This window comes from Stegodyphus dumicola, chromosome 10, assembly GCF_044657685.1.
Source record: "Stegodyphus dumicola isolate Sdum_Otavi_A_Nest chromosome 10, ASM4465768v1".
Lineage (NCBI taxonomy): Eukaryota > Metazoa > Arthropoda > Arachnida > Araneae > Eresidae > Stegodyphus > Stegodyphus dumicola.
Window position 1 is genome coordinate 55,186,351 of NC_140777.1, and position 1,072,330 is coordinate 56,258,680.

General features: G+C 33.7%; 1 protein-coding gene and 1 long non-coding RNA gene across 5 annotated transcripts; one reads left to right on the plus strand and one right to left on the minus strand.

The window, feature by feature from the left end:
* Window positions 1-115,978: 115,978 nt before the first annotated feature.
* Window positions 115,979-693,615, minus strand: LOC118192360 (putative G protein-coupled receptor No18). Of its 3 annotated transcripts, none has more exons than XM_085824932.1 (5): window positions 693,320-693,615; window positions 475,131-475,177; window positions 329,334-329,389; window positions 273,828-274,020; window positions 115,979-118,467 (listed from the first exon to the last, which is right to left on the minus strand). In XM_085824932.1, exon 5 carries the CDS (start codon window positions 118,290-118,292, stop codon window positions 116,925-116,927), a length of 1,368 nt encoding a protein of 455 aa, XP_085681058.1. In that variant the 5' UTR covers window positions 118,293-118,467; window positions 273,828-274,020; window positions 329,334-329,389; window positions 475,131-475,177; window positions 693,320-693,615; the 3' UTR covers window positions 115,979-116,924. The 3 variants fall into 3 exon arrangements, with proteins under 3 accessions (XP_085681058.1, XP_085681059.1, XP_085681060.1); XM_085824933.1 differs by lacking the exon at window positions 693,320-693,615 and adding an exon at window positions 653,786-653,865; XM_085824934.1 differs by lacking the exon at window positions 693,320-693,615 and adding an exon at window positions 475,506-475,583.
* On the plus strand, window positions 367,622-421,756 carry LOC146994969 (uncharacterized). 2 transcript variants are annotated; one of them, XR_015043397.1, is made up of 3 exons: window positions 367,622-367,868; window positions 407,527-407,881; window positions 420,924-421,756. It is a non-coding gene; the product is annotated as an uncharacterized LOC146994969 (long non-coding RNA). The 2 variants fall into 2 exon arrangements; XR_015043396.1 differs by lacking the exon at window positions 407,527-407,881.
* Window positions 693,616-1,072,330: the final 378,715 nt, after the last annotated feature.

A 1,072,330-nucleotide genomic window follows, 5' to 3' on the forward strand; every position in this document is an offset into this window, starting at 1 on the left:
TAAAAATAAACAGTAGTAATCTTAATTGGAATTATGAAATAGAACTCATTGTTATTTATTATTATTTTAAATTATTAATTATTAATTATTCAATTAATTATTAAATATTTATTTAAATTATTATTAAGTTATTGAAATAAACATGAGAAAATTAAGTAACATAACAATGCTGTCTTTGCAAAAACAAATCAAATCAAAATTGAAACATTTAAATAATACAAACAATATTTAACATAATAATACTTAACATAAATAATACTTAACAAAATAAGAAAGTAAAATGTGAAATGTACATGAACCTATAAAAGGCTAGAAAATGCATTAATTAACTTACGTTCTTTCTAGTGGGATGTCGGTAAAGTGTTTTCTTTCGTGTCTTACTCAGAAGGGGTGTGTGTTCCGAAATTCTGTTATCGGCAGCGGGAATAGTTTGAATTATTACAGGACGTGGGAGGGACTTGCAATCCAGCTTAATTTTTTTTTAATTTATTTTCAACGATTGTAACACTAATCATAACTATTGCTGGACCATCCAATAATAACACTCCTGTCATTGACGCCATTCAAACAATTGGCATACAAAACATTAACTGCTATGACTTTCAAAACTTATATACCTCACTTCCTTTAGAAGAAATCTGCACTAGTTTACTAGATCTGCTTAAACTCTTCCCTACTATGCTCACGATTATGAACATTAGTAAATGGAAAACCTACCTAAAATGAACCCTTTTCCATAACTACATTAAATTTCAAAATCAACTTTTTATACAAGTCAGAGGATTTCCAATGGGCTCACATTCCAGTACTTCGATCTGTAATCTCTTTTTATTTATCAAAGAATTTACCTTCCAAAAAATTTACAACAGCAAGAATTAAATTACTACAAGCACACTTACAGATATATAGATGATCTTATTACATTTAATAATTTTAATAAGATTCAATGCTCCGAGATTTATCCAGAATGCCTTACACTTAATAAAACTAATCATTCGCAAAATAACATCGACTATCTCGATCTTCAAATCATTAACTGCAAAAAAAAGTTTACTATTTGACAAAACAAGAAACTTCAATTTCAATACTAACAAATTAATAAATTGGACTTTCAACATCTTCAAAAAAGTTATTAGTAATACAATATTAAATCAAATACAACGTATTAAAAATATTTACACAGATACGATAGATCAACGCGACATTTTGCTCCTTATTAAAATTCTCAAAAATAATCTAATACCTAATCGATTTATTAACCATTGTCTTAAAAGGGTATTGATTTAGAGTGAGTATTATTTAAATACTCACTCTAAATCATTTAGCTGATAGGGATATGATAATTTTTTCCTAAACCTGAGAAAGCGGTATAAGTTGGATGATTAAGGCGGTATAAGTTGGATGACTAAGGCGGTATAAGTTGGATGACTATGCGTAGGAGGATTTGTACATAGTGTAAAAACAAAATTGTATTATAATGTAAAAGGGTAATTGTTTTCAGACTTTTCTTATGCTGCTACTAAAAAATGAGCCTATTTCATACTCTTTAGTCTATCAAATAGCTCGCGGACAGTGAAAATTACTTTTTTCCTTTCCTAATTTTCTTCCTCGTTCCGACACAACAATTAGCCAGAAATTTATTAATTTCCATTCACTATTTAGTATATTCAAAATTTTAATAGTCGTTTTCACTCACATAAGAACTCCGCAACAAACGTCTCTCAAACATTCCTAGTCCCTTCCATGTCCTGTAGTAATTGATACTATCCCCGCTGCCGATAACGGAATTTTGGTCACACACCCCTTCTGAGTAAGACACAGAAGAGAACACTTTACCGACATCCCACTAGAAAGAACGTAACTTAATTAATGCATTTTCTAGCCTTTTATAGCTTCATGTACATTTCACATTTTACTTTCTTATTATGTATATTTCAATTTTTATTTGATTTGTTTTTGCAAAGAGAGCAAAATTATGTTACTTAATTTTCTCATGTTTATTTCAATGACTTTGAGTTCTATTTCATAATTCCAATTAAGATTACTACTGTTTATTTTTATAAAAATAGTCTTGAATTAACATGTATAAAAGCGAAGGTATCGGGGGACATTTACTCAAGTATCTTGTAAATTTTACTACATAAATTACTTTTTACTCAAAGTTTATAAAGAATCTTGTATTAGCGAAAATGCTTCATTCAGAATGAGTTCTTTGGTACTCTACTTTGGTTATAAATCTCATCACTTCAGGGAACTACAATTTTGACCTAACTTAATTTGCCAGTTTGGCAGCATCATTCTTACTTGAGTAAAAGACGAAACACCTTTGCATTTATTAATTATTGTTCTTTGAACGGGAGTTGGTTTGCTCCCCTTGAAAAATCAACTAATTTCCGATCAATAGCGATAATTGATTGTTTTTAATTATTATTTTTTCAAAGTTTGAAATTTTGTTATTCATGATTTAAATTCATGTCCCCGTAATTTTTTTTTTTCTTTTTTTCTTTATTTCCATCCAAGTTACTTTAAAACACAATTTTGGGAATTAAACTTCTTACATATGGGTTCGCTCTTTTTTGATAGCTCTACTAAATTTATATTAGGAGATAATATAATCAATATTACCTTAGTAAATAAATTATTATTATTTTTATTATATATATGTAGGTTTTAATTTTAAAAGGATAGAGCACAAATATTGCATTTTTAAATGCTTTTATATTACTAATAAGAAATAGATAAAATTAATGTTGCAGGAATGAATTATCAGTCCACTGGATTCATGTAATGATGCACAGACACTTAGTTCCACGGGCGCTGATAGAATACGTTAGTTCATGCCTATCTTTAAATAGTATGATCAGCTTAAACACTAAAGAAGACCGTCTGTCTTCTTCAACTCTTGAAGAGAAGCGAGTCGTCTGCTGCACTCCACTCTCGTCCACGTCTGGACGCTATCTGACGCTGTCTGGAATGATTCGCACTGAGCTATGCTGGTATGATGTCATTGCTGGTAATTCGATAAGTCAGCATCGGTCGTTGATGATCTCTACATCTTCGGCCAGCCTGAAGAAGAGGCATCGTCCTCGATGTCTGTTGAGTGGACGTCACTATCATCTACCTGCAAAGAGAGTAAAAAAGAAAAGAGAGTATTAGGTCCTTAGGTTTTGAGCTGATAACAACATCAATCAATTTGACAATGGCTTGATATGGTCAGCCGCAGTAGATGTCAAATTCGGTCCTTCATGGCATCCTACTTTTTCGACTTCATATCTGTCTTTCAATCTAACAGCTATGATTTTATACGGTCCATGAAACTTAGGTCGTAGTTTCAAACCAGTCCCATACTGAGTTCTCTGAATGGTTACGAAGTCGGTAATCTTGTACAGTTTCGGTTTCTTACGTCTTTTGTTAAATTGCTTACGATTCTCTTCTTGTATCTTCAAAATGTTGTTTTTCGTATCTTCTCTCATTTCATCACGTTCTTGCATCAATTGCTTTAGATATTCTTCATTCAATATCTCACTAATTCTTAGAACTTCCTTGTTCTTCATTTTCGTTGCTATGAGAAGCTCAAACGATGAATATTTTATACTTCTCGTAGTTGTACTGTTGATTATTCTCTGGACATCTGGAACACACTTCAACCAGTTCTTTGAATCCTCGTGTGATAATTTCGACAAAACAGGAATCAAAATTATATGGATTCGCTCAATCTGTCGGTTACCTCGTGGAATACCGGTAGTAATTTTGACATGTTCTATGCCTTCTTCTGTACAATAAACTGAAACTTCTTTCGATATAAAGGCACTACCTCGATCTGAAATGATTCTGGCTGGATTCCCAAATGCAGTCTGTTGTTGCTTCAATTTCGAAATAACTTCTTGCGTAGTTGGGGATTTCACTGGATAGAACCAAGTAAATTTCGTAAAAGCATCGACCACAGTTAGAATGTGTTGGTATTTCTTGTTCGTTGATGGAAGTGGTCCAATAAAGTCGACATGGTACGTACTGAAGGGAACGTTTTCTTTCGGTACAGGATAAAGAAATCCTTCTGCTTTTCCTTGCTTTTTGTTGTACAGTGTACGTTCTATACAGTTAGCAAATACTTTTTCAACTTTACATTTCAGTCTGGGAATATAGAATTCTTGCTCTACAGCATTCACAGTTTTATCTACAGCAAAGTGACCTTTTTTATGTACCTTCTGTATGATTTCACTCTGTAAGGATTCTGGCACTACTAGCAGATCTTTACCATTTTCAAATTTGTACAAAATATCATTTCTCACGAAGAATCCATTTTTTCTCCCTTCTCAACCAAATTCTTTATCAATTTCACACATTCATCTTCATTCTGTTGTTGAGCTAACCGAATCTTCTCAGTTACATCGGATGTGTATGATGTTAAAATTAAAGCATCTCTACTTAGAGCATCAGCATGTTTCATTTGGCTTCCTGAACGATGTACAATTTCGTAATCGAATTCTTCAATAAACATTGCCCATTTCGCAATCTTAGGAGTTAAATCTTTCTTGTCTTAAGTTTTCTGAAAAGCACTACAATCAGTTACAATTTTGAACTTAGACGCTAACAAATAGTTTCTAAATTTCTTCAGAGCTTCTATAACTGCAAGGGCTTCTAATTCGTAATTACAGAGTTTCTAATGGATATCCTTGCTTAGATATGTGTAGAACAGGTGCTTGAGAGAGAATTTCTTTTAATCTGGAAAACGCTTCCTGTTGTTCGGAATCAAACTTGAAACCAATACCTATTCTAAGCAAGTCACTAAAAGGTTTAGCTATTTTAGCACAATGTGGAAGAATTTACGAAAATAACCTGTTAGTTCTGAAAAGCTTTGTAGTTGTTTACAGTTACGCGGTTGTGGAAAGTTTTGAACGACAACAGTTTTGGAAGGCGATGGTCGAATAGTTCCGTTTTCAATTACATGTCCCAAAAATTCAATTTTACGTTTTAAGAATTGGCACTTTTTGAAATTTATTTGTAATCCATATTTCGAAGCAGTTTTGAATACTCTTTCTAATTTGTCTAAACATTCAACTTAATCATTAGCCGGTATGACCATATCATCCTTATAAATAATTAGTACACCTCCATTTAGCAAGTCACGAAATACTGAATAAATATACCTTTGAAAAACATTTGGACTAATACATAAACCAAAAGGAGCTTTAAGAAATTCGAAAATACCATTATGTGTTACAAACGCTGTGTATTTTGTGCATTTTTCATCTATGTCTACATGGAAAAAGCCATTTTTCAAATCTAGGGTCGGGAAGAACTTTGACTGTTCTAAACGACCAAGTATTTCCGGAATTGAAGCAGTGGAAATTTGTCTTTAATAATCTTCTTATTTAATTTCCGATAGTTAACGCATAATCTTTTAGACTTATCTCGCTTGTTACACAAAAAATAGGCGCCGCATAGTTAGAATTGCTAGGTTTTATTATTTTTTCTTTCAGCCATTCATTAATTTGATCGTCAACAATTTTTTGTTCCGCGAAAGACATGTATCTCCTATTTTGACAGACCGGAATTTCATCGCATAAATTTATTTGCATCTTACCCCTTTCGTGGGCCATTTATTTCTCTTTTGAATTTCTCCCGTTTTTTTATGTTTTATTATCAATTAAACAATAGCATTTAAGGAAATATATTTTATTTTGCCAAATTTTTTGCTTACATTTAAATTCTAGGGGTGGGAAGTATACTTCCCACGGGACCTTTTATGGTCATGGAGAAAATTCAATTTAAAGGCGATTATTTGCACTGAAAAGATGAGAAACATGTTGCAATGCACAAGTGTACTTCAGATACTGCACACATATAGCGGGTCCTCTTTTCTTGTGCCTTTGTGCTACATTTCTTACATCGTCTATAGTTGGAAACCATTTTTGGCATATGATTTCCCACACTGACTAAGCGTACATCATCCGGAACTGAGCACCTTTTTGCTTGGAAGCTAGCAGAACGGCCTTTCTTTTTTCGAGGAATATCCGTCTATTAGTTGACGAGCTAATGCTATACAGAATGTTAGCTGGTCTAAACTTCTGTATCTGTTGTTTCCTTGCCACAGTATAAAACTACTTACGATGCCAAGATCAATAAGAAAATAAAAAATACGATGCCACCATTCTACAGATCTTCTTCATATTTATTACCTTTCTTTTCTTTGATCGAAGCAATCAACCCCTACCATGATATCGTTATATACGGTAACAGCTTTAGGGAAAGGTACTTCTGTTTTAGTACCATCCTTTTTTGTACGATTTACAGATGTAATAATCGCTGAATTATGTGCAGTAGTCAACAATGTAACAGCCTTTTGTCCATCCACTTTATTGCAGCAACACCTTCCTTAGTTAGGAACACTGATTCCCCTCTTTGTAGTTTGTTATTAGCCTTCCTTTGCGGCCTCACAGTCCCCACAGAAAATAGACCACTTATAAGTAGACTTTTTTGCAAGACTAAAAGATGTCAAATAGTTAGCATAGGCTATAAGATGACCTGTCTGTTTCACATCTTCCGTTAGTTAAGTTATTACTGTTTCCCCTAAGCTCAATATTTTATCCTTATCAGAAGTTTCTTTTCCACAATAAATTTCAAATTTTTGAATATATCCAGTCTTAGAGTCTGCTAAACACCACATCTTGTAACCTCTTTTTATAGGCTTCATTGGCATATACTGCTTCAATGAAGTTCTCCCTTTGAAAGCTATCATACATTCATCCATTCATAATGTTGACGAAGGTTCGTAGACTTTAGGTATGGAATCATCGAGCTGTGAGAGGATGCCTGACTTTAGGAGTTTATCATACGCAAATTGCCCATATGGATTTGGGCTGTTTTCGTTTACATGCAAAGTCTCAGTTATTTTTTGAACATCTTTGTGAATATTATTCTTGCTACTAATTGAACATTGAAAATGGGGTCTGTGCTCCAGCAGTTTTTCAGTTCAGGCAACCCTTGAGTATATGCATACCTGCCCATGCTTTCAATTCTTCTGATGTGATTTCTTTCCGGTTAAGGATAATGTCTTTTGTCGTATGACCCAATCTCTTCCCTTTCTTAGGCTGCTTTGCATATGAGTTTGTTTCGTCAACAATATTCTGTAAAATTTCCTCCGTAAAAATCATGCCAAAATAATCCTTTTTTTTCTCAGTAGAATTGAATGATATTTTCAAATGTATTTTCAAAAATATTCTAATTTTTCCAACATACCTATTGCACGTGGCTTTTATACATGATGCAATAGCATTTTCACATTTTACCCATTATTTATTATTCAATATTAGATAGTTATTGCAGAAATATACAAAATAAGAAAACGTTATTATAATAAAAACAATGTTTTACTTACATTTGTAGCATAATCGTATAGCAATACAAATGTCAAATCAAAACAGGTGTCTCAGTGGAACAGATCTCACACAACGCGTTCGAACTTTCAAAATAAATGTGATAATTCTGTTTTCAATCGATTGAACACAGATGGCAGCACAATACTGAAGTGGGAATTAGAGTTCCCAACGTTATAATAGCATAGCCAATATATTACAGTGGGTTTTGCGCTTCCCACAGGTGTATTTCCCAGGAACATGTAGGTAGGAAGTAACCTTCCCAGGGCCCACGAAAGGGTTAAAGTCAGATTGTCTATTTTTCCGAGACTGGTACGAATTAATTAAATTAAACAGTCTTTCTTTATGTTCCACATTTGAAATATGCGATAAATCAGTCTCGTTGACAGAAATAGCATTCACCAGATGTGAAAGGTAATTAATTTTCAAGCCACTTTAGCTTTCGGGCTTTTTGTTTACATTAACAGAGACGCCAGGCGATTGAGAAAGATCATAAACATTTTTCAATAACACAGCAATATTCAAATTTCCCATAACGCAACGAACGTTAGCATTTCGAGATGACTCAGCAGTTATCAAGTTTACGTTACTTTTATTCCGATGAGAAATTATTTGAAGGCCATTCTCGGTAAAAGAGAAGCTAAACTGATTCATTACATCCAAACCTAATATAATTTGATTACGTAACGACTTGACCACATAAATTTTCGTAGGAAGTGAAAAACTATCAATTGAAATATCAGAAATGAAAAAGCCGATGGGGTACGTTTGCTTTGATTCAATTCCGTTTATTGTGATATCGCTACAATTTAAACTTGGAGAACCAATCTGCTTGTGTAACTCCACGCCGCATATCGTCACATCTGAACCAGTGTCAACTAGACTTTCAACTAAATGATTATTTACTTGTACAGTCTTCATAATTCTATCCATATCAGAAATTCGTTGTATTAAAGCTTGTTTTTCGGGGGTCTGGTGTGGACAGTCAGTTGACTTATGCCCAAACTTTTTACATTTAAGACATTTTATTCCCTTCGATTTGTTTAAACATTGATTTGATTTATGCCCCAATTCCTAGCAATTAAAACATTTGACCTTATTAACGTTAGATTGATTTCGGTTTGATGACGCAAGCTTACTTCTATCTTTCACTTGGGTGTCTACTTTCGGTTTCGGAATTTTAAACTTATCATTATCCGATCTCATTTTATCATATATTTTAAGCCTTTGTTTAAATTCAGATATTGTTTCGCAACCATATATAGTTTTCCTCACCACAGAATCGGGAATACCATCTATGACATATTTAAATAATGAAGCATCTTCAATGTTACCTCGCGAACACATTTCTTCCATTTTCAAAAAATACTCATCTAAAGATTCTTTAGGCATTAATTTACGCTTACATAACATTTCATGCAATTCAGCAAAATTAAAAGTTTTACCAAATTCAGATTTCAAAAGCTTTTTAACTTACACCAGTCATTAACTTTAGGTTCACTCTGAATAAATAGTTTTCCTTTACCTTTTAATGATCTTTTAGCAAAAACTAATTTATGCAAATCACTCAATTTCAAAGAATTTATAACATCTTCAAATTCATCAATCCATTTATCAACATTTTCATATGCGTTACCAGGAAAAGGATTAACAATACTTTCAATATCCGAAAAACTAAGATGAGTTTTAAATTGATCTTGAATTGGAAGCTGCATACTGCTATTTACTTGAGACTTATTAGAATCAGGATTGTCTCTTTGATTATCATCAAGCATTACTTCAGAAATTTTATCAACAGTTTCATCTTCAATATCACTATTTTCTTCATGCAAAATATTTTCAAACAATACAGATAAATCACATAGGAAAGAGACAATTCGGTTTACGACTTCTGATTTTAAACCTTCTGAATTTATGCACAATACATTGCAAACTTTAATTAACTCATTTAAAGTAAAACTATTCTGCACTGTATCTATTTTCTTATTAAATTCTTCAGAATCAGGTTTAAATATAAAGACAGAAAATTCACTTAATCTTTTCCGGTTATTTCGATCTCCATCAGTATTAAAAATAAGCTTATGCAAACTTTTGATTTCAGAACTTTTACTGTTCTTTAATTCTTTCTCATCGAAGTCGCCCCAAACGCCCAAACATTCAGACATCGGCTGGACGCCCGAAACGCCTGAATAATTTCCTACCCAGTGCTTTCCCCCATCACGTTACTGCATTACTCATTGCTTTCAGGTGTTGTTAAATCACGTGTCAATCATTTTGTTGAAGCTACTAAAAGTAGCTTCCTTGTTTCCTTTGTTTACTGTCAGTGTTTAGCTTTTGATGCCCGAAGTTGCAATCCCGTCCCAAGGGGGAATTTCACACAGTGTCAAAGCGTCTAACAAAGTTCTCGCTTTACTTAAGTAAGGCTATTATTAGCGCTGTAGTATTCAACTTGTCATGGGGGAAGGAAGAGCATTCCAGGAGAAATTCTTAGATACGGGCGTTTTCGATGTTTGGGGAATTGAGATTTTGCCCTCTCTCGATGCGAAAGTGTTAAAGCTGCCTCCAATTCTGGAATTTCTACTAACTTCATATTGGAAAGAAAGTTTTGTACTCACCCGTCAGATGATCGTCTTCAATTGGGGTAATCCACACTTTATACGAATAATCCAATAACTTGTTACCAATAACAGTCCAGTTCAATACACAGTTCATAATGCCACCCGCACACTTTCGAGTTCGTTGATGAGCTCGTTGCCCGACGGTTGGTCGCCAAAGTTTGTAGGTTTTAATTTCAAAAGGATAGTGTACAAATATTGCATTTTTAAATGCTTTTATTTTACTAATAAGAAATAGATAAAAGTAATAAAGGTAAAGTAAAAATTAATGTTGCAGGAATGAATTATCAGTCCACTGAATTCATGTAATGATGCACAGACACTATTAGTTCCACGGGCGTTGATAGAATACGTTAGTCCACAGCTATCTTTAAATAGTATGATCATCTTAAACACTAAAGAAGACCGTCTGTCTTCTTCATCTCTTGAAGAGAAGCGAGCCGCCTGCTGCACTCCACTCTCGTCCACGTCTGGACACTTTCTGACGCTGTCTGGAATGATTCGCACTGAGCTATGCTGGTATGACGTCATTGCTGGTAATTCGATAAGTCAGCATCGGTCGTCGATGATCTCTACATATATATATATATATCAAAAAGCGTCACAAATATATATATATTTGATTTTTTTCCCTTGATAAGTCCGTCTTAAACCTCGAGTTTGGCTAATTTAACATTTATTGCAATTCTTTGTACATATTTGTACAATTCTGTGTATTTGACAGGATTTTAATTATTTATGTGCATCATTTAAAGTATTTAAAATTTTTTATTTAAAATTTATTAGTTTTTTTTTTTTTTTTTTTTTTTTTCTCATCCCTTTTTAATTTTGAAGTTATTTCGTTTTGTAATTTTTACATTAAATTTTTACTCGATAACTTTGACTTTTTTAGTATTCTATTGCTGTTTTTCCATGGTGTAATTATTTTACTCAGGAACTGCAGTATCATATGTACTTTTAAGCAATAGCTTTTCAACTTTCCTCTTCTTTGCAAATATTTTAAAATTTTGCAGCTCATTGCGCAAAATTCTTGGCCACATATGTCTCTCATGTTCGCGTTATCTTTCTATTTTCGTATAAATATATAAAACCGTCATCCCCAAAAGGATGACGGTTGCAATAAAAAGGAGGTTCGCAACTAGGTGTTAAGCTTCTGCTTTATATCTAGCTGTGAACTTTCTATAGCTGTTCATCTCACATCTAGCTGTGAATATTGCTTTTTATGTCTCATGTGTAAAATTTCAATATCCTATGGCTAAATGTTTTTAAGTAACGCGATATATATATATGTACAGACGTCACGAAAAAACACATTTTAAGCCATTTTAAATGCATTTTACAATCCGTTTTGGAAGAAAGAGCCCGTCGGTACGAACAGGCGTCGAACACAAAATAATCAAAATGAATTCAGGAATGGTCAAAACGGATATTTACATTAAAATACAATACCAGATTTTTTTTTATTACAATTCTTCCTTTACTACACACAGGAAATTAAAAAGAAAGAAAAATTGTAAGGTGTAGTTGTTTTATTCCTCATTTCTTTGCAATTTTATATAATTCAGTTGTAAATAAATACAATGTCAACTTATCAGGTTCTATGTTCCGTCTTACTTTCTTTGGGAACATGCACAGACCTGACTCGGAACAGGGAGCTTACTAAAGCTATGTTCAATAACTGTGGGAAGTAGACAAGATACACAAGAAGGGTATACAAAACCCTTTATTTTTCACTCTTTACAATAATTTCCGTACTTCGGAATACAGAGACCAACTACTTGTGGTCTGAACGTAAGAATATAAAAATATAACTAAACTCTAACTTAAATTTGGAATAATCAACAAAGGCCTACGTGTAAGATTGGCCGGATATTAACAGGAAGCCTTATGTAGTACAGAGAACTGTTAACACTACAATACGTTTAAAATTATCACGAGGATGAAACCTCTGGCCTAGAAGGCAACCAGCAACCGAGTAAAACTTCTAAGGCAAGCGGCCTGCTTCGACTAACTCCTTCTTCTCTCTCGCTTGGCAAAAAGCCACAACTTAAGTACTTGGCGTTCGCCAGACAAATTTTGCATAAATAAGTTAACGCTTTTAATTCTGGCCGGAAGTAGAAACTAAGAAGTGATAGTAAAGATTTAAAATAAAATAAACGTTAGTAAAACTTAAGATCCTTACATACTTCCCGTCAGAGTTAATTAGTTTGAAACTGAGGTCTAAAACGACCTTGTTGAAAACTTTTAGCTCTAGAATCTAACGCGAGGCCAATCTTTTACAAACATTTCTCACTAGAAATTAGAAATTTAAAAAAAAATTAGTTTTTACAATAGCAGCTCCATGGCCACCCAATTTTTCATATGTACTGCATCTAAACAGGAGCTTTTATTCAAATCTGGTTCCTTCCAGAGATCTGGAAGGAAAACTAGTTTAATGAAATGTTACACAATGAAATGGCAAGTAACATGCATATTTATATTTCTCTTAACATTCTTATTTCATTCATGCCTTTATTTTAATTATCTCTCCCCGTGCTCTCTGACATGTGTTGTAAAAGAACACCAAACACGAATGTGTTTATAAATACGTGTTCAACACTGCCTCCTACAATCAAAACACTAACGTGTTAAAATTCAACATGACAAGACCTCGTAACACACCCTATCTTCAACTCTAAACCCTGAGGTACTATTCTGAAAGTGGCTAACTCTGAAGTGTAGCGTCAGAGAGCCTAACTACATTCATTCAACCTTTAACACATATTCACCATAATTTGGTCTTTTTACAGTCACACGAATAAAAAAAAAAAATTGGCATTACTTTCACTTTTACCATATCACAGTATTTCTTGACATTTAAAATAACAGTTCACATTGTATATAAGAACATATTAACATGCCGTTAATTTTACGCAATTTAATACATACATTAGTAGTACATTGTAAAATTCTATTCTTTTGCAAGCAAGTGCCAATTCTTCTACATTGAAATACTACATTTCAAAAAGTCTTTCAGACTAAAACTTCTTTCTTGCCAGAATGTTTTTAAATAAAATTTATACAATAACTTTTACAATATTTAAGTATTTACACATTCCTATTATACATCAACTTTAGTTTTACGCGCGAGTAATTGAAAAACATAATACCAAAATCGGTAACAACTCATTTCTTGCCTTTTTGGTGATAAAGGTAGACCTCACATGAGGTAAAACTTCTTGAAATCTGCCACTTGCAGTAAGAATGAAAGATTAACTTAAGTTTGCAAAGTAACATAAAATTTTACTTATCTTTGTGATATTCGGACATTCTTATCTGAGCCCAGTCCTGGAAGGTAGCGCAGATTCTCGTTTGATTTATCCTCCTTCTTGTGCGGGCTCGCCCTTCAGTGCCTTCCTCTAGAAGCTTTCTTTTTTCTCCAGTTCGGTCACCCTTGAATACCTTCTTTTTCGCCTCTGCCTGTGGTCTTGACCGTTTGATGGCAGCTGGTCTTGGCGGAACCGGGACACTTCTTCCTCCTTCCTGCTTGGACCTCGTTGCTGGCCGTTCAAATTTTCCTCGTATCTTTTCCTCGGCCGCTAGTGGCCCTTCCGCAGTTCGGCGACATTTGCTGCGGAAAGTCCTGTCCGATGAGTCGATCTTCCGTTTGGAAGTCGGGTTATAGTTGCCGTTATTTCTCCTGGCTTTCTTTGCATTCGTCGAACTTCTCCCTTCTTCATTCTGGGGGTGTTCGTGACCTCTCTTTTCTGGACGGTGGAACGGCTTCTTTTTCTTGTTACCTTCAATTTTCCCACGGGGAAACTTTCTTTTCAATTGCTCCTGCCTCCTAATGTCTTGTCCTTGTGCTTGACGTTGTTCCACCTCTGAAGCTTGTGCCTGCCGTGTCTGCCGTGCCGGATCCTGCAAAAGATCTTAGAAAATTTGCATTTTATTACGATCATAGTAGGGTTTTATTTGATCAATGTTTGCGGAGCACGTTTCACCATTTCTGGCTTTTAACACCACTACAGCGTGAGTTATTTTTTCTATGACATATGGTCCTTCAAATCGTGGAAAAAATTTGGCAGTTTTATCTCTGGTGCTGAAGAAAGTGAATGCTTAATTCTTAATACTGCATCTCCTACTTTATAAGTTACTCCCCGTCGTTTCAAATCGTAATAAAGTTTTTGTTTTCTCTGTGCTACTTCAGTATTCTTTTTTGCTTCTTTAATTAATTTTTCTATATCACCCATTTTAAATTCTGGGGCTCTTTGTCGCACATAAAATAATTTATATAACGGCGTTATAACCTTTCTGCCTAAAAATAACTCAGCAGGAATTTTGCCCGTTGTATCATGTTTTGAGGTCCTAAGGGCGAAAGCAAATTCATTGACATAGTTATCCCAGCTTTTATGAAAATTTTTAACATAACTACGGATAATTTTCACTATATTTCTATTGACCCGTTCCGCTATATTTTATTGCGGCCGATACGGGACCAATTTTAAATGACGTATGCCCAGTTTTTGGCACATGTCTTCAAATACATTACTTACAAATTGAGGACCATTATCCGATATAACTTTTAGGGGCGCCCCGTATTTTAAAATATATCTATTTAAAATAGAATCAGTAACTAATTTCGCGGAGGCTCGTTTTAAGGGAACAATTTCGGTCCACTTACTAAAATGATCAACCATAACAAGGAGATAGCGACTTTTATTTAACTGACTTTTTGGGAAAGGGCCCAATAAATCGATGCCAATTATTTCATTTGGAAATTCGGATTTAATACTATTTAGAAACCCGGCCGGGCGGAAATTAATATAATTAACGGCTTGACATGTTGGGCAGGACTGGACATACGCCCTTGTTAACTTTTGCAGTTCAGGAAAATAGACTGTCTCACGTACGCGTTGTGTAGTTTTTCGAATACCAGCATGAGAAGCTAAAGGGCTGTCATGCAACTCCTGCAGGATATTTAATCTAAGACTAGCTGGGATAACAGGTCGAAATTCGTTGTTGGAATTCGTAGTTTTTGTATAAAATAATAGACCATCTATTAGTTCGTAATGGGCCGCCCTATTTCTTATCGCCACAATATCTTGGTGGCTAAAATTTTCAGGATCCTTTAAATACTCATAAATGCTTCCAAACTCAGGATCCTTACCCAGTTCGGTTATTACAGTTTCTCGGGAATTTATTGTACATGCTGTAAGCATTCCCACCTTTACAGTATTACCTTCTTCATCTATTTTAATTCTGGATAGGGCATCTGCTACGATATTTTCCTTTCCGGGGGTATGATTGATTACCAGATTATATTCTTGTATCTTGAGTGCCCATCTTATTAACCTTGGGGATAAGTTTTTCCCTGAGTACAATCTAGTTACCGCCGCATGATCAGAGTACACTGTTATTGGCACCTTTCCAAAATAGACTCGGAACTTTCGCACTGCTAACAGAACTGCAAGTGCCTCTCTCTCGGTCGCGAAATAGTTTCTTTGTGTTTGATTTAAAGTTCGGCTAAAAAATGCCACGGGCTGCTGATTTTGTGAAAGTACCGCTCCTACCGCATAATCCGAAGCAACCGCTGAAATTTCTAAATTCTCATCCTTTTCAGGAAATTTCAACACCGGGGCTTGCGTTAATGCTTGTTTTAATTATTCGAACGCACTATTGGCTTCGGACGTCCACGAGAATCTTGCCTTTTTCCTTTTTAATTTTAACAATGGTTCAGCAATAGCTGCAAATTCTTTTATAAAGGATCTATAATATGAAAAAAGTCCTAGAAAAGAAGAGAGCTTCTTCGCCGCGTTTGGAGTCGGATACTTTTGTACAGCAATTATTTTTGATTCGTCTGTCTCGATTCCTTTCTGAGATATTTTGTAACCTAAATATTTTAATTCAGGGGCTGCAAATTTGCACTTTTCGACATTAACTTTTAGACCGGCCTCATTTAATAAAGAAAACACCTGTCTTAAATCCTGTACATGTTGGTCGAGTTTATCACTAGTAATAATGATATCGTCTAAATAGATAAATGTGGACTTTCCAAGAACAGGCCTTAACACAATGTCCATACATCGCTGAAATGTTGCCGGGGCCCCTGAAAGGCCAAACGGCATACGCAGGAATGCATAAGTGCCAGCCTTGGTTATAAAAGCAGTCTTAGGCACGTCCTCAGGCCTAACCCCTATTTGAAAATAACCAGTCGTTAAGTCTAAAGTCGTCATATATTTGGTCGATGTTATGTTCCTTAGAATTTCTTCAATAATAGGTAACGGATATACCGGATATTTAGTTATGGAATTTAATTTACGGTAGTCAATCGCGAATCGCCACCTTTTTGGATGTGTCAATGGATAGTCATTATTTTTCTTACATAAAACCACTGGGCTAGCATAACTACTTGAGATGGGCGTTATGATCTTTTTACGTAGCATATCGGTGATATGCCATTCTATAATTTTTTCCTTTTTCTTATCATACCGGTATGCTTTGTGGCGAACTGGCATTGAATCTCCGGTGTCAATACTATGGTTAGTAACCTGAGTAAATCCTGGAATATCACTAAATAACGAAGCAAATTCACTTACCACTTGTCAGATTTTTCGTTGCTCTTCATTAGGCAGGTGGTCAAGGTTTAACATTGGCGGTTCAGCCTTTTCTTCTCGAACTGGTTTCATCGTCAGCTTAAGGGACGCTTCATTAAAATCCAGCGTTGCTTGTGCCTCTGAAAGAAAATCTATTCCTAAGATAATATGTGCTGGCAGATACTTTACTATGAAAAACATAACCTTTACTTGTTCGTCCTTGATACGGATGTATAGCGGTAATTTACCTATGCAGTTACATCTTTCTCCTTGCGCAGCTAACACTGTCGTATTATCGGAATTATATATGCTGTAGTCTTGGCGCACCAAATTGGTTTCGTTGTTGATATTGGCGTCTTCTTTCAATGTCCGCCGTTCTTCTACTTTCAAACTGGATTGCTAGCTCAAATAACTTTTCCAGTGTAGTCGGATTTCTTAATTCAATAAAGTCTTGCACTTGGGGAAGTAACCTCGGCAAAATCACTTGAATTATATCAGGATCCGGACGGTTTCCATACAAGAGTTTGAAGACGTGAATTTTTCTTAAAATAAAGCTTGAGAGATTTTCGATTCTTTGCTGATATATGCTGAAAAGTTCCGTTTCTAATTTCGCACGATCCCTTACAACAGGGAAGGCTTTTAGTAGGGCAGTCTTGAAATTTTCGTAAGTATAGGTGGGACTTCCTGCTTGACCCAAGAGACTTCTGCCTATACATTTGAACCAGTTAAGCGCTTGGCCCCTCAAAGTGCTGGTAGCTAAGGTAACTTTTTGAAACTCGTGCACGGGGTAGAGCATGAAGTGGTCATCCAATTTTTTCAAAAAACTGGTTACCGGTGAGTTTCCATTAAATGTTGCTTCTGGTTTCATCGAAGCGCGCAGGGTCTGGACGATGTAACCAAATCCTTCCAGGGCGGCAGCTGGCATTTCTGGATTCTGAGCCGCTTCTGCAGGCAGCACAGGTTCTCCTTGAAACTCGGCCATGGTTATTCTTCTTCGTTGGGCGCCACTATCAGGTTCTATGTTCCGTCTTACTTTCTTTGGGAACATGCACAGACCTGACTCGGAACAGGGAGCTTACTAAAGCTATGTTCAATAACTGTGGGAAGTAGACAAGATACACAAGAAGGGTATACAAAACCCTTTATTTTTCACTCTTTACAATAATTTCCGTACTTCGGAATACAGAGACCAAATACTTGTGGTCTGAACGTAAGAATATAAAAATATAACTAAACTCTAACTTAAATTTGGAATAATCAACAAGGGCCTACGTGTAAGATTGGCCGGATATTAACAGGAAACCGTATGTAGTACAGAGAACTGTTAACACTACAATACGTTTAATCACGAGGATGAAACCTCTGGCCTGGAAGGCAACCAGCAACAGAGTAAAACTTCTAAGGCAAGCGGCCTGCTTCGACTAACTCCTTCCTCTCTCTCGCTTGGCAAAAAGCCACAACTTAAGTACTTGGCGTTCGCCAGACAAATTTTGCATAAATAAGTTAACGCTTTTAATTCTGGCCGGAAGTAGAAAATAAGAAGTGATAGTAAAGATTTAAAATAAAATAAACGTTAGTAAAACTTAAGATCCTTACAAACTATGGCATCAAATGCTGCTAGACTTACTTCAGTAACATGAGAAAGGAATATAAAAGTTATTTGCATTTTCGTTTTCTTCTGTTTTCGGAAGGGGACAAGAATCAATAAAATTCAGAAACATTTTCATATACGTTTAATCAGTTTTATGAAAATTGTGAAATTGTCATTGAAACACATATTTACTTGCTTGGAAGATATCTTGAATAAAAATTAAAGAAATCATTTAAAAGACTTCTTAATCCTTAATTCTTAATTTATATTCCTTCTTAGTTTTGTACCTTCAATTGTTTTAATTCAAGTTTCAAACTTCTAAACTAATAGGACTGAATTTCGTAGATACCTTATTTCAACAGATTTATAAAACCAGTTTTTAAATTATTAAAACTAAAACTTAATTTAAATTAATATTCTTAAATTCATAAATATTAGAATGATGTAATAGTGGATATGAGACGATTCAATGACATAAATAACAGTGAGTTATTGTTATAAAATATTTCATCACGTTTCGTTCATTTATAAGAGCTTACCTCAAAATTGCCTTGTGCTGAATACATGTAATAAATATGCGAAAACATGAGAGGTATTTAAGACCCATAAACTTTGCTATACATGTTATACACACGCTGATTCCCAATTTTATTCTGAAATAAAAAAGTAAAATGGCTTTCACATCATCCATGAACGAAACGAAGTATTTTGGTGTAAAAATTTTGATAAATATTTTTCACAAAATTATCTTTGTCCATAGAAAACAATTTTACCTAGTCAGATGACACAAAAATAAGTTAAATGCCTCTATATAAATGCCAAACTGGCAAACTTGTCTTTTTATTTGAGACTTTTTTGCTAAATGAGACTGTCTATTATAGTTGGAGACTCTTAAAATGTTTTTCAATATATTCCAGAATCTGTAGGACAGGGGTTAAGATTTATTTGAAACAGCATGTACCAAATTGGCTACAAAATCTGAAAAACGCAGAATAGCTTTCTGGTGCAAGACCAATAAAAACAACAGTATGCAAATTAATTGGTACAAAGCGATTTTTTATAGTTTGTGTACATATTTTTATGTACTGTAGTAATTATAAAATTAATAGGAAATGTGTTCTTTAGCAGAAATGACCTGTAAATACGCTTAAGCATCGACTCTCAAAGTCTTTGCATGTACGTTTTACTTATTTACCATAGATTCACACTTCTGTAGAATTCTTAATCATGTGATCTTTTGTCGTACAATCCATTTTGCTAAGACGTTCCTTGAAAATGTGTCAAAAGTTTTCGATCTGTTTTAAGTCTGGTGATTTCAAGGCCAACTTAGTACAATAAGTTTATTTTTCAACAGGAACTCTCTGATAGATTTCGAATTGTGGCATGCAGCCAAGTCATGTTGAAATGTCAATGCGATTTCAGGAATGGCACAATCCTGCCTTTTAAAATTTATGTATAATTTGGTGAATTCAGCATTCTGCCAAAATGAACTAGACTTCCAGTGTCATCTACAGTGAAAACCCGCAAAACATTTGTTTTTGTGGGTATTTGACGGTTTGTTCGATAGGCTGAGGTCTTATTGAGTCATTCTTGCTTTGTCTAGAAACCTAATCCGACCAAGATGAGATGAGGTCACCATGAATAAATAAATGAAACTATCGCTGAAAATAACTTTTTCCCAGTCATTTATAGTCCAAGATTTATATTTCGCCCGCAATAATTGTTTTTGCTTAATTTCATGTGGCAAAAGTTGTTTCATTAATTCTCTGTCTTGTCTTCTAACCAGTAGTGAGAAGTTTACGCCACACATTTGAAGAATGAATATTAATACCAAAGGTCCATAGACCTCTTTTAAAGTCTTTTCCAGTTCTTTTGAGATTAATAATACTATTTTAGAGTAGGAATCGATCAAATTCATGAGTTGTTTTATTTTTAGTTTTACATTTGTTCTTTTTTTTGAAGAAAAGAAACCAGTTTCGTTTTATCACTTGGAATTCCAGAAACTCTCGATTTTCCTACCGCAACCGTGGAAGCAATATTTCCTACAATTATGTGTTTGGCTGTTAATTGCGATAATATTCGCTATCTCTAGAGGTTATATCCAATTTTAGAGCACTAAAATGAACGAATGCAAAACATATTTAAAAAGTATGCAAAAGTAATCTCTTCTCACAGAAACAAGCATAAAAATGATAGAATAATCCTAATTTTTTGTTCAAAGCAGTTACAGTTGTTCAGATCACATTCAAACAGGTGAAATTTCTTTGAAGGACCTTTGGCACTAGCTGGCAAGCAACTTGAAATTCTGTGGGAAAAAATCATTCTGTAGAAATAAATTTGCATAATATAGTGCATGAAATGAAAAGTATAATAAAAAGTATTGCTTAATCCTTCTTGGTCGGATTTTTTTCAAATTTCCGATCAGGAAAAAAAAAATTGTTGATTGGCCACTGAGACGTATATATCCTGCGTGCTGATTACATAAAATAAGGCGCAGGTTCCACTTTAGATACGTTTCCTTATTGTTTAAAATAGAGCGGGATGTGGCAGAACCTATCACCTTGTTTTTCTTTACTATCATGTCTGAATACTTGTTTAAATGACCGAAATGAATTTAAAGTTATTGCCTAAAGCCAACGGGAGAAGGTTAAAATAAATTATCCCGGAGATGAAATATTAAGTTACAGATAAAATTTTCAGATCTGCATATAAGTACGAAATACAAAGCAAAGTAAAATAATAGAGGTCCAAAGCTATGTATCAGCCTAAATTACGTAGCAATCCTTTTGTAGTTAATATACAGGGGTTGGACAAAAATATGGAAACACCTTTAAATAAACATGTTTCTTTGCTTAATATGGTGTAGGAAACCCGTTGGCATCCAAAACAGCTTGCAGTCTTTTCGGAATGGATAAATACAGTTCCTGTATGTTTGCCAAGGGAATATTATACCATTCTTCCTGCAAAACGGTGGCAAGTTCAGATAACGATGTTGGCGGTGGATAACGAGAACGCACTTTCCGTTCCAATGTAGACCACAAAGGTTCGATAATATTCAGGTCTGGTGACTGTGGTGGCCAGGGGAGATGGGACAACTCATCCTCGTGCTCAGAAAACCAGTCCTGGACAATGTGATCTGTGTGAACAGGGGCTTTGTCGTCTTGGAAGACACCATCACCATCGGGGAACAAAAGTTTTTACCATGGGATGAACTTGATCGGCCAAAATGTTCACATAAGTCTTGGCAGTCATGTGCCCTGACACAGTTATCATGTGGCTAGCAGAGAACCACGATATGGCTGTCGAAACCATAACAGAACCCCCGCCATATTTCACTCTTGGCAACAAGCAGTCTGTATTATGGGCTTGAGATGGCGTTCTCCAGACGTAAACTCGGCCAGAAGTGGGAAACAATGTGAAAGAAGACTCGTCAGACCATATTACTCGCTTCCACTGCTCTATAGTCCAGGCTTTATGACTTAAACACCCCCTTTTCCTGTTACAGGCATTAGCATCACTGATGAGTGGCTTCTCAATTGCAGCACGGCCAGCAATTCCCTGTTTATGAAGCTCCCTTCTAATTGTTTTGGTACTCACAGGGTTCGATAACACAACATTCATTTCAGCAGTAACTTTTGCAGCTGTGGTCTTCTTATTTTTCTTCACAATTGCCCTTAATGACCGTCTGTCACAATCACTCAGGACACACTTTCGTCCGCGCTGTGATTTAGCAGATGATGTTTTTCCGCTTTTCAAATATGCGGAATAAATCTTCGATACAGTACCTCTTGAAACACTAAACACTTCGGCTACCTTGCTTACGGAAGCACCTACCATACGTGCTCCAACAATTTACCCACTTTCGAAGTCTGTTAACTCTGACATAATGCAATGTCAACCTCACATAACAGTACTCCGACAATAACTGAACTGTTTACCACATTTACGAAGTTGTATAGGTGGCGTCAGTGGTCAAAAACGCCAGCGCCACCTACATATTTCATTAAAATCAATCTTTCTTTTCAAACATGCGTTTCACGAGGTGTTTCCATATTTTTGTCCATCCACTGTACGTACAAAAGTAAAGCTATGTACTACACCCATGAGTTAAAAAAGCCAACATTACAGGAGTATTTTGTGTAAAATAAATTTACTTCATATACTTACTTATTTGCAAAAACCAACATTACAGATGTACTTGTAATTTTAATCTCTTTTTCTCTCTCTCTCTCGACATATATGTATATACTTTATTTTTGATTTGCGAATGATTATTTACACTTGACTCATCTAAAAATACACTTTTCTTTCAAATTCTATAGTAAACAATGTATAATTTGCGAATGTTTCAGAAGTGGTATGTGTGTTCCCAATTTTGTAATTTGAAAAATGGATGCTGTATAGGAAGCACAGAAAATCACCAATACTTTCCTGTGTTATTTTTAGTAAATCTATTTTATGCTTTAAAAATTTTATGGGCTTTCTTATGAAAATAGGAGCAAATACTGTTGAAAATAAAATGACCGTGTGATCTTTCGAAACCATGCCTTTGCAATTGTCTGATATTTTTTCAAAATATTAACCTTGCAAAACGGCATGCTGGGATTATTTTTATATTAAATTTTTTATTATTCATTTTATATTAAAATTTTTAGAATTCTGAATGTAATGCATAATTTTTGCTTACTAGGTTTCGTTTATTCTTTTTTTCCCGATTACCGGATTTATTATAGTACTTGGTTTATAATTCAGTCTAATATATTTTTGCGAAATGTTCAGCCGCGGTAAGATAGCTTCCCCGCAAAGCAGGTTTAGGTTTGTCATATTTGGCAAGAAATCGCTCATTTCGTGATAAATCGACAAAAGCGGCGATATGCCATAGAAAGATGTAGAACCTTCTGGAACGAATTCTTACCGGTTTGGCCCAGAATGTTCTGGAACGCACGCCTAAAGTCATATAAACCCTGCTGGTACGCTGAGAGTCTAGTGTGTCTTGCCAATCTCTTAGTCGATCGCGAGTCTGTCGAGCGCCTCTTGGTCTATCGAGTTTTATCGTCAGTCTGCTGTTCAGATGGTGCATCGAGAGTGTGCATAGTTGAGGCTATCGTCGAGTGCATCGCGAGTTGTAGCGTGGAGTGTCTCGAGAGTACGTTTAGTTCCGGGATCGACCGAAACGACTGCTGGTGCTTTGCTGTGAAGATGTTTTCACCGTTATAGCCTGATAGCTTGAAGCCAGTGTTGCTGATTGTTACAGAGTGTTCGTTGTAGTTTTTCGACGACTGTTAAAGTGTTTTGGAGCTGTCCTGACTAATACTGTATAATAAATTATGTTTAAATTTTCAATGGAATATTTGGATTTAGGGATTGTTATTCACCCCAAATCCACGAACCCTTAACGTAAAGATAAACGCAACAATATGTTCATGGATGAGATATGTTTCGAATTAAAATTAGAAAAACCTAGTCTTCATACGAGAATCACGTTGTTTCTTTAGCGTAATATAACATTATTTTTTCAAACACAGATAAAAAAGGGTTATGATCGTATATGAAAATTTACATTGCAGTTTTTAAACAAAAACTCCGGATATTACATAAGCATATATGGCATATTAAATTTAATATTCCATTGTTCGTTTTATGACACTGGTAATTACTGTAGGTATAATATCGATATTATACTGAAAAGGAAATATATCGATATTATACTGGCCTTTGCAGTATAATACCGATATATTTCTAGTTTTAATTATTAGTTTTTCAGTCCAAAGGGTAATATGACCAGATGGGTTATTAATTTCGTTTTGGCATTTTGCGTTGGTTCACTATAAATGCCTGTTCACTTTTCAAATTGTTGCCAACAAATATTATCGCCTTATATTATATTTAAAGAAATTAAATAATGAAGAACTTGCATAAATGTATATATGTTTTTCGCATTGTGATAAAACAATGGTACCTAGAGCCATCCAATTTTGAATAACGTTCGTTTCCACCCGAAAATAGGTATCTGGAAGCCCAAATTTTGAATGTGGAAATTGTTTTATTATCTATTTCATATTTTGGAAAATTTTAGCGAATTTTTTATTAACAAAAATCAACGATTCCAAAGCGAGCAATGGCAAAACTGTACCGGAAAAAAAAAAAAAAAAAAACAAAAAAAAAAAACACATTTTTATCTCCAGCTCTCGAGACTGTGTTTTGGAAATGCTAAATATATGCTTATTTTTGAATTATTTTGCGATATTGCTGTTTAACTGAACTTTATTGTTTAAGTACGAAGAACATGATATTTTAAGAAGTAAAGGTAAGACACAAAACGTTAAAAACACCCTTTTGGACGTAATGTAAAATATAAAAGCTTTCATTTTTTTTCAAAAAAAAATTCATTTGGATGTTGAGTTTTAAGAAAGTAGCTTACTGCTTTCTCTTTCCCATTTCTCAAAACTTGGATATACCACCAAATTTATGTCTAGTTTTATTAGCGTAGCTGGAATAAATTAGAATATATATTTCTTTTCACTGAACGGTAATAGAATTTAAAAAATAGTAAAATCTAACTGAAACAGAAGAAGAGAAAGAAAGAATTATTATAAACAACCATTTTTTTTCCATCAATTGTATATTATGTTAAGTAAACAATAAAACAATACATTTTACAAACATATATATACAGCAGAAAAACGTATTTAAATTACACACTTAAGAAAATTGCTTTTTAACGATACCTTATTAGTATCATACGAAACGAGTTTAGGAAAAAAGCATTAGTCATTTTAGCAACTTGATTTACGTAAATTGAAATTGAAGAATACAAAGCATTAGATTTTTCTTGAAATAAGTATTTAAAGGTAATCAGAAACCACAACAATTAATTACATCACGACTAAAACTACTCTTTTATAGGAAAAAACATGTAATGGAATAAAACAGATGAGTTTCAACAAAAATCATCAATAACAGGCCTTAGAGCCTTGTGTAAGTTAATTAAATTCCCCCTTTATTGCTTATTTATTCTTGCCCGCATTATTCTTCCAGTTACTCCTATTTCAGAGAAATAAATTGGATTTATCGAGTACGTTTCGTTTGTTATTTAAATCATCTTCTACGTTAGAGAATGACAATCCGAATTTGGACTTTTAAGCGAAATGAATTTCAATATCATTCTTCTTTGGAATATTCCTTTCATCTTTATGAAGTGAAGGAAAGAAAATTTATTTTTCTTTGCATTGACTTCTCCTCTTTCTCTGAATTATAGTATTTCTAGTTGTATGCAGAGCTATTATTATTTAATAGTACAGTACATAAAAGACGCGTTTCTGTATTCTTAGTGTACAATCAAGTACGAATTATTTCGTATTTTTATAAAGAAAACGAAATTCTTCATCTAGAAAAGATAAGGTAAATAAATATCTTATATGAGAAAAAATAACTAACAAACTTATTAAATAAAAGAAATTATCTTCATTCAAACACTAGTTCTATTGCTAAATAAATAAAAAAAAAATAATGTTACAGCGTCTCGTATTCTTTGCAAACATAAACAAACGAGAGCTAGCAAACTGTGTGAAGAATTACTCTCAAGTACGAGAAAGTCCAAAAAACGGTGTAAAGAATCCTTTATTAACTCAATATAAATTTCACAGATGGCACCGACTGATGCTTACAGAAGCCAACACTTTTCACTTAACTCAAAAGATAACAAGTAACGTAAAATCAGAAATATTATTAAATTAGCCTAACGGTCTTTGAAAGGTTACTTAACGCGCAGGCAGGCTCAGACTCGTAAAAATCGGCATAAACAAGCCTAATATCTAAAAATGCGTAGTGCACCGAGTACATCAGAGGTAATAATGTGGCCTTCAGACAGGTATAACACGCTCTATAATCGCTTTCCAAAGCCTTCCCTTAAATACTATTACCTTCTAGTCTCATTGCAATATATGCACGCTTGCTTATTAACATTCCGGCAAAAAATAAAATTAGCTGCTAACTGATAAAGTAAATGAATCTCCACGATGTGCTTACACGTTAATTCATAACCTGGTATATCTAAGGGGTATCTATAAAATTTTGAATCATAGGAAGTTTACTGAAATATTGTCCTTCTTCATAATATACTCTTCCATTCTGTTAACGCGGGTTTATCAATACAGGCATTGATGATAATCTATTAATCAGCTTCTCTGAATCGAAATGGGAAATTCTACATATCAACATAATTTGTTGGTGTGAAGCTTGGTTTTTTTATATCCTCGCGAGTAAAGATCAAGTGATGTTATTTATTGCTTTGTTGATTGCGTAATTTATCCATATTTTACAATACAAGGAGAAGAACATTTAGGAATTCATTTTGAAGTCTGACGTTTTCGGCATCCTATAGAATCATTGGACAGTAATTACTATAAATACAAGTATTTTAATATCCAAATCTCATCTCACAATAGATTTGAAATAACAACTTCACCGTTTCCTCCAAGACAGAATTTTGATCTGGAAAGCGTCGTCAGTAGCTTTGAACTATCTTTCAATCCTAATGCATTATATATTTATACATCATATATAAATATATATATCATATGTACATATATGTTACCGGCAAAGTTTGAAATCCGGCATCCTTTAGAATGCCTAGGCATTGTATATATACCTAAATCTGTCCGGTAATGCATGAAACTGTTCATATTTCACACATTTCCTAGGATATTCTACAGATTGCCAAATGACAAATCGGCTAAGTATGAAATACATTTCCGATTCATTTCGAAGAACCGGAACTAACTTACTAGAAATTAATAAATGATGTAAAAAGCCAAACTGACTACTAAGAAGGAACCACGGGACTACTGGCTGCTTAATCTCTAGGTTGTGATGTTTGTGGAATACAAACGTACATTCGGTTACTTTGCAGGATTACATCACGGACGCCGAGTTGTTTTCTGTATTTCATGAAAACTCATTTCAGTACTGGACACGGACGTGGCAGAATGTTGAAAGAATGTTCAACATAATACAAAACGTTAAATGTAATGATATTGAACTGTAGAGCTGCCTTTGTGAGTCCTGCCAGAAAAAAAAAACTGGTATTAAAAAGGCCATTGATGTGAAACTGATGATTTTTTCGGAATGAAAAAATCATAAGTTCCGTTGTCAAGTAAATCTTACCGATTCCTAGTATCAGCCAGAAAGCAAACTTATTATGTTGTACAAGATCATCTAACTATTATTTTTACATATTTCGAATAACAGCTTTTTAATGGCACTCTTTTATTAATTTCTCAAAATAACATTTGTATTTCTGATGAATGAACGTCTTTTAAATAATAACCTTATCATAACCTTTTTTTCATACATTGCCTAAAGAGCATTTGTCACTCTATAGAATGTCTAGGTATTATATACAATACTTACGGAAAGTATGTAATAATTTTCCAATTTCATACTTTGCCTAAAATCGCCCGTCTTGAATATGTCTCGAAAATGTGTTTCTTTTTCCTAGTTCTCAAAACCCGAAAAAAGAATTAATTAAACTTTCATTCAAAATATGAAAATTCATATAAAACCGAAAAATCGAATCTCATTTGTAACAGGATTTTCCCTACACGCCTTTGAAACATTTTAAAAAAAGAATAAAACATTTGTGTCAAATTCACTACTCAAAAAAAAAAAAAAAAAAAAAAAAAAAAAAAAAACTTTACATTATATAAAATGACCATTCCTAAAAGCCAAATTGGTCTAAAATCATTAAGTGCAAATCCGAAATTCCAAAGCAAATACAAATAAAGAGAAGTACACATTAACTTTAAACCAAATTGTCCCTTAAACAACACTAAAAAACTGGGTGGCCCCCGATTATGCTAAACTAAATTTTTAATGCAGAAAAATGAAAATTTTTCAAAGAAATTTCTTTAGATAATAAAATCAAATCTGACCCTTAATCAGCTAAGAACTGAAATTCTATTTAAAAAAAAAACACAAACTTCCTGAAAACGTAAGACGAACTTTTAAGTTAAAATTTACTAAATTTTTAGACGACCAACTGTGTTCCTTGTAGAATTCAAAGTAGAAGCTCTGGAGAGCCAAAAAATTCTAGTTCTTGGAAAAAGTATGCGATAAGGTTCAAAGTGTCCAATAGCAGAACTGAGTATTTACACATGCGTTTAAAATGTCCAATCCTGTTAAACTTTGTGTGCGGTAGTGCCAAATGTTGTGTGCGGTCTGTAAAATTTATTACCGACAAAATTTATTACATGTAAATCTTATTACATCTACTCCAAAATGGCGGCGTAAGAAACTTCTAAAAGATGCTGTCATCTGTAAATTCTGAAAACGCGATAAGAGTACTGGCTCAAAGTTGAGGAAAAGGAAAAATATATGTTATTAAAAGGTAAAAGTCTTCAAGCAATCGGGGTACAATACGTCTTTGAAACTAGGAGCCCCATTTTTTAATAAAAGCTGGAAGACTTTCCAGTTATTAAATTTTTAAAATAGTAAAAAGGCAGTATAAATAATTGAAAGGGAAGAGAAACAGATCTTTTGTAAATATTTACATTAATAAAATCTAGAAGAGTTGCCAGTTATTGAATTCGAAATAATAGAAAGATAGTATAAATAATTGAAAGGGAAAATACTTTAAACGCTTTCAAGAAGCAAATCTTCGTGCATATTTACATTAAATTTCTTATTGTAGTCATCCAACTGTTACCTCCGGTTAAGGTTTAAGTAATAATTATCATATCACTTTAGATGAGAATTTTTTAAAAAATGTAGTTAACACCAGCTTTCTTTAGAGTTATAGAAATTTTGAATAGAGGTGTTTTATTCTCTAAGAGAATTTTGACTTAGTGATTTCTTCTTGTAAGTGTTCGACATTGTTGCAAATATCTTTTCTTCTAAGGAGTTGAGTGTGTATGGTTTTAAGTATTACTTTTTCAGAAATATTGGAATACCAATGGATAAGTTTTATAGTAGGGAAATAAAAATCTCTTCTTTTTTTCAAACTCTGATATCTTTAAAATTGAGAATTTGCAGATCTAGGTAATTAATATCTCCTTGTTGAAAGTTAGTTTTACGGAGTTCCAAACATGAAGGATAAATGTGATCGTATTATATTTTATTGAAGATGTTAATCCCAAAAATATAATCCATGTATCTCTAAAAGTTAGAGTAATATGAAAATTGTACTTGAGATAACTTTTGTTGGGAATGAAATTCTTTGGTGAAAAGGTACAAATTACAAATCGCTAAACATGTGCTAGTTCCCATCCGGATACCGTTGATTTATTTAAAAAACGCATTGTTGAATGCAATGTAGTTAATAAAAATAATACTTTTTAAATATAGTTGCCATTTTTCTTTGGAAATAACTGTAATAATTTGTGGAAAAAAATCTGACAGAGTTAGAAGACTTCTTATAAGTATATATCTTATGAAAATCATAACAGAAAATGTTTTTAAATCTTTGAAGTAAGCGCTCCTAGTATCGGTACGTTATTATTATTATTATACAATCGAAATTGTGGTCTCGCATCTGTGCATTTTTAATAAAGCAGAGAACGTTTTTAAATATTTTAGTAAATCGGTAGTCTATTTTTTTCATGTAATTTTTAGTATCGTTTGCTATGAATCGAAATTTGCCTGGTGTTTTTTGAAATTTAGGCAATGCATAAAGGTTGGAGAATCTGTTGTTAAATTAATACGCAGTAAATTTAAGTCATCGAAGAATTGTAGTGAAGCGTCTTTGCAATATACTCTCCGTACTTTTAATTTTATGATAGGTAACTGAGATATGGACTTCTTTTTTAATCAGATTATAGTAGAAGGACTTTCAAATAATACTAAAGTTTTTACTGTCTTTTTCTATTTTCGTAATGATGAAAAGATCCATTAATATTTTAATTTTCTGGTATAAATCTTGATTATTATCTGTGCTATTTAGTATGTGTTTTCTTTGATACATCTTTTGAAGTCTCTGAGCATTTCTTCTTTCCTTTCTAGAAAGGACGTAGAAGGTAAGTTAGTTTCATATCTGGTGAACACTATGGAATGTTCGAGATCTTTTACTAAATTTTGGATGCAGAATTTTTTTCTAACCTTAAAAGTTGATCGAAATTTGGTGCGAAATGTTTCGAAAGCGTGTAAGGAAAATCCTCGTACATTTTAGATTCGATTTTGCGGTTTTATATGAATTTGCATGTTTTAATTGAAAATTTAATTGATTCTTCTTTCGGGTTCCAGGAAAACGAAACGCGTTTTTGAGAGATAATTATCGACATTTATGAAACTTAGTTCATTTTCCCCTGATGAATTCTGAATTGTAGTTTTAGTAAAAGGAGATTAATTTTTAAGTTGTATTATCTTGTGTATTTTTTCCCTTTCGCAGGTTCATTTATCTAATTTGTACTACTATAAATTCTTATTTTAAATTTGATTTGTTTAGCTATTGTGTTAAACGTCTTAAACACGGTTGCAATTACTAAAACTGTTGAGGAATTGCCTTGTTTTGTCTCCAATTTACTTTTAATTATTTAAGTTTATATATAGTGTATATATATATATATATATATATATATAGATAGATAGATAAATGTAGATATATATATAGATAGAAAGATAGGTAGGCATATATAAACACAGAGATTGCACAATTATTTGGGTATTTAAGGTGGCCACTAAACTTTTGATATTATTAGTCCAAATGATCAATTTGCCCAGGAGGACTATCAGTTTCGTTTTGGTATTTTGCATCGATTCACGATAAGCGTTGTTGCACTTTTCAAATTGTTGCAACCAAATATTATCGCCCTGTATTATATTTAAAAAAAATAAATAATGAAGAACCTGCATGAATGTATGTATGTATGTTTCTCGCATTGTGATAAACAACGGTATCTAGAATCATCAAAATTTAAATAATGTAATCTTCCTTAGAATATAGGCATGTGGAATCCCTAATTCGAATTTGAAATTTGTTTTGATATCGATTTCATATTTGGTTACGCTTCAAAGAATTGGTGATTAATAAACTACACGATTTCAAAGCGAGCAATGGCAACACTGTACGATAAAAAATATTTTTATATCCAGCGCGTATCGGAAATTCTAAAGAGATGCTCATTTAAAAATTATTTTGCGATATTGCTGTTGAACTCAATTTTATGGTTTGAGTACGTAGAACGTACGTTTGGGCGGGATTCAAAATCTGAAACCTTTCAGATTTGAATTTAATTATTAAATTTGTTCAAAGCTACTGACGACAGTTCTCAAATCAACGAGGTTCTCTGGAAGAAATGGTTAATAGCATACTGCAGTATAATAAAATAAACGTAGTTAAATTAAGCAATTCATTCCTAAAATACGTCATTCCTCAAAAAAGTAATGTTGTTAGCCTGAAAGTCATAATTTTCTAGTTCAGCTGTCATTTCTATGATCTATTTGCCACAGGTACCGATAACTTATTTTCATGTCACAGGTAACGTAGAAGAAAGTTTTTAACCAAAAGGCCAGGAAATGTGCGACTGCTTTTAATAATTTGAATATCGTAGTTAGGCCAAGAGTTGTAGACCTTGGACCTTTCGATTACGAGTCGAGTACAATTCCAATTACCCCACGAAGACATATGGAAATAAGGAAGAATATACGTTATACATAGGGAAAGTGAAAACAATGAAATAGTAACTCCAAGTAATTAGCAACAATTTTGGACTTCGTGAATTATTACATTTTAATTTTCTGAACTGCACTTAGCTTTTCGATACTTATAGAATGTGAACTATCTTGTTTCTCCTCGTCACATATTTATATTTAATCAATGTCTCGTATTGAAAAACATTAAAACTTTAGCCGAGTGTTAAGAGAAATTAGCATGTTTGCAAAGCTCCAGGAAGATTTGCCTTTTTCTACATCAAAGCAAATACTCAGTAGCAAACAAAGCCCTTCATTTATGAATTACACTTGAATACCTCAGTTCCTTCGTGAAATGCTTTATTGATATTCGATAAACTCAAATGAAAAGAGTTGAAAGCCTTTCCTCTTAAGAGCACGAGAGCCGTTTCGATTTCAAGAGAAATATCGAAAGTGGAATAATGTACCCAAGGTTTCCATCGGAAGTTTAAATTAATTCATTCCTTTTTATGCCTTTGTGAATAACACAGCCAGTCAAATATTGTAAATGTATGATGGAAACACCAAGTTAAGTTGCTCAATAAGGTAAAGTTATGGAGATTTTCATAAAAAAAAATCTAGATTTTTAAGCTATTTTAAATGGATATCTTTGATGTACTGATGAACGTCTGCTGGAGATGTGACAAATTTTCTTGATAAATTTAAGCAATTTATATTATCCTATTAAAAATTGACAGCGATTTTTAACTGTCTCAGATAACTATACAGATAATAAAGATATATTTGTGTGCGTATGATTACTACTTGTGAACTCCTTTAGTATTACACATTTGTTTTTCTGCGCGGGAAAATTTCATGGTATTAAAAGTAAGAGAATTACGTTTTATCATTAATAACTAGGCGCTGAGATGTCTTATAGATGCACTCCGCTTCAACTAGTAAAACATTAATATAGTGTGTCTTAACCAAATCGCGAGATTTAATATGGCAAACAATGCATTAATTTTAGTAAATATGAAATATTTTTAAATACAGGTAAATACAGCACATGAATTTTTAATTTTACCACTGTCAGTTGATCACAATTTCACGATTGTCAATTTATTTCGCAGCTTTGTTTCAGCTTAGTCGACATGGATCGCTACCCAGTGGGACAGAAGCTTCGTGCGATTTCTAGATGTTAAAATTCATCTAATGATGTAGATCTTAGTAGATGACTGAAGACATGTTGTAGCAAATGTCTCAGCAGCGGTCAAGCAAAGTCGAGATATTCCGGCATAGAGGCGTTTGAGTTCTGAGCTGCCTCTCCAGCGCATCCCAAATGCGCTCTGTCGGATTACGATCTGTCGAGTTAAGGTGGCCAAAACATTAATTGGAATTGATCCTTATACTCCTAAAACAAATCCAACACAGTTCGAGCCTTGTGACAAGGGGCGTTTTCCAAGCTGGAAGGTTACATTTCAAGTTGGCATGACAGACGCCATGTAAAGGTGCAAATGATCTGCAATTATGTTATGATAATCCACAGCTCTCATTGTTTGTTCTACCACAACTAAACTCGCCCGTGAGAACGTAACCCAAAGCGTAATACCGCCACCACCAGCGTGTGTATGACTGCAGGGAGGGAGCAATTGTTCGCCTGGAAGACGATGTACCCTGACACGAAAGTCGACGGGATGAATGAGAAATCGTGATTTATCCGATCAGCCAACTGTCTTCCACTTATTTATGGTCCAGTTTCGGTGTTCTCGGACCCGCCGCAGGCGTAGTTGACAATGACGCTTAGTCAGCAGAGGCACACGAGTGGCATGTCTGCTGCGTGTTCCCATATCCAACAGTGTCCGCTGGACTGCGTGTTCAGCACTTGCACTTGAACCTGAATTGTGTTGGGCTATCAGCTGAGCCACTGTCTGACTCGGATTCTGCTATGCTACGCGAGAGAATCTTCAAAGTCTTGTTTCGTTCATCACGCCTGGACGTCCAACACCTTGGCTCCATCGTCATTTATCTACTTCGCATAAAAACAATCTTGAACAACCTACCAGTCGTGAAGTTTCCGAGATACTCGTTCCGAGTCTTCAGGTCATTAGGATCTGCTCTGTGTCAAATTCGCTTAAACCAGCAGCTTTTCCCATTACTCGCGAAAGAATGCAAGAATGATTTGTTATCTTCTTCAGCAGCAGTTAAATATCATTCTCATTTAATCACGTGCCCTTCACGTCATCTTTCGTTAAAAAAGTGTGGGGATGGTCAGAATGTTTTGGGTCGTTAGTGTATGTACAGAAATAGGGACAGGTAAAAAACCTGTAATCGTAAAATGTTTGCAAGTACTGAACACTTTATTTTGATCCAGTCAAACTCAGGAAATCGTGTTTTTAAAACCTAGATTTCCAGGTGATTTTTCCTAAAACCTCTAGAACTATCAAACCGCCATCAGAAAGAGGTATTATCTTTATTTTAGTGCCAAACTGTTCCCTGTACTTTATACCTAGATTTATGTGCTTTTAGTATACTACCTTAATTTCTTAGACATAGTTCAAGATGGACGTATTTATACTTTTTTATACCTTCACAAAAATATTTTAAGCTGTATATGTACGTTCTTGTCGGTCAGAGGGTTAAACCTGTTTACTAATTCTTCTGCAACGCCATAGCAAACAGAATTCGTTAATGACAATAATCGTTCATTATAAACCTCACTTTGAAACAAAACATTCTATTGAGACATTTCGATAAATATCTTTTTATGTCATATATGTTTAACCGGAAAAATTACTTAAGGCGTTTTAAAATCTGCAACTGAAATTTTTGACTATACTAAAGTTTTAAAATAGGAGGTAAATGCATTATTTTGGTCAAAAGAATGGTAGATGTTTTAAACTCTGTTACGTTCATCTTTTTATGTCTTTGAGAAATTTCAGCAGTACCTATGCATAATTTCACGTTACTGATTGTTCTTTTATTTGTTAAACATTACTTAATATCTTCTTTCTAACAATCAACAAACCCTGCAACGATTTTGCAATTGGAAAAGCTCATTACTACTTCCTTTCCAAAGTTCATTAATGCTATTTTCTTTTAAGCTCTTATCTAGTAATTATCTGTCTACATCCAGCCACCGACTTCTTAAAAAATGCGGGAAACGAAACATGTAAGAAAATTGTTACCTCCTTCAGAAAAGAAGCGCAATTATTGAAATTTTTCATCTTCCAATTATTTTCATTTCCTTGCCTAACGGGAAACCGTATCATCATTAGTATCAATTGCTTGCAGAACATGAATCCCTAATGAATCTGTAACGGGAAACAATTTGAAGAAAGTGGGAAACATTCTAATTCAGATAGATCTTTTTCTTTCGTAGTTTCTGAGTGATAAGTTTTGAAACTCAACTTTAAATGCAAAGAAATTTTGATGGCAAAGAAATAAATTATTAAATAAAATGATGCTCTGTAGCTCTTAAAAAACAATCCTATTATTATTACAACACTGTTTAATACAAAAATACAAATGCAATGGTGAAATATATACTGCTATAAAGGAGGCATTGCACATGATATTTTACATGAATGTTTCTCCGCTACCCAGATCAAAGACAATTATTCAACATTCTCTAGTATCTGTTATTAGCCCAAAGGGACAATTTTCCCAGAAGGGCTATTAATTTCATTTTGGCATTTTGCGTCGTCCATTCTGAAACGAAGTTTTACTTTTCAAATTGTTGCCACAAAATATTAGAGCCCTGTATTATATTTAAAGTAATTAAATAATAAAGAATCTGCATGAAATGCTGTATATTTTTCCCAATGGGAAAATACAACGGTACCTAGAGACATCAAATTTTGAATAACGTAGTCCTGTACTTGAATACGGGCATCTGGTAGCCCAAATTTGGAATTTGTTTTATTATCTATTTCATATTTTGTAAAACTTTAACGAATTTTTTATTAACAAACTCAACGACTTCAAATTCAGCAATGGCAGCACTGTATGAAAAAAAATAAATAAATAAATAAATAAATAACTCACCCGAGACTGTGTAACGGAAATTCTAAAGCACTGCTCTTTTTGAATATGTTCTGATATTGCTGTTGAATTGAATTTTATGATTTAAGTGCGAAGAACATAGTATTTAATGAATAAAGGTATCAACTACAACGTTAGAAAAACGCCCCTTTGGTTGTAATATAAAATCGGAAAGCTTTCAGATATTTAAATTTCCTTTTCTAAAATTACACTTGATAGAGATGAATTGCTTTTGAAATACCTGATTCAATTAATACCTAGCATTGTCTTCTTAATCTTCCTTTTTGCAACTAAGGAAAGATTTAATCAAATATTAAATGCACATGTGTTCAAAGCACGGAGGGAGAAAACTGCACAAAAACGAACACAATAACGGAATCTATGAGCTATAAGAATGGAATAGTTCAACTACGATGAATTGCTGAAAATTATCATGTTCTTGTTAACTGGAATTTTTTTTTATTTTGTAATCAGTTTCCTCCAATTGGGAGAGTTAGCTGATTTAATGCCGTCTTTACTTTTCACAGTCAGATATCATTGTACTCCGACGTAAAGTGTGCATTAGCCAAGTACCGGCTACGCATGCGATCTTTTAAACAGTGTCGTTATTCACTACCATGGCGATTCTAACAATTTTCTTTGTTGCTTGATCTTTCTCAATAACTTCATCAAACTCTTTAGTGAATTTACGAAATAAGTGCGCGTAAAAATACAAAATCAATTGAAAGTTTAAAGTTCTAGCACAGGTGTTGTGTAGAGAATTTGTCTGATAGCTTTATAAAAACTAGGTGAATGATTTTCTGATTTATGGAAATCTTAATTTTATTTGATTCTGAATTATTTATTTTAATGCTTTAATTTTGGGGAAAAACAGATGCTTCTGGGAATATTATTTAGTTTAAAAGAATATTATTTATTTTCCTTTATTTGCAAATTTTGTACAAGCTTTGAATCATTGTGAAAAGAAGCAGGGAAAGGAAAGCAATTTTTGCTAAGTCATGATTTCGCGTGCGTTGTCCTTTAGAATGTTCTAGAAGGAATTTCATTGTGTAGTTGACCTTAAGACAGGAAGTACGTGACAAAAGGGTCAAAGGTTGCTATTTGACTTTCGATGTAAGTCATTCAGGTTTTGGCGATTGAGGGTCCGGTTGTTGGCTAAGTGAAGAAGGGCGCGCATGCGCGATCACCCTTATTTCCGCATTCAGGGGTTGAAAACGCAAATTTTGCCAAAAATTAAGGGGACAATAATTGAAGCCATAGTGGGAGCCCACGTTTGTGAAGGAGACGAAGAAAATTCGAGTTTTGAATCACTTACTGGCTTGCTGAACTTATTTTTGGACGTTACTCTTGAACTTGCTTGAAAGCGATAAAAAAGATGTAATTTACGAAGAGAGATGTTTCCCGGCGGGAAGCGGCAAATATGCTCCCCGGCCGCGTTTTGGTTAAGAGGCGAGATTGAAGAGGTATGAATATTTGCTGAAAGATTTAAAGACTTTACTCACTTACTCTTGGAAAGACTTTTTGGTGTGACTTCTCGTGCGAGACTTGGCAAGACTTGCTTGCGGAACTTACTTTGGACGTTACTCTTGAAGCTTGCTCTTGGGATGAGCAAGAACAGGCGAGCCGTAATTGCCTAGAGAGACGTTTCTGGCCGGGAACTGCAAACATGCTCCCCTGCCGCGTTCTGGTTAAAAGGCGAAATTGAACCGAGCGAGTGACTTAAGACATTCAAGACCAGGCGGATAGCCGTTCTGGGCAGCAGTGCTCCTGTTTCTGTTTTCCAGAGTTAAAATAGCTTCGTCGTTATGAAAACCAGTTACCTGCGTGTGTGTTTCGCCAATAGTGCCAGGACAGGACGATGTCTTCTGAAACTTCCATTTGTGACCGTAAAAATAAGCCCCGCCGACGTCAACGCTTATTAGGATATGAGTCCTCCACTTCAAGACGTCCTTACCAGATAAGTCTAATTTTTGTGTTTGAACTTTAAGTAAGGTTTCAACGATTTCCTTGGAATGTAAAATAACAACGTCGAATCTTAATTTAATTCTCAGGCTTTCAATTGTTTCCCTTTCCCCTTCTAAATTACCAAGACAAACCTTAAGGTTTTTATATGAATTAGGATGTAATAATTTAAGTTGTTTGTGTAATCTTCCTTAGAACAGATGTGAATTGCAAATAATATGTTTTCCTTAACCTCTTAGAAGTTATAGATCGGGTACCCGTTAAATTAAAAGAGTCATTTAATAGATTTGCAAATCATGAATTTAAATGTAACAAAAAGTAAATGACAAATTGAAGAATTCCCCTTAGACTCTCTGATGAGGGTAAGATTTTATTTTTATTGTGAGGAATTTGGATAAACTGATATTTAATCTGGAAACCTATTACTTATGTGTTCTTTATATCTGTTATGTGTTTTTCTTATATATATATTGATTCTACATGTTATTTATTCGATCCTCTCACGGCGCGGTCCCGGATACATTTTCACAACGCAATGCATTACCGTTTTACCTAATTTGCGGTTTCACCTGTCGGTTTCTGCATTAGTTTCCTCCCTAAGAGGAAGTAGTAACACTGCATTGGTGCCCATGATTTTTACGGCAAAGTATAGAAACAGAACATTGGTGCAGTAGCTATTTAACACAGGTTATTTACGGTGTCCCCCGTAAACATCGAGGAAGCAACATCGCGGAGAAAACAACGCAAGGCGAAAACTTCATGGTATAAAACATCGCGAGAGAAAATATCGCAAAGAGAAAACAACGCAATTCTAAAACATCGTGCTACAAAATATCGAAAATATGGTCGAAACTAAAGCGGTTCAAAAACTTCGCAGTTTAAAAACATAGTCGTTGAAAATATCGTGGGAAAAAATAAAGCTTCTACAAATCATCGCACAGCGATAACATCTCACACATGCATTTTTCAGTCTTTTAAGGTTGTAAATTCATATTCGCATAATGATTTGTGAGCGCAAGAAGGAAAGAGGAATATATTTATTTTTATAATTCATAATTTTGAATTAACTAATACATTTTTGTTGAAAAAATGCGAAAGGCAACCTGAGCATTTAAAACTGAAAATGAGTAGAAAATGAATGTAACTTAAAGTAATTAATAGAAGTTTAAAGCTCACATAGTTAACTAATAAAGGTCATAAATAAATTAATCCTTTTTTATGAAGTTTACTGATAATTTTTCATGAAAAATATATTCTAAAAAAGTTTAGAAACAGGAAGATCTGTAATATAATCTCTATAAAAATTCTTTAATTAATTATCAAATTATATATTTTTTACGTTTTGTTAATCTGATATTCCTTTAGTGAAAATTATATATTGTTTTGTTTCCCTTTATTATTAAACTGTCTTTTACATTTTCATGTACTGCGTGCAATCAATTTTTAGATGTCGATTTGTTATGAAGAATGTCAGTTACATAATATGCCAGTATGGGATTTCCGAAACCTCATGTGTGCGATGTTATCGTCATGCATTGATTTGTAGGCACTTCATTTTTTATCACGATGTTTTCAAAGAGAATATTTTTAAACTGCGAATCATTTGAACCGCTTTATTTTCGACGACGATGTTTTCTCTTTGCGATGTTTTCTCTCTTGATGTTTTGTACCACGATGTTTTCGCCTTGCTTTGTTTTCTCGGCGAAGTTTTTGTCTGCGATGTTTTCGGGCTGTAACCATTATTTACTGAGTAGTAACAATACTGACGCTCACATGGGTGTAGCATTTTCTCAAAGGATATAAATAAGCGTAATGTGCGCACTCGTGAGTCATTGAACAAGAGTGTATTCAAAACAAATTCAGACCAAACAAAATTTTTTGCTTCTACAACTGAACGTATACCACGTTGGAAGTGTTTCAAAGCTGATGTATACAAAGTTGCATATTTAGTTGTATTTTTAAAGTGTAATAAAATGTATATAGGGTATAATAAAACACAAACATAATATATTTGTATTTCCTAATAAATAAAAATTATAAACTCGTACCTATAAGTAAATAATGCAAAACCAATAAATTTCCAAGTTTATGTTTAAACTATTTGTAAGAGTATATTATTCTGACATACTTCGCTAAGATTAATTTTCTGGATGTAAATTATGTTAGTTCCTATTATGATTACCTAATACAAGCACAGTTTAACAGTCAACAACTTTATTGGATAACCTTCTAAGTAATTACAGCAACAATTAGGAGTTCAAATATTTATTGAAATTAAAAGGTGAAATTGGGTAACTAATCTTAATTGTTTAAATATCAAAATCAATTTTTTTTAAAGGAAGACACGTAATTTTATCCTTTACTAATCAATATAGAAGTTGCACTACCAAACTTTAGCCGCAGTGGGATCAACAGCCTTTAACCGTTGACTTATATTCTAAGTCAGAAAGGTGCTTTTCAAAGCTAGATGACAGCACGATGATATCATCTAAATATGTCAAAGCAAACACATTATTAAGTCCAGAACGGAACCTATCTATCAATCTAGAAAAAGTGGCAGGAGCGTTTCTCAATCCGAAGGGCATTCGCGTAAATTTATATGTACCAAAAGGGCAAACAAAAGCAGTCTTATTTTGATCTTCTTCAGCTACTCTCACCTGATGATAACCGGATCTCAAATCAATAGTTGACATATAAGGTGTCGGTTTTGCTTCACTCAACAAATCATCTATACGTGGCAAAGGATAAGTGTCTGGAACGGTTTGAGCATTTAGGTTACGATAATCAATGCATAACCGTACTTTTCCATTTGCCTTGGGAATCAGAACCACAGGAGAGGCATAGGGGCTTTCACATTCTTTTATGATACCTTGTTTTAGAAGGGAATCAAGTTCCTTTTTCAACAGTTCTTTCTTACTTGGGCTCATTCGATATGGAGGGACTGAAACAGGGGGGCTGTTTCTTGTGTTAATATGGTGTTCAATGAATGGAGTGGCTTCTCCCCCTACTTTGAAAACAGTGTGATATTTGTTAAGCAATGCATCAGTTGCAAGCCGTTGGGCTGTAGTTAATTGTTGTCCTTCATTTTCTCGTAGTTGGCAGTTGTTTACAACAACTGGGGTTTCTTCCAGTACTTGGGATTGATGAGGTTTCACGAAGCTATATTTTCTTCGAGGTTCATCAGAAAAGTTCCACCTATTTTCAGCAAGATTTAAAACAATTTTAGCTTTTTGAAGAAACTCAGTTCCTAACAGAGTCGAGTTATTTTTGGCATCAGGCAACACAAGGAGCGGAGTTTTGAACTCTCTGCCTTCGAGAAGAATGATTTGTTCGGGGCGAAGTACCTCTTTTTCAGATACCAAACCATCAGCGAAAGACACCTCTAGCGTTGTCTTTTCAAATACTGCATCTTGTTTCTGCAGAATATGATAGAGGGATTCACTTGCAATTGAGTGACTAGCACCAGTGTCGGCGAAAGCTGTACCGGAAACACCACCAATACTAATTGGAAATACAGCAGTCCGAGTGGAAGATAAACAGGATCGGATTTGGATAGTGCCAAAATTTGATGAATTTGAAGTCTTTGGGGTGTTACAATCTGAACATTTAGACTTGATAAAACCAGTTTTTCCGCACCCATGGCATGTTAAAAGGAGGTGGCTTTTCCTCTGTTTGTTGCTGAACACGATTTGAAAAGGTTTTATGAGTTTCCTGTATGTCACTTGTTCGATTTTCTACTTTGTGTTTGGATGGATTAGTCGGTTTGTAAGAACAGTTTCGCCTGCCAGGAAGCTGAGTTTTATAGTTCGTATTTTTAACACGTACAGCTTCATAATCATCCAATTTCTGTACTAATTCAGATGAACTCTTTATTTTTCCCCAAGTATCAATAAAATGCTCCTTAACGTCACTACTGACTCTTCTTTTAAGCTGATCCGTCAGGACCAAGTCTTTCAGTGATTCAAAGTCTGTAACATCGAGACTATGAAGCCACTCTTCGAGATAATTGTTTAATTCGTAAGTAAAATCTTTCCATAAAGACCCAGGGTGTTTTTGGTGTGTAGTAAGTTTAATTCGAAATGATTCAGCATTTAATTTGAATCTTTGTAGCAGAATCTTCTTGATGTAAGAATAATCTTCTAATTTGTCTTTTGGTTCTCTTAAAATAATTTGCGAAATGTCTATAGGCAGAAGAGGTAGGAGATGAGTGATGTAATCTATTTGTTTTATATTAACTTTCTCACATTGTCTTTCAAAAATTTTCAGGTAGGTTGCAATGTCAGAAGTTCCTGTAAATTTAGGGATTAGGTGTTGAATATTTGTTCCAATAGCTGCATTTGAAGCAAAGGCGGCATAGTTAGGGTTTGAGCTAGCAGCTGCCAGGTTTAATTTTAAACGTTCCAATTCTAATAAAAGTTCTTGTTCTTTTCTTTGACGTGTCTCCAGATCGTTGCTTTCACGTTGTTTTTGTTGTCTAGTTTCGATTAAAGTTTTCAGAAGATTCCTGGTAAAAGCCTCATCATAAGTGTCAGAATTGACAATAAGATCTTTAAGATCTATTACTCGCATAGTGTCGTTTACAGTGAAACCCAGTTCTGCAGCGAGAGTTTTTAAATCCTCTTTTCGTGCTTTGGCAAGGTAAGCCATAATTATATGAGAGGTCAGGGGGGAGGGAAAAGATGAAGTTGAATTTGTTGTTATTTCGATTTTATTCACAATACAGTATTTTAGAATTAATAATTATACCTTTAAGTAAAATGTATATACCCCTATTAAACAGCATGTATGAATGTAAACAATGTTACTCGTACATTTATATACCACTATTAAACAGTATTTATAAATGTAAACAATAATATTCACAAAGTTTATTATTTCGAAGTCGTAAAAATATCATAAAATGCCCTCATAAATTCAACTTGTATCAAGAAAATAACATATAATAAATTGCTCAAAAGTTGTTTACTACTTAGCAAAACATACATAAATGTCTTACCATAAGCTTTTATTTTTAAGCTGAATTCTTCGAAATCTTAATCTTAACAAAATATTAAGCTGATTAAGCAACACACACTTAGTAACTCTTTTACTTTATTTAAATAGTCATTCGATTTTATTCATAATTATTTTCTTTCGCTTCAAGAAATATTTTTTAAGACATGCATTCATTAAATTGAAAACAATTATATTTTCTTAAAGTATTATACTATAATCATTTTCTCAAAATGTTCGTCGAAAGATAAATCAACAAGTATAATATTTTATTTTATGCAGAATAAAACATTTAATAAGGAACAACAGCACTCAAAGGAAATAAAAATAATAAAAGATTTGACGTAAACACATCATAAATCATCGCTAGTCTAAACATTTCCGCGGGGGAAAAACATCTGCTGCTGTATGTCAGAATCGAAACTAATAAATTCTAATGAACAACGTCCATGAATATATTTAAACTTTAACATCAAAACATGTATTCAGTGAAACAATATTATTCACAAATTAATTTACTATGCGAATTAACATTTTAAAATAACAAATTACAATTCAAGAAATAACGTTTGGTTAACAGAAAGCTGTTTGCTTTCGTTTAATACTCTTATGTAGTATCAATAAATGAGATTTCAGTAAAGAATTTATATTTGCTTTAAGAAGCAGCTTATAATAAATAATCAGTTTAAAAGAACTTTAAACTCAGATTAAACGATAATGTAAACGAAACTTATCTTTTCCGTTGAAATTGTCCAGTTGATGATTCGATGTGCTAGCAGCACGGTATGACAATTTTAATTCCAGAATTGGTTTCTAGAATTTTTGACCAGTAGTCCAAACCTGAAAAGAAACTGAGCCGATCTCCAGCAACTAAAAGTTAAATTCGGGAGTAAGAACTTGTTAAAGCCAAAGAGAAATTCTAAACATTTTGTTGCGCCATTTTGGATTCAAATTTAGTTGGGCGCCAATGTGATGTAGCCGTTCCTCAATAGACACTAATGCTGGCTAGCTTTAAAAGGATTTATTAACAGAGCACACAGGAACGGTTACAAACAAAAGAAATATACATAAAAAATGAAACATATACCAAATGGAACATCAAACATTGAGAATAACATAACATAGTAAGCTATCATCATGGCGGCTGGAGGTCGACTCACGTTTTTTGCGTTTAAATAAAATAGTTCGGTTACAGTTCATGAGTTCATGGCGTGAATAAAATAGTTCAATTACACTTAAATAGGTCTGTTACAAGGTCTAATAAAAGGTGCTCAATACATGAATGACTGAATTTCAAAAATAGTTTAAGAATTTTAGTTTTCTAGTTCCATGGTACAAACAGCATGGTGAGATGGTGAGTATCGACAATGGCCTCCAAGGAAAAATACAAAAATATAGACCATTCTGGTTTTCACCAGATGGCGCGCGGCGTGAAATGTGATGTGTTTTTATTGTCATTAATACTAACAAGAAGAGCACAGGTTTTAAAAGAGATGTAAGAAATCGGCTGTAATTTTTTTTCGATATGGAATGTTTTTGTAACTATGTTTTCATTTACGAATAACTTGAAATAAAACTCTTTTCTTGGAATATCGATTTCAAGTACAGTTTGTTAAAATTTAATCTAGGCAAGCTTTTTCCGGATTGTAACCTTTGGAAGAAAAAAAAAAGGTAAATGAAGCATTTTTTTCTTAATTTAGAATCTTGAATTGAAAAAAATCAAGAAATTTTTAATTAACTCTTTTTATAGTTTTCTAAAGTGAGAGCACGCGGATAAGCAGATCTAGAAAGAGTTATCAGATTATGAAAACAGTAATTATCGAAGAAACAGCAGTATCGTACGTAGCCAGTGGCACCAAATTTTAGTTCAGGTGTATCCGCAAAATAACAATGGTACAAGTCAAATAGTCACAACTAAACTGTACAGCTCAAGCTTCATCGCCATGGCTTCAGAAGTCAAAGACCTGTGACCAGCATTTCTCAGTAAACGCCAGCGCTGTCATTAGTACCACTTCTCACTACACAGAAGTGAAAATGTCTCATTGCAAGCAGAGTTCACACAGACTACCGTTTTACACTGAATCCCAATATACGCAGTGTCTTAACATGCCCACATAATACCGTCATTGGACTCAATGATTGGAAGCAAGTAGCACGGAGTAAGGAGTTTCGGTTCCGATTACGTATCTCTGATCCCAGTCCTATGGAGCCATGAACCCTGTGAGGCATGTTCGAACTGTTCAATGTAATAGAGGCTCAATTAGAGCTTAAGGATTTTCTAGTCCGTTTTACATTATTCGAAGCATCTTATTACGTACATCTGTTAAGCCATCGCTGATATCTGTTAATGAGGTTGGAATACTAAAAGACTGGTTAATTGGCTACTCAGTTATGGTCTAGAGAGCTTTTTCTTAGCAATTTGTAGACTTTGGTAATCTAATTGAAGCATTTTCAAACCTTCTATATACGTATGTCTTTTGGACGATGACTTATATTCTTTCATGCGTTTCTGTCATCCGGATGAAAAGGAAATATGTTAGTAGGAATCCTCATCCTGTCATTGGTCTCGGTTGTTTGTAGTTCGAACAGTGTTACACTGAAGTCTTATTGGAAGTTCCACAGAGAAGCAAGACATAAATTACCGCAGTTGGTTTGGATCGAGTATGTATTAAAGAGATTGACGTCAACTTCGTGAGCAGACATTCAGATCATCTAATATTACTTGCCTTCCCTTACTAAACACGACAAGGGCAAACATTCAACATTAGTACGATTTACAATACGTTTTGTTGGCCTTCTTCTGTAATCACGTTGCTCCATAACTGAGAAAGAAACTTAATCGTTCAGGAAAACATGCTGTAAGAGAAACATTTCTTTTGCTTAACATTTCATTATCTCAGCTTGTAAATATATCATAATAATTAAAAAGCATATGAGTTGTGAAAAAGAATACAAATAGTGTTCGAAGAAAACTTGCTAACCTGTACATAACTATAGCAGAATCTTTTAAAAGCGAACTGGATATAATTATTTCGTAATTGTAAATAAGATTTATTTGAATGAGCAGGAAAGCAGGAAAACTGTATAATTTTTTTACCATGTCCTAAGTATTTAGCAAAACTGTAGAAGATCTCTGTAAATAAACTGGAAATTCCTTTAAAATGGGAAACAAAATGTTAACTATTTGTCATTTAATAATTCACGAAGTACACTATAGGAAACAAATGAGTTTTCTCATATATCCCGATTTTGCCTGAGGCTAGAGAAATGCAGTAATTTCACTGGGAGTGCTTAATGGAAATGTCAGAATATCACAAGTGTTACTATGTCAGATGGAAATTGGTTGTATAACTGACACTTAAATGTTAAATGGAGGAATTGGGAATACCTAAAAATTCGCTACAATTTGTGTAATTTTACAGATCGTGAAATTCTCCACAGAGAATAAGAGCATTTATAATGCATCACTATGTTCAAAAATGTATTCCCATTATAAATCGAAATACTTGAAATTTAAACTAAGGGAAAAATTATAATTTGTATGGTTGATTGATGTGTCTATTTAGAAATTGAATGCATCAAATAATTTTCGAAGTAACATATTCAAATTCAAATACTCTTCTTGTGAGCCAATTAATATAAGACTTCTTATATTTCTCCGACTTTTTACTTAAATTCTGTCTGCGAAAATTTAAATCAGGGCTTTGTGGATTTATTTGTAATCATAATTTATATATTTAATATTCAACTATATGCTTATGAGATTTATTTATTTTAAATAACCAGATATTTTATGTTCTAAATCACATATCTTTCCACACAGTCACATCTATGATTCTGTTTTCTCGCCAGAATGCAGTTAGTTTCCGTTGTATTTAAGTGAGTGTCTGAAAATGTTGAGTCAGAGCATGTTCTGCCTCTTGAAGCCTATGCTACTAGGTTGGCTATTCAAAGATAAGAGTTTGAGATTGTTAATTTAGAGAGTGTCCGTCTCTTGAAAGCCACGTTACTAGTTAGCTATTATAAGAAAAGAGTTCCTGTCTTCGGTGTTGCATTACATTTGACGATAGTTTAAATTCAAGCCGGTAAATTTCAGAGCAAACGTGTAAATTACTCTGAGTAGCCTTTGGATATTATATATTAAAATTTAACATTGAATTTGAATTTCTGCGTTGATTACTAGTCATAAAGATTTGCGGATTTGTAAGCACCAGATGTACCCATTTGAGTTCAAAATAAAAGAGTCTTTCATATCCTTCTCGAGTTTCTGTACTTACTTTTAAATTCGCTTTACGCCAATCAAAAGCTTGGCAGCAGTGAAAGACACTAAACATTACATGTGTCTTCCCTCTTTAATATACTTATGCCTGGAAATTCAAACTAGGTTTTAACAAAAAAGACAAATGTGCAGCAAGCAAATGCGTTAATCAAGTTTTTCATGAAAATAGGAAATGTTAATAATAATAACTAAAAGAACCGAATTTTATCATAATTTAATTATTTGTTCCTCATTTAGAGTATATACTATGAACTGCAAATATTCGGAATTTGTGATATTGGCCTACGTTTCCCAAACTTTGCAATCATGCTAACAGCTGAAATTTATTTGACACGTTTTTATTCCGTTGACTAATCTTATGCCTGTAAGTGGCTTGTTCATTGAAAGCTACAACATTTGCTGATAATCATTTATGAAATATATCAGTTTAAATATAGTAAACGCTCTTGTGACCGGCACGCAATGACCTGATAATATCAATAACGACTCTTTGGAACGTCTAACTTGAAATCCGAAATTTAACCCAATGAGCTAAAACATTTATAATAGGCAAGGAATCTGAAGACATAAACACGGAAAACATTTGCACTAGTATGTTACTGTCTCTAATTAAAGCAATACATTTCCAGTAAACCAAGAGTTATCTACTAAAGAAAAATGAACTTTAAAATATTTTTTATGCGTGTAAAGGTAGGGCTCATGATTTTCAGAAAAACTTCACAGTCAAAGACACCAGATTTACTTTATCTCTTGCCTGAAAAGATGTAAAGAACATTGCGACGTTTTTGGCGCAACTTGTGCTTTACGATCATATTTGTAGATTGCGACTCGAGTAAATAAGACTCCTTCGATTTTAAACCATATCCGGTGTCCATGTTCGACTTCATGCATTTAGTCAGTTTTCCGAAAAGTTTAGTGTTAGTAAAGAGGTGGTACACGCTTGGATGGAGTAAAATATTCTGTTCCCGTCACACATTTTCAAGATGACAATGAACTGATTGGACGTTTTATCAGGACTTGTGTTCCTCTTGACTTGCTTTGGAAACATGAACTGTCCTGACTCGGAACAGGGAGCTTACTCAAGCTATGTTCAATAAATTGTGACGTAGACAATACACACAGGAAGGGTATACGAAACCCTTTATTTTTCTATCTTTACAGGTATTTCCGGAACTTCGGAATACAGAGACCAACAACATGTGGTCTGAACGTAAGAATATATAACTACTAACTAAAACTCTAACTAAAACTAACTTTGAATAAGTATACAAGTGCCTAGCAATAAGATTGGCCGTTATTTAACAAAGTCCGTATGTAGTACAGAGAGCTGCTAAAAGTACGATACGTTTTGCAATTATCAAGAGGATTAAACCTCTGGCCTTGAAGGCAACCAGCAACCGAATGAAAACTCGTAACACTAAAATTGCAAGCGCCTCGCTTCCAATAACTCATTCCTTTCTCTTGCTTGGCAAAAAGCCACAACTTAAGTACCTGGCGTTAACAAGACAAATTTGCATAAATAAGTTAAAGTTTTTAATTCTGGCCGGAAGTAGAAAATAAGAATTAATAGTAAAGATTTAAAACAAAATAAACGTTAGTAAAACTTAGGATCCTTACAATGTTACTGTAAAACGAGAAAACTTATGAGCATGAGGAACACAAGACGACACCCGAAAATAAAATTTACATGAAAGGAAGCTAATGAAAGATTATTAATTTCCATAAGTTCATGCTGAAAATGCTCATCTCTATCAGCATGTTAAGCTATGCAATTTGATTGTATAATAAAACGTCTACTGGCAATTCTGTACGCAGCATATACACATACAGACGAATTCCCTTACTTCGCTTTGTACAGAGGTTACTCAAACACGATTGGGAAACACTTTGCAATGTAGTTTGGAAATGCATTTGTAGAACGCTAAAGAGCGTTATTGTTGAATATGGTAAAACAAACCTCCGCCCTCGATGTTCGGCAATCAACCACTGAGGAAATAGAATGGAAGATTTTAGTAATTTCCAGTTAGCAGATATGCATCTAGCACATGCAACGGCTTATTAAACGCGGATCTGTAGAGTAAGCGAATAGACGGATTCCGAATCACCAGTTGTTTACATAGCTGCATCAAAATTATTTCGGAACAAGTCAAATGAGGAACAAACGACATCCGAAGTAGAAATTATAGTGTTCTGTTAATGCAGAAAGTAATTAATCTGTCAGAATTCTGACCCAAAACACTTTGACTCACCGCTGCGGTTACAAAATATTCTACTGACTTAAATTTCAATACGAATTCCCTATCATGTCATTAATCATATCGTTAAAAAGTACTACATTTATCTACATAGGCCAACCAGCGGCCGAGCGGTAAAGTCGCTGAACACTGGTAGTTCGGTCCGAGGTTCGAATCCCGCGAACGGGCTGGCTGCATGGGCGTTTTCGTGGTTTTCCCCATGTGTAACGTGTGTACGAGCCAGTTTCCCTTAGAAAGTCCTCCACGAAAGGCATCCCTCCCTATAGGCAGATAGCCCTCGAGGCTTTGTCATAATCCCACACACACACATATCTACATATATTTTACGTCGTTATTTTTAATTTAAAATCACTTTTTCATGTGTTCCTATTTTGATGGAGTAAAAATATACTTCTAAGAGAGCATTAACAAAGCGTCTAAGAGAAACCCCTAAGAGTTCTTGGCTTGATGAGTTAGTATTAAACGTTTTTAGAAAGAATTTGAAACACAACGATTAAATATAAATTTATGGAAGCATCATTTTATTGAATACTTATAATTAGAAGTTTTCATGTTGTATTTCATAGCCACTTCCGTTTTTATATTTTTAAAGAATATTCCATATTTATGAGGCATAATATACAAATTGAAAAATGTGTCTCAGTTGACAGGATTGAAATAATTTAATAGAAAAAAACGCGTTTTAAAGGAACAACTAAATTAAGGAAATAACAACCGCTTTCACACTTGGGCTTACAGATCATACACTAATTTGTAACTCCACAGTCCTTAAAGAAAATAAAATCCTTAACTAAATTAACGAAATGGTCTTAAACGAATAAAAACTGTATCAACGGAAGTCATTAATATCAAATGATACATTAAACTAATTACGTTCTTAAAACAGAAAATGTTTGGAGAAGTACGAAAAGTTGTTTTTATTATAAACAATACTGCCTTTACGGACTTTTACTTTTTGGAGAAACTTAATCTTGCTCCAGGGAATTATTCCAACTTCCAAGATATAATTTAAAGAATTAAAAACAGGAATCAAGAAAGAATTTTTATTTTCTCAGATTTCTGGAACATTAGTGGCAAATGTTTCTCGCAAGCATTGTTTTGATGTAAGATAACAGATTGAAGACGAGAAACACAATTTTATTTTATTTAAATTTAAGAATTAATGTTTAAAACTCCCAGCAGGTTCTGGCTGTAAGGACTGATTAAGTGGTGAATGATGAATAATTCAAGATATTCTATAGTTGCATTTTTACTTTTGAAAATTAATGAAATAATCAATAATGAATTATTGAAACTAACTTTTCATGAAATATGTAATGCATTTTTATTTTAAAATATTAACAGGGGCAATTAACAAAAAGTAAGCATATTTGCAAATTCAATTCCATTGCAAATTTTGTGAATGGTAGAACATTTAGACGAAATAATTAATAAATAACAAGTATACATCTAGGTTAGCAAGATTAATACCAAAATATTTGTGAGTTAACAGGATTAATAATATAATAAAATAGTACTAAATTCATTAATAATATTTTATTATGCTGTAAATCTTGTTAAATTACATGTTATGGATATATTACATACTTCAGCGGAGTTATGTTTGTATATAAATATTTTTTAAATCTTGTTAGTGTATACTTTTATTGTAACTTCAATTAATACATACCCATGCTGCATAATCTCGTGTATTAATGTATTTCCATGTTGCAAACTATATCATTTATGCATTTAATATGTTATTAATTTTAATATATATATTATTATTGTTTTTAATTGTATTACTATGCATTATTATGTTGTCTTAATGTGAATTCAGTGTGTATTCTTCGAATGTAAATTATCTAGTCTAATCTTGTATTGCAAAATCTAGTACATTAGTGCAATTTGTTATTTTTACTGCAATGGTATTACTCCAGTTCCAAATTATATATTGAAAAAAATGAGCCATTACTGAAGAAAATTTTTAGCTAATTAGCTTTTAAAATAAAACTGCAAATATTAGAAAATATTACGCTGCCAGTAAGTACAAAATATTCATATTAAAATATTTTATAAAATAATTTCTTTTAACGAATGTCATTGTCTTGAAACGTAATCGAGTAATAGTTAGCATTTAAGATTTCGCTTGAAATATATTGCAGATATAAACTATAATATGACAAACATAGACGAAATTAGTTTCTTAAAAAAGTTAAAAAAATACTTCGATCTGTACTTAGAAAGTACGTGTATCTTTCAAAGTAAAATTATTTAAAGCATTGAATACGTAGCAGAGAACTTTCTAAGGATGTTCAAATCAAAATAATAAGTACCTAGTGATACTGCTGTGGTAAGTTTAGATCTCTAAAAGTAATAGTATGTTCTGGTGCTCAATTTAGATTTACAAGAAAATGCTTTTTATTTTCCTCTGCACGAGACATTTCGTCATTACTTCATCTCATTCCTTGAAACAAACTAAGTGATAAGGAAAAGCAAGTGCTTGTTTTTAGTGAACTCTTTTATTTTATCTAGTTGTTGATCTTCAACAACCTTTTGTATCCTTAATGTAATTTTCAAATTCCGCGTCGGTTAAGGGAACTTACTCAATACTTTGAAAAATTAATCACATTCTCTAACGCCACTCTACAGAAAGGCGAGAATTTTACAGTAGTGGAAACTCAAAGTCAGATAATCAGTGTTACTTAGCATGGTAAAATTTCCGTTTTTTTAAGCTAAAATCTCTTGGTTCATTTTCTAAATTTAGATCTAAAAACTGTTTACTGTGTTAATAATATATTAATCCTACCTATTGTAGTAATATTGTTTTATATCTAATAAGAACAAAGATGTTCTTTGGCATGTTGCTTAGTTCTTGAAAATTACTTTGTTTACGACCGTTTAGATTAGATCTTTCTCATTTAAACGATCATCTCATTTTCATCATTCATAACGTACAATTGAGAGTGAAAAGCAGAAAGTGAAATACGCTTAAAAAAGAACGTTTTTATACAGTAAGTTTTCATTTCGTGATAATTAATTAAAAGAAGAAAAATAATTTATCATAAGATTAGTGGGAATTAAATAATAATATTTAAAGAATTCATCTACAATTTTATATCGCGAATAATAAAGGCGTTTGGCGAATAAATAACGGTTTTCGTAAATAATATAATGTGAATATAAACCAGTTCCTTTTAGAAACTCTTTATCGAAGGGCGGCCCTTCCCATAGGCAGATAATCCTAGTGAGCTTTGTTACCATCAGATAAACCAAAATCTAAAAGCTAGTGTTTCGAACGCCTGTAGATAAAACGAGACTTTCAACGTACTTGGAAATTTTATATCTTGAGTGACTACCGCTTCTTTCTTGTACTAAAGCAAGAAGCATTCATGATTTTCTCTAATTTCATATCCATATCATCTCCGATAGTTCTGATAATATTCCTATTTCATGCTTTGAATTTCCTGTGGCTTTTAATAATATTTGGAGGTTCCTAGTGTATAGTAAGATTAGAATAATTAATAAGAATAATTAATGTTCTTAATAAAAAGTTAACTCATCTATTCAAGTACATTTATATTCAAAAACAAGTATTTTTATGAATCCTTACTTCATCCTTAATTATATCCTTACTTCATATTTACTACATCCAGGATGTACAAGTTCCGATTTTAAAACTGTATTAATAAATGTAATAAAAACACATTGTATATATGTTTAGCTTGCTTTTTCCTAAATATTTTCTAATTATTTCACAAACTTTTCTAAAAAGCAAGCGTTTTGGTAATCTAGTTATAGTTCAATAAATATATTGAAATATTTTAACTTGTTTTCTTCTTTAATTTAAAGTATTCAGAATAGAAATCAGAATATTCAATATTTTTGAAAAACTACTAGATGTAATCCGACTTTTTGTTGAATACCGTATTAGAGCTTGGAAAGGAAGTGTTAGAGTTAATCAATATTTTTATTTCCTTTCTTTCCGCAGACACGTTTTTGTTAGTCAAGTGCCTTAGGAAAGCCAAATATTTTTTCTTCAAGAAATCAATACAATTTTCAAACTGAACTAGGAAACTTGGGTGTCGACGCACAGGAAAACAAAAGAATTTATAATTTTTCGATAATAAAAAGAGAAATTTTAACGGAAAATGTAGTTCTGATGAGGTCTTTCTTTTTCTGAAAGCTGGTAATTTTTAACTTCATAAAGCTGCAATTATCGAAACCTTTGATGTATGAGCTGTGAAAAAATATTGATTTAAACTAATTAAAAAAAAAATCTGTTAGAGAAATTAAAGCTTCACTTCAAACAAAAACTTCCATGTTTTTTATCAGTACCTCACTGTAAAAAATATTTCAGAAGACTTTAATTTTTCAAATCATTTTTTTTTTCAAATTTTACAAGCACATACTAAAATCTGTATAAATGAATAATGAAAGGAACATTTAAAACATTCGGCAAAAGCTATCCAAGGCGTATTAAAAATAGTCGCTTAAATTAAATGCATTTAAAGGAAAAGAAAGGAGAGTGAATTGTGAAGGGAAGTAAATCTTTGAAGTATTAACACTGAGAAAAAACTAGGTTTTAAATTAAAAACTGTTAATTAAACAAAAAATAAAACTGCGGAACTAAAAGCGTCCTCCATAGCAAAAATTAATTAAAAGTAAATAAATAATGTAATGTTACCCAAAAATTACTTGTTTTATATTCTAATTTTTTATAATTAAAAAGGAAGTATGGTTTCTATTCTGAACACTTTCTGATTAAAAACACATAACCTAACTTTCTCTTTTAAAGGGGCACCTTTATTTGGCTAACAATTTAGCATTCGTTTGTGAAATATTTTTGGTCTTGTTTATTTGGAGCTATCTGATAAATGTTGAGAAAAATATTATTATTATTATTATTGCTGGCATACAAGATGATTCAGAAGTGTGAAAATAAAAGTTTATTTCTTAAACCGTTGCAAGAGAGTCGAAACTGATTCTTTGGGGGTGTATGAAAGGAATAGATCTAAATGCAGGATTTCACAAGCAGTAGTGTAGTAAAGTCGCTAAAACTTGTTTGTTCGGAATGCTAGAAAACGGGTTATGAGAGTTTTATTAGATGTCCCCTTGCAAAACGTGGATATGAGCCATTTTCACTTAAAATGTCCTCCATAAACGCATACCTTCCCGTTGCTTCCCTGGAGTTGTTTTGTCTTAACCTAGTAACACTTTCCCAGGAAAGTATCCCGTATCGGCGGTGCATTTAGACATACGCAAAAGGTCGTCCGAATGCCAGCGTCCGTTTTCTCCCTAGTACTTCCATCACAAATTCTTTCCCCCAATTACGCTAGTGTATAACTCATTGGTTTCAAAAGTTGTTAAACAACATGCCAGTCATTCCTTTGAAGCGACTATAGTAGCTCTCTTATTTGAATTATTCTCTTACTTGAAGTTCTGTCTTATTTTTTAGCTTTACCAGTTAGCTATTGACGCTCGCAGTTGCAGTTCTGTCCTAAGAGGGAACATGGGTAAAACCACACAAAAATCCCCAAGAAAAAAGAAATCACTTCAATTGAGAAGTTTACTGTTAACTCAGTAGCATTCTACTTAGAGCGAGAAGGAATAAATTCCAACAGAAATTCGTATACACGGGGGGACGTTTCGGATGTTTGAGAGGAATAGATTTTGGCCTCTATCGATGCAGAAGGTTTAACAATAGTTAACTAATATATAATAGTTTACCTATAAGGAAAAAGTTTCTATGAAATAACAAGTTTTATAAAAACAAATGCTTAACAAATTTAAGACATAATGCATAAGCTGAGAAATATGAATAAGCATACCAACAATAGTCGCATTGGTGTTGAAAGAACTAGGAGATTCCGTTTTCCATTAAGAGAAATAAAATACTTTTCAGTCAAATTCTCATATCTCTTAGAGAAAAATAAATTTAAGTTCATTCACGACTTTTGATTCCCCTCTTTAGAATAATTCAATGAGGTCATTGGCATTAAAATTGTCACCTACTTTCTGACGACTAAAATCAAGCACTATATCCCTTCTATTGCATTTCATTAGCAGGGTATAAACTTCCGTACCATTCAGTTTTGAATAATAATGGATTTAGTAATCTTATTTGTACGTTACAATGATCATATAACTCTTTCAAATCATGAATATCTTTCGAACTATGGACACGTCGTAAATTATGTAGGTATGAATTAAAAAGGTGATCTTTCCGGCCATATGTTTCCTCAAGAAATTTAAGCGCTTCTTCAAATTCCTGTGAGGATATTTAAAATTCTGTTTTAGAAACAGTTTTTAAAGCTACACCACCTAATAAACTTAGCAAATAGTTGAACTTATTAACTTTAGATAATTAATCATAATTTTTGGCAATTTAGCATTGTTATCAGAGCTTCTATTAATAACATCAGAAATAACAGATGCATTAGTATTATTATCACAAGCCGAACAGTTAGAAACTAGTGAATTGTTATAATTTTTTTTTCGTTTAATGTTTTCGTGCCTCTGAAACTACGATTTGTAATCTTTTCTTCGTACACCAGAGAAAATTTGATTTTAAGTTTCAATGTCCTTTACAGTGTCGTTTGGACTTCGATGTCGTTTTTAGTTAAATCTCTAACTTTTTATCAAATATATCTCACTTTGCACACAAATGTGATGCTTTCATCAGGAAGTGGGTTCTTGGCTTATGAACATGTACATTATGTGGGCTTTTCCACAAAGCATACGTTCTTAGAACAGGATAAACACTTTATTAGCAAACGAACAAATAAACAACAGCTATAATTTTGTTGGCTGCGTATGGGTTCGTAATAGACTGAATGCACACAGCTCCGATGATTGGTTGATAAGATTTATTTTATCCTACGAAACACTTCAGAGTTCTGGAACTCCATAAAAATATCTGTACAACTCTTCACACTATCACAGAGTACAATCAGTATTTACACTTCAAACTAGCCAATAACATTGAGCACAATGAAATGCAAAGTGCATCTAAGGAGCAAAGCTAACCCGGAGATATCTCAGTACTCCGACTCACATTGAACTCTCAAGTACAACAACTGATATGAGGTGCTCTCTCTTGTCTTATATTGGCGAATTTTGGCAGTTTCTCGCCAAATTTGGTAACAAAAATAAGGCGCCAAATCCGTTGCCAGCTTGGAGCCATCTCGCCAGTTTAGCGAGATAGCCATTTACTCAATGTTAAATAGGCTTGCCCCTGTATTCTTATTTTTCCAGCAGAGCATCCTCCCTCCAGAGTTTCAAGCTATATTATACAGAAAATATAAAACTCTCACATATAATTACACTATAAGCATCCGTATATGTACAGAATTCATAACATTACACATAAAATTGATAACATGGTATTTCTACCTGTTTACATCGTAACATATTTAGCCTTATTCTTCACATCATTCTTTCTTCTGTCTGTCTGACACGGTATTGCCTAGGAGAGAAGCTGAAGTTCGCGCAGTTTAGTCTAAAGTGTGCATGCATGACAGACGCTTGCTAAAAAATGAAAAAAAGAAAAAGTTAAAGAAAAAAATCCACAAAGGAAATAAAGATATAAAATGGATGAAAAAGACGATTTTGAACTCAAAGTTCTGAAACAGAAAAGTGGTTTTCGTAACTTGCGATGACGCTTACAACAGTTCTGGTGCAAAAAAATGAGTGGAAAATGTAGACACACATTAATTTTTTTAGAAGAAAAAATCTATCACTTGTTTCTGTTACCTGAAACTCTGATGAAAACTGAGTATTATGTGAATTAGACAATTTTTCTTATTTTATCAGATGAATGAATTACGTACACTGCGCAAAAGAAAATTGGACAGTTCTATATATCCCGTTCCACTGTGTCGATTGACGAAATTTAACATACATTTTTCATGTCTTGAAAGCGCAACTTAGGATATGTATTAGAATTGTATATAGCATTGTTCTAACTTTGGTATTTTGACACAAAATCGGCCTTTTTCTGAAAAAAAGTGCCTGTTTTCTTCCATATTTCGATTCTACGACTCCAATTATGACAAACTGCCAAGATTTGTAAAAATGGCACGAGTAGTCTTTAAAAAATTAGCCCTACAAAATTTAGCTCCTTAATGTTAATTGAATTTTGTATATATTTATTAATTTCTCTTTTTTTATTAAACTTATTTGATTCTTCCTTTCACATTTCGAAATTTAGGCTCATTCCAAATAAAATTCGATCATTTTTTATGATTTATTTTTAAATAATTTATATAAAATTTTCTTTAAAAATTTTGAATTGTAATCTATAATTTTTTTTCATCGCCTTAAAGTAGATGTATTTCTAAGCATACCTCCAAAAATTAGAATTTTTTATTCAAAATTTTCGAAGATATACGTGAATTTATATATCGGCCCGTTTTGAAATATGGCATGTTTGTTGAAGCGATAGTGTTATCAGAAGTGGTTTAGCAGCTTGTTAAAATTATTTGAAAATAGGAACGATGTGACTTTTTTCGCTCATGCACAAATATATATAAATATAACATATATTCTAAGTCCGGCTTTCGTGACATGGAAAACGCATTTGAATTTCGTTAATCAGCTCGCTATAAGGAAAGATAGAAACTGTCCTTTTTTGGGGGGGGCGCAGTGTACATTAATCTTGTCGTGGTGTACATTCATTCTTCTGAGTGGGTTCCCAGATGAAGTTTATTTAATTCTGCGTAAATACGAAATTTTGAAATTCAAAAATTCAAACAGAAGTTAGAATTTTGAAATAATTTCAACAAAACTTTATTATATAATCTCATAAGTAAATGATTGTGGCGACCGCTTACAGGGACATAGTCGTTAATGCTGTACATTATATAAATACAAGAATATAAATATGTGTAATTTAATGCACACATTTTTTTCTTCTTTACAGAATATCCATATCAAAACTAATAAACTTTAGAGCCAGTAAAATGCTCAGATATATTTGCGGAAAGGTCGCTGAAAACCTACCTAAATAAAACAAATAATTGCTAAAATTATCTTACTTTTAGACAGTTAAAAAAAGCGCTAACGAATAATCGGAAAAATGTTGTAAGGTATTTTATTCTCCTACAAGAGATTTCGAAGTTTAAGATATAAGTAATTCAGGCCACCAGTATGTATATACGCCTCGAAACCTGCGATAGCGCAGCTGATTTCCTATGTCTCCTAACTCCTTCCCTTTTCTCTAAAAACCTTATCGTTTCTAGAGTAGTTCTCGCAATAAAACATTGGTTGTCAACAACATGGCAGCACTTGATCTGGTCGACCGTATTTCATTCCTTTTGCCAGTCGTCATTTACTCCGGGTAAACTGTAAGGAATTACATAACACCATACGTGTTCTTACGATATAAATGGTTAATATACGTTTTAATTGTAATAAGAAACTCCTAAAACTAAACCTTTCCCCAAAAAACATTCGCTATATAATAATATATTATATTATATATTTCTATGTCATTTCTATTACAAAAATGTCTTATTATATAACTTTTTATGAATATCGAACATACGGAACTTTAATAATAAAGATGCTAATTTTTCCGTCATTTGAAACTTGAATATGATTGAAGAAAAGTTTTCTAAAACTATGGATATGAATTGAAAAAACCGTTTCAGCTGCGCGGTAATTTCCCTTTTCTTTTTCTTTCTATAATCAACTAACTTTTGGAATATACTATTAAACCTCTCAAGTAATTGCGTCATATATGTGTGTACAGTGTTTCTCTAAATTGTTTCACAAAGAAGGTAAAAAATTAATTATTCAGGAGTTAATTTTCCGAGCATCTCTTTAGTCGCTACTTACCATCAAAACCAAAAAAAAAGGGCCAAAAAGACAGTTTTTAATTCCGTACTTTAACAAAATATTACATTAAGTTTGCATAATGCTGTATTTATTAATATTAAATTAATCTAGTTAATAACGAAGAATTAATTTCCTCGAAATAAAAAACTTATCGTCTCAAAACAAAAACAACAAAAAAAAAAAAAAAAAAAAAATCGTCTGTTTTCTTACAGTATTTATATAGTAAGTTCTAGCAGCATGCGACGCTAGTAAAAACCTAAGTTTGTTTAAATTGATTAGTAGATTTTGTTAGGTTATTTGTGTATGACATTTCTTACAAACGCAATCTACCTTAAACGGAGAGACGCCTTCGTGTATGAACCCACCACATGCCGAACGGTTATTTCGCTGAATAGTGGTAAGTCCGCAGTTCGAATGCCGCCGAACCGGCGGCTGCATAGGCGTTTTCGTGATTTTCCCTATGTGTATCGTGGATACAAGCCAGTGTCCCTTCGCATATCCTCCACGAAGGCAGCCCTTCCCTTGGGCAGATATGCCTCGTGTGCTTTGCGGTAATCATATAAATCAAACCAAACCAAAGCCTTCGTGTAGGACTTCTAAAGGAAGTTGGCGTTATACGTGAGAAAAACCATGAAAACAAGCCATGCAGTCAGTCATTTTGTTAACAATTTATTAATATTCAGAAGTCTTTAACACTCGCGCGTGATCTCTCAGATGCAAGCCTTTACAATCTTTGTTTTTCTACCGAAAACGGGAATTCACGACGCTGATCTTCACAGTACCTGCCCTTCTGGTCACGTGCTATTCAGGAATGTATTGTCCTTGAGGAAGAAGGGGCAAGGAGTACATTTTATTTTCCTTACACACACTCTGTACAAAACTTAACATCAACCTATTCACCTTACCTGCCACTGAAGAAGAATTTATCAGAGAATTCTAAAAATCTACAATAGCCCCTGATACTGAATCTAAAAATCCAAAACCAAAATCACCCTCATCCTTTGACCCACCTAAAGAAATTTCTAAACAAGACACTAAAAAACGCACCAGACCAGTCGACAGTGACGGCTTTGCAGTCCCCCCCCAAACACTTGATTGCAAAGAAATTACCCAACACTAATGAAAATACCAACAACATTCCAACATCAAACTCATACACAAACATTCAAAACGTCACAGAAAACACGGAAAATTTAACGCAGCAGCCGGCTGACACTCCAACACCTAAAATTCAATCACCACCACCCATCTTCATTAAACCGCGTGCTGATTGGTTCTTTCTAATAAATCAGTTACTCAGACACGCACCAACTGTCCAATCCAAACAAGATATTGAATTTTTACGCCTCACCACCACTAATGAAACAGATTACAGGACAGTTGTCAGATTTCTCACAGAAAACAACATCCAATTTAAGTCACACACATTAAAATCTGACAGACCACTCAAAGTGGTCATTAGGGGATTACCCTCAAACACACCGATCAACGTTGTGCAGACTGCGGTCGAAGTACTTGGTTTCAAAATTCACAAAATATCTCAGCTAAAGAAATTCAAGACCAAAATGCCGATGCCTCTCTTCTATATTCAAATCCATAATAGCCTTAAAGCAACAGAAATATACTCCATCACCGAACTCCTTGGCACAGAAGTCGTCATGGAGCACTTCAAAGGGCAGAAGGGTCCCTCTCAATGCTGGCGTTGTCAGGGATTCTTCCATTCATCGGAGGTCTGCACTCTTCCTCAACGCTGTGTCAGATGCGCTGGTCCGCATCAGGCTAAAGATTGTACAAAGCCCTTCGAAGAACCCAACAAATGTGCAAACTGCTCCGGAAGTCACGCAGCTAACTGGAGATCATACCCAAGATTCCCGGGATCCAAAAATCGACAGCCACCGAAACTAAGTACCATGCCCAGTCAGACCGTTGACAACACAAACAAATTTAATTTACAAAGCACTACATTTCCAACACTGCCGGTTGCACACACACCCAGTGCAAATAATATTCGCCCTGGAGTTTCCTACTCTGCTGCCCTTACGTGTATGCAACAGACTGCACCCCAACTCATTCCAAATTTATCGGTCCCCATTGGAGTAAATTCGAATCTAAATTGCACCGAAATCTTTTTGGCTATAACTCAAATTTCTAACCAGCCTGGTATTGACCAGAGCAAATTACTTTTGGCATTCAAAAACGCCTTACAGCAGCTCAGAGTGGCTCCATCTGGTGCTGACGCGGCTTACTACATCTTTGAGAGTTATGTCACTCTCCAATTTTCTGATTCCCACAATCATTAAAATTCAATACTTTGAAAGGGTTGAAAAATCGTAAACTATGCACCTGGAATGCAAATGGCATTCTTTCCAAATTCCATGAGTTTAGAGACTATGTAGAAGAGAAGGATTTTGATATCATTTTTGTCCAAGAGACCAAACTCCAGCTAGGGAGGACCCCCAAGCTTGTAAACTATGCATTATATAAAAATGACAGACAAGCTTCAGAGCTTCAGATTCACGTGATGTTTATCATGGTGGCACTTGTGTCTACATAAAAAATTCAATACCCCATCGAAGAATTGACACACCGAATATGAGCAAACTTGAAGCAGCAATTATCGAAATTTTTATTCAAAATTCGCCTTCCCTAGTTATGATCTCTGCCTATCTCCCACCAGGTGGAAAGTTTCCTGTGGTAGATTTCAACAAACTGCTCAATTTTTCAAATAATCTAATCATAGCTGGTGATTTAAATTGTCACCATCAGCATTGGCGTTGTAACAGATCAAACCCTGCTGGTCGTGGCCTCCTAAAATGGGCTCAGTGCGCCCAAATTAAAATTATTGCGCCGGATTCCCCCACTAGATATGGTTCACGGGGTGCCCCCACTTTCATTGACTGGGCACGTTTTAGAAACATCCCTTTTGGATACAAAGTGACTGTTGAAAATTGTTTATCATCAGATCACAACCCCGTGATCATCGACCTTAGCTGTACTATTTTTACTCAAAATTTTCCGGCACTCGTCTCAACAAATTGGGACAATTTTCGCTTTAAACTGAATTCTAAAAGTTTACCCTCCCTCGAAATTAAATCCAGCCATGATATAGACACGGCAGTAGATCAATTAACGAACACCTTAACTGATACTTATAAGGAAGTATCAAAACCCACCCTCAGACCCAATTTTCGTAAATTACCTCAAGAAATTAAACTCACAATCAAAGAAAAGAATAAAGTACGGAGACTTTGGCAAAGAAATAGAAATCCTGGCTTAAAAATTCAACTCCGTACTCTCCAGAATGAGATCAAGGCATCATGTGACTAGTTCTTCCAATCACAATACACGAATTACATTCAGTCCTTAACGACCAATGATAACAGTCTTTGGCGCGCATCAGCCCGCCTACGCAAACACAAATCTCACATTCCGTCCTTAGCTACGGACGCAGTGGTGGCTCACACAGACGCTGAGAAATCTGAATTAATTGCGGATTCTCTTCAAACTCAATTTACACCACATAATGAAGGAATTTTTGCGAACAACGCAAGTTCTTTCCCACAAGATGTTGAACGTTTCCTTTCCTCGCCTTTCGCGAGAGAAATACAATACACATCCATGAGCGAGGTAAGTGAATACATTACCAAGCTCAAACCCAAAAAGGCCCCTGGTATGGACTCTATCTCTAATCGTATGATTAAAATTTTACCCACAAGTTATCTATTTTTCTTAGTAATGCTTATAAATTTTATGATACAGCATTGCCATTTTCCTCAAAGCTGGAAACAAGCACTCATTGTGCCTATTCCAAAACCAGGCCAAAGCCTTTCAAATCCTCAAAATTATAGACCTATCAGCCTCCTATCATCGTTATCAAAGATATACGAATTTGTGTTACTTAAACGCCTGAATGATTTTCTCCGAAATCACAACGTTCTGATTGATGAACAATTTGGATTTCGAGCAAAACACTGCACTACGCACCAGCTGCTGAGGACAGTGGAGTTCATTCACGAAGGGTTTCGTAACAATATGCTTACTGGCGCTTTATTTCTTGACATAGCCAAAGCATTTGATAGGACTTGGCATATAGGAATCATTATCAAGCTCATACGACTTGACGTTTCGGCCCATTTAATTCATATAATTAACTCGTACCTCACTAACAGATCTTTTTCTGTACGAGTTAATTCTTTCATTTCGGCACCCCGTCCTATACTAAGTGGCGTCCCCCAAGGGTCACTTTTAGGCTCAATTTTGTTCATTTTCATAAATGACATACCAAAATCACCTTGTATCACTCTCGCACTTTATGGAGATGATACGGCCATCCTAGCTCAGCACAAACGCCTTGAAAACCTGGTTCACATCATTCAGAGATATCTCTCCAGCCTTTAGCACTGGCTCATCACTTGGAAAATTAAAATTAATGTTGCTAAATGTGCTGCTATGATATTCAAACGTAGCCCCCTCCCGTACACTTCCATTAATTTAAAGTTTTTCGACGACTATGTTCCCTGGTCAAATTCTTACAAGTACCTAGGAGTTGTACTTGATTCAAAATTACGCTGGCACCTTCACATTGAAAATGTTCTCAATAAAGGAAAAGGTGCTAGAGCCCAACTTTACCCTCTCTTAGCTCGAAAGAGCCATCTGTTAATTAAAAACAAAATTCTTCTCTACACATCAATTATAAGACCTGTCTTTATGTATGCATGTACAATCTGGGGTACTGCTGCAAAAACTCATGTGAAAAAACTTCAATCTTTTCAAAGTAAGACCTTACGTATGGCCCTAAATGCAGCCTGGTACGTCCGTACAGATGTGATTCATTCGGACCTTAACATTAAACCTGTTGATTACTATATTAAAAAACTTAGTCAAAATTTATTCCTCAAAATTGAACAGATTGATAACCGAGCACTCCAACAGATTCCAGCATACGATCCTGCTATTCGCAGCTCACAGAAGAGACCGAGAGCCGTGATTGGCCGAGAGTTCGGCATTTGCCCGCCGTCCAAAAGGGCAAGACACGCCCTCTCAACATCAGTTCCAGCCCCCGCGCCATGAAGGAAGGACGTCTCTTCAGCGAGCTGCCATATAATTGCTTTTACATCTTCAACAACTGCAATTCAAGATCTTCAAGCAAAGTTATCAATCTGTTTACTTAAGAATCACATCTCCCACAGATTCTAAATCTGCCTAAGAATATTTTCATCGCGTTCCCATTTATTATTTGCACTTTCCTACATAAGCCACATGCCAATGAGCCTATTAATCGTAAACTCTTTCCTATCCGCTTTTTGCTTTAGTGTTTGTATCGTGTATTAAAAAATTATAAAAACCAAAAAAAGTATAAAATATAAAATACAAAAAAATTATAAAAACCTAAAAACTTATAAAAAAAATTATGATATCTAAGTTTTTATTTTCTTATCCCTATCCCTAAACTTTCTCGAGCCTGTGGCTCTCTCTATTGAGCATCAAGTAAATCACTTATGCTAAATTTTTCCTATTTCTGCTCACTTTTAGTAATTCTGATGTGGAGGTACATGGTTTTGAACCATAGGCACTCCGAAAATTGCAAATCATTGGCATTGGGCAAGGAGTACACTTTTGCAGTTTATTCGAAGCTGTGGCATTCATCAGATGCACGCGCCCGACAACGGTTGTCCCGTACGATGAGTTTCAAAAGATACTTAGATTTGACTATAATCTAGCAGATTCAGAAATCGCTCAGAACATTTTATTTAGTGATGGAGAAGAAGAATTAAATGATGAAGAATTAGACTAAACTGAGGATGAAGAAAATATGTTAGAAATATGTGAGCTTCCTTCGGACACTGAAAATGATTTTAGTGATTCAGAAACTGAAAGTGATGATTTTATTTCGGAAGGTAATAATTTTATCGGTAAAGATGGATCAACAAGATGGGCAAAATCAATGGGACGTAAAATATGTTAAACGAAGGTCACATAATATTATAACTAAATTACCTGGTGTAATAGGTACTTCAAAAAATACAAGGACTATATACGATTCTTGGAACTGCTTTTTTACAGCTGAAGTACTAGACATAATTGTCACTAATACAAATAAATTTATTTCTTCAATTAGAGGCAACTTCAGTCCAGAAAGAGACACACTTGAAACAAATATAATCGAAATTAAAGCTTTCATTGGTTTACTATATTTAACAGGTCTGTTACGAAGCAATAGGCGAATTTTAGAAACATTGTGGTCTACCGAAGGAATGGGAGTAGAAATGTTTCGAATAGTAATGTCTATAAACGTTTTAATTTTTTGCTTAGATGTTGTGGATTAGACGACAAAGAGACAAGAGATGAGCGGGAGAAATTAGACAAACTAGCACCGGTAAGAGAGATTTTGGAATTATTTGTAGAAAACTGCAAGATAAATTATGGCATGGGACAAACTGACGAAATGTTAGATGGCTTTAAAGGAAAAAAAAACCCTTTCCGTCAGTATACACCGACAAATGCTAAAAATATGGAATAAACATATTTGCCATGGTTCACGCAAAAGTAAATTTAGAAATATATGCCGGGAGACAAACAGAAGGGCCATGCAATGTGAGCAATGCATCTTCAGATATCGTTCAATTAGCAAAACCAATTTTCAGCAGCGGAAGAAACATAACAGGCGATAATTGGTTCACATCAATTGACCTAATAAAAATATTGAAAGAGAAAACACTTTCATACGTAGGTATTTTGAGAAAAAAAAGAAGAAATACCTTCTTGCTTTGTAAAAACAAAGGAGCGTGAAGTTTATTTAAGTCTGTTTGGTCTTCATGATACTTGCAGCTTGGTATCATATATGCCAAAAAAGAAAAGTAAAAATGTTTGACTGTTTTACTTGCATCGAGTATGGATATGGATGACTACACTGATTGTGAAACGGGGAGAAGAAAGAAACCCGAAATAATTAATGGTTATATTTTATTCCATGCTGAACATTTCAGCAATAAATGAACTAGTGGTTTATCTAAGCAATCAAAATTTGGTAAAAAATAGAAGAGAGTATATAAGAAGATTAGTAAAAAACTGACTATATGCCTCACAAAAACTAATTTATCAAGAGATTTGCAAAGGAAGTTGGAAAATTACAAACCGTCTCTAGAAAATAAAAATACTGTAAAATATCCAAACGCTCCAAAATAAGCGAAAACGGTGTTCTACATGGTACATATTCAAGAAAAGCAGAATGACACAACATTCTTGCAGGAAATGCAATGAGTATTTTTGCTTGCAACATGCCGTTATTATGTGTAAAAATTCTCTGAAGAAGAGCCTCAAATAGAATATGATTCTGATGAATAAATAAATACATATTTCCTTTTTTACAAAATCTTCTGTCACTATTTTCTGTATTGTAAATTTTTCATTTTGTAATTGTATACCTGCATGTTTGTTTTGTACTTCCTAAATTCCGTAATTTGCATTTCACTAATAAAAAAATTCCAGATGTATTCTAGAACTAAAAAGAAAAAGAAGGAAGACTTAAAACATATAAAACATTTTATATTATTAAAATGCGATGTGCATCTCTCGGATGTAGCGCGCCCGACGAAGTTAAGGACTCCTTCACTGATTGAGCACATTCATCAGTATATATGATTGAATTAAGTATTTTTAACAGTGATGGATTAAAATGAATTATTGTTTGTGAAGTATTCAAACCATAATACGAGTAAATGTGTCTCATAATGTATTCTAAGAATTCAGAACCCTCTACAGCATGTTATTTAGGTCTTAGTGAATAATATTCATAGTTAAATAATCTTGTGTCTGATTAACTGGTCTGTCTTTCATCAGCAACGGAACGAGTTGATGTTTTCATTTACAGTACTGTTATTGTTACTGATACTCGTAATCTGAGTGGAATGCTAATTACGGTCCCCAAATCCATGATAGCCAAGAAAAAAGGTAGCGCCTGTAACTTAGAAATACCTTGGACACTCTCTAAGGTGTAATACGAATTTGACCAGCTCTTCTTCTGAGATTGATGCCGAACACAGCGGAAGAACATTTCGAAGGGAGTTTTAGCTTTTTTTCTCCACTTGAGAATACTTTCTGGTCAACTTATATTAAACCTAACTCATGTTGCAACTGCACATGCCACTGCACATTTAGAAACATCCATTACTCATATGGATTATGAAGCCGTGTCTAAGAGATACTCCAGCTGGACTGCTAACCACCACATCAGTCAAATAAGACGAAAAGTGATTACAAGAAGGATGCAGGAGTCACTGGCATTTTATAAGTGATAACGCAGTCTTGTTCAGGTTTTGAACCAATTTTGTTGGCTTCTGAATGCTCGGATATTCTACCCTCTTCTCCTATTACCAACTTTTAGAACTACAATAATAAAAACCAACCTGCTGAAAACTAAAATTGGAATGGTATTCTGTGGTCAGGACAGAACTCAAGCTTTCCTCAGAGATGCCTTTAGTAATTGTTTTCCTTAAACAACTATGAAGTACTAAATTTTTGTTTTTTGTGCTCTCTTATCAGCAACTGACGCTTATATTAACCTTCCATTTCTTGCTTTCAGCATCTGGGTTCTACGTTAGGTATTTTCCCACTCAGTGAATTTTGTCCTCATACACATCAAACTCCAACGGATAGTTTAGGATTTCTAATTTAGAGCTTGCGTTCCTCCTCAAGCTATTCTACTATCGAAAAATTCTGCAAAATTAGTTTTAAAAGATTTAAGGTACTTGAATGGCCACCTTGTGGTAAGTTACAGTAAATGCTTGTTATTCAACATTTCATATAAATTTATTCCAGATATGCATTTTGAGAATCTCTTTTGGTCTTAGACATATAGAAAAGCAAATTGTTCAAACCTGCCTTGAAAAGAAACAAAGTATTTCTATTCTAAAGTGTTTCTGTTTTTCCTGGATAGACGGCCAAGCACTTCATTTTAGTAAACTTTACCCTTAGTTTTCAAGGAATGTATCAAGAAATTATGTAGAAATCTTACCAACACAGAATATATAAAATAACCCGCAAATGGTTCTGAGAATGCAGGAAGTAACTATTTATGAACTTATGCAGATTCCATGTAAATATTAGGTTTCACCACTTTGGGTATTAGGTTACAGTTTGGCTTTGCCGCTTACGGTTTGGATTATTTACCGCTTTCGGTTTTGCCGCTTAGGTATTAAATCTTCTGCAGATTTGTGTCAATATCAGGGTTTACCGTTCCGTATGGCGTGGGAAGAACAGATTTGTAAAGCAACTCGTTGAGCCCAAAATAATATTTTACTCATGCTGATAATTTGCTGACGTCAACCTGACTTAAGAGAATGGTTGTTTCAATAATTTAAGCCCAGACGAAGACAAAATGTACTGTATTTGACAATCGCCGTTCCTTGTGTACTAGAAATGGATTCCTGACGTTAAGCCACCAGAGCAGAGGCACTGTGACTACAGCAACGAACACAATATATTACCTCCAGATAAAAAAACTGGAAGAAATTATTTTCTGATTGACGTAAGCCTTTACGGATTTCTTTCAACAGAAGCGTCCAGGTGCTGTTATAGGATTCAAAGTTTAAATAAAATTAAAGCAATATAGTAGTTCTCCTTTTAGTCTTAATATTCTTTGATTTACGTTTAATAAACAAGAGTCGATTTTAAAGAGCAAGATGGTTATTTTTCAGTACATCTGAAGATTTAGCTACTAACACATAATGCGATCTTCCCCTAGTTCACTTAAATGAAATTATTTCCCGTTTATATACTGGCTGCCATGCATTTTTCTTAAGCGACGTGCAGATAACACAGTTCCTTATGTTGAAATACTACAGCTAGTATTAAAATGATAAGTAGTATTTTTTTAAATAAATGTTCTCTTTCATTTGCAGTTTCTCCCTAATTCCTTATCCAAATCGCGTAGTCCAAAGTACAAAGCGGAAAAATACTGATTGCTTTCATGGACAAAAGGTCCTATCAGATGAAATTTCAGACATATTAGTCTTATAATTACTAGTTTTGATTCTTGAAAGGTGTGTCCTGCGGGGCATCTTTAGAAACAAATACAATACATAAAGGACTATAATACACAACATTTTTTTAAGGATTATATGCAATATATAATTTCCCCGAAAAGAGCAATTTCCCAAAGCTTTCTTTCCAGCGTACAGTGATTCGCTTTCTGTTAAACCGCATGGACAAATATTATAATGTTTGTAATCCTAAGATGAGAACAGCCATCTAGATAAGACAGTTGCTAATGACTCTGATTACTGTACCGAAGGGCCTGGGTTCGGATCGTTGAGAAGACATGGATGTTTTAAACATATAGTGTATGTGCAGCAAGGGGACACTCAAAGTACACAAGCCGAAATTTTCTCAAGAAGTGGATGGTAGGGGAAGATGTGGTGAGAATCTAGTACCGTCACACTTGGGATGTTGTGAGGCTGAAGCTTGGCAAATAGGAAGGCCCGGCGATATCTACTATAAGGATGCAGAGGTACTTGCCTTGTTCAACTTGTATGTCCACTTATACCTGAAATATTCTAAAGCACATTGTGCTCAATTTCCGTCTGGTATTTGCCTCTATCATTATAGCCGAGCGATTTTGACAACCGAATTATGGCAGTTCGATCTCAGGCGAAAGGGCAGACTGCAAGGCTGGATTTCACTCATTAAGACGAGAAAGTTTTTTCAAGGTTTTCACTCATTAAGACGAGAAAATTTTGACAAAGTTGCAGTACTGTGTTCAAATAACCTAACCTAATCCTTCCTGCATTTATTTAATTAATCGTTTTCTTTAAGCTCCATTATTGTTTTTTAAAATTCCATTAGGTTAACAAAACTTTAGTTTTAAATATTTTATATTTTATGACATGCTAATCTGTTAAACTATCGATACCTCATTTTTATCACTTTAGTAAACCTGAATAATTTTAAATTTAGAAAGGGAGAATACTCAAATAGTAGTTATCTTAATCCTTAATTGTACGAAGCTGCTTTAGGTTTATATGACTTACGTAATCTTACATCTTTTGTGTTTGATAATACACTAATTGATACTGAAAAATCTATAGAAAACGCACTTTAATCTTTTTAGAAAACTTGGATGTTTTAAGAACAGTTTAGTTAATTAGTATAATTAAATATTAGTGATGTGGTCTGTTTGTTCTTTATTTGTTTTTATTTTTCTCAAAAAATACATTAGAGATTTTTAGAAATGAAAGTTTACAGATTTCCTTCTATGCTATGTAATTTTAACGTTATAGTACCGGTCATCCTCTACATGTATTATGTAGGAGGTTTTAGAAATTACCGATTCTGACGGCCTCATGAGTTATTCAATTTATCTTTCTAATTATGTAACACAAGGACGTCATAACGACGTTTTCACAACTGTTGCAAAAAGGTTGAATTCTGCGAATATTTAGGAGTCATTAAGACGTCATGATACGGTGCTTTCACAACCAAAATCTAACATGAGAAAGACGCAATAACGACATCTATTCATCATAAACCTTATTTGCCAAAACGTAATAAAGACGTCTTTGCAACGGTTGGAAACCAGTGGAGTTTCGCGGGCATCTGGGCGTCTTAAAGACGACATATTGCAACGTTTTTGCAACGACATCCGCGACTAATTTGCAACGTCGTTACGACGTTGCCATGCTACTTGGGAAGTTTTTGATTAATTTCGTGTGTTGATTTTTTTCTTTACCGCTCGTTGTTGCACAAGATCGAGTTACGTTGCAAAATAACACAATAAAATAATTGATACACCTTCGTTTCATCTTTATTATTATTTAAATTGTTTAATCTTATCGTCTAGTCCGAAAGATAACTATAGAGCTGGATTTATTCCCCATTTTCTAATTCACCTATTCTCATTCCGATACAATCCATGCCGTAGCGAATTTCACGCTTTCGCACATTCGATTCGTTAGCGAATCGAGACCTTTCCAGTTATTAACCTGCAATGTAATGAATATATTTTATCTTTCAAATGTGTGTCCTGCAAATATGCTTGGATTCAGGCTGAAAGTCTTCACCGACAAGCTGTATATTACAATCTCAGGTGAAATATGACTGAATACAATGTCAGATTAGTAGCCTTAGGTATTTAATCTTTCATTTGCAGATTTAAGTAACCATTTTCATTTACAAGTTGAGCAGATTAGTCCAAAGTTGCAAAATCTCTATAAATACATCAAAATGATAAAAACATTAAGATTCACATAGCGACGTAAATCTCATACTATATAACTGAATAAATTATAGATGGCGCACAATTGCTAACAATATATTCAGCACGAGATACGAAATTTGGACTTCTCTACTCGATTGATTAAGCTAGAAACTGCAGTTAAGCCCATTCTATATTACACAACTAATGCACTTTTAAATTGTCATTTGCTTTTAAAGTAATAGTTCGTACCATGTAAAATGTTACTTCAGCATGATATTTAAATTATTTTGCATAAAATGTTTTAATAAACAGTACAAGCTGAAATGTACATTTTAAATTATGAATATGAATTCCTACCCGTCAACTTATTTACTTGTTCGAACTTATTCTAACTTGTTTTATAAGGTAATCGATTTTGTTCTAAGAGCATTTTCAAAAATGCTTCCATATTTCTTAATTTGAGTGTTTTTTTTTAATTAATTGTACCCCGATATAAATATAATTATCAATGAAATGAGAAAAAAGTCATTATTGCGGAAGAATTTAAGCAAAGAAAAATTACAATTTTAGGTCGAAATTAAGAGAAACGTTAATCATCATTGAGAAGAAAATATTAATGACAAAACATTTTTTTTGACTTCGTGTTATATAGATCATAAATGCACAGCGAGATAGAAAAATTGGATAATACTGATTGATTGATAATATACTGTCAATACATACGTTATTGAAGAGGGAAAATGTATAATTAAATTGTATAGGGTTAATATTCTAACCTCTATTTCATAATATAAATGATAATATATGAAATTATAATGCATTATAATGTATGAAATTTGTGCTCAAAGTTTCCAAGTGATTCTATTATGAACTTTTAGAGTACCTTTATTTGCCTTTAAGCGTTAAAAACATTAATTAAACACTGAAAAATAAACTGAACAAACAAAAACAAAACTGAAAATTCCATAGATGCAAGTAAATAAAACAGGAGGTTCGATACTTTGTTGGCAAATTCAAACGAGAAAATATACAACGAAAATATTTGCCCAAGTTCTGCAAACATATTGAAATGCTTAAAATAATATAACCAAAAAGTAACATGGAAAAGGTAATCTTCGCCTTCTGGTATGGCAGATAGTTACTTTTAGTTTGTTGTATCTCAGAAATCTCCAGTTCTAATCAACACGTTATTGAAAAAAAGCTGTTTTTGATAGCTAAATATTTCCTAAAAAATACGAAATAAAATGAAATTTAGTCGAAACCGGACCTTTGAAAGAGGAAACTTTTTTAAAATTCCTCCCAAATACATTTTAATGCAAATTTTATTATGTGTCTATTATGGGTATTATGGGTTATTTGAGTAATATATTACACAAAATTCTAATATTATATTTTAAATAATTTCGAAAACGTTTTCATATATACGCTCTTAATTGTTGTTACATATTATTTTTTGTGGTGGAAAATAATGGTACACTGCAAAAAATAATATGTATCGAAGTTTTAAAACAGAAATATTTCGTTAAAATTAAAGACGTCACTTAGAGAAATACTTTTAATCTTGGCCACAATTCTGTTTGACAATTAAAAGAACACCAGAATCCAAAAACAAATGTCGAACTAGGTAATATACGAAAACATTTCGGATTTTAATTTGACTCTGCAAGGAAAACGAAGTTAGATGATCATGGAGATTATGTGGATGAATTAATTTCATTCTAAGGAATTAGTTTAAATTGTACTTCCTTTATGTCATTTGAAGTTGTTCCTCAAATTTTATATATTATTTTTCATGAGCTTTGGGAAAAGTTTCTTCCATATTCGATATATAGAAACGTAGTTTAGAAGAAAAATGAACGCAAATGTGAAAGCTGTCTCCAAATTTGAAAGCATCGGCTTAGATTTTATGCATAAAAGTCTAGATTCTAAAACAAGAGATCTGTGTTAGATCTAGCAAACGATAAGCCATTGGATTATTTGCATATCGAATTTGACGCAGATAGTTATTAAATAAAGGTTCACGATTAAAGTGCTCTTGAATCAAAAATGAATTTAAATTATATTAAGCTAATTGTTAAACTCGTCGTAAATCCATGTTTCTTTAGAAGGATGGTCGATCTTTAGAAGGATGGGAAAAATTAAAAGTGCATTTACATTCAGCAGCAAGAAATTCTCGAAAGCTTTGTAAGGATTTTGTTAATTTTATTAAGAGTTAAATTCTGAGTTAAACTTCCTTTCCTCTCGCTTCTTAATTTTAACTTACGATATCCGCCCTCTTCTACTACCATCAACCTCTCAAGAGGACTTTCTACTCGCCGCATATTTAGAGTGCCCCATACCGCACAGACACTATATACTTGCAAACATCCATGTTTTTTCCGGGATTCGAACCCGGGTCTTTGGGCACGGCAGTCAAAGTCACTAAGCAGCATCTCAATCGGGTGGCTGATTCGTTTGTTATATTGGTATATCATCTGAGTTTATTAGAAGCTGATTGATAATGAACGAGCCGACGCGCAGCGCATAATTAGAAATCAAAAATCACTGGTGCTCTGTATGAATTCTGTTAGCCTAAACTTCCCTGTAGGAGAGGAGAGAACTGTATTATAATGCACTGTCAATGATTACATTTGCACTGCTAACCAACTTCCCAACAGATCACGAGTGAATAAAATCTTTTCATTGTCACATATTAGTCTTTGTATGCAAAAATTCTGAATACACCTCTCGCGGCATGTCATTGCGAATGCTGAGAATGGTTTATTCATGGTGAAGCATGAAGTTTAACTTTTGTAATAAAGTATTTATAAACACACCGTATACCTAAAATGGGCAATGATTAAAAATTTTTTCTTAAGTACTTATGTTAAACTTGCTGTTATGTTGTCAAGTTTCTATTTTTCTAAAAGTCACAAAAAATTTAAACTACAATGACATAGAATATAAATTGAAGCGGTATTTAACCTCAAAGTTCTACTGTCTCAGTCAGAGAGAACCAGAGATTCTGGTTAGCATGCCTTCTAGGCTGAGGGAATACATACATACATACATGTATATATATATATATATATATGTCATAATAAAAGCAAAGGAAAAGACGGAACACTGTAGATGCGTGCTTAGACTCATATTGAAGAAGAATTTGGTTGCGTAGTATTTAAAGAACTTGGCAGTCGAGGTAGTTTTAATTCCATTTTTATTTCCAAGTTATGTAAGATAAAATTATATGAATCAGAATTATAATATAACTATAAACATTAATTCTTCCTCTCTATTCTAAAATCGTAATAACTTCTCTGCATTGCGTCATTTCTAGATCACTCTATGGCCCGCGCAACTCTGATGACGTAATAATTAAGAACTGAAACTGACCTTGTAAACCAAAACTTTTCTCTTCGCGTGCTTCCATCTTTCATAACTACGCACTTGAGCTTTTGCCCTCTACTCTGCTAAGATGTAATTTCGCTGGCTTGCTTTCTATCTCAACAATATCAAAAATGTAAATCTTCTGTGGAAAGGCACGACTAGAGTGCCAAGTGATTGTTATTCCAACACATCGTGGGTGAATGGTGAGGTTATTCCATTTAACGTTTTGGCAGATGGTTGACGAATCTGGGATGATTGCACCACGGAGAAAAATGACGACTCAGGACTTTTGACTTCTGACAGCATATCTTTATTTTATTTTAGAGCAGATGATTTTTCCCAGATGAAGTTACTCAAATAACTTATTCAGTAATTGAATTATTAGATACGACTGACTTTAATACGTTATAACGTTCTAACAAAGAAAGAGGAGCATAGCGGAGGCGTTAGCTGAACGAAGGCGAGAAGGCATCTGTACCGTATACCTAAAACTTATGACGCAGCATTTGTATGAAAGGTTATGTAACAGAGTAGCTTCTAGAAAAATGTAGAAAAACTTATGACGCAGCATTTATATGAGGATGTTATGTAATAGGCGCGAATGTTCTAGAAGGTACTGGTCTAGGGGAAGATCCTGAATTGCAGAAAATTAATTAAAGGTTGCTGGTTCGCAAAGAGCAAAGCCATCGTATTTTTTTTTAATATTTTACATCTTTATGTAAGATATAACAAAATATGATAGCTGTTTCAAAATATAATTGATGATCTCAAAATGAACATTCTAAATTTGATGATCTACCTCTAAATTCATCTCTTCTCACAGGTTCCAGAGTTTTCTATCTTACACCTATATATATAATAACTTTGGTTCTACCGATTGCAGTAAAAAAAGGATGTTGATATCTAAATATTATAGCAGCCCCATATACAAAATTCCAACGTTCTACCGCTAATCATGTTTTAGATGCATATCTACAGACGTCGCAAAAAGAGTAAATAAGTTTTGAATCCATTTTAGAATCCGTTTTGTAATAAAAAGATGTTTATTGTGTCCGTACGTACACACGTTTTGCAAAAAAGTGCAAATGGGTATTTCATTGAAACCTGAGACGTGAAATATTTTGCGATTACAATATTTCCTTTACTTCGTAAAAAAAGCAAAAACAAAGAACACACAAAAATATCTTATTTAGCATGGAAAGGAAAATAAAAAAAAATTATTCAGCATAAACACTAAATAAAAAATAAAATTTATTTCGGATAATCAGAGCATCATCTAAATGAAAATAGGTATAAATTTCAAAACAAAATTCAGTTTGTGGATCAATCGAATTCATAAGAGATAAAATCTTTTTAATATCATCTTTTACGGTAAAAAGCGAAAAACGTCATGACATAGAGAATGATGCAATATAGGAAATGTAATTATACAAATAATCTGATCTAAAACTAATGCAATTAAATGTCAGGAAGTAATGGACTGATTGGATTAGCCATTGCTAATCCTTCAATTTGGCGATAGTAATTATTTTGGAAAATGAAATGCGTCTAACTCAGGGAAACTTTAGTGACAGAGATTTTAGTATAGCTCCCAGATTTTAGTATAGCTGAAATGAGGTTTCCATATTCTGGCTTAAAATTTAGGATTCACTCGTTCTTTATTTATTTTCAATATGTTATATTTGGTAAATCTGTCGATCAAGCTATACTGGCTGTTATAGAATTATCTATTTATTACATTTTTACTTTATTTTATATACTTTTCTTGTGAGCCCATTACGAAAATTTGGAAGCTTATCATGTACGATTGTATATCGTATTTACAACTCGTTTAGATTTAATCATGAAGAGTGTAAATAAGAAATAAACATTCTCCATTAAACGATCATTATCAGCCAAAAATTTCTCTAACACGCTTTTTTATCTCTATTGCTTATTTTATTTTATTCATTATGTTTGTCTTATTATTTTTTATTTTATAGATTAAAATTTTAATATTCAATTTAATTTGTTATTTATTAGCAATTATGAACAATTACATCATAGGAGAAGAAGTTCAAAACAAACTCAGTTAAGAAAAATTGCTGTTGACTTAGCATACACAATTTAAATAATTATAAAATTCTACACAGATTGGCTCTCAGCTAGTCGATAAAATCGGATAACGAGGGTTCAATGGATAGAAAGACAAAGATGGTTTGATGCTTAACACGTTAAACGTTTCAACAGCTTTTCCATTATAAATACATTTCATTACAAGTACATTTCCATTATAAGTACATTTCCATTATAAGTACATTTCCATTATAAGTATATTCCGAAGTACAGCGACGCATTATTATTTATTCAGCCAGGGGAAAGCTCAACCAAACAAACGATTTTTAAAACTAACAGCGTAAACTGCAACTAAAATATCAAGTGTTAATATTACTTCTAACAGTATAGGAGTGCAACTAATGAAACAATTTTCGAGTAAAACCCATTTTAGGCTTTTCATAACTTTTCAGTTCTGGATGAGAGCGACTTTTGAATCATCTTGAATAAACATAAATTTTCCAGCTCCGTTCTTTTAAAGCGTTCAGCGTAATAGCGACTGAATAGGCAAACATACGCAGGTTTGAACTTGTCAATAATTTTGCTAATTTCTCTTTCCATCATCTCATCATGTAATCAACATGTCGGGGCAAAAGGTGGCACATTTAAAAATAATGACGGCTGGTAACTATGCTAAACTGGAAAAGAACGCTGATGGGTTTGTTATATTCAAAATTAGAAAATATTTTTGAATCCAGGTTAAATATTTAAAAGATTTATTTTTTTTAATCTTAAGTTTTTCTACTTTCAATATGCTTTATTACTGTATTTATTTATTTTTATATTTATTTATAATTCATATTTCAGTTTATTTAATTTAATTACTTTACTTCTATTATTATTGTTTTATGTGTATTATTATTTTTTTATTTAATTCTATTACAATTGTTTTTATTTGTTTTATAATCTTTATATTTTTATTATTAGCCTATCACTCTCCAAGACCTTTCCATTCTAGTATGTTAATATTATTAAAATTTAATTTCACCGATTAATATTCTACTATATTGTTACGAATTTTGCACATACGTAAATAATTTTTGAGATCATATGTAAATTGTACACAGTATGTCTTATATAATGTAACACTAAAATCCTCAGACTATAACGTATTGCCGAAAATCAAGGTTGCAGGGGTATGTCTATTTAAGATTAAAGTAACTTGAAATAACACCAAGCTGGCGATGGATTTGACAACTAATTTCTGTGTCCAAATGTGGCAAGAAATCGATAAAAGTAGCCAAACTTTGCGGCATTTGAATCCTATCACTATATAAATGTAACTGTATCCAGCCCTATATAACTGTAATTGGGTATGACTTACAACAATGCCGAGAAATCGAAGTTTCTAGAAATTTCTTGATGAAAGGGAGATAACAATATAAGACCGTAGAGAGTATCAGTTTTCAGTTTAGTTCGCAGCTGATTCCAGAGTTCAGCTCAGAGTATTGAGTGTCCTGAGAGATCACTGTGCGAGCTTATGCATTTGAAGTTCTTTGCATTGCCTTGTGTTCAACGTTCTTATTAGTTTGAAGTGGAAACAACTGACTGTGCTCTGTAAATGTACGAATACGTTTGTGTGAAGATATTTAGAATTGTAAAATGTTTTTGGAAACGTAAATTTCATCAAGCTGTCATCGATTGTGTGCACCTTTAATCCATTATAAACCCGTACCTACATAACAATATTTTCTACCATTTCTAATTAATAATCCTGTGAATAAGCTAGGAATCCCAACTATATGTCCCTCAAACATTTTCTGAACTTCGAATATCCATTTCCTTTTTATTTATAGACTAGCGCGCATATTTAAATGGAATACATTTATTACCCAATAGGGGATGTTGAACTATTAAACATTGCCATGAAATTAAATACTTTCCATTACAAGGGTCATTCCAAATGTAGCCTGCTTCCTCGTAAACTCGTTCACTACCAGCCTAAGGGTGAGCAAAATGGACCTTAAAACGACGTACCTGGGGATTATATTTTATTAGGTTCGATTTGATTAAAGCCACGCGGATCCTTGCATGATTATCTCAATTTATAAAATTTTCAGATAATATAAAATAAAGCAAACGAAACTATTTTTAGTTATTACATTTTCTTTTGAATTTTCCTTCAAAATTAGTATTTTATGGTGCGGGATTTTTTTATAATTTTAATTATTTAAGTTTAAATTCATAGTTCTAAAATTTACCGTACATAAATTATGTTCAAATACATAATTTTAAGAAATACAAAGAAAAATATCTGAAAATATTCAGATTTTAACATCGCAAGAGAGAATTCTAAAGCTATTTCACTGATGATCTGCTCTTTAATTTACTCCTGCTTTTGGCCTTTTTAGCTTTATTACTAAGCATCGATTTCTTAACACTTATTCCATATAAAATTGAAACCCAATAAAAAACAGCATATCTTTAGAATTTCCGATAGAATGTTAGGGTTTCCTATACCATTTTTATTCTCTCTTTCTCTCTATATATATTTTAAACACAGCGATCGAGGTGTCATGTGCTTGAAACACTTTTCATAAAAAGAAAAAAAGCATATAATGATTTTAATGTATCGAGCTACTATCATTTCATAAACATATTAATACTTTTAATTAGGCATTTCATGATTTAAATCAATAATATTAAAAAATGGAAAAAAAAATACTTTTAAAAACTGTGTTTATAGGTATGCAATCACTTGTCTCGCTACTCAGAAACAGAAAGATTTAATTTTGAAGTTAAAAATCTTAACGCTTTACTGAATGGCTAAACACTGATGTATGAAGACAATAAGTATTCCATTTGAAGCAGAGGTAACACATTGCTTTCAAATAGCCGAATCTGTGGATTAAAATTGAAAGATAAATATCTGACATTTTTTCGAACGGCAAAAGTGTGTTGAGCTGGACACAAAAATTGTTTTATTTCAAACTATCTTGCCAATTTTCGCTTTTAAAACGTCGAGCTTGTTAAGCAAAAAGTCGTTAAAAATACGCAAAATGTAAAACCAATCATAAAGAAATTCGTAATTCAAAATTCGGTCTTCGAGATGTTCATGTTCAGAGGTAGAGGACTGGGTGTAGTAAAATTTAGTGGTTCTATGTGCTATCGTTTTTCCACAATAGAAGGACACGCATACACATATATCATTAGTCCAAAGGGTCTTTATCCCTGAAGGACTATTGCTTTCGTTTTGCAATTTTGCGTTGAATCACTATAAATATCTGATTCACATTTCAAACTGTTGCCACCAAATATTAGAGTCCTGCATTATATTTGAAGAAATTAAATAATGAAAAATGTGCATAAATGTATGGCTCTTTCTCGCATTGTGATAAAACAACGGTCCATAGAGCCATCGAATTTTGAATGATGTAATCCTCCTACGAATATGGGCATGTGGAAGACCAAATTGGAAATTTGGAATTTGTTTTATTATCGATTTCATATTTTGTAAAGGTTTAACGAATTTTGATTAACAAACTCAACGATTTAAACGCCAGCAACGGCAATACTCTACGGGTGGAAAAGAAACCTTTTTATCTCCAGCCCGCTGAACTGTGTATCGGAAATTCTAAAGATAAGCTCATTTAAAAATTATTTTGATATATTGCTGTTGAACTGAATTTTATGGTTTAAGTGCGAAAAACATGATATTTAATAAATAAAGGTACTGCACAAAAAATTAAAAACGCCCCTTTGGACGTAATTTAAAATCTGAAACCTTTTTTTTTTTGTTTGTTTGTTTAATTTTTTTATTAATAGATACTACATCACGATAACAGTTCTTGTCAACAATTTGAAAATCAACTTTGACGCAAAAGTGGCTCTGACTAAATGTGAGTTTCGAGACTATAATAGGAATTCTGGTGATGTTAAAATACTTTGAGACTATATAATGATCACATTTTCTAAGAAATTATCTCATTCCACATAGTGCTGTCGTGGAATCGGCTAGTACGTGTTCGTAGTTCGAATACCTGTGATACAGCTGTTGCCTTTTCATAGCTCTCGCTCCGAAAAACATAATTATAAAGTGTATCCTCAATTAAAATACTGGATGATAACTCCACAGTATTTTGATTTGGTGAAGCGGATCTGATGCTACTCCTCAATTATACTTTAAAAAGGGAATGAAAGGAACTATTGCATTATTCCTCGTCATGTAAGTGGTTAGTACGTCTTGCTAGCACATGACAATGTACAATGTGCGAATTCATTGTTTAACGCTGCACTGTAGAGAGTGTTAGTGTTTTTTGTAAATCATGTGTGCCCTTTCGGACATTGTAACAACACTTCTAATAGTTGCTATCGCCATCTACCAGACGCTTTTACCACAGGAGCTTGCGCTGTGAAATGCGACTTTTTCGTATAAACTTTCTGCATATATTTATTTTTTTACGACACATATTTCCAAATTTCTGAGAATTTAAGTCCACTTTTTTTATTTTTTCAGTTCCATGAAATTTTTTAACATAATCCTCATTTAATTGAAATCACTTATCTCGAGGAACAGCTAATTTTTAGGCCATCCTTAAAGAACATATTCAGTGCCTTTCAATCCACTTATTTATGGCATCTTTAAACTCTCAAATCAAACACCCAGCCAAGGTGTTCGTTTTTAATTGTGATTTAAATATGGGAAACGAAATGAGGGAACAAAATACCACTGGCAGACACTAAACAATTTCTGGATTCATCGTATCCGTCTACAGTTGGAAGATCATCAATGAATGTCTATGAAGGGACAGACAATTTACATCCACGCCTTCTCCGGAATTCGGACCCCGGCCCTTCCGGTACGGCAGTCAGAGCCACTAAATACTTTTCTATCTGGGCGGTTATTTACATGCAAAGACACGCATTTCTTTTTACGTGTGTAAGAAAAATTTCATAAGCGAAATAAACTAGGATTTCAATATTTCCTCTCAAGTTTGGTTCCACATGGAAAATTCTCTTTGAATACTTAGGCAGTCTTGATAATTTTTCTTATTCATATTTAATTCCAATTACAATAAGTTATTTAATTATTAATTAAACTTATAGGAATTATTTGAAATAAACTGTTGTCTAAAAATTTAATATTTAGATGTCCACATATTTGAATTACGAATTGTAACCAACAAAATTCTCTTGCAGTTCCGAATTTTCGATTTCAGTTAGAAAATAAATACAAATTTGATTTTTTTCTTGTGCGATATTATTGTTTATGTATATTTTATATGATGGTATTTAGTAAGTAATATTTGTCTGATAAATATTTAGCAAGTAGCATTTAAAAATATTTTGTTAATTAAAAATATTATGCCGAGTCAAGTGTTTTCAGATCGTGTAGTCAGCCCTCATGTAAACTAAGTTTGCACGTCTGTGTCTACAGTCTGAATTTTATTAAAACTATATGCCGCACCCTTTCGTAAATAATATTTCAACCTTCTCGGTATTGAAATAATGTAATTATAAAATCAGTTATTACCTATTACTTAAAAGTTTAATTAAGATTGCAAATAACTATACATGTTACGATTTGCATTTCATTTGCTATTGTTTATTAATGCCAGGACAGCCATATAGCTATTGATTCCTGACGCATCAAAGCTGAAGAAAAGTGTATTTGGCATCTCATTAGCTTCGATTTCATGAGTTCCTTCAAGGCATCACTGAGCCATGTTTAACAATCTTAACATTCCATTTTCCATCTCAATAAAGAGCGCCCTCGGAGACAAGAAATGATGCAAAATAACATATATGAACAAGAAAAGAAAGCTCAAGTTAGCCGATTACGTATGCCAAGCTCTCATCCGAAGTGCCTCATTGTGAGAGGAATTCATCTGCATATCAATGACTTTCAGATGTTGGAAATGTTTCAGGCGTGATGTAGACCCGGTTCCATTTCAAATAAGAGCTGTATCGTTTTTCGTGCATAATGCTTTCAGTTAGATCTTCTTCTGATTCTATTATACTCGTAAAAGTCTCTCAGCTGTTAATTTTACAGTCTGTTGGTACGTTTATGCCAGAAACGTTTTTAAATATACGCTGGATGATGAATATTTTATTATATTTTCAAGTGAAGTGGTCACGCTAACAGAGTATGAAGTAATGAATTTTTGACAAATATGTAGTAATAATAAATTTAAAATTCCTTTAAGTAACTGCTATATATTTTATTTATAATATATATAAGAATGTGAGATTTATTAATTATCGCCTATGGCTTAAAACGAATGCACAAAACCTACATCCGTATTAAAATGACATATACTGTTCAATATTAAGAACATTTACTCATTTGATAGATTTTTTCTCTAGAACTAACAGACTGTAATGAAATTCAAAAAGGACATCAGGTGATGTAATGTAAAAACATGTATCATACAATAGCCACACTATAGACGCATAATCCTGCTTAAGACACCATCACGCAGGAAGTTCAAAAACGGAAGTTGCAAGGTTGAACAATAAAGGGGCTAGTAAGGGATGATCTCTCCTAACTGCCATTTAGCTCTGACACTGTGATTTCATACTATTGATGAGGTAGTTTGAGTCTCAACTCCGTATCATTATTGTTTAGAAAGTTTCACTCGCCCTTCTAAGAGTACCCTGCAAGAGATTATATAGAGTTTAGGTCTGAAGATCTGGCTGGTTAATCAATTCGGTTAATATCCTCATATTCGAAAGAAACATTCAATAGATTCTCCTCATATGGATGAACGTTGCTGTCCACAAAAATGAACCGAGCGCGAATTACAAACTTAAAAATGTTAATAATTCGGCTGTTAACAAGATGATTTGTTTGCATGTTCCTTACTTTTAAGCTCACGACAGACCTTTAAGCTCACTGCAGAGAACATTAACCTTCAGGCCAAATATCAGTAGTAGATGTTCTTTTCACATATAAGTTCCAGTTTTGTTTAACCGACATACCTTCATCTGGGGAGGACTTTAGGGCAGTTATCTGTCCTCCATCCGAGAAAGCATCTGACTTCTGCAAGGTATAGGGTAGAGATCTTAGATTGCTATGTTTCCTTTTTCAGGGTTGCGATTGGTATTTCATTTAATTTTTCAGAAAAGAGCGTTTGTCCACTTCTAGATAACTAAGAACTGTCTTGCCAACCTATGGCCCACCGATCATGGAGTGACCCATTTCATAATTTCAAATGACCCATACGAGTTCCGAAAATAAAGTATAATATTCAAAAATAAATAGTAAAACATAAACATGAAATGAACACTTGAAGATTATATAAAAAATTAAATAGAAAATAAATATTAACCATAACATTTTTGTTTGATTTCAAAGGTGCAGTAACGAAAATGCATCATCATGTTTTAGAAATAAAAACTGTAACATAATTTCAAGAACAGATCAATAAATTTAGACAATGCCGATCCATAATCCATAATTCCGTAAAACTGGTTTTGTCATTTTGTCCGCATTCGGTTTAACTTGTAAACGCAAGCAAGTATTTTTACTCATTAAATTGTTTTAATGAAAAACAGAAGAAATTGAACTATCGAAAATTGAATTTTGTCTTAAGATCACGGACTATATGTGCCACATGGCAAAATTGACGTCACAAGTTCAGCATCAAGGCAGCCATTGGAATCGAATAGAAAAATAAAATTCGTTCAGTTAGATTAATTATAATTATATTTTATATTTTTAAAGTTTAAAACGTATGGTAATTCGTTTTTCAATAAAATTTATCTTACTATTCTCCAAGAAAGACCGTTCTAAAATGAAAATACTACGAATACGAAACATCTTCTTAATATACACGTATTGGCTGATTTTGACCCGCAGCCAAAAATGATTGCTGACGCATGATTTAGTGGATGATTTTATGGTATGTGGGTATATTAATCGGAAGAACGGAGCTACAAACTTCCCTCTGTGTTACATATGTCGGATCCTCTTGGAAAGGCATTTGCAGTGCCTATTCAATTCCAGATTATCCAGGTTCTGAAATTAGAGCTGCTGACGGACTGTGGCACAGCTGGCAGATACATAAACTGTTTCGTTTCCAATATGAAGTCGTGTTGTGAGAGCTGTAATGTAACAGGGAACCATACCTTCTATTAATCGTGTTTGGCGTGCGATCTTACCACCTCTGTTATTTTGTACCCTGACAGCACTTTTTTCTTTGCTATATCAAACTGTGCTGATACAAACTGCGTTCAAATCCGTTCATCATATCTAGAGATCTAATTCAGAATAAACGTGGCATTCCCTTACTTTTAAACAAAATGTAAATAATAGTCCTCTAGACATAATCATTTTAGAAAGTGTAGATTAATAATTTCCAAAGTAGAAAGCAGTATCTATGCTTATTGTCACCAGAGAGATGAAAATTTTCCGATGACAAAATGACAAAATGACCAAACGATGACAAAATGTTCCTGTTAGGTTCAGATTGCAGAAAGTAAATTAAAATGTAATATCGTTTTGAGACCTTTTAACACTTATTTTTCAAGGAAATATGCATTTTTACCATTCTAGAATCATTTAGATTTTTTTATCGTCACGTCTGTACAACATATAGATGCACATCTCCTTTTTTTATTTCAATCGACAACTCTAAGAATATGTATATACATAGGGAAAGAGAAACTCGCCTTCCCGGCCTTTATTTTCGCAATCATTGGTAACAGTCATATACTTCTAATTACACAAGTGTTTGAAATGATGAAAATGTTCATGTTTCGGTAATGTCAAGTTAAAAGAAATTGGCAAATAACAAAATTTAACTTTCAATGTGGTCTCCCACTTCCTACACTTATATTTCGGAATGTTTTATATTTGTTTTCTTAAAATAAAATAATAAAAAGTTCGATTTCACACGATAAAACTTCAGCGGGTTGTTTTGTTTCAAAATCTGCAAATTTTTCGAATTGAATAATTCAAGAAAATATGATTAAATGCAGTGCAGTAAAAAATCTGCATGTTTTAATAGGCCATATGCTGTCCACATCAGATTTTTTCCTCTCAAGGTTAATGGTTTCTTTTTGTACAGTATATGTAAATATTTACTTATATCTTCGCTTAAATTTTTTAGATAATTATAGTACTTTGTTATAATAATAAGAAGAAGAATCAGCAGTAGTAAGATGGAAATATTTATTCAATTTTTACTATACATTTTAAGGTATAATGTATAAAATCAACAACTTCAGAATTTAATATTACGGCTGCAAGAAATGCATGTTGAAAGAGATTTTTTATAATGGTTGCCAGGCTTTAGAAATACACATATCATTTATTAAAGTTATTTATAATAGGGCTTCGCATTTTTTAGAAACCTGATGTCAACGAATTTGCTAATTTATTGCCTAACACACAATTCAATACTTAGTGACGCCGACTACATTTCTGATGGTCCCGGGTTCGATTCCCTAAGATGGCATGGATGTTTCAAAGTACGACCAGCTGAAAGCCTTGGGAAAGTTAAGGGGATGGGAGACCCTATGAGGGCAACCTGAAATGATATTCCTCAGAATTTTATCCGGAGGGGAAACCTGGGAATTAGCAAAGCGGGACGATACCTAGTATACCTACTTGGATGCACAGGTGTTCGGTATTGCTTCTTGAGATTTTATCTGTTGATGTATTACTCTTTCATCACGTTCTGATTGCTGCAGTAAAGATCATTCATGTTCTTCGAACAAAGGTAGTAGATTTTGTAGTCCTTGCTTTCATTTTTATATGATTGTTTACTGAATATTTTTTACTATAAGCAAAACCAAAATAACAAAACAAAAGAGCATGAAATAAAAATTAAAATGCGTAACCCAGAAAAATAATACTTGCCTAAATCAGGGGTCTATACCAAAACGCTTTGGAGTGATAAATTCAATGTATATATGAGAAATATATTTTCGTTCTTCTAACAGTAAAGATAAGTATAAGGGTAAAATGATAAATATAAAATAAATAATTTATGTTCAAAAAGCAAGATGCATGTCCTCGTACAAAATAAAAATAATTATATTAAATGCAGTGAGCGATAGACACTAGTTATTATTGTCAGACTAACATTGTCATCTATCTAGAAACACATAGATGGGGGGAGGTAGTTAAAGTGGGACTTCTTTCGCCAGCCATTTGCAACAAACTCTTCTTCTTCAATGAGTTAGTTACCATCTCGTATACGTGGAACCCATCCACAAGAGTTAAATTTCAAGTCGGAGAGAGTATTATAAGCTTCATTAAGAACTTCCAATCAGTCATTTTAAATTTTGATACAGTCTGTCTACCAGCAATTTCATGTACACTATTTGAGCTTGCTGAAAATAAGGAAAATTAATAAAGGACACATACAACTATAATCTCATTGTGGCTATGTATCGGAATGATTTGATTCTTCTTCGTTTAATCCAAGCTCGCACTGTCCATTTCCATTTGAGCTGTCAAGTTAGATGTTATAGTGTTCAAGAGCTAATCCTTGCATATAATAGCAGCGCTTGTCAGTCGAAAGCGCTTGCGCTACAGAAAATTGTACAGCATGTAATAGACTCAACTAAATGAAATTTAACAAAAGTAAACCGCATATAACACGGTAGATACGATCTGTGTTATATGAATCCGTCTTGTATGAGTCACTTAGATTATAAAAATACATAAATTGTTCATAGCTCAAAGCGATTAACTTACTTGTTATATTTAAAAAAAACATTTCTTTAATAATCAGGCTTAAGATACTACATGACAACAATTTTTATGGCCGTTGAACAATATTTTTTAAACAAGAAATGTATAAAAATTTATCAATGCATATTTTCTACCTTTTCTTTTATGGACCTAATCGCTTTGACAAATGAGCGTCTCTCATGCAGTTTATTTATGTAAAAACATACAATTATAGTGATATTATTAAACAAAGATGCAAAACACATATTTAAAATATTTTGCATTTCTCTTCAAAATAAACAAATTTAAATTAAAAATGTATTTTTTTTTTTTTGCATTCATTTTGCTTTAAATAAAAGGATCAGTTACACTCAATGAACAAAAGGAGCACCCTTTGAAATTTATTTACTGTCACAAAAGTGATCGATAATTATATTTCAACGACATCCCCTTTTAAATGTTGTTGTGATATTTTATAGCTTGAAGATTCACTTGTTTCTTTTCTGTTGTTTCCGTTGTTTAGAAGGGTACCTTTTTTGTGCTTTCGACAATTTATTTCTGTTACTTTCTAAATCTTCTTTTGCTTCAAAATAAGGAGCTAAACAGTCTATCAATTTTTTCTTAAATTCTTTAGAGCGCTTTGTTGATAGATTATTTTTCGTAAAATATTCTTTTAGACTTTTTGCCAATTCTAATACTCCATATAAGATTTCTAAAGTAAAATGTTGCTCTGGCTCACCGAAAATGCGTAATGATTTTCTTCCCCGCTTGATTCGCAGATTCACCGCTCGACTCAAGTGGCATAAGTGTTTTTTCATCAAGTGCTGGTTACTAATATTAATTAAAAAACATCTGCCTTGTTCATGTCGACAAATCCCCTTCCACTTAAAATGTGGGCGATATTTATTATGCGATTTACACCTGTTGTCGTGGAAGTGAAACAGTTTCCTCTAATAACAGCTTTAAGCCACAATTTTTTACAGCAGGTATTCGGAAACGAAGATTTTATTTTATTCGGAGATAACGAAATAATTAGATGCTATTTCAAATCGAAAAATCCGTTCAAATCCGTTACTGTAGTAGTACCTGGATTACAACCAATATTTTCTAAAACGTGTTCAAATGTGTGCCGTATATACAATAATTATTCTCTGGTCTTGTGGTTATAGGATTGATGTCGTATTGGTTGGCAAAAATATTAATTCAACAGCAGGATGGTTTGAATTTTCTTGTCGTCCTGATGCGTTATCGATCAGTACAAAAGCCTTGAAACCTGGATTTTTTCTTTTTGAATAATCTTCCAATCTGACGCAAAACAATTGTAAAATAATCGCTAAAACCTGTTACCCATGCCTTTTTATTTGCTTGTTAGAAAACAGGAAGCACTGATTTGTCAATCCGTTTCATTGCTCCTGGGTTTAAGGAACTGTTAATTAACATGGACTTTATCTCCAGATGCATTCGAACATAAAAAGTAAAGTGGTCCTAACCTTGGAAACCTTTAATCCCGAAGAACTTTTCTTTTTTCGATATCTAAGTGCGTCCGGCTATTTTCTTACAATATAACGCGGTATCGTCAATGTTATATACCTGATCCATAAAGTAATTTCCTTCTTCTGCAATTATACGAAATTTTTTCTCCCAATCCATGGGTTGCTTCTATGTCGGCTGATGCACTTTCTTCCATAACTTTGACAAAGACGCAAGGAAAATCGATTCCTAGATCTGTTAAACAAAATCCTAAATATGTTAAATCTGACTTTAAATTCGTGTCGATGTGATTTATTAAAAAAAACGGATTTAAGCTTTTACATGCTTATAAATGTCTGTTGACCTTCGCAATATCACATTACTATTGAAAGGCAAATTCCCTGAAGAACAATCTTCTACGCATAACATCAAACACTTTCCCATCTGCACGAGCAGTTTAATTCAAACTTACTTAAGATCTAGACAAAATTCTAGCTCTCAATTTGTTTCTTTTTATTGTTCGATTTGTTGCATCGCTTTTTTTCGTTAAATCTTTAGCAATGACTACTATATTCTCACAGATTTTAACCTATCCAAATTAAAATATTTTCTTCAAGGTATAAACATTTTCTGTCTTTCTTAGAATTCTTCTCCATAGCAGGGCTTGTCAGATTGAAATGGATTTTTATTTTCCCGTAGGTCGTTTCAGAAATCTTTGCTCCTTTCTCTCAACTTAATTTCTTGTGTTCTTCTGATTCCATTCTTATTTTCTGTTTAAAAATAAAAATTTCATTCTATCTTCCCGAGCCAGACTCCAAGGTAACATGCTTCTTGTGATAACTATGAATTACCATTTCAACAAGCAACCAGAAGTTGCGTTAACTATTAAAACATAATTCAATTGCAATATTTAATTCATTCTTTTACCGAGTTACGCGAGGCTCTTGTAGAGCTTTATACGAACATGTTCAGAATTTTTTCACCGTGTTGTACGAAACCATGATATATGACTTCGTGTTATAGAGATGGTTTACTGTATATGCATCGACAGCATGTCCCTACGTTTAGCCATCTCTAGTCTCCAGTACTTTCACCGATCAACATTGGTGAGACAACATTGAACCGATCAACATTGAATGAGATCACCGATAACATTCAGAAACTTCTAAGTCACAATAGGCATTAGCAGAGAAACCTAAAATGGGTGAAATCACGCATAGAAATAGAACGTAATGAAGTAACTGAGAAACTAGCCAAAGCAGCAGCTCATGAGACAGAAGCGATTATACTCACCTATTTAGCTCCACCCTCACACATTAAAAAAAGCAGTGCCAATATGGCAGAATGAATGAGATCACCGGGCAACAGGAAGACGAACTTATGATTTCGCGATAAAAGTTTCAGCTGAACGTCTTACAGTCATTCCACAGCCATTAGAGCTGATGGTCCATTTTATGTGTACTTTCATAGGCTGAACCTTCAACAAACATCTGCGTCTGTACAATTGAAGGTTCCTCAGATCATTACATATTCCGCTGCCCATTGAAGAACACCAACTATCCAACTACAGCATATAGAAAATTTGTAATTGAAAATTGCGTGGCAATTAATAAAATATGAAGACGTTAGCAACATTAACAGCAGCCATTAGGCAAGCTATATGTTAGCCAAGCTAAATTAAAATAGTTATCACTAAGCTATCTCGTAAAGTAATTAATTTTATTTATTTTTTTTCCTCGTACCTTTTTGAACTTTTTCAGTAGTGAAAATGCTTACATCAGCAGAGCATTATTAACTAATGAACTTTTAAACATTCTAAAATCTGTTAAAAACTTTATATTATGAACTAACAGCTGTATGGTATAGAATAACAATGCAGTCATCACAAAGCAGAAAGGTAGGATATTTTATGCTTATTTCATGTTTCTTTACATGTATACGTATATATTGTACGTTTATATTCATGTTTATGTTGTATATTTACATTCATGTATATGTTGTCTGTTATGCGTTTGTATATATTGTAAGTTTATGTAGTATGTATATATTGTTTAACTTCTTTTTATCTGAGCAAACCAAAGATAGCACTGTATAACACATCTACCATTTTAGCCAATGTAAAAACCAATAGTATTGCAAAGCTTATGCTCAAAAGACATGAACTCCCGAAGCGGCACTCTTATTATCCCTTAAAGGTGTTGCTCTGGATAGGATTGGGCGTGGGACATACACCTCTTTACCGATGTTAGACATCGGATGTCCCCGCCTTCCATTATCAGTAACCGTCAGCAGTATTCAAGAGGCCCACCAGCGGCCGAGCGGTAAAGTCGCTGAACACTGGTAGTTCGGTCCGAGGTTCGAATCCCGCGAACGGGCTGGCTGCGTGGGTGTTTCGTGGTTTTCCCCATGTGTAACGTGTATACGAGCCAGTTTCCCTTAGAAAGTCCTCCACGAAAGGCATCCCTCCCTCTTAGGCAGATAGCCCTAGTGTGCTTTGCCATAATTAAATACACCATACACCAGTATTCAAGAACTGGTAAGTGGAATTTAAGCTTACATTTGTAATTAAAATTAATAGCTAGATGTAGTTGCATTCATTGCATTTCGCATGATTTCATTTGACTTTAATATGTGACATTAAGTGAGTGTAAATAAACAGTGAGTTTGTCTATTATTTACTTATAACGTATATTTGTTTCGCTTTTAGGCGAGCGATATATAGCTGTTTAATTTGTAAAGCCTTAAGAGGAGATAGGACTGTTCAAGCAACTTTAATTAAGACAGTATAATATGTCACAAATGTCTTTTACATGTAATAATATATTAATAACATATTACTAAATTAAAATTTCAATATTTATTTAAAGTTGCTGTGTGGAGAGTGGGATGATTTTGAGAATTTTTAATGAATTGTTAAAATATCAGGTTTATTATGTTTCTGGTTACCAATAAGAGTTTTTTCTTAATATCGATTTCATACCAGTGTAGATTGATATAACGCCACAGAATATGTATATTGAATATTATCAAACGTTATAGCAAACATGTAATCCATATTTATCAACTTTCCATATTAAAGAAAATGAAAATATAAATTGCAATTGAAAACGACTAATGGATGTTCGTTTGAACAGGTTTAAACACAATCATAGTAAGGTACTACCCTGTCAACCATAAAACTGTGTCGTCAGGCTTAAAATAACCATTAACCCATTAACCGCCAAATCTAATAGAAGTTATTTTTTCGCATACAGATAATAATATGTATTAAATTAAGTATTTATAACATAAATGTACACTGAAAATAAAAGAATGCTTTTACCTGTAGAAAGATCGAGTGTTGCGATCACGCAACGTCAGCGGAATAAGAATACGGATGTTTAGTGAGTATGACTATACTTGTGCAAAGTTTCCTTTGAGTAGAGAACTGGATTACTTTTTAGCCTGTATAACGGTTTGCAAATCTATAAATCACTAATAATCTACAAATAAGTAATATTAAAAGTCCCATTGTATTTCACAAAGACAGATTATTTTCAATTGAAAAATTCAAGAATGAAAGGCTTCTCTAGAATTATCATGTAAAGCTACATTACATACTTTGCATCTGTAAACAATCTGGCTACGGCATTCTTTATAATAAAATTATTGTATTATCTTCGGGCTTTAGGATAAAATGTCTACCATCTCCATGCAGTGGCTTTTGAATGTTGAGTTTATTAGGTCTTCCTGTTGCTGATCTATTTCTGCCTAATTTTGCACTTTCAATAGGAGTTTGCTAAAGGAATAATGCAATATTTCGTCTGAAACCTAATTGAGACATTTTATTTCCATAGCCGTGATATTTCTCATGCATTTGTCAAGGATGCATCAATGTAATTAGTAAATATTGAACACCACCATTTTTTGGCATGAATTCTTATTCTGCAATTGGCTACTAAATTGTCAAATAAATCAACTTCTCCATTTGGCATTGTATTGTTCAGTAAGATGAGGTTCAGATACAAAACCTCTTTTTCAATTGCGTTCTTGAATAAAAGGAAACACTTTTTACAGACTGAATTTTCCCAGATGTTAAATTAACAGTTACAATCGAATTCTCGTACCGTCGGACAAAAATTATTTTCTTTTTCTCTTCACACTAGAAATCATAGTAAACCCTGTCTTTCTTATGGACACATTTCACTATTTCTGGTGGGCACATTTGTATGCGGTTTTCGTGAATTATTACTGTAGCACTCAAATCTTTATTTTTAGATGACAGAGAAGATGAAATCATTACTGACTGTTCTTTTTTATCCATTTTAAGTTAAAAGTTTTCGAATAACTAGCACTGTATTTATATTACTTACTTCTTACGTGAATTTCAATTTCTTCAGCAGTATTATTTGGTAAAATATCATTATCATTATTCAAATCATTATCATTCCCTTCTTCTTCATCACGAGCTTCTGCAATTTCTGGTAAACGACAATATCAGTTTCCTTCTGGTCATTATCATCATCTGTTTCTTCATCATATGATCGTTAAAGGGCTTCTTCTAATATAAAGAGCTTCATTTTTGTCATTTTTAAAGCATGGAATATATACCAACCAGAGCATCTAAGATCATGAGTGAAAAAAGGGAATGCCATTTTCCTGCTGAATTTGCACCAACGCAACACCTACTTTTCCTTCCATCCTCATGTAAATACAAACAGCTGATTGATCGACTGTTCTCATAAGCTGTGACCTTGGCTAAAACTAGGTCACCCCTAAAGATAGCGATTCCTTCGTTAAATTTTCGAAAATTTTGCTTCAAGTACGAGAATAATTATTATAAATAAAAGTATTGCTGAACACAAATATATTTTTACAGATATAATCTTCATAATATACCCTACACAAAATCATCAGCTAGCATAAAATATCTTAGGTAGTTATATTTTAAAGACACTTATTTTCACCGGTGCGTCAGCGCAGTGCCAGCGGCTAATTGTTTAACGATTCTTATTCGCCGTTATGTTCAGGATAGACTTTGTTCAGGTGTTTTCGATATGGGTCTAGTGTCCTGAAACTTTCCACAATGGAATACTAAACACACGAAAGCAGACTCATTGGTGCTAGAAGGGATGATGCGCTGGCCCAGACCTTTGGAATGTTACTTTCAATTCGATTCTTAAAGCTGAATGGCCATCATATACACGACGCCGCGTTTATTCTTCAAGGATATGGGAGAGACATTCTCCAGAAACACTGCAGTGAAGGTATAGCCCTGTTCCATCGTCTCTGTTTCCAGAAACGTCTTAAAATCTCGGAAGCGAAATCCAGGTACATTATTTTCCACTGAACTCACCAAAATATCCAAAGAAACCCATTAATAGAAATGAATGATAAATGAGTGAAACGAGCCAAGGAACACAAACTCCTGGGCCTCGTTATAGATAAAGACTTGATTTGGATGACGCACTGCGAGTATAGAGGACCAAAGCTTTGCGCACATAACCACATATTCTCAAAATAACTTACAATACGGTAGTGGAAAACGTTATTAGGCACGGAGCCGCAATTTGGGCCAACCCCTTGAATACACGTAAAATCAAGACCTTAAGTAGTGCGTAACGGCCTTTCGCCTTGGCCAGTGCCAAAGTATATCGCACTACATCGACTCCAGCTGCCAGGGTCCTAACAGGCCTAGAATCTCTCCACACTACAGCAGCTATGGAGTCAACAATGAGAACTGTCACAAAGCTTAAAAGATAGGCAAGAGAGAGCTTCAATTTAATTCACCCGATTATTATTACAAGAGGTATGTAAGCTTAATGTCCATCCAGCGCAACATAGAGCCGACATCCATGCCAACACAATGATGCAAAATAGCCAAAATATTTCGGAAAATGCAATTTGCATATATACAGACGGTTCCAACTCGATGGAGGAGTTAGATGCAGCACCGTAATGAAGTGTAACACTGAAGTTTTAACCGCATGGAAAGATCATTTAGGATCAGGAAATACGGTATTCAAATTAGGCAGGCCATTGCTGCGACAGTATATTTTGATGAGCACACATGCCGCATCTTCAAAGAGAGCTTTTCTGCTATTTATGCAATCCGTAATCCTTACCATCCCTCTTCTCTGACAGCTGATATCCAGAGTTAGCTTAGAGAGAACAAGAGTCGAAGGAATGTTCATATCTCCTGGATAAAGGCACATTAATGAAGAAGCTGATGACTTCACTAAAGAAGCAGCAAGAAACATCAATGCTTAATTTGTCCCCATTCTGCTACCTAGATCTCATCTCAAACGTGAGATCTCGCAGTAGGCTTTATAACAATGGCAAGGGGAACTGGATGCAACTCATCAAGGTAGAACCCATGTATTTTACCAGAAAGTTACCATTAATCGACTTATCTCGGGACCTTTACAACAAGATTTGCAACGGACAACGGTTCCCTTTCCAGAGTATTTCTGTAAAAGTTGATTTGTTTCATCTTACCTCTGAATGTGCGGTAAGGCTGGTACTCTAGACTATTACATAATAGCACGCTCACTCACAGAGGTCTGGCATATGCGGCTGTCGGTTGATGATGAACCATTCATGCCTTTCTTCATTAAGCAGTTTTCTCTACTCAGAAAACGTTAACTGATAATGGAAAAATTGCAGGCTTTGTCATGTTCCCTATTTCACTACTGATTCCTCCCCAATACTCAGTAATGTCTTACTCCGGGGTGTCTCGTTGTCTGGTACTAGTGCTCTTGTGCGGCATGTTAGTGTGCTAGTTAGAGTATGTATGATGGAACTCTGTTCATGAACACGCTCAAGTAGTTAACGTATCCACAGCAACTATGTATAAAATACACCAGGGCAACTTATGTGTATGTATATGTGATTAGATACTATATATGTGTATGTATACATCATTGTAGGACGGGCCCGTAATCAAAAGTAAAATCAGTGTAAAATGTTTAACTATTAGTGTTCAATATTTATCTACGTGCCCATGTGTAAAACTAACATTATTATAAATAATGTTAGTTTTACACATGGGGTAATGCTGAATTTTATGTGCGCCTATGTTTAAACACTAGGAAAATATATTCCTAGTGTTTAAACATAGGCGCACATAAAATTCACCAGGATAATGTTCAACTATTAGTGCATAATCGGTCTATATATGCAAAAAAATAAGTCTGTCTATCTGTGTGTGTGTCTTTCGTTCGTGCTGCGCGTAAGCTAATAGACCCAGAGCTACGAAATTTGATACATAGGGTGCATCTAGACAATAGACAATGAACCTCGAAGCGATATTTTCAAAATTCGAATGAGGTTTTTTTTTTTTTTTTTTTTCTTTTTTTTTAATTTTATGTTTTTTGATGAAATCGCATCAAATCTATAATTCTGTCTCATTATATCAGGAACAATGGCACGCAGCCATTGTTGCTGATATATCACTGTTGCTGTTATCAACACTGTTGCCAATCGAAAAAATGATGGCGATAATTCTGTGCAGTTTTTAAATTTAATATTTCCCTTGGATACTGGACGTTTGTCGAGAGAAGACCAACGGGAAGTTGATTAGTTTATTTATTAGGATAATTAACATTTGTATTAAGGTAATTGCTTATTCATTGAATTTTTTTGTATGTTATGCAGTTTTATTTAATATTTTTGTGTTTTTGATAAAGCGGTTCTGCAGAGTAAAATTCTGTGCAGTTTTTAAGTTTAATGTTTGGTGCTCCTTTTAGCTATTTTACCGGTACATTTAAAAAAAAACAAAGGCTGGCCGCATAGCGGCTAGTATTTATATAAAAGCTGCAGCATGTGCATCAGTATACAATTATTGTATTGTGTAAAATATCACTTTAAAATGCTCAAATTTCACTATATAGTATCAACAAAAGTTTCTATTAAGCTTGTAATGCCGCGCTTCTAGGGACCCAAAGAATTCTCGCGTTGTACAGTTGCGAATTCCGAATAATTTTAGTGAGCCGCTCCGAGTGTTCGGACTCGCTCTCACCTGTCACTACCTGTTCTGAAACTTCATGGTATGTATATTTATGCTTTTGAAACTTTGATGGCATATATGGATGACATGGATGCATGGTTGTATGAAAGGCATGGATGTTTGTATGCGTAGAGTGTCCGTGTTGTATAGGAGCACTCAAAATATATTCCGCCGAAGTCTCGAGAGCTGGAAATCCTCTAGAAGGTTTGATGGTAGTAGAAGAAGTGTGTGAGACCCTCGGAATCCTCCCCGCGGTATTCTTCCTCCAACGTGACTTGGAGAGGAAGCTTAACAGTTAGCTAGGCTCAGCAATACCCCAAGTACCCGCGGTATTACAAAGGTTCTGGCCATTCTACATCTACCTATACCAGTCCTGAAATTGTTTCAGAAATTGCAGATAGTAGGGAGCGTTACATTGAGGTCTGCAGCTACCTACGCCGTGATTGACCTGCCTACAAGCAACCGACAGATCTCCATCTGGTTCCATCATATATAATTTCGGGGTTGCTCATTTTACCTGATACCTTATAAAATTTACCCAATTCTTGACAGAAACAAGGCGAATATCGTGAAGGAGTGCCAAAATCCCCTCGTACGCTAATTTCCCCTCCACAATTAAAACTCTATGTATGTTTACATTTTCGATTCTGAATTTTTGCATAAATCTTCGGTGGCATACGCTTGGTTCAATATTCTTAGTAAAAATATACTAATTTGCAATTTCTCTTACTTTTGTATTCGAGTGTTGAATTGAAATGTATATTGAAAAAAATTTGAAGTACTGAAAGTTGAATTAAAACAAATTTGAAGTTTCTATTCTAATGATATACTTGATTTTAGAATTGTTACTTTCTTGGTTGATTCTCCCAGATCAGTTTTAAGATGTTGACTTCACGTCTGCTAATAAGCGAACTGACAATATTTTGGTTTTAATATGAAAAAATAGATGCTGATAATTTAAAATAAAGATAGTAATTCATCATCTATAATCTTTTGTTTGTAGCAAAGAGAAAATTCTGAGAGACGCCTGAAATTTTACAATATCGTAGAGTTTTATTTAAATACTAAAAAATGTGTTTTTCAAATACTGGTTTCAAACTTAACTCGGCAAATAAAATCTTCGATATATTTTACTTCTTACTGCCTTTCTGAGACATAAAATAGTCTCATAAATGGTACTTTTTTTACTACTATTTTCAAAACTGCTTTATCCTCGGCACATTTCACTTTTTTTAATAATCTCCTAAGAGTCAAAAGAATAAAATATATGAGTTCTTAAGAAGCAAATAGAGAAGTTAATAAAAGTTTCTTTTCAAAAGCGGTCCACTCTATTTTAACTCCTCCATGAAATTCGATAAGCATTTTATGACAGCTGTTAAAATCATTAAGAGTATCCATTATCTGTTAATAGTTCAAAGCTGAAGAAGTCTTCCAGTCTATTTTTGCCGACTTTCTCTTAAAGTTTATTCCTATTTTACTTTCATAGAATATTTTTGCTACTTCAGAAGTGCTTTTTTTCGTTCTTATTACTGAATCGTTTCTGTGGAACATACTTTGAAGATATTCCAGAAATATTTCAGCTTAACTACACATTTCAAATAGTTCGTTAAGAATTCAGTATATCACTATCAAAATTATTTATTCTTATTACTTCTCATTTAACTAATTTCCCCCTTTAACCGGCTTTCGTTTGAAATTGAATTTGTATTTTTATTTTACAGGATTTGCACATTACTCTGAAAGTTATTTAAATTTTACTGGCTCATTATTATTGTAAACTCTCTGCTGGGAGAAAGTACATTTTGATTTTAAGCATATGGAAAGCGAAAGAAAGAAAGAGGGAGAAACTCTAAGTTACTAATAAATTAAAAGGCAAGAGTATTTTTTGATTTCAATGGCAGCCGCATGTGGATTTGTTTGACACTAGTGGATTTATTTTATGCCGTGTAACATTATTAACTATTACTCCATCTGACATGTGACTACCATTTTACTTCAGACACATTTAACTCAAGTTCAATGAATATATTGAAACCGAAATATCTCCTAAAACTATATTATTTCAAGAAAAAAAACTTATTTAAATATAGATTATTTTGTTCTAGGTACTATAGCAATGAAACGTAATCAGCGTAAAAGGTACTGAATCAGCATTGTTAAAGGTATTGAATTAGTGTAACATGCAAACATTTGCGGAACTAAAGTTCTATACTTAGAACTTTAGTTCCGCTAAAGTTTCAGGGATGACCATAACGAAGAGGAAACATGCGCTCATGCAATCAGAATAATAATTCGAGAAAGTTTCCTCTTAAGGAAAAGAAAACAAAGCCTATCTATGACCTAAAAACATATCAGAATTGACATTATCAACCAGAACTGAATAATTTTTAGAAACGTTTGATGGATTCATTTTTTGTACTAGTAAACGACGCCAGTGACTTTATTTTCTTTTCCGTAACTGGAACGTTTTCGAATAATTAGTCTCAGATTTAAAAAAAAATGTCTTTCTGTTTTGCGTCCTGATCCCAATACTAAATGTCTTTATCTTCAACTTTTATCCTTGTGATAGTCATCAATGAGCTCAGCTCACGTCCCATTTACGTACCGTAGTAGGCAAAATCGAATACAGCTCTCATTCAAAATTTACGATTGATAGATATCACTCGTATTTGGAAACAAAGAATTGCTTAATCTCTCAGCCGTCGAGAGGTTAAAGAAATTATTTCGAAAGTGTTTTTACATTTTGTCACAGACACTAGGGGCTTTGGCTTCTCTTCCTTAGCCGGGACCACGTAGATTTTTTTACTAAAATTATCGCATGAACACATGTTTCCACTACTCCATTTCCACTCCTGTAACTGAAGAAGAATTTATTTAACCTTTGAGTCTCAGTCCTGCAAATTCATGAGTGTTACGCTAATTATTTTTGTTACAGTAATTTTAACATCTGTTGTTCTTCGTCTTCCTTTTTCATACAGCCGTTATTACTGAATGTATATTGGAAGTAGTTGTGTGCTCTGCCATTAAAGACATTTTGATTTTTAAATTATTATCAACAGTGAAAGTTTGTGTATGCTTCATTTAAAAGTTTAGTTGATTTTCTGATCGGTGCAGAAGTTGAATCGGAAGATGTAAAATTGGGCTATGTGACAAAATCAAATTTTACTGGAGCAACCAAAAAATATCAAATTCCTCACACGAATGTCAGAAGACGATTGAAAAACGCTAAATGTTATGGATCCTAGGTATATCCATCTCATAATGTTTTGTTTTTGACTTCCAACATTCCTGTAAGGAATGGGATAGTTCTTTTGTTGCTCCTGTAAAATCTGACTTTTACCACATTGCATCTTTTTATCCCTTTTTATTTTGACTTTGCTGGCTGCCGTATCGTTGGGCGAAATTAGATTCTTGAGCAAGGCTTATTCTTTGGTATATAATGTCCTTGCTGCATGGCAGCATTTAAATTTCATAGCAAGCCTAAGTGCTGCTGTGTGGTTTGGTGATAATTAAATGAGTGGGAGACGGGGATACTTGATCTCTAACAGGGAAAACCAGGTATTTATCTTACATCTTTCCACTCTCCGGAGATACTAACACCTCCGGTGAGGACATTAAGGACGCTCTATTGGGAATATATAAACAACAGATTCATACATAATTGTGGAGATGGCAGAGGTTCCGCTCATATACGATAGTATTTTGTGTTTGCAGAGTATTTTCCAGTATTATATGTATAACAGTTAGAAATTAGCAAATTAGAAACACAGATAGAAAATCATTGTTAGAAATTATCTCCCTAGACTGTCGAAGTCAGAATTCAAATTCTACCTAGGCCGGGTTTGCATACCTTGTAAAATTATGCCTTTTAATCCATTAAAAAATGATCAATTGTAACTAAACACAGCTGCAAAATGGGAAAGGTACTGAAAAGCGTAAAGGATTAACAAGGTGCTAAAAATGTGAGAGCATGTAAAAGAATTGTAAGAGGAGTGAAGAATTGTAATATTGTGAAAAAAATGGCAAGAGACCATTTAAAACTTTAATATTGATACAAAGCAAAAAAATATTATGGCTATATTTATTATAAGGCATTTATACTGAAATGAAATATTGAAACAATATCCGTAGAACAAGAATATCCGTTGAAACAATATCCATAGAACTCGCATACCTATACAATTGTACACAAGGGAAATGGGAAAATTGTCCTGGCGAAGTTTGAATGTTTTATATGATAGATGTTAATTGAGATTTATTCATTATTATCACTTACCTGAGTTAAAAATTACTTACTAGGATTCACTCCAAAGAAATGTTTCATTTTTTTAAATATCACACATTCATTTTGTTAATCGTTCAAGCTTATATTTTAAACACTTTATTATTTTCATTTATTATCGTCATTGCCACGAGAGGATATGCCAGTAAAGATTAAATGAAAAATGTTAAACTAAATAATAGTAGATTTATTCAGACAGACAGATTTCTTAATTATCCTGAAATGGCTAAACTGTAGTTATTAATAAAAAGTAAAAAGCTCAAACATATTTATTGTTGATTCCATTCCCGCAAAGCTAAATTTCGATGTGATATTTTCCTTCAAGAGATTTCGGTATTTAATTATTATCCTGTCGATAATGAAGCTGTCGCCTAGCAACATGATTTAGAGCCGTTAAGGATAAGCGTGACATAAGAGCAAACCCATAACATCTGCGCTTTTGTTGGATGTAACCCCGATTGATTTTCTATCAGCCGTCTTACGTTTTTATGAACGATGACATAAATTAACTGTTAGTTCTGTACTTTGCTTAGATTTTATAGGAAAAATTGATAAAAATTTGGAATCAGTTGATCTTTTCAGAGTTATCGGATCCTATGATCAAAAAGTGTGTATTAACCCTCTCGCTGCGCATCCCGCGATGTCCAAAATGTGCACAACCCGCAATTTCCGCGGGGATGAATTTTTGCCGTCTATTTAACTGTACAATTGTTCCTTCTCCGTTCAAGGTTTCCTTTCGGCTTTTCTGTGGTGTTTAATTGTTTGTTTAGATGTCGGCTAACAGATGGCTTTAGTTGTTCACATTTCTGCCAAATATATACAAGAATACGTAATGTAGCATTTTGCGGCGGCTTTTCAGAGCTCAAAGATGTCTGGCAGGAAGCGTTTCGCGAGTTGATATAACCTATATTCCTGACGATATTTTCGACACTGATAGTAGTTCTGACTCTGATTTCAAGTCTATTGAAGATAGTTATAACGAAACTGATGAGAATTTCTGGGATTCCTCTGTAGATAGTGATGAATCTTAAAATTCAGTTTCGATTGAAAACCTTCGACAGTGGTGCAAAATTGATATGTAAAATATTACATTATGCAAATATTTTCATTAGTATATATGTTTTACCTTTGTATTTTATAAAATAAATCATAATTTTAACCAATATTAATTTTTAAAATTTTCCTTTTATATCATTATTGTTCAATTTCAGTATTCTGACAACCTTTTTCTATGATCTAATTCTATATAGAAAAAAAACTTTTTTACAAAATTTTTTGTATATTATACTCTAAAACTCTAAAATTTTAACTCTAAAATATATGTATATTTGAAATATGTAATAAAAAATACGCAATTTTTGAACTTATTTTGATAAAAAAAAGTACGCAGTGAGAAGGATAATGAACAGGATATAGTCAGCAAAATATGGCCGACAAAACGGTAAGAGATGGAACAATGTCTGCAGAAAGTTTGTACTCCATCTAAGTAGAGCTTCGTGGAAGATAAGAAGGCATAGCAAAACAATAAAAATATCGAAAGAAAACTTTTCGTAAAGAGCAGAAACGATGCGGGTAGAATGCTCAAGAAACATTATTTACTTCAGAATAACAAGTCGTAGTACTTAACAAATATGTAACAAACTACGTAACAAATAACTACATAACAAGTCGTAGCAGCTGTTTAGACATGGGAGAACAAAACGTGTTATGTGCTAAACATACTTTTAATAAAGTTAATGACAGCATTACTCCTTTCGTTTGCCCATTTTTAGTACCATTTTAAAATCCTTAAAACTTATGCTTTGCTTTGAATTCTAATCATCCTGGTAAATGCTTTTCTTGTCGGTGCTGTCATGCAGTTTCATTTGGTTTTTGCATATTTTTAGTCTAAGTAAATTTTTTATAAAGCTTTGATCTTTTAAAATTTATCATTTCTCCATGAATCACTATCTAGTCAATAGTATTGCTTATGGATGACATACGTTACGCTTTGTTAAGACATTTTTCAGTGGAAACCTGCTGAGATGCATGTTAGTTGAGATATTTTCAAAATACATATTGGTAAAAGGAAAAAAGCACAACTACTTGTTGGTGGCAGACACTGTTAATGCGAGATAAAATCTTTTTACGTTAAATAGAGTTGGTAAGAAGAATGTCATTTCATCTTGATTATACTAATCCTTATTTTCGTATTGTCTGAAGAACTAAAAGGCTTAATTTATTTGAAAAGACAATTTTAAATAAAAAATGTTTTTGTTGAAAAATACAGTAATTAACCTTTAAGAGATTCAATAAATTATAAACTAAACTAAACTTGCATTATAACATTAGGATGTAATTACAATTGCGCGTATACTCGGTTTATTTATACAAATGGAGTTGAGAAAAAACCCTCTTAACCAACAGCAACATCGATTCCGAAGAAAAGAGTTTTCGAATAACTTAAAGCATACTTTTATAACTTAGCTGTTTATGTTTTCTGATGTCAGCTGTAGAAATTGCAAAATGCAAAGTTCGTTGATCGTATTTTTTTATCTATTAGGTTACTGTTAAATAAATAATATAAAATATCGTAGAGATTATTAAAACCTAGACACATACCCAATAATTTTTATATTTCAGAAAAACAAAATTAAAACTTTTGAAATTACCATATGAATTATTACACGAAAGATATAAATTTCTTAGAGGGAAGGCGTATTGTATCGAATGTCTGTCTACTCATGAGATTGTCGCCGCAGGTTTTAAATGTTCGCTATGCATTCAATGAAGTTTCATCGATGAACATTTCTTGGCAAATCTTGTTTATGTGAGCAATCCTTCGTCAGCATCCTTCCACTTAACTCTCGTGCTCTGCGTATTGTCTTCATATTCAACCTCCCTCTTTATCATCATTCTTCTAGTTTACCAGTACATATCCAATTATTTCTTCATCAGCTTGATAAAGTAGGAAGGAAAGATAATTATATACATCCAAGAGCTGCAGCAAGAGAAGTTTAGTATTCTCTTCATTAACACTAATCTTCCTCAAGATCTTAAACTCGAGATGTCGGACACGAGCAGTGTACTTATTTTAAACCCAGGACAAATTTGGTCACTCAACTCGTCAACACGAACGTGATCATAGGCCACAATTTACATCAACAGGATCGTAATGTTCTTTACAAATTTTCCATACAAGAGCGAAAGTAAATATGGCGGTATTCAAAGCCAATTTTTCTTGAAAATCATGGACATTACCTTCGAAGTCACACATTAACACATAAAAAAAGGTCGGTAGTTCACCTTTGTATTCTGAATAATACATTGGTTTGATGAGGCTGTTTACAATGCACAACAGAAAACATAACACATACGTTTTCTACATTTAAATCTTCAAATTAGTAGTACACTGCATTTTTTTATCTCGTAATCTTAAATTCCAGATTTAAACTTAGACCTTCAAAAGTACCGTTATTTTCATATTGCTTGTTACGAGAAATTTTACTGTATATGTGCATTATGTACATTTGTAAACACATCCTAAAGCGTTTTGCTCTTTTCGTCATATTTTTCAAAATAACATATTCGGTGATCAAATGAAGTTTTGGGGAGGTTTAACCATCAAATCCGTATAAAGTACGTTCCTGTCTCTTTGATGCGTAAATGAAAGGCATTTGTTCACGCCGGTTGAATGGCTGTACACTTAAAGTAAAATACTCAAACGTTAAGCATACTGAAGCACATCATGTAACCATTAAATAAATGAACCGATTGCGATCATGAGGATATATAATAAATAAGAAGAAAATAAACACTTGACAGACTCAACTTCGCACTTACTATTTCGATTTATTATTATTTAGTTTAAACATTGGTTAACACTTTTACTCTCATAACAGAAGAATTTCATTAAAAAAATATTGACAGAATGGTTATCCATTTAAATAATTATAATATTAAGAGCATAATTAATTATAATGAATTAATACAGAAAAATTTCGTAGCTTAACACAGAAATTATCCAAGGAGAATAAAAAAGAAAGTTTAAATTTTAGTTTCGAAATTTTTTAAATTTTACTTTTGATACTCAACCATACAGGGAAAAGAGGCATTATGCTTTTGACATATCGACATTAATTTAGTTTAGTTCTTAGGAAACGTTTAGTAGGTTAAATTCATAAATCAAATGACTCACAAATCAGCTGCCCATCAAAAATTAATTCGTTAGGTGGACTCAAAAACAAGACAGAAAAATATTAATACGAGAGTACTTAGCTTGGTAGACACTTCTCGAAATAGGTACAGAAGCGGAATCCTTCTTCCTGGTCGACTCCATAATAAGGAAAAAAAAAGAAGGCGTTAATGTCCACTATACGACTGAAGAGTTTGCTGAAAACGTCCTAGAAGACTTCGATAAAAACGAGCCATCCCATTTGGCGTAACAGCAACACAGCATTCAAAGGGGTGGCCTGACCTCGGGGGCTGTAGAAACCCGAAACTAGCAGAATTAATTTATTGACACTGCCGGCAGTTAGAGTCGATATAGACTTCAATCTATTCAAGACATTTGTCGATAACATCATCAGGAAGCTCACTCAGCGGTAAGTAATTTTTGGTCAAATCCGGAAATAGACACAAAAGTGTTCAACAAGAAATATTCATCATGACTCGGAGAAAATTAGTCTCTAAATTTCAGTTCGCTGAACTTCCAGAACAGTTTTAAGCATTTTTTTAGACTCTTCCAAAACTGAGCATAAGCAAAAAGAAGTCTTTCAGTTTTCCAGAACTCTCGGTGGAAAACTCTGATCCGGAAGCATTTTTAAATCATCTATCTATTGGAAACAAGCACAAAGTGACGAGATCACGCACTCCTTTTCGGGCGATAACGAAAAGACACCAGGATAGCAAAATCCCAGAATTTCGCACCCTTCTCCAAACACGAGTAAAACTATTTTTCCGCTAAAAAAAAATCAACCCTTCCGCAGGCGCGGCCAATAAACAAAAAAGCCAAAACACTGCACACAGTTAACGGCAACTTCGTTGATCTTCCCGCGTAACCTAACATTAACTCTTGACCTTTATTCAAGGAGAACACGTACTCACTTCCCTCACAGCAAGGTAAGACAATACAGAATGTTCTCGAACATTCCAAGATCCTGAGAACTCGAAATGGCACAGGAAATTTCTTTTCCAAATGCATTCCGAAGCGAAGAAAAATTTACTGTTCACATAAGATTTCGAAAAACTAGCCTACGGATTCCCACTCGGAACATTTATTAGAACTCATGCATCCATTTTACGTTTTCATTACCCAGCTTAGGTTTACTTTGCAGCTGTTGCATTCACGCTACTAGTGGAGTAATATATGCTAAGAAAGGAATTAATATTTTTTGTATAAAAAATGAGTACTTTATATCCGCGTAGCTTCTATCTTGTAATTATCATATTTTCATCTACCAGCGGCAGAGCGTTAAAGTCGCTGAACAGTGGTTCAGCATACAAATCCCGAGCAACAGGCTGCCTGCATGGACGGTTTTGTGGTTTTTTCCATGTGTAACTTTATAGAGTCATTTTCCTTCAGGATGCCCTCCACGAAGGCATCCCTCTCATTAGACAATTAGCCCTATAGTGGTTTGCCGTGCTCATTTGAACCGAACCAACCACACACAGTGTACGATCTTCCAGGAGAATGTAGGAAATTTAAAAGCAGAAATTAACACGTGCTAGTGTTTTTGCGAATATTTTGAAAACGGTGAAGAAATCGGCTGAAGTGGAGGATGACGTAAAAAAAAGCATAAACGATAACAAAGCAAATTAAAACCATTAGAGGACGCCATGCTAATTTACTGTTTGAAACGGTGTAGAACCTTCAAAACAAAAAACGCTCATCAGCTTTTCTAGAATACTTCGAAAATGGGATTCTGAAAAATACTACCTCTTTCCCTTTAAGTGAGCTGTCATCACTCTGCATAAAGCCCTAGCAATGCTGGGTATATCAGCTAGGTCTTTCATATTTATGGCAAACCAAGAGGAATAATCCAGGTAAAAAAATTAAGAGAGCTTGATTTACCATCCAATAGACTTCAGGATTTGATCTATTAAGCTGAAACAATCCTTCTTATTCAAAGTAACGTGGTGGCTCTTCCAAGATAATTGAGCTTGCACAAAACTCATTTTTATGCATCGAAATCAATTCTAAGAAATGATTAATATGTTCTCTTCTACTTCACCTGTTTTCAAAGCAGATATCATTTGCCGGAGAGTAGCACTTGAAATGAGTACCCATTATTGAAGTTACTTATGTTGATGATTACTACAGTTTAAAATAAAGAAAGAATCTTTAATGGGTATTTCATTGAGGTTAATTATTCTACCGCGCATTCATATCTTTCAATTATTCATACTCGTATGTTTCCAATTTTCGTGCATTAAAGGACATTGAATTGAGATACTTTTATGGTGATGCTTTTTTGTTTTTGCATTAATAATTTAAGAATTTTATCTAAATGAAAAATATGCTTAATGGAGTTTTCCCTTTGCATGGAATTAATCTAAAGCTTCAGAACTCTTTTTCTCTAAAGCTGAAAATTACATAATGACTTGCAGAAACGAAAACGTACTTTATGATTATATTCATAAAGAATTACGTAAAAGGCCATTTACCTTTAAAGTATTATGCATTTATTTAACAAAATTCAAACACAGAAGTCCATGAATTTAAATATAATTGATATTTTAATTTAAACCAGAACTTGCCAAGAGTATTGACCCCATTGACATCAACGGAATTTTAGGGGTTCAATCATGATCAAGAGGTCCATAGCAGAATATATATAGACTATCATAACCGACATAATAAAGATACTATTGACTTTAAAAATCATTAATATATTAAAACTGGTAACTAATTGTTTAATGATATAAAGCGATGTTCTGTAATTAGAAGGAAACCGTGTAAAATAAATATAAAAGCGAAATTAAGTAAATTATTAAATATATTTTAAATCAAAAATACATTTTTAAATATATACATTATTTATCCATAAGTATATAAGCGTAAATGCAGGAACATAAGAAATAACAGCCGAAAAAATGTTCGAAGAGAATAAAACATTTCATAGGCTGTATTGTTATATACAAACCGTGTGCAAAATTTAAAAGATTTTAATGATCAAAAATTTCAGTGAGCCAGATTATACTCGAATTAATTGAAATAAAACTTCTCTGTCATTAGGATCTGTGATTTTTGTGTCTGAAACCTTTTTTATCTTGTAAAATTAAGAGTAATAATAATACAAAATACAAATAAAACATAAATTTCAAACGCTTAATATATAAGTAACTCCGTGCTAAACGTAAATGCCCCCAGTTTCCACTGCAAAGCATGTTTTCTTTCCTCCGTCAAAAGTGAGAATTAACAATCAGCGCTGCAAAAGAACTAACCACAGGAATTTTTGACTTCACGTAGTTCTATAGAAGAATAAAATGCCTCTCCCTTCTTCGAGTGCTTTCGATGCTTTAGAAATTATTTGGGTGTCGATACTGCAAGGTTGCAGTTAACACAATACACTTCCTACTGCACAGGTAGGTGCAAACCAGAGTCAGGCAGGGAAATTAACTACATTTGAAACGAAATACAAAGATTTTCAGACCGTTGTTGTAAATGCTTACCGCTGCAAAACGAAATTAATTTCGTTGAGCTACCATTTAAGGGGTTAAATTATTTATGTGCAGTTTTATGTATTATGATTGTTTTGTAACCTGAATATTACCAAGAAAAATATAAGGGGGTGGATGATAAAATCATTTTTGTAAAAGGGTAGATGTAAAAAAATTTTGGGAATTCCTGGGTTAAAGAAAGGAATAAATTATTGGTGGTGCTAAGGCAACAAAAATCAAAGAAATAATTATATTCTTATACTTTAAAGGCAAATTTCGAAAGCTTAATTATAGAACCTACTTCTTCAACTACAGAAGAGCAAATGATGAAAGAAGTCTGTGCTCAAGCGATAACAATGAAAGAAAAGAAGTCAAACTATAAGCGCCATCTGTTGATGAAAAATGGAAAGAACTATGAAATAATTTCCTTAAATGCTGAGGAAAAAGACCAATCTGTGTTGGCAAACGGAGAATATATGTGTTTCTTTCCATCTAACATATGCCTTACGAAAGTTGAATTTTTGTAAACAAAGCTAGTTTCTGCAGCTAAGAAGAAAGATTCTATACTTAAATCTTCGAAACTAGTGTTTTAAATTTATGAATATTATACTCATACTTCTTGCCTTAGCATCTCCAATATTCGTTATTTTAACTGAGAAAGGAATGAATCTTTAACATGGAGAAGTTTAGAAACCAAAACCAATTCAGAAATAAGTTATAATGAAATAATGAACCAATTTAAGCACTTTTAACTACGTTTTCCTTGTCTGTCTTCTATTCTTCCTGTTCCGTTATCATGAATCACGGGCTGTATAGTTAAAGAAAATTTACGGAAGTAAAGAACTAAACTTTTTTTAAAACGGAAGTAAAGAACAAAACTTTTTTTTTCCTCTCCAAAAGAAAATTTCTCGTCTAGTTAAATGACTCGTTACATAAAGGACGTCTGAAACACATAATTTTACATTAGCTAAAACCAAGTAAAGAGAATATCGATCCATCTATCGTTAGCTATGATTTTATATATGCAAGAGGAAAAGGTGCAAAGCCAAATATCCTAAAGAGATTTTTACACTTAATTCGTTTAATTAATAATTCAAATCTTAAGGGTTACGTTTACGGAAGTTTAAAAAGTTCTTTACACTAATTATGTTACATTTCCTTCCATAAGTTTCGTTGAGGTCACATTAAAAAATTTGTTAGAGATAATTTCGAAGCATAATCACAGTTTAAAACTGTTTTATTCAAAGAAATCGGGCATTATATTGCACCAAATTCACTGAGATAATAAAGAGCTTAAAAATTTTGCATGCATATGTGATACATTTTTAATATAAATTAAATGTTTATGGCAACGCAATTAGTTCTCTCTTTCAAATGTAAACCCATGAACTGGTGCAAGGTCGTGGGCGTAGATGGGCATTCTTTGAATTAAAAACTATTTAATTCAGCGATTCCCCCCCTCCTATAGGTGACACTATCGCAGTATAATTTAGATTTTAACATTGTTTCACTTGGTGCTTACGTATTATTGCTATGACCAGAAAGAAAAGTATCAGATTTTCAGAATGCGCCAGTTTCAGTGAACCATGTTCATACAACAATTTTTGAATTTTAAAAAGCAGCGTAGCCATTTTTCTATATGTTTCTCTTTCATTCCACGTTCCAATGATTTTTAGAAACAATTCGTGATATTTTCTGTCTTAAAGTAATTTTTTTTTTTAAATTTGCGCTTGTGGAATTTACCTGCAGTGGAAGAAACTGTTGTAAAATGTCTGCAGGAATACAATAATTTGCCTCATAATAGCTAAAGGAGACAATCGCCTAGGATGTTGAACACGCTGTCCGGATATTTTAACTGCAACGAAAGAAACGAATAGTCCTTAGTAAGTAGGTTTAAATTAATTTTCAGGATAGATACTTAACTGAAGTGAAAAAGATATGCAATAACATTTAGCTATACACACACACACACACACACACATATATATATATATATTTAATTAGGATTTACTTTTCAACAGCAATATATCATCATTATTCCTTTCTTGTACGAAGTAAAAAGGAAGTATTGTAATCGCGAAAAGTTTCAGGCATCATATTTCAACGAAACTATCCATTTTGACCGCTATCGAAGGCAATTTAACGATGTTTTGCGTGACATCTGTACGTAAGGGCAGAATAAAGAACTCTTTCTCCCCAAAAAAATTATAAAACTGATTAAAAATGAATTCGGGGCGTTTGTGCGTGCGTACGTATTTCTCATAAATCAAAAACGAATAGCCTCAGATGTTGAGATTTTGTATATAGGACTGTTATAACATGCAGATGTGCACCTCGTATTTTGGTTGTAATCGGCCGCAACAAAAGTATATAAATATATGCATATATATATCCACTCTGTTACTCGACTCAGTGATCTCAGTTTCTTTATTTATGTATGTTTGTAAATTGTGCAGTTTTTGCTTTAAAATGATTGAATTATGTTGTTCTTGTCTTCCGGTTAAGGTTTTTATGCCTTTTGTAAATCTGCACGCAATATCTGTAGAATTATCAACAATTTAAAAGTTGTTTAAGTGCGGTTATGCCTAATTATTTTTACCATGGAGGCCATGTATGTTTATATTTGAAACTTGGCAGAATAGTGAATTCCAATAATTGCCAATCTAGAGTAACTAAGCTTCGCAACAACAAATATAACTCCTTCTTTCATTATTACGAATTAAATCATGTTGAATCCATTTTGGAATGTATTCGAGGAAATAAGTGTTTAAGATTTACTTCGTAATTTTCAAAATAGATATTTTGAGTTTTTGTGTATTTTAGCCTTGTAGCGAAGTGAGGACTGGGTTAAATGAATGAGAAAATGAGAAATACTGAATCGTTTGTGAAATTTTTTCGGAATAAAAAATCCTTTATTCTATCCATGAACGTCACGCAAGAATTAATCAATATGGATTTGGGAATGGGCAAAATGAATTTTTTTGTTCAAATCTTAAAACCAAAATCTTTCGCGAATGCAATACTTAACGAAACGTACTTCGTACGATAAAGAAAAAAACTAAGTACCATATACGTGGCAATTATACAATTTTAAGTTATAGTTTCGTTTTATATCAATTAAAAGGCATTAAGTTTGCTTGTTTTGATTGGTATCTGAAAATTAATTTCTTAAAATTGATCAAAAGTCATTACTTTATAAGTTATGAAATACAATTAATTTAAGTAATGTATATTTGATAACATTATCGTTCTTTAATAATTCAATTTAGAGTTTGTGTATTAACTTTTGAAACAGCTCATTTAAATACAATGCGAAATGAAAAAAGATATTAAATCTTCATTACGTGTGTTAACTTAAAATATTTATGCTACAACTGCTTCCTATAAAAATGGAGTTTAATGGTTATAGGAATACAGAATAGGCAAATCTGCACGAAAGTCAATTAATTCTACTGAACTTTGATAAAAAAATTTTCCTCTCGGAAACAAATATTTTCCAACATAAATATAATTTTTGATTGTAAGATAACATAGATTTTTTTTATTAAACTCAGAAGACTTTTTGCGGAGGTCCTGAAAGGCTGAATGTCTTGAAGCATCTTGCCGGCTCCAAAGAGGCTGTGCTATATTGATTTGACTTATAAAATTATAAGGTACTTCTTCGGCCTTCTAAGCATGCCTTCGTAGTGTAGTGGTCTGCACGCTAGCCGCTTATTCCAGAGGTCCGTGGTTCGATTCACAGCGAAGGCGTTGCTCATTTTTCAAGTCTCCTGCTTCAAAAAAAAAAAAAAATTACCCAATGTCACTTCAGTAGCGTCCGAACTAAAAGGGTGATGATGGATAATGATTCTCCGAATCCAGGATTTAAGGTATTTCTCCGGCTTTCTTAGCATGCCTTCGTAGTGTAGTGGTCTGCAGGCTGGCCGCTTATTCCAGGCGTCCGTGGTTCGATTCCCGGCGAAGGCATTGCTCATTTTTCATCTCTTCAGCTTCGAAATAACCTAATGTCCCTACAAAATGTTATCGTGACTCCGATCAGCTACTGCTAAGTAATTCTGGTACGTTTCAGTCAACAGTTTTTGGCATTTCGACAATTTCCTCAAAATCCACTGACACAACGCTGATACGCAGGAGTAAAAGACAACTAGATCAATTTCTGAAGAAAAATGGATTCCGTGTTAGAGAGACAAATAACAAAGGCATCGGACAGTTTTGCACTTCGGAATTGTTAATCTTCTAACTCTGTGAGAGAATATTTGCAATACCTCACAATGTTTTACAGAGAATTATATTCATGCTGGCAAATTGCGATTTAAATTATAATTTACTTTTTAAAATCTATTTAGCTACATTTTTATTTGATAATTTTCATCAGCAAAAAAAATTGAGTTTTTTTCACGTAATCCTCCATTAATTAAATACAATTATTCCAGCTTTTAAGCCCTCCTCTTCGTTTTCTCCTCTGTCTACTTATTTAAGGTAAAGTTAAACTTTCAAATTGAATACTCTGTAAAGAGACTTTTCAAATGTGGAACTCAAATACTTCTCGCAGTTTTCACACCCTTTTTCTACAAAAAGTAAATGATTCCTTGTCTTCAATAGTTGCAAAAAAAGTGCTACGTAAGCCCGTCTATATAGGTCAAACACCTAAATTGGACTAATCAATACTGCAAAGATAGCTCCATAACCATGTCAAAGCTGGTTTCTAGACGATACCGTGTTCTGTAAGTTCGAGGAATTAAGAGGTCTTGGAAGCCAAAAATTTTCAAAAGAATGGTGATTTGGGATTTTTGCATTTTCAAATTCTCTACACTTTAAGCTTTCTAAAATTACCATACTTTAATCTCTATGAAAATTACAACGGTAAAAATATAGTTTTAATTTATCGTCGGATGCTTTGATAAATGAGAATTTTTACAAAAAAAGGCACTTTTCTCTAAAATGAGCTTTTTGTGATAAACTAAGAAGAAACATTTTTACAGTTTCTTTTTTGTGAGAAAAGTGCAAAATTTTACTACGCTTAATATAATATTCTATAAATTATTCTAAAATTCTATTTACTCTAAAACAATGTTTCAGAAGCTCATTTCGATGTAATCAGATAAGTGTACTTTAATAACACAAAAAAATTCATACATGTATCTAAAGCAGTTTTGAGAAAAGCTATGGAAAGCGGCCAATTTAACATTGTCGGCATAGGGGGTTCTCAGTCCCCTTAAATTAGAGATCAGTTCCTAGCACTTTGAAAACACCCTATGCACAACCTCAACGCCTTTTAAATTAGATCTTAAAGATGTTTCTTTTTTTTTCCTCACTCCCCAATAACTGTTAACGATATATTGAATACACTGATATATTTCAAAATGGCAACTTTTCTGAAATTTCAGTCCTATTTATCTCTTCAACGGTTGAGGTTCAGTGGTTCCTTTGTCCCCAGTGAGATGCGTAACAGGAATGCCAACTGAGTTTGTTTATGGCCACCAGAACGTTAAAGGAATTGTCAAATTTTGCACTTTATCCATGGTTATTGTGGAATACTAGTTAAATAAATAACCAATTGGCTGTGAGAAAAGGCACAGAGATTTTTTAGACCAGAGAGAGGATCTCGTTTCCCATCATTAATGCTCCAGAGGAAACCCGTAAGACAGACATTTTGAAAACAAAAACGCGTCACATTATACCGAGGTATAAAAGATTCATCCATTTCAGAATGCTATGTCTTCAAAAGTATTACACATACACATATGAGTGATATTTAAAAATAAAAGCAAACTCACCAAGTTTGTATACCAATACTGTGACTGGCGAAAGTTACCTATAGGTATTGAAGTTGTGGTTGCTTCCATAACTGCCTACTGATTCAAGAGATTTTGTCTTCCAACAGGACTGGAGCTCTCTCACTGGAACATTCAAGTTCGCACTGAACGATGAGCAGAGATATGAACACTGGAACGACGAACATCTTAGAATGCTTGTGTTGGTGAGGATGACCTAGCTTTGGTCTCTTGACTCCCTAGGTCACATGGTATAATGCCTTGTGACTTCTTCATTTGGGGGCACATTGACGACCTTTTTTATGTACCCTCACTACTAAAAGAATTACGAAAGTTCAATGCTGCAGTAATGATCATTGCCAGGGTATCGCTACAAAATATGTGAAACGAAATGGAAATATGTCGTGTGTCCCAAGGTATAGAGTGTGCAGAAACCTTAATGCGTTTGCTATTATTTTCATATATCAATCATATTTATACGTGTAATGCATTTGAATACGTAGCGATTTGAAAATGAATGAATCTTTTAAATAGTAGTCCAATATTTTAATCATATTGCTTACATAAATTCTGTACAGTGCCACGAAAGCATAAAACATTAAAAAAATCAGGTAATTTTGCGTAGGGAGAATTTAAATAAAGCCACACATTTTATAAGGACTCCAATTAGCAATTTCCTTTCATACCTAAATTATATTATCAATTTAAAGTAAAAACATCTCTAACGTGGGCAGCAATACAGCTTTCTCCTGTAATTAGACAAACTTTCGACAACGGTTTCTGGAATTTCCATAGTTTACTTGGTTAGTCCTAATCGATGTGCCCACTAAAATAGATATTTTGGTTTTATATGCATTAGTTTTTATATTTAGTCATCTTTTTAAGCATTAAAAATGTATTCATAAATTAAAATGCAGACATACAAAATTTCTAAAATTTTGATATGGTCTAAAGATGTTCATTAAATGGAGAGGTATGACGCTGACTAACAGTTAACACTGAATCCATCTTACCACTATATTAATGTTTTTGTCCTCATGTAGTATCAATAACTTCATAATGCACATTAAAAATGACTTCCATGCGTTTAAAAATAAAAACTTAATAAATGTTTAGAAATTTCATTATTTGCTTAAAGAAACATATACTGCATTATATTTTAATTTTTCTTGAAGCATTTTTATCATAGATATTGAACTGTAATTTATTCTAATAGTCTCACAATTTAGAGACTGTTATGATTATTAGCGTGCAAGTACACTTGTTTGAGTTCTCGTGATATTTTAGAGTACTTTACATATCTAGATAATGAAGATATGCATCAGTTTGTTGTATCTAATATTCTTATTATTATCGCAGTTAATAACATGTTAATATTTTTGCCATTTAAAACCAATATATGCTTGAGCTGTTCAGTCAAACACAAAAATATACAAAACGAAATAATCTTTATTTTTAATTTCCTCATTATTAGTTTAAGTAACAGTACACAGAGAGTATTCACCACAAATTTTCTCTACAGATATTTATGAGGATATGAATACTAAGAACATAAACAAAAACTAAAATATAACATTACGGTTATTTTCATCATGTATTATTACTTTAAGATACATTACACTGTACTTATATAAAGATAAGTAAATGTTTCTGCAAGTTGTATAAAGACAGGCATGTATTATTCAAGTAACTTCATTTGTACACGACAATGAAGAGTTCCATTTTTCTGAATTACTAATAAATATTTGAGCATTTAAATTCTTGTGTACCTATCAACTACGTTTTAAAAGAATACAACTTACAAATGATTTCATTATTACCATACACATACTTTTAATACATAGACTAAAGTAACTAGCATTAATTTCTCCACATATTCACGAAAACGTAACATTTGAGCTCACATCATTAAGCACATTTATGTGTTTCTGCTTGCAGCTCTCTCTTTTCAATCAGAATCTCACTAACATTTAAAGAGATGAAACGTTTATATTATAAATGAATACAATTTACACATGAAAACTTTTAACGGCTTGAAATAATTCTATGAGATATTTTAACAACGTATCACAGAGATCAACAAAAGTACTAAATAATGCTAAATACTCAGCTACACACTTTTTATGTTTTGTAGTTTACACACGTAATTATGTCATCCAAAACACACTTCTAATATTTTACAATATCTGAATATTTAAATGCATCAGGAATGTTATAGGATATGATATGAATTTCATATCTCATTTAACTAAACGATATTTCAGATTTACACACTTTCTTGACGTTAAATTTCAACTTGAAAGATGTAGAATGTTCGAAGTTCTATAGCAGTTATGCATAACATCATATTAAGAGCGACTTCATGATTCATTCGTATTTCATTTCATCGAATCTTTCCACAAAGTAAACGTTGGAATGATTTTCTGAAGTCAGTATTGAAAACTGTGTATATAACAGGATTAAGAGCTGAATTCATGTAACCAAGCCAGGTGATGAAATTTACCATATCATTCGAGATGTAACAGCTTTCACAAAACGGTAATATTACGTACATAGTAAAGAAAGGTAACCAGCACAGTACGAAGACGCCCATAACGATACCCAATATCTGAGCTGCTCTTCTTTCCTTTTGCAAGCATATACGTTCCTTCTGTTCCATGTAACTTCTGACTGTTACAACAACTTCGGTGGTGACTTTATTGTTAGCATTTTCAGTTTTCCCATTACCTTGGTGATTAAAATCTGATTCTTGAGTATCCTTAGTAACTGGTTCTTGGGGTGTTGATGATTTTTCTTCTAGTTCTATGGAGGATGAATTGCAATTTAGACTGGAGGCATCTGTTTTAGTTTCACGGCTAGACACATCAGAGGAGACGGTCTTGACAGGAAGCGTTAATGATTTTGCCGAAGATGATGTCGTATTTCCGTCTTTTTTTAGAATATTCGCAGCAGCTTTTGCTTTAACCCGTATCCTGTTCCTCGCGGTTTGAAATATCTTAATGTAAACGACCGTCATGATGACCAAAGGTATGAAGAATGATCCACTGGCGGAGTAAATGACGTATCCCCTCTCTTCGGTCAACTGGCATGGTGTATCCGAAGTGAAGGTTTCAGGCCAGTCGTTCCAGCCAATCAAAGGAGGTACAGATATCAGTGTGCTTATGACCCACACGCTAAAAATCATACACAAGACTCTATTCAGTGTCCTCTTTTGCGCGTAGTTAATGGGGTCATGAATAGCCCAGTAGCGATCGAGGGCTATTGCGCAGAGGTTGAGAATGGATGCCGTGCAACACAGGACATCGCAAGTTAACCACAGCTCACAAATATGTAATCCGAAGATCCACTTTCCTAAAATCGAATAAGCTACATTAAAAGGCATCACGAATATAGCTACGGCTATATCTGCCGCTGCCAGTGAAACCAAGAATATGTTTTGTACGTTTCGCAAAGGTTTGTACGTGAAGACCGAGAGTATAACTAGGATATTTCCTAGCACTGTTCCTATCATAATCACGCCAAGGGCTACGGCAGTTCCAATAGCTTGAAGCACGGAAACATTAATATCTTCTACATAGTTGAATGTGCCGTTATCTTCAGCGACAGATAAGGCATCACCAGAAATGTTAGGCACAACACTAAAATTAGAGTTAACACTTTTGAAGAAATCAAGGCTTGATATGGTATTGTTATTTTTGTTATCGTCCAGAGTGGCGTTGACGTCATCTTTCTCAAATGTAACGTCCCACATGATAGTCACGAAGTTTTTGGAGACTTTTTATCTTTTATTTTATTTTTTTCCCATTCTTTCTAGTAAATCAAAGAGTTCATTCCCGCCTGATTCATTCATCAGAAAGGATTTATTTCCAAGGAGATACTTCTCAGATCCCATCGGTGAAGATTTATCGCTACCCATCATATTGGACCTGTCAAAAGAAAAAGAAAAAGATAAGTAAAACAGTAGGTTTAATAAAGAGTAACTTCAGCTATTCTCTTTTCAAATTTATATTTCCGAAGTACCATAACTTCACACTTTTCACTTTCAGATATCTTATTGCGCAGGGAGGGATTTCTTCAGAAATATATTTAAAAATATCTTCCGCTTTAATGAGCAGTTCGATGGAGTAAACGCTTGAATTTTTTCAAGGCTTTGAAAATATATACATTTTCTTTCCATCCAGAAAGGAAGACAGTTGACTTATTATAACTTATTCTTTAAATGACAACTATTAATGCAATAATTTTCCCAAGTAATCCTAAGATTTTTTCACTGAATTTTAATTAATTTTAATATTAAATTGTTCCTTTTTATGAGTCTTTTTAGAGTTTTTGTGTAACAATGTAGAACTTATACGAAAATTTAAATAACAGTTATGAAATTTCACTTCACAGTAGAATCATAAATGTATAATGACATCCAAATTTGTTACTTACATTTTTAATGGCATTATTGCTCTAACGCTTACTAAAAGTACTTAGATTTTGCAAAGAAATGGCAACAGCTTTACAAAAAAGTGTTTTTTAATATATTATCCACTTCACAATTAGTTTACTTCAAAAATTATGTATTAAATGTTAAGAAAATTAAAAATTAAAAAATGGTGTATGGTACGGGTAACTAAGGCTAATGTAAATTATAGAAGCGGAAATTCTTAAAAACTCATATATTTGCAAGTTAAATCTAGTTATTCTTATGCAAGATAATATCAGTTGCTAAAATGGAACATAATCTTATTTTATTTCGTAGCTCATTTTCATAATAGAAGGAGAGTAAAGTGTAATATCCTATTCTAACTTTTAATCAAAAAGAACATTGCTTTACCATTACTAAAATGCTTTTCTTAACGTTTTTTCTGAAAGTTTTAGTGACGGAAAATGGTATCTTTACTATTTGAATATATAGCATTTTAGGGTTGGAAATGTATCTCAACTACATGATTGAAAATGATTGATGAAGATGATACAGAGTCATTATTAATTACAAGAAAGATCGTACTAAACACCATTTAAGCCGCAGGATTTTGATAAACAATATCTTACACTAGAAAAGCAATAAATACATTACATTATACTATTAGCAAAAAAATACATTACATAATACTACGTTACATTCCTTGCACTCGTAATAACTCATTTGCCGTTTTGGAGGATTTTTCCGGGAATGTGAACAAACGAAGCATCGTCGTCTCATTTTCTTATCAGTCTCTTCTGATAAAATTTTGGAAAATGTCTTTCAGTTAATCTTTCAGAATCAATAACAGAATATCAGAATTTCAGAATCAATATCTGAAATATTTTGCATCATTTCTGCTATTTCATGCTCTGTTAAACATTTTCGACGCTTCGACATTGCAACGGTAAAAACGGAAAGAATTCACGTCTAACAAGATCTAATTATTTTCTGAAAACTGAACTGCAAACCGAAATACCCAACGCTTTACCGAAAATAAAACTTCTCTACTTACAATAAACAACTACCACGTGTGAATTTAAAGAGACGTCATAAATCACGCCATTCGGAAACAGTTATTTCCCCTTTTGTTTATATAATCAAAAACACGTGTATGTGAGTCATGCTTCTCTCATTTCGAGTAGAAGGTCTAATGTACATGTATCTGAAACCATATGGACATACAGTGCCATCTTGTGGCAGAAATTATAGTTTTTAAAAAGTTTCAGGACACTGACACAAATACGTGACAGTCGGGGCTGAACGGGAAAACACTCTGGCACGCCTGCGCGTCGGCCGGGAAGTGAGTGTGTTCGTTGCTGGCACGTAGACGTGACAGTCAGCGCGAAGGGGTTAAACACGCTATTAAGAAATAACTACAAAACTTTTCGAATATTAGTATTTCAACCGCAGCAATTAAGATCACATTTGATATAATAGCAACTTTGCGTACTGCTCGCTTTTTAAATGAAACTGCATGAATAATAGAGATGGTATATGTTAAATCTTATACGAAAATCCATAATATTTTAATATTTAGTTTAAATAATGAGAGAATTTGAAAAAATCATTTAAAGGTTTTTTATTTTAATATGAAACTAATATACTGAATAATGTTAGGATGCGTGTTTCATTTGTTTTCTTCTCTTTCATTGTCTAAATGAATAGCATGGAGACTAAGACTTGTTTCCAGTACAAGAAAATAATATAATACTTGCATCGTGCATGCTTGCATTTGTCATAAATGTTACTGTCCGTTAGTGTGCTGTCGTCAAAAAACCCATATGTCAGAAAAAGCGTCTAAATATACAGGAATACATGAATAAAATGCTCCACTGTGTAAGATATCCACTATGTAAGATAAATATATATTCTGCAATAATGTATTACAAGATTTACGAAATTGAAAAATGTAATTGGCAGTTGCTAATATTGAGAAGCTTAACATTATCATCTATATTCTTTATATTATGTAAGCGGCTAAAGTGTGTGTCGCCGATAGTTTATTGTTGCCACTCGGAAAAATGAGTGCGGAAATTAACGTTTTCGCAGATTTTAATTAATATCTCGGCCGATTAATGTCGTACGAAGATGAGAACGGTATCGACGGATTCGGAGAAATTTTTGGAATCCGAGGATACGCGTCTCGAATTTCAACTCGGCGCCGTTCCGTAGATATTCGAGAAAAAAGAATTTGGCACGTAGCCAAATCCGTCTAATAGGGAAAACCCAAGAAAGAAAGAGGAAAATGTTGGGAAAACGTAGGGGAAAATTAGTTTTTAATTAATATCTCGGCTAATTAAAGTCCTAGGAAGACGCGAATGGTCAAAATGGCATGCCGCGGACCTGCGGTATCCCTAAGCTCGGGAGCCAGCCGTTTCGGAGGAGATGATATCACTTCACCCCATGTTGTTACTTCACACCATGCGACTTAAGTATCTGTTTGTCGCCGATAGTTTATTGGTTGCTTGCGTAACTGTACTGGCCAATGGGGTGAAGTTGCCACGGCACAGTTTTGCCGTTTCAATTGAGACGTAGACAATTTCCTGTAAAACTTGCCTTTGCTATGACCATCAATAAGTTTCAGGGTCAAACCCTTAAGCGTGTTGGCATTTTTTTTTTTTACCTGAGCCTGCATTTGGACACGGTCAACTTGATGTTGTCTGTTCAAGAATTCGTGAAAGAACTCTAAATTAAACGTAAACTAACGTAAAATTAAAAATAATTTATTGTCCTTTGCAAGGCGAGCTTAGAAATGATGGAAAGATCTACACAAGAAATGTTGTGTACAAAGAGATCTTTGATATGTGAATTAATATTTTATTATTTAAATCACCTTTATTTATTGAGTTAGCGGTGGCTTTTAAGAAATGTACCACCAGTGGCTTCCTTTATTGCACGCTACTTTAAACAATTAAGGAAGTAGAAGGGGGAAACGCCGTGGGGCAGTAAGCAAAGGACCGTCCTCACCGCCTACCCAGGGTAATTCAGTTTAAATTAGCACACACCTTTGCACAAATCCTTTTAATTACAATTTATAATATCTAGAACAGCGGTCATTTCATATGACCGCCGGGCTTTCTAGTATGTATATAAGCGGCTTAAGTGTTTGTCGCCGATAGTTTATTGGTTGCTTGCGTAACTGTAAATTGTTTTATTGACCGTGCAGTGCAGCGCGTGACGAATATTATGAGAAACCTAAGCCGGAAAAATTAAAAATACAAGAGCACGCGCATTTAACATTTAATAAATAAATTGAACTTCTATATATAATATAATTCGGAAATATGCAACCGGCAAAAACCAGCAACGATGAAAACACAAACAAAATGAAATAAATAAATATCTTCATTATATGAGGATTAAGTGTCTGTTTGTCGCCGATAGTTTATTGGTTGCTTGCGTAACTGTACTAGCCAATGGGGTAAAGTTGCAACGGCACAGGGTTGCTGTTTCATTTGAGACGCAGACAATTTCCCGTAAAACTTGCCTTTCCTATGTCCATCAATAAGTCTCAGGGCCAAACGCTTAAGCGTGTTGGCATTTTTTTACCTGAGCCTGCATTTGGACACGGTCAACTTTATGTTGCCTGTTCAAGAGTTCGTGAAAGAATTGACGTAAAATTAAAAATAAGTGATGGTCCTTTGCAAGGCGAGCTCAAAAGTGATAGAAAGATCTACACAAGAAATGTTGTGTACAAAGAGATCTTTGACATGTGAATTAACATTTTATTATTTAAATCACCTTTATTTAGTGAGTTAGTGATGGCTCTTAAGAAATGTACCGCCAGTGGTTTCCTTCATTGCAACTCTAAGCAATTAAGCAAATAGAAGGGAGAAACCCTGTGGGGCTGTAAACAAAGGGACGTCCTCGCCGCCTGAACTGGGTAATTCAGTTTGAATTAGCAGGCGCCTTTGCACAAATCATTTTAATTACAATTTATAATATCTAGAACGCTAGACTTTCTAGTTACGCATAAGCATGATCAAGCTCGCCCAGTATCAATAAAACAGACCACTATCAGTTTGAAGTAGAATAAAATCGCATATTTTGATTTCATAATGAACATAGCAATTCCTCTTTTAATAATATTTCGGATTATTTTCGAAGTATCATGCATGCAAATTTTATTCTTTTTATTACAAATCTATAATTTTCATTACCTGATACAGACTTGCGAAAATTGACTTCAAATGGAATCCAATTTATAATTTTTCTTTGAATTACATGTACAGTATATGTGTGGTACCCCTTTCGGAAGAGATATTACAGAGGTTCACCTTTTTTATAAGTCCAAACGCGCTTTTAGTCTCGAAAAACGATTTTGCAATGATCCAGTTTAAATGCTATGTTTCACGTACATATATTAAACTACATATCACTTTTAAATACTATACATATTACTTATATTTCAGATCACTTATATGCATTATATCTATCATTTATATATTGTATATATATATATATCACTTATTTCTCTTATATGTATATTCATTTGTATATATTATTGCTTCATCTACATATATTATATTGTTTTTCACGTTTGAATACTTTTAAAAAAAATTACTATTCGATTAGAAAGTCATTTATCACAAATAGGAATCGGGAAACTTTCAAGCAAAAAGGAACTAGAAAGTGTAACACCTCGGAATATTTTGATCACGAAAACGGATATGGTCTGTACGATATGTAATGTTTGCATAATTCTAATTCTCGATAATCATTTTGTAAATATTATATCAATGCACAAAGCTTACGTTTATTTAAGTGCTAACTAAGAAAACAAAATTCAACCATGCTAGGAAACTGTAATGCGCGCAAGGACATTATAGCAAATTATTGCTTGTAGATCTTGCGTTTACTGATCCAGATCATAATCCTCGGAATCTAGAATAGATTCACGCGTTCATTATGACGAAGAGAAAAAGGAAGGGCCTATAGTTGGCCAAGGCTTCGGGCACTTTATAGATATAAGTACGAGTTTGCCGACCTCCTTTGCAGTTTTAAGAAACAATTATTTTCGGAGAGTAATCTAATGCTCTCCAATTTCTACTCTGCTAATGCCAAAAGCTGGAAGGAAATTTCGTTGTCACAGTATTTTAAGTGACCTCATGTCACTAAGACACTCCACGTTGATCTAGAGTTCATGCCTTCTCCAAGGCCCAAACCTCGAGACCAGTAATAATAAGGGGACCGGAAAGTAATGTCGCTTTCTTACATTAAATTCACATGAATAAATTTTAACATGTTTTAATTTTTAATCTATAATGTGATCACCCTCGTTATCAACAACCTTTTACCATCTAGTGTGCAGATTTTCAATCCCCGGACCCATATAAATCAATTGGTTTTTGAGTAAAATTTCTCAAGATGACATTTTGGACATCATTCAAATTTTCAACTTTTTTGGCAGTAAGAAAATGGTTGTAGGGATCGGAATAAATGGAAATCCGAGTGTACGATATTGGGCGAGTATGGTGGGTGATGCAGCACCTCCCATCCCAATTCATTCAGTTTTTCCAATGTCCGTCTTGCACAATGAGGTCTTGCATTGTTGTGTTGCAGAATGATGCCTTTTCTATTGTCAATCGCCGAATATTTTTCGATTAAAGATTGGTTCACTGGACCCAATTGTTCACAATAAAAATCTGCATTAACAGTTTGTCCAGGTTCCACCAATTCAAAATGAACAATTCCGTGAATACTCCACCAAACACACAGAAGCGCCTATTGGGGATGTAAACTCTTTGTAACCCCTATTAAAACGGCCTTTTGCGTTTTGGATTATCATATAGGACCCATTTTTCGTCTCCAGTAATCAAAAGATCAAAAAAAGTTCTGTATGGTGCCGTTGAAGCAATACGTTGCATGTGATGGATTCGTTGGCTTTGTTCTCTTCGGACAGATTATGGGAGACTCAAACACCTGCTTTGCTTAATTTTCCATTCTGCTTTAAATGTTCTTGGATGGTCGACAAAGGTTGGTTAAGAGTGTTTGACATGGATTTGCTTCCACTTCTGCCCTTAGCATGTTGTTGTTGACATGCGCAGAAACGACATTACTTTTCCAGTCTCCCTATTAGTGTTGCAGACAGCACCATTAACAGCAGTAACATCAATAAGAGCGGCTATTTCAACACTACGCCGTTTCGGTGCATGTTCTTTGTATATTCTTTCCGTATTATGTATTGTGAATTAAGCAACAATTGCACAACAGGCAGTTGCATAATAAACAAATACCCATTCCAGTAACTTCGAAATTTAGAGATTTTCTTTTATCAATCCGAGAGCCTTAACGTGCATAAACATGGAAATTTTGCCTAAAAGACTGAAGTTCCAGTTACTGTATACGACAAAAAACGCACAGATAGAGTGAAAATCCTAAATTTTCTTGAACGTTAATGTGAATTTTAAAAATATCTTTAGAATATTCTCAATCTCATACCTCTCAAGATCTTTTACGAAAAGATCGAAAGAACAAGAATGAAAGGGAGAAAAATAACTTATAAAAATTATGAAGTAAAAAAAAAAAAAAAATAATCTTCGCCTCTTTTTTTTTTTTTTTTTTTTTTTTTTTTTTTTTTTTTAATTTACACTTCTATTACCGAGAAAATCACAAACGAAATTTAGCTGACGGAGTACGTAATTAAACCTCTGAATCCTGAAATCCATTTCCCGAAAATACCTCATGAAAATATATTTTTTAAACTGTTAATTTCTTTTATATTTTTCCAGAAACTTTTAAATTCAAGTTAAGTGTGAAAGTAGGAGGATTATTTAAATATGTACTGTAGATAAACATTAAACATGAATAGCTAATTATGTTTAAAAATTGAGAGTGGTAATCGTTAGGCAACTAGGAAAAGATCCAGATGATTTGAACCTGCAAAAACTGCATCTTTGTTTGTTCATTTGGGATTAAAGATGACAGATGAGGGAAAGGTAAACTTTTGACGGTAACCAGAGCTAGCAGGAATTGTCTCCGCCGTCCCATCAGGAGCTTATTGCAACAAAAATAATTCTAAAATGGGGCTACAAAGGCTGAGATTACATCAGTGATACATTAAGGTAGTTTTTTAGTTTTTATCAATATATTGTTACGAATTTGGTATTTAAAAAGCTAATGTTAGTTCAATTATAAATTAAATGGTTTTATTTCTCGCGCAGTGCAGCGCGTGACGAATATTAAAAGAAAGCTAAGCCGGAAAATTGAAAATACAAGAGCGCGTGCATTAAATAAATAAATATCTCTTTTTGATTTCGAGAAAGTACTGGAAAATTTTAGCGCGTGATTTTAAAATCTTATAAAAGGAGGAAAACATCTCAGTTTGTACTAGTTGCTTACTTTGTTGTTGTTTAGAAAACTGCTCTTGTCGATTATAGCAAATTCGCGGATTAGCCTTCTTTAGCTGTTTTGAATTAAGTTCTATTGGACATTTGAGTAGTTAAAAGATAACTACTGTGAGATATTGTAATACTGCATGATAATTTAAGAAAATTTAAGCATTTTTGTTGTGATAATAATAAATTTTTGTTCCTTTTTCATCGGACTTGTGCATTCGTTTCATAACGAACCCGTACGCACGCAACAATTTTTGGTGTCAGGAGTGGGATTTGAATGCCAATCACAAGAGCGATGGAAGAGCAGTTAAGACAGCTGATATCAGCCTTTGCTGCATTTAAAGAGGAAATGAAAACAGGTCAAGAAGAAATGAAAGAGGAGATGAAATCTAATCAGGAAAAGATTGAAGAGGGACAGGAATCCGTTAAAGACGAGATGAAATCTATTAAAGACGAGATGAAAGCAGGTCAAGAGGAAATGAAAAGAGAAATTACCTGCGTAATAGAAAACAATTTCGAGGCTATAGAAGGTAGAATAGGCTCTGTCGAAAGTAAGGTTGGAGAAATTGAAGAAAGAGTCTTAAAAGAAAAGAACAAATAGAAGGGAGAGTTTCTGCTGTGGAGGAACGAATTGAAGAAAGAGTTTGTGCCGTCCAACATCAAATCGAACAACAAATTGATGATAGGGTTTCTGCAGTAACCAAAGAAGTGGATATTTTAAAGAAATTCGTAGCGACAGCAGGGAACAATAGTGATGGCTTTAAATTTCTACCCATGCCTCCTCGTCCCTCTCTGAAGTTATCTACATATGATGGGAAGACCTCCTGGCAGGTGTATAAAACACAATTTTCTATCGTTGCGGATGCGAATGGATGGGATTCCCAAGCTAAAGCCTGTCATCTCGCCGCTTCTTTAAGAGCCGACGCAGCGGATATCCTTCAGACTCTTCCCGAAAACAAGAGGTTAGATTTCGAAGCTCTCTCTGGCGCCTTGGAGCTGCGCTTCGGGGAGAAATGTTTAAAAGACTACAGCAGGTTCCAATTAAAATCCCGTCAACAGAAGCTCACCGAAACACTTCAGGAGCTCGCCACGGATGTTGAAAGGCTGTCACATCACGCCTTTTCGGAGTGCCCGACAGAAACAAGGGAAATCCTGTCCCTGCAATATTTCAACGAAGGCATCCGGGACCCTGAAATACAGAAAGCACTGCGAATGGCGGATGTTAAAGATCTGAAAAGCGCTTTAGTGTACGCCATGAAATTCGAGGCAGCCCAGCAAGCCACCCGTCGAGACCGCCATCCAGTCAGAGCTGCTCAGGTCCAGGAGCCAGGGGATCAAGTCACTGCTCGTCTAGACGATTTAACTAGACAACTGAACGCCTTGAGACGGAATATTGGTGACAAGAAACCGACCGTAAAGTGCTGGAACTGCGGTGCTGAAGGACACATACGACGAAACTGCAGAACACCTCAGGGTACGGATGTTAAAACCGCTCCTAACGAACAGCAGGGAAACTAATTAGTGCCCACGTCGCGAGGCGGAGGTTGCCAGACAATGAAAAGCCCCAGTTTAAAGCGCTTCAGATTTCTGCAGTGAGAGGCGACAGTAATGGACTTTTCATAATAGGACATATTAATAGAGTTCCCTGCAATATGACGATAGATACAGGAGCCAACGTTACCATCATCCGAAAAGATTTGGCTGAACAACTGGGAAGCAAACTTATCTGGACGCCGCCCTGCGTTACCCTACAGACTGTGTCCGGTGAGAAGATCGACATCGATGGAAAAGAAAATGTTAATATCACGTTTGGAAGTGCCGCTTACCATCACACGACATATGTAGCAGAGATCACTGATTCTTGCATACTCGGATTAGACTTTCTAAGGAAATACAATTTTTCCTTGAACTTTAAAAATAACGAATTGCATTCTACATCTGAGGACATAGCGTTATTTGGAGTTAATGTTAAATCTGTCCATAAAATCTTAGCACAAGACAATATCACAATAACCGCAAGAACAGAAATTTTACTTCCTGGGTCCATAGCCGAAAACAGAAATTTCCGCTACGGCATCATAGAATATCCCAATAACTGTAATAGCCCAAAAGGAGTACTAGTAGCCTCAACTCTCGTCGACCTATCCAGAACGGTTTTCCCGGTGAGAGTCGCCAATGTAACTGAGAAGGGGAGATTTATTAAGAAAGGTGAAGTGGTTGCAGCATGTACTCCAGTAACCAGCGCTGAAAGAAAGAGTAACATCCAAGAATCCGTGTCCTCAGAGAGCATTACATCGGAGTTATTGCAGAATGCGCAATTAAACGATAAAGAGAGGAATGCTGCCGATCGCGTCATTAAAGATCTTCAAGTTGTTTTCTCCCGCTCGTCTTCTGACGTGGGTCGAACTAGTTTGACACAACATAGAATAGATACCGGCGATCATCCCCCGATCCAGCAACATCCAAGACTTCTACCGTTTGCTAAACATGAAGAGGTGCGAACACTCGTAAAAGATATGGAAGAAGGCGATGTTATCGAGCCTTCAGTAAGTCCATGGGCATCTCCCATCGTCCTAGTCAGAAAGAAAGACGGCTCAACAAGATTTTGCATCGACTATCCCCGGTTGAATGAGGTTACGAAGAAAGACAGTTACCCTGTTCCTAGAATTGACGACATTCTAGACACTCTTTCTGAAAGCAAATGGTTCTCAACGCTTGATTTAAAGAGTGGGTATTAGCAGGTAGAAATACACCCTGATGACGGAGAAAAGACGGCATTTACTACGCGACAAGGGCTTTGGCAATTCAAGGTGATGCCGTTTGGACTGTGTAATGCGCCGGCAACATTCGAACGCCTTATGGAGACTGTTTTGAAAGGTCTTTGCTACGAAGCCTGTCTGATGTACCTGGACGATATCATCATCGTCGAAAAGAGTTTTGAAGAACATTTAGAAAATCTTAGGAAGGTGCTTCAGAAACTGAAAGAAGCCAATCTGAAGCTCAGTCATGACGCTTTTTATTGTTTTCTTTATTGGCTCCCGTCAGACATAATATTCTGCAAAAAGGCATCTGAAATAAAAAAGAAGGTAATAGACTCAAATCGCTTTAAAATCTGAATATGGTCGATCGGGTCTCCTTCCTCTCCCCTGTCAGCTTTTAAATGAAAGGTTATAAAAGAAATTAAAGCAGACCTTTTATGGATGTCCTCCTAGTATAATTTCTTAACACGTTCAAACAGCAGTTGATCCGTGATTCGAATACCGGCGACAGCAAACTGATTTTGAGATATTCCGCAAATCACACAAAAAATAAACTGTATATATTCTTTAAATTTCCAGTAGCTTAAACAACAGTTTCAAGCATGTAAATATAAAAACTCTTTCTTCATTTCTTCAAACACAATCATTTCAAACATAAAAATTTGCATATTTGCACTTGAAGTCTTTTATGATAAAATAATCGGAGAAATTTAACTGAAATGACTCAAGCTTATATTTCATTTTTGTGTTTTAAAAGTAATTCAGAATAAGAAATCTTGGCAAGATTCTTTTCCCAAATGTGTCTTCTCACGTATTTTTCTTTTCAAATAACGGTTTATAGTGAAAGAAATATATCTGAGAACCACGTTTCAAAACACTGTTATCTCTACTTTAAATGCACAAAAGTTTAGTTCCTGTCAACCTGTTGGAGATGTAAAACAAAATTTCTTATAAAATATGTAACTCTAAAAGAAGGGGAAAGATATGCAGGCATTTGAAGATTTGAAACATTTTCCGTTTGAAAGAAATGTAGCAATTTTAATATTTCCTTCCTGTTGTTGATTTTTTTTACAAATTATGTATTTATTTTCTTAAAGAAATAAAACCGAAAATTCTGAATAATGGATTTTAGTTTCCTCTGAAGATAAAATACTAAAAATAATATATTCACATTTACTCATAGGAAAAATTGTAGTTTTGTTTTATTTAAAGGAGATTACTAACATTAAAATAACCCTTTAAGCTTTGTCAGTGATTAAAACTTTAGCATATTTCAAACCCGATTAAAATTATTCTGAATGGAGATTTTTAAAATAGAGAAATATGGCAAAAATATAACTACATATCTCAAATAGCCCACCAGCTGCCGAGCGATAAATTCGTTGGACACTGGTAGTTTGACATGGGTTCGGTTCCGGGCAAAAGGGCTACAGCATGGACCTTTTCGTGTTTTTCCCCAAGTGGATACGAGCCAGTTTTCCTTAAAAAGTGTTCCACGAAGGCATCTGTTCCCACAGTCAGATAGCCTTTGTGCACTTTTCCATAGTCAAATAAACCAAACAAAACCATACATTTAGTACACTGTGTTCAGCTGATTAATATTTTTAATGAAGCTTCTATTGTTTTTTGAGATAAACATTATATGTAAATTTTTGTCTCTAGTAGTAATAGAAGTGGTAATAGTGATAATATCGTAAACATACTTGAGAACAACAATCTAGAATTGGTAATACCGTAAACATAACCTTTAAAAAAGAGCATCCAAGGAATTACGAAATACTAATATTGGGGACTTATGCAGTTGTTTAAAAGGACCAGAATATACAGGGCCTGTTAGAAAAATGGATACACACGTAAATGAAAGGACATTCTTCATTGCGTATCAGTACCAGACTTAATTATAAGTAAATATATAAGTATATGCATCGTAAGTTAAATTGAATTTTATACTATCTTCCTACATCTGTATACTTAGAACGGCCGAAGCTTCAGAGTCGTGATCATTAGCGGAGAAGCAGAAAGGCTAGGGTTGCTTAAAAACGTTGGTCAATGTGTGTATAGGAGTTGTAGTACATGCAACTGTCATTTCTCGACGAAGAGCCTTCAGCATAACGAATTTCCTGCGTTATACGACGTTCTTAGTGTTCCCAAAGATCATTTTCATTCACATTGATTGTACCACTGTAATATGTGATACGTTACATATTACAGTCATGAGAATACCAACACGTGTTGAGCAAGCACCATACTAAACATTGTAAAGATAATTTAATTCAACTTTGAAACAGCGCGCAAAACACCATTTGTTAAAATATGTGTACATTTTTCTGACGAACCCTTTATTTCAATTAATTATCTTATACTTCCCCGTTCTGCAAATGTTCAACATTTGCTTATTTTTTTTTTTAATCCCAAGGTACATTTTTGCGTTTGAAACTGGGCTTAAACATGTTTCTTTCTCCATCTCACCAGCTATCAAGAGCTATTTACGAGTAGAAAATCAAGAGCTATTTACGAGTAGAAAATGAAATTTTGGGATATTGAATATCCTGTCCCTAGCCAGGTAAAAAAAAAAAAAAAAAAATGTGCTCCCTAATCTCTTATCTGAAAATTAACAAAGACGATCTCCTAAATCCACGTTTTCAAATGAACAGTAGTTTTTGTTCAATGTCAGCTGAAAGGGTCCCGGTATTTCATTCCTGTTTCATATCATTTTTAAGTGAGCTTCGCTTTGTATGACATTTTTTTTTTTCATTTGCGCTGAGTTCTGCTGGCTTGAAAAGGCGAAGCTACGGGTCTATCTAGGAGGTAACAATCCAGGCGCATTTAACCGCAACATGTGTGTGCCGTTGCTGATTGTCTAACAACATTTTTGAAATTGATAATTTAGTCTCGAGGGAAAACTGTGAAGTAATTTTAGCAGAAATGTAATATTCAGTGTACATTTTGCCGTTGATTATGAAATTTGCTTCATCAAAATGAAAATTGAGTGAAATAATTCTATTAACGACATGCATTTATTTACAAACAAGCTAAAAAGATACTCAAAATCAAAAGCTGAACAATATTTAAAAATAAATGCTAAAGCATTTAAGTTAATAGCGAAATAAAAGTACTTTTCCATGGGAAAAAAGTTAAAGCATAAATTGTCAGCCAGACGGTAAAATAAAATAAAATAAAATTTTAAAGTTTAGGTTATGGAATAACATTATCCCTTGACTCTCAGAATTAAATGTTTTTGCTTGGTATGAAGAAGAAAATGTGTCTGGCCGCCATCGAAACTGATAGAGGTTTGAATGACAATCTAAACTATCCACCACCCCTTTTATTTTTGCTAATTATAAATTCTAGAGTGACATATTTCGCTTTTAATTAAAAAGTTTTTGAATTTTACATAGGGAAAAAAAAAAGAACAGAAAAGAATTATTAGCACAATTCTTTTCATTAGGGAAGCAGAAGTGAATCAAAAAACCCCAAACGTAAACCAGAATCTGGATTGCTAGGAATCAATGAACTATTTCTATGAAGTCAAACGCAATTGCAGCTATTTTAAAACAAATCAAAGATTTCTGATCAGGATACTCTAAAAACAAAACTGTAAAGAAATTAAATCACCCAGTGCGTAGTGAAGTCTTATAGACACTTAAATTTAGAAAAGTATGCAAATAAATATCTCGTTCTAGTAAATAAGATTAAACGAAACTCACCATGGCAAGGAAATGAAATCAGTCAAGGATTTAAACTTTGTGACAGAGTTGAGTTGTCTGTTCCGTTTCTAAAGCGGTGAAGTAAAAAAATGCCGTAATTGATAAAGTTCGGCAAAGAGTAAAAAAAAAAAAAAGGTTAAAAGAAATAAAGGGGAAAAAAGCAAGTGATAGGGATACCGTAAATGAAAAAAAAAAGAGGATAAAAAGCAAATGGCAAAATAAGTAGAAAGAAAGAAAACTTCTACAAAAGTTGCCGTTTGGTTTGAAAAAAGTAGCTCCACAGTTTGCTAACAACAAAAGGAAGAAAAACAATGCTTACATAAATAAAACTTCTACCATATCCAATATTCAAGTCTAAAAATAGTAAAAATAAATGTATCCTTAATTTGTTAACGTTATCATATAATTCATTCGTTAATGATTTTAGTTGGCATGCTTTATATTCTCTAAAATTACTGCACTGAAAAGGATAATAAAATAGTGCGGAGGTTATTTTGCCATTTTTTGATATGTTTTCTATTTGAAATGGCTTCGTTATTGCAGTCTAGTTATTCGTTCTTTGATATTATCAAAACCAAAGCAGATTTGTTTCACAACACCAGTGTGGTTTCCTTGCAGATTATAAGGCTAAAAATAAAATCAATGCAATCTTTGTCTTTATTTAAAGAAACTCAGATTTGATTTTTTTCACTTTCAGGCCTTTCGATCTGGCACTTTTTATTAGTTGTTATGAAATGTGTCATTTGCAGCTTCTACGGTATGCTGATGATTCTTTTTATACCAGCCTTTATTATTGCATAATCCCACAATCAACTCACTGCTATAGTTGCTAAACATCGGTATTTATACCTGTGTTCGATTCCAGGTAAACAGGTTGCATGCATGTGCGTCATCAAATGCTAACGCCTGACGACACTTTTCAAATCAAGGAGTCTGTCTTTGCGAAACTGTGAAGAGGTTAACTGTAAACAGATACTAAAGAAATACTCGAACATATGAATTATCCCGTTGACCGTGAAGCTATCGCCAAACAGCATGATATACTTCCAGTTATGAGTAAGCATGACGTAACAACCCAAACATAGCATCTGTGCTTTCGTTTGATGCAACCGCGACTGATTTTCGCTAAGCCACTTTTAAATTTTATGAACAAAGATCAAAATTAACTGCTAAACAGAGCTTTCAGCAAACTCAGATGGCAACAAACTACTACAAAATAATATAAATTGATAAAAGCCCTTTTACAAGGAAGGCGCAAACACGAAGCAGATCGAATTCTGGTTTTTTATTAAATAAAGAGAAACAATAAAAAACATATTTTCTGTACATTCTATACTTTTTTAAAATAAAAACAAGGTATTTAAGACAAGCAGCAAAATCAGCGTTTTTTGACACACATATTTCAGGATTATTGCGATACTTAGATTTTTTTTTTTTTTTTTTTGCGCAAAACGTCTAAATCTCTTGTAAATTACATAACATGTATAATTTAGAATATAGGCGAGAAAATAACAAACTTTTGTATACCGCAGTAACCTGTATGTGGAAATTAGGGCAAAGACACTGTGGTTGACAAATGATTGTAAAATATTTTTAATGAGATACGCCTATCAGCTTATATATAAATTTGTGTACAAAATCAATTTTGAAAGTGTATATTTTTTGTGATTCGTTTGCGTGCAATTACTGATTTATACATACGCATTGTCTTATATCGCCTGTATGTATTTAGATATTAAAAATTTAGAAATTATTCGGGGAAACCAGTTCAGAAACCTTTAATTTGTGGAGGTTACTTGGTTTTGAGCTATATTCCCTGCTAAAAATGCCCCGTAGAAACCCATAAAATTTTTTTTACGGGGAATTGGCCTACGGGTACCCATACAGCTCTGCGGGTACCCGTAGGCCAAATCCCCGTAAAAACCCATAGACAGAAACTCGTACAACTGTATGGGTACCCGTAGGCCAAATACCCGTAAAACCCCATAAAAAGAAACCTGTACGGTTGTACGGGTACCCGTAGGCCAAATACCCGTAAAACCCCATAACAAGAAACCCGTACGGTTCTACGGATACCCATAGGCCAAATACCCGTAAAACCCCATAGAAAGAAACCTGCATGGCTGTACGGGTACCTGTAGGCCAAATACCTGTAAACAGAAACCTGCACAATTGTACAGATACGAGTAGGCCAAATCTCTGTAGAAACCTGTAGAACTGTAGGCACCATAAACAAAATCCCAGTAAAAACCCACAGCCAAAAATCAGAACTTTATATGCATATCAATTGGCCAAATTTCCACGGGTATTCATATACAGAATCCCTATAAAAAACAATACACAAAAATAAAACTGTAAATCAAATTTCCATAAAAACATAAACCAGCAGAAGTACATAATTAGCACTGAAATATACAGAACTAAATGGCTGAGAAAGCATGTAAAGTAATTTTAAATAAAATTCAATGCAAATAAAAATTTTTAAATATCTAGAAGCCTACGAGCCCCTGTCCTTAATGCACGTCAATATCTATAAACATATTACAAAATATTTATATAAATTCTCTTTACAAAATTTTAAACTACCTTTATATAATTTTGAAAATAAAATGAAGAGAAAGATAATAACCAAAGTCATGATTCACAACCATCGAATGATATATGTACATATATGTAAGAAAAATAAGGAATAAGCAAAAGATTAAATTAGCAGCATAAAATTAATTTTCCTTCTCTATTCTAAAAACAGTAATCTTTCTGCACTGCATCACTTCGAGATTAATTCATGTCATATGACTCTTACATAATTTGATGTTGTAAAAGGAACTAAAACTCACAGCCAATAGTAATTTTATAGCAGTATTAACTATCAAATACGAGTAAAAATGCATCGAGAACCAAAATTGACTCGGTCTGAATTAAGATTTCACCCTTAACATAACGTATTTGCTTTTTACGCTTTGGCCTAGCTGGATTGCATTCTGTCTGCTCCTTGTTTCTTACTACACATTTATCAAAAATGTTAATTTTTGGAATAGGCATAAATAATGTGCCAACTTGTTTGTGGTTGCAACATATTTGCTGAAAGAAAAGTTGAATTAAATCTACCTCGACTGCCAAATTTCTTATTCATTGTGGATTGGAGTTTCAACATCTCTAAGCCGTCAAAATTCTTGCTGTTCATTACGGATTCAGCTGCTTGTATTCGACTACGGAATCTATTACATATATATACATATCATTTCATTTGATGGTTTCGAATCATTACTTTGACTGTATATATATTATTGATTTCATTATAAATATATACATATAGTATCTCACTGCATATATTTGTATTTCAGTTTTTTAATTGGGAAATTAAACAATTGTATTTAATCACATCAGCTTGTTTAACAATTTGATACCTAATGAGAAGTGTATTGCTAAAGGATGGTACTTTCTAGCATCTGCTTAAATTTTAAGTTACCTACAATGCACTAAACCAAATTAAAAAACAAAATTAGAAGGAACCCAAATTTTCAGGAAAAGAAACATTATTAACAAGCAAGCAAAAAGAATACGGGACTTGCAAATTAGAAACTTAACATAGAGTTCAAATTTAGCATACTTGCTATCCCCTTAAGGCTCGCTTACCACTGATAGTAACACCCTACAGTTTATTATGACACGCATACACATAGATGTTTTACGTGGAAGAAAGGATGAATCCTAGAATATAATGTAGTGAAGAAATAATAATGGCTAATCTTTGGAATATGGTAACAGGTAGTTTGGTGACATTTTGGTAAGGCGATAAAGGTTACTAGCTAGGACTTTAGCAGTGTACATGGATAAAGTCAAGAGTGAGCGCAATGCCATTTTTGTGCAATTCTGGGATGTTTTTTTAAGTGAAAAGAGGTCGACGTGTACATAGATGATACCGTGTATGTGCAATTCTTAAAAACGCGGCAAGCAGTTTGCGATTCTGCGCTGTCTCCAAATTTCGCACCTAATCTTCGTCATGATTAAGCATTTTTGTTCCATAAAAGTTCTAGTATAAGAGTAATTTGGCTAGCAGATCGTTGGAAAAAATTTTGAGTTAAAAAAAAAAAAAAAAATGCCTTTACTTCGTGAAAACAAAATGGCGTCCAAAACAAAACTAGCAGGTTGCTGTAGCAGGGTTGGTCGCCAAATTTTCGCCAAGTTACCATAATCCAAAGATTATCCGTAATAATATACAGACACTGTGTCGACCCCTTATTACAATACTTTGAATGTTACCTGTATCTCTCAAAAGATAAATGAAACATGAAGATAACATATAATAAACTTAATAATACCCAAAATACAATAAATTATATTGTAACAAAACGAATTTAAAAAAATTTGCAAATCTCAACAAATACCAATTCTCAACGCACAGTTCGGGAATTAAGGAAATATCTCATAGCGTATAATGTTTTATTCCGTATCTGACTTTTAGTGCTATACAATCTTCCACAGATTTTATATAAATAAAATCTATAATATAATGGGTATTTATACTATATGTAGTTCTTGATGTAAAAAAGATCAACTTTCGTACTGTAAAAATTCCATCTATGTGAATAAGTATGAATATACTCATATATACATAATTATACTAAATAACTAATTTAATGAAACTAAATTCCTATAGAAAAATGGGGAAAGTGTAGAATCGCCCACTGCTTGGCGTGTTTTTAAGAATTGCACATACTCGGTATCCATGCACACATCGATGTATTTTCACTTAAAAAAACATCCCAGAATTGCACAAAAATGTCATTGCGCACTCCTTTGACTTTATCCAGGTACACATCGACCTATTTTCACTTAAAATGTCAAAAGAAAATTGACAAAAATCTAATTCTTTTCACTTTAGTAAAAAGTACCAAATAAATAAGTAGGCGATTATGCACTTTACCCGAAAAAATATATAAAAATACCATTTACATATATATATTAATAATTTATTATTACACAAGGTTTTTCATATATCATCTCAAAGGAACATAAATTTAATTAAAGCGATGCATTATTGGAATAAATTTAGTCAGTGTTTTAGGTGTAAGTTATTTAGATTTCTATTGTAGAAAGAATACTTTAGAAAATGTATAGAAATATTATTTTGAACCATAAAAATTTTAAAGAGTAAAATTTAAAGTACTGAAAAGGTAGCTAATTTTTTTGACAGTAGATTATATAATATAAAAATACCTCATGCTGAGCATTTTCTGAAATTACAATGCCAAATGAAATTTATATAGTGCAGTATTTAGCAATAATAACTTTTTATAAACAAATGTAGCTATATTCGCTTAATTGTAATGACAGTAATTTTAACTGCATTTGTATAAGGCTGTACAGAAGATTTATTTATATGGGTTTTCATCCGCAGAGAGCAACCGGATTCTCTGTGGAAGTGCTTCCGAAAATAATGTTTAAATATTAATCTAACTATACTTGGAAGCAATGCTATAACAGTGCCCTTATAAGACTCATGATCCGAAAAGCTTTGGTTTTAATTGTCTCGTAAAAACTTTCAATTACCTCTGCAAAATTCATACCCACGTAAAAATTACTACACCGATGTCAACTGATTATACAGCAAAACGTTCCTAAAACAATCAACTTCACAATTCAAGATAATGGCAGTTTCCTGTAGCCTGACAAAACTATGAGGGATTTTTTAAGTCCTGTTATTTAATTATTGTCCTGACAAATGTGCCATTACCGGAGGTGGTCATTTAAGAAAATAATCACTATGAGGTTTCAACTTAATGTAAATTTTTTCAAATAAATAATTCACTTTTTATACTCCCAAAACTAGTACATTTAATATTACATAAATCTTATTCACAAATCTATTTCTATTTCAAAAGCAATTTATGAAAACCACATTTGAAATTTTCTTCATCAAACAAATAATAATGAAAATTAAAGTATGCATAAAAATGATTATATGTGTTTTAACAAAATAGCACAAAATATTTAATGTAAAAATGTGGTTCTAGTCTCATACTTGTAAAGAAAAATAGACCAAAAAGAAAAAACAATGTAAGTTACTATGATCATCTAAATTTTCACATAATTTTAGTAGTGGAAAAAAGATTCCTTAAGCTTGTATGTCTTGTCTACCCCATTCAATAAGTAATAAACACATTAAATATTTCAATGTTTATTTCATTAATAAAACTTATCTTTTTTGCTCGCGAAATGTAATTAGTACATTTTATAAAACGTAAAAAAGTATTCTTTTTGCTCGGCCACATCACATTAGTAGAAAAATTGAAAATTGAATCATGCAAGATCATTTTTAAATAAGGTATGCTCAAATTTATTAGTACATAATATTCAAATGATAAAGCATTTACATGAACAAGCTTTAAAAAAGTATTTCTAAACTGTAATCAAAAAATTAAATTTTCCAAAATACAATTTCAGTAGAATGCAAAAACTATATTTCTGCATCTGATCACTGAACCAAATTATCAAGTCTGAAATTATCACTTTTCAGTCTTTAAGCACATTGTTTTCAGGATAAAAGTAAAGATGGAAAATCAATTACACGCTCAGAAACTCCATTTCACAACTAGTCTTTGGTGTTTGGTGTATTTAATTATGGCAAAGCACACGAGGGCTATCTGCCTAAAGGGAGGGATGCCTTTCGTGGAGGACTTTCTAAGGGAAACTGGCTCGTATACACGTTACACATGGGGAAAACCACGAAAACGCCCATGCAGCCAGCCCGTTCGCGGGATTCGAACCTCAGACCGAACTACCAGTGTTCAGCGTCTTTACCGCTCGGCCGCTGGTGGGCTTCACAACTAGTCAGTTATCAGCAACGTTCTCTCAAACATTAGACACGATTACACGTGCATGGCTTTAGTGGTATATTCATAGTCAGTGCTGGTATTTTATTATTTATTATTAATTTCTAAACAGTAAAACATAGTAAAATTTGAAATACAGTAAAGCATAGTAAATAATATATTGCATTACTACAACCACGAAGAAAATAACACCACCATCGCACAACAATAACCAGGGCGGCGCCATATTGCTTGTTTGGGAAACTTCTGAGAGTGGGGGAGGGAGGGGGAATTTTTTTCTTCACGTCAGCGTTAACAGAGAGAAAAGTTTTGCGATTGTGAATGAACTTGTTCGCGTTAAAGAGATGTTGGTTGATACCGGTGTTTATTTGTAATATCAGAAATGTAAGTGCTTATGTGTGTGTATTCAGAGAACCAACTCGTAGCAAAAACCACCTCCCTAAGACGACCGCCTCTGAAAGAGACCAGTATTTCTGAAAACATAAGTATACTTTGGCTTTGAATATTCCCTCTGTAAGGCGACCATTAACAAAGAAAATTCTGCTAGTGTGGCTGGTCGCCTTAGAGAGATTCATTCCGTAGATGCAATCTCCCTGAGACGATCACCTCTAAAAGATAACCGTATCTCTGAGAACGTGAGTATATATTGATATTGAGCATCACCTTTCTAAGGCGACCACTTTCAAAGATGAATTTTTATTTGCGGCTGGTCGCCTTAGAGAGACCTCGTTGTGTGTGGTGTATATGATTACTGTTATTGTTTCCGAAAAACAATTTTTAAATCAAATAAATAAGCATATTTAGTAAAAACCCTCTCTAAAACGACCACCTGCGTTTCCAGGTTACTCTGATGGTTTTAAAGAGATCATATTTTCATTCTGTTAATTTTATTGTTTACAAGAAGTCTATTAACGTCAGATAAAAAAATAGCATAAACCCATATAAACCAACAGAAGATTTATTATTATATTGATACCAGTAAGAAAACCAGTAAAAGTCAATATAAACCTATACAAACCAGTACAGAGTTCTGCCATTGATGTTGGTTGTATGGGTGTCAAGTGCTACCAGTAAGAAAAACCCACAGAGATCAATAGAAACCAGTAAAAGTCAGTAGAGACCATCAAAAATTCTATAGGTACCAGTAGAAAGTTTTACTGGTTTCTATGGGTCATTTTGAAACCAGTAAGAAAAACCCACAGAGACCAACAGAAACCAGTAAAAGTCAATAAAACCCATAAAATCTTATGGGTACCCATAAAAAGTTTTACTGGTTTCTATGGGGCATTTTTAGCAGGGTTATCGGTATACCATTGGATGGTGGTAATAATAGAATTTTGTTCTTCAGTAGTAGGCTTTTCAGCAAGTAGATTAAAAATCGATGACCAAATTCCACCTGCAGTAAAACAACATGAGGAAACTACACTCATGTCCATAAATTAAGGATAATGCAAAATCAGGCAAAGGAAGAGTTAGAAGCAAAACAAATTTGACTTATTTGTAAAGCTTATTTATTAAACAAAAGGTAAAGAGCAAAAAAAAGATGCTATATGTTTGATCTTATTAAAAACAATTAGCGATTTTTTCTCCCTGGAGCAAATTACAAAAAAAACCTATTTACAGAAAATCAATATTACATGGTTGGTATGATTGTTAATACATTGTACGTATGTCTCCCAGGCGATGCAATACAGTCCGTACAACGCCTACGCATGCTGAGTATCAAGTTCTCGATCTGATCTTGGGGGATATTACACCACTCAAAAAGCAATGCTCTCCGAAGTTCCGGTAGACATGTAGGAGGAGGTTGACGGGCTGCAACTCGTCGGACAAGCGTGTCCCACACGTGCTCTACTGGATTCAAGTCCAGTGAGAATGCTGGCCTGTCCATAAGGGTGATCCGGCCTGTCCATACGGTCCATACGGGTGATTCAATCCAATCCTCCGATTGAAGGCATTCGCTTACGATGTTTGCACGGTGAGGACGGGCGTTGTCCATAAACACAAATTGTGCGCCCATGGCGCCCCGAAACAAACGTACATGTTGTTCCAGAATGACGTCTCGATAGATTTGGCTTGTCATGGTTCCAATTTGAATAGGCAGGTCAGTTCTGGAACCCAGAATAATTCCACGCCAAACGAGCACTCCTGCACCACCGTAACGGTATCGTTCAATGATGTTTTCTTGGTGGTAACGGGTACCTGGCGCTCTCCAAATGAAAGTCCGGCGAGAATCAGACTGCAAGCTAAGCCCTAAACCCGGACTCGTCGGAAAACATCACACAAGCCCACTGTTGCGGTGTCCCCAATGCATGCTCTCTACTCCAGGCTAACCGCAGGCGACAGTGAGTTGCAGTAAGTGAAACGCATTTGACAGGTCTACGAGCATATAGACCAATCATCCCTAAGCTTCTGTACACGGTCTGTCTTGAAATTGTCGTACCAGTGGCTGAAGAGAGCTGACGAGACAGGTCTGAGGCTGTGCTCCGCCTGTTTCTTTTGGCAGTAACTGCTAAATACCGGTTCCTCATTCGGCGTTGTAACTCTGGGGCGACCTGTGCTGTAACGTCTACGCACATTACCATCACCTTGGAATCGTTTCCAAAGCCTGGAGATGACACTCTGGGGAATTCCAAGTTCGTCTGATACATCCACTTGGGTACGCCCACATTCCAGACGGCCGATAATTCTACCACGTGAAAAATCATCCAAATGCGTCCTTTGTGTCATAACTATTCGGTTATTGCACTGAAATGCTTATAAAGCGCCTGCGAACAGTTTTACTTCTTTGCCTGTATTCCTTATATATCTCTCTCTTACACTCTCGTCATTGTGACGTACCATCGGTGTCATCTGGTTACTTCCTGAAATTTGCATATTATTCTTGAAGATGTGCGTAGTGATTTTCAGGTGATATATTTATTTTAGAGTTCGATTTCCGCGTAACTTCGAATTATCCTTAATTTATGGACATGAGTGTATATAAAATCTTATAATAAAAGTGGTTGTCATATACAGATATTATGAATTTTAATTTTTGACATTGTAATATATTTGAAGATTGCCATATATATAATATTTATACAAAACATTATATATTTTAAAGGGTTGAGGTACATTACATTATAACGTACCAAACTGGAATAATTTTGACAGTGTTGATTCAATAATCCAGCCTTGCAAACATCCCCACTAAAGTAATTTTTGACAAAATTAGTAGCGTTTTACTAGCTATTAAATTACTTTGCAACTATTGTGAATCACATAATTGTAGAGGCATTAAGTTTGTTGAAGCAAGTAACTTGAAAAATATCAAATGCTCTCACCGAGACTAGAACTTTTTCTTAAATGCAGAATTTCAAATTATTTTGCATGATTTTTTTCTAATGATAGCATTAATTTGATGCTTATGATGTACCAACGAAAATTTAACTTCCTCTTAATTTATCAAAAAGCAGCAATTTTATATTTTTTAAAATTATTTACTAAAATATTTCTTTCTCGTTTCTAATTAAGAAATACTAATTTTGAAAGAATACGTAAAAATCTCCAAAACAAATAATGCAAGACATACTACTTATTTGCTTTAATTTATTGTGGTAAATGTCCTGGGAATTAAGTGCGTTTCTGAGAACTCCTCTAAATACACTCACGTTTGTGAAAATTGCAACACCAAGAAGGAATCGTCATAATTGAATGCAATTTAATACACAGTTGAGTGGTAGTGGTACAAATAAATGATTAAATGTTCAAAGCAAACAAACAAGAACAAGAGATCAGAATCAGTATTTTGTGTGGCCACCACGCGCCGCAATAAGTGCTGCTACACGACGTGGCACGGAGTCAAACAAAGTTTGAATGTCTGACTGAGGAAGAGCATTCCATATCTTTTGTACGCGTACCCAAAGTTCGTCTGCAGACGCAACAGGACGAGGATCACGAGCCAGACGCCGACCAATGACATCCCACACATGTTCAATTGGCGACATATCCGGGGAACACGCAGGCCAAGGAAGAAGCTGTACCTGCTGCGCTGCAAAGAAGGATTTAACAATCCGAGCAGTATGAGGGCGGGCATTGTCCTGTTGAAATACAGCGCCTGGCAAGCTTTGAAGGAAGGGAACAGCTTCGGGATGTAGAACTTCACGGATATACCGGTTGCTGTTCAGATTGCCCACAATTCGTAGCAATTGAGATCGTCTATGATATGCTATGGCGCCCCAGACCATAACTCCGGGTGTTCGTCCACTGTGGCGTTCGATAATGCACTCCGGAAGGTGGCGTTCATCGGCATAGCGTCTGACACGAATGCGGCCATCATGGTACCACAAATTAAAGCGGGATTCGTCAGAAAACACGACATGCTGCCAATCAGCACGCCAGTCTCTATGCTGATTGGCCCATTGTAGCCGCAGGCGGCGATGGTCGTGCGTTAGGGGGATCCTGTATAAAGGAGTCCGTGCGCGCAGTCCACACTGCAGCAGACGTCTACGAATTGATGAAGCACACAATGAAACACCTGTAGCTATTGACCACAGTGCTGCCAATTGTCTAGAGGAAGCTGTACGGTCCGTCCGCGCCATGCGGACCAGGTGTCTATCATCGCGAGCTGACGTCACATTTCGGGGTCCACTCCCGGATTTCCGAGTTGTCCGACACTCGTCCGTCCACTGCTTCCAAACGCGCATCACTGTGTTGTTGTTACGCTGCACACGAGAGGCTACTGCACGATACGACAATCCAGCTTCACGAAGGCCGATGATTCTCCCTCGTTCAAACTTTGTAAGTTGTTCAAATCTCGCTCTCTTTCGTCGACGAGGCATAAGTACAGATTGAGTTAACGTTTACCACTAGCAGATAACCACCGATAACCATACACGCCTCGCTACAGCCGTCTATTTATTCGGATCCAGCCGTCTATTTATTCGGATTCAGAGGGCGCTGCTCAGCATACGCATGCGCTACGGATTTGCAATTCTAATCATTTGCATATCATGCGCTACTTTGCATTTCCTGAAAATTTCAGCTCACTCGCGTAAGTCCTTCATGGTGTTGCAATTTTCACAAACGTGAGTGTATAAGTATTCTTGAATTTTGTCACTGGATATCCTAATTAGGGAAAATTGAGTAAGCCTGAATTTATTCCATAAAGAACAAAGACAGTATAGAACAATAAACGCCCAGCACTTTCATTATTGTACTATCAGATAGATCTTTAATACCCCGAAATGCAATTAAATATTATTTAAACTGGCAACTGATACCAGAATTTCTAGTAGGAGTCTTTCGAGCGTGCGGGTCATTATAATGGTTATTGCACAATCTAATCTTTTAAAATTATGCTAATTTAATATTTGTATTAAGTAGTGCTGTTTGAAAATCGAGATAAATATACTTTGCTTTCATGCCTTCAAGAGCAACTCATTTCGTTTATCAGATTAAAATGAAAAGAAGCTGAGATCCTAAGCCCTAATTTTTAAGTTAATCTATCAGGTTGGTCTTATCTTTTCTTTTCACAAAATTATTTTAGTACAGAAGCCTCCAAAACATAGCTTGCTATTTGCAGAAGATACATTTCGTAACTGTTCGTTGTAGACATACACTTGCAGTTCCAAAAGTGTGTAAAATGACGCAAAACTATTATTTTCAAATTTTTAAAATCTGATGTGGACACCACATGACCCTTGTACAGCTTATTGAATTATGCTCACTTTCTGTTGCACTTCGTTTAAATTTATTTGCTCAAATTATTCCGGTTAACCGGTCCCTCAAAACAACTTAAAATAACACAAAAACTGCAAATTTTGAAATTAAATACCCTGGCAAATTTTTGTCTTAAGGGGGTGAAACTTCTTATAATGATATTTCTTTATAGCGAGTATAAAACTTTCTCAACTATAAGTGTAGAGACTGGGAGACCAAGTCAAAAGTTAGCTTTCGTTATTTGCCAAAAATTGTTTTTGTCCTTAATTTGACATTGCCATAAGATGAATATTTTTCATGATTTAAAACTCTTTTGTGATTTTAAGTGTACGATTATGACCATCAATTGCGAATATAAAGGCCTAATAAAGACACCTAAGCGATGCAAGGGAGATGGGTAATGATACTTTTTGTATTGTAGATTGCAATAAAAAGGTGGTGCTGTACTAGATATAACAGTGCCTCATACAAAATTTCAAAATTCCAAGCCTTCAATGAGAATTCAGAATGTTATCAAATATCTCAAATTCCGAAGTTAAAAGTCTCGGTCAATTTTTGTCTTAGGAGAGTCAAACGTTTTTCGTTTTATTTCTTACGACAAGTGCAAAATATTACTTAATATAAATTTACGGACAGAAGGAATAAGCAAACGTTAAATTTTGTATTTCATATAAATTTAATTTTTTTAATTTAAAAAATATGAAAACTTGAGCATTCGCGTTATCTGAAACATTTTTGTGTTTCGAAGTATATGTAACCATGCGGTTGCTATTACTACCAACATTTGCGTATATAAAGACTAGATAAGGATTTTTATGGACATAGTGAGAGCTGGTATGTCGTCCCAGATTCCCATAGGATGAATATGTAGGTTGGTGTTTAGTATTTTGAATCTTAAATGGAGTCATTGAGCTATGGTCTCGTTAGAAAATTACCTATGACTAATTCTTTGAAAAGGCATCATAAATTATCATAATTCCGTGCACTAAAAATGACGAACATTTAGCTTCTACTTTAGCAATAGTTGTCAGTACAATAAGATGTTGGGTACTCAGAGGTTCCAATTCCTGTTCCAAATTAATCAAAGTTATTAAAGACCGTTCTGACTCAATAACAGGCATAGGATAATACCTTGTTTTCGTTGTTGCCTCAGATCCTATGTGTGAGGCTAAGGATTCTAATACAATGAATTTAACAATCCTTAATCGGACTTATGTTCGACGTCAGCAAGAATCTTCTTCATGGTAAACTTCATGGTATAAAATGACTCATTATTGTGTTAGGAAATGTCTGAAATTGTCACACATCCTGTTTTTATTTTCGTCCAGTTGGAGAGTTTCTCTTTAGTAGATTACAGACTATATTTTCCTTCGCCAATGAAATCCAATGCTCTTCTTCGCTTATCAAACACATAAAATGACTGGTTCTAAATTACCTTAAGTATGGCAGCTTTAAAGAAGGAAATTTGTCGCCAAAGGCAGAGCTAGATTTAGACTTGATAAGGCCCTAAGCTATTTGAGATATGGCGCTCCTTATAAGTCTGTTATAATATATTTTAATACTATTTATACTATATTTTACTTTGTTGAGGGCTCTAAGCTATAGCTTATGTAGATTATACGTAAATCCTGCCCTGGCAAAAGAAATTTTCGTGACAATTAAAAGTTTCATGTTTTTACTCTACAATTTTATTTTTTACTCTGCTTTATTGTAGTGAATTTCATGTTAGGTATTTCGTGTACCATTAGTAATACGGATACATCAAAGATGATGCAGTAATGTTGCAGGGGTAAATGAAATGTCTGTACATGACTATGTTCATGATTTGGCTCGGTTGGTTTTCTCTGCCTTTATTTCAATGTTTCCCTTGCTCCTTTTGGAATATTTTTTTGATCACCACAATTTATATCAAAGTCAATTTTTGGTATTTCTGGATTTCTACACCGTTCGAATGTTAATATTATACCTAATTATGTTTATGATTTGACTCGTCTGGCGTTCTCTGCCCTTATTTCAATGTCTCTCTTGCTCCTTCTGGATTATTTTGTGACGACTACGATGTGTTTCAAAGTTAGATTTTGGGATAGTTCTGGATTTCAAACATTGGTGGAATCTTAGCATTATGCTTAAATAAAAGGCATCAGTTCATATGCCTGTCAATATGACTTTTAATGTTTTCCATACATTGGACTGGCAAGCTAGTTTGAAACGAAAGCAAACTTTTCTGCTGAGTATTACTCATCTTAAAATTTAAGCCCCATTTTCTTCTCGTTCACTTTACTTTAGCATGGGAACTGCAGTTGGGAAAGAAAGATACCAGTGCAGAATTATAAAATTAGCCAATGTAGAATTTAAAATTAAGCACATATTTTTCTTTCTTCTGAAAACAAGGAAACTATATCTGATCTCCCTCAAAACCAATAGAATTTTATTGAAACCAACGGCAATCTAAAGTAGTGATTTTCCCAATTTTTTTGCTGTCTTTAATATTTCAAGGAATTATGAAATTATTGTACACAATCTCTTTGAATTTTATTATAATGGATTTAGAGTACCATGTTCTTTTATTATTCCTGAAAACATCAAGAGAATTTAACACAAACAGGCAAAATTAAGATATATTTATGTTTTCCAAATAATTGAATAATTCTAAATTAAGCTTAATGATAGCAATAAATTATATCATAACTATAAAAAAGAAAAACTAAGCTAAGTATAGATATGTAAAAAATAATGCATAAAAGCAGATTAAATAACATTTCGCATGAAGTCATGATTTTGAATACAGCTCAGCACTCTTTCCTATGTAGCATTAAATCATATTCATTTATAATTAAATTCTCAAGCAGCCCAAACCTCACTAATTGGAATCAAGCGAACGTTAAATATTCCCAACTGTTCCGAGAGTTTCCTGTATTAAGCTAAGAAATTTTCTATTTCCTGGTTAAAAGGTCAAAGTTACTGTTTTCAGAGATTCTTGAATTACCCCGCAGAATTACTCTTTTAATTAAGCTTCACAACTGAAGCATGCGTTAATTTACATTTGCAATATATTCACATATACCATTAAGTTTTCACACAAATTTTTATTGAGATATAGTTAATTAGTAAATGAAACCATTTTTTAGCAATGCAGTTAGTCTGGAAACTCAGTTTTATGTTCAAATAGTTGCCAACAAATGTTTCCGCCATGTAACTGATTTTTTTAATTAAATTTTGAAGAATCTGTATGTATGCATGTCTACTCCAAGTACGAATTTCGTATTTAGATTTGATTTATTTTATAATTTGTACAAATTTAAGGTATTTCTCTTTGACAATTAGTGATTTGAAAGTGAAAAGTGGCAACACTATTCAAAATAATAATAAAAAAAAAGTCCAGCGTGCCAGACTGTCGTACTTCCGCAAATGTAAGACATTTATCTTTCATATTTAATCCCTAAATTCGGCTACTTAAAACAATCTGTTGCCACCGTCTAAACTATAATACTTATTATCTTCCCACATGAGTATATTGGCATTCAGTAAATCTTAAAAATATTTAACGTTCAAATTTAGTCTTTCTGTTATAGAGAAGCAAACAAAGTGAATAAAAAGCAACAAACGCTGTTCTTAAGGTATTTTTTTTTTTACTTTATATGATTGATTAATGTCAAAATGACTTTAAATGATGAGATGTCCAAATTCAGAAGTTAAATAAATTGAATATGAAAGGACACCAGCTGGAATCATTGAAGTCATTACATAATTATTTTTATTGATAAAACTTTTAGTTGGTTGGCCTCTCGTGCAACTAGTTTTCAAAAAAATTATATGGCGAATATAAAATAACTAGAAAGCCCGGCGGTGATACGAAATGACCGCTGTTCTACATATTATAAATTGTAATTAAAATAATTTGTGCAAAGGTGTCTGCTAATTTAAACTGAATTACCCAGGGCAGGCGGCGAGGACACCCCTTTGCTTACTGCCCCACGGAGTTTCCCCTTCTACTTGCTTAATTGCTTAAAGTAGAGTGCAATGAAGGAAACCACTGGCGGTACATTTCTTAAGAGACCACCGCTAGCTCAATCAATAAAGGTGATTTAAATAATGAAATGGTAATTCGCATGTCAAGGATCTCTTTGTACACAACATTTCTTGTGTAGATCTTTCCATCATTTTGAAGCTCGCCTTGTAGAAGACCATCAATTATTTTTATTTTACGTCCGTTCTTTCACAAACTCTTGAACAGGCAACATAAAGTTGGCCATGTCCAAATGCAGGCTCAGGTAAAAAAATGCCAACACGCTTAACCGTTTGGCTCTGAAACTTGTGGATGGTCATAGCAAAGGCAAGTTTTACAGGAAATTGTCTATGTCTCAATTGAAACGGCAACCCTGTGCCGGGTAACTTCAGCTCATTGGCTAGCACAGTTACGCAAGCAACCAATAAACTATCGGCGACAAACAGATACTTAAGCGGCATATATATATGGGGTGAAGTAACATGATCACATCCGAAACGGCTGGCTCCCGGGCTTAGCGAAGCACACCGTTGGATTCCGCAGGCCGTGGTACGCCATTTGGACCATTCGCATCTTCTTGGAATTAGCCGAGGTATTAATTAAAAACAAATTTTACCCTACTTTTTCGCTACATTTTCCACTTTTTTCCTCGGGTTCTCCCTATTACAGGGACTTGTCTACGTGCCAAATTCTTTTTTCTCGAATATCTACGGAACGACGCCGAGTTGAAATTCGAGACGCATATCCTCGGATTCCAAAAACTATCCGAATCCATCCATACTGTTCTCATCTTCGTACGACTTTAATCGGCCGAGATATTCATTAAAAACTGTGGAAATGTCAATTTCCGCGCTCATTTTTCCGAGTGGCAAAAATAAACTATCGGCGACACACACTTTAGCCACTTATATATATAAAGATATATGGGAACCTCTAATCCTGCATCGGCAGTTCTATGGATATGCTTTTTTAATATTTTCTGACTGTGTTTTTGAATTGTGGTGTAGTGCCAAGAAACGCTTAATCATAACTATCAAAAATATATAAGAAATATATAAGAAAAATCAAAAATATACAAGACGTATATAAGAAAAGCTAATTAATTTGTCATATGATATAAATCTCATTTAAAGATTTGATTTTCTTTCATTCGTAATTTAAAAAAAATTCTATACTCTTAGCTACCAGCTTTTCAACTAAGAAAAATATTTTTTCTTGGGACCTACAAACTTTATCAGAATCGAAACGATATTAAGTGCCCAGCTGTAGTAATAAATGAAGAAGTTGTAGAATCATTTAGATTTGAAGTTGGCAACACTCAAAATGAGCAATGCTCTAGCCGGAGCTCGAACTTGGACCTCTCGTATACACGCCGTGTGTGCTACCGTTACACCACAGAGGCATGCAGAAAGGAGGGAGAAAATATCTCATATATTCCCCCCTTTTAAAGAACGACTTGAGGTTAGGGGACCACAGGACCACTGATGAGAGACAAGACAATTAAATTAATTATCATCTAACCATATCTTAGCACCACTATTAAGACATTCTTGAACATTTTCGTAGCAAGAAAATATGAGAAATAAACCTGGTCATCGCCTCGATTCTACCAATTACATCACAAGAGTATGCACGGGAGTATGTGATATTCTTTATATAGGAGTATGTGATATTCCTTATGTGATTGATTACTAACCAAAAATGGTCTGTTAGACATATCAATTTATAGATTTTAAGCATTTAAATGTTTATGCGCTCAACAGCCTAATGACGTTTTAAAATGAAAAAGTTCTAGTAAAAGCGAATATCAGATGAATAGCTTTAGCCAGTCACTATAAATTGTGGAAAACCCTTGATATTTGTTTTCGCGTGTTAAATAATTTTCGTTTTGAAATAAAATAATAGTAACTTCTCGAAGTAGCGCATTCACCTAAAATAAACTTATGACTACATAAGTGAGTATGTATGAAGATAAATACCACACGAAAATCTCTATGTGATATAGGTCATGTTATTCCTCAAGCGAATTTGAATTAGTTTGTGGCGTTTTGAAATTAGTCTGCCTCTCTGTAATTAAACTTGTCCTGGTTACGTCTGTCAACACCTATTGAAATCTATGTTACGAGTTGTTTAAAGCTGCAATAGAGCATATTGTAATGTATTTTGCAGTAATTTACAAAACAGACAATCTTCTTAGTAGAACATATATTTTATTTCTAGTTCACAGTGGTAGACAAATTTCATACAATTCTTAAGTGGCAAAATTTTAACACTACTCCTAGCTGGCAAAATCTTTAGAATACTAAATCTTTTTAAAACAATATCTCACGTTGCTGATGTTTTAATACAAATACGGCGTTGCCACTTACACAATAATTATATTTATTTATTAAATAACAAGATATTACAACCTCTCCCCCCTCCAGATAAACTTTAATTTATATTTTTGTAAATTAAAGTTTACAGTTTCTAAAACAATAATATCAGCACAACACAGAATTAAAATACAAGCATTTAAAGGAGAATTAAACAAGAAATAACATAATAATATACGCTGAAGAAGAGAGGAAGGAACAAATTATTTTTTTTATCTATATAGAGAACCAAATTATTTAATCAGGCCAGGGAGTACGACTTAATGCGTCTACATTTTTATGGTTTTTACCACTTCGATGAACGATCGTATAGTTGTAGGGTAGTAGTACCAGTGCCCATCTCATAAGTCGTGGATTTAGACTCACATTATTTTTGAGCCAAACTAAGGGATTATGATCGGTCATGATGAGGAATTTAGTATGCCCGTCTAAATAACGTTGAAGTTTCTTTACAGCAAATATTATGGCGGCGCATTCCTTTTCTGTGGTAGAGTACTTTTTTTCAGTTTCTGTAAACTTCTTACTGAGGTATAATATTGGATGTTCATTGTCTCGTTCACCTTTTTGAGCTACAATGACACCCATACCAGAGTCTGAAACATCAGTTTGCAAAATGAACTCCTTATTGAAATCAGGTGAGTGTGACAGAGGCTTTTGTGGCAGTTTTTCTTCTTCAACAACTCGCTCTTGTCTGTTTAGTTTCTCTAAAAACTTCTCTTTGACTTGCATCTCAACTCCAGAACTTGGCAACTCCAGATCTGGAACTTTTAACTGAGAATCGTTTAATTTTGTCAGTTCTTTCTTGTAAGATAGTTTTTGCTCTTTGCGAGATGAATCTCTGTTCTTATCTGCTACTTGCACTCTCATTGAATGTGGCAACTTTGAGTATCCTTTATCATGTTTGTGCCTCTTTGCTAAGTTTTCTGACGTGAACGTAGATTCTGAACATATTTTTAATTTCTTAGCTTTAGAAACACCTTCATGAGTTCTTTTATCAGAAGTTCTTTGATCTGCTGTTAACAAACTGTCAAACACATCTTTGCTTTTTGGAGAAGAAGGAACTGGGGAACTTGTAGAGGAATAATCCCACACATTATCCATAGAAGATGAATCACCAGGTAAATAAGGTGAGTCAACTTCCATATAAATAACTTCAGCTTTCTCATCAAGAGATGAGCGCTTAGATTGTTTGTCAGATTTCCGTGAAGCATTGACAGAAGCCTGACTTTTAGGAGGGTGAATACTGACCAAATTACCCTGAGTTTTAGCACTGTTATTTGTTTGGTTCTGAATCAAAGTGGTGTAGTTCTGCATTTGATCCCTATATTTTTCAGGAATAACAATTACTTCATTTTCATTTCCATTTTTATCTAGTTTCTTTTTCATCAACAGCCCGTTCTCCTTTACTTTGAAATCATTTCCGAAGATTTCACTTTTAGCTTCGCTAAGCAATGAAGCTAGATCTCTGCTTTGATGCTGAGGTTCAATTAAATCCTTTGAATTAGCATTAATTATTTTCTTGATTTCCTTGTCTTTCTCATCAGCTTGCGGTAAAATATCTTCGTCAGACTCAATAACAGACAGTTCTTCTTTTTTCCCCATTTCGGTGTCTCTACTTCGATCTTCTTCACGAGATCTTTTTACTTGAGATCGTGTCAAAACTGCATTTTTTTTTCTAAATTTAAGAATGATTTATTTTTGAACAATTGGGCAGTTTTGTTACCCAATACATATCTTCCGGGATCATTTGTAACAACAGCTGCCTTTGTCTTTATATTACCAAGCTCGCAATTAATTTCAACTTTCGCTAACGGTAGACATACTAAATGGTCATTTAAAAGATATTGTACCCAGACATGTTCTCCAATCATTTTTGCTTTATCTACGTATTTTCGAGAAATAACATCTACTGTGGCTCCTGTGTCTCGAAGAATAGGCATTTCATACCCATTAACTAAACCGTTAATTGTATACGTCTTTAACCCGGTGGAAGGCGCGCGCTAAACAGAGCACATTTTGGTCGCGCGGGGTACCTGTATAACCCCACCGATAAATTTAAGCTTAATTCAATATACACATATAAACTTAAGTGCAAATAAATTGAAAAGGTATAAAATACAGTTTTTTAGTATATTCTAAAGCATGAATATTAATTTGAAAATATATTTACGTTAATTTCTACTACTAATGTTTATAGGAAAAAACTTACTCAATTACAAAATAAAAATCAGTTACATACCTTTATTGAATTTTAAACACATTTGTCACAAACATAATTAGAGTGATCCTTGCAAGTAAAATTTTGGCATTTCATACAAGAAATTGTTGTTTTTTTGTCCTTAGCTCGAGGACATATTGTACATCGTCCTTTACCAAGCTTCATTCTCTTTGGCAAGTTCTCTTCAGAAACGGCATTCCTTTCTGTTGAGAAATTCTGATTCATTTTCTCTCGTAATTCTCTGGGTAACATTTGCATATTTGATCTCCTCTTTATTTGTGGGTTTACGAGAGATAATGCCAATGTTTTCAAAAACATTCGTCTACTTTTATACTGCAAGGGAGGATTTTTAGTAGACATAAGTGACACTCGCGCGTTTATACCAGCCACGTTCAAAACACAGTAAAAAATCACCATAGGCCACCTGTTTGTTTTCCTAGCTGTTGAATAAAGCGTAGACATTTCATCAACAGTATCTACTCCTCCTTTCGTTCCATTGTAGAAATGGATTATTTCTGGCTTACTTTGTTCAGAGTTTTCATCTATCGTGTCATCATGATGCATTGTAGACAGAAGAACTACACATTTCGATTTCTTTGGAACATATGATACTAATGTCATGTCTTTTTGGAATCCAAACATGGAAGAATATACTTCTCTTTTCTTTGTTTCTAAAAATTCAGCAGGAATTACAGCTTTATTTTTCTTCAAAGTTCCCACTACAGTGAGTTTCTTTGATAGGAGCTCTTTTGCTAGCGGGTAACTTGTATACCAATTATCCATGGTTATATTCCTCCCAGATCCAAATAATGGAGCACAAAGTCGTTTTACGATCTCAGATGGCGAATAATCAACTTTGAAAGGACCATCCGATTGTTTCCCCGCATAAATTTCCATATTATATGTATAATATGTCCTGGCATCGACTACGGCAAATAATTTAATTCCATATTTTGCCGGCTTTTTCGGCATATACTGGCGAAAAGCACATCGGCCACGAAATTTCTCCAACTTTTCATCTATTGTAACATATTCACTAACTGAATATATTTCTTGACATTTTTTATTGAAATCGCTGAAGAAATCTCTCACAGCTGCCAGCTTATCCAACTGTCTTCGAGCTTCGCGATCGTTTACATTGTCTAATCTCAAGCACCTTAGAAGAAAAGTGAATCGTTTGTAAGACATTGTCTTTCGGAATAATTCAATTCCGGTGCCATCAGCGTCCCACAAGTCTTTTGCATTAGCATGAGAAGATTTATGCAATCCGCATAAATATAAAAGACCAAACAGTGCTCTCATCTCCACTTCATCTGTATGCCTAGCATCTCGACTCCGTTGAAAATTTTCGGATATTTTATCAATAAAAATATTGGTGCAGTCCACAATATTTTTTATAATATTGAAATCCATAAAAAGTTCCCAACTTTCAATTGGTTCCATAATACTTATTGCAACTGATTTCAGACCTGGTAAGTGGGTTATAATATTACAGGAACTGGTTCTTACCTTCTGATTCGGTTTACTTTTCTTCCAAACTGTTTTATTTTTTCCTATATAACTGTCACTTTTTTCATTAGATTCAAGCGTTTTATTTTCAGCTTCAAACTCACGGTCGCTGTCATGACTGCTATAAATTTCTTGATCTACTTCATTTTCACTAGCAGTATCCATTTCTTCATCGGAAGTTTCCACAGTATCCAATAACATTCTCAAGTGTTCCATTTCTTTTTCATAATCTGTCATTTTTCGTTTGAGAGCCATTTTCGAACGACTACAGTATAGCACACATGCACAATCTATGCAAGCAAGAAGCTAAAGTGAGAAATTTCAGAACAAATCTGGTCACGGGGGTTCCCAGGTTACCCCAGTTGCATGTAGCGTTCCAAGAAATGATTGCTCCTCCCCAACAAAAGAAAAACACCTGCTGCTGGCAGGTGCTATTGAAAGAAAACCGTTTAAAAGTTAGCTACTGAAGGGCTGATTCATAGCGGATAAATAGAAATTCCAGAATGAAAGGTTTTATGAGGCTGGGGTGACTCAGTCACCCCGCGCGAGTGCTACCGGGTTAATAAATCATCATTCGAAAATACGCAATTTATCTTTTCATTTGGTTTTAAGCGAGGGCACTGAGGCTTAAAATGTTCGTATGACCCACACTCGAAACAGCGTGGTCGATATCTTTTGTCATATAAAATTTCTTGGTTCTTGTTTTGAAATTGATTTTTTTGTCGTTGATCTTTCTGGTATTTTGAATCATCCCATCTATCAGAATGCTTAAAATGAGGCGGATGCTCTATTTTTTTCACAAAATTATCATAACGCAGTTTAAATGATCCTTTGTTAAATTTCTCAGTCTGATTGGTAGAAAATTTCGGTTTTATTGTTTTTCTCACATCTTCAAAATCTTCAATTTTCTTAACCATTTCAGTAGGTGAAATGATGGTTGTCCATTGATCCATAAAATGTTCTTTGAAATCAGGAGAAGTACGCTTTTTTATTTGATCAACCAGCATGAGATCTTTTAGCTGTTCAAAAGTTTTAATGTTTAATCCGTTAAGCCATCCTTCTAAATAATTTTTTAATTCATAGTAGAAATCATACCAAGTACTTTCAGTAGATTTTTGGTGTTTATTAAATAGTTGTCGAAATTTTTCCGCACTTAATTTAAATCGTTGTAACAGTAAAGTTTTTACATATTCATACTTTTTCGCTTCCTCTTCTGGTTCTCTAGCAATAAGCTGAACAATGTCAGGAGGCAGTAATGAAATAAGTTGAGTCACTTGATTTTCAGCAGGTATATTCATTATTTTAGCTTGACGCTCAAATAACACCAGGAATAAACTTATTTCATCTTCTTTAGGGTTGAAACGTGGCATGACATTGTGAATTCTGATTTTTAAAGGCTGCTCAGGTAACTGCGTAGTTTCTGCCGGCTGTGTTGTGGCAGCCATTGCTTCCAGCTGAAGTTTCTGTAGCTCAAAGGCTCTAATTCGCTCTTCTCTTTCACGCTCTTCTTTTCTTTCCCTTTCTTCTCTTTCGCGTTCCTTTTATCTTTCTTCTCTTTCGCGTTCCTTTTCTCTTTCTTCTCTTTCGCGTTCCTTTTCTCTTTTTCTCTTTCGCGTTCCTTTTCTCTTTCTTCTCTTTCGCGTTCTTTTTCTCTTTCTTCCCTTTCGCGTTCTTCTCTTCTTTCTCTTTCTTTTCTTTCACATTCTTCTTTTCGTTCCCTTTCTTCTCTAATTGCAGCCAGTAGTTCTCGAGTAAACTCCTCATCATAATCGGGACTTTCAGTAATCAGTTTATGCAATTGAGCAATCTTAAATTCAGGTTTCACGGTTAAACCTAACTCTTCTGCTAGTACTTTTAAATCCTGTTTTTTACTCCTAGCTAAGAATGACATGTTGACACAAGTTACTTTTAATAGGCTTCCTTTTGAAATTCAATCTAAAAGCTCGTACTTGTATTAAAAATATATAATTTCTGGCGAGATTTAATTTCTCGAATACGAAATTCACACTAACCAATTGGAGAGAATTATTTAAACAACTTTGCCAGGTTGGCACAAAATAATTTAATACTACGTCGGGTTGACGTTTTAACTCACTATTCACAAGCCTCGTTAGCTATAACTATATAAACACCTTTGCCAGTTAGGCAATACAATGGAATTTTACCAACGTCAGTTTGACGATTTTACTATCTATCTCCACGCCTGGTTGGCAATACAACTTTTAGAATATACAATCTGTAATACGTCGGGATGACGTTACTATCTACCACACGCCTGGATGGCGAGAACTTAAACTTTGCCAATTCTGCAGTATAATCAATTCACTCTACGTCAGTTTGACGTTATTACTTATTTTCACGCGCCTGCTTGGCAACAAATTCAAAAACTCAGCTAGCAGTTCTTTTTTTTTTTATAAACGCCGGGATGGCTTACACATATCAAATATCAACATAAAATTTCAATACAAATAAAAGTAAAGCATAAATAATAATTTTAAAATATTTCTTTACCACAAATATCAATTATAAATTTAAGCTGAATATTTTTAGTGTCAGTTATTTTAAACAAAATCTTACACGATAAACTATAATTCTGAAACAAAGTATTAAAATTCAATAACATCTTTTTTAAGAAAACCAAAAGTTAATCTTATATTCAGAGATCATGATCATCAGTATCCTGTTTTGACAGATTTTTGCTCGGACGCAAGTTATAGAAGCACAAAAGACAACCCTTGAATGATCTGCTTCAAATCTGGCTTTAAAACGGCAGACTTCTTACATCCATTTCTCCTTGAAATAAACAAACTCGGCAATTGGTATTAACAAACTTGTTCTAAAAAATTCAGCAAATTTCTGGGATTAGGAGACCAGCACCATCGAAATTGATAATTGCACTCCTAATTTCCAGTATCTCGGTGGAACCTCCAATTTATTAAGACTGTAATGTATTTTGCAGTAATTTACAAAACAGACAATCTTCTTAGTAGAACATATATTTTATTTCTAGTTCACAGTGGTAGACAAATTTCATACAATTCTTAAGTGGCAAAATTTTAACACTACTCCTAGCTGGCAAAATCTTTAGAATACTAAATCTTTTTAAAACAATATCTCACGTTGCTGATGTTTTAATACAAATACGGCGTTGCCACTTACACAATAATTATATTTATTTATTAAATAACAAGATATTACAATATAGAAGAAAATGTATACTAAAAGCCGTGTGTGCTACCGTTACACAGAAAATGAAGGTTGATTCCAAAGCATTTTGGATAAAAGCACTTCCCCAACACTTGGCATTTAATTGATCAAAAGGCAGCTCTTGATAACAGATTAAATTTTACATCTTTTACATGCGACTGGAAAATAGGTCATGAACGAATATCAAGCACTCTAGATCAAACTATCTCAAACGAATATCAAGCACTCTAGATTCAAGAGATGTAAAAGAAATAGCCATGATTTAATGTGAAAACATGTTATTTCCTATTCATAGTAGTCTTCTCTTTTACTTAGAAATTTAAATTCAAAGACAATCTTATTTTGAATACCTTCCAAATAAGAAAACTCATTCATTACTATTATGCACATTTTCTTTAAATATAAATGATAAACATCAAAGCTACTCTTTATCAAGAAGATATACAAAAGGAATTAATGGCATTTTAAATTTTATTCGCTTTTTGGAAACATTGACTTGTTTAAATCTACTTCAGCGAAAGGTTTTATGGGTTGATGATATTATTTTTAATACAGAAAGGCTGATCGCACATTTTTAGACGATTTTACTTTGCTGTAAAAAAAATCTTCTTTTGGGACTTTTTTAATTATATTTTTGAAATTGTAAATTATCGTCTGCTACTTGAAAGTTTTGTTTTCATGCAAAATGTCACTTTTAAAATAGCAGGGAATCGAAGGCTGTGTTTATGTTCTTTCCGAAGAAAATTATTCGTATCTACATATTAAAAAACGTTGTGAAAGCCATAGCTTCTCGATATTTAAAGCTGCTACAGGTAATGTTACCAACAAAAAAGCATAAAAAAGTCAAAATTTAGCTTCAAATGGAAAAATGTTCCAAATATGTATTCAAGGAAAAAACAGAATGCTTCGTATGTTGCAAAAGGAGGTTATTTAATGTTAAATGAAAATCCACCAAATCAAAGGACAATTGCAAAATCATTAAAGTGCTCAGTGTCAACCGTAAACAAAGTGATTAATGCTTATTTGATTCTTAAAAAGTCAAAAACAAATTATGTGTATCGTCTTTCTCAACGACATATCGTCTGACGTAGAACGCAGTTTAGAATTTTTATGAGAAGCATTTATCCGGGAAAACATGTTGTCACAGTAGACGAATCTTGGCTGTACTTAAATGACTGCAATAAAAGAAGATCTACTTATTATCATCAAAGAGGAGGAAAAAAAATCTTAAAACATGGTTCATAGAATCTAAGAAAACATTTTCTAAGGGATTTATGATTATTGTTGTTTTTTTATATAACGGCAAATAAAAAATAAAGAGACAGGATAAAAATGTTAAGATCAACTTCACATATTACTAAAAACCTATTTTATACCCGATTTTCAAATACAAAATACCTTCTCTTTACACACAGTGTGATCAATCAGTAGTACTGTATCAAGGCAAAGCAAGGAACCAAAATTAACACCAAAATCTGCTGTTAATTTCCTAGAAAAAATGGAGCAAGAAACAGGCATCAAGGACACACCCTTCACTCATATCCCTACCAAATTTCTTCATATATCAACAATGTGTTTTTGCTTTTTTCGACTTTTAAAAAACCCGGTTGTCCAAACGTCGATCGGCAATCTCCTTAGACTTTGGAAAGCTGTTTGAGAGCAATGAGATAATATTTGTACAACTTTATAAAGATAGTGTAGAGTAAGGATTAGCAAACAGATTATTTAAAATATAAAAATGTTGGGTAAAATATTCTATAAATCTAACGAAAAATGTCTAAAAAATATACACACAACTTCTGTAGAAGAAATTTCCTCTTTCTCGCAGTGATAAAATCGTTCACATGGACAAAGTTATCGGGGACATGTATGCCAAAAATCGATATATTAGGTCTTTTCCGATGAACGTTTAGCTAACAAAATATTTAACCTCGAGGGAAATAAAAAAAAAAAAAAACTTTCAGTGCTAATTTATGATAACACGCCATTTTTGAATTTTTTTCAGTATAACATTTAATGAAAAACAACTACACACATTTCTTGTAAGATGGAAATACACACTGAAGATATGTTAGATCACGTGAGAAGAAACCATACGATGAAATTTGCAAATTTTTATTGCTTACAACTATTTCTTCACTTTTTGAACTTTACTTAGCATTAGTTACTAAGTGCGCTTTAGTAATTCATCACGGAAATAGGAAACCAAACTTTCTCGTTCTTTAACATGTAAGGCTTATTGTAATTAACAAGCTATTTCCTGCACTTCTGTTGTTTAGTGTACTCTACCAGAAAATGTAAATGAATTGAGTTTAAAAAACAAGCGAGAATCTGAAGTTCAAAGAACCAGATAGAAAGTTTAGCCAACTCCATTAAAGCTCCTCTTCTCTTTCAGGGCTATGTATGAGCTTAAGAATTTGTAATTAACTGGAAATTACATTAGCAGTCACCGGATGTTAGGGCGGGATTGTTAAGCATTCAATTCAAATTTGGGAATAATTTGAATCGTTATCATCTGTTAATTTGCTAATACTTTAGTTAATTTGTTAATAATGTTTTACTTTTCATTCGAAAATGAATGTTTCTTTCGATATTATCATCGGAGTTTTGAAGGCAATGTAAAGATGAAAATTCGTTTGACAATCTAAAATGTCATTGTCTAAATGTCTTAACTAGCTGATAATGGTTAGCGCTTAGATTAAGCTGAGTGTTACATTATAGGAAAATGTGAAAGATAAAAATTGAAACAATCTTTAACCCCTGATCGGCCAGGGTTTTCACTAAAAAAGCACAAATTTCCCAAAACTGCTATGAGAAAAAATTATATTTATGATTTTAATGTAAAAACTCTCCTGGTATTTCATACCTGGATTTGTGTACTTTTGATATATTGCCTTAATTTCTTTGACGTACTTTAATATGCACGTATATGTACGCGTATATGCACGTTCTCACAGATATCGCAAAAAATATTCTAGGCCGTATATAAACGGCCTTGCCGCTTAGAAGCTTTTAAACAAGAAAATAAAAGTCAGAGAAAACGGCCATAAAGAAACACTTTTCAAAGCTTTTAGTTAGCTTTATTAAGGGCAATTTCAGTCAGATTTTGCATAAATTTGCTGTTAAAGAGTTATGAAAATATATTTCCTGGTTTCTTAATTATAAAGTTACTAACAAAATATCCATATTTTGCACGATATATTAATTATAATTTAAAAGATGTTCCCAAAGATTTAAAAAAGATCTGATATATAGGCATTAATAATGTAACTCAATAAAATCCTAAACTCTTTTTCTTTCCTATAATCCTTAAAAAGGCTTAGCGGTTATAGAACAGCATATTTAGAACAATATAAATCAATTATTTTATAGTTCTGTTACAAGATATTTATCAAAAAATACATAAAGCATGAAAAAGTAAATAATCTGAAAGTTATCAAATTTTATATTATGTCCAAACGGGTGTTTCCTCATTTATAGACGCACGTTTGGAGAGCATTTGGGTTAACGCCACTTTGGGCTGACAGCATAGCTTTAGAATTTCCGATAATCAGTCTCGCGCGCTGGACGTAAAAGTGCTTGGTTCCCTAGAGTGTTGCCACTGTTTGCGTTGAAATCGTTGAGTTTTTTAATAAAAAATTCTTTAAAGTTTTACAAAAGAGACAATCGAACAAATTCGAAATTCAAAATTCTTGTTTCCAGTTGTCCATATTCGGGTAGACATGTTCAACATTTGATGGCTCTAGGTGTCGTGGATTTTTAACAATGCGAGAAACATTTATGCATTCATGTGCATTCTCTTTTATTTAATTTCTTTTAAAATAATGCAGTGCGATGATATTTGGTGGCAACAATTTGAAAAGTGATTCAGCCTTTTACAGTAATTCACCGCAAAATCCCGTTTCGAGGCTAATAGCCCTTCTCAGCTAACGTTCCTTTGGGCTAAAAATAAATTAAATGAAGCATTTTTTTCTTACTTTCCCACCACACTTGGCAGCAAATCTTTGTCAACATTTTCCAGAACAATTCTACCAAGAAACTTAATTACATTTAAGTATTATTTTAGGAAAAAGTACAAGAAAATGGAAAGACGTTACTTCTCGAAAATTTCAGTTTAGTTTCGCATTAAGCGAACGGAAGTAGAAAACGATAGAACCTGGCAATAAATAATTGAATGAAGGGGTATTTCAATAATGGATTTGAAACATTTCCCTAAGCGGAAAACAAATTCTCTAAAGAGTTCAACCACGTACGTAGAAAGTCTCTTGGAATAATAGTATTTCGCTTAAGTCAGTTTTTATGTTGAATCTCTATCTATCATCATTTTTTCTCCATTGTAAGAGAATGTTGTTAAAAAAACGAAAGTTTTGATGTCATCCTTTTGTGTAATACAAGCAAAGCTCTGAAAAAGGCAGAAGTTGTATTTGAAACCATTATAAGCTCAATCTATAAAAGCATTTGAGGCATATGCTTATAGATCTGTATAAATAAAAAAGGGTGCCTGTGTGTTTGTGATTCGTCCAGATTTATTCCGATACTGATAAAATTTGACACACTTGACCTTCAAAACAGCGGGAAGGTCACTGTTTAAATAAAGTTATACAGTTTCTCAGAAATCACGCCAAACTTTATATACATATATATAATGTTAATATAATATTAACATCATATATATATATATATATATATATGATGTTAATATATATATATATATATGATATAATATATATGTCTATATATATATTATATACATATATATAATGGTAATATAATATTAACATTATATATATGTATATAATGTTAATTTAACAAACTTTTGATTAAAATCTTAGTGATTTAAAAGCTTTGTGTTGGCTCTCTTGCAAAGCGTGAGATATTTGTGTTTCAAATTTAATCAGAATATGCGTCGATGTAAAAAAAAATATATTGCTTTTGAAAAAAAATTGAACATAATAATTTTTCTTTCCAATTTAATAAACAAACTCAGTGATTTAAGAGAAACGTGTTGCCGTTTACCGAATTAAAGTATTTTTATTTACCAAGTACCAGTATGTTGTGATTTAGGAAAAGCGTAAGACATTTAATTTTCTTTTCAAATTGATACCTTTACTATTTGTCACATTAGTGATTTAAAAGCAATAAAAGCAGATTTATTTCATTTATACTAATTACAGCTGAAATGGACTACTAGCTGATTTGGATTTGTTAAAATCATCTCTCTCTCTCTCTGTACATATATATATATATATATATATGTATTATTTACTAAAGAAATATTGATTATATTATCTCCTAATAAAAATTTAGTAGAAGTACTAAGAAAGAGTGAACCCATATGTAGGAAGCTTAATTCCGTAAATTTTGTTTTAAAGTAACTTGAATGTAAATTATTAATAATGTTTTACGGGGACTTGAATTAAATCATGAATAACAAAATTTCAAACTTTGAAAAAGAAATTAAATTAAAAGCAAGTAATTATCGCTATTGATCGAAAATTAGTTTACTTTTTAAGGGGAACAAACCAACTCCCGTTCAATGAAAAATAATTGATAAATACGAAGATGCTTCGTCTTTTACTCAAGTAAGAATGGCTATGCCAAACTGGCAAATTAAGTTAGGCCAAAAATGCTGTTCCGTACCAAAGAGTAGACTACCAAAGAACTTATTCTGAATTAAGCATTTTCGCTAATACAAGATTCATTATAAATTTTGAATGAAAAGTAATTTATGTAGTAAAATTTATAAAATACTTGAGTAAATGTCTCCCGACACCATCGCTTTTATGCATGTTAATTCAAAACTATTTGTATAAAAATTAAACAGTGGCAATCTTAATTGAAATTAAGAAATAGAACTCAAAATAATTGAAATATGCATTAGAAAATTAAGAAATATAATGCTATCTTTGCAAAAACAAATCAAATAATATAAATTGAAAAATTAATATATATATAATAAGAAAAATGTGAAATGTACATGAAGATATAAAAGGCCAGAAAATATATTAATTAACTTAAGTTCTTTCTAACGGGATGTAGATAAAGTGTTTTCGTTGGTATCTTATTCAGAAGAGGTGTGTCTCCGAAATTCCGTTATCGTCAGCGGGGATACTTTGAATTATTTCAGGCGGCGAAACTTGTGAGAAGTAATTTATGGGACATGGGAGGGACTAGGAATGCTTGACGTTTGTATCGGAGTTCTTATGTGAGTGAAAACGTTTGTTAAAATTTTGAATTTACTAACTAGTGAATGGAAATTGATTAATTTCCGGCTACTTGTCGTATCGGAACGAGGAAGAAATTTAGAAAAGAAAGAAAGGTAATTTTTACTGTCGACGAGCTATTTGACAGACTAAAGATTATGAAACAGGCTGATTTTTTTAGTAACAGCATAAGAAAAGTTTGAAAACAATTAGCTTTTTACATTATTAAAAAAACATGTTTTCGAACTAAGTGAATTTAAGATCATACAACATTATATATAAAGAAGAGAGTTCGTTTATTTGTTTGCGGGCGCATAATTCATAGAAATCTACAGGTTTGTAAGAATCTTGATGAAATAATTTTCACTTCAAAACAAAAGGAAGGTCACTGTCCGCATAATATCTTAAGAAAACTTCCGAGGAGGCATCGAAAGGACGTCTTAAGGTGTATATATTAGAAGTTGCAATCACCACGCACATCTAAGTTCACCTCACCGGTGTTGCGTTCACGCTATCAGTTCTTACTAAAAATCTTTAGATAACACTATGTCCGTTTATTCATTAGAATAGTGTGGAACATTCTAGAACAGTACAGAATCCTTAAAACAGAATTCAGTGCACTCATTAGAAGGTTTACCCGAATATTTCCAAAACAACGAAGAAATAGACCGAAGTGGATGGTACTTTTCCGAAAGCTAATTACCAAGAAAAGACATAAAACGATTGCAAATCAAGTTTCAATTCTTACTAAAATCATTACATGGCACTTGTTAGTTCTACGCTATTCTACAGTTTCATTCGAGCTTGGTAAACTATTGCACAATGTGAAGTGAACCAAAATAAGAGGAAAACCATTATTTACCTGAGACTTGGAAAAAACTACCCCAGCCCCAAAATAAAATCTCGTCACTTTGGATAAGGCCCGGGCATCGTCAGAGACTGCAGCTGGTAAAGGAATAAAAGAACAGGAAAACTTTGTTAGCAACTGAAACTATAATTTTATGGATTACCGCCGTTAATACTTATATTTCGTTCCGGTTTTGAGCCCAGGCAAACGAGTTGGCTCTTTGTTTAGTTTTCGTGGTTTTTCCCCTGTCTAACGTGAATATGAACTAGTTTCCTTTGGAAAGTTCTCTACGAAGGCATCCCTTTTTAGGTGTAAACCCTCGTGTACTTCCCCGAATTCAGAAATTTTAATAACCAAATATCATTTTGCTTTAAATGTTCCATACTTGTACATTGCATGGACTTCCACTAAAAGCATATTATTGATCAATTTACGCTATAAGTAAAAGCTGATGTCTAAGTTTATCGGACAGCGATAGTAGCTTAGGCTGGCTGTTATACAAATTAAATGTTCTGCTTTTAGGTTTAGCTAGCCGGCAAAGATCTATTTGAGTGCTTTCTCTGCATGATATATAAATTTCTTCATATAAATGTTAGGCTTTGTTAGATTAACTTACACTAAGTAAGTTAGCAAGATTAAAGCAGACTTTGATGATACTAAGAATTACATTGATTTACAGCGTACTCTCGCGTGTGCGGAGTATTCGTGTGTGGCTGTGCTCTAGTACGCACACCCAAAACTAAGCTCGAGAGTGCGGAAAAATAAAACATGCGTATGTCCGACCATGATCCCAAAACCCTCAATCGAGGTTTTAGGTTTAGTTTCAACGATTACACTGTACAATTCTTTCTACATGCTTAAAGTAGAAGCAATCGTTTCGACAGACCCCTGGAACTGACTTTTTTCTTGTACGTATTTTTGTGCATATTTCCTTTTTTTTAAAATTTTATTAAAAATTTTTAGAGTTAGAAAATGAAGAAAAAACACGATACGAGAACTAAATAGGACAAAGTTGTTTTAATATTAAAACACAACTTACATCGAATGTCTCAAAAACAGAAGAGGCAGCAAGTGATACTGAAAATACAAGCTAAGTTGATACTAACAATTATAATAGTGTCGACTCCTATACTGAAACTCTATTGGACTGCCTAAACGAAAAAATAGGACTTCGAAAAATATGCATTGAAAATCCACAAATATTTGAACATTCCCAGAAACTCAAAAATTACTGATTGTTTAAGAAATACCTGCATATAGTGTAAATGAAATTTGATAGTTTACATTATCTGTGTTTTCAAATACCGTGAGCAGCGTCCCCAGCATTTGCCCGGATAATCGATAGTCTGCTGTTCTTTGAATTTGTGTTGATATCTATTATTCTACTCGAAATTTGCAGACATTTTTTTCTGTAAAATTCAGGTTGTATAAGCCATAGATCGACGTGCTGATAAACAGTTTTGTTCTGTCGCGGAAAACAGATAGTTCGACAATTCTCCCGACACTCGTTTACGGCTATTTTAGTGAATTGGTTTAGAGATTTAAAAGCATACATATGTAATTTGTCATGAAACTTACTTGAGTAATCTCAAACCTAGAATATAGGTCATACATTTCAAGACATGAAGGACTTTTCGAAATTGGTAATTCAGCAAGTAAATCATATTAAGCATTAAAGTGATTTATAAATTCTAACTCAGCAACGGAAGAAGCTTTTATTTCTGATTGCAGAAGTGAGTTATTGGAATTTTGTCAGGCTACATAGATAATTAATGTAGTAGTATAATGTAAAATAGCCTAACGAGAAGCCAAAACTGAAAACGTTTATAACACATTTATAACATCAAAGCTATTATTTTAATACGAACTTCATATAACTGCGCCCACCAGCGGCCGAGCGGTAAAGTCGCTGAACACTGGTAGTTCGGTCCGAGGTTCGAATCCCGCGAACAGGCTGGCTGCATAGGCGTTTTCGTGGCTTTCCCCATGTCTAACGTGTATACGAGCCAGTTTCCCTTAGAAAGTCCTCCACGAAGGCATCCCTCCCCTTAGGCAGATAGCCATAGTGTGCTTTGCCATAGTTAAATACACGCACACACACAATATAACTGCACATTAAACCTGTAATGAAACGCATGCATTTCATTCATACAACGCTATTAATTTAGGAGTAGCAAAGCAACATTTATGTATATTAAGAATCACTTTGGGACACAGCTGAAATGTTATCAACAGGCCAATTTAGCTATCGTTTATGAATGACAAGATGAATAAGGCAACTAAATAAAGATGAGATAGATTACCATATATATATGTATATATATTATTACCAATTTTGTACTTATGTAAATACCTTTAGTGAAATTATATGTTAAGTTGTAGTATTTTTGTATAACGGAACAAATGTTTAAAAGAGACGATGCTCTACCAGAAAAATACGATTACAGGGGCAAATCTATTTTACTTTGAGTAAATAGTTATCTCTTTAAAGCCAAGCTGGCGAATTTTTTAGCAACTAACCTTTGTCACTAAATTCAGCAAGAATTCGTCAAAAATCGTCAAACTGGGCCATCGTTTGACGATTTTTTAATCCACTCCCTGTATAATTGTAATTGGTATTATGATTGAATAAATGTACTCCCTATATGTAAAAGTAACAATATCCGGCCCTCTTATGCCTTCCAATAATTTCAAGAATAGGAAGGTACTATAGATTTCTCGGCCGCCGGGAGAAAACTATATAAGGCCAGAAAGAGCATCAGTTTCTCAGTTGTTTAGTTTAGCGTAAGTTTGGATTATTGAGAGATATCCTTAGCAGATTTGCCTTAATAATCAACTTTGCATTGTTCTGTGTTTAACATTTTGAATAGTTTGAAGTGTAACTACTGATTTTTCTCTGTGATACTGAGAAGAGTTGCACTAGTATTTTTGTGGAAAGTTTCAGAACTGTAAAGTTTCATAACATAGGAATAAAACACGTAAATTTTTAAAATTATACTACTTTTATTAATTTTATGATTCGTATATTATTAAAATAAATTACGCAACATATGGTATTAAAAAAACTCGTAAAAAATTAAATTGTGAAAGGCTTCAGATTTTAACAACTGCTCAGTAAAGCTTTTAATATGACTTATCAGTAGATATGCCCCAGGGAAAATAGCGAAACATTTTCATAGGATGTTCCCTGAATATGAATTTAGACTAACATATGAAAATTATACATCTTCTATATTTAAGATAAGTAAACATACGTAATATAATATTATACAATTATTTAATGTTTTTAAGTAGATATATCGCGAATTAATTGCATTTTCATTTAAATCACTCAGATTAAAAAGTAAAAATATAATATTCTTAGGAACTACATCTATTGTAATTAAATAGTTTAGTTTGTTATTTAATAACAAACCGATTAAATATAAAAGAGTGATTTTTCTGAATGGAAACAGACGTGAATAAAATGTGAAGCAGAGCATTAAAGCGAAACAACATAAAATCATGTGGTGCGACCCATTTGAGCTAACAATGACAAAGCTGTAAATACCGATAAAAATTATCGTTTGGTTGTATATGGAAAAATGTATTTAACTCGTATCAATTTTATAGATTCTTAAAAAGGTACATTAAATACGCAGTTTATTAAAAACTCATTTAAAATCATTAAGTTTAAAAAAAAAGATTGATGAAATTTGAAAGCTGAGTTAAAGTTTTTAAGCTTTTCCCAAATGCCAATAAAATGAATATCGTTCTTCGGATAATAAATCAACTATTTTATATATTTCGCGTCATAACTATATCTGATAAGACTTGCTAAAGACTGATATTTGTAACATTTTTCTGCTCTTTGCCGTTCTTTTTCTGAGGCACAATCCAAGTCATTTTTATGGTCTAGTCTGTAATTTATTTTTATACCTGTAATTTCCTTTGAGAAGTTAAACTGTTCTCAATTTTCTTTTAACATTCTTTAGCGTATTTTGCTGTTAAATGAAGATTGGATCATTTGAAAAGACCAAACTTCTAAGAGAAAAAAATTACAAGTATTCTGGAAAAAAATTTCACAATGAACGTGAATAATAAATTTTGACAGCGTTGATTTCTGCAATTATGCAGATATACATTTTCTTACTAGTAGAATTTCTTAAGACATATGGGCATCTAACTCATATAGTTATTATCTATATTATTAATAAAAGAAATTGAAAGCTTTCAAATTTTAACGATCACCCAAAAGGTTTGTTAAGGTTTCTTACCCTGTCGCTGAGCTCGCAGTCACTAGTCTGCTTTTGCATTCATTCCTGTTAATACCCTTTTCTTTTGTCTTTTTAGCTTCAACATTGAGCATTGTTTTCTTTGCACTTAAGTCATTACAATTTCAACCGCAAAATCACAAAACAATTTAAAAGTAGCAGAGAAATATATCAATAGAATTCCTGATGCAGTGTTCACTATTGGTATATATTTATCTGTTTTTTCGCAGTTCATCCTATAAATGCTCAGTTTTCTTAGTAACATGGCTTACAAAACATATTTTTGTCTTTTGAATATTATTAACGTTTCGTACGTTAACTTTACTTATTAAATATCACAGTTTTCATGCTTACACCACATAAAATTCAATAGCAAAATCCAAAATATTTGAAAACAGCATATTTTTAAAATTCACAATAAACAATATCGTTCGCCGGAGATAAAAACTTATTATTCTGTACCGTGTTGCCACTATTCGCTTTCAAATAGTTATGTTTTGTAATAAAAATTCGTTAATATTTTAGAAAATATGAAACAATATATATATAATGATTTTAAAATGCGTAGATGAAGGCACTGGAACATTAACAGCTTTCGATATTGTGTAGATGGGTGAGAAGATCGTAGTGGCTTGAAGGTGGCTGAGTGGTAAGCATGATGACGCAATTTAGCACAACGTATCTTGAAAAATCATAATCTTTATTTATTTTTTTTTACGTATAACAAATCATCCGTTTTTCAGAGAAGATGTCTCCTAACTATATTTGAATACAAAAGTTGCATTTTGAAGTATGACGTTGTTTTAAGCAAGTAAGCGGCAGCAGCATACATAAAAAGGATCTTGCCGGCAGGAGAGCTTATGCGGAAAAAGGGCAGAGTATCATAGCACTTCAGAGGAAGAAGGGTGGGAGTGGGAAAGTTTCAGTTCAAAGTTTTGGTTTACAAGTAATTTGATTGGACAAGAGGCATCTGCATTAAAACGTTACGTAAGATCAAAAAGTCTGGAACCTGTGAGAAGAGAGGGGTAGATCACCAAAATTAGAATGGTTATTTTGAGGTCGCCAATTATTTTTTTTTAAAAACGGCTATCATATATTTTTATATCTTACATATATATATATACGTGTGTGCGTGTAAAATATAAGAAATACGATGGCTTTGCTCTACGCGAACACGCAACCTTTAATTAACTTTCTGCAATTCAGGATCTTCCCTCTAGACCAGTACCTTCCAGAATATTACGCCTATTACATAACCGCTACTATAAATACTGAGTGCGCGCCCTTTTGCGTCAGAAGCTCGCCTCTCCTCCTGGGCTATACTCCACACTGCTCTGTTAATTGCAAACCAAAACTCTGAACTCAAACTTTTCTGACTCCCACTCTTCTTCCTCTGAAATTCTATGATACTCTTCCCTTTTCCGCATAAGCTCTGCTGTTGAAAAGGCGCGTTTCAGCCATGCTGCTGCCGCTTACTAGCTTAAGATGACGTTGTACTTCAAAATGAAACTTGCATTCAAATATAATTAGGAAACATCTTGTCGGCAAAAGGATTGTTTGATATACGTAAAAAAAGTAATAAAGATTAAGATTATTCAATTTCAAGTGATAAATGCGGCATCATGATTTTCCGCTCAGCCCTACATTCAGCCACTACGGTCTTCTCAGCCATCTACGCAATATCGAAAGCTGTTGAAGGTTCCGCTGTTTTTATCTACGCATTTTAAAATCATTATATATATATATATGTCATAATAAAAGCACAAGGAAAAGCCGGAGCAGTGTCGATGCGTGCTTAGATCTATATTGAAGAAGAATTTTGATTGCGTAGTATTTAAAGAACTTGGCAGTCGAGGCAGTTTTAATTCCATTTTTATTTCCAATTGATATTTGTGGCCACAATCACTTGGCACTCTAGTCGTGCCTTTCCACAGAAGATTTACATTTTTGATATTGTAGGGATAGAAAGGAATTATCGTTTGGTTGTATATGGAAAAATGTATTTAACTCGTATCAATTTTATAGATTCTTAAAAAGGTACATTAAATACGCAGTTTATTAAAAACTCATTTAAAATCATTAAGTTTAAAAAAAAAGATTGATGAAATTTGAAAGCTGAGTTAAAGTTTTTAAGCTTTTCCCAAATGCCAATAAAATGAATATCGTTCTTCGGATAATAAATCAACTATTTTATATATTTCGCGTCATAACTATATCTGATAAGACTTGCTAAAGACTGATATTTGTAACATTTTTCTGCTCTTTGCCGTTCTTTTTCTGAGGCACAATCCAAGTCATTTTTATGGTCTAGTCTGTAATTTATTTTTATACCTGTAATTTCCTTTGAGAAGTTAAACTGTTCTCAATTTTCTTTTAACATTCTTTAGCGTATTTTGCTGTTAAATGAAGATTGGATCATTTGAAAAGACCAAACTTCTAAGAGAAAAAAATTACAAGTATTCTGGAAAAAAATTTCACAATGAACGTGAATAATAAATTTTGACAGCGTTGATTTCTGCAATTATGCAGATATACATTTTCTTACTAGTAGAATTTCTTAAGACATATGGGCATCTAACTCATATAGTTATTATCTATATTATTAATAAAAGAAATTGAAAGCTTTCAAATTTTAACGATCACCCAAAAGGTTTGTTAAGGTTTCTTACCCTGTCGCTGAGCTCGCAGTCACTAGTCTGCTTTTGCATTCATTCCTGTTAATACCCTTTTCTTTTGTCTTTTTAGCTTCAACATTGAGCGAAATTACATTTTAGCACGATAGAGAGCAAAAGCTGAAGTGCGTAGTTATGAAAGATGGAAGCACGCGAAGAGAAAAGTTTCAGTTTGCAATTTGGTGATTGGTCGAGAGGGATCTGCATTATGGGTTAATTAAGATCGCATGATTAATTTGAATGACGCAGTTTAGACTTAAGCGCTATTTTTAGGACAGATAGAGGAAGTTATAGTGAATTAAGTTTAGAAGTTTGCTTTCATATTTTTTATCTTACATATATATATATATATATATATATATAATATCATTCTATGAAAACATTCAATATTTTTCATTAGGTAGATCATAAATTAATTATATTTTCATTATTTAAAACAATCCGATTGGAAAATAAGAACAAATATTCTTAAGAACTGCATCTGCTGCTTTCATGTAGCTTAGGTTTTTAATCCACAGCAGACAGATTCAATTATAAAGACAGCCCACCAGCGGCCGAGCGGTAAAATCGCTGAACACTGGTAGTTCGGTCTGAGGTTCGAATCCCGCGAACGGGCAGGCTGCATGGACGTTTTCGTGGTTTTCCCCATGTGTAACGTGTATACGAGCCAGTTCCCCTTAGAAAGTCCTCCACGAAGGCATCCCTCCCCTTAGGTAGATAGTCCAAGTGTGCTTTGCCGTATTCTCAATACACATATACACAATTATAAAGACAACTATTTTACATTTTGCCGAATGGCAACAGACTTGAATGAAGTGTGGAACAACGTAATTTTAGTGATGCGAAGCAAAATCGCGTTTCAAGATTAATAGTACTTTTAAGCTAATGAAAACAATAAACTTTTCCTGCCTTTCAGATTTATATATGCCATAGATTCTTAAATATTATCTTAGATGCGCACTTATTTTTTGAAGCGACAGTAAAGAATTTCATAATACCTCTGAATAATGTGGGCCAGTTGTTGCAAAAAGAAAAAAAAAAATCTAGTATTCTAGAGCAAAACCCAAATTAGTAAAATATTTATTTTGGTTTTTCTAAGAAAGAATTCCGTACCTTAAAGGGCAAAATTTCCAGAGATATCGGAGATAAAATTTTATGACTTAGTCTGTAACTTATTTATTATGCCTATAACGTACACAACTTAATATATTTGATTTAAGAGTTAACTAAAAACAGGAATTGCTCTTGGGTAATTAATTTGATTAATTCTTCTACTTTGGATAAACTGCAATCATTGTTAAATATTTAACTGTACCCTTCGAGAAAGGATTTATTAAGCTATATACTCGTATATATGCAATATTTTAGGATGCGAGAGAAGGCGCAAATAATTTTAATTATGGCTGATGGCTGTAGACGGTGGTAGTGCGCAGAATGTGTAATTGCATAGCTTCATTCAGGCGAAGCATTTGTTACTATTCGACAAACTTTATTTCTGGACAAAGCAGTTCTTTAGAAGCATATTCTGACTCACATATTATTATTTATAGGTTCAATTTGCGTCAATTGTTCATCACATTTATGTACACTGAAAAAAAAAATTAATCTCCCTTTCTACTTGGCCGATTGACAAATTTAAGGTTGCATTCCTCATGTCTCGAAAGCTCGACTTAGGATATACAGGGCGTCATTAATTAAACTTTAAATTTGCGAGCAGTCTCCAAATTTGGAGAAGCAAAACCACTTACAGCGGAATTGCATGAAAATTGGGTGATGGCAGAATGAAATTATGGGAATTTTATAGAAAAAAAAATTAGATTCAAAAAACACCCCTCTGCTAAAATCTCAAAGCGTAAATTTGCATGTTTGACTGTTGAAAGCATCATGAACTGGGGAATGTTAAGCATATGATGTTCTATGCTTTCTTTCAGGTCGGATAGAGATGTGATAGGATCACGGTAGACCATGGTCTTGAGGTATACCCACAGCCAAAAGTCGCAAGGATTCAAGTCGGGGAATCTAGGCGGCCAAGTCGTACGAAATTTCTGGCTGATGATTCTGTCGTCACCGAAATGGCGGCGGAGTACTTGTTTCAAACACTTCACTTGTTCACTTGTTGTTCACTCACTGTTCACTTGTTGTGAAGGAGCGGCATCCTGCATAAACACTGTAGCTGTATCACATCACTTTGCCTGAAGAGCCGAAATAACGGACTGTTCTAATAATAAAGCGTATCACTGACCGGTGACGGTGCATGTCACACGCCCTTCGGCTCTGTGCCCTTCGAAAATAAACGGACCTACAATGAAGGTTGCAGTAAAGCTGCACCAAACCGTTACATGCAAAGTGTGCAATGGAATTTGTAGGAAATGCGAGGGTTTGTAGCAGCCCAAAAACGGCAATTGTGCATGCTAACCTAAACTTTCATATGAAAGTGAGCTTCGTCGGTCCACAATATGCTCCATGGCCATTCATCCCGTAGCTCAATTCGCGCAAGAAACCGCACAACAAAAGTTTGTCAACTATCCAGATCAGCTGGTAAGAGATGATGCACTAGCGAAAGTTTATAGTGATAGTAGCGTAAGACCTTTCGAAGAATCTTATGAACCATGGATCAAGGTTTGTCAACAGATGCTGCAATACATCGAACACTAGTGCTGCCGATTTTTTGCGATCTGGCATCCTCCACTTGCGCCACTACATCATCCACTATCTTTGCTGCAACAAGCTTTCGTCCCTTTCCTGGCTGAATCCCCAATGTTCCCGTTGCTTCAAATTTCCTAATCATGTCTGCTAGTCCTTAACTCTTTCGCATCGAAATCGCTCCAAACGCCCGAGCATTCAGACATCGGCTGGACGCCCGAAACGCCTGGATAATTTCCTACCCAGTGCTTTCCCCCATCACGTTACTGGATTACTCATTGCTTTCAGGTGTTGTTAAATCACATGTCAATCATTCTTTTGAAGCTACTAAAAGTAGCTTCCTTGTTTCCTTTGTTCCTTCCTTTCCTTTGTTTACTGTCAGTGTTTAGCTTTTGATGCCCGAAGTTGCAATCCCGTCCCAAGCGGGAACTTCACACAGTGTCAAAGCGTCGAAGAAAGGAGTTCTCGCTTTACTTAAGTAAGGCTATTGTTAGCGCTGTAGTATTCAACTTGTCATGGGGAAAGGAAAAGCATTCCAGGAGAAATTCTTAGATACGGGCGTTTTCGATGTTTTGGGAATTGAGATTTTGCCCTCTCTCGATGCGAAAGAGTTAAGCTAGTGAGTGAACGTATTTCGTAACCGCTTTCCAAAGACCGAAATATCCGCAAAGCTTCGGTAGTAGAATCTCAGTTTTGGTAAAACAATTTCACCAGCGAAGCACGTCCTTGGAGAGTCAGTGTCATCTTCCTTGACTTGAAAACGAGTATGACTGCGGTTCGCCTCTCGCATCTTTATAGGGTTGCTGTGGGCGCACAGGATTACTATGGTTACGACATTTGCATATGCCAATAGTTTACATTGCACAACGCCATCTACTGGGTGGTTTTTAAAACACATTATTTTCCCCCTCCATAAAATTTCCATTATTTCATTCTGCCATTATCCAATTTTCATGCAAATCTGCTGCATAGTTTTTGCTAGAGACTGCTCGCAAATTTCAAGTTTAACTTAACTTAGATGTATTTCTAGGCACACCTGCAAAAAATTAGAGTTTTTTATTCAAAATTTTCTAAAATATACATAAATTTACATTTTGGTGGGTTTTGAAATTTATTATATATGTTATAAGCGATAATAACACCAATTGTGTTATACGCACATTGTTAAAATTTTTTGAAAGTATGAACGATGACTGTTTTCCGTTCACGTACATTCCCACATTTGTTACACCACCACTGTTAAAGTCATTAGTTTTATTTCAGAGCACGAAACACAAAAAAATCAGCAGTACCTCCACCAGGATTCGAACTCTTTCGGTTTCTACCCAGTCACATTTCAAATTATGAAACGAATTCAAGCGCTAGAGGAGCAGAAAATTCCTTACAACTCTACTTCTATTATAAAGCATTTCCTCCTTTCTTCCAGCATGCCTTCGTGGTGTGACAGCAGCACACGCGGCGAGTATTCGAGGAGTCCAGGTTCCAGAGTCCCAGCGAGGGTACTGCTAATGTCTCATGTCTCCTGCTTCAAAGAAACCTAATGACTCTACACGGACGCCCGAACTAAAAAAGACGGTGGACAATAATTCGTAACCACCAGGATTTGGCAATGGATTCCCCTAATCCCAGTCACCCTTTAAAAAGAGGGATATGTAAGATATTTTCTCTCTCCTTCCAGCACTTCGTGGTGTAAGGGCAGCACACTCGAAGTATTCGAAAAGCACAGGTTCGAGTCTTGGTAAGGGCATTTCTCATTTTTCATGTCTTCTGTTTCAAAATAACCAAACGACTTTACACCATAATTGTTAAAATTTAATTAAAAAAAAATTCTGTCTTAGTGCTAAGATAAGGCGAGCAGTTTAAGTCTTATCTTATATCCTTATGAAAAAATACTTTCCCTCCTTGTATCAAATATTATAAAAAGGGAACATTAAATACTTGATTTACTGCTCTTATAGCACACATTTAAGTTTTCACAATAATAATTATTCATCTACACTTTTCATTACCGTATTGTTATTTGTTACTCTTGCCTTCTCTACTGGGGTTTTAAACCAAATTGAGCATTTGTAAGTAATTATTAAGGTCATGTTCCACATAAACTTATTGACCACATTGTGATCAATTTATCGATTTCTAGGCTCGGTTTCGTTCTTTCCCCTTTAATTTCTACCTCATATTTCTGAGAAAAACCTCGCCTAGCTTAACCTTTCAGTTCACTTATATCTTGGACATTTTTTTTTCCTTCTGGGCCATTCGGCTGAAAACGACGTCTCCGTTTTGATGTCAGGGCTCCAAGACATCTGGCAAAAGACGTTTTGAGAGATCTATACCTGATTGCAAGCTTTCTTGAGTCCAAATTTCTTAAGTTCCGAGCATTTTGGAGAGAAGAATTCATTATTCTTTCTACTGAGCGGCGCTTCGTAAAGATTTTCATCATAAATGTCTAAAATAAATAAAGGTTTCTGCTAATGTTAAAGGAGTCTTACGAATTATAATAATTCATAAGCTAAAATATATGCGTTTATATTAAAATTAGGTTTCTTATAAGTAATTTAAAACAAATCAATAAAAAACAATTTCACTAAAGTTATGATGATGAACATATCTGAGTTTTTGCCATTTAAATGGACGGATTTGATTACATTTTACATTTCAGCAAACTCCTCATACCCAGTCCCCTAAACTAAACATATAATAATTCTGTATAAGATTTTACGCAAGTAATGCATAACAAGGAAACATATTAGGAGATTTATTTGCATATTTATTTATTTTAATAATAATTTAATAATATTTATTAAATTTAATAAAATAATATACTTAGAAGATCAAAAGGTAATTTCTTTTCCAATTAGGATTTCATAAAAGTGAGATTTCTTACTTGCATGTTTAATTCTTCTTCACTGGCTGATTAGCAATTCGGGGAATTTTTATGGATTAAGTACACTGTACATGTATGAAATGGTCAATTATTCTGCTTCTGATGTATAAATGTTTAAAAGAATAACTAATAATTTTGACCTTTCACTTTTTTTCTTGCAATAAAATTTATGGTGATATTGTACGCAGTATTATTTAAATATAATTATGCATATTTAAAAACGTTAACTATCGCATGGTTTTATATTAATTCATTAATGTTTAGAAAATAATATAACTTTAGAAACTTTGAAGGTAATTATATTTTTACGTTACTATTTCTAAAAAAAACATTTTTTTATGCTTGCACTCATGATTTTGTTATTACAATTTCAAGAAATTTTGTTCAATTGTGTAAACACTATGTGAGGAAATATGACCAGTTATTACGCTTCTGGCGACAAATATTTAGAGATGATATTTTATATTTGTGTTAAAAAACGTGTATTTTCTTGTCTCCAAAACGAAAATGTTATTTTTTATGCAGTTCGGTTACTTTAAATATTATCATTTTAACTATGCATTACTTTACTAGAAATAAAAATCGGGAAAGTAGTTATCGCTTCCACACAAGTTTTCAAAGTGCACAAGGTTTCAAAATATATGAGTTAATAATATCTAGTTATGACAAATAACATATATGGGAATTTCCTCGAAATTACGTTAACTCTAACAAAGACTACGTTCATAATTTATGTAAACAAAGCTTGTGAGCTGAGCGGTCTTTCACATAATGAAGGGTCAGATTCATATTATATCACGCCAGTTAATAATATCTTAATATATTTAGATTTAATTGTGCAAAGTTAATGATACGAAAATTATTCAGTCAGTTTACATAACGTCGTAGAGTTAGCAGTGAGGATGTTCAAATTTATCTTCTCGCAGCAGGTTCAAGGATTACGTTAGCTAAGATAGTATTCTCGCTAAATGTTTCTCACCTCTTGTGTTACAAAATTAGTTGAGCCAGGAACGTGTTATAAATAAGCACGCATGAACTGAAAATAATAATGAATAATAAGTCTAAATGAAGTCAGTATTGTTCAGGTTGCAGAGTATTAAGATGGGGGCTGCTCATAAAATGTATAGAGGAAATTATGAAAAAATTATTGCTTATTTCAAAACGAAAAATTATCCTCTTTGTTAAGTCTCTATTTTAGTCAGGTTCAGTTATTGAACTCAGTGTTCTCAAACGCAAATTGCATAAGGTCTGAATGCTTGATTGAAAGTAGCTGACGGGCCAAAATGCTATTTTAACAAAAGCATTTTTAAAGAAAAAAATTATTAAAGAAATCTGAACTGTTTCAGACTTTAAGGGTCGCCTGAAAGGGTTTGTTGAAAGTTTTTTTATGCTTTCGCTGAGCTTGCAATCTGCCAGTCTGCTCTTACACTCAATCCTACTAACTCTTTTTTTTTTATCTTTTTAGCTAGCTTTTTATCTAAGCATCAGTTTCTTCCCACTTACACCGTATACAATTCAACAGCAGGGTTAAGAAACTTTTTAAAAGCATCATAGCAGTATTCATTTGGAATTTGAAATGTACCTTTAAGTGTTTGCATATATTTTACTGTTTTTTTTTTTTTTTTTTTTCAGTCTTCTCTCAGTTCATCGTATCAATGTTCAGTTTTCTTACTAAAATGACTTTACAAAAGTGTTTTTTTTTTTATTTTTTTTTATTGTTAGTGTTCTTTTGTTTACTTTATTTATAAAATATCACTTTCTTGGCCCTTACGCCACATAAAATTCGATTCAACAGCGAAAAATCGCAAAATATTTAAAAACAGTATAACTTCAGAATTGCCGATAGACAGTTTCGCAGGCTGGAGGAAAAAAATGTGTTTTTTTCGTACGCCAGTGCTCGCTTGGAAATCGTTGAGTTCGTTAATCAAAAATTCGTAAAGTTTTAAAAAATATGAAACATAAAATATGAAACATATAATAAAACAAATTCGAAATTCAACCCATGTTCGGGTGGAGGACTACATTATTCAGATTTGATGGCTCTAAGTACCGTTGTTTTTTCACAATGCGAAAAACATGCATATATTCATGCGTATATACATGCATTATTAAATTTTTTTAATAATCAAAACCTAAATAATACAAGGCGGTAATATTTGGTGGCAAATATTTGAAAAGTGATACTCCGATTATTGTGGTTCAACGCAAAGTGCCGTTTCGAGACTAATATCCTATGCAGGACTAACGTCGCTTTTGGGCTAAAAATTTGAAAGGTTTCAGATTCAAACGGCCGCCCAGAAGCGTTTGTTAAGCAATTTTTTTTTTATTCCTCACCAGTGTTACCGTACTTACTGTGCAGGCAAGCCTCCACATTTATTCAACATCAAAAGTCTGTTCACTGCGACCGCTCAATGACAGAGCGAAATTAACGACTACAACCGGTTTTACTTTCTTCTGCTGCTGGCGTTCGAGGGTGTAGGACGGGCTTCGGTCTGTCCTCTCCCTGGCCGATGCGATGTGCCATTTTCCTGCTTCTCTTTGCTGTTCCTTCGATGCTGTCTGCTATACATGAAAATCCTTTTTAGTGAGATTTTTACATGAAGATTCAAGAAAATATGACTCCTGTTTCCTGTACATTGTTGCAGAAAATAATTTTTGTTCAGCTTCTTCCTCCTTTCCAGAACTCTTCGCGCGCACGTGTTTGTGAGATCTGAAACTTCCTGATTTAAAGAAGAAAAAGCAGAAATACCAAGATTAATCAAGTACGCTTAATGACTGCCATCAAAATTTGATTGTTTCTTTTACACCAAGATTTTGTTTCGAGCTGATGGAGAAAGATTTACTTTATTCTGAGTGCAACGTTAATTCTGGTGATAAGCATCGCTCGTGCTTGATGTTCAAATTTAGTCGTCTGTCTGGTTGATAATTTTATTTATATTAATGCTTATTTCAATATCAGAGATGAAGAATAAAATATAATTGATTTGGCAATACAGTTGTACAGTTGTTATACTTTGGGGTAAGTACTTTGATTTGATATTTCCTTCTAAATCGCACATTTTGATCTGCACGTTAGTAAGTATTTATGGGTTATTGCTACGCAACGCGATTTACTAAGTAAGCAATTCATTTGATTTACATTTGCTAATCCTTTAATTCAAAAAACGCCATGTGACTATTTTTGGTGCTCAAGTAATTGTAATTCATTACACTTAATTCTATTTTATTTTTACATTTAGCACCGCAACGCACCATATATTATAACACTTACACACTCCTGCTAAACAATTTTTTTCTCTTTTTAGCTTTATTATTAAGCACTGTTTTTTTCGCACCTATGGCACATACCGTTCAACAATAAAATATTTTTTTTTTTAAAGCTGCATAGCAGCGTATATTTAGAAATCCCGGCACAATGTTAAATTCTTACCATAGATTTTAATATTTTTTTAGTCTTTCTGCATTTAACATATCAATATTCGGTTCTCTTAGTAAGATCATTCTTTGCACGTATTCTGCACGAAAGTAAACTCAATAGCAAAATCATCAAATATTTAAAAGCAGCATATCCTTATAATTATGAATAGAGTGTTAGAGGCTGCCCCACATATTTTTATACTCTCTGTATTATTTATTTAAAAACTAGCCGCTCGCGCGGGCAGTAGCCTGAAATAGGTATCATAAGAAACGAAAAAGTATATAATGACTTTAATGAGCACAGCTTGTGTCATTTCATAAAACTATTGAATATTTCTATTAGAAATCTCATGATTTTAATACATTTTTATTGAAGCTTCAGAATTCGGTTCTATGTTTTATACTTTTCAAGATAATTAAACGCATTCTATATTATATTTATACTCTGAATTTGAATATTATCCATTATTTTTTAAGTGTTTTTTTCACTTTCGGTAAAGATTTTGCTTCCTAAATTATTTAATCATTTTCTCGTTCTAGTGCCTATTATCTGCACCGTTTTATTTAGCATGAGTATTAATCTGGATATTTATGGCTGTTTCTTGAAAACTTTCCATTTCCCAAATTTTCAGCGAGATGCTTTTCGAAATTAGGAATGTCTTAATCAATACCATTTAAATAAATATTAAATAATGTATTCTTTTATAGACATTAATACAGATTCCATGTATAAGCACGATTATGAATTAATTGTTTTTATTCGGCAGAATATCTATTGAGGAATGGCAACAGCTATTCTGGTTGTTTTATTTACATTCTAAAAGATTTATATATGTATTATGTAGTAAGAACATCTGTTACGATATGTACGTGTAAGAATAAATTAAGTGTAGATATAATAAGTTACAAATACGTTTATCCTTAATAAATGTTGCTTTATGAATAATTAATTCAAACGTAGAAGAATGTAACAGAAATCAGATGTGGAATTACAGTGATGATCTACTTTTGAACACAGTAACGGACATAATTACACAAAGTTTGAAGTCAGACTGAGTCAATTTTAAGTGCGTAGAGGTATTTGATAAGTATTTTTATTTGCAGGATGATTCTATTTAATTAGAGGTAAAAACTGAGCGAAGACGTTTCCTGAATTATTGCTAAATTTTAACATTAGAGGAAAGATTAATGCTGATAAAATTTGTCTGCCTTGTAAACTGCTATAAAAATATTAAAATTTTAAACGATTATTTTTACCTATTTAAAAAAAAACCAAATTGTCTATGTTTCGAAAAATGAAGAAGTTGTGATTTAAACATTTAAACATTATATCAGAAGATTTGGAGAAAATGTTGACGTATAGACAACAAGTCATGACATATAATGAAAAGAACAGTTATGGAGACTAAGAGGTATGATGAGGATTGTCTTAAGGAATGTTTGAAGACGATTTTTTGAAGAAGAAAAATTAAAAAAAAGAATCTGAAGAACGGAAGTATAGAGAAAAAAATTGAGTTTGAACAGCAAAAAATAACAAAAACCGAAAAGAAAAAAGGCAGCACTAAAACAATAATTACAATAAATAACAAAGAACAAGTCAAATAATAAATCAATAAATGAATGCATAAATTTACAAACTTATATACAAATAAGACTATGGTCACTGTGCGTGCGTACGGGTTACTATTAGATTGAATGCACACATTTTCGATGATACGTTTATAAAAATTATTCCATCAAATGAAACATTTCAAAGTTCTAAATTTTTCTACAGATATACACGGACAGGTGTTCACTGGATCACAGAGTACAATCAGTAACTACACATCAAGCTTTCAAAAACGTTAAACACTTCAAAGTTCTATTAGATTGAATGCACACATATTCGATGATAGGTATATAAAAATTATTCCATCAAAGGAAACACTTCAAAGTTCTAAATTTTTCTACAGATATACACGGACAGGTGTTCACTGTATCACAGAGTACAATCAGTAACTACACATCAAGCTTTCAAAAAAGTTAAACACTTCAAAGTTCTATTAGATTGAATGCACACATATTCGATGATAGGTATATAAAAATTATTCCATCAAAGGAAACACTTCAAAGTTCTAAATTTTTCTACAGATATACACGGACAGGAGTTCACTGTATCACAGAGTACAATCAGTAACTACACATCAAGCTACCAAAAAAGTTACACACAAGGCAATCCAAAGCGCATCTAATAAGCGAAACTACTAAAATATCTCAGTACTTCGAACTCAAATTGAACTAACAACTAACAGCAACTCACATCTAAGAACAGATGTTCTCTCAGGTCTTCAAGAGTTTTCACTTTGCCGACGAGAAATGTCTAGCGCTTCTCGAGTAACTGGAAGGCATATGAAGACATTTACGGTTATAGTTGCATATAAAATCAACTACAGTTGTCCAATTAAAGTAAGTGTCACGGTGATACAACATTCAGCTCCAAACGTCGACAAATGATCACTAAGTTTAGCGACTTTTGGCGATTCCTTGTCAATGTTTTCGATAAAAATTAGGCCCCAAAGTGGTCGCAAGATTGGCGTCATCTCACCAAACTAGCACGATATCCATTTACTCAGTGTTAAATATATCTGCCCTTACATCCTTCCTTTTTCGTGAAGGTTCGTCTCCTTAGATTTTCATGTTACAATCTACAGAAAAATACAGCAATTTCACATATAATTGCAGTCAAATCATCTCTCTATGTACGAAAGTCGTAATGATACTATTTACATTATATACACTATGGGGACTACGGACTTTGACGACAGTAAGTGGTAGCTTATAATGAATGATTTAGGCGTACTATGAATGATATGACTCATGAATCCGAACTACGCCACGTCGTTCAGCCTGATTAGGTTAGTGGAAGGACTGTGCCAAGGTGAGAGTAATTTTGGAGAGAGTCCTTTCCGTCGAAATGGATTTCATAACCAGACCTTATCACCTTCGTGCAATCAAGGTCATGTTGTTCTCGTTTCGTACCGGGTCTTCATCTTCTCCATTGCAAACTTGACTCGCTCTCGTGCAAAACTGTGCCTTACTTAAAGCCGTGCCTGGATATCTTGAATATACACGTCAAGCGATGAAGACGAATCAGAAAAGCGACAAAACAATAGATCCTAAGACAGACAAACGTCAATACCAAAGAATATCTGGAATGGGAGATAATCGGTAGTATCATGGAGAGTACTGCGGTAAGCTACTGAGAGAGAGGTAATTTCCGGTTCCAATCCTGTTGGTTTACGGAAACCGCCAGCGAGAGCTTATTCAGGATGGTTCGATTAAACCACTTTGCTGTCTGAATGAGGAGGTAAAGCTGTCGTTTCGATTTTATCTATGCCAAATAACTTTTAGAAATCTTTAATTACAGCCGAGATAAAAGTCTTCCTTTATCAGAACGTAACAGAAGAGGCACTCCAAACGTGAAATTCCAATACTGCATCATTATCTCTGTTATCTCTGTTATCATCAGGGATACGATTAGCTTCAGGCAACTTTATAAAGTAATCCATGACAACGAATATTTATGTGTTGCCGTCAGCAGTGCATGACAGAGGTCTTTTTGTGTCAAAGGCAAAGCATTCTAATGGCGCTCCTACATTGTAATATTGAGCTCTCTCAGCTGCTTTTCTTCGGTGTTTTCCGGCCCGCCGAGGCATCTTACTCTTCACCACTTATGCACGTCAGTCCTTGCATTATTCCAGTATAAGCGCTCTTGAAATCTAAACAAAGTCTTAATGTCTCTCCAAATGGTCTCATGTTGGAGTGCTATTTAATTCTTTAAGGATGTCCGAGATCCGGAAACTTGAAAATGTCAGCTGCCATCGTAATATTTTTAATGAATATTTCGATTTTTCGTAAGACTAGATACAGATCGAAATATTCTGTCGGATAGGTGTCCGATTTGAAGACATTAAGACCATTATGGGTTTAATGCTGCCGTCTTGTACTTCTCTTCGACTCTGAAACAGTACCGGGAGCTTTCTGAGCAGGATCTTCTAGATAAGGCGTTGCCGTTTCCTTGTGATGATTCCTTCCGAAGACGGATATTTGTGTCATATCTCTGAAGAGTCTCTACCCATCTGATTATTTGGTCTTCAGGATTCTTGAAATTCAAAAGCCAGGTGAACGATGCATGATCTGTACGGAACAGGAATTTTCTGCCGTAGATGTAATGATGGAAATATTCTGCAGCTTGAAATGCGACGAATAGTTTCTTTCTAATTATGCAGTATTTTCTCTCAAATTCAGATACACACTCGGCCCAGTATGTTACCACACGTTATTTATCATTTATTTCTTGACGTAAAACAACTACGACACTCTCGTTGCTCGCGTCGGTATCAATTATAAACGATTTGTCGAGCTCAGGGTACGTCATGATTGCCGCATATGTTAAAGCCTCGTTCAGTTTGTTAGATATTTCCTCACATTCTTCTATCCACAAGAACTTTTGCTTGCTTTCTGTCATTTTGTGAAGGGAGTGCTGCGATGGAAGATGAGTCCTTTAGAAATCTTCATAAAACTTCTCAGCTGACGGACATTTTTGAGGCGTCTCCAATTAACTGACGACACTTTGTCTACATCTATACACACATCTTCGGCGCAGATGTCATGTCAGAGGTAAGACACTTCCTGATAAAACAATTAATATTCGGCGGTACTTAGCTTTAGATTGGCTTCCTTTATTTCCTGAAACATTTTTATAATATTTTCCAAATGATCTTCAAATTTTTTCAAACGATGATGTTGTCATCCGAGTGTATCAGACAGGCTTCGTAAGAAAGATATCTGAAGACGATATTCTAAGGTACTCCAATGTTGCCGGCGCATATCATAGTCCAAACGGCATCACGTTGTTTTACCCAAATCTTTGCCCGATAGAAAAAGGCCGCCTTTTTTCGATCATCAGGATGTATCTATACCTGTCAATATCCACTCTTTAAATGAAGAGCCAAAACCACTTGCTTTTCCAGAATACCGTCAATTCTGATTAGCGTAGGAAAAGGGCAGCTGTCTTTATTCATGATGTCATTTAACCGACGGTCGTTAAGGCAAAATATAATTGAAACATCCCTCTTTCTGACTAGGATGTTGGGACCGGCCTATGGATTTGCGAAAGGCTTGAAAATGTCGCTTTCTTGCATGTTGTTTCAAACTATTCCGACTTCTTCCTGTTCGGCAATCCGTTGACATCTTGGATGTTGCTCGATAGATGGATGATCCCTGTATCAGTTCTATTCTGTGCCAAATTAGTTCGACCTACGTCAGAAGACGTGTGGAAGAAAATATCTTGAAATTCTTGAATGGCATATTCTGAAGACTCTTCATCGTTTAACTGTGCATTCTGCTTTATCTTCGATGTTTGGCTCTTAAGACACAGAGAGTTAATTTAACGCATGTTGCTGGAGTACTTCCTCTTTTCTAATTATTTACGCCTTATCTCTTACGTTGCGAACTGTCACTGGGTTGACAGTTGTCGATAGGTTGACGAGTGCTGAGGCCATTAGTATATTTTTCGCTCCTACACTTCTTAGGATATTCCACCATGCCATAACGAAAATTTTTGTTTTCAACCTGTGGTCCCAGTAAGTATAATTCTGTTATTGTTGATACTGTGATATCGCCTTCAACTAAGATTTCCTGGATAAGTCTAACTCGAGTATGAAAGGGTTTGGAACATCTGCAACGTACGTGCTGTGATAGACGGGCTCTCTAAACGCGATATTAACGTTCAATTTTCCTTCGATGTCGATTTTATTACCAGACAGGGTTTGAAAGGTAACGCGAGGCGGCGTCTAACTGAGCTTACCTTGCAGTCGTTGAGCCGGATCTTTTCGAATGATGGTGTCATTGGCTCCTGTATCTATGGTTATATTTTCAAGGAATTTTATTTTTATGACGAAAAGGTCCATTATAAAAAGTCCATTTCTGCCGCAACACATTGCAGGAATCTGAAGCGCTTTAAAATCGGCCTTCGCTGTATCTGACAGAATCCACTGTGCGAGATGGTCACTAATTTGCTTCCTGCCTCCGTGTTCAGGAGCAATGCTTATTTCTGTGCCTTTTAGTGTTCCGCAGTTCCTTGGTGTTTGACTTTCACCATGCAATTCCACCACTTTAGGAAGAGTTTTTATCACACCTATTCCGCTTTATTCACTTACTTGGTTAAATTACCTGGACGATCAGTGGTTTGCTCCACTGTCTCCTGGGTCCTAAACATAAGGAGGTCTAACTGGGTGCCGGCTTCTATGGATTCCTTCTTGTGCTCTCTGCAGTTCTATGAAGTACACTGAAACGCTTTATAGATCCTTGACATCCGCCATTTGTAGTACTTTCTGTATCTCAAGATCCAAGGTGCCATCGCTGCAGAAATGGAGGGACAGGATTTCCCTTGTTTCGGATGAACAATCCGAAAGCGCGAGATGAAAAAGGTTTTCAGCGTCCGTAGCGAGCTCTTGGAATGTTTTCGTGGGATTCTATTGGCAAATTTTTTAACTGAAGTCTCTACACCTTTTGCCGAAGTGCAGTTTCAACGTGCCGGATAGAGCTTTACGCCCTGCCTCTAATTTTAGGGCAACGTTTGACGGATATCCGCTGCGTCCGCTCTCAGACAAATGGCAAGGTGGCAGGTTTTAACTTTGGTATCCCATCTATTTGTATCCGCCACTATAGAAAATTCGGACTTTTATACTTGCTATTAAGTCTTTCGTTCATACATCGAAGGCTTTAATGAGAAACGAGAAGGCACGGTTAGGAATTTAAAGGCATCAGAATTGTGCCCAGCTGACATGCAGGTTTCTTTAAATTGTCAACTTCCTTGGCGACAGCAACAAACTCTATCATTAAATTGTCGTTCGACAGTATAAACTCTTTCTTCGATTTGTTATTGGACAGCAGAAGCTCTTCCTTCGATTTCTTCTTACATAGCAGAAATTTTTTCTTGAATTTTCCAACTCTATCTTCAACCGTGTCTATTTTGCCTTCCACAGCCTCGAATTTTCGTTTTCTTTTGCGTCAGTAATTTCTGTTCTCATTTCTTCTTTACTTGTTTCAGTTTTTCTTGGCCTGCTTTTAGCTTTACTTTAACAGATCTTGGTCCGCTTTCCTCTCTTCTTATAATGCAGCAAAGTCTACCACTAGCTGTCTTAGCTGCTCGTCATTGCTCTTGTTAAGGGCATTAAATCTCATGTCTGACACCAAAAATTATTTCGTAGGTACCGATTTGTAATTGATTTAATGCACACAGAACTGATGATAGCTTAATAGAATTTATTTTCCGAAAAGAAGCACTTTACAGTTCTGAAATAAAATACTTCAGTGAAAAATTCAAATTAAAAATTTTACCTTTAGAATTTAGAACATAAGTGAAATTATAAAACCTTAGTGAAACGACTTAAATAAAAATTCACAAGAAGTCATTAAAAACTTGGAGAACAATCGAAACGTTGAATAAGATCGTTACAGTGGTAATGTTTAGGTTTGCCCTTTTGGCTTCATTGGCGAAACGTTTCTTTAAAATTTATTTATTTTTCGAATTTGCTTGCTTGATAAGTTTTGATTTCAACATTTATTAAATTCTTTATTGCATTTATAGGATTATTTGGATTATAAATTATTCAAATTGATTACTTATGAGTTTCAATTTTTGGTCTTTGTGAAAAATTGGCTCTAAATTTCTTACTTTATATTTGTTACTTATATATATATACACACACCCACTCTGTAACCCGCCTCGGTGAGCTCATTTTTTTATTCTTATATGTTGGTAAATTGTGCAGTTTTTGCTTAAAAGTGACTAAATTACGTTGTTCTTATGTACCAGTTAAGGTTTATATGACTTTATTTAATGTGCATGCAATAGCTATAGAATTATCAACAATTTAAACGTTGTTTAAGTGGTACTAAGCCTAACGAAGCCTCCATTTGTTTACATTTTAAACTCTGGTTTTGTTTGAAGATGTTTTGAGTTTTATGTATTTTTGCCTTGCCGCGAAATGAGAACAGAACTAATTAAATGATGAATGTATCTCTAATAAAATTTCGAGGAAATAATTTTAAATGAAGTGCGGCAAATTATGTGTGTAATTTAATAGGTCGTATAAGGAAGTTATGTGTGCCTTCAGGAAATTTTCTATATGGAGTGTTACTCTATTTCACTCATTGTAAATTTAGAAACAGTTGTATAATGTTTATAATATGTTTTATAAGGAACGTGAATGTTGCGCAGCACAGTTTTAGATTGGCCGGGATATAAAATAATTAATCTGCATTTTATTTGTTTAAATTTTATAAAATTATTTGAAATAATCCCCTAGCGACACGGATCATTAGTACTCGCGGTCCAGATAAGGTCCTCGGGCAGTAGTTTACGAACATTTGAGTTACAATATCAATTGTAGTTATACAAGAACCGGACCCAATGTCGCCGAATGGTCGCCATATTTGGTGACTTTGGAAGAATTTCGCCAAATATGGCGCCCAAAATTATTCGCCAAAAACCAATGGCTTTATTTTGATATATTCATTTATCTTGATGATAGCCACGGACTCCAAACAGCCACGATGTTAAAATGCCCCTGAAATCTTATTTTTGTGGCAGAGCTTCACTTTTCTTGAACCCGTTTCATGTTACATTATACAAAATTTACAACAGTATTTTGTGCTTGATATCTACAAGAACGTCTTTTAAACGAGTTCCATCTGACCAAATTTGATTATATTCTAGATCTGAACAAAATGCTTGTAAGAACTGTTAGCCCAAAACAATGTTAGCTCAAAAGGGTTATCAGTCTAGAAATCGACATCTTGCGTCGGTTTACTATAAACGGCCTATCACTTTTTAAATTGTTGCCACTAAATATTAACTCCTTGTATTATATTTAAAGAAATTAAGTAATGAAGAATCAGCATGAATGTATGTATGTTTCTCGCATTCTTAAAAACGACAGTACCCTAGAGCCATCAAATTTTGAATAACATAATCCCCCACCCAAATTTGGGCACCTGGAAAACCGAATTTTGAATTTCGGGTTTGTTTTGTTACCAATATCATATTTTGTAAACCTTTAAAGAATTTTTTATTAACAAACTCAACGATTTTAAAGCGAGTAACGCAATACTCTACGAAAAAAAAAAAAAAAAAATTAACTCCAGCGCACGAATCTGTCTATCAGAAGTTCTAATGGCACCCGGTTCTTAAATATTTTGTGATGTTGCCTTTGAGTTGACCTATTAAAGTATTACAGTTCCTACAAATTCCAAGCCCGTAAAATACTTCATTTCCACAAATTATCCTATTTTGGTAACAAAATCTTTTACACGATGTTGCTGAGTTATTTTGCATATTTTCGATTTTGAAGTATAAATTATGTTAATGGTCTTAACAATGAACAAAATGAATATAAAGCGAATTTTATGTGATATATATTTATGATCTTTAAATTTTTCTTTTCCGAAAAGCAAAAATCTCATTTTTAAATAAACGTTGAAATAATTCAGGAGTACATGACCTTTTTTATTTCTGTGAGCTGCAGTTACTAATTTGTTAAACTGAATTTCATTAATTGAGAACGAACTAGCTACTGCGAAGTAGACAATCCAAAAATACGAAATACAGTTAAAAGAAAAAGAGTTCGCTGAGATAAGGGAAAATGAGTGATTGAACGCTTTTAGATAGGAGGGATTAAATAGAGGATAAAATACTCGTAGCAGAAGTTCTTGATATGTTTGAAAAATGATTGTTAAAGTCGAAAAAATATGTTTGTTAGCACCATTTTTTTTCCTGACTTAAAACTTAAATGGTTGTTCTGCTTAAAGCTCTCTAACAATCAGGATTTCGTCGAATTTCGGAGGAACCGATATTATTATTACTGCTTTTATTAAGTGCTGTGATGTGCAAAATGTTTAATAAAGATAATATTTTAGTAACTTAGTTGTCTTATCATTGATAACATTATCGAAATATCATCTGTTTCATAATTTTATATTCTTTTTTAAAGTCAGAAATTTAAATCTATAAATACATTTCATTATTGTTTAATCTGCGACTCTGTTAAGCTGTTGAGGTTTTCATGCTTTCATTTTTTGAATAATAAAGCAATTGCTACATTTGAAAGCGATCAGTAATATGTTAGTTTAATGCTAATAAAATTTATATATTGAATACCGTCTCCCTTCCAAGAGAAAAAATTCTTTTGCGTTCGTTAGTCTCTTTTCAGAAAATTAACAAGCACGATCCCGTAAAAGCATGCTTTCAAATGAGTAACAGTTCTACAGTTCTATTGCAATACCAACTGAGAGCCGATCAGAAGTGTAATCGTATTTCTCGTTTTTTTAAATGGAATTTGCTTTGTGTGGTTATCATACAACACCTGCTAGGGAGAAAACATGCCCAATTTAGTAATCAACGATCTCTTTTCATTTGCAGTACATTCTGGGCGGTTGAATCACAAAGCGACCAGTTTCTCTCTGGAGTAAAGATCCAGGATACATTTAACACCGAGTAGTGTGTGCAACTGTTATCAAAGTGACGAAAATATCTCAGGGAAAACGGTGAAATAGTTAAAAATAATTCAATTATATGCCTGTTATGCGGCCAAGATTATTCATAAAATTAAACTGTCCAGTCTGAAGTTTTAAGAATAATTATTAGTGTCTGAGGCTTTAGATTTTAGCCATTGGAGCGCCAGTATCCAATCAGCAATTGGCGCACCTGTTACACGTAACTGGCTGATTGTTTGCTGTTACACGTAACTGGCTATTAACATAGTATAACATTTCGAGAGTAAATACAGGAAAAGAGATTCATTAATGCTCTTTGTCAGATTATATATTGAGTGCCCCGTGGTAAACCCAAGCAAAGCAAATATAATATCCCATATCAAGTTCAATTTGTGTTGGGCTGCCCATATAATGTCGTCTTATAGACCATGTGTTCGTCATTTACTTTGGGGGTCAGTTATCGTGGTTTACCACGGTAATCCGACCCATTGTTCTTCATTTACTTTGGATAGGTTTACCATCTAAAGATGGTGAAAGCGATTGTGTAATGAAATTTTTTAAATAGTGATTTTAAAATATTCAGCCTGACATGGTATATTCATTTATTGACGTATCGGGCATTTTATTGACGTATCGGACATTTTATTGACGTATCGGACATTTTATTGACGTATCGAGCACAAGATCTTAAGCAATGCAAATTATATAAATCAAATACTTTCTCTGTAACCCAACCGAAACTACAATAACATTTACATTTCATGTGTAGCAACGGAAACTGCTGTATATGAATAAATAGCTCTTCAAAATATTTCTTTTGATAGACAATAATAAATTCTTTTAATAATTTTTACTGGCATTCTTTTCTTTCAAATTTAGATATTTCTTCTCGTTTATTTATTTATTTAACTATGCTCTTCTGTGTAAAATACTTACTTAATAAGAAGCAAAATTCATAATAGAAATAATTTTTTTTCTCGATTTCAAAATGGCATCTCATGTTTTTCTTCATTCGCGTAATACTTTTAAGAGCCCATTTGTTTAAATTTTGGTTTGTATTCGGAAGCATCTGTAACTTGTTATTTGTATTTTTCATTGCAAACTATGAGTACATGCGATAAATGACTCTTTAATCGATACAAAAGGCTCCAGTAAAGCCTGCTGATGTGGGAAAGTTATTTACAGGTATGCAAAACTGTATTTTGGCTATCAATTGTAGTTTCAGAAAGCATTTGTTTCAGTCTGCGCTTGAAGTCAGTAGTCACCGGTAGCATTCTATAACAAAGTGAACAGAAATCAGGTTTAATACGATTCATACTTATTCTACATTTAGGATTAATAAGCAAATTATAATGCAGGTTGCTATATAATATGTTCTTTACTGTTTTTTTTTTCATGGATGTCAGCAGAGATCAAGAATGAACAAGGCATTTACTGCATCCATAAATAGTTTAAAATCTTAGTATCATTATCTTTAATTTCAAGATGTTATGATTCAGTTTGCCAAGAAATTTCTCAATATCAGAAATTTAGTGGAACAATTATTGCCGATCATGCAGTAGTTTCAGATGGTTCATCAACATATAAACATTGTGAATACCAGTTTGTTGCTGTAAAGCTTTCATTAATTCCTTCACTTCGGTAAAAATATCGACCTGTACTTTGAAAAATGAGGTATATGCTTTATTTTAAATTATTTTCTGAAATTCTTGTCCAAAGTCGATATTTAAATTTGAACATCAAGCTGATTAGTACAATCATTAGCTATTCTTCATCAAAAGTAAAACGCAGAATTTTATAAGATACAATTAAATGTTTTCTGAATAAAAGTTTTGCACGTGAAAATGTGTTCCAAATAGAAACTGACACATCAGCTCTGTTGCAAACATAAGGATAAAGTGTTTTTCATAAATAATTTATTTAGGTTTTGGATATATTTGTAATTATATGCATTCAGTTATTTGGCAGATGGTTATTGGTATTCAAAGAATTAATTAACTAAAGTCGAATAACTGATTTTTCATCAAAGCGAACAGCACGAATAAAAAGAAAAACGTTATACTTTAACGCTCAGTGTTAGACTTATACATTGTTACCTGTTAAACACACAATTCATTTTCCTTTCGCATGCCGTAATTAGAAACAATACACACACGAAATCAGTTGTTTCATTTAGGTTCAAAGATTGAAGTTAATTGAATAAAAGAAAGGTATCACTAGTAAGAAAGGAGCAGGGAAGGAATGACAGGTGAGAACACAATAATATTGATTACCAATAGTCTATAAAAAATAAGATTATCAATTACTACAAGAAAAAGAAATATCTGTTTCAATGAATCTTGCTCACTCTAGTTTAACTATGTAGCCGAGACTATCCCAATTTTTCTCGTACATGTCTCCAAGCTCGTTTTATAAGTTTTGATAACCATTTATATGGCTAACTGGGTTTTGGATTACATGAAGAACGATTATAAAAAAGTCACAGGAGTGATTCTGTAAGATTCACAATTTTTATTTTATTTGTAAATACAGACTTAGCAAAACATATTAAGCAAATATATTCAGTATTCTCGTATTTTTAAGTTACTTTAAAATTAGTTGACAGTTTTAAAAGCATTTACCTGCATATAATTATTAAAATCTGTTACATTTACTGCAATTTATAAAACATAAAATGAAACAAACACCTCAGCTTCAAATTCTGTTTTATCGTTTTCTTTGTAAAGGTTACTTTAAGTTTTTAACAGTTATTTTAATTTTAAATTTGCTTTACTTCTATTCTCGTTTCCCGTCTATTATTCCCACCAGAATGAGTCTAGTATCTCATTGTATATAAATGAGTTAGAAGGAGTACTTAAGGTTCAGCTTACTTCACCAGGAGAGCTTAGAAATCCTCAGTGGCGCTTGTTTGCTGTCAGGCTACTTTGTTATTAAACCTACTACGCTCGGCCGTATAGTACTTGCCTGTTGTTAATCGCTGGCTAAGTTAAATTAAGCACCAACTACGTTAGGTATTTGTGTCTAGCTTCGGCTAAGTCAGTTAGTTTAGTTTCTTATGTTTCTTATCTTGATCTGAAGCTAGAGTGAAGGCTTCTCTGTACGCCCAATACGGGGCCGACTGTCATTACTTCTTTGAGTGAATAAAATAGTATTTTAACCCTTTTCTGGACTCTGTCGTTAAATACGAAACTCGGGGATAAGTCACTACACAGTTCAAAAGATTCCTGTACGTTGAAGATTATAACTTTAAAAAATGAACGAGTTTTTATAAAATTTCAAGCTATTTTTAATGCAAGTTTCACCGTTATATTGTGCCAGTTATTTGATAATTTTGAAAAGTAATCCTGCGTTTTGGAATACAGAAGATTCCAAAACGTACAGATAAATTTCTAGCAGTGGTTACAAGTCCCGTTTCTAAATAAACAAAAAAAAAAAAAAAAAAAAAACATGAGGACTACAAAAGACTTAAATATCCATGGTGTTATGTACAATGTTTGGAACTTCTTAAGACAACAAGTTTTCATTTAAACAGAACAAAAACTGACGGGGGAAAAAAAAAAAAAAAGAAAAAAAAAAAGAAAAAACCGTAACGGCGAAATGAGACGGTCAAACTTTCATTCGAAACTCAGTAAGTAAGAATTCAAAGAAAAAATACTTGTGAGCTTGCTGCAGATTTATCACAGGATATAAGCTGCCCAATCACTGCTAAATCTGTGAGAAGGAGACTTGGCAGCAGCTAGTGCAAAGCTACAAAGAATCTTTAATTTCCGGGAAAAAAAATATTCAGATTAAAAGTTGGCTTTAACACGCAATCAAATTGCAAAAAAATTTAGGTCAAATGATTTTTTTTTATTTTATGGTGAATCAAACTTTCAAGTAAACTTGTCTTTGCTTCTATTTTCCACAAAAGTAAACTTTCATGCATGTTCAAAATATTTGTGCTTACTAATGCAATACTAATGCCCTTTTAGAAAACGATTTTCCCTTTGACACTTGTATACCTTGTACATTCTATATAAGGAGAAGAAAAAGCGAGAAACACGACATAGTGTGCATAGTTGCAACTGTAAACATGGGACAGACAGTATTACGATCTGTGATGTAAAGTAGCCACAGAAATACATAAAATGTACATTTGTGAAGGTCACATGAATAGCCAAAATCACACAAATGTTCTTGAAGCCATTCTAAAATTACCTTTTGTAAATTATTCTGTCATACACACATGGATGGCGCCAAATTTCAGCAAATCGATGACTCAGTCTGGCCACCGCAGTAGCCAGATCGTAACCCAGCAGAGCATCTGTGGGAGGTTTCAAAGTGAAAACCATGCCGATGATCGATGACATCCAAACGTATCCTAAAAAATTTTCTTGAAAATTTTTGGAATGTCATAAACGAAGACCAATGTTGTAAGTGGGTATCTAGTATACAGTCCAGAGTTGTTACTATAACTACTGCATATGGAGAAAGCGCCGTATATTAAAATTGTTAATAAATATTGCTTATATTCGATGCAGCTCCTTCATTTTTACTTATCTCAAAACTGCTTTAAAATAAACACAGTACAACAAGGTGCTTCAAACTTCTGGCACATTCAACTTTCTATTTTTTATTCCGAAAATAAAATTTAGTTGATGCTGTTCAGTAATATATATTTGTCAGTTTGGGAACTTGCTAAAGTAAAATGTTTTATCAAGGAAATATATTTACAAGTTATTTAAAAACAAACTTATTTACCAATAATAAAAGGAAACGAAATACGTTGTGTTTCAAGATGTGCCTTGAAAATCAAACAACTTTTGATCCACGTGAGAAATGAGTCATTCCCTATAATGTCTCATGATGCATTTCATGATTCATTTTCTCTTATAGTGGATGAAATTGCACTTTATTTTAGTTTAATTTAAGAAACGTAATACTTTACTGACGACCGTAATTTAAATTTTCTAAAATAATAAATAATCCCTAGATAACTAACTAACTAATATTAAATCTGTAAATGCATAAAACTGTACTAAACAAACTTTTCTAGGAAATCAAATTCTTAGTTATACTAAACGTGAAAGCAATATCCTGTCTTTTGAAATAAAATCACTTTATGTGCATGTATTATAAACAAATAGCTTAATGAAATTCGCTTAACATGCTATAGCACTTATTCCTTACAGAATCTGTTAAAGGGAATTACAGTTATTTTGTGTTATGGCCCATGTATTTTTGACATTCAACAATTGATTATGAAATATGTTTCTGGAGAATGTTGTTGCAAACCATGTAATCTCTCTCTTATGTCCCAATCATGTTTTTGCTTTATGGGATGAATAATGTTTGTTTATGATATATATTCTTAACAGCCACTTTTTTGGAGGTCTTCCAACAAATCACTTTAGCTGATGTTCTGCTTTCCAACAAGTAGAAAGATAAGTTAAAGCTGTTTGAATGTAGTCCAAGCAGACAGCCTTCACTGAAAACTAAGGCTTTTTAAGCGGAGCAATACACAGATGTCAGTCACTATTATTTAAGTACTTATTTGTATTCCCATTTCCCCCATTGGCATAATTTTGTTCGTTTCTAGCTATTACATAATATACTCATTACCTTAATTATCCTTCATTTCTGTAAGAAGATAATAGAAGTAAAAATTGACTTGTAGCCAAACATAAAACAAAAATACAGAGGGTGCTTACAGACTTTTAAAAAGAAACAAAAAAAAAAAGGGGGGGTTGAGATAAAACGTTTTGGCAGCAGCTTATTATTTAAAATGAAAAATAGCGTCCTACTTTTAAATCTATTCTTCCAAAATGTCGCATATAAACAAGCTGTGAACTGAGGAATATGTTTTTGAGCCTTCTTGAACAGAAATATTCCTATTTCATAGTTTGAAAACATTGTGCAATGCATGTTATTAAAATGTCTAAGTGCAAAAAAAAAAAAAAAAAAAAAAAAAAAAAAGCCACATTAATAATCGAAAAGAAAAAAATCGTCAGTTATTATTTTTACATGCAGACTCCAATCAAATACCCGAAAAATGTACTTACTGTTTCCAATGTTTCTAAATCATTTGTATTAAGAGAAAAATCCGCGGACACAGAAATCAGTTTTAAAGCTTCTAAATACATCTTTAGCAACATAAATTAAATAAAAAAAACTAATAATTATCAAAAAGAAAGAGCAAAAAATGTACAAACCTGCTTTCACCAATGTAAAGTTTCAGTTAAAGGGTTTAGGATTTTTGCAGGATTCTCTTACAATGGGAAATTAAAAATAAGAAGAGTGTAAAAAATGTTTAAATCAACTCAGCGCACTATCAAGAGGGAGGTGTATGTCTGATAATTACAGAAGAAATTCCAATGACTTTCAAAGAATGAAACTTCATCAAGGCAAAGCAAAAAGTTGTATTTTGAAAAGCACCACTAGATTTCTTTAAAAAAATGAAGACTAATACAGGTATTGCATATATACGTTTCCAACGCATTTCTGCGAATTTCCCTGATGTTTCACCTGTGAGGGATTGTGTCTTTGGTCTCTCGAAAAGAGCTCCTTCTAAGCGCAAACGCACCACGATTAGAGGCAAAGAAATGGAAATCAATAATCCTGGAAATTTAACGAAAAGCCCTTTCAGTTATTAAAATCACGATGAAGACGTCTAGGCCAGGGGGGGGAAGCTATAAAATCGACATTTAAACATTAATTAAACGGTACCGAAATCGTTCTAAAATCTGTAAACACTCTTTGTATATGTTAAATTAGAGCAACAGAACTTGTCTCAAGAAGAAAATGAGAAATAGTTTAAAATTTTTTATAGAGTAATCTTGTTTCTGTTTCTGGACAAATATTAATGAAGCAACATTTTTATTATTTATACTTATTTGGGAGGAATAAAATAACGACTATTACAGACTGAGTACAATTTACATATTTTACATCATAAAGAAATAAAATAAAATACATTATAAAGAAAATAAAATACCAAACTAATCTATATCAATGAAAAATTACGAAAAGGCACGTATGACGAAAATCGCTGCCGTAAAGCATGTGCGAAGAAGAGAATCGCTAAGGATCAATAACAACACAAACAAGGAGAAAGGAAAACATCTTCAATGAAATTATGGAATTTCAAGTTTTCAACACGCCCATCTTCGCAAACAATAACGCATGACATGCATTATCGCCATTAAGATTATGGACGACAATGACGAACGTGACATCGAAAGAGGAATCTGTATAACTACATGTTTTATGGCACCTTAGAATTTAGACAAATCTTCTGGATTTGATGTGTTCACCTTATACTTCAAATTACCCCAGAACCAGAAATCCATTAGAATGAGGTTGGTGGATCACAATGATCGCGAAACTGAAAAGTTAGAAATGACTCATCATCAGCCTTGTAATGTCGTACACGGTGAAAAATTTTAATTCATATAAAAGGTTTTGCCTCTCTTCTCTGTTGTATTATCTCTGGTCCTTTACAATGCTCTTCTTTGCAAATGTTTCACTCCAGCAGTTTTCGTTATACGTGTATCCTTGCAACGCAGTTTATGCTTTCTCAAAACACTGATCAATTTGCGCAGCAAAAGAAACGGTCCTTTTAGAATTGCCCTTCAAAATGTTGTCACTGTAAATGTAAAAATGCGAGCCTTATTATTTTAAATCATCGCAATCTCGAGCAAAAATCTTCAAAGAACAATACCGGAAATTTTATTTCGATTGGTGTTATTGTGATGTTGTACTTATCTCAGTTGTACGATAGTAGCGTCAGAACAAGCCGACCAAATTCATCTTGTGCCTGCCTTGTTGGCAAGAGCCTTGAGGACCATACAGATGTGTTCAGTTCCGCCTACAGGACGCAGAGCACCCTAGAGGACAGTTCCCTGCACGTCCCACCCTCTTTCCCTACCACTAACCTTTCGATAGGAGTTTCGGCTCGTCGCATATTACAGTTCTCTCATGCCGCACAGGCACTATACATTTACAAACATCCATGCATGCTTCGAGACTCGAACCCAGGCCCTTCGAAACTGCAGTCAGTGTCGCGTACCTCTATCCTCGTTGGGCGGCATTTCGATTGGTTGAGCAGAGAAGCCCCTAAGGTTTCATTTATCAGCGAAGTTTTTTTAAAACAACCCTGAATTTTGTTATACTCATAAACTAAAACTAAGTAATTAACTGTTAAATAAAACGAGGACCGCTATCCCCCATTAAAAAGTATGGAATTGATTTCTGGTAGAGAACGTTACATATCGTGTCCATAAAAAGCTTTACCTGGTCTTTATTTTCTCAACCATTGGTCGTAGACAAGCACTCCCAGTTAGAAAAATATTTTGTATGGTCGAAAATTTCATGTTAGGGTATTTTTAAATTTAAAAAAGAATATCAAATACAAAATAAACTTTTTACACGTTTCTTCGATCCTTGTACTTTAACATTTAGAAAACAATTAGACTCGTTACAAGAAATAAAATGCAAAAGGCTTGACTCTGGTGTAACAAACATTGACGGACATATTTTATATGAAATTCGGGTAACACATTCAGGGGCCGGAAAAAAATTAAAATGCGATATGTCTGTCTTTGCACATAAATAAAATAAATTATTGTTTAGAAAAAGTTTTTGGATGTTAAGAGATTACATGCCGAGCATTTCTGTCCAGATAATTGTAAAAAATATTGTCAATATAATTTAAAAAAAGGATTTAAAGAACCTTATCAAATTCATGCTATAGAAAACATTTGCAGATTTCAGTAAAGGAGCATTGCCATTAATAAAAAAAAATATTCGCACCTTATAAAATCATTTTACGATGATTTTTGCACTTTAATAAATCTTTTTATTTAGTGATTCTAAAGTAATAAAATTCATGAGAATAATAATAATGTATCTTACTTTGGACATTGAAAACATAAAATACCTGTATTAAAATTCTGTCGGCGCTCCAAATGTAACAAAATTATTGATAACGACACAAGTAAATTGCAAAAGAATATCATTGGATGATATCTAAGTAGGAAAAAAATCAATCTCAATTTTTTTATTTATTTTTTAATCGAATATCTCATTGAAAATTGAATAAAACGTTAAAATTCGAAAATTTTGAAATGTGACGTTCAGATTCATCTAGGGAGTCATTTTGTGCTTTATTATTTAAATGAACAGAAAAAAAAATTCGAATTGCGATTATAAGGGCCGAAAGAACGTATAAAACTTTGGGCTTTATAATTTTTACAAAATTTAAATTCTTCAAATTTAAAAAGTGCCAAAATATTAATATTGGTGTCATTTAAAACATTTGCATAATTGGAAGAACAGCAAAATCATAAAAAAATTCCCCAGGTGCCTAACCATCCAAACGATCAAAATGAAATTTTATTTATTGTTACTTGAAGGTATGCACTCAAGATTATGATGATTTAAAATAATAGAGCTGTCACAGCTACGTTTACGGAGAAACATTTTGAAATTTTTGAACTGATATGATGCTTTTTTACTACACAAATGAATCATCGCGTTGGAGAACCACAAATGGCGTTAGAATGATACAGGTGTGACGAAAATTGCCGGGGTAAAACATTTGCAAAGAAGAGCATTGTAAAGGGTCAGTGATAGCACAAGAGAGAAAAGAGACAAATACTTTTGTTAGAACTGCAAGTTTTCAGCCTGTACAAATTTTTATGGTATAGTTATATCCCATAACATTGCAGATTCATGGCCATCGTGATCTCCTAACCTCACTGGGTTTCTGGTTGTAGGGTTATCTGAAATCTAAGATATGCACATCAATCCAGTATATTTTGCAGAATGGAAGGATGCCATAAAACGTGAAGTTATGCAGATCCCTTCTGCGATCCATGCGCAGGCCGGCATGTCTTGCGTTAATGCCAGTCTCCCGCATGCCATGCGTGATCGTCTGCAAAGATGGGCACGTTGAAAACTTGTAATTACAATTTTTTCTCTCTCCTCTTTTATGTTGTCATTGGTGCTTTACATTGCTGTTCTTTGCAAATGCTTTACGCCGACTATTTTCGTCAGACATATATCGTTCCACCGCCATTTATGGTTTTATAATGCGTTGATCAATTTACGCAATAAATAAGTGAGTGTTACCATTAGAAAATATCGAAATGTTTTGTCTGTAACTCTAACCGTGAGAGCTCTATTAATTTTAAATCTTCAAGATCTCGACCGTATGCCTTCAAATACATTATCTGAAATTTCATTCCGATTGGTTGAGCATGTAGGCCACTAGAGGTTCATATATAGGGGAAGATTTTTATGACCACCCTGTATTTGTGTATGAAAAAGGGCGGCGAAATTAAAGGGCTTTAGTGGACAAGGTGTGCCTTACTAATAAATGCCAGATATGTTTGTCATGAATAACAGAAAAGAGTTTGTTACAAACAGATCCGCCCAAATTAGTTTTGATCAATATGGCATTGTTCTATGCTTCACTAAAATCTATGAATTGCTTATTAACAAATTCTTTGCGCTGTGCAGAAATGTACGTATTTACGTATAGGAGCTTGCATATACTTCTACATATTTATAAACATACATATTTAATAAAATTTCTATATATTTAATAAAATAAAATTTTAAAAAATTGCCTTGAAAGAACTTATCGAATTTTTTTTTATTTATTAAATCTGAGAGTTTCTTGCGTATTTTTAAAATACCGAAAGCTTTCACCGTCACTGAGAGATTCTATGAAGAATGAATAAGAAAACTCTTTCCAAGATCTTACTGCTTTCGATATTTCTTAAAGTATATTCTTCAACAATTCCACCATTTCATCAAATGAATGCTTTCTTTATAAAATCTCTTTCTATCTCTGAAACCAAATCAAATCTGCATAGTTCCTTTTATTTTAAATTCATAGCCTAGAGCATAAGGGAAAACATATTTTGAAAATTTTTGCTATACGTTCCACTCCAATTAAATGATTTGTTTCTCAGAACATGTTTCTGAGTAAATATATTCTGAGTAAATATTCAAGAATTCTTTAATTTTTCATCTTCTAAATAGAAACAGTGGGACGACATTTTCTGCCTTCCTGAATTCTTAATAATAATATATATTATTATTATTATGAATTTTGGGAAGTATACATGAAATGATATTAATTCAGTTAATGCACTGATATACATTAGTTTATGTTTTCTAAGGATTATAATGCATTGAAGGTGTTTGTTGATTAAAAATCTCTAAATCTTTCCTTGGAAACATTTTTGCCTTTTAAGATGATGTTTTGTCAGTTCCTTATTTCAATATATATATATTTCAATGAAGACTTAATAAGATGGTGTATTTTATTAATGTTTTCTTTTACGTTAATTTTAAAACTGAAAAATTATAAATTTTAAAATTAGCTTCGATTTTTAAAATGCAATTTTAAGCTTGTGATATGAATTTACGTTAAGAGACATGCAGCGCAGTTAATATCGATTAAGAAGCGGACATTCAAAATAATTTGCAAGAAATAAATCAGTAGAAAACGATAAAAGTAAATCACAAGCATTGCAGTCATTTTTACCCATTTAAGAATTTTTAACTAAAGAAACATTTATTGAAAATGCAATCTGAAAATGTAAACTTTATGACATGACCAGCTATCTAATATATTAGTTCTCAACCAGTTTTACTCCATGCACTCTTTGCATTAGTGCTAGAAGATCATTTATTCTCTCGCCTTTCAAAATTCGAAAAATAAAATACATATACATTTATTTAAATTTAGATTGCTTTTTAAATGAAACGAGAAAAAGTGTAAAGAATGCTGATAAACACCGAAGCTTGAATAAAAATAGATTTTTCATATTCTTAAACTAAGACTAAATACATAACAGGTAAATAAAAGATCGAAATCTTTCTCTTTGAAACTGTAAAATCCTGTAAATGGGGCGAATTCCCGTTTGGCTGAAAGCTGCTGGTGTAATATAAAATTTTTCTGTTATGTGCCCAGATATAACATGTCTTGTCTTGGGGTTAAAATTGTAATATATCTTATTTTATGGAATGTTACATTTGACAGTAGATTATTGTAACATTACTTTCAGGTCATTTCAGTTTCCCCGAAATCACTTACCGTATTTTACGGAATATAAGATGCACTTTTTTCTTGAAAAAAATTGCTTCCAAAATTCAGATGCGTGTTATACTCGAATTAGTATAAAATGTCCAGTGTTTGATTTAAAATTCCCACCAGTCTAAAAACGACCATATATTCCATAAGGCCAGAAATTTATCTGGAACTGGCAACACTAGATTGAACTTGCAGCAACTGGCAAAACACACTGTCTTCCTCCCGCCCCGCCATCACAAACCCAGAACATTGCCTAGCCTATAATGCGTCGTTGCAATCTATGGTGGCAGGGAACTTGATTTGAAAGTGATTTGTGTTATCGGTAACAGTACAATATTTTTGTTAATAACTAGTTTTGCAATGGAAAAAAATAAAAGGTATTCATATGATGCGGGCTAATAATTCAAAGTAAACGCTTATGCAGAAGAACATGGAAACAGAGTAGCTTAGAGGCATTTCAGACCTCCACCAACAGAAAAAAACCATTCGCGATTGGCGGGCTAGTAAGGAAAACCTGAAAAAAAATGAAGAACACTAAATATGCAAATACAGAGGGCTGAATGCAAAATGACTAAAATTTAGAAGATGATGTATTTAAATGGATTCAAGGATACGGTCAAAATGGCATTGACAAAAATGATTCGAAGACACGCGTTGGTGAACCGAAGGTTCGGTGAAAATGGGCACCCGGTTAGAAACCTATCTCAGTAGAGCAACATTTTTTTATATTTTCGAGTGCTGACGAGCATAGTACTGGAAAAATAAGATGCAAGTCCAAGAGGAACGTGAACAAGTAAGTCGATGTTGTTGACAAGAGTTCTAAAATAAGTACCCAATTGACAGGAAAACGATATCTACTTCCGAAGCCTAGCTTAAGCTGAGTGAGTAGCTGGGTAGAGCTGGTAGAGAAGTTAGGAAGAGCAGCATATGTGGGGCCATCTAATGACCACTCCAAGAAGATTTTGGGTCTGGGGAGGAGTAAGAGCAGTATTTGGCCAAGGAGGAGAAATGTCATAGGTGGGCGAGAGTTCCTCAGTGTGCTAGGGGAAGGGGGCTCTTTTCATTGCCATACAGTTTTGAATGGGTAGTCGAAAGTAAGAGGAGGGGCGAGGGAGGTGTTAACCTGCTAGATGAGAGTTTTTAAAAATTTAAAGATAATTATTGAAGAACTACAAATAGGAGATGATTGACGAGTTAACTATTGATTGAATTATCTAATTAATTAGTATTTGATTCTTTGAACATTAGAAATAATATATAAAATTTTTCCATAATTGTATTTGCATTTCTTAACTCATATAGTGTACATATTATTCCCCTTGGAATTGCCGCCAGAGCGGACCACACACTACGGCCTATGAGGAACATTACTGAACAGCCTTTAACTCATATAATGTTTGGTTGATAAGTAGTACTAATTTGGAAAGTTGAATGCCTAAAATTGATTCACGTTCTTTAATTGCGTTGAATTCTAGGAAGGCTGAGAGTTGTTTGGAAATTTTTTAGTATTAGGTTTGGATGCGGTGGGAATAGGGTTAGACTGATTTAAGTTAATTTCTGGCTGCTGAGATTTAGGTTTTTGTGGTTTATTTAAATTTGCTTTGAGTATAATTTTTTGGGTTGATTTGCACTAGGAGTTTTTCGTTTGGGGAATTTCAAACAACCACGATAAGACAATTTACACAGCTTGGTTTTTCTAAAGAACCTTTTCTAGGGCAGAGTGAAGTTTTGTGCTCTCCTGCGCATTTAACGCAACGTGAAGCTTGAAAACAATTTTCGGAAGAGAGATGTCATTTTTGGCAGTTGTGGCACTGTGGGATGAGATTTTTGTTTATGTAATTTTGGATTTGACTATGAATAGTGAGGAATGTGTGATGTTATAAATTGTGTCAATGTTGGATGTGGGAAGAAATTATGCTTGAAAAAATGGCATGGGTTGGCGTGCATGTAATCGTGTCATTTGTATACTTTGTGAACTGTGTATCCTAGGTCTGTTAAAATGTAACTAATGTCTCTGCTGTCCATGTCGATAGTTAGTCTTCGAATTACAACTTTGATTGCTTTTTGTGTGTGTGTGTGTGTGTGCTGTGCATTAATGAGATAGTGTTCAACTGAGTGATTTTTAAGATAAGTAATGAGTGTTCTGTGGTCGTCAGAGGTATTTGGGAAAAGTTTGAGAAATTCTCCGCTAACTTTACTGAAAAAATTGGCAGAGGATTGAATGGCGAGTTGTTTTAAATAAACATTTTGTTTGATGTTGGCTGGAGGTTTGATCATGATAGGTGGTACAGATTCTTCATTAGATGGTGGAGGTGTTTGTTCCTCAAGATCTTTGGGTTGACTGTTTTGGATATTTTCATTATCAGAGTTATTTTTAGCATTATCTCGTTTAAGATATTAAATTTTTTACTTGTAGCTATGGGTTTTTTTCGCTACATGTTCCTTTTTACCTATTTTAGCAACGCGAGTGGGTTTAATGAATCCGTCATTTTGAGTTAAATTATCGTCAGAGAGATCAGAGTGATCTTGTTGCTTTCTTTTTAATTGTTGCGTATTAACGTTACTGGCCAATTTAGATGGGAAGGGGTTAGCTTGCTGAGAAATTAAAAGATCTCGCTTACCTATGAGGTAATCCTTCCGTATCATGTTTTCTCTAAAGGTCTTTGCAAAAAAAAACCTCGGTGTAATTATCCGGAGCGGTGACTGGTCTGTTCGCTTCGAATTGTCGTTTCATTTCCTTGGCCGATTCAATTTTTGAGTCCATAATCTGGATTTACATATTTAGTTCAGAACGTTGTGCTTCAAGGTTTAGTCCGTCATCAAAATCCAAGAGTCCATATTCCGTAGCGGTCATACTATCATTAGTGTAGTCATCTATAGGCGCACTCCAATCGGAAAAGCATCAGTGATTGACTTAGGATCATGGCTCGCCATGAGAGCTTTAGAAGAGCGTCTTTCAGGAGCCTGAAGGCAGAATCATCAAATATAAGCCCGTAAGGTAGCGCTACAGGCATATTCACAAAGCCTACAGACTGTTTCTTCTGCTGTTTGCTCCGATTGGTTAAAATAGGAAACGTAGGATTACAGAGTGTAGTGCTTGGCGACTTTTGCTTCATCGACTTTACGATTTGTATATGAGCCTCGTGTACCAAAAGGTGCGTATGACCCACCGGAGAAACCGCAATTCAGCGGTAATGAGCGCAGAAAAATTTTTCAGACTTCCAGATCGCCGGTTCTATTCCGCTCGTAGCTTTTGCAAACTCTGCTCTACACGGATTTATTTTAATTTTAACTTTATTGAATGACTTTGTCATTATTTGTCTTTTCGGATTCAAGTGCGGTGTTAAAAATTAAACACCTTTATTTTCTCTATTTTTGTTAATGCTAAATTTTCTTATTTTTATTTACTGGTTTGCACTTTTGTAGTAGGTACCAGTAGCAAGATTACGATCCAAGATCCTCAAGTACTTTTCCATTTTACAGGTGCAAGCGATAAAGTCGCCAAAAATGGTACAACTGATGTCAAATGGATACCCTCGCTGGTAAACTTTTACGCCTCATTTTCAAAACAAGTCGCAGCCATTTCTTATCAGATTGATTGTTTCTTTCAATGCTGGCATACAATTATATAGAATTACTACCAGATAGTTCCATTTTATGCCCTAAGACCATTTTGCGGTAATTAAGTCAATTAGGATGCAATCACACCGCTCACCCGAAGGCGAAAGCACAGAAAAAGGCAAAGTCAAGGGTTAAATTCATCTATTCTAATGAGAATGCATTAGCGAAGTAAAGCACTGCAGTTTTACATAATTTCTAGGTAAGCTATTCGTGCGAGTTGAAATAATTCTCGCATTTGTATTCCAAATTAAGATTTAACTTGAAATTAATGTAGATAATTACCGAAAGAATTAGATTTTTGCAGCGTAGTTTACGTGGGATGAGATCACTTGGGGTCACGTGATATGAAACGGCGAATCAGGATGTTGTACCATGAAAGTATAGTAAATTCTTAAATTAACGTCTTTTTACAAATTTATTGTTTTTATTTATTGTCTTTTTACAAAATTTTAAACGATATTAAAATGTTTATGCCTTTCACAATAAAAATTTCATAGAACTAACATTTGTCAAGATTTTTTATGTGTATACTGTGTGTTGTCGCCAATAAAGTCTGCTTGAAGAGACTTGCGCCGGCGAAAGGGAAAAGTACCGATCCCGAAAAGCGTTTCAATATAAATAGCGCGTAATGAAATAAAATATAATTTTAGTTATACTTACTCATAATTTAGGTAAAACGAATAGGTATCCGATTCCCTTAAATGTTTACTAAATGTTTTCATTTGGTTTGTTTTTTAATATTCCTTTATTTGCATAAATTAATGCGCTATGGAAATTTACACGCAACAGACTCTTTCTAACAGAAATGACGAAAAAGTGCATATCTATCTCCATGTAAACACCTTTTTCTTGCAAAACAATTACGTACATTTAAAAGTTTCAATTCAAATACAAATAAACTATTAATAAGATCAGTAGATTATTTAAAATATATTCCCTACAATTCTTCTAAGCTTTCATTCAAAAATTTAAAAAAAAATCGAATGAAATAAACGCTGTTTCCGTTTGTTTGGCGTTAATTACCACGCCTACAGGGCGATAACTCGCCATTTAAAATATGACCGCCAAGCAGATGTTTCATCCAATTAGAGCAGACCGCAAAGAAATGGTCTATAGACCTTGCGAATATGCGCGCTACTGTAAAGCTTAACAGACTTTTAAGGGTGGAGTTGGCTGGTGTTACAGGTTTAAGAAACGTTATGGAACAGCTACAAGTTATGGTCTACAGGTTTATGAAGGTTTATAAAGCGTTATGAAAAGCATGCGAAACAAAACCAAAATATCCCAGAAAGTTCCACAAGAGTAAGAAGAGAAAATATTACCTTTCTATCGTTTTGTTATTCAACATCGAAAGAAAACAGTGTGGAAATAAGCCAAATAACGAATACGGATGAAATTCCTCTAACATTTAGTGTGCCGAGTAACAGAACTGTTGCCATGAAAGATGTTAAAACTATAACTATAAAATCAAGTGGACATGAAAAAATGCACTGTACTGTTGTCATTTCATATTGTTCTAACGGTACTAAAACATAATCTAATGATCATTTTTAAGAGCAAAATAATGACAAAACCTTCTGAAATATCGTTGTTCTTCGCGTACATGACAAGGACTGATTGGACGAGACTGGTATGAAATTATGGATTAACAGCGTGTGGGAGAGAAGGAAAGGTGCTTTACTGAAGAAGATTTCTCTTCTCGTGCTAGATCAGTTTAGTAGTCATTTGAAAAATTCTATGAAAGAGAAACTGAGACAGGGAAATACAGAGTTTGTTGCTGTTCGAGGAAGACTTACTTCACAATCGCAACCCCTTGATATCTCGATAAATAAAACATTTAAAGTGTATATGAGAGAGGAATGGAACAAATGGATGACGGATGAAACCCAACATGAATTCACGCCGAAGGAATCTTTTAAACGACCTACAATCAAACAAGTGTGCCAGTGGATAAAACTGTCGTTGTCTAATGTGCGAGAAGCTATTATTGTTAAATCTTTTAAGAAGTGTGGCATAAGTAAAGCTCTCGATGGCAGTGAAGATCATCTTATATGTGAAGTGGACAACGATGACGATGAAGAAGAAGAAGAAAGTTCAGATGACGATTTTCAAGGATTTTAAAGGTCAGTTCGGTTTTATAAACTAAGAAAATTTTTAGTCTGGCTTTGCAATCTAATAATAAAAATGGTAAAAATGTTATTTTTTAAAAACATTGCTTAAATATTAAGGGGCATCCGTAACGTCTTATAGTCCGTAGAATACGGTAATCGAACTGCTGTAGGTTGTATTTAGTGTACGTGTACAATCCATAACTGATCGACGAATTGATGCCTCGGGAAATGGAAAGCCAGAACAATTCATGGATTCTCATGAAAATGTTTCTTGAATATAAGATTAATGCAGAAAAGGTCATAAAAAGATAACGCAGAAAGAAAAAGTATTACGGCCATAATTGTTAATAATTTTTTGGATAATTATTAACAATTATGGCCGTAATATTTGACCATAATTATTTCAATATCGCAAACCAGCCGTGGGCTATCTGCCTAAGGAGAGGTATGCTCTAGGAAAAACTGGATTATGTTCCTTCTGGGTAAACACACTTGAAAACTGGAAAGCCAACTAACCATGCAGCCAACCCCTTCACCTGCGTACCAGCCCATGTCGAATTAACAGTATTCACCAGCCACTGGTGGAGCCCCATTTAGAGAGTATCTGTTTCTGTAGAGGAATGGGACGAGGGCTCAACCGGTCGACGAACGCAGTATCACATAGCGTATGTGGACACTGACCGTATCATTTCCAACCCTCAGCTCGTTCGATTTATCACTGGCCATGGTCCATTTCCGCAATATTTTGCAAAACGCGGGCTCAGCCATACTGAGTTCTGCTGCTGCGGAGATATTGGTTCCCCAGAGCATTACCTGACCACTTGTCCATTGACATCTGATCTTCATATTCAACTGCCAAGTACAACAGGCAGGCCTTCTGCAAATTTATCATAAAGCAGAAATATCTGATTACAAAGGTTGTCAATTTAATGGACAAACTGTCTGCGCTGGGCATGGACTTATGTCACACAGTGTAAATTCTCCTGCTGCCATAAACGTATGCTCCGTATGGATTTTATACAAATTTGTATCAACAATATAATAGTCTTACACAAGCAAAGTATAGTATCGGTACTAATCAGTATTGTGTCAGTATTAATACCAGTAAAGTATTGTATTTGTATTGTAACAGTTAAATATTGTATATCCACATTTGTATCAGTAATGTAACAGTCGAATTGAGTAAAGTATTGTATCAGTATCAGTATTTCCCATTTACAATTAATCAATATTAGTCAGTATTGAATGAGTATTAATACCAATAAAATTGTTGTATGAGTATCAATATCAGTAACGTATTGTATGAGTATTAATATCAGTTAAGTATTGTATCAGTATTAATACTAGTAAAGTATTGTATATGCATATTTGCTCATGCATATATCGCATGAGCAATAAAAACAGTCTTACAATCAGTAAAGTATTATATCACTAATATATCAGCCTTGTATCAGTAGTGTATCAGTTATATTACATCAGTAATGTACAAGTAATATAACAGTAAAACATTGATCTATGATATTTTAATTCTCAATTTTTTTTGGGGGGGGGGTTCTCTGTAACGTATAATTTCGTGGATTTATTTACCGACTTGTGCAAAATCATTCCCATTTCATCAGTATTAATATTCAGTTTTATATCAATGTATCAGTAATGTAGCAGTATTAATCAGCATTAATATCGGTACCAGTATTATATCAGCATTTTATCAGTTCTGCATCTGTCATATTTGCATCAATAATATACCAGTAATGTATCTTGAATATTAATCTGTAACTCTGTAACATGTTATATTGTATTTCTTGTCGTGCACGTTGATTACCTTTCAGATGGCATTATGTATTTTGAAGGGGTGCTATAGATAGTACAATAGTACAAGAAATGTAACAGTAGAACATTCATTTGTGATATTTTAATTCGCAAAATTTTGAGTCTCTGTAACGTATTATTTCGTGGATTTATTTATCGACTTATGCAAAATCATTCCCATTTAATCAGTAATAATATTCAGTGTTATATCAATGTATCAGTTCTGTAGCAGTATTAATCAGTGTTAATATTAGTATTATATCAGCCATTTATAAGTTCAGCATCTGTCATTGTTTGTATCAGTAATGTACCAGTAATGTATCTTGAATATTAATCTGTAACTCTGTAACATATTATATTGTATGTCTTGTCGTGCACGTTGAATACCTTTCAGGTGGCATTATGTATTTTGAAGGGGTGCTATAGATAGTGGTGGACGTGGTGCTATACTAATTAACCGTTTGATAAAGGGATAGTGCCCACGTCCTCCATTCTCTCTCTCTCTGTTTCTTCCTTACGAACGACTAGGCTCTCAAGATCTTTCCTTGGAATATTATGTAAGGTGTTACGTCACCTGCAAACTTTTTCTGCCGCATGGACTGTTCTGATTTTGCTTTTTACTGTAATGATGAAGGCCTGCCTGGGTAAATATAAAACTTCACTTAACATGGAAAGTTTATTCCAGACATCAAAGCCTGGTGTATAAATTCGTGTGTCGCTCAACCGGAACAGTGGTTAGTGACACTGACTGCCTTATCGAAGGACCCGGGTTAGAATCCCGGAGAAGATATGGATGCTTGTAAATGCATAGTTTCTGTGAGGAATGGGGGCACTCTAAATATGCAGAGGGCAGAAAGCCCTATCGAGAGGTCGATAGTAGGAGAAGAGAGGAGCTTGGACCTGTCTCCCCGGGCTGTTCTCCATCAAAATTGGTGGGGGGGACTGAGTAAAATCGTACTGTCAATTGTATGGTGCTCAAGGCTCTTCTCAACGACAGGCGAAACTCTGCACTCCTTTTCTCCCGGGATTATTCTGATGTTACTGTCAGACAAGTGAAATAAGTCACAACAACAACAACATTCATAAATTCGTGCGCAAGTTGAAAAATATTCGATGTCCGATGAAAGCCGTCATCTAGAATCGGAATTAAACGCGCTTATAAGGCGCACTTTGAGCAAGATTAAATGTCCTACATATTTTGGGCATATTGTTATTATTGCCAACAACATTAAAATTACGAGCAGCATGTGTCCTGGTATTCCTTCTGTGTTTTTTTCTTACGCAGGTTTAGTCTATACTTCCCTCAGTATCGATTATCCTTACCGTGCCTGATCCTAGAAGATGGAGTGTCTTTTAAAGTTTGTCGTTTTTCTAAAGTTATCATTATAAAACGCTTTTTATAGAAAAGGATGATTATTAGATTAAAAAGATTAAATGATTTTTATTAAAATCGACTATTTTTCTAAAGCACTAAAAGGCATGTTCTACATGTTTTCAAAATGAGGTTTTAACCAGTACCATGATTTGTCAAAGAATAATAAGTCTGATTACTGAATTCTACCGATTAGCAATTTCTATTGATGACTTTTCTTAAGCTTCATGTACAGGATCATTCTCTTATGCATTGCTTTCCCTAAATATTTGTTGTAAGGTTTCTGTACTTAGGTGTTCATGTTTTCGTTTTTGTCTGTTACTGTTATCAGCGAGAAAACATTTCGTCTTTTATTAAATGCTTGTCTAATAAGCTTCTGTTAATATTATCCGTCATTGATAAATTAACAATTTGTATTAGTGTTTATTTATCTTGGATTACTTAGATTTAATTATAGTTAATAAGTATTAAACTTCTAATATTTATAATCATACAGATTTACAACTGTTTTTTGTTAATTGGGTGGGAGAATACTACTCAACCTGTGCTACAATATTAATATTAGTTATTAGTAAATAAAACGGTGGAAATATTACATAGGTAAACTAGATAATACAATTCCTTTTGTGCTTCCTTGTGCGTAGTAAATGATGTATTGTAATCGCGAAGAATTTAGTGTATCATGATTCAACGGAAATAACTCTTTTTGACTGTTTCCGAATTCATTTAAACGATGGCATGGCATCTCTACCTATATAATAAAGGGTTTTCTTCAGATATGATTGTAAAACTAATTTAAAATGAGCTGAAAAGGAATTTTTTCGAGTAATTAAAAAAAAAAAAAGATTAGCCGTAGAACGTTGAATTTGTATATGGGACTGCTATAACATCTATTTGTGTATACCTCCCTTTACCATTACTATAGGCAGTATAGCAACTTGGTATATATACGCAAAGCCCATTTATTTTTGCAATCGTTGATTTTTCAATTTGCCTTGAGGAATCGGTTAATTAATTTAGAATAATTCGAGGGAATATGTTTAATTGAGTTTTAGTATAATATGTATAATTTAATAGGCCGTACAAGGAAGTTATGTGGTGTTCACATCATACTTTTTTTTATTTGTGAAGCAGAAATCATTACTAATGCATCTGTGAATAATGGGTGATATCTATTCAAATCCTTGAAGCCATGTTGTTACTGTGTATAGTGCAGGTAAGGTGAGAAATGAGCAGCGCCCTTGGCGGGATTCGAACTTCGAACCTCGCGATTGCTATCCTGGTGTGCTTTCCAACTATAATATGAAGACACACCATAAGAAAAACAAATTACCTTACATTCTCTTCCACTTAATGGGAGGTAGAGCGAAGCAAAATCAAATTATTACTATGGCTATGTAGTAATAGTAACTAGTAATCTCCGAGGTTAAACCTCTTCTAATAACATTTAAAAATACGTGTCGGGCTCAGATCTTTTATGTTCTTTTAAAATTATGATTGCCTAATTTTCATTGAAAATCCTTTGCAAATATTTGGCAATCAAGTACTAAAATTAAATATGCAGGCAAGGAAGTCAAATATATCCTTTCTTAAAATTAGTCCGTTTATAGTTATTTACTTAAATAGTCTGTTTTCTAGTTTGGACAAGAATAGAGCTTTAAGATTTAACGTATGCATATGCATGTGCGTTTGTATGTCTACTGAAATCAGGCACTTGAAAGGAAAAGAATTAGTTTAGGAGTCCTGAGATTTCTTGAAAATATTTTCTAGTCTAGCACCTCTAAAACTTCGATATAGCAGTATTTGTAATAATTGCTCCTTCGCTTTCTTTAATGTTAAAAGTTTTAGTGAAACCGTGAAACCAACTAGCTAAGTTCTAACGAAACTTAATGAATGTGCGTCAATAAAGTCGGAAAACACTGAACACTGAAATGTAGTCTAGTTTAGAACAGTGAAATGCTCCGAAACCCATTTGAAGAATAGTTTCTTGCAAGGCCCTCGCGCTGTGCACTCCAACGCCGACTCGACGTAAAAGGACTCCTGGGGATATAGTGGAATTTAAAGCAAGTAGCCATAACTTTCCCGTGACTGAAAGCTATTCGGATGTGTAGACTTGCAGAAAGCCTTTCGCTGATTGCCTCCAAATAGCATTGCTTGTCCCAGAACCAGTGCCTGTTCGACGTTTAATAGCCCCGGGCGGTAAATTATCTTCGAGAAGGAAGAAAAATCGCCTTTTGCATCTATACCTTCCTCTTCCCATCCCCCGAATGGAACAGTGAGGTGCTTATCCTAATAGCTCGAAGCGATCAATCAGGACGTTCCTTAATATGATTTGGAACGCAGAATGTTTTGGAGTTTATTGATTCATTGGCGCCATTTCAGTTTTTATTTGCTTGATTGATCTGACACAACATTGTATCATTTTGAAAGAACAAATACATGTTAGCATAAATGTATTCTTCTAAGAATGAGATGTGCACATTTGAACAATATTTCTGTAGATGCCACAATTTTGTGCATTAGAAAAATAAGTAATTGAATGTAATCAAATAAGAGTAGAAGGTTTGGCTGATATAGTATTGGTGTCGAGACAATATCTAGGAAAATATGCAAAATGTTTATTTTACATATACCATCTATTCGTGAAGTTCACTTAGTACGTCTCTTTGTTTGCAGCCTATACGTGTTTATCCATGTTTATGTGAAATAAAAATATGGTATCGATGTTTTCATTGTAACTACTTGTTTCGTGTATCGTTTAGCGACATTTGTTTGAGTTATTTATGCTGGATGAGATATTTACGTTGCATTTTTAATAAGATTGTTTATGTTTGATATGATATTTTATACAATTTAATTATTTTATTAGTTTATTGTTTCTATTTAATTCAACTACTTACATTTTATTCTCAGTTAGTTTATTTTTTGTTTATTTTATATATTTATTTTTGTCTGATATGGCCTTTGATAGGACTGTTTATGTTTGATTTGTTATTCACATATATTGATGATATGATTGTTGTTTTATAACATTTATGTTGGATTTATGTGATACTTATGTTGGATGTGATATTTAGACTGGATGCGATTTATAGCCTATAGCGATATTTATGTTTTATATCTGGAGATCGTAAAAGAATGGAATTTCTACCTCCTGCCAACAGATATGCATAGGTACGGGAAGTAATGTTTCAGGTCCAAAAATTCGATGATGAGCTTTCCATGAATAAGCACAAATTAAGGTTTTCATGGCACTCTTTTACTGTTTTGTACAACGATGTCTGCCTATGTGGCCGTAAACCTATAATGGATTTTTTGTCCACGAGAAATCTTATTTCAAACATCTCAAAATTTCAATCTTCCATATTTAAGCTGTCTGCATGCATATAAAGAGTTTTATATTTTTCATAAAATTGGACAGTCGGAAGTGGGACTATATTTAAAACCCGCAGGAGTTTCTAATGGATAACTGGAAATGGTACGTTACTTGAAGCACATAACAGTTTTTAATGAACACTTCTTTTAAAATAAAATCCAAAGACTTTCTGTTTTAATATTTAAAACTTTTAAAGTAATGGGAGCAACATATTAAGTTTTAAAAGTTGTTAAACCGGAAGTGATACTTTACATAAAGCTCTGAACAGATTTTTCTTGAAAAAATAAGTTATAGGCTAATTTAAAGCATCTCAAATTTGGTCCTTAAAACACATATGTGCATATGCGATACAAATACAATCATGATTGAGAACAAAATGATATGGATTCCGAGTACATATGATAAAGCGGAAGTGATAATTTACTTCATATTCTTAAAGATTTTTATGGAAGAATATAGTATTACTATAATAAGAGTTTAAAATAATGTAGCATATATCAAAGCTACTTCTATTATATCTAGACATGATATTTACTTATAGCCGTAGAAGAGAATGATTTTCATAATATTATTTTATTTGCAGAAATTCACAATACTTGTAATGTAGGGCAAGATATCAATAAATGCTTTTATTATTCTCTTGCACTGTAGAAGACGACGAGGCACAACAGCAACAAAGCATATTTGAAAACATGTATTGCTTTACTTCTTACTGATCCCGGAATGTACGGTAGTCACTATTAAGTTGTAATTTTCAAAATTAAGAATCATTGTTTACTGGTGTGTAGAGGGGATTACTGAAAGCTCGTTTTTATTTAAAACATGGAATTGGGCACTAGCTGACCATATCAGACTTTTTCATTAATTCTGCTGTGAGAAAACCTCTTCATTAAAGCTCTATTTTGTCTGAAAAATCAAATGTGTTGCAATTTTTGCATTTTTCGGAGACCAATATTTCCACCGTCTGAGAATCAAAGACGAATGTATGCTTACAAATATCATTTACAGTAAAAATAAATTAATAGAACATTTACGATTGAAAAGTTGCATTCTATTTCTTTAATTTATATTTAAACTGAATTCACAGGCATTTTATAGAAGCTGCTGTAATTTAAACACAAATAGCTACTCTTGCGAAAAACAAATGAGATTTCACGTAACGGCATTTTCAGTCACTCTGAAAACGTTGCCAACCGAAATAAAAGAAATTAAATGAAGGTGGAAATAGGTTTTAATATATATATATATATATGTTGTATGAACTTAAATCCATTTAGTGCGAATACAAGTTATTATTACTTGCGCAATTGCTGCAAAGTTAGTTAATAATAATTTATTTCCTAAACAGTATTGATTAATTGATTATATTATCTCCTAAGTTTAATTAAAGTAGAATTATTTTAAAAGTGTGCATCCATACTGGTAAGTTATATTTTGAAAGATGTTTTGAAGTAATTTGAAAGCAAAATGTTAATAATGGTTTAACGGGGACTGGAATTAAATCATCACGAAGAATAATATTTCAATTGTAAAAGGAAAAATTAAAACATGTAATTATTGTCATTGATCGGAAATTAGTTGACTTTTCAAGGGGAACAAACCAACTCCCGTTCAATGAACAATAATTGATAAAAATACATAAATATGAAAGTGTTTCGTCTTTACTCGAGTTATAAGTTAATGCCAAACCGGCAATTCTAGTCAGGCCAAATATTTCCGCGAATAGTTGCTACTCAAAGAACTTATTCTCATGAAGCATTTTAGTCAATTCAATTTGGAGTAAAAATCAATTAGTGTAGAGAAATCCTGTAAAACTCGAGTAACCGTCCCCGACACTATCATCTTTATGTATTTGAGTACTATATTATTTGTAGAAATTAAACATTGGAAATTGTCATTATGAAATCGAATTCAAAGTAAAGTTGAAATAAACATAGAAGATTATAAAAAAGATAAATAATGCAAACTTTGTAAAAACAAATCAAAGAAAACATAAAAATAATATAAAAATAATATAAAAAATAATATAAATAAGATCAGTGAATGTACATGAAGATATAAAGGCCAGAAAGGTATTAAGTAACCTACATTCTTACTAGTGGGGGAGTTGGCAAAGTGTTCTCTTCGTGTCTGACTCAGAAGTGTAGGGTGTCCAAAAATTCTTAGCGGCAGTAGGGGCTTTGAATAATATCAGTCGGTAAGACTTGGGTGAAGTAATTTATGGTAGTGGGTGGGACTTGGAATTCTTGAGGGATGTATTTTGTGGAGTTCTTATCTGAGAGAGACCGTCTGTTAAGATTTTTTTGAAAATACTAGTGAATGGAAATTAATTAATTTCTGGCTAATTGTCGTGTCGCAATGATTAAGAATTTAAGAAAGGAAAAAAACATTTTCGCTGTCCAAGAGCTAATAGACAGTCTAAAGGCAGGAAATAGGCCCATTTTTTTAGTAACAGTATAGTAACAGTATATGTCTGAAGACAATTAGCTTTTTATAATGTATACAATTGAGTAATTACACTATATACAAATCTTTCCATCTTTCCACTGACAGTCATCCAAGTTATACCGCCTTCTCAGGTTTAGGAATAAATTATCATATCCCTATCAGTTAAATGATTTAGAGTGAGTATTTAACGCCTGCTCTTTTAAGGCAATGGTTGATAAATTGAAAGGGAATTAGATTATTTTTGAGAATTTTGATAAGGATCAAAATTTCGCGTTGTAAATCTATTGTATCTGTGCATATAGTTTTAATTCGTTGTATTTGATTAATTATAGTATTGTTAATTACTTTTTTGGATATGTTGGAGTTCCAATTTATTAATTTGTTAGTATTGAAATTGAAGTTTCTTGTTTTGTCAAAAAGTAAAATTTTTTTGTAGTTAATTATTTGAAGATCTAGAAAGTCTATGCTATTTTGTGAATTATTAGTTTTATTAAGTTTAAGACAATTCGGATAAATGTCCTAGTTTTCAATTTTACCAAAATTATTAATTGTAATAAGGTCATCAATATATCTGTAGGTGTGTTTGTAGTAATTTGACTCTTGTGGTTGTAGATTTTTTTGGAAGTTAAATTCTTTGACAAATAAAAAGATATTATAGATCGAGGTGCTGGAATGTAAGCCCAATGGCAGTCCTCTGACTTGTTTAAAAAATTGATTTTGAAACTTGATGTAGTTATTAAAAAGTGTGCATTTTAGGTAGGTTTTCCATTTGTCAAGAGTCATGATATTGAGTATATTAGGGAAAAGTTTTGGTAGATCAAGTAGACTGGTATAGATTTCTTCTAGAGGAAGTGAGGTATATAAGTTTTCAAAATAATAGCAGTTAATGTTTTGGATGTTAATGGTATGAATGGTATTAATGACAGGAGTGTTATTATGAATGATCCAGCAATAGTTATGATTAGTGTTACAATCATTGAAAATTAATAACAATCATTGAAAATTAATAATTGAAACTTAATAAAATCTGTAAATTAATTTTCAATGATTGTAACACTAATCATAACTATTGCTGGATCATTCATAATAACACTCCTGTCATTAACACCATTCATACCATTAACATCCAAAACATTAACTGCTATGATTTTGAAAACTTATATACCTCACTTCCTCTAGAAGAAATCTATACCAGTCTACTTGATCTACCAAAACTTTTCCCTAATATACTCAATATCATGACTCTTAACAAATGGAAAACCTACCTAAAATGCACACTTTTTCATAACTACATCAAGTTTCAAAATCAATTTTTTAAACAAGTCAGAGGACTGCCAATGGGCTTACATTCCAGCACCTCGATCTGTAATATCTTTTTATTTGTCAAAGAATTTAACTTCCAAAAAAATCTACAACCACAAGAGTCAAATTACTACAAACACACCTACAGATATATTGATGACCTTATTACAATTAATAATTTTGGTAAAATTGAAAACTAGGACATTTATCCGAATTGTCTTAAACTTAATAAAACTAATAATTCACAAAATAGCATAGACTTTCTAGATCTTCAAATAATTAACTACAAAAAAATTTTACTTTTTGACAAAACAAGAAACTTCAATTTCAATACTAACAAATTAATAAATTGGAACTCCAACATATCCAAAAAAGTAATTAACAATACTATAATTAATCAAATACAACGAATTAAAACTATATGCACAGATACAATAGATTTACAACGCGAAATTTTGATCCTTATCAAAATTCTCAAAAATAATCTAATTCCCTTTCAATTTATCAACCATTGCCTTAAAAGAGCAGGCGTTAAATACTCACTCTAAATCATTTAACTGATAGGGATATCATAATTTATTCCTAAACCTGAGAAGGCGGTAAAGTTGGATGACTGTCAGTGAAAAGATTTGTATATAGTGTAATTACTCAATTGTATATATTGTAAAAAGCTAATTGTCTTCAGACGTATACTGTTACTATACTGTTACTAAAAAAATGGGCCTATTTCCTGCCTTTAGACTGTCTATTAGCTCTTGGACAGCGAAAATGTCTTTTTCCTCTCTTAAATTCTTAATCGTTGCGACACGACAATTAGCCAGAAATTAATTAATTTCCATTCACTAGTATTTTCAAAAAAAAAACTTAACAGACGGTCTCTCTCAGATAAGAACTCCACAAAATACATCCCTCAAGAATTCCATGTCCCACCCACTACCATAAATTACTTCAACCAAGTCTTACCGACTGATATTATTCAAAGCCCCTACTGCCGCTAAGAATTTTCGGACACCCTACACTTCTGAGTCAGACACGAAGAGAACACTTTGCAAACTCCCCCACTAGAAAGAATGTAAGTTACTTAATACCTTTCTGGCCTTTATATCTTCATGTACATTCACTGATCTTATTTATATTATTTTCTATATTATTTTTATATTATTTTTATGTTTTCTTTGATTTGTTTTTACAAAGTTTGCATTATTTATCTTTTTTATAATCTTCTATGTTTATTTCAACTTTACTTTGAATTCGATTTCATAATGACAATTTCCAATGTTTAATTTCTACAAATAATATAGTACTCAAATACATAAAGATGATAGTGTCGGGGACGGTTACTCGAGTTTTACAGGATTTCTCTACATTAATTGATTTTTACTCCAAATTGAATTGACTAAAATGCTTCATGAGAATAAGTTCTTTGAGTAGCAACTATTCGCGGAAATATTTGGCCTGACTAGAATTGCCGGTCCGGCATTAATTTATAACTCGAGTAATGACGAAATACTTTCATATTTACGTATTTTTATCAATTATTGTTCATTGAACGGGAGTTGGTTTGTTCCCCTTGAAAAGTCAACTAATTTCCGATCAATGACAATAATTACATGTTTTAATTTTTCCTTTTACAATTGAAATATTATTCTTCGTGATGATTTAACTCCAGTCCCCGTTAAAACATTATTAACATTTTGATTCCAAATTACTTCAAAACATCTTTCAAAATATAACTTACCAGTATGGATGCACACTTTTAAATTAATTCTACTTTAATTAAACTTAGGAGATAATATAATCACTTAATCAATACTGTTTAGGAAATAAATTTTATATATATATATATATACAGGACAAAAAATAATCAAATAAAAAAAAGCTGAAAGGTTTCATATTTTAAACTAAGTCTAAAAGAGGCCTTTTTTTAACTTTTGTCTGTTACCTTATTTATTAAATACAAGTTCTTCGCACTTAAAGCATAAAATTCAGTTCAAGAGCAATATCACAAAATAGTTTTAACATGAGCATATCTTTAGAATTTCCGATACAGAGTCTCGCCCGCTGGATGTAAAAATGTTTTTTTTTTTTTTTTTCTGTACAACGTTGCCATTGCTCGCTTTGAAATAATTGAATCTCTTAATCAAAAATTCGTTAAAGTTTTACAAAATATGAAATCGATAATAAAACAAATTCCAAATTTCAAATTTGGACTTCCAGATGCCCATATATTCGCAGTAGGATTACCTCATTCAAAATTTGATTGCTCTATAGGTACCTGAAACCTTTCAGATTTTACATTACGCCCAAAGGGGAGTTTCTTTAACGCTTTCTGTGTTACCTTTATTTATCAAATATCATGTTCTTCGCACTCAAACCATAACATCAATGCAACAACAATATCGCAAAATAATTTTAAAAGGAGCATATCTTTAGAATTTCCGATACACAGTCTCGTGTGCTGGAGATAAAAAACGATTTTTTTCCTGCACGGTGTTAACACTGCTTGCTTTGAAATCGTTGAGCGACATGAAACATGGAGTTTTGTGTGGGAGTTTTCAAATGTAGAATAAATTTCTATATGTTTAAAACAATAAATATAAATTCATTGAAATTTTACACCCGACATTTTTACATTCAAATTAAATTATTAGGACACAAATTAACTATATGATGTCGCATATTTCCTTTCTCCAATTTATAAGAATTCCGTAATATCTTTGTGCTTATATTTCACAAATTTTATATGCAATACATTAAAAACTGGGCAAATAAATCTATCAATGTGAATGGAAAATGAGGTGCGTTAACGTTTTTTCTAACGTTGTTCTATTATCCTTAACGATGTAATAAAGTAGACGTTATTTTAAGAGATTTATCTGTTATTACAACCATTAATTCTCCAGATGATGGCAAAACTTGCAAGCGTTATTCTAACTGAAATTACAAACCTTTACAAAATTTAATAAAAAACGGAAAGAATAATAAAATACATAAATATTTCTAAAGACTGTTGATAAGCATTTATTTCTCATGAATTTGCTTCACATATTTCCCTGCATAGTTACCTGACACGAGTTAGCTCATTAGTTAAGGGTGCATTATTCATGAAAACTTCTCTCATATTAAATCACGCTGTGCACTAATAGTGTTTGATGCTTTGCAAATTTTTGTCCTTCCCGTTTTCTTGTGCCGGATGTTTAAATCTTAAGATATATTACAACTTTTTTTTTGGTTGAATTTGGCACAAGCTCCTTTTAACATAGTTATATCATTATTCACCTTGCAAAAAATCATAGCGTTGCTCAACATTCTATTTACATTGTTCATTATCATTGATATAATTTATAAATTAAGTTGCAAGATGAGCAGAGGAAAAACCTTTAATTATTTCTGTTTCAAAGGATAAATCTTTATTACTTAAATAAATTTCTTCCAAAGTTAAATTAACCGAAGCCTGATTGGAGCTGAGGTTTATTGTTCAAAATTTAAAGAGCAAGTAATAATTAGTAAAAGTGTTTTGGAGAAATTTTTTTAGAATTTAATCTAGCTTGAAGGATTTAAAATTTCATTGGATTGGATTATGATAGACAATATTAGCATTAATTACCTACGTATTCCTTCATGGAGGACATTTAAAGTGAAATGGGTACGTATTCTCATTACACCATCTTTAGTTCAATCCCTGACACTCTGCTGATAATCATCATACACTTCTCGTTACGTCTCGTCATTGAGATGACATCTGAAACCTACAGTCACTAAAGGATTAATGTCATTCCGACGAAAAAAAGGGTTTAGCAGGCATGAATGTACTGAAACGATTATAGGATACGCCACTGTTAAGTTAAATAAAATATTGCATGGTGCATGGTGCACAAGTACGTGTTTCGTTAAGCACTATACATTATTCACAGTGATATAACTTTAAAAATTGCAGATTACGTATAATTACGTTGAATAAGCTATATAAGCTATTACATGGCGCTCAAGTTCATGCTTCATCAGTCTCTTACATTATTTACAATGATTCTTATGTTGCTTTGTACGTTTAGCGTATTTTGTCGTTTAGCATTTGGATGAAGAAAACAATATGATAAGGTAATAAGATAATAAAAGAGAACAATATTAAATAGTAAAATAAATAATAAAGAAATAAAAATAAGAATTGAAACAAAACAAAATAAAACAAAAAACTGAAAAGAAAAGAATATATAGTAGGATTAATACAATTCATGCACATACAATATACTACACAAGCAAAAATATAGTGCTTATTATTACGCAGATGAATGAGAAAAGGCTAACTGATACAGTACATACATCAGCACTTTTCCAACCAAATCAATAAAACATATTACATTATTATACGGATACATGATAAGAACCGCTGATACAATGCATAAATTTAAGAATGTTGCATGTGAGTAAGCAAAGCTTGTTTTCATTTAACAATAGGAAAAGTCTGTAAGCATTTGAAATGCAATTTGGTAAAATAGATATTGCTAGAAATATGGTACAATATTTATGATTACTAACAAGATTGAAATGGCTTGTTTGGTATTTATATGTATACACTATATTATTAAATAATATTTATACCTTACAAAACGGGTCATATTCATATTACAGATAATGAAAATCGCAAGAACGCGCATGCAGTTACTCCTTCCCCAAATCCATTCCCATTACAATCAAGGTCGAAATAGCACTATCCAGGGTTTTATTAATTTATTACTGCTAAAACACAGAATTTAATACTTAATAAAATTTAAAAAAACACTTTATTACTATTCATTTGTACGCAAACTGTGAAAGCTGGAACTATATTAATTGCATAGCTCCATTCTTGTAACAGAAGAGACATATAAGTAAAGAGTACGGCGAAACGAATTTAAAAATTATTACACCAGTGATTTTTCGAACGTCTTTTTATCACAGTTCCTTTATAACAATTATTACATTTATTTTAGCCCCTATTTGGGCTGGTTGAGGAGGTTTTTCCTCATTAAATACATCTCCATAATCCAGTGATTCCAGAGTGGCAAATTGCTTCATAAAGCGTTTCAGAAATAAGAGCCGATTTTATTCGCTTATTAATAATTCCTGCCCCTGTAGAGTAGCACTGAAACCACCTATTTAAAATTCTATGGCATGTAAGCTGATGGTTCATTGTGGTACGACATGCAAAAATAGCCGGCCTTACAGAATAGTGGTTAGTGACCCTGACTGAAGATCCTGGTTCAAATTCGGGAGAAGGCATGGAAGTTGTGTAATGTCTTTGCAGCATGGGGGGCGCTCTAAATATATGATGAGCCTGAAGTGCTCTGAAGTCGTTTGATGGAAGGGAAGAGAGGTAGGAGACCCCCCAGACCAGTCTCTGGTTGCTCGTGCTTAAAATGGGGAGAAAATTAAAGTCCAACCTCTTTGAGGCTTTGGCAATCATTTTTCCGTCAAATATGGACTCGAAAACAAACAAACATGCAAACATAGGTATAGTGTCTCCGGAAGGTCCCTTTAGACCTGAACTAAATGCATGTAATAGTGTAAGATCGTAAGGTATTTAAGATCTGAATAGCCCAACTTGATGATCATTGCTATAGCAGCAGTGCTCTTTACGTGAATTTCAAGGTAAATGTCGTATGACTGCCCGGGAAGGAGACTAAAGTCTGCGTGTTGACCAGTTGATTATCTCTGTGCTTGGTGAAGGCAGATCCAACGACCTTGCTTTAGAGGAGAGCTTTGTGACAAGTGCATGAGTCCACGACAATGAAAATATGAAAGAGGTGATGAATGGGTTTTCGTGACCGGTTCGGTAAGGAGCCACCAAGTTCCGCCACGGCTGCAGAATTTGGACATCAACGAAATGGTTGTTTACCTGTATGTTGGAGCTCCAGCCCACTTGTCACTTGCTATTTGTGAACACCTGAATGAATTGCTTCCTGGAGGGTTGATAGGACGTGGGTTCCCACATTCACCAACAGCCTCGATGTCCGGACCTCATGACAGCACAAAATGTCCTATAGGCGATCATCAAATCATACGTGAGGAAGAACCAGAACGTGGACAATGATGCTGAGCGGACAAGTGTGCTTGCAGCCTTCCAGCACGTGACACCGCAGCTGCTAAAGAGTAGAAGTACATTCAGACTCATAAACTGTGCAGGAATAATGGTGTTGCATATACCGTCGTTTTGAATAAATAACCGTCGTAAGTGTTATTAAAGTTACAATGAAATAATTACATTGGCATTTTCTTGGTGTGATATTTCTTGTAGAGTGTTTTTCGTGAATATTATGCAGTCACATTTCAAGATCATTTGTGCAGCGACCGATAAGTTATTTTATCAATATTAGCAGGTTAGTATATTTAATTTATTTGTCCACATAACAATTACAATCTCGTACGTAATATTCTGTATGAGTAGTGAAGGTCAATCCGTACGATTAACCGATCTTCGAATTTCTGTAGCGAGAAGATTGACATAACTTGCAGAGCATGACTGAAAAATAAGAACATCAATACATATTCCAGAAAATATAAACGTTTTCACCTGAGATTTGCCAACAAATGGTGGAAACTGTCTACCTCAGGTTTGCCAACGAGAAGCAATGCATATATAAGTATATGGGAAATCTTTGCGATGTGGTATATGCAATACGAAAGATGAAGCTCATTGCACAAAATGACAGTGCAGGGTTTGCATTCGGTATCAGCCTACGTAAAGAACTGTTTTCTGCGGTATCATAAAAAATGAGTCATATAATGCTAGTAGTATTGTAGTGTAACAACAATAGTTTCTACAATAATTAAAAGAATTGAACATACATATATTTTGTTTTGCATGAATAATTATCAATATGTTAACCAAAAGTTTACATTAATCGTTTGCAATACGTTAACCACAAGTTTACATTAATCATTACCAATATGTGATAAACAAATATCCGTTTCTGCTGACTTTCTTTTTTGGAGGAGCCAGAAGGGAGGAGGAAAGTTAAAGATCGTTCAAGAACCTTCATTCAGCTTTAAAATTGAGTTTAAATTTGTGAATTTTACGTTATCGTTTTTTCATTGTGTAATTCAACAGAGTTATAGCTCTAATTTAACAGTTAGCTAAAAATAGAATTCCTAGACACACAACATCCAATACTTTTAGGCATGCACAGGAATGTACATGCCAGTATGTTTTTTACAGCAATGCTGTCTTTCCTCTGTCCAAAGCAAATTTACTATTGAGCTTTTAAAATCGACATGTATGCATCATGCTTAGAAGAATGAAAAAAGAAATTATTTTTTCGTTTTTGGCATCATCAGAGTTGTGACTCTACTTCTTTATTTGCACCATAAGTACACATGATGATTTTACAACAGGCCAAATAACTGGCTGAAATATAGTAGAAGAGAAAGGGACACCTTGGTCATTTGTGAGAGATGTTCTGCATATACCTCTGAAGTGAAGTACAGAGGAATATTTAACTGATTTGAAATCAAAACTAACTAATACAATTTGAAATTATTTACGCGCAATACTTTGCATTTAAAAACTATCAAAAGAGTTACATATTATATGCAAGATAGAAAATATGTAAATCAGCTTTATAATTTAATTTAATAATAGCCTTTTAATTCCTTATTTTAAATTTAGTTATTTCCTCCTTATTCTAAAATAATAATAACATTTCTGGACTGAGTCATTTCTAAATTAATCTATGCCAGGAAGCTTCCGTAACGCTGGTTATGTAGTTTCTTTGTAGCCTAAACTCATGAGAACTGAAACCTTTATAAACCAAAACATTCCCGTTTGGTGGGCTGCCCTAGATAGATATAAATATAGATCGATATAGATAGATGGATAGATAGATAGCTATAGATATAGATAGATATATAGATATGTGTTAGACTAAACCAGCTAGTCTCAAGGAGGAAAAGGAGGAACGCTTAGATATATATATATATATATATATATATATATAGATAGATAGATAGATAGATAGGTAGATGTAGATATAGATAAATATAGATATAGATAAATATAGATATAGATAAATATAGATATAGATATATATATATAGATATAGATAAATATACATATAGATAGATAGATATAGATATAGATAAATATAGATATATATAGATAGATATAGATAGACAAACAGGGAAATGGTCATCTAGCAAGAGTGAAAGCAATATGCACGGGACAAAAAGAGAACCACTGGGCTGTACAACTTATATTATACCGTAGATTTTATTTGGCATAGTTATTGATTTGGTATGACCTTCATATAAGAATATTGCCTTTTTCTCTATACGTTAAAAGCCATTTTAAAAGAAAAAGAAATAAATAAAATATTTCATTTACCTACTCTTCTGGTAAAGTGCCCTTCAAAAAATACACATATTTATTTTACCAAATTAATTTATTTTATTACACATTAAGTTGCACTCTTGATTAAATATACATGTCAAAACGTTATGACTCTATTAATTGGTTCCGCAAACACCTCGTGCATGAAAAATGTTACTCTGTCAACATCATCGTTCACTTTTTCTCGCTGGAATCACTTACTATCTCATACTTGCATTCTTGTTGTTACACTGTTCACGCTATGTCGCTTATTTTTGTAAAATAGTTCTGTTGAGATGATTTCCACTTAGTCAATTATATTCAGGCATTGAATACACCTCAGCTACTCGCATTACACTAACATACGCGTCACGTGTCCCAGATTCCACGACGGAATGCACAAAATATTGCAGCAGCAGAACATTCAGGAAAATTTAATAATATGCAGATTTAATCTTTTTCTCGTTCCTAAGCACCTCATGCTTTCTCTTTAGCGTTAGCTACGTCGTACACCTTCAACACTCCATTACGGGAAGAGCGGAGCCGAAAAACTATCCTCCCGTTCGCCGTCGTCTTCAGTAAGAAAGAAAAAGGCCGTTCTGCGAGGAGTTATTCCCGCGCGCAGCTATTCGATGACGAATCAACTTCCGATTGAATGAATGACGATTAAATCCACCAGTGAGAAAATTGTGTTCTCATAATGTGATACTGTATATAAAACTGTGGTGTGCGCATTGCGCTAATTAACATGTGTAAGGAAAAATACGGTGTCGATAATTAGTTCATGTGTTCAGCAACAATGATTATATTCAGTTAGGCTACGTCTGTCTACAAGTCTAGCCTTCGAGTGTCATTTTTCTAATTATGCAACAGTCTCTTTAAGTTATAATGCTAAGAAGCATCGTCAATCCATTTGCAACTTATTTCAAGTCATTATTATGTATCTATATATGTAGGTAGGTAGGTAGATATATAGATAGATATAGATATAGATAGATAGATATAAATATAGATAGATATAGATATAGATAGATAGATATAAATATAGATAGATATAGATATAGATAGATAGATAGATAGATAGATAGATAGATAGAGAGAGAGAGAGATAGATATAGATATAGATAGATATATAGATATGTGTTAGACCAGGGATGTCAAACTCATAGGTACATTTGGGCCAAACAAACAAGGTTTAACTTTAGGCGGGCCGCAAAAAAAAATCAATATTCATAAAAACGTAGATTTATTTCGAATAATACAATAATAAACATATATATATATTTATATAGAAAAGAACAAGAAAAATTTAATGTTTACGTCCTGATACTTGACATCTCTTCTCTGCTATTATCTTTCCTATTTCGGGAGAAATTTTGTTTGCAGTGATAACTTTCAACGCTGACTCAAGATGAGCATCATTAATACGGTTTCTAATAGGAGACTTATTACATTTCATGACTGAAAATAACTGCTCGCACCGATAAGTGCTACCAAACATGGAAATAATATCATATGCGAATTTTCGAGTATTTTCAAACCTGGATGGTAAATATTTGTAAAATTCAGGCACGCCCACATCAATGAATTTTGCTTTCAATGAATTTTGCTTCACATTTGAGTTGCATTGAATCTCGATCACCTCCATTTGTATATGGCTGGGTACTGAGTCAATACGTATTGAGAAAATTGAAGAAAACAAAAAAAAGAAATGTGTCTTCGAGGGAACTAAAATCATTAAACCTCGTTTCAAATTCAGTTGTTAAATTTGCAGTTTTTTCTGGGAATTTTTTATACGAACAAGTATCATCTAAACTTGATTTATTCATGCTACACGTCGGGAAATGCGTCAAATCTTCATTTTTAAGTTGTTTTTCCCAAAGAACTAGTTGACATTTGAATGCTTTAATTATATCAAACATGTTCGTAATGATATGATCTTTTCCTTGTAACGATAAATTTAAATCGGTTAAGTGTTTGGTTATATCAACCAAGAAAGATAAATCTTGTATCCATATTGGATCGTAAAACAAACTTACGTCTTGATTTTTCGTTTTTAAAAACTGACATATTTCTTCTTTCAAATCCCAGAATTGTTTGAGAATCTTGGAGCAAGATAACCAACGTACCTCGGTATAGTAGGACAAGCCCGAATATTCACTATCTAACTCACTTAAGAAAGCAGTCAATTGACGCTGATTTAAACCTCGAGATCTTATAAAATTTATAACTTTTTTTATATATGACAAAACTTTCTCTATTTATTACTTTCGTGCATAGAACTTCATGATGTATAATACAATGCATATGATGAATGTTTGAACCGTGAATTTCACTAAGTTTTTTTCTTAGTAATGCTACGAAGCCCTTGTTTTTCCCGGTCATTGATGGAGCGCCATCTGTAGCTACAGAATTTAATTTTGCCAAAGGTAGATTGTATTTCTGCAGAAGTTCAAAAACACAAGTAAATATATCTTCTCCTGTGATAGTACCAGGCATCGGTATTAGTTCCAGTAATTCCTCAAAAATGTTAAAATTCTTGTCACAAGAACGAAGAAACACTGCTAATTGAGCTTTGCCACTAATGTCCGTGCTCTCGTCACAGGCAATGGAGAAACTTTCGAAACTAAATGACTTTGCTTTGATCTGATCACTTAAATTCGCGGCTAAATCAGTAACTCTTTCCGCAACTGTATTTCGAGACAATGAAATTGATTGAAAAGCCTTCACATTTTCAGGACAAACAATTTCTCCAGCTTTCATTAGGCATTCCTTGATGAAATCACCGTCAGTAAAAGGCTTTGAATATTTAGCTATCAACTCGGACAAGACGTAGCTTGCATGTACCGCCGCTTCACTTTCTTGCAATACTTTACTAAACATGGATTCTTGCTTTTTCACTCCTAACTTGAGCTCTTTCAACTTTTCTTCTCTCATTAATCCTTCGTAATTGTTATATTTCGATTTGTGTTGTTCGTAATGACGTTTAATATTATATAACTTTGCTACATTAATAGTATTATTACATATCAAGCAGATTATTTTATCTTTTATTTCGCAGCAAAAATATTCTAATATCCATTTTACTTGGAATATTCTACGTTCGTCAGCGATTTTTCGTTTAATTTTACTACCACTTGGTTTTGATATAGACATACTGAATACAAAGGGCTGGAATAAACACGGTTAACGTTAAAAAGTTAACAAAAATTTATTCTTTCCACAAGAGATAAATCAAAATGTTGAAATATTTCTTCAAAAATATTCTAACAATATCACAAAATTTCAAACGTTTAGCAAAAATCAATTCAAAACAGAGAAACTAATTATATCTCACAGCGATATCGCTACAAATCAATCACAGAATTAAGTAAACAAACCGTTCGCTAGAACTACAGCTACTACTGAGATGAGTTGTTTGTTCTCGGCTTTTATAAGCTTTATAATTAATTTCTCGAATATACTGGAAACATCTATAAATATCTGGATTTTTGTGGATGGCAACAGCAATTACGAGATATTTATTTATTAGTTATTAAATGCACGCGCTGTTCTATTTTTAACATTCCAACGCAGCTGTCTTTTCAAAACTCGTCTGCGTTGCTAAGGCAACATGAAGCAAATCTAATTACAATTCTAAATAAAAAAACTAACTAAATAAATAACTATGAAATCCGTAACAATATGAATTAAGTAATAATTAATAATAAAGCAAAGTGCATGCACATGCATGCACCAATATATCGTACAAAACTATGATTGGAAAACTGAGACCATGAGGTCGGCCACATTCGGCTATCGGGGGATGCGTACAAGTTCTGAGTGCATGTGTCCCCCAAAAGCCGAAGGTAGCTGAACGCAAGCTACTCACACGCATTTGTAATTTAAGTAGTGTGTGTGTCAGCTCGCTGTGAGTAATCTAACAACACTGAATAAATTATCGTTAATAACCTAGCAGTAAACATTTCATTTTTTTCTTCGTCGATATGTTATTTTATTAATATATATTATTATTTGCCGATATATTGGCCGGGCCGCAAAAATATTTGTTGTGGGCCGCATGCTGCCCGCGAGTTTGACATCCTTGTGTCAGACTAAACCAGCTACTCTCAAGGAGGAAAAGACCCACCAGACGTTTATATATAGATAGATAGATATAGATATAGGTAGATATAGATATAGATAGATAGATATAGATAGACAGGGGAATGATCATCTAGCAAGAGTGAAAGCAATATGCACGGGACAAAAAGAGAACCACAGGTCTGCACAACTTATATTATACTGTAGATTTTCTTTGGCATAGTTATTGATTTGGTATGACCTTCATATAAGAATATTGCCTTTTTCTCTATACGTTAAAAGCCATTTTAAATGGTGATTTGTAAAAAACTCTATAATCGTATAAGCCTTAAACACCGTGTTGAAAATATCGTCGTAAGTGAACCCGTAAAAGTGTTCAGAATTTTTGCTTTGCAGGTTAATTTTTTTAATTTAAATCTAGTGAAAAGTTAAGGAAGCAGAAATTATCTTCATTCCTTGCATATTTTCGCTCTAGCATTTTAGCGCTAGGTAATGAAAATTTCTAAAAAATATGCATAATTTTTCCCATCCTTTGTTGTACTTAGTTCACCTCTAAGGGTTAGTTTTATTGGTAGATATCATTTCTTAAATTATTTTTATTCCGTTTTTTATTCTATTTTTACATAAGCATTTGATCCATTTTATTTTCCTTTGCATTTATATTATTTGAAACGTGTTTTAAGCAATTTCTTTATTAAGCTATCCGAATGTGGCATATGTTCTCACACCGAAAAATCTTTCGAAACATGTGTGATTTCACTTTACTTCTGTTAATTACATTCCACTTCACTTTAGCCTTATCTCCTGCTGTTCAATTTTTCCAAATCTGAAGCTTTTATACACAACTTACCCTTCGTTACTACGATGTTCCTTTTGCGAACTGCTGTTAAGACACATTCATGTGCAGTGCTGTTAGGGCTTTATAAAGTAACTGAGCCAGATCGGGAAGTGTCCGCCTCATTTACCGTCAACTATCTATTCGTCATATATTACAATATATAAGACGAATTAATTACTATGTATTCTCATGGGAATGATGGTGTTTTTTAAAGAAATAACAGTGTGATAGTTATCAGTAGTTTATCTCTAACTACTTTTCATTTGTTATGTTCTTACTGTAAATGCGTTGTTCGGAAATGAAATTATTGCATAGTTTTCTATCTCGATTTTCGGACGATAAAACTAGTTAAATTAAAGAAGGAAAATGCACGTAAAAGTACGGTATGCAGTAGCATAACGTGTCTTGAGTTTTAAAGCATAATAATTAATTTCTTTGTAAGGGAATTATTAAGAAAAGAAAACATACCTTAATTATATTAGTATACTAATAAACTTCAATACAGCAACTTCATAATGAAGAAAAGTCTATAAGAAAAAATAATATGGTGTGGGGCAGGAGTTAATTAAAGTTTGTTCTTATAGAATATTTAATTAAATAACTAGGTAATGCTTTCTGCATTGCAATTTGAGAAGCCATAGTATTATATGCGTCCAACGCAGTATGATGTTTTGTATTTTTATCACGTCTTTTTGCGTATAAAGAAAGAAGAATCATACTGAATAAAAAATAGAAGATGTGAAGAAGAAATATTTGAGTCTCTTGCAGTACCACGCCATCCGATTTATATTAATAGTATTTGCCTGGGTACAGGATAAATATTAGGATAAAAGATGACGTAATAATACACCACAAAAGAAGGAGGAATATCTGTGATTCTCTGAAGCGAAATTACAACGTAAGAACTTTATTTCTTTCATATTTTCTTACTTTTAATGGCCGAAACAAAAATTGCAACATCACATGAAACCAATAATATTTTGTTGAAGTATAAAATAAAAAGCCAATCATTTGAAAATGTCTGATTAACACAAATTATTAATCTGATATTTGAGAAATTTTCATCCAAAACTATCGATAATACCCATAAAATATCAATAACTAAAACATCGAATAATTTCATTTTTTCAATAAACGTTTAAGACTCCACTAAGTCTTTGGATTAAAATTGTAAATTTTCATTTGTATTTTTCATTGCGTTGTTTAAACATGTGTGTTGATTGAACCCAAAGATATTATTTGAATTAAATAAAAAAATCTTGAAAGTTTAAATTTCAGAATAATCTCGAAAAATAAATAAAAACCATTAATTAAGTATTGCAATATTTGTATGAGTAACAACTTATAGCATCCATTAATTCGCTCCATTATTTTTTAAAGTAAGTTTTGTAAATCTTTGTTGTTAGCATATGTCAAATTGTAATTTATGGCTTCTAATTAGATTTAGGGATGTATTTACTCTGTTCCGAAATTTTGATGAGACTTAGGGCGTTGTGTAGGCGTACAGTTATTTATATGTTAATAATATTGTTGATCACCGAAAAAAAGGTCAGTTTAATGTTTTTATTTATAAATAAATAATTAAAAATTCAAAATATTAAAATACTTAATTATTAAATATTGGAATTATTGAACCCGTAAACAGAAGCATTGGGACAAAAATGATCTCATTCGCAAAGAACCTCACATTAGAAAACACGAAGAGAAAAGAAAAGTATTTTGCGTGGACGCAGTCAGCTGTTCTTGCAAAATTAAAGGGAAAAAACTCTTCCCTCCCATAGCATGCCTCCTGTAACGTAAATCCCTCGTTCTCCCGCAACTTGAGAGAGCGACCAAATATTTCCTTATCTGCATGCGGAGTGCTTATAGCATCAGGTTGAATGCATTATTTAGCATTAAATTTGGCACAAATTATTATTACAATTTAAGAACAATGTTTAACAATTAACAGTATTTAGGATGCTAACAATGTTTAACAATGTGTTCACCAAAACCATTGCGCAGAGTGAAATTTTTGATTAATTTCATGAATTGATTTTATTTTATTAATTTTATTGCTTACTGTGACGCAACGCACCCGCAAATTGATGAATCGATCTTCGATTAATTTTTATTTAATATTACTTATTTAATATTTAATCTTATGGCAAGTATGAAATGTATACACCAAATTATATGTTATACCTATAAGGTATATACTAATTAATGTATACCTTTGTTTCATCGTATGACGAAAAATGTAATAAAAAATAAATTGGTATTTATATTTTAATTATATATATACATATATATATATATATATAAGTTCGCAGCAATAATTAATCATTTATTTGTAATTCAATTTCATTTAAAATTTAATTAACTTTTCACGAATTGATAATGTTTGTTAAATTCATATATACTGTTTCACAAGAATATAGGAAAGATAAATTAAATTAAAATAATTCTCTTGCGCCTTTGCTGCAAGGAATGAAATTTGAATTTCACAAATATTATATATTCGTATAAAGCCAATATAAATTTATAATTTATATAAGAAATTTTAATTGTAAAAATAAGAAATACAAATAAAATTAATTATTGCTGCGAAGTAACTTACAATATCATTTAAATTCGAAGAACATATGTAAATTAAGTGCACGTATCTAAAACCATGAAAAAATATATAATGTTCCAAAAAATTAATCTCAAAAATTTTTTAAGGAATTTTTAAGACCAAATTAAATTGCATAGGTGAATAATTGTTGAGCAGGCAGGAGACAGACTTATCAAAGGGAAGTTGCCTCCAAACTTAAATCTTCAATTACGTTTCGTCATATAGGCAAGGGTAAAAGTAAAATTCAAAACCAAAAGTAAAAACAAATGTTGTGAATTACTAAAAAAGAAGTTTAAACTTGTAGGAATTTTAAGAAATTTAGCAAGTAAAATGACTAAGAATTAAAGTATAAACAAATAAAATGACTAGGAATTAAAATATTAATTAAATGTCAATTAAGAAAAGAAAACCAAATTTTTTAGTAAACCAAAGTAATTTAGAAATTCTTGCCTACTGAAAATTTCCCCTACACGAATTATGCATGTAAACCTAAAATAAACTATATACAATCTATCAATAATAAAAAGGCTAGTAAATAGCAAGTTTCAATTTAACTTACCTAGAACTACATATTTGAATTCCTGAGTATATGAATAGAGAATATTTGTTAAATTCAAATTATATGTATTATAATATAAATATTATATATTGTAGATAATCGGGAGCTCACTTGTTTCAAATAAGTGCTTTTCTGGTTTCTTTTCCTGCCTTACTAGTATACCTTTTAAAGCCATTTACAAGAAGGTATAACTGAAACATATTTCCAGGTCGAGTTTTTCATTTTGTGCTATTATTTACTTTTATGATTGTATTTCCTGATGTAAGAATAATATTATACTCATTATTTGTATGCATAAAATGTAGTACTCCTAACTACTTTCAGAATATTTCCAGAACAACGAAATAAATATTTATGCTCACATATTTTAATTTTCCATAACAAAGATAGAGATTTTTTCCAAAGAAACCGCTTAAACGTCGCAGAAAAAATTTAAAAAGCGGTAATATTAATACAAATGGATCAACAGACAGAAAAGTAATAGTAATTTTCAATTTACGATTTTAATATGCGTTTGGATAATTAAAAAGACTTTTCCAGTTTCGAAACGAAATCATTCTGCGATATTTCTTACATTTAAATCGGTGTAAATATTTAACCGCTCGCATATACTACCTTTTCTCAAACATACAAGTGTGCTTATGGGCTAATTATTAATAAGTGCTTTTACAAAATGCTATAATTATAACCCTGGTAATTTAACACACTTCATCACGTAAATAGTTTCCAAAAAATGTGAAAATAAAATATTAGAAAAGAAAATAATGAAAGTCAGATGATTAAACTGCTTTGTATTGATAAACTGTAATCAAATAATCAAATATAAGTTGCAGGAAAGGGAAAAAATGAAGAAATTCGAATTTTTAAAGTGGCACAAGAGGATTTGTTAAGGTTTTATATGCTCTCGAACTCTCAATTTATAGATTTGCCGAAGTCCCGCCTGTATGTATACGAAATATGCAAATTCTGAGATTTTGGGGATGAACAGTTCGATTAAGATGATTAAAATACTATAAAATATTTTTTAAACTTAATTAAGGTTGCAAAATAAGGTCAAACTGGATTACATAAATTTGCAAGTAACACAGAAATGTTGCAAAATGAAGGCTTTAAATTGCCGAAAATCATTCGATTTTAGTTAACCATTTAAATTCAGACAAAAAAAAAATAACTTGACGTAGATTTTGAATATCTCTCTAGAATATGATGATAATCACACACAAGTCTTTCTTCTTTGGAAGGAAAAAAAACTCCCAATTCTTTTTCTTTTCCAGTGATAGAAAAAAAAACAATATCGTGAAAACATCTACGCTAAACTAGGGTTGCTTTATACTTAATTTTACTACGGCATGTTCTTTTCCTGTGACGTATGCATTCCGAATATTAGGTGTCATCAGTCAAATAATTTTCAGAAAAGTTGTGAATATTTTATGAATAAACTTCTGCATAGGAGATTTTATGAACAGTACGTAAACAAACCTTTCACATTCCTTAGTTAGAATACTGTGAAAGTAACTTTTTATATAAATATACCTCCATAGCAATTTTGAATAATATTTTTTCTTATCGTTTAATCTTTCGATTAAAGTTATCAAAATAACCATGGACAAACTGGATCAAATTAAGCGACACCTACTCTTATTCTTGTTTAGTTATACGTATGTGAATTATTTGTGTTTCGGTTACGATTCTTCTTTATATTCCTACTTCCCTGAAATGTTAATGTGTCTCTCAACTGAGAAACGTTTCTCAAAAACTACGTTATTTGCTTTCATTAACTTTCACAATTGCATTTTCAACAAAAAGGTTTTCGCCATCCAGTGCGTTGACGAGAATCTTGTCATCATCCAATTTTTTTCTTCCCTATTTTTTATTCCATCTGAAGAAATTTAAGAACCATAAATAAACGCAAACGCATTGCAAGACTGTGTAATTACACATTAAGATACCGGTATGTAGAACATAGTAAATTCTCAGAATGCGTATTTAAAATTTTGCATTTTAAAGTAAAATAACATGCATGGTTTATTCAAAAGAGTTTCACATTTTTCTGGTAGTAAAGATCATACATTTAAAGAAAACTCACCGGGGTTTTATGCATTATATTATTATTTTGATATTTATTTTTATACTTCCAAAACTTGAAAAAATGTTAATTTATTAATTTTTGGTACACACATAAGATATTTTAATATGCACTTAAAGCCTCAACAGAATGTTCCATTAAAGCCCCGTATTTAATATGCCTACCAAAGTACTTTATTTCTAAAAAATGGAAACTTCCTTTATGTACTTAAAAAACGCAAACTTTCCTATTTACGAATGTCGAGTTTGATTTGACGTGGTAATACTAGTATTTTATCGCCGTCCACTCATTTCGCAGATTCGTTGAAACCAGGGTAAACAGTCTTCTAAGTCCTTTTTGCAGCTTAGTAGATCTGAAGCGTTAGGCGAAAGAAGAGCCAGTTTTGATTACGAAAACTCATGACAAGAATCAAACGTGTTATGTACAGACTGTTAGGAAGCTTCGTGCAGTCTTTTACATGAAAGTGCACCTAATGAAACAACAGTTCGCAGATGGATAAAGAAATCTGAGAACCCAGGTTCGACAGCAGACATTAAATCACCACGCGAAGTCCCAAAAAATCCGAGCTTCAATTCCTAGACTAACAACAGACTAACAACGTAAGAACTGAAAAAAGGAAATTTGATATATTATAAGAGACCTCAGTAGGCAGTGTAATGTATTTGCGTTGCTACGCTACCAACATAATTCAACTCAGAAATGTAAATTACCGCAGACGATGCGCGCGCTTAAAAATGTTTATAAAATGTAATATTCTAATATTACAGCAGATATATGAAAAAGTGATTAGGAATTTCATCAATAGATTCCGGGGTCTCAGAGCAAGTCACGGAGAGTATTATGTTCATTCTAAAACCTTAACATTTACCTGTTGTAAGTAAATACATTTTCAAAAAATAAAGAATTTTATTTAACATATTAATTCCGTCTCTTTTGGTGGGGCACAGATTGTAAAAAAATGCAGATTGTTTAATACTGATTGTTATATACATTCCTAAACAGAATTAAACTGCATAAGTTTATAAACAGAACTGTTTTATTTTCCTTTATACGATAAAATAAAAAAAAATATTTATTTAATTATGTAACAGTTCTGTATATGTTTAACCAGGACTGAACACTCTACTTTCATTCGGTATCCCAATTCTTCTTAAATGGTTCTAAAAAAATGTTGATCACCTTAAAACAATTTTTTTAATATCTTTAAAAATGTATTCTCAAAGCCGAATCTTTTTTTAATTGTAAAAGGCGTATAAAAATTTCGAGAACCTTTCTTCTAAAGCTATCCATAAGCTTCCCAAACACTGGCACTCGCATTTAATCTGTAAAAAAAGCATATATGTTGGCATAAACGAATTTTTATCACAATTTTATACTCAAATTAATATACAATTTGCATTCAGAGATGAATGACGCTGTTTACTTTTTAAATGTCAAATTGATAAAATGTTGCAGGAATTTCAAAACTGATACTACAGTTTTTGTCCTTTCATAGTCTTTTAAAAAGCAGTTTGCATCGTTGGAAATGCAATTAAAATTTATGATGCCTTCAAGGAAAGGAACATAAAATGTGCTCTTTTCTTCGAAATCACCATTTATGCAAACCTGTGCGCACTAAAGATGACATTATCGAAAATTATAACGACAAAGTTTACGCAAATATTGCTGATATTTTTCAAATATAGTAGCTCTTGTTGCTGTAAAGCTTTAAGTGTTGTTATCAAAGTACGTAATGCTTCTATAAATTTCATGTAAATAAATAAATAAATTTTTAAATCTAAGTATAAAAATGCACATATTTCATTAGAAATATTTTAAAAGTAGATAGGTTTTTTTTTTTTCTTAAACTAGATAGAATTTCATATTCAGATACACGTAAATAAGTCCTGTTTTTAATAAATAAACTAAAAGTTAACATTCTGAGCATATTTACTCTAGCATTAATAATTTATATAAGTTTCAAAAATTGGCGTGTATTGGCGATATTTTTCAATAACAAAATATAAAAATGTAGACTTTTTAGCTAAATGCGTAATTCATGTTTTTCACAAAGAAAAGAAAACTGCTATTCCTATCTCAGCAGTGAAGTGATATTTCTCACTATCTCTTAATTTAATTTATCTTTACAGACTTTTATCCTGAAAGTACTTGAATGGTTACCGTTTGTGCCTAAAACCGCATTCACAAGGCGTTCTATAAACACCTCGTGAATGCAAATGCGGTGTTACTGTCTTTTGACGGTAAATAACTTAATTTTATCGCCAGATTTTAATGAAGCTAAAAATATACTACACCGAAACCTTCATTCACGAACTTAGTTCATTTCTAAAGGCTATTTGACAACCAAAGTATTCTTAACCGAAAAGCATTTCCTCATAAGAATTAATGCGAAATGGTTGATTCGCTCCTGAACCACAGATGATTATTTTACGTTGTGAAGTCCAGAACTTGTTTCTGGTCATCTCTAACTCTGTACATATGTGAATGGAAGTTATTGCCCCCACCAGTATTGCATCCTTCTTCTATCTCTGACGCATTCATTCATCCACAATTCAACATGCCCGCACTTCACTGATATTTGACTTTTGAAAAGAAATGAAATACATCAGTCTAAAATCCAGGAAATTTTGAAGTAAAGATAGTTGCCTAAGTCGGGTCAGTTGGCCGACATGATTAATTGCCGCAGTGGAGCTGCGTCGCCATTGATTGAAAGAAAGGAAATGCATTATGTGCAAGAAGTTTAGATCCAAAACCAATGCAAATCATTAAATAGAAAACAAGGATAACAAACACAGTATGAGCAGATAAAATAAACGAACACTTAATTTAATTTTACCGCATATGGATGAAGAAATGTGAACCACATTACTGAAAAATGATGAGGATGATGTTATTGTTTGAATATGAAATTCCCTTCCATAGTAACATCAGCTGGCTGCCTTTAGGAGATACATTCTTTTATCTTTTATTTCTCCAAGCGCCACATACTGGCCTGCATTTCTCTCAAAATTTGTCAGGGTGATTTGTTGCTCTCTACGTTTTAAGATGTTTCTAAAGTGAAAAATGGTATTGTCACTGAAAATGCTTATTCCTTATCAGAACGATATAATACCGTGAAAACGTCACTATGCAAAATGTTTCCAGATTTAAGATTTTAGGGGTATTTTTCTTTCTTTCTCTTCTTTCGAAGACATTTCTTTCACAATCACCTTCCGTTTTTACTTCTGAAGTTTTCTAGTTCATTCTTGTTGCGCGTATTTTAATAGTCCTCTAGTGACCTTTGTGACGTCTTAATTGTTAGCTGCCTAGTCCATGGTCTTCCTTCGAGACATAATATAATGGATAAAAAATATGCTGTAAAAGCCTACAGCGTTATAATTTCCTCCAAATCGAATTCATGATCCTGTAATTTAGCTGCTTATAGGCTTTGTTAATAAGAGTTAAGAAACAGGATGTATTAAAATGATGTTTACAGAAGTCTCTGAGAGTTAATTATGTGGTACAAATGATTTCAAAATGCCTTTGAAAATAATATATTGGAGATTTAAATTTTCGAAACTCAAGACATCTTTCGTCATCTAAGTTTGTTTAGATTAGTTCTCTGTAATATAAGGTTCTTTTGTGCTTCAAGACATTTAGGAATGAATGTCAGAAAAATAGAAGGAATTAAAATTTTCCTTGTGTTGAAGATTTAAAACTTGAAGATGATGAATATCTGAAAAGTTTCTAATTTGCCATAACCAGGACGATCATTGGTAAATTTTAAAGAATCAACTCTTTCGCCAGAGCGGCAGGGATGGATGATAAATGAATTGTATGATGAACAAATTGTATGATTATATGAATTGTACGAGACTACAAATATTTGTTTATATGAATAACCAAAGCTAGAATATGCTTTCAAGAAGATAGCTCTTCCGTTTTCGAAAAATAAGTAAATGAAAGCAATAACAATACAACTAGTAGCCTTAAAACTACTAATAAAGCATTATACACCAATTCAGAAGTCAAACAACAAAAATCAGCGTTATATATTCCAATTTTCAAATCTGTGATATTTGTTCGGCGTGTTATTATGTTTTATTTATAGAAGCCCCAAACAGGCTTATTTTTTGCTTTCTTTTCTCCACGTGGTTTTCGTCGTCTTGCGTTTGTATGTGTTTCGGAGCCGAAAACGGCTTATTTTTCGCTTTCTTTTTTTGCAGGTGGTGTGGCCGCCATTTTGTGATTGCATGGGTTTCAGTAAGTACTTTTTTGCAATTTGAAGTTCTGTTTGTGTTTCGCATATTTGGATATTGTGCTTTGCTTGTCTGATTTCATGCATTTTGGTTGCAAACGTTTTGTTTTCTATTCGTTTCAGTGTAGGATTTTGTGCTGCTTTGTGCGTGCTTTGTTATTGGTTAGTTAATTTAGTTTGATTTTCTGCATTGTTTATCATGCTTTCATCCGTTAATCGTATCACTAAATTACACCTGAAACGGCAAAAATTCCTTAATCATCATGACTTAAGCGTAAATGTAAAATATTTATCCCCAATTTCATTCAAATCAAATCTAATCAAAAACCTTCCAGTCGCGTTTCAAGAATTCTGTTGAACTGCAATTTTCCTGTAAAAAGTTGAAAATATAACACTGATTTTTGTTGTTTGACTTGTAGGGTTTATATTTATTTTAACTAACATTTATTTTAAGTTTAAACTATCTTTCCTGTCAAGCCTTACTTTCCCCTGGAACTGCCAATGCCAGAATATGTAAATTTGAGTAGAACGCGCAAGGATTCAAATTATCAGCGGAAGTATTATGATTTAAATAGAAAGGAAACGAATTCGGTGTGTGATATTCTTACTTCACGAGCGCGGAGGTAGTTAGCGAGAAATTGAAGAACCCCGCGTTTCGGCCTATGTGCTTGCCGGGAAGTAGTGTTAATCGTTCAAGTGAGCTTCAAGTCTGCTGAATTAGCAGCGGTATTGTAAAACGCGGTGAGTTAGTTATTTTAGAGAGCCTCGTAGTTAGAGTCTTGTCTTTAGTTTCTTTTCAGGTTATTATTTTTATTTGACCGCCGAGTTGGCGCAGTCTGTGAGCGTCAAGAGCACGCAATTGTAAATTTTTACGTTGAATAAAAAGGGACTTAAACCCTTCACAAGACTCTGTGTTTTATCCAGTTTTCACAGTCACCTCTTGGTTGCGTGCAAGTTGGAGGCGCGCAACGTTACAGACTTCTGAATTATTATTATTGTGTCTTAAAGTATTATATGTCGAGTAGGCCCAAGATAGTTATAAATAGGTATAATTAATGTTAATTTACCGTTAAGTGTAATCGGTAAGTGTCTTTCTAATTTAAACGGTTATTACATCGGGAAAAGAAATAAATATAGCGTGCATATTAACTTAAATAAATATGATCTATCTCAAAATTGTGAAGCAGAGAACAATATTATTTGCGCACTCAAAATAAAGAGTGCATAATCTGTAAAGACGTTTTTCCATTTCTACTGATAGTTTTTGGCTGTTGACCCAAATAGGTTTCATTCTTACTACCTTCTTTCTGTATTCAGCACTGTAGTTTACAGCTTCATTTTACAGTTAAATGTACGCATGTATGGTGGCTAGTTTAGTTAGTTTTACTGATTTCCCTATTTTATACTGAAAAACCCACAGCATTAATTCTCTATATTCTGAAAGTTTTATGGATTTCTTACACATGTTCTTGAGAAATTCTGAAGGAATGAAATATTGCTTCAATGTATAATTCAGATTTTTTCAAATGCTTATCGAAAAAGCAATTTGTATGTATGCCATTGGAAAGCTAGGTAATATAATTTTCAATATTGATTTCTATATTTTTCGTATTGTTCCTTTCAATGTATCGAATGAAAGAGCAAATGAAATAATGACTTTGAACCATAAATCTGACCGAGAACTTCAATTATGTGACTTTCACATGTAAAAAGAGGTATTTAGAAGCAAACAAACTGCTATCTTAAAAACTCGTGTTTTACCTAACATTTTATAACATTTTCTCTTAATAATTTGTAGAATAATTAGTTTATTAATGCATGAGACGTGAAAAATGTGCAATCCCCTCGACGAGTTTCGAACACCCGACCTACCGATTGCCAGTCGGATGTGCTATTCAGTTACACAACGATGGCACGTGGTAATGAGGGATAAAATACCTTATAAATTTTATAACTGTTATACAGACTTACAATCCAGTAATAATTACTAAAGTTAATAGACAGTTTTCTAAAAATTTTAAGTTTTTTGTGTTTTATTTTTTTTGGGGGGGGGGTATTTCCAAAGTTTCAAGAATTAAAGTACATTTTTAAAAATTTTGTCAGTTTTCAGCAATATTACATGCAGTTTTATAACGTTAATTGTAACAATAATAATTTTCAACATTTCAGCATCAATTTTCCATTTAATTGAATGCACGTATCCCAACCAAAAACCAATTTTTAAGTTATCCTGAAAGAACATTTTCGGTGCTTACTCTCTCTCCATGTGACATTGTTAAAATCCTAAGTCGAACATCCTGCAAAGTTTTTTTTTTTTTTTTTTTTCCAAAATGTGGAAACAGAATACTCTTCGCTAACGTTGAACATTTTTGTGAGGTTTTCATAACCTCTTTAATAAAAGAAAAAGAAAATGAAGAAGGAACAATTGCTCTTTGCATCTTCCAAAGTTACAAAAACAGTGCTACAAAAATGCACGCCTGTATCAGTCAAGCAATTGGATTGGACTAAGCAGAGCAGCAGAGAGCCTTACGCAGCTCGAGATAGCTGCATAAAGACTTGTCACGACTTATCTCTCTATGGTAGCGTTGTCTATAAATTAGAGGACATGAACTAGAGCTCAATTCCTAGGACTTTGGAAGCATTCACTGAATTTCATTTAGAAGCTGACCCCAGCCTGTTATTTCAGCATATTTCAGACACTACATAAGTCTTATTCTTAATACGTGTGTTAAAATTTATAGCTTTTAAAAATAATTAAATTTAATTAAATTTTTAAATTAAAATTTGCTAAGTATATTCATTCATTTTAAAAAACTTCTTGCCAAGAGCAAAGACAATCTGAGTATTTGGCAGATTGAATCCGAAAATGCACTGATATTTTTAGAGACAAAGCATATGACACTTTTATGTATGCTAACACTAAAGTGCGAAAGACGCTAATGTACGCATTACCTAGCTAAACTGCAGATTAACTGATTTGTTTCGTTAAAATGCGAAATCAAGTGTTTTCGTCATTTTACCTAGGTAATGGGCACATAAACGACTCCCGTATCGTTAATGTACAAAAGTTTGTTTCTCTCGTTTCCTTTCTCTCCCCCTTACAGTTTGCACATTACCTACTAGGTACTGGCTAATCTGCACATTGTCTACTAGGTTCTTGTTAAATTGAAAATAAGATCTTTGCTGGAACAACAGCAGCGTTTTTTTATGCTTAAATTAACATAATGTAATTTATTTATTTTTCGATATCTAAAAAATCAAATAAATACAATCGAACAATCAACAAATTAGTTGATAGAATGAATCATCAAACATTTAAAAATCTATAATACAAAGAATAAATATTATTAAAATACTATTAAGAGAAACAATTTGCAAAGCATATGATAAAATTATGCTCACTTATTATTGCAATTTATAGATTGATGACACTTTGAATTACATAGCAAACGGTTTTTGCTACAAGCACACTTATTTGTGGTACATTTAGATTTGCAGTAACATTTTCCCAAACTCTGCCGGATTAATTTAAAGTTGTAAGTGGCGGCTGTTTTTAAGTGTACAGATGCGTTTTTGTTGTTTCACCAAAAATCTTATCTTCACTTAAACACTTTTGAGTGCTTAGTAGTTAATGTGCAGATTATGTAGGTAGTTTGATAAATGAAACAATTTTCCGCACTTTAACGTATCAGCTTAGTTAATCTGTAGATTAGCTGAGTAATATACAGAATAACTGATTTTCGCACTTTAGCGGTAACATAAAATATGCAATGCAGTAATTCCAATTGTTATGTATGGCATTGGCGTATTGGGCTGTAGGGCGGGGGAACTTGTGAGAATTAGACAGAAATTAAATGCAATAGAGAGAGGCTTCAACGGAGGTGGCTCGTGTGCTCGCCGGTGTACCCTCTCATATCAATATGGCTGCTTTTTTATAACAATATTTTATTGAAATGACATCATCGGAAATCTCTGATATAGAATTAAAAAGGGATGCCTTTGAAGAGAGTCTTGAATTGATTCCCCTGCAGAAAAATTTGGACTAAATTATGATCGATTACTGTGCACTGTAAATGAATATGAGATTTATACTGATGGTTCGGGCATCGCAGGAGATGTCGGTTGCGCATTTGTAGTGCATTATTACGGAACTGAGATTGACCACAAAAATTGCTTATTAAATTTTACGAATAACAGTGTACCAGGCTGAATTATACTAGAGGTGCAATACTAGAGGTTTGACCCGGATCGAAAGTAAATTATTTGGTGGTCAATGTGTCCATATATTTTCTGATACACTATTGGCCTTGTAATCACTTTATGGAAATCTGATACAAAATATAATATTAGATACATTGGACTAAGGCAAATGTAGGTTTCCATGGTAACGAGGGGACTGACGCACTGGCAAAAGAAACCACACTTGGTAAGTAAAGAAATTTAACTGCAGGTTTCTAGAAGAAAGACCATTGGGATTTTATACAATAGTATATATGAAAAATGGAGAAACAATGGGGAATCCTCGGAGAAAACGAAAAAGTATATATGTTCTATACAGATTTATAAAGGAAGAAAGTGCTGTACTGATATAGATCTGAATCAGGTTTTGACGAGACATCGACATTTTCCCATGTACTTGAATAGATTTTCCTTGCAGGAATACAATCTTTGTCGGCTATGTAGAGTAAGAGGTGATAATGTTCACTTCGTTGAAACCTGTGGCCTGACTGCTAGCTTTATTCCAAGGCAATAATGAATATTATTAATGCACAGAGATACTCTTGGCTGGAGTAGATGTGCGAATAATGTGTAAATGTTTTCTTTTCTTTATGTGTCGTTTCATTACATGTTTAACTGTTTATTCTTTTTTTTTTTTTCAGCTAGTTTTTGTTTTGTCAGGCTGGCCCTGCCGATCATCGGCCGAGGCAGCGGGGCTTCGCCATTTTAGTTAACATAATAACATAAAAATATACACGCATTAGCAAAATTTACATCCTTTGAATACATTGCCTTAATTTAACATACATATTTGAGTTATTATTCAGTTTTCCTGGACATATTTCAGTTAAACGTATATATACTTTTTAATTTTTTTTTTCAAAATTGGTTAAGATTTTTTATTTAAAACGTTTTCTTTATTTTTTTCATAATTTATTATGCATAAAATAATTTTTTAAATAATTATCTTCTTTTAAGTCAATCATAGAAAGTGACTGCGGGAAGAACTATTACAACTGATATTCTAATTATAAATGAACTTACACTTCATAGATAAAATTGATAATACAGAATGAAAATTAATAGAACGCCTATTTTAATATATTTCCAAATAAATTCCAACAAGCTACTCTTAAGCATTTCTCACTAGGATAATATAAACATCCCCGTAAGAAATGTTTTTGGAATGCGAAAAACCAAAATTGGTAGCTTGCCAACTTTCTTTTTTTTATTTTTCTCTCGAAATAGTAGGAAGATTGTTTTTAGAATTTTACTTCAAATAACAATCTACATGGCTTATTTCCGCGAGCTTTCTTTTATCTTTATCCGAATAGAATATCCTATCCTGCAAATTCAGATAGCCAAGTAATGCATTTCTTCCTATGGTTAGGGCAGTGTTATATTTTTTCCTATTTTTTTTAAATTTCATCTCCACTTCTAAAACAATTTCTTTGACAGCGCTTTCTGTCACTTTATGTCTGAATTCAAAATAGAAAATTGTATCCTGTGTCGAAGGATACGAATGGGGTATATTGAGAACAAAGTAATGTAAAGTCACTTGGATTCACAGCTACTCTAAGCTGGATTTTGAATTGATTACATTTTAAGCTCGATACTGGTTATTTTTTCAACGAGAATTTCATAAGAATCTATTTCGAATTCTAATCTATTCAATTCGGACTGCGATTCCATTTAGAACTTTTTTACTACGATTCTATTCAGAGTTATATTTGTATTTGATAACAATAATTAGATGCTCATCAGCAGACGAGTGGCAAAGTAGCTGAACACTGGTAGTTTTACCTGGGTTCGACGATGGCTGCATGGGCATTCTGGTGATTTTCCTTTCTTATATAACATAGATACGAGCTAGTTTTCAAAGGAAATCCTCATTCTTTCCCTTGAGTATTCTCCCTCATTCTTGAGGAGGCATTCTTTCCCTTTGCCTGATATCTCTATCTCGCATCGTATATGAAGATAATCATATACGATGCGAGCCCTGTGTGGTTTTGCACATAAGCATCAACGATGTCATCTCTATATACATGAGCATTCATAGTTCCCCTTGGAAAAACATGAAGGTCTGTGCGTCAACCCAAAGAGATGCCCCCCCCCAAACACAGACACTTCCTCTTCCGTATGCATCTCTTTCACGGATGTTTGACGGATGATAACGGGTTACATGTTCTCTCCATATCAAATAACGCCTTTTACCGCGTTCTAGACTAAACCTGGACTCATCCGTAAAGAGAATAGCTCTCCATTGCTCAGGCGTCCAGTGGATATGTTGTCGTGCCCACTGCAAACGGTTCCTCCTATGGCGTGACTTGAGCGGCACGCATACAGACCACCTTCGCGAAGCCTTCTACGCACAGTTGACGTTGACACCAACCTTCCGGCGGCTGCAGCAAGGGAATATCTAAGAAGAGTCGGAGTAGCGGTTCTATTCCTGAGTGCACATAATGTCAAATATAGGTCATCGGTGCTCGTCGTAGCAGTTGGCCATCCTTGGCTGAACCTCCTAGGTGCCGAATCTGGGATTTGAAATTGACTCCGAAGTCTATGAACCACACAAGGACTCACATTTAGCCATCTGGCCACTTCTGTTTGACTTTCTCCTGCCTCTAGTCTCTCAAAGGCTTTCTATCGTAGTTCTGCAGGCAAATGATGCCTGGAGGTCATTGTTACGAATTGGCCATCTCAGATTTTTGATGTCACTATTACAGTGAAATATGTGGGCTTGCTCTTAAACATGGACTTTTATGCTCCTCGCAGATGACGTATTCCGAGTGCAGCGCCACTAATTTGCATATTGAAGTTTTACTCAGCTACTCTCACATGACAACATATTATTCCAATTTTACACGGTTTGGCTTATTTTTGAGGGAGTTATCGCTATTTTTGTGATTTTTCCTTGATTTATGATAACCAGTATATTTAACCACGATTTGATTATTTAAACAATTTTAATAAAAATGTGTAAGAATTTTAACAAAAGTATAGACTTTTTTAAATATTTGTGTTGTATTTCTTGTAATTTATCGTAAGGAATTAAATTAAATGATAGTCAAACAGGGATCTGAATATTTTTCTCCGTATTCAATTTTACAGGTAGCAGTAAATATTTTGCCAAGATTACGAAATGTTAATTAAAATACTTCCAGCATTGTATAATTATTAATTTTATATGGAGTTTTTTATTCCAATAAGTATGACTTTCGAAGTTTCCAGAATGAAAAAGGCTCCGAACATTGAGTTAGATAATGAAGTATTTGATTAATTAATGTGCTAATTAATTACTCAGTTTTGAGTTACTGCCGCCTTAATTACACTTAAGAACAAAAATTTCCAATATGGGAAATTTATTAAGAAACTTTGGTTAATAAATCTGAGAATTAAAAACGATTTTTATTTCACTTTAACACCGAGGTTTTCCTTTTTAACCCCATATTTGTTTTCTTTTTCTAAGAGCTCAAGAAAAGGTAATTAAAGCTACTGGGATAATCTGCGTGCGCGTTTTGATGAAAATATTCGATTGATTGATAATTATGCAGTAATTTTCTTTAAATTAATTCCATGTACTTCGTAAAACATTAACTGTTTTAAGTATTTTCTTACAATAATGTAAAGCAAGAATTTACCACCCACCGAGGAGCTTCATAAAATTATACTATGCTGGAGAGATGATCGGTAATTTTAGAATTACTGTACAATTATCAATTAAAATAAGTAATTTAAGTATTCACAAGATAACATATGCTAACGCTCTATCCCAATTTTGACTCTGACAACACTAGGGAAGTTCTATAATCTCCCATTTCTTCTTTTTGATGGATAAGCCTCTTGAGAAGGGTTTAATCGATGGATTTTAACTGCCGTCTCTTCGCTAAGATATTTATACATCGTGCCCACAAAAGTCCTTAAATAGCCTTTATTTCCCAACTGTTGATCGTAGAAAAAGTTAGAAAAAGTTTCTAAATGTTGCAAAGATTCATATTTTGGCATTTTTTAATTTAAAGAAATCCGTTTTTTAAAAATTATGGAACCTAACATTTTATAAGCTGCTCCGGTCGCTTTGCCTATATTTATGAAAATTTTGTACTCCTTCGAAAAACAACACTCTTAAAGTGTGACTTATGGTATAGCTAAATTACTATAGGTGATAGCTATTTATATCAGGAAGGCATGCAAGGAGAAATTCGATAATACCCTGCTTGTCTGCTTTCTGGGCGGATGTGGAGAGGACTGAGATACACTCAACGAAATTCAAATTAAAATTTGTCATCTACTGTTTTTAGACTTGATTTTAGATTTAATATTGAAATTTTTTCAAGCCATGGGGCATGATAAATTTTCCGCATCTTTACCTTTTATAGATGTCATGGATTTTACCTCGTTAGCTAGATATGCTTAGTATTTATACCGTAAGAACAATGCTTGCGGAAAATTGGAAATGCTTTGCAAAATAATCTTATAGTAGGACATAAGACATTTCTGCCATTTCTTCTTGCATGCTTTCCTGGTGTAAACAGTACCACTCTCGTAACCTTGCATGAGCACCACAGAGGCTGCTATTCTCAAACCTCACTTTATGTGCCACAACATATTTCAGTGCAAAATTCTATTACTCATATATACATACATATAAGAAAGACAAATACGTAAATTATAGTTGGAATTAGCAATAGCACTTTACTGCCTAAATTTAATTTGTTTATTTCTCTTCTCCATTCTAAAAATAGTCATTTCTTTCTGCTCTGCTTCATCTGGAGACTAATCCATGTCACATGACTCTTACATTACGCTCGTTATGTAAATAGATCTAACATTCAAACAGCAATAATAATTTTACAGAGGTATTATTTATTAAATCAATGGCATTGAGAACTAAAATTAACTCATTGTGAATAAAGATATCCTCCTCAACAAAACATGCTTGCTTTCTGCCCTTCAGTCTATCTAGACTGCTGTTTGTTCCTCTCTTCTTACTCCAACTTATGAAAAATGTAAGCGTCTTGAAATAGGCAAACGTTTTCTCACCCTGCTCGTGTCCTTCAATTCTTGTGTCGCCACTACTGCGCCGGGAAAGCATTTTCGACCATGCACTGCTATGTGATTTTCCATCTTACTAGTGTACTATATATACGATATGTAATGTCTTGTATTAGTAAGATAAAAAATATGTAGGTCAGCTTTATAGTTTAATTTAATAATAACCTCTTCTTGCCTCAATTTTAATTTGGGTATTTCCTCTCAGTATTCTAAAAGTAGTTGTCATTTTTCTAAACTGCGCCATTTCTAGATTACTCCGTCATATGGCTTGCGTAAGGCTAATGACATATCTGATTCGGAACATAAACTGCAAATTGTGAGAACTGAAACCTTTTTAACTAAACCCCTTCTCTTGGTGAGCTCTTCATATTGAATAATTGTGCACTTCATACTAGTAGATAATTGCTGCTAGATATATGTGTGCTACCGCTTCGACGCTGTTTCACAGTGTTTTCTTCCTAATGCAGCAGTCAGTATAGCAAATTTAAATGTTCTGGAAGTAGGCATAAGTAGAGTACCAAGTGAATTTTAGCCAGAAATGCCAATTGAAATAAAATAAATATTTAATCTTCCTTGGCTACCAAGTCTCCTGGTCATTACGGATTCAACATTTTAGCATTCTACGCAATCAGAATTCTTCCTCTTCAACAGGGATCAATGTTTTAAACAATCAAGTATGTACGCCAGCAGTATTTCTGCGTTTCTACGTCTCAGTGTTACTACATAAGTACGTCGAAATTAACTTTTCAAGTGACCTAGGTAGCGACCATGGAGGTAGGAAGTAAGATGGAGTCGCCCTAAACCAGTCTCTCCCGTACCCTGCTCTGAAGCACCGGCGATCCCTACGTGGTGACCGAAACATTGGGTCATTTACCATTGAGTTCTATGGGATTTGACGCGTTCGGATGTAAATATTTTGTAATTACGTCGTAAATATACATATAAATGTATATATTTTCTTTTTCTACAACACTTCAGAGTCCTTAGTATGTGAAAACAACATATTTTGAAACATAATTTCATTCTGAACGGAATTAAATACTATACTTTTCACAGGACAGTTTTCTCAGAATGGTTTAATTTGAATGAAATATTTTCACAAGTTTTCGTTAATTACATTAGAAAAAAAAATAAGGTAATTCGATTTTATTCGGTTAAGGTACAAAAATTAAGATCAAAGTTTATTGTATTATTAATATTAAAATTATGCATTATTTCTTTTCTATTTATAGAGCTTCTTCCGAAAATACTTTCTTAAATATGACATGATTTTTTGGCTTCTGAGGCATCTTTAAAATCGAAAAATGTAAGTCAATTTATAATTAATGCTCTATTCGGTTCATTTTAAATTAGAGAATAATTAGGAATTAGCGAAATACTTTAAATAAGTATTTCGCTAATTCCTAATAATTAAATAGGTATTAAATAGTACTTGACTTTCTCTGAACATTTCTGAAAGGGAATAAAATAAGTTTTTTTTAAGTATTATTTAAAACTTGTAACTGAGTTATTATAAATTGTAAGGGAAATAATTCTTTTAATTATACTTATCAGATTTTTTTTACCCTTCATTTCAACAATACATATTCCAAAACTCTTTATTACGTTCTTAAGTGCGCATCTCATAGCATTTGCTTACCAATACCTTTTAACAGATTGCTTTTCAATACGAACAATTCTTGCTTAAATAGTTTTATAACGTATTTGTCAACAGGATTTCAGTTTATGTTTACAATTCAATATTAAGGTTATTATATATTTAGATAACATTTATAATCATTAAAAATTAGATACATTTAATAATTAGATTTCTTCACAGTACTTTCACAGTTCTTTATAAGTGAATGAATTCTTCATTTCAAATACATTTATAAATAATTTAATGAATATTTAAGTATTTTTTCAAAGGCAGATACATGCCTTTTGCAAGCACATGCATAAATACCCATACATATTTCCTATTTTTCATTTCCGGCATGTGCAAATCTTTAATTTCTGAGCATTCACTATATTTTTCGTGTAAAGTAATTTACACTAATTTAGCATACACCCGAAAGTTTTACATAAAAAATATATATGAATATAATTTGAATGAAAATTATAAGTATTATTTTTAATACCCACTCAAAGGTCAGTTTTTCTTCAAAATTCCTCCACGATGGCGTCTCTCTCTTTAGGCAGATAGCCCTTGCATGCGTTACTCTATTTAATAAAAACTTAATCTGACCTATGTGCCTAATTACAAATATTTTAACATACATAATTTTATATTTATAAAACGTGTAAGACCAAAGTGATTATTTTTCAGATATATAAAATTAAAACGATGGGTTTAAATTAAAACGATGGGTTAAAATGAGCAGCAGTAAAGCCTCTCCTCTAAAAAATTTTAAAAGGTACATGTTACAATAATATATGGATGTGAAAAAAATTTGTTTTATTTAAAACATTTTGACGTTTGGAAAATAAAATAAAAGTAGCGAATACTCTATCAAGGGTATCGAAAGACGTATACAATTTTAAATGTACCGTAAGGTATTTTTCATTCTTTAAGCATAACATTTTTCTTAAAATCTATATTTTTGTAGTGCAACAGCTTATAATTTTATAAAACAAATTCATAATCAAAATCGCTGTTGTTAGTTATCGAAAAATAACCAAGATGTGATTTTCACTAAACTATACAAATTGCTATTATCCATCACACTATGAATGTTTCTTTCATGCGAAAGTGTCCCCTTTTTCGATTTCTATGGAACTGTCGTGTGTCGAAATACTATCAGGATCTTGTCAAGCGAGCTTCTGAATGTAAACAAAGAACGCCCCATCTGGTGACCCAAGCTTCAAAGCAGTGCTTCACTTTTAGCGCGGGTTGGCCCCTCCTCCCTTTCCTACCACCATGGTAGCGACTAATCGCTGAGTTCAAACAACTAAAGACGTACACTCGAGAAGCGTTAAAATACACTTTTATCTACTCTCATAAGAATAACAGTCGGCCCCTTCTCAGACTTACCGGAAGCATCTATTCGGACTTTAGCTCAGAATAAGACATAAGAAACTAAACAATAAGTAACTAAACGAGACTTAACCGAAGCTAAACACAATTTTCTAACATAGTTGGCTTTCAATTTAAACCAGCCAGCGAATATCAAAAGGTACGTAACAATACGGCGAAGCGTAACAGTTTCAAGTGTGGCTTAGCCCGAAGGCAAACGCGAACTAGTAAGGATTCCTAGCGCTCTCTATCGAAGTTAGTGAACCTTCCTTAAATGCTGTTGTGTAGCGAAATTCTGTTGATTAAGTAATTTATGAGTTATCAAAATTAATTTAGTTATATTCAAAATTATGCTACACAACGTGCATTTTTTAATCAATCTCTGTATGATTTTGTTTAACTTTAATTGGGGTTTTTGATACTTAAAATTTATACGTTCGTATCAGCCGTTTTGCTAAACTCCCTGTTTGAAGACAAGGATTCGGGTAAACGCTTGCGTAATATTCTTAATTTAATGATACTTAATTTACGTTTACCTCGTAAAACCTTATACTACTGGAAGTAGAAAAATTAGCCCTTAAATTTAAATCCACTTTTAAGTCAATAGCTAAAAATATTTTGAGTTACAGTAAATTATTTAACTAATTTTTGCAATTTTCGTTGTTTTGAGTAAAAGGGATAGGAACAGTTTGGAATGAGAATTTTAGCTGCCTTTCTTCACTTATAAGGGAACAATGACAGAGTACATCCTGTCCTGCGCTAGGGGGGAAATAGGTTGCTGCAGACAGGTGGTTATTTAGCGGACTTTTTGGCAATTGTGAATTAGTGGTTGAATTAACGCCGTGAAAAATGAAAACTTTTCACAGTGCGTAAGGCGGTGGGTGAAAAAATAAATTTTTCACAATTTCTAGCGCTTGCTGGCAAATGTGGCAGACTTTCACATCTAAAAGAAGTTGCAGGCGGGAATTTCATTCTCTTGCTCTTCCGCTCTTGTGGCTGGTTCCGGCTGTGTTGTCTTCGTCGTAATAACGAGGGGCAATTTTGCTTTCTCAGGCTTCGGCATGAAAATGCTGTAAAAATCTGTTCTTCTTCGGCGTCAAATTTATAGATAGACAATTTAACGGCAGAAATGTCGTTTTAAAGCCTCTAAATTAATCTATAGGATCCCAGTATTTGCTGCGTTTCAGCATCCCCGGGTTAGTGCAATAATTAAAATTAACCAGAGGAAGCTTGCAAGTTATTGGCTGACTTTTGGTGATCTTTTTTTTTTAATTTTTATAATGCTTTGTTTTTTGTTACTGTTTTAAATGTGCAATATAATGGTGAATATTTTTTTCTGCTGACATTTTATAAATAGATTTAATTAAGTAATATTTGATAGTTACGAAATTACAAAGAAAAATTTGGCATTAAATAATGTGTTGCAAGAAGATGGTATTAAACTGGTAAACATGTCATAAGTCTAAAATAAAGGGAAATATTAGTCTGTGTTTATCTGTTAAGCGATTAAGTGTGCAATATAAATTTTTATTTTTATCTCGGAAGGTAGGTAGTTTTTTTTTTTTTTTTTTTTTTTTTTTTCCCTCTATAGAATATTTTAAACGTTTTTATAATACATGAATAAAATTTCATGTATTTCATTGGATAAAATTTAGTATCTGCTTATTTGCATTACCTTGTACTATTATTACACATGACTTTCACCAGTCTTAAGTGGTAAAGAGTTGTATGTTTAATATCAAACAATGCAAACTGTACGGAAACATTTATATCTTAGATTTGAGGAAAATTTAATTTGTTTGCGGTGCCTTCTTAAAAGTGCCACTTAGCAATACTTCCTCTAACTAATTTGCATTCAACGCCATTCTAAAAACTCATTCTGGTATAGAGTTGCGAGTGGAAACAAGAACTGATAGGAAAGGACTTAATTAAAATAGTTATAAAATTAAAATATACCCTACAATATATTATCATATATATGTATATATATACATATTAAACAATTACATCAGAGGTTTCAGCAGTCCCTCTTTGCAACTTCAAAATCTGAATCCTTCTAGAATTTTTTAATAATTTTTTATCTGAAATTTAAAGTTCAAATGTGCTTTGCATTTTTTTTTCATATCATATCTGTTAATAAATGCAAAAAGGTAATATTCTATGTGGAAACTGCAGTACACAAATAGTACCTTTTTTTCATACCAAAAGTGCTGAAGATTAGCAATAATGTGTGTGACCAACGGAAAATAAATTCGATTTTCCATCGAAACTTCCAACGTTATATTCCCAAAGTCCCTCCGAATGGTTCTGGTTTCGAGCAGCAATTGCGTGTGTTATCTGGATGAAATGTAACGGGGAAAACTTCGTTTCATGTTTCTTTGTTTTTGGGGCCGCAATTTACGCGTCAATTGTTTTTGGTCCGCTTGTGGAAATGGCTGTTGCGTCTACGCCCAATCAACATGGCAGTTTATTTCTTCTCTATGAGGTCCACATTGGTAGCTAGGGTTCTATTACGGTTGTGGAATTTTATTACAAAGAATCCTCACATTCTATGTGACAAAGAGAGTTTTAAATCAGATAAAATCTTGATATATAGGTAGCATTGCAGACGCAATTTTTTGTGGATAGTATAAAAATAATCTTGTTCCATAGCCACATGTTTTTGTTAGCTTAGAATGGAACGGGTATATTGCAGCAATATGGAGGCTATAGGAAGCGTTTCAATTCTATGTACATTTTAAGGGTCTCGAATCTTAAAATCGCGCTTTTACATGTTTTCACATGTCCACGAACACAAACACTATTTGTTTCTCGTAAATTCTTTAGCCTTTTCCGTTACTAACAAGAAATAACATTTTGTGGAATATATGTAATGATCAATACAATATTAAAAGTATTTGCATTAATTGCTTATTAATATATTTAATACCAAAATAACTTAAATAAATATAGAACGTTTTGTAAAAAATCATTCTAAATGCAAAATTATCAAATTTAATCAGTAGAAACACGTAAATGATCTCTACAATAAATAAATTTCGATCTTAAGATAAATTATATTTATTACATTGTGAAGACAGAAGTTTAAATAAAACATTAAATTAATTGCCAGTTCAAAATTGTAAACAGTGGTTCAGAAAGTTAGCATGCATTCTGAAGATTTCGAATTATAATTCTTCTTCGAGTCCATCAAAAAAAGAATTTAACATTAAAATTTTCAAAAATTATGCTTTTATTTCTCTTCCGTTTTTAAAATAAAATATTTGGTAGTGCTGACGCATAAAATTTAATCTTTGCAACTGTATATATTTAAAACAACACTTAAAAAGGATTCTGCTAAAAGTTTTTTCACTTCTTTTTTTTAATAAAATAATTTAAAGTGTCAAAAGATTAGAAAAGGCACATTACCTTCTGATTAAATACAGAAAACATATTGAGAGGGAAGCTTTTAATATGTACACTGTAAACAAATTTCATCATGTTACTTTGGCTGCAGAAAGAGTGAGGAAAATGTTCTGTCAAAAGTTTTCAAAGAACAATTGTATCCTTGAATTATTTTCTGAAATGCTATGTGACTAAACAGCTAGAAGAAATTTAGGCAGCATTCTCAAGTCTAAGAAATCTAGGTTACGTTAAATAAAAACCTAATAATTATTGACCGAGGTATGTAATATATCGAACTAAATATCTTTCATTTATTACTATAATATTGCAAATGTTCATAAAAATCATCAGTTGTGTATTATAAATTAGTTTTTTAATTACTTCAATTAAATTAATCAACATCAAATGTCTTCCTTAAATAAAGGAAGACATTTATATTGTTAAAAAGAACGTTCATTGCTTGTAAACTGTTGAATTTGAACCGATAGAGATTGATTAATTTGGAGAATAATTTTAAGATTTTATGTGTTGCCGAATATTGCAAATATTTTAGTTCATTTTTTTGCAGTTTTTTACTTACGTATTTTTGCGATATCAAGTAATGTTACTATTTTATTTAATAGTAATATTATGTACTATCCTGCAAGTTTGTGATAACTTATTTATTCAAATATGTGTACTTCATGTATTATGTTGGAGACGATTTATTTTTGAATCGATCCATGATTCAGTTACGAAAAAAAAAAAAAAAAAAAAAGATTTCGAAGCGGATCTTATCACATCTTTTGTTGTCGCTATTGTAAGAATTTGTAGAGACGTTAGGTATTTTTGGAAGCAGGTAAGATGAAAAATGAGCAAACACCTTCGCCGGGAATCGAACCACGGACCTTTGGAATACCGGCCCATCGTGCGAAACCACTACTCCACGAAGGCACGCTAGGAAGGCCGTAGAAATACCTTACATATTTCCCCTTTCAACCATTTGCGGCACAGTGTGTCTGGTCTGGACACACCTAAAAATTTTCTTCTGTGCACACAGAAAAATTTAAGGAAAATGTATTTATAGGTTACCATAGGTTACTCTGAACCTTTTTTATTTATAGTAGATGGCTGCTCAACACAAACCAGTTCATATATTTTAGCCATGTTTAGTTTTTCCAGATTTTTTTAGGGTATAAAAGGAATTGTTTGAAAAGAAATTTCTATGTTATTTTTTTGGCTGTATGCTAATCTTCTTATTCTATATTAGTTTCAAATGTTTACCTTGAAATCTTGCCTAAAATCAAACGGCGAACCCTAGGTGTGCCCAGACCGGGCTCACCTATAATCTAGGACAACTGATAGTCCGTATTCTTTGTTTCTCCACATCTCATCGGTCAGTCTATTGACAACAATGCTCGTTTCAGCACTCTTTTCGAAGCTCTATTCAATTAGTGTGCCCACTTTGGACACACCTACAGCATTAAAACATAAGTGCTATCTTCTTCACAAAACTTTACTTGCTTACTCCTCTAGGCCTAATTAGACTGCACAACTTTTTTTTTTTTTTTTTTTTAATCAAAATTCCAACTTTGAAAGTTAGCGTGCTGAAAGGGGTTAAAGGGCGTCTGGGGTTTTAAGGGGACCCAATCGCCAAATCCTGGATGAGAATCATCATCCAACACCCTTTTAGTTTGGGCGCCACTGGAGAGATATTAGGTATTTTTGGAAGCAGGTCGAACCACGGATCTCTGGAATACCGGCCCAGCGTGCAGAACCACTACAACACGAAGGCGGGAGAAATACCTTGACGATTTTTCATAAAGTTGGCGAAATTCTAGAAATTTCTCACAATGCGGTTTTAAGCCGTAGGAATGATATTTTCAAAGCTTATCGATGTGTTTCTTCTTTATTTTGAACAATTCTATCAACAGGACACTTGGAGCCGTCAATTCAGTTAATTACAGAACAGCGCTTGACGACTTTGACACTGGTTTGCTGAAGAGCATATAGCCGCGACTACGATTTTTAAATGATATAGTAATTTAAAATTGGCGGCCCACAAGAGACAACAAAAGACATTTCAATTATAAATTTGTTGCCAATATGATGCTGCAAAGATTTCGTTTCCAATATGATGCTGCAATGATTTCAAGATTTTAGTTGTTTGAAGACCGAGTTTATATTGTTTTCTTTTCCACTCTACAAGAGTAACTCATTAGAAAATGTCCAAGTTTAACTAAATAATCTAGTGCCATATAAATTTCACTACAAGATTTTAAGATGTAGATTTAAGTTTACTCGAACTTGTCAAAAAGTAAATCAGCTCAGTCACGAATGCTTGCAGTAAGAATAATTGCTTTGTTTAAAAGTTCTTTTGGAGTTAATTTAGTTTTAATTAGTTTAGAAATTTTTTCCCACTTGGTTAAGTAAAATTAATAGAGAAAGAACCCAACTGAACACCGATTATCTACATTCTATGAGGAAAAGAATTTCTAGTCCTATGTCTCCAAGATTATGAACTTTATTAGAACCCAGACGTCATCTGGTGGTATGCTGTAGTAAGGAATAAAGAAGGTTAGGGATTAACATGTGTTTTTAACTCATATTCGAAGAAAGACTTGACAAATAAAAGGAACAGATTGGGTTGTTGTTATTTATCCTCAAGTTTTGTCTCAGCTGGTAAATTTTCTTCGAAAACTCACAGTTTTTAATTTTTTAATTTTTATTTTTAATTAAAATAAGTTCTTTAATAATTAGTTAAACATGTAGAGCATTCAGAAGTCAAACAACAAAAATCGGCGTTATATTTTCAAAATTTTCACAGGACTGGTTTCGATGGTTTTACCGAACCACCATCCTCAGCTTCAAAACCGCAAATTGCGGTTTCGCAGCTGAGGTCTTTGTGTGCGTCTTGTGTCTTGTGTGCGTTTTGCGTCTGAGGTCTTTGCGTGCGGTTTGCAGCTGAGTTTTCATTTGGGTTTTGTAGCTGAGGATGGTGGTTCGGTAAAACCTTCGAAATTAGTCCTGTGAAGATTTTGAAAATATAACGCCGATTTTTGTTGTTTGACTTCTGAATTAGTATTTGTTCGGCGTGTTATTGTGTCTTAATGTAGAGCATATTCGGTAGTTAAAATTTCTAATTACTAAGAATGCAGAACATAACGCAATGGAAAATGCATCTAAAAGCGAAGGTCGCACGCAGATTTCCCAATACTCTAAACTGAAATGACGCTCTTTTCAGTCTTATACAGTTTTCCCCGGTCCTCCGAGAAAGCAGTACCTTTGATTTCTCGAAATGCTAGAAAGCATAACGAACGGAGTCCCAGTTACAATTACATACGTATCGGACCAGCTACAGTTATACAGTGCTCGGACCAAAATGTGACCAAATGATGTCAAAACCATCACCAGGTTGGCACTTTGACGAAATAGCCGTTTATTTCATTGTTTAAAAATAGACTTAAACCTGTAATCCTATTTTTCGTTCGATGCTTCGTTTTTTAACGCTTTTCATACAACTTTATGTAAAAGACTCTATAATTTGCATATAATTTCACTAAAATATTTACATGTATATAAAATTCGTAACAGTACCTAATAAGCGATATTTAAAATTATTTAAAAAAAAATTTTACTATGTCGAAAAAATTTGGTCAGTCAGCTATTCAGATCTTGCTTTCTCTCCGCAAGCAATCTGAATTTCAGACCGTTGATCTTATTTATTCATCGTGAATTAAGTACAGTTCCCCCCCCCCTTATCCATATCTTTGGTTGCTCCCCGCCAGCCTAATGTAACGTAATGCTCCAAATTTTAAAAAGAATTTCTATGCAGATATTTCTGTCAGCAAAAATGAAACATTGATTGATTTTTGCTTTTGAATATAATAAAATTGAGACAATGAAAGAAACATAGTTCTATACCACAAACGTCTTTTCAGTTTGTAAATAATTCCCAACTTTTGTTTGCAAAGCATAAGTTTATTATTTTTAGCAGCCGTAATAAATATCCAAAATAAAATTAATTCAGTAGTCATCATATTTTTACCTACCAAAAAGCAAATTGTAGAAATTCGTCAAATAATCTGTAACACTGAAAAACATTCTGCAGTTGACGACTTTTCCTAGCACTCAAATAACAAATTGAATGTCATACAAGAATCGATTACTTTTAGTGATTAATAGTTTATGCTCCCATGTTTCGAAAACTCTCTATGGTTCTAAAAGTTCTGAGCATCTTTATTCACAAGAGGCTAAGATAAGATGGTTCTTGATTTATTTCTTAAAGTACTTATAAATCATGACAAATACACAGACAAAAAATATTTTATTACTCCATTTTATCAATGGTAAATGTTTGAAGTTTTAAAATTTCAGTTTCTGGCAAATGAGAAATACTTTCGAATACATTCCGGTTTTTTTTCGATTGATCTGAAATACCTCCGTTTTTCCATAGCAGAAATCAAAGTAATTCGAATTCAACGTAACCGCAGCTGCTTTAGGCAAGTTTCCTCATGTGTGGTTTAAAATTGAAAATTCTACGTTAGCTGGATCGGAAACGATGATGAATGCCTTTGTATTCCGAGTAACTATTCAATTTTATAACAAAAGTTTAAAATAAAAAGATAGAATAATGTATTTCAGTAAGTATATATCAAATGTTGGAATTTTTTAGACACTATAAAACATTAATATAGGACATCTTGAAGGAAGAAATATTATAAACGGAATTTATAAATTAATGAATTGAGTGAAATTTAAAAAAAATAAATCCTGATTTATGTGCACAAATCTCTGGTAAAATAAGTAAACAAGATATATCTGTTACACGTGAAGTTAAATTAACTTGTACTACAGCAGCAGACTATTACATATTTGAGTAATTATTTGTATTTTTGATTATTATTTAGTTATGTACACTCATGTGGAAAAATAAGAGAATTTACAAATTAGGATTATTTTCAAGAACACTGTACCACAGATACCGATTATGCAGCCAGAAAAATATACAAATATTTAAAGTCGAATAAAGAATCTTACACTTGCGTATCTTCGAAGCTGTGACTGTAGTGAGAATAGGAAATGCACGCGGAATTTTTGGCGATTTGTGTAATCGTACTCCTTTACGGCATTCTCCATGTTTCTTGCAACAGCTGGCTTAATTTGGTAAGGTGTCAGGTAAAATGAGTAAATACAAAACGTGTGGATGGCAAAATGATATGGAGAATTATCAATACACTGGGGGCATGCCAATCACAGTCGCAGGTGGCTACACAGCTCGATGTAATTTTTGGTGTTGTCTACAATTTATGAAACCAGTTTCAGGACAGATGACAGGTGAAATCGGGTCCAGACACCCCGAGGCCCCACAAGGAACGCATGGGGACTTTATTAAGATGCTACACATGGTGATGAAGACATTAGATTATACATTTTACACATTGCTAGACAGATGCTATGCAGACACATATTCCAAATACTAATGCCAGACGTTACGCATGCATAATATACAAATGCAGGCATACAGATACGATAAATGACGAAATAATGTATGTATACAGATACTAATTACACTATTACACATATATTAAATACGAGTACACAAATATTAAACTGCACTATATAAAACTATGTAGATATTAAACATACTGTCCAGATTTTTAATACGAATGCAGACACAAATGCTAAATACCAATACAAGACAGTACGCAGACACATAATGGACACTGGATACATATCGAGAAGCACTGGACAAGGTCATGACTGCGACAAATTCACGACTGTCATATGAACTGTTCGCTGCCACTGCAGCTCCAGTTTCACAATTTTACAGTTGCTCGAAGGCTTGTCAAAAAAAATCCTATTTGCCTCCCGGGCACTTCAGCACATAATCGGGCGCATTTAGCATAGTGTACACAATATACGTCATAGAACAGATTTCAGCGGAGATCGGTTTTTTTTCTCAAATGTGTTGAGATTCAGCTTGGAGACTGATTTTCTGCATAACTGTATCTGGAGAGAGTCTGGAACACGATACCATTCCTTCTTCACCATAGAAAAGGATCATTACGGTTTTGGAGGTATAATAGTTTGGGGAGGCATTATGTTGGTTGGCCTCACATTCTTGGCTGTAGCTGGTTAGAACCTGGAACACGAAACCTCCCTCAGCAGGGAAAAGGATCATTACGGTGTTGGAGGCATAATGGTTTGGGGAGGCATTATATTGGATATGTTTGATAAAGGCTGTCTGATTACTCTGATGTACAGAGAAGAGATCCTATACCCTTATTTTCGAATTTCAAGGGCGTAGATTATAATTCCTGTTAATGGACGACAACGCTAGTTTTATAGAGCTCAGCAGGCCATGGCTCGCCAGCCAGATCTCCTGATCTGAGCATTATACAGCTTGTCTTGGACTCCTTTTGGAGGGCAATTTCACCTCGCCATCCCCCACCGAGAACCATCCGGAAGCTGAAACCTTCCTTGTTGCAGCAGTGGTATAGACTGCCACAGAAACTACTCAATTGCTTCTTGTTCAGTATGTTATTAAGTTGCGTGAACTCTCTGGCTACGAGAGAAGGCCATATCCCCATATTAGATTCATTTTAGTTCGATTTCACAGCATTGATTTAGGACATCCTTTGCAGTATGAACGTTACTGAAACTCATGCTTATTTAAAATGACTTTTAAATGGCATATGTCTTGCTCTGTTATAAATGTATATTCGTACTTAATTTCATAAAGATATGGCCATTACGTTTTCAAAAATTCGACTTATATTTATTTTACACTTTTATTTTTACGTTGCTTTGTATTTGTTATTATTTCCTTATCTCTTTGAATTAGTGCGTATGTAAGGAATTTTCTCCTTTTTTAGAGTATGGCTTGGAAATAATTGAAACACATTGCTGACAGTCAGGAGGTCTGGGGCTCCAATCCCGGTGAGAGCTTTTCTGATCTTTTATAAATCTTGCTCCGGAAAAAACCTAATGATTCTACACATTTTGCCCAGGCAACAAAATACGGGACACCGGAATTTTACCAACATCTTTGATAATTAGACAAAATAATCCCAAGCTCTCCGCTCAGCTGGATCCAGGTTCCTGGATCTGATGGTAGATGTGTGATGTAGCGAAAAACACTGCACATTTCTGTTGAGGGTGTACTGTGCAACTGCATGAAAGCTGAAATTAACTAACATGGCACAGACCTAGCCCATGTCCTGCTAAAATATTTTGGATATCCTTCATCTTCTTGATGAGTGCCTTTTGTCTGATGATATGCGTAGGAACAGAATTCTCTCAACAGCATGTTCCGCGGATTTGAGATGATGGTTAGATATCAGGACAGGCCATCAGGTAATGTTCAGGAGTTCCCATACTACAGCAAATGCATTGGTCAGAATAAATTTGGCTGCGTTTATGAAAATAAACTTGCATTAGGTCCTGACTTGCAATACAATATGGAGCTGAAGAGTGGAAGTATGCTGATTTTGGGAAAGGATGACTTCGGAAAACCAAGACATTTCGCTAGGTATTGGGCAGAAAGGTAAGCAGGATGGTTGAGAGGTTGAGTTAGTGGGTACGACAGGTTGGTAGGAGGTAAGTTATCGTACCACTGCTAAGTTAGTAGGGATTAGGCACCTCACTGAATTGTTCCAGGCATATTGTTCTGGGAGGATAATTTGAAAGCGAGAATGTACAGTAACATTCATCGAATCATTCAGCAGTAAAAGTCTAGTGCCATTAAGGAAATTTCAGAAATAAGCCAAGACAGGGGACTTTTTACTACTCAGAAGATATAAAGAGCAAAATGGTGGTTATTTAAAGAATGTAATTTTCAAAACTAAAATAAAATTAATTTCTTAGAAATGTGTTTCCTGTTTATAAAAGAATAAATGTATATTATTAATAAATCCAAAAGTTACTCTGTTTTCAAATGTGAATTTTAGGCCTCTCTGTATCTATCTATCAAGAAAGGGTGCGAAACAGCGACTTCATTAGCATTCAAATTAATGTAAATGTCATAATGATATTGTAGGGTTTATATTTATTTTAACTCTAACATTTATTTTAAGTTTAAACTATCTTTCCTGTCAAGCCTTACATTCCCCTGGAACTGCCAATGCCAGAATATGTAAATTTGAGTAGAACGCGCAAGGATTCAAATTATCAGCGGAAGTATTATGATTTAAATAGAAGGAAAACAAGTTCGGTTTGTGATATTCTTACTTCACGAGCGCGGAGGTAGTTAGCGAGAAATTGAAGAACCCCGCGTTTCGGCCTATGTGCTTGGCGGGAAGTAGTGTTAATCGTCCAAGTGAGCTTCAAGTCTGCTGAATTAGCAGCGGTATTGTAAAACGCGGTGAGTTAGTTATTTTAGAGAGCCTAGTAGTTAGAGTCTTGTCTTTAGTTTCTTTTCAGGTTATTATTTTTATTTGACTGCCGAGTTGGCACAGTCTGTGAGCGTCAAGAGCACGCAATTGTAATTTATTACGTTGAATAAAAAGGGACTTAAACCCTTTACAAGACTCTGTGTTTTATCCTGTTTTCACAGTCACCCCTTGGTTGCGTGCAAGTTGGAGGCGCGCAACGTTATATTGGCGCCCGAACACTTATCGAACTGAAATGGCCGAAAATTGGATGGAAGCCGCTGGACAACACCAAGAAATGACAACTCAGTTGGAAGGATTTGGATACCTGGTCCAGACTTTGAGAGCGTCAATCAAGCCAAACGTCCATTTCGACGGAAAAGATTCGGTGTCGGTATTTCTAGAAGGTCTAGAAAACCACTTTCAGCTCTACCCTCTTCCTGAGAGACAAAAAGTTGCCATCGCCACATCAGCACTAAGAGGACAGGCCGCGCTATGGTGGAAAAACATAGGCAAATTTTTATTAGGGGAGTTTGGAAGCCAGATATATACATTTGAAAATTTCAAAAAATCGTTAGTGAAGGCCTTCCCCATAATGAAAGATCGCGCACGGCTGGAAGCCGAACTATATAGTTTCTATCAACGGGATACAGCAGAATTGACGGACTTTATTCTACGAAAAATCAAGCTAACGGATATGCTGTATGGAAAGAAACCCGATTCGGAGATTATTGAAATAATATTACCAAGATTGTTACCCGCTGTTCAAGACTACTTTGAAATTAGAAACCCAAGCACATTGCAGGAACTTTTCGAATTGGCGGTGAAGTTTCAAAATCGCAGAATAGCGGAAAAAGCGAGAGGGGAAACATATTCTCAAAGTACCCGAAGGAAATCTTCAAATGAGGAAACCAGAAATGGAAATCGCTCTTATGGGGGAAAAAGCTATCAAGCTAACGCATCGAAACTCGAAGGTCAAGGCCCAAAAAGAAAATTTGAAAATAAGCATCCGCGTACCCAGAAGACACAGATTGAAAGGAAAGCTTTAAACGAGTAGAGGGGCCTGTGAAAGGGAGGGTCCAGACCCCGGAAGTTTTAAAAAAACCCTCAAATAGACATTTAAATACGGTCATCGTAAAAAACTCACAGCTACCAATTATACAAGTCCTGGTTGGCGATGTACCAGTAGAAGCCCTCATCGATACAGGAGCAGAAGAAAATTTTATAAGTGAAAATTTCTTCAAAAAGAATTTTTATAGGATACGATTATTTAAAACCAGAAATACGGAAATTATAGCGGCGCAAGGAAAAACATGTCACTGTATCGGGAAATTATCATTAAACTTACAGGTAAAAGAGGAAAGTCTCAAAGTATTAATTTTTGTGGTGAACGATCTGCAACACTTATTTTAGGTAAAGAGTTTTAAGGGCCGCGAGGGCCAAATTAAATTTTCAAGATAGTTCCGTGGTGTTGGAGATGGACCAGAGGGTGGTGGAACCTGTGGAGACACCTGAAGTGGACCTTAGCCATCTGAATGACCATGAAAGGAAAGCAATACAGCAAGTGGTGAGTAATTTTTCTCATTTGTTTTCAGAAAAACCAGGAAACTGCCAAATAGTGACGCACAAGATTCAATTAAATGCCGAAAAACCTTGTAGGACTAAGCCATACCGTTATGACAAACAAAAAGACTTAATCATCGAGGAACATATTCAGGAGATGTTAAAGAATAAAATAATAACGCCCATAAATAGTGAGTACGCGAGTCCAGTCGTACTATGTAGGAAAAAGAACGAGTTTCCTCCTTCGGATTAAAGGGCTTGGAGGTTTGATATTGATTACAGAAATCTAAATAGTATTACCAAATTTCCAGTTTACCCTTTGCCGGTTATAGACGAGATCATTAGACAGATCAAATCGACAAGATATATGTCTACTTTGGACTTAACGTCTGGCTACTATCAAATAGATATGAGACCCGAAGATATACATAAAACCGCGTTTATAACAAAATCGGGCACTTATGCATTTTTACGCATGCCCTTTGGGTTTTGTGGGGCCCCATCAACAATCCAGAGAGCTATGGACATTGTTCTAAAGCCTGTCCTAGGAAAATCAACTTTAATTTATCTAGATGATATAATTATAACGAGTAGTACGTTGGAACAACACATTAATGACCTCGAACAAGTTTTTAAATTATTAAAAGAGGCCGGGCTTACAATTAACGCCTCAAAATGCAAGTTCGCAACTAAAGAACTTAAATATCTCGGTTATAAAATTTCGCAAAAGGGTATAGAAACGCAAAATTCAAAAATAAAAGCTATTAAGAATTTCCCACCGCCCAACACCGCCAAGAAACTTTCTTCTTTCCTTGGATTATGTTCTTACTATCGATCTTTCATAAAAGATTTCGCTAATATTGTTGAACCACTCTTAGTAATCAAAAGAAAAAGGGCTAAATTTACGTGGACAGCGGAAGCTAACACAGCTTTTGAAAGATTAAAAGAAGCGCTTATTAATGCCCCTGTTTTAAAATTCCCTGAGGGGGACGAAAACCTGGAAATTGCAGCAGATGCGTCAGACTATGCGGTGGGTGCGGTTCTTATGCAAAATAACCATCCGCTGGCATTTTTTAGTAAAACATTGAATCAGACACAAAGGAATTATACAGCTACAGAAAGAGGAACATTAGCCGTATTAATGGCTGTACACAAATTTCGAGTTTATTTCGGCAAATCGCCAGTAACAGTCTTTTCGGATCATGCGGCTGTTGGTAGACTTTACTCGGGGAAAAACCTAACGCCCAGGTTAATAAGATGGGCTTTAAAACTCCAAGAATATAATATCACAATAAAATATAAACCGGGTAAGGAAAACAATGTAGCTGACGCACTTTCTCGTATAAAACTGGACGATGAAGGAAATGAACTTAAATGCGCTGTGTTGACTTCAAAAATTTTAGATTCTAGAGATACGGTTATTACTGAACTGAAAGCTGATCCTGAATTTGGAAATATCTATGCTTATTTGAAAGACCCCGAAAGCTTTGAGCATACAGATATCGATGCGATAAGAAATAGAGCAAAAAACTATGAAATAATAGATAATTTATTATTTTATACGAAAACAACAAACGAAAATCTTGAGTATAAGCCAGTCATCCCAGCCTCGCTTCGATTAAGCATTTTGAAGGAGTTGCACGAAGCAAAAACAGCGGGCCACCTAGGGGTCAGAAAGTCTTTAAAAAGGGTACGCGAGGCGGTATATTTCCCGCAATTATACAAAATAGTAACGGCGTATGTCAGGTCATGCAATCAATGTCAGTTAATAAATGATATTAATTACAGCCCGGCCGGGTACTTAAATAGCATTCGCGCTACATTTCCGAATGAAATTTTAGGCATAGATCTTCTTGGTCCCTTCCCCCAGAGCGAGTTAAATAAAAATCGTTTTCTTTTAGTAATAGAAGATCATTTTTCAAAATGGACAGAAATTGTTCCACTTAAACGCGCGTCAGCCAAAACAGTCGCAGATGCATTCTTACACAGATACATTTTAAAATACGGTGCACCGATAAAAGTCATTAGCGATAACGGAAAACAATTCATTAGTCAAATATTTGAAAACATATGCAATGGACTTGGCATACGCCATATCAAAATGGTTCCGTATAGACCACAAGCTAACATAGCAGAAAGAGTTAATAAAAATATAGTAAAAATAATTCGCAGTTACGTGAGCACACATCACAAGCGCTGGGATGGCTACATAAATGAATTAGCTTATGCTTTAAGAACGGCACATCATGATACTACGGGAAAAACTCCAGCAGAATTATTCTTAGGCCGAAAATTAATTACGCCTTTAGATAAATTATTCTTTGTGCAACAAAGAGAGCAGGAGTTTAAACAAAAAGATGTGCAAAAGTTGATTGATCAGGCGCTTAAAACCTCGGATACGGCAAGAAATAGGCAGAAAATATATTATGATAGAAAACGCCGTGAAGCAGATTTTAAAGTTGGGGATAAAGTATTGAAGCGGAAATTTTCTTTATCAAGTGCCCCAGACAATTTTATGGCAAAGCTAGCTCCAAAGTTTGAAGGCCCCTATGTAATTCAGGAAATCAAAGGAGTAGTCTTATATCTTAAGAACGAGAGAGGGGAAATCTGTAAAGCAAGTTCCGACCAGGTGAAAATATACTATAATCCAAATGATTTTGAAATCCTTAAAAGTTTCTTGCAGGACTCAAGTCTAAACGAAATAGAAGGTCCAGAGACAACAACTATTCCACCACCCAAGAAACAGAGAACTGAAGAGAGACCTAGCACTTCTACAACCCGGACGTCGGTATCAAAAAGAAAAAATAATTTTCAAACTCCAGCGTTTAAGAAAAACAAAAATACAGATGCACCGGGTAAAGAAACCGTGGTAAAGAGAAAAACACCACCTACAAAGGATTGCAGGAAAAATTATACATCAAGGAGAACGCGCACACGGCCACAGAGTCAGGTGCCAGCAAGGCCGCCGTTCCGGAAACTGAAACGACAACAGGAGGCACAAAAACACGACGAACAGAAGAAATTCAAGAAGGACTCCAGACCGGAGGACGTCAAGATCAGCCGTCCCAGGGATAAACGGAAATGCCAACAACCAGACGATTACTCCGCCAAGAGGCCAGCATGTAGAGGACGCAAAAGAAAAAGTCAGGTGGACGACACTCAGAGGGCAGTAAGGAGAAGATTAACATCCATGAAACCTCTAACTTGGGATCAATTCTGCCAAAAACGAATGACGGAGTTTCAAGCATCGAAAACTCAAAGATAAGTTAAAACCTTCTATAATTTTTTTTCTCTTTTGTTCCGAAATGTTATGCATAAGTACGAAGTTCTATGTTTTGACGAAAGTCAATATGTCTCGGTTGAGACTTAGTTTTGTTTTACTTTATTTAGCTAAGGCAAAAGTATTATTAAGTGTAAAAGCTAAAAACAAGCATTTTCTGTTGGTCGAAAGACTAATTCTGTTATGTTAAAGCCAAAATTTGGCCGAAGATAAAAATAACTTCGTATTCTTGTATTAATAAGAATTTTACTTTCAGTGCCGCCAGCTTGGCGAAGAATGAGTAAAGTAAAAATTTATTTTCTCTTATTCATTTTATGGTAAATTGTAAAAAGCATATGTATTAAAATTTTGTAAATGTATGTAAATACTTGAATGTTATGTAAAAGTAGAATTTAGTCTAGAAGCATAAAATTGTAGATGCTAAAAGTGAATGCTTAAAAGCAATGAAGTCAAAATTTAAGTATTAAATTGTAGATAAAGTCATGCTTTAGAGCGAAAGCCTGCATGTTTAAAGATGAATGAGGGGGAAGTTAGAATGAATGTGTTTTGTAGGGTTCTCCACCTACATTTGAATTTTTTAAGAATATTAAAGTAGCTCATGGAGTTGTAGAATGTCGAGTAAGGTGTGTCTAGTTGATTGTTGAATTCTAACAAATCATGGTGGTTAGGGGAAGTGTTGTAAGACTAAAACACAAATATTCCCGTTTGACACCACACACGGTGGAGAGCCAGGGTAAAGTTAAATTAATGCTTGAAAAATTGAATGAATGTGAATTAAGCAATAAGTAAGAAAAACGAATCGTTAAAAACAAAAATTTATTGTGTCAAGAAAGTGTAAATTATAATGTATGTAGAAAGATACTGATACTTATTCCTTCCAGATGCTGGAAGGAAAGACCAAGATTGATTGATGAAGTCCAGGAAAAGTTGCTGTAAGAAGAGAGCTTTATAACGAGCAACAGAATTTTAGTATACAAATTGTTACATAAGATTTTTTTTTTTGTGTAAACGAGGTTCTCGCCAGTTAGTTCAGAATTAGAGAAACTTACAACAGGTCGTTTGTAGGACCTGCTTCCAAGTTTTCCAAATTCTGGCAGCGGCAAATGTAGGGTTTATATTTATTTTAACTAACATTTATTTTAAGTTTAAACTATCTTTCCTGTCAAGCCTTACTTTCCCCTGGAACTGCCAATGGCAGAATATGTAAATTTGAGTAGAACGCGCAAGGATTCAAATTATCAGCGGAAGTATTATGATTTAAATAGAAGGAAAACAAGTTCAGTGTGTGATATTCTTACTTCACGAGCGCGGAGGTAGTTAGCGAGAAATTGAAGAACCCCGCGTTTCGGCCTATGTGCTTGACGGGAAGTAGTGTTAATTCGTCCAAGTGAGCTTCAAGTCTGCTGAATTAGCAGCGGTATTGTAAAACGCGGTGAGTTAGTTATTTTAGAGAGCCTCTTAGTTAGATTCTTGTCTTTAGTTTCTTTTCAGGTTATTATTTTTATTTGACTGCCGAGTTGGCACAGTCTGTGAGCGTCAAGAGCACGCAATTGTAATTTATTACGTTGAATAAAAAGGGACTTAAACCCTTTACAAGACTCTGTGTTTTATCCTGTTTTCACAGTCACCCCTTGGTTGCGTGCAAGTTGGAGGCGCGCAACGTTATAATATAAAGATATTTTTCCCAAATTCCTTTGGTCTTTGAAGTTCATTTTAGAGAATTATCAGAGCAGATATAAAGTGTAAATTAAATTAAAACATTTTAAATGAATACAGGTATTTTTTAACCAAGGAATAACAATGAATTATGAACTCAGTCTTCAGTTTCTGAGGTAAAACATAGTGGAAAGCTATTGTTATTCATACTTAACATATAACTTAATAAAATTGTTTAAAACAGTGCACATAAATTATAGGTAAGTCTAGGTCGATGTTTAAAGACTTTAAAGAGTTCGATTTTCTAATCCAAAAAGCTTAATAAAGTAACAAGATTCAAAATAAAACTTACCTCATTGAAAATCCAATTTCAGTTAATATACTTTGCGGATGAAGGCAATTTAAAATTAACTAGCTTCAGCAACCAATAACAAGTAGTTTGCTGTCCGACTTAGATGACTAAACCTGTGAAATTCGAGTCTCTTGTTTAGTCTCTTTATATTTTTGTCTACTCCAGGATAGAATAGATGAAGTTCAGAAGCTGACTGGAAAGCGAAACAAAAATGGTTTATTATTAATATGATGAATTCGTTCAAAATTAAGCAGACATGAAAGATTATCAATGAAACAATAGAATAAAAAATCGTAACGACATTGAATTATAATATTTAAATTGCAGAATATATAAAATTAAATGAACTTGTCCTTTCACAATCAGGAAACGTATTGAGATCTATACTTCTGCTAAAGACATCCAATAGAGAACTAACTAATGTAATAATTAAAGCAAATCTCGATTTGCTGCTTTTCAAACGAATAGCAAAAATTATCGTTAAATTGAGAATGACTCCTATTTAAATTTTAACGTGATACAGAGAGTTTCTTTTAATAAAATTTGCAAACGCCAGCAATACATTCTGGTTGGAAAGACAAGAAAAAAAGAATTTAAGAACACTTAGGGCAAAAGCTACAGCTTACGAATTTGGGAATACAGATGAAAATTAAATTTCAACGCAGATAAATTATATTTCAACGCAGAGAAGTATTTTGAGGTGATTCACTAGAACCACCGGCTACACTGAACCTCAACAACAGACATAAGATTGATTAGAAGTGGGTGACAGCAGCGGCATTGGCAACACGTAGCGCTGAAGCCAGCGATGAAGCCTAGTACAATTTACAAGTAAACACATGAAGATGCTCCTCATTACTACGAACTCAAAATTTAAAAAAAATGTATAGAACAATTTTTAAAACATAATGTGTCTGCAGTACACTAGAGTGGAGTGAAAAAGTGCAAAAAAGTTGTTTTCAAATTTTATTATTTCCTGACCAACAAATAGTTCTACTCGATGATAAAAAAACCGGTGAAAAAAATTGCAGCTTAGTCGCTGGTCATCATCAGGCTCTGCATGAGTTAAATAAAAAAGATCAATGTTAATGTTAATGAAAACATCAAACTGTTTTAACAATAATTTCTAATGATTTTTACAACATTTTTGCTTTAGAACATTTTTACAACATTTTGCAACCCGCGTCTAATCAATCTTATGTCTGTCGTTGAGGTTCAAGGTAGCCGGTGATTCTAGTGAATCACCTCAAAATACTTCTCTGCTTTGATATTCAATTTGGAAAAAACAAATTGTTATATTTTCACTTTGCAGTGAGTTTTTTTTTTTTTTTTTTTTTCAGTATTCTTCTTGTGCCAAGTTCTTCAATATGTGCTCGTTCATCTTCCAGCATCGCCAACGGGATGTTTTCAGACCGAGCAAAATAATAGTTCCTCTGAATAACTTCGTGAACAATTGTTTTCAAATTTCCCATCAAGAATGAACTTTTGATCATTCCGTGAATCTGACGTGCTCCATATGTTCCTCTCGGGATTTTCTTTATTTCAAACCAGAGCGGCACATAAACTTTGATAACATATTCGGCTAGTAGCTTCGAGTCGTCTGATGGTTCGACGGTTGATACATAAAGGAAAAGACTCCCGTTGGACGTAGTGAGCCATCTTGAGTGGACCATCTTCCTAGGAGTCCTGTTTGCTAGGTCTGAATGGCACTCTCCCTAGGATGCTGCCTTAGAACTATCAAGGATGTATGATCTGTACTGAGGCCTTGGTTGTCAATCTCGGATAGATCAACTGGAACAGAAACATAACCTGTCACGGGAAGTGTTCACATATTTTCGTGGATTTTCCTATTGTTCCAGAAAACTGTTGTGGCCCAGACGTATTTCCCCCAATTTTCTGGAGAAGAGGACGAGGAGGCAATTCATTGGTGTGCAACAAGCATACAAACCAATGAAATTTTGTGGCTAACAAAGATCTCAAACAGATCCATTTCTAGTTGACGCCATCTTAGTCCAACATAAGTAATAACTGATAAAGGAGCTGACAAAACATACCACACAACCAACTAATTGACAATAAAAAGTCGTTGAAAGATCATGGAAGCCACATGATTGCTTACTCCATGACAAAATCCATATACAGATTAGAACTCGTTCTGCATCTAGTAGCATATTTTGGCATTAAATTTGATATTTTGGTGTGGGAAGTAATTTCTCGAGATAATAGTGCCGTTTTTGACAAAGCAGTTCATTAAAAGAGCGTAAAACCGTTAAAAAATTCAGTACAGATATTCACGTTAGACGTGGAACCTCAAGATATCAATATTTTGGGTTGAACTTTGAACACAATTTGTTCTAGCTCATCTGGAGCCATATAATGACTCAATATGAATTTCAAAAAAGATTTTTTCGCTTCATCCTACTGTACACCAACCCTCCTGATACTTTGATTTGAAAATATCGCATCGATCATAGTTTATCCTCTGGTCATAAAGTATTTCGGATCAGAGGACCAAGAAACCAATGACTTAAGAATTACAAAATCTTTAAAGTAATATACCTATAGAATTCTCAATAGAGGGTTCAATTTTTCTACAGATTTTGATTTCAGTTTTTCCCAGTTTACAATATCAGCTTTCTTAATTAAGAGGACCAAGGCTTTTATTTGTTACTTTAGCTTTATTTATGGAACATCACTTTCTCCGCACTCACACATTCAACCGCAAAATCATAAAATCTTTAAAATTAGCATAATTTTAGATTTCCGAATAGTGTTAATTTTCGCCATACATAATCTTTTCCATACTAACCTATCCTAGCTTACCTAATAACCTAATTTCCCTACTTAATAGCCAAACCTAACAAGCACATAACACAGAAGAAACACAGAAAAGTTTTAAAAATAACCTATATTTAACCTAAAAATTTATACACCTCGTGTAATACTAGAAGACTTCATTGCCTGCAACGAGATTAACAAAGCACAAAAGTTAAATATTTAAAATAAGATTTTCATAGAACTAAGTCCACCTGTACATTTTGGCTAAGACTTTCGCCTCAAGCAAATGGGTATGACTGACAAAGGATTAAATCTATTCAAATAAAATTATAAGTTTGGCGCAATTAGAGTTATAACGGTGAACGGTCTTTGCAAGATGCTCACATTTAAATTCAAGAACTGTGTTCATGTATACATTTAAGAGGGTGCAATACTGCAGAAACTTGAAAAATACAAATTTTGATTTAATATCGTTTCCAACATTGTAGTATTCTTTGTCGCAGCAGCACTGGCACATATTTTAGTTCAGTACGACACTGGCAAATGGCAATAGAGTCTATGCTGCATTCTTTGCCTTCTTGCAACACAGACACGCCTCAGTGTGAGACAGGTGATCAGTTTGCCTGTTACTTGTGTACTGAGGCAAACTTACAGATTAACTATTTCGCATCGAGAGAGGACCAAATCTCTTTTCTCAAACATCGAAAATGCCCGGGTATACGATTCGAATGCTTTTCCTTCCCCCATGACAAATTGAATACTACAGCACTAACAATAACCTACTTAAGTAAAGCGACAACTTCTTTCTTGGACTTCATCCTGTGTGAAGTTCCCCCTTGGGAAGGGATAGCAGCTTCGGGATCAATAGCTAAACATTGACAGAAAACAAAAGAAAAAGAGGGTGCATTAAAGTGACAGAACTACTTTTAGTCGCTTCAAAAGAATGATTGACATGTCATTTAACAATTCCTAAAAGCAATGAGCAATGCAGTATCGTCATGGGAGGAAGCACTACGTAGGGAATTATTCAGGCGTTCGGGCGACCTGCCGCTATCTGAATGCTCAGACGTGTGGGACGACTTCGATGTGAAAGAGGTTTAAAGATATAATACATAATGTTCTAGTTGTCGACCATGCGCAGGATAAAGAAGATTGTGCTCAGCTCTGCCGTAAAAATAAGATTACAAGAGCAAATCTATTTAACATTGCATAAACAGTTATCTCGCTAAATTGGCGAGATATCACCAATCTGACAACAGTATTGAAAGCTAATTTTTGTCGCAAAATTTGGCTAAAAATCGTCAAAAGTCGCCGAAATAGGCAATTATTTGGCAACATTTTGGTTCAGTCCTTGTATAACTATAATTGGTACTATAATTTAATAACTGTAATTGATCCTTATGTCTAACTTTAGCCGTATCCGGCTCTTATATGTAACTTATGTGTAATTTTAACCATATATGCCTTCCTGTAATTTCGAGGAATGAAAGGTACTAGAGATTTTTGGCGGCCGGGATAAAACTATATAAGACGAGAGACAGCCTCAGCTCTCAGTTTTTCAGTTCAGAGTTGACTTCGAAGTAATGAGATATCGCCGTGTGAGCTTCGCTCTTTAGATGTCCTTAGCAGTGCTCTGTGGTTTTTGGTCTTGGTAGTTTGAAGAGTAATTACTGATTGTGCTCTCTGATACTGAGAAGAGCTGTACGAATATATTCGTGGAAAATTTCAGAATTGCGCGAAATGAAAGAAAGAAAAGTGTTTTTTTCAATAAATGTTTTTATGATGAAATAAATTTTATGTAGCATTAATCGGTTCTGTGTTCATTTAATCCATTATGGCCCCGTACTAACGTAACAATAGCAAAGAAATCAAACCCATTTTTATTCCATCTGAATATATCTCTTTAATTAGAATGACAAAGGTAAACTTTTCATACTTCTGGAAATGGGACACTAAAACTTTAATGATGTAAAGCATTTCAGAGATCTGAAACGTTAAACTTTTATTGTAAATATTAAGAACGGAACTTCAATGAAAGCAAATATGAATTAACTTCAGCAATGTTTCTTTAGTGAAATAAGAAAAGAATCATTGAATTATTTCAATGATTTTTTTTTTTTTTTTTTTTTTTTTGAAGAAACCGATTTTAAAATCGCAGTGTGAAAATCTCTTGACACAGGAAATGTTTTCAGTCCTCGAAAACAATACTGAAAAAATGCTACAACAATCCAAGAAGAAATATGGCTATATAACAGAGTTTAATTGCCAACAATGCAATATCAAGCTGTTATTCAGCATTTTACATCAATCTAACATTTGAGTCATAAAAATAGGCTTTGGAAATAGAAGGTACAGTAACGGTAAATAAATAAGCTAAGTAGTTTACTTATCATAAAAACTTTTTTTAAAATAAGGAAGATTTCTTATTGTTTTTGCATATTTTAGGCTAACTCAGCAATGTCAAGCGCTAAACCGAAAGCACGTAGAACGGGGAAGCTTTACATCAGGATAGGAACACATTTTTTTTTACTAGTTTGGTTTAAGGCACAAATGAAATACTTAAGAAAAGAGAAAGAAGAGATTTCCTATTCCTCCTTTCTTTTTTTCTTTCTCTCTCTATTTTTTTAAATGGAGCCAGTATCCAAAATCGAAATAGTTCTCAATCCAACATATGCTAAAATAATGAGAGAATCCTGAATAAAAGTTCTGAGTTTCCTCTTTTGCTTGAGATCGCTTTATAATCTACGTTCAATAAAAAGAATTCCGATTTCTGAAAGATAACTGTAGGGGATAAAATATGTAAAAGTATACCCAGGTACTTTTTTCAGATAATATATGCTTTTCATCTTGAACTAATCATGACAATACAATGAAATTAAATCATAGCAATAAATTCCTTTTATTAACTCCTGTGGAATTAATTGATAGAGATTAAATTAGGTGGAATAGAATCACAACAACAACAAATAATACTGGTAGCTTTTTCTTCGCGGGTTGTGGCTCTAAATTGATTATCGTTAAAAATAAGATGGCTGGATTCTTTTTGGTAGGATGGGTCAGCCATGGAAATTCTTGGAGCGAAACTAATTCTTTTATGCTGTACTTTGTTCCGGCTTGATTTTATGGACCAAATTTATTGCCTGTGTGATATTTTTATACCGTAATAATATATTAATGAGTAAGTTTCTCTTAAAAGTGTCCACAAAAACTTCCTGAAGTAAACAGCTTTTACGAATAACATAAAAAGATGATCTTAGTCATATACGAGCATTTAATGATGCAATGAGGAATTAATCGTAGCTATTTTGAAGGAGATTTTATCTGAGATATTTGCATGTGTGTAATATACATAAGGGAGGAAGGGGATGAAAAAGAGGAAGAAATAAAAAGTTTCGTTATTTTTCGACTTTAAACACTTCACAGGTTCAAAATAACTTTGACAAATTAGTAAACAGCGCTTTTTTTAATAAAAAATAGTTTAAAATTGCTCTCCTTTTGTAGTAATAAAATTTTGCTTCAACTTAAATACTTCCAAAATAATTATGACGGCTTCAATTCATAAGCGATTTAACTATGATTTCTGTAAATATAAATCACTATATCATAAAATAATGGTTAATATAGTCTACTGCAAAATTTACTTTGTATCCTGTATTAGGTAGAATTAATTTCAGCAAAATCTTCAAGGTCACATCGGCATCAGTTTCGAGCTCTCATTTAAAATATAGTGTCGTGCATACAGCTTACTAAAGCTTTAGTAAATCTCTAATTAACCATCACGACTTTGATCTTAATGCCATGTCATACTGCAATTTACCTGAAAATCTTCCTATTGTTGGTGATATTATTACAAGGAATACTGACATAATCAAAGACCTAAACTTAAGCCAGCTTTTGAAATTTAGCACCAAATTTAAACCAGGCTACAAAGCTTAAACAAATATTGCCTCAGCTCGATAGAAAGACTTTAATGAAGTTATCGTTTATACTAGCAGTAAAACGAATTTTCTACTACTATATTTTAAGAATGAAAAGCTTATGCTTTCAATAATATATTAAAAAAACTTCTCAGTTTCGTAAACTATCTTTTTTCCTCAACAGGACTGAAATTTAAAATAAAGTCCGTCAGCTTAAGCAGAATTTTACTATCACAAAAGTTGACGAAGCTAGTTACAATTTCAGTATTATTTGAAAAAAAAAATAAATAAAAACAAAATCTTAAATGTTTCAGTTATTAATGGTCGTCCAAAAGAGTTTATTAAGGTTTTTAACGTTCCCGCGCAGTCTACGAAAAGGCCTGGCTGTTACACTCACTCCTACTAATCGTTTTTTTTTTTTTTTTTTTTTTTTTTTTTTGAGGGGGGATATCTGTACACTTACGTTTATTTTAATGTTTTTATACGTACATATATATGTATCTTCCATTACTCAATTCCCTTACTCGGCATTTATTTTTGCAATTTTAGGTCGTAGTCATGTACTTCTTATAACAGAAATTCACTGTATGACGAAATATTTATGTTATCAATGTCAAATTTAAAAAAAAATAATAATATTCTACAAATAACGAAATTTAATTTTTAATTTAAGTTGGAAAAGTTTTATACTCGTTATGAAAAATAAAATTACAAGAAGTTTAACTCCCGTACGATAAAGTTGATCGGGATATTTAATTTCAAAATATGCGATTTTTAGCGTCATGTTCAACTGTTAATAAGGAATCGGTTAATTAAGTTAGAATAATTTGAGGAAATAAATTTAAATGAAGTGCATAAAATGTTCGTAATTTAATGGACTGTACAAAGGATTCATGCGATGTCCACGTTAAATTCTTTTAAGATGTAATCGCGTACTTTAAAACCTTAAAAACGAGAATAAAGCCAGTTGGTATCTAAAATTAGAGACTTGTTTCTAGCTTGTTGTCAAAAAAATTATTTTTCTTGAGCAATTTCTATATTCTAATTCTGACTCTTTGTTATTATTAGTAAAGTTGTTTTATTTTCGAAGACGCATTCGAACTGAATTGCGTAAAGACTTTAATCTTACTATCCTCTATTTCGTAACTTCCGTCAAAATGTCAAAAAGTTAATTGTATTTCTCTGTAGCAGCCATTTTGATGGTTTCACCGCGCTTCTTTTTTGGCAATACTAATTTTCCATACAGAAGTACTTGCTTAGGACCTACATTAAAATACATGTTTAAGATTAAATTACCAGTCCTCTATCTTTATGACAATTTTCTAGCCAACGTCTTTTTATTGACAACTTTATCCTAGTTTATTTGTCAATAGTACAATGTACAAACGCCGATTTAAAACTTTGGTAGTTTTTCAGTTTCGAGAAATGATTCCGACCATATTAAACTAGTTCCCTCCAAATCTCACGCACTGCCTAAGAATGCTAAAATTTTTGCGGCATTTTCCCATCACAAAGCGTTTGGAGACTTTCATTTCTTATATCGTTGCATTTCGAATGGTAAGTCTTCTGCGCTGCAGATAAAAATATTATATTTCGAAGAGTGTTGCCACTGCTCTTTTTCAAATCACAGATTTCTTTAACCAAACATTTATTAAAATTTTACAAAATGCGTAATAAATAATAAACGAAATTCGAAATTCGGGATTCCGGGTGCCAGAATTCGGTTGAATGGCTGTGTTATTCAAATTTTGATGGCTCTAGACACCATCGTTTATTCACAATGCGAGGAACATCAATATATGCATGCGGATTCTCATTTATTTAATTTCTTGAAAAATAATACAAGGTAATAATACTTGTTGGCAACAAATTGAAAAATGTTTCGCTGTTTCTAGTTAATGAATGTAAATTTCATTTCGAGATTAACAGCCCCTTTCGGGCCATAAAATTTTTATGTATTTGTGATATGTTGCAGAGTACCGTATTCTATTACTTCTAGAAGATTTTGAAATGTAGCGCCTGGAGAAATTCGGGATGTTCAATGATTGGGTCAGTGAAATTGAGCATGGGATTGTAAGCAGTATTGCAAAATATCTCATTGGTTGTGTTCCCATGGATAACTAGCAGGGAAGTTGCAATATTATAGACGGCAGGATCTGGAGTGATGTTCCTTATCAGGAGATTCTCCACAATGTATATCGGAACACGGGAACCGTAACCTGTAGCTCCCTAAACACAATAATATTGCCTAAATATGACAGTATAATCTACAGGAAGATTAACCATTCAGATTTCTCTTACGCTACGAATTTCGAGAGCAATCGCTAGTACAGAAATATTGCAGCGAGAAATTACTTGATTATTTTCGCGGATTTTAGGAGGCCTTTCTAAGGTTTAGAATAAGAGATTTTTCTGTGAATGCCGAATAAAACCTCATATTTTTGCTTCTTATCATTTAGAAAACTTTCTGATATTTCTATGTTTTATTTTTATGCTTTCTGTTATATTTTTTAATTTAAATAATTCCTGTGTTTTAGGTGATTATTATTCTTATGTGTTTAGGTACCAGATGTATTTATTGCTCTCGAAACTCTGCCGCTCTAAATTCTCCCATTTTGTCAATATCACATTTGTGTCCGAATTACTTTTAAAACTGTTGCCAAAGATGTTACTTCTACGCATTATTCTTTCTTAAAAATAATATTAAATACTAAATTAAATACTAAAATTGTAGCTATGTGTGTATGTATGTTCCTAACGCTGCGGTAAACAACACTGGTAGTTCGGTCCAAGCTTCGATTCCCGCGAACGGGGTGGCTGCATGGGCGTTTTGTGGTTTTTCCCATGTGTAACGTGTATACGAGCCAGTTTCCCTTAGAAAGTCCTCGACGAAGGCTTTCCTCCCCTTAGGCAGATAGCGCTCGAGGCTTTGCTATAATCACACACACACGCGCGGTAAACAACAATAGCTGGAGCCACCGAATGTTTAATACACGCGAACATGGGTGCAGCAAAAACAAAATATAGAATTCTGAATTCGCTTTTGATTTAGTTTAGATTTTGTATAAATTTAACCAATTTTTGTTTCACAAACTCAGCAATTTGATTTGAGAAGCTAAAACACAGTTTAAAATGAAACGTTTTTATGTTTAAATCGCTAAGCTCTGCCATTCGGCAAATTGTAAGATATTTTCCTTTCAATTTTATTCCACAAATTTGGCTGTTTGAAAGCAACGCGTTTCATTTGCCTGAAACAAAATGCTTTATTATCTCCTCACACCAGAATGCCGCCATTCAGTGTAGCGTAAGATATTTTACTTTTAGATTTAGTTTTTCTTTTACTGAGTCTCCAACCAAGTGACTGAAAAACAATAAATGCAGTTCTTAAAAGTATTCTTTCTAATTTTAATTTGATTGTTTAAATAAAAGTATATTTGAGTTTTGAGATATCTAACTAGAAATGTTAAGTATTTTCTTAAGAAATGACACTAGTTGAATTTATTAAAATCCTTATATACTGTTTTTTTTTTATGTTAACTTTTTTAAGCGGCTGGTTTCCAAAGAAATAATACAGCAGAAACTTTTAAAAATATTTATAGCAACCCCTAACACTCTACTGAGAATTCTAAAGATATACTAGCTCTAAATATTTTGTGATGTTGCTCCTGAATTGTATGTGACATTTAGTGCGAAGAAAGCGAGGTTAGTAATAAACCTAAAAAAACAAAGTTATTTGTTAACAGAGGTGATTTTGATTTCTTTGAAATTTTCTTTTTTTTTTTTTTTTTTCCTATTTCGTTTTCTTTTTTCTTAAGAAAGTTCCTTAAAAATACACTTCCAATAATCTCCTTCCAAATTCAAAACCACAATTATTCCAAGTTTTATAGCATTTCGTGGAAAACGTCGTTTACCGAAATTGCTTTACCTCCGTTTCTAGTTAATGACTAATTAGTTAGTATAATATTTAAATATTTTGACACTAGATATTTGGGTTATTGCTTGGTTCTTGGTTGACGTAGCATTCCTTTTAGAAATGCTTTAATATAAATCTTCAACAACGAGATTATTATTAATAATTCGAAACTGCGAAGACTTCGTGAAATTTTATGAGTTACCCAATGACCGATTCTCGTACGGTGATAAAATTACACAAGTTTTATCGATATCGAATATAATGAGGTCCCCTTTTGCCAGGATAAAAGAAAATCTTAAATAGTTCAGATTTTAACGCTTGCCAAAATGAGCGCTTGTAAAGTTAGTTATGGTTGGTATATGACGAATTAAATTAATTAATTATTAAATTAATTTTTATTTAAACGAATCAGATTAAATTTTAAAAAATTATTAAGATTTGTATTTATTGCTTTTAAATAGATTATTTTGTTCATCAGTAGAAAAGAGAGATTAAATGTTAAAGATAAATATCTAACATTTTACCAAATGACAACAGTATCGAATGAAAAGTGACACATTTTAAAATGGCATTACGAAACTAACAGCCCTTTGAGCTAAAATATAGAAAATATTGAATAAGCAGCTTTCATGTTTATAGTGAAATCGGCGGAAGAGCAAATAAAAAAACAATCGTAGAGACATCTGTCGAGCAAACCTTACCAACAAAACGAGAAAGATCTACGATTTTTAAAATTTTGCAATTGTTAAAAAAAGGTTCAAACACTTTTAGGAAATCCTATCCACCAACCGAAGAAGAAGCTCGTCGGTACAGTTTTGCAGAACCTAATTTAAATTAGGTTAACTGTCGTTAAGTGAACAGCTATAATTAACTTAATTTACCCTACTGCATCTGAAGGAAGAAGGTTCTATATTTATAGTTTCGAAACTAATCCTGAAAATATATGAGTATTACACTGAGTCTAGTTACTTTAACTCGCCCAATAATCGTTATGCGGCGTGTTGCTAACTCAAATATGATTAGCTATCAAAGAAAACGAATTTTGGGTTATAAAGAGACCTACACAAGTATGCCTTCATGGTAAATCACAGTTTTCCTCTTCACCAAAAATTTGAGTTTGATTATGCTCAAACTATCCTCTTCGATTAGTGAAATAAATTTCCTTGAAGCTTCTAACATTATAAAATATAGCCTTATTATTTAACGACGTTAATTCGTGTGTACTCTTCCAAATCAATCAAAATTCTGTTCCATTATTCCTCTCGTATTCCATTATTACTAATTCCTTTGCACATGTCAGTTGTTTTACCTGTATTCTACCTACTGATTTTATTTTAAGTATGGTTGATTCTTCTTTAACCGTAGTTATGTTTTATATTTCTGAAAAACGCGAAATTATGTCGCATTACTTCTGAAATCAATCTAGTTTTGTTGAAAATACATGCCAAAGTAAGGTTGCTGTTTTGCCCAATTTTAAGCTCATAGTTTAATTTGTCTAAAATACGTAGAAAACATTTTAATCAATTGCCAAAATATTTATATGGACACTTAATTAAAATATAAATAGAATCCCTTATGTTATTCTTATGTAACGAATTCAAATGAAAAACTTCTTAGACTCAGTGAATTTTTTTAATTAATTTATTATCATTTTCGTCTGCTGCATAATCCATAATACGCTGCCATTAAAAGGATGAAAAGTAACATTCAGAATAATTATAGTTTATGACTTCATAAATGTGTTGTATTAGATTTATTTTTGTTACATTTAATTTTTTCTAGGTTTATGGGTAATAAGAAGAATTTATTCTCTAGAGAAGTAAGAATGTTTAAAGACAGCTACTTAAGTACCATCAAAACCATTCCATTGAAGATTGATTTAAAGGACTATTAAAGTAAGCGATGTTCAAGGAACATTTTTATGTTACTGTGTGGGGTGTGTGTAACATAAGAAATGATTAATATAAAAATAATGTTCCATTTGCTAATATATCGACAAATTTATCACATGTGTTTAGCCCATTTTGATTGTTAACATATTGAATTCAGATTCTGACCAATTTCATTCGCCACTAGAATCTTAATCGTTTTATCGACGTATTGACAGGTTTTGTGCTGCCAACAGTAAGCTGTTGTTTTAACCATTTTCTATACTAGTAGATTAGTCGTCACATGGCACAAGTCTAACAACAGTGTTAAAGTAATCTTCCATCTAGCAATAGTCTCACAGTAGTCTTAAGTCTACAAATCTAGTAGTAGTTAAAAAGTAATCCTACGTCTACATATCCCTAGCAGTAGTCCTGAAGTAGTTTTACGTCTAAACATATAAATAACAGTAGTCTTACACTAGTCTTAAGAGACACTCACATGATGGTTTATCTGGCGAGGGGGCTAACGGAAACACCTGGCACAGCCGACTCTGTGGAAAAACTACTGAAGTCTGAATTTCATATAGCTGAACCATGTATGGACTAATACATGGAACAGACTTCGTTAGCTCAGATAAACCCTGATGTGAACGGCTCTTTACGTTAGTACATCTAACAATAGCGTTACAGTAATCTCACAGAAGTCTTAAGTCTACACATCTAAAAGTAGTTCTATAAAAGTCTAAGGTCTACACATATAACAGTAGTCTAACATTAGCGTTAGGGGGGTACTATCAATCGTTTTACGCTAATCACAAGGGACTTTCAGGCGAGGATGTGTCTAAGCTAACGGGGACTTTTGGGACAGCCGCAGTTTTTCATCATTTGAGAAGCCTGAACTTTACGTGTAGCGGAGTTAGTTGATACATGCAACCGACTCCACTAGCTTACGAAAAATGAACGCTTCTTGACGTCTGTATAGCTTGTGTTTTCTGGCGACCGAGATCAAAGGATAAAACTGGCTTTGTAGCTCTATAATCTTTTATCTTGAACAAGTTTATTCACTTTATTGGATATTTCTATTTTATGTCCTTATCATCCGTTTAAAATATACTTTTGTCCAAATATTCTCCTTTAATTACTGGAGGGAATTTTTTAAATTAATTGTTGATCTAGAACTACATACGTCTTTTACTTCAGCAGAGCGATGCAAGCTATGAACTAGGGCTGTCTAATGTGTCTTGTACTTCAAATTCTCAATTTTTAGTTATAACAAGCGTACAACAATTCCTATTATGCTGTGGAAGAATAAATTTGCTGTGACTGGCACTAAGATGAAAGCGAAGGACATTGTGGCATATTTCAGAGGATTCGTCTGGAATTATTGCAGAAATGCAGAGCCATTTCATAGCTACCAAACCTGTCACAAAAATGGCTATCGCTGAAGCAAGCCTAGAAGCTGAAATCAAATTTTCAGAAATCAAAAATTTCAGAACTTTGTAATCGATGTGGTTGTAAACGGGAAAATTTTTAAAATCATAAACGTCAATATGCTAAAAATATCAAAATTTTTTTTAAAAACAATTCTTCAGAAATTAAATTGCAATTTTTATATAAGTTTCAATCAAAAATTCTTTTTCTTGCTGTGTTCGATGATGTAAACAGTAAATTTCTGATATGTTTCGTTTTCTAGTTAAATAAATATGCAAAACAAGAAATCAAACATTACATTAAAACATTTAACATGAATTTTGAAAATGTTGTATTATCACATTGTCATCGACCAACACTGTGTGTACAAAATTTGAACTTACTGGCTTATCAGGAAGTAGGTTAAAAATTTATAATACAAGCAGTAGTATTCCACTCACATTGAAATACAATGAGTGAACAAAATAAAAGCTTACAATAAAACAAAATTTCGCTATTTTATTTCCTAATGTACTTATATTAATTTAAGAGAAGAAAGGACATTACTGCTGAATATAAATAATATTTTTATACCATAACTTAGCACAGCTCCTTCCATATAGTATGAATTATATATTTCTCTTGCAATTTACATAAATAAATTCTAAAATCTCGAACTTAGCATTAATTTGCTTATGGTTTATTTATTACTCATCCGTAATCATATTAGCAACTGAAAAGACTTTCTAAATTCGGAAAGAAATTCGGTAAAATTAATGCATTTTTAAATGCGTTGAAAAGTTAAACTAATTACTTTCAAAGAACGGAACCTTATATTCTAATGAATAATTCTAGAAATCCCGTTCTAAGCATTAATAAGCAGCATAAATGCAATTATTGAAACGCTGCTTTTTGTTCTTTAGTTTAAACAAAATGATTGATTTTTAGTCAAAAGTTTAGATTCGGGTTTTGTTTTCGCAAGGGTAATTAAACAACTGTACATTTGTAATAAACGTGTTTTTCATAAATTCGCTGCTTATTTAATGCCTAGGTACAAAAATAGATGAAAATTTCCATTCCTAAATTAATTGTCTATGGTTAGTTTTAAAGTGTTACAGTTTTTTCTTTTAAGAAGCTGTTAATATATTTGAGGTACGCGTGGGTAACACGTGCCTACGACAGTATCGATAGCATTAACTAGAAAAACAGGAATCTTAATTAATACAGACATATAGCAATTAATAAAGAAATTTAATGAGAAAAAACAACATAGTTGAATACATTATAACGGTTTAAGAAAAAGAACATAGTCCAACACTTCCCCAACACAGATACGGGTAGCGAGGTTTACATATCTCGGTGAAGAACTGACTGAGACCTGCCGGAGAAAAACTCGTCCCTCTCCGTCAGCTTGTAAGGTTGCCATATTGGTTTTCGCCATCTGGCAGAGTTTTCATATAGCTTTGAGTTCGTAGCGCCTGTTTGGCGATGCCTCTGCATATTCATTAGTTAATACTACTTGAACTATACCTAAAAGTATATTTTAGAATGCGAGACATAAGTAAAACCCTTAGGTTAAAATATAATTATATTGCACAACATGTAAATTTGCTCCCCATTCTTATGACTGTGTTCCCTGAGATATACTTATTCACTGTAAACTGAGAATATACTTGATATATCTCTGTACATCACATACCACAACCTATCTTGAACATGCTTAGAATCCGCAGAATAATTGCACTAATCCAGTTGGACAAAATAATTTAACTAAATTTCGATTTAATTTTTTAATTTTAAAATCTTAATATTGCACTTAAGGTTAAAATAATATGAGGATATGGATATACATCTTTAATATGCAGAGCAGAAGAAAATCTAGTTGTAAAATATTGTTTGAAACAATGAATGAATTTGATTGTGTGGATGTTAAAATCTGATGATTATCTCTATAAAGGCCTTGAGTATTGTCAATAGGAAACACTGAGGCATCGATATTTATTAAAATTGGCAAAACGTTTATTTACGAAGACACCAAAATTTCATCTGGAACATCAACTTGTAGCTGAGTGTTAGCATCCCTGCCTGTACATACTATAGCATACCATTAGACTTGATAAGGCCATAAGCTATTTGAGATATGAGATCGTTTATATAAATCCAGACATCATATGTCAGTGCCAAATGTGATTTTGGGGGCCCCCAAGAAAGTAGCGGCCCTAAGCTATAGCTTGTGTAGCTTATACGTAAATCCTGCACTGAGTACTGTACACTGCCTTTAAAAGAATTATCAAAAGGACCAAAAGTTTCGCTTTTATTGATCATTTCCGAACAATAATAAATTCAAATATCCCATAAAAATTTTCTTCATACTAATGGTACAAAATTGCAGAGATTATACAATACGTAAAAACCAACACATCTCTTCACAAACACAATGCATGTTCACACTTTAATCATTCAGGCAGTATACTATTTCTGTTTTCCTATACCCCTTTTTTGGCAAACAGAAACAAAGAATAATGATCCATTTCACCTAAAATTTGCGACATACCGATTTCCATTTAAAATCTCTAATGACGGTGAATGTTTTGTTCCAAATATCTTCACTAGTAAAATTTGCTACTGTTTAGAATTGTAAAAAAAAAATTCCAAATCTTCAGTTAACGTTTTTGCTGTTCTGGGTTGTTTATTCATAAAGTTTATGCGAACTGTCACCACACAAAAATAATAACAATGTACCTGAACAAAATAAAAGATATCGAAAATTTTCATTTGTTTGTTCTTTGCTTTGAAGATGTGGATGGCAATGAATTGTAAAGCACTTTTAAATGGTATCATAAATATTAATGTTTTATTTTGAAAATTTGAGATAAGATATTAAGATGTGAAAGATATTATTTTTATACATTTTAAATTGTGAATTTTATTGTGAATTTATTTGACCTTGAACGGCACCATTATTTTCCGTTATAGAGTATCCTAAAAATTAATAGCAAACTGAACTAAAATAAAATGCTTAATCTTATTTCTCCCTTTTTGAAGAATGTAACCGATTGGTCGTTATAAGCCTTATTATTATGATCTAATTTTATTATTTGTATTCTGTGAAATGTTTTGATGTTAGTTTTAACACGGTATGAGATAAAAGAGCTTTAAACCATGAGTTGACTATTTTATTTATTCTTTTTTAGTTATAAATTATTGTTTTTTCAGCTATTACTCCCATCGTTACCAGTGACATCAGCATCTTGGTTAATATGATTTAAATGAATAATCTAATATGTTTTTTTTTGCTTAATGTACAGCTTATTACATTTTTTTTAAGTATAACATGAGATGTTTCTCATGCATAAAGAAGTATAATAAAAAAGTTACAAATTCTTTTTCAACAAAATAAAGCAATTTGGGACAAGGGTTAAGGTACAGATGTATATAGTAAAATCTTTATTATTATGAAATAATCGCTTACATAGTAATTTTTAATAATATTAATAGTAGTTAAATGGTAATTTACAAAATAAAGAGCGAAATGAAATAAATTAAAGTCTTGAATTTGAACTGTAATCAATGATTTGATTTGACTTTGAACGGCGCCATTATTTTCAGTTATAGAGTATCCCAAAAAGGAATAGAAAACCGAACTAAAATAAAATGCATGAACTTATTTCTCCTTTTTTAAGAAAAATCACATGATTACTAATTTTATATTTTCCCAGTGTGATATTTAGAAAAATATACTGTAGCTAAGTTATATTAAGAAAATATTTATCTATTATTTATTTCGCCTTGATTCGTGTGTCATCTATTACTTGCCTTCATGTTCTCAGGAAGAATCCATTTCAGTAGAAGATGCGACCAACAATATTCCTTTCCCAGCTGTCGCCATCGCCACCTTAAAAATATATTTCTGTCCTAATGCAGAATCCTTCCTTCCAGAACTTTCTGGTCTAATACCATGCAGATTCATCAAACTGGAGAGGAACGGACCATTAGCAAGCAACGACTTGCAATACGATATGTCGATGCATCAAGTTATTTCTTTTTGTTTGTAGCATGTTAGTTATTAACCGTAATAACATCATTTGGCCTTTTCAAGATTAATAAATTGATGTTCTAATGGTTTTCCCTCAAAGAAAAGATTTTATTTTTTTAAGAAACAATAGTTAATTACTCGAGAACCATCCGAATGCGAAGTTCGTGGATGTGTCTTTATCTCTATGTGATATGAAAATATTCTGTGGATTATAAAAAATGGAACCAGGCAAAAAAGAAACTTCTTGAATTTTGTTTTAATTTTGCTTGCTAGAAGGTATATTAACATACGATACAAAACAACGACTAAGGAGATATACAATTTAAGAGAAAATTATAGAAAGAATAATTATTACTATTGTGAGGCAATGTGTTGACCTCAGTTCTTAGAAGGTTTGGGAAGTGTTTTAGCATCCTTTCGTTTTCCACTTCAGCAGCTTTCGCAATTTTCTATGCTTCAAAATGCACATTTTCTTGACCTAAAGAACTATAAAGATGAATTTCACCCCTAAAATAAATAAATAAGTAAATAAAAAAATCTGAAAGCTTTCAGATTTTAAATTACAGCCAAAGGGGCGTTTTATTAACATTTTGTGTGTTACCTTTATTTATTAAATATCATGTTCTTTGCACTTAAACCATAAAATTCAGTTCAATAGCAATGTCGCAATATAATTTTAAAATAAGCATATTTGTAGGCTTTTCCATACATAGTTCTGTGCGCTGGAGATTAATTTTTTTTTTTTTTTTTTTTTTTTTTTTTTTTATCCGTAGAGTGTTGCTATTGCTCGCTTTAAAATCGTTGAGCTTGTTACTCGAAAATTCGTTAACATTTTACAAAATATGAAAAACATATAAAACAAATTCCAAATTTCAAATTTGGTCTTCCACATGCCCATATTCGTAGGAGGATTACGTCATTTAAATTTCGATGGCTCTATGAATGGAATATACATACATTTATGCAGATTTTTCATTATTTAATTTCTTCAAATATAATGCAGGACTCTTAAAATTTGGTGGCAAGAGTTTGAAAAGTGATTCACCGTTTAGAGTGATTCAATGCAAAATCACAAATTCAAAACAATAGTCCTTCAGGGACAAAGCCCCTTTGGACAAAAAATAAGGGAAAAAATATTAAACAGAGAAAATGTAATGAAATTTTTCCATAACACTATGCAACTTTTTGTATATTTTTTGTATAAAGAAGGTATGCAAATTTTTACATTTTCCGTTCATTCGAAAATGTGATTCCATTCATTTCAAATTTCCCTTTTAAACTAACTAAGCTTTCTCCAGAATAGGAAAACTTCATATTCTACAAACTGCATTCCATTTCATACCACACAAAAACATAAAAACTGATCATATTCTTAGCATTTAGTAAAATACATCACACTAGACTGGAGAAGATTTTGAGTAAGCTTTTTCGATTTTGAGAATGCTCTGACATAAGTCCCTAATCTGCTATTAGTGTTTTACAGGAATGAAAAACTGAAGGCGAAATTCCGGAAAATCTCTCCTCCTCTTAAATAGGTCCTATGTTGCATCCTCAAGTCTGATATAGTTTTTTTCCCTAAATATCCACTAATCTAAATATTGCTTTTCTGCTTAATTTTAATTTTCGATCATATCCTGTTGTTTATGTAAAAATAAAATAGTAAGGAATAAAAATTATTTCGGCACACTATTCTTAATGTCTCTTCCCACTGATGAGTAAATTTAAAGGTTTACTCACTAGCTTAAGATAACCGGTTGGTCTAACTGTGTTTTGCTATAAAAACTCACTTGTTGTATCAAACATGGATTCAGTTTAGACTAGACAATTTTGGTAATAAGCCATCTTAACAATGAATACCCCTCGGAAACTTCGAATCGGGAAAATTAGGTGTAGTATTGTATCACAACTTACCTTAAATGAAGATGGAGCAATGAATGGTGTTGAAGCAATTAATACTCAAGGTCTTTTTCGCTCAGGCGAACCAGCAACATGAAATGCTTTTCCGCCAACGGTTTCTGTGCATGCTATCTACTCTGAATTTTCCGTCTCTTCTGCAGAATCATTGTCGCTTTCAGATTCACTATTACCCTGACTTTTCACTTTCTTACATGTCTTACTTCATTGTTATCTTCATCTCTGTTCGCTCTCCTCCTCTCTCCATCAGCTAGTGCATGCACAGACATAATTTCGTTCTACTTTAATGAAATATCGACTTATCTTCATTGAAAGGATTCTTTCATCATACTTCATGCTTACTGGGCTCAGTAACTTTGGAAATATTTCTATTGCTATGATTGTCGAGTGAGAAGTATTGAAGACACATATATAAAAGTAAATCTGAAACACGTTTTTAAAATTAAAGATTGATATTACTTTATACGCGTGTACTGATACACTTTTGAAGAGATATTGCTCAAACAAAACCTAAATAAACATTGTTATCACTCTAATTATTTCGTCAAACTAAGTTGTGATCAAGTATCACCACTCGAATTACCGCATCAAATCACTTGGTGACCGCCCGCAGAGTGTTGCCATGAGTCATCTCTCGAGTTACTGCATCAAATCAAATGGTAAAGATTGTCATCTCTCGAATGCAAAGCGCTAATATTCTTCTCGATTCTTTTTCAGTAAAGATTTATTGAACGAATGCCGGAGGACGATGTGACTTCTCTCACTGTTAAGCTTCACTTAGGTGGTTATGATGCTGCCAAGATTTGGAGTACCATTAGCATCAGTGGTTGTTCATCTATAACATGTATATTAAGTACAACGATAGTAGGTTGATGTTTTAGTAGGTGTAACTGTGGCAACGAATATTACAGTACCTTCAGAATGTCAATAGGAAGCCTGCAAGAATTTGTATCTGCACTCTTTATTAAGTGTTTAGGTGATTGTTTGGGCAGCATGATCAAACTATCGACAATCTTGAACAATTTAAATACGATTTGTCATCATGAGAATGTTTTTTAGCTCTTTCACTTTAAGCACCTGTGTGCCTACGCTCGAAGCCCTGCCTCAAACGGAGTACAGCTGGACTTGCGGATTATTATCAATGAGTAATTTACAAAGTACGTAAGCAGCGAGTTTAGGAAGGTCTAGGACTTTCCACTGTCTCCGTTTTGCCATAAATTTAAACTTTTACAGGAGATAAATTTTAGCCTCCGTGTGAATGAATTTGTGAAAGAATTGAATGCTTTAGAATATATACATATGTGTTTAATGTTAGGCTGCTCTCCAGTTAACACTTTTGAAAGTAAATTTAAACTTTCGCTTACTACATTAGGAAAATGTTGGCGTGTAGGGAGTCTTGTGAGGTCTATTATGTCAAATTTAACAAGTTAGATGTTGTGTAGCGGTAGTTTTGTTCGCGGTAACACAACATAAGTACCCTAAGTACATTTCAGAACAAATTTCTAGAGAGTATGGGAGAAACAGAAGTATGAAGGAAACTATATGAGGGCCAAATGAGGCAATAAAAGGGTAATTGTAGGAGATATGTAAAATCTTTGTAAGATTCAGTACTAATGTTGTTTCCTTACAGATATGGAAGGACCAAGACTAAATCAGCTGAATAATGTATGGATTAAAAGAAGAAATTGATGTTGGTTGATGAAGTTGATGTCCCAAAACTGATGAAAATTGTAAAATTTTATAAAATTTTCTAGCTTTAGTCTAGTTTTAGATTTGTTGGAAAGTTGGACCTAACAAAAGAAGTTTAAAGTGAATTTAGTTAATGAAAGTGTTAGAAGGGTGTAGTTAACGGTAAAAAGTTTTCAGACATTACAGTCTTAAACAAGGTCGTTTAAAGACTTTTAACTTACGACTCTTTAAATTCTGGTCGGAAGCTAGGTATGGATTATGTTAATTTTATTAACAGTTTAATTTTGAGTTAAAATTCCTTTCCTGTCGATCCTCAACTTCACCTTACTACTTCCGGTCAGAACGTAGTTTTAGAATCACGTCTGAATACATAATGAGGAAGAGCGGTACTTAACTCCAAAGTTCTTCGGTTTTCGAGAAAGAGATACCAGGTATTCTGGCTGCACGCGTCCGCAATTTTAGGCTACTCTCTCGTAACCTATTATCACGCTCGGCCGTACTTTAGGCCCTTGATAGCTTCGCAGTCTATTAATGTTAACTGTTAGAATTTTGATAGCTTCGGCTATACCTCTTTAGTTTATATTAGTTTAGGTTAATACTCTTTAGTTTAGATTAGTTTAGGTTAATACTCTTTAGTTTAGATTAGTTTAGGTTATCTTAAGTTCAAGCCGAAGTGTCGGCTTTATTGTACACTCCAAGACGGAGTTCTGTTAAACTTTAATAATAACTTTAATAATGAAACTTTAATAATAAAATTTTGTAATAATAAAGGGCTAGTTCACCCATCTGTCTTGTCGTTTCCTGTCACACAAAATCAAGCGATTATTCGTTTATCAGTTCTTAAGATTCTTCACTTCCAACAGTAACTTAGAAATGCATAGTGAGGAACTCCACAGTATTACAGATTGAAGAGGCAAGCTGTGTTGTTACAGATGGTAAGTAGTTAAAGTACAAAAAGGCATACAGATAAATACGCATAAACAAGTAATACACAAAACACAGTACGCAAAATACATATTGCTAAGTTATAATATAGGCATGGAAAGAAAATTATATCTTGACTGCGAATTGGCCTGACACCGAAATGGTGAAAGGCGAAATAGCATAACGGCGGTGAAGAGTCCCATTCACTCTTAGAGCGTCAAGAGATTGCACGAAGTTCATTACAGTTCTGTCAATAGTATTTTTTTTTCAAAAGGGCAGATTTTAATGAAATTTGGTATGAAGACAGATTTATAAGACATATTATGTACGAATAAGCTCATAGTGCACGGATATCCAAAATTCGCGATGTGATATCCAACTGAAAATGAGTCTGATATGCCGTATGGTCCCCTCTCACAACCAGACAGGTCTCGCAGCGTGACAGCATACTAAGCAAGAAGCAGTTGGGGAGTCCTTGTGGCAGTCGATCCCACTCCTTCCACAAGGCAATTTTCAACTCTGAGATAATTTTCGGAGGGGAATGACGAGATTAAGTTGTCCTTCCAAGAACGTCCCAGATGTGCTGTATATGATTAAGATCAGGAGATGTAGCCGGCAAATTTATACAGCGAATATCCTCGCTTTCAAAGCAATCGTTGGCCAGCTGAGTCCTATATAGGCGAGTGTTGTCATCCTTTAACAGGAACCAAGAACAAACTGCACCGTTGAAAAGTCTAACTAAGATCTGCTCTTTATGTGCCATAGCAGTCAGTGAGCCTTTGTCCAACACACGCAGAGGTCCAAATGAATACCTACCCAAACGATTACATTTCCACTACCGTAATGGTCCTTTTCCCTTATGAGGAGGGAAGGTATCATGTCCCAGACTGTCTCCAGATACAGGTACGCCGAGAATGTCCAGGCTGAATTTTCACTGGTTTGTATAAAGCAAGGTGCTGTACTAAAGTCCGTTCCAAGGCACATGTTGTCTGCAGCATGCTAAACACGCTCTAACGATCCTCATTCGTCTTTATGATCCTTGGTCGAACTTGTTTAGGTATCCTCGATATGGATCCAGTGCCCTGAAACACTTTCCGTATATTTCGGATTAATCTGAGCATCACACTGAGCTCTATAGCCATCTGTGCTTGTAATTGGCCTGCCTGCAATATACCGGCAATTCTCCATCTCATACCGTCTTCCACGCCTTCGTTCATTTTATCTGATAATTTATAAAATTTACCTAATATTTGCGAGAAACAGGGCCATTTTCGTGAAAGAGTACGAGCACATAAATAGCCAGAAAACCCTCGTGGATTTACATACCCTCTAGAAACACAGCTCTGCAGATATGCATGTGTATGCTTATGCATTCGACTTAAACATTTGTACAATTGTTTTGCAGCATAATTAGTACATTCAGTTCAAGATTGTTCGTAAAAATAGACATAACTTGCAAATTCTCATAATTTTGCTGATGCCTTGTATGCATAATTTACATTATAAATCTAAACATTGTTGCAATTAAATGGAAAAAGGAAAGAAATGTTAACTGAAAGGATTTCTATTACTGCTTAAAAAATAATTTTATGATGCAATGAATTTTTAAATAGCTGGTGTTTTTCGCTTGTAGTATTGCCTGATGCAACTCATTAAATATTTCAAAGTAAAGCGTGAAAGGTTTTTCAGTATCACTATCCTCTTCTTTATTCATTTGAGTCAATTTCCATTCTGAGTCAATCAGACAGTTCCTTTGCCTTTTTAAAATTTATTTTTTTTTTCAATTTCTCGTACTCTTAACTGTCGATGGTTCTAATCTACTTCACTATCCTTCCATCGTCGGCTAGTTTTGTAAGATCATGCAATTCCTCTTTTGTCCTTTCACGATTGTCATTTTGGATTCCCGCTTTAATTTACCATTCTTTATATTGGAAATCCTTTGCCGCGTATTGCTTTTGCAGTTTGCTTGATTTCCTTGGCTTCATTTTTAACCGATGGAAATTCTGTAAAATTGTTGACCACTTCTGACCAGCATGCATTCATTGTTGATGAATTCATTATCCCCATATGAGTTTGATCTTTTCTAAGCAGTGTTTTACATTAAATTAATGCGGAAATCGCATTAGTGTATCTTGCTTTCCTTTATATAGAACTTTAAATAGAGAGATGTAAACATGCCTGATTTAATAATCTTTTGAATGTTTTTATTATTTCTTGATCCATTGGCTGTGTTAAGGAAGTGGTGTTGGACTGAAATTATAAAACCTCTACACTCGCAGGCGACGTTTGAGGACTTCAGTACCCTTTTCTGAAGCATTATATGACAATTAGCAGAATTTTATAGCGACGGGTTTTAATTAATATTTGAAACTTTTAATGAATTAATTTTCACATCAGTTATTAAAGATGACTATCCCAGTGCGGTTGATGCTCTGCAGCATACCACAGATAATGCAAATTTTAACGTTACACAAATTAAATGGAGATAATTAAGCTAACGAGTACACGCAAAATTGCGTTTCGCAAATCCGCGTTCGGCAAGAAAAGAGGGCAAAATAGAAAACATAAGCTGAAAAAAAAAAGTCTGAAATGTTCCAGATTTTAAATTACGTCCAAAGGGGCTTTTTTTAACGTTTTGTGTGTTACCTTTATTTATTAAATATCATGTTCTACGCACTAAAAACATTAAATTCAATTCAACAGCAATATCGCAAAATAATTTTAAAATGAGCACATCTTTAGAATTTCGGATACACAGTTACGAGAGTTGCAGATAAAAATGTTTTTTTGTTTTTTAGTCCAAAGGGGCTTTGTCTCTGAAGGAGTATTGTTTTCGTTTTGCGATTTTGCGTTGGTTCACTGTAAATGTCCGTTTCACTTTTCAAACTGTTGCCAACAAAGAGTAGATTCCTGCATTATATTTGAAGAAATTAAATAATGAAAAATCTGAGTAAATGTGTGTATTTTTTTTTCCATTGTGATAAAACAACTTTACATAGAACCATCGAATTTTGAATGACGTAATCCTACTGTGAACATTGGCATATGGAAACTCAAATTTGAAATTTGGAATTTGTTTTATTATCAATTTCATATTTTGTAAAACTTTAACGAATTTTTGATTAACAAACTCAAAGATTTCAAAGCGAGCAATGGGAACGTTGTACAGAAAAACATTTTTATCTGCAACGCGCGAGACTCTGTATCGGAAATTCTAAAGATATGCTCAATTTAAAACTATTTTGCGATATTGCTCTTGAACTGAATTTTATAGTTTTAGTCCAAGGAACGTGAAATTTTATAAATAAAGATAACAGACAAAATGTTAAAAAAACGCCCCTGTGGACGTAATTTAAAATATGAAACCTTTCAGATTTTTCTCCCCGTACAATGTTGTCATTTCTCGCTTTGAAATCGTTTAGTCTGTTAATCAAAAATTCGTTGAAGTCTTACAAAATATGAAATCGAGAATGAAACAAATGTTAAATTCAAATTAGGGCTTCCACATTCCCATATTTTATGGAAGATTACGTTATTTCAATTTTTATGACTCTAGGTACCGCTGTTTTACCACAATTCGAGAAACATACATACAATACACGCAGATTCTTCATTATTTAATTTCTTTAAATATAATACAGGGCTCTAATATTTGGTGGCAACAATTTGAAAAGTGTAGCAACGCCTATCGTGAATCGATGCAAAATGACAAAACGAAGTTAATAGTCTTTCTGGGAACATTGCCCCTTCGGACTAAAAATTAATATTTGTATATAAAAAATGCACATTGTATGGAGAAAATGTATATTGTATAGAATTACACACTGTATGGAAAAAAATGCACACTGTATGGAGAAAATGTATATTGTATAGAATTACACTGTATGCATTCTATACTGTACGGAAAAAATTTATATTGTATATAATTACACTGTATGTATTTTATACAATATGCACACTGTATAGAAAAAATGCACCAAAAAAAAAAAAAAAAAAAAAAACGTTACCTGTAAAATTGTTTCAAATATTTTAGTATAATGAGCAAATTTAAAGTAAAATATTTCTTCATAAAAACAGGTGGTAATGATGAAGTACTCAATTAAACGTTTTAGATCTCTTCACATTTCTAGTTTCTTCTGGTGTTAGTTCAGCAATCGCGCATACCGCAGCTCCGCAGGTCACCCGAAGACATAGAAAGAAAAAAATGTCATTTCTCCCATGCATTTTCATATTAATAAAAAAGGTAGCAAATATTTCTTCCTTTCTTTCAGCTACTACATTTTTTATATAACATCTATTTTTTCTCTTTATAATTATACAGAAGATATATAACGTTCCCACGTTAATCTAGATTGCATACTCATCTGATATCCTAAAAAATGTTTCGTTATTCCTCCTCCCAGTCTCTATACATAATCTCTACAGACAAACCGTATTAAACTTGAAAAGAACACTTTTGGGTCATCGTTAAATTCGCCCACCAGCGGCCGAGCGGTAAAGCAGCTGAACACTGGTAGTTCGGTCCGAGGTTTGAATTCCGCGAACGAGCTGGCTGCATGGGCGTTTTCGTGGTTTTCCCCATGTGTAACATGCATACGAGTCAGTTTCCCTTAGAAATTCCTAAGGCATCCCTTTCCTTAGGCATATAGTCTAGTGTGCTTTGCCATAATTAAATAAATATTTGCTATAACAAGAAAGAATCTTCACGCAACTGATTTATAAATTTTCAAAGCTTAAAAATGCCTTGCTAATATTCTCACGAATTTTCTTCTTTTACTAGCATACTCTTAAAAACAAGCAAAAACATTAAGGAAGAAATAGTTTTCATTTTCAGTTTAATGAAAATAAGGATGCGAATTGGCCTGATCTGTAGTGAAATCTGCTAGTGTTCTTCTAGAACAAGAGTCCTATGAGATTCTGTGAATAAAATCTCGTTCTTGAAAACATTTGATTCATTTTTTTTTTAATTTAATGAAATTTTTATTAAAAACTAATATTATCTTAATTTCAATTCAATCTAATCTTTAAAATTAAAATTTAGGATTAACTTTTAATTCAATCTAATCTAATTAAGATTCAGTTTAAATTAAAATTTTAATTTAACTTCAATCTGATTTTTAAAAACTTTGAATTATTTCTTTAATTAGTAATTTTTAATAATTTAAAAAAATTGATCAACGCTTTTTGCAAAAATATGCATAGAATTTAATTTCATTATTCATATGGAATTCCTTATATTTTATTTCACGGTGCTGTTTTGCAATGGCAAATTTTCTTGGTAGCTTATATAAACAACTCACGATTACAGTCAAAATTATATTAAAAATTAGAGTCCCATATTTATTTATTTCGATTTGAATTGAAATGGTTGGAAAATATAGTTATTTTCTCTTTTACAACAAGAGAGCATTAAATAAGAATTACCTTGCTAGCATCTCGAGAAATTACATCCCAAAAGCCTCTTCTCCTCTCTCTTGTCATAGTTAACAACCCAAAACACTTTATGTTGAAGATTAATGATACTTATTGACAAGTAGGTACACAGTGCGAGTGATTAATGTTATCAAGGGTATTTTGAAGTATGAAGGCTGAGGGATTCTATGTGCGAAATATTGTATTGTGCTGGATTTCGTTATTTAAAAGTAGAACACTGAAGCTACTAGAATATCCGCCTGTTAATAAATCTAACCTGTTGGATGATTCCGAAAGTAATGCAGTTTTTCAAATCGAAGTGCATTTTCATCTAATTATTTTATTACCGCTGAAAAGCGATGAACTTTACTGAGAACCCAGAAGTTCAATTTTGTGATGTTATGACCTTTATTTTATAAAAGAAAAACAAAATTGCTAGCCAGACTTTTTGTGAAATCTGTTCTACTTTAAAATAAAAAGCTGTTTTTGATGCCATACAGTTAGTCAATAAAGTCTGCGTACATCAAGAAAAGTAATATCAAATCAAAATTTTAAGGTGCGAAAAGGGTAGTTTCTTAAAGTTTTATTTTTTAAATATTTAGTTTCAATAAGGGACTTTGAAATTATTTAACTGTAATATTTTCTTATTTAATAATTTATGCGCACTAATTTTTAAAAGTTAAGTGGCCAGAAATCAAAGTCAATAAAGTTTGCGTACAACGCGAAGGAGGCGGGGGATTTCTTATCTAACTTTTAAACTTCAAATTTGAGAATGCAAAGAAGGATACACTTTCAAGGTCGTTGACCTCCGAAGCAAATTTCACGTTGATTGGAAGTTGCTATTTCTACTTACTTTGACGAAAATGACAACCAATAAAAAAATTCCTTTAGTTACGAGACAACCAATTATCAAATTGAGAGATGAAGGTAAAACCCTTCGTTATATTGGTAAAACCATTAGAAAACCATTTTCTAGTGTGCAAAGAGTTATTCAAAACTATCGTGACACTGGTAGTCTTGCTGTAAAACCAAGATGTGGGAGACCGAAGAAGCTAACGCAGAGAGAAGAAAGAAAAATTCTTTTACGAATTAAACAAAATCCTAAACTTTCCGCTGCAAGCATTGCAAAAGACATTTTTTTAACTAGCAACAAGGAAATTTCTCCTGAAACTGTACGAAAAGTGCTGCGAAAGTCCGATTATCATGGACGCAAACCTAGGGCTATGCCATACATTTCCGAGACAAATAGAAAGAAAAGAATTGCTTTTGCCAAAACATATTTAAACTCTTCGCAGGACTTCTGGAACAATGTAATTTGGTCAGATGAAAGTAAATTTACAATATTTAAAGTTAATGGCCACCCTATTGTATGGAGAAAACCAGGAGCAAAACTGAATCTGAGGAATTTAAATCCAACTGTCAAACATGGAGTTGGCCGTGTGATGGTATGGGGGTGTATGTCGTCGAAAGGAGTTGGAAATTTTCCCATTATTGATAAATTCATGGATAAGTATATTTATCTGGATATTCTGAAGAAAAATCTACGAGACAGTGCTCGAAATTTAAACCTTTCTAATACCTTTATTTTCCAACAAGACAACGACCCGAAACATACAGCTAAAATTGTGAAAGAATATCTCCTCTATCACACTCCAAGACAGTTGCGTACTCCTCCACAGTCACCAGACCTCAATCCAATCGAACATTTGTGGGCAAAATTGGAGAAACGAATTCGAAAACACAATATTACGTCGCGAAATAAGCTAATTAGTAAATTGCAGGAAGAATGGGCGAAATTTACGTCGGATGACACTGAAAAACTAGTTCAGTCAATGCCCAGACGTCTGCAAGCTGTTTTGAAGAATAAAGGATATCCTACAAAGTAATGAAGTAATGTAAAAAACTTATATTTTGCTTTTTTTTAAAGTGTACGCAGACTTATTGGAGGGAATTTCTGAGTTTTTTTGACAAAATACATTTTTGAAAAAATGTAAAAAGTATTACCCTGATATTATTTACTTTTTATTTAAGCTTACAATTTTAGCTAATAGAAGAAAAAAATGCAATGATTAAAATGCATTTTTCTATGCTTTAAGTGTTTTTTAAATTTAAAATTTAGTCTGTGCGCAGACTTTTGTGACTAACTGTAGTTTAAAGGTGGTTTGAGAAGTTTAAGATTGGTAATTTCAGCTTTGAAAATAGTGCCCGTTCTGGAAAACCAACCTATGGTAAACGAGACCAATTAACAGAAAATCCACCGTATATAGTTCAGACAGATTAATATTTAAATAAATCCTGTACATGACCATTCGAAAACGATTTAGTATGTGAACTGCAGTGATGTATGGGTATCCCATAATTTGAAAGAGAAGAATATAAATGCTTCTCTTGCTTGAATTTCGGATGTGACTATTTGCTGAAAAAATAAACCTCCTTCTTTGAAATCGATTATTACTGGAGATGATAAGTGGATACTAAGTTATGCAATTATATTACAAATAAAATGTCACGGGATTCGCCAAACGAAACTGCTTTATCAACACTGAGATGGGACTTTTGTATGGTCAGGTCACCACGTCAGACTATAAATTAGGAAAAACACTGTTATCAAATGGCACTTTTAAAAGCAAAAATTGAAGCAAAGTACTCATAATTACCCAATTGTAGAGATGTTGTATTCCATCATGACAATGCCTGACTCCATATTTCGATGAATATCAGACGGAGTCTTATCCAATACGGCTGGCTCCCTCCCATATTCACTAAACCATGGCCCTTGTATTTTAACCTCTCCAGGTTACTTTAAAATTCTTTGGAAGGCCTCAAGTCATTTCTTTGCAGACAGTCAAACAGCACTTCAGTAACTTTCTTATGAATAAATATAATTACGTCATAAAAAATGGAATTTTCTAGCTGCTAGAGTGGTGGAAAAACGCCACGGAACAAAATGACATTTATGTGATTCCTTGAAATGTTTTGTTATGTTTTTTTGTAATGATTCAATTGTATTTATCATAAAAAAAAAAAAAAAAAAAAAAAAAAAAAAAAAAAAAAAAACAGAACTTTCCGAACGGTATTTAATTTCATGGTTTAAAAATAATAATTTCTGAGGAACATACAACTGCAAAATTTCTGTTTATTGTTCGATTGTGTTCCTATCTTCATCGATCAGACTATATTTACATGAGTGCTCTGGAAAATTTGTTTGCACACCCCCACAAAAAAAAAAGAAATTCTGAATCTGAAGAATTGAAAACCAAATTGCTTATTAGAAATAAACTCTTTTTGTAAAATTATCATAGTGAACATTATTTTAAGTCCTAATAAGGATTGGCATTTCATATTTTGATAATTTGGTGCGTATGTATTTCATAATGTTCCGAATTGTTTTAAATTTAGAGTAATTTTAATGCTGATTTTATGTTTATTTATTGTTTATTTTATTGATATTGAATTTGCGCCATTTTTTATTCGTATAATCATATTTCATATATTGTTTTGAAGAATTTTTTATTCGAATCATTCGGCGCTGAAATTGGTAAAGCAATTCTAATAAAACTGTAGATACTGAAAGAAATTCTTAAACTGGTTATAATTGGCGATTTCTTCATAGCTTGATGATATTCTGAATGTATCCGGAAAACACACTCTAAAACTCTTAAAGCGAGTTTTCTGATATATTCCAGAAGTGCTTACTCTTCCTTATAATCATACATATAAACAGTGGCTGCAGTGGATCCTGTAGTCAGTTGGTTAGTTTAGAGATGGTATGGTATATTTGATTATGACAAAGCAGTTAAGAACTATCTGCCTAAGCGGAGGGGTGCCTTCGTGAAGAACTTTCTAAGGTAAACTAGCTCGTAGACATGTTACACTTACAGAGAACCACGAAAACGGCCATGCAGCCAGCCCGTTAGCAGGATTCGAAACTCGGGGTGAACTACCAGTGTTCAGAGACTGTACCGCTCGGCCACGGTGGGGCCAGTTCAGAAAGAACAATTGTTTAAAGTGTATATTAACTAAATAATTAACTTTTAGATATTTAGACATTCCTCTCAGAGCGAATTTTAGTGATCTGCGATATTCCTATTTTGTTAGGGATAAGTTCTCGCATTTCTGTTTCTTCTGTCTGTTATTTTTAGCTGTTCACCTAACTGAAGCTTTTTGAAAAGAGAGAATGTAGATGGCGCTGCTTGGCTGCAAAATGCATGTAATGTAGAAACAAAAAGGGGAACCACGCATCAGTTGATTATGAAGTATGATTCTGTGTAGGTTACTCTCCTAATAATAGGAAAAATGTAAATTTGTATATAAAGGGTATAATGAATGTCAAGAGATAAAGAACCTCTTAATGCTTTATGTTCCTGTACTGGCTGCCATGTTCTGATGCAGGTTTTACAGCTGCTTCTTTCCCATAGCCGTGGATCAGACTCAGCCATTCCGTTTCCTCTCATATCATCCAATGCATCGATGCCTCTATGCAGTAACTGTTGAACGAAGAAGAGCTTCTTTAGGACTTGCTGATGCGTAATGATCTTTTAAACTTGGTTTAAGGTCCTAAACCAAGGGCAACAACAACAATACTTTTACCTGCTTATCTTAACGTAAAAACTGCTATTTTTCTCAATAAAGATACAAGGCTTTTTGTTTTTCTAGCATTATTATTTATTAAGATCTCTGCAAACTCGCAGACATTAAATATTTCACAATACGTATGAAATGAATTTCTCACTTCTGTGAAGAAATTTGAAACTGTGTTGTTAATACCTTCCTTCGATTTATTCTGCCATTACGACACGAATCCTTTAAGAGATATAACAATTTGTTTTTCATGTTTTCTGGATATTTACGCATTTCAACTAGAGTACTGTGTTTTTTAATCTTGAATTATTACTATTCATTTTCCTTTTTTTGTTTTAGTAGCATTTTTCAGTAGTTCAGAAGTCACAATTGTTAGTTAGTGGTAGAAACTGTTATCATTTAATAATTATTCGAAAACAGAAAATTGTAAATAAAAATTCTAAATAAATTCAGTTGAAATTTTTTATAAAATAACGATATTATCGAAAACCGAAACCATATAGTGTGAAAGTAAATCATTTCCATTTTACACAAAAAATATTTGCATTCAGGTTTAAAATAACCGCATTTATTTAAAGCGCAAAAACATTCATTCCAGTATTTGTCTTCAAATAACATTAATACCGAAAATAACATACTGCGAGTATGTGTCAGTTCCATTTTATACAAAAGTGTGCCCTATGCAAGTTGGAATAAAATATTTTAAATAATCTTACTTTCTAAAATAAAATATTTTAAATGTCATAGATTTAATATTAAGTAACTAAATTCATAGACAAAAAATAACTGTCACTGTGATATTATTCGATACTAAAATGTTACTTTTTTTTTTTTTTTTTTTTTTCTTCTCTTGTAAAATAAGATTTGATGGAGATAATTAGATTTCGCAATTCGTGATTCAATTTCGATCTGTAATCATCTTTCTATGCAATTCTATATAATAACAGAAAATCATATTATTAGGAGCTAATTTATGGAGATTGCCAGGTCTTAGAATATAATAGCCAGCTAATTATTAAATCATCAGTCATCTCTATCTATCATACGATAAATTTAATAGTTGAGAATCAAGCTCCATGTTTTCAGAGAAATGTTAGCTAATACGTTGAGTGAATTCTAATATTTCATTGATTTATGCAACAGTTACGAATCTCATGAAAATTTAAGTATGATTTACGAGCAAAATAAGCTGTTAAAATCATATGTACTGTTTTGTTTTAAGCAAAATGATCACAAAGTAGAAAATGTATTTTTAAAATAAGTATTTTTCTTAAAATCATATTTTAGCGTAGTACTGAGTTTGAAAATCATTAGTAAATGTGTTTGAATTAAAAACAAATTAAAAAGATAGAACTTTCTTCGCGTTTGCAGGTAAAACGCGGGGATAATCCTCCCATCTCGTCTATCATGTTTATTAAAATATCTACACAAAGGCCTATGGGAAGAAATTTTAATAAATAAATTCTTGATAAGATCCATTCATCTTATCAAGAGCTGATTCATACAAAGTTCATCCATCTACAGAAGATTTCATAAATTTTTAGTATGGTTTCGATAAAGAATTTTAAAATACCAAATACTTTGGAATAAGATTTCTGGCTGCAGCTTATTATTTGAAATTAGAAACATCGTCTGCTGCTTTTAAATTTATTCTAATTTCCAAACGTCTCAAGCAAACGAGCTGTGGATGAAAAGATATGTTTTCGCGTTTTCAGAAGAGTAATATAGCTATTCCATTGTAGAGTATCATTTAGTTTCCTAACCATTATTTTGAGTTAAATTACCTCTCTTTTCAATTCTCATTTTTTCACGTTTCGATGCCAAAATGCAAATTTTCAGCACGCGTGATATTCAAATTAAGTACAAGGAATGAAGTATTTAAAGGAAGGATTTGGAGAGTGAAATCAAAGCGTGTTCTACCTACTTGAAGACCACGTTGCTAACTTTGATGTTCTAGCAATTAGTATTCTGGGTGTTACGTTTCTTGCCATTAAGTTTGTGTACCCCGACCCTGTTTGTTACCCTGGTTTAGAGCCAGCTTCCGTGATAGTAAAGCTGTGAAGCCATTAGAATATTCCTGTATTCATTAATTTTAAAGTAGTTTATTACGATTTGAGTTAAGCCAAAGGTGTTGGGTTTGCAAGCACGAGTTGGTGCCGACTGTTAAACTTTATTTGAGATAATAAAGAATTTTTTACGTCCTGATCCTGACTCTGTAGTATATTACAACACTTGGTGATAACTCACTTATTCTTCAACCTCGCAGACATTTTATGATAGGCAAGCAAATGCGACATTACACCATAATTCAGAAGTTATACGTGCATGGTATTCAAATTTTTTAGTTTACAATAAGCAACATTATATTAATCGCAAAGTGAAAAATTGTCAACTATTACTTATACAAACTATCAATACTCCAAACGCATATAAAAAGAGGTACGTGCTGCTTCAGTTTGGTCTATTTGAATAAGGGCTATCTACCAAATAGAAGAGATACCTTCGTGGAGGACTTTCCAAGGGAAGCGTTTTTCGTAAGGACGTTACAGATGGGGAAAGCTACGAAAGCGCCAATATAATCAACCTGTAATAGTCCTCAGGTCGAAACAATACCAGTGTTCAGAGACTCGGTCCAGTTTCTAAAGTAAAATTATTGTTAACAAAAGAAAATCCGACGACTAGGGAATGAATTTCAAATATTTAAATGCATCAGTAGTAACAATAAATAAAATAATAAACGAAGAATTCTAACTTAAAAAAGCTAAAAAATATTGTATTCACCATCTTTAGCTAATCCATATTGCTCAGTGCGGAACAATTTGTAAAATTCAAGATGTAAGTAGTTTAGCAGCAGATAAATGAAAATACATTGTTATTCTGGAAGAAGCATGGGTTTACTTAAATGGCTGAGACAAATAATGGTCTATTTATTAATAAAAAGGAACATTAAAAAGTGTACTAACTCGGTTTTCTTAATGTAAAGACAATTTCAGTAAAAGGTTTTGATAGTCGCAGAATTCTCGTACGACTAATATTAAAAATATAAAGACTTACAGAAAAGTTAAAATCAACTCAATACACTATCAAGAAACTCTTTTGGATCTATATTTACAAAATAAATTCCATTTCTTATACAAAGCGGAAAAGTCCAAAGCGATGATGTATCACAAACCTGGCCAAACCATACAAAGAAAAAAATGAAAAGATAATAAATATCGTAAAGAAATTGAAATTTCTTAGAATTACAATAGAGGAAAAACACAACTGGATAGAGCAACTTCAACAGCCATCTCCATTTAAGGAATTAGGGGATATGATAGAGGCTTAAATCCTTATATCTAAAAGCTATTGTTCAGCACCTTTAATGGAGAAAACTGTTAAATATGGAGCTGCTTTCTGGGCTATCTTTATGACACAAAGGAAGAATTAACAGCTCCATGCCATTCAAAAACCATTTCTCCTCAACATTAGAAACTCCTTCCGCATCACTTCAAATCGCTGCACTGTCTGTGCTCTCAGGAATACCTGCGTTATATCTTCTATCGGAGCAAGAAGCGTTTGAAAGCAAAATATTAACAATCTTAGGAATCAGTTCTTCTTATACGGACTAAGCAATGCGAATAACTTTGGATACCTAAACTCTCCACATTTTCGGCAACGTGGAAATTCGCCTAACATAAAAAGTTTATTTTAAAGAGCCTATAAATACCCGACACATTCCCCAAGAGCATGTACAAAGGGATCTTAAATAGAAGAAAAATTAGGATCAGCCTGTATTTCCGTAAGCTTGAAAATATAAAAATACGCTAGAAAGGATGCCTGTGCCTAGAAAATGTAGTTTCTCCAGCGAAAATTTCAATAATGATGCAGTCCACAATAAATGCAGTCATCTTAGAATTCAATCAGGCTCTTTTTTCATTATATGCATCAGCGAATTAAAAAGATCCTGCTACAGTAGCAGACGTAATCTTTGATCTCTTCCAATAAAACAGCCAAATTAAAATTTCGCGTGGTTAGGTGAAAGCAAGGGGTCAAGGAAATAAAGACGCCGCCTTCCTTGGACCAAGTACCAAGGCGATGGCTTACGGAGTACCTTTGCTGAAAATAGCAATTACCTCCACAACTTCGTTAAGAAAAGTTGCAGTTCCTTGGACTTTCTTGGAAAGCTGCAGTTACTACTCCTGATTCCAAACATATGAAATTAAAACGAACCTAAGTCATACCTAAAAGAAGCCCACAAGAAAATAATTCACATCTGGCAGAAGGAATGGAACTCTCTTCCCCAAGGGCAGGAGCACAGATGACTAATCAACGCAATAATAAACGGAAAAGGAAACTCCCATTTAAATCAATTCACATCTGGACATGGACCCTTCCCCACTTATAACTATGTGAAAAATATCCCTTCCTGAGACAACTGTATTTGTGAGGAAAGAGGATCTCTAGAATGCTACTTCTTCTCATGTCGATTAATGCAAACACATCACAGCGTTAGACCATCACCGCAGACACAAGAACTCGTGTTTCGAAGATATATAATAAATAATTCAAAATTTCGTCACAAAATCGACAATATTGTACAATAACTTTCGGTGAGTAATAACAGTTACTAAAATGTCTTGATATTAATATACTAATTTTTCTGATAAATAACTACATGAAAATGTTCTGGAAAGTTTGCACTGAGTATCAGTAAGATGCTTCAGTGGACCAGTAGCATCACAGGACAGTACCTGTATCACCATATGGCAAAGTCCTTGCGTATCGTATGTCCTGCAGAGAACTTGTTTGAATTGTAGTGCTATTACTTCTCGCTTGAGGAAGTGGGTTTAGTTTCTTCAATTTGTTTTCTGTTTAATTTGATCCATTCATATGTTATTTGCTAAATTTCTCGAGATAATTTAATGCAACCCTTAAAGAAGATCAAATTATCATCCCAACTGTAAATAAAATATTTCACTTTATTTTATATTATTTTACATTATTTTACTTTTATTTTATATTATTTCACTTTTATTTTATATTATTTTACTTTTATTTTATATTATTTTACTTTTATTTTATATTATGTCAAGCTTAAAATAGCACAAGATGTAACTCCTGTAAAACAGATATATCTGGGTGGGTTGTAACATCTAATTTAAGTATGTCCGAACCTCTGACAATGAAATTACAGTCTGGGCCAACTCTGCACCTGTAGGACTGTAGAACTTCCATGTATTGATCCGAGCATTGATCCTTGTTATTGTTGCTCTACAGCCCATGGAGAAAACCACGTAACTCCCATACAGCCAGCTCCCGTTCGCCAAGATTGTTTTCTGTCGAACTATCAGTATCCATCGAATTTAGCACTCAGGTCGTTGGTGGACCAGGTTAATTCAGGATGAAGCACAGTGGACATTCAATGTTTAACTATAGGTAATGTGGTTATAATTCAACTGCAGTAACTTCTTAGATCGCAGCACAACACAGAGTAACAGAATGGATCCGCCGCGCACTTTGAAAAATATTTTGCATTTGATGTTTTCGCGGGTACAAAAATTTAAAATAATTGGCATCCTTCGTACTTAATTTATAGCAGGTAGTGTCTTTTGAACATATAAAAATTTACACACATTTATTTAATTTTTTCATTTTAATCCGGTTGATTATTAACGGAATACTGTGCCCAGGTCATACGAATCAAAATTAGAATTTACGGGATATTGTGCATATCTTCTTTTAAACATGACCGAATGATGCTTCATGTATAATTGAATATAGGTCCCGTTCTCGCGTGTGTAAAACTAGTCACCTTCTGTGGTGCACATCAGGCGACGTCTTCACTGATTAGCCCAAATGACCAATGGGTATTTGCCATTCTCGACGAATGCATTAATTTGCAAGTGTTTGGGCATTAAAAATACCAAAAACATTGAAAATGCACTGCACATAGCTGATTGAAATAATTTGCATGTTAAGACTCCGTAGAATCTGCCTTACAGACAGTAGCCGTTGTTTTTAAAAAGAGCAACACATTAGTAGGAGTTCCCCTACTTAGTTGGAGCAACATAATGGTAAAATTGCTGAATGCTGGTAATTTGACGTATGTGCGATTCCAAACGAATGGACTGGCTTCATCGGCGTGGTTGTGGTTTTACTCCCATGTGTAACGTGTATTCCAGGCAGTTTCCTTTACAAAGTCTTCCACAGAAACATATTTCCTTTTAGGCAGATAGCCCTCATGTGCTTTGCCACAATCAAATAAACCAAAACAAACCTAACTGTTCGGCTTTTTTAAATCTGAATTGATCTATATCTATATAAAGTGCATCAAGAATAAAGAGAAGTTTACGAGTTTTTCAGGGTTTAATCCTTTTTGGCTTTACTTTAAGACATACCTCAGCTTTAGCAGAATTTCAGGACATAAATTTCAGAAGTTTTCGTGTAAATGTCACATAATATATAGTTCTCATTATATCATTTAGGGATCCAAATTGACATTATGAGTAATATTTGCAGTGCTAGCTCGTAATTTCCCAGAAAATGTGTAAAGGTTACTATTTAATTATCCGGTTATTATAATCTCGATCTTTACTATAACTTCTCCGCTTCGTATTACTCATCACAAGGCAAATAAATTAGCTAGAATTTAAACTGAAATGTGGGGACTTTTAGATAGAAAGTGTTTTTGGGTTCGCGTGCATGCTATGCGTTAGTTTCTTGCAAGCTCTGATAGTTGTGTTTATTCGGCTTTGCGTTCTATCGCTGTCGAAACTTTGGTTTTAACGCTCCGGTACTGTTACTGAACCAGCTTACAATAATATATCAATTTGTTCTTTGAATACAGTTCGACGTTTAACTTAATTTTTTTCTATTCTATTTAGCTGCATCTCCCCAAACTGTGGCTGATATTGTTGCACAAGAGAAGGCATTTATATTCTAAATTCGGTTTAAATAAAAAAGTTGTTTAAACCTTCTCACGACTTTGTAGTTATTTCAGACCTATCGATAATTTGCTTTACGTCGGTTAGTGCTTTTGCACCAATTACCACGACAACTGAAACCCTACAAATAAAAGCAGCATGTAATATTTATACTTAGTATATAATATTAAACTAAATTTGTCAGGGTATATTTAACGAAATAATTAGTAAGAAAATGCACTTTCTTTAAAACCTAAAAGACTTAATTATTGTGTTTTGCCTTAATTATATTACGAAAGTCTTTTAAGTACGTACATTAACATTCAAAATAGTGAGAATGTTCATCTTATGTACTTTTCTAAGAGTATAAAACTAAAACTCTCTATTAGACAGTACTTGTTTAACATGAGAAAACCGCGTTTCTGCAAGTAATGATATAAAAGAAAAGTGCATTTAATTTTAGCAAGTTTCCTTACGGGAATTTTAATTTTCTTGAGTAAATCTGAACGTTAATCCCCATTTGGTACGCAGTTTAATTTAAAATGTTGTAAGAGGAATTTAAGCTTTTCTAAACACTTCTAACGTTTTCTAAAGTATTATCATTATGAATAAATTACACAAAGGTATTATATAACAATATAATGACCCAATATTAATATATTTTATGATATCCGTTGACTGGGATGTGGCGCAGTAAACATAAACATTTTTAACTATAATTATTCCTCTATGACTGTCAGATCCCGAGAAATCAGCTATTGCGTGAACAGTTTTGTAACTTTGCCTAACATGGATACGAATTATTTTGCCTTAAAAAGCCCTCCACACCGCCATCTCTTCAATTAAGTAGACAAATCAACAATACTCTGTCATAATCAAGTTATGCAATGTACACCAGCAGCCCATCGATAAAATCCCTTAGCACTGGTAGTTCCAATTTGGGTTCGAATCCAGGCAAATCGGCTAGCTGCATGGACATTTTTGTGGTTTTCCCCATGTGCAACGTGTATACCAACCAACTTCCATCAGAAAGTCACCTACGAACTGATTCCTTCCCTTTAGGCAGATAGCTCTCCATTGCTTTGCTATACTTAAATAACTTACTTCATTAACCATATCGTCTCTGTTGAGAAATGTACTGAAAGCACTGCAAATAACTGAAAGGCCCCTTTCATTTAGACCAGCGGTTCTCAATCTTTTGAATAATAGTAACCCCCTATACAAAATGTTTCAACATTTTAAAGCTATTGATTTTTATGTTATGCGAGCTATATACATACATATGTACGAATGTCACGAAAAATCTCTTCTAAATCCACTATACAGTCCGTTTTGGAAAAAATGGGCCTTTATTCTGTCCTTACACTGAGATGTTTAGCAATAATATCGTTCAAATAGATTCAGGAGAGGTCAAAATGGATACTTTCGTTGAAATATGATACCCGTACAGGTTCCTTTACGTCGTACAAGGAAGTACAAATAAAAACATTTATGGTTTTTAAAATACTGGGTATGATAATTGGATGATTCTAAGGTAATAATAAAACTTCATGAGAATGAAGTCTTTTAAGTGTTCGAAAATTGAAAAATTGTTCGTGTGGAAATTCTTTTGGCATAACATATTAAAGATGACGCAAATTTTTAACAAACTAAAGTGCATTACGTATTAGTAAATCTTAAAATTATATCACTTAATGGCACCTAAAATGTAAAAAGTCAACCTCCCATTATTCTATTTATATATTAGCGGATCCCTGAAGTCAAACTTAAAATGCCTTCAAATATCGCAAATTTTAAATTAAAAGTCCCAGTCATTTTTTATCATATGTCATACGGTAGCAAAATGTTTTGAGTTTTGTTATTTATAAAGAGTATAATATATTCCTAAATATGGGTGCAGTCACTGGAGGGGCATATACAAAGTTAGATCTCATAAATTTTATGAATTGTTTCTAACTTCAAAAATACCAAAACATGAATATTTAAGTCATTTTACACTTTGACCGGTGGTGCGGATATTCATTGTTCTTTTCATGCTACGGCGCTTGTATTAGCGGTCCTTTTTGTGAATCTCCCTATTGAAGTATCAATAACAAAAATGGAAAACACATTTTTAATATTCGTACGAAGGATCCGCGAGGAATATGAGAACACGATGCAAAGAATGTTATAAAAGCTTAGCAAGCTTAAAAGGCACTCAGTACGCCACAAATGGAGTAAACAAGTGGCGAAATATTACAATTATATTGCAATAATTGTAAGGGAAGACGGCATTTTGTTTAGCCTACTTTAAAAAATTGCACAGAAAAAAATAATAATTAGATTTAATTAGATTTAGTTTAGAAGTTACATTTTAAGTTACTTGTTTTGTTTTGAATGTTTGGTTATAATGTTTAAATATTTATGTATACTGTTGAATAATTAAATTAAAATAAAATTTTGTACTACATATTTTTTGATATACAAGCGTGATCTATCGGTGAGTCATGCAGGCCCGCGTGACAGACTAGTATGACCCATCGGTGGGTCAAGCCGGCGTTAACGTGCTAAAGCATTTTTGTAAATGGCATTATCCGTAAGATAAATCCCTACGAATATAAATGCCGCGTTAATTATTTACGAACTCTATGTATATACGTTAAATCATACTGTTTGTTGAGTGATATATAGTTTTAATTTCAAAGACGAAGTAATCAAAGATAAAGCTTTAATTTCAAAGCAGTATATTGTTTTGAATGACAAATCGTTAGAGAATTTTACCATTCTTCTTGACCAAAACACTTGAATGACAACTTAAAATTCATGTGTCTCATGGAATGACAAACACTTGTTAAAGTGTAATGTCGTGATCCAGAGTTGACGCATCTTGCGTAGAATTTAGGTGGAATGGAATATTAATTCTGGTAAAATAATGTATCGTAAATGGCTGCGAAAAATTTCATGTCTCAGTTTTATCTGCCTCTAATTAAAAAAAAATAGAGCGAAAATGCAAATCAAATTAAACCTTTATACTTGTACTATTAATAAAGCGCTGAAACTAAAACAATATAGTATTAGAATTCTTACTGTTTGAAGAGTCTGTGAAAGAAGTGATTAGAGACATCATAATAGGGACTAGAAAATACGAAACTGATCTCTCTTTTCGAAACTCAGTCCTTAGAATGCAATAATGAATTTAGTTGTTGAAGTTGAAAAGGATTATGTGAGACAAGTGACTGGCGAAGGGATTTGCAACAAATATCCTCTGGGGTAAATTTCTTTTTAATCCTATTTACTACTTAACCTAATTCTATCCTTAAAATTGATATTTTCTAACAGACTTCTTTACTAAAGTTTTATTTTTCACAGTAAATATGTCATCATTTATATACAAATTTATTTATTTATATATAGTTTGATCTAAAACATAGCAATTTCTTGAAGCTCTTGTTATATTTTTGATATTCTTGCCGATTTTGAAAAATGATTCCATTTGAAAGACGTTTTATTGGCTGGTTTGATTAGATATTGGCTTATGTCAAAGCACACAAAGCCTATGGAAAGGGATGAATGCCTGGGAAGCCTACCTCCTAAGAAAAGGAATGCTTTCGAGGAGGACTTCCTAAAACTGTGTTGTAGGTAATTATACGTAAAGTTTTTTTAACTGCGAGGACTATCTGCCAGTGGAGTGGGATGATTTCGAGGAGACAGGTTGAAGGAAATTGGCTCGCATCCACAACACACATGGGGAACCAATTATGCAGCCTGCCCATTTGCCGAGATTCGAACCCCTTTAGAACTACCAGTGTTTAACTATTTTAACGCTCGGCCGATCTGTTTAATGATTTTAACGCTGGTGAGTTACACTTGGAAACCAAGAAAACCAAACACGCAGCCATCCCATTAGCTTGGGTTTGAGGTGAAGTGTAAGTTTTCGGGCTTGATGAAGACTTTCTTAGGTTATGCATAAAACGCGTCGGGCAATATTTTTCTCCTATTTACAAACGTGCTGGAGAATTCGCCGCTCTGCAGAAGGTATAAAAATATCAGTTTCCCTCTATCTAAAGGAAATAATGATCAAACGAGGCTGCCGCTTATGGGCCCATCTGCCTGCTCCCAGCCATGGGGAAAATCCTGGAAAGAATAATACTTCAAAGATTGAAATTTTACATTTATTATAATAAACTCATAAATGCTACGGTTTTGTAGCAGGGAAATCAGTGCATACCGCATTGAATCGCCTACCGAACACGATACTTAGAAACGAACAGAATAAACTGCATACTATTGTTATCAATATAAACATTCAAAGTTTCATCAATTAATTGTGGTGGCATGATGTCTTGAAATGCCTTGAAGATACCAATTGCCCCAAAACTTTATTTGATCTAATCTACAGCCACCTGAGTGTAGGATGATTTCAAGCTACAAAGGATGGAGGCGTCCACATGCAAAATGTGACAAAAGCTGCCTGCAGCGCTCCCGCCTCGGTTCAATTCTGTGGAACCTTCTAGCAGACAACCGTGTTCAACCTGTTTGACGACGATGAAATAGCAGAAATCATTCATATGCTTATGACTTCTTGCTTGGTTCATACAGTCACAGCAGGAAGAATTTTGAGGTAAATTCCTAAAAGGTGTTAGAGAAAATAGTCTGCTGGGTGAGTGAACATACTCTCACAATTTCAAGGGCAAAAACAAAAAGAATGCCACTTAGCCCAGGAAAAAAGCAAACGAGCGTACCCCGTGGTTAAAACTCCATAGTAGAAGTATACCACTCGTGAGACATTTCAGCTACTTGGGAGTGATTATAGACGACAGATTCTCTTGGCTCCCTCTCGTCTAGGATCTTAAAGAATGGCTACATAAACAGCCCAACAAAATGCAGAGAACAACTGCTCCTAGCTTGGCTATTTCGTCGCAGATGCTTAAGGTATTGTATGCCACCGTCGCTGATCGCATAGCACTTTATGGAGTCTCCACATGGGGCGTCAATATCACGATTAGCGTGCAACAATCATTGAACTCGGCGCAAAAACCATTTCTTCTGGGCATCTACAGAGGTTTTCCGTAACTCTCCAACAACTGCATTAAATATACTGGTATGTCTTCCGCCCCTCTAGTTGATAGTACAGAGCAAGAGTACTGTAGTGAGAATGATCATACTAAAACAAGACGTTACTATTTGGAATATGACATATATATCTTCGGAGTACAAGAATTATATTTGCCCACTCTTCTTGCCACCCTGCAGACTTCGATATGGAAGCAAATTGTAATCCTCCACTTGCATAACAATCCGCAGCCGTTTATACTGATGGCTCCAAAGGAGATCTTGGGACTGGCAATGCGTGGTGTGTCAAGGACGGTGACCTCATAATCCATTCTTGGGCTAAAAGGCTTCATCCCAGTAACTCAGTGGTTCAGGCAGAACTTACAACCTTAAAAGCAGCTCTGGACTTTACTATTAACAATGGAAGGTATATTGTAAAATACACAGATTCTATGACCCGAACACCTCGCACTCACTTATCGTCAGATTACGATTCAGTATCCATCAGATATTCTAATGTTATTATTGCTATGCATTTCTTTTAAAATGTAGGTTTCTTTTAAAAGAATAATATTGTTATAGTTATGAGTATATCAGGTTCAATGTTCCTTCTAACCTTCTTCGGGAACATACAAGAACCTGACTCGGAACAGAGAGCTTACTAAAGCTATGTTCACTAATTGTGGTAAGTAGACAGGATACAGACGAAGGGTATACAAAACCCTTTATTTTTCTCTATATACAATAACTTCCGTACTTCGGAATACACTGACCCTCCACTCGGGGTCTAACGTAAAAAAATATAAAAATAAAACTAAACTCTAATTTAACTTTAGAATAATACACGTGGAAGATTGGCCTTATAATAACAGGAAGCGTATGTAGCACAGAGACTGTGAACACTACAATACGTTTAATTTATCAAGAGGATTAAAACCTCTGGCCTGGAAGGCAAATAGCAACTGCGTAACTTCTAAGGTAAGCGGCCTGCTTCGAACTCACTGCTTCCTCTCTTTCGCTTGGCAAAAAGGCCACACTTAAATACTTGGCGTTCGCCAGACAAACTTTGCATAAAAACCTTCACGCTTATAATTCTGGCCGGAAGTAGAAAATAAGAAGTGATAGTAAAGATTTAAAATAAAATAAACGTTAGTAAAACTTAAGATCCTTACAAGTAGGATATTTATGACTATATTTCATTTTTACCTTCTTATTGTAGCCGCGAGCTTCTGAAATTAAATTACTCTCACATTTTTCCCTACTTATTTTTGGACAATAAAAATATTTTGTCTTTTAAGAAAGAGAAAAACACGTGAGGAAATACGACAATCATCGTAACTTCCACATTTAACGATTTGCTATATTTCAATCTGCCATCTATAGCAATAGAAAGTCTCCTGATACACAGTCAGTTCCTGATCAGTGGTGGTATAAGCGGATTATATTCATAAGATCAGAAATATGAAGGTCCGACCAGCCGGGCAATACTTACTGGCATAGTATCGACATTACAAAAAGGGAATTCTGATAATGATGAAATGATTATCATGATGAATAAGATGATTCCTATATACTTTTCACTTTCTATGAGACATACGATCGACACCTTGATACGGCAGACACAAGTTATTGGCATACCATTCATAAAGCAAAACACACGTTTTGTTTAAGAAATAATAAAGATTAGAAAAATTAATACACATTTGACCGCTTCACAGAGTTTTTACAGGCATAAGATCATCACTGCGGAGATAGAATGCCGTTACAGGATCGCCACTAGCATACGACTGGTACTTGTTACCGGTACATGATCGACCCGATAAAAGGAAATTTTGATAATGATGTATCAATTAGCAAGTGCACATCTTTCATCTTCACGAAGCTGCTAAGTTCCATATTGGCTCAGATTGACATCCGCATACAACCGACACTAGTTACTAACATATAATCAAAACAATATGAAGAAATGTTGATATTGACGTAATAATGAGCAAATGAACATCTTTGATCTTCACGAAACAGTGAAACGCATACAATCGACGCTACATAGGATCGACACTAGAACAAAGTGATAGTGGCGTACAACTGACGCCAGTTACCGACATATGATCGTTAAAATAAAGAGACATTTTAATATTAATGTAATAATTATCTACGAACGTCATACGATCGACAGGGCAAAACAGAATTTTGGTAACTGTGCAATAACGATTAAGATGATTTAAGTGCATTTGTTAAGTTCAATGATATGTCACCAGCGTACGATCGATCCTGTGTCGCTTCGGCACCGGCACACCGACCGACACTTGTACACGCATGCGATTGTCAAAAGGTTTTAATAATGAGAGACAATGTAAATATATTTGTCACATTAATAAAAGTATATAATCGACATTGCGTTGGATCGGTACCAGTTTAGCGCGCAACGACACTGGATGCAGTGGACATTGCTTAATGTAAACGGCTTTTAGCAGAAGTACGTTATCAAGATGGAATTAATTTAATTAAATTATAATTTTTAGGACACCTGCATAGGGCTTACACCAGCCTAAGATCGACATTGGCAGAGAATCTAACCAGTTTTGAGCTGCGTTTTCGATCTTTATCAGTAGAGTGGCTATCGGTTCTATGTAGTCCCTATGAGGGTTGATGTCCAGTAAACTACGTAACAGGAATTTACAGTTAATCCTAGAGCAATTAAAAACAAGCAACGAGGAATAACCCATATTGCAATAACAGAAAATTACACTTCACATTTTACTGGAAGTAGCTGAATTTGGAGAATAAATTGTTATTTTCATCCTGTTCCTGTTTATGTTCTTCTCCACTGCTGCTTGTATTTACTTACATATGAATACGAGTATGACTATATCACGTTATTGCTGGTCTATTGCGCTAAAAGAAATTTAGCAGATCTGTTGGAAGTTGAGCATTTTCGCGCTTGACATGGGATATTCCATGACAGGTAAGCCGTAGAAACGGAATCTTGGAAAGGAGGAAAAAGAAGGCGACCTTATGTAATAGTAGATATTTCTTTTTAGAAAATATGGAGCTCCAAGCATTATGCAACATTACGAGCAATGTCTCCTGCTGGATGCTTGCTATTTGGTTCTTTCTTGATCTGCCAGAGTGCTGGTTGACGTGGGGAAATGGTATTCCAAAGGGCGAAAAATATTGATCAATGGGAAGCTTAGCTGGCCGTAGAAGGTGCGAGAGGTGAATGTTCGCGTCGAGTTATCATCTGAGAGAGTGATAACTTTTACAGTTCTCCCCGTCGAATAGTTCAAGCAAGGAATTTCCAACATCATGCTCTAGATATGAGAATTTACTTTCTTTTCAGCAGTTTCTACTATTTTCACCAGAAACCTCTTTTCTGGTGAAAAGTCCTTTTCTGTGATTGTATCCAGAATTTACTTTTGGTCTCAAGTTCTGCGAATGTGCAGAGGTTGGGCTAGTTACTTTTCTATTTCTAGAACTAGCCTTCACCGGTCTTTGACCTTGCCTTTGGCTGACGAAATCTTAAAACCCTTAATTCTTGGTTTCGTAAGTAACATGCAGCCTTGCGATTTTCATGGATGCGATTTTCATTGCATTTCTACTTAGGTAGAGAGCATGTGTAAGTTATATATTCTATGCTACCCTTTAGGCATATTGGCTGGTTTTACAGAAGATTTGACCGTTGACTTATCTCTGACATATGAAGTACGCTATTGAGTACTCATCAGGCCGGTGGCGGCGAGAGCTCATATTTTCCATGAGTCTTGAGAGTTAATACTTCTTACTATATCTCCTCGGTCAACAACAACAAAAATGTATTGAAAGTTTCGGCCCCCTGAATTTCCCTTGTGAATTGCATCTTGAACATAGATATCCCACGAATACAAGCTTCTTCAATATTTCCTCTTCTTTTCGTATGTAGGAAAATCTATAGGTAGGTTGTTATGGCCATTTGTCCTGGCCATAACGAATGCCTACACTACAACCTCGACCTGCGGCCGTTTCGGTGTTAGCGGGGCTTATGCCGCTCCCAATCAAAGCGCAGCAAGAAGCCGCAATTGCAACGGTGACGAAACTCCAACAGCCATGCACATATGGGGATACATGATATCTGCCAGAAGTCTACGAAACATGCAGCTCCAAACTAAGCACACATCCGTCAGAATATGGACTGGGCATAAGGAATTTCCGCTCACCAGTGTTAACTCCTCGCTTAAACGGACCAGGGGCCGTGCTTTATACGGACGGGTCAAAAAATGGTGACGCTGTAGGCAGTGCCTATATAGGCGGGAACATAGCAAAGGAATGGAAAGGCCGCCTGGGCGCACATAACTCAGTGTTCTAAGCGGAAGTAGTTGCCCTCACGAAGGCAGTGAAATGCGCAATTGATACACGACAGAGTCGAGCTACGATATTTATATACAGCCTCTCAAGCATTTATGCTGTCAATAACTCTCTTCAGCGCTCCCACTAATCTCGCACCTGCAAGAAGTCCTCCGTTTACAAGAAAAGTCAATGAGAATCCAAATATCCTGGGTGAAGGCGCACGCCGGAATCCAGGGAAATGAAGCAACAGACGCTCTTGCCGAGGAGGCTACCCAAACTGAGGAAACGGAGCAGATTCAAATGCCCCTGCCCCGGTCATGCCTAAAGAGGCAATTAGAGGAGACTGCCATTGGAAACTGGCAGAAAGAATGGAACCAAATCTCGTAAGGCCGCAGAGCATATGAGTTCCTGCCCAAGATAGAGGTGGACCGGCTCATCTCAGCGCCCTACCTCACGAGATGTATAATAGGCCACGGCCCCTTTCCGACATACTTTGCAGAAAGAGGTCTAGCAACAACTAATATGTGTGTTTGTGAGAACTTGGGCTCACCAGACCACTATGTCAAGGAGTGCCCTTTAACAGTAGAGTGGCACATCAAATTCCCAACCACCAATGTTCTGCCTTTGAAACGCCTCCTCGTAAAACATCGAGGCACGCGGCAAAAGCTTAAAAGCATAATGGACAAACTAGAAAAAATGGGCATAGCAGACCGGAATAGGGCACATGCCATAAACATGTTTGGCATTACGATTCCCCAAGCTTACTAAAGTAGACAGGACAGCAATAGCATGTGTATCCAAAGTATGGAAATGTAACTGTATTTAGTTATCCTCGAACCCACATGCCGTTCAAGGCTATTAGCACAGTAATGGACAGTGCTCACAAAATACTGTAGATGTAACGTGACATGTATTGAGCACACATCTGTTAAGTGTCTTACAACTGGGAAGCGTATTTATAGTAATGATATCTAATGTAGAAGCCAGTGATTCCGTACTAACGCATAGAAATATTATCTAATGTAGCAGCCAGTAACTCCGTAAACAAAGTTTCAGTACGTACTATTTACTATGGCAAGAGTCCAATGCAGTAATGAAGTAATCTATTGCAGTAATGGTATGTAAGTGCTTGTAAAGTATATACTATGCAGCAGTCTATACTCCATGTTTATTGTGTTAAGTCCAGTATAAAAATTTATGAAAGTATCATAAGTAGTCACATAGTTGTGTAGTGTAAAGGCCCGTCCACACGAATACGCTCGAAACGTAGCTGACGAACGCGCTTTTACGTTACCAGCGTAAAAGCGTCCAAACGAGTACGCTTGCGAAGAGTGCGTTTAACCAATAGAATGATTTTGCGCAAAAATCACGTGACGGTGTAATATAGCGTCAACAGAGCTGTATCTTATTACTTCGCTGTTCTTCTGTATGTTTGCGTCAAGTTGTCCGAATCAGATGATCTTTTGTATAGCTGAAACTTTACTATTATGTGCAATTATTAAGCAGAGGCAAAACCGCAAAAAATGGCAAGAATGAGTCCGAAAGATTTATTTAGAGCGACCTGTTCAAAGAGATTTTTTTTTTTTTTTTACTGCCTTGTTTGCGAAAAGAATATCTGGAATTATTAAATTCCTACTATTAGCTCCCACTCTCCCTATATCTTGTTCAAATTTTCAGTACATAAAATGCTTTTTATACATCCACTCAAGTTCAAATACAATTTTTTAAACTTGCAGTGAATGACACTTGATGTTAATACAGCTTTTTCACATATTAAAAATTTTTTAATTTTTAATTTAAAAAAATTATGTTTATATTTTTATTTATTTATTTATGTATTTTTAAACTTTTCTTTCTGGACCTAAGTAGGAATTGACTTAATTTTTTTTTTTTGGAGGGGGTATATTACTTGTTTTTTAATTCCTTCAGGATGAGTAGCGACCAGTTTGACAGACTTGCAGATTCTATATCGTATGAAAATTACGATTTATAAAATTGGTTTGGAATACAGTATATAAAGAGAATTAAATTACTTAATTCTCTTTATATACACCATCCACCATATAATAAAACCAACTTCATATTTTTTAACTCGCTCTCCCTTGGTCTTTTGTTTTTCTTTTTATTTATTTTTGAATTTAGAATGAGGTTCAAACTTTGGACAGTTTATGAGAAATTATGTGATAAAATATGCAATAAAGTAAAAATAAAGAGAGAATTTATAGATGATATATGATAAAGAGATGCAGATATATTTTTACAAAAGGATTTCTATTTGCACTGCACATTTTTAAACTAAATTAAAAACTATAATAATAATGAATAAAATAAGAAATGAAAACAATAATAATAGGCAGAATAAGAATATAATGATTGATGATTAAATATAAGAAACACGTTTCAAAACGAGAAAAGCTAACTTAATTATACCGTCTACGGATGAGGTTCGAACTCGCCACCTTTCCATTCCTCCGCCACCAAAGCAGCGCGCTGACCACTCAGCTATCTGTGATAGCAGTGTTTGTGAAAAATAATGTAACAAGTAGAAGTCGCTGCAAAGGTAATTTAATTAAACTTCAATAAATAATTGCTGTATGCACAAGTTGTAACTTTCCTCCAAAATTTCGTGATTGTATTTTATTGAATACTCTTTCACAGTCAACTGCTTTATTTTAGAAGTTATTATATTGCTGAAGTTAGTTTTTGGTGTATTTAATATTGGGATATTTATAGAGCTTTTTATTACACTTGATATAGCCAATATTTACAATAATTAAGGAGAATTTTGTATGGCAGAAACTTTGATTTCGTAGAAACTGTAATTTATTTAGGTTCCTATTACTTACGGTGTTATAAATAGGTGAAGCATATGGATATACTGGTCGGATCATTGCTTTATAAGTATACAGTTTTCCCCTTCAATGAGAATTTAAAATGTATACTAATATGTACGGTTTGAGAAATCTGAAGATGGCGTGAACAGTTCTGATTATTTTATTGCTGTATACAGTTATATTTCTAAGCAAAAACTCATCTCTGTGTGGCTCTGACGCCATATTGAAACGGGTAAGCAAGAAGGTTTTCTGATTATGACACGTGATAAGAACTCAGTCGGCTATTGGCTATACGCGCGCGTCGCGGGCGAAAAAGCTGAACAGGAGCGTACTCAGTTTTACGTCTTCTGCGTCCTGCGAATTTACGCCGGCGTCAAAAAAGTTACGTCAACTACGTCGGGAGCGTCCTCGTGTGGACGGGCCTTAAGTCGATTGTAATTACGTCACGTTCATAAAGCTCAGTATTATGCTTATAAAAATTTAATGCATTATGAATTCCTAATGTATTGTGAATTCCTTATGAATTATGCTGTATGTACGCAAGTAGTTCCTGAATAGAATGTTGCAGGCAGGTATGTAGCTCCAATGTATTATGTATTTGTATGAATAAGTGGTATGCGCACTCCTTGGCCTAATGTATCACGGGAGAAAATTACGTAATCTATGTCCTAAAGCGCTCTGTATTATATATTTCTGAAGTATAAAGTTGTATTCACGCTCATTGTTAAAGTCTAGTATTGTGCTTATAAAAAATTAACGTATTATAAATTCCCGTTGTACTATGAATTCCTTAGAAATTATGCTGTATGTATGTAAATAGTTCCTGGACATAATGTTGCAAGCAAGAATATAGCTCCAATGTACTATGTATTTGTATGCCTGAAGTGCTAAGCACTACGCATTGCTTAAAGATCGTGCACCCTTTGCCAAATGTATCACCGGGACAAATTACGTAACCTATGTCCTAAAGCACTATGTATTATGCATTTCCGAAGTATATAGATGAAGGTATGTATGTGGTTTCTATGCCTGTAATGTTTCTGTATTATGTAGTACTAGAATTGGGTACTGATACTAGGTTCTATGTAAGTATAGTTTATGTATTATGTAATACTAGGATATAATTTTGCTAGTAAGTAGTTCAAATGTTTTATGTATTCGCATGTTTAAGTAATAAACAAAATGCGCTGCCTTTGTTTTATGTAATTCCAGTCCTCATGTATCATTGGGACACATATATGAAATCAATGACCTAGAGTTTTTAATATTATATTTCTCAAGTATAATGCTGAATGTGTGTATGTAGTGTTTAAGAATGTAGTTTTGATGTTGTTAGTAGTTAGTGGGTGTAATATTGTAAGAGAATCTGAGGTCCCTCTGTAGTTCAAAGTCCAATGTAACGGTATGCATTATGTGGTAAGCATTATGTATTGCTTACGTGTATGTACTCCTTGTCCTAATGTATCATTGGGGCAAATATATGTAATCAATGTCCTAAAGCTTTACGCATTGTGTATTTCTCAAGTATAATGTCGTATGTATGCATGTAGTCTTATGTATATAATTTACGTACTAGTTCTTGGCATTAACGTGGTAAGTATGTAGAACAAATGTATTAATGTATCATTGGGATATAAATATGTAATCAACGTCCTAAAGTATTACGCAATGTGTATTTCTCAAGTTTAATGTCGAATGTATGTAGTCTTATGTATATAGTTTATGTACTAAGTAGTATATCTCAAGCATAATGTCGAAAGTATGTAGTCTTATGTATATAGTCTATGTACTCAGTAGTTCCTGGTATTAATGTCATAAGCATGTAGAACAAATGTATTAACGTATACGTAATGTGTATTTCTCAAGTATAATGTCGTATGTACGTATGTAGTTTTATGCATATCGTTTATGTACTACGCAGTTCTTAGTATTGATGTTGTAAGTATGTAGAACAAATGTATTATACGTATATTCCTACGCATTGAGTGGTCTGCACTATTGCTTATGTTCTATGTACTTCTAGTCCTATCACTTCTTGTCTTGTGTACTCCTCGTCCTAGTATTATGTATTATATTATGTATCCTATTGTATTATGTAATCCTTGTATTATGTACTTCTTGTCCTTGTCTTATGTATTAGTATGTATTAAGTGGTCTGCATTAAGTATTACGAAAGTAGTCCAAATGTATTCCATCCCCCTGGATTTCCTCTTCTGGTGGGCAGACTTGTAGGTCAGAGAAATCAGGCATTGGGTCTGTGTGCGAAGCGTGAGGCACTCATGTGGCCTCTTGGGGTTATTCTCTAGATGGTTGCAGGCCCAGGGTAACACACAGTAGTCATAGAAAGCGGTCCATGTGCCCTGTCCTGCTGTCACCTGTCACCTGTAGGAAGGTCTCGCATGACTACCTTGATAAGATTTTGTTCTTTTGTTGATAAGTTCTGAAGGCCACTTTTTTAACTTACAAGGTATTTCTCCCACCTTCCTAGCTTGCTTTCGTGGTGTAGTGATCATCTCACTGAGCCGGTATTTCAGAGATCCGTGGTTCGATTTCCGACCAAGGCTTTGCTAATTTTTTATCTTGCCTGCGTCCTAAATACCTAATGTCTCTACAAACCTATGTATTGAATGTATAGCGGTGAAGGTAAAATTAACCGTAATGGTTTCTTTCGTACTGCACTTTTACTCTTGTGCTGCTATAGGAGTCATTGTGAAATACAGGATCAGTGGTGGTATATTTGATTGATCTTTAACTTTGAGCAATTTAATATTAGCTGATAATTTAACAATGTCTCTTTAGATGTCATACGTTTACATTACGAAATGCTGTGAATAAATGAAAATAATATCAACTTCTACCACTCCTGTTAATCTTTATGAGGATTGTTTGTTAATAAAATTTGTACATCATTTCATTATGAAAAACTTAAATTTGGTTTTAGAAAGAGCCCGATTAATCCATCGCCGGATAATCGGGACAACCTGCAATACCTGCAAATGACTTTCATATTAATTTTTTTCGGTAATTAAAACTGCATCTAGAAGGATTTTCTCTAAGATGAATTGACACTGTTCATTAAAACTGAGAAACAACACAGAGATAGTGAAAGGTCATTCAGACGGACAGAATTTTCATACCTTGAGGTTAGCCAAAACACTCCTATAAAGATAAATGAGTAAAGGTTACTTCTCAAACACAACCTGAGAGAAGATGGGAGTGCAACTTCTGTATCCCATCTTCTAAGTTTCTCACATTCAAAATATTCCCTTTTGGGTTAGACACATTATATCCCCAAAGGGTCATAAATGTTCATGAAATGCTTCTAAAAATTACCGTAGTCCATGAACCTGGAAAGGAGCTGGCGACAGAAGACTAAAGCAAAAGCATGGAAAACATTGATCATATTTGTATTTATGAAGTTACAGATCGATTAAACTGAATATGTATCATTTCAGAACAATATTGAGACAACGTGTATAAAAATAAACTACGAAAGTTCTAAAAGAGCTGTAGAAAGTAACAGCAAATGTGATGCAGAAAAACGTAATGGCATGCTATCATCAATTAAGTCCAAATAAGCACTTGAAATTCTAAGAAAATTTCTTGAACTGAAAGGCGCTGATCGAAAACATTTTCAGCAGTCTTACGAGACTGAGAATAAATACAATTAAAAAAGACGTGTTTGCAAAAGCTAAAATTTCACCCAAAACATAATTATAAGACTAGTGTTATTTTAAAATATTAAAATGAATAGAAAAATTGCGTCAATTCTTTAATTTTTAGTTATTATTTTAAAATTAGTTAATAAATTAATTGTTACTAATTAGTTAATAAATTCATTTTACTTGATAAGTTTAAAAGTGATATCACGGTATGCAATATATTAATCGCAGTTTTTATATTCAGCTGCTTAATAATTTCAAATATGTTTGGAACGGTAGTGATTTTAATAAATGGAAGTGTGCACTTACTGTCATTCACATGGTAGATCCGTTATTATAACCTCCGCTCCCTGCAACAAATGAACCTGAAAAGGAGAATATATATATATATATATATACAGAGAAAATTTACTTCAACTAATTCATCGGATTTCAAAAGCCTGCAGTTAAAAAATGTTAAGAATAATAAAATAAATACTACATGAAAATATGTAAATATTTTTCAAATTTAACATTATAAACGGACAATGTGTACTTATTTTGCTGCATGGCACATATTTAAGCAATATTTCAATTATGCCTACATGCAGCAAAAAATATCTGTACTGATAGTTACCAAAGAGCTTCATAATGATTCTGGAGCTTCTCTGATGTTGCTGGTAATGAGAGTACATAAATAATTTTTTAACGTACTCTAAAGAGAAACGTATTGAATGGGAAGTTCTTGATGACCATTTGAACGACGTTAAAGAATTTTTCCCATGTAAACAGATCCAACTGTGTGGGCACTCAAGAAGGAACCTCTCTTTGAACAACGACTGAAAACAGCTACAGTTTGCTAATTCTCACTAATGAACTTCGCTTCGTCGCTCAATAATAGATGGGTAGAAAGGAAGATTTAAGATAATGGTTACAAAAAATCAGATTTTATGATCCATCTGCTTTTTTATCAGGTTAATTTGTTAGGTTTATTGATGTAAGCAAATCAGGCTACTGGCCCACCAGCGGCCGAGCGGCAAAGTCGTTGAACACTGGTAGTTCGGTCCAAGGTTCAAATCCCCCTGAACGGGCTGAAATACTGCTGTATGAACTTTTTCGTAGCTTTCCCCATGTGTAACACGTATATGAGCCTGTTTCCCTTAGAAAGTGCCCTAGTTGGATTTCGAGTTACAAACTTTGCGATTGTTAGCCGGATATGCTTTCTAACTACACCAAGAAGGTACGATGTAAGAAGGGACAAAAACTTTTGTATAAACTCTATAAGGAATATAAGAAAAGTCCTGCCTAAAGGAGGATGCTTTGGTGGAGTACTTTTTAACCGTAACTGGTTCGTATACACTTTTCACACGGAGGAAAACCATGAAAGCAAAACTCCCATGCAGCCAGCTTGTTCGCCTAAAATCGAACTTAGGTCGTAACTACCAGTGTTCCGCGACCTTACCACTCGGCCGCTGGTGGGCTGTTTTCATGGTACTCTTCCGTTACCAGGATCGAATTCAGAAATAAGTGTAAATATGCATGCATGTGTACTATAGCAGAAAAAAACTATAAATGGATACACCTTCTAATACGAAATGACCCAAAATGGCTAATAAAGCCTTAGCCTGATTTGGCCTTATGTGGTACGAGCATCTTATTTACAAAGTTTTAGTTTTGACCATTCCGTATTATCTATTTTAGTTTATTTTCTCGGTTCCTAGGCGGCGTTAATTGACCGTAAGAACCAGACTGTAGTTTTTTTTTTTTTTTTTTTTCTTTTTTGGTTAATGAGTTCGAAGTTTTATAATTTTATTATTAAAATCATATTAATTAGCTTTTAAGTTTGTGTAATTTGTATGTTTTAATTTGCTATCATTCGTAATTTCAAAGTTTGCCAAATATATCTTTTCTTGCCATTCCTTGTTTCAAAACAGATCATATCGAGAAGAAATGTTTTTAAGTTAGAGCTAAAATCTCTACATTTGTAATAAATACGAATTATAAAGTTATGTTAAATTTTTATGACTGCCTGCATGTGTTAAAACAGTCAACAATACAGAGGTATTTCAGGTAAAATAAATTAACGCTTTCGTTAAAAGCCGACGTTATAAGCGTAAATGTGATTTTCTCTCTCTCTCTCTATATATATATATATATATATATTATATGTAATAATAGCACAATTTTGGATGCACTGATATAAGAACACTGAGATGTAAATGCACAAATATACTTGGGGCGTAGATACTTGATGCTTAGAGCGTCCATCCATTTTGAAGAAGAAGCAGTCCAGCCTGATTAAATCCTTATTATTTAAATTCACATTTTGTAGTCACAATTTCTTGGCACTCAACTCGTGCCTATTAAAGATCATTTACAATTTTTGATATTATTGCCATAGAAGCAAATATAGCAACTCATACATGATTGCAGTAAAATATCTGGCGAAGAGGAAGCACAAGCAAAAGTAACGTATCAGTTCATAGAAAGAAGGGAGGGACTCAAAAGTTTCAGTTTTTGTTTGGGTTTACAATTCGGTGATTGGTCAAGAGGCATCTGCATTAAGGTTTACTTAAGATCGCATGATTATTATGAATGACGCAGTTTAGACTTACAGCTCTATTTTTAGGACAGAGAGATGAAGTTACCAAATGAAATAAAAAAATAAAAGAGGTTATGGTGAATTAAATTTTGAAGTTTGCTTTTATATTTTTTATCTTAAATATATCTATATATTTTTACATATAAATATATACAAAGATATTATATATATATATATATATATGTAATGGTATTTTTAAATCAATTGATTAAATTAAATTCTAATAATATTGCTTAATAATGTGTTGGCGATTCTCTACTTAAATTGCATCCCTGTTCCTAAATTTTGGCGAAATCCTTTCTTTAGTATAAAATATATTAACCTGTTGGCGCCCGCCAAATCGCCAAACTCATAAATCTGTCATATTACATAAAGTCTTTAAGAACACTCCTGATGAGAAGATAGCGTCACCTCGTGATTTCAATTAATATCGCTGATTGGATAAGCCTCGTGACGCACACATATGTATAAATAGGGCTTCTGCTCGTTTTTGTACGAAAGAAAACGCTTGTGAGATGGATGCTAAAATAAATCTACCACTTTATATTCCAAAATGTGTCTCATTCCTGTTGCCCCGGCTGCACAAAACAAATAATGTATGAGAAAATACATTTCATATATATATATATATATATATATGTCATAATAAAAGCACAAGGAAAAGACGGAACACTGTAGATACGTGATTACACCCATATTGAAGAAGATTTTGATTGCGTAGTGTGCTAGTAATGCTAACTTGGTAATATCTAAAGAACTTGGCAGTCGAGGCAGATTTAATTCCATTTTTATTTGAAACTGATATTTGTGGCCACAATCACTTGGCACTCTAATCGTGCCTTTCCACAGAAGATTTTAAATTTTTGATATTGTTGAGATAGAAAGCAAGCCAGCGAAATTACATCTTAGCACAGTAGAGAGCAAAAGCTGAAGTGCGTGGTTATGAAAGATGGAAGCACGGCGAGGAGTTTTAACGTTTATCATAAAAACATTAAAGAAATTCCTACAACTCAAAAACAATACTTTCATTCTTAACATACAGTAAAAATAAAAAAAATATAAATTCATAGAAATTTAAACAATAGTACAAAAATCTTATTCACATTAGGAACCTTCCCTAAGTAAAACCTTCAAATTCTTTACCTGATTTTTATCAAATTCAATAATTTATCTTTTCCAATTCAGAAATACAAAACTACATTTTAAATAAATCATAAAATGTTTGAATTATTAACTTTGATTTTAAAATGACTTAAGCAAAACTTTATCATCAATAAATCATAACGCAATAACCTATAAATTTTAACATGTATTTACCATAATTTCATATTACTTATCTGTACTAATTCCACTTATTTTTAACATCTACTTTATTTTCAGAATAATTATAAAATTCGTATTCAAAATTCTCAACAAAATTTCAAAAACATAAAAACTTACCTTAATATCCTTCCCTATGAATAATTTAAAGAGCTTTAAAATTCGTTACTTAATTTGCTCACACATAATTACGAAAAATTAGAAAAATTAATGAACAAGAATTTCAGATTTTCTCAAAACAAATTGCAGAAATTTTAACCAAAGTTGAAATTAAAACTATAGAATCTGCAGCACATTAAATAATTTAGTTCCTGAGCTATATTCACACGAATGCAATAATTTTTGAGCTGTTGAAAAAGCGGAAGTGCAATTAATTTTCTGTCGCACATACTTGAAACACTAACTCAGATCGACCTTGAACCCGCTGTAATGCTTAATTCCTAAACGGTAATTCACTGATGATTCACTGGTAGTTTGAGGCACAGAATTATAATATAATTACAAACATTAGTTCTTCCTCTCTATTCTAAAATCGTAATAACTTCTCTGCATTGCGTCATTTCTAGATCACTCTATGGCCCGCGCAGCTCTGATGACGTAATAATTGTAAACCAAAACTTTTCTCTCCGCCGTGCTTCCATCTTTTATAACCACGCACTTCAGCTTTTGCTCTCTACTGTGCTAAGACGTAATTTCGCTGATCATTTCCTTTTCACTAGGCATTCGAACTTCTCAATTTATCGAGAAGTTACTTTCAATCTGTAAACACTATGCGTGATTATTTTTTGAAGCGCTTGCAAAACACCACAGCAGTAGAATGATCTGTTATTTTTTAAACACTGAAAAAACAAATTTGATGATTCATTTTTGATTTCACATTATCTTGGATTTATCACAAAACGATGATTTGAAAAGCAGAACTAAATTTTCCATTGAGGATTCAGGCTGCAGGAAACTATCCTTTTTATAAATATGTAATGATTTCAAATGCGTAGAGGAAAGCAGTGGACCTCTCAACAGCTTACAATACTGCGTAGATGACCGAGAAGACCGTAGTGTCTTGAAGATGGCAGAGTGGAAAGCATGATGACGCAATTTGGCACGACATATCTTGAAAAATCACAATCTTTATTTTTCCCATGCATATCAAATAATCCTTTTTCAGACAAGATATTTCTTAATAATATTTGAATAGAATAACTCCCTTGAAGTACGACGTCATCTTAAGCGAGTAAGTGGCAGCAGCATGTATGAAAAGCGTCTTACCAGCAGGAGAGCTAACGCGGAAAAGGGCAGAGTATCATAGAACTTCAGAGGAAGAAGGGTGGGAGTCGGAAAAGTTTCAGTTCACAGTTCTGGTTTACAATTAATTTGATTGGACAAGAGGTATCTGCATTAAAACGTTAATAACGTAAGATAGAAAACTTTGGAACCTGTGAGAAGAGATGAATCTAGGGGCAGATCACCAAATTTAGAATGTTAATTTTGAGGTCGTCAATTATTTTTTTGAAACACCTATCCTATTTTGTTATTTCTTACATATATATATGTGTGTGTCAATATACACTGTAATTTTATCTGTTTGTATTTTTGACGTAAGAATGATTCTTCAAAAAATGTAATTTCCTTGCAAAATGTGTAATAGAAAATGATTGATATTTGGACGCTTTTCCGTTTAGCTGAGAAGTAAGAGGTTAAAAATAAGAAATATATTTCAAACACTAAAAGAGAATTTTTACAAGTCTCAAAATAACATAGTCTCTTTTGCATCCTTTTATGAATCTCCCCAGTTCTCATAATTATATATCTTCAACAAATTTTATATAATTTCCCGAATACATTGAATTTATTTTATTCATCTCGTACCTAAAAGTCTGAGGACAAAGAATTTTATTTTCAAGTAAATATATTTTACAGCTTGTAAAAGTAACACAAAGAACACAAACCTGATATCTGCATGCAAGGCTCTGATGTCTACCATTTTAAAATAAGTGAATTATTTTTCGTCTACTCTGAACATTAAAATAACTTTTATTTATGTTAGCTGGATGAATAAAATATCCGAATTTTGGCTGTTTTACGTAAATTTTATACATTCATCATATTCACGGTACTTCGCGTGAGTAAATTCTGTTTTATTTTACCAGGAAATAAGTAAAATTTCCTTCCTGTAGGAAGTAAATGGAGATTCTTTTAAATTTTAATAGCTATGCTTATTATGTATTCTAGTTTCTGGTATGTATATAACATTGCAATTAAGGCTAAAAAATAATCTTTGTGCCTTAAGAAGCACGCATTTTGCTGAAAGTGAGGATTTTCCTCGCTGGATAATTAAGTTAGATTAAATCCTGAGTAGGGAATTAATACTGCAGGATAACATATTTTTAAACTTAGTACACATATGCATAGTAGCTTACGCAAGTAATTTCCTAAATTAAATACAATAATAATTGTCTGGTTTACTTGATTATGACAAAGCACGCTAGGGATATCTGCCGAAAGGGAGGAATGCCATCGTAGAGATTTTCTAATAAAAATTGGCTCGTATTCCCGTTGCACAAAGGAAAAGCCTCGAAATCACCTATGTAGCCAGCCAATTATTCTTGAATCAAACCCAGATCGAACTACCCCTATTCAGCGATTTTTCCGCTCGGTCTCAATAATGACTGACGACGATTAATACTACATACTTCGTTACATATCCTAGATAATCTTAATTTTTGCTTATTATTTCTTTTTTATAGCTGACTAAAACTATTTGTAGATAATTTGAAGTTTCTATTTCCAATAAAACATTTTTAAATTATTGTGCTCCACTATAACACCGGAAAACTGTAACAAAACGTGCTTCATCCAAGTTCTCGTTTCATTCCAAAACGTTAGATTAAGAACGAATTCAAGAAATGCGTACTGATAAAACACTCTTTTTTTAATGCTGGAAAACGGTGTAAAATATAAAGGGCGAAAATTTTGCATCAGAGGAAAAGCCAATTTCGAAATTGTTTGGTCAGTATGATCAGCACAAGTATGAAATCAGTCAGTTACTAGTTAATAGACATATAAATCAACCTAACGCGGAAATTACTTATAAAAAACAGGGTGACCTGAGAATTTGCATGATCACAACAAGTACAAAATTGCAAAATATTTATAGAGTGGAAACTAATACACTCACGTAATACAGCATCAAATGTAGAGTCACATCGCGACGTCTACTGCGCAATCTTATTAAGGTTAATTCGTAACTTACACTAAACCTAATTTTTTGATAAGTACCATATAATGCTTTAATTACTGATTTGATATGGCACCGTTAATTTATTTTAAAATTAAGTAAAATTTGATGTTGGAATGGCGGTAGGGGTCTTAGACGGAACAGTGCATCTGAACGGATTTTTAAGTACATCATATCCAATGAATGATTTTATTGCCTGAAAAATAATTTTCTAGAATATTTGAGCAAATTTATTTAATGAAATTGGGTAAGGTTGCTCAAGTCGTAACCCATCTTAGGCGTAATATCACGCCAACCGAGGCTTCCGGCAAAACGAGTTACCCCCTAATCTGTCATATTGTTTCACATTGTTATTCGTCTGCCTGTAATATTTGTGAGGAAGACCGCAAAGACAATATGATTCAGGGTTTTCGAGTCTAAAATGTAGAGGATGATACACGTCTTATGTACTGGACTTGAAAAGAAAATGAAAATATATCTTTGTGATTATTGTTGTATTTAGTTGCATATATAACTTAATTGAGAAAAAGAAAGTTTTTTTATTAATAAAACCAATTTTAAACGTAGTAATACTTAAGATATAAGTAGTAAGACTTAGAATACTGGTTCTATAAATCATATTAAATTCGTGCTTATAAATTTTATAAATTTGATCCAAGAGAATAGATTATATGGAAGTTTATTTTAATAAATATCAGCAATAACAACACAAGGTATTATTACAAGGCATATGTATTTCATAGATCTTACGATTTAAACCTGATTTTTCTTAGAAGGTACGATTTACGAAACCTTACCCTTTCATTCTTTCTTAAAATATATGAGGGTTTCCAATTAAGCCAAAAATGACTGTTCATGATAAATATTGCCTAACTCTAAAATTAAGATTTTGAAGCCCTGATAGGTATACTGACTAGCGTACAATTTTTGCGCGAAATAATAGCATTTAATACACTAAACGAGCCAAAGGTTTTTCCGAGAGTTTAGTGACAAGAGAAAGAGCATTCATTTCTTGTGGGGCATCCTGTGCATCATTCGCGGTGATGAGCTGAGTAAATGATCACCAGCCGTTAACCATTCTCAACAAATGCATTTAAGTTGCAAGTGTCCGGCCATTTGAAATGATAATAATAAAACTCAAAATCTCATATTTTAATCCCCCTCTACACTTAAAAATATCATGATCATATTTTCTATTATTATGTGACAGTAAAAGAGAAAATTTGAGTTGATTTTGTATATAATTTGCTTCTTCTTTCAGCGCGTGACGATGTGCTTCCGATGTTGCAAGCCTAAAATATCAGAACAAAGACTTCTGTTTTTAATGCAAATGCTTAGGAATCACTTTGCGCTATTTCTGAACGCAAATGATTCGTAAGATCAAAGAATATTTACATGACATAAGAATGGCGTGAAAAGAAGCTAAAAAGGGCTTTTAGGTGTTATAACACTCCGTAATTAGCATGCACTGAGTTAGGTTTGTTTAAAATAAAATCGGTTACACAAATGTTTACCATTTCTTATTAGTATGCAATATGACTTCTAATTATATTTCAGTAATTGTACATAATGCTTTTTGATAAAAAGCGATGAGATTTCTCTTATGATGCAATTCTATTTTCGCAAAACACAACGAAATTTCTCATTCCATCTGTTTCGCAAGAGAGATTTTTGAAGTTCTTTCTCATGCTAAAAGCCTTGATGGAAATATTAATAAAGGTAGCAATATTCAAAGGTGAGCTTGCCATTACGAATTCAAGTTGAGTATATATATTAGAAATTATCTCGCATGTAATAGACGAAGCTGACAGCATATAAACGAAAATTGCATATAAACTTAATTATTCTTATAATGACAAGAACGGTCGATAAAGATGCCTTCTTTTCCAGTGGAATGTAGTGACATTTCAGCGTCATTATTCATTTCACTAATTGCATTTTGAGAAAATGGAGATTTCTATTGTTTACAAATACACTGTTAATCCGGTCTTTCGAAACGGTTGAAATTATTCTCGTTCTGTTGCTTTGTTTTCATAATCGTCATTAGTAAGGAACATTCAATATTATACGCCGTCTCCCAGACACCGATGTTATTCTAATTCCATTACTGTCTCAATTTGAAGCTAAAATTATGTTACTCTGTGTATGTTAACCATGCGTAAATGTTTCACAATTCACGCAAGTGGTGTTTGTAACGAATTCTGAATAATAGGTTTCTGCAGGTAAGATGAAATAATAATAACAATTGTCAGGTGAAAGTTCGTATTACACTAGTAATCAGAAGCATTGTTTTTGTATTTCTCAAAAGAAAATTTGTTAATGTGGTTTTCTAGTTACATCAGTGTTGATGGGACCTTAATAAGACATGCACCATATGACAACTCCCATAACACTGAAACTGAAAAACTTCGAAAAAGAAATTGGGTTATTTCGGTGCTACAGAAATTGTAGGTTCTGATTGTACAGAATCTTAATGTTCCTCCTAAACTGACAAGAATTACATCTCTCTTGCATGACGGACTGACAAACATGACATATCGGCAGATTGAAACATAGTGATAAAGTCTTACGAAGATGAAAGTAACGTTTTTATCAACTCCTTAAATTTAACAGAAAACACCACTTGCGCTAAGAAACGGATCTCTGTCACTTGAGGGTATTTAAAGTAACATAAGCTGAAATTCACTAACGTAGTCAGGTAGTGCACAAAGTGATTTAGCTAAACTGGCTCAAGTAATTAATAGCGCTCTTGTAACGTCGGCTATCAAAATGGGAAAATCATGAATATACTTTGTCAAAGTTGGCAATAGTACGTGAACTGCAAGCTATTCTGGTAGAAGCTCTAACACTTAAACATTTAAATTATCGGTTTGATCACTTTATTTACAACTAATTTGGTTAGGACTGCAGAAAGATTAAGTTGTAGTAAATTTTCAAAACATAATAATTGGCTAATTAACATAAAATTCCATATACCCTATTAACACATAAGCACACTCAGTGAATTGAAAATCCATCTTAACTTGAACGAACTCCGAATTTAAATGTAAACGCATCATTTAGAGCTTCTAGCCATATCTGTATTTTTCAAGGGTGCTGATGAGAGAAAATAGGTTTTTCTGAGGCACGTTCTGAGCAGTCTTCTTTAGGAGAGATTTGCTATCTTGGAAAAATTTAGTACGTTTTTAAAATAACGTGTTATTGCGAATTTTATAGACATGTAAATAATTTTAATAAAATATGTAAATTGTAGTTTATCTTGTATAATGTAACATTAAAGGCCTAAAAATGCGAATCACCGCTGAAACAAATAGAGGTACAGGTCTAATCTACTTAGTATTGAGACTAGCGAGAAGGCCACAAGTCGTCAGTGGTTTTTTCGTCTGATTTTTGTCTCCGAACGTAAGGAAGAAATCTAAAAAGTCATGGTAACTATTTTGCGATCTTTTAGTCCGACCCTTTCTAATTGTATCCTACGCTATGCAATCGTATACGGCTCTTAAGTAATTTTAGCTGTGTATGTTATCCAACTGTGCATGTATTCTCGCGAATGGTTGAAAACTATATAAAACTGAAAACAGCATCAGTTTTCAGTTTAGCTCAGAGTATCTAAATTTCAGCGATTGAGTTCATAGTGTTGAAAGATCATCGTGAGATTTTCACTTCTTTAAATTCCTTTTATTGAGCTGCTTTCAACGTTCTTAGCAGTTAGAAGTGGTACCTACTGATTGTGCTCTATCATACTGAGAAGAGCTGTACTGGAAGTACTTTTGTATGGAAAGTGCCAAAACTGTGAATGTTTCTGGAAAATAACTTTTATTAAGCTTTCATCGGTTCTGTGTGAATTCAATCCATTACGAACCGGTGCGCAAGTAACATTTGCCTGACAATAACATTAAATTCACCGTGGCAAGAAATAATAATTAAAATAAACCAAACCAAGCAAAAAGACTTCTTACAATTGAGCATTACTTCGGAAAGCATACAGTATTTTATGGTGATTGCAAAATTTATACCAGATATCAAGCATTTTATACAAACGGGAAGCCCCTTCTTTTCTGTTGATAGTGTTGTGACTTATCTCACTTGTCTCACAGTAACATCAGAATAAGCCTACGAAATTCATCGTGCCATTGAATGCAAGATTGTTCCTGTCGTTGGCAACAGCCTTGAGCACCATACATGTGACAGTACGATTTTGCTCACTTCCGCCCCAAATTTTGATGGACAGCACCATGGGGAGGATGGGTCCGAGTGTCTCCCAAACCTAATTCCTCTATCACCAACCTCTCGAGAGGGCTTTCAGCCAGCCGCATATTTAGAGTGCTCCTATGCCGCACAGACACTATACATTTACAAATCCATGACTTCTCCGTGATTCGAAACTGGGCTCTTCAGTACAGCAGCCAGCGTCGCTAACCACTATTCCGGTTGGGTGGCACGCAAAACGTAAGCGTAATTTTCGTCATATGATTCTGCGAAACATTCTCTTTAAAATAAGAACATTGTTGCGTTTGGACATAAGTGTACCAGTATATGTTCAGCGTTCAAACAAATTTTTGTACGAGTAAAATTAGGGACCAGGACTGTCCTTAATTTTCTCTGCGTCACGACTGTTTGGTACTGCAAACAAAGGGAAGAACAAACCCACTCATTCCCTTGATTTTCCTTTTATTTCAATTTGCTCGTTCCGTTCATCAGTTTGCCGATTATCATTTGTTGAAAGTATTAGTACATTCATAATCCCTAAGTTCGTCGAAACTCGTATACGTATTGCCTACATAAGCGTTAAACATAATAACTCATAGATGTTATATACCGTCTAATTTAAAATTACGTCATATCGTACAAGATATCGTAATGAAATTTTGCATCATTTTCCGAAGAAACTGAAATATTAGCCATTCGCATAAAGACTCCTCCACGCAATATGCTGTCTACAGCAGCTCTTAAAATTACTTCCAATCGTTAAAGCTAAAAGTCCATCACGTTGCAAGATATTCAGAAAATACTTTGCGGTTCTATTTGCGAAATAGCGTATATTTTATCTTAGAAATTAATTTAGAAAATTCATTCATCCACTTTGCGATAGGAAAAGAAATTTCAGAAGCCAAACTTACTGCGAATATGGTAGCCCTAAAAGTGTTTCAGAAATCGAAACTTAATTTTACGCTGTCATGGATTTCTCCCATTCCCAGTTTTTATTTATATTTTATTAAAACTTCTGTAATCTATGCTTCCACAAATTCCCATTTTAATAGCCACAGTGTCGTAAATCAGCCCCATAAGGATTATGTGGTATTAAAATCTCTAATGAATGGGAGACGAGAGTAACTCAAAACGTATTTTATGGTGGAAATTCATTTATTAATTGCTGACAGATAGCACCTAGGAAGAACTTTTATTGAATGTCATATTACTCTTGGTAATGAGTTCCTTTCGACACTGGAAGCAATCTTAAGGGTTTTAATTTTTTTATTCATGTTAATTATGCAGCAAGTAATGCTACTTTAAGTAGGTTGGTTCAAATCCCTTTGCATGGGTCCTTTTTCCCTATTATTGTATGCCTTGTGACTTGATTCATACGGCTAAAAATTACAGTCAAACATTGACATTGACGACCTCGTAACTTAATATTCGGATAATAGACTTCATTTATTAAAGAGAACATGCAAATATAACACTTAAATTGATTGATTAATTCGTTTGCAGAGTTGCTGACTTTTACGTTGTCAAAATGTAACGTCGAGGAACCTAGTTAACTGCCAAGCGAATAATAACTGAAGTCCAAGAACAGAAATGTAAACTAAAGAATAATTAATTACCCTTTATTTGCCCCAAATAAAGATATATAGTAGGCTCCTTTCTCAGGGCATACAGCAAAGCCTCCACTTGGGCTTAAAATGTAAGAAATAAGAACTAACTAATGACTAACTAAGGAGATTTAGCTCAAACTAACACAATTCTAAACTAGTTGACCCGTAATATTAAATTAGCCAGCGAAGCTATCGAAAGGCACATAATACGGTCCAGCGTAGTAATAGAGGCGCGCTATTCGGGAACCCTAACTCACTCTGGTGAACTCAGTTGAACTTGACTTTAAATACTACTCTACTTCTCATTTGAGTTTAAAGAGATTCTAAAAACTCATTCTCGTAAGGAATTGTAAACTGAAGCTAGAAGAGATAGGAAATTGGCATAAACTTTATAAAATTAAAATATACCTTCCAGTACAAGACAAAGCAACTCGAGAGCTATCTGCCTTATATTATATAAAAATAGGTAAAAAATGCAACTTTAGTTTGGTGTAGATGTTTTTAGGGCAGGGGGGAAGTAATATTCTGAAGAAAGTTTTTGCTTCTCTAGAAGGGGGAGCTATATAATCAAAACAAGGTTTTATTGAGATACAATTCCTTACATTGAGAAATTTCTTTGACACTTGGCAATTCTTATAATCTATTTTGACTCAATTACCATAGTAAGAAAAAGAAAAAAATCTGATGTGTACACCACATGACTTCCTTGTACGGAATATTAAATTATACGCATTTTTTCTTGCATTTTATTTAAACTTATTAGATTGAATTAAACCTACTTCGCCGACAGCACATAAACCACAATAAAATAAATACATTCTTTAAAATTCACTTTGTTTACCATAGCGACACTCTGGCGCTAGGTTTACTTAACAGTATTATATTTCGTTCATATTATAACTCATAATGCACAAAATTTATATGATTTAAAGTATATAATTATCTAATCGTTGCCACATGTTCTATTCAAATACTATAATAAAGCTAGAATGATGTATAAAAGAAATTAAGCAAACAAAACAAAAAAAGAAACAGTTTTTCACAGACGATTGAGTATTTCTCATTCCACTAATTCAGTTCTCACTTCGCGAGAAGGCAAAAATACATAAAAACACAAAATATCTATATTAAAAATTACGAAGTAAATCTCAAACGCTTATTTCCTCGAAAAAATTTCAGAAAGGATTAAGCATGATTTAATTGGCAATAATAAATGAATGCGTTATCTTTGTTGTTGCGAAGATAAGTTTCTCTAGATTGGCAACAAATCCACTAGTCTCCTGATTCAAATGTAAACATCAATGGCCGCCATTAAAAACAGGCTTAGCGGCAATTAAACAACTTTAAAATTGCTGATAATTCTAAAAATATTGCACACAGATTTACTAAAGGCATAAAATCCTTAACCGGAAGATAAAAGCAACATAATTCAATTATTTTTAAAGCAAAAACTGTACAATTTACAAACATATAAGAGTAAAGAAACTGAGATCACTGAGCCGGGTAATAGAGTGGATATATATATAAATATATTTATATACGTTTGGTGTGCTGCCGGTTGTAACCAAAATACGAGGTGCACATCTACATGTTAAAGCAGTCCTATATACAAAATTTCAAAGTTCTGAGGCTACTCGTTTTTGAGTTATGCGAGATACGTACGTACGCACGCACGTACGCACGTACGTACATACGTTCGTACAGACGCCACGAAAAATTCTCTTCAGAATTAATTTTAAAGCAGTTTTATAATTTTTTGAAGGGAAAGAGTATTTTATTCTGTCCTTACGTACAGATATCACGCAAAAACATCGTTAAATTGCATTCGATAGCGGTCAAAATGGATATTTTCGTCGAAATATGCTGCCTGAAACTTTTCGCGATTACAATACTTCATTTTTACTTCGTACAAGGAAGTAAAAAGGCACTTATGTCTCATCGACATAAAAATCGTGAGAGGTATTTAATATCTCTGTTAAACTAAGTGATTGTAAAACTAGTTTTCACATTAGTTCAAAAATCACTTAATTGGTAAAAATTTTAATTACTTTTTTTTGCCATTTAATCTGTTAAACATCTTTCTTTGCTAATTTTAAATATTTGAGTGAAATCAAGATGCTATTATTTGGCGACTTAAATCCCTTACATAGAAACATTGCTCTGTCAGTTTGCCATTTTATTATCTATTTTCATTTTATTTGGCGATTTTACTTCAGAAAGATTAAAATCTGTATTCGTATAATATTTTAATCATATTAACTAAACTGCAGATCCCAGTAAGCGATGCATTTTCCATGTTTTCATATACGAATAGGCCGGACTTCTGTAATTCGTTAATAATATCCGAATGATAATATTAACCATGACATTAAACGACGTCACTCTATATCACTTCCTGTATCGATGATAAAGCGAGAAGCTGCGTTTTGTAGCTTTGTGGCAGAGATAAAACTCGAAGTATTTTCATGAACAGTATTTACTCTAGAATGAGTTTTAACAGCGTTATGTATACCTGTCGGTAAATGTGAACAGAGATACAAACGCAGCAGCTATTCGATATTGCCATTAGATGATTAGATGTTGGCTTAAGTCTATAAGCGGCCATTATATGCTGTCTCAGCTCGTTATAGATTATATATATATATATATATATTGTTGCGTGCGTACGGGTTCGTTATGAAATGAATGCACAAGTCCGATGAAAAATGAACAAAAATTTATTATTATCACAACAAAAATGCTTAAATTTTCTCAAATTATCATGCAGTATTACAATATCTCACAGTAGTTATCTTTTAACTAAGGTTCGAATCCCGCGAACGGGCTGGCTGCATGGGCGTTTTCGTGGTTTTCCCCATGTGTAACGTGTATACGAGCCAGTTTCCCTTAGAAAGTCCTCCACGAAGGCATCCCTCCTCTTAGGCAGATAGCCCTCGAGGCTTTGCCATAATCACACACACACACACACACATTATCTTTTAACTACTCAAATATCCAATAGAATGTAATTCAAAACAGCTAAAGGACGCTAATCTGCGAATTCGCTACAATCAACAAGAGCAGTTTTCTAAACAACAACAAACGAAGCAAGCAACTTACTACAAACTGAGATGTTTTCCTCCTTTTATAAGATTTTAAAATCACGCGCTAGAATTTTCCAGTACTTTCTCGAAATCAAAAAGAGATATTTATTTATTTAATGCACGCGCTCTTGTATTTTCAATTTTCCGGCTTAGCTTTCTTTTAATATTCGTCACGCGCTGCACTGCGCGAGAAATAAAACCATTTAATTTATAATTGAACTAACATGAGCTTTTTAAATACCAAATTCGTAACACTGCCCCCTTCCCAAGGACTGCACGTACCGGGCAGTACAATCCCTGGACAGGAAGCTAAACTTACAACTGTGGCATAAATGCATTAATAAGCATTACATTACAATAATAAACAACATGAACAATAAATGCAATACATAAAACAAATCAAATGCTATCAAATACAAATCAAATACACTTAAAAACAAAATGGACCATGGTCTTATACTATTTACAATTATTTAGATTATGTACTATGGCCATAGTAATGAGCTAACCTGTCGTAATGAACGACTTTAGGTTTAGAGTTCGAAGACTTACGAATCCGAACCACGACGTCATTCAGCCTGTTTAGGACTGTGTGCGGCCCATCCCAAGGTGACTGTAATTTCGGACAAAGTCCTTTCCGTCGAGTCCTTTCCGTCTACAATCAACAAGAGCAGTTTTCTAAACGACAACAAACTAAGCAAGCAACTAACTACAAACTGAAATCGAAATCAAAATCGAGTCAATGGCTAGGCGGCAATTAGTAGCCAACCGCTACTTTAACCGTCTCTGTTGGTAAATTGCCCTAAGGCGTTGGTACTTAAGTTTTTATTAAGGCGATTTACACCGCGCCAACTAGGCGAAACTTGTCAAATTTTGTGAAATGTAGGTGGAGTGGATGGAGATGATTGGCAGGAGCTTGTCACGTGGGTGGTGACCCACCTAATTTCAGAGTCCGAGCAAAGCAGCTTACGCGTGCAATGAGAAATATTGGATATATTAATAATTATCAAGTTTTGAAACAGGTTATCCAGGTTGGAATAATTAAACTAATATCGCGATCTAAATGAAGACAAATGGCACAACTAAGTGCAACAGATTAGCTAAACAAAATATTCAAATTCATCCTTGCTGTAAAACACAGAATGGACAGTGGTAGTCACGTGGGGGTCACCCTCCCGTGAACTGTCCACAGCCAATGCATCTTGAAATAGTAGATATCACAATTCAGTGAAGTCTTGGTCTGAGAAATTAAACACTAAAGTTCTTGTACAACACTGAGGCACATCAGTTACTGAAACTATATACTATGTACATATAGGGACGGCGGTATTTGAGCGAAGTAGCAAATGGTGAAAAACATTTTACACTACCAATAAATAATCAGAGCTTTGAAGATCCAGGTACACGGATCATGTCCATAAGTCCACAATATTACAAAGTCTCTGATATAACAATAAGAAGATTACGAAAATGACAAATATTAGGTCAGTGCTTTGAAGATCCAGGTACACGAATCATGTCCATAAGTCTATAAAGTTTCAAAGACACTGGTAAAATGACACAATGAAGATAAAATAAAGATAATAGTACTATGTACAATATATACACATTTCACCATTTACTGTTATGGAAGATGCCTCTTGGGCGTTTTGCTGCAATTTCTATAGTAGGATCATAATTTATCAGATCACGGATATGTTCGTATTGAGAAAGTTCTATTTTAGCATAGAAATTGTGGCTCGTGGTGAGAATTTGATCAGCTATGGGTCTTATTTTTAGTTCTTTATGTATCTTCAGGTTACGTACGAACCATGGGGAGTCAACAATTTGTCTGAGTATTTTGTTCTGAAAGACCTGCAGTTTATGTCTATAGTCTTGTACACAGTGGCCCAGATAGGCACTGCATAAAGTAGGGTGGGTCTTATTAAGCTGGTATAGATCTTCTTCTTGAGACTGATATTTAATTTAGCATTTCTTCTTATTGAAGGGTAAAGAGACATTTTAGCAGCGGTGGCTTTGCGCAAGGCATACTCCGTGTGTTCTTTGAATAACAGCTGTGAGTCGAAGACCACTCCTAGATACTTGGTACTTGAAACAATTGCTAGGGCTTGATCATTAATTTTTATATTTACATTCACAGGAGTGAACTTCCGATGACGTCTGAAAAGAGAATTTGGCTCTTTGACGGATTTACTTTTAATTTCCATGAATCATAATAGTGTGCTATGATATTTACTGCGCTTTCAAGTTTATCTACAGCGAGCTGAGGTTTTAGCGACTTGGTTAAAATTGCTGTGTCGTCGGCATATTTCACTACTTTTGCATTCAAAGGAACCGGCATATCGTTCGTGTAGATATTAAACAGAAGCGGTCCCAGAACGCTTCCTTGAGCCACTCCGCTTTTAATTCTTTTTCTTGAAGAGAGAGAGTCATTAATTTTTACCTGAAAGGTCCTGTTTTTAAGATAGCTTTTCATGAGCTTAATAAAACTGATGGGCAGATGAACAAGGTGCAGCTTGTAGAGAAGACCCTCATGCCACACCTTGTCAAATGCTTTTTCTAGATCTAGAAAGCAGCTGGCGATTGTGTTCTTTTTCGCGAAGGAGTCTGCAATAAATTCTGTAACGTTCAGTAGTTGGTGCACGATACTATGACCGGCTCTAAAACCAAACTGCTCTTTACATATAATTATCTTATCCTCTAGATGTTGAGTTAATCTCTTTTGGAGCACACGCTCAAATACCTTTCCCAAACTGGGGAGAAGGCTGATCGGACGGTAGGAGTTTAAGTCCTTCGGGTTTTTCCCCGGCTTGACAAACGTAATTATCTGCGCGTGCTTCCACTGTTGCGGAAAGTAATTGAGCCTCATACAAGCATTGACTATGTTTGTAATGAGGACTATGTAGGTTCTTGGGAGAGCTTTGAGAACCGTATTGGTGATGCTATCGTAGCCGGGAGCTTTCCTGGACTTTAAGTTGCTAATTATATTACTTATTTCTGTTGGAGAAGTTGGGGTGAAGTGATTATTACAATTTCTGTCAGCTAGGTGGTTAATGAAATTATCGACTTCTTGATCTGTCTCATCATTATTAGAGGCATGATTGGTGAAAGTCTTTTCTAGATGCTGCGCAAGGGCTTCAGCCATGTCATGTTCAGAATAAGCAATTCCACTACTGGTGTGGAGAGGACCAATATTTCTGCTATTATTATTCCTTAAGGAATTTCCAATACGCCAGACTGTATTTGGAGAGAAATCCATGGAGTTTAAGAAATCGTCCCAACAATTTGATCTGTACTCTAGGAGGAGGGTCTTGATGTTCCTAATTTTTCTGTTCAGATTTCTTTTAACAGTGGGATCGCCTGTTCTTCGCCATATATTTGCTGTGCGGTTTTTGTCTTTTATTTTCTCAATGATGTGGTCGGGGAGCTTGTCTTTCTTATAATCTTTGAATTTGGTGGAATCATCAAGGGCTTTCTTAATTTTACTATTGATCTTCGTGATATTGTACTCAATGTCTACAATATCAGCAAGAGCCGGGTGTGCAGGTAATTGTTCCAGAGAATTATTGAATTTCTGCCAGTTTATAATTTTCTTTAAAGGCAAGGTCTTCTCAAAGCCATGGTAAGTAAATTTAACAGGGAGATGGTCAGAGGTTAATTGATTAATCACCTGTAGGAAAGGGATTTGCTGGATATTTTTTGTAATAACAATGTCGAGAACATCCGAGCTGCCTGTATGATGATACCTGGTAGGTTCCGTTGGTCCAAAAATTCTAAGGTCATTCGTAAGAGCATAGCTATAAAGTTTGTTGCCATTTGTGTTATTTCTTTGAGAATTCCAGCTATGATGTTTAGAATTCATAGCTGCTATAATAACAGGGTGAGTGATATTGTTAAAAATTTGCAAGTCATTGTTGGTGAGAATGTTTCTGGGAGGATTATAAGCCGAGATGATGACAATCGGCTCATTTGTGTGCGAATGCACAACGATCGCAGTGGTTTCAATGCTGCTGCTATTGGGAATATTAAACTCGTTGGCGTGCAGATGCCTTTTAATTAATATCATAGTACCGCCGCCCCTGTTATGGTCTCTGTCCGTCCTGAATGCGTTGTAACCATTGATCTTGAACTTATCATTAGGTCTGAGCCAAGTTTCATTCACTAGAAACACATCAATATTATGGTGATTAAGGAAGTTTGCAACTTCAACGTTCTTGTGGCGAATACCGTTGGCGTTAAAAAATGCGAGGTTTAAACTGCTGGGGGCAGTGAGTTGAGTTCTTGAATTACCGTTAATGTGGTTAAAATTCATAATTGATGCTTGATAAAAGTTCAAAGGCTTCCCAGCCGACTTGGATTTTTTCCAATATTGATTTAGATTTTAAGAACCGCTCGAAGAGATTTTTTCCTTGCAGGAATAATTTCTTCAGCCAAATTATGAAATCGGAAACGGAGCCTAAATTCACACTTTCGACAGCTGCGTCCTGATTGGTGGATGAAGCATTCTGCTCATTAACATTTTCACTGCTATTCTGGGTTATGTTTCTTCTTGGCAGAGGTGGGAAATTTTCTAAGTTGATATCAGGGGGACTATTTTTTGAAGTTTTTCTCGCTTCTTTTTGGAATTCTTTTTCTGCAATTTTTCTTTTCAAGTTATCCGGATGCATTTCGCAACCACGGTACGAACTAATGTGGGGGGGGCCTCCGCAAAGGCAACATTTGCCTGGTAAGTTTCTGTCTTTTGTGCATGTAGTAGTAATATGGTTTTGCCCGCATTTTAAACACCTGGGCTTGTGCTTACAGTGAGCACGACTGTGGCCATACCTCTGACAGTGGTGACACTGTTTGTGTCCTGGAGTGGGTCTGAAGGGAGTAATTTTAACAGCCAAATCTAGAATATGCGTTATGTTGTATATTTTCTTGCCTTCTATGTTGCGTTTGACTTCAACCATGAAAGTGGGTAGTTTGACAATTTCATTGTCTATTTTCTTGGTAACTTGTCTTACTGTTTTAACCGGGATGTTATTATCTATTAGTTCTTCCATAATGTCCTCGGGTTTGGTGTGAACAGATAATTTTTTGATTACAACTCTTATCGGTTTATCCTGAGGGAGAGGAAAGGTATGATAAGGAATTTCCTTTTCGTCTAGGTATCTCGTGACTTCACGATACTCAGTGTCTGATTCAACTTTAATATGGATATCACCACCTTTCTGTACACATTCCATGGATATGGTAAATTGCTTAATATTATCTCTGAGGACTTTCCAGTCCGTGACATCTGAAATGATAATCGGCGGAATTCTGTTAGCCTTTTTGTTGGGCGTAATGAAATCACCTTCATTATTAGTACTGTCTTCTTGTGAGTTTAGCGAACTAACATTTGTAGTGTCCATTTTATCATCTATTTTTAGTGAAGCGTATTTATTTTTGGTCGACGTCATTGAAGCGTTGCTGCTTTCACTAAGTGTGCGTTTGTGGTATTTTTTGGGTGTAATCCATTTTTCATTATAATTATTTATTTTGCTTATTTCCTGAATAACATTTGAAACTGGTTTGGGTTGCTTTGTAGTTTGATTAGATGTCGAATCATTGCTAGTATTAACTAACGGGATGCTACCGCAGATATTTTGCACTGAATCTCCTGCAGTTTGTTTACTCGCTACACACTTCTCAAGCTCTGCATAGGTTTTTTGGAGCCATTGCTCCATTTCTGGGGTGATTTTCCGTAAGCCATTTCTAAGCGTGTTAAACGCTAAGTTAAATTCAGACATAATCTGCCTACAATCCTCAATCGTGCCATGTTTAAGAATATTCTCAACAATATCGCGCTTATTAAGGATTGCTAAATCATTTATCTTATCCATATTTACCAAGTCAAGCTATCCTATCGATGTACAAGACAATGCCCATAATGAAAGCGTAGAAATAAAAAATATACTCACGAACTTTTCCAGATGAGCTACTCCAAGTACACCTCTCAAAAGAGACCAACGAAAAGCACTTACTATTTATAAATAAATTTCCTTCACTTCCTAAATTTTAGAATCACACTTGTAGAGTAAAATAATAATACGAACTCAAACAACTTTCGTATCGAACGTTAGTAGAAATCAACTACAAACTGAGATGTTTTCCTCCTTTTATAAGATTTTAAAATCACGCGCTAGAATTTTCCAGTACTTTCTCGAAATCAAAAAGAGATATTTATTTATTTAATGCACGCGCTCTCGTATTTTCAATTTTCCGGCTTAGCTTTCTTTTAATATTCGTCACGCGCTGCACTGCGCGAGAAATAAAACCATTTAATTTATAATTGAACTAACATTAGCTTTTTAAATACCAAATTTGTAACAATATATATACAATATGCTTGAATACAATACGTTAATATAAGAAAGTCTGAAGACTGTACACTAAATATTTCAAAGAACACGTTCATTTAAAGAATTACTTAATACATAAGTAATGAAATAATAGAGTGGTGTAAATAAAGATTGGAATAAAATTATAAAATATTAAATATAATAATAACTATTCCAGAGGATCTCAGTAGCGTAATTTTCGCATATAACTAATTTATGTAATTTGCGAGAGTTTATAGTAATTAGACGTGACATATATCAGTTCCATAATTTCTTACTGATAAGTCTCGTGGGCAAACATAACATTTAAACAGCATTAACCTTTTGATGAAGTTATGGAATTTTAATTACTGTATTTATTCGCATATTTACCACACCCCCTCGGGTATATTTGCTCCTATTTGTTTTCAGTATATATTTTAAAGACTTCTGATTTGTGGTAACAATGTATGAAAGCTGGCATTTTCTAGAATACTTAGGAATTTTATAGGACGCGTTTTTTTAGCTAAAGTCCTGAATATGAAAACTGTTATACACTTTCACAAGGCACTGCATTCAATACCTCGGCATTTTATAAAATGACAAACGCCTTTTAGGCGAAGTATGGAAATAATTCATGATAATAAGGCTTTTAAATAATAGCCTTATTATCATGAATATAATAGCCTTATTATCATGAAGAAGAATATAATAATGTTCATTTATTAAATAGAACATGCAAATATAACACTTAAATTGATTGATTATTTGCAGGGTTGCTGACTTTTACTTTGTCAAAATATCGAATATAATAATATAGAATATAGTAGCCTTATTATCATGAAGACGTAAATTCTTCAAATATACAAACAAATGTTATTTTTGCAAAAATTACCATTAAAAACTTATAAAGTATTTCCTTCTTCCTTTTCACATGCTTTCGGGGTATTTGAAGCACACTTGACGAGTATCCAGGAGGTCTGGAGTTCGAATCCCGGTGAGAGCAATTGCGGAATTGAGTCCTGCTTCAATTCCTAGAATTTATAGGTAACTCTATCGCTCAAGAACAAGTCATGACATGTTGATGTAGATAGCCTTGCAATATCGTTTAATCCGATTCAGTTGTGTGACTGATACAGGCACATTTTTGTAGCACTGTTTTCCCAACCGCGGAATATGAGAAGAGCAATCGTGTTTTTTTTTTTTTTTTTTTTTTTTTTTTTTGGTGAAAAGAGAGCGGAAAAGTTAAGAAATTATTCAACGTCTACGAGGAGTATCCTGCTTCCATATTTGAAAACTCCTTTACGGAATGTTGGAATTGAGAGTTTAACCATATCATAAATAGATGGATTGAGGAGACACCAGAAAGGTTCTTTGAGGATAGCTTAAAAATTAGTTTTCCGTTAGGATAACTGTAATCAATGAAATGGGCATTAGTTGGAAAACTGCATTGTAATATTGATGAAAATTGAGCAAACGGAAACGTTATACCACAATTCCCAGACCTTTGAAACATCCATCGCAGTAATGCAGAACTTATTCTGCCAGGTTATGTAAATCTGTTACATTTGGATATGCATGTTACTTGGGCACTTATATATATACATACTCACTCTCTTACTAACCTTGAAAGGTCCTTACCGTACCTTTATTGTCACAGTTGTCGGTCGTAGTCATATAACTTCTGGTTGTAGAAATGCTTTAAATGATGACAGTATTAATATTTTGGCAATGTCAAACTAAAACAAAGTTTAGTGCAGATAATGAAATCTGAATTTTAATTCTATCTTTCGGTTCCTGTACTTACAGTCGGGAACGTTGTATACTCGTTATGAGAAAGCAAAATTCTGAGAAGTTTGATACGATAAAGACTGACCGAGATATTTAATTTCAAAATCTGCAGTTTTTGATGTCACTTTCACTTTCCTTGACGGATTGGTTGATTAAGTTAGAAGAATTCGACGAAATAAGTTTAAATAAAACTCTTAAAACCACACAGAAAGACTTTCGACTTTCGTAGTTTTAATTAAAACCACACAGAAAGACTTTCGACTGCTATAATACATGAAAATGCCCATTAAATTATGAAATTTTTTGCTAAGTTTAAATAAAACTCAGCAAAAAATTTCATAATTTAATGGGCATTTTCATGTATTATAGCCGTCGAAAGTATTTCTGTGTGGTTTTAATCCAGAAGAGAATTTCGACGGTTAGAATATTCTATATACTAATCTGAATACAATAGCAGGGGCCCGAACGTCATTTTCGTGTGTTTAGTTTCAGATTCTGAAAGTATTCTTCATCACTGGTCAGATTTTAAAATGACAGATAGTTATAGCACGGTAACACTTTCGAATCAGTTTTGTTGTCCTTTCTTTCAGAAGTTTTTATACTGCGGGTAAATTACGGTTATTGTCTCACATTTTCTTTTGCAAACAAAGCAGTGTTTAAATTTACTTATTTAATAAATTATTCCTTATTGTCCTCGCCTGTCTAAACCATTACCCACATACACATATATTTCCGTCACTGAAGTTGTTATACCATGTTTTTGCCTAATAAACTATTTATTGAAATTTTTATTGAATATTTGTACAATAATTAAAATAATTTTCCATGCTTGAAGATTTATCGTTTAAATAACAGTCATGTTTGTTGCCTGCATTTATTGTCGGAAGAATTCTCATATTTTTGCTAAGCAATACCATTGCATTATAATATACAGTAATGACTTGCGTGGCAATATAAAAATCAAATCAAAATGTGGAATTTAGTTGTCATCTGTGATTTCAGTATAAACATTTCCTGCAATTCAACATCTGAACTATGTTTCAAAAGTTTAAAATTATGAGGCACTCTATGAACAAATAAATTAAATACAAAAAAATAAAAAATCCGAAAGATTTCAGATTTTATATTACGCTCGAAGAGACTCGTTTGAACGTTTTGTGTGTTACCTTAGTTTATTAAATATCATGTTCTTCGCAATCAACCGCATAAAATTTAATTCAACAGCAATATTAAAAAATATTTAAAAACAGCATATCCTTAAAATTCCCTATACACAGTCTCGCGTGCTCCAGATAACAAAAGTTTTTTTTTTTTTTTTTTTTTTTTTCCCGTTGTGTTGCCATTGCTCGCTTTGAAATCGTTAGGTTTCTTAATCAAAAATTCGTCAAATTACAAAACGTGAAACAGATAATAAAACAAATTCAAAATTCGGACTTCCAAGTCCCCATGTTCAGATGGAGGTCTACGTTATTCATAATTTGATAGCTGTAGGTACCGTCGTTTTTTCACAATGCGAGAAACATACATACATTCATGCAGATTCTTCATTATTTAATTTCTTTAAATATAATACTGGGTGCGATAATATTTGGTAGCAACAATTTAAAAAACGATTGACCGTTTATTGTGAAAAGCCAATAAATGCCTTTTTAAGACTAATAGTCATTCTGAGATACCGCTCCTTTGGGCTAACAAACTATATACAAATATTTTTTCCTTTCTAAGATTTACATATTATTCTTTTGTACTCTGAGTACTGTCACAGATGTTTTTAAAGATTTCTTGCCAGAAACGAAATCTGATCAACGGTAAAACCAGACACATGAATCTCAACTAGTGATGATTATACGATAAATTATACTTATGTGCGCACTGGAAAATATTTTAAAACTTTTTTGAAATGCAACTCCAAAATTTGAAATTCTTAGCATGAAGTTTTCTTATTTCCTAGACGGTGTCTACAAATGAAGGCAGAAGTAGAGTTACTTTTAATGCTTGCCTCACACAGACTTTAGCTTCTCTCATATTCGAAATAAAAATGCTAACTTTTTTGATGAAATTGGATGCTCTGTAATTTTCCTTTTTGGATTAAATTTGCAGAGACAAAATGCTGATTTCTCTGGAGGAAAAGGAATCGAATTGAAATACAGAAGATTCCAGCTCAGAGAAAGCATTGTTCCAATTTACGTAAACAAGTTTGTTTGTTTCTTTGCATTTTGTTGTAAATATTGTTTGTTACGAGCGCACGAGTTCGTACTGTATTGAATGCACACAGCATGTTTATGGTTAGATATAATTTATTTTACTAAAAGAAACACTTTACAGAGCTAGAATTTTCCCCAAAAATACTGGCGCAGCTTTTCTTGGTATGATACAGCACAATCAGTCCTTTCAAACTACTAAGAAAGTCAACACGTAAAAAAGCGTATTTAAAGATTCCCACTTGCACCACGGAGATCTCTCATTGCTACGAACTCAAATCGGAATTAAAAGATGAAAACTGATCTTCCTTTAGCTCTTACATAGTTTTTCTTCGGCCGGCAAGAAATTCCAAGCCAATTTTCAGGCCGCCAAGCGAATTTTCTCAAAATTACTGGAAGACATATACGGTTAAAGTTACATATCCGGGCCCAATACGGTTAACGTTACATACCCGGGCGGTTACAGATACATATAAGGATCTATTACAGTTAGTTCAGTTACAGAGCCAAGTTTAGTTATACAAGTGACAGGTGGCGGAGGACGGGGATGCCGGAGTTTAACGGAGGTAAACAGGCATATGTCCCACGCCCTCCTCCATCCAGACGCAAGAACACCCTGGGGCCCCATAATGGCGCACCGGAAGTTTATTGACACTTCATGAAAGGTGTACATGGCCATACAGGGGCTATTTCTTTTCAGAGTGACTACATGTTGGTTGTTTTACATTAGTTACATTGTTGATATGACATAAACATAAAACTTGCATGATACATGATATTTGACACATAACATTACCCTAAACTTGAGCATAAGACTTGCTACTTTACATAATACATGAATTACTACTTACTCATAAATTACTGCATAATAATTACATAACATATAGATTCTGCTTATTCGTAAATTATTGCATACACATAAGTTACTGCTTGCACCTGAATTACTGCTTACACATAAATTACTGCTTGTACATGAAATACTGCTGACACATTAATATGATGCTCAATTATATATAGACGCTACACTGCACATTAATTTGATACATAATTACACATTATTATGATACAAATACTGCTTACGCTACTATGATACACAATTGCATAATACATTGGACATATGACAACAATCAGATCGCAGTTCACTCATATTGGGTTATTCAGTGCGGAGTATGAAACAAAATGCTTTTTCAGTTAAAGGATATACTACATAGTTGCACTACACCGTTGCGTTACACAAGTTTAGTTATACAGGGACCGAGTCAAAATTTGGCAAAATGGTCAACAAATTAAGCGACTTTGACGATTTCTTGCTAAATTTGGGGACACAAATTAGTCCCAAAATCATCACCAGCTTGGCATTATCTCGCTAATCTTTGAGGTAAATGGACTTGTCTTTATAACTTTCGGCAAAACTTCATTCTTGAGGTCTTTTCGTGTTACATTATTCAAGCGATACTATTATTTTAAATAAAATTTCAATAAAATTATTCACATATCTACAAAATTCGCAATAATAGTATCTTTGTAGTTTATACATTTTCAGATTTCACTTTAAGCATCACTTATTAGATTTGTATACGCTTAATTTGCTTTATTATTTTGTAACCTGTAAGCCGATTCCTTAGCGAACCGAATAAGGCTTTAAAATAAAGTGACCAACTAGCATATCTCTATCCTGTCAAAAGTCCAACTCTTGTATTCAATCCCTAATTATCTCTCTATAATAATTTTTAATGCTATAACACTCATGTTAACTCATCGAGAGCGAAGGTAGAACTAAAACTTTTTGATTGTTCAATGATTTCTCTCGGAATGCTTCTGATTACTTTCATTTACGAAAACAATACTTGTACACTGCTAAAAAATATGGACAGTTCTGTATCTCCCGTTCTACTGAGCCAATTGACAAAATTCAAATTGCGTTTTTCATGTCTCGAAAGAGCGACTTAGGATATATATTAAAGTATAACACCATTCTAACATAGGTATTTTGACACAAAATCAAACTTTTTCTGAAATGACATGCCATTTTTTTCCATATTTCAACTTAAATTATACCTAAGTGTTAAATTGTTGTAAAATTTAGTGCGAAATTCACGTTGAAATTCAAAAATATATCTTGGCGTATTTTTTTCAGTTTTCGACAAGAATAATTTATTTGCAAACTTCTTAATTTATAGAAACCTATTTCTTTTCTTTTTTTTTTTTCTTTCTTTTTATTGTAGACGAGCGGAAAAGTCATATGTTCAAATAATTTTAACAAAGTACATAAGCCACATTTGGCATTATTATCGCCCAAAAAATGATGCCAACTTTCAAAACGCTCCAATACGTAAATTCTGTAAGAAAATTTTAAATAAAAACTAATTTTTTGCAGGTGTGCCTAGAAATACATCTACTTTAAGACGATGGTAAAAAATTTATAGGTTATAATACTAAAACTTTTACAAATTTAAAAAACAAATCATAAAAAAAATCTTCGAATATATATTTGAATAAGGCCTAAATTTTTAATTCTGGAAGAAGGAATAAAATGAGTTTAATAAAAAAGAGATATTAATAAATATATATCAAATTCAATTAACATTGAGGAGATAAAATTTTGAGAGCTATTTTTTTTTTTAAATTAGTAGTGCGATTTTTACAAAATTGGCAGTTTTGCATAATTTCAGTCGTAGAATCGAAATATGGAAAAAACGTGGAAAAAGAAAATCGTTTCAGAAAAAGTCCGATTTTGTGTCAAAATACCTATATTAGAACAACACTGTATATAAATCTAATATATATTTTAAGACGCGCTTTCGAGATATGAAAAACGCAGGTTGAATTTCGCCAATCGGTTCAGTAGAATGGGAGATATAGAACTGTCTCTTTTCTTTCCCCGCTGTGTACATGTTCAGCCATTGATCAGCTAAGTGCATTTATGCCACACACACTTTTTCTCTTCGCTCTTTTTATTTTCCTTCATTTTCTTTTCTCCTTTCTGAATCATATTAAGCAAGATTTTGATGTCAATGCTAACGCAGGAAATAATAACTAAGTGACAATAAATAATACCTAAAATAAACAGCAACTATAGTTCCCAACTTCTGCCGTGATTTCATGATATTTCATTCATCTCAATATATGCTAAACCTAACATCGAAACAGATCTTAGAATGCAAATCATAAAATTAGATCATAATAGTAAAGCTTATAACATCCTGCTTCACAGTTAGAAATGCATAAAAATACATTTTACCTCCTTTGAAAAAATTAAGTCTTAAAACTTATGATTCCATTTTAATTTTTTTTACAAATCCTTCTCATTTTCACTTTCAAATAAAAAAATAACTAACTAAATATTTTGATATTTTCCAGTGTTTTCAAATACTTAATTAGGATTTTTGTCAGATAACAATTTGCATAAAATGTATGAATAAACATGCCAGAAGAGGAAAAAAAATTAACCAAACATTTGAAACATTTTTAACTACTTCGTTCATTTTCCTGCTACTTTCATCCATTGAGATCATATTCACGGTATGCACATGTTTTCCTCTTCTCCTTTTCTAATATAAGATTTTGAGCTACGAGATGTAAAATCGTTTGTTTAAGCTATCGATACCACATAGCTCCTTGGCAACATTTCGGGGGCTTGCAGAAAGCTCTTTGATTAGATCGTATACAGACGTTTCTAGAAAGTTCTGCTATTATTGAATCTTAGCTTTGATAAACGTATAAATAAATGTCTGAGAGGTGCCTCCTGAGCTGGTTTGCTTAAACTGATTTGTTGCTAACTTTATGTGTTCTGCACGGAATGTTTAACAAGTGACATAATGCTTACACAAGTAGACTGATAAATCAGTTATTATAGGACACAGCTATTCTCATTCGGGTTAAAACTGAAGATCTCATATCATTACTCATTTCAGTGTTTGGTTGCATTATCAACGCAATCGAGTTCACACAGCTGTTGAGTATCAGTGTAAAAATAAACGTAACTAAGCTATCACAAATTGAACATTTCAATGGATTCAGTCGATAGAGTTGTCAGCCGGGCAGCGAGCGCCGAGTGAGTCGTCGAGTGCCCCGAAAGAGTCTCGTATCACGGTTAGTTCATCGTCGAGAGAGCGTGTTGAGCTCCGGGAACGACTGAGCCGAGAGTTTTGAGTCGGGAGCTGTGCTCTGTGTGTCATCGAGTGCATTGCGAGTTGTAGCGTGGAGAGTCTCGACAGTACGTAGAGTTCCGAGAACGACCAAGCAGAGTCGGGAGTTGTACTCTAGTGCTTTGCCGTGAATCTGTCCCCACCGTAATAGCCTGATAACGTGGAGGCTGTGTCGCTGATCGTGTCAGCGTGTTTATAGTAATTCATCAACAACTGTAAAAAACGTGTTTTCGAGCTGTCCTGACAATACTGGCCAATAAAGTGTGTTTCGATACTTCATTGAGTGTCGTCGTTATTCACTCCAAATCCGTACGAACCCGTAACGTAAAAATGTAATGTCAGAAAATAACGCAACAGTATGTATTATTAAAAGATAATAATGGATGGAGTCACCCTTCTTACAGGAACTACACACAGCAAATTCGATAAAATTAATAAAGCAAATCAATAAAATTAAAACCGATACAAAATATAAAAATTTTCGAAAATTCCCTGGTCTATTTCAAGAACCAGACGAAGAATATTCAATAGAGCCATGCTTACGAATTAACTAAACTAATTAGATTTTTAAGTTCTATTCGGTACTTTTCGAATTATTTCAAGAATTTGTGATCATTCAGCAACGCGATCTGTTGACAATTCTTTGGCTGTTCCTTGAAAACAAATAAAAGAAAATTTAACAATTTTTTTAATATTTTATTGAATTGCTTGCTTTTATTCCAGTTTTGATGTTGTCCTTCCCTTCCATAGGAGGTAACGGTGGCCACTTATTAGGTGCCTTCATAATAAATGACCAGCGCTTCCGGCCTTGGCAATGGCTGGCGCCAATTAGCAGCTTAAGTACGCCATTGGAGAAAAAACTTCCTTACAGACTTTTAACTCGATATTTTGATGTAATTATTAATTATGAATAAATCTTTTGGAACAACGAGAAATTAATATTGCAGAGCAAATATCTAAAGACTAAAATTAAAATTAATAACAAAAACAAATTAACAACAAAGTAAAAACAAAGGTAAAGTAAAGTATTACAATTTTCATAGATTTCATTTCATTACATTGTTGATCAAGTTGTTTAGAAAAAATGCGATCTATTTCACTTCTCGAGGAACCAATCTTCGGATGTGATATTAAGATAAATGGCACTTACTTTTGCTTTTCTTTTTTCACTCTGCAGTACTAATTATTACTTTTGTTTTTTTATATTTAGTCTGCAGTATTAAATTTCTTGCTGTTCGGAAACTGATATAAATATATTCATCGGATTTTCACTTTGTTTCAACACATTAATTATTATTACCACCGAATTTACTGCAGTTACAAGTTTTATTTAAATTATTTTCACCTATTATCTATCTATATATTTATGTAAATAAAGTCGAAAATAGTTCAAAACCTAATTCAGTTGCACGCTGAGAGCAACAACAAGTGATAGGAATAATCAAAATGAATTAAATTAATAATGCTTTTAAAATCCGTTTCATTTTCAATTCGGAATCAACCATGTGGGAAAAAACAGAAACACAGTGGCAAAGTGCATGAAAGGGCCAAAAATGCCGAAACCAAAAATGAAAAAAGAAATTTACATACTTTTCTGCATTCTCATCAAGGGGATGGTGCAACAAAAGAAATAAACAAATCGGCCTGTTTCTGAATGAAACAAAGATACAAATTAAGGTTTAATACTTAATAAATTCTCAGAAAATTCAATCTGCATTTTTATTTGTCCAATCCCTCTAGTTCGGAGTAAATAGCGAAAAAATTGCGAAATTATAGAATCAAAGCTATAAACAAGCTTAAAATTTAAAAATATTAATTTTGTGTAGACCGAACCTAGAAAACAAATTATGTAAATATAAGCACTCCAGCAGATGACAAAATAATAACATATGAAAATTCTTAAATCAGATGTAGGAAGGCCGGAGTAATTATTTTTAATTATAGCGTAAAATCCTAAACAGGCGAAAATGTTTAAAACAATTGTTTTCAGTTTAAGTGGAACCGTGTCCAAACAACATAACAGAAGCAATATAGCACATGAAAAAGTAAATATAAATGAAATTATGAACACGAAAAATCATTACAAATGCAAATTTGATATAAAAATGTAAAATAAAAAATAAAAAGAACTATTAGTTCTCAAAATTTGAACATTAATGAAACAAATGTTTTGAAATGAAAAAAATAATAATAATAATAATTAGACTTGCTCATTAGCAAAATTCTTTGCTGAGTCCAACCTGTGCTAAGTAATGATATTTAGATAAACTGCGAATTTTAAACTTATAAGTAATAATAAAAATAATTATGAAAAACTTCTATTGTAACATTAAATATGGTGGAACTACTCTGATATGCGCCCTCAAGTCGCCAAATTTCTCGCCAAATATTTTTGGCGAGAAACTTTACGCTGCCATATTACTATCTAAATTTTTTGTTTACATTTCGAACTTTAAGCCTAAAATGTCTCCAAAAACACGGTTTTCGCACATGCAAAAACTACGTTTTGAACACACGATTTAAGCTAAAAATCCGAAACAAAAACAAAAAACTTAGATAGCAAAAACGTAAAGTTTCTAACCAAAAATATTTCACAAGAATCCATGTACACAGCGACATGTTTTAACTTAAAAAAACATCTACGAATGGCACACTGTAGGCAACGAACGAATCTACGAACTACGCACACCTCGCTTAATAAATTAACATAACAACAATAAATTTCAAAGAATACCATGTACACAGCGTTCTGTTTCAGCTTTAAAAAACATCTACGAATTTCACAATCTACACTAAAAACAAATCAAGAAAATAAACTAAAATAAATTTCAGACAATTCAAAAAACAACAATAAAAACGGAAATTCATACAAAAAAAAAAACAATGAATATAACATTCTACAAAATAAAAACAATAAAATAAAATGCACTTACTATAATGAAAGCTTCTTTTAAAAGCAGAAATATCTTTCCCCCCTGTCTTCTCAGATACAGAGCATACAAAGTCCAAAATGCATTCGTTAATAAAATTCGCCAGTCACACAACGTCTGTGAAGAAAACTTCCACGATTTTGCTACATCACATGCCTTCCTACGATTCAAAATTCCGAAAGTAACAATAAAAACTTCCTCCAACGTTAACTTGCTACGCGAAAGCCAAGATCCAAACCTTAAACCCCGCTGAAACCCACATACTTTATTAGCAACAATTTTACTGTAAACCCACACAAGTCAATCAGAAACACCATTTTTAGTCCGAGTTTCCATATCAGCTCCGCATTTCGGACACATCAAACTCCGTTTTAAAAGTCCCGACTCCCACAGAAATTCCAAAAATACACTACGATCCCCATAAATACATCCGTGAACAAAAGACTCGTTAACAACTCCATTATCGTACCTTTTCATACTAAATTTACTCTGCACACAATCTAAAATACGCGGCTGAAACCTTTCCACCACGTCTTTCATCGCAACATAGGCCATTTCAAAAACACACGCGACACGAACCAACTAGCAATTATTAAACTACTCCACCAAAAGATTTTTCAACGTCGACATGGTTGCCATACAACACGCAATCGCGCCAAAAACCAGCGCAAAACACATATCGTCACATTTGGTGAAATTAGGGCGTTTATCAGAGTTGTACCAATATGGTGTAGTGAAAGTGAATAACTTTTAAGGGAAACATCAAATTACCCAGATTATAAATCTTAAATGAACTCCAATAGTTAATCGCCAGAAAATTGAATAATATATTAGTTCACTCAAGTTCAAGGAATGGAACATTTTGCTTCTGGATATCGATATAAAAATTTTTCAGAATTTTGTAGAACTTAATATGGATCCCTTAATATTGATAATTATTTACCTCAGTAGGTATAAATCTGAATTGTATCGGGTTTTATGAAATTTTAGAAATACATATAAACTGCAGAATCTATTAAAGTGAGGTTTACTGGCAGTTTTAAGTTTTTTGTAAAATGCTTTAAATCGGTGATGTTTCTTGATTATAAGCAATCTGGTACGTAATCTAATTATTAAGTTCATTGTTAATAACTTCTTGATATAATTGTTTACAAATAATGCTGAATTGTTGTTAGCTCTGTCAATAGTGGTAACAACAAATAAGATTTTAAGCTGTTCAGTATTTTTCTTAAGCTGCTTGTAGTTGAAATTGATGCTAATTATATTATCGAATTAAAGTTTATTACTATAACTTTTAATACCATTGTTGACATGGTGTTTTGATTCTTTAAAGAAGTCGAGGATTTTCCAGAGGAGTGGATCATATACGTGTATGCACATGCGTATGGAATGACTAGGTTGTGTATTTAAAATGAAACTAAAATACGAGTATAATGAATTAACATTCAGATACTTGTGCTTATGGACTGAAAGATGGCGTTGTATAGATCAAAACTGTCTGACTCGCGGTGTTCACAATATAGTCACTTGTTTTAGTAGTGTTTAAAGAATCATAAATCAATTGCAAGTTAAATAATAACGAACGCTATTACGCAGAATAAATCAATATTATCACTTTGCAAATAGTTTCCTTAACAACATTACGTACCTAATCCCATTAGCGTTAGTGTATAAACAACGCAAAATCTAATGGGAAATAACTGCTTATATCCAATGCATACGTGAAATATGTTTCTGTCATCATATGTGTTGTAGAAATAAATGGCCATTATTTGCGCAAATAGTTAAGTTTGCATCTGTTTTCACTGGAGGATGTAAGTTAAGTAGTCATACAAGAAGAGTTAAATTAATATTACAGTAAAAATGATCGAAAACATTGCTATGTAAATGCAACGCACTTGTTACTAGTGATACTAATACATAAATATATCGAACTGAGAAGTTGGGTAAATTGTAATAAGGACTGTATGTAACAAATTAAGCTCTGAGACAAAGGAGTTTAGAATAAATGGAGTTCTTTTTATGTCTCGTGCAATGCAAATGTAGCCATGGTATGTCGTCAAGACTTCTTAGTTCTGTGCAATGCAAATGTAATGCAAATGTAGCCATGGTATGTCGTCAAGACTTGTTAGTATGGGGGAACTTCTGCTTATTTTTGTTTACATTCTATTCTTATTTTTGTTAATTGGTGTAGTATATATGTTAGCTATACATCATTGAACGTTTATAAGTCTTCCATTCTAATTTTAATGTTTGACATAATTGATTTTCTATTTAGTATGCAGAAAAATCACAAGGATTGCAAACAACTGTTTCAAATTTAATAAAATCTAGGTAGATGAAAGTGTGTAAATGGTAAGTATAAGACAAATATATGCAAGGTAAAACCTGGAAGACAAGTGAAGGTTTCAAAGATATTTTATTTATTTTATGCCTAAAGACACTTTCTCAGCCTGCGAAGGTTGATAATTGCACTCAGTGTAATTTTTATTTAACAGTATTCTTTATCGTCTTATCCGTAAGCTGTATGGATCCCATGATAAGCCGAGACGTCACTTTGTTGAAATTTTCTTGGCATCTCTTTTGTGACGTCATGCTTACTCCATCTATTCTTACCTCTTTGTCTATGAAAGCAATGTGTAGCCGAGGCCGGAAATAAAATACTTTTATCTTCTAGGCGCCAGGGTGTTACCTTTCAGCAAAGCCTAACATACTATAAGGTATTTCTCCCGCTTTCTAGCGTGCCTTCGTGGTGTAGTGGTTCTGCACGCTGGGACGGTATTCCAGAGGTCCGTGGTTCGATTCCCGGGGAAGGCGATTGCTCATTTTTCATCTTACCTGCTTCTAAATCAACCTAATGTCTCTACAATACTTTCAAATTTAATCTGGAATGTTAATGAATAATACACTAAAGGATTTAAATGCAATAAACGTAGTGTTTAAGAACATTTATTCTACTTTTTAATGCGTTTGATTTAAATAAACATATTGTTCGATCATTGCATTTATCACAACAAATATTCATGAAATTCACACACGACTGTGTCATCTTCACTGTTGCTTCTGTTAACAGAATTACACACACATGAGAACTTTACGTACTCTAGTCGGACACTCTTGCCATCCGCACCTTAAAATACATACTGCATATTCAGCATGACCGCTTTAGAATAGCACAATCAGTAAACACCAAACATTGATGGCCAGCTTTCCACTTTTTCCTCTTCTACTCTTAATTGTCAGAGCCCTCATGTTAAACAATACTCAAACATTAGATCTTGACGTCATTTCTCTTCATCGTTAGCCCATATTCTAAAATTATGAGAAGTCTACTTTAAAATATTCAATATTTTAATGAAATTACACTACCTGAACTCATTAAAATCAATATATACATTTTCTTTTTAGGTAACTATTTTAGGCATCTCTAGCTTAACGCTATTTTAATACTTTATGGGGAATTTGAAAGATATGCTGTATTCAAATATTTTGCGATTTTAATGCTGAATTAAATTCCATGTTGTGTAAGCGCGAAGAACGTGATATTTAATAAAGAAAGTTACCACATCAAAAGTTAATAATTAAAGAAAAAAACATTTTAAGATATCTTACTAAGAAAAGTAAATATTTATAAGATGAACTGACTAAAGACAGAAAAAATATAAAAATGTATCCCAAATCTTAACACTGCATCAGTAATTTTAAACATTGGAGCATTTAGAATTTTGGATTTTATATTTGAATTGCATATGTTTTTTAGGCATCTTATCAAGAAAACTGAATATCCATAAGATGACCTGAATAAAGACGGAAAAAATATAATAATGTATTTCAAAGCATCACTGCATCAGGAATTTTAATCATATACAGCACTTAAAATCTGTGATTTTGTTGTTGAACTAGATGTGGCATTAATGCGAAGAAAAAGATGCTTAATAATAAAACTAAAAAGAAAGAAGAAAAATAATTTTTGCAGGAGTGAGCGCTAGAGCAGACTGCGAGCTCAGCGAGAATGTACAAAGACTTTTGGGGCTACCATTAAAATCTAAACCTTTTCAAATTTTATTTATTTACTTATATTTTGTACTGTTACGTGTATGTTATACGCTGGAATATACGGCATTTTATTACCATTGAGTGCAGGTGTGTAAGCTATAGTGTTATAGCTGCTGCTGCCAGATGAACAATGCGCTTACGGGTTTTCCTAATATAGTTGCTGTCCAACTCCAGAGTGGTAGACAAGGGGGGAAAACCGACTAATCTATGGTAAGCAAACATTTCTACCGTCCTCTCTCAACCATAAACAATACTTTTAACATTTCCAAAGAAATAAATTATCGCTGCAGTGGAGCACTTGTACACTAAATGTACCTTTCTACGACTGTCTTTGCAAGATTTTGTCACATACTTTTTTCTAGGAGATTTCCAGTGATTCCACCAATTTACTAATGCTGTAAAAATTATTCTAAAATTTTGTACTTCTTCTTGCATTCAGTGCTCATTTGAAATCACCGCAGTCATACTTCCAGTCCACTTCACATCCAAGAATAGATACCTGGTTTCGATTGTATGTGTTCTGTATCTAGACGTCTTCTATTCTTATACAAATTAATCTTATAGAAGCTGATGAATATTCTTTTTGAGAGGTTAATGCATTTCATTTTTCCGTGGCCAAAAGAATGTTATTAAGTCTTATTGATCTTATTGGGTTGTTCTTTTGCAAAGTTTGATACACGCAACGAAGTCAGACACTGAGTGTCCACAGTCTGCCACTCGTTCGCACTACAATATCTTACAAAATGTTTTAATTACAAAAACTTGATTTGAATATTTTAACCGCAAAATTTTAATTAATTAAAATATCATGACCTTTGCAAAACTTTAAAATTTTGTTTTAATTTGTTTAAAAACATGATTTGCTCTATGTTGTGAAATTGATTAGTATCTTACTAACATTAAAAATAAATCTCATCTTCCTTTGATGTACGAGATACAGATAGCGTTGGCTGTCATCGATGTAGAGAAGATAAAAAGGTGTTTTTTTCCCCTCGTAACGTAAACAGATTGAGATATGTTGTGAAACTGATTAGTATCTTACAAACATTAAAGATAAATCACCGCTTCATTTGACGTACGAGGTACAGATAGCGTTGGCTGTCATCGAAGTAGAGAAGAAAGAAAGGGATTTTTCTTTGCCCTCGTAACGTGAGCGGATTGATACGTTTAAAAACTTTAGGGAACAGTAATATGGCCCGGAAATTGTTACAATGTATATATTTTAGTATAATTGTATTATGTTGTAGTGTAGATATAATATAATAAGATGATACAACTTCTTTGAGTTTTTATTTCCCATGCATCAGCATAGGTTTCGATTCATCATCACACTAACCAGGTAAGCATATAAGTTTTGTCTTTTGTTTTCTGGATTGCTTTGTATCTTGGATGAGTGAAAGAAATATTATTATTCTAATGATGAGGCTATGTTTGAGTAATAATACTTCGCATTAAATAAGCTATTATATCATGCTTGCAAAACAACAGTTTTAATTTAGGTTACACTTCATTGGTATTCCACGAAATGCAATAAAATATGATTTATTTTTTCAATTTTATTCGAGTTTTCTGGATGGATACTGAAGTGCAAAAAAGTTCCTTTGCAAAGCAGTAATTGAAAACATCCAAATTGCTGTTTCGGCAATTTTCCGTTCCTTAATTACCACTTAAGGAATTAATCAATATAAAAACTTCATCTCAAAAAATCTCATTTGGAATTAATCCTTAATCAATCTCCGGTAATTGAACGGCACTGCGGGAAAAATAAGTGACTCTGGCATTTTATGTAGAGTAATGTGCTGATACAGCATGAAAAATAACAAACCGAAGATGTTTGTAATGAATTTCTTCTTTAGAAACGTTATTCATAGGAAAGTAATACTTTCAAACCAAAAAAGCCATAAAGAGTAAAGTAAAAAGGAGAGACGTTTCTTTTTCATTTTCAACCCAAATATATATATATATAATTTTACGACTAGATTTCGCAATTCAATTGGCTGTTCCTGTCAACAGCTTAGGGAGTTTCAGAAAAGACCGCTCCTTTAATGGGGGGGGAAATGTAGCTGTCGAAGTCTTTTAAATAAGCTACTTCGCTAATGTCCTTATCTGGATTTCTTAAAATAAAATATAGCAGAATACTCTAAAGTAAAAATATCTGCATTTCGTACTTCCTTCACAAAAACATTATTTTGCTTTTAAATTGTTATACCACCATTGAAAAATTAAAGTGGTAATAAGTTTGACTTAATGAAACAGACGGGGTCTCAAATAAAGCATAAATGAGTTATATAACTAAATTTACTGCGCAAAAATAGCATTTAAGTAATCCCATCTATTGTAAATGTTTAATATTATCATTAAAAACATCCATGGGAAGACGCGAATATTATAAATCTGCAAAATAGCTGTTTAAAAAATGCATTTAAAATTTGATTCTTTGCGAAGACCGAATTTACTTTATTGATATAAATATTCTTCTAAATATATTTCAAAGGATAGGCATATGTCTTTTTTGAAATAGTTTAAAATGCCCTACATAAGCTACAAAAATTTATATGAAACAGAAAAAAATGCAGATCGTGATTTTTTGCCTTGCTGCCAGCGATTTGCTGATTTCACGTGTAAAGGAAACGCTCATACAAACGAAATTAGCGCTCATAATAAAGTAAAAAATGGCATAATATATATAAAATTTAGGTTAATAAAGAAATACCTATCATTCGCAAAATAAATTTCTGAGCATGCATAAGAATTTTTAATTCGAGTTAGTACTTACTAATATTTCTAATAACTGGTTTTCACAACCCCCCTCTGATACTTCCAGAATTCTAGGTTGGAATTCTTAGCTCTGAACGTCCTAATCTGTAACTGTAAAGGTAGGAGATGAGTCGTTACAAACAGTGAATACATAATTGCTGTAACCAGACCCTGACTAAGTCAGGGGGGTACGAGTAGTTGCCATTAGCCACCAAATCGGAGGCGACCACCAAATCGAATAGAAAGTTTATTTTACGTTTCCTTCTTTAATGAACCTTTTTTAAAGAAAATATCAGTACAGTGCAATTCTTTTTAAATATCAGTTTTATGTTAGATTCTTCAATAACCTATCGTATGGATACAAAAAATCTATATTTCATAAATCCAAGACTTTCTAGAGCGGATTTCAGCTACTTTGTCGCAATTACGATGAACAAATTTGGCCAAACTGAATTTGTAATACTATGACAAACAAGAGGCAGAACCAGATGCACTTCTGTTATGAAGACGATGCGTCATGCATCGAAAAAAGCATTTTAGCCTATTCTCTAAGTACATAGGACTTGTCTATGGTATGTTTCGTTAATTAGTTCAAAATGCTTTACATTTTCTAATTATAAATTTAAATAGCATTTTTGTCAAAGTTTGGCTCTTCAGATATGCTATATCCTTTTAGTAATGGACAAAGAATTGTCAGAAAATCAATAAAAGGGACGGAACGATATTTCGTCTGACCGTTGGAGGGGGGGGGACTTTATAGCGATTTTAAGCTCTAGTCAATTTTCTTGTTATATATCTATAATGAGGTGAAAAATTTAAATACCTCCATAAAGTTCGGTTCTTCATTACTGAAGTAACGAAGCAGAGGGACGCCCTCAAAGAACTTTTTGTCCCGGGCCCCAATTAGGCTAAGTCGGGCCCTGACTATAAATTACAGAACTGCTCTAGTGTTGCTACTACTCAGTTTATAGATTCATCAGATACATTGCAAAAAGGAAAAGGACCGAATCCGACACAAGAACTTCACCATTAGTTGTACGAGTATAGTACTAACGAAATGACTCTACAGTTCCATAGCAATTTGAAAGGAGAATACCACGGGGGACGGAACTGAGGGTCATTCACTCCTCTTCTCAAAATACAAAACTTCTCACCTCCCACGGTATTTTAAGTGCTCTCATGTCGCGCTGACACTATAACTTAAAAAATCTGTGCCGTCTCGAGACTAGAACCCAGGCCTACCGATACCTTAACTACTGTGCTGATCGGGAAGGCGAATCTTCAAATACAGTACCTCTTCAAGATAGAGAACAAATTTAGAAATTTTTCTATGTCGTGAAACTGAATAAGTCTGTCATGTCCTCATCGGAATTCAACCTCCCGAACTGCAGAATACGAGCCTGCTTCAAGTTACAGCAGAAAGGCAAGCGGAAAGAAGAGAGAAAATACCTTATAAAATTCCTTTTTTAAAGGGAGGTTAGAGATTAAGGGACCCAATCGCCAAATCCTGGAGGTGACGAATTATCGTCAACAAACTTTCAATTCGGTCGCCACATGTATAAGCATTTAAAATTTAGCACACAGAAAGAAGTGAGAAAATACGTTCTAAGTTACTGAAAAACGTATTCAGAGATATGATGAAACAGTTCCACCTGCATTGTGGATTCCAGTATAGAACAGTGGCATTTCCATTCACTCAGGTGTTTGCTTGGTAAACAGTATCCTGTCAGTTTTATATGTTTATATATTTATTTTATATATTTTACAGTTTTTTGCATTACTTACTATAACATTTGGGTTTGGACGAACGGAGATACCGACTGCTCCGATTCCTTTCTTCAGACTAATTCAAATACTGAATATTAATTTATGTCTTATTTAGTTTAGGCTGATTTCTTTTTACGTCTTTCGTTGCATTAACCCCCTTAAAACGATGTAGCGAAAGACGAAAATTGCTTTCGCTTTCATCATGCAGCTTGTCACTGTGCTTCTGGTTTCAGATTTTTGCATATACTTTATTCTGTATTGAATATGGGGTAGATTTTAAACGCATTATTTCTGGTATTTATTTTGCAATATATATATATATGCGTGTATGTGTTTGCGTGTAAATGTGTAAGATATACAAATATGATGGAAACTTATTAAACGATTTGACAATAGATCTCTAAATTTCTAATTTTCAATTAAAGCACAACCCCTTCCAAGGCATCTGCACCTTTTCTGCAGTAGCCGCATTGCTGTAGACTTTTGCCCACTCACTGCTCGGGACTAGCGCAAAGATTTCCGAGCTTATAAATACTCCTGCAACTTTTACGGATCACACTTTTGCCATTTTGCATGTCTGCTTACAACGGCCGTTTAGTCTCTGCTGGCTATTTTCCGTTATTTGAAATGTAATCAAGTATCTACAATTGTGAAAGGCAATTTAATACTTTTAGTGTTCTATCATTTAAAAAAAATATGTGCTAAGAAATCTGTCATCCGAAAATAAATGATGTTTAACCAAGCTGGTCGCACTTCTTCCAAAATTACATCCACTATTTTTTTAAATTTCTGGTCATCTATGCAGTAATGTTTTTCAGCCATTCCTGAAAAGTGATTGGTTTCATTTTCTTTTGCTAATTCTGTTCTATAGACGCGCCAATGAAATTATTACATATATATATATGTATGTATGTAATAATATATATGTATGTAATAATTTCAAATATATATAATAAATTCAGGAACTGGAATTTGGATGGCGTAGAAGTATTGATCCATAATGACAAGGAAATTGGGGGCGAATGCAGATTAACTCTTCAGTTTTATTTTCAGCAACATCTTATGGCTACACACAAGTCGGCACATTAAATATGCCTGTTCCAAAAGGCTTACATTTTTTATAACTTTGTATCAAGAATGCAGCAGTGTAGCCAGGGCTAAGCGTAGAATGAAAGTGCGGTATGTTCAGGATGAAATCTGAAGTCAAATTGAGTTAGTTTTGGTTCTCAAAGCATTTTGATTGGATAGTTATTATTGCTGTACAATTATTATTGACTGCTTGAGTTTTAGTTCAATTTACATCACCAGAATTACGTAAGAGTCATGTGACATAGATTTTTCTCGAAATGACGCAGTGCAGAGAGGAGTTACTATTTTTAGAATAGAGAAGGGAAATTTACGTTGCTAATTTAATCTTTTATATATTCTTTTTTTTTTCTTACACACACACACACATATATATATATGTAAATATGAAAGAGATTTGCTAATAATTGGAACCATTTGGTAAAAGACTTTTAAATTCGTATTTTTTTTTAAATACTTCCCCTCTTCTAGCATACGTTTTGCACCATTCTGCAGCTCTCTTTCTCTTCGATTTTTGTCCACGGTGTAAAGTTGTCCTGGCGCTTCTCAGGTTTAAAACAAAGACTCTCCGAGCTTATAAATAATAATACATTTAATTAATTACATGCCCCTCTTTCGGCTGTTTGTTCTGCTGGGGAAAGTCAGGTCTCATCACTAAGTTTTTTTTTTCTATTATCTAAAAGGTAAACTGCGTATATAGAAATTGCGGGGCGCGTTAACATCCCTAATTTTGTACGTATTTAATCTAAAAGGTATTTTTGAATGATTGTTCCTGTTCAAAATAAAAGTGATGTTTTCACTTCAGTTGTGACTCGAGTCAGATCTACACAGCAATTTTTTGCCGACCAAGAATAAAAAGAGAATTGGTTTTATCTTCCTCTAAAACCTACGTCACACACACATATATATAATATGTATATATATATTAAATAACTGGAAGGAAGTAGGTCGAAGAGGTTACATTTTAGAAATATTTTTTCAAACAAGTACAGAAACAACTAAAGAAAATAATGGCTACTGTGAAGAGCCTTTTTAAATATTATGTGTGAAATTCTCCCCGTGTTTTAATACAGTTATCGTTTTGAGCATATTCATTCATACTCAACTATGAATTAGCAATATTCAACATAAAATTCTCAAACTTCTAATTTCTTCCCTTATTTCTGTGCTGTTTGCTGGTTATCAATTATTGATGGATTAATTATATTAAAAAGTCTTGGACGGATATAAAACCACAAAATTTCACAAACATACCACGCACGGAATTGCTTGTCGTAATATATTAGTACATAATAATCAATCACATGAATTGCATAATCTAGCATATACAACCTTAACTTAACTCAACCGCACTGACAAATAATACTTAAATTCTTGGTATTCCGTATAAGAGAAATCAGCAAACCTGAAGCGAACTAACCATCAAACCGTGTTTTCTGCGCTGTTAAAGGTACTAGAAAGAAAACACTTCGCCGCAAAACTCCTAATTTTTTGCTTTTATTGATTTGGGATTTAAGTGACAACTTCTAAAAGAAGATCAATAATTTGCCTGATTCCTCTTTTCCTCTTTAAGAACCTGACTTCAGCTTCATAAGAAAGATGATTATTGAGTTTGTTTTTTTCTCTCACACTAATTTAGATTTCTCTCGGAAATTTGCATTTAAAGCTAATATAAAATGCTAACCAAGTCACCTAGCAATGGAGTATTGGGTCATCAAGAAAATTTCCGATGACTCGTCGTAACTTCGATTTTCGCTTCTCTGTTTTATCAAAATGCGAATTTTCTCAAGAAAGTTTTAATAAGTCACATTCATCGCGATAAGAGATTTTTTTTTTCAATGTTTTCGGATTTTCGCCTTACAACACATAGCGATGAGAATGTAAAAAATAGGATTTCCTTTTCTCGATGCTTAGTATTTAAAACTAGAGTTATGGGACTCAAAACGCTCGAAATGGTATTTAGCGTCTAATTACTAAAAGCGTTGAATCATTTTTCAAGTTGTTGCCGCTAAATATTATGATCCTGTATTAAATTTAAAGAAATTAAATAATGAAGATTCTGCATGAATGTATGTACGTTTCTCGCATTAAGAAAAAACGACGGTACTTCTAGCCATCAAAATTCGAATAAAGTAATCCTCCACCCGATTATGGGCATTTGGTAGGCTGAATTTTGAATTTCGGGTTTGTTTTATTATTCATTTCATATTTTGTCCCTGTACGCAATAAAACATTTTCATCTCCAGCGCATGAGACTGTCTATCGGAAATTCTAAAGCTATATCGTTTTTAAATATTTTGTGATTTTGCAGCTGAATTTAATTTTATGTGGCTGAAGTGCGAAAAATGTGATACTTAATGAATAAATGTAACACACAAAATGTTAATAACAAAGAGGAAAATAATGTTTTTCAAGCCATTTTACTAAGAAAATGAAACAATGATATTGAAATCAAATCTAACAAATAAACAAAAAAACGAAATCAGAACTACGCCTAGGCTTCCTGGCAACCTTTGTTTTGAATAGGCCCTTAATATAGTACATGTTCACATTATAAAAACTTAGACACAATTACTCTACTATCAGAGTATTTCTTTGCAATATACCTTCAATATTTAAGAACAAAGAAATGCCTTGTATCTACCTAGATAGTGCGCACACGTTTTAACGGATAAAAATTTTATTGACCACTTGATGTAATCAGCTTCACATACATCTTGAATTTCACACACACATCACTTAAACGTTCCAATGAGTTACTTACAAAAAACAGAAAATATACAAAACATTAATAAAATTTCTAATAACAAGCAACAAGACTGCGGCACAGCGAGCGCAGCAAATCTGATGCCATTTACAAAAAATAAACAAAAAACTTATTAAAAAAATATTAAGTAACAAATTCGTGAAGTCTTTTAGACAGCTCCCGCCATCTATTGACGGCTTTGTATAATAGATATTATGAACTGAGAAAAACAGAAGAATGTATGCTGACACTTAACATTCCAACGGGAATTCTAAATATATTTTGGTATGCTTTTTAAATTCTTCTAATTTTCTGTTGAAATGCACCCTCACATTTCCCCTGTAATATTAGGGTTTATCCGAACACGGAGCTAATTAATCATTGGATTGGTCGGGGTGGAGCATCAGCCCAATGTCTGCTAAAATGGCCTTCTATTTCCCCGGATATCACCCCTTGTGATTTCTTTTTATGTTGTTATCTAAAGGACCTTGTTTAAGTTCCTCCTCTTTTGGGTGATTTTATGGAATTGAAAAGGGAAATTGAATAAGTAGCAGCCACAGTCTCGGAAGACACTTTGTGCCGCTTGCGACAAGAGTTAAGATTATCATGTCGACTTTTCGAGGACCACAGAATGGTTTCCACATACAGTGCTTGTAAAATGAGTGTTGTTGAAAAAACTTACAGCTTTACTCTCTAAAATGATGGACTTTGTTACTTTGTAATGCTATTCTTTGGATGCAATATTTTTTTTTAATTGTCCCCGGACTTTTCTAACCCGCTGTGTATAAGAACTAAAGAGGATAGTACTAGAAGTCTGGTATACATTTACCTAAAGAAAGTTCGAATTTGATATTATATTTTGTGTAAAATATTCCATATGAAAGTAAAACTGAAACGAAACATGGAATGTATTTACATCAACATTGCAACAAGCGTTAGAAAAAGCAACAGAAAACGCTATAGCATGATATTAATTTTTCTGGGCCGATATTTTCAAAAGTTAAATAGAATTTTCTTCTTCAGTGGCATCATCCAAAATGGCGAATGAAAAACAATTGTCTGCGGGAAAACAACAGAAGACTAGACTTTTCTAGCTAAATGACAGAAATCTAAGCCACTGGCGTCAGCTGTTAATAGAAAACGAGATTATGTTGCTACTGTTTATTAGTGATCTAATATGTAGTATTTCGATATTTCCTTACCGTTGTAACAGAAAATGCTTCAGCGTTTCATTTTCCTAATGAGGAATAAGTGATGGATTCTTTAAAAGGAAGCAACATATGATGCAGCATGCGTTATATACAATTGCAAAAATGGCTTGGCACAGCCAGTTTACTAAAGCATTTTTGTTTTGTAATTCCAACTTCCCTTAAAACCTCATTTTCACACCCGAAACTTTATGATTGTAATTTGATTATTTGCGTCTGATCTCCATCAATCACTGAGCTATCTTACACTAATAAACTAATAATGTCATTCTTGGCTAAACAGCAGCAATGAGTATTCGAGATAGATCTATCTAAGGAAAGGAACAGAGTTACTAACGCCAGTGTGTGCAGATTACTTCGATACTGGGCCGTAGATCAATTGAAACAGGTTATCTAAAGCGACGACCTCTGCAGTTGGTAGGGCAGAGTCTGGTTCTGCCTTCTGTCCGGAGAATACCTCTTGCAGGAATGCACTTTCCCCACAGTAAATTTCTGTAAATGGTCTGTGGATATTTCTCCTGGAATTGAGCAGGACCCTTGGTCCAAATTCATAATAAGCTTAACGCTGACTCCTACTGCGCTATTATGGAACACAGCATGTTTCCTACATTGTACCAGTTTTACAGGTTAGACCATGTGTACTATCATGATAGACCAGCTATCATGTTGGGAGGTCCATCATGAAGCGGCATGGTGACAATGAGGTTTACAGTAAAGACTGACCTGCCCAAAGCCCAGATCGGAGCATTATCGAGAATCTCTGGGACGAGGTGAATCCCCCAAATAAGGAGTGCAACACTTGTCCAACACTAGCGAAGGAACTTATATGTCTTCATGACAAACGAGAAGAAAATACCGATAGCCGTCCTCCAAGGACTTGTGAAAACCTTGTCACGGCTGATTGAGCCTGTAACTACCGCTCGTCGAGGCTTTATTAGTTACTCAATACGAATAAATTTGTTATCTTTTTTATTACAGGTGTTCAAACAATTATTGGTAGAGTGTATATAAAACGTTTTAGTTCTTTCTTAAGATATTTTTGCATCTTTTATTTCACTGGGGCTGAGCTCTCTAAACGCCTCGGCTCTGGGATTATGCTATACACGAAACGGCTTCCTACTTTAATTTACAGGGAGGTTGCAGGGCGTAGCAGTCGCTTTAGACTTCAGTTTGCACTTCATAACCTGTGTCGTGTATAGAGAGTGGAACACCCCATTATCTCTTGCTCCTTCCTGAAAGGGGTTGAAGCCAGACTTCGGAACAAAGTAAAAGCCGCCTCTTAGGGCTAAACCCTTTTGGAGCGTGGAGAGAGCAGTCCCTCCATAATGTCTTTTATTAGACGGAATGCTGTCGGAATAATCAGTATACTTGAACTAAGATACATTTAAACTGCATAGTAACAAAGATTTAAAATATTTGCGTTTGTTGACAACCGAGGGCTATTAAAAAGCACTGAATATTTTAACAATATATAAAGAGAAAATAATAAAGCATTTATGCCCTTAAAGAACTTTATTTTCACTTTAGTCTTCTTTACTTATTTTTAAAAAACATTTTCTTTTAAATCTATGTTTGTAAAAGAATATTCCCCCAAAACTACTTTCAATGTATTTGATCGAGTTTCTAGATGAGAAAATGAAAAAATAGCAGATTTTCTTTATTATGAGAATTACATTTCGTCTCCCATTTCACAAATAATGTTAAGTATTTATGCAATTTTATTACGTTACGCTACAGGGTTGAAAAAAATATTTATAATGAAATTCCCTTGATTTTTTTTCTTTTATTGAGCTCAGAGAGAAATCGTGATCGTCTTTTAATGAAACGCTCATCTGGAAACTGAAGAAAAGGAAACGAAAAACTAAAAACGAAACCTTTTCTTTTCATTCTCCTTAACGTACAGGATTGGGAAGATTCTCTTGGAATGATAAATTAACTTTTGAAATCGAGTTTCAGATACCTTTTATATCTTATAAAACTCGAGTGAAATTATAAGATATTAATACTCCAGAAAAATGCAAGATAAGTGTATTTAAAGTTAGGAGCTCGATTTTCTGTATTAGAATAAATGCTATTATAAAAAAATTATATTATATTTTAGTGGATTTACAAGAAAAAAAATATTAGCTAACGGTAACAGTTACAGTTAGACTTATTTAGAAAGCAATTGCATACATGACTTAGTTTGCATACGCGCCTACAATTCTTTACAATTACCTTATTTGAATATTACTAGAAACTGCTTTTAAATTAACTACTTAAATAGAACGGCTACTATACTGCAAACACACAAAAAATATATAGTATAAGTATGCAAGTGTAATAAAGAGGGAATATTTATACTTTAAGGTATTACTTTCGCCTTCTTAGCATGCCTTCGTGGTGTAGTTGTCAGAATGCTCGGCGGCGAGAAGTCCGAGGTTCGAGACCCGGCGAGGGCATTGCTCATTTTTCACATACAACGCTTCAAAAAAACGTAATGTCTCTACAATACTAAGTTAAGAAAATTCAAGAAATAAGGATTCAAAATAAAATTATGAGCGTGAAAATTAAAGTTGTTATAAATATTAACGACAATAAATTTAGCTTTTTAAATGCAATACAGTTTCTGATATTAGACTTGAATTATTCGAAATTTAATTCATTTTGCATTCATTTGAAATAAAATTCATATGCTTATACAGTTTCTGATATTAGATTTGAATTATTCAAAATTTAATTCATTTTGCATTCAGTTTTGCTTATTTTACATGTATGTATGTATGTACATATGATGTTCTATATACATTACTAGATATTTTGATTTTTGATTGTATTTTTGATTTTTGTGTATTGTAGTATTTTGAATCGTTTATTTTATTTTATTTATTTATTATTTTAAGAATGGTAATTTTTTATTTACTCTGGGTTCAATATAATTTGTCGTCAAACGTTTTGTATTTATGGGTTTATTTGTTGCAGAGAAACCCAGATCCCTTAATTCTGAGTGCAATATGGTTTTCCAAGTTTAGAAATAGCTGAACTAGAAAGCGAAATATAGGTAAATTTGTTCTTAGAGTTTGTTGGTTAGAATTTTTGTCTTCAACGTTTGGTAATTTCTCGCCAAATTGGCGATTTAACCCTCTCAGCGTTAAGGTCGGAAAATTCCGTACGGAAGGTTGCCTTTCACATTCATTATACATGAAAATTTCTGCTAGCTTTTAATGTATCTTATTTCAGTTTGGATGTATGTTGGAAGAAAAGGAATCAAGGTACAAAATGAGAGAGTCATTTTTTAATTAAAATCAAGAAAATATCACTTATTAATGACATTTTGAGGAACTTCGAAATTTCAAGGCTAAACCCGTAACGCTCAGAGGGAAGAATTTGCGAAAACACATTTTTGAAGTCCCACGACCACGTTTACACGGCGTTCCCAGAGCCTACGCTACAGATTATAATTGCAAGTCAGTTAGGGTAATAGCAGATCGAATAGCTAGGGTCGAACAGTAGGTAAAAAAAACTTTCAGGTTTTTGTTACTGAGAGTTAGACAACTCACAAGACGAGGTAGCTTCAGAAGAAAATCAAAACATACGCATGCAAAAGATGTGCTGAGACCTTGCAGTGCTATCTCTGCCAAAGGTTTCACCATTCGTAGAGCCACTGCCATTTCCAATGTAACTGCGTATTCTGTGGACAAGATCATGATTCTTCCCATTTCCAAAATAGCAAAGAGGACTCTGAATCCTACGCAAGTTTTGGTCAAATTCACAACTTAAATTTCAGGAGGTTTGAGAAATTCCCCAAGCCAGAGAAGTTTCGAAAGCTAAGTCCTATGCGACCAAATAATATCACAAATAAATCTTATGTCAGTGCTCTTTCCAATGGACTTTCTCCAGATGCACTGATTGAAGAGCCAAGCAAGTGCTGAAAAGGTTCTCGTTTCGATAATTCGAGACTCAGAAATTCCCCTCCTAACCACATTTTGAGACAAAAACTCCATCAGTCAGAAAGTGAATGTCAGATCTTAAATTAAAGGATAATTACACTACCAGCAGCGCTCCTATTTTTGTCATGATTTTGAATGACACCCGTAGCAGATTAATGGAACTAAAAAATGTCTTTGATAAACATGACATAGATAAACAATGACATAGATAAAAACACTGAAATTCATGCCTTCCCTGACGTAGACTTTGCATACACAATTATCGCTTGTATCGGTATAATAGACTCAGTTATCATAGCGGTAATGTAATACTTTGTATCAAAAGTGATTATGACTGCTCCCTTGTCAGCGAAATTAGACAAAGTGGATTTGAAATGGTTACAATAAATGTATCCTTACTTACGTACTGTAACATCCATTTTAGTGTCGAATACAAATCTCCAAAAATAGCCTGAATTACGAATTACTAGATGTAACTTTAGCCTAAGACTTTCTGACTATAGCTGTTGGCGATCTGAATGCCAAACGTAAGGAAGCCAAACGTTACAGGCTTCGCAAACACTTCCATCTCACTTGGGATCCTGCCATTAAAACACACGTTAGTAAACCGAATAGAAGAATTAAAACCTCAATTAAGACACAAAAGCAGAACTTTTGAAACGATAGAAAGGGGGATCTGGATTCTTGAGAAGGTTCATTCTGGAAAACAATCAAGAACTTTCTCCCGTAATCGCCATCTCAGTAGTACTAATCAAAGCCCAAATCGGAGCCTTGAACCGAAAAAAAAGTGAAAATTTTCTCAAAGCACCTGAAAGATCAGTTCACTACTAACTCCTGACCTTTAGACAGAAACTCTGAGTTCACATTATTAGCTCAACTCGTCTATACCTCGTGACATCCCTGGTTTAGCCACACTCACAAAAATATTGAATCAATCAAAAAGTTGAAAATCATCAAACCCCGGGAATCGATTGTATTTCAAATACGGCCATCAGATATCTTTCCAAGAATGTCATCTGGAAATACAACTCACTTATCAACTCCTACTTTCCATCTCAGCGGAAAAAGGCAAAATTAATACTGATTTCAAAACCAAATAAAGGCCACACCAAACATGTTACAATGTCTAAGACTTGGAAAGGTCCATGTCTAAGACTTGGAAAGATTTTCGAGAGAGTCATCTTTCAAAGAATGATGACCTATCTACATCTGCTTCTACCGGAACAGTTTGGATGTCGGGAGCAGTCCTCAACGGCCAAGTAGCTCGTCAGAATCCCTGAGTTTGCAGGAACTGCCTTGCACTGCAAGTTAAATGTTGTTTTTCTCATGCCAAACGTTGATAAAATTTTCGACAGCATCTGGCATGAAGGACTTATCTGAAAACTCATGGACCTTAGCTTCGACAGCGAGATGATTCTGCTTTTTTACTCTTTACTGTCTTCTCGTAGCTTCAATGTATCGTCATCATCTCACTCTCCGGTGAAACCCCTATCAGCGTTAGCGTCCTTCAATATTTCCACGTGGGATAAGAGTCTATATTTTTATTCACAGTAACATTTAAGAAAATAGAAGTCACAAAAAATTGGGCAAATTCGAATGCTGGGTTTCAAATCTCGATGATGAATGATAATTGTAAAAGTTTGGAAAATTCACAAAAATTCTCGCAAACAATCTCTTTGCATTTCAGATAGTTACATAAGATGTTCTTCTTCAGCCTAGATTTGTATGTGCTTTCCAATTCAGATTGATTATATCGATATTTTCGACAAATTTCACGGTTTCGAGCTCAAAGATTTCATACTTTTTATGCAGAAGAGCACTTTAACAATATATAATTCCAAAACAGAATTATGCGAAATTCCTTTTTACTTCCTTCAACGAAGTAAAGGATGTATTTTGAAAGCGAAAAATTTCGATTATTATATTTCAACGGAAATATCCATTTTGACCTTTCCCTTATCCATTCGGACGAATTTCTTCATTCCATCTACACGTGCCAACAGAATATAGGATATTTTATTCCAAAACCGACTGAAAAATGGATCTGGAATGGATTCAAAAGGACTGCTTTCGAGACGTCTGTATATACGTACCTAAATATTCATCCCGCATATTTAAAAAACGATTAACCGTAGGAAGTTCAAATTTTGTATATGGTACTGCTATAACATTCAACTGTGCAGTTCCCTTTTTTATTGCAATCGACAGCCCGAAACGTATATCCACCCCCTTCCGTTTTCCTTACTTGGAATTGGGAAAGTTTTACACTCGTTATGAGAAAATTAAAATACGAGAAGTTTGACTCCCGTAAGTCGTTATTACATAACTTGAAATCGTAACATTCAAAAGATTAATTTTCGCTACGCAATAAGACAACGTACCTCTGCATAGTTTCTCTGCATAGTTGAATGCATAGTTTCAGGCTTTAAAGATATTGTTGCGTGCGTACGTGTTCGCAGTAGATTGAATGCCCACTGGTCCGATGATAGGTCGATAACATGTATTTTATCAAAAGGAAACTCCTCAGAGTTTTTGAACTTTCCACAGAAATAATCGTGCAGGTGTCGCCAATATGTCCGCAGTATCACAGAGTACAATCAGTAGGTACACTTCAAACTACTAAGAACGTCAAACACATCGCAATGGAAAGCGCATCTAAAAGACGAAGCTTTCAAACTCCAATAACAACAGTAACAACTACAACTGAGAGCAGATGTTCTCTCCAGTGTTATATAGTTTTCACTCGGATCCCTAAGCTATTTCTAGTACTTTCTGCATCTCGAAATTACTGGAAGGCATATTAGGCCGAATGACGTTTACAGCTATTTAGAACATCAATTACAGTTTTGCAATTACTATGTCTATTACGGTGATGAAGCGACCAGACCAAAATGTCGCCGAATGGCCACAAAGTTTGGCGAGTTCTCGCATAATTTCGTGACAAAAATTAGTCGCCAAAACCGTTGCCAGATTGATGATATATCGCCAAATTAGCGAGATAGCTGTTTACTCAATGCTATATAGACTTACCTCTGTATTCGTACTTCCTCTGCAAGCTTCGCTCTTTTAGATTTACATATACCAGTGTTGTCCAACCTTTAGTTACCCGCGGGCCAATGAAACGTTAGGATGAGAGAGTGAGAGCCAGAGACATTAAAGAAATAAAATGAATTGCATATAAATAACTAGTTCAATATATCACTTTATTTTACAGTCTGGAAATCAATGTGATAGTTGGCACTGCCTTTTTGATACAAATTTATCAATGTCCAGTGTGATTTCAGTAAGGCAAAGTCTCTCGAGTGAAGCACTTTCGATGCGATTTCTCGTTTTTGATTTAATTTGTTTGACAGCAAAAAAAGCACTTTCACACACATATATAATGCCAAACAACGATAACATTAGCAAAGAGAATTTATGCAGTTTTGGAAAACGTTCTTCGGAAATCAGTCTCATGAAATGTTCAGTGACATCACACTCTTTAATCTGGTAGAACCGATCTGCCTGAAGGTTATAAATTTCCATTTGAAGGTCGCAAGGCACCTCATTCACTTCAGTCTGCATGGGATTGGTTAACATTGAAAGTTTTGTTTTTAGGGAGTCTGTTTTGGAACTTTATCTTGATATCAGTAGTTATTTCATGAAACATACTAAAATACTTTGAAACAATGGGAAGTGTACCGTATTATTTGTCTTCAGTCCAATTTGTGTTACATTATGTTTTCTCGCGAAAGCCTTCAGTATGTCCATAAAGCTGGGATATATTTTGTTTTCTGCCTTGTAGTTTTAAAGCATTTAGATGGGATTTTAAATCAGTCAAGAAAGGAAGATTATTTTAAAACTTGATTTCTTCCAATTTTTCTTGATACTCATGCCCAATGTTTTCTTTTTTGAGGAAAGCCAGAATGTTATTCATCAACACAAAAAACTGTTGCAGATAACTTCCAGCACTTAGACAGCGCACTCGAGAATACAATGAAATATCACCATACTCAGCATCCAAACTGCCCACAAAATGCAATAAATGCTCTGTCTCTGAGCTTTGCCTCCCCTTCTTAAATTTACAATATTTACAACAGTTTTAATTGTCTCACTGAGCCTTATAAATTGTATTATTTAATTATTATATTTAATATAATTATTTATATTTATTATTTAAAACAGTAAGAAGGGTCTTTTGTTTTTCCAAATGATTAACTAACATTTTCTTTTTCCAGTTAAAAGGGTAAGTACCAACAAAATGGATAAGAGGGCCGCAGATTAGACCACGCTATATTATACAAAAGAAATACAACAATATCACATACACAGTTAACTACACTTATATATCTATGTAAAGAATTCGTAATAACAATAATGGATCTGTTCCCTTTCTTAAGGCAAATTTTACTGCGCTTTAGGAAAAATAATTTCTAAATCGTATGTAAAAATGTATTTTTAATATATGGTAACGTTTATATTGTATTAGAATATACTTGTACGGAATAAAATATGTATTCTTCTTATAAACCTTGTTTTTGAGAAAATATGAATAATAAAATTAGGTATATTGTACTAATACTGGCATATCACTTGCGCGGACATAACGCAATATATTAACGTTTTTGCTATATAATTTGCAAATCTGAGATATTTACAGACTTTTAATTTCCTCTGAAATCTCAGTGGCTTCACTTTCTATAGAGCCATTTTTTTCTCTAGAAGTCTACGCATTAACAGAGAAGATATGGACGAACACTTCGAAAAAAAAAAAAGGAACAGTTCCTATATCTCCCATTCTACTGAACCAATTGACGAAATTCACATTGCGTTTTCCATGTGTCGAAAGCGCTACTTAGGATACATATTAGATTTATATATATTAGATTTATTAATGCATATTAAAGTTATATATAACATCATTTTAATGTATGTGTTTGGATACAAAATTGGCATGTCATTCCAAAAAAAGTCCGATTTTGCATCGAAAAACCTATACCGGAACACCGCTATATGTAAATCTAATACATATCCTAAATCGCGGTTTCGAGACATGAAAACCGCAAGCTGAATTTCGTCAATTGACCCAATAGAACGAGAGATATAGAACTGCCCCACCCTTTTTTTTTTTTTTTTTTTGCAGTGCACATACCCATCGTGTCTACAAAAGTTTTGCCTGGTCTTTGTTTTATAAACCGTAGAAGGAATATAGTTTCGGATACAAAAATGTTTTAAATGACACAAACTTTCATTCTTTTGTACATTTCTTAAAATTAAAATAAAGAATTCTTATGAAATACTAAATCTAACTTTTTTATTTTCTTCCGGTTACTGTTCTTGTACAGGGCGTCTCATGAATGCAGTGACAAACTTTTAGGAGAGGTAGGGCACATCTTAAGGATTGAGAATTACATGGCCTCCCCTGCCCAAAAACATCAGACGAAGTGGTAGCAGAGGTAGGTGATCGGAAAGACAGTGATTAATTTGAAAAAGGAATTGGGCATTATGGTAGTACAATTTTTGAGACAGATCATTAATAATAATAACAATAGAATATAATAAATATTATTTTGTTTTTTGGTTGCTATGGTTTACAAGACTGGCAGCGTTGAAATGTACTAGGCAAGTCGCCACAGTACTCCCCCTCCAGTGCTAACAATACTTTATAAATACTTTGGGTTCATGCGAACTCGACGACCCAAGCGTGTTCTTGTCGTAGCATCTGATAAGTCGGAAGTCGTGGTTTCTGTCGCAGGCTTGGAAAAGCTTGCACTGAAGTCCGTTGAAGACAGATGTGGATCTTGAGACGGAATTTGCGATGGTGAAGACGCATTCGATCCAGTGGCTTCTCGTGTCCAGATAAATGCCGGCTTAGGACGGTCGATACTAACGACGACTTCTTTTTCGTTGACCAAAATTTTAAATGGTTTTCTGTTTCGAGTTAGCACTTGATGGGGCCTTTGAAATTGTGGTGAGAGAGAAGGCTTTAAAGCATCACATCTGAGAAAAACATGAGATGAGTTTCTAAGTTCTTTATGCACGAACACAGTTTGCTTGCAATGAGCGCTGGCAGGAACTGGTCGCAATTTTGACATACAGTTTCTAGAGGAAAGCGCTATTAAAATCCTGGAAAATTATAAATCAATTTTTACACAAACATTTTATTGCCCATTAAACTAAGATTTTCAGGTTTTAAACACATATTCTGAAGACTGAAAACTTGGTGTAAAGAAATAAATGTGTGGTGTTACTTATTAGAGAAAAATGATGTTTTTAAATTCTAAGGCCTATTAAGGAATTAATGATAAAGTAAAAAATCTGATATGGACACCATATGACTTTCTTGTACGGCTTATTAAATTTTACACATTTTTTACTGCATCTAATTTTTACTGCACTTAATGAAATTAAATTATTTCCTCGAATTTCAATCGAGATATATTTCTCATTCAGTCAGTTCAGTTGTTACTCCGCGGTAGGATAAAAATACATAAAACCTCAGATCTTAAATAAAAAACAGAAAAATCTAAGGCACCGAATCCAGCTAAAAACAACTAAAAAAAGTAAATTTTTGTTATTAAAATTAGAGCTTCTAGGAAAGCAAGAGACATTCGGTCAACGGACGGCAAGACAGTATTTTGGTGCATTGAAGTTGATACAATTAGTGCAAATCACTATACTTCTAAGATTTTAAAATGTAAGTAAATTTGCGACACGTCAAGCTTAAGCTAAATTATTGAAAATTTTACAACTATTCATGCAGATTAACTAAAGGTAAAAAAAAAAAAAAAAAAAAAAAAAAAAAACTTAATCTCAACATAAGAGTAGTTTCAATCATTTTTAAAGGAAAAAATGCGCAGTTTACCAACATATAAGAATATAAAACAGAGCTCAAATTCCATTTTATAACTGTTTTCGAAAAAAAAAAGCAGTTCTTCACTCTGCCTGTACGTGCAGACGTCAAACAAAAAATTGTCCTAATCGATTCAGGAGCGGTTGAAAAATGATACCTGAAATTATTTGCGATTACAATACTTCTTTATTTCCGTACTAGGCAGTAATGATACAACTAACGCCACCTTAATAATAGATGGAAACATAATACGTGATTGAATACACTAGAATATAATGGAGATTGAAACTAACAGAGATTCTTATTTTTTCTCCGCTTGAAATAATGTTAGATTCACTTTAAGGAGGTGAAAGAAAGCAGATCTTACTAGGTTTGAAGCTATACAGTACTTAGATCAATTTAACAAGTGATCAAGCTTTTCTGCCTTCGAGGAAGAAGTAACAGAAAGAAAGATTCATGCAGTAATCATTAGCTAGAGTAGAAAAAAGTTTTCTATTAAATTGTTAGAATAGGCATCTTTTATACGGAATCTTATGGTCTTAAACCACACCTACGACAATATATTTAAAGTTCACAATTCAAGAAGGTAGCATACCATAGGAAATAGTTGCCGAAGGCTATTAATTCAGCACCGAAACTTCTTTCCCAAACATTCTATTATTTTCTAAAGAAACTCTGAGATTCTGTAGCTGTAACAAAGAAAAAATATTCGATAAAAAGAAAACTGCTTCACAGGTTGCATACGGCATTTTCATTCAGGGTTTCGGGTACTGTGAAAATTACAATGTAAAGTAGACTTCTTAAAAGAAATATAACACGCGATATTATGAGACCAGATTAATTCTTACGCTTTGTTGTTTGCTTTATTTTCTAGTGTAGTTTAACAATATAAGAAGTATAAAATGTTATGAAAAAAATGATATCGTTTAAAATTATAAGTTGTTATAGAGTAACAATGATCCAGATAAACATTCTAAGCTGTTGTGGAATAACAATGATAGGATTGAAATTTTAAGCTATTGTGGAGAAGATCCAGGTTTAAATTCTAAATGTAACAAAATTAAGATAATCCAGTATGAAGCATTTTTTCGCCATGGCCGAAGTCATGAGTCATTTAGATACCTTATCACGAGGGATGCTCACTTCGGGGTGCATCACAGGATGTAGACCATATTACAACCGCAACAAGAGGCGAATACATACAAAACAACCAAGACTTTCGTGGAATTTGGACCTGTATACTGGAGTTCAAATGCTGTCTATATGCGATCAAATCATAAATTCTGAAATCCTTTTTTCTCGGGGAAAGCTGAAAAAGAGGGGATAATCCTGCTCGGAGTCGTGAAAAAATGTAGGGGTCGTTTTAATCATCTAACCTCTCTGTTATACATAGGAATAACCTCTCTGTTATACATAGGAATACATATACAGAGGAATATGAAATTACAAATTGAATTCTTCGAATAAATGCAATTTTGCACAATGAAAATATATTATTGAACGATACACTGTAAGGTAAACAGCATCTTTTTTTAAGCCATAGGATTAGAAGGACAGATATTTGTGAATTCAATGAATCTGTAGTAATTATTGAGTTCTGCATTTCGAATGCTATGTTACATGTATGCGAAGTAATTGAGTACCTGAGAAAATAGTCTTAACACACATTGTGGTCGCTGCTTTTTGGTTAATTTTTTAATGCCGTATAAACATTAAATTATTTGTAATTTGAGACTTGTGAATAAAATAACGCAAACTAGACTGCAGAACATTCTTCAGAATGTAGTTAATAATAATGAAAAATACAATATTGATGCACGTTTTGGTTATATAAGTAGTAGTTAATATAGAATCCTTAAATTATATAACTGTTTAATAATACATAAAAGAGCACTTCAAAACTTTCCGCATCTTATGTATTTTGTCTCCATTCTGGTACCATGTACACCTTTTCATACATGACTGATTTACAGTGAAGAACAGAGGAGAACCCTGTAGCTCCATTCAAGTTTTTATTCCTGATATGCTGATACTGAATGCGACCTAAAAATACTTTTCTTTTAAAATATATCTCCATTTATGATCCCTCACGCAGCCGTTAACTTTACCCTTCCGTAACTAACATCAGTTTTCCGCTCCTGACCGCATTTGCAACACCATCCGGAGTTCGCACAAGCAATTCGTCTATACTAACCAGAGTGTAAGGGGTGGATACTTTATTTTCTTTCTATGAGGCCATTAAAATCGTGCATATATTTATAATAATTGATCTAAAGATTTCAGATTTAAAAAGTCTAAATTTGTTTCACCGTATTTTAAACCTATGTATTTTTTAATTAACAATATACAGAAATAAATTTTTCTTTTAAATTGTTGCATGCAAAATATGCATGCCAACTTTAATAACTTACAGAACTCTTTTTACTTCTGCAAACAAGTGGAGTGTTAACCTATAACCACAGGCATCAGGACTAAAATTACCTCAGTCGGAAAGAATTCCGAATACGCAAGTGCACATTATCCAGTGCCTCTAGCTACTAGTACATTTTCCAAGATCGTTTACTAGATGGTGTAACTGAAAAATATTTCAGCATAACTTTCTTATTTGCTCTTCATGGGAATGGTTTATTGGTGTGGAAGTCATTTCAATTCTCGCTTAGTACTTTTCAGTGTAAAGTACTGTAATAAACTATAAAAATTTCGAAATCATTCTACTCAAAGTAAATTATGTATTTATGCACAATTATGTCTATGTATAAAATTATGATTCATAAAGATAGATGTGTTCTGAAAAAAAGTTAAACTCGCAGGAAAAAAAAGTAAGTGTGACAGAGTGGGTAACAACTGCATCAATTTATATAAAATTGCTAGACATTTTGTCTTTAAATTTTGAATTAGACTTGCCTGTTGTTTATTTTGTATCGTTTATCAAAGTCTTTGAGTGATTTTTATGGTATTTAAGTTGAGGTTCTTCAGCCTACGAATACATTTAAATTATGCATTGGTTGCAAAAACAGTGTTGCAAATATTTCAAGATTTTAATTAATTGGTGTTTGTGTGGTGGTGTATTTCATTATGGCAAAACACACTAGGGCTATCTGCCTAAGGGGAGGGATGCCTTCGTGTAGGACTTTCTAAGGGAAACTGGCTCGTATACACGTTACAAATGGGGAAAACCACGAAAACACCCATGCAGCCAGCCCGTTCGCGGAGTTCGAACCTCGGACCGAACTACCAGTGTTCAGCGATTTACTGCTTTGCCGCTGGTGGGCCTTTTAATTAATTTAAGTCCAAATTTACATTATTTTCGTTACAATTTTAAAAACAAACATGAATAATGAGCCAAAAAGGTCTATAAAATGCTAACTAATTAAAATATTGATGCAAAAGTTATTTAAAGATTTGAAGATACATATCTTGATAATTTTTTTTTGTATTTGTCAAATATTAATATGCTCAGTTGCAAATTTTTGCATTACGAATAATCGCTTTGTTTCGTAATACACACGTTTGTAAAAAGCTTTTTTTTCACTAATAAAAATTAACCCTACTAACCGTTGAACGTCCATCCTTACCGATGAAGGTAATTTCTAGTAATTTTTCTGCACCATCATCGAAATACCTTCACGTAGCTGTAGTAGGAATAAATTCCATCAAGCTGTAGTAGGAAATAAATGAATTTATAATTATTTACATAGAAACATATGCATTTTCACCTATGCGTCGAAGAAGAATCAAATAAATCAACGGAAGAAACTAAACTGTTATTATATACTCTAAAGTTTGTCGTACTTGGAATGTTTTCCCTGGAAACTTAAGAACATTTTCATAATTTCATTCTAGTTAGCTTAACTTAAAGATATATCATGATTAATTAAACATATTAGAATTACTCAAAACAAATGTCAATCTGACAATTTAAGAGTATGTAAGCTGTCACTATGTTTGTTTAAATTATAAAGTGTAGCAAAAAAAAAAAAAAAAAACTGTTTTGCTGGCACTAATATTCATATGTAAGAGAGAAAATAAATTTGTATTTGAAAGTTTTACTTTCTTGCACAAAATAAAAGAAGTATTATACTCGCAATCAATTTCTGGTATCATATTTCAAAGGAAACTTTGGCCGTTCCCGCATTTACTTTGAAAATGTTTTACATGACGTTTGTACATATGGGTAGAATAAAGGATTCTCGTTTAGAAAACAGATTGTGAAATGGATTTAAAAGATATTCAAAATGGATCTTTTATTATTTCTCTACGTAGGTACATATTTATCTCGCCAAACTCGAAACCAATTAGCCATAGAACGTTGCAATTTTGTATATGGGCCTTACACGGCCTTTATATACGTGATCATTGTCGTGGTCATACTTCTAGTTACAGAAGTGTTAAATGACGAATATATTCCTGCTCTGGCAATGTCAAATTTAAAAGAAAACAATTTTGGACGGAAAACTAAATCCAAATCTTAATGCGATCTCGTGGTTTCTGTACTTATATTTGGGAAAGTTTTATATTCGTTAAATTAAAAGCAAAAATACGAGTAGTATGTCTCACGTATGATAACAAGTTTGATCAGGATGCTTTGTTTCAAAATTTGAAATTTCCGACGTCATTTTTAACTTGCCTTAAGAAATCGGTTAATTAAGTTAGAATAATTCAACGATACAAATTTAAACAGAGTGTAGCAAACAATTTGCACAATTTAATAGGTCGTACAAGGTATTCATTCAGTGTCAATATTCAGTTTTACCTTTACATTATAAGGTATTTCTCCCGCTTTTCTAGCGTGCCTTCGTGGTGTAGTGGTTCTGCACGCTGGGCCGGTATTCCAGAGGTCCGTGATTCGATTCTCGGCGAAGGCGGTTGCTATTTTTCATTTTACCTGCTTCCAAATAATAAACCTAATGTCTATACAACGTAATTATTTATGTATGCTGTGATATATATTATGTAATCGAAATTAAGTTCAGATTAAATATCTTTTATTTTGCTGGTAAAATATTTTCATTTTGTTAAAACAAGAAAACTTCTGACTCTTTAAGCGCTTTCAGATCGAGTTTTAGACTACTGAACTACTTAGAGATACTGAAACTGAATTTGCAGTTAAAATTTAATGTAACAAACATAATAACTTTTACCAGAGTTTTAACACTTGAAAAACGATCAGTCATCTACTTATATATAATTAAACACATACATTAGTCGTCAAGAAATGCGGCATTCATACTTATAAATAAATGAATCTTTCTAATTTAGTTATAATTTAAGCTGGAAATTTTCAGCTGCGGATGCGGCAATGTTATAAATATGTAACATCCACCTGATAAAAAATATGAATGTCTCAGAAGCACTCTACTCAAGTTATTTATGAAGCAGCAGTCCACATTCTCAGGTAAGATTTTCTGTTATTGTTTCGGGAACACCTTTAATGACAGTGGATGTTTCCCACCGGAAAGATGAAAATCTCCGAAGAAATTAACGAGAATGCAGCCTGAGATAATAGATGATGTAACCATGCACGCACATGTGTTGTACCCAGCGGAGTTGTTTCCATTTTGCTTTTTGAATCTACAGAATGGTGAAATATAATAGACTTCATTAGGGTTGGTTCTCATTTTATCGCATAAAGGGGAGATATCTTCATTCCCTAGTGATATGCTATTACTGTTATTACTGTTTATTTTCTAAATCGTCAATATCGAGAAATGAAGCTGTCAAAGAAAGGATCAATTATTTAAACTCGTTGATCTCAAAACAGCGCATGTACGCTGCCTCCGCAAAGGCTTAATCTCTTTATTTTACACAGAATACAGAAATATAAATTTATTCAATTACAGTCATGTCATCTTCTTCTGGAACATCGTCATATATAAAATTCTGAATTATATTCTGATTTTCTTCTAAATCCATTTCCTGTTGAATCATTGGTTCGAATCTCTCATGTCTTGCGATATAGCTATTGTTAAATGAATACTTCTCGTTTAAGTAGCCTGTTCGTAGTGCATTGGAAACATCACTATCAGTTATTTTGTCCCATGAATTTTTTACCCATCAATCACCCCTTTTGATTTTGGACTCATTCTGTGGGGGTTGGAAAAAGGTCGCTGCGTCGTATGTGTCTCGGGGGTTACGGTTCAGCCCAAATTTCACCCGACGAGAGTCTGCCGACGCTAACGGATGACGATGCCTTTCCTGTGAACGTATCTCTCTCGGGGCAAACGGTGAACTGGTTAAGTTAAATTCCAAGAATTAATTTGAAACGAACTGTAGAGGTAAACAATTCATTTCTCGTAATATTTTGTTTCAAACATTTCTCTGAAATACGAGTATTAGGAAAGCTAAACATATTATTACTTAATAAATCAACAGCATTTTTAACGAATTCTTTCTGTCACATTATTTTAACTAGGGATTATTTTCGGGGGATGTCCTATTTTACAAAAAGTTCCGAAAATCACGATAGGGCTTATTTTCGGAGGATGTCTTATTTTACAAAAAGTTCCGAAAATCACAATAGGGCTTATTTTCGGAGGATGTCTTTTTTTCAGTAGAAGACGGTACGTATTTCCACATACAAAAATGTTTTAAATGATGGAAACATTTTTCTTTTCACATGTTTACTTTAAAAGAAGTCGGGTTTTGGAAAATTACGAAGTCTAACCTTTTATAAGTTCTTCGATCCGTACATAGAAATTTAGGAAAATGTTATATTCCTTGTAAAACATAAAGTCTGAAAGTTTTCATTCGCATGTAACCAAAGCTGACAGAGATATCTAATTCTAAAATTTGAAACTGCTGACGGCATTTTCAATTTGCATTCAAGGGTAGATCAAAGAATAAAATGGAACAATCTAAGGTTTGTTTTTTCCATTTAAATGGCATGCAATTGTATCCTTTTGTGATTTACTAGCGTCTTTGATTTATAACTATTTTAAAATTATTTTTGGTATGCCAAAAGAATACTATAAATTTTTACTTATAAATTTAATTTAATAAACACTTATAAATTGTTTACACAAATAATTTATAAGTTTTTAAAGTCTACAAATATGCGATTATTATTCTCATGGAGTTCTAATCTGATGATTTTAGAAAACATTCATTAAAATACAAATATTTTTCTTTTTTTATTTTCCGCAAATAGCATTACGAATTAGCTAAGTGTCGGTACTGAAGCCTTTTAGCTTTTTTCTGGAATATAAATTGAGCGGCCGAGCGGTAAAGTCGCTGAACACTGGTAGTTCGGTCCGAGGTTCGAATCCCGCGAACGGGCTGGCTGCATGGGTGTTTTCGTGGTTTTCCCCATGTGTAACGTGTATACGAGACAGTTTGCCGTAGAAAGTCCTCCACGAAGGCATCCCTCTCCTTAGGCAGATAGCCCTAGTGAGCTTTGCCATAATTAAATACACCACACCACTGGAATACGAATTCTATAAGATGTTATAAATATGTCACCTTTTTTATATTGATCTACATTTTTCAGCTGCAATGAATAATATACAAATGTAATTATTTTTAATAACATACAAATGTAAACATTTCGCTCTTAGTTTCTGCACGATCTCTGAATATGTTTCCCTATTTTAATGTCAAATATTTCAGTCAATTTTAGTCGTATGTGGGTCAAATAGTTTTCGATTTAATTTTCATAGAAATGGAAAATTTTTCTAAATATAAGTAAAATATCATAAATATAAGTAGTTTGAAGGAACCTGTGAAATTCAGATTTAATACATTTCGCAAAACTAATTTCTTTAAATATAAAAATACCAAAATATGAATCTACATTATTTAAGACTGTTACTGTAATTCCACAACAAATGGTTATAAGGATGAAGGCCGGGTAAGAAATTTTGTGGATAGGTGCACATCAACAGAGAGAACACGAGTTTTTACTCGCTGTTTATTTTATTTGGATTTAATCAGTGGTTTAGAAATAGAGATTTAAAGAAAATTTAGAAGTAAATTTGCCAGTTTCAGTAATCTGAGAAGGGAAATTTCCCAAGACTGGCTTTTAGCTGTTTCAATATGCATTCAACTAAGCATTAGTAAATAGTGATGTAATAAGAAAAGTGAAATATTATTGAATTATTAAGAAGCATTCTTAAATTTCTTTGTAAATTCTGGTGAAAGTTATACATTATGAGAATTGTTAAATAATAACTTGAGAAACAATAATTTTTATTTTAACGCTTGGCTAATGGATGTGAATAAAAATTTCTAAATTAGAAATAGTTGGATTATATAAGAAAGTTGCTTTTGGAGAAATACAAAAGTTACGAATCTGTTTGAGATTAGTGACTTTTGAAAATGAGTAAATGCAAGGGCAATACTTAACAAACATATTTGATACGTATGTAAGGAAAAACGTAATAAATTTATTAAATTTACAATTTACTTTCGTTTCACTCTATTTAAGATATATTATGATATTAGTTTCGTAAGAACATATTTTTACATATATTAGTTAATTCAGTGAACTTAGTAAAGCCACCAAATTAAAATATGTAGAATATATGCTAGATAAAGTCAAACCTTTCCCCATTCCAGGCATCTAAAATGTCGAACAAATGAGCTTGTCAATGTTTTCAAAATATTAAGTGACAAATGGTCACTCTAACACGTAATATAATTCTTATTTATTATTATTCTATTGTTCAATAATTATTTTTATCTAATTCATATGAAAATGCTAATAAATGCAATTTTTGGAAGTTTCAAAAATCACTCGATTTTGACACCTTTGATGTTAAAACAATTTTTGGAGTAAAAGATTTTTTTTACTGAATATTTAATTAACAATATACCATTCAGACTAAATAGATAAAAAAAGAGTAAGGTAAAAATGTTTTAATTGCATAAACTTTGATTTGAAACAATAATAGGCTAAAATAAATAAAAATATGTAAAATATCTAAAATGGTTTAGATATTAAGGATCGTCCGAACGGGAGCTTTAAAATTTAATATGGTTTTTCCAGTATAGAAATCGACAGACATAGCTTGTGGTGGAATAAAGAAACATTTTATAGGATATTAGATGAATATACATTTTAACACGATATTATATTGTATGGCAACGTTATAATATATTTTGTTTCTTAAAAGTAAAAGATTATATAATATAATTCTATAAAAAATAGTTAACATTCTTAATTAAATGTATCATGAATTAAATGCATTTTTATTTAAATCAATCCAACTGAAAATTAAAAAGTAATATTCTTCGGCACTACGCCTATTTATTTTAAATATATAGCTTAGTTTGTTCTAAATAACAAAGTTTGTTCATCAATAACAATCAGATTAAATTTTGAAAGATAAATATCTTACATTTTGCCGAATGCAATAGACTTGAATGAAAACGGAAACAGTGCAAAATCGCTTTTCGAAATTAATAGCTCTTTTGGGCTGATATTTTATCGTATGGTTGAGAACAAATGACTAAGTAAATATCTTTAAAAATTCATCTATAATTTTATATCTGGAGAAGTGAAAACGAAAGGAGTCCAAATAACGAAATTTATTAAATGGACTATATTGCAAAAGAATAAGCCACTAACTTTCTCTAGAAATTTATCAAAAGCTCCTGACACTTTTATTATTCTTGATATAGATTTGTAGATGAATTTTCTAAAGAAAGTTATTTACCTCTTTTACTCATTAAACTATATCATAACTATTTTATGAGTTCTGAATAAAGGCTTATTTTATGAAAGTACTTTTACATTATTTTATTTGTCTTCAGATTATTCCGCACACCACAGGTAAAGTCGCTGAACACTGGCAGTTCGGTCTGAGGTTCGAATCCCGTGAACAGGTTGCCTGCATGGGCGTTAGCATGTTTTCCCCCAAGTGCAACGTGTATAACAGCAAGTTTCGCCAAGAAAGTCATCCACGAAGGCATCCATTCCCTTCGACAGATAGCTCACGTGGCTCTGTCGTAATCACATAAACCAAACCAACTTATGATTGTTCCAACCGTGGATATGTTTATAAGACCTCAATGGCGCTGGTAGTTTGAGCCAAGCTCAAGTCTTGGGGAACAAACAGACCGGTTTATAGTTTTCGTAATTTTTACACTTGAAAAGTATAGAAACCAAATTTGCTTTCATCCACAAAGGCATTCAAATATTTCTAATGTACTCTTCCGTAATCCAGTAAATCCAATATTATGCAATTTTCTTGGGCTTAGATATTAAAATCTTGTAATGCCCATTTCTGAACAAATATATACAGTCGCAGCTATTCTTTTTGATACATGAATGAAAGCCACAATATTAGATATTAAATTTTCTTTCCAAATAAACCGCTACTAGATATGCCCTGCCATTTCTTAGCAGCAAACCTCTATTATACAGAAAAGCAACAATGTCTTAGACGGCCTCACGGGTGGCTGTGAATGACAGCGGGTTAATTCGCTTTAATTTGATACACTTTCATTTATTTTCTGTGGCATGCAGTTGATGTTCATCTATTTATGGGCTTCTGCGTAACAGTCTCATTCCCTCTGAGTGGTTTTACTTGTTCTGTCTATAACTGATGATACGTATCCGCGGCGTCGGAAAAGCTATATAGGCTTTATCCTGAAAATAACTCCTCCGGAGATTCTTGTTTGCCAAATGCCAAATATACGTGTGTATGTTTATATATATACATGTTAACAACAAATTGATAAGATTAGTAAAATTTGGGATATTTTTCCCATATATTCATATGGGATGTATGTTTCAAACAATATTATTATAAAGGTAGGATACATATTGCTCCCATTATAAACATGTGAACCTAATTACGCGTTTTAAGGCTTGCTTTATCAACAAAAAATTATTGTCTTCGGCTACATCTTTCTGTAAAATCCATCTTTATATCTACGAAGAAAAGTGTTAAGCCACCATCTCCAATCCAACGAAGCTATCGACCAAGCATCAAGATATTGCAAATAATATTACGTATATATTAAATTTTACTTTTTATAAGTTTGTAAGAATTATGTTAATTTTATTAACAGTTAAATTATGTTAATTTCATTAACAGTTTATTAACAGTTAAGTTAAAGTTCCTTTCCTGTCAAATTCTTAACTTCAACTTACTACTTCCGGCCAGAACGTAGTTTTGGAATTTGCTGAATATTTAATGAGTAGCGGTATTTAAACCACGAAGTTACTTACTGAGACAGAGAGAGAATCAGAGTTTCTGAACTACGCGCGTCTGCCCTTTTGGCCGCTCTCTCTCTCAAAGCTGTTTTTACGCTCGGCCGTACTCAGGCCCTTGCTAAGCTTCGTAGTAAAATAAGTTAAGGGGCCAACTCTCATTGAACCTTGATAGCTTTGGCTATACTTATTTAGTTAATCTTAGTTTTAGTTTAATTCTTAGTCTTTTAAGTTCAAGTCCAAAGTGCGGGCTTTACTTGTACACCCCCAGGCGGAGTTTTGTTAAATCTTATCGAAATAATAAAGGGTTAGTTACCCTTCTCTTTTGTTGTTTCTTGTCATCGAACTCTAGCGATTATTCGCTTATCAGTTCTTAGGTTCCTCACTTCCAACATTAACTTAGAATTCTCAAGTTGAGGTAAGTTACAAGTTGAAGAGGTATAATTTCTAAATGTAAAATAAAATGAATACATGTTAACTGAAAGCAAAGGTTTTACTAAATTGATAATACATGGTTTTAGAAATGATTTTTTTATTCGTTAAACATATAATGCAAGTTTTTTAATTAGTTAAACAAATAATGCAGGTTTTTTATTAGTTAAAAAAATAATGCAATGTACGTAAAACTTTCAGATAGATAAATTATAATTATATCAATTATGTATGCTATTAAAATTAAAATAGCGATGTAAATTAAGAATGAAATACACTGTATAATGTATTTCATGTTGCTGTACAATTATAATTTAGTCGATAAATTATGACTATTTTACATCAAGACTGGCAATTTTTTAATCCTTGTCGGTGATTTTTCAACACTATAATAGCGTAACTTGAAGTGACATGAAAAAAAGAGGAACCTGGACTAAATTTATAAAACGAAAGCCAATTTCAAGACAAAATATTAAAGTGTAAAAATTTACGAATATGTTTCCAAATTAATTTTATATGTTCCATCCCCCTCCCATAAAACAGACTTCTGGTCAAGTGATTTGACTATGTGATTTTATTTTTGATTATAATTCAGTGGCAATCAAACTTTTTGCACTCAGTAAGCGCAAAAAGGTTTTTGTTTTGTTTTGTATTTTCGGAACTTCGCAGGAAAGTAAATATTAAATTAAAACTGAAAGTACAAATTGTGACAAGCAAGCTCCATGAATGACATCATAGAACACGGATGCGTGATAGTTAGCCAATGAGAAACTGTAGAAATGATATACCATAATGGTTTGTTTGAACATGTCCGAATGTGGCCTAGGAATAAGCATTGGTACTTCTCTTAGAAACACTGTAATATGTCTATGTTATAAAATGGTGGCGAATAGCAGCAGCATAATACAAGAAATCTTCATGAGCAGGACTTTCCGTGCAGTTTTCAGAAACTGTGCAGTTGGTATCAGAAGTACATTGCAAATGATGGAAATTATATTGAAAGAATATAAAATTATTTTCCCTGATTTTGGTATGAGTCGTTTATTTATGGAAACATTCACGAACTTTATTGTCATAGCATGTAAATCACTCGCATACACTTTACGTCAAAAAGAAAAAGAAAGTCATTCATATAATAAATAACATATCTGTTGTTATTCAAATCGCAGTTAAAATTTTAAAAAAATGTTAACTAATTAAATAATTTAGGTACTTAGATTTGCATTCTGCTGCATAACTAAAAATTCCTTCCAAATTTATTTATGACTAGAGAACTTCAGAAAGAACACAGAAACGCAGGATTATCTGGAAGATAAATTGCGTAAACCACTGTTACTATGTAACGGCGATTAACACGTATTTATCCTAAGTATAGTTTTGTTCAGTTGTCTTAAGTAAAAATATTCTAGAGATATTTTCTAAAATCATTTTTAAGCTCCAAAAGGCGTTAACCCATATGGGCTATTAGTCCCGAAACGGGATTTTGCATTGAATCACTATAAACGGCTGTATCACTTTTCAAATTGTTTCCATCAAATATTATCACCCTGTACAACTCTTAAATAAGTTAAATAATGAAAAATCTTCATTTGTATGTATGTATGTTTGTACCTCTCATTGTGAAAAAACGACTGTACCTATAAACATAATGTTTTGAATAACGTCGTTCTTCATCCAATCTTGTTATAAGATTTTAAGTAAGAAATTCAACGATTTCAAAGCGAGCAATAGCAACGCTGTACAAAAAAAAAAAAAAAAAAAAAAAAAAAAAACTCCAGCGTGGGAGCTTGTCTATCCGAAATTATAAGGACGTGCTGTTTTTAAATATTTTGTGATTTTGTTGTTGAATTGAATTTTATGTGAGTAAGTGTGAAGAACGTGATACTAAATGAATGAAGTTAACACACCGAACATTAATTATAAAAAGACAAAAATGTTTTGTAAGCCATCTCACTAAGAAAACTGAACATTGATATGATTAACTGAGAGAAAATTTAAAAAAGAAATAAAAACATGTATGCAAACATTTAAAAATTTATCGGGAATTCTACACATATTCTGCTTTTAAAATTTTGTAATTTTGGTGTTGAATTGCATATGGCGAAAGTACGAAGAAACTAAGGCTTAATAAGACAACTATAAAGATAAAACAAATCGGTTGGCAGGATGCAACAGCAGACTGGTAAACTGCGAAAAGCTTCGCAAAAACTTTCGGGCGAACGTTAAAGTATGAAATCTTTCACATCTTTTTTCATAGTAACTTTAACTACAACAGTTTTGTTAATCTAAAAAAAAAAAAAAAAAAAAAAAAAAAAAACAGAAAAACAAGCTAATATCACTCGTTCCCTATAGAGTAGACTGTGCTTAAAGTGATCGCGGTTAATAATATTATCCTTCGGATATTGCTATGGAATTACCGAAAACTGGTCCACTTAAATACGAAAACATGAAAAATACATTGCTTATTGTGATCAGTGATTCAGTAATATTATCAAAGTATTAATAATAATAATATATTTAAAAATCAATAATTTTTAAGGGAAGTAATTTCGCTAAGTAAGTCGCCAAACAGCTTCGTTTCCATTTCAGCCAGCCATTCAAAATTAGACAGATAAACAACCTTATTTTGATATAGATTTTGAATGTCTCTAGCGATGAGAGCGGTCAGAAACAATTCGTCTTCATATAAAAATAAATAAATAAATAAATAAATAAATAAATAAAAAAGATTTTTTTTATTTAATCCGGAAAATAAATTTCTGAAAACATCCATTCAAAATTAAGATTACTTTTTGGTCTTATTTTAAGTTTTTATCGACATGTACCCTTCCTGTGAGAAATGTATTTATTTTTAGAAGTATTAGACGAGTAAAGCATTAGACGTATGTATTAGAAGTACATTATTAATCAAATAGATTTCTAAAACATTATGAAGAGCTCATAAAAGAACTTTTTGCATTAAAGCATTATGAACAGTTCATAAACAAACTTTTGCATTTTCACAACTAAAGTGATAGAAAGTATCTATTCATATGCCTCTAACTATATTTATATTATACTAGCGGCTATGCGGCTAGCCTTCGTCTGGCTTTTAAATGTACCAGAAATGATGCCTAAAGAAAATACCAAACAATAAATTTAAAAACTGCACAGAATTTTACTCTGCAGAACAATTGTTTTATAAAAGAAACACAAATTTCACTAAAAATGTATTGCAAATAAAAAATACAATGAAATAAGCAATATCCCTAAATACAAATATTACTTATCCTAATAAATATATTAACCAACTTCCCGTTGCCTTCTCTCGACAAACGTCCAGTGTCCAAGAGAAACATTAAATTTAAAAACTGCACAGAACTGTTGCCCTCATTTTTAGGAGTGGCAACAGTGCTGATATAAGCAATGGTAAGGATATAAGCAATGGTAAGGATCAGTAAGCAATGGTAAGTATTATATCAGCAACAATGGCAGAGTGCCATTGTTGCTTATATAATGAGAGAGAATTATCGATTTGATGCGATTTAATCAAAAAATATAATATAAAAAAATGTCATTCGAATTTTGAAAAAAATGGCTTCGAGGTGCTCTGGCTCTTGTTTAGATGTCATTGTTGCAAATTTCATAACCTGTGTCTATTAGCTTACGCGCATCACGAACGAAAGTCACGCACACACACACACGCAGACAGACTCTTCCTTTCACATATATAGATTTGTTAAGTTCCATTTCTATTTTGAAGAACTTTTTAATGATTCAATTTTACCATTTAGTTAATGTTATCAAAATAGCGGTGGATAAAGGTGATCAGATTAATAGATGCCTATTGTAGGTTCGTTTTATGTGACTTCTTGGGTAGACGATCAAAAGTATTTATTATCACGCCAACAAACAAACAAGATAATTAATAGGGAACTAATTCTCCTAATTTGTGGTTGTGGATGAAGAAAGGAAAGTACAATTCAGTTTAGTGAATGGAATGAATTTATTTTTCAACACAAATCATTTTCTTTTCTTTCCTTCATTATTCAACAATCAGTTTTTCAGACATCCGAATACAGATCACGCGACCTGATCAGAATTTTTGCAGTCACCCAAATAACAATTGACGCGGCAGTCAATGTGCTAGACGCTAGAAATATAAGGAAACGTCAACAATTGCAGTGAGGCTAATTTTAAATAAATTTATTTATGTAAAATTAAATTCACTCAATTAAAGACGTTGTTTCCAGAAAAAATAGTTATTTTTTCCATACTGCTAACATAATTATAACTAATTCGTTATTTGTCTAAAAAGCAAATTTGTTTAGCTATTTCAGGTTTTTTTATTTTCACTTTTCGAAAAAGATAGATGAACATAATTTTGACGGCGCTTAGCCAAAAGTTTTTTTTTTTTTTTTTTTTTTTTTTTTTTTTTTAATTGCTCACAAAGATTCTTCAGTAAGTGAGTACGATTTAGTAGTGACTTTTCAAATTCACGAAAATTTATCTAATTTTTTCTAAGGATATCATTTAAAATATCTCAACATTTTCAAAATTCTGGCATTTTAGCTTTTTCGCGTTTTTTTACTGAATCCTTGGATAGGTAAGGAGGCTGTTGTGGTTTCCTCTTTGTTCCGCTTATTGATTTACCTATAAATATCTAATTCATACCAACTTTGCAAACACGCCCTATTTCTAAACAAGTAGGACTTATATATTATAGCTTCCATTTTGTAACATAATCTCATTAAAAGATTTTGAAAATGTAAGAAGACATCAATATTTTCAATGAGACTGTAAAGATTTAAAATTTTACTAACTTTTATTTTATATTAAAACTTTACTGTCCTCTCTTATTTTCCCCTTCCGGCCGAAATAAACGCGAACTTATGGAAATTGAGCTTAACAGTTTGCGAAAATTGAGCTTAACAGTTTACGAAAATTCAGCTTAACAGTTTGCAAACTGTTAAGTATTTAATTGGTGGCTTTTAGCCAAGAAGAGTTAAAGAGAAAGAGACTTTTCGCTGCCTTACTTCATGAGCGTTTTTCTGTCAGTTGCTGTCCTCCTTTAAAGCCAGAATTTAGTCTTCTTAATACTGAAGACGTATTGTAGTTTTCCCGCATTCTACGTACTACGTACTTAAAGATTAAAAGGCCAATCTTCGCGTTACTAGTCTTTGTAAAACATTATAGTTCTTACTTAATTTAGTTTCTTGTAGTTATTATTTTTTACGTTTCGGACCATAAGTACTGGTCTTTGTATCCCGAAGTGCGGGAACGGGAGCAGCTGTAAACTGTGAAGAATAAAGGGTAGTTAAACCCTTTTATTCATACAGAATGTACCGTATTTTCTCCTCAAATTATGCTTCTCTGTAAAAGTCTCGTCCATTATTATAGTTTTCTGTGCTACTCCTTATACGGCTTTACTTTATTCTAGCCAGTTATTTTTAGTTGAAATTTTCCTGTATCTCTTGAATATTCCCAGAATGTAAATTTGTATATGACGTAGATGTAAGTTCTCAACGTACTTCAGAAGCAGTATTTAAGCTGCGTTTCAAGAGTTCAAAAGAGTAGTAAAGGACTTAGTTCCGATGTTTATGCAGCAACTTTCATTGGCACCTTTCAGTTTAAACTGATACTCCTCGTCTCGGCTTTGCTGTGTGCAACCGATTTACCGTTAGTTTAATCTAAGGAGCCAATCGTTAGAATTCTTAATGTACTAGCGATTTGTTACGTTCTTATTTTCCGCTATGTAACCACAAGAGGTGGTGCACGAAGATTGTGCATCTGTTTTGATTTAGATGTAAAAAAGGTTATTAAACCTTTCTTTTGCAGTATTTTGTTCTTAAAGACATAGCGAGAGTTCTCTCTTAGTCTTTCACATAAGGTTTAAGAGTGTTATGCTTCCAAAGAGTGCACGCAAACTCTGTATCCTTAGGCCTCAAATCGTCAGTAAATTATCAGAGAAGGTGAATTACTAGTCGACTCGGCAAAGTCGTAGACTAAATGTCAGTCTGTGTTTGCTACGCTGTGATGGTTCAATTATTGTATTAGGCTTACATAATGTTCAACCGGTAGAAGATTAAACCTTTTTCATGTTGCTTTGTTAGTAAGCCGAAAATCGTTAATACGTGGTAGAATCAATTTGGAACATAGAGGAGTTTGTTTACCGAACGCATTGAGGAAGGGGATACTAAGTGAATATATTTTAAATGTTCAGAACCTGATGCTTTTAACGTCAGGTTCTGAACACTTAAGAAACCTGGCGCTTTTTATCTAGGGTGGAAAATTACGCAACGAGATACACGGTTTACTCAGTTAAATGCGCTATCCATTTTCGGAGAATATTTTAAAGTGCATTATATCTAAAAATTTCTTAATGTAAAAATTTATTTTCCACCTCCTGAAGTGTATCTCTAAAAATACCCCGGAATTCACAGATAGAACCTTTCATACCACATTTGATAGTACCGTGTTAAATCTGAAAAGAGAGAACTCCTTTTTTTAAATATGATAAAATATGACATAAAAGCTAGCGGAAACGACGTGAAATATATTCTTAACATTTATTTTTCTATTGGTAGTCTGACGTAAAAAAGGGAAAAAAATTTCCGCTTTAGAACAAGTGGTACATCAAAAGTTTTGAACGTGAATTTTCCAGGAGAAAAGAAATTGGGAATCGCATCGCTTCATTTTTATGCCAACAGAATAATAGATGAGTTGAGTAGTAGTTTTGCTGCGTTTTCCATTTCATCGAAGTTTTTCCATGACAGATGAAATAAAAAGAGAGTCCAAAATAATATCTTCCTGCGATTTTTTGTGAGATAAATAGTAGGGGATAAGCAGCGATTTGGGTGTACTTTTTATTACGAATTGTTGTTATTCTACTTTGTGTAGCAGCAACAGAAGTACTTATCCATGAATTTTATTTTCATTACTTATAGTTTCCCAATGTTTATGTTCTTTTCTTTTCTTTTTTTATTCCTTTTCTCCATCGGAGATAGGAGTAAAATCCGTCACCGATGAGTGATGATGTCTGAATTCAATAATGAGAGCCGAATTTGGTTTTGATATCCCTAAAGATGGATTGGGCATTCAGATAACGCTATTAAATTTCACCGTGAAATTCAATATGCTGTCATTTCACTAAGCATTGAATAGTTGAGCACCTCAGATGGATTGAAAATCGATTAAGCGCAAATATCTATTAACAAAGCACAGTACTCTTTTATTCTATAAATACAGATGGTGAAAAAAACGCTTCTAATGGGATTCCATTGCATTGGTTACTTTTAAGTGATTTTGTATTAAAATAGCACATCACGTATTTAGTAAGCTTATTTTTATCGACTGAAAGGCATAGAAGGAGACATGCATAAACTACAACGAGTATGAAAATGCAGACTGAGAGTATTTTGAATAATCTAGCAACAAAAGATCGTAAAAAAACTTTATGTGTTTCCTATTTTAATTTTTCACAAATTATTAAAATAAAATCTACAGTAGCGATTCCATGATGATCATCTGGTGGTACTTTCCGGTTGATTTTGGGTCAATAATGCATTTAGTCATATATTTTTACGATTATAATTTCAAATTAAACATTGGTATTAAATCTCTCCAAATACTATACTAACTTCACTTACGTATAAAAGATGAAAATATTGAACCTCACAGAGTTAGGAGGATATTTGAGAATGGCAAAGCCACGAGCCGCCTAAGAAGAGGAATGCCTTCGTAGAGGTCTCTGTGGAAGGTTACAAATGACAACGTTACAAATGAGGAAAACAATCATGCAGTCAGTTCGTTCGCCTGAGATAGAAACCAAAGGATGTTGAACTACAAGCAATTAGCGCTGTTAACTACTCTAACACTGGTAGGACCTCCCAGGGTAAACATGGCGCTAGATATTTAACATTTGGCAAGATGTTAGAAAGAAGTTTTATGAAATTCATTTTCTTTCCGTATCCTTTGAATGATTGGTTTGATTTATTTGATTTTAGCAAAGTACATTAGGACTGTCTGCCTAACAGGATGGATGCCTTTGTGGAGGACTTTCTAAGGGAAAACCACAAAAATGACCATGTAGCTTGTCTGTTCGTCTAGATTAGAACCCAGATCAAATCATCTTAAAGGAGAGAGTGACTGATAGAGCCGTGACCCAGTGCCTCGTCGTGTAGGCAAGGGCTGCAAATGTTAGAAAACAAAACCCTTTATTTTCAATTGTTTTGCATCAAATATGACCGACGATTTCGAATTTGGACGCAAAAGGAATTGTGATGTGAAATGATTCTGAAACGAATATTTGAATCCAAGTGTATCCGACGGTTCCTTGCCGGAAGTCCACTAGATGAAAGCGCACACGATAAAAGCCACAAAAAAAAAGTCAATGTGATAACTGCCCACGCGACTAATACACACCCCGATGAGAGCGCACATTGATAAAAGCCCCACACTAATAAATTCTCACGTTGATTAAAGTCCGCATAACCAGAAGGATAAATGGTTTTTAACACTTAAAATATATATTTCTAATTGTAATTATAGTAAATGGAGCACTATTTTTTTTTTAAATTTCATTAGGCAGGAAACAAACTTTCTGCTTTCTGATTAAGTGATTAACATCATGGTTTGGTGATAAATCTGAAAATGTATTTTATTATTTATTTAATTAGTTAATTTTAGTACGTGTGTGTGTGTGAAAATGAAAAATATCATTTTGAACTTCCTCACATCCGATTTTTAGCGTTATATGCCTGCGATAAACATAATTCATTATGCTTCGTTATTAAAACAATGTGAGAAATGGTATGAAATCAAAGACCAGAAAAAATATTTTAGATCTATGACAGTATATTTTAAGTCTGTCTTAGGTCTCGAACTAAAATGGTAAGCAATAATTTCTTGGACTTAGGTATGCTGATTAAAAGTAGCATTCTCTTTATTTAATTGTTATTATTTGGAATTAAATTAGACGCTTGTATCAAGAAATACATGAAAGAAATCATTAATCACTATTGTCAAACTTTTTTTTCGTTTTAAAGAGAGATTTTTTGATTTTTATCTATCTTATTTTTATTTCATTTTCAATGTGACATTGCAGGTTATAAAACTGTGTGAAAGTGCACATTCGTTTGCTGATCCCCAGCATGAGGTGATTAGACTTTATCTTCGAATTAATATGCTAAAAAGGGTAGTTCCCAGAAAATGAATTGGTACAACAATTTTTCTGAGCCTCCTGAAGGTAGTATTGTTTTAATTTTTTCCAGTTTACACTTCAGTATTAATGGCCATTCTGATTTCGTTGAATAATCACAACCAAAAATGTTTCCCCTCATTTATTCCCACATCTCAAGAGTGGAGTTACATTCGTGTAGTAGGTTGAGAATTTCATCTTTTCTAGCCAGCACTAGATTTTTATCTCCCGACGATTTCTAACGACTTTAATAAACCTTGAGGTAAGTGATTTTTTTGTTCTTTCAAATAGATTTATTCATTTAGAATGTATTTGTGACTATTTGCTAAATATCGGAATGATCCTTTACTGAAGTAAAAGTTGTTTATGTAATGCAATAAAAATAAGACAAAATTCTCGGCAATAATTATATATCAAATTAGTTTCATAACGTTGATTTAAACTTCTGGGATTCTGATATTAGTTATGATTAAAAATAATTAACACCATAAATGTATATTATTATATTATTTATAAAGCATTTGTTATTACCCCAAAGGAGCGTTAGTCACAAGGGCTATTAATTTCGTTTTGGCATTTTGCGTCGATATACTGTAAATATCCTTAACGCTTTTCAAACTGTTGCCAAAAAATATTATTCCTGTGTGTTATATTTAAACAAATTAAATAACGAAGAATCTGCATAAATGTATATACGTTTCTCGCATTGGGATAAAACAACGGTACCTAGAGCCATCAAATTTTGAGTAACGTAATCCTCTTTCAAATATGGGCATCTGGAAGCACAAATTTGGAATTTTATTTTTTAATAGATTACATATTTTTTAATACTTTAACGAATTTTTGATTAAGAAACTAAACGATTTCAAAGCTAGCAATGGTAACACTCTACGGGAAAAAAATCACTTTTATCTCCAGCGCGCGAGATTGTGCATCAGAAATTCTAAAGATATGCTCATTTTAAAATCATTTTGCAATATTGCTGTTGAATTGAATTTTATGGTTTAAGTGCGAAAAACATGATATTTAATAAATAAAAGGTAGCACAGAAAACGTTAAAAAAACCCCTTTGGGCGTAGTGTAAAATCTGAAAGTTTTCAGGATTTTTCTATTATTATTTATAAAGTATTTATTATATTATTTATAAAGCATTTATTATATTATTTATAAAGTTTTTTTAAAAACTTTGAACCGAACCAGTGAAATATTGGGACACTTTAAAACAAGTAGCAAATAATTTCTTGAATTGTGAGTACTGCGTAAGATAAATAAATTTTTAATTACTAACTCAAGGAGGAATTTCATATGTATAAAAAGAACTGAAGCAACAATAAGTACATTATTGTCTGAAGCAGGACAAAGTCACATATTTAAAACTAATTGCTTTTATTATATTTATGTGAATAATAATTGGTTTTGACCTTTACGTTTACTTAGAGCATTTCATAATTCAGTGTTCTATGTAATTTGAAATTACAGTAACCATAACAGATTCAGATGTTTAGTTTTAGTACACTCCACCATTTCTTTATAATTTTACAATTATTAAATTTTAAATTTACTATTAAATTTACATGCATTTTATAACCTTTATAATTTTGTAGAGTTAAAAGAAGCAGTGTAGCCATCATTCCCTTTCACGGTATTATACGAGGCTTATAGACCTTAAAACTTATACGAGGAACATTTCGCTTTGTCGCGTAAATATAATAACAAACTTACATACATATATATATATTTTCAATTATATAAATTTTATTTTTTTGGCTAATTTTTCTATATACATACAAGCCTTAAATTCAAAAATAAAATGCGTTCCGTTACTTTAATTGCTTGTTCAATTATGTGTTATAAATTTAATTTAATTCATTCATTTTTTATTTTATATTTTTTCATGAATCTTTGTGTAACTGAAACAAATGGTAAAAATATTAATTTCAATGTAGCAATTAGCATATGTATCAGTGTGGGGTTTTGTCATATTGTCAGTGTCAGCATTTATCAGCGTGGGCTTACGTCAATGCGGTCTTTTACGAATGTGAGCTTTTGTCTGCGTGGTTTTTATCAATGTGTGCTTTTACCGGTGTGGGTATTTTTCGCGTGTGCAATTATCACAGTGGAAGTTTTTTTGTGGGCTTTTGTCGCATGCGTTTTCGTCCATGGGGCTTTTGTCTGGTCAACGTATCCGACATAGCCCTCAAGATCTGTCCATGAAAAAAGTGTCGATTCGATTGGTCCCCACAAGCATTATTCAATAGAAAAACGGCCTGGGGATTTCAAAACACTATATGACGATATGGGAGAAGTGTATATATATCTCTTCTTTCACATAATGAAGGCAGATAGTTATCTCGAAGAAATATATTAATCAGCATTTATGAGTTAAGGGACGAAGTGCGTGTTTTTATGTTTTTCTTTTAGAACACAATTTCGAGTTGAAAATGTGATTATTTGTCAGAAATTAGCTGCTTAAATTTGTCTATTTAAGAGATGTTTTTGCAACGATCAATGAACTTAATTTAGCCCCTGGTGGCAAACTAATTAATATATTTATCGCTCACATAAAAGTACTTTCAGAAAAGGATAGTATTTTGGAAAAATGTAGATATATTATAATAAGAAATAACCTTTTCAAAACAAGTCACATAGCATTTTACCCCTCCCTTGCATTTATCAATTACAGCCATGCATAAAATTACCCAGGGGTTTTTCAAACACACAATAAAAGGCTTTTCAGAAGGTGTTTAATTAGGGAAGACATTTATTGAAGAAATTATACAGCACTTGGAAGGTTTGAGTGAAACTTTTAATCAGTATTCTCTAAATGGACGCCAGAATAGTTATCAGAATGAACTGTGGATTAAAGCCCATTTTCTGTCAATGCACGAACTTCGACCATATCGGCAGAATACGAAAATTTTATTGAACTGACATCTAGTTAATATTTAGAAGGAAAATTGAAGTTAAACAATAAACCATTAGTGAAAATCTGTTGCAGCTTAGAGGATGACATACCTCAACTATCACAAAATGCTATGTTGGTACGTTTACTATTTACATCTAGGTGGTTGTGCGAAACGGCTCCCTCAGCTTACGTGTCGACCAAAAATTATACCGCAAAAGATTTGATGCCGAACATGAGAATTCAAACACTTTACTTCATTAAAATTTAAATTTAAAAGTCCTGCTTGAACGCATTACTTTATTTTTAGTACCTTCGGATTTATTTTGAAATTACCTTTTGAAGCAAATATATATTATTTCAAATAATTGTTATTTTGTTGAAAGTAATCCATTTACAAAACGCTGCATTGAAACCATACCATTAAAACAACCCAGTGATTCCAGGATTAAAAGTAGGCAATAAAAGAGTTTCACTTAATAAAAAATATTAAGAAACTTTGATGTAGGGAGTATTATGTAGATATATCATAACAAGAAACAACCTTTTCAATACGATCCCCATATAACATTTTACCCCTCCCTCGCGTTTATCAATTACAGCCTTTTTCAAAGCACAATAATAATACTGAATATTTAAAAAGATCTATTTCCTTAGTTTAACGGTCACGAGTTCATGATTTTATGGCAACTTTCCAAAAATTATAAACTTTATTCTTTGGCTGAAACACTAACACTAAAATCATTTAAATAAATAATAAAAAAATGAAAGGTTTCAGATTTTAAATTACGTTCAAAGGGCATTTTTATAACATTTTGTGTATTAGCTTTATTTATTTATTAAATATCATGTTTTGTCATCATTATTTATTAAATATCACTTAAACCATAAAATTATGTTCAAGAGCAAGCTCGCAAAATAATTTTAAGATGAGCATATCTTTAGAAGAAACTAGAATAAAAGAGAAACACGCCAATGTGACAATCAAAATCGCAATAACAATTTTGTATTTAGCGTACATATATTAAAGCACTCAATCGATTTCGAGGGCAGATAAAGGTCCCTCCTCATCAGGAGAATAAAATTACAAGAAAATGGAAAATAGAAGAAAAAAAAAATTAAAGCATCGGCCTTTTTCTTCTTTTTTCCCCTTTATAGTAATTTCATTCTCCTGATGAGGAGGGACCTTTAGCTGCCCTCTAAATCGATTGAGTGTTTTAATATATGTACGCTAAATACAAGGTTGTTATTGTGATTTTGAATATCTTTAGAATTTCTGATACACAGTCTCGCGGGCTGGAGATAAAAATGTTTTTCCTGTACAACGTTGACCTTGCTCGCTTTTAAATCCTTGAGTTTGTTAATCAAAAATTCATTAAAGTTTTACAAAATATGAAATCGATAATAAACAAATTCCAAATTTCAAATTTGGGCTTCCCATATTCAAAGGACGATTACGTTATTCAAAATTCATTGGCTCTAGGAACCGTTGTTTTATCACAATGCGAGAAACATACATACATTTATGCATATTCTTCATTATTTAATTTCTTTAAATATAATACACGGCGGTAATATTTGGTGGCAACAATCTGAAAAATGAGACAACGTTTGTAGTGAATCAACGCAAAATGCCAAAACGAAACTAATAATCCTTCTAGGAAAATTGCCTCTTTGGACTAAAAAGCGAACTATTGAGTAAATTATAATATATTTAAGTATAAGTTATTAAAATATGTTTTACGAATTCTATTTAATTTTATTTCTGTTTCTTAAATTAACCTGATTAAATTTCGCTTTAAAAATACTTCAGAATCAACGAATATAAAGAAATAAATTATTTCCTATTCATAAAAGAAATTATACTGCAATTAATAACAATTCGGTCATTTCCATAACATTTTATGTTTCACTGATCAATGGGAGTGCCTATTTAGCCATGTACCTTAAATGCAAATTGAGATTAAGTGTTTCGTGACCATTCAGTTAAACACAATGTCAAAGCCTCCAGAAAATTACAACGAATGTATATACGCCTTGCAAAGTTTTACTCACTAAGGCAGCTGCATATTTTGAAGCTCATTATTCAAATCCTCAGACCTTCGAAGTGTACGGAATCGAATTGAGTTCGGTGGCACGAATTGCAAATTGGTGAGTGATCTGTTCACAAGTTGTCTTTGTAAGGTAATCATGATCTGCTTCGAGGAATCGGATTTGTTTGAAATTTGGAGCTGCGGATTAATGTTTATATGCAACAATTTCGCAACGACGGATATGAGCTGTGAATACCAATTTGTCTATTCAGATGCATAGTAAGGAAGTGGCACTTTGGGAAATGACCATATGGCGGTATTATGTGTCACATCTAACCCCTATGCTTACGATTACATTTATGCCAAAGATGACAACTCACGGAAAAACATATATCACTGCTGACCAAAGCACGAGAGTTTACACGTATAAAGGCATTCACTTCGGCAGTAATAAAAATGCTTACTTTAGCTGACTAAAAGAAAAGAAGAAATATAACGTAATGCAATAAAATGTTGTATATTATTTAAATATATGATAGAAGCATTCCCAATGCTTATTTTACAACAACTTGCGACTTGAATAAAACTTGGAACGAGCCTGGCGATACTAAAATTTCGCGAATACTTCTAGCACAGAGATTCCCAACGGTGTCGGTACAACGTGGGGTTCGATGAAATTTCAAAGGGCGTCCATGAGCATCATAGGATCAATTAAGTTCTTGATAGTTAAATAAGAACCTAAAATTGATCCGTATAATCAAGATCAATTTGATTAAAATATTATAAAAATAAATCTGAAAGCTTCAGATTTTATATTACGCCAAAGAGGCATTTTTTCATGGTGGATTCGAAACGTCATACAGACATTCAAAGTCATTCGACGCAAAATACAATTAGACATTGTATTGTAACGTCTTTGTGTTGCTACGCTTCTAACATAATACCAGCAAGAAATGTAAAGGAAACTCATGCACAAAATACCTGTGCTTGAAGATGCACGAGATGTTAATGTTAATGGAACGCTTTGAAATCGTTGACTTTGTTAGTCAAAATATCGTTAAAGTTTTACAAAATATGAAATAGTTAATAAAACAAATTCCAGATTTGGGCTTCCAGATGCCGATATTGGAGTGGAGAACTGCTTTATTCAAAATTTTATGTCTCTAGATACCGGTGGTTTTTCACAGTGCGAGAAAGATACGCATATTCATGTAGATTCTTTAATATATAATTTTCTTAAGTATAATGTACGGCTCTAATATTTGCTGGCAACAATTTGAAAAAATGATTCAAACTTTTATAGGTAACAATATATATATAGACTTTTATAGGCCCTTCTGGGCTTACGCCCATTTGGGTTAATAAATTTGATAATTATTTGTGAAGTCATTTAAAGCTGTATCACATAGTAAGGAAGAAATCATATAAAATAACTTAAGGCAGGAATACATTTAAAATACTCAATATATATTTAAATCAGGAATTTGTTTTAAATGTATGCACTTTTTATGCAGTGCGTGCAGTTTAGAAAAATAAACTACATAATACTTTCAAGAAGTTCATCAAAATGAATTATGCAGTTGAAATAAAGAATTTAAGCTGATATAATGCATAAAATTATTTCTTCTTTTTTTACTAATCGAAATGCATGCTTTTCTTTCTGAAAGCATTTTTGTTTCTTCAAATGAATTTGACATTCTCAGGAAATGATTTCATTACTGCATGGATTTGATTCTAGAACAAGAAAAATATAACTTCGTCAGTTCTATAAGTGAACTTCTAGAACCCAAACAAAGTTATCCATTTAAAATGGAGGAATCAAAATCTTGATTTACTAGCAGAAATTCCATATCTTAGAATAATATTTGAATGAATCGAACTTTACATTATTTCTGCAATTACGGAATAGAAATTTATGCATTTTCAAACTGAAATTATCTCTTTCTAATAATGTTTTGATACTTGGAATTAGCGATATGAAGTGGTACTGTTGTTTTAAAGATGATATTTGTTAAACGGCCAATTCGGGAAAGTTAAATTAAGATTTATTGAAGTGAAGTAATATTTATAGTAATTTATTGGAAAGAGGCTGAAATCTTAATTAGTTTAATTCTTTTTTATAATTTAATATAATGAAATCAATTTAACAGACTGATAAATGCAAGCTATATTTGGAAGTTTTCTAAAGTTGCTTCGAAAAGTCATTTATCAGTTAAATGATTCCTCTGAACTGGATTCTGAAATTCAGTATAGAGTTTCACTTTGATTTGAGGAAACTAGCTTTGGTATTCTTTTTTGCACATTATCAGAGCAGCAGCGTATTCTTGTACATGTTTCTAAATAATTCTCAGATCAAATATCCATTTTGACCTCTCCAAAATCCATTTCCACTATTTTTAATGACGGCTGTACGTCCGGACAGAATAAAGAATTCTTTCCAAAGGGATTGTAAAATTTATTTAAAATGGAATTTTTCGCAACGATTAGCCAAACACATTTAAACCTTTGTGTATGGGATTGCTATAATATCTAATCTTGCGCCTCCTTTTTATTGTAATTCCGATAGTACCAAAAGTATGCACACAAACATATATATATATATATGTGGGAAATCATACCGTCCAATGCTGAATGAGAATTGCCCGTTATGACGTCATCAGTATACCATCACAGCCCAGCGCAGTAAGAATCATCCCAGACAGCGCTGAGACCTGGTCGAGAGTGGATGGCAGACGTGAGCAGACGGCTCACACGTCTTCAAGAGTTTATGAACTTTAATTGCGCTTTCGATGTTATGCCTTTACATCATTATGTTAATCCTGCATACCGTTAACTTCATCTTTATATACTTTTCTTTATATACTTTTATTTCTTTCTATTAAATAAACCATTTAAATATTACTTCGTGCTCTCATGCTGTGAATCAAGTCAAATTCTACAAAAAAATATGGCGCCCAACGTGGGGCCTCGAATTCCAAAATGTTCGAGTAGTAGAACTGTGCTTTGAACTGTGAACTGAGTGAACTGTTGTCACAAGTTATTCGATTTATTGGATTACTCGTATAAAGTGTGGATTACCCAATTGACGACGATCATCTGTCGGGTGAGTACAAAACTTTCTTTCCAATATGAAGTTAGTAGAAATTCCAGAATTGGAAGCAGCTTTAAAGAACAGTAAAAGTTCTGAAATCAAAAGTTTGCATAAGCTTATTTTTAATACTGATAGAGATCGAAATAACCGGAAACGATTACGTGAATTTTCTGGCTTTGTATTTAAACCAGATTCTGAAGAATATAATAAGAAAATAGATGCAGTGCAGAATAGTTTTACTTTGAATGAGTTAATTAAAATTTGCAATGTACTGTGCATAAATTCAGAAGGTTTAAAGACGGAAGTCGTAACCCGAATTGTCTCTTACCTATGTGATTTATCTGTATTATTTGAAAATATTTTGCATGAAGAAAATAGTGATATTGAAGATGAAACTATTAATAAAATTTCTGAAGTAATGCTTGATGATAATCAAAGAGACAATCCTGGTTTTAATGAGTCTCAAGTAAACAACAGTATGCAGCTTCCAATTCAAGATCATTTTAAACCTCATCTTAGTTTTTCTGATATTGAAAGTATTGTTAATCCTTTTTCTGGTAATGCATATGAAAATGTTGATAAATGGATTGATGAATTTGAAGATGTTATAAATTCTTTGAAATTAAGTGATTTGCATAAATTAGTTTTTGCTAAAAGATCATTAAAAGGTAAAGCGAAACTATTTATTCAGAGTGAACCTAAAGTTAATGACTGGTGTAAATTAAAAAAGCTTTTGAAATCTGAATATGGTAAAGCTTTTAATTCTGCTGAATTGCATGAAATGTTATGTAAACGTAAATTAATGCCTAATGAATCTTTAGATGAGTATTTTTTGAAAATGAAAGGAATGTGTTCGCGAGGTAACATTGAAGATGCTTCATTAATTAAATATGTTATTGATGGTATTCCCGATTCTGTGGTTAGGAAAACTATACTGTATGGTTGCGAAACAATATCTGAATTTAAACAAAGGCTTAAAATTTATGATAAGATGAGATCGGACAATGATAAGTTTAAAAATCCGAAACCGAAAGTAGACACTCAAGTTAAAGATAGAAGTAAGCTTTCGTCATCAAACCGAAATCAATCTAGCGTTAATAAGGTCAAATGTTTTAATTGCCAGGAATTAGGGCATTATTCTAAGCATTGTGTAAACAAATCAAAGGGTGTAAAATGTATAAAATGTAAGAAGTTCGGGCATTATTCAACGAACTGTCCAGAGCAGACCCCCGAGACACAACAAACAGCTTTATTACAACGAATTTGTGACAAGGATAGAATTATGAAGACTGTAGAAATAAATAATCATTTAGTTGATAGTTTAGTTGACACTGGTTCAGATGTAACGATATGCAGCGTAGAGTTATACAAGCAGATTGGTTCTCCTAATTTAAATTGTAGTGATATCACATTAAACGGAATTGAATCAAAACAAACGTATCCTATCGGCGTTTTTATTTCTGATATTTCAATTGATAGTTTTTTACTTCGTACGAAAATTTATGTTGTTAAGTCATTATGTATTCAAATTGTATTAGGTTTGGATGTATTGAGTCAGTTTAACTTCTCTTTTACCGAGAATGGCCTTCAAATAATTTCTCATCGGAATAAAAGTAATGTAAACTTGATAACTGCTGAGTCATCTCGAAATTCTAACGTGCGTTGCGTTATGGGAAATTTGAATATTGCTATCTCATTGAAGAATGCTTATGATCCTTCGCAATCGTCTGGCGTCTCTGTTAATGTAAACAAAAGTCCCGAAAGCGGAAGTAGCTCGACGTTTAATTACCTTTCACATCTGGTGAATGCTATTTCTGTCAACGAGATTGATTTATCGCATATTTCGAATGCAGAACATAAAGAAAGACTGTGTAATTTAATTAATTCGTACCAACCACGGAAAAATAGACAATCTGACTTCAAGATGCAAATAAATTTATGCGATGATATTCCTGTCTGTCAAAATAGAAGATACATGTCTTTCGCGGAACAAAAAATTGTTGACGATCAAATTAAGGAATGGTTGAAAGAGGGCATAATAAAGCCTAGCAATTCTAATTATTCGGCGCTTATTGTTTTGTGTAACAAGCGTAATAATTCGAAACGTTTATGCGTGGACTATCGAAAATTAAATAAGAAGATTATTAAAGACAAATTTCCACTACCTTTAATTCCGGAAGTACTTGATCGCTTAGAACAGTCCAAAGTCTTCACGACACTAGATTTGAAAAATGGCTTTTTCCATGTAGACATAGACGAAAATTGCACCAAATATACCGCATTTGTAACACATAATGGTATTTACGAATTTCTTAAAGCTCCTTTTGGTTTATGTATTAGTCCAAATGTTTTTCAAAGGTATATTTATTCAGTATTTCGTGACTTGTTAAATGAAGGTGTACTAATTATTTATATGGATGATATAGTCATACCGGCTAATGATGAAGTTGAATGTTTAGACAAATTAGAAAGAGTACTCAAAACTGCTTCGGAGTATGGATTACAACTAAATTTCAAAAAGTGCCAATTCTTAAAACGTAAAATTGAATTTTTGGGACATGTAATTGAAAACGGAACTATTCGACCATCACCTTCCAAAACTGTTGCTGTTCGGAACTTTCCACAACCGCGTAACTGTAAACAACTACAAAGCTTTTTAGGACTAACGGGATATTTTCGTAAATTCATTCCTCAGTATGCTAAAATAGCTAAACCTCTTAGTGACTTACTTAGAAAAGGTATTGGTTTTAAGTTCGATTCCGAACAACAGGAAGCTTTTTGCAGATTAAAAGAAATTCTCTCTCAGGCACCTGTTCTACACATATTTAGGCAAGGATATCCATTAGAACTCCATACTGATGCTAGTAGTCAAGGCTTTGGTGCGGTATTACTCCAATTGTCTGATGATGGTAATTATCACCCAATCCAGTATATGAGTAAGAAGACTTCACCGCAGCAAGAGAAACTCTGTAGTTACGAATTAGAAGCACTTGCAGTAATAGAAGCTCTGAAGAAATTTCGAAACTATTTGTTGGGGACTAAATTCAAAATTGTAACTGATTGTAGCGCTTTTCAGAAAACTTTAGATAAGAAAGATTTAACTCCTAAAATTGCGAGATGGGCAATGTTTATTGAAGAATTCGATTACGAAATTGTACATCGTTCAGGAAACCAAATGAAACATGCTGATGCTTTAAGTAGAAATGCTCTAATTTTAACATCATACACATCCGATGTAACTGAGAAGATTCGATTAGCACAACAACAGAATGAAGATGAACATGTGAAGTTAATCAAGAATTTAGTTGAGAAGGGAGAAGAAAATGGATTCTTCGTGAGAAATGATATTTTGTACAAATTTGAAAATGGTAAAGATCTTCTAGTAGTGCCAGAATCCTTACAGAATGAAATCATACAGAAGGTACATAAAAAAGGTCACTTTGCTGTAGATAAAACTGTGAATGCTGTAGAGCAAGAATTCTATATTCCCAGACTGAAATGCAAAGTTGAAAAAGTAATTGCTAACTGTATAGAATGTATACTGTACAACAAGAAGCAAGGAAAAGCAGAAGGATTTCTTCATCCTGTACCAAAAGAAAACGTTCCTTTGAGTACGTATCATATCGACTTTATTGGACCTCTTCCATCGACGAACAAGAGATACCAACACATTCTAACTGTTGTCGACGCTTTTACGAAATTTACTTGGTTCTATCCAGTGAAATCACCAACTACACAAGAAGTTATTTCAAAATTGAAGCAACAACAGACTGTATTTGGAAATCCAGCCAGAATCATTTCAGATCGAGGTAGTGCCTTTACATCGAAAGAATTTTCAGCTTATTGTACTGAAGAAGGAATAGAACATGTCAAAATTACTACCGGTATTCCAAGAGGTAACGGACAAATTGAGCGAATTCATAGAATTTTGATTCCTGTTTTGTCAAAATTATCACATGAAGATTCAACGAAATGGTTTAAATATGTTTCAGATGTTCAGAGAATAATCAACAGTACAACTACGAGAAGTACGAAATATTCACCGTTTGAGCTTCTCATAGGCACGAAAATGAAGAATAAAGAAGATTTGAGAATTAGTGAAATATTGAATGAAGAATATCTAAAACAATTGATGCAAGAACGTGATGAAATGAGAGAAGATGCGAAAAACAACATTTTGAGGATTCAAGAAGAGAATCGAAAACAATTTAACAAGAAACGTAAGAAACCGAAACTATACAAGATTGGCGACTTGGTAGCCATTCAGAGAACTCAATATGGGACTGCCTACGACCTAAGTTTCATGGACCGTATAAAATCATAGCTGTAAGATCAAATGACAGATATGAAGTCGAGAAAGTAGGATGCCATGAAGGACCAAATTTAACATCTACTGCGGCTGACCATATGAAGCCATGGTCAAATTGATTTGATGTGTGTATCAGCTCAAAACCTAAGGACCTGATACTCTTTTTCTTTTTTTTTTATTCTCTTTGCAGGTACATGATAGTGATGTCCATTCAACAGACATCGAGGACGATGCCTCTTCAGGCTGGCCGAAGCTGTGGGAAATCATACCGTCCAATGCTGAATGAGAATTGCCCGTTATGACGTCATCAGTATACCATCACAGCCCAGCGCAGTAAGAATCATCCCAGACAGCGCTGAGACCTGGTCGAGAGTGGATGGCAGACGTGAGCAGACGGCTCACACGTCTTCAAGAGTTTATGAACTTTAATTGCGCTTTCGATGTTATGCCTTTACATCATTATGTTAATCCTGCATACCGTTAACTTCATCTTTATATACTTTTCTACTTTTCTTTATATACTTTTATTTCTTTCTATTAAATAAACCATTTAAATATTACTTCGTGCTCTCATGCTGTGAATCAAGTCAAATTCTACATATATATATATATATATATATATATAAAACCCTCTTAAAAATTAAAAAAATTAACTATAATTTTGGACAAATAATGAAATTTAACTTAATTCCCCGTTTCTATCGTTATATTTGGGAAAGTTTTACACTCGTTATAAAAAAGTGAAATTATAAGTTTGACGCCCGTATGACAAAAATTGAGCGGGATATTTAATTTCAAAATTTACAATTTCAGATTTCATTTTCAGTTTTTGTTCAGAGATCAATTAATTAGGTTAGAATAAATCAAGGAAGTAAGTTTAAATGAAATGCAATAATAAATGTGTATAATTTAATATTCCGTATAGAAGGAAGTCATATGCTGTCCACATCATTTTTTTTATTTTTTCAGACACGTCTCTTTCGTTCTGTTGCCATGGGTTTCTACCAGCTGCTATAGATTAGCGCCAGAGTTCGATTCTGGGAGCATGTACATATGTGTGACAAAGTATAATGTTCTCGGAATGGCTGGAGCGAGCCGAAAATACGCTAGTGAGAATTCTGGCAATCTAAGAGAGGTGGGAGACGTTAAACTGTGACTCCGAGGAATATTCCTTCAAAATGTGGATGGAGTTATGCAAGAATCGAAATGTGACCTTAGTGATGCCCAAGCCTCCGGATGGACCTGATCGAGATATTCTTACTAGGAGGAAAGGATATATTTTTCAACAACTCAGATATATAGAGACTTTTTGGATGCAGATATTTCTACAGCGGCGACCTCTTCTCGCATCTCAATCAGCCAAGATCTCAAGTTTTTCACAGTCATATAATCCATTTCAGAGTATATTTTTAAAGTTCCTGTTGCTTTACCTTACTGCAGTTAATGTAGGATTTAGCTTTTGTTAAAATTCGCTTTTCTGTTTGGTGTTAAGACTTGTAATGCATTATTCTATTATTCTAACCTGTAAGTCAATTTTCTGGTGTTCGTTCGAGCACTACCAAGGATTTGAACGATATATTGGGCTTAATAGGAATAAGAAACTTAAATCCAACTCATTTCAAACAATTGTTGACAAAATTTGGAATCCAGATGTATTATTACTAACCATCATTTTTCTTGTAGCATTTAAATGTAGAATTCAGAATTTTTTATACCTTTTTAATACGAATAGTACGTACGTGAAATTTATCAGTTTCACACAGCGCTGTTTTCAATCATGTTAAATATTTCAGTAGTCATTACTTCTGGTTTTTGTTTTTGTTCTTAGTTTTCTTTCAGAAAAAAAATTGAAAGTAATCTTTTATTACATTTTTTAGATATCTGCATCTTCAAAAAACTAATATATTTGTAAAATATAGATTACAGCTATAAAGTAATAGTGGGAGAAATCCAGGCACACACATTTCACAAAAAATCTAATAACAAGATGGGGATATAAGTAATATTAGAAGCTATAAAGTAATATTAGAAGAAATCCAGGCATACGCATTTTACAAAAAATATAATAACACGGAGTGGATAGCATACTAAAATAAACAGCACCTATCCATTAAAATGACCTAAATCCATTGACGTTTCGTATATGAATTGCACCTAATTATTAATTGTATAAAAATATTGCGCAAATTTTAGTTTCCTGATCACAAATATTACTTCAAATACGTATCGTATTTCACAAATAGCTCAAAATACTTTCTTTTTACCCAGAATTTCGCATTTGACTTAAATTAGTTTGAAGTTTAGATAACAAACACTGTAATGTTTCTAACTACTTTGCTTAACTTAGTGGAAACCTTGTTGAAATTTGTAGCGATTTATCTTTGAGTACAAGTGTATAAATGAAATTCTGGAGAAGGGTTAGACTCACCCTTTATTATCTCAAACTAAAAACATAGATGATACCTTCCTCGGGCTTACAGGAAAGCCTCCACTTGGGATTTAACTCAATTTAAGAAAATAAGAAATTAATATAAAGCTAAACTAAACTGAATTTAGCCGAAGCTGTGCACAATTATCTAACGTACTTGGCCCTTAATTAAATGAACCGGCGAATATCAGCAGACACTTACAAAATTGGGCGAGCGTAGTTAGCTTTAAACAACGAAGCAGCCCGACAGCAAACACGCGCTGCTAAGGACTCCTAAGCTCTTCTGCTGAAGTAAGCGAAACCTTCCTTTAAATACTCTTTCTACCTTAGTTACATGAAACGCGATACTAAAAACTTATTCTGGTAGGGATTAGTAGGTGAGAAACGAGAATAGACAGTAAAGAATGCTTAGAAATTAAAACAAGTGTTAGAAACTTAAAATAACCTCTATAACACAGTGATAAATATTTGATTTAAATAAACATTTATATTATGAAAGAATTTTCCGGTGTTGGAAATTTGTCCAAATGGCAGAATTGGTGGTAACGTGTTGAAGATTATCTAAAGAGAATATAAATAACAAAAAGCCGTTTCGACCTTGAAGCGCCTATTATTAAGAGAAAAACAGTGTGAGTATAGACACATCATGAACATTTATTGCTATATAATCACTCAGTTGATTATCAGTGACTAGTATTTGCAGGGTAGGTTATTTAGATTTGAAAAAGAACACGAGGTTTATCTAAGGAGAGGGATGCCTTCGTGGAGGATTTTCTAAGTGAATTTGGATCGTATTCACATATTGTTTGCAGGGATTTCTTACAGGTATACTACAATGATGTATAAACTTTTATTCTGCTCAGATTTCAAGATAACAACTCATCAAAACAGTGTCTTGATGGATTGCATTAATTTTTTCCACACATATACATTTCACTTTTCCGTATTCCTGAACGTTTTGAATCTTTAACCTCTTAATGCATCAATGGTCGTTTTTTACCAACTTTTTTTATTCTTTGTTTTAACACGACCTCTTTCTTTACTTTAATTTCAAAACATAGCGGATATATTCTGATTGCATAGCTGAAATAACTTCATGGACGTATTTACTCGGGTGCGCAGAAATAATTTTGTTCGGTGTACCCGAGTTAAGTCGTTTGAGTACATTATAAGGTAAACGAATGGCATAGAATGATTAAACATTCCTGTCACAATTCCAATTTCACAATTTTTTTTAGGTTCGATCTCTAACAATATTCTTGAGTCGCTGAAGGTCGGTATTTGTAGGTTTGGCTTTTAATAACTGTTATTACTTACTAGTGTAAATGTTGAAAAACATGTGAAAGTCCTGTGCACAAAAAAAAAAAAAAAAAAAAAAAAAACATTGTTTAACGACGTATGCAGCAGTACAGCCATCTCCAAAATACCGTGTCCTTCTCAAAAGCAGTACTGATATTTTACTATTATTTGCTGGTCGTTTATTACATGTTAAACGTATATTATTAATATGTGATGCAATTTTTAGACAAATTTTTTTTTTCATTTTCAAATTTGTTTTTTATGAAATTTGTTATTAATTTTAAAAATTTGTTATTTATGAAATTTGTTATTAATTTACAAAATCTGTTGTTAATTTTAAATTTTTTTATTAATTTAAAAAAATTTAATTTGTTATTAATTTACAAAATTTTTTATTTTTTATTAATTTACAAAATTTTTTATTTGTGAAATAAATTTATTAGACGTTTAACAATGCAAATTAAACGCAACAATCTTTATTTCTTACAAATTATATTTAATCCTTGACATAATAAGAACTTTGAGGATACCATTTCCAACTCATTCAGAAAATAACCATTTTCAGATATTAACTAAGAATCCATCTATAGATTTTCAATACCCTTTAAACATCAGGAACATGAAGTTGTTTCTGAGGTTTCAAAAAATAAAAAAGCGATATTCCTCACATTTAAAAACAAGACATGTATTTTCTTTCTATTTTGCTTGCCTGGGAGAACTTTACAGCGTGCTAAAAATAGCAAAGATTTGATACAGTGCAATTGATGCTGGATATATTTTTACCAGGTCTGAGACTTTTATAGTAGCATCAAAGCTACGTGATTGAAAATTGTATCGGTACGATGAAGAAATTTAGCCATTCTTTACTTTGCTGCTTGGAATTCCTATACAGCTTGATTCGTTTTTCCAGTTTTATCGGCAAAAGATCCCATAATCGAAAACTATAAATACATTTCACGGAGTATTGACCTTATTCCTCTATTTGCAAGAATTTGTGTATTTAAGTTCAATAAAAATATCTCAAATAATAAATTTCACGTTCAAAATATACGTAAAAATCAATACTTGTTTGAAATAATAAAAAGAAAAAGAAAAAATATACTGAATGAATTTGAATTCATTATTTCATATAAATTTATAAGCTACGCTGAATTAGAAGTAAGCTTGTATTGGAAAAGGCGAAGAAAACAAAAATGTGTGAAGCGTGAACGCATTTAGCCTAGTAATGCTTAACAATGCTTATACCAGGAGCATCGTATACTGTAAATATATTGTGTATATACTGTAAATATACTGAGTATTTTTGATTCAATTCAAGAGTTGGTCCATTTTATTAACTTCACTGCAAACTGTTTCCCGCATTTTGAGTTATGTCGTAAATTAAAGCATAAAATAATGGAACCTACTTCGTTCAATATTTATTTAATGTTTTAAAATTATTATTTAATCTTTTTAATTTTATCGCCAATTATCGAACTTGTATTTATTCTCTGCTCTTTAATTCTCCCATTCTCGAATTCTTGCAATTCATGCCTTAGCAAGTTTCCCGTGTTCGCTTACTCGATTCGATAGTGAAAACGGGGATGCTTAGTAAGTATATAAGTAGTACTATGCAAAATGTAAATTCTCCAATATGGAAATGCACACTTTGGGGTATTTTTATTCAATCATAAGCCTTTAATCGATACGTGAATGGTTTCTGTAGACAATATCTTATTTGTATACGGAGTTCACTCTGAAATTTTTGAGATACGCTTAGACAGTAAGTGGCAGAAAATCATTAACGTTTAAATTCAAAAATATGAAGTATTTTAGCCTAGCAGACGATTTTTCGGTGGCCAATTGCAAGTAGTTTAGCATAGACTAAATTTCAGGTAGAAGGAAGAATGGAGTTGACGCGAGGACATCATCGCGCTATGATTTTCTATGGTTTTTTAAATGGAATGAAATCAAGAAAATGCGTTAAACGTCTACAATTAGAGTTTTAATCTAAGGTTCATCTCGTGCTACTGTATTTAGATGGTTTACAGAATTTCACAGAGGTCGCAAGTGTCTTTCAGGATGAAGAACATACAGGAAGGCCGCTGTCAGCAGTAATCGCGAATAATGTGTATGCTGTACAGAAAACGTTATTCGATGATAATCGCTACACCTACATATACATATGATACAGAAGGAACTTAACATTGGATCCGTCGCCATGCATAAAATTATTCATGAAGGATTGCATATGAAAAGAACTAGTTTGCCGTTGGATTTCCCATAATTTAGCTGAGCAACAAAAAGAGGACGTGTCAGAGTCAGTTAAAAACCTTTAAATAATTTAAAGATGATGGCCACCGCATTATTTATATAATCGTAACTTGTGATGAAACGTGCGTACCATTCTTTTGCGTTTCAACACGTCAAAAAGTAAAATAAGGGACTTCGACGATGATCCCACGCTCACAATGGCGAAAATACAAAGTTCTATGGAAAACAATAATGTATGCCATAATTCTTCAGTAGTATAGGACTGATCAAAGCTATCAAGATGGAAGCACAGAAGACATTCACAGCTAACTAGTACACAACTAAGTGTATTCTAGAAATCCTTCAAGAAGTGAATGTTAGAGGACTCATGCTTCACCTTGACAACACATCTTGTCATTTAGCAAGATTGATAGTTGCGTTTCTTGAGCAAAAACACATCAAACTGATGGAGCATCCCCCTTATTCACCCGATCTAGCTATGTTTGACTTTTGGCTATTTTTTAATCTAAAACAACTTGCTTTGACGTTGTTTTCATTCCGAAGATGAGATTGATGTTGTTATAAGTGTATTTTTTTCATCAATTCCAAGAAATGAATGGCTTGAGACATTAAATCTTTGGAATATTCGCCTACAGAAGTGTACTGATGCTGGAGGAGACTTTAAAAATCTAAGTGTATTTCAAAAGTTTCAGAGTGTCCCTAGTATTAGATCAAACATACTACATTTTTCCTTCAATATATAAAACATTCACACATAAGATTTACTCAAATATTCCGGAATACATAAATAACTGACTAATGCTTCTGGATAAACTTTCCTTCTTTTCTTTTAATATTTCATCACACCTGCAAGACAGCAAATAATGCACTGATTTAAGAGTTCGTAAATAAATAAAAGCATTCTATACTTTTTTTAATCAAGTTTAAAATTATGGATATCATGCTGCATTGTCGGCAATTTCATATTTGAATATCGAGGTTAAATACAGCTCAAATAAATTTTCAATTGATTTACACGAATTACACAGCATCAAAATTAACGTGTTTCTTAAAAAGCAAAATTTCAAGCTACATAATTTTAATTCATTACAGTCAAATTAATGTTACTCTGCATACTGAAAGCATTTTAATGGCTTAGGTATATGCAAATAAATATCATTACAGTTTATTTAAGTTATCGTTTGTATATTATACCTTCCTTTCTTTCATAACGAATGCTCACTTGGCAAAGAAAGGAGAGCTTACGCGAAGGAAAATTAATTATCTCGCGCAAATGTATATCATCAGCAACTTATTATTTCTAAAGCATTGGTTTCAAAAACTGTTTGTAAAAATGCTACTATTCAATATTTTGTATGTAACAAATTTCACTTTTCATCAGCATCTTAATAGATAAATGATAGTCAAAATTCCCCCCACCCATAGAAGAAAATAGTGTAATCTGATACAGTTTTTTAGAAGTAGCTTTGTATATTATGGCATATTTTTACGCCTTTCTAAACAAAAATATCTTTAGTAGAAGCTTTTCAAACATAAAAAAAATGAAGTTAAGTCCGAAATAGCAAATTAAAGTTTGGAGTGTTTTCGATTTGAATACCTGAAGGACTTTTATGAAGAGACACATGTATTGTTTCTTAAGCGGCCATGACATAAATCGTAAGTGTCTTCTTAGAAAGAAAAAACATTTTCTAAGGCACAAATCGTGAATTATTTGAGACAATGTATATTTTGATTGGTTGCAGCGTACATATCAAAACCGTAAGTAAATGAAATAAATGTATTGCATTGAAAATAAAAAAATAGTCAAGTAAAAAGTTGAAATCTTTGAAACATAAAATGCAAGAAAGCTTAGGCTGATATAAAATTATTGTCATATTATCAGTTACGTTTCTGTTTAATTGATTATGGAAAAGAGTCACAAAACTTCTATTCGTAGTTACATTAAAAACATAGCATAAAGTTATAGCACATCTAGTATTTTATTTGTGCAGCTAATGGTATATGCTAACTTAATATCCTCTTTCTCTAATGTTTCACCATCATTTAGAGCATAAATATACGATTGATTAAAAATATAATGTGGTCACTACATGAATTCTTTGTACGCCAATTAAATTATACATATATTTTGCTGCACGTAATTCATTTGAAAGTGAGATAGATTCTTCCAATTTAATGTGCCCCTGCCGATTGCAATAAAAAAGATGTTATGGAAGTTTCATATACAAAATTTCAACATTCTACGGCTAATCATTTTTGAGTTATGCGAGATATATACGTACGAGTAGATGTACTTCAAAACTAGATGTAGTTCGTACGTACTTCGAAACTAAATAAAATTCCCAAATACAAAATTTCAACATTTTACAGCGAAACGTGTTTGAGTTACGCTACATACATATGCACATATGTCACAATGGGAACTAGTAAAATGAATTCGGAAACTGTCAAAATGAATATTTCGGTCGAAATCCGAAATACAAAATTTTTCGCGACTACAATACTTCCTTTACTTCATACAAGGAGGTGAAAACGAAAACCAGGCTGCAATTGTTTGTTATAAAACAATAATTATAACTTGAAATGTCTTTTAATGTTCCAGAATAAACAGCACTTACCATTTCCTGGAGTAATTTAGTAAATTACTTTGCATTGACGTGCAAAGAATTAAAATCGTAGCATTATCTAAATTGCAATCACTGGGAACGATGCACTGGGCTGACATATTTTCCTCAATCAACTAAATTCCTCTTTGGGATTAAATATTTGTCTCTTCTGTCATGTTGATTGCAATAGAAAATGTGGATTTTACTGACAATTGGAAAATCTTCTCTCGCTGAAAGCCAAAGCTTTCAGCAATACGCTCTGCCTATTTATTTACATAATAAATTTAACTGATCACCAAAGCGAACTGCCTTCAATTATCTGACATTTTTCTTCAATAAAGCAGTTTTCTGCAAAAGCGAAATAAAGCAACCTTTAATGGTTAGTTCAACAATTACAATAAATGAAGATGCTGGGAGTGTGGTTGGAAAGATTAGTTAATGATATTTTTCCAAGGCGCGTATTTACGATTTATGTTTTGTAACTTTAAAATGTAATGGATTGGCAAGAAAGTTATTTCGGTTTGCAAAATTAAATAGTATTGTGTTCCTTTTGTTTGTTCTTCTATCAGTTTTGTATATATGTAAGAAAAATTAAAAATATATAAAAGATAAAAGAAAGTAAAATCTGAAAGCTTTCAGATTACGTCCAAAGAGGAGTTTTTTAACGTATTGTGCATTACCTTTATTTATTAAATAGCATGTTTTTCGCCCTTAGATCATAAAATTCAGTTCAATAGCAATATCACAATATAATTTTTAAATGAGCATACAATTTACAGTTTCAGATGCACAATTTCGCACGCTGGAGATAATTTTTCCCTCGTATAGTGTTGCAATTGCTCTCTTTGAAATCACGGAGTTTGTTAATCAAAAATTCGTTAAAGTTTTAGTTTGAAATATATAATAAAACAAATTTCAAATTCGGGCTTCCAGATGCCCATATTCGGGTCTAGATGTACGTTATTCAAAATTCGGTGGCTGTAGGTACTGTTGTTTTATCACAATACGAGAAACATGCATACATTTATGCAGATTCTTCATTATTTAATTTCTTTAGATATAATACAGGGCTCTATTATATTTAGTGGCAACAATTTCAAAAGTGAATCCGCGTTTATAGTGAATCAACGAAAAATACCAAGACGAAATTAATAGTCCTTCTGGGCAAATTTTCCCTTTGGGCTAATTATAATTTCAATTAGCAACGTAAATAAATTTTTCTCTGTATTCTAAAATTACTAATCTCTATTTTCAGTGCGTCAATTCGAGACTTAACTATGTCATATGACATGGTAATTTTGATGGCCTAATGCTGATGATGCAAACGGAACTAAAATTCAAACAGCCAATAATAATTTTACAGCAGTATTAATTATCCAATCAAAATGCTACGTTCGGCCTAGCTGGACTGCTATCTGCTGTTTCTTTCTTACTGTAAGGTTATTAAAAATTTCAGCCTCTTGAAATAGGCACAAATAATGTGTCAATATTTTGTAGCCGCATTATGTTTACTTATGAAATAAAATTTTATCTGCCTCGGCTGATAAAAATTCTTGCTCTTCATTACAGATTAAACCTTCTATATTATACACAGTCAATATTCCAAAGCCTCTTTAGATAGTTTATATATCTTTTTTCTTGCTTGTCAGGCGGGCCGGACTGCATTCTAAATAAATAAATACGTTTTTTGTTTTGCGATTTAGCAGCTGACACTTTTAGGTTACTACAGAAACAAATTTCATATAGTTTCATTCACAGCTATTAAATTATGGTTACTTTTAACATGGGGTGGGAAAAAAAACGTTGTCAACATGTTTTATATTTTTTATTTTCATAAAGGCAAGGAAGTAGCTGAGGGTCACATAGGCATATATGAAGTTTATGATGTTGATTACTTAACAGAACGCGTTGAATCAGAAGTGGTTTAAAAATATTCATTCCATAGATTTTTGACTTGAAGATGACCAACGTTCTTTCTCAAGTTGATTATGACAAAATTAAAGCCATAATTGAATCGAATCGTTATATACGTAACTGCACGAGAGGTTGTTAAAAGGTTTAATTCTTTCACACGCAAATAGTGGAAAATCATATAGGACGTCTTGGACTCGTTAAGACGCTCGATATTTGGGTTCTGCGTGGATTGAAAGAAATTCACTTAACCCGATGAATCAATATTTGTGATACGCATTTCAAACATAATGTAATCGACCCTTTTTCAAAAAGAATTACGACTGGAAATGAAAACATCTACAGTAACATTAATCGAAAAACTCACAGTCTAAGTATAATGAATAGGACAAATGTATTTTGAGCTGCTTCCAAACAACCGAACGATCAACTGGGAACTCATGAAACTGGAAGAAGCGGTCAAAGAGAAAAGGCGAGAACTGGCAAGTTGAAAAAGAAATAGTGTAGTACCACTATATTACGAGGCCTCAGGCATCATTAGCAACATGTAAGAAATTACTGGAGCTTCGTTGGGAAGAAATGTCACATCCAGCATATTGTGCCGACATTGCACCTTCGGATATCATTTGCACCTTTGGATTGCACCTTCGGATGGACATTGCACCTTCGGATATCACCTTCGGATATCATTGCACCTTCAGATATCAGTTTTGCAAACTTCGAAATAGCGAAGTTTGCAAAACTTCTTAAACGGTAAAAATTTCAGTAATCACAAGGACATCAAAACTCACTCGGTTGCGTTTTTGTTGATAAAGACCAGAAGTACTAAAAGCACGGAGTCAGAAATTTAATAGAAAGATGGCATAAGGTCATCGAACAGAATGGAAGATATTTGACTAATTAAAGTTAATTTTTTGTATAGAAACAAATTGAGTATTATTTTTCACAAAGAACCTGAGGTTACTTTATTGCCAACCAGATGCAGTGTGACGGATACATTTAAACAATTTTTTAAAATATATAAAATCAATAATTTTGCAATAACTTTTGACTTAAATTTTATCATAAATGCTAATTTTTGCTTGCAAGCATACGTTGTACTTCGAGTGATGATTGCCTGTCAGCACCGAATCCTCAAAATTCCTTATCCAGCCTTTGTTCTCCAGTGTTTGTCGTATACATCCAGTTACAAAAACGTTTTAACTGGCGCGAAGATGCATGACTTCGTAGCCCACCAGCGGCCGAGTGGTAAAGTCAACGAACACTGTTAGATCCGGGGTTCAAATCCTTGCGAATGGTCTTGTTGCACTGGCGTTTTCGTGGTTTTTCCTAGCTTAACGTGTATACGAGCCAGTTTCCTTGACGATGTCCTGCACGAACGCATCCCTCCTCTTAGGCAGATAACCCTCCTTGCTTTGCCACAATTAGATAAACCAAACCACGACTTCGTAACTTCACATTAAAGAAAATCATTTAAAATTAAATAAAAAAAAATATAAATTTTATTCTTTTCCCTGGTCCTTGCACTTAAATTAAGAAAATGTTTTATCCATTATAATAAATAAAACTCAGAAGATTCCCTTCCGTGTGACGAAAATTGACCAATATATTTGGTATTAATGTCGAGGATCAAAATTAGGGGCCGAACGCAAATTGAAGTGCAAAGTGTTTGCATATCTAACTTTACTAAAAATAAAAAATAAGTTTGAAAAAAGATTTTTGATATCAATTTTTACTTAATTGTACGAAGTAAAGGAAGTATTGTAAGCATGAAAATTTGGGGACATCATATTTAAACGAAAATATCCATTTTGGTCGCTATCGAATGCAATTTAATGATATTTTTCGTGACACCTGTACGTAAGAACATAAGAGATGAAGGCCACGTTTTCCCAAAAAGGATTGCAAAAGGATTTAAAATCGATTCAGATCAATTTCGTAACATCTGTATGTATGTACATACGTAAGTACGTACGTATATATCTTGCATATTTCAAAAAGAATAGCATGAAAACTTTAAAATTTCGTATATAGGACTGCTATAACATGTAGTCGTGCACCTCCCTTTTTGGTTGCAATTGGCGGCACCAATGGTCTATATATATATATGCCCACTCTGTTACTCGGCTGAGTGAGCTCAGTTATTTTATTCTTATATATTGGTAAATGAGCATTTATTGCTTTAGAAATGGTTGAATTATGTTGTTCTTAGCTTCCAGTTAAGGTTTTTTATGCCTTTAGTTATTCTGAATGCAATAGTTGTAGAATTGTCAACAATTTAAAAGTTATTTACGTGCTGTCAAACCTAATTTTTTACCATAGCAGCCATATTTGTTCACATTTGAAAGTTAGCAGAATAGTGAATTTAATCTTTCTGCACCTTCAGTGTCTTTTTACCTAGTGTGACCAAAAGGAAATTTTTAGATAAGTGCACCTAAAAATCTGCTTTATTGCACGCTGGCCTAGTTGCTTGTTTTCGCGTTAGGCCAAAGCAGCAATTTGCACAGAAGGGCTATTATCTTTAACTTGATATTTTGCGTCAATTCACTTTTGAAAATAAAATAATCATGTGAACTCCAGCGATCGTGCGTTTGCAGTTGTCTGATATCCTTTCCCGGCAGACCTTGCGATAAATGTATATGTAAACAAATATTTAGAATTTCGAATGTACCGGATATTGTTTGGTTACTAGGTTAGTTTATTCTTTAATCTTTTTCTCGGATTACCTGATTAATTATACTTGGATTATATTTCAGTCTAGTATGTTTATATATGACATATGTTGTGAATAAAAATAAGAATAACTTGTATAACATGGTCTTCATACGAAAATTACGTTTATTCTTTAGTGTGATATAATATTATTTTTTGTGATATTGCTGGTGTTATGGTTTAAGTACGAAGAATATGATATTTAATAAATAAAGGTAGCATAGAAAACGTTAAAAAAAGGATATTTGGGTGTAATATAAAATACGAAAACTTTTAGATTTCTTTCTTTTTATATTTTTCTAATTTTAATAAAGATATTTTCAGGTTTTATGCACTTTTGCCTTGTCGCGAAGTGAGAACTGCATTAAATAAATGAGCAATATATATCTCTAATGAAATTCGAGGAAATAAGTTTAAATGAAATGCAGCAAAAATGCGTATAATTTAATATTCCGTACAAGGAAGTCATGTGGTGTACACATCAGATTTTTTACCATATCAGCCGTATTTGTTTACATTTGAAACTTAGTAGTGGATTAAGTCACTTTCGGTACTTTTAGTGTCTGTTTGCATAGTGGAGCCAATAGTAAACTTTCAGTTTTGTGCTGGCCGACTTGCTTGCTTTGCCCTCACCTGATCACTGCCCTCGCCGGTAGTCGAATCTGGACCTCTCGAATACGCGCCGAGTGTGCTACCGTTACACCACGAAGGCATGCTAGAAGGAGGTAGAAAATACTTTCTTATGCTCCGCCTTTTAAAGGCCGACTGGAGTTAGAGGACCCAATGGCAAAATCTCCGTGATGACGAAATATTGTCCATCATATTTTATTTAGTTCGGGAGGCATTTGTAGAGTTATTAGGTATTTATGCTGGAGACGTAAATAATATGCAATGCCCTCCCAGAGACTCGAACCTGGACCTCTCGAATACGCGCCGAGTGTTCTACAGTTACACCACGAAGACACGCATAGAGGGGAAAAAAGATACCTTATAGTTTTAGAAAATGTGTCTTTGTTAGCTAGACGAAAGCAATCATTAAATGGACGAATCTATTTTAAAATTTAAGAGAGCTCTCTTTCTTTGATGGTTCTGAGAAAGGGAAAAATTACGCTATTATTTTTTGTTTTTTAAAATTTTCTGGAATTTTAATAAACAAAAATGCTAGGGAGAAAGGTACGCAGGAAAATAAAGTGTTACTTATACATATAGTTCTTTTATTATAATATAACAACTGATGTTCAATAGACTCAATATTTTTATTGAAACTTTTTCCTTGTCTGTAAATGTTATTATATAGAGTTTTTCATGATTCTGGTCCTTTTATTTCAGCCCCATACACACACACACTTCAAATTAGAAAAACATTATTGGTAATCGATGACTGGGTTAGAAAGGATATTTTAGACTACTGCAAAGCACATGAAAAGTTTCTACCTAAGATAAGGAACAGCTTCGTGGAGGATGTTTTCAGCGGAAACAGATTTGTGTTCAAGGTACACATGGCGCAAATCGCAAGAACACCATACAGTTAGTTTGTTCCACCTGAATTTAAAATCAGTGTTGAGATATCAGTATCTAGCCCTCTTATCCCTGGTGGTTGAATATACGGTTTGTAGCCGTGTATTATTGGTCGTTTTAGAAATATTGGGTTCGATGCGTTACTTGAATATATTCTTGAACGCGTTGTTCCAACACCTGTGGCAACTGTTCTCATGAAAGATGAAATAATGTCTCATACGTTCAAATGTGTCGTTTGAGTTAAAATTTATACGGTTATTATTTTATTATAAATTAAACTCCATTCAGGTGTTCATTATGAACGAAACTGTTGTATTCCTTTAAGTTCTTGCACTGTAAGTAATCAGCTTGACCATCTAGATCTGTGGTTCGAATCCCAATGAAGGTGCAATTCCTTTATTATATTCCCGCTTTTCGAACACTTTATTAGGGGTCTACAGTGAAGCATCAACCAAAATAAAGCAGATGTAAATCGGCATCACCAAAGTTACATTAATTGGATCTTTTGCCTATCCCCAAATATCCTTTATACGGGGAGGGGAAATGCAGTATTTGTTTGCCTTTTTATCAACTTAATAAATTTATTCCTTTGACTTTTACTATTATGTGTATCCTAAAAAAAGAATTTTATTCTTAATCATCGAAACCAAACATCGAATTTATGAAAGAAATGTAAGATTTTTTTTCTCTAAAAGCGTGCTCTACATTAAAGAAAGATTTCGCGTTTATTAAGACCGCTTTATTTATTTAAAAATAGATCTTGCTTCATTGTAAAAAAAAAACCCTGTTTTCAAAGAAACGCATTTCCGATAAATGTTTTATTCAATGCATCTGCACCGTACTATTCCTAATTTACTCTTTTCTCGCTCACAAAGGCAAAATTTGCATTAAAAATGCAGCGTATGATTCTGAAAATGTGAAAGGAAAATTGTATTCAGTATGGATTTCTTGAATTCATTTCTAAATGCTAATCATTGATTCTGCTTAGCATTTGTTAAAAGTAAACAGCTGTTAGTTTAGCTGTTTACTTAAAAGAAATGCACATGCGTTTTAAGGATTAAAATATAGATTCTTAGAATTCCTGCATTGCATTTAAATTTATTCTACTGTATACTCTGTCACGTGATTACCTACCGGGTGTCCTAAAACAAACTGACGGTTTTCAAAAAATTAAACAGGAAAATGGTTAAGGTTAAAGAAATCTGAAAGCTTTTAGGTTTTTATTATGTCCAAAAAACAGTTTCTTTAACGTTTGTGTCACCTCTTTATTTTTTAAATATCAGGTTCTTCGCACTTAAACCACGTAAAATTCAATTGAACTGCAATATCACAAAATATTTAAAAACAGCATATCTTTAGAATTTCCGACACACAGTCTCAAGCGCTGAGGATAATTTTTTTTTTCGTACAGTGTTACCATTTTTCGCTTAGAAATCATTGAGTTGGTTAATCAAAAATTTGTGAAAGTTTTACACCATTTGAAATAGATCACAAAACAAACTCGAAACTGAAAATTCGGGCTTCCAAGTGCCCATGCTACTTTGTAGGACTACGTTATTCAAAACTGTAGACATTGTTGCTTACAATTTGTCAAAACCGTTGTTTTTTTCACAATGCGAGAAGCATTCACGCAGATTTCCCAACATTTAGTTTTTTTATAAGCAGACATTTTCCGAAAAGTGGCCAGTGGAATAGCTGACTGATTATCTTTTCAATTTTCTCAAGTGTTCGAAACCCTTTAGGCCCACTGAATTATTCAAGTCACCTCAAAGGAAGAAATCGTAGGCATTCAAGTCTGGCGACTACAATGACCACTTTATTCCCTTTCCTGTGAATCATGGTAATTTAAAGCAATTACTCAGTTATCCAAATATTCGTCCAAGAATCTGAAAACTGCAACAGTCCGGTAAGGTCTCATACCATCTTACATTAACCACGATGTCACGGATGATTTGACCAAAGTATTTTAGTGCCCACAAAATCGTGTAAATTTTGAATATGCCCTTCTAAAGTCATCGTATCAATTGAAAAAAACATTCTAATTATACCTCTTCTGGTAACTGCCTATGCAGTCACTTTTGAGGACAGAGAACTTGTGGGAAACACACAAGTGTTCTCAATTCCTCAAATTTGCCAATTTTGCTTATTCAGGAATCCATCGAGATAGAAATGGGCTTCATCTGAAAGCCATATTGAAACCACATAAATATTGCCATCATCTGAAAGTCACATCAATATTGCCACCATCAATCATTTTCAGCCTTTCATTCATAAACATATTCTTTTTCTCAACGAATACAGTCTAAAATGTGTGCTGTGTTTGAATTTTGTAAGGGAACAATGACAGGCATTTATGCATAACCTTATGCACCGCCGTTTTGCTCAAATGACATGCAGTTGCAGTTTTTCGAACTGATTTTCAAGGGGAGCAAACAGGTTTTTCTCCAAAGACCTATACATTTGCTTCCGTAATCCCCGACCAGTGTCGTTCAACAATTCCATCTCTCTCATCCACAACGCTACCTTGCTCGTTTGAATTTCCCGTACAATGCTTTTATTGTATTCGTCTGTGGAACATTAACGATTTGGAATTTGCACTGAAATTTCTTCTTATTACTGTAATTCTCTGTAAAAAGTCTGTAATTCTTCAAAAAGTCTGCAAAATTCCGATACAAGGAAAATTCTTTCCTCCAACAAATACGTCATTTTCAACACTTTCTTACAGAATCTTTTGTTCCGCTCTCTACTTCTAGTCCAGTCACAGATAATACCCCGGCTAAATCAAAACACCAACCCCTTCCGCGGACGTGAATTTTGATTATGTACATACATCCAAATTGGAAAGAATGTTAGAACACATTTTTTGACCATCTGTCAAAAACACGTTGAACTAAAGAATTCTGGGAGGAAATAATTATCCCCTATCATATCAATACACTGCAAGAATTGTTTTTAACCTTAACTGTTTACTGTTATAATTGTTTGAAAACCGTTAGTATTTTAGGACATCCGGTATTTTGTATAACACTGACTTTCTACAAATTACTGTATGTGTTATGTGAAATAGATGGAATTTCATGCGATTAATAATTCTTTTGCTTCATTAGCATCTTTCATTATTAGCTTTAGCTCCTCTTCTCTGTACTGTAACAATCATTACATTTTTGTTACTTTGTTCTCTACCTACTTCCATTTACAATACTCTACGGTTATACTTCTGTTTCATATGCTATGATTTCTAACATTTTCAGGTGTTTCTAAATACACACATAAAACTAAGTCTAGGAATAAGAGACGTAAGAAAACGTAAGCTACCTAGTTCGGAAATGAAAAATTCATAAATACATATAAAAAGTGCAACTCAAAATTAATATTTTTTTATTTCTTTCTAACTTTGATTGAGTTAAAAATGCCGCTGTTACTATTGTCTAGTTTTCTCTATTCACCCTTCTGGCAACATGTATACTTTAATCGCTCTATTTTCTTAATTGATCTAGAATTGCAATCAGTAATATAAACGTTTGGAGGGTGCGATAAACCCTAAAATGGTATGTGAACAATTTTATGTTATCAAGATTGTCCTCGAATAAATTAATGTGGTATTATCGTCGAGTCTGTCTCCTTTACGTTATTTTGTGATTCTATGCACTAAAGCCCTTTCAAGTAATTAATTTCAGATAACATCTGATCGTTAGCATCTATCCTCTAATACTCAAGTCATCTATGGAGCTATTACATATAAAAATATTATATTTTTCGATGGTATTATGAGAGAAGTAACTAATTCTAAGTCCTGGTGAGGACGCTGACAGCAGATATCTTGAAACGTTTGCGTAGATGACTGGATGGAATTAGCAAAACTTTGTTATTTGCTGACTAGTCTAGCTTCTTGATTGCCACAGCAAAATGGGTGCAATCTTAACCCCACATTTTATATATATAGATTACATTATTATGAAGATGCCAATCGGATAATTACATGCTTACGAAGCGACAGCAGGGGAAAAAGGTGATGCTTATTAAGCAGATGGATTTATTTATAGGCAACACTCTTTTGGTTTCGTTATAAACAGTGACTGGGTAATAGTTTACATAAATGCGGATCCTTGCACAATCGATACCGGATACTTTTCATCAAATTTTTGTAGTGAGCGGCGGGTCATACAGAAAAGAAAGAGATTCATTTCAGTGAGCGAACCAGGTTTTCAGTGATTTGGTCCCATAAAAGAGCTGCTTAGTCCATATATACTGCTAAGGAATTGTCTTACAACTGCTATTGTATCCTAGGTCTTCAATAATTTATGGAATTTGTATTGATGCAAGGAGTGCAGTACCTAACATTTACTGATGCGTAAATCTTCGTAAATACTATCATTTCTGTATAAAATTTTATTTATTCATATGTTTCTAACTTTAAGAAAGAATCTTCTGGATCCCCAGCTAACGAGTTTAACTAATCTCCCAGACAGGTTAGTCTTGAGTTGGTATTTCTGTAACTTTAACAGGCTTCATGACACTAGCGTACAGGCTTCGTGATACTAATAGCAAGCTTGTGTGGAAAACCGAAAAGGGATGCCTAAGTTTTAACTACCCCATAATTATCTTAACTGAAAAAGCTGAGAATATCAAAATTAGTTATTTCTTTAATTAGTTACAGATTATTTTAGTCAAATGACGCAATTAGAGTTAGGCACATATTTAGCCACTGATTGGTTACTCCATTACCGCAGTTAAGTGTGTGCAAATTTCTTTCGCAATTTATTTAATGAAATGAGTGTTTTGGAATTAGACATTTATTTAACCTGTGAGTAGTTGATTCGTCACTAAAACTCACTGACTAGCTAATCATGATCTCAGTTAGGTATCATGTTGTTATCTGTGGATGTGTTTACTTATTTCATTTAAACTTTAAGGAAGTGACTCCTACAAAATCAAGTACATATTTGAAACATTTTAAGTTTTATTACTTGTTTCATTAAGAAACAAAACTAGACAGATCTTATCAAAATTTTAAGTAATTTACTCGACTTTGGTTTCCAGAGCAGATTTATTTTCAGCAAATCTTAAGGTAACCCAGATTTCAGGTAGATATGTGCAAGTAGACCTCTTTATTATTTACGCACGAGAGCGTGTACTAAATACAGTAAAATCGTTCTTAACAGGCACCCAATTTACTGAAAATATAAAAAAACAGCACTTTTGAATATCTAAATTTAAATGCGAAATACATAACGCGTTAAATATAAATAGAGAAAATATTTATGTTGTATTCTTGACGCCAACGTAACAAGCCTATCCAACAAATGGATCAAGAAATTACCTGGAATATGAAGATGAACTTGCGACGTTTTTTATGCGTCGAAGTGTGAACTTTGGATAGTTGTTCCAAGGTATGTAGTGTTCTCCATAGTACATAGGAGGAGTGTAAGACATCACAGGAGGTAGTTTGCTTAATTTCCAAAACCAATTTACATTAAAAGACGCAAGATAAAGTTTGTCTCTTTCTTCAAAGAATATAATTTTACATCGTATTTGAAACCGTATTTTCATCGTATTCATCGTATTTAGTAAATTGAGTCCTATAATCGTATTTGTAGAAGGTTTTGGAGGAGGTTCGTGTTGGTTGATTTAATTGCACAAATTAGAGTTATTAATAAAATAAAAGAAAGTTATTAATAGTGATAAAATTATTAATAGAAGAAAGTTATTAATAGTGAACAGAAAGTTATTAATAGTGAACAGAAAATGTAGGTTGGATGGATATAGACAATTCAGCTTCCATGATATTTCTCTCAAGATAATGGATCATGTGTTCGGAAATGACTAAGATGATGAGGACGAGTAGAAGGATGAAGATGAAGGTGACATGTAGAGCAGGAATTTAGAGTGAAATAAAGCTGACGAAGTATTGCAGAGCTAAGATTTGCCAAGGAATGTTCATAGAATTCAATATACAATGTATGCAATTTCACTGTATATAGACAGCAATTCTTGAAAACTACGGCGGCAATTTTGTAAGGAAACAAACATTCGAAGTTATGTGTTATCACACTAGGAAATTCGCAAAATTCATGTGATAATTAATACGAAAATTTTCAAATGTGATTTAATTTTGTTTTTTGAAATATCAAATCATGTCTGTGTGTTTTAACTTTAAATAATTTAGATAAACTATAAGTAGTTTAAACAATTAACTTTCAATAATAAGATATTTTTAATGAATACTAGATGGGAAGCAAATCCGCAGTTCTTACACAGCCAAACCTACAACAACTATAATTCTTTTAAAGGTTAGGATTTTCTTGCCTCAATTTATACTATGGCGCTTGCCAATCCAGTTTTCATAAATCTCTGGACGGAGGAAGTGCTTGACTAAATGGGTTATCTTATGAAATAAGATACTAGAGGATCTTATCAAATAAGGAAATAAATACGCCTTTATCAGAAAACCTTCAATCAAACGATGTGAACGTATGCTAATTTTACTCGTAAATATTTTATATGAACATTTTAAAATGATCATCATTACTTGTTATTCAGAAAAGCCTTCACCTGAAGACATAAACATATGTTTGTTTAAATCATGTATACTTTCAGTATTAACTACATAAGTTTCATAATGTAGAATTTTCATAATTTTCATTCATTTTCAGAATTGTATTTATTAAACAATACTGTTGTAGGGTATATTTTAATTTTATAATAGTTATTTTAATTTGATTGTGTTTTCCTAACACTCCTCGTTTCAACTTACGACCTCCTACAAGAAAGATATTTTAGAATCGCGTTGAAAGAAAATGAGTAAGAAATGGTACTTAAGAAAGGTTCCACTTACTTCGTCAGAAGAAGTTAGGAATCCTGAGTAGCGTGCGTTTGCCTTCGGGCTCTGTCTGTCCGTCTAGCTATTACGCTTGGCCTTATATTACGTGCCTTTTGATATTCGCCAGCTAGTTTAAACTCAGTTCTAACTACGTTAGATTTAGGTTGGCATCGACTAAGTCTCTTAGTTAGTCATAGTTAGATTTTATTTCTTATTTTGATTTCAAGCCCAGGTGGAGGCTTTGTTACAAGCCCGAAGAAAGAAGCCGAGTGTTCATCTTATTTTGAATGAAATAAAGGGTAGTTAACACTTCTTGAGTTTACGATTTCTGTTATTTGAACTAGGTGATTAGTCGCTTAATAGTTCACTAGGTTCCTCAACAGTTACTTTAGTAGAATAAAAGTGAGGAACTCTACAACTGTAAGGTTAATTTTAGCTAACAGTTTGGTTTCATATTAATTCTTTTTCTCTGCCTTCTGCTTCTTCTGCTGGGCGCTTACCAGAATACGAATTAAATTTAAATAGCGAATACATTTGCGGTTCAGAGAGAGTATTATGTCTACTACCAACCCAACGCTTTATTTTTAAACGAAAAGCCTTTTTCCTAACCCACTTGTAGATTTGGTGAGGGTTGGGTTGGATTTCATGTACCTTTTATTAAGTAGAGTTGAAATTTCTACTACTTAGACCAAAGATGAGAAGGAAGTTAAATTCAGTTTTTTATTTCTTAATACATTTGAGTTCCTGAAAATTCGCAAGCAGCCTGTTTCTTTAAAACGGATACTTCAAGGACGTAACGACCTTCCCTACATTTACGATCGTAACATTTGTCGTCATCACTGCACCGACGGAAGTAAGCAATTTTAGCAAATTAGAAGATTTGACTTTTTCCCATAGCGATTACTGCCATAGTTATGAGAAATCACCTTTAAGTGGTTTTTCTAAAGTAATTGACCATAATACTGGTGAAAGTGTACTTATATTACATGATGTAGTTCTAAAAAATGTTTTTAGTTGAGTTTTATCGGTTGCGGTATTACTGGAAATTATTTAGGTAAAATATCTATTTTATTGCAAAAAAGTGATAATTCACCACCAAGTGAAAGTTAAGCAAATGCAATTAGACAGAAAATTAGACTAAGCTGACAATTAGACTAACTTTTCGTAAACAAAACGTTTTGAGCATTTTAATCAAAACGCATTTTAGAATTTTCTGAATTCGAAATTAAATTCTTTCGAATTCTACTTGAAACAGAGAATGAGCTATTGAATACAATTTCGAAATACATATCAGCAGACATACACTAAAACTGAATATACAGAACGAGAATAATTAGTTACCGTCAATTCCACGCAGTAATTCACGTTAGCTCGTCTTCAAACAGGAAGTTCCGATGCTTATGAATGGTAGTAATTCATCCTAACTCCCTTGAATGTCATCCTTTTCCCGCGTATAGCATCCGTTACCAGAATGCAATTAACTTTATGATGCTCTGCATAGTACAAAGGCTCTAACTACTTATACTTGACACTTATTGTGACTAAGAGTTTGCTGCAGATGAATGCATGTAACAAGTAATTCTGATAAACATTAAATTTTTAATAATTTCTTACACAAGAAGGACTAATTACACATTGGTTCTGTAGTTACAAATACCATTTAAATTAGTAATAATTTCTGGTTTAAAGATTTGAGTATAATAATCTGACAAAATATGATTTAACTTTTAATTCAATAACTTTTTAACATTTATCACTGCCATTAAAGACTTAAACTGCACATGTTATGTGAAAAGTATTGTTTCTAACATTTGTATTGGATTCAAGTGAGTTATTGTTTTTGACAGCAGTATTCCATTTTGAAATTTGTTTTGGAATGAGATACCATGTCACGTATCATCCACATGCGGTAAACTAGTATAACTATTGAAGCAAAAATTATTGCTAGTATGCATATGACTGGATAGAATATGGTATTGGTAGAAACACATTCCAAATAATATGCCACTAACTCAAGTTCACAACAAATTAAAAATAATGCCAGTTTTTCATTTTCTAAAATTCCCTATTATGTAACCAGTTATTTTTTTTCTATATTTCCATATATGTGATCAACATTTAATAACCGCACCAAACAGCCAAATTCCATCAGGCGTATTAGACCTTTGTTCGAAATTTTTAGAAAAAATGTTCATGAATGCTTCTGCAATTTCAGCAATCAACCAACAGTAAATAAATGGCTTTGGCAGAGATTTCTCAGTGAAACCTCAATTGCGATATCATTCAGAAAATCAAAAACAAAATTATTAACAATTTCAAGCTTTAAAATAGTATTTAGTTCTTAAATATTGAAAGTTCTATAAAATATTGCTTAAGGGTGTTCGAAGAGCTTCTTGGGGAAGTATTAACAAGATGCTATTTAATTTGTAGAAACTAGGTTGCGATGGCAATTGTCAACATGAGGTCTCGAGATAAAAATTCATAGAACTATAAATATAGATTATAAATATTTCTAGAAAATTTAAAACGTTTGTTTTCCTAAACAAATCGTATTTTTTCACAATGCATTCTGGAATGTCCCCCACATGTTTTCAATTTAAAACATTGTTCGTGCCCATCTTTCTGTGTTGACCATTATCGAGTGTTGTCACATCTTACGACGTGTACAGGAACTACTTGTGGCTTCAGACGTTTCGCTGGAATGGCTATATTTCTAGGAGGAAGTCCCTGATTGTTGTGCACGTGATCTTGATGGCGTGTTGACAGCAAACCCATAAGACGTTAAACATTCCGCGATTATCATAGTCAACTGTAAAATATCCATTCAACTATTGCGGGTCATATCGTGCTACTGAAAAAGACCTGTACTACCGATAAAATGGATCTCGATATATGACTGTAACAAACACCATCAGCAAGGCTGAATATGTTACAGAAAAACTGTATTTTTAGTCACCCTCTAACGTTTCCCCCCTTCCCTACCACATCTTTTCGTAATGTAACTGGAAACCACGTCTGGCTAGCAATCGGAAGCTCCGCAGCTCAAATCCTGACCAAGTAATTGCACAGTTTTCACGCATCTTGTCATAAAATGTCTAATAGTCTGTACAAACCTGGATCATAAAAGACAAGAAATTAATTCTCACATAAGATTTTACAGGTTATATGAAATATTCATAAAATTAACAAATATATTAACAAAAGGTTAAAACGAGTGATTTCTTTTAAAAATATCTCTATATTTCCCATAATGTTTTCTTATAACATGCAACATCTCCACTGAATTTAGCCAAACCTTCGGAAATGTGAAAATGTTCGAAAAATTCGAGCCTCTAAAATTCGATTTGCAAGCAGTGAGTATTCTATGAGGTAACTTGATTTAAAGAAAATAGTATTTAACTAAGCATGCACTATTCATAATAATAATTGCTATCCATAAACGTTTGTCATATCATAATCTCTCTGATTTAGGAATCTATAGTACGCCTCATGCGTCAGACGTCATTAAATTTAAATGAATCTCATTGAAAATAGAATTAATGCGACAAATCATCGTCTCAATACATAGAAAAGAACGGAAAAATCAATAATTATTGCTGCAGTTGAGTCTTGTAAACATTTTCTGGCGCCTTAGGACACGCATTAATTGAACTCACAAGACAGCTTTTAATGTGCTTTGTGTAGTAACTGGAGAATTTAGAGGATAAAAATAATTAGAAATGCCCATACCTAAATAAAACCAGATATCATTAAAGATGACAGGAAACATAATTTCAAAGGCACTGTTAAGAAATTTTCCATTTAAAGATTTGAGGATCCTGAAAACGTTTTTTTCTTCCAGTCAACACATTTTAATTATGCCTTTCGGTTAAATTGATATCATCTTTCTTCAATACGTTTCACCTTTTTGGAATGAATTTCTTTAAAAATGCATTCTGAAAATATATGTTTGAGAAAAGAAATTCAATAAGCTAAATTTTATTCCGATAACCATTCAGATGTGTATTTAAAATGCGCTCATATGAGGAAACGTGCTTTAAATCACTTTGATTTTCATCCAATTTCAGATCACGGAAAAGATCAAGAAATTTACAAAATAATTAATATTCATTTTCTGGGTACAAAAATAGTTTTATAAAAGCTTTATTAATCATCGCATATGTCTGAATACAGAATATGTGAGGAACATAACTACATACAATTTATCTTTGACTCCATCTGAGACAGTAAAGAGAAATAACGCTTCATCGTTATCCAGTGATATAACACCGGACACAGAAGTGCAATTATTAATTTTTGTAGCAAAATTTAAAAACATAGGGAATATCAAATTGAAAGCATTCGTCTATGATTTCCTGCTCATAGCTACGGAAATAGAAACGTCGAACTCAGATAACTTTAGACAAATCTGGAAACTAGGAAGAGGCCACAAACTAAAAATCTCGTCAGCTAAAACCAAAACGCTGATTATCGGACGCAGGGCATCACTTCGAAGAAGCCCTCCTGTCATACTAAGTGGTGAAATTATAAAGAATGTCACACATCTCATTTATAGATATACATTATATTTGTGAAAAGTGTCACACATATCACTTATTCAAGTATAATTATAGATAATAGACCGAAATGGATTCGTCACGTTAATAACAAACTCAATAACTAATACAATATTCCGTGCTATACGAAACAACTGGGGTGTCTCCAGATCACTAATGAAAATCTGATATTACAATATCACCGAAAGAATTATTTTCCGGGGAGCATTAGCTTGGGGCGATAAGCCTACAGTAATTTTAATAAGTAAACTTTTGACAATCCAACGAACACAACTGCTTTTAGCTACTAAGGCCTACCGTACATCCCCACAGATTCATTTCAAGTTCTCTCAGGGCTTCCTACCTTGGATCTCACAGATGAAAGAGAGGCAGACAAGATTCCGGAAGAACTGCGCGTTGTGAGAAAGTAACATCATATTAAGTGATGCTAAAGATCATTCGCCAACGTTAATAACACATCCAATAGAAAGCCATTAGCACGGAATTTGCTCTCGCAAGACATAGTACAACTTTTGTTTTTACAGATGGATCTACAATATTGAGGAGGTCACGTGCTGTGACTTCGATGTCACAAAGGACAAAATTGTTTATAATATTTGGACATGAAGAATAAATGATAAAATTGTTTATCATATTTGGACATGAATAATAAATGATAATAATACCGTCCTTCAGGTAGGGATAGCAGCTGTTAAACCAGCTATACTTTATAATAAAAGACATCTTTATCATAACACAAAGATCTGAACATTAAATCTCCAAACTAGCACATGCAGTTCCTGTAGAGTTGTATTCGTCAATGAGGTACTGGGAATTACCCTAAATGTTTCTCAAATTACACGACCTTTCCTCTGTTGGGTTTCTGCCCATGCGGAAATTCAAAGCAGTGAGACACCGAAAATAACAGCCAAGGGAAGCGGCCAATAACATCAGCCTCTTTTAAATAGGTGAACCTATTTCCTACGTAAGGCGTCAAACAAGGGGGGGAACTAATGGATTTATGATAAAAAAGATAAGAAGACTTTCACACAGGGAGAGGAACATTTAATTTCTTTCCAGAAGTTAGTCTGGAGTTGAAGACGAAAAACACTAAGACACGATATTTTAATGGCCGCGTATGTCAGACAGTTGATAATTTGGGAAAAAGAGATCCAAATTACTTTTTTATTCCCCTGCCTTCTCACATCAACACATCATCTAAATAAAGTTAACTTTTACAAATGGAATGCATGGGCGACAGTCATAACTAAAAATAGACTGTTAAGAAACAAACATTATCATACCATGAGTTTCTGTGCAAAGGAATTAGAAACCTAGACACTGGTTAGCTTTATAATGTTATTCTGGTTCATTTTATCAACTTTGTAACATTTCTGGCTTCTTAACAACATAGCATCTATGCCGCACTATTGCAAATTTTGAATATTTGCACTAGAACAATTAACAACACATAATGTACATAACTAATTGTGACTCCATGAAAAGAATTGTTTGAGAGAATCAGTAAGTACTGTCTCATCCGTTACAATCATCTTACGGCGAAGATCAGCAGCAGAAGGTTGCTGCAGGAGTGGGAAGATTGCTGTAAGCCCGTTTTATGTCAAAAGAGTCGACAGCTATTCTTTGCAAAGTTCCGCAGTGTTCTTCAAAATTAAGATCTAGGGGCGCATTTAGTGCGATGGGAGTATACCTGTACAACTAATGGTGAAATTCTGGTGCTCGGTTCTCTTATATCTCTGCCAGTTTTAATCGAGTGGCAAACTGATGGTGAGAATTTATAGCAACATAATTTTTTTTTACCTTGTCCTTTCTTACTGTCCATGTAAAATTAAATATGGCGATTCTTCTATATAAAATTTATTATGGGTATTAAGCAAACAAACCGATATATATAGTTACTGTTGAAATTTCCCTTATCTTCGTTTAAGAAAATATTTTGTTAATAAAGATTTAAAACTAGAAGTATTTTACATATTGCGAAAATAAGCATAGATATAAATGTCTATGCTTTCATTGTTTCGAATAGGTTAAATCAATTACGAACATTACTTTTTGTGTCACACTATCCTATGAAATTCAATGGGAATTAAATCTGGATCCTCGAAATTTATAGCTTATGTTAAACTTCCTGTTTTACTGCTCCCTTTTTGTTGGATATATATTTTACATAATGACCTTTTTTCTTGAACCATATAATAAGTTCCAGGGAATATATTGTACGGAATGAATGGCGTTTCGCCATTTCTACCCGGCGCAGAATTATTGAAAGATCTCAAAACGAGTGTAGTACAGGAGGCGTAGCTTGATGAAATCACGGTTAATATTATCATTCGGATACTGTTATCAAATTGGCGAAGTTACGCCAGCTTATAGACGAAAACATGCAAAATACATCGCTTACTGAGATCAACAGTTCTGTTAATATTATCAAAATATTGCAAACTAATTATTTAAGATGAAGTAAAATCCCTAAATCACAGGTAAAATTGCTAAATAATGTTGAAATAGAGAATATTGCCAAATGGCAGGGGCCTATCACCAAGTAAATGAGTATAAGTCTCAAACAACATGATTTTGATTTAAGACTACCATGTGCAAAGAAGCCTTTTTTCTACGTTTTCGAAAGTTTGACTGGATTAATTAGAAGCTGATATCAAAGGTGAATTCGACCCGAGCCTGTTTATTCACCGCAGAATATCTGAAAAAAATCTTGTACTCCAAAATATCTGAAATAATTCCCGTTGCAACATCAAAGGTTTGGTTTGTTTAATTAATAGCAAAGCACGCGAAGGCTAATCTGCTTAATTGAAGGGACGACTTCTTGAAGGTCCTTCTAAGAAAAACTGGCTCCTATATAAGTGACACCTGGAAGAAAGCACGAGAACGCCCATTCAGCCAGCCCGTTTGCCGGGACTTGAACCCCAGACGGATTTACCAGTGTTCAGCGACTTTACCGCTCCGCCGGTGTTGGCCTCTGCAGCATCAATAACAGAAAAAAACAATCTGTTAGTCATTTTCTAAACAAAATTCTAGAACGTGATGCCATAACCTTTCTGAAGAAGAAAGTGATGAAACAGTTGAATCTAATACAAATGCTGAGAAAGGGGATCTTCTAAGAATATTACTTATATTTATATTAAATTAGTTGAATTTTGAAGGATAATGTCCTCATTTCTCAATGTTATCGAGCCCACCAGCGGTCGAGCGGTAAAATCGTTGAACACTAGTAGTTCGGTCCGAGGTTCGAATCCCGCGACTGGGCTGGCTGCATGGGCGTTTTCGTGGATTTCCCATGTGTAACGTGTATACGAGCCAGTTTTCCTTATAAAGTCCTCCACGAAGGCATGCCTCAGGCAGATAGCTCTAGTGTGCTTTGCCGTATTCAAAATACAATACTTAATCGGTTAACGTTATAGTTTATCATTCGGTTAACGTTATAGTTTATAAATGTGATCATATTACGAGGCGCATTTTATAACATATTAGCCACTATTCAATGAATAATAACTACCCCTGCTTACACACCTATAATATAGAATAACACTGCTCACGAAATGAGTGTGAACTATTTGTTTCATGATATATAATTCAAAATTAGAATTAGATGTATTAATTGTTTTAAATACTATTATAATACCAGATTCGGACATCAAAAACTGAATAATGAAGAATATAATTTATTCGAACATTAGCTTCGTAATTAATGCCTTCATACTGTGTGATTCATATAACTATTTGACAGCAGAAATTGCTAAAGCTGACATTTGTTATTAAAAATGTACAAAAGGACTAATAGCTGCTACTTATAATTGCTTTCTAACGCGGAATGCAGTTGCAGTTAGTTCAAACTTTCTGAGAACAACCAATCTTCTTACTTGAAGTTTTAACAAAAGTTTTGACTATACCTTAAAAATAAAAACTTCAACGACTTGCAGAACGCAAGTGGAGCTTTTACTAAATATGATATTTGAAGTACTAGAAGTTAAAATGAACTTTAAAATATTTATTTCTGTAAAATTAGCCATTTAAGCATTTCTTAAGCATTTTAAAAGAATTTTACCACATGATAACTAGAAACAGCATTATTTGAATTTTATAATATTTAAAACATAAAATCTTACTATTCCACGAACACTCTTTGGCGCGAAAATCGATTATACTCACTCAACAGGAATGTCATCTGAGATCTAAGAAACGAATGGGTTGGTGTATTTAATTATGGCAAAGCACACTAGGGCTATCTGCCTAAGGGCAGGGATGCCTTCGTGGAGGACTTTCTAAGGGAAACTGGCTCATATACACGTTACACATGGGGAAAAACCACAAATACACCCATGCAGCCAGCCCAAGAAACGAATGGGTAAGGCAGTTAAATACCATAACTGTTAACACCGGTCATGATATCTGTCATAAAGATGTTAGAACTATTCTTAGGGAAGTCAGTCACTGTTAAAAGAAACAAATTTTAATAAGAAACTGTCAGCATAAAGATGCCTCCCATCTCTATGAATATCAGTTTCTGACTGGTGGAAAGTAATCATATAAGGCGCAGATATTTTTACTCCGAGTTGTATTATGCGGGTAGATGTGTCGTTTGCTTTGCTAGTTAAAACATTGAACTGAAACCCAATTATCGTATCTGAAGCAGCTGGAAACCAGCGTAAATTTTCCGGTATCTTTATGAAGGTTTCGTCTACCTTATCGGTTTGCATAAAGATGACAGCTTGCGTAATATAAAAATTTTATATTAGGCAATTGGAGGGGTACTATAATTCAGTGAGACCACTGGTGTTTCCAGTCGGGTTCTCGTCTGGCAAGCCGATTGTCATAGGTATTTTTGTAATTTTTTCTCTGCATACCGTGAGGACTCCTGATAAGCAAAATGGTGAGCGACCCTCGCTACCACTCGCCTAACGATTAGCCCGCCTTTGAATCCCTCGAGAAGGCATGGACATTTGTAAGATTATAGTACCTTCAAGACATAGGTACTAAAAATACAAGGCGAGCTGAAAGTCCTTGTGAGCGGTTTGGTGATAAGAGAAGAGCGGCGAGAGACAATAAATTCTTGCCCCGGAGTGTTCACCATCACTGTTACGGCTGAAATGCACAGTGAGCGTGGTGGAACCATACGTGTACAACCAATGGCAAAATTCTGATGTCCTGCCACTTACACTTGTACCTGTGTATAACGCGAATATAAGCCATTTCCCCTTTGAAGTTCCTTCTCGAAGGTAAGCCAGCTCCTAAGCAGATATATGTCTTATAGTCTGCCATATTCAAACAAATGTACTTCTGGAAAATGTAGAAATTTGAAATAACCCGATACTGCAAAGAATATTCAAACAACATTCTTGCCTTCGTTCTTCAAATTAGAAATGTGTTGGGCCTGATTTTCCAGTTGCTCCTAGAGGGGAGAGCGTTTAAACCTTAAAAGTCTTTCTACTTAGATCATACCAGTGCTATCAAATTTTAGAAAAATTGGTGGTGGTGTGGTGGTGTATTTAATTATGACAAAGCACACTAGGGCTATCTGCCTAAGAAGAGGGATGCCTTCGTGGAGGACTTTCTAAGGGGTAACTGGCTCGTATACACGTTACACATGGGGAAAACCACAAAACACCCTTGCAGTCAGCCCGTTCGCGGGATTCGAACCTCGGAACGAACTACCAGTGTTCAGCGACTTTACCGCTCGGCCACTGGTGGGCCTAGATGAATTGGACTATTTACGCATGCGTATGTATCCTCATGATGTTACCCGTCATTGACAATATGCATTATTCCCCGATGCATTATTTGATTATAATCATTCAGCTGCCATATCTGTGATTTTTATGTAGTAATTTTTTGTTGCATATACTTTCATATAAAGTTTATAAAATGCATTAGAAAAGACTGTTGTTGTGTGACCTGTTCCTATTACGTAAGAAAATGTAAATAACTATTTTATTCCTTGAAAATACTCGTATAAAATGCCTAATTAATGCTTAAATTATATTTAACAAAATTAATCAAATTGTTCACTTACTCCCTTTGTCTAAATTCTTATGGCGGTAAAGGAAGTCATGGGTAAGACCATCAAAGAAAGAATCAAAACTTAAAGTGAACAAATTTGAAGCGAGAAAGCTGAACTGTAAATCCTTTTAATGGAGAGTCAAGCAAGACAACTTAAAAACCGACATTTCAGCACAAATGAAGACAAGGCTTAAAGGCTTTCTGAGAATTCAGAGTGGATGTTGAGCTGGGATTACAACGATTTCGACCGGTGAATGGAGGATATTTTCCAGTGACATCTTCATTTGAACTCTATTATCTATATCAGAAGGTGGTAATCTTAAATGGTAAAATTAATGCTCCCAGCAAGCAATTATTTAGTTACATTTAATGTCACTTAAATCACCTGCAATGTTAGAATGTTCATGGATGCGTGGCATTGTCAGTTATGTTTGTTGTTATTTAAATTAACGGTATTGTTAGAACGTTGTTAAATTCCTCGTAATGTTATGCGGTATTTTTCTTTTGCTAATGTGATATTTATTTTTAGCATAACCTAACAAGTGTTTGCTTTCTAATAAATAAAAGTGTTCTAAGAAATTTTGTGTACATAATTTGGAAAATAACCAATTATTCTTAAGAGTGTTACCATCTGATTCAGCAAATGGCCTCTAATTTACTTTTCAAATCCTGCATAGTGGCTTAACAACCTTGGCAGATGGACGGATTAAAATGATCAAATATATGTCTTAAAAAACTCATATATTTATTTCTTTTTTGATAATAGACCTTATAAGGTATTTCTCGTCTTTTTGGTATGCCTTCGTGGTGTGGAACTCCAGAAAGCCTGCACGTCGGCGCTTTCCAGAGATGCGTGGTTATATTCCCGGCGAAAGCCTTGAATATTTTCCATCTTGCCTACTTCCAAAATACCTAATATCTCTACAGTGACGCCGGAACTAAAAGGGTGTTGGATGATGATTCTCCTCACCCAGGATTTGGCGACTGGGCCCCATAAAAACCCCAACCGCCCTTTAAAAGGGGCAGTATATAAGGTAATTCTCCCGCCTTCTTGGCATTTCGGGGTGTGGTGACCTGCACGCTGGGCGTGTATTCCAGAGGTCCGTGGTTCGATTCCAGGTGAAGGCGTTGCATATTTTTCATCTTGCCTACTTCCAAAATATTTAATGTCTCTACAACCTTAAGGGGGCTCACACACCTTAAACCCCTTATGATCTTCGAATATGTGACTGTTGCAAGAATTGCGGTATTTTATTTATTTTAAAAACAATTAATTCCAACTTTTTTTTCAGCTGATTGCATAATATAGCTGCTTTGGAAACCAGTAGCCAGAAAATTTGTGTTGCCACAAATAGTTTTGTAATTTAATCCGCTTTGTGACAAAATTCTCGTCATATTCCCACCTTGCGCGCATGATATTTTAAAAATGGCTGAAGGTGCATACTTGAAATTTGTTGGAATTCTTTATATGGGCACTGTTTTTTAACTGAATCAAAAATCTGATAAATATTTTAATATTAAAAAATTTTATGCACGAAAACATTACAGATTTTTTTTAATAAAATACATTTTATAAACTCCAAATAAAACAACAACTTTAACATGAAATTCTTAGAATTTTTGGTTCACAGTAGTTTCTAAAAGTTATAAAAGCTATATATTATGTATGGAATTAAATTATGCAACAGAATGTTTTAAACTGTGCGCACGAGGTAGAAACATGACGAATAATTTTGTCACAAAGCGGATTAAAACATAAAAATATTTGTGGCAACACAAACCTTCTGATTACTATTTCAGAAAGCAGCTATATTATGTAGTCAGCTGTAAAAAATTGGAAGTAATTTCTGTTAAAATAAATACGTCATCCCAATTCTTGTAACAGTCACAGATTCTTATGAGTGTTAAGGTGTATGAGTCCCCTTAATGATATAACGCAGAATATATTCAAATGAAATTTTTTTGGTTATTGTAGTAATGTTTCTATATTAATTTTATTTTATTTCTGAAAGAGTAAAACCTTTTCAAATAAAGTCATTTTAATAAACTCTGATTTGTATTGTTAGCCTGTAATTTGAAACTTTTAAGATTGCAAGTTTTTCTATGTTAATTATCTCGAATTGCTATTAGTCTGGAAACACGATTTTGCATTGACTCACTTAAAGTATCGTGCGCTGTCTATACCCTGTCCCACTTTTCATTTGAATCCGTTGACATTCGGTAAAATGTAAGACATTTATTGTTAAATTCAATCTGTTTGTTATGGATTAATAAACTAAGCTATTTAAAAACAATACAGTGAATTCTTCAGAATTCTTCTTACTTTTAAATTTTTAATGCGCTTTGAAAAGGCGTTTCATTCCTGATATATCTCATTATAAACATTCAATACCTTTGTTTCGCTTTCTCTGTCCCACATAAGATATTTATATATTAATCTCTGCTGACAAACCATATTAAATTTTAGATGAGCCCTTTTTTGGTTCACGCTTTCATACACGGAACATGCAGCCTCGTTCGAACTCCGTTAGTTGTTCGTATGGCACCCACCGCTGTTGACGATGCATATTGACCACTAACTAAACGTCTACCGCAAACAGAGGATGATAAACAATTGGTTCAATTTGTGTTATTCCTTCAGCGTTTTGCATTTTCACAGTCAGTGCCTTTTAAGCGTATTTTACTTTACCTGTTGTTCTCAGCTTAGACTTTCGGTTTCTGACTGGCAAAATTTACCCTAATGCATTTAAGTTGCAAAGGCAACTAAGTATTGAGTTACAAATCCAGGGATTACATTTTTAAAATCTTCATGAAGAAATAAGAAGCGTCGACAACAAAATTATAAAAAAATATTTTAAAGATTATACCATCTCAGCTTTTTCGCATTTTTTGGTTCCCATTATTATACAATATTTTGGATTTGAATATTTTTGTTTTCTGCTCATTGCTTCAGGCACTGAAATCATTTTTATGTTTCAAATAGCTTCTTAATATTCTTTCTTAAATTATGTTCCTAACAACATAATATCTGGTAATTTATTAGTTTTCTTGATTTGGATTATGGTCTATCAAATTATGCACATATTTCACTGCATTTAATTAAAGTTGTTTTCGTAGATTTTATTAGACAATTACTTCCCCTTCAATTAATTCAGTTCTATAAAATACGGAAAAACATGAAACACTAAATACAGTTAAAACATTAAAAAAATTCTACAGTTAAATTAGAGTTTCTAAGAAAGCAATTCGACCAGCAGGCAACAAAACAAATTTTTGCGTTCACAAAACTGAAAGTTTACTTTTGATCCCTTTCCGCAAAAAGACACTAAAGTTGGTGCACAAACTTACATAATTCACTAATTTACTAAGATTTCAAATGTAAACGAATGCCTGCCTAATTAGGCTTAGTACCAGTTTTAAACAAATTTAAATTTTTCATTAGTCTACAAATATTGCATGCAGATTAACTAAAGGCATAACAACATAAGAACATTACTCAATCACTTTTAAAGTAAAAAATGCCTAATTTACCAACATATAAAAACAAAAAATAACTGAGCTCACCGAGATGGGTAACAAAGTGGGTATACATGTATACCCACTTTATATATATACGTTTATATATGCACCAAACGTATATATATATATGTATATATATATATATATACGTTTGGTGCATCCGATTGAAAACAAAAAGGAAGATTCACAACTACATTTTTAACGTATCCTAAATTTTTTGCGATGACAATACTTCCTTTACTTCGTACAAGGAAGTAAAAGCACAAAGGTTCCAGATTTTAACGGTCATACAACGGTTTGTTAAGATTTTTTTACAATCTCGCTTAGCTAGCAGTCTACCAGTAGGCTCCTGCTAATCTTTCTGCTAATCCTAATTCACTTCTGGTAATCGGTTTCCTTTATTTTCATTGTTAAACATCGTTTTTGTCGCATTTACGCCGCATGTAATTCAACAAAAAAATCCGAATATAATTAAAAGTTGCCTAGCAACAGTATGTCTAGAATTCTCGATTTGTTTGCATACATTTTTATATTTTCTGTTATAAGTGTTTTCTCAGTTTATAATATCAATATTTAGTTGTCTTAGCAAGGCGGCTAATAATTTTTTTTAAATATTTACCTTCTAATGTGTTACGTTCTTCGCACAATTGAATGATTTATTTCATAGTTACAAAGTAACGAGCTCAATAACGTGTTGACCCACCTCTAGCCTGGATGCAAGCTGCCACACGGCCTGGCATAGGCTGATAGAGTACCTGCGGTATTTCTTGCGAAATTTGCTCTATTTGTCGGGCTAAGACATCAACATTTCCTGGCAGATGCAATCGCCTTCCCATCATATCCATGATATACTCGGATGGGAGAGAGATCTGGCAGTCTGGCTGGCCAAGCAAATGTTTGGAAAGCTGCAAGACAGTTCATAGCAACACGTGCCGTATTTGGTCTGACTTTATCGTGCTGAAAAGTAAGGTCAGGGCACTGCAAAAGGAACGGTATCAAAACAGGTCTCAGAATGTCGTCGACGTACCGCTGTGCTGTAAGTGTGCCTCTAATGACGACTCAAGGAAATGGCACCCCAGACCATAACTCCTGGTTGAGGGCCTGTGGGGTGTGCAATAGTGAAAGCAGGTTCGGCACGTTGCTCTGTGCGCCTTCAGACACGTCTTCAATAATACTTACGACACAGTTGGAAGCGGGATTCGTCCCTAAAGACTATACGTCCCCAGTCAGCATCATTCTAACCTAATCGAGCCAAGCACTACTGTAATCTGGCTCGACACTGTGCAGGCGTGAGTAGCAGGTGGCGTAACGGTCAGTTCGAGCGTAGACGTCTCTCTATCAGCCGTCTGTGAATTATCATGGTGGACACGCTTGTGCGGGTCGCACGCGTGAATCATATGCATTGATAGCGATGAATCAGGGGCTGTGACACCTGATCTGAAAATCACGCTGTCCTCTCGGTCTGTTGTGGCCCTAAGTCGACCGCTACCATCATGACGCTGAAATCTGCCATTGTCCACCCATTCTTGCCAGCATCTTCTAATCGCCGCATCGTTCCGACTCATAAGACGAGCGATTCTCCTATTTGCCCAACCTGCCACTTTCAATCCAATGATACGACCTCTTTCAAACTCTCACAGTTGCTAGTAATGAGCTCGAATTCTTCCGCGAGGCATTCTTTCAGTCGTTCAAAGGTATCCTAAATCTGAATGCAAGAGAAATTTTTAACAACAGTTCAAGAACAGCTCTTTATATGCATCTGCTGGATGCGCAGTTCCGATACGCTAGAGATCGCACTATTCATTCATTGGACACCAAATTTTAATCATTTTCATATTTGGAAAAAAAAAAAAAAAACATTTATCCATATGAAATTTCAAAGCAATCGGATGATTTCTTCTTGGTTCGTCGATGTTTTTGTTATATAGTTAGCATAAATAGAAAACATATATGATTATTTTAATGAGTTAACCTAATGAGGTTTCATAAAATTATTGAATATTTAAAATTTAGCGCCTCATGATTTTAATACATGTTTATTTAAAAGAATCACATTAAAAAATAGAAAACAGTAATTGAAACAGTATTGAACAGTAAAATAACTATGTTTATTGCGATTAAATCGCTTAGTTTATGAATCACTAAGCTTCCAGACTAAATTGGAAATCATCTTAGACTTTGCTTAATGGCAGCACATTGATGCGTGGAAGTTTAAAGCATTTTATTTCCAGCAACACACCGCTTTCATAGAACCGAGAAAGACAATATTTTTTGCACGTTGAAGAAAAAAAAATTTTATTTTGAACTGTGTTACCACTGCTCGCCTTCAAATGTTTGAGTTTTTTTAATAAAAGATTCATTCGAGTTTTACAAAATATGAGAAAAAGAAAGTAAGAAATCAAAGTCTAAATTCGAAATTCGGGCTTCTAGGTGCATGTGCTTGTGTGGAGGACTTCGTTATTCCAAATTTGATGGTTCAAGGTGCTGTCGTTTCGAGAAGTATACATACAATCATGCACATTCTTTATTATTCCTTTTTTAAAAATAATGCATAGACTGTGTAATTGGTGGCAACAATTTAAAAAGTGATATGCCGTTTATAGTGAATCAACGAAAAATTTCATTTCGAGGCTAATAACCCCTCTTGTGTTGAAAACGAAACAGATTTCTAACTGCGACAGTTTTGATACAATTTGGTATTTTATATAAATGTGTGAAACTTGAAATTTAACTCAGTTTTCATGTGTAACATTCTAGTAAAGAAAGTGTTATTTATCCCACAAAACGTCACTGAAACTAAATTTCACTATATACAGAACTTCAAATCAGTATTTCTGCAAATGATAACTTAAAAGTCAGTGATATTAAATTCATGTTAATTTTAATTTAAAGCTCATATTTTAAATATATGATGTGAAAGCTAATATTCTTAACTATGAACAGGAATACCTTCATGAGATCTTTAAAACTTTTAAGACACTGGAAGCAATGATAAAACAACATTTGTTAAGAGCAAAAAAACGATTAAAATAAATCAAATCCAGTCAATGTCAATAACTAAAAAAAATAATTAAAAAGATGGGCTGTATCTGTAATGTAAATAAAAAAAATTAATATAAATTAAAAAGTAAAATAAGATAGAATAGTGAATATTGTAAAATAATAAACAGTACCACTAAAAGAGAGAAAGTAAAAATATGTAACTAAAAAAAATGTCTTAAAGGATTCTGATTTTAACTTTGCGTAGAGAGTTTTTTAATGTTACTTGTACCATTTGGTTGAGAATCCCATTCATTCTTGGATTCATTGCTGCTAGCACATTTTTTTGTCTTTTTAGCTTTATTATTAAGTATCGCTTTCATCGCACTTAAGCCACATAAGATTATTGAACTGCAACAGTACAATCATATCATATTTAAAAACAGCAAACTAGCATACGTTTCGAATTCCTGATACAGTGTTAAGCGTGTGCATAATATTTTTCTATTTCTTCAGGTTCTTTTCTCGCCATATCGTTTTTTCTTTTTCTTAGTAAAAATGGCTAACTAAATTTTGTTTTGTCTTACTCTTATTAACTTTTTGTGCATTTAATTTTATTTATTAAATAGATTGTTTTCCGCACTTACACATAAAATTCAACAGCCCAATTAAAGGAATATTTAAGCCTCTCTAAATTAACCTCTTTGGAATTCCCCATAAAAAGTTAGGGTTTGCCATTAGTGTTACCACTTCTCGCTTGACGTCTCTGAGTCTCTTAAAAGTTCATTATTTAATTACAAAAAAATAATACATGACAATAGCATTTCGTGCTAATAAATTGGAAAGTGTTTATTACACCAAAATTATATGGGCAAAAAGTGAATTTCGATATTAATAACACCTCTGGGGCTGAAAAGGATAGAAATAATTTTAAAATGCGAAAAACGGTTTAAGTTAATAATAAGGCGAGTTTTAAAATGCGGGAAACGATTTAGGTTTTATGTTCGAAACACCGAAAACATAGAAAATTCACAATGATTTTACGATGCTTACAGATTTTACAGACTCTTAAAAAAGAAAAAATACTCATCTTTAAACTAAAAAATGAATGAAACTTAAAGTCGAAGAATTACGGTATTTATTTTTAATACTCTTCGCATTCTGATTTTTAGCAGCTTTCATTTATCATGTGTTTGAATGCATATCCCTGAACACTTCCGCTTAAGTAATATCTTAGGCACTTAAAAATGCGTAAATTCTTCCGTTGATGATATCCTCTTCGCATTCCAGAATTTAAATTGTTATACCCTGTTTTAGAACCTAGAGGACACAATTATCATTAATTTGACAAGTGAAATTCGCTTCCCTTCTCCCGACGCTTTTAAACGACGCAACAAGCAATTTATCTCTGTAACTTCTAACTTTTACTTTTAAAACAAATCGGAACTGTAGAAGGGCATTCAGCTCCCAACGCCGGGTACAACAGCTGCATTTCATTTTAAGGCCTTCTGAATTGTATGTAAACACATAACATTAAAATTAACTTACAAGATGTCGAGTTGAGTTACGTTTTATCATCTTAAAATGAGTAAATAGTTTTACGTGCTGCAGCCGTTTTATACAAGAAGAGTACACTCTTCGAAGTTAAGTCCTCTTTTATGAAATACAACGTTATTTTCTATGCGTACTCTAACTACTTGAACTACCGTTATTACCAATAATTATCTCACATTGTTATTAGATACTAATAGATGTACTCGGCGTTGAGAGGTCTTTATGCTGGTTTGAAAAGGCTTCCTTTAGGGAGTTGGGGACAGCTTTTTCAAAATCTCACAGTTAAACAGTGATTTTTCTCCTATTGTGGTTCCAGGCCAGTCGTGCAAAATTTTACAATGCAGAAGAGTACAGATCTAATATGCCGCCATGTTAACCGTTATAACGATTTTATAGGGAGATCTGCTGTATGATCGCTTATGTGTTTCCTCAAAAATGAGCTTTGGAAGAATCCCCATTCATTTCGGTCGATTTCTTCACGGTTTTCGAAATTTTCACGAAAAACTGAGAGGGAGAGTTTCTTTAATTTTGCTTCAAAGGCTCGACACTGATACAGAAAGTTGTACACTGTCCTAACGCGTGTACAATTCTAACGGTTTTAGTAAAAACTGACAGCTGAATATTAATTTTTATCTTTTTCCTTTGTTTCATATATATATATAGTATATACATATTTCTTTCTTAGCATGTATGACTTCCATTGATAGCGGAAGCTCAACAATGGTGACCTGAACCTAAGATGTGCGTCATAAGAGCATCTGTCCAATATATACATTCTCAGTGTGGACACTGTGGGGTCATTTTTCGAAATCTCCCTTTTGTCAACTGCACAAAAGGTCAAATATGTAAAATTTTATTTTTATGAAATTGTAGAATTCTATGAATTAAAGGCGATGTTTACGAAATCCTATAAAGATAGTGTACTTCATCTTGTTATAAAGACCAAATATACAAATCTCTATGAAGCTCGGCATAAAACTTCATATTTGTATAAATTACAAACGCACAGACACTCTTCGTTTTTAATAGAAGCATATGCAGATGCCTTTTTCATTATGAAGTACTATTACTAAAATTTTAAAATCTGCATGTAGACCAAAAGATACTTATTTTCCATTCATACGATAATCTCAAAATGATTTCATGAGAAAAGTACAAATATTCTTAGAAATGGAGCGAATCGGAACCCTAAAGTTGTGCAGTAATTATAGTCGGAATTCCTGAATCTAACGCACAAGAGCCCTTTTACACTAGTGGTAGGAGCAAACCTCCGTTAAAACACCAAAGCTCTGTTAATATCAAGCGATAAATCAAACACAGCCCCGCGTTGCTGTAACAAGCACTTACATGTGTAAATATTTTATATGATTAAAAAATAAAATATATTTTATTTTATTTTTATTTATTTATTTATTTTATGCGGGAAACACAATCAGTTTATTACCTAGAAAATCGCTTAGCTTTCTGTTTAAATTTCAAGAAAGATTTTTATATTAGTAAAACTAAATCTTGAAACAAAGAACAAAGAATAATTCAATGAGTGACTGTGTAAAGTATAGGTTGTCTATTGCTCTAATGACATGAATTCACTGTTCCCATTGGTTCACCCTCTGTATGATGAATAAACAGATAACTTCAAGATATTGCCAATGATCTTTCTTATTGCAAGGCGTGAACGGCAAATGTGGATAAGCTAATATTAGCTACCTCCAGTTAGATCATGATCACATTAAAAGCAATAAGGCATGGTATACATGTGTGGAATTACCTTTTCAAGTTTCTCAAATTTAAAACTTTACACTGCTATGAAGAGAAAAAATACCCAGTTAATAATCTTGATGATTAAAGTGCCCTGCAAAGACAGGATTCATTACCGCTACCACCGACCAATGGGAAAAAGCCAGAAAAGTTGCCAAGATAGCCATGAGTGAAAGTAGCAACTATATTCCACTTCTTCTGAATCATCTTCTAGGATGATTCAGAAGAATCATCCTCTGAATAACATCTTCTATCTATTTGCATGAAATTTCTGTCAATTACGCTCAGACAGTTGATGAATAGATTGAGTTAAAATCACGAAACCTTTCTCCGATTCTCTCCCCATATTTGTCGCTTCGTGAAACGAAATCAAAGATCTTTCTATATGCTACCGAATTGATAACTTTGGGAGTATTCTCATTAAGGCTTATGAAAATTATCGTTTAAATCATCTCTTATTCGAGATAAAGCTATAGTCTTTCTCATTAAGGAAGTTTAGTTCAGCTCTTAAGAAAACCCTCATCAGTGTTTCTCAACCATCAAAGAAGATGGTCATTTGATGTCAGGAATCTCTTATCTTCATAAGCAAGTACAAACCCCTACAAAAAAATAAGAGCGTCTGATTATCGGTTTCTGACGCCAGTGGTTTGGGCACACACATTTCGTATATTTTAACCGTCCACGTTGTCTCAACTATGCTCAAAACTACCCTACTTTGTTGAGAAAACATAAAGCTAAATGCCTTGGGAGACCTTAAATATAGGATCGAAGCCACTTCAGTTCATCCCGCAGCTCTGGGCCCAGACAGGTTCTTATCCTATCAAAGGCTTGCTGCAAAATGGACGAACCTTAAAAGCAAATCATTCAGATGAGAAATTAAATGTTATCTTTTTGTTGTAAAAAGAGTCGTCCGTTCTGTACCATATAATGACCATTCGCCAGCCTGCAGCTAGTTTTTCTGCAAAGCCTAGAAACCAGCTTAAGCCTCAGCTGAAGTTTCGAAAACGCTTCCTACTATTGCGACTAGAAACGCAATATCTAAATTTCATTTGTTTCCTATTCAAGTGATGAACTGAGATATGAAGTGCCTCATCGTTCTCTGACTATCTCTTTAGATAGTTCCAAAGAGGTCTACCTCAGGACGTCTTTACTTGTAAGCCTCCCACAAGAGATAAACTATGGCAAGTAGAAAGTGCTAATAGCTAAATAGCAGGATGTCATTTGATATATGAGTATTCCAGCAGAACGTTTGGTTTGGTTTGGTTTATTTAATTATGGCAAAGCACACTAGGGCTATCTGCCTAAGAGGAGGGATGCCTTCGTGGAGGACTTTCTAAGGGAAACTGGCTCGTATACACGTTACACATGGGGAAAACCACGAAAACGCCCATGCAGCCAGCCCGTTCGCGGGACTCGAACCTCAGACCGAACTACCAGTGTTCAGCGACTTTACCGCTCGGCCGCTGGTGGGCCCAGCAGAACGAGTCAGTTGTTTAGTTAGGGTTAGCTGAATTGCGTTTCGGAGTTCTTTCTGCGAATGATTTTGAGAATTTAAGACAGTTTTCTTGAGCTAATTAAAAGCTCCTTAATATCCCGGTTACCCAAAAGCTATTTGTTTCGCTGTGTGTCATTATTATTTATATTAATGATAGTAAATGATATTTTTTTTCCTTATCCAGAATGATTATTTAAAGAGACAGCCAAGAATCCATAATTCTCAACAATATCAATAATTTTGAAATCTGAAGTATTCTAAAGAAACATTATTCAAAAATATGAATATTTTTTTATGAAATTCTTGTTGCAGGCTTTTATGTTAATTAACCAGGCATTATGATTTGAACCTTTACTTTAACTTTTTCTTTTCGTAGTCTTCATCAGAATGAAAATTACTTGTAAAGTATTTAAACCGAGGATTTTAGTACTTAGAGAGTTAGAACTTCTAGCAGCGTCTCATTGCAGTTTTGCACTATTCCTAGTATTGAAAAAATGTATTCCTGTTTTAGTTATCTTGCTAGCTGACGTGTAAATACACTCCATTAATTACTTAAGCCAGCTAAAGTAGCCTACTTTTGAGTAGTCTCCGACTGAGTTACATGAATTTAACTTCAGCTAATGCTATTTTGAATATCCGGAAGTAACAGAGTTATATTCTGTAACATAATTGACGTTTTCTGTTAATTTAAATGTCTTAAAAATGTGTCACTTGAATTCAGCATAGAGAGATAACTTCTTGTCATTATATTAGATACTGAAAGACTCTGAGCTAAACTTCTAATCCTAGCATAATCCTACACAGCCATCAAATTATTTAAATAAGAATTAAATCGATTGGTAACATTTGTATTTTGGCATTAGAATACCTCTACAATGTGAGTTAAATATCTCCTTTTATTTCATTTTATGATGTATAAAGAGTACTGTAATCGAGAAAATTTTCGGATATCATATTTCAAAAGAAATATCCATTTGGACCTTTCCAGAATCAATTTTGACTAATTTTGTGTGCGACTGCTAAACGTGCGGACAGAAGAAAAGACATTTTATTAAAACCCGATTGTAAATGTATTTAAAATTGATTTAAAACTGGAAATTTTGTGGCGTCTGCACATGCACACATAGGTATGCGTCTCGCATAACTAAAATGCGATTAACTAAAAGACCCTGAAATTTTGTAAATGGAACTGCTATCCCATCTAGTTATGCACTTCCTTTTTTATTGCAATCACCAGTATTAAACCATATACATGTATACATATACATAACCACCACCTTTACCCGGCTTAAATGTCCTTATACAGCCTTTAATTTCATAATTATTGGTCGTAATAATAGTGTTCCAATATCACAAGCGTTTTAAATGACGAAAACATTCCTGTTTTGGCAATGCCAGATTTAAAAATCTTAATTTATTTTGGACCACACTAATTATATATAATAACGAAATATATAATTAGTGTGGTCTTCCGGTTCTTACACTTGGGATACTCTTCTACTCGTTATGAAAAAATCTGATGTGTACACCACATGACTTCCTTGCACGGAACATTAAATCATACGCATTTTTCTTGCATTTCATTTAAACTTTATTGGATTGAATTAAATCTACTTTGTGGAGAGTGCATAAACCACAATAGAATAAATGCTTTCTATTTTTTTACCATAGCGACACTCTGGCGCTAGATTCACTTAACAGCGTTACATTTCGTTCATACTATAACTTAGAATGCACACAAATTTATATCATTAAAGAATTATCTAATCGTTGTCACATGTTCCATTGAAATACCATAATAAATCTAAAACGATGTATCAAAGAAATTAAGCAAACGAAACAAAAAGAAACAGTTTTTCACAGACCATTCAATATTTCTCATTCAATTAATTCAGTTCTCATTTCCCGACAAGGCAAAAACACATAAAAACTAAAAATATCTATATTAAAAAATTACGAACTAAATATTAAACACTTAACGTAAAGAAACATGTCCGCCATCGGAAAATTAATTAGGCTTTGCTGCACCTAAGCAACTTTTAAATTGATGATAATTGTAAAAATATTGCATACAGATTTACTAAAGGCATCAAAACCTTAACCGGAATATAAGAACAATATAATTCAATCATTTTAAAGCGAAAAATGCACAATTAACAAACATTTAAGAAAGAAACTGAGATTACTTAGTACTTAGCCGAGTAACAGAGTGGATATATATATATATATATATATATATATATATATATATATATATGAATACTTTTAGTGCAGCCGATTGCAACCAAAATACGAGGTGCACATCTAACATGCTACAGCAATCGTTACAAAATTTCAACGTTCTGAGGCTATTCATTTTTGAGCTGTGCGAGATACGTTCGTACGTACGTACAGACGCTATGTAAAATTCTCTTGAGAATTAATTTTAAATCAGTTTTATTAATTGGGGGAAAAGAGTATTTTATTCTGTCCTTACGTACAGATGTCACGCAAAAACATCGTTAAATTGGATATTTAACGATGTTTTTGCCTGAGAATTTTCGCGATTACAATACGTCCTTTTTACTTCGTACAAGGAAGTAAAAATAAAATTATAAGAAGTTTGACTCAAATATGACAAAAAAATTTCAAAATTTGCAATTTTTAACGTCATTTTCAATTTACCTAGAGCGATCGGTTAATTAAATGAGAATTGGAAAATTATCTTTAAATCAAGTGCAGGAAAAAATGTGTATAATTTATTAGGCCGTATCAAGAAGTCAAGTAATGTCCACATCAGACTTTTTCTTAAACACTGAAGAACATTTCTGATAAAATATATTAAAAAAAACTAAACAATTGACAAAATGCTATGTTTTAGAGATTTCTTTTTTATATTTAATTCAAAAACAAGTACTTACACAAGAATAAAAAAATATTAGCTGACTGTAATGGCAAAGAGTTCTTGAGTAGAAAAGAGGATGTCGGCTGAAATTTCAAGTTAAATTTCCAATTTCTTTTACAGATTTTCAACAAGGGAAGAGAGTTTGTTTTAGGCAGTTTTATCCTTACAAACACATCTTAAAACCAAATGATTTTGAAGGAATAGTGAACAAACATTTACTTAAAGTAGCGAGTCTGCTTTTTAAGCAAGCATTTACTTATTTTTTCTTCCATTTGTTTTGCTCTCAAGATATGTCTCGTGCAGGACTTTGCAAAATTATATATACCTTTAACGATAAACTTACGTTTCAGTTCCTGGAAGAACTCAAGAACAAAACAAACAAAACTGAAAAAATAAAACTTTCGCGATTGTTTGGTGTACAATGTACATAATTGAACATTCGCTACTGCAAGTCGTAAAGTTTAGCCAACCATGTTACTCCGTTGGAAGGTATAAATACTTACTACGCAATGCGGGAGAAACCTTTATGTTTTCTAGTTCAGTATAAACGCTTACTTGAAACGTATACTGAAAAAGAAATATTCTGTGTTCAGTGTTTTATTCCAGAGGAAATCCTTTGCCTCTGATTTTTTTAAGTTGTTAGTGTTAAGTATTCTTATCGAAGGTTTTGTGGTAGGCTACTCTTCCTATTCCACTTTTTCTGATGGCGGAGGGGATTCGTGAGTTGCTCAGACTTATTATGATTTCATTATTATTTATAAGTGGTTTGTTATTTACTGCTTCCCAGTTTCTGTTACTTGCGCTTCAAAAATTCAAACTTAGAAATACATTTCCAGGTTTCAAGAGTTTGACGACTTAATTTTTTTCCTCTCCAAAATTAATACATATCCTTTTGAATACTTTCATTTTAAATCATTCTTTAACATTCGATTTGTGGTAAATATATATAAAGCGCATATAACATTGTACAACTGAATATTTTCCCCTACTCTCATTGAAACTACACGGACGTTAAAAATTGAAAAATGAACCAATGTTTTACAGTAGACAACCGTTATGTGATCGTGGTTCATTTTGTCATTCCGATGTTGTTCAAGACGGGCAGAAAACTCGCCCACTTGTATAAGAAAATATGTAAAATATATCCCTTATTGTAATCAAAAAATTCGATTAATATGATAAAATAGTATAAATTATTTTTCTACTAAAATGGAAAACAAATTTAAAATATATTATAAAATGTTTGCAAAAAGAGCAAATTGTCGCCAAATAAAGGATTAAGTCACCAAATAGCTTGGTTTCGACAGTAGGCCTCTCCAAAAAATTTTAGTTTTGCCTAGATTTTTAATAACTCTTGATTTTAAGAGTTGTTATACATAATACCTTAAAAGAATTATCTGAAAACATTTATACGACACTAAGTTTGCCTTTTTGCCTACTTTTAAATTTTACATTGGCAAGTTTTCTGTCAATGGGAGATATCTTCCGAGTATTCAGATTAGAAGTATATAGCGTCAGTCAAATAATTTTCAGAAGCGTTATGAACAGTTCATAAATGAACTATTATTTTAAGACATTAACAGATAAAGGAACCCCAGAATGTTTCGAAAAAATTGCTGTGGAACTACCTATTTATATGTTTCTTGTTTCATTTATATTAATTAATTAAATTCCAGTGCTGCTTTGAGGATATCTTCTCTTCGTTTATTGCTAGCATTGTTAATGTTATCAAAATAGTCTTGGAAAAACTTAATGATATTAAGTGGCATATGAAGCGCGGGTACGTTGCATTTACGTAATGTTTATTACAGTTATTCAATTACAATACCGATTACATTTACACAGGGGCTGGAGCAAAATGTCGCCAAATGGTTGCTAAGTTTGGCGATTTGGGACGATTTCTCGCCAAATTTGACGACAAAATTTAATCATCAAAACCATCCCCAGTTTGGCGATATCTCCCCAATTTAGCTAGACAGTCATTTACTCAATACTAAATAGACTTGCTCTGTATTCTTGCTTTCTTAGTAAGGCTTCGCTTCTTTAGATTTTTATATTACGTTATACAAAAAAAAAAAAAAAAATACTATACTTTTACACATAATTTCACTAAAATTATTTTCATATGTAAAAAATTCATAACAATACTTCTCCATGTATAAACCGTAACATGTTGTTGCAGTTGAACCTTTGAAACCTAAAGATCGAGGACACATACGAGCTGATTAAAATGCATTTAGATTTTTTGGTACTGTAGAAATAACATAGAGTAAAATTAACTTACTTTCCTTTAATAAAAAACAAATTATATGCTATTCAGCTGCTTAATGAAATAAAATTTTTATAAAAATAAAAGGATAAAAGTTTGATCATATCGGTATAAATTTATAAAAACAATATTTACAAATACCTAATAAAATATAATATTTTTTATTATAGGTTCGTCTATTTATTGTAACAGTAAATTAGATTTTGTTTACAAACGGTCAAAGATGCTTTATTTAATGTTCAGTACTGTTTAAAACATGGAACTGGCATAAAATCTCCAAAATTTAATATTTAATAAATTATAAACCACAACATTTAACATTTAGAGCTTAGTAACTTGTAAATGGCAACACGTTTGAATACATGTAAAAACTAGAAATGTAAACTCTATGATAACTGTGTAAGATATAATATTTTATGATTATAAATAAATAGTTTAATAGTTAAAAGTGTACCACCTCAGACTTTTACAATACAATTTCTTGTAAAGTTTATTTAACAATACAATTTATTGATAAAAAGTAATATACTGTGAAACATGTTTATTGTAATTATTAAGGTACATTTCTAATGCTACGTATCTGACACAAAAATCTTTTGATATTTTACGTTAAATTGCTTTAATAAAAGCCCCTGTGTATACAATATTTTACATATAATATTTCTTTTACAAATAAGCTTTGAAAACCTTTGTGACCTTTCTTTTTAAAGGACAAATTTCAAATATTTAATTTTTGAAAGAAAACTGTATCGATTTTCCCGAGTCTAATAATCGCAAAAATTAATCTGACGAGCAAAACATACCTAATTATACAAAAAAAGCTAAGAAGATTATAATTTTTTTCGACACTGTCATGTGTTTTTATAAAAACGTGCTATGAAACTGCCAATTATTGTGCACAATTCCTCCTGTTTTAAAAGATCCACTGACAGTCTTATTAATGAAGGTCGGTTTCTTTATCGTATGCATCGCTTGTTATTGTGAAAGCTAGCACGTTATTTATTAAACATGCTAAAAGTTTTGGAAAAGTTGTTTCAAGAAACATAATTGCCGTATCGGTTTATTTAACTCTTGAGCACACGTTAGTGAAAGTAATTCTGAATCACGCAACGATTTAAGGGAAATATGATTGATATTTGAATGTTTCACAACTTTAAAGATGATAAAGAAACGGCTGTGTATATTATCGTTGATAAAATGCTAAATGATGCGTTTAATCAATAATAGCTTCAATTGGAAATTTAAATATGTCCACCTAGAAGTCCAACTTTGGAATTTTACTAGCCCAAAGATGTGGTAGACCAGAAGCGCTATTAGTCTCAAAAGGACATTTTGTGGCGTTTCACTGTAAACGGCGAATCACTTTTTAAATATTAACGCCCGGTATTATATTTAAAGAAATCAAATAATGAATAATCTGCATTAATTTACGTACGTTTCTCGCTCTTGTGGAAAAACTACGGTATCCAGAGCCATCAAATTCTGAATAACGTAATCCTCCACCCGAACATGGACACATATTTTGTAAAATTTTAGCGAAGTTTTGTTTAAAAAACTCAATAATTTCAAAGCGATCAAAGACAACACCGTGTGAGAAGAAACATTTTTATCTCCAGCGCGCGAGATTGCCTAGCGGGAAATTCTGAAGATAAGCTGTTTTCAAATATTTTTATTCCAAAAGGAACATTAGCCGAAATGCTCTCGAAAAGTGTATATGCATCTAAAAGAAAATACGCCACTTTGGGCGCAATGTAATAGCTGAAAGCTTTCAGATTGTTCATTTATTTCGCATTTTGCGCGAATACAAGGTAGTTTTGTGTGTGTTGCCACTTTGCAAAGCATAAGACATTTATGTTTGAAATTTAATCAGAAAATTCATGCATATATAAGATGTATACTGACAATTTGCAAAATGCAATATATTTGTCTTTCGAATTCAACAGCACTGTGAAAAACTGGTGGCAGCCAGAACCACTAAAATTTGAAAACACATGGTCCTCTACCAGAATATGCCTACATCGAAGCTATTTATTTCACATTTATGTGAAATTAAGTAATTTATGTTTTAAAAATTCAGCGATATAAACGTTTCGTGTTGACACTCCTTAAAGCATAAAATATGTGTTACAAATTAAATCAGGAACATCAGCATAAAAAGAATGTCTGCCACTTGGAGAACGAAAAATATTTGCCTTTCACATCTAACTAAAAACTCACCAAGATAAAAGAAATATGTTGCCACAATCCCAATTGAAATACTTTTTTCCTCTACATGGGTGGTGGTGGTGGTGTATTTAATTATGACAAAGCTCACTAGGGCTATCTGCCTAAGGGGAGGGATGCCTTCGTGGAAGACTTTCTAAGGCAAACTGGCTCGTATACACGTTACACATGGGGAAAACCACGAAAACGCCCATGCAGCCAGCCCGTTCGCGGGATTTGAACCTCGGACCGAACTACCAGTGTTCAGCGACTTACCGCTCGGCCGCTGGTGAGCCCACCTCTACATGGGAGTATGTTGTCGTTCAACAACAAACAAAAAAGCTAGACAATACTTAGTTTTTCTTTCAAATTATTTTTTATTAATTAACTAACTAAGCGATTTAAAAGCAATAAAAATAGATTGAGATCAATAATTATTAATTACTAGCAGGGAATTATATTAGCTGGATTCAATAAAATCATTATATATTTTCTCTTTTTCTAATAACTATTTTAGGCGGCTGTTTAGGCATGTGGCTGGTTATTATAAAAGGGATGAAATAATTTTAAATAAATATTTTGAGAACTATACAACACACTATTCTAAGTAATTAGTGATGAAAATCATTCAAAACGAATTATTATTTTAGAACTTAATTTCTTTCGAAACACTGAAAAGAAATATTTTTATCCTTGCGTAATAGTAGGGACTTAAATGAAAATTAATTATCAAATTAAAGAAAATAAAATCCTAATTTTTATTTCGTAGCAATACAGCTTTAAAAAAGTTTTAAAAATATTTAATGTTTGATTTTTCATCTTTGCTAAAATAAAATGTTCGAGATATTTCATTGTTGTAGCCAATCAAAGGTGAATGAAATTTCTCAATTTTTCAGAAAAAAAAAAAAAAAAAAAAAAAAAAAAGGACCACCATAAAGAAAGTGACGGTATTTATTTGAATTAGATATGCGTGGATCATACACAGGTAATGAGTTAAAATTTCAAGGCTATAGCATCCATTAGGTGGCTAAAAATTGCACATTGTATGTTCGAATCAGCAACTAATGTAATCATTCCTGGAGGTGATGTATGCGTTTAAACTTTCAGGTAAGAAATGATAAAAATTCCTGATCTCATTCTGCAATACATTCTGGCAGCCAATCCTCAATTATTGCTCCAGATCCGCTACAATTTGGGAAGCCCGAATATGCTGGTTTAGCATATCTCATAAATATTCGATTGGCAAAAGACCTGGTGATCTTGATGTCCAAGAAAGTGTATCAAAGATATTGATATTTTTGCTTTGTACTATTGCGCGATCAAAAGCGAAATTCACAAAAAATACACCTTTTAAAACAGAAATTATTTCTCAAATAAGTTTAATTTCCTTTTCTTGTAAAAATTTATTCTCATGATATAGCAATAGTAGATACTACTTTTACATGAATTTAAAAATATAAAAGAAATTATTGTATGCTTTTTTCATATTTCTTATTTAAATTTTAAATGCAATAAACTTTTCTTAGAGATATTAGACTGTAATTTGATATTTTTAAATGTCATATGCATTTTGTCTTTTACTTTTTTATTTCTTGATTTTAAACAAAATAAGGAGCACTACTCATTTACTTTCAATATTTTCTTTTGGAAAATGAAATCTTTGATTGTAGCTTACATTACTTTATAGGATATCTCATTAAATATATCAGATTACTTTCATTAATTTCTTACTTTAAAATATACGTTCTTCTTTTTATATTAGTTATTTTTCGTCAAAAATTAAATGCTGAGGTTTAAATCTGATATATTTTTTTTAGAATGGAAACATCAAGTCACAAGTTTTCGTATATTCCTGAAATTTGCAAATAAAACTGTATGCAAAAATTGTACTACGCATACAGATAGAATTATTTTTCACTAAATAAAGGAAAACAAATTGTTGGTGCCATATGGATTCGTATTGGATTGAATGCAAACAGAACCGTTGATAGCTTGATAAAATTTATTTTCTCCAAACAAACACATTACAGTTCTTGAACTTTCCACAAAAGTACTTGTACAGCCCTTCTCAGAAGAACAGAGCACAATCAGTAGTTACTACTTCAAGCTACTAATAGGTCCACCAGCGGCCGAGCGGTTGTTGGCGAGTAAGTCGCTGAACACTGGTAGTTCGGTCCGAGGTTCCGAGTTTCGAATCCCGAGAACGGGCTGGCTGCATGGGCGTTTTCGTGGCTTTCCCCATGTGTAACGTGTATACGAGCCAGTTTCCATTAGAAAGTCCTTCACGAAGGCATCTCTCCTCTTAGGCAGATAGCCCTAGTGTGCTTTGCCGTAATCTCAATAAACCAAACAAACTAAGCCACTTCTACCAGCAATAAGCAAACGTACCTACGGCAGAAGTGACGGCTGGAGCCTAATTTTCCCTTTCTCCTCCGGAAACTCTGCTTTTAACTACTTCCTTCAAAGTAGAAAATTTGCATTCGTTCCCGCGCGCTATAAAATTTACGTATTCTGGCACGGACAATTAGAGGAATGAAGGCTTATAGGAAAGTTTCAAATAAAACTTAAAATTATAAGTTAAATATAAATTCCTACAAATATATACTGTTAATGTAAACTGTTTATATATCTCAGAAATACTGTGAAATTTATTTATACCCTCAAAAATACTGTTTCATTCACGGTCGCCCTGGGAGGTTTAATGGTATTTATTATCGAAGTACGCACTATGTTTCTACAGTTACTCACCGTAAGCAAATTTGTAAGAATATAATTGTTCTATTTATGGAAACAATCTCGCTCAATTTCAGTTCTATACTCAGACTACTGTCTAATTTTCCAAGCATTTTATACTTTTGTAAATGTAATATTTTACTGAATAATTTCTTATCAAGTAATTATCCTTTTTAAAAATGTTTTCTTTCGAATTTACAAGTACAGGAATTTACAAGATTTTATAAGTACGAAGTGCAGTTAGAAGAAAATGTCAGAAATTCTTTCGCAAACCAATATTCCCATGGACTCTGCGATTTCCTAACGCATATCTAGAATTCATTTCAAGTACGATTTTAGAAATATGAGATATTTGTAAAACAAAATCTGAAAAGGGACTAAGAAGCACAATCCGAGAAATCGGTCACTTTAATTTCAGGACCGGCATTCAAATCAAAGTGGATATTTTTAGAATATTTCATTATCGTCGACAGCAAAAATTAATTATCTTCTAGAAAACATTTGCACGAGTGTATACGAGAAATCACCTTTATTTGGTAGAAAAAGATTTTCGATACTTCTCAGAAACTTACTACAACATCATTTAAAGTACGAAACATGCAGCTTATTATTTGCAAATCTTATGGAAAATCAACAGTACATAACTCTGTTTAACTTTAATAAAATTTCAATAATGGGAAATCATTCATATTACTTTAGGGTAATAAAATTGATTTTATGGTTAAAATTCCATTAAGGTTCTCAATACTGAGTTCGAAATGCCATTAAAACTACATTCCTTTCGCATTTGTTCTAAAAGCAAATTATTTTACTAACTAACAGGACTCTCTTCCCCTGCTATACGTTTGATGATTTCAATAAATAAGCTATTTCGTTCGAAAATTCTATGATTCTCATTATCTGACTATTTTAATATAGCTACAGCTCATTATCGAATTAATAATGAAGATATGCATTCTGATGAAAATTATTCAAATTTTAAAAATAATTATAAATGTATTTAGTCATCCTTTGATATTTGCATTATTTAAAATAGTATACTCCACATTTTTAATTTAGGTTTTTTGTTATCATTGTACAGGTGATTAAAAATTCTTCTAATTAATTAAGGTGACGTAACTGCTTTTCATTTGCTTCACAAATACTACAATGTATATAAATATTCAAAAAATGTTTTGAGAGTGACGAAATCAAAAATAACAAAAGCATTGCACTAAAGCGGATTATTTTTTTAACAAATTAAACTGAACAAAATGACCAGTCATAGCAAATGTTGGAATATACAGAAGACGTCAGTTCATAAAAGCTCTGATTATCGCTAATATTTAATAGTTTACCATCATTCTGACAAAATATTATCTGACATCTCTAGAATACACTAAGTACCCCAAAGAAAATTTTACCATCATGAATTTCGAAACCTCTTTCTCATGATAGAATCTTAAGCGTGTAGTTTAGAAGATGTAGAGTTTGAAGTTTCACTAATTAACAAATACTCTATATAAATAATAAAAAATTCGAAAACTCAGTTTAGACTTGATCTTGTTCTTCGTATTTTACATTTTCGTTTTGTACATAAAATGTAAGATGTTCAACTGAATTAAGCTATACATACAAGATCTAATCAAATGAAACCAGTGAAACTGGAATTGAAAAATATAATCTAACCTCATTTCTTCAACAATTTCTTGTTCACAGTTCAAGCGTGGATCAATCTGAAACAAAAACCAAAATTTTAGATTTGGGCACCATACATCACATCATTAATATTAAGATAGTTTAAAGTAGAAAGGAATTCTTTTATCCATCAAGCTGCTTGTTGTTTCGAAATGATTGCATATGTTTATATCTTCTGAACGATTGGTAGAAAAATCTAATTTAAGAAATAGTAAGCTTTCTACTTATGACGATTAGGTAATGATAATATTTAAGCCTCTTAGAAAGCATACACCAAATTTAAATTTCTAAATCGTCTCTGAACGAAGATAGCTCTAATTCAAAAAGCTTATCATATAGTAGATGTAAAATTAACAAAGCCACAACCTTGTGTCTGGTGAGGATTTTAGTCAAGACTGTACCGATATTCGCAAAAGGATACAGGTCCCTCTTCTAAGGAGTAACGAAATCTGAAACAAGGCGAAAACCACCGTTGTATTTATACTCAAAAGGAGTGAAGTGAACGAGAATTTAAGGCCATCTGTCGACAAAAATAGTAATCAAAGTTGAAAAATAAACAATTAAATAATTGTTGGAAATTTAATTATAATTTTGACTTAGGGTCTTCAAAATTATCCAAAAAGCTTTTTTCCCTGGTGATATATTTTCTTGAAAATTTTTACATTCACAATTTATCTTGTTTAGTTAATGATTTTAAATTCAGTCCAGTAATTCCTAATGCTTTCAAAATTCTATTTGCTTAATTTTTGAATTTTCATTATATTTTCTACGGACAGTTGGCACTATTTTCTCATTCGATTTAATCATTTTGGGTATAAATACAACCGTGGCTTTTCTTTCGTTGTAGATTTCTTTGCTCCTGATAAAAAGTAACATGTTGCTGTTTGCCCTCGAAATCGATAGAGTATTGACTAAAATCTGCAACAAACACAAAATTTGTTTTGTGAATTTTATGTTTCACTTTGGCCTTTTTCTCTGCCGTTTTGATTATGCTACTTGGTTTTAAATTTTCAGCCATGGGGTTTTTAGGCGAATATATATATATATAAGAAATAACTAAATAGTCTCAAAATATTATTTATAAGTGTTAGAAGAACCCCCTTGTAATATATTTACAAGATGCTAATTGAGTTATAGAAACTAAGATGCCTTGGCAGTTACCTCCATCAAGGTCTCAAAGTAAACAGTCGACTGCGAAAACACATGACGATGAACACATGAAATTGTTTCACTATTGACAGACAATGAGAGTTCTGGCGGTGAACAGTAAAACAATCTCTAGTAATGATAAAATAATGATATCTCATGAAGGTGGCAAACGCTGCGAGGAGGACAGAAATGCTTAAAGTACAAATTCGCCCGTTATATGTAAACTGCAGCTAAAAATATCCATTGTGAATTGAAATATCTCAGTAGGAGCAAAACCAGTTTAGAAGTTGTTTAAAACTTCATTTCATTTAATGAATACCGCTGACTATCCAATATGGAACACTGTGAAGGAATTATCCAACAGAAGTGAAATTTGCATTACCCATAGATCTCGATAGGACGTGAAAATTATGCGGATAATTAGTAATGAAAACCAGAAACTCTGTAAAACAGCGAAAAGCAAGATATTTTAAATACTAGAGTTACGTATGTCCTCGCTGATTTAATTGCTAGCGTTGATGGGAAACTACAATATGTCTCATCGACGAAAACGATAAATTTTCCAGCAAGTTTGTGAGTCTGGCGGGAAACAAATTGGGAAATATCTTACATATTATAGACTAATTATCTTATGTGTTATATGATTGTGGAAATTGGTTCACTTTCTACATTATTTCAAGCCGCAGTAATGCGAATATGGAAACTGTGGTTGCAAGATGGACATACGGACCGACTTGAACTATTGTATCAGCTTGGCTACTCCACAAGACAAGTCAAAATGAAACATGGAGTCAGCCATTTCGCCTGGGATCGTATAAGGATCGAATGTCTAGTACGGTCCGTTGTCAGACAAACAAAGCTAAGATCGAAACTACTCACTTTTGCACTGAAAATCAACACATTATTATTTTGATTCAATGAACATACTTTGATTTATTTAACGTTGGGAAAACGCCGAGTGTTTCAACCGTGCGCCGAGTTGGGAAAACGCCGTGCCAAAAAATTTGACTGTCTCTTAATTTCTCGATTTTTGAATTCTAACAGGTCATTCAAATCATATCATGATCAGATGTAATGGAATTGTAAGGTTGCTTAAAAGGATAGATGATTACAAATATGTTAGGAATCATGCAACTTTGTAAGCCAATATTCGACAAGCAATTCAAGAGTTGGAACTGATATTATAATAATTTCTTGGATAGAACAAATCATGTCCGAGGCCAGCCAACATTGGCTGCTATTTGCTAGATATTAAATATATTTTCATAAATTGCATTTAACGTTCAGAACAACAAAAAATACTGTTGAAAAAAGTGTTTTTCTGTATTTACATTATATCACTAATAATAAATTAATGTTATAATTTAAATACTGACACTTTATTATCGCCGTAGCGTTTTTCAAATACTTACGCATCACTATTGGTGTTACTATTGCCGTGATTTAAAGATTTCTTTAAGATAGAGTTTGTGATAGGCTTCTGAACTTGAGATTTTTTCTCCAGACCAGATAATAAGCTTGCGCGAGTGACCGCTTCGGATATTTTCTGTTTGCGGATAAAACCTGCTTCTATAGTCTTAGGAACGTGACTTGTAAACAAAGCACTTTAATTGCATTATCTCAGGACGTGCGCTTCATATTTTCTTGAAGTTCCATTGTTGTCAGTGTTTTATGTCGAATACTTTATATGGAATTTTAAGATACACTATTTGCTATTATACCTCTCCCTTAAATATTCTTACCGATATTCCTTCGAGTTAAGATTTCCTAAAATGTAATGTGATGTAAATGTACTATTTCTTTATAAACTCCTCCATCAAAGCATCCCTACCCTTAGGCAGATACGATCTGTGTTCTTTATCATAAACAATTAGTCAGCCTAGTCTAACTTAATCTAACCCAACGCGCCCCAGGCAGAATCGGAACATTCACAGCGCATGGAAAGAAGAATGGGCCAATCATTCTAAGACAGTGCTAAGTGATTTTATACCGGTCTGTAACATGCGATGTTATAACCATGTTAAGAGCACGACTCTGTCTACTAAATACTAGTACTTTCCGTACATTTTTGAAACAGTTTAACACAAAAGTACGTGCTATGTACTTTACAAATACAACCATTGCTATCAATCGAAAAGCAATTAAATTATAATAACATTACATGCAAGTAAAACATTGTGTATTAATTACGTCCTTAAATAGCACTGTAAGAAAGTATTGAACTTTGTTCGTTCTATATTACGTTAGTAAATAGCAGAAAGGAAGATGAAGATATTCTTTGGCGAAAGAACAATGTTATTTGAAGATAGATTACATGTTCTTTGATACCATAGTATTGATATTTTTTAGGATACTCTGATGTGTGTTTATAAACATATGTGTTATTCACGTTAGAGCTAGTGAATTAATCCATGATTCCATGATGAGTCCATGATTCCTTTTTACAATGTAGCATACGCTAGGCATACGTGTAAGATGATGCCACTTCTTAAGCCCTGATGAAAAATTCATATTTAGTTTTCCAGGAACGTTTTAGCAATGTTTGAAAAATAACAGTAGTACTGGTATTTGACTTGTTATTGCTCTTACAAAATTCTAATAGTATACGTATGTGATTCAGAATATTCAGTTAGAATGTTTTGGAGAATGATAGAATGTTTTTACGTTCCTCTAGAATGTTTTCCTAGAATATCCATGCAAGTTACATGGAAGTATTGCAAATAATAGGGGAACCGGAAAGTAATGCCGTTTCTGCGCATGTCGACAATAACATGCTAAGGGCAGAAGTGGAAGTAAATCCATGTCAAACACTCTTAACCAACCTTCTTCGACCATCCAAATTTAAAGTAGAATGGAAAAATAAGCAAAGCAGGTGTTTGAGTACCCCATAATCTGTCCGAAGTGAACAAAGCCAACCGATCCATCACATGCAACGTATTGCTTCAACGGCACCATATAGAGCCGCTTTTCGATCACTTGATTACTGGAGACGAAAAATGGGTCCTATGTGATAATCCAAAGCGCAAAAGGCAGTTTTAATAAGGGTTACAAAGGGTTTGCATCCAAAAATGTGCTTCTGTGTGTTTGGTGGAGTATTCGCGGAATTGTTCATTTTGAATTGCCGAAACCTGGACAAACTGTTAATGCAGATCTTTATTGTGAACAGTTGGATCGAGTGAATCAATCTTTAATCGAAAAATATCCGTCGATTGTCAATAGAAAAGGCATCATTCTGCAACACGACAATGCAAGACCGCACTGTGTAAGACGGACACTGGAAAAAATGAATGAATTGAGATGGGAGGTGCTGCATCACCCACTATACTCGCCCGATATCGTACACTTGGATTTCCATTTATTCCGATCCCTACAAGATTTTCTTAGTGCCAAAAGATTTGAAAATTTGAATGATGTCCATAATGCCATCTTGAGATATTTTACTCAAAACCCAATTGATTTATATCGGTCCGGGAATTGAAAATCTGCATACTAGATGGCAAAATGTTGTTAATAACGAGAGTGATTACATTATTGATTAAAAATAAAACCGTGTTAAAAATTTATTCGTGTGAATTTAATATAAGAAAGCGACATTACTTTCCGGTTCCCCTATTACAAATATTTGGAGTGCTGTAGTTCGTTTTAAAATTAAAATTGCTATAGCTCTCTCTAAGCTTAGAATCTATACAGCTACTGAAACTTATTTAATCTGTTTCTGCGGTGAAATTAGTGAAACCGTAGAAACACAGAAAAATTTCAACATAAGACGTAACGTGTTACACGGAATTTATCCTAAATTTCATTTTTGATTTATTTTTTACTTATTTTTTCACTAAACTGCACAAATCGTATTTTCCTCACACTACCTTGCATAAGACTGCATTGGATGCTAAAATTATTTAATAAAACTACATAATTTGATCTTACAGATAAGAAGATTTAATGTTACCGAAGTAACAGTTTAAATGCAAAACTACATAAAAAACTGAAATCATAAAAGATTTAAAGAATACATTTATGTTTATGTGAACATTCTTTGAAACCTAAATGAAAGCAAATATAGCTATATTTCATTAAGGCAATGTAAGCTTTCTTTAAATCTTTAGATTTAAATTACTATAATAGAAGAATATTAAAATAACATATGCTGTACTCATTTGTATAGTATTACTATGTAAATTGTTGCACATTTATTCATATAATTTTATTCATTGCAATTAAAAGGATAAAGTGCATAGCAATTAGTTTAAGTGCGCAAGATCTGTGAGCACAGTTTTAATTACCACTTATTTTTTTAAAGTAAATCTTCCCTGAAATTCTGTTGTTTCATCTACCCTGCCAGAATACGTAAATGAAGAGGCTTCAAACTGTCAGGAAGATTCCAAGTTTAGTAGACAGGTTGGCAATATTCGCATGCCGGGGTAAAATATCTCTGTAATGTCAGGCTTCAGTGCTATTTTTATAAGCTGGTGTGAGTCTTTGATTTCAATTAAGTTAGTTGTTGTGACTTAACTCTCTTGTTTAACGGTAAGCGAATATTGTAAGAAAGCAATTTTTTATCAAGAAACTTTACGATTTGAAAGCGAAGAGTGGGAATATGGTTCGAAATAAAGCAGAGTTTCAGCGTCCGAGACTGTTGCCACTCAGAAAAATGAGGGCGAAAATTAGCGTTTTCAGAGTTTTTGATTAATATCTGGGCTAATTAAAGTCGTACGAAGACGTGAATGGTCGAAATGGCTTCCCACGAATTTTTGGAATCCGGAGGAGAAACCCCTCTCGAAGCTCAACTCTTCCCCGTTTCGGTGGAAATAATTGCATAAACAAACAGACAGACGCGCAAGAGAATTTAATAGTATAGATATTCATAAAAACGAAACTCAAAAGAGATTCTATTCAATAAGATGGCAGCACAATTTACGCGCATTTTAATATTTGGTACAAAATATTCTGCTTCAGCGTATTAAATATGATACGCCTACTGCTGGCCATCAGTGACACATTTGGTATGGTGATCTCCTTCTGTATCACATCTGATATGGTAGGCTCATGGAGGGAAATTGAAGCGTATCATATATGATATGTTGACAGCAAAGAGCTTGCAGGTGACAGTACGCCTTTGTCAAATTCGGCCACTATTTTAAAGGAAAATGCCCGTTTCTTTTTCAAAATACCGTATTTATGCGAATCTAATGCGCTATCGAATCTAATGCGCATCCCCATTTTAAAACTTTAAATAATAAAAAAATTGTTTGTCGGCGAATGTAATGCGCATCAATGATATGAGGAATTTATTGAATCTTATTTTATACAACAATGGATTTGTATATAAACTATCAATTAATGGTATGATAATTTTATATTTAGATACCATATTTTATACAACATTGGATTTATACATAAAGTAGCAGAAAAGAGAATTAACCTAATAGTGGGCTATTGTCATGTGAAACAATCATTGTTAATTAGCACAACCGTATATACGGTACCTATCGTAAAATATGAACATGAAGTAAATCGTAACATTTCTATCTAGCTAACAGTTTCTACAATCACTGATTAATAGCAAACGTCTTTATTCACTAATATTTTCATCACTGGAATCCTCGCAGCTCTCTTCGTCAGAAGCAGATTCATTTCTTCTTTCCTCATCATCGTCATCCTCGGCGTTCCAGAGCACGTCATCGTCACTGCCATTTAATGAATTTGAAATGCAGCATTTCTTGAAAGATTTCACAATCATTGGTGCTTCGATGCTTTTCCAGGCAGCAGAAACCCAGTGTGCAACAATGTGCGGTGCAGCACGCTTAATTTTTCCTGTAGGCGTCAATACACGGTTTGGCTCACAAAACCATTTTTCGTACTCCGCCTGAACGTACCCCTTAAAAGGTTTATTTATACTAACGTCCAGGGGTTGTAACACAGACGTCATCCCTCCAGGAATGATAACAAGATCACTGCCTAGGCTGTGCATCTTCTTTTTTACGTCGTCGGTGAGATGACCACGAAATGCGTCCAGACAAAGCATTGATGGTGGATTAGAGAGCCCACTGGGACGGCGTTTCCATACATTTCGGAGCCAATCAAGCATTAATGATTCCGTCATCCACCCCTTCTCTTGGTTTCGAATCAGGACATCATCTGGGAACAGCTTTTCATTCTTAGGGGTTTTAGGGCATGTTTGCCGTTTGAAGATTAAGAAAGGGGGAAGTTTGCACCCGTCTGCTGTTATTGCCAGCATCACTGTTACGCGTTGTTTTCACATCCCGAAGTTTTGATAACTTCCTTAGTCCCCTTCTCCGTAATGGTGTAGTTACGAGGCATAGCAAACCAAATTGGCGTCTCGTCAGCGTTGCCAATTTGCCCCATAGAAAAATTCTTTTCCTTCCGAAGTATGATGACATACCGCTGAAATGTTAGTAGTTTTCCCTCAAAATCTGCAGGAAGCTTTTGGCATATTGTTGTACGGCGTCTTAGAGATAAACCCAACCACTTCATAAACCGATCCACCCATCCTCCGCTAGCCTTAAACTCTTGTTTCGGTATTCCAAGAACTTCAGCCTCCTCTTTTGCTTTATTTTTTATGGTGTCACTAGTCACAGGTTGTCCATTCTTCCTCCTTTCACGTACAAATTCCAAAACTTTTTCTTCAATTTTAGGGTGTCTTCCTTTGCGAGGGCCAGCGAATTTCTTTCTGCTAGCTTTAGTGGCAAACAGTGCCAATTTCTGTTGCCGCCACAAGCGAACATTGCTCTCAGCTACGTTGAACTCTCTCCCTGCCTTTCTATTGCCATTTTTTTCAGCATAAAGAATTACTTTACATTTGAAAGTAGCGTCATGTGACATTCTTCTCTGTTTGCCCTCCATTTCGTGACTACGTACTCTGCAGTTTGTATCCTCTATGCAATAATGTGTCAACGATAAATGTAACGGTAAATGTAGTCGAGAAATTTGGTTGACGTCATCGGCGAACTTTGCACTCGAATCTAATGCGCCATCGAATCTAATGCGCACCCCAATTTTGAATACTACATTTGGCCAAAAACGATGCGCATTAGATTCGCGTAAATACTATGTAGAAGGTCTAGTAGATTCGCATCCGCGTTCTCCTACCAAGAAAGCAGTCAAGTGGAATTTCGATTCGCTATATATTTTACGTGCGTTCTTGACGCAAAGACTTACACATCCCAGTTTACTCTTCTGAACAACAATTTGCGTTTCTGCCTTACGCTTCCGAACCCGGGACCAAAGATGTGGAATCCAGCAACGCTAAGCACTGTATTGATCAGAGTGCGAGTTAAATTAGTAATTGTGGAATAATTTGTTCAGGTTTAAAGATAAACTTACTTAATAACTTAGTAACGAAAGGTAGAGCGTCAAACTCCGTACTACAACATCATTTGTAACGTTCCCAACACGTTGTATGAAAGTTCTCATAATGTTCTGAATCACGTTTTGAAACATATCAATGCTGAACGTTGAAATGTAAGGCTTAATAATAAAATTGTAACATGTAAAGCTTTAGCACATAGTGTGTAATATATTTTACAGCACATGCTGGAAACGCTTCGATAAGTACCAGAGTTGTATGTCGAAATATATGTACTAAGAAACGAGGTTGTAACATACAACCGTTAACACGTCATATAGAATGTTATATATATATTACAGTGAAAGACCGAAATTAGAGAATGTCGACTTTCACCGGAGAATATCAACATTCACCAAATGCGTCGGTGAAAGATCGAATATTGCACTACATTCTTGTATATTCGGACCCTCACCGGTGTATGTCGACAATCACTGATATGCTCTGGTGAAAGTCGAAAAGAGAGGTTATAAAGTGCCATAATAGTTTAAGTTGTTGAAATAAATAAGATTTGAATCACATAATTTAGTAAGTTTTTTATTACTGTTATTTTATTTTCTCATTTAGAATGTACTGTATAATTAAGTAAGTTATTAACTTCTATTATTTTCCTTTCTCATTTTGAATGTATTGTGTGTTTTAGGTTCTCATGTTCTTAAGTTCCTATTTCAAGTTTCAAGTGCGTTTATTCGCGACTGAATTACGGAGAAGAAAATATAATATTTTTATATGTTCAACATTCACCATTAGTACATGGTGAATGTCGACATTCACCGGTGTAAGTCAGAAATAAGAGTATTTGGAAAATATTTCGGACATACAACAAGCGACTATGTGAATGTTGACATTCACCAGTGAAAGTCGACATTCTCCAGATTTCGGTATTTCACCGTACCATATACACATAATACCGTGATATAACGAACGACAAACTCTCTGAACATGTTCTGAACATTCCGGTGCTGCTTGGGTTCATCCATTCTTCCATATTTTTTAATTTTTCATTTACGTTTACATTATTCAAAATTTACTGTCAGTTTAATAACAATGCACGTAAAATTACATTTTCTTCAATAACAGATTAATTAGCAAGAAGATAATCTTATTAATTAAAAGATTCTTTTAATTAAATTAAAGGAAAGGTTACATAAAAAAAATAATTTTTAAAGCTCACTCATGTCTAAGATCACGATTACATGTATCGAAGTTTGGGAGGGGAAAGAAATAGTGAAAAATGTGAAAAATGGAAAGTGGGAAGGAAAAAAAAATTATACCTGAACAAATACTTTTTAAACCCATTCTCTGAGTTAATTATCCGTAATTTTTATTAGGAATAAAAAAACTGACTTTTGCCTTTTCATTCTTCAGCGTAGGAATCTTACAGTTTTATTTTTTTAATCAATTATAACTTCAACACAAGGACAAATAACTCGCCAAATTTGAACAAGCATTTTGTTGAAGGAAATCGAATTAAAAAAGCTTTTTTTTTCTGTTCCTGGTCTTAAAGATTCTTCCATAACTAACTAAATTTCATCATTCACTATCAGTTGCAAATAAATTCCGGAAATTGAAAAAAAAGTATTTTCGTTAATTAGGCGAGGAAGAATAATTACGAAGATTATTTTTTCTTCTTATATTTACAAAAATAGTAAATCAATAACTGCTCATCGAAACAAAAAATTCATATTGTCTTTTGGAAATCTTCTAAAGCTAAAAGTTCGCAAAATTTCTAGAGTTTTCTCTAAAGGGCTTATACAATTCACCCTAAAAATAATTAAGTTAAAATGGCTGCATATTTTTATGTACTTGGTAGTTCCTAGATATAGATTTTTCCTAGATATGACGTCACGTCTTTTTAGAAATACCAGACAGCTTTCTGCCATTGTATTCTGTAATAAATGTTCTAGACATGTTTGCTACTTTTTCCTACGTAATTTGCTCTAAAATGTTTAGCTCTATAATTGAGAATGAAGTGGTAACTTATGTTTAACTGCGAACTGCTAACAACTCAATAATTGTCAGGTTTAGATTTTGAACCAATTTCATCTGAAGCTTTGTAAAAGCCATTAAATATTCGGGACCAGAAAATTTCAAAATCAATTGTCATCGCATTGGAATTCAAACCTTATATCTTGCAGTTACTAACGGGAAATTCTAACCACTTATGTCACGATAATGCGCATGGGGTAATGCGATAAATTTTTACATTTTTGCCATTTCAAAATGAGCCGGACAGAAGCATAAATCTTGTTTAACCAAATCCAGGTGGTGATGAGCTATTAACTACCACATTTTAGTTTGTGCGCCATTGATGAATACGATAGATAATTTAAAGCAAAAGACTTAGAAACTGGGCTTATGACCTCACCAATATCTTAACCATGAATCTTCATACTGCTAGCTGAAACTATTAAACATTTACGCCACGATAGCCAGCACGCAGAAAGGCAGAAATCACTTATAGTTCAGCATTTCTCACTCCTCTTGCAAACTCGAACGGAGCACTATTCTATAGGGATCATCCTTCTTTCTCAATAAATATATACTTGTAGGCGTTGCTTACTTTCTTGCTACCTGAATCATTTCATGAGACGCTTCAAAATGAAGACTAAAATTGTGCCTAAGCAGCTAAGGCAGAAGAAAATACTAGCTCGGTATCACATGGTACACATGGATAAAATTGCCGAGATGCTTAAAGAGAATTGCGTCTTTTACACTATAAGGAATTATCTATCAAGATACCTATACCATGCATGCAGTCTTCTTTACTGATAAAAGCTAATTGAAAGAAGCTTGATAGCTTTTAATAAAACATTTCTCCACGCAAGTGAAATTAGTCACGAATAGGACTTACAACCTATGAAATGAAGAAGAGATTGCAAACTTTAAAGGAAAGAAAATTTAAATTGCTAAGGCTTTGGAAACTGTAATCATTGCCACGTTTAAAAAACAGTTTTATTTTACACTAATATTTTAGCTAACTGTCTTAACTTCCTCTCTTTCTGCTTCCGAACAAAGAAGGAAAAAAAATGAAACTAAAAAATAAAAAAAAATATATAAAAATATGAAAGCTTTCAGATTTAACATTAGCTCAAAGAGGCTTTTTTTAACATTTTGTGCGTTATCTTTATTTATTAAATATCATGTTCTTCGCCCATAAACCATAAAATTCAATTCAACAGCAATATTGCAATATAAAAGCATATCTATAGAATTTACGATACACAGTCTCTCGTGCTGAAGATATTTCTTTTCCGTACAATATTGCCATTCCTCGCTTTGAAATCGTTGATTTTGTTAATCAAAAATTCTTTAATACCTGACAAAATATGAAAGAGGTAATAAAAAAATTCCAAATTCCAAATTAGGGCATCCAGATGCCCATATTTGGTGGAGAATTACGTTATTCAAAATTTGATAGCTCTAGGTACCCTTTTTTAACAAAATGCGACAAACATACATACATTTATGCAGACTCTTCATTATTTAATTTCTTTAAATATAATACAGGAGTATAATATTTGGTGGCAACCGTTTGAAAAGTGAATCAACGCAAAATGCCGAAACGAAATTAATAGCCCTTCTGGGTTAACGCCGTTTGGGCTAAAACACTATCTTGAATCATTGCATGCAAAATGCATATATGCAGGTATAATGAATAGTAAATAATTACTAAATTATGAATTTTACATACATGGAAAAGAGCGATATTTAAATGTGTTTGGATCAACCATCTAGTATCCTGTTAAACTTAGAAACGCTAAGTTAAAGAGCGATATTTAAATGCGTTTGGATCAAACATCTAACATCGTGAAGTTTAAATTCAGAACTGACTTCATTTCAATTAATGCACTGAAACTTTTATTCAAAATGACTGAATTCTAAATTACAACTCACAGAAATTCTGTCTGAACTTTTATGAGTTGGAAAAAGGATCATGTTAAACTAATTTTTGGTCATTGAAAGTTTCATCTTTGTTTGCAAAAAATCTAATTCCCCCCTCACCCCCGAAAAAAAATCTGGCTATAATGAAAATGATGCCGTTTTTACCTTAGCCGCGTGATTTTGATAAATGTGAGTAACCATAGATTTTGAAAATTTATGGTTACTTCCTTTATAGAAATTGAATTTCGCGATACGTCATGTCTAAAAAGATATAAACATGAAACCCAAATTTTACATTCGCGAAAGTGTCGCAGAACAAATTTTATAATAGAAATGCATGAAATATTTAATGCTATTACTTGCAGTTTGAACATTTAATTCTGAACTATTACCATTAATTAAAATTTTTTCTAATTACATCTGACTTCAAATTATTATCCTTTAATCACGTAATTGATATTTAATTTGAATTTTTAAGATTTTATATAATAAATATTATTACAGTAAATTTACATGGAAACTTATTACGGAAACGAAAATGAAATCCTTAATATGAATAATAATTAAAATATGTGCTAATTAAAAGCATATATTGAGCTTATATTAGGGTATAAAGCTTATATTAGACGTGTTGTGGTATAGTGTTTAAGGGAACAGAATGCAATACCGAAGGGGCGGGTTTTGAATCCCGCAGAAGGCATGGTTGTAACTGTCATAAGAGGTAACGGTACCGCCTATTAGATGCTTTCACAAGAAAATGGCCATCAGTTTGGGCTTTAGGAGTAGCCAAAAAAGAGACAAAAAGTGCCCGCCTTTCGGAAATATATATATTAGACGCGTTTATGAAAGAAAGGAAATTAAAAACTTTGCTGAACAGATTTTTGAAAATCAAGAACCATGTAAAACTGATGTCTTTCTCTGTCACTGGAAATAGTCAAAACCGCTTAGATATGAAATATTTAAGACCATAAGCCTGCAATGTTTTTTAACTTTTGATAATTGTTTTTTTATGTATTTCTAGCTCTGAATGCAAAAACGACCTTTATTCCTTACCATCAAGTCAGGAGTTTTCGCAAATCGCAAATTTCAAAATTGTTAACAAATCGAAAAATTGATAAAATATTACATTAAGCACACATATGTACCCCCACAACTGACGGGTCTGCTGTAGGAGGATTGATCTATTGACCCCTTCAGGTTCTTAAGGAAAATTGCTATAAATGAGCCTAATTTTCCATTTTATTGCATTATTCGCTTATTTATATTAATGTTTTAACCAAAGACAACTTAGAGTTGCTTTGTTCGAGGCTTAAAGAGGAGAACATGTTACATGATTTTCCTCGTTCAGCTACAGAGTAAAGACATTTTTTTCCATGTACAATTTCAGAAGAACGAAACTTTGTATTCTGCACTAATGCGTTATGGAGAATTTTGAATCAAATTAAACGCCCACCAGCGGCCGAGCGGTAAAGTCGCTGAACACTGGTAGTTCGAATCTCGCGAACGGGCTGGCTGCATGGGTGTTTTCATGGTTTTCCCCATGTGTAACGAGTTTACGAGCCAGTTTCCCTTAGAAAGTCCTCCACGAAGGCATCCCTCCCCTTAGGCAGATAGCCCTAGTGTGCTTTCCCATAATTAAATACACCATACATCACCGTAAATTTATGTATTTTTGCCGTAATAGAATAACCTAATCTAACCGAATCAAATTAAAATACCACATGAAATTACTGATTGGAGATTGTTCATAGATTAGTCCAGGCTGACATTAACAATGGGAATACGTATGCATCAATATCCTTCTAACAATCAATCCATTTAAAAGAACTTTACGAATATTCTGAATTCGTTCCCGATAAAATTAAATGCCACCATCATAATTGGATTATGCGTGACGGTCTCAAAATAATATGGATGTTCCTACGACAGAAGAAGGATATATAAAGTATCCTTGTTTTTTGTGCAAATGCTATAACAGAGACATAGAGAAATATTGGATAAAGAAAGATTGAAAAAAAGGGTTTCGATACAATTTGGAACCAAACATGTGCTCCGAAAAGTTTTCCTTCCACCTGCGCATAGCACGTTAGGCTTAGTGAAGCAATTTGTCAATGTTTTAAATATATCTGCGACAAATTTTCAGCTTTATCATCCACCAAACTAAAAGAGGGTGTTTTAACTGGTCCTGATACTAGAAAGCTTGTCAAAGATGGAAATTTTAAGAAACATATGGAACTTGCGGAAAAAGAAGCCTAAGTAGCATTAAGACGCAGGAATCAAGTTTCTGGGCAGTAAGAAAGATCCGAGCTTCAAGTAAATTTTGAGAAATTTATACAGAAGTAAAAAAAATAGGCTGTGCCATGAGCTAAAAGTTTTACATCCTAATTTCACATCTGGTCTGCTTTTCTGAAAATATGGGGGTTGTTAGCGAAACGATGGATGACAGATTTCATCAAAGCATGAAGCAAATAGAAAGAAGTAAAGTAATTACTTTGATGATGGCTGACTATTGTTGAATGTGACACCGACGTTAAACCCATCAAGAACTTCAAAGGAAAAGCGCAAAGTAGAGCCTGAGCGATCCACGGAAATTCCGACACATGAAATACATTAGTGTATTTTACGTCCACTAACTTACTATACGCTAAGATTAAATTCTAAAGAAAACCATTTTAAGCCTATTTTAAAATCTCATACTGTCGCAGTTTTTCTACTTTTTTACCGATTTTAAAAGTTGCAATTTTTATTAATTAAAAACCCTGATACGATAGTGTAAAAATGAGTGTCATTTTCGTATTCAGCGATAAAAAATACATAGAACTCAATCAAAGAATGTTAAAAGTTTTGCAGGCTTGATGAATCAAAAGCCAGAGAACATAAAAGAAACAAGGAAATCTTTAATAATGGCTAATTGTGCGTCGTTAACTAATGCATAACAAATTGTACTAAGAAAGGAAAAGTCTCTTGAATTTACTGGTGGATTCTTTTTCCTCTGCGTAAACATTTTTGATTTGATTATGAAAATCATTATGAGAACAGTAAAGAGTTCCTACATAACATTGTTAGAAGCAAAAGAGTAATCCAATTACTTTGATATAATTATAACAATAAGAAGGTAAACAGGAGATTCTTTTGTTTGTAAAGCTTAGCACGTATACTCACCTATGACCTATTCATCCGCATGTTTCCAGAGGAGTATTTGCAATACGTTTGTTTACGATAGTATCAAAACTAGATCAGAAATGAAAGGAGCATCAAATAGCTCGTCTTCAGCTGCCCGTGTGGAGTTTTAAAGGGCTTATTTACATTTCCCTCTGCATTTGAAAAGTATATTTATATTTCCTTCGTGAGAGTTTGTGATTCTCTAAAAAATCTTATTCAGCGTAGCATTTTATATGGTAATATAGGGAAAGTCTTTTATACGTTTCTCATTTATACATTCTTTTACGTTCGTAAGTCGTTTCATCTCTGCCCCGATTCATTCCTATTCATGTAGTAGTAAAATATTTCATCTACAGTATGAATAACTTCAGTTATAAGTAATATTTTCACTGACTTATTCTCCAATATTTGCAGTTGAAACAGCTTCTTCGAAAGTCATTTCATTTTTCCGGCAATGTTTTGAAGCTGTATATTGGAATAAAACAGAGAAAAAAAAGAAGATGAACAATATCTTAGACTAAATAGAGATTCTTATCCGAATCGTGATTGGAAGGAGGTTTACTTGGGAGATAGAATAAGCAATACATTCTTGTTGCCAGATAGGTTTACAGATGGGGCATATTTTATTCTTATAGCACGCTGCAAGCGTGTTGTTACTAGACTATTGTTTGCCTTTGTTTAGTGCTCTGAGTAAAATTCGTACACTGACATCACACAAATGAAATTTAAAACGGAAAGTTAAAAAGCGCACACATGTTAAAAAAATCTTCTAATGAAACTACTGAAATGCTCAATTCACATAATTATACATATAGTCATTGCAATTACTATATTAAATATTAAACAATTTCAATTTTTATGATTTCCAGAGGAAATATTTAGAATATCCTGAAACGTAGTAATATTTTCAGCAGTCTATAAAACAGAATGGTAAAATTCAACTTGTATAACTATAATTGTGCCAGAGTATTATACTATTAATAGAATATTAATATCCTTAGAATTTTACAGTGGAAATATATTTAAATTTCAATTACGTGTCCTTATATTCGTACGTGTTTCTTAAAGAGGTTATGGAGAGTTGTATATAAAGATCTTTAATTTAATTATTATTGCATTTACAATGAGTTGCAGGTTGCATTTACAATGAGTGATGCACAATTATCTCATTTTAACGTGAAATATTGACAACAATAGTCACAATGATATATCAACTGACATCTCAGATATAACCTAATAAAATCATGCGTTTTTGGAGACTGCAGAGAAAGAAATTCTTAGCTTACTATATTGTTCTCAGATCTCAATTCTGAAGAATGTAGATTTTCCAATCACTTAAATTTGAAATATACATTGATATGAAAGTCTTTTATTGATAGTCATAGTTTTATACTTTTCGAATAAGGGTGTAAATTGGGGATAGAAAATATCTTTAATTTGCTTAAATTCTGAGCCCTTAAAGTATTTCGAATGTCTAGAATGTTGCAAATAAAATTAAGAAGAAAGACAAGTTAATTACTAATAAGAATTCTTTTTTAAGAAAATTTGAAATCAGTGTCTTAAAAGAAACTAACGAACATAATTTTCAAAATTACCTAGATATGAATGATTTGGAACTTGGTGGTGGCGTAAAAGCTGCGTAGCGAAGAAACCTGGCAAGGTAGACATGGCCGCACTCAAACAAATTTAATTATTCAGAAAAGCAATTCGGGATTCACAATATTTGGTTCACATACAGACGGACATCTTTTGTGCGCTACATTTTTGTTATATCAGCATATATTCCTTGAATAAATGAGGTATCTGCAAGTGTCTGGTCAGGAAGAAAGCTTAAGAGAAAGTGTCTCAGCAATTCAGATGAAGAAGGGGGGGGGTCATCAGTTTAAGTCCGTATTAAAAACATTTTGGTTTACAATTTAGTGACTGGGTAAGAGATATCTGCATTAACCCATTAACCGCCAAAACTACAAGGAATGTTTCTTTTCTCATGAAAATAGTAACAAATATAAAATTAAGCATTTATAACATAAATTTACATTGAAAATAAAAAAATGCTTTTACCTGTGAAAAAAGCGAGTGTTGCGTTCGCGCAACGTCAGCGGAATAAGACTACGGATGTCTAGCGAGTACGATTGTACTCGTGTGATGTTTCTTTTGAGTGGAGCGCAAGATTACTTTTTAGCTGTATAACGTTTTATAAATCTACAAATCACATTACTTGTAATTAATTTAATATTAAAATATACATTGTATTTCTTTTACAAATACAGATTATTTCATTTGAAAGATTCAAGCATGAAAAGCTTCATTACAATCATGATGTAAAGCTACATTACATACTTTGCATATATAAACAGTCTGGCTATGGTACACTTTACAACAAAGTCTTGTTATCAACGGATTTTACAATAAAATGTCTACCATCTCCATTCAATGGTTTTTGAATGCTGAATTTACTAGGTCTTCCTGTTGCTGATCTATTTCTGACTAATTCTACACTCTCAATAGGAGTTTGCAAAAGGAATAATGCATTCTCGCGTCTGAAATCTAAAAGAGACTTTATATTTCCAATAGTAAAAAGTTGTGATATTTAGTAAGTTTAGATACGGTCTCACTCATATAATTTATCAGTATTGTCAATTTGACTATTGTCAAATGCAAGTTCTGCTTCATGTTCCTGTACTGCAAACGTGATATCAATACTCGTACAACCGGAACAGAAATGTCCTTATCAAAAGACCAATACATTTTTCTTGAGGTAAAGAATAATATACTGTAAGCAATAATATTCCAATAAATCTTCTCATATAGGCTTCAGATGCAATAAATTCTGGGCATTTTTTTCCGAGCATATATATTTGTCTGTTCAATGAGTAAATGAGAAGAGAGTAAATGTCTAAACCAAAAAGAAAATCGAAAATCTGTGCACTAGTTTTACCTTGTGTTTTGTCTTTTATAATTTTTCTTCTATCTCTTTCTTCATGTTTTTCCTGAGACATAACTAACATTTCCTTTTTTATCCACTTCAAGATTTCAGTCTTCTTCTTTTTAAACTTTTTAGTATGACTATAACTGCTTTTAGAAGGCTGAAACTTACTTCTTACGTGAATTTCAACTTCCCCAGAAGTATCATTTGCTAAAATATCATTATCATTATTTAAAACATTGCCATTCCTTTCTTCTTCGTCATTAGCCTCTGCAATTTCTGGGCGAACAACAACAATATCAGTTTCATTCTGGTCATTATTAACATTATCATCATCTGTTTCTTCATCAATAGATCTTTGAAGGGCTTCTTCTAATGTAAGATACCTCGTTCTAGGCACTTTTAAACAACCAGAACATCGAAAGGAATGAGTGAAAAAGGAGATTGACTACCCGTTTCCTGCTGACGTTGCGTCAACGCAACACCTGTTTTCCCTTCCTTCTCAACACAAATATAAACATCTGACTGATGTAATGTTCTGATAAACGGTGACCTTGACTAAAAATAGATCACTCATAAAGACAGCGATTCTTTCGTTAAATATTTTCAGCAAAAATACCCGGTCGAAAATGTTGCTTAAATTTTGCTTAAAGTATGAGATTAATTATTATTAAAAAATGATTGTTGAAAGCAAATATTTTTTTACAGAAATAATCTTCATAATATTCCCTACACAAAATCGTCTGCTGGTATAAAATATCTTAGGTAGTTATATTTATATACGTATTTATTTTGACCGTTGCGTAAACGCAACACCAGCGGCTAATGGGTTAAGCGTTACGTAGGATCGCATGATTAATTTGAATGACGAAGTTTAGACTTATAGCGCTATTTTTTAGATAGAGACAGTAAGCCACCAAATTAAATAAAAAATAAAAGGTGTTGTAGGCAATTAAATTAGAAGTTTGTTTTCATATTTTTTTTTATCTTACACATTCCCTCTTTCAAAAAGAAAACGACGTAGCGATAGAGAAATCTTTTTGAGTGTAAAAGCATTACAGCAGCAAAATATGATATAATGTTGAAAATACGAAACATAAATTTAATTTTTGAACAATTAAAAAATTATAAGTAGTAAAATTTTGAGTTCAATTATAATTTTAAGCACTATATTCTTTTAAAATAATTGCACATTTTTAGAATCCTATTAAGATTTGAATCCAGCCTCTAAAACGTTCATGTTTCTGGAACATTCACATCACAGTTCTGATACAGGGAAGGATTTCCAAAAATTTTTGCACACAATATTACAATTGTAAAAATTTTATACACCCATTAATTATTACGAATAATCATAAATCTTAAAATTTTACACTATACTAATTTTCACATTTATAAGTAATATTTTATCATTTGTAATAGCGTTATTGAAATTATGGATTTTACTTGTATTATTATATTTTACAATTTTAGAATTTTACACAAGCTGGAAAACCCCACAGCTTACAGCTTAAGGCTTTCTTTGCAGTTTCTTATAAAGGCCTCCATTCCTTGTTTAAAGGCAACTGGCCTTTTTGAACCACACTATACACTCCATTTACAAAAAAAAAGAAAACCACACTCCATCATATGAAAAAATAAAACTCCTATACAAAAAATTAAATAAAGTGGGAGCCTTCAAAGTTTATGAGGAGGATAAAAGGAGCAATTAATGCATAGCTATAACAGGCCTCTGTTTTTGAACCAATACTCCTCAACATACTTCATATTTAACATACAATTATTGATAATTAAAACGTTAATTTACCATAATTCCAACCAAATGTTAATACACTTTACTCATAATTAAATTCTCATATAAATTTTATTACGATTATTAAATTTCTTAAATATTTAGTATTTCTATATTAATTTTAACGATATTTAATATTTTTCTTTTCTATAATTATTTCATTTCTATTTCATATACACAATATTCTAAAAATAATTAGAAAATTCTTAAAATACAAATTTTTAAGCAATAATCTTATTTACAAAATAATTTCAAAATTCTTAACATTAATTAAAATTTTGACAAAACTTATACTTAATATAACAATAAAATTTAATAATCTTCCTTGAATAAAATTCTACGATACTTATAAATTTTAATTTGATATTTTCATAAAGCAATGCTACTTTCTTTTTATCCATCGAATTAAAATCAATATTCTAAGAAAACACTATATTTTCAGTTTTCAAAATATTACCAATTATTGAGTAAGTTATTTATAATGATGCAATTAGAGAGAAACTCAAAAAAAAAAAATTCTTTTAGCACGTAACATGAAAACAGATTTTTTTAAATATCTTTACTTAATTTACTCAAAGGAAACAATTGACATTTTAATTTGGAACCAAAGAAATTATATTATTCAAACTTTGATTTCACTTTTAATAATATTTCATTTTTCCAAATAAGATAAGTTTCATATTTGTTGATAAACACATTGCCTGTAACGCTGTTAAAAATAAAAGTTCGCGCACCACACTTCGATGCTGCAGTAACCTTGGCCTGATTCGGAATTAGGTAGCGATGGACACATGCAAGATATAACAAAATACAATGGCTGCTTTAAGAATGATTGGCGAACTCAATCTTGTTTTGAGAAAATAGAATATAGTGTTCAAAGAACAAAAATACAAATAATCTGATATTTTTATTTAATGGTTTCGCATTTATTAACTTTGTTGGGCATTTCATTTTATACCTTTTGCTAACAAAGTATATTTACTTTTCTCATAACTATAAAATAATACTGAAAATATAAAATAATTATTAGTTTTTAAGAAATAATAAAAATAGTACTAAATATTTTTTAATTATTATGGAACAATACTAAATAATTATTAACTATTGTGAAATATTCTAAACAATTTATTGATTAATTAATGTTATTTTCAAATTTGAACCCATAATGTTGTTTCGTATAATGGATTAAAACGACACCACTGTTTTATGAATTTGAAAGATTAAAAATTTTGTATTATTAAAAATATAATTTTAATCATTTTCAATTATTTACATAAGGAATTTCAATTTAATTTCTTAGAGGAATGTTAAATTGCAGTGGGATTAATCATTATATTTTTGAATTATTGTAGGGGATGTTTAAATTAATGCTCATAAATTTATAATTATTTTGAGAATACAGTGAATATAAGAAATGAGTGAAATAATTTAACATTAGTACAGAAAATAGATATAAAATTGTGTTCTGAGTATAATGTAGAAATTATTTAATGATTAAATAGGGAATATTGTTATCTATATACATAAAGAAGAAAGTCTGCTTGTTTGTTCGCTAATAACTCTGTCACTACTATAGCTATCGTCACCAAACATTTTATAATTCTTTCTTGGGTCCTAGAAAAGGTCGACGTCCTCGTTTTTTCCAAAAAAACAGCTAAGATCAGAGATAGTAATTAAAAATGCTTAAAACGTTAATTTTAGCCCTCATGTTTCCAAGTGGCAGCAGTCTCGCAAGCTGGAGATGCTTTATTTCGAGAAATGTTGCCACTGATCGTTTTCAAATAGCAGAGTTTGTTAATAAACAATTTCGAAGTTTTATGATGAAGTAAAATTAGCATTGCCAAGCTTTAAATACATTATTCCCTATTCCAAAAATTCGTGGAAAGCCATTTCGGCTATTCCCATCTTCGTACGACTTTAATCAGCCGAAATATTAATGAAAAAATTAAAACGCTCATTTTCGCAGACATTTTTGAGTGGCAACACTTTCGTCCGTTGGAGCTAAAAATGCATTTTCTTTCGAAAAGTGTTGCTGCTGCTTGCTATCAAATCGTACAGTGTAAATCAAAAATTTGCAAGTTTTACGAAATCTATACGTATAAAGAATAATGCCTGTTTGTGCGTTTGTTTGTTTGTTCACGTTATTGATTTTTGATCAATTATGATTAAATTTTGCTACATTTAATCGGCTAAAATTGAATATAGGTGAAATATTGGATGGAACCCGAGCTTTTACGACCATTCTATTAGAAAGACGAAACCCATTAAAACTGTGTGCTATTGTTGCTGGTATAATGAGAGAGAATTAGTTTATTTTTCTATGGAAAATTTTTATGTGGGTTTCATATCGCATCAGACTGAAAACTTTACGACTATGAATCGATCTTTTGCATCGTTAATTAGAGGATTACAAAGGTCTGTCTGTTGTTAAATACAGTACTCTCAATCTCACTTAACTAGTGTCAAGTACTTCCGCTAGTAATGAATACAGAAATACAAATTATTTTACTAAAAATCTTAGATGTGATTTCTTACGAGTTGAATTTAAATAAATTTATGTTTTATTTCCTATTTTTACCTGTCTTTAAGGTGTCTTTTTATAATAATTTCATTTACTTGTCTTTAAGGTATCTTCTTATAATCATTTCATTTACTTTTCTTTTTTTATATAATCATTTCATTTACTTGTCTTTAAGGTATCTTTTTATAATCATTTCATTTACTTGTCTTTTTTTTATAATCATTTCATTTACTTGTCTTTTTTATAATAATTTCATTTACTTGTCTTTAAGGTATCTTTATATAATCATTTCATTTACTTGTCTTTAAAGTATCTTTATATAATCATTTCATTTACTTGTTTTTATGGTACCTTTTTATAATAAAAAATTCAGTAATTCAATGCGGATTTATTTCTCACCAATGACTATTAAAACGGAATATATTTAGGCATACTGCGCTTTAATTTTTATTGTTAACTAATTGGGTGTATTTTTACAATGGGTACCTATTTGGGTATATTTTTGTGGTCACTTGAAATGAGATACAAAAAGTCATTTTACGCAAAGTGGTCCTGTTACTTATAATCTCAGCTATTTACAGGAAAACCTATACAGGAAATTATACATAATTAATCTAAATAAAACTTCGATAAACTGTATCAAACTGAAACTAAATATATAAAATTCGTGCACTATTACTACTAACAGAAAACTAGATTCGATTTCTTATTTTTCTTTGCTGAAGCTATATTAAGAGATACTTTCGTTTTTACCTATCACTAGTTAGTTCAAATTATGTTTTCAATTGCTCTTCTGCAAAATTTTGTTTCTAAACTAACATTTGCATTTGTAGTATATAAACTTGCCATTGTTTATATTGTATTTTACAATCTGGTATCGTACACGAAAATTTAATTTTGATTCTTGATTAAAAAGGTGCGTGACAGAGAGTAAAATGTAGTTATTGGTTATATGTTTTCATCGAAACTGCTCGGAAAGTTGCAAAACGTCTCTACTATAAAATGTGCTTGCGATACCTTCTTTCTGCGTAATCGAATCATTAATTGCAGCTAAATCTAAAATCTGACAGAATACATGGAATTATCTTGTAGTTTATGAAGTTTATCGATGCAGATGTGAATAATGTGCACTGCTTTCGCCGGGATTGGAACGCCGCAATTACCGATCCAATCCAGACGTATTATTCAGTTACACCACGAAGGAACATGATAAATAGGTGAAAATACCCTGTATGCACCCCCTTTTAAAAGGAGACTGGGGATGAGGGGACACAATCTCCAGATCCTGAGGGTGACGCTATCTATCGTCAATCCCCTTTTTGTTCTCTACCACTTGAGACGTCATTAGATTTGGTGATGCAGGAGACTTGAAAATTGGCCAATTCTGTTTTAAGGATTCGAACACTGGACCTCGTGTTACTAACAACTGGATTTCTGTCTAGTTATACCACGAAGGCACGCGTTTAAAGAGGGAGAACATACCTTATCAACTATCGAAGTCATTCCGCATTTTTCTAGCTGTTTAGTCTAGAATGTCATATTATACTTCATGCTGAAAGATTCTTATAATTTTGCGCCATTTAATGATGTTATCTCTACCAAAAACAATTTGATAAAGTATGCTTAGAAGTAACTCGTTTCTGCTTTGTTACACTACACAGTAAACTGTCATCAATGTGTTTAAAAGCTGAAATCGAATAAAGTAGATGATTACACATCTGAGATCTCGTAGAAATTTTCACGAATCGCATAAACCTCATTTATTTGTATGCATCGTAGCATTGCATCATGAAATAATTCATATCCTCAGACATTATGTGGATTTTGCTTTATAAGAGCATTAGAAGAAGTAAAAATCCTTTAGTGAAATTGATCAGTTGTAATTCTTGAAATTGCTTATGAGCTTCTATTTTGGCATATTCTATTATTGTCTTTCTCATTGGCTCTTCTATAAATAATTAAAACCAGCTTCTAAGTCTTTAGTTTTCCACCCTTCTCTTTGTATATAATATTATCCCACCAGATTTCCATAATATAATTTGAACATGAAATGGCCCTGGTTAGCTATTGGTAGGTACATCTGCTCATAACGTGTCATCTCTTCCAACATCTTCATTATTTGGAAGTGTCGTATTAGATGTACGTTCTTTGTTCTCAAATTTCTTTCAACTGCATTTAATTTTTGTGCATTTTTATGGGTATATTTGCAGTTTTAATTTTAACGATACCAAAGCTAATTTCTGTTTTTTTTTTTTTTTTTTTACCAACTTCAGAATTACTCTCAGATATGTCAAGTTTTTGACTAACCAAATATTCAGCTTCTGTGAATATTTCTTTTTCTTCCGATACATTTTTCTCCCTGTTAGACGTAACGGAATCTGAAGACATTTTGGTGGGATTCATTTAGAAGAAATTTGGACGAACGTTTCATCTTTTGCACCTATTATTTGCGTTAATCGCTGAATGATATGTGGATTATGTGAGAAAAATTTAAAGTTAAATTATAGAAAACTATGACCAGTTTTGGCAATCACTATGGGTTATTTTATCGCCATCACAGATTTGTATGTACAGAAAGAAAGGAAAGTTATAAATACATTCAATATTTGATTCAAATAGATAAGTGTAGAAACCAAGATAAGTCAAAACTTGAAACGCTGCATAGTTAATCAACTTAGCAGACTGAACGGTTTAAAAGAAAAATATAATTTATTACAACTATAGTTAAAGACTTGAAATAACGCTTTATACAGTATTACCTCGCACGTTTTTGCTCCTAGCGTTTTTTCGCTAAGTTCAAAAACGTTTACAAATATTTACGTAATTTTCCCCTTTCCCCATTACGTTCAAAGAACACGCTTCCCTAAAAATTTAAACGGATTTGACCACGAATGATTTCTTTTATTTCATTAACAAAGGCAAAATCTTGCAAACTTCCTGAAAACCATGCGGAACCTTTCCTTTTTAACGGCTAAACTTTATGCCATCCTAACGCAAGTACCGTCCCATCACAGAGACGCAAACGCGAATTGACAATCATGCATGCTTTCGCTGAATCAGCTGTTCAGTAATCTTCTGTAATTATTTATACATGACTCGACGATTCGGGTTAGGGTTCGCCAAGGTACACGGGTGTCTTAAACACCGTTCCACTCAAGAAGCAAAAGCCAAAATTTCTTATTAGCTATTGTTAATTTTACTGTATATTCTTATTTGAATGTAGGTTTCTTTTAAAGAAATAATGCTGGGATAATTACCTATAGGATATTCCTGAATATTTTATGTCTTTTTGCAGTTGTATCCTTCGGAAATTTAATTATTCACCTAATTTTCTCTTGCTGATTTTCAGATGATAAAATTTGAAGTATTCTGATTAAAAATATAATTTTTTTATCCTTGAGGTAGCTCACATCACAGATTATAGCATTTGTTTTCCTTCAGATAGTTTCATCACAGATTTCAAGTATAATGAACATAATAGTTTTACTGTTTGAGAAAATGAGATACAATGTCTTTCTCTTTGTGGAAAATGATATAGATTTCGCTTTCTATATCATTTTCCACAAAGTCAGTTTTAGTTGGTTTAATAAAACCACTGAATTTTGTCAAAATGTTTCTTAATTTTAAATACAGCATTTAGGTAACTTATTTACTTAGCCTATACAACACCTGAAATATATGAAGTTTTACACTTGAGAATTGTTTTTTTAATAAAAGAGTTGGTACATTTCTTGAAAATATCTTAAAATCTTAATGCCTTTATGCTTGCGTCAACAGATATTTTCAAAATGCTCTTCAGGAATAAAATATGTTAGTTGTTCAATTACTACATGTCAATGAATGTTGCACAGGAATACACTTTTTAAGTATTTGCCTGCAAATAAAAATATCTGTATTATCCACGAATCCTTTTTTCCATGAATAAAATTCTTTAGATACATCGCATAAAACGCGACCAACGTCAAAACTCTGCTCAAAGTTGTATATGTTATCAATATGTACGAAACACCGATGGTAATACTTTTCTGGCATCTCTAGCTATACAGGTTCACGAAAGAATGCAGAAAATAAAATCGAATTTCGTGAAGCAATTTAAGCCCCGAGAGAACTTCTGCCGTAAATAACCAATTTTCCCATAGATTTCCAGCCAAGCAGAAAAAAATTCTTTTCTTTCATGTTGCCATTAGGCAAACAAAATAAAATGTAAGCCAAAAAAAGAAAAAGATCTAACAGTTAAAGTTTCTTGTGATCATCGAGTTATCAGTTTGAAAAGCCCTACAGAAGCTTTCATCTTAGGTTCCTCGCAGTTTAAAAGAAAAGTCTTGAAACAAGAACTGCACAAAGTTCTTTATTCTTGAATTAATTGGGCTATTTTTCTTATCAAATCTTTTTAATGTTTATTATAGTAATTGTTCAATAAATATGTAAATTACCTAATATAAATATAGGATAAAAATATAAGTTTTTAATTATATGAATTAGATGCAATTTTAAAAAATATAAATTATGCGCATAGTTTACTGTTACAAATTGCTTATATTATAACTAGAAATCCCGGCGGTCATACGAAATGAACACTGTTCTAGATATTATAAATTATAATTAAAATTATTTGTGCAAAAGTGTCTGCTAATTTAAACTGAATTACCTAGGGCAGGCAGCGAGGATGCCCATTGGCGACAAACAGACACTTAATCCGCATATATAGAATAAAAAAGTCTAGGCAGAATAAAAAAAAAGTTAAAGTAACATCATATCCTCCGAAACGACTGGCTTCCGGGCTTAGCAAAGCACACCGTTGGATTCCGCAAGTCCGTGGCACGCCATTTTGACCATTGGCGTCTTCGTAGAACTTTAATTAGCCGAGATATTAATTAAAAACAAATTTTCCCCTACGCTTTCCCTACATTTTCCACTTTCTTCTTTGGGTTTTCCCTATTAGAGGGATTTGGATACGTGCCAAATTTTTTTCTCGAATATCTACAGAACGGCGCCGAGTTGAAATTCGAGACGCATATCTTCGGATTCCAAAAAATTCTCCGAATCCATCGGTACCGTTGTCATCTTCGTACGACTTTAATCGGCCGAGATATTAATTAAAAACTGCGGAAACGTTAATTTCCGCGCTCATTTTTCCGAGTGGCAACAATAAACTATCGGTGACACAAACTTGAGCCGCTTATATGTATAAAGATAGGGTTTTGAATGCGCAATTTGCAATTAATATAATATTTAATGCGCTACATACGTTTCAATCAATTGCACAAATGGAAGTTTTAAAATATCATATAAATTTCAGGAATAAAATTAGTTATATTAACAAACTCATTAACTTGACAATTGATATTCATATAAGTCAAGGTTACTCGTGTAATTTTTATTTATTTATATCTTATTTCAAAAATATAATTCAATTTATTGATGTTCCGTAATTCAATTTATTGAATTACTGAACACCTAGTGACTCAATGATTCCATTTTTTAATTTGCATTCTGTTAAACGATACTAACCATTACGGCATTAATGATCCGTGTCTCTTCGCATGTTGTCTCAGTTGGTTATAAGGTATTTAATTTGTCTTTCACTTATAACAATTATTATCAGTGAAGGTAAACGAGGAATTGTATTTTTTAACAATTTTTACCCAATCTTTTTCATTTTATATAAGCAATGGTAAGTTTTTATAATATAATTTTTAATATAATTTTACTTATATATTTATATATATGTGTGTGTGTGTTTTATGTGTGATATACAGTGCCCGCCCCTAATAAAACTCACTGGTTAATAAACTCAGCCCCTTATTGCGTCTAAATTTCCAGACATCAAAGTGAATATATACTAATTAATACACAAACTGCTTTTAATTAAACTCATCTTCACCAAAACTGGCGAAAGGGATTATTCAGAGCCGGAATCAACAGTGTGTGGCTAATAAAAGCTGTTTCTAGTTCATTAATTTATCTTTCAATCATGTATTGCTTCAAGAAAACGAATTTAGCTGAAATGTCGGCCAGTGTAGGTAAAACAAGAGTCCCTAGGGTGTTGGGATGCATTTCCGTAGTCAGATACTGTTTATAAATATCTTTTTCAGGACTAGAGCTGAGAGACAAACAGAATAACTTTATGACTAGCGAAAGTACCCGATGCCAGATTGAGAGTATTGCATCTATCAACAGAGTGAACGATACCGCTGTAATCCTTTTCTAATAACGATGCAAAAAGTACGATTCCTAGTCATACATTTTCACTCTGATGCTATATGGAACCCACATAAAAAATTTTGATATAAATAAGCTAATTTTCGCTAATTATATCAGCAACAATGGTACGCTGTTTTTAATGATTTTCGTCTTTTTAATCAAATGATCGTAAAAGCTCATATTCCATCCAATATTTCACCTATATTCAATTTTAGTCGATTAAATGCGGCAAAAAAATTAATCATAATCAATCAGAAATCAATAACAACACGAAAAAACAAACAAACACATAAGCAGACATTCTTCTTTATAATATAGATTTTGTAAAACTTACAAATTTTTGATTAACAAACTCTACGACTTGAAAGAGAGCAATAGCAACACTTCTCGAAATAAAACACTTTTATCTCCAACGCCCGAGACTTGCTACCCGAAAAAATGAGAGCTTTCAGAGTTTGTAATTAGTATTTCGGTTGATTAAAGTATTACGAAGAGGTAAATAGACAAAATGGCTTCGTACGAATGTTTGGATTCGGAAATAATGTACTTAATGTTTGGCAATGTTGTTTTTATTTCATCGTAAAACTTATTTAGGTTTCTTTTCTTTTTTTTAAAAAAAAAAAAACATTGGACGTGGACTTCTTCCAGGACCCAGAAAAGAACTGTAAAAAGTTATAATAATAACTGTAGTAGTGACTGAGTTATTAGAGAACAACCAAGCAGACTTTCTTCTTTATATAATAGATTAAAAAAACCAGTCCTCTAGATACACCGAAAACAAGTTCTTTGATTATAAATGTATGAGCGTTAGGATTAAAGAATAAGTGGTGCTTAAATGAACAAAGTTTCCCTTTCTCGAACATCAGCTGATAAAGAATGGACGGGCGCACTGCAGGGCTTTCTCAGTAAACTTCATAAAATACAAGCTAATTACCTAATATGGAAATCTACAAAGCAGAAGTGAGAGCCGATTTCATTCTCATTTTACCTATCGTAGATATTTACACTCTTTGACACTCCTCTCATTCATATATTATGCTAGAAGTTGATGAAGCAATAGAAGTATAGAATATATTTTAACATAAAAAGACGTAAATTTAAATAAAAGTTCAAAATTACAACTGATGTGAGAGATTAACAGCTAACTAATATTCAATCAAAGAATGAAAAATTTAGCTCCATTTTAATTATACGTTTAATTAATATTATTTCATATCGATCATTTAAGTTTTATATTCAGTATAAAACCTTGATGTAAATATTCTATTCATATGGTATAAATATAGTTGCATGCTAGAAGTTCGCAGAAATCTTCATAATAGCTATGCCAGATGAACCGAAACAAATTAAAACATCAAAGAAATAAAACACTTTTACTGCTTACAAGTATATCTTAAGTATCACAGTGTAATAGATAACCATATTATAACTAATAGCAATCAAAATTGGGGAATAATAATATTATTATTATTAAAGGTCTCAATCTTTAGTAGTTTTCATATCATTACTTTGAGTAATGATATGAAAACTACTAAAGATTGAGACCTTTGTAGTAAACAAAGATTATCGACACGTAATCTTTAAATATTTCTACAATATAAAATACTAAGTATTATATTCATATAATATAGGTACAGAAGGTTTTCACTCATTTTTGTAACGATTTTTATTTTCTTCACGAATTTAAGTATTAATTTCAAAATACAAACGTTGTAGAGCCATTAGATTATTTTTAAAGCAGGAGTTATGAAAAATGAGCGACGCCCTCGGCGGGAATCGAGCTACAGACCTCTAAAGTACGTGCTCAGCGTGCAGACCACTACATACGAAGACATGCTAAGAAGGCAGGACAAATACCTTATAACGTGACTGGCATCAAATTGGAGAAATGTTTACTTTTTGTGTGCAGCATTAAAAACATTCTTTTCTTTAAATTAGCGTTAAATATAAACACTAGATGGGAAGCTATAATTTTGTGTTGTCCGAAGAGGAATACTCTTATTCAACTATTGAAAAAAGTTGTGAAAAGCATAGTTTTAAAATTTCTACGCATAAAATAAGTGACATAATTAATATGAAGGGAAAGAAGCCTCGAAATTTCCACCTGACCGGGAAACATGCAAAAAATGCATACCCAACAAAGGTACGTACAGCTCTAATTAAATCTAAAGTCGCATCTCATGTTTTAAAGGAAAATCCACCTCAAACTCCAAAGAGCTATTGCAAAATCTTTAAATATATCTGTAGGAACTGCAAACAAAATTATAAAATCTGATTTAAAGCTAATAAAAAAATAATGTTCGCAGAATAAACGTTGAAACCTACTAACAAGTTCCTCAGTGTAACAGTACGCGTATATTGCTGTATGAAAATTATTTGGCAGGTGAAAAATGGAAATATGTAGTTACAATGGATGGGGTTTGTATATACATATATAATTTCAATAGATAAAGATTGATTTACTACCAAAAAAGTAGGAGAAAAAGGTTTAATATGTTGGTTCAGATAAAACAAGGAAAGGTTTTTTAAAGGTGTGTGAAAATGGAAATTTCTCCCACCACGCAGTTCATCAGCATGGACAATATCGTAACATTAATCGGAATCGAAGAACTACACGTGCATATAAATACCCGTCAAACAGGTTTTTTTCCCTCTCTTTCCTGACTACGACTCGCGCGTCTATGCGCGGCTGTGGCCCTTGCACCGCTCGCACTCCAGAAAATGTTGTCGTCTTATTGATGAAAAAGAAGGAGGGAAGGTGCCTGAAAATTTGCACGAAATATCTGGACGAATTTTGCTGAAATTTAATCTATAACTCTAAGTAACGTTGTACTGTATGTTTTTGCTCAAAAGATTACTGCCATTGATCATCGGATGACTTCCTCGTGGTGCATACGCTCAGGCCATGTGTATTGAAGGAACTTGTAAGTACCGCAGATATCATCACGCTGAAATAGGAGATGAATTATTTAAAGAAATAATCTACAGATCATTTGAAAAACAACGTCCGGACTTCCATCTCTTTATCTAAACAAATTTCATTAAATTCCATTAGGATAAGGCTCCAAGCCATACCTCTAAATCTACTGCTCTATTTTTTTTTTTAATGAGAAATGAAACCGTACTTGAAGTTATCATCGTTAAATGTATCCCGCCCAAGTCCCCTGATGTGTCTCCTATGGGTTACCGTTCCTTTGAATTTTTAAAACAAGCTCTTTATAAGCGGCATTCCAGAACACTGGATGGGCTATCCAAGATTGTGAGATAGGAGTGGAATAAAATTAATCTTGATGTGCTAAGAAAAGGATCTTTATCTTGGAAATCGAGATGTAATATGATAGTTCAATAAAAGGGCTATCAGACTGAACATATTGAGAAATAAATTTCTAAGGTTTGTTCATATGTAAATCTTTGCAAAATCCTTACAAAAATGAGTGAGCACCCTCTGTATTGTTGTATACTATGAGTCATAGATATCTTCATAATAGCCACAACCAGTGAACAGAAACAAATCGGAGCTTCTTTCAATTAAATAGCAGCTTTAACTTTGCAATCAGTTATGAATTACCGAAGAAAGGAAAAAGATCCAAGTAAGTTCGTCATACGCGCGGAATATTGTGGAAACCAAATAAGATGCTGTCTAAAAAAATCTAAACTAGTTGTCTTATTTATAAGATTGCTCGAGGGAAAGAGTAATCACTTCTGTGAGCTTAGTGATAAATCACTCCTACAAATTTCGAAGGCATATTTTACAGTAAGTTACAGAATACCACTAAGCTGGTAAGAAATCCCCAAAACCCGACAGGAACTTTTGTGCCGATATCTCTAAGTCTTTAAAATAGAAATTTCGATCGATTAATAATTAAAATATTTACAGCATAGTATACGAAATAAATGTTTACAGACCTAAATCGCAAATTAATTAAATACAAATAAGCATAACAGTATTTCCAAGAATGCACCTAATAAATAAATGAAAACAATAATATACGTATAACTATAAAAATATTTTAAAAATTAAGTTGCAAACAAATAAAAACAAATATTTATAAACATTAACATCAGTATTACCCTCATTAATATACACGAATTCAATTTTTATACTCTGGCCTACATACTATTTTACAGTTTTCATGATTTATTATGATACGGTAATTTTGTAAAATTTACCTACAGTAGCTTGAAATTGCAAAGCTTATTTTAACTACCTGTATATAAAGCAGAAATTCATTTAAGGGCAAAAGGTTTTTGTCAAATATATTAAATGCTTTAAATAAATTTCGAAAACTGATTTTAATATTTATTTTTCTTGTGGAAGTGTATTTAAAAAAAAAAAAAAAAAAAAAAAAAAAAAAAAAAAAAAAAAACATTCCATTCTTCGGAAGTGGGGCTTATGCCTATAAAAGATTTAATAAAATCTGAGAAAAATAAAATTTTTTCGTATTTTATTGGTTTTCATTTCTGCGAAATATGTTTTTTTTTTCTTTAAAGCTCAGGGGATTCCAATTCCGATGAGAATAAGAGATCGCGCAATTTTTCGTGGTTGTGTAAAAGTTAAAAAAAAATAAACCGAAGTTATTACTTTTTCCTTTTTTAAATATTTATTTATTTTTCAGTTATAAAAACAATGTTTGATATATTTGGAAAAAAAGCAATTAGTAATTCATTTACTGTATTTAAATTTCATTGAAAATTTCAATTCGTTTTCTTGGAAATTTATCTTACTTATTTGCTTAGTCAATTAATTGAAAAGTAATGAATTAATAACATGAAGCTTTTTTTGACCTTAACTTGATTCAAATGTACAACACGGTGTTTAAGTAATATTTTTTACTTAAATAATGATTTATTCATTGCAAAATATCTGAAATAAGCCATAGAATTTAATGGGAGCCGGTTTCAACATAGGGACTGAGAAGTCGCATATATATATATATATATATATATATACGTATATAGCGTAGGTTTTAACTCCCGACAGTCTATATAGATAGGTAAGAGAGGTAATGTATTCGATTTCAAAGTTCGATAGTCAGTTTTCAGTCAATAAGCACTAATTAGAATCCGCAAAACATATGTATGACACTTTTACAATGATGTCTGTTTATCTGTCTGCCTGTGCATATGTGTGACGATTTTTTCGTCTAATATAATTCTCATATTAGACTTTCAAAATCTTCTGTTTTCCGTATTTAAGCTTTCTGCATTCATATAAAGAGTTGTTTAGATTTTAGGTAAAACTGGGCAAACGAAGGTTTTACTTTACTTGAAGTCCATAGTAGTTTATAATGAAAACCTATAATAAAATAAAATCCGAAACTTTTGAGTTTTAGTATTTAATACATTTATTTCAACAGGAACGGCATATTACATTTGTTGTGTAGAGAATTTGTCTGATAACGGTATAAAAACTAGGTGAATGATTTTCTGATTTATAGAAATTTTAATTTTATTTGATTATGAATTATTTATTTTAAGGCTTTAATTTTGGGGAAAAACAGATGCTTCTGGGAATATTATTTAGTTTAAAAGAATATTATTTATTTTCCTCTATTTGCAAATCTTGTACAAACTTTGATTCATTGTGAAAGAAGCAGGGAAAGGGAGACAATTTTTGCCAAGTCATGATTTCGCGCGCTTTGTCCTTTAGAATGTTCTAGAAGGATTTTTCATTGTGGAGTTGACCTTAAGAGAGGAAGTACGTGACAAAAAAGGTCAAAGGTTGCTACTTGTCTTTCAATGTAAGTCATTCAGGTTTTTGGCGATTGAGGGTGCGGTTGTTGGCTAAGTGAAGAAGGGCGCATGCGCGAGCACCCTTATTTCCGCATTCTGGAGTTGAAAACGTAAATTTTGCCAAAATTAAGGGGGCGATAAGTGAAGCCATAGTGGGAGCCCGCGTTTGTGGAGGAGACGAAGGAAATTCGAGTAGCACTCACTTACGGGCTTGCTGGACTTTTGGAGGTTACTCTTGAAAACGGGCTTGAAAGGGAGAGGCAAGATGTAATTCACGACGAGAGATGTTTCCCGGCGGGGAGCGGTAAATATGCTCCCCGGCCGCGTTTTGGTTAAGATTCTCTCTCTTACTGACTGGCGGGTGGAACTTACTTTGGACGTTACTCGTGAAGCTTGTTCTTGGGATGAGTAAGAACAGGCGAGCCGTAATTGCCTAGAAAAAACGTTTCTGGCCGGAAGCTGCAAACACGCTCCCTTGCCGCGTTCTGGTAAAGAGGCGAAATTTGAACGAGTTACCTGCGTGTTCACTTTAGACTTTCAGGACCAAGCGGATAGCCGTCCTGGGCAGCAGGCTCCTGTTTCTGTTTTACAGAAGAAAAATTAGTTTCGCCACTATGAAAACCCGTTACCTGCGTGTTGACTTTAGACTTTCAAGACCAAGCGGATAGCCGTCCTGGGCAGCAGTGCTCCTGTTTCTGTTCTACAGTGGTAAAATAACGTACCAGTGTAAAGATGAGCCCGGCCGACGTCAACGCTTATTAAGATACGAGTCCTCCACTTCAAGATGTCCAACCAAGTGCTGTTTTTTTTTGTGTCTGAACTTTGAGTGGGTTTTTAATAACTTTTTCTTGGAAAGTAAAAACAGCGTCGAATCTTAAATTAATTCTCAGGCTTTGAATTGTTTCCCTTTCCCCTTTTTAAATTACCAGACAAACCTTAAGTTTTTTTTTATATGAATTTAAATGAAAAAAAAAAGGTAAATGACAAATTGATGACTTCTCCTTAGACTCTCAGATGAGGTTAAGATTTTTTTTATTGTGATGTAATTGAATAAACTGATATTTAATCTGGAAACCTATTACAGTATGTTTTCTTTATATATTTAATATGTTTTTCCTATATATCTTGTATATGTTTTTCTTATGTTTTCGATCCTCTCACGGCGCGGTCCCGGGGTGCATTTTTTCCACAACGCAAAAATGCTTTACACGTTTCACTATACGATCACTAAAAGTTTGGTTCTTGGCCAATTCTTAAGAGTTTAGTTTCCTCCCTAAGAGGAAGTAGAAACGTCTCACGGCAAGTAGTTTCATATTTAACATTTAGCATATAGGAATTTAAGATATAACATTGGTGCCAGACGTCTTTACCAGATAAGTAATTTTTTTTTTTGGATTGAATTCTCATTGAAATCAATTTAACACTGGTGCCGTGACCTCTGCTTAGTGGGGGATCGGATCGAGAATTGAACTTGAATTTTGAATTTACCTATTTTTAGTAATTTACTGTTTTAATGGAGGAGTTGAGTCTATGTGCTAGAATTAATTAGCTTTGATTTGTGTTTTCTTATTTGTTAATACTAGAGGATAAATTTTGAGAATTTGTGTGAATTTAAGGAATTTTGGACTTTAACGTTAGGCAAACAGAATTGTACTTTAAAATTAGGAAAAATATATATTTTAATGTAGCAGAATAGGTACTGTACATTTTTATTGTTGGAAATCCTTGAGTGTTTTCTGGATGTATATTTTTGATTTCTGATTTCTGATACAAGATGGAAAATGAATTATTTCACGATAATCCTATGCTATTTGTGTATCCTTGTATAAAGTTTCGAGTGCTTGTCTTTAAAAACTGGACTCATTTTATGAGCACTTCTAAGAGAAAGAGATTAAAGACTCTAATTATTTTACTGAATGAGACAAGCCATAGCTATGCGTAGCTAGAATTTTTTTTGTGTGTTTTTGCTACTTATTTAACCTAGAATCTTGTGAAATGTGTAATTGTGAGGGGTAACGTTAGAGAAATTTTTATTTATTTTTTTTTTGAATTGATTGAATAATATTTTGTGAAATGTATATAATGTTTTCATGATTATCTAGTTATCTTATTATTTTTTTGATTACACTGTTTTGATATGATTCCAGTATATTGTGTAATGTGTTAGAAAATTTAATTTAGTATTGAGCAATGAATTTTATAAGTTCTGAAGGCATAATGATACAAATGAATGAGTAAAAATTGTAGATTGTTTTTCAATTGCCAAATTCTGTTTTAAAGTTAACATGAGTTAGATTTGAATTTTTGCCTGAGATCAGCAATAGTGATGTTTGCATATTTAATTTGTTTGGATTGAATTCTTCAGCTTGAGTGAAGTTCTAATTAGTTTAATGAGTCAGAGTAATTGAGATTAGTTATCTTCTGAGTTTTAAGTTTGTGAAGAGTTGTCATGTGAGAATTGTTTAAACAGTAGAAATTTAGTCTTGTGAATTGTAGAAAGTGAAGTTTAATGAGAATTTTGTGACAACGGGAATTTGTTTTGTGAAAATGTTTGAAATAAATTTGAGAAGATTAATTACTTTTGTGCTGTACTCATGTGTGGGAATTTTCTGTTGATTACAAGTAGTTTGTCTTGAATTTGCTAGTGAATCGTAATAGATTTGATTTGAGTTATTGAATTTTCTTTCTTGGTTGGACTTGTTGCTGAATTCGGGGTTAATTCTTGTTTTGGCTTAAGTTTTGTATTTGAATTGGTAGTATCAAGATAGTTGTATCAGGTTTTTGTTTTGTTTTGGTGGTTTCTGCCAAGGTCCGTAAAATGTAAGTTCTCTGATGTTTAGTTTTTGTGGAAGAATTGAGATTTCTGTGGTTATAGGAAAATGGTAGAATTTGAGTTATGGATTTGATTGTGAGATAGGCATTTTGAGTTCGGAGTATTTTTTTAGTTTAGCACTTTTGAGAACTTTCCATTTGTTGCTTGCAGTTAGGTCTTGCTTGAAGTTGTAATGTCCTGAAAGCTCGTTTTCTTGTAAATACTTGCACTTCATGGTGGCACTTGACCTCTTACACCGGGGCAAACAGGAACTTGTTATCTGAGAAATCTATTGTTGTATCTCTTTCACTGTGTTGGTTCAGAATTGTAACGTTTCAGTCAGCGCACTTTTCTTTCCGAGATTGGAGATCTTATGTTCTCTTTCAACGTGTCTGGAGGTTTGCTTGATACGTAAAAGTTTGAGTCTGTCATTTATAATACAGCGCTTTTCTCAGCTTACATGGACGCGGTAAAGAGTTACTTTGTTTCTTTTGTTTGGGTGGAGGTGTTGCTGAAGGCTGCTACTTAGGTTACTGTACAACGTTTTGGAAGAGTCTGATGCAGAATAGATCTCAGTTTTTGCCTAAAATTGGGGTTTTGTTTTGAACACTTTTTTTGATTTGTGATATTTTATTTAGTGTTCTAGTAACGTGCTTCAGTCCAGCTTTGATTGATTTCTTTGACTAGTTGAATTTTTTTTTTTTTTTTTTTTTTTTTTTTTTTTTGTGGACGTAATGGATTTTTAGAATTACTGAAATTTTTGTTGTCTTCCTAAGGGGACTTAAGTTTGGTGTTGTTACTCACTAGTATTTACTTTAAGGTTTGAAAAATTTTTTTAGCGACACTTCACTCTTGCTGGTTGATTTTTTTTGGCTTGATTTGAATTGCAGTGAAATATTTTTGACTTGATATGGTTTAACATAATGATTATGTGTGTATTTGTTTAGGTATTGCAGTTTAGATTTTTTTTAAGTATCACTGATCTCATTGCTCATTTGAATTATGTGCGAAATTTTTAGTTTAATTGTATTTTCATTTTATGTCTATATGTGTATCTTGGTAGTATCTGTTTGTAATTATTGGCCAAACGTTATTTTGTATATGCATTAGGTTGTATTAGTATTATTTTTGTGTGTTTTGGATAAAGTTCTAATTGGTATTTGCACAGCGTATTCGTTATGTTAATTCTCGGAATTGATTTTGGTTGGATTGAATTTTTGGACAATCACGTTTTCTTTCTTTCTGATTTTTTGTGTGGGGTATTTTCGGCTGGTTCCGAGGTTCCTTGTGTTGTAACGTTCTTTTCTTTTCTAATGCTTGGCCCTGATCAGGCCGCTTCTGTTCTTAAACGTGATTGTTTGGGATTCATTCCTGGAAGTTATTCAATTTCGTAGTACTTAGGGGCGTCTTTACTCTTTGTTTGAATACGTTCTTGTGACATATTTTATTTGGAATTGTTTGAATTATTAGTGTATTTATTTTTTCAGGAATGTATTTTATGTATCTGCGGCGCGTTAATTATCTTATTTTTATTTATTTTTTATTTTTTTTTTGGTGTGAACAATTGGATTAGATTATTTCTTTCTTCGGGTGTGAGTATCCGAACACATTCAGTGGCTTATCTATCGTAAGGGAAAAATTGACAGATAAAGTCTTCTTCAACTTTGAAAGATTGATTTTTCTTCCTTGGTCGAAGGTCAGACGTAGGAGGGTGAAATCTGGTTTCTTTTAAGGTCAAGTTTCTCTACTAAAGCTATTGTGGTGCTGAGTTCTTACATTACGGGGTTGTTGCTTTCAGTTTCTCGCGTTGAAGGCTGCAGGGGGGGAGTTGCTAACACAATGATTTCTAACTACAGGGTTTTCCCTCGCTTGCATTGACAACTCCGTACTCATTTAATGTACTCCATGATTGTGCTCAGCAGAAATTGTCACAATAGTAGAATGTGCTCAGGTGAAATTGTTTACATTAATGGACTGAAAAAGAATGAATAGGTAAATAAACGTTCAGAAATGTGGCCCCAGAGACTGCAACACTAGTGTGATGTAATGAACTGAAAAAAAAAAAAAAAGAGAAATTCTTTTTGTCATAAAATTATTAATTGATCTTAGACATATTTTTTTTGTGATTAACGCCTTATTTTTATTTTTATTTTTGTAAGTGTTCTGAATATTTCTAGGTTTAATTAATTAAGTGATTTAATTGATGTTTTTGATGATCTTCCTTGAGTATTTTAATTAGTAATTGCTTTGATTAATCTTGTTGTTTTACTTGCACATTTTGGACTTGAAATTTAATGTGTCAGTAACGTCACTGTACCAAGGAGTCGTGTGAAATATTGTTACATTATGTTATCCTTTAGCCTTATTGCACAGTATGAGTCATGGTATTTCAAGAAGTGTCTGTGTTCTAAATTTTGGTAAACCTAAATTTAATTCCTTAGGGGAAAGGAAATGTTGTGTAGAGAATTTGTCTGATAACAGTATAAAAACTAGGTGAATGATTTTCTGATTTATAGAAATTTTAATTTTATTTGATTAGGAATTATTTATTTTAAGGCTTTAATTTTGGGGAAAAACAGATGCTTCTGGGAATATTATTTAGTTTAAAAGAATATTATTTATTTTCCTCTATTTGCAAATCTTGTACAAACTTTGATTCATTGTGAAAGAAGCAGGGAAAGGGAGGCAATTTTTGCCAAGTCATGATTTCGCGCGCTTTGTCCTTTAGAATGTTCTAGAAGGATTTTTCATTGTGGAGTTGACATTAAGAGAGGAAGTACGTGACAAAAAAGGTCAAAGGTTGCTACTTGTCTTTCAATGTAAGTCATTCAGGTTTTTGGCGATTGAGGGTCCGGTTGTTGGCTAAGTGAAGAAGGGCGCATGCGCGAGCACGCTTATTTCCGCATTCTGGAGTTGAGAACGTAAATTTTGCCAAAATTAAGGGGGCGATAAGTGAAGCCATAGTGGGAGCCCGCGTTTGTGGAGGAGACGAAGGAAATTCGAGTAGCACTCACTTACGGGCTTGCTGGACTTTTGGAGGTTGCTCTTGAAAACGGGCTTGAAAGGGAGAGGCAAGATGTAATTCACGACGAGAGATGTTTCCCGGCGGGGAGCGGTAAATATGCTCCCCGGCCGCGTTTTGGTTAAGATTCTCTCTCTTACTGACTGGCGGGTGGAGCTTACTTTGGACGTTACTCGTGAAGCTTGCTCTTGGGATGAGTAAGAACAGGCGAGCCGTAATTGCCTAGAAAAAACGTTTCTGGCCGGAAGCTGCAAACACGCTCCCTTGCCGCGTTCTGGTAAAGAGGCGAAATTTGAACGAGTTACCTGCGTGTTGACTTTAGACTCTCAGGACCAAGCGGATAGCCGTCCTGGGCAGCAGGCTCCTGTTTCTGTTTTACAGAAGAAAAATTAGTTTCGCCACTATGAAAACCCGTTACCTGCGTGTTGACTTTAGACTTTCAAGACCAAGCGGATAGCCGTCCTGGGCAGCAGTGCTCCTGTTTCTGTTCTACAGTGGTAAAATAACGTACCAGTGTAAAGATGAGCCCGGCCGACGTCAACGCTTATTAAGATACGAGTCCTCCACTTCAAGATGTCCAACCAAGTTAAGTGCTATTTTTTTTTGTGTCTGAACTTTGAGTGGGTTTTTAATAACTTTTTCTTGGAAAGTAAAAACAGCGTCGAATCTTAAATTAATTCTCAGGCTTTGAATTGTTTCCCTTTCCCCTTTTTAATTTACCAGACAAACCTTAATTTTTTTTATATGAATTTAAATGAAAAAAAAAGGGTAAATGACAAATTGATGACTTCTCCTTAGACTCTCAGATGAGGTTAAGATTTTTTTTATCGTGATGTAATTGAATAAACTGATATTTAATCTGGAAACCTATTACAGTATGTTTTCTTTATATATTTAATATGTTTTTCCTATATATCTTGTATATGTTTTTCTTATGTTTTCGATCCTCTCACGGCGCGGTCCCGGGGTGCATTTTTTTCACAACGCAAAAATGATTATTTTCACTATACGATCACTAAAAGTTTGGTAGTTGGCCAATTCTTAAGAGTTTAGTTTCCTCCCTAAGAGGAAGTAGAAACCTCTCACGGCAAGTAGTTTCATATTTAACATTTAACATATAGGAATTTCAGATATAACACATTTGGTCTAAAACTGGTAAACCAAAAATGAACTTTACGAGAAACTATTTTTACAAAGTTTCGTGAAAAGTACATTATAATATCCAAAACTTCTCATACTATTTTATATTTAAATCTCGTATCTGCATATACGATGCATAGACGGTCATAACTGACAATAACATGTTAAATTCTAATTATATATGTTAGCTTCCTTTTAAAGAGAAACATTTATTAAAAGATAAATCGTAATGGTAACTAAATAACCTACACGTACCTTATTCATTAACGAACACATCGTAACAGACGTTCTCTTAACATGTATTTCACGTATCTTAATATGTATTTCAATCGTACATCATCTGTGAATATATATAAATAGAACGACAATCAGAAATTAGCTGTTGCCATTTTTCAGTACATATTCTTTCTAATAATACTAAACAATACTTATAATACTTACAATACTTATAATACTTACAATACTTATAATCATTACATAGTATATGCTAAGCCGAAATCGGTACTTTACTGGGAGCTCTAAAAAGCTTTTGGTGGAAAATACAGAATCGCTATAATAAGAGTTTAAGCTAAAAAAAAACATCTGAAATTTTTCAGATTTTATATTATGCCCAAAGGTTTTTTTTTTAACTTTTGTGTGCGTTCAAAATTGTTGAGTTTGTTAATCAAAAACTCTTTAATGTTTGACAAAATATGAAATAGATAATAAAACAAATTCCGGCTTCCAGATGCTCATAATCGAATGGAGGGCTATGTTATTCAAAATTTGATGGCTCTAAGTATCGTTGTTTTTTCACAGCGCGAGAAAAATACATCATTCATGCAGATTCTTCATTACTTAATTTCTTTAAATATAATGCCGGGCTCTAATATTTGGTGGCAACAATTTGAAAAATGAACCAACATTTTTAGTGAACTAAAAATGCCAAAACAAAATTAATAGTCCTTCTGCACAAATTGCCCATTTGGGATAATAACGCAGCTCAGTTTAAGGCTATTTTTGTTAGAAATTGTATTTATACATATCAAGCCACGAAAGAGAATGATTTTTATAACAGTGTTTTATTCGTAGAATGTAGGCAAGTTATCAGGAAATGCACTTGGTATTCTCTTGCACTGTGGATGATGATGGCACACATAGAAGTTCGAAAACATCTATTGCTTTACTTCTTACTGATTCCGGAGTGAATGGCTATCACTATTCAACAATTTACAACTTCTGAGTATATAACTCTCCCCAAATCAAAGTATAGAAACAGACAGATTGAATTATAAGTTAGATTGCATAATTTTTTTTAAATTTGACACTGCCAAAAAAATTAGTATTTTCGTCAATTAAACTCCTTCTGAAGTGAATGACTGTGACGAACGTTTGCAAAAACACTGGACAAGAATTTTAAAGGTTAAGAGAAGTGGTTACACATATTATATATATATATATATACAGTTTTAATGCTGACGATTGCAGTAATAGAGATAAATGCACAATTAGATGTTATAGGTGGTCCATATACAAAATTTCAATGTTCTACAGCTAGTAATTTTTAATTATGCGAAGTACGTAATGACAGACATCATTTTACAATCCGTTTTGGAATATTCTCTCGGTAATTACAGGTGACAGGTGACGGAAAACGGGAACGCCTGGTGTTTAACAGTGGTAAGCAGACATGTGTCCCACGTCTTCCCCTGTATATTTATTTAAGATTTCATCACTTTTCCCCTTAAGTGAGAGTAATTATGAAAGTGTTTATTATAAATATATGACATTAATAGTAGTTTTTAAGTAAATAAAACTCGATTATACATAAATAAAAGTAAAGATATATATATGGGTAAAAAAAGAGCGTTTCTGATAACAGCATTATCACATTTATTTCTGTTAAATGTCAGAAACATTGAAAATTGGCCCTGTCATGATAAATTAGGAGACGGTTCTTAAGGTAACTTAATCAGTATTTTGCCTGAACTCAAGTATAAATTTATTCGCGTTTCATAGCAAATATATAACCATAAAAATATAAACATTAACTTCTATATCTCCAAGATATGCAAATGAAGGACTGTACAAAGCAGTTAATAAATGTGATAAAAACATTTTATTCAAAAATATACCTAAATCTTATAACCAAAAAAATAATTCCATATTCATATCTAAAATGAAATAATAACCTAGTAAGCAACATACATGACAGCACTATTTAGGAAAAAACATGAACTAGTAGTGTTCTAAAGTATAAATAGCAGAAGGAAGGTTGTACAGACAAGTTATGATTGGCTAATTTTAATCTTAATTACTCTTTTCAAGCTGTGTTATATAACATGGAAGGATCTTGAATTTGAGAGAACAAATGAATTAAGGTAGAGAGCACCAAATCTAGAATAGTTAATTTTGATGTTGCCAATTATTCTTAAAGAAGCCGTCGTATTTTGTTATATATATATATATATATATATATACGAACGTTTTTTCACAAAAAAAAGGATTATCAATTTACTACACACCTTCAAACACAATATACTTGAGCAATTGCTTTACCACTTTCCATATAGGAGTATGAAGGCCTCCAATTACTAACATACATTATAATATACTTTTGTAAATACAAACTGCATAGCAGAAAATCGTTTGAAAATCCGCTTCAAACATCTTGTTTATGACCGATTAAAAATGAATACACTCTTTAAATTACACCAACATCTATTTCCAGACAAAGTACAGGCGATACCAAGCTATAGATATGAAAGTACACTAGGCATAATTAACCACCATGGAGATCGATAATACTCCAGATACTTGAAATTGCAAACTCCCAGAATACAGCCCTTATGCAGATCAACATCATCAACATATTATAACAGAAAATTTAGAAATTATAGACGATAGAAATTTAAGACAGTTGATGAATCTCGGCATCAAATTTCGACCCCCTTTCAAAGTTAGCAAAAGTTTCTGCTTTAAGAATTCGAAGAGATCTAGAGTTTTTCATTGTATTCTGCAGCTATAAAACAAACTTACCTGTTACGAGTTACCTGAAATGGAAAGAGGAAATCCTCAGCGAGTTCAAAAGACGAATTAAAGCACAAATACACAAGAGCACACATAATAAGGAAGATTTACACAAGAAAGTGAAACATTTACAGGATCTGTTCACCATTACGAAAATAGACAAAGCAGTAACAAGCCAGTACTTTAGTATTATTTGAAAGGCTTTGTATTACAATCTGATCAAAAAAGAACTCCATAGCACAGTTACCTATCAGGAAGTTTAAACTACGGCAAATATCCTGCAAAAACGTTTCACGACCATACATCGGAGACTTCCATAATTACTACTAATAAATTTTACAATAGATTTTCTAATCTTTGTGCATTGCCTAAATTTCACAAAACGCCTGTCAAATTTCGATTCATTGCTAATGGGACCAGAAATTACATGAAAGAAATAGACTACAGTTTCACGAAAATACTTTAAAAAGTTCTCTAATTCATCAAAAATGAACAGATGAAAGACCATAATTTCAACAAGTAATAACGTACCGATAATAGAAACACTTCACAATTTAAAGTTTGAAAATATTTACTGTTACGATTTTGAGAATTTATACACAGCTCTTCCTTTACATGAAGTCTTTGACAGTCTTATTACTCTACTAGATCTATTTCCACAATTTATTAATGTTATTTCCAAAGAAGAGTGGTAATTGTATTTAAAAAGTATTTTTAATAACTACATAGAATTCAATAATGTTTTTTTAAACAAATCAACGGTATCCCGATGGGGATTTGCTCGAGTTCCGCGATCTGTAATATTTACCTTTTCACCAAGGAATTTCATTTCCAACAGAATTATCTCAAGTACAACATATTACTCCAACATTTACAGATACATGGATGATATTATTGCATTCAACAATTACAATCAAACAGAATGCGATCGCCATTGATCCTTCATATTTGAAGCTAAATATAACTAACTTTCAACAAGAAGATATTAATTTCCTAGATTTGCAGATTCTCAATTTTAAAGATATAAAAATCTACGACAAAAGGAGAGATTTTGTTTTCCATACTATAAAAGTCATCCATTGGCACTCCAGTATTTCCCAAAGGAGTCATACTTAATATCTTACATACTCAAATAATTAGAATCAAAAATATTTGCAACAAAGTCGAATACTTACAAGACGAAATCACTCACTTAGTCAATATTCTCTCAAAATAAAACACCTCGATTCAAAATTTTTATAGCTTTAAAGAAAGCTGGTATTAACTACATTTTTAAATTTCTCATATGATGAAGTGATATGATAATTGTTACTTAAACCTTAATTGGAGGTAATAGTTGGATGACTATGATAAGAAATTTAATGTATATATGTACAAAGATCTTGCATTTTTTCTCTTTTAATTATTTTTACTGTTTCTTTACTCTTTTTCTACTTTTTGTAAATTTATACTGGCAAAGCTGGCTGTTACTAAAAACTGGGTTTCTAAGTACTCTGATTACGTGAAGGCATTTATCTTTTATAACATATACTTTTTTTTCTTTTCCGAAACTTTGAGCCAGTATGTTTTCACGCTTTAAAATTTTACAGAGAGCAGCTTCTATTAGAAGTTTCTTACGCCGCCATTTTAGGCTGACGATCACTCCCTCCTCGACGGTAATAATTTTACAGACCACACCTGACTATGGACACCTCCACACACGAAAACTAACACGGTTTGAACACATGTTTAAGTACTTTGCTATTGGACACTTTGAACTTGTGGCATACGTTTCTCAAGAACTTTAAAATTTCGACTTCATCCGAGCAATTTGAATTTTACTTTCTTGAGCAGGAACACCATTTGGTCTTCTTTAATAATTTTACAGACCACACCTGACTATGGACACCTCCACACACGAAAACTAACACGGTTTGAACACATGTTTAAGTACTTTGCTATTGGACACTTTGAACTTGTGGCATACGTTTCTCAAGAACTTTAAAATTTCGACTTCATCCGAGCAATTTGAATTTTACTTTCTTGAGCAGGAACACCATTTGGTCTTCTTTAGAATTTAGTAAGATTTCAGTAATTTTACGTTTTTCAATTATTTTTTTTCACATAGGTTTCATTCAGTTTTTAGCTGTTTAAAGCTCAGTTTTAACCTTTATATTTCCTTTATATTTACAAAACTTTCTAAATTGTTTAAAACAAAAATTTTTTTAGCATAATCAGGGCCCTCCCTATTTTTAGTTTGTTTATATGTATATTAGTTTTGCTCTTTATTTATTATTGATTTTCCGATTAGCATATATTAGTTTTAGATCTTTCACTTTTTTTATTTCCTTTTAATGTACATAATGTAAAGTTCTTTGGTTTTTAACTGTCACTTTGGCACTATGTATGTTTATGCTTTTTTTCCAAGTGTTTCGAAAATGTGTAAGGAAAATTCTGGTGCATTTAAAATTCTAGGTTTCATTTTTATATGAATTTTAAAATCTTTAATAAAAATTTTATGAAATCATTTTACGGTTTTTGATTTCAAATGGAATCAATTAGAATTAGAATTTCCGATCAATTAGAATAAGAATTAGCATATATTAGTTTTAGATCTTTCACTTTTTTATTTCCTTTTAATGTACATAATGTAAAGTTCTTTGGTTTTTAACTGTCACTTTGGCACTATGTATGTTTATGCTTTTTTTCCAAGTGTTTCGAAAATGTGTAAGGAAAATTCTGGTGCATTTAAAATTCTAGGTTTCATTTTTATATGAATTTTAAAATCTTTAATAAAAATTTTATGAAATCATTTTACGGTTTTTGATTTCAAATGGATCACGAGAACGAAATAGTATATTAATCGACTTTTAAGAAGCTTTAACTCATTTTTTCGCCTGATGAGTTTTGAATTGGAGTTTGAATAAAAGGAGATTAATTTTTTATTTGCATAATTTTGTATATTTTCTCTTTCGCATTTTCATTTGTCGAGACTGTTCTACTATGAAGTCCCTCTTTAATTCTATTAGTTATAACTCTACATGGTTGCAATTATTATATTATAGAGGAATTACCTTGCTTTTATTCCAATATATTAATTAGTTTAAATGTTTTATGGTACTTCAATCCTGCAGCTATAGCGCATAATAGGTTTTAAAAAATATTCGAATTTTTAGCCCATTTATATATATAACGTACATTAAATTTACTCATATTTTAAACATTAAATAGATTTGTCTGCCCGAAGAAACATTCTGCTTACCATGTATATTTAAATTTGTATTACTAAATTGCATTCTTCCAATAACTTAATTTGAGAAAATTAACATTATATTTCAAAATACTAATCAAATAACTGCTAAAGCAAGGCTAACGTAAACACTAATAAACAGGTAATTTCCATCTGTTTCTTATTTTGGAGCCAGCATTTTTAATAATCATTCTAAACGTAAAATTTAATTACGTTTGTAGAATCTGCTTCTTGCAAAAATGCTAAGTGGCTTTTCTAAAGATACTCTTTGACGTAATTCACAGATCTATATGACTTTGAAAATTTAATGTACTCATTTCTGAATAGTTTATAACAAATTTCTGGCAGTTATTCATCATGTAATCAAAATATATTTTTAGAGCTTTATTATTGTTTTCCGCGCACAACTTAAGCATAATATTATTTTCTTCCTTAAAATATTTATTTGCAAAAAGCATTTGACTCCGTAAACTAATAATAAAATTTTGCAATCACAAGAATTTATTACAAGTAACAATAAGAAATTGCAGGGAAGATAAGCAGACTTGGGATATTGTTAAATGAAGTTATGAAGCAGTTATTGGCTTAATACCCTTTTAAAATATAATAAAAGCATTTGATTTGCAGTTTTACGAAAAGAGAATTTCAAAATTAAAAGTGTTTTCTTTGAGACATATACTTTTTCATTCATTAATTATATCTTATTAAATACATGCATTAAAATTTTAATTTTTTATGTTCCTGGTACTATGAGATTGCCTATATTCCTGTACATTTAAGATAATTTGAATAACCAGGGTCCGGATATTGATGACTTAAAAATTTACTGACAATGTACTAAAATAGGGTGGGAAAATAATCCCACAAATTAAAATTAATAATCTTAAGAATTGACGCAGTTGACAATCATAGACAAAATAATTACCTATTTATCAACTGAATTTATATTTTTCTCTAATATTCAGCTGTACACAAACACATCACAATTGCACAAACTTATGAAGTGCTTCTTCATTTTTCGAAAGTAAGTTCCGATTTAAACACAATACAAACAGCGGAGACCCAAAATTTATAAAAATATTCTGCTCGTTTCGGTGGTACGTGCGAGGCAAAAGAATTCTTTGACGAAAAATACGCTCGCCAAATAGGGCTTTTGCGTTCATGGCATTCCGAATCCGATATTCCTTTTTTAAAAATGAAAAGATCCAAATTCATTCGCCAATTTACCACCGACGCACTGTTAGATTTCAGCAGAAGGAAAAAAAAAACGGGGATTTCACCAAAGTAGAAAAATGTACTGGTGCATAGCTGACCACAGCTGTGAGTATGCAGCTATGAGTGTGTACAGTACACAGCTGTGAGTGTTTAATTCCACGAATGTGCCCATAAAGTTTCTTTTTTGCGCTACATGTAAACCTATAGACCTGAGCATGCGCAAAAAGACTTAAAGAGCTAAAAAAATGTCAGTATGGAAAACGTTTAAGAAGTCACACTTATACCTTGCAGAAAACGCCTGTGTTGATTGATATGACTAGATTACGTAATCAGTTTTCACTTTATAGAACATGCCTGCATAAAATGAATTCACAGGAGTTGAAACAGTATTACTTCGGTACTGACGTATTAAAGCAACTACCATGGCACAATTTCGCGACTTTTTACAGATGAAAAGGTAAAACGTACGTATGGGACGCACGTTAGCGACTTTTCGGGATTTGTTTTTAAGAAAGATTGGCAAACTATCGATATTTATCGTAAGTCGGAAGATATTATCAGCAAATGAAAAGAAGATATACATTAGGAATCTAAAATACCAGTTTTAATTATTAAATAAGAATTATGTGACACATTAAAAAGTAAAACATTTCCTTCTCTAAATCGTTCTGCAGCTTTTATATGCTCGTTTAGACCCTAAGTATACTACTATCTGCTTTCGATTAAAAAAATCAGACAACTGCAAACACTTGACATCACGCAAAACTCCGCAACATCGTCTGTCTTCGTCCAAACATATCTCTTGCTTTTCATTTTAGAGATCTTACGCAACCTTCTATAATCCTGCAGAAATTTTACCATAGTTTCTTCTATTGTTGGCAAATTCCACAAGCGCGTATTTTATTTAAGAATAAAAGAAAAAAAAATCCCTGATTTGTTTATAAAAACCCCTGGCACTTGAATGTAATGTTGTCGTTGCTTGACTGAAGGACTGTTAATAAGCATAGTTGCCTGAAGATAAGTTATACGCATTTTAGCTGAGTTTGGCACATTCTGAGAATTTGGTAACTTCTGCTTAAATGGCTGCAATAACCTGTAAGTACACTTATTTCAAGGATAACATTATTTTTCAGTTTGATTCCCATAATATGCCTCAGAATGCTCTGAAGTGCCGAAATTTGTCCTTTAAAAGCGCTGTAAATATTCTAGAAACGTAAACTAACCCTTTATTGCCGCATCATTTATTTAAGTTTTATAATTTAGGATTTTCAGAATGGGTTACATTTTAGTACGGACACAAATTCTAATATTTCATATATTATTTAATTTTTGAGCAAAAATATACAAGTATATATTCAACTTTTTATCATTTACGGAAGCCTCGATCAGGCACTCAGGCGACAGGTTGCTCTTAATTAGAATAATGTATGTGATTTAGGTGGTCATTAACAACATTGTTTTGGTTTCTTAAGTTTAATTTCAAGGCAATCGATTTCAGATGCTCCTTCTCTTTTAATCTCCTAAATTTATGCACGTATAGTAGAAAAACAGAGAAAGTTAAAAGAAAATATCAATCATTTTTTGCATTAAATCTATTTTACTTCTAATACTAATTTATTACTTCTAAATATTAAAATTCTTAATCAGAGTGTAGCTTCAGTTTAAACTGGATATTGTAATATTTTATTTCCACCAGTCTTACTTCAGCAAATATCATTTTTAAATTGTTTAAAAATATTTCTCAATGTTATATTACTAATAATCGAATGGCAATATTGATAATTTATGCTCTGGTGCAGAAGTGAAGATGAGAAGAATATAAGTTCTGAAAGCATAAAGGTTTCAAGGGATAATATATAAGAAAAAGTATTTAATAAATTATGAAGCTTATTAATTTTTCATTAATGCTTATTACAAAAATAGCACTTTTTGGTACCCATTACAAAGCCTTTTTTATATTTAATTATTTTTTCTAGTTTTTCATTTGAAAATCCTAAACTGGATAATGCTTTGTTTCTATTATTTTTCTAATTACACACTTTAAAAATCTTACAGAGACTTAGACTGTTCTCCCAAATTCGAGGCGTGGCCCAAATTGGAGCTAATATAGTAGATTTCGTTTTTGGTTAACTATTCAGTGCTTAGTTTTTCGATGAGCCTAAGACATAAGTACGGCCAGATCCGTACTTGTCAAATTGAAATATAATTATATTGTAATTATCATTTGTTTACTAAAACTAAACTCAGTGGCGAAACAGGCCTAGTGGGCCAAGGCCTGCAGTGCGTCGAAATCTATTTTCTTGACCTGGGGCCGAAGTGCATGAGCATATGTCATCGGCAAGTTGTCAGCTTGTCACAGGACACCCGGTTTTTAGTTCCTAAGCGAACTTGGTACTCATTTTATCGACCCACTCAAGGTATGAAAAGCTGAGTTAACTTTGCTCACCCTGGGGATCGAACCCCGGACGCGTCTCGCTAGCCACTTTGCCACGGGGCGATATAACATTTGTTTACACTCCATAACATTAGTTATAGTCATTCGCTTATATTTTTGTAATTTCGTTCTATCTAAATAATAAAATTACTTCTTAAAATATTTGTTTTAAGTAAAAATATGCTATAAAAACTATTTAATATTAGGAAAACCCTTTTGATCTGATACAAGGTAATGATGTTGAATAACTTGTTTTCTTTCCTTAAATAGCATACCTGTTCATGAAGAATGACTGGCAATGATTTCAGCGGTTTTTCAGGACCAAATTCCCATAGCAGAAAGCTACTCTGTTTTCTTTCTAGAGGCTTTTAATATACGGTGCGACATTCAAACCTTCTAAGGTCACACATCAAAATTTAAATTCGGTGCATTTTTAATAAGATATATCAAGATCAAAAGTGTGATATATCCTAAGGTTTAAACTTTTTACGACTTCAACTGTTGCACGTCTGACACGGCCTTACATACAAGCGACCAACAAGCCTTCCGAACGACCAAAATCGGCATGCTCTGTTTTCACCCTCCCCGTGAAATACGCAATAGACTGAGGTGTAATTTCCCCAAATGCACTGTAATAGTTAATTTTTATTGTATAGACTGGAATGATGCTTTTGTGATTCTTTAGATCAGTAGCGTTTTAGTATATATACCGGGTGATCAAAAAGTCAGTATAAATTTGAAAACTTAATAAATCACGGAATAATGTAGATAGAGAGGTAAAAATTGACACACATACTTAGAATGACATGGGGTTTTATTAGAACCAAAAAAAAAAAGTTAAAAATATGTATGAATGCAGGATGGCGCTCCACCCCATATTGCTAGACGCGTGAAAGATCTCTTGCGCGCGTCGTTTGGTGATGATCGTGTGCTCAGCCGCCACTTTCGCCATGCTTGGCCTCCCAGGTCCCCAGACCTCAGTCCGTGCGATTATTGGCTTTGGGGTTACCTGAAGTCGCAAGTGTATCGTGATCGACCGACATCTCTAGGGATTCTGAAAGACAACATCTGACGCCAATGCCTCACCATAACTTCGGACATGCTTTACAGTACTGTTCACAACATTATTCCTCGACTACAGCTATTGTTGAGGAATGATGGTGAACATATTGAGCATTTCCTGTAAAGAACATCATCTTTGCTTTGTCTTAATTTGTAAGGCTAATTATTGCTTTTCTGATCAGATTATTGCTTTTCTAATAAAACCCCATGTTATTCTATGTATGTGTGTCAATTTTTACCTCTCTATCTACAATATTCGGTGATTTATTAAGTTTTTAAATTTATACTGACTTTTTGATCACCCTGTACTTAGGAGCTAAAAGAATTTTCTTTGTTAAGAACAAGAAATGATACGGTCTGAAACATTCACACTTCTTTGTTCGTTAATAGACAGGAGGAAAGAATGTGAATCTGTAATGGGATTTCAGACGTTTCCGTATTTTAAGCAAGTAAGTTGGCGAATGCCTTGATGTTCTGAGTGTTAACTCCAAATCGTAGATTTATGGCCTACCATTCCAACAGTTGCTTAGTGATGCAGCCGTTCTGAAATTCGGTGCAGGTATTAATAACGTTAGACTGCATTTATGATTACATAAATTTTGTGTTGAATACATTGTATATGATAACTCTCTTAACTCCAGTGAACATTTGTTTGAATATGCTTGTATGTATTACTTTCATAGGCTCAATCTTCATAGGAATATTTGTAGGAATAGTTCAGGCTGTTCATAATGAAGAAAAATAAGATTTTATAACGTAATTACTAAAATGCAAGAAACGAATTTGTAGATTTAGGCTAGAAACTTTAGTTAAACTTTATAAAAGTCGTTCATAGCTTGAAAATTCGCACTTTAAGCTTGAAAAACAAACGTTTCTATCATATTTAAAAGAAACTTCTTTGATATCAAAGTTAAAATGCATTATGCAAAGCATGTGAGTTTTCCAAAGTCTCTCTGACGTCATCCCAGGAGGTGCAAATATATCTTCTTCAGTTTAAATTCTCAAATAATCTTCCAAGCGTTTATGTGATGGTTTGGAATTTACTTGGTATAAAGTTACAGAAATTTCAAGAGCTGTTTCAAAACGTATAAACTTGATGAATGCAAAAAGAGATACATGGCGGCATATCATGTTTTTGAGAACATTTTGTTAGCAATAAAGAAAGGGGAGAAATTGTTATTAAAAAAAGGTGTCTGCTATCTCTGATTTTACGGTTCATCAGTCTGTTCTTGGACTCATTCTGCGGATACAATTTTTTTTTAAACTTTATTACTAAACATCGCTTTTTCTCGAACTTACTCTGCATAAAAGTAAGAATTAAATCATAAAATTCTAAAAGTAGCTTTTGTTTTAGAATGCCCGATATAATATTAAGTGTTACGTTATTTTTTTCTGTTTCATTGTTTCTGTTCATATTTATGTTCAATTTTCTTAATAAGATGATTACACAATATTTTCTTGTCTTTTTATTATTAACGCTTTGTCTTTGTAACTTAATATCACCTCTTTCACACCCATTCCATATAAAATTCAACAGTAAAATCGCAAAATGTTTAAAAACAACAAATGTTTAGCATTCCGATAGAGTTATAAATATCATACATATCTTTCAATTCGCTTGATTATACTTAAACATAATACGTGGCGATAACATTTGCTGGCAACATCCTCTTTTAAATGTACCGGGAAAATGCCTAAAAGAGAACGCCAAACATTAAATTTAAAAATTGCACAGAATTTTACTCTGTAGAAAATGTTTATCAAAAAAATTCAATACAAACATTTTATATAAAATAATTACAAGGAAATAAGCAGTATCCTTTAATACAAATATTAATTGTCCTTATAAATAATTTCACCAACCTACCATTGCCTTCTCTCGACAAACGTCCAGTATCCAAGAGAAACACTAAATTTAAACTCTGCACATAATTATCGCCCTCATTTCTCCCAGTGGCAACAGTGCTAATATCAGCAACAATGGCAACAGTGGATATATCAACAACAACGGCTGTGCGTTATTGTTGCTCATATAATGAGCGAGAATTATGAAAAAAAATGGAACAGTTCGAAATCTCCAGTTCTATTCTGCCGATTGACGAAAATGAACGTGCGCTTTTAATGTCTTGAAGCGGGACTTACGATATGTATTAGATTTATATATAGCATCGTTTTAATATCGCACGAGTAGTTGTTAAAAATTAGCTCTTTTAGCTACTCATTGTTAATCGAATTTGATATATATTTACTACTCTCTCTTTATTTATTAAACTTATTTGATTCTTTCTTTCACATTTTGAAATTTAGGTTCATTCCAAATAAAATTCGCCCACTTTTTATGATTTATTCTTAAAATGTGTATTTTTACATAATATTTATAAATTTTTCTAAAAACATTTTGACTTATAACCTATAACATTTTTGGCCACCATCTTAAAGTAGATGTATTTCTAAGCATATCTGCCAAAAATAGAGATTTTATTCAAAATTTCCCAAGATATACTTGAATTTACATTTTGGCGCATTTTGAAATTTGGCATATTTATTATAAGCTATAAAAACGAAAATGTGGTTTAAGCACTTTGTTAAAATTATATGAAAGTATGAACGATGATTTTTTTTTTCCGCTCGTGGACGATGAAAACATAGAAAGGAAAATAGGTTGCTATAAATTAAGAAGTTCGCCAAGTAATTATTCTTGGCTGAAACTGAAAAAAATGCGCCCGGATAAATTTTTTAATTTCTCCATAAATTTCTCACCCAAAATTATAAAAATTTAATATCTAGACATAATTTGAGTCTATAATTGAAATATCGAAACAAATGGGTATGTTCTTTCAGAAAAAGTCCGATTTTGCGTCAAAATACCTATGTTAGAACAATGCTATATATAAATCTAATATATATCCTATGTCGTGCGTTCGAGATATGGAAAATGCAATCTGAATTTCCTCAATTGGCCCAGTATAACAGAAGATATAGAATTGTCTCATTTTTTTACGATTATTACGATTATTTTAAGAACTTTACTTTATACATACGTATAAATACATACTTTATACATACGTTTGTATAAAATAAAATTCATTTATAAAGTAAAAAAAAAGTTTACACCTATTCTCTGCCAGAAGACCTACAACGCAGTATTCAATCATGCTCTATGACTGTTCCCTCGTAGCGCTGTTAGAATTCTAACAGCGCTAGCTGAAAGTAATTATCTCTACTTTGCAACCTCTCGCAACCACTACTTTAAACTTACTCGCCGGTAAAATATGGGGCTAGCTTATAGCTTAGGTATTTGATTTTTTAGCCGTAGACTACTTTATCAAAGTTTGAATTCATTTGACTGTTTCTGTTCAATTTACGTCGCCAGGGGTGGTGATTCTTGTCTGCAACACAAGTCGTGCCTTTTATATTACTAGTTCCAGACTTAATAAAAAGGTTATTTATAACCTTCACAAGTCTTTGTCATACGATTTCAGACATAGTGGTAATTCAATAAGCTGTCTTGTAGGATTGTAGGACTTAACTTAATCTTCAAGAGCAATTGCAAACTTACACGTGATTTATGAAGGTATTCCCGTAACAAAATATATTACGGTATTGCTCTATTTTATTTGATACCTAATTCATAAATGCAGTTCAACGAAACTGCTTTAAGAACAATATGGGGAATAGTTTGAGCGCCTTTTTACCCTTCATCTTTTAGACAAAGGTAGAATATTTCTGACCTCAGAATAAAATCATAATTTGACCGTGATTCTACTTGATTTCTTGCGATATATAGAAGCTGATAAATATACAGCATACTCAGACGTCCACGGTAACCCAAAATCAAGGTTTAAACCGATGCAGTTAAATAAAACGGGGAAAAGTAAAAAGGACATATAATTAATGAAAAGAGGATTCGAAACATTTTCCTGCACTTTAAGCAGTTTATTGTTGATAATATATTTATTTAGTTACTTAAATTAAATCATTGTTCAAAATAAGAAGAATACACTTCAAAACAGAAAAAAACGATGTTTCTCTTTATATTGTTCTTGTATTTTGTAGAATTCAATAACAAGCAGAAGATTAACCAACTGCACACTTAATTTTGAAATTCTGAAATTTAGTAATATATTTTTAACTTCACAATGTTTATACATTCCAGTATATGTAATATTAAACTACGTACTGTTGGAATCGAAACAGCTCCTAAAAAATCTGAAAGAGATTAGATTTTAACGATTTCTCAAAGGGCTACTTTTAAAGTTTGGCAGGGTTTATTAGTAGGGATATCGAACCAGCTCAAGTAGAATAGCAAAGCGTTTATAGGTTACTACACGAATATGCATTTAAACTAACTTTGGAATGTTTTATATCTTCTGCATATTTAAGAAGTGAGGAAATACGCAATGCAATTCTATAAGAATACTGAATGCTATTAATTAAATATATCATGAATTAAATGCAATTTAAAAAAATTCTTCAGACTCAAAATTAAAAAAATAATATTCCTAAGAACTGCATCTATTACCTTAAAATAGTTTAGTTTGCTAATTAGTAATAGACAAATTAAATATGAAAAAAATAATGTCTTACGTTTTCCTGAATGGCAACAGACTCGAGTGATCGTTTGCTAATAAAGGAATTTAATAAATAAAAAAAAAAAAAAAAAACTAATAAAAATTTGAAATGTTTCAGATTTTAAATTACGTCCAAAGGGGCGTTTTTTTAACGTTTTGAGTGTTACCTTTATTTATTAAATATCATGTTCTTTGCACTTAAACCATAAAATTCAGTTCAAGAGCAATATCGCAAAATAATGTTAAATTAAGCATATCTTTAGAATTTCCGATATACACAGTCTCGCGAGCTGGAGATAAAAGTATTTTTTTTCTATATAACGTTACCATTTCTCGCTTTTAAAGCATTGAGTTTGTAAATCAAAAATTCGTTAAAGTTTTACAAAATATAAAATCTATAATAAAACAAATTCCAAATTTGGGATTTCAGATGCCCATATTCGCAGTAGGATTTCGTCATTCAAAATTCGATGGCTCATTGTTTTATCACAATGCGAGAAATAGACAATCATTTATGCTGATTTTTCATTATTTAATTTCTTCAAATATAATGCAGGACTCTAACATTTTGTGGCAACAGTTTGAAAAGTGAACCGACGTTTATGAGTCCGACGCAAAATGCCAAAACGAAAGCAATAGTCCTTCGGGACTGAAATCCCTTTGGACTAATAAAGCCCGCTTAATTTACAACCTGGCTCATCGATATTACACTGTCAGCTCTTGTAGGACCTTCTTTAAGTCGTGAAACATTATACTCATATTGATAAAAAGCTTGTATTTCTGCTAACTACGTATGTGAGCTGGTACGTCCATACATTTAAAGAGCATACAAATTTTAAAAATAAATCATAAAATGATGGATGCGTATGAATGTGCATGCATGACGGGTTGGACAGATCTATATCCCCTGTTCTACTGCGCCGATTGACGAAATTCAATTTGCGTTTTAGGATATGTATTAGACTTATATTATGTATTAGATTTATGTATAGCATCGTTCTAATATAGGTAGCTTGACACAAAATCGAACTTTTTCTGAGAAAAACACGCCAATTTTTTTTTCCATATTTCGATTTAACGACTCAATTTAGGCCTAACTACCAAGTTTTGTAAAAATCGCACGAGTAGTTTTTAAAAAAATTAGCTCTCAAAATTGTAGCTCCTCAATATTAATTGAGTTTGGTATATATTTATTAATCTCTTTCTTTTATTAAACTTATTTGATTCTTCCTTTCACATTTCGAAATTTAGGTTCATTCCAAAAAACATTCACCCCGTTTTTATGATTTATTTTTAAAATTTGTGTTTTTAAATAATTTTATTTTAATTTTTCAAAAAAATTGTTAATTATAATCTATAAAATTTTTACCATCATCTTAAAGTAGACGTATTTCTAAGCATATCAGCAAAAAATTACAGTTTTGTATGCAAAATTTTCAAAGATATACGTGAATTTATACATTGGCGTGTTTTTAAATTTGTTGAAATTAGTTGAAAGTGATAAAACATCAAATGTGGTTTAGACACTTTGCTAAAATTATTTGGAAGTAGAAATGTTGTGACTTTTTTTCCGCTCATACGCAATGTAAAAAGGTAGGAATGAAGTTCCCTTTTTCCCACTCTTGCATAATGGAAAGGAAAGGAAAATTGGTTGACACATATTAACCCATTAGCCGATGGTGTTGCTTTGACGCAACGGTCAAAATAAATGCGTATATAAATATAACTACCTAAGATATTTTATACCAGCAGATGATTTTGTGTAGGGAATATTATGAAGATTGTTTCTGTAAAAAAATATTTGCCTTCAACAATCATTTTATTTATAATAATTAATCTCATACTTTAAGCAAAATTTAAGCAAACTTTTCGACCGGGTATTTTTGCTGAAAATTTTTAACGAAAGAATCGCCGTCTTTATGAGTGATCTATTTTTAGTCAAGGTCACTGTTTATCAGAACATTACATCAGTCAGATGTTTATATTTGTGTTGGGAAGGAAGGGAAAACAGGTTTTACGTTGACGCAACGTCAGCAGGAAACGGGTAGGCAATCTCCTTTTTCACTCATTCCTTTCGATGCTCTGGTTCATGTTTTGTTTGTTTAAAAATGCCTAGAACGAGGTATCTTACATTAGAAGAAGCCCTTCAAACATTTTTTCATGAAGAAACAGATGATGATACTGTTAATAATGACTAGAATGAAACTCATATTGTTGTTGTTCCCCCGAAAATTGCAGAGGCTAGTGACGAAGAAGAAAGGAATGACAAGGTTTTAAATAATGAAAATGATATTTTACCAAATGATACTGCTGGGGAAGTTGAAATTCAGGTAAGAAGTAAGTTTCAGCCTTCTAAAAGCAGTTATAGTCATACTAAAAACTTGAAAAGCAGAAGACTGAAATCTTGAAGTGGATAAAAAGGGAACTGTTAGTTATGTCTCAGGAAGAACACGAAGAAAGAGATAGAAGAGAAATTATAAAAGACAAAACACAAGGTAATACTAGTGCACAAATTTTCGATTTTCTTTTTGGTTTAGACATTTACTCTCTTCTCGTGGAACAGACAAATATATACGTTCAGAAAAAAAAACAGAATTTATTGCATCTGAAACCTATATGAGAAGATTTATTGGAATATTATTGCTTACAGTATATTATTCTTTACCTCAAGAAAAATGTATTGGTCTTTTGATAAGGACATTTCTGTTCCGGTTGTACGAGTATTGATATCACGTTTGCAGTACAGGAACATGAAGCAGAACTTGCATTTGACAATAGTCAAATTGACAATACTGATAAATTATATGAGGTGAGACCGTATTAAAACTTACTAAGTATCACCACTTTTTACTACTGGAAATATAAATTCTCTTTTAGATTTCAGACGCGAGAATGCATTATTTCTTTTACAAACTCCTATTGAGAGTGTAGAATTAGTCATAAATAGATCAGCAACAGTAAGACCTAGTAAATTCAGCATTTAAAAACCATTGCATGGAGATGGTATACATTTTAGCGTAAAGTCCGTTGATAACAAAAGACTTTGTTGTAAAGAGTACCATAGCCAGATTGTTTATAGATACAAAGTATGTAATGTAGCTTTACATCATGATTGTAATCAAGCTTTTCATGCTTGAATCTTTCAAATGAAATAATCTGTATTTGTAAAAGAAATACAATGTATATTTTAATATTAAATTAATTACAAGTAAAGTGATTTGTAGATTTATAAAACGCTATACAGCTAAAAAGTAATGCTGCGCTCCACTCAAAAGAAAGATCGAAACATCACACGAGTACAATCCTACTCACTAAACTTTCGTAGTCTTATTCCGCTGACGTTGCGCGAACGCAACACTCGCTTTTTCTACAGGTAAGAGCATTTTTTTTTTTCAATGTAAATTTATGTTATAAATGCTTAATTTAATATTTGTTATTATTTTCATGAGAAAAGAAACATTCCTTGTAGTTTAGGCGGTTAACGGGTTAAGAAGTTCGTCAAGTGAATTATTTTTGGCGCAAACTAAAAAAAAATTGGCCAAGACAAATTTTTGAATTTCTCCGTAACTTTCGCACCAAATTTTACAAAATTTCATATCTAGGCATAATTTTAGTCGTAGAATCGAAATATAGAAAAAAATGGTATGTTATTTTAGAAAAAGTCCGATTTTGTGTCAAAAAATCCTATGTTAGAACAATGCCATATATAAATATAATATATATTCCAAGTCGCATTTTCGAGACATGAAAAACGCAATTTGAATTTTATAAATCGGCCCAGTAAAACGGGAGATATAGAACTGTCCCCCCTTTTTTTTCCTCAGTTTACATGTAAATGTAAGCGTATGTATAAAGTAAAGCTTTCACCTATTCTGTGCCAGGAGACCTATGGTGCACTATTGGGTCATGCACTATCACTCAGTATATTGAATATTATTCTCAAACAAAATTCAAATTTAAATTAATCATACCAGTTTTACATATCAACAACGTAACAACGCAGTGTTACATTTTAAGTGTCGTTCCACACTAGGATTGAACTATTTGCATAGTTTAAATTAATTGATATTTATTTTAATACAGATACTAACATTCGCGCGTTTGCTTGAGAAGCAAGTGTTACACTGTTTCGATAAAATATTCGCTGCATGTAAATTAAGCTATTTCTCATTATTGATGGGTATATATTGGAGCAAATTATCTACTTCGACCCTTATATTTTCAGGGCTTGTTCCAAGCAGCGAAAATCGTGAATCGCGTCCTTCAATGTATTGAACATCAAAGCTTTTACGCAAAGATACGTATCTTTGTCTCATCAACCTATTACTGAAGAACATACCTGTAATATAAGATCTTCAAAAAGCCCTGCTGTGATTTTAAATAACTTTGAAAATGGATTTGGGGTAGCTTAATAGCATTTATCGCAAATAAACATATGACAGCTTCTGCGTTTTACTATTTAATTCCGAAATTTCAATATAATTTTCTTTGACTGTTTTGCATATGTCTAATCTGTGCCTTGTTTCACATCACGTACAAGATCATGTTTCTGGTGATTGTAGCTATAGCAAGAAAGGATTATTTTGCGATATGTGGCTGAGAAATAAGTTTACTTTATAATTAGCATATTCCAAATACGAGCTCCCTTGATTGCTGTACAGATGTTGAATCGGTGAGCTTCCAATAGATTAAGTATCTAGTGACTGTACCATTGGGCAACAAGTCATTATTTTTTGCAAAAGGTGACCACATCCAATAAGTTGTCCAAAATTTTGAACTGTTATAACAGATATCAATTTTGTTCCCAAAGAGATGCACTAAATGTTTCGATGAATTCTCGCCATTATGTAATTTTTTTCTACCAACGGCATTACTGCGACTGAGCATTTCAAGATTTTTCACCTAGCCCTATAGTAAAAACTTGCATGTTTCTAATGATTTTGGTATATAAGACGATGTACTAATGATAATGTACAATACATCAATTCAAAATCAGTCACATATTTTTCGATTATCTTTTATATAGACAATTAATGAATTTCAATGAAATAATGGCTGCTCAGAAAACAAGCAAGAGCCTCGTCTCTCATTTTTCTCAATGTGGTTCTAGCCAACTATACCATTTCCTATGAAACGTTTATAATTAATTTCATATTTTCAAAGCAGATATCAGTAGTCTATCATGGACAAAGATAGATAGGTATTAAAGACTCTCGTATCAGCAAAACCAGCAATAAACAATAAGCAAAAAACAACAAATAACCAAAAACTAATGTACGTTATAAAAAATTTATTTGTTATTACATAATATACAATATATTAAAAAATATATTGTATATTATGTTACTAACATGCGTTCATGTTTCATAATTTGTATTGTATTTTTATCATTTATTGCAATTATTTCCATATATTTTCTTTGTCTTTGAAATGTTTTCGATTGTTTGCGTTCATCATATATAATTTTTTTTATTTCAAAATATTTTAGTATTTTCTAATCCCTCTTTTCTCTTGAAGTTTATATCGTTTTGTAGTTATATCTGTACGTTTTTACGCGATAATTTTTACTGTTTGAGTATTATATTATTGTTTATACTTGGTGTAACGTTTTTACTCTGGAACTGCAGTATCAAATGTAATTTTAAGCATTAGCTATTTTGAACTTTCCTCTTCTGCGCAAATAATTGTTTAATTAGTTACATTTCTAAAATAAAACACTAGTTAGTTGTCGTTATTATAAGTACTATGCATATTATCATAAACATTAAGAGAAAATCCAAGGATTTTGCAATGTTCATCCAGACATAATCTTAAAACGCTATTTTGTTGAAAATTATTTCTTCTGATGCTTGAAGAAGACAAAAAGGATTATCTACTTTGCAAAACTACTTTATTTATATTTAAGTTTTCATTTAGGTTTTGAAATGAATTTCCGAGATTTTGTTAAATGTTTGCTTTCTTCGTGAAAGTTAGCTAACCATCATCAAGTCGATTAAATTTTAATTTAATCTATTTCACTGATACAAATATTTTTGCTTTTCTTTGCAGTAAGAAATGTTGAAATAACAGACGAGTTAAAAGGTACAGAATACTTTACAGGCAATATATAAAACTCAGGCATTCCATGAAATACCATGTCATTTCGCAGATTGCCTGAGGTTTATAGGCAAGTTAATGACAATATATGAAATGCCATCATTCTATAAAATACCCTGGCATTTTATGGATTCCCTAGTGATTTCAGCCAAAATATGAAATATGAGAATTATATAATAATACTTTCCCTAAGCATTGTATATAATAACTGAGCATTCTTCAGAATCACAAATGCTATTTAGACATAGCATGAAAAAAGGTTATGCTAAGGCTATTATTTATTATTCTTTTATTACAATACATCCATTTCATCAACTTCACTAGTATGGAAACAGTAGGTATGGATTTTTTATGACACTTTGTGCATGCGTGTGTGGTACTAGTTTCTGTTAAACACCCGTATACCGAGTACCAGAAATGGAAAACTCTTCGGTAAGTATGTCATCATCATGTTGTTTTAACCCATCATCGATTATAAACGTGTGTTTCAAAACGAATCGGAGATGTATTTCAAACTTTGCCGGTTTGTTATTTTCCAGTTTATAGAATGCCTAGAAAATGTGGGAAAAGTTACTCGTTTCCTACACTGCCCAATAATTTTCGGCATTCTCTAAAATGCGTAGGTAGTTTAGCGAATGTCATGCTTTTATACATTGCCCATAAAGTGCACACACAAATGCTTAGGAAAGTCTTGCCGACTGATTTTAACGCCCAAAGCAAACACTATATAGCGACGATTATATATTTGTATACCTTCCACGTTAATATTTAATTTTTGTATATTAATTTTCCCGCTGCTTTGTTTATTCAAGAATATCAGATGCTAAGCATTGTTAATTTAATTAACTAAACATAAGTTAGTAAGCTAGAAAGTATAGAGATAATTCAAGTCTGTTGACATTTCTTTTGTCTGAAGACTTTAATATCTGTATGCTTGCTGATATGCGAAGGCAAAATGTATAAAACAATTAATAAAATAAGTTATATTCGTGAACAGAAAAATTCCGCACAGATATGCGTCTATAAGTAGAAAGGTCTCCATTACTCTGTTAAACAAATCAGAATTTGTTTTTAAGATACAAATAATCCATCACCCTTTGTACATAAGATTAATTGTAATTAGTATAGACATAAAATCAGCTAATAAATGAGAAACATAACATACTTAAGTATTTCATTTATACGTTGCAACCTATTTATATTCTTCACTTTGATTGCTCGTTTTAACTACTTTACTTGTTTACAATATATTTAATTATTTGCCCATTTAAAGAAAGATATACTATTTCTATTCGAACTTCAATCTGTGCGAATAAAATTGAAGTTATCAAAACGGTCACACTATAAACCTGGATTTTGATGCAGGTGTTTCTATCTTTGTGTATTTTCTTATTTTAAAACAATTTAAACTTTTAGAATATTTCTAGTGCCTTTCTGAGAATTTTTGAGCCTTTAAGAGCATTTCAACCATATCTAATAATCAAACTGAAATACAAAGTTACTCTTGAAATAAAACTAACAAATTCTATGAAATCATTTTTACTAGGCAGGCATATCCTATCGATAGAAAACTAATTACGCAATCTGTCAGTTCTATGTATCACAACAGAACTTTTCTGCAAAATAAGAGTTCCATTTTTAACAGTTTTGCTATATCCATATTCCTGTTTCGGCAACGTTAAATTTTAAAAAATACTTTGTAGAATAACGAAATTTAACTTTTTTTCGGTTTCACAAATTCCTACACTTATATTTGGGAAAGTTGTATACTTTATATGAAAAAAATTAAATTATAAGCACTTTAACTCCCATATGACCAAAATTGACACGGGTATTTATTTTCAAAACTTGCAATTTTTAATGTCATTTTCAACTTGCTCGAAGGAATCTGTTAGTTAGGTTAAAATAATTCGAGGAAATAAATTTAAGTACAACAAAAAATGTCCATAATTTAATAGGACACACAAGGACGTCATGTTGAGTCCACATCAGATATTCTCTTATAGCAGGTACAATTCCTTTTTTTAAATATAGGGACTGGAGGAGCGTATAAAATGATCCATTTTGTAATTTAAGCAATAGATATTTCCAGATTTAAAAGTGTCAAAACATGAACATTAGTATCCTTTAATTCTTTCGCCGCCCTCTCCTGTCCGCGAAAATTCCCCCCTCCTCCAGCGGCCGTCTGTGTTTCGTAGCGTGTAATGTTGTTTTCTCTGTACATCATAACTTTCCATACATGACTTTCGTAGTGGATGAATGTCAACGAATATTGAGTAAAATTATAAGGAAATAAAGCATAATGGAAAAATAATAATATCTCTGTTTATTTCTAACAGCAGGATAATTCATAACATCTGATCCAGGCGGTCCCCTCTCCCATTTTGTTGTTGTAATCTTTTACACTTATTGGATTTTTTTGCAGTTCTTTCCCGTGTTCCAACATCAATCATTGAGTTATTATGGACTGTACTCATCAAACGTATATCCTTCTTGTCTTTCACAACCTCATTTTTTTTTCTATTTCATCTAAGTAGACGAAGAAGCCATCTCTCATTGTCTTTTATCTTATGTAAAATGGCGCGGATATTCATAAAACCCGGGGAGAAAGTCAATTAGAAATAGAATGCCTGATTAGTATTGCCCTCTAGGCGGTATTAGAATAAACAAAACTAAAAACTCAAACAAGTAAACATTTAGAAAGTGTTTTAAAAGTTTTAAAATGTAGAAGAACGCTTGAAGCGCGTTACAGCCGCCCTGCGGAAGTTTCACTTGAACGCGCTAGACGCTTACGGACGACGAAGAGGTTAAAACATAGGAAGTACACTCGCATGTGTACGACGAGCAGTTAAGAAAATGAGAATAAGGCCAAGAAAAGAACTTGTGGACGCAGTGTAGATACAATCGCAAATTCATGGAATCCGGATAGTATAATTGAGTAAATAAATCTAATGATGTTAGTAATTAAAGAAAGTTATTTTGTATTACCTCTTAGCAATCGGTACATTCCAACGATTCTGGACTTACGATGCAATATCTATTATATTGTTAATTGAAATGAATAATGAGTTCATTGTGTGATATGATTAATATGACAATTGCAGTGATACCTTGGTATAAATCCGCTCTGAAATACGTCCATTTAGGAAGTTTGGACGCAGTTTTTTTCTTTGTACGCGACATTTGTTCGGAATACAGACTGCGCACACAGCAACCTTTTTACCTCTGTTGTGACTCTGTCACGACTCCCCATAGAAGTCAGTATGCTTGTGCTTGTTTCTACTATTTAGAAAAATTATGTTCTTTCGCTTTTTTAGGTTCATTATCAATGAGCATTTTGAAAGCTAATGAGAAGAATCAATGCATCACTCTTTGTACATAAGAACATAAGCGTAACAAAGAAGAAAACTGTTAGAATCACCATGCCAAAGAGGCTGTTGGAAAGTATGAAGATAGCATGTGTATCATTGACTGGCTGCTGCATGCCGAATTCCGAGCATGGTGGTGTCTACGCTTGTGACTAACAAATAAACCGGATAACTTTTCGAAGAGGTTGAAGTTGATTACCAAAAATTAGAGACGTTAGAGAGTGTTGAAAAATTGCTTTTGCTCTGACCGCAGAACACCATTTAAATACAGTTATGTGCAGAACAATATTTATCTTGTATTTATTGCGTCTCTGACCATAAATGATACCAGCAGAAATATATCCAAGAAGAAAATTACCCTGGGTCTTCATGTTAAATTTCAGGTCGATTCACGATTCGGGTCGAATAGAAGTACAATGATATACCTTCAATGGTAAAGATTTTGCCACAGAGAGCTTTTTTGCAACAATGCGCCGATGTGTGTTTGAAGTGTGATTCTGAGCACCTAACCTACACTTGAGCTCTGACAAAAGAAGAAAACCCCACCTGTGTCAGGAGTAAGAAATTGCACATTGTGAATTATAAAGGTTGAGAATTTTCTCCAAAAGTTCGTAATATTAGAAAAGATGATAAGACTGCTCCAGAGGCACTGAATGCATTTAAAAAGAAAGCCAAAAAGCCTAGAAAATGGACTCCTAACGTCACTGCTGCTACAAAAAATGCAGAAGATTGAAGAACTGAATATTTAATTCTCTTCTACTCATATCGAAGGATGACTGTGAACAACTCCACCAGACCTCAGATTGCGCCACTTGTAATGCACGGCCTTTTGTCCACTTTTCATACTACGCCAGTTTTGTTTTTGGCCCTTTCCTTTACATTTATTTATGACTTTGTATTTTTAGATTATGTATTTCTTTTACTTGCACGTTGATTTTACTTAAATTGATCCGGAACCCAGCTAGTTAATTACACTAGCTACTCTCGGCATAATAAAGTCATGTCATGTCGCTACGTTTACATGTATTCCATCTACTCCATTCATATTTTAGTATTGAACATTTTAATGATTAAACTTCGAAAAGAACAGGAATAAAGAAAAATGTTTTGAATCCTTTAACTTTTCTGTGCATAAAAATATTCCTTTCTTTATATATATTCAGCATTTAAACGCGAAGAATGAAATATGGATCTATATATTTCTTCCCGCCATGTTTTCAAATGCATGTATTATACATCATTATATTTTTCAGTCTATATATTGTAGGACTGATTTTAGTTCAAATATCAATTGTTTCAGTTTTAAAGCTTTTGTTTTATTGAAGATTTCGGTGACAGTCTTTCTGTTGCAAACATCATGTATATTATTTTTGTAGTTAAGAGTTCCATTTTCTCATTACCTCTGCGATGAAACCCTGAGAATCGTTCTCAGAGAACATCGGAAATGATTCAAAAAGGAGCTTAACAATAATATCACAAGTTGGCATAGATAAATTTTAGACAAATAAGATATAGATAAATTTTTGCATAAATAACATATAGAGAGTTTTCGGATAAATGAGATACAGACGGGTTTTGGATTAATAATATATAAAAATTGTGGGTAAAAATTATTAGCATTTAATTCCAGCTCGCAAAATGCTTGCTAATAAAATCTTAAAAATATAAGACTTTAAAAGATGTTTCGCCTTTAAAAATGCAAAAGTTTTAAAGACTTTTAAAAAATGATCGGGTATGAATTCTGTACCATATGACGTTAAACAAATATTTTATTATTGCAAAAAACACTGGAAATGTTCATAACATTTATTAAATAAATACGTCATGACGTTAAAGCATTTTTATTTAATCATTTAAAAAGTATAAAAAACTTCGTTTATTACTTTAAAATCACTTAGTTTGTTAATCCACAATAGAAATATTAAAGCTGAAACTTAAATATCTATCGTTTTTCTGTATAGATACGAACTAGAGCGAGAAAAATAAAAGTACTTTATTTCGGGCAAGTGGCACTAAGTTACGTATAAATCGTTTCGTTTCTTGATTAAATTCGAAAAATAAATACTTTTGCTTTGACGTATTGCAATGAACTGGCAGATGGAAGATAAAAATACATTATTTCGAGCATTGACAACACACTGTTTTTAAATCACTGAGTTTGATAGTTAATTTTTTTTAAACGCACAAAACATTAATTAATTAAACATTAATTAAAACATAATTTTAATTCAAAAATTAAAATTCGGGTTTCGAGAAGCACATAGAATCGGGTGTTTGGAGGCTCTTTCTAGCACCATCGTTCTACATCGCTGGCAAAACATATACAGATTTTTCGCTTTTTAATATTAAAACTATAAGCGCAATATATAAGAACTGGTTAATGGTATTGCAACTTTAAAAAATCTGGTTTTTACACCCCATGACTTCCTTGTATGGAATATTAAATTATACGCATTTTCCCTGTATATCATTTAAACTTATTTCCTCAAATTTCATTAGAGGTATATTTCTCATTCAATTAATTCAGTTCTCACTTCGCTACAAATCAAAAACCTCAAAATAGCTTTATTAAAAATTGAAAAATATAGTAAAATATAAAATACCAAATAGAGTTAGAATTTTTTTTTACAATTAGAATTAGATTTTCTATGCAAAAACAAACCATTTTGCCAGTCGGCATGAAGGTAAATGTTTCGCTGCACGAAACTAATGTTTACATTTGGTCACACTCGGCAAAAACACACTGAAGGTGCAGAAACTGACTAAATTCACTATTACGCTAAGTTTCAAATGTAAACAAATATGGCTGCTATGGTAAAAAATTAGGCTTAGTCGCAACTTAAACAATTTTTAAATTGTGTATAATTCTACAGCTATTGCATACATATTAACTAAAGACATAAAACCCTTAACCGGAAGATACGAACAACATAATTCAATTATTTTAGAGCAAAAAATGCACAATTTACCAATATATAAGAATAAAAATATCTGAACTCACGAAGTCGAGTAACAAAGTGATATATATATTTCCACGTTCCGAGAGTACTCATTTTTGGGTTATGCAATATACATACATACGTAAGTAGTTATCTACAGACATCACGAAAATAAATCTCTTATGAATTCATTTTAAATCCTTTTGGCAACCCGTTTTCGGAAAAAGAGTCCTTTATCGTATCCTTACGTACAGATGTCACACAAAAACATCATTAAGTTGCATTCGATAGTGGTCAAAATTAATATTTCTTTGAAATGTGACATCCGAAATCATTCACGTTGCGATGTTTTATATAAACATTATTTAATTTTTTCATAAAAGGAAAATCAAATTTATGAAACTTTGCTTTAAATGCGATGCATTTAATTAATGTTAAAACTTTATTAAGTATAAATAATGTTATAAAATGTCTTATCTAATACTTCTTTTCTTATACGTAACCTAGAACTGTAAGCGCAATGTATAACCTGGTTCATCATAAGAATGGTTCATCGTTAATTTTCTATCTTATTTTTAACTTTATGAAATTCAGAAAGTTATTATTCTAACGTGTTTTAAATTTACTCCTTATAAGGAATGAAATAAATTTATTTTCAAAATTTTGAAAAATAAATGCAGTCATTTACCTAGTGCATGAATACAATTGTCATGTTATAAGTTATTTAAAAGAATATGTACACTGCTTTAAAATGAAAACAGGAAAGAAATAAAATGCAATTTATTTTGAACAATATTTCGTGATTTTTTGTTTATATTATTTTGCTTTTTTATAAGTGAGTTTACAGAAATTTTGAAACGCCGTACAAAACAGACGTAAAGAACGTCTTTAATTCAAATATGAAATCAATGCGTGTATAAATAAAGAGCCTGCAGGGCATATCTGAATCGAAACATCTAACACATCTATTCAGATTTGTGAAGCAGAAATAAATCATTCATTTAAATCTACTGTGAGAAATGGCAGGCAAAACAAACAAGGAAATTAATTTTTGAAGTGCATGGAGAAACAATGCTTTTCGCCATGAGTTCTGCTCCACGCTTATGAAATATGAAAACAATGTGCAGTTTTGATTTGTACCTAAACTTTATTAGAATCTAAACATAATGCATGATAAACAACATGATTTTATATTTCATAATAAAGGAGAATGCGAAGTTTGAACAATGAATGTGTGTTTGCATCATTTATAATATTTTAAGAATATTAAGCAGTCATGCACTCCTTTTACGAACAAAGAAATTTAATTTGCCATTTCTAAACTCTAAGGTACAAGCTATGAAATTTATTAAAATGGATAGTGAACAACTGAATGGCTTAAGTAAAAGTATGATTATGTAGTAAAATAAGAAAGATATATAAAAAAGAAATACAGAAATATAGTTAAAATGCATTCAAATGCAAGCCAGAAAACTCAAATCAAATTTCTGCTTTTTAACTAGGAAAACATCGGAATAGCTGAATTTATTCACGATAAAACACATATTGTTTCTTTATTCTTATTATTTTATTGTTCATAAATTTTTAACTATGGCTAACATACTACACTAGTAAAAGAAGCAATATTTTCGATCCAGGAATTAGGTAGTGTGTGTGTGTGTGTGTGTGTGAATATGGCAAAGCCTCGAGGGCTATCTGCCTAAGAGGAGGGATGCCTTCGTGGAGGACTTTCTAAGGGAAACTGGCTCGTATACACGTTACACATGGGGAAAACCACGAAAACGCCCATGCAGCCAGCCCGTTCGCGGGATTCGAACCTCGGACCGAACTACCAGTGTTCAGCGACTTCACTGCTCGGCCGCTGGTGGGCCAAATTAGGTAGTGACTTTTCAGTGAATCAATATGAATTAGGGGCAATATATTAAGTTTTGACTATTTGTACAATGCCTATCTGTCAGTTTATTTGCGTCTGACAATGTTTTCCTTTTATCAAATTTCTAAAAACTTCTATTTTCTGTATTTAGCCTTCTGCAATCGTATAAACAGCTGATTAGATCATAAATTATTTCCTTCCTCCTTCCAGCATGCCTTCGTGGTGTAACTCGGTGCGCATTCGAGAGGTCTTGGTTCACGTCTCCTGCTTCGAAATAGCCTAATAACTCTATAATGCCGCACAAACGAAAAGGAGGGGTACAATAATTCGTCACGACCAGGATTTGGCGACTGGATCCTCTAATCACCAGTCGCCCTTTAAAAGGAGGAGTATGTAAAGAATTTTCTCCCTCCTTTCTACAAGCCTTCATGATATAATGATAGCACACTCGGCGCGTATTCGAGAGGTGAAGATTCGAGTCTTGGTCAGGTCATTGCTCATTTTTCATGTCGCCTGCTTCCAAATAGTGGATGCTAACTACTTGCTCTTAGAAAATCCTCCCCGAAGGCAATCTTTCCGCTAGCAGACAGCCCTTGCGTGCTTTGCCATAATCAAATAAAACAAACCATTATCATTTAGGTTAAAATAACACGCCGAATAAATATTAATTTAGTCAAACAACAAAAACAAGGCAAACAATAAAAAATCAATCACTTCGTTTCTAATTCCAAATAATTTTAGCAAAGTGTTTAAACCACATCTGATGTTTTATTGCTTTCAACAAATATGCCAAATTTCAAAACGCGCCAGTATATAAATTCAAGTATATCTTCGAAAATTTTGAATAAATAAATGTAATTTTTACAGGTATGCTTAAAAATACGTCTACTTTAAGGTAATGGTAAAAATTTTATAGATTATAATTCAATTTTTTTTGAAAAATTTATAAAAGTTATTTAAAAATACAAATTTTAAAAATAAATCATAAAAATGTGTAAATTTTATTTGGAATGAACCTGAATTTCGAAATGTGAAAGGAAGAATCAAATAAGTTTAATAAAAAGGAAAGATTAATAAATATTTACCAAACTCACTCAACATTGAGGAGCTAAAATTTTGAGAGCTCATTTTTTAAAAACTACTCATGCGATTTTTGCAAAACTTAGTAGTTTAGCGTAATTTGAGTCGTAGAATTGAAAAAGGGAAAAAAATGATATATTATTTCAGAAAAAGTCCGATTTTCTGTCAAAATACCTATATTAGAACGATGCTATATATAAATCTAATACATATCCTAAATTGCGCTTTCGAGACATGAAGAACGCAATTTGAATTTCGTCAATCGGCCCAGTAGAACGGGAGATATATAACTTTTTTTTCCCCGCAGTGTACATTATAGTACCTTTTGTATAATGAATGTAACATGAGATGCCTCAGAATGTTAAGCTTCGCCGGAAAAATAAGGTTACAAAGTAAGTCAATTTAACATTGGACTAAATGGTTATCCAGCCAAATTGGCAAGATAGTGCCAATAATTTTAGTTATAAATCGCAAATATCTCCACACTCAGTGGTATTTTTGTCCGATCTCTGTGTAATTGTCACTTCTCTGGCAAATGGGGAAAAATTATAGAAAATCAGTTTTAGTACTTATTCCAAAGTGATGAACACAAATTACTCTTATATTGCAAAACTGGCAAATTGTGATCCCACAGTTGAGCAGCCATTTAAAAGGCTTCGCATATTTTTTCGTAATCCAGCTTACTAGGCTATCCAATGAATCCACTGCTCGACGTTTTTCAACGATGAAGTTAAAGACTTTACAAATATTAAAAAAGTAAGAAAAGGACTTTCCATATGCTACCACTTAGTGCATATTCTGTAAACATGTTTATTTTTTAAATTTTGCATTGTCTGTATCTTCCATCTGTAAATGTTATCAGTCAGTTTGTTTGTATTTGCATAACATGTATCCTGCATCGCCCCTATGCTGTAATTTGCATGTTAATAGTTCATCTTATCTGAATTGCTCCAGCTGGCTCCACAGAAATTTGATCTCTTACATTTTCTGCCTGCATTTTTTTGTTACTCTCCTGCGCGAATTAGCCCAATTGCGTTTAACGGTTACGAATTTTGGTGCTTATTCTCTATACACCTCCAACTTCGTAGGAGCAAATCCAAAGACAGGCTCAATGCTTGTGCACCACCAGGATTTCACGATCCACGATCAACTTTCAGGTTTTTAGGTCGGAAGCGCAGAATATTGGAAGTTCAGAATATTGAGAGATCATTGTGTACAAGTTTACGCTTTTGAGGCTTTGTGTTCGACGTTCTTAGCATATAAATAAATAAATTTCATAAAATTTCTTCGGCTCTGTGTGCAACCAATATATAATGAAACCGTACGAAGATAACTCTTTGAAGATTAAATATAATACATTTTAGTTTAACTCTGAAAATTTCTTCTAATATTTAAAGCTAGGCAAATATTAAAAAACTTTTAATAGCGTAAATTTTGAACAAAAGTTTTTCGATTATAAATAAAACTCATTTGCCTTCGAATACTGTTTGTTCCATAAAAAAGGGAATTATTTTTATCAAAATCTACAATTTTATTTACAATTTACGTCATGTGCTTCTTTTTCTAGTTTTAAATTTTACTCTTGCATGTATTTCTTTCGATTACACCCTTCTAGCATTTTCGGCGCAGTAAAATTTCATCTAATGTTTTTTGTTTTGATAAATTTAATGAACACAGGCAGTTTAAAAACAACCAAAAAATAAATATTGTCGAACTTCTTTAATATATTAATGAAGGTTCTGTAAGTAAAGAAAACCTTCGAATGCTTTTACAATACAAAAAAAGCTTTCAATTCAATAGTTTTTAAATTACATATAGAATATTTTGAAATAAAAATTTCATCAAATCCACTTTAATTTGTTATTTTGTTGTATGCAGGTTGAATTTTATATTAAAATCTAGTAACAAGTAATAGTAGTATAATAATTTATTTATTTACTTGTGACTGAAAAGCAAAGTTTGTTAACTTAATTTCCAAAATTTGAAATACAAATTCCTTTAATATTAAAATATTAGAAAATAGGATATCTTTCTCAATGTTCTTAATTTAAATTCTTCAGAGAGAGCTTAAGGAATGCTTTTTATCTGAAAAATCGAACTAGGAAGAATTTTCTACGTTTTTTCTCGTTTTTTCAAATCATCGAAAAATTTAAGAAACGGCAATGCATAAGGATTTCAAAGACTTTTTTTTATTTAGTTAAACTGCTTTATGCTTCACGATTATATTCTTGTTTATTTCAAATTCTAAATTATGAAGTTCTTCGTTTATTTATTTAATCTTAAATTAGCTTAAAGGGAACGATTTCTGTGTTTAAATTTGTAAAACTTTGTTCCCCCTTAAACAGGCAATTTTTCAGAGTCACTGTAGGACACTTGTGTATATGTATATGTTACCGTGAAAGACCGAAATTGGAGAATGTCGACTTTCACCGGAGAATATCAAAATTCACCAAATACGTCGGTGAAAGACCGAATATTTCACTACATTCTCGTATATTCGGACGCTCACCGGTGTATGTCGACAATCACAGATATACTCTGGTGAAAGTCAAAAAGAGCGGTCATAAAGTGCCTAATAGTTTAAGTTATTGCAATAAATAAGATTTGAATGACATAATTTAGTATGTTTTTTATTACTGTTATTTTAATTTCTCATTTAGAACGTACTGTATAATTAAGTAAGTTTTTAACTTCTATTATTTTCCTTTCTCATTTTGAATGTATTGTGTGTTTTAGGTTCTCATGTTCTTAAGTTCTTTTTTCAAGTTTCAAGTGCGTTTATTCGCAACTGAATTACGGAGAAGAAAATATAGTATTGTTATATGTTTAACATTCATCATTAGTACATAGTGAATGTCGACATTGACCGGTGTAAGTCTGAAATAAAAATATTTGGAAAATATTTCGGACATACACCAAGAGACTATGTGAATGTTGACATTCACCGGTGAAAGTCGACATTCTCCAGATTTCGGTGTTTCACCGTAACATATATATGCATGTATATGCACACGGAATGTATGTGCATACATCTAACAATGGGCCATCTGGAAAGATGATGAGGCATCAAGAAAGGTGTCGATACAGGCAAAAAAAAGTTAGCCGGGTACGGAAAAAAACTATCAAGGTTTATTCACCAGGTGTTGGAACTGCTTCATAACTGTGCTGCACCCTTATGCAAGTTGGCTTCTGTTCGCAAAGGCATAAATCGTCATAATGTTGTAGAGACATAAGGAAGTGTGCACAAATCGAAGATCAGTTTCTGATTTCAAACGGACTGTCTGCACCATTATGCCAATCCAGCGTTTTCCATAAAGGTGAGCATATACGCTCCTGTACAAAAATGTACGGCCCATATTTTCAGGAAATGAAGATTCCAAAAACTGAATAAACTGGATAGTAGAATATTCGCTTGAAAACATTGGCTGCCATGTGAAATAATTTTCTTTGATCAGTGAAGAGATATTTGAATACTTTGTGTTTTGTTTTGCATTTATGCATATTTATTTAAATTAATTAATTACTAATTGATTCAATCAATTGTTGATAGTTATTCATGTCTATCTATTATTAAGATGCCATAGGGTTATTGTTTTGGAAGGATTCCTTCTTCTTCTTTAATACAGAGTAACTATTTCTAAATAATATTTAGGAAGCAACTTACTTTTTCTCTAGAGACAGAGCAGATCGCGGTATTCAAAAACTTAGTGAACACTAGAAAAAATTTAAATATTAAATGGAGGATACAAATCTTTCCATTGCTGGCAGTAAAAATACATTTTATTTCCTTGAACGATGTTAATAATTTCTGTAATCTTGAAACATTTCCGGTACTATTTTACATGGAAAATCCATTTTGACCAACTCGAATCCATTTTCATTATTTTTTGCGCAACTTATGGACGTACGGACAGAATAAAGAACTCTTTAAATTCCAAAATCGGTTGTAAAATGGATTTTCAATTGCATTTTTTCGTGATGTCCATACTTACATACGCGTATGTATCTCAAATAACCTAAAAGCAATTAGCCGTAGAACGTTGAAATTTTGTACATGCGACTCATATAACACCTAGTTGTGCATCTTTATTTCTTATTACAAGTGGCAACATGAAAAGTATGTACGAGGTTGGATCCAAAAAAAGGTTACAAGAATACTGAAAAATTATTAAAAATATACAGAAAACATAAAAAGGAATTAAGATGCATAGCTGCCTAGCATTTTTCCACATAATAAACAAATCCATATAGATGTTTGTCTGAATGTAAGACCAACTTGTTTAATCCGGCTTTCTAGAAATCACACCCCTGTCCTCTGAGTGAGCTCTCAGTGGCTGCTTTCACATCACAATCAGAAGAGAATCTCATTTCAGATAAAGGTTTATTCAATTTCTTCAATTTCGGAAAACGATAATAGTTACTGGTTGCTAAATCTGGACAATATGTGGGGGCGATGACTACAGATTTCTCACTTTAGCTTTTGTAGCAATGCTTGAGTCTGGCGAGCAGTATTGGGCCAAGCATTGACATGCAGGAGGATAACACCATCACTCAACATGCCAGGAAGCTTGCGTCGAATGGCTTCACGTAATCTTGTCTCTAAGTGGCACAATAGAGATTGGCAGTAACGGTATGTCCACCCTCCAGATACTCTATCAGGACAAGCATTTCAATCACTCTAACGCGTCTGCAAACTTACTCTACTTACCCGCGCAACTGCTGCTAGACACCTAGTGCCTTCTGCTCACACTAATAAGTACCTTTCGAATGCGAATGCTTGCACATTCTTTTTATATCCACCCTACGTATATACACGCACCCCCTTGACCGAGTTAAAAGTCCTTACCCGGCCTTTACTTTCGCAATCATTCGTTGTAACCATATACTCCCACTTTCAACGGCAAATAATAATTAAAATAAAATTACTACTCGCTGGGCAATAAATTTGTAATCCGGATATATCTCCTAAAACAAGATTGAATAAAAGGTTAAATCCAAATATTTTTTGTATTCAAATTTTTCTAAATCCCAGTGCATGTTTTTCCCCAGAATGATCTTTACTGATTGCATTATTATAATTTTCCTGTTTTAATTTTAATGCGCACATGCTACTAGTCTCTTGAGAATAGGTGTGTCTATCTTAGAATGTACAAGAAGGACAATAAGCAGTATTTTATTATTTTAGGAATGGCATCATCTGTACGTTTCTCTTAACAAATTTGTCCCGTACGGCACACTCAGCTTTTCATTTGCATTCAAAAGCCCAGAAAGCAGGAAAAGTGTTTTATATTTTATTTTCTTTGATTCTACCTCGTTTCTGCAATTACATTTGTTTTAAATTTCTGTTCTTTTATTCTTGCTTCGGAATAGTTTATATACCGAATCTTCTCAGTTTTTTACTCATTTTCTCATTCGAAAATTGGTGGCGAATTTTAGAAATACTTTTATTTCCTAAGCGGTTACGGGAAGCACACAACAAGTAAGAATCAGATAAATTACAGCTAACTATCATATTATTTCTTTAAACGAAACCTACATTCCAATAAGGATACATAGTAATATTAACATTGCGATGTCTAATCAAATAATCACCATTTCTAATTTCCTATAACCTGGGTCTCGTTCGTCTGAATCTTGTTCTTTCATACTGTCTCTTTAGGCTTGAAAACTATCCATTAAAAAAGAAGGTAAATATGGAACTGAACAAAACTGTAGACTGAATTACCCGTTCGTATTTACTTTGCTTTAATGGGTCGATTCTTGTAAAGCTGGCTTAAAGTTCAGTTTGAAAAGAAACATTCGGCGTCAGCTTCGAAGGTAGTTTGAGACGGTTTATCCTCGTTAGTCAGTCGAAAACAATCACTACACGGATGAATCAATTTTTAAAATTTAGGTTAGCTCGATCTCTAAACGCACTGAGGAAAGAGAAAATTAGGACAATATTTATGAAATTTACAAAAAACCGGAGCCAAAATATAGTTGGCAAAATACGCGAGGAGGTACAATAATCACTTTTTATATCTAAATTTCAGTCAGCTGAATATATTTCTAATATATAGAAGAAGCCCATTTTAAGATTATTACTATTATTAGTAGTATCTCGAAGGAAAGATACAAGCAGCGGCAGAACACTTCAGTATGAAATCCAATAAAAGCACATATAGATCTGAACTGATCATAACACAGAAGCATCTTTACCGAAATAAATTTTTAGTGCCTCTGTCTACGTTTAAGAATAGAGTGCTTTTATGCGCAATCAAATGCGCTCCAATATGTCGAAAACCGGTCACAAGAGCATTTTTATTGGTATCGTGCGTTTAGTTGTCTTATCGGGTAAGCACGCATAGATCAAGTTACATTGAAATGTCATCATATATCTGTCGAATTACTTTTCCTATACTGCTCAATTTTTTTGACGTTTTATTTCTAATGCATTGGTTTGTGATTTTCGCTACAAGTACTTTACTTGAAAAATAAGAAATTTTGTAACGGACTCCTTCGATAGATATGAATAGCGTTTCGATAACTATTTTCAGTATTCTTCAATATTTAAAGAAAGGCGAGTTTCACACTTCGTCAGTATTTCAAGATTACATTTATTTAATCCTCACATTTGCTAAAAAATCATGAATTCAGAGAAGTGAAGATTATTCTTTAATGCCATTGCTCTATTGTTTATTTTTAGAAAGAATGCTGCTTCAGAATTTTTAACAATAAATGCATTTCCAAATAAGCTCTTCGTCTACGTATTTAATGAAAGCGGTTTTTTATGCATGTCAACGACTGGTAAAGTCGCTGAGCGCTGGTAGTTCGGTCCGAGGTTCGATTCCTGCTAACTGGATGGCTGCATAGACGTTTTCTTGGTTTTCCCCATATGTAACGTGTATAGGATCCAGTTCCCCTTAGAAAGTCCTCCACTAAAACATTCCTTCCATGTAGTGCCTGAGGACTGAGCACGTAAATAAAATTGAATACTTATGATGATCATAATAAATATTCATGATTCATCAAAATTAAAAAGAAATCTAAATCTTTCTGCAGTTCGATTGTCACAATTAGTAAAAAGGTCTATAAAATTTCAGATAAACCTTATACAGTCTTGGAAAATTTCACCTTTAGTGCATTTAAACATGAATTTCTTGCTTTACGAAACTTATGCTTGCTCTCAAATGGGGAGGGGGAAGCAAAGGAATTCTGATAGACTGCATCAAAGGTTTAGGTGGATTTGAAAATGCTAAAATAAGCGTTTCCAGAAACATTATATAGGAATATACTTAACACGTTAAATATGTGTGTAATATATTTATAAAGGGTATTCCAATTAAAATGATATGATTTTAAAACAAAATGGCAACCATGTTTAATTTTAGGATATCACTATCACTAATTTTTATTTGTACTTAAAATGCTTTGATAATTTATCGTCCCTAAATACAGGCTTCAAGAACATTAAGTGTGTACAAAAATTTATATTTGAGATGATTTCAAAAATTATATTTGCAGTTCTGATTGAATTGACAAGTTTAGTTTTAGTAAAAACATTTGTCGTTTTTAGAGTGAACGTAATCAAGAACAGAAGTACGGGAAGCCTTGGATTGGCAAAAGATCACTACATGATGTGTTTTATGGCATAGTGGTAGTTTTGCTCCAAAACGACGCGTGACATGCAGTTACAATGACTGGTAATCGATATTCATTGACAATAAATGTTTTTGTAACCAAATCTGGCGAACATGTGATTCCAACAAGATGTTGCCACAAGTCACACCGCTAATGCCACTGTCGACATATAGTATATGTCGACTTATGTTGAGATAACAGTTTCATGAAATTAAGCAGGAAAGTTTTTAAAAAGTGCGATTTAAGTTCTTTAGTTTATTACTTTTTGTGAAATTACTTTTCATCAAAAGTACATGCAAACAAACCATGAATCTTCGAAGCACTAAGAATAGACATTAAACGCTGCATTTGTGATCTTAGATCCAAAATATTGCATAGAATCGAAACTCTATTCATGGAATACGCGCGTGTGCACTGAATTGAGGTGGGCGCTTAAATGAGATTTTATTAAAAACGTGTCGTAAATTGTACTTGAAAATAATAGAAAAATTTGGTTGTATCTTAAATAATTTTTTATTTCATTTTAAAATCATATCATTCTTATTAGAACATAGCATTTTAGCCAGAAACAAAATAAAAATACAGATTCTATAATGGTGTGTAACATGTAACCGGTAATCTCTGAAAGACAAGCAAACCGTATAGAATATTTTGCGTGTTGCGTCAAAGTAGGAAATGATCCGAATTGTTTTTAATATTAGGTATACTTTCTCTAGACTAGGTAATACTTGGACATTATGCAAAATAAAAATGTTATTTAAACAAAATATTCAAGAAGGTCTCTCCATAGCATGGAGAGACTTTTATTGGAATGACATGCTATAAAACTTGATAGTATTGAGACCTTTTTTAACAGAAAAATCAGTTTGCTTTTGTTTTCCTCGAACATCGTGTCATACAGATTCATCCACCAATACTCCTACAATTGCTTCTTAGTAGCCATCTTGGCACTTTCCTCAATTCTTTCAAGTATTTTCGATTAAAAGAACATTGTTTCTTGTAGCACTAGAGTCTCAACAGAGACTGAGTGGTTAAAACCGACGAAGAGTGGTAGTTTGATCTGGTTTGAGTACGAATGAGTTAGCTGTACCGTTGATTTTCGTGTGTTTCCCGCTCTGCTGATGTAAATATCAGTTATTTTCCCTCAGAAAGCCGTCTACAAAGGCATCCGATTCTCTTAGCCAGATAGCCTTTATGTCTTTACCACATTCGAATAACCAATCAACCGATCACCTTGTTAGCTTTGGTTTATTTCATTACAGAAAAGTGCTAGAAGACTATCTGCCTAAGAGGAGGGATGTCTTCGTGGATGTCTTTCCAAGGTTAACTGGCTAGTATGCACGTTACACTTGGGGAAAACCACTAAACACCCATGCAGCCAGTGCATTCGTCGGGATTCGAATCCCGGACCAAACTACCAGATTTAAGCAATTTTATCACTCGGCCGCTAGTGTACCCTATACATTTTTCAGTATTGGCTTACATTTTAAGCAGATGGTCATTGCAAGGCCTTTGCGAGTCAACATGCAATGTATCCTTCTCGGGAAGTACTTCTTGCTGTTCTATTTTCATACCTTACACAATGAGATCATCTGAATAAATCGAAAGCAGCATGTTTTGTCCTTTTCGAACCAAGCCAAAACCTCAAATGTAGAATTCCCCATCGGAGTAAGCGTCGAGAGTCACTAGGCAATAGAAAATATCTTTAGCGGGTTTACTGAATATTTTGCCTAGAAAATATGTGAAATAATAATCGTTTCGCAACATCCAGTGTTAGGTAGGCTATATACTGCCTATATATATATATATATATATATATATATATAACGAGAAGAGTAAATGTCCCAAATTATAGATGTGAAAGGATAATTCATCACATCTTGGAGTGAGCATTTGAGGTCATCTGTATTTTTTCCAAACTGGCTTTTGGGTGAGAATGAATGCTAAAAACTGAAAACATTTCTCTGCTGCTTTTGGTCTCTGGCTAAATGGTTGACAAAGTAGCCCAAAAACAAAGAGCTAGATTGACGAGAAATTTCCAAGGCACAGTAGAATTTTCAAGGAATAATACTTCTAAACTTACTTCAAACGAAGTTACCTTATCTTATAAAATCATATCAAACACATGTGTTTCCTTATAACACATCAAACACATGCGCAGAAATACATTTTGCAGCATTATTGACGACCTTTTCACTAAAACTTAGTTTCTTCAATGGTGGGATTTTACATTCGATTGCTGCTCACTGTAATAAGCTCTGCGTTATAAGCTGAACATGTATTATTAATCATTACTAATTAAAATATGTTTTACGATAGGTTTTTTTCAATATTTTGTTTAATTAGATTCCGCAGTTTCTATAGTAATTAAATCATTCGAATAAATATATCATTTCTCTTTAAGTGGCAATACCTTGAAGACAAAAATAAATCAAAGCGGAAAACCTAAAAGGAAACTTATTAGATCGTGAACGTTCATCTCCAAGAAATATGACGGAGATTTTATTTCTCAGACCTTCATACATATAACGCTTAGATACGTGATAGTCTTAAACTGCATTAATAAATACGTTTACTATCAATTCCTGACTTTTACGTATTCCTTAGGAACAGTAAGAGGTTTACTGATGCAAGATATAGGATAAAGGATCATTCCGCCGAGCCATCATCATTTAGAAAGTAAGATTTGAGTTTTGGTATAGCTATATTATGATTTGACATCCATTTAATGAAGGCTTAAATATAAACATATACCCATAGACAGATATACCCCGTGTACTTTAATGAAACATATAATATACGAAAACAATATGACTTTAGAAAAGATTAGATGGAAGCTAATATTTTTTGTTTAAAAGAATGATGTCTTCCTGTGTCTAATTATATATTGCTTCCAGCGGTCATTGAAGATATTAAAAAATTCTTTATTTATTACTGTAGTTTTATATATCAATGACTGAATTTAATATTTAAGTATTTCCTAATAATTCCTCTTTCTATCTCAAATAAAAGTATTCTTCGAGTATTAATTTGCTAGTAAATTTCTGAGTTACAAGGCATTCGATGAGTGAATTTCTTTATTCTCCGATTTACAGATGATGTTCTAATACTTTAAGAACAATTTTGTCATCAAATTAAAAACAAACGCATGTGTTCTACTTATTTCTAATCTTTCTTAAGCTAAGTTTTTGGTAATAACAAAAAAGCCGCCAAATACATAAATCAAAATTGCAAAGACTTTAAATACATCTATAGCAACAATAAATAAAATAATGAAGCATCGCTTACAACTTAAAAAGGTAAAAAGAATAATGTTCAACAACTTTTGCTAAAACATGTTTCCAAACACTTAACAATTGTTAGAATCCTTGTGAAATGTACTTAGCAGGAGATAAATGACGCTTTTATGGTGAAGTATGGATTTACCTAAATGATTGCAACAAAAAAAGGTCTATTTATTCTCGAAGACAAAAAATGATACAAATCTGGTTTCGTCAATACAAAGAATGTTTAAGTAAGGGGTTTATGATTGTCGCAGTATTCTCTACGATAGAAGTTAAAAATAAGAAAATTGGGATAAATGTTAAAATGAACTAAACATATTACCCAGAGAATGTTTCACGTTCGATATTTGCAAAAGAAACTCTAATTCTTTATCCCAATTGACCTTCAATGAGTGAAACTTTATCAAGACAAAGCTACAAGTCATACTTCGAAACGTACCACTGTAACGTTTTTAAAAAATGAAGTCTAATACAAGTATTGCATATATACATTTTCAACGCACCCCTGAAAAGATCCCTGATGTTTCACCTATGGACTACTGTCCCTTTGGTTACTTCAAAAGATCTCTTCCTGAGCGCAAACCCACCAGGGTAGATGGACTGTGGAAACTAGTGGGGAAGGAATATAAATAAATACAAAACTTTAATTAAAATTCTTTCTGTCATGGGAACCGCAATGCAGACTTTTAGTACAGAAGAAAGGCTCTGAGATCTAATATTTAAAAGAGTACTATTCATGTTTTAAACATTAAATAAACATCCCCAAATTCGTCCTAAGATACTAGCTTAAGCAGTTCTGTACATTACATAAGAAATCCAAAAGCTTTTGTATTAACAAAAATTTAAAGAAAAGAAAAAATAAAATAAAAAAAGACCTAAAAATTTGAATGAGTTATGATTTTAACTGTCGCTCAAAAGAGCTCTTTTGAAGCTTAGTGTGGTTTATAAGCAGAAATTATTAATAGAGATGGCCCCGTAGGAGCAGCAGAAAATTTCATAGGTTACTAGATGAATATATATTATATTAACATGTTAACGTTGCATATCTTCTGCCTATTTCAAAAAAGCAAAAATTTAGAACATAAAGGGTTATTTTTCTAAAATTTACTGATACCAGGAATTAAATGCATACTTTTAAATCAATCAGTTTCAAAACTAAAAAAAAATAATATACTTAAGAACTGAGTCTGTTGGTTCTAAATAACGTAGTTTTTTAATCCATAATATGCAAATTGAAAGATAAATATCATACATTGTACCGAGTGGCAGTAGACTGGAATGAAAAGTGAAACCGCGATTTGAAGTGGATAACCTTTGAAGAAAATCAATGCAAAACAACGTTTCGAGACTCATTTTAAGCTAAAAAAGGATTTATTAAATTAGTATTTGTGAAAATTTTAAAACCAATCAAACTGCTTTTAAATATCCTTTCCTAAAACTGAAATTAAAGTGAAATTGTAAAATACAAATTTTGAGTTATCCAAGTATATGGGACTTACCAGTTATAGTAGGATACTATATGCACTACCCAACGAATTAGAAACCAAAATCAATATTTTATTGGACTACTGTGTGGATAACTGCTGTGATTCGTTTAGGAATCGAGTCTACATGTATATGGAGAGCATTTACATCCAAAGAATACCATGCATATGCAGCTTTTTAGATCTTATAAATTAGATGGAAGAGGAGAGGGCTGTTGGATGCGTCTTTCCACCATATCTCATATAGTTTCTACGCAGTTAAGATCCGGGCTATGCGTTGGCCAGGGAAGGTGTTGGAAATCAGACTGTTGTTCAGCGAACTGATTTTGAACACTTCTTGTGCGATGTATAGTTGCATTATCGTCCATGAAATATCCGTTGTCATCAGGGTAAAAATGCAACATTGCAGGGTGCATTTGATGTGCCAGTATATATAGATATCTCATGACTGTTTGTTTTCCGTCAAAGAACACCAAGGCTCTAGTTCCATGCCAGCGAAACATACCCCATATCATGATGCTCATACCAGACCCTCGCACAAAACTAGTAAGGCAAGATGGATTCATGGCTTCATGGGGTTCTCGAAGTCTTACATTAGTGCAAAGTAAGGTGTAGCGTTTTTCACCCGACCACCTTACCCGTTTCCAATTCTTACATGTCAAATGTCTTCTTTCCCCACAAAACTGCAAACGAATTCTTGCATGTGGGGCAAAAATGAATGGTTTTCTCACAGGCATTCGACTATGCATTCTATCCTGTGAAATTCTACGCGCATGGTTCGACTTGAAAACTGTTAGGAAGAGACTTTGTTGATGATCTGTGTCAACAGAAGCACAGTAAAGTCCCTGTTCTCCAGTAAAATTCGTCGGAGATGACGCCGATTCGTCTCTTGGAAAACTGTGCTCGAACCGACTTCTAGACTTCTAGAGAAGAACTGTGGGTTCTGATTCCAACTTTTGAAAACCTTTGATATGGATGCCTTTGAGAACCCATTGAGATTTATTGTCTTCGAAACCGAGGTCCCTGCTAAACGGTGACCAACAATAAGCCCTTTTTCAAATTTTGAACGATCTGCCGTTTTTCCCATTTTACTTCATTCATCCTGAAAAGCACATTTATACCTTACTTATACTAGCATTCTAACAACGTGTAAGCAATAAAAATATTGCATGCTTCATCCCTAGCAGGCATTCAAATGAATATCTCAACGGTTTCTAATTCATTAGCCAGTGTGTGTGTATGTTAATGTATATCCAATTAAGTAAAGCTAAAGAACAATTATTTTATTTTGATCTAATTAAAAGTAATATTAAGATGAAATTATAAACTACAAGTACTTGAGATATCACGTAAATTGGAAGTTTAGAGTTACATTTGAAGCTATATTTGAAATATATATTAATATATAGCGATCTAATCAAGAAAGGCTATAAAGAAAGGCAAGGTTTTATTTCCTTTTCTTCACAGAATACTCTGAATACTTGCTATGGTATTGGAATTGGTATGGAATGTTCATTCCAGATGCCTCAAACCCTTCTATTGATTTCCTATACTATTTCTGTTAGAAAGAGATGTTTGGGAAGAAAGCACGCAGTCTTTGATGTTTAATTTTGGGGATCAGATATGATATGTTCAGTAATTTCTGCATTTAATTGAAATTTCATTAAAACATTTATAGTAATATACAGTTTTCAAGATAGTTTTGGAATTCAATATTAATCATTGCATTATTAAGTTATTTTATCCCTCAAAAGGAATCTTCGTTCGAGTAACATTCGAAGCAAGTCGAAAATTTCAGTTCAACAACTAAATGTAAAATGCATTATCAGATTGTTTGCTGTTTTCTTAGTCTTCGCAAAAGAAGATAACTTCCATTCGCATAACACTATATGCTATGGTTTCCCAAAGAAGTCGCAAGTCTTTGCTCTTAATTTACGTTACGCGTTGTTGAGGTATGCGTTAAGCATAATAAAGTAATCAGCAAACACTAGTTATGCTGACGAAACTCTATTCCTAGTTTGTTTTGGCTGGCTTATTTGGCCACGGCAAAACATGCGAGTGCTACCTGCCTAAGGAGATTGATGCCTACATGGAAGACACTAAGGGAAAGTGGCTCGTATTCACGTTACACATGGAGACATCTACGAAAACGCTTTTCCAGCAACCATGTTCTTCTGGAATCTAACACAAGCCAAACTACCAGTAGTCAACGACTTTACCGCTCGGCTTCTGGTGGCCTTAGTACTGTAAGATAACATGAACGTATATTAACAAAAATTTCATTTTGGTTAAAATATTAGAAACACTAGAAAATTTGAAGATTACTCTTTTTTTAGTTTTTTAAGCTTTCAAATTTTAATTACAAAATAATTCAAAAATATAAAGTATGTTTCCTGAACCTGCAGTTTGGTTTGCTATTATTATTATTATTATTATTTTCACTACTAGTTGCATCTTTGAGTTGCAGTTACGTTTACAACCCGTCGTTTAAACTGAAATAAAAATGCAAAGTATTAGTAAATTCAAAGATCTTTCGTATCTACGAAAAAGATTCCAATATTCACTGATCGTTTCTTATATAATGCTGTCTGTAAGGAAACACTTGAAAGGATGTTTGGCTTCTTGGAGTAGCAAATGTGAAATACGAACTGTGTGCTTGATGAGATTTGAATAATTCTGCTACCTGAATTTGCTAAACATTTATGACACGAGAGTACGAATGGAGGAGTATGATAATTCTTTAAAATCTCTCCTACCTAAAGGGCAACTGGCGAGACGCACAAGACCGAATCTACCAATTCCAGCTGATGGCATTTATCTTCCAACACATTTTTGGAATCAGAATAGAGATTGTATAGATATTTCAAAGACGGTCAAAATGACAAATCACTCGTGATCTCACCAGGATTTAAACCACGTATCTTCTGTTTTATCTAGATATGCTTCAAGAATGAGTTTAATATTTCCCTCAGTGCCGCAGCACACACTGGTTTTTCACCACTTTCCATATTTACGAAATGATGGAAAAACAGTAAAGCTTCTTTTTAATAATGCTTCATAAAAATTTCTGTATCAATTAATAACAACAACTTATTACTATCGTAGCGGATCCTTCAAATGCAGTACATTTTGCCATTCTTTTCGATAATGCCATACAAAATTACTTGGTGAAACAAGAAATGCTTGAAGTCATTGAAAATGTAATTTAGGCATGTCTGGAACTGCAGCAATGTCATAACTTTCGAATTCCCGGAAGTCAATCTTTTAAATTCCGTTTCGGCTGACGTACTGCCAATTACTATGAGAGAAATCATTCTCAATAATTATGTTATCTAATATTCTATCTTAATTTTAATTTATCAGTAATTTACTGCTCTGGTTTTATTTGTAGTTTTTTTTTAGGTTGCTTTGGTTTTACCCTAAAGGTTATTTAACTCTGAAATTTTAAAATTTTAATTTTCTGCTTGTTACGCTAGTTTGGTGTGTAAATTTAATTAGTTTTTGTTTAACGTTTATCCATCTTTCTGGTAAAGTTATGAATCCATATTTTCTGACTCTGGTGGTAATCTCGACTAAGCTGTCGAAAAAATGTAATGGTTTAATCCTAGTATCCGGTGCACACGGGATTTGGCTACTTTTGGCGACTATATGATGAGCAGTAAAAACGCGACATATACGATGAGTAGTAAACAGGTCATTCAAAGAATATATATGGTTATACATAGTATATACTATATATGTAGTGTATATACTATGTATATACACACATAGTATATAGACGTTCTTTGTCTATATACTATGTGTGTATATAGACAAATGTGTCTTATATATATAGACGTTCTTTGGATCATTTTTGGTGTTGGCGATAATTTTCAAAATCGCGCCAAGGCTGCAACGTATACTAGGATTTTACCAATGTAATTTTATCTGATCTATTTTTGATCTTATACACACTATTAAAGAACAACAAACTCTAGATTCTTACTGTATACAAATAAAAGAGGATTTTGAAAAGAATATAATTCCAAAATTTCTTTCACAAATTTTTTCCATTGAAAATGATATCTTATATTGTAAATTTAAGAACTCTAAAGCACGTTTACAAAAACAAAATAGAACAGTCTTACCAAAAACACTAGTTCCGAACATCATGATTCACCTGTAGCTGCTCATTCTGGTTTTCATAGAATTTAGAAAGCTTTCTTTTGGAACAACATGCACAAGCAAATTCTTATTTATATAAAATTCTTTCATTCATGTATACAGAAGCGTGTTCTCAAAACATTGCGCAAAGCATCCTTAATGAGAGTTCCAATAGCTAATAGACCAATTGAACATATAGCCATGGACACTGCAGGCCCTCCGCCTTTGACACTTTGTGCACATAAATACATTTTGGTTATTACCGATTTTTTCAATAGATGGACAGATGCCTATGCTGTACGAAACTGTTCGTTTGAAACCATAATTGAAAAACTTGGCTTGTTCATTGCTTCTTATGGGGTACCAAAGCATATAATCACAGACAGAGGTACTACTTTTATTTCACAAGCTAATACTGAAGTTTAAAATAGATTAAGAGTTTGTAAACATACCATTACAAATTATCATCCACAATCAGACGGTATTGTGGAAAGATTAAATGCAACACTTATTAACTCTTTATGTCATTTGGTTTCTAAAACACGCGCATTCTGAAGTACTTAATTTTACAATTCAGTACCTATAGGTTGTCTAATTGTAATGGAAGTTATGTAATAGAATTTCAATATAAATTATTTTTAATTGATACATTCTTTGAAGTCGCAAAAGAAAATGATTAATGTCGAAAAAATTTCGCAAAATCGAAAATATTAAACTTTTAATAGCACAAGTTTGTCAAAAGTCGCAAATCTGCGAAAGATCGCATGATCTGGCAACCCTGCCACGAACGTATAAGGATGGGACCAGTTGACAGACCCAGTAACGAATTATGGTCCACCGTATTTTGGTTGGCCATTTTTAAAATCATTAGGTTTATTTCGGAGCAGAAAACATAAAAAATCAGCGATGCCATCTACGAGATTCGAAATCCTGACCTTCCAGTTATTAGCCGACTGTACTTTATCACGGAAGCATGTTGTAAGCAAAGAGAAAATTTCTTACAACGTTATTATCCATACCTGCAAAGCCTTTTAAAAACATGGGTTACTATCAAAAGTTGCAAATATGAGTTACCTGTAAAATCATGCATGTATTGAAAGCTTTGCCATTATAGGTTAGCGAATAACTGAATACTTGCAAAAAATGTACAATTAAATATATATATATATATAAAAGAGCTTCCATTGCGAAATTTCAAGAAAAATTAATAATAGAATCCTTTTAGTAGTATAAAAAATTCTTTTCAATAAATGTTTGTAAAGGAATTTCTTCTGTCGATATTCTTTTAACTGCGATAACTTAATCTAAAATTTAAAATAAGAACACACATTCCTAAATACGGAAATCTGTAAAGCAAATCGAGAACGCCTATACGTTTCAATAAATTACATATGTTTATAATCACCTCGGCGTATATCGTCTGTAAATTCAATCGATTCAATGCACAGGAAAATCCGTGGGTAGGTTCGCCTACAGGGATAAATGACGTCATCTATGATCTTCGGTATTTAAAGAATGGGAAATTCGCCTTGCTTAAAGATACTGCACATTTGACTTTAAAAACAACAGAATTTCATTTATTCCCTCTCAAAGAATACACAATTTATTGTTCATTTATATATGGCACAATAATTCACATTTAAAAGATAATTCCGAGTAGAATCATTAGGAATTTCTTTCATAAACTCCATATTTTTATTAGCTTATAAATTGGCAAACATGCTATTTTCAAATATTAGTTTGAAAGCGTACTAATTTGTAACATAAAATTTTCGAAGTAGAAATATATAACACATCCAGTTAGAAAACATCTCTGCTTAATTATGCATGTAATAAAGTATTAATAGAATACATAATTGCACAGTCGACAAATATGTTCAAGCTCTTCCCGACTCTGGCGTCACTTATAAAGACAATATAAAAGCGAAAACACAAGATAAGTATATAGAAAAGAAGTTGCTTTGAATAGTCTACGCGTCAGGACGTTATGCAGGAGCAAATCTCGATAATGATCCAAAACCATTTACGGCCCACCAGCGGCCGAGCGGTAAAGACGCTGAACACTGGTAGTTCGGTCTGAGGTTCGAATCCCGCGAACGGGCTGGCTGCATGGGCGTTTTCGTGGTTTTCCCCATGTGTAACGTGTATACGAGCCAGTTTCCCTTGGAAAGTCCTCCACGAAAGGCATCCCTCCCTTTAGGCAGATAGCCCTCGTGTGCTTTGCCATAATTAAATACACACACACCAAAACCATTTACTTGATGACGTAATGTGTTTCAAGGTCACTTCTGTTCTGCCTTTTACGAGGGGCGATGTTTTGATGCTGGAAGCAACTATTATGTCTTCAGTTAGTTTTAAATATAAAATTTATTTAAATAAAAATGAGAAAGTAAAGTATAAGAATGAGCTTTAAGTATGTACTATAAAATAAGTATTTCTGCTCATATATGCACGAGGTCTGGCTAATAAATATACTCCGAATATACTCTGAAATTGTAGATGAAAACAAAATGTAATCAAGTTAATATAAATTTACAATTCATACAAAATTATTAGGTTATATTAGCAAGGCGTACGATAGCTATCTGCCTGAGAAGAGGGTTGTCTTCATGGAGGACTTCCCAACCAGCTCGTATTTATGTTACACACCTGGAATGCTACGAAAATCAACCATGTTAGTTGATTTTCGTAGGTTGATTGGCTCCGCTGGGATGAAACCGAGTCAGACTATCAACATTCTGCCGTCTTAACCTCGTGGACACTGGTGAGGCCAAAAACGTTTTAAACATTCTCAACCTAAACAATAAATTATATCACTCTGAGTCTTATAAAATATTTGTCTTTGTTGGTAACGTTTCATTGTGTTACTAACTTGGGATAAATTCGTGCTCATTGCATGTGCTAATGTTTTGGAAACACTCGCGCATGTTTATGGACTAAATAGCCAATTTATACAAATACTTTAACACTATTATTTTAAATGGAAATGGTATTTTGTTTCCTTCAGCTGTGCATTAGACTAAAAGAATAAACTGTAACATCGATGTTTCATAAGCAGTAAAACAATATCATGTAAAAATATAGTTAATGTCCTTAAAGGGTTCTAAAATTTTTTAACTCCTATAAAAGTGTATACTTAATGCTGACAATTAAAGAACTGCATTAATCTTGAAGCATTTTTAAAATGTAGATTCTATTAGAAATAATTAAAATAAATTATTTCCTTATAACTGGAATGATTCGAAAATATTTCGTCTGTTATTTTATTATCTTTAATAACAATGGCAACAAATATTGATTCAAGGAAATTTTTTCAAACATTTGTAGCGATATTATATTTGTCATTATAAACCTTTCTTATTAATTAACTGTATAAACATCAGCAATGTTATTCAGAAGAGTATATTATTTTTAGTTCATTCAATTTGATAAATGCAATTGACGATGATAATTTGAAAAAACAAATAAAACTTGTATTAGTAGGAAATGGGAAGAACTTAGATCAATGGGAATTTGCCAGATTTTAAATCAGTAGATGATCATATGGAAGTATAGAAAACATGGAATTGTTAGGGTACAATACTGCAAAGGTTAAATATGAAACGTCTAAAAATTCTAAAGTAAATTGTTCCGGTTTAGTTGCATTAATTATTAGTTTATTTACTTAAATTTTATACTGATATTCAGCTAACTAAATTCATTGCCTATTCTTGTAATACTTAACTATTCTTGTAATATTACAAGAAATTTTGCATTTATTTCAAAACATTATTCTCTGAGAAACGAAATTGATGAGCATCATGCTTTAAGAACTCATAGGAAATTAATTCCAAAAATTTATGCTTCTTTCACATTTTTTTTGTACTTGAACTGAGAGACAACATATTGCGCATTTAATAGTATCTTATTACCCAACAGCGCATATTTATTTGCTTGAAGATTACACTAATATGAATAAATGCAATTTGAATAAATGGTCCACAAAGATGACTATAAAATTTGTTATATCTTGTCAGAAAATAATAGATGATTATGAAAGATGACTACAAATAACAATTTAAAGACGACTATAAGATTTATTATAGTAATCTTTTATTAGGTAAAGAAGTTTTTTTTTGAACGTTTGATTGAAATCAATGTCATATTGCATAAAACCCTAAATTTTTCGAAGAGCAAAATGTGGAAAATTTTCTTTCATTGGGATTCTAACAACGATTCTTCCAATTTTTACATATGGCAACACGAGGGGGCACAATTATAATACGGTAGTTCTTTACAAGTTTTCCCGTAAAAAAGGCGAATGGATACAAGTATGAAACCCATTCGTCTTATTCCGAATAGTGATGGTTTATTTCAAATCATATTTGACCTCAGACTCAGTTCTAACAGTATCAAAATTTCCGAAGCACAAAATGTAAAATTTCAACTACGATTTCTTAGACTATAACATCAGTTTCATTTAATATAACATTTCAAGAAGATACTGAAGTTAAGAACTTCGGCTATAATTCAGTTTTTAAAACTCATATATGTTTTATAATCATATATGAGTTACTAACCAGCTAAGTCCTGATAAAGGATTTATCAGGACTTAGCTGGTCCTGATATATCAAACTGGCTTTATCAGGACTTAGCTGGTCCTGATATATCAGGACCAGCTAAGTCCTGATAAAGCCAGTTTAAACTAGTTTATTTGCGTTTTTATCAAAACGCCAGAATTGTTCATTTACTGAGAGCAACAATGAACAAAAAGAAAAAATGCTTCTAAATGGAATAAAGTTTATTTTGTTACAATTACTTTATATGTGAACGACAAAACTCAGAAGACGAACCAAAGATAGGGCGCCTTTTAACTTCAAAGAATGAGAAAAATGTGGAGAAATTCGTTCTTTGGTAAACGCTGATAGACGTGTAACAATTCAGCAGCTTTCGAACATAAAGTTTGGTGAAACGGTTGGTTTCAAATATACAGTTGGGATAAGAAAAAATAGCTGCACATTAATTTTAATTCAAAATCCTGATGCTTATAAACATTTATGCTCGATTCGGGCCTCGGATTTTGACAGAAAAGCTAAACGAAAATGGAAAATTTGCTATGAAATTCGATGATTATTGCGAGATAGGATTGCAATTTTTTAGAGTGTATTATAGCCAGATATAAGACCTGTTGTCTACAATTTGAACCCAGAAACAAAAAGACAAAAAGAAAAAAAAATGCCGAAATCAATGACTAAGCTGATGGTGCGTGTTTTGATTACGAACTGCGTGTTTTGATTACGAAGAATTTATTCACCTTAAATTTATCTCTGAAAATCGATCAGTTATTTAGTATTTAAACAAGAAGGTACTTTTTCAAATAAAAAATATGATAAGGTGAGTTAAGAAGGTATGTTTTAATTCTGGGCAATGGTTTCTTTTACACGATAACGCTAGGCCGCAAACAACATTGTCTGTACAACAGTATCTTGCTAAATATTCAATTTCAGTAATATGTCCCCACCATCATATTCTCTCAACGTATCACCAGCGGATTTTTTCCGAAGCTTAACATGGCTATGAAAATACAGATTCGAAATGTTTCAGATTATTAAATAATTTTTTTTTTTCAAACGTTTAATTTCAAAGCCTGTAAACAGTGTTTCGATGACCTGAGGAAAATTTGGAAGAATTGTACAAACTCCTTTGGCGAATAGTCTTGAAGAATATAAATTTATTTGAAGATTAGTAATCATTTTCTTGTTTATAAGAAATTGTCCGTTTATTCTATCGACGCACCCTGTATGCATATAACTTTATTTACAAATTTATTATGAAACTGTTTAGATCGAACGCAAAACGAAGCATGTTCTAATAGCTACGGAATCCTTATTTCAGCTATAGAGACATCATTTCGATTTTCTGAATTTATTAACAGAGCTTCTCATATAAGTTAAAAAGTATTTTTACATGATCGCCATGATTATAACATCGACATGATTACGTATTATTAACTGATTAATCAGTCGCAATAGTAAGAAAATTAAAGCATAAAGTTACTGACAGCTGAAATCTAAACTTCTGCAAATTCATTGATGAACTAAATGAAATCTTTTTTTATGTCCATTAAGTTAGATAATTCACTGAGTACCTATTTTGTCTTCTACTAGTTAGGTTTTAAAGAACTAAAACAAAATCACTTTCGAGCTCTTGCGGTGCATTACATCACACATCCGGCACATCAGCATGAACTGTGAATATCTGCAAGTACATTGGCAATAAGTTTACAAAGAACATCGTAAGACTCCATTAATTTCACTGTATTCATTCATATGATTGTTTTCATGTAGAACGTTCTTGCATTTTTAAGGATGACGTAATTTTGTTCTAGTTAAAAATTGGAAGTACCATAAAAACTATATATATATATACCCTGTCTTTTCAACCACAGGAATTGAATCTGGGACATATCGGGACTGTATCCATGAATACAGTATCCGTGGTTGCGTCAGGTACCTGTTAATGTTATTATTCTACATGTTTTCGAGTCAGACTGAAGTCACTGACTCCTAGTCTGCTCAATATCATCTACTCCCTTTGTGACTTCCTTCGCCCATTTCAGAAAATAAGTGACTTCAGCGATAAAAAGAGATTAGTTTTGTATCCTGCTTGTTCAACAAACACGAAAAGCGCCCTCTGATGATTCAAAATGTACGCAAGTGATAAAATCCCACGGGCGAATGTGAAACAAAGCCAGTGAAACAAACTAAGCATTTACATCCCCACAGTACTTCGAATATGTACACATACGTACATTTTCCTAACAGATGTAATTAAATGTTATGGGGATGCAAAAAAATCATCTCCATATATGTATACTTCATATATGTTTTCAGACCATATTTCATTACTCTGTACTTTTCTTAATTGATCTTTCTTCCATAATGGCTATAGAAATGCTAGCAGAAGACTATGTCCATCAGTGGTCAAAATATTTGTTTCCTCATATACAGCCATATATACAGATATATCCTTATATTTCTCTCAACTCTGCTTTTAACAGTCTCCCTGTTCTCATTAACGACATTCTACCATAGCTCTGGAATTCAAAACTCTTTATTTACGATACAATGTCTTCCAATAGAAAAGTAGTCTAAAGCTACAAGTATTTCTAAATTATAAAAAAGCTGTGATAGCTTATCCATTGATGAGAAAGCGGAAATTCTGTAAAGTAAATTTTGCATTCTATTAATTACAATACAGTGTATTGAGTTGTTATAGTGTACTACATTATATTTTATTATTGTTTATGTATGTTAATAATCTCTTATTCTTCCAAATTTATAAATTAAATTTCAGCAAATTTATGTTTGTTACATAGATAACTTCATCTACATAGCGTTCGTTGATATTCGCGTTTCATATATCCATCAGTAATTTAAACCACGACATACCATGGGTAAAACGATATTTATGTATTATAACATCGACCATTAAACTATCGCCAAGCACGAAGATTCGTCACCGATGATGGAAACGCAGGACATCACAACACACTCATTTATCTGCTTTTTTTTTGTTTGATGTACTCCGACTGATTCTAGATAAGTTACATTTTGTTTTGTAAACAAAGAGACAGCTTAACTGTTAGTGATTAATTTTTCTTGCATTTAGAAATAAAATAACTTCGTTTTAGAATCATATTTGCGACTACACTCCAATTCATTTACAGCTTGTTCGAGAGAATGGGCATTTGCTGAATGAAGATAAAAACAACTGTAAATGATCGACAAAACAGTAATATACTGGAACAACCACTTGCAAGAAGTTTTCCTCATATTGTTCTAAATAGAGCTTCCAGTAGAATCGGGTAGAGGGGACTAATAAAATAACAGAAATCTACGAAAGTCTTTTTATGAAGCGCGAAAATGAAGCGACTCGAATAATTCCGTAGAAGTGACTATTTGGTCTATTGTGCATAAAGACTGGTGTATGATTTAATGTAAGAGTTATACATAAAATTCCGTAAGAATACGATTTGGTTTGGTTTAGTTGCTTATCGCAAAGCACACTAGAGCTATCTGCCTAAGGGGAGAGATACCTTCGTGAAGGAGTTTCTGAAGGAAAATGACTCGTATATACGTTACACATGCAGAAAAGCCGAAAACGCTCATGCAGGCAGACCACTCACATAAAATCGAAACCAGGTCGTAATTACAAGTGTTCAGCTATTTTACCGCTCGCCACTAGTGGGTCCGCAAGAATGCGGAATTCTTATAATCCATGGCGAAAATTTTGCAAAATCTCCTCAAACGTACATGGCTTCATGGTAGGAAAATTTTACCATGGGAGGAATAATACATAAGTAACCTACGAAATTACTATACTAAGGGATTTTTTTGGATAAATTTAGTTTTTAAATATAACACTCCTTCAGTTGGAGACTTTGAATATGATATTTTACGCGTCTAGTGTAAAAACTCTGGGTTTCTTTGAATGCCATTACAATACTGTGCATGATATTCTGTTCTAACGGTATTCTATTTTCATTGCGCAGGAACTCAGTTAAAATATACAGATCTGGATGAACGTGTTACCGACAAATCATGAAATCCAGAAATCTGTTTACTACCTAGGCATTTTAAATTATACTTAAAGCTAGCCAGCAATGTGTTAATTTATATCATTTTGCACATTTCTTAAGCATTCTTAGCAAATGACAAATCCGCAAAGTATAAAATATATCACCGATTCGTTTCGAATATCAGGAATTTGTTTCAAGTCATGAAATTATAATTTACGATACAGTAAAAGTATTAAAATGATAATTATTGGAGAAAGTCAAACAACAAGAATCAGCGTAATATTTATAAATTTTTCGGGACTAGTTTGCATGGATTAACTACAAAACCATTTTCCTCAGCACTATTGTTTTAACATAGGCACCTGAGGAAGATGATTCTTTAGTTACACCATTGAAACTAGTCAAAATTTACAAAGTTTACGCCGATTCTTGTTGTTTGACTTCTCCGTTAATCATTATTTGGCGTGTTAACCTAAACAACTTGCATAAACACATACAGGCACAGAGGACACCAGAGATACATGCACAGAGTGTCATAAAAATCATACCTTCTGAGGCCATGCCAATAGAGATGTTGGAATGGATATAAAGAAATAAAATAATTTTAAATAATAGCCTTATCATAACATTTTCATACTTTGTCTAAACAGCTTTCGTAATTCGATAGAATGCATAAGGAAGGTAAATAATAATTCTCATATTTTGCCTGAAAACACTAGACATTAAATCATATGCCTGAGCATTCTGTAGAATGCATAAATTGACGGTAGAATTTACATTAAAACTGAATGACTTACTGTAAGAAAATGAGTTTAACCAAAAGTATTTATTAAAATTTTAATTCAGTTTATTGATACTTGTGATAATTTATGTCTTCTGAAGATAATACAAGCCGTCAAAAATAAAGATTAACTTTTGGTACAAAGTACTCTTGTAAAAGCTGAAAAAGCAATTTGTGAAAAAGTACCGGAAAACAGATAATAAGGTTTCTTTCGTTAGAAATATGTCAAACCAGTAATTTAGATTTTAATCAGTTTTCTTTCAAAGCTCCGTGCATTTTTCTGAATAAAATTGGCTAAAGCTAAGCTTTTAAATCGGAAATTTCAATTCAATATATTATCTATCACTGATTTGACCGGAGATATCTCGCTTTATGACTCTAAAGAATGAATCGATACCATCTCCTGGTCGAAATCGATATTGGAGGTTTAAAGTGGAGAAACAAAGAACTTAGTATATTGATAAAACTAAAACTTGCGGAAGATTTCGATCGCTTTCTCAAGATTTTCGCTCCTTCTTGCAACAATTGCTTTTCAAAATGTTTTCTTCGCTTCGGAAATAAGAAAAAAGTTCCTTTCAAAAACATTTCTTTCTTTGAATCGATTGATTGCCTTACAATTATGTTTGGCAAATGCACGGAAAAGTATCTTAATCTTTTTATCATAAAATCTGCAACTAATGGGGCTAGCTTCCGCTTTTACACATTTAAAAATATTTCATGCCAATTTATTCTATAAAATTGCGTAATTATTGTATAACGCGCAGGGCAATCCAAAAACAACAAAAAAAAAAAAAAAAAAAGAAAAAGAAAAAAAAAAAGAAAAGTTTTAATAAATCCAAAAATATGGACGATACGATTCTCAAAAAAAAATAGACAGAAAAGACCCAAGATCTGTTTAATCATGAAATATTTTACTCTTAGAATTGTTATATTTTTCTTTAGTGATTTAATTGCATCAGGTGTTCGCAGAGTGGCGTGTATAGTTCAGAACAAAACTAGTGTTACAAACGCACAGTGTGACGGATATCATTCATGAGACTGACCGTTAAACGTGGCATAGCATTCTGCATAGCATCAAAGAGGACTCGGTCACAAGACAGGAAATAGCTTCTTTCAATATGAGCAACAACATCGACTGATCTTTGTATATATGTGATTTTAAGTAAAATCGTAAGCCCCACCCAGACGATACAGTAGTTAAGAGAGCCGACTACGATACTATAGGGTCCGGGTTCGAGTCGCGGAAAAGGCATGCATGTAAAATGCTGGTCCTCTCACAGGAAGTAACGGCGGTCGCCTGTTAGTTACCTCCATAATAAAATGACCAACAGTTCTGGCCTTAGTAGTGGAGAAAGAAACACAGTTAGTTCGATCCAAGGTTCGAATCCCGCGAATGGCTGCATTGGCATTTTCGTGTTTGTCCCATATGTAACGTGTATATGATAAAGTGCCCTCTACTTTCTTTATTTGGATAAATCTCCATTACAAAATTAGACAGTTTCTGTGACTCTTCTAACAACTGGTTTAATTTTTTATAGTTAAAGGCTTCTTCGTTATCGCAGCCTTCACCGTCTGCTAAGATATCTAATTCTTCATTTGTCATTTAATGGTTGCTATTGATTAATTCTTTGATTTCTTCCTCTTTCATATCTGAAAATCCTTCGCCACCTATTGCTTTTGCAAATTGTGCAATTCTCTTGGCTTCGTTTTCATTCGATGGAAATCGCTTAAAACTGTTGAAAACTTCTCGCCAGTGCTAATGCAAGCAAGTCTTTAATATTCATGGATTAACTTGCTGCCATTCCAGTTTAGTTATGTCTATGCAATGTCTTGAGTTGCTTCCAAAATGCCAACAAAAGGGTTGGCTTTTCTACGTTTAGTATTTTATTACCAGAGATACAACCATGCCAGTCATAAAAGACATTAAATGTTTTTATGATTCGTTTGTCAAATTTTTGGTTTGATTAAGGAAGTGATATTCGGTAGTAAGAATAAAACCACTATATATACATGAAGTGCATGGGCTTCAGTACCGTGTCCTGGAGCATTTTCGAGAATTAGGTGAATTGTAAAGCTCAGTTATGCTGTTCCTAGCACTGTTTGGATTCTTTAATGACTGAACTTCTAAACCAATCATTAAGCAGGATTATAGTAATGTGGCCGACGTCCTGCAGCGCACCGTGCATAAATCAATTTCTTGCGATGGACAAATTAAATCGTTTCCCGGAAGTTCGCGTTTGGCCAATGTTTAGTGTATGCTTTTATGAGATGCAGAGTAATGAAAAGAAAACAAAAAAAAATTTATTGAAAGATTAATCGTAAAGATTGATGATGGCCAGTTCTCGAAACCAAAATGGAATCGCCTCAATGGATTTTCAGCTGTATACGGCTTGAAATAAAAGAAACCTTCCTTGTTTGAGTACTAGATCGTAAAGCCACGATTTTGTTAAATGCAACGAAAAAGGGTACAGAGACCATTTACTCCTTGTCCTGGGCGGCCTAGAAAACAGAAACTTTCCAAACAGTCGCTTTCGAGCTTTTCTAAGAGAGCAACAAATTTAGTTTTTTCGATCTTTATTCCAGAATTCATAAGAAAAATATCGAGAGGATATGGAATTTTTCAAAATAGTGTAAAAAAAAATCTAGGGGTTTAACAACACACCATTTCAAGTCGGACTTATTGAAGTCCATGTGGCGTCAGGAATTTGTAGCTTAAATTTCGTCGAAGTTATTTTATTATTCAAACTTTTTTTTCCCGAAATAAAGGAAAATTAATTGTATCAAATTACAGTCAAAGCTAATCAATCCTCCGTTAACGCGGCAAATTTCCTGATTTGAAACTTATATTTCGACTTGGGAATGATTCCTGGCGAAAGAGATGGCTACATATTTGATTTTCGTGACTTTTCCTATATATATGTAACAGGGATACGAGCTAGTTTCCCTTAAAACGTCCTACATAATGGCATTCCTCCCTACAGACATATACTCGAAGAGTTGCTGTACCTTCAGCAATTAACTAAACCTTATCCGTCAACACATAAGTCGCAATAAATGTTATGATAAGAAGAATCAAAGCAGAACCATAAAACCAACTAAGATGATATGCTAATGAAACGGCTCGATATAATGAGGAAATGCATGAAACTGACAAGATAAAAACAATTACAAAAGCAATTAAAATTTAAAGGCATGAATAATTTTTAAAATTCAGCAATATAGAATATTTGAGAGTTTATGTTTTCCGAATATACTCTGGTTTGGCTTCTTACCCAAAATTTCAAAGTATAACCTGTTTGATCCATGTATTCTAAACCTTATAAATCCATATTTATAAGCCAACCGACACCATAGTATATGTCTGTAATTTATTTCTCGGTGCTTTAAAGATCAAAGAAGTTCAAAGACAGGAATTCCTTTATTGCAAATTTACTAACCTTACACCAGTCGCTGCTGCTAATTTTTGCTTTCTTTAATGATGTATATTGTACACTTTATAAAATGTTTATATGCGTGATAACCACCCCCCTTAAATCACCTTCGTTTTCTTCTTGCTGTTGATCTTACGAGTTGATAAAATTTCATTAGAAGGTATTTAATTTGTTTTTCTCTATGCCTGCGTATTCAGAATTGCTTTATTACAAGTAGTTCTAAACAACATCTGTGTAATATTAAGAACTACAATGTATCAAACCACGTTATAACAAGAAAATGCCGTAAACATCCAATGAGTTTTGAAACAATAGTGTACACAAACTAATTAATTCTCATTTATTAATTACACTCCTTACAAATGAATCAGTTTAATGTAGTTACTGAAGCGACGGATGCTCACATGAATAATGACATTAATGACTGTTTGAAATGAGTAATCTGTTTCCAACAATCTTTATTTAATGAGTGTGCACGAGTAATCAGTGTTTCCAGCATCTTTGAGCAAATAAAAATTCGGAGTTCATAATCTAGGATTTGTATTTAATGAAACAAAGTCTACAGACACTAATCTAATATACTGAATTTGATGAAGTATGTATAACAAGTGTAGAGCTAAGATTTTCAAACTGTAAACTAGTTAGATGTGTTAACCCCTTACGCTACGAAAGCAGATCGGGGGGGGGAATGCGATAATTCTTTATGAAAATCAAAATTTTATTCCGAGATATTTCGAATAAATTCATCCTTCCTAATTCAAATACAGGTTTATTCATTATTCTACGAAGATTATTCGCTAGCCGGTTTTATTTTTTTTTTATCCCAAATGAGCGCTAGCCGAGATGGGCTATTAGTCTTAAAACGGGATTTTACGCTGAATCACTATAAAAGTCTGAACTCTTTGCAAATTGTTGCCACGAGATCTTATCGCCCTATATTATATTTAACGAAATTAAATAATGAAGAATTTGCATGAATGCATTTATGTTTTTCGCGTTGTGAAAAAACGACCTTACTTAGAATATTAAATTTTGACCACCTATTCCTCCACCCTAAAATGGACTCCTGAAAGCCAGAATTTTGCATTTTGAATTTGTTTTATTATGTGTTTCATATTATTTTTTTAATTTGAGCGAATTTTTATTAACAAAATGATTTCAAAGCAAGCAACAGCAACACTGTACGAGAGAAAACATTTTTATCTTGCAATTTTATCCAGTACATGAGACTATCTATCGGAAATTGTAAAAGATATGCTTTTTTTTAATATTTTATTATGCATTTTAAATTTTGTTAAACTTTAAAGAATTTTTGATTAACGTACTCAAGGATTTCGAATTGAACAATGGCAATACTGAACGAGAAATAAAAATGCATTTTTCTCTCCAGCGACCGAGACTGTTTATCAGAAATTCTCTGCTTTTTAAATACTTTTAACCCAAAGTAACATTAGCCCAACTGCAATGGAAACATGTGTGTGTACATAAATGAAAAAAACGCCCCTTTGGGCATAATATAAAATGTGAAAGCGTTCGGATTTTTTTATAATAATAAATAGATTTCTTCCCTATTAGGCGATTTTCCTCAGATTTCCTCCAATTAAATAACTACGATTGCACAACCGAAGATTAATCATTCTACACATTTTGTTTGGTGCACTTCATTTAAACTTATTTCCTCTAATTATTCTAACTTAATTAACCTATTCCTTAAGACAAGTCAAAAATGACATAAAAATTGCATTTTTAATTTGACATTCGAAAAACACGAATATTTCCTTATCTGAAATACTTCCATATCGTATGACCAACGACTGAGGAAATAAAGGCTGGATAAGATATTTTAAAGTAAGTACGTGTATCGGCATATATATCTTTTGTCACTGTCGACTGCAATTAAAAACAAATGTTCACAATTATACGTCATAACAGACCCGTATAAAAACTTCCAACCTTCTAAGGCTAATAGCTTTTGAATAATGCGAGATACCTGTATACATACGTACGTAAATACCTATAAACATCACAAAAAAAAGTTCTGAATTCATTTCACAATTTCTTACGTACGTACAGAAATCACGCAAAAATATGATCCAAATAAATGGATAGGGTTTTGGGATAACTGTAAAAAATTGGTTCTAAAATACAAAATACATAAAATGAATCATGTCGTGGTTCACTTCCATAAGTATTTCTTTTTCTGAATATATATGAGGAAAGAGTGCAAGTACGGTGTTTTCTGGGATTTAAATAAATACCTGCTGCGAGAATTGCCTTTTTACAACGATCACATTCATAGGACGTAAAATGAAACAGAACGTGGATGGAAATCTTACAAAATCTTTACTGTATAACAGATATTTTAGAAAAAATCATTCATGCAAATTTTATTACTTTAACTGAAACAAAAGTAAATTAATTTCTTTAACTCGATTCTGGTTTAATAAAGCTTCTGAAGAATTTTGGGCAACCTTTATTTATTTTTACTTCCTTATAAGAATTAAAGGAAGTATTGTAATCACGAAAACCCGGGTATCATATTGCAACGAAAATATCCATTTTGACCGCTATCGAATGCAATTTTACGCTGTTTTTGCGTGGCATCTGTACGCAAGGACAGAATAAAGATTGTTTTTCCCCAAACGGATTATAAAATTTATTTTAAATGGATTCAAAAGAGATTTTTTTCGTGACGTCTGTACGTAAGTATCTCGCATAACTCAAAAACGAGTAACTTCAGAACGGTAAAATTTTATATGTAGAACTGCTATAACATGTAGATGTGCACTTCTTAGTCTGGTTGCAATCGACCGCACCAAAAGTATATATAAATATAGTTTCACAAGAAAATAGTAAATTTAATTTAAATAATTCTCTTGCACCATTGCTGCATGGAATGAAATTTGAATTTCACAAACATTCTCTATACGTATAAAGCAAATATAGAATTAAAATTTAAAATTTAAGTAAGAAATTTTAATTGCAAAGAAAAAAAATAAACATAATTATTATTGCTGCTAACTAATTTACAATATCATTTAAATTCTAAGAGCATATGTAAATTAAGTGCACTTATCTAAAACCATGAAAAATATATTATTCCTAAAAATTGCGTAAGTGAATAATTGTTGAGCAGGCAGGAGACAGACTTATCAAGCGGAAGATGCCCCAAACCTAACTCTTCAGTTACTCAATTCGTGTTTCGTCATCCATATAGGCAAGGATAAAAGTAAAATTCAAAACCAAAAGTAAAATCAAATCTTGTGAAAAAAAAAAAAAAAAAAAATAAACAGTGGAATTTAGAGAAAAAAGCAAGTAAAGGACTAAAGTTAAAATTAATTAAATTAATTAAAAGTCAATTAAGAGTAGAAAACTAATTTTTTTAGAAAAGCAAAATAATTTAGAAACTCTTGCCTACAAGAAACTTCCCCAACACGAAAATAAACTATATGCAACAATTAAAATACAAAAATAAAAATAATAAAAAGGCTAGCAAATAGCAAGTTTTAATTTAACTTACCTAGATTCATATTTGAATTTCTGAGCTGTATCAGCATTTGCTAAACTAGTTGAGTTGAGTAGTTTGGACTGCTAACTGCTAACTGTCTCAGACCACTCTTATTCTTATATGCTGGTAAATTGAGCACATTTTGATTTAAAAAGGATTTAACTATGTTGTTCTTATCTTCTGCTTAACATTTTTAAGACTTTAGTTAATCTGCATGCAATAGTTGCAGAATTATCAACAATTTAAAAGTTGGTTAAGTGCGGCTAAACCTAATGTTTTATACCATAGCAGCCTAATTTCTTTACAGGTGAAACTTAACAGAATAGTTAAGTAAGTTTCTGTACCTTCACAGTAATCTTGCCCACTGGGACTAAACTCAAACTCTCAGTTTTGCGCACCGAAAAATCTGCATTCTTGCCTGCTACCTGAATTGCTTGCTTTTGCATAGAAACTCTAATTTTAATTGCAAAAATTGTTTATTTAATTATTTTAATTGTATTTGGTGTTTTATTTTTTTCTATATTTTTCAATTTGTAATGAAGGTACTTCAAAGTTTTACATATTTTTGCCTGGCCGCGAATTAATTGAATGAGAAATATATCTCTAATAAATTTCGAGGAAATAAGTTTAAATGAAATGCAGGAAAAAATGCTTATAATTTTGTAGAGATATTAGGTTATTTCGAAGCAGAAGACATGAAAAATATGCAATGCCCTCACCGGAACTCGAACCTCTGACCTCTCGATATGCGCTGAGTATGCTGACCATTACACCACGAAGGCATGCAAAAAGGGGGGACAAATACCTTATATATAACCCTTCTAAAGGGCGACAGGGGAATAGGAAACCCTATCACCAAGTCCTGATGGTGGAAAATCACCATCTACCAACCTTTTTAGTTCGGGCGCCACTGTAGAGACCTTAGGATTTTTGAAGAAGGCCGGAGATGTAAAAACAATACCCTCGCCGGGACTCCAACCACGCACCTCTCGATTATGCGCCGAGCGTGCTGACCACTACACCATGAAGGTACGCTAAGAAAGCGAAAGAAACACCTTATATAATGCCCCTTTTTAAAGGGCGACTGGGGATTTGGGGACCGAATCGCCAAATCTTGGTGCTCGGGAATCATCATCCACCACCCTTTTTACTTCGCGCGCCATTGTAGATTCACGTAGAAATGTTTTGAATCAGGAAATTGAAGATATGCGCAATGCCCTCTCAGGATCTCGCACCATGGATCTCTTGAATACGCGCCGAGTGTGCTGACCATTACACCACGAAGGCATGCAAATAAGGTGCGATAAATACCTTACATACTCCCCCTTTTTAAGGGCGACTGTGGATTAGGGTACCCAGTCGCGAAGTCCTGGTGGTGGAGAATCATCATACACCAACTCTTTTAGTTCGGGCGCCAATGTACATACATTAGGATTGTTGCAGAAGGCCGAAGATGTGAAAAATGAACAATCCCTCGCCAGGATTCAAACCAAGGACCTCTTGAATACAAGGAAAGAAAACGTGTATTTCGTGTTTCAGCAAACCGGTTACTATCATTCAGGAGAGATAGAGTACACCTAGACGACGGAAAAATACATAGCAATGCATGGTCGGGAACGCTTTCTTGACGTGGTAGTGACAACACAAAGCAAAAAAAAAGGGAGGACACGTACAGGGTGAGATGTTTATAATGGTTAGTGCAACGTAAACCAAGAAGTAAGAGAAACGCAATCTGATCGTCATCAAAGAAGGTATTCGAAATTACACTCGAAAGGCATACTCAACATAGGATCGGCAGTGGCGGACCGATGCACTGGCCATCAAGATCGCCAGACCTCACTTCGTTGAATACTTGTTTTGGAGGTGGGCACTTCAAGACATTGGTGTATGAAACTAGCTTTAGAAATGCTAAGTTACTTGATGCAAGCATCGTGGTAGCTGCCGGGAAAGTCCTGGACAACATCAGATCTTCCATCTGCCGAAGATCTGAGGCCTGCAGCAGAGTCTGGGGTTGACGCTGTCTATTTTTGTTCTTATTTCTTGATTTCTGCTGTACTAAGCATAATAAAGATATTTCCTAACCCTGTTCTTGTGTCATCCTTTCTTTCCTTTTATGTTGTCACTACCGTGCCAGAAAACACGTTTCGGCCATGCATTGCTATATAACTTTCTATCCTCTAGGTGTACTCTATCTCTCCTAAAAGTTTGTAACTGATTTTCTGAAACACCCTGTATGAAAGGTTCAACTAAAAACTTATGAATTAATTAAAGGATTTAAGACTAAGTATGATCTCAGAAGTGGCTATCTATACCCTTACGTTAACACTGTACAGAAATAAACTATTCCATTTGTAACTTTATTCTAGTTTGAGCTATACTCTTACATTCTTTATTGTTTCTAGTGTACAGCATATGAATGCACAGCAAACAAAAACTACCCGATCTATTTCCTAAATTGCTGCGTTATTCTTCCTTCGAGAGTAGTGCTTCTTGAATTATTCTAAGAACCATTATATCTTTCTTAGTTTCCGTTTCTTTCTTTAAAAAGAAATTAACAATTATAACTTTAAGAAATGTATGGACACTACAAACAAGAATTATGTACTTTAATTAAAATTCGAAATTTTCATTAATTTATTTGTAATGTTTCTCGATATTCAAAAACTATTTTATTATCTCTGAAAAGATATCTTTGTCCACTCATGTTCAAAAATTAAAGATAATGCAAAATCAGGCAAAGGAAGAGTTAGAAGCAAAACAAATTTGACCTATTTGTAAAGCTTATTTATTAAATAAAAGGTAAAGAGCAAAAAAAGATGCTATATGTTTGATATTATTAAAAAAAATTAGCGATTTTTTCTCCCTGGAGCAAATTACAAAAAAAAACCTATTTACAAAAAAACAATATTACATGATTGGTATAATTGTTAACACATTGTATGTCTCCCAGACGATGCAATACAGTCTGTACAGCGCCTAGGCATGCTGAGTATCAAATTATCGATCTGATCTTGGGGGATATTACACCACTCAAAACGCAATGCTCTCCGAAGTTCCGGTAGACATATAGGAGGAGGTTGACGGGCTGCAACTCGTCGGACAAGCGTGTCCTACACGTGCTCTACTGGATTCAAGTCCGGTGAGAATGCTGGCCAGTCCATACGGGTGATATCCTCCAATTGAAGACATTAGCTCCACGGTGAGGACGGGCGTTGTCATCCATAAACACAAATTGTGCGCCCATGGAGCCCCGAAACAAACGCACGTGTTGTTCCAGAATGACGACCCGTTATATTTCGCTTGTCATGGTTCCAATTTGAACATGCAGGTCAATTCTGGAATCCAGAATAATTCCACCCCAAACGAGCACTCCTGCACCACCGTAATGGTGTCGTTCAATGATGTTTTCTTGGTGGTAACGGGTACCTGGAGCTCTCCATATGAAAGTCCGGCGAGAATCAGACTGCAAGCTAAACCTGGACTCGTCGGAAAACATCACACAAGCCCACTGTTGCGGTGTCCACAATGCATGCTCTCTACTCCAGGCTAACCGCAGGCGACAGTAAGTTCCAGTAAGTGGAAAGCATCTGACAGGTCTACGGGCATATAGAACAATCTGACCTAAACGTCAGTACACGGTCTGCCTTGAAATTGTGGTACCAGTGGCTGAAGAGAGCTGACGAGACAGATCTGAGGCTGTGCTCCGCCTGTTTCTTTTGGCAGTAACTGCGAAATACCGGTCCTCATTCGGCGTTGTAACTCTGGGGCGACCTGTGCTGTAACGTCTACTCACATTCATTACCATCATCTTGGAATCGTTGCCAAAGCCTGGAGATGACACTCTGGGTAATTCCAAGTTCGTCTGATACTTCCACTTGGGTACGCCCTCATTCCAGACGGCCGATAATTCTACCACGTAAAAAATCATCCAAATGCGTCCTTTCTGTCATACCTATTCGGTTATTGCACTGAAATTCTTATAAAGCGTCTGCGAACAATTTTACTTCCTTGCCTGTATTCCTTATACATCACTCTCTCGTCATTGTGACGTACCATCGGTGTCGTCTGGTTACTTCGTGAAATTTGCATATGATTCTTGAAGATGTGTGTAGTGATTTTACAGGTAGTGATGTGTGTAGTGATTTGTAGGTGATATATTTATTTTTGGGTTTGATTTCCACGTGACTCCGAATTATCCTTAATTTATGGACATGAGTGTAGTAGCGAGTCATAGAAAATCTTGATCTTTTTTTTAATTCTAAAATGTGAGGCCTCTTGACATGAACTTCAGCCTCTTCTCCCCTATGTACCGTTTCTAATTAACCTAGAGACATAATTCTTTGTCAAGTTCATACGATAACCAATCTATAATTTGAAACCATTGTGTACTGTAACAACAGCTGAGACAACATACGATCATAATACTATAATGAAAGGTAAGCATTACCCAAATAATCATTACCATGGAATTTGCTATTTAGAAGCTAATACAAGAATTTAATAGTTAATACGCTCCCTAAAATTACTATTTAAGCTAAGCATCTATTATGAGAGGTCTTGTAATTACATTTCACATAGTAATTATTATCAAATAATGGTATTAGTAACGACAAGCATGATGATCTAAATTTACAATTATTCTCAGTAACAGACGTTTAAAGCTGCATGGCTAACGAAACCTTTCGCCAACAGTTTTAAATAATATTAATTTCTTTATATTCTTTGACTACGGTTTATGGAAAGGTAAAATAGCTTTAATAAAATTATATAAGTGATTTTTTTAAAGTAGATATTATTTTTTTATTTACTTAAAAACATAAAAGCCTATTAAAATATTTAGGAACATATTTATGACAAATAAATATTTTATATTTGTTTCTTAAGAGGTAATTAGTAATTTTCGCGTTTACTGTACATATTCGCGAGGTGTAAGTTATTAACAGGCTAACTAACATCCGTCCTAAATCAAGTGTTGAGGATTTGAATGTCATAGTTCCGATTTTCGTTTCCCGACAAAGCGACAGATGTTTTTTTTTTATATACTACTTACACTTCAAATCTTGTGGTAATTTGTCGTCTGAAGTAAGTAAAATAATGGTTTTTTTCACATCTCCAAAATGCATGTACATATATGAGATTATAAAGAACTTTTATATTTCCCTGTTCCTGTTCTCGTTATTTAAGAAGTCAATGCATTCAGTTAGCTGGATGGAAGAATCGTAGTTCGAAATCCGGTACTTCCACAGTTGGTTTATTAAGTTCCCTGGTTTCTAAAATTTTAGTAATTTCTACACTGGCCCCTGAATTAAAATGTGTTAACAGATGATTCCTCACCACTTGGATTAGGTCGACTGGCAATACTGTAACTCCTTCCCTGTTACCCTTTCCTTGGGGGATAATGTGAGAAATTATGGCGTTCGCAAACGCATAGTCTCGGAATTTAGGTGAGTAACACATCAACTAGGACTTGAAAGATCCTAGGCTTCAACTCTTAGAGACGGCATAATTGGATTTCTCGTTTCCTCCATTTAAAATCCGATATCCGAAACGTAATTGTTTTCGGAATGTAGAATATGCGTAAAAAGTACTGCCAAACTTTAAAATATATTTGGGGAACAGAGCATCTAGATATTCTATTAAAATATGCATTCATTACAATTTTCTTTAGGGAAGACGAAGCTTTATAAAATAAAATAAGCGAATCAGTAATCGTACTCTTAGAAATGACCTTGGGCATCTTATTTCAGGTTGAGATGTTCATATAGCACATTACGTCCTGATGGCCATCAGCGACCGAGCGGTAACACTGATAGTTCCTGATTCGAACGGGCTGGCTGTATGAATGTTTTCGTGCCATTCCCCGTGCAACGTGTATCCTCCACTAAGGCATCATTCCTCTTATGCAGATAGCCCTAGTGGGCTTTATCATAATAAACTATACGAAACTAAACCAAACACATCAATACAGTATAAGTTTGATTTGGTTAAGTTTACTTGATCACGACAAAGCATGAGAGGGCTATATGTCTAAGAATAAGGCTACCTTCGTAAAGTATTTTCTGAGAGAAACTGATCAAATTGACGCTACAAATGGGAACATCCACAAAAATATCCATACAGCCAGACCGTTCGCGTAAACTCGAATCCAGCTCTAAGTAACAGAGCAGTAATTGGGGCCCGTATATGTAGGATCGAAACAACAACCAACTATTAGTATTCAACCCTTTTAACCACTCGACATAGGTGGATCGACAGGAAACATATTTTGTATTTCCAGTAGAAGGATATATGAACAATAATAAAAGCAAGTAGTAGAAACGGAGCAAAAGTGAGTAGTAAGCTAAAAACAATAATAAATAAAAGGAGTTAGAAACTGCATCAATATGTTCAAGAGCTAACCAGAGGTTATGGCTCCAAGAATCTTCTAGCTTCCCAATTTCTAGAATCATCAGTATCTCAATGGAGAGTTTCACAGACATGCTGGGGATGTTGGTCACGCAAGGGGCAGGCAGTATCAGCGAAAACACCAATACGAGCCAGACAAGCATGTTCGGTAAGTAGCCGAAAAGCAGCCATTGCCTCCTATTTTGGTTTATCAGGTACATGTGAAATGAATTTTTCGTATTTGGTTTACATTTTTCACAGGAGTTCATCCTGGAAAGTCCGCTGCATAAATTATCTTGGATTTAGCTTAGAAGTGAAGAAAAAGTTCTTGTTTTTACAGCATAAACAACACTTTAACAGTACTGTACAAAAAAAGACTACACCAATACAGAAAAAGATTATAGTTTAGAAGTTGGTATTGTGTAACATCACTGTTCTAATTTATTTGGCAAGAAAATATGCCCAATCGTTACCCTGTAAATTACAATGGCCAAGGATCCACTACAAAACAAAACGGTTATGCCGAGCATCAAGGAAATCGGCAGCTTCTGACATTAGAAAATTTCATGTAATAGTGAAGCTTGAATTGAGTTGATTAACCTAATGGCAGCCAGTGAATCTCAGTGTACACATTTTTTAATCTAATGAAATGGCAAGTTAGCTGTTTAAGTGGTATGCAGATTGTCTCCACGTCAGAGTCAAAAGTAGTACCAAACTCCAAATGACGTACAGAAGTAAAATAATTTCTAGAAAACACCGACTCCCAAGTTCTCAGTCTTGAAAGCTGTGATCCATTCGTATAAACACGCAGCCATTAATCTTCAGGATATTTAGTCTCAATAGTCTCCACAGCAATGCATTTTAGTGCACCTGGTGAACTAGTCTTTTTTAATATGGATTGAGTCAAATTTAAGTTAGATCCATCAATGCTATAGGATTTCTCATTTTCACCAGAAGTTGCACTTGTTCGGGAAATTCAAAGATTTCTCTATGGGCATCCTCTGAGGAAATCCATCCTGGGTCTTGAGGTTTCTATTTTCGAGCTGATAAATGAAACATATCCCCAAATCTAATAACTTTTTCATAAAATACTGATGCTTTCTCTTGAATAATATTTTGAATGCATTTGTTTTTTGACAAGCACAACGTCATATTAATAGGCGTGGATTTCACTGCCCCCAATAACGCTTGGTTCTGTAGAAATTTTGAAGTTTTTAAGCTAAAAATTTGAGACTGATAAATGTGGTTTGCAACAGTACGTCAAAAACGACAATATAAATATTTTATAAAAAATACTGCGAGTGGAGCGGAAATTACTCTGTTGGCACCTGCCAAACGCTTTAATATGCTGATTCATTTTGAAAACTTATTTGAATTGATTCAATATGTTGCTTTTGAAGCAATTTTCTATAAAACATTACATTTAAACAAGTGAAAACATATGTATATATAATGGAGTAGTCTAGCAATGGAATTGTTTAATTGGAGCGCAGAAAGCATTTCTGTTGATTATTTCTTAAAAGATTAACCTGACGTAATCTGCAAAATTTGTACAATGGAAATGGATCGGCATGTTTTATTTTATTTAGTCAGTTGTAAAGATTATGAATCAAAATTTAACATGTGCAGGTAACGTAGTGATACTCAGTTTCCTTTTTGTACTTTAACAAGAATACCTGGCTTAAGGCTTGCAACTGCTTGAGTAAACCTCTTCTTAGATGATCATGGCTTATGAACAACGGTTTGAGTGTAAATTTCAGTTTTGATAACGCTCCTTAGTAAATGTCTAGTAGATTGAGATCAGGACATCTTGTCGACCATAACCTTTTTCTGCCAGCCCAGCCTTCTGAAAATTGACGACTCAGCTCGCTTCATTCATGATTCGCAAATTGGCATCAATTTGTTCCAAGAAGAACTACAGTTTGATCGAGTTGAGGAAACAAGAAGATTTGTACCATGATTTCCGGAAACTGTTATTAATGTTACAAATGAAAGAAGGGTAAAAATCGTGTTTATCATTAGCCAGTACCAGACGTTGCCAGGTTAATCTGGAATGTATTCTTGAGTCAGATATAAATTTTAGGAGCCCCAAACTCCACAACAGCAGTAATATATTTTATGGTATATATAGAAAGTTTTCTAAGCCAAGAATAATATATTTTTTAAAAATTTCTCGTTCATTGACAAATCTCTACTGCTTGTCAGCAGCGTAGACAATCCTTATCCTGTTCAAATGAATTTTGTTCTAAAACTAACTGAACAATAAAACCAAATACATATAATTTTTTCCAATAACTGAAATAAATCATTTTAATATTTTTAATTAACTTTTGTTAACGATGCCTGGCAGCAAATGGCTTACAGGAGCATAATGTCGGCCTGGAAGACATCATGGTCAGGCTGGGCTGCAGGCAGAGACTTTGAACACTTATATGTTATTTATGATACTCTGTCCTTATATGTTATTTATGATATTGTGACTCTAGGAAAAAATATGGGCTGGAACATTAATTATGAAGACGTGGCGAAAATGTAAAAGGACAAAAAAACTGAGCTCGACAATAAATTTATGACAATAACTTCAGGGGCAGCACCATAAGGCAAATATGGAAGAAATGTTTTAAGAAGAGAAAGAAAGAAAAGAGACTTTAGTTCTCTGATCCGCAAAATGGGGTACGATACGAAGTTTTCCCATACTGATATCATCTCAGAGCTATAATATTAGCATTTTCAATTATAATGTTAAGTCTAATCTTAGACGCAATTTAAAACGTAGGTAATAAGAAATCACATTGTACAAATTTGGGTGAAACGTAAGTTCATTAAGTCTCAAACAGATTTACTTTTGAACAACGATTTAACTTGAGAAACATTAGAAATGGAATAGTGCGTACCTGTTTTGGGTATTCATTTGGAGTCTTCTTCCTATGCAGTTAAATAATTGATGATTTTTTTTCCTTTCCGACTAGTAATGTTGATTATTTTGCACTTCCAAATATGCAAATACCGGGCATTCTACAACGTTTTCGAATCATCGAATATAAATATTTCTCTTCCTAAAGCACAAAGATATATTCTTTAATCCACAGCTTCCTTACACACGAGATTTTGAAAATAGAACAAGCTTTAAAGTAGCAGACGAAATTTCTTATTTTAGATAATGAGCTGTTGCCAGATATTTTTATACCAAAACATTTGCATTTTTAATTCTCTACCGAAGCCGTTCTGCAAACCTGTAAACTGCGTCAGCAGTGTTATAAGTTTAAACAAGAAGTCATCTTTGGTGATTTTCAACATATGCCAAGTAAATCTGAACCTGCGTATAAAAAACTAGTTAAACATCGTATTATAGCTTGCCAAAAAATCACTTCGGACAAAATCTTACCATTGATTTACAAAAATTTCTTGGCGGAACAATGACTTAGCAAACGAAAGAATTCACGGAAACTTCGCAGACAAGTGCTATCTAAAAAGCATTCAATAATTTGCAAATCTATTCGCAAAATATAAAAAATTACGAGCAAAATATAAAAGGAACATTACATCAGCTAAACAAAAATCTTGTATCTAAACATAAATTTTGTAGCAATACATTGATACATATTGTCGAGCTTCCATCATAGCAATTGCATAAACATTTCATCCTATTTTTCTATATCAATATATCAATCAATCTCTCCTTACTATGGAAATTATGTAGGACCCTCTTACGATCATCTGAAACTCCGAACGTTATTTATGGAATTACTGAATAGAGTCTCCAATCAAAAGAATTTAATACTGCACTTTAGCGATCTTTAGAACTCTAGAAGTTTTCATCGATTAAACTTTATTGAACTTTTACTGAATATTAACTTTGAATTTTGAATTATTGAAATTTTATTGGACTCTTGATGTATTAAATTTCATACAATATATATCTATTGTTTATATTAAAATTAACTCAATATGTAACGCAAAGAAGACTGTAATTAACATTCACTTTGTAAAATATTTATCTTAAAATTTTCGCTAGGAGGGCATTTTCTACTTGCTAGGAAGCACTCTCAGCGGTGCAAAGGGCATAGTCATCTGTGGCCCAGGAATGAAGTACTTCAATTTACATTGGGAAAATTGTTTCAACTTACGAATATTATAGTTGACGAACGGCCTTTGTGAACAAATTAAATACATAAACTGAGGTGTTTCTGCACATGGAAATTGGTGTGAAAGTGGAAGATCATATTTTAAAGAAATTTGCTGCATGGTAGCAACGTAGGTAAACTTTCTCCTGCAATTTTCAATAAATTCAGCAGCTAAAGTTTATGTTAAATCTACATACGCAGTAAAAAACAAATTCATGTAATCTTTTCTGATGACTTAATTAAATAAAAGCTCTTTAAATCCACTAAACAAAGCCTCACAAAATCCCATAATCAATTTTTAGAATGCTTCCACATAAACAGCTGGCTATACATAAGATTTTATGGCTTCTCCTGACAAATTAATAAATGATAATGCATAGAAGAGTTTAAAATCTTGCTTTATCTGTTTTACGTAACTTATATTGAAACTCATAAAATGTTAAGTAAAATATTAGAAGGGTGTGAAAAGTTTCATACCTTTAATCGAATTTTTAAGGAAATGAAGTGGACCATTTTCTTTACTATCATGAATTTATTTCTTTTTGTAACAAAAACTAATCCGAGATAATGAGATTTTTATTTTTATTCAAGAAAACGTAAAAGAATAACGTATATGTATTATTTAAGTAATTTTCATTAGCAATCCTTTAGAATTAAATCTGTTCTTTGCTTTTGTATTCAAAAAATTCTGTTAATGAAGTAATATTATTCACAATGAAAGAAATTAATTGGATTTTATCTTCTAGATTATGGGATTAGACATCTAATCATTACACCATTCAAATAGAGATAAAAGAATTTCTTTAATCTTTTAACGTAAATTCAATGTAAATAATAGAATGCAATTAAATGGTTCGCTCTGATTACAGTGGAATATTTGTCAGGTGGTTTATTCTTTTATATAAACTAAATGAGGTCATTATATGAAACTGATTTAGAATTTGAATAGAAGAATGAAAGTTTCTCTTAAAATGCATGGCGACCATTTTTTTTCAAAGAATTGCCGAAAATATAATAAAAATGCTATAAAGGTTAAATTTAAAATTGTTCATTCAAGTTTTGCAACAATTATCTAAAATTACTCTCTAAATCAATATTATCTTTAAATTAGGAAAAAAGGCTGGCATTTGAAGGTACACTATTTAAATAAATTAATAAGAGCAAATATAGTCAATAACATATTATAATTTACTACCACCCGGACAGTATAGTGATTAGGAAAGGAAAGCCTACTGTGTCACCGAAGGGCCCAGTTTAGAATCCAGGAGAAGGCATGACTGTTATTGTCCGTCCTTTCATAGGAGGTAACGAACGGTAAAGTCGCTGAATACTGGTAGTTCGGGCCGAGGCTCGAATCCCATGAATGGGCTGGCTGCATGGGCGTTTTCGTGGTTTTACCCATGTGTAACGTGTAAACGAGCTAGTTTTTCTCAGAATGTCCTTCCCGTAGGCTTCCTTCCCTTAGACAGATAACCCTCGAGGCTTTGCCGTAATCTACTAAACCAAATTAAACCACTGGAGGTAACGGTGGTCCATCTACTAGGTTCTGAAATGATAAAGTAGCCACCACTTCCAGCCACAGTAGTGGCTAAGTCTAAATCTGCTATGAGTCCGTCTGTGGAAAATAAAAATATGATTTACTTAAATTTCCTGTTATTAGCATGTGTTTAATAGCATATTTAATTTTATTAGAGAACATATATAGTTATATTATTTATGTACAATCTACAGATAATAATGAAATCAGAAATGAAGGTCAACTAATTAAAACGAAGGACAACAGTCAAAACTGAATCAAAAACTACAGAACTTTAATAATCTTAATTTTGAAATTTCTAACTTGAAAATTCTATATGCGTGAGTATGTGTGTGTATTTAAAGAAAGAGGTAAAATAAATAGAGAATTAACATCAACCAAATTCAATACATTCTCTAAAGAAAGCATAAATTAAAAATACTGAAGTCAAGAGCTGGAAAATCAAAACTGAAATGAAAGTAAATTCATAGAATGTAAAACATAGAAAATAAAACGAAATTCATAGAAATTAGACTAAGTAAATTCATAGAAAAATAAAACGAAATTCACAATTCACATAATATTAAATAAAAGCCGTTTATCCTTTTGCTTTAGTCCAAAAACGTCGGACAAGATTATAAGCAGAAATACATTTCTGTATTACATCTAGGTGAGTTGTAAAAATAATCAAAGAATTTTCAATTGTGATGACTGAAGCCCCCAATGTTCATGGACAGCAACCCTGGTGGAAGGGTCCAAGGATATCGTCCAAGGGGATGATAAAGATGAAGACGGCACGCAGAGTAACAATGCTATGTGAATGAAAATTGAAAACGAACTGCAGACTTCCATAATATTTCCTGAGAAAAGTCCATCTATGTCCGTACGTGAAGATGTGAAGCTTCACTATATACACAAAATATTTTTTAAACCACCGCCGCGATCTCATAAGCAAGCAGACATTCGAAGTTTAATGCTCTCTAGAAAATTTGTAACTGTTCAAAGTGTATATGGAAATAATACACTACCCGACATTGAAAATGCAACACCAAGTAGGAGTGACCAGAAAGGGTGGAAACTCGGCAAACAGAGAGAGACAGCAACGAAACTTAGCTGATCTTTATTTCGAAATCATATGCATAATACAGGGCGAGAACGGTTCTTCATTCCTTTTCAACCATTTGCCACAGTTCGTCTTCTGAACACGGCAATGGCAGAGTCTGAAAATGGCGTCCAATCACATCCCAAATGTGTTCGATTGGTGTGAGATCAGGAGAATACGGTGGCCAGGAAAGCATCTGTGTACCCCGCAGAGCAGTTTGGCTGATGCGAGCAGTGTGTGACCGGGCATTACCCTGCTGATAAAGGATAGAACTTCACTCCCTGAAGGTAGGAGAGTGCCACCGGCTGCAGCACATCATCCACGTATCCTTGGACCGTCATAGTGGCCTGAATACGAACTAGAGGTGATCTGGAATCGTATGCAATTGCACCCGAACCCTGATGCCTCGTTGCTGCGCGGTTGGAAGTTCCACAATTACTACTGGTATGGACCTGTGTCCACATCGAAGCCACACTATAACACCGTGACTATCATTGGAGACAGAAGCTGGAGAAAACGCTTCTCCTACATTCATCTGAGAACACGACCCTGTGCCATTCCTTCGTCTACATCGCTTGAGCCTGTTAACATTGCAGACTTTGTCCTTCATGATCTGGGGGTCAATGACAGGCTTCTTAACGGACGCCACGAGTGCAGGCCGAAATAAACTCACTTAAGATCTAAAATCTAGAAACTATGGTTGCATTTAAACTAATTTATGTAAATTCATAAACTAGATAAAGTAAATTATATTAAATCAATACTCAAACTCTTTAATTCATAATCATTGAGACTGAAGTAAGATAATATTTTCTCTGGTGCCTTGGTATAAAACCAAAAATATTGTTTTTGAATAAAAAATGAATATGAAGTTCATTTTCAGAATCTAAAAATAGTACCACTCTGCCGAAAACGCTATAATCTTGTTACTTTTCAGAAAACATGTATATCTCATACGCAATAATCCCTAAACTCTAGAAATAACAGCAAACTCATTTCATTGAAATGCAAATACAAACCTCCTGACGACATTAGAATAGAATAACCCAGATAAATAAAATTCATTCACCAGTTCAAATGAAATGATAATAAATCAGATCATAATTTCAGATAGACATAACTAATTAATTTCATAACTAAAGCGCAAAAAGTTACCCAGGTTCAGTTTATAAAATCCAAATTTTCCCTAAGGATCATTCGTGACATGGCAAATCACTATAAAAATAATCATAGATTAAAATTACATTTAAGCATATTTATTGAACATTGATTACCATAAGTCCTAGCTAAGACGACTGGATTCAGGCCCTACAGTATTTTTCTCTTAAATGTCTAAATAACGCATACTTCTGTTCGCTAAGTTAAAAATAATTCACTTTTAGAATAATAAACAAATTATCATTTTGTTCTAAAAAGGAACTTCGCTATTGGCACTTATGCCTAATTAGATATACATCTATCACAAATAATTAATTTTCCGTTATTGCGCAACAACACAGTTAATATAATTGTCCTATTTACAAAAACTTAAATCTTTTAAGCGCAATAAGTTTGTAAATACATAAATATAGTTTAAGAGAAATCAACTCACGTTGAGGGGAGTATTCCCGTTTAATTTTCATCTTTCTATTAAGAGCCGAAACGCACAATAATTTAATTTAATCTGATTCATTCATTCAATTATTCATCCAAGTTGCACAAAAATTTGTCAAGCTGCAACAGTCTGGAATCTGCCTCTGCCCTTTTATTTCTACACCCAAGGTGGTTCAAGTTATTATGAATTTTGGAACACAAAAACTTCTTCCATTGATCTAATTGATGCAGGAAGAGATGCTCTGAAAGAGGGAACAATTGAATAAAGAACCCTTTATATTTCTCAGTGGGAAGGCGAAGCATAAGAATCTTATTTCCGAAAAAGAATATGACCCATTGAGGATCTTAGTCAGAGGACGAAACGATATTTTTCGTTGCCGAGGAAATTTTACCAGGTAAACTGGACTCACGATCGTTGCCGTAAAAGAAAAAAAGGTTCATCTCGTCAAATATGGGAAAAGGGTTACATTTTTAAACTTTATCGGATGATGGTTTTCCTGTGACCGGGATGGCTACGAAGACACGCCTAATACACATTCTTATTCCCCGTGAAGTTGGATTCGAGGACCGAACCCAGAGCTCAGGTCCGCAAGGAGGAGCCAAAGTCTTACCTTCTTTCTCCTACTTTTTACTTCCTTGTGCGACGTAAATGAAGGATTGTAATTGCTAAAAATTTCGAGTATCATATTTCAACAAAAATATCTATTTTGACAGCTCCGTAAACCATTTGAGCGATGTTTTCCTGTGACATCTGTACATAAGAATAAAATGATTGACTTTTGTTTTGCCAAGAAGGATTGTAAAATGGATTCAGAAGAGTTTTTTTCTTGACACCTTTACGTATGTATGTATCTCGCATAAATCAAGAACGAGTAGCTGAAGAAAGTTGAAAGTTTGAATATGGGACTGCTATAGCATGCAGTTGTGCATCTCTCGTTTTCGTTATAATCAGTATATATTCCAATTCTGTTACCTGGCTCGGTGACCTTAGTGTTTTATTCCTTTATGTTGGTAAATTATGCATTTTTTGCTTCAAAAGTTATTAAATTATGTGGTTTCTAGGTTCCGGTTAAGGTTTTATGCCTTTAACTAATCAGCATGCAATAGTTGTAGAATTATCAGCAATTTAAAAATTAAAGGAACTAGTTAAGCCTAATAAACCGCCATTTGTTTGCATTTTAAACTCAGTATAATAGTGAATTAAGTCAGGTTTTGCACCTTCAATGTCCGAGGAGTGGGACCAAAGTGAACTTTCAGTTTTGTGCGCCGAAAAATCTGCCTTCTTGCCCGCTGGCTGGATTGCTTGTTTTTGCGTAAAAACTATAATTTTAATTGTAATTTTTTAACTGTTTTAGCTGTATTTGGTGTTTTATATTTTTCTGTATTTTACAACTTTTAATGAAAATTATTTGAGTTTTTACTTATTTTTGATTTGCCGTGAAGTGAGAACTGAATTAATTGAATGATAAATACATCTCTAATGAAATTCAAGGAAATGAGTTTAAATAAAATGCAACAAAAATGTATATAATAAGCCATACAAGGAAGTCATTTTTTGGTGTCTACAACAGTTTTTGTTTCGTAAATTCAATGAGTAGAAAAAAAATTCTCTCTTACCTCTCGTTCACCAACTTTTAAAATCTCGGATTCTAAAAAATGAAATACCGCTCACCAATGCTGGTATTAGTGTTAATTTAATATCTATTCATTTAAATCGTTTCCTATACTCTCTCCAAAGAAGGAGAAAAGGGTAATAAGTTAACAGCCATTTTTTCCAAGGAAACGTTTAACCCCTGCAAAGATGCTCGCAAAATTTCACCGATTGCGTTCAACCGTATTTCTATTAGAGGTGTGATATTTATAAGTGAGGAAATTTCGTGTACAATTATGGAAAAAAACTGCTGAGTACTAGTATTATTTTTGAGCTATTTATGCCCACCAGCAGCCGAATGGTAACGTCACTGAACACTGGCCTTTCGACCTGAGCACAATTCCAGGCGAACGGGCGCGCTGTTAGGGAATATCTGTGGCTTTTCCCATGTGTATGTACTATGTATACAAGCTAATTTCCTTTAGAAAACCCACTACGGAGGAATACCTTCTGTTACGTACATTGGCTTCGCATGCTTTTAAGTAATCAAATAAACCAAACCAAAACACACTTTGACTTATTTATGGTGTTTTGTTTGGTTAATTTTTATAATAAATTCTTACTCTCCCTGCTTATCTTGAGTTAATACTTAAAGAAATATCAATGAGGTTATAGCTGACAAGTATTTAACATTTAAATGTGTAATATAGTCTAAAATTCAATGACATTGCATTCAAGCTCTGCAAAAACTTCTCTATACTTCAACATATTTTACAATAATATACATTATAATAACTGGATAGGCTTGTGTATATATCTTCCCCATATTATATACCTATTTTGGAAATAATACTTGCATTAATTTGTCACATTGTTAAAACAATAGCAAATGCAGATTTTGTGATTGTTAATCGAAAACGTTATATAGTATATCACAACTAACAAGATGTGTTGCAAACAAAATAGAGCAAATATGCCTACCCAGTCTTAAATCGATTTTTTTTCATAAGAATATAATTAAATTGAAATGATCTTTAAATTAATTACAGGATTTTGTACACCCTATATCTCTATGTATTTTATTGAAATCCTTTTAGTTGGAAAATAATTTTCACCTTCAATAAATGTTTATAGATTTGAAAATTTAATTTTGAAGCTTCTGCTACTGAGATTTGAGATTACAAAATTAATATGAGTAACCTTTGCTTAAAAAAACGTTTAGACTAAGTGCCAAGTAAAATTAGTCATGTGAAATTTTAATTAAATTTTAAGCATGATTGCGGCTCAACTTTCATTCAGGAAGCTGTTTTAGAACTTAACTAAATTATAAAAAAGGGACATAATTCACTCTTGAAATACCAGTTTCGAATAGCTTTCTTGGATAAAATACAACACAGAATTAATTTTTTTACTTTTATATTTAATTAATATTCTGAAGCCTGTCCTCGACATTAATCTAATATACTTCAAAATATTTCAAGAATTTGTATTTAAAAATAAAATTATATATTTTAGACCTTTTTGAATAGCAACTTTAAATTAGTTACGTTTTGTTAGCTCTACTGAGCATATACCATAAATAAAAATAAATGCTGCCAAGTTCCTGAATATACATTCCCTCGGCTTTTCACATAGCCAGATTATGGATTTAAGGTCTTCTGTTTATATCACAAATTTAATTCTTCTGTAATTGCTAAAAAATTGTGAGCTTAAAAAATCAAGAAGCATACTTTTTAATAATTTATACTTTTTATATATGTGTTTTGCTTACTTATTTGATACTAGATAAAATATAATATTTGATATAAATTAAAATACATTAAATTTATACTATAACCAATGATTTATTTTAGAAACATTTAAAACGTTTTCTGATGCATTATACTATGTTCCTTATGCAGTAGTATTCAGTATGTAACACGCATCCATAGAAATGATTAATAAATTCATTTGTGAAAATACATTAAATATTTTCGTTGAAATTTATGAAAGATGCATGCTCTCCGAATAAAGAAACAGAGAAACACCATTTTGAATACTTTCATTTCTATTTGGAAAATAGATTAATGAATTTAAAATAATACGGCAGATTGATAATGTTCAAAATTCTAATTTAATCACATCACGATATGAAAACTTCTGTTGATTAAACTCTTTCTGTGACGTCACGTCTTGTTTCATATAAAATTGATTCATTTTTTTAACTCCTTGACTTTTGCTTTTTTAATTTACTTTTAGTTTGATTTCGTATATTTTAAAAAATTTTATTTTATTAAAAATGCAAACATAAATAACAAAATTTCAGTTTTGCGTATTACAAATATTCCGAATTCAAGCGACCGAGTCGCTTTCTATTCTTTCTACATCAAGCAAGATTAAATTTGCTTCTCATTTATTCATATGTTTCTAATTATTTCTTGGTTTAAATATGCAAAAAGGTAATGTCGTAAATCGCCTTCTTTATAATTTGTTCAATTAATTTGAATGAATGCATACGATATGAAAATTAAGCATATCGCAACAATTGAAGAATTATTTTCACATTTCCTTTAAAACTTTAATATAAGTAATGTTTTCCGTAAATGAAACATGAGTAATATTTCATGCGTGTAGCGTTAATATGAGCTGCTAAGTTCATTTAAGAAATCCACTTCAAAATCATCCTTTCTTTTGTAAATAATCCTATCATACTTTCCCTTAATCATCAAAATCATATAACTTTATGTTATAAAATTATATATTCAAAGTAGTCACGTATGAAATACACAACTGCATGCAGGGCCTAAAACGATAGATGTCTTTATGGTCTGAAATACATAATATTGTCTACAAGGATTTCGTATTTCTTTTTCTGCTTACACGAGGAAGACTTAAAAAGACCCAAAATTTAACCTTATTCAAGTTACCAGGATTTCCCTCCATCAACGGCCAAGCGGTAAAGTCGCTAAACACTGGCAGTTCGGTCCGGGGTTCGAATCCCGGCAAATAGACTAGCTGCATAGGCGTTTACGTGATTTTCGTCATTTACATATTGAGAAATCCACGTGCATACACGTTCGTACATATGTTTCCGTGAAGTCCTCCACAAAGCCTCCCTTCTTTTAGGCAGATAGCACTCAAATGCTTTACCATAATCAAATAAACCAAACGAACCAGGATTTAGGGATCGTATCCACTCAGCCACTGATGGGCCTATCATATGGAGGCATGAGCAATGTAGTAGTTGTTCCAGTTAGTTAAATCTTTTTACGAACGTATTTCCACATAATATTATATATTCCACATAGCATTGTTATATTATAACGCGCAGTGTAAAATGCATGTATTATAATGCTAATTTAGTGCTCGATATTCATCAAAAATATCAAGCGCAAGATTAGGTTTACAATATACAAAAATATGTCTGTAATATTGTAGAGACATTAAGATTTTTTGGAAGCAGGCAAGATGAAAAATTAACAACTGCCTTCGCCGGGAATCGAACCACGGACCTCTGGATTACCGGTCCAGCTTGCAGAACCACTACTCCACGAAGGCACGGTAGGAAAGTAGGAGAAATTCCTTATAAGACAGATAATGAAATGACAATAATCATATGGTTATCATTTAAGTTAACAACTTTTATTTGCCAGAAGATTTTTTGTCTCTGTTTCAGACAGCATGAGTTATATGTTTCGTAATTACATATTGCTGTCTTGGACTCAGGTTCTTCTGACAAATTATATGTAACGAAAAGTCTCAGTTCTTGTATCCTATAAAGCTAAGGCGCATCGCATGTGTAAAACGTAGGAAACTTAATTCTAATTACCGTATTTACCTGACGTAAATAAGGGCTTATCTCTTCCGAATTTCATGTTAATATTTCAAGAGGTTTTCCTGATTTTCTAGATACCGCGAACAATTATATAAACGTAGAAAATCGATTTTATATTCCTTCCTATGTATATAAAACGTAAGTACCGAAGAAAACCGAAAACACAGAAAATTGAAATCGAAGAAAACACCATTATAATTATTTATAAATGTTTGTTTGGTTTTTGGTGATGTTGGGAGTATTTGCATAATGTTAAACGTGGCTGCCTACCAAAGGAACATACTTGATGTAAGTGAAATATAAATTTTATAGGCACGTTTTGAGCTGTACAAAACAGATGAACAGAGTATGCTAACCTATTGGCATGTTAGGAAGCACATAATATGAATAATAGGTGATTAGCTTGACCGGTATGTCGACAGGTAATTGGCTGCTAAACGTCCATGCAATGCTTTATATTAATGCTATTCGGGTCACTCTGATATATTTCTATCCTTATTCTAGTGTTCGACAGCCAGGGCGATACACACCCCTGATACGAAAGTTGGGAGGATATACAGTCTTCATACTTTTCTTCGCTTCTACTACGGGATTATATAGTAGCTTTGAACCTTACACTTCTTCAGCACTAATTAGTTTCAAGTGTTAATGCAAATTTTCCAACGCAAGTGATTTAAAGTTTGTTAAAATAAAATAAACAAAATGTGTGCAGTGTTTAACAGTTTAGCTCCCCGTAATCCCAAGGAAGTTTTTCTTTTTGTCTTTCAATAACGTTATCGTTTTTAAATTGACAGTGTTTCTAATATTCTGTTTATGTCAATAATATTTTAAAGCATCTTAAGAGCAAACGAAGTTAGACAGTAACTACTTCCAGCGACTGCGCTGAAGGCATGAATGTTAGAAACTACGTGGCTTTTGTTATGAAACATCGTAGTTGTTTCAAACTTAATGTTAACTATACTATGATTATGGAATAAACTACTACTAAATTCGTGAGAAATTTAATTAATATCTATAATACTTCTCAGTATTATGAGATAAATCGACTTATTTGTCTTCTTCCTTTCATTAATTCTGGCACTCAGTATTCTTTTCTCATGAGTAATATATTAATTCTAAAAATCTACAAATAATTCTTGGTCTAAACCAAGAATCTATCGATCTAAATTCTACGCAAAACATAAGGTAATTTTGCCTAACTGTATGTTTTACTTTGGCCTGTTTCTCGTCTTCCCTAATTCGTGGTCTGCCAATCATAAGATTTCTAAATATGATGCAATTTGCAATTTTTTTATCTTTTTGCTAGGTGTTGAAAAACTGCAACATGGGTGTAAACTTTGTTTGTCATTCACAATTCGTCACAAAATGGTTTATTTACGAATTTTTATTCCTGTATTAATTAAGCATGATAATCCGCTTCTTCAGACTACAATCAGAATTCATCAAGTTTATAAAATATTTTTGCATCATGCATCAAAATATGCCATGTAACACCTCCAGATCCTCATTAGGTAAAACTTGTTTTCTTTAAACACTCAATTTGTTCTGTTTGAGGTGATGGTACATTAATTCTGTTCCGAGCTTGAAAAACCTAATGACTCTACAAATGCTGCTAGAATTAAAATAAAAACGTGGTGAACGATATTTTTCAACACCAGGATTAAGCCACTAGGTTGCCTTTTCCTAGTCGTTCTTTATTGTCGAAGAACGTATTTCTCCTTCCTTTACCGCATGGCTTGCCTTCATGTTGTAACTAGGAAATACGTCCGGCTAGCAAGCAACAAACTTTCCGTTTAATACATGTTGTATATGATTGCTCAAGACCTATTTCTTATCTCAAACATTTGGTCAGAACATGATGCAAACGTGTTTGAGATGCGAATTAAACTTCCGCTGAATGACATTATGGAAATAACAGCCCAAAATTTTCATTCCCTAGTGTCATACTGCATGGAGTGCGTTACATCCGTCAAATGTTAAGTACGTAAAGTACTGAATTTAACTACACATTTTGGTACAGTGATTTGACTTTCCAGTATTTTCTACATTGTATCATACATCATAGTTCTTACAAATTGATGTGTATAGACTTTTATCTTTGTGCGTGTTACAGTTTCATTGAATATCAACATAAGAAGGAGAGTGCAATCATTAAAGGCAATTACACAGTAACCTTACGTGAAACTCACCCGAAAAGTACTTTCATTTTTTAAATAATTTTTCATGTTTTTTAATATTCATAATTACTTATATTCTTGTTCCATCCTTTCATAAATGCTTCAATCCAAGCTGCATAAAATTCTTTGTGTTGTTTCAGGTGCATTAGGTCTCCATCTGGAACTTCGTCATCATCTGATAAACGTTTGCGTCGAAAATCTTTTTTAGTGGATTAAACAGGTACTTCTACTATTATTGTTACACAGTAGTACATTTGTCGAACAATGCTTCATCTTCTGCTCTGTTGAGTCTCTTTCAGTATGAAGACGGCCACTTCGGTTTTCAAAGCAAACTTTGCAGCAGCCGTGAGAAAATTTCTCGACCCGTTTATATATGGGTTTATACGAAAAATCCTTTTCTACGTAAACAGAAAATTAATTAATTTAATTTTATAAATATTAATTTTAATAATTATTATTTTAATTATTAATTATATTGATTTTTAATTATTAATAAATTTTATTAATATCTTTCGTGCGAAATACTTTTGCTTCACCTTCCCTCAAAAAAGTGTTACAGCACTCTTCTCCTGTTTTGTAGAGCCACAGGGCTCCATCAACATTTTCGAACTGAACTAAGCATGTGCGGCTGTTAGTTAGTGACTAACTAAATGAATATCATAAACGACAATGATTCTGCCTCCTTTTAACATATATGGAGAGTATCAACTGAACTTTTCTAATATATCATGCAAATCAGTGATTTACTTAATAAATTTTTCTCGTATGTAATTAGTTAGGGTATTTCCTCGCCAGTAATCGACAATGGAAAATTATGAAAATAAATTTCCGAAGGATGTGATTACATTAAGATAAAAATAAATGAAAATTATTCATGGGTAAACTACAGATAACTATCACAATATGTTTTCCTTCAAAGGAAACCTATATTTATGTAAGAATGCATAGCGATATTAACGTTACAAAATCTAATCAGGTATCTTAATTTCTACTCCCTTCTAAGATGAACCTCGCTCGTTCTTATTGTTTCCTCTGCTACTCCTTAGGTCTCAGATCATCCACAAATAAGTAGCAAAGATAAATGTGCTGTTCACTCACCGAAATCATAGACTGAATATTAAGACATGTTTGTTCCGCTCGATGGATCTGTTCTTCTATAAGGGTGGACTAAAGTTCAATAGTTAGAGGGTAAGTTTTTCATGACCTTCGCAGGTAATTTGTGAGGGTTTGTGTCAGACAATTACTATACAAATCTTAAAACAATTACATGGACGAATACATTTTAAAACTTAAAGGAGCTTTATGTCTAAACGCATCATGGAGAAAGAAAATTTCTAATTTTTAAAAGCTGGCGGTAAAAACCTAGGAGAAAAATAAGCAACAAAATACGATATTTATTAAAAAAATTAATAATTTTAAGGTAAAACATGCGGAATATTTTCATGAAAATAATAGCGGTATCCAGACAGACATACCAATATTTTCCAATAGGTGATGCTTGGCTTTCAGGAATGCTTACCAATAGCATCCTAAATCCACTATCTTATACATTTTTAATCCGTCAATTTACGAATGGCAAATTTACGAAAATATTTTTTATATTTTTCCAACGTGACAGTTTTACAAATCATCGCAAACCTTTTATCGAATCTACTTACATTTAGCAGGAGCAATATTATATAAATTCCAGCAATTCAAAGGTTACTTTTTTTCAAATTTATTTTTCTTTCTTTCGAAGAAGTATAAAACCTTTGAAATGAATTTATCCAATATTCGCAAAACATAGTTTCGATAATAAAATCAAATTGTACTTAACAAATAGAAATTCCAAGCGCATATATTTTGGAATATATTTATTATGCAGACTTCGCAACAATATATGCTGTTGTACAAATGAATTTTGTTATCTCGTAAGAGTTAAATATTATTATTTTATTTAATAGAAAGAAAAAAGTTTTGCAAACGCCACTCACATATAAAGATTTATTTTTGAAAACTAACAGCAGCTACGTGAGAAGAATGCATTTGACTTCAAGGAAGCGTTTAAGATTTCATCGAAGATTGCTTTAGAAACGAAAACTATCTATTTTCTTGGATTGAAAAAAAAGGAACAGTAGGAATGAAACATCTATGGCAAAATCTATAATGCAAAAGCGATATTTCTTCTACTTCCTTTAGGAATTTAAATCATCTCAGGAAAATAAAAATTGAACTCTCATTCATTAGATCTCTATAACTGAATGAGTTTATAAGAAAAGAAAATATTTGAGGCAAAACGTCTCAGATTTCCTGTCGTTTTTGTGGAATAATATAGATCTTTGTGTAAAATACAGGTATGTCCTAATATGCCTCAATGTAATGTAAATTCCTATAACTAAAACTTCATACGTGTGAGAAATGCCATTATATTACGAGTTTATTGTAATGTCAATTATAAAATTCGTTTTTGAAGGCCTAAAATTTTGCTACGGTAAGAATTCCTATATCCTCTATGTGACAATGTCGGTAACAAATAGCAAAGAAATATTAAAGAATGGGCATATTTTTACAAAATTTTACTTCTTAGTAAGAAACTCCAGGATCTGAACTACGAAGCTCACATTTTTATTTGTTCACAGCAAAGCATTCAAAGGCTATTTGCTTTAATTCTTTTCATGTAAGATGTCCTGTGTGAAACTGTCTCCTTGTAATGGCATTTGAAATTAAAGCCTTTCTTCCTGTGTTCCTTTTCGCACAGTTGGCTTTTTCTTCACGTCAATCACTTCGAAATACTTCATTCTGTAGACTGTTACGCATAGGAGAAACCAAAAATGCAGTATAGCTTTCGCTTAAAAGGAACTTGTGACGAATTACCAGCGTTCAATAATCTTATACCTCCAGCTACTGGTGAATGATCGGATTTTCTACTTAAAATAAATTCCAAATCATTCGAATTAACGGATTCTATTGGAAGAATTAAAACTTGAAACGCTTGAATTTCAAGAAAGTATTGACACCTCAAATACTCTACATTAAATGAGTAGATGAATGAATTATGAGCTCATGAAATGGCTAAACATCAACCAAAAGGTGGCCTTTGAATGGGCTTACAAAATGCCTAAAAATTTAATAAATTTGATTATAAGGCCTATATCATTCGTTTACCGATTTTGTCGAGTGGAAAAAAATGGAATATAAAAGACTTCATTCGTTAGCACTACAGTTCTAATGAAATTTTGCAATGATATGATTAATTATGTTTAACGAATAAAATTCGGGAATCGAAAAGCAAAATTTGAATCGTCCCTAGAAAGGCTACATTTTCTTATTTAATACCCAACAAAAAAGAAAAAAAACATGATAAAGCTCAGACAAATTTCAGGAGAAACACCATAAGATTATCCTCCAAGCTTTTTCAATATAAAAATGGATGAAATATCATTTCAATGATTCAGAGATTCTAGTTTGATCTATGTATGGGTACAATCTGTTTTTTCCTGTAATAAATCATCAAGAAAAATCTTTATAGCGCTATTCTTCTTCAATACGGGCAGGGCAGATTCAATAAATACTTCATGCCATTAAACCACTATGAAGAACAACTCCATACATTTTATTGAAAGGAAAGAAGCTACAGAAGACTGAACAAGAGGTACATGTAAGAAGTGGGGGGGCACCACAATTTCACCATTGGTCGTGCAGGTATATTTCCTCCTCACTAAACATGCATCTCCACCACAGTTTTCAGGGTGAACACACTACAGGTGATACGCTGGCCTCCTACTCCTCTTTTCCTGCTAACGACCTCTATAGAGGACCTTCGTCTCGCCGTGTAATTTAAGTATCCCTTGTCGCACAGACACTATACGTTTACAGACATTTACACTATCTTTGGTATTCGAACCCGGACTCGTCGGTGCGGCAGTCAGTGCCACTAACCACTCTACCGTCTGAGCGGCAGGACAGAATTAACCATCACCTGCCATTCATGAGCAAACCTTAACACCTAAACACACACTTGTACTGGTAAAACTTTCATGTGCACAGAGGATAAATAAATGTAGTTAAGAAATACTTACACTAAGAGAAATGTCTCAAAATTCGTATGATGATTCGCTTATAAGGTCCTTTCTCCCTCCTTTCTGCATGTCATCGTGGTGTAATTGTAGCACACTCGGCGCGTATTCGAAAAGTCCAGGTTTGACCCCTGGCATTGCTCATTTTTCATGTCTTCTGTTTCAAAAATAACATACTTTCTGCATTCCTTCGTGTAACGGTAGCACACTGGTCGAGTATCCGAGAGGACCAGGTTCTTGCCCTGGTGAGGGCACTGCTCATTTTTTATGTCTTCTGCTTCAAAAATAGCCCAAAGACTCTACATGGTTACAATATAAGAAAAACTTTATAAGCATGAAATATATATATATTTTTTTTTCCAATGGCAGATTGTAAACAATTATAAATGTAACTCAAGTCCATTAATCTATACAAGGCCCGATGTGGCGGTCTTTTTATTATGGAGGCATCTGATAGGTGGGGCACCATCGCCTTTCCTTTGAAGGGACGGACAGTTACAAGCATGCCTTCTCCGGGATTCAAACCCAGGCCCTTCGGCATCGCAGTTAGCTTCCCTGACCCCTATACCGACTGGGCGGCATGAAATATATATAGATATAGGTATTTTATTGTATTGTATTGTTATCAACGGAATTGTTATTTTAACCCTTTCTCCCTTTCTGGTGCAATTGCCTCCTGCTTTACGTAAACGTCTATTTTATCGATACCAGAAATTAGGAGTATCATCTGGTGACTTGTCCATATATGTTTTCCAACTAATCTTGCGGATATTTGTTTTTGGACATTGCTAGTGGAACGATTTTCTAATGAAGTAGGAACATTTAATATTTTGCACAGGAGTTCTTCCACCTATAAATAATATTTTGTAGATACTTTTTCCGAGCCTCGAAACATTTGCTACTGAACGAGTTGATATTTATGATGAAATTTAGTAGCTGTTTATAAATTGGTAAACTTATATCAACTTAGTGCCATTTTACTTTTTCTGTGATTCCTATCTGCATTCAATCTTATTCTCCAGAATATGTTGTATTTATATTGCTGTATATAAATTTACGGAGCTTCTCATCAATTGCTTCTAGAAAATAAATCGTTACCACGAATGCCAGGCAAGAAAGGGATCTCTAAACATCTTTAGTCGAAAAGTAGTCTGATTGCTAATATGCCTGGATAATATTTTCACTTGTTTATTCGAAGTTTCTGTGGGATAGATTTTATCCGAAGAGTGTACTCACGTATTAAACGTAATGCCTAGTATTTTTTGCTATGCTATTTCGCTTGTTCAAATCCGGTTTCCTCATATTAAAAGCACTATTTTTTATCATCAGACTCAATTTCGCCGCTTGAAAACTATTTCTGATCGAGATCTATAGATTTTTGTTTTTGTTTAAGTAACTCTTTAATATAACTCTTTTTTTTTAAATAAGTGGATTGGGGAAGTCACCCAGTTACTTAATCTGTAAGGTATTTACTTTTGCTTGAAGCTGTATGCTAGAAATGTACTTAGATTCACGTATTTCTTTCAAGCTAGATAGTTTTTGAACTCGTTCTAAGTGAGTAGATAGTTGATTACTTCAAATTACTCTGGGGATATTGGCTTTGGGTTTCTACTTTCATTTGAGATTATCTCTTTTTATCTTAAAAGTTTCTGCTTTGAGACTTCTTCCTGTTTTTATTTACGGATATTCTCTTCACTGACTTCTTGGTACTATTTTATCTTTCATTTTCTGAAGAACAACATACAACTTTTCCTGTAGATTTAATTTTAAGCTTTAAGTAAGATGATGAGTGACATTTAAAGATACATGTCAGCAGCGTGATGTTTCTGACATATTTTATTAAACCACATTTATTTTGTACTTCTAAGGCTAAACATAAACAGATCTTTCATCTATAGAAGGTTAACCCTTCATGTTCTGATAATCTGGTGTCTTCATAAAGAAATTCATAAAATCAGAATCAGCTTTAGAAATGTTGTTCCGAAAGGATGTTAAATGAAAGGTTTACTCAAAACTACTTCTTATATAAAAAACAAATTGGTTACAAAACAAAATTTAAACAAATTGGTCATCGCTTTTTGCATAGGTTAAGAAATTCGGGTACGTGAAACAGCAGAAAACGAAATTTAATTTTGATCTAAATAACTCAACTGCAGTTAACACGGATTTTAGCTGTGTTCTCCAAAGATATAAAATTCAGACACAATAACACGGCGAATAAATATTAATTTAAAGTCAAACAACAAAAATCAGCGTTATATTTTCAAATTTTCACAGGACTAGTTTCACAGGATGGTTTTACCGAACCATCATCCTCAGCTGCAAAAGCGCAAATGAACGAATCAAGATAAAATGCTTAGATAAGATAAGATAATTCATTTGCACTTTAACTCATTTGCTCGTTCATTTTCGCTTTTTTAGCTCAGGCTGATGGTTCGGTAAAACCATCGAAACTAGTCCAGAGTAGTGTCTGAAAAGTACAAATTTTACAACAGTTTAAACTCATATGAACTTGCATTTCAAAAATTTTTGTTTACTTAGTTTTTAAAAGGATGGTAGGACTAAACAGACATTAAAGAAGAGAATTTACTTAAAACTAATCTTTTTAAGTAAACCTAAGCTTATATATTTAAAACTGAATGGCCTTTCGAACTTAAACCACTAACCTTTTTGCTTCTTTGTACTTTACTTCTAGGTGACAGATTTAGAATTATTAAGTTCAGATAACTTGTTTAAATGTTTTTTACTGTAGCTTGCCCATACTCACAAAAGAAGGAACGAAAAAAGCCGTTGGAGACTTCCGAAGTCTAATATATAAGACATAAGTATTGAGGCAATTGTGGCCAATCAAAAGGTTAAATTATGCCTCAGCTGTAGCTCATGAAAAATGTGGGATATTATATTTGCTGTACAGATAACATTGCCAAGCTTTGAACTAAGCTTCTACTCGCCACTCGGATTCATGAATCTTGCTAAATACCATATTTATCAATCTCGTACCAGAATAAAAGTTCACGAAATTTCTGCGTTTGGAGAAGATACTCTTTGCCAGTAAATCATTCAAAATAAAACACTATTTGTTATACAAATTATATTAAAAAGACTACAAATTATTTTGACTTTGTTTGATACTTAAATGGGCTTTAATCAACTTTAATATACCGGTACTGGACTCTAAAATTTCTAGCTATTCTCGGACGTTTTTCTGTACTGCACGTAAGTCTGGATGAATGTCACTATCCTCCATTCCACAGTTAATAACGTTGTTAAGCGCTTCATATATAATATCATATTGACTTTCGTCCATAATTATTCTCAGTAAAAGGGAAGAATTAATTTAAAACCAGCAGAAATTTAATTTTTTTTATTTCTCTCAGATTTCTTTGACTATTTGCAGAAATGAAGAACATATTTTAAATCGTGAAAGTAAAAGTTCAACTGAAGAATAAATATCATGTAAAAATTTGATAAAATTTACCATAACTGGCAACCAAACTAAAACTCATTATGTTGTTGTTAAATCTCTAAATGACTCACAGACTAAAGGTTTGAAAAATTTAAAAACTGTTTGTCACCAAATAACATTTACACTCCTTAATGATCCAAAACCAATTTTTCCAATGGAAAATGAAAGTGAATTGGTATTCGCCATCAACTGGTCTAATGAACTTGTCTAGCCTACCTGTCGTTTCTTGATATGATGATGTATACGTATAGCAAAGTGGATTTTATAAAGTGATTTTAAACGTGTTTATATGCAGACTGGTTTCCAGTTTGCTCGAATTTTTGCAGAAAAAAGTGCTCTCAGATTTTATATAGATTGGTTTATAGTCGGAGATACAAGACAACTGAAAATATAAGTAAATAAATAAATAAATTTTATGAGTAGTTATATTATTATTTATTACCTCAGAAAGAAAATTTCATACGGAAAAAATGTAAATTTAAATCTGTTAAACTGGAGGAGACTGCAAAAGTTACTTACAATACAATTCTGTATTGACGATTTTCCAGCAAGCGTATTATCTGTACGGAATAAATAGTTTTACAGGCTAACTCCATGGATTGCTTGGTGACTTGCTTGGTAAATGCTACGAAAGAAACCTATTTAACTTAGGAATTGACGAATGACTAAGAAAATGCAATCCTAGACGTTGCACCAAGATTCAAATAACGTGACCAGTACCAGGATTCAAATAACGTATAACGTGAATATGAACTTCCTTCTCTTAGAAAGGCAGTCCATTAAGGCAACAGCTCCTTTATGCAGATATCCCTCAGTTTCTTTGCTATGATCAAACAAAAGAAACCTAATTTTTCAGTATATAACTAAAATTGATTTCAAAAAAGAAAATAATAAATAAAAAAATTTGAAACCTTTCGGGTTTTATATTACGACCAAATAAGCTTTTTTCTCATCTATAGACACATACACGTTTCGACAGCACTTGGGCTGACGCCACTTTGGGTTAAAAATATCGGGTTTAACGAAACGTTTCCAGCCATCGCCCTGCACAGGACGTCCAAAATGAGGTTGATCTCTTTTTGGACTCGCGGCGATTACGTTTCTAGGTCGAAGGCTCAGAAAAAATACCAAATCGCTGACAGAAAATAATAGATGTGGTTGATAATTACTACCCGCACTAATGCACTACTTTCAAACTTTTTTCTAACTTTAATAAGAGAATTTTTGTCGGAAAAGGTTTATTACAACCAGGTATTTAAATACAGCATATCTTTAGAGTTTTTGATAAAAAATGAGACAGAATTTTCGACAGGACAGCTAGAGATAAAATGTTTTATTCCCTACAGCATTGCCATTGCTTTGACATTTTTGAGTTTTTTAATCAAAAACTCTTTAAAGTTTTACACAATATGAAATAGATAATAAAACAAAGTTCAAATTCCAAATACGAGCTTTGACGTTCCTGTGTTCAGGTGGAAGGCTATGTCAATCATAATATGATGAATCTAGATATCTTTGTTTTTTCACTGTGCCCGAAACATACATACATTCATGCAGATTCGGCATTACCTAATTTCTTTAAATATAATACAGGACGATAATATTTGTTGGTAACAGTTTGAAAAGCTAAACACAAGATTTAAGTGATTCAACGCAAAATGCTGTTTCGATACTAATAGCCCTTCTGGTCTAACATCCTTTGGGGATAAAAAATAAAAGCATTTAAAAATAATCTATTGAATTTCGCTTTGGTGAAACTCTGAAGGTATAAATGCCTTAAAATTAACATCAAGAAATCAAATTTAATATTCTAATGCATTAAGCTACAGTTGTGAGATTTAAAAGAATTCTTTTTTAAGCATTTTATATTCGATTTTACTTTAACAATTCCTCAGACACAATGTTTAAAACAGCACTTTAATTCAAGCATATGGCCTAACCTTTTGCTGACCTTACCAATCATCCTTCAGAGTTTCTTGATTTTACTTAAAAGTTATATGATTTACTTCAAATTTATTTTGAATGACATAAAAGAGATGTGTCAGATAGACATCTGGTTCATAGTGTTTTTATAAACAGTACATATAGGTATTTCTTTTTCAAAAATCGAAAATTGGAATATGTGTATCACGAGAGTGCGGAAACGTTATTAAATCAATAATATCTATGTTTCCATAATTTTCACAAATGACATACACTATATCGCTCCTCGTGAAAAAAGAAAATGTATAGTAACTGTGCGGTATAAAAGCACTGAAAAAAATCAACGCTAGCCGAAAGTCCTTTCGAGTGGCCTAGTGTTAGGGGAAGACGCATTGTATCCGTTCGCCAAAGTGTTCTCCATCAAATTCGGGACAGAACTGGACAAAAGTATCACTTATATGGTGGTCAAAGCCCATGCAAATGACAGGTGCTGTCTTATGCTCCCTGTCAATATAAAATTCGTTGACTTATTCTGATTATGCCAGAAATATGCGTTAACAATCTGTGCCGACGTCGTTTAAGCTTTCCGGATTTGGGTCGAACGACTGACCGGAATGGATCAAAGTATTTTAAAATTTTTTTCACATTTATCATAAATACGAGCACATCTCTAACAAAAACTGCTTTTACTAAGGCGTACCTTACCACTAAGATTCTTTCTATTTGAATGCTCAATACTCAAGCAACATCCTATTTTCAAGATAAGTTACGCTTATGTTCAGTGTAAAAAAATTTGAAATCATATTTTAATATTAACTTTGATAATATTTAGGCACGAGTACAGTACACTTAACACGAGTAAACGCTGAAATAATTTAAGATGAGAGTGGTAATTTTCATGAAGGGCCACAAAAGCCGGTTATTAGTCGGTTGATTTAGTACAGAGAAGTACTTGAAATATGTCTGGCTTAAATGAGGCGCCTCAATTAAGCGTACGACTTACTAATTTATCGTATCAGCTAGCGTACTATTAAGCGTACTAATTTACGGTATTAGCGTACGACTCGCTAATACGGTAAAACTACGAAATCTCATATAAACAGCCTGTTTTTTCTAGAATTAAACCAAGGAAAAATATAGGAATCCAGCATGCTTACTTAGAGATAGGTAGAACTACTCTTTTATGTGATCAGATCAGAACCGTTAGAAGACTGAAATGAATTGGTTTCTTCCTATAACTCAGATTTTACTAATAACCTTGATGAAACGATCGGGATTGGGTGATGAATCAAGAACGGTTAGCGAAAATGAAGCGGAGAGAGGTAGGAAGCAAACATCTAGCGGGATCGGAAGAATCACAAACTAATTCCCTGGACTGATTTCTTTCATTTGAAATTTTCAGATTGTTTAAGACTTCCTTCCTACAAAGAATTAAAATTAAATTCTAGCAAAAATGTGTTTTAAGGCGGGAAATGACGAAAATTAACTTTATTTTTAACATGGGATGATAAATATTCTTTTCTCTCTTAAAATGGAAATCGAATTTGCACCCTTCTATTAAAAGCTATCAATGGGTGAGCCCTAAAAGAGCGATAGCTCTTTTTTGAAAAAAAAAAAAAAAAAAAAAAAAAAAAAAAAAAAAAAAAAAAAAAAAAACATTCGTTCGGTCGGTAAAGTGAATCGGTTCTTCGAATCAGTTCACGAGCGAATAGCAAATCACTAATGCTCTAATGCTATTCTAATAATGGCGAGGACATATAGGGATTCAACAGTCATTTTCATAAAATACGTTTTTATACTCTATTACATTTACATTGGAAAATGACGAGATTGTTTGTCTTTTATAATCATTAAATTAAGAGTGATGACAATTAGCGGTGATGATAATATGACATTGTCAAATAGATTCATAGTATTAATTGAATTTATTTACCTCTAAAAAAGATTAATATCAAGTACGCATATTCCTATTGTTTTTATATTACAAATTTCTTCTACCTTATTTAAAATTAAATTAATCTAAATATATATTTAAAAGGCATATACTTTCTCAATTTAATTACTTGTAGTTTTCGGTTATAAAAAGAAAAGGTTCAAGTGGTAATACATTCTATGGAGTCTTCCTGGAAAAAAAAAATTGAAAGAGCAAAAAACGTTGCAGTGCATCTGAGTGTAGGAGACATTATGCAACTTGGTAAATAATTTCATCCTGAAACGCATGTGTGTAATTTAATTTAATTTTTGTGGTTACTACCATATGATCCCATTATTAGCCAATACAATTACTTCATTTTAATTTATTTATATTTAAGGACCGTTCGGTGTGAAAAGTGACAAATCATCAATGCCGTTGATTGGGTTCGAACCAAGTATTTTCCTTTAGTTACATAACGCTAAGCATTTTTATTCCGAAGAAATGTTGACACATTTATCAAACAAATTAGGCCCATGAATTAGAGCAATTACTGAATTTTTTTCAAAAGAATAGCATCCAACTGAAAGATGTTAACATAACAAAAATTGATGAATAGTAAAAACACATAAAATTAAACGCATATAGAAATATGTGAAATATAGAAAAGTATGAATGAGTGAAATATCAAAAATATAAAAATGAGTATGAAAAAGTATGAAATATACAAAATTAGACACATATAGAAATTTTATTAAAGAATAATAAAATAAACCATTAAAAGTAAAGAGAGACAATAATGACAATAAATTTAATTACTTTAAAGAAAAAAAAACTAATGTAGACACCCCATATGACTTCCTCGTACGGCCCTCTTAAATTACGCACAGTTTTTTTATACAAATTATTTAAATTTATTTTCTCGAATTGTTCTGACTTGGTTAATTGAAAACTCAAGGCAAGTTCTGTAAGGATCTTAAGTTTTACTAACGTTTATTTTATTTTAAATCTTTACTATCACTTCTTATTTTCTACTTCCGGCCAGAATTATAAGCGTGAAGGAGTTTATGCAAAGTTGTCTGGCGAACGCCAAGTATTTAAGTGTGGCCTTTTTGCCAAGCAGAAGAGAGGAAGCCGTGAGTTCGAAGCAGGCCGCTTACCTTAGAAGTTACGCAGTTGCTACTTTGCCTTCCAGGCCAGAGGTTTTAATCCTCTTGATAAATTAAACGTATTGTAGTGTTCACAGTCTCTGTGCTACATACGCTTCCTGTTATTATAAGGCCAATCTTATTCTAAAGTTAAATTAGAGTTTAGTTTTATTTTGATATCTTTTAAGTTAGACCCCGAGTGGAGGGTCATTGTATTCCGAAGTACGGAAGTCATTGTATATAAAGAAAAAAAATAAAGGGTTTTGTATACCCTTCGTCTGTATCCTGTCTACTTACTACAATTAGTGAACATAGCTTTAGTAAGCTCTCTGTTCTAGTCAGGTCATTGTATGTTTCCGAAGAAGGTTAGAAGAAACATTGAACCTGATAGTGGCGCCCGACGAAGAATAACCATGGCCGAGTTTCAAGAAGAACCTGTGCTGCCTGCAGAAACAGCTCAGAATCCAGAAATGCCAGCTGCCGCCCTGGAAGGATTTGGGTATATTGTCCAGACCATGCGCGCTTCGATGAAACCAGAAGCAACGTTTAATGGAAACTCACAGGTAACCAGTTTTTTGGAAAAATTGGATGACCACTTCATGCTCTACCCCGTGCACGAGTTTCAAAAAGTTACCTTAGCTACCAGCGCTTTGAGGGGCCAAGCGCTTAACTGGTTCAAATGTATCGGCAGAAGTCTCTTGGGTCAAGCAGGAAGTCCCACCTATACCTACGAAAATTTCAAGACTGCCCTACTAAAAGCCTTCCCTGTTGTAAGGGATCGTGCGAAATTAGAAACAGAACTTTTCAGTATATATCAACAAAGAATGGAAAACCTCTCGAGTTTTATTTTAAGAAAAATTCACGTTTTCAAGCTCTTGTATGGAAACCGTCCGGATCCTGAAATAATTCAAGTGATTTTGCCGAGGTTACTACCCCAAGTGCAAGACTTTATTGAATTGAGAAATCCGACTACACTGGAAAAATTATTTGAGCTAGCAATCCAGTTTGAAAGTAGAAGAACGGCGGACGTCGAAAGAAGACGCCAATATCAACAGCGAAACCAATTTGGTACGCCAAGACTACAGCAAACTCAAGCACATGGCTACGGAGAAAAAGCGAATCAGTGGGCAAGGAAACCCGAGCATTCAAAAACAGCCGGCGAACGTCGACAGTTCAATAGCAACCCAGGAAAAAAGTCTCAAGGCCAATGGAGAAAGAAGGAAAGCACCGAAAGAAAAAATAATTTAAACTAAAACGGATTTCTGCTGACGAGAGGGTGCGGAAATCCGAAGGCCACGAAAACCCCTCTTCCTACAAGTTAAATACAGTAATGGTGAAAAATTAACTCTTCCGAAGATTGAAGTCTTGGTAAATAATATCCCGGCCACCGCACTCCTGGATACCGGCGCGCAGTGTTCCTGTGTGGCAGAAGTCTTTTTTAGAAAGTATTTTCGCAAATACCGCATATATAATGCGGATAATACAACAGTATTAGCGGCGCAAGGAGAACAATGTAAGTGCGTAGGTAAAGTACCTTTGTACATCCGTATCAAGGACGAACAAGTAAAGGTGATGTTTTTTATAGTAAAGAATTTGCAAGCACACTTAATACTAGGAATAGACTTTCTTTCAGACGCACAAGCTACACTGGATTTTAATGAAGCGTCTCTTAAGCTGACGATGAAACCAGTGCGTGTAGAAAAGGTTGAATCGCCGAGGTTAAATCTTGACCACCTGCCTAATGACGAGCAAGATAGAATCTGACAAGTGGTAAGTGAATTTGCTTCCTTATTTAGTGATATTCCAGGATTTACCCAGGTTACTAACCATAGTATTGACACCGGAGATGCATTGCCGGTTCGTCAAAAACCATACCGGTATGATAAGAATAAGGAAAAAATTATAGAATGGCATATTACCGATATGCTACGTAAAAAGATCGTAACGCCTATCTCAAGTAGTTATGCTAGTCCGGTGGTTTTATGTAAGAAAAATAATGATTATCCTTTGGAGCATCCAAAAAGGTGGAGATTCGCTATTGATTACCGTAAATTAAATTCCATAACGAAATATCCGGTATATCCGTTACCGATTATAGAAGAAATTTTAAGGAACATAAAATCAACCAAATTTATGACAACTTTAGACTTAACGAATGGTTATTTTCAAGTAGGGATCAGGCCTGAGGACGTGCCTAAGACTGCTTTTATAACCAAGTCTGGCACTTATGCATTTTTGCGAATGCCGTTTGGCCTTTCAGGCGCCCCAGCAACATTTCAGCGATGCATGGACATTGTGTTAAGACCTGTTCTCGGAAAGTCCACATTTATCTATTTAGACGATATCATTATTACTAGTGATAATCTAGACCAACATGTACAGGATTTAAGACAGGTGTTTTCTTTATTAAATGAGGCCGGTCTAAAAGTTAATGTCGAAAAGTGCAAATTTGCAGCCCCTGAATTAAAATATTTAGGTTTCAAAATATCGCAAAAAGGGATCGAGACAGATGAATCAAAAATAATCGCTGTACAAAAGTATCCGACTCCAAACACGGCAAAGAAGCTCTCTTCTTTTCTAGGACTTTGTTCATATTATAGGTCCTTTATAAAAGATTTTGCGGCTATCGCTGAGCCATTGTTAAAATTAAAAAGGAAAAAGGCAAGATTCTCGTGGACGGCCGAAGCCAATAGTGCTTTCAAAAAATTAAAACAAGCATTAACGCAAGCCCCTGTGTTGAAATTTCCTGAAAAGGATGAAAATTTAGAAATTTCAGCGGATGCTTCGGATTATGCGGTAGGAGCGGTACTTTCGCAAAATCAGCAGCCAGTGGCATTTTTTAGCCGAACTTTAAATCAAACACAAAGAAACTATTCCGCGACCGAGAGAGAGGCACTTGCAGTTCTGTTAGCAGTGCAAAAGTTCCGAGTCTATTTTGGAAAGGCGCCGATAACAGTATATTCTGATCATGCGGCGGTAACTAGATTGTACTCTGGAAAAAATTTATCCCCAAGGTTAATAAGATGGGCACTCAAGCTGCAAGAATATAATCTGGTAATCAAGCATACCCCCGGAAAGGAAAATATCGTAGCAGATGCCCTGTCACGAATTAAATTAGACGAACAGGGTAATACCGTAAAAGTTGCAATGCTGACAGCGTGTACAATAAATTCCCGAGAAACTGTAATAACCGAACTGGGTAAGGATCCTGAGTTTGGAAGTATTTATGAGTATTTGAAGGATCCTGAAAATTTTAGCCACCAAGATATTGTGGCGATAAGAAATAGGGCGGCCCATTACGAACTAATAGATGGTCTATTATTTTATACAAAAACTACGAATTCCAACAACGAATTTCGACCTGTTATCCCAGCTAGTCTTAGATTAAATATCCTGCAAGAGCTCCATGACAGCCCTTTAGCTTCTCATGCTGGTATTCGAAAAACTACTCAACGCGTACGCGAGGCAGTCTACTTTCCTGAACTGCAAAAGTTAACAAGGGCGTATGTCCAGTCCTGCCCAACATGTCAAGCCGTTAATTATATTAATTTCCGCCCGGCCGGGTTTCTAAATAGTATTAAGTCCGAATTTCCAAATGAAATAATCGGCATCGATTTATTGGGCCCTTTCCCAAAAAGTCAGTTAAACAAAAGTCGCTATCTCCTTGTTATAGTTGATCATTTTAGTAAATGGACCGAAATTGTTCCCTTAAAACGAGCCTCCGCGAAATTAGTTACCGATTCTATTTTAAATAAATATATTTTAAAATACGGGGCGCCCCTAAAAGTTATATCGGATAATGGTCCTCAATTTGTAAGTAATATATTTGAAGACATGTGCCAAAAACTGGGCATACGTCATTTAAAAATGGTCCCGTATCGGCCGCAATCAAATATAGCGGAACGGGTCAACAGAAATATAGTGAAAATTATCCGTAGTTATGTTAAAAATTTTCATAAAAGCTGGGATAACTATGTCAATGAATTTGCTTTCGCCCTTAGGACCGCAAAACATGATACAACGGGCAAAACTCCTGCTGAGTTATTTCTAGGCAGAAAGGTTATAACACCGTTAGATAAACTATTTTACGTGCAACAAAGAGCCCCAGAATTTAAAATGGGTGATATAGAAAAACTAATAAAAGAAGCAAAAAAGAATACGGAAGTAGCACAAAGAAAACAAAAATTGTATTATGACTTGAAACGACGGGGAGTAACTTATAAAGTAGGGGATGAAGTACTAAAAATTAAGCATTCACTTTCTTCAGCACCAGAAGATAAAACTGCCAAATTTTTTCCACGCTTTGAAGGACCATATGTTATAGAAAAAATAACTCACGCTGTTGTAGTGTTAAAGGCAAGAAATGGTGAAACCTGTTCCGCAAACATTGACCAGATAAAACCATTCTATGACCGTAATAAAATGCAAATCTTTTCAGATCTTTTGCAGGATCCGGTACGGCAGACACCGCAGGTACAAGTTCCAGAGATGGGAAAACGACAAGTACAAGGGCAAGCCAATGAGAGACAGAAGCAAGTGAAAAGAAAATTGCCCCGCGGAAAAATTGAAGGTACAAAGAAAAAGAAGCCGTTCCACCGTCCAAAAACAGAGTTCACGAACACCCCCAGAATGAAGAAGGGAGAAGGACGACGTATGTGGAAAAGACCGGGAGAAAGGACGGCAACTATAACCCGGCTGTGAAACGGAAGATTGACCCATCCCACAGAACTCTCCGCAGCAAAAGTCGCCGAACTGCGGAAGGGCCATCAGCGGCGGAGGAAAAAGTACAAGAAAAATTTGAACGGCCAACAACGAGGTCCAAGCAGGATCACGACAGAAGTTTCCCGGTTCCACCAAGACCAGCTGCCTTCAAACGGCCAAGACCACAAGCAGAGGACAGAAGGAAGATGTTCAAGGGTGGCCGTAGTGGTGAAAAACGGAAGCTTCCAGAGGAAAGCACTGAAGGGCGAGCCCGTACAAGAAGGAGGATCAACCAAGCTACGGTCTGCAGCACCTTTAAAGACTGGGCCCAGAAAAGGATGTCTGAATATTACAAAGATAAGTAAAATTTTATGTTACTTTACAAACTTAAGTTAATCTTTCATTCTTACTGCAAGTGGCAGATTTCAAGAAGTTTTACCTCATGCGAGGTCTACCTTTATCGCCAAAAGGGCGAGAAATGAGTTGTGACCGATTTTCTTATTATGTTTTTCAATTACTCGCGCGTAAAACTAAAGTTGATGTATAATAGCGTTGTATAAAGACTTAAATATTGTAAAAAGTTATTGTATAAATTTTATTTAAAGCGTTCTAACAAGAAAGAGGTTTTAGTCTGAAAGACTTTTTGAAATGTAGTATTATTTCAATGTAGAAAGAATTGGCACTTGCTTTGAAAAGAATAGAAGTTAACAATGTACTACTAATGTATGTTTTCAAATGTGTAAAATTAACGGCATCTTGATATGTTCTTGTATACATGTGAACTGTTATTTTGAATGTTTAGAAATACCGTGATATGGTAAAAGTGAAAGTAATGTTAAAAATTTGTTATTCGTGTGACTGTAAAGATTAAATCATGGTGAATATGTGTTAAAGGTTGAATGATGTAGTTAGGCTCTCTGACGCTACACTTTAGAGTTAGCCACTTTCAGAATAGTACCTCAGGGTCTAGAGTTGAAATTAGGGTGTGTTAAGAGGTCTCGTATGTTGAATTTTAACACGTTAGTGTTTTGATTGTAGGAGGAAGTGTTGAACACATAGACAGGAACACATTCGTGTTTGGTGTTTTTACAACACATGTCAGAGAGCACGGGGAGAGATAATTAAAATAGTCATGAATGAAATAAGAATGTTAAGAAAAGTATATTCTATATGTTATTTTCAATGTCATTCTGTAACATTTCATTAAACTAGTTTTCCTTCCAGATCTCTGGAAGGAACCAGAATTGAATAAAGCTCCTGTTTAGATACAGTACAGATGAAAAAGAAAAAAGATTGTTGTATATTCCGGGAGCTGCTATTGTAACAAATTTCTTTCTTTTAAAATTTTCTAGTTTCTAGCTAAGTTATGACTGTAAAAGGTTGGCCTCGCGTTAGTTTCTAGAGCTAAAAGTTTTCAACAAGGTCGTTTTAGACCTCAGTTTCAAACTAATTAACTCTGGCGGGAAGTATGTAAGGATCTTAAGTTTTACTAACGTTTATTTTATTTTAAATCTTTACTATCACTTCTTATTTTCTACTTCCGGCCAGAATTATAAGCGTGAATTAGTTTATGCAAAGTTGTCTGGCGAACGCCAAGTATTTAAGTGTGGCCTTTTTGCCAAGCAGAAGAGAGGAAGCCGTGAGTTCGAAGCAGGCCGCTTACCTTAGAAGTTACGCAGTTGCTACTTTGCCTTCCAGGCCAGAGGTTTTAATCCTCTTGATAAATTAAACGTATTGTAGTGTTCACAGTCTCTGTGCTACATACGCTTCCTGTTATTATAAGGCCAATCTTATTCTAAAGTTAAATTAGAGTTTAGTTTTATTTTGATATCTTTTAAGTTAGACCCCGAGTGGAGGGTCATTGTATTCCGAAGTACGGAAGTCATTGTATATAAAGAAAAAAAATAAAGGGTTTTGTATACCCTTCGTCTGTATCCTGTCTACTTACTACAATTAGTGAACATAGCTTTAGTAAGCTCTCTGTTCTAGTCAGGTCATTGTATGTTTCCGAAGAAGGTTAGAAGAAACATTGAACCTGATAGTTCCAAATGACATTAAAAATTTCTTTGGGATCAATCCTGGTCATTTTTTTATCATAAGAGAGCCAAACGTCTTAAAATTTTAATTTTTCATAAGGAATATAAAACGTTCCCAAATCCAAGTAAAGGAACTGATAAACTGCATTAAAAGTTATATTTCGTTGTTTGTCCAAAATTAATTTTGTTTGAATTTAATATTGCCAAAATATGAATATTTTCAGCTTTAGAACACTTCTAAAATTGGAATTATATGTCTACGACCAACGACTGTGAAAATAAAAGCCGGAGGTTATCTTGTTAAATAAATTGAGTATTGTTTCGATGAAATGAGAAAACAATTTAAGCAGAAAAAGGAATGACAACACGCAACACACTGTAGGGAAGTCTAAAACTAGGCTTGTTTTAAAAATTATATAATTTTACTGAGGAAGACAGCATTTAACTGTGTGACATTTAATAATTAAGTTAAAAATATATAAAAAAAGTTGTGTTCACAGAAGTGAGTCCAAGAATGCATTTATAAGCTACGAGTTCTGGGAGAAATAAAACGTCATAACAACCCTTTGATGCTATGTCAAAATATGAATCCTTTCAGATTTTCATTTTTTATTATAAAATTTACAATTTAGTAGTAAGTCCGAAATGTAAAATAAAATAACAAAAATCTAATTAAAACAATAGTATACGTATTTCTACCATAAAATTTAAGGATAATTTTTATATCGTGATCGTTTAAAAAATTGCTTACAATAAGATTTACAAATAAGTATGTTTACTATTAAAATGAGAACTAAATAATTATAGCGGTAGCTAAACATTTTAATAAAAAACAGTATTGTTCCATAAAATCCGAAATTAAGTTTTATTTAAAGCTCTAGGATTTTAATTTTATTTAATGTATTCTAGAACTCTTACCCAAATGACGGCATTTAAGCTTATAATTACAATGCAAGATTTATTTTCTCTTAGGACCAAAATTAATTCATTAATTATTATTCATCATAAAGAAACAGATGTTTTAACGCCATAGAATTTTTTATGCAAATTTAGTTATTTCGAAATTAATGTAATAAAATACGCATTAAGGATTCCGAAAAAATTTTATAACTAATGAGCGGAATGCATTCCATTATTGAATAAAAATGTAAAGCTGTTAATTCAATAGTTGTTTTGAGCAATAATTACCTTAATTTTTTATTTCTGGGATTATAGTGTTAAAAAGAATCTTTTAAGCCAAATTTTAAAATTTTGCTTTCAAAACAATCTTAAATTCCAAAATATTATTCTGCAGCAAGGGATATATTCTCCGTATCTTTTCCCAAAGTAAAACATAAAATAAAACGTACGCATTTTTTCATATAGTGGGAGAAAGAAAATAAAAATTATGAATGCTCTCGATAAATAGATGTCTTCTGTTTAAAATAAAGCGCAATTCTTAAATTAAGTCTTTTTATCCGTTCTATTTTTCTATCTTTGTCACTAGAATGCGAGCTAGGTAGAATAAACTGGCACAATTATCTATTATTTACTTACTTATTATTGGCAACAAAATTAGCATTCTCCATGTAGGCATTAGTGCAGGTTAAAGCAAAACTTACAAATACAGATGCTCATTTCATGAAGAAAATTGTACCTCAAAATAACTTCTAAATACATTTCTGTCAATAAGTCATATATTCACTTGCGAACATTGAAAAACATTTTTTGTGGATGTACTTGTACATAGCTCTAGCATCAAATGAACATCATTTTTACCAACTTCATTTACAGACTGGATTAGATTACTTGGATCATAAGCTATCTACTTACCGAAAGTGTTGCATTGTAAGAGGAAGTCTTAAGTTTCCTATTCATACCAAGGTTACTTTACTATAAGGCTTGCTTTTCTATGACGTCATTGACTTCTGGTCTGCACAAAAGCAACTTCTTCCTTAAGCCCTTTGTGTTACCATTTCTCCCATTTCTGATAAGTAAGTAACATCAGCGTTGGGAACTATTTGTGTAAGTTTACCTTCTTTGTCTGCTGACTTTAATTTACACTGTACATGGAGAACAATTCTAAAAATGCTCGTGCAAACAGTCCAGTCGTTGGTATTTGTGGCCAGATCGCACTACTATTGTATCTATGTGGTACCGCGCGGCCGTTGGGGAGTAACTTCATCTAAATATTTGTGTTAAAAACTATGTGTTATTATAAGAGATTTGGGAAATGTAATGACAACAAATTCCAAGACAGAGGTTGAAATATCTTTGAATAAAATATAATGATAGATAAATAAACATGTCACTTCACTATTGAATTCTAGAACTGCGGTATGTAAACGTTCATTGCTCAATACATTATTAATTGTTCAATTATGTATTTATTCATTGCTTGATTTTCCAATAGAGGATACACTGTCTAATTCATTATTCATTGCTTAATTATGCGTTCATTCATTACTCAATTCTACGAATGTAGTATATAAACATCCATTGTTCGATACATTACTCACTGTTCCATTATGTCTTTATTCATTCTTCAATCCTTCGACTAAGGCAGCGTTTCTCAACCTTTCAGTATTCGCGACCCAATTTTCAGTCATAATTTTCATCGCCCCCCTCTTATAATAAAGTGTATACAATTATAATCTATTCTGAGTATTTTTGGCGCTAAACCTACACTACGACCTTAATTTTAAACCTTAAGAATTACCAAGAATACGAAAATTTATTCGCATTTGGCAACAGCGATCCTCAGCATTGACAAAACAAGAATCTGTTGTCCTTATATTGCTGTTCTGTCCACTATGTCAGATATACTCGCGGTTTCGCGAGAAGCTCCGAAGTGTCTCGAAAATCCTGGAGTGTCTGCGTTAATGTCTGTATGTCTGCATATAGCTGTGTGGCTAGATGGCGCTGCATGTCGCAAGGATTCAAACCTCCTTGGTGTCCGCCGATAACATCGCGGCAAAACGGACGAAAACGTCGCGGAGAAAACAACACAAGGCGAAAACGTCGTGCTACAAAACATCGTGGGAGAAAACATCGCAAAGAGAACACATCGCAGTTCTAAAACATCGTGGTACAAAACATCGTCGTCGAAAATAAAGCGGTTCAAAAACTTCGCAGTTTAAAAACATCGTCGTCGAAAATATCGTGGTAAAATATAAAGTATCTACAAATCATCGCATGACGATAACATCGCAGACATGCTTTTTTGCAGGCTTTAATAACTGTAAATGGATATTCCCATAATGATTTGTAAGCGCAAGATGGAAAGAAGGATAATTTTTACTTTTACATTTTTTTATTAACTAATAAATTTTTGCTGAGAAAATAAGAAAGAAACTTAAGCATAGAAAATTATTGCAACTTATATCACTTAATAGAATTTTAAACGGACATAGTTAACTAACAAAGGCCATCAATAAATCATTTTTATAAAGTTTTTACTGGTAATTTTTCATGAAACGTATAATCTATAAGTTGCATTTATTTTTCTATTCTAAAGTTTCCTTCTTACATTTTCATCAAAAATTTATTAGTTAATAAAAAAATGTGAAAGTAAAAATTATCCTTTTTTACATCTTGCGCTCACAAATCATTACGGAAATATGCATTTACAGTTATTAAACCCTTCAAAAAACCATGTCTGCGATGTTATCGTCATGCGATGATTTGTAGATACTTTATTTTTTACCACGATATTTTCGACGACGATGTTTTTAAACTGCGAAGTTTTTGAACCGCTTTATTTTCGACGACGATGTTTTGTACCACGATGTTTTAGAACTGCGATGTTTTCTCTTTGCGATGTTTTCTCTTTGCGATGTTTTCTCCCACGATGTTTTGTAGCACTACGTTTTCGCCTTGCGTTGTTTTCTCCGCGACATTTTCGTCCGCGGTGTTTTTGCCGCGATGTTTTCGGCTGTAACCAACCTCCTTGCAAGGATTACCGTTTTCAGAGCCAAGATGCCGTCTCGAGCATGCGCAGATGTCAGAAAATGTTTATAGGGAGAAGGAGGAAATTCGATAGCGCCAGTTTTAATTCCAGCCAGTCTCATTCCAGTCTATCCTTCTATCGCTATCTATGCTACCGTGAATTTTTATGTTATATGTTTTCGTGTTAATTCCAATTCACCGTATTAAATACTCACGGCGGCTGATTTATGCAGAATCATGGATAGATTTTTAAGACGTAAACGAGCATTAGACGATAGTCAAACATCAACAAGTTCACAGACGAATGTGGTTCCGAAAATAAAATCAAGACAATATTCGCAAGAATACTTAAATTTTGAATTTGCCATTACTAAAGTAAATGAAGAAGAAAGGCCATCATGTATTATTTGCTCAAAAATAGTGGCAGCAGACAGCATGAAATCTAATAAACTTCAACGACATTTGGAAACGTTTCTTAGTGAGTACGTCAACAAATCCAGAGAGTTTTTCGAATTAAAATTAAAATCACATGAAAAGCAAAACTCATTTTAAAATAAGCTTTGTCTGTGAATGAAAAAGCATTAATTGCTTCTTATAAAGTTTCATATCAAATAGCCAGAAGTAAAAAGCCTCACACCATTGGTGAAGAGCTCATTTTGCGAGCAGCAACTGAGTTTGCAGAAACTATGTTTGGAGATAATTTTGCAAACCAATTGCAGTCCATACCTTTTTCAAATGATACTGTTGAATTAGTGATATAGCTGAATATGTACAGTGTCAGCTTTTTTTTGCGTGATAAATTATTTTCAATACAGCAACAAATAGTAATCACGAAGCTCATTTCATTGCCTATGTTCGATTTTGTAATGATGTGTCAATAGTAGAACTACTTTTCTGCAAACCAATAGAACTCAAAGCAGCAACACACGCATTATTTGCTATCTTAAATGTTTTTATGAACGAAGCAAATATAGAATGGAAAAATTGCGTCGAAATATGCACTGATGGTGCTCTTTCAATGTCAGGAAGATTCCAAAGTATACACAGCACTTGTAAAACAAAAATATCCAGAGAGTGTCTGGACGCATTGCATGATCCACACAGAAGCTTCCAAAAAATGAGTCCTGGTCTGAATATTGTGTTAACTACTTGTAACCGTAATAAATTGTATAAAAATGAGACCCCTGAAATCAAGAATCTTTTCTGCACTTTGTAAAGACATGGGTGCAGTACATAGAGTGTCACAATTTTATTATGAGGCAAGATGGTTATCATGGGAAATTTTTGCAACGTGTTTATGAATTAAGAGAGAAAATCGCTACTTTCCTACAAAAGGAAAACAGACCGGAAGTCGAGAATTTTTGCAATGGTATATTTATGATGAAATTGAGCTACTTGTTCGACATATTCGAGAAATTAAATAACTTGAACCTTCAGCTCTAAGGAGCAAATACACATATATACGAGTGATAAAGTTAATGCTTTTTGTAGAAAATTGTAAATGTGGAGCAGAAATATAAAGCAAAGAAAAAAAAAAAAAAAAAAAAAAAAAAAAAAACCTAACAATGTTTACAAATGAGGATGATTGTATTAAAACTTACAAGGCTGAAGAACAACATGTAAAAGTGATTTTTGTAACAGTTGAAAATCATTTAGCCATGCAGACAAAGAATTTTTAAAATTATCGCATTTTATTACCATTTTCAACATCCTACCTTTCTGAAACTATATTTTCTGTGGTGGCTTCATTGAAGACAAAATATAGATCTCAGTTAAATATAGTCTATTTATAATATTAAACCTTTCTTACAAAAAACTTTGCTCTGCAAGACATGCCCAAGGACGTCACTAATAATTATTAAAATTGTTTTTAATTTAATAAGTTTTGATTTAGTAATTTTTTTTAATTTAATAACTATTAAATATTATGACAAAAATATAATTTGTTTTGCATGACTGTATGTGTGCTTGCCTTTCAGTCAGTTAATTTTTTTAAATAATATTTTCTATTGGATATGTTCGCGTACTCCCTTTTATGTGCTCGCTCCCCCCTAGGGGGGTGCCCCACATGTTGAGAATCGCTGGACTAAGGTGTTAACATATTCATTTTTATTGTTCAGTTATACATTCATTCATTGTTCAGTTATCCGAATGAAGTATTATAATATACATTGTGCGATTCATTATTTATTATTCAAATATATATTCACTTATTGTTCATTTCGCTACTCATTATTTAATTGTGTGTTCGCTCATTGTTCAACTCTCCAATTGCAGTATTAAAAAATCCATTGTTTAATTCTTTATCAATATATTCATTATCAATATAATTCCACTGAGGAGCCAAAAATTATAACAATTACCAACTTTTTTCAATTAACTTATCAAAGGAATCATTCTTGCATTTACTTTTGCGAGTGATGGAAAAGGCTGCTGAACTAAGCGAATTTAACAGAGGGCAGATCGAAATGGCTCGAAGATTCAGAACGAGTATCTCCGAAACTGTACGATTGGCTGGTTGTTCACGAACTGCCGTTGATAGTATATATGCAAAATGGATATATGGCGGTGAAATTAACAATAGACGCCAAGATGATGGAGGTTCCACGCGTCACCCAAGTAAAAGCACGTCGGAGACTGTCTCGTCTCATCAGTAAGACAGAAGCTCAACTGGCAGTCCAATGCACTATAGGCCCAACGCCCAACTATTGCACCCAACCGGTATAGCGGTTAGCGTTGCTGACTGTCGTGTCGAAGGGCTCTGGTTCGAATCCCAGATAAGGCATGCATGTTTGTAAATGAATAATGTCGGCGCGGCATGATGGCATTATAAATATGCGGCGAATTGAAAGTACTCTCATGTGATTTGGTGGAAGGGGAAAGGTGTGAGAGACCACCCGTCCCCCCCTGGGGTGCTTTCCATCAAAATTGGAGGAAGAACTAAATCGCACTGTCACCTAAATAGTGCTCAAGGCTTTTGCCAACGGCAGGTGTATTCTAGCTCTGCTTGCCACGAGGAATTTCGTAGGCTTGGGCTACGTCAGATTAGTGAGCATAAGCTACAACAACAGGTCCAGCTGCAAGCGTTTCGGAGCACTCAGTTCAGCGAACACTGTTAGATATGGGACTACGCAGCAGATGTAACACTCTGTGCTTCTATTGACGAAAAGTCATTGTCAATTACACTTACAATGGGACCGAAAAAATCAAGCCTGGACCATGGAGAAGTAGAAGACAATTGCCTGGTAGGATCAGTCACGATTTCTCATTCATCACGTCGATGGTCAGTCAGGTTACGCCGCTTTCCAGGCAAATAATTGCTGCCCATCTGTACAGTAGGTTAAACACAGGCTGACGGTCGCGATATTATGCTTTAACGGACATTCTTGTGGGTGCCTCTGGGACGCGTAATTATGGTAGAACAGATGATGAAAGCTGCGGATAATTTGAACATAACTTCAGATTAGTTGCACCCTTACATGTCGTGTGTGTTCCCAACTGAAAATGGAATCTTTCAGCAGGACAATGCCCCATGTCATAAGGTCCGAATTGTAAGAAGCATAAAGATTAATTCTAAGTAATGTCCTGGCCACCTAGCTCGCCGGATCTTAATCCGATGGAGCACACTTGTGATGTTATGGAGAAGCAGCTCAGAGCTCAGATATCACCATGTTAGAATATCTCGACTTTGCGTAACCGTTTCTTAGACATTTGGTACAACCTGTCTCCAGTCATCGACCAGAACTTGTGGCAACCATGTCGAGGCAAGTTTCAGCTGTTTTAAGACCTACTGTCTCGTAACGCGTTATTGAGTAGGTGGTCATAACGTTTTGGCTCTTCAATGTATGTGGTCGTTCATTGTCTAGTTCTTTGATTATATTTTAAAACATCCATTGTTCACTTCCTTGTTGATTATTCAACTCATTATTAATTGTTAAGTGATCACCTCTCCGACTGAGGTATTAAATCATTCATTATTCAATTTATTAAATACTGTTAAATTATATGTTCGTTTGTTGATCAGATCTCCGAAATAAACAAAAAAAACTCTATCTAAACATAAACTTGTGTTATAAAGAAGTTTCTGCGCAAAGAAGTTCATAAAAAGTATCAGGGGTTCTCAACCAGTGGTACGCGTAACCACTGGTGGTACGTAAGAGAAAAATAAGTGGTACGCAAAGAAGCAAAGTGTTTTTAAATATTAAATTCAATAATTAAAATCCCAACTTTTTGATCGAGTGTTTTTTCTTTAACACTCGTAAAATGATCCGATCTGAGCTTTGTTCAAGAGTGATGCTGGTAGTACTAAAGGTTTTGAATTTTTATTTAGGTGGTACGCGTTAGTCAAAAGGTTGGGAACAGCTGATGTATACATTTGCTATTCCGAGCAGCTGCAAACCCATGATTCAATTACGTCTCAATAAAAGTAGGTTCATCAATAGATTCATCCATTACAATGAATTTTATCAATAGACACCTCTAGAAAGAAAGGTAATAATAGATGAGTGCAACCAATTAAAAATATTCATGATGTGATTAAAACTGTGAAATCCTACAAATATGGTTGAGCTAAGTTAATTTCTGAGTTTAAAACAATACGGTTGAACAGAAGTATAATATCCTAGGAATCTAAATCTTGGGAATCGTAAATCTGTCTCTTAATTATTTACTGAGAATCTTCATAAGTTTAGAAATACATGTTCCACAATCAACTGTTCACAAGTTACAGTTGTATTTTTGCACAGCATCTGGAAAAATTTATTTGTTTTTGACTGCTGCTGACATCATACAAGTTTAGCTATATTACGTTCCTTAATGTCTTCATCTTGTGCGCCCCACACTATTAGTGCAACGGTGGAAAGCAATTAGCTTCGGAATTCGCTTTCGTTTGAGGGAAACGTAAGACCATATCCGTAAATGTAAAACAAATGGCTTCACTATAATATTTCTAATGTAACTGACTATAGAAATAAAGTTTTGAAATATACTGAGGTTGAAAAGTATCATTCAGTATTATTTCTCAAATCACAACTATACTGCTGTATTCTAAGAAAGCAAAATGTTCAAAACTTATTTTGGGTTAAAAGTCAGATTTTATAATGTGATTCTTATTTTTGAGGTATTTATTTGTTCAGTATTAATCCAAAAGCGTTATTAGTCTCGAAACACGATTGGGCGATGATTCACGTTAAGTGTCATCCAGTATAAATATGTTGTTTTACTTTTCATTCGGGTTTGTTGCCATTCGGCAATATGTTAAGATATTTAACTTTCAAAGTGAGTCTGTTATTTGTTTCAAAGCAATGTGGGTAGTCCTTAAGAATATTATTCTTTTGCTTTTTAATTCGATTGAGTAAAAGAAAAATATGTTTAATTTATGATGTGTCTAATTAAAGCATTTAATATTTTTATAGAATGACGAATGAACAATATTTAATAAATTTAGTAATGAATACAATTCTATAATTGTTCACTTTTGAAATAAGGGAGAAATTATTATGAACTATAAGAAATATGATATTCCTAAGTTTATCTGAAAGTGTACTACATACGCTATCTCTATTTATAGTCTCTACTTATAAAATATATAAAGTATTAAAAGAACTGTTTCCCACATCGTGAAAAAATAACGGTACCCAGAGCAACCAAATTTTAAATAATGTAGTCCTCCAACCAACTATATGTGTACCTTGATGCCCGAATTTAAAATTTCGAGATGGTTTAATTATTTTTCATTCCATATTTTGTGAACATTAGCGACTTTTTGATTAAAAGACCTCAACGACTTCAAATCTAGCAGTGGCAACACTGTACGAAAAAAAAAATATTTAATTCCAGTGCGCGAGACTATATATGGCAAATTCTAAAGATATGCTGTTTTAATATTTTGTGATTTTAATGTTGAATTTAATTTCGTACGACGTAAGCGCTAAGAACATGATACTTAATAAAGACAGTAAACACACAAAACGATAATAATAAAAACACAAAATTAGCTGTTTTAAAGCTATCTTAGTAAGTCAATTGAACACTGATATGATAAACTGGCAAAAGTCTGAAAAAGAAACGGAAAAATATATACCAACACTTAACGCTGTGTCGGGAATCCTAAACATATACTGCTATGCTTTTAAAATTTTTGGAATTTTGCTGTTGAACTGTGCATGCCATTAATGATAATTAATAATAAAGTTAAAAGGACAAAAAAGAGGGTTAGTAGGAGTGAGGGTAACAGCAGACTGGTAGACTGCGAGCTCAATGAAAGCTTAAAAAACCTTAACAAATCCTTTAGGGCGACCGTTAAAATCTGAAACCTTTCAGTTGTTTTTTAATATAAAGAAAGAAATTAACGAGTGCGATGCGGTTAAATAGAACTGTATTTATGTTTATAATTATACATCTCTGTTTAAGTGTCCAAATATCAAGTAAACCATTCTTCTATCCTAGTTTATTTTATGCTCGTATTCCCGTGATTACTGTTATATTCACTAAGGTTCACTAATTTGAAACGAAACGAATATCAATTTTATACCAATTTGTAATGCTTCGAAATCTGTGTTTTAATAAGTATATCCTTATCTAAGCATAGATGACACTTATTAACATTCCAAGATATCTCCGTGAATACCAATTTGATAGCTACAACCTGAACTTTATAGCATTTAAAGTGAAAAATGCATAAAACTTTCAAATGTTTTTCCGAAAAATAATTTTTACGATACGTTTGTTGTAATATCCCAGTAGATGACACTGTAAAACAGCGTGTGTGATTTCGATAGAGGGAGCAGAGTGAGAGTGCGTTAAATGGCAATGTGTTGTATTTTACGATCTTCAACTTGGCAGTTTATGTAACGAATTACATATACAGAAATGTTATGTAACCTTTACATGTATTTAATTTATGTATGACGCCGGAATCAAAGCAGTCTCGAAGATTCGAGAAGTCCGGAGTTCGAATCTCGGCTAAGGCATCGCGTATTCCTTTAGTTTCTTGACATTAAAAATTCTAAACTTCTCCACAAGTGACGCCCGAACTAAAAAAGTGGTGGTTGATAACATGCGACCACCAGGATCTGCGACTGGGCCTCTTCCACCACAGACGGTGAAAACGTATATGAGGTATTTTCTCACTTCTTTCCGGATGTCTTCATTGTGTATCTGGGAACACGCTCGATGCGTATTTGGAACTCCAGAGTTCAAATTCCCATGATGGCAACTACGGATTTCTTCAGTTTCCTGACTTAAAAAATTCTAAAAGACCACATATTCTTTAAAGACGCATAAATGACATTCATCACGAAAGCAAACTGTAAGGTTCCCTTATTTTTGCATAACAAATTATATTAAGTTTATTACCTTTCTTGAACCTCTCATTCTTCCCTAGCATTTCCTCGCCAGGATGGAAATTTAAAAGTCAGATGAAATGAGCATTTAAAGGGACGAATCTTGTAGTTTATTCAGAGTGTGAATTCGCTAGTCAGCGCAACTTAACTAGTTTGTCCTCGCTATTATGCTGAGTCGCTGATCGCCTTTTTTCCGCCATTTAATAAGTATATCGCCGGATTGGTTGTTGAATCAGCCTAGTTAGGCTTAAATTAAATTGTTAGTCTAGCACTACACATTATCTTTGAATTTATTGTGAAATTATTCTTCCGTTTCTGTGGAGTACTTTACTCCTGTGCGAAACGTAGCCAGGTTTCTTAGTGAGATCCATTTAACTTTATAATAACAAAACAAATAATAACAAAAGATCCCATAAAACTAGCTCTGATATGTTGTCATAAAAATTAAGACCACATGCAAGATGGATGTGGCATCTTAGAATTATTATCATACATGATGTGATTCTTACGAATATTTCCTAAACTTCAAGGGCTTCAAAATCAAACATTGATGCATTATAAGAGTAGCTTAAACATAAACAATGTCAAAAATATATTAGGTAAGGTAAAATATATTAGGCAAAATATTCAGTGAATTGATCAAACTGTTAAGTCAAATATATAATATGCCAATTGGTGACTGAAATTTCTGTACCTAAGTATAAATATTTTCTTTCTACTTTCAATTATCCGTGTATAGTGTTGCGTGCGTACGGGTTCGTTATGAAATGAATGCACAAGTCCGATGAAAAATGAACAAAAATTTATTATTATCACAACAAAAATGCTTAAATTTTCTCAAATTATCATGCAGTATTACAATATCTCACAGTAGTTATCTTTTAACTACTCAAATATCCAATAGAACGTAATTCAAAACAGCTAAAGAACGCTAATCCGCGAATTCGCTACAATCAACAAGAGCAGTTTTCTAAACAACAACAAACTAAGCAAGCAACTACTACGAACTGAGATGTTTTCCTCCTTTTATAAGATTTTAAAATCACGCGCTAGAATTTTCCAGTACTTTCTCGAAATCAAAAAGAGATATTTATTTATTTAACGCACGCGCTCTTGTATTTTTAATTTTTCCGGCTTAGCTTTCGTTTAATATTCGTCACGCGCTGCACTGCGCGAGAAATAAAACCATTTAATTTATAATTGAACTAACATTAGCTTTTTAAATATCAAATTCGTAACACTGCCCCCTTTCCAAGGACTGCACGTCCCGGCCAGTACAATCCCTGGACAGGAAGCTAAACTTACAACTGTGGCATAAATGCATTAATAAGCATTACATTACTATGATAAACAACATGAACAATAAATGCAATACATAAAACAAATCAAATGCTATCAAATACTAAATACAAAACAAATAATACTAAATACAAATCAAATACTAAATACACATTTATAAACGAAAAGGACCATGGTCTGATACTATTTACAATTATTTACATTACGTACTATGGCCATAGTAATGAGCTAACCTGTCGTAAGAGTTCGAAGACTCACGGATCCGAACCATGACGTCATTTAGCCTGTTTAGGATTGTGTGCGAACCATCCCAAGGTGACTGTAAATCAGGCCTGACTCCTTTTCGTCGAATCGGGTTCCACAGCCACACCTTGTCTCCTTCGTTGGATCTATGTCCAGCAGCTCTCGTGTTGTATCTGGTCTTCACTTTCTCCGTCGCCAAGTTCACTCGCTTTCGTGCGGAACGGTGCATCACTTCAAAACGGGCCTTGACATCTTGGATGTGTTCCTCAGGCGATGAAGGCGCATCCGTACGGCGATGAAACAGGCGGTCACAAGGCAGACGAAGGTCTCGACCGAAGAGCATCTGAGATGGAGAATAGCTGGTAGTCTGGTGTTTCTTTTCGACCCTAGCATGATTTCGGCTGTTTCTCGAGCTGGTTCTTTCGGACAAAGCGTCGGCATTTCCAGGTGAGGATCCCTTCTTAGGATGGATAGTCATGTCTTTAGATCCTGAAAGCAGTTTGTTGTTTTTCAAACCTAAGGAAAAATTGTATTTCCTTAAAAAGTCCAATCCGAGTATGCATGGATCTGTAATATCCGCCACATATGCCGTGTGATGGTAGGCGGCACTTCCAAACGTGATGTTTACGTTTAACTTCCCAGTTATGTCGATCTTGTCACCAGACGCCGTCTGAAGGGTAACACAGGATGGCGTCCAAATAAGTTTATCTTTAAACTGTTCAGCTAAATCTGTCCTAATGATGGTAACATTAGCTCCTGTGTCAATGATCATACTGCAAGGAACTCCATCGATATTCCCATTGATGGACAGTCCGTTATTGTTGCCACTCACTGTATAAATTTTAAGAGCTTTAAAACAAGGTTTTTCACTATCTGGCAACCTCCGTTCCTCGATATGGTCACTAATTTGTTTACTGCGTTGTTGCTGGGAAATGGTCTTATTTTCCGTACCTCGGGGTGTTCTGCAGTTTCTTCGTATGTGGCCTTCAACTCCGCAGTTCCAGCACTTTAGAATTAGTTTCTTTTCACTTCTGTTCCGTCTCAAGCCACTGACTTGTCTGGTAAAATCATCTGCTTTATATTCCGTACCCTGGGGTGTTCTGCAATTCCGTCTTAGGAGACCTTCACTACCACATCTCCAACACCTTAGAGCCACTTTCTTCTCGCTCCTACTCCGTATCAAATCTTCGACTTGTCTGGCTAAATCATCTAAACGAGCCATCAGTTGATCCACTGGCTCATGGACTCGCACAGCTCTAACTGGGTAGCGATCTCTAATAGTTGCTTGCTGGGCTGCCTCGAACTTCATGGTGTACAACAGAGCGCTTTTTATGTCCTTTACATCTGCCATTCGAAGAGCTTTCTGTATTTCAGTATCTCGGATGCCGTCGATAAAGTATTGTAAGGACAGGATTTCCCTTGTTTCTGTATGGCATTGCGAAAAGGCGAGATGGGACAGCCTTTCAACATCCGCGGCGAGCTCCTGAAGTGTTTCGGTAGACTTCTGTTGACGAGATTTTAATTGGAGCCTGCTGTAGTCTTTTAAACATTTCTCGCCGAAGCGCAGCTCCAATGCGCCGGATAGAGCTTCGAAATCTAGCCTTTGATTTTCGGGAAGCGTCTGCAGGATATCCGCTGCGTCTGCTCTCAGAGAAGCGGCGAGATGACAGGCCTTAGCTTGGGAATCCCACCCATTCGCATCCGCAACGATAGAAAATTGTGTCCTATACACCTGCCAGGAGGTCTTCCCATCATATGTAGATAGTTTCAGAACGGAACGAACAGGCATCGATAAAAATTTGAAACCTTCAGAATTGTTTCCTACCGTCGCTATGCACTTCTTTAGGCTGTCAACTTCTTTGGCGACGGCAGCAGAAACCCTATCATCAATTTGTTGTTCGACGGCAGAAACTCTCTCTTCTATATGTCCAACTTTAGTTTCAACCGCGTCTATTCTGCCTTCCATAGCCTCAAATTTATTTTCTGTTACGCAGGTAATTTCTCTTTTCATTTCGTCCTGACCTGCTTTCATCTCATTTTTAAGAGATTTCATCTCTTCCTTAACGGATTCCTGGCCCAATTTCATTTCTCCTTTGAGGGATTCCTGGCCCAAATTCATTTCTTCTTTAACGGACCTTTGACCAGCATCCATTTTCTCTTTAATTTCTTCTTTAAAAGATGTTTGGCCAGCTTCCATCTTTTCTTGGAAAGCAGCAAAGGCAGTAATGAGCTGTCTCAATTGTTCTTCCATCCCTCTTGTTATTGGCATTCAAATCCCACTACTGACACCAAAAATTGTTGCGTGCGTACGGGTTCGTTATGAAATGAATGCACAAGTCCGATGAAAAATGAACAAAAATTTATTATTATCACAACAAAAATGCTTAAATTTTCTCAAATTATCATGCAGTATTACAATATCTCACAGTAGTTATCTTTTAACTACTCAAATATCCAATAGAACGTAATTCAAAACAGCTAAAGAACGCTAATCCGCGAATTCGCTACAATCAACAAGAGCAGTTTTCTAAACAACAACAAACTAAGCAAGCAACTACTACGAACTGAGATGTTTTCCTCCTTTTATAAGATTTTAAAATCACGCGCTAGAATTTTCCAGTACTTTCTCGAAATCAAAAAGAGATATTTATTTATTTAACGCACGCGCTCTTGTATTTTTAATTTTTCCGGCTTAGCTTTCGTTTAATATTCGTCACGCGCTGCACTGCGCGAGAAATAAAACCATTTAATTTATAATTGAACTAACATTAGCTTTTTAAATATCAAATTCGTAACAATAGAATAAGCAGTTTTCAGATTATTCGTGCACAATATTGTTTACGCACACACATCGCTGTGCCGAGAGTGGGTAAAAAGCAAACACGTTACGTGCGAGCATGATGTAAAAACAGCTGAATTGTGTATTTTGGTTTAATGGCAATGGCTTTTTTTTTCGTACAATTCATTCTTCATGGGTAGAGTCGAAGGCATCACTTTGATTGATCATGAGGGTTTTTCTTTCTGTACATATTTGTCAGATTTGTTATGTAGAGAAATTATGTGATAGCGTTATAAAAACTATGTGAATGATTTTATGATTTATGGAAATTTAAATTTTATTTTGATTCTGAATTATTTATTTTAAGGCTTTAATTTTGAGGAAAAACAGATGCTTCTGGAAATATTATTTAGTTTAAATGAATATTATTTATTTTCTTTTATTTGCAAATCTTGTACAAACTTTTATTCATTGTGAAAGAAGCAGGAAAAGGGAGGCAATTTTTGCCAAGTCATGATTTCGCGCGCTTTGTCCTTTAGAATGTTCGAGAAAGAATTTTCATTGTTAGTTGACCTTAAGAGAGGAAAGTACGTGACAGAAAGGTCAAAGGTTGCTACTTGTCTTTCAATGTAAGTCATTCAGGTTTTTGGCGATTGAGGGTCCGGTTGTTGGCTAAGTGAAGAAGGGCGCGCATGCGCGATCACCCTTATTTCCGCATTCTGGAGTTGAAAACGAAGATTTTGCCATAATTAAGGGGGCGATAAGTGAATCCATAGTGGGAGCCCGGTTTGTGCAGGAGACGAAGGAAAATTCGAGTTGGACTTCACTTTTTGACTCACTCTCGGACTGACTCGCTGATTTTCGGGCTTGCTGGACTTACGGGCTTGCTGGACAAAATGTAATTACGAAGAGAGATGTTTTCCGGCGGGGAGCGGCAAATATGCTCCCCGGCCGCGTTTGGTTAAGAGGCGAGACTCACTTACTCTTGCACTCGCGGACTTTCGGGCTTGCTGGACTTGTGGACGTTGCTCTTGAAAACCGGCTGGAAAGAGATCGACAATATGTAGTTCACTACGAGAGATGTTTCCCGGCGGGGAGCGGCAAATATGCTCCCCGGCCGCGTTTTGGGTTAAGAGGCGACTCTCTCTTGCTGACTGGCGGGTGGAACTTACTTGGGACGTTACTCGTGAAGCTTGCTCTTGGGATGAGTAAGAACAGGCGAGCCGTATTTGCCTAGAAAAAACGTTTCTGGCCTGAAGCTGAAAACACTCTTCCGTGCGGCGTGCTGGTAAAGAGGCGAAATTTGAACGAGTTACCTGCGTGTGGACTTTAGACTTTCAAGACCAAGCGGATAGCCGTCCTGGGCAGCAGTGCTCCTGTTTCTGTTCTCCAGTGGGAATTGGCGCCGACCCTTTTAGAACCAGTGTCAAGATGAGCTCGGCCGACATCAACGCTTGATAAGATACGAGTACCCCACATCAAGATGTCCAAGAGCAGATAAGTCAACTTTTTTTTTGTGTTTGAATTCTCACGGGATTTCTTCATAACATTGGTGCCGTGACCTCTGCTTAGTGAAGGATCGAATCAGAAATTGATTTTGAATTTACCTATTTTTAGTAATTTACTGTTTTAATGAAGGTTGAGTCTATGTGCTAGGATTAATTAGTTTTGATTTGTGTTTGTTTTTTTGTTAATACAAGAGGATAAATTTTGAGAATCTTTGTGAATTTCAGGAATTTTGGACTTGGGAACGTTAGGCAAACAGAATTGAACTTTAAAATTAGGAAAAATATATTTTTTAATGTAGCAGAATAGGTACTGTACATTCTTACTGTTGAAAATCCTTGAGTGTTTTCTAGATGTGTATTTTTGATTTTCGACGTACTGATTTATGATACAAGATGGAAAATGAATTATTTCACGATAATCCTATGCTATTTGTATATCCTTGTAACAAGTTTCGAGTGCTTGTCTTTAAAAACTGGACTCATTTTTTGAGCACTTCTAAGAGAAAGAGATTAAAGACTCTAATTATTTTACTGAATGAGACAAGCCATACCTATGCGTAGCTAGAAATTTTTTTTTGTGTGTGTGTGTTTTTGCTGATTTTTTAACCTAGAATCTTGTGAAATGTGTAATTGTGAGGGGTAACGTTAGAGAAATTTTGATTTTTTGACTTAATTGAATAATATTTTGTGAAATGTATGTAATGTTTTCATGATTCTCTAGCGTAGTATATTATTGCTTTTTGATTTACAATGTTTTGTTATGATTCCAGTATATTGTGTAATGTGTTAGAAAATTTAATTTAGTATTGAGCAATGAATTTTAAAAGTTCTGAAGGCATAATGATACAAATGAATGAGTTAGAAAAATTGAAGGTTATTTTTTCAATTGAAAATTCTGTTTTAAAGTTAACATGGGTTAGATTTGAATTTTTGCCTGAGATCAGCAATAGTGATGTTTGCATATTTAATTTTTTTTTTTTTTTTGGATTGAATTCTTCAGCTTGAGTGAAGTTCTAAGTAGTTTAATGAGTCAGAGTAATTGAGATTAGTTATCTTCTGAGTTTTAAGTTTGTGAAGAGTTGTCATGTGAGAATTGTTTAAACAGTAGAAATTTAGTCTTGTGAATTGTAGAAAGTGAAGTTTAATGAGAATTTTGTGACAACGGGAATTTGTTTTGTGAAAATGTTTGAAATAAGTTTGAGAAGATTAGTTACTTTTGTGCTGTACTCATGTGTGGGAATTTTCTGTTGATTACAAGTAGTTTGTCTTGAATTTGCTAGTGAATCGTAATAGATTTGATTTGAGTTATTGAATTTTCTTTCTTGGTTGGACTTGTTGCTGAATTTGGGGTTAATTCTTGTTTTGGCTTAAGTTTTGTATTTGAATTGGTAGTATCAAGATAGTTGTATCAGGTTTTTGTTTTGTTTTGGTGGTTTCTGCCAAGGTCCGTAAAATGTAAGTTCTCTGATGTTTAGTTTCTGTGGAAGAATTGAGATTTCTGTGGTCATAGGAAAATAGTAGAATTTGAGTTATGGATTTCATTTGTGTGATTTTTAGGGATTTTTGAGTTACGAGTTATGAGTATTTTTTTTAGTTTAGCACTTTTGAGAACTTTGCATTTGTTGCTTGCAGTTAGGTCTTGCGTGAAGTTGTAATGTCCTGAAAGCTCGTTTTCTTGTAAATACTTGCACTTCATGGTGGCACTTGACCTCTTACACCGGGAGAAACAGGAACTTGTTATCTGAGAAAACTATTGTTGTATCTCTTTCATTGTGTTGGTTAAGGATTGTAACGTTTCAGTTAGCGCACTTTTCTTGCGAGATAAGAGATCTTATGTTCTCTTTCAACGTGTCTGGAGGATTGCTTGATACGTAAAGTTTGAGTCTGTCATTTATAATACAGCGCTTTTCTCAGCTTACATGGACGCGGTAAAGAGTTACTTTGTTTCTTTTGTTTTGTTGGAGGTGTTGCTGAAGGCTGCTACTTAGGTTACTATACAACGTTTTGGAAGAATCTGATGCAGAATAGATCTCAGATTTTTGGCCTAAAATTGGGGGGTTTGTTTTGAACACTTTTTTGATTTGTGATATTTTATTTCGTGTTCTAGTAACGTGCTTCAGTCCAGCTTTGATTGATTTCTTTGACTAGTCGAAATTTTTTTTGTGGACTTAATGGATCTTTAGAATTACTGATTTTTTTGTCTTACTAAGGGGACTTAAATATGGTGTTGTTACTCACTAGTGTTTACCTTGAGGTTTGAAAATTTTTTAGCGACACTTCACTCTTGCTGGTTGATTTTTTTTGGCCTGATTTGAATTACAGTGAAATATTTTTTTTGACTTGATATGGTTTAACGTAATGACTATTCGTGTATTTGTTTAGGTATTGCAGTTTAAATTTTTTTTAAGTATCACTGATCTCATTGCTCATTTGAATTATGTACGAAATTTTTACAGTTTAAGTGTATTTTCAATTTATGTGTATATGTGTATCTTTGTAGTATTTGTTTGTAAATTTTTGGCCAAACGTTATTTTGTACATGCATTAGGTTGTATTATTATTATTATTTTTTTGTGTGTCTTGGATGAAATACTAATTGGTATTTGCACAGCGTATTCGTTATGTTAATTCTCGGAATTGATTTTGATTGGATTGAATTTTTGGAAAATCACGTTTTCTTTCTTTCTGATTTTTTGTGTGGGGTATTTTCGGCTGGTTCCGAGGTTCCTTGTGTTGTAACGTTCTTTTCTTTTCTAATGCTTGGCCCTGATCAGGCCGCTTCTGTTCTTAGACGTGATTGTTTGGGATTCATTCCTGGAAGTTATTCAATTTCGTAGTACTTAAGGGGGTCTTTACTCTTTGTTTGAATACGTTCTTGTGACATATTTTCTTTGGAATTGTTTGAATTATTAGTGTGTTTATTTTCTCAGGAATGTATTTTATGTATCTGCGGCGCGTTAATTATCTTATTTTTATTAATTTTGTTTTTGGTGTGAACAATTGGATTAGATTATTTCTTTCTTCGGGTGTGAGTATCCGAACACATTCAGTGGCTTATCTATCGTAAGGGAAAAATGGAAAGATAAAGTCTTCTTCAACTTTGAAAGAGTGATTGTTCTTCCTTGGTCGAAGGTGAGACGTAGGAGGGTGAAATCTGGTTTCTTTTGAGGTCAAGTTCCTCTACTAAGGAGTATTGTGGTGCTGAGTTCTTACCTTACGGGGTTGTTGCTTTCAGTTTCTCGCGTTGAAGGCTGCAGGGGGGATTTGTTAACACAATGATTTCTAAATACAGGGTTTTCCCTCGCTTGCATTGACAACTCCGTACTCATTTATTGTACCCCATGATTGTGCTCAGCAGAAATTGTCACAATAGTAGAATGTGCTCGACCTCAGGTGAAATTGTTTACATTAATGGACTGAAAGAGAATGAATAGATAAATAAATGTTCAGAAATGTGGCCACACAGAGACTGCAACACTAATGTGATGCAATGAACTGAAAAAAAAGAGAAATTCTTTTTGTCATTATTGATTGATCTTAGACATATTTTGTTTGTGATTAACGCCTTATTTTTATTTTTATTTTTGTATGTGTTCTGAATATTTCTAGGTTTAATTAATTAAGTGATTTAATTGATGTTTTTGATTAATTATTTTTGATTATCTTCCTTGAGTATTTTAATTAGTAATTGCTTTGATTAATCTTGTTGTTTTACTTGCACATTTTGGACTTGAAATTTAATGTGTCAGTAACGTCACTGTTACCAAGGAGTCGTGTGAAATATTGTTACAGTATGTTATCCTTTAGCCTTATTGCACAGTATGAGTCATGGTATTTCAAGAAGTGTCTGTCTGCTAAATTTTGGTAAACCAAAATTTAATTCCTTAGGGGAAAGGAATGTTATGTAGAGAAATTATCTGATAGCGTTATAAAAACTATGTGAATGATTTTATGATTTATGGAAATTTAAATTTTATTTTGATTCTGAATTATTTATTTTAAGGCTTTAATTTTGGGGAAAAACAGATGCTTCTGGAAATATTATTTAGTTTAAATGAATATTATTTATTTTCTTTTATTTGCAAATCTTGTACAAACTTTTATTCATTGTGAAAGAAGCAGGGAAAGGGAGGCAATTTTTGCCAAGTCATGATTTCGCGCGCTTTGTCCTTTAGAATGTTCGAGAAAGAATTTTCATTGTTAGTTGACCTTAAGAGAGGAAAGTACGTGACAGAAAGGTCAAAGGTTGCTACTTGTCTTTCAATGTAAGTCATTCAGGTTTTTGGCGATTGAGGGTCCGGTTGTTGGCTAAGTGAAGAAGGGCGCGCATGCGCGATCACCCTTATTTCCGCATTCTGGAGTTGAAAACGAAGATTTTGCCATAATTAAGGGGGCGATAAGTGAATCCATAGTGGGAGCCCGGTTTGTGCAGGAGACGAAGGAAAATTCGAGTTGGACTTCACTTTTTGACTCACTCTCGGACTGACTCGCTGATTTTCGGGCTTGCTGGACTTACGGGCTTGCTGGACAAAATGTAATTACGAAGAGAGATGTTTTCCGGCGGGGAGCGGCAAATATGCTCCCCGGCCGCGTTTGGTTAAGAGGCGAGACTCACTTACTCTTGCACTCGCGGACTTTCGGGCTTGCTGGACTTGTGGACGTTGCTCTTGAAAACCGGCTGGAAAGAGATCGACAATATGTAGTTCACTACGAGAGATGTTTCCCGGCGGGGAACGGCAAATATGCTCCCCGGCCGCGTTTTGGGTTAAGAGGCGACTCTCTCTTGCTGACTGGCGGGTGGTACTTACTTGGGACGTTACTCGTGAAGCTTGCTCTTGGGATGAGTATTTGCGGCAATATGTAGTTCACTACGAGAGATGTTCACTACGTAGAGATGTACACTACGAGAGATGTCCACTGTAGTTCACTACGAGAGAACAGGCGAGCCGTATTTGCCTAGAAAAAACGTTTCTGGCCTGAAGCTGAAAACACTCTTCCGTGCGGCGTGCTGGTAAAGAGGCGAAATTTGAACGAGTTACCTGCGTGTGGACTTTAGACTTTCAAGACCAAGCGGATAGCCGTCCTGGGCAGCAGTGCTCCTGTTTCTGTTCTACAGTGGAAAAATAACATACCAGTGTAATGATGAGCCCGGTCGACCTTCAAGATGTCCCCTCAAGATAAGTTTTATTTTTTTGGTGTGTTTGAACTTTAGGCAAGTTTTTCAAAAACGTCCTTAGCAGTAAAAACGACGTCGAATCTAAAATTTAACTCTCAGGCTTAAATTGTTTCCCTTTCCTTTTTTTTAAATTACCAGACAAACCTCAAGTTTTTTTATGAATTTAAATGAAAAGACTCTCAGATGAGGTTAAGATTTTTCTTATTGTGATGTAATTGAATAAACTGATATTTAATCTGGAACCTCTTACAGTATGTTTTCTTTATATATTTAATATGAACTTTTCCTTTATATCTTGTATATGTTTTATGTTTTCGATCCTCTCACGGCGCGGTCCCGGGATGCATTTTTTTTCACAACGCAAAAATGCTGTGCACGTTTCACTATACGATCACTACCTTTCGCGGCAAGTAGTTTCATATTTAACATTTAACATATAGGAATTTCAGATATAACATTAGATGTCTTAACAGATAAGTTAATTTTTTTTTTTTGTGTTCATTCGATCCTCTCACGACGAAACTTCTATATAACACATTTGTCCGTGAATGCCCGTCAGGAAAATATTGAGGAATGGTTCGATGGCGATTTGACAAGGCCGGGATTTTATTGCTTGAGGGACGCGGGTATTGTTTCATATATCACAACAGCAGAAGAAGCAGAGAGTGATGTTGAAAATATAAACGAAAAATATACTGGCAATTACATGAATTCCGAGATAGCAAGACTTTTGTTGAAATTCTGTTTGACTTCATCAAGAAAAGAGGATCAGAATACAGTGATAAAATAGCACTTCGAAGAATACACAGCTTTGGACAAATATTTAAATGTTCTCAAAAACAGAGTAAAATTACTGATTTTTTAAGAAATAAATACATACAATATACATGAAAATTGGCAGTTTGGATATTCCATGTTTTTCTTCAATTTCAGTTTGGATATTCCATTTTAGCTGCTTCCTCTGCATTAGCCCGGATAATCGTGAGCACGTTGTATAACCAAAGTTTCTACTTTTCAGATATGCTGCCCGATAGGCGTTAGGGGAGCCTGACTGCGATACTAAAGGACCCAGGTTCGAATTCCGCAGAAGGCGTGGATGTAAAATTGTCTGTCCCTTTATAGGAAGTAGAGGTGGCCGCCTATTAAGTATTTCCACAATAAAATGGCCTCCAATTCTGGCCTTAGTAGTGGCCAATGCCGTTATAGGCAAGTGCCCGCCATTGGGGGAAAAACCTTTCACATACATCAAAGAAGACATAGCAGTTGATTGCAAAACTTTAGCCTAATTTATATCTACAGTCATAGCTTCCCCTTACTCTCCTTTAAGATACCAAGAAAACAGCTTTTCAATGTTTGGTTCAAGCCATTAAATATTTTGGGCATGACAAGATGAATACATTTTAGAATCATCTTTCATAGATCTTTAAGAATAGAAAAAAAAAACAAATCTTTTAACTCCAGAGCATCATCATCTGTCAGAATCTGTTAAGGCGGATTTTTTCTTTAAATCCAAAGAATCTGAAGAGTCATAATTTAATTCCGAGTGAAGAGGCAGAACACTTTTCCTTCGTTTTGAACATTAATGGCAGCTAAGGCCGGTCCATTTTTATTTAGGAATGCTGAAGATAAATGCTTTCTTCTTTCTCTTCCAACAGAAAATAAACTTTCCCGTTTAATCTTTTGATGGTCTTGTGAGTCAGAGATTAAAATATTTCCTTGGATAAAAGTGTTTTATAACATAAACGTTTTTCATTACTTTAGTAAGTGCGTAACAAAGCAAGAGGTTTGTGCACTAACAGATGACAATTTGAAATTCATTTCATCACAAGAGAACAAATAATTAAGTAAATTAGAATTACAATTATCCAGTTACCAATCATTAGGAATTCTATTATCCAAATTGCTTTGTATTTTCTCTAGTTCGTATAAAATTAAACTTTTTTATTCTTTGCGCTTTGTTAAAGTAAAAAAATATATATATGATTCAGTAAAATATTAATTTAATTTACTTGAACGGTGTATGGAATGGCCAACAAAATTCAGCAAATACGTAAACTGCAAACATTATTGAAACCCAAGGTATAACTATGAATTAATATTACAAGAATACTACAGTCGCATCCCGCTGAAAAGTACTTCAAAAGACTGGAAATTTGGTTTTTGGTAACCCGTAATTCGCAATATCCGATCGATAAGAAAAATGCCGTTTTTAAATAGCAAGAATAAAGAAAATTGAAGACTAAAATTAAAACTAACCCGCAGAAAAGATTTTAGAGATTTTCAATTAAAATATATAACTAGTTGAATCTTAATTAAACTTTCAGATTTTAACCATCAAAATTATGAAGTTCTTAAGGAATATTAAAATACTTCAGCTACTGAATATAACCAATAACCTAGTTATAATAATTTATGATTTTGGGGAATAAAAACAGATAATCTATTAATAATTTGCAAAAATATCAAAAATTGTGCTTGCAAATGTCGTAACATATTGTTTACGTAAAGCATATTTTTCACCGTATTAGAACATTGTTAATTAAAGCAACCAGAAAAACACGCGTAAAGGAACATTCTTTTGCAAATCTTTAAAAGGTATTAATTTCCAATATATCATAATGCATTCTGAAATGCAGAATATTATTAGGGAAAAAAATTAAGGAGAGGTTTATTAAAAGCATTAATTTTATTTAATAAGAAAAAGTGAAAATTCTGAAAAATGTAAGATATTTTAATTATAATTAGTAATATAAAATATGTATGGCAACATCTGATATTCTGTCGGAAAATTCTAAAGATATGGTGTTTTTTGCTGAATTGAATTTTATGTTGCGTAATTGTGAAAAACATTATATTTTATAAACAAAGTTAATAATAAAAATATTATAATAAGAAGACATTCTTTTTCTTGTTAATCATCTTACTAAGGAAACTAAATATCGACACGGCGAACTGAGAAAAGACTGTAAAACATATAAAAATAATATGACAACATTACATCGGGAACTCTAAACATATGTTGTTATTCAACTTTTAAAAATTTTATTATTTTGTTGTTGCGCTTATGTAGTGTAAATGTAAAGAAGCCAATATTTAATAATAAAGCTAAAAAGACAAAAAAGGGGGACTAACAAGAATGATCGCGAGATCAGATGAGCTGAGCGAAAGAGTAAAAAAAATCCTTAAACACATCCTTTATCAGATCCTTAAAATTTGAAATATCTCTTTATTAAATATCGTTTTCTTCGCATTTTCACTACAAACAACAAAATCTCAAAATTTTAAAAGCCGCCTAGCAGCATATGTTCAGATTTCCCAATGTAATGTAAAAATTCGGCATACATTACATTTTCCACAAATGTTTTCTCCATTCATTTGATCAATGTAGAAATTTTTAGTAACATGGCTTACAAAACTTTTGTCTTATTCACTTTCAGTTTGATCGTTTTATTAAATTTCACGTTCTTCGCACTTACGAAACGTAAATTTATTGAACAGCGAAATCACAAAATATTTTAAAATTTATTATATATTTATTTTAAAACAACAAATTTAAAACAACATATTATATTTATTTTAAAACAACAAAACCGATATTTTAAAACAACAAATTTTTAGAATTCCAGATAGAGTGATAGAGACTACAATGCATATTTTTATTTGCTATATTATTTCGTAAAAGACTAGCCTCTAGCACGGAAAAAAGCCTAAAATAATTATTATGAAAAGGAAAAAGTATACAGTAATTTCAATGAGTCTGTCTAGTGTAATTTCATAAAAGTACAGAATATTTTTAATTTCATGGTTTCATACATCTTTATTTAAATCAATCACATCGAAATGCAGAAAACCAATTTTCGGAGGAACTGTTTTATTGCTTTTAAATCGCTTAGTTTATTACTCAGTAACCTTCCAGATTATATTTAAAAGTATCGTAGATTTTATGGAATGACAAAACCCTGGCAGGGAGAAGATAAAAAATATTTTATTTTCGGGGACTGCAAAGCATTTTTTCCACAGAGCCGAGTTTGTTAATTAAAATTGAAAGATAAATATCTTAGATTTTTTTTAACGACAACAGTGTCGCGGGATGAAGATAAAAAAGGTTTTATTTCCAACAGTATTGCCACTGCTTCCTCTCAAATTGTTAAATTTGTTAATCAAAAATTCATTAAAGTTTGACAAATGTGAAAAAATAACAAAACTAACTTAAAATTCAAAATTTGCGCTTCCAGGTACAAATGTTCGTTTGGAGGACATGTTATTGAAAACTTGAAGGCTCTAGGAACCGTCGTTTTTCCACAATACGAGAAACATACATACATGTAGATCATTCTTTATTTAAGTTCTTTCAAAATAATACAGGACAACAATATTTAAAGAAACAGTGTGAAGCGTGATACGTCGTTTATAGTGAACTAAGGCAAAACCTCATTTCGAGACTAATATCTGATTTGCGACTAAATATATATATTTTACATATAAGGTACTTATTCCGCCTTCCTAGCGAGCCTTCGTGTGATGTAGTGGTTCTGCACTCTGGGCCGGTATTCCAGAGGTCCGTGGTTCGATTCGCGGCGAAGGCGTTGCTAATTTTTCATCTCTCCGATTTTCAAAAAATACCGAATGTCTCTACAGTGGCGCCCGAACTAAAAGGGTTGTGGATGAGGATACTCCACACCCAGGATTCGGCGACCGGGTCCCCTAAAAAAACCCAGGCGCTTTTAAAAGGGGAGTATATAAGGTATTTCTCCTGCCTTCTTAGCGTTCTGTCGTGGTGTAGTGATTCTGCACGCTGGGCCGGTATTCCATAGGTCCGTAGTTCGAGTCCCAGCGAAGGCGTTGCTAATCCATAATTTCAATTTCCAAAAAAGAACTAATGTTTCTACATACAAAACATTAATAGTTCTCCAATTCAAACAGCAATGTACCTATTTAAAACCTACTGCATTTTTTCGAACAGTTTCCGCATATACAACTTTACATTCTGTGCAAATCGAATATTTAACTTCTTATACAGTACCTATACATACTTTGATATTGATAACAGCAAGAAAAGCTTCCACATAAGTGTGTATAGTAATAGAAATTGCTATATGTGCTATAACATTAGTAGACTAGAAAATTTGAGTTAATAATTATGATATTAGAAATCAATTCTAAGTTAAAATTACTTAATATGCTTTGTCAAAGAGAGGCAAATTTCAAATGTAAATATTTAACACTAATCAGTTTAGTTTTTTTAATTTTTTTAGCAAGCAGTTATTAATATTTATTTTCGTAAGTAGTGTTTTTTGTACTTTTATTTTCGAAAGTAGCTTTTAATTTTTATTTTTGCAAGTAGTATTTTTTATTTTTATATTTGCAAGTAGTTTTTAATTTTTATTTTTAATTTTGACTAACCCTCTATTCAATACTCTTTTATTCAGCCTTAAAGTTGTTTGTTTGGTTTATTCGGAGCAAAAGCTCACGGCAGCTGTCTTGAGAGATGTCTTCGCGGAGGACGTTACGTGTAACTGGCTTGTCCTCGCGTTGTACTTGAAAAACCAATGATATGTCTCATGCAGTCATCTTGATCGTTGGGATTTGAACTCGGGTGCAATACCAAAATTCAGAGATTTTATTATTCACTCGCTGGGGGGACCGGCTTTTAAAGTTAGAGTATAAATATTTTATAAAATATCTAAGCTATTCAGACATTTTAGTCTAAATTTCTACCCAGAATAAAATGATTAAATCTAGCGATTTTATCTTAAACCAGTGATAACAGTGAGATAAATAACAACCCTATCTTAAAATAAACCAAACTTTCTCTTTAATGTCTATTTATTGGCAATTCGTGGAAGTAAAATGTAGGTCAGCTATCGCTACTTCCAAGAAAAAGAATTAATGTAAATTTTGTTTTAGAATAATAAATTACTTTCCTACTTGAAAATTAAATAGATGAAACGTTCAATTCACCTCACTGATCTCACCGAAAGCAAAATCGCGTCTATACCAGCATAACATTAAAAGCCACTTACGAAATCTTTAAACTTTCAAACAACTCAAATCCAGTAAGTGCCGAAGAGACCAAGCTGACCTGAGAAATGAACACGTAGCATCATTCGTCAATTACCGCCGACTACTAGTTCAGTAGCTAAAGAGGTTTGCTAACAATTTTCATATCCTTAGATATTGTGAATTAAAAGGAAATAAATAAACAGATTTAGTTAGTGATATGAAATTAATAATAATAATAATTTTATTGTTACTTATTCCGCCTTCCTAGCGAGCCTTCGTGTGATGTAGTGGTTCTGCACTCTGGGCCGGTATTCCAGAGGTCCGTGGTTCGATTCGCGGCGAAGGCATTGCTAATTTTTCATCTCTCCGATTTTCAAAAAATACCGAATGTCTCTACAGTGGCGCCCGAACTAAAAGGGTTGTGGATGAGGATACTTTTCTTTTTTAAAATAAACTTTTATGTTGTTGTGCTTTTGTGTTTTGTTCGCAAATGTTTTTCGTGATAATTAATGATTTTTCATATATCATATTTTCATGGTGCTTAAAAGCAAAAAATCCGATGAAATGCAAAATTAAGGCAGCTTCGTTAATTAAACAATAAATTACAGGGCAATAAAATGATAAAAATATTTTCTTAAAAACTGCATCTATAGCTTTTAAATAGCCTTAGTTTGTTCATCAATAATAAACGGATGAAATTTGAAAGATGAAAAAATCTGAAGGCTTTCAGATTTTAAATTACGCCCAAAGAGACGTTTCAAAGTATTGTGTGTTACCTGTATTTATTAAATATCACGTTCTTTGCTCTTAAACCATAAAATTCAATTCAACAGCAATATCGCAATATAATTTAAAAATGAGTCTATCTATAAAATTTCCGATGCACAGTCTCTCGCGCTGGAGATGTGTTTTGCGGTGCAGTTTTGCCATCGCTTACTTTGAAATCGTTGAGTTTGTTAATCAGAAATTCGCTGAAGTGTAATAAAGAATATAAAATCGATAAAAAAAAAAAAAAAAAAAATTCCAAATTAGGGCTTCTAGATGCCCATATTCGGCGGAAGATTACGTTATTCAAAATTTCATGGCTCTAGGTACCGTTGTTTTATCACAATGCGAGAAACATAACATTTATGCAAATTCTCTTAATGCCTAATTTCTTTAAATATGACACAGGGCGATAATATTTGGTGGTAAAATTTTGAAACGTGAACCGACATTTATAGTGAAGCAACACAAAATGCCAAAACGAAATTAATAGCCCTTCTGAGTAACCGATTTGGGGCAAAAACATTTCTTTGGCATCAGCCAGCCACTTTGTGTACAGTACATTAATTTAATAGTTCGTTCTATTTTCAGTTTTTTTCAGTGTATTTTAATAATTTCATATACAAATATTTAATTTTTTTATTATATAGTTTCTTTTGAGTACCTTTTGTAGGTATTTAATGTACTTTAGTTGAATTAATATTTTAGTATATAGTTTTGCAAATGCAAGAAGGAATTACGAAGGCAAAAAGCTAAGGCATTGCGTTTTCAAAAAACTGAAGCAGGAACGAGTAAGAGGTTCAGCAGACAAGAAGAAAACCAAGAAAATCTGCATGCTCAAGAATCTTAAGCAGAAGTGTGTACGAAGCTCATCAGATAGGTGTAAAATCATGAAGAGACAGAAGGAGTTTCATGTAGACGATATACACACGACTCATCATCATCGTCAACCTCGAGTGGAAAAGTCAGAACAGCATGCCACTACATAAAGAACGCAAGACGCTGCACATCATCGGGCACGTTCGATCTGAAGAAAAAATAGCTATGCGAAACAACAGGCTTCACATGAATATAGGATGATGTTCATGTAGCACTCTTCGTAGTGCAGGAAGATATAGACTGGATATGGTTATGTAATATTGTTTCTTAATTGTGATTATCAAAAATTTACTGCATCTTAATTTTGATTTTATTTGTTCAATTTAAAGTAATTGTTGTAAATTAATTTCTTTTTAAGCTCTAATGGTTAACTTTAAAATTTAAGTTTGGTAGTGCTAATATTTTTATCTTTTAAGTGAAGTTTGGTTTGTAACTTGCAAATTTATGCCAGTGTTTTATATTTTGATATTTACAGCTACTACTTGAAGAAAAGCGCCTTCAAGCGGTACAATAGATAAGAATAGCTAGTTCGATTGGACTGGTTTCTCGGCGAATACACTGGTTACATGGGTCCCACGTATAATGTGAATAGGAGTCATTGTCTTTTAGGAAATCTTCAACGAAGGTATCACTTCTTTTTAACTAAAGGGCCGCAGTGAGCTTTTCCTAAATCCAAGGAAATCCGTAACCACTAAATCCTTCATAAAAGAGTAATTTTCTTTTTTAAAATTTAAAATTATTAAAAGTTCTATACGCAAAGGCGCGTGCTTGAAATGCAAAACAATATATATGTATATAATTAAACTATTGAACCCAAATTTCAAACTTTAAAGTTTAAATTAAAAATGCCTTTGTACGCAAAAATGGAGCAAAATCATACCATTGTCGAATGAAATTTTAATTATTATTTTATTATTTGATAAGTTTAATATGAGCACAGCTTTCAGTACATAACCAATACGAATATCGCGAAAGTTTAAACTGTAGTTTTTTATTTTCCACCCACCTGTTAAACAAGTGCCTACATAGTAAATTTGAGAAAACTTTATCGATATGAATTTCTCTCAGTAATATTTAAACTTACTTTTGTGAATTGTCGACATAAAGTTATTCAACCCAGGATCATTTTCATAATAATAAATTCATTCAGTTCAGAACCATGCATACAATTCCTAACTAAATTATCATCCAGAAGAAACAAAACAGCAACAATACCATTTCTGTATTTGGGATTCACTGATTGCGCGGAATGTAGCTTGTATTGATTCCGCCCAAGCAGAAATATCATGGATGAGTAGACAGAGTGCTATTGTTCGGTTGCCACAATTTAGATTGGAGGTAAATGTAGAGGAGTTATACCAGAAATGTAACACCCCAATCACTGAAAATGGCAGCCTCAGGTTTCAATTTGACCCATGTATAATAGTGACATAATTCAGCGTATACTAGTGTGTTTCCTTTTAAACTTCCTATAAAATGTTAAAGATAGAACTAAAAAGATAGAACTGAAATGTCTCGAAATTATACGTAGTACTATAATGATTTATAAAATGAAAATCTGGCTGCTTAAATTTTGACATTTGTTTAGAAGTCTTATTAATAACCTCATATACAGAAAAAACCTAAAATTACAAAAAAAAAAAAAAAAAAAAAAAAAAAAAAAAAAATTAAATTAATTTAAAATCTAAATTTGCCCGTACAATATACAGGGTGTTTCAGCAATTTGTTGATTAACGTTTAGCTAAGATAAAATACAGCCAGACGATAATAAACTTTTACTTACATTAACAATCTTGATGTGCGCCTCCACCTGAATACAACGTATCCTTAACACTGGATCGGCAGGGGTGGTCCTGTGCTTTGGCCAGCAAGATCGCTACATTTCACTTGCACTGACTACTTCCTCTCCCATCATGTACTATTACCATTATATTGCATCATGTATATCATTGTATCATGTACCTTAGTCCTTACATTGCATCTTGTATATCTGCGAGTTTTCTTGTGCATACTATTATTATTATTGCTTCATGAACTATTGTCATCACATTGCTTCACGTATAGTATATGCGTGCCCTATTGAGTGTCCTCTCAGGACGTTTAAATAATTACGTGCTATTATGCGTCTCGTAACATCATCAAGTGTTTCGTTTTTATGTGTCCGCATTATATAATTGTCTGCAATCGTGTTTATCTATGTGTGTTCGGTGCATATTTAGCTACGTGTATTTTAGTTTATCTTAGTGTACCTTTTTTTGTGTTTTTAGTGCTTAATGTGTTTTTTTATGTTTCTTTTTATATGTTTCCATTTATGTTTTATGTTTATGTCTTATTTTGTTCTACCTCTGTAACCATAACCTTCAGCTGTCTCACGTTCGTACAATGTACTACATGTAGTCTAGCCCTTGTATGGCCATGTTAACTTTTTTTCTTTTTGAAGATCCTAATAAATTCCCGGGGCGGCCTCATGGGGCTCCAGGGAGTTGTTGCCTCTAGATAGTGGAGGACGCCGGGCATATGCTTGTTTACCTATGTTAGACACCAGGCGCCCCGTCCTCCGTCACCTGTCCCCTGCACTGACTACTTTCTTTGAGGATACATCAAGACACTGGTGCACGAAACCTTTGATAACAGTGCTCAAGAACTTGTTTAATGCATCATGGCAGCTGCTGTGGAATTCCTCGATACGCCAGGTATTTTCCAGAACATGAAATCTTCCATGTGGCGGAGACGTGAGGCCTGCATCACGGCCCGGAATCGTAATTTCGAAGTCGTAAAATTTAATTCTTTCTTTAATGACGATTGTTGTCGTTGTTTTTAATTTCTTTGTGTCTGCTGTACTAAGCGTAATTAACCTATTTTCTTACCTTGTTCACCTCGACTAAAATAGACGTGGCAGTCAAACAAAAGTAGTAAAGATAACTGGTTAATAGCCTTAAAGCTCTAACATTTACATTGTTCAAGGTAATATGATCCGACGAAATGTTCATTCAGAATTACATAAATACCAAGAACTTCATAAGAAATAATAGAAAAGTTTTGGGATAGTTTACAAGAAGTATCCATTAACAATTCAGCCTTTATAGCCCACCTAGTGAGATTTCGTTTAGTATGATATGCGTAAGTCCTGTCGTCAAAATCGGTTCATCCGAACTTATCCTGAAGTAAAGTTTTATATAGACTCGATTATGAAATCACTACTTCCTACAGTAAAAACGTAGTTACTTCAATTTCTATCTGACACAATTCTTTCCAGATTCGCTCTTCGTAAACGATGCCAGAGTTTTATAATAAAAGAATAAGGCGTCACTTCATAAGATTGCGGTTAACGTTATCATTGGGGTACTGTTACCGATTTGCCGAAAACCAGACCACCTTGTATACCAAAATGTGGAAAAAATAATGCTTATTGCTTTCAACAATTTGGTTAATATAATCAAAATATTATAGAATATATTTTTTAAACTGAAGTCACCGAAGAAGTTTAAAATTTATTATAAAATTTGCCATGTTAGAGAGCAGTTTTTTTTTTTTTTTCAATATTCTAGAAGAATATTCTTTCTGAATCACTTTCAGAAAAAAATTAATGAAGTGAGAAAGCACGCAAGCAATTTTATTTCCACGAAATTAAATTTGCTATTTTAAAATAGAAAAACCATTTTGAGCTGTCGTAAAATTTCTGTCAGTGGCGATGTTCAAATTAAATCAAGTCCATTATTTAATCTTAGCGAACAAGGGAATAACAGAATTTATTACAAATTCCGCTGAATGACTTTTTATCATGTGAAAAATAAAGAAACGCGATGAGTTTATTTATTGGAAATGTTTTAATAAAAGTTTACTTGAAACTAGTCTTTCTTAGAAGTTCGAAGAAATGAATTAATTTCGTCTCTGTGTCATTTGCATAAATGTGATTGAATTGAACAAAGCGGAAAGAAATGAAAAACTCTTACGTATACCTAATAAGTTAGATAGGAATTTGAAACCTCCAAACAATTAAGAACTTTTGTAGGAAAAATGTATTCAACCTTTTGAAATCCGGTGCTTGATTTTTGCATTTACCTTTGTGTGTTGTTATTAAATGTACACATATTTTATTACCCGCCAGGTTACATATACAGTATGATTTTGTAGTTTATTAAAGAGAAAGACGAAATGTATGATCTCAGCATATATGATCTTGATTTCATGTCTTAGACGAAATAAAAATGGGATTAACTTTTTTTCACATCGTCTTCTAAAATGTTGGGATTACAAAACTTTATTATTTGGCACACTAAAATTTCTTTCGGCTACCTACTCCGGTAGTATCTTTCTCCTTTTGTCACCCTGTGTTTTTTCAGTGTCCAAACACACACTATCCAAAGCGATGAAGAGGTGGAAAAATATCATGAAAACTAACATGTGAACGGAGTTCACTGAATGGCTTCCTATAACCAGAAAAGTTACAGATCGTTATTAAGAAATGTGATGATTTTTTTAATTGAAGAAGGTTTAACAAACTGGCTAAAAATTTATTTGAAATCTGAGATTAAGTTCATTTTAATATACTTGATTTTAATTCTAAGAATATAAGGCACTGCAGTGATCGAATAAACAAAAGTGAACAACAGGAAGCAGAATCACGTCTTTGGCTGGTGCAACTAGCAACATGTCGTATATAGATTGAAACCCTGCATACGATCTTATGGATGGTGTCTGCATCGTGTCTTTTTTGTATGAATAGTGTCTTCAATGTGTCTTCTTTTATGGATGGCCTCTGCACACTGCCTTCTCGTATGGACAGTGTCTTTTTGTATGGATAGTGTCTGCATAGTGTCTTATTGTATTGATGGTATTGTAATAACTTAAAGCATATGTGGCTCTAATATTACGACCATTGATGACGTTGCCTGTCTCCCTATTTAAGACTGGGCAGGACTTTCAAACGGTTTTTCAATTATGTCTCTCATAGTTTTAATGGAGATCATGCAAACAGCTCAAATATTGTTCTAAATAGCACGTAAGACTAAATGCTATGCTCATATTAAATTTATTTTATGGGAATCTAAGCCAACACTTTCGATAGGGCCTTACCATGTGATCTGCATGCTTAAATTATTTAAAGTTTTCTTAACTTTTATATCCATTAATTGTTAGGTTAGGTTAGGTTATTTGGATACGCTTAAGCATACGAGGGCTGTCTATCTATAGGCAGAGATGCCTTTATCAGAATTTGTCTAAGGGAAACAAGGTCATATTCATGTTACATACTTGAAAAATTAAGAACAGTAGACATGTAACCAACCCCTAACGCCTAGAATCGAACTTGTGTCGATCTCACAGCATTCAACGGTATTAGCCACTAGGTCACTAATGGGACATTAAACCCGCAAGACGTGATCCCTTAATTACTCAAGATATGAAAGTCGTTAAGTTCTAATAATTCTGAACTTTCTGAGTTGCGAATTATTTAAGCGACAGCGATAAGGGACCTGATTGTTTACATCGTGTCAGATTTAATACTAAAATAGCCAAGTTTCGTGAAAGTCTTTTAACACCTTTGAAGCTTTTAATCGAATTTAGAAGTATCCATTTCGTAAGTGTTTTACCAGAATCATCAGAACATGCCATTTTTTTGCATAAATGAATTGCAATTATCTGAGACCCAAATATAAGACAGCATATAATATGAAACCACCTTGCATTTTTAAACAAAAACGAGCTGCATAACACAGTTTCATCTGCAGACACTTAAAAATGACACTTAAAAATGACACTTAAACATCATGACACTTAAAAATGTGTCCTATAAGAACGATAATTAAACTATGGAATTAAATAAAATAAGTAATAACTGGATGTAGAACCAATAAAATAGTTTGCCTTTGAACCTAAAACCATTTAAAAGCGTTTTAACACGGTTTCCTTTGAACTTACATTATAAGGAATGATTGCCAAATAGTCTCAACATATTTTCTTAATGTTAGAATACGCTTGAAATATTGGCATGGACTTCAGTATGGCATTTTAAAAAGAAAGAACTATTTTCCATTCAGACCTACAAGATACACAGAATTCATGATTATTATAAAGGGAAAAGAACGCCATATGGAATAATAGAAAAATTCTGAAACGTATGGCTCAGATTTCGAATACCATGCACCATTGTGGCTTCTATAAATATAGCTCATCCCTTTTTAAAAGGAATTCAAAGCCAAGTTGACGTGTTCACGTTTCTCCTCTAATCTATCGCTTAAAATATATGAAACATTTTTATCACAGACAACAATGTTATCTTTACACATTGATACATTTTATCTTGCATTCCGGAATCTAAGTGTCCGGATAAGCAGCAAGGACACCAATATAAATTTCTGAATATCTGGCAAGTAAAAATCCTAGCCGATTTTGAAAACTTTCAAACCATTTTCCAGTGACAGGTTATTTCTCTAGGGAAGGGAGTAACAAATCGTCTTGAGAATGTTCCAGGCAGACTATCATCTAAGGTTCAAAAATATTATTCCAGTTTTCTGCAATAAAATTGTATGGAGAATTTTGGAGAAAGTTGGGATGTTTATGGTGAATTTATAGAGCTTCGAGGTGAAATAAGTAAAATTGAAAGAGGGTGGAAATAAAAGCAAATGTTTTCCTGTTTTCAAATTGGCTAAATTTGGGAATAAAGCATTTATTGATATAAAGCACGTAAGAATTTTGCATGGGAGCAAACATATGGTTAAATATCCTAATAAGAATTATTTCCGCGTTTGTATTCTAAACATTGCTCAGGATATATGGCTTCATGTTAGAAAGTTTTATAAAACAATAAAACTTGAAACATAAACCGAAAATCATATCAGCATAAAACAGATTAATTCCAACCTAAAGTGCTTAATGAATGGCTTTGTCAAAAAGAAATGAAAAAGCTGTTTATTACGGCAGCAAATCTATTACGCATAATTTAAGAAAGTTCAGACAACTGTTACAAAATAATTCACTTTCCTTCTTATTATTCACTTATTATTATTATTATTCACTTTTCTTATTCTTACATTTATTTTATTTCTTATTATTCTTATTTGTTTTAATTCTACAACTAATACGCATAAATTTCGGCATCAGTTATAATCATACTTAGAGTATAAAAGTTAATAATAAAATTATAAATACATGTATTGTTTTCAAATAGCTCTGCTTTCTGTAAGCTTGTTTCTGAAAAAGGTGTTGTAAATGTAAAACGTTAAAAGGATATAGGTATTCATAAAGATGGACATTTAATCACAATTTTGTCTTTGGTTCTACAAAAATTACCTTTAATGCCTCTTCATTTGATGAATAGGATTTTCTTGAAACTTCTCACATTCACTAAAATTTATCTTGACTAATTCTAATTAATATTCTTTCAAATTCTTTCATATAAATTTAATAAATTATTTTTTCATGTTTTATAAATATTTTCCTCAGTAAATAGCCCTATGTTTCTTTTTACTTCTGATATAAAATTTTTATGCACTGCATAAATTTTTGCAAATTGATTTCTTGTTCCTGAAGAAAAGGAGCCTGCATCTGATTGCCCTCAAAATTGGTAGAGTTTTATTCAAAACCTACACTAAACTACACTGTTTTATTACTAACAAGTATATACTAAACACTTTATATTAACAATAAGTTAAATATTAAGCACGTTTCATTGATATAATCTATTTTGATAATATTTGCAAAGTGTAATTAATTTCCCTTATCGCTGTCTTCAAATACGCAATTTTCAACAACGTATTTTGCTAAACTCTCTATTTTATTATCGAGCTCAATGGAATGTCATAGGTAACAGAGTACAAAATGAGTGAAAGGAAAGTTTATAAACAGCGTAGATTATTTATGTTTCTAAACTTGTTTCAAAAGCCCTCCAATACCAAAGACTGTAACTCATTTTTGAGAGGTAAAATGAAATATGTCACTGAAAATCATTACTAATTAATTTGTTATCATATTATTAGCTTGAATCATAATACCATAATCATTATCATTTCATAATACCTGAATCATAAGAAATTGTATACTGAAAATTTTATGTGGTACTATAATGATTTATAACCGAAATTAGACGTAGTACTATAATGATTTATAAAATGAAAATCTGGCTGCTTAAGTTTTGACATTTGTTTAGAAGTCTTATTAATATCCTCATATACAGATAAAACCTAAAATTACAAAAAAAAAAATTAAATAAATTTAAAATCTAAATTTGCCCGTACAATATACAGGGTGTTTCAGCAATTTGTTGATTAACGTTTAGCTAAGATAAAATACAGCCAGACGATGATAAACTTTTACTTACATTAACAATCTTGATGTGCGCCTCCACCTGAATACAACGTATCCTTAACACTGGATCGGCAGGGGTGGTCCTGTGCTTTGGCCAGCAAGATCGCTACATTTCACTTGCACTGACTACTTCCTCTCCCATCATGTACTATTACCATTATATTGCATCATGTATATCATTGTATCATGTACCTTAGTCCTTACATTGCATCTTGTATATCTGCGAGTTTTCTTGTGCATACTATTATTATTATTGCTTCATGAACTATTGTCATCACATTGCTTCACGTATAGTATATGCGTGCCCTATTGAGTGTCCTCTCAGGACGTTTAAATAATTACGTGCTATTATGCGTCTCATAACATCATCAAGTGTTTCGTTTTTATGTGTCCGCATTATATAATTGTCTGCAATCGTGTTTATCTATGTGTGTTCGGTGCATATTAAGCTACGTGTATTTTAGTTTATCTTAGTGTACCTTTTTTGTGTTTTTAGTGCTTTATGTGTTTCTTTATGTTTCTTTTTATATGTTTCCATTTATGTTTTATGTTTATGTCTTATTTTGTTCTACCTCTGTAACCATAACCTTCAGCTGTCTCACGTTCGTACAATGTACTACATGTAGTCTAGCCCTTGTATGGCCATGTTAACTTTTTTTCTTTTTGAAGATCCTAATAAATTCCCGGGGCGGCCTCATGGGGCTCCAGGGAGTTGTTGCCTCTAGATAGTGGAGGACGCCGGGCATATGCTTGTTTACCTATGTTAGACACCAGGCGCCCCGTCCTCCGTCACCTGTCCCCTGCACTGACTACTTTCTTTGAGGATACATCAAGACACTGGTGCACGAAACCTTTGATAACAGTGCTCAAGAACTTGTTTAATGCATCATGGCAGCTGCTGTGGAATTCCTCGATACGCCAGGTATTTTCCAGAACATGAAATCTTCCATGTGGCGGAGACGTGAGGCCTGCATCACGGCCCGGAATCGTAATTTCGATGTCGTAAAATTTAATTCTTTCTTTAATGACGATTGTTGTCGTTGTTTTTAATTTCTTTGTGTCTGCTGTACTAAGCGTAATTAACATATTTTCTTACCTTGTTCACCTCGACTAAAATAGACGTGGCAGTCAAACAAAAGTAGTAAAGATAACTGGTTAATAGCCTTCAAGCTCTAACATTTACATTGTTCAAGGTAATATGATCCGACGAAATGTTCATTCAGAATTACATAAATACCAAGAACTTCATAAGAAATAATAGAAAAGTTTTGGGATAGTTTACAAGAAGTATCCATTAACAATTCAGCCTTTATAGCCCACCTAGTGAGATTTCGTTTAGTATGATATGCGTAAGTCCTGTCGTCAAAATCGGTTCATCCGAACTTATCCTGAAGTAAAGTTTTATATAGACTCGATTATGAAATCACTACTTCCTACAGTAAAAACGTAGTTACTTCAATTTCTATCTGACACAATTCTTTCCAGATTCGCTCTTCGTAAACGATGCCAGAGTTTTATAATAAAAGAATAAGGCGTCACTTCATAAGATTGCGGTTAACGTTATCATTGGGGTACTGTTACCGATTTGCCGAAAACCAGACCACCTTGTATACCAAAATGTGGAAAAAATAATGCTTATTGCTTTCAACAATTTGGTTAATATAATCAAAATATTATAGAATATATTTTTTAAACTGAAGTCACCGAAGAAGTTTAAAATTTATTATAAAATTTGCCATGTTAGAGAGCAGTTTTTTTTTTTTCAATATTCTAGAAGAATATTCTTTCTGAATTACTTTCAGAAAAAAAATTAATGAAGTGAGAAAGCACGCAAGCAATTTTATTTCCACGAAATTAAATTTGCTATTTTAAAATAGAAAAACCATTTTGAGCTGTCGTAAAATTTCTGTCAGTGGCGATGTTCAAATTAAATCAAGTCCATTATTTAATCTTAGCGAACAAGGGAATAACAGAATTTATTACAAATTCCACTGAATGACTTTTTATCATGTGAAAAATAAAGAAACGCGATGAGTTTATTTATTGGAAATGTTTTAATAAAAGTTTACTTGAAACTAGTCTTTCTTAGAAGTTCGAAGAAATGAATTAATTTCGTCTCTGTGTCATTTGCATAAATGTGATTGAATTGAACAAAGCGGAAAGAAATGAAAAACTCTTACGTATACCTAATAAGTTAGATAGGAATTTGAAACCTCCAAACAATTAAGAACTTTTGTAGGAAAAAAGTATTCAACCTTTTGATATCCGGTGCTTGATTTTTGCATTTACCTTTGTGTGTTGTTATTAAATTTACACATATTTTATTACCCGCCAGGTTACATATACAGTATGATTTTGTAGTTTATTAAAGAGAAAGACGAAATGTATGATCTCAGCATATATGATCTTGATTTCATGTCTTAGACGAAATAAAAATGGGATTAACTTTTTTTCACATCGTCTTCTAAAATGTTGGGATTACAAAACTTTATTATTTGGCACACTAAAATTTCTTTTGGCTACCTACTCCGGTAGTATCTTTCTCCTTTTGTCACCCTGTGTTTTTTCAGTGTCCAAACACACACTATCCAAAGCGATGAAGAGGTGGAAAAATATCATGAAAACTAACATGTGAACGGAGTTCACTGAATGGCTTCCTATAACCAGAAAAGTTACAGATCGTTATTAAGAAATGTGAGGATTTTTTTAATTGAAGAAGGTTTAACAAACTGGCTAAAAATTTATTTGAAATCTGAGATTAAGTTCATTTTAATATACTTGATTTTAATTCTAAGAATATAAGGCACTGCAGTGATCGAATAAACAAAAGTGAACAACAGGAAGCAGAATCACGTCTTTGGCTGGTGCAACTAGCAACATGTCGTATATAGATTGAAACCCTGCATACGATCTTATGGATGGTGTCTGCATCGTGTCTTTTTTGTATGAATAGTGTCTTCAATGTGTCTTCTTTTATGGATGGCCTCTGCACACTGCCTTCTCGTATGGACAGTGTCTTTTTGTATGGATAGTGTCTGCATAGTGTCTTATTGTATTGATGGTATTGTAATAACTTAAAGCATATGTGGCTCTAATATTACGACCATTGATGACGTTGCCTGTCTCCCTATTTAAGACTGGGCAGGACTTTCAAACGGTTTTTCAATTATGTCTCTCATAGTTTTAATGGAGATCATGCAAACAGCTCAAATATTGTTCTAAATAGCACGTAAGACTAAATGCTATGCTCATATTAAATTTATGATATGGGAATCTAAGCCAAAACTTTCGATAGGGCCTTACCATGTGATCTGCATGCTTAAATTATTTAAAGTTTTCTTGACTTTTATATCCATTAATTGTTAGGTTAGGTTAGGTTATTTGGATACGCTTAAGCATACGAGGGCTGTCTATCTAAAGGCAGAGATGCCTTTATCAGAATTTGTCTAAGGGAAACAAGGTCATATTCATATTACATACTTGAAAAATTAAGAACAGTAGACATGTAACCAACCCCTAACGCCTAGAACCGAACTTGTGTCGATCTCACAGCATTCAACGGTATTAGCCACTAGGTCACTAATGGGACATTAAACCCGCAAGACGTGATCCCTTAATTACTCAAGATATGAAAGTCGTTAAGTTCTAATAATTCTGAACTTTCTGAGTTGCGAATTATTTAAGCGACAGCGATAAGGGACCTGATTGTTTACATCGTGTCAGATTTAATACTAAAATAGCCAAGTTTCGTGAAAGTCTTTTAACACCTTTGAAGCTTTTAATCGAATTTAGAAGTATCCATTTCGTAAGTGTTTTACCAGAATCATCAGAACATGCCATATTTTGCATAAATGAATTGCAATTATCTGAGGCCCAAATATAAGACAGCATATAATATGAAACCACCTTGCATTTTTAAACAAAAACGAGCTGCATAACACAGTTTCATCTGCAGACACTTAAAAATGACACTTAAACATCATGACACTTAAAAATGTGTCCTATAAGAACGATAATTAAACTATGGAATTAAATAAAATAAGTAATAACTGGATGTAGAACCAATAAAATAGTTTGCCTTTGAACCTAAAACCATTTAAAAGCGTTTTAACACTGTTTCCTTTGAACTTACATTATAAGGAATGATTGCCAAATAGTCTCAACATATTTTCTTAATGTTAGAATACGCTTGAAATATTGGCATGGACTTCAGTATGGCATTTTAAAAAGAAAGAACTATTTTCCATTCAGACCTACAAGATACACAGAATTCATGATTATTATAAAGGGAAAAGAACGCCATATGGAATAATAGAAAAATTCTGAAACGTATGGCTCAGATTTCGAATACCATGCACCATTGTGGCTTCTATAAATATAGCTCATCCCTTTTTAAAAGGAATTCAAAGCCAAGTTGACGTGTTCACGTTTCTCCTCTAATCTATCGCTTAAAATATATGAAACATTTTTATCACAGACAACAATGTTATCTTTACACATTGATACATTTTATCTTGCATTCTGGAATCTAAGTGTCCGGATAAGCAGCAAGGACCCCAATATAAATTCCTAAATATCTGGCAAGTAAAAATCCTAGCCGATTTTGAAAACTTTCAAACCATTTTCCAGTGACAGGTTATTTCTCTAGGGAAGGGAGTAACAAATCGTCTTGAGAATGTTCCAGGCAGACTATCATCTAAGGTTCAAAAATATTATTCCAGTTTTCTGCAATAAAATTGTATGGAGAATTTTGGAGAAAGTTGGGATGTTTATGGTGAATTTATAGAGCTTCGAGGTGAAATAAGTAAAATTGAAAGAGGGTGGAAATAAAAGCAAATGTTTTCCTGTTTTCAAATTGGCTAAATTTGGGAATAAAGCATTTATTGATATAAAGCACGTAAGAATTTTGCATGGGAGCAAACATATGGTTAAATATCCTAATAAGAATTATTTCCGCGTTTGTATTCTAAACATTGCTCAGGATATATGGCTTCATGTTAGAAAGTTTTATAAAACAATAAAACTTGAAACATAAACCGAAAATCATATCAGCATAAAACAGATTAATTCCAACCTAAAGTGCTTAATGAATGGCTTTGTCAAAAAGAAATGAAAAAGCTGTTTATTACGGCAGCAAAACTATTACGCATAATTTAAGAACGTTCAGACAACTGTTACAAAATAATTCACTTTCCTTCTTATTATTCACTTATTATTATTATTATTCACTTTCCTTATTCTTACATTTATTTTATTTCTTATTATTCTTATTTGTTTTAATTCTACAACTAATACGCATAAATTTCGGCATCAGTTATAATCATACTTAGATTATAAAAGTTAATAATAAAATTATAAATACATTATATTGTTTTCAAATAGCTCTGCTTTCTGTAAGCTTGTTTTTTAAAAAAGGTGTTGTAAATGTAAAACGTTAAAAGGATATAGGTATTCATAAAGATGGACATTTAATCACAATTTTGTCTTTGGTTCTACAAAAATTACCTTTAATGCCTCTTCATTTGATGAATAAGATTTTCTTGAAACTTCTCACATTCACTAAAATTTATCTTGACTAATTCTAATTAATATTTTTTCAAATTCTTTCATATACATTTAATAAATTATTTTTTTCATGTTTTATAAACATTTTCCTCAGTAAATAGCCCTATGTTTCTTTTTACTTCTGATATAAAATTTTTATGCACTGCATAAATTTTTGCAAATTGATTTCTTGCTCCTGAAGAAAAGAAGCCTGCATCTGATCGCCCTCAAAATTGGTAGAGTTTTATTCAAAACCTACACTAAACTACACTGTTTTATTACTAACAAGTATATACTAAACACTTTATATTAACAATAAGTTAAATATTAAGCACGTTTCATTGATATAATCTATTTTGATAATATTTGCAACGTGTAATTAATTTCCCTTATCGCTGTCTTCAAATACGCAATTTTCAACAACGTATTTTGCTAAACTCTCTATTTTATTATCGAGCTCAATGGAATGTTGTAGGTAACAGAGTACAAAATGAGTGAAAGGAAAGTTTATAAACAGCGTAGATTATTTATGTTTCTAAACTTGTTTCAAAAGCCCTCCAATGCCAAAGACTGTAACTCATTTTTGAGAGGTAAAATGAAATATGTCACTGAAAATCATTACTAATTAATTTGTTATCATATTATTAGCCTGAATCATAATACCATAATCATTATCATTTCATAATACCTGAATTATAAGAAATTGTATACTGAAAATTTTATGTGTTTTAAACATATTTGATTAAAAGACATGGGAAATATTAAACATCGTGCGAAAAGCCTTGTTTTGAAAAAAGAATTTTAAATGCTGCATATTTAACTCCAATAAATATGCGGATTTTCTCTCTGAAATATTTCATTAAAATAAGTCTTTTAAATGAATTTTATTCTATTTGTGTTCTTACAGATGAAATTTTAATGACAGGCTCGACTACATTATAAATAAATGATCTAAATCAAATAAAACTATTTGCCTGGAGTTTGGGGATTCATCAAACCTTTGACAGAAGAGATGGAGCAGATAGCTGAACAAAATTTCTGCTCGTCATAAATGCCTTTTTCGGATTCCTCAGCATCTTGAACGAGAAGATCTGTCCGGATAACAGACGTCAAATATTTTCCGACTGAATTATTTACTCGTGCTGGCATATAATGGATTATTTATTAAAGCATTATTGTTGTACATTATAATGCCCTCTGGGAATACATTCTCACTATTTATCCTCCCAAATAGCATCTGGCGCATAACTTTTGACATATCAAATGTTATATTTGTCGGTGTATTAATGTGTAAATTAGATTTCATAGAATAAGATTTGTTTTATGTGCTCGTATGGATCAATCTTCTGGAGTGACGTCAGTTGTTGATGTTATTCCATAGAATATAAATGCCTCAGGATAATGTGCAGTTTTATTTAAATTTAAATTGCACATGCAGATATACTGAATTTAAAATGAAAGAAATGTTCTTGCTTCTGTTTATGGGTACTCCTTAGACTGCAATTTATATTAAATGTATATGAAGCAAGAATCTGGTTGATGACACATAATAAACTATTCCATATTGAAAAAGGCAAAGAGAAAAAATTCGGCATGGAAGTACTCAGCTGATGAATGTTTGTTAATGTTTAACGATATTTTTACAAGAAACACTGACTTTTTTAATTCATTTCAAGAGTTGATTTAGTTTGTTAACTTTTCGACTCATTGTTGCTCAAAGTTTTAAATATGTTCTGAAACAAAACAATAAAACAATGAATCTATTTTCGTTTATTTATCGTTCGTTTATTTAATATTATTTATTTGTTATTTAATTTTGTTTAATCTTATCACACAGTCTCAAAATGTATATAAAATTTTAAAGCTGCATTACTTACTTTTCTCACATTATAATTCTCATGAAAATCATACCATAGTAAGTTTCATGAATTTGCATAATCGATTCGTTAAAGAATCAGATGTTGATTCGTTCTGTATAAAACTGTACTATTTTAAAAATGCCATTCAAAAGTTGTATATTAGAGTGTTACACAAAACATTCTGATCCCTTTATACGAATCTCATTTTATTCTCCCTTTGGGATGGCACAATTAAAACAAACATTATATGAGTCTTAGGAAGTTGCAGGTAAGATCGCTTAAAAATATTTACTTATTCTTAATTAATAGGCGGTAGGCAAATCAAGCATTTAATGAAAGACAATAAATTAAATGGTATGGTTTGAATTTACGTATCAAATACTGTAAAATTAATCTGAACTATATTATAAGTATAAAATCACCGAAATTATAAAAATTAGTTCCTTAAAATTTTATTCCATATCTTATAATTTGAATTTTTACTCAAGTGTTAACTAATGGTGTTAGACGATTTTATCTTGATTTACACTTTAATATAAATGACCGTTCGTTTTATCCTGCCACAATAGGAATCGAAATTTGTTTAGCAAACCTCAAAAAATTCTTTTAGCAATGTGATCGAAAGCTAGCTGAAGCTCTCTTGCAGTTAGTCATTTAGTCTTAATAGCAGCACTTGTTAGCTTCCGCTGCACGCATGTGCTGATATATGTATGCTATATATGTTTCTGTTATATGTATGCTATGCATGTTTTTCTCAATTTTCTCTCAATTACTGTGAGTGTGAAAAATCTAGCAAAATGTCTACTTTACCTTGCATATATGCTTAACATACGTTAACCAATCTATTGATATATAAAAATTTATTTAATTAAATTTGCTCACCACATTCGCGTTAAGTGAGCTATTCAAGTATGTTAAATTGCGTAAACGCACATACCTGGATATATATGTGTACGTGTTTGTGCGTGTATGTGTGTGTTTTGTTTTAGTTTTCGTGCATTACTCAATAAGGTTTCAAATTTTGGTTTTGAGCAGTTTCTTGTAAATTTTACAAAAAGACGTTTTCTTTAAATAATCGAGACAGCCCAGTTATTTACTGTAAGAAGAACATCTTTTTTTTTTTTTTTTTTTTTTTTTTTTTTTTTTTTCAATCAGTTCAGTGCAATTTCTTAATTTTCTTGATTTTTACAAGTTTTTTCACTTTCAGTATTGTTGTATTATTTTTGTTCATTTTCATTTACGTTTTACTTAATTTTAGTACTTTTTATTATTCTTTTTGATTAGTTTTTTGATTATTATTCGTTCAATTGTATTTCGTTTTCTTAGAGTACAAATGCATGTAGGAGAAAATATGAACTCATTTGTGACTCATTATAATACTAATTATGATTTATTTTGGGAATTTGTACAAAAGGGTTTTAAGTCTCAAATGGTCCACATGAATGACTCATATATTCGTAACTGATTAATCGATCAAGTTTAAAGTTTCAAACACTCAACCTTTGAAAAGTTCTGTTTGAAACGATAAGAGTTTAATACTATGGTTTTCTTTTGTCTAATTTTTTGTCTGCTTTCTGCAATGTGTCAAGTGCACGTTTCACTGCTGCTCTGAGAATTTATTAATTTTTGTACTCCTTTAAATTCCTCCGGCTTTTGTTTCACGTGCAATAAGGTTAATGACATTACTTCACCTTTCCTTAGATAGGATAATTAGGATTACATATTACATATGATTTAGTAGTACCTTTATCTTCCTAGGCCTCGAAATTAATATTTATAGTGTATAAAACATAATTAAACAAAATAAATTAATGCTTTCTAAGATATTGTTACTTTCTTTAGCTGTTTTGAATTACGTTCTATTGGACATTTGAGTAGTTAGAAGATAACTACTGTGAGATATTGTAATACTGCATGATAATTTGAGGACATTTTAGCATTTTTGTTGTGATAATAATAAATTTTTGTTCATTTTTCATCGGACTTGTGCATTCATTTCCTAACGAACCCGTACACTCGCAACAATTGTTGGTGTGAGAAGTGGGATATTGAATGCCAATCACAAGAGCGATGGAAAAACAGTTAAAACAATCCATGGAAGTCTTTGCTGCATTTAAAGAAGAGATGAAAGACTCTGTGAAAGAAGAGAATAGATCCGTTAAAGAAGAAATGAAACTGGGCCAGGAATCTGTTAAGGAAGAAATGAAATTGGGACAGGAAACCGTTAAACAAAAGATGGATGTTGTTCAGGAATTTTTTAAGGCAAAGATGGATGCTGTTAAAGAGGAAGTGAAAATAGGGCAAGAGGAAATAAAAAAAGAGATTACTTGTATAATAGAAAACAAATTTGAGGCTATGGAAGGCAGAATTGAGACTGTTGAAACTAAAGTTAGACAAATAGAAGAGTTTCTTCGGTAAAAGAACAAGTAGGAGAAAGAATTTCTTCTGTAAAAGAACATATAGAAGAGAGAGTTTCAGCCGTCTAACAACAAATTGATAATAGGCTTTCAGCAGTTGCTACAGAAGTTGATACTTTAAAGAGATCGTAGCGACGGCAGGGAGCAATTCGGATAGTTTTAAATTTTTATCGATGCCTACTCGACCCTCTCTGAAACTATCTACATATGATGGGAAGACCTCCTGGCAAGTGTATAGGACACAATTTTCTATCGTTGCGGATGCGAATGGATGGGATTCCCAAAATAAAGCCAGTCATCTCGCCGCGTCTCTGAGAGCAGACGCAGCGGATATCCTGCAGACGCTTCCAGAAAACCAAAGACTTTACTTCTAAGCTCTATCCGACGCATTGGAGCTGCGCTTTGGCGAGAAGTGTTTAAAAGACTACAGCAGGCTTCAATTAAAATCCCGTCAACAGAAGCCCACCGAATCACTCCAGAAACTAGCCACGGATGTTGAAAGGCTGTCCCACCTCGCCTTTACGGAGTGCCCGAGAGAAACGAGGGAAATCCTGTCGCTGCAATATTTCATCGATGGCATCCGAGACCCTGAAATACAGAAAGCACTGCGAATGGCGGATGTTAAAGATTTAAAAAGCGCTCTAGTGTACGCCATGAAATTCGAGTCAGCGCAGCAAGTAACTCATAGAGACCGCTACCCAGTCAGAGCTATGCGAGTTCACGAGCCAGTGGATCAACTGATGGCTCGTTTAGATGATTTAGCTAGAGAAGTCAATGCTTTGATACGGAGTAGGAGTGAGAACAAAGTGACTCTAAGGTGTTGGAAATGTGGTATTGTAGGGCATATACGACGGCAATGCAGAACACCCCAGGGCACGGATAATAAAACGGATGATTTGACAAGACCAGTGAATGCCTTAAGACGGAATACTGGTGAGAAGAAACCAACCCTAAAGTGCTGGAACTGCGGTGTTGAAGACCACATACGAAGGAACTGCAGAACACCCCAGAGCACGGAAAACAAGAGAGGCGGTTTAAATAGACAATTAAATGCCATGGGACAGAAAAGGATTGACAAGAAACCAAAGTGATTGAACTGTGGAACTGAAGGCCTCGTACGAAAGAAATGCAGAACACCCCAGGGTACGGAAATTGAGACCATTTCTCAGCAACGACGCAGGAAACAAATTAATGACCATATCAAGAAACTGAGGTTGTCAGATAATGAAAAACCTTGTTTTAAAGCACTCAAGATTTCTAGAGTGAGTGGCAACAGTAACGGACTGTCCATCAATGGGAATATCGGTGGAGTTCCTTGCAATTTGATCATTGACACGAGAGCTAATGTTACTATCATTAGGAAAGATTTAGCTGAACAGTTTAAAGATAAACTTATTTGGACGCCATCCCGTGTTACCCTTCAGACTGCGTCTGGTGATACGATCGACATAGCTGGGAAGTTAAACGTAAACATCACGTTTGGAAGTGCCGCCTACCATCACTCGGCTTATGTGGTGGATATTACAGATCCGTGCATACTCGGATTGGACTTTTTAAGGAAATACAATTTTTCCTTAGACTTGAAAAACAACAAACTGTTTTCAGCATTTGATGACATGACTATCCATCCTCAACTGGGATCCTCGCTAGGAAATGTCGACGCCTTGTCCGAAAGACCCAGTTCGGGAAGCTGCCGAAATCATACTAGGGTCGAAAAGAAACACAAGACTACCAGCTATTCTCCATCCCAGATGCTCTTCGGTAGTGACCTTCGTCTGCCTTGTGACCGCCTGTTTGATCGCCATACGGATGCGCTTTCATCGCCTGAGGAATACATCCAAGATGTCCAGGCCCGTTTTGAAGTGATGCACCGTTCCGCACGAAAGCGAGTCAACCTGGCGACGGAGAAAGTGAAGACCAGATACAACACGAGAGCTACTGGACATAGATTCAACAAAGGAGACAAGGTGTGGTTGTGGAATCCGATTCAACGAAAAGAACTTAGTCCTAAATTGCAGTCACCTTCAGATGGTCCATATACAGTCCTGAACAAGCTGAATGACCTCGTAGTTCGGATCCGTAAGTCTTCGAACTCTAACTTTCGAACTCTAAACCATTCCGACAGGTTACCTAGCTATCTGATTACCATGGCCATAGTACGTAGTGTAAATAATTGTAAACAGTGTATGACCATGGTCCTTTTTGTTTCTAAATGTGTATTTGATTTGATTTGTATTTTGTATTTGATTTGTATTTAGCATTTGATCTGTTTAAAGCTATTGCATTTATTGTTCATGTTGTTTATTATTGTAATGTAATGCTTATTATTTCATTTATGCCACAGTTGTTAGTTTGGCTTCCTGTCCAGGGATTGTACTGCCCGGGACGTGCAGTCATTGGGAAGGGGGCAGTGTTACGAATTTCGCATTTAAATAATTAACGTTAGTTGAATTGTAAATTAAATGGTTTTATTTCCCGCTCAGTGCAGCGCGTTACGAATATTAAAAGAAAGCCTGAAAATTGAAAATACAAGAGCGCGTGCATTTAACATTTAATAAATATCTCTTTTTGATTTCGAGAAAGTACTAGAAAATTGTCGCGCGCGATTTTAAAATCTTATAATAGGGGGGAAAACCCTTCAGTTCGTAGTAGTTACTTAGTTTGTTGTTGTTTAGAAAACTGCTCTTGTTGATTGTAGCGAATTCGCGGATTAGCTTTCTTTAGCTGTTTTGAATCACGTTCTATTGGACATTTCAGTAGTTAGAAGATAACTACTGTGAGATATTGTAATACTGCATGATAATTTGAGGAAATTTATGCATTTTTGTTGTGATAATAAAAATTTTTTGTTCATTTTTCATCGGACTTGTGCATTCATTTCATAACGAACCCATACGCACGCAACAATATATTTTATTACTAAACTAAGACATATTAGTTTAAAAGTATTTACAAATTTAATATTATTGGGAAAACTTCTGTCAAAAGCTTTTGGCCCAAAATATTCCTGTTGAAGTATTAGAATGGACACTAACGGAAACTGAATTAAAAGAGGGAATTGAGAAGACAAAGTAGTCAAAATTAAGTAATTAAGTAAATTAAGTAAATTAAGGTTAGCTTTCATCAGAGGGTATTAATTTTAATTAATCCCCTTAACTAACATGTGGGGTCTCAAAAACCATGTTCATGTTCTTTAATAATGAAAAGGCATTTCATTTATTAAATTCAATTTACTTTAAAAAATCAAGTACATCATCCCTGCGTTCTCAAAGAAGCCTTAAGTTCTGAAAAATATTCTTATAAATTCCTTATTAAATTCCTTTTCGGTAATGTGTTTATAAAAAACAATGGGAAAATTGCAAAACCTCTTAGCAACTGTGCGATCAATATAAAATGGAAAAAATTGTTATATTATATGCATATGAACTGATGAATATATATGTATTAGATAGATGGATGAATAAACCAAAAATTTTCAGACGTGGCCGTTTCAAAACATAATTTTATTCCACTGTAATTCACATCAGATAATTTTTGTAAGCAATGACTTTATTCAATCATATTTAAATACTGTAATTTAAATGGTTTTACGGTTTAAATGGTTTTACGGGTAAATGGTTTTTATCATATTTAAATACGGTAATTTAAATGGTGTACAATGGTTTTAAAAGTAGGACGTACGCATCTTAGACAGTAAAGCAAAACAGTTTGGACATGTTAGTTAGACGTTTACGAAAAGGAATGACGTAGTTGCTTGCGAAAGCAGCATTTATACTAAGTAGGTGCATAAGTATAACTAAGCTGCTATTGGTTAATTTTAGGTTGTTATGTAACGTGGAATGATCTCAAATTTGGGAGAACAGATGAACTTAGGCGGAAGAATACCAAATTTAGAATAGTTAATTTTGAGGTCGTCTATCATTTCTTAGCGCAGCCATCGTATTTTGTTATATCTTACACACACACACACACATACATGCATATATATATATATAATGAAGCAGACTTAGATGCAATGCATCGTAATGAAGCAGCCTTAGGTGAAGTGATAAGTAATTTCCATTGCTTAAATACACAATCTTACATATCTTAGATTAGTAGATGCTGATTCATAATGAACAGCAAGCTTGGCAGCCAAAGTAAATTAAATATTCATTTTTATTTTGGTAAATATTTTGCAGCCACAAAGAGATTGGCACATTACGTGCCTTTCCAAGAACTTATATATTTTGAATAGTTTTGTGGTAAAAAGAGAAGCAGCAACAAGCAGACGTCTATCTAGGCCGAAGTGCGAAAAGCAGATGACTTGTGTTCAGCATGAATTCTTAATTCATTTTCGGTTTTCAGTGCATTTGACAGAGACCACCGGCAGAAGAGATCACAGATTTTTTTTCAAAAGTCTGCTGGCTTCTAAAAAGCGGCTCGTCTCACTTCACTCAGTTTTTAATAGGGCATGGTCCCTTCATGACTTACCTGCATCGCTTCAGACGACGCGAAAACGAGCATTCCTTATGCGGGATTGCAGGAGATCCGGACGACTATCTGTTCGCTTGCAGAGAGACTGCGAAACATCATCTTAGGCAACCAGTAGTACACCACATCCATGCATGGGCCGAAGCTACTTCGAAAAATCGCAATGCATTGAAACGCATATGCGACTGACGAATATCGCGTGCAAAATCTCAGACAGGCTGGAGTAATTCTCAGCTGCCATCCTTGTCACCACCACAGCCCCCGTATACTTTGTAATGAATTTAATTTTATCTTAAACTAGCTTTTCCGGCTTTTCTTATTCCCTGTATATACGTATCTCCTTGAAATGTAAACCCTGAATTATGAACCTTGAATTATTTATTTTGCTTTATTTTATGTATATTATTGTTTTCACCTGTTTTGCCTTTTTTATTTTATATATTATTTCACTTTTAGTATTTTACTTCTTATTACTTTTAGTATTGCTATTTAGTATTTAGCCCTGTTTTAGATATTATTTTTACTGCTTTATTAGTCACTTTGTTAATGACTTTATATTGCACTGTACTCATTTATTGTTCACGTTGTGGATATCTTTGGCAACCACCTATCCATAACTCTGTAAATATGTAACTGAAATTGTTCTTCTCACCCGCAATGCACCCTTCATCCATCACTGCACTATCGTCTTCGTCCAGCATTTGTTTGCACTGCCCCCAGCAGTCGTCTTGAGCACAATGTGTATAAATAAGTGTGTTATTTTGATCTAGTTATTTCCGTCAGCGGGGCTTGCCGATAAGCTAACTGCCCCAGTGGACCAGCTGCCTCACTGTCGGTGGAAAGAAAGAAAGAAAGTGCATTTGATTGGATAATTATTATTCGCTGTATGAGTTTTTGTTTCATTCCGTCACAAGCGTTATATAAGAATCATCTGACATGGACTAAACTCGATGTGACAAATGGTGAAATGCAGGAACAAGTATTACTAATTTTAGAATACAGGGGGGAAATGCCAAAATTAAAATTAAGCGTTAACTGCTAACTTTAATTATAATTTCTATTTACATATTGTTACGAAATGTAAAGGAGCGGTGGGATAGCTTTCCCGCAAAGCAGTTTAGGGTTGCCATAAATGGCAGGGGAAGGCAGGGTTGCCACATTTGGTGAGAAATCGCCCATGTGGCCACCAAAAGTGGCAACCCTGCCTTCCCTTGCCCTTTATGGCAACCCTAAACTGCTTTGCGGGAAAGCTATCCCACCGCTCCTGCACATTCCGTAACAATATTTTTATCTATTTTATCTCTTTCTTATATATATATAATTATATATATATATATATATTCTTTGAATACTTCATTATTCCAAAAATGAATATAATATTTGAATTTGCTTTTAGTTTTCATTTATTATGAAAGTAAATTCAAACCAACAAGATGCAGTTCAAAAGTATAAAAATTTAGAAATTCTGTATATCTTGAATTCATTATGCTCTAAACCAACAATATATAAATAAATAATAACAGTATATAAGTAAGCTCTAAACCAACAGTATATAAGTAAATAATCGCAATACATAAATAAATAATAATTAGCAATCTTGCTCTTCCCATTAAGGGAAAAAATAAAAAATAAAATACCTATATTAAATCATGTAAGAAGAAATGCAAAATAAAAACTATAATGTACAACTTAGAATTATATATATGTTGGAATTCAATGCTTTACTTTTTGCAACAACTACAGCGTGTTCTTAAATACAATAAGCACAGGAACTTCAGGGAAGTATAAAAGTTTAAACTCCGTAATTTTCACAAAATTGGTTTCTTTATATTTAAGAATTCTATAGCATGAATATTTGTCTCATTTAAAAATTTATTATTATTAAATATATATAATTATATATTTATTATTTATTATTAATTTATTATTATTATTATTGTTATTTTTATTGTTATTGTTTTTTTTTTTTTTTTTTTTTTCATTGGAAAATATTTGTCGACTGCAAAAAGAAAAGGCAAGGATAAAGACTTTTATAGACATGGTGTATATTAATAACGTTTCTATAAACACAAAATTTTGCAAAGTACCAAACGTTACATATAGCTCTTATGATACAATAGGTAACCAAAACTTTGTAAAACATGTGATGATAATGTTCAGTACATTTGCAGCCTGTTATTCACTAGTTATATACTAATATATATTTCCCGGATCGATGTGGCATAATATTGCCTTTTTTCTACAGCCCTCTGCTTCACTTCAGAGGAAGAAAGTATTATGCCTTAATAAAAATCGACATTTTACCAAACATAGAGGTAAATACGAATCGTGAAAGGAAAGCATTAAGCTCTATTTGGATATTCCATTGCACATTCGAAATACTACAATACAATATTGGTAACGTAACTGATTTTGCCACATTTCATCGAGCTTGTGATATGGAATTCCATGCTTCTGAAACAATCTACTGGTCATCGTATTGTCAGATGCTATGATGACGGGAGATGATATATTCAAAGTTTTTGAGACTATCTGGAAACTACGACTTACATCTATAGAAATCTCTGTAATCTGATGGAGCCACTTCAGTATCTGAAAACAAATGATGTCTTTATAGCCAATCTACACAGACAGATAAGTAAATCTTGTGAAAGACCTAATTTGCAGTACATCCGGTCTATAAAATATCAACAAATCTTACTTTTAAAAAGGCTATGATGTACAATATAAACGATAAAAACATAATGAGCACCATAAGATATCCTGTCTTGAACTAGCCACGATACTCTGGTTAAAGAATTATACCGTATTTCCCCGCATATTTCCCCTTTCCTTAACTAAATTTATTGTTCGGAAACTAAAGGAAAATCATACAATTAATTTAAATTTCAAAGAACGCTATTACAGTAAAAACAAAACAAATGAAAAGTAGACATGGATAAACTACTGGTAAGTATCAAAACATTATTTCATTAAAAGAAACCTACATTCCAATAAAGTTATAATAATTTTAAGACTATATTATCTGACGAATATTAAGCTGATACCTGTTGATTATTGAGTCGGCTCAATTATTTTAAAACCCATGGGGCACCTCAAATGAATGAGTCTGGACTGCCCTTCCCAAGAGGGGCATCTAAGGAACGAAGACGAGGAAAAAACAAAAGCCCCGGCGACCAGATCGAACATATCAGATAAGGATACAATGAGCTGGAACATAAATAATAAACGTAAGATGAAATCACAAGTTTGGAAATTTTCTCAAGCGTAAGACACACTTTAGCTTATCCAAGAATCTGTGTATCAAAAGTTTCAAATATGAAATGCGACGAAAATAAACTGGATGCAAAGCTAACACGAAAATTGAAATGCAAACTGAATAAAAAGTAAGAATAGTCAATGAAATACTGTTTACTAATAATTCCCTATAAGGAAACCCTATGTACAACAAACAAAAAGGAAAATTATGTGAATATATTTTTTAATTTTCAAAAACGTAGCAATAAAAATCTGGGGACGGGAATAGAGTAATTCGAAGATTTTTTTTTACTTTTCTCTTACACAAACGTGCGCTGGATATCCTATTCTACTGTTTTCGAAATGTTTTGGAACACGAGAATTGAAATTTGCCACTGTTTGATAACCAAAGAACAAGACACCAGCTTATCGTTGGATCCTTTAGGGTTACGATATCTTTCTCTTGTTTTTAGAGTATCAACGTTATAGAAAAGTCTCTATTTTAAATGAAATTCAATATGATTCAACTCAGAAGTTAAAGATGAAACTGCGCACAAAAATTCACGGAAATATGTACCCACGAATTTTACAAGTACTTATCATTGGTCCCGAGAAAGCAGCAAATTTGTATTGGATATGATATTTTATGTTCGATAGTATGCATCATTGTGAACAACGTTTCTAGTTTGTGAAAAGGAGTATGTTTCAAGTCAGATATTAGATAAATAAACATTCATTTGACTTCTGTTCTGAAAATCAATAGTGAGAGCATCATTGTCTCCAGACATTCGAAAGCTGATTGCAGTAAAAGATACCAAATGTCGGGAGAGTACCAGTAGATGAACATCTACATTTGGATTTTTTCAACTTCCTCCTATTTAAAAAAACTATAGTTTTAGTTAAGATTTCCTCTTGTATAGTGATAAATATTTGGCCCTCCAAGGTACTGAGTTTGACATGCCGGAACTAATGTAATTCGCTTCTTGTCAACTGGTATTGATTTATCCGGTAACCTAAATATGGTAGTTATATTATTTTCAAAATAATATGACGACAAAACAGAAAAAAATCAAATGATCGCAATAAGCCCACACACAAAGAGGTTAGAGGTATAAGTGGAAGAGGCAACATTCCGTCTCCAATAGTCCACCAGGTAACGCTTTTACCAATTAATCGTCTTGAGCATCCTCACTGAATACTCGACCAGACGCCTTGGCACAAAATTATTTGCTTATTACTACAATATTACTTGGTATATTGATCAATTCATTTTTCTATAAAACCTAGAGAAACATGTCCTTAAACGAAGATCTTATTATAGTCTTAAACACTATCCTATACAGATATACTTGAATAAACAATACGATCTTAATGTAAATAATAACAAATAATGTAAAATATAGGATGTCGATACCCTAAATGTTGCTTCCTGCATATTTAGAACTTATTTTACATAATCGAAGTTCGCGGGAACTCAACATCTTTTCCCAGTTTTGGAATCTTCTTCAAATTGCGGAGAGGGCGGCGATGAGTCCTGAACATCATAGGAACTCGTATTTGACCTGGCTTTTTCCTGAAGGAGACATTTGCAGTCCTGCTTGGGTTTCAGATAATATTTTTATTTTTTTGTATTACATTAGGTTTATTTTGTAAGCACTTAGAAAAATGTAAGGTAAATTAATTTCCTCCTAAGAATAAAAATTCTGATTAGTGAGTGGAATGGTTCCGCTTAGAAATTTACTTGACCACTATTAGTTTAGAAATATTGAAACAGTAGTTCCTTTATTAATTCTTGGTGGATCCCGGTTAAGTGCATTAGTAGAACAGCTGAGGGTTTAACATTTTAGTTAAAGTTTCTTTTTGCTGTCATTCGTTTGAAAATAACAGTTATTGTTAGACTGATAATTGTGTGCAATACTTGTTAATTGAAATTTGCTTCGATTAACTGAAAATGTAAGTAGGTTAATAAGAATAATAAATCTGTTAATTTTTTCTTTGAAAAATGATATAAGTAAATGCTGTTAGTCATATAAAAGTGCAATATAGTACATTCATAGGTGCAATAGATTTGTATTTAATAGAATTTGCGGGTGAAACTTGAGAGTTATTCACAGTAATTTCCTATGTAAACTGTTATTGGTTACCTAACGTTAAACCTGTGTGTTAATGGAATTGTCGGAATAAATCAGTATTAATTAATTTATCTCCCCGCGGATTTTAAATTCTAATAGTATCCATAGTATATTCTAATAGTTTAACTTGATAGTAAAGGAATAAATAAAATTCAATTTTATATTGGAAAACTTTGTATGTTTTATATTGTCTTGCATGCTTACACGTGATTTCCACCAGTTATCATTTCGGTTGTTCATATATTTATTTGAAAATTGATTGGCACAACGCAATAACGAAAGTGATAACATGATTATTGGTATTGGTTTAATGTAACTTGTTTTGCATACCGTCGCATGATACACAATAGTAGAGAAGTCAAACTTTTTATAATTTTATTTTTTCATAACGAGTACAAAATTTCCTCAAATATACATGATTCGGAACACAATATTAAAAGTAAGATTTTGTTATTTTTTAAATTCGTCTGTGTTAAAACGTGACAATTTTCTTCATTTTAAACACTTTTGTAAAAGGAAGCATAGGACTACAACCAACATTTGAGAAATAAAGGCCGGGTAACGACTCTTAAACCGGGTAAGGGGTATATATACGATTACAATAAGAAATGAAGATGGACAGCTAGATGTTATATCAGTTACAAATACAAATTTTCAATCTGCTACGGTTTTTGAGTTATGCAAGGTACATACATACGTACATACAGACGTCACAAAAAAATCTCTTTTGAATCCATTTTAAATTTGTTATGCAAACCGTTTTGGAAAAAAGTGTTTATTATTCTTTCCGTAGGTGCAGATGTCAAAAAAAGCGTCCAAATGGATTCGGGAGCATCGAAATGGATATTTGCGTTGAAATATGATACACGAAATTTTTTGTAATACAATACTTCCTTCGTACAAGGAAGTGAAAAAAAAGTCATTCCTTTTTTCTTCTTGTGAAACGAATCCCAGTTTATGTCAACGTTCCCCCTGTATATTCAGGTTAAAGAACTGGACGCATTTTTCATGCATCCCGCACTCGGAAATTTAAAGATGACTTACAGATTTACACAAGCAGTCACTTTATCAGACTGCTATTAAGTCCAAGATGAAACTACGTTGAAACTATTAAAATTTACTTTTAATGTATTACCATAGCATTCACAATCAGGGACGAGTAGCCAGAAAAACCTGCAGTTTTTTATTATGAACATACTACGTCTTTGAAATTCCCAACGATTGAAACCACTTTCGATTGAATAGTCGTGAGGCAGAGTAACTACATTAATATGGAGTGAATTCACTCAAATTCTTTACCAAAAAATGGTATACCAAAGCATGTTTAAGGTAATCAAAGTGTGTTGGTACATTCTTAACAAATCTCATAGCCACTATTGAATCACAACAGAGAGAAAAATGCTAAAATTTCCTTTTTATGTAATACGCAAATCCCCATCAATAAAATCATCAAATCGGCAATGCCGTATATATCTGACTTATAATATTTTTAACGTATTTAAGAATATATATATATATATATACGTGCATATTAAAATATATATTAAAGAAATTAACCTAATATGTTAAAAGTACACAAATCCAAATATAAAGTACGAGGGTCATTTTGCCGTTAAAATCAAAAATAGTCTCCTTGGCATGGCAGTTTTGAGAAATGTGGGGTTTCTTAGGAAAACCTTTTGTCGACTGGAGAGTTTTAAAGCAAATATTCACTTACCTCATATTGCTAAATTTCAGAAAATATTCTCCTGCGTTCAGTTTGAAAGCCATTTATTTTAAAATAATTTCCATTACTTCTAATGTTAGGATCTACCTAGTAATACTAGAAGTAGTAATTATATCATATTCAATTCGATTACACTGGTACACCAAGATATATTTCTCACATATTCAAAGCATGTCGATACTATCTACATAGATCTCGTAACTCTGTCAGTTAAATCTTAAGTTCTTAAATGATCCCATTAAGCAAAAGCAATGATATATAAAATAAATCTATCATTTGCAATTAATGTTCATTAAGAATTGCATTTCAGTGTGAAAGTTACTAAACTACCAAAAAAGAGATTACTAGCATTTCGGAGTTCAGACATTCTTCTCTGGAATAAACTAAATTTCGCTTCAAGTGACCTGTTTGGTTTGGTTCGTTTTGTAAGGATCTTAAGTTTTACTAAAGTTTATTTTATTTTAAATCTTTACTATCACTTCTTATTTTCTACTTCCGGCCAGAATTAAAAGCTTTAACTTATTTATGCAAATTTGTCTTGCGAACGCCAAGTACTTAAGTTGTGGCTTTTTGCCAAGCAAGAGAGAGAGGAAGGAGTTAGTAGAAGCAGGCCGCTTGCCTTAGCAGTTTTACTCGGTTGCTGGTTGCCTTCAAGGCCAAAGGTTTAATCCTCTTGATAATTTTAAACGTATCGTAGTGTTAACATTTCTCTGTACTACATACGGCCTTTCTGTTAATATACGGCCAATCTTCGAGTAGACTCTTATTTATTAATCCAAAGTTAGTTTAGTTAGAATTTAGTTAATATTTTTATATTCTTACGTTCAGACCACAAGTGGTTGGTCTCTGTATTCCGAAGTCCGGAAAACTTTGTAAAGAGAGAAAAATAAAGGGTTTCGTATACCCTTCCTGTGCATCTTGTCTACTTCCCACATTTATTGAACATAGCTTTAGTAAGCTCCCTGTTCCGAGTCAGGTCATTGAATGCTCACCAAGCAAGTAAGGAGAAACAACGGAACCCGATAGTGGCGCCCGACGAAGAAGAATAACCATGGCCGAGTTTCAAGAAGAACTGTGCTGCCTGCAGAAGCGGCTCAGAATCCAGAAATGCCAGCTCCCGCCCTGGAAGGATTTGGTTACATCGTCCACACCATGCGCGCTTCGATGAAACCAGAAGCAACATTTAATGGAAACTCACCGGTAACGAGTTTTTTGCAAAAATTGGAGGACCACTTCATGATGTATCCCGTGCACGAGTTCCAGAAAGCCACCTTAGCTACTAGCGCTTCGAGGGGCCAAGCGCTTAATTGGTTCAAATGTATAGGCAGAAGTCTCTTGGGTTAAGAATGAAGTCCCACCTATACTTACGAGAATTTCAAGACTGCCCTAGTAAAAGCCTTCCCTGTCGTAAGGGATCGTGCAAAATTAGAAACGGAACATTTCAGCATATATCAGAAACGAATTGAAAATCTCTCAAGCTTTATTTTAAGAAAAATTCACGTCTTCAAACTCTTGTATGGAAACCGTCCGGATCCTGAGATAATTCAAGTGATTTTGCCCAGGTTACTTCCCCAAGTACAAGACTTTATTGAATTAAGGAATCCGACTACACTGGAAAAGTTGTTTGAGCTAGCAATCCAGTTTGAAAGTAGAAGAGCGGCGGACATTGAAAGAAGACGCCAATATGAGCAACGAAACCAATTTGGTGCGCCAAGACCACAGCACAGCACAAGTCAAGCACAAGTCACAGCACAAGTCAAGCACACGGCTACGGAAGCAAAGCGAATCAGTGGGCAAGGAAACCCGAGCATCCAGAAACAGCCGGTGAACGTCGACAGTTCAATAGCAATCCAGGAAAAAATTCTGAAGGCCAGTGGAAAAAGAAGGAAAGCATGGAAAGGAAAAAACAAGATTTAAACTAAAACGGATTTCTTCTGACGGGAGGGTGCGGAAATCCGAAGGCCAAGAAAACCCCTCTTCCTTCAAGTTAAATACGGTAATGGTGAAAAATTTGACTCTTCCAAAGATTGAAGTGTTGGTGAATAACATCCCAGCCACCGCACTCCTGGATACAGGCGCGCAGTGTTCCTGTGTGGCAGAAGATTTTTTTAGGAAGTGTTTTCGGAAATACCGCATATATAATTCGGATAATACCACAATGTTAGCTGCGCAGGGAGAAAGATGCAAGTGTATTGGTAAATTACCGCTATACGTTCGTATCAAGGACGAGCAAGTAAAGATTATGTTTTTTATAGTAAAGAATTTGCAAGCACATATCATCTTAGGGATAGAATTTCTTTCAGAGGCAGAAGCAACGCTGGATTTTAACGAAGCGTCCCTTAAGCTGACGATGAAACCAGTTCGAGAAGAAAAAACAGAACCACCAATGTTAAACCTTGACCACCTGCCTAAGGAAGAGCAATAAAAAATTCGACAAGAGGTAAGTGAATTTGCTTCGTTATTTAGTGATATTCCAGGATTTACTCAAGTTACTAACCATAGTATCGACACCGGAGATTCACTGCCAGTTCGCCACAAACCATACCGATATGATAAGAATAAAGAAAAAATTATAGAGTGGCACATTATTGATATGTTACGTAAAAAGATCATAACGCCCATCTCAAGTAGTTATGCGAGCCCGGTGGTTTTATGTAAGAAAAATAATGACTATCCTTTGACGCATCCAAAAAGGTGGAGATTCGCTATTGATTATCGTAAATTAAACTCCATAACTAAATATCCGGTATATTCTATTATTGAGGAGATTCTAAGGAACATAACATCCACCAAATATATGACGACTTTAGACTTAACGACTGGTTATTTTCAAATAGGGGTTAGACCGGAAGACGTGCGTAAGACTGCTTTTAAAACCAAGTCTGGCAGTTATGAATTCCTGCGTATGCCGTTTGGCCTTTCAGGGGCACCGGCAACATTTCAGCGATGTATGGACATTGTGCTAAGGCCTGTTCTTGGAAAGTCCACATTTATCTACTTAGACGATATCATCATTACTAGTGATAATCTCGACCAACATGTACAGGATTTAAGACAGGTGTTTTCATTATTAAATGAAGCCGGTCTAAAAGTTAATGTCGAAAATTGCAAATTTGCAGCCCCTGAATTAAAATACTTAGGTTACAAAATATCTCAGAAAGGAATCGAGACAGACGAATCAAAAATATTCGCTGTGCAAAAGTATCCGCCGCCAAATACGGCGAAGAAGCTCTCTTTTTTTCTAGGACTTTGTTCGTATTATAGGTCCTTTATAAAAGATTTTGCAGCTATTGCAAAAATAATCGCTGTGCAAAAGTATCCGCCGCCAAATACGGCGAAGAAGCTCTCTTCTTTTCTAGGACTTTGTTCATATTATAGGTCCTTTATAAAAGATTTTGCAGCTATTGCTGAACCATTGTTAAAATTAAAAAGAAAAAGGCAAGATTCTCGTGGACGGCCGAAAACAATAGTGCTTTCGAAAAATTAAAGCAAGCGTTAACGCAAGCCCCGGTTTTGAAATTTCCTGAAAAGGATGAAAATTTAGAAATTTCAGCTGATGCTTCGGATTATGCGGTAGGAGCGGTACTTTCGCAAAATCAGCAGCACGTGGCATTTTTTAGTCGAACTTTAAATCAAACACAAAGAAATTATTCCGCGACCGAGAGAGAGGCACTTGCAGTTCTGTTAGCAGTCCAAAAGTTCCGAGTCTATTTTGGAAGGGCGCCAATAACAGTGTATTCTGATCATGCGGCGGTAACTGGATTGTACTCAGGGGAAAACTTATCCCCAAGGTTAATAAGATGGGCACGCAAGTTACAAGAGTATAATCTGGTAATCAAGCACACCCCCGGAAAGGAAAATATCGTAGCAGATGCCCTATCCAGAATAAAAATAGATGAAGAAGGTAATACTGTAAAGGTGGCAATGCTCACAGCATGTACAATAAATTCCCGAGAAACTGTAATAACCGAACTGGGTAAGGATCCTGAATTTAGGAACATTTATGAGTATTTAAAGGATCCTGAAAATTTTAGCCACCAAGATATAGTGGCGATAAGAAATAGGGCGGCCCATTACGAACTAATAGATGGTCTATTATTTTATACAAAAACTACAAATTCCAACAACGAATTTCGACCTGTTATCCCAGCTAGTCTTAGATTAAATATCCTGCAGGCGTTACATGACAGCCCTTTAGCTTCTCATGCTGGTATTCGAAAAACTATCCAACGCGTACGCGAGGCAGTCTATTTTCCTGAACTGCAAAAGTTAACAAGGGTGTATGTCCAGTCCTGCGCAACATGTCAAGCAGTTAATTATATTAATTTCCGCCCGGACGGGTTTCTAAATAGTATTAAATCCGATTTTCCAAATGAAATAATTGGCATCGATTTATTGGGCCCTTTCCCAAAAAGTCAGTTAAATAAAAGTCGGTATCTCCTTGTTATGGTTGATCATTTTAGTAAGTGGATCGAAATTGTTCCCTTAAAACGAGCCTCCGCGAAATTAGTTACTGATTCTATTTTAAATAAATATATTTTAAAATACTGGGCGCCCCTAAAAGTTATATCGGATAATGGTCCTCAATTTGTAAGTAATATATTTGAAAACATGTGCAAAAACCTGGGCATACGTCATTTAAAAATGGTCCCGTATCGGCCGCAATGAAATATAGCGGAACGGGTCAATAGAAATATAGTGAAAATTATCCGTAGTTATGTTAAAAATTTTCATAAAAGCTGGGATAACTATGTCAATGAATTAGCTTTCGCCCTTAGGACCGCAAAACATGATACAACGGGCAAAACTCCTGCTGAGTTATTTTTAGGCAGAAAGATTATAACGCCGTTAGATAAATTATTTTAAGTTCAACAAAGAGCCCCAGAATTTAAAATGGGTGATATAGAAAAATTAATTAAAGAAGCAAAACAGAACAATGAAGTAGCACAAAGAAAACAGAAGCTCTATTATGATATGAAACGAAGGGGAGTAACTTATAAAGTAGGAGATGAAGTATTAAAAATTAAGCATTCACTTTCTTCAGCACCAGAAGATAAAACCGCCAAATTTTTTCGACGATTTGAAGGACCATATGTCATAGAAAAAATAACTCACGCTGTAGTGGTGTTAAAAGCCAGGAATGGTGAAACATGCTCCGCAAACTTTGACCAGATAAAACCATAATATGACCGAAATAAAATGCAAATATTTAAAGATCTTTTGCAGGATACGGCACGGCTGGCACAAGCTCCAGAGGTCTAACAACGACAAGCACAAGGGCAAGCCATTAGGAAGCAGGAGCAATTGAAAAGAAAGTTTCCCCGTTGGAAAATTGAAGGTAACAAGAAAAAGAAGTCGTTCCACCGACCAGACAAGAGAGCGCACGACCACCCCAGAATGAAGAAGGGAGAAGTACGACGAATGCAAAGAGAGCCAGGAGAAATAACGGCAACTATAACCCGGCTCCCAAACGGAAGATCTACTCATCGGACAGGACTCTACGCAGCAAATGTCGCCGAATCACGGAAGGACCACCAGCGGCGGAGGAAAAGATACAAGGAAAATTTGAACGGCCATCAACGAGACCCAAGCAGGAACGAGAGAGAAGTGTCCCGGTTCAGCCAAGACCAGCGGCCATCAAACGGCCAAGACCACAGGCAGAGGCGAAAAAGAAGGTATTCAAGGGTGACCGAACTGGAGGAAAAAGAAAGCTCCTAGAGGAAGGGACCGAAGGGCGAGCCCGCACAAGAAGGAAGATAAACCAAACGCTAATCTTTGCTACCTTCCAGGACTGGGCAGAAAAAATAATGTCCGAATATCACAAAGATAAGTAAAATTTTATGTTACTTTGCAACCTTAAGTTAATCTTTCATTCTTACTGCAAGTGGCAGAATTCAAGATGTTTTACCTCATGTGAGGTCTACCTTTATCGCCAAAAAGGCGAGAAATGAGTTGTTACCTATTTTGGTATTATGTTTTTCAATTACTCGCGAGTAAAACTAAAGTTGATGTATAATAGGAATGTGTAAATACTTGAATATTGTAAAAGTTATTGTATAAAATTTTATTTAAAAGATTCTGTCAAGAAAGAAGTTTTAGTCTGAAAGACTTTTGAAATGTAGTATTTCAATGTTAAAGAATTGGCACTTGCTTGGAAAAGAATAGAAGTTAACAATGTACTACTAATGTATGTTTTAAAATGCGTAAAATTAACGGCATGTTAATATGTTCTTATATAGAATGTTATTTTAAGCGTTAAGAAATACTGTGATATGTTAAAAGTGAAAGTAATGCCAACAAATTTTAACTTATTCGTGTGACTGTAAAAAGAGAAAATTATTCTGAATATGTGTTAAAGGTTGAATAAATGTAGTTAGGCTCTCTGACGCTACACTTCAGAGTTAGCCACTTCCAGAATAGTACCTCAGGGTTTAGAGATGAATATAAGGTGTGTTATGAGGTCTTGTTATGTTGAATTTTAACAACATAACATATTGTAGGCGGTAGTGTTGAACACTTGTACATGAACACATTCGTGTTTGGTATTTTCTTTTACAACACATGTCAGAGAGCACGGGGAAAGAATTAAATAAAGTCATGAATGAAATAAGAATGTTAAGAGAACTATAAATATTCATGTTACTTGCCATTTAATTGTGTAACATTTTATTAAACTAGTTTTCCTTCCAGATCTCTGGAAGGAACCAGATTTCAAATAAAAGCTCCTGTTTAGATGCAATACAGATGAAAAGTAATTGTCCATGGAATTGATAATGTAAAAACGAATTTTTCTTTTAAATTTCTAGTTTCTAGTGAGAAATGTTTGTAAAAGATTGGCCTCGCGTTAGATTCTAGAGCTAAAAGTTTTCAACAAGGTCGTTTTAGACCTCATTTTCAAACTAATTAACTCTGGCGGGAAGTATGTAAGGATCTTAAGTTTTACTAACGTTTATTTTATTTTAAATCTTTACCATCACTTCTTATTTTGTACTTCCGGCCAGAATTAAAAGCTTTAACTTATTTATGCAAATTTGTCTTGCGAACGCCAAGTACTTAAGTTGTGGCTTTTTGCCAAGCAAGAGAGAGAGGAAGGAGTTAGTAGAAGCAGGCCGCTTGCCTTAGCAGTTTTACTCGGTTGCTGGTTGCCTTCAAGGCCAGAGGTTTAATCCTCTTGATAATTTTAAACGTATCGTAGTGTCAACAGTTCTCTGTACTACATACGGCCTTTCTGTTAATATACGGCCAATCTTCGAGTAGACACTTGTTTATTAATCCAAAGTTAGTTTAGTTAGAATTTAGTTAATATTTTTATATTCTTACGTTCAGACCACAAGTGGTTGGTCTCTGTATTCCGAAGTCCGGAAATCTTTGTAAAGAGAGAAAAATAAAGGGTTTCGTATACCCTTCCTGTGCATCTTGTCTACTTCCCACATTTATTGAACATAGCTTTAGTATGCTCCCTGTTCCGAGTCAGGTCATTGAATGCTCCCCAAGCAAGTAAGGAGAAACACTGAACCTGATAGTTTGATTGAAAGCAATCGTAGGCTATCTGCCTAATGGGAAGGATGCCCTAGTTGGAGGACGTTCTATGGGAAACTGGCTTTCTTTTTCGCCGTTTTCCCCATTTTGGAAAACTACAAAAACTTAATTCAGATATTGCATACATTTCTAGAATTTGATTTGTTAATAAATGCGAATTACAGTGCATAATTTCACAATACAGTATTTGTTCAATTTGTTAGATGTTTGCCTTTATTCCTGTTTCATATATTTTCTAGAAATGTTAATTTAATCGTTACCGGCAATGAATGAATGCCGGCATTCTATAGAATATCTAGGCATTTTATAGAATTACAGAAACTGACTGGTAGTATATGAAATGATTAATACTTCACATATTTCCTAAGCATTCTACAGAATGCCAATTGACAGACCGGTACTGGCACTGTATGAAAGAAGCCATTCTATAGGATAACTGCGCATTGTATAGAACGCTGGAATCTGACTGGCAGTGTATGAAACAATTAACATTTCATACATTTTAGGCATACATAGAATGCCTAAAATAATAAATCCGTACTGGCAATTTATTAAAGCCGGCATACAATATGATAACTAGGCATTCTGTAGAAGACGGAAATTGACTGGCAAGGTATGAAACAATAAACATTTCAATACATTACTTGGGCATTCTGTAGAATACCAAATGGCAAACCAGCACCGGCAATGTGTGAAAGCCGGTATTCTGTAGTATACTGAATGCCATAATGAATATATATTTTACTGAATGCCGGAAACTGGACGACAATGTATAAAACAATTATCATATCGTATATATTTCCTAAGCCTTCAGTTGAATGCCAAATAAGAAACCTGCAAATTATGAAATACATCTCCGATTCTTTTCGAATATCCATGCATTTAATACAATTATACGCAGTCCACCCATAATCCATACATTTAATATATTTTCATATTTTATTTTTATTAATAAGAAAGGCATAATTTTTTCATTACAGCTTCATTTTTTTTTTTTTTTTTTTTCTTTTTTTTGAATAAGCATGTATATTTTTGAAGAACACGCGTCTTTTAATAGCCTTATCATGAAATGTCTCATATTTTGACTAACTAGAATTCGTTGTTCTACAGAATTCCTTGGTATTATACATGGAAAGTATATACAGTTTCTCACATTTCATACTTTGCCTAAAAACTCCAAACATTTTATAAAATGCTTAGGTATTCTATAAAATGTCGGAATTTCATACATTGTCAGTAACATAATACTCTACGAGCGACATTTTTCACTAACCCTGTTAGTGTTAATGCTGCGCCAATAAGGTTTCGTGAATTGCTACTACTTACCCACGATTACGCACTGAATTTTACCCTTTTCACCCCTAAAACATAACTCTTCTATTCCTAGAATTCGTTTTCTAAATAAAAATAATCCACGAAATAAGAGATCAAGTAATTATTATAGAGAGTTTATAACATTCCTAAACAGATCATTATTACATAGAAAGTTGATATCTATTGTTAATCCGTAACAGACAGATTTAAAATGGCGACAGACTCAAATGTAAAAGGAAAAAATGCTTTGAGAGAGGACGACGCAAAATCATGCTTCGATTCTTATACCCTTTTTGGGCTACAAGTTAAAAAAAATAAGTAAATAAATACCTTCTCATAAGAAGTGTCCGAAATATTTTCAAAAGCCTAATATTTATAAATAAGTAGTTTAAATGATTTTGATTTCGTTATTTAAAACTTTTAAAACTTTCTTTAAAATATATTGAAACTCACTTCAGAGTGGATACTTTTTAAATTTTTGAAGTTCTATAAAGGCAGACTATTGCTGGGAATATAAATTAAATTTCTTCCCCAAGTATACTTTTTTTCCTTTAAGTTTTATCACATTATAATTAACTTAGCTAATCATATAAATGTTAAATAATTCACATAAATCTTGTTTTCTAAATCTGTGGTCTTTCTTCTATTGTTTTAAATGATATTATTCTATCTTATGTGCTTATTTATTTTAAAATTATACTTGAACAAAAATTAGCTAAAGCAAAATTAGTTTCAAAACCACATACCCTTTTATCCCTAAATTTCTTTTAGCTTTTAATTTGAATTTTGGTTTGAAAATATTTAAACATTCTAAGCAAACATTCCATCAAAACTGAGGTACGTTTGGGCAAAGTGTCTATAAATTTTAGATGGTTTATCATAAGCTAAAAAATTTAGCATGTGTATTAATTACACAAATAAAATATATTTCGTGTTTAAATGAGCTATGAAATTACGTAAAACAAACACCGGTTTTTCGAAATCCATTAGTGAAATACAGTGCCGCCGTTTAATATCCGAATTAGTTTGTTAAGACGGAAATGTGATATAAATTTCTCAAATTTAATTTTGAATAATTATATTTTATCATGAAAAATATTCCTTGTAAAATCCATTATCTCAAAAACGCATTAGAAAGCAATTATAGAAGCTGCATTTTTACGTATTAGATTTTTTTTTGTCTTACTGGATTAAAATACCTTTAAAAAGGCATAGTTTGGTGTAATTGGGTTCCAGCTTTCTTTATAGTTTTTAAGAGATCTTTAATTTCGAATTTTAAAGTTAGATTAAAGGAATTGATTAATGAATCTCAGAAGCTTATTAAGGAGTTTTGTAAGATGTTATTCTTATGTCACGGGGAAATTTATTTCATAATTTGCTTTTAAACTGTAGAGGGGGTATTATAGTAGGTTTTTCATTAAAAATCTTTTACTGTATTTTTAACTACTATTTTTTAAAAAGCGATAATGTATTCTCAAAAATCGTAAGTATATTTTTACAATATAAAAATATGAATTAGGTATTATAGTTCTAAGAATTTTATACAAAATATCATTTTAATCCTTTTAAATTAGAAGAAAATAAATCTAACATGTTCTCTTATGTATATGTAACATTTGGTAGGATTTTTTGTTATAATGGTTCAAATATTGATGTTCTTTCAATGACTCTCAGATTTAGAAAATATTACGATTCCAGAATCCTTATTTCAGAAACTCTAATATATTCATAACCAGATGCATACACGCTTAAATAAAGCTTCCAGAATAAATAAACATTACTAAATAATTCTAGATAACAAAACTTCGCTGTTCAACTTCATTTAAAAAATACACAGTTCATTTATATTACATATGAATCACAATTGCTTAATGTAGTCTGGAATTATAATTATTATTTAACGTATTTTCATTTTAAAGATTTCATCCTAATAAAAAGTAGTCATTCATAAAATTTATAATGTATTCATTTATTCTATAAAACTAAATACAGGCAGGTGCATTTTTAAATGCATTTTTTTCAGTAACTAACTGTCATCGGTGATTCTTAGCAAAACATTGCCTATTGAGAGTCCAATTCGTTCGTCAATAGTTAATAGTAGTTTCATATACGTGGCTTGCGAAAAACAATATTTCAATGATATAGAACAACTCATTTTAAAGCCCTAGGTATCTGACTTTGATTTAACTTCTGTTGTCATATTTTAAATGCCTTAAATAAATTTGGTTCAAGTATAGGCAAACTAATTTGAACTCAAAATTAAGCTCATGCACGGAGAAGATTAGGAACATCAATTGAAATAACACTTGTATCAAATCGATTCTTATAGAAAATCATTTTTAATAAGAGGTTATAAACACATTTACTTCATTTCTCGATATTTATGTGTCACAGATGATCAGTATACTATATATTTCTAATTACCTATTATATATCGTTTAGCAGAAAAAAATGCTTCATTTTTCTTAATTTCACGTAGAATTCTCTCTCACGTAGAATCCTTAATGAAACTAAGTTTTTTGAAGTTTCATAGTGGCTATAGTAGTAGAGACTATCTCAAATAATTAATTATGCTTTCTATAATGATAATAATAATATTTTCTCAATAAAATATCCGTAGAGAGGTTTTAATGCCTGTGAAACAAGCCATTTATTACTCTTTTTACTGAAACGTATAATTAACGACAAAAAATATATTTACGACATACCACGAAAATATACGCGCACCAAAATAATTCGCTGTAAACTATTTAAAAAAAAAATTTTACTTACCTAATACCGTTTTCATAAACTTTCATGCAACCTTTGCAGTACGAAGCTACAGTTCAATAAAAGCACTTTTATTTACGGACGTAGAAGAAGCGGTTCTTGAGCCTTACAAATGTTTCGATCACCTGTTACTAAAGTTTGGAGAACAGCAGAGTTGCTTTATTCTCCTAGTTCATCATTCGCTTCCTAGTCAGCCGAGGCTCCCGTTGCCTCTGAAAGCATCTTCTCCGATGGGCTTTTCTGGGTGTACAGCATGAAAGGGGATGAGGGAAGGTTGATCCGGGTGTTGCCTGAAAAGGTCGCTCCAAACTTGTGATTGGCGGAGAGAACTTGCGTAGTAGGCAAGCTTTGCACTTTGAGTGAAAACCTTTTCATTTTATTCTCGATATGCTCCAGGGCTTTGCTTTACAACTGATGGTCAAAGTCTGTTTTCTAGAACATGAACGTGTATATTTTTCCCTATTGTTGTAGAAAATGACGTAAAATATTTGCAGCAGAATGATTCAAGATAGTATTTTTTTTTTTTCAAATGGAATACCACATTCAGTAAAATGTCATTAAAATTTTGTAAAATATAGTGATGAATAAGTTAATATATATAAATTTGAGATCTTTCCTATTTGATATACTTGAGACATAAATACCGTACTTTCGGCAAATTTTTCTCCCTAGCATTTTTAACGCCTTGTCAATTTAAAAATAAACCACATAATTAAACCCTACCTCAATGCACTTGCAGAACAAGCTCCTATAAATTTAAATAGATTCGCACTCGTAGTAATTGTTTTCGTCATCTTAATAAAAATAAACCCTCGCAAATTACCTGGGAAGGTCGCTCATAACCTTTATCTTCTAACTGTTGAACAATCGGGGAAGCTGTATTAAGGGAAACTATCTCGTGTTCTCGTTACACACGAAGAGGGTCAGGAAACCTTCCATGCAGCCAACCCTATAGCCGGGACTTAAAACCAAATCCAACTACTAGCATTCGGTATTTTTCCAGTCGGTCCTCTAATTTAATATTTGGTTTGTAAATAATTTATCTATCCCCAAAAAGCATATTTTGGACTTTCATTTTAGGTTTTGCCAATTCGAAACAATGTGCAAATAAATATTTGAGTTGCTTTTTTGCTTCTTATAATCGCTTTGTGTTGTTAGATTTTAATTTAAGAAAAAGACGAAAATTCATCTGACAACTTTAGGAAGATTACGCAGATTTTAGATTAAGTACTACAATTATATTTTAATGAAATTAATTCTAAACAAATGCTTAAATGTTATAAAGTCCCCAATCCGGACGTCCGTTATCCTGAATAATCTAAAATCTGGACCTCTCAATTACCAGCAAACCCATTTTTTAATTTTTATGCTGGTTTAGGCTTACGAATTTAATACGTTTTCATAATAAAACATGTGGAAAGTTCTGATTCTTAATTTCAGTTCGGTACTGATACCAAGCTATTGAGTCAGTATTTATTATTTTCAGCTTTCACCACCGTATGACCATCAACATGCTTTGTCTTGATAAATGACTCACACCACGGTGTCTAAACAATTGCTTTCATATGTATAATAATAATTGTTGAACTTCGTACTAAACTTCATACAAGAACGGAAAAATCACAACGAAGTAAATATAAACAGGAATTCAGCTACGATTGTGTCAAGTCGGCTACACATTCACATTCTCTAATTATTTATGCATGAAGATATCTTAATAGATATCGTCCCGCAGATAATATCACAATATCTTAATACATATCGTCATATAAGATATCTTAATAAATATATCTTATTAAATACATTATTAGAGATAAAAATATCTTTATAAATATTATAATGTTAATACTGTTATTTATTTTTATTGGAATGTAGCTCTCTTTTAAAGAAGCAATATCGTGATAGTTACGTGCAGTTGACTACTATAGCCCATGACTACTTTTTATTTGTTATGTTTTTAATGTAATTCCTTTTTTTATAATTAAATTATTCGCTTAATTTTCCATTCACGGTTTTCGTGCTATAAAATTAATAAAAAAAGAAAAATTATTCGAAGAAATACGGTGTTTTTCAAGATCTTGCAAACGGAACCTGAAAAACCATGACTAAAAATAGTTTTTAAATTTCAGATATTAATGTTGTACAGAGCTTAATTACTTTAAATGTTGACTCTGGTTCAGTGAAGAGAGCTAGGTGACTTAATGCTCAGTCTTAAGCTGTTTGGTAAAATAACACAAATTCAGTAGAGGTTTATAAAGTCATTACATTTGTGAATCCGCAAACGTGAAAAATATGAAGTTCCCTCACCGGAATTCACCGTTCGGACATTCTTTGCAAGTTTCAAAGAAAACCCTTCGTTCCCCACCTAATCATTACACATCCTGTATAATAATAGAAATTCAACCCGGCAACTTGCAGGAATAAGAGAAATGAAGTTTGCGTAAGGTATTTGCCAAGCCGATTCAGTTAATTCAGGCGTTTGTGTAAGACGAATGGGACAATTAACAATAGCTGCCCCCTGTTCTTCTTTGCATTCAGGAACTCTGATTTAAAAACAATAACTAATTTGTATTCTTTTGAAAGCGGGTAAAAGTAGAAGCAAAAACAAAATAATAAAATATCTGACTAAAAATTAAAAAGATATAAAATCTGAAGGAGTTCAAAAGTTACTGTCGCACCAGAGAGTTTGTTAAGATTTTTTATGCTCTCGCTGAACTCGCAGCTTACCAATCAATCGGCTGTTAGTCTCATTCCTGTTAAAACAGCGTTTTGGTCATTTTTATCTTTATTATTGTACATCATTTATTCACATATGCGTCAGATACAATTCATGACCATAACCACAAAATTTTTAAAACCAGCGTATGTTTACGTAGAATTCCCGATACAGTGTTAAATATTGCCATAAATGTTTTTCAGTCTTTTCACAGTTTATCGCATCAACGTCCAGTCTTCTTAATAAGACAAATTACACAGTTCTCAAGTCATTTTATTTTTAACTTTTTGTCTTTTTGAATTTTTTATGAAGCTTCGCTTTACATACACTTGCACCATATAAAATTCAACAGCAAAATCAAAAAATTAAAAAAAAAGTCTATATTAAATATTTCTGACAGAGTGTTAAGTGTTGCCATTCATTTTAAATTTTTAAAGATTTTTTCACACTTACCTCCGTTCAACGTATCAAGTTTAAGCTCTTTTAGTAAGATGACTTGAGCAATATTATTGTTTATCTTTTAATTATTAAGTTTTTGCCTTTCTCACTTTCTTTATTAAATATCACTTTTGCCCTATAACTTATGCCGTATAAAATTCAAGAGCAAAATCACACAATACTTAAAAGCAACATATGTTTAGATTATATTATTATTTCTTAAAACCCAATGCATGGCGAAGAAAGTTGGTGGTAGCATCCTTTTATTTGAAAAATGAGGAGGACTCAAAAACAAGAATCGGGACTAATAACTCCTCAGGTGCTAATAAATATTAAATCCTGCAACGCTTTATGCTCTGAAAGATCATACAAAATTCCTAAAACATCTCTTTTTATCATACTTGCCACCTAAAGCTTAAACACAATAATACTAAATTAAAGAAAACATAATATAAATGAATGTTCTGAAAAAACATTTTTGTATACTTTAGCAGCTCGTATCTCCGAAATTTAAGTAATATTACGAAAGATATTAAATTTCTTAAAATATATGATCCTGCGTAATCCATATAAATGCTGCTGAAAGCTTTTAACTTCAAGAGAAGCACGTTCGACAAATAACACCTCGATAATATATTTTTTGATTAAACCATTCATTTCGCATAGTGCAACTTAGAATCTTTCGAATGTCACGTTTCTTGGATATTCCCGTGGTTATTAGCCCAAAAATGGCTATTAGTCTCGAAATGGGATTTTGTGTTGGTTCACTACAAACGGCGTATCACTTTTCCAACTGTTGCCACCAAATGTTATCGCCGTGTGTTATTTTTGAAGAAATTAAATGCTGAAAAATCTTTATATATGCATGCCTGTTCCTCTAATTATGAAATAACAACGGTACCTAGAACCATCCAATTTTAAAAAACGTAGTCTTCTGCACTGACGAAATCAAAGATTTGAAAGCAAGCAGTGGCAACACTGTACGGAATAAAACAATTTTAACTCCAGCGCGCCATACTCTTGCCATTCGGGGAACTGTAAGATATTTGTCTTTCTGTTTTAATTGACAAACTCGGCTTTATGAAAGCAAAGTTTCACGCTGCCGGAATTTTGTTCCCAATGGTGGGCACTTGCCTATAACGGCACTGGCCACTACTAAGGACAGAAGTAAAAACAAAATAATAAAATATTAGAAGAGAAGTGGTGGCCATTTTATTGTGGAAGCACCTAAATAGACCGCCACTGTTACCTCCTGTGATAGGAGAAACAATTTTGCATCCATGCCTTCTTCGGTATTCGAACACGGGCCCTTCGGCATCGCAGACAGTCTCCTCTAATCCCTAGTCTCGGACCTGAAGAGTCGGACATTCCCTCAGCTCCTAAAAATGTGGCAAGAACGTTGGGATCAAGCCTTCACAGGGAGACGTGTTTACAATCTCATTCCCAAGGTCAAGACAACAATCCAAACTAATAGCAATTACATGACGTATTTCTTCACTGGTAATGGGGCCTTCCCTTCATACCTCTTCCGCTTGGCATGAGAGAGAATGGTAACTTGAATGTGGGGAGGAGGGTCATCCAGACCATTTTGTGTTCTCCTGCCCACACACAGAGCTTAACAGCCTCAAGCAACCAGGAGCCAGATTCTGGCCAAATTGGTTCCAGAATCTACAAAGTAACAGAGTTGCCCAGCGGAAACTGAAAACAATAATTGACTACTGTACTTGCAATTACTCTTCTGACCCTGGAAGATAGTAGTCATAAAAGTCTATATAAGCTAGTTCAATATGTCAGCAACAGAGTATGTGATACGTATGTTCAATATGTAATTTTGTATTTATGCTGTGCCACGTTCTCATACATAAAGTTCGTACTGTATCTGAATGCTGTAATGTATCTGTACATGTTTATATCTTTTCTTTATGGTACCGAAATTATACTAAGGATCACGCTAACCTCAGTGTCATGCTTCTTGTAAACTTTAATTATCATGATAACGTATGGATGTACATATCGATATGAGTGAGAGTATGTATCTCCTGTGATACATACTCTCACTTATATCGATCTTTTATTTGTTTCGGAATCTCATATTCTCATATCGATCTTTTATTTGTTTCGGAATCTCATATTCTCATATCGATCTTTTATTTATGTATACTTTTATTTGTTTCGGAATATTTATGTATGTAAATGTGTATATATCTGTATATGAGTTGGTATTTATATGTATATACATATATTTTGATTGTACTCTTCTTCAAGTGCCTTGTGTGCACATGTATATATTTCTTTGTACATTGTTGTACTCTTCTTCAAGTGCCTTGTATGCACATGTATATCTCTTGTTTTGCATTTTATAAATGTCTGCTCAGCCGGGGCTGCACAGGGCTGCGGCCTGGTAGCTAGTGGTTGACTCCCGCCGAGTTGGTAACCAATTCTGCATGGATATATCTATACCTGGGTCGGAAGCCAACTCAGCGGTTTACCTTCCCTAACCACTATAGTGTCTTGGCGGTCGGAAATAAAATACTTTCATGTTCTCTCCGCCAGCGTGCTGGCTTTCAGTAAAGCCTGAGAGACTAAGTATAATCTGGAAGGTTACTGAGTAATAAGCTAAGAGATTTAAATCAATAAACACAGTTCTTAAAAATAGGTTTTTTTCTACTTTTTAATGTGATTGATTTCAACAAACATGTATTAAACTCATAATATGTTTAATTAAATATATTCAATATTTTTATGATATTACGCTAGTTGGCTTCATTAAAATCATTATACACTTGTTCTTTATTATGATAGCTATTTTAGGCGGCTAATTTTTAAAGAAATAATACAGCGAATGTATTACAGTTTTGTTTTACTTGAACGTACGGGCCTCGGGATGTCCAGCCCTTCTTCCATGTCCATACCAGAAATTAGATCTCAATTAATGCTTTGAAAAGAGCTCACAATTGGATTTCCTATCAGGCGCAGAATTTTTTTCGTTTATTCTTCTTAGTTTTATTATCCTTCATTTCTTTGTTATAGGATATTTTGATTACTGAGGGTGTTGTTTTCTGCGTTTTCTTGTAAATTTTGTAGTAAATGCTTATTTAATACTCCTACTGATGCTTGTATGTCTACTGATTTGAAAGCTCTTGATACACCGGCATAAGAATATTACTTTTTCTGTGGCCACCCATTATTAACTTTCTTGCTTCTGCATATGAACTATTTTAGGTACTTTTGTAAAGTCACTGGGTTATTTTGAACCAAGAGACATGAAAAATGAGCAATGCCCTCGCCGGGACTCGCATGTGGACCTCTCGAACTCATGCCGAGTGCGCTACCGCTATGAGGTATTTTCTCCCTCCTTTCTGCATGATTTCGTGTTGCAGCAGTATCACATTCGGCGCTTATTCTCGAGCCTGGACCTCCCGAAAACGCTCTGAGTGTGCTACCACGAAGGCATGAAGAAAGGAGAAAGAAACTACCTTATACTTTTAACTGATGGTACCTCCTTTCTGATTTCCATTTAGGACATTGCCGGGAGAATGTTATGTGTCCCTTTTGCACCTTCCACATAATTGATCAGTGTTTCAATTATCAGTGTCATCATCTTCCGCAGAGCAACGGTCGCATCGGAGTATCCCACGACAGTGTATTTTGGAATAAAAAAAACGCTGACACTGAAAGTATCGCAAAGGTTTGGTGAGATCTTACTTAAGGGCAATGGAAGTACCCGGCCTTAAAGCAGAACAGATTAGCTGAAGGTCAGGATTATATGCTTAGCTTTGATCAAATGACCTTCTTTGAGCATATTGATCCCTCTTACAGCGCTAACATCCTCGTTAGAAAACTCAGAGACTATTTTCTGTTCTGAGGAGGTTGACCTCTGAGACGGTACCATGACAATAATTTAGGATTTTATGCTCTGACACATTGACGTCGACTTGCCCAGGACTTTTTTAATGCAAGAAGGTTAACAGACTCAACTGGCGAGACGGTTTCAAATAAAGATAAATAAATAATAAATAAAAGATTTCCAGATCGTAGCCGTTTTATATTTTTTAGATTGATTTAGAGCACTTTTGAATCAAAAAGAAAAACAATTTTAGGTCATCTGTAGAATTGCTGATTACTAGGAAACGATGAGAGTTTTTCCCGGATTGGTTTTTTACATTTGTGTTCATTTTTGGGGAGGAGTAGTTTCAGAAATTTTTAATTCTTTCATTTGTTATATTAATTAATACCATATCTGTTTATGTGAGTATCGTTTACTTCATTTTATTGTTGCAAACAGCGTAAATTCCTTTTGCTTTTCTTCCTTTAGTTTTGAACTTTATGTGTGGCAACAAGATAATTGATTGATAGAATTGTGTTTGTGACAGCCATGTAGAATGGCTCGCTTATTTTGTATCAATTATTTTGCATCGCTGACAAGTGTAATAAAATAAAAGTGTAGGAATACAGTCCATTTGTTGATTGATTATAGTATGTGAAACATATTAAGTGTAAAGACCATTTATTGTTGCTCAAAAGTCTAGCCGGAGAGCTAGTGAAGATAGTGACTGTTCTAAGTGTATTCTAACAATACAAATGTGCATATGGTTGGTGAAAATTATCCACTTTGTGAGGTAAGTGGATTTTGAACAAAAATTCGTTTAATTTATTGTTAAATTTTAAGAACAATGTTGTAATACAACATAGAATTCGATTTCATTTTAATAATAGTGTTAAGTGATTTAAGAACAATTTCTTTTTTTGAATTGATCAATTATGAGTGAACTTATAACTTTTAAAACAAAAAGAGCGGTCTTACGCAGGAGTGTTACTAATTATGTAAAGAAAATTGAAACTATTTTAACTGCAGATGAAATTAATTTAATAGAACTAGAGGAATGTGTCGAATTATTGAAACAAAAAGAAACTGAGTTAAGGAAGCTTGATTCTGAAATCGAAAGTTTAATTACAGATACTAAAGAATTAGAAAACGAAATAGATAATGTTCAGGAGTACACAGATAAAATTTATTTGTGGAAATTTAAAGGTGAAAAAATATTAAAAAATCAAAATAATAAAAATAATTCTAATAGTGTAATTTCAGAACAGGTTCTTGACAATATTAAATTACCGAAGTTAACATTACCGACTTTTCGTGGTAATATTACAGAATGGATAGCTTTTAAAGATCTTTTCAGTGCTTCTGTAAGAAATAATACAAATTTATCTAATGCTCAAAAATTGCAGTATTTGAAGGCTTCGTTGAAAGGTGAAGCATATCGCATTATTCAAACCATTCAAATTTCGGATTGTAATTTTGAAATAGCATGGAATCTGTTAGACGAAAGATATTCAAATAAGAGAGAACAAATTTTTGCATATATTAAACGTTTTTTAAGTTTACCAACTATTCAAAATGAATCAGCATTTGCTATTTTAAATTTAGTTGACAATATTAATGAAGTAATTCGTTCTTTAGAAGTATTGAATCAAACCATTGATAATTTTGGTGACACTTTAATGACTTATTTAATTTTGCAAAAATTAGACCCTTCCACAAAATTATGATGGAAACGTCAGTTAAAATCTAATGAAATTCCAAAACTTACGACTTTAATTGAATTCCTAAAAAACTATGCAAAAACACTTCAAAATAGCAAATCAACAAGTAATAAGGTACCTAAATCTGTGTTTCAAAATAAGAATAATGTTCTGGTTGCTACTTTGGGTTGTGGTTATTGTAAAGAAGATCATAGTTTAGCCAAATGTTCGAAATTTGTAAATTTATCGGTTCAGCAAAGGATAGATTTTGTAATATCTAATCGTTACTGTTTTAATTGTTTATCTAATATGCACTTGCTCAAAAAATGCAAGAGTTTAAATACATGTCAACATTGCTTTAAGAAGCATCACAGTATTTTGTACATTGTAAATAATTCAAAGAATAAAACTCAGTTAAACAGTATATCTCCGCCTACGCAATCTATCATTAAAAGAGATGAATTAACGAGTCCTAAGGACGTTTCAGCCACAGTTTGTGCCTCTCATTATGATTCGAATGCAAAAGGTAATCAAACCAGTCACATTTTATTGTGTACTGCTTTAATAAAAGTTCAAAATTCTAAGCAACAATTTGTGAAGTGTAGATGTTTACGTGACACTGGATCTCAGAGATCATTTATTTCAAGGGATTGTGTGAAGAAATTAGGATTACGAGTGAAAGATAATTCCATTTCTGTATCATGTTTAGGAGAATTTAATACTATAAGTAATGGGGAAGTCGATTTAGTATTCACTTCTCATTTTAAAAGTGATATTCGTGTATCAACATCAGCGTTTGTACTGGACAAGGTGACAGATAACATTCCCTATGTATCTTTGCCATCAATCATCTTCGATAACTTCATTGATTTACAATTAGCTGATCCATTATTTTACAAGTCACAACCAGTTGACATTTTATTTGGAGTAAATGTATTTCTGCATTGTCAAACGTGGTCCTGATCTACCATTTGCTCTAAATTCGAGGTTGGGATGGATAATTTCGGGTACTACAAATTTTGAATCTACAAATTTTGAGCCAGTATATGTAAATCATTTGAATACAAACACAGATGAGTTAGTAAATTCTTTCTGGGAGTTAGAAAAGTTTCCAAATGTACAACCTTTAACATATTAAGAAAAACTTTGTGAAGAACATTTTAAAAACTCGCATTTTAGAGACACATCAGGTCGTTATTCAGTTGCATTACCATTCAAACATAATAGAGATATTCTAGGTGACTCCCGTGAAGTGGCGTACAGAAGATTTCAATACTTGGAGAAGAGGCTGTTATCTATGAAAGAAATTTACAACCAGTATATTCAGTTTATGAAAGAGTACTTTTCACTAGAACACGTAGAATTAGTGCCAGACACAGATTATGAATTAGAGAATAAGCACTATTATATCCCACATCACTTCGTGTTGAAGGACTCTAGCTTAACAACAAAATTGAGAGTTGTTTTCGATGCGAGCGCTAAAACAACCACAGGTGTTTCTTTAAATGATACACTAATGATAGGCCCAAAAATACAAGATGACTTAGTTTGTATTTTACTAAGATTTAGACTTCATAACATTGCAATAACCGCTGATATTAAAATGATGTACAGACAGATAAAGGTTCATGAAAAAGATAGAGATTTTCAGAGAATATTATGGAGAGATAGCACGTATAAACAAATACAAATTTGTCGTTTGAAAACAGTTACATATGGAACTGCAGCTGCTCCATATCTTGCAACCAAAGTTTTGAGTCAGTTAGCGATTGATGAAGGATTGAACTTTCCAAAGCCAAAGAATATAGTTTTAAGAGATTTTTATGTTGATGATATGTTAACTGGTGTAAAAGATAGTTCGGAAGGTATTTCATTGATAGACGAATTGCAACATCTGCTAAAAAGTGGTGGCTTTGAGCTTCACAAATGGTCGACAAGTGAACCATCGTTGTTAAAAACCTCTGGCTTAACAAACACAGATAGTGACAATATTCATCGTGTAATAGAAGACAAACCATTGAAAGTTCTGGGATTGGAATGGCATCCGGACAATGATGAATTCAAATGTAATGTCGGTGTAATAGAGTATCAAAGTGTTCCGACTAAAAGGATTATTTTGTCATTCGTAGCAAAACTATTCGATCCATTGGGGTGGATAGCTCCGTTTGTAATTCTCGCTAAAATGATCCTTCAGCAATTGTGGAAATTACAGTTATCATGGGATGATCCTGTAACAGAAGAGATTGATCGAAATTGGAGAAATCTATGTAGAGAAGTTAAACTTTTGAATTCTATAAATATACCTAGGAAAATTCTGCTACCTGATTATTTTCGATGTGAACTTCACGGATTTTGTGATGCGTCTGAAAGAGGTTATGCAGCAGTTATTTATATCAAAACTTGCAATAACTCTGACATTAATGTTAAACTCGTAACAGCTAAAACTCGTGTAGCACCATTAAAATCTATTACGATTCCAAGACTGGAATTATGTGCAGCAGTGTTATTGGCACGCTTGATTCAGTCTGTAAAAGCTGCATTAGTTATAAATTTTGATTTAGTGCAAGCTTGGAGTGATTCACAAATCGTGTTGTCATGGCTAAGGTCAGATCCTAAAAAATGGCAAGTATTCGTATCCAATAGAGTTTCTGAAATACAATCCATCTTACCACCTGAGAACTGGAGTCATGTTGATGGAAAGGAAAATCGAGCTGATTGTGCTTCACGTGGATTATTTCCTGCAGAACTATTATCTCATCAATTGTGGTGGAATGGTCCTTCTTGGTTAAAGTGCAGTGAGACTGCCTTGTCTAAAAATATTCTTATAGATGAAGAAGCATTACCAGATGCACGTAAAACAGTCTCATTTGTAGTTTCTGAACCTGTACAGGAACTTGCTATTCTATCAAATATATCTTCATTTCCAAAGTTACAACGCATATTTGCTTGGATATTAAGATTCATATCGAATTCTAAAGTAGCATATCTAGAAAGAAATACGTCTTTTTTATCTAGTAATGAAATTCGAGCTGCAACTTTCTGTATTGTCCGAATAATACAGCGATTTCACTTTTTTAAAGAAATTCAATGTTTGGAGTTGGGAAAGGACTTACCTACAAACAGCAACTTCCTTAGCTTGCGTCCAATTTTAGATGACAACAAAGTGTTACGTGTAGGAGGAAGACTGAAAAATGCGCAACTATCAGAAAATGAAAAACATCCAATCTTATTACCTTCAAAACACAATCTGACAGAAATCATAATTAGACACTTTCATGTCAAATATCTGCATGCAGCACCGGAACTTCTTCTATCTTTAATTAGACAGCAATTTTGGATCATAGCTGCTAGATCTGCTATCCGAAAAGTAGTAAGATCTTGTATCACGTGTTGCAAAATTAGAGCTAAAACTGCAAGTCAAATAATGGCTGATCTACCGGAATCTAGAGTTACACAATCGCGACCATTTCATCGAATTGGAATAGATTTTTCTGGACCGTTCATGATTAAACATCGTGCAGGACGTGGACAAAATCATTTAAATATTACGTATGCTTATTTGTGTGTTTTGTAATCAAGGCAGTACATCTTGAAGTGGTAGAAGATTTGTCAACAAAGGCATTTTTAAGTTCATTGAAACGATTTATTGCAAGAAGAGGGAAACCATTTGAGATTTATAGTGACTGCGGTACTAACTTTAAAGGTGCAGACAAAGAAATCAGAAAATGTTTTTTGCAATGTAAGCAAAATCAAGAAATTCACAAATTTTTGTCTTTAGAGGAAATAAAATGGATATTCAACCCGCCATCATCTCCCCATTTTGGTGGACTATGGGAATCGGCAGTAAAGTCAATGAAATTACATCTAAAAAGGACTGTTGGTGATACTGTGCTGACCTATCCGGAATTTCAGACCTTGATAGCGCAGGTTGAGGCTTGTCTCAACTCTAGGCCATTGTGTCCAACATCGGCTGATCCAAATGATTTAACTGCATTAACACCTGGTCATTTCCTAATAGGAACGTCTTTAACTGCCATACCTGAACCAGACCTAAATTATAGTTCCTTCAATCACATTGACAGATGGCATGTGAGACAGTTTATTTTTCAGCACTTCTGGAAAAGATGGAGTCGAAAATACCTGTCTCAGCTTCAGCAAAGACCTAAATGGCAAAAATGTCAAAACAATTTAGAAGTCAATGACTTAGTCCTCATCAAAGAAGACAACCTTCCGCCTCTTAAATGGAGGTTAGGGAGAATAATTGCTGTTCATCCGGGCTCAGATCAAAGAGTCAGAGTTGCTAGTATTAAAACTGGTCATGGTGTCATAAAACGACCAGTCGTGAAATTGTGTCCTCTTCCTATTCAGACTAAAAAACTATGAACTGCTTCGCATATAATATTTTGTATTATTTTTTCTTATGTTTATCTTTATTACAGACTAAGAAGTTTCAAAATGCTCCAACTGTTGAAATCCCCTGGGATTTCAACGAGGGCCAGGATGTTTATGTGAGTATCGTTTGCTTCATTTTATTGTTGCAAACAGCGTAAATTCCTTTTGCTTTTCTTCCTTTAGTTTTGAACTTTATGTGTGGCAACAAGATAATTGATTGATAGAATTGTGTTTGTGACAGCCATGTAGAATGGATCGCTTATTTTGTATCAATTATTTTGCATCGCTGACAAGTGTAATAAAATAAAAGTGTAGGAATACAGTCCATTTGTTGATTGATTATAGTATGTGAAACATATTAAGTGTAAAGACCAATATCTGAGGGAAAAATATTCGGATCCGGAGCTCCTCATGGTATAGAATCAAAACATTGGATGCAGATTACTGCGCAAGGGATTAATCTGGTCTATGCACAATCTGAGGTCCCACAGTCAGCTTTCTCGAAAAGGGGAATTACCGAAAGCTTATGCTCAGGCCACTGACCCTAGGAACATACGAGTAGTCGAATGTCACTATAAGGTATTTCTCCCGCCTTCTGAGCATGCCTTCGAGGTAATTGCCAGCACCCTCGGGGCGTATTCTAGAGGTCCTAAATTCGAGCCCCTGGCATTGCTCATTTTCCATGACTCTTCCTAAAAATCCTAATGACTCTGCAGTGGCGCCCGAACTGAAAAAGGTGGTAGATGATGATTCTTCACCACCAGGATTTGGCTATTGGGTTCCCCTAATCGCCAGTCACCCTTTAAAAGGAGAGTACGTAAGGTATTTCTCCCGCCTTCTCAGCATGCCTTCGTGGTGTAATGGTCAGCACAATGGGCGCGTATTCGAGTGTTTCGAAGTTTGCGTCCCAGTGAAGGTATTTCTCATTTTTCATGACACCTGCTTCATAAAAATCATAATGACTCTTCAACACCAGCGAGGACAGATAAGTACCTCCCGTTTCAGTCTGAAACAAAGGCCAAAGCAGTATATTAAAGACATTACTTCGCCTTTCAACTATCAGAATCTTTAATTCTGGCGTTAAGGGTCAAAATGCTATGTAGATGCATAGGCAGTTTTTTCTCAATGGGAACTTTGAAAGATGGAGATATAACAGCATCTCACTTTGAGCCCCAACCTCCGAAAAGGGAAATTACAAGGGAGGAAGAAATAAAAAAGGAATAGACAAAGAGAGATTAAAATGAAAGATCGCTAGGGCTCTAGAATAGACACCCCCGTCTCACCAAGAGAGTGATCACTTTTAGGGATAGAGTACCTTGGGATTGCTACACCTGTACGCACGAAGAGTGAGCCTCTGACGGCCTTGATGTTTTGAGAATCTCGCAATCTGGGCAGGCTAATTTTCGCACTCACACGGCATGAAAGAGTACTTACTGTACACGGTATAAAAAGGTATTCACACGGTACTGTGGGGAAGAAAATGACCTGTGGGACCACCTTCCTAGGGAAGGATGTACATGATCAACGATGTCTAAATAGATTGTAGTTATCAGTGTTTTTTTGCAAAAGTATTTATGTCAAATTATAAAGCTTTGTGCTCGTCAGAGCATGACTTAGAGAGTATTTCCTTCACTGATTTGTTCTTATCCTGTTACGGATCTAGGTTCTAATGCTTATAAAAGTGATAAAAACATGCGAAATAACAATCAGTCTTCACATAAATTCGTAGGCTTTTTTGAATTTTTACCATTCGTTAAAAGTCACATTAATTAGTATTCTTTATAAATTTTTATATAGTGAATTGAATTCTATATGGTTACAATGTACAATTCAAGTTAATTAAACGACTTTTACGATTACAATCTATACTTTTCATGTCATTAGTCCCCAGCGGGATGCAAATTAAATACGACTATTTAAAGTGAGGGCTTTGAATGTTTTGAATACATAGCTTTTGAAAATGACTCTCGCAGTTTATACTTTCCCTAGGCCAGTTTTATTATGTTAGGCTCACTAGCAGCCAAGATATAAAATGACAAAATCTGATAATTCTAACCTGGTTTCGATTCCATGCGAACGGGCTGGCTGCATGAGTGTTTTCCTTATTTTCCTGCTGTAACGAGCACATGAGTCAGATTCCCTTGGAGTGTCCTCCACGAAGGCATTCCATTCAGAAGGTCTAGTAGGTTTTGCCACAATCAAGTAAGCTCTGTCAAGTTAGCAGTCCGACATGAGCCATTTTATTAAGTCGAAATTAAGTCGTACCAATTAAAATTTGACAACATTTAGGTCAATTTGTTTGTGTATTCTTAAGCTACTAATCTATTTAAATGTGTAAATTCAAGTTTTCATTACTTTAAGACCTGCAAACTGTTGTAATATTTTCCCAGTCGCCCAGACGATATTATGCTTAGTGATAATGATTGCTGTATCGAAGGGCTGGAGCTGGAATTCCGGAGAAGACATGGCTGTTTGTAAGTATCTGTAGTGTTTAGACACTCGAAGCGCACGGCGAGCCGAAAGTTATGTCCAGAAATTGGTAATAGGAGAAGACTTGTGGGAGACTCTCGGACAGCCCAGGTTTCCCAAACATGAGGCGCAAATGCAGTTGCTGTCCCTCCCACTTTTACCTGTACCTTCACTTAAACTGAAATGTGCGTTAAATATATAACTTAAACACATAAAATCACATTAAAACTACCAATTCCTGAAACGAGTCTTATCCTGAGAAAAAAGCCTGCATTTTTAAATAGAACCATTTCTTACATTTTGTTTTATCTGGCAGTAATATAGTGAAATCTCATATCTCAAAAATTTCAAAAGATATGATAAAATGTTCAGCATAAGTAAAATTTAAATCATTCAAAAAACTAAGCTTTATTTTAAAGTATATGCATATTACAATTACAATCGTTATATAGTCGCATATAACGATTTAAAAAATATATTAAAGAAATATAACTGAATTTATCTGACAAAAATCAGACATTGGGGCAAGGATTCCAATACTTAGAGTACTTTGAAATGACCACGTTTTCTTTCCCAGTTTTCCTAGCTGAGAGCGCAGGATACGTTGTCAGTCTTGATTCTGTTGTAACAACATGCTGCCCAGTCGCGATAGTGTCGCTGATCTCCGTATCGAAGGACCGAGTTTCGAATCCAGGAGAAGGCATAGATGTGTGTAATGTATACATGGATGTCTGTATAATGTTTGTGCGGCAAGGGGACACAAGCCGAAGTCCTATCAAGAGTTTGGTAGTAGGGTAAAAGGGGTTGGAGTTGATCCGACCGAGAACTTCTCCCTCGGATTTCCAAACTTGGCGGAACCTTAGCAGTTTGCAAAAAAGAGATACCTAATATTTATACTTAGATGCAAAGATGCCGGCCTTGTTTCAATCTATACCCGTAATACTCTAACCAGACTGACTGATAACTCGCTCGATAGTCTAAATAGGGTCTAGAAACTTTTTAAGTTGATTCGCACGGGATATTATCCTACAATTAGATAAGACTAGCTGCTAAAATCCCTATCATCAGTAGATTAATATATGCTATGCTGCGTATTTTAATACATTTTTGCCACAATGATTAAATACATAATGTCGCACCGTCCTTTCCTTTGCCTCGCGTCTATTGGTTATAGCCTTCCACATGTTGCCATATACTATTTGGTAATTCACGCATTTGTCTTTAACGGTCCACTCTCTAATGATACAACACTCGCCAATACAAAATGTTTTGATCTAACTGTCTGGATATCACGATTTCGCTATGAAAAATTCATTTATATCAGTGCTATTTAAAGAATAAAAGTAACACTGACTTGCATATTCAATGTTGTATTTTATTTTCGCTGCACCATTGACCTGACCCGCGTATCTATATTTCTTTTACATTTAAATAAGGTAGTCCAACTTTTAGACTTGCATTTACAGTTTCTTTACTTGACAAGTGAATTGAAAGTTTTTAGTCACGCATAGTGAAGCAAATTTCACGCAGCAGTTCTTAATTTGCAGAACTACTGGAGTAAGTTATTTTTTACACTATACATGTGTGGTTAAATACATTGTTCTCTTTGTGTAAATCTAAATTAGCCAATAGGTAAGCTTTGAATTGAATAGCCTACATCTCATCCAAGAAATAAGATTGGCAAAATCTACTTTTATAACACTTGTTAGTTAATGCTTAGATCTATAATGGGAAAGCTTACTTTGACAGTTTGGTGCCACTATTTGTTCTGCCAGCTGAAACTGCGCCAAAGGTCTTTGTTTTAATCTCATTTCCTCAAAAGATAAAGCTCATATAATCTCGTTATTCTATTTCATCGACTGTGATGTTTCTTGGAATACGTATTGGTCCCTAAAGGGCCCTGTTAGAAGCTATTCCAAGGCAGGAAGTGGCAACTTTGCTTGTTATTTCTTAGTCCAAGGGCTTTGTTACCCATCAATCTAGAACGAATTTTTCCTTTGCTGTGCTTAGTATTTTTTTTTTCCTTTCTGTGCTTATAGCGGTTTTTCGACTATAGAATGCCACTTGAATATAGTACTTATGCTTATAGCCACATTTGATGGCTTTACACCTCAAAAAATAAAAAAGCGTTATAAAATTACAGGAATATCCATCACTATGCCAAAAGTAAGTTTACTTCTCTGCCACCAAAATCAAATATTTTGTTAACTTTCCTACATTTCCTGCCACCCATAAGAGAGAAAAATGAAGAAAAAGAGATGCAAGATTAGAAAACAAGTAAGAGAATCGTTTATTTACTCTTTTTCTACCTCTCTCAAATATATTAATGAAAGAAATGAGTGCATTTTCCTCCTATTTTTAATGCTGGAAAAAATCGATTATTACGCATATGTTTCTTTTTGTCCATTTTGCTTTTAGCTTTCATAAAAATAATAAATTCTTCAAATTCTTCTTTGCTAATATTACGGGAATTCTTTAATGAATGCTTTTCCGAGTTCTTCCTGTTAACGAATCTTAGCATTTTTATCCTAACGAAATCTTAAATTAAATGAGAAATAAATGGATAACTAAATAAATAAATAAAATAAAAATGTAAAAATTCTTTTTTTTCATTTTTTTAATCTATGGAAAGGCAACATACCATTTGAATTAATAGTGCATCGTATTCTTCTATCATGTCTAACGTTTTGGATTATGCATTTTCCGGATTTTCATGAACATTTATGAATACAAATTATACCATAAAACTGTATATAATGTAAAATGTTGTTATGAATTCTTATAAATCATTTCAACATGTAATAATGTTTTATATATTTGGTAACAAGTATATAACATCACGTTGTGTTATAAATGAAATGAAAGTCTACATTCGCTTTTGGGTTTAAAAATTATAATAAATATAAGAAAATCAGTAATTTATAACTAATGTACAAAATTACTTAAATACATTTCAGTGTAGTTGAGTTTCAAGCCTGTACGAAGTGCTGTTTTCTTTAACACATTGCAAAAGCCTCCAATATTTTAAATATTGGAGAACCATAACATTTTCTATACTCAGTAGAAGATAACTTTTAAATCGAATGGATGACTTTTAAATTCCATATCTTAACGTACCTGTAGATTTTCTATAAGAATTATCCTTCTATGCAATTAACTTTTCTTACTTTCATTGTATGTACTGTAATGTATTGTTTTACATGTCGCTGCTCAGCGGAGTCATGGTCGCCGTTAAGATTTTCAATGACTTGGAAGTGAACACACAAATCTTTTAAATTCTGCAAGTGTTTTGTACATAAAAGTATACCTTTTGAGTAAATGTACAATTATTTTAAATAAAGGACAATGGCATTAATCGCTTTTTATTTTCGTTTATTAATACTGCGTTCTTCGTATTATTTAATGTGGTTTTCTCCTGTTCCTGCGTTTTAATTTTTTATTGCATTTATTACAGAAATCATTCATATATTTATTTAAAAATATATTAGAAGTAATTTTTAAAACATACTAAAAATAATTTTTAAAACATATTAAAAATAATTCTTTAAATATGATAAATAATTTTATGTACTTTCCTCTTATTTATGTTTTACATGATTTCTTCCTTCTCGTATAGTTTTATATCAATGAACAATTAAGCATCAGTTTTATAAATAACTAATTTACAATCAATGGTATATTGTTTAGGCCGATCAATTGCTGGTATATATTCGGCTATCGACCCCCTTCGCTCCCTTTATTATCATTAACCTCCTTTAAAATTTCATAAATCCGCAGGGGGGTCAATACAGACTCTGTTGGGAACATTTTATCTAAAGCAGAGATTCATTTAAGAAAACTTAGAGGATCACGTTAGAATAAAACATCCGGCAACAGTTCGATAACGGCATTCAATGAAATATCTGTGATAACAGGCCAAAATGTAGCGTACTTTTGTGAATATTTCCACTGCTTGCAAATATTCAGAGCACAATTCAAACTATTGCAATACATCTTACTTGAAATTGATTACAAAATCGTAAGAATACTTTTAATTCGATGTTCAAAAAAGGCTTTAGCTGTAACATTTTCTGACTCAATTTAAACATAGAATGGAACATTCTATTCATTTATATTTTTAACTTCTTGTGAGTCGGTTCCATTTTAGTTAAAAAATTGTTTCTACGGACTTCCGAAAAAATGGAGTGTTATGGGTGTTTGCTTCTTTTAAACATCAAATAAATGACAGTATTTCTGTACATAAAGGTTCAACGAATTAGTTTTCCTCCTCTTCCCAATTATCTCTATATTTAAACATATATGAGATGTGGCTTAGTAAATCCAAAAATTGTGTAAAATTCCTGCTCTCAGTCTAATGCACTGAGCATTTATGATTGCTTTTTTAAATGTATTCTCAGCCTTCGCCATTTGCTTAGGTACAGTGCTTTTTGTGTTTTCTTTGTGTTTAATTTTATTTTTTGTGTGTATAAGTGTGTGTGTGAAAAATCCAGTATGTGAATTATATAAAAAGCTAAAAGCTTGAATATTTTGCTACATGAATTTTTCTTTACCGGATTCACAGTTTAAGCACAAAAACGGAAATAACCAAAATTCTCCCTAAAAACTCTATTTTTTCAATGCTAATTCTCTTTCTAAAATTAAGGGATTTATAATATTTGTTCTGAATATGTAAAATATAAAACAGTCGGGATCTTAGAAACTTAAGAATTCCAATACGCACTTTTTACTTTTTTTAGATATAGAAAACAGTTTCATAGTTTTGAAAAATACCTGCCTGCGGTGAGATAGCTTCCCCGCAAAGCGGGGTTAGAGTTACCAAAAAGTGGCAAAAAAAGGTAAGGTTACCAGATTTGGCGAGAAATCGCCCATTTGACAATATTTTGAGACAACACGGACAATATGTAATAGACGGAGCGACAACGGTGTTAGCAGTTTTCTCGAGAACATCGCCGAAGGTAGGCTAAAGCTATATATATCCTGCCTGTAGTAGTATCTTGAGTAGTGTAATAATAGTGTGTCTTGATTTCAGAGGGTAGCAGCATCTTGAGGTCAGAGATTAGCATGAGAGCGATCGATGGAGTCGGGAGCTGCACTTTAGTGCTTTGTCGTGTAGCTGTCTTCACCGTTATAGACTGAAGGCTGAGTTGCTGATTTTTTCAGCGTGTTTATCATAGTTTTTCGATGACTATAAACGTGTCTTTGGAAATGTCCTATGTAACACTCTCGAATAAATTGTGTTTTGATTCTTCATCAAGCGTTATCATCAATTCCTTCAAATCCACGAATCCGTAGTTCGTAGAATCGAAGTTCGTTACGGCTAGATGCTCATCAGTTCCCGTCAAGGTCACAAAAGGTTCAGGATCACGTGGGGTCAACTCTTAGGTCAGTGATATGAAGCGGTGCTGTAAGCTAAAAAAATCCAAGCATTTAATACATTATCCCTTCCATCATGAAATAGCTGCCATTAAACAGCGCAATTTATCGCCATTTATGGATAAGCTTGAAGCAACAGCACACTTATAACATCTGCACTTTTTTTTGATGTAACTGCCAATGATTCTCGATTAACTACTTTTTGTTTTTATGACCAAGGATATATACCGTTATACTGTAATTTTCTCTTACATTTTGAAAATAAAATGTCTAAAATTTGGGACCTGCCTTTCACAGAATAGCAAACAGTAAATTATTTGCAAAGTTACAGGATGCATATTTCACAAGTGCACATCTGCGTAGCCACCGAGGGAGTGGCTTCTAGGATGGACCAATGGGCATACAATATCTCTGCCATTTCACATGACCTTTCGCATGCCTTAAGATTTAAGCAAGATGGTTGAAAATATTCTGCCACGCAATTTTCTGTAAAAAATAATTAAAGCAGTGTCCACTTCTGAAAGTTTTCATTACAAAGTTATATAATGAAAATATATAAATTTGTAATGAAAAGTTATATATTTTCATTATATAAGTTTGTAATATAATGAAAATAATTCAGATAAAATATGAGCAATTGTGAAGATTTCACTACCTAGTTGAAAGAATTTAAAATAAATGCAAACGCATGTTCGATACTCCGCAAAAATATCCATGTGAAATATTACTTAATAAGTGGTAAAAAAGATGAAGAAATAAATATGTGATAAACATCTGAGCCCAAACGCTACCTCTACATAAAACTATTGCATATGAGAAAAATATTTACACCAATTATATATGTTATTAGAAGTCAGCACGTTTTACTCTATTCTACATGAAAAAGATGTTCTATATAACAATAGCCAATGCAGAATTTTATTCAAAGTGAGTTTTACTAATTTACATTCGTATACATTTAGTGTGTTAAATTTCACATTTAATAACTTCTCACTCTTAAATGTACTATTTACATAAGAAATACTCATCAAACAGAATGAATTTACCTTATTCACAACGAATGTATTCAATTTATTCACAAAAAAAAATGGATATAATCAGTCATACACAATATGTGTTCTGAATCTTACACTTTCAAAATCAAAAGAATGCAAGCTCTGAAATAAGAAAACGCTAGAGTCATTGTAAGACTTTCAGTCCTTCTTAGCTCAATTAAAAACAAAACTATACACTTGAATTCTCTTAATTAACATGTGTTAGTAAATGCATAATTTTCGAGGCTAATTGTTGCTTGAGTCATTTTCTCGATATAAAGGGCGATAATATGCAGCGAACATCAGTCCAAATATTAATGCGTGGTAAAAATCGCGTAAGTGAAATGTCATCGATTAATTAAAGTCATAAAACGAAAGCACTACGAGATTTTCTACTCTTGAGCCATACATTTATAACTGCGAAACAAATGCAAATTAAAACGTTAACAACATACGCTCACGTGCACGAAGATTTAGCGTCACAAGAGCAATAGTAGCTCATTGATCCACATTCAAAACTCCTCCCTCAGTGGCTACGCTGATGTGCACTTACAGTGAAATATGCTTACGGGATTCTGCCATCTGCGTTTAGATAGTATGGACGCGATATTGTATTTTTATTTGAAAGCGGATAAACAATGACGAAGCAACATGTGTGAATACTCTCTGGTTTACTGATAACTGTTCGAGAGAATGAACATCTGTTCAATGGGGAAAGGACTAGTCGAATATGACCCAGAAAACAGTAATAGATCGAAACAATCACCAGTAGAAATTTTGTACTCATAAAGTTTTAAGTACAGCTTCCTGTAAAATCGAAAAGCATAACAAAATACAGAAATCGATGAATATCTTTTAAGAAACTCAAAAACAAAACAGGTTGAATATTTATTTACTATTTAAAGAAACCTTAATTTCTTCATAATACGGCAGTGACTAAATTTGACGGAATTTCCGCATCTTTAATGGCTCGATGGTGGCCAACTTTTACAGTAGACGGGAAAGCACGTAAGTACCAAAACCCGAATTAAAATTAAATGGGTAATAGTCTACAAATTTTAGAAATATTCCACTAGAACATTTCTAACATAAAAAAGTACAAATTAAAAGTGATATTACAGGGAATTATCGCACCTCCCATGCATGATTTTGTTGTGCAAATTATTAATCAGGCTCTGCCAGTCACTGAAAGATCCGTAGTTCGAGCTCCGCTGAGGGTTAAGTTTGAAGTTTGTGACCCGAAAATACATAAATAGTATCTTCCGTAGTAAGAGAAATTCTATCTTACAGTATAACCTGAAAAACGAAGCGGTTTATTAGGATAAGTAACTGACAAATTTTGAAATTTTGAAAGGCAGCATAATATACGAAATACGCATTACTCAGGTAACATCTTTATATGTATCTTTAGAATCTGAAGAGCAAGTAATAAAAGAAAAAATATAAGTAAGCAGTTCTGGTGTAATACTAGATTTTTGGGTGTCAATAAGAAGGCTTCTTGAGGTGGTTTATTGGCTTATGGAAAAGTAGCAGCACTAATCTCGAAAACTTCCTGGTCGTTATCCCTTATTTTTTCCTTCTCATCTGAGAAATATCCTCGTTCAGAATTCTTCCATCTGATCAACGACAGAATTCGGAATTTGATCTCTACCTCCAACTTTCACATGAATTTATTTTATCTTGTATATCATTAATAATTTATATTTCTCGAAGCAAATGATGACCTATGTATCTAGTGCATAGCAAATCTTTTGACATAACAGTAAAATGGAATGCTGCTAACGTAACATCTAAATTTCAACGGATGTAAGTTGATAACCACACTGAATCCCTATGCATCCGTGCGTTACTCAAAATCATATTTCCAGGCTGAAGAATGTTGGATTATGAGAAAGGTTGTATTATGAAGAAAGTGTATATCTAAGAGTTTAGAAGAAAATTCACGATTTAGTCTACATTAACTGTTTAGTACTGTAACTTAAAGCTGAGTTAAAGTCTGAGGTATAAAGAAACTGATTTTCTGTATCGTGAAGGAAGCAATTCTGAAAATCATAAGGTAACTTTCTGAAAACGTTTTGTGGCTTTCAGATAAATTATTCTGATGCTCCAATGCAAATAAAACAAACAAGGAAGCATGACAAAATTTATTAGATTTAAAATTCCGAATTGTGTAATTCAAGTAAAATTAGCAAAAATAGGAATCAAAAATAAAGTATGAAAATAAAAATATAATCATAGCTGGAGCTCTGGAATGAACAGATAAGCTATTACCGATCTTAAAAAAAAATTCTCTCAATTTCGAGGGCGATGGAGCATGAGACATTTTTATTGGAAGTAAGAACTTTTGCCAAGATGCGAGATACGACAACCACATTTATATGGAAGACATGTCCATCTGTCGAGGGTATTGGTAATGATCCTGTTATTAAAATGGCTCAGGTACAGTGCAGGTAGAAGTGGGCGGGATGCCAAAAGTTCACTGCGGTCTTATGTATAGTTCCGCCGCACTAGCTTTGCAACTCCTCTCCAGTTTAGCGGCAGAAAATCTCGGGTGACGGTCCAAAGGTCTCTCATCCTTCTTTTCGCACCATAAATCTCTCGACAGAACTTTCGGCTGGCCTCGTATTTAGTGAGCCCTCTTGGTGAGCGCACAGATACTATACGATTAGAAACATTTGTACTTTCACCTGGACTTGCACCCGTGCTCATCGGTACGGCAGCCAGCCTCACTAATCACTATCCACTCTCGTCAGTAATAGAATGGCAGTTGGAAAAGAAATGGACAAGGAAAAAGCCTGCGTGTCACTAGTGCAGTACATAGGCATACTTAGTTAATACCCTGCCGCACTAATTATCTAGAGAAACTCCCTACGGGTGGGGAAGAGAATGTGGGAAAGAAAAGCGTAATGAAACCAAGGCCTCCAAAGACTCGCTCTACCAATCGAGACAACATCGCTCGAGTGCACATAAGCATTCTGTGCCGCGCGGCTCGCCTAGAGAAAAATTTGTGTTCATGATTGGCTGTGCTTTCCATTAATTGGTTATGCCTTTCCGATATACTTAGGAACGCCTTGGTGTTGCTTGGGCTTGAGATACTTCTTACTGTTTGTTTACATCTTGAGAGCATCACCGAAAAGATTCTTATTATGTGCGTTGTACATGTGTTACCATGAATGCGTAGTAATGTTGACTGCAGAGGTTTCCAATAAATGAATTTTAATTTAAATACTTCATATTGAAGGTGTTATCATTACCGTTTCATTACTTCATGTCTATTATACATCCATTCTCTATAGATTCAAATTCAGGAAACAAATCAGTTTTCAAAAATGGCAAAAAACGTTTTAAAGCAGCGCAATCAAATCTGCTGCATACTGCAGCCATGCTCATAAATTCTGTTGCCTGAACTATCCATATAGGAAACTAATCAAATATTAAAAACGAAACAAACTGAGCATTATCTGTTTCATTTCTACGTTAAACAAGCTATGAATTTTTAAAGGGTAATGCTCTTAATACGGTAATAGCATATGCAGTTATAAAGGAAATATTTCGTGCAACGTTAAAGGAACAGAATGCAAGAAAATTACTTTTATGAGCATACAATAGTTATACAGTTGCGTCGAGATCGTCTTGTATCGCAGTTTGATTTTGTTTTAACATAAATTCATGAACCCAGCTATTTATAGCATCAAAGCAACTAAGACAGCTTTTAATAAGAATAGCATCTAAAATTGTATTATTTCGTGAAACAAAACGGTCAGCCACAGGCCTGGAAGCTTCCTCTAAATTTTTTGTCGCTTTATTGAAAGGTAAGAAAAAAAGATTTCACTCGTCAGAGTCACTTGTACGTACCTTTCAGCGAAAACAGGGCCATAGAAATCCCACATAAAAGCGTCATTACGCCAAGGCTTTCTCATATACAGAAGCAATTATGTCATCGGAAAGTATATTCCAGTCACAAGGACAGATTTCCCTGTGTGCGCTGCGCGGTACGCGATGCTTATATGCGTCCCGAGCGTACAACTTTCCTCTGGTACGTTTTGATCGAGATTATTTTAGTCTCATTTGTAAGTACATAAATATATTACAATAACATAATTATAGGATACAATGCAGAAAACTTGCCTATACAAAATTGAAGTCCAAAATTTCCTGTCCGCGTTCTGCGCTCAAATACATGCCCACTCAAAAGATCTAGCATCACTGGGAAAATGGCACAAGCGATAGAAGAACTTACCGCCTCATCCCACAAGTAAAGCAAACCTTCAACATCCCCGCCTTCTATCCAAAGCAGTATATCATGGTCATGTCTTTTCCCCAAATATTTAATGTGAAAGACATCTTTCCTCCACCGACATGTGCATCTGCGGGAAAAGGGTAGCTTAAACAATTACCTGGTTTTCTGCGAATTAACCAGAAAAAGTCATATTCGGCATCCAACAACAATACCCATGGAATTCAAGAGATTCATCATCAAAGAGAACTCCATTACCGACTAAAATCAATCGTCTAACATAATCGAACAGGTCATGATTTGTGCCGTCTTTAACCCACCCGTGTGCCATCAGTTGTATTATTTCCACTTGATCTAAATACTCGGTAGAAAAGAGCTAATAACTCTTCTAACTCGGTTTGAACACTGATATATTATTAAAGCACTCCATTAAACATTTTAGAAAGGATTTACTCGAAACTTAAATGCGTTTTATATGATTTACATAGCCGCACAAATACTTCAACATCGCTATGCTAGTTTGCTATAAATACTAAACATTACAGCTTAGAAATATGTCACTATATTTTTTTCATCTAACCTAAAACAAAGTGTCACAAGGGGAAAAAAGGTAAAAGGAGGAAATATACGGTTTTTCGAATTTTTTATTTTTTTATAGGAATTTTTTCTACTTTATCTTTTCGCGCATTTGCTAATAACAACCTAATGCGAAGAGAAACACATTAATGTGGAATTTAGGCTGTTAAGCAACATTACATTGGCATAAATTTAGAATTGAAAGGAGATAAAACATAGGGTTATTTCTGGATAAAATGTTTTTGGAGGCGCGCAACGTTATATTGGCGCCCGAACACTTATCGAACTGAAATGGCCAAAAACTGGATGGAAGCCGCTGGACAACACCAAGAAATGACAACTCAGTTAGAATGATTTGGATACCTGGTCCAGACTTTGAGAGCATCAATCAAGCCAAACGTCTATTTCGACGGAAAAAATTCGGTGTCCATATTTTTAGAAGGGATAGAAAACCACTTTCAGCTCTACCTGAAAGACAAAAAGTTGCCATCGCCACATCAGCACTAAGAGGACAGGCCGCGCTATGGTGGAAGAACATAGGCAAATTTCTATTAGGGGAATTTGGAAGCCCGACATATACATTTGAAAATTTCAAAAAATCTTTGTAAAGGCCTTCCCCATAGTGAAAGATCGCGCACGGCTGGAAGCCGAACTATATAGTTTCTATCAACGGGATACAGCACAATTGACGGACTTTATTTTACGAAAAATCAAGCTAACGGATATGCTGTATGGGAAAAAACCCGATGCGGAGATAATTGAAATAATATTACCAAGATTGTTACCCGCTGTCCAAGACTACTTTGAAATTAGAAACCCAAGAACATTGCAGGAACTCTTCGAATTGGCGGTGAAGTTTCAAAATCGCAGAATCGCGGAAAGAGCGAGAGGGGAAACATATTCTCAAAGTACCCGAAGGAAGGAGGAAACCAGAAATGGAAATCGCTCATATGGGGGAAAGAACTATCAAGCTAACGCATCGAAACTCGAAGGTCAAGGCCCAAAAAGAAAATTTGAAAATAAGCATCCGCGTACCCAGAAGACACAGATTGAAAGGAAAGCTTTAAACGACTAGAGGGGCCTGTGAAAGGGAGGGTCCAGACCCCGGAAGTTTTAAAAAAACCCTCAAATATACATTTAAATACAGTCATCGTAAAAAACTCACAGCTACCAATTATACAAGTCCTGGTTGGCGATGTACCAGTAGAAGCCCTCATCGATACAGGAGCAGAAGGAAATTTCATGAGTGAAAAGTTCTTCAAAAAGAATTTTTATAGGATAAGACTATTTAAAACCAGAAATACGAAAATTATAGCGGCGCAAGGAAAAACATGTCACTGCATCGGGAAAGTATCATTAAACGTACAGGTAAAAGAGGAAAATCTCAAAGTATTAATTTTTGTGGTGAAACACCTGCAACACTCTCTTATTTTAGGTATGGATTTTTTAAGGTCCGCGAGGGCCAAATTAAATTTTCAAGATAGTTCCGTGGTGTTGGAGATGGACCAGAGGGTGGTGGAACCTGTGGAGACACCTGAATTGGACCTTAGCCATCTGAATGACCAGGAAAGTAAAGCAATACAGCAAGTGGTGAGTAATTTTTCTCATTTGTTTTCAGAAAAACCAGGAAACTGCCAGATCGTGACTCACAAGATTCAATTAAATTCCGAAAAACCTTGTAGGACTAAACCGTATCGCTATGATAAACAAAAAGGCTTAATCATCGAAGAACATATTCAGGAGATGTTAAAGAATAAAATAATAACGCCCATAAATAGTGAGTACGCGAGTCCAGTCGTACTATGTAGGAAAAAGAACGAGTTTCCTGCTTCGGATAAAAGGGCTTGGAGGTTTGCTATCGATTATAGAAAACTAAATAGTATCACTAAACTTCCAGTTTACCCTTTGCCGGTTATAGACGAGATCATTAGACAGATCAAATCGACAAGATATATGTCTACTTTGGACTTAACGTCTGGCTACTATCAAATAGCTATGAGACCCGAAGATATACACAAAAACGCGTTTATAACAAAATCGGGCACTTATGCATTTTTACGCATGCCCTTTGGGTTGTGTGGGGCCCCATCAACATTCCAGAGAGCTATGGACATTGTTCTAAAGCCTGTCCTAGGAAAATCAACTTTAATTTATCTAGATGATATAATTATAACGAGTAGTACGTTGGAACAACACATTAATGACCTCGAACAAGTTTTTAAATTATGAAAAGAGGCCGGTCTTACAATTAACGCCTCAAAATGCAAGTTCGCAACTAAAGAACTTAAATATCTCGGTTATAAAATTTCGCAAAAGGGTATAGAAACGCAAGATTCAAAAATAAAAGCTATTAAGAATTTCCCACCGCCCAACACCGCCAAGAAACTTTCGTCTTTCCTTGGATTATGTTCTTACTATCGATCTTTCATAAAAGATTTCGCTAATATTGTTGAACCACTCTTAGTAATCAAAAGAAAAAAGAGTAAATTTACGTGGACAGCGGAAGCTAACACAGCTTTTGAAAGATTAAAAGAAGCGCTTATTAATGCCCCTGTTTTAAAATTCCCTGAGGGGGACGAAAATCTGGAAATTGCGGCAGATGCGTCAGACTATGCGGTGGTTGCGGTTCTTATGCAAAATAACCATCCGCTGGCATTTTTAGTAAAACATTGAATCAGACACAAAGGAATTATACAGCTACAGAAAGAGAAACATTAGCCGTATTAATGGCTGTACACAAATTTCGAGTTTATTTCGGCAAATCGCCAGTAACAGTCTTTTCGGATCATGCGGCTGTTGGTAGACTTTACTCGGGGAAAAATCTAACGCCCAGGTTAATAAGATGGGCTTTAAAACTCCAAGAATGTAATATCACAATAAAATATAAACCGGGTAAGGAAAACAATGTAGCTGACGCACTTTCTCGTATAAAACTGGACGATGAAGGAAATGAACTTAAATGCGCTGTGTTGACTTCAAAAATTTTAGATTCTAGAGATACGGTTATTACTGAACTGAAAGCTGATCCTGAATTTGGAAATATCTATGCTTATTTGAAAGACCCCGAAAGCTTTGAGCACACAGATATCGATGCGATAAGAAATAGAGCAAAAAACTATGAAATAATAGATAATTTATTATTCTATACGAAAACAACAAACGAAAATCTTGAGTATAAGCCAGTCATCCCAGCCTCGCTTCGATTAAGCATTTTGAGGGAGTTGCACGAAAAAAAAACAGCGGGTCACCTCGGGGTCAGAAAGACTAAAAAACGGGTACGCGAGGCGGTATATTTCCCGCAATTATACAAAATAGTAACGGCGTATGTCAGGTCCTGCAATCAATGTCAGTTAATAAATGATATTAATTACAGCCCGGCCGGGTACTTAAATAGCATTCGCGCTACATTTCCGAATGAAATTTTAGGAATAGATCTCCTTGGTCCCTTCCCCCAGAGCGAGTTAAATAAAAATCGTTTTCTTTTAGTAATAGTAGATCATTTTTCAAAATGGATAGAAATTGTTCCTCTTAAACGCGCGTCAGCCAAAACAGTCGCAGATGCATTCTTACACAGATACATTTTAAAATACGGTGCACCGATAAAAGTCATTAGCGATAACGGAAAACAATTCATTAGTCAAGTATTTGAAAACATATGCAATGGACTTGGCATACGCCATATCAAAATGGTTCCGTATAGACCACAGGCTAACATAGCAGAAAGAGTTAATAAAAACATAGTAAAAATAATTCGCAGTTACGTGAGCACACATCACAAGCGCTGGGATGGCTACATAAATGAATTAGCTTATGCTTTAAGAACGGCACATCATGATACTACGGGAAAAACTCCAGCAGAATTATTTTTAGGCAGAAAGTTAATTACGCCTTTAGATAAATTATTCTTTGTGCAACAAAGAGAGAAGGAGTTTAAACAAAAGGACGTGCAAAAGCTAATTGATCAGGCGCTTAAAACCTCGGATACGGCAAGAAATAGGCAGAAACTTTATTATGATAGAAAACGCCGTGAAGCAGATTTTAAAGTTGGGGATAAAGTATTGAAGCGGAAATTTTCTTTATCAAGTGCCCCAGACAATTTTATGGCAAAGCTAGCTCCAAAGTTTGAAGGCCCCTATGTAATTCAGGAAATCAAAGGGGTAGTATTATATCTTAAAAACGACAAAGGGGAAATCTGTAAAGCAAGTCCCGACCAGGTGAAAAAATACTATAATCCAAATGATTTTGAAATCCTTAAAAGTTTCTTGCAGGACTCAAGTCTAAACGAAATAGAAGGGCCAGAGACTGCAACAACTATTCCACCACCCAAGAAACGGAGAACTGAAGACAGACCTAGCACTTCTACAACCCGGACGTCGGTATCAAAAAGAAAAACTGAGTTTCAAACTCCGGCGTTTAAGAAAAACAAAAATACAGGTGGTGACAGGTGACGGAGGACGGGGACGCCTGATGTTTAACAGAGGTAAACAGGCATATGTCCCGCGCCCTCCCCAAAATACAGATGAACCGGGTAAAGAAACCGTGGTAAAGACGAAAACACCACCTACAAAGGATGGCAGGAGAAATTACACATCAAGGAGAACGCGCACACGGCCACAGAGTCAGGTGCCAGCAAGGCCGCCGTTCAGGAAACTGAAACGCCAGCAGGAGGCACAAAAATACGAGGAACAGAAGAAATTCAAGAAGGACTCCAGACCGGAGGACGTCAACACCAGCCGTCCCAGGCAGAAACGCAAAGGCCAACAACCAGACGATTACTCCGTCAAGAGGCCAGCATGTAGAGGACGCAAAAGAAAAAGCAACGGGGACGACACTCGGAGATCAATAAGGAGAAGATTGACATCCATGAAACCTCTAACTTGGGATCAATTTTGCCAAAAACGGATGACGGAATTTCAAGCATCGAAAACTCAAAGATAAGTTAAAACCTTCTATAAATTTTTCTTTCTGTTTTGTTCCGAAATGTTATGCATAAGTACGAAGTTCTATGTTTTGACGAAAGTCAATATGTCTCGGTTGAGACTTAGTTTTGTTTTACTTTATTTAGCTAAGGCAAAAGTATTATTTTCTTTAAGTGTAAAAGCTAAAAACAAGCATTTTCTGTTGGTCGAACGACTAATTCTGTTATGTTAAAGCCAAAATTTGGCCGAAGATAAAAATAACTTCGTATTCTTGTATTAATAAGAATTTTAGTTTCAGTGCCGCCAGCTTGGCGAAGAATGAGTAAAGTAAAAATTTATTTTCTCTTATTCATTTTATGGTAAATTGTAAAAAGCATATGTATTAAACTTTTGGAAATGTATGTAAATACTTGCATGTTATGTAAAAGTAGAATTTAGGCTAGAAGCATAAAATTGTAGATGCTAAAAGTGAATGCTTAAAAGCAATGAAGTCAAAATTTAAGTATTAAATTGTAGATAAAGTCATGCTTTAGAGCGAAAGCCTGCATGTTTAAAGATGAATGAGGGGGAAGTTAGAATGAATGTGTTTTGTAGGGTTCTCCACCTACATTTGAATTTTTAAGAATATTAAAGTAGCTCATTGAGTTGTAGAATGTCGAGTAAGGTGTGTCTATTTGGTTGTTGAATTCTAACAAATCATGGTGGTTAGGGGAAGTGTTGTAAGACTAAAACACGAATATTCCCGTTTGACACCACACATGGTGGAGAGCCAGGGTAAAGTTAAATTAATGCTTGAAAAATTGAATGAATGTGAAGTAAGCAATAACTAAGAAAAACGAAACGTTAAAAACAAAAATTTATTGTGTCAAGAAAGTGTAAATTATAATGTATGTAGAAAGATACTGGCTGGAAGGAAAGACCAAGATTGATTGATGAAGTCCAGAAAAAGTTGCTGTAAGAAGAAAGCTTTGTAACGAGCAAAAGAATTTTAGTATATAATTGTTACATAAGATTTTTTTTTTGTGTAAACGAGGCTTTCGCCAGTTAGTTCAGAATTAGATAAACTTACAACAGGTCGTTTGTAGGACCTGCTTCCAAGTTTTCCAAATTCTGGCAGCGGCAAATGCAGGGTTTATATTTATTTTAACTAACATTTATTTTAAGTTTAAACTATCTTTCCTGTCAAGCATTACTTTCCCCTGGAACTGCCAATGCCAGAATATGTAAATTTGAGTAGAACGCGCAAGGATTCAAATTATCAGCGGAAGTATTCTGATTTAAATAGAAGGAAATGAGTTCGGTGTGAGATTCTTAGCGAGCGCGGAGGTAGTTAGCGAGAATTGAAGAACCCCGCGTTGCGGCCTATGTGCTTGGCGGGAAGTAGTGGAAATTGTTCCAGTGAGCTTCAAGTCTGCTGAATTAGCAGCGGTATTGTAAAACACGGTGAGTTAGTTATTTTAGAGAGCCTCGTAGTTAGAATCTTGTCTTTACTTTCTTTTCAGGTTATTATTTTTATTTGACTGCCGAGTTGGCACCGTTTGTAAGCGTCAAGAGAACGCAATTGTAATTCATTACGTTGAATAAAAAGGGACTTAAACCCTTCACAAGCTTCTATCTTTTATACAAGTTTTCACAGTCACCTCTTGGTTGCGTGCAAGTTGAAGGCGCGCAACGTTATAATATGCAAAGATATAAAATGGCTGCTTTTTTGTTTAATATTAAATATTACACAGAGATAAATCTCATTGGAAGACAAACCTTGAAAAGTGTAACAAAAACTCACTTTGAGTCAAACAGCGGAATTATAATAGTCATTTCTTGCCATAAATTAAAAATCTATTCAAAGTTTGTTACTTTTTTAACTAAGCCCTGTTTTAAGGAATATATTGTATTTCGTGCTTTTAAAGCATTTTCACAGTTCATTTCTTGAAAGAATCCTTTCTGAGCTATTCGCATTTTGCAGTTAATTAGACATTTCTTACACTTATTAGCAGTTCTTTCATTAAAAGGATGAATTTCGGATTAGTCATAATTTACAGTTAACCAAGCATGCCTTACTTTAATTCAGACAGACAAAGGACTTAAGTTAATTTCAGATTTCAAGGTACAATAACACAAACTGAGAATACATGTAACGTTTTATTGACAAATAAAAATAATTATCAAAGCAAATAAATAATCATAAAGAAATGCAGATACATTTTAATTTCATATATTTAATAAATAATTTCATTTCTGGTAATACAGAAAACTCAAAAAACATTTTGACAATAAAACTGCATGTAGCATTTAAACTAACTATTAACAGATTTTTGCTTAAAAAAATTGAGAATACTAGGAAAACTTCTTTTGCTTCATTAAATGAGGAAATATCGATATTTTGTTTAATACGCATTATCCTTTATTACTCATTTCACAGACTGGAGTAGGTATTTAATTGCAGCTAAAGATATTTTATTCCACTCTTCTTGCAAAACACATTTCAAATTACACACACTGGCCAATGGATTAGAAACCAAAGAACAACATTTTATTGAACCACCCTTTGCAAGGATAACTGCTCTGTTTCGCTTGGGTGTCGAATCTACATGCTTCGGAAGTACGTTTAAGTCCAGAGCATATTATACATTGGCTATGCACCCTTTTAGATCTCGTAAATTAGATGGAAGAGCAGAATGCGTCTTTCCACCATATCTCACGCATTTTCAATGCGGTTAAGATCCGGGCTATACTGCCGCCGGGGAAGGTGTTGGAACTCAGACTGATGTCCAGCGAACCAATGTCGAACACTACTGCAACGATGTATATGTATTATCATCCGTCGCTATCCGGCTAAAAGTGAAACATTGCAGGGTGCACTTATCTGCAACTATATCTAGGTGCACTTAATATGCCACTATATCTACGTACGGCTGTGTGTTTAACCTCGAGGAACACCATAACATCGGTTCCATGACAGCAGAACATGCCCCATATCATGATACTACTTCCACCAGATCCTCGCACAGGTGACAGGTGAGAGCGGATCCGGACACCCGGGCGGCTTACTAGAACTATTCGGGTATCGTCCGGAATCCGCAACTGTACAACGCGATAATTCTTTGGCGCCCCAGAAGTTTAATAGAAACTTTTGTTGATGCTGTATATTGAGATCTGAGCATTTTAAACTAATATTTAAACATTTTACAATAATTGTAATTTACAATACAATAATTGTAGTCATATGAGTGATGCACACACTGCAGCTGTTACATAAATATTATACATTAATGATTAAACATTACCGTGGTACATTTTAAGTGCACCTAGATTTAAACACTGGGAATAAATTATTACAATATTTGTTTTACACATGCGTACGTTGTTGCACGTATATAAACATTCCACATTTATAAATTAACATTTCATTCTTGGTTAGAGGCCAGTTCTAGAATGATACATGCATATATACAAGTACATAAATAAATAAACACACATAACTTACCCTAGTGCATTTTAGATATATAGTAGCTGTGGATAGGTTAGTTACTTTAGAATGTTCATGTTCTGGGCTCCATCATAAACACACTAAATAGCACACTAATATGCCACACAAAGAGCACTACTACCATATAACGAGACACTCAGGAATACATTAAGTACTGAAGACTGGGCAGGAATCTGCAGTGCACTAGGTGACATGACAAAGGTCCTGTCCCAAAGCCTGAAGTTTTCCATTATGAGTTTTAGGTTTTGTTTTTTAGCAGAGCAGGCTGCTTAATGAAGAAGCGCATGAATTGTGCATGGATTTATGGCTTCATGAGGCTCTCGCCAAATTCGACCTCGCCTTATCAGTGCAAAATAAGGTGTAGCGTGATTCATCCGTCCACATTACTCGTTTCCAATCCTCAGATGTCAAATGTCTTCTTTTCCGATACCACTGCAAACGAATTCTTGCATGTCGGCCAGAAATGTGTGGTTTTCTCTTAGGCACCCGACTATGCATTCCATTTCTCTGCAATTCTTTGCGCATTTTTCGAGCTGAAATATCTTGAGAAGAGCCTTAATTGACGACCTGTGTCAGTTGAAGCACAGTTCGTCAAACAAGGCTCTTCCCAACAGATTTCAGCTCGGCATCCCTGTCCTGCCGTACAATTTTTCGGAGACGACGCCGATCATTCTCTTGGAAAACCGCAGTTGCTTCTTCTAGAGAAGGACTGTAGGTTATGATTCTAACTTTTGAAAACCTTTGATGTGTCTGCTTTTGATAATACCAACATTATTGGTTTTTCTCTCTTCTTACATAGTGGAAGCAAGTAAATGCAGAAAGCTAGAAACTGGCTGAATATTTTTAAATGAAGTGGCTCAAGAATTAAAGTAAGAAGATTTATGACGCAAATTTAATAATTTGCATCATTACATCAAACTCAGACATTGCATTATTTACAACTGAACTTTATCACAATTAAAATCTGTGATTTTGTTTTTGAAAACTTGTTAGCATTTGTAAAATTAACATTAATAGCAATACAAAAATACACTGGTCATCAAAATTAAAGGCTAATGACAGAAATAGAACGTTTCGGATACTTAATGAAAAATTATTAATAGAAATTTGTTACGCATTAGTTAATACAAATTGAAATATTTGGCTGTTGATTATTCGCAAAACATTGAAATTAACACCAAATTTGTGGATAATGGAAATTGGTAAAAAATTAGATCATCTCATGTGGGAAAGTTTTTTTTTAACATTGTGTATGGTCACCTCGTACAGATATGTAAACCTCGCATCCTGATTTCATAGACTTAACCAAAGTGTTCAACTTGTGGAATTGGTTCACTTTTCAGCTCCTGGAGGGTCTCGGAAAGAATTTAGCTCACTAAATGTCGGATAACTAAGGCATCCTACACATATTGAATCAGGTTTAAGTCATATGAGTAAAGTGGCCAATCCATTCGAGTGATATCTTCTGTTTTTAGGTATTCTGACATCATATATGCTCCATAACGTTGAACATTGTCATCCATTAGCAAACCTTCTGAGCAAACAGCACCCCTAAATAGTCTAACTTGGAGTTTCAGTACTTCCTCCACATATCACCAAGCGGTTACAGAACCTCCTTGAAACATATGCAGCTTGGTGTGGCCATTTGTCATGATTCCTCCTCCTGTAAACTGCCGTTACGGAAAGGAGATATTTCACGGACAAGGGGAGGCAAGTTGCATGTTCCTTCCTCTATGCAGATCCAAACACGTCTAAAATCACTGTTCAGTTTGTTTCTGGACTTATCAGTAAACAATACTCGGGCTTACTCGCCTTGGCTCCATTAAATATGACAACGGCATCAGTTTAAACGTGGCCTTCTGGAAGACAGAGTGAGTAGGACAAGAACCATTGGTTTTCCTGGCTTACAATTATATTTAGTCAAGCCTTCGTACAAGAGTAAAGCAGCTAATTTGTGTTCCTGTGCCAGTCTGAAAGTCTAAACCAAATCTCTTGCAGTCGCGTCGCGGTTTGTTCGAACCGACAACAACAGAAAACGGTCTTCTGATGCAATTGCTGTTCTTGATCGCCCTTGAACAGGCTATCTATCATCTGATGCAGTGCTTAAAAAGCGGCTCCAAACTCTTGATATAATATTTTCAGGGATATTTAAGTCTTGGGTGACGTCCCTCGAGTATACCAATCATTTGTCACTTTTGACCTTCACTTAAATCAGTAATAACCAAACTGTTGACCGCGAGCTACTAGTAACTCGCGGAGACATTTTCGGTAAATCGCGTTAACCCTCCGGTTGGCTAACCTTGATTCCTCCACTGAGCTGACGCTGATGACAACAACTGCTTGTTTCTCCCGCGCAGCTGCGACTGTCAGCCTCATACGCTATACGTTTTAACGATGGCGTGTTTATGCAGACAGCAAAACACTTATCAGTTTCATTCGAATGGGAATTCGATTACTTATTCTTTACCCAGGTAAAGGACAAATGTGTGTGTTTACTACGCTATGCAAGTGTATCACTTCGTAAGAAAGCAATGAATGTAACAAACGCTTCCAATATTTCAAAAGGATTTCAATTATTTGTCAAATCGCCTTTAACAGTGATTAATGCTGAAACGTTCTCTACTGGTGTCATGGAGAATTTTGCTTTTTAAAAAGACGATGAGGCAGGGAAGTTGGAACTGATTGATTTTCAAGATGATTTATCTCTAAAGTCGCGTTCTTCAAGCTATAAAAATATTTGCTCTCTTGTTAAATAAAGTAAATACCCAATTTTGGTCCAAGTTTGTTTCAAAGTGAGGCAATGTTCAGCTATACATATCTGTATGAGATTTCTTTTTCTAGTATGAAATTCATTAAAAATAAGTACGCAGACTCAGTGATGAACACTTGGAACTTTACTCGAATAGCAGCCATTACCTACAGTCGATACACTAAAAACCTTGTTGAGGACAAAAATGAGTTCCATCCTTTCCATTAAAATAATAAGTCTAATAAAAAAAACTTTCATTGTATTTGTTATTTATTACTATATACACTTCAATTTCTTTTATATGTACAATTTAATTCCAGTTCTTTTTTTTATATACAGTTTAATTAAAATTAATTTCATGTTGCCTAGATATGTAAATTTATAGGCAATAAACAAATATAAGATTTTTTTTCTAAATTGGTAATTCTTTTGGTTGATACCTCACAGCAGGATTTAAAAACGGCGCAGTAGTTCAGAAACTTTATAATTTTGGCTACCTCTGACTTAACGATGCCTTTGAGCCATTACTCCTGAATACTGATCACTCTCATAAACCACATTCACTGTAAACAACACTACAGATGGGAATGCCAAAGATGCGTGCATTGTGCACGAGATTGTCACTCTCCAAATTTGCATATTTCCTGCGCTAACGTATGCGCAGAAGTACAATTCTGTGTTCAATTGTATTTAATTAATATAAATAATTACAGCATTAGACGTTGGTTGTAACATTAACTTAGTGAGAATATTGTTTTCCATTATCCCTTAATTTTTATGACGAGTATAATAAAACATTCCAAAAAAAATTCACAACTTTTGTTCGTATTCTTAAACTAACTGTTGTATTTAAATAATTAATCAATTCATATCTATTTAATATAATTAATTAATTAATTTACTATTCTTTTTAATTAATTAAGTTGCATGCTATATATTATAGAGAAAATGTCACGGAGGCGATGAAGGAAACAGTACTTTTTAAGCGGGTGGAAAGTGCAAGAAAAGAATTGAAAATCCTTTGTTCTAAACTGCCTATTTATTACTTATTCATTTGATATCTGTAGGAAAATAATAATTTCGCTTAATAAAATTAACATTTCTTACACCATGTAACAAAATATATGAACTTAATAATATTTATCAACCTGGAAAATGTAGCATGTGTTTCCTAAGCGAACAATGATTTTTAGCATCATGCAATGCAAAATAAATTAACATTAAAAAAGGGTGATTAATGGATAAAAAATATATGTCAAAAAGCTATTTCTTTGAAGTTTTCCTGGCTAAAAATATATCGTACTGAAAAACGTGTAATAAGCAGCAAAGAACAAAATATACTGAAAAACTTTATTTGGTGCCTAAGAAGGTGTATATCCATTCTAACGATTTTAAATTTCATTCTTCTATAAATGAAATATTTTAGCTTCTGAAAATTTAAATCGATGGCTATAATAATCATTACAGAGCTGCTTTAAAATCAAACAAAAAAGGAAAGGAAATTCAACTAAAATATTTTCTCTTTTTTTAAAACCCTTGCTGCAAACCCCAAGCTTACTTAATCCCATCAATGCATCTTTGAAGTATTTTCGCAATGCGAGTGGTCGTGTAAGTGCAGTTTAGTTTGATATCGCCGCGAATTGCTCGTTAGTTTTGCTTTGCGTCTTCGCATTTTTTTCTTTTCCCTTCTTTCTTATTTATTTACATCTTCTTATTGGATTTTCGCCAAAGATACGTTCAGCACAGGTGCCAGTGTACATAACTTTATGGGAAATGTGTAGAAATAAACTGGATAAGGACGGAAACAAGAATTGCTCATTTTCTGCTTTATACGTTATTCATCGAAGTAACTCAGTTATGTTATTCATTTGCGTAAAACATCCTTATTATTTTAATAAACAATGCGTGAATTTCACGTTTTCCCCTTTGTTATAAGCTAAGTTCGCATAAATTTATTATGGCATTTGTAAAAATCTATTTCATTTTTATCTTAGAAAATTCCAAACGATAATGTTTTGATAAAAGCAAAGGAATTCTAGATTGTATGAGATAATTTACCATAGAAAATTATAATAAAGTTATCTGCCTACGCAAATACCTGCTTTCGTGAAGGATTTTCTTTGGAGAACTGGCTTGCACACTCGTCATTTATTTGAACAATTCTGAAAATGCCCATGCAGCCAGTTATGCCGAATAAAAATGGTTATCAAATGGCACATTTAAAAGACAAAACTTTTTAAGTAAAATAATTCTGTAAATACAACAAAAATCGTCTGAAGGTGTGCGAACAGCCTCTGTACCACTGCAAGGAACAAAATATGTTTTGTTCCTTGAAAATTCGTTAACTGTTTAAAAAATAAACAACTTTCAGTAAGCAGTTAATTCTCGACCTGTATGTAAAAATCTCATATATATATATATATATATATATAATTATCTAGTAACAATATAAAATATTGCGTATATATGCGAGAATTATATATATTATATATATATATATATGATGCATCAGCTTTAGTCGTAGCTTAAATAATCAGACGATATGTTTAAAAAAACAGGATCCATTTATTATTATTCAGGAGAAATAGCAGTTACAAAATTCATATCTCCGGAGTAAATAAAAAAGAATTACTAATAACTTTTTGTATGAAGTTTACTGCACTGTTACATTAAAAAAAAAGCCCCGATATTCCTTTTGCGAGTCCTTTTATAGCCTCTGGAAAGGCGGAGCTTCCAAGAAATGACGTCAGCTTCGTCAACCAATCCAGTTCGCTTTAAATACTTCCAGAACATTTTATAACTGTACGTGTAGAAAAGGCGGGAAAAACAACTTGACTACGGGGCTGTGGATTTAATTCCACGTACTTTCAAATAAGAGAACGCCGCCATTAAAAATGAAAAGAACATACAGTTAGAATTTTGAGTGTATTCTTGACTATGGAATTTTATTATTACAAATATATATATATATATATATATATATAATATTTTATACTGTTTCTAGATAATTTACTTTCAGTACACGTGCGAGAAATTATTAATGCATATTACACTTGACTGTGTTGTATACGTTATTTATAATCTCATAAATGTTTATTACTTTAGAAGATATTTCACCTTCCTTCTTAATATGCCTTCGTAGTGTAGTGGTTAGCACGCTCGGCGCATATTCGAGAGGTCCATTGTTCGATTCCAGGTAAAGGTGCTGCTCATTTTTCACATCTCCTGCTTCCAAATAACCTAATGTCTCTATAGTGGCGTCCGAACTAAAAAAAGATGGTGGATGATGATTCTCCAATCCCAGGATTTGGCAAATGTGTCCCCTAATCCCCAGTCGCCCTTTAATAGGAGAAGTATATAAGGTTTTTCTCTAGAATTCTTAGCATGTCTTTGCAATGTAGTAGTCAACATGCTCGGCACATATTCGAGAGGTCCGCGGTTCGATTACCGGCGTAGGTGTTGTTCATTTTTCACACCTCTTTCTTCCAAATAACATAATATCTCTACAACTTTAGAATCATAATCCAATTAAATAGAAAAAAATTAATGAACAAGGAATATATTTCGTTTATAATTTATGCAAATAATGGTTGTTTATCTGCCAGTAGTGAAGCCTGTCTGTTCTGCGATTCGCTTTTCAATTTATGTAGGGCTCCTAAATATGATCTCAAAATTTATATTTATTTTTAAGTATAAAGATCAAATTTGAGGTTATAGAATCATATTTTTGCATCTCATTTTTTTATAAAAAGCATAATATTTTACTAAATATATATGGCTGGATTTCTTTGATTATGACGAAGCACTAGAGGGCTACCTCCCTAAGAAAAGACATGCCTTCGTGGAGGACTAACTGGTTGATGTCCACGTTTTACATGGGAAAACCAGAAAATGTCTATGAAGCCTAGAATCGAACTACCAGTGCTCAGTGACTTTAGCACTAGAATGAACCTATAAAATGTCAGATTTCGTAGCTTTTACTAATTTGATTATTTTAAATTTAAAAGCACCAGAAAATTAATAATTTAAAACGTTTTTACAATTAGAAGTATATGTCGACAGCCAACAATTGCAAAATAAAAACCAACTAAGAACTTTGTTCACACGATGCATAACCGTTTTCATATGAAACATTACGTTAATATGAAAAAAGGCAGCTTCTTCTATAGCACATTTTACTGACAATTGAAGTTCTTACTAAAAATACATGTTTTAAAATCACACGACTGCATCAAAACGTTTATTGCAGAGATTTAAGTCATGCATAAGAAAAACAACATTATTTTTTTTTTAAATTTTATGTAGTGAATAATTTTGTAAATGTGTGAAATTTAATCAATAAATTGCATGTATTAGGGTATATCTAAAAATAACTAAACACTTTATGATCTTCATTGCCTGAAAACGTGAAAACATGCTCTGAGGTAATTAAATTATTTAGCAGTAATAAAATTTAAACCACGATCTCTATATTAAATTTACTGGAATTACTTAATCGTTTTGGCTGCATTTCCTTAAAATATTTTCATTACAGAAATTTTTTCAGGCTTAATTCTCGAAAAAATATTTCCTTTCTAGTTGACATCATATTTTCAAATTCTTCTTCTTTTACTATTCTAAATTCAAATCATAATTAAATTATATCCCCATCCTATAAAATTACTACTATTTTTTGTGTTGCAGATAAATTTTAATCTTAACAGTCATCGGAAAATCATAAATATACAGTTAATATTTTTAGTGAGTCACAAAGTGAGAAATATACCAAAAAATATCTCTAAAATATGTTAAATTTTGAACGGGTATTCAAACACTTCAAAACTAAAAAAAAACTACATTTCAGAAATAAATATTTTATTTCAGAAAACAGAACTTCAATTTTACAACATTTTGGATTCAAACATTAGAATTGATTAAATTAGTACGTTTTGCAATTTCTTTCTTTTTTAGCAAAATTTACGATATCGGCTTGCTTATTGCATTTTCTTCTCGTGCATTTTACAGAAAAAAATATTTTTATCGTGGATTAGCTGTTCATGCGTTATCTATAAATATAAGCTGACCATATCTACAGATGTTAGATTCCCGTGCATATTTACACACAGAATAGTACCAACACATTTTTTCCGTAGAATCTCTGTATGTTTTACTTATGTCGGATTAGCTATTTTAATTTAAATAATTCACTTTGCATTTAGTGTATTCACAGCTTTATTAATGCATTTCGCTCTTACAAACACAGTAGGCTAAATAATGCCTCTTTCACACTGCTCTAAATTATAGTGTTTAACTCTACTGAGAAACACTGAATATATTAATCTCGTTATACAAGCGTGTTGATACTCATTTAAAACTATTTGGGGCCGTTTAATTAATGTTGAAAATGAAAAGAATTTTTTTTTCTAAATATTTGATCGGAGAATCTTTTTCTGCTCTATCAGTCTACAACGTGATTTATACGGCAGAAATTATTTTCGTAAAATTCCAGAGGTACTGATTTCCATTCTTCTTTCACTACCTTCCGGAGTCCATCTTTTATGATGGTTAGAAAGTGCTCTCTTCAAGAAGCCAAAGGCACAAGAGTCCATAATTGAAAAGACAGAAAAATTTGCAGGAATACGCTGAAACGATATACTTGCAATTACCTGCATCAGTCTTCATTGTTTCAAGTAATGCAGTGTTACCTCTCGAAGAATGACTTGTTTTGCTTTGATGAAATTTCAATCTTTGAAAATCATTGGGATGAAATAAACATATCCGGGGCTTAAAAAGTTAAAAATATCAATAAATTGACTATACATATCAGACATGACGACAACTATACATATCAGACCTTTTTGTTCACAGTACGTTGAGTTGAGTTTAGCATTTCATTTCCACTCTTCTTATTTTTAACTTCCTTTTGTAAGTAAAATCTCCTACTATGATAAACCCCTTACTGAAACTTCCTCTGCGTTGATGGGACCAGTTTTGTGCATTTTATTTTTACGTTATCTATAAAAGATAGACTTTTTTTCTTCCAGTCAATTAGGTAAACTCATCCTTTATCAAGAGTCACAACGTATTTCCATTTACTTCCTGTTAAATATTTTTAATACTGGGTTTTACAAACTGCTCTGCGTTGAGCTCCATGCCTCGTCAAAATATAGTGAATATTATGTTTTTTTAGCTCTTTTAAGTTTAAATCTTCCTTTATTATATTATTCTTTGTAGCTACAGGCTTTATTTGTAATCATCATCAGGAACTACAGAACGTTTCGGATTATCCAATATTTTGTACGAAACTTAGATATTGGTATTAGACAAGAAGTTATCAGCTGTTGAGTAAATCAAATGTAGCACATTCTAAATAACTATGAAAGTTAAGATTTATTGTATGAATATGCAGCAAAATCTAAAAGTAACTGGATAAGGATTTAGTGTTCACTCAGAAGAACTAAGTGCCTGAGGTCAGTTGTTAAATAATATTAATCGTAATGTTGGCAAAATGAAATATGCATTATAAAAAGGTTCAAAGGCTCTCTTGGATAAAACCGATACTACTTCGACTTATGTGATAAGTAAAAATAAATAATCATCCGCTATGTAAATCTGACTCGTTTTTAGTATTAAATCTAAATCAAAGACCTGACATAGCTTAAAACAATGAATTATTTTTAAACTGTTCTTAGTAAGGAACATTTAATCGCAAGCCATACGTAAGCCATGCTGCAATACTATACTTTTGTAATTCAGATGAAAAAAGGATTCCAATTCGCACCATTCCAGACAATGAAACCAACCACGTTGTGTTTTATTACTGAAAGAGTTGCCAATTTGTTAAATATAAAGAAAGAAAGAATTTATGCATCCATATCAGGAATAAATGTGAACGCTATAAATATTAATTTTCAACTAGACGTAATGAGTTCGAATAAAGATTTAACATATTGTAATATCAATTAACTGTTGGGTACTTCCAAAATTATCGGTGTAATCCCATCAGAGACTTTATACATGCAATTATTAATCATTCCTATAGACATTCAATCAGTTGAGCCCAAATTTGCAATTCCTTTTAAAATGGAAATGTTAAATGGGGCATTATTCTTTGCGATTTTTAAAATAGGAAATTTTCAATTAGAAAATCAAACATTAATATTAAAAAAACAGTTTTTGGATACATCGTATCTGGTTCATAAAAGACTAACTATGAAGTAAACTATTGTGGATTAGTTCTGAATAATGGAGAACTGTTTGACAAAATTTTGCAAACATTTTGGGAAGTTGAATACTTTTGCAATATCAAAGATGTTTTGAATGAATAAAAACGATACTGTGAAGAACATTTCAAACGTACTGACAGTCGAAAAAATGATGGAAGATATGTAGTACAAATACCCATTAGATAAGCTGTGGAATTAGATGAATTGAAAACGCTTGCTGGGCAAAGATTAATTCAAATGGGAAATCGACTAGAAAACAGTTCGAACAAGAGAACATTGTATACGAATTTCATCAAAGATATAAATATTTAAATCACATTGGAGAAGTTCAAGAAATTAAAACATCGACCTACGATTAACTTTCTTAATCATCACGGAGTTTATCGTACGGACATAGCCTGCATCAGCATTAAACACAATGCGAAGTTTAGATTTTACTACCAATGGAAAATCACGTAATTTGTTATAATTGCAGGAAGGAATACCACAGGGAGATTTTTTTCTATTATTATTAGATTATGAAAGCAAAACTATGCATATGCACTATAAGTTGATGCTCATAAGATATATAGACAAATACGTATTGAATTGTCTCACAGAAACCTGCAGTTTATCTTGTTGAAAGAATCGAATGGTAGCCTGTGTGAAGTTATTATCTGAAGACTAACATACGGAACAGCAAGTACACCGTTCCTCACAACAAGGGTCCTGATGCAGTTATCAATGATTGAAGCCACTGAATTTCCTCGTGCCTCAAGAGCCTGAAGAACTGCTATGGGGATGACATTATAATTGGAGCTAATACGCTGCAAAAAGCTACGGAGTTGAAGACACAGTTAATTTGTCTTCTAGAACTTGGTGGAATGACGTTATACAAATGGTGTTCAAATAATGCAGAACTACTCAAGAACAGAGAAAGGGCAGCTCAGGATTATTTGTGTTAAGCTACTGATGAGCCTCAGGTTACAGAGGCCTTGGGAATGTCACGAAGTACTACTACAGTTAGTTTCTCTTATTATTTAAAGATAACTAACACTGAAGAGTCAGTAAGGAAAATATATGTCTTATCAGCAAAAGGACTCCTGTTTGATGCATGAGGTTTAATTGGATCTGCTACGGCGAAAGCTAAAATATTTCTACAACAGCCTTGGCTCTTAAAAATAAATTAGAACGTACATCTTCCTAAAAATGCCTGAATAATTAAAGTCATTTCTATATAATCTTACAGTATTCATCTACTACCTCATCTCTAGATCTGTTCTCATCTCTAGATCTAACCGATGGAGGACAGCAAATAGGAATAACAGGATTCTGCAATGCTAGTCGGAAAACTTCGCGCTAGTCGGCATGTTGCTTTAACTGCATTCAGTGGCTAAGTGAATGTTCTCTATGTTTACAATAGATGGCGCTGTATGCTAAGTTAACATTTTAATTTTACATGATTAGTAATTAGATTTAATAAAATTATTTTACTTTTCTTTGTACAGACCGCTCAGTTAGTTTTATGTAGTTGACACAATAAACAAATGTGAGTCTGGAAATTTATATTTAGCTGTCAATGTATCCAACAAAAAATGTCTTGTAACTTTAGATTTCAGATATAAAAAAATATAAATTTGAATTTTCCCTTTTCCTATGTCATTATTATTGTTAGGTGTGTTTTGATAAGTACTTAGCAAACGAAATTTAAACTATTTTTTATTTTGTTAATAAAAATGCTTATTTCATTAAAACACAACCTATCCCGTCAGCTTTTCAGGTCATGCATTACGCTTGCATACAATTATAGTTTGAGACTGCTCTTCTAGACGAAGCAAATTATCTGAATGGTGTGAAAACATAAAGTCGTCAAAATCGAAAAGTTAGATAAGTTAGGTCGTGACTTAAATAGAATAGTACCATAATATCTTGAATAATGTTACAAAAACGATAAAGGAAAATGTTAAATATGTGTTTCACTGGCGAAGGATAGACACTTCTTTGTTCAATTCTATCCTAAGAAGAGGCAGTTTCCATACACGTCTTTGTTAAACCTCATTGTTAGAAGATTTAGTTTCGTTTAAAATCTTAAACAGAAATTTATGTAAATATATGCAAATAGCATCGTTTTTCCTAAAAGCAGATAAAAGACTTAGGCATGATTCCTTACAGTCGCATTTCGTGACGTAGTCACGACGTGCTTTGAATGATGAGCTCGAGTTTTTTTGTATCATGAATAATGAATGATTCGAGTATCTAATTTTAAAGAACTTAGTTCCGGAGATTGTAGGATCGTCTATAGCAAAATACATTGAGAGAAAGTCTGTTAAAAAAAAGGCTTTGAAAAGGCTAAAACCTATTATACCCTGTTACTGTAACTTCGGGTAAAATCATTAATTGATGTCGTAACAAATATATGCTACAAAAAGTCACCAGCAATTTTTTCGTACAAGGACATAATAATCATTTACTAGATATGAAACTTTACTCTCCGGCTCCAAAATTTCGTCTCTGAGTTATTAATGTATTCTCGATGTTTAAATCAGAATGGGTTAAAAATGCTATTTTTTCCTTATTTCTCAAGTTTATAGCTTAAGAAAAAATTAACTTATAACCAAAACTACCATAAACAAAAGACTCACTTGGCCTTTTTAAATAGTTTTAATTAAGAAAACATAATTAAGATAAAACCTTATAATTAAGGGCGTTATAACTATACATTAAAGTTACAAAGTAAATCTCGAAGAACACCCTGCTCAGTCCATGATTCCCGTACATCGACTGATGGCTATAGTCTTTGTTGACCGGTGTTTTTTTCTGGCGGCCGCTAGGTGGGGCTCGTTGAGCCGTGGGCTTACAGATTCCCCCCTCTGGCTAGTACGTCTCGGCGAAGAGCCAGAAATATGTTTCTTCGGTCTGCAAATACGATGTAACGGCACGCATACTCTATCACCTGATCCTAAATATTACAAATGTTTATGCTGCTTTTTTACTATAATACTTGAAATCCGGATAATTAATTTCTTCTCTTTTTTATACATGTTATAAGTGCGATATGGTAATGTTTGTGTATTTTTGATGCCATTAGGTCATTTTACCTGCATTTGTTCCCGTCTTATTTTATATATCTCAACAGTGAAATAACTTAATGCTTTTATAGGAGGAGGATATATCTTGAAATCCTAAATTTTAAATATACTTATTCTCTACACAAATCCACTTGAGATGGATGCATTTCTTTAATTAAAACATGAGAGATTTTATACACCACTCATATTTGGTCTCAAATCCGCATTTTTAATTTGCCTTAGTCAGCAAAGTGGAAACTTACAAAATTGTGCTTCACAAAAAATAAAAGAGCAAATCTTAGTAAACAAAAACGCAATAACTGTGTAATTAACGGAAAGAGAAACTTTTATAAAAAGCTAAACTGAATTTATAATTGAGTAGTTCAAGATCAGAATGTTTTTTCTCCCTTTATCCGGTAAAAATTATAAAGGAGAGCTCGAAGCGGAAGTTAAAAGAAGCAATGTTTCAGGCCGGATGCTTCAAATAACTAAAATAATAAAAATTTCCCATTAGCAAAACCCGTTTTTTTCTATTTAAATTTACGTCATTTTGTAAAGGACACCTTAATTTAGATAGGTTAAAAAAGCATGGAGCTTTGAACTTCGAGGGGGGAATAATTCAGCTCTGCTAAAATTGGATTTTCGCCAAGGTGGAAAACTTCATTTTCCACAGTAAATTGCGTATACTAGCAGTAGCGTTCTGATTTTATATTTCGTGTCAACAAATCAATATGTTTAAGCAAAGCAATTATTTTATTTATTTTTTCCGAATAAAAGTCCCTCATAAAATAACCAGTTATTTTATTCTTTCAAGTGACCATAAACAAAAAAAAATGATCAAAAACGTAGTATTTATTGTTATTAAACGATGAAATGTTAGAATTTGTTACATAACCGAAATAAAAGACATTTAAGGGAAGGATAAAAACAATTTTTTTTTAAATAATCCGTAATGAAATATTTAAATAAGACAGCTAAACCCTCACAGGGATTCTACTTGATGACTAAAAGTGGTAATCTCTTACACCAAAAAAGCTAGTACGAAAGAATACGATAATTTCTGATATCCTGCTAAAACTTAAATGCTGTGAATATTAACAAATAACTTGCGTTTTAATCGCATATAACTAGCAGTAACCGAAAAAACACTGAATATAATCGGAAAGGGTCCATATTAATAATTGCCGAAAAGGGATCTTTCAAAGCTTAACAATAGATATTATCAATACGGATGGCCTTTAGAATAGCGAAACATCGGTTAGGATATTTGATGAATATGCATTTTGAACAATGTGGAAATATTACGTATCTTATACATATTCAAAAAGTGAAATATATAACATAATTTTATAAAAATATTGAATGTTTTTAATTGGCCATGTCCTGAACTAAATGCATTTTTATTTATGTCAAGCATATTAAAACTGAAAAAAATAGTATTTCTAAGAACTGCATCTATTGCTTTTAAAAATTTTAGTTAGACAATTAAAAACAAATAGATTAAATATGAAAGAGAATAGTATTTTACTTTTTCCGAATGGCGACACACTCGAATGAAAAGTAAAACAATATGTAAAACAAAAATATTCGTGTTTTGAGACTAATATCCCTAAGAATTAAAAATATGTCTAAATTAATAATTTTAGTGACTTTTAAGATCTTCAAATTATTCATCGCTTTAAGTTTCAAATCAAGGAAAACTGTTCAATAAACACGAGGAGAACACATTGTAAAATTCCAAAAGTTTTGACATAAAAAATGTATAAAAATGTGTAAAAGACGAGAACAAATTTACTCACAAAACATTAAAGATCGAATGTGGACAAATGATAAATATCTAATAAATATGTATAGAATGGATTAATGAACAAAGTAGAAAATGTATATAAAAATACATTAAAGATCCAATGAGTAGTCCCGTTTTTCGAGAACCTTATTGCCACTCTTTAATTAAATGCATTTCATTTTTTATATTTTTATTAGGAATTTATTTTTTCCCCATTCCATCTTCATATACTTTATTACAAAAATTATCCGCGTTTTTTTATTCATTTTTATCAGAAAAATTTGAAATTTTATGATTTGCCTTTAAAAATTAGCTTTGATATCAAAACTGAGGCGGTAAATTGTTGGGAAATCTTAAAGTCTTTGCAAATTGTTAATTAAAAATTATTTTTTGATTTTCACTTCTTTCTACAAAGTAAACAAGTATTGCAATCGTGAAAAATTTCGGGTACCGTATTTCAACGGAAATAAAACATTTTGATTGCTTCCGAATTGATTTTGAAGATTTGCTGTCGTGATGTCTGTATGTACAGACACAATAAAGGGCTCATGTTTCCAAAACGAAATGAATGTAAAATGATTTTAAAACGGAATCAGAAGGGATTTTTTTCGTGATGTCTGTACGTACGTAAGTAGGTATTTGGCGTAACTCAAGAGCATTAGCCGTAGAACGTTAAAATTTCCTTTATGAGACTACTACAACATCTAGTTGTGCTCGTTCCTTTTCTTATAATAATCAACAGTACCAAATATATAGATATAAAATGATTTCCAAAAATTAAAGAAAAATCGCAAAAATAGGGATAACTCGTCCAGAAATAAGCCAATCCGTATAAAATTTTAATATTTTGTCAAATAAGGGTTGTTGCGTAAAACTGCAGTAATGACCACCAGGCATCATTTGCCCGATGAAGAGCTATTAGGAGACTAGAGGCAGGACAAAGGCAGACAGAAGCAGCCAATTGGTTAAATATGAGTATTTCTGTGATTCATAGACTTTGGCAGAAATTTCTGACCACAGATTCGACATCCAAGGCTTTCAGCCAAAGACGGCCAGCCCCTACGACGAGCGCCGAAGACCGATACGTGTTGTTATGCGCGCGAAGGAACGGAATCGCATCTCCAACTCAACTCAGATCCATTCTTGCTGCAGCCACCAGAAGGTTGGTGTTAACATCAACTGTGCGTGGAAGGCTTCAAGAATGAGGTCTGTAGGCAAGGCGACTAGCATTTCTGTGCCGCTCATGTCACGTCATAGAAGGGAACATTTTAAATCGTCAGTTCAACATATCCACTGAGTGGCTGATCACTGGAGGGTTGTGCTCTTTCTGGACGGATCCAAGTTTATCCATTAAAGTGATAGTAGGCGTTACTTGATTTGGAAAAAAACTTAAAACCTGTCATTCATCAAACATTCGTGAAAGAGATGTATGTGGAGGAGGCAATGCCTCTCTTTGGGGTGGTGATGTTTGTGTACGCCCTTATGCCAGGGCAATAGGGATGATTTCCTGTTACAGGACGACAACGCTAGACCGCATATGCCTCGTATCATGGATGAATATCTTCAGCAATTAAGTGCATTACCTCAACTAATTCAGCTCATGGAATGCCCAGCTCGATCACCGAACCTGAATCCTGTCGAGCATGTTTGGGATGCTTTAAAAAGACGTATAGCTGCTCTCAATCCCTTGGCACTGCTTTGCAAGACCAATGGCTCTCTCTTCCCGGCTTTTATTTCCTCCATCGTTGTTCTTGTTCATATAGCACAAATTACAGAAATGTTTTAAGTGACAAAAATATTCATGTTTTGGCAATGTGAAATTTTAAAAAAATCATTTTGGACAAATAACTAACTTATAATACAGTCTCGCATTTCCATTACTCATATTTGAGAAACTTTTATACTCATTATGAAAGAATAAATTATAAGAAGTTTTGTACTTCAGTTCGACGAAAATAGACCGGGATATTTAATTTTAAAATTTTCAGTTTTTTGTCATTTTAATCCTGCCTTGAAGACTCGGTTAATTTAGTTAGTATAATTCGAGTTAAATGAAGTGCAGCAAAAATGTGTATAATTTAATAAGCTATATAAGCTATTCATGTGGTATCCACATCAGATTTTTGTATTGTACTTGCTTATAAGAAAACTTTTATTTTTTATAATTTCTTTAAATATGCCCTCATCAGATCTTTTAGTAACTACTTTTAGCACAAATTTCTGAATATATATTGCTCAATTAAAAAATATGTATGTTCTTCAATTCTTCTCACTTTTAATACTTTCTAAATTTATTCCATAAATTAGCAAACATTTGACAATTACTACCACGTTAAATCATTATAATAGAAGTGAGCTTGGGATTTTCTTTTTAAAAAAGGAACAAAACTTTAAACTTTCTGATCTCCAAACTCTTAAAAATTAACACTACGGCTATCTGTCTTATCTAGATGTAACATATGTTGATAATAGCGAGCTGTACTTTTTTAAAATATTCCTACAGATTATCAGTTTATGATATGCATACATACAGCTCTAAAAAACGTTATTTCTGTGCCATAAATCTAATCTTTTTCATGTAATATATATAATCCTTCCTCTCTTAAATCACGCATACATCTAAAATTTCCAAAATTATGGTTAAAAGGTTCGTAAAGTGAGTTGATAAGGTAAACCTTTTCTTAGGCTTGTTTGCCTGGTCATACTTGCAAACAAATACAAAATATGAACTTTACCTCGAATTAACTTGTTCCCGTATAAATAAACCTGAAAGATAAAATATTTCATGTCTAAAAGAAATATTATACACCATGTCAACGAAAGCTTTTACACGGTCTTTATTTTGCCACTGATGGTGGCAGACATATACAAAGTAGTCATATGAAAATTTCCCCAATAATGAACCCCTAGTGACCTATCCATGCAAACATAATGAAATTTCAGATATTGTTACTTGAAAGTATGCGTTCGAGATGTGATATTGTGATGATTTAAACAGAAGAGCTCTCAAGGTTACGGTTGTAGTGAAAATATTCAAAATGTTCATAAGGGAGCATCCACGTTTCTCCTGCGCAAATTCATCAGTGCATCGAAAAATCATAAATGGCGTTGGAACGATATACATATGATCAAAATTGCCGGCTTAGAACATTTACAAAGTAAAGCATGAAAGCATTTTCAAGGACTAATGACAACACAAGAGAGGAGAAGGGGAATATTGGAATTACAAGTTTTCAACGTGGCCACCTCTGCAGGTCATAACTCTTTTCATGTGGGAGATTGACTACAAATAATGAACGTAACATCGCAGGAGGAATCTGTACAATTTCAATCTGTATGAGTAGCAACTTTCAATTCCGACAAATCTCGTGGATTTGTGTGTGACACTTTAGATTTCATATAACTCCAGAACCAGAAATTCAACGGGATAAGTCGAGGATCATGGTTGCCACGAAACTGTAACGTTAGACTAGATGACTCTTACCTTGAGACGTTGTGCACATTAGAAACATGTAATTTCATTAATCTTTTCCCTCTCTCTTCTGTTGTGTTGATATTGTTTCACTCTTGCAGTCTTTGTCATACGTGTATCTTTTCTATGCCAATTTATGATTTTTCAACGCTTCAGTGCCATTTATGATGAATGTGCGCAGTAAAAAGTTAGGTGATGTCATTCGGAAATTGCGAAATTGTTTTACTGTAACCGTAACTATCAGAAACATATGGTTTAAAATCACAAGAATATCAAACACACACCTTCAAATTGAAATTTTATTTTGATTGGTGAAGTGCAAAAGTAGCTAGCGGTTCATACATCGGGAAACTCTTTTTTATTATTTATTTATTATCACCGTGCATTTTTCGCTTACAAAATTGTTTTAAATGACGCAAAATTCCTTGTTTTGCCATTTTTAATCTTGAAGAAATCCATTTTGCAAATATTATGATATCTAACTTTTTATAACACCATGCTGTTTTAATGCTTATATTTAGTAAAATTTTGTACTTATTATAAAAAATAAAACACAAATGTTTTTACTCCCTCCTGACAAAAACTTACCAAGATATTAATGTTGAAGCCTAATACCTTATACCCTATTTAGTGTCTTATACAAAATGAACAACCCTCCGTGTGAGTCGTATGTAATGAACAGCGAAATGTTTGCCTTTGTACGTAACTACAAAAAAAAATCGTTTTCTGAAGTCAAGAGATTATGCCATGAGCATTTCTATGCAGATTATTATGAAAAGTACTAATCAATGGAAATATTTTTCCAACTAGACATCATATTTACACAGTCTTATAGAATTCATGTTCTAGAAAACACTAACAAGCTTTAGTATTAGGAAATAGAGGACTAGTAAGCTTATTTAATTAATTATATTAATTATAGTGTCTGTTCAGTACGGGAGGGCACTCTAATATGCGGTGAGCCGAAAGTCTTCTCGAGATGTTATTGGTAGGGAAAGGGGTGGAAGACCCTATGACCCACCCCCCGTGGTACTCTCCATCAAAATTGGGGACAGAACTGATCAAAGTCATACTGTCATCTGCAAAGTGCTCAACACTATTGCCAACGACAGGAGCAATCTTGCACTTCTTGCCACGATGAATTTCGTGGCTTTGTCCTGACGTTACTGTCAGACAAGTGAGATAAGTCACAACATCAATATGAAAATTATTTCTTTAAATTTAAAAATGTAAAACATTCGCTTTTGAATCACTTAAAACATTTCTGTAATTAGAGAGTATGATTATCATTAACAAAATTTATTTTTTGCATATGCAACAAAATTTTTCTGTTAAATTTTTCTTCGTCATCAGACTTATCTGGTAACGGAGATAGCTGAAGTGTGTAATCATCGCCAAGTATAATGTCAACATGAAAGGTTACCATGCTCTTTGGTATTCAGTTATTAATGTGACATCGTTGGGTGAGTCATTTATCAAGATGAAACGTGTTGATAATCATACGGAGATGAAAGCTAAAAATAATAAAAAATGATTCGATAGCTTGGCATTAGTACCGAACTGAAATTAAGAATCCGAACTTTACACATGTTTTATTATGAAAAGGTATTAAGTTCGTAAGCCATTTTGTAAGCCTAAACCAGCATAAAAATTTTTAAAAAAGAAGTTGCTGGTAATAGAGAGATCCAGATTTTAGATTATTCAGGATATCGGACGTCCGGATTTCGTACTTTATAACATTTAAGCATTTATTTAGCATTAATTAAATTGCACTAGAACTGTAGTACTTAATCTAAACTCTGGGTAATCTTCCTAAAGTTGTCAGACGAATTCTCGTCTTGTCCTTAACTTAAACACAAAGTGTATAAGAAGCAAAAAAGCAACTCAAATATTTATTTACCCATCGTTTCGAATTGACAAAAACTAAAATGTGTAACAGGAAGTTCAACATGGGCTTTTTAGTGATAGATCAATTATTTACAAACTAAATGAATTATTTACAAATATTAAAGTAGACCGACTGGAAAAATACCGAATACTACTAGTTTGATTTGGTTTTAAGTCCAGTCTATAAGGTTTACTGCGTGGAAAAGTTTCCTGATTTTCTTCATGTGTAATAAGAATATGAGGCAGATTCCCTTAATATGCCTTCCCCGAATGTTTCCCTTTTCCAAAGCACACTGTCATCTGCTGTCTGTTCTCTAGAGTGCTGTGCTGTATCAAGTAATTCAATTCTTAAATTAGAGATCCAAAACATGGGTCTTGTGCTAATATGCATCATAACCCTCTGACCCGCAAGGCCGTATATTTAAGGCCTAGAATATTTTTGTGATGTGTGTAAAAACATATATGTAAATGCATCTTGAAACGTGTCTTAGAAATTAGGAAACTCTATTAAAAGCACATAAATCCAGATATATAATATCTGAGGCATTTTGACATTAACATCAAGAAAATAATTCTTTCTTATGGTACTTTTCGGCAATTAGTGCTTTCTTTGAGAAACCCCGGGTGGGTCAAAGGAATGACGTAACTACAAGCAAAGTAAAAAGCTTAACTTCATCAATAAGGACAGCAGTATGGCAGGTAGAGCGTTAGTGTCACAGCGCTCCTGGCTGAAACTGCTAACATTTCCCACCTTAATTATATTATCGCTTGTCATTTTAAACTCACTTAATTTGCATTTCTGGCGAAGCTCATACGAAACAAAAGCACGGGAAAGATTTAAAATATAAAATACTATGTTACTTTAAAAAAATTTAAAAAGTGGACGAAATGGGTTTTACTGTACTCATACATGGTATGAAAATACAAGATGAAAATTATATTAGAATCATATAAGAATTACATATAATTATCTGAAAGATTTTTTTAAATAAATGATTATGAAAGCTACATAGCTAAAAACAATGTCACTAGTTAACTAGAAAGATACGCTTCTTGGCGTCAGAAAGTACAACAATAATGTGTGTGCAGTTAGAAAATTAGAATTTCGTATATTTTTAATAAAGAAGCAAACAAGCACATATACATATATTTAGATATTTACCAGAGCAGCAAAGCCTCTTAAAATTACATACCAGAGCACCAAAACACACAACTTATAAATGTTACGCTTTCGACTGTTCAGCTATGAAATGTTAAAATATAGATCTTTTGAAAATTAAACTAGTCTTCCGTACTTACTCTTACCAGCATCTAAATCTGATAGCTAACATAATTCTGATCTTACAGTCAATATCGAGTTTTTTAATCTCTTCCTTAAGCACAGCTTATCCAAACCGGAAGTCAGCGTTAGTAACTCTTCGTCTAAAAATCAACGTAATCACTCGGAACAGAACTTTCTAACTTCTCTGGAGGAAACGAACAAAATTTCATCCGCAAAGAACAATAAAAGTGTCAGTTTCAAATACCACACCGTTTACACGCATGATATGGTTCATAAAATCGAATTTCAAATATATATATATATCTATAATCAGAGTCATTCATCAAACAGAAACGCTGCCCCAATTTAGGCTAATATCAAGTATTTATTATTCTGCGTCACAAACTGAGTCAGAAATATATGTAGTTTTGACGAAAACGTGGAAATTTTGTAATCATAGCCAGTTGAACATTACTTCTGTTGTTGACATATGTAGTCACAAATAACTTGACATAAAAAGCACTCCTGTTCTTGAAGAACTATATCGGTACGTTTTGGATTTCTGAAATGTAGTTGCAAAATGAAAAATCAGCAGACGTTAGCTAATTAGCAGTAGAAATGTAGAGAGACAGAAAGAATACAAACTACCGAGAATGAAAGTTTTGTGCAGAATGATTTAGGTTAAGTTCAGATTTATTGCTCTTTTTTAATTTCATATTTCAGTTCCCAAATTTGAAATTATTATTGGCTGAAGGACACTGTTAGTATGTACGTCATTAGCGTTACGCAAGAATCTTATGAAACGGAATAATTAAATTTCGAACTCAAAGCGTTTAAAGAGATTTACACTCACGTTTGTGAAAATTGCAACACCAAGAAGGAATCGTCATAATTGAATGCAATTTAATACACAGTTGAGTGGTAGTGGTACAAATAAATGATTAAATGTTCAAAGCAAACAAACAAGAACAAGAGATCAGAATCAGTATTTTGTGTGGCCACCACGCGCCGCAATAAGTGCTGCTACACGACGTGGCATGGAGTCAAACAAAGTTTGAATGTCTGACTGAGGAAGAGCATTCCATATCGTTTGTACGCGTACCCAAAGTTCGTCTGCATACGCAAGAGGACGAGGATCACGAGCAAGACGCCGACCAATGACATCCCACACATGTTCAATTGGCGACATATCCGGGGAACACGCAGGCCAAGGAAGAAGTTGTACCTGCTGCGCTGCAAAGAAGGATTTAACAATCCGAGCAGTATGAGGGCGGGCATTGTCCTGTTGAAATACAGCGCCTGGCAAGCTTTGAAGGAAGGGAACAGCTTCGGGCTGTAGAACTTCACGGATATACCGGTTGCTGTTCAGATTGCCCACAATTCGTAGCAATTGAGATCGTCTATGATATGCTATGGCGCCCCAGACCATAACTCCGGGTGTTCGTCCACTGTGGCGTTCGATAATGCACTCCGGAAGGTGGCGTTCATCGGCATAGCGTCTGACACGAATGCGGCCATCATGGTACCACAAATTAAAGCGGGATTCGTCAGAAAACACGACATGCTGCCAATCAGCACGCCAGTCTCTATGCTGATTGGCCCATTGTAGCCGCAGGCGGCGATGGTCGTGCGTTAGGGGGATCCTGTATAAAGGAGTCCGTGCGCGCAGTCCACACTGCAGCAGACGTCTACGAATTGATGAAGCACACAATGAAACACCTGTAGCTATTGACCACAGTGCTGCCAATTGTCTAGAGGAAGCTGTACGGTCCATCCGCGCCATGCGGACCAGGTGTCTATCATCGCGAGCTGACGTCACATTTCAGGGTCCACTCCCGGATTTCCGAGTTGTTCGACACTCGTCCGTCCACTGCTTCCAAACGCGCATCACTGTGCTGCTGTTACGCTGCACACGAGAGGCTACTGCACGATACGACAATCCAGCTTCACGAAGGCCGATGATTCTCCCTCGTTCAAACTCTGTAAGTTGTTCAAATCTCGCTCTCTTTCGTCGAAGAGGCATAAGTACAGATTGAGTTAACGTTTACCACTAGCAGATAACCACCGATAACCATACACGCCTCGCTACAGCCGTCTATTTATTCGGATCCATCAGCCGTTCAGAGGGCGCTGCTCAGCATACGCATGCGCTACGGATTTGCAATTCTAATCATTTGCATATCATGCGCTACTTTGCATTTCCTGAAAATTTCAGCTCACTCGCGTAAGTCCTTCATGGTGTTGCAATTTTCACAAACGTGAGTGTATTAAAAGCAGTTAAAATTTTTTGGATGGAAAGGGGAAAAAGCAAAATTAAAAAGATAGTTAAGAAATTAATGGAAATAAAAAATTGTATTTTGATTTACATATTTTTTATCTTAGATATTTACACATATATCCCAAATAAAAAAAATATATATTGCTACAAATGTGCTAGCATAGATGTAAATGATTCAGAAATAAATAATCGCATTAAAACACACTTAATTCTGCTGCATATAAAATAAATCAATTAAGCATTTTTGAAATATTCAAATTCTTTCTCTGATAGAGAACAAGTAAGAATGGAATTTAATGCTCACTTACAAAATAAATAAATTAATTGCATTACTTACAGTGACAATGACACATGATATGCAAAAATTTACATTAATTCTAGCCCTTGCTTTCTTTCGCAAACAGTAGAAAATTTGACGTTATTCAATTCACAGAAACATTCATTTGCGGCAACCCAACAGTTCTTATTATTTAAGAAAATTTCAAACCATTTTTATTAAAGAAAATATTTATTTTGCAAACTGCCTTTTTGATCACTTAGAAAATTTTCGTATTTGGGATGCCTGTAAGAATCAATCGCATGTCCTGAATGCAACATTCTACCATTGACATAATTGCTAAGATGTTAAGTTCGGTTCCAGCCGAACGGCCTGGTCCATGATGGGTTGTCGTGTTTTTCCCATACATAATGTAAATGCAAGACCCTTAAAATCCTTAAAACCCTTAAAATGCCTCAATGAATGCAGTCCTCACTTTAGGCAGATGACGCTAGTTTTCTTTGTCATGCTCTAGTAACCTAAATTAATCCAAATGGAAACGAACCTGGTTGTATTCAGTGTAATTCAGCACTGTCCTCTTAATTCTAGTTTAGCACATTCCAAGACTATAATAGTGAATACCCGAGTTTTATCAAATAAAAGATAGGAATAAGAATTTATATGCTCTTTCATCAGAGATCTTTCCTAGAAACGATTCTAGCTGTAAGCTCCTGCAGTTGCAATCAGTTGTTTTCCCCTCAGAAAGTTCTATCGTCTTAGCCTTTATCCTAACCACAAATCCATTCGATTATCGTATATAGCAATGATAAAAAAGTACTATTTGTCTTGCATAGAAGTTGTATCAACCTTCCTTTCGCTGCAATTAAGTAAGATTACTGTAGATGCTCACAGGTAAGATTATAAGGGATTTCAAAGCGTAGCAATTAAGTAGGTCTACTTGCCGCTGGGCAAAATAAAGGTGTACAGAGCAGAAGTAAGTTATTCAATAAATCTGTGCCTGTAATACAATATTAGTGATTTACTAGATAAATCTATATTCTTAACTATCAGGCTTAGAGTCTTCTGGAAACTGAAACAAAATGCAAAGTTCAAGAGAGAGAATAATCTAATTGGAATCAGCATAAAATCTGAAAATAAAAGCAGAAAATTTAATTTCGAATAAATACGAACTATTTATACTTCTGTATTTCTGAGAATGTTATTATCAGCGGACAGAACGCTTTCTCATAAATAATTTAGTTATTTTACTTGAACAAAATGAATTCCTTGTAATAGAATTAATAAGCAGGAGCGATTCCGCAGTTACAGATAAAGAGCATATTTTATTTCGGTTGCTTTTGAACCTGTTTTATCCTGCTTCGTGCAGCTCCTAATTCAGTAAACGTCATTTCAGTTACATAAACCGAACGCGCTTCACATCTCACCGCTGTAGTGCCTAAGGAACAAATTCTTTTCAAATCTGTTGCCATTAATTTTTAAATTATTCATAACTTCACTTAAAAAATATAAATTCTTGCTACAGTTCTGAAACTTATCTCAAATAACTACTTTGATTTTTAATATTTAAAGAAGTGCTAATTTGTCTTAATAAGGTTGTGAAAATTTCACTTGTATAGGATGCTTATTGTTTAGTTTAAGAGATGAGTTCATAAACCATTCAAATAAATTTTTAATGGAGTTGGCCTCTCAAATGAAACTGAAGTATAAGTATAATCATGCGATTTTACTCAAGATTTAACACGTGAAATAGGTAATAATGCTCATCCGGCAAATTTTGGAAGTTACCACATGACAATTCACAAGCTCTACCAAATGCAAAGAAAATAAACTATGTCTAGAAACTTTCTTTCTAGCTCTCGATTTCCGTAACCGTTGTTTATAGTCATATTCTTCTGATCATATATGTCTCAATGAATATGTACAAAAAAACAAATATTCATATTTAGGCACTTTTAAATTTAAAAGTAAACAATTTTAAGAAAATTACGAAATGTAACTTTTTATGCGGTGACCGATCCCTATACTTACATTAAGAAAATTTTAGATTAAGAACCCCCAAAAAAATTTGAAAGCTTTAAGATTTTATATTACGCCCAGATGGGTGATTTTGTTTTCAAATGCGCACACATCCACGTTTCGAAAGCCATCTCGAGAGCATTTGCGCTAAAGCCATTTAGGCTAAAAATATTCAAAAACAGCATTCCTTTAGAATTTCCGATAGACAGTCTCGAGCGAAGGTGATAAAAAGGCTTGATTCCGTACAGTACTGTCATTACTGGCTTGACAGCACTTGAAATCATTGATTTTTTAATAAAACATTTGTTTTAAAATGTATGAAATGGATAATAAAGCAAATTTGAAATTCCAAATTTGGGTATTTAATTTCGTTAAATATAACACAGGGCGATAATACACACACTTGCCAATGAATTAGAAACTTGTGAGATTTTCATTTGAATGCGTGCTGGGAATGAAGCATGTAAATTTATTTTGTGGCGTGGATTACATGTGGTTAGAATACTAGTATAAGTAAGACGTAAAGGTGCTCTTCACGACGACTGAAGTAAAATGGCAAAAACGACAGATCTTTCACACTTCATCTTTCACCAAAAAGGGGCTTATTGTTGGTGTCCGTCTAGCAGGGGCCTCGATTTCGAAGACAGCAAATCTCATTGGGTTTTCAAAAGCAGCCATATCAAAGGTTTTCAAAAGTTGAAAGCAGAACCCACAGAAAAGAATATGTAACTGCGGTTCGAGCACAGGTTTTCCCAGACAGTGATCGGCGTCTTCTCTGACGAATTGCACGGCAGAACAAGGACTCTACTGTGCTTCAACTGACACACATCGTACGTCACCCAAGGCTCTACCCAACAGATTTCAGCTCGAACCATGAGCAGAGAATTGCACAAGATAGGAATGCATAATCCGGTGCCTGTGAGAAAACCCCACATTTTTGCCCGACATGCAAGAATTTGTTTGCAGTGGTGTCGAGAAAGAAGACATTTGACATCTGAGGATTGGAAACGAGTAATGTGGACGGATGAATCACGCTACACCTTTGTTTGCACTGATGAAAGACGTGGAATTTGGCGAGAGCTTCATGAAGCCATAAATCCATGCACAATTCATGCGCTTCTTCATTAAGCAGCCTGCTCTGCTAAAAAACCTAAAACTCATAATGGAAAAACTTCAAGCTTTGGGACAGGACCTTTGTCATGTCACCTAGTGCACTGCAGATTCCTGCCCAGTCTTCAGTACTTAATGCCTTATTCCTGAGTGTCTCGTTGTATGGTACTAGTGCTCTTGTGCGGAATATTAGTGTGCTATTTAGTGTGTTTATGATGGAGCCCAGAACATGAATATTCTAAAGTAACTAACCTATCCACAGCTACTATATATCTAAAATGCACTAGGGTAAGTTATGTGCGTTTATTTATTTATGTACTTTTATATATGCATGTATCATTGTAGAACTGGCCTGTAACCAAGAATAAAATGTTTAATTATAAATGTGGAATGTTTATATACGTCCAACAACGTACGCATGTGTAAAACAAATATTGTAATAATTTATTCCCAGTGTTTAAACCTAGGTGCACTTAAAATGTACCACGGTAATGTTTAATCATTAATGTATAATGTCTATGTAAAGCTGCAGTGTGTGCATCAGTATACAATTATTGTATTGAAAATTACAATTATTGTAAAAGTTTAAATATAAGTTTAAAATGCTCAGATCTCAATATACAGCATCAACAAATGGTTCTATTCCGGATCCGCTCTCACTTGTCACTTGGGCGAGGATCTGGTGGGAGTATCATGATATGGGGCATGTTCTGCTGTCATGGAACCAGTGTTATAGTGTATTTCGAGGTTAAACACAGCAGTACCTAGATATAGTGGCATATTAAGTGCACCTAGATATAGTTGCAGATAAGTGCACCCTGCAATGTTTCACTTTTAGCCGGATAGCGACGGATGATAATACATATACATCGTTCCAGAAGTGTTCGACATTGGTTCGCTGGCCATCACTCTGAGTTCCAACACCTTCCCCGGCACCAGTATAGCCCGGATCTTAACCGCATTGGAAATGCGTGAGATATGGTGGAAAGACGCATTCTGCTGTTCCATCTAATTTACGAGATCTAAAAGGGTGCATAGCCAATGCATAATATGCTCTGGACTTAAACGTACTTCCGAAGCATGTATATTCGAAACCCAAACGAAACAGAGCAGTTATCCTTGCAAAATGTGGTTCAATAAAATGTTGTTCTTTGGTTTCTAATCCATTGGCCAGTGTGTGTAATTTGAAATGTGTTCTGCAAGAAGAGTGGAATAAAATATCTTTAGCTGCAATTAAAAACCTAGTCCAGTCTGTGAAATGAGTAATAAAGGATAATGCGTATTAAACAAAATATCGATATTTCCTCATTTAATGAAGCAATAAAAGTTTTTCCTAGTATTCTCAATTTTTTTAAGCAAAAATCTGTTAATAGTTAGTTTAAATGCTACATGCAGTTTTATTGTCAAAATGTTTTTTGAGTTTTCTGTGTTACCAGAAATGAAATTATTTATTAAATATATGAAATTAAAACGTATCTGCATTTCTTTATGATTATTTATTTGCTTTGATAATTATTTTTATTTGTCAATAAAACGTTACATGTATTCTCAGCTTATGTCATTGTACCTTAAAATCAGAAAGTAACTATGTCCTTTGTCTGTCTGAATTAAAGTAAGGCATGCTTGGTTAACTGTAAATTATGACTAATCCGAAATTCATCCTTTTAATGAATGAACTGCTAATCAGTGTAAGAAATGTCTAATTAACTGCAAAATACGAATAGCTCAGAAAGGATTCTTTCAAGAAATGAACTGTAAAAATGCTTTAAAAGCACGAAATACAATATATTCCTTAAAACAGGGCTTAGTTAAAAAAGGTAACAAACTTTGAATAGATTTTTAATTTTTCAAGAAATGATTAGTATAATTCCGCTGTTTGACTCAAAGTGAGTTTTTGTTACACTTTTCAAGGTTTCTCTTCCAATGAGATTTATCTCTGTGTAATATTTAATATTAAACAAAAAGCAGCCATTTATGCCTTTGCATATAAATAAATTAGTCGTTTCGTTTATCTTTGCAAAAACATTTTATCCAGAAATAACCCTATGTTTTACCTCCTTTCAATTCTTGCCACATTAATGTATTTCTCTTCGCATTAGGTTGTTATTAGCAAATGCACGAAAAGATAAAGTAGAAAAAATTCCTATAAAAGAAGAAAAAAATCGAAAAACCGTATATTTCCTCCTTTAACCTTTTTTCCCCTTGTGACACTTTGTTTTAGGTTAGATGCAAAAATATAGTGACATAGCAGCCATGAATCCATCTTGCCTTACTTGCACTGTGCAAGGTCTGGTGTGAGTACAATGATATGGGGCATGTTCTGCTGGCATGGACGTGGTGGCATGGTGTTTCTCGAAGGTAAAAAAACCGCCATGAGAAACCTTGATATACTGGCAGATCAAGTGCACGCTGCAATGTTGTATCTTTACCCTGATGGCGACGGATGCTTCATGGACGATAATGAAACTATACATCGAGCCAGAAGTGTTCAAAATAGGTTCACTGAACATCTGACTTCCAACACCTCACTTGGCCACAGCATAGCCCGGATCTTAACCCCATAGAAAATGTATGGGATATGGTGGAAAGACGCATCAGACAGCCGTCTATCTAATTTACAAGATCTAAAAGCTGCTTAGCCAATGCATGGTATTGTCTGGACGTAAATGCACTCCAGAAGCGTGTAGACGCGATCCCCAAACGAATCAGAACAGTTATTCTAGCAAAAGGTGGTCCAATAAAATATTGATCTTGGGTTTTTAATTCATTGACCAGTAAATATATTTGTTGGCAACAATCTGAAAAGTAATTCAAAGCTTTTAGTGATTCTACCAAAATGCCGTTTGGACACTAATAGCTCTTCTGAGCTGACGTCCCTTTGGTCTAATAAAAATAATTGACTGTCTCGCAAAAAACGTTAAGGAAATATCTAAATTCCAGACATTTGTACTTGCCATTGCACTTGCTTTCATGGATAAGCAAATTTCATAATATAGTTTCAGTACTTTCCATTAAAGTTCATTCAATAGCAGCCCTTTGTGATTTACTAGGGTGTAACATTTAATTTATAAATTATTCCTAATGAATTTTCACACAAATAATTTATAAGTTTTTAGATGCTAAAAATGCGATATTAATAATAATACTTTTATTACTTTAGACTCACAATGTGAATACCACATAAAAAATTCCTTGAAACAGCAATATTTGTAATATTTCATTTATGGAAATAATGTTCCGAGTTGCTTATGTGCCAATTCTGAATATTTCCAGGGTTTTCTAGAATGTGAATTCTATAAGAATCTGCTGAAATAGATTTCCTTTATGAAAAAAATTACACTGATCAATATTTTCACAGGAGTCGCCAAAGAAATGCTTTTCACGTAGCATCAGGAAGCTATCCGAAAATGATACTTTTTACTTACGTATAAATGCTAACATTTCGCTCATCTATTTCTGTACAGCTCCAAATAATAATCTCCAACTTTAAAATGAAATACTTCGATTAATTTTTGTTATGTGGAAATCACACATTTTGTATTTCACTTCTTATGAGTATAAAAATTACCTAAACCTAAGTTTAGGAAGCAGGACAATGCATAGAAAAGTTATATTTCGTGATTTTTACGAATTGATTTTAAAGTTTAAAATGTCTAAATATAAATATTCTCATCATTTAAAACATTTTTGAAACAGTAAATGTATGTCTACAACTAACGGATGCGAAGCGAAAGGTCGCGTAAGGGCATTTTTAACACTGTTCTACATTAATCTAACTTAAAGGTCACCATTAGCTTAGTATTAAATACATCAACTTAGTATCAGTTTGCATAGATTGATGATTCTTGTCATCCCCATACATAGATACTTGTGATTTGTCACTGCTTTTCGAGAGGCAGTGAAATGTAGAAATAATCGTCAATCATCAGACATTCTTATTATGAGCAATAGAAAACAAAGAAAGCAAGGCAAGCATTATGTGCAAGGAAAATAATGGGTCATTAACCTGGAAAATAGTGTTACATGGTTCTTCTTTACAATGTAGCTCTATGAAACACACTGCTGCAGCTGCACATCAATGCCCTTAACGAGCGTTTAGCTCTTTATTCCAAAGTTGTGGGCAAATAGAAGAAATGCAGAAATTACTATCGATCCTCAGACATTCCTAGCATGAGAGTCCTAGAAAAGAAAATAATGAGCTATTTAAATGAAGAATAGTATCAGATGATGCTTCTAACCAATATATGTACATTAAATATTAACACTGGATAAGCCCTTACGAGCGTTTAGTATTTTATATAGACGTCGTGAGCAACTAGTTAAAATGCAGAAATGATTGTCGACCATTGATCATTCCAGATAATCTGATGGTGTCAGATGATGCTTCTAAGGGTTTATTTACATGAAATACTGCAAATGCAGCGCATCAATATACATTATTGTGGTATTGATTTTTCATGTATTCTGCTTCCAAATAACCTAATATCTTTACACGGTTGCAGTAAAAACATCCACCTTTCCTGCTAGAATTGATCAGATCACTGAAAAATCATAAAAGACAAGTATTAGTAAAAAATAAACTTCGAAGAACAATATATTGCGACATTTGCAAGCAAATTCTTTATATTTTTTCATTTAACTATTAAAGAGATTATCTCTTTTTATTCCCCGAATCAATAAATTACTACTAATTATGTTATTACTTAATTCAGTGGTCAAAAGCTTTTAATATTTCTGCACAGCTTAATATTTTTAATGGATATAATTTAAAAGTTTAATTAGAATTCTCGTAATGATATTTTTCACTCCAAAAACACTAAAATCGTTCTTGGCTTGCCAGTTTTATTTTCAGTCTGTAAGTTTAATTTTCTTTATTCACGCTACATTTCTTTATTTCCGCTAAAGCATTTTGTAAACTTCGAAATTTGTTTAGGGAAGTATAATCTTTCCAAAAGTTTTGAACAAAAGAGGTTCATTAAAGCTTTCTGCCAATCAAAACTCGCTGGACTATGCACATGTATTTTTTGCTTCTTACTTATTTGTGTTAATCTTTGCCGCTAATTTTCAATTAATTTTGACGGGATAATATATTTAATTTAAATATTCATTCATGTATAAAAGTAATAAGTAAATAAGAAAAGAAAAGCAAAAGCATGTGACATTTTTCTAAAACCAAATTATCTACTTTAAAAAGAATGCCAGTTTAAAATAGTTACGGATGATCATTCTATATTAGAAAAAGAGGAGAGTAAAAATGCGTCTCGATTACTCAGTCAGCTGATCAGTATTAAATGATTAGTATTCAAAATGTTAAGTGCCTCGATACTTTTGCTATATTCGCTACACTATTTATATTTCGAATGTAAATATATGAAAGTAGTCGGATCCTCCGAATCTGCTCCGGATATCTCCAATTTTAAAAAATATTATTGATTGATATTATCAAACAGGTTCCAGGTTTTTAGTTTGCTCTTTTTGCATGTTTTTACTTTGCTGAATTATGATGAAAAATTCCTTTTCAATTATTAAATATTAAATTATCGTAGTAATTCACTACCACCGCTAATGCAACCTCACCTGGTACTATACTATTCTTTGTCAAAGATGAGAGTTCTTGATTAAGAGACAATAACACGCCGAACAAATACTAATTCAGAAGTCAAACAACAAAAATCAGCGTTATATTTTAAGAAGATAATTACTTCAAAAAGGATGAAACACATTTTCAGAAGTCTTTAATTATTCGAATTTAATTTTTGAGGTAATTACCTCCCTGATGTATCTATCTCAAACATTAAAATATGAAGTTTTCATAAAATAGTATAAAACTTTTCTTGATTGTGTTTTTGATTCTTTATTAAAAAAAACTTTTGGAAAATTCAATTTATTTTATTTTGCTTAAATTTAATTTCTATTTTGTTTGATAAATATTTTTACTAGTTACGATAATCTTTACAGGTGCGTATTGCGCTTTCCCAGAGATCATAATCATTAATTTTTGATAAACTACACTGGTGCGCAAAAATTAAGGACGAGACGGTGTTTTCAATATAACTTTGTACAAAAGCTTTCCAAATCAACACATTTAATACCGTAAGATCCCCAATACGTAAGCACATGAGTAATGTAAGCAACACTTACTAAAAGAGAAATCAGAAAGATAAAAAGAAGCTTTATTGAAAAAGTAGCATGGAGCGCAATGCGACTGAAGGCCGAAACATCCCTGTGATGGGTGTCCGATATGATCTCCCCTTGACTGCTAGGCAGGTTTCACAGAGTTTGCCCATGCTGAGAATGAGAGTGTCAATGAGTTGTTGAGGCATTGCTGCCCATTCGTCTTGCAGCGCCAATCGAAGCTCCGGAATCGTTACTGGTGGTAAGGTACGAGCTGCCAAGCGTCTGCCTAGAAAATCCCATACATTCTCGATGGGTTTGAGATCCGGAGATCATGCCGGCCAATCCATACGTTCAATATCCTCACTCTCTAAAAGCTGTTCGGCAGCTACTGTGCGATGACATGGTGCATTGTCGTCCATGAAAAGGAACTGCGGACCCATAGCGCCTCTAAAAAGACGCACATATGGAATAAGAATCTCGTTACAATAACGGGTCCCGTTGACTGAACCTGCGTCGAGGATTTTTGAAGGTCTGTACGATTACCAAGCATGATGCCTCCCCAAACGAGAACACCGCCACCTCCATACCTGTCCCTTTCAATGATGTTCGAGGGAAGATTGCGGCTTCCCCGCTCTCTCCAGATGAGTATGCGATGAGAATAGCTACTCAGACTGAATCTGCTCTCATCTGTAAAGAGTACTCGTCCCCATTCATTGTCTCTCCATTTCCGGTGTTCCCGGCACCACAGAGAACGCCTTCTCCGATGGGCAGGCGTTAGAGGTACACATCGTACAGCGCGTCGTGCAAACAGACCACCACCGTGCAGTCTTCTGGCCACGGTAAAACGCGATATCGGTCGTCCAGCCGCCTGTGTCGTGTGTCTAGCGATTTCTCCCGCTGTCTGCCGCCTGTTTCTTCTGGCCTGTAAGGCAATACACCGGTCATCTGCGGGTGTGGTGCCTCGTGGACGACCAATACTAAACCCCCGGATAGCTGTTCCTGTAGTTTGAAATTGTCTCCAAAGTCGTGAAACGATGCTGTGAGCAATTCCGAACTCTGCAGCCACACTTGTCACACTGCGGCCTTCCTCCAACTTCCCAATGATTCGACCTCGGGTAAAAGCATCCAGATGTCGGCTAACAGATTGATTATTCGCCCTTTCTCGCTGAGGCAGCAACTCGGTGATATTTTAACTGCTATATGGCGTGCAATCTCTTTGCCAGAAATACTGATCTTACACCGACAACATGCTTTATACTACTCAGACACTCCCCCATTACGTCTACCTGCATATCTGCGCATGAGCTCCCGTACATCACCTTACTTAATCTTCTGATCGATCTTTCTGTCCGCTCTGCCTCTTCGTTCAGCTGATATGCTAATTTTTCGACTTCGTCCTTAATTTTTGCATACCAGTGTATATATATATATAAACAAATAATAATAATATGTAAAATATAGATTATAATTTAAATTAGCAGAGGAAATTAATTTCCCTTCTGTATTCTAAAAATAGTAATCTCTCTCATCACTGCGTAATTTCGAGATTAATTTATGTCATATTCAAAAACTCCTGCTCAGATCTCCATTATAACTAAAATCGACCTTTTATTGGGTACCATCACACACAGGAATAGTAGGGAATGAGCAAGCAGACAAATTAGCCAAAAATGCGGCTATGGGCATACATCTACCAGAATATGCATTACCATTTCCAGAATCTTTCCTTAAAAAAGTGGCATTCGTTATTATGTTACAAGAATGGCAGTTTCTCTGGAATAACGGTACAACGGGTCGCAGAACATACAAGTTCATCCCCAAAGTATCTTATACGTTCTCTAATACAATCGCGAATTATACAACTAGTCATGGACCTTTTATAACTTAGTTGAACATATTTGTCCTATTAAGAACCCCTAATGCAGCTGTGGTCATCAGGGATCACTTGATCACTATGCGTTTGATTGCGTACATACCAAAAGTTTTCATGTACGACAACCTTCAGAACAATACTGGGCAAATTGGCTTAGCCAATTATTGAAATCAAAAGAAGCATTAAATAAACTTAGTAACTGTATAAAAATTTGTTACAACGTAAATACATTTTCTTCCTCTGAATCAAATTTCAATTAGTAAGTTTTGTTGATTTTTTCTTTCTAATATTATTTTTTACCAGTGTATTTTTTATATAGTCTATTGAATATTTAAATTCCGCTGACGATTTTTTTGTAGTTCATTAATATAAGTTTGTACGAAAAACTCATAGTTTTGCCCTTTAATGTTATCAAAATGTGTACTTCTTTAACTAGAAGCAATGTTAACTCTTCTTCTTACTCAAGCTTTTTTTTTCTTTTTAAAAGTTTGCAGTTTCCTTATTTATACTTTCATGTATGCTTTTTTTTTTCATTTTTTCCGAAATTAAATGCGCATCCCTTTTCCCCTTTTTTACTACTTTGCAATATTTGCGCTGATTACTAGAAATTTACTTTGATTAACTTTTTTTTTATTTATTATTTTTTTTAATTTATACCATAAATATCTCAAGTATTGATTTAATTGTTATAATACTTTGCATATTTTTATTATATTCCTGCGTCAAGTACATTATAAAATTATTATTATATCTGTCATTTTACATATAGTATAACTGTTCCATTGAATCATATCATGTAATACTCTATTTTCTGTAATGTATGTGAGGTATGTGTAGAGTAAGTGGGGCTCTGTTTTAAAACAACTAATGAAATTACCTAACGCAATGTATTATCGTATTTTGGTTCACTCATATATCACCTATTTACATCATTCTTAAATAACTATTTATGTGGTATAAAACGCTTTGCATTACTACAGTTATTATGTCAAACAACATAAATTTAATGTGTCACATTTCACATTCAGTCGTGTTTAACTTATAGGATTATTTGTACTTTATCATAGCTCTATCTCATAATATTAAGGCATTATACTATGGAATACCATTAAATTACGTATTCATGCATCTTATTACTAAATGCACTATAATATTATACACTGACGTTTTGCTTATTGTCATATATAGCATCTTATGCAAGATGTCCTGTAATCATTTTTGTAATGTACTTTTCTGTGACATTCCTGATTAACTGATCAGGCATCATTCCGTTCGGTTTTACCTTAGGTCGGAAGCCTGGTCAGTGGCGCATAGCCCTGAACACACTTGCTCGCTACTTTTCGGCCTAACTGGACTGCTGTCTACTGCTTCTTTCTTGCTGCAAAGTCATCAAAAATCTAAACTTCTTGAAATAGGCACAAATAATATGCCGTGTTGTTTGTGGGCGGAATATGTTTACCGAAAATAAAATAAAGATTTAATGTGCCTCAGGTGCCAGTCTCCTATTCATTATGGATCCACATTTCTATGCCATCAAAATTCCTCCTGTTCATTACTTCTAAGCTGGTTTCCATTACATATATATATATATGAGCTGTTCAAACCTCAAAGCTAAATTACAAAAAAATTATTATAATATTCATAGTACATGAACGCCATGTGGAGATTTAAGCACTTATTTGCTCAAGGAATGACTTGATTATTCCAGATGGAGCTGCGCATTTGCTACTCTGAATCATTTGCGCACGAGATTTGCAACAAATATATCCCCAAATATCTTTTACTTTTCCAGGATGTGAAATGCAGACACTTAAAACAAAAAAAATGCCTCGAATAAATACTTAAAAATAAAGATTTATTTCGAGTTTAAGGAAACTGCTACCATTATTATTTCTCAAGAACTGCTTTCGATACATTTTTCTAAAAAACTTAAAAATTTGGATTATTAAGCAAAACTGAAGTGATGCTGTACGCATGCGTAATATTTATACTACCCCCTCTGGCTGTGCGATGAGAAATAAAGACTTGTTTCATTGAGAAAGGAAGTTGAATCGAAAAAGTTTCGAAAAATTCTTCGTCATTCGGGATATCTTTGACCGAAAACAGCTGCAGGCTGGCTTTTAAGACAGCGGAGACTTATTTGTTCGGAATTCCTCTAACATCTTTCCGATTCTGTATAGGTAGCTTTGGAAATATCTGTGGGAAGTATAAATGCCCGGAGTTTTAGATGTATAAAATGTCTCCAATGGATGTATTTCCTATTTTTCAAAGAACTCACAGGATATATCCGACAACCATTTAAACCAACGTTAAAGGCAACCATGAAAGTTTCATAGCGAGTTTGTGTTTTTGTTATGAAGAATTTTTAATGCTTTGATAGGTTTCTTGTTCACATCTTTAACTGAATGGAGAGCTTGGTTTTTGTAAATATGCTGAAGTACAAAACTTCATTTAATACTACTAGCATAACAAAATGGTTTCCTTTTTAGGGTCGCATGATCTTTGCTTTTTCGCATCAGACATGAAATTTCATGAAGCAATTCGAAATTTACGATTTGTTTGAAAAGTTATCTGCTTGTCGGCAAGCCGCCTAAAATAATTACTTTAAATATCCTGATGTGGACACCATATGACTTATTTGTACGGTCTATTAAATTAAACAAATTGATGCAAATTATTTAAACGTATTCCCTTGAATTATTCTAACTTAATTAACCGATTCCTCGAAACAGTTGAAATTGACATAAAAAATTGCATATTTTGAAATTAAATATCCCCGTCAAATTTTGTGATGAAACTTTTATTTTTTTTTTATAACGAGTGTAAAACTTCCCTAAACAGCAGTGTAGGTGACACTGCTGTTTAGGGGAAAAAAATCTAAAATTAATGTTTTTTTTTTAATTTGGCATTCACATAACTTCAATATTTTCATAACTTAACACACTTCTGTGATTGGAATTATACATACTACGAAAAAACTAATGGTACCGTAAAAAATAAAGGAAAGAGTAAGCACTTTTAAGGCGGGTGGGGGTATAACATCTTTCCATCTATCTATATATATATATATGCCTACCAGCGGCTGAGCGGTAAAGTCGCTGAACACTGGTAGTTTGGTTCAAATCCCGTGAACGGACTGGCTGCATGGGAGTTTTCATGGTTTTCCCCATGTGTTACGTGTATACGAGCCAGTTTCCCTTAGAAAGTCTTCCACGAAGGCATCCCTTCCCTTAGGCAGATAGCTCTCGGGGCTTTGCCATAATCACACACACACACTATATATATATGCAGTACCCGCCGTATATTTAAATATTTTCCGTTCCAGACGTATTGAGTTTATTAAGCGTCTAATAAATGGCGATATGAAAATTGCAAATCGTGATATTAATTTTAAACTTTTCAAGTAGAATAATAACTAATTCATAATGAATCCTAAAATAACAGTTAAAAATTCGATTAAAATTAAATTATTTAAAAAATTTTGAAATTGATTAAAAAACTGTAATAAAAATATTTTTATAGTTACGTTCTCGATGAAATTTTTAGTTAAGTTCTTGATGAAATTTTGTACATTAGAAACAAATATTCTATGTGTGCTTGCTTCATATATTTCAACAACAGTTTTTCAATCGTATTTTCAAATTCGTAAAATTGCTGATAACGTTTTTGATCAACACCTTTCATTTCAAGAATTCTTATAATTTTCAATGCTTTTCTACGTTCGGTTCAAGATGGCATGTCATCACTTTTTTTCATTATCGCTTTCGTTGTCCGTAAGATCTTTTAAACACTTTAATAGTTAGTTTTTGTACACGCTGTCTCAGTGCTGCCCCGAATTAACTAATGTTCTAAAAATGAATCTTCATAACTTCTCTCACTGATGTCTGAAACATTACTTATAGTTTGAATGTCCACTATGGCTTCTTCTACAAAAAAGACACATTTACGAAAACAGTTTTCAATTCATTTTAAGAGATTAGATGTTAATAGGCGTACACAGAATATCTTAAATGGAGCAAAGGTTCATGTTTGGATGTTCTTCTGGTCGCTATGTTTAGGGTTAGGATTTTTTTTTTTTCAGTCGTTTTAAAAATAAGACACAAATGCGTTGACTACCGTAAGACAAAAATTGACCGAGATACTTAATTTCAAACTGTTTTTCATTTTTACGTGCTTCGCTATTTGTCACCACATGGAAAGCGAGGGATGCCCCGTGGAAGACGTTTGAAGTGAAAATGTCTCATATCCACGTTATAAGTTTGATATAAGTAAGAAAAAAGATGCTTAATAATAAAGCTAAAAACACAAAAAGAGCGATTAACAAGTGTAGACTGGTTATCTGCGATCTCAGCGAGAACGTAAAAAACGTTAACAATTCCCTTTAGGATACCGTTCAAACCTGAAACCTTTTAGACATTTTTTTAAATTTTATTTATTTTTTACAAAATATGAATTTCTGTTTCTAAACCTTAAAACAGCAAAAAAATTATTTGAGAAATTTAGAGTTTGCAATACTACATTTTTCCAACTAGTCTGGATAATGTTTATTTGATACTTTTTTTTTTCCTTAAAAAAACTTAAAGTCTCTACACTGCATCTCAGCCTTAAAAGATATATGTTAAAATAATTTTTAAGGTCGATCAATATGTCATAGATATTTCAAGTTAAGACAATTAAAGAATTTTTACTTAAATGAATGTTAACATAAATGTAATGTAATTTACTTTATTAATTCGTGCTTTTGGAGTCACCTTTCTTATCCTTGCATTATATTTAGTAACAGAGGCGTGCTTGGTTTATAGTAACTGTCAAACTCTGGCTCTGTTTATGTTATCTGTAGTCGCTTTTCTTATTTTACATTTATTTTGATTCTATATTTTGTTTTTGTTGCTCATATGTTCAGAATGACTTTTCAATTAAATACGTTTTTCCGAATGGCTTTAAAACGTTTACAGCTTTTTGAGAAGCTTCTATTTATCATGCATTTATCTACAATCAAAAATTTAACAATTACACTCTCTGAAATTTAGATTTTTAAAGTCAAATCTGCTGGTAAAATATGTCGATAAATTGTTACCTTTCGTTCACTGGCAAACCTTCTGATTTACCGTAATACTAGAACGGATATTTTATCCAGTCCTACTTATTTTTTCGTCTGGTAAATATGCTCTTTCAGTTTTGTTCAGTTGAAAAATGTGCTCCGTTGTATAATTTTTAATCCTATCGTCTAAATTTAATTAATTTTCCAATAGAAAACTGTTTTGTTAAGCAAAGCATTTCCCCATCATTCTCTTTGACGTACGATAACCATATGCTAAGTTTCAAAAATAATCTGTAGCTAAATATCTTTGGTTTTTAGTAAATAAAATCATTACTCTACAGTTATTCGTACTAGTCAACTAGTGTGAGTGCTTTATAATTTCTTTTTTCAAATTTTTTTTTGACTCACGGAACCCTGGGATTCCCCAAAACACAGTTTAATGACCACCGATGTCGACAGGAACAGGGTCTACTTTGATGTATTTTTCTTCTTGGAAGACCATGACATGCAATAGATTCTCGTTTCCTCTGAGATAAGCTGTATGAGTTACGTAGATTCATTTGTTAATCCTCCGTCTATTCAGGCAACGGTCAGAAAATTCCGCAAAACTACGTTTTGAATAAACCTTTTGAGTATTTTATTAAAAATAAAGTATCATCAGTTGAAAAGTATTATTAGCTGCAATGAGTTCATTTCTTTAGAAACTCATTGCTCAAATCTCCAAGGCAATTTCATTTCTTCTGCTTTTTTTTTTTTTTTTTTTTTTTCAAGTTTCAACCCTTGCATATTAAATTTCACCTTACATGAGATCGTTGGCTCGTGAATTACTCGAAAATCTCTTTCTGGGTATATATAACTCGAACTTTAAATAATAATGCATGTTGTAAATACTTTTTTCATCATCAGAGCTTGGCATTACAGTATTATTTCAATAAATTTACACAACGTAAAATTTAAGTTTTAGCTAATTCTTTTTTCCATTAGGCCTTAACTGAATATAAATGAACCATTAGAAGTGTTAAGTAATTTTGTATCTGGTTAATCAAACCCAGTTGGTCTTATTCGCTTACAGCCTGTGTTGCTGTAATTGATTTGGTGAGTAAATATTTTAAACTTAATAGTTTATTGATAATTATTCTTAAGTTAGTGAAAAGTTTTCCGCTAAAACTAAGCTTTATAGTATATTTAATTCTATATATTATTTCCAGTAAATACTGTTGCGTACGTAAAGGTTTGCACTGTACTGAATGCATACAGAACAGATGATAACTTGATAAAATTTACTTACTTAAAAAATAAAAACTACTATACAGATCTGGAACTTTCGACAAGTGTTCTCATACAGCTTTTTTCAGGATCACAGAGCATAATCAGTAGTTACACTTCAAAGTGCTAAGAACGTTAAACACAACGCAGTGCAAAACGCAACTAAAAGGCGAAGCTCACACGAAGATCTCTCAGTGCTCTGATGTCAGTTCTAAACTAAATACTGAGAATTGATTCTCTCTCCAGTTTGCATTGTTTTTCCAGGCAGCCGGAAAATTTCAGTACTTACATATTCTAGAACTTATTGGAAAGCATATACGGTTACAGTTACATAGAGGGCTCAAATACAATTATTCAATTACAGTGCCAACAAGAGTTCTAGAGGACCGGACTAAAATTTGGCTACGTTCGGCGGCTTCTGGTGTTTTCTCGTCTAGTTTGGCGACAAAATTAGTCGCCAAAACCATCGCCAGCTGGGCTATATCTCAGAAATTTAGCGGCCCCTGTAATCCTGTTTTCCGTCAGATCTTCACTTTCTTAAGGCTCTTCATATTACATAATATCAGAGATACTGCAGTTTTACACATAATTTCTCTAAAATTATGTATATGTATACAAAATTCGTAGCAATACTTAGATACGTTTGGGTTTGTTTACGACGAAAAGTGGTGAATAAGTTTTATTAAATTTGAATTTGTAAATTTAAATATATTTAGTTCGGTGTATTATTGCTGAGCTTCCAGTACACTTAAGGGGACTCATACACCTTAAAACCCATTTAGGTGTTCGAATAGGTGACTGTTGCAAGAATTGGGATAACTTATTTATTTTAAAAGCAATTACTGCCAACTTTTTACAGCTGACTACATAATATAGTTGCTTTCTGAAATAGTAATCAGAAAGTTTGTGTTGCCACAAATGTTTTTATAATTTAATCCGCTTTGTGATAACATTTTCCGTCCTGTTTCCAACTTGCGCGTACAGTTTAAAACATTCTGTTTCATAATTTAATTCCATATTTAATATATAGCTTTTATAACATTTGGAAACTACTGTGAACCTAAAATTCTAAAAATTTCATGTTAAATTTTTATTTTATTTTGAGTTGAATTTATAAAATGTATTTTATTAACAAAATTTGTAATGGTTTCATCCATAAAATTTTTCAATATTAAAATATTCATCAGATTGTTGGTTCAGTTAAAAAATAGTGCCCATATAAAGAATTCCATCCAATTTCAAGTATGTACTATTAGCCATTTTTAAAACATCATGCGCGCAAAGTGAAACATGGCGAAATATTTTGTCACAAAGAGGATTAAATTATAAAAATATTTGTGGCTACACAAACTTTCTGGTTACTAGTTTCCAAAGCAGCTATATTATGTAGTCAGCTATAAAAAGTTGAAAGTAATTGCTTTTAAAATAAATAAAATATCCCAATTCTTGCAACAGTCACATATTCGAAGATCATGAGGGGTTTAAGGTGTATGATTCCCCTTAAGAATTAGAATAACAGCAATAACTCCCCAGAATAGAACAAAGCTTTAATAAAGCATATAGTTGTAGTGCATACTGCCATGTTATCAAAAATTGCTTGCGATTTTACAGATGTTAGATTTAATAGTTAAACAATATTTTAAATCAATTCCGAGAAAAATATTTTGAATAAAGAAGGATAAAGCTAGATTATGCTCATCTTAGTATAATGTTACCTTTTCCATCACGTACCAGATTGCTTTCAGTACTTTCTTTTGACTCAAAATGTCAATGTAATCAATATAGCTATTGAAAAACTGCCTTGACGTTTAAGAAAACCTATAATTTTATTGCGAATATCGTATAGGAAATTGAAATTTTTTATGCTTTACTTACTTTAAACTTTGAGGGAAAAGAAAATGAAGCAAGATGTTTAGTACTTGCTTTTATTGTTGCAAAATATTGCTTTATTCATCTAGAAGCAAAACATGTTTAGGAACGAAAATGTTCTTCTGAATAATGGATGCTTTTCCTATGATGCCTGACATGAAGTAAATTCACAACTCAAAATCAATGTTTAAATGGCTGCTGTTTATTTTGTCACATATAAATTTACATTTTTAGATAAAGAAAAATATTTTGTCAGTAACAGGTGTTTAGTATGTATGTTGAAGAGTTATAATAATTCTTATCGTTGAAATCATATGTATGTATTATATTAACTCTATCTATATTCTGAATTAAATTTAGGGTTTTATCTTACCTCTTAAAGAAACTCGCTTATTTCTGTTAGTTCGTTTAGTATTTGCATCAAAATACAAAAATTTTGCAATTTACTGGAAATCGTCTTTTCCTTTCAGTGAACTGCATAGTTTTTTAATATGATATAGCGATAAAAATAGGCTTCCCTTTTTGTCACGAGTGAAATGTGAAGATGTTCGTTCTGACTTTTAAAAAAATTACTACCGAAATTCATCAGCAAAGCCTTTGATTCTTTAATATCAATTTAGTATTTCGTTCCATCATTTGATTTTCATCATTACATTATTTAATTCCCATTATTGTCGTTTAATTCTCATCATTATCACTTGATTCTCATCCTCATTTGATTCTCATCATGATGTAATACTTCTTTGGCGATATGAAGCAACTCCAATGATGGAACACAGCAATAACTTTTATTTAACACTCAAAAATGGCGACATACAAACAAGAAGATAAAACATATTCTAACATTTAAAAATAAATTACATTCTTCGTGTGAGAGTCGACATGGCACTCGAGTCTGGTTTCAAATATTGCCATTCACAAATACCTTAATGCTCATCTATTTAAATTATTTAAACTACAAGATTTTAATATTATTTAAATCTGTTACAATGATATTTTACCCACATTATCGAAACTTTGCCTGTGAATGTTTTGCTAAAAGAATATATACTTTATTATTTTTGTATGAATTTTAAATTATTTCTTTACAGAATCCGTCTATATGAAATCTATATTATACTATATTCTATATTATTTATATTATTTTATATTCTTGTATACTAAGTGCCTTTCCACCGGAAACAAAATTTTACTGATATTATCTGTAAATTGTAGTATCCCTTGTATAGTGTAACATGCAAAACTTCACAGGGCGAAGGCTTCCCCATAAAAATAAAGGTACAGGGATACGCCAACGCCAAGCTGGCAGTTATTTCTTTGCTTAACTGCCAGCCTGGCAGTTAAGCAGAGGTCTTCAAACATAACAACAATTTAGTTTAATTTTGGTCATCTCTGTGTAACTGTAACTCCTTCCTCCGGGATCGACTGGGAAGCAAACCTCAACTTTCCGACTAAGACCTGTATTTACACAGACTTTTGACTCTTTAGGTGTACGTAGATTGTCTTGACAGGCCTAGAGCCACCGACTATTTGGGGGTTCATTTAGGCTCAGCAGGAGCCGCACGGCTACTGTGGATACCACCGAGAGTTAAAAACACCACCAAGGTCTTAATTCTCGGTAGTGTCGATACTGTCAAGTCTCTCTCGAGCTGTGTCATGGCTACATGTTTACAGCAGCAAGGCAGTTTTCAACTCCGCCATGGTTCTCGCAGGAAAATCGTGAGAAGAAACTGCGTTCTCGTGAACGTCTTACATATACTGTAAAAGCTTAAGGTCAGGAGATCTGGCTGGCCAATACATACGGCGAATATGCTCACTTCCAGGTAATCTTCGACCAGCTAAGACCTACTTGGACAAGAGTTGTGATTCGTTAACAGGAGCTCAAGACCAATAGCGCCCCTGTAAAGTCGAATATGGGCTGTAGGATCTCCTGTATCTCATTGCTATGAGAACGCCTTTATCCAACACATACAAGGGCGTTCGACCCTCCAACAGAACCATTACATCCCCACTACTGTAAAGATCCTTTTCTCTGATGAGGAGGGATGGAATTGTTCCGGCGCTCTCCAGTTGCAGGTACTGCGAGAATTAGTGGCCAGGCTGAAACTCAATTCATCTGTGAAAGGCACGGTGATGCACTGAAGTCTAGCCAAGGCGCAAGTTGTCTGTGCCGTTCTAAGAGCGGCTTTCTTGTGTATTTTAGGAAGCGGGATGGAAACAGCGGGTCTTTTGGCATACAGTCCTATGTCATGAAATTTACGAGCAGCTGTAGGCCGTAAAACTCGGGTTCCAGCGGTACTTTGTGGTTTATGTGAGAGCTATAAAACTGTAGCAATCCTGTGCCGCCACTCCCGAAGGGCAAATAACCATCCTCATTCATCGTTATGGATCGTGGTCGATTAATTTCGTCGACATTTTGCGTCGATTCACTATAAACGGCGAATCGCCTTTGAAACTGTTGCCAGCAAATATTAGAGCCCTGTATTACATTTAAAGAAATTAAATAATGAAGAATCTGCATAAATGCATATATGTTTCTAACATTGTGATAAAACAACGGTACCTAGAGCCATCAAATTTTGAATAACGTACGTCTCCACCCGAATATGGGCATTTGGATGCCTAAATTTGCAATTTGTAATTTGTTTTGCTACCTATTTCATATTTTGTAAAGCATTAATAAGTTTTTAATTAAGAAACTCAGCGATTTCAAATCAAGCAATGGCAACACTGTATGGGGGGAAACTTATTTTCATAGCATGAGACTGTGTATTGGAAATTCTAATAATTCTCTTTTAAATATTTTGTGATACTGCTGTTGGATTTAATTTTATGATTTAAGTGTGAAGAACATGATATTTAATAAATAAATTTAAGACACAAAACGTTAAAAACACCTTTGGGCGTAATATAGAATCAGAAAGGTTTCATATTTTTTTTACACTTTTTAACCCTTTGAGCGGCTAGGGTTTTCGCTAAGAAAGCACAAATTTCCCAAAACTGCTATGAGAACAAATTATTTTTTTTTTATTTTAATGTAAAAACTCTACTGGTATTTCATACCTGGATTTTTTTTCTTTTGATATATTGCCTTAATTTCATTGACATATTTTAATATGCACGTATATATACGTTCTTACAGGTATCACAATAAATATTCTAGGCCGTATATATACGGCGTTGCCGCTTAGCCAAAGGGCTTTGAGCCCAAAGGGCTGTTAGCAAAATGGAAGAAATATAAGGCTACTCTTTTCGAAGATACAGAAGATATAGTACTTTCCACTGTTATACAAAAATGTATTTTCTTCTATAGTATCATATAAAATGTTTCGCTTTTCCACCTGGACCATCTCTATATCATAATCCATTGTCACTATATTAAACTTTAAAGGAGCCCCTTTGAGCGACCGTTCAGGTCTGAGACTTTTTTTAAACATCAGTATCAGAGGTTGACAATGCGGTCAGATAATGAAGATATACGTATATTCTACCAATTCTTTTGCAAGTAATAATGTTATTTGCAAATCTTTGTTCAACTCCTAAATCTCTTGAGAATTGTAATCTCTTGTCCAAAGCTGATGATTATGTATTATTCTTAAGAGAACTGCGACTTTACAAGTTTTAATCTAAACAAGACAATTTCGATTATTGCAAGAAAAATTCGCCCAAACGCTGTAGAAGAAGTAAGAAAAAAGGAGAAAAGTTTCGCAAGCTCTGGAGGTTTAACATTGTTTTAGTTTCTCCGCTCCTTAACATCAGGAACATTTTAATAACACCAGCGCCATCTGCTGGCTGCTAGTATTACGAGTAGTGCAAAATAATAATTTCGCCGCGCGTGTTATAGGTATTACTTTATTTTCAAAGGTTTAGAGAAGTATCGAGTAAATTATGTAAATACAATTATGTTTTGATTCCACTCATTTAATCATCGCAAAATCAATTATATAACTTACTATTATTACTCATATTCATAATATCACTTAAAAACCAGCCAACATTATCCATTAAATTGATTTGTAAATTTAATTTGTTTATCATTATAGACCTAAAATTAAGAAAAAGCAACACTTGACGATCAACAGATCACAATTAAATTTTCTTTACGATTACAGTTATTAAATCACACAATGCATAGGAATTTTTGTTACCTAAACAAAACATTTTTTACATTTTCTAAGTGTTTTTACGTTTTCTAAGTGTCAATTGCTTTCGTCTGTAGATTTTGCCTCCTGGCAAAAGGGAAATTACTGCTATTTGAAATATATTTATTTCAGACCTCATTCACAAAGTGAAATAAATACAAATTTCGTCTTGAATAATTAATAATTATTTTATTAAATGATCTTAGAAGTTAACCATCTTGGGCTTTGGACTTATTCAAATAGCCTTACTAAATTTGAAGATAAGTCCAAACCTAACATTAATTTATAATGAAATAGTATTATAGCAAAATGTATTTTTTAATCTGTAGCAGTTTGAATAATTCATTTTCAGTATAAGATTTTATATTCTAAAGATTTATTTTCTGGGGTTATATGAGCTCAAAAGTTCTACTTTTTATTAGTAAAAAAGGAAAAACAGAATACAAACGAGAAATATCTAGGATTTCATACAATGGTCAGAAATGTGTAGGACCTTCTGCCTACTCTTGATGTTCACTTTCAGTCGGTGGAGGTTGAGCCGAAAAGGTAAATAGAAGACTTTTACTTGAAAATTCTTCCTCCATTTAAGAAAACAGATGAAATTAACCAGACACTTAGCAGCTTTGGCCTGGACTTACAAGTTTTCCTTTTCTCCAAGTTATTCATAAGTACATCTGCCCTCGAATATTCTATTTCTTTAATTGATTGCACATTTGGGGATAACTTGCCAAACTCGGCGAACTAAAGGACAGCACTTCTTTCTTCCATCGAACAGTCGAACTACGGTGAAATATGTAGAATTCATATGAATTTGGTCATGTTTAAAATAAATTATAATTTAAAATGGGAATGAAAGAAAACGTTTTGTAATACTGTTTCAACTACTACAAACTGAGATGTTTTCCTCCTTTTATAAGATTTTAAAATCACGCGCTAGAATTTTCCAGTACTTTCTCGAAATCAAAAAGAGATATTTATTTATTTAACGCACGCGCTCTTGTATTTTTAATTTTTCCGGCTTAGCTTTCTTTTAATATTCGTCACGCGCTGCACTGCGCGAGAAATAAAACCATTTAATTTATAATTGAACTAATATTAGCTTTTTAAATACCAAATTCGTAACACTGCCCCCTTCCTAAGGACTCAGTACAATCCCTGGACAGGAAGCTAAACTTACAACTGTGGCATAAATGCAACTGAGGCATAAACATTACATTATAATATCAAACAATATAAACAATAAATGCAATAACTAACTTAAACAAATCAAATGGTATCAAATACTAAATATAAAACAAATACTAAATACAAATCAAATACTAAATACAAATCAAATACTAAATGCAAATCAAATACTAAATACAAATCAAATCAAATACACATTTATAAACAAAAAGGACCATGGTCTGATACTATTTACAATTATTTACATTACGTACTATGGCCATAGTAATGAGCTAACCTGTCGTAATGAACGACTTTAGGTTTAGAGTTCGAAGACTTACGAATCCGAACCACGACGTCATTCAGTCTTTTTAGGACTGTATACGGGCCATCCCAAGGTGACTGTAATTTCGGACAAAGTCCTTTCCGTCGAGTCGGATTCCATAACCACACCTTGTCTCCTTCGTGGAACTGATGTTCAGTAGCTCTTGTGTCGTAGCGGATCTTCATCTTCTCCGTCGCCAAGTTGACTCGCTCTCGTGCAAAGTTGTGCATTACTTCAAACCGGGCCTGGAGATCTTGAATATATTCCTCAGACGATGAAGGAGCATCCGGAGGGCGGCCAAACAATAGATCACAAGGCCGACGAAGGTCACGACCGAAGAGCATCTGTGATGGAGAATAGCCGGTAGTCTCGTGGACAGCACTGCGGTAAGCCAGTAAAAAGAGTGGTAATTTCTTGTCCCAGTCCTCTTGGTTTCTGGAAACCACTAATGAGAAGTTATTAAGGACGGTTCGATTGAACCTCTCTACCATGCCGTCCGACTGGGGATGCAATGGCGTCGTTTGAGTTTTGTCAATGCCGAGTAGTTTGCATAGTTCTTTGATTACTGCCGAGGCAAAATTCCTTCCCTGATCGGAATGTAACTGAAGAGGCACTCCGAACCTGGAAATCCAGTGCTGTATCATTACCTCAGTTACTGTGACAGCCTCTTGATCAGGAATAGGATAAGCTTCAGGCCACTTGGTGAAGTAATCAATGACAACGAGTATGTATTTGTTGCCATCAGCAGTTCGTGGCAGAGGTCCCAGGATGTCAAAGGCGATACGTTCAAAAGGCGCCCCTACGTTGTAACGTTGCAGCTTGCCTCGGCTGCGTCTCCTCGGTCCTTTCCGACCTGCACACGCATCGCAAGATCGGCACCACTTTTGCACGTCATCCTTTGCATTATTCCAGTAAAAGCGCTCACGAACTCTCTGCAAGGTCTTCATTATTCCAAAGTGACCTCCAGTAGGGGTGCTATGTAACTCTTTAAGGACATCAGGAATGCGGGATCTTGGAAGTATAAGTTGCCATCGGAACGTCTTCCCATCATCCGATTCGAATTTCCGGTATAAGACGCCGTTTCGAATGTGAAGTGAATCCCAGAGTGCCCAATATTGTTTGGTTGTAGGACTACAGATAGAAATGTCCTGCCAGGTAGGTTTTCTGTTTGATGACTCCATTAAATCAATTATGGATTTAATGTCGCGGTCTTCCAGCTGGTCTTTCCTGACTTCATCATCACTCCACGGTTCTCGATCAGCCGATTTTTATGTTGTAATTTGTCTTGCGACCGGAGTCAGCAGCTCGTATTTCGCTTCCACCCTGGAACAATATCGGCAGCTTTCTTGGCAAGGTCTTCTAGACAGGGCGTCGGCGTTTCCGTGTGATGATCCCTTACGATGACGGATAGTGATGTCATATTCTTGGAGTCTCTGTATCCACCTCGCTATTTGACCCTCAGGATTCTTGAAATTTAAAAGCCAGGTCAATGATGCATGATCGGTGCGGAGCAGGAATTTTCTGCCGTATAGATAGTGATGGAACTGTTCTACAGCTTTGACTATGGCGAGCAACTCTTTCCTGGTGACACAATAATTCCTCTCCGGTTTAGACAGGCACTTGCTCCAGTATGCCACTACACGTTCTTGGCCGTCTATTTCTTGGGACAAAACAGCACCAACACTTTCATTACTCGCGTCGTTGTCGAGAATAAATGGTCGGTCAAGCTGAGGATACGTCAGGATTGGAGCAGATGTTAAAGCCTCCTTTAAGTTGTTAAATGCATCCTCGCATTCTTTTGTCCACAAGAACTTCTGGTTGCTCTCTGTCAGCTTGTGTAGGGGTCTTGCGATGGAAGAAAAGTCCTTCACGAATTTCCTATAGTAGGTGCAAAGCCCTAGGAAGCTTCTCAGCTGATGGACATTTTCGGGACGTTTCCAGGATTTAACGGCTGATACCTTTTCAGGATCCGTGCGCACACCTTCTGCAGAGATGACATGTCCCAGGTAAGTCACTTCCTTTCGGAACAATTTGCATTTAGCGGGACTCAGCTTCAGATTGGCTTCTTTCAGTTTCTGAAGCACCTTCCTAAGATTTTCTAAATGTTCTTCAAAACTCTTTCCGACGATGATGATGTCGTCCAGGTATATGAGGCAGGCTTCGTAGGAAAGGCCTTTCAAAACAGTTTCCATAAGACGTTCGAATGTTGCCGGCGCATTACACAGTCCAAACGGCATCACCTTGAATTGCCAAAGCCCTTGTCCCGTAGTAAATGCCGTCTTTTCTCGGTCTTCAGGCTGTATTTCTACCTGCCAATACCCACTCTTTAAATCAAGTGTTGAGAACCACTTGCTGCCAGAAAGAGTGTCTAGAATGTCATCAATTCTAGGAAGAGGGTAACTGTCTTTCTTCGTAACCTCATTCAACCGGCAATAGTCGACGCAAAATCTTGTTGAGCCGTCTTTCTTTCTGACTAGGACGATGGGAGATGCCCATGGACTTACTGAAGGCTCGATGACATCGCCTTCTTCCATATCTTTTAACAGTGTTCGCACCTCTTCCTGTTTAGCAAACGGTAGACGTCTTGGATGTTGCTTGATCGGGGGATGATCACCGGTATCTATTCTATGTTGTATGAAACTAGTTCGACCCACGTCAGAATACGAGCGGGAGAAAACAACTTGAAGATCTTTAACGACGCGATCGGCAGCATTCTTCTCTTCATCGTTTAATTGCGCATTCTGATGTAACTCTGATGTAATGCTTTCTGAAGACACGGATTCTTGGATGTTACTCTTTCTTTCAACGGTGGTTACTGGAGTACATGTTGCAACCACTTCACCTTTCTTAATAACTCTCGCCTTCTCAGTTACATTGGCGACTCTCACCGGGATAACCGTTCTGGATAGGTCGACGAGTGTTGAGGCTACTAGTACTCCTTTTGGGCTATTACAGTTATTGGGATATTCTATGATGCCGTAGCGGAAATTTCTGTTTTCGGCTATGGATCCAGGAAGTAAAATTTCTGTTCTTGCCGGTATTGTGATATTGTCTTGTGCTATGATTTTATGGACAGATTTAACTTCATCATTGACTCCAAATAACGCTATGTCCTCAGATGTAGAATGCAATTCGTTATTTTTAAAGTCCAAGGAAAAATTGTATTTCCTTAGAAAGTCCAATCCGAGTATGCAAGAATCAGTGATCTCTGCTACATATGCCGTGTGATGGTAAGCGGCACTTCCAAACGTGATGTTAACATTTACTTTTCCGTCGATGTCGATCTTCTCACTGGACACAGTCTGGAGGGTAACGCAGGGCGGCGTCCAGATAAGTTTGCTTCCCAGTTGTTGAGCCAAATCTTTTCGGATGATGGTAACGTTGGCTCCTGTATCTATCGTCATATTGCAGGGAACTCCATTAATATGTCCTATTATGAAAAGTCCATTACTGCCGCCTCTCACTGCAGAAATCTGAAGCGCTTTAAACTGGGGCTTTTCATGATCTGGCAACCTCCGTCCCGCGAGATGGCCACTAATTAGTTTCGCTGCTGTTTGTTAGGAGCGGTCTTAGCATCCGTGCCCTGGGGTGTTCTGCAGTTTCGTCGTATGTGTCCTTCAGCACCGCAGTTCCAGCACTTTACGGTCGGTTTCTTGTCACCAATATTCTGTCTCAAGGCGTTCAGTTGTCTAGTTAAATCGTCTGGATGGCGGTCTCGACGTGTGGCTTGCTGGGCTGCCTCAAATTTCATGGCATACACTAAAGCGCTTTTCAGATCTTTAACATCCGCCATTCGCAATGTTTTCTGTATTTCAGGGTCCCGGATGCCATCGATGAAATATTGCAGGGACATGATTTCCCTTGTTTCTGTCGGGCACTCCGAAAAGGCGTGATGTGACAGCCTTTCAACATCCGTGGCGAGCTCCTGAAGCGTTTCGTTGAGCTTCTGTTGACGAGATTTTAATTGGAGTCTTTTAAACATTTCTCGCCGAAGCGCAGCTCCAAAGCGCCGGATAGAGCTTCGAAATCTAGCCTTTGATTTTCGGGAAGCGTCTGCAGGATATCCGCTGCATCTGCTCTCAGAGAAGCGGCGAGATGACAGGCCTTAGCTTGGGAATCCCATCCATTCGCATCCGCAACGATAGAAAATTGTGTCCTGTACACCTGCCAGGAGGTCTTCCCATCATATGTAGATAGTTTCAGAATGGAACGAGCAGGCATCGATAAAAATTGGAAACCTTCAGAATTGTTTTCTACCGTCGCTATGCACTTCTTTAGGCTGTCAACTTCTTTGGCGACGGCAACAGAAACCCTATCATCAATTTGTTGTTCGACGGCAGAAACTCTTTCTTCAATTTGTTGTTGGAAGGCCGAAACTCTTCCTTCGACTCGTTGCTCCACAGCCGACACTCTATCTTCTATTTCATCTTTGACAAAAGAAACCTTTTCTTCAATTTGCCCGACTTTATTTTCGACAGTTCCTATTCTGTCTTCCATAGCCTCAAATTTACTTTCTATTACGCAGGTTATTTCTCTTTTCATTTCGACTTGACCTGCTTCAATCTTTTCTTGTACAGCTTTTATGTCTTCTTTAAAAGTTACTTGACCAGCTTCCAACTTTTCGTGAACGGCTTCCATTTCCTTTTTAACGGATCTCATCTCTCCTTTAACGGAATCTTGGCCCAATTTCATATCTTCCTTAACGGATTCCTGGCCCAATTTCATTTCTTCCTTAACGGATTCCTGGCCCAATTTCATTTCTTCCTTAACGGATTCCTGGCCCAATTTCATTTCTTCCTTAACGAAGTTGACGGCCCCTTCCATCTTTTCTTGGAACGCAACAAATGCAGTCATCATTTGCCTGAATTGTTCTTCCATCGCTCTTGTTATTGGCATTCAAATCCCACTTCTGACACCAAAAATTGTTGCGTGCGTACGGGTTCGTTATGAAATGAATGCACAAGTCCGATGAAAAATGAACAAAAATTTATTATTATCACAACAAAAATGCTTAAATTTTCTCAAATTATCATGCAGTATCACAATATCTCACAGTAGTTATCTTTTAACTACTCAAATGTCCAATAGAACGTAATTCAAAACAGCTAAGGAACGCTAATCCGCGAATTCGCTACAATCAACAACAGTAGTTTTCTAAACAACAACAAACAAAGCAACTACTACAAACTGAGATGTTTTCCTCCTTTTACAAGATTTTAAAATCACGCGCTAGAATTTTCCAGTACTTTCTCGAAATCAAAAAGAGATATTTATTTATTTAACGCACGCGCTCTTGTATTTTTAATTTTCCGGCTTAGCTTTCTTTTAATATTCGTCACGCGCTGCACTGCGCGAGAAATAAAACCATTTAATTTATAATTGAACTAACATTAGCTTTTTAAATATCAAATTCGTAACACTGCCCCCTTTCCAAGGACTGCACGTCCCGGCCAGTACAATCCCTGGACAGGAAGCTTTTTAAATACCAAATTCGTAACAATATACATGTTCATTTAGCAAATTCTGTGCCTTTATATCGGAAAACGTTTGTTCATAACACATTCAAGTCTTCCACTGCCACCTATTATGTCACCTGATCATAGTTTGCATATCTGGTACACTTCTATGCACATTGTCAGTTGTATATCTATCCTTAGTTACTTCAACGTACTAGAATCATTGAAGTAAATTTTAGTCTGCACGCCAACAGCAGATTAAAAATATATTTAATTTTATGGCTTTCATATTTTTTTAAACTTTCATAGTAAATTTACCGAGACGTTAATCTGTCATTTGCAGCTTTCCAGATTCAAATATTTATTTTTTAATTAAAAAAAATCTACAGTACGATAAAAATAAAAATTTCAGTAACGCTTACATTCTTTTATTCCTTCCTCTTTATTACTTTCTCAACAGATAATTAAATTCCCTTCAAGATAATTTTTGTAAAGCTTTCTCAGACTCTTTTCGACATGAATAGCATCTATGCTCGTCGGTACGTAAAAGAAAAATGTTACGCTCGATGATGAATATTTTCAAAACTAATTAATAAATATATTCGGAATGTAAAACTAAGTATTTTCTACATGGGTAATAAATATATTCAATAAACTCCGCATGCATTTCTTTCCGGACATAATGAGGCTAAAGACAATACAATCCGTTTTAGTTATAAATTGATAATTTTTTGTTTTTCCTGCCGGTCGCATCGGTAGGTGTGGGGCTTACTGAAAGCTAACTGTTTCAGCACTGGTGTAGTTTGAATCCCAGATGCAGCAGTAATGTTTTGACTGAAGATGGCTGAATTACTGTTTTTTGGAAGTTGGTGGCATATAAAATCTGTCCGTCTGAAACACAATTTTGAGGTAAGAACAAAGAAACGAAAGTCCGTCCATGCTCTCACTGAAAAGTGGAGCTCATGCAAAAAACCCAAATATACTTTTCCTAATTGAATATTACAACCTTGATTTCCACAAATTAAACTGTGCATTGCAAAATTTACTCTTAATTCACAATTTTTTAGGGCTATAATTTCTAACCTTCGGATATATTTTGAATATAACGAAGCAAAGAACGGTTATTTTCCTAACGAGACGGATGCCTTTTAAGGAAATTTTCTAATAGAGACTAGCTTATATTTACGTTGCAAACGATCACCGAAACATTGATGAAGCCATCCCATTCGTTGGGATTTAATTGGATCAAGCTACCAGTGTTCAATGTTCCTAGCCACACTGTCATTATGAGAAACTGATTTAGACGCACAGAAATACATAAACGAAGAAAATGTTATATTTCATAAGCATTTAGAATCCCAATATTAGATTTCATATTGCCTAAATGGATTTCTGTCCCAATAAACTACGAAATTGTCTACGGAACTATCTAGCACTAAATATTACTAAATTTATCAAGTTCGATCAACCGCTCACGCTCCGTTTATGGGTAACGCTCAGCGGGTTTGCGAACTGTACCTGCGAGACCAAATGCTTTCTGAATACAAAAGCAATTAAGTGCTATTCCAAATGTAACTGTGTCTACCTTGTCGGAGCAAGTTGTTCAACATTACTCATCTTCTCCTTCAGTAGCAAAATCCTGCACTTCACCTTACTTTACATGTATTTGTCAATAAAAGCCTTTTTCATATTTTGGCAGAATATTATTTATAATTCTGCCTAATGGCTAAGTGTTGTATACAATGCTTAATAAACATAAATATTAACACAAAACAGGCATTCCATATTTTACCTACAAATGTTAGGCAATTTATGATATTAAATGTCTGTTTTTTCATGATTTCGAGCAACAGCAATACCTTAGTTTGGTTCAGATTTCAAATAAAGTTATGAATTTTGACCGTGATCAGACATACGTCCGTCTTTTTCAGAAGCCTTTTTTTTATTAACAAACTTTACAAAATGAATAAAAAATGTGTTTGCAATAGTTAAAAGTTCTACATAATATAATATGCAATATAGAATAATATGCTACATAAAATATATACAATAATGAAACGTTCTGTATAAAATACTACGTAATAAATACTATAATGTTTTGTTCTTGAAGAAGAGGGACCTGTGTTTGATTGTCTTAATTTGATAGAAATTTATTTAAATATTACGCCAAACTAAGTTTGCTGTCTTGTCTAATTTTATATAATAGAATATATATATTTATGATTTACATAAAATGTGCATAGGCACATATAATATAAAAAATGTGAAAAGTTTTCTTATTCTTCACATATATGCGAATTTCTTATCTGACACATGTTTTCCATCCATTTCGTCCATTCTTTTTCTTACTGCACCAAAAAAAAAAAAAATTATCGAACGCTATTATTTATGCCCGTGGTGTCAAACTGGCTGCTCCGTACGCAATTTTATGTGGCCCACTAATACATGCCCCGTAAAATAATTACATTATTATAACAATCATTTGAAGAAAACGTTTAAAGGCTTTAATCTCTGAAGTCCACTAGCAGAAACGAACATGAACAAGACCCAGAAAATCCAGATATGAAGCTAATTAATTTACACTATAATACATATTTTACTCAAACGTCTGAACATAAATTTGATTAGCTTTTATTAGTCAAAAGGTTTAAGTATTATCAGTTAGAAATTTTTACAATAAGAATAATCGTATTATTTGAGAGTATCTTTGCATATGAACTATTGTTTTAAATGAAAATCAACAAGTTAACGAAAGCAACCAAATTGCCAATCAGTATCTGCATTTTGTGATGAAGTTACTTTCTAGTAATGTTCCGCCGTAATAAAAGTTAGGAACTTCATAAAACTTGAAATGCCATTGAGTGTTGCAACTGAAAGGTGTAGTAAGAAACAAATACATTTATAATCATTTCCTATATAAATATATATTTTTTCTATAAGCGTAATGGAAAAATTTAATAAATAAAGGAAAACGAAATGGTTGAGGTTTATTCTCAAGCTTTGCCCCTCTTGGAAAATTTTCGTATACTTCTTTATTGGTTTAATTTAAAAATGAGCTATATAGTGGTTACTTCAATTAATTTCAGTCCGAAAATTTTGGTATTTAACTGTCAGTACGTTTTAATTACAAAGTGTGACCAAAAGAAATTTTTCGCAGATACCAACCTTTAGATTTCAGATAGAAAATAAGTACAAATTCGATATTTTTCTTTTCATCATTTTTGTATGTATGTTTTGGTAAATCTGTAGTACAAAAATTATGATTTAATTGAAAAAAATTATTTTGTTAATTTTTCTTTCCTTTTTGCTTTAAATGATGGCCCGTTATCCGCTCTTAGAGCGCGCGTTTTGCCCGATAGAAATTTAAATTGGAGACCACTTATTTAAGCAAAAGAAAAATTTTCATACAAAAGCATTCGCAAGATTTTGCTGACGTTCATAGACTCTGTGTAATGAATATTTCATCAGTATCGGTACCAATGAGAAAAATAAAAAGGTAAATGCTGATTTTTCGTACTGTGTTAGCCCAAATATCAATATTCTGTCACTTTCAGACACTAGAGATACAACGAATACTCCACTATTGGAATATCGATTCAGGATCAACGCAGTATATCAGCTTAAGGCTTAGGCTAGTCTCTTCATCTCTCCGGGCTAATAAATTTCGTCACTCTTTCAAGCATGACGTAATAAATGCGTCACGAGTAAATTATATTCTCATTGGAGTTAAATATTCCACATATGCTACATTTGGTTACGTTTAAAGCGAGTAATTCTGAAAATTGATTCCAACATTGAAGGAACTTGTGAGACTATAATGGATTAAATATTTAAATTTAATCAAGGATTATAAGAGTTGACAAGGTAGTGGCGCAGATATAATGATAATGACAGTTGCCGAAAATGAAAGAATACTTGCAAAGATATAAATGCTAGAGCATTCTCTTTTTCAATTCATGTATGTTTCAATCAATGTAGTACATAGTTAATAATCTATCTATTCTACAGAATACCTAGGCATTTTATCGAATGCCGAAACCTGGCAAGCAGTTCAGGAAATGATTATCATTACATGCATTTCCTAGGCATGTTATAGTATGCTTAGAAAGTAGTCGAAGCTCCTGAATTCATAATAACTCAGATTTCACTAAAAGTATGAAAAGATAATTTAAATTATGAAATACATCTCGTTATTATACAAACGCACAGGGAAAGTATATAATAATTGACCCAATACATTAGCATTTGCAATAAATATACCAGAGAACGGTTTCTATCGATTTAAAACATTTGAAGAAATTAAAACTTTATGTGAGATCACAATTCCCTTTATGCTTTAAGAATTTGAAGATATTGTCAACCACGGCAATCCTCTATAATCTGCTGCAACTGTCCAGCGGAAGCGGCGAAGGAGCATGCGTAAAACAAAGAAACAAAATACTATAAAATGCCTTTGCGGTCAAGAAGGTAATGGAGAGTAATTCAAAATGTCATGTAAGTTTACAATTTGGCAACAAATAGGTTCATTTTAATTAATTATATTTTATACGAAAATTTTGTTTTCTTTAATAGGAAAGGTATAAATTTTGTTTTGTACGATTTAAATTCTTTTTGCGTATTTTAAATAAAAGTTTGTTGATCGCTCGCTTTCATTATTATTACAAAATAACATTTGCATTTTTGAAGGATGCATGTCTTTTAAATAAAAGTATTATTATGATTTTTTTCCTAATTTGCTAAGTACCATTTTGCTTAGGAAAAGTATAATAATTCTCATACTTCATACTTTGATTAAGAAACGTATAATACGCACTAAATATACACTGAAGTGACAAAAGTCATAGGATAGCAATATGCAAATATACAGATTGCAGTAGTATCGCGTAAAAAATGTATAAATGCGAAGTGCTTTGGCAGGGCTTTCATTTGTGTTCAAGTTTTTCATGTGAAGAGGCTTTAACGTGATTATGGCCGCACGACGAGAATTAACAGACTTTGAACGCGGAATGGTAGTTGGAGCTAGACGCATGGGTCATTCCATTTCGGATATCGATAGGGAGTTCAACATTCTGAGATCCACAGTGTCAAGAGTGTGCTAAGGGTATCTAATTTCAGGCATAACATCCTACCATGGACAGCGCAGTGGCCGTCCACCTGCACTTAACGACCGAGACCAGCGACGTCTGCGTAGAGTTGTCAATGTTCACAGACAAGCAACACTGCGTCAAATAACCGCAGAAATCAATGTGGGACGTACGAGGGACGTGTCCGATAGGACAGCGCGGCGAAATTTGTCTTCCTTAGGGTATGCCAGCAGAAGACCGACTCGAGTGCCTTTACTGACAGCACGGCATCGCCTGCAGTGACTCTCGTGGGCTCTTGAGCATATCCGTTGGTCCCTAAACGAATGGAAAACCGTGGCTTGGTCAGATGAGTCACGATTTCAGTTGATAAGAGCTGATGGTAGGATTCGAGTGTGGCGCAGACCCCACGAAGCCATAGACCCAAGTTGTCAACAATGCACTGTTCAAGCTGGTGGTGGTTCCATAATGGTCTGGGCTGTTTTTACATGGCATGGAATCTGTCCTCTTGTGCAACTGAACCGATCATTGACTGGAAATCGATAACTTCAGCTACGTGGAGATCACTTACAGCCATTCATGGACTTCACGTACTCAAACAACGATGGGATTTTTATGAATGACAATGCGCCATGTCACCGGGCCACAATTGTTCGCGAATGGTTAGAAGAACATTCTGGACAATTCTAGCGAACAATTTGGCCACCTATACCGCCCGACATGAATCCCATCGAACATTTATGAGGCATCATCGAGAGGTCAGTTCGTGCCCAAAACCCTGCACCGTCAACACTTTCACAATTATGGACGTCTATAGAGGCAGCATGGCTCAATATTCCTGCAGGGAAATTCCAACAACTTGTTAAGTCCATGCCACGTTGAGTTGCTGCATTTCGCCGGGCAAACGGAGGACCGACAAAATATTAGGAGGTATCCCATGACTTTTGTCACTTCAGTGTACTGTACAATGCCGGCGTTTAATTCACTAGGGAATACAGGTAATTCTTTGGTAAATATTTTATGAAATTCGCATATTTTGGCAGTAAGTAGCAAATATTTGATGCTATTTAATTTATTTATTTTTAAAAGCTTAATTTTACCTTTAACACTTAAAACCTTGGACCCTAGCTTTTGTCTACACAACCATTGTATACCGGAAGTTCGACCTCAAGCGAACGGGTTGGGAGCATAGTTAGTTCCCGTGGATTTACCCATGCGTAACGTGAATATGATTACTTTCCTTATAGAAAGTTCTCCGCGAAGGCATTCCTCCACTAAAGCAGATAGCCTTCATTGCTTTCCCATATTGAAATAACCTAACTTAACGATACAGCCATCTTTGATATCAGCAGGCATATTTTACCTTTGTTCAAAAATCTGTCTTTCTTTTGTCTTTGGTATTGAAAAAGATATGGGTGCATCAAATTAAACATACACTGATATTATTCTTTCAAAAATCTTTAACGCATGGCTATAGAAAGAAATTACATTTCATAATTATAGGTGGCAGCAAAGTATTTTAAAGTATTGCGTGCTAAATAAGAAAACCATTGAAGTCGAACAATTTTCGACATCATTTTCTCTTAGAGGAAAACAGTTTTAGAGAAATTCTCATCTCCAACTTTTCTTTCGAAGTCTCACGTTCTGTTGCAGATATGCAACAATTCTAAACTAAACCTGTTCGTTCTTTGTTTTGAACTGGAGGGACAGCATCTTCTCGTCCGCATTTCAAACTTCTAATTGGCAAGAGAAACCCACTTGTCCCCCCTTACGAAATTCTGTTATTCTGTTCTGTTTTTGAATAAAAAGCTGTAATATTTAAACCAAACTGAAAATATAGTGAAAATGAATCAAACGAATTTCCTTTTCTTACTTTTACATACTTTCATATAGCTCTGTATTACTGATGATGAGCAAATACACAATTTTAGGCATCAGTTAAAGTCGCACTTCGTGTTTTTCATGTACTTTTAACGTCCAAAGTAGGATGCTTTATACTGGCCCCTAAATATGGAGAGGCTTAAGTCACTGGATGCTCCTAAATATGGAGAATGAGACATAAAATGTATAAAAGACAACAAAAAATTGCCTCGAGAGAGAATCTCGGACCTCTAAGTAAATAACTAAATGTGAAAGAGCCTATAAGAAGATAAAGATAAATTGCCTGTTAATATTAAAAAAGAGTTAATAAAATACAGTTAAAAATATTGTGTCATATAATTATGCACTAAAAAATAATTTATAGTGTAGTTTAATGGGAATATTAGATTCAATAATTCTATTTGCGGAATTCATCTACAATTTTATATCGCGAAAAATAAAAGCGAGGGTCTCCTAAATAATAAAATATTTTAATTTAATGCATTATCAAATGTAAAAGTCATTGTCTTTTAAAATTTATCACGAATACCCCAAGCGATATGAAATTCTTGATGAATTCTGCAAATAGAATTATTTAATCCAGCGGGTTTTAAAGAACTTTTCCCGCCACCGCAAATATCCTCTGCGCAAACAATTCACGTTGATGTGTTAAATCATATTTTATCGAACAATCTTTGGCATTTGAAAGAAAGAGACTTGCTTTAGAACACTGTTTTATGAAATTTTTGAAAAAGTATAGTTATCATTAAGGTGTCTGAAATGGAGCTATTACGCTACTAAATTAGAACCATCCTTTACTTCCAGTTCTGTTACAAGAATAAAGCTAAACCAAATGTCACCAAATCCTGCGTACATCTTTAGGCACTAATGTTGCGGCATATGACACTGTGAAAGCTTGGTACTGAAAGTTCAAAAGCAAGAACATTCAAGAAACAGAACACTCTGACCGGCGAAATGATCCTGATGAGGCCCAACTGCGAGAACTTATGGAAGAAGATCAATATGCAATAACTCGAGAGCTTGTTAGACGTTAGTGCCATGTCCATTAGTCGCGCTATGTATATAGTCTTGACGTATAATTTCAATCGCTGGGTGCCGCATGAGCCTACTCAAGCAGATAAAGAGAGATGTGTTCCGGCCCGTACTCGAATATCTACTCGAATATCAAAGAAAGGACAAATTTCTGGACCTGATCGTCTCTTGTGATGAAATGTAGATTTGCTTCAACAAAACAGGCTGAAAAGGAATAGGTCTGCGCCCGTCGGCAGCCTTGCGAAGCGCAATTTGGTTAACAAAATGATCAAGCTTTCGGGAATGCCGTAGTATTATCCATATCTGGAAAAAGGTAAACACTCGATTTTAAGATGTACAGTGAGAAGCTAGTCCGTATTGACGCTACTGTCAAGGAAAAACGTCGAACTGATTTCCGGCGCAAAAAGGTAATGTTCCCTCAAGATAATGCAAGATCACATGTGTCTGCATTCATCGGTTGGACTCTGTACGGACTCGAAAGAGACTCACTATATAGCCCCGATATCCCTCTTTCGGACTTCTACCTTTTTTTATACCTGCAGCTACGTCTTGCTCGTGCTATCTTCCAATCTCAACAGGACGTCCGAAATGAGATTGATACATTCCTCCGCCACGTTCCTCGGCCGGAGGCTTTAAGAAATGACCAACACGTCGGCAGAAAATTATAGATTTGAATAATGATTGCTACTCGCACTAAAGTACTGCTTTCATATTCTTTTCTAACTTTATTAAGAACGTTTGCTGGGGGAAAACTTCCGTTACTACCAAATATTATTCCTATTTACTATAAATTAGATTCCTTCTTATAGTGCATTAATTATCATATTCATTTTAATTAAAAACTTATTATATTTAAAATATTTAGTTTTCTTTTATTTTTTGGCTTTTAATCTCACTTACATGTTATCTATAAAAAAGCTTAAAAAAACGAAAAGCGTCATTTCATCATTACGTGCATCAAGATGGCAAATTTTTTCATTAACTGCGGTGGGAAAGAAATTTCAAAATTTTATACACGATACATTTTACATGTTGAAATTCTAAAATCGGGAATGGCAAATAGTCTAAAAAGTGGAGAGATTTTCAAAAATTTAGAAATTACATTATAGTTTCCATACACATTTTGTTGAAAAGATTTTGATGCTGTATTCGATACAGCAAACAATAAGGTTCGCATATGTTTATTTTACTTGTTAAGATTTCGTGTTCGCACTGTTTATTATATTTAATTCTTTTATTTAATATTAAACATTTGTCGAGAAATTAGGATTTTATGGAACCAGAAGTCATGAAAAATTAGCAATGTCTTCGCCGGGAATCGAACCGCGGACCTTTCAATTACGCGCTGAGCGTGCAGACCACTACACCACGGAGGCTCGCTAAGAAAGCGGGAGAAATACCTTATACATTAAATAAAAGAAATATAAATCCAACTTTTAAAACCCATTCTCTCACATTGGAGTTTCATCGACAAAGTGGGTGTACAAAATTTGAGTTCGATAGCTTACCAGATAGTAGGTTTAAAATTATCACTAAATTCCACTCAGAGTGAAACACCATGAGCACTAAAACATGAGCATGAAACACTAAATAAAAGCTTATAAAAAATATAAGAATAATTCCTGAACAGTCAGGTAAAATAAGCTTTGAGTGCATCGCAATGTCTAATATTTCGGAGTGTAAAAGTTTAGAAAAGTTGGCAAAGATAGAATTATCAATTGACGAAATAGGAACACCTAATAATACAATTAAAAGTGGTGTCGAACTTTGTAATCATCTACAATTCTATTACTCTCTAGTCATCAGATTACTTTATATGTCGATTTAAATACATTGACATTAAACTTTTCTCTCAGATGTGTCTAGTATAAAATTTAGGGATTCCACTGAAGTTTTGTAAAAAAAGGTAAATTACGAAACCAAAAGGGCTATTAGTCTCGAAGCAAGATTTTTCGTCGATTCATTTTAAATGTCGTCCCCTGTCAGTAAATTGTTTCACTTTTCATTCTAGTCAGTTGCCATTCGGCAAAATGTAAAGTATATCTTTCTAACTGAATCTGTCTGTTATGGATTAACAACTTAAGCTATATAAAGCAACAGTTGCAGTTTTTAAGAATATTATTTTTGTTTACTTTTGAATCAAACTGTTGAAATAAAAATGCATTTAATTTATGATATGTCCAACTAAAAACATTCAGTGGTTTTGCAGAATTACGTTATATATATTTTTCACGTCTCAAAAGTACAGAACTTTAATAACATTCCAAAGTTTTAATGCATCTTTAAAAGTAAGTTTTAATGTCTAGTATTCTATGAAATATTTCGCTATTCCACTTGGGCTAACTCTATCGCAAATCTCTACTGACAAGCCATATATAACTTTAAAACTGACCATTAAAGGTGACCATTAAAGTCTGAACCTTCTGGGTGACCATTAAAGTCTGAACCTTCTGGGTGACCATTAAAGTATGAAACCTTTTAAAGGTTTTTAAATTTTCAGCTTTTTTAACAATTGCATATATATATACATTATATTTAGGCATTTTCTTTTTGTGCAGATTTTTCCTCCTTCCGAAAAAAGTACAGAATCGAAACAAGCAACTTTCTTTTTAACACGAATTGAATCAAGCATTTTTTTTTTTTTTTAAGTTGACGTAAGGCAGTTATCCGTAAGTAACGATCAGTTAGATAGAGATAGTCTGTTAAATGGAGTTATCCGTCAGTTACAAATTAGATTTTCCAATTTAGCAACAAACGATATGACATTTATCTCAAAATTCAACTTGCTATTTCTCAATAACATTATCTTGTGGTTCAGTATGCTTTCCAAATTCTAAGTTTCAAATTTGTGAACTGAAAAGAACTCTGAAGGCACATTTATATTTAACGACGCAGAAACACGTATAGTTACATAAATCCATGCATGTTAATGTAAATCATTTGATATGAAAATCTAAAGAGCTTTTCAAGCATCAGTATAATTATTATAATTTTCAAACAATAGCAAACATCGAACATTTTCTATCGCGTCATCACACACACGTTTGAAACCAAAGGTTCCAAGCTTCACTGTTGCCAAATTAGGAATCGAAATATAAAACATATTTGTGACCGTTGCAGCGCCCTCTGCGAAGAATAATCCGAATAACATTTGTTTACATTTGTTTGCTTGTGTGTTTGTTTGTTAACATTTGAAACTATAAGGAAAGTACTAGAATTAAATAAATCGCATAGTATTTCATGTACTTTTAAATGTTTTACTTCTGTAAAACTTTTAAAATTAAATTTTTTAAACTTTTCTTCTAGGTGTTAAACTGTAAAATTACAATTATTTTTTACTTATTCCCTAGGGTAAGTTTCATTAATCTTTCTAGGATCAAATTATTTCAGAATAAATCAAAACTTGCGAAACAAATTAAGGAGAACTAAGGACGACAATTCTTTTAATGATCAGTTCATTACAGAGATCAGTACACGAAACCTCCCCAGCTAATGAGTGCATTCGCTCTTGAAGAATTACTTTTTGTTTTATTAACCCTTATTTAACTCCTATTTATAATCATACTCTTGTATTAGTCCTTAAAAGAATCAATCAGTTAATTGGGAGTTAATTTTAAATGAACGTTTATTAATACCTAACATCAACATACGGGAAAACGATAAAACTGTAAAATGGAATTGCATTTTAAATAGTTTTTAAAAGTACAGAGCGTGAGTTCAAACAATCGCATCTCATTTCTTCAGCTCGCGTGCGTTGAATTGACTTATTTTCTCTATATCGTCGGTACAGCGCGTTGCCGACGATATTCATTTATTACAGTCTCTTCCCTTGGCTACGAATACTTCTCGATGAGTAGCCAGCCAGAGAAAGAATTGTCTTTCTAGAAATTTTCTCTCTTGGTCTTCATTTCCAAGTGGAGTGCTTCTTCGTGAGATTACTCAATGGTCTTGAGATTTCTGTAAGAACGTAGCTTTGATAGCTGCAAGTCTGAGGAACACTCTGTACATGCTTCACATTCTTTGATGAAGGAATTTGTTGAATGATCTCTTACTTTAACTACTTCAATTGCAGAACTCGTGATATAATGTCCGAGATATTTCACTTTAGAACAAGAAAAATTACATTTGTTTGGTATATTTTAAGAGTCAATAAAACAGTAAACGCAAGTCTTTGAGATGCTTCTCAAAAGTAGAAGACATCACAATAATACCGTAGCGATAAGTAAGAGTATTGACCTTTAACCCATTCCGAAAAACATCCATTAATCTTTGGAAAGTGGCAGGTGCCGTCTTCAATCCAAAAGGCATCTTGTGAATCTATAAACTCCAAACTGACATACAAAGGCAATTTTGTCTTTTTCTGGAGGGTACATCTTAACTTTGTGATACCCTGATTTTAAGTCTATGGTAGACATGTATCTTGTTTGCTTTGCATTATGAAGAAGTTCATCCATACGAGGCAGCGGTTATGGATCAGACTTAACCACAGAATTCAGTTTCCTGTAGTCAATACATAATTGAAAGTCACCGTTCGGCTTAGGAACTAAAACAACCGGTGCGCATATGGTGTATCGCACTCTTCGATTATTCCTGATACAAGAAGTGCATCGATATCTTTCTTCTAAATATCCTTTCGTGCTGGAGATAGTCTGTAAAGGGTTGTAGCCATTGGAAGTGAGTCACCTGTATCAATTTGGTGTTCGATGTAAGAACTTGGTTCCTCCCCCCGCGGAGAGAACGTAGTTTCGTATTTTTCTAATAAGGCATTCAATCGTTTTCGCTGCTCTTCAGTTAGATTTTTCACCTTCGTCTGGACGTAGAAGGGGAATATTTGTTAACATGTCAAAGGATTGGACTTTAACTTTTTCAGCAAATGGAAAGTATTTATTTGGATTGTCACCAAAAACCCACTTTTGCTCACGAATATTTAGAAAAAATCATCAAATTTTGTAATGTTTAATTCTCCAGCTTCTTTTAGGAAGTTTACTCTAAGCACTGTTCGATTACCTGTAGCATCAGGCAGAGCTATCAGTATCAAAGAGAAGGTCCGTCTTTCAAGGCCACGTTTCACACAAGTTGTGTAAACGTCTTTCGTTGTTTGGCTGCCATCAGCGAGAAAAGCAGTGCAAGAGGATTTGTTGAATTTTACCCCATCTTCTTTTAAGATTTGGTACAGTTTTTCCCCAGCGATTGAATTACTTGCTCCACAATCCGCACAAGCTGTGCCATATATTCCATTGATGGAGATATTCATCACTGGAGTTGTCTTAGTGTTGCCTAACTTGTGTATATAAATATTGTCAAACGAGCTGAGGCTGAATACGTAGAGTGCTTCCGAATTGGAAGTTTTCTTTCGAGTTGGTGAGATTGCAACTTTGCTTTGATTATTATGTAAACAATCGTAAGTGTCCAACTTTTCTGCTAATTTTGCAGGCGAGTTAAGTTCGGCCAAATGTCCAAAAATATATCTCTTATTTCTTGAGAGACTCTCTTTTTCATTTGGTTAGCTATAATGAGCTGCTTCAAATCATCAAATTTTGTAAAGTTTAATTCTCTAAGCCAATTTTCAAAATAACTGGTCAGTTCAAAGTAGAAATCACGCCAAATACTTTCTGCTTTCTTCCGATGTAAAGCGAACAGTTGTTGGAATTTATCAGCGGTGAGCTTATATCTCTTTAGAAGCATTTCCTTCATTTTTTTGGTAATCTCTTGATTCCTCTTTTGGCTCACGAGAAATTTTTCAACTTCTGTTTGTAACGATCCCACTAAATACGGAACCCAAGTTTCTTCTGGAATCTTTAAAACCTTCAGTTGTCTCTCAAAAGGATTTAGGAACAAGGCCATGTCATTATCCTTAGGATCATATTTAGGTACAATTCTCTCAAGATCCCAATTCTCTCAAGATCCCAACTGGTTGTTTCAACCTCAACAACAGGACCTGCTGTAGTGGAATGGGGTGTCTTCTGAACTTCAAGTTGAAGTTTCAAGCGTTCCAATTCATACGTTCGCTCTTCTTCTTTTTCTTTGGCTAATTTCTCTTCCTTAGAAGCTTCTTCTTGAGTTTCTCGTTCTCAAATCTTTCTTCTACTATATTAGCTAACCTATGTTTCACTAATTCTTCATCATAATTATTGGATTTTGTTATGAGTTCTTTTAATTGTACCACGTTTGGATTGTCTGCCACGACTAAATCCAACTCAAGGGCAAGAAGTTTTAAATCTTCTTTTCACCCCCTACTCAAAAAGGACATTTTTGTCTTTTGCGAAATTTAAACACAGTCGTAATGTCTCAGTTAAAGTTCACACTATGGCTGTTAAAGAATAATATTCTAATTTTACACTTGTTTGAATTTTAAATATATTTAAAATAAGTCCTTCAGTCCTTAGAATAAGTCCTTCAATCCTTAGATATCGTTGATAATTTTAAGCACTTAGGATCATACAAACGAAATCAACTTCGCAATAACTGGAAATAATCACTAATGGATCACAATACTTACAATTCACACATTTGTCAAAACTTAGAATCAATTAAAATTCTGATACTATAAATAATCAAATATTATTCACTAGTTTTAAGAGTCAAGATTACTTATCTTAATTATACATATCGGGGTAGATATTATCGATGCATCTCTGGGGTAAGAAGATCCCTTCCTTTCATATTAGACAACAAAATCGCTATAATAACGTCTATATGAAGGTGTCCGCCGATAGCATGGCGACAAAAACATCGCGGACGAAAACGTCGCGGAGAAAACAACGCAAGGAGAAAACGTCGTGCTACATAACATAGTGGGAGAAAACATCGCAAAGAGAAAACATCGCAGTTCTAAAACATCGTGGTACAAAACATCGTCGCCGAAAATAAAGCGGTTCAAAAACGTCGCAGTTTAAAAACATCGTCGTTGAAAATATCGTGGTAAAAAATAAAGTATCTACAAATGATCGCATGACGATAACATCGCAGACATTCTTTTTTCGGGTTTTAATAATTGGAAATGGATATTCCCATAATGATTTGTGAGCGCAAGATGTAAAGAAGGATAATTTTTACTTTCACATTTTTTAAATAACTAATAAATTTTTGCTGAAAAAGTAAGAAGGAAATTTAAGCATAAATAATTAAATGCAAATTATAGCTTATACTTTTCATGAAAAATTACCAGTAAAAGCAGTATAAAAATTATTTATTAATGGCCTTTGTTAGTTAACTATGTCGGTTTAAAATTGAATTAAGTGCTATAAGTTGCATCAATTTTCTATGCTTAAGTTTCCTTCTTATTTTCTCAGCAAAAATTTATTAGTTAATAAAAAAAATATGAAAGTAAAAATTATCCTTCTTTCTATCTTGCGCTCACAAATCATTATGGGAATACCCATTTACAGTTATTAAAGAATGTCTCCGAAAAGCATGTCTGAAAAAAGCATATCTGCGATGTTATCGTCATGCGATGATTTGTAGATACTTTATTTTTTACCACGATATTTTCGACGACGATGTTTTTAAACTGCGAAGTTTTTGAACCGCTTTATTTTCGACGACGATGTTTTGTACCACTATGTTTTAGGACTGCGAAGTTTTCTCGTTGCGATGTTTTCTCCCACGATGTTTTGTAGCACGACGTTTTCGTCTTGCGTTGTTTTCTCCGCGACGTTTTCGTCCGCGATGTTTTTGCCGCGATATTTTCGGCTGTAACCCTATATGAAGTATCCTGAAACAAAAGTAAATTCAACGCGTTCTGCAACTCTATATTACTGCCGCGAGTTGGGCGCCAAATTGTTTTGTATTATAACCTTAGAAAATCAATTAATCAAATCATTAGGAGCTAATTTAAAATGACGTTTAATTAACCCCTAACATTAACATACAGAAGACAAAAAAACTGAAAATGTAATTACATTAAAAATAGATTTTAAACGTTCAAAGAGTGAGTTCAGACAATCACATCTCATGGAAACCAAATACATTTTATTGATAACTGTTAATTAAGAATTAACGATAATTAAGAATGTTTTTATTAATAATTAAAGCTTTTCGTTTACAAATAAAATTAATGTGCATTATAAATGTCTGTCTGATAGACAGAGATGTTTGCAATCAGATACATGTTACTAAAATATGAGTTACTTTTATATGAAGAGGCTAAAAAAACATTTCGTCATTTTCATAATTGTGAAGGATAAATTAAACTAAATTATTGCTTCCAGATAAAGATTCCTATCACTACTTGTGCTAAGTCTGAGTCATATATAACTTACACAGAATGCTCACATATTTAGAATGAATTTTAGGGCGTTCAATTAATGAATAAAATTTCAATGAGATAGCTTCCAAATGTTCGATTTGATAGCCTTTTTTCTGAATTACTAAAATATGAGTTACTATTTAATGGATAAAATACAAAAGTGTGCTTTCAAATGGTCGATTTGATAGCCCTTTTCTGGATTACTAAAATATCAATTACTTATATGTCTGCATCGTGATTTCGACGTAAAATTTCCCAAGGTATTTCTTTCCAATTCTCTTTCACTACGTCCATCAATGATGGCGGGTTCCCTCTTAGAAATACTTCTTTTCTAGGAACCAAAGGCACAATACTTCTTAGATTAAAATACCAGGGGATTTTGCCAGAACATGGTGAAAAGGTATATATGCAATACCTATATCACTCTTCATTTTTTCAAGGAGTGCCAATGGTATTTTTCGAAATGTGACTCGTTTCTTTATCTTGATGATGTTTCACTCTATGAAAGTCATTGGTATACAAAAAGAGTAATTTATTCTGTAAATATCGAATATAAAACCCAATGTATTTCCAATTATTTATACGTCAGTTGTTTTCATACAAGGTTTTACGAATTGCTCTGCTTTGAGCCACATGCCTTGATAAAAGCTAGTTGCCAATCTTGGTTTAAAATTTTAGTTATTGTTGCTTCATATGTATTTAACAACTCTGAAATTGATTTCTGCTTCGGCGGATTTTCTCTTGTTACCAACGATCTGTAGTTTAGAAACATTTGAAACAGTACGTACCTTCTCCACGTATTCGTTTGGAGTCTTTTTTCAATATAAAAGTAATAATAATGGTTTTCCCTTTCCAATTAACGATTTTGCTTATTTTGCACTTCGAAATTTTAATATCATTCATTTCACAACGTTTTTGAATTATGGAAGCGAACTATTTCTCTTCCGAAAGCGCAAAATCGTATCGTTCAATGCACAGCTTGTTTACTTGTGACATTTCAAAAGCAGAACAAATTTTATAGTAGCAGACGTTATTTCTCACTTCAAATAATAAGCTATTGCCAGATATTTATATTCCAGAGAATTTTCTTTTAATTTTTTTGTCGAAATCGTTCTAAACATGTTCAGATATCCTCTGGAGAGCAAGAAATTGTTAATGTAATGTTTTTACATAAAAAAAGAAATCAGGATTAGAAATTAGAGTATATCTGAAGCTTCGAGAGCGGAAAGTTTGAACACAGCTTCAAATTGGCAATTGCTAAATTCTTTTCTGTTGTCAACATTCGTCTACGTGAGCATATATGTGTTCTCAAATTAACTGGTACGTAGATGTAGAATTTCTTTTAATTCCAGTGGGAAACATTTACTGCAGGATATCAACATACATAATAATTATGACGATTCAAATAACGTCCCCTAGTTTTGTGCCCACACCATTTTTGGATGCCAATTTTTCTTCTCATAAACAGTAGTGAATATACATACTTTTGGAATAGTTAGAAAAAAAAACAAAAGGACACACAAAACTAAAAATTTTCCCATAAGCACAAATTAAAAGCTTTGCGGTTTCTATACAATATTCTTTAATCCTTAGAGAAATTTAGAATGACAAGTCGATTTTATTTGTACTGTTTTCATTATTAGCCCAAATTTAAAGCTTTGCGATTTCTATATAATATTCTTCAATCCTTACAGAAATATAGGATGGCAAGTCGATTACATCTGTACTGTTTTCATTTTATTTCCCTGTAAGGAACAAAATACTCATTACTATTGCTCTTTTATCAATTAATGCATTTCTAATATTAAATCATACCGATGAACAAATTGTATTTGCAATCAATTCCTTATGGTTAGAAATGTAAGATATTGGTAGTGAAAAAATAAAATTTCACATACTGAATGTCTGAATTATAAAAGAAATAAAGAAAAGAAATAAAAAAAAAATCATGTATCACTTAATTTTTGCATTAGTTTCGAGCACGCTGTATACAGCAATTATATAAATAAAATTATTACTAATAAATGTTTAAAACTATTTATTTGTTGGGGTTAGATTATTCATTTCTAATAATCAAATTTAAAATATTATTTTTTATTAAGGAATTTTCAATAAAAGTGTAAAATTATTTTATAATAAACTGTATGAAAAGAATAACTAAATTATTCTTAATTTAATAAATTAGTTTTCTAATTTAGTTAGCTGAATTTTAATTTAGTTTACTATTTGAGTAACAATAAACCGCTTTGTTCCATCTTGAATTTATCTTCTAAATCTTCGTATATAACAGTCAGTCTCTTGTTTCGTAATACTTACAACGATAATTTTGCCTTATTTTAATATTTTAAACTTTTGTTAATAACACTCTGATAATTTTCTTCGTAAATCTAGTTTTTTATTTCTTACATGCAACAAATTATATAGCGAATCTCCTTTTAGTTTTAGTCAGTTATTGTTTCCCACTATTGGTAAACCTCAGCTCAAAATCATATTTCTAAAATAAAGACAGAGATTTTATACAACAGAAACTATTACTTATTTAGCATTTACTTTCGCGTATAGCAAATTTAATGCAACTTTTGTGAAAGTTCTGTAGACTTTTCAGTCTACAACAAACATAAAAATTTATATTTATAACCAAACTAAATATTCTGCATTAAGGTTCTGTTTATTCTTTCCCATTTTTGGATTCGAGAAAAAAATGGTCAGCAACTTTTAGAATACTAGTCTCTCATCTCTTGCGACCCATTATCCCAAGCCTAGATATTCTCAAGGGGTTGTGTGGCGACTGCATAGCTATGTCGTGAAAATACAGAAATATTTTTGTTACTACGGGGGAATATAAAACAGTGTGCCACGAGTCAGATGTGCGCCGAATATGGAATATGTCACAAACAAAGATGTCTGCATGCCTCTAATATAGGTTAAATTCTGACCAACAACAAGAATTTATTAATATTAAAAACAAATCTTTTACGAGTTCTTATGATATCAGTGGAATATGGTGTAATGAATATTTTTTTATGAGTTCTTGCAAAGACATTTAAGGACAAAGTTTGGCAAAAGTTTTGAAATACTCATGATTTAAAGTGCTGAGTGTTCCAAATAAAAGTAAACCCAAATGAATCGAAATGCATGAAACTTACTTTTCATTCATATTGTTAAGGCTACTATAATTTTATTAGTGAGTTTTGTTACTGCTGTGACATTAGTTCTAATTTGTTGCACATAAGCTGGAGACGAATTTTAAGCTAAATTCCTCAATACTTTACTACCTAAGGCCGGTATAAACAACTTGCAAAGAGGCTGCGTTTAAAATGTCAGTGAATAACATGGGAAGGCAACGCAAAATATGTTCCTACTCCAGTCAGTGTTGATGACGTTCATAATCACTCCACAGAAATCAACACATCCTTTATTTCAACAAATAGGAGATACACGTTCTACGTCTTATAAAATAATGATATCTGAAGTAGGTTATTGGAGTGCTAAGGTAACAAGAATCATGTTATTTTAACTCACCGAATTTGGGTTTGAAACGTATTTAAATTTATTAAAAAATAGCCTTTCTTGGTTAATTAAAATATAGCACAGCATTATTACAGAAGGGGGGAGACAACAACTTTCCCAACGAGCGATGCGTCTTACTCTCTGAGCATTTCTCGGACAAAAGTCTCTTTTCACTTCCTTGTACGAAGTAAAAAGGAAGTATTGTAATCGCGAAAAGTTTCAGGCAGCATATTTCAACGAAAATATCCATTCTGACCGCTATCGAATGCAATTTAACGATGGTTTTGCGTGATATCTGTACGTAAAGACAGAATAAAATACTCTTTTCCTTCAAAAAAATTATAAAACTGCTTTAAAATTAATTCTGAAGAGAATTTTTCGTGGCGTCTGTACGAACGTATGTACGTACGTGCGTACGTACGTACGTATCTCGCATAACTCAAAAACAAGTAGCCTCAGAACGTTGAAATTTTGTATATAGGACAGCTATAACATATAGATGTGCACCTCGTATTTTGGTTGCAATCGGCGGCACCAAACGTATATAAATATATTTATATATATATCCACTCGTTACCCGGCTCTGTGATCTCAGTTTCTTTACTCTTATATGTTTGTAAATTGTACATTTTTTGGTTTAAAAATGATTGAATTATGTTGTTCTTATTTTCCGGTTAAGGTTTTTATGCCTTTAGTAAATCTCTATGCAATATTTTTAGAATTATCAACAATTTTAAAGTTGTTTAAGTGCTGCTAAGCCTAATACTTCTCTTGATGGCGGCCATTGATGTTTACATTTGAAACAGGAGACTAGTGGATTTGTTGCCAATCTAGAGAAACTTAGCTTCGCAACAACAAAGATAACGCATTCATTTATTATTGCCAATTAAATCATGCTTAATTCTTTCTGGAAATTTTTCGAGGAAATAAGTGTTTGAGATTTACTTCGTAATTTTTAATATAGATATTTTGAGTTTTTATGTATTTTTGCCTTCTCGCGAAGTGAGAACTGAATTAATTGAATGAGAAATACTCAATCGTCTGTGAAAAACTGTTTCTTTTTTGTTTTATTTGCTTAATTTCTTTTATACATCATTCTAGCTTTATTATAGTATTTGAATAGAACATGTGGCAACGATTAGATAATTCTATTCTTTAAATGATATAAATTTTGTGCATTATGAGTTTGAATGAAATATATAAGTTAACTGTTATATAATTATTGGATTATATAACAGTTAACTTTGTTTCCGTTGTATAATTATTACATAAGTTAACTGTTATATAATTATTAATACTGTTAAGTGAATCTAGCGCTATGGTAAACAAATACTAGAGTGAATTTTAAAGAATTAATTTATTCTATTGTGGTTTATGCGCTGTCGGCGAAGTAGATTTAATTCAATCCAATAAGTTTAAATGAAATGCAAGAAAAAAGGCTTATAATTTAATATTCTGTACAAGGAAGTCATGTGGTGTACACATCAGATTTTTTATACTTCAAAAATGAGTCAACGGATACCCTCCAAAAGGGGAGTATTCTTAACGAGATATTTCTTAATCACTCTTTCACCGGTCTCGGAGGTGGGCATTGTTGTTCCTTTCCGAAGAGAACACAAAGGTCTCTAATATACAGTGGGTAAAAAAAGTATTGGCAATTGCTTATAATTGATCATATTAACTAATAAAGAAATGTTTGACAATTTTAGCTGAATATAACAAACATAGTAAGTAATAAGTACACAAATGTAATGAAACTTTCATTTAATGTGTCTTTTATACAAAATATACAACAAAAACGTAACTTTGCATGTCAAAACATTATTGGCAAAGTTCTAACTGCTATGCAAATTTTAGTATGTTCAGGTCACTTGTTTAGACTGATAAGAAACTTTGTTAGTATAAGGCCTGCAGTGCATTTTTAAAACGTTATTTAGCTAAAACTGTGATAAAATGGCTTCGACTTCGAACGGGTTGGACGTCAATGCTAAAAACATGAAAATTCTGCTCAGAAATGTGGGTCTAACTTATTGTGCTATGAGAATACAATTGAATATTAAATTTATTTACTGTTAGAAGTGTTGTAAAAAAGTTCAATGAGGCAGGATCGACAGAAAATAAAATTAGAAGTGGACGGCCTCGAATATTTTCTGCAAGGGAAAAACCTGGAATTTTCAAAGAAGTTAAGAGAAACCCTAAAATAAGTGCATCCCAGTTAGACAAAGATGTTGCATAAAACTGTTTGTGTACCGACTATATGGAATGTTCTACATAAAGGTTGTTATTATGGAAGGCCAGCTAGAAAGAAACATTTCATTTCAGAAATAAACAGGAGAAAGAGATTATATTTTGCAAAATTTCATACTAATTTAGCAGACGAGTTTTAGAACAGAGTTATTTTCCCGGACGAATCGAAGTTTAACATTTTCTGAAGAGATGGACGACAGTATGTGTGGAGAAAGCGAAGCTCCGAAATGGAAAAACATCATTTAACAACGACTGTGAAATATGGCGGAGAGAGCGCGTACTTTGAGGCTGTATACCATCCTCACACCACAAACGGAGCTGCTAATCTGTGCTTCATTGACGGTATTATGACAGCACGTACTTACATTGACGTATTGCGCCATAACTTGAAATTCAGCGCCCCAAAACTTGGCTGAGGAACATCATTTATGTTTCAACAAGGCAATGACCCTAAGCATTCAGAGAACCTCACCTAGAAGTAGTTGCTCTATAACGCTCCTTGCCAGTTAAAGACACCGACTCAATCACCTGATCAAGCTGTGTCTCAATCACCTAAACATTTATGAAACTTTTATTGAACCTAGAAGTCAGGAAACATAAAATTTCGCGTAAAGATGAACTTAAGCTTATACTCCTGCAAGAATGGCACAAAATTCCCAGTAGTATAATCAAGAATTTTCCCAATAGTTACAATGGTTTTCTCTATGAGAAATAGATTAAAACATTTGTTATAAATACAAATGGTATGAATACAAAGTATTAAATTTTGTTCCCACTAAAGCTGAACTTGAATAATTTGGTTACATCACCGTTGGTCTCAAGCTATATAAAATAGCAGAGAGGTAGTATTCATTTGGTAAGTTAGAATATTGAATCTCTTTTGCGGTCTTAGGTGAATCGTATAGACTCTATGAAAATACATTGGCTTGTTTGTGAAATTAGAACAGTTTGAAGGAAGATTGTGTTTTCAGTCAGATCCAAATGAGCAGTACTTATGTATCGCATAATTTTAGTTTAAACATCACAAGTGATGAGCTATAATAAATTTGGTACTTTCGTATTAATGCAAAGTATTAAAAGTATTTAAGTATGCCTTAGTGCAATTTGGCGATTTAATTACAAATGACAAGTAAAACTTAGTTATCAGCTGTCAGATGGCGCTTTTCGCAAAATTTTTCTAAAATATTCTCAAACTATTGAAGTTTCTTGTAAGTCGGCAAACATCATCAACATATCAAAGTAAAGTAGGCTTTAATATTTTTAAATGCAAATTCTAGTTACTATTAAGAATTAGGCAACACATTAAAGAATAAAACACTTACATTTTTCGTGAAATTTTTCTGTAACTTTTTACGTGGCTCTTCTCTCTATGTATACGGTGATATGCTTTTGCTTAAATTAAGCATCAAGAGAATTAATGGCAGAAACCTTTCTAGAACAAGATAAATAAACATATTTTTAAGAAGAAAAAAAACTGAATATTCAAAATAGAGTTTTAGTTTTCTGGAAAATTTTAAATATTTTTTTTAAAAAACGACTATTCTTCTTGTTTATCTTTCTCGAAATATTTTTACTCAAATCATCTATTTTTATTCTTAAATTATTCATAACTTATTCAAACGTTTTAAAACTGACCGAGATTGTAAGGAAAATGTTATAAAAAATTCACATGTTCTGAATTACTTTCTTGAATAATAATTTTTGCTGCTATGAATTTTCTTCATAACCAAAAAATGTTTTGAGCATAATTGAGTAATAACTGTAAGAAATATTTTAATTATTGCTGAACTAGTCTGCAAAGTTGGAGAAAACTCGAATTTTCAATAAAAATTTCAATACGACGTTAAAACTTCCTCTACTTAGTTTGAACAGCATTTGTATTGAAGAGACAGGAAGAACAAAATGTCCTAGATTTCAATTTTAATTAAATGTTATTTTCTTTCCTTCATGCATAAAATTCACCTGATTATTAAGTTTTGTTTGTTTTCCATTTTATTTGTTTTTCATTCTGAGAGCGGAACTCAGATGACTTGTCGTCTGTAATGCTTAGAATTTTGAATAATTACATAAAAATGTTTTAATGGTACTTAAATTGAACTATAGCAGTTTGAGAGTCTAAAGCTAGGTTTAAATTTAAGGAACGTTTAAATGAAAAGCTAAACATTATTCATAAACAAACCTTGAAGTGATTTAACTTAAGGACAATTGAAATCTAATACATAATTTTGGAATTTTGACTATGCTTTCATGGGTTCATGACATTCAACCGACAGTATATTTGTAAGGATTTCTTTAATGTAAATAATCAATTATTTTGTGCTTGAATCTTTACTGTCTCTCCGTTTTACCGCCAGAATGCATATGAAGTTCGCGTGTATTTAAGTGAGTTTGAGATTAAGACAGAGCGCGTTCTGCCTCTTGAAGGCCATGTTACTAGGTTTACTGTTCTAAAATAAGAGTTCCAGTTGTCGGCCTTGCAATATACTCTCCTATAGTTAAATTCACGCCTGCGTATTCCGAGCCAACTTCACGTTATATTACTCTGAATAACCTTTGGCTATTAATTATTTTGATTAAGCTTTAACTTTGCATTTTCTCTCTGAGTTTCAATTGTCACACTTTGAGTTTCACTGAATATAAGCTGCAAATGCTGGCAGACATGTAAGCACCAGGTATGCTTTTTGTTCACTTATTAAGTTTTAAATAAATGGTTTCTTACATCATTCTCAAGTCTCTGTTGTACTTCAGACATTGCGACAAGTCGCTTTACGTCTACCAAATGTTTAGTCACAGTTTTCATTAGCGAAAGACTTTTAAAACCCTATACGTTTACTAGTAACATATACGTTTAGACTAAAACTGCGGCAATACTTTAGTAATATTTGATCATATTTTAACGGACCAAGGACCAGTTTCAGCGTATACAATGAAAAGGCTTTCTGACAAGTCTTATATTTTGGTTTCTATTTAATGCTAAATTGAGTTTAAGTTTCAAAAGGTATCAGAAGAGCAAACTTATGTTAGAGTAGGTTTTTAAAATTGATTTCGAATAAATTCATTTCGTCATTTATAGTTGATTTCATGAGTAAAAAACGTATATTTCAGCAGCTGAAGGAGCGAAAAGATTTTATACGGAAAGCAGTTGCACCTTCATATATAAATTCAAATTGTCACTTCTTCGTTACATTATAAGAAACATTCAAAGTTTCGTATAAAACTGAGTACGAATTATACTATTTTCTACCGGATGTTCTGACTTGGACATCTAATTTCGCACACTAATCGTAAATTTTCATACAAAATCGAAATTGTTTGAAGTACACATTTGCTACTTGTTTGCCTCTTTATCTGAAATTCTATCCAACTGCCAAGCATTTTACTATCTGAAGATAACATCCATCCAGCAAAACATGCCTACAAATCGTTAAAATACAGTGCTCCTATTCTACTAAACATTCCAGTTTGACTGAAACATTGTCGCGTGCTTTCCGTTAAATGTATCTGTTGTCAGCTAACCTTGCTGATTATCGTCTAAATAGACCTGTAGACTAAGTCATCTATCAGCTACATGAACGTGTCCGCTCAATATCCTGTTGGATAAATGTCTGCGACCGAGGCTTCCCAGCATCTCCTGTTTATACTACTTTACCGTTCATTGAATGAGAGCAGTATTAAAAACGCTAACAGCTATTTAAAGTCGTATTTATTATTAGCTCAAGATCTAAGTGATTACTTGCATACCTAGTTCTGACTTGATAAACGCAATGGCAGTAACTGCTGTTGCTTATTATACAAAGGAATGGGCTTTTGATGTTTATTATCGTAAAGACGCTGATTGTGGTTCGCCTGCCTCTGTATTCGGATATGACAGTCATCTGACATTTAGATACCCTAGCTTTGGTTTGATTATTAGTAATTATTTTAGACAAAGACCTCGCTATAGATTATTCGGAATGCATCACATAAACAGATTAAATGCAAAACATAAGCGCGTTGCAGTAAAATACAGAAATGATAAAAAAATAGTAGTGTGCTAATTAATTGGGACAAAGAGATTCTTTAACGGAATTTTATGCTCGTTGCCATATAGAGTTAAATGAATCATACACTCTTAAAATTAATTTAACTTTGTAAATTTGTATTTTACCTTTGTTTTTTAAAACAATTCACCTGGATTATTGTGGTTTGTTGGAATTTGTTAAAGTACGTGAGGCTATCTGCCTAAAGGAAAGGGGCATCTTCGTGGAGGACTTTCTCCGAGAACCTGGCTCATATTCTCGCTACACACGTCAAAAACCTCGAAAACGACCATGCAGGCAGCCCGTTCACCTTGAATCAAATCCAAGTCGAGCTACTAGTTTTCAGCTACTTTAACCTTCGGCGATTGGAGGGACCCCACTTTACAGGGCAGTTCACTATCATGTTAGCTGCTAGACGGAATCAGTTAGAATTACACATACATATTTCACAACTTAGCAGTGGTTTTATGTTTATTGCCTAATAACTGTGTCAAATGTCATTTGAATAATATTTCAAATGCAAGTGAGTTTTTATAAAGTTATTTGGTAAACATAATGTTTTGGTTAGAAATTTTATTAAAATAATTTTTAATGTTTTGCAAGCTCATTATGCAAGAAAATTTGATATATGGCGTCTTTTGTTAAGACTTGATTACCATGTCTAGACGGAAAATATTAATAGCTCCAGCCTTAAAAAAGTGCGTAAAAGTCTTCGATGTTATTATATGTCAGTAGCAGTTCTCAGTTCACTCTTACAATTGTACCTCTCCTTTTTTACCTCGGAAAGATTTTTTTTTAATGTGACAATATTTTATTTGCGATATGTATAGACTTTTGTTATTTTACTGTCTACAGTTTATTTTGATTCTTTCTGTTGACATGTCTGATTAAGTACTCTGAACCAACGCCATTAATTAATGTAGATAAATATGAATACAGAAAAGAGAAGACATGGTGAAAAGAAAATATGTATTTAAAAACATGTCCTATTTCTAAACAAGCAGTCTCACAATGTTTTAATGGATGCGAAAGAAAATTTAAAGTAATTTATTTCAGGCTGTTTAAATTCGTTGTTTCTGCGTTAGTAATTTAATTTCAAAATCCAGTTTATTAAGCGAAATCGAAAACATCTCGTGCTTAAATTTAACATGAAGAGTGTAGCCGATCGCGTAACACCATTCCATTCTGCAACTCCAACAAAATTAACCTTTCTTTTGAAATAATGAAAACTGTCATGTAACAAGGCGGGAAATTTTGATTCCTATATCAAACACAGTCAGTAAAGCAACTTTCTTACTGAAATAATTACTTTTCGATCGATGATTGAGCGGAAGCCTTTATCGTTACACAACTAACAAATAAATAGTGCAGCAGGATTAACAACACTCGTGTGCAAAATTAAGAGAATTTGCAAATATGTATTTGTAAGAACAATTTTGAACCAAAGAAACTAACTATGCCCCCGAAAGTACTCTTGAAATATTATTTAATTCGAATATGTAAGCGAACGATTGCGTGTCTACGCATCTGTAATTGTGTAGGGGATATAAGATTACGATTATTTTTTCGATTTCTGTGCTCGGCATCCTCCAACACATTCATCGTGTTTGTCCCAAGAGTTAAATAAATTTTATAAAGCATCAGTTAAAGCGAGAGGCACGAAACATATGGATGACGGCATAAGATGAAGAACTGCCAGCAGATTGGAGGCAGGCCAATCACAAGCGGAGGTGGTTAGAGAGCTTTGTGCAACTCCAATGTTGTCTGTAATTTGTGAATACAGTTTCAAGAGACTGGGTCCATATAGACAAAACACAGACAAGGTCCACTAAGATCCACAATGCCTCTGTTTGACATTTTCAGGGAGGCAACATAGGACTGCTACAGCTTCACAACTGTGACGTGAGCTTTATACTGCCATTGGAACCCATTTTTCACCATCTACAGTTACCCGAAGTCCTCATAAGATACGGCTGTATGCCAGATGACTCGCCGTTTGCTTCTAGCTCTCTGCAGCACTCAACAGAGAGCATTTAGCATGATGCAGAAAATATGCAATATGCGCCTTGAACCGGACTTTAGGGGAACACCGTGCTTTTTCCATTTGAGTCGAGCTTTAGGCTGGACAGTGATTCTCGGCGTATCTGTATCTAGAGAAAACCAGTAACGTGATACCATCCCTCCCTCACCAGGTAAAAGGCTCATTACTGTTATGAAAGTGTAATGTTTTGGACAAGCATTATATTGGACGGGCGCACATCCCTGCGTAAGTTTGATAAAGGTTTCCTGACTTCAATGAGGTATAGAGAGGATATCTTAGAGCCCTTTATTCGACTTTACAGGGGTATTTAATCCTGGATTCTTGTTAATGGAGCCAACACTCGTCCACATAGGGCTCAACTGGTCGATGATTACTCTTGGAAAGTGAGAATATTCGCCGCGCCGATTGGCCAGTCAGATCTCCTAACCTTAACTCTGCTGTGAATGTGCAGAACGTTCATGAGGGGTGCAGTTTTATTCCTTCATCCTCCTCCGGGAACCATCCAAGGATTGAAAACTGCCTTGCGCAAGAGTGGAATCGACTGCCACAGGGCCTCCTCAGCTGCATCATGTCCAATCATGCAGTCACGCTGCGCGACCTTTCTGGCTGTAATAGAGGACCATATTCCATATTAAACTAATTTTCGGTTCAAAATCACAAAGTGGATTTGGGAAATCCCAGCTCTGTGCTCTTTACTGATAATCATGCACGCATAAATGATTTTTGAATAGTGCATCTCTTTCTCTAACAGATGTATTTTCATACCGAATTTCATTAAAATCTGCTAACTGAGTTTTCAGGAATTCAGCTTATTCTGCAGAGAAGTTTAGTTGAGCTTTACATGTAACGTAAAATTACCTGTCTCTGTTGATCATGAATGCCGTGATTCATTGCATAAATGTAAAATTTGTATTTACATATTATGTTATACGTACTTAGTTCATATGTAGGATTGGATCGCGTGTCAAAGAACACGGTGGTATTTCATTAAAGGAAATACCTTCGTGGAGAACTTTTAAGAAAATCTTACTCGTATTCACTTTACTTATACAGGGAACTCCCGAAAACTAACCATGCACTCATTCCGTTCACTAGGGTTTGAATCCGCATCAAGCTCCTAGTATTTAGCGGATTTACAAGTCGGCCTTTGGTGGTTGATTGGTGTATATAGAACACATTATTATAACACAACCTGTCAAAGTTCGTATTGTAATATACTCAAAATTTTTTCTCCGTCAAAGGTCCTGTAAAATACCTTAAATAGTTACGTTCACATGCTACTCTTGTTCTACAAGGAGAAAATATGCTACAGCTCAGATACCATAGCGGAAGAATTCATTTCACTCGAATCACATTACCAAAGACATTTCGTAATGTGATTTGAGACATACCATTTGAGTCTTTTTAAATAGGAGTTATCCTTAAACAGAATAAAGGGACGAAGCAAGAGCTCTTGTAGTCAGGATCATAGAAAAACTCAAGTTCTTCCAGCTAACATTTTAGAGAGTCTGTGCTTTAAATTAAAGTTAGCTCATTATTTTATTAATTTGCAAACAAAAGACTGAATGCAATTATTAGATAATAACATAATGCCTAAAGCAATATCAGTCTTTTGCATGTTTAAGAGTTGATTACGTAAACACTCTAAACGGTTTAGTTTGGTTTATTCGATTACGGCCAAGCAGACAAGATTTACGTTACTGAGGGAAACACAAATGCACTCATCAAGAGACCCATCAAGAAACTTGCTTACATACACAGAGTCCAAAAGCGTCCTTACCCGCCTTTTATTTTCGCAAACTTTGGACATAGACATATACTTCCTTTTACAACAATGCTTTAAATGACGTAAATATTCAAGATCTGGCAATTTCAAATTTAAAAAAAAAAATCAATTTTGGACAAATTACGAAATTTTACTTTTTATGCAGTCCCTATTTTTAATAATATTTAGGAAAATTTGATACTCCATAAAAATAAATTACGGAATGCTTGACTCTCGCAAGACAAAATCCAAGAGATGTCTAATTTCAAAATTTGATATTTTTACATCATTTTTCATTTCCCTTGAGAAGTAGGTTAATAAATAAATTATAATAATTTGAGATTAATGTTTTTCTTCAGTTGCCATTCATTCAGATTTTGGTGATTTATTTGTGTGTAACTTCATTGCACTTATGAATACGTTATCATTGCTTTGCTAATAGGACTAAAAGACTTCAACGTCAGTAATTTGCAAACTCTTCAAATGAGTGATTCGTATTTTCATGAAGTTTATTACTTTACCATCACTATCTAATAAGTCATAAAAAATTCATTAAACTTAATATTTTTTATTTATTAAAATAATGTTACGAGTTGGATTATACAAGTATTAAAACCTGTCAGTCTTTTCTCGAACTTATCGGCTGAGCGGTAAAGACGCTGAACACTGGTAGTTCGGTCCGAGGTTCGAATCCCGCGAACGGGCTGGCTGCATGGACGTTTTTGTGGTTTTCCCCATGTGTAACGTGTATACGAACCCGTTTCCCTTAGAAAGTCCTCCACGGAGGCATCCCTCCCTTTAGGCAGATAGCCCTCGTGTGCTTTCATATAATTAAATAATCCAGTCCAATCTTTTCTAGAACACGAAGTCTATTAGAATTTGTGAATAAAGTCTTCTTTTTGAAAAACAATTAGACTGATCATTACCTTTCGCAGTAGTCTCGACAGAAATGCACGTCGCCTAATACATTAACATACAAAAACTTTTTTCTAAACAGTATTTTTAGTTTCAAAGAAATGTAAATACTTTGCTCTTTAATTTATGTAGAACCCAACTACAATGTGCAAATTTGAAATAAAATTTCTATTTTACATTTTTGTCTCACATGAGTCAAATTATTTGAATTTTATTTTTATAATGTGTATAGAATTTTCTTAAATGTATGTATAGGTACAGGAATGCTGTACAGAACTTAGATTTCGAAATTTGTAATAAAACCGTTTTTTTTTTTTTAATTTAAAAAACATGAATATTCGGAACATTTGAAACATTTGTATCATGGGAAGTATATATGTACGGCCAAAAGTTTGGAATATGAAGGCTAGGTACGGATTTTTGGGGACATAGTGTATAAATATTCGTTACAATATAGCCGCAATAGAACTAAAGAAGTTATTACAATGTGGAGATTCATCTAATTTAGTAAGCAGTTAATTTTTATTTTAAACAACTTTTCCATCATTCTCATTTTCAGCCACACTTTCTTGAGAGAATGTTAATAAGCTAGCGCGTGTGTATTCAAATGCGATAGAAAGAAGTAGTAGTAAAGGGAAGGTTCTAGGAGGTGACTGTAGAGTGTGTTATGCCTACTTGCAGGTCCCGTTGATATCTTGAATTACTAGCCATTAGTTTTTTGTGGACTTAAGCGCTTCTAGCCATTTTACACTTGTTTACGCCGACTTCTAAGAGTCAGAGCCTTACTGCGCGTTAAAAGATCCTGCGAGCCCGTTACGCTAAACTTACTACATTTTATTTTAATTTCGTCGTTACCTGTTTTAAATTAAGCCAGAAGTTTTGACTTTATGTACATCCAAGCAAGGCCCTCTGCGAAATTATATTGAAGGAATCAAGAGTCCTTTGCACCTTTCTTCTGATTTTTTGCCGTAACTATGACCTAAGGATAATTCTTACACAGCCTTGTAATTTATGCTACCCAAGCATACGAGACTCTATAACTTTCTAATCCTGCGCATTTGCAAATGAATGTACAAGTATGCTAAATCTGTGAGAAGTGATTAACCCTTTACTTGATGTGGTGCATTCCTCTATTAACTTGATAATATGAAGGTTATATCAAGTTGACTTGTGAGTTAATTGAATTAGGTTAACATTTCTAATACATATTTTTGTGAGGACAGAACCTGTTTTATAATTCATGCACATTTTTAAGATTATAAATAATATTTTAAAAACCAAATGAAATTTCTATTTTACGTTGTCACATCCCTACACGTCCAAATCATATCCCTACACGTTTCAAGTACATCTTCAACATTACAAAGGCGATTCATAAGAAAAGTCAATGTTTTACCAAAACACGTTTCCAATCTCTTTCACTGTCCTTGGATCCAAGAAAACATCTCCCGCATTTTAGATCTAACTTTTCGTGAAAGAAACTTCCCCTCACTTTGACAGATCATGCCATATATTCAATGTTTATTTTAAGCGAGTGGCTAGCTTCTTAAATGTTTTTAAAGCACACCCCATTCCAATAAGTTTACTTCTCGCTCTAACGTAATTTCCTTATATCTCATCCGCCATTAATATCTCTTGGGAAATCAAAAATAGTCACCACCATTTCACCCGAAAATGTGCTAGAAAATCCTTCCAACTCATACCATAACGGAAACCCAAAAAATCCTTAGATATACCTATTCTGTCTTCTCTCCATATGAAGATATGACTTTGCCCATATTATCTTAGCCCTTTCCGACCTGCATTTCTTTTTCTTTTATTAGCTGAGCTGTCCTTCGACCTACTTTTTCTGCCCATCTGCTTTTGATGTTTTACTTATTTAATACAAGCTTGCTTTGGGTTTGGCTTGCTGAGAAAGCAGTTTATATATATATATATATACATATATATATATATATACCAAAAAGCAGTTTTGAAGGAAGGTCGAATAATGGATGAATGAAAAAGATAAGAGAAAGAGAAGTATTCCAAAGGGTTTCCCTTTCATTTCGGTAAGCCAAGTGTTTCTTGGGGCAATACTTTTTGCTTTTGTGTTCTGCTGTTGCGTTGTGAATTTTGTCGTTCCAGACGATGTTTGTTTGAGTTTTGATTTATTTTTTTTTTCATCGGCAAGTGGTAAAACAAATATAGTTGAGATTTCGTCCATAGATTTTCGTAAGCAATAAAAGAATGCTTCCTACGAGTTTTTCAAACAAAAATGTGTTTCTGTTTCTATTTATTTCTTTGAAAAATACAGAAAGGAAACCGTGGTACCTCGGTATACGTCATTAATCCGTTCTAGACCTTTGGATGAATACAAAACGAACTTTCCAATTAGAAATAAAGAGAAAATAATTCATCCATTTTTCCAAAAATTCCTATTATTAACTGTTAAATACTAAAATGCAAATACGGTGCATGAACCTCGAAAAACAAACATACCAAACTTCGAAAAACAAACCTCGAAACCAAACATACCTCGAATAATAAAACAAATTCGAAATTCAAATTCGGGCTTCCAAGTACCCATTTTCGGTTTGGAGGACTACATTATTCAAAATTTGATGTCTCTACCTACCGTTTATTTTTTAAAATGCAAGAAACATTCAGGCATTCATGCAGATTCTTCATTATTTAGTGTCTTTAATTATAATACACTCATGTCCATAAATTAAGAATAATGCAAAATCAGGCAAAGGAAGATATAGAAGCAAAATAATTTGACTTATTCGCAAAGCTTATTTATTAAACAAAAGGTAAAGAGCAAAAAAAGATACTATATGTTTAATATTATTAAAAAAATTAGTTATTTTTTCTCCCTGGAGCAAATTACAAAAAAAAACCTATTTACAAAAAACTAATATTACATGGTTGGTATGATTGCTAATACACTGTATGTCTCCTAGACGATGCAATACAGTCCGTACAACGCCTTGGCATGCTGAGTATCCAATTATCGATCTGATCTCTGGGGGATATTACACCATTCAAAAAGCAATGCTCTCCGAAGTTCCGGTATACATGTAAGAGGAGGTTGACGGGCAGCAACTCGTCGGCCAAGCCCACACGTGCTCTACTGGATTCAAGTCCGGTGAGAATGCTGGCCGGTCCATACGTATGATATCCTCCGATTGAAGGCATTCGCTTACGATGTTTGCACGGTGAGGAAGGGCGTTGTCATCCATATACACAAATTGTGCGCCCATGGCGCCCCGAAACAAACGTACATGTTTTTTCAGAATGACGTCCCGATAGATTTGGCTGCATTTGAACATGCAGGTCAGTTCTGGAATCCAGAATAATTCCACCCCAAACGAGCACTCCTGCACCACCGTAACGGTGTCGTTCAATGATGTTTTCTTGGTGGTAACGGGAACCTGGAGCTCTCTATATGAAAGTCCGGCGAGAATCAGACTGCAAGCTAAACCTGGACTCTTCGGAAAACATCACACAAGCCCACTGTTGCGGTGTCCACAATGCATGCTCTCTACTCCAGGCTAACCGCAGGCGACAGTGAGTTGCAGTAAGTGGAACGCATCTGACAGGTCTACAATCATATAGACCAAGCTGCCCTAAGCGTCTGTACACGGTCTGCCTTGAAATTGTTGTACCAGTGGCTGAAGAGATCTGACGAGACAGGTCTGAGGCTGGGCTCCGCTTATTTCTTTTGGCAGTAACTGCCAAATACCGGTCCTCATTCGGCGTTGTAACTCTGGGGCGACCTGTGCTGTAACGTCTACTCACATTACCATCATCTTGGAATCGTTGCCAAAGCCTGGAGATGACACTCTGGGCAATTCCAAGTTCGTCTGATACTTCCAGTTGGGTACGCCCACATTCCAGACGGCCAATAATTCCACCACGTAAAAAAGTCATCCAAATGCGTCCTTTCTGTCATAACTATTCGGTTATTGCACTGAAATGCTTATAAAGCGCCTGCGAACAATTTTGCTTCTTTGCCTGTATTCCTTACATACCACTCTCTTACACTCTCGTCATTGTGACGTACCATCGGTGTCATCTGGTTACTTCCTGAAATTTGAATATGATTCTTGAAGATGTGTGTAGTGATTTTACAGGTGATATATTTATTTTAGAGTTCGATTTCCGCGTGACTCCGAATTATCCTTAATTTATGAACATGAGTGTACGTGGCGATAATATTTTGTGGCGACAGTTCGAAAAGTGAATCAACGCAGAAAAAGAAACGACACAAAATTTCGTTTTGAGATTAATAGTGCTTTGGGTCTAACGACCCTTTGAGTTAAAAATAAACTTCCATTTAAGGGATGCAAAATTTTGTCATTCTAATAGAAGAAAAATCTTACCAAGTGTATTTTTATCGAGCTATAATTCTAATATTGATGTAAAAGGTTAATATTTTCATTATTTTTGCACACCTTTGCAAACGAAAACACAGTGCTTGCGAGATAATGTTGACAACAATGACGAACGTAATATCGCAGGGAAGTCTGTATAACTTCACGTTTTATTTGACACTTCAATTCTGAGAAATCTCATGTATTTGATGTGTACACCTTAGATTTTAGATAATCCTAGAACCAGAAAGACCTCGGAGTTGGGCAATCGAGATGGTTAAGAACTTGCAAAGTAACTCGAGAAAACTCTAATTTGAAACGTTGCATACGTTAAAAACTTGTAATTCCAATAAAAGGTCTTTCCTCTCCTTATGTTGGCGTTTGTTCTTTATAATTGTCTTCTTTGCAAAATATTTTACGTCGGCAATTTCGTCATACCCGTATCGTTCAACAAAAATTACGGTTTTTAAATGCGCTCATCAATTGCGCGGGAAAAACGTGATATTGCCGTTTTAAAATTTCTAAATTTTGTCACTGTAATCATAATCGTGAAACCTCTGTTGTTTTAAAACATCACAATCTTGAAAGCATACTTTCAAATAATAATATTCAAAATTCCATTTTGATTAGTTCAGCGGATAGCTAGAGTTGAGCGGTTGAGCTAGGGTTTCATATACTTGGAAGGTTTTTTTTTTTTTTTTTTTTTTTTTTTTTTTTTTTTTTTTTTTTTAAAGGGGCTTTGTCTCTGAAGGACTATTGTTTCCGTTTTGCGATAAAAAAAAAACCTTTTTATCTCCAGCGCGCGGAACTGTGTATTCTAAAGATAGGCTCATTTTAAAATTATTTTGCGACATTGTTGTTGAACTGAATTTTATGGTTTAAGTGCGAAGAATATGATAGTTAATAAATAAAAGGTAACGCGCAAAACGTTAAAAAACGCCCCTTTGGATGAAATTTAAAATCTGAAATATTTCAGATTTTTTTTTTATTTTGCTTTAAAAATGATTGAATTATGTTGCTTTTATCTTCCGGTTAAGGTTTTTTTTATTTTACTTTTTTTCATAGTTTGTACAACTTTAACGAATTTTTGATTATCGAACTCAACGCTGCAGTGGCAACGCTATTCCAAATGAAACAATTTTATCTCCAGCGCACATGTAAAATATTTGCCTTTCAGTTGTTGTCGTTCAGAACAATTGAAAGCCGTCTTTCAGTTCTTTTTAATTTGCTGCCGTTTGGGAAAATGTAAAATAGTTGTCTTTCAGTTTTAATTAACAAACTCAAATCTATGAAAGCAACGAATTGCAGCGGCCATAAACAAAATACTTTTAATTTTAATTGCCAGCATATTGCTGTTCATCAAAGCTTAAGGTACATTCAAATTTAATCTGGAAGGTTACTGAATAAACTAAGCAGTTTAAAAGCAATAAGCGCAGTTCTTAGGAATACTTCTTCTTTATTAATGTGATTGGCTTAAAAAGCATGTAATAAAATCATGGGATGGCTAATTAGAAATATTCAATATTTTTTATCAAATTCTGAACTCACTAAAATTCTGTATGTTTTTTTTTTTTTTTTTTTTTTTTTTTTTCTTTTTTATGATGGCTATTTTAAGCGACTAGTTTTTAAAGGAATAATGCAGCGAATTTTAAAATATGTGACGCAACTTCTATCGGGAATTTTACAAATGTGTTCTTAAATAATTTGTGACTTTGCTATTGAAATGCATTTATGTGGCGCATGTGCGAAGAACCTGATATTTAATAAATTAAACACAATGCATAAAATGTTAATAACAGAAATACAAAAACGTGTTTTGCAATCCATCTTACTAAGAAAACTGAACACTGTTATGATGAACTGAGAAAAGACTGGGAAAAAATAGAAAAATGTATGGCAACACTTAATACTGCATCGAGAATTCTAAACATATGCTGTTAAGCAGCTTTTAAAAAATTTGCGATTTTATTATTGAACTGTGTGCGGGACAAGTGCAAAAAAAAAAAAAAAAAAACTACGCTTAATAGCAAAGCTAAAAAGACAAAACGAAAATAGGCCCTTCACCTGCTTTTAGATCACGCATTTTGTTTGAGTGCTATTGGAATCTGATAGCACTGTTATAGAAAAGGAAAAACTAAACAATGCAAATTTGAGGCATATTTTCGTAATAGTAAAGCAGGACTACCAAATGGGATTAGGTATAAAAAGAATTTATTATATGCACTTAATAGAACCATAATAGTTAAAACAAGTTATTATACGTTAAAGTAATGATAACCTTGTACTTATTAGAACAGCATTCAAAACACTGTCTTTTAATGACATCATTAAATATTTTAACAATATATTTATTCACATATATTTTCGTATATATTTTAGCATTCACGTTATCTTTCTCATCAATCAATAGCTATACAATTAATGAATTTCCTGCTTCTTATCAGTAACATAACTAGATTCTACATTTAGCTACCAGTTGCCATGTCATGTAATAGCTATAACTTGCGACAAAATTATTAATTTTTAGCTTAACTTCGTTGTAAATTTAATAGAAATAATTGTCATAAAATGGCTGCTTTGAAATTAGTGTACGGTTAATGATCTTAGCGGTCTAAATAGCTCATTTTGAAAAGATCATTAAAATAATAATGAAAATGCAGCGTAAACAGGTCATGTGATTAATTAATGATTAATACGGAAACTGTTACTTATTATCTAGGTTTAATTATGGTTGCCGGTTGCTTTAAAATTTTTGTTAGAACTAAGTATTAAAATAACTATCATTGAAATAATAAGTTTCCTTATTAGTTAATATGTTTCCAAAATACTATTTACCTGAATCTTTCTTAAACAAAAATATATTTTATGAAGGTTTACAGTAGCATCTTCCCTAACTGGAAATATAAAATTAATTTGTGTTTCAGTTCTCCAGCTCAAAGCAACAAACCTTCTCCAACCAATAAATTTTTAAGAATTTAAAGATGAATTACCCACCGATTTTTATTCATCAATGTGCATTCTTTGTATGTTGATGTTGTGTGACCTTTAATGGTAGCTACCATGATTTTTGGAAACAGTTCATTGAAAGATGACATTGAAAGATGCCAGATTTAGATTTTCATTTGGAAAAATGTAAAGAACATTATTTTACGTTATTACGTCCTATGATCATATTCGTAGATGGCGATTTGGGTGACAAAACTTTTCTGACTTTTAAATAATCCGACAAGGGAAGGCCGCCATCCCGGATTTATTTACATTTCGGATAAGATTAGTGTTAGTGAAAAGTAGATGAAGGCTTGGATGGATATAGACTATTCTGTTCCTAGATGGACTGGGAAAGATGACCGCGAAATAATTCAATATGCTTCAAGATATATTTTAATTTTGTAACAGTTATTTTAAGTCTCTTTCCTAACAATTCTTGTTTTCACTTATTTTAACTGCTTACCACAATGAGTTTTTAGAATCACGTTGAATGCAAATGAGTTAGAGAAGAATCCTGAATAGCGCGTGTCTTCCTTCGGGCTAAGTCTCTCTTGAAGGTGCTACGCTCGACCGTATATTAAGTGCCTTTTGATATTCGAAAGCTAGTTTAAATTAAGGACCAACTACGTTAGATACTTGTGTTTGGCTTTGGCTAAGTCTCCTTTCGTTAGCTATAGTTTAGTTTCTTATTTTGTATTTTGAGCTCAAGCCCGAGTAGAGGCTTTGTTGTAAGCCCGAGAGAGGGGCCGACTGTTAATCTTATTGTAAGTGAAATACAAGGCAGTTTAAACCTTCTTTAGTCTACATCTTTAGTTATTTGAAATCAGCTGTAAATCGCTACACAGTTCACTAGGTTCCTCAACGTTCATCTTATACAAAAGGAATGAGGAACTCTACAATGTACTGGGAAAGGAGAAAGATAATTAATAGGAGGGGAAGAGGAATATAAAGACGACATGCAGAGTAAGAAATCTATACAGATAGAAAGTGATACAGGATTTCAGACCTTCCGAAAGTTTTATGAGAAATGTTTATATATGTACGTATCTGTGCATCTGAAATATACGAGTATACCTTACACACGTGAAATGGGATCGTTCTATACATCATGTTCTACTGGATCGCTTGTCGAAATTTAATTTGCGTTTTCCATGTCTCAAAAGCATGCCTTAGGATATATATTAGATTTATGTATAGCATTGTTCTAATATTTGATACAAAATCAAACTTTTTCTGAAATAAGAAACCAATTTTTTTCCTATATTTCAATTCTAACACTCAAATTATGCCAAAGTACCACGTTTTGTAAAATTGCACGAGTAGTATTCAAAAAATTAGTTCTCAAAATTTTAGCTCCTTCATATGAATTTTTTTTAACTTATTTGATTCTTGCTTTTCGAAACTTAGGTACATTCCAATTGCCCATTTTTTATGATTTATTTATAAATAAATATTGCAAAGAACATTTTGAATTATGCCCTATAAATTTTTACCATCACCTTAAAGCACATGTACTTCTAAGCATACCTGCAAAAGATTAGAGTTTTTAATTCAAAATTTCTTAAGATATATGTGAATTTACATACCTGCGCTTTTTGAAGTTTGGCATATTTGTTATAAGCGATAATAACGCCAAATGTGGTTTACGCAATCCTGCCGACTTTCATGATTGTGACTCGATTTCTTCTAAGAACATATATTTTTTGTGACAGAGTGTATTTTTTGCTAATTTAACGAACTTTTGATCAAAAAATCAGCTATTTAAAAGCCTTGCGTTTCCACTCTGGAGAGCGTATGATGTATATGTTTCAAATTTAATAAAACTCGGCGATATAAAACCGTTGTGTTGCTACACGGAAAACAGAATTATATTAATTTGTGTAGAATTCGTCGAATTGCAGATGGAAAAACAAAACATATTACGTATCGGAAATTACTTCAATAAATAGAATTAAAACGCAAAACGTTTTCTTTACTCTAAGTAGCACTTCAAAGCATGCAGTAAAGAATATATAGTGTATTAAGTGTAGCACTGAGTTGTAAATGTGCCTTAAGTACAGTGCAATGATCAACGCAATGCATATTATGAAATGTATAGTGTATCGGGTATGTGTAGCAATGTGTTAACATGCGATGTAGCCAGGAAAGTGTTTAATTCCGCATGCAGAAAAATCTATATTTTGTCCTTGTATGGCCATGTGCTTTGCCCTTGTATTGTTTTCGGAGTGTAGCTTCAGATAGTTGAGGGATCCGAATGATACCTAATTAGTCTATGTAAGCCGTCTGGGTGTCCGAACCTACTTTCACATGTCACCTGTCAATATATTAGAATTCTAAAGAGTGACAAACAAAATTGCTTTGTAGGTACTAGCTTAAATTTTATATAGAAAAGAAATATAAAGTTGAATTTTTCTTTAGATATTATTAACCCAAATGACGTTAGCCAAGAAGTTCTATTAGTCTAGACATGTGATCTTGTATTGAATCTCCAATAAAGTCTAAATAACTCAAATTTTTTCCACCAAATATTATCACCGTGTCTTATATTAAAATAAATAAAATAATAAAGAAGCTGCATGAACGTATGTATGTTTCTCGCATTGTGTAAAAACAAGGCTGCCTAAAGCCATCGAGATTTGAATAACGTAGCCCTCCAACTGCATATGAGCAGCTGGAAGCCCGAATTTGACATTTCGAATTTGTTAAAAGGTTAAAGAATTTTTAATTAAAAAAAAACTCAACGATTTCAATGGCAACACTATAGAGAATAAAACATGTTTTATCTCCAGCGAACGAGATTGCCTATCGGAAATTCTAAAGATATATTGTCAACTAAAGTGACATTAGCCCAAATGCTCTCGTAACGTGTTTGTGTCTGTAAATGAAGAAACGCCCGTTTGGGCATCTGAACACTTATGGTTTATGTATTTTTTGATAAATATCTAGTAACAGAAATTCAAAATTTATTTAAAATATTTGTTTTTACTTCCTTGTACGAAGTAAAAAGGAACTATTGTAATCGCGAAAAGTTCCAGGCAGCCTATTTCAATGATAATATCCATTTTGACCGCTATCGAATGCAATTTAACGATGTTTTTGCGTGATATCTGCACGTAAGGACAGAATAAAAGGCTCGTTTCCTCCAAAAAAATTATAAAACTGCTTTAAAATTGATTCTGAAGAGAATTTTTCGTGACGTCTGTACGAACGTATTTGATACGTATAATGATACGTACGTACGTACGCATCTCGCATAACTCAAGAACGAGTAGCCTCAGAACGTTGAAATTTTGTATATAGAACTGCTATAACATGTAGATGTGCACCTCGTATTTTGGTTGCAATCGGCCGCACCAAACGTATATAAATATATTTATATATATATCCCCTCTGTTACCCGGCTCAGTGATCTCAGGTTCTTTACTCTTATATATTTGTAAATTGTACATTTTTTGCTTTAAAAATGATTGAATTATGTTGTTTTTATCTTCCGGTTAAGGTTTTTATGCCTTTAGAAACTCTGTATGCAATAGTTTTAGAATTATCAACAATTTTAAAGTTGTTTAATTGCCACTAAGCCTGTTTTTAATGACGGCCATTGATGTTTACATTTGAAAGAGGAGACTAGTGGATTTGTTGCCAATCTATAGAAACTTAGCTTCGCAACAACAAAGATAACGCCTCCATTTATTATTGCGAATTAAATCATGCTTTATCCTTTCTGGAATTTTTTCGAGGAAATAAGTGTTTCAGATTTACTTCGTAATTTTTAATATACATATTTTGAGTTTTTATGTACTTTTGCCTTCTCGCGAAGTGAGAACTAAATTAATTGAATGAGAAATACTCAATCGTCTGTGAAAAACTGTTTCATTTTTATTTTGTTTGCTTAATTTCTTTTATACATCATTCTAGCTTTATTATAGTACATAGCTTTATTACATATACATTCTATTCAAATATTGTACATATTTGAATAGAACATGTGGCAACGATTAGATAATTCTATTCTTTAGATGATATAAATTTTGTGCATTATGAGTTATAATATGAACGAAATATAATACTGTTAAGTGAATCTAGCGCCAGAGTAAACAAATACAGCGCTTTGGTAAACAAATACTAGAGTGAATTTTAAAGAATTCATTTATTCTATTGTGGTTTATGCGCTGTCGGCGAAGTAGATTTAATTCAATCCAATAAGTTTAAATGAAATGCAAGAAAAAATGCGTATAATTTAATATTCCGTACAAGGATGTCATGTGGTGTACACATCAGATTTTTTATTTTAGTAACAGAAAATTTCCAATCTCTTAAAAAAAAAAGTAAAACAATCTGGCCCAACAGTTCCTTTTAGATTTGGCATGCGGCCCGCATGCAATTTGAAACCTCAGCTCTAAGCATATTAATCTATGCATTCTTTTTATTAATATTAATTTATAAAGTTGTTCAATTAATAAATTATAACAAATGTTAATCTTAATAAAATTATTCTGTGTTCCGTTAATACTGCCAAAAATCCCTTCAGCGACTTTTTAAATTTAAATAATAATTGGCAGAATTTACTAAATTTAAATAAAGGAGAGGATTCCTAAAATATTAAAGCAACCTATCTAATTTCGTAAAGAAATTTATTTTGAAAAGTTTATAATCTACTTAGCACGTATACGCATCCAATTCCCACATGCACCAAGTGAGTAACAGGCAAGACTACAGCACACTTATCTTTTTAATTTTTAATAAAAAGAAAGTCACTCCAGCACGTAAAATTTGATTTAGGTTAAATTGAGGAGAGTTAAATATTTAATGAAGAAATCGATATGTGTCTTGCAAATAAAGTTCTTATCTTAAGGTAAGCGTCACGCTACCTCACTTTATTGACTCAGAGGATATGCTAATGAAAACAGATATGTAAATCAGAAATTTAGTGCTTTAAACGAAAAGAGTATATTAATCTGTAATAAAATTTATTTTTATGTAGCCGCTAACTAGTCAAGTTTCAAGAAGTGTGATGAATTTGAAAAATAAACGGAAAGTGTTGCCGAAGCTAAAATTTAAAACGTAAATGGGAAGAGAAATAATTGAAAGAGCTAGAAAAGATGAAAATTCAAGAATTCAGTTGATGTAAAAATAGTCTTAAAAGAACTTAATTTCTGTTCTAAAATTATATTCAGCAACCAAAATTATTCTTAAAGTTATACACCAAATTAGCCTGTAAACCTGTTTTGGGTGACCTTTTCAAACATGATGGAATTTACGAGGTTTTTTGCATCAACAATATTATTATTTTTATTTCTTTTCTACTTTAGAACTTATTAATATTGCTGTAATTACTGCAAATATGAATCCACCTAATTGTATTTCCGATTGTATATTATAATAGTTGGTTTCTATTTTGTTATTTATTTATTTTTCTTTATAGGTAATCATTTAGAGTTTACTTTTGTGTAATTGAATTTATAGCTATATGGGCTTATCTCTTGCATAAAATGTTAAGTTTTATCATTCAGACTCTAACACTGTTTAAATTATGAAACTACCTCACGTAGAACACGAGATTTAGTCAAAAGTACTTCTCATGGGTCTTGTGGAATTTGGAAATTTCTTGCCAAATTGGTGACTTTCTGGAAGTTTCTGGAAAACTCAGTATCAAAGATCTATGAACCATTTTTCTCGAAATTTCCAGAAGGCCCTGCAATACCAGATAAATACGGCTTCGAAGGCATTATCGAGTTTGTTAGTCAGTTGTGACAGAGTTTCGGTTTGTTTGATTATTACAAAGCCCTTAAGGGCTATCTACCTAATCAGAGGGATGCTTTCGTCGAGTACACTTTCCGAACGAAAGTAACTCGCATCCACATTACACATGGCGTAAACCACGGAGAAGTCGATGCATCCAATTTTCGCTTAAAATCGGTCCCGGGTGGAACAACCAGTTTTCAGTGACTTCACCGCTCAGCTGCTGGTGAACAATCAGCTGCGAAAGACTGGAATTCAAAGAGAGTACTGCATCTGCTATCTGAGTGATGTTGGTAATTTACGATTGGGGAATTTGCCTAATCTGTGTTCCCCTTCAGTTGTTTACATGTATTCATTTATGCTGTGAATCCTATCTCACCTATAATTTGTGAGTTCCTTTATCCTCATGTAACGTGATTGCTTAAAGAAATATCCATGAACCCGTAGCTCGCGAAAGAGCTATTCTATTATTATTGCTCTATATTTGCTTTGTGTTATTTCAAATAGGTCTGCATTTATTGCAGTATTATCAATTCATGCGAATATTTGCGTATTTTTAACATCTTGAGAAAGCATTATTATATGCTTTTTGTTACGAATAAAGCAGTTTTTATTATTTGTTACGAATAAAGCAGTAATAATGATCTTCTCTTCATTGCAAATAAAGAAGGGAAGCTTTTGCCAATCAAAGATGCCTTAAATCGTTTATTTATCTTCAGTACTGTATTGTCAGAAAGTTCTGAGTGTTTTCAGCTCAGGTATGTTCTGAAGTAAGACATCCATTGAAAGGCTTGGTGGAGTAAAGTAGCGGACATCGTCATCTGATTGCATCCGTAAGTGGCATTAGCTGGGTTTTTTTATTGTGTATTAAACTGAAGATATAAACAGTTGCATTTTACATGCATTATTTATTTTTATTTTTTGCCGTTCAAAAGGGAGAAAATTTTGCACAGAATGTACAGGCAGATTTGAGACAGTTATGAAAACTACTTTACAACTTAGTTTCCATAAATTTCCGTTGGGTGACCAATGATTTGAAAATAATTTGCCAAACTGAAAGCTGGGGATATCAACCTGTACAAAAATGCTGGTATTTGACGAGTTTCAACATTGGCTGACCACCAGGTTGAAGTTCAAGTTTTTTAAACTGAACCTAAGACTAACGAATCGTAGAAATAGTAGAGTCACTAAATATTCCTAAAGTCAGGTTTATGAACATTTCGTAAAACTTAAATATATCTCACACTGAGGGAATAAGTGTTTTGATCGTATTTTGCTTGTGAATAGCTTCTTGAAATGAGAAAAAAAATGGATACATGTTTTGTTCAGCAATAACTGTTGACAAAAAATGGATTGTATCCGTTATTGGAAAATCTCATGCAATCAAGCTTGTGAACAATCTTCAATTTTTAATCGCTATTCTGCTTGTGAATTCGTTTCTGAAATGAAACAACACGGAACCTTATTTAAGAGAATTGTAATGTTCCTAACTACTTCGTCTATGCTGAACGTAAGGCCTATTGAACTGTGTACTACTTAACGCTGAGTTCACGTATGTGACGGCAAAGTCCAAAAAAGGTTTAAAATAACTTTTTATTCACTCAAAGAAAGGATAACAGTTGGTCACTTCTCGGGCTTACAGGAAAGCCTCTCCTTGGACTTTAAAACAAGAAAAGAAAAGAAGAAACTAACCTAATATTAAATTAAACTGACCTACCCGAAGCTAGGTTGGTTAGTTGGTTGACTTTTAATGGCACAAAACCCTGAAGGTTATTATGCGCCAGACGAATGGTGAATAAAACCCAAAATGCACAAACGCACTGTATCAAATGAATTGTTGAAATAAACCTGTAATGCTGATGAAAACCGAAGCTAGACTCAATTACCTAATGTAGTTGGCCCGCAAGTAAATTAGCCGGCGATTATTAAGGGGCACGTACAATACGGCTGAGTGTAACGACAGTTAAGGGGCACGTACAATACGGGTGAGTGTAACGTACAATTGGCTTAATAACGAAATAAGCTGACGACAAACACACGCCACTAGCCACTAAGGATTCCTAAGCACTCTTACTGAAGTAAGCTGAACTTCCTTAAATACCCCTTCTACATCACTTACATGCAACACGATACTAAAAACTCATTGGTAGGCAGTTGTAAGTGTGAAACAAGAATTTAAACGAAAGGGTTTCAAAATTAAAAATAACTGTTATAAAATTTAAATAAACCTTATAAAATAATAACTGTCTAAGTAGAATAAATCCGTTGTGAGAAAAATGCTCATTAATCCGATGATTCATAAAAACAAATATTAGAGGTAAAATGTAATAAGGAAGTATCCTACAGTGCTCATTTTAGTTGAAAAAACGATTCTGATAAGATATTATAAATGGAATGAAATTTCAGTGGTTTCTTATTTTTTGTTTTAATTTTTAGGCCAAAGGTTTATTGTTCTCGAATAACTAAAATTGCGTCGTTTCACTTTTCGTTCGATTCTGCTGCCATTCGGCAAAATGTAAGATATTTATCTTTCGCATTGAATCTGTCTTTTGTGGATTGACAAATTAAGCCGTCTGAAAGCAAAGACGCAGTTCTTAAGAATATTTATTTCTTACTTTTGAATCGATTGAGTTAAATAACAAAAATTCATTTAATTTATGATCTATCTAATAAAAACTATTCAATTTTTTCATAGAACGAAATTATGTATTTGCTTTATTATTATTTATTTCATATTTTCAAAACCTTTAATAAATATTTTATTAGCAATCTAAACGATTTGAAAGCAAGCAGTATCAAAATTTTGTGAAATAAATCATTTCTATTTATAGCTCGCGAGACTTCCTATGCCATTTTTAAATACATTCTTTTGCAAAAAAATTGAAGCACCATGAAGGAAGTGGTTGTTTTTGAGGAAACTGAATATCTGCGTAGGTCATACACAGATAATAAAATGATTTAGAAATTTAGGTCATAGTACCTGTTCACAGCTCACAATCACCCTTTGAGTGTTCAAATTAGTAATTGGTCGAACCGCCCCTGGCGGCAATGCATGCTTGAATTTGTCAAGGCAAGGAGTGGTAGAGGTTCTTGATGTCATTCTGCGACACATTCTGCCAGGCATTCATCAACTGTCGCTCCAGATCTCCGATATTTTATGGTGCCCGAATATTTTGTGGTGCTCGAATCTGGCGGTCTACCATATCCCAGACATGCTCGATTGGTGAAAGGTATGGTGATTTTGCTGGCCAGTGAAGAATATCAGCAGCACGGAGACAGTCCAGAGATGTGCGAGCGATATGTGGCCTGGCATTATCTTGTTGAAATGGCCCCAGGATGAAGTGCCATGAAGGATAATGCGACCAACCACAGGATGGTATCAACATATCGTTGAGCTGTTAAAGATGTACGGAGGATGACTAAAGATTACATACTGTCATAAGAAATAGCGCCCTCACCATCACACCAGGTATTATGGCTGTATGCCTTTGTAAAACAGAGACTGATTGGAACCGCTGGCCCCGTACTCTCCAGACACAAACACTGTGGTCATCTGCTTCAAGAGTGAAGCGGGATTCATCGCTGAAACACTGTACGATGCGAGTCTGATGGCATCCCTGATAATCGGCTGCGGCACCACTCTATACGACACCGCCGATGTTGTGGGGTCAAAGGCAAACGTCTTAAAGTTACGCCTTTGTGAGCGTAACCCCGCCTCAGACAAGCGCCGTGAGATGATGAACAGTACCACGGGAGTATAGACGTGGCTGTAGTGCGTTGAATACTCGACAATGATACCGATAGGGCGGATCGGGCCTGGCGAACAATCTTCCAATCTTGCCTCGCATTTTTGCTCCTTGGCTTTCCAGTTCTGGAAAGCCAAGGAGTTTCATTTCGTCGGTAAGAACCATTGCTGCCAACATCTTTGCACAGCAGAGTCTGTACGCTGCAGGTGGCGGCCTATTGCTCGGTATGACCACCCAGCTTCACGCAACCTTGCAATGCGACCACGTTCGACGTCGTTGCGCACTAGAAATTCGCGCTGTGATCGCAACTCCTGTTCATTTGCCTTGAAACTTTGATCATTTGCATTTTCGATCAAGATGTTTTTTCAAACCAAATTTCGTCACGATCGCAAAAGTTCTTCGATTTTTTTGCAAAAGAGTTTATTTTGTGATTTTGCTGCTGAATTCAATTCTATGCGGCGCAAGTGCGAAGAACGTCATATTAAATGAATAATGTTAACACATGAAAAGTTAATAATAAAAACCCAAAAAAGGTTTTATAAAGCATCTTACTAAGCAAACTGAACATTGATATGATGAACAAAAATATTACTGTGGCAGAAATAATGCTTGCTAACACTTAAAACTGAATCATGAATTCTAAATATATGCTGCTATACTGCTTTAAAATATTTGTGATTTTACTGTTGAATTGCATATGACGTCATTACAAAGAAAACGATGTTCGTTAATGAAGCTAACAATATAAAAAAGAATGGGTTATCAGGAGTAAGTGTAGCAACATACTGATAGGCTGCGAGCTTAGCGAGAGCGTAAAAAATCTTAACAAACCCTTTGGACGCCTATTAAAATCTGAAAACCTATCCGATTTTTCAGTTTTTTGTTTACTTCTCATTTCTTTTTAGCCCAAAGGAGCGTTAGTCTCGAAACGACATTTTTCATTGAATCTAAAATTCTGAATCACTTTTCAAAATTCTAACACCAAGTATTATCTCCTGTATTATATTTAAAGAAATAGATAATGAAAAATCTGCATGAATGTATGTATGCTTCTTCTCGCATTGTGATAAAACGGCAGTCCCTAGAACCATCAAATTTTGAATTACGTAATGCTCCACAACATGGGCACAAGGAATTTCGAATTTGTTTTTTTTAATCTATTTCATATTTTATAAAACTTTAACGAAATTTCGATTAGCAAACTTAACGATTTTAAAGCGAGCAATGCCAACACTTTGCGGGAATAAAAATTATCTCCAGTTCGCGAGACTGTCTGACGGAAATTCCAAAGGTTTGGTGTTTTTAAATATTTTGTGATATTGCTGTTAAATTGAATTGTATGTGTTTTAAGTGCGAAGAACATGACATTTAATAAATAAAGGTAACACATAAAACGTTAGAAAAAAGTCCCTATACCCATAGTATAAAATCTGAAAACTTGCAACCCCTCCTTTTTTTAAAATGCCACTTTCTTAGTATTTATTAGGAAATGACGAAATACGTCGATCCTTTAATAGTCTAAACCATATGCCAAGTTTAACCGCTGGATGAAGGGCAAGAAATTAAACATCTACAAGCTTATTAGATATTTCTCCCGCCTTCCTAGCGTGCCTTCGTGGTGTGGTGGTCTGCACATTGGGCCAGTACTCCAGAGGTCCGTGGTTCGATTCCCGGTGAGGACGATTGCTCATTTTTCATCTTGCATGCTTCCAAAAAATACCTAATGTCTCTACAAGGTATTCAAATTCCGGCGCAACGATATGCGACCGATTCCTCTAACTATCCTATTGCATAGGGTCTCGCATTTTTTTTAATTCGTCCAGGTATTTCAGTTCAGCGCTGTCTGAACTATCTGAAATATGTCCTAGTTAAAAGTTATAAAAAAAATTTTAAAAAACTGCACACTCTAAATTCAGAAGTTATTAATATTAAGAGAGTAAGGAAACGAAGAACGATTCATTCAAAACCTTCGATGGTAGAAATTGACTAAACTGTAGTTGAGATCAGATTCACAGCCCAAAACTGGCTTATAAATGAGAACGGTACGAAATATTTATTCCATTTTCACGAAACTGAAGAAATAAAGAACTGAATTAATAAGATCTATAAAAAATAATGATTTTAAAGGTATCGTTTTAAGTGCTTGAATCGAGATGCCAGGAATCTACTGATTCATTATAACTTTCATTTTCAGAAAGAAGTTTGTCATTAAAGCGGGAATCCTTTTATTTATGGATTCATTTACTTTCCATCGCTGATCATTATGTTAGAAATAAATGTCATACTTTAACTTGGTCTGCTTTCCGCACTCGTCGGTAATGCCATTAGCTAAGCCATCAGCAGTAAAAATAGAAAGCATTTTGTTGGGAAGATGTAATGTAATTTGTGGTCGCTTTAAATTTCTTAATCACTTTCTGAATTGACTCTTTTCGCTTTGAATTGTAGCAGATTTGTTTAAATTACTTTTCCTTATTTAAGTATTTGATTTCCTTGCGATCTTTATTTTGAAATTGAGCTGCCTTCAACTTTCGCATAATAAAATCTGACATGGAGTAGCAACTTTTACGGCTAAGAAATAAGAATTTAATACTACGTACTACTGTTTTAACACTAAGTATATACTATTAATTGAATGCGTAGTTTTAAAATAGTTTAATTTAATTAATATTAAATTTTAAAATAGTTTTTGTCCAGCCGGTATCGTATAGGATTGACACAGTCTCTGAACAAATTTACCGTACTATTAAAGGAACTCTGTAAGGGTAATACTGTAAATATTTGCGCTCTTCTTATGCATATTTAAAAGTATTTTGCTAACAATTTATTTTGGCTTAATATACACATAATGTCAGGATTTGGGTCCAAACTTCTCATGTCACAAGTAAGTTGAAGCGAAACAAGGTAACGTTTCAGCAGGATGGCGTGTTACCACACCTCATAGTGTGTTCGCAGTTTTCTCCAGAGAACTTTCTCTGGAGAACTTCTCCAGAGAACCCCAATAGACTGCCCGGGAGGGATGGACACATTCCATGAACAAACAAGTTCACTCGACATAAGCCTTCTGGACTTTCTGTGGGGCTATGCTAAAGACATTGGTTACCCTTTGAAAGTATCAAACCTGAAGACCATTGCAGACATGAGGACCAAAATCAAACATGCCACTACAACCACTGATCAAGCCATGTTACAACGTACATGTACAGAAGCTGTTTCACTGATCAAGCCGTGTTATACCACTCATCAAGCCATCTTAACCACTGATCAAGCCATGTTACACCGTACATGTACAGAGGCTGTTCGCACATTTTTAGACTACTTTGCTTTGCTATAAAAAATTACCTGCCTGGAATTTTTCTAACTGTTACTATATTTTTGAAAGTGTAAATTATCGTCTGCTACTTAACAATTTTGTTTTCAGGCAAAATGATGCTTTTAAAGAAGCAGTGGATGGAAGGTTATGTTAATGCTCTGTTCGAAGAAAATTCTTCGTATTTAGTTATTAAAAATTCTGTGAAAGCCATGATGCTTATCTAAAGCAACCGTAAATAATATTGTCAATAAGAAAGGAAAGAAACGTCAATGCATACTTTTAGTGAATATGAAACACTAATATACATGATGACAATGAAATGTATCAGATCTGATTATTACGTATAATTAGAACAAAAATCAGACTACACCTTTTAAGCTGTTAAGACAAATCTCAAAATATTCCAACATTACCTTTTATATTTGTTTACTGCAGTTTCTTCCACTGCAGGTAAATTGCATTAGCACATATCTAAAATTGTATTTATTACCAAAATATGTCATGTTTCGTTTATAAAATCCATTGTACCTTGAAGTTTTAAGAAGGCGCAGCACACAAGAAAATGATCAAAGTGGTTGTCGAAACTGAAAAACATGCTATGCACACAGCTGGGTATATTCTGAAAATTTGGCGACTTCTAAGGTAGGCATACTAATACACAAGCACTTATGTTTATTAGTAATTAAAAACAGGTATTTCAACCTATATGGAAATGAAACTCAGCTTTGTTAAACTAGGCAGGTATGCAGTTTCAGTTCAAGTAGATTTTATATAAAATTCTATTGATTTCTAGGGTGAATGAAATAGGCACCTCTTCCTCAAAAATAATTTTGTTCAAGACAAAGCAGACTTGAAAAACTATTTTCCAACTCATTTAGTATAAATACAAAATATTCGTCTAAACTAGAGCTAAATAATGGCTTTGAGGAGAAAACTTTTTGAAATTACATATCCAATAAAAAAAACGGAATATTTTGAATGTTACAAGGTAAGAACTTTAATGTTAAAAGACAATCTGCGAAGACAAAGGACATTTGCTTAACTAGTAAAATGCTCAGTGTCAACTCAAAACAAAGTGATTATGCTTATTTGAATCTTAAAAGGGCCATAAAAGTAATGTGCATCGTCTTTCTCATGACATGTAGACGAAACTGCTTTAAGTGATGCAGAATTCTTTATGAGAAACAATTACTCGTACAAATATGGTAAAAATATTGTTCCAGCAGATGAAGCTTGGGTATATTTAAAAGACTTCAATAAAAAATAGATCCATACATTATCACCAAAGAGAAGGGAAAAAAATCTTAGAATTCTTTAGAAAGAACCTAAAGAAAGTTTTTCGAAAGGATTTATGATTGTTGCTGGTTCTTTGATATAGTGGCAAATAAAAATTAAAGAGAGTTCAGGAAACTGTTAAGGTCAACTCCACATATTATCGGTAATATATTTTATACCCACTTTCAAATATGAAATACCTTCTATTTACCCACAGTGCCATTAATCAGTAGAACCTCATCAAGACAAAACAATCAGCCGCACGTGAAAATCCACTATTAATTTCCTGAAAAAATGGTACAAGAAAATAAGGACATACCCTTCCTTTACACCCCTATTAAATCTCCCAATGTAAGTTGTCGTGAATTCACCGTTCTAACAAATACGATCTGTGTGTGGACCCGTTGTATGCATTTTCGAAATCTCTTGTAGACAGATACCTTCCACTTGAGTTGAAGGTCAAGTGCGTAAAATTTCATCAAGATCTGAATAAAAGTGTGGAATTGTATGAATTACACACAAACGAAAAACGGATATTCATTATGGTATATATATATATTGATAGATAGAGATAGATGAAGGATACAGATGATTTTAATGAATTCAGCTAGCGTGTTTTCATGCTTACAGCTAATAATTTATAATAACTGAAATGAATCTGCATTTATTGCTTTTAAATCACTTAGTTTGCTAATGAATAACAGAATTAACGTGAAAGAAAAAATAAATACCTAAAGTTTTGCTGAAAGATAACGCAGTTTAAAATATTTTAATTTGGACACTGGCAACACATTTTGTTTAAATAGCTGAGTTTGTTCATTAAATTCGAAAGACAAATAAATATTTTGTGTTTTTTCGAGTGGCAACATCCTTTTTTTTATATTCCTGAGTTTTCTAAATAAATTTGAAACATGAATATCTCATGCTTTGCACAGTAGCAACACAGAACTTATAATCCACTGTTTTTAAAAACATTCGTTAATTTAACGTAAAATATATGTATATAAAGGACTGCGGACTTCGTGAGATGATTTCTGAGATATCTTATATAGACAGTGACCTTCTCCTGCTTTGCTTGAGTAGTGCTCCAGTTTCCATCAAGATCGGAATAAAACTTTATTTGGTGCTACTTTGGTAGACGGTTGCACGGATTTTGGCGGGTTTTTGGCAATTTTTCTTTTGGCGAGTAATACAACTTATGGTAAACCCATTGCTGGATAAGTTATTTATGGTAACCGAAACTTTGTTGACATTTTATTTAAAAAATAATGCGTGTTATTATGCATAAATTCCGTGTTTTAAATATTATTTGTGGCTTCTAAATATTAAAAATCAATTTATTTTTGCATTTTTATTTGAAATAAAAATTTTATTCTTTATCATATTTTATGAAATTTTATGCTGTGGATGATGTAATCAGTGACGTCACCTTACTTTAAAAGTAATTAGTTTTAATATCTATAAATTTAATCTAATGTTTTAAACATTATTTATGGCTGTTAAATATTAAAATACAATTTAATTTTGATTTCTTTTTTAAAATGATTTTATTATGTATGATTATTTAAATAATTTTAATTCTAGGCGTGATGTAATCAGCTCTCTGATTGGTTTTAGAATATTTGTGCATTAATGAGCTGTAATCAGCTCCCTGATAGGTTGCTGAAAATTTGTGCATTACCGCGCCATTTTAAAATTTAATTCATATCTTCGAATTCCTTCAAAAATGTCACCTTCAAAGATGAATGTTGTTTTTGATAAGTACCAAGAATTTTTGGTTTCGGAATCAAAAAATTGTCCTTTGAGACCTTATTTTTGCCAGCCTGGCTTGAAGAAATAACCGCTGTAACAGTAAGAAAATTATTAGACATTCCTCCTTTTTTACCAACAATAAACTAATTGCTGTCATTTTAGCTCTAGTGTACGAAGCGTTCTTATTTACTTATTTAAGTACTTAATTTAAGTAATATTTTAATTCTTTTAAACGTTGGTATGATGGTTTTTAATTCGATATTCAATTTACGTAATATGTTAATCCAATTAAACCTTGGCGCAATGTTTTTATAGTGGTATTTTTATTCTATTTCTATGCTATATGAAAGTAATAATTTAACCTTTCTTTAGTATTTTATACTCGTAGTAAATGTATTTATTCTATATAATATATATATATATATATATATATATATTCTATATAACGTATTTTAAAGTATTTAAATTTAATAATATTCTAATTCTTTTAAATGTTGGATGATGTTTTTTATTTCGATATTCAATTTCAGTAATATTTTAATCTAATTAAACGTTGGCACAATGTTTTTATAGCGGTGTTTTTATTCTCTTCTTTGCTATATGAAAGTAATAATAACCTTACTTTAGTATTTTATACTCATAGTAAATGTATTTATTTACACTTGCCTGCCATCTTAAAAAACGACATTTTCAACAAAAAAATTAATCCATTATTTCTAAATATATTTATTTTTTTTAAGTTTCGAATACTTTACTATGCGTAAAAACAGCGTTTTTCAAGATGGCTGACGTTTGTAGAAATCGTGCCAACAATTGCGCCAACGTAAATCGCCAAAAATCCGTGCAACCGTCTACCAAAGTAGCACCCTTTATTTTATATGAAAGACAAACCCATGGACACTCTTTTTTATTTATAAGATTTTACTATCCTCATCAAATGTTTATGATTGCATGTTATAGAAGCACAATTACGAGCACAGCATTACTCTATGAAAGCCTAGGGGCAACGTTCACTCACGTACGGAGACATTAGAAATGCGCGTATCATTTTTCGCTGGTTATTGCTGTACTTATCGTAAATTTTAAAGCAAAATGTTTTCTCTCACATTATCACGAACTTCAAAGTGAAGAGTGCTTCGTCGATTAAAATAATTTTATCTTAACCATCATCTTTCTGAAAGGCATCAAATTAATGAATAAGCATATTTTTGGAGAGATATCTAAATTACCCGAAAGAGATCATCATTTGTGAGTTATTCGAGAAATAACGTAACGCATCTCCAAGTAGAAACGTAATAGCTTACTCTTCACATGTTTATTTGTAAAGATGTTTATGCCGTGGAAAATACTGAAATGATTTCTCACATCTTTCAATCTTCGAAACTTTTTTCCTCATATTTCAAATTTATGAGCTGAAAATAAAGTCAGATTATTATATTTTGATGATTCTTAGGCGTGCTTTCAGACCATTTCAAGCTTGATATAAAGAAAAGAAAATAATCTGCATTTGAAAATTGCTTGGGTAGTATTAGCTGTCTAGGAAAAATTTCCATTTGTTGGGGTATTTAAAGATTTGTAAACACAATAGTAATTACTCATACGGCACATAAAGTACAAATATTAGGTATATAAATGGAGATTATTTATAATTCCATTTACAGAGCAAGTTGCATTAACAAAACCTTTTTTTAGATAATTAATTGTGCAACTATTTAAAAGAATCAAGCAAGATACATTTGGTTGAATTATTTGGGTTACTATGAAGAACACAATGGTTATCTGGCTAATAAAAAGGATGCCTTCATGGAGGATATCTAACTGAAACTGGCTCATATCCACATTAAGCATAGAGAATACCACGAAAATTCCCATATAGCCAATCCTTTCGCCGGACTTTGAATCGGAATCGAACTACCAGTAATCGGTAAATTTATTGCTCGGCTGTTGGACTGAGCTACAAGATATATTAAGTAATCCTGTAAAGGATGATTATGTATATTTTGTTACAGATATTTACATGAATAACAAGAAGTCTGTTACTTTTAAATCCTTAATCAATGTACTGCTACTACTGGAGGTGTTTGAGAAATAAAAAAATTATTAAATATTATATACATTGTTTCTAAATCTCACAGTTTGTCACGCAAATTAGGAATGCGTTATGATAATCTGAACCTTAGAGCAAAGACCTCATATTAAGGGAAAGGTAACAGATTTGGAAACAGAAATTAGCGTATTGTGAATAAATTTGCAGGATTATAGTTTCGAAGGTTAAATATAATGATCTTTTTTAATTGTGGTATTTAAAGTGGCGGAAACTAAACAAATGTGCCTACGTGATGAAAAAAGAAATAATTCGAGAATTTTCTAGTCGAATATAAATGAAACCCCAAGTGCCATCTATTGGCCAAAAGGTTAACGAAAAGCAACTTCGGAGAAAATTCTAGAAAAGGTTTATGGTAAAGAGATATTTAGAAATAGAACTTGATTGATTAAGCGTACCGAAGGAGTTTTATGGATGTGAAAGAAAATCTAATTAGCACACTGCAAAAAATGAAAACGGGATTAATTTTGTTCTGTTATTGTTGTCTAGCAAGGATAGGCAATGTAGGACTTGAGTTTCTTTTGAAGTATCCGTTTAGAGCTCTTTTTAGTGATATTTCTTTCCCTTTCGTTTCAATGTTCTTTTCTTTTACTCATGAATTCCGTTTGAAAACCTTATTTAGATTTCAAAAGTTTTAATTCGCAAAGGTGCATGGATGATTGATGTTGAAGAACTTAACGTAAAAGAAGCAAAAAATAAAAATACTAAGAATATCATTAAACTGCAAGCTAAATGTTTTCACACTATAGGCACCAACGCTCAGAAGATTTGCCTTATCTTGTTAAGAAGCACAGGAGGTTTTTACCTTTGACTGTGAGTACTCGCGAATATCAAAACACGTAAAAAAAACCATCCACAATTCGAAATATTCTTAAAATTAAAATACGTTATACTCTAAGGCTTATTCTGCAATCCACCAGTCTTGTCAGACATAAGGGAAAATATAGCTACATTCCTCCAGTTAGCGAGTCCTATTTAGCCATTGTCTGTAAACTGGAGAAAGCAGCTTTCTGATTAAAAATAATATCTGAAGTCATTAGACTGAAGTCATTAGATTAAATCCACATTATGTTTAAAATTAATTACTAGCAGCAATTCAAACAGCTTCAGCAAACCATAACAAGATAAACAATTTTTCCTTAGGGCATGAGAAATATCGGCAGCTATTTATATTTCTACATTCCATTAAGCATTTTACTATCACATGTAGGCGTGAACTCATTTGGAAATGGGTATCGTATAAATATTAACGCAAAACTATATTATAGTTATTGTAAAATACATGTGAATTAAGACTATGTATATCAGTTACCACAGATGGAACATGTGGGTTCACATACGATGCCTATATTAGAAAAGGCGACATAGTAATGTCAGCTCGAAGATCATTGCGTCTGGTACTGCATGTAGGACGGTATGGAGGAATTCCACCATTCGAAATCATCTCAAAAAATAGAATCGTGGAAGCAACACATTCAACAATGGCATTCCTTTCCATGTCTTTTCAAATATAAATCGTAATGTTTACTATTAAATTAACTGCGTAATTTTCATAAAAATTTAATACACTGTAGCGTTGCGCGCCTCCAACTTGCACGCAACCAAGAGGTGGCTGTTGAAACTGGATAAAAGACAGAGTCTTGTTAAGGGTTTAAGTCCCTTTTTATTCAACGTAATAAATTACAAGTGCGTGCTCTTGACGCTCACAAGCAACGCCAACTCGGCGGTCAAATAAAAATAATAACCTGAAAAGAAACTAAAGTACGAGGCTCTCTAAAAGTAACTAACCTCACCGCGTTTTACAATACCGCTGCTAATTCAGCAAACTTGAAGATCACGTTGAACGATTAACAATACTTCCAGGCAAGCACACAGGTCGAAACGCGGGGTTCTTCAATTTCTGGCTAACTACCTCCGCGCTCGTGAAGTAAGAACAGCACACCTCGAACTCGTTTTCTTTCTATTTAACTCAGAATACTTCCGCTGATAATTTGAATCCTTGCGCGTTCTACTAAAATTTACATACTCTGGCATTGGCAGTTCCAGGGGAAAGTAAGGCTTGACAGGAAAGATAGTTTAAACTTAAAATAAATGTTAGTTAAAATAAATATAAACCCTACAAACTAAAACTTCATATGTGTGAGAAATGCCATTATATTATGAGTTTATTGTAATGTCAATTATAAAATTCGTTTTCGAAGGCCTAAAATTTTGCTAGGGTAATAATATATGTTATTATTTAACGTATATATAAATGTAATTAATAAGACGTAGGAATGTTTATGGCGTAGAGCGTAGAATGTTGAATCCGTAATGCAAACGTAGCAGCCGAGGAAGATTAAGTATTCATTTTTTTTTCAGTTGACATTTGTGGCCATAACTCACATGACACACTCTAATTCTATCTATTTCCAGAATATTTGCATTTTTTGAAAATATCGCGATAGGAAGAAAGCAGCGGAGTAACATCCTAGCGGCAAAAGAGGTAGAAGCGAAATTGAGCAATTAAAATCAGGTATGGAGGCTCACCAATTAAAAGTTTTAGTTTAGGTTGCTTATTGAAAGAAAAGTTTCATTTCTCGAAATTTCGAGTAGAGTTAGCTACTTCAGAAGCATTAAGTAAGCTATGTGACATAACTTGAGCTGAAGGAATTAAGAGGCTACTGCTAAATTTAAATATAAAGCTGATTTACATATTTTTATCTTACATATAAATGTAAAAAATGTTAATATGTAACTAGAATCTCTATGTCAACTGAATATCCGTATACCTACAGCACCTCTGCAGGTCTTGTTTAGCGCAATGTAAATGAAATTGCAAAAAGAAGGCGTTTTCTTTAGCTAGTGGAGAATGAGGAAGATATATATATACCTGTTTGCCACCAGATGTAGTAAAAACATCATATAGTTTCCTCCCTCCCTCCCTGTCACTTGGTATTATTACGTTTTGCTACATGTTACGAATCTTGGCAGATCTCGTTAAGTTTATCAGGGCAGATAAACAGGAACACCTGAATGTTTGTTGAGAACAATAGTCCTTGGTACAGAAAGATAAACAATCATATGTAGACCAAGGGCACAAATAGATATAAACAGGTAGGTTGCAGACTACTGATTTGATGAAATCAGTTCGAATGATCACTTCGAAAAAAATGAAGAAAATCCACATTATGTTTAAAATTAATTACTAGCAGCAATTCAAACAGCTTCAGCAGACCATAACAAGATAAACAATTTTTCCTTAGGGCGTGAGAAATATCGGCGGCTACGAAAATCACTTGCAGAGTAAATAAAATATCTCGCAGTTGAGTAACAACTAAAATATCAGCAACAATACGTCCTCATTGGACTTGACAGGGCCATATCATCACCACATCACTGTTTCGCTCGAGTCGGACTCGTCAATTTGAAAAGTGCCGTCAGGCGTCAACAAAGGTACGGACTTGCTGGAGTAAATTCCACTCTAGGTAACTACCCCCGAGACGTATCGCTTTGTGTTTTCCAATTTCAACTTCCTAAAATGCTCTAAAAATGAAAATAGATGGATTAAATTGAAAGAAAGATGGCTTACCTCAGCACGCTCTCGACACAGAGGGTTGTATCGGCGATCATATAAAGAAAAGCTCATTTAAAAAGAAGAGGAATAAAAATGCACTTCCAGCACCTTTTCAGCTGGCATTGCAATGGAAGTACTGCTCATTTGAAAACATGCCTTTAGGAGATAGGCTTTGTTAATTTTCAGATAAGAGACTAATGAACTCAAAAGAATTTTTTTCTGAGGAAGTAAACTGTATTGAACACAGTTAAGTGTGACAATTAAGCGCTTTTCTGAATAGGTGACACCTGGGAAAAGGAAGGAAGAAACATTTCTTAGGGCAGTTTCTGAGGACATACTAGTGTTCAACGAGGACCAAATAAAGTTGAAGTTGTTGCCGGAATGTTATGATTGTACTGTATGACTATGACGGTATCATCGGCAAACAGCGCCAGTTCTATTTTGAAATCATGTGGAATCCCATGTTAAAAGGAATGGAGTTCAGCGCGCTTCCATGCGGAACATTACTATTAATGTTGCGAATAGTAGAAAGTTATGAGTTTATTCGGATGTAGAACTTGCGGTTTTCCAGGAAGGTACTGATGATCTTCATGATATAATCAGGCAGCTTGAGTTGGATGAACTTATGAAGCAAGGCGAACACTCCGTCAAATGCTTAAGTGATGTCTAAACAAACGGCGTCGGAGAGTAATTTGAAATTGAATTCATCTGTTGTGTAGAACTCGTCCGAGCTTCTTATTCGGTATTTATATAGATACTAGCTTCCAGAGAATGCAGAAAAGATCTGTCGAGTGAAGAACGTATCTCACATTTCACTTAACCTATTTTTACATTCCTGATCAACAAAATCATCAGCTCCGTATTAGAAATAAACTGACATATAAAAACTAAATGTAGCCACAAATGCAAAATTAATAAATAAATAATACAACAATGCAGTCAGAAAAATTTAAATATTTACAAATATATACAGACTGGGCATTATAAAATTCGCCAATACATGACCCCTAGCAGCCTATTTGATCAACCAATTGAAATGAAATTTCAGATATTGTTATTTGAAGGCATGGCTTCGAGACAGTTATGATTTAAAACAGAAGAGAAGAGCTCTGACTTTACAGTTACAATAAAGAAATTTCTGAATTTCCGAAGGGCAGTCCCCATTTTTAATACGCGTAAATTGTTCAGTGCACTGAAAAAAAGAAAAAAAAAGACTGCTTGTAACGTTTCCCATGTCGCGAAATCTGCCGACATATTTGCAAAGAAGAGCATTATAAAAGACTAATAACAACACAGGTTTAGTTTATTATAGCAAAGCACGTTAGAGCTATCTGCCTAATAGAAAGGATGCCTTCGTGGAGGACTTTCTAAGGGAATTGACTCGTATACACGAGAAATCAACGAAAACGCCATGTAGCCAACCCGTTCCCCTGGATTCGAACCCATGTCGGAACTACCAGTGTTCAATGAATTTACCGCTCGAACGCTGATAGGCATGTACAATAGAAAAAAGGGAAAATATATTGTAATTATAAGTTTTCAGCACGTTCACCTTCGCAGACGATAATGCATTGTATGCGAGAGATCGTTAACAATAAGGGCGAATATAGCATCGCACAAGGAATTTGCATAATTTCACGTTTACGGCATCTTTTATTTTAATGAATCAGGTGGATCACGAAACAGCAAATTTACGGGATATGACTATCATAAAACACTGTACACGTTGAAAACTTGTAATTCCAATAAAAGTTGTTTTCCCTCTCCTAGTGTTGTCATTTGTTTTTCATGATGTTCTTTGCAAATGTTTTACACCAGCAATTTTTGTCGCTCTTGTATCATTCTAATGGCATTTATGGGTTTTCAATGAACTGATCAATTTGCGCCAGAGAGAAGTGGGTACTGCCAATTTTTTTCACTGCGACAACAACCGTGAGAGCTCGGTTGTTTTTAACAGTCACAATCTCGAGCGCATGTCTTCAAACAACAATATTTAAAATTTCATTTTGATTGCTTGAGTGGATAGGCCACTAGGGGTTCCTATGTGGGAGACGTTTCTTATAACCACCCTGTACGTACAATATATGTGACCACAAATAAAAGAATATATAACCTAATGAAGGACAACACATACAAAATGTTTTAAAATGCAAGGAATACGGTAAATCACCAAAATCGAACTCAAAGCAGAGTTCAGAGCAATATCGCAAAACAAAATTTCAAAATTCATCAATAGATGCGTGTTTCAAAACTATACATTATAACTTGGCGCGAGGCGTCCAATGCTTTATTTTTTTCTGCTTTCCGGTTGCTCTACACCACCATAGAATTAGTTTTATATTTTGTGAGTGAAATATTCCTTTGAAAATACCACCATTTGATTTGCACGTAAAAAGTGCGTTATGCTATCAGCACATATCCTTCTCTGTGTCGAATACGATAACGAGAAATCACCGTGACGAAGTAAAATCTGAAACTCAATTTCGCCTGTAACAATCTAAGTCGACGCATTCAGCTGATCAATGTTTATTAATGTTTAACAATGTTTTTCCCAGAAATTTTGTGTACAGTGAAGGATTTTATTGATTTCATGAATTGATTTACTTTGTTAACTTTACTTTTCCTCTCGCTAAATTTGTGTTCACTTGTAAAATAAAGAGTACTCTTCTGTTATCAGGACCGGATTCAGAAATGTATGAATGTATGCACATGTGTGTGTATGTATGAGCATATATATGTGAGTGCATATATGCATGCATACATGCACACATGCATACATTTCTGATCTTGTCCCGATGACACAAGAGAGCCAAATAAAACAAGAGAATAACTTATTTACCTTCGATCATTCTTTATTTAATATTATTAATTTATTATTCAGTCTTCGGCTAATCTTAACGCTAAGTTTCGAAATTTAGTTGAATGTATTCTGTGTATTTTAATACTCCTAATCTCATTCTCATGCAATTCATTACCGTAGCGAGTTTCACGCGTTCGCTTATTCGATTCATTAGAGAACTACGTCGGGACTGCACTTATAAGGCAAATGGTGAACTTCTGTTGTCCCGCTCACAGCGACCAATAAGAGCCGGCGTACCACATGGCTCCATTATTGGACCACTCCTACCTATACTACGTGTATGACTTTCCAAGACCAGGAGCTGACCCCTCGCACGTTATGCAGATGATACCGCAGTAGCGGTAAAATCGGCAAACCCAAATCATGCATTTCGAAGGCTACAATCTAAAATTACGGATATTGAACACTGGTGTCACAGGTGGAGGATTTCCATAAATGCCGCAAAATGGCAATTGCTTCTCATTCAAAAGCACAAGACACGTAAGTGCATAGACGACGGAATTATTCCTTTCAACGAAACTGTGCCACGAGTCAAATCGGCTAAGTACCTACGAATTTTTCTTAATGAATCTCTCTCCTGTACTGATCATGTTGCTCACATTTGTAGCAAAGTGAATGGAATTATTCACAGTTTGTACCCTCTCTTTGGACGATACTCTACTCTCAGCCTTAAGTGTGAAAAGCACATCTATATCTTTGAAATTCGCCCCGTTATCACCTATGTATCCCCCCTGCCTGAGCATCTCTCACACCTACGAACATGAAAGCTCTTCAAACTCTGCAAAATAGGGTGCTGTGAATTATCACAAATGCACATCACGTGGCACTTACCACTTATCACAAAAGCACGGTCATCCTGAATGCTGATCTTAAAATCCCTCGCATGCACAATACCCTCAAAGATTTTAACGAAAACTTCTTCCAGAAAGCTATAAGCTGTCACACAGTCAACTATTCATCCATCTTCCAATATGAAATACTTTAAGGGGATAGAAGACTACGTCTCTTTATTGCTCATTTCTTAGGAGACGAAAATTGTATTACTTAGAGGACATGAAATGTGCACGATTTTCAAATGCTGATTATGATTACTGTAAATAGTGTATATCGTGTTTATTTCCTTCGTTCTTCGTTTATCACTGAAAATTCAAATTATATTTATTATATGCCACCTTGTAAGTATCAGCATTAATTTCTTCAACCGTCACGTGACCTCAGAGGACCAATGGAGACGAATTCCTAGCCCAAGTTTCGGATTGGCTCCAGTAGTCACTTGGCTACCCTGAAACTCAAGTACTCAGGATTACGCTCCAGCCAATCAACCTGCCTCCTCATTATGCCTCATTGGATTGGACCCTAAAATCTTGTGACCACTGTGTTCTCGCTGGATACTGTGTTCCCACTGAATGTGCTGTATTGCTTCTAGAGGCGATTATATTCCATATTGAAGGTACTTTCACTATAGCAAACTGCCATCTTCGATTTGTTCATTTTATACATGTGCTAATTTCTATACTACCATAATTGTCTGGTAATTTCTTTTTATATTATTTGATACCTTACTATGTGTTGTATATTGTGGGTGAGTTTCATAAAATTCTACATGTAACTTTATCAGTAATCGCGATTTTTGTGATTTTTCCTTAATTTATGATAACCAGTGTTAGTTTGGCTACTAATTCAAAATATACACTCAAGAGCCAAAACATTATGACCAGCCCTACATATTGCGATGAAATCACCTGGATGACGTGGAAGGCACGTGATCAGGTGTAAGTGGTATTTAACTGCTGCTGGAGAGTTTGAAGAATCATTCTTTCACTTACTTCTGTGTGTGATGGGAAAGGCTGCGGATCTAAGCGACTTTGATTGAGGGCAGATTGTAATGGCTCGAAGGCTCGGAACAAGTATTTCCGAAACTGCACGACTCGTGGGTTGTTCGCGATCTACAGTTGTTAGTACGTATGAAAAGTGGATAAATGACGATGAAAGCAGCAGTAGACGACATGGTGTTGGACGTCCACACGCTATCAAAGAAAAAGGTCGTCGGAGACTGTCTCACATGGTGAAGTAAAACCGGAGCCAGACAGTGGCTCAGCTGACAACCGAATACAATGCAGGGCTAAGTAGAAATGTATCGGAGCACACTGTTCAGCGGACTCTGTTGGATATGAGGCTACTCAGCAAACGTCACACTCGTGTGCCTTTGCTGACCAAGCGTCATTGCCAACTGCGCCTGCGCTGAGCCTGGGAACATCGCGACTGGTCCATGGATCAGTGGGAGAGAGTTGCCTGGTCAGATGAATCACGGTTTTTCATTGATCACGTCGATGGTCGTGTCAGGATACGCCGTCTTCCAGGCGAACAGTTGCTCCCTCAATGCACTGTAGGTCATACACAGGCCGGTGGTGGCGGTATTATGCTCTGAGGGACGTTCTCTTGGGCGTCTCTGGGACCCGTGGTTGTGGGAGAGCAGACCATGAATGCTACAGGGTATCTGAACATCATTGAGGACCAGTTGCACCCTTACATGGCCTCTGTTTTTCCAGCTGGAAATGGAATGTTCCAACAGGACAGCGCCCCGTGTCACAAGGCTACAATTGTGTTAGAGTGGTTTCCGGAACATGATGCTGATTTCCAGTTAATGTTCTGGCCGCCTAACTCACCGGATCTCAATCCGATAGAACACATTTGGGATGTCATGGGACGGCAGCTCAGAGGTCAAAGACCACCGATTCGCAATATCTCAGACTTGCGTGACCGTTGCTACAACATCTGGTACAATCTGTCTCCGGCCATTTATCAAGGACTTGTGGCATCCATGCCAAGGCGGGTTGAAGCTGTGTTGCTCGCCAAAGGTGGCCCAACTCGTTATTGACAGGTGCTCATAAGTTTTTGGCTCTTGAGTGTATAAGAATCTGGAAAATTCAATAAGAATATATTTCAAATTCAAAATATATATAAACAAAATAATTAATCTTCACAACAGTAACTTCAAATAATTCACTAGAACATTCCAGCATAGATGTCACAAAATTGTTTACATATTATCCCTTACTTCTCATCAAGATTCAAAATATCAAAATTCTTACTTTGCCCAAAGATCTTCTTTCATCGTTTCTAATTCAAATCAAATCGGAAATATTTTAGCGATGTGACGATAATAAAAATTCAGGTGCAGACAATAAAGAACTCGTTTTTTATATAAAACATGTTTAATTTCACTCTGCATATTACAATACACTTCTACACACAGGTGGCAAGTGAAAGCACAAAACTACAGCAGATATTTATACACATCATCTATTTATTATGCTTGTAATAAAACTTTTAATTTTGTTTTTTGAGGCTCATCACGTGATAACGTAAATCGTTTATTAACAGATTTAACACTGAAAGCAAACGGCTTGTTCATCCAAGTGTTCATATTTGTTGCTAGTATGAAAATAGGAAATCGTAGGCTTTCGAGAAGGGGAGAACGTTTTTTAAATAGATAGCTTTTTAGATCTCTTTAGATAGAGTTTTAGGTACGTTCTAGAAGACTGAATTCGAGAATCACATTAAAAATTTCATAGAGATTATTTAACTATAAATACGCAGTTTTATTTTCAGTCAGTAACGGATTGCTTCTTTGTAAAATTTTCTTCTTATTTAAGATTTTTTCCGAACTAATTTTAGAACACAAATTAAAGAGTTATTAATGATATTATTTGTATGAAACTACAGAAAAAGGATTTACTTTCAGCCTTCGGCAAAAGATACCGATTCGTCAACGAGATCTTGGGGAAAGCAGTGGGAACAATGGGGCCAGGAAGAAGGAAATGAAAGACGCAGAAGTGCTTTTAGCAATACCGGAATCATTCTTACATGACAAAATGGGTATTATTTATATTACTTATGAGATTTTCTCTCCTCGCGTGCATCATTACTCAATTATAGCAAGGAAGTTTGTACCAATGAGCATTATCTATATTTTTCTGATTTTCTGTCAGCTCTTAGAAAGCTAACATTGATAGCAGAAGAGGATATCCCAATACTCGCTGTTCTTAACCTCAAATATTTTAACCAACAAAAAAATATATCTAAAAATAGAGAATTATATTTAAAATCGAAAAATAAATGTGTTTTTGAGAAATGTTTATGTGTTTTCTTTTTAGTACAAAACAGATCTTTAAAATATGCCCTTCCTTAATGCGTTTTTCTAAGACATTTTATGACATTTCTAGCCAAATATTTTATGGCAGCTATTAGTTTAACTAGTAAGCCCCCAATTCTCAAACTAATCTAATAAGCGAAGGCGTGAAGTTCTGCCAAAATTCTGATATCACTGCTAACGCTGAAAATAACAACTACAGTAGGCAACTCATGCCTTTAAGTTATTTATCCCATAATATCTTAAAACTAACATCAAAACAATTCGCAAAATGCAAATAATAAACACTGATTATAATAATACGGCTTTTAAACATCTTGTATAGATTTTATGATTGGAATTTTAAAATTCACTATTTGAAATACATAAAAATAACACCTTGGTGGTTTTCAAATATAAAAGTCCACTTACGGATTCCATTTTATATTGCTTTAAAAATCGTTGCCATCCTCAGCGTTAAAACTCAGAATGTTAAACATCAACAATACCATAATATTGATATTTTCCAGTCTTTTCAAATACTGAGTTGGTATTTGTGTGTGTTAAAGACTGTGAATATAGACGTACAGAATATAGACCTTGTGAATAAACATGCCGTAAGAGCAAAAAAAAATTAGAGCCTTTTTTCACGACTCCAAGCAGTAACAATTTTTACAGGTGAAGATATCCGGAGCACATCCGGATTTTCACCAATTAATATCTCAAATATAAAAAGAAAAGCGAATATAAAAAAGTATGGCAACATTTAACACTATGTAAACGTGAATATTGATCAACTGAGTGCATCCACGGCACACCCATTCTGATCGCTTTGCTTTTTCTAATATAACATATTGTTGTTATATCAATCTTAAAAATATTTCCTTTCGTTGCAGTAAAAATCTACAACAGAATGAAATACTTTTAAACTGCAGTTTACTCATCACTAAGTATATTCTACTTCGCAAAACTACTTAAAATTTCTGCTCATTTTCTTATCGGTATATATTAATTCATTTTAAAAGAAATTAATAAAGCTTTTATCGAGAGGAATGATTGAGGCATTCTAAGGTATAAGATATTTTCCTAACGTATATTTTATTGATTATTCTTTTCCTTTAATTGCAAACTGTACAGAAAATATTCTAAGCAAAAACGTAAAATAAATTCTTTTTTCTAGCATAAGATTTTTTAATGCCACATATTTACAATATATGCAAGTATATAACGCAGCCAGACAGTTCTTCCGCGGGTTTACCACTCGGCCGCTGGTGGACACTCAGCTAACAGGATAATATCGGATGTGACATCACCAATCATCCCATAATCACGGTATAATCCAAAGGCAGTAAGAAAAACACGCGAAAGAGTACTAACTCATACTATACCTAATTGAAACGTAACGTTAGGTACTCATTTGTATTTTCAAACAACTTAATTTTGAGAATTAATTCATTTTGTTACGTAAATCAAATCAATATTCTGAATAACAAGAGCTCGCTAGATAATGGAATAATAATCATCATCAGAAATAAAGGTACAAAGAATAAAATGGCATTAAAAAAGCAATATTTATAAGATAATCTAAGGAAAATCATTGAAGTCAATATCATATAAAGGAGCTCTGTTTTTTTTTTTTTTTTTTTTTTTTTTTTGTTCAGCGAAGTTCATTCTACAGATATTGCCTACTATCACTGCCGTTATTCCCTGTATTGCCTCTGTCTTCTGTATTGTCAGCAAACTAATTTGTTTTATATTGGGAAAATACGAAAGTAATTTTTCCATTGCTATCCAATAATCAAATCTGACTCGTTTTCCGTAGGTTCCGCTTAACTAGCTATCCTGTTAATACACTTCTTGATTAATCGGTAATCGACTCTCATCGGTATAGCGATTAGCAATGTTCCCTCCCATAACGTTGCTTCCGACTTCGAATCCTGAAGAAGAGTATGTGAGTGTATGACATGGAATACTTAAAATACTGGCGAGTCATACGTTCTCTCGACTAGGTAGATAATAGTAGAAAAGAGGTTCAAGATCGTAGGATTGCCCCCTTCTTTCACACTGTTTGTTGTTGGGTTGTTGTTGTTACTGATATCACTTGTCTGACCTCTACAGAAAAGCCCACGAAATCCATTGTGGCAAGGAATGCAAGACTGCAAGAGTTGCCTGTCGTCTGCAAGAGCCTTGGGCACAGTATAGGTGACAGTATGATTTTGCCAGTTCCATCCCAGTTTATAGGGAGAGTATCACGGGTGTTGCGTCGGCCCCTCTTCCCGTACCACCAAACCACACGAGAGGACTTTCGGCTCACCATATATTTAGAATGCCCCCTTGAGGAAAAAAAACTATATATTTGCAAAAACCTATGCTTTCTCCGGTATTTGAATCCGGGCCCTTCAGTATGGTAGTCAGAATCATTAACCGCTATCACGTTCGGGTGTCCAAAACGTTATCGTGGCAAGGAGTACAAGTTTTCGCCTGTCGTTGACCTTGGCACTATATAGATGACAGAACGGTTTTTCTCAGTTCTACACCAATTTTGAGGAACAGCACTCCGGAAAGTCAGTCCGAAAGTCTCCCACTCCTCTTTCCCTACCACCAAACCAGACTAGAGGATTTTCGCTCACCATATATTAAGAGTACACCTATGCCGCAAAGACATTACACATTTTCAAACATCCTTGCCTTCGGCTTTCGAACCCGGGCTCTGCGATACGGTAATCACAGTCACTAACCGCTATCCCATATCGGCGACATTAAAATTTGGTAGTGCTGTACAGTTAATGTGTTTGATTAGACCAATAGATTTGTTTTTGTTTTTGATCAAAGTAATCCAACTGCTGATGTATTTGATATTTATACAGATGGTTCTGAAGTCAGAGGGAGCGTAGCAGCTACCTTTGCTCTTTTTTACTATGGAACTTAGGTGGATTGTAGAATGTATAAGCTGAAAATATATAATTCAGTTTTCCAAGCAGAAAGTGAAGCGTTGAAACAAGCCTAATTATGAATTAAAAATACCTTGTTTATACCCACGTCTATAAATATTTACACTAACTGCCTTTCACTTCTCCATGCGCTCTCCCGCCCAGACAATTTCAATCCATTAATTGTCGAAATTAAGAATCATTTAGAAACTTTGAGTTCATATTTAAACATTAAGCTACATTGGGTTAAAGCTCATATACGCTTTATTGTTAATGAAAGGGCCGACAGCCTGGCCAAGCAGGCGGTCTCAAATGTCAGTGCAATGGATATTGAAGTAACAGGTTCGAAGAGAATTGCTGTTCGAAGAATGAAAGAATTTTACGTTAACAAATGGAAAATACAGTGGTTCTCTTCATCTAAAAACAAAGGATTTATGGAACTACTTAAAATCAGGAATAAAATTAAATGTATGAACAATATTGATGTTAATCAGGTTTTAACTGGACATGGTAGGTTTCCGTTCTATTTCAACCGATTTAATCTGCAGAAAAATAAACTATGTAATAGTTGTCAGATTAATGGTAATGCTAGGCATTTTGTGGCTGATTTTAGTTTAACAGGGATTATTAGACGGATTTTTAACATTACTGATTTTAACGTAAGTGCCATTAAATTAAAAGTTTTTAAATCATATACTATTGCTCTAATGAAGTTTATCAATGAAAATAGGGCGCTTGTAGGAATCTTCTGTTAAAATTGAATTCTGTATTTATATGGGTTTTAGATATCTGTGATGTTCTATGTTGTGAATTTGTGTTAATGGTTTTTGTTTATTTATTTATTTATTTATTTTTGGTGTGTGTTCGTTTGTAATTTTGTGTTAGACGTGCCTACTTATTTTTAATTTAGTATTTTCGTTTCTTGTTTGGGGGGTGGCAGGGTTACTGGCTGCCCTCGTTTGTGGAGATACAGGGCCCCTTCTTTTGAACTAAGGGGACACTCGTGTCCAGGTGGGCAAAAGAGAGCCTCCAATTCTTACAGTTCTTACAGTTAATGTGTACAGAACGTTCCATCGTAACAACAGAAGGATTATGATGACTCGCTCATTTCAATCTTTCCTGTATTTCTAACGTGCTATAAATATATTTCTAATATGCTATAAAGTATTTCTCCCACTTTCCTAGCGTGCCTTCGTCGTGTAGTGGTTCTGCACGCTTCCAGAGGTCCGTGGTTCGATTCCCGGAGAAGGCGGTTGCTAATTTTTTATCTCTTCTGTTTCCAAATATACCTAATGTCTCTACAATGCTAAAAATAACCTATACAAATTTGTTAAATTCTATATGCGTTTCATATATTTCATGAATTCTTTGTCTTTTAGTATGAAATTAATTGAGCATTCTTATCTAAATTCATTATGCATGCATTCAGTAATTTATATTTAAAGCATTTTGCCTAAAAAGAATATTTGGATTACATCATTATATGAAACTAAGACATGTCGTTTCCTTATAAAATTCAAAGGAAATATATGTATGCTTACTGTTCTATGCATTTAGAGAAAAGAGAAGAGAATTGCTTCAACCAATGATTCACAAGATACTGCTTTTACTGTTTCAAATCAGACATTAAATGTCTTGCTTCTGCTTTCTCAAACATAACTTATTTGAAGTTTCTAAAGTTTTCTTTTTAACTTCGACCGCCTTACGAAACGCACTGTTGACTTCTCACGTTTAAATTTTCCCGATTCCCCCCACAACACTTTGTTAATTGCTAAATGTGTGTGCATTTTGTTATTGTTGTTGGCAACTTAATGACTTCGCTTTCGTTGTAGTAAAGTATGAGATGCGTTCGAAGTTGAACATTTTAAACGCGAAGGCGAACTTTCTTAATGTCTTTTTCTCTCGTGGGATCTTATTTCCTGCCGAATTCGTCAAATGTCTGCTTTTCAGTCTAGACAAACTGATTTTTGTTCTTTTCTACTAAAATAAAATCTAAAGACTAAAATACTTCATTTGAAATAGCACTTTAATGGACAATAAAAGTTGCTTACAGAAACTTTTATTCATTTTATTTAGTCTCAGCTAATTTCAATAAAGCAAACAAATGAAAAAATGCATTTCAGACAAAGCTCTTCATAAATCACTTGCCTTGACTGAACAACATCAATTACTGAAGCAGCTTAGTAGCCATGTGAAGGCTAGCGAGAGATTTTCTAAATAATAAGCTTTCATTCTTAAAGCATAAAAGCGAAAACCGGGAATTTTTTTCATATAATTGTAACAAAAATAATTACAAGTTTAAAAAATAGGAAATCTGAAATGGTTCAGATTTTAACACCGCATCACAGGGTTTCGTAATATTTTTAATACTATTACTTGGTTCTACAATGGGAAATTAAAAATAACAAGAGTGGAACAAATGTTAAAATCCAACTCAACATAATTTCAAAAGAACCTATTACATCCGATATTTATAGAAGAAATTCCATTGACTTTCGAATTCCAATGACTTTCTTCATTTTTTATCCCAATGACTTTCATCACGACAAAGCAACAAATCATGCATCGAAATGAACCATTGCATTGCTTGAAAAAAAAATCTCATGTGTACACCACATGACTTCCTTGTACAGAATATTAAATTATACGCATTTTTTCTTGCATTTCATTTAAACTTATTGGATTGAATTAAATCTACACCGTCGATAGCGCAAAACTACAATAGAATAAATGCTCTCTTTAAAATTCACTCTATTTGTTTACCATAGCGACACTCTGGCGCTAGGTTCACATAACAGCGTTATATTTCGTTCATATTGTAACTCAGAATGCACAAAAGTTATATCTTTTGAAAAATTATCTAATCGTCGCCACATGTTCTACTCAAATACTATAATAAATCTAGAACGAAGTATAAAAGAAATTAAGCAAACAAAACAAAAATGAAACAGTTTTTCACAGACGACTGAGTATTTCTCATTAATTAATTCAGTTCTCACTTCGCGACAAGGCAAACATACATAAATTCTCAAAATATCTACATTAAAAATTACGAAGTAAATCTTTAACACTTATTTCCTCGAAAACATTCCAGAAAGGATTAAGCAGGATTTAATTCGCAATAATAAATGAAGGCGTTATTTTTGTTGTTGCGAAGCTTAGTCTCTCTAGCTTAGCAACAAATCTACTATTCTGCTGTGTCAAATGTAAACAAATATGACCGCCATGTTATTTAAAAATTAGGCTTAACCGCACTTAAACAGCTTTTAAATTGTTGAAATAAATTGTACACATATTGCTTGCAGATTTACTAAACGCATAAAAACCTTAACCGAAAAATAAGAACAACATAATTCAATCATTTTTAAAGCACAAAATGCATATTTTACAAACATATAAGAGTAAAGAAACTGAGCTCACTGAGCCGAGTAACAGAGTGGATATATATATACATATATTTATATACTTTGGTGCAGCCGATTGCAACCAAAATACGAGATGCACATCAACATATTATAGCATACAAAATTTAAATGTTCTAAGGCTACTCGTTTTTGAGTTACGCGAGATACGTACGTAGATTAATACATACGCACAGACGCCACAAAAAATTCTCTTCAGAATTCATTTTGAATCAGTTTTATAATTTTTCTTGGGAAAAGAATCTTTTATTCTGTCCTTATGTACAGATGTCACGCAAAAATATCGTTAAATTGCATTCGATAGCGTCAAAATGGATATTTTCGTTGAAATATACTGCCTGAAACTTTTCGCGATTACAATACTTCCTTTTTACTTCGTACAAGGAAGTAAAAATGAAGGTTAATACAGGTATCGCATATATACCTTCTCAACGGATTCCAGCAAAGACCCCGGAGTCTAACATATGCACTATTGTGTCTTTGGTCTCTTGGAAAGAGATTATTGAAAATCTTTGATCATTGGTCTCTTGGAAAGAGATTATTGAAAATCTTTGATCATTGGTCTCTTGGAAAGAGATCATTCAAATACACCATGACTGACATAGTGACTGGCAATCCAGAAGAAAATCTATCACACTGAAGGTTTAAAACAATGCTCTTTGCAACTTCAACATTAATTTAACAATTAAGACACAATAACTCCTACAATCACAAAATGGCGGCCATTTGTTGTTTGACTTCTAAATTAGTATTAATTTAACAGTCTCGAAATCGTTCTAAATATGTTTAAACAGCTTCTGTAATCCCAATCTCAAAAATGCTTTAAATAATGGTAATATTCACGTTCTCGCATGTTTCAATTTTAAAAAGGAAAGTCACTTTTATAAAACCAATGAAATCTAACTTCTTATAGAGTCGCATGGTTTGTGGACTTGTATTTTAAAAAATCATACCTATCATGAATAATAGAGTAGATATCAACCAGGGCGAGACTGAGGAGGCTTCCCATGGCTAATCCCTCAGTTTCGTGTAATGCTTATTTTGGAAACCAAAATGCGTTTATTTCAAATAGAGTTGAGTCAGAGAAATTAGATCATCAATTTCGAGGCCAGAGAAATGAAATTCATGTCTGATTTCTAGACAGTTTAATGCACCCTCCACTGAAACATTAGTGAATAATGATTTTACATCAAAGGAAACCATGAATAAATTTCTAGGAGAAATGCTTTTAACTTTTTTTGCAAACTCTATTGAATTTTTTATGGTGTAAACTTTATTATCTAATAGAGTTGAAAATCTAGAAACTAAATATTAGCTAATGGGTACGAGGCAGTGCCTAATCTGATAAAATAGAGCATAAAGGAATACCACTTTTATGAATTTTAGAAGGAGCATATAATGTGGCACAATTCGCAACAGATGGGATAAGCGGCTGTTTTAAGTTCGTGGATTTTATTTTTGAGAGGCTCGAAATTGAAGGGTCTTTAGGGATCGGATTATATGGTCCTCTGTTTAAGAGTTTAGTGACACCATCGATGTAAGTGTTCTTGTCCATGATGACTATCTGGCCACCTTTGTCGGCCTTTGAAATGAGAATGTCCGGGTTAGGAAGACTTTCGCGCATAGTAGCTCTTTCTGTCACGTTTAGATTTGGTTTCAAAGGCTTATTGTTGAATTTTCTTTCTGGGTATCTGAAACTTTACTGAATTTGGAAGCTTTTTCGATAGGAGCCAAAATCTTTGGAATCGAGGTTTTTGAGATTTGTGAGAAGTTAAAATTATATTTCAGAATTATCTCTTGTTCTTCTGATAAACTAAAGCTAGAAATATCAACTATTAGCTTGATATTCTCAATGGAAAAAAATTTTTAATCTACTTAAATTGGAAGACTGTAAAAGACGTTATTTGAATTTAAATGCATGGGTGTTTCATTTACGATTAACCACATTCTCAGTTCTAGACCAAGACATTTGTTCAACGGCAGTGAATTCTAAATATGAATTAGCGAGTTCCAGATGAATCATTTATAGCTCATATTCAATTTTGAATAACTGTTGACGTGTATTCCTTATGATGAACCGAAGCAAGGCAAGTATACAGTTTAAGAGAATTCTTGAGACGCGACTGGAAGATTATTTATGAGACGCGACTGGAAGATTATTTTTTTTTTATGTTTACTCTTTAGTACACAGTCAAGGTGATTCAGAAATTTCTGTCGTTTCAGCCGTAATTTAATGAAACGTAATAATGGATGAAGACATGATAAACAATGTAGAAAATCAAACTAAATTAACTAACCAACAATAAATCTCAAAACATTAAAAACATTTCACACTGAAAATGAATGCAAAACAAAATATTTGCTACTAAAAAGCATGAAATCGGATAAGCAAAGCACAATACCATATAAGAAAAATCAATATGTGTAAAACGTAAATCAAACTTAAAAAACTGGAAAATCACTTACCGAAACTCATGCAATTACAAAATGGCGAACAAAGCATGTTTAAAAAAACGGAAGTAAAAATAAGCTTGTTTGGGTCTCCAAAACGCATACAATTACAAAAAAGCAAAGCCATCACGTGGAAAAAAGGAAGAACAAGTAAGTCTGTTTGGGGATCCTATAATTAAAATAACAAACCACGCTGAACAACTATTAATTTAGCAAGTCAAACAACAAAAATCACCGTTATATTTGCAAATTTTCGCATGACTAGTTTCGATGGTTTTACCAAACCATCAACCTCAGCTGACAAAGCGCAAATGAATGACTTATGTCATTCATTAGATTAGATAAGTAAAGATAAGAATTGCAGGACAGTAATTCTCTACTGGCGCCAATTATTAATGAAACGAGAACTGAATCATAATTTCCTTAACGACTGAAGGCAAAGATGGATTGGAATTAGGGTCGTTAACTAGAACAAAAAGATTTTTTTAATGTAAAACTTTAATTCACCAATGGAGATACTTTTGGAATAATTTTGGCTGTAGAGAAATTGAAAATGTGATTTTAGGACCAACAATACTGGGTAACAGAGGACTTCCGTGTTTACTTTCTTCTACTACATGTCTCATGTTCCTTAACGCGAAATTTTAAGGCTCTCTTAATTTGAGCAATGTAAATTAAACCGCACTGGCAAGGAATCCTGTAATTCTTTTGATTTGGTGAGATGAGAATTTTTTAACTACTTGATTAATAATGTTGGGTGAAAAGTCCCTGTCTATAGATACTGCTTTTAAATAATTCAGTTCTTGATCAAGAGCCAGTTTGGAAGAGCAAACTTTTGAAGTACACAGAAAACATAGGAATAAAATGAAGCTAACTTTTGTTTAGTCGAATGACATAACTTGAAGTGTGGTGTCAGACACACCGATGAATATTTTTACGGTAAACCGTAGTACTGAAGTTGCATGTGTTACGTGTGACCAAAATGTCGAGGAACGGAAGATTCCAATATATAGAAGGAAGAGATTTTCAATTCCATATTTTGAGTAAGGAATTCCGAGTTCCATAATTCCGAGTTAGAAGAAAAGGAAACACAGAAGTCCTCTGTTGCCTTGGCTGCAGAAACTTTAAATGTTTCTGCAGCCAAACTTATTCAAAAAATATCTTCCTTTGGTGAAATATATTGTTTCACATTCAAAAACTTATCTTTCTGTTCTAGTTAACTACCCTAATTTCAATGCATCTTTGCCTTTTTATGATATTTAGATTTTTAAGTAAACTATGTTTTAGTTCTGGTTTCATCAATAAAGAGTAGCTTAACTCCTGTCCTACCATTCTTAGCTTAGCTTATCTAATCACTATATCTTATCTCGTTTATTTGCGCCTTGGCAGCTGAGGATCGAAACTAGTCCTTTGAAAATTTTCAGATATAACGCTGATTTTTGTTGTTTGGCTTCTAAATTAATACTTGTTCGGTCTGTTATTTTATCTTAATCACTCATTTATTTATCAAATCTGGCGATTTTATACAGTGAAAAAGGTAAAAGTTATTTTTCGGATGTATGTTGGAAGTTCTCACTTTATTCTGTGAATGTTTTATGCGTCCGCAATTATTGTATCGAAAGAAATATACTTTAGTCATTTAAAACACAAATTTTAATTATTAAGTAACTGATGATATTAAATAATGATTACATGATTCGTTAGAAAAATAAAATGCTTACGGTTTTTGAGAACTCCTTCTGTAATTTCTTCCACAGTTCTTCGCGTGTACACAGCAATTTGTTTTCCTTTGAAAATTGTCGGGGAATAGTCCCAGAATCGCGCACTGACTATCTTCCAATGCATCTCATAATTGCTCCCTTCAGCGATTGTTGTGTAGAGAATTTGTCTGATAGCGTTATAAAAACTATGTGAATGATTTTCTGATTTATGGAAATCTTAATTTTTATTTGATTATGAATTATTTATTTTAAGGTTTTAATTTTGGGGAAAAACAGATGCTTCTGGAAATATTATTTAGTTTAAAAGAATATTATTTATTTTCTTTTATTTGCAAATTTTGTACAAGCTTTCATTCATTGTGAAAGAAGCAGGGAAAGGGAAGCAATTTTTGCCAAGTCATGATTTCGCGCGCTTTGTCCTTTAGAATGTTCTAGAAGGATTTTTCATTGTGGAGTTGACCTTAAGAGAGGAAGTACGTGACAAAAAAGGTCAAAGGTTGCTACTTGTCTTTCAATGTAAGTCATTCAGGTTTTTGGCGATTGAGGGTCCGGTTGTTGGCTAACTGAAGAAGGGCGCATGCGCGATCACCCTTATTTCCGCATTCAGGGGTTAAAAACGCAAATTTTGCCAAAATTAAGGGGGCGATAAGTGAAGCCATAGTGGGAGCCCGCGTTTGTGAAGGAGACGAAGGAAATTCGAGTTGGATTCACTCTCTTACTTACGGGCTTGCTGGACTTTTGGAGGTTACTCTTGAAAACGGGCTTGAAAGAGAGAGGCAAGATGTAATTCACGACGAGAGATGTTTCCCGGCGGGGAGCGGCAAATATGCTCCTCGGCCGCGTTTTGGTTAAGAGGCGAGACTTACTGACTGGCGGGTGGAACTTACTTGGGACGTTACTCGTGAAGCTTGCTCTTGGGATGAGTAAGAACAGGCGAGCCGTAATTGCCTAGGAAAAACGTTTCTGGCCGGAAGCTGCAAACACGCTCCCTTGCCGCGTTCTGGTAAAGAGGCGAAATTTGAACGAGTTACCTGCGTGTTGACTTAGGACTTTCAGGACCAAGCGGATAGCCGTCCTGGGCAGCAGTGCTCCTGTTTCTGTTCTAAAGTGGTGAAGGGGCGTCGACATTATGAGAACCAGTGTAAAGATGAGCCCGGCCGACGTCAACGCTTATTAAGATACGAGTCCTCCACTTCAAGATGTCCAACCAAGTTAAGTTTTATTTTTTTGTATTTGAACTTTAAGCAAGTTTTTCAAAAACGTCCTTAGAAGTAAAAGCAACGTCGAATCTTAAAATTAATTCTCAGGCTATCAATTGTTTTCCCTTTCCCCTTTTTAAATTACCAGACAAACCTTAAGTTTTTTTTATATGAATTTAAATGAAAAAAAAGGGTAAATGACAAATTGATGACTTCTCCTTAGACTCTCAGATGAGGTTAAGATTTTTTTTCATGGTGATGTAATTGAATAAACTGATATTTAATCTGGAAACCTATTACAGTATGTTTTCTTTATATATTTAATATGTTTTCCTATATATCTTGTATATGTTTTTCTTATGTTTTCGATCCTCTCACGGCGCGGTCCCGGGATGCATTTTTTCACAACGCAAAATGCTTTAACGTTTCACTATACGATCACTAAAAGTTTGGGTAATTAGCAAATTCTTAAGAGTTTAGTTTCCTCCCTAAGAGGAAGTAGAAACCTTTCACTGCAAGTAGGTTCATATTTAACATTTAACATATAGGAGTTTCTTATTTAACAATGGTACCTTGAAGTAAAGCTATTTAACCTTGGTGTCGAAACTTCTATATAACACGATTTTGCGATAATTTAGTGTATTCCTGCAGGACGTTTAGCGCATTTCCTTCCTTTGCTGGCAAGGTCCACACACGAATACTTTAAAATTGAATTTAAAGCAAAAAATTTTGGTAGTATATATAAGTCCCTGCTGTTTGACAAAAAAATGTCGCCACCAGTGTTATGGGTAAAACTGTCTAATGTGAAACGTCATATCGTAAGGTTGAACACCTGCTAACAACGTAAGTTTGAAACATTAGCGATTTTATATCAGTATCATATATTCTTACATGTGAAAACGTCGAGTTTTGATTTACTTCTTAATTTGAAGAAATCTGCGGCTGAGGCGCATCGATTGCTCTTAGAAGCATACGGCGAGGCTACGTTAAGTGAGAGAAGTTCTAACGCGCTCATCTACATGTTGCGGCGTCGGTCAAAAAACCTATTCGGAAAGACTCTTAATGAAAAGTTTTTCCCCTCCCTCTGTATTCATTAGACATTACTCTTTCTGATTACTTTTTGTTTCGACTGATGTCGCATGGTCTGTCTAAACAGCGCTTTACATCATATCGTATATTGCTAGAAAGATGGGGCAATCTAGCGGTAGGGATGGGCAGTACTTTGCATAAAATATAACGTACCAATTTTTCATAATGAATGCCCAGTTTCTGATAAAAAATCTCATGTGTATATCATATGACTTCCTTGTACGGAATATTAAATTATACGCATTTTTCTTGCATTTCATTCAAACTTATTGGATTGAATTATATCTACTTCGCCGACAGTGCATAAACCACAATAGAATAAATGCATTCTTTAAAATTCACTCTAGTATTTGTTTACCACAGCGGCACTCTGGCGCTAGATTCACTTAATTATTATTGTAACTAAATTTGTATTACTATCAGTTTGCGCGCAGTGCTTCAGTACAAATTTTAAATTTTCGGAAAATACAGTTAGTTTATTCTTTATAAAACAAATTCTTATACACTATTAAGTAAACTAAATCAAGAAAGATAATCATCTATGTATAGAGATGAGACACTAAAAATTTCATATATGTATGACCAAAACAATTTGACTTATTAAAAATCGAAAATCAGCTAAAATTCTCACTTTTTGTGTTGCGCAAAAGTGATGACTCCCTTTCAGTGTTATATTTCGTTCATATTATAACTTACAATACTTCCTTTTTGCTTCGTACAAGGAAGTAAATATGACGGAGACTTATTTGTACTCCTTAGATCACGATTTGTCTACAAAATTCTTTGGAACATAGAATGCAACAAAATGAACGCATACGAGAATGGTGGCGTTTCTTCACTTAAGAACTATTTGAGCATATTTGCTTAAAGAATGTTTATGCGCAAGACTGCCAAAGTTTAGTACGTTCTGAAAATCTGGCGACTTCTACGAGGGCAATCCCAAAAAAAAGGTCTCCTATTTTTGGGGGACGTAGAGAAAGTTTTAATACGGTTGTTGGCAACACTGTTGTGAGTGGTGCCTTTTCCGCTACCACATAAGCACGCAGGCGTTTCGCTCGGATGCTCAATCTTGGCTTGGCAGCCATTCGAAATGGAGCTCCCGATAAACATTACAGCCAGGTGCGAAGTGCGGGCAGTTATTCGATTTTGAACGCAAATGGCGTTAAACCGGTTGAAATTTACCGCCTATTGACGGAAGTGTATGGACAGTCGTGCATGGATGTCAAAAACGTTCGCAAGTGGTGTAGAGAGTTTCCAGCCGGTCGTACTGAAATTCATGACGAAGGAAGGAGCGGGAGGCCGTCAATTGCCGACGAGACAATACGCAACTTTCGCGATTGTTGAGTTCGTATTCGTTGAGCCTCGCGATTGTTGAGTTCGTAAAATGCGTAAAGATCGGAGGATCATCTGGATGCTCCTGAAGCTCCTCAACACTTCCTGAAGGGCATGGCGGCAAGCTGGTATGACATGGGCATTGTAATACTGCCATAGCGTCTACAAAAATGCATTGACCGAAATGGTCATGATTATGTTGAAAAATAAAGCATTCTTCAATCTTTAAAGTGATGTAGCAATTATAGAAAATAAACGGTTCTTTGTATATCTAAAAATATAGGAGACCTTTTTTTGGGGATTGCCTTCGTACTAAGGAGATTCCGATAATACGAAAGTACCCATTTTCATAACTGGAAGTGTATGTTCAAAGATAACGAAAACAATGGTCGGGTAAACGTTTTGGCAACATTGCGTACATTAATCCTAACCAGGTGGTAATTAAACTTACGTTTACTCCATTGATAAAGAACACTATCATATTCTTAATATGCTGTATCATAAAGTCTAAATTTACATAACTAATTACTATACTTGAATTTTAAAATAAACGTAAAAAGCTCATTTAATTTAATTTTTGCAAATTAAGTCAGAGTTTAGAATTTATTTTATGTAGTTGCTAAAGTAATTCTTGAACTTAATACTCAAAATTTTCTGGGAGCTCTTCGTGACGGAGGACGTTAATTCGGATAACGAAAGAAAAAAATTGCGCTAACTGCAGCTGGGTAAACGTCAAAAGAAAGCGAATCTGCAAAATAAAGCTTTTCTCGAGAAATTCTTCAGCATTCATATTTTAAACGAATCATTTCCTCCTTCTTCTGCGAAACTCTTCATTAAAAAATCTGAACGCCACATAAATTCAGGAAAAATATATTTAACTCCAAAATCAACCACTTTAAAACTTTTGAATAATATGACTAAAGATGTGTAAAAAAAGTTGCAAATTTTAAAACAAAACAGAAATATTCAGCTACAAACGCCTTTGTGAAAATAAGTTTATGCGAGAGAAACTGTTCAAGTATTTCTTCTTTTTATTACAAAATAAAGTTTGCTGAATCAAAGGATTTTGAGAAATTTTTCTAAATCATCCAAAACTTTTTTTTTAATTAACTTCAGTATTGCTCAAATGTTTACATTGTTTAAGTCAGTTAATCTTCTGTTTGAAGGATTTCTAGTTTTTCTTTTATTTTCACTAAAACTTAAATTTATAATGAACTGATTTGCTTAGGAAGTTGTGGGCTGTTGTCATTTGTTTACGTCTTACTTTAGATTTTAATTAAAACTTTTGTTACAAACAGTTAATTTTGTGATAGTTATCTAGATGCATTTAATCAACTTGTATTTAAGTATGTGCATTGTTTTGCAACTGTACAGCTAAGCCAACGAATATGAAAATGTTGTGATTTTAATTTATACAACCTATTTAAATCTCTTATTTATTATTAGTCCAAAGCAGCTTTGTCCCTGAAGTTCTATTGTTTTCGTTTTGCGATTTTGCTTTGAATCACTATAAATGTCCGTTTCACTTTTCAAAGTGTTGCCACGAAATGTTAGAGACGTAAGTTATGTTTGAAGAAATTAAATAATTAAAAATCTGCATAAATGCATGTATATTTCTCGCATTGCGATGAAACAACGGTACATAGAGCCATCGAATTTTGAATGACGTCATCCTCCTACGAATATGGGCATGTGGAAGACCAAATGCGAAATTTGAAATTTGTTTTATGATCGATTTCCTATTTTGTAAAACTTTAACGAATTTTTGAGTAACAAACTCAACGATTTTAAAAGCGAGCTATGGCAACACTCTACGGCAGGGAAAAAAACCCTTTTTATCTCCAGCGGGCACGGAACTGTGTATCGGGAATTCTAAAGATAGGCTCATTTTAAAATTATTTTGCGACATTGCTATTGAACTGAGTTTTATGGTATAAGTGCAAAGAACATGATATTTAATAAATAAAGGTAACACACAAAACGTTAAAAAAAGTCCCTTTGGACGTATTTTAAAATCTGAAACCTTTCAGATTTTTTATTATTTATTTCGTTTATTTCTTCTGTATAATCTAATAATAGTAAGACATTTAAAACAAATTCCTCTCATTTTAAAGTTAATTTTTGTGACACGATCCTTACATAATGTTTATGAGGCATATACTTATATAACTCTTCAGCGAATAATAAAATTTAAATCTACAACTTAAAACCTTTACTATACAACAGGCATGAAATAAATCTATGGCTGTGTTATTTCTTACCTAAAGTTAAAAAATCTAATCAGTGCTTTTTTTTCTTATTTGCTGCTGTGGTTGACTTATTCTCATTCATTGGTGTAGCTGAGAGAAAGGGGGGCACAGCGGGACAGCTATTCCCCGGAGCAGCATCCAGAGAGTGCCAAACTGATGTTCCCCATTGTATTTTGGCAAACAGGAGAAGGCGCGAAATCTTCAGTTGTCTATGGGACTGAAAAGCCTAGCTAAGATTTCCACTTATCTTCTTTACATCAAAAATGAAGTATGAGAAAAAAGCTGCGATGTAACCATTGAAGATAGAGCGCGAAGATTTTGTTATTTTAACTTGTGGTTAAAGAAACACAACCTTCGTGCTTTTGCGTTATTTTATTGTCTAAACATCTATTGTGTTATTTTATTGTCTGCATGAAAAAAACATTTCATCTGCAATAAAAGAAGTTTTCAAATGGCCTGCCTCCTGCTATTTCTTTATGCAGCTGCCTTAATCGATATAAGAACTAGATAAGCTAGCTGTTCGAATCCCGGTGGTCTGGGTGATTGTAAGTGTAGATTGTCTTTTGTCATGAATGCACTTATAAAACTATCAAGCCAAAAATCCTATCGCGAGCTTTAGTGGTAGGGAGAAAGGGTAGGAGACCCTTAGATTCAACCCATTTCTTACGGATGTGTTTTATTATTTATTAAGTTCCTACCCAAATGGCAACTTTTTCAATGATGGGAGGGGCTAAATGACAGACAGGTACCACCATCCGCAACGAATGCTAGAAGTTGGAAGTACTCGGCTATGTGAAGCAACAACAAATTTATGCACGAGCTTCCGAAATCATACATCTACTTCATTCGTAAGATACTGAGTTCATATTTTGCACGCACACTATTTGTGAAAAGCCTTAAAATGAAGCGATCATTTAAAAATCCGAATTAGAAATTTGATGTCAAATCAACTTTTCGGGGACATTTTCGTTTAACAAAAACTAACCATCGCAGAATTTTATTCTTTGCGCCATCAGATAGAGTAGAAAGCAAAAATGAAATTTCAATAAAATTTTCAACACAATTTCTGACTGAATTTTCGAAAATTGCTCGATCTTATTGAATGTGTCTTGTCTATTACTTATGTAAAATTATTTAATAAAAGTTAAAACAATTAAACCAGTGAGAACATTCAAGAACACGTAATCATGAAAAAGGAGGAAGATTTCTAATTTTCATATTTTTGTTGTTGCTATCGTGATGTATCGTTTAGCAAGTCAAAGATTCAGAGTTCGAATTCAGGTGAGGGTACTGCAGTGCGTATCTCATATTTCTGACTCCAAAGCAAATCCTTGCTCTCAGATATGAAAATTAAAATTTTTCTTTGCCATCCACCTCTGCAGTTTATTAATACAAGCAAAATTTTTATTATTTGCAAACACTGGTTATCGAAGTGGAAAAAAAATGTTTAAATTATACCGTGGGTTTTTATCAACTTATATCAACAATAAGCAAGTAGTATTCGTTAGCTTTTAAAACTGCAATGTAATTATTCCATTTATTATTAATTAGACTTTTCATTTTGTTTTGGAAGTAAATAAACAGAATTATTGCTTTTTAAAATGAATATATTTTTTTTACTCTATTTTTCTCAAAATATCGAATAAATATTTTCCATTAAAAATTTAGATATTTATGAATTTTGATATTAAAATACAAAACCCAAAGCTAAATAAAAATATTCATTAATGCAATTTCTATCGTAACATATTGTGTTCATTAACATTTTTATTATAAGATTGAGGGCCTTTATTAGCGTGCATCTTTACTACAAAAGGAATTAGGGAATATCTTTATTACTTATATATGTGTATATCAATTTGGAAATTTTTCTGCATTTTTTTAATTAAAAAATAATTTTTACTTAAAAATAAATATCCTTTTAATAAATTGATTTCCTTAAAATTTTGACTTGAAATATTTTATTCCTAGTTTAACATGCTTCGTTCGATTTACAAAAAAATGTTTTAGCAATTCTATCTATTCTTTGCTTAGAAATATTTTTAAGATATTGCTTTTAATTACCCAATATTTTTTCTGGTTTCTTCCTCGCGTGTTCATCTTTTAAAGTTTTTTTTTTCAACTTTATTTTTCCTTTAATGTTTATTTTTGTAAGTATTTATTTTAGGGTCACGTCTGAGCAGATTATATCGTAATGATGAGTTAAATTACAAAATATTTACTTTCTTTCATTTTAAAAAAACTTTAATCATTTTAATTAAATAAACGTAATAGGTATTTAATGTTTAACTTCATTTTGAATTTTTTGAAGAATTTACAATCATCTAGACATAATTTAGAAACGTTACTCTGCTGAAGAATTCTTCGGCTTCTTCAAAAAGACCAAAGAATTTTCAACAATTATGTTTTGAATAGTTTCTGTTTCAATTTTAAATTTTCTTAATTGTTTTAATTTCATTTGGGTATCTCCTGTTGAAGAGATGCCCCATTTCGTGATTTGGTTTCAATTTAATTATTTTCCGTTTAATATATATGTATATCTATATAACTTATAATCAGATTATTTACTTAAAATTTTTCGTAACTCAAATTCAATATTTTGGATTCGATTTGAAACGTATTCTAAAAACACTGCACTTTCTAAAAATACTGAGTTCGAATCAAATTAGGAATGTGGAGTTTCGGAGCCTACAATACACACACACACAAAGAAAAAAATGTCACGAATATCACAAAATCACTTGTTCTAAAAGTACTGAATTTTCCCAGAATATGGCTCAGCATCACATTAAAATCCTCATAGCTAATTATTTTTACTAACACCCAAATGACACTCATTCTCATCGTATAACTCTTTTAACCACTTCAAATATTAGTACGTGTAAATACGGGAAAGTTACTTGATTATTAAAGAAACCATTTTGTTTTTCATTAAGAACTACCATTTGCAATACGTATCCTAATTAAAACCTCCACATGATTAATAGTCCTTTTTTCCTTCTAAGCAGGACTTTTCGTATCCTTCACAATGTTTATGAGGAGTTAAATAAATCACCCAAGTATTTTGTTTTACAAGAATAGCTTTCGCGACAGATGCAATTTTATTCCATCTAATGAAAGCACGCTGTTGTAGTAGCCAACCACATAGAAGGATCCAATTAAATATTCTTGTGCCGGCTCCAATTAACAACTGGAATACTCACAGCCATGTAACGAATGAATCTTAGAAAATGCAGAAATAGGGTGAAGGCGGAAGAACCACATAAAGTGTTCCTTTTAATTATGTTTCGTCTTTTGTATTTAAAGCATGCAGTGGATGAGGTTGACACTTAATTTTAATGAATGCTTACTTAATGAGAGTCCAAAGATGAACAGACCGCCAAAAATTCTTTTAACTATCCAGGCAAAGCTTTTTAGAGCTTAACTGAGGAAGTTAAACTAAAGACTTTTGAAATATTTCTAATAATAATATATTTCATTACTTAATAATTCACTCTTCAGTTCTGAATGACTGCGGATTAGCTTCAGAATATCAATCACCTTTGTTTCCAAAATTGGTGTTAACTTTTGACTTCAGTGGGTTTTAATAGTAAGGATGTTAATTAATTTTAATTTTTCTTAAATACTGTATTTATTGATTACCAGGATTCATAAAATGGAATTAATTTAAACTTCAATTTGTCTTTGCCTAGTGTTTATCCTTCTGTGTAACAAATTTAAAACCAGTTTATAGAGTGTCCTCGAATAATCTTTATATCTTTTGAAAGCTAACAGCAGAAAAAGTACTGAAGATGACCAGATTAGACATTGCGTATTTGAAAAAGCAATGTCCATGTTGAGTGTGATCGAATGCATGCAGGAATTGAGTTACTTTTAGTTCTGTCACAACGCGGCAGGAGGCAAGCTCAGAGTACGCTAATTAACTGGTGAAGTACTTATTATTACTGCTAATTATGTTATTAACGTTCAGAGCCCATAAATGTTTGGATACAAGCTGTAGATGATATAGAATTAAAATTATTTTAATTTTTCTCAAATTTTCTCATAGTTTAACTGTCACGACAGCAATTCACACCTTTGAGTTTACGATTTCGAATTTGGGCAAGGGTATTTTATCCTCCGCTTTGATATCTCGCTCCTAAATGCAAGGTGCCAAACAATAAATTATGAAAAAGAAATCAACGTGTTTATTGCAATGTTATTTAATAAGCTAGAAATAAGAACCTAAAAGGTTTTGTTTATTAGGTCGCGCAAGCAGAATTGTTCCCTTTAGTGCTTGCTGAACTTACCTCTTTTGATGTTCTCTATAGTGCTCGCTGAACGTACCCCTTTGGGTGTTTTGCTGTTGGGATTTTTAAGTATCGCACCCCCTAATTGATGTTACAGATTTGTTAATTAGCACGTATTTCATTTTACGTGACATAAGTAAATTTTAAACGGCTATCAGAAAACTGAGATTGTGTGCAAAGTATCAGCAAAGACAACGAAGGACAGAATTTAATACTTTGCAATAGTTATAGATAATATTTATTAAATGAACTATATGTTATTTGAAGAAAGTACAATACATCAACAAGGGAAAAGCAATGGATGAACTGTGTGTGTATGATATTACAGACATTCAAGGAGTAGAACACAACATAACGAAAACGGGATGATATGAGATATTCGATTACGGCCTGTTCTGTAACATTGCAGATGATATATAGTTACCGATGGTTGTCATTTTGAACATCTATAAATTTAAAATCTATCACGGACGATAAAAGTACTTATTATTACTGCTAATTATGTTATTAACGTTCAGAGCCCATAAATGTTTGGATACAAGCTGTAGATGATATAGAATTAAAATTATTTTAATTTTTCTCAAATTTTCTTATTGTTTAACTGTCACGACAGCAATTCACACCTTTGAGTTTACGATTTCGAATCTGAGCAAGGGTATTTTATAATCCGCTTTGATATCTCGCTCCTAAATGCAAGGTGCCAAACAATAAATTATGAAAAAGATATCAACGTGTTTATTGCACTGTTATTTAATAAGCTAGAAATAAAAACCTAAAAGGTTTTGTTTATTAGGTCGCGCAAGCAGAATTGTTTCCTTTAGTGCTTGCTGAACTTACCTCTTTTGATGTTCTCTATAGTGCTCGCTGAACGTACCCCTTTGGGTGTTTTGCTGTTGGGATTTTTAAGCATCGCACCCCCTAACTGATGTTACAGATTTTTTACACTTACTTTCTTTAATTACGGATATGATAGGACTGCTTACAGCGGTAATGCTTTGGGAATGTGAGAAATGAAATATCACCTAGACACATATCAAGATGCAATTTAGATACACATAAAGGCATACGAAACTTTTTCAAGTAAACCTTTCCAGGTATGTAAACCACAATGCAATAAACACATTAATTTTGGTTATATGCATCTCACTTTTTCATCAGTTCTTTTCCGAATACCAGCACTTCTTCTCTTTTGCACATCTGGCGTCTTAATTAAAATGGTGGATATTAGACTTTATTTAGTCGACTGGAATTTGTTCCTTTATCCGTTTGTCAGCATTCGCCATTAGACTTAGTCACCCGGAGTTGTTCATCAGCATTTATCATTAGACTTGGATTAGCCAAATGGAGTTTGTCATTTTGCCTTTACTCAAGCGAGGGAAAGATGGTAAAGAATTGCAGGCATTCCCCCTCTGTAAACTTGAAGTATAAAGGTAAGCACATCTGTTCAAAACTGTTCTGTAATTTCTACGTTCCTAGTTCAGCAAAGGCAACATTGAATTTTTCATTTATTTCGTACTCCTAAACTTCCCAGCTCGCCGTTTTAGAACTAAATATTATGCTCGGCTTGGTCGACTAGGTTCGTTCACTCTCCTCCGAATTGCGTATAAGCAGGATATAAGAAATTAAGAAAGCTTTTCTATCAAGTTCTCTTGTGTTTGTGATATGGATTGTTAAATGTGGTGTTCTTGCTACGTAATAAAGGTACGGCGAATTGTTTTTTAAGTATCATCGCATCAAAACTTGTCTTGTCATCACAAACATTCAAGTTTAAGGCTCTTTATCTGCTATTAATCTCCTGTCTGTAATTAATCTGATTCTGACAATCGGACTTTGCAGAATTTAGAAACGTTGTAACGTCCATATTGTAAAATAAAATCAATAACCATGAACAATTTTGATTGCCATTCCATTTCATGGCTAAATTCGTTTAGCACTGAACTGGCTTCATAAAATTCCTCTATGAAAGGAACATTCAAATCAAGATAATTCTCTTACCATTTCTTCATAACTGTTTATTTTCTTACTGCTGAGAGAAATTCAACTAACAAGTACAGTTACTTAAATGTAACAATGAATACATTTTACAACATGATAATTTTTTTCGATTTTTTTTAGAATTTTCCTTATAACTTGAAAACGGCATACAAAATTTGAAAACTAGTTTTTAATGGTGGAGCAATAAATAAAATCATAAAGTAAATGATCGTACCAAAGCAGTAAATGGTTCCCTTGCAAATTTTAAGTTTTTCAGAAATAAGAAGTCTAGATGTATGATATCTTACCTTAATCGAATAAGTATTTTAAATTAAACTGATCAACTAATATATTTTCTTTCAGCCCAACTACACGTCCTCTTTCAAATGCTGACATCTACGCATGTTTTTGTGCACCTGTCTGTGAAGCATAGTTACTGTCTTCTTTAGTACACGGAATGAAATTCGCAAAGAATATACGACTTAGAATCGAAATTTCTCCTTCTCTTTAATATCCTGCCAAATGCAAATTTAAGATGTGCTGAAGAGCCACAGGATCATTCATTGGTTGCCAAATTTTAAAATTTTGCATTTTCAGTCGAAAACTGTGTGCATATCAATTTGTGTTCAATTTTCATTACTCCTTCTTGGTGAATCGTTTTTTGTATTTATTTATTTATTTATTTTGTGTGTGTGTGTGTGTCGTAAACTGTATAAGCCAAAACACTATTACACTGAAAACAGTAACTAAAGTAAATAATTATTAAAATAGGTAATTCATGACTTAAAGCTCATCATATTCTGAAAATGTTCAGCGATTTTACCGCTTTGGCGCTGGGGAGAGGGGTTTCCGATTAGTATTTTAAATATATCGACTGACAAGCAAATTACAGCATATTATACATAGCATATACAATATAATACACAATAATAATAATGTATACAATAGCATATTACATATAGCATATGTAAATAGCACATTAAACTCGCTGAAAATAATGTATGTCCTTATTTAATGTACGCACTTAAAGCGAAACAATTAAGGAGTAAAATCGAGGAAGCAATATCGTTCCGGTCTCTGAGAGGACTGAATCGCTGCAGAGTAAAGTAGAGAAATACATCACCCTCTAATACCGACATTGACTATGACCTACTGTATCACTATGACTTTGTAATGAATATATAATGACTCTATGATAAATATCAAGACTTGAACATGCATTGACTCTGTAGTTGCATGTGAAGGTGATGATTATGTCTTACACTCTGTAATGATTATTTATGTGGCAGCAGTCTAGCCTGCAAAGATGTTTCTATAACATACATATACTGACTTCTGTAAAATATTTTTGATTTAGTATACAATAAATGCCGCTGATCTGCTGGGCTCGCCCTGGTGGTGGCGGAGGTGGACGGTAGATGGTTTCTACAGATCATACATATTCCGAATGGTTTTACCTTAGGACGGAAGCTTAGGATCAGCTATCCTGTAGAATACCAGCAACCTTAAACAGCTAGCAGTATCTACTCAAATTTCATAAAGAAATTATGCATCCCTCGATAGCAAATGTGGAATGTAAGCTCACTGACTTGCCTAAATATATAGAGCTGTGGTGGTGCGAAATTGGTACTAAACTAGATATGCTCTAGGCGTTGAAAAAAAAGTCGTCTGTGCCCAATAATTGCCGGCCTACACTAAAATATACGAAACTGCGCGTGTTAAACCTAGAAAAAGAAATAAGTTAAATATTTCACTTACCCACTCTCGGTACAGTGCCATTCAAAAAATACACATATTTATTTTACCAAATTAGTTAATTTAATTGCTCTTGAAGAATGTTAGCTGCACTCTAGGTTAAATGTTCATAATATTGCGCAACCACCACCTGCATGAAAACGGATCTGAAGATAATCTGTAGACATCGTTTACTATTTTTAGCTGGAATCACTTATTATCTTATATTCGCATTCTTGATGTTCCACTGTTCACGCTGAGTCGCTTATTTTTGTAAAATTGATTCGTTAAGCTTATTTCCATAACATCAATCATGTGGGATGGCATCGTTCATTATAATCAGATGACGCGACAAGCTGTGAAAATAAATCTTTTACTTTTCCGATGATAGAAGGAAGACGATTGCGCCATTAAGACGATGACGCGATTAAAAGATGTTTGAATGTAAAGACGATTTCTTCTCTTCATCTGTTTCCTTCTACGCATGTAATTACTTTGTAGTTTGTTGCAACTATTCATGTTTCATTAAATATTCAAGTTACTTGTAAATCGGACTAGTTTATTAGCCCCTAGACAGCCACATCGGAAGTAAGTTTACAGACAATATATTCTTAGACAGTAAGTACCGATTCTACAATCATATTCCAACATTGAGTATATCTCAGCTACTGGTAGTTCACTAGCATACGCGTCACGAGCTTTCGTTGCCACGATGGAATATCCAAACTGTTGTAGCAGAATAAAATTTAGGAATATGCAGTTTGAATCTTTTTCTTTGTCCTAAGCACATCATGCTTTCTTTAAGCATCAGCTACGTTGACCTTCTACAATTCACTACGGGAAAAGCGTGGCTAAAAGCCCCTACTCTTCCGCTTGCCATCGTCATCAGAAAAAACCATTCCTGCGAGAATTTATTCCCGCGTGCAGCTATTCGATGACGATTCAACTTACGATTAAATGAATGACGATTAAATCCATCAGTGAGAAAATTGTGTTCTCACAAGAGCAAATACGTGTAAAATGTCACGTACACAACTCAAGTTAGTGGCATTGTGAAATGCACACAATTTATTCAAATGCGGTATTTTGTGTACTCGTGAACATCCTTCTAATATAATATCGGAGATTTCCTCTTTATCTGTATGTACCTAGGACACCATCTGCGAATAAGCATTGTAATCAATGTGCGAAAGCTATGTGGCACTGACTGTCACCACATCATTGTGTCATTATTCTACTACTATTGTCTACTAAATTAAATTTTTGCAATCAGTGCAAAAGGACTAAGTCCATATCACCAGTGGTAATCACTCTGTACTTCACCCTGAACCTGTAGGGCTCCTAATGGGAACTGTTTCGTATCCACGTTACACATAAAGAAAACCACAAAATGCCCACGCGATCAGCGCATTCGCTTGGAATCGAACTACCAGTGTTCAATGAGTTTACCGTTCGGCCGCTGGTAAATAGTTTTTCCGATTTCTATTGTAAAGTCTAATCCATAATTAGCAAATTCTCAATCCTTTTTTTTTCGTGGGGAGGGGGGGGAATAAGCTTCCGTATTCCTTTATTTTCGAATGCTAAGTGCATTGTGATAAGTGCTATATATCTAAATTTTGATTTACAACTAAACAATGCTACAAGAACACAAAATAGAGGAAACAAATTTAAATGTATTTTTCATATTCATGTCACATCAAATTCTTCGAATCTCACGATCTAAGTCATCGCTGTCATCTCCAGTGAAACGAAGTGGAATTTACAATATAAATCTTTTCAGACGTGAATTTTTTTATAGTTTTGGAAGATACAGTGAAAAACATGTAGCTTTTATCTGACAACAATAGGTCTTCTCAGACCAGCATTAAAAAGGCTCAGGTGTGTTCTTGTTATCGTTTCTGTTTTTCCCCATTCCTTGCTAAAAGAAAAATGTTGTCAGTGTTAACTCGGAAAGGAATTTCTGTTTTTTTTTTCCTACATGCAAATAATACAGTATATCTCAAGATTACAAAAATGTGTATGTAAATTTTCAAGTTTTAAATGGATTGGAGTATTTGAATACGGACAAGAATAATATTCTCTTTAAATTTTGAAGCATTGCCTCAATGCATCATTAGACAAGTCCTATAATAAAAGGGCAATATATTCTAGATACTTCGAAGGTTATATACAAAAATGTTTGAATTTTTGTTTATTGAAATTATTGCTACAAATTCAGAATATTTTTAGAGAAGTTAGGTTAGAAATTAGCAAATGCTTTGTTTCTTTTTTTATAAAATGAATTCCTTATTTTCATGAAATAAAACTTCTCAGTTTTGTATATACAGTTGAGCCGCACTAGAACGACCTTCAAGGTACAGGTTCACTATATGCAATTCGGTAAGAAACATATAGGATGCTTTGATTAAGGTTTTTACCCTTTTTAGACCTGCTTAGAGCTGGTATTGTTAGATCTATTTTGTTGAAACTTGGGATATATGCTATATGGACCATGCGATGGAAAGAAAATTGCAATAAAAGTTAGAATTCAAATTTCTATCACCAAGCACGAAAGGTCGCATGAAGAACTAATTGGAAATATATAACCATTTAATCACAGAATCTGTTTAATGTGCATTCCATTTGCATCGATCACATGCACAAAGCATGTTTCACGCAAAGTCCATATGCATCCTCCACAGACACGACCTTTTAGAAATCCCCACAAGCAAAAATAACAGGGATTCAAGTCCGAGAACGAGGAGTACAGACCGTCGGAAAACTTATCAAAATTACCCAATCATCTCCTAAGTGAGCATGAAAGACTATCTTCATTGGTCCAGCAATGTGAAATGATGAAACTATCTTGCATTCTCTAAACACTCTTTTTCTTGTAAGGGGAGAACTACTTGTAAGGGGGGAACTAGCTATTCCGTCGAAGGCGGAAAGAAAGAAAGTAATGCAGTAATGAAACACGTTTGAGGGCCAGAGTGTTCTCCTCGAAGAAAAAGCGACCAAGAATGCAATCAGCTGTAAAATCACATCGTATAGTAATGCAATCTGTATGCAGAGACCGTTCGTGCATAACATTAAGAATTTCAGTACCCCGTATGCGACAGTTTTGAGTAATAAAGTATCCATTTAGGATAAAATGAGACTCCTTCGACCAAAAAATGTTCCAAAGTCATGCATTGTCAACGACTATTCCGGCCAAAAGAAGGCTAGCAAAATTAGTGCGTTTCTCTGGGTCTGCAGATTGCAACTCTTAAGTAACTTGGATCTTGTATGGGTACACCTTTATAATGGATTGATTTCGTACTGTCGACGAAGGGAGGGAAAAATCGTGTGGCATATTTGGAGCAACTGTCAAGGAATATCGGGAAAGAGACGCTCTTTCCATCACGGGAAAAACGACTTCTTCCACAACTTTATTTGAAATCCTTTTCCGTCTTCTTCCTCGCAGCACACGACTTCCCACTCTCTTCACATTTAATAAAGTTTTTTTTAAAATCCTGCTCTGACGTAAGCCCTTTTCGAATCCTTTCAAGCTCCGATATTCTTGCAGCGGAGTTAAAAAATTACAACCCTTTTGACAAAACAATCTGGTCCGTAAATCTCGATCTCCTCTAAAGGCACGATGAAGAAAATTTTAACGAGACTAATTACTGGGCTTTTAAAACGCTCCAACTGTGCACCAAGTCCTTCCTATATTCCATAAAAGTCTCATTTGTTGGTTGAAATTTTAACTATTAATTTGTACGGCTGATTTCTTTTTCCCATGGTCAATACAACGTACATACAAAGTTTCAATAAAATAGAGCTACAAAACAGGCTGTAAGTAGGTGTAAATAGGGTAACTTAAAGTATAACCACCCTGTATTAGTAATATGAGCTCTATTATCAGTAAAAAACTTTTTTAAGTCTTCTTCTAAAATGTCATTCCTAGTGAGTGAAGTCAATAGAGTCCGTTATAAATGAATATGAAAATATTATTGAATTTGAAATGCATATTTGCTTCGCAGTTTTAATTAAAATCCTCGTGTTAAAAATTATAATAAAATATTTAAAAATTAAACAAAAATAGGTTATATGTAGGATAGGACTCTAGATTTCCATATCAGTCCGGACCTTCGTCTGTTTTCCATCCGCCTCGAATAGAATAGGGTTAGATTTGGTTTGGTTGATTATGGCCCAGTACACAAGTTTATCTGTCTACGAAGAGGGATGTGTTCGTAAAAGATTTTGTAAGCGAAACTAGCTCATATTTACTTCACACATGGGAAAATTCACGGAAAATTCCACTTATCCAACCCATTCTCCGGAATGTGAATCCGGTGAAACTACCAATATTGAACGAAGGTAATCGCTCTCAACATATCTCTATAACATAATTTTAATAATATTTAACCATGCTTCATCTTTACTTTTACTCGTCCTCACAGATTAGCATGGCGATCTTCAATGTGTTTAACTTTATGAATGTTATAAATATTTGTTATTTTTATAACATTTTTATTCAAAGCAATGAATAAATTTACCAACCTGAGTCTATTAGACCAGGGTGGTAAATAATTAGGTAGGTATTTAATTAGACCAGGTAGGTATTTAATTTTTTAAATCATAAAATCAAGTTTCAGGTCGTGTTTACTTTCGGTGTCTTTACATTTCATTCTTTCCGAAACGGTATTTTATATAAGCCTTTCTTTGTTTCTTTAATAAACTATTCATTTTATTTTTCAGTATTGTTGCGTGCGTACGGGTTCGTTACGAAATGAATGCACAAGTCCGATGAAAAATGAACAAAAATGTATTATTATCACAACAAAAATGCTTAAATTTTCTCAAATTAGCATGCAGTATTACAATATCTCACAGTAGTTATCTTTTAACTACTCAAATATCCAATAGAACGTAATTCAAAACAGCTAAAGAACGCTAATCCGCGAATTCGCTACAATCAACAACAGTAGTTTTCTAAACAATAACAAACTAAGCAACTACTACAAACTGAGATGTTTTCCTCCTTTTATAAGATTTTAAAATCACGCGCTAGAATTTTCCAGTACTTTCTCGAAATCAAAAAGAGATATTTATTTATTTAATGCACGCGCTCTTGTATTTTCAATTTTCCGGCTTAGCTCTCTTTTAATATTCGTCACGCGCTGCACTGCGCGAGAAATAAAACCATTTAATTTATAATTGAACTAACATTAGCTTTTTAAATACCAAATTCGTAACACTGCCCCCTTCCCAAGGACTGCACGTCCCGGGCAGTACAATCGCTGGACAGGAAGCTAAACTTACAACTGTGGCATAAATGCATTAATAAGCATTTCATTACAATAATAAACAACATGAACAATAAATGCAATACAAAAAAAAACAAATCAAATGCTATCAAATACAAATCAAATACACATTTAAAAACAAAATGGACCATGGTCTTATACAATTTACAATTATTTACATTATGTACTAAGGCCATAGTAATGAGCTAACCTGTCGTAATGAACGACTTTAGGTTTAGAGTTCGAAGACTTACGAATCCGAACCACGACGTCATTCAGCCTGTTTAGGACTGTGTACGGCCCATCCCAAGGTGAATGTAATTTCGGACAAAGTCCTTTCCGTCGAGTCGGATTCCACAACCACACCTTGTCTCCTTCGTGGAATTGATGTTCAGTAGCTCTTGTGTCGTATCGGTCTTCATCTTCTCCGTCGCCAAGTTGACTCGCTCTCGTGCAAAATTGTGCATCACTTCAAACCGGGCCTGGAGATCTTGAATATATTCCTCAGACGATGAAGGAGCATCCGGAGGGCGGCCAAACAATAGATCACAAGGCAGACGAAGGTCACGACCGAAGAGCATCTGTGATGGAGAGTAGCCGGTAGTCTCGTGGACAGCACTGCAGTAAAAAGAGTGGTAATTTCTTGTCCCAGTCCTGTTGGTTTCTGGAAACCACTAATGAGAGGTTATTAAGGATGGTTCGATTGAACCTCTCTACCATGCCGTCCGACTGGGGATGCAATGGCGTCGTTTGAGTTTTGTCAATGCCAAGTAGTTTGCATAGTTCTTTGATTACTGCCGAGGCAAAATTCCTTCCCTGATCTGAATGTAACTGAAGAGGCACTCCGAATCTGGAAATCCAGCGCTGTATCATTACCTCAGCTACTGTGACTGCCTCTTGATCAGGAATAGGATAAGCTTCAGGCCACTTGGTGAAGTAATCAATGACAACGAGTATGTATTTGTTGCCATCAGCAGTTCGTGGCAGAGGTTCCAGGATGTCAAAGGCGATACGTTCAAAAGGCGCACCTACGTTGTAACGTTGCAGTCTGCCTCGGCTGCGTTTCCTCGGTCCTTTTCGACCTGCACAGGCATCGCAAGATCGGCACCACTTTTGCACGTCATTCTTTGCATTATTCCAGTAAAAGCGCTCACGAACTCTCTGTAAGGTCTTCATAATTCCAAAGTGACCTCCTGTAGGGCTGTTATGTAGTTCTTTGAGGACATCAGGAATCCGGGATCTTGGAAGTATCAGTTGCCATCGGAACGTCTTCCCATCATCCGACTCGAATTTCCGGTATAAGACGCCGTTTCGAATGTGAAGTGAATCCCAGAGTGCCCAGTATTGTTTTGTTGTAGGACTACAGATAGAAATGTCCTGCCATGTAGGTTTTCTGTTTGATGACTCTATTAAATCAAGTATGGGTTTAATGTCGCGGTCTTCCAGCTGGTCTCTCCTGACTTCATCATCACTCCACGGGTCTCGATCAGCCGATGTTGATGTTGTAATTTGTCTTGCTACCGGAGTCAGCAGCTCGTGTTTCGCTTCCACCCTGGAACAATATCGGCAGCTTTCTTGGCAAAATCTTCTAGACAGGGCGTCGGCATTTCCGTGTGATGATCCCTTACGATGACGGATAGTGATGTCATATTCTTGGAGTCTCTGTATCCACCTGGCTATTTGACCCTCAGGATTTTTGAAATTTAAAAGCCAGGCCAATGAGGCATGGTCCGTGCGGAGGAGGAATTTTCTCCCGTATAGATAATGATGGAAATGTTCTACATCTTTGACTATGGCGAGTAACTCTTTCCTTGTGACACAGTAATTCCTCTCCGGTTTAGACAGGCACTTGCTCCAGTAAGCTACTACCCGTTCTTGGCCGTCTATTTCTTGGGATAAAACAGCACCGACACTTTCATTGCTCGCGTCGGTGTCGAGAATAAATGGTCTGTCGAGCTGAGGATACGTCAGGATTGGAGCAGATGTTAAAGCTTCCTTTAAGTTGTTAAATGCATCCTCGCATTCCTTTTTCCACAAGAATCTTTGCTTGCTCTCTGTCAGCTTGTGAAGTGGTCTTGCGATGGAAGAAAAGTTCTTCACGAATCTCCTATAGTAGGTGCAAAGCCCTAGGAAGCTTCTCAGCTGATGGACATTTTCGGGACGCGTCCAGGATTTAACCGCTGATACCTTTTCAGGATCCGTGCGCACACCTTCTGCAGAGATGACATGTCCCAGGTAAGTCACTTCCTTTCGAAATAATTTGCATTTAGCGGGAGTCAGCTTCAGATTGTCATCTTTCAGTTTCTGAAGCACCTTTCTAAGATTTTCTAGATGCTCTTCAAAACTCTTTCCGACGATGATGATATCGTCCAGGTATATCAGACAGGCTTCGTAGGAAAGGCCTTTCAAAACAGTCTCCATAAGACGTTCGAATGTTGCCGGCGCATTACACAGTCCAAACGGCATCACTTTGAATTGCCAAAGCCCTTGTCCCGTAGTAAATGCCGTCTTTTCTCGGTCATCCGGATGGATTTCTACCTGCCAATACCCACTCTTTAAATCAAGTGTTGAGAACCACTTGCTTCCAGAAAGAGTGTCTAGAATGTCATCAATTCTAGGAAGAGGGTAACTGTCTTTCTTCGTAACCTCATTCAACCGGCGATAGTCAACGCAAAATCTTGTTGAGCCGTCTTTCTTTCTGACGAGAACGATGGGAGATGCCCATGGACTCGCTGAAGGCTCGATGACATCGCCTTCTTCCATATCTTTTAACAGTGTTCGCACCTCTTCCTGTTTAGCAAACGGTAGACGTCTTGGATGTTGCTTGATCGGGGGATGATCGCCAGTATCTATTCTATGTTGTGTCAAACTAGTTCGACCCACGTCAGAATACGAGCGGGAGAAAACAACTTGAAGATCTTAAATGACGCGATCGGCAGCATTTTTCTCCTTATCGTTTAATTGTGCATTCTGCAATAACTCCGATGTAATGCTCTCTGAGGACACGGATTCTGGGATGTTACTCTTTCTTTCAACGCTGGTTACTGGAGTACATGTTGCAACCACTTCACCTTTCTTAATAACTCTCGACTTTTCAGTTACTTTGGCGACTCTCACCGGGATAACCGTTCTGGATAGGTCGACGAGTGTTGAGGCTACTAATACTCCTTTTGGGATATTACAGTTATTGGGATATTCTATGATGCCGTAGCGGAAATTTCTATTTTCGGCTATGGATCCAGGAAGTAAAATTTCTGTTCTTGCCGGTATTGTAATATAGTCTTGTGCTATGATTTTATGGACAGATTTAACTTCTTCATCATTAACGAGAAATAACGCTATGTCCTCAGATGTAGAATGCAATTCGTTATTTTTAAAATCCAAGGAAAAATTGTATTTCCTTAGAAAGTCCAATCCGAATATGCAAGAATCAGTGATCTCTGCTACATATGCCGTGTGATGGTAAGCGGCACTTCCAAACGTGATGTTAACATTTACTTTTCCGTCGATGTCGATCTTCTCACTGGACACAGTCTGGAGGGTAACGCAGGGCGGCGTCCAGATAAGTTTGTTTCCTAGTTGTTGAGCCAAATCTTTTCGGATGATGGTGACGTTGGCTCCTGTATCTATAGTCATATTGCACGGAACTCCATTAATATGTCCTATTATGAAAAGTCCATTGCTGCCGCCTCTCACTGCAGAAATCTGAAGCGCTTTAAACGGGGGCTTTTCATTATCTGGCAACCTCCGCCCCGCGAGATGGCCACTAATTAGTTTCCCTGCTGCTTGTTAGAAGCTGTCTTAACATCAGTACCCTGGGGTGTTTTGCAGTTTCGTCGTATGTGACCTTCAGCACCGCAGTTCCAGCACTTAACGGTCGGTTTCTTCTCACCAATATTCCGTCTCAAGGCGTTCAGTTGTCTAGTTAAATCCTCAAGTCGAGCGGTGACTTGATCCCCTGGCTCCTGGACTTGAGCAGCTCTGACTGGGTGGCGGTCTCGACGAGTGGCTTGCTGGGCTGCCTCAAATTTCATGGCGTACACTAGAGCACTTTTTATATCTTTTACATCCGCCATTCGTAGAGCTTTCTGTATTTCAGTATCTCGGATGCCGTCGATAAAGTATTGCAAGGACAGGATTTCCCTTGTTTCTGTCGGGCATTCCGAAAAGGCGAGATGGGACAGCCTTTCAACATCCGCGGCGAGCTCCTGAAGTGTTTCGGTAGGCTTCTGTTGACGAGATTTTAATTGGAGCCTGCTGTAGTCTTTTAAACACTTCTCCCCAAAGCGCAACTCCAAGGCGCCGGGCAGAGCTTCGAAATCTAACCTTTTGTTTTCGGGAAGCGTCTGCAGGATATCCGCTGCGTCTGCTCTCAGAGAAGCGGCGAGATGACAGGCCTTAGCTTGGGAATCCCATCCATTCGCATCCGCCACGATAGAAAACTGGGTCTTATACACTTGCCAGGATGCCTTCCCATCATATGTGGATAGCTTCAGAGATGGACGAGCAGGCATCGGTAAGAATTTAAAATCATCACTCTTACTCCCAGCCGTCGCTACGAATTTCTTTAAAGTTTCCAGTTCTTTGGCAACCGCAGAAACCCGGTCATCAATTTGTTGTTCGATTTGTTTCTGAACGGAACAAACTCTTTCTTCTATTTCTTCTTTAACAGAAGAAACATTTTCCTCAATTTGTCCCACTTTATTCTCAACCACATCTATTCTGCCTTCCATAGCATCGAATTTGGTTTCTATTATGCAGGAAATTTCTCTTTTCATTTCGCATTGACTTTCTTCAATCTTGACTTGAACAGCTTTTATTTCTTCTTTAACAGATTCCTTAACAACTTTTATTTCGTCTTTAAAAGTTAATTGACCAGTTTGAATGGCCTTCATTTCTTCCTTAACGGATTCTTGGCCCAATTTCATCTCGCCTTTAATTTCTTCTTTAACGGAGTTGACGGCTCCTTCCATCTTTTCTTGGAAAGCAGCAAATGCAGTCATCATTTGCCTGAATTGTTCTTCCATCGCTCTTGTTATTGGCATTCAAATCCCACTTCTGACACCAAAAATTGTTGCGTGCGTACGGGTTCGTTACGAAATGAATGCACAAGTCCGATGAAAAATGAACAAAAATTTATTATTATCACAACAAAAATGCTTAAATTTTCTCAAATTAGCATGCAGGATTACAATATCTCACAGTAGTTATCTTTTAACTACTCAAATATCCAATAGAACGTAATTCAAAACAGCTAAAGAACGCTAATCCGCGAATTCGCTACAATCAACAACAGTAGTTTTCTAAACAACAACAAACTAAGCAACTACTACAAACTGAGATGTTTTCCTCCTTTTATAAGATTTTAAAATCACGCGCTAGAATTTTCCAGTACTTTCTCGAAATCAAAAAGAGATATTTATTTATTTAATGCACGCGCTCTTGTATTTTCAATTTTCCGGCTTAGCTCTCTTTTAATATTCGTCACGCGCTGCACTGCGTGAGAAATAAAACCATTTAATTTATAATTGAACTAACATTAGCTTTTTAAATTCCAAATTCGTAACAGTATAAACAACAGTTTCCGGCACCAGTCATGTTTGGCATTTCAGCTGCTGTATCAAGATTATTAGTTCCAGTTAGATCAGGTCCGAAAATATCTATACTTTCAGAAATATCAACACAATATCCTTTATTATCAGCCTGGTTTTCAATGCGGTCTACCATCATGTTATTCATAACTTGATCAGCTTGAGAGTAGTGCTTTTCACCCTTAATCTACGTTTCTTGCATATTTTCAGTGCCGGTCAAAATACATTGCAAAGATTAATCATGATCCTTCTTCGAAGACACCAGAACAGTAAATAATTGCTATCCTTGGCAGGTTAAAAAAAAGTAGTGCTTTTTTGCGCGGGTTAGTTTGTGCTCTGCCGTGTTTGTCAGCAAACAGACAATAGCGCATATTTATTATAATTTATTTTTTCTATTTTAAAACACTAACTACTATTGATGGCATTTCATTTCTATGCTACTAACAGCAGTTCGTTTATATTTTTTATTCTCCTGAATGGTGATTTGCCATTTCGTTGCGAATCGTAATCGTGCAGCATAAGAAACCAACAAATTTTAAAAAATACTAATTTTTGCCTGAAAGTTATATGACTATAAAGAATTGCATAAAAATAAAATATGTATTAAAAAATGAAACAAATTCTCAAGAAAGAGATAAATAGATACAAATGTTTACGTGTATAATTCAAAACGTCTAATACTTCATAGCATGACTTATTTGTCTTACGGTAATATCAGAAGAATTCCTTTAATTTTATCAACTGAAGGAGAGCAGTATAAAGTTTGTCTTTGGTAGGGACCCTGGACATCATATAGGGAACACTGCGACTTTATTCAGTTCCGTCCCAATTTTTGAAGAAGAGTCCTCCGGAGGCTGAAACCAAAAGCCTCCAGAGGATGGATCCAAAAAGTTCCACTCTTCTTTGCCCTGCCAACTAAATCTCTAAAGCAGACTTCCGGCTTGTCTGGTATTTTAAGTTTTTTCCATACCGTAAAGGTATTAAACGTATATAAATATCCAAATAGCGCTGGGATTCGAACCCAGGCCTAGTGATATGCCAGTCAGCCTCGCTTACAATTACACGGATCAAGATTTCTCATATATTATAAAAGTAATAAGGATCTTAAATTTTCATATTATTTTATGTTTTCAATTTCCTTCGAATGACTTCCTTCAGTTTAATGCAGAAAGAGAAGTCAAATTCTCGTTTAAAATGTTCATCTGTGATTGATCTCATGTAATGGATAATGGACACAAAACGATATATTTTGATAATTTTGCAACGTTCTCTCCTTACTGTTTAATAATATTTCCTCCCAAGCCGAAAATCATGAAATTTTAATTTAATTTTAAGTCCAAAAGTTACTTGCGTTTATGAGAGACACAGAATATAACATCAGCACTATACGCGCTTGGGAGAAATATTTAAAATGCAAAGGATTAATTCCGCAGCCATTTCAAATAAAAGAAATTAGAAAGACTATATAAAATTCATTCCATTAAACATATAAAATTCTTAAACATTTTTAATGCTTAATTAAGGATCAAAGTATTCGTGTTTTAATTACAAACATTTATTTTGTTTGTAATTTCCAGTTTCCTTCTACTTTCTGTTCAATTCTTTTGTATTTTAGCTAACGGAATTAGTCGTATGGTATCAGTAAATATTTAAATTGTGTTTGAAGCCACTAGGGAGTTAATGAGAGGAAAAGTAAGACGCAACTGCTATTTCTACTTCATAGTTGACTGCCTGCATTCAGTAATCTGTATTTTAGAATGAGGCTGGGTAACTAGCACAAACTGATTTGGGAGAGTGGCTGGAATTTATTCTTTTCGATTGGGGTTGCGTTTCTGATTAAACGTAAAAAACAAAAGCATGCAAAATTTAAAATGCATGTTAAAATATATTAAAATCCATTGCAAATTATTTTTACTTTTTTTTTTTTTTTTTTTTTTTGTCATGAGATGAAAATTTTCGTTCATTTTATTTACTGTTTTTTGTAGCAGATCTAATTAAAGTTTCCTTTTTAACTAGGGGATTTTTTACATAAAGTTTGCCTATCTTGAATATTCCAGATTAAATTTATGTAGTCGTGCTATATTGATTTACAGAATCAGGAAAGTATTTTTCTAGTCTAGACTAAAAGCTGCAAATAAAATAAAATGTAAAATCTTTTTTCCTGTACACAGAAGAAGAACATGCCGAAAAATTAAATGCTAAAACAGCTAATAACAAACAGCGTAAATGGTTTAGCATGATTACACTCGCAGGACTTTAGCTTCGAAAGTTATGTAAAACTTTATGCAACATTACTGTAAATGAAAATCAAAGAAAGGAAATAAACATGTTCCTAAGTGGTGTACCTAAAATTTAATTTTAAGGGGTGCGAGCACCATCGTAATATCAAAACTATCGTTACAGAGTTTCATTTACAATTTTGCCCTTTAAAGTTTTAATTTGATCGAAAAATCATACATCTGGAATTATATCAGGTTATGTAAATAAAATATGTGGCATTCATTCAGTTGCGTTTGTATTGTCATTCAAATACATTCCTAAAAGCAGTTTTTCATAGTTTGAATAAAATGATATATTAATATTCATTTATCGAAATCTCGTTTTCTTTTTCTTAATCTAAAAGGTTTGTTAGTCTCGAAACGCGTTTTTGCTTAGAATCACTATGCGTCGTTTAACTTTTCGTTCGAGGTTGTTGCCATTCGGCAATATGTAAGATATTTATGTTCAGGTTGAATCTGTCTCTAGTGTGTTAACAAAATAAGCTGTTTGAAAGCAGACGATTCAGTTCTTAAGAATACTCATTTCTTCCTTTTGAACTGATTGATCTAAATACTAAAAATGCATTTAAATCATCATTATATATTTTTGATTAATTAACTCAACGATATGAAAGCGAGCACAGGCAACATTGTACGGAATAAGACATATTCATCGTTTTAGCAAACTACAACCTGATATTCAGAAATATTGTAAAACAAATGGCAAGGAAAAGGTTTTAGACAATAGCCAATACCGTTTAAATATAAATACTTTAGTGATATTTTCTCTTCACTAGTATGTATGACGAAATGATTGGAAGCATTGCTGAAACTACAGATCCTGAAAACCTAATCCCAAATTCTCGTTTCTTAAATTTTCCAAATCTATTTTTGCGAATGAAATCGCATGTATTGCTCTGGACTCGACTCAAAGGTTAGTCAAACGGACTTTCTAATACTAATCCAATGTACTTTGGATCATTTGATTGAGATACGCAATCAGTTCTGGAGCCAACTTTTAACAAATGTGAATTAATAACTTGTGAATAAATTTGAATTAATTTACCCGTATCCAACACTCTTTCATAATTCATGAGCTTGACTGCTATGGTGCAGGTTCATACACTGTTTAGTGAGTAATAAGTATTAACAAAACAAGCATATGTGATTTATTTCGATAAAACATAAACTAGAGTATAAGATAATCCAAAAAGGATCTCCTTCAATAAGTAAATTAGTAAAATAGTACCACCTCTAGCTTTTATTTATTTTTGATATAAGAAAAATTGTTGTTGCACTAAAGACCCAAGTATTCCACTGTGCTTGCATGAAAGCGACAAACAAAAGTTCGCGAACGGGCTAGCTAAATGACGGAAAATAAAGCAAAATACTGTCACGTATTTAACCATAAAGCAACAAAAAAGACTGTGACACAAAGAACAAATGACAGTAAAAAGGGATTAGAATTAGAATCATTAACCAGAACATTTTTTATCGATTGCATGAAATTCTATGCATGTGAAAAGCATCCTGAAAGTCTGATTCAGTAAAGGAAAACGTTTTATCAGTAATTTTGGCTTCAGAGAAAGTGAAACTATAGGTGTTTCGACCAGCAGTGATGAACAATAGATAACAAATAATGGTAACCAGAAATGACCAACAATATAATAACGCTATTTTTGAATACTTTGAATACTTTCGAAACCCCTCCCAGTAATATGCTGCAGTTACATTTTCCCACGTGTCTACATGGCAATACCTTGACAATTCTAGAAAGATATCATCGTTAAATTCATAATTTATTGCGAATGTCGAAATGTTTGGTATTTCAGGAGGGATGTTCATATTCTTTGGATGACAGCAATTTCAAAATCTCTTGGCCATATTTCATTAACAGCGTTATTTGATAAAACATATCTTTCACCTTCATGATCAAATCTTCGTTTCAGCAAATTTCCATCAAGCAGCACAAAACCCATCAAACACAATCTTTTCCTTTCTACAATGGCTCTGTTAAAATACAGCATAACCTAGTGCTCATTAAATTGAAATAATTTGATCTTCTTCTTTCATAGCTTCTTTCAAGTGACATACTTCTTTCATCTGTTCATATTCTTTTATCTCTTTGGTCTTCGAGCATCCTGCAGATCCTACGTATCTTTCACAAAAGCGAGTAGCCCAGCAGAAGATTGTGCTGCCTACTGCCTGACCGCTACAAATTTAAAGCAGTGCAGTGTAATATTAACTTGGAGTTTTCCCTTGTAAACATTCAGTTTTGGAAACCATCTTTTGATTTTACATAGGCCCAGATTTTATAGACTCATAAACTCATCACTGTAAAATCTTCACCATAGCAAACTCAAAATGAACACTTGCTTATACTTGCTTTATTATTGGGCATGGGTTCCTATGCAATACTTAATCCTTGTAATGTGCCCTACCTCCCCTAGAATTTTGTTGCAACCTCTACGGTACACACTGTGTGTCACATTTCTCGTCACTAAGTTTACCAGGCATTCAGAAGTTACAAAGAACAGAAAATGTACCTTACACTTGATGAGATAGTTTGTGGTGACAATGTCAAATTCGGAATTCAAAAGCACATCGAACAGGATTATACAGATGTACATTACATAATTTATGAATAATAAAAAACAAAATGGAAGTACAAATACAAGTTTATATCTTGAATAATGAACTCGTTCCTTTATTAAATAAGGACATAATTCTCTGCGTTTAGAATATTATGCTGGCGTTAATTTATGATGAAACAAATATCATAAAAAATTTCTTTTTTTTCCCTCTACCTTTTAACTTTGCCATTTTTAGCACTTCATTTTAAAAATTTTATGTCCTATATTTTTAATTTCTCGGGAATTAGTTCTTAAACTAATAGTCCTCTCCTGTACAAATGACAGAATTCTTCATTCTTCAAGTGATATTGTCATTCTGGATCAACTAGATATTTAGTTATACTAGAGGATCTATTTTTGGAAGTTAACTGCTTGAAATATTCTTCAGATTATTAACTGATACTACAGTAGTAACATATTTTCTCCGTATGACAGAAACAGAATAAATTCCAGAATAATATTTAGTAACGACTTGCAATGCGGATATGTATTGTAACAACTTAATGTTAAATCTTTCATAATGCATCGAAAAATGCCCATTATTAGTAAATGCTTATTTCTGTAACTGAAAAAAATAACAGAACTTAAGTGTATCATACAATCATTTAAAATCTAAATATTACAGAGGTTTACATTTCTGAATTGGGAACAAGAGAAGTGAGAATTATTTTATTTATATGCATAAGGTATTTTCGTCCTCCTCACCGCGGCCTTCATGGTGTAGCTGGAAGCACATCCGACGAGTAATTGGAAAGTCTGATGTTCGAATCCTGGCTAAAGCATAGCGGATTTCCCTGCATCGAAAAACCTATTAGTTTTACAAGTGGTGTCTGAACTAAAAAGAAGGGGGATGATAATTCGTCCACACCACGATTTGGCGATTGGGTCCCCTCATCTCCATTAAAAGGGGTAATATATAAGGTATTTCCTTCCTCTTTTCCACGTATCTTCACCTCATCTCCTTTAAAAGGGGTAATATATAAGGTATTTCCTTCCTCTTTTCCACGTATCTTCGTGTGGTAACTGGAAGAAATCCTATAGGTAATCGGAAGTTCCGATGTTTGAATCCTGGCGAGGGAATTGCGGATTTTTCGGTTTCCTTGCTTTAAAAAGCCTAATGACTCTACACATGTAAACATATTAATTACATTGGTGTGCACAAATTAAGGATGAGACGCTTTTTTTTTCAATATAACGTTGTGCAAAAGCTTTCCAAATCAACAAAAATAACAGCATAAAATTCCCAAGATGTGATAACAAGAGTAATGCAAGAAAAACTTAGGGAAAAAGAAATCAAAATGATAGAAAAGGACTTTATTGTAAACTCTGCATGGAGCACAATGCAAAAGAAGGCAGAAACATCCATGTGACAGGTGTCCATCAAGAAATATCCTGCCTTTAGTAGGAGATTTGATCCCCTCTGACTGTTGTGTAGGTTTCACATCATTTGTGCGTGCTGAATATGAATATAAGGTTGTTAGTGAGTTATTAAGGCATTCCTTCCCATTCCTCTTGTGCACCAATCGCAGCTCCGAAATTGTTACTGGCGATAAGTTACATGCTGCCACGCGTCTCCCTAGAAAGTACCATACATGCTCGATGGGATTTAGATCTAGAGATCTCTCCGGTCAGTCCATGTGTTCAATAGCGTCTCTCTCTAACAGCTCTTCGACAACAACTGTGCGATGAGCGGAGCGTTGTCGTTTATGAAAAGGAATACCCGTAGCACCTCTGAAAAGACGCATGTAAGAAAGGAGAACCTCGTTACAATAGCAGTCCTCGGTGATTAAATCTCCTTGGATGATGCGAAGGTCGGTATGCCATCAAACATTACGGGCTCCCCAAATGAGAACTCCACTACATCCAAACCGATCCCTTTCGATGATGTTGAATGGGTTGTTGCGTATTCCCCTCTCTCTCCAGATATGTATGCGTCTAGAATCCCAGCTCAGACTACATCTGCTCTCATTCATAAAAGGTACTCGACCCCATTAGTTATCTGTCCAATTCGGTGTTTCCTGCATCATAGTCTCCGATGAGCAGGCGTTAATGGTTTTTATACAGGTCGTCGTGGAAACAGACCACCATTGTGAAGCTTCTTAGTCACGGTAAAATGCAATTATCGGTCATCCAATCGCCTTTTCCATGTGTCTTCAGATGTCTTCCGCTGTTTACTGACTGTTTCTTCTTGCCTACTGGGAAATATACCGATCATCTGCTGCTGTGGTTGCTCGTGGACGACCACTGCTGAAGCATTAGACAGCTGTTCCTGTAGATTGAAATGCTGTCCAAAGTCCTGAAACAATCCCGAACTCCACTGCCACACTTGTCACACTTCGACCTTCCTCAGTCTTTCCAATGATTCGAACTCGGGTAAAAGCATCCAGATGTCGTCTAACAGATTTATTCTTCAACATTTCACACTGACGCAACAATTAGACGTCGTTAAAATGATATATTCAGTGCAATATCTACCCAAAATACTGAGCTCACACCTCCAGCGATCTTTACACCCCTTCGACATTCCTCCATTACGTATAGCTGCATACATGTGCGTGTGCTAAAGTGCTTGATTCTAGTCGATCTCCTAATTAGTCTTTCAGTCCGCTATGTCTCTTCGTTCCACTAATAAGCTAATTTTTCAACTTCTTCTTTAGTTTTTTTAGTTTACACATTAGTGTAGGAAAAATGTGAGAAATTCTCATTTATTTATTTCAAACGCTTTTTCCCATTCACAACAGGCTTCAATCCTATTAAACGGATGTTAATGCAGATTTGTATTACTTGGAAAATTGAATTGTGGCTTTACTATTTTTTTCAATGCAAACATGCAGTTCCTATTGTCAGAAAAGCCCACTAGCGCCGAGCGGTAAAGTTGCTGAACACTGGTAGTTCGGTCTAAGGTTCGAATCACACGAACGGTCTGACTGCATGGGCAGTTTCGTGGTTTTCCCCATGTGTAACGTGTATACGAGCCAGTTTCCCTTAGAAAGTCCTCCACGAAGGTATACCTCCTCTTAAGCAGATAGCCCTAGTGTGCTTTGCCATAATTAAATAAACCAAAACAAACCAACCTACTGTCATAAAATGCGGACACTTCTGCTAGAACCCTAGAATAGCTTAAAGGTATTTATTTATTTCAATCGTAGAGACACCTAAACAGTACCCGCTAAGGGGAGGATGCTTTCATGAAAGACATTTTGAGGAGAACTGGCTAGTACGTATGACAAAAACAACGAAATCTTCAATGCAACCAGTGTATTTGTTCACCGGGATTAGAGCTCAGGTCTAACTGTCAGTGTTTAGTGATTTTATCGCTCAACCTGTTGTAGCTACAGTTTGATCAACTGGTCTTTGAAAATCAGGATTTCAGATACGTCACTTGTTGTGGTTTTTGACGCTAATCTCTCTTGTCTGTCCTAATCAAAACAAGCCCACGACTTTTATAATGGCAAGGAATGCAAGACTGTATCTGTCGCTGGCATCCGCCTTGAGCATCATACAATTGACAGTAAGATTCTGCGCAATTCCGCTCCAGTTTTGATGGAGAGCACTCAGAGAACGAGGGTCTTCCACTTCTCTCCCCTTACCACAAAATCCCTCCAACGAACTTCCGAACTTTCGATATTTTGAGTTCTCATATCCCGCGCAGACACTATACATTTACAAACACCCATGTCTTCTACAGGATTCGAACCCGGACACTTCGGCGGGTTTGTCAGGGTCACTAACCACTATCCTGTCTAGACAAAAAGTTACTTTCTAATATACTAGGTTAGAAAAGCCTTTTAACGCCATCTTTTATAGTCATCGATAAATATTATAATACAACGCATCAGCAACGGAGTAGACAAAACTGCTGAGTATTGACAGTTTGACACTACGTCCAACTGGTTGGCTGCTTGAGCATACTATGGTTTTAAGTGTTAAAATACATACCTTCTTTTTTTAGAAAGTTCCCTAGCAAAACGTATTTTGTCCTAATCGATTATACAAACACACATTGTAACCATAAGTACAAATTTACCTATTCAGCTTATTGAGATTCTTTTGTACCTTCTTTTTGTATGAAATAAAAAAACAAAGCAGCGCAGAAGTTTATAAATGTATTAATAACACAATTTAGATCACTTCGTTAAACTTTTGACCATTATGAGGTTTTTTTTTTTTTTTTTTTTTTTTTTTTTTTTTTTTTTGCAATATTCATTCTTCTATGATTGAGTACGTACTAAATAAGCTTCTATCTATTATTAATGAACCCGTCGAAAACGCTGAGATAAACACTATTATGAGGAAATATACTACATTAGAACATATTTAAAACTTCATGTTAAAAAAACTGATATGTTTCTTAAGATAAAAACATTCGGATCAAATTCTATGTATGAAATCTATGAATTTCAAATTAATTCTTTATGAGTATTAAGAAACTATATGCTTTTTGCTACATTTAGGGAGACTGATTCCAGACAGACTTCAGTTCTTTTCTGAAAATCGCAGGATACTCTTCCTATGAATGAATACAGTACTTTCATCATACGCCATACGCCTTTAAAAAAAGGTTTCATCAGACAGAAGTAAATAAACACGAAAGAAAAGAAAAAGAAGCAGATGGTCTCTATTCATCATAAGTATGTTGTCTTAACATGATTGTATATATCATTCTTCCTGAAGGGACAGCATTTGATATACGAATACATATGAGTAAATGTACCAAGAATCTTCTTTTCCTACTATCTGTCTTCATGACTGCAGCATGATGTCATTAACTAATGCAGAGTGAAATGAGTTATGTTTGGGTTTATTACAGCGATATTTTTTTATTTTAAAATATTATTTTAAAGAGGATTTTTGTTTTCCACTCTTTCACATCATAATGTCTGGGCTTGTGCTTAGACACCTTGTGCTTAGAAACATAATAAACACCCCATCTTAGACTATATTTCATTTTTGTAAATCTGATATTCCTCTGATTTACAGTAGAAATAAATAGTGCGCTTATCATAACAAATAACATGTGTTAAAAATATAAAATCATCTTATATAACATTGATGGCTTAAAATAAATCTTTTTTGATCAATCAATATATGCAAGCTAGGATACCGCATACTTTCCGTAGTGAATTTCCAAATTCATTTTTCATAGTAATTCTTTTTACAGGTATTTTCATATTTTCATTCGAAAAACAGCTATGGGCTGCATCAAATTATAATTTTAATTACTTTCTAAGAAATAAGATATCTCATGGAATGTCTCCACCAACAGCAAAACAGTAAGACCGCTGAACAAAGGTAATTCGATACGGTTACAAATACGAGTAAACAAAAACCCAGTAACTGTGGAGGAGTTCCCATTATTTTTCCGATTTTCCGCGCAGTCGATATAGTGGACAATGACCCTAACTGCCGTAATGATGAGCCCGAGTTCGAATCTCAGAGATGGAATGGATGTTTCTAAGCATATAATATCTGGACGGCAAGAGGACACTCAAAATACGCGGTGAGCCAAAAGTCCTCTCTAGTGATTCATAGTAGGAGAAAAGGGGTTGGGAATTCCTCATACCGCTCCCGGTTTGATCTCTCCCAAAATTGGGACAGAAGCTTAACAAGGTTCAGCAATACCTCAATCTCCTGTGAAGTACTGGCCTTGCTTCTATCTGTTCCTGATTTTGCAATTTATAACTAGCCATTTCTCCTAAAAAATCCTCCACGAGGACATCCTTTATCTTCATACAAACTGGTTTAGAGTTATGGGTTTACGCCTGAGCAAATTAAAGAATTTCACGATTCCCTGCAGCTTAGCAACAGTAAACCCAAACTAGGAAAAATGGATTATGTGCAAACAGTTACTAAAACTCTTTGACTCCAATTGGGATCGAAAACTAGAGTCATCTTCACAAGAGTAAGTATTCTTACGAACTTGAGATGTACATGGTTACGTGTTACGTTCCTTTGTAAGGATCTTAAGTTTTGCTAACGTTTATTTTATTTTAAATCTTTACTATCACTTCTTATTTTCTACTTCCGGCCAGAATTATAAGCGTTAATGTATTTATGCAAAGTTTGTCTGGCGAACGCCAAGTATTTAAGTTCTGGCTTTTTGCCAAGCGAGAGAGAGGAAGCAGTGAGTCGAAGCAGGCCGCTTACCTTAGCAGTTTTACTCAGTTGCTGGTTGCCGTCCAGGCCAGAGGTTTTAATCCTCTTGATAATTTTTAAACGTATTGTAGTGTTCACAGTTCTCTGTACTACATACGGCTTCCTGTTAATATAAGGCCAATCTTCCACGTTTATTATTTTAAAGTTAAATTAGAGTTTAGTTTTATTTTTTATATTTTTACGTTAGACCAAAAGTAGCGGGTCTGTGTATTCCGAAGTACGGAAGTTATTGTAAATAGAGAAAAATAAAGGGTTTTGTATACCCTTCTTGTGTTACCTGTCTACTTCCCACAGTTTTGAACATAGCTTCAGTAAGCTCTCTGTTCCGAGTCAGGTCCTTGCATGTTCCCGAAGAAGGTAAGACGGAACATTGAACCTGATAGCTTTGCTTGAAAATTATGGAAAGTCCCTTGTTGAGGGAATGTGGGGCTATCATTTTTGGATGCAAACGCTAGGTGGCAGATCCAAGACTAGATTTTTGGCCAACAATTTGGTTCAATTTCTGTAACATGCATCGAAAGAAAGAGTTGAAGAACTGTGTAGGAACACAGTTCTTCAACTGCTGTAAATCAGAAGACTTTTTGAGGAACTGAATATGAACTATATCCTGGTTGCTTTTTTAACGTATTGTTGTGGCTAATGTTACGCCTCCAAACTAATCAGAACATGTCCACGAAATGTTTTCTAGCAAGTAGGGCGTGATTCAATCTGTCTTTAGCATGATCCCTGAGCATCACCTAGGTAATAATACGACTTTTCCGAGCTTCGTCCCACTTCTGAGACAGAGAACCTCAGGGCTCGAGTCCAAGAGGCACGAGTTACCCCTCTTCCCTATCCGCCAAACCCCTCGAGAGGACTTCTGGCTCTTCGTGTATTTTGATAACACCCATGTCGTACAGACATTATACATTTACAAACATTCATGCCTTTTTCAAATTTTGGCAAAGAATCGGTTGCAGGAAAGCACTGCAGATTTATCAAAGTGTTAACGTATGTACGAGACATTTTCTGTTAAAAAGTCCTCTACGAAAGAATGCTTTGCCTTGCATGCTTTGCCCTAACCGAGTAGCCAAAAAGAAAAAAAAAAAACATTATAACACAAGTAAACATTTTCGATTGGGCGACTTTCATAGGGTAAAACAATGTATAAAATTGTTACAATTCAAGAGAAAGAGAAGATTAAAACAGCAACCTCTTCGCAAAAATAAGGAAAACAGGTTTGAAATTACAATATCCTGGTTTCTTTTTGTCAAACAGGAAGCAAACCTTTTGTGTTTTATATTTCATAACATGAGCAAAGTCGAACAGAAAATATTTACACAAATCGAAGAGGAAAATGTTTGCATTTGTACAAAACTTAAAAACATGTGTTTCCGACAAAAGTTTCTGGTGTTAAGAGATTACGTGATTAACATTTCTCTGCAAAGTATTGCGAAAATTATTGATTAACATTATGTTTTAAAAACGGAAATCTTGTTCACAGAATCTTATAGAATTCGTATTCTAGGAAACACTGGCAAGCTTCAGTCAGACTTACAATATTATTTCTATTAATTAATGATGAAAAATACAGTGGATGGACAAAAATATGGAAACACCTTGTGAAATGCATGTTTGAAAAAAAAAGATTGATTTTAATGAAATATGTAGGTGGCGCTGGCGTTTTTGACTACTGACGCCACCTATACAACTTCGTAAATGTGCTAAACAGTTCAGTTGTTGTCGGAGTACTGTTATGTGAGGTTGTCATTGCATTATGTCAGAGTTAACAGACTTCGAACGAGGGCAAATTGTTGGAGCACGTATGGTAGGTGCTTCCGTAAGCAAGGTAGCCGAGGTGTTTAGTGTTTCAAGAGGTACTGTATCGAAGATTTATTCCGCATATTTGAAAAGCGGAAAAACATCATCTGCTAAATCACAGCGCGGACGAAAGTGTGTCCTGAGTGATCGTGACAGACGATCATTAAGGGGAATTGTGACGAAAAATAAGAAGACCACAGCTGCAAAAGTTACTGCTGAAATGAGTGTTGTGTTACCGAACCCTGTGAATACCAAAACAATTAGAAGGGAGCTTCATAAACAGGGAACTGCTGGCCGTGCTGCAATTGAGAAGCCACTCATCAGTGATGCTGATGTCCGTAACAGGAAAAGGTGGTGTTTAAGTCATAAAGCCTGGACTATAGAGCAGTGGAAGCCAGTAATATGGTCTGACAAGTCTTCTTTCACATTGTTTCCCACTTCTGGCCGAGTTTACGTCTGGAGAACGCCATCTCAAGCCTATAATACAGACTGCTTGTTGCCAAGAGTGAAACATGACGGTGGTTCTGTTATGGTTTGGGCAGCCATATCGTGGTTTTCTGCTAGCCCCATGATAACTGTGTCAGGGCACATGACTGCTAAGACTTATGTGAACATTTTGGCCGATCAAGTTCATCCCATGGTACAAACTTTCTTCCCCGATGGTGATGGTGTCTTCCAAGACAACAAAGCCCCTGTTCACACAGCTCACATTGTCCAGGACTAGTTTTCTGAGCACGAGGATGAGTTGTCCCATCTCCCCTGGCCACCACAGTCACCAGACCTGAATATTATCGAACCTTTGTGGTCTACATTGGAACGGAAAGTGCGTTCTCGTTATTCACCGCCAACATCGTTATCTGAACTTGCCACTGTTTTGCAGGAAGAATGGTATAATATTCCCTTGGCAAACATACAGGAACTGTATTTATCCATTCCGAGAAGACTGCAAGCTGTTTTGGATGCCAACGGGTTTCCTACACCATATTAAGCAAAGAAACATGTTTTTTTAAAGGTGTTTCCATATTTTTGTCCAACCCCTGTATTTGTACTTTAAAGTTTTTTCGATTATCATATTGCGACAAATGTTTTTCGTTATTACCATACTCCAATTCTAAGCCAATGAAATTTCATTCGAATATTAATAACGTATTTTTAGACTTTGAAAACTTATAAATTACTTGCGTGATATCGAGTTTAACAAAGTTGTGAGTAAAGTCGCTAGTAAATCACAAAGTGTATTATTTAGTGCCATTTGAGAGGGAAAAGATCAACCTGGAATTATTACTATATATTTATTAACCGACCCTTCAACACAAATTAAAATTTGACGTCAGATGTTGAAGATTTTGAAGTTAATTATCTCGGTCAACTTTCAATGTATGGGAGTCAAACTTTGTATATTTTATTTTTTACAACGGGTACAAGGTCTTCTAATTTTTGTTTAGGGTCCGGAAGAAGATGTGAAACCTTAGATTCCGTACTTTATATAAATTATTTTTTTTTAAATATAAAAATGCGAAAACATAAATCTTTCCATCATTTGAAACACTTTTCTAACTGAAAGTATGACTACGACCAATAGCTGCTAATATAAAAGAGGGATATGTTATATATATGTAAAATAAAAAATATGTGAATCAAAATTATAATTTAAACGAACGTAAAATCTTTAATTCTCCCTCTCTGTCTGGAAATCGTAATAACTTCTCTGAGTTGCATCATTTCTAGATCATTCCATTCATTTTGCATGCCCTACCGCAGCGCATGGACCTCATAAGAGATAGACTAACCCAGTGGGCGAGGCGCGCGTAACCTACATGTCCGCAAGAAAGAGTAGGGACGATCTGGTTTACTTTAAAACTGAAACCTGTGGCGTTTGTATCACATAATTTATTAAATGTGATACGTTGTATAAGTGATGAAATTACGAAAGTCACAGTTATTTCAATAAAACTTAATATATCTCTTTAAAGCACTTTTTACTTCATTTTGCGCATTCTTTTCTCGCGCAACCTTGTATAAACATCTTTCTTTAGTAAAACAGTAAAAACTCTAAACACAAAATTTATGAACTTACTTTAGAGTACAAATAAAATTAAATTAAATAAGAATGATAGTACATGAAGCTTTGAAACAAATAAAGCAAAATTATACAAGAACTGATGTATATATTCTTAAATTTTATGAGCATTTTCAGGCAGTGGTTTATAAAATTATTATAACATTACAAGACGATTATTTATTTGATCATATGATTATTAATTATTAACATCATATGATGATTATTTATTTTAATAATTCATAATATTCGGAGTATAAACTTTTCTCAGTGTAATGAAAATAAATAAATAAATAAATAAAATCTGGAAGCACTCAGATTTTATGTCAAAGGGTATGTTTTTAACTCTTTGTGTGTTACCTCTATTTATTGAATATCATATTCTTCGCATTTAAGTCACACAAAATTCAATTTAACAGCAGTATCACAAAATATTGGAAAACAGCATATCTTTAGAATTTCCGCGCTGGAGATAAAAATGTTATTTTCCGTACAGTGTAGCCATTGCTCGCTTTGAACTCGTTGAGTTTCTTGATCGAAAACTCCTTAAATTTTTACAAAATATGGAATGGATGAAAAGAAATTCGGCTGGTCGAGTGGAGGATTACGTTGTTCAAAATTAGATGGCTCTAGATACCGTCGTTTTTTCACAATGAGAGAAACATTACATGCATTCATGCATATTATTTATTATTATTTTTTTAAATATAATACAAGGCGATAATATTTGGTGGCAACAATTTGCAAAGTGAAACAGACGCTTATAATGACACAGAGCAAAATGCTGTTTCGAAACTAATAGCCTTTCTCGACTATCGCTCCTTTGGGCTAATAAATTAAATTCACAGTAAATAAAAAATCTTATGCAGAACTAAAATTAAATTTTTAAAAATAATCACTGTAAAATGTTTGCACAATTATTACAGTTTACAATATTGGCATTAGAATAAATGTATTAAGGCGTTAAAAGTGTTTATCACTATGATGTATTGTGAAAAAAATTGAAATAAAACTCCTTTATAAACAATATGCTATAACATTCACCTATAATCTTAAAAAAGCAGCACAAGTTAGAATTTTAAGTAAAAACTTTCAAAAATTCATTTTTAGGTATTTTAGTATTTTTTACTTATTTTCACCAATAAAAAGCATAAAAATTATAAGAGAAAATTCTTTGTTTGAAATTTTCTATTAGTTCAGATTTAAAATATTATTTTCTAAAAGAAGTAGTTAACAAATTTCCTTACAGGATAGGAAAAGCTAAAACAATCCTGAAACAAAATAACAGTCCTGAAACAGTCCTGAAAGCATGCGACAGCTTTATAATTATTTGGAACGTTAATTATGCTTGATAAATACGCTAAATTTTTAAAAATCAATCTCAGTTTCAAAACTAAAAACATCTAAAAATTCTAATTTGTGAAATGAGGCACTACAACCAACTTTTTCTTGAGAATTATACACACTGCAATAGCCAACCATTGTAAGTTTCTGCAAGTCGTCCCTACTCATCCGGATGTGATCAAGGTGACAGCCGCGAATGCGTCAGAAGAGGGAGAAAGGCTTTTTTTTTTTTTTTTTTTTTTTACTTACTTTTTTCTAGTCATTAACTACTAAAGAATTAGAAGCCATTTGGATTGGTATTTTCCTTATAAGCTCCATGCCGCAGCGCTGATGACGTAATAATTGCAAACTGAAACTTTTTAACTCGAACCAGAACTTTTCTTTTCGTGTGCTTCCATCTCGGATAACTACGCACTTCAGCTTCGCTCTCTACACTAATGCTAGCTCTAATGCTTAAAATGAGGCGGATGCTCTATTTTTTTCACAAAATTATCATAACGTGGTTTAAATGATCCTTTGTTAATTCTCTCAATCTGAATGGCAGAAAATTTCGGTTTTACTGTTTTTCTCACGTCTTCAAAATCGTCAATTTTCTTAACCATGATGGTAGTCCATTCATCCATAAAACGTTCTTTGAAATCTGGAGAAGTACGCTTTTCAATTTGATCAGCCAGCATGATATCTTTTAGCTGTTCAAAAGTTTTAATGTTTACTCCATTAAGCCATCCTTCTAAATAATTTTTTAATTCATAGTAGAAATCCCACCAAGTATTTCTTTAGATTTTTGGTGTTTATTAAATAGTTGCGAAATTTTTCTGCACTCAATGAAACTCAACTCAGTTTCTGCACTCAGTGAAAACCTTTTTTAATAGAAATATCAAATATAGTTTATGTCTAAAATTTTTAGTACCAGGTATTTTACACAAAATTTTACACTATTTAAATATAATTCCGAAATAAAATATTAAAATTCAATGAACACTTTTTTTAGAAAACCAAAAGTTAATCTTATCTTCGGAGATCAGCAGGGTCCTTATCTGACAATTCTTTACACAAGTTATAGACACTGTCATTCCTGACAATTCTCGGATACAAGTTATAGAAACACAGAAGATAAGCTTTGAATGACCTATTTAAAATCTGGCAGTAAAACGGCAGACTTCTGACATCCATTTCTCCTTGAAATAAACAAACTCAGCAGTTGGTACTAGCAAACTTGTTCTCAAAATTTCACCAACTTTCTGAGATTAGGAGACCAACAACATCGAAATTGATAATTGCACTCCTAATTTCCAGAATCTCGGTGGAACCTCCCATTTTATAAGACTGTAACGTATTTTGCAGTTTTATCAAAATAACAGATAATCTTCTTAGTAAAATATAAATTTTATTTTCGGTATATTGAGATAGATAATTTTAATACAATCTTTTAGTTACAAAATTTTCATACATCTACTAGCTGGTAAAACTTTCAGAATAACAATTTTAAGCAATTTATTACGTTTCTGAGCAAATATATATATATATACAGAAAGAGATATATTTTGTACACATATATATGTATACAGAAAGAGGGAGATAAATAATTGCAACCACTGGAATGCATACAAATCTAATTGGGTGTCCTCTATTCTGCTTTCTAGAACACGCAGTACATATCAGGAAAGATATTAGAAACTAGATACATAACTCTAAACCTCATATTAATCACATTACGGTCTGTACATACTCCTACATTCTTATGCATTACATTTATTAGCAAATTAAGTTATTAGTAACATACCTGTAAAATTCACTGAGACTTACTGTGAGCTTGTATTTAGGACATTCATAATTTTATTGTTGTTGGAATAATATATACAGTATATTGAGAGATATCAATTGAATTCACATAAATCTGATGAAAATATCAATGACTGGGTAAGGACGTTTGTAGACACAGTTTTTACACTCTATAACATAAAAAACTACACACCAAAAAAAGAATTTATCCGAATGAGATGAAATCGGTAGATGTGATATACTTAAATACAAAGCGAAACCCTAAAAATATCAAACGAATTTAAAGTTTTATTCAGGGAATAGAGCTAGAAGAACAAAACAATTAATAACGTGGCGATCTACCTTTGGCCCCGAAGCAAGTTGTTATTCTGTTGGAAATTAATTCGTAGAGCTGGTGGATGTCTTCTTGTGAGATTGCTTGCCATTAACTCCCGATACGGTTTTTCTAAGGGCCCCAGGAGCGCGTTGCCCTCGAAAGTTGCTGTGTCTGGACTACACCCGAATAGTCTGTGAAAGCCGCCCGGATGTCCGGATTCTGCTCTCTCCCTGTCAAATGATATACACATTTAAACTATCAAGTTAGATCGGCGCGATACACGGACGGCCGGAAACGCCTGCTCATTAGACCCAAACGGGTTCTACACCGGAGATATATGGGTATCGCGCCGGCCAGGGAAGTATTGAAGAAAGTATTAGAAAGACGTTTCGTGTGTGGCCGGACATTGCCCTATATAAATATAGGCTCAATATCAGTGAACGAAAAGGTAACACTACGATGAGTAGAGTCTCGTCATGTACCGCGAAGCTGTAAAGTGTCACAGATGAAAATCAAACGGGTAAGGATATCAAATGGAATGGCATCGCATACCATAACTCATGGATGTCGAGACGTGTAGCGTATGATAGTCAGGTGAATACCCATCGCTGTCCGGGACCTCTCTAGACAAGTCTTTGTTGAAAATCAGGACTCGATTCGAAGTGGCACTCATCACCGAAAACAATTTTACTCCAGTCCGTGAGATCCCAGGTAGGAGGCACCCGACACTATTGCAAACGCAGCTGGCGGTGTGCAACAATAAGGGGCAGTCGACTCAATGACCTCCGTGACCTCAGGCCACATTTGCTCATTTGCCTATCAATGGTCAATGTAATTTCTGATGTCCCGGCTACACGTCGAATCGTTGATAAGGTTGCAGGAGCTACCTGTCTGATGATCATCCCGTTCTGGCTTTCTGTCGTTGCTCTCGGTCGACTACTTCGATCTTGACGCTCTGTGCAGCCTTCCATTCCTACCTACATCATGGAATTTTAGAATCGCTCCCATCCAAATATCTAGCCATCCTGCAACTTGACCACTCTTCTTCCTTTTGTACAATTGCACATTCTCTCTCAAATAGTGACATCTGCGCATACATATCGCGAACTCATCTACGAGGCATTGATACAACAACGTGCGTCGACAGAACCATTCTGATAGACATTCTGATAGAAGTTATATCTAAGCATTACAATGTCATCTGTTTTATACACCATTCAGTGCTCCTTTGCTATGCGCTGGAACTCCAGTTAAACAGTCATTGGCAGCCAAACATTAATCATTTCTATATTCTATAGTAAGGTCCGGGCATACGTAATTTCACCCCATTCGGATAACTCCTTACGGTGCATCGCTTTTTATGTAAACTCCCACTCACATTATGTTTTCGCTACGTGGGATTTGTCGTCGAAAGGGACAATTCTCAGAACTTGCACATTTCCAGGGAAAACACGTAGCTAGGTTACCATTTTCACTTACTACAAAGACTTGAACTCCAAACAGTAATCGACTGTCGCTCAGATTGGATTCACATTATGCTTCAGAAGCAGAACTTTCGTCTGATTGGTTGATCTCTACGCGAGACAGAGCTGTAACTGAAACATTTTCGGTGAGGTTTAAAAAATTCTCGCGTAGCCGGTACACTTTTTCCGTAGTTAGGCGGGACTTCGGTTCCAGTGGAGCTCCTTTTTCTAGGAATCCTCCCGTTTAATTCAGTGCTACCAGAATCTTGTTTCTCAGAAAAGTCCCGTCTAGGAGGAAGCGTCGCTAGATGTGATAACCTCTTTATAGAGAGTAAATAAAACTGTCATTCAGAAAGATTTCTGCTTCCAAAACATGCCAGATTACGCAAGCAAATCTCATATTGTAAAAAGCTATTATTTTTATTAATAGTTAATTTAATTTTTAGCTTTTTCCGTCTTTTCTTAGTTCCTTCTCGTTTCCTTACCAGTATGTAGTCCGCTTACGAGTTGAACGAGAGTGTATTTAAACTGAAGTAGCGAAATGCTTAGTCAGAGCGGGGTTTCGCTATTATGAGCACTCGTTGTTAATTGTACCAGCTGTTAACTTTGAATCTCAGCTTCGCATTCTTGCCACAAAATATTATCTTGCCTATGTACGTTTTTGAGTAAACCTGCTATCTTGCACGAATTACCTTCGAATTTATTTGTGACATTACCATTTAAATTCTCAGGTCAAGTAGTTGGTGATTGCAGAAGCACTTAAGTTCGTACCGTCTGTAAAGTATTGTTGTATTCACTTTCGAGTTTTTGCAAGAAGTCTCGACTTAGACTCCTAAGTTGTAGAGATATTAGGTGATTTGAAAGCAGGAAAGATGAAAAATGAGCAACCGCCTTCGCCGGGAATCAAATCGTGGACCTCTGGAATACGCGCCCAGCGTGCAGACCACCACACCACGAAGGCATGCCAAGAAGGCAGTATAAATACCTTATAAAGCAGATCTAATTACACTGCATGTTAGCAAAGAAGACTAGATCTTACAATATTATTTTCCTTCTCTGAGAGTCTCAAATGATATTTCAAATTCTAGCCTAATAAAGTAAGCATACGGAATATTCAATTAGAAATTTTCATTTTAAAACCTTGATTACGAGGAAATTTTTATGTAAGAGAAATGTCCTCTCTGGAGTACCACTTTTTTTAGTATTTTGTAACTCTAACTCCTACAGTTTCTCCATATCCCTGATAAATGTATATTTTATTAATTTAGCACTACTAACATTTAATTTTCTGTAATATTTAAACATGTCCTTATTTAGTGAACTTTTATTTTAATTTTTGTTTGCTTTATTTATGTTTCGTTTCCTTTATTGAAATAAATGACAAAGCATTTTAACCAGTATATATCAATTTTTCTGTGCTCTACTTTAATAATTTGACTCATTCGTGAAATATAATTTCTGTGGTCAACCAAAAACAATCAATCTTTTCTACATTACGCATTTTTCCTTTCGTTATATGAGTGTCACTTTATCAGAAATTATAGAGGAAACTATAAAAGAAAAATGAGCACAAAAAAAAATCATTTATACAGAAAAGCATAATGTATTTTTGGTGTTGCAAATGATTGATCAAGTTCTTTTACGATAACCTTTATTTATGTTTCGTTTCCTTTATTGAAATAAATGACAAAGCATTTTAACCAGTATATATCAATTTTTCTGTGCTCTACTTTAATAATTTGACTCATTCGTGAAATATAATTTCTGTGGTCAACCAAAAACAATCAATCTTTTCTACATTACGCATTTTTCCTTTCGTTATATGAGTGTCACTTTATCAGAAATTATAGAGGAAACTATAAAAGAAAAATGAGCACAAAAAAAAATCATTTATACAGAAAAGCATAATGTATTTTTGGTGTTGCAAATGATTGATCAAGTTCTTTTACGATAACCATGTTCAGATCCCCTAATGAAATTTAGATAGTATAATCACAATTCTCTGTTCTACAATGGTGCATTCTTTAGGTAACGGGGAAAATAATATTTGATTTCCAATATCAAAAAGTAACATCAATCACAAGAAGACAAAGCTGACGAAAGGTGATATACTGTCTAGCTGTTGTAGACATCATAATACCATAGATTAGACTTCTATATACATAGACAAATGTCGTTGAAGCATTTTCAATAGCAATTCGTCTTTCAAGATTAGTTACAATTTAGCACTGAAATGTATCATAAGAAGACTGAAGTTTATTTGAAATTGTTTTAGATACGCTCTTCTCATACCTTTTCTTTTCAGGAAATTTTGGAATTTTACCCAGATTTGTATGCTTGTCCAAAACTCCTAGATTAATTTCAGTTCTATAGTTTTCTGCTAACATTATCTGCTTTATTATTGCAGTTCAATTTTGTTAAAAAAGTCGTCGAAAAGTGTCGAACTGACTTGTGCGGAGTTACATGTGACACATTCTTTCGCATTATTATACCAGAATGAATAACGTACTGTATAGTGAGTCGCATATTATGCATGAATTTAAACTATTAATGAATTCTGATTTTAGACATATCTATTCGGGCATTTCAATTTAAAACACAGTATACTATTTCTACCCAACTTTTTTATAAACATGATACGTACATTCCATATATGTAAAACGATTTAAAATTTTGAAGCCAGGAAACGAAAGAAATCCGTACTGCCTTGGCCTAGATTGAAATTCCAGAACGGGAATGTCTTATTTATTACATTCATCAAAGACACTAAACATTCATCAAAGGCGCTACTCACGGAAAAAGAGAGGCTTCTAAGATAATAAGATATTTAATTTACAATCACATCACTAAACTAAAATATATATACAACACAGAAGAGAAGGATTACATGTTTCACTCAAACGTCCATCACGAGTTCTCAATGTTCAGTTTAAAAAGTTCTGTTTTAGTTTTTGCTGCGCGCATGCGCAAATCACGTGGCTGTCGGTGAGAGTTTCAACAGGTACTGTATTCAAATACTTCTGATATTGCAAGAGAGTTAGGAATTCATTTTATGTGGCTTGTTTTTTGCGTTTAAATTATATTTAGCTTTTCTGATGTCAATTCTTTTACTGCATTTATCAAAATGTTTTCAACGTACAGATTCAATTTCCAGAAATGTAGGATCTGATTGAAGAACATGTGCACCCATCTGATGATTATATACATTCTAAATTAATATTTGTAAACTTACGTTTGAGTATGTATTTCTCATCTTTTATATTATCTTATTACCATTCCACTCATGTTGTTTCCAAGCTTTTACGACGATAGTTGATTTGATATATAGATCATACTGAAGCTTAAGAACTTGAAAAGATGAATTATTTCTAATTTATTTAATATTTCGTTTATATATATTTCCTTTACATATGTATATATTAATATATATGCAAGGAATTTTCTTCATCCTTACTTAATATTGCTATGATAACATACCTAGTAGTTTCTGTCATTTTTGATACCCATTGATGTCTTGCTTATCTGATCATTTGAAAATCTGATTCTTTTCATGCTCTGAATGAAGTATAGTTTTTATATTAAATATAGTACTCCTTACTTAAAATAGATGTAAGTTAAAATTTTAGGCAGCTGTTACTTGCATTCGACGTGTGACAAACTTTTGCTACCGTTGATAGGAGTTTTTCTAGAGTGAACTTAAGAGAGCTTAATGCCTTAGAAGGTAATTTTTGAGCAGTCCAGTCAGAAATGCAACTGCTACTTTTTACTTTTTTTTCTCTATCGGTAAGTTAAAAAAATAGTACTCCTTGTTTATCATACTCTTTGTTTTACAACGTTTACATTACTAGCATACATATCAATTTAACTGCTTAACTTTAGTGCGTTTTATGTTAACGGTTAATGCTTTGATACATTAAATTTAAATATTTTGTTACTACTAAAATTAAAACATGCATCTTTTGATACTACTATACACGATCCAGATTATAGTATCTATTCTAACCGCACATTATACACTCCGTTATTAAAAGTATTAACTAAATAACGGAAAACAGATTCATAAGGATCTTTACAAAGATGATTAGACATAAATCTATTTTAAAATTTTCACTAAAGCCCAAATGTTTTACACCTTAAGATTAAATTTTTGCATTTATTGTTATAATATCTGATAAAATCTTGTTCATAGTATGTTATGTTTATTTGCATTTGTAAATATACATGTAATGATCCGAATGCTGCCAGAATTTGAATTTTCTACTCATAGTGTAGAAGCGTGATGTAGATATGTTATCATTTCTAAGAACCAGATTCTGTTGCATCTCAAACCGACAGGAAATCATTCAAATGTTTCTTTTCTAATTTCATAATAATAGATGCTGCCATTTAATAAAACTAAATTTTTTGCGTTTTAGTAAAGTTTTGAAAACAGACAAACGTAATTACAAATGTAATCTGTTTGTTTCTACAAAAGTGAATAGTGTTATTTTTACTTATATTTTCAGTACAAATAGTATACGGGAACAGTGTACAAATATACAGAACATACGTGGACTAGATACGTAGTATACATGTTTTCAAAATCTTCTAAATATTAAATATTTTTGAAAAGCCTTATTAACAGTGTGAAGTATGAAAATGAAATTGATAACCGTATTTTCAAACATTTTTCTATAACATTAAACTCGTTTTCTACAACATTACACTGTTGTAAATTGACTTTCTCTATTTTTTTATATACTAATAAACTACAGCAATTTTAATATCTCTGTTTCTTATGCAGCAAAGGACAAATGCCTGTCGCATTCATGACTTTAAGTTTTACTAACAATTAACTTTATGTTAATTTCTTACTAGTTAGGCCTTGTTTTGTCTCCCATTCTTTGAGTACAGAGGTTTATGCAAATTACATGATAAGAGGCGTAAATTAAAACTAAAAGAAAATCTCAGCCAAATTTTTCAGTATATTTCCTCGCGTGCTTCCATCTCTCCTTAGATTTTCATAATCAGGTCCTAAAAAGTTTTAAAAAATTCACTTAACTATGCGTTTAGACAGCTAACTCACTTAAATTTTAAAATGGTAGAATAGGATAGTTTTTGTCTTACTAACAAATGCTCAATCTTGCAAACTACCAACGAGGGCATACCGACCGTTTCCCTTTCTAAATGCTGAACTTTATGCCAGCCTAATACAAGAACCGATCTATCACAGGTTAACTGACACTCAGTTTACGATTCCTGACATTAAGTTTACGATTTCTCTAAGTCCCGGTTGCGCATTAACCTTCTTTAATTATTTTTGGTTGTTTTGAGGCCTAAGCAGTAATATAGAAAATCATAGGATTGGGTGAGATTTTAGTTGCAGGAAAGTAGATGTAAAGATCTGCTATTAAATATTGTAATGTTAATATTATTGTGCATTAGTTTTTAAATGTAAGTTTCTTTTAAAGAAATAGTACTGTGATAGTTAACTGTAGTTTTCGTTTGTTTTATACTTCGAAGGAGATAATGTTACTTCACCCCATATATATATATATGGCTTAAGTGTCTGTTTGTCGCCGATAGTTTATTGGTTGCTTGCGTAACCGCGCCCTTCGTAAATCCAATTATTCGCATAATTTTTCCCTCTCGATTTTCGGACACTAGAATAAGTAAAAAAGGGGGAAAATATTTGCGAGGAAGCATGGTCATTTCCGACGTTGTGCTCCTTAACAGTGCTAATCACTTACGTTGCGAGAATATCACGGGAGAATTCTATAATACCTCAGTTCCTCCTTAGCGAAAAGCCACTGGGAAGAATAACGAAGGTGTGCAGTGGTAAGAAGTTATTGCCTATCACAGTTTAGTTCAGATGTCACTTTTGAACCAGAGAATAAGAAAAATCCTTTATGTTCTCGGCTCACCTGTTAACCATTTACACCACGACAGCAAGCATTATATATTGTTACAATTTCCTGCAATTTCAAATTTTTTAAGAAATATAATTGTTGTTTTGTGCGTTACAATTTAGAAAATAAAGAAAGAATCTTACAAGTTATAAACAGGCTTCCCGGTTTATTTAGTTTAGAGAATTTTATGCTTGCCCTAAAATAGTAATGGGCTTTTAAGTATAACTTAAAATTAATTTCGTGTAAATTTTAATTCAAACTCTATCGATTTCGACGGACAGGTCCCACTTCGTTAGTAGCAAAACATTTCTGCAAAGAAGGAGTTACAAAAGTATTTATACCCAAACCAAAGAGCGGAGAGATGATACAGAGAGTTTCACTAAAAATCTAAGCCAAACACAAAGTTGTTCTTTTGCGTAATTTTAAGTTTTTCTTCGGCGTATTTCTCTTCTATGTTGACTCTTTTTAAGCAGTTAAAAAATGCGTAAATTTTTTCTGTTTCAGCAGACAGTGGAATATAATATAACTAGAAAGCCCGGCGGTCATTTCATGACCGCTGTTCTAAATATTATAAATTGTAATTAAAATTATTTGTGCAAAGGTCTCTGGTAATTTAAACTGAATTACCGAGGGCAGGCGGCGAGGACGCCCATTTGCTTACTGCCCAACGGGGTTTCCCCCTTCTACTTGCTTAATTGCATAAAGTAGAGTGCAATGAAGGAAACCACTACCACCGGTATATTTCTTAAGAGCTACCGCTAGCTAAAAAAAAGGTGATTTAAATAATAAAATGTTAATTCACATGTCAAAGATCTCTTTGTACACAACATTTCTTGTGTAGATCTTTCCATCATTTTTAAGCTCGCCTTGCAGAGAACCATCCATTATTTTTAATTTTACGTCCGTTCTTTCACGAACTCTTGAACAGGCAACATAAAGTTAACCGTGTCCAAATGCAGGCTTAGGTAAAAAAATGCCAACACGCTTAAGCGCTTGATCCTGAAACTTATTGATGTTCATAGCAAAGGCAAGTTTTACGGGAAATTGTCTACGTCTCAATTGAAACGGCAACCCTGTGCCGTGGCAACTTCACCCCATTGGCTCGTACAGTTACGCAAGCAACCAATAAACTATCGGCGACAAACAGACACTTAAGCCACATATATATATATATGGGGTGAAGTAACATTATCTCCTTCGAAACGGCTGGTTCCCGGGCTTAACGCAGTACACCGTTGGATTCCGCAGGTCCGTGGCACGCCATTTTGACAACTCGCGTCTTCTTGGGACTTTAATTAGCCGAGATATTAATTAACAACTAATTTTCCTACATTTTCCACTTTCTTTCTTGGGTTTTCCCTATTAGAGGTATTTGACTACGTGTCACATTCTTTTTTCTCGAATATCTACGGAACGGCGCCGAGTTGAAATTCCAGACGTGTATCCTCGGATTCCAAAAAATTCTCAGAATCCATCGATACCATTCTCATCTTCGTACGTTTTTAATCGGCTGAGATATTAATTAAAAACTGCGGAAACATTAATTTCCGCGCTCATTTTTCCGAGTGGCAACAATAAATTATCGGCGACACACACTTTAGCCGCTTATAAAGATAACCGCGCAAGAACTAGAAAGTTGTCCTTCAGTCATTAATAGAAACTTCTGCTGGCACTGATGATGTACGTTAAAATCAACAAGTTAAAACGCAATGTCAAACTGGAAACCTTGCTTAAAAGATTAATGATTTCATCTTCCCAAATTCTGTATTTATTCTAAAAATTTTATTATGAAAGCTATTAAGCAAATTTTCTGATTAATGTTATTTACGATGTGCAGTTATTGTTTATATGTGTCAAAAGAAATTTCAAATCAAAATAAAATGTCGAATATAGAACCATTACGAAAAGAGCAATCTTTTGAACTTTACGCTTCATAAAACACCTCCCATTCGTTCTAAAATATGATTATGCTAGCTTCTTATAAAAGTTGCAAATGGTATTGCCAACATTTACAATGAACTTATTTGATTATAAACTAAATCTTGCGAGCGCATTGGACAGCTGCAGTTTTTCATATTCAATAACAAGTAATTATACGAAAAAATATTGATTTCTATTTTGGCATTTCCTTGAAAGAAACGATTAGATTTTGCTACTGTTGAGCTTCCTTCATCTCAACCATTGTAGCTGTTATCAGCTTCTTGGAAGATAATTAATTACTAAGTGTTTCAATTATACTTGGAAAATACTAAAGCTGCAAGCAACTACAGTGTATTTTGACTCTGAAATAGATTTCACATTTTTTAACTAAGAAATCGTCTATTGTAATATATCACGAATCGTATCAGGCAGCATTGCTGTAAATAAATCTTTCCTGACTTTTATAACTTATTATTACTATTATTAATGTTTTTAATTATGTTTCTTTACTATTACAACTATTACTATGTTAACTGATTTAGTTTACCTCACACGTGGTGAGGTAGAATAAATTTAAAGTTGTCGTTAGTCTGTGTCTGATTGTTATCAGTGGTTAGATTTTGTAGTGGTAAAAACACACCCACAGAATAGACATAACACCAATTTATTGTGTTATGTCTATTCTGTCTAAATTTTGTCTTGTAAATGAGTTAGGTGAATTTAGTTAAGCCCCAGATAAGCGCTACATTAAAAATCAATAAGTCTCTAAAGAGTTCTTTGTCAATATGACTTTGTGTTAGCATAAAAAGAATATCTCTACACAAAAATTAGCAAAGTTTTGCGTTTGGAGTAAATTTTAGTCAAGATTCTATCGGTTTCAAGGACAGAAAGATATAGGTTCCTCCTAATAAGAAGCGGCCCACCAGCGGCCGAGCGGTAAAGTCGCTGAACACTGGTAGTTCGGTCCGAGGTTCGACTCCCGCGAACGGGCTGGCTGCATGGGCGTTTTCGTGGTTTTCCCCGTGTGTAACGTGTATACGAGCCAGTTTCCCTTAGAAAGTCCTCCACGAAGGCATCCCTCCCCTTAGGCAGATAGCCCTCGAGGATTTGCCATAATCACACACACACACCCTAATAAGAAGCGAAGAAATCTGGAACGGAGGGAAAACCACGATTGTAATTAATCCAACAGAAGTAAAGTTAACGAGAATGTAGCTCCATCTGTTGGAAGAAATAGTAACGAAAATTGAAAAATCAAGTTAATAGAATTTTAAAACCGTTAGAAAGGACTGGCTTGAAATTAATGTAACTAACTAAATCTTTGTGAACAGCTTAATTCAGTTCGCTAATGAAAGAAACTGTCTAGGTAATTTTTGCAGACCCAGAGCTAAAATTATGATTAAATTTCCAACTATGATTAGCTACAGAAGATTTGTTAATTTCGCCTTTTCGGGCATAAGATTCTTGCTCCTTGATGCGAAAATTTAACGCATTTCTAGTTTGTCCCCTTTTTTTACTATTACATATTTCGCCTTCTTCAGTTTGTTTCTTTAAAACCATTGCTTCCTAGTGAATTCAACTATTTTAAGATTTGTTGTCATTGACAGAAGATTTTCTCCAAGGGCCATTCATAAAGCTTTGCAAATTGTTCATCTTGCCATGAAAGAAGACATTCCGCTTTTAGAAATAATAATAATAACTTTGTATTGTTTTCATTTTATCCTTCTGTCATTTGCAAAATTGCACGGATCCAGTTTTCATGCACAAGTTCCATTTTCAAGCCAGTTTCTCGCCTATCCATGAAATCCGTGATTCGATTCTTAAAAATACCATTTTTGACTTTAATTCTTGAAAAATTTTATAGTATATCTCGTCAGTGCAGTATGATATATATCTGCCAATTTAAAAGATGGTTAAAATTTCTCATCTAAGAACACGAATCTTATGTCCGAAAAGGCAAAATTAACCAACTCTCCAAAACCTAATCATAGTTGGAAGTTTAATAATAATTTTGACTTTGGCTCCGCAAAAATTATCCAAAACGTTTTTTCTAGTGGTGAATTGGATTTCCTCTAAGCTTTTCACATTCTCAAAGATTTATATTTCTTAGTTAATGACTTTAATTCCAATCCAATTCTTCCTAACTCTTTCAAAATTCCATTAACTTAGTTTTTCAATTTTCGTTACTCTTTCTACCAACAGACAGTGCTATCTTCTCGTTCGCTTTACTCCTGTTAGATATAAATATAACAATATCTTTCCCTTCGTTCCAGATTTCTTTGCTTCTTATTAAGAGGAGACCTGTACCTTTTTGTCCTCGAAATCGATACAGTGTTGACTAAAGTCTACACCAAACCTGAAGCGGTTGCTTTGCTAATTTTATGTTTTAATTTGGCGTGATTCTCTTCTATCTTGATGTCTAAACCCATTAACAAATGTTATATAATCCAGTTAGATAAATATCATAAACTGCTTTGCAGTGGAACACTTCACAAAGATAAGAAATTCATCTGTCGGTTCCCTGACAAGTCATAATCTTCGTGTTCTTACGAGGTATGAGACGACACGTTGTGGCATTTCAGGACCCATAACTTGTTCAGTAATGCCGCCAGATGGACCATAAAGTCACGGCCAGTGTCAGGGGATAAAATCCCCTGACACTGGCCGTGACTGGCCAGACAGTGTCTGTGTCTGTATGTAGTCTTCACAGTGTCTTTCGCTGTGTACACTGTGTAAAATACAACCCAAAATTAAAGGACGTGACTAATTGAGTCTGAAAAATGTTCCAGAGCGAGCAAGTACACAAAATTCTCTAAGCGTCTGTTTACACTCTTGGCGTTAGGCAGACCCTTGGCGCCTCACGTAATGAGGCCAATAACTTACCTTTAAAATAACCACCTGTATGAATTCAGTGTTAAATATCAATAGTCGCTATTACATTGTTAATAGAGCTCCTTGTTGTACGTCTAATTAATGTGTTTTTAGTTCAATGCAGTTTACGTGCAATCCGAACTAAGTATAAACCAGTCAGATACAAGTCACTTCAGTTGAGTTGCCCTACTAGGCCACTAGCTTTATAAAATGTAATAGTAACGTCTCCTGTAAACTCTAATTGCAAAGATAATTCACTAAAAATCTGTGAAAAAGAACACTTCTAGCAATAAGACTCAAACCTCAAAAACATTGCATTGCAATAACATGTAGGTCATATGAAACCCCTAAAACCTTTCAATGTAAATTAAGTTGCCATGTATGTTGGTAATTTATCAAAACAATACACTCCAGAGACTCCTGCCGTTATAAAATACTCAGAGCAACTCAGTTTATTCATTCAGGTATAACAGTAGAGGAAATGAAAAGAATTCAGAAACGCGAAGCAATGAATCTTATTAAATGTATCGAATTCTTCGAATCAGCTATGAATAAAATAAAACAAACCCAAAACATACGTACTACGTTTTTGAAACTACACTGTAAGAACATTTCAAAACTCAGTTGGAAAAAAAAATAGCCGAAAGCAAATGAGAAAAGTGCATAAATATTCAAGAACAAAGAAAAGATTTTCTTCTAAGAATGAAAGAATATCTTAGAGAAATTCTCAAGTTGAGCAATCTAAAACTTCTAGAGATTTTCTTCATACAACTACTACGATATTTATAGTATTTTCAAAGACAGCGGTTGTTTTCAGAGAATACGACTAGACATTCTATAATAGTTCTTTATTAGTTTTATACTCAACCTTCATTTTTTTAGAGGAGGGGATAGAAAATGTGATTATTTATTTTAATTTACTTTGCCTCAGCATTAGTCTTATAACTTTTAAGAGAAAGTACTACTCAATAACAAGTTTTCTAATAAAATGATTTTTGTAAGTCTAAAATTAAGTTTTCATAGTTTTGTGTCTGCCGTTTTCAAATACAGTAAATGGCTGCCGAATGCAAATTTGCAAAACTCCATTTCTCATATAATCATTACATTAATCGTTTCCATTTAATTTCTCCAGTTCTAGAATTTCATTTATACTCAGTTCATCATTCATTCATCAAGACTGAATGCTGCCGGCATTAGCTTTGGCCTGAAGTTATCAACAATTTTAAAGGATTTCCGTCGACTAAAAATAAAGCCAAAGTACAAATTGCAAAAACAATTACCGGCGAAGAATTTTCAAAAATGGGAGAAGATATATCCATACGAAGAGGGCAGAAGACACTTTATTTAAGGCTAAAAATCTATGTCGTGAAATTTTAAAGTAGCTGCGTTAGACAACGTCTGAGCAAAAATGGGCCTACCAGCGGTCGAGCGGTAAAGTCGCCGAACACTAGTAGTTCGGTCAGAGCTCTGGAGTGTTTGTCATAATCACATAAGCCAAACCAACTAAGCTAAAATCACCAGCTTTTTAGAACAATAACTTAACACGTTTATTAAGCAGTAACACAAATATTTTCAGCTGCCAAGTGTTTAATTTTTCTTCATTTCAATTACAACAATATTTTGGTTTGTTTAAATTAAATATATTTTCTTACTCTGATATACCTAATACATTCTTCATATAGAAAGTTAAGAGTGCGGAATGCGGTTTTGCCTGTCACACAATGTATTAATGATTTAGCTCTAACGTTCGGCAAGTGTTCACTCGACAGAGACCCATGTGTATACCAACTACATCTTAGTTAACAGTCATAAAATATATTTAAAAAAGCTTTATTAATTCTATGTATGCTCAATTATTTAACTAATTTTACATCCCTATAAGCTCATTCAGCTTATACCTCCTTTTAGTCCCTTTGTAATAATTAGGAAAGGTAAAGTATTCTACATGGGATAAGGCCTTGTGCCCAGGTACCCAGGTCCTAACACCACTCCTAGAACTAGCCTATTTGCGCCAATGCATTCCTCAGGTACAAGTGGGCGGATATCAGAATTTTACAACTAGTTTGCAAGTGAAATCCCACCGCTCAGATTTTGCAGCTCCACCCAGTTTTCATGGAGAACTTCCCACGAGTGACAATCTAAGGGTCTCCAAACCTCTTCCCTTCACATCAGACTACTCGAGAGGATTTTCCAGTATTTTTAATCTCCTCATGCTGCAATGACACTAAACACTTATAAACATCTATGCTTTCTCCGGGATTCGATCCCGGGTCCATCAGTACAGCAGCCAGCGTCGCTAAGGGCAGCTCAGCCAAAACTCAGCGAATAAATTGCAATTGTTCAAAACTTAACTGCTAAGAGCTCCCTGCTGGTATAAGATACCGCATTGTCATGTGTGCTTTTGTAGTGATTAGGAAGTTGAAGCTATCCAGCTAGCAAGCTAAAGATCCGCAGCTCGAGTTCAGTATAGGTACAGATGATTTTTCATTTCTTTTACTCCAGAAAACCTATTCGTCTTCTTTTTCAAATGAATTATCATTGTAGTAGCTTATTAAATATAAACAAAATATATATAATATTTATAATAAATATAATATTTATTATTAAATATAAACTTACCACAAAAATATAATTAAATTCAAATTTAATGTTCATTTGCTTCTAATAATTACAGATGGACGACTTTCTAAATGTTGAAAGCTAAATTTTGACAACTTGGAAAGACACCAAATGTCGCCATCGTTATTTTTTTTAATTTTTTGCTGTTCAACTAATTCTTTGTACTATTATGTATTTATACGTGATTAGATTCACAAATATTTTTCCAGAAAATTGAGAGTTCAAGAGTAGACCTTCCTTGTCAGAACGGTAAACTGAGCAATTAAATAATCAGATAGCATTACTACACTTATACAACAACATTCTGCTGAGAAACCTCAGAAGGTCTAGAAAACTTTTCTAAGTATCATTTACAAGGTAATATTGCATTTCCCTTTGCGAACTCTTGTGTTGTGAGTTGTTAACTTGTGTTATCATACTGGCAAGTGATACATATGTGGTTTGAACTCCGAAGAAGACAAAGTTGATTTTTCACGTTTCATGGCTTAGAAAATTTAAATAGTCCAAATTTACGTTTCTACAATTCTAGACGAATTGTAACTTTCTGTTCATGATCTTTCTAAAGCTTGTTTTCTAAATAATACATTTATCTTCCAAAATATGAAAAGGGTCTAGAGTTTAGTAAGATAAGAAGATGAATTATGCGAGTATGTTACACTGAGAGTTAGCAGAATTCGCGTAACAATACAGGGTAGTCTAAAAACTTGCGCTTTATCAAAATTTAAAGAACTATGGAAATTACAAAATGGATTTCAATGGCTGGAATCCCAATATTTTTACAACCGTATATTACTTGAAATTTCAGATACAGTGTAAAGTGTTAGCTTTAAAAACCATTTGTTTGATTAAAATTGAGATGTGCTTTTCCCAGCAGAATGTTTATGACTTATCATTGCTTCGCAACGCATTCTTACGTAAAATTTGTTGAAGCTCTGTAAAAACTATCTCAAATGTTTATAAGCTTGTAGACACATTAGGATTTTTTTGGAAGCAGGCAAGATGAAAAATGAGCAATCGCCTTCACCGGAAATTGAACCACGGACCTCTGGATACCGGCCCAGCGTGCAGAACCACTACACCACGAAGGCACGCTAGAAAGGCGGGAGAAATACCTTATAAGCTTAATAAAAGTAGAATTGTTTTCCTTTTAGTAACTTGATTTCGAGAAACTGAAAGCTTTCGCCGTAAGAAACAAACAGGCCGCCCGTCTCTTCTAAACTCAGGCAAAATGAAACAAAATGTTGCAATGACAAAGTGTGAGAAAATTGGCACTGCAGTCACGTTTTTGTGTTGCGAAGTAATGCTCAATTACAAAAATTAATTCTGCCTTGAAAAATCTCTATCTCCATTTTGCTCCCAAAAGAAGTTTCCTGAAGCTAACAACGTTTTGCACGACCTTTTTAGCACCCTGAATACAGGGGCAATTTTGTACCTAAACACTCATTTCCGTTTTTTATTACTTTGTGCATGCTTTGGTATAATTATCCCAAACATGAACGAAAATTATCAAGCATTAAATACCTTTTTAAGTTTCCGTTTCCACAGTTCACTAAGCGTAACACAGAAACTCTCTTTGTGTGTCCCTAGAAATATGCAATTACAGAAGTCGAAAGATTTTTTTAATTATAAAACGAGCATTGAAATAGAATATCACTCTGATGTTACAGAAACATTGTTAGCTATATTATTTAGAAAAATTAATTATATATATTAAAAGTCTTTTTTTTTACAAATGTAGATCTGTCATGTTCAACTAACCAGATATTATGATTTTGATCTTTGTCTTTAACTTTTTCATTCCGTATTTCTCACCAAAATGCAAGTTACTTTGTATTTAAGCAGAGCTTTATATATATATATATAATTTATTTCCTAAACAATATTGATTAATTGATTATATTATCTCCTAAGTTTAATTAAGTAGAATTATTTTAAAAGAGTGAATCCATACTGGTAAGTCATATTTTGAAAGATGTTTTGAATTAACTTGAAAGTAAAATGTTAATAATGTTTTAACGGGGACTGGAATTAAATAATCATGAAGAACAAAATTTCAATTGTAAAAGGAAAAATTAAATTAAAACCATGTAATCATTGGTATTGATCGGAAATTAGTAGTCTTTTCAAGCGGAACAAACCAACTCCCGTTCAATGAACAATAATTAATAAATAAATACGTAAATACGAAGGTGGTTCGTCTTTACTCGAGTAATAAGGTTAAGCCAAACCGGCAATTCTAGTCAGGCCAAATATTTCCGCGAATAAAAGGGATTATGAACCAATGCTGATACTCAAAAAACTTATTCTTATGAAGCATTTTAGCCAATTCAATTTTCAGTGAAAAGCAATTTCTGTAGAGAAATCTAGTGGGTCTCAATTCAATAAAGGCTATTTAAAACCTTCTTAAGTCTTTCTCCTACTATTTCAGACATAGCGATAACTCGCTATTAGTCTAGTAAGGTTTTAGGACTAAAGCTCCAGTACCAAACCAAGTATAATTTTATAGACTTATTTTCATAGAAAATACTATCGAAATTTAAAAGCGCTTTTAATTTCAAATTCATAACTAAGCAACCGCTTTTGTATACTTAAGCATTATGTTGTCATTAAAAAACACTGAAATATCAGATGCAATTTTCTCAAAAGTATATTTCTGTGTTCCTTATGTTAGTGTACTGAAGGAGTTGCCTTTCTTATTAAATATGTACGAGAAAGAAATAGATCAGAAATTCGATATAATGCTTTTTTAAAAAGATGGCGATAATTAGCTTCAAATTCATATTTCACAAATGAAAACGTTTAACGATACGCATTTACCATTTAAATGTTTGTAAAATTGAATTAAAACAAGAGTAGTTTGTGCATTTTAATACTGAAATTTTGAAACTTTCCTGACTTTTTTATTACGTGAAATTAAAATAGCAAAACTTATGTGAATTTTGTACGATTAGGGGCAAATAAATGAAAATATTACATCAGCCGATGACTATAGCATATGCATGTAATATCATCTTCAGTTAAAAGTTTCCGGAAAGTTCTAGCAACTCAACATAACCTTCATTATAATGCATTTTTTCACCTTCTTGGTTATTTGCTTCCTTCTCCTTTCCTTCGCTCTTCATTACTTTCTTGCGTGACACTTCAAGAGAAAGATAAACAGGGAAGAAGTTTCTTGCAGAAGGTTTAAAAAAAAAGTTTAATATTTTCTTTTATTTATTTCGTTTAATCGCATCCGCGTTCTCCAAGAGAACATACTTTTGAATTTTATTCTAAAAAAAACAGTAAAAAATGGAAAAAAAAGTTTCCATGAATAAAGAAGAGGAAAAGATGTATTTAGAATGGAATCTTTTTAAAAGCAAAACTAAATGGACAACCTGTGGATGTAATTTGCAGAGTAAATTTTATATCCGCTTCCCGCTTGGAAGTACGTAACGTAGAAGGTTGCTTTTTTTAAAAAAATTTATTCCTTTATTTTAGTTAAATGAAATACTGTTAAAAAATTTAATATTGAGTAAATAATATAAGTAAAAATAATATAAGTAAAAATAATTTCAAATAAATAAATAATAAATATGACAGGCTTCAAGTATTAGGATATTTTAATAGTCTTACTCATTAATAAGGTAACAATTCTATCGCGGGAAAAATTGGGCAAAATTCACAAAGCGGTTGCGGATTAATTTCTAAAAATGTCACTGCCCAAAATTTTCATTAAATTTATGAAATTGTGCTGCGAGCATTCACTATTCTGCTAAGTTTCAAATGTAAACAAATACGTCTGCTATGGTAAAAAAATAGGCTTAGTCGCACTTAAAGAACTTTTGAATTGTTGATAATTCGACAACTATTGCATGCAGATTATCTAAAGGTTTAAAAACCGTAACCAGAAGATAAGAACGACATAATTCAATCATTTTTAAAGGCAAAAATGCACAATTTACCGCCATATAAATAATAAAAACTAAACTCCAGGAGCCGAATAACAGAGTGGGTACATATACATATATTTATATACTTTTAGCGCAACCGATTGAAACCAAAAAAGGAAGTGCACAACTGCATGTTATAGCAGTCCTATATACAAAATTTCAACGTTTTGAGGCTACTCGTTTTTGAGTTATACGAGATATATGTATACATATGTATGTATGTACCAACTTTACGAAATCTCGATTTACTTTACGAATACGATATCTTCTGAATCCATTTTAAATCCTTTTTGCAAGGAAGTAAAAAAATGAGCTGACGGAGCCGAGTAAAAGAGTGGTTATATATGTATACTTTCGATGCTGACGATTTCAACCGGGAGTTGCACAACTACATGTTATAGCAGTTCCATATAAAAATTTCAACCTTCTGAGGATACTCGTTTTTGAGTTATGCGAGCTACGTACTTACATACATACATACGTACAGACGTCACGAAAAAATCTGTTCTGAATCCATTTTCAATCCTTTCTGCGACCCGTTTTGGGAAAAAGTGTCCTTTATTCTGTCCTTACGTAGAGATGTCAAGCAAAAATCTTGTTAAATTGCATTCGATAGCGGTCAAAATATACGTTTTCATTGAAATATGATACCCTAAAATGTTCGCGATTACAATACTTCCTTTACTTCGTGAAAGGAAGTAATGTTTAATTTATATTTATTAATATTCTTGGCAATAACGATAAACAGAATGGATACAATACATTTATGAAAATGTTTAACCGAGAATAAAATTGAGCTTTTTCTTAGATCAAGTAAGTTTGGAAAGTATATTTGAAGATGCTGCTGAATATATAGCATAAGCTGTACATCTTACCTTTCATACTGAAACTAAAATATCTGCCAGTATTGTAAAGCCTATCTGCCAGCATTGTCTTTAAATTTTGATTCTGACGTTTTCCTGTTATATTTTTAAAAAAACATAATTTTTCGCTATTGAAATGTTGATAAATATGATTATAGTAAAACCATTAAACTTATTTATTATTTTAATATCAAAACTCATAATTTCATTTTAACGATGAAAGCTGTTTCTTGAAATTCAATAAAACAAATATTAGCATTTTCTCCATTTATGTCATATTGAAATGCTACGCAATAAAAACTTTATGAAGATTATTAGAGTAGATTAATTTGGGCAGTGTTTACATTTTATTTTACTTAACCACTTTACTCTTATTTCTATTTTATTTTATTTATTATATTATTAAAGATAATCGTATTTTTTATTTATTTTTATGCTATGCTATTTTTCAAATAATAACTTCTTTTATAGGATTTTATACGAAGTTTATAGTCAGCCTAATAGTCATTTGAATAGAATTTTGATTATCTGTTCAAGCATCTTCATGCACCATATGGAATGCAACATTAGATTTAATACTACTCTCCCATTCTTCAATCTGCTTCTTGAAATTCTAGTACGCTTATCTATGAAGCGAGAAGAGAAACAGGATAAAGTAAAACTTAAAAATTGGACAAAATAGCATCATTGTGTTTGACGCAGATATCACCTAAAACTATATCGATTTCGAAGGCGAACAAGAACAAATCCCTCTTCGTCATGAACAGAAAGAGTTAAGCCTCGACTATATTTACTGTCAATCTGTATCGCTCTCTGAAATTTTACTTCTCAGGATTCCCACTGACAGAAGGTTTCTTCCATGATCATTGATAAAGGCCTTTAAAAAATTTCAACTTACTATCAAATAAAATAATCCGATGTTATAAATAACATTAACAACCTCTTAGTTATTCCATTTCATCCTTCCACCAGTAACAAAATTGTACAGATTCTTTAGAAGTTCAATCTTAAGTCATATTCTCACCTATCAGTAAAATTCGTTGTTAGATTCGTGGAGATTCAAATTCTGACTAAAATTCTTGTAAAAGTTATAGCATATCTGGTCTATGTGGTTTGAGATATATCGAGCAAACTAAACAGCATTACACGTCGAGAAACACGAATCTTATGCCGAAAAGTAGAAATGAGCAAATCTTCTACAGCTAATCATAGACTTTGTGTTTATGAAAATTATCCGTAAAGATTCCTCAAATAGTGAATTGTTGATTTTGTAATTTAACTCAATTGTCTGACAGTAACGTCAGAACAAGCCCACGAAATTCATCGTGGCAAGGAGTGCAAGATTGCATCCGTCGTTGGCAAGAGCCTTCAGCAACATGGTTAATTACCTTAAAGATTATCACATTTACAGTATTTTATCCTGTTTAGTTAATTATATTAATTCCAATTCAGTCTTTCGCTTTTAAAATTTTGACATCTTAATTTTTCATTTTTCATTACTGTTTCCCCAGACAGATGTGGCTAACCTCGTATTCGTTTATAATCATTATTTGTTTTTGGTGACAATATGGTCACGGTTCCTCCAATTTCTTTGCAGGATATTTTTAATGCTCCCGATGAACCATCACCAAATCGCTATGCTCACAACTTCTGCTATATATATGATATCGAAAAACTTTGGATGTTATACTGGGATAGGGCCTCGGCTCAGGATCCCGAACTTCGTGGCTTCCGGCCACCTTAGCATCCAAGGGATATGTTCTTATTCGACCCCAAAATCGATAGAGTTTTAATTAAAATCTCCTCCAAACACAAGTTTGCTGTTTAACTGAATTTAAAGCTTATTTTTTCTTCAGTTGAGATAACCTTGTTGTTGTTATTCGTTGTTGCTTATGCTCACTTGTCTGACATAGTCAGCCCAAGCCTGTGACATTCCTCGTGGCGAGGAGCACAAGATTACGCCTGTCGTTGGCAACATCCTTGAGCACCTAACAGGTGACATAGCGATTTGGATCAGTTCCGTCCTCAGTTTGGATGGAGAGCATCCCGGGAGGACAGGTCCGATGGTCTCCCACCCTTCTGCTCTTTCACCAAACCACACGAGAGGACTTTCGGCTCGCCGCATGCCACCGTGCCTCACCGACACTATACATTTAAAAACATCCATACCTTCTCCGGGATTTGGCACATCAGTCAGTGACGCTAACCACTATACCAGTTGAGCTGCTAAGATTACCTAGCATTATATTTATGTCAACATCTTGAAAAGCATTTGCTAGTTACACTTATAATCCTATTGTAGAGATAATATGTTTCCCCCTTTTTTTTGAAGCAGGAAACATGCAAAATGGGCTATACTCCCACCAGAATTCGAACTTCGGGCCTCCTGGATACACGTCGAGTGTGCTTCCAATAACACCACGAAGTCATGCTGGAGGAAGGGAAAATATCCTTATATACTCCCCCTTTTAAAGGGCGACTGGGGATTACAAGACCCAATCGCTATATCCTGGTGGTGACGAATAATCGTCCATCAACTTTTCGTTCAGGCGCCACTGTAGAGTCATTACGGTTTTTGATGCTGAAGAAGTGAAAAATGTGCAGTGCCTTCGCTCGGATTCGAACACAGGACCTTTCGAATATTCTCTGAGTGTGCTTCCAGTTACACCACAAAGGCATGCAAAAAGAAGGGAGAAAGCACCTTACACCTTATTCCTTATCGAATAAAATTTTCAATTATTTCTTTTTCTGCATTCTCAAACCTTTCAAAACTCCCCATGATAGCTGGAATAAGCATTTCTTTCGAGAACTTTATATTATTTCTACACATTGCAATTTTAATTGTTTTAAAACCTCCGAAATTAGTGAAATTCTCTCGCTTTTTATAATGATGTCACAGGTTGAAACAGAAGATTACAGTTGAAATTTAACTATTATTTTTATAGTCTTAGAATGAAACAGAATACTTTCAAAACGTGAGAGATACTTAAAGTTAGGTTTTCTAGAAGATTTTTAAAATTTACATTTATCTCCATGTAGAAGTCTTTTTAATGATCGCACAGTTTCTGCAAACTAATTGTCAAAAATTAATTGTTTGACAACAGGACCAAAATTTGGTTTACTTTAATTTCATGTATAATAAATTTGAAGACATTTTTCTGGAATTCATCTTCTGATTTACCTTCAAAGCATCTAAACAAACTCTTTTGTTAAGTTTGTTCAGTAAAATGTGGTGATATGATTTTTATTCTCTAAAACTAATTTCAACTATCACCGGCTTTAAGCTTATAAAAATATGGCAGTACAACTATCATGAAAACTGGCGACCTGAATTATTTTTGCTTAAGATAAATTTAGAAAAATTCTCTATTGCTTATTCGAAAACGGCAAAGCATAGAAGTGCTAGCGTAAGAGTAGTGATGTCTTAATGAAATTCATTTGAAGGAAAGCCGGCTCATATTCTCATTAAACATGTGGAAGACCACGAAGACCAACCACGTAGCCGTTTGCCTGGGTTCAAATCCAGGACGAACTACTAATATGTAGAAGTCTTTAAACGTAGACACTAATAGAACATTAAAAAATACGGTCTAAATTGCGAAAACATTTAGATAAGTAATTATTTTAGCGATTAGCAAAAGAGAAAAGAAAAAAGCTGATGTGTACACCACATGACTTCCTTGTATTGGAATATTAAATTATATGCATTTTTTCTTGCATTTCATTTAAACTTCTTGGATTGAATTAAATCTACTTCGCCGACAGCGCATAAACCACAATAGAATAAATGCATTCTTTCAAATTCACTCTAGTATTTGTTTACCACAGCGACACTCTGGCGCTAGATTCACTTAACAGTATTAATAATGATATAACAGTTAATTTATATAATAATTGTATAACGGAAACAAAGTTAACTGTTATATAATCCAATAATTATATAACAGTTAACTTATATATTTCGTTCATATTATAACTCATAATGCACAAAATTTATATCATTTAAAGAAAAGATTTATCTAATCGTTGCCACATGTTCTATTCAAATACTATAATAAAGCTAGAATGATATATAAAAGAAATTCACAGACGATTGAGTATTTCTCATTCAATTAATTCAGTTTTCACTTCGCGACAAGGCAAAAATACATAAAAACTCAAAATATCTGTATTAAAAATTACGAAGTAAATCTTAAACGCATATTTCCTCGAAAAAATTCCACAAAGGGTTAAGCATGATTTAAATAATAAATAAAGGCGTTATCTTTGTTGTTGCGAAGCTTAGCCTCTCTAGATTGGCAACAAATCCACTAGTCTCCTGTTTCATCAATGGTAAACATCAATGGCCGGCATTAAAAAAGGCTTACCTGCAATTAAACTTTAAAATTGCTGATAATTCTAAAAATATTGCACACATATTTACTAAAAATTTACTAAAGGCATAAAATCCTTAACCGGAAGATAAAAACAACATAATTCAATCATTTTTAAAGCAAAAAATTTACAATTTACCAACATATAAGAGTAAAGAAACTGAGATTACTGAGCCGTGTAACAGAGTGGATATATATATAAATATATTTATATACGTTTGGTGCGGCCGATTGCAACCAAAATACGAGGTGCACATCTACATGTTATAGCAGTCCTATATACAAAATTTCAACGTTCTGAGGCTACTCGTTTTTGAGTTATGCGAGATACGTACGTACATACGTTCATACAGACGCCACGAAAAATTCTCTTCAGAATTAATTTTAAAGTAGTTTTATTGTCTTTTTGAAGAAAACGAGTATTTTATTCGGTCCTTACGTACAGATATCACGCAAAAACATCGTTAAATTGCATTCGATAGCGGTCAAAATGGATATTTTCGTTGAAATATGCTGCCTGAAACTTTTCGCGATTACAATACTTCATTTTTACTTCGTACAAGGAAGTAAAAACTATGCGATTTTGAAAAATCAGCTGGTTTTATGTAATGAAAAAAATAAAGTTTGAAAGTTTAACTTGGTTCATGCAATTCAGCATAAAGTAAGTGGCCGTAAATGCAATTACATACACATTTTGTTAACAAATTTAACTTTCTTGCTCTCTCGTTACATGGTTAAAGATGTTTCTTTTTTCATTCATTTGGCATAATATCAAATTTTAACCATTTTAAGACGATTTCGTTTCAAAACTAGCTTCTGCGACACTTCAGAGCGTCAGAAAGAATATCTATTTTAAACTAAAGCCAATAAAAATCTTGAAGATTTTGTTTTCTGCAGAAACAAAAACAGGCTTTAAGGAAACGCTCCGAATTGCTATTTACAGTGTTTGAAAAGACTTTTTTTCTTTTGGCAAGCAGTGGCTTATGCATCTTAACTCCAAAACGGCAGTTTGCCAAAATTGGTTAGTTACTTTTAACCTTCACTGTGTTTTATACCGCGACAAAAGAAATAACTAAATGAAAGTTAAAATGTAATAAATATAATGGGTTGAGTTGGCAAAATTTCGAAAAATTCATCAGCATCTTTAATAAAGTCAGCCCCTCAACAAAAATTCTGCGTCCTCTTAATGGCATTATTTGTAATTAAATTCTTTTCTGTAACGTGGTTCATTATATTTTTCATTCGCACCCTCCATGTTTTAAACTAATTTTATCGCCTGAAATTCGAGAGGGGAAATTTATGCGAGTAATTTAATTTCCGAAGACTGTATGGTTACAGTAATCACATAACAGATGAAACGCAGTCATAGATAAACTACTGGTAACTATCACAGTATTATTTCTTTAAAAAAAACTTACATTTCAATAAGAATATTATGATCAAGATTACAATATCTGACGGTAACTGACTGAGCGCGTGTCTGACTCAATTATTGGAAAAACCCCAGGGGTCCACAGGGTCAGCTCCTGCACTGACTAGCTACACAGTCAACTGGAAACCAAAGTTAAATTCCCTCGATCGGGGCACCACTCCGTCACGAGGTACTCAATTCTAAGTTAAAGCCAAAAACAGAGTTCATACGTCTCTCCACACCGACCAGGAGGAATCATATCCTCTCAGACCAGCAAACCACCATCCACTATGTAGCTCCCCACAGCTTTGACAGTCAAGCTTTGACGCCCCACAGACAAGACAATACCAACAGTCTCTGTCAAGTCTGAACGACCATCGAATATTCAATGGTTCTAGTCTTTCGCTGTGAAGAATGTTATTTTACTCTGTAGTTCAGAGCTGTCTAGACACATAAGTCTAACCAGTGATCTGAAAGAACCCCGGGTCTCCTCCCATAAATGGTCGGAACCGGAAATCCCATTCAGCCAAACCACAGAGATCTTTGTTCAGCATCCGTTAGCCTATACCAACCAGCTTTATAGCCTAAAATTGTCCTAGGACAACCAGCTTTATAGCCTGAGTGTCGGCATAGTTTCCAGCGGGCGCCACGAGGAGGCCGATGCTGAACTGTGGGAGACGAGACTAAGTCTCCATCCCACGACACCAACCCTTCGATCGAACGCTGGGTCTCCTGCCTTCCACCACTGTTCACGACGATCTCCCGCGCACGGTTCACGCCGCTCCCAGTGGCTTTCAGCTGGTTCCAGACATCCGTCAGCCGGGACCGTATCGGCAGTTCATCACCTAGGATCAAACACCAGGTCTCCTGCCGCCAGCAGTAGGTTCTGGTTATCTGTCTTCGGGTCAGAACGCCACCCGCCAAAACCCCAGGGGTATCTCACATGAAAGAATCCTGACTGCACTTCCCTATGGGAACATCGCATGAACGAAGAGGGTGAAAAAAAGACTTGGATTTCGAGCGATGAAATTCGTCAACAGTAGAGAAGGCTACAGTTGTAAGATCGAATTCTTGCCAGGCGACTTCTCGCACAGGCGTTAAGAACTTAAACACAGGGAAAGGTTTAAATTGCCCTTTTATTTTGTTAAAAAGTGTTAACCTACATTCCACTAAAACTCACAATATCACCGAAGACTCGCGGTGGAAACGAATGAATAATTTAACAATAATTTAAATGGCAAAGAGTGGTGCTGGATTATTTAAAACTAACAGACTGACTCAGCAACCTACACCGCCGGTAGACTTTAATAAAACACCGGAAGGCGTATCAGCAACAACGATTGACAGCAGGAAGGGCGAAATATCAATATGCGCTATGCTAGTGAAGTCACGCTCTGTCAAACTTTCTTTTTTCGCCCCTTTAATTTTAACTTTTAACCCTCTTTTTAACTCTTCTTCGCTTTAACTTAATTTGCATCCTAGAGAGGAAATGCGAGGGGAAATGAGGAGTTTAGAAAAGAAAACAAAAATTAGAATAATTGGAAATTCAAACTAAGGGAATCACTACACAGTGAGCTGATAAGTAAACAACAAAGTAATAACGAGAAATCACATGCTTGGAACTATATGTGTTAGAACACTTGACACGTCCGTGTAGTTTATTGAGAATCTGCGCAAAATACGTTCAAAATAATAAACGCAAGGGAAAACAAAATGTATAAAATATTATTCCAAAAATGAAAGTACAAATTGAATACACTGAATAAAAGTAAAAAGAATAAAGGGAATGCAGTTTACCAATAAACTAGCCCTCAGAGGAAAAAACAATGTACAGCAGAGAAACGGGGGGGGGAAATTATGCAAACATTTTTTTTTTTTTTTTTTTTTTTTTTTTTTTTTTTTTTTTTAATTTTCAGAACCTACGGCTAAAACGCTGGGGGAGGGATACGCAAGGGAAATCTGCGATATATGTGCTCAAGTTTTAGAAAGCCAACAACTACAATACCTCCTTGAAAAGAGTATTTTTCAATGCAATTTCTTTAAATCAAAATTACAAAGCAAATTAACTCCGAAGATCTTTAAACGTTTAACAAAGCAAATGTCTGAACATTTATATTCTTATATTAATCGAAAGTACACAAATTTATGGTAATATACAGAATTAGTTTCATTTTATTTTACTTATTTTTATTTTTACTATTTTTCTAAACAGAACTATCGCTTTTGTAGAGCAAGAAATTACTTATCCGTTTTTGTTACTCTGTTCTTATAATACAACCTGACAACAGCAGGAGTCTCTTTTCACTCTTTTTTGTATTTTTCTGTGAAAGTGATATTCTTAGTTCTTTTTAGCTTCCGAAACAAATTTTTTTCCTCTCAGAAAATAATGAATAAAAGCATCTTTCTGCTTCAGATATTCAGGAAGCATTTTTCTTGACTAGACCATTAATAAAAAGGATGAATAAAAAAATAGACAAAAAACACATAAATGGCGTTTCTGTTTTTGTTCCACTTAATAGTTTGTATACTATTTTAATTTGTATTCGAGCTTCTAGTAGCATTTTTGAAACCATAGTATTTGTTTGCAAGGCTACTTCTGAAATTTGGTTACACCAAGTAAAAGGTTATTTACACAAATGCTTAATTATGTGTCATTTTAATGGTCAAATCAGGAGTATCTTGATAAAATGAGAACCATTATGCATGCAACTGGGAATAAATTATCAATAAATAATAAATTTTCTTTGTAAAAGCCTCAGAATTATCAAGATAATTCATCTGAATTCCAGACCTCTGACTTACTAGTGTATTATTTTCGAAGTTCTCTATGAATTTGTATATATATTTTTTTTACTTCGTAAATTTATATCAATATTAGAGAACACTTTTTCAGTATAATCCTCATTCAACTGAATGCATTTATTCCGACAAAAAATTAATTTTTTAAGCCTTCTTCAAAGTACTTTTGGTGTCTCCTCAATCTAATTATTTATGGCATTAGGATTAAACTGTCGAACCGAAAGCCCCATAAAGGTTTTTTTCAAAAGTGGGAACAGAATACTCCTCGAAGACGTTGAGCAGTTTCTGAAGTTTTAACACCCTCTTTCCACAAAATGATTGCTTTTCACACTTTCGTGGTTTCAAACAGAGATACGAACATGCATCTGGGCCAGTCAAGTAACTGAATTGGTCAAAAACATATTGCACGGGATACTTCAAAATAGAAGTCAATACTTATATCTTGCCGATAACGTTCTTTATAAGCTCCAGAAATTGAATTAAAGCTCTATTCCTAGAAATATGGAAACTGCCTACGAATACCACAGCAATGTAATGTTACCTCTGTCTTGTTAAAATTATTTCATGCGTATATTTTTAGTGAGTTTTCGGATATTATGTTAACCTATCATTAAAGCGTTAAGAAGGATTAAACTTTATATATATTTTCCATCATAGAATTACAATAACAGTGTATTATTCAGAACTTTCAGAAGTGATACTTTTCGTAAAGCAAGTTTTACACACGCCATTTCTCCGAGTTTAAATCCTAAAAATTATTAATCGGTTCATCACAATATTACCACCAACTCTGATATTTTACACTACTTTATCAGTGATGTGAGGAAACAGGCTCTGGAAACCAAAATGTAAATATGGATAACCTTGTAAAATAAGACAAATTTAAAACAATCTTACACTAGTCTAGATTGTATATAAATTCTATCAATTTGGAGGGCGACAGACATAACTCACTCCTCTTCTAATAACATAAAATTTTCAGTTCTGGAGGCGAAGTGAAAAGCCTAATAAATAGCAAAGATTAAACGGATAGACGATCTAAGACAAAATTATTATAGCACCATCTTTCGAGCAAAACGATAAACAAATGTAAAAGTGTATCTAAAATTTTAAAAACTTTTTGAAACCTTTGATTAGAACGAAGCACATTAGTTAAAGTAGATAGACGTTTTTGCATGAAGTAGACTTCTATGAAGTCCAGTTTACGAATTAAAGATTTCGTTTCATATTGTTTTACTGGCAGTAACTTCAAAATTAATATTAAACAACCAGCTATTATTAGCTTTTGAAGCTTTAATTGTTTCGTTTTTTTCCCTCCCTAAGATAGGGTTCATGTTCTGTAACACAAATTGTTAACTCTATATAATTTAGAGATTTATGTTAAACCGCTCTTATATGGCAGGTAATAAATACCCTAAAATTAATTTTGTATATGTGATTCGAAATAAATTTTCAAGTAAACTATTATCTTGATTAATCAATTTCATATTAGATAAAATGTTTGCTAAATCTTTTTGATAATAAAAGTATGTAAGTATGATTAGCATAACAAACCCAAAAAGGAAAGTCAGATTTTAAAATAATTTATCCCAAAACTCTCTCTCTCTCTCTCTATATATATATATATAGACTGAAGAACAAAAGCATTATGAATAAATACTCAATAATGCGTTGCGCGATCTTTGGCCTGCGAAACAGATGCAACTTGCCTTGGCATGCATGCCACAACTTCTTGGTAGAAGGCTGGAGATAGGTTGCACCCAAATGTCCAAGCAGCGGTTACGCAAAGTCCAGATATATGGATGTGGTGGAGTTTGAGCTCTGAGCTGCCTCTCAAAGACATCCCAAATGCGCTCTATCGAGTTAAGATCCGGTGAGTTAGATGGTCAACACATTAACTAGAATTAATTCTTATGTTTTTCAAACCACTCCAAAATAATTCGAACTCTGTGACATAAGGCGTTGTCCTGCTGGAAAATTCCACCTTCAGTTCGAAAGACAAACGCCATGTAAAGGTGCAAATGATCCTCAGTTATGTTCAGAAAATCCACACCTTTTATGTTCTGTTCTATCACCACTACGGGTCCCACAGCTGCCAATGCGAATCCCAAAGCATAATACCGCCACCAACAGCCTGTGTATGACCTGTACAGGGGGAAGCAACTGTTCACCTGGAGGACGGAGTATCCTGACACGACCGTCATCGTGATGAATGGGAAATTGTGGTTCATCCTACCAATAACTGTCTTCCACTGTCCTGACTTGATGTTCTTGGGCCGACGTATGCGTAGTTGACAATGACACTTGGTCAACGGAGGCACACAAGCGGGACATCTGTGAGCAGTCACGTATCCAACTGTTTGTTTGGAACTGTGTGTTTTGCACCGGACCTGCATTGTGTTGGGCCCCTGCTGAGCCACTTTCTGGCCCTGATTTTGCTGTACCAAGCGGGTCAATCTCCTACATTGTTTTTCTTGACATGACATTTTACATGACGCGGGGACGTCCATCATCGTGGGGTCTACTGCTGGCTTTCATCGTCACTTATCTCGCTTGCAAAAATACTAACAAAGGCAGATACTCGTTCTGAATCTTCGGGCAAATAAAATTTGCTCTCTATAAAAGTCGCTTAGATTAGCAGCCTTTCCTATCACTCGCAAAAGTAAGTGCTAGAATGACTCCTTCTTATTATTGAGTACATTATTACCTAGCTATTGCAAGATGTAACGTTCCCGGTTCATGAAGTGATGTCCGAAAAGGCACATGACTTAATGAGCACTGGACGTGGAGTGAATCTCGGACGAGAAATCGGAGGCAAGGGAAAGTAAAAGAAAAGTGGCCTAAGAGTACAAAAAGCCATTGAGTGAATCAGACAAATATATCATAAACAGACGAGAGTTGGAGGAAAAACCAAAATTTATGCAATGATCAAGTAGAATGAAAAGTACAAAAACGAAAAACAGTCACGATACTATATACAAAATACAATCATATAAGTATACATACTAAAACACAATACTATACGATAAAAATGGAAAATACAAACAATACAGTTACAAATGTAGAGAATAATTCCATACAATTTCAAAATCAACAAAGTTGAAATCAGATAATTGAAAACGTGTAATCAACCACCGACCGAGGAGCTAGGAAACAAAATTTTGATCGCCATCGATGATAGTGTGTGCAGAAAGAGGTCTAATATTTCTGTCTTCGTAAAGCATCTCGTAATTAAAGACTTGTGCATAATTGACGAAGTCACATAATAATTTTCAGAGACAGTGTCAATTTTTCCCTACGAAGGAGTTCATTCTTGACCAGGTTATCAGCATCGGTAACAATACGCAGGAACTTATTTTGAACCACTTGCAGTTGGTAAAGTTGGTTCTTCGTTAGAGTGTTCCATGCAGGTGCAGCGTAACAAAAATGGTCCTGATGCACGTAGTATAGATGCGTTTCTTGTTGAGAAGGCTAAGATTAGAATATTTCCCTATAACGGGGAGAAATCTGCTTGTGATATCAATGGCTTTACTTTTGACACTTTTGATATGATTTGCCCGTGTGAGTCTTTGGTTCAGAATGATGCCTAAGTATTTGGCTTGTTTGACAATAGGAACTGGCTCTTGAAACAGTAGAAGCTCTTTAAATTTGGTACGTTTACGGGTCTTGTTGAGAATTAACAATTGAGATTTGCTCGCATTTATTTACAAACTCCAGTTGGTACACCAATCTTCTACAGAATAAAGATAGTTTTGCATATTGATGATAGCTTGATTGGCTTCGATAGATTTGATGGCTATCTCTGTATCATTGGCGTAGCAAGCAAGAAGAGAGTAATTGTCCAGTCCGGGATGCGGGAATGGTGTATTTAATTATGGCAACGCACACTAGGGCTATCTGAATAAGGAGAGGGATGCCTTCGTGGAGGACTTTCTAAGGGAAACCGGCTCGTATACACGTTACACATGGGGAAAACCACGAAAACACCCATGCAGCCAGCCCGTTCGCGAGGTTCGAACCTCACCGGGATGCTGGAAATCGGATATATAAAACACGCAAAGTATAGGACCTAATGTACTTCCTTGTGGCACACTTGGTCTAATAGGTCTTGAAGCACATGTTTCTTTGCCTTGGACGACGAAAGAAGTACGATGTTGAAGGAAGGAATAGATGAGGAGAATCTCAAGAGGAGTTCTCATGAGGAATTCTCATTGAATGCCCGAGTTAATAAGTTTGAAGAATGTGCCCCTCGTGCCATACGCTACCGAGGCTTTCGCTACGTCTAGCATAAGAAGTGCTACACTTTGCTTGTTATGGAAAGCGGGTCTGATAAACTCAAAATCTCTCACTAATTGTCTAGTGGTACTTAAGTTCTTACTAAAACCATATTGATCATTAGTAAGAAGACGGAAGTATAGTTCCAGTCTTTTTAATATAAGACGTTCGTAGATCTTTCCAAGACTAAGAAGGAGGCTAAATGGACGACATCCATCAGGTTGGGTGGCATCTTTTCCTGACTTGAAAGAAGAAAGGTCTTGGCTTTTTTCCAGAAGTTCGGAATATAGTTCAAGGTCAAGCAAGCATTACGAATGCTAGTGAATTTACTAATGATGTTTCTGGGCAGGTTCTGAAGCATCTTATTAGTAATTTGACCACTTCCAGGAGCCTTTTTGACATTAAGATATCTAATGATATTGGTAACTTCCGAAGGAGTAGTGAGCTTTGGTAAATTGTGAACAATAGGAGTATGTAGGCAAGACAGCACATAATTTTCTAGCACGGTTTTTAAAGGTAGGATTTATAGGATCCATATTAGGCGAAAATCACTTTTCCAAGTATTCGGCAAAAATGTCCATTGTATATTTAAGAGAATAAATGACTCTTTCCTTCTCGAGCATCTGTTAAATACCATTCGCACTGAATCAAGTGCCCTTCACGTTATGCAGACGAATTCATTAAAAAATGTGAGGATGGTCATAATGTTTTCGGTCGTCAGTGTAAGTGTCAGCAAATATTATACTGTAAGTTTTGTAGGTAGCTAATCCTCCCATCTGGAGATAATAATTATTTTATTAAGCAAAGTGAAATTAAAAAGTCAGAGAACTTATGCAATTCCTTCAATTTCATTATGAGCGAAATGAATTTCTCGTAACTTGTAATCAAGCTATTTTACTGTTTCTTTGATTGAAGTATTAACAAAAAGTTATTTAATACCAAAACATACAAAAATATAATTCTGGGGCTAATATTCTTGCGTTTATTGAAAATTTAGACAAACTTCTTGCCATTTAAATGTAATGTATCCGAATATGAGTACAGGTAAATGAAAGGCATAAAATGAAATCATTTGTGATTCTATCTGCTCGAAAAATTATTCTTCGCTATCAGTAAATAATTAAATACTTTCTGGTGTACACTTTCTCTAACTAAAAAACTTCTAAGAACAGGTGAAAGTTAATTGTTAAAGATGGAGATTGTGATTCCTTAAATCTTCCATCAATTTTCTTATGCATTCTAAACTTATTTTTAAAAGGAATTGCCTGTGCTTACAATATTAATAACTTATGTTATTTTAGCATGCATTTTTTCTTTAATTTTAATTTCATGTCAAAATTTATTAAATGTAAAATATGAATTATTTTCTTTAAGGAAAACTAAATTTATTTTTAGCTATACACGCAGGAATAACATTACGTTTGAAATTATTCCCTACAGTATTATTATTATTACTAAACATTTGCCATCAAATGAGAACTGAAGTGCAAGGCTATAAAAATATATCTTCTAATCTCAGATCTTGTATTTTCATAGTATAGTAAGATGAATAAGTTTCGTACATTTCAAAGTCTTAAGTTGTTCGCGTTTGTTGTACTTAAGAGTAGTAACTTATATAACCTATTAAAATTTACTGATGTGAAATCACGATAAATTTTGGCAAGGTTAAAAGTTGTATATCTTCTCCTCCTCATAAATGATACTATACTGCTATATAATTTCTCAAATAATTGTCTACTGGGAATCATTTTATTAGTTTAGCTCATGAGACTTAACCGACCTTGTAAAAAAATGCACGTTTAAAATGCTAAAAGGAATCATTCTCTCTGTGCAGATATATACAACTTTATCCTTTTACTATATCATATCCTTTTTACTTCTCCGTGGACAGTAACTGCATCCATCTTCGACCTAGGCCCCGTATAGGAAATGAGAACTCTGCTTCCAGGCATGGCAAATTAGTCAAGACAGATCCGCTGCCCAATTTCTCAAAGGAGTCCTTCACCTCCACGCTACGCTGAGGTGGACCTGCCTTTGGAGATAAACAGAAGACATATAAATATGCTAACATAAACTCAAAATAGGAGAACGTTAAATTCGAATTAATATAAAATGGAATGGATCAGTGTCTCTTAAAAGAACTTTCAGCGTTCTTGCTCCCGGTGAACAAATAACTGCATCAAAATATCTCTTAAAATATATCCATTTCAAAGCACGTGAAAATACCTTTCAAAATGCACTGAATATTCCCATTTCGAAGCACGTGAAATAGTAGCTGATTTTAAAGTATTTAAAATATTTTTGTTTAATGAATTATTCTTGGAATAAATTTAATCATTTTCTCATCATGTCTAATACAAATGGGATCAAACTTTTACTGAAACTTTCATGACCTAGAACTCACCTCTGCACAGCCAATATCAAGCAAACTAAATTTTTTTTAATAGTTTTAGCAGTTTTTCTTCATCTCGACCTATTCAACAATATTCTCTTTTAAAGTTTTTTAAGTCTCAAATCCCCCTTAACAATACATTCACTATTTTTATTCTTGATGTCTAAACACCCTTATAAATATATTTTCAACACTATCGCAAAATGGAGTTGACAGATTTTGTACACAAAAGAACAGAATATCTGACAAACATAGTTTCAACAGAGCCTTTTTCTTTCTCTGAAACACTTACTCGTTTCACGAATGCACTTAGTGATTTACTTTTCAGACATGCTTAAGTTCAAGATTTTACACTTCAGACTAGCTATTGACAGAAAATATAAAAATGTACTCTCATTTTGTAAAGGATAAAGCTCTTGTCTTCGATTTACAAAGGAATGCGTTTGAGAAAACTGCATTCAATGACTTGACTATTTCCGCTGTCTTTAACTTTTTAAGGAAAATATATTGTATGTATTGAACAAAATATTATTTTCTTTTGTTCCTTCTATTAATATTTTACTTTAAATTTTCTATGCTCCATGAAGATTTCCTGTCTCCTCTAAACTGTTAAATATTCAATTTTCCACACTGCAATTCTGGGAAAAGTCTATTACACATTTAAATAGGATAATAGTATCTACAGTTGTGACCAAAATTGTGGACACTTTTGGAAATTTTTATGTTTTTGAACTTTGTATGCTTATAGAAACCGTTACATTTCACAAAATGCAAACTTGTATATATCATTTTAAAGCGAATTTATTACTGAATTCAATACAAAACACAAAATTCAATTATTTGCAATATAAAAAAATTAAACGATGATAGTTATCGATTTACATTAGATAGTTTGCAATGAGTTATCAGTACTTAGTAGGATACCCTTTATTTTTGATTACAGCTTCACATCGATTTTTTATTGAGCTGACAAGAGTTTTAAGCTCATCTTACATGATGCCAGGAAACAATTATAGCCTATATTAGTTCCCTTTTATTTAATGGCCACTGATAATCTGTCCAATTAATGTGTTCTTTTGCCCACTGCAGTCTTTGTTTTCATTGCTGAAAATTAAGATAAGTTTTTTTTCATGGAATTCTACCTCTCAGTCCAACATCTGTTAATCTTCTCCTGATTGTTCTTGAACTGACAGAAACACCAGCATCATTCACCACGTCACTTCTGATGGCGCTGATGACATTTTTCTATCTTGGAGACATAGTCATTTTATTCTTCTGTCATCAATAGATGTGGTGCACCTTTTTCGGCCTTTTCCTTCTTTGTTTTTTATTGAATTTGTCTCCTGATATCGTAAACAAAACTTTCGGACTCCAGATGTAGTCACTGAACCACTGACCTGTCTTGCAATTTCAGCATAGGAAAGACCACTTTCTCGTAACACAATAATATTACATCTCTTTCTAGGTGTCCAATCTACTCTTTTATTGGATGTCATTGCTTCTTGACTAAATATTAAAATTTTTTACATAATTTCCTACTTGTAATTGCAGCGTATAAGAAACAGGTCCTCCTTCTACAGAACAAAGCAAAATAATGAATTGTTTCAAGTGTAAACATGATGTCAGCTTCTACTGGCAGTTACTAACATTTGATTGGTTCTCAGAACAAGAGCAGTGATTGGCCAGGAAAGCTAGACATTACAAACCACTTTATAACTGTGTTTTTTATTTATATTAAAGTACATATAACTTTTTTTGTATTGCAAATAATTGAATTTTGTGTTTTGTATTGAATTCAGTAATAAATTCTCTTTAAAATGATATATACAAGTTTGCATTTTGCGAACCGTAACATTTTCTATAAGCATACAAAATTCAAAAACATAAAAATTTCCAAAAGTGTCCACAATTTTGGCCACCACTGTATATGGCAATATCATAATCAATTTCTCTAGCAATTTGTAAGGAACGCTTACACATATAAATGCACTGAAAGAAAGTTCGTTGATTCAGAATCTCATGTTCCGAGCTAATAAACCAATAATATTTGAAAAATAGGATTCTGAAATTTTAAGAAAAAAAGAGAGGCTAATACAGAAACTTTATTTATAATTTAAACGTAATTTTGAAATAACTACTAAAATATTTTAGTTTCTTCATAATAAACCTTGCCTTCAAGAAGAACTTTCTAAAGGAAGCGGACTAGTACATGGGGGAAACACGAAAACGCTCTTGCAGCCAGCCTGTTTGACAGAAATCTAATGCAAGTGGAACTACAAGAATTCAGAGACTTTTAAACGCTTGGTCGCTGGTGGGCTTCGGTACAACGGGAAAAAGACCTCGATGAAATCTTCCACAGTTTGCGGGTGACGTATTTATATCGACGTAATTTGAAAATAAGTACAATATACAAATGCTTTCTAAGAAAGTACGAGTGTGTTTAAATTCGAATTACATGACTAAATATATTGATTGGAATATATCTGTAGGAAATTGTTTTTGAAGTTTAAAGTAGAAGAAATAATTAATTTTCTAGTCGTAAGTACTTTTGTATACTCTGTCTTTTCATAGAAGCATTGTGTCTTGTACTTCTTTTATATTTCGTATTTAAGTTTCCAACTAACTGAAAGCGTGAATTAAAAACTAATTTTGATCTATTCTAAAAGATGACCTTGTGACTATGAAAGTACCTAAGGAAAATTTAAAGGTCATTCTGCCCAAACTCTAGTATTAAAATACATTTGGAATACTTACTCAATGTAATGCTGCCCTTATAATATAAAATTACTTTTATTAATATTAAATTCTTTTAATTGAAAGTAATGCTTTCAGAGGGTCTAACAAAAGTCTAACAATACTAAACAAAAGTTAGCTTCATTTTATTCCTATATTTTCCGTGCTCTTCAATTTTGCTTCTCCAAACTATCTCTTGATGAAGAACTAAATTATTTAAAAGCAGTAGCTATTGACAGGGGCTTTTCACCCAACATTATTGATCAAACAGTTAAAAAATTCCCAACTCATCACACCAAAAGGTGCACTCTTGTTTTAGGAGATTATAAAAATTCTATAGTCATTCCCTTCTTTCCATCAATTAGCTATAAATTTGCACGTATTTTACAGAAATTTAACTTTCGGTTCGTTTATTCTCCCATCAGTAAAATTCCGATTTCCATATTCAAGGATCTCATTCTGGATATGAATTCCTGGGGTATTTACAGGATTCCTTACCAGTGTGGTTTAATTTACATTGGTTAAACTAAGAGAGCCTTAAAATGTCACCTTAAGGAACATGAGGCATAATATGTTAGAAGAAAGGAGACACAGAAGTGTTCTGTTGCCCTGCGTTGTTGGTCCAAAAATCACACTTTCAATTTTTCTGCAGCCAAAATTATTCAAAAAACATCTTCCACTAGTGAACTGGATTTTCTAGAGGCGTTTCACATGCAAAAATAATTTTTCTGTTCTGGTTAACGACCCTAATTCCAATCCATCTTTGTCTTCAGACTTTAAAGAAATGATGTTTTAGTTTTGGTTTCATCAACAGATGGCGCCAGTAGCTTGATTCCTGTCCAGTCTTTATCTTATCTTATCTAATCACTATATCTTATCTCGCTCATTTTCACTTTTGCAGCTGAGGATGATGGTTCGGTAAAACCATCGAAACTAGTCTTGGGAAAAGTTTAAAACATAACGTTGATTTTTGCTATTTGACTCCTAAATTAACCACATGAATGTTTAAAAACATCAACAAAGATTTTGTTATTCTCAAAAATTACATTTCTTTCAGTTGCACATTAAGCTAGCTTAATGTACAGCCGGATGTACAACATTAAGCTAGATTTGTGTGATTCTAGCCATTAATTGGATTCTACTCTACTATTAAATGCCGAACTACTAGAAAAATAAAGGAAGTCGGACGTCATATCATCCCTTCATGCCTTTTCATACACTAAACACAGCGTGAAGGTTTAAAATAAAGCCAATTGATTTATACTTCAATCTGATTGTTACAGAAAACTCATTTTCAGATACTTACGAGAAACTCGAAACAATCGAACTGAATATGAAAACTTAAGTAAAAGTCACATAAGCAAGGCTGGGCTCGGCATTAAGAATTCGCTAACCAAATGCAGTTAACCAAAGTCAAAATAGCAGAGAGTGAGAATTCAAGCAGCAAAAAGGCTAAACAGAAAGTAACAGTTAGCAAATGCTTCCAAAAATTTCTTGCGGCGTGATTTGCTACTGCGTAGCCGCAAGTTTGTTTTTAGATCTTTCCCAACACGTGAGGCCATCTGTAACTGGGGTTGTAAATCAACTGCTTCTGGTCTACTCAATTATATATTAATGGCGATGTTTAATAATACAGGGTGCCTGTGAAGGTTACTGCTCTTCACTGATGCTACTCTGTCGAGTGCAGAATTTGTAAACATCGGTATCCTAGCGTTATTGCTACAGGGGTTGGACAAAAATATGGAAACACCTTTACATGTTTCTTTGTTTAATATGGTGTAGGAAACCCGTTGGCCTCCAAAACAGCTTGCAGTCTTCCCGGAATGAATAAACACAGTTCCTGTATGTTTGCCAAGGGAATATTATACCATTCTTCTTGCAAAACGGTGGCAAGTTCAGATAACAATGTTGGCGGTGGATAACGAGAACCCACTTTCCGTTCCAATGTAGACCACAAAGGTTCGCTAATATTCAGGTCTGGTGACTGTGGTGGCCAGGGGAGATGGAACAACTCATCCTCGTGCTCAGAAAACCAGTCCTGGGCAATATGAGCTGTGTGAACAGGGCTTTGTCGTCTTGGAAGACACCATCACAATCGAAAAACAAAGTTTGTACCATGGGATGAACTTGATCGGCCAAAATGTTCACATAAGTCTTGGCAGTCATGTGCACTGACACAGTTATCATGGGGCTAGCAGAGAACCACGATATGGCTGCCCAAACCATAACAGAACCCCCGCCATGTTTCACTCTTGGCAACAAGCAGTCTGTATTATAGGCTTGAGATGGCGTTCTCCAGACGTAAACTCGGCTAGAAGTGGGAAACAATGTGAAAGAAGACTCGTCAGATCATATTACTCGCTTCCACTGCTCTATAGTCCAGGCTTAAACACCACCTTTTCCTGTTACGGGCATTAGCATCACTGGTGAGTGGCTTCTCAATTGCAGTACGGCCAGCAATTCCCTATTTATGAAGCTCCCTTCTAATTGTTTTGGTACTCACAGGATTCGGTAACACAACATTCATTTCAGCAGTAACTTTTGCAGCTGTGGTCTTCTTATTTTTCGTTACAATTGCCCTTAATGATCGTCTGTCACGATCACTCAGGACACACTTTCGTCCGCGCTGTGATTTAGCAGATGATGTTTTTCCGCTTTTCAAATATGCGGAATAAATCTTCGATACAGTACCTCTTGAAACACTAAACACCTCGGCTACCTTGCTTACGGAAGCACCTACCATACGTGCTCCAACAATTTGCCCAAATTCGAAGTCTGTTAACTCTGACATAATGCAATGACAACCTCACATAACAGTACTCCGACAACAACTGAACTGTTTAGCACATTTACGAAGTTGTATAGGTGGCATCAGTAGTCAAAAACACCAGCGTCACCTACATATTTCATTAAAATCAATCTTTCTTTTCAAACATGCATTTCACAAGGTGTTTCCATATTTTTGTCCATCCACTGTAAATCGACCGAGTCGGATCCAGTTGCCTGTGAAGCAATCAATTTTTACGATATTTTACCAGCGAGGCGCGTTAATTAATCTTCAATTAAAGTTTATGATTTCAAACTTTATTGTAACTTCTCGTTTCCGTTAGCCCTCATAAGGATACAAATTAGATTGAAGAATATTTAAAAGGGCGGTTTTTAATGTTTTAAGTATAAGAATTTTATGACGGCGCTTGTAAGTTTATTTTCTACTACCCATCTCTCTCTGTTAATAGTCCGGTATCAGCCGTTTTGCTAGCCTACATTAAGAAGCGCCATTAAAATTTTAAGTCAGGTTAAGTAAGCCAAATCTGTGTAGCCTCCAGCTAGAGTACTTTTAATTTATAATGTCAACATACTGTTACTTTACTACCTGCAAGTGGTGAAGTTTTGTTTGTGCGCACAAGTGGTGTCTTTTGCTTAAGTTCAAGTTAAACAAAAGGTTATTTCACCCCTCTTATGAAATTTTTGTATTCATATTAGCTTCTACATAGAGTTTATATTCTTATTATGTTAATTTATTAATTTTACTACATATGAACATTCTTCTACATTCTACAAGATATGGACTTCTACATATGAACTTTTACATGTATTTATATGTTGACTTCTACACAGACTTTATTTTATTTTTATTTTTAAAGTTATCTAAGTTATATTTTGTATTCAACATCTTTAATTACTTATGCTTTGTACATTAACCAATTGTATCGTAACATGTCCACTAAATTGTTTTAATAAATGCCGCTGAGCTGCATATGGTGGATCGTACCTATCAATAGAGCATACAAGCTGGAACTCTAAATGGTGGTGCGATTGCTCTATTGATGGCCTTCTGTCTTCTGTAATCATATTAGGCGGAGTGATAACTCACTTGCTAGTTTACTAGACTCTGAAGAACATTCGAGTTACTATTGCACAGGCATTTGAGTTACTATTGAACATAACATTTGAGAACATTTGAAGAACATTTGAGTTACTATTGAGCATTTGAGTTACTATTAAATGAAAATTAAAATATTTTTAATTTTCATTTTGTCGTTCCGTTTCTAGTCAGCATTGTGAAAAATGTCTCCTGTTATATCTTTGTCATTCTTTTTTCTACGTCTTTTAAGCGGATTTCAATTACGTTTTTTTAAGTTTTTAAGTTTTATAATTTCTTGATTTAATGAATATACTATTTGAACTAAAATTATGCTATAGTTACAAGGAGTTAATCTCCTCTAAATATATTACTCTAGATTTATTTCTCTTCTTTATGCTTGTTTTAGGCTTAAGTTTTAAACAATTTCTTTGGTATTTTTCTTAGTAGATCTCTCTTGGTGCGATCGCAATTAATGTTATCATTCGGATAATGTTATCGAATTGCTAAAGTCCCGTCCTTTTACATGCAGAAACACTGAAAATACATCGCTTATTGTGATTAACAATTCAGTTAATATGTTCAAAATACAGTAGAATAAATTTTTGAAACTAAAATAATGTTCACAAATAAGTATAAAATTATTTATAAAAATTAAAGAAATGTCACCAAGTAAGAGACTGGTTCACCAGGCTGCTTAGTTTGGATTCTAACCAATCATTTAATATTAGGCAAAAACACTGTCTTAGTTTTACGTAGATTTTCAACATCCCTATCGATCTTGAGACCTCTCAGACACAGATGTTCTTTTAGAAGCAAAACAATTTTTTCCAGACTTCTAACCCTAAAACAAATTTCTGAGAAAGCGTTTACTCTTAGCTTACTGCCGACGAGTGGCCAAGCGGTAGGAGCCGTGAACACTGGTAGTTCGGTCGGAGATTCGAGTACCGGAGAATGGACTGGCTACCTGGGCTTTTCATGGTTTTCTCAATGTGTAAAGTAGATGCGAGCCACCTTCCCTTAAAAATTGCTACACGGGTCATCCCTCCATTTCCGTGTAGTGCCTAATGACGGAGCGCGTGATAGATAAAAAAGTAAGGTTGTCTTTTTATCTAATTTTAAAGTTCATTTTGACATGTGTTCTTCCAACGAGGAATGCCCTCCGAGCATCAAAATTAGAAGTACAGGATCGGTCATATAATTTCCAGAAATGTTCATAAAAGAACTTTTGCATTAAAAAATTTGCAAATTTTCATATTTTCCTACCTAAAATGCTGCGAAACTGCTTATTTATATACTTCCAGTTAAATTTATATTAAATTACATGAATTCGAATGCTATTTCGAATGATATTAATTCCCCTCTTTTAATGTTATTGCTCGGTTAATTTTATCAAAATATTCGTGAACAAACTAATTACACTAAGGGGCGCTTACTGTATGTCATGTTCCTGTCAGCTGAACTCTTACTCTTGTTTTGTTTTCCTTATTCGCATGATACTTCTGCCATACTTTTTAAATGTTATTTGAAGTCAACTTTTTTGTACCTCTAAATAAGCATTTTCTCTTGCATCTCACCAAGCTAAAGTTCTTTTAAATTGACTTTGTGTTTCAAATTGTTTTGGAACGCTTTGAAAGATTACTCCGTTTTCACAACTTGTATTGAGACTGATTGTACCCGCTAGATTTCTTTAGAGTTTTTGTTCTTCTTCTGCTTCTGAGCATACGATCCGTTCATCAAATTCTTTTGTCGAGACTCTCCTTTTGAAAAAGCTAGTGGTTCATCAATTTCCATTACATCTCTGTTCATCCAACACCCTAAATAAAGGTCTACCCGTCTACGCCGCTTGTTCATAAAATTGTTCCCTTTCCATGTAATATCTTCTAACAAATTAAAGTTTATACAGAGATTCTAAAGTTTTTAATGGTCTGACCTCTTTAAAATTTTTTGGGTAGAACGATTTGCTATGATGGATAAAATTTTTACACTTTGAAATAATAATTTTTATGAATTCCAAATCTCTACCGAAAGTTTACTCATAACCTCTAAAACCTTAAAAGAAAATCTTAAAACATTTCCTTTTCTTAAATTAAACTAAAAATTAAAATTCCAAATATGTTTATTATTTTTAAGATAAAACTCTTCGATCGTACTACTGTTTTCTTTCACGTAAAAAAATCGTAGTTGTTTGTTTCGTTAAGAAATCTATTTTTTATCCATGGACTAATGCAAGCATAATAAAAAATATAAATTCTCAGTTTATTCGTAATGCTATCTCACGTATTCTATTAAAATTTCACGAGTTCAGCATTCTAGAATTTAATACTTAAGCGGTAAAAAACACACATAAGATTAAATTATGAACTCCTAAATATAAATCTGTACACTTTTTAAAGCTACGAGACTTTGCATCTTTTACCAACTATCAAAGCGAAACACAACAAATCTTTTAGCACAAGGGGCCCACTTTGTGATTTTATGATAAACAATTTATGATTTTATGAAATCATTGCGTAACGATTCGAAACAGGAATAATTTCATAAAGTTTAGTAGTAATATTTTAAACATCACATTAGTTTTAAAATTATGAAAGACTTCTCATAGTTTCTTAGTTCAGATTTTAGAACTTCTTAGTTTAGATTTTGTGTCATAAGTTTATTTTCTGTCTCATTGTCTCTTCTCGTTATGCTTATTATTACTAACCATCTTTATCGGTTTATTTACAGAGTCATTAGGTTTATTTTGGAGTACAAAACGTAAAAAATGAGAGATGTTCTACTGGTTCATCAATTCAACACGGTTCGAACTCCTTATCTCTCGAATACCAATCAAAGTTCTACTAATTACACCATATGGTGAGAAATAAAGGAGGAGAAATTCTCTTACATATTTATTACCGTTTTAATTCGTAGCGGAAATATTTCGCTGTCTATTTACATTTTTATATTATATTACTATTTATATTATATTATTATTATTATTATATTACTGTTATTATATTGTTATTTAAATTATTTATATTTAATCTTTACAGATTTATAGTATTATTGCAAAATATTTGGATATGTTTTCTTGTTATTTCATTCCTTACCTTATAAGGTACTTTCTACGCCATTTCAACACGTCTTCGTAATGTAACGGTAGCACACTCGGCGCGTATTCCAGAGGTCAGGTTTCGAGTCCCGGCAAAGGCATTGCTCATTTTTTATGATGTCTCCTGCTTTAAGAAAGCCTAAAAACTCTAGAGCGGCTACGGAACTAAAAGGTGATGAACAATAACTCGTCACCACAACGATTTGGCCATTGGGTCCCCTAATCCCAGTCGCTCCATAAAAAGGGTGTATATAAGATATTTTCTCCCTCGTTCAAGCATGCGTTCGTGTGTAATAGTAGCCCACTCGCCGGCGTATTCGAGAGGTTCAGGATTTGAGTCTCATCGAGGACACTGCACATTTTTCACAGCCCCTGTTTCTAAATAAGTTAATGACTCTACAGCCCTTCCTTTTAAAACAGCTTTCTTTTTCTTCACTTTACTTGATCATATTATCTTTTGAACAAATCTAGATATGAATGCTTGAAAGTGTATTTGTTGATACAGTAAGAGCCGCTCAATATCATTACATTTGTCCACGGCTATTTTGATAACATTAAACGAAAGGCAAAATTAAACAATGAGAAAATTATCCTTCAACAAAATAATGGAATTTAACTGATTTAATATAAATACTGCTAGAAACATGTAAATACTTACTTTCACAACATTTAAATTTGGAATAAAACCATTATTGTTGATTGTCCGTGAACATTACGCTGAATTCCATTTATAAACTTTTTATATTCTTGTTTCTGTAAGTTATTTAATCTATTCTGTACCCCTAATCTTAATAACTGAAAAGCAAGCTTCCTCTCAGTTTTTATAGGAAATTCTCGATTTTAATCAGCATCTTCTACAGAAAGCTTATAACATAATGCGCTTGGATTTTTTTCAGAAAGCGACTGGCAATTACTTTATGTCTTTGATGCTGCAATTTGAATTTCTTTTCATCAGTATCTGACCAAACAGTAAATTCCTCACAATTCATATAATTTCGTTAAAGCGACGTTTAATCCATTATTTGAAGACATATCTTTGTCGTTTAGCAAAGACGTTATTTATACTCTATTTATATTTATCAACTATTTATACTCTATAAACATTTATCAAAGACATATATTTATACTCTGTTTCAACTTTATTTGGCGACTTTAGTTTAATAGCATTAACCAATTGTTTGATCATAATAAGCGATGTATTTTACGTGTTTTCGTACACAAATGAGTGAAACTTCAACAATTCGATAACAATATCCAAATGATATTATAGCACCTAGCGCATTACGCTGCGTCTACTGTATAACGTTGCGCGCCTACAACTTGCACGCAACCAAGGGTGACTGTGAAAGCTTGTATAAACCACAGAGTCTTGTAAAGGGTTTAAGTCCCTTTTTATTCAACAATTGCGTTCTCTTGACGCTTACAAACGGTGCCAACTCGGCAGTCAAAATAAAAATAAGAACCTGAAAAGAAAGTAAAGACAATATTCTAACTACGAGACTCTCTAAAATAACTAACTCACCGCGTTTTACAAAAGCCGCAGCTAATTCAGCAGACTTGAAGCTCACTGGAACAATTGCAATTACTTCCCGCCAAGCACATAGGCCGCAACGCGGGGTTCTTCAATTCTCGATTTCTACCTCCGCGCTCGCTAAGTAAGAATAACTCTCTCCGAACTTGTTTCCTTCTATTTAAATCAGAATACTTCCGCTGATAATTTGAATCCTTGCGCGTTCTACTCAAATTTACATATTCTGGCATTGGCAGTTCCAGGGGAAATTAAGGCTTGACAGGAAAGATAGTTTAAACTTAAAATAAATGTTAGTTAAAATAAATATAAACCCTACATTTGCCGCTGCCAGAATTTGGAAAACTTGGAAGCAGGTCCTAGAAACGACCTGTTGTAAGTTTATCTAATTCTGAACTAACTGGCGAAAGCCTCGTTTACACAGAAAAATCTTATGTAACAATTATAGACTAAATTCTTTTGCTCGTTACAAAGCTTTCTTCTTACAGCAACTTTTCCTGGACTTCATCAATCAATCTTGGTCTTTCCTTCCAGCATCTGGAAGGAATAAGTATCAGTATCTTTCTACATACATTATAATTTACACTTTCTTGACACAATAAATTTTTGTTTTTAAACGATTCGTTTTTCTTAGTTATTGCTTACTTCACATTCATTCAATTTTTCAAGCATTAATTTAACTTTACCCTGGCTCTCCACCATGTGTGGTGTCAAACGGGAATATTCGTGTTTTAGTCTTACAACACTTCCCCTAACCACCATGATTTGTTAGACTTCAACAACCAAATAGACACACCTTACTCGACATTCTACAACTCAATGAGCTACTTTAATATTCTTAAAAATTCAAATGTAGGTGGAGAACCCTACAAAACACATTCATTCTGGCTTCCCCCTCATTCATCTTTAAACATGCAGGCTTTCGCTCTAAAGCATGACTTTACAGTTTAATACTTAAATTTTGACTTCATTGCTTTTAAGCATTCACTTTTAGCATCTACAATTTTATGCTTCTAGACTAAATTCTACTTTTACATAACATGCAAGTATTTACATACATTTACAAAAGTTTAATACATATGCTTTTTACAATTTACCATAAAATGAATAAGAGAAAATAAATTTTTACTTTACTCATTCTTCGCCAAGCTGGCGGCACTGGAACTAAAATTCTTATTAGTACAAGAATACGAAGTTATTTTTATCTCCGGCCAAATTTTGGCTTTAACATAACAGAATTAGTCTTTCGACCAACAGAAAATGCTTGTTTTTAGCTTTTACACTTAAAGAAAATAATACTTTTGCCTTAGCTAAATAAAGTAAAACAAAACTAAGTCTCAACCGAGACATATTGACTTTCGTCAAAACATAGAACTTCGTACTTATGCATAACATTTCGGAACAAAAGAGAAAAAAAATTTATAGAAGGTTTTAACTTATCTTTGAGTTTTCGATGCTTGAAACTCCGTCATCCGTTTTTGACAAAATTGATCCCAAGTTAGAGGTGTCATGGATGTCAATCTTCTCCTTATTGATCTCCGCGTGTCGTCCCCGTTGCTCTTTCTTTTGCGTCCTCTACATGCTGGCCTCTTGACGGAGTAATCGTCTGGTTGTTGGCCTTTGCGTTTCTGCCTGGGACGGCTGGTCTTGACGTCCTCCGGTCTGGAGTCCTTGAATTTCTTCTGTTCCTCGTACTTCTGTGCCTCCTGTTGGCGTTTCAGTTTCCGGAACGGCGGCCTTGCTGGCACCTGACTCTGTGGCCGTGTGCGCGTTCTCCTTGATGTGTAATTTCTCCTGCCATCTTTTGTAGGTGGTGTTTTCGTCTTTACCACTGTTTCTTTACCCGGTTCATCTGTATTTTTGTTTTTCTTAAACGCCGGAGTTTGAAAATCCTTTTTTCTTTTTGATACCGACGTCCGGGTTGTAGAAGTGCTAGGTCTCTCTTCAGTTCTCCGTTTCTTGGGTGGTGGAATAGTTGTTGCAGTCTCTGGCCCTTCTATTTCGTTTAGACTTGAGTCCTGCAAGAAACTTTTAAGGATTTCAAAATCATTTGGATTATAGTATTTTTCACCTGGTCGGGACTTGCTTTACAGATTTCCCCTCTCTCGTTTTTAAGATATAAGACTACTCCTTTGATTTCCTGAATTACATAGGGGCCTTCAAACTTTGGAGCTAGCTTTGCCATAAAATTGTCTGGGGCACTTGATAAAGAAAATTTCCGTTTCAATACTTTATCCCCAACTTTAAAATCTGCTTCACGGCGTTTTCTATCATAATAAATTTTCTGCCTATTCCTTGCCGTATCCGAGGTTTTAAGCGCCTGATCAATTAGCTTTTGCACGTCCTTTTGTCTAAATTCCTGCTCTCTTTGTTGCACAAAGAATAATTTATCTAAAGGCGTAATTAACTTTCTGCCTAAAAATAATTCTGCTGGAGTTTTTACCGTAGTATCATGATGTGCCGTTCTTAAAGCATAAGCTAATTCATTTATGTAGCCATCCCAGCGCTTGTGATGTGTGCTAACGTAACTGCGAATTATTTTTACAATGTTTTTATTAACTCTTTCTGCTATGTTAGCCTGTGGTCTATACGGAACCATTTTGATATGGCGTATATCAAGTCCATTGCATATGTTTTCAAATATTTGACTAATGAATTGTTTTCCGTTATCGCTAATGACTTTTATCGGTGCACCGTATTTTAAAATGTATCTGTGTAAGAATGCATCTGCGACTGTTTTGGCTGACGCGCGTTTAAGTGGAACAATTTCTATCCATTTTGAAAAATGATCTACTATTACTAAAAGAAAACGATTTTTATTTAACTCGCTCTGGGGGAAGGGACCAAGGAGATCTATGCCTAAAATTTCATTCGGAAATGTAGCGCGAATGCTATTTAAATACCCGGCCGGGCTGTAATTAATATCATTTATTAACTGACATTGATTGCAGGACCTGACATACGCCGTTACTATTTTGTATAATTGCGGGAAATATACCGCCTCGCGTACCCTTTTTAAAGTCTTTCTGACCCCGAGGTGGCCCGCTGTTTTTTTTTTTTTTTTTTTTTGTGCAACTCCTTCAAAATGCTTAATCGAAGCGAGGCTGGGATGACTGGCTTATACTCAAGATTTTCGTTTGTTGTTTTCGTATAGAATAATAAATTATCTATTATTTCATAGTTTTTTGCTCTATTTCTTATCGCATCGATATCTGTGTGCTCAAAGCTTTCGGGGTCTTTCAAATAAGCATAGATATTTCCAAATTCAGGATCAGCTTTCAGTTCAGTAATAACCGTATCTCTATAATCTAAAATTTTTGAAGTCAACACAGCGCATTTAACTTCATTACCTTCATCGTCCAGTTTTATACGAGAAAGTGCGTCAGCTACATTGTTTTCCTTACCCGGTTTATATTTTATTGTGATATTATATTCTTGGAGTTTTAAAGCTCATCTTATTAACCTGGGCGTTAGGTTTTTTCCCGAGTAAAGTCTACCAACAGCCGCATGATCCGAAAAGACTGTTACTGGCGATTTGCCGAAATAAACTCGAAATTTGTGTACAGCCATTAATACGGCTAATGTTTCTCTTTCTGTAGCTGTATAATTCCTTTGTGTTTGATTCAATGTTTTACTAAAAAATGCCAGCGGATGGTTATTTTGCATAAGAACTGCACCCACCGCATAGTCTGATGCATCTGCCGCAATTTCCAGGTTTTCGTCCCCCTCAGGGAATTTTAAAACAGGGGCATTAATAAGCGCTTCTTTTAATCTTTCAAAAGCTGTGTTAGCTTCAGCTGTCCACGTAAATTTACTCTTTTTTTCTTTTGATTACTAAGAGTGGTTCAACAATATTAGCGAAATCTTTTATGAAAGATCGATAGTAAGAACATAGTCCAAGGAAAGACGAAAGTTTCTTGGCGGTGTTGGGCGGTGGGAAATTCTTAATAGCTTTTATTTTTGAATCTTGCGTTTCTATACCCTTTTGCGAAATTTTATAACCGAGATATTTAAGTTCTTTAGTTGCGAACTTGCATTTTGAGGCGTTAATTGTAAGACCGGCCTCTTTTAATAATTTAAAAACGTGTTCGAGGTCATTAATGTGTTGTTCCAACGTATTACTCGTTATAATTATATCATCTAGATAAATTAAAGTTGATTTTCCTAGGACAGGCTTTAGAACAATGTCCATAGCTCTCTGGAATGTTGATGGGGCCCCACACAACCCAAAAGGCATGCGTAAAAATGCATAGGTGCCCGATTTTGTTATAAACGCGGTTTTATGTATATCTTCGGGTCTCATAGCTATTTGATAGTAGCCAGACGTTAAGTCCAAAGTAGACATATATCTCGTCGACTTGATCTGTCTAATGATCTCGTCTATAACCGGCAAAGGGTAAACTGGAAATTTAGTTATGCTATTTAGTTTTCTATAGTCGATAGCAAATTTCCAAGCCCTTTTATCCGAAGGAGGAAACTCGTTCTTTTTCCTACATAGTACGACTGGACTCGCGTATTCACTATTTATGGGCGTTATTATTTTATTCTTTAACATCTCCTGAATATGTTCTTCGATGATTAAGTCTTTTTGTTTATCATAGCGGTAAGGTTTAGTCCTACAAGGTTTTTCGGCATTTAATTTAATCTTGTGAGTCACGATCTGACAGTTTCCCGGTTTTTCTGAAAACAAATGAGAAAAATTACTCACCACTTGCTGTATTGCTTTACTTTCCTGTTCATTCAAATGGCTAAGGTCAAATTCAGGTGTCTCCACCGGTTCCACCACCCTCTGGTCCATCTCCAGCACCACGGAACTATCTTGAAAATTTAATTTGGCCCTCGCGGCCCTTAAAAAGTCCATACCTAAAATAAGAGAGTGTTGGAGGTGTTTCACCACAAAAATTAATACTTTGAGATTTTCCTCTTTTATCTGTAAGTTTAATGATACTTTCCCGATGCAGTGACATGTTTTTCCTTGCGCCGCTATAATTTCCGTATTTCTGGTTTTAAATAGTCGTATCCTATAAAAATTCTTTTTGAAGAACTTTTCACTCATGAAATTTCCTTCTGCCCCTGTATCGATGAGGGCTTCTACTGGTACATCGCCAACCAGGACTTGTATAATTGGTAGCTGTGAGTTTTTTACGATGACTGTATTTAGATGTCTATTTGAGGGTTTTTCTAAAACTTCCGGGGTCTAGACCCTCCCTTTCACAGGCCCCTCTAGTCGTTTAAAGCTTTCCTTTCAATCTGTGTCTTCTGGGTACGCGGATGCTTATTTTCAAATTTTCTTTTTGGGCCTTGACCTTCGAGTTTCGATGCGTTAGCTTGATAGTTCTTTCCCCCATATGAGCGATTTCCATTTCTGGTTTCCTCCTTCTTTCGGGTACTTTGAGAATATGTTTCCCCTCTCGCTCTTTCCGCTATTCTGCGATTTTGAAATTTCACCGCCAATTCGAAAAGTTCCTGCAATGTGGTTGGGTTTCTAATTTCAAAGTAGTCTTGAACACCGGGTAACAATCTTGGTAATATTATTTCAATAATCTCCGCATCGGGTTTCTTGCCATACAGCATATCCGTTAGCTTGATTTTTCGTAAAATAAAGTCCGTCAGTTGTGCTGTATCCCGTTGATAGAAACTATATAGCTCGGCTTCCAGCCGTGCGCGATCTTTCACTATGGGGAAGGCCTTTACTAACGATTTTTTGAAATTTTCAAAAGTATACGTCGGGCTTCCAAATTCACCTAGAAGAAATTTGCCTATATTTTTCCACCATAGCGCGGCCTGTCCTCTTAGTGCTGATGTGGCGATGGCAACTTTTTGTCTTTCAGGCACAGGGTAGAGCTGAAAGTGGTTTTCTATACCTTCTAAAAATACGGACACCGAATTTTTTCCGTCGAAATAGACGTTTGGCTTGATTGATGCTCTCAAAGTCTGGACCAGGTATCCAAATCCTTCTAACTGAGTTGTCATTTCTTGGTGTTGTCCAGCGGCTTCCATCCAGTTTTCGGCCATTTCAGTTCGATAAGTTCGATAAGTTCGGGCGCCAATATAACGTTGCGCGCCTACAACTTGCACGCAACCAAGGGTGACTGTGAAAGCTTGTATAAACCACAGAGTCTTGTAAAGGGTTTAAGTCCCTTTTTATTCAACAATTGCGTTCTCTTGACGCTTACAAACGGTGCCAACTCGGCAGTCAAAATAAAAATAAGAACCTGAAAAGAAAGTAAAGACAATATTCTAACTACGAGGCTCTCTAAAGTAACTAACTCACCGCGTTTTACAAAAGCCGCAGCTAATTCAGCAGACTTGAAGTTCACTGGAACAATTGCAACTACTTCCCGCCAAGCACATAGGCCGCAACGCGGGGTTCTTCAATTCTCGATTTCTACCTCCGCTCTCGCTAAGTAAGAATAACTCTCTCCGAACTTGTTTCCTTCTATTTAAATCAGAATACTTCCGCTGATAATTTGAATCCTTGCGCGTTCTACTCAAATTTACATATTCTGGCATTGGCAGTTCCAGGGGAAATTAAGGCTTGACAGGAAAGATAGTTTAAACTTAAAATAAATGTTAGTTAAAATAAATATAAACCCTACAACTGTACTCTAAAATATGTAACTTGTTGATGCAGGTCGACACCGTCATTTCTCCGACTTTTGCTTTTTGTAAAAAAACACGATTTACTTAAATATGAATTGGTTTTTATTACAATGAAAGCAGTTTATTAAAACTGATAGTTGTCATCTTGTGCATTGTTAAATCATATCTTTGTCTCCCAGGAGTGTTGTCAGGTGTCCCATAATAAGCCGAACCCAGTACAAGTGAAATCTCTCATGTCAGATTTGGTTTATCTTCGGCCACTTTGTATCATATCGCTTATAGTTCATGATGAAATCTCTCATGTCCGATTTGGTTTATCTTGGGCCACCTTGTATCATATCGCCTTAAAGTTCATGTGTTCTTCACTAGCTTTGGGTTCGTTTTATCTTGGTTTGCCCTGTTTATCATTAAAAATAATATCAAGCTTTACTTTTAGAAACAAATCCAAATTGTAAATGACTTTATCTTTTAAGTTATTTCCTGTTCACTAAAAAACAGGTCTGAAAATAACTATCATATATTTCAATTATGTCAGTTACTGTGACAAATAATTATACACTAATGTCCCATGATTAAAGAAATCACATATTTTTCACCAACTCCGTATTCTTTACTTTCCAGTCTGTCTTTTATTATAACATATTTTATAGGCAAGAATCAAATAAACCCATCCTGGAGCTCGTAAGGTGATGAAGATGGATTTTTAGCCAGGAATTTTCGTGACTTCTGCCCTTCTAGCAGTTATATAGCTGGAGGGTACTGATGTTTTCACTAGAGAAAAAAATGGTAAAATTCGTAACTGATCAATTACAAATGGGTTCTGATAGCATAGAATGCGTTCGTTCATGTTCTATGCGATCAATATCTTCTTGTGAATGCCGAAAAAGACATTTTTCGTAAAGCATATGTGACTTACGGTTCTAACAATCGTCTAAATCCATAAGCCACAAGTTTTCAGAGCGCAAAAATCGTATAATACATCTTAGTAATTTTACTTTATCTTATAAAAATGAGAAAGCAGTTTTTGACGACTTTCGAAAAGAATCTCAATTAGACTTAATCTAGTTCACTGCAAACATCAAGAAACGTGCATATACTAATTTAATGGAGAATCTAACTTTTACTTAAGAGACACAATACCATATTAGCCTTATAAAATTCTTAATAAAATTAGCTTGAATATGTTGAACAAGAACATAAAATATGTTGAGTCAGTAAAGCAATTCATAGTGAAATAAACTATACTCATGTCCAAATTATCTTTACAAACTCAAAAATAACTATATTCTATGAAATATCCAATCGATGTAACCCATTTTTAAAACGAATGTGTGAAAGACAAGCCTAATCAGCATTATGTAATCAAAAGTAATCAAACCTTTCTGATATGCTAATCAAGACGTTGCGTCATCTGAGTGGGAATCAACCGTTTTGTGCAAAGTGAATATATGAAAAAATTTCTGCAATACAGCGTTTGCTTTCAGTATGTAAGATCTCAAAACTGTTTGTTATAGCCCCAAAGTACCATTTGCAGAAATATGAGAAGTGGCGAATTAGAAGCTATTTAGAAGCAGGGCAGAGAATCATAGAAGCAGTGAGATGGGTGCATATTTCAATACAGACAGTCTCTACGCATAGAAACAATTTCAGAATTCTGGAACTGTTGTAAGGAGGCCTAACAAGGTCGTAACAGAATAACAACTGCTTCTGAGGATTGATATCTGGTTATAACGGTCTGTCATAACACGCGCTTGCACATTCCACTAGAATTATTGTATCACAGCAAACTATATATAGAGAACTTAACGAAAACGATCATTTTGCCAGAAAGGCAAGAATATGCGCTTTACTGTCTTCAAAACAAAACAGCGATAACTTGAATTTGCGCAAAGTGGAGTGAACACCAGTGCTCCCATATTCTCTTTATTTATGAGTCCACTTTTAGTTTAATATTTTATTCTAACATTTGTACATCTGGAGGGAGATAGGAACTCAAAATCTTCCTTCGAACATCATGGAAGACCATTTCGGTAATGCAGGTGTGATGGTTATGCGGAAGCGTAATGATCGATGGACATACGTCCCTGCGCATTTTCAATAGTGGATCTGCGGCCAGCCAGAGATTTCTGGATGAAGTGTGGCCAGCCAGAGATTTCTGGACCGTATCTAAGACTCTTCAGGGAGGTGCGTATATTTCTGACTTCTTATTCATGGGCGATAATACTCTTCCACATCGAGTAAAGGTCGTTGACAAGTTCTCTGAAAGTGAAGAAAAAAGGGAATACCATGGCCAACAAAATTACCTGATTTTAACCCGATAGAGGACTTATGAAATTACCTCGAAAAAGCAGTTGCACGGAAACATCCTTTCCCTAGAGATGTGGAGTCTCTGAAGACCGCATTGCTGGAAGAGTGAAGTTTAATTCCCTAAATCGTGGTTAACAGTGTTGTAGCCAGCATGAAACCAGTTGTAATATGTTTGTAAGATGCAGGAAAAATCCCATTCTACATGAAATTCATTAGCCTTACCCTTTTTTTCTGAACTCCTAACGAACATCATTTTCCCAGATTCATAAAATTATAGTTTAAACTTATAGTTCATGAATTACCGTCTTGTTAAGAAAAATAGATAGGTAAAAGCTTCAAATTAAAATCAACAGAGATTTAAATCTAAATTACTTCAACTATGTATAAAAAATCGCGTATTATATGCACCTGAGAAACATGTCGAATGATAGATCTTGATTTTAAAGAAATCTTCTAAGAAGAAATATTATTTTACACCTCTAAAAGCACACTGAAAAGAAACAATTTCCCTGTAGTTTTCCACGAATTAAAAAATTTATCAGTTTTCAACATATGGTAAACTTACTTATGTCTAGAAATGGCAAAGTTAACTATTTAAATTAATCTGGATCTGCTTTTAAATGAGGCATAAGGATGAAAACGTTAATATATTTTTTGTTCCAACAGCGACCGAAAGGTTACGACTACTAAATGTTTATTCATTCATCCCGGCTTCGAATCCAGACAAAAAGATTGGCTTTATAATTGATTTTCATACTTTTCTCCCATGCGTAAGGGTCCACCAGCGGCCGAGCGGTAAAGTCGCTGAACACTGGTAGTTCGGTCCGAGGTTCGAATCCCGCGAACCGGCTGGCTGCATGGGCGTTTTCGTGTTTTTTCCCATGTGTGACGTGTATACGAACCAGTTTCCCTTAGAAAGTCCTCCACGAAGGCATTCCTCCCTCTAGGCAGATAGCCCTAGTGTGCTTTGCCGTAATCTCAATAAACCAAACCAAAAAATCCATACGTAACGTGTAAACGAGCCCGCTATCAGCAAGAGCAGATAGAAACCTTAGTAAATCCTCTGGTTCGACATTTAAATCTGAACTCTTTCAAATTTCTTTTTTTAATATTTATTTCTTATGTCCCGTCTATTTTGAAGTGATAATTCTTTCTTTATTTATTATTTTGGTGCTTTACATAAGCTTTTCTGTATACTTTGTAGAACATGTAGTAAGTAGAGTTAAGGATAACCCCTCCCAGAGAAACACAGATAATTTTACCTAATTTTCCTCATCATACTGACGTGCCTTTTAGCCCAGGATATGAATCGAAAAATTAAAACAATACCTGCGCTGAATGAGATTTTCCATTCTTTCTTTAAATGAATAACTGAAAACCAAAAAACGAAAAACAAAACTAAAGCTGAGAGTTTATCGGATGATAGTAAAACATACCCAATGAGATTTAAATCAAGATTAAATTAATGCAAATACTGGAACGGAGACGTTTCTAACCAATTCACCAAAAACTTCATTGACAATTTCGTACTTCTAATTCCAGAAGCAATATCAACGTCAACAAACTACGTCACGAAAATGCTCATTACCCCAACCATTAGGACGATGAGTGCTGCTAGCACAGTTAAAAATGCACTCTGCTAATACAACTAGTCTCGCAAAGTTTCCCTTTCATACATAGAGCCTGATTAATGAACCACTCACCATAAAACTTTTAAAAACGTTATTTGACAGCAACTAATTGCTGTAGAAGCCGTAAATGTTATTCCACAAAAGAAAACTTTCATGAAACGACATCGTTAACGACAAGGTGGTTACGATTAATTTCTAGGAGTTTCGAAATGCCTGGGTAAACAACTTTCCTTTTCATCTTTCCTCAATGCGTATTTCAGCCATTTTCGGATTAAGTTCCTTCTTAATTTTTCTTCATTTTCTTACAGCTAATGTAATGAAAACTTTGTTTCTGGCTTTCAAAAATAGAATTTCTGATTTTTTAGGGTATTATGTTAACGACCTTTTTAAATATTTATGAATTTATGCATTTGATGAAGCAAGTTGATCAATTCACATTGTCATCGGAAATCCTAATACATCACCATTTTTTACTCTTTAACATACTGTACAATTTTACAGATCTTAAACCATGCAGAAATGAAATATGAAAGTGTCATCTCTGTTTTGATAGTTCTTTACATAATTTATTCGTGATCTTTTTATAGTATAAGATATTTTAATGAACCAATTATTATGACTGAAATCTCTTATAAGTCCTTCTCTTCGTCCTCACCAGAACTCAAATTAATTGTTTGTGTATTTTAGCTGAAGGTTTCAATGTCTAGATTTATAGCTTCTTCCTCTTCTGTTACGTAATATCAGCAGCTCTGCTTAAGTTCATTTCAGGCTCTTGCATCTTGCTAGCCGACGTTTAAATAATGCGCCGTTACTATCTTGAGGTATCTGTTTTATACGTAGGCCCAGGCTACATTAAATATACTGAAATTTAACATTCGGTTATGTTAATTTAAATATCCGAAAGTAGCGGAAGTTCGATATAAAAAGATTATTTTAACCCTCCTAAAATTTAGTGATTTGTTTCAGACTAAGCGATAACTCGTTTCCAGTATCGTAATTCTGCAGAATATCAACAGAAGTTTCTAGATATAGCAGGACTCTGCAACTGTTGGAAGGAAGGAAACATTAAAAATCATTTATTCGCTCGCCAGCATTCGAACTTTGGATCTTACATCTACTAGTTGGGCGTATTAACCTCTAAACTGCTAGACCATATATATGAGTCTAAGAATATTTTACTAAAAAATAATTTCATGTACATGAACCTTGAAATATGTCCAAATTATTAATGATACTTGTAAAAATGAAAGAGTCCAGGTGTATAAAGTAGCAAAGGCATTTCGGAAATGCGGTCAAGGAAATGCTTGAGAATATGGGATTTTTCGAAGCCAAACTTTTAGATGGTTAGAAGGGTAATTCCACAAGAACATACACGAAGGAGTACACCATAATTTCTTACATTCTTCCCAACTTAAAAGGCACCTGAAGAGAAGTATGAGACTCAGTCGACCAAATCCAGGTGAAGACCTGCCATTCGCCACATATTAATTTGGGCGATACAACAGAGATAATTAGATTTTTCTCAACAGGTAAAGTGAAATTTTTATTATGCTGTCACCGAAGTTTGAGCCATGGATCTTCTGAATGATAGCTGGACGTGTTAACTAGAGATGTGCTATTTGTTGACGAACTAATTCAAAGAACGAATTCACTTTACTGAGCGCGTGAAAGTTTGATTGTTCAAAAAGAACGATAGCTCTTTTAAAGTTCACTCACCGAGAGCTCCTGCTGAAAGTGAACCAGTTAAATTCCCATTTTAAGGAAGAAGGTAAAGTTTATTCTTTCGCATTAAAAGTGATTTTATTATTTCCGAACCTTTTGGATTTTTTATTCCAGACTTTCCTTGTTAGTTCTATGTAGAAAGGAGGTTTTTAGGTAATCTCAAAACTACAGGTACTGGTAGCAATGTTGGAATATGTGCATCCATCTAGATAAACTATTTATCGCCGGGCCTTGTTAACTGCTAAACTTCGTCCTGTAATTCAGTCTTCGTCCTGTCCATACATTCAGTCTATGAAATATCAGATTTCTATTTACACACAAAGCAACAATCAAAGGATGAAGCCATTCTCTTAGATTCATCACAAAATTTGATCAGTGAGCTCCATAACAGATTTCTGGACAGTAACTAAAGCAGAAAGTGGATACCTGTGTTTCTTTGCTTTCTTTTTCCATAAATTAACCATTTATGGATCAAATTGTACGAAATATCGGGTACGATTACTATACTGTAACCTAAAGATAAGATTATTTCTGTTCAAATAACAGAAGTTGACGTATAGCACCAACAGACGGACGCTAACATCTACACAAAAGCAAAGATGTAACTTTTGTTAAGACAACACCAAACCACATGCTGCTTTAAGCACTTGCCAAAACTTTCTAGATACTATTTTTAAAGTTTTGCTGTTTCTATATAATTCACTCTTCTTCCATACGCATTTATCATTTACTGACTATCTCCTTTTTCAATGAATACAGAGAGTGATGTGGAGAATGTTATAATGTCATTGGAGACTTGTTGAATGTAGAATAGAAAGGCTTTTAAAACATTGCTGAATATTTCTACCACCAAGTAGATAGAAATAAGATACCAATTAATGGCAAATATGTGAAATCCTTGGCATTTTATGGTACCTGGAAAAAGGGTACGGAAATTTATTTTGATCATAGGTACTTTATGCTCACATACTTTATACATACTTTGGTCTTTATGGTTATAGGTACAGACAGTGAGAACACATTCTTACATTTTCGTTTTTTACATTTTCTTGCATTATAAATAATATTAGATGGGATATCTCGAATTATAGTCACTAAAAGGCTTGCAGTCCTGCTTGTATCTTTAATTAATAAAATATTCAGCTTCATATTTTTCATAATGTTGTTTTCCTTTGTAATAAAATAAAAAGAAATTTTTCCATTCTTTCAGTACCTTTATGGAAATAATGACTTTAGCCTTGACTAAGTAATAAAGACCATGACAATTATTTTGTCAGCGCAAGGGAGTTCCTAAGATATTATGAAAAGTGGTTACACAAGAAATATTTCTTTTAGCTAAAAAAATGTGAGCTATTATTCCCTTTTGTTAAAGAAAGTGAATGTTCCTTTGTTGTACTTGGTTTCCTAGCAATATAAAATTTATTTTATTTTTTCCTCATTGTCTAACTCAAGATATTCTTATTTTCATGAATAAGATTAACAATTAAATATTTCACTTGTGAAGTTTATTTAAATCCAGTTATTTTATGTTCGGCATCTTTACTGTCACTTCTCTCTTTCCGTTTTCTCACCAGAATGGAAATTAGTTGGTTTCTATATAAATGAGGGTTTAAGATTATTAAATGAGAGCGTGTTCTGCATTTTGAACGCCACGTTACTAGGTTTGCTATTCTAGATAAGTTTTCTTATCTTCGGCGTTGCATTACTTTTTGCATACACATAAATTCACACTGGTGAAGCCCGAGCCAACTTCGCCATTAAATTGCTCTGTGTAATTTAATCGTAAATTAATTGTAAATTGCTCTGTGTAATTTAATAAATTTAAATATCTTATAGCCTTTGGCTATAAGATATTTAAATTTATCTTTACACTAGAATTTCACTTTGAGTTTCTTTTCATAAATGCTGGCGGATTTGGAAGCCCGGTGTGTGACCTCTGTTCATCCATTTTACCTTAAAATAAAGGGTCCTTTACATCCTTCTTAAGTCCCTGTTGTACTTAGACATAGCAAAAGGTCGCTTTACGTCTATCGAAGGCTTGGTCGCAGTTTATAGTAATGAAGGATGTTAAACGTTATAAATTCTTGAAGAAACGATAGCGATAACGATAACTTCAAAATGTTGAATTCATGAAAAGAAACTATTCGAAATTCAGAAAGTTTTGGTTGACAGTATCCACTCTTCAAATCATTCTAGAAAAATGTCTGAAAGGGTTCTGATTTTAAAATCATCCAAAAATGATTCTGTTAAAATTTAATAGGGTTTATCAGAAGAGATTATCACTGGAAAGGGCCCAGATAGAATAACGAAATGTTTCATAGGGTACTATATAAATATACATCGAGACTAACATTAAAACTTTATATATCTTCAGCATACCGGAAAATAGGAAAATATATAACGGCATTTTATAAAAATATTGAAGAATTTTAATTAAATGTATCGTGAATTGAGTGCATTTGTGTTTAAATTAATCTGAGTCAAAAGCATATAATAATAACAATAATATTCTTAAGAACTCCATCTATTGCTTTTAAACAGCTAAATTTATCAAGCAATAACAAACATTAAATTTGAAAAATAAATATCTTACATTTTGCCTAATGGTAACAGACTCGAATTAAAAAATAAAAAACGCATTTACAGTGCACGACACTGAAGGTGAATTAACGTAAAGTCGTGTTTCAGGATTAATAGCCTTTTGGGCTAATAAATTTTTTATTCTCCATCTCCTTCCTTTTATGCCGTCCACTCTCCTTAGTACGGGTACAGTAAAATTAAATTTCCTTCTATGTTATCAGTTTGTATTTACCATCTCCTATCTTCAATTTAAGGATTTCCATCGACAAATCCAAATTTTTTCATGAGCTTCTTGCAGTTTTTAATACGGATGTAGAGTCATTATGTTATTTTGAAGTAGGAGACAAGAAAAATGAGCGATGCCCTCACAGGGACTCGAACCAGGACATCTCTAGTATGTGCCATATGTACTACTGTTACACTACGAAGACATGCAGAAAGGTTGAAGAAAATACCTTATAAGTAATTGTATGAGGTTAAAGAACGGATTAATCCATTTCGCATTAAATGTTATTCGGAAAATAGTTTTGGTTTATGAACATTTCTAATGACGAATTGCTTTTAAAAACAAATTTATTTCGACAACCGAAGCTTCATTGTATTCTGCCGTACCAGGAAAGAGGGGAATAAGACAGCTATACCATAGGTAATGACAGCATGCGAATAATTTGAAATATTTCTACCTTTCTATAAAAAAGTAAAATATAAAAGGGATCAATGGAATGCAGTTTACCACTAAACTACCCCTCAGACGGAAAAATTATATGCAAAAGAGAAAGGGGGGAAATAACGCGAATAGTTTTTTTAATTCTCAGAACCTAGCAGAAGAAGCACTTAGCTAAGGGGGAAATACAGTATATCAAAACCATACGAATATTCGCGTTCAATATATCTGAGTTAATATGTAAGTAAATTCTAAATTTCAATTTGATGAAGCATGTGTTAGTTATTGGGCAAGGAATCGATATATCAAAGCACTAAAAATACAAAATAGCAACCAAAGTTATTTATTCTTATTATTTTAAGCAGTGGCAGTTACAGTTGAATACTTCTGAAAGGGAAAGTCATTATTTGAAACACTTAGAACTGACTAAGAAAAAGAATTATTATCTTCAATGATTTTGAAGTTAACCAGTTTCGGACCGACCATGGGCGTTTCCCGGGATGCTTCGCTATGTTTAAGATACAGAACGACGATAAATGTAAACTATGTGGTCTGTTTGGCGATGCTAAGCATTTCCTCGAGGTCTGTCCCTACTTTAATAGCTTAAGAAACAATAAAAATATTGATTCTGAAAATCTTTTTTTGTGCTATAAAATTTTCGCACAATTATGTAAATCTGTGATGAAAATTATTAGCGGTGAGCGCCGGGCAGTGGGAATCAGAGTATGATTTTTGCTTTTTACTGCCATCATTTTTTTGGTCTTATTTTACTAATTTGTTGTTACCACTGTTTGTGTTTGTAGTTCAAGGGTTTTTTTTTTTTTTTTGTGTGTGTGTGTGTGTGTCCGCTCTAGTCTAAATATTTGTATTTCCTCTTTTTCTTCATTTTTATGTTTGTAATTATTATTAACACATGATTATTTTCATTTAGATATTTTATGTTTCAATTTTTTCCTTTTTTGAAACGGGCCCGGCCTATCAGAACCATGAGATCAACTTGTTTGGTTAGGCGGATCGAGCTGCGTGATATCAAAGTACTCCACAATGGATTTTTTCGAATCAAAATCGTAATTATCAAGTAGAACATCCTGTGTTTTTAACTGGGTTAACTTCTGTAGTTTCTGGCTGTTTTCAAAACTGAAACTGCGTTGAAGGTACAACAATTTTCTATTGTGACCTTATATCTAACAGACAACTGTTTCATAATACACATGACACTAATTTCAAGACTAAATTCTAGAAAAGCGAACGTAATCTAAATGTGTAAGTAAATGCAAAAGAAACTACTTTTAAATATTTATATTTATAATAATTCTACACCTTTATTATTAAAGGTGCACTCTTTTGGGAATTAAACTCTTACACTTTGAAAATATTATAAAGTTTAATTGAAAAGTTGTGACGTCTAAGACATTACCAACATTAAACAGGGGGGATAAGGAGACATACTGGATTTCTAGACAGCTCATATCTGTACTACACATATGAAAGTTTTATTTAATCCTTGAGAGATGATATAGGAATGTCTGTATTTGTACTTATTACCCTGGATTTATGCGAGCTAAAGTTAGAATTTAAGTTGACAGTTAAGCGCACTGAAAACAATAAATAGCTATTATACGAAATATACGATTGTTACTGAAATCAGATCCTTTATATAAGGGCAGAAAATAAATATTTTGTGATTAAGGATCGCACGTGAATTAATGGAAATGAAAAAGTGAAAAAGACTGCGCCAAAGATGCAATCTCAAATAGAGTTTGTCAAGGTATTAAGATTCATACGAAGATCATAAAGTCTCTTTTAAAGAAAGATTGTATTAATATTTGGCAAGAAAGATGACTGCAGCATATTAAAAGTAGATAGAACATTCTGTTTTTTTTCCTGAAGTTATGATAACATTATTATCGAGATCGTGGAACATTCTTTGAGTATTTGAATCATTTTCATGTTAAATGAAATGCATGTTCCAACAGTATGTACATCCATTTCATGTTGTCCTTTCATGATGCTTAAATAAAACCTACTAAAATGGCATATTTACCCAAGTTCTGATAAATTAAGCGTTTGGGATATATTAACAACGACGAATAAACAGAAAGTTGATTATATTAAATATTTAGTTTCTAATGATTATTCTTGGTTTTAAATACGAATTTTCCTTAGTTTTGTAAACAATAAAACTACATTTAATAAAAACTGGTATATATGAAATTCCGAATGTTTAAAATATCAGCTATACCATTACTCAGAACATTATGAGTGGTTTTACTTTATTCAACTGTATTTGAATTCTATTATATCACACACAGTTTCCATTGAGTTAATAGATGATAAAAAATTTAGCATTTATCTCAAAGCAATAAAAATTCCTTCGAATCATGTATGCGATTTGTGCTTATGATTGGGTCCATAATAATATCTCAATATTTAGAGAAAATTACTAAGAGGTTTAAGTCTAGGTATTTTGTCTTCTCAAGACGGCTTCGTGAGCATTTTGTAACTTTTAAATAATCATTCCTAAATTTTAAAGAAAACATTTAAGTTGCAATAAAGAGCTTGGATTGTACTATCAGCATACTAAAAACTTCTGAGTTATGATATTCTTCTTGCTCTGCAAAGAAAGCAAAGAGATTCCCGAACAAGTGCACTATTATCTCTCCCTTGAAGTTTCCGATTTCAAAAGGCTATTTCTGAAGAGAATCTGTTATAACAATGGTAGTATCAAGTAAATCTTCAACTTGAGTATCAAGTACTCTTCAACCATGAACATGCATGGCTTTCGTCTGTTATCAAAAACGAAAAATGTGAACATCCTTCTACAGCCTATTAGATTATGCATATTCTTTCCTGCACTTCATTTAAACCTATTAACCTCGAATTATTCTAACTTAATTGACAGATAAGGCAAGTTGAAAATGACATCAAAAACTGCAAATTTTGAAATTAAATATCCCGGTCAATTTTTGTCGTAAGAGAGTCAAACTTCCTGCATTTTTGTTTTACATTATTCCAAAGGGGTTGTTAGTCTCGAAATACAGTTTTGCATTAATTCACTTTAAATGTATTGTTTTAGTTTCTGTTCTGTTGCCATTTCGAAAAATGTGATTACTTTTCAAATTTAATCTGTGTGTTGCTGACTAACAAAGTAAGATATATAAAAGCAATCAATGCAGTTTCTAAGAATATTACTTTTTTACCTTTCAATCGGATTGTTTGAAATAAAACTGCATTCATGAGTTACTTAATTAGAAACATTAATTATACGTCATATATATTTTTTCAAATTTTAAATATGCAAAAGACATACAAGTTCCTTTGCTTGTCTTAATGCATATTTATTTAGTATCCTATAAACTATTTCGCTATTCCACCTGGGCCATCCCTACTAATAAGCCATATTCAACTAGTGTAAAAAGAGTTATTTTGGACGGCAATTAAAATTTAAATTCTTTCATATTATTTTGTTTTCATTTTTTTCCATCATTTTACGTCATGATATTCTTCATACTTGTGATCTGAAGATACAACTTTAATATATTTTACTTAACTTCTTTCGCTCTTATGAGAAATCAAATTTTTAGTTGACATTCTGTTTTCAAAGCATAGTTGTCATCAAAAATGGCTCAAATTTTTGTTCATAGCATGAATTGTTTCTGCGATGAAGTTTTATCTCTCTTGTTATCAAGGAGAATATTCCTTTATTCACAATATCTTTGAGACTTTTGAATTCCATACTGCAATAAAATATCAGTAAATATCTATAAACAGTAAACGAATTTTCTTCGTTCGAATTATATACAAGCACTAAAAAAAGGTAACATTTGAGATATTGTGCAATTATTGCTTGTATGTTATGTGATATTCGTGTGTACTTTGATACTGTATGCAATTACCGGAGATTAATAAAGGTATAAATCAAATTACACCGCCTTGAGTTCTACGACAAACAAGTGGAAATTAAACTTTCATTTACCAAGAGATAAAAAAGCAGTGGAATGAGAGGGGGAGTGAGAAAATTTCTCTAAAGATTTGTGTCGTTCTTGGGAAAATAGATTTATTGAAGTATGTACCTACATTCAGCAGCATGTTACCATAATATAATGTCAGTTTGAAAAACAAAGTCATTCATTTTTCAAAAAGGGTGATAAATAGAAGAAATAAGCACTTTGAAAGTGATCCATTGGTTTCTTCAATATTTGAAAAAAAAGCATTCTTTGAGTACAAATTTCATACAGCGGTAGTAATAGGTTGAGTTAGTTGAATACGACTAATACACAAAAAATAATTACATTAGGAATGCCTTCATACAGGACGTTTTAAAAGGAACGACTATGAAGCTGAAATGTGGGGAAAAAACGAATGTCGCCAATTCTTCATTAAATGCGCAAAGATGGCAAACTACGTTATTAAAAATTCCACGATGGTAAACTCAAAAGCCATTTTCCGTAGGAATCTCTTTTTTTCTTCCTCCTGCTTCAAAATGAAACGTATTTTTTTAAAAAAAGGTGAAAATCGCTTAAGTAATATTTTTTTATCATTCTTGTGACGAAAACGTTTGGCTTGTAATCTGTGAAGATTTCAAAACTTTCTAACTGACGCATTTTTAGATATTGAAATTTTAAAATCTTAGTCTTCAAATAATCGAAAAAAGTCGAGCGATTTTCAAACATTCGCCAAATATTCAGAAACTAAGTTACAGTTTTCATACAATTTTCACTGAAAAGATTTTTTTCGCTCTATTTGATAGTGCAAACAGTAAAATTTTGATATCCTTAGTTCGTACGTTAAACGAAGATACGTGCGAAAAATCATTTTAACATTAAATTAAAAAAGTGTAAACCGAATTTTGAAAAATTCGCATCATGACATGTGACAACATCAAACAAACAATGGGAGCACGAAATTTAAACCCGGTATCTTATCCGGGAGTAGGTTAAAAATCGATGACAAAATTCTACTCAGAATGAAACGCCATAAGTGAACTAAATACAAGCTTATAAAAACTAAGCAAAATGGCGTGTTAGGTTTTTCTCATTAACAAGACGGTTAAGCACGTTTATTAAAGAATCAACATAAACCTCTCACACAACAATGTAAACAAGTGAAATATAACCTATTTTCGTTGAAACAAAAGCACGGAAATAGTATATATACAAATAAAGAAGATAAGCAGGCAATTTAGAGGCCAACAGAAATGAAGATTTCTCTCTCGTGAGATGGAGGGGGAGTGGCACAACTAAACACCATGATAGAGGAGCCTAAATATGGCTCTCGTAGAACATTCCAATGATGTTCATTCATAATTCATGAGTATCTCCAAAGTACAAACCCTTTCCTGGCTCGCCAGAGAACTTTCTAGTGGACTTCCCAATGGAGTGGGAGGTAGAAGCTTGCGAAGAATTGAGAAATTCTCTTGTGGAAGAAAAAAAGGTAGAATACGTGAAAGTTGTGCTGAAAAAAATCGCATTCATTTATCAGTTTTTCTTAAACGTTCTTTGGTATTTCTGTGGATAATTTTTTTGAAATGTCACAGCAAAGTTTAAAAAGGTATGGGTTTTGAATAATTTCATAATTTTCCAAATATTCCATAGCATATTTAATTCCTCAATATTTTTAAGTTCCTTAATTAAAATTTAAAGTAAATTCAAACTGAAGGATCGATTGAATAATTTGTAAAGCTAAGTTTTATTGTGTTGTTGGTTTTTGAGATATATGAAATTTAACTGTTTAAAAATATTTTTCTTCACACTCACAAAATAAATTTATGAAGATGTAACACAAATCATTTTATAAAACTACTGAGATTTTCAACTATAATTGAAATATTACCTTCTTATAAAATATTAAACAGAGACTACGTGTGACGACAGTGATTTATGGCTGGTAGTAGTTCAACGCTTTGGTATTTTAGTGGAGGCTTTGCTTCTGACTAAATCTATGGATCGAATCAGAAGTGCTATGCGAGAAACACATAACCTTGGAAGCAGACCTTGAGTTCGTTTCCTAGAAGTGAAATACTCTACCTCGTCACAAAAGAGCTCTTCGTTCGCAAGTTCGAAAGAGATGAATTCAAGTAATTCATCTCTTTCGAACTTGCGAACGTTGACTGGTTCCGCGGGCCGCCATATACGTTTTAACTTCGGTCAGTATTTGCTAATATTTCGCTACAAGTAAAAGAAATAAACATGCAACTCATTTTAAGGCAAACATTCTAAGGAACATCGTTTTGCTCATTAAATAATGATGCAATATAATTGTTGTCCAACACACTTGTTATTATTATTAAAATTATTGCTATCATATGAAGACTAAATTTACAAAATGCTAGATACTTTATTCCTGTGGTTCAGTTTCACAGCACAGCTCTGATTACAGCATCCTTTTAAATGCCAAAGCTCACTGGAATAACTTTTTAAAACAAAACGTCTTCTCTATAGCATAATGCAAAACCTCACTTAAAGCCAATCAAATGACGAGTGACTGTAGTTGACGCCAGGTTATATTCCGAGCTTTTTATGAGCTTTTTGAATATAGTTTTCTTGGTTTTTTTCAAGCAGCCCCAGTTGTGGCCAAGTGATTGAAATCGCTGAATACTAGTAGCATACTGGTAGCTTCACCTAAGTTCGAATGCAGACCAAAGATACAAGTATAAGAGTGAAGACACTGGATATTCACCCTTAACCATACAGGTACAGTCCTTCTGCACTTACTGTGAAATTCTGCCTTAATTTAAATAGAGAATACTGCCAAGGACCATTCGAAGGTCTCCCACTCCTCTTCCTTTACTACCAAAATTCTCGAGATGAATTTCAGCTCGCCCTGTACTTTTTGTGCTGTTTGCTGCACAGACACTTTACAAAAGTCCATACCATATCCACCTTTCAAATCTGTGGATTTTAGCTACGGCAATCAGCTTCACTGCCCAGGCGAAAGGCCTGGTTGCAAGGTCGGTTTTCGTGGCTTTCCCCACGTTTCTTGACTCGTTTTTACGTGTGACGTTTTTATACATGCATTTAAAGCATGTTTGTTACGTGTGACTAAAAACGAGTCAGTTTCCCTTAGAAAATTATCCCTGAAGCCATCTCAATTCTTTAGGCAGATAATCCTAGTCTGCTTTGCTATATTCAAACAACCTAATTACCATGTGTAATGCAAAAACGACTAGTTTCCCTTGGAAAATTTTCCATGAAAAACTCTTTGTCAAATAAAGATAGCCATAAGCAAAATAATACAGCTCAATTTCGACTTTCCATGTACAAAATGTGCTTAAATAAATAACAGAAGATATGTCTTCTGCTGTCGTTATTCTTACAATAGAACAAAATATTCTTGCATCGTTTCGTACATCTTAAATTTGAGTCGTAATATTCGAAATATAAACTGCAAGAATATATCTAGAAAGAGAAACTATTTAATAATCAAGAAAAAATAAAATTAGTCATTCCAATAAAGAATATTTGTAGAAATTTTTATACATGCATTTAAAGCATGTTTGTATAACTTGCTTTGTCTGTCTATGTATATACATACAGATATAGTATACATAGAAAGCTAATATTTATATGTATAAAAAAACCAAAACCCAAATTTCGCGTTACATGCTACAGTAATTCGGTGGTAATACTATAGTGTGCAAATTAATTGGGCCAAAAAACAGTTATAATAATAAAACTAATAGGGGATATGTCCTCCTTCAGCAGAAATTACCTCTAAAATGCGTTATTTTTTACTAACGCATTAATTTTGTGCATATTGTTTTAAATTCGTTTTCGTGGGACTACACTTTTATAGCATTCTTAATCTCATTTATTCTGCAGTCCATTTTACCAAGATATTCTTTGAGATTGTGCCACAAGTTTTTGGCCGGATTTACTTCTGATGAATTTCCAGGCCAACGATTCTTTTTCAACGTAAACCTTCTCACAGGTTTAGAATTCTGACACGAAGAAAATTCCGTTGAAATGTCTGTGGAAACGTTTTCAAGAATATCACTGTCCTATGTTTGAAAACTTCTATATGCTTCAATGAATTCATCATTCCATCAACAGGAACTAAATTTGCAGTCACATTTGCAATAAAAAAAAACCCCAAAACCGTTCGGTTTGAAAATATTTTACTTTTTATTGGATATGTTGAAGTATTATTGATTCCATTTGCTTGGTCTAACAACTTAATGTTGTTAATATTAAACCGTGAACATATAAATTAGTCTCGTAGTTAACCCTTTGCAGCACAGTGTGTGCGGTCTAGACACACCTAAAACTTTCCTTCTGTACGCACAGAAAAATTGAATGAAAAAGGATTTATAGGTTACTATAGATTACTTTGAACCTTTTTACTTCCTTGTACGAAGTAAAAAGGAAGTATTGTAATCGCGAAAACTTTCAGGCAGAATATTTCAACGAAAATATCCATTTTGACCGCTATCGAATGCAATTTAACGATGTTTTTGCGTGATATCTGTACGTAAGGACAGAATAAAAGACTGGTTTCCTCCAAAAAAATTATAAAACTGCTTTAAAATTAATTCTGAAGAGAATTTTTCGTATCTCGCATAACTCAAAAACGAGTAGCCTCAGAACGTTGACATTTTGTATATAGGACTGCTATAACATGTAGATGTCCACCTCATATTTTGGTTGCAATCGGCCGCATCAAGCGTATATAAATATATTTATATATATATCCACTCTGTTACCCGGCTCAGTGATCTCAGTTTCTTTACTCTTATATGTTTGTAAATTGTACATTTTTTGCTTTAAAAATGATTGAATTATGTTGTTTTTATCTTCCGGTTAAGGCTTTTATGCCTTTAGTAAATCTGTATGCAATAGTTTTAGAATTATCAACAATTTTAAAGTTGTTAAGTGCCGCTAAGCCTTTTTTTTTATGGCGACCATTCATTGTTTACATTTGAAACAGCAGAGTAGTGGATTCGTTGCCAATCTAGAGAAACTTAGCTTAGTTGTTAGCAATAACAAAGATAACGCCTTCATTTATTATTGCCAATTAAATCATGCTTAATCCTTTCTGAAATTTTTTCGAGGAAATAAGTGTTTAAGATTTACTTCGTAATTTTTACTATAGATATTTTGAGTTTTTATGTATTTTTGCCTTCTCGCGAAGTGAGAACTGAATTAATTGAATGAGAAATACTCAATCGTCTGTGAAAAACTGTTTCTTTTTTTGTTTTCTTTGCTTAATTTCTTTTACACATCGTTCTAGCTTTATTATAGTATTTGAATAGAACATGTGGCATCGATTAGATAATTCTATTCTTTAAATGATATAAATTTTGTGCATTATGAGTTATAATATGAACGAAATATAATACTGTTAAGTGAATCTAGCGCCAGACTGTCGCTATGGTAAACAAATACTAGAATGATTTTAAAGAATGCATTTATTCTATTGTGGTTTAACCGCTGTCGGCGAAGTGGATTAAATTAAATCCAATAAGTTTAAATAAAATGCAGGAAAAAATGCGTATAATTTAATATGCCGTACAAGGAAGTCGTGTGGTGTACACATCAGATATTTTATTGTACTTTCTAAGCAAATACAATTTTTCCTTAGACTTTAAAAATAACGAATTGCATTCTACATCAGAGGACATAGCCCTATTCGGAACTAATGATGGAGTGAAATCTATCCACAAAATTATAGCTCAAGACGATATCACAATAACTGCAAGAACCGAGTTTTTACTTCCTGGATCCATAGCCGAAAATAGATATTTCCGGTACGCCATCATAGGATATCCCAATAAATGTAATAGCCCGAAAAGAGTACTAGTAGCCTCAACACTCTTCGATCTATCCAGAACGGTTATCCCGGTGAGAGTCGCCAATGTAACTGAGAAAGCGAGAGTTATTAAGACAGGTGAAGTAGTTGCAGCATGTACTTCAGTAACTAGCGTTAAAAGAAAGAGTAACATCCCAGAATCCGTGTTCTCAGAGAGCATTACATCTGAGTTATTTCAGAATGGGCAATTAAACGATGAAGAGAGGAATGCTGCCGATCGCGTAATTAAAGATCTTCAAGTTGTTTTCTCCCGCTCGTCTTCTGACGTGGGTCGAACCCGTTTGACACAATATAGAATCCATACCGGCGATCATCCTCCGATCAAGCAACATCCAAGACGTCTACCGATTGCTAAACAGGAAGAGGTACGAACACTTTTAAAGGATATGGAAGAAGGCAATGTCATCGAGCCTTCAGCAAGTCCATGGGCATCTCCCATTGTTCTCGTCAGAAAAAAAGACGGCTCGACAAGTTTTTGCGTCGACTATCGCCGGTTTAAGGAGGTTACGAAGAAAGACAGTTACCCTCTTCCTAGAATTGATGACATCCTAGACACTCTTTCTGGAAGCAAGTGGTTCTCAACACTTGATTTAAAGAGTGGGTATTGGCAGGTAGAAATACATCCTGATGACCGAGAAAAGACGGCATTTACTACGGGACAAGGGTTTTGGCAATTCAAGGTGATGTCGTTTGGACTGTGTAATGCGCCGGCAACTTTCGAACGCCTCATGGAGACTGTTTTGAAAGGTCTTTCCTACGAAGCCTATCTGATTTACCTGGACGATATCATCATTGTCGGAAAGAGTTTTGAAGAGCATCTAGAAAATCTTAGAAAGGGGCTTCAGAAACTGAAAGAGGCCAATTTGAAACCGAGTCCCGCTAAATGCAAATTGTTCTGAAAGGAAGTGACTTACCTGGCATCTCTGCAGAAGGTGTGAGCACGGATCCTGAAAAGGTGTCAGCCGTTAAATCCTGGAAACGTCCCGAAAATGTCTATCATTCTAGAAGCTTCTTAGGGCTTTGCACCTACTATACGAGATTCGTGAAGGGCTTTTCTTCCATCGCAAGACTCCTTCACAAGCTGACAGAGAGCAAGCAAAGATTCTTGTGGACAAAGGAATGCGAGGATGCATTTAACAACTTAAAGGAAGCTTTAAGATCTGCTCCAATCCTGACGTATCCTCAGCTCGACCGACCATTTATTCTCTACACGGACGCGAGCAATTAAAGTGTCGGCGCTGTTTTGTCCGAAGAAATAGACGGCCAAGAACGTGTAATAGCTTACTGGAGCATGTGCCTGTCTAAACCGGAGAGAAATTACTGTGTCACCAGGAAAGAGTTGCTCGCCATAGTCAAAGCCGTAGAGCATTTCCATCATTATCTATATGGCAGGAACTTCCTGCTCCTCAATGATCATGCATCATTGACCTGGCTTTTAAATTTCAAGAATCACGAGGGTCAAATAGCCAGGTGGATACAGAGACTCCAGGAATATGACATCACTATCCGTCATCGTAAGGGATCATCACACGGAAACGCCGACGCCCTGTCTAGAAGACCTTGCCCAGAAAGTTGCCGATATTGTTCCAGGGTCGAAGCGAATTACGAGCTGCTGAGTCCACTAGCACGACAAATTAAGACATCAACATCGGCTAATCCAGACCTGTGGAGTGATGATGAAGTCAGGAAAGACCAGCAGGAAGACCGTGACATTAAACCCATAATTGATTTGATGGCGTCATCGAACAGAAAACCTTACATGGGAGGACATTTCTATCTATAGTAATACTGGGCACTCTGGGATTCACTTCACATTCGGAACGGCGTCTTATACCGGAAATTCGAATCGAATGATGGGAAGACGTTCCGTTGGCCACAGATACTTTCCCGGATTCTTGATGGGCTTAAAGAACTACATGACAGCCCAACAGGAGGTCACTTTGGAATAATGAAGACCTTGCAAAGAGTTCGTGAGCGCCTTTGCTGGAATAATGCGAAGGATGACGTGCAAAAGTGTTGCCGATCTTGCGATTCCTGTGCAGGTTGGAAAGGACCGAAGAGACGCAGCCGAGGCAAGCTGCAACGTCACAACGTAGGCGCGCCTTTTGAACTTATCGCCTTTGACATCTTGGGACCTCTGCCACGAACTGCTGATGGCAACAAATACATACTCGTTGTCATTGATTACTTCACCAAGTGGCCTGAAGCGTATCTTATTCCTGATCAAGAGGCTGTCACAGTAGTTGAGGAGATGATACAGCACTGGATTTCCAGGTTCGGAGTTCTTCAGTTACATTCAGATCAGGGAAGGAATTTTACGTCGGCAGTAATCAAAGAACTATGCAAACTACTCGCCATTGACAAAACCAAAACGACGCCATTACATCCCCAGTCGGACGGCATGGTAGAGATTTTCAATCGAACTATCCTTAATAATCTCTCATTAGTGGTTTCCAGAAACCAACAGGACTGGGACAAGAAATTGCCACTGTTTTTACTGGCTTACCGCAGTGCTGTCCACGAGACTACCGGCTATTCTCCATCACAGATGCTCTTCGGTCGTGACCTTCGTCTGCCTTGTGATCTATTGTTTGGCCGCCCTCCGGATGCTCCTTCATCGTCTGAGGAATATATTCAAGATCTCCAGGCCCGGTTTGAAGTAATGCACAACTTTGCACGAGAGCGAGTCAACTTGGCAACTTTACTTTATAACTTTACTTTTACAAATAATTTTAGAGCTCTCAATTTTGGGATATGTTTGATATATCTCTGAGCTCACAAAAAAATACCATTTTTACAAGGCTAATTACTAAAAGTTAAAGGAATATGAAATTTTCAGGTCCCTGCAATTCTCAAAAGCTTAAAAAAATACTTTGTTATTTACCATCATAAAATAAAAGAAGTTTGCTTGCATATGGTAAATATAGCTACCATTTCTTAAATCTCATTTCAAACCAGTTATAATTTTTAATAATATTCCAATGTTAAAAACATTTCCTGAAAATACTCATAAAATATTTACTTTTCAAATGTTAAAACGTATCTTCTATTCGCCTCCAAAATAACAATCGTCGGAATGCACATACCTGTTCAGGCATTCCTAGAATCATTGGTAAAATACCTCTTTGAATATATGTCGTATATTCCTCGTCATATTGTTTTTCATATCTCAAATTTTCTAAAAATACCGATTGCGTAGAATCCTTCTGGCAATAGAGGACAGAGGAGTCACAGAATGAGAAATCTGAGCTTTCGTGATTTTGAATGCAGTGTTGCACCACAGTGATCGAAACATGATTCAGCTTAGCTTGCATATATCACGAACTAATTGTCTCGGCTGATATCCTTTCAAATGTCTTCTACAGAGTATGTGTTAATGCCCTCTGCCGCCAAATTCTTTTACTGCAAGTTTACCATGCCATGTTTTTTTTTCACGAGCCATTTAATAATGAAGAGTGAAGCATCCCTTCATTGGAGCAAACCTGCGTAATTCTACCTAAATAGCCAACTTCCCAAGCGATGGACTTCGCAGACTTGCCTTATTTGATTGCTTCTATAAAAATTGTTGTTGTCTTCTTATGAAGGAACTAGCCCAAGCAATGGATTTCCCAAAAGCCTCTTACTTTATTACCTTCATCTAAAGAACTGATTTGCCCTTGCGAGGGAACTTCCCAAAGCGATGGATTTCGCAGAACTGTCTTACTTTATGACCTCCATATAAAGAACTAATTTGCTCTTGCGAGGGAAGTTCCCAAAGAGATGGATTTCGTAGCATTTTCTTACTTTATGACCTCTATTCTAAATAACTGATTTGCTTTTGTGAGAGAAATCCTAATAAATGGATTTTCCAGAATTATTTTCAGCCATCTAAAAAGAATACTTCAAAGTTGCTAGGAATAAACCAAAGTGTATTTGTCTTGAAAAAGGAATAGTATGGAATTCAAAACATAAATGAGTTCACAGACTGTTTCACTTTAATTTATACCTGTACTAAAAATAAGTGTTAGTTAGATGTGGTTTCTAGTTTCGAAAAATGTTTCGCATTTTAAATCTTGGTAATAAATAATAAATTGTGTTAATATTCGAATAATAATAAATAATAACTGTAGTTATTGAAACAGTACCCGTGTCAAATACTGGCTGAAGATAACGAAGACGATTTGTATATTTTGATTTCTCGTCGAGTAGCAGTGACGGTTACTGTCTGTAATTCCAGACGTGTCATTGCATGAACGATGTTACACAGATGATAAGCACCGAGAGCTGTCTGCAAGTCTGAAGTGTCCTACTTTTGCTCCTTGCCACTCCTTAAGATTTCGAGAAGTATCTATTCCAAAGCGCGGAGCAGTAAATCCGAGTATCCTATGCATTCAAGAAATAGACTACTATAAGAGGCGCCTCCAACCTTTTCCTGTAGCCTGCTGACGGTTTTACGTGTGCTTGCTATTGCACAACAAAGTTAAAAAATAAGAAGTTTTCAATAAAACATTATGTATTTTTTATAGTTAGTAATTTATTAACGAAATATTAGCACGTTTGTCTAAAAACGTTATATTCGTTTACAATTATATGTTTGTATCATTTTAAATGATCTTTTCAAACATCACTGTTTGACCAGAATTGTCCCAGTTTGAGGGCATGGTATCGGCGTCCTGGGCAGTTCGTCATTTTGTTCCGGTTATTTACTAAAATTATAAAAATATTTAATATGCAGGCATGAAAAATACTTTGACTGCCTCCCTGTTCCATTTTACTTTATGTTACTTTTCGTACGTGGCTCCATACGCACAGCGTAGTTATATGTTCTGCGTTGTGGTTCCATCTACTACAGAGAATCTCTATTTGATACATATGTTGTCATGTGCCATCTTATATTTGTTATATCCTCTTACTGTATTTAGTGTCTCCAACTGTATTTTTGGAGTCTTCTAGTTTATTGTTTTAGTATACTTTGTTATTTTAATGTCAACATAAACGACTCAAGTAAAAGACACAAAAACTATAATTTCAGTACTGACTGAGAATAATCATATTCTTTCGTCAATTTTAAAGATAAATTTATTTATCTGTTGTGCGGCAGTAGAGCTGAAGTGTCGAAAAATCGTAATGGTGAATCTTCAGACAGTTAATGCCATTTTTAATACGGCCTTATCACTTAAATATAAAGGAAAGAAGAAAACAATAAATCAACTATAATCAAATCTGTTAGCCGAACATTCAGTTTTCACTAAACTTGGGGTAAAACGTAAGAATAGCACCATTGCTTCTTTCGAAATTTCATATGATAGGGAAGAAGAGGAGGCTTTTCCAGGATGAATTGTTAAAAGAAGCATTTTTAACTGGTTACAATTGTTTACTTGACAGCTTTTTAAAAAAACATGAGATTATACCAGCAATGCAAGACTGGCAAGGTTCAGATAATGCTGTTAAAGAAAGAATAAGTGTCATTTCAAAAGACATGAAAATTCAGATAAAGCGTGACTTCGAAATATATGATGGTTTTTACTAAAATTTTACGAGTCTACATATATATATATCAGAAACTGCACAGTCAATAGTTATGGTTAGAATGTTATTTAGATACGTTTTGGCACGAGCTTTCGGCAGTAATAATGGTTGGTAATGTTAATCGATTGCCCTCTTCAAGAACGATAAATCATTTCCAACTTTATATCGTGTCACGGTATCATTCATTAGGAAGCTTAGTGTGGTAGAATATTGCTTTTCAGACACATCATGAAAATAGTAGCAAAAATAGTAAATTTATTTGAGCAGCCTCTTTGCACCGCTGTCAAGTATCCCTATTGAAAAATCCTTGTCTTATTCTGCATACGTTGGCTCAATGAAGGCAGAAGTTTTGCAGCATTCATATATATAATTGAAAAAATAAAAAATTACCTCAATATCAAAATTAAATTGGTGCTGAATTAACGGACTTCCGCTGCCTGGTGGATTTAAGTTTTCTCACACATAACTGAGAAATTAAATAGTTTAAACTTAGAGTTGCAGGGAAAAGACTAGCATATAACTTTAATGATAGGGTCTGTTTGTAGTTAAAGTCTGTTATGTATGATAGGATCTGTTCTGCAGCTAAAATGGTTTCGTGGACATCATACTCGCAGATTAAGTCACTTATGTTGTAGGGTTTTCTTAATTCAATTAACCAATTATCAAACTTTTTGTTATCTTTCCTGAACTCCTCAAATTCCCTTCGCATTTCCTGGCCAGGATGTAAATGTAAAGTTAAGTGAAGTGAGTATTTAAACGGGTGAATCTTGCGTGTTTTCGCTAACCAGTGCACGTTATGTTTCTGACCTTGCTGTTATGTGGAGTTGCTGATACGCCTTATGGTCATCTGGCCGGATGGCAGAGATTACTCCACTCTGTTCGCCGCTGAAATATCTAAATTCAAAGATTCTTCAAAATGCTGACACTTCTGTGAAATATAGACAGATTATATTTATATACGATTATTAGATTACATTTACATAAACATTACGCACTTTCCTTCATACAATCATTCTAGTTCTTGTCCTGGTTCTAATTCAATGTAAATCAGAGTTCTATTTACATTTTTGTTAAGATTATTCTAGAGTTTAGATGTAACAAAAAAGTTCTTTTCACCCTTCTTCTGCGCTGGTATTATTTCACGTCTGTGCGAGAAGTCGCCAAGCTCTTTAGTAGAGTTTATCTGGCCAAAGAGAATAAGATCCTATAGTGCCTTGACTATGGTCAACATTGACTCATCAAACCTTACTAATTAGAAACATCAGCTACCGCACGGTTACCTACTTCTGATTGTCAACTGCTAGTTACATTGTAATGCATCACCTTCATATGGAGGTGTGCACTAGCACATGAACTACAGCACACAGTACATAACTCTCAACTAATGTATACTTTTGAGGCTCCTACACTCTTCAGTATGTACCCTGTTGCTGGTAACCACTAGCATTTCTCTATGTATTGTTTGAAGTTCTATACATGTAATTGTACCAATATCATATGAATGTCTATTATTAACTTTGTAACTCTATGTAAATCTACACATTTGTATCTCTTAATCATATGTAAGGCAACAACAGTATAAGTATTTTCATATTCAGTTTTAATCCCCTATTACTTGATTTATGAAGTATGACAATAGAATGTTAGCAACTCTTTAAGGGCTCCGTAACCGTGCCCATGTTGTGAACCCCCCTTTTTTTCAGAAATAGAACATTAAATTTGCCGTCTCCACGGAGTTGTGTTACCGTGGGATGGTCCTCTTTGGCATCTCCCTGCTGGGTTGGCACTCAATTCCGTATGGGTATACCCAGAAATATCTGGGACGGAAGCCAGCTCTGTGGTTTAAACATGTGAAATAAAATAAAGCTGAAATTGACTTTGCCTCATTTAATATCAATCTTCAATTACTTCAAGACCAGTCTGAAAAACGATTTCAACAGTTTAATATTATCGAATCAATGGTCACTGAATCGTTCTTTTCAACAATGAATACCACATAGATAAAATACAGATCTTAAGATGAATATGCTGACGATTGCTTACGAACAAAAATATCATCATACTTTCCTAATTATGAAGCATAAAATGCAATGCAAATATCCCATTAACTTTAAGAATCAAACTTGTTGTAAGGAACTTTTATATCAACTAATTTTAAACCAAAGAATATGTTTCGGCCACCAGATCGTCTGTCTGTGAGATCTAATTTCGCACTGCGCAGTTGTATTGCACAACTCGCTTTTCTGTAAACGCTAACTGTAACTTTCACGCTTTCTTTTGCTGCGTTATATTCTAAAGTTGAAACTGCTGAATAAAAGTTCAAGATTTACAGTCCACTCACAAATGTTGTATTATTAATGTTTATTCATTTAAGATACCGCGATGAACAGAATTTTTAAACTTTTGTATCTATTATTTTATAATTATTTATTTTATATAAGAATGCAACCAATATTTTTTTAAATCATTAAGTTATTTTGTATATTATGCATGTTGTTAATTATGTAAACCTGTAAATTTAAGTTGAAAAAATAAATTCATCCGTCACCTCACCAGTTTTCTGGAATGTGCTGTAAAGCAGTAGTCTCAAAATGGCCAAGTGGAATCTTCAAAATTAACGCAATTTCTCGAAATGGTAGATCATGGGCCAGCGGCCCATGATCTGCCATTTTGTGAAATTTTGTGCGGCCCGTGAATACATTTCAATCACATATTTTTTTGTATATAGGGTGCTGCAAACATTTTAAGATTTTACTCATTTGAAATCAGAGGTTATATTATTTTCATTTACATTCAAAATAAATATAAAGAACCAGAAAACCTATAAATGGGACTAATTAATTTACACTATGATATTTAACTTATTCAAAGAGTTGAAGCTACAGATTTCATTAACTTTTATTCGTACTTGTCAAAAAATGAATAAGCTCAGTTAAAGAATTTTTAGACTAAGATTAATCGCTTTGTTTGGGAAAACATTTATATATGAACAAATTATTTCGTGGTTTAATGAGCTGACAAATGAGCATCTACTATTTGTTATGAGGATAATTTCTAGTAATACCTCTCGATAATTTCTCAGATAATTTCTAGTAACTCTAGTAACAAACTTTTTTCAACATCGAAACATCATTCAGGGTCAAGCTATAGCAAGAAATAAAGAAGTTTATAATTAATTGCATACAAACATCTATACTTTTCTTTACACAACAAAAAATTGATAAATAGTAGAAAGAAAGTAAATTGTTATTATTTACTTTCCAATTTTTTTCAATTTGGTAAATTTTCTCTGAATGCTTAGAGCGTTTTCTTAATTGGTTTATTTTCAGTTTAATTTGAAATAAGTTATTTAATGATTAAGTAAACAGGCAAGAAATATTTAAAAGAAATGTCAGCGTAAGAATTTAAAGTTTAGCTCTCAATATATTTGAATTAGAAAGTGTAATCAACAAAAATATCTTAGTGATACCAAATTTCGTATTTCAGATAAATATAAGATAAATATAAATTAAAAAATATTTGAGATAAATTTGAAAATTTTGCTTTGCATCACGTTATTATCATTATTCTTTATGTATATTTTGTTGATAAATTTAATAAGAGAAACTTAAAATTTATTTAAAATATTTTTATTTTGTTAATAAATATTTTTCATTTTGTTTAAAAAAAATCTAGCCCATCAGCTACCGCATGCACGATCTGAAACCACTGACCTAAGTGCTCACCTTGAGTTTGAAACCCATGCTCTAAGTTACAATAAAGTTGGGGATCGCTGGATTTTAAGATGACCAGAATCCCTGTTAAGACAATACGTTCTGCTAAATTTTTTATGCTACGTTTACGTTAAGATTCCATTTCATTTCAGAGAATAAAACAATGTTTAACTGAAGTGGCTATGGCTTTTGTAAATCTAAATACAATCCCAGAAGTTCTCGAGCAAATTTACCCTAGAGGTGTCATGCTGTAATATTTTGTGCTGTTATTACACGCATATCAAAAAGTTTTCCTAACTTTTTTTGAGGGGGTGAGGGTTAAATGAACATAATAAGAGTATTTCGAAAATCCTCTAGAACCGAATTGATACGAAACAGCCCGAAAGTGGACTATGTGTGGGGAAACCTATGTGTGGTACTCTGCAAATCAAAATTTTAAGACCATTTTTCTTCCATTAATAAACAATCACAGCTGGAGTTATCTCCGTAAATTGGTTAATTACATTTGCTAATAGTTTCAGGATGGCGCACCACCACACTGGGCATTTTATGGGATGGACCCGTTTACGTGAAAAATCACTCTAAACTTATTTCTGAGGGACTCTGTTAAAGACATTGTTCACTGTACTAAAGTGTCAAACAATGCTGACCTGAAGAACAGAGTTAGCAATGCTATTACAATCGCCATGTAGCGGCGTAAATGGACAGATATGTAACGTTGGCTTGACATTTTGGGTACAACCAATATTGCGTCTATCGATTGGTTTAAGGACTTTTTAAGGGAAACTAACTCGTGTATGAGTAATAAATGGGGAAAACTCGAAAACGCCTATGCAGCTAGGCTATTTGCCGGGATTCAAACCCCGGACAGAATTATTAGTGTTCAGACTTTCAACGGCTCGCCCGCTTGTGGTCTTCATGTGCATATATCGAGGTTGTAGAACTTGTCGCAAAAACTTTGAACCTTGCTTAAATTATGACTAGTACCAAACGATAAGATATTATATTCTCAAACAACAAGTTGTTCTATTCCCAAACAACAAGCTGTTAAAATTGTTCAGGAATTGTAATCCCTGAAGTTGGATAATTCTAACTTCTTAATTTAAGGGAGAAGGAAATACAGCTGCAACATATGGAAATTTTATGCGCAAATTTCTAACACCGGTAAACTTTGTGTGTCATTGCGAACAGTTTTTCAGAAATAACCGTTTAAATGTTTAAAATCTATACCGTATTTGACATCTTGATTTCTCCCAGAGTGAAAAGCCTTTTCATCCATTATACATATTTTAAACCTACTACCAAATGAACAAAAATCAAATATTCTTTTTAGCTCTTTGCGATATAAAGCGTTTATTAAGACATTTTGGTTGTAAAAATTGAAAATTATTCCTAGATTTTTCATATAAATCCTTTAATTTTCTTTTTCAATAATATAATTCTTTATTAACCAACAGTTACACTAATAAATTCTAATAATCATAAATATGTTTGTAACTATTGTATGTTATGTAATTTCGCTTATTTATAAATGGAAAATTTCTATTTATAAATAAGCGAATTTTAAAAATTTCTATTTGTAACTACAATGTGCATCAGTGAAACCACAGGCTTGAGAATTTTTCTGCACTAAGATTACATTTACATACAGGGTGATCAGCAAATAAGACCTGATTTCAAAATTAAATATCTCTACAACAAAGATCGATAGAATAAAGCGGTAAACTGTACGCTTATTAGCAAAACTGTAAAAATTGTGTACAAAAGTTAAAAATTTAGTTATGAAAATCGTTAACAGATGGCGCTCTAATCGCAATGACCTATCAATAGCCTTTAAAATGTGCTTCGAAGTCGAAAGTGATCAGTACAACTGTTGGCTAGTGAAAAGAGGCTAGCGTAGAAAGCGAAATAATGTATTCCATTGAACAACGTGTATTTTGGTTCTGGAATTTAGAACATAGACCCACGGCAACACGTCGCAGTTTTCAAAATCAATTCAGTGTTCCAGTTGGACCCGATGCGAAAACCATTCGCATGCTTTTCGCGAAATTCGAATGGACTGGCAGCGTGGCTGATGATCGAAAAAGAAATGTTGGTCCTAAACAAACTATAGTCACTCCTGAAAATGCAGCCAAAGTTTCTGGATTTTTTTCAACAAAATCCTAGGTAAAGCATCCAACGTATTACATCAGAGACAGGTTTGAAGTATACGAGCACACAAAAAATATTTAAAAATAGCCTACGGCTGTTTCTATAAAAATCCTATTTCCATAAAAGTCATCAGGCCATACCCAACAAAGGGTTGACCTTGCGAATCAGATTCTAACAATGATCGACAACGGCAGATTTGATGTGAGCTGCATCTGGTTCACAGATGAGGCACATTTGCATTTGAATGAAATCGTTAATAAACAAAACTGGAGATTTTGGGGTACCGAAAATCCTCATTTGTGTGAAGAAAGAGCACTGCATTCGCCTAAAGTTATGGCATGGGCTGCGGTATGCGCCATAGGCATTATCGGACCCTTTTTCATACTAGAAACGATAACTACTGAACGTTACGTTACAATTTTGAAGCAATTTGTCAGTACTCAACTAGCGTTGGAGGATCGACTGGTTCCTGCAAGATGGGGCTCGACCACATTGAACAAATAAAGTTTTTCACTTTGGGAATAGAGTAATTGCGTTAGATTATCTTCAATTTATTCACACAGGAATAGCTTGGCCTCCATATTCTCCTGATCTGAGTCCTTGTGACTTCTTTCTGTGGGGCCCATTGAAAGATGCTGTCTATCGAAACAATCCTGCTGCTCTTGATGAGCTTAATCGTTGATTGGTGTTGCATGTGATTCCATTTCCATCGAGATATTGCAAGACGTGATGTCAAATTTCACTGTTCGTTTACGCCACCTCATTGTTTCGAACGGTGAACATTTTGAAAAAAATTGTATTTTGATTGCAAAGGCTGCTTCACTTTAATTTTTTTAATTAATTTTTTGACTCCTTTCAGAGAAAGAGTTTTCACTGCAGAGCGCCATCTGTTAACGATTTTTGTAACTAAATTTTCTAAACTTTGTACACGATTTTTACTGTTTTGCTAATAAATGTACAGTTTACCGCACAATTCTATCGATTTTTGTTGTAGAGATATTTAATTTTGAAATCAGGGCTTGTTCGCTGATCACCCTGTACTAACTGCAAGGTAAAAGTATGAAGAAATGAAATCTAATGTTCACAGAAAATCGATTTAATTTTTTCTGTTACTTCACAAAGTTAATCAAGCAAACTATATTCCGTTGCTAAAAATCATGAAACAAAATATCAAAATTCGTACAAAACTTTGAAAACTTATTAAACTTTTTCATTCCAATCTAATAACTTACGTTTACTCATTTTTTCCCTCTCAAAGATCTTGCTGTTACTTTGAAGAATCGATCACAAATGCGTGATAAGTTAAATTAAACGCCTTTTGGTTCTCGTCGTCAGAGGGCGCTGCGATACTGTAGGCATACCATTAAGATAATAAACGCAGTGTAATATTTTTCCCGCGGGGGGAGAATAATTTCTTTAATCTCATGAAACGTACTTCCATCAGTTTGAACAGCAATTCTAACGTAATTTAATGATATTAAACTTTATTTTCATTACGGATATGCTCTGTAATTCAAATTAGAAAAGTTCTAACTAACAATTCTAATTTGTATTTATGGAGATTCATTTTCCAAATTACACTTAGCAAGACTACGCATTCCATATTTATCCACTTATTTCAAACTTCACATAATGGTTTTAATTCTTCTTTAATCATAAATTATTGAACTGTAATTACTATATTTTGAGATTTATTTAATTATATGCGTATTAAAACACTAAGTAGACTGGACGCATACAATTTTTTATTAGTTTTAAGCTTTTTAAAAAAATGTAAAATGTCGTGATAGTTTATATCAGGCTATAATCGAGTTGTGTTCTTAGATGTATGAAATTATTTTGACTTCAGCTTTTAACTTTCAATTTGATACAGTTCCTGATCGAGAGAGTCATCTGTCATTAGTGCTTTATTTAACTTATTAATGAAATAAAAATACATGTTACGTTAAATAAAGTAAATACCGTATTTTGGGACTTTCTCTCTCACTCTCTTTTTCTTTTCTTTTTTTTTTTCTACTAATTTTGCCTTAAAATCAAGAGAAAATTTATGTGAAAAATTTAATTCTGACGGACGCGGTTATAGTGAGACCATAAAAATGAAATGTAATCATAGATAAACTGCAGCTGCCAAAACTATCAATATATTATTTCTTCAAAAGAAACCTACATTACAATAAAAAACATAGTAATATTAATATTCCAGCATATAATAAGATAGCTTCATTTCTACTTCATAGTGAACTGAACTTCACCCTTCTTTTCTTATTGTCTTTGCTACTCCTTTAAATTATTCATAAATAATTAGAAAAAGTAAATGTGAAGCTGACTCAGCAAAATCGAGTACGGAATATCAGTTTGGAATTCGAGTACGGAATATGGGATTGGGGAATATCAGGTTCTGTTCGTTTCGCTGTGATTGTTTGGTCCTTGGGTTAGGCTGACATAAAGTTCAACAATTAAAGAAAAATTCGGCGTAACGTTCGTAGGTATTAATTTAGAAGTCAAACAACAAAAATCAGCTTTATATTTTTAGCCATTTTTATCCCAACTTATCTTATCACTACATTGTAATACTACATAGTCCTGTAAACATTTGCAAGAAAACGCTGATATTTGACTTCTAAAATAATATTTGTTCGGCGTGTTATTTTAACCTAAATTCATTCGCAGGTAGTTTGCCGGTAGTTTTCTTTCGTAGTAAGATGAAAACAGTCACTACGTGGACAAATCCATTTTAAAATTTAGAGGAGCTCATCTTTTGAACATACTGAAGAAGGGAAATATTTTTAAAATTTTCAGAACTCTGGACAAAAAAAAAAAGGATGGGATTGGGGAATACGTGAGAAAATGCAATAATTATAGCTACTAAAAATTATAGTTTTTAGGTTTAAACCAAAACTGTAGTGTTCAAAGAAGGCATGCTTTCGCAGTGCAGTAAACTAAATAAAACGATAACTGCTTTGTTATCAAAAACACATACACATAAATCTTTTCTTCTAAGTCGAAGAAAAGCATCCTCTGCTTTAACCGACTCCTTATTAAAAAGTAAAAGGCATTCTTAAAACTCAGTCAGATCCTCGATCATCTTGCCAGTCAGTATCTAGTACCAACATCGTACCTAAACGTTACTTTACCGGAGATGGAAAAGGATACTTTTTTATATATTACCCCGTCCACCATACAAATTGGATGCCATCAAAACATGATAGTGTAAGGAGATCCTACCAAAGTTCAAGCAGTCTTTCCTGTGGAGTTCTGAAGAATATTATCCCTTTTTATTTAATAATAAGTATTCCACTGTTAAGTTCTTATCTGTTTAGAAAGGCATGGAGAGCACAGATTTCCCACAGGTAAACGTTCCAATCTATTACTCTTTTATCGGCCATATGCAACTGCCCATATTTTGTCGATTATTACAGCCTTTTCTGCAAATTTTCATTAAATACAATTTGAGATCATTACTTTAAGTCAGTGGTTCTTAACCGGGGGTGCGGGAATGTATTTTTGGGGGTGCGGGAGAAGCCCCTACCTAACCAAAAAAAATTATTAAATTTCTTATAATAAAATATTTGAAATCTGCAATAGTGTTCCCAGTATTGAAGCTCATAAAAATTGGTAGCACCTAGCTCACTTATCGGCAAAAGACACAGGAAAGAGCCGGTGCCGATGGGCGTATACACTACGCTACGAAAAGGCATGAAACGCTACAAACAAACGCGAACAGGCAGCTAGGTGACGGAGAAAAGATAAAAAACTTTGTGGGAATACAAGCGGAGAACGTTATCCCAGCTTGAGCATGCACTGAGTTCAATATGTGCTACTCCAATGAAATCTACGGATTCACAGATTTGTATCTGCATCTATTGCGCCTGTGTTAGGTTGAGTCAAGTTGAGTCAACTATTGTGTCTGCGACATGTATATTGTGTATTTCTGACTTGTCCAGAAACCTCTTGAGACTAATACATTCTTAAATGCCCGTTCAAGCCGAATAGGATTCAGTGATATTACAAACGTAAGAACATTATATATATTATATTACATTATTTCTAAATAATTAAATCGATTACAGTGAACCCCACTATGTCAAAAAAAACGACAATGGAACGATAAGTATGCCGGTTATGGATTTACCAGCACAACCGAAAAAGATGGCACGCAACGACCGCAATGCATCTTGTGTTCCAAAATATTTTCAAACAGCAATCTCAAACCATCAAAGTTATTAGAGCATTTCAACAATCTGCATGGTCGCGAAAAAGCACATAGCATGAACAGCTTGAAGTCAAAGAAGGCTCGGTTTGATACCAGTGGAACTATCCTAAAATTGTGCGGACCAGCAATTCAAAAACCTTTATTAGAAGCGTCATATCAAGTGGCATAATTATGTACAAAAAAAAAAAAAAGAAATCTCACACGATCGCTGAAGAGTTGATTAAACCTTCTGCTAAAACAGTTTTAGATTCGGAAGCACATAAAAACAATCAACAAATTCCATCATCGAATGGGCCCTCCAGCGGCCGAGCGGTAAAGTCGCTGAACACTGGTAGTTCGGTCCGAGGTTCGAATCCCGCGAACGGGCTGGCTGCATGGGCGTTTTCGTGGTTTTCCCCATGTGTAACGTATATACGAACCAGTTTCCCTTAGAAAGCCCTCCACGAAGGCATCCCTCCCCTTAGGTAGATAGCCCTAGTGTGCTTTGCCATAATTAAATACACCACACCACTCCATTATCGAATGATATTATACGATCGCGAATACAAGATCTCAATAAAGATATTTTAATGCAAGTAATTGAAGATAAAAATAAGTATGCAACTGGATGAGTCAACTGATGTTGATAATTGTAGCCAACTTTTGGTATTTGTCAGGTATGTGAAGGAAAAAGAGGTGATAGAAGAATTTCTATTTAGTGAGCCACTGGAGGTGAATACGAGTGGAATTGATGTTTTCAATCGCATCAAAGATTTTTTTTACTAAATATCAATTACCAATGAATGTGATTCGCTCAATATGCACTGATGGAGCCCCAGCAAAGTTAGGCAAAAATTCAGGTTTTTTTTTCACACATGAAAAGAGAATTACCGGAAGTTATAATAACGCATTGCATGTTGCATCGTCATGCACTTGCGTCAAAAGCATTGCCGGAAAGTTTAAAACAACATCTAACTACAGCAGTAAATGTAGTAAAATACATCCGAGGGCAAACGCTTAATCATCGCATTTTTCGTGCATTTTGCGCAGAAATCGGTGCTGATCATACCGTGCTCCTATATCACACCGAAATACGATAATCTAAGGGTCGCATGCTTAACAGAGTTTTTGAATTGCATGAGGAAATTATTCAATTACTGACTAGTCAAAACTGTTATTTAGTAAAAGATTTTGAGAGTAATGATGCAATGCTGAGACTGGCCTACCTTGTAGAGTCATTAGGATTTTTTGGAAGCCAGAGAGATGAAAAATTAGCAACTGCCTTCGCCGGGAATCGAACCACGGACCTCTGGAATACCGGCCCAGTGTGCAGAACCACTACACCACGAAGGACGCTTGGAAAGTGGGAGAAATACCTTATATACTCCCTTTTTTAAAGGGCGACTAGGGTTTTAGGGGACCTAGTCATCAAATCCTAAGTGTGAAGAATCATCATCACAACCCTTTTAGTTCGGGCGCCACTTGTAGAGTCATTGGGATTTTTTGGAAGCCATAGAGATGAAAAAGTAGCAACCGCCTTCTCCGGTAATCGAACCGCGGACCTCTGGAATACCGGCCCAGAGTGCAGAACCACTACACCACGAAGGACGCTTGGAAAGTGGGAGAAATACCTTATATACTTAGCAGACATATTTAGCCATTTAAATGAATTAAATCTACCAATGCAAGGATTTGGTATAAATATAATAATATCTAGTGAAAAATTATCTTCATTTATCGCAAAATTAGAAATTTGGATACGTCGAGTAGAAAAGGAGAATTTTGCGAACTTTCCCTTGCTTGATTCTGTTATTGCGAAAAATGAAAAGAATACAATTATACCCGACATTGTAATACATTTGAGACGATTGAGCGAATCATTCAATGGATATTTTTCTACCGGAAATATTACCAAAACTCAGAGATGGATACTGGATCGATTTCTATTTGACTTAAATTTGATGGATGATAGTGATCTGAAAAAAGATCAACTTATTGAAATGCGAGCAAGTGGACATGTTCAAATGGAATTCGAACAATTAGAATTGCAACAATTCTGGTGTTCACAGTTACAACGTTATCCAGAGTTGGCGAACGGAGCACTGCAGTTACTCTTACCCTCTGCTACCACCTACTTGTTCGAAATGGATTTTATCGCTTTTGCATATAAAAACTAAAGCGAGAAATCCCTTAAATGCAAGTGAAGACTTACGCGTATGTCTTTCAAAAAAGGAACCTCGCTTCTCCAGTATAATAATGAACAAGCAACAACAGACTAGTCATTAATAAAAATAATATTGTTTTGTATTTATATAAAATGTACAATGTTTTTCAATAAACAATAAGTTTCGCAAAAAATGTATTTTTCTATACTAAAAAAATTCAAACACATTTTTCAATGGGGGGCGGACATATATTTTCAGATTCAATGGGGTGCGACTCACTAGAAAGGTTAAGAAACACTGCTTTAAGTCAATGCTTGCTTATCTATCAAAATAGTTTTGGAAACTTTTGCCTGCTGATACCGTTTTTACTTCCTTCTACGAAGTAAAGGAACTATTGTAATCACTAAAAATTCCGGGTATCATAGGTATCCATTTTGACGGCTATCGAATGCAATTTAACAATGTTTTGGCGTGACATCTGTAGGTAAGAACAGAATAAAGGACTCTTTTTCCCAAAGCGAATTACAAAACTCATATAAAATGGATTCAGAAGAGATATTTTTCGTGGCGTCTGTACGTACGTATTTATCTCGCATAAATCAAAAACGAGTAGCCGTTGAAATTTTATATAAAGGACTGCTGTAATATGTAGTTGTGGACATCCCTTTTTGGTTGTAATCGGCCGCACCAAATGTATATAAATGTATGTATTAGATATATACACACCCTCTCTGTTACTCGGCTCAGTGAGCTCATTTTTTTAATTGTTCTTATATGTTGGTAAACTGCTCATTTTTTACTTTATAATTGAATTATGTTGTTCTTATCTTTTGGTTAAGGTTTTTATTCTTTAGTTACTTAACAGTATGCAATACTTGTAGAAATATCAACAATTTGAAAATTGTTTAAGTGCGGCTAAGCCTAAATATTGTTTACCGTAGCAGCCACATTTGTTTACATTTGAAACTTAGCAGAAGTGGGAATCCAGTTTTTGCACCTTCAGTGTCTTTTTGCCAAGTAGGACCAAATTTAAACTTTTATTTTTGGGCACCGAAAAATCTGCCTTGTTGTCTGCTGGCCGAATTGCTTGTTTTTGCGTAGAAACTTTAATTTCATCTGTAATTTTTTTAACTTATTTGTTATTTTATTTTTCCTTTCTATATTTTTGAATTTTTAATGACATTAATGAATGAGGTTCTATGTATTTTTGCTTTTCGTGAACCGAAGTGAGAACCGAATTAATTGAATGAGAAATATATCTCTAATGAAATTTGAGGAAATAAGTGTTTCGTATTAGCAACAAATATTGTCGCTGCTAATACGAATAATATAGTCTGTCTCGTATAGAGGAGAATGTTTACGAGTAGCCCACGCGCATTAGGTAAGTAGCGCTGAATCGGCTGCGAAAAACTGTTTCTTTTATATGTTTAATTTCTTTTATACATCGTTTTAGATTTATTATACTATTTGAATAGAACATATGTCAACAATTAGATAATTCTTTAGATGCTATAATTTTTGTGCATTCTAAGTTATAAAATGAATGAGATGTAACGCTGTTAAGTAAAACTAGCGCCAGAGTATTGCTATGGTAAATCAATATAGTGAATTTTAAAGAGTGCATAAATTCTTTGTGGTTTATGCGCTACCGGCGAAGTAGATCTAATTCAATTCAATAAGTTTAAATGAAGTGCAGGAAAAATGGGTATAATTTAATATGCTGTATAAGGAAATCATATGGTGTACACAGAACACCAGCTGATGGAGACTTCCTGCCCTAGGTCATAATGCAAATATGTCACCCTTTCACGATCTGCTGTCTCCACCGCCAAAGACCGCTCGAGGGGACGCTACCCACCCCCGATCGGTGCAGAGGGGGAAAGCCCTAAGACGAAGTTTAAGGGGAGCTGACAGCATCCACGGCACTGTGGCAAGGACGATAGGGCTATCCCTAGTAGACGAGGCTGGTCGGAAGAGAGGGTCATCCTCCTCTCCACCGACTTAACTAGACGAGTAAAATTTTTATTGGAGACGAAATGTTGCCCCTCAGAGTCGACCGAGAGGAGCCCAACCCTCTCGAATGGCCGACGTGTCTACTATGTAACGTCCCCACAGCTTTGGGGCGGACGTGGCAGTACCATATAGTCTCTGCCGAGCCTGAACCACCACCGAATAAACGATGGCTCTAGTCCTTCCTGTGAAGACTGTTTATTTACTCTGCAGGCCGGAGTTTCTAGACACAAGTCTAGCCAGTGATCTGGACCTCAGGTCTTCTCCCATAAATGGTCGGTTCCGAAAATTCCACCCAGCCGAAACACAGAGTTTGTTGTCCAGCATCTGTTAGCCTATGCCAGCCAGCCTATGTGTAGTTTTTGCCGGCATAGTTTCCAGCGGGCGCCACGAGAAGGCCGATGCTGAACTGAGGGAGACGAGAACAGGTTTCTCTGGCACCATCCCTCAACACCTGCCCTTTGACTGAACACTGGGTCTCCTGCCTTTCCACATTGCTTACTACGGTCTCCCGCGCACGGTTCTTACAGTGGGTTCCAGGCATTCGTCCTCCAGGACAGGTGCCGGCAGTTCGTTCCTAAAAACAGACACCAGGTCTCCTCCCGCCAGCGATCGGCTCCGGATATCTGTCTTCGGGTCCGAACGCTACCCGCCATATGGTGTACACAACAGATTTTTTTTTGTGACTTATCTTACTTATCTGACAGAAAATCAGAACAGGCCCGCAAAACTCACCGTGACAAGGAATGTCGAATTGCGCTTCTTGTTGGCAACTGCCTTGAGTACGATATATCTGACAGTAAGACTTTGGTCAGTTTCTCCTCTCCCCCCCCCAAATTTTGATGTAGAGCAACCCGGGTGAACGAGTCCGAGTGTCTCTCATACCTCTTCCCCTACCATCAACCACTCAAGAGGACTTTAGTCACGTCGCATGTTTAGACGGCTCCATGCCGCACAGACGCTATGTATTTACAAATGCCCATGCTTTATCCGAAATTCCAAACCGGGCTCTTCAGTACGGCAGTCAACGTTGCTAATCACTGTCCAGGTTAGGAAGCTCCTTTTTTTAATGAAAAATAACTGAGGTAACTAAGAAAGAGCATACCTATCTTCACGTGAAAATGTACTCTGAACACTTATGACGGTTATATTCAGCTTTAAATATACTTTATAGTTTTTCAAATAATTATTTACATACAATCATATATATTACTTCCTTGCACAAAGTAAAGGAAATATCGTATTCGCGAAAACTTTAGGGTATCATATTTCAACGAAAGTATCCATTTTTTCCACTCTCAATCCAATTGAACGACGTTTTTCGTGACATCTGTACGTATGAACAGAATAAAGAGCTCTCTTTACCATAACCGACAGTAAAAAGGATTTAAAATGGATTTAGAACAGAGTTTTCCGTGACGTCTGTACGTATGTGCTATGTATGTATCTCGTATAACTCAAAAACGAGTAGCCGTAGAACTCCGAAATTTTGTATATGGAACTGCTATAACATCTAATTGTGCACTTCCCTTTTTCGTTTAAATCGACCTAACCCAACCTATATATATATTCTATATATTCTCGCTGTGTTACTCAGCTCGGTGAGTTCAATATTTTTAATCTTATATGTTGGTAAATTGAGCATTTTTTGTTTTAAAATGATTGATTTGTGTTGTTCTTAACCTTACGATTAAGGTTTTTATGCCTTTAATTAATCTACATGCAATAGTTAAAGAATTATCAACAATTTTAAAGATTTAAGTGGCACTATGGCTAAAGAAGCCACCATTTTTTTGCATTTAAAAGTCTTAGTATAATAGTGAATTAAGTCAGTTGGTGCATAAACTTTAGTGTCTTTTTGCCCAGTGGGACTGTAAGTTAACTTTCAATTTCGCGCATCGAAAATTTTACCTTTCTGCTCTTTCGCCGACTTGCTTGTTTTTCTGCAGAAGCTCTAATTTTAAATATAAAAAAAATTAACTGTTTTTAACTGTATTTGGTGTTTTACGTTTTTCTGTATTTTACAATTTTTAATAAAGATGTTTTGAGTTTTTATGTATTTTTGCCTTGCGAAGTGAGAAATAAATTGATAGAAAAATATATCTCAAATGAAATTCGAGGAAATAAGTTCAAATGAAATGCAGCAAAAGAATTGTGTCTAATTTAATAGGCCGTACAAGGAAGTCATGTGGTGTTCACATCAGATATTTTTTTATTTATGTGTCGAAGAAAACTTTAATACGATTAATTAGTTATAATCCAAAAAACTGAGTTGTCATTATTTATTCTCGAGATTTGTCCCAATTTTTTTAATTTAAAATAATTTATTTACTGATTAATTAAACACATTTGAATAAATTTAAATATATATCAGTCTATATATTTAACATTTAGCTGTCATTATGTTTAAATAACAGATGGATAAAAATGTGTTTGAATAAAAATGTGTTGCAGGTACCACACTAGATTTCAGGAAAAAATTATTTAAAAACTAAATTTTTCTTCTTCTGCATTATTCTTATTATTGCTTATATACGTTTTGATAAATGTTTAGTAAACCAAATTAGTTTTAAATTCAATTAAATTCAATGCATTCGATTCGCATGCTATTTGAATTTGAGACCACTTCATTAGACTTGAAATTCATGCTAGAACATACCACACTTAAGTACTCAGCATTGATTCGTGAGGTAAAACACATTCTAGAAATTTCACATTGTTACATACTAGATAAAATACATGGTTTCGTGTTACTTACTGTTTACCATTTTCATTTATTTTTTTAATTCCGCAGCTATGTTTCCTAAAACTTAAAATGTGCTTTAAAACAAACATTTTTGGTTTTTAGATTACATAACAGCACTTCTAATTTCCTTCAGACCAAATGCTTCATGAATTATTCGGGTAAATTTCAATTTCTTCGAAGCTTCTTGAAATCTGACTGCCAACTAACCTTGGCGTTTGAATATTTCAAGTCTTTGCGGCGATAAAACTCTTTTTCTAGAGACTTCTGTTGACTTTCTAGAGACCCTGATGCCTTGTGGTCTCATTCCCTTGTGGTTTTATGCGCGGAAAAGATTTTATTTCTTATCGCAGTTTCTAGTTTTCCTTCAGTTGTAACGGTTCTGTTATATTTTTATTTTTATTTTATTCTCATTGGACTGAAGCTCGCATTCCTGTCTTAAAATACCTTTCTAACTACCAGCTACGCAGGAAAATAGCCATACTTTTATTTAAAAACTTTGTTCTGCAAAGAATATCGCAAATATTTTTGAGAGAAAGTGTTAAGCGAAAGTTATGAGAAAAATATTGTACTTTAATATTTTATTCACTAAATCCATACGGCCCATAAAAATGCTTCAATATTATATTCGGCTGTTTATTGCATTCTTTATTTAAAAACCAAAGTTTACGTCTGTGTAGGGGATTTTTCGAACACGTTTGAGCACATTTATATGATTATCAGGAATATATTTCACTCCAGTGATATCAGAGATGACGCAAAATGGCATTCTTTATTTAAAAATCAAAAGTTTTAGTTTGTATAGGGAATGTTTCGAATTGTATGTAACGCACGTTTTTAAATGCATTGTTGTCATAAACATAAACATATTTCAAGTCACTGAGATCAGACATTCCATAAAATCGTATTCTTTATTTAAAACCCAAGTTTAGTTTGTACAGGGAATGTTTCGAATTGTGTGTCATGCACGTTTGAATACACTTATGTCAAAATCAGGAACACATTTCAATTCAGCGTGATGAGAGATTTCTCAAAATGTACTCAAACGTGCAAAAAAGTTATAAATTGCTTTTTCATGAGTTGAATATATTTTTAACAAATTTATTATAATTAGCAATCACATTTTTATAATTTTTTTCATTTGTACAAAAGTATTATGGCTATACAAATGTATTATTAACTGATTAATAGGTTATAGTGTGTTCAGAGAATACAAAGTGTTAAACATTTGCTAATATAAAATTTTGAAATGATGCTTGTAAGGTTAGCTCATTATCTTACTATTTTGTCTCTACTATCACTTCTTCTTTCAACACCTCTTACTAGGAGGCAATTAAGTACAAGAACTATATAAAAACAGATATTCTGTAAGTTAGACAAAGAGCTCTGGTTGCAATGTTGACAGTTGAGATATTTCTTTAACCCTCTCAGCGTTATGGACGGAAAATTCCGTATAGAAGGGTTGCTGTTTTAATCATTACAAATGAAAATTTCAGTCAGCTTTTATTGTATCCAATTTTAGATTGAATGTAGTTTGGAAGGAAAGGAATCAAATTACAAACGGAGAGAGTCATTTTTTTACATTAACTCTGAGATGTCTAGCTGACCAACTTTGCTCGAGCAATTATATTAGCTTGAGATACAACATGATAGATTTTTTAATTGTGAATTCCCGGCATTAAATTACTTTAAATTTTAATTTATATTTTAGGCTCATTTAAATCTCGCAAGTTTTAGGTTGACTTGGTTCATTTGATTATGGTAAACCCCTCGAGTGTTATCTGCCTAAGGGTGGGAATGCCTTTATGGAGAACTTTTTAAGGGAAGCTGGCTCCTATACATGTTACACATGGGGGAAAACAAAGAAAACGTTCATGCAACCAGACCGTTTGCCTGCAATGGAACTCAGGTTAAACCACCAGTGATCAGAGACTTTACCGCTTAACTTCTGGCAGGCCCCAATAATTAAATAAGTGAGTGATTTGTATTCTTTATGCTTCATACTCCACAGGCAATATTTCTTCAGTAGTTCTCATTTTAATCTTTTACGTGAAATCGAGCATTATAGTCATTTAAATTTTTAAATTTTTATCAACTGTAAATAAATAAATAAAAATTAAGTTCTTAATTAGTGAATAATCGTCCTCCAGGTAAATCCAATAATATGTAAGAAAACAATGATGTCAATGAAGCAATTTCTGAGTGTCCGAGGAATTACAGATAATTAAAACGGTTATTAAATACAGTTAAAATGCATGGGAATTCAAAAACATCTGGCAAAAGTGTAATCAATACTACGTACTGCAAAGCCGGTATAGTGGTTTGTGACGCTGTGGTACAGATGTGCCCGGATTCGAATCCAAGAGAAGGCATGTATGTTAGCAAGCATATAATAATAATAATAATAATAATTGACAATCGTATTCTGCCTGTTCAGCACTACACAGACCGGTCCCAGCTTAGAAGCCCCCACATCAGGCAAGCGGTAGGTTACCAGTCAGAGTTCCACAAGAGGTTAATGTCCGTCGGTTATGCTACTGCCCAGGGATCCCCTAGTCCAAAGCGGTAGATTTAAGAAATTTTCTATTACTACTGCTACTCCCAGGAAAAGCGAGGTCACCACTTCTAGTTCCCCGGGTGGCGGGGAACATGTAAGCCTAGAGACCTAATTGGTCGTCAAAAATTCTCCCGCCAGTACTATATACGCTGCCTTTTGGAACTGAATAAACCTTTTGCCAGCCCAAGCAGCCTGGGCCAATGAATTTTGATCTCAAGGTATCTCCCAGCTGGGCAAGTGAAACCTCCAGGCTTGTGTTTGTATCCCCCATGGCCGAGAATGCCTAGGTACAGATCTCAACCAATCGCTTTATAGGTTTTTCTGCGTCGACCCCTAAAGAGTTAATAAGCGTACAGTCTGTGCGACAAGAGGGAACTTAAGATACATGATAAGTCAGAAATCCTCTCAAGAAGTTAGTGGTACAGGTTGAAATAAAGTAGGCACTTGTGCATCTAAGTAGGCATATTAGATAGCGTCGAGACTTGCTAACCTTAACTACCATTCAGGATTGAATTGCGAGGGAGATCATCCCGGTTTACTATCCGAGGTTCTCCAGCCTCTCGAAAAGTATTTCCGTTCGACATGTATTTTGAGGGCCCTTGCCACACAGCCACTATACGCCTACAAACACCGATGCCTTCTTCCGGATTCGAACTCAGGCCCTTCAGTGCGGCAGTCAGTATTACTACCCAATACACCCTCGGACCGCCCCCATCTCCGAGTAGCTGTTTCACAAAATTGAGGAGGAATCTTAATAGTTAGCAATGCCTAGCAATACCTCATATATACTTATCGGAATGCACAGGTGCTGACTTTTCTTCAACATTTTCAGGCTTTGTTTAAATCATTTCAGAGCTTACTTCAAACTTCAGAATTTTTACTGCACTAACAATATCACCAAATGTGAAATGCCAAATAAGCTGTGTCATTCGTTTTTCTTTATAAAGAATTCATGCTGTTACTTGTATTTTTGTTTTTCTGGCAACTGATAAAAATATCTCTTTGAACTTGCGAAACATCGTGTATTTTATTGTTCTTGTATATTTGTGTGAACATTACTTCTTTTAGCAATATATTGATTTTCAGTTCCAAGTTTTCTGTTCCAAGAGACTTTCCCAGCAATTCTCGGCGACTTAATTTTTGAAACCGAAGATGAAAACTGAGCAACGCCTTCGCTGGGACTCGAACCACGGGTTTCTCGAATACGCGCCGAGGGTGTTGACCACTACACTACGAAGGCATGCTAAGAAGGCGGGAGAAATACCATATAAATTGAATCCTAAGACTTTTATTTTTGAAAACAGGTAAGATGCTATTTTTATATATTTAAAATTGTGAATTTTAAGATTTTAGTAATTGAATTAATAAGATATTATAAGTTCTATTATCTAATTTGATGATCTGCCTTCTACGAACTATGGCATGACTTGTCTACTTTAGCTACTGTTTACTTTAATTATTGTTTTTTATTGTTGCTTTAATTATTATTTCAAGCATCAGCATTTGGTTGACATCAGAATCTTAGTTGATTCAGAAAGGCAAAGAAAAAAATAGTGTGTAAGGAAAAAAGAGGTTGAAGAGAAGAAACATTGTGTGACCCGGATGCATTCAGCTGATCAGTGTTTACGATTACAAATATTCTTTTGAAAATGAGAATAATCAAATATAATCTCAGAGAGATCTGTATGCAATCAAAACATTTTAGTTCGCTCTGTGCTCTCGTCGAATTAACATCAATATTAAGACGTCAAAAGGTTTTTGGCGACAAATCATTGTGGACTGAAAACAAGGCTTGAAAGTTAGTCGATACGTCAATTAGAACTCAGGTACTTCAGATTTTAATTTAAAGATCATTTTATTAAAGCATTCATTATTCGGTCCGTTAGAGAATCATTGGTTTACCAGTTAAACTGCATTGCATAAACATTTGCTAGGCACCAGTAATTGTGTAACTGCATGAGAAAAAAACTAAACAATTTCATTCCTTCATCTCAGCAAAAGATAAAAACATTCTCCTTTTCCTTTTTTATGCTTCAGACAATCTGATAAATTAGTCAAGATCTTTAGCTAGAACTTGATAATTGGAAGTCATAAATACAACTCAGGAATGTAGTATCGGAAACTTGATCCGAGCAAAAGTGTACTTGCCTTAAATATCCTATGAGTTACGATCTCTTTGCTGTTGGAAAGTAGGGATTTGCAGGAAAAGCAATATTTTCTCTACTTCTCAACGACCCATTTATTTATCCCTACCAAAACAGATTCCAGTAATACGTTATTATTATTACTTGGGCAAGTAGCTCCCTTGTTGATTGAACAGCTTTCGATAATACAGTACTTTTCGCTGGATGAAATGAATCGTCAGACTTTATGGTCTAGAAAGAACATCCAAGTGTCTGATTTATTTCATTCAGTGGATTAAATTTTATCTGGGTAATGTTTGACGTCCCATGAGAGGAATTTAGGTCGCGCCGCTCCATGATTTTCTGAAAGATATGGTTTTAAACTTTTAACGCTTTTTTATATTGTTTTAATCGAAGAGCGGATGATCGGTGTTATAAACACATAGCTTCACTACTCACGAATTTAGGGTGTTTCTGTTTTTAGAGGTAGTTTCAATACTGTATGTTTATACGTAGTAAATTTTAAAAAAGCTTTAAGTAAAACTTGAACACCAAAAGCTAAAAGTTAGCAAGTAAATGCATCGAGATGCCTACCTCGTGAATCAAATAAAACAATAATTTTCTCTTAGTAATCTGGTTTCTAGAAATGGAAGCTCTCACCATAAGAAATGAAGTTGAAGAGCCATTAGGTTTATCTATGCGGGAAATGTGAAACATGTGCAGTTTCCTTGCTGGGATTCGAGCTCCCGACCTCCCGATTACGCGTATTTCCAGTTATACCAAGAAAGTCGCACAGAAAAGAATAACCTAAAAACTAAATAAAAATATCATATACTTTTTCTTTTAAAGGGAGACTGAGGATGAGAGGATACAGTCGCAAATCCTTCCGGTGATGATTTATCAACCGTTAGCTTCTTAGTTTGGGTGCCACTGGTAGAGGTTTTTCAGAATTTTTCGAAAGAATGAAATCGAACAAATCTGCAGTGCCCTCTCTGATGTAGAGACATTAGGTTATTTCGAAATAGGAGGCGTAAAAAATTAGCAATGTCCTCGCCAGAACTCGAACCACGGACCTCTCGAATACGCGTCGAGCATGCTTACCACTACACCGCGAAGGCATGCCAAGAAGGCGGGAGAAATACCTTACATACTCCCCCTTTTGAAGAACGACTGAGGTTTTAAGGGACCCAATTGCCAAATCCTGCTGGTGAAGAATCATCATTCACCACCTTTTAGTTCGGGAGCCACTGTAGAGAAATTATGTTATTTCGAAGCAGAAGACATGAAAAATGAGCAATGTCCTCGCCGGGACTAAAACCACGGACCTCTCGAATACGCATCGAGCTTACTGACCACTACACCACGAAGGCATACCAAGAAGGTGAGAGAAATAATTTATATCTCTAACTCCTCTCTCCGTACCTCCCGATTACGCATAGAAGTGCATTCAGTTACATCAGGAAAGTACGCAGGAAGGAGAGAAAAATTCGTAATAAAGTCACCCTTCATCTCTTCGTTGCTTCGACAAAATAAAGGAAGTTAGGAATAAAAATGTTGCAATCACCAACAAATATTATTGTGATAAAAATGGCATCGAAATAAAATTTTTGTATTGCGAAGTAATGCTCAGTAGAAAAAATGCTTAGATAAAACTCCTTGTTCCAAACAAAAGGTTTTTAAAAGTAACATCTTAAACTGCAACTGAAATTTCAAGCGGTACAATGCGAAAAAAAAAAAAAAAAAGAAATGGGACAGTTCTATACCTCCCGTTCTAGGGAAGAAGAAGGGCTGGCTACAGGGGCGTTAGCTTTCCCGATATGTAACTTGGGTACCAGGCAGTTTTGTTCAGAAAGTCTTTCAGGAAGGCATCCCTTACCTTAAGCAGATAGCTTATGAATGTTGTATCATAATATAAACCAAAACAAATTAGTAGCATAGGAGTACGATCCAATGAAACAACTTGCAATCAATATCCATTTCGAAATTTTCATACCTCTTGAAAATTTGATATACGCATTTTTTGCATACGCTATATGGTTTGCTTTGGTTTTATTTGATTATAGCAAAGCACTAAAGGGTTATCTGCCTAAGGGAAAGGATTCCTTTGTGAGGGCTTTCTGAAGTCATTAATCTAAAAGCCGCGATTATTCTAAAAGTTTAAGGCTATATTTTCCAAACTCTTTGCTTAAAATCAGCCACTTTTCTGCTGTACTTTGCGTATGTTTCTAACATCTTATATGGTCAAGAAGTTGTTGTTGTCTTGTCCATATCACATGGAACAATGGTTGCCAGAGCCTGCTCCGAAGAGAGGTTGGACTTCTGTTTTCCACCCACAATGTTTAGGGAGAACATCCCAGGGGGAGAGGAAATGAGGGGGTTTCCCCCTCTCCCAGCAATCCACATGAGAGGACTTTCGGCTCACTGCATATTTAGATTGCCGTCATGCCGCACCGATTTTATACATTTACAAACATCCATGTCTTACTCGGTATTCGAACCCGGGCTCTTTGGTACTCTAAGCATTTACCCTAACTAAACAGAAAATTTGGCGACTTATTTTAAAGTCTTCAAATTCTGATTCTGGCAACCATGATATAACCATTCAAGCAACCATGCTGATAATAATCCTTCAGTCAAGCAACGTCATCATTTTCGTCTGCGTTCTTTTTGTTGTATTTCAAGTTTCAAGTCTTTTTTTTTAAAACCTTAAAATTAATTTTAAATTTTGTGCTTGGGGAATCTGTTAACAATAGCAGAAACTACGATAAAATTTCTGAAGGAGTATAGAGTTTTGGAGCAAAGGTTCTAGAAGGAAGAAAGAGGAGATGCGTTTGATAGAGAGCCACTATTGCTGAGCTTTGTCCGAGGTCAGGTGTCTGCAGTTCTCTGATAATTTTTTAAGCGAAAACAGATCAATGCGCACTTGGGAAGAAAAAAAAGGCAAAAAAAAATACAGAAAGATTTGGAGAAGATACAAGTGTTTTTTTTAATGTGTCACGTAATCCTTATTTAATAATTAAAATTTTTATTTTAAATTTCTAAAGTATATTTTCTTTTCATTTTTGCCTACTTACGATAAATATCCTTTTAGATTATAACTACTTAACACATAATTTTTTTTAAATTGACGGTTTTGAATGTTTTAGGGTTAGAGCTTCTGGCAGTGTCACCTATAGTTTACGCTATATTGCCCAGCTCTGCCAGTGAATACTCCGAATAGTCATTTCGTTAGCTTACGTTCAAACGCACCATTAACATATTTGAGGCAACTTTAGTAGATCTCTTTGTGTAGTCTCTCACTGCCCTACCTTAAATTTGAAACTTCAGCTTATGCTATTTTACCACAAAAAGGTGGTGTTTTGATTGTGAGCACAAGTTGTGCCTCCTGTTTAAGTTCACGATTAAATAAAAAGGTTATTTAAACCTTCTGGAGACTTTTTGACATAATGTTTTAGAACGGAACGATAACTCACTTAACAATCTCATAAGGTCAAACGGACTTTGCTTCAATTTCTATATAATTGGAATACTATATAGCAGCATTGCGCTGTTTTTAGAAAAGATAATTTGTAGGACTTCTTCATTTAGCTAGCTCATTGGTGATATTTTCCAGGAACATTTGCTTCTTTAGGGCTACGCCTAGAATATTTTCCACTCTGTGCAATAGAGCATTTTGATGGCCGGCCAGTTCGTTTACTAAAATAGTTATTACTATTGCTAGTGAGGCTCTGATGTAACGTTGAGCTTCAACATATCTGATCATAAATTCTAAATAGTAGTATTAGATAATGAAAATTTATAAACTAATGAAACTGTTCACAAAATACATATTTTAAAGAAAGAAAAAGATAACTAAAAGGGAAAACAGAAGTTATGATTTACTATTAATATACATAAATGTAATAATTAGCCCGTTTTGTAGAATGAAGAGCTGTTAGTAGGCAGACTTTAAAGCTTTTAGGATCATGAAAATCTGTTTGTAACTTTAAGGGTTTTCGGAGCAAGAAATATCCTGTGCGACTTCATCGGGATTTAAAACGTGTATCTTTCTATTAATAGCTGGACGTACTAACCATTTATACAACAAGAACAGTTCTAGGAAATGGAATAATTGTTTACAAATTTACTTCTGTTATCCTTTACAGTAATGATATTGCATTTAATTTATGCGTCTATCTTGTAAGATTCTACTTGTGTAGGAAATTATATCAATGCCTTTCTGATCTTACTATATTCACAAGCGAGTTATCGCTCCGGTTTAAATTAAGATGACAAAGTCACGAATTGAATTGAAAGAAAATTGAAATAACCTTTTTTTTATTAAATCCTGGTACTACTTGTACGTACAAACACTTACGAGTATTTAAAATAAAATAAATTGAAATTCAATTTCAAGTAACTATGGAAGTAGGCAACACGAAAAATGTGCATAGCCCTCTCAGGATCCCGAATTCCTTTACATTGCTAGCATGAAAAGTTATCAATATAACATGAAGGAAAGCGGGGAACAAGGAAGAGAATACCATGCATTAAGCCCTCACTTCAAAGGCAACTGAGGAGGCGAGGACCCATTCGTCAAACCTGATGGTGACGAATTATCATTCCCCATATTTTGATTTGAGAGACACAGTAGCGTCTATTAGGTTTATCGAAGCAGGAAATATGAAAAACGAGCTATATTTTCGCCGAGATTCGAACTGCTAGCAGAATGTGCTACGAATGTGTTAAGAAAATAATAAAAATCCCTTACATTCTACCCCACATATAGCGTGATCGAATGGGTGAGAACCTAATCGCCAAATCCTGGTGGTGATTAATTACTCTCCACCACTAGTTCGAGCACAGTAAGATTCAACAATGTCAAACGGTAAGATTCTCGGCATGTCCGTGTCGGGATTTGAATTCCAAACCTTGCGACTGCTAGCTGGATGTGCTACCAATCACACAACGAAGGCATGTGGTAAGGATAGAGAAATTTCTTTACACTCTTACAAGATAATGTGTTGTTCTTAACTGAATCGTAAACTTTTACGATTACAGCTTCAAACACTTATTGACGCTGTCTTAAACAACAGCTAAATTCCTTCTCTAGATATGAATACTCAGATGTAAAATTCCATACAAGATAAATAGAATGTATGCTTTATGAGAGCAGATATTACTTAATGACAGAAATAGTTACTTAATACGAGAATTATTTTTATGAATTAAGTCATATACTATGTAGAGCCATTAGGTTGTCTTGAAGGAGGAGACGTGAAAAATGTGCAATGCCATAGCTGGGACTCGAACCCTGGATTTGCCGAGTATGCTTCCAACTACACGACTAAGGTATGCAGAAAGGAGAGAGAAAATGCCTTATAACTAAAATACTGAGAGTACAAAAGAGATTAAAATTGTTTATGATAATATTAATATTATATTGAATATGTATACATTGTTATGCAATATTAAATATGTAAGAGAATAAATAATATCTAAACTGTACATATAAAATATTTGTGTTTGATAGTGAACTGCAAATAAATTAGTTTGAAAGTTGCAGAAATTGATTCTCATTGACTTTTAGATAGAAAATGTTAGACTGTCCAGATGTTAACTATGAAAGAAACATATAGTAGTAAAATGAAAGAAAGAAATCTTGGATATCAAAAGTATAAGCCGAATTCTAAACTGTTGCTTCATTAACAGTCTTTATGTGGTGAACTTATCAAATAGCGTTGAGTTTTTAACAACAATAATCAGTTTAACAATAATCGCCAGTTAAGAAAACGACATTTAAACAGAGCACATAAAACATAATTTAATACTGTTTGCATCCCATGAATTCGCTAAGGTCTCCTTAAATAACTAGGCTCGATGAACTGGAAAACATGAAACTTTATTGAAATAAATAACAGTACAATAAACTACTAAGCATAACCAAAGCTTAAAAACAAAAGTAAGTCTAAATTCTATTTGATACTCGAAGAATATGGCAAATCACGAAATCTTTTTCAGATCAAAGGTTAAAGCTGTAATTAACAAGTGAAGTACTCTCTAGCAAAACAGTTGCCAACTCTAAACAAAATAACTGACTGATGGGTGCTCACAGCCTTCCATTTGGGGAGAACAATAAAAAAATCATCTTCACCCCTCTCTGCATTCCGAGTACTGTGAGCTTTTATCTGTAAACCAAAGAAAATGGAGAGTCCATGGAAAAGCTTAACTCTTTGCGGCACAGTGTGTCCGGTCTGGACACACCTAAAAATTTCCTTCTGTACGCACTGAAAAATTTAATGAAAAAGGATTTATAGGTTACTCTGAACCTTCTTTATTTATAGTAGATGGCAGCTCAACACAAACCAGTCCATATATTTTTGCCATGTTTAGATTTTTAAGAGCCTCATTTTTCAAAGAAATATTCCAGATTTTTTTAGGGTATAAAAGGAATTGTTTGAAAAGAAATGTCTATGATAATTTTTTGGCTGTATGCTAGTCTTCTTATTCTATATTAGTTTTAAATTTTTACCTTGAAATCTTGCCTAAAATCAAACGGCGTACCCTAGGTGTGCCCAGACCAGGCTCACTGACAATCTAGGACAACTGAGAGTCTGTATTCTTTGTTTTTCCGCATCTCATCGGTCAGTTCATTGACAACAATGCTCGTTTCAGCAATCTTTTCGAAGCTCTATTCAATCAGTGTGCTCACGTTGGGCACACCCACAGAATTAAAACGATAAGTGCTATCTTCACAAAATTATACTTATGTACTCCTCTAGGTCTAATTAGAGTGCTTACCTTTCCTTTAATTAAAACTCCAACTAGGAAAGGTAGCGTGCCGGAAAGGGTTAAACTCCTCTGTTATGACAGAGTCTGATCGCCTTGACGCATTCCTTCTCAACACACCAAGGCAGAGAGTTGACTATTTGAACCAATCAAATTCCTTGTTTGAGCAGATATTTAATGAGATTTGTTCAGTGGGTAAAGTAAAAATCCAGTTCATGTATAGTATACCTCCAGACCCAAGACTGGAGTATAGATCTCAACCACTGCAATATACGAGTCCAAACGTACAGAGGGTTAGCACTTCTGGAAACTTCGAGAGAAACTAATCCTCGTAATATAAAAGCATGTTTTCCGGTTACTTTCAGAACATCACCAAATTGGCAAGAAATTCCCGCATGTCGTCAAAGCTCTTTAGAAAGTTTGCTATCCATATCTCTGGTTCTACATGAACTATTCTTTCAATTTTTAAATCCCAATGACTCAAAATTAAAAGATTGCATCTTAAAATACGAAGTAAATTCATGCAAATAAAAGAAGAGGTAACAGATTTAAAATAAAGTACGCAACAAGTAAACATAAAATTACCATAAAAAATACGCTAAATAAATATTTAAATGAAAAAAAAGCAAATGCAATACGATGAATACTAATATATAAAAACTAAATAAATAAAACAAATATTAACAAATATTTATGGAAATAAAAAGCTAAATATGAAATACTAATGTTTAAATACTGTATTGGAGTTATTGTCTTTGTTCAACTATTCTAAAAACTGATATACTAACTGCTTCTAGTTACTCATCCACAGAAACAGACATAATAAAAAGAGTTTCCAATAATGCTAGAATCTTTGTCTAGACAACAAAGACAAAAGATGCGGTTTAGTATAATATAGTGAAGATTTAGGAGTATTGAAAACTCATAATTTATAGAATGGAATGTCGGTTAGACATTTTCACAGAATAATTCTTTTTAAGTTTGAAACAGCCCCAGAAATAACTGTTGTTAAGCTTCGAAACGAGAACAGTTTCGACAGACGTGCTTTCACTTGACATGGAGTGCTCATATTACTGTGATATGAAACCAGACGGAGTGTTTTGTTCCAAGTGAAATATTTTGACGCTTAATAATCTCAGCGAAGCCTACTATTTTCTACTGACCCATAATAACTATTGTCTTCTTTGTTTTTCAGCATTCATTTCTCTTGCTTGGAAGATTTCCAGTCTGTCAAGTCCTCAGACTGTTCATTTTGGCCTAAAATATTAAATGGAATAAGAATTTGCACTTATTTTCAAGCAAACTATTACAAATATTTCAAACAAAATTATTTTGAAAATCATTTCTCTGTAAGATTCTTTACTGTGTACTTTAAAGTTACAGCTGAATGGGAAGAATCTTAAGAACTGATAAGCGAATTATCGCTTGAGTTCGTAGTACAGGAAACAACAAGTAAAAAGGGTGAACTAACCTTTTATTATTCCAATAAGTTGTAACGGAACTCTATCTTGGAACTGTACAATAAAGCCGATACTCGGGCTTGAACTTAAGAGACTAAGAACTAAACTAAACTAATCTTAACTAAAAAAAGATATAGTCGAAGCTATCAAAAGGCTAACAGAGTTGGCCCCTTAACGCTGAACTGCGAAGCTATCAAGGGCCTAAAGTACGGCCAGGCGTAATAATAGCTTAGGAGAGAGTAGCTAAAAAGGCGGACGTGTGCTAGCCAGAATCTCTGGTTCTCTCTGACTCAGAAAGTAGAACTTCGCGGTTAAATACTGCCCTTCCTCAATTTGAATTCAGACGTGATTCTAAAACTACGTTCTGGCCGGAAGTTGTAAGCTGAATTTCAGAAATGATAGGAAAGGAAGTTTAACTCAAAATTTAACTGTTAGATAAATTAATATAATCCTTACATCTCTTGTAAGTATTTCAAGATATTACATAAAATTGAGTTTGCTGTTATCTCTGTCATTTATATGAATGATGACAAAAATTATTCGACTAATTTTCCTTTATGTACTTTCTGAAGTATCCACATAAGTTATTTACCATCAGAAGCACTCAAAAACCATGAATTTGCAAAATCATAGTGTAGAGTCATTAGGTCTGTTTCAAAATATTGAAAAATCAGCAGTTCACTCGCGAAGATTCTAACTCCTGACTGCCAGCTATAGTGCTTCCAATTACACCGCAAAAGAATGCGGCAAGAAAAGAGAAAATTATTTGCAAGTATACCTCCGCACACACACAGGCACTTGATGGTCAACTGAGAATGAGAGGACCCGGCCTGCAAGTCCAGGTGGTCACAAATTATCATCCATTACATTTCAGTTCGTTAACCAGTTCTAGAGTTTTTTAGAGTTTATTGCAGCCTGTAAACTTGAAGAATCAGCAATGATCTCGTCGGGATTTGAAATATGGATCTGACGAGGGCCAGTTGAAAGTGTTACCATTTACAACACAAAGACACGTGGTAGAGGAGAAACTTCCTTACAGTAGAATGCATTTCAAGGCTTGACGTGCGTCTAATTTCGAAAACAGTGTCAGTTTATGACTTTAGAACATGTACAATAAACACATTGATAGCACTATATGGATCGTGCTCAGCGGACTTTAGATCAAAATTTGAGTCTTGGTTTTCCAAAAAAGTGAGACTTTCTTTAAACTTTGAAACGTTACATCGAACTTTGTAACAAGGGCCTGTTTTTCCCTTCCTCCTCTTCCTCCCTCTGTTGCTGTTTGAGATGCATCAAGTCTGTTTATAGCAGCGACACTGCATCTTCGACTAATAACCGTTAATTGCTTCAACACTGCACTATAACATTTTCAAAAATGTGATTTCTGCTCTTAAAAATTTTCTGATAGTCGAACCATACAGAATTTTCCGAATGTGTAACATTCATCTTTTTCTCATCACTTTCAATTCATTTTATTATAGCGGCTTTGAATTCAAATGTCATCTTTTTGAACTATGTAAGGTTTATCCTAAGTTGTTAATAGGTATCTTTTAATGAAAGCTACGTTCCTGTCGCTTCTAATTTCAGCTTACAAATTTATGAAAGAAATGGAATTATTTTCTATCTGAGACCATCCTGCCTAATTACTGAATGAAGTTTATCTTACAGTAATGATATTAACTATGAAATAGGCTTTTATTAAATACAACCCATATTTTCAATAAATATTTAAAATACATTATTAAATAAGTGGATGCACTTGCCCAAACAATTTTCCATAGCTTCAGTAAAAATAAACAATCGTAATAGTATTAAAAAGACGTGTCTAAAGATGAGAGTTGCTGGCAGGAAAATGAAATTACGTATATTATCTATCCGAGACCATCCTGCATAATTATTGAGAGAACTTCAGCTTACAGTAATAATATTAATTATGGTATCTTACTAATTACTATATTTTATTTAATTCTTTATTAAATATAACACATACTTTCAATAAATATATATAATATATTATTTTATTTTTACAAGTAGACCCACATGCCTGAACTATTTTCCGTACCTACAAGTAAAAATAAACAAGCATGATATTATTAAAGAAGTTATCTCTGAAGATGACAGTTGCTGGCAGAAAAATGGCGTTTTTCTATTTTAAATAATGCGTAAACTGCAGCTTCTAGTAATGGTTTTAACTGTAAATTAGGCCTTTATTGAACACAAAGCATATTTGAAGAAATAGTTAAAGTAAGTTTTGCTGCAACAGAATTGCTTATGCAGGAAATATTTCGGATAAAAATAAACACGTGTAGATTTGTTAAGCACAATTGCAAGGTTGATTCTTTATTTAATTCAGCGTGACAATGCAGATAAGGGTAAGGATATCTTCGTGACGGACTTTAGAAGGAAATCTGGTTTGTATGCATAGACTAGAAATCATTAAAATGCACAAACACCTAGACGCTTCGCCGGAATTCAAACCGAAACGATCTATCATTATTTAAAAAAAGTCGTAACTACTCGGTTACTGCTAAGCTAAAAATAAAATTCGTCTGTAGTTATATTGTAATTAACGATAAAATTAACTGCAATGAATCACCAACATTTTCAGCTAATAATAGATAGCTTCAATTTTAAAGATAAATTAAAGATCTTATGATTTGCGAAACAATATTCTCCGAGAAATTGCTATATGCGAGGGCACATGAACCTTTAATTACGATCTTGCATTTTGCGCACTGAACATCACTTCCCGAATGATGCTTCTAGGTTATTTGCATTCACTTCGTCCACCAAATTCAGAGGCATGATTGTGTTTGTAGACTTTGTTTTTCGAGGAAAATATTTTAAGTCATAATAAAAATAATGCACCTCCTTCAAGGTGCAATAAAACTCGAATACTAACGAATTGATTTGTAATTACATTGTAATTCTAGTTAATGTACATATACAATATAATTATAACAGCGAATGTAATTTTATTGTATGTGTCACTGCAATGCATTTGTAATTACAAATCGGAAAATTACAATTACATTTTAATTGAATTAAATGCAATTGCAATTATGTTATAATTGTACAATTTATATTTCAATTGCATTATAATTGAATTAAGGGGACTCATACACCTTAAAACCCATAAGATCTTCAAATAAGTGACTGTTGCAAGAATTAGGGTAACTTATTTATTTGAAAAGCAATTACTTCCAACATTTTACAGCTGACTACATAATATAGCTGCGTTCTGAAATAGTCATCAGAAAGTTTGTGTTGCCACAAATATTTGTATAATTTAATCCGCTTTGTGACAGCATTTTTCGTCATGTTTCCAACTTGCGCGCACAGTTTAAAATATTCTGTTTCATAACTTAATTCCATATTTAATATATAGCTTTTATAACATTTGGAAACTACTGTGAACCTAAAATTCTAAAAATTTCTTGTTAAATTTTTATTTTATTTGGAGTTGAGGTTATAAAATGTATTTTATTAAAAAAATTTGTAATGTTTTCGTCCATAAAATTTTTCAGTATTAAAATATCTATCATATTTTTGGTTCGGTTAGAAAATAGTGCCCATATAAAGAATTCCATCCAATTTCAAGTATGTACCGTTAGCCATTTTTAAAATATCTTGCGCGCAAGGTGGAAACATGGCGAAATATTTTGTCACAAAGAGGATTAAATTACAAAAATATTTGTGGCAACACAAACTTTCTGATTACTAGTTTCCAAAGCAGCTATATTATGTAGTCAGCTGTAAAAGATTGGAATTAAGTGCTTTTAAAATAAATAAAATATCCCAATTCTTCCAACAGTCACATATTTGAAGATCATCAGGGGTTTAAGGTGTATGAGCCCCCTTAAATGCAATTGCTATTAAGTTGTAGTTGTATTAAATACAATTGCATTCTAATTGAATCAACTGCAATTACAATTGTTTTGTAATAGTACGATTTATAATACAATTATGTTATAATTGAATTAATTATAGTTGCAATGGCATAGTAATTGCCTGACTTATAATTACAATTATATAGTAAGTGAAGATTTCAAATTACAATTACAATGTAATTAATTTAATTGTGATTTACAATTACAATTAGCATAGCATAATTACAATTACCCTTGTAATTACAAGTATAAGTAACTGCTATTAGAACGTAATTAATTATTTTGCATTTGAATTATTTATAGTTCCAATTACATTGTAATTCAATTATTAATCAATTACTTTGTAAATGAATTACTCCCAACTCTGATGTATACATATAAAATTAAATCGATATAAAAGTCCATGATCGATATAAACTCGTATCTTTGAAAGCCAAAATATGCGTTCCAGAGATTCGTAATTTTACTTGAAAGAAGGAAAAAGTGCTTGAATAAGTTTATGAATAGCTGCATGACTGAAAATATTCCTGTGTAACTTAAAAGAAATTTGATGTAAGCTGCAAAACCTTTAAATATTTAATACCGGATGTAAATTGCAGAGGTTTCGTTCCTCTTAAACTGAAAATATAATCCGAAATCTCAAAAATGAAATAACTCGATTGATTCGAGGAGATAAGTTTTTGGGTTTTTATGTGAAAAGAACGGGAAAAGAATTAAAAGTTTTGTGCTATGGACAGAAATTTTTTTGGTAGATGCTAAAACGCTGAATTTCATTTTTGATTGTAAAAAACATGTATACTGCAATTCAAAGCAAAAAGGAGCAAAAACATGTAGGCATTAAAAAACGAAGATATTTTCATAGCAGGATTTAAGATGCAAAAATTCATACTTCTGTTTACAAAATTTCACTAGTAGTTTGGTAAATAATAGATTATTCATTCTATCGTCTCAATTCAGGTATGTATTAACTCCATATTGACGGCAAAAAGTACGCTTTCATTTCTCAATGAATTTTAAAAATTCTGATGTAAGAAAGAAATTAACCATTTTGTTAACTTATTTGAAATTAATCTGAGCTTCTTTCTCTTCATAACACTTTTTCTCTGCAGTTATGCTCCAGCCATGCGCTTGTACCATGATTAGAATGGTTTTTTAGTTGTTAATATCTCATAGAGTACGTCATCTATGGAATTTCGTTATGGACCTAATATCTCGGGACTTAGCTGGGAGTTTGATTCCTAGATGTGACCAGGAGATGATGCAAGAAGCTCTTCAAAGCAAGACCCAAACAGGCTAGGGAAGATCATCAAAGATTAACAAAGCAGGTCAAGAAACGACAACCGTACTTGATACGAAGACAATATTGACACCATTTCTCTGAGATGCTTTTAGGCGCTATCGAATGTTGCACCTAACTATCCAAATCCAGCATGTCCAAGTTCTGTTCAGTAGCAAGTCTAGATTTATCATAGAGACTACTTTCATCTGGAATGATATTACTCCTCCATAATCAGGATAAAAGTAACACTGTGATGGATTGTAAGCCGAAACTTTCTCCAATACGAGTTAAACAATACGCATTTTATTGTAATATTTTTAAGTGACTGGTAGTAAACCTTCAGCTTGAAAGTCCTCAGATATAGGAGGAGATAACCTGGTTACTTCAGCACGACAATGTACCAAGCTATAATCCCATGAAAGCTCAAGAGGTGTTTGGTGGAAACAATTATTCTTGATTCTGTAATCACTGGATTTACCCGTATGGCATCTTACTTCTGAGATTGAAAGCATATGACAGAAAAAATATGAGCCGGATCATAACTTCATAAATAGTTCCACAAATACATTTCCGCCGCACTTACTCCATATATCAGCCCGAATCTGATGAAGAATATGCTGAATTCGAGGGGTTTTCATCCCTCTTCCCTCACAACTAAACTTACTTCAACTAAACTTTCGGCCGCTCTTTTAGCTGTCTACATGCTGTACAAACATCCAAGTATTCTTCAGAAATTGAGCCCCCATGATTATGGGAGCCAATGCTGCTAAGCTCTATGTTGAAAAACCCCACAAACGACTTTTTTATCGCCATTAGAGGGCACCTCTCTTCTGAGAAAAGAATGTTAGTTCAGTTTGCGACGTAGTATATAAAGAACCATCGATACAATCTATGTTGCTTTGTAAATAAAATGATTATTTTTGTAGATTGCTGAAGAATTGTCTTCAGTTAGATTTAAGTATGATCAGCTCTCTTAAGGAAGTCGATATAATATAAATGTAATGTTTTTTATACTCTATGCCAATCAAGGCATTAACCTGATATGGCGCTGTTTGATTTTTCGTATCTCCATGGTTGCCATGATTCGCTCTCATCATTTTGAGTCTACTGGTGCAATGAAAGAAATTGTGCATAGAGTTCTAAATATATTTCTCGAAATTTATTTCAAAACATTTTTCAAGAATTTGGAAAAAGTCTTGTATTAGACACGGCGAAAGGAAGAAAAGGATGTGTGCTTTGGATGCAGTCAGATGATCATAGGTCACATATACAGAGTGTTAAGAGTCATCGTACTTTTTTCAGTATTCGCTGTACTATTTACATTAGGGATGCTAACTAATGAAGATACCCGGATTTGTTCAGGAATCTTCACCTGTTACTGCATGGAGTTATTAAGGGGGCTCATACACCTTAAACCCCTCATGATCTTCGAATATGTGACAGTTGCAAGAATTGGGATATTTTATTTATGTTAAAAGATATTACTTCCAACTTTTTACAGCTGACTACATAATATAGCTGCTTTAGAAACTAGTAACCAGGAAGTGTGTCTTGCCACAAATATTTTTGTAATTTAATCCGTTTTGTGACAAAAGTTTTCGTCATGTTTCCACCTTGCGCGCATGATATTTTAAAAATGGCTAATGGTACATACTTAAAATTCGATGGAAGTCTTTATATGGGCACTATTTTCTAACTGAACCAAAAATTTTATAAATATTTTAGTATTAAAAAAATTTATGGGCGAAAATATTACAGATTTTTTTTAATAAAATACATTTTATAAACTCAACTCCAAATAAAATGAAAATTTAACATGAAATTCTTAGAATTTTAGGTTCACAGTAGTTTTCAAATGTTATAAAAGCTATATTAAATATGGAATTAAATTCTGCAACAGAATGTTTTAAACTGTGCGAGCAAGGCGGAAACTTGACAAAAAACTTTTGACACAAAGCGGATTAAATTATAAAAATATTTGTGGCAACACAAACTTTCTGATGACTATTTCAGAAAGCAGCTATATTATGTAGTCAGCTGTAAAACGTTGGAAGTCATTGCTTTTAAAATAAATTAGTTATCCTAATTCTTGCAACAGTCACATATTCGAAGATCTTATGGGTTTTAAGGTGTTTGAGTCCCCTTAAAATATGTTCAAACGTTTCCTTTCATTTTTTTTTATCTTCTGGTATTTTATTCACAAAGTTTATATGAACTCTTAACACCCAAAAATACTAACTCAGAGTATGAAAACACTTTAAAATATAGAAATATATACAAATTAATTATTATGTTTTGAAAGCTAGAAGAGCAACGATTTGTAAAGCAATTTAAAATGGAATCCAAAGTTTTAAGACTTTTATTTTGTAAAACAGATATTATTTTTATATATTTAAAACTGTGAATTTTCAGATCCCATCACTGCAATCAATAGGAAGTTATAGTCTTATTATTATTATCTAGCTTATGTTCATTTTAAGATATTATGACCTTTAAGGCTTCAGTTCCATACTTTAGTTACTATTTATTGTTACGTTAGTTATTATTTCCAGCGTTAGCAGTGACATCAATATCTTAGTAATATATTTCATAAAGGTGAAAAGGAAAAAAATGGCGAAGAACAAAAAAAATGTGTGTGTGTAAACATTGATCAGCTGAGTGCATACGTGCAATCACTTAGATTAACAATGTTTACATTTATAAGTAGCGTTTTCCAAAACGAGAGTAATCAAAAATATTCTGAGAGAAATCATTGATCGAGAAAAAAATTTAGTTTTCTCTGAGCGTTCTCGACGATTTAACATCAATACTGAGCGGTCAGAAAAGGTTTAGTTCTCTCCATTTGTTCAACGAGTTAAAATCAATATTAACACATCAAAAAATTATTCTAGTATTGGGGATTGAAAAAAAGGACTGAACGTTGAGCAGAACACAGGTACGTTGGTGAGTAATTTTAATTTTAAGCATTATTTCATTCATTAGAGAATCGGGGAGGCGTAGTACTAATGCCATGATGATTGTATTGTAGTCAGGTGTTTTTGCCAAGGAAAATGCCGTATTGGATTCCGTAAAATTCCGTATGGAAACTGAAAGCATCGAAAACACAATAATTTAACACAGAATTAACTTATTAGAGCAAAATAATAGAGCCTTTCCGTTTGATATCTTCGTCATAAAGTTCTGAATTTCAGGCGCAATTTTAATTAATGATAAACGATAAGTTTACGAATTAATTCATAGAATCGATTCACTTTACTAAATTAACAGTTAATCCCAGAAAACTGAAGCAGCTCCTTCGAGAGCTCTTATTGGAAGCGTGCTAGGATAGCTCGATTCACATTTTAGGGGAATGAAGCAATGTTCTCTGTTAAAATGAGTTTAATTTTTATGATTTCAAAACGTTTCGAACATTTTTTGTTCCAGAATATTATTGTTAGTTCGGCGTAGAAATAAAGAGAGAACTTCAAAAGCTATATAGAGCTTCAAAACTACAGTTAAAAAGAAACCAATCCAGATAACTATGAGTTCGACTTAATCAATTCTTCCGATCCCAACCCTCTTTTCACTCTCTCCGCTTTATTCTCGCTCACTGCTCTTGATTGACTACTCATTCCAGATCATATTCAAGACGATTACTGTTAGTGAGAGGTGAATTTAAAAAAGCCATTTTTATTGATGGGCGAACAGTTATAATCTGATTAGATAAAAAGTGGTTTTGTCCATCTCCATTTACAATGCCTTGAATATATTTAACTAATGGATTGTCTTTTGAAAACGATTATAAACTATAATTATGAAGAGATATAAATGTCTGATGTTTCTAATGGGTTGCTAATGTAATCATAGAATGGACCATTTCTAGGAATCTGTTAATCTAAATAAATTTCTCGTTGAATATAAGTCATTAGTTGTTTTTCGTGTTTGTTTATGATGCCATATCTACATTTCTAACTCATGCGATATCCAGTGGCCTCTAAATTTTTATACTAAAAGATTCACATTTAGACTTCTGTTCGAGAAGTCATACGAATACATGAAAAATTTCATAGTGCAGAATACCAAATATTTTTGACGAGTTTTCGAGAAAGGTTAAAGAAGAATCCTATTTTACGCTTTACTCAAACGTTGTTCAAAATTCCAAATCTGAAACATCATTTTTATAGAATAAATATAGTATAGAAATGAAAGAACTCATACGTTTCGCTCGTTCCATCTAGAAAGTTTTTATAGCATATGTGAATATATATATTCTGATTTAAATTTTTATCCTGATTCAAGCTTACAAATGTTGAAGCATATTTTAGTGTATTCATCTCTATAATACCAATATTCTCCAAAATGCCAAACTTCTTTCATTTTATTTTCAAAAATATTTGAATACCGTGTATTTCAGCTTGAACATCAGTACTTTTCAATATATATATATATATATGTTATAATGCCTCAAGGAAAACATACCCGGGCTTCTAAATGAATACAAGCCACGTAAAATTTATAATACATGAAACTATAGTCTGTTTTACAGAGCATTACTGAAGCAAAGTGGAAACAGTAGCTCGTTTTAAAAAATTAAAAATCATTTTACCTTTAACTTACCATAATAGTAAGAACTCATGGGTGACAAGTAGCAGTTTTAATTATTTCCTTTCGAAATGGGAAAAAATAAAAAAATAGCTTTACCGTTAGACAAGCTGTGTTATACACCTCTCTGATAACGTTCTGAAGAACATCAGATTAATGTCTCTTCCTGCAAATGCTTTTTCTGTCATTCAAGCTTTGACCAAGGTATAATGAAAGCTTTCAAATGTCGTTATAGAAACGTTATCGTTCAAACAGATCTAAATAAGTTTGAATCTTCTGGAAATGACAGCACAAATTTGCTGGAGGCTATGCATATTATAGTCCACGCATGAGTCCCCTAAAATAGCAGTTCCCTAAAACGCAGTTGAATAGCTTTAGAAAATGCGGTTTTTATTTAGAAGAAATCATACAGGAACTATAAGCTATTCTAATATTTCAGACATCAGTGAAGAAGTTGTGAAGATTCGCTTTTAGAATACAGTAAGACCCCGCTTAACGCGGGGGATACGTTCCATTGAAGTAGAGCGTAATGTGAAACAGCGCTAAGCGAGGCTATCTTAACATGTAAATAATGGGGTTAGGGGAAGACGGATAAAAAATGGTTAGGCATTAAATTTAATAATGTTTTTTTAATAAAACTAAAATCAAACATTTATTTCTTACAAAAATAAAAACAATATAAACTCATATACTTTTAAAAACAAATAAAATTCTCAGTCAGATCATTCAGTCTATTTTGGGTTTCCAATTTTCTGCCTTTTTGTCAAGAAGGCATTATGATAGATTGGCTTAATGGCATATTGCGTTCAATTTCGTCGTCAATCCATATAGACAGTCGTTTTTCCATTTCCTCTATAATGTTATTTCTAGAACGGGTAATTCTAGTTCCAGAGCTTGACGTAGTTGCAGTTGCCGATGACAGTATTTTTTCTTTATTCTTAAGAATTGTCCTTATTGTTGAAGTTGCCAAAATCAATGCAGCACTAATTTGAGATTGACGTTCACCAGAATCTAATCTTCTAATCACTTGCATTTGAGTTTCCAGTGAAATGCTTTTTCTGGTTGCTTTCTTTTCTTGTTTTTTATTATCACCCATGATAAAAACTAAAGATCATAATATTTGTCACTGTATTAATCGTTATAGTATTATACAAATTTAAACTTACAATAATGTCAACAAATGTTTCAAATGATAAAAATGCGTCCACAAAGCAAGAAACACAACTACACTGTTTCGGATATGTTATTTGGAAACCTAGCGCTGCGCACAATTTCGGAGAATCCCCGGGTTGAAATAAAAGAGCGCTAAACCGAAACAGCGTTAAGCGGGGTCTTACTGTACATTGCAGTTGATGATGATATTGAAACATTATGTGAAACCATTGACTACGATACAATAGAAAGTGTTAAATGAACTGCAGAAAAGGAAACTGACAGTGATTTTGATTACAGGCCAACCTCAACTAAATCAAGAAAAACATTAGAAGCTCTAAGAAGAAATCTTGAATTAAAAGTTGAAGATCAGAACAGCTACCAACAAACTGTAGGAACTTGAAAATGCAATTGAAAGAGTGTTGACGAATAATACGAAATAAATAAAAATAGAGCACTTCTTTGTAAAAGTTTAAAATTTCATCAAGTATGTAATTAAAAATTTTTATAAACAAAATATTAAAAAAAGTTTCAAATTTCGCAAATAATTTAATTTTTAATTAATAATTTAGATACAAATTATTAGATTAATTGTTAATTACTATCTTACTAAATAAGTTCAAAGTTGATACTGTATTTTGCAATACTGAAATCCCCGTTTATTAAACTCAGCCACTTATTAAACTCACATATGTTTGGAACGGAGTGATTTTAATAACCGGCGAACTGTGATTTGTTGTTTAATTATATGTCGCGTAAGTAAAACGACAGTGGTGTATAATAAATGAGATTAAAAATAAAAAGACAGCAAAAGGTGTGTAAGTGATCTTAGAACGAAAACTGATCAATGGCATGATGAACCGAGAAAAGACTTAAAACATCAGTGGCAACAATTACTACTGCATCATCAATTCAAAACATATACTGCTATTAAAATTTTGATGACTTTTTTTAATCTGATGCGGCATAGTTGCGAAAGCAATGCTCAAGTAATAAAGTTTTGTAAGGATTATTTTAATTTTCTAATAGCTATTTTTAATTACCTTGAGTTTGGTGTAAATTTATGTGAAACACATTTATTGATATTAAAAAGACTGGTGAGTAAATTTAATTTTAAAAGAACTTTGCTTAATTAAAAATGTATTTCACCTCAAGTACGAGTATGTAAGGAAGCTGCAAGACCTTCGAAACAGTTAACATTTCGAATCAGGGATAATCATGAAAACCGCACTGTTTATTTGCGTAAGAATCCAAATTATTGCACATGAATCCGCTCTTTAGTTTTTAAGCAGAAATGAATCGGTCGAAAACTTTACTTAGAATGTTTTCTTGTATAGCTGGTTCGTGCTTCTAAAATACTGAAAAGATTGATTCAATTTCCATTTTGCAAAGAATAATAACAAAGAAAAAAATGCAAAGAAAAAAATTAACTCTTTCTCCAACTGTAAAGTTCAACGCAAATGAAATATTGTTCACAAAATTAATATCGAGTCCAAAAAAATAACTCGTGACAACCCCGCTTAACCTTGTTTAAAGAGCGTTAAACAAAAGCTAAAATACCAAATAAAGAGTGAAAAGTAAGACTTTAATTTCCTGTTTGCTACAAGAAAATTTATGACCAAGCAGCAGCCGAAAATACAAAAGATACGAAAACGTTAAAAAAATATTGTCGAATAGATGGCGAAATTGGATCCTTAACTGAAATATTTACGGGGAAAAGGTTAATTAAAACTAGCTTTTAATGCTTTTAAATATCAGTTAATAAATCGTTGCCAAATTGTTTTTGCATAAGGAAATGATTGTAATCCCAGAATGATGAACAAAATAAAAAGAACATAAAAGAGAAAAAGGAATAAATGGATAATGAAATATGCGAAAAAAATACCTTTTTTTCAGTCGCCGGTGAAATGCAAATTATATTCAGAGATTAGGTATAGAAAGTTTAAATTAAGTCACAAACTTTGCAACCAAAGGAAAACTCTACAAATGCGATGAAATAGGATGGATTTCTGTTTACACATACTCAAAGTTGGCTGACGGAGTCATTCATTTTTGAACTTGAATATAAGCCGACAACCGTTCAAATTCCTTTCGAATAATCAAATTAATGGAGTTTTTATAAATCCCTAGGCTATAAAAAAGGACTTGAAGATAATAATGCGATTTTTCTTCTTTGCAGGAAGATTTGCTTGAGTTTGGTGAGCCTTTTAAGAGTGTATTAGAGAAGAAATCTAAAGTAACTATTGTTCGCTACTATGTGCTTTACTAGTGTATGTTAACTATTAATCTTTTTTCGTTGTTGTTGTTATAATTTTCAGAATATTTGAATACAACTTCTTCTCGCAATCATTAGATACGTAAAGAACCTTTATGAAATAGTACTCCAGTAGAGTAAATAATCCTTCATTTTAAAAGAAATGTACGTATTTTTCTTTTACAAATAAATTTTCAATTTATTTTGTTGTTTCATTTTAAATTATCTATAGAGCAATGAAAGGTTAAAATGTGTGTTTACTATTGTTGCAGTTATTTTCATTTTTAAGGTATTTATGTTATTCAACAATTCATTTTATGTTACGGATCTTTACTGTTACTTTTCTCTTTCAGTTTTCCTGCCAGAATGCAAATTTTAGCTAACGTGCATTTATTAGGGTTTGAGATTTATTTAGTCAGAGCGTGTTCTTCCTGCTGAAGACCACGTTACTAGTTGATATTCTACGGTAGGATTCCTGTCTACGGCGTTGTTTTATTCTTGTACATTGTGCCGTCATGCCGATGTAGGTTAGAACCAACCTGCGAGTTAAAAATCACTGCATAGCTTTTGGCTAATTTCTACAGTAAGGAATATGTGCAGCAATCATTGTCGGTTTTGTTTCAGTTAGCCGGACACTTGCAAATTAATGCATTTTTCAGTAAATTCCAGTATAATAAGTCATTTACGATGAGCAGCGATCGTTATTGTCTATGAAAAAAAAAGAGGGAGATACTGATCATTATATAACCACATGCGCACATACCTAAGACCAGCAGTACGGCAAACCATCCCTAAGAGTAAACATGACGTATAAAAGACACCTAAATCCAGGGGCCTTCCTCAGGGCGAAAACAATATATATTGTGATAAACATTGTGACTCTAAGAATAGGGACGATTCACCTACGGGCAAGAAAAACTAAGTAAATTTACCAATTCTATCAAATCTTCATCTGTTAGTATGCATAGAAACAAGCATTTCAATTCATCATTCTCCAATAGATTTACTAAGCATCAAAATATTGAAACCATGAATTATCTTTTTCCAAAGTAATGCTTGGGACACTACACGTTTAGAAAGGTAGCATATGTGTGCCATATGATCAAAGATACAGAGCTCATTCATACAGATATCATTCATAGTAGTATTTGCATATGATACAGATATCATTCATAGTAGTATTTGCATATGATACAGATATCATTCATAGTAGTATTTGCATATGATATAAATAATATTTTTCCATACTGTGTTCTAGTCTAAACCGAAGTACTATATCGCACAGTATTAGTGGACATGATAATTGCCTATTTGTCGAAACAATATAACTTTCTCGACAGATAGGAGATTATCGTGTCTTCCTTTTTACTTAGCAATATTCCCCGGCTTGCATTCTTCTTCTGACTTAAAGGCACATAGTTCCCCTTGTTGACTAAAATGAAATAGTCACTACGCTCATTATGTGGAACAACTCTTCCGCTAATGGGGCAAGGAAAGTTTCAGCAGTGCTTGCCTCTGCCTAAACAATCTAAAATCCTCACTCCTCATTTGAATACACCCGAGCTAATTTGCATTCTAGAAAGAAAACTGAAAGAGAGAAATGACAGTACAGATTCGGAACATACTGGTTAAAAAATATATCTTATATTCTAATTAAATTAAGAACGATCAGTTCCTTCAAACTTTCGCCGGAATTATTAGTGCAGATTTTGCGTGGTCTGCGCAAACTTTCACGTTCGACGCAAAAATAAGTATTTTATTAATTAATTATTATTTAATTAACTTTTTTTCTCTATATGAGTAAATTTTCATTAGTTCGCTCAATTTTGCTACATTCATCAATTTTTAACGCTAGGAAGAGATAAGATAGAATTGGCGCACACCTCTCTTATGTAATTATTCCATTCAACCCTTGCGTTGCTATTCATTTGAAGTAAACTTTGGTTCGTAAATCCCAATAGGCTGTAACATCTAGCAACATAAATAAATGAATCGGTAGTAACGAAAGTATATTTAACAAGCCACGCTTGTATTGGGCGCCTTTTTTTTCCTTGGTTTGTTTCCCCAAGATAAAACAGAGGTTTCGTTCTCGAGTGTGCATTTTAATTTCATAAAGTGGTTATTTGAACACAATCCTTCTTTATGAAGAACATCTCTTGAAGAAGTAAGATACCAGCTTATTGAGTCTCCTGTGAAATATACAGTGGGTAAAAAAGTATTGACAATCGCCTATAATTGATCAATCTAGCTTACAAACGAAATGCTTAAGAATTTTAGCTGGACATAACGCAGAAGGTAATAAAGACACAAATCCTTATGAAACTTTCGTTTTAATATGCCTTTTAAACAAAATATACAACGAAAACGTAAATTTGGATGTCAAAAAAGCATTGGCAAGATCACGTAGCAAATGAGAGAACAAAATTTAACACTTCATACCATACCTTTTGCATTTATAACAGCTTGTAATCTATTTCTCATACAGAAAACCGAAGTCCTGGTTGTTGAAAAAGTCCTGTTTGAGAAAACTAAAGTCCTGTTTGAGAAAACTAAAGTCCTGTTTGAGAAAACTAAAGTACTGTTTGAGAAAACTTAAGTCCTGTTGGGAATTTGGTGCTACTCTTGCAGGAGTGTACGCTTAAATTCATCTTTACACGAGATATTATATTTCCTGACTTCTAGGTCCAATTTGTGCCATAAATTTTCAATTGAATTTATGTCAGGCGATTGAGGCGGTGTCTTTAACTGGCGAGGAGTGTTATAGAATAACTATTGCTAGATGAGGTTCACTATATCCTTAGGGTCATTATCCTTTTGAAACAAAAATGGTGTTCCTAAGCCAAGTTTTTGGGCACTGAATTTCATGTTATGGCGCAATATGTCAATATACATACGAACCATCATAATACCATTAATGAAGCACAGGTTACCAACTCCATTTGGTGTGGGGGGCTGCTATACAGCCCCAAACTATGACGCTCCCTCCAACATGTTTTATAGTCGGTGTTAAATGTTGTTTTTCCATTTCGGTGTTAGGCTTTTTCCACACTTATTGTCGTCAATCACTCTCGAAAATGTTAAACTTTGATTCGTCGTACAAAATAATTGTATTCCAAAATTCGTCTGATAAATTAACATGAGATTTTGCAAAATCCAATCTCTTTCTCCTGTTTATTTCTGAAATGAAAGATTTCTTTCTAGCTGCACTTCCATAATAACTTCCTCCATGTCATACATTCCGTATAGTCTGTACACCAAAAGTCCTATGCGAAGTATTAGCAGCATCTTTGGATAGCTAGGGTACACTTATTTAGGGTTTTTCTTAACCTCTTTGATAATATTCGAGGCCGTTCACTTTTTTCCATCGTACTGTCTCTTTGAACTTTTTTACAATACTTATAACAGTAAATAACCTAATGTTCAGTTGTATTTCTATAGCACGATAAGTTAGACCCTCACTTCTAAGCTGAATAATCATGTTTTTAACATTAACATCCAACTCCTTCAACTTTGATGTCGTTTTCTCAGAGTATTAGCAAAATAATTTTTTAAAATTTTTGAAATAGCACTGCGGACTTTATATTAACAGGGTTATTTATCAGTATAAACACGCGACATCAACTGAACAAAATTTGCATAGCAGTTAAAACTTTGCTAATATTTTTTGACATGCAAATTTACGTTTTTGTTGTATATTTTATGTAAAAGGCATATTAAATTGAAAGCTTCATTAGATTTGTGTGTTTATTACCTCCTGTGTTGGTTATGTCCAGCTCAAATTGTCAACTATTTTCTTTGTTAAGTAATATGATCAATTATAGGCGATTGCCAATACTTTTTTTACCCCCTGTATTACAGTTTTAAAAAAAAAAAAAAAAAAAGTCATTAAATGAAAAACGAAGTTGCACAGCGATGGTTATAAAGGCAAATATCGCCAACAAGTAAGCCAAACTAAATTGGCGATAACTGGCGAGAAAAAAACACCCCCGAACACAAAAACACCAAGCTTTAAGAGAAAAGCACCCAATATATACTCTATTTTCCCCAATGTTTTTGAATGAATGAACGCACTAACATTACTTTATGATTCACACTTGTATGTATGTGTGTGTATGTGCTTATTGCTTAAAAATTCAGTTTTATTAAACGAACATTTTTAAGCTTTTGCTTTGGACAGAAAATGTTTCTTTTTTGCAATCCAGAAAGACTGCATGTTTACTCTTTATACTATTTCTGCTCTGTCTGTTGCTTTAGTATATGAATACGGAATTCTGCAAAGCTTCCGAAAATGGCGAAGATAGGCTTTTATACTGAAAATATAACTTACTTCTAATTAAAAATTTCTTAAATTAATGCAATAATTTTCAGAAAATATATTCAAAGCTTGAATAGAAGAGTTATATAAAAACATATTCAAAATTTTTATTTATAATTGACACATATACACTTTCTGTCTGGTCACTTTTCTATAGGGCTACAGTAAAAGTTCGATTATTAAACTATTCATTACGCTTAATTAAAATAATTGCATACCTTTACTTAAAATATCCCTAGAGGTGCGCCTTATAAACATTTTCAAGAAATAACTACTAATTTAATTACGTATGTATTCTTCCGTCAAGATGGAACCATTAATTAAAAATAGTACGTTTTTTGTTTTGCAGTTTCCGTTTAATTTTCCTTTAAAATGGTGAATTATGTTCGTCATAACGATCCAAGGCAGAAAATTTGTTCTTGAATATTCCCATAAATTATGCATGATAAGATATGAAATATTTTCTTAATATTTTTTATCACTGCAATTTTTATTTATACAAGGATCAATTTTAAGAAGCCTTTGATTATAGTTATGACCTAAGATCAGCATTTAAGAACGCAAAGAAGTCTGTAGCTACTATTTTAAAGCACTCTGTATCAAGCAATAATTGTTTTAAGAAATAAGAATATTGAAAACACTTTTGCTATGGGCTAACATGAAGGAAACTACATTTCTAATTTGTAATTTGTATTTGGTGCAGCGGCGAACTTTTAAATGATACAGTATCTCAAATTTGTTCGGAGATGCTTTGGCTTTTGAAATTTATTTGCAAAATTATTTACCAAGTGTGAAATGACTCCAACATTCTTTACACCTATATTCAGAATTCGCATTTTGTAAAATATTTTTGTAAACATTTGTAAATTTGCCTGCTTCAGAATTTGCTTTTTGTAAAACATTATATTAAAATCACTTATTAAAATACTTATTGAAAATATCTTAAAATTGAACTCGCACAATAATTCGAGAGTTCAAAATGTCTGCTGAGGATTTTTAAAGGTAAGATATTTGTTACATTTTTCTCATTTCAATTGAAAATGCATCACAAAAATTATTATTTGCAATTTGAAAACTATTCATTTTTTAGAAAATAATTTAGGAATTTTAAACTAGAAATAATACGGCAACACGCTTCATCGTAAATCTAAATTTTATTAGCAATTCAAATATACAGCATTTCGAAGGTGGTAAAAATACTGCAAAAACCACTCAAGGTTCAACTAGTTATGTAGAGACAGACAATTTATCAAGCCAAACAAATGATACTCTTCTTCGTGAACAAGAAAAAAAGTACACCTAGAATTTGTAAAATTTCATGGTAAGCAAATATTCATTATACTGGCATTATTTAATATTTGCAGACGAAACAAAATTTCATATATTGGAATCCCGTGGACAAACTATTGGGTAGGGAAAGCAAAATGAAAACTAAATCCAAAAAAAAATTGTTAAGCATACTTATTTGTAAATGTTTTGTTGCGTACGGTATAGGAATTTTATTCTGTTTTTATATGAAATACGATGGTTAAGTATAAAAGTAAAAGTACAAAAAATTCTGAGTAAAAACCTGTAAACAATAATGCAATAACTATGGAATGGAAAACGCCTTTTCATTCTATCGAGAAAATTATATTCAACATAGAACTCTGAATATATCCTTACGGCTATAATCGGATTGACCCTAAAAATATCAAAACTTCTCCGTACTTCTGCGATTTGAATTCAATTGAACCTGTATGGAATGAACTGTAGAACAAAACAAGAAAATAGGAAAATTTTATTCAAAAGCCCAATTTAAATCAATTTTGACTAATCAATCAATTTAAATGAATTTTGATTAAAAATTGAGAAATTTTGCATGAAAATGTTAGTTGAATTTATAACAAAGCTTATGAAATAGGTAATTTTAATTAAAGGACATCAAATTAAATATTGCCTATTTATTGGAAAATAAGACTTTTTTGCTATATATATAGAGAGAGAGAGAGAGAGAGATAGAATCACAAATTTTTATTTTAAAACAAATATATCATTTCCGCAAATGCTGCTGAAAATTAATCAATGACAGACAAAAAGAGAGAAATTTAGAACCAAATCCACAAAGACATGAAAGAAAGTCAAAACCAATAAATCTAAAATTACCCATAAATATGCAAAAATCAACCAATAGTCATCAAACCAGTAGAAGTACAGAGAAAGGAACTTGTTTGATGACTATTAGTTGGTTTTTTAAATATTTATGGGGAATTTTAGATTTGATGGTTTTGAATTTCTTTCATGTATTTTTAGATTTTGTTCTAAATTTCTTTCTTTTCGCTCTCTCTCTCTCTCTCTCTCTATATATATATATATATATATACAAGAACAAACGATAAAAGACCTGTATATATTCTACTTCCTTAAGACTTCTTTTTTTTCTTCTATGTATATACTCCTGAAATTTGATTGGATCTTATAATCGAGTAAGTATTTTATAGGTAAATTACAGAATAAGAGGAAGGAGTTTAATTATCATGTTGGCATGCAGTATTTACGTTGTTTGATTTCTAAATAAAACACATAGGTGATTACCATATATATCCGTGGATATCTCACCTTCTATAGAACTCACTTCATAAAATGCCTGAGTCCCTTCGATTGTCTAGGAGAACACATACTCCGAAAACAAATGAATATTTAACTTGTATATTTGTTGATGATCGTTAAAAAAATGATTACACATGTATGAAAATGGATATGTGCAAATATAAATAAATTTCCTCACTTTAATATGCTAAAAAAAGTTATTTAAGTTCTACAATCTTGGCGTCGTTAAACAGCTCTTTCTAACGCTTCATCGTTTCCTGGCGGCATCGTCTGTTCCCTCACAAACATTTCCGCTTAGTGGCCTGCGGCGAGATTTCATGGTAATGGAAGATATTATCCCAAAAATGTATATATATTATTGCGTGCGGACGGGTTCGTAAAAGATTGAATGCATGCAGGTCCAAAGATAGGTTGATAAAATTTATTTTATCAAAAGAAACACTTCAGAGTTCTGGAAATTTTCAGAAAAATAGTCGTACAACTCTTCACAGTGTGACAGAGTATATTGAGTAGTTACACTTCAAATTACTTAGAACGCTAAACACAAATAATGCAAAGCGCATATAAATAGCGAAGCTAACCCGGAGATGTCGCAGTACTCCGAAATTACATTGAACTAAACAACTGAGAAGGTCTTATAACAACTAAAAACCGGTCTTATATAGTTTTCATTCTTTCGCCGAGAACTATCTAGTACTTTCTGCTTCTCGAAATTAGTGGAAGGCATAATGAGGGCCGAACATGGTTGTAGTTATTTACACAGAGCATCAGTGACAGTTATTCAGTTACAATATCCATTACAGTTATACAGGGACCGGATCGAAATGTCGCCAAATAGTAGTTAAGTTTGGCGATTTCTTGCAAAATTTAGCGAGACAAAATTAGTCTTAGAACTGTTACCAGTTTGGCGATATCTCGTCAAATTAGCCAGATAGTTATAAGGTATTTCTCCCACTTTCTTAGCGTGCCTTCGTGGTGTAGTGGTTTTGCACACTAGGCCGATATTCCAGAGGTCCGTGGTTCGATTTCCGGCGAAAGAGGTCGCTAATTTTTCATCTTGCCTGCTTTTCCAATTAACCGAATATTTCTACATAGTCATTTATTCAACGTTAAATTGACTTTCCCTTGTGTTCTTACTTTTCCGGCAGAGCATCGTTTCTCTCAACTTTTCATGTTACATTATACGGAAAATACAACAATTTCACGAATAATTCCATTAAAATTAGCTATGTAAAAAATTCGTAGCAACATACTATAGTATAATGTTCTAAATGTCTGTATACTTATGCGAATTCATTTGCATCATTTTTTCAATAAATTAATTTAGTTTAAGGGAGGTTTTGAACTTGATTTTTGTTAAAAGGCAGATTTGGCAGGTTTTGACTGCGTATATATTATTAAACAACAGTATATATGAAAACAAAAATTTGAAATCACTTCTTTATTTCTTAGCAGATTTAAAAAAAAAAATATTTTAAAAATAATCATGCGAAAACAAACAAGAGCCACTATATATATTAATATTCACACATTAGACTACCAGACGGAATTTTGCTAAAAAAGATCAGTGCAGCCCTTTCTATTGAAGTATTAAATCCTTTATTTAACCAAGTCATTTCTAGAAGGTTAAAAGAAGACTTTGTTTGTTACTATCGTAAAGTCGTTTCTTTTTCTTTTAGATAACAGCCTATATATATATCAATCTTCAGGGCCAGGCTATTGTCTGGATTCGTAGATACCAAAGAATGAAAGAAACTCTAAAATCTTGAGATAAATAAAATTCTTTAAGAGAAAAAGTTGTACTGAAGCCGTTATTCAAGTACAGAAAAGATTACGAAGTTCTGCTTTCCTTTTGCTCATAGTATTTTCTTTTGTTATTATTTTGGAAGCATAGATGATTATATGAAATTTAGTTTTATGGCATGAATGCTTCAAATTCTATTTTAATGCAACATTTTATGACGACAGAAATACCTAAAGAAATCAGATATGAAAAAAATACCATTCGATCTCACAGATTCTAGCTTAACACATGAAAGTTGTCGTAAACTGTTATACTTGTAATACAAAAAACGTGGAATCAGTGAAACGCCCAAATCGAATTTCTTTTATAGTGAGAAATATTCACTCGCACCTGTTTTCATATGTATAGGTAAAAGGTAAAAAATATTTTTACACCCAGCATTTTTATACTTATATAATAAGAAAACTACACAGGAACTGTGAAAATTTAAAATTCTACAGCTCCGCTTTGCTGAAAGTAAATGATATAAATATTTTGCTTTTTTTTTAATAAAATACTTCCCACTGTTGCCCTGTAGCCAAGCTTGAGTAAAATATTTAAAAAGGATGAGAATAATTATAAGATTATCGAAACATTATCGAAATCTCTCTTTTTCTATTTGCTTTTTATTATTGTTAGGCTTTTTTTGATGCGCATAATAGAGTAAACGTAAAAGAGATGAGTTTCCGAACTGATTTTTTTCCATCTCCGCCCCTCTGTAATTCTCTCAGGTTAGGTTATTTTGAAAATCGTAAAGCTTACGAAGGTTATTTCCCTAAAGAATGGGCTACCTTCAAGGGGGGGGAAATGGTTCGTATTCGAGTTATACAAAAATCAACCATACAGCCAGCCTCTTCGCCTAGGATCGAACTCAGGTATAACTTACCTAAGATATAACTTACTATATTCAGTAGTCTTAGCCCTCAGCTACTGGTGGGGGGTTTATTATTCTATTTCCAGTTCATACGAATGATTAATTAGTTAACACAACATAATGTTTAATTTCTGCAAAACTTTCGCCGGTCTGCAACGAAATAATTTTATTTAAACCCAAAAACATTTTTAAAGTAGACTAAATCAAAATAGCTATTATATTTAAGAAACACTGCGCAAGCATTCGGCGAATTTTCTCGAAACACTTTCAGATGTTATCGAAAATGCCATTACAAAAGCGCTGAGTAGTATTCAAATTTCAAAATAGTCACTTTCGCTACAAGATAGGAAAATTGCGAAACACCAAAATTTGCTTCTAAAAATATTGGTCAATTAAATTTTAAAAGTTATTAAAGTAAAAGCGTAACCACCTTGTTTGCTTGCAATATTTTACGGAAATTTCTCAGTTTACAATTCAATTTGGCAACTTTTTGCAGAACAGCAATTTGCAACTACAGTACGTTATTATATCAAGTATTTTACATATAAATTAGACACTTAGATGATTCCGTATTATCACAACCACTTTAGCAGAAGTCGCCAAATTTTCAAACAGTGCCAGATCTGGCAACCATGTATATAACTATTCTTAAGAGGCATGCTTATAACAATCCTTCAGTTAAGCAGCATCGTCAATTTCTTATGCGTTCTTTTGTCTGCATTCCAAATTCCAATAGATTTTTATGGACAAATCACGACAGTCCTTTCTCAGTCGTGATATTCCTTGCTTAGTTTTAAAATACGCGCTTGTGGAATTTGCTAGTGAGGGAAGGAACTAAGTTAAAATCTCTACATGACGATAGTACACTGCTCGACAATTAAAATGCAACACCAAGAAGAAGTGGTCAGAAAGTGATGAAATTTGGAAAAACAACAGAGACAGTAAGCAGCAATAAGTGATCTTTATTTCAAAATGATAGTCAGAATACAGAGCGAGAACGGCGTCGACTCAGTAGAATAGTGATAGTGACGGAGGACGCGGCCACCACCCCTTTACTATTAAGTTAATTAGCATATAGGGCCACGTCCGCCCTTATACAGAGTAAAGCCAGAGAGGTCACATGAGAGGCTTGCACAAGGCGCCCAAACCCAACGCCTGGACTATCCGGTTGGCAGTTCCGCGAACCAAATGCCACCGGGTAGACACCCGTCCAAAGTGCCCGGGTCCAGTGATTATTGAATCTTCAAAAATAGCATTGTACATGGCTAAACAAGGGCAGATATACATTAGTAGCTATTTACATGCTTCTGTTAATACATATTTGCTGACATGCAATCCAGCACTGTTACATACATATACTTTCTAAATACTTACATGACATTACCTTAATTTGCTTTGGAATAATAAGACAGAGCTAGTATATACACCTAGCACAATAAAAATAAAAATAAAATAATAATAATATACATTAGGACACGCTTGCTTACACTATATACACACACATCGCAGACATATCTAGATTACTTATGCTTGAATGATACTGATTTACATTGAAATTAGCTGATATACTGACCAGTTATACACATGGCATAAGTCTGGACCTACGTCTATTAGCTTATCTACTATATGAGTAATTTTGTTGGTCTGGTGTCGCTGCTTGATTATGAATCTGTTGAATGCCTCCCTGTTCGTTTGCGGGAACGGAATGCGCATTCCTTCCGTGAGAGGACATTTATGAACGTAGGGTTCTGCTGTGCCCAGATCGCCGCAGCAGCACTGATCTGAATTGGAGATTCCAAATCTTTCGAAATATACTGGAAAGGGCCCATGCCCTGTGTAGTATTATACCATTTATGGCCGTGTAACCAGTAGTTCTTTATCTACTTTAGACAGAAATGCATGCGCTCGGCGGCCTGTGTCTTCGTTGTCCCACGCAGCCTGCCAGAGTGCTAGAGCTGTGGCGCGCAGATTCCGTTTTAAATGTGAAACCGGCCATGGGATTTGTACTGGGACTGCTTCGACGTTTTGGGCTGCATCTTTTGCAAGCCGATCTGCAGTCTCATTACCATGATTCCTGATATGGGCTTTCGTCCATTCTAGATTAATTTTTAATTCTTTATGAGCATGGAGGTATTCCTGAATAGCTGCTATTATTGGAGAACTGTGGGTGGGGCTAAGGATGGCGTATAACGTAGACAGGCTGTCTGTTATTATGTAACTATTGTATAGCCTCTGCTGAATTATCGCTTGCAGTGCATAGCTTATAGCTGTGGCCTCGCTTTAGAAGACACTATTGTGCGCTTCCAAATGCCCCTTCCATTGGCTTACTATTCTACCCACTTTAAGTGCTGCATATGCACAGCCCACACTGTCGTCTATTTTAGATCCATCCGTATAATAGGTATCATCTAGGTTCGTGGGTCTTGTGGTCTGCTTTAGGTTGACATTAACACCCCGTCCTTGCAAAGACGGGTGCCTGTCAAGGCTGATGACTGCTCTTTCGAGGTTATCTGCAGTAAACACCTCTTCCCCAAATTGCGTTGTTTGGCCGAGTTGCTTGACTATCTGGTACGTAGCTTCCTTCTCGACACTAATGGACAAGGGTAGTATGCCAGCCAGGACTGCCAGTGCATTGGTCGGGGAAGTTCTAAATGCTCTCGTGATATTTAATAAAAACGGCCGTTGGATGCTTTGCAAATGCTTTACTTTTCTGCCCTGCATTGGTAAGGCCCAGGCAGCTGCTCCATATGTCACGATCTTCTCAGTGACGGTGTTATAGAGGATCTTGAGGATATGGGCGTTGAGACCCCAGCGATATCCTTTCATCACCTTGAGCTGCTGAGCGATGCTTGCTGTGCGCTGTTTTAGGGAGAGCACATGCGCTATCCAATTCAATTTGTCATCAAATATTATTCCCAAGTATTTGAGTTTTCGCTTGATTGCAAGTCGTTTCCCATTGAGCGTGATGCGTGGTTGTCGCGTTAGGGAGACTCAGTACGATGTAGGACCACCGCGGACTGCGATGCACGAAGAAACACGTCTAATAAGTCAATAAGAGTGCGGATGGTGTCCTGAGGGATGGCTCTCCATTCTCTTTCAACCATTTGCCACAGTTTGTCTTCTGAACGAGGCAGGGTCAGAGTCTGCAAACGGCGTCCAATCACATTCCACACATGTTTGATTGCTGACAGGTCAAGAGAGTACAGTGGCCAGGGAAGCACCTGTATATCTTGCAGAGCATGTTGGCAGATGCGAACACTGTGTGGTCGGGCGTTATTCTGCTGAAAAATTGCATTAGGCAGCCCCTGGAGGTAGATGATTACCACCAGCCACAGTGCATTATCCAAGTATCGTTGGGCCGGCCGTCATAGTGCCCTGACGAACTAGAGGTGACTTGGAATCGTAGGCAATAGCGCACCAAGCCATTATGCCCCGTTGTTGCGCGGTGGTGCGTTCCACAGTTACTGGCGGATTAGATCTGTCTCCACATCGACGCCACATACGTATGCAGCGACTGTCACTGGATAAACAGAAGCATGACTCATCTGAGAACATGACTTTTCGCCATTCTGTTATCCACATCGCTCCAGTCCGGCACCATTCTAAACGTTGGCGTCTATGCTATGGGGTCAAAGGCAGTCTTCTTAACGGACGCCGTGAGTACAGGCCACGTTCAACCAATCGAGGGGAAATGGTTCTGGTCGACATGGAAACATCCAGGCTATCTTGCACATGCTGCAGAATCGCGGTACAAATGACTTGCGGGACCGCCACAGCTTGTCGGAGGATGCGTCGATCCACGCGTTCTGACGTCACTCTGGCTGCACCTGCACTCCTTCTTCTTCCCACATTTTCTTGTTCCAACCATGTTTGCCATAGCCGATGCACCGTGCTCGTATCCATCTGGGTATCAGCTGCGATTTGACATAAGGACAAACCCGCCCTTCTCAGTCCGATCACCATACCCATCGTAAAATCGTCTATCTGCTGGAAGTGCCTTCGTTGACGGCGGCCTGGCATTCTCTCCTATTACATGTATCCTCCGGGACAAAAACCAACTTTCTTCGATGATTCGTATGGCAGAAGTATCGACACGAATATTGCCCATTCTTTGGAACTTTGGAACTTTGCGGTTATACTGGCTTTCAGCAGGAAATTAAAGTCCTTCTCTTGCCAGTTCCTGATGTGATCCCATGTGGGGCCTGACAGAGTAGAAACCTGAAAGAAATTTTCTCTCGTGGAGGTAGAAGTGTGCTGGAGAGTGAAAAAGAGAAAAAGAAGCACTTTGCTCCTGTACTGCTACATCTTGGATGGAATCCGCCTAGCAGGGGCCGGAGAAAGAAAACTTCGGATGACCTGTGTAAGATAGCCCGAATACTAACTGTTCATTCGTCGGAGCCAGTCACGTGGGAGGTCACCCTCCCAGAAACTGACCCCGATCGATGCTGCTTAAAAACCAGAAAACTGGAACTTAGAATTCTGAACTCAAGAGGTGGGCGGCAAATGGGCGGAGGTTTTTGTCTTCAGCCAGGATTTCGTAGATAAGAATGTCCGTGAAATTAGCGGGATTCACATTGATAATATTATTAAAAAAGTTGTTGTTTATTCTGCTGAGGTAGTCCTGAATAGTATCTATTTTCAAGTCGGAGTGGAGAGTCCTATTCCGAACATAGTAAGGAGCTTTTGTGATGATTCTTAGCACTTTATTTTGAAGCACTTGGAGTTTGCTAATTTCGTTTGCTTTGTAGTTTGCCCAGGCTGGGGAAGCATACGTGAGAATGGGTCGGATTACAGTTTCATAAATCCTCTTTTTCAGTCTGAGGGTGAGGTTTTCATTCTTTAGGAGAGGAAAAAGCCTGAAAATGATCCCGTGTGCTTTTCCGCTTACTCTAAGCATATGATCCTTCCAATTGTAGTTCTTGTTAAGGGTAACTCCCAGGTAATTAGCTTTATCAACTGTAGGGATGATTTTGCCAAAAAGTTTAACCTCAGTTCTGACCCTTTTCCTCTGTCTGCGATTTCGAATGAGTAGAATCTTGGACTTTTCTGGCTGAATGCACGTTTTCCAGCGACTGCACCACCCCTCAATAGCAGGGATTTTGGCCTGAATTCTTGACAAGGCATACTCTGGTTTAGAGACTTGGTGGCTATCGCTGTATCATCAGCGTAGCTGGCTGCGAGAACATTTGTATCCTCGGAAAAGCAAGGGAAATCGTTGGTATAGATGATGTAAAAAAGTGGGCCTAAAATTGACCCTTGAGGAATACCTGCGTAAATATTTTTGACACATGAAGTTGCATTTCCAACTCCAACGGTGTAAGTTCTATTTTCAAGGAAGGACTTGATAATGAGTATCAGATTTCTGGGGAAACCGAGATGAATTAGCTTATAGATTAGCCCTGAATGCCAGACGCGGTCAAAAGCCTTTGCCACGTCTAGCATCAGGATAGCAACACTCATTCTGTTGTGCATAGCCGCGCCGATGAACTCCGTGAGCCTGACTAACTGCGTTGTGGTCGAAAGTCCTTTCCGGAAACCGTGCTGGTGATCAACGAGAAAGTCCAAGTTTCCTTGCATTCTGAGATAAATAATACGTTCCAGGATCTTGCTTATGGAGGACAGCAGGCTGATGGGTCTAAAGTTTGCCGGGTAATCCTGTGTTTTCCCTGGCTTAGGAATCATCAGGATGCTTGCTTGCTTCCAGAAAAGCGGGAAATAATTTTGATACAAACATGCATTGAGAATGCCTGTTAATTTGCATACGGTCTTAAAAGGCATGTTTTTCAGCATCTGGTTCGTGATCTTGTCCTTTCCTGGAGCTTTCTTTAATTTAAGTCCCTTAATAATGTTCTGCACTTCGTGCGGCGTGGTTAGTTTGATAGAAGGTTCCGTAGAAGGGGAGTGCAGCCATTGATCGTTAAGGTAATGAACTTGAATGTCCGAACTATGATCTGAGGGGAAGGAATTTGGAATGAACTGTTTAGAAAGGTGTTCCGCAAAAAGTTCCGCTTTGTCTTGATCGGAGTAAGCAAATCCGTTATCGCATTTAAGCGGTTTTCTGGCAGAGCAGGGGCGTTTTAGTGTCCTTGTATGACGCCAGATGGCGCCAGGTTCGTCGTTGATCTTTTCCATCTTATCCTGCCATAAGCTAGAACGATGGTCCTGAATCTTTTGCTTGATCTTCCTATTAAGCCTGTTAATTTGAGTTTTGATAGCAGGATCCCAGGTGAGATTAAATTCCTTTCGGAGATGATTTCGAAAGCAGATTATTTCACGAATATTGGCAGGAAGCGTGTGCTCATGTCTGACACGGTCAACCTCAGTCGTAGCTAGGGACTTAGCAGAATGCAGGTACGAAGTAAAGTCTGTTATAGCACGTTCAATATCCGTAGTGCTTTGTAACGAGTCACAATTAAAATCAGTGGTCATCAAAGTATTATGATAAAGATTCCAATCAGTATGCTTAATTGGCGGTAGGTTCTTAGCATTTTCCACTCCAAGGTAAGCAAGTACAGGTACATGATCAGAAGACATGTCACATGTTACCGTAATAGCCATAGGAATATTGAACGTCGTAATAAAAATATCCAGAATGTCAGGCCGATGGTTGAGTATATTTGGCCTATAGGTAGGCTCATCCGGCACATGCAGAAAGACAGGGTAATTACACACAAAATCATGCACTATGTGTCCATTATAATTCGAGTTGCGGCATCCCCAGTCGAGATGCTTGGCGTTTAAATCGCCACCTAGAAAGGTGGGGAAGTCTGAGTTAATAAGTCTATCCAGAATTTCAGCACTGAGCTTGTTCCCAGGGCGGTTATATATCGCACAGAAAGTGACATCCCCAATGTTGGGTAGATTCACCATCACTTTAACACTTTCCATTCCATCACAATTTTCTGCACTTTTCAGATATGAATCAAATGTCCTTTTAACATAAATGAGCACTCCGCCACCACGATGGTGGAGTCTGGCACTACGGTAGCTGAAATAATTGGCTATCCTTAAGGAGTGCGAAGGGTTAGCATGGGTTTCTGTAATTAAGCAGATGTCTACGTCATTTTGCTGGATAAATTCATGAAGTTCCGGTATCTTGGAGGTAACGTTCTGCGCGTTCCAGAGCAGGATCTTAACAGGAGAACTTTGCCGGGAGGTGGGATTATCCATGGTTGGGAGAAGCTGGCCTGACTGTGTCCTCTATCATAGAGGCGGTAGGAAGTGCCTTCGCTACATCAGCAAACATAGAGATGGCTGTTGTGAGCTTTTGAATTACCGCATTAGCTTCGTCGATCTTTGCTTGAAGCTCACTGAGTTGTGGGAAGATTGCTTGTGGCGCCATCTGTGGGGGAGTAGCATTACTATTGTTGACTACTCTATCTGCATATGATATGCCTTTTTGCACAAAGGATGAGCGAGGCTTGGGGTAGAACGAGCAACCTTTAAAACTGGCAGTATGAGGAAGTCCGCAATGACAGCACTTTGGTGGCACATCCTTGGGCTTGGTGCAGTCACGAGACTCATGCCCCTGACCACATTTGACACACCGTGGTGCGTGACGGCATTGACTTTGAGCGTGGTAAAAGTCTTGGCATCGGAAGCATTGCGTGATACCGCGTCTACCTCTGTATCTTTCAACTGTTATCTTTAGCCTCATAAGATACTTTAGATTATTAAAAATGTCCTTGGTTTTCTCATTCCTTTCTAGCAAGATCAGAAATAGAGGCAATTTCAGGACCTATTCGGCGAGACATTTGTACAACCTTTTTAACAGCGTATCCTTCTGCAATGAGAGCATCTTGGATATCCGTAACTGGGGTGTCAATCGGAAGGCTACGAATGACGACTTTGATGTTTTTGTCTTCAGCAAGCTGATATGAATGAAATTTAATCTTTTTGTCGTCAAGAAGGTCCGTGATGTTCCGATAAGTCTCACTGGAATTGACTTTGATTTCAAATTCATCTACGGCTTTCATCTTTGCATTAAATTCACTGTAGCCGGAGTTATCCAATAGATCAGTAATATCCTTCCATTTCCAGTTTGAATCCTTAATGACAATCGGCGGAAGCTTCGAACTTCTTTTCGGAAACTTAAATTCTTCAGATACATGAGCATCACTTATTTGCCCAGCCGGGCACCTGACCTCATCTGTATTTCCAATAGGCCGCAACATGCTTTCCGTCAGGGACGTACTTGCAGCCGGCTTCTCGGAGGATTCACTAGATGGCGCCACTTTAGCGTGGCTACTTTAGATGGGTTTCGCTACTTTAGATGGGTTTGGAGAGGAGATTTCATTCGGCTTTTTGGATGAATCATCAGCTTTTGCAGCCCTCGGTTTCATCCTGCGTTTTACTGCAACATCACCTTGGGTAGTTGAGTGAGTACTCCGTTCAGTACCATGGGTATGAGCTTTTTCGGGAGGAAGCTGAGTTAGCACATGGTATTTGTTTTTCAAATCCAATTCGGCTGACTTTTCAGGGCTGAGCGGCCGTTTAACACTGTGGCTGGGGGTAATCCATTCCATGCTTGAATCCACATCGTTAGAATGGTTAGACTCAGATTGAGAGGCCAAATCTCTTTCCGTGTTATTTATTATATCCATAAATCTGTTCAGGAATGCCAATTCAACTTGCTCATAGGGGGTCAGGCTATCATTCCTGGAAGTCAGTGCATGAAAGCGATCCACAATTTGCTGAATAATTGACATTTTCCAGATCAAGTCCAAGTCAAGAAAATTAGAGCTAGGCAAGAAATAGGGCACGCAAGGACCTTTTACAGTCCCCAGAACACAAGGTTCAACGGGAACAAACCTCATATTGCCCATTCTGCATGTTCCTTCCCTTATATCTTACTTCACGTGCGTCGGAGAGCTGCGCATTTCACATCATTCGCATAACTCAGTGACTGGCGTCTACTCTAAAATTTGCATAAATTTCTGACCACTGCTTCTTTGTGTTGCATTTTCAATGTCGAGCAGTGTATTTTGCCGCAAAATCACTAAAGGGAGTAATGATGATATGCGATTCTTAAATAGTCGGTGCGCAATGCCAAAGTTGTGCACGATGCCAGAAATGGGTAATCTTCCGATTTCTTTTTAAATAAAAACAGATCGATGTATACATGGGGAGAACAGCTCTAAAAAATTACAGAAGTATTTTGTGGAAAATGTAACTGTTATATTTTCGCATGTATCATATAATCCTTAATTAATACGTGTATTTCAAATTGCTAAAGTGTGTTTTTTTCTTTTTGATATGTTGATAATGTTACGTAAGTCCATTATGCAACTTAATCCAGAAGCCTGAAAATTGAACTGGTTATATTAGTACATTAATTTAGTTATGTTAGTCCATTGTGTAATTTTATCCAGAATGTTGAAACTAAAACGGCTATGTTAATCTAAAATATCCACAAAGTTTGTTATATCTGATTTTATGCCGTTGGAAATTCATAAAATTCTTTTCACTATTATAGTGACAAGCCGTAATCATAAATTTATAGCGTTAATCTTTATAGTGAATCTTTTCACTATAGTCGTAATCATAAATTCTTTTCACCATAGCCGTATAAAACAGCATTATGTGCACATCAAAAACTGAGCTTATTCGTCATATCCGGGGTTTCGTTATGAGCCGGGTTTTCTACAGCCGGCTTGACTGTAATTACAATAGAAAGTTAGATTTTATGGCTAAGTCTCAAAAATCTGTTAAGTGTCCCAATTATATTTCTGAAGGTAACAGTTTGGAAGAAAAGTAAAATTATTCTGAAAATGTGTTTATTTGGGAAAACGGTGTAACTCTTGAGGCTTGTTAGCCAGCATGCATATAAACGAATATATTTCGGAGAAGCTTTTTTAAATCATTAGCACTGTCTTCCGTAATAAAATGAAGCTTTCTACTTTCGTTTAAAAAGCATTTTAAAAACCAATTATCATGAGAAATTTTCATTCGAATAAACCCAAAAAAATGGACAGCTTCTTTATAATTATCTAGAAAAGAATTTTATTTACCTTAATTGGATATTATTCTTCAAGTTCTTTTTTATTGTAAGCTACAGACGAAACTGTAAGCAAATTTCGATTTTTTTTCCTTGAATTATATCGTATTTCCAGAAGAATAAATAAAACAATTATGAATACCAAATATTATGGAACGTGTAGTAAATAGGAACAAAATGTAGAACAGAAAAAATATTTTTCAATTTTTATTTTAAATTAAATAATTTTTTTAAAAACACAAATTTAAAAAATAAATCATAAAAAATGGGTGAATTTTATTTGAAATGAAAATTCTGGCATTTTATATTTCATCTCTCATTAGAAAAAGTCAAAGATGTATACTTTTTTTAGTCGAAAGAGCGACTGATATTTAAGAGCTTGCTACTTGAAATGTCCTTTCACTGCTAGGAATAATAGCAAAGAAAATAATATTAGAATAATTATCTAATCGCTTAATAAAACTCCTGGACATTTTAGGAGAGGGTAGGTTATTCTCTTTAATGAGCTGCCAAAGTTAAATTTCATCCATGTTAAAATTTTTCATAATAGTAGAAGCCTGTGATTTTTCACTTCTAGCCAACCTATATACGTAGAAAAGGGAGGTAATGTTTTCGGTCCAAAAATCTGATAGGGTGTTTTCAATAAATATGCATCAATTATGTGTCCCATAACACCTTTTTACTGTTTTTATAATTATATTTTTCTTTATGTATGTTGCGTCTGTATGTGTGACACGACTTTTTCGTCCACGATAACTATCAGATCAAACCTCCAGAAAAGTTCCATTTTCAGTATTTAAGGATTCTGCATTCATATAAAGAGCTTATTTAATAAAGGGTAAAACTGGAGAACCGGAAGTGGTACTTCACTTGGAACCCATGATTTTTAATGAAGAACTACACTAATGGAGAATGAAATCCCAACACGAAAAGAAATTAGTTTAGAGGAATGAAATACAGGTAAAATACTTGTCTAGGCAACATATTTATTTGATTTATGTTTCAAGGTCGCAGGTTAAAGCGTGCGCACGAAAAGCTGTTTAAAATCTGAAATGGTGGTACATTGCGAAAAAAAAAGGGGGGCGGGGGACAGTTCCTATATCTCCAGTTCTACTGGGCCGATTGAAGAAATTCAACTTGCATTTTTCATGTCTCGAAAGCACGACTTAGGATATGTACTACGTTTACATATAGCATTGTTCTAATATAACTATTTTAACACAAAATCGGACTTTGTCTGAAATAACATATTTCAATTCCACAATTCACACTACGCCAAACTACCAAGTTTTGTAAAAATCTTACGAGTAGTTTTTAAAAAATTAGCACTCAAAATTTTAGCTCCTCAATGTTAATTGAGTTTGGTATATATTGATTAATCTCTCTTTTTTTTATTAACATTTCTTTCACATTTCGAAATTCAGTTTCATTTCAAATAAAATTCACCCATTTTTTATGATTTATTTTTTAAATTTGTGTTTTTAAAAAAATTTTATAAATACCATCATCTTAAAGTAGACGTATTTCTAAGCATACCTGCAAAAAATTGCAATTTTTTATTCAAAATTTCCGAAGATATACCTGAATTTATATATTGGCGCGTTTTGAAATTTGGCATATTTGTTGAAAGCAATAAAACATCAGATGTAGTTTAAACACTTTGCTAAAGTTATTTGGAAGTAGAAACAATGTAACTTTTTTCCGCTCATACACAACGTAAAAAAGGTAGGAACGAGGTGCCTTTTTTTTCCGGGAAGGGAAAGAAAAATTGGTTGCTATATATTAAGAAATTTGCCAAGTGAATTATTCTTCGGCAAACTGAAAAAATTTCGCCAAGATAAATTTTTGAATTCCTCCGTAAATTTCGCTCCAAATTTTACAAAAATTAATATCTGGGTATGATTTGAGTCGTAGAATCGAAATATGGAAAACAATGTTATTTCAGAAAAAGTCCTATTTTGTGTCGAAATACCTATGTTAGAAGAGTACTACTATATATATCTTAAGTCGCTCTTTCGAGGCATGAAAAACGTAATTTTAATTTTGTCAATTGGCCCAGTAGAACGGGAGGTATAGAACTGTCCCCCCTTTTTTGTTTGTTTTTTGCGTATTGTATTTTAATAATCGCTGTAGTCGCCGCGATGTTAAATATAAGTATGCAAATGCGAAAGCATTATGTCTTACAATTCGCATATGATTATGGGTTGGAATTCCATGTCTGTTGCACTTGTTCAGTCAAATCAGCAATGGTCCATGCTGGCTATGGATGACGCTAAATTTGTCTCTTAGTTATATCCCATACGTGTTCGACGGGATAAAGATAAGGTAATCTCGCCAGCCAAGACAATACGTTCACACTCTACAGAGTACTTTGGGTGACAACAGCGGTATGGAAAAGAGCGTTATCCTGTTTGAAAAAGTCATGTTTGTCCTCTGGAATATTGCTCAAAAACATCAGCATAATCAGTGTAACAACATTCTGATGTATAAATTTGCTGACGTAAAATGTGTGTTGGATTACAAAGAGAGTGTCATCCGGAAACCAAGTGTACAAACTTCTGATTAAATCGAAGTGAACTTTTGGCGATAACGATTACTAGATCTATCATGCCTGGATTTCTTCTTGGGGGGGGGGCATTCATTTTAAAAGCACCGTCTATGATACCACATGAATTCCGAAAAGAATCTTGTCGCCAGACTTCCTGTTGCTGCTGGAGAATTTAGGGATGTGCCTGATATCTTTGAAAATATACGGTTGTTCATGCGCCAAAGGTGTAAAGCGTGTGTTCGTGGTGGTAATGCTCTTTGTTGAATATGCTTAAAACACCGCTCATTAAACAGTTGTTCAATTTCTTTTAGCCTGTCATCTTTCACACCTCTTTTTTTTTTTTTTTTTTTTTTTTTTTTTTTTTTTTTTCGCTTTAAATCGTTTGCAGACACACATTCAATGAGAAAAAAATGTTTATTTTTTGTCCCATTTACCCTCTTTTAAAATTTTGACAAGTATTTTCTGATCACGCTTTATATTTACTGTAATATATTTCTAATCAGAGAGTTTGAAGTCCCTGTGGTGAGTAAAACAGAATTTTAACGTTTTCATTCTGAATATTAAAAGTTCATTTCATTTCTTCATTTCTTTGACTATTATCATGCATGAAATCATTCTGGATACAAGTGCACTGCACCCTTAGAGATTTCAAAATTGTAACTTTTACACAAATATTTTGTGCTTAAGGATTTTTGTTCATATTTTTTCCTTTAATTACATTCATCTTTAAAGATTTATAATAGCTCATCTTTGTTCTATCATATAATTTATTCTTGCTTTTAGTTTACGATAAGTTCTTCACCGTTATACTCAATCAAATTTTTGCAAGTTGAAATGGCATAAAAAGGAGCTGCCTACATGGGGGTACACTTTGAACATTTATAGAGCACCGAAAAATCTTTCAAAACGAATAATGCTATATATAAAAACAAGAATACCACAATAAATACAGGTTGAATGTGAAACAAATGGGCAAAATTTTAGGGGGTGATGGAAGGCAATATTCGTCATAAAATATATGGTCGGAATGCAAACAGCTAGCCGCTAAGGAGCATTGTAAATAATGGTATAAAAAGGGTTCGCTCACGCGCCCAATGGCAATTTCTACCGTGGATTGTCGAAAGGATTGATGGTTATGCAAGCCACGAAATTCCCAGGCGGATGGAATGGTGAAGGTGCTTCCACAGCTTGACCACCAAGATCGCCGAATCTCTCGTGTTCAGCCTTTTTCTTGTGGCGCCCTATGAAAGCCTAATCTACGAGTGCCCCATTGAAACGAATATGGATCTAGTCGCCAGAATCACCGTTGTTGCCGGTGTTGTTCAGGGAATACCTCGTGTCTTCGCTGGTGCCTTCCCTATTCCGCAGTTGTGAAACTTGCATTACAGCTGGTGAAAGGTTTTTGAGCAATTTCTATGAGCATGCTCCGTTCACAAAATGCTTTCTGAGGTATTTCCTCTCATTCTTGTATTAATTCTTTAAATGTGACAGTGGAAAACTACCCTTTAACTTTTAACCACTTGCTTTCGACCATACATTCTATGATGAGTAATTACTCGTATAGCTGTCTTCTATCATCCCCTAAAGTTTTGCCCACTTGTTCAGATTCACCCAGTATAAATCTCATATAAATGGAAATAAAACAATGTATAACAATAAAGTTTGGGTACTGACGTCACAGAATTCCTACGCGTAGTAGTGGGCCAGTAATGGAAAAGATACTCCACAACGCGTTTAAACATGTCTAATAACAGGTATGGATTTGTATTAGTAATACATGTAGCACTCTGAATGCAAATGGGTAGCAGTAGCTAATAAATGGTGTATCGAACAGATTCCATGTTCTGTGTCAGGTTCATTAATGTTCTGTGTTTCATGGGTGTTTAAAAAAAATCTGCGAAAGTCATGATCGCTGAAATAAGTTTATGAACATGAAGCTATATCTTTAAAGTGCATTGATGGATAGTTTACCCCTTTCGTGAAAGAATTCCGCTGCAGATGCTGACCAAAATGGTAAGCCTACGACGTCTCATAATTCTTGTTGTGGCTAATCTGATTTATCTGACCTAATCAGAACAATCACACGAACTCTACATTGGAAAGAAGTGCAGTACTGCATCTATATTCAGTATGAGCCTTGAACACCATATAGGAGATACTACACTTTTGCCCAGTTCCCCCCTTCCCGCAATTTGAATTTCGTCAATGGGCCATGTAGAACGAGAGAACACTGCCCAATTTTTTTTTCGTAGTGTACATACATGCGCACGTATGTACAGACACCTCGAAAAACATCTCTTCTGAATACATTTTAAATTAGTTTTGCAATTTGTTTGGGGGAAAAGTCCTTTATTCTATCCTTATGTAGATATTTCCCGCAAATATCTTTAAATTGCATTCTACAGCGGTCAAAATGAATATTTTCTTTAAAATACGATACCCGGAATTTTTCGTGATTACAATAATTTCTTTACTTCGTTCAAAGAAACAAATAAGCAGACGAGCCAGCCATTACATCAAAAGATGTGTAAGATTTTAGCAGAAGTTGAACGATAGTATAAAAATAAAAGAACTTTTTATTTTTCTTTATTGGGACAAAGTTACTGTAAATATTCATGCTTCTATTATCCATTTTTCATAATATGGGAAAATCATTAATATTCTTCATTAAATATTCGAGTTAAAATGTCATTTGGGTTGTATATATTTACCCCTCGAATTAAAAAAGTTTCCGAAATTTTATGAAGTTTGTTTTCAGACGCCAAGATAAGATGAAATCTTTTGGCTACGTACTACGTACTTTTGGTACTGTTGCTTTCAATAAAAGGCGGAGGTGCACACCTAGATGTTATAGCAATTCCATATCGAAAATTTCAAAATTCTGCGTCTGTTCGGTTGTCAGTTATGTGAGATACATTCATGTTACCGATTACCCAGCAGGAAGAAAAAAATCCCTTTTAAATCTATTTTCAATCCGTTCTACAAATTATTTTAGAAAAAAGAGTTCTTTATTTTGTCAGTACGTACAGACGTCACCCAAAAAATCGTTCAAATTGATTCGTAAAATGTCAAAACGGATATTTCCGTTGAAATATAATACACGAAATTTTTCGCTATTACAGTACTTCCTGTGCTTCGTACAAGGAAGTAATAAATAAAGCTGGAAATAGAGAAAAAAACACAAGAAACAAATAATGCCAGAGAAATAAATCTATATAAAATGAAGCCCATTGGCATCCAGTACAATGTTTCAAGATAATGTATATTAATTTATTTTAATTGATAATATCGTGCGAAACTAAACCTTCTGCCTTTTATCTGCGATCGTAATGCCTTTTCATATTGCAACAGCTATCCCCGGCTTTACGAACAATTGCTTTCTAAAGCAGCTGTTTTAAAAGCCTCTGGCGGCAAGGTCACACATATACGTTTCAGAATATTTTTTTGTGACGTCTTTAAGAAAATATGTATCTTAAAGTATGTCAAAGAAATTTTTTTAATTATTATTATCATTAACGAAATATATCCAAAGAAAATTTTCGCTTTTACAAACGAGCATTTAAAATTTTTGCATGGTTTGCAGAAAAGTATAATTACCCGTTACAACTGAGCATTTTAAAACTGCTACACTATGAAAGAAGCTCTCAATGAACCTAAAATTCGCATGAAGAGTAGAACTACTGGAAAAGACAAATGGTTAGCATTTTACAGTGTACGAATATTACAGTCATAGTTTACATAATTCTTATTTATACAAATTCATGTGAAGATACAGGAATAAAGACAAAAGCCATGTGAATATATCTCATCTGATTTTGTTTCCCGTTCGCCGTCATTAAATTAAATACGCTGTTCTGAACACTTATAAGAGTGATCTTGGTTTCAATATCAATCCATAGTGCAGTAGTTTTAAATGCTCGATTGTAACAGGTAATTATACTTTTCTGCAATCCATGCATATTTTTTTAAATGCTCCTTTGTAAAAGCGAAAATTTTCTTTGGATATCTTTCGCTAATGATAATAATAATTCATTCAGTTCTTTGTTTACTGAAGTAACTAACTTCAGACACATATTTTTGTAATTTAAGAACGTCTTACAGGGTTACATAATTCCTTTCCAGTGTGGTTTAATTTACATTGGTCAAACAAGAATCAAACTTAAAATTAAAGTAAACACAGAAGTCCTCTATTGTCCGAAATTGTCTATTGACTATTGTCTGTTGTCCGAAAATCACACTTTACATTTTTCTTCTATTATTTATCTACAAACGAAGGTATGGGCAAAAACCCGATTAAATATTAAATAAAAAGAATCTACATCGAATTGTGAAAAAATACTTCATCAAATTTCATTCTCATCAACTAACAGTATGTATGCAAAGTTTGAAGTCGATAGCTTATCAAGAAGTATAATAAAATTCGGCAACAAAATTCCATTTACTGTAAAACACCATAAATTAACTAAATAAATTCTTATAAAAACACTATATTAAACTATGAAAAGATGCGAAGGAACAATTCTTTAAGAGTGCAAGAAGAAAAGAATTCATAAATCACCAAAATCGAACTTAACCATACTATAAAATTGATTTAGGTTCCAAAGAATGTAAGGTGGACACAATCTAATATTAAAATCAAATTATTTGGAAGCGTACAGAATTTCGTGACTTTTGGAGTAATGGAGTTTTGTTTCAAAAGATATTAAGGTTTGCTCCTAAATTTTAGCTAAGACCATAAATGTAGTTACGACACGATAATGGATAACTTGAGATTTGCGATGCACAAACAGAGTGCATGCTTAGGTAAAAATGTTCCGAAATCCCAGTTCTTCGTTATTTGCCAAAAAAAAATTCTGAAATTACCAAATTACGCATTCGGTTGCAGCATATTTTTGTGTTGTTACATTATTTTGTAGCCCGAAGGTACGAATTTGTAAATATTAGAGTATAATAATAAAGTAAATAAAATGCATACAATATTTTATTATATATAACAGTAAAATACGTAACAAAAAATACCACATTGAGAGAGAGACAGGTTATTTCATTTTTCTCAGAACTTTTGAAAAATATGGTGTCATTTCGACAGCAGCTACTTCATTAGAAATTTTTATGCACACTTTTGTATTATACAAGGTACGACAATAAAGTTTGACGAACATATTCTTCCTATTAAATACTGAAAAATGTTTTATATTCCTTGGAAATAAAAAGTGCGTTATTTGGAATACGCTTTTCAAACAACTGCGAACTTCCTTAAAATTGCTAGCAAAGTTCTCTTTTAATATTGCATGAAGAACCCTCACCCATGCTTTTAAATGCTTGGAATATCAGAAAATCTTTCACCTTTAAGGTTCTTTTAGGTATGAAACAGAAAGAAGCCTACTGAAGTAAGATCTGTATTATGAATGATAAATGTCTATTATTTATATACAACCCATAAACTCTTTCATCATGAAAGACGAATGTGGCTAAGGTAGTGAAGAACAAGCCAAGAGCTTGCTTTCGCATGCTCTTTGCACGCCCACATTTACCGTTAATATTTAGTTCCTTGATACTCGTACTTTTACACAGCTTATACTTAAATTCTCCTACATTCGCACTGCAGACGGCGATCTGCAAGTAACATCTTCGCTTTTCCATTGTTCTTACCGTTGCGAGAACTCATATGCTTACAGCTTCTAGCAAAGCCTTCAGTGGAGTCCCATCCATCCAGAAACATTTAAATAATTCGTAAGCATACATAACAAATACATCTTCATGTCCGTAAACTTGTTTCAGCATGTCCTGATATTCTTTCTCAGCTTTACTGAGATTGGAATGAACTTTAAATTCGTTCGTTATTTCATTTGACAGCCACTGCTGCATCTTTGTACAATAGAGTGTTACTAACAGAAATCCGTTACACTTTAAACGTTATATTATTATACTTTTTTTAATATCGTTTACTGTCCCAGAAAACTTTTTATACTTTTTAAAAAAAATAATTCTTTTCATTCTTCTCAGGTGAAATTCCATAGTCACATAAACTTTAATATTAAATATGAAATATTTATCGTCTTAAAATTTTTGTAACTTTTCATAGTCTAAACTTTTAAGCTAACGGTATGTTTAATCTCAGCTTATGTTAAGGACATTTTGTACATTCGTTGATGTTTGTAAGCTGCTGTATACTGTTGGAATTTATATTACCCTCGAAATGTATCAATTTTATCTCCTAATTTTTAATATCATTCATGCTAACCTCTGCCGTTTTTTTTTTTTTTTTTTTTTTTTTTTTTTGCTTTCATACAAATTTACGTTTGGGGATATATATATCTTTTTTGGGTGCTATTTCTTGGTAGAATAATAGTTAAGAAAAATTAATATCCATCTTTTTCTTAGTTATTGTTTTTCAAATCTTTTGTTCTGTAATTCAATCTGTTTTTTTTTTTTTTTTTTTTTGGTGGTGGTGGTTGTGGTGTTTTTTAATTATATTATTTTACATGTTTAAGTTATTAACATTTTTGTCACCCAAGACTATGTTACAGACAGGCGAACCGCAAAGTTTCAATGGATCATAACATTCTGCAGTCTTTTATGTAGTATCTTTTTCTAGCTATAATTTTCGGTATTTTTTATTATTTGGGGATCCTGTACAAATAAAGGCTCATCCTTAGCTTATTAGCAATATTATTATTAAATTAGACAGTTAGCGTTACAGATTATTTCCTGCTTTATTTCCTTTTATGGAACTCCGAGTTTGAATGGTTAGATTTCATGAGATCTTTGTGATATATGTATTATGCAAAATATATTGAAAGTGTTTGTCTTTCATTCAATCTTTTAAAAAAGAACACGGATAAAGAAAGTTTCAATATGACTGTAATTTAAAATATTACAAATAGCACATCGTTGTTTCGTTTCTTTCGATCTCTGGAAAGGATATCTACTGTAAAGCTTGTACCTGTCTGTAGGATTTCACATCATACATACTTCCCACAGACTTCATGAAACCGAACGTTCATTGTCAGATACTTTATACTTAGTCGACCATTAAAATTGCTGCACCGGGAAAGCAAACAACAAAATATTATTTATTGTGCACAAAAAATATAACGATATATGGAAGTTTAAATTTTCAGCTAGTTTGAGGTACATAGCGTGCAGAATTCATGCACAGAGCTGCCGCTTTCAGCAAAAATGACGACTGAAATCCGGCTAGATATTGAGTCGAACTGAGCTTCTAAGCTTACGGGCACGGGCAGATACGGGTATTTAATTCCATGCGACTTCATCTCTCTGCCAGAGTGCATCAATCGTAATGGCTGAGAAATGGTGACGTGCCTGTCCTCGGCAACCGCAATTGATTACCAGATGTTCTCAGAGAGTGAGACATCTGGAGAACGTGCTGGCCAGAGCAACAGTCAAACATCCACTGTATCGAGGAAGATTAGAACAACACGGTCAACATGCGACAGCGTATTGCAGTGTTGAAAAAATAGCGTCACGCAGTCCTCGAAGACAGAACACAGCACTGACTTTAACATGTTAGAAGGCTATGCTGTAACGGCGGCTGTCCACATTACTGGCTCTGCAAACAAGATGTAACTCAAATATGTACCCAGTAGTACCATGCACCAGCTGCTCGACCAGTTTAATGATGACAAATGCAGTTGGCAAACTTCATTCTCCACGGTGCCCCCCCATACGAGTCCGATTATGGTGCTGTATGCAGAACCGGCATTCGTCTGAAAAGACGACCTGATGCCACCCCTGTGTTCAACGCCATCGTTCGTCTCACCAGTATAGGCACCTCACTGCCTGATGCAACGTGAAGGGAATTTGCAAAAATGGTAGAAATGCTGACGTATGTACGGTTGCAGTTGTCATCAAATTATCTTGCGGATCTATCACACACACTACCGCCACGAGCCAAGTTCTTGTTATAACGTACGTTAAGTGGATTTAAAATCCCACAAGGGCGAGAATATAACATGTCTGTCCTGTTGGACGTTAGTAGCCAGGGACCTCTGAGATTCTGAGTAGCGTTCAGTATGGCCATTCTGGACTCACCAATTCCATGTTCTCCTCATTGTAAAGAGATCCCGACCAATAGGAGCAGCAATATCGAGGAATCATAGACCGATAGGCCCCAATCTTTCTACAGTGAAATTCCGATACGTGCTAGTAGTAGTTTTTCCTCTTTACACAAGATAAAACACAGCATTTATGCTAACAAGCAACTTTCAAATTCTATTTCTAAATGAGAAACTCGCTATGCAGTCTTTTCGTTTATATGCAATGTAGATTGCGTTTCTTATATCTGCTTTGTGTGCATGCAAACGAGACCTTTATTGCATGTCTCCTTTATGATGTAGAAATTCTAATGACCAGCAGTATATTTTCCTCCTAACCTCTTGCTAAGAATGCAACTAAAAATGATATTAATGTTGATGTAAATATTCCAAAATCTTATTTAAAAAAATATTCAAGGCTAAAATGATTGAGTAGTGGAACTGTGATTATGTCTCTTCTGATAAGGGATCTGTTACAAAAACATTCTTCCCAACTATTTTTGAGAGACTGAAAAGTAAGGACTTGTTACTCAATTTTAAAGTTACACAATTTTTGTCTGGACATGGTTAAGTTTAATGTTTATCTTGAACGATTTAAGCTGACATCTTCCAATTTGTGTTATTGCAGTCTTAGCGTTCAGCAAAGTGTTTTCCACCTGCTTTTTGACTGCTAATATTGAAATGCAGTTATACATTTTTATAAAACAGTTGTATTTATTTGTTTATAACATAACATTGTATAACTAAAGCAGAACCGAACATATAAGCAAAAATCCACTTACCTGGCCTTGGTGACAATTTTTTTTAACCAATATTGAGATATTTGGAGGCCTCTCGTTAACTTGGTAACCTTTTTTTAACCTAGTTCCTGGAAACACTTGGTAACCTAGTTTCTGGAAAACACATTTTTAAGAAGTTTCGGGGACGATTTTTCTCAAAACTTTCAAAATTGCCTAGATTTCCCATTAAGCAACCCCATAAATATTGGCTGTATTTTAGCTTGCGGAAAGTGAAATACTTCAAAATCTGTGGATATCAATCTGTTAATTTAGAACCTGTTTTCCTAATGGTCACTTTAATCGGTAATTACTTCACTTGGAAATTTATAATTTGATCTGCGAGCAACTTTGGTGATCTATTGTATTCAAAGTGTATATTCGATAGTGTAATTCAAATATTTTGTCTATTTTTCTTCACGAATTATCAATAGCTATTTACTTGCATCTTGCCTTATAATAAATCTCAATAAAGGTTGAAATTTTCTCTATTCATCTCACTTAGTTATAAAGAAAGATCTCTACAAAGCCACAATCAGTAATATCAAAATATGATGCATGAACTTTCGAAATAGCGAAAAGTGAAGAAATACATGAAAATATGTAATTGTCTGCTTCACCTTTTTCGGCCTTCTTAATTCAGTGTTATTTATTTACTTAATTGTTTCATAATTACGCGAAGCATTGTCTTACGTACGATCATCCTGGGATACCTCTAAATTTAAATATTGCCTCTATATTAAATTTTTAGCAACATTTAATCTCCTTTTATGCAGATGGGTTATTCTGCATGTTCGTGTATAGTGCCTTAAACATTACTTTCAGCATTAAATTTATACATCTTTCCAGGAAACCCAGATACAGTGGCATAATTTTGCTAATTTAACAATGTACTTATGTGTAAAGAATTTATGGTTTATAGAAGAAAGAAAGATACTATACTACTTATTATATCCAAGTATTTAACATATTTTTCGGCATAAAACTGGTATTTTTACAGAAAGGAAATAAACTATTTTTCTGCTGGTATCGTTTTAGTGAGTTATTATTAGTGTATCTACATTAAATTTACCTGTAACAACATAGTTCTTTACTTCTTCAGTTCCTTTTTTTTCTTTCAGTTTCTATTTTTAAATTTAAAAATTACTGTTATGTATTAGAAGTTTGTTTACTCTAACGGTAGACATAGTAGACATTTTGTACTATAACGGCAGACATAAGGTTTTCTTAGCTTTGATCAACTTTAAGATGGCATATCAGCAGGAGATAAATTCGAAAACCTACTTCTCCTACGAGAAAAAGTACAAGGATACAGTTTTAAAAGAATCGCAGTTTTTTTTATTATTTTTGCACTAGTGTCAATATTCCTGTCATTGTAGCTTATTTAAATTGAGAATTGCTTTCTTCAACTTTCATTTAATTATCTGGAAAGTTCTTTTAGAAGTTCAATTACATTTTACTCAACAACTTAGAATGCAATGATTTACTAAGTGTAATATTTTAGAAATCATAAAGCATCTTTTTGATTTGGTGATTCCAGTTCGTCTTTTAATAACATTAGTGAATTCATTAGAAATCGGAATATTTTCTTTTGTAGAGTGTTTATTATAAATCTTAAAATAAATACACACTCTTTTGCAAAAAAAAAAAATCGAAGCACCAAGAAGGACTTTTGCGATTGTGACGAAATTTGGTATACGAAGACATCTTGATCGAACATGCAAATGATCAAAGTTTCAAGGCAAATGAACAAGAATTGCGACAGTAGCGCGCATTTCTAATGCGCTATTCGCAAACTATAAAACCAGTAACAGAGGTGGCAAATTTATATTTTTTGTTGCTGCCATTGTAATTCCGTAAAGAAGCAACTAAAGATACCATTAAAATGATATCGAAGACCTTACAGACAATTGAACGACTGCATTGTAGGGTTGAGTGAAGCTGGGTGGTCATACCGAGCAATAGGCCGTTACCTGCAACGTACAGACACTATTGTGCAAAGATGTTGACAGCAATGACTGCTACAAAGAAATTTCCGACGAAATGAAGGCCCTGGAAGGCCAAGGGGCACAAATGCGAGGCAAGATAGGATGATTGTTCGCCATGCCTGAACCGCCCCAACGGTATCATTGTCGACTATTCAACGCACTACAGCCAAGTCTATACCTCCCGTGGTAGTGTTCACCATCTCCCGGCGCTTATTCTGAGGCAGGGTTACGCTCACAGAGGCCTTTAAGACGTTTGTCTTTGACCCCACAACATCGGCGGAGTCGTCTAGAATGGTGTCGCAGCTGATCATCAGGGCTGCCATCAGACTGGCATCGTATAGTGTTCAGCGATGAATCCCGCTTCACACTTGAAGTAGATGACCACCGCGTTCGTCTCTGGAGAGGACGGGGGCCAGCGGTCTCAGCCTTTGTTTTACAAAGGCGTACAGCCATAACCCCTGGTGTGATGGTGAGGGGCACTATTTCTTATGACAACATGTCATCTTTAGTCATCCTCCGTACATCTTTAACAGCTCAACGATATGTTGATACCATCCTGCAGCCGGTCACATTATCCTTCATGGCATTTCTTCCTGGGGCCATTTTCCAACAAGATAATGCCAGGCCACATACCGTTCGCATATCTCTGGACTATCTCCGTGCGATTGATACTCCTCCTTGGCCAGCAAGGTCACCAGACCTTTAACCAATCGAACATGTTTGGGACATGGTAGGCCGTCAGATTCGGGCACCACAAAATATCGCAGATCTGGAGCGACAACTGATGAATGACTGGCAAAATGTGTCGCAGGATGACATTAGGAACCTCTACCACTCCTTGCGTCGAGGAATTCAAGCATGCATTGCCGTCAGGGGCGGTTCGACCAACTACTAATTTGAACACTCAATGGGTGATTTTGAACCGTGAACAAGTACTATGATTTTGATTTTTTAATCATTTTATTATCTGTATATGAGCTATACACATATTCAATTTCATCAAAAACAACCACTTCCTACATGGTGCTTCGATTTTTTTTTTTTTTTTTTTTTTTTTTTTTTTTTTTCTAAAGAGTGTATTATCAATGGTCAACATAAAGCCCGTCTAATCCCTTTTTCTTATATCAGCGTTTTGACAAGTCTATAGATACGAGAGAACAGAATACTTTCGGACGGGTGCATGGTTATTCATGCGCTGCCATCCGATTTCATTGTCGTTCCGGAATTCATTCCTCAATGCATCCATGTTTCATCTCTAGGGATGATAAGCCGCAGACATACTTCAGAAACAGATCGATGCAAAATTCTTCGCAAGCATCAAAATGTCTTTATTTCATTTCAGATATCCCGCTCTTCCCAATCAATTTTGCACACACACTGATGAACTTCAGCTCATCATAAACGATGTGCTGGACTAAGACAATTGTCTTCAAACTTTGTCGACTCAGGGAACATATAAGACTATTAGGTTTTTTTCGGGGTACTATTATTCACATTTGATAAAAAGGCAATTAAATTATTTTTATTAGAACATTTTGACATAAAAGTAGTATAATTTATTCATTACTAGCATTCACTCATGCACCAGGTATTACCTACCCTTGCATTACATTTAGAAACAGGGGTGCGCTTGCATTGTTTTACACAAATTCACGAAGTCGTTGATGTCTGCAACCAAAAAAAAACTGATTAATTTTCAAAGATAACTAACTATATGTATCTTTATAATTTTTAGTTAATACACACTAGCCAACTAATGAGAGTGCTTTGTAATTTTTTTTTTCCAAATTTTTAATTTGACTCGCTGAACCTAGGGTTTGATTTGTGGAACCTCATGTTTCAGCGGAATATTGCTGTTTTTATAGTCTTGATTATGAACGCTCGAAATTTCCTGTATCACATTTCTTCACAGCTACAAGAAATAATAGTGAATAAAAAATAATGCGAAAAGGTGAAGACATGAAACGATATTAATTTAAATGGCATGCCGATAGTATGCGTTAGAATGGATTGCTGTGCATGTAGTCAAATTATTCTGAATAGAGATGATTAGTTTGAATGTGATATAGTAACAATTTAGAAAAATATGTCATGAAATTTCGAATAGCCGGATTCTTACTATAATGTATCACGAGAATGATTCAAATGCTGAAACTGGCTATACTGAAACATGGTACAAAGCGAAAATTCCTGAGAAAAAAGGTTTAAACACTGAGTTGGAGTCGGCCCAGATGCTATAGTGGTTAGGGAACCCTGACTGCGATACCGCAGGGCCTGGGTTTGAATCTCGGCATGGTTGTAACTGTCCGTCCCTTAATAGGAAGCAATGGTGGCTCACCTATTAGGTGCCTACATAATAAAGAGACCACCACATCTGGCTTTGTATATATTAATGAACTGGGTTACACTGTAACTGTTCACAATCTGTCGTTGGAAAAAAAAACTGAGTTGGGTACGTAAGTGAAAAGGAATTATGTAAAATAGATGATGATGATGATTCTACTGTCATTGAAACAAATCTTGAAAAACTCAGGACGCCCCTTTCAGATATGAATGAAAATTCGCTTGGTGTTTTCCTTGTGAACGCGTTAGTTAGTAAATATGTTGAAAGATTAAAAGAGAATTTCGGAAAACGTGAAATGAAAATTTCTGTTGGTGATGTGTGCTGTTAAAAGACTTCCACACAGAAAACCACACAGTTTCCATTTCTAATTGAATACGTGAAGAAACAGCCTTGAATGGAATTACCTACTACAGAACACACAAAAATTCATTCAAATGATTAGTGCTCATAATGATAATATGAGTTAATGACAATATGAGTATAATAACACTTTTTATAAAAAAATGCTATTCAGAAAATAATAGATGGACATTTAGACATCTTTCTTATTTTGTATATGACCGGCATTTGTGCTAAATATTCTACTGGAAGGACCGCCCAGACGGTATGGTGGTTAGGGGAGCCTACTGCGGCACCGAACGGCCCAGGTTCGAATCCCGGAGAAAGCATAGGTGCTTGTAAATGTACAGTGTCTTTGTGGCATCAGAGCAATCCAAGTATATGGCGAGCCGAAAGTCCTCTCGAGAGGTTAGTGGTAGGGGAAGAGGGGTGAAAGATCATCCGAAGATCCTCCATCAAAATGGGGAGCAGAACTGAGCGAAGTCGTGCTGTCACCTGTATGTGCTCAAAGCTCCCAACGACAGGCGCAATCTAGCTCTTCTTGCCACAATGAATTTCATGGACTCGTTCTGATGTTCTATCAGACAAGTGAGATAAGTCACAATACAACAACAAAGCATTCTACTGGAATCTTGTTCGAAAAATAATATTTTAGTGCCTTTGTTAGTCTTTTAAAATTTGCCTTGTAATAAAACAGGAGAGAGCGAAGAAGAGAAGAAAAAGGAAAAGAGGAGAAAAATAATAAACTAATATGTTTGTTTGGATCCAATTGATGTAGAGTGGTCTTAATATTTAAATGGCAATTTGTACATATTATTAGATTATAATTGTCTAATTAATTAGAAATTTGCAAGTTATGTAATATAGAAATCAAAAAGAAATATAATTCCAAAAAATTAATATTTGATATTATGAGTACGGATCTGAGTGCACTTATAAATTAATTATAGCACAAAATTTTTGTCCCCATAGAGAAATGTACAAGATTGTTAAATAGTGATTAATAAAAGTATTTTGCTAAATTAAAAAGTTAAGCAAATTAAATCATATATTTGGAAAAATTGGATAATATTGTTTTAATTATTTATGTATCCTGTTACTATTTACAACACTTATTTTCTTTTCACGTGCACTTAAAATTAAGAAAAATATATGTATAGTGTTTTCCAATAATTCTAATTCTCTTTACTATTATCTGCTTAATCTATAGAAACATTTTAGTCAAATAAACGCACTGAAAATAAAAGTTTTAAAAAAAACCTGAAAGTTAATTTAAAAACATATTAATAAGCAGTTTCAAATATTGTTGAAATAAATAAATTAAAGCAAACCATTATATAAATTATTAAAATTTATATAATATATTACCTTCAGTCATACATATGTTGTATATGCTTTTATAGTTAAATATAAATGAACGATTTTTTTTAATTAAAATCTGCATATATGAAGCTTTTGACATTTCGTTTACAATTTTTATCTTTTTGGAAACGTGACGAACGTAATGAAAGGTAAAGGTTTTATAACTAATTATTAATTTCAAAACCATAGTTTTAAATAACATTTTGACTGCATATACAAACAGCGTTTATACATTTTTAGAAAGATTTCGAAACAGCTTAATTAATGTTTAAAATGTAAACTTTAAAATGTTAACGTTCTATTTTCCTGGACTATAAGTCTGCATCCTGATTTCCATGATAGAAAAGCTTTTCGTAAAATTTTGAGGTTTATTAATTTCCATGCTTCTTCCATGGCTTTCCAGATTCTATCAATCATAGTATGTTTGATCGTAGAAACAGCTCTTTTCAAGAGGCAAAAGACACAATAGTCTATAGGTGAAACGTTACGAGACTTCGCAAGAATACATCAGAAAGATATATATGCAGTACATGTATGCAGTACCTGGTATATATGTCTTCAGTCTTTCAAGGAATTCAATGGTACTTTTCGAAGTATCGCTTGCTGCTTTGTCTTGATGAAGTTTCATGCTTTGAAAGTAAAGTAACAGAAATATCGGATGTAAAACTTTCTCTTGATAGTACGTTGAGTCGATTTTAGCATTTTTAGCATTATTTTTATTTTTAGTTTCCCACTGTAAAATAATCTTGCTACAATCATAATCTTCTTACTGAAACTCTCTTTATATTCAGGGAACCAGGTATGAACACTTTTTTCTCTTCGTTTATTGCGTTTTAGTAGTAAATAGACATTTTCTGGTTACACTGATTTAGGTAAACTAGTGCTTTATCAAAGAACATTAGAAACAGTACGTGTTATTCTGTCATTCGTTTGGAGTCTTGTTCTATGTAGAAGTAATAATTGACGGTTTTTCAAAGCTCAATTAAAAAATTTGCTCATTTTGCACTTGGACATTTTCATACCCTGCATTGAATGTATCTGAATTATAAAATAGGAATATTTTTCTTCTGAAAGCTCAAAAATACATCCTTAAATATGAATCCATAGCTTGTCTACGTGCGATATTATAAAATATGAATAAAAGTACCAGACGATATTCCTCATTTTAAATAATAAACTGTTGCCAAAAATTTTTACTCCAAACATTTGCTTTCTTTTTAATTCTCTATCGAAATCGTTCTAAAATTGTGTAAACACCCTCTGTTTATTTTTGACTGAAGTTATTATACTGTAAACACACTATTTTGATTGAAGCTAACTATTTTGATTGGAGTTATTATGCTGTAAACGCACTCAGTTTTTTTCTGCATGGTAGATCTGCTTCATGAATAAACTATATATGAAATAAAACCGTTTAAAAAATTAAATATCGTTATTCACTGCGAATTCATTCTGATGTTTTAAACAACTACGCTAGTTTACAGAAAGAAACTGGCACGTTCAGGAATGAATAATAGCTCATACAGTAACGTTAATAGCTAGAAATAGTCCGAAGAGGAAAACAGAGATAAGGAAAATTCGCCTTAAGTGCCAGTAATATCGCAAGTTACAAAAATAACTCACAGAGCAAAATCTAAACCAGGAACTCAAGCGCTTCGGTCATTTGTAATATTTAATACTTTTTTAATATCTATGTATTTGCTTTCAGTTTCTTTAGCTATTTAATAGCACCTTCAAGAAGTTTCGGTTATTTTTGTGAGCGGGAATTCCAAAAGGTACAAAAGATTTCTGAAAATTCTTTTCATTTAGAAATATCAAATGCTAAAAAAATTACCTCCTATCTCAATATACATAGGAAGGTATAACACATAACAATAGCTACACTGCCAATCATAATTACTTTGCAATTCTGCAAATAGTAAAATCTTATCTATTGCATATATACAGTATAACTGAATGAACGCGTGTTTAAATTTGCTTTGGGTGGTTTAGTGTACACAGCCTACAAAATTCAGTACACGGAGCTGCCACTTCTGACAATAACATCGCCAGTTATAAGCCTAATACTGATGTCTTCAAAAAATTATTTTATTTTGATCGTCAAGTATTAAACTGACGTTTATTAACCAGCATCTTCTGATATAATATATAAATAAAATTTTACCCCTTAGAAAACATTCATAATTTACAGATTTTCGCATTTAAATTGCAAAACAATATAATGAATATTGATGCTAATGTAAATTATTAAATTTATTCCACTGAGTAGTAACGTATTAGCACTTACTAATGAATGAAATAATTACTATTAAATCTCTCAACTTGAAACACACTTGATGATCTTATTCCAAGATGAGCGATTCAATGGTATGTCATAACTTTTAAAATAAACCAGGAGTTTTCAACCAGGAGAATTTCAGAATTTCAGAGGGGGAATGCGGTCAGTCTTTTATTTAGCTAAGTATTTAGTTTACATTTATAAATATAAAAACTATTTTTAATAAAGTTTTGGTATTTATCAATATATTCTCTTCTTTTTGTTTAATTTACGAAACACTTTAAAAAATCATCTAAATCTGGAACAATGTAGCTATATATTTATTTTTCGAATTTGGGAAGTAGGAAGAAATCATCTTTTATCAATGGTGAAAGGGGTTCATGGACAAAAAGGATTGAGAATCCAAGCAGTAAACAGTCTCAGTGCAGCTTTAGTTAGAACCGCGGAGCATAGTACAAAAATCTCAGAAATTTTAGCTTTACATTTGATGCACAGCAAAGCTTAGCTTCATCAAGAATGCTTTATATAATTTCGCCTTTTCATTTTTTTATATTGGTTATTTCTTCGTAGAGTTATAATTTTAATAAAGCTTTGTATGACTTTGCTACCAATAGCTGGATAGCCGGTGCTCAGAGACAGTTTGTATATTGGCCAGGTAGTCCAAAGTTGATGAACTCTCTAAAATTTCCTAAATTGCGGACTACTAGAGGTTTCTTCCTTGAAAAGTAATAAGGTGATGTGTTTCACTTTTTGAAAAGTCAAGGCTCACGCGGCATGCCAAGTGCTGGGTGTGTAAGTGATTCAAAAATAATGAAGTAGGACAATCCAACTGAAAGCATTTACAGTTTCCATATTTTACTAGGCTCTCCCTAACGGACCGACCAATCACTCTAAATGACAGAGGTCAGCTCGCTTATACGAGAATAAAACGGAGGAAGACAGAACTTTATTTCTAAAAGGAAGCTAGCAGATAATGCCTTACTTTTGGGAATTTCCGCGCTGCAACCTGTGTTTAATAAAAGAAATTATGAAGAGAGAGAAATCAAAGATATAGGTTTTAGGAGTTAATCGTAGAATGACATCACTGTAAATCTATTCGTAAGATTTCACAACAGGAACGTCTATAACGTGCTATAAATACATACAATGCAGGCTGTAACTAAGTTATATATATATGCATGACACAATCAGTTAAGATAATAGTTGATCCTTTCCGGCAGGCTACCTTTTAAAGTTCAAATTTCAGAAAAAACAAAATGGTGCGCAGTCTAATCAGGGCTAGAAGAATACACAGGTAAAGTTTTGTAAAGATAACACTTACCGTTTTAATTTCTGTGGATAGGCCCGAAGCAGACAATAGAGCTTCGGAACGAGTGCTGAAGCGAGCATTGCGCTGGGAAGCGCGTAACAGAGTAAAAAAAGATTGCCTGCGTTTAAAAACCGTAGCAGATTTAGCATTACCCAGGGTGTACCACGGGGAAGCCTGCTACTCTACACCCAAAAAGAAAGTTCTTCTTGATTTTATGGTGGTTACATGCGTATAAATGAAAAAGTAACTTGGGTATATGATATTTATATTATTTACATTTTATACTTACACTTTCGTCTACTTTTTTCATGGTGGTAATTTTCGAAGCAAGTGACACCACTTTTGAGAAATCACAACCACATTGCCTGTTTCGGATGATGCACCGGGATCCGTATCGGATTCACTACCTGAAGGCAATTCGTTTAGCAATTTCAATGCTTCAGAAATGGTCAGCCCTCTCCGATCCATTTGCAAAATAATTATAAATAAAAAATAATCTAATATCAAATCTACAATTAAGAAAACTAGAACTATAAAATAAAATTAAATAAACAGCTACGAATCAAAACGTAGAGCTAATAAAACTTCTTTCAATGAATGCGAAAGAAAAAAAGAAATTGCTCTAGTGAAAATTCAAATAACTAATAAAATAATCCCTGACCTTCAGAAAAACACCCCAACAATTTCTGCTGAATTGATTACAAAACCTCCCCTCCAAAAATACAAAAAAGAAAAAAAAATGAAAAACAGAAAATGAAACACAGATGTCCACTCACCTTTCTATTGGAAATGAGCTCACCGAAGAAAATACTGCAAACAAAGGTACAGCTATTGGGTCTGGTGTTTCTGTGATCCCAGTCTGCTTATGTTTGTTGGTCGATTTTAGGCAAGGTTTCAAAGTAAAAATTTAAAACCAATATAGAATAACGAGATCAGCATGCAGCTAAGAAAATAACACAAATTCATTTTAAACAATTCCTTTTATATACTATAAAAGATCTGGAAGATTTCTTTAAAAAACGAGGGTCTTTAAAAACTAAGCATGGTTAAAATGTAGGGACTGGTTTCTATTGTGCTGGCCTCTAGTACAAACAAAGAAGGTTCAAAGTAACCTATCGAGCTTGAGTATATGATAGAATAGCTTTATAGTAACCTATAAAGCCTTTTCCATTCAGTTTTTCTGCGTGTATAGAAGGTATTTTTTGGGTGTGCCAAGACAGGGCACGCTGCGCACAAGTAACGCATTAAATACGATAAAAAAGTTAATATAGTTCCTTGAACTGAAATAAGCATAATACAAAGGGTAGATAATACATTAATTAAGATAATGAACGCAATTATTTAAAATTAAATTCTGAATCTTTATACAGTTTGTAGAGATATTAAGTACTTTTTGAAAGCAGGAGAGATGAAAAATGAGCACTGTCCTCGCCAAGACTCGAACCACGGACCTCTCGAATACGAGCCAAGTGTGCTGACTGTTACATCACGAAGGCATATTAAGAAGGCGAGAGAAATACCTTATAAGTTAATTAAAAAGTAAAAATTTACATTAACTTTAATAATACATAGTTAATATAAATGCTTAGAACAAGAATGGCTACATAAATTTTGCATAGAGCGTATAGGGAATGTGCTGCCAATATTTGAAGGCTGAAGTTAATTAAGTGTTACTCAACCTATATGACATGTCATGAACGATACCAGTGCAGCAGCTATGCGTTTCAGAGCATAGAGATTTCTGAAAACTCTTTTAGCCCATGCACGGATATGCTGTGTGAATATGATATACTGCAGTATCTCTGGAACCTAACTCATAATGGTATGGGGTGCTGGCAACACTGCATTAAAAATAGTCGTTTATGCTTCCTCCAGAATGGCGCAATTAAGTCAAGAATCGATGAATTGAGCCGTTTCTTAAGAGCTGGCTTGTTTTGGGAGAAAATCTGTAGACCTTCTTGCGGGAATGTCTATTCCCCAAAGACGTTGCTGAAGTTTTAGAAATTCTCACTTCAGCTCAGCTTTAAATAAAAAAAAAAACTCGGAAGACGCACATCAAGTGCGCGAACGTCGAACTTGGTGGCTGTTGTCTTTGTTGGTGCATCGGAGATTTCTTTACCCAGTATTTCGGTGTGAGCAGCCAGTACCTCCTACATAGATGTAGAAGGTACTGGAGCAGCCCACTGGAGTTTGAACCTAAAGTCGTTTGGTGCGTCAGCTAAGAGTTTTTGTATGACGTTCAAGAGTATAATTTTACAGAGTGTGCATTGGATTGCTCGAATTTTTTATGCATGGTAAAATCGACTAGTTTTGCCAGCGTAAGTTTTGCACAAGCACTAAGCAGTGGAAGGGTCAAACTTTTGGATTGGCCTAAGAAAGTTCTGAAAGGATGCAATTAGATAGACACAGTAACGTTCTCGTAAAAAATGGCACGCACTGCATGCTTACACATCAGCTAACAATACGATAAAAGTTGATAAATTAAGAATATTTACAAATTCAAACAAGTTGCGGTACCCTGGAGTATAGGAATTTATTTGATGATTAAGTTCTGAAGAGGTGCTCATTACAGCAATGCCCTCACCGGAACTCGAATACGCGCCGAATGTGTTACCGTTACACTACGAAGGCATGCTGGAAAAAAGGAGAAAATACTTTATTCTGTAATAAGAAAGCATCACTCAAATGAAATGTATTTTAATATTACTATCTGCCTATAGGATTATACGAAATTCTGAACACTGTATGTACTACCATAATCTTCAGATCCCTTTTACATTGGACTTTGCTTTATATTTGTAAACTACATTGTATTACAAGCATTCAATCAAAGCAAGTTACTTTGTTAGAATAATTAGCTATGTGAATGTTCTAATTGAATTTCCTTTACATTACTTATTATATATTTCATAATTTCAAAAATACATTCATACTAACAAAACATTATCTCCGCTGAAAATATTTTGGTTGTTTAAACACTATTATTTTCAATAACGTAATAAAAATTGACTAATATTTTGTTTCACAGATCAATAGGAATACTTAATTCAGAATGGTATAAAAATAATTTGTTAACCTTTAGTTTGTCACAGATGCAGCTAATGGCATGAAAAAACATTTCAAATAAAATCATTCTGCGTGTTAATTCAAAGGCTGAATTATTTCTGTTTCAGAGAGAAATCTGATTTCACTGCTGATATAACAGGTAAATATAACAGAATTCTCAAACTTCAAAATATAAATTAAAGGTTGGCTATAAAATTTTATATATGAGAAGAAATGATTTGCTTTTACTCCCAGAAATCGAAGGAAAAATTATTGCTGATGAAGAATTTTCAAAATATTTCATTAAAATAAGAAAATAAATATAAAATAACGTATAAAAATAACGAAAATATTACCCTACCTGTTTACTCGGCTGATACATTTTCTGCATGTATATTAAATTTTTCCATACTTTATCAGTAATGAACTTTCGAAATTTTATGGAATGTCACTGTAGTTCTGAACTGAATTTGGTAACTATATAGTTAAAAAAAATAATTTTTAATAATATCACCATGTCAGAATCATCAAATACAATATATTCTTTCCATTAATGCCTGACTTTCCATTAAAAAGCAGAATTCTATTTATTTCAGAATTTTTAAAATAGCTTGTGTCATAATTGCGTTAACGATGAAGGTGTGTTGGTTACTAATCTGGAACAGAGTAATAGTTGTTTAAAGTCCTGACATCTGCCAGAAAAACAATATTATTTTCTTGCAACAAATATTTGTAAAATTCCTTACACATCATGCACTTGAAATTATAGTTTATCATAATGATCATTTAATGAAAATATTATTGGGAAATTTACTTCTTTTGGCCACTGAATGCTGATTAGAAAATACGCTTTTTCGTTTGCTGAATTACTGCTTTGGGAAAAACTGACAAATTTTTAGAACTTTACTAAATAATGCTATTGTTACTATGGGAAAATTTACACTACTGCTCATGAAGAATTAAATTTGATCGACTTCAGAAGTTGTGACATATTTTTCAACACTAGAAACCTGATCAAAACATTTTTGTGTCATTTTTAATCGCACTTTTTCTATTAAGATACTCCAGACGAAGAATAACTTTGTAAGACTCTAACCTGTGTACAGTTAAATTAAGGAACCTTAAGAACTGATAAGCGAATAATCGCTTGAGTTCGTGAGAGGGAGAAAAAAACTTGAGAAGGGTTAAATACCCTTTATTATTCCTAATAAAGTTCACAGAATACTCCTTCTTGGAGTTTTACAATAATGCCTCCACTCGGGCTTGAACTCAGGAAACTAAGAAATTAGCTAATCTAACCAACCTTCACTGTAGATGGTTCGGGCATATCGCGGATAGCGGTGACTCTGGAAGGGGTCGAACGCCATCAGCGGAAATTTCATGACCAAGAAAGGATACTCTTGGTTAGCCAAAAACGCATTTGGAAGGATTAAGATTGACACCATACCTTTGAAAACGTTGAAAAACTGTTCTCAAATGTGATAGGTGTTCTTGCTCTGAAGAGGAGGCGATTAAGACGTCATCAAAATAAGGTATACGAAAGTCAAGGCCGATTAACACCTATTTCATGAAGCGTTGGAACGTTTGAGGAGCACTGCATAAGCCGAAAGTGTTGACCGGAAACTCAAATAGTCCAAAAGGGGAAATAACCGCAGTTTCTGCTGGGTTAACGGATTAACAGCTGGGAATATCAGCTGGGTTAATGGGCACTTGATGGTCTTTGCCCCCTCAAGATCAAGGGTTGTAAAAATAGCTTTTGCCTCTAAAACTTGCATACAGTCTTGAATGTGCAGGACTGGGTAACGATCAGGAATTGTTGCTACATTTAAACGGCGATAATCGCCACTTACCATTTCGTTTCCAAACTAGATGGGGCGGACTGGCCCATGAACTTTTTGAAGGACGGGAAATTCCCTGTTCCATCATGTATTGAAATTCCTCTTTGGCGGCTTTAAGCTTGTCCGGAGGTAAGCGTCTTGGTTTAGCTGCAAATGGAGGTCCTTTAATTTCAATATAATGTAGTACATTGTGCTTGGGTTCGGAAATACCCATAACTGGGGGCGTGATTGTAGGGAATTCTCTGAGAAGTTGATGCCATGGGGAGTTACCCGAAATCAGTTTAATGCTCAAATCTTGACTATTGCGAATTACTACCGGATAAGTTAAGTTGGTTATGTAATCTATGAAACGGCGATTCTTAAGATCGACAAGCAAAGAAAATTTTTGTAAAATGTCAGCGCCAATAATAGGATAGTAGCAATAATGAATGTCCACTGGAAGTTACGGCGCAATTCTAATTCAACAGATATCAGGCGTTCACCAAAATTTTGAATAGGAGTTCCATTAAAGTTCTAACTTGGTAAGGCTCTTTTGTTCGTGAAAATGTGGTGGGACGACAGAAACATCAGCCCCGGTGTCTACAAGAAACCTTAAGCCCGAATTCTTTTCGATGACGAAAAGGCGTGCAAAATTCCGGCCGCTGTCATTCACGACTTCGAGCAACGGCCTTTCTCGTTTCTCTGGTCGTTATAACGACACACGGTGGGTGGCATTCCAAATTTGTGGTGGTAAAAATCAAATACCCTGAGGAGGGCTTTCGTAACGTTTCCTCAGTGGGCTACATCGTGTATTTCAACCACGTGATGTGGAGCAGTTGCGCTGAAAAGGTTCAGCTTGGATGGCTACTAACTGAGCAACCTGTTTGGACAAATCATCAATTTGAGCCTGTAACGCCACAATACCTGGACCAGGAGCCTGCACTGCATGTATTTGCGCAGAAATGGCCAGTTCGTGAATTTTATCAGCGATTTCAGGAAGATTTTTAAGTGGCTGTCTACTGGCTGCTAAAATGGTTTGCATGTTAGATGGGAGTCTATTCATCCATAATGTTTTAAGAATTTTATCCGTTAGGTTACCGGCGGCTACGTCTGACATTTTAGACAGCAATTGAGAAGGCCTTGTATCACCCAACTGTAAATCGTGCAACAGCTACTTGATGTTAACTGTCTTGGATTCTTCATACATAGAAATTAATTTTTTTTTAAAGATTTGTATTTGTCCGTCGCCGGTGGATTCAAAATTATTTCACGAGCTGATTCTAGTACCTCGGATTCTAATCCGGCGATCATTGTATAAAATTGAGTTTCGTCGGCAGTAATGTGACTAAATTTAAACTGCGCATCCAATTGAATGAACCATAACGATGGGTCTCGGCGACAAAAAGCCGGTGGCTTAACTGCCACTCGAGCCAATTGTGAACCAGCATCTTTGTCAACCACTTTAGATCAATCAAATATGCACAGTAATAATATGCATATAGTGACACAGTTTCTTGGTACTTGAAATCGGAGAAATTGGAGGCTCAAATGCAGTAGACGATACATATATCCGCTGAAATTATGACAGGAATATGTTGACTCACCGGAATGCAGCACAACGCTTGAGATCAAAGGTGAAATGTCTTACTTGCATCTCATCACACTGAATAACTTACTGGTGCTTAGAATTTTGACATATAAACTCCATATTCGTGCAACATTGAAGGTTGCTATTCGTAATAAATACGATTCACCAATTATGTTAGTACAATTTTTTGAGACAGATCGTTAAATAATTATAACAATTGAATAGAATAAATATTATTTTGTTTTTGGTTGCTATGGGTTACCAGACTGATAGAGTTGAGTTGTAGTAGGCAAGTTGCCACATACCTATTTATCTATAATGTATATTAAAATTTTAATTGTTTAAAAATTGTACTTTTTAAAAACACTTATATAAATATGTAAAATAAATAACACCTTTTTAACTAATTCTAGATCATCGTATGTCTGATTTTTTTCGCCGAGACAGATGCATTTCCGAATCCAAGGCTAGTGTAGTTAGGTAGTGACTATTCTTAATATATTTTTGAGTATTTTATGGCAGATTCAGCATTTTATTATTATTTGCATTATTTTCTTATTACGAATATATTCTATACATTATATATTGAAAGGTTTTTTTGTGGGGGGGCGCAAAAAAGGTATTTTGCCCCGGGCGCCAGTTATGCTTGCTACGCCACTGATAACAAATTTACATTCCGACAAGAAAGTGAAATCAAAAGGGAAAGGAGATGAAAACTAAAAATAATTGGTTAGAATAAAATAAAGACCTTACAGAAGAAACTACATGTAGTTAATACATAGAATTTATTATAAAAGAATTGTCTTAACAAAGCAGGAACAGATTTGTTGGCCGAGAAAGAAACAGCCTTTAGAATAAGAAATAACTTAATCCTCCTTTCGACTGCTGGAAATAAAGTCAAATTACTCAAAGCTAATCTTGATATGAGATGAAAGTTATTGATAATTTTTGTCAATGAATTCGCAAAAGTCTTTAATAGTGTGCGAATTGTAGACATATAATTGAAAATATGAATTGTATATATGAAAATATGGAAATATGGAAATAACTAACGATACTGATAAGGCCTATACTCTTTGCACGTTGCAAATAGTAATGCATAATATGAGCTAACACCTATTAGACATTTATTTACATTCCTTTCAAGATCAGAAACTATATTCATTACAACTTTGGCACCACTGAAAATAATGCAGAGTGGCTACACGATACATCCCATTTACGGATTCATGCATGTGCAAACGCCACCTGTCTATATATGTCCATATGTGCGAAAGAGTTACAGGAGAGCAAGGGTCAGTATTATCTACACAATGTATGACTAGTGGAATCATAAGTGTTTATATGTTCAAATACTCACGTAATGATAATTGGGAGAGAGATTGGATCCAATTGGAAGCCACTCAAATGTGCTTAGACTTCTGATGAACAGTAAAAGATTATGAACAATACTTTATGAGTAGACTAGAAGAGAAACACGCTAATGTGACAATCAAAATCGTAAAAACAACCTTGTATTTAGCGTAGGTATAATGAAACACTCAATCGATTTCGAGGGCAGCTAAAGGTATCTTAATTCAGTTATTTTTGCCGATAGATGGCGTTACCTCCTCGCGTTTGGTACTACCAGAGGGTATAAAAATCCTCTCAGTGGTTGCTTTCCATTATTTGCTTAGTCAAAATTTATTCCTCAAAATTGAACAGATTGATAACCAAGCACTCCAGCAGGTTCCAGCATACGATCCTGCTATTCGCAGCTCACAGAAGAGACCGAGAGCCGTGATTGGCCGAGAGTTCGGCATCTACCCTCCATCTAAAAGGGCAAGACACGCCCTCTCAACTTCTATTATTTGCTTTTATTATTTTATTATTTTGCCAATTGGAAAATCGCAATTAATGCTGATAAATCCAAGCTTCTGATTTTTAAAAAGAATAAAATGAACCACCCCTTAACTGCACAACTGTTGCTATTTGATACTGTCGTACCAGTTGTAAAAACTGCTACATACTTGGGATTAAAATATAGTGCTAATTTCCTCTGGAAAGAGCATATAAAATGTGTCAGAGGAAAGACTATCGGGGTAATACAAAGTCTTACGCCACTCCTGTCGGCGACCTCAAGATTAGACATCAAGAGGAAGAGGCATATTTATAATTCCATTATTCGTCCCATTTTTGCGTATGCTTCTCCGGCCTGGGCTACAGTTCAGAAAAATGAGTTAAACAAGCTGCAAATCATTCAAAATAAAGTTCTTAGGATGATAACAAATGCTCATTATTATGTCTCGAATCACACCCTGCACCGTGACCTGAAAATGGAATCTGTCGAAACATATCTACACAAAGCAAATAACAAATTCTTTAACAACGCACAAGAATGTAACCATATGACAGATCTCAATGTTTTGGATTACGTTATTCTTAAAGATGCTTCGCTAAGACCACTCGCGGCCCACCTCGCC

What these genes read in the sequence shown, in the direction of transcription:
- LOC118192360 (XM_085824932.1), bottom strand. Translation starts at nt 118,292, where the DNA reads ATGTGGGACGTTACATTTGAGAAAGATGACGTCAACGCCACTCTGGAC.